This window comes from Sus scrofa, chromosome 18 (genome assembly GCF_054392235.1).
Source record: "Sus scrofa isolate SSC_HxYL_T2T_F1_AM1 chromosome 18, Sscrofa_HxYL_maternal_Yorkshire_Landrace_v2.0, whole genome shotgun sequence".
NCBI lineage: Eukaryota > Metazoa > Chordata > Mammalia > Artiodactyla > Suidae > Sus > Sus scrofa.
The window spans coordinates 34983254-36136686 of NC_139400.1; the positions used below are offsets into that span (position 1 = coordinate 34983254).

Below are 1153433 nucleotides of genomic sequence, written 5' to 3' on the forward strand. Positions count from 1 at the left end.
AATGACATTTATAGCTCGGGACTACAAAGGCCTATTATCGTAGCAGTGCACCTGGAATAATAAAACTGTGAGGGACTTTAAAAAGAGTATTTAACATGGCAGAGCTGAGGGAATTCACTGGGTACATGGCAAACAAATAACTGTTTTTTTTTTTTTTTTTTGCTGTTTTTAAAAAGGTTTCTTTTGTAAAAACAAAAAACCAAAAACACCATTTCCTAAAATAAGAAATTAAGAAAATTATTTTTAGACTGCTGAATTAGTCAATTCAAAGTGCCCTGGAGATTCAGAGATGACAGCAGAGGTGGTAGTGTCTGTGCTCTGGCACTCACTGTAAAACCTGGTTGTGCCACTTGAGCTACCCATTGGTCAGATTGATGTAGGACTACTCAGTGAGGGTCTGCCTTGGGACATGAGATAAAGGAGATGGGCCTTCAAGCTGAGTCAGGAAGGAAGAGGGGGGCTTATCTAGTTCATGCAAGATACTCCATGAGCCATGGCAACTCTGAGATTAAATAGTTACATTATTTGGGGGGCAGAGCCTGCCAGTTAAGATGGTTAGACAGTACAGAATGCTTGAAGCGATACTGTGGGAAAGGAAATAGGTTAACTTTGGGCTTGGGGACTTCATTTTGTGAAGTCCTGAGTCGTGAAGTATTTTCAGGAAGAGAAGTGATTTATGCTTCAGAAATTTAACTGGATTAGCCAAGCGAGAAACCAGGGACAGGGGACAAGTCCATCCAGTACACGACTCCCCAGGGTGGGCCATCCTCTGCCTGTTCTAGGAGAATGCTGGAGCCGCTGGCGGGGGATTGGCCAGACTGCTGCTGCTGTGGTCCAGGAGAGAGAATAAGCATCACCAGAACAATGGAAATAAAAAAAATCATCATGCAGAGAAGAGATAACAAAAGGGTGAATCCACACAAATTGACAGCAGATTGATTTGGGGGAGTGTGAGATGAGAAGTGAAAAAACAGCACTGTCTAGTTTGAACCTGGTCAATCGGCAATGGCATGAACCCACATAGAGGACTGGAGGGGATGGGGGTGTGGGAGGGTTATTCATTTGCTTTGGGCTGTGCTGGGTTGGACGTGCCCGCCAGGCGTGCAGATGGAGGTGTCTACAGGCGGCTGTAAATTTCAGTCTGGAGCTCAGGAGTGTTCACTGCGGAGCCTGAGGATTTTTATGCGTTGCTTTCCCATCTCAGGAAGGCTGACAGGAAATGGGCTGAGCACCAAATCTTAATCTGAGGGGAATCTTAAGCAGCAGGCTATGAGAGAGCTTCTTTTTGTCTCAACTGCTACTCCTGTGCGTGAGTCAAGGGAGGTAAAGAAAAGAGAAACGAGCACACCACTGAAACCTCTGTGGCAAATGGAGCTGCCTCCTTTTAAAATAATACTGCCAATGGCCATGTTGCTGCACCTGACTCCCCCCCATCAACCTGTGATTACAAGTGGATTTGTCTTTCCTACTAACTGAGTTCTTATTTCCTCACATCCAAGCACTTCCTAGAAACACATGTAGGGAAGTCTTTGATATCCTCTTGAAAGTTTATTTTGCTTTCATTATAATATGTGATTACAACCATTCTGTGTCTCATGCATTCACGGGTGCCGACTAGGTGCCCAGCCAGAGGGTGCCAAGTGTTTGCCACATTTTTGTCTCTGTTCTTCACAACTTTTTGCAATCTATAAGCATCCCTAACCTCATTTTACACATGAAAAAAGGGGCTCGAAGAGACTGAGTTAATATATTTAACTAGTAATTGATGGCACTCTGTGTCCCTCTCTCCGTTTTTCGACCTGGTGTCTTCAGCAGCCTGTGAGGAAGCTCAGCTCATGCCTCACATAGAAAAGGCAGATCCTCCCACATGTGAATCCATAGGTCCAGGCCCAATTTGTCTCCAAAATCTGTTACTTCCTCCCTCAAAATGACTCTTTTGTCAATGTCATTTCACCACTCTTTCCCTAGAACGAGTCCAAATTATCCAAAGCTTTTTTTGAAGTCACAAATTGTTCTTCTCAGCTTTTTTCTTTTTAGGGCCACACCCATAGCATATGGAAGTTCCCAGGCTAGGGGGAGAATTGGAGCTGTAGCTGCCAGCCTACGCCACAGCCACATCAATGTCAGATCTGAGCTGCATCTGCAACATACACCACAGCCTGCAGCAACGTTGGATCCTTAACCCACTGAGTGAGGCCAGGGATCGAACCTGCGTCCTCATGGATACTAGTTGGGCTATTAACCGACTGAGCCACAACGGGAACTCTTTCTCTCCACCTCTTGTCTCCTCCCATTGTTCTATTTCTCACATAGAGCCAATTTAATTTCTTTAATCAATTTATTGAGGATATATATAAACCTATTTTAAGTACTGGTTTAAACCATAATCCAATACAGAAAATTTCATCATCTCAAAAAGCTCTATCATGCCCCTTTGCCATAAATCCTTCCAAACCCACTTCAAGCCCCAGACAACACTGATCTGCTATATGTTACTCAAGTTAACTCTTGTAAAACACAATTCTTATCATGTCCCTTCCTTACTGAAACACTTCCAGGGGTTCCCTGTTTTAACTCAGACAGATCTCGCCAATTCATTTGTGTATATGTCATTTATATAGCACATTAGGTACATGAAAGTCAGAGGTGACTGTCATTCTAGGCCTTGCCTGGCTAAATGAGGACCACAGGGAAGCCACAGCTCAGCATGCACGGTTGGCTGCGATATACAGTGGCTTAAAAAAAAGTAGAAGTGACTTTGTATTTCATAAAGCATACATGTGGGAGAAGTCCAAGGCTTGACTGCCTGAGGCTGTCAGGTACTCAGACTCCTCTCTTGACGCTCTGCTGTGCTGAGGTGTTCCCGTTATTCATCTGGTCCCAAATGGCACATTCTACTTCCACATTTCAGGCAGCAGCCTGGAGAAAGCAGAAAGTGGAAGGCGGGGAGGCATGCTTCTTCCTTTGGAGGACATACCCAGAAGCATGCATTGCTTTCATTCACATCGCACTGCTAGAAGGGTCTTGGGAAAGCTGGGACACAAGTTCAATCCCAGGCCAGCATAGTGGGTTAAGGATCTGGGGTTGCCGTAGCTGTGGCTTAGGTGGCAACTACGGCTTCGATCTGATCCCTGGTCTGGGAATTCCATATGCTGCGGAGCAGCCAAAGAAGGAAAAAAAGGGGGTAAATGGGTATTTGTTTCAACTAGCAATCTCTGCTGCATTCCTAAGTCCCTGCAGAATAAAATCTTCTACTTATTTTTCCAAACCGGTCCCTAAATTGTTCACACTTGTCCCTCTACACTACCAGATGGGCCAACCGTGTCCAGCCATTGCCTCTAACATCCCACATATCCTTTGCCCTCTAGTTTGCTCACATCATGGTGCTTCCCTGACATACCTTCCTCTCCATAAGTTCACCTTGCACTTGGCCTTGAGGTCCCAGCTCAGTGGCCACTTCCTATGTGAAGCTTTCCCAGGCCACTTCACCCCACAGCAATCCTTCCTCCTCTGAGCTCAGTATTATTTATTTGTTGTTAGCTTGGTTCTCGAATTTTCTAGTTTACAATATTTTCATGTACAGGATTAGTGTTTTCTCTTTGCATATCTGGTGTCTCTTGAGAGAAAATAGTTTTCTATTTTGTATTCTACTTACCATTTTGCATAGATAGTGTTTCTTACGTGTCAGTTATGTATCTATTCACTATGTATGTGAATTAATAGATGCATGAACTGTGATTCAGTTAAGTGAATCAAAAGCCATTGTCTAACACGAGTCCAAGCTGCTCTAAAGGAGGTCTTCTGTTCTTGAGTGAGATTGGACACTGGGTTATCAAAGGCTAAGTACTTATTTAGCTATAAATGGATGTAGAGTGGATCGGTTGGATGCATTTAGAGCTCAGCCAAGTCTTATAAATGTCTGAGTGAGCTATCAAATTGTACTTGTGGTCTAATAATAGTGTCTTAGATTTATAAAATGCTTTTATGCTTAACCCCCAATCCTTTAACTTTTAAATCTACATTTGTTTAACCTAGAGTGTACAGAGCAAAAGCTGAGTCTACATCCCTGAAGAAATCTCTGGAGAGTTGGAGATTGGAGCAGATCACTTACTAGCTTTGCAATTTCCCTACAAATTCCACAAAATAACTTTTTAAAAAATATGTGGTATCCAAAACTTTTTTTCTGAGTGTGTTTCATTCACGCTTCTCATAATCCCAATGAAGGCAGTCTTACAATAAAGGTAAGGTAACTGTGGATCAGTGATATTAAGGAGCAAGGATAGGGTCGTATAAAATAGTATATGTCATTGCTGAGATATTTAAAAGATTTGTTTAAATTCAGAATCCATGCTCTTAACTACTTTATAAGAGAGCAGCTGTGTTAACAGATTCCTTAAATTATTTTTGATTTCTTGGTCATGGCATATTGTTAATTTAATATATTGCTGAATTTTACTAACTTGCACTTCTTTGGAAATTTTGTGTATGTATTCAAAAATTATATTATTTGTTTCTTATGTGTGTGACATGACAGATTTATCTTTGATAGATATTAGTAAAGGATAAGCTAGTGTCCTTTAAATAAATTTATTTATTTAAAGTTTTACTTTAGTTTAAATGTTTGGAAGGTGTATATCCTCTTTATTTCTATAAGAAAAAAAATTCTTTAGTCTATCCCTATCAACATGAAGAATGCAAAATAGGACTTCCACCTCCAGCCATGATAGAATGGCAGGCACCAAATTTGCTCTCCTGCCTGAAATAAACAGCAGTAACACAATATTTGAAAGATAGTTTTTATTTTATTTATTGACTGATTTTTATAAATTTTGTTGGAGTAGAGTTGACTTCCAATATTAGTTTCAAATATATAGCAAGGTGAAACATGGTTTTTTTACAACCTTGAATGGCAGGTAATAAAGGAGAATGAATCTAAGAGCTGGTAACAAATCAGAAACAATGAACACGGCAGCACCAGGCTGTGACAACCTCAAGGGGTCTAACGTACATGTAACCTGGGTCATCAAAGGAAAGGGGCAACAGAAGAGCTTGAAGAAAAAATGTTGCAAATATTTCCAAGTTGACTTTAAAAGATACAAGAATATCATAGGGCCCCAGTGATAAAAACATGAAGAAAACTACACCAAGGGACAAAATAATCAATTTGCTCAAAACCAGTGATACACAGGAAATCCGCAGGTTAGCCATTGGGTTGAAAGAAAAAAATCATCAAACTAGAACTTTCTACCCAGAAAAAAAAAAAATCTTTTCAATGAAGATAAATGAAGGCTTTTTCAGATATACAAAAATGAAAAAAGTTATTGCTAGCAGACCAAACTACAAGAAATGCGAAAGGATAGTGGAGGGGCTACTACATGAGTAAATATATAAATGTTTTTTCTTATGATACAAGGCAAGAAAAAGAAAAAATACAAATACGGACTCTATTTGCAGACAATACGATGTAGAAAATCCAGTGGAATTGCTAAAAGCACTACCAGAACTACTAAACAATTTTAGTAAGAATGCAAAATATGAAGTCAATATGAAAAACTCATTTTTTATATCAGAGCAATTAACAACCAGAAATTGAAATTAAAAAGTACTATTTATAATTACATTAAAATGTTAAAAGTTAAGGATATTTCTTAGAGGAAAAAAAGATGTGAGAGACTTGTACATTGAAAATTATAAATATTCCTGAGAGAAATTAAGGAATATCCAAGGAAATGAAGATACATAGCATGTTCATGGTTCAGAAGACTTATTATTGTTACAATGATAATTTGTCTGAAATTGATCTTTTGATTCAATATAATCTCAATCAATATCCCAGCAGGTGTTTTTGTAGAAATTGACAAGCTAATTCTCAAATTCAGGTAACAAAGCAAAAGAATTAAAATTTTTTTTTTTTTTTTTTTGCCTTTTGTCTCTTTTGTTGTTGTTGTTGTTGTTATTGTTGCTATTTCTTGGGCCGCTCCCGCGGCATATGGAGGTTCCCAGGCTAGGGGTCGAATCGGAGCTGCAGCCACCGGCCTACGCCAGAGCCACAGCAACGCGGGATCCGAGCCGCGTCTGTAACCTACACCACAGCTCACGGCAACGCCGGATCGTTAACCCACTGAGCAAGGGCAGGGACCGAACCCGCAACCTCATGGTTCCTAGTCGGATTCGTTAACCACTGCGCCACGACGGGAACTCCAGAATTAAAATTTTTAATAAATTGAAACATAAGAACAAAGTTGGAAGATGAATACTACAGGATTTCAAAAATTATTATGATATGCTACCAAGACTGTGTGGTACTGATATCAAAACAGACAGAGGAATGAAACATAACGGAAAGCCCAGAAATAAACCCTACATATAAGAACAACTGCTTTCCTACAAAAGTGCAAAGACAGTTCAGCGGTAAAGCGCAGACTGTTCAGTGGCAAAAAACAATTTAGTGATAAAAGGCTAGTCCTTTCAACAAACAGTACTGGAAAAATTAGATATCCATACAGAAAAACAAACAAAACTTCCCTCAAACTTTGTTCCATAGCTCACACAATGAACAAAGTAATTTGAAATTGATCACAGACATAAATGCAGAATTTTTTTTCTTTCTAGGGCGGTACCCAGGGCATATGGAATTTCCCAGGCTAGGGGTTTTTGAATAAGAGCTACAGCTGCTGGCCTACACCACAGCCATAGCAACTTGAGATCTAAACCACATCTGTGACGTACACCACAGTTAATGGCAATGCCAGATCTTTAACCCTCTGAGTGAGGCCAAGGATCAAACCTGCATCATCGTGAATACTAGTCAGGTTCATAATCCACTGAGCCACAATGGGAACTCCCATAAATGTAGAATTAAAATAATACTTGTAGAAGAAGATACAAGAAAAATTTGTAACATCGAAATAGGCACTTTCAAGTTTATAAAATAATAAATTGATAAATTGGACTCTATCAAAATTTAAAAACTGTTCAGTGAAAGACATTAAGAGACTAGAAAGACAAAGCACTGAGAGAAAATATTTAGAAAGCATATACCTGAAAAAGATCTTGTGTCCTGAATATATGAAAAACTTGATAATATGAAAACAAACTGTAATTAAAAAATGGATAGGATAAAAAGTTCCCGTGTGGCACAGCAGTTTAAAGATTCAGCATTGCTGCAGCTGTGGCACAGGCCGCAACCCTGGTGCAGTTTCAATCCCCAGCCCAGGAACTTCCACATGCCGTGAGTTTAGCCAGAAAAAAAAGACAAAATATTTTAACAAACACTTCACAAAGAAAATGTGCCGATGAAAAATAAAACATGAGAAAATGTTGTTCATTATTCATTGAGGAAATAGATAAAAACCACAGCAAATCTATAACCTGCTGAAGACTAAAGTTAAGAAATTTGAATACCAAGTATTGACCAGGGTGGGAGCGTTAACTGGAACACTCATACACTGCTGATATGAATGAAAAATGGCCCAACCACTTTAGAAAACAGATTGACAGTGTCTTTTTTAATATAATTTTATAATGTTTTATTTTTTTCCATTATAGTCGGTTTACAGTGCTCTGTCAATTTTCTTCTGCACAGCAGGGTAACCGAGTCACACATACATGTATACATTCTTAGACTGACTAGTTTCTTAAATTATTAAGCTTACACCTAACACATGATTCAGCCATTCTGCTCTTGGGGATTCATTTACCCAAAAAAAAGGAAAGCATATTTCCATACAATGACTTGTACATGAGTGTTTCTGGCAGCTTTGTTAGCAATAGCCTCAGAGTGGAAACTACCCAAATGTACAAGGTGAATGGGAAAACAAATCACATGATGTCTGTGTAACGGACTATTACTCAATAATAAAAAAGAATGTCCTATTGATGCAACAAAGTAAATAAATCTCAAAGTAATCATACTTGGTGAATGAAACTGAATGAAAGAAGCCAAACAATAGATAAGTGTGTGTATTCCATGTGATTCAATTTATAGAAACTCTAGAAAATTCAAATCAATCTATAGTGACAAAAGTAGATTCTTGGTTGACTTTGGGAGGAAAGGAAGGGAGGGAATAAAAGCAGGCATGAGAAACTGTCATGGGGAAGCTAGGAAATTTAAGAGCTCTCTCAAGCCCTGACAGTGTTGAAACCCCATTTGCCACAGGCTGGGTCCCCAAGTGCCTTGTCTGGACTGTGGTTCACTTCCTACGTGGCTCCCACTTGAACTGGCTCTTCTCAATCCTGACCTGAGCGTGGCTCACATTTTCTTCATTGAGCATTTGAGCAATTTACAACCTCCCGTGTCTAGTCATTAACACTTTATTAGGACTTGCCATAGTTTTTCCTGCTTCACTATAAGATAATTTGGCCTGGAGAGAGCTGAACAAACCAAATGCTGAGCTTGTTCCTCAGCCTGATTGGTTAGGGCCTTGCAATGATTCAGCCACAAGCTAGGCAATCAGATGTAGCATCTCTTCAGTCTTTCAGGGACTTCACTCTGCTCCAACCCAGGCCATCTCTACTATGCTCTCAGAATATAGTCTTTCTTATTCTTAAAAGAAGGTTGAACTATATAAGCTCAAAAATTTCTTTGATTGATCTAGTAAGAAAGACAGAAAGCATTTGCTACTGTCTTAGAATTCATCGTTCCGATGCTTGTCAAAGAGCCCAGTCCTGTAGCTTGAATAGTTAAAGGGGAAAAATAGATGCATTTTCTAGAATTAAAAATTAAGCTTTGGGCTATTACCTTTTATATATTATGAAGTAAGTGTGTGAAGATTTAACTGCCCTGGCATTGTTAAGTTCTCCACACAGGCGCAGTTTAAAAATCTATTTCCCTCTGGAAAGCAGTGCTCTGGCAAAATTGGAGAAGAAAATTGCTGTGATGAAGGTATAATGTGCTATTGTTCTGCTTAAGGTTCAATATGAATCAATCTGACAATCAGATGTCTAATGATGGTTCCTAATTCCCTTCTATTCTCTCCTCATTTTCTTTGGGATTCATCTTTTTATTTTTCTTTTGCCAAGTGTGAGACCAATTCAATTCAATTTAGGAAGATCCATCAAACATCTGCTGTAAAGAATAAATTGAGCTGGACACCATGAAGATCAGAAAAAAAAAAAAAAAGAGTTGTAATCCCTGCCACAAGGAACTCACAGTTTAATTGAGAGATCAGGCAAATGGACACGGACTAGTTCACCAGTGCCTGGTACAGTTTCTGGCAACTGAAGGTCCTCATTAGTATGTGGATTGACTTAAAATATCGAAAAATAATGGAAGGCTAGATGCAAAGTGTGTGGTACAGATATTGGATTTCAGAAATAGCAGGATATCAAAGTAAGCTGAAGTGTTGGTGCATCATGGGAAAATTGCACCTCGTGGTGAAGCAAATTTTAATGAATAAAAAGTGAGAAGGATATTTCAGGTTAGGGTCATTATAAATAAATCAAAGAGATGGGCGTTAGCCTGGCGTGTGTCTACCGCAGAGAGAAGCCCATTATGACTAGACAGAGGGAGGTTGGGGGCAGATAATGGAGGGCCTTATAAGAACTTCGGACTTTATTCTGAGGACATAGAGAACCCCATGTGAGATTTTATCAGCAGAGCCTTATTTTTTGAAATCGACATTTGTATAACATGTAGGATAGACTGAAAGAAAAGTACTCTGAAGGCTGGGAGTCCTGAAGGTTGAAATACAGAAACTGGGTAAAGCCAACTTGAGGTATTATGTTTTCATTGTGTTGAGAAAAAAGAAACCAATCATGGAAAGTAGAAAACAATGAAATTCACAGATTGCGAAGAAGAAATAAAAGTTGACTTCCTGATTTACGAGTCAGAGATTCAGGAAAACGCTGTCCCAGGGACAGAAGAGGCAGCTAGGAGGTGGAACTGTTGCAAAGATTATGTTTTGGACTCAAGTTTGAGATTATTATGGCAGAGTCATCAAAATTTGATAGTGGCACTCATCTCTGATGTATTATTGGTGATTTTTGAAGGGAAGGGGTACTGCAACCACTTTCCTTTGATCCTTCCTGCTTTACAGTCCTTACTCCATGGATCAAAGAGCAGTGGTGGATACATTTCCTCTTATTGAATGTGTGATTTAATTCAGAAGCTGCATAGGTAAGCACAGGTGAGTTCACATACTCGCTTGATCCACTGTGAGAGGGACTCTGACTTTTGCATTCCTTTCTCTGTATTACAATATTTTCCTGGCTTCTCAACACCGTTTCATGTAGATCACTGACTCCTTTAAGTCCTTCCTCTTAAGTCCAGGATACACTGATGTATAGGGTCACCCCAGATTAGTGTTAGCTCTGAACCAACACCATAATATCTGAGAAGTCTGAGTATTCCTCAGACACACCAGCAAAGGCACCTTTGGGAAACTCAAGGAAGAAGATTTGCACAACTTTTTTTTTGTGTGGTAGTATGGCCAGGGGGATCCTTAAGGGAATCTGTTTCTCCTTTCATTGACGGGGCCAAGTTTACAAACTGGCTCAAATCTGGGAATTGAGTGACAAGTTGTGACTCTCCATGGTGCCAGTTAAAGTCAAGACTCTGTTTATAAGAATTAAAGATTACATTTTTGTCTTATGTTATTCACTGTATTTCTTCTAGGAACACCATAATCAATTAGCCACTACCAAAAACCTCTGTGTGTTAAGCTGGTTTGTTCACTGCTTTCATCCTGCTGCCCATGTTGATTCATCACCCCCAGCTGTCCCTTAAGGTTGTGAATCAAGACGCTTAACTCATCAGGGAGCATCTCTCATCATCATTGCTGGCCTGAAGCCCCCTGAGCTTTTTAGAAAGTCGGTCCTTCCCTTACCAGCATATTTCTCAATGTGTTGGTAAGTGTAGTATTTTCTGAACACTTGCTTGGACTAGAGTTGTTGAGTTGATGAATGGGACACACATGATAAATTGACTCTGTATTTCTGTCTCCCTAAGCCTTTAAATGTGTTCATCTACAATAAACCAAAGATATTCTGGCATCTCAACCTCATTTAATTTCCTTATATATTATATATAATATATAATATATGTGTGTGTGCATGTGTGTGTATATATATGTATATACATAAAACAACTATTAAAACTTACATGGGCAGGGTGATACACAAATCTCGGGGTAAGGTTTGTGCATGAAGGGAAAGAGGAAACTGGAATCTGAAAAGCTTCACCTGTAATTTTAATGTTTCACTTCTGAACAATAATAATTATATCTGAAACAGTTAATACTTCATTCTTCATAATAATAAAAATATCTGAAACAAATAAAGCAAAACCTTAACATTTGTTGGATCTTAGCGTGAGAACACAAGTATTTTTCAGTATTTTCAAAATATTTCATATTAAAAATATTCCAGAATCCCAAACAATCAGGATGAAGCCAAGAGTTGCAAGTAAACATGTTTGTAGCACAGATCACATTTCAGGCGTTCACAACAGTGATTCTTAAAATAAAGACCCTTAAAAATAATTGATTAAAAAAAAATAACTCCCAAGAAGACAATGATAGAAAGAGACGAAATTCATGTTCTAATTTAACATTTTTTAATGAAAAGATGCTAATTCTGCATGTTTCTTTGATTAGCTAGAGAGCTCAATCTTGCCATTATGATGGTTTCATTCATTCATTCCTAGTGATCAGCAGCGTCCTTTGGGGATGCCCTTTGCCTTTATATTAAAGGTTAGGAGAGGAGGAAGCTAATAAAAGAGAAACATTTAAGTCTGATGGCCACAGTTATCTCAATGACCAACCATGAGCACATATATTTTGTTTTTACACATTTCGTCTCTAAGGGGTTTCTCAGAGAGTGGGTTTCATGTTAAGAGGCCTTTAATATGATCATCTGCTTACCCTGACGGCTGTGATTACTGTGAATCTTTTCAAGGATTTTAACAAAGAGAAATGAGAGGACAAACTGAAAACACCAGCTAATCTGACTCAGAACTGACAGCTATTCCCTGAGATTTTCTGCATCTTTAATTTGATAAAATAGCTCACTCCAAGAACTATCAAAGAGGAGGAAGAACAAGCTTCTAAAAATCACTTATAAAAGTAAAATAGAAGAATAGCTGAATCAGGTGTATGAAGCTACAGGGAGACCCTTCAGCAGAAATGTGTGCTTTGGGGTAAAATGTGCTGAGCTCATACAATATATGAACAATTTGAAAGAGGAACACTCAGGGTCACCTGAATAAATGTATTCTAGACTCAAACAAACCACTGACCTCTCTCCAGCTATTTCTATCAACACGCCACTAGCGGAAGACACAGGACGGCTTATGTGATGATCTTAAAACTGTGTCATTTAAAAGGGCTTGGAGCTCCTGTCGTGGCTCAGCGGTTAACAAACCTGACTAGTATCCATGAGGATGTGGGTTTGATCCCTGGCCTTGCTCAGTGGGCTAAGGATCTGTTGCCGTGAGCTGTTGTTAGGCTGCAGATGAGGCTCAGATCTGGCGTGGCTGTGGCTCTGGCATAGGCCGGCAGCTACAGCTCTGATTAGACCCCTAGCCTGGGAACCTACATTTGGCATGGGTGTGGCCCTAAAAAAATAAAATAAAAGGGCTTTTCATTATTTGATTTGATTTAACCCTCTCTTCTCACTGTGAAATAGACAGAACTTCACTTCAGAGATGCAGACATTGAGGGGCAAAGGCTGGATATATTTCCTGGATCTCATAGCCAGGTGGTGGGAGAGCCTGGGCTTCTGGGCTTTTCCTTTCCAGCTCACCGAGGCTTCATTCTCCTTCTTGGCCTTGACCTTCTGATTTTAGGGAGGTTGGGAAACGTTTAAGCAATTCCTTTGGTCAATACTTTGTGAAATGCATAGTATGTTGACACTACGGGGTTGTGTTTCATCAGAAATACTAGAGCAGGAAGGTATACTTTGACTAAAACAGGTAAACGGTGAAGATGGTAACCATACATGGATCCATGCCACAAGATCTCATTTCTGTGTGGACCAAAGACAATATGAATTCTGGCCTCTAAATATGCTTAAGAGATTTTATTATTATTATTTTTTTTCCTCTTAGGAGTCAAGCAGTAAAGACAGTAGAGGGAAGATAAGTACATAGTTAGAGAGCATTTCCTGTCTTCAGATGCTGAGGAATTTGTTATCTATTGCTTCCCAGCCTACGACCCCAAACCTTAATGGCTTAAAGCAACGAAGTTTTATTATCTCATAGTTTCTGAGAGTTGCTGGGCTGGGTGGTTCTAGGTCAGTGTCTCTGACAAACCCTAACTGCTCCCCTGGATGAGGTAGCATTTGATCTGGAAGTTCAAATGAGACCAAAGGCTCCACTCCCTACTGGGTTCACTGAAATGGCTGGCAAATCGGGCCCAGGGGGCTTTCAGGTCTTCTCCATAGCGGTCACCTGACAATATAGCATCCAGCTTTATGCCGGATGTAGAACAAGTGATCCGAGAGAGCAGGAGAAAGAGCAAGAACGATCAGCCCAAATGAAAGCTGCATCTTTTTATAATCTAACCTCGAAGTCCTAGCCCAACACTATGGCCAGATCCAATGAATGAGAAGTGATTCGTTACATGCAGCTCACACACAAGGGGAGGGAATTCAGCTCTACTTCTTGGAGGAAGACGTACCAAGGAATTCTTGGACATATCTTTAAAACCACTACAATGCCTTGCCCAAATTCTAAGCTTTCACAGAAGAAAGGATTTGCATCTCAAAAAAAGATACAAATGAACTTAGCTGCAGAAAAGAAACAGACTCACAGACTTTGAAAAACCTAGAGTTACCAGAGGGAATAGGCAGGGGAAGGGAGGGATGGACTGAGGGTTTGGGACTGGCATATGCACCCTGAGGTATATGGAATGATTGGCCAACGGGGACCTGCTGTATGGCAGAGACCTCTACTCAATATTCCATGATAATCTATGTGGGAACAGTGTCTGAAAGAGGAAAAAAAAAAAGACAGTATGTAAAATAGATGCATTATTTTTCAGCTGGTTCATATACTAGTAAAACTGATAAAAAATGTTAAGAACTCTCTTGCTATTTCTCTTTACTGAGATTTTCTTCCACTTCCTTTGCTACCCGTTCTTCTCTTTTTTGCCTTAAAATGTTGCAGGGTCCCCAGCTGCTCAGAGCTGCTTCTTTACATGCAAACTCACTTCACGTCCTGTGGCACCGTGCTTTGTACCCCATCCCTATTCTTGCAATTCCTGTTTCTATCTTTGGCCCTGACCTCTCCTGGCAATTCTAGTTTTATAGCTCCAGCTGCTTCTTGACATTTCTACAAGGATCCCAAGAGTTAAAAACATACCCTGGCTAACAGAACTTGATTCCAGAGTTCTCTCTGGGCCTCTCTTTTGGTAAATCCACCCAGTTGTTTAAGCTCTTCCCTATCTCACATCTAATCACTCAGCAAGACCTGTCTGCACTTTCTTTGGTGTCTTTCCCAGATCTAACAAACTCACCTCTGCTGTGTGCACGCTAGTCTGAGCTAGCTCCCTTCTCACCTGCACTTGCCTCCCAAGAGGTTTCCTTGCTTCTTCTCTGGTCTTTGGAAGAATTCTCAATAGTTAGCCACCATGGTATTTTGAAAATAAAATCAGTTCTTGTCATGCCTGCCTTTAAAACGCTTAGATTTTCCCATCCACTTAAAATAATGAACCCAAACCCTGTGCTCTGACTTAGCCTTTTTGACATTTTCTCGTCCCTGCCCACTAGCCAGCTATACCACTCTTCACCGTACACAGTACTTAGGTGTGTTAGTGTACACCGGGTGGGCATCTGTATCTGTGTGTGTGTTTGTGTGTATATGTGTGTTTGGGTGGATGCTATGTGTGTAGAATGCATGTGTATCTCGATATGTTAGGGTGTGTCTTGGAATATGTCTGAGTATATGTTGTGTGTGTGCCTTTGTGTGCATGTGGTATGTCTCATGTATACAGGGCCATCTTGATTGGTAGGCAGATTGGACAGGATAGACAATTCCCTGGAAAAAACTCTGGGTCACAGACATCTTTTCTCTCAATATTAATATTTCGCTAGAGATCCGTTAAGTTTGAGTGGTTTCTTTTCAATTGCAAATATCCTGGGAGTTACATCCATCATCTGTATCTCCGAGTGAGTTATGATAATTAGATGGTGTTCCTCCCAGCCCTTGCTGACAACAACCACGGATGAGACCCAGTGTGCAGGGGCATCAGGAAAGGAGACCCAGGGATCCTTAGGGGGTAGGTGGGTGGCTTGCTGACTCAGATGACACCTCCTGAATTATCTCCTTGGATCACAGGGATTCCTTCTCAACAGGGCAGAATGAGAGCGCTCAGAGAATATAGAAAGAAAAGACATATAATGAAAAAGTCAGTTGTTCCCAGATTTTGCTGAATGCCATCTATGCCTGGCATGGTTTTGTGCTTCAGAGACTCCTGGGTACTCTTTAAAGCCATTCCTCCTTTTATTCAGAACAGTGGAAAGGCAAGCTTGTTCCCAGGAGACACAGTAATTCCTTGGATGCACACGAAGAGGACAGCAAGGAAGCATTTTCGGTCACTGTTCCACCTCTGTCACAAACGGCCACCCAGGGAACTTTTCAGAGAGGTGCCCTCGGTGCCCCCGGCGCCCCAGAGGGAGCAGCCCTCCTCCCATCCAGGGCCTCATCCGTCTGCCACACTCTGATTCCTTTCTTCACTTTGTATATTTCTCCTCCCTTTCCTGCAATGCTAACATTTATTTTTCTATCTCCTAGATCTCTCTTACCAAGATTGGAATGTGGTTACGTTATATCCCATTAAGCTGAGAACATTAAAAACCCACCGCCTTTCGCCCCCATAGTCTTCTTAGAAATCTCCTCCTCTCTGAGCCGGGTGTTGGAGACAGCAGCTCCAGAATGTTTTCTACAGCTTGTCTCCCATGCAGTCTGCGTTTCGCTCTCACCACATCACATCAGGTACTTTTGTTCACTTGAATGATGCCCGCTCTGGTGCCGGATCTCCCAAATTCCTGCAGTTTGTACCTTCCTCAACATTTCAGGAGCAGTTGATGAATTGACCCTTCCCTTCCTGAAATCCCTCCGCACTTGCCAGGCTTCCTCTGGCCGCTCTGGCTTCTCTTTCTCAGACTCCTTTGTACCTCCCCTTGGGTCACAATCCAGGGGTCCTTCTTATTCTACCTTTTGTTCCCTCCTCTTGCATTTAAATACTTCGCCTCGATGCTAATTCCCAAATGAACAACTCTTCAATCCTTTTTTATGCTGTGTAGTCCTATATCTAACTGTTTACTTAAAGACCAAAGAAAGGGAGTTCCCGTTGTGGCGCAGTGGAAACGAATCTGACTAATATCCATGAGCATGTGGGTTCGATCCCTGGCCTTGCTCAGTGGGTGGGGGATCCAGCGTTGCCGTGAGCTGTGGTGTAGGTCACAGATGGGGCTCGGATCCTGTGTGACTGTGGCTGTGGCTTCGACAGGCAGGCAGCTGTAGCTCTGATTCAACCCCAAGCCTGGGAACTTCTATATGCTGTGAGTGCGGCCCACAAAAAACAAAAGACAAAACAAACCAAACCAAAGAGAGAGAGAGATCCTGGGGTTGTTAGGTGTTCAGGCTTCAGAGTCAGAAAACTGGGGTTCGATCCCAAGTTTGCAATTTATTTGCAGTGTGACTCTGGATAAGTTATGTGACATTTCTCTGCCTCTGCTTCTTTATCTATAAATTAGAGAAACTAATAGTTATACTTTACAGGGCTTGTCTGACAATAAATACAAGAATGCATTTAAAGCACTTAAAAACTGTGCCTGGTATATAGTAAGCATTTAATAAATATTTACCAATTCTTCTTACTGCTATTATCTGTCCCCTCTCCTTAGATGATTCATGACATGTTCAAAGCAAAACACCTAATTGTGTCAGCAAATGACACTTTGTTCCTCCAGCTACTGAAATCAGAAATTGACAGCTTTCCTAGGATTTTCTTATGCTGATAGTGATCATTACCACGTCTCCTTGACTTTAACTCTGAAATGTTCCTTACGTCATCCTGTTCTCTGAGACACCACTCTAAATCAGCTAGACCTCATCTCTCACTTGAGTTACTGACATGGGTTCCTAATTGGTCTTCTTGCTTCCTTTCCTGCCCTCTTTTCTAACAGATTCTTCAGTACATAGCAACTAGAGTGATCTTTAAAAAAAAAAAAAAAAAAAAAAGTGGATCCTGTCACTCCTTTGCTCAAAAGTCCCCCCACTGGACTGAGGACAAAGTCCAAAATCCTTAAGAGGAAGGACCTATAAATTTGCACCTAACTTTTGCCACATCGGCGTTCCAACTTGTGTTCACCCCTCCTGTCACTCCCTGTGGCTCATCCACACAGCCCTTCTGACAGGTTCTCAAATGTTTTGAGAGCTTTTCTATCTTGTGGATGTCCATGTTGCTTCTTGAGACTGCCTGGAATATTTTTCATCCCTGTTTGGATAATAATATTTTTCACCCCTTTTGGGAGAATTCCCACTTCTGACTTTGAGCCCAGAATATGTCATTTCCTCAAAGAGAAATTTCTAGACTTGAATCTCAACAAGGACCCCTCTGTCCTCTCTTTGTAGTACCCTGTGATTTCCCATTATGGCATTACCACAATTTGCAATTATATGTTATCTGTGTTCTTATTTGCTTAATGATAGTCTTCTCAACTAGATGCCAACACTGTAAGGATGGGCATCATATTTGTCTTGTCCACGGTTTTATATCAAAGGCCTAGCAGGGCAGTGCTTAATCAATGTTTGTTGAATTAATAAAGTGAATGAATGAACTGTAGCTGAAGCCAAGACTTCTTTCAGTGACGAAAACACAGTCACACAGATAGAAGCAAGTCACAGGATATTCCTAAACTTATTGTCTTTAAGTGGTGAAATCCAGAATTTCCCTTATATGCAGATTTGGTACTATTTAATTTTGTTACTACAAAGACTCTGTTAGAGGGGGAGGTACAGGAGCTTTGCAGCAGACCTGGGTTTAAATCCATCTTAATCACTAACTGATATCATGGTGGCCCAGGGCGAGTTTTTAAACTTCCCTTTACCTCTGTTCCCTTGCTTGGAAAATGGTTTTTCTAACTCCAGCTCCAAAGTGGTTGCAGGGACTTGAATGGCTCATGCTGGTTGCTCCTGAAATGAATATTAGCTGTCATTTTCATGGAAAGACCTTTCTTTTGGCACTTGACAATGAAAAGGGAAAGAAATAGGAACCAAGAATGACAAACTGTTGATTTATTTAAAATATCCTGAAAAAAAAAACTGGCTCTCAAATCATGCACAGCCCTGAAATCATTTCTAATAGAAGGGGAAATTAAAACCCATCGATTTTATTAAAGTCAAATAGATGGGTTCTTTACACTCCCAGGGCAAATGCATGTGCGCTTCCCAGGCTTGGGATATTCTGTGCATGGCTGCCTCTTCCTTCTGCAAGTCTCACATGCTTTTTCCTGGATGCCTTTTTTCAACACCATATTAAGCATCCCTCCTCCAACCTCTCCCCCTCCACCGTTTTATTGCTGATATGAATTCTCTATACTTCTTTCCTAAAGTGTCTGTCACTATCTTCGGTTGCTTAATAATATTTCTACCTGTGTTGGGTCCAAGCCAACAAGAGACTATAAATACTGCAGGGTAGCAGTACATGCCACCCCAAAATGTGACTGCAAGAGCTTAGGACTTGCCACTCCAAAATATGCTGTTTTGGTGTATTGCCTAGTTGGAGCTGTAGGCACTTGAAAAACAGCAAAGACAGGGAGAGATGCTCTCTGAACTCCACTTATCTGCCGAGAGGGAGAGCCTGCAGAAGCGGATCAGTTGTCATCCGTTCCCTGCCTGGGGAATTTCATCAACCATGGAGGATTGATTCTTGTCACAGGAAAGGAGACGAGACGTCAACACCCCACCCAGACACGCTTTGTCCAGAAAGATCATACGTACCACCCATTCTTCTAAGGGCCCAGTTATCTTTCCTAAATGTCATTTACTCTCCACAAAGAGGCCTACCTCCCACTCCCCTTTCCCTATTAAGATGGTACTGAATCCTGAATTCTAGGCCACCTGAGGCTTACTCAGTTTCTCTGAGCATCTCCCATATATACATGAGATGTTTATATATCAATAAATTGCTTATTCTTTGCTGCTTTTTCTCCTGTTAGTCTGTGTTCTGATACAAGACATCTTTGCCAAGGACTCAGAATCGTAGAGAGAAAATGACTTTTCCTTTCCTGCAATGCCTACAAGAGCAGAATCTTGTTGTTGTTTTATCCCAGAATCTAATACACTGCATGGACCATACAAAGTATCTCATAAAAAAAATGAATGAATAGAATGGCTACCTCTCCAGCCTGAGTGTCTTATGCCTCTTTGCAGAACTAACATCGCTGAATCATTCCCAAGAAAACTCTCTTCCTCGTTAAAAAAATCTCTTGAAATGTACCTGATTTGAAGCTGCAGGCATTAAACTATCCCACAAAGGAGCTTAAAACAACTTTCTTGAGTTGCTTCTCACACTTTTAATATTTCATAAAATATTAAATATCTTAAAAAATTTTATATTAGAATTTACCTGCTGTATATTCCTACTTTGGAAAGAACAGATATAAGAATTTTTATCTTTCTGTAGGACAATTTGGAGTTTTACTACTTCGCTGAAGCAAATTTTTATAATTTAGCATCATGTTCCATAGGTTTTGAAAAATGCTAAAACATGTAATATTAATTTGCTTACATTTCTTTTTAATCATAATTGCACCTTAATTTTTCATGTAAAGAAAGTTTTGGACACAACATTAATACTTCCAATGAATAAAACATCTAGCTTTTGGGAAGTAGGAAAGAAAAGATTGAGGTGGAAGGTAAAGAGATATTATTAATAGGTCAGTGTTATTTTGGAGCATAAAACACATAAATGATGAAACCCAAAGAAGTTTTATGACGAGCAGTTATATCCCAAGTACCATTTTAAAAGGTACATTAAATTTTCTACAGTTCCATATAAATCAAATGTCTGTGTTTACACCTTTATTGAATCTTTCTGTTTTATTAGGAGAAAATAAAAACTATCAACTACCTACAGAAAAGTTTGGAATTCTTTGTGAGGCTGGAAAAACTCCAAGAATATTTTTCATTGTATCTTATTAATTTGGGATCCTGAATTACGCAGTCTCTTTGCCTTTCTGAGTCTTTCCGTGCCGTATTTTGCATGTGCTATCAAATGCCAAGAGGCACTTCATTATCATCCTCCAAATTTTGGCCTGCAAGAATTTGAGGGAGATACAAAATATAATGAAGGGTGGGAATTGTGGTTTTGACCTTAATTCCAAAATGATGCTGATCTGTTATTATAAGCCTCTAGGATGTGGACTGTGGGCCAATTAGATGCTGCACATATAACTACAGCCTTGATCAACAACCTTGAGAATTTTGGCAGGCCTTGTTCAGAAAGGGGGGGGGGGCGAAGGAGAGATGATGGATGTTCTCATACAGAGTTCTCTCTGTTACTGGAAAATGAACTCCATGTGTTTGCCCTGCTGATACGGAGTTGTCAGAAAATCTTTGTCAACTAGGACAGCAATCTATTTCCCAGTGAGGGTTCCATTTTAATGTTAATTCACCAATCGTCTATCAGGAATAGCTATTAATAGCACATTTTTTTCAGGATAAGAAACAAATTTAGATCAAAGAAAATGGGAAGAAAAATGGTTTATCTTTGACAATGACATTGTGACCGTTAGAGTAGGGATGTAATTAGGCTTCCTTCTGTTCCCCCATTTCTTTTAGTTTCTGTTTTACAATAAGGGAAGAAATAGCATCAATATTTCTACAAAATAGAACTCTATGATTTAAGTTAAAACTTTATATGATCTGAATTAAGAAAATTCAGCCCCATGCTTTTTCAGTGTTTTCTCACCTAGAATGTGGTCAATACAATTACCTAAAGATTGACACCTGTAAGGTGCTTAGCACAGTGATGGCTTACAGCTAGGTTTAAATAAAAGTTATCAGTCATTATTACTGTAGTTATCTTTTCGTGGTTGTTACAATCATCATTATTTAATGCTCATTATGAATCTATAGAAGAAAGAAGCTGTATATTGAAAAGAATGCTTTACGGTTTTCCCTCTGTGGCTTGTACATGGAGTTCTTACCAGGTTGACTGGGAATAAAAATAAAGCACATGAAGTCCATTTTAAGTCCTACGTCAGATTGTAACATATGCGACATATTTCCTTTTGAAATTTTAGTTTTTTCATTTTTATTTAGTTTTATTTTTTATGTTTATATGACTTTTATTTTTTCCATTATAGTTGATGTACGGTGTTCTATAAATTTCTGCTGTACAGCAAAGTGACTCAGTCATACACACACATATATATGTATATATACATATATTCTTTTTCTCACATTATCCTCCATCACGTTCCATCACAAGTAACTAGACATAGTTCCCTGCACTATACAGCAGGATCTCATTGCTTATCAACTCCAAATGCAATAGTTTGCATCTATTAACCCCCAAATCCCAATCCATCCCACTCTTTCCACCCCTTGGCAACCACAAATCTGTTCTCCAAGTCCATGCATTTCTTTTCTGTGGAATGGTTCATTTGTGCCCTATAATTAGATTCCAGATATAAGTGATATCATACGGTATTTGTCTTTCTCTTTCTGACTTACTTCACATCAGATGAGAGTCTCTCGTTCCATCCATGTTGCTGCAAATGGCATTATTTTGTTCTTTTTTATGGCGGAGTAGTATTCCATTGTGTATATATACCACATCTTCTTAATCCATTCATCTGTTGATGGACATTTGTTCTTCTATGTCTTGTTATTGTTTCCATGTCTTGGCTATTGTGAATAGTGGTGCAATGAACATACGGGTGCATGTTGTTTTTCAGTGAAAGTTTTGTCCAGATATATGCCCAAGAATCCAGTGCCTCTGTCTGGTTAGGAAATCTAACAGATTTATCTATCCAATGCCAAGGTCCATGCTTTGGCTCTTTCAACTCTCCCATCTGTCAGTGTCAGTTCCTTTAGTTTCCCTTTTAGGGTTACATTCTCTGTTATATGCAGAGCTTGGGAGATCCCTGAGTAATTTGTCAATGCTTGAATATTAAAAAATGATAATAGGTTAAGATAAATACCTTTTGGTGTTACAATGTATAGCTCTAACAAAGGAATTAACTTGATCACACCAAAAATTGTTGGATTTTCAATTAGAATCAGAACCCAGGGATGTTTCTCCATCACCATGTAGCCTTTGTCATGCATCCACCCTTATCTTCTAGGGTTCCTCCAAATCTCTCCCCATATCTTTGGTGCCCACACTTTAATACCTCTCTTCAGCCAGCCTCATGCATTGGAACTAACACAGATGACCCAGGCCCACCTTTTTGGTGAGCGCCACTAACTATAAACTGCCCTTTCTAGACTTACTGCACCATCGTGCCTGTCCCACACACATCTCAGTGGGATTAGTCAGATGGGCTCATTTGAGGTATGGTGTTGGGATTCACAGAAGCACTGTTTTAATAGATTTCCTCACATCCTTTGAAACTATGGTAGGAAGAGCAGAGTGGATACTAGGAAAAGGCTGCTCATATCATAAATATGAAGTTCTGTATCCCTTTCTGTTGCTTTGTCTTATCTTGCTTTCTATTCTCTAGAAATACACATGTATTCTTTTTTATGTTCCCTTTCCCCCTGCAGAAAGAGGGCCATGACCTACAGAAAGTGGATTTTAATGATGTGATGGGAAGATTTTAGAAAATACCTCAAAGAACACCATCTTGATGTAAACTCTGTTGAAGAGATATCTTCAGGAGATTAAGTAGAAAAATGACTATCAATATGGCAGAAAAAAGAATATTTGTGGTGTAGGATTCTGAATAGCAAGTGAAGCAGAACTCCAAGCTGTTTTTCACTATATGACTCCTTGAGGAGGATTTGGTCTGGATTCCTAATCTCCATTTCTCCAGCACCTATCACAATGTCTCGTCCATCCTATGCACTCAATAATTTGTGTTATAGATAGAATGAATGGTAGTTACCTAGTGGATTTCCATAGGAAAACCAGAAGAAAAAATGATTAGGGAAAGAGGGAGAGTAATTTAATAAAGCAGTGATGAGTGCTTGAAGAGAAAGGAGGGGAAAGATATGGCAGTGAGTACAGGGCACAAGAGTAGACAGAACAATATGGATCTAATATTATTTGTACTAAAAGCTTTCTGCGATAAATACATCTTACAAGCAAATGTGGTATTCAAAAATCACAATTCCATATAAATACAAAACCTTACTTTTTTGAGGATGTTTTACCACCCAAAACATAGCCAGCTCAGGTGGATAGTTTAAACTTTTTTTTTTTTTCCGCAAAATTATGGTGTGCCTGCATGACTGTGTTGACAATTCTGATGAAGTTTACAAAGTGCCTGCTGATAACCCTTCTTGTACTTATGAGTTAATAAAACAAATGCTTTAATAACACCCTGGGGAAGAGGAGTTGCCTTTCTTATGAAACTCTGAGGAGCCATCTATCAAGAACTGTTTTTATTCTTTTGAGCAATGTTGCTGGCAGACATTGCTATAACTCCCTGGAGGCTATTTCCAGGCCTACTCTGAAAGTTGAAGGAATATGGAGGTGTGTTGAACCTTTTTAGTGCAAGACTGGTGACTCAATAAAGCAAGGATGTAAAGGAAAATAATTTAAGAAATGGAGACTGTCCACGAAGAGGATCACTAGTTATCACTAGATAAAATCACTCTCTGTCCTAAATAATTTACTATTTTCCTTCTTCTAATGATCTAACCTTTTCTCACTTTTGGTCCTCTACTGAAGAGAAACCATTCAGTATTCATATACTTTTTAATAAAAATCTGCATATATGTGTATAAATATTAATACACACATACACATATATAGACATGCATATATAGCTAGACAAATAAGTCATCTGTTTCCAGAGATAGAAAAGAGATTTTGACAAAGAATCTAATTGAGTTTTGACCAAAGTTATCACCTCAGAGTTTCTCTTTGCTTAACTCAAGCAGTGGTGAATAAGAAGCATGTAAGACATGGAAACAACCTAAATGTCCATTGACAGAGGAATGGATTAAGAAGATGTGGTACATATATAAAATGGAATACTACTCAGCCATAAATAATGAAAAAAATAATGCCATTTGTAGCAACATGGATGCAACTAGAGATCATCATACTAAGTGAAATAAGAAAAATAAAGACAAATATTATGTGAAGTCACATATGTATTATCTAAAATATGGCACAAATGAATCTATCTACAAAACAGAAATAGACTCACAGAAACAGAGAACAGATTTTGCTTGCCAAGAAGGAGCAGGGGTAGAGAGGGATGAACTGGGAGCTTGGGGTTAGTAAAGGCAAACTATTACATTTAGACTGGATAGAGAGCAAGGTCCTACTGCATAGCATAGGTAACTATATCCAACATCCTGTTACAGGCCATGATGAAAAAAGAATATAAAAAAGAATATATATATATACATACACACAAAACTGAGTCACTTTGCTGTACAGTGGAAATTGGCACAACATTGTAAATCAACTATACTTTAATAAAAAAATTTTTTAAAAAGAAGCATATAAAGTTTAGACATCAGCCTTACTTCATTCTTGTTCACACTGTGCAACAGGCAAGTGGCAGTTAGGGTACAGGTTAATAAACTCTGGGTCACACACTGAAGAAAGCATTCTACTTGAAAATATCATACATAAAAAAACAACTGATTTTAACTATACTACCTTAAAAAAAAAAAAGACAGTAAAAGGGAGTTCCCTTGTGGCATAGTGGGTTAAGAATTTGGTGTGGTCACTGTTGTGGCACGGGTTTGATCCCTGGCCAGGGATTTTCCAAATGCCGTGGGCGTAACTGCCAAGACTACCATGGTCATTTCGAAAAATGATCATTTAAAGCAGTAGCACTCTTTTATCTTTAAATGATATTAACTTTTCCATTGAAGTCTCTGCCTAAATTCCCATTGGTGGCAGAAAATTATTATCTTCATCATTTAGACTAGATTTAAGTGTCACTCACGGTCAATGAATTCTTTGAGTTTTCCCAGGTTACAGAGTTATCCCAAATATGTAGGAAGAGTGTGGCACACCTTAGATTCTGGAAAGGAAGGAAATCTAAGAAAAAAGAGCAACATGTTGTCCTGTTCAAGCATGCACATGTTTTATTTAAGTATTCTCCAAACGTCTATTTTTTTTTCCAGCATAATGCAGATATTATGCTATCCTTTGAAATAAGATATATGAATTTCAAACAAAATTGTCAAAAACAATGACCTTGGTTACTCCATATGGTACACAGAAATAATTACATTTCACTTACAATACAGATGCACTTAACACAGTCATCAATAGTCATTCACCACCAACACGGTATAGTTTTAAATCACTGAAAACACCAAAAAGGTTTTTTTTTTTCTTTTCCAAAAGTCTAAAGAAATGAATGGTTTTGGATAAATGATAAGTTGAAAAGGAGGCAGAATTGTCAACTGAATAATCTAACTGCGTTTTTAAAATGTAATATTAAGAACATGAAAATAGAACTTTTCATTGGGATTCAAAAGACATAAGTATTCCTGATTGTGGTTTTTTTTTTTTTTAGCTTACTTTTAAAAATGTTTTTCAACAAGTGCCATCAAAGAAGTTTCACTATATATTTGCTCTAGAAGCATAAAGTGACATGAGGCAGGTGTTAATATAATTGTTAATATTTGCACTTCAGGAAGATTAGTAACTTTTAAAAACACATACTAGGAATAAAGCCAGTTCTTCCCGATAGATAATAGATTTTATTTTTTATTCAGCAAGTGTTTATAAATCTACTGTATGCACAGCATTGTTCTAGAAGCTATTCTAGAAATGGGAAGCAAGAATTTCTGGCTTTACTTGAAAATGGTTGGATTAATTCCTTTTTATGATAAATTATGATAAGCATTTTAAAATCTCTATAGTAGAGGGATAATTATTAACTCTTTTCATGTACTGAAGCTAAATTTTATTCCTTACAGTGGTGGTCTGGAATGAACAAAGCTTTTCATTTGACATAAAACTTTTTTACACTATCACGTGCAGACATGTCTGCTGATATATTTTAAAGGCGAAAAGATATCAAGACTTTTCACTTAAATGTACATAGAGATCAATTTTGCATCATCAAATGCCTGTCCTCCTGATTTAGAGGAGAAAACTGCTCCTTGTAATATACAGGAACTTTTCTAAGACAAATTTGTGCTGCCTTCGCCAACAGTGTAGAAAGCGTGCTTTCATCAAATATTGCTACAGAAAGCACTTCAGTCTATATCTGAATTTCAATTCTCATTAGTTATCCTCAAAATGTATTCGAGATCTAAAGCAAAATAAATATCAAGTGAGATTCTGGGATCACTGATCCTGTGATATTAGTCCCAGTCCATTCTTTTCATGAAACACACAGTGATATATCCAGTATCTGGGCTTTTCCATAAGAGCAAAAATGTTAGAGATAATTCATAGATGTCAACTCCTTTTTTTCTAATTTTGGACAAGGGGATTGATGATGATAATCTACTTATAAGGTAATTTGTTGGGGAATACAAAAGTAGGAAAGTCATTTGAACTACAAAACCTTAGTTCAGTTGATGATGATAAACCCAATAGGAAGGTGCTATAGAAATACAAGAACAAATAATGCACTGTCACAGGAATACAGTGGACCAAAGAAGGTTACAGAAAAACATTTATGGCACAGGGGTTTTGGATTAAAAAGTTATCTAAAACCTGGCCACACCAGAAGTTTTTCTGTGGCTCTTACTGTATCTATGAAGATCTGGAGAAACAGCAACAACAAAAAATCCTGATTCCTGATACAACAGGTGTACAATGAATTATTGCAGTTGTAACAGTATCTAGGTGCAAGGTAAAACAATAATTAATACTGAACTATCCGAACACTTTAGAATTACTAGTGAGCAACCCCGTGAGAAATACTGCAGTTCTAAAAGGAGTTTATTTGCACAGCCCACCATGGAACATGAACAATCAGCTTGTTGTAAGTGCACAGAAATTCCCTCTTTCTACAATTATAGTTTATCATGCCTATTCTGAAGACAACATAAGGAAACTGAGATCACGGCTCCAAAGAATTCTAGCATGCACTATGATGGTTTCCTTCAGTTAATACAAATGTGTCATATGAATTTTTTGTTTTTTGTGTTTTTTTGTTTTTTTTTTTAAGTATGTAATAATCTTCACCCTAGCCAATGTTTATGGTTTTAACAGGAAAAATTTTTATCAAAATGTTTTCCGTATTTTTTTTGTTTGTTTTGCATTCAACTGGAACCTTCTGTTCAAAGATTCATTTTATTTTTTGTATTAAAAAAGAGTTCTGATCATAAGAAGCATCAATAGGCGGCATTTCATTGTGCTCATTCACAAAGTCAAAGGACCACAGATTATTTCTCTGTATAATAGGTCCAACTCTGTCTAGAAATGCCATTTGGTGGTTTTGTTTCCATCCTCAAGTCTGGAAGTTTTGTTTCTGTCTCACTACCAACCTTCTTTCTCTGTCGTTTTTGTCTGCAACACGTTTCTGGTTTCTTCTTTCTTCCACGTTGGGATTCTTTCCACAGCCAGGGTTCAAATTCTTAGACCTGATTCCCACTGTCTTACAAAGCTGACACTCTGACAATATTGCCTCCTGAGTACTCCGGAGATTCTGGCCTGTCATCGCCTTCAGGGGTGGTTACTGGAGGTGTTGGGATGCTTATTATTGCTGTAGTCACATAAGGTTGTTCACAGTTTAGTTTAACGCACTCTTCCATTTTGGCATTTAAACTGGATCGGCTGATGAGGGAAAAAATAGATTTAAGAAAGTTGTTTACTTGGAAATTTTTCCCCTACCCCTGAGGAATACATGTCTTCATGTTTATAAGTAACATTTTAAATGTCTAAGAACAGTCAACAAGATTTAAAAAAACTGAAACGCCAAACCTCAATGGATAGTAATGCGAATATTAGTTAGCCCATTAACATTACATGAATGTCTAAGCCAGCTCGATTTGGTTCAATCGGTGTTTCTCAAAGTGTTTTCTACAAAAATTCAAGAGGTGAGCTTTGCAACGTGCAGATGCAGCAACGTAAAATACTTTTCCTTAAGACAGGACCTCTGAGAGGTTTGGGATCCCATCGCAAAAGGGGCTACCCTGCAGATACACTGCACTCTGTTGACCACAGAAGCATTCTACTGTCTTATCTCTGTGGGATACATGATGCCCTTAAGGCATTCCCCTTAGCCGCAGCCGAAAGTTAAGAACTCAAAAAGGTGAGTCGTTATGATTACTTAAAAGATGCCCCAAGAGCTATTCTTGCACAAATTATATAATCTGTGCAGGGAGATGGAACAGGGAAAGGAATAAGGAGGGAAGGTAAAGGCGTTTTAACTATTTTTTCCAAAGAAAACTTAATAAAATGTTTATGTTCTAAGATTTTCTTTAGAACATCTCTCCTCCTCTACGTTGTTTTGTCATACATGTGGAACAACACAGAGGTAGGGTATCTCAGAGACAGAAATCTTTCGTGGCTCTGACATTTAATATTCGGGTTCCAGAGACATCGGTTTATGCACATCAACAGGGCCTGAATTCAGAATCTCATCGGGTTTTCCGCAAAGATTGCTAGATGCCAACAAAGAAAACATACCGAATTAATGGACTGTTAGTCCAAAAAGGTAATGTATTCAATTTGAAGAACAAAGGAAAATTACTTAGGTAGAAACTGATCTTTCTCATGATTTGTCTAGTTGAAATGTACTACTTGTTATTACACATACATGATTTTGGTAAAAACAAGAAGCACGTAAAGAGAAGCAAAGGGAAAATATGAATAGAAAAATTTCACCTAAATTGTCTACAAACTCACAAGAAGTAAACAATTTCAGCATTTTGCTTATGTTTTTTGGTACTGGACTGATTTTTTTTTTTTTGCTTTGTAGGACCATACCCATGGCATATGGAAGTTCCCAGGCTAGGGGTTCAGTCGGAGCTATAGCTGCTGGATCTACACCACAGCCACAGCAATGCCAGATCCGAGCCACATCTGCGACCCACACACGCTCACAGCAACGCTGGATCCCAGACCCACTGAGAGAGGCCAGGGATCGAACCCGCATCCTCATGAATACTAGTCAGATTTGTTTCTGCTGCGCCACAATGGGAACTCTGGTATTGGATTGATTTTTATGCTTGTCGGGGCCAAAAATACTTTTATGACCATAACCGTATATTGATTCAAAAGATTCATGTGGGTATAGTTTTATTTTTCATTGTTCCATGACTATTTTGATATATTTTGGGGGTGCCATGGAGTACTTTTCAATCATCTCAATGCCAGTGTAATCTGTCTCTCTTGGTGGTGTGAAAAGGGGACTCCTGAGTATAGAGGTATCTACTTAAGGCAAGAGAGTTGTGAGGTTGAAGAGGTAGAAATGCATTCACGTGTGCCTGGTCTTCTTAGTGCCTTTCTATTCTTTTAGGACGGACACAGCTATGACCTTTGACTCTTAAGCAACCTTACGGTAGATCCACTTGCCTAATTGTTTCAGATCAGTTTTGTCTCATTCTAAACCCAAGGACCTAGGCTTGGGAGGCTGCGGAGGCAGCGGGTGGGAGTGTGCTGGGAGAAGCAGCACGGGGATGTGTAAGCACACAGATTAATCTCAGGTACCTGTTAGACAGCGGGGTTCTCTCCACACATCTAATCTGAATCGTGCTGAGTTCCTGCACGCTGCCTCGGTGGCTTCCTGATACATTGGCATTTGGAATGCGGAAAGTTTTTTTGTGTCGTCTTGAACAGCAAGTGCTGGTGACTCCTTGTTGTGAAGAGAGAGAGGGGCTGTGACTTGAAGGACGATTAACTGTGGCGACTTCCATGCAGCTTTCTTCAAAGACTTGTTCATCCACAAACTCGTGATTCTGTTCCGTGGTTGGGAGAAATGTGAAGAAAGCACAGAAACACACTAACTCTTAAAAAACTTCTTTATTGTTTTTTACTAACGTGTAATTGACTTACAATATGATCACATTTTTATCTTTAAAGAAAAGCTTGAATAGTTTTCTTTTTAGACCTCAAATATGCCCACATACATTTAGACTATCTAATGGGTAAGAAAAATATCATTTTCATAGTAATTAGAATATCACAGCTACTTCTGGTTGGGGTTTGTGTGAAAATAATCTCTCTCTAGTTAGACCTTGAGATTGATACACATAGGCTGACTTAATATCCGTTTATAGACTAACTTTATCTTGAAATATCATTTATTAATTTAAACATAAAATCTGGAAGTTATAAATGAAATATTAAAAACCCTAGAAAATGAATACGGATAATACCCGTGGGGTATGGGTAAATTCACATGTACTTTATTTTTTAAACAAACTGACAGATTGAAGTTATGAAAAGAGATTATTTTAATAGAATGTTCCAAGTGAGATTGTCTGTTATGTATTAGCAAATATTTTCACATGGGATTGAAAATATTTTTTAATTAGAAAATGAGATACCTAAGACACTTTCCATTCCTTTATATGCTCCTCTAAATTTCCCAGTGCGTAGAAAAATATGGCTTATTAAATAAGAACAATATATTTATCAAAATGTATCACTTTATATTTGATCCAGAAGGAACCAGCACTGAAATTTTGAGGGCTCCCTTCTTATGTCTGTGACATATCACTGGCTGGACCTATGATCTCTGCCTGGGTTCTTCTAACCCAGAAGCCAAGAGTGATGGACATCATTTCATTTAAAATATTACATAAAGAATTGCATAGGCAAGACTTTCACCTCAAAAATCTGAGGGAGAACAAGTTTGGTCTAAACTACTAAGAATGTCTGTAATTACTATTTTTTTCTTTGTGTGGGTGGGAACGGTCTTATCATGGAAGGCTCTGCACATGCCAAATTTCACTTAACCGTCTCTCATCCTAAAATTTTAGTAAAACAATTGAAGAAATTTACTGGCTGATAGGAAATAGATTGTTTTAGTTACTCTTTTTGCCATTTCTTTGCTGAGGCAAGCATTTTGAAGTAAAGGAAATTTAACATTCCACTTAAACTCCAGAGGAAATGTGATCAGTTAAGACAGAGTTTCACGTTAAATATTCAATTTTATCGAAAAATATAGCTCACAAAGGATTCACAATCTGTTTTCTTCTCTTACAATGCACATGTCACAAACATAATCAAGTTATAATACATGACTTCTAATTTATCTCATCAGTGATTGGAAGGGGAGAGTCATTCTGTGGCTGGTTACCATGTATCTTTGTAGGTGGCTCAATTTAAATTACATCAATTGGTGTAAATAAGTTTTGATTAAAAAAAAAACCCTAAAAGGTAAAACTGTTAAAAAAATGAAAATAATAAGAAAGAAAATTAGGGATAAATACATTTGATTATTGTTAGCATTAAATTTTCAAAGAGTTATCCTAACAAGGTATATAGATCTTTATTTAAAAATACAAATATAATTTTAGTAACTACCCTGTTAAGCCTTCAAAAATTTTTCCATTTATTATGAGTTAAAGATCAAAATTCTTCTCATGCCTCCAAACACCTAAGGTTTTCTGGCCACTGCCTTCCTTGCGCCTCCACGGTGCCAGGGCACACGCTCCTGGCCACCCTAAGGTTCTTTTCCCTCCTCTCAGGCCAAGTTCCAGTTTTCCTCAAGTGCTTCTATCAACTTTTAGCCACTTCATTTCTTTGCCTAACTCATCACTGTCCTGTGGGCCTCAACTCGAGCACCTCCAGGATGCCTTGCCTCATCCTGTGCCCTCTAGCTCTGCCCTCTTTGCCCCCCCACCATTGTGGCCCCACCGCTGCTTCCCCTGCTCACAGTCCTTCTCCAGTACCATCCGTGTTGTCCCAAACCTGGAGGCACAAAAGAAGCAGAAGCCACCCCTGACTTCACGGTGTGTCTTGGATCTGGCTCCCTGTCTGGCATGTAACAGGCAAGGAATAGCTCTTTGCAGAGTGACTATATAGGTAAATGACTAAATGGATGACAGTACGTTGGAACTGAGAATACAAATGTGTGTCTCTAGTGAGTGAAAAGGCAGACCTGATTCAAACACGGTGAAAGTTTTATTCTGCTCTGTGGTTATAGGCTATGATCCCTTTGGACATGCTAGCAGGGAACAGACACCTTTGTTAAAAAGGGAGGTCCAACTGGAGCTTATAAGTGGAGAGATGCAGCCTCAATCCTCAGCCCCAAGGGGCTATGCCAATACTTAAATGGGTCATTTTTCTTATGAAAACAGTATTTATTTTCTATCTCTGTTCATTATACCTGTGTATATTAGGTGACTCTCTTTCTTTTGTTATTGCTGTTGCTTTTCTCTTTATCCAGATGTCAGGAACACTTAAATGTCTTTTTTTTTTTTCCTGTTTAATCAGCATTTCAAGAATCAGGAGAACAAGATATTTTATAGGACTTACAGTCAGCTATTGGAAGACAATTTGCCATCAGCATTAAATGGATATTTTAGACGAGAGTTAAGCTCACCACTGAGGATAAAAACATTTTAAATAAGCCTCTAAGATACTTTCTAAGTTGAAATATCACTATAGTCTTTCAAAATAATTTCAATAATTGAGGACTTTTTTGTGTGTGTGGGAGGGTTAGTATGTTTTCCAATAATGCAAAGAGTAAAATACCACTTGGAAGCATTAAGTAGTCACAAAAAACCCCCGAGGGGATTACTGTCTGAGTTCCAGAGGCAGGCAGTCCTGCCTTTTCCTTACCGTGGTTTTTTCCAGGCAGTGAAGCAGGTGGTGGTGCTGGGTTTCAAAGCTGGAGCCGGATTTGCTAACAAAGGCCTGCTCATCCTCAGAGGACTGTCAACATGGAGAAGACAGAAGGGCTTTCTATTTTATTTGCAAACAATGAGAACCTCAGCCGCATATTTCCACAGAGAGATCTGGCCTACTTCCTGAGATTAAATGGCAGCGTTTTATTTATTAATTTATTTAACGAAAAAGGATCAAATGGAGAGTAGCTTTTGTGTGTGATAATCGGCATTTACATTTTTCGTCACATTAGCGGGCTGGCCTTTTAGACGTGCCTCCCTGAATTGGAAATGTAATTCTCTTTTACTCATTCATCTACCAACTACCTTTGAAAGACTGGGACCTGTTATTTGGGGATAATAATATCTAATCTAGGACTTGGATAATCCTGAAACCACCAGCATACTCACCGACACAAAAGCCATTATGTAAGGAAAGATTAGAATCCTGAATATTAAAGGGAAGTTTCGAGGTAAAAGAAAAGTTTCTCAAATCACATTTCATACTCAGTGAACTTTATAACACTGAATGGTATTCCCTCTCCAGCAAGGAGTAAAACAAGATATCACGTCACTGCCTCAGGTCCCCCCACCCCATTCATCACCCAAATGAACTTTAAGGAACAGACATCATTTTGGAATTAAAAAAAAAAAACAAACAAACTAGGAATTTGAGTCCCTGAGAATTTTTGACCTTTCCCCATGTTTACAGGAGATAGTGCAAAAATATTGCCTGATCAATCAGGATTCACCGGCAATATTTCATAGACCAGTTTCTAGTCTGAAATAGCCAGTAAGGTGGTACAGGGCTAGATTATTAAAGATCTCAGTTGGGTTGTTTCATAGCCCTTTTCGCAATTACTCACAATAAAATCACATGGTTAAGTAGATCTAAGTCAACAGTGCACCAATAAACAACATTAAAGGAAGTAAAATGCTTGACTGTACCTGTAGCTGGTTACTGAGTAGGCCGTTCCGTTTGCTCTGCATGTAAGCGTTTGCACTTCCGCTTTTGGCTGCCCGGATTCTGGCCAGTCTGGCTTTCTATAGGAGAAAAAAAAGAAAGGTCCTGTTTAGATCTATGACTGGTTTTCTTAAACAGGGAGTGCACTCTTAAATAATCAGCACACGGATTTTAAAAAGCATGCCCGCTTTTCACATGTAACCATTGAAAAGTAAACTTTCACCATTTGAGTGTTTTATTTTAGTTAACATTTACCAGTGAATCAATCAACCACTTTGGCACTGTGTTATACATTTAAGAATTAAGTCTTTACAGTAAGATCGAGTTGTTTCAGTGTTGTTTCTGTCAATTGTGTCAAGGGAAAAATAGCAGTATTGCTTATATTTTCACTGATCCCAATCTGAGTAACTTACTGAAATGAACATCAGCAAACCAGCTGCCAACTTCTTTCCACTGAAACTAGTATCTTTTTAAAATTTAGTAATTAAGTTCCAGGAACTTATTGCCTTTCTTCTCTCTGTCTATTCCTCTCACCCCCTCCTCTCCCCTCCCCTCTCTCTTTCTTGCCTCCCTGTGTCTCTCCTTCTTTCCTTCCTCCCTTCCTTCGTTCAGGCCTTCCTTAAAATACATACACACACAAACATACACAACATATTCAGTTGTATCTGCATCATCAAATATCAAATTTTGTTTTTGCAATTATTTAGTTAAATGGGCCAGTGTAGACCCTGTACTGAACAAAATGGTATCTCTTAAAAAATAAAAATCTCTTAAAATGTTTCCATTTTGTCTACTGGCGCAGGTTCACAGGACAGCATGCTCATTTGATTTCTATTTCTCTCTTGAACTTGTTGAAATGAAGCACATAGCAAGCCACTCTAAAAGATTTGTACTACTAGTTTTCATTTTTAAAGCGTTTAGGCAAAGAGAATGCTCTTTAATTCATTTGGGGGATCCCTTCAACTGTTCATAGTTACAGTGAGGTCCCCCAGGTGATATGACTGAGTGAACTGACTTTATCTGGACTTTGGAGATTCTGCTCTACGTTAAAACTGCCGTTGCATATCTGCCCCAGACAGTTATGGTAAAAGTCTGCTTTTCATTTCCTAGAAAGCACTGTCCGGTAACCATTCTATTCGTGGGAAACACATCTAGCAATGCCTTGCATAAGAACGTACTTGTTAAAATACCCTACAATGCCTCCTTCTTTTCCCTTTGTAAACAAATCAGAGGAAGACTATCTTTAGTTTCTAGCCCTGGCATCTTCTTTTTAATAAAACACTTATAATTACCTAGACTTTTTAAAATGGAAAACTATCATATACGTACCATAAAAAATTTTGATACTGCAAAAGTACAAGAAAAACAAGGATGTCTCTGGATGTACCTACTCCATCCTTCAGAGTCAATTTCTAAAGAACCTCACCAGAATATTCTAGGCATATAAAAGCAAGTTTATATATAGTCATAGGTAATATATACACATTTTTACTCAGTTGGGAGAATGTGCTGCACACTTTTTCTGCACTTAGCTGTTTTCATTTAATACAGGTGGGACTCCCCTCGTATCTATAGATATAGAACCATCTCATTTATTTATGGTTGTGTAATGTGCCACTGTAGGAATGAAGCATCATTTATTTAGCAAGCCAACCAAAAGTAATTTTTAAGGCATTTTTTTTTTTTTTTTTTTTGCTATGACAAGCAATGCTGGCTGCTTTGAACATCATGATGAGCTGATCTTCAAGAAGAATTTCTAGAAGCAGAATTATTCCTGGATCAAAGGGTGTTGTGTATGTGCTTTGCTTAAAAAAGTTTTACCAAACTTCCCTCCAAAGTTGTACCAAAGTGCCCCCTCCCCAGCATTTGAAAGTAGCACTGAGACATTTGAAGCTTTCAAAATGGAATTAAGATATCATCTGGCTTTGATCCCAACCCTTCTCTCTTCCTCCATGAATTTCTTCTTCCTGTGTGCTGATTCCAGGTTAAAATAATACTCTGTACAAAGATCATATTTATCAGTGATGGAGGAAATAGAGAAATTTCACTCTTTGTTGGTGGGAGAGTGTTTAGATCACTCGAAATACTGAGACAATACTAGAGAATGAAGTTGAAAGGTGGAAAATGTTTAACTTCAAGAGCTGTGCATTGCAGCCAGAATTTCAGCACAGACTCAATAAAACAATGGGAAGTGACAAGCACATTTGAGAATGACTTAGAATTGACGTAATAATTCAGAAATAAGTAATATAAATATACATTTGGTTTCCAGAAAGGGGTTATTGTTTGAGACTTCAGTGCTAAAGTCTCACTGGTCTCCTGGAACATTCAATGCCTTTTTTTGGTTCCCTTCCTCTCGTCACCTTCCTCTCTCCCTCCCTCTTCCTCCCCCTTCCTCTCTTTCTTTTTTTGCAACCACTGCATGTAATTACAGTGCCTATATCATAGTTACTAGTCTCACCTATGTCATTCTCCAAGCATTTAGCCTCAGTATTAGGAAATATTTCTTTCATAAATGAGACATGCACATTAACCAAAAATACTGTCCAATAAAGAAAATGACATATTTTCCATAATGGAGAACCTACATATTACAGCAACCCCTACCAGAAAGGCAGTTCTAAGTTTAGGGAAAAAAGAAGCTGTTGTTTTAGAGACAGAATAGCTATTTTGCTCAGTCACGTACTGGGTTAGAAAAAGAACCTCCCATCTCAGTTTAATCCATGACTTTTCTTTCATTTTACTACAATATTACATGAGTTAATTGGTTTGTATGGTCTTGTGGAGCCCTGTGCCAAATGTCTGTTGAATGCCAGCCTTCAACTAGAATACCAGAAATAGTAGATGAATAAATGGAAATAAGTAAAAGGCATTAAAATATGAGTCATGGTACCTGCTCTCAAGATATATTAAAATTTGGCTAAGAAGATAACATTCATAAAAAGATACAAGTCAAAATAAAGTCAAACAGAATTGCCAAACAGAGAACAGATATAGCAAGTAACTAAGATTTGGGAGGAAGGGAGACATGACTATGACTTGGTCTGTCAAAAGAAGGTTCCACTGAAGTTGCAAGACTTGGGACAGTAAGATTTAGAAATCTGAAAGAGAGTAAGAAGAGAGACTAAACGTCTCTTCAAATTCAGCCCTTACATTCTGGGGTGTGTGTGTGTGTGTGTGTGTGTGTGTGTGTGTGTGTGAAGACATTTTTCTTAAGAGACTGAACACTTGCTCTTTTCATTGAAAAGATCAAGTGCAAATATGCATGACTGTCTTTTTTTTTTTTTTTCTTTTACTTAAAATCTCCAAAAAGCACCTCAGTGTGTCTATTTTTTATTCTGTATAATTTTTTTGCTTGAGCTTGTGCTGGCAGTGGGACTAAATAGCAAAATTCAGGCTTAAGAAATATTTTGTAATATTATTATTCAACTAATATTATCTCTAAATGAACATCTTGCTTGACTGAATTAGCTGGTTATTTTTGCCTAACTTTGATACCTGTCAAATCACCCAGTTCCAGATAAATCTAAACTACCTTAGCCTAATGAGTGTTTACTGTTCGTTTTTTTTTTTAATTTTACTGGGAAGGAAAATAGAAAATATCCCTTGGTAACTTATTTAGTTCCATATCCACTGTTCTTTCTTAGAAGACAATGTTTAGTTTCTTGGTCGTAGACTATTTACTGGACATATCACATTAGATGATTATATTTGGCTTTATTATGTCAATTTTTCTAGTAGTCATGATATATCAAATTCATTGCATTATGGCAGAAACAGAATACAGGAGATACTTTAAAGATACATAAAAACATTCATAAGACATGCTTTTTAATTTAGTGTACTTTTAAAATATATTTACTTATTTTTGCATTCTAAATTTATTTAGACAAAAAAGCTTTTTTTTTTTTTTTTTTTTTTTTTTTTTTGCTTTTTAGGACCACACCCATGGCATATGGAAGTTCCCAGGCCAGGGGTAGAATTGGAGCCTCAGCTGCTGGCCCTCACCACAGTCATGCCAGATCCTAGCTGCATCTGCAACCTATACCGCAGCTCACTGCAACAGTGGATCCCCCACCCGCTGAGCAAGGCCTGGGATCGAACCCGCATCCTCATGGATACTAGCCCGATTTGTTTCTGCTGCACCACAACAGGAATTCCTAACAAAAAACTTTCAAAACATTCTAAGATTTTCTTCATTGATTAGATTGTTGCAGAGGACAAAACTGAGAAAAATACAGATATTTTGAAGACCGGTTCATTTTAAATCATACTTGTACTTCCTACGTTTTTGTGCAGGTAGTTCTTTTTTGGCATTGAGAGAATGAATGATAGGTAGCTCATATTAAAGAAGACATTTCAAGACCGGAGATGGATGGAGGCTGGACAGCTAAATTATTTGTAGGATTTCTGTTATTTTAAACACACATATGTGTGCCCAGTAGAGGGACTGCAGTGTGTGGGCACAGCCACAGCTGTGGTGCCCGGATCCCTCATGGAGGCCAAACGTGGCCAAAGTTCCTTCAATCTCTGCTCTCGCAAGGGTGTGGTGCACAAGGCTACAACTGCCCGGAGGGTGCCTTTTTTCTACCCCTCCTTGTTAGCTAGATTATCCGGTTTTTTATATTTATCACTCTCCTCTACAGCAATTAGTTAAAGGCCAGATACTTGTCTAAAGGTGGGGGATTCTGTAAAGCAGGAAACTACAAGGCTGACAGAGTGACTCTTTCCTAAAGGCAGCAGATCTCTGACAATGGCTGTAAACAAGTTCTCTGGATAATTAGTATGCTGTGTGACCATATGGATGAACCTGAACTTTCCAAAGAGTTATTTTATGAGATTTTATACTTTTCTGCTTTAGTAAAGAGATGATCAAAGCATGTTAAAATCCTGTTCCAGAATTACCCAGAAAGCCATGTATGAACCACAACAAAATCTCTCATGATATTTTATAGCTATGCCATATAACTGTGACTGTGCCTTCACTTTAGTCATTGGCCATGAGTGGGGCTTTTGGATATTTCAAAACCCCAATCTCTTCTTATAGGATATAATATGGTATCCATGAAGAAGCTGGGAAATCTGGTGGCATAGCCTGGAGGAAACTATAAAAGATTTCAGTAATTATTTCTGAGCAACAAGGGTCCTGACTCTCAAGGAGATTATTTAGACGAAGAATGGGGAGGGGAAGCATGCTCACATTAGGTCAGTTTTTTTGAGAGGTAGTGCATCCCAGTGTTTAAGTTATGAACCCAGTAGGCAGATTCCTTGGATTGAGTGACCTGAGATTTTTTTCAAATTTTGGGTAGTTTAGAATTCTCATCTATGAAACAGGAATAATAATAGTAATGAACTCCTAGACTTGTGGAGAAGACTCTATGAATACTTTTTTTAAAAAAATCAAACCAATACCTGGCACACAGTAAAGCCACCAGTCAAGGTTAGGTATTGTTAATATTATGATCTGCTTATATAGATATACATGCATTTACATACAGTCTTAATCTTATTGTGAGGTACATACTGCTTTTTCCATTTCGCAGAGGAGTATACAACCTGTTTACTCTGAGAGGAGTTAGTTAATTGATGTGAAGTTCAGAGAAGCAGTCAACTTGGGGGCCAAAAATAAAACTCCGCTACTAATGATCAGATGTCTCCCACTTCCTGTGTCAACTGTGTAGGATATCCGAGACATATTTTGGTGTCCTTTAATAGCCCCGATCTACTGGAACCAGCTTGGTCCCTGATGGACAAAGACTAGATGAATCAGACCTAGAAATCTGATTCTGATAAATTTGCCAAGATTCCATTTATGATTTTACCACTCTCAGTAGTGCTCCTCACCAAATATTCCTTTTCTTTTTTTGTTGTTGCATGAGAAGATTGTCTTTCCCTGCCCATTTTAAGGTTACACATGACTGTGTCACTTGCTTTGGTTAACACAGTAGAAATGGAAGTGATTTGGCCCACTTCCAGGAGGAGGTTTTAGGAATCAGCATGTGATTCATCGCGTTCTTTTAGCCCTGCTTGAATCATTGCCGAAGTACACTGTCAAGATGGAGTTTCCATTACGACACCACCGGTAAGGATCTGGAGCCTGATGAAGAAATACTCCGTGTTGTTTTAAGCCACGATGATATTAAGATTCTTTTTTACTGCAGTATAATTTTAGCTTGTGCTGACTAAGGCAACTATCGACCAAATGTGGAATACCGAATAGCTAGTTGGAGATTTTTAAACGTCATGGTAAAAGTGGGCGAAGCTAAATCAGGGTTGTACACAACTGAATACACACCTTTTGTGCTCTCCGTTTGTCTGCTCGTTGATTCTGGTGGTAGATCCGACTGAAGTTGGATACAATCACTGGGACAGGTAAAGCAATGACCAAGACCCCGCTCAGCGAACAGATGGAACCAAAAATCTTCCCTGCTATGGTTTTTGGTACCATGTCACCATACCTTGGATTAGAGAAAAAGATATATTGTTTTAAGTCACAGAAAGTTAATTCCATCTCCTACGAATAGTTTTTAGCTTTAAGTCAAATGAGTTTTTGGACCAATCTATCGCTACTTTGTGGCTAAAATATGCATGGCTTAAGACTTTAATAAACCAGATATTATGAATATCTGAATACAAAAATTACCTTTCAACCTTGCAGAAACTGATTCCAACATTTAGACATTGCTTTGATTAGAAAATATTTTAAGCCAGATGATGAAACGAGAGCAGTTCAATTTGTCCTTTAGATCACATGACATTGTTCTTTACATTTATTTAAATTCAATATTTCCGAGCTGAATTTTATAGTCCAGATAGCACCTTTTTCACTTAATTTTTTTTTTTAAACATTGGACTGGTTATGAGATTTAAATAGAAAAAATGGTACACCATATTCCATTCATCAGATACAATATCTAAAAAACGAACTTTCCAAGGTCCCATTAACCTTCACTTGTGAAATCCAGTGGCCGTTTCCCCAAGATTATCTTACTCAGTCTCATATATGTATTCGATTAATTTTTTCTCTCCTTAAATTCCTTTCTGTTGGCTTTGATGGTAGCAAATTCCCTTAGTGACCTTATTATACTCCATTGGCTGCTTTTTCTCCATCTTCTTTTCTGAATCCTTTTCCCTTATCTGATTTCTACATCTTGGAGTAATCTGGGTCTCAGGCTCTTATCTTCTCCATAGAAGCCCTCTTCCTATGTTATACTATCCAAGCCCATAACTTAAAACTATCTCTATGCTGCCGATACACTATTTCTATGAAGAGCCACCCCACCCTCCGTCCACATGTCTCACTTCTCAGATGGTCTCTGACCAAACCATACTCCATCTGGATCTCTTTCCTCAATCCCCATGTTACCACAACCATCCAAGTCATCATCATCACTTAGCAGAGCCATGACTAGCACATCTTACTTGAAGTGTCTTTTCTTCTTTTCTTTTTGGGCTGCACCCATGGCATATGGAAGTTCCCAGGCTAGGGGTCGAATTGGAGGGAGCTGTAGCTGCCAGCCTACACCACAGCCATGGCAATGCCAGATCTGAGCCACGTCTTTGACCTCCACCATAGCTCATGGCAAAGCTGGATCCTTAACCCACTAGGGGAGGCCAGGGATTGAACCCTTGTCCTCATGGATACTAATCAGATCTTGTTACTGCTGAGCCATGATGGGAACTCCTGAAGTCTCGTCTCTACATTTCCCACTTTACCGTTCACACCAACATAGCAGCCAGAGTTATAGTTTTAAAAATGGAGACTGGACAGTTGTTACTTTGTTTAAACCTTCTAATAAACCTGAAATTAAAATAAATCCAAACTCCTCAGTTCTGTCTCCAAAGGCTTACATCGTTTAGTTTCTGGCTGTATTTTGCATCGTCTTCCACCAAGCTCCCTGTCCTCTGGCCACTCTGGCCAGCTGGCTTCCTGCTACATGTGCAGCCCGCAGATCATCATTCTTCAGGTTGAGACGTGAATGTCTCCATTCCAGAAAGTTATCTCGTGGCCAACGGACCCACAGTGATACTACTCCTTGTGTGCCCTGTCTTTTGCTATAACATCTTCCCATGCCATTACTTCAAGCACTTCTTGATACACGATACTCTCTGCTTTGGTAACGAGTTTATCCCCTGGTTCCCCGCATGCCCCACGGACATGAGAATATAATCTTGATGAAGCTGGAGCTGCTCTATTTTGTATCTCACTAGCACAAAGCAGGTTCTTAATACCTATTGGTTAAATGAATATATTTCCTCTGTACTGATACACAGCTCTTCTAAGACTTCATTCCCTGGGAAGGGGACAAGGAAGAGATATAAGTGATCTATAACAGTATATCAGTTTCAGGTGTATAACATATTGATTTGATAAATACATTTTTATTGAGATATACGTGGCATATGCTATTTATTTCAAGAAGGAGATCCTCTAATTTCTTCTTTTGGCCATGCCCACAGTGTGTGGGAGTTCCTGGGCCAGGGACTGAACCTGTGCCACAGCAGTAACCAGAGCCACAGCAGGGACGATGGATCCTTAATTCACCGGATCACCAGCAAATGGCATGAAGGAGATCTTCTGATGGTGGTACTGCAGAAGCCACCCAGCTGCATCTGTGGAGCTCTCACTTCTCCCTGTTCACATCAGTGCACTGAGTTGAGGCCTTAGAAACAGGGGTCAGAGGAACTCAGATATTGGATCCTAGACTCAGGGAGTTGAGGGGTATGGGGATACACCGTATCTTGAAGGGTGACTCAGGAAGCCATCATTCCACTTAAGATTTTTGTGGGAAAACACCAGTGTGTCAATACAGAGTTGGAAGTTGCAGAAAACTTGGCCCAGGAAAGGCCAAGAGTGACAGCAGGCTATAGGGACTAGTACTGCATTTGGTGACCCCATTCCAGGCTCTGGTCCTCTCTGCTTTGAAGGCCCAGGGACTCATTCTTGTCAGTGTTTGTGCATGATCAGCAGTTGTGCTAATTCACTGTAACTGAAATTTCCACACGGTTTTGCCATCAGAATGACAGGATTAATTTATAGTTAGGAAAACAACCCCCAAAATGGGATACTGCATCTGTATGAAACAGGGTCTCTTTCCATAAATAGTCCATCGGGGAAGCTAAATCATATTCTGAAGATTATGTTAGTGAGGGAATAGTCAAAAGAATTACAAGGTGAGCACAAAAGACCAGAGGACTTTCTTACCATAAAGATATGTCAATGGAATTGAAGATCAATTTATTTATTTATTTATTTTTTGTGTGTCTTTTTTTTTGCCTTTTCTAGAGCCGCTCCCACGCCATATGGAGGTTCCCAGGCTAGGGGTCGAATTGGAGCTGTAGCCGCCAGCCTATGCCACGGCCACAGCAACGTGGGATCCGAGCCGTGTCTGTGACCTACACCACAGCTCACAGCAATGCCAGATCCTTAACTCGCTGAGCAAGGCCAGGGGTCGAACCTGCAACCTCATGGTTCCTAGTCGGATTCATTAACCACTGCGCCACGCCGGGAACTCCAATTTTTTAAACAATGCTGTGTGCACATGAGTCAATTTCCGAAGTTCCCATTGAGTGCCCGGGCAAATCTTATAAACATCTTTCCCTTTTGACTGACTCTGTGGTAGGCTCTGGAGAAGTCTGTAACACACATATCCTCCTGTACATCATGCATATATAAAAGCAGCTCTTCAAAAAAGTGATTTGATTTTACTGTTTAACAGTTAGGGTCTAGAAACTGTTTCTCAAATGAAACATCATAGAGTTTTTTTTCTGAATCTCTCAAAGAGGTTTTTTTGTTTTGTTTTGTTTTTGTTGTTGTTTTGTTTTTTTTTTTTGGCTGTGACCGCAGCCTGCAGAAATTTTCAGGCCAGGGATGGAACCTGTGCCATAGCAGCGACCTGAGCTATAGAAGTGACAAAGCTGGATCCTTCACCTACTGAGCTACCAGGCAACTCCCTCAGAGAGATTTTTTTTTAAACCTACTATTTATGAAACAGCTACTTTTTGCATTCTGGGCTCATGATGTCACAGAGGATGCAGGGCCGGCATACTTAAATAATAACTAGGGAAAATGAAGCGCTAAACTGTGTGATCTGGACCCAAACTCCGTAAGACTTTAAAGAGACTGAAGATCGGTAAACTCGGGTAGCAGGTTGTGGTGGTGGTAGGGAGGAGGGCAATCACGTCCTCAGAAAAGCCACACCTAAAGGAAGACAGAGAAGAGATTTGGAGGGATTCCGTCAAAGGGATTGTGGGCCGATTGATGAAGCAGGTTTCTCTGAGAAAGCAACTTTTGATGAGGTGCCTGGGACTCAACTAGAAAGATAATCTTTGCAAATCCTTTGTGAATATAAACAGAGATTGTAATTTGAGTAAATAAAGTAGACAGTGAACTTGTTCCTCAGAGGGGGGAAAATGGGTAAAATGAAATATCTTGTTCATGTTGTAACAAAAACGGAGCAAGTTAGGATACGAATTAGCTTGCTGAAAGGCAGCAAATTCCCAGCTTAGAAGGATCCAGAAGAGAAAAGAGATGACAGATACAAAAGGGGTGGTTTAAGGTCATAAAGCTATGCTAATCTGCATCGACTGCAGTTCTATCTATCATTTATTTTGTCACATTTGTTTTAGAATCCACATTTCCTTCACAATCAAGAAGGCGGAAGCAAACACTTGAGGCGTCTGGCCAGGACTGCAAAGATTCCGGTGGGATGAGGCAGAGGGAACCGAATGCTCATTGGTAGCAATGTCTTCTCTTATCTTTTTACTCTTGTGTGTAAAGACAGATCTTTCCAACACTGTAGAAAACTAGGAGGGTTCCCATGGCAGAGGGAGATGGTGAGAGTACAAGGGAGCAGAACCGGCAGGGTGCTGAGATTGTCCAGGTTGCCCTGGGATTGCTCCAGCAAGGACAGCCCAAGGCTTGGCTGATTCCAGAGGAGCACCTGCTGCCTCCTTCCACACACCTCTTGGTACTGAATATACTACCCCATCGGTCCGCTCTTCTCCCTCTTTCCCCTTCTCCTTTTAAAGATTAAATGGCTGTTATTTGTAAGGTTTAAAGCAGAGTTCACTAGTTTGACAATGCTGGAGGATCACGACAAAGGTACGGCGTGATCTGCATCTCTTCTTCCATTGTCCATTTGGTCTCTCTTCGCACTTGGGAATGACCTTGAGAATCGAAATGGGGACTTTTTATCTGCAAACTTGTAATGGGGCACAGAATTTGCCAGGAATGGGCAAACCCAGACGCTTTCCTTTGTTTAACAAAGGATTTTTAAACTAGTATTCAAACTCCAACTGGTAGTGAGAAGCAAAATAACATCACAGACATCAGGAATCATGTCTCTCTGAAATTCAGTGGAAGAAAGGCTTAGCACAGGAAGCTGCATAATGAGAAGCGACACTTATTGTGGCTAAATGATCATTTCTAGTCTGTGTATTGCCTACAATACTGCCATCTTTTAATGATTATTCTTATCCTAGCCAACTTGTTTACTGGTTGGTATTTTACTTTTTTATTTCCCATGTAAAAACACGCACTACTTTTCCTGACTTCTTATTCTTAAATTTATGCTCAGTCCAGCAGTATTTCATATTCTATTCTTTCTGCTTTTCTTCAGAATTTAATATTATGTCTCAAGTCTTCTAAAATCCATTTTCAAAAAGGGCTACACTAAAATATTATGCGGATGTGGTTTTCTTACCTCAGAGACATTTTTTTCTCTATATTTAAATAAAATTGATTCAAAGACTCTAAGGGGCCACTAAGGTCAAATAAAATAAATATTGAATTGTTAAAAGGCAGAAGAAAACTCTACAGAGGATAACATAATATAAAAGAATAACTACCAGGAAGTTTTACATAATAGAAGTGAGCAGAATTAAACTTTGTTAATTAAAGGGAAGCTGTCCCTATACTTCCACGTTCCTCAGCTGCTTCTAACTTTCCCTTCATCCTCCTACATTCGCTATAGATTCCCTCCAGTTTCTTGCTGCTCCTTTTTCACCCCGAACATCTGCCAGACCTTGTGTTTATGGCTCCCTTTCTTCTTTACAGCAGTTAAAAAGGTACAATATGAAGGTGTCATTCACATAAAAACATTAACTCTAAATTTGCACTTACTACCCAAAACTACTTGGTTAAAATTGCATATTTTGCCATATGTTAAAGATCATATTGAGTGGAGGACCAATTCCTTGGAAAAGTTTCCATAGTTGGTTCTTCAAGATTTTAAACTCAAATATTCTCCACAAGCTGCATGCTGAGAATTGAATTCCAGTGTGCACTCAGTGCCAAAAAAAAAAAAAAAAAAAAGAAAAAGAAATAGTAAATCTGGTTAATTCAGACAATTATTAGAACGTAATATCATCTATTGTCTATCTATCTATCCTTTATCTATCCATCTTCCCAATTTGTCAAGTAATATTGAAATGGTTGAAAGTGTGCATAATTTTTAAACAGAATGCACTGTAAACTAAATTTTACTAATATCTACTCAAATTTTCCACTTTTGGCACTTCTCCAGAAATTATATGGCTAAACACATTTAGATCTCAAATGGAGAACAATTTCCTTGAATTTTTCACCCAGCTCGAACACAATACCGCTAGCTTCTAGTTCTATTCATGTAGTTTCTATTTTTTCTTCTCTTTTCATTTGAAGAGTATACATGTAAGTTCATTGGATAAAGGAGAAATGTTATATAAGGCAAACCTCCCCAGCGAAGGCATGACTTTCCATCTGTGAAACTCTTTCCCATGGATACCAAGAAAGAAAACAAAAACCCAGGAATTTTATGCATAATTATGAAAGTAGAAAAGATCTTCATATAACAAGAAGGAAATGTTGATTTGAAGATAAAGCTCGATGCTTACTGTAACTCAATCGCTTTCCCTTTTTCTTTTTTTACAATGCGAACGTCTTAAATTACTAGGTGTAAGGGACAGAGTGAATGGATCCCGTTCAGCTGCACCAAAGGCCAGCACACTCTGCACGTTGTATAGGAAAGGTGCTAGTTCTTCAATAAATACTGTATTTCAATTACTCCGTTAGTGTAAAAAAAAAAAAAATCAATCAATTTCATGTGGGACACAAATCAGTATTTGAAAAGCAGCTATCTGCTATGATTATAATGTATTTGAAGCCCCCCCAACCTTCACATACAATTCATAAACTGAAACCCTAACTTCCCCTGTGATAATGTTAGGAGGTGGGGACTTTGGGAGGTGATTAAGTCATATGGGTGGAACCCTCATGAATGGGATTAGTGCTCGTATAAAAAGAGACCCCCACAAGGCTCTCTAGCCCCTTCCAACGTGTGAGGATACAGAAATAAGGGCAGTCTGTGAAATAGGAAATGGGCCCTTACCAGCTACCGCACCGAATCTGTTGGCACCATAACCTTGGACTTCTCAGACTCCAGAACTCTGAGAAATACATTTTTGTTGCTTATAAACTCCCTAATCTGTGCTATTTCGTTATAGCAGCCCAAATGGACTCAGGCAGTGTCCTCAAATAATGAGACGAAAGTAAGTATAATAACATCCTGGTGAAAGCATTGATTGTGTGTGAGTGTGTTGTGTGTTTTAATTATGGACCTATGTGTTTGAGTTTTTTCTTCTAGACCTGACTGTTAAAGTCAGAGAAGGCTGAGAAATAATTTCTTCTGACCTGAAATCTGGATCACTTCTCAACTAATAATTCTACCCCTTAGGGTCTCAGGAACTATGTTATTCATGAATTTTTCTACCATCAACTTAATATTCTAGGAGGATCACCATTTGATGGATAATTTTTTTTTATAGTAGCTGCAATGTTTGCAAATAGCAAACAGCTTTTTTTTTAAGTGTTGCTATATAACACCTGCTTGCGATACGGAACTTGTTTGCCAGAGGGGCCCTGGTATTACTTTGACAATAGACAGATTTCTCTTTGACATGTTAAAATCAATGTTTGCCTAAAACGCTGCCTTGATTTTGTTTCCACCTCTTGTGCCTGTAGGATCAATCATTATATTATCCTAGCTGTGCTGAAAGCCTGACATTTTTTTTTTTGCATTAGCTAATATATAATTTAAAGCAGTCTGTCCTCTCTTGTTTAAAGCTAAGCCAAATTTTGAGCTAATATTTTAAAGTGTATTTTTCTTTTGTACTTTTTCCCACTGTTCACAACATTAATAACATTAGTGTCTACGAAATGAAAGGCGCAGCTAGAGGAACCACCAACCCCTTAATTTGAGATTCCTAGCCAGGAGACGACGGATTAATAAGGAATTCATACATAAAATTCATGTGGGTCAGGGAACTCCATGATAACTTCTGCCTTCACGGGAACTTTCTTAAAAGTTTTCAGAACCTTAATTAAATTATCAAAAGTGGAATGGTCCAAATACTGTTTAAAATTTATAGTTGAAATATTTAAGAGCATATCCACTGTCAGTATAAACAGTTCGAACACACAGGGCGCAAAGGAAATGATGCAAAAGCTATCAGCATTTTACAATTGCAGAAACACTGAATGACCACTAGGGGGCATAAAAACCTAAATGAAAGTTTGGGAACAAACCAGAATCTTTTTTGGTTTTCACAAGCTGAGAGAGGGAGAGAGAGCAGTATTTCCAGTAAATTGACTGTACTTCTTCCTTATCTTTGCCCACACAATTCAATATTTAGGATATATTATGTGCATCTTATTCCCCTGGAAAGAGTTGAACCGGACAAAAACCTCACCAATTTCATAGATGATCTATTTTTTAAGGTGTTTCCAAAAAGAGGGAACTGAATTCTGACAGCATTTTCTACTTCTTGGAGAAAGATAAGTAAACTTCTGCAATGTGAGATGTCACCGAAGCATTATTTTAAATAAGAAACCCTTTAACCAAGACCCTCATTGTGAAAATTAGGCGAAATGAAAGGATTGGGTTTGTGGGACAGAGAAGGGGAAAGCTGAGGACAGGACTGAGATGCTTCTAGCATATTTACTCCCATTTATACACCAAGCTCTCCACACGAGATTTCAGTGGTGCTTACTAACTGTTTCTCTAGCTTGTGCCTTTTTCAAAAAAATTCTTTTCTGTCTTCTATTTTTTTCTCTTGTTTTTAGCCTATGAAATAACCAAATGAGACTTTAAAGGCTACAAAGAAAACATATGGATATGATCTAATATCCTAATGAAACTTTTTTTAATGTACATTAATATCATTAGTAAAAGTCTTTCTAATCTTCTTTAAAGAACATTTTGTTTTTTTCAAAGTATTTTGTCAGAGCTGACATTCGTACGCTTACTTTATTCTTCATTGCAAACAAAGTTATGAAAATATATGTACAATAGATTATAGTGAAGCACACACACACACACACACACACACACACACACACACACCCCTGGAGCTGGCTTTCCCAGCTGTGGAATCATCGGAAATACTTTCCCCTGCTTTCGGATCCTAGTCTTTGTTGCTTGGAGCTATCCTTTCACCCTCACATGTGTTAGAGTCTGGTCATGTTATTCTCTTGCATGAAAGCCTTCTTTGTCTCTCCATCACCTGCAGGAAAAAGCTCCAGCTTCTTAGCATGATATACACAGCTCTTCATGCCTCAGCCATCCCATCCTCCAGCGCTCAATGACTCCTCCCTGCAACACACACACCTTATGTTCTGATGAGAGCAAATACCTTTCTATTACTGAAATGAATCTTTTCCATTCCTCTTTCCATTCCTCTATGCCTTTATATACACTGTTCCAGAATACGCCCCTTTGCATAAATCCTCTGGGTGAATGTCTAATTTACAGTGATGAAACTCAGGCATCGGTTCTTATCTGAAGCACTTGTTGACAATTTTCTCTCTGTCCGGTTAGAGTACTGCCCTCCCTCTTCAGTGCCTCCAATGCTGCTTGCAACCAACAGAGCACAATTGGGAATATATTGGAGCAGTTTTTTGCAGGTCTTTTTTTTTTCTCACTGAACTAGGAGGTCCAGGAGGCCAAGGGTCGCGTCATCAGTATAAACCCAAGACCAGCACAGATCTTGCCCAAGTGCTGAGCAAACAGCTAAAACTCAATAAGTGTTTATGGCTTAAATAAATCCTCCAGGGAGAGGTCTGATGGTAAACAATAAATATAGGAGGGAGTGAAGGAGAATACACTTCTATCACTCTTTTTCTCTTAACCCGATTTCCTTTTCTTCTTCAGGCCCAGCAGCATCTCATCTCCTCAATTTGTCTAAATTCCTCTTCAGATGCTTAGATGATATGCCCAGAATAACCTAGTTCTACACTGTCAATTAACCTTACTTTTTATACCCAGAGACATTATTTTTAACCTTCATGATTTTAAATGAACAGAGAAGTCAAGAGGCCTGACAATTTTCAGTTCCTACCTATTTTCCATTGTCACATGCTTAACCAACTTGTATCTGGCCAGACTTAAAAAATACAAATTCCCTCAAATTTGACAGATTTTGCAATCCTCAAGTGCCCAACGATTTGAACAAATATGACTCATGCGTCTCTGAATCTTATATATCGTCCTTGGAAATGGCTGAGTCTTTCTCATCTCTCTCTAGCTTTTTCACGGGTGCTGCTAATCTTAGATAGTGAGCATTAGCAATTCTCTAAAACTTTCATTGTTTGATACTCATTTGTCTTAATGAGGTCCTTTCTGGTTAAGCCCTGGGAATGTCTTGGAGAAGGTATGCTTGTCTTCCACCAGAAGAGTTAATTCATGAAACAAGTCAAGGTCCCAGCAGATACCTGGTCATTTTGGCTTTGACCTGATGGTACAAGCTTCCATATTTCACGTTTTTTGGTTTTGCATCCCAAGGGTTTTTTTCATCTTCAACGCTATCAGAGCTGCCCTCACACTGGGCGCTTTCTTCAGTTCCCTACTGATGGGGCTTCCATTTCTTCCTGTCCTTTGAAAGGTAACCCTGTTGGAGGAAGCTCTCCCCTGTGCATGGTTCCAAGTTACTGCTGCTCCTCTGCAGGCCATCACCCAAGGAGTCAAGTCCCAAGGCCATTTCCAAGTCCCAATGCCATTTCCACAGTTCAGCTCATACGTCTGTTGTCCTACAACCAACCAGTATCTTATTTGCTGACACCACCAAAATTATTCATTGTTCACAGTCCACTCAAAGACTCCGAAGAGCCTTTGCCGTGGGAAGAAGGGGAAGCTCATCCCCAGGAAGATACCTGCAGTGCCAGTCTTGGGGGAGAAATTCAGTTGGGCAAAATAAAAGCATGAAGTGGAGATGTTCATTGTGAATGTTTTCCTCTTTCTTCACCTGAATTTACACAGTTTAAAACCTGCTGGCTGTTCAGGGATCCAAAAGTAGGCTTCTAATGGCAAAGGCAGAGGGACAGAGGAACTAGAGACAAGGTGGTTGGGAGCAGCGGGATGGGGAGCAGAGAAATGGGAACAGCAGGTGAAGGGTCAGGAAGATGGGCAAAGACAGAGAGTAGAAAGGAATGGAGAGTTGTGAGAGTGGACTACTATTACCTACTTCTTAAATTTTACAGAAAAGAATATACACAATTCTAATTGTACTGGAGATAAGACTGGCTGGCTTCTCTCTGGGCAGGGAATTAGGCTCTGCTTTGGAAGTAGCAGTGTCTGAATGAAATGGTGGTGCTGCAAACATAAGCTGTGTCACTTCTGCGGATCTAGATGCTGGGAAGTCCAAGGTCAAGGTGCTGACACATTTAGTGTCTGGTGAGAACTCATCCTAGGTCATGGATGGTTGTCATTTTGCCATGTCCTCACATGGCGGCATAGGCAGTGAGCTCTTTGGGGCACTAATTCCATTCATGGGGGCTCCACCCTCACGACCTAATCACCTCCCGAAGATCCTACCTCTAAATGCCATCATATTGAGTGTTAGGATTTAACATGTGGATTTTTTGGGGGTTTGCACATTCTTTCTATAGCATGATCTAACAGCAATCCCATGAATGCCTGACACCCCTCCCTCAGCTGACCATCCTGGGCAGAGGCTGGGCCTCTCATGTCTTGCAGTGAAGGAAGGAATCCAGTCTGGAGCTCACCAACACAGAGCGGTTTCTCACAAGTCTTCCAGCCAGGTCGAATGCCCGCCTTGTAACTTCCTTAACTGTGCATCACTCTGCCCAGTCACTGAGGAGCACAGTCACTTCTTCCCTGCTAAAAATTCCAAAATTCTTTGCGTGTAAATAATTTAGTGTGATTATGTCTCATGTAAATGGTCACAGCTGTTTAAATACAAAAGGAAGTGAGATTGGAGAAGCTGTGCTTTAACCTCCCAAAGACAGCTGGGCACTTCTGCTAAAATTCTGGTTTTCAATTTAACCTAGAAAGTTTCTATATCCTTAAACAAACTTTGCTTTTGATGAGAATCCAAAGGCCTATATTTACATTAGAGATGTTTTTGGAGAACAATTCTATTCTGTTCAATGTGAGACAAAGTTATATCCTAAAATTGAATGAAGATACTATATACATTCCATGTTGAGATTCTTTGTAAAGAATCTCAAGGTTTTCCAGGTTAAGGCATTGATTAAATGAGTTTTTCCTCTTACCTATATAAGTTAAGGCATATACTGAATAAACATAAATGAGGAAGGTCTTAAATACATGTCCCTATCTTTATAGTTCTAAATGGTCAGATTTCTATATGAAAATGCTCCTGTGTTTGCACTCTGGTAGGATCTGGCTTCAAAAAATTAAAATGAAACAAAAAGCTGCACCTGTTGAAACATACAACAACTAAAAAGAAACTTCTATAAAACATTAGTTTCCTGACATTTCATTTTAAGGAAACAGAAGAAACAAATTACGTAACAATAAGTTGAAGCTAGAAATTTAAAATTAAAAAAATTCCAGAATATATCTCACATTCCAAGCACTTTAAATGCATACTTTTAAACATCTCTTTGTATGTTCCTACCTACTTAATTTTCCTGGAAATCAGATAGATTATAGGCACAATATCTTACTTTAAAAATAGTACTGTTTGTATTCAAGGTCTAGCTAGGCAGGGAAATAGAAACCACCTCAAGTATTTACAACCTAATGGACTACATGAAGGGAGTTCTTTTCACAGGTGAGGCTTTGTTGAGACAGGAAGCTAACCCAGAAGGTGGCAGCAGCTGGAGGCAGCCCACCATGAGGTCACAGGGGCCAGGGAGGGGAAAACTTGATAGTTCAAGGGCAGAGTACCTGATGGAGGCTGATTCTCACCAGGACTCTAAGAAGGTAGTTGAGCTACTGAGGAGGGTTAGAGGATGCAAAGAAGGAAACCAGGCTCCTCCCCCTGGCCCCTTCCAATCTCCCATTGGCCAAACTGTCAGAAAATCAGATCACAGACCAGCCTGGGAAATGCAGCCCACTGGGGTCTAGCTAGTAAAAGGCAGAATCCAATTGGAACCCAGAACTCTTCCCTGCCCCCCGCCCCATCAGGTCTCTTCCCACCTCACCACAGCTCACTGCTAAGGTCCCTTCTGATTCCAAGATGTTATAACCCAGACGCAGAGCTGTTATTTGGTTAATTGACTCCAGCACTCTCCTAAAAGCAGAAAATTACATTTTAGCAGACTTAGAATCCTGGTAGCGAAGCTGATAGGACTTCTCTGGATAGCAGTGCCATGTATCATGCCAACCTATTTCTGAAAACATCACAAGCACATCAGGCTTCCTACCTTAAGGACTAAGGGGCAACTGGAACTTCCAGGGCAAGCTGGAGGCATTTCAGTGTCTGTTAAAGATGTGTGTTTCAATCCACTATAAATTGAGAATAAGCAAAAGGACCAAAATATCTGTTTTGAAGGGGTGAGGGAAAAAATGCCAAACACAAAGCAATCTTATAAACATGTCCAATTAGATCTGATGATTGTAAAATGTTCTACTTGTACGAAATTGAGCACAATGTGTAATAAAAGCTGGTCCCTTGGGGCTTCCAAGCCTCGTGGTGAGTAAGTGCTGACAAGAGGCTCTTAATTAGAATAAATCATTTCAGAGCTGTATCCTTCGCCAGATCATTGAGAATGCCATTAGGAATAAATTAAAGCATATTTTAAGGACAGGTAAATATATGTAAAATCAAGTTGCCTTCAAAAATGGATAGAGTTCCACAATTAGTTTTGTTGCTCACAAACCTGTTCATTGCAGAAGTATCTGCTTCAGTTGTTATTTATTTATTTATTATTATAGTAATGAAAGTCTACAGCTAAACATATCAGAGCTTGGTTGTTATAAATTTAAGCAAAGAAAGATATTCTTATGTTTAAAGGAGAATATAAGATTGTAGATGAGGGTTTGGGCCATAAAATGGTAATATACTATGTGTACTTTAAATTAAAAATAAGAAAGAACATAATGTTTCCATTATAGATGCATTAACATGGATAGCTAGAATAATCTTTTAAAATTTGCTTGACAACTTGCTGTTTCTAGCACTAATGAGGGTTTATGATAACTGTTTACTTACAGTTGTAGAGTAAAGCCTTTACGACACAGCGCCTTAACCTCTGAGAGGAGTCACCATGTGATCAATGGTGCTTGATTTTTCATGATGAGAAAATGAGGCTGAAACTTGCAACAGCAGAAGTAACATTCCTTGAAATATTTTCTGAAACATTTGCTGGTAGTTTTATACATACCAATAAAATTGCTTAGATAAAAGCACTTAAAGTAGTGAACTTCCACATATAAAAAAGAAAAATGAGTTAAAGTAAATGATAAAAGCTAAAAGCAAATATGCCTCTCAAATATATTTTCTTCCTTTCTTTTCTCCCTCCTTTCCTTTCTTACTCAAAAATTTATCCAGTTCCTATAATGAGTGACGTACTTTGATACTGGTAATAAACTCAATACTTGGTTTTTCCACCCTCCCCAAAGATCTCACAGTTAAGGAAGGAAGTTAGAGCAATAAAGAAATAGTTGAACTCTCATTATCTCAGATTTCTAAATATTTATGTACTTGCCTCCTACCTCCAAGATGCCTAAGGTTATTGTCTGCATTGTGCTCTGTCTGATCTAACTGCTCCTGGAAACATTGCTAATTATCTTGTTTACACCTCTCCTATTCACGCCAAGAAGGGATGCCCATTGGTTGACTCTCTTCAATCCTAAATGAATCTCCTTTCCTCATTTGCAATTGCTTCTGAACTACTTTTTAAAGATGTAAATCATAGCATTAGGTTGCCTATGTTGTTCCTAATATGCTAATTTAGAGCACTCTTTTGTAAAGGGTATGATGGTGATACTTTAGGCTTTGCAGGACATATGGCTTCTGTCATGACTACTCAACTTTGTTGTTTAGTGCAAAAATAGTCCTAGATAATCCATAAATGAATGAGGGTGACTATAATCCAATAAAAATGTCAGTGTTCTTCTGTGAACGCTGAGGTTTTTATTTCATATTTTTTATTTCATACAATTTTATGTGTCAAGAAATATTCTTTTGATTTGTTCCTACCCACTCAGATGTGTAAACACACTTCTAAAATTGCAAGTGGTACAGAAATGGGAGATGGACTGTAGTTGTGGGTCATAGATGATCAAGCTCTGACTTTGCAGAGCCATTCTTTGTGTAATCAACTCACTTCGGAAAGGTTAAGTGTTGTTTTCCTGTAGGAGGGTTAGAAGCCATGCAACGAAACATTAGCTAAATACTGTTAAACGCATTTCTTCAAACATTTTGTAATTTCTTGACTTTAGGAAACACACCTTCTGGAGGGAAGAGAGTAGAGGAACCTTTGTATACCAGGTCATCTGCCTTGTTCCTATCACAGCCCTCTCTGCCACCACTGGACGCCTGGTGTCTGTCTATGCATGTATAGCAGATGAAAGGGAAAGATGAGTTGATTGTCCTGGTTGCTGTCTATGCATTAGGTAATATTGGTACAGGGGTTGGGAAGAGGATGTATTATGTTCCAAATACTGTGGGTCTGGGAAGGCAGAGACGAAAAGCAGTAGTCCTTGCCCTTACTGACTTCTAGTAGGAAGAGAGGCTACATAGGAAAATAGTTAAGCCAATTCCGCTGTAATAGAAAAAAATTGTGGGATTCCTTGGGGAGTTGCATGTACTTGGGAAATATTTCCACAAGTATTGGAAAGGAGGCAGATTGGAATTAAATCTTAGAACAATAAAAAAGAGTGAGCCAAATGATAAAGAGAAAGACTGTATTGTTAAGACAGCCGGGGATGGTCTTATAAGTAAGTGGAGTAAGTTTCTGCCTCTGATGACACTGAGCTACCTTCCTGCCAATTTCATAGCTCTCATGCTCTGTGAATTACTTAAATGCCACAATTAGAGCCCAAGAGTCCTTCTCTTTGCTGAAGTGCAACTATTCTTGAGAGTGGTAACAAATTAAGGCTTTGAACTCATTTGTGTCTTTTTGGGATTAAATATATATATATATTTAATAATTATATATAGTTTAATTATTATATGTATAATTTGATATATAAATATACACTTAACATTATTATATACATAAATCTACATTTTTTATTGGAGCCAGACTTTAATAGGAAAGGCTGGGGAGAAGTCATGTTCAAAGAAGGGAATCAGGCCCAGCAATGAAGCCTGCAGCACTGAAATCCAAACTTGAACTGTTTAAAAGTTTTACCCAGGGCTGGTTGTGCCTAGAAAAAGCTTTTTTCCTGAACTGACTTTTAAAAGGGCATTTGTTTGTCTAGCAAGAGTGAATGGAGCAGCCATTATGCCTTAGAGACCCTGTATTGATCTTTGCAGACAAACCACTAAATAGGACTTGACTGCTACACAACGGAGGATTAATTCTCCCTTCCGCATAAGCCTATACTAGCATGTCAATATGCATTTATGAAACCTGCTCAGTGCAAAGAAGAGAGCAGAGAGTCCAATAAACAAATTAATGTAGGGAGGTCAAAAAGGAAACGTGGCCAATGTGTTTCATTTTTCTTAAATGAAACTTGATGACGTGAAATCAGAAAAAAAAAAAGTGTTTTAATATAACTTCCCAACTTTATTCATGGTTTTTAATTTACTGTTTATACATAGTTTGATGCTAATTATTTTGTGTTTTAGAAGGAGTAAGATGTGGAAACATTTTTTTTCTTAACTTAGTGAGGTTTCCTTGTTGAAACAACCCCAAAGGTTACACAGGTTTGAAATAAGAATGAAACTAGGTAATTACGAGCTCCCCCTAGCCGAGTAATATAATTTCAAGTGGAATTTTGTTTCAGCTTATTAGGGGAGTGGGAAAGTAAGAATATTCTCTTAGCTAATTATTTACCTAAATGAAGTCAAACAAATTTCATATATAAAATAAAATGAAGTCTTTTTATTTTTTAAAACCAAACTGATTAGGTAAAATATAAGTTTAACTCTCTCATTATTAATTAATGACAAAAACAGAAAATTAATTAATGGCAAAAGTACAAGTAGTTTTTAGGAAAGACAGCAAGTAGAGAACATACAAAGAAAGTTACATGTTGGCTTTCATGACAAGTCAGAGAGTATTTTGATACCTATCAAGAGTTGTCACTACACACATGCTGGAACATGGTGGCATTCATGAAAGAAGATGTGGGGCCAGGGTGGTCTGTGTTAATTTTAAGTTTTATGGTCTTTTTCATAATGTATGTGATGTGCTGTTTTAACCTCTTCTCAACTTTCCTACCCAGAAACAAAAGTAATGTTGCAATAATTGCAATTCCAGGGTCCTGACATAGTAAGTGACTTTGAGGATAGTTTTATTGAGTTTGTCTTAGTTGTTCTCATGCCTCTGTATACATAACATCCAATCTTCATATGGTCATGTCTTCTTCTGAGAAGAGGAGTAGCTCACTCTCATGGAGTAAAGGATTCAGATAAAAAGAGCAGGCAGCAGTTAAAGGTTATTCACTGGAAGCAAAGAAGGTAAGTGGAGTAATATTTCCTATTCTTTCACGAATTGGGTATGTAAAGTTCAGGAGTTTTGGGGGGGGGGGCAAAACCACCCATGAATATTGTCTTCCCTTATCTAATTACACAACTTCTATTTTTTTTCCCTCGAAAGTAACTTTATCAACTTTGAAACCAAACCAAACTAAACCAAAACAGAAACCAAAAACCAAAACAGAACTAACCCCAGGACAACAGAGACACTCTCACTTTGAACACTCTGCTAAATCCCTGCCATATGCAAGCGGAGACATATCATCCACAGTAACTGCTTCTACCAGCCAAGATCCTCTCTAGTCAGCCAAGTTTGCTCAGCAATGGCAGTGGCTCTATTTCTAAGGCTCCAGGAGGTGAACGCCAAGGAAAGCCAAAGAGATGAATATGAGTTCTACTTAGTATATTTGGTCTGCATCATCTTCAAGCTCTGAGATCTTGGCTCACAAATCACTGATTTCTGGTATCCCAATAAGTCTTTAATTATGTCAAGAGTTATGAAATATTTCCAAAAAGTTTTTTTGTGATTTAATTTATATTTAATTCGCTTGAAGAGTGTATTGATGGCATTCTGCTCTCATTAAAAATGGGTGTATGTTATAAAATCAAAACAAGAAGAGAAAGATGTCTCAATTCTCAAAGGTTAGAAATGGCCATTGTGATGAGATTTTTCATTTTCATCTTCTATTTCGCTATGCAACATACCCCCCTTCCCAGAGGAAGGTAAATTCCATAAATATCAAATGTGAGCAAACTAGATAACAGAAGTAAAAGACAAAACGCATCTGAATATTGCTAAATTCTTATGATTACGAATTAATATACAATTCAGGAAATAGGAGTTCAAAGAACAGAAATAATAACTATACCAGTAAGTTACACCAGTGTGATTAGTTGTTTCCATGGATAGCTATTTGCATTTGCAAGCACAATGTAGGTTCATCCTGGATTGTAATACGAACAAATCTATGAATTATAGCTGAACACCTTTTATATGTTAATTGCATTGTGTTTATAACCAACACATGCTTTTGCTTACATAATCAGATAAAAACAGTAATTTATTTTCTTTGTCAGAACTTCTTTATCACATAAAGCTTTATCTGATTAACTCTAGATGGTAAATTAAAATTCTCAATGATTAGTACCATCTTCAGTGGAGGCAGGTAGGAAGCTTATTTATGGAAACTGAATGACTGTAGCACTCAGAATTGTATATAAAATGCTTGATATTTTTAAATTAGTTTTCTGTTATCATTAGAGGCTAATAATGATCAATATGCTCAAGAAAGTACTGTACAAGATCTACTACTATCCAAATATGAGCAAAAACCTTTTTCACTCTCTAGCTTTCCTGGAATCAGCTATTGCACAGAGGAGAATGCTTGCTATCAAGCCAATATTGTTACTTTTTTTCATATTTACAAGGTCTGAATGAGCTTCTGATATTCCAGAAAAACTAAACCAAACCAAAACAAGAATAATGTCTCACTGCACTCCAGACCCTCTGAAGCCCTTCCCCTCACATATTAGCTGTGCAGTTCATATAACTAATGACATTACAGCAAAACCTCCCATTGACAACGAGGTCTGTGAGCCCCAGTTGGCACTTCTGTTTGTTTCAGGAAAAATTAGATGCAATGAAATTTTAGATTAGTAAGAGATGACAGGATCATTTAAATGAGGGTTTTATGTGGAGATGCTTGTCATAATTCATGTCCATCTCTGACGGTACATTTGCCCAGATTTGTAACCTGCCCAGATTTTGCTAAAGAGAGTCTACTGTTATTGATTATCAAACACTCGCATATCATGTCCCTTATGACTGCTTCCTAGTTGATGGCATTTTATTTGAAGCAACAAGACTGTGGGATATTTCACTTTAATCTTGACAAATCGGGGGGTCAGTTAAGTTCAGCCCTGTCTCCTACCAGACTTGTGGACACGGAGTAAATAGTCAAACCTCTCTGAGACGATCTGCTTATCTGTAAAATGTGGGGATGAGCATATTCACGCTTTGTATTTCCCAGCTGGGGAGGGAGGTTATTACTCTAAACCATCTCGTCCAGGCAGACTCTGCTGTTGGAGATCAGCTAGTAAAATCATATTTTTATAAATCATATTTATAAAGTTCAGAAGCCCATCACTGGCTAGATATTATTATTACTCCTGTTTTTCAGATAAAAGAAAGAAAGCTTCAAGAGGCTAAGTGCCTGCGAGGACAATCACAGGAGACATGAAAAGAGTTAGGTGAGCCTGACCTCACATTCCTCCAGGGGCTCAGGTGTGCTCTTTGGCCCTTTTCACAAAAGATGCCTTGCATGTTTATCAGCGGCAGAGCTGAAACCTGAACCCAGGCATTCTGGACCTTGCAGGTGAAATACCTGTCTTTCAAGAAGCAAATGGGGGTGGATCCTGAATCTGTTTATGAAATTTAGGGTCAGCCATCATTTCGCGGACCTGTAGCTGGTTTTTGAACTTCCAATTTAAGATCACCCTTCCTTTCGTTTTTTTCTATTTTAAAATAAAAAAAATTATTATCTTAGATGGAAATGTCTTTGCACTTTTCGTTATGGACTTCTGTTTGCTCTCCTTATCTAATATCCTTTTCATTTATAGTCTTCTTTTTTAGTGATTTTTATTTTTATTTTCCATTATAGCTGGTTTACAGTGTTCTGTCAATTTTCTACTGTACACAAGGTGACCCAATCACCCATATATATATACATTGTTTTTGTCACATTAGCATGCTCCATCATAAGTGACTAAATATAATTCCCAGTGCTATATAGCAGGATCTCATTGCTTATCCATTCCAAAGGCAACAGTTTGTATCTACTAACCCCAAACTCCTAGTCCATCCCACTCCCTCCCCTTCCCCCTTGGCAACCACAAGTCTGTTCTCAAAGTCCATGATTTTCTTTTCTGTGGAAAGGTTCATGTGTGCCTTATATTAGATTCCAGATATAAGTGATATCATATGGTATTTGTCTTTCTCTTTCTGACTTACTTCACTCAGCATGAGAGTCTCTAGTTCCATCCACGTTGCTGCAAATGGCATTGTTCTGTTCTTTTTTTATATTCTTCTTAGACTATAAAGCTAAGTTAAAAAAATGCAGTTCAGAAATCTAAAATTCAAAGGAAAGCCACAAAACCAACGTTTTAAAAAAATTCAGTTGGCTCCATAGATACAAGTACAAATTAGATACATCGTAGCAAAAGAGAGAGAGCTTTCCATCTCAGTCCTTTTAAGGTCCATGTGGACAAAATGTAGAGCAAGAAGCCTTGGCTAAGCCTGATCACATCAACTTTTAATCATTTAAATTGGGAGGAAGCACCTGAGACATCAACTATTCACTCTAGAGCAGAAACACTTAGTCTTCTTAATTTTCCTTAACCTTATTTGGAGTCTTTATTACACAATAAGCTCTTTTACTGTCCACTTTGGCTTGTATATTTTTATTTTTTCATTTCTTGTGTTGCCTGATTATACCCTGAGACTAAATAAAAGTAATCATGCTCTTAGCTTTAAATACAGAACTTGGTGAACCTTCATATTAAAATAAATCAAAATAAAAAATGAACTCGCTTTTTTTTTTTTTTTTTTGTCTTTTGTCTCTCTTTTTTTAGGGCTGCACCCATGGCATATGGAGGTTCCGAGGCTAGAGGTCTAACAACAGCTGTTGCTGCTGGCCTACTCCAGAGCCACAGCAACACCAGATCTGAGCTGTGTCTGCGACCTACACCACAGCTCACAGCAATGCCAGATCCTTAACCCACTGAGCGAAGCCAGGGATCGAACCCACAACCTCATGGTTTCTAGTTGGATTTGTTTCCACTGCACCACGAAGGGAACTCTGAACTTGCTCTTAAAAATCTGTTATGAACTGTGTTTGCCCAGAAACCAAAGCCTTGAGGAATAGAACCATTATATTCTCTGAACTAAATCTGAACAGAACTTGAATCAAGCACAAAAACCATTTAAAATCTTTTTAATTATTCCTAAGAAGTTATGGCAAATCCTCAATGACAAGAAAGGCTATTTCCTTCTGTGATTCAATTTAGGGAGCCCTATTGGGTCCCTTTGCTGGCATGACCCTTCCTATGGCCTCTCTGGTTCTAGCTGTTTTCATAAGAAAACATAATTTCTTTCAAAATGAAGACTTTGATATTTCTTAAATTAAATTTGGAAAAGAACATCTTCATAGCTAACGGACATTGAGTGGTTTTCAGAACCTTTGTAAATTCACATCATTCAAATATAATGTTAAAGTCATTGCTTTACATATACTGACCTTCAGTTTTCCTAAATAAGTAGTAAACGTTATACAGCATATGGAATATAAACTTAGCTAAATGTACTATATTGATGAGATCAATACTTTTGAATCTTTAACCAAGTACTGGAATCAGTATCTTTGAGGAAAGGATATGCCATCTCTTAGACAACTGATAACGACTTTGTCATTTTTAGGTAAGTATTTGTATGTTCTATATGATACAGTAAAATGTGTATGAATGTAATATATTATCTACATTTTATATTTTGGTGTCGTGCATGTGGATGAAGGAAAAAGTTTAGTATAAAATTTTAGTATAAAATTTTCATTATAGTATAGTTTACAGAAATATACAGTGTACATCCTCAGAGAAATAGTGGCCGAAAAGCAGAAAATACATGAGAAACAGTGTAGACACACTAAAAACACGCCTAAGAACACAGCTAGCTGACCAATGTGCATTAAGAAATCAGAACAAAGAGGGGAATGTGTACAATAGCTCTATTCTGCGAAAGCATGTAGATATTAGCATTACTGTATCTCTGGCTTTAGTGAGCATATTGACAATGAATTGGGTTAGACCGCATGTTCTGGCAGCCCTGGGTGCAAATCCTACTGCTGCCACGTAGCCTCTGTATGAATTACCTAATGTTTACAAGACAAAGAGAGCTGAAAACCTCAGTTTGTTAAATTTCCTTTCTTTCTTTTTTTTTTTTTTTTTTTTTTTTTGGTCTTTTTAAGCCTGCACCCATGGCATATAGAGGTTCCCAGGCTAGGGGTTGAATCGGAGGTGCAGCTGCTGGCCTACACCACAGCCACAGCCAGGCCAGATCTGAGCCACATCTGTGAACTACGCTACAGCTTGTGGCAACACCAGATCCTGAACCCCCTGAGCAAGGCCAGGGATGGAACCTGTGTCCTCATGGATCTGAGTCAGATTCGTTTTTGCTGTGCCACGATGGGAACGCCTGTTAATTTTCTTGAGACAGTCTAAGTACCAATCTTAGAATGGCTTCTTAAGCCAAGACAGTCCCAAATTATGATGGTAAATAAGCAAAAAACTTGTTTTTGGTGTGGTTTCTACTGCATCTGCCTTCAGACCTAGGATTCATGTCGGGAGAAACTGGGGGAAAATGCAAAATCAACCCAGGCCCCAAGGACTGTGATGATAGTTGACCTTGTTTATGATTGTCTCTCTTTTCAAAGGGGCTGAAGAGTACAATGTCCTCCTGGCTAAAATATTTGCAATTGCAGGATTGTATAATTTAACTTTTATTCAATTTTAATAATGAGATAGAGGAGAAAATATTGCTGCACTAAATTACCTGCTCCCTGCTCAGATTTGAATATTTAATAGCTCCGTCAATGGCAAAGCAATTATAAATGTCTGCAAATAAAAATAATTCCTTATTCCTGGGGTGCAAACATATGCATCTGCCTTCCTTATGGGTTACAATACAAGTTTGAAAAGAGACGTGGGGACTATTTGTCATTCTTCCTTGTCCTCACAGTGTCCTGAAAGTAGGGATCTTTGTCTTATTATAATATGATTCATTATTGTGAATGTGGAGTGTGATTAAAGGGCCAGCAGGTACAAAGCAACAACACACAGTAGATACAGAGAATATGCAGGGCCGACCTCACAGGTGTGTGACCTTGTATTTGCACACAGCCATGTGCTCACAAAGGCCCCTTGCTTCGTTTCATGTTCTGCTGCTGCCACCTCGAAATTCTTAACAATTCTATCTTCGTGGCTGTGTTTTGTACGTGTATTACTGTGGGATGATGGAGCCTGTGCCAGAGCAGGGGAGAGGCACACAGCATGGGCGTCAGCTGTTCCTTGCTGCTCTATTTGCATAGAGCCCTGGTCCCATGAGCACAGAATCCTGGTGCATCCACAACATGTGGGAGTTCAACCAACTCAAAGCAAGTACGCGATGAGTGTTACATCCACGCCGGAGGAAGTGGGGGTGCTGACAGCCAGGAAAAGTCACGCTTTCCTCCTGAACCAGAATGTGCTTCAAACACAGAAGAAATGGCATTCTAAGAAGTGTGAACAAGCAAAGAACCTCCACCACATCTCCTTTTACTCCTGTTTCTTTCCTCCATTCGCCAGCCACTGATGCTGAAAATGATGACCTAGATAGAAAGGGGAAAGACAGGAAAGCCCGAAACAACCCAAAGCTTTTCCCTTCAGCCCTTCCTTGATCATTAAACTGAAGGTAGACAGTGTTGGTATAATGTGAACACAGTCACGAAGTGACATGAAAACAATTCAGTGAGTTTCCTGCAGCACGTCCACGGTTCTTATACAATCAAAATACACGTATATTTGAGTTATAAAATACAAATAGTGTCAGTGGGTGTTTCTGCATATAAGAGTGAATAGTCATATTTATATTTAACGCTGGTATTGCACAATATAAAGAGGAACAATAAAAATCATGGTAATAATTTTAAGTTGTAAGTTTTCTTTATTTAGAACCACATTAAGTAGCAAATAAAAATAATGACAAATGAAGGGAAACTGGAAGATGGGGAAAAGCTTTATATTTTAACACATCTAAGGGACCTTTTCTCCCTAGTTTTTGAATAGAAGCTTGCATTTTTATTCTGCATGTGGTTCTGTGAATTACGTAGCCTCAGTGGCATGAACACAGTACCACAGTAGTTAATTTCAAAGGCTATGAAGCTACCAACTGCTTAATTTAAATCATGTTCTGCCACTTAGCCATGGCCTTACTTTTCTAAGCCTCGGTTTTCTCATCATTTAATTATTTAATCGATCTTATTTATTGAGCTTACTGGGTATACTGCAAAGCACACAAGTGACTCTCTTTAGCCTCGTGGAACACACATGGTAGAGAGGAAGACAGAAATTAAACCAATGCAAAAAAATAAATGCATCATTACACATTATGATAAGGGCTAGGAAGAAAAATGAGGATATTCTGAAAAAGAAAACTGGAGAGGGTGTTGAGATCTAATTTATTTTGAGTGGTGAAATATTTAAGTTGAGACACAGAAGATGAGTAGGAGATAATTGGGAAAAGAGTTGGGCAAGGAAAGAAATGAAAATATCTACCTCATAAGGCATCTAAGAAGATTGTCTGATATACATAAAAAACATTTGTACAGTCCTGGCAATAGTAAATAGTGAACACACGAGAGATTTATCATTATTAGAAGGCTGATACCAGTCAGTCTATAAGGTGAGTTTTAGCTTTATTCTCATTACCCATTCATATTAGGCAATGTGTAGGTAAATATTTTTCTAGAAAGTTCATTCTCAATATACTCACTCATTTAATGATATTTAGCTGACCTTTAAGTATGGAATAGAATTCCATTCTATTAATTCTCTCTTCTCGGCAAAGCTCTTTCTTATACACACATATCGGTTTCTAATGGATTTACCTGGGAGGCCGGTGGTTCATGGTCTGAATCTATACGTTGTCCGACTCAGTTTTGTTTCATTGTGCTGTGACAGCACACCTCCCTTCGGGCACAAGAGCGCTTCAATTAAAGAAAACTAGTGAAGATCTCTCCTTCCTGTCTTTAGTTTTCATTTCCTTGTCATTGATTTTAGCAACAGTTATGAAAATGAAAAAAAAAAAAGTATCTTTCTTCTCTTTGAGTTGTCACTTTTGTCTCTCCCTTTCTGCCAATCATGGAATTAGTGTCTCCCGTATGCCTCTTTTATCTGAAAAGAGGCTCTGTGTCGTCTTCCCTGATGGAATCCCAGGTCTGAGGTCAAGTTAGCTAGCTTCTTGCCAAAGCAAAAAACATCTGGGAAATATCAGCAAATGGAGAACTATCCCTGGGCAAAATACTGTCATGGGTGAAGGGGGGTCTTTGCTGTCATTTTGCCCCTCGTCCCCAGCTCTCATACAGCCTTCTCTCCTTGATCCCTCAGAGCCCTCGAGCTGATGGAATAGTCTCCTTCTATTTCAGCATGTCTTGTTCCTCTGCAGCATCCTGAGCTCTTGACAATTTGCTTTTCACCCCAACCAGAGGCAGATACCAAAGCATGAACTTCAGGGCTCTGAAGGGGGCTTACCAGTGTGTTCACAGGGTTGAGTATATTTTTGTTTCATTTTCCAGAGTAAGATATTGAACCCACCACAGCCTAGTGTTGCTGTCTCTCTCTACTTCAACTTTCCAGCCTTCATCTTTCCCCTGTGGTCAGAGAGTGTTGGAGCATTTCGGGACCTGGCTAAAGAATTAAGTTGCATATATATTTAGTTTGAACTTGGTGGCTACATTTATGTGATTCATAGCCACTTCCATGAATAGTTACTATTGCTATAGCTGTTCTGGGGTTGCAGTTGTTCCAGGAATATACCTACCACCCTCTGTGCCAGCCTCTCTGTATGTGACCTGAAGGTGCAAGGCTAGAATCAGAATCAATATAGAAATATGTTCTACATCACCTGGCAACAGAAATAGGTGGGCTTCTTCCAGACTAGCCAATTGGAAAATTGGCTAGAATTGGAAAATTCTTCCAATCATCACATGTGCAAACTGGTAAGCACAAAATTCTGTTTCCATTAATGCCAAGTCAGAAGACAAGTTCTCTCTTGTCAAGGATAGACTTGATAACGCAGGGTACACTGCCTCATACATTTTTAATGAGAATTTTAAAGTAGAATTGCACTTAGTTACACTTCTAGAAAGACAGAGTTCTGGTCTTTTTAGGAAATAAATCTGTAATAGTACTATAAATTATAAATATGTCTGTTTGATGCACCTCAACTATCAATTACATCAAACCAAATGTTGATCAACTATGCTAAATAAAAGACTGAATTCTGTTTGTATTCTCTCTGTTGAAAATACTACAAATAATATTATTATGCAAAGAAGTGGGTGACAAGTATGCAACCCCAAAATGTAAAGGAAAAATTACAGATATGTGTTAAACAATTAATCATAGAAATATTTTCTGGATTTTGTGATCTATGTTACTATTCAATTTTCTTAAAATGTATAACTTGCTATACTTCCATAATTCTAAATAAATACTTCTCTATGAAATTTTGCATTCATTTTGCATGTTTGTCTTAAAAGGGTCTTCAAAATTATATAATCTTTAGGCACCCCAAAGGCTATATCACTTCTTGACTTGGTCTCTACATGTCATTGGAAAATTAACATTACGGTGCTAACAAGCATTTTACGTTAGGCTTAGTACTAGTTTTGCAGTAGGGTACTAGCTTCCGCTATATACCCCTTCCAAAGGGTCTTTTTTTACCATCCAACTCTGTAAAATAAACAGCAAGCTGCATGACTGCAGCCTCTGTTTCTACATTTTAGTCCACAGTTGTAAGTGGAATAGAAGATAGTCAGTAGGGAAGCTTTTACGGGGATAAGAGAGACAGAAAGGGGTTCCAGGGACCTGTGGGTACCAGGGCTGGAATGAGTAAAGAGAGGAGAGAGAAACTGAGCAGAAGGGTACACATCATGTGAGCAGAGAGAGAGAGAAGGGGAGAGAGCAAGACCTTTATTCCTTCTCTGTCCCCCATTCCAAGATACTCCATCTTGAAATCCATAGATCTCTCCGTAGCATTTAACACCACTGCTTCCCATCTCTCATTTATCTGAGTGGCTCTCTGCTCCTGGCAGAGAAAAAACTCAGAAAAAATCATCCCTCTCAATGAATTTGCATTTTATTGGAGGACTCTGGAAAATAAGAGCTATGATTAATTGAACACCACCATTATTGAGCACCTCCACCATCCCTCGTCTTCACAGCATCCCCAGCAGGTAGCTTTCATCGACATTTTAAAAGTGAGAAAATGGCTTCAGAGAAGATGAGTAACTTGCTAAAGATCATGTAACTGGAAAGCAAAGCTGGACGGGAACTCAGCTTTGTCTGACTTCAAACTGCCTTCTACCTGCTATACGACTGTGCCTACCAATGTCTAAAGCCAAAGGAATTAATTTCTGCTGATGGAATTTTATATGTGATTTTGAACACGTGACTGTTGGTTGATAGAAGCCAGAGAGATCATCTAAGTCAATCCCTTATTTTTATTTTAAAGTCATTGACATCTTACAGATGATACAGCTCAAAGTTCCAGAATAAGTGCTGGAGCAGAGCCAAGAACTGGGATCTCTTGGTTTCCTTCCATTAAATTTTACCCATTCTGTATGAGAATCCCAGACATAGTTTAATACTGTTTCTGCTTGAATAAAAATGATTCATCTGATAAATTCACATCTAATAATCTACATTTTGTTTCCAAAAGAATACATTAATAGGCGATATTAAAGAATTTTAAATATGAATTCCTTTAAAAAATGGTTTAACTTTATCCCATATGTTCATTCATTTTAAAAGATTTACTTTTTGTCATTTCTCTGCTTTTTGTCAAAAGCAGAAAAATGACAATAATACTTGCTATCCACAACACTTGCTGTGTTTTCCATATATTATTTCCAATCCATGCATAAAGTGGTATGATATCTATATAGGGACAAAGAAATTCACATAAATTAACTTACACGGAGCCACCCAAATGATAAAGGGTAAAATAGGATTTAACCTAGACCTTGGTTGACTACAAAAAGTAAATATTTTATAAATTTTGTCAAAGTTAATATGAATAAAATTCAAAACATAGGCATTTAGACATAGCTTATGTTATGCTCTTATTATTTCGTGTGTCTTACCATCTGTAGAATGATTATACCTTGCCACTGAAATCAAATATCTGGTCAATAGCTTTTAAATATTCCTTGAACAGAACCTGGTACGTAAATATTCAAGACTGTGCATTTTCTCATTGAATGCGAATAGCCTTGGAAGAAAAGATATGGTATAAGAAAAACAGCACACCTGACTAGGGCTTTAGGATTTAAGAATCATTTCTGTATTTTAAACTGAAGTTCACAGATTTGCAAGATTTACTTCAGCCCCTAGGGGGAAAATGTCTTGGGGATTCGACCATCCTGAATCATGCATCCTCCAAAAATAAACCAGAATTTATTATGAAATTTGGATATTTTAGAAGTGTCTTTTTCTAAAAATTGCTACTTGGCTATGTGATGGTTGATTACACTGATATTGATTTTTGTTCTTCTTGAATAAACAGATAGAGGTTATGAAAGGTAATATTCTTTACCTAGACTTTTTCAATCAGGATTCTATTAGAAGGAACGTACACAGGACTGGAGAGCATTTGGCTGATAGCCATTACGATGTTCAATGAAATGAATATAAATTTAGCACGGCGCCTGGCATATAGTAAAAGCTCAATAAGCATTAGCTATTGCTATTTTTATTATTGGCTGTAGAAAGACAACAGGGAAACCATCAGAGGTGTGGATGACTCCCTAAAATGAACACAGCACTTTGTCCAAGGTTTCACGAGACATCCAACGGTGCTAGGCTGGTAGTGACATAAAGTGGCTTTGTGTAGCTGCAAGACAGGATTTGTGGGATTTGGTTTCCTCCTGGCTTCTTGCCAGCCATGTCAGAACCCTTGTTGATTACCGTGGAAGTTTGATCTGACCTGCTGATGCGACACTGCTGACACTACAGTGTGGCCAGTGCCACCTGCATGGATCAGCACTTTTCCGGCTGCAAGTCCCACACGCCTCTAATAAGGACCCACTTTCTCACTCTAGGAAGGCACTTCCTTTTCTCCTTCTTGAACTTAGGGCCCCAATTTCTGTTCTAGTGCTGTGTGGCAGCTGTTCTTCTGAACATTACAGGAGATGAGCAGGCACGTGTCATTCTCCACTTGTAGTGATAGGAAAAAAGAAATTGGCAGCCAAACTCTCTGTGAACATAGCCACATTGCTCTCAATAATTTTAACTGTAAGGGGTGAAAAAAAATCAGTTCAATAGCCAGGTAATTATTCTCCACTGGGGTTCACAACCTTTGAAAGGCGGCTTGCCAAGGTCCCGAATGTCACCATCTGGAGGGTGACGGCTCAGTGCTGACTCCTATCATGAAGTAGTAAGAATGGAAGAACACTGACCTTGGGTAATTCCTGAAGGAAGTTGCTGATGAGGGGTAGAGGCAGCTATCATTTTGTTGTTAATTTAATAGGCAGTTGGTGGCAGTGATGGTTGTACTCAGCTCATGTTCTAGTGAAAATTGGCATGTGTGAAAATCTGACTCATGTTCAGATGCTTTTTCTCTTTGACAGCAGCCATTCAAGAGTTTCTCAATAATGCCAGTTTAGCTCCCCCATTCACTGGACCAACTAGAACATCTAGATTCCACATTTCACACTTGAGCCTAAGAGTTCTAGTCTTTTCATGGTTATATTAGAATTGTGCAAAGAGAGCTCAGACAAAGGATGATCACAAAGTGAAATGATAGAACTTTGCAGGCAACTGATTTAGGAAAATGAGCTCTCCTTTAGAACATAACCAATCCGCCATCCTGATTTCCATTTTAAATTCACCTAGTGCCTGCCTTACTTCTTGTCTCATTTCCTCCTGGGCAGGGAGGGACTTTAGGAAGCTTTTAATCATTGTGAATGGAATCATGTAGTAGAAATAGCTATAAAGCCAATGGAGCTAATATTTCCTTAGTAACAGAAACAGAACTGTATTTTTTATTGAAGTATAGTTGATTTACAATGTTGTGGTAGCTTCTAGTGTACAGAAAAGTGATTCATATATATATGTATATATGTATATATATAATTTTTCCTTTTCTTTCCATTATGGTTTATTACAGGATATTGAATATAGCTCCTTGTGCTATACGATAGGACCTTGTTGTTCATCTATTTTATACATAGTAGTTTGCAGTTTGGATCTGCTAATCCCAAACTCCCAATTTATCTCTCCCCCCCCCTTTTCCCTTTGATAACCATAAGTTTGTTTTCTGTGTCTCTGGGTCTGTTTCTGTTTTGTAAATAAGTGCTTTCGTATCATACTTTAGATTCCACATTTAAGTGATCCATATGATGTTTATCTTCCTCTTTCTGACTTATTTCACTTAGTATGATAATCTCAGGTTCATCCATTTTGCTGCGAATGGCATTATTTCATTCTTTTTTATGGCTGAGTAATAGTCCTGTGTGTGTGTGTGTGTGTGTGTGTGTGTGTGTGTGTGTATAACTTCTTCATCCAGTCCTCTGTTGATGGACATTTAGGTTGCTTCCATGTCTTGCCTATTGCAAATAAGGCTGCTGTGAATATCAGGATGCACGTATCTTTTAAAATTACAGTTCTGTCTGGATATATGCCCCAGAGTGGGATTGCAGGATCATATGGTAGTTCTATTTTTAGTTGTTTAAGGAACCTCAATGCTGTTTTTCATAATGGTTGCACCAACTTACATTCCCACCAACAATGTAGGCATGAGGAACCCTCATTTTTTTTTTTTTTTTTGCCATGTATTATAGCCATTCAACTCCGTCATTAATTCAGCGAGATATGTCCATGTGACTAAGTTCTAGGCAGTGAAATAAATGCAGATATGTTGGAAAGCATTTTTTTGGGGGGAATTTTCCTTTAAAATGCAAGGGAATATCTTTATTTTTTCTCTTCCTACCTTCTACTGCCTGGAACATAAATGTAGAAGATGAAACTCTAGCAATTTCTCTGGCCAGGAGGACAAGTGCACATCCTAAGGATGGGAGAGCAGTGATCTCGAAGGAGACTGGGTCTCTCAAGACTGCAGAGTCTCTGTACCAGTCTTTATGTCTTACCTTTATCCTCAGGGTCAAAGGTACTTCTATCTTGTTTTAGTTACACAGTCAAGATAAATTTTAACAAAGATCATAATGGACATGACAGAAGTTTTGTTTTTTAACTTTACCTTTATTAGCTATATACTTCCCCTTCCTGACTCTGCAGGACCCTGTGGGCTTTTTTACCTTCACTAAATCTTTAATGAGCAAATGAATTTGAACTAATCTAGGATAGTTTTGTGTTGCATCCACAGAATGGAAAACACTGATTTCAAAATTTTTTGCTTTACTAAGGACCTTGCCACCCTGATTAAAACTGTTGCCAACTTTTGAAAAACAAATTTTTGTATTTTTTAAGTGCTCAAAAATTTGCATGTTGACAGGGGCCATCATGTGTTAATTATGATGTATGTCGTCATTGTAAGGTCATCTCTAAAGGGAATATTGACTTTAAAGAGGAAAAAAAAATGAAGAGAAATAGCTTATTTATCATGCCATAATTTCATATGATGGTCATAAATAAAAATGTGGCTTTGTAAATTGAAAGGGCTCTCCCTCTGGGATAATGTCCCACACAGCTTCCATAAGGCATGGTGCTACCTGGAGGGAAAGAATTAGTATGCATACAAATAACTTTGTAATAGTTCTTAAAATTTTTCTTTTTGAGAAAAATGTTCTTTTCTGAAGTATAATTAATCTTACATGAATTAGCCATACAAAGCTTCTCTCTTTCTACTGGCTCATTATTTGCTTTTTTTTTTTTTGGCTTTTCAGGGCCACCCCTGTGCCATATGGAGATTCCCAGGCTAGGGGCTGAATTGGAGCCATAGATGCCGGCCTACCCCACAGCCACAGCAACATGGGATCTGAGCCGTGTCTGCGACCTATACCACAGCTCACGGCAACACTGGGTCCTTCACCCACTGAGTGAGGCCAGGGATCAAACCACATCTTTATGGATACTACTTGGATTCAATACGACTGAGCCACGATGGGATCTCCCAAGGCTCATTATTTGCATTAAATACACATGATCAAAATAAAACAAACAAAAAAACCCCACCTCTTCTCAACACTCAATGTCCATCTACGTTACTGTCCTTTCCTTCAGAGATAAACTTCAAGACAGGTAAGTGTAAGCTCACTAGCCTCACTTTGATGAGACTTTTCTAATGTAATTTTTCTTGACCACCTCTCTTTTGAACCTCACCTCGGAGCTCTGCTAACTCTCAGCTCCCATGACGGTTCTTGTCCGGGATCTCCCAATTTAGTAGCCACCCCTCACGCTCAGTCACTTTTGTCTTTTCTCCCTCCATGCTTGAAACATTGTTTTTCTTAGGATTCTATCTTGAGATTCTTTCTTTCTCACTTCACATACCATCTATTTTCTGATGACTCATAATTGTACATTCTATTTCCTGAAGTTTAGAGTTGTATTTCTGTAATCCTTAAAAAAAATCCACAAATCTAAGCCTCAACTCCTCCACCTAAACGTCAAGCTGTTGCCTCCACTTTCTCTTCCAACAGTTTTTGCTCTTGTGTGATGACAGCCTCGATTTCCTCGTCTATCCCTCTTTGCCTTGGACAACTCATTCATCCCTTAAGATTAATTTTAAGTTTCATCTCTGCCTTGAAAGAAAGAGTCCTGAGTTCAAGGGGGATTTTCCCTCTCTTGTGCTCCTGTTCTTTACCCCCATAACGCCAAGGTCTTACTTGTGTTTAATATTTTCACCCTGTGTTGTCATTATTAAATTGCGTATAAATCTTCCTCATGCCGCTGTTAACTCCTTTTGAACTGGGCTTTGGGTTGTTTGTCTCTGTGTCTTTGGAATCTGCTACAGTGATTCATACAAATTAACTCAAGGAATCCTTTTGAATAAATAAATGAATGTTTCCTTAACCTTTGCAAACAGAGCCCTAGTTTGGATACATTATCCATGGATTTCATCCCATTTTTCATTTGTTAAACTTTAATCATCTCCTACCTCAACTGATCTTTTTTTTCCTAAGTAAATTCCTATTAATTTTAGAGATTTTTGTTACATTAAAGAAATATCTAGGTGTATAGGAAAGAACTGCAGAAGAATCATAGTAGTATTTTCTTGTTTCACTATCTTTTGGACCTAAAACACTATTTTCCTGGTAGTGAGGGAGAAATACATGTTGCCAAATTCCTTATGGTTAGAAACCCAGCTTACTTATTGGGTCTGATGTTAAGATTTATTCCCATAGGTTCCCATTAAATATTTGTTGAATGATTTTATGCACAAATGACTTCATTATTTCAAGCTGAGATAATATGTGGACTAAGTTATAACTCACAGTAGTTATGAATAGCTGGCATTTACTGAGGCCATAATATGTGCCAGGCACTGTTTCTTATTGTTTTGTATGTATTATCTCATTTAATCCTAACAACCTCATAAGGCAGATGATGATGACGATGATAATGGTGATGATTATCATGAAACGACCTGGGAAACTGAGCCACAGAGGGGTTTAGGAACTTGTCTAAAATGTTACCACCAGTAGCCAGAAGACTGGAAAGTTAAGTCCAGCAGGCAGACTGCAGCGTGCACACTCTTAGGTAAACTGCAGTAGTTACCCTGTGATAAACAAAGGGGCAAATGTAGATACTTGCCTTTCAGGGCCGCACCCATGGCATATGAAGGTTCCCAGGCTAGGAGTCCAGCTGGAGCTGCAGATGCCAGCCTACACCACAGCCACAGCAGATCCAAGCCGTGTCTGTAACCTACACCACAGCTCACAGTGAGGCCAGATCCTTAACGCACTGAGTGGGGCCGGGGATCAAACAAGCATCCTCATGGATACTAGTTAGGTTCCTTTCTGCTGAACCACAGCGAGAACTCCCAAATATATCTTTAAATTTCTGTAAACAACTCTGCTTCCCTAAAATATGAGAGCTATAGGTAATCTAAATAATTATTCGTTGCCATTTTTTCAAGGTAAAAATGTAGTGACATTTAAAAATCCACAACCACAATTGGGTGAACTATAAATAAAAGCTCTTTATTATTTTCTAAAAATGTCCAGTAATTTTATTTGAGAGTAGTTGATATATGATGTTAAAAATATTTCTTCAGTGGTAGGCCCTGCTGGCTATATTTTACTGTGTAGCGGCGGCTACTTCCACTTTAACTATATTTCATGGCTTTGTTGATTGTTACTCTTACCATTATCCTGTCATTAGCCTCTCAGCTTCTACTTGTCATTCTCTTGCAGTCAGACCACGTGGCTAGATCTATCGCTTCCTTACTCTTTTGCATTTTACATGCTCTCACGTTTTTATGAAACCTCTCTAAAGGACAATCTGTATATCACTGCATGCATGACTTACATATTAGAGTCCATAGGAAAAATTTATACTCTGCAAAAGCTGTTAAAACCTGTTTAGCATATCAGACCAGGGGCTCTTTATTATGAGGTATCTTCGTGCTTTTAAAAAAAAATACCCTGGAGCTCTCCTTAGCTTCCAAAACAAATAATTGTAATAAAAATTCCTCTCACACAAAGATAAATCTAAAGGGGAATTATTTTATTCATTTCGACAGAAAAAATTATTAACTTTTTAGAGGTTGGCATTTGAAAAATCAACACTGGAAAGATGCTCAGTTAAGTAATGCAAAAATGATCAGATGCCGAATAAAACGTTTTCCTCTGATTACTTTACCTCATGGTAATCTCACGTGACAGAAGAACATGCATAAACCATATCTGTAATTAGAATGCAAACTCACTCATTTTTCAGAACTTAGGGAAGATTGATCCCCTCAATACTCTTTATGTGAGAATGATAACACTTTCACTGATTCAGCAGTTCAAGGCTCTATAAAAACAGAATATCCTCAAGATTTAAAAGAGAGATAATATCACTATTTGCAAAAGTACATAAATGTATATTTCAAATATTTAAGTAGTTATATTTGCTTGATAATCTGTAAGCATTTTACTTACTCATCAGGTAAGACAATTTAAGGTTTAGGTTCAGTTCACACAGTTTTGTAACATAGCCAACTTTAATATGGAAAAATGACTCAAGAGGTCACAATATACTTTCATTAAAATATTACATGTTGGGTGGGGCCTTTGCAGACCACTCCTAATTAGCAATGGGAGTGGCTAACTTAACTTGGTCCTGGTACTCTTAACAAAATGGTAATTTATCCTTCAGTTCTGCCAAGTTTTTTTTTTCTGTTGAGGAAAAAAAAATATATAGTGAAACGATATCCTTTTACACATTCAGCACTAACAGAGAGTGTCTGAAACCCAGTGGGAAAAGAGCATCACACTGGGTTGTCTAGGAAAAATAAAACCAGATTTTTCTAAAAGTAAATTACAGTTTGAGTTAGGTAGTTTTATGCAATAGAAAAGTTGATTGGGAAAATGACATTTCTGGCTGGTTGCTTTGTTTGATGCCCCCAGAAGTGGTTCCTATTGAGACTATTAAGTCAAAGGATTGATATGATACGGAACTCCAATCAGAGGTTCTCCTTGTATGAGGAGTGTTGACTCTGATTTATTTCGGCACTTCCTTTTGCACCTCTTTTTGAAATCAACTCATGGCAGTGTGGTCAATTAACGTCCATCTATAAACTGCTCAGTGAACTTCTACTTTGAGATACTTCCTATGTATTCTGATTAGTCTTATATGATTACTAAAATAAATATATAAAGGCTATAAGTCTTAAACTTTACTAAAATAAATATATAAAGGGCTATAAATGCAGAGGGAGAAAGCAGAGGACTCTGTGAATAAACAGAAGAAAACGAACTCTCCATTTGCGCTGCTAGTATCCTGGTCATCAACATCATCATCTTCGATAAATGAATTTAATAGCTTCACACACGCACTTGCCAATTTCTGCTCTTTCTTCATTATAGTTTCACTAGAAGGCATGCACATTTGAGAATGATTAAAACCATGCTAATTCAGACAGTTTCATCAGTAAGTAGTATAAGGGAAATGGGATATTCACATGCAAAAGAATGAAATGAGACCTCTATCTTACTTACATCACCCTTAGAAATCAACACAAAGTGAATTAAGGACTTAAATGAAGAATGAAACCATAAAACTCTTAGAAGAAAACACAGGGGGAAGAAACCTCCTTGACACAGGTCTTGACAATAACTTTTTAGATATGATGCCTAAAGCACAATCAACAAAATAGAAATATATGAGTGGGGCTACATCAAATTAAAAAGATTCTTCATAGGAAAAGAAAAAAAATGAACAAAATGAAACAACAAAATGAAAAGCAACCTATGGAATGGAATAAAAATATGTTTAAACCAACCCTCTGATAAGGAATTAATATCCAAAATATAAGGAACTCATATAACTCAACAGCAAAACAACAACAAATAACTCAATTAAAAATAGGCGAAGGACCTGAATAGATATTTTTTCCAAAGAAGATATTTTTCCAATAGGTACATGAAGTAGCACTCGACATTGCTAGTCATTAGGGAAATACAAATCAAAACCAGAATATATCACTTCATACATGTTAGAATGGCTCTCATCAAAGGGACAAGAGATAACAGATGTTGGCCAGGATGTGAGAAAAGGGAATTCTTGGGCACTGTTGGTGGGAATGTAAATTCTTATGGCCACTGTAGAAAAGAGTATGGAGGTTCCTCCAAAAATTAAAAAAATAGAACTAACACATGATCAAGCAATTCCATTTCTGGGTGTATATCCAAAGGAAACAAAGTCACTCTGTCAGAGAGCTATCTGTATCTTCATATTCACTGCAGCATTCTTTACAATGTCCAGGACACAATGATAACCCAAGTGTCCATGTAGCCACTGATAGATGAATGGATAAAGAAAATGTATACACATACATGTATACACATAATAAAATATACATATGCATACGTGTATATAAATATACATATATATAGAAAATGAAAACGAAACATTATTCAATTATAAAAAAGAAGGCAATCCCACAACTTGTGACAACATGTATGGACTTTGAGGGCATTATGCTAAGTCAGACAGAGAAAGACAAAATATTGTACAATCTCACTTATATGTGGAATCTCACAAAACAAAACTCTTAGAAATAGAGATCAGATGGGTGACTTCCAGAGGCAGGGTTTGAGGGGTGGAGGATTTGAATGAAGGTGGTCAAAACGTAAAAACTTCTAATTATAATTAAACAAGTTCTGGGGATATAATCTACAGCATGATGATTATATTTAACAATATTGTATTGTCTATTTGAAAGTTACTAAGAGCATACATCTTAAAATTTCTCATCACAAGGAAAAGAAATTTGTAACTATATGGGATGATGGTTAGTAACTAAATTTACTGTGGTAATCATTCACAATATATACACATATCTAATCATCATATTTATACCTTATGTATACAAGGTTACTTGTCAATTACAACTCAATAAAATTGGAAAAAAGAAATACTGTGTTTGTTACAAATCATAATTTTAAATGTAAGTACTCAAGGGTACTGTATTTCACCCTTTTCTAGTTATTTCCATCTATGAATAAATATGTCCTTCCTTCACCATCTTGTTGGTTATCACTGACATCGTCCACATATGAATTTTTGAGAGATTTTGCTTTCTAAGCAAAAAATTTTTAATTAATCTCACTGGGAAAAATATGCTAATTTATTTTATTTTACTGATTTATTTTTAATAGCCACAGCTATGGTATATGGAAGTTCCTGAGCCACAGACTGAATCCCAGCCACAGCTGCAGCAACACCAGATCTTTTCACCCATTGCACAGGGCTGGGGTCAAACCCATGCCTCTGCGGCAACCTGAGCTGCTGCAGTTGGATTCTTAGCCCACTGCATCACAGGGGGAACTCCAAGATCATGCTAATTTAAATCTAGCCTATTCCTCTCCCTGAAAAGCAGCAGATCCTGTGGGTTCCTACACTTGCCCTCTCTCACAAACTATGTCTGACATTAAGTGGGAGATCTCATTGTTTTGTCAACAGAGAAAATATAAAGTATTAAGCTTATTTCTGTTGTCAAAATTCTTGTAATTATAATTAGAGTGAAACACACTTTTTCTGTATCTGGGGTTTTTTTTCCAACTAAATTTGAATTTTTACTTTTTATTTTTTTTGTGTATTTAAAAATTTTTATTTCCCCAATACAATTTTTTTCTATTGTACAACATGGTGACCAAGTTACACATACATGTATACATTCTTTTTTCTCACATTATCATGCTCCATCATAAGTGACTAGACAGTTCCCAGTGCTATACAGAAGGATCTCATTGCTAATCCATTCCAAGGGCAATAGGTTTTTGTTTCTTAATGAAAATGAACCAATAAAGCTGAAAACTTCTGGGGTAGATGTGGTATGAGCCGATCTTTTCTTCTGTTTTCATTGCAATAAAACAAAATTATGTTTTACCATGTTTTTAGCGTCATGCTATTCAATAAAAGATTAAGTAAGAAATCCCCATGGAATTTGAAAATTTTGAAGGGAGGCAGGAATCTAGAAATCAATCCAGTTTATAAAGTGCTAAAATGTGATGGGAAGACCAAAAAGTCTATAGAAATACAGTGGAGAGAGATGAGATGTAAACAAGACCTTGAAAGTTAAGGAAGGTTTAAGAAGGATGGCAGGGACACTAAAAGCCTTCCAGCCTAGAGGAAACTCTTGGGCAAAGATAAACACAATAGAAAATGGGCTGATTGTTAAGAATGCAAAGGCAAGTGATTTGGGAAGCATTAGTAATCTAAGTTCATATATGAAATCTGCATTTTACCGAGATTTTCTTACTTGGAACATTAAGTCATGTGACTTCTAAGCTTTCCCCATGCTAAGCTGCAATTTCACAGTCCTCTCCTAACCAGTCCAGGGCAAGGGCAAACATCTCTGAGAACTCTAGGCATCATGATGGGTGGTACTATCAATAAGAAATAGGATTGCAGTGGTCCTAACTCATGGTATGTTTAGTCTTGTTCATAATTGGAGGCTGTGCAACATTACTATGGAAAAACTATCAATAGTTCTACAGGAACAGAAGGCAGCTGAGTATGGACTTGACATTGCGGCCTGCTTCACAAAGGAAGAGAGAGTTATCCTCCGGCTTGAGTGTGTGTCTCGCCATTTCCAATAGAAGGAAGGATTTAGATGTCATATTGATTTACAGATTGTGTCTGACTTAATCCCGGGCACCAGACTGTACCATTCACATGAAGGCAAAATACTTTGTTAAGGCTTCCTATGAGGACCGTACCTCGGTAAAGGTGTCTAACAGAAAGGGCTATTCTCCAAAATATCAAGCTGGGGTGGGCCTGCCCGCCAAGATGGAGATAGGAAAGAGAGACCAAGTTTTAAAGTTTGGGGAAATGTAGACCATCCTTGTACCAAGTTGGAGGCACCGGCACGGATGAACTTGGGAAAGGAGGCATCAACATGGGTTGCCAAGATTTGATTCTGAGTCTCATTCAGTAAGTGAAGAGAGAAGATCATTCTTGTCCATTTTCAAATATTTTGATATTTCATCTCCTTTCTGGTCTTTCTCTGTCATATCGGTACTCCTGTTGTCCCAGGAGAGTAAAAGGGAAAGAGACTTAGGACAGTTTTTGAGCTGCCACTTGCCAGTTGTGTGACCTTAATGTCTCTGAGCCTCAGGTTTTCTCTTCTGTAAAATAGGAACAATAATACTTTACTACTCCTGGGCATCTATCCAATCTATGCAAAGAAAACCAGGACTCGAAAATATACATGTACCCCAGTGTTCACTGCAGCACTATATACAATAGCCAAGACATGGAAGCAATCTAAAGGTCCTTCGACAGAGGAGTGGATCAAGAAGATGTGGTACGTATACACAATGGGATATTACTCAGCCATAAAAAGGAATGAAATAATGGCATTTGCAGCAACATGGATGGACCTAGAAATTATCATACTAAGTGAAGTTAGACAGACACAAATGTCATATGCTATCACTTATACGTGGAATCTAAAAAACGATACAATGAACTCTTTGCAGAACAGACACTGACTCATGGACTTTGAAAAACTTATGGTTATCAAAGGAGACAGGTTTGTGGAGGAGGGATGGGCTAGGGGTTTGGGATGGAAATGTAAAACTAGGTTTCGATGATGCGTGTACCATTACACATATAATAAAATTCATTGAGTTAGAAAAATAATACTTTTTTGTGAAGATTACATTTTGAGGCGGCTTATATAAAAACAGCTGATACAGAGATAGACATGCACTAGTCCCACATTTTACTTCCCTATTTTATTTCTTCCTCTTTTATTTCTCCTTCTCCCTCTCCCTCTTTTCCTTGCCTCCTTCCTCTCATTCTTTTTTTTTTTTCTTTTTTTTTTTTTTACTATGTATTGCACAATACTTTAAAACCACTTCCCATTTGCTAAGTACTATGTCACTGAGGACAAGTTGGTACCTCAAAGTGGAAAAACAAGCTCTGTCCTCACCAGCTGATTACCTAACAAATAAAAGAGATAAACATTAATCAAAGTGGGACACAGCAAGTGTAAACAATTATAACTATTCAGTATAAAGCAGGAGTAGATGGTGTTATGAAAATGAATAATAGGATTATGATTATCTTTTCCTTTGCCCTCTTCTAGAAGTATAAACAGAAAGACGACGCTAGAATACAACTCACAGAGCTGATAGGAAATGTAACTGTTTATCTGTTGGTGAATTGATCTTGAAAACACATCAATGTTGGTACTTCTGCATTTTGAAGTTCGGGAATCAGTCAGTAACTTGAATAAGAGACATCACAACCAAACCTATTTCTGTTTCATGTTTGTATTTTATGCTTCTTTGGCTCATTTTTTGGGACAGTACTTGTTTTAGTAGGCTTTTATAGGTTTACTCTTCCTTTGATTAAATGATAGAAATTCCTTTGTTCCTTTGGGGGAAAAAATGTACTTTGGAGTTCAAAACAGCGGGTTGCCCAGAAACTCCATGTTCAATCACATTACAACCACTGGATAGAAAATAAAGCTTCTTCCCTCATAGGAGTTTCATCGTAATGAATAGAGCTGAGGCAGCTTCACAGTATGGGATGCCCTGTAGGGGCTGAAGCCTCCCCCAAGCCCTGTGGCTTGGACAGAATAGAGAATTCAAAGTCCCAATCTACATGAAAACTCCTGCCACGAAGTGACAAAAGTCAGCAGTCCCGAGCAGCAAGACACTCTCTTATTGGATAATAATTCTCTTCTTGTTCATCCTAGAAGGTATGGGTTCCTTGCAGGAGGTCTTGGAGTCTGGGGTAAAAATTAACTTTATATTAAAGGGCCGTGTCTGGGAAATCTCTTTTCTTCACCTGTCCTGCCTGCCAAGGCTGGGGAATTGGGGTCCTGCCAGTCACATAAACATAAAATCTAGGGTGCCATTTACTCTCCTTATAATCAGTGACTATTTTATGGATAAAACTGAGAGAGAAAAATAAAGGATAGCGTCCAAAGGTCTTTAATGAAAAAAATCTGGAATTAAGTGATTCACAGAGCACCACAGTTAAAGACCATCATTTCAGAAGTCACTCCTGGAACAGATTATTGAACTATGCACTTTGTTGCACTAGGAGTTGGCTTTACTGTAACATACCACACACACACACACACACACACACTCTCTCTCTCTCATTATCTTTCCTCCAACTACCCATTATCAAACAAAAGAGAAGCTCCTCTCTTTATTTTTTAAAGTTTTATGGAAGTTTATTGATTTGCAATGTTGTGATAAAACTCTGCTATACAACAAAGTATTCAGTTATACATATACACACATCCACCCTCTTTCAGATTCTTTTCCCATTAGATAATCACAGAATATTGGGTAGGGTTCTCTGTGCTGTACAGCAGGTCCCTGTTGGCCAATCATTCCTTAAACCTCAGTGTGCATACGTCAATCCCAAACCCTCGTGACTCTGCTTCCTTCTCTGGCTGCCTCTTCTTTTCTCTCCTTCCCTTTACAACAACATTCCTTGGGCTTTCCTGGTGCATCTCCTTTCATTATTGGACTTCCTTCCCCACCACCTCACCAAAATTGCTCCTTCGAATGTCCTCTAAGTGGCTAAATCCGAAGGTTAACTCAAGTGTTGATCTTATTTGGTCTAATCAGTGTCTGACACAGATGAAACCGCTCCTCCTTGAAACACTTTCTTCACTTGGCTTTAGGACCCCGTGTTCTGCTGATTTTTCTCTTAACTGAACCCTGCTCCTCAGCTCCCATGTAACAAGGACCCCTTTGCCGGGGAGTCACCCAGCTCTCAGCACCAGCACCACCTCCCTTTCACACTCATACTCACTCTCTTGGTGATCATATCATGACCTGCTTTCTAACATTTATTCCCAGATGACGCCCAAACTAGATCTTGTCCTTGGATTCCAGATTTACATACCAACCACCTATGTGTCCTGTCCATCTGATGTCCAGTAAGCATCTCAACATTCACGTGTCCCAAACTCCGCTCCTAGCCCTCCCTTCTGGTTCTGTTGCTCCCTGTTTCTTGCAGTTTAAAGGTAGCATCATTCCTCAAGTTGCTCAGGCCAAAAACATCAGAGCCTCTCTTATATTCACGGTCCAATTGGCTAAAAAAAACCCGTGTCAGCTCAACGTCTGAAAAATACTTGCTGCCCATTCTCTTCTCTGCATTTTCGAGGCCAATACTCTGATTCAAGTCACCGTCTTCTCTCTCCTGGATTATTGCCATAGCCTCCCTACTGGTCTCCCTGCTTGTACCTTGTCCCTCACAGTCAAGTTTAGTGTATTAACCAGAGAGATCCTGATAAAGCAGATGTTAGAAATGTCTTATAGTTTTTATTGCTCTGCCTAAAACCCTGCATTGTCTTCTAACCTCACAGTGGGTGAAACCAAAGCCACTGGGTCTACAAAGCATACATGATCTGATGCCCAGATAACACCCTGGACTCCGTGCTAGTCTTCATAAACCCCAGATGTGCCCTTGACTCTGTGCTTTTGCACTTGCCTGGAATTCTTTCTCTAGGTATCCAAGGCCAGTAGGTCTTTACTTAAATGTCATCAAGACCTTGCTGGGAGTGATGTGGAAATTTCTTTCCTTCATAAGAAATATTACATGAAACAGTAATACAACTATCTTTGCGTGAATGCATGTTGTGTTTTTACTTTCAAAAGAATAAAGCCAATTTAAAAGTCATTCTAAAGAAGGTATTTTTCTGCGGGTCTCACACTTGTATAATATACTAGCTCTTCATGGATGAGTCCCAGGGTACATGCTTGTCTACTGAATGTTACTGAAAAGAGATAATATTTTCATTTTTGATAAAAAAAATTGTTGAAAAAAATGAAATATTTTCTAATGCCAGGATTATGTAGAAAAATTTGCACTGTGATTTCCAAGCTGCCAAGGAGAAGATCAGGAAGTATTTGTTGATTTGAATAGCACTTCTACACACATTTATTTACTTCCCTCTAAGGAGAAAAAAAACAGGCTGCAAAATGAAGTCAACTCACACAAATTCCATGCTACAAAGAAGCACGTTATTGCAATTTGTAATCTTCAAATACATTACCCAAGCAGTCTTAGAGAAAAGAATAGTGCTGATTTATGACCAAGTTGTTATATAAATCATAATTACTAAACCAGAATATTGATCTAAAAATAAAATGAGAGGCAACCTGCATCATAAATTTTATGATTTGGGATTTATTTTATATATATTTTGAGTAAATATTAGGTCAAAATTACACAGGTGGTGATTTTTAGACTCACAGTCTTTATAAATACAAATACAGGAAACTGTGAAATTAGATCATTGAGCTAGAACTATTTTAGTTCCAAGACAAAATTAAACACTATTTCAAGGTAAGTATCTAAGGTGTAAACATTTAAAAAAAAGGAGAATTAAATTTTTTTGCAGTATTATTTACTATAATTCAAAATTGGTGACAAGCAAAAATGAAAATAACACCAATGTTTCATGGCATTCCATGTAGTGCTTACTGAATTTTTCAAATTTTGTGTCCCAATTTGCATTTTTCTCATATAGGAAGTGAAAGTACAACATGAATATCTGAGTTAGGTCCATTATTTTGCATTGTTGGAGCTACTGGTCCCATAACATCTCATAAAACAAGACTCTGTAATAGAAAGAAACTTCGTGTGGATTATAACCATGATCGGGTTCTCTGCAGCATTTGGAAGAATGGTAAAGCAGAGGGGGTGCCAGGTGGAAGAGAAGATTACTATGTGGAGTCTTCTTCTGGATACATCCCTGAGTTCTCCCATCTGCAACCCCATCTCCCTTTCTTTTTTTTTTTTCATATTCAGGATCTGGCTATTGGCATATGGGTAAGACTTCCCTTCCTCACACTCTGTCTTATACAAGATCTTTTTTGAGAGTACGCACATCAGGAACTACAGACAAAAGTATTTTCAGAATGGTGCAGGTAGTTCTATTTTTAAATTCATAACCAGGCTTGAGAATTATTCTTATTTTTTTTTCTATTTAAAGATTATGTTATGGAATGAAGATGACGTCTCAAAATGAAGCAAAGACTGAGGTTGACAGACATAGTTTTAAGAAGTTCAAAGATGAGGACAAGGAATTCTCATGGCTCTGGGTAGGATCTCCAGGGCCTGAGAAACCCTCCATCAAGAAGAGGAAGGTTGGGCAAATTACAACCCATGAGCAAGTTTGGTTTACATCATATTCTTGTAAAGCCTGCAAGCTAAGAACATGGTTCTTAAAATTTTAAATGGCTGAAAAAATCAAAAGAATATTTCATGACACAAGCAAGTGGTATGAAATTCAAATTTCAAGGTCCATAAAGTTCTGCTGGAACTTACACTCGGTTTGTTTGTTTTTTCCGGGATTGCTTTCATGCTACAAAGCAGTGCTGCGTTGTTTCGACAGAGCGTGTATGGTCTGCAAAGCTGGAAATATTTATTCCCTGGTGCTTTATAGGAAAAGTTTTGTGAACTCCTGGTCTAATTTAAGCAACTCTTCTCTAAACTGACCCATGGGTCACCTGCAATTTCTTAACGTTCGATTATAAACTCAAGGGTAAATATATCTGGTACCTTTAGTGTTTGCAGCCCAAAGTTTTGACAAAGCTACATTCAGCCTTATACTTGTCTGACCCTGAGATTTGGGAATTCTTTTTCCAGACTTTAGTAGGAATTCAGCTTCACCATCCAGACGAAAGGCTGCAAGCTTTCCATACCTGAAACATTCATTTGTCTACCCTTTTTCACTATTAAAATTACAGTTAAATAACTGAACCTTTATTTCTTTTGAAAGAAGTAAACTCTTTTAAAAGGTGAAGTATCTTAAAAGGTAAACTTCAATGCCTCTTTCACTCACTGGAAGGATGATGTATTTCTGTGCCTTCCTCCTATGAGAACACATTGATTAGCATATTCCTTGGGGCAATTTACATTTAATCTTATTTAGAATCCACATATACTTCCGTGGGGCTCCGGAAATGCAAACATGCTTGATGTAAAGATCTCCAGGCTATATCCCTCGGGAACTAATGTCTTGAACTTTGCTAGAGAGAAAGTTTTTTTAACTGCTTTCTGCTTGACTTACAGGAGTGTGTGCGGGGAGAAGGGGAACGTTAATCTTTTCAGTCTCTTGAATGTGTTCTCTGAGATCCAGGATTCTTGCCTCTTCTCCCTATAAAGGACTCTGAGGAAGGCAGAAACAGATTCTAACAGGACAACATCTGACCACCAGGGAAGAGAGTAAGAAAGGTTCTCTTTCCATCTGAAGGGCATCACTTTTGACTTTGTCTTAGTAGGAGAGAAATTTGAAAAAACAAAAAAACAAACCAAACAAACAAAAAAACCTGGCTTGCTGGACTCCTCCTTAGAAACTGCTTTTTCAAAGAGCTTTCGTCTTTACATAGAGCAAAACGTATTTTATCAGGATTCAAACAAAGCCGTGGAGTAGAAACGTAACTGCGTTGGTGACAGCAGATACAGAGTTGACACTGCAATGCTGAACGAGACCAGATGTTGCCGTGACAAATAGAGGAGGAGTTAGAGGAGTTGGCTACTCTTGAATTTGAATGCTTCTGCGTTCAGCTGTGTGATCAGGCATTTATCTCAGAGTTCTAAACTCTGCCACTGCCACTGTGGCATCCGACACTACCATATCAACTTCTCACTGTTCCACGCATTTTGGCTAGACGCCTAACCTGATGTGAAGGAAGTGTCTATGAGAACTTGGACAGACTCCTGCTTCAGGGCCTGTATTGAACCATAAGAGGTCTCATGATGCTGAAGAACCCTCAGAGCTTACACGTTCTGAATGCCTAGTTAACTGCCCAATTTCTAACAAGCAAATCAGTAACAAGAGATGTTCCCCATGAAGAATGGAGCGGGTCACTTTTCTCCCAGTCTTGGTTGAGACATCCACAGGCACTCCACCTTTCTCAGCGTTCATCTATGTTGCAACCTCTCGGTCTTACTGTAAATTGCTTCGAAGCCTACCAGAAAGTCAACCAGAGATACTTAAGGTCTACCCAGAATACAGAGTAGACCTGTCAACTTCCTGTGTGGCTGAAAGTTGGCTTGACCTGTGAAACTTCTAACTTTAATGGGATTAAAAGGAAAACTACTAACCAGTCTGCTACAGAGCTCATCTAAGAGGGAAACTTACATACCCTATGAGGATATTCTAGGAGTGCTTCTTATAACTTTTTCTATTAATCTATAACTCCTTAAAAATAACTTGTACTTACATGCAATTGCATAAGCCAAGAGGCCCGAGGCACTGAAATGCATTGTGCTAACTTGAATTTCATGAGAGTGTTTTAGTAAAGATGAACCTGCTATATGGAAGGCCCCAGGTGTAAGGCTACCCACACCGGCGTGCACACAGAGTTCAATCCTTTGTACAAAATTGGGCCTTGTCTTGACGGAGGCTTTCTAGTTAGTCAGCAATATCCCTTTTGCTTTTAGGGGATGATGAAGTACTCCATTTTCTTATTACAACTATTTTACTACATAAAAAGTCTATTTAGAGATGACCCCTACTATCTCAATGACCCAAATCAGAAGCCAGCCAAACATTTAAAAAGTACAAGGTATTTTAAAACAAGCTGCAGTGGAATCACCTGTGTTTACTTCACCATTTCCCACCCTTACTCCATTCTGCATTTAAAGTCTCCATCATCAAGCCTGCTGAATCTCTTAAGTTCTATTTCCACTTCTAATTTCTTTTTCTTCCTAAAGAGAAATCAAAGGGATTTAACTTTTGATTATTCAGTCATCATCCTCCATTATACTAAAGTTTCTGTACTAGAACTTGCTTCTGTCATAACTATGCTACTCTGATCTGGTCATTGATTACACTGCTCTCCTCCAATTTTCTTGCTCATTAGTCATCTTTTTTTTCCCTCTGAACATAGCATGCCTTAACTGTGTTATAGAGGTTCAAATTGTACATGTATGAAATGCCAGTTATAACATTATTTAAATAGTTTAAATAATTACTCTTTCTGTTATATCTTAGAAAACAGAACTTTTCACATTTATTCTGAGTGCTTGCTTCTTGCACTGACTATAAAAATGCTACCAGCATCTTTCCAAGTAGTTCTCTTGAGGTTTTCTCTTTTCCCAGAGGATAAAGCACTTCTAAGTTCCCCCGACATCTTTCACTGCGATGCCCTACAGAGCTTCTAGGACACATCATTATTTGTGTGTCCTCTTGCTGACTTGGTTAAGAAATGCCAACTAGTATGTCCATAGTAGACTAAAGTTTCTCCTTTGTCTCCATTTGCAGTGTTATCCTCAGAGAAAGTAAATCAACAGCTAGAGGGCTTCTTCATTTATTCATCAAATATGCCCTGAATGACAGGCACTATGCTTAGTGTTTGATATAAAACTTGGCCCAGGTTGCTGGGGGGAGGAAGTAATTTCCTCAGGTAGCTTCTCTACTTTCCAGATAGACTCAAAGTCAGAACTTCATTATATTAAATCAGAATTTAATTATATTTTTCAGGTGAAAAATTGGACTCGTATTCATTTTTGGTGGCAGATATAGGTGTTTTCTTTGCAGCTATGCCTCTTTCTTCTTCTTTCCAGAAGTCCAATTTTGCTCGGGGATGGGCCAACATTTTCTCTGAAAAAGTGGTATCCAACCAGTGTTTCATGAGATAAACCAATAGGTAGTCTAAGTCAGCCATGGTGATACTATTTGTCTCCACCAATAATTGGCTTAGAGATGGGCGATGGAGGCAGTTTTGGCCAACAAGATAGTAGGGGAGCTTGCTGGGAGTCCCCCCAAAATGATAAAATTGATCCTTCTTTATTCACTTGGAAGTTGTTTTATGAAGACATAGGTCTTAGAGCTGCTATAGTTATCTTAAAACCCTAAGTAGGGAAAATATCAACACACCAAAAGAAGACAGAGCAGGAAAATGGAACAAACATTTTTAAGTTACTAAATCAAACATGGAAGCGCCTAACCCCAGAGTTCCTGTTGAGAGAGTGACAATAAATACGTCTTAAAGTACTTTTAGCTGGTTACATAAAAATCTTATCTTGATATAGCTATAACCATGTTTCCCATTATCATAATCCTCAGTCACTGCTTCATTCTGAAGTCTCCCAGCTTTAGCTATATAATGTAGTTATAAAAGAAAGACTGCTGTGACTTCCAATAATCATTAAAGTGGCTAATCAATATCAGTTTGTATATCATTAGTGGAGAGCTGGGGTCATTTTAGGTTGGTTCCATGAAGTCTTTGTGCTTTTTGCGTATACTGGTGTTTTATAGAAGGAACAGCACATCATAGGAATCTTAAGCCATTTTACATTTTATTTCAATGCACAGTCCTAGATTTTAATTTACTCTGTATTCTATTAATTAGGAAAAGTGACCATTACTGAAAATGTATCTGAAAGATTGACGATTTTTAATTTTTAAATGTCCTGATATATAATTTATTGTGTGCAGCAATAGATGTATTATGGAATATTATGGTTCTCATATTTGCTAACATTATCTTTTATTCCTCCACATGTCTTGAGGGAAATAGTTGATGTAATGAAAACAACCTACACTTAGAGAAAACATTCAGAAATCTTGTGAAATTATGATTAAATCCCTTAACTTGGAAAAAGGAAAACAAGGGAAGATTACTATTGCATTGATGAAATGAATTGCTTCAAGTTATGATAACTTATGTTCTAGCAGAGTTTGAGATTATGTTTTTGAAAATGAGACAATAAACTACAATTAAAGCTAATTTACATTCATTATATTATGTAGGATTTTATCATTAAAAAAAACCAGTATCTTTTCCATTGCACTATTATCTACTTAAAATTTAACTATGCCTTTTTGGGAGTTTCATTTAATTATCTCTAACTTAGCTGCTTAGTTAGCCTAATTATGTTATTATGAGATAAATAAAACCCTTTCACATGGACATTCAATAAAGGATATTTCCATATATGGTATTAAAAGAATCCACAGTCTCTGATATAAAACCAGCATCCACCTACTCTCCCCCCTTTTTTTTTTCTTAGCAATTCTGCTGACAAATAGGCTTCTTGATAGTCAACAATAAAAATGCAAATAGTGATAACCAAAAGATAGAGAGAAATTATGTAGCCCCAAACTCATTTATGTGCATAGGATAGTTGGATAAAAATTGAGTAGACAGAAGTTTAGTAACTTTCGAGCAAAACCATAATGCTTACTCCTTCATTTTATACAAGTGGATACAGAAATTATTTGTTACTTATACACTTAATATATTCCTAAAAAAATGTCACCAGATGTCGGCACAGGTGAAGAATTGTACTTGCAGCATGAATGCATTTAGTTAGAGCACGATCAGCCTGCTTCTTTCTGTCATCTTCCCCATTTCTCTATCAAAACGCTTCTCCGTGACGATACAAGAATCTAAAGCATTACAACTGGAAGGGATTTTATAATCCATGTATGCCACCTCTATCCGCTCCACACCTCCATTCAAAGAGGAGGAAACTGGAACACAGACATCCTAGGCCCCTCCAGTATTTAGTAGCAGCAGAAGTCTCAGAACTTCTAATTTCAGGCCAGTGCTCTGAAATGAACAGTCTCGGGCAGTGAACTGGTTAGGAGCCCTGCAAGCCATCCAAGTGCCACTTTGAAATAACTCTCCTTTGGAAGACTGCTTGTTTATATAGCCTGAGATGCACTAGCCATAAACACGTTGCTCCAGATGTGAAACTAATCTCTGTCCTTGAATGGGAACCACGGAGTTTCACCTAAAAGCACTAACCAGCATGGTACACCGTGACTGAGAGTCCAGCAGCTATGCCAACACTTAGTACCATGTTGGCATATCGATCAGGGGCCTCGAGAATGAAGGGGACTTGTTATTTTTTATTTATTTTTTAGTTTTTTCTTTTTATGGCCATACCTGTGGAATAAGGAAGTTCCCAGGCTGGGGGCAGAATCAGAGCTACAGCTTCTGGTCTCTACCACAAACACAGCAATGCCAGATCCAAGCTGCATCTATGACCTACACCACAGCTCACGGCAATGCTGGATCCTTAACCCAGGGATTAAGGATGAGGAATCTTTAATCTTTAAGGGATTAAGGTCAGGGATGAACCCACACCCTCACTGATATTATGTTGGGTTCTTAACCTGCTGAACCACAAGGAGAATTCCAGGACCTGTTCCCTTCCATGTAGTCTTTCAGAGATGAGCAACTATTATCTGGATGACTTGTCAATGCTTTAAACTTATTTTATCCAAAATTAATCTTATCATTGTTCCCTACAACCTTATTTCTTCCCTTCTTTATTCAAGGGAGTGTTTATTGAATGCTTCTTTGTGGAGTAGGCAATGCTCTCATATGAAGGGATTTTCATAGCAGTGGATAAAACAAATTCCATTCTCCCAAGGAGCTTGTGTGGTATTGATTAGACTGAAAAAAATCAATATTTAATATAATGAAAGGCAGCAAAAAGAACTTTGCAAATTGAGTGGTTAGAGAGATTGTGGGTTGGGGGAAAATACGGTCTGCTGGCCAGAGAAGTACTCTGTAACATGATATTTGGTCAAAGATCTCATCTATGGGGCACTTAGCATGAGTTATTTTGCCTCGTAATTTGTTTTATTCCTTCATCGTGGATTTGTTCTGTGCCCGCTGTTGTAAGGCATGCTGGGCCTGGCATTATACCTGGATGAAACAGTCACAAGTTGTGGCCTCATGGGGTTCACAGTCTAGGATCAGAGATATTAACACGTTATATGTAGTAAAACTAAAACAAGGCAGATACTGATGAATGTGGGAAAGAAATATTAGTAATGTGCCAAAGAGTTCAGAAGATGAAAAAAAAAAGAAGAGAAAATGCTCATTTCTATTAATCTTGTCTTCCCAAACACAGGAAGGAAGTGGGGACAATACATTTTTCTTCTTTGTATTTCAACTTCTTCGCACATGCCTCCTCTGTTCATGCCTTGTTTGTACTATGGAAGTTTGCTCTCGCTGATGACTGTTCACTGAATATTGTTATTTTTATTCTATCAGTTAGTGACTGCTGTCCGTGTAACTGTCCTGGAGGTGACAACAATTCACACGTGAAGGAATCATGTCGAAAACTGAATACATTTCTTTCTTTCTTTTTTTTTTTTTTTTTGTCTTTTTGCTATTTCTAGGGCCACTCCCGCACGGCATATGGAGTTCCCAGGCTAGGGGTCCAATCGGAGCTGTAGCCGCCGGCCTACACCAGAGCCACAGCAACGCGGGATCCGAGCCACATCTGCAACCTACACCACAGCTCACGGCAACGCCGGATTGTTAACCCACTGAGCAACGGCAGGGACCGAACCCGCAACCTCATGGTTCCTAGTCGGATTCGTTAACCACTGCGCCACGACGGGAACTCCATACCTTTCTTTTTTAATCCTCTTACATGTATCTACTTACCCCACTTTAAGGCATCTCAGACTTCTCCCTCTATCTTAATCTATGAGTAGCCACATAATGAAGAGAGGACTCTGGGTCTTCCCATCCATCTATGTACTTATTAGGGGCACATGAGCAATGTATATTTAAGTGAGCAAATGAATAAATGATAGGATCCCTTCTGGGCATTGAACTTGGCATTATTTAAGTCACTTATGAAATGGACTTTTTCATGATTAAAGGGAGCAGAGACATGGAAAAAATTTAAGATTAAAAAAAAGCTTTCAAAGAGAATGTACCACTTGGTCTCCACAGTTATTCTTAGTGGAACAAAAGAACTTCTGCTTCTAGTGCTTGGTTAGGCAGTAATTTCTTTAAGCAGGTGAGAAAAAAACATAAATTAATTATGTGCATAAAATACGTCATCTATGGATTTAAATACACACAGGGTTGTCTTCTTTTGTGATCCCTTTCAAATCCCAAGTGTCTCATTTTAAAAGGAATCATTCCAGTTTCCTCTTTCAGTCAAAAGATGAAACCATTTTAATTTTCTGAGGGAAGAAGCCCCCAAAGCCACATAGAAGTTTTTAATCCTGCCCTAATATAAGCTGAATTCTCTAAAATGCCTGCCTCTGAGGTAAACAAAATCCATTAAAAAGCAGTTATTAAGCCCTGTGAACAAAAAACAATATTAGAAGCCTGAAAATGATAGCTTTGAGGCAATGAAACTCATTGGAAGTAGAGTACAGAAGTAGGAACAGAAAAGGAGAGAACTCCTTCAGTACAAAAAAAAAAAAGATTATGATGAAAAATATAACTAATTAGCATTTTCATTGTTTCTTTCAATAAAAATCTCAAGAAACTTTATGGGAAAAGTTGGGTGATAAAATGAAGCCTGAGGATAGGCTACCAGATGGAATAATATATATAGGTTGGAAATTCATACAAGTATGGAAACTTCACTGTTTATGTAAGCAGCGTAACTGCCTAGTCATGTTGTTTGTGTATATTCTCTACCAGATTTTACACTTTTGAAGGGCTTAAGGTTTAGCAGCAATACAACTTTTTTTAATAAAGCACTGTTGCCTTACAAGTGTAACTCTAATGTCAAGTACAACTGGATCGAGTCTCAAAAGATTTTATGTTGTGAACTAACACACATGCACACACACATACCCCAAATGGGATTTTTATGTTCATAATATGCTCTTATTGAGAGGGAATATATAAACATATTAACAACTATAAATATGAAAATTTTAATAAATGCATTCACATGCACATATATAATACATATACATGATCTAAGAGTTCTAGGGAATAAAAACTGTAAAACTAAATGCTGTACCATCAAATACAACAGGGAATTGGAAATGAACAATATTTATTTAAGCTGCTGGTATAAATGGTAAGTAATGTTCTTGCTAAGGTCAGATAATGCTAACCATCTTAGAGTTAATATTCAAGAATCACAATGAAGTTTAAATGTAACCCATGCAAATACGGGGCATATGTTCTGTTCAGATAAGGCTTATTTTCAGTAAATGGAGTGAAGGATCAGCCTTGGTCTCAATTCATTAAGGCCATCTATTACCCTGACAATTCAACAAAATGGTTCACAAATTAATGATGATGTTTCCAATAAAATATATAGATGAAACACTGATTAAACTATATGAACTACTGATGAGTTTCATGAACTCTAAAATAATATTTGCTATACATATTTTTACTGACCTAGAAATGCTCTTAAATCTCCTTTTAAAACATAAGATTACATTTGTCAAAGTCTTTGAACTATCTGAGCATTTTGAAAATGAAAACGGAAGTACTAATATCACACATAACAACTGGAGAGGATGTCCCAAAGACAGACAGGCCTCATCTAATTTTCGCTCTTGACTGTCTCTGGAAGTAGGGGTTCCTATTTCCTATCTGCTGGATATTCAAATTTCTGTAATTTAAAGTGACGTTTAGATCAGCATTGGATATTTTATACATACTTGATTCTCATCACCAATTATAGATGGTTATGAAAACTGAATTCAATAGCAGACCCATCTCTGACCTTAACTATTTCAGGAAATCTAGCTGGATAGAGGGTCTTTGGGACTCACAAGTGATCTATTTCGTTATCCTTTCTTGGATTTTATCAGTTCTTGTCTTATTGGCTTATTCTTCCCCGGAACTGATTTTTTCCAAGGTGACTGGCTACTCATAGCTCTTCTGATGTCAGTCAGGTAAACGTTGTATATTTCCATTTACCTACAGACATCCTCTTGGTAGCAGTGTCTCTATTGCTACTAAAAATCAAGCCTTAATTTTTTTTTAACCAGGCCCAGTCAGTAGCAGTGATTTCTGCCTTTACTCAGTTCCAAAGACTGTTATATAGTCATCCTCTGCTCCTAAATCCTGGCAGCCTGATCACTATCAGAGTCTTCAAGACAAGAATAGAAGTTTTCAACTTACTGTGACCCTGCATTGCTTGATTTTTCCATAGTGATGACCCCCTGGATTAACAGCATGCTTATTTAATCAGGACCCAACTTAATTAGTTATGACTTTATAATTTCAGGTTTCTGTCCTTCAATAACAGAGCAAATTAGATTATGACAAATAAAGGTACCATTCTTAGTTCTTATGTAGATTGTGGTCACCCAGACTCCTCTTTTTTGCTTTCTATTCTGCATCATCAAACAGTTGGATGTGTAAACAATTTAGTCACTGTATTTTGAAATAGCCAGAGACACAAGGGAAGGAAATGTTGGAAGTAAACTAGAAAATAAGCCTGGTTGCCATGGCAAATATATGCATGGTGTTTCCCGAGAGAAATGTAAATAATTGATCAGGAATTTTGCTCACCTCTTAACTCATTTTTATGTCTTGAAGTATCTTTATCTTCAAATGAATCAGATTATAATATTCAAGATATTATTAAAGAAATATGAGGGGGAGGGAGTGGGGTGGTTGGGGAGCTTGGGGTTAATAGATACAACTATTGCCTTTGGAATGGATTAGTAATGAGATCCTGCTGTGTGGCACTGGGGACTCTGTCTAGTCACTTATGATGGAGCATGATAATGTGCAAAAATAGAATGTGCACATGTATGTGTAACTGGGTCACCATGCTGTACAGTAGAAAAAAATTGTATTGGGGAAATAACTATTAAAAAAAGAAATATGTGGCCAATGTAGAATTCATATAATCTAAAATGAATGAATCTAGTGTTAAGCCAAAGACAGAAAATGCTACAGGTAACTCTACAACTGAGAAAAGACTAACAATCCATACGATTTAAAGACATCTAGAAACTAAGTCAATGTGTTTAAGTTCAATGATTTAGAGCTGAGCATAGAGGGACTCTATGATGTCCAAACTGCAATTAAACAAACTGAAATACATCCAAACTATGTTTTCAGTTAATGATAAGATTTTTACTTAATTGCAAAAAAGAAAGGGAAGATTTTAAAGATAAGCTCCACCAAAAAAAAAAAAAAAAATCAAAGAAAATTGTTCCAACAATACGACAACCATTTATTGAGCACTTCTAAATGCTAGGTTATTTTTGGTGATGAGAATGGAAAAATAAGTTAAGTGGATGCTACACTCAGATAACTTACAAACTAGTCAAGGGGACGGCAGCTATATACAGCTCATTATAATACTATGATAAATGAGATCACTGAGGAATAAGCAAAGTGTTATGAGAGTGCAATGACCTTTGAGGTCGTTCTCATTCCTGACGTCAGCAGTTCCAGCTGCATGCAGATAGGTCTGAGATGGAAATAGGTATATGACATATGGGAAGTCTCTCTAAGATTCATCCTTATATGTATTCCAGAGACTCAAACATATGCTGCACATAAGCTTGCATTCACCACAGCAAAATAGTAACTATTCAATAAAGAATTGTAAGATTAAAAACCCTAGGAGTTAGCAAGCTTCAGTAGTGTGAACCAAGTGGAAATTTTGTATTGATTCTAATTAACTAGATAGGTGAAAAATTGTGGTTTGATAAAAGATTTGTAGGAAAAGAAGAAAGTCATATTTCAAAAAAAAAAAGCTGTGGGTTAGAAAAGATTTCATTTTTTAAAAGTTTTAATCAAGGCTTGGATAAGATCAAGTTAGTAAGCGGTCACAAAAATTCTGTAAAAGTTAAGGAATTGCTTTTTAAAGTGGCATATATTGAAGGTGTATCTATTTTGAAATCAATTTTATTATAAACACACTCTTGACTATTTTACTTTTTTAAGAAAAGAAGAGACCCCCCCATCTAAATACCCTTGATAGAATATAAGTAAACTGTAGTAAAATTAAATTGGGCCTTATGGGCACATGTGGTTGACCATGTAGCTAGAAGTTTATGGAATTGTAGAACTAGGAAGATATACCAATAAATTACCTTTGGGATGTGGCTGCATTTTTTTTTAATAGAAGAAGGGAAAATTTAATAACTGGGGGGAATTGGTTGTTTATCTGAAAATATTTGTCTAAAAATTTCTCTGACATGTAGACTGTAACTAGGTCTACTAATGGCTTTCCCTCAGGAAATTCTAGATAAAATTTAACATGAATAAACCTGAACATATCTTCATTCCTTAATTTATTATTCTATCAATTTACCTTGATTGAACTCACATAAGACACTAAGATAAAAATTCAAGGTTTTTCAGACTTTAAATCTAGTGCCTTAGATTCATAGGCAAAGTTTATGATGGAATGACTATAAATAAAATGCTTTTGGCTGCCACTAGAGGGGCACCTAGATCAGGCTGGCCTGGGGCAGGTCATTTACATGTGTTATCTCTGTTGCCTTTGAAGGAAAAAAGTTAGGCAGGTAAAGAAGGGAAGGCTGTATAAAGGCAGGAGGAATGAGTAAGAAACATTCAAAAACTCATGCAATTCAGAAAGCCTGGAATATAGACTGGGAAATGCTGATAACTTTGGAGGTTGTTCCTAGGACAGGGAGGGCATTTACTGCCATAATGAGGACTTGGGTTTTATTTTGTAGGCTATGAGGAACCACTGAAGGATTTATAGCAAGGGATGGACATAATAAGATTTGCATTTTGGTAAGCTCATTCTGGCTGCAGAGCAAAGAATTGATTAGAGCAAGGCAACACAAGACAGGAGACCCATAAGGGAGGCTGATGAAGCATTCAAGTGTGAAATAATGATATGGAAGGAGGATGAATTTGAGACCTTAACACAAATAGGAATGGTAGCTGAAGAAACTCAATGTATCAGTGTCAACTCCTAGATGTCTGGCTGGGTAACCAGTTAGATGGAGATGCCTATCATCAGTATGGGAATAGAAGAGAAGAAGCAGATTTTGTGGGAAATACAGTGAATTTAATTTTGAACATGTTAGTTTGGGGGGAAGTTAGAAAACATCCACTTTGGGACAACTATAATTATATATATATATAATTTCAGAACAGATTAGTCACTTGCCGATGGTGCTGAAATACAGAATATTTGAAAAAAAATACAATCAAATAAAATTTCATCCTTACTTCTCATCTAACGCAGAATAAATTTTGCATAGATTAAAATGTTAAATATAAAACACACATAGAAGTTGAAAGTATACGAATGGAAAGAGATATACCATGAAAACACTAGCTTTTTTTTTTTTTTTAAAGCAGACATGGCTATATTAATATCAGACAAAATGGACTTGAGAGCTAAGCAAATTACTAGAGACAAAGAGGGACACTGCATAGTGATGAAAAGTATCAATCCATCAGGAAAACATAATGATTAGCATACTGAGTAAAGCACGTCAGACAGAGAAAGACAAATATCATATGATATCACTCACATCTGGAATCTAATAAAAAATTTACAGAAGAACTTATTTATAATCAGAAACAAACTCAAAGATTCCCAAACCAATCTTATGGCTACCATAGGTAAAACTGTTGGGGATAGGGAGGAATTGGCAGTGTGGGTACATATACACACCACTGTATAAAATAGATGATTAACAAGAACCTACTGCACAGCACAGGAAAATCCACTCAGTAATTTGTAATAACCTCTACGGGAATATATGTGGACATATGTATAACTGATGCACCTTGTTGTAAGTCAACTATGCTCAAATACAATACAATACAATACAATACAATACAATACAATACAATACAATACAATACAATACAAAAGAATGCTATATATTAACGGCTCTGGAGCTGAAGAAAGGCTCTTGTATTAGTTGGACTATGCTAGACTGGTTACTATGGAAAAAAGGATGATTCATGGGACTTTCGGTGCAGGATAAGATCTGAAGGGTTTCTCTCAGCTTCTTATGAGTACCGCCAACTTCACAATTAATGGAAGCCACCAGTGAGAAGACTGCCTCTGGCAGCTGCTAGTTCTATACTCTACAACTAGAAAGTCTCAGAATTTGGGAAATCATTAAAGTCTTTCTTGTCCTTTACAAGTTAGAGAGGAATTCTAGACAGGCTTCCAGTGGGTTGTCTATTCATATCTCCTCACCTGCAGAAAAAACCTAGTAACAGAGGTACGTAGTCAAATAGCTCCAGTTTTCCTATTGTCAGAGCACCAGTTTAGCAAACGGTGACAATATTTCACCACATCCGTTATTTTCTCTTTTAGTTCTAGTTTATCTAAATTCCATTGGTGGTAATATTTTAGCAGGCTAGAGAAACACACAAGATTACTTTAGAAGCCAAATAAACGTAAGCTGGATATTCCTCTTTGTATGATAATCTGAGTGACCTTGGAGAAGGACAAGGATGAAATTCAAGAGATTTATTTGTAGCCTACAAAGAATTCTCCTCTTGGAAAATTCAGTACTATTCCTCTCACCTCAGTTTTACACAGGGGAGATAATGATGCTAGACTATCATTACTTTTTTCCTTTAGGAAATAAAGCAAGCTGAGTAACTCTGTTTATTAAATCCTATTTAGTTGGTTCTGCTTAGATCCATTTTGAATGTCTTACTATTTTACAATTATTACGGCTTCCCTAAAAGGAAAGAACTTTACCAGTCTATTTATATGCTGAACATCAAAGAATGGACTGTTAAAAGTTCTTTGAGAAGAGCTGTTTAGAAACAGGATCATCTATAAAACACTTTTAAAAGGAACTGATCAAATTTTGCAACTGGTCCTAAATAACAAAGAAAAATGCCAATGTAGTGAAAGATTAAAATGAAATGATTTGGTAGCTCTATCATCATAAATATCAACGAGCACTGTAATTTTAATGTCGCTGAAATTGGCACTAGGGCATTATTGATTTTCTGTATCATCTAATGGTTTCCTGCAAATATCTTTTATAAAAGTGCATTATACGTCTTCTTTATAATCTTTTCTCGAGTCATATACCATCAAATCCTGCAGAGTACTATTCATTCAGCAGCAAGTTAAAGTCATTGAACATATTTCTATTAAAATTTTATTAGACTTGAACTAATATCCTGAAACTGATACAATGTAATTTTACTATTCAACCAGCCACCTTGATTGTTTTATGTTAAGAAACATTTTAAAAATCAGAAACACTTTCTAAAAGGACTAATAGAATTCATTAGAATTTTATTTTGGGGCATTTTTAAAGCAGAGATAATTATTTTAAAGGCCCATTGAAATAATGACTTTCTTTTCTCAGACAATCTCTTCTCTTTTTTTTCCCCGAGTTCTTTTCACTTGAGCTCAGATACTCTCAGATCATGACCTATCTGAAATGTGTGTTAATTTTTGCTCAATTCCCAGCTGCTTTACATCTTGACATTGAAGAATTACTGCACCACATAGTGTTAGAAAGATAGAAGATAGAAGATAATTACTGAACTTTACGTTATCATTGATGTGTGAAATTTTTCAAGGAAGAAACCCATTCCTTTTGGTAATACAGGCACACTGGTTAAATGCACAACTTTGTCCCATGAAACATTTATTCTTAACACATTTTTTTTCCCCTAGTAAGCCATTATTTAAGTGCCTTAGTGAATTTTGATTTTATTTGGAGGATATGAGACATACATATTTTAATGTGTATACCCTTCCTCTGGTCACGAGGGTATAATAATAAACTTTTTAGTTACTGAGATATTTAAAGGCACTTTGTTTCTGCTTCTATTTGGCATTGTCAGTGTACAATATGTTTACTGTGGTTTAACATGTCATCTTTGGTATTCCTATGTCATCATCTCACACCTGAGAAGAGGATTTGTAATTTTTGAGAGGGAAAGAAGCTGAGGGCGAAGTGAAGTGATGTGTCGTGCCCAGCTGTCTCTTTGTTCCCTTCTTATTTTGTTCCCCTTTTTCTGAAGTTCAATAAAGAGATAAGTTTGAATGTGTTCATGTCTGCTAAGTAGAGACAGAAAATGAATAACTAGGAGGTTAGATATATTTGAGGGACTGTTGTATTTTAGATAAAATAGGAATCGTGGGGTATTTCTCATGCTCTCCAATTTTTTTCTTAAGACCACTCTTAGAAACTATGTATGGGGGCCACAAGCCCATTCATCTCACCCCGTGTGGTGTTTCTTAGATTCTTATTATACATAAACATTCATATGACCCAGAATGTTGACTATGTTACTTGTGAAACTTACATGCACAAAGTTTAGAATTCATATTTTTTTCTATTCTGTAAGTAATTAATTGGAAATGCACCTATGATAGAAAACATGTTAACTCACACCTCGATCCATCAATGGCTGCATGGATTCTGAGACCACGTTAAGGCTATATGCAAAATTCTTTACATGTATGTACATCTGTTTTCTGGGGAGATCGGCAGGTTTTAGCAGAACCTCAAATGTCCCTCAAAGTTAGGAATCTCTGTTAATGGACAACTTTGCTCGAACTAGCAACCATATAGGTTTTCCACATAAGATTAGAAACGAAACATCAACATAATGCTCTTTGCTATAGTAAGAGCCTTGTTCTACTAGGGAAAAAGAGGCGAAGCTTAAAATTAGCCAGCCATTTTAAGCCCAAATAGTAAGTAGATAGCTGATTGGGATTCAGCTTGTGATGTATTTTCTCCTTATGAAGTCTTCTTCAGGACTGACACAGCCTTCTTTTTCTATTTCTTTCTGTTTCCTCCTCTCTATATACTCCTACTCTTTCCTCAATTTTTCTTTTTCACTCCCTCTGAGTAGTTAAAAAGAACACATTAGATATCTAGTGAGGAAATTGGACCCTAAAATTTCTTTACCATTATTTTCCTAAGTATTAGTGCTTTTTTGTCCCCTTGAATGACCCCGAGAATTTGGTACAATTGGTAAATAAAGAGAGACAAGTCGAAGCATTATGTTTTGATGGCGTTCGTTCTTAGATGGAATGGAGGGACCTAGTGGTTAAGAGTTAGGCTAACTGCTGACTTCGTCTAGCAACTCTGGGTTGGATCCAGGTGGTAGGCACTGGAGATGCTCCTACGAGGGCTTACATACAGCTCGTATTGGACAACAAACAGGAAAATTGGGGCATTCTCACTTGCACATGTGCTAATTTATCCTTGAGTAAATAGGGAGGTAAAACTTCAATATGAAGTTCCCAAGGGTGACCTAAGGTGTTATTTACATTTTGAGGCCCTGTTTTATGAGAACTGCATTCTAGTAAGTACTGCATTGTACATTCCTCAAGTAAATTAACTCAGTATTATTAGACATTAGTTGGGTACCTAGCACATAGTAGGTATTCAAAATTGACCAACTACAGTTCTCAATCCTGGGTGGTAGGGATGCACTTTTTCTTCTTGCTGAGCGTGGTATGTTTTTAAAAAATCATTTCTGTTTTTTAATGCTGTGGATCACGTTTTTTAAATGTTCCCTCCCAACCTCCCCCTAAATGGCATATTTATATGTATGAATAACAATTTACCAGATTGATTCAATACTTAAAATATTTTGTGATGTAATGCTAGACTGGCATTATGCAGTCACAAGTGAATAACTGTCAAGCCTGCTGGACCTCTAAAAAATAAAATTATTTCATACTTCTGAGAGACCTGTACCCCATAATAGTTTTCTTAATAATTCTGTCCTCCCCTCCAGTATTATTTTCTGGTTGATTTGAAATTTTATTTGTCTAATCAAGAACTTAATACTTAGCATATTCGGTTACTTGCAAAAATATGGACCACGTTTGAAATACTATCTGTAATTACTAATAGAGCAATTGCAGCTTTATACTTGATTTGGTATTCAGGCTTATGGATGATTTTCCCATTTGGTATCTGAATAATTGTGCTTGTAAAATAAGACACAACTACAGAAAGATCCAATCTAGTTTGATCATTGTAGAAGTATTTGAAGAAAAAAAGATGGGCTGTGTGAGTCAATTATCGTAAAGAGAATGGAAAGTAAATGACTCCAGTGATTTCTTTTAGATTCATAAAGGCAGCACAGAAAAACCTCCCAATTCCCTTTCTTCCTCCTTAACTAATTTTATGTTGGCTTTATTGCCAGCAAGTCCACGGACAAACACAACACCTTTCCTCTGTACCCTGAAGGAATAAAAGCTGTTGACAATATTTGGAAGAAAATAAGGGACTTGAATCTGTTTTTGTGCTATATAGGCACGGAACTCAGTAAACTGGTTAACGAGGAATTAACTCAATTTAAGATAATGAAAAGTGCATTGACATATCAAGCAAAGTTGTATGTGTAAAACGAATTGAGCATGGGTATTGCCTAGGAGAGAGGTAGATGCATCACGTTCAACCTAAACATCTGGTGTGTTTTTAAAACATAAAATGACAAAAGACAAATCATTATCTTCTCACTAACAAACCAGTAATGACTCAGTAGATTATTTTATTATGGTGATACACAAAGTTATTCCCCTCTGCTCCACCATCCCCTCAACATATCCACTTGTTTGCTCAATAATCTGAGTGGCAAAAGGCAATTAAGTTTATGAACTGGAGTGCCACTGACATCCACACAAAACAACTTTTCTGGAAACATGAGCATTTGGGGTCCCCAGGCTTTAAATTTTGGCTAATTAAAATAGGGCTTCAAGGATCTTGTCAACCAAAAAGCAGTAATCCAGAACAAATGCTAATTAAATATGATATTCAGTGTCTCTGAAGATGGATGACCTTATTTTTTTTTTTAGGGAATGAGGCATGAGACTTTAAAAAGCTAAATTGATAAATCTTTCACTACTATTGGTTTGAAAGTTACTACAGAGTTTAACCACCTTCAAATATCTCTCCTACAGAGATCTCTGGCTTTGACTGATCACTGAATCACTAAAATGACAGCCACAGTGTTTGAAAAGTCCTGGATGAAGTGGAATCAAGTCTTTAGGGCTAGAACCAGGGGATCATGAGCCCTATTTTCTCATCAATGTAACTATCCTTAGCACACAGTGAAAACCTACAGTGACAACTTCTAAGTGTTAATGCTAAATGTGCATTTTCTATGGCTTATATCTTCATCTTTCTGTTCTACTTTCTTTTTCCCTCCTTCCTTCAGTAAGTTATTAAAGAAATCCTACCATGAGTATAGCAATGTATTAAATTCAAAATACAAAGATGCAAATTTGGATCAGTCTGGTGAAGAATTAAGGCGTTCATACGATGACTTCATACAAAGATTTAATGGGTTGATTTACAAACAATTTTGATCAAGGCAGGAGAATAAATAGGTTGGTATGCTGAGAAAGTAGAAGTGATTGTTTTTAAAGCAAAACTATTTATAAGACTGAAGAACCAACCAACCAAAAACGAACAAAAAAACCAAAAAAAGTTTGACTATATTTTAGACAAATCTAAATTGTTTAAAATTATGTATCTGAAAATCAAAATGTGTATGTGTGTACATGCATGCATATGTGCAAGTGTGCACATATATGCTTGCATAAAAGTGTCTATATTGGAAAGGTGGTTCGTATTGAAAGGAAGGCTGTTACACTAGGTCATCAAAGTTATAGAGACATTAACTCACTTTCATTCTCCTACACAAATACTCTGGAACCATAATTGGATCAGTGAACACAAATGCCGTAATGTGCTCTGAAAGTTTAAATTGTGGTGGATAATGGTGAGGAAATTAATTGCTGACTCTTGAAAGACAGAGTGGAGGCTGTCTTGGAAGTTTAAGAGATGTTGCAAAGCAAGTGTTTTCATGATAATCTCTTTCATAGCTGCATTAACTTGGGAATTTTATCCATGAGGTAGCATTAAGTTAGAAACATATGTCACAGTACAGATAAGTAGGCATGTACTTTAATCATATGTATGTATGTAAACACATTCTTGTGAACATTGAGAAAAGTGAGAACATAAGTATAGATAGATTAATATTGGTTAATTCAGAAAGATGGGATTGGAGAATGGCGAGGATAAATGATCCAAATTTTTCTTTATATGTTGCATTTTTATTGTTATATCTAGCTGTTTTGCTCTTAAGTTTAAAAATTTAGTAAATTTCAGAAAAAAAGTTTAAAAACATTTTGCTTTTGTTCTTAAAGTTTTTAGATTAGCAAAATCATAAAATTGGAGGACTGTAATAGGGTTGTCATCTTTTTAATTGTCCACTTTCATAAAACTTAAAAAAACACTTAAAGATGAAGCAAGTAAGGAAGGCATAAAATCACTTTATGAAAAATCAAAAAATATTTTGTTCTTTTTATTGTTTATTAGTGAAACTTGATCATAACTGATCTCATTGTAACCTCTCCTTTCTGTTAATATGGTGAACTGATATGGAGTGAAAATGGTTTCCAGTAGTTTTCAAAAAAGTTATAAGTGATTATTTCTATAAGTACTTCAGAAGTGCTTCAAGAAATTAAAAGAGGAAGAAATTAAAGCACTTCCAACTCATCATGTCCCAGCACATTTTACAAAGCATCCTTGCAACTCACATAATATATCAGGTATTAGTCTAGAGGGACTTGCTTTTTCATAGGCTCGGGTCAGGCTTGGATGATATGGGGAGCTTCAAAGCACTCCTGATTATCCATAAAATAGTTCTGGTTATATACTTAGTTAGTCATCCTTGTAAAAGAAGTCAGGGCATCTGCAAAAATTTCTTTCCAGCCTGAAAGCATTCCAGTGAATCAGTCAATGTGTTGGCAGTCATTTAGTAAGCTAAAAGTCTTTGGAGTCCATTGAAAAAAATAAATAGGTGTCAGAGATAAGGATCCGGTCTAGATCTTTCTTGTACCCTTATCTCCAGGTCTTAAATTTCTTTTTGTAATTTAAGTTCTTGTGGGGATAATATGGTGCACAGGTAAATTTTACTACACTGCTACTGTGATCAAGACAGTGTGGTACTGGTATAAAACAGTCATACAGAGCAATGGAACAGAAGAGAGAACTCAGAAATAAACCCAGACACCTATGGTCAACTAATTTTTGACAAAGGAGTCAAGAATATAAAAATGGAAAAAGACAGTCTCTTCAGCAAGTAGTGCTGGGAAAACTGGACAGCTGCATATAAATAAATGAAACTAGAACACATCGTCACACCATGCACAAAAACATAAGACAAGACACCATAAAACTCCTAGAAGAAAATGTAGGAAATACATTCTCTGATGTCAACCTTACAAATGTTTTCCTAGGTCAATCTCCCAAAGCAATAGAAATAAAAATAAACCAATGGGACCTAATCAAACTTAAAATCTTTTGCATAGCAATGGAAACCATTAAAAAAAACAATGACAAATTATTGAGTGGGAGAAAATAGTGCAAATGATGCAACCAACAGGGCTTAATCTCTAAAATATACAAACAACTTATACAACTCAACAGCAAAAAAACAAACAACCCAACTGAAAAATGAGCAAAAGACCAGAACAGACATTTTTCCAAAGAAGACATACAGATGGCCAACAGGCACATGAAAAAATGCTCAACGTCACTAATTATTAAAGAAATGCAAATAAAAACCACAATGAGGTACCACTTTATACCAGCCAAAATGGCCATCATTAATAAGTCTACAAATAACAAATGATAGAGAGAGTATGGAGAAAAGGGAACCCACCTACACTGTTGATGGGAATGTAAACTGGTACAACCACTATGGAAAACAGTATGGAGGTTCTTCAGAAAACTAAATACAGAACTACCATATGACCCAGCAATCCCACTCCTGGGCATATATTCAGACAAAACTTTCATTCAAAAAGATACATGCGCCCCTATGTTCATTGCAGCAGTATTCACAACAGCCAATACATGGAAACAACCTAAATATGTCCATTTACAAATGAATGGATTAAGAAGATGTGGTATATATACATAGTGGAATATTACTCAGCCATAAAAAAGAACAAAATAATGCCATTTGCAGCAACATGAATGGAACTAGAGATTCTCATACTAAGTAGAGTAAGTCAGAAGGGCAAATACCATAGGATATCACTTATATCTAGAATCTAATATATGGAACAAATGAACCAATCTCTGAAAAAATAAAAACAAACTCATGGACATGGAGAACAGACTTGTGGTTGCCAAGGGGGAGGGGGATGGAGTGGGATGGATTGGTAGTTTGGGGTTAGTAGGTGAAAACTACTGCATTTGGATTGGATAAGCAATGATATCCTGTGTGTAGCAGAGGGAACTATGTCCAGTCACTTGTGATGGAACATGATGGAGGACAATGTGAGAAAAAGATGTATGTATACGTATAACTGGGTCATGTTGCTATACAGCAGATATCGACAGACTATTGTAAATCAACTATAATAAAATTTTTAAAAAATTAAAAAATTGTAAACAATTTAAAAGATTATAATGCTTATTCAATTAACTTTTACCAAAAATAAATGTTTGCAGCATCTATCAATTTTCTCTGTGGAAAGCACTGTAGTCACACAAGAGAACATTCTATAGGAACTGTCCAAACAATGGGTGAAAGCTTATTAAAAGTTCAGGCAGAGTAGGTCATCATCAAGAAATCCTTCACCATATTATTTCATTTACTCAGGCATCACCAGGGTGATGGTTTGAAGAGTCATCCACCAAAGTCTTGTGTGACACGGTCTCGTGGACCTGCTACTCTCCTTCTTCTACCATGTGTCGCTTAGCCATGAGTATTATTACTAATAGCATCATAGAATACTTTGTGTTCAAATGAAATAATAAACTGTCTCTTGGCAGCCAACTTTTAGACAAATAGAGATATAACTGGGTAGCTTTTTGTCTGTGGTTCTAGGAGCAAAGCAGATCACACATTTTGTAGGTTAGGAAAGTCAATCCTCTCCGCATGCCAATCCCCCAAAGTCATCATATGGCTTCAGATATTTTGAGCCCACTTGCTTTATAAACTGTATTAAAGAGAAAAAGCATCATCTAAATGCCATTTAAGAAAGTTTCCCTTAGAAAATAGGATTGAGAGAAAGTAATCCGTATCACTCCTCTTACCCCTCTCGGTTTCTAGAAAAAAGGCCTATCGGATAGTTCATTTTTAAATGGTGTAGAAATGTACTTTTTACAAATACACCTTTCAGTCAAATCTGAAAGTAATGTATTCTTGATTGAAATTACAAAGTTATTACAACATAGCCTTCTTAAAAGTCTTTAATGGCTAACCATTGATACTTTTGTATGCAAGCAAGCCTCTGTTCGCATTATAATGGTCTGAGTTTGCTGGTGTATAATGGTTTTTCAAAGCCATTCTAGCAGCCCTATCCTAACCAATAATACATAATATCATGTTTTGAGTTTTCATAGCAAATTAAGGCTAAACAAACTTAACATAAAGTTATTTCTATTAAAATCCAACCAACTGGAAAGAAATAGGAGGTCAAGATACATAGGGAAAAGAAATGATCCGTTCTTAATTGAAGATTTCTTTTCACATCTACTTTTTTTTTTAATTTAGAGAAAAGGCATTCCTCTTGATTAGGAAGCTTTCTTTACATGATCAGTCGTTGTTTCTCTTTTGAAGATTAAAAAAGAATGAATGTATGCATTTTAATCAAAAGACTGAATTATAATGTTCACTGCTTTTAACTGGAAGAAAGATTTTGGGACTGATGAGAGTAAAAACTTGCTTTCCTTTTGGACACTGGTTACCAACTTAAAAAAATAGTAGAATCTGAATGACAATTAAAATTATACCATGTCCATAACAAGAAGATGTGTGCCTTGTAACACACTGTACCAGTCACAACCATTCATAATATCTCACCCGCAAGGAACCTGCAGACTCTCTATGGGGTGATAATCTTTTCTACTCATCTCTGAAGCAACTAGAAAATCCAAAAGGAATTTTTTTTTGTGCTATTTTTGCCTTTTAGAAATTACTTTTCTGTTTAAATATAAATGACTCATTGGATTGACGTACAAGGACAGTTGCAAATTTACTTACTATTTTCTCCACATGCTGTGCAATCAACACTACAACATCTTAATCAAAGAAGAGTTTCACAATCATAATTTAAGTGTATGAGGCAACCATGCATGTGCCAGGCATTTTCCACCCTTGTATACACAGAATTTAAATATGTCACATAATTCCACATGTAAATACCTCTTTGCAGGGGGTGCCTTGATTGCCATGTTTGTTGGATTAAGGTCTCTGATCAGGGAGTCCATGTGGTTGTGTCAACTACAGCTGTACTTATAACTCAGAGGTGAGTTAGAAAAGAATTGGAAAGAGGGAGCTCTCCCTTCAGCTGCATTGGAGGATACTAGGAAGCTCAGATCCCCGTATCCTAGAGGTACAGACATACCTTCTACGTACCTTGGCACGGATGGAGATACGACAGGGCCAGAGAGAAACTCGGAAGTGTCTCAACTTTGAGTAATCTTTCTTTGCTCTCTTTTTCCCCATTGCTGCCATATTTGCTTCTCCTCCCTTCCCACCCTTTACCTTTAGGCACCCAGCGGTTTGGTGTTTTATAAATCCCCGATCTCATTGGAAATTACTGCTATTGATTGAATGTTTATATCACCCCTCCCCACCATTCATGTGTTGAAACTTGATTTCCAATGTGATGGTATCTGGAAGTGGGACAGTGGAGAGGTGATTTGGTCATGTTGATGGTACCCTCATGAATGGGCCTCGTAAAAGAGGCCCAAGAGAGCTCCTTTGCCCTTTCTACCATGTGAGGACACAGGGAAAAGATGGTCATCTATGTCCAGGAAGGAGCTCTCACCAGACATATCTTGCGGCCTCAATCTCGTACTTCTCAGCCTCCAGAACCATGAGAGAGGAATTTCCGTTGTTTAGAAGCCACCTAGTTTATTGCACTTTTATTATAGCAGCCCAAATGGACTAAGTCATTACTCATTCCATTAGTATATGTACTGAGGGTTATTTCATACAAAGTCAGGAAGGTTTCCTGTGTATATTTTACCTCTCCTACTGGTGTTTACATTTGAAGGAAGGATTCAGTTTTGTTCATCTTTGTATTTTTTCAACACATTCCTGCTACTACTGAGCCATCCCACAGTACCTATCACGTACTGTACTGGACAACTGTTGAATGAATGTTGGAATGTTGTACATAAGGAGCACACCTTCAATTAAATATTTTATGATGTGTCACATAACATTTTAATATAAAGCAGTAAGAGGATTATAGTAATGGTTAAGAGAGTGAATCCTGGAGCAAAGGAAACATCTTGGCATGGTGGAGCTAGGACCCTGTCAAATTATCCCTGGTTGTCTGAAGATAAAGGATCAGGACCTTTTTCTTTTAAGGTTTGAATGTCAGAGTATATGATGGCACTGCTGATATATATAATGACTTAATTTTCACATAATGTCAGGGAAAACAGCCCTCAAAGTAGACCCCACAAAACTGGTCAAATGAAGGGAGAATAACACACAAAAAACAACTGATTGTGGTTATTTAAAATAATGCTAATTTCAATCACATATGTAATGAACTGCTTATCATTTATGCAATGTCACTGAGTAGACATTATGTGTATCATACATATTTGTCAAATTATTCTGATTGGTTAAAACAATGAAATCACTCATATGATTTCATGTTTTAGGGATCATTCTGCATCGCGGTCTATATCTAAACCACAAGAAAGTACAAACACACAAACTATTCAAGATATTGGGGATATAGTAGGAACAAAGCAGACTCAATTCCTTGCTTGTTTGAGGCTTACAACTATCACTACTCACATAACTTCCTATTGAAAGCCTCTTGTCTAAAATATCATATGAACTTGATTCAAGGTACTGATCAATTTCTAGCGGAAAATGGATTAGGATTAGGTTAATCAGCATCCAGGCCAATTAGCTTCTCTTGGTTCCATAACATGCTTAAACATGAATATTATCAAGATCCTTCAGAATGTGTTTTACTGGTTGAGTAAAACAAGGTTATATAAGCCTATATAGATCTATCAAATATTGAGAATCAGCCACAAGGCAAAGCACATGGCTAATGAATATAAATTAAGAATAAACTATTATTCCACATAGTATTGGAAGTCCCAGCCACAGCAATCAGACAAACATAAGAAATAAAAGGCACCCAAATAGGAAGAGAAGAGGGAAAACTGTCACTGTGTGCTGATGACATGACACTATACATAGAAAACCCTAAGGACTCAACCCCAGAACTACTTGAACTGATCAACAGATTCAGCAAAGTAGCAGGATATAAGATGAACATTCAGAAATCAGTCGCATTTCTGTATACTAACAATGAACTATTAGAAAAGGAATACAAAAATACAATACCTTTTAAAACTACACCTCACAAAATCAAATACCTGGGAATACACCTGACCAAGGAGGTAAAGGACTTATATGCCGAGAACTATAAAACATTAATCAAGGAAATTAATGAAGATGTAAAGAAATAGAAAGATATTCCATGCTCCTGAGTTGGAAAATTAATATTGTAAAAATGGCCATACTACCCAAAGCAATCTACAGATACAATGCAATTCCTATCAAATTACTCATGATATTTTTCACAGAACTAGGAAAAACAATCCAAAAATTCATATGGAATCACAAAAGACCCAGAATTGCCAAAGCAATCCTGAGGAACAAAAACCAAGCAGAAGGCATAACTCTCCCAGACTTCAGGCAATATTACAAAGCCACAGTCATCAAGACAGTGTGGTACTGGTACCAAAACAGACAGACAGACCAATGGAACAGAATGGAGAACCCAGAAATAAACCCAGACACCTATGGTCAATTACTCTTTGACAAGGGAGGCAAGAACATAAAATGGGAAAAAGAAAGTCTTTTCAGTAAGTATTGCTGGGAAACCTGGACAGCTGCATGCAAATCGATGAAACTAGAACATACCCTCACACCATGCACCAAAATAAACTCAAAATGGCTGAAAGACTTAAATATAAGACAAGACACCATCAAACTCCTGGAAGAGAACATAGGCAAAACATTCTCTGACATCAACCTTACAAATGTTTTCTCAGGTCCGTCTCACAAAGCCACAGAAATAAGAGCAAAAATAAACCAATGGGACCTAATCAAACTGACAAGCTTTTGCACTGCAAAGGAAACCAAAAAGAAACCAAAAAGACAACTTACAGAATGGGAGAAAATAATTTCAAATGATGCAACTGACAAGGGCCTAATCTCTAAAATATGCAAATAACTTATACAACTCAACAGCAAAAAAGCCAACGACCCAATGGAAAAATGGGCAAAAGACCTGAATAGACATTTCTCCAAGGAAGATATACAGATGGCCAACAAGCACTTGAAACAATGCTCAATATCTCTGACTATTAGAGAAAAGCAAATCAAAACTACCACAAGATACCACCTCACACCAAGTAGAATGCCCATCATTAATAAGTCCACAAATAACAAATGCTGGAGGGGGTGTGGAGAAAAGGGAACCCACCTGCACTCTTGGTGGGAATATAAGCTGGTACAACCACCATGGAGAACAATATGGAGATACCTTAGAAAACCATACATAGAACTACCATATGACCCAATACCACTCTTGGGCATATATCTGGACAAAACTCTACTTAAAAAAGACACATGTACCTGCATGTTCATTGCAAGACTATTCACAATAGCCAAGACATGGAATCAACCCAAATGTCCATTGACAGATGATTGGATTAGGAAGATGTGGTATATATACACAAGAGAATACTACTCAGCCATAAAAAAGAATGATATAATGCCATTTGCAGCAACAGGGATGGAACTAGAGACTCTCATCCTGAGCGAAGTAAGTCAGAAAAAGAAAGACAAATACCATATGATATCACTTTTATCTGGAATCTAATATATGGCACAAAGGAACCTTTCCATAGCAAAGAAAATCATGGACTTGGAGAATAGACTTGTGGTTGCCAAGGGGAAGGGGACGGAGTGGGAGGGACTGGGAGCTTGGGGTAAATAGATGCAAAATGTTGCCTTCGGGATGGATTAGCAATGGGATCCTGCTGTGTAGCACTGGGAACTCTGTCTAATCACTTATGATGGAACACGTAATGTGAAAAAAAAGAATGTCTACATGTATGTGTAACTGGGTCACCATGTTGTACAGTAGGAAAAAAAATATATATAAATAAATGAGAAAAAAAAGAATAAAAGAGTCCTATCTGCTAAGAGCCAACTATAGGCTAAAATGAGGGCAGTAACATGATATAAGAGAAAAATGTATACGTATTGTATATCAATATTTGTTTTCACATCTGCTATGGGCAAAAATAATGTTTCTAATAACATATGATTACATTGTTTTAATGTTTTTTGACAGCATCTACTCAATTTTCCAAAATGGCCTTTGCATATTAGAGATGAATAAGCTTCCTAGAATTAGCACAAAGAATGCATGGAACTGGGAGTTTCCTTGTGGAGCAGTAGGTTAAGGATCCAGCATTGTCACGTCAGTGGCCCTGGCTCTGGTCGCTGCTGTGGTATGGGTTTGATCCCTGGCCCAGGAACTTTCACATGCCATGGGCTTGGCCAAAAATAATTATAATAACAAAGAATGCATGGAACTGAATTCCACTTCTATATATATCTGGACCAGTAAAAATATCTCCTCTTGCCACATGGCTATCGCTGGTTATTTCTCCAACAAGACGAACTTCCAGAAAATAGAATGTTGTTTGCCCCGCTGTGTAAGCTCGTTTAAAGAGGTATTATTTCCTCCTGCCTTTTCGGCAAAAAGTTTTCTTGGGATGTGAGTTTGCTGCATTTGCATGTGCGGCCCAGAGGCCTCATACAGTCTCAGCTGGATAGGTCCCTTGGAAAGGGAAATGGCTATCATATCACATTTTATGATGAGGCTGCCAGATTGCTGTTCCCCTGTATACACCTCCTAGTTGTTTCTGCACGAGAGGCTCCCAAGGGTGAATGGGAGAGATAAGTGAGGTGCTGAAGGGAATAATAATTTTGCACAAGGTGAATGGATAAAGGAAAAGTGAAAAACATTCCTGCCTAGCCACAGGATAAGTCATATTAATTAGCCTGCATATGACACAACTCCACAAGTGGAAATGAAATTTATGAAAAGAGAGCCATAAAATGGATACACCTCATAGATAAATATCACTTGAATGCTACACTTCACGGCTTTTCCACATTCTATAAAATTACTTCATTATTCATGACCTTATTAAAATACATTATAGATATACTTGGATGTGAATTCTAAATACTCAATCTCAGCATCTCTGTGTATTTAAAAATATAATGAAAGGTCCATTTCCTTCCCTTTCAGATTTAGGTATTTGCTTTACAGTGACAAATTATGGAAGGAAATGGTTTTCGATGGTTCATTTGGTTAAATACCTAGGAGTTAAATCCAGCCCATGGTAATGTAAAGAGGCAGCGATGTGCCTGATCTAAAAAGCATCGACACATTGTGGCCTCTAGAATATAACCTTAAGTATTTTCTGCATTCTCGCCTTCTGAATTTTGTTTGGATTGGAATATTAATAAATTTATATTTATAAATATACCCCAAGTGATGGCCAGGAAAGTCTGATCAGCCATGAAGAGATACACGCTGGTATAGAACACCATTTACTACTACAGACATGATATAGATCATCTGTAAGTGGATAAAGAAGAGTTAATGGAATATTACAAGTTCCCTCTTTGTTAAAATATTTCTGCAAAATTATGAACTAAAATAATTTCAAACAGCTAAAATACCAGAAGTTTGTGGTCTGAAGTGTGCAATCAAGACATAGACTTTCTTCTTTAGTATTGCTCTCTAAAATTAGATTGCTTAGATTAGATAGATAGATATATAGATAGATAATGGCAATTACAATCGTAGGCAAATATTAATGCTTGTGTTATAGGCTTTTTGTAACTAGGGTATAGCTAATTATTCACAATAAAGATAAAATCTTTCCTCCCCTTTTTCATTCTTCCCACCCTCCATAATTTTTTTAATATTGTGGTTAAAAAATAGCATAACATTTATTATCTTAATCATTTTTAAGTGCACAGTTCAGTAACACTTTTTTAATAAGTATCCATGAGAAAGCTAGTAGATTATGAACAATTCGAATCTAGAATTAAACTTTGTGTACCTTTTCTAGAAAAACTTGGACACAAGAGTTTATTGAAAAGTTCAATGCTCCTTTAAGAAATTTTTTTTGCTGTTAATATAGTCTCCTTAGAAATTGTATATAAATAATTATATCAACAGACTAGAGTCATATTTCTTTAAGATGTGCCTATTCAGCATTGTTTCTCTTGTATGATGAAAGGAGTAATCACTACAGTATAATAATTATCTTTTTTTCCTAAGGAGTCATTAGGAATGCAACCCTGAATAAGTAATGGTATGTAAATTACTGCTGGCGTCCCAAGGATCCAGTAGCTCACACATTCTTCCTTTCAAAAGTTTTTTTCCTTTGATTATTATGCCTCATTTATGCTATCAAATATAGGATTCATCCCTTTTTTATAGCTGATGCTGTTGTTTTGGAGTAGAGTAATTGAAGTTTATTGACTTCCTGGGGGAAAAAAGTAATTTAAAGAATTTTTAAAATATTCTCCCTTTAGAAAAAATTCAAACTTTCTTCTACATAAATATAAAATGGATTAACATGTATAACTCTTGTGAGTTTACAGACAAACTTTCCACCACGGTAATTTTTAAAAATATGGTTGGGGAGACCTTCTGTGTTTTAAGTGTGTCTTTTTGCTAACTCATTTAATGCTTTTTGAATAGGTAATACATATACATAACAGCATGTTTAAAAATAAGAAAAGTGTATGTGATGACAAGTGAATATTTTGATTTTATTTCCTTCCCTGTAACTATTTTTTGTTTATCCTTTTGTGAAAGTTATTAATACATAAGTATAAATGAATGTGGGTTTATCCATATTGATTTTTAAAGGCCATATCTATATTTATACCCATATAGGTATATATTTCTGCACTGATGATTTTATACTACATGTGCAGTTGTGCACTTTGCCATTTTGCTTGACATTTTATCAGTGCCTATTATGCTAATTCTTTTTAATCATTGCATAGTATTCCATTGCATAACTGTCTGTACATTGACAAAGTGTCTAAAATTTATCTAATAATTTGATAACCCAGTCTGCTACTGCACTGAACATTTATGTGGTTCAAATATTCTGCTATTACAACCACTACAATAAGTATCCTTATACATATATTACTTCACTTATACATAAATTACTTTTTATGGCTGTACCTGCAGCATATGGAATTTCCCAGGCTAAAGGTCGAATGGGAGCTGCAGCTGCCGGCCTACGCCACAGCCACAGCAACACAGGATCTGAGCTGCATCTGTGACCTACACCACAGCTCATGGCAATGCCGAATCCTTAACGCACTGAATGAGGCCAGGGATTCAACCTGCATCTCATGGATACTAGTTGAGTTCTTAACCCTCTGAGCCACGATGGGAACTCCTGCACAATACATTTTTAGAATTAGTACTGATGAAACAAATATTCTGTGAATTATAAATTATGATTGATATTTCCAAATCACTTTCCTTATAAATTGTACCATTTAACATGCCAGCCTGCAATGGATACAAGTGTCTATTACTCCTCACATTCATAGAGTATTTTTATGTTGAAAATACTGTATTTCCACTCAATACCTGTTTAATTAAATATGAATGACACTTTGCATTGTGTTAAAATACTTTTTTCTTATTGAAAATATCACATAACCTTCATTCTTGGAGTCATTCTAGGATTTGAAGAAAGAATCAAGTAAAACTTGCTACTAAAACTGGCTGAAGAACCATGTGAGGGATTTCAATCACCCCTGCCTTTCTGTAATAAAACAACACAACTTCATAGAAAAGGACATTAAAATAATTGCTAATAATGAACATTTTTGAACACTAACCATATAAGAAACACTGTACTGAGAAGTTAGACTTGGACATGGTCTGAATACATTTAAACCACAGTTTATAAAGTTGGGTAGACAGAATAATACAAAACATATCTTTTAAAAGTCTATGGCTTTTGCCTTTCCCCAGCAAAGTTAATGATTTCTTCTTCCCATAGATAATTCCCACAGTGCTCTATTTCTACTGTGCCCCTTCTCACTGTGTGTTGTGTATCTATTGACCCCTCAGGTACCTTTCTGGACTGAAAGACCTTCAGGTCAGGAATTCAAGTTTTTGTGTATCTTCAATACAAAGCACAAAACTTGCTACACAGTAGGTGTGTTAACTACTCTTTGTTTTATGAATAAATGGATGCTGGGCAACATATCTTTTTATCCTTACAATAAATCTATGATACTATAAATAACATTATTGTTTTAGATGAGCTAATAGGCATCTATAAGAGATAGTTCATTCTAGGTCACATGACTAGGCAGTTGCAAAGGCAGAATTCACATTTTAAAACTTTTATATACTGATTTCAAGCTTTGGATGAGGCAAGATACTGCCTGCTAGGGAACAAATGAACTAATGAGGGCACCTCTCAGGCCTGATTTAGAACACTGAGTGGTCCTTTTACCCTAGTCCTGCAGAGTCACTGAGAATCCATCTCAAATCTTTACTTTAGTGAGATTTGGGTATTCTGCTGTCCCTGGAAGTTCTTCTCCATAAAGAATGACTGTAGAGAGGGTGAATTTCTCCAGTCATATCTGTTCTTGCTGTCACCAAAAATACATCCTCTACATTCTAAGGGTTCCTGACTAATCACTAGGAGAAAGAAGATGGGGTAAACATTATAACAAGATGAGGAAATGACAAAGGTTCTGAAAAACTGAAAAGTTGTTTTTCTTTTGTGGTATGATACTTAATCTCTTCCTCCCTCCAAACTCAAGCCATAGCTAGTTTCCTCTCTTTAGCAGAAAGACCTGAAGTTAGGGTTGAGATGGACAATGGTTTTGAAGTTGAGCCTTCCAAACATCAACCTTAGGAGATAGCTCATGGAACCACATGGAGATAGTCCTTCTCCATTTACCCCAAACATAATTCAATTAAGATCATTTTCATAAATGTCTTCTTAGTTCTCAAGGTCCAGTCTCTTGGACTCCATAAGGAAATCTGGGCTTTTGATTAGTTATCTCTACTACCACAGTCTCTAAATTATGGGTTAACTATGGGTTTCTCCAATGTTTTTCTTTGTTTTTATAATCACTGAGAAATAGGGAGAACTGAAGTCAAGAGGCAGGAGGGCATCTAGAGCAGCAACACGCTGTCTTTCTACTTTTTTAGTTCTTCTTTTTCTTACTCTGATCCATGTCCAATTAGACTGCATTATCTGTGACAGAAGGGCTTTTGAATAATTTTGGGGGTAGAGATGGCAATTTATCTTACATTAAAATTGATAGATTTCCTGGTATTCCTTTGTGACTCAGCAGATTAAGGATCTGGCATTGTCATGGCTACAGCTCTGGTCGCTGCTGTGGTTCAGGTTTGATCCCTGGCCCAGGAACTTCCACATGCCACAAACATAATCAGAAAGAAAAAAAAATATATTTCCAATTGCTTTGAGAAGCAGGATTGAAACATATTATTCACCAAAAAATAGGCAGACTCATCAGGAATGTACAAGGTGTTCATGGGTCCAAATGTTTTCCTTTCGGGAAGACTCAAAAAAAGATACTAATTTTAAGGTGGAGGAAAAAGTACCTGTAATAATTGTTTTTCTTAAAATGATTTAGGACCTCAAATTTAAAATTCAGAAAAAGGAAACAGGAAACAGGATACCTATGAGAAGCAGAATGATGTAGATTTATCAGTCATGAATTCAACATGGAACTTTTAAAACACCCACAACGAGCTCAGAAGTTTGGTAGAGATACATCAATAAACAAATCATACAATATTTCTTGCCTTCTTGGAGTTTATTTTCTCCTGGATGGAAGAGGCTCTAAGCTAGGAATTAGGTGAACTGAATTCTAATCATAACTTCAGAACAAACTCACTATATTAATTTAGGCAAACCACTTCACCTCTGTCTAACTTCTTTTTCAAATTGAGATTTTTCTTACTTATACTGCGTTGTTATGAAAGTACTGAATGTGAAATAACTATACAAAGCTTATCAAGCTATGCCAAAGAAATCAAATATTTATTTTATATTATTCATTATAGGTCTGTAGGTCATAGCTCTATGAGATTTCTGGATCGACTATTGATTCTGAATTCTTAACCACACTGGTAAACTGTGTTAACACAATTAGATCAAAATGTCTAGATGAGTAACCATTAAAATAATTAAGAAGCCAGATCTACTATGAAATATACATTGTCCCCCATAAGACAATGACGTGGCTAGCAGAACTAGATCAGAATATCACAGAAGAAATCTTGAATAATTTCTGTAGACTAAGGAAGTTTTAAAAGTATTTATGACCTCCCAAAACTCTGATAGTTTTAATTTCTCCTTTAAAAGTTCACACTCAATACATGAAACCTTAGTCAAATGGAATCCCGGTGATAATATTTTTCTTTATTTGATTCTCATGAATTCATAAATATGAAACAATTCAATCTACGTCCAATGCTAATTAATTTACTTTATTTCTCAATGAAATATCTTTGCCCTTTGGAGAAAATATAGTTTATTAGGGTTCTCTCTCTCTCTCTACTACCCCCATCCTCTCTGCCCCTCTCTGTCACTTTCCGACTTAAAGTAAGCATTCTCGAAATATCCTGTTGTTCATCCATTGAAAATTATTGACTTAGAAGATTTTTTTTCTTCTTTGTAATGAATTTCAATTTTCGATTATCTCTATTTACAAAAAATGTCATAGGATTAAAAAGAATCTTATCAGTGCTAATGTGTGAGTAATGATGCATTTCTTAGATAATAACACAGCTCTATATAAAAAAGAATCACAAGACTACATGTCTTAATTGTAACTGAAGAAAGAAGTTTTATTTTGAGTTCTACTCAATTATTCTGCCACTAATTAGTTATATGTCCTTGGGAGAATCCCTTAGCAATTGTAGGCTCACTTTCCTCAACATTTAAATGAGGGATTAAGATGAGTCTATCTTTAAGATCTTTTCTTCCAGTGTCAATAAGTCTATGAAAATCCTTGTTTTTATAAGAGGTGCATTTCAACTTGCTAAGCAAAAGCTTCATTAATGTGATTAGATAGTATGTTAATTTTTAAATTACATTAATATCATCTCAACAAAAATGACTTTTAAGAAATTCAAGCACAGTTGTCAGTGACTCTGTAGTATTTCTCAGAAATTTAAGTTATAAGAAACACAGTAGTCATTTATGAGGAAATGCTATTCCAGTTGGAATACATAGGGAAGTTTTGTCTTAGGGTTGCTGCAGGGGTCTGTATACATAGTGCAGGTAAAAGTCTAACTCTTTATGGCTTTTAGGGCTTCTAATAACCATGGGTTCTTGTTTTTAAAAGCTTAAGGAAAATGTCAAATTTGAAGTTTAAAATCAACCAAAAGCCTTTTGCATATATTGGAGGCACAGAGTTAATACAGTGTTCCTTGTTCCCACAATAACGGGGCTTTTTCATGTTCGCCCAGTCTGCTTTCCTCTCTGCATGTGCCTGTCACCACTGTGTGTGCCTCCTGCTCCTTTCCAGATTCTTTCTCTTCCTTTCTCCATCTTGCAGTGACTATGCCCTTGCCTTCTCCTTTGTCTGTCTCCTCACTCTCCTCGATTTTTATTTCCTTCCAATAAAATATATTCCTTAAATTCTCTCTTTTCTTTTCCTTCTACTTGTGACTCTGCATTTAGTTGTTACTTCCATTTCCAGGGTATTCCATAGTTAGGCCCCATGTCTCTTCATTATCTTTTTACTCCTTTTTTTTTTTTTTTTTGGATCTGCATTATACATACTCATCCATCCCAACCTGTGATTATTAGTACATTTACTTATTCATTATCTTAATTGTAAATATTGATTGGGACTTTCCTATGGGCCATCACATTTTCTGTCTCTCTCCATGGGGAAGAAATATTAGATAAAAAGACTGGTAATTTAGGACAGAAGAAAAAGATATTTTAATCGCATCTCTTGTTAAAAGTATGAAATCTTTCATCTACTTATTCAATAAATAATAAAATATAACTGCCATTGCCAATATGACTGTACTTAGACATGCATGCATAAGCAAGGTAAGATTCTTGTATGTATCTTTCTCTATACATACACAAAAAACATATCCATATCAATGAGCATACCTAAGTCTATATATATCACATACATGTGAATAAAATCTATATATTCTGTTCCTTATTCCACTAAATTTATTAGTAGTTGTGAATAGATTCCCATGTTAGGTGAACACAAAAGTATAAATAGCAGAAAGTATACACATATACACACATATAGACAGAACTGAGTATTAAAATTAATGGAAACTTACAACAAAGTTAACCTGACAAATACTGGATGAAGTCTATTCACAGTATTGTACTAAACAACAATTAGGCATGAATGATGGATAGGTCATTCATGTAAATAAAAATAATTAGTCTTTTTTCCCAAAACCAAATCTTTCAACAAACTCTTGCCTTTTTGACTAGAAAGAAAAGGAGCTTTATTTTCAATATGAGAGCAAACTAATTAGATTGCTTTCCTAAGAAATTATTAAGGTGTTTGTAAAGGGGATGGAAAGATGAGGGGGACCTTGGAGTGTATGACACACAGAAGACAGTTTACCAGGAGTGAAATAAAAACAATGGCATGTGGCCCGTGGGTTGCTGTGGAATAGTAGTAGAACAGGGACTGTCCATGGTGACAGAGCCTCCTCTGTTCCTAAAAGTCATGGCAGTTGTGATTCAATTCTTTGAAGGTACTATCCTCACGCCTCTAGCCAGCCATAGAGAGCTGGGTTCAATGCATTCAAGGCAGTCAGGTAGCCTGGGGCTGATACAGTGAAAGCAAACTCTGTGCCCTGGAGCTTGATATGATGTTTAACTGAAGGCAAATTAAGATCACAAGCCTTTGAGTTCAGATATACTCAATCAATGGGGAGCACCACTATACGAGGGTAGGGCTGAAAATAGAAAAGCAAATAAATCATAGGGGAAGTCAAGTTCATGACCTGGTAGTATAGAGATTATTACTTCACAATGCTTCAGATAAAAGAAATACTCTCAACCTAATATCGCTTTCAGTGAACACTTTACCATTTTGGCTGTTTCTTAAAACTGTGTATGTGAGAAATGAATCTGAAAGTTTAATAAAAAATGGTCCTTTGAGTTTTCTTTCCATAGGCTCAAACACACTTGAGCTTATAAAATCAAAAGGGAAAGTTCAAAAACAAAAGTGAGGCTTGTATTTTGGTTTTCAGAAAAATGTACTTTTCTTACTGTTGTCTATAGCAATGTGGTTTGCACTAATTTGGTCTTGAATATTGTTGCTGAGATGAAAACAAAATGGTTTAATTATTTTCCTCACTGGTACAATATATGTACACTACCTTGTATTTTGCTTAAATATCTTCGTCATTTAGATACTTAGCTCTAGTTTCTTCCTTCCTTCCCCCCCATAAAATGGAAGCTATGCAGCTATTCATATAATCTTGGAGTGGGAAAGGTCTTTTGCTGCATGCTGGTATGGGCAGAAATCAGATAAAAAGGTGAAAAATCTGACATCATACAAAACAAATATAAATATGAGAGTTGAGACAAAATAAACAAAATTGAAAGGCAGATATCTAATTTTAAATGTTACAACCCACAAAATCACTAATAGAGAAATAATTAATTTTAAAGATGTCTTTGGTTATGACTGCATCCAACAATGAAACAAGGCTGGGCTATTGGGAAAAGGGAAGCAGGAGCCATTATCGTGGAAAGACAGGAACTAGACAGGAGTCAGACCTTGGAGATCCAGGATGCCAAGGCCATAGCATGGTCGTCCTTGGATGAATGATTGTCGGGTCTCTTTTCATTGCTTATTAAGAAAAAAGAGAGTCATTTACTGGTCTGTGTTAAATTTGTCACATGTGATTGCAGGAAGAAAATCTTGGGTCAGACTGTCACAGGGAAATGTCTAGACTGCAAAATAATCCTGGCAGGTCCCAGTTTCATTTCCTACTGCTGCAGAAGTGATTTCATGGAACAGATCTGCACCAAAGATAACAAAGCTGCATCCTGACCATGGATGCTTACATGGTATATCTATGTGCTCACCTCACTAAATGCAAGGGCTTCCAATTCTTCCTAAAAGAGAAGGAAAACAGACCTTGCGAGGTGTCCCTTAAGTTTATGGTTTTGTACAAATGAATGTAGGATACCCAGCCATTGGACACAAACACCCTTTTAGCCTGACATGTATCACGTGGCCAGCTGATCTGCAACTGCAGCCCAGGGCTACAGTTCTGCTCGATTTCTTCATTTAGTTCTGAGGACTGGCACTACTTCTGAACTTGGATCTATTTTACTAAACCAATTTCCTGAGTCATTTAACCAATATAACAAATGCCCTCTTAAATGCAGATCATTGCATTTAAGGCACAAAGAGAGTTCAAGGAAGATATAGGACACAAAGTTTAGAGGCAGAACAACTTCACAGGGAAAACAAACAAACTAGCAACACATAAAGTAGAATAACTGAATCCATTCAACAAATATTCATTGTTTATCCTGGTCCAGACACTGTGAACTGTCAATGCAAATGTGGCCAAAACAGGTTCTGATTCTAGCCTATACGTTTAGGATCCAATCCCAGCCAGCATACACAGCCACTGCAAGGGTTTAGAAGAACTATCAACAAAAGTTATTACTGGTCTAGGATGTACAGGGTGAGGGGCACATATCAGATACACAAATAATTTCTGTAGGTCTCACTCTTAAGTAAAAGCCTTCTTAATGGCTTCTAACAGTAATGAGCATTTATTAGTAAACAGAACCTAAAGCCATTATGAAATTATGAAATGAATTTTTGTGATGTACACACCCTTATCTTTGTGGGAAAGACAAACATTTTGTGCCCACAAGGAATATTTAATCTAGCTGAGATGAAACTGGATGCTGTCATCCTGGCCAGAAATAAAATCTTTGCTAATGATTTCTTTGCTTTGGTATACTTTATGTTAACATTATTTATTATTACAGAAATTAAATATGGTCACTTCCTGGCACTTTGTTCTTTTTTAGGAGTTTGGAAATTGATTTTTAAATCACTTATCCCAGCAGTTTCCTTGGTAAAGCTAACAGGTCTATCATATATAGCATCTACCTTTCTAGAATCATCAAATTTTATTTGGTAATAGAACCTGGCTGGAATCTCTGGGCCTTAGAAATGGAACTAATAAGCTTTAGTATGTGACTAATATATTTTCCAGTAGAGCTGAAAACAGGAATGTTCCTGAAATGAATGGTTTTTGCATATATAACAGTCATATGATAGTCTTATCATATTATCTTTCTCTATGTATAATATTCTGAAATTCCTGTCCTAGCCTTTAAGTATTATTCTAACCTCTCAACCATGGTAGGTTGTGTCTCTATAGGGATTTCACTCAGTTTTTCAAAAACTAGGATATAAGTTAGCTAACATTTACATATATCTCACTTTTAAAACATATGTACTTTCACAAAGTTCATTTTGAGATGGTTTTTAGTGAGATAACATGAGGAAATAAGCCTAGATTACTTATGTTTTTCCTAATAAAAATGTCCCCAAAGTAGCTAATAAAATCAGTAACATAGATCAGTGGGTTAAGAATCCGACTAGTATCCATGAAAGAAGTGGGTTCAATCCTTGGCCTTGTTCAGTGGGTTAAGGATCTGGCATTGTCATGTGCTGTGGTGTAGGTTGTAGATGTGGCTTGGATCCCACATTGCTGTGGCTGTGGTGTTGGCTGGCAGCTGCAGCTCCCATTCGACCCCCATTCTGGGAACTTCCATGTGCTGTGGGCATGGCCCTAAAAAAAATAAAAAAATAAAAGACAAAATAATAATAATAATAACATAGAAAACGAATAATATTTTACTACTGTTATATGATGAAGTACTTATCTTTAAATATGCCTTGAATTTATATCATTAAAAATGAAAATGCCATGTAAACATTCTCCATTTTTGAGAATAAGTTATAATTATTTTTCTGTTTCACTCATGGGTAAAGTATTTAAAATTTTTCCATAAGGCATTCTTGTACAATTATTTCATAGTGTACTGTGGGTATATATAGAATAGGAGGTATATTTAAAAGCAGGTTTTGAAATAAAGGTTATTGTGATCCTTATTTGCCAGTCTTCCAAGCAGACTAAGTCTTTAAAAGGACTTTGGCTTCTAAGGTGTTGAAATGATTTCCCCAAACCCTGAAATTGTGAGGCATCTATTTTCCTAAAACACCTAGTAGACACTTACAATGAAACACTACAAAGAATAAATGTCTATTACTTTGATCAAATCATACGCAGTTGCAGCAATAGAGCTTGCTTTTATAATTGAATATTACATATATCTAAGTTAATAGTTTTGAGAACTATATGGAAGTTTCAATACTGTATGATAAATTTAACTTTACAAATCAGAATATTTCTCATTCTAAGTTAACATTTGGAAATCAAAGCCTAACGTATGAAGCCTGCTTTTACTTTTTTTTTTTTTTTCGGTCTTTTTAGGGCCACACTCACAGCACATGGAGGTTCCCAGGTCCAATCGGAGCTGTAGCTGCCGGTCTATACCACAGTCACAGCAACGCCAGATCTGAGCCATGTCTGCAACCTACACCACAGCTTATGGTAACACCGGATCCTTAACCCACCGAGCATGGCCAGGGATCGAACCCACAACCTCATGGTTTCTAGTTGGAGTCGTTTCCTCTGCGCCATGATGGGAACTCCTACTTTTACATTTTATTCTTATTAGGTTAATGTCACTCATGAGATTACAACTGCATTTCCATGGCTAATATTCTTAATTTCCTACTTAGGCACAAAAAATATTTGTATATGAATTACAGAATGGCTTTACAAAATGGTGCCATATTCAGTAAATATTCCAGTATATACTGCTTTTAATGTGCCATTCTTTTAATTAGCAAACTTTTTTTCACAGTTACTATTTGCAAAAGCTTGATAGAGTTGCATCTGAAGTATTTTTATGACAGATATTATGGAAAACATGCTCTGAAAGCCGGAGTCTGCCATACAGTGGAAATGATCATTATAGAGTTGAAAAGTGTATTTTATATATTATGGAAAATATATATATTATATATATTATGGAAAAAATGAAATTTTGGTATCACAAAACATGATTCAAGTCTTAGTATTTTATTTTCTAGATGTGTAATCTTGGCAAATTACTTGACCTCTCTGAGATTCTATTTTTCAATCTATAATGACCACTTCAGAGAGAGATAGTTAGATTTAAATAGATAATGTATGTGAAAATGATTTGTAAATTCTGAGTAGTATAGAAATGTTAATTATTATAATGAAACATGGTTCTCAACTGAAAGAGATGGAATAGAACCTTCCTACACTGTTGGTGGGAATGTAAGTTGGTCCGGCCACTGTGGAAAACAGTAGGAAGATCCCTCAAAAAATTAAAAATAGAATTACCATATGATCCAATAATCTCACTCCTGGACATATAGTCTGGACAAAACTATAATTCAAAAAGATACACGCACTCCTATTTCATACCAGCACTATTCACAATAGCCAAGGCATGGAAACAACCTAAACGTCCATCAAGAGATAAATGGATAAAGAAGATGTGGTCTATATATACAGTGGAATACTACTCAACCTTTAAAAAGAACAAAATAATGCCATTTGCAGTAACATGGATGGAACTAGAGATTCTCATATTAAAGTGAAGTAAGAAAGAGAAAGACAAATACTATATGATATCACATATATGGCATTTAAAAATGTCAGAAATGAACCTTTCTGTGAAACAGAAACAGACTCACAGACATAGAGAACAGAATTGTGGTTGCCAAGGAGAAGGGAGGGTAGGGGAGGAATGGACTAGGAGTTTCGGTATTAGCCAATGCACACTATTATATATAGAAAAGATAAAAAACAAGACCCTACTGTATAGCACAGGGAACTCTACTCAATATTCATAATGGAAAAGAATATAAAAAAGAGTGTCAAAAATATGTTAAAAAAAGATGGAATATGTAACAGAAGAGAAAAAAAGCCTGATAAGATCCACTGAAACATTCTGATTTCTTCATAAAGTGTTTAATGGAAGCCACGTAGTATTTTTATACGATAAAAAATTTATATAAGAAGACATTTTACAAAATATAAACATTCAATATATAAAATATTGCACATAGATTTATATTATATATTATATGTATGCTAAGATTTTTATCCACTAAAAAATTGCATTTTTAATCTATATGAATGTGCAGATCTAGATCTAGATTGCTCTTTGTGGGCAAGATCAGTATAGTTGATCCTGGGATATTTTTGTGATACAAACAGGGAAAGGATAAAGAAAAAACCTGGCAATCACGATAGTCAGTTTTCAGAAAGATATAGAGAAAATGAAGTCCTTTAGAAAAAAAGCTCTCAATATCAAACATCCAAGAATATTTTCACTAAATTCTGATTTAATATTTTGTTATATGAACTTAAACTAAGGCATCAACATCCCAGCAGCCATAAGGACAAGGAAGTCCTAGGAGGTCTATCTTGTGGGTGAATGACAATAGCTGATTTTTCAGGTTACATGTTAGTAGATGAATGCTTTTCTTTTTTTCTCCCCAATATCTTTTATCTTTATGCTCCATAACACAGAACACTAATTACTCTTTCTAGGAAATTTTTATAGACTTTTAAGTATCAAGTGGAAAAAAAATGCTCAGAAAAGTTTTAATAAGATTCTCCCATTAAAAGGAATATCCAATTCAGTGATGTAATAATGACATTAATAATGACATTTCATTTCATGCCGTTGCATGGATATTAAGCAGGACACTTTGAAGTTTTATCCATTGCATCTGGGGGGCATTTCTCCTGAGACGCTCACTCAGAAGTTCAATAAGTCAGTAGGATTCAGGTACCCAGGGGAAAAGAGAGGCAGATACTTGGGGAAAACGTCCATTATCAGCGTGATTTACACAAAGTCATAGATCAGTTGGGTGTCTAAAAGCATGCCAGTGGGGGAAAAGCTTGGCTGGAAATCTTCTTGCCTGCTTGTCTCCAGGAAATCTGGAGGGCACAGGGCATTTTGGAATAGCCATTCCTGAAAGACTATCTCATTTCATTTCCCCCATGTGTTCTCCTTGGGTTCAACATTACAGGATTAGCTGGGGGCTGCCAAATGACAGACCCTGAATGAGCTGATGCCAGATCTACACAGAGTCTAGGTAATTGGATCTGCTAGGTTAACTAAGCAGTTGGCCTAGACGAAGCCCCGAGGACTTCAATCAGATTCCATTTTCATTCTCTGGATAATTAGATATCCTACATAGGTTGCAGAGGTAGCATTTCTCAGCTGTCTCTCTTTCCCTTGCCTTCACTCTATAATCCTCCTATGAGAAATGTATCCCACAGAGCAACACATGCAAATCATATCACCAGCCTGGTCCTCAGCTAGATCTTGCCAGGGACTGGGCAGCCTCTTGCAGAGCAGGAATTCAAGTGAAGGATTTACACTGCGAGCTATTAGTAAGAACCAAGTTCACAAAACAACAGACATAAAACTTTTCCTCTTGTGAGACATGTTTTTTTTGTGAATTTGCACTATAACTTTAGCCTGTTCTCTATGGAAATATACATTTATACAAATATAAATCATTTAAATATAAGGAACTGTATATACTGTTGATAAGATTTACAATGACTCTTATGTTTATGATGGATTTTTATGCAACACAACCATTTAATGAAAGGGTTCAAAGATCCTATTGACATTTACTTTTCTTCCTACCATGTATTTATTAAGCCTGAATATAACATTCACATTAACATCAAACACACGTAAAATATGAAATTGCTGGAGAGGAATGATGACATATTTTAGTACTTTGATGGTGGTGCCAACATTTCATTTAGGATATTTATATATGTCATCTAAAAAGGACAATAAATTGCAGTGAAGGCTCAATATATTACAAGACTTTTCATCAACACACTCCACAGGGTAGGCTAAAACCACAGAGGGAAGGAAGAAATACTGCTGAATAATCAATCTTTGAGAGCATTCAATGTTATTAAAAAAGCTACATTTAAAATATCCGTAAGTCTGAAAAATGAATGTGGCGGAAGTGGCATGATGCAATGTGTGGGTATGAAAATCATACAGAACATTTACCTTTCTTTCTTCTTGCAGTATTAAGATTATTAGGTAAACCAAAATATATCAAAAATACAATGGGATATTAATGCTGCTAAGCCTTTGATACAAACTCTACCCCTGGAGGTAGAAAACATCTCTTGTGTGAGGCATTTATGATCTTCCAGTGCCCACACTTGCTAAGTGGCACAGAATAACTGCCAACATGTCTTAAATACATAACAAAACAAGCAGACACACTTTTCAGTTTTAAGGATGGGAGAGTTGGATTAGATAAATTCCTATATCTGCTACTGAAGATTGGAGTGAGGTATGCTTATATTTCCCCATTCCTGAGTTGGAACTGCCTTTATGTGTATACTATTCCAGCATGATGGATAAGTATTCACATGAATTCTTAAAAAAAGTACCATGCCCATGCAGTTGTAAATGGTCAATACTATAGGAAGAATGGGGGAAACATAGTTTTTTTTTTTTTTTTCCAGGAAGTTGAGTTGCACTGCTTCCCACTAGAGCTGAGAGAAGCATATTAAAAATGTTTTTGAATGATAATTTTTTATTAGAGTATTGTGTCAATTTCTGCTGTACAGCAAAATGGCCCAGTCATACACTATGTATATATATATTTTTCTCATACTGTCTTCCATCAGATTCTATGCCAAGAGATTGGATATAATTCCCTGTGCTATCCAGTAGGACCTCATTGCTTATCAATTCTATTTTTTTTGTTTTTGTCTTTTTAGGGCCACAATTGCAGCATAAGGGGGTTCCCAGACTAGGGATCTAATCGGAGCTGTAGCTGCCAGCCTATGCCAGAGCCACAGCAACACCAGATCTGAGCAGCGACTGCGACCTACACCACAGCTCATGGCAACGCCGGATCCTTAACCCACTGAGCAAGGCCAGGGATCGAACCCGCAACCTCATGGTTCCTAGTTGGATTCGTTTCCACCGCGCCATGATGGGAACTCCCTGCTTATCCATTCTAAATGTAATAGTTTGCATCTACCGACTCCAAACTCCCAGTCCATCCCCCTTCCTCACCCCTCCCCCTTGGCAACCACAAGTCTGTTCTCTATGTCCGTGAATCTGTTTCTGTTTTGTAGAGAGGTTCATTTGTACCATATTTTAGGTTCCACAAATGTGGTATCACATTTTTTTTGTCTTTTTTTTTCTGACTTTTTGAAAGTAGCATATATTAAAGCAAAGGAACAGAGGCCCATAGTTATGCCTCTTCTTCCTTTGGAAAGAATTGTTTTATCACTATAAAAGACCAGCGTAACTGTTTTTTAAGCTTTGTTCTCTGGTACTTATTTATTTATTTATTTTGTCTTTTGTCTTTGCAGGGCCGCACCCGAGGGCACATGAAGGTTCCCAGGCTAGGCTGAATCAGAGCCGTAGCCTCCAGCCTATGCCACAGCCACAGCAACGCCAGATCTGAGCCACATCTTTGACCTACACCACAGCTCATGGCAATGCTGGGTCCTGAATCCACTGAGCAAGGCCAGGGATCGAACCTGCATCCCCATGGATGCTAGTCAGATTCTTTTCCACTGATCCACGAGGGGAACTCTTTTGTTCTCTGGTACTTAAAATGTATCATATTGAAAGGTGAAGTTCCCTAAGATTCCACCATAAAAACAGACCTACTGATTCTGTGATCTTCCAGAGTTTTTCTTTTTCACTTGCATTTGCTCTGTGAATAAAGTTAGAAAAATTGATAGAATTTGCTGTCTTCTACCATCAAGAAGGAGATCTCTTCTGCAAATCAATGCCATCAAAGCTGTTGTGGTATCTCTTCTCCAGGCCTTACTCAGTAATACCAAGGTGTGTGTGGATGCTAGCATTTGAAGTTCTTTCAAGTATAAATGAGGCACCAGAGGAAAACTATTTTAATTCATTCTGGGAAAATGAGCTTAAAAACACTTTCAGCAGAACATCTCTACAGAGGAATCTGGCAAAGTGATGACCTATATATTTTTTATTTTTACTTTTATAAATCAAACTCTTTCTCTCCCCCCCCCCTACACACACACACACACACACACACACACACATACATGAATATTACATGCCCTTTCTCAAGGGGGGGGGGCTGGCTGTAAATAATCTGTACCTTTATGGCACTTTTAATGGTCCCTTTCATTTCTATACAAGCCTAAAGCATGTCTGAAGCACCTGCTGGGAGCAAGTACTCTTTTGATTTCCAGAGAGAACTTTCCATTTTGAAGTGGAAGGAGGTATGTAAGCCTCCTCTGTGTGAAAGCACTGTTTACAAATGGGACCCGTACTCTCAAAATCCTGGGGAAGAAATGATTCGCCATCACACTGAGAAATATACATTTCTATCCCTCTCCTAAGGGGTAAGATCATATTCTGTCCAAAGGGTCCTTTAAGGATTTACACGAAATTTAACACTGGCGAGAATAAACTCGAACATTTGTAAAGTCAATATTTAGGTGTTAGTTATGTAGAAAATCCCCATCTCTCCCCAAATGTCAGGGAAAATTCTCCTTTTTGCAAAGTAGTTTTCTACTACACCTCTTATGTATGGAACTGGCATATCTCTAGAGGTTTACTTAGGAGTAATCTTAAACTTCCCTCCCTGACCATGTCTGCCCCTCAGCTGGTTTGTGGTTCAGTGTGTCCTACAGATCTCAAATCTCTGGAAACTCAGATAGAGAGCTAGTCACAGACAGACCGCATTGGAGCTGTTTTACAGCTCTTCATTACTTTGTTTTGGGCTTAAACAGTAAAATGAGAAAGATTAAAAACAGCTCCAGATGTTGTAGGAAAGATCCTCTTGAACAATACACATCTAAGAAATCCCGAGGGAAGACCCTCATCCTAAATTCACCTGTCAAACTTTCTGCTCTGACCTTAACTTCACTGTAGCCAATTTATTTCTCCTCTACTTCACAAGCCAATATGATTTAATATCTCAATTTTACTGTTTCCTGTATCAGTTGTGTTTGTATTTTTGAAGAATGGTTATCTTCCAGTGTCTGTTCCTTTATACTTTATTTGAGTTTGAGGCAGGCATTCCAATGGGTCTTCATTTTCAAATTCTCGGCCAAAGCCACCCAGGAGCTCATCTCTTCCAACCAGGTCCCGAAACTCTGTGATGCCTATCATCCCTTCTGGATTATTGGTAGGGATAAAGACCCTTCAAGCATTTCAATTATCTTAAGATATTTAGAGAACATATTTTCCCAACTCTGACTTAGTAGAAAGTCATCACAGATGGACTTTCACCTAAACTGTGATTACATCAAGTGAATATACTTATCCACATAAAAAGAGGCATTGAAAGGGCCAGATAAATTGTGACTTTAGGTTAATGCTTATATTAGAAATGGATAGAAATGAAATCTTTGTGTTTGATGCCCAATGAAAGAACTGCACTATATTTGTTTTTTACTCCTTAAGTCGATGATCACCTAGAAATAGTTTAGAAACTAAAACTTTAAAGAAAAAATGTGAACAATAATTTTGAACAGAAAAACATATGAACAGTAATTTTCAAAGAGAGAGACACAGGTGAGGGAGATTAAGAGGTTAAAAACTTTCAGTTACAAAGTAAATGAGTCACAAGTACAAAACGTACAGTGTGGGGAACACAGTCAGTAATTATGTAATATCTCGGGTGACAGATGACAACAATACTGCTCATGGTGACTACTGTGAAATGTATAGAGATATTAAATCACTATGTTGTGTACCAAGAACTCCCACAGTATCATAGGTCAATTATACTTCAAAAACAACCAAACTCACTCACAGGCAGGGGTCGTGGGGAGGGGAATTAGATGAAAGTAGTTGAAAAGTACAAACTTCTAAGCTATAAGATAAGCCAGTACCAGGGATGTAACGTACAATGTCGTAAAGATAATTAACACCACTATATGTTATAAATGAAAGTTCTTCAGAGAAAAAATCCTAAGATTCTCATCAAGAGGGAAAATAATTTATTTCACATTGTATCCATATGAGATGATGGATGTTTACTAAACCTCTTGTGGTAATCACATGATGTTGTATGGAAGCAAAATCATGATGCTATACACTTTAGCTAATACTGTGCTGTATGCCAATTATATCTCAATAAAATGAAAAGGAAAAAATATCCATTCCAAATTCTTTATCTGTTTTGAGCCTGGTTACAACTCCCTGTTACTTTGGTAGAACAGATAATATTATCATCCACATATTTTAGGCTCAAAGAGGTTTTGGATTTACCCAACAAGAAGCAGAGGAGAAACTTGATTTTCAGACTTAATGCTGGATGTCTTTTCATTATCTTTACCAAGTTCTTATTTAATTGGACCCTTCTTTTGAAGTCTATGGAAAGGGAAAAAGGAAGCTGCACTTCAGGTTATGGAAACTCAATTTAAGAATTCCTGTATCCCATCAAAATTTAGCAAATATTTTCATTTTGGCACTTATTACATGTTCTGAGATGTAACTTAAACCTATGAATCAATCTAGATACTCGGTATGGACTGTATATTATTCAAGGGAAGATACCACTTCTTACTCATCTTTGTCTTCTCTCTCTGGTTTACATAATGGAGCCACAAAGATGGAATTTATAAGTGCCAGTTGTTGTGTTCATATTCTTCAATCCTTAACAGTACAGTATTGGTTGTCAATTTGCTGGAGGGCGGATAGGTGTTGTGTAAAAGAGTTGAAGACCCATATTTATTGCTCTGTAGATTATAGAGGACTAAGCTGCCAATTTAGATATCTTGCAAAATGCTTATTCCTCAAAAACTTTTAACCTAAATGATGTTCTTAGAAGTCTCCTTCACAGACAGCTCTTTAATACAGTCTTTCATGTCATCAAGACATTTTGCAAAAATGCGTCTAGTTACATTATTATCCAGGCAAAGCTTCAACTATGCAGGAACTCAATCTCTTCCTAGCAAGAAAAGTGCAGCCTCATTTGGTAAGAAGAAGGATATTGGCAAACACAGCAAAAAATCTAGTTAATCACCAATTTTAACCACTATCTAGTTGACATGTGCCTGCTGTGCTAATTGCTTCATTACTTAATTATGCAAAAAATAAGAGCATTCACAGCAAACATAGCCCATGAAGCATTATTAAAATACAAAGAAACATGCTCTAGACTCTTTAGTGCAAGCATAAATATTTTATAATGAGGAAGAGTGCTTATTATATAATAGTAATGAAGATTTTGCAGCTCGCTTGAGTTCTTTCACTAAACCTCCAAAATGCTATTATATGCTTTGACTTCTGCTGTCTGTGGTTATAATCTTGGATCCTATCCTGACTCCCACCCCACAAAATAAAATTGGGGGGGATATTTTTATATGTCCCTCCTCTAACAGATACTTTCTGATCACTGCATATTTTTTAGATAAAAGAATAAATAAATATGAAAACTAAAAACAGAACTACCATTTGATCCAGCAATCCCACTCCTAGGCATCTACCCAGAGAAAACCATGACTTGAAAAGACACATGTACTCCAATGTTCAATGCAGCACTATATGCAATAGCCAAGACATGGAAATAACCTAAATGTCCATCGACAGATAAATGGATAAATAAGATGTGGTACATATACACAATGGAATATTACTCAGCCATTAAAAGGAAAGAAATAACGGCATTTGCAGCAACATGGATGGACCTAAAAATTACCATGCTAAGTGAAGTTGGTTAGACAATCAGACCCCAACATCAAATGCTATCACTTACATGTGGAATCTAAAAAAAGGACACAATGAACTTTTTTGTAGAACAGATACTGACTCACAGACTTATGGTTTCCAAAGGTGACAGGTTGGGGGTTGAGAGATACACTGAGGGTTTGGGATGGAAATGCTGTAAAATTTGGTTGTGATATTGTTGTACGCCTATAAATGTAATAACATTCATTAAGTACTTAAAAAAAAGAACACAATGGAAAGATAAAATGAGAAAAAGAATGTGTGTATATATGTATGACTGGGTCACTTTGCCGAACAGCAGAAATAGACATAACACTGTAGATCAACTATACTTTAATTTTAAAACAATTTTTTAATAAATATATAAAATAAAAAATAAAACAAATTTTAAAAAAAGAATAAATAAATATGCAAGTGAATAAATCAGCTACTATATAAACCCATCAATCAAGAGAATTGCCATGGAATGTGAAGTGAAGCCCAGGAACCACTTTACTCAGACAGAAGATAGTAGCTTCTGAAATCAAAGACCACAGCTGTGTTTTAGAGCCTAACAATAAATGCTTTTGGTCCAAGGATTGATTTTTAAATAAACATAACTATCCCTAGGCAAACAAATGAATATTATCATTTGAAGTCTTCCTGTTCTATTGCTTTAAATGTTTTTGAAACTCTTGAGGAATTGTTCCTGGAGAGTTTTAAGACTCATCCAAGAAATAAGGTTTTGTTATTTTTCTATTTTTTTCCCCTCAAGCTCAAAACCAATATTTCATCTTTGTAATTATATTACCATTTGTAGCTCTTAAATTTGAATGGTTTTAAAAATTCAAAGATACACTTGAAGGTTAAAATACCTTAAAATTGTTGAAGAAATTACAAAGAAAGTTTTTATCCCCCTGAATATAATTTTTTAAAAAGAGTCTCAAGTATCATAAAAAGTGGAAACATCCATAGGATAAAGATACGTGCTCCAGGGCATCTACTCTGAAGTAGGTAACAGCCATCTGATTATGTGATCTCCGTTGTATTGTCAATATTTCGCAGTTTAGCAAACAAGCTCACCCTTTCCCTAACATCTATCAATATTTGTGTAGTACTTATCATGTTCTCAGCATTTTTCTGACTCTCAGGATAATGAGAATAAGGTACTATCCCTGCCTGCAAACATTATATGAAACACTAATATCTTGACAAGTCAGTGTAGCACCCACAGCCAATGCTTAGTCCTTGTAAAGGGCCTCAGGATGAAATATGTTGATTCCTATCCTTGTTAACTGAAGGTTTAGTATGATTATTTTATTTATTTATTTATTTTTTTGTCAGCAAAGTTATCTGATTAAATTTTTTAGAATTATTTTCATTTTTTCCCATTACAGTTGGTTTATAGTGTTCAGTCAATTTTCTACTGTACAGCAAAGTGACCCAGCCACATAGTGGGATAATTATTTTATTCATCCATTTGTCTCTTATATCAGTTAGTTTTTGAATATCAATATACTTATGGATGACCTGCTTTAGACTCTAGGGCGACATATGTGAACAAGGTGTAATCAAGCAGGACCCTAGGGACCTTCCTGGGGCAGGCCCTTCCCGTATCCTCTGCTTTAGTTCCTCTCTTGAAGTTTAACACATATCTTGTTGGAGGCTTACAGGAACAAGGTGACTTGACCTCTGTGGACAGCTATAAGAAAAAGGATTTCTGTCCCAAGAAGTTTGCAACAAGCAACAAAGCCCCTCCCTCACCTTGCCTTTAAAAATGCTTTGTAATTTTGGTTTGGGGAGTTTGGAATATTTTGAGGACATGGGCCACCAGTTTCCTTGCATGGTCATGCAATAAACATTTCTCTGCTCCAAACTTTGACATTTTCGTTTGACCCGTGTGTTGGGTCACGGAATTGCACCAACAAAAGCAGGCACATTTACAAACTAAGAAACATAAATATCATGACGATTTTCATAAAGGAAATAAAAGGTATCAGATTTCCACCAGCAGGAGGATGTAACCTGGTTCGAGAGCTGGGAAAGTCCTTGCTAAGGAAATGATGTCAACAAGCAGATTTTTGAGGATCAATAGGTATCATTCCAGCAAAGAAGAGGTAGGAGTATTCAGGAAAAGGAAGCAGCATGATGTGCCTGAGATGTGAAGAAGAGGTGTTTCTGCAGCAATTCCAAAGTCACTGACATCGAGACCTGGAGGTAGGAGAATAGTCTGAGGTGGGGAGGGACTGGAGGCAGGGAGAGTCATGGGAAACTCATCATGACTGGACTTTACCCTAAGGCCAGTGGGAAACTACTACAGGCTTTTAGGTAGGATGGTAACATGGTCACTTTTGTAATTTTAAAATTTCACTTTGGCTGCAAAGTGAAGAATAGAAAGAAGGTGAGTCAGAAAAAGCCAGAGAGGGCTCTTAGGAGTTACTGTAAGTGTCAGATGAGAAATGATGGTAGGGGTGGTGTAACAGGGAAGAACTAATTGGACTCCATATCAGATTTGTTCTGCTGCCTGTGCTTCTCATGCTGGCTCTGCACCTTTTGTAAATGAATGTTGCCTATAGCCTGAAATATACAGGACAGCCCATTTTCAGGGCTCTGACCTTTAGGAGTCCATTCATTTACAGATATAAAGTTGCAGAACAGAGAATAACACTTGTCTTGTGGAGGTTTACAGGAACATCAAGACATGACCTAGTGAACAGCTGCAAGAACAAAGGATTCCGACACAGACAAGTTTGCAACTAACCACACCCCTCCCTCACCTTGCCTTTAAAAGAGCTTTGCTGAAACCCTTAGAAGAACCTGGGGTTTTTGAGCATTAGCCAGCTGTCTCCTTAAATTCCTGTGCCAGGGGACATGGCTAATGGAGTCATTCAGTGTTGGTCTTATTAAATATGAAATGTGTTTGAGACCTTTGAGTAGAGAAGACAAGGAAGCAGTCTCTGGAATTGACAAGTAATACCATCTAATCCTTGGATAGAATTTTAGTGTGCTCACAGCATGTTTTCTCACTTAAACCTAGAAACAAAATTTTGATGTAATAAGGCATTATAATAAGCATTATTATTCAATTAATACTTGTTGCATGTTGAATACTCCCATTTTATAAATAATATAACCTAGGCTCAAAGGTTGGATTACAAGCCTAGAATCTGTAGCTTCAAATTTTATAGTCTATTATAACAATACTATATTGTCCAAATTAAAAAGATTCTACAAATATCAAGGATCATGGTGATATTAGATGCTATTTAGAAGGTTGATCTTATCTTTATAACTATATATTTTCATGCATTTATAATAATTTGTTTTCCTTATACTCAAATAACTTCAAAATACTTGCCCAATGATGAAATTCAAAGATGAAATTTGCTATCTTACCCAATTTAAAACTCGAATGTATTCTTTAAATAACCTAAGGTTGACTTAAGGTCAGACATATATTTATTTGACAGTAATGCAAAAAACTGACATTTTGTAAGAAGAGACTACTTAGCTTTCTCATTTATACACCATATGATGAAAGCAGGGGAATAAAATGGTTGAGAACATGGGCTACAGAATTAAATCCTCTGGGTTTCAATCTTAGGCCCATAGTCTTCAAGCAATTTTCATAAAGCACTTAAACTTTCTTAACTTTCATTTCCTTATCTATAAAATGAGGAATAATTCACTCATGAATTTGGGGAGGGGGAATTAAATGAGATAATTCTGATAAACCTGTGCTTACTTAAGTTTGGATTTCATTACTATCTGGATAGGCTAGCATTGTAGGAAACAGCATGTCTTTTTTTCTTTCAAGTGTTTATTGCTCTCTCTTGACCATCCATTGAATGCCAGCATTAGAGCTGGTTTCTCTAATAATAAATACACTGTAGATTCAGTCTGTGCTTCAATATGCTTGAAAACTGATTTTCTCTGTATTGATAAGTACCTTCCCCAAGTGGACTAATACCTTTGAACCTACCTGCCAAGCATGCCAGAAAATAAGAAACTTTATAACTAGTAGCATTGTTCTCCTTTCAAAAGCTCTAGTGAAAGGACAACCAGTTATAAGAGCAAATTGGTGATTAATTTCAAATGAAAGACTGAAATCCTTCACCCTATCTCCTCTCAATTCTCTTTTCTCTGAAAATGAAAAAGACATATACAAAATGGAATACTACTCAGCCATAAAAAAGAACAAAATAACGCCATTTGCAGCAACATGGATGGAACTAGAGACTCTCACACTGAGTGAAGTAAGTCAGAACAGCAAAAGTTAACAGCAAAAAAGCCAACAACCCAATTGAAAATGGGCAAAAAACCTGAACAGACATTTCTCCAAGGAATGGCCAACAAGCACATGAAAAAATGCTCAAGATCACTGATTATTAGAGAAATGCAAATCAAAAATACCACAAAATACCACCTCACACCAGTCAGTTTGACCATCATTAATAAGTCCACAAATAACAAATGCTGGAGGGGGTGTGTAAAAAAGGGAACCCACCTGCACTGTGGGTGGGAATGTAAGCTGCTATAACCACTATGGAGATCAGTATGGAGATATCTTAGAAATCTATATGTAGAATTACCATATGACCCAGCAATCCCACTCTTGGGCATATATCCGGACAAAATTTCCCTTAAAAAAGACACATGCAACCTGCATGTTCATTGCAGAACTATTCACAATAGCCAAGACATGGAAACAACCCAAATGTCCATCAACAGATGATTGGATTAGGGAGATGTGGTATATATACACAATAGAATACTACTCAGCCATCAAAAAGAATAAAATAATGCCATTTTCAGCAACATGGGTGGAACTAGAGACTCTCATCCTGAGTAAAGTAATTCAGAAAAATAAAGACAAATACCATATGATATCACTTATATCCGGAATCTAATATGAGACACAAATGCACCTTACCACAGCAAAGAAAATCATGGACTTGGGGAACAGACTGTGGTTGCCAATGAGGAGGGGGAGGGAGTGGGGTGGTTGGGGAGCTTGGGGTTAATAAATACAAACAATTGCCTTTGGAATGGATTAGCAATGGGATCCTGCTGTGTAGCACTGGGAACTCTGTCTAGCCACTTATGATGGAGCATGATAATATGCAAAAAAACAATATGTACATGTATGTGTAATTGGGTCACCATGCTGTACAGTAGAAAAAAATTGTATTGGGGAAATAACTATTAAAATAATAATAATAATAATAAAGTCTCTCTTTATATTAATTGAGATTCACCTCAATTCAGTTAAAGAAAGTGAGTTCTGCCTGGTCAGTCATGGGAGAATCTTGGTGTCTCTTTGCAAATAGACTCTAGACAGACAAGCAGATAGATGCTGGCCTGTCTAACAGGGAGTCCTAACTTCAAAGGCCTCTGCTAAAGGTAGAAAAACAGAATATTAACCCCAGTTCCTCACTGTGTGGTTTGTGGCAAGCTACCTAAATTTCAGCATCCATTTCCTCATCTGTGAGATGGCAACTAATATCTCATGATGTTGTAAGGATTTAGTGGTCTAATTTATGTAGCGGGTATATAGTATAGAAGGTAATAAATAAATCACAATTATTATTATTTAGAAAAATCAAATGAATTAAATAAATAAAATAAATTTTCCCAGGTGTGGGAAATTTTGGTCAAGTTAATTTTTTTTTATCATTTTGTAATAAAAAAGAAAGGCCTTCATATGTCAGTAGTAAACCATGTGTGTATTCAGAATGTTCCTTTCACTCTTCAAAGAATTCCAGATAGAGCCAGTTTTCTGGTTCTGTATGTGATGGACTTCATCTATCTAAAGAAAGTAGTAAATGGAAGTTACAAGTTGTCTCTGGCTTTGAAATTCCATTTCTTTTAACTGCTTTCGATTTCTTAGATGTAAGGTATATACAAACGTAAGACAGAATTATTTGTTTTCTGGACGTATGCCCCTGTTTCCTACTGTTCAGCATGTGTGTATATACATTGCTGAAATTACATTCTAATGATAGCAAATTGCAGAATTATGATATATTCTGTACCATTTTTTAGAAATAGAAAATTGAGAGACTTTAATAGCAGATGCTGCATTGTGAGTATAATTTACTGGGACTGCTCTTCTCTAATCATATAGAAACTATGTTATGTCCCAGAGAGGTTATAAAAATATATAAAAATCCATTTATCCTCAAGAAAACTTAGGTCTTAGAGTAATGACAAGAACCTGAAATTGAGTTGAGAGCCATGGCATCATGAATTGAAACAATGACCTAACGACTTGTTTTTTTAAGTCTACAATATACTGAATACATGAATATAATGAGGACAATACTTACCATATGGGATACCTATCATTTTAATCATTCTCTATTATTCCTTTGTAAGGATTTTTCAAAAGAGAACGTATGCATTTTCATAATGAAGAGTTCATAATCTCCATTTCTAGGTTAAATTGAAAATAATGAACTATTTGTGTTTGATGCTTGTATTAGGAACTGATAAAATTAATTATGCATACATAAAGTTACTTTTCCAGATTTTCTACTTATAGATATAAAACATCACTAGGCATAGTGATATGTTGTCCAAGCAATAGTCATTCTTTTCCAATTTTGTCCAGAATTCTAACTCTACAAAGTAGTTAAACATGCTCTTTTAGATAGCATTCATCAGAGTTCCCATCATAGTACAGAGGAAATGAATCCAACTAGGAACCATGAGGTTACGGGTTCAACCCCTGGCCTCGCTCAGTGGCTTAAGGATCCATTGCTGTGAGCTGTGGTGTAGGTTGCAGACCCAGCTCAGATCCAGCATTGCTGTGGCTATGGTGTAGGCTGGAAGCTGTAGCTCTGATTTGACCCCTAGCCTGGGAACCTCCATATGCTGTGGGTGCTGCCCTAAAAAGAAAAAAAAAAAAGCATTCATACAGTAAGACTATGCAATTTTATTTCCTGCCAGAGGAAAACTCTAATGTTGATTTCTCTGTGTATCCTCCTAAAAAGTGAAAAATATTCATATAAGCACTTGCATTTTTAATGTGGCCTTTCACATTTATATTATTTTAAGCATTTGCAAAGCAATGAGTTTCAATAACTTTAGATACTAGTTTTGATTTTCAAAATCACTGGGCCTCAGATGGAAATGTTGAAACTATCTGAATGCCAGGCTAATTTGAATAGTGTATTCATGTTTTTAGTTCTAGACAAATACATCAGCATCTCAGAAAAAAGAGTTGGATAAATAATGATACAGCTGATAAAGAGGGTAAAAATATATTAATTAAATCTATAAAAGCAGTATTTTATGATACCTTACGTTTGATTTAACATCATTTGAATGAAAAAAAGGATCAAAAAATTACCTTGAAAAAATTTTTAGACATTTCTCAAGATAATAAGTCTTCATTTCCTTTTCTAACAACAGCTTTGGAAGCAGTTGTTGGAAATACATCTAATCTCTTTTAAACTGCAGATCCTTAAGGCTGATGTGTTCACTAAACCAAAGATTTTCTAATTTACAGATTTAGCTAGCAGATGTATTTAGCACTATTCTCATAACATTAGTAAGCACGTACACCTAATTTCAATTCCTTCCTTAAAATATTGTTCTAGTCTGCCTCTGGCAAGAATCATTTTCATACTAACACAAGAACAAGTGAAAATGCAACATTTTAACTTAAACATTTTAGAACTTATGTCATTCATCCTAGAAAACCATATTGTGAAAAGCACATATGACTCAGTAGCCTTTAAGAGATATCACAATTCTCATTCTCCTAGTAGTTTGGGAATTCCTTAATGATATGAGCAAGAAGATGTAATTTTGTTAGTATAATATGGATACTTTTATTTACTATGTTTTCCTAATAGTTCCTTTATAAAATATTTAAAATAAGCTGTTATGAAAAGAAAGGATCTGAACTTTGGGTATAACAGTTTCTCTACCTGCATACTGACTGAATACATGAATAAAGTGAGGACAATACTTATCATATAAGATATCTATCATTTTAAGCATTATCTGTTATTCCTTTGTAAGGGTTTTTCAAAAAAGAATGCGTACATTTTTATGATGAAGAGTTTATAACCCCCATTTCTAGGTTAAGTTAAAATAATGAACTATTCATATTTGATACTTGCATTAGATACTTCATTCATAGCTGAAGGAATGGATTTGTTGAATCGTAACTAGATTCTTTCTTTCTTTCTTTCTCTTTTTAGGGCCACACCCACAGCATATGGAAGTCCCTAGGCTAGGGGTCGAATCAGAGCTATAGCCGTAGGCCTACACCACAGTCACAGCAGTGCAGGACCTGAGCCTCATCTGTGATCTACACCACAGCTCATGGCATTACTGGATCCTTTACCCACTGAGTGAGACCAGGGATCGAACCTGCGTCCTCATGGATACTAGTCAGATTCATTTCCGCTGAGCCACGATGGGAATTTCATGGATATTTGTATAATTAGAACAATGGAAATAAAATTTTGGATCGTTTGGAGAAAAAGAAAACTTTTAACCCATTAAATGCAATGGCAGGAAGTTCCTGTAGTGGCTCAGTGGTTAACGAATCCGACTAGAAGACATGAGGTTGCGGGTTCGATCCCTGGCCTTGCTCAGCGGGCTAGGGATCCAGTGTTGCCGTGAGCTGTGGTGAAGGTTGCAGACGTGGCTCGGATCCCGTGTTGCTGTGGCTCTGGCAAAGGCCATCGGCTACAGCTTCAATTAGACCCCTGGCCTGGGAACCTCCATATGCCACGGGAGTGGCCCAAGAAATGGCAAAAAGACCAAAAAAAAAAAAAAAATGCAATGGCAATTCTGATTCTTCAAATCACTGTCTATGCATCCAGATTCTGTATCATGTTTCCTTTTATAAAAATTACACTCGTGTGAGTATACTAGAGTGACTTGATCATTTCCAACATGTTAATGAATCTGTACTGGCAAAGAGTAACTGTCTCAGTGTATGGGGGTCAGAAATGTTTGGGTCTGCCACATCATTGTGAAAGCGACTTGCTAATGGCCTATCTACACACGGTTCATTGCTGAGCATAGCAAAACAACTGGTTTACCATCCTTTGAGAATGTCCCCCTTAATGAGAGAAATGCCAAGATCATATGCTCATCCTTACCTCCCTTAAATGTCGGTGCTGGTAATTCTTTCCTTTGATGCACTCCCTCCTGTGTTAATTATGGTATCTACACTGATGACTCCCACATTTATAACTTCAGCCCCAACTTCTCCCCTCAATTCCAGACTCATATCCAATAGCCTAATTAACATTTCCATTTAGACGCTCAATTGACATCTCAAGCTTCATATGTTAAAAAACCAAACTTAATTTCCAGCCATCTGTTCCAACACAGCTCCATTATTCAGTTGTTCAGACCAAAAATTTTAGAGTCATCCCTTACTCCTTCTCTCTCATACCACAGTCCACCCAACAGAATCTTGTCTAGTCTAACCATGTCAACCACTCTCTCAGTGTCAGCCAAACAGTTCTCATCCATTCTATTGTAATAGTCTTCCAGCTAACCTGCAGCTTCCACCTTGACCCCTAAGAGTATCTGGGCTCCACACCTAAGGAGATCCCATTGCTCAGAAAATAGCATGGGTTTTGGGTTTGCACTTTGGTTTTACACCTTTAGCTTCTGTACATTCTCTACTCATGAGAGGTTAAAGATCTCTGGACCAGTGGGTACATTTTTTGTATCAAACTTACAGGCCTAACAAACTTTTTTCTTTAATTTCTCAAATTACTAATTATTATAGATTAAAGTTTTAACTTTGGATTCTTTAAGCCTTCCCAGCAAAGGTGATGGAAACAGCAATTATTAGGTGTTTCTGCAAGTAAAAGAATCCACCTATTTATAATAAATTAATATATGGCTATAATACTATACATGATCTATTATAAATGCACCTGCACAGTGGGTATATACCATTCCATAGGCATTAAAATCTTTGATTAAATTATTTAGGCCATAACCATAAACTTGCCACTTTAAGCTGTAGTATAGATCAAAACATACCACTTTAATTAACACAAGAGGCGAGCTTTCTGAGGAGCTTACTCATGTGACTGCTAGAAGGACACAGAGAAGTGAATCAAATTAAAGGATGAATCTTTTAGAACTAAAATAAACCATAGTGGGTAACACAGGAACTTTACCTTTCAAACACTCATTTATCTGAAAAACTGATATAAATCAACATTTTGAATCATATTGTAACCTTTCCAATCAAATACCTCTTTGTTAAAATAAATATGCATGTCTCCTTTATCCATTTTTGAAATAACTGTATTGAAAGAAGGATGTTCTATGTTCATTTGCTTTGCTCTCCAACTAGGGGAAAAGACCCAGAAAGGCAGGCACTGTCTTTCTTCTCTGTGCTCCCATGACAAGCACAGGGCTGGATACATTGCAGATTTTTAATAAGAGTTTGTGGAAACAGTGGATTCAATTTCCAGTTCCATTTAGGTTCCTGCTGTACTAAGTGCTTACTCGAAGTTATATTGGAATATAATAGCTTTGTGGTGTATGATGAAAATAGTATTGTGCACAAATGGGAGTTGATGCCAACCAGCTCCAGACGCAATATTAGACACAGTCAAAGAGACCAAGACTTTGGGTAGTGCATGTCACGGCAACTTGGGGATCATGAGCAAATAAGCATGAGGTTTTCTTTTTTTTATTTCTCTTTTATTTATTTATTTTTTAATTATTTCCCCAATAAAATTTTTTTTTTCTACTGTATAGCATGGTGACCCAGTTAAGAGATTCTTAGAGAGATATATTTCTTTGGTGTACTACACTTTTCAAAGCATAGTTACTGTGAGCTTCATTTGGAGTTCCAAACATTATGGGTTGCATAGGACAGAAGCTGTAATCTCTTTTTTAAAAATAGCAAGAAAATCAAGAGTTTCCCGTCAGCCTAGCTGTTAAAGATCCTGCATTGTCACTGCTATGGCATGGGTTCAATCCCTGAGCCAGGAGCTTCTATATGCCATGGGCATGGCAAAAAAACAACAACCAAAAAAACCAACAAAAACAAAACAAAACAAAACAAAAAACTTACAAGTGGAAAGGCAATGATTTGCCCAAGGTTACACAGTGAATCAGCTTTCAAATCTTAATTACAATTGCATCTTAATGTGCAAGGGAGGCTACTGTAACATTTATTTTTAAATAAATTCCCATATTCCAGAGGAGATTGGTGCTGCTAATTATGAACTGATTCAGAGATATGCCAGCTTTTGATACTATTCTTGGAATCAAAAAGTGTTGACTGACAATGGCACTTAGACTGTAAGTGCCACCACCTTCTGGCACCCATCCATGTACCGTATGCAAAACTCATCAACTTGAGGGATCCCCTTGGTTAGTACTACCTGTTATGACTACTCTTTTAACCTACAATTTCATTAGAAATAAACACTAATATACAGAATGATAACTGGCATTTACTTTTATGAATCCTTGTATCATCGTGAAAGGATTAGATGATACTCGAAAAAAGAAGCTATGTCTTTTCTTTTATGGATTCTCCACCATAATACTTAATGGCAATGTGAGATTTTAAAAGATTTATTATATATCTAGAGCATAAACAATCTTTTTGGAATTTGTTTTAGTATGTATAAACAAAAATAGATCAGGCAAATTTACAAACTATCTATAAAGCAATGAAACAGAAAATGCAAGAAAAGTAAATGATTAAATATTAATGTATACTACACATTCTTTTTTTTTTTTGTCTTTTTGTCTTTTTAGGGCCACACCCGCAGCATATGGAGGTTCCCAGGCTAGGGGTCTAATTGGAGCTACAGCTGCCAGCCTACGCCAGAGCCACAGCAGTGGCAGATCTGAGCCACATCTGCGACCTACACCACAGCTCATGGCAATGCTGGACCGTTAACCCACTGAGCGAGGCCAGGGATCGAACCCTCATCCTCATGGATCCTAGTTGGATTCATTTCCACTGCCCCATGATGGGAACTCCAGACCACACATTCTTAACAGTGATATTAAATTTAAAACAGAAGCTATAAAAGGTAATTGTTACAACAATTGAAAATTCTCAATTTAGGTAAAAAATACCACAAAATTTAAAGTGTACCTTTATCCTTCCATATGTCCTTTACCTACATATTTAAAATTGCATCTTTTCAAAGAAATTTTATAAAGGTAATTTAAAAACTTCTCTTTCTCCATTTGCAGTTAGGACAAAATATTGATGATTTATCATAATTAGTGATGGTAAAAATGTGAAACTGAAGTCATCAATGAATCCAAAATTTTCAAGTTTCTCATGTTCTTGTTTTTATCTATCACATTCATGATTCTCTCAACTTTCTCATAAGAAAGTTATTATCATGAACTTTTCAGATTTCACAGTTTAAAAAGCTTAGATATGCTTCTAAATATGCCTTAATTCCAATAATCTTCGAATTTCCTCATGATGTCTACTGAGTTTTCCACAAGTAAAATAAATTTTTCTTCTCATATGTAGTACAGATTAATGGATCCTTACTTTAAGACTTCTCAGTTTGAATTAAATGAATGATTTTATCTCAGATAAAAAAGGGGGCAAGGCAAGAAATCAATTGAAACGTCGATTTGGAACACTGAAACATAAATATGAAACCTATAATAAAGTTCTAAAACATATTCTTATTTTACATTTCAGTTAAGTTAAAATTATGTGATAGTAAATATATTTTTGGAAATCTTATAGAAAAATCCAGAGATGTGAACATTGGAATGGAGACTGCATGCAATGTCTTTAATGAGATCATTACATTTTTCTGTTAATGGCAGCTGCTTTGCTTTGCTATTTTACTATGTTTTTAATTTTTTTTGCTGCCAATTACTTACTCTGCTTCATTGGTTCTAAGTGATGCAATGCACTAAATCACTTGATCTTAGACATCACTTATGAGGCTACTTTTCCATTAATTTTATGGCGGCTATATTCTAGAGTTAGATGTTAAGACCAAACAATATGGGCTAAGTTTCATTCTATTTCCCCCCAGGAAATAAATCCCATACTAGGGAAAATTGAAATTAAATGCTTTTAGATATACATTCGTTGCATCATTTTAAAATTGTTATTATGATAGTTGATTTAGAATGTTTCATCAAGTTCTGTTGTACAACAAAAAATGATGCACCTTAAAAGAAAAGGAGACCCAGTGATACAAAAAAAGGACATTATTCTCATGACCCTCTCTTATCAGCTATATTCTTATGTACAAGAAAATCATCAGCACCCACACCAGCTATAAATTACCTAAAAGCAAAATAATGGTCAGGGATTTAAAATATGATACATCTCGAATATCCAAAAAATTATTTAGTGAGAACAAGATCTAGTTTTCTTTAATAAACAAACTTAATTTTCCTTTAAAAAGAATAGGTATACATTAATGAGTGATTTTTCTCAGCTGCTAACTTTATAAATCTGATCAAAATATGTGTTGATTCTTTTACAGTATAATAAAACTGTTTTCCACAATATCACTACTATCATTAAATATATTATTATACAGTGCCATGTTTTCTTTTTACACTTTAATTTTTTATGGAAGATGTCTGATTGGCTTACTCCCCTCCCATAGGTTCTTCATAATTCTTCATGTTTTATAATAATATTATTATATGTGAGAGAATAATACTTGTATGTACCAAATACGAATCTCCCAATAGAATGCAGTCAGTTATTTTTGTCATTTACCTTTCTGGTGGTGAAATTGCTGAAAATCTCGAAAGTCTAGAGATGCTCAAATTCAAGAAAGCTGCCCCCTAATTAATGATTTCTATTGGTAGAAGCATCCATGAATCAAATTTATCTTGACACCAAACTATACTGATACTTCTGGCTAATTTTGTTCAAGCTTAGTTAAAATGTGACTTAACATACAAAGGGAATGATATGTAAATATGTCTTTAATTTGATGTCAAAGTTACATCCTGGAAGCTCAACTGAACACACAGTTAGAAGCTAAAGTTAAGAGCTTGTTGAACTGCCCATCTTCCATTGTCTCTTCATCAACCATTTTACACACCACCACCAAGAATAACTTTCCTAAAAGCATAATGATCAATTTACAATCTGCTCCAGAACTCTGTATTTGTTCATTGCTTATTAGTCAAACATTTGCTTCAACTAACATGTTCCAACTTATTTTCAACCTAAACTAAATCTTATGCTTTGGGTACACTGATTATATTAATCTCCAAATACTCCTTGTGCTTCACCCCCTCCACAATTTGGCTCATATTCTTCCATGAGCCTAGATTGCTCACCCTCCATCCTGACTATTCATATTTTTGTATTCAGGGCCTGGGTAAATACTCATAAAGCTTTCTGCAATTCCTTCCTCTGAACATCCTAAAAGTGACTGTTTCTGTACGTACTTTGACAATTTAAGTCATGTGTTTCATGTTATCTTTTAAACCCAAGGAATATTATTGAATATCTTCCCTATGCAAGGCAGTGATTTAAATGCTGTAGGGCCTTGGTACTAAGAGTGTGCTCAGAAAAACCAGAAGCATTGTTGAAAATGCAGAATCTCAGAATCCGAGATTCTGCTATGCCAGGATTGAGTCTTCCTGGTAACGAGATCCCTCGGTAATTAAAATTGGAAGAGCACCATTATGAAGGATGCAAACATGAGCAAATCACACTTGCTCTCATAGAGTTCCCCACTAATTGCAGAGCCTTAAATAGTCAAGGCAGAGTGAAAGCAAAGGTCATGAAAGAAACATAACAAAGTTTCCAGGGTGGGGGAGTGTTGAAGGAAGAGAAAGATCACAACCAAATGTAACTATTTATGCCATGAAGTACCATTAACAACAAAAAGCACTTATTTGCTGATTCTAGTGCATATTCTTGGTCCAATCATAGGCCAAGTCCCACAATGATCATGCTATATCGTTATTAGTATCCTCATTTCATACATGGAAGAAAAGGGGGTTCAAAGAGATTATGTGCTAGCCAGCTATCATCCAGGCCAGGATTTAAATCCATGTCTATTTTCTCTGTTCTTTCTTTTGGACTTTCCCCTTCCTAAACTTGCCATTGATCTCATTACTCATGTATTACCTTTTCTGTTGAGTATGTGTTATTTTTCTCCAACTTGATCTTGAAGACTTTGAAGTCTTCACCATTATGCTTCTTTGATTTTGCTATAGAACTGATTGAAGGAATCAAGTAAATATTTCATTGCTCTCTGAAAATTCATAATTCTCTAGAGGATAACTTTTGCAATTTTGACAAAAGAAGGTATATACTGCGTCAGTTTAGCCAAAAATGTTTAGCTGTAAAGGAATGGGGTCTAAAGTGTGTGTGTTTGTGTGTGTGTGTGTGTGTAAAAAGAGTTATTTTAAAATCTTAGAGAATTAAAAAGTGACATGAGCTTGAGTATTCTAGGATTATGTTATAATCTCCTGATTATGGTAGGAAGTTGGGACATGTTTTATTAATAAATTTATTAGTTTACTTATTAACAGAAATGATGAGACTGAATACATAATACTTTTTCAAGAATTTCTTACTATTAGTTAAATTACCTAATGACCCTTGGTCCCATAGACAACATGTCAGACTTCCTCTCTTAAAAATAATCCTACAAACGTGAATGTATTAGTTTTCATGATCTCTAAACTTTAAAGTTGATGTCTTAATAATTAAAATATTTTTCTACAGAGGCTTAACATATGCTGAGTTCTTTTAAAACAAACTCAGACACATAAGTTCTAGGCTGCTTAAAATCCAATATAACATGGCAAGACGCCATTTACTTAAGTAGAGGGTTATTTATTTTGGAATAAATGGAATTTTTCTTTTTTCTTATAATCTAGTACAGCATATAGAGTTCACTGTAAGAGTTTCCTTTATAACTTGGTCAGGTCATAATGAATTGAAGAAAGAAAGAAGTCTTTGAGAAAGAAGGCTAGTTTCATTCTACAAAAAAAAAGAGGCAACCCTTCATTTATTATACAGCTGAATGCCATTCTTCACAGAAGGATCAGAGGCAGCAGGACTCATTCAGAAGAGATGAACAAAAAAGGAAAGAACTCCATTCATAGCACTCCTAGATTTTCTGACTTCAGCAGTCAATGGCAGTTGTAAATGGAGATAGTAAAAGTTATCCCTTTAATCTTATTTTCTTCTTGCATTAAGTTATGCCACAGGAGTTCCCAAGTAACTCAACAGGTTAAGTTGCCGTGAGGATGTGGGCTTGATCCTCACTCAGTGGGTTAAGGATCCAATGTTGCTGCAAGCTGTGGCATAGGTTGTAGATGCGGCTCAGATCTGGCATTGCTGTAGGTGTAGCGTAGGCCTGAAACTGCAGCTCTGATTCAACCCTTAGCACAGGAACTTCCATATGCCACAGGTACAGATGTAAAAGAAAAAAAAAGCTATGAAACATTTTATGTTTTATTCTTTTCATTCTGTCTCAGGATGTGCTTTTCTACTACCAACTCTCTGTCTGTTTTGAATTATTTGTACTTGGTAACAACAACAACAAAAAAGAGCAACTTTATTACTTTTTAGAAGAAAACCCTAACAGTTACTATCACCATTGTTTTATGAAAGAAATTATATTTTTAATAAAGAGTAGACCTTAAAATTAAAAAATACTTTAATTAAAAGCTCGCTTTACTGTCTGTATTGTTTAATTTTGCTCACAAAATAACTAAAATATTTATCATAGACTTCAGAGTGTATTTGTGAGTCTCTGGGTTAAGCAACAGAGGCAGGAGCACTGTCCCCAGAATCACTGCAAAAATTGGCACCTCTTCCTTCATTGTGTTTAAAAGAAGCACAGATGAAATGTTTTTGAGTGACTTGGCAGAATGACAGAGGCCGAAGGTGACCAAACACCATAGGGATATATTGCAAATCTCTTTTTCAGTTTTACCCAAGATGAGTCTAGGTTTACCCAGGACCTAGGCCTTTGCAAAGAGGGTTTTTACTTGCCCACTGTCATTCAACTTATTTGGATCAAGAACTTAGGACTTAGCAAGTCAGTTTCTTCTCCTTCAGTGGAGAGAAGTAGTCTATTTCTTAAAATCATGAGTCTTTACAAATTCCCAGCCAAAAACTGGATACAAATTTACTTAGCTTTCCCAAGAAATGTAAAGTTTTATGCAATAGAATGTTTTGGGGGAAATACTTGGTAGGGATTTTTTTCTTCTGTGTATAAACCATAAATAATTTTTCATGTTTGCTTTTCTTAGATTTAATTTTGTTACTTTAATCAAAATACGTGAACAAGACATTACCTGAGCTCTGGCTCCTAGGAACTGTGCTAGAGATATAGCAGTGAGCAAGATAAGCATGCTCCATGTCCTCAATGTCTATTCTGATCTCTAGATTATATTCTTTCATGGATAAGACCTTATAGATTGGAAATAAATGAAAAATGACTAAATGCCTATTAACAGTAAGAGTTTTTTTTTTGAAGTTATAATTCTGCCAAGTTTTCACATGAGAGAATAAATTACAGCATTTAAATGAAAATTCAAGGTACCATTTTAAAAATATTACTTAAGTATTATTTTCTTTTCATAATTAATAGACCCATTTCTGTACTTAAAATTATTCTCAAGAATCTCATCATTTGAGGTAATATAAACATTTTTTCATGTAATTAGATAGAAATGATCATTTTTAAGACATCAGAAGATTATTTATACTGCTTAAATCTTAGCTTTATAAATAAAGCCACAGCTTAACCATATTTATTTACAAAACAAATCCCTTTCAGCTTCCTCTTTCCTACATACTCTCTTGAATAGCGCAGATATGAATCTTGCCTTTGTATTTCTGTTTCACAAATTCATAATTCTATGTTCAGTTTTCAAAAGATTACAACAAGCCAAGAATAGTTCTGACAATGAGAAAAATAAAATTAAGGCTTCCTGACTGTTGGACTAATGCTCTTTAAGGAACCATATCATGTGACTATATTCTGGTTGTTTAGTTTCTGTTGCCATTGTTACAAATTCTATTTTGTACCTGTAAATTATATTTTGTACGTTTACATGCACAAAATACTATTTATTACACCACTGGCTGGTTTTCTGATTTCTTAAATTCATGCATGAACAGGTAGCTGTTTTGTTTCAACCATTCACATAGTATATATGAAGTCACACATTTTGAACATTTATGTTTTGAAGCTGATTGAAGATGCTTACCCTCAAGACACGTCCATACCTTGGTCCATAGGCCAGGAGATGTGAGAGTAAAAAGTTTAGTCATGTTTTCATTTCCTAATGTGATAACTATTTCATTCTTCAAACAAACATCTAAGATAGGAGAAAGCGAATAAAAAATGACTTTCTACTTCTGGGATTCCTTTGGCAAATCTTCCTAAAATCGCTAATGTGAGAACAGAGGACATCAGAAATACTTGGTTTATGTGTTTTTTTTTTTTAAACTGATGTCTCTTAGCCTGAGATACAGCAAAATCTTGCTGACTAGAGTTCATTTACACTAAATTAAACTGTAACTGAAAAAGCCTATCCTAGTTCAGTGTAAATCAATCACTAATGTGATAATTAGAGAAAATATATACTAGAAGAAAGACAATAAACGCTTGCGTTTTTTTCTGAAATAATTTTATGTCTTTACTTGTAAAACAACCGAAGTCTTAAAAATACTAAGTGTTAATTATGTTAATTATAAATTATAAATAATACATGTTTATAATTAGGGATCATAAAGTTAATGTAGCTATAATTCAGTTTAGACTCAGTGAAAAACTACACTTTTTGATGAGATAATTTTTTAGGAAGAAGACAATTGGATTAATGTTCATTCAGGCAGAGTTTAAATTATGTCTACATCATCTAAAAACTTTTTAGACTTTTGTGGACACAATATTATATATTTAAGCCTAAGGTTTAAATATAAAATATTTTAAATGTAGAAATGGAATTATGTCTAATAGAAGAATCACTTGCCTCATGGTTGAATCATAGATTGATTCTGGTTCTAAGTTGGAAAGTAGGTACATTGGCTTAAAGCAATTTTGTTACAAAACTCTAGAATATATATTCATTACGATTTCACTCTAAGGCAAAATGTGTGGCATACAGTTGGTATTCTGGATGTTATCCAGAAGAATATGTTGCTAGAAGCTACTTGCTATACACATTTCGTGTACAACATGCTCCCAGGTCAGAGCCTCAGGGTAGTATGACAGTGAAAACTCTGGAGCGTAAGTGAGCCACATGGCACATCTGGGATTCAGATGCATACACCTTATTTTTCAAACATGACATTTATGTGGCTGGTGGGGTTAATATATGATGATTAATGTGATCACCGGGGTTAGTTAATTCATTTTTTAATGATTAACCCTATGGTTAGCTGCATATGCATGTTGTGCTCAGATGTTTGTGAAGTAAGAGACAAGGTGGAACTAAAAACAGAAAGTGCTCAGGAGTTCCCATCACGGCTCAGTGGAAATAAATTTGACTAGTATCCATGAAGACACAGGTTTGATCCCTGGCCTCGCTCAGTGGGTTAACGGTCCAGCATTGCCATGAGCTGTGGTGTAGGTCGCAGATGTAGCTCAGATCTGAACATTGCTGTGGCTATGGTGTGAGCCAGCGGCTACAGCTCCTGTTTGACTCCTTGCTTGGGAACCTCCATATGCCACCAGTATGGCCCTAAAAAGATGAAAAACAAACAAACCAAAGCAAAGCAAAAAAACAAACAAACAAAAAAACCAGAAAGAGCTAAGTCTCAAGGACAGAGGGTGGAACAAAGAACAGGAAGGTCTAAGAAGATGATTAGGCATTAGAGTCTGAAGGATGCAAGTTATAGCATAACCTACCCTACACACACACACACACACACACACACACACACACACACACACACATCCCTGAATCGAGGTTTCATGAAAACTTTACCTTTGTTTATGTCATTTAAATGAGAAGCAAGCTATTTCCTGTTTTATTTTTTACTCTATTCTCTTTCATTAAAACTATTCCTGGCCCCTACAAAATAAGTAGATTTCACTTCAGTTGAAAAAAAGTGACTAATTTTAATGAATGGTTCTTAATAATACATGGAGAGATTTGAAAGTCTTAATAAAATCATGACATAATTTGAGGAGATGGTCCATAGCCATCAGATACTGAAATAGATTCATGACATCCTCTCAAGATAAAAGCTAAAATATAGACAGCTATTTACAGTTAGAACAGTACACAGTGCACATGTATTATACTAACAACTTTATATGTGTTATCTCATTTCATCCTTACAATAGGCTTTATAGATTGGTAAAAATAATATTCCAAATTTTTAGTTGCAGGAATAAGTGCAACTAAATTGCAAAACTTTTAGTTGCAAATTAGTGCAATGAGAGACAATAATTTTTCCTTAGATTACTTAGTAAATGGCAAACAGGTTTTAATACAGGCAGTCTGACGCAGACTGCCTGTATTAAATTTTTTGCAAGTCTGTGAAATCAAGTAAACTTAACTTCCAATCCCTCCCTCCTTCCCTTTCCTTCCATCCAAAGGATTTATTTGCCACCTGCTCTATGCCACACACTGAAAACATAAGTGCAACTAAGACTGCCCTGATACCATAGATAGTCCAGTGAAGGATAAAGAGAAGTCAAGGCTGAGGGACATTTCAAAACCACAATAAAAGTCAGAAAAGCAGAAATACACACAAATTGACCATGAAACTAAGGCAACTCTCCCTTTAGACAATAAGTCTCTTGAAAGTTTCACGACCAACCAGGAAGCAATGCTAGACCTGGCAGGTTCAAAGTCTGCATCTGGAATGCACCACACTTAGCACATGCAGAAATTCTTGGTAGTAGACTGGTGGGTACAATGCACATTGAGCCACCTTGGAGAGTCCTTGGTTAGGACTAAGGTGCACTTGAGTGCTCACATATTAACTCCACAGTTACTGTTTTCAGTAATGAGATTAAATGCTCATAGTTGCAACCTGTTGAGAAATCTGCACCAGCCACTGGTAGTGTCTTGGTCTGCAATAAAGGGCTGAGATGGTATAGAGTGGCACTTCTTTTCCATAAAACTCATTGTATCAAAGGTCAAATTCTCCAGGTCTGGGTGTAACTCATGAAATTCACAATGTGCCTGTCAACTTCTCTGACAACATGTATAACAAAGATTCAGAACTACAGCAAAACAGAGAACTCCACAAAGAGTCATTCAAGGCTAAATTGCTCTTTACAGTGGTTAGGAGAACGCCACTTGATAGCTAAGGGCTTACTTTCCTTTTTTTCCATTTCATATAAATTTAAATAGAAACATCTTTGTAATAGAATTGGCTAACACTGGTTATAGTTATTAGGAATATGTGCCATGAAGGTGAAGAATCTCACAGTAATCGATTCTAATTAGTGTTATTCATTGAAATGTTTGGTGTGATTTTAAAGTATTAGGGTTTTAAGAAAATGTCAAACTATTATGCAGAAACCAAGAGTCAATATGGGACACTGCAACTACTTTCAATTATTCTGTTAGTCTTCTTTTGTAATTGTCTTCTCAGCCAGTTATGAGCCATATGGGAAAATGCGTCTATCTGATTTATACAGGCTTTTTATAACCTTTGTCTAATTTTGATCCTCAATTTATACACCATACTTTGCTTAGGGAAAATTTGGTTGTTTCTGAAAATTAATTAATCTTTAGAGAAGAAAACATCATTTAAAAATATTCTCTCTAAAATCTCCGAAGGCAATTTCAAGGGAAGTTTCCAGAAATAGTGTCAATAAAACTAGCACTTCTTGAGAAAATATGCAGTCTCCTAATGGGATTGCTTTGAAGGGAAAGTATGTGTTTGGATATGTAAGTTCTGATAATGTTGATAAAATTTTTGCTATGATAACATGACATTTTCAAACACTTAACAATATGCAAAGGAGAGGAAAAAACCTTCATCTCCACTGTGATGTATTCCTAATGTTGCCGTAATGTTCATTTTAGCATAGTCGATATGACTTAAAAAATGATGTCTAAACTTTCTGAGGGGTCCCAGGTGAATGTTTCTGTCATACAAACAGAGGAAGAGAGGAAACTGAGTGCAGGGATGGATGAGGCTCTAGAAACTCTGAAACTGGGAGAGTATCTCCCAGCCCCTTGGTCATCACATGAGTGATGGTGCTTCTCTCCTTCTGAGGATGTATCTAGACACCTCAAGCTTAATATGGTGAAAACATAATCTTAAGCATGTCCATTCTTTTTCTTCCTAATAAATGTACCCAGTTTTTGAAGTCAGATATCTGAGATTACTCCCTTTTTCTAAACATACAACTCTGAATCATCATCATTTTATCTATAAGATACAACCTCAAATCCAAGAACTTCTTTTCATGTCTGTTTTTATGAGCCTACTTCAGCTCACTGCAACATTTACTACCTCGCCTCTTTCTCTTTTTCCATCTCCTTTCCACAAACCAGTATTTAAAGAGCAGCAAAGGGTCTCTTAAAAGTAAATCTTAACTCTAAGGATGAGGTTCTATTGCAATTTGTCCTTTCTATTGCATTTTATTTCACTTGGAATGAAATCTCAAGTCTTTGTCATCTCCTGGATGACTCTACAGAATGACTTCCCTCCCCTTCTTGTTTTTCTCTCCAGAATCATTTGAGCTCCAACTGCACTGATCCTTTATGAGTAGTTTGAACAAGCAAAGCTTTCTCTCCCTCTTCTGAGGTATTCTTCTGCTTGGTTTTATTGAGATTCCCATTCATCCCATTAGCTGACACACCAACTTCTTGGAAAGCTCATTCTTCATCATCGTATTTAAAGTTTTTTCTCCTAGATTACTTTCTGTTCTGTTAATTTGTTCATTTTCTTCCAGCATTAATTGGATTTTATTTTTTGTCTATTAGTGGATACTAGAAAGTAAACTCCATAAAGACAAAAGTCACAGTAGTCTATTTCTTCATCATAGAACCCAAACACAGAATCTGTCACCTAATTGATATAAAAACATTTGTTGAATGAGTACCACTGTTTCTTGTCTCTATTACTGTAAAGGGTAAATGCCTCCCTACCCAGTGATTTTGCTATTTCCCCAACCTCTACTTGTTACCATTCATCCTCACAAAACTGACTAGAGGGTATTATCATTTTCTTTTCTCCAAACTATCTATGTTTCACTTAAGCATAGAATAGAGTCAGAGGTATTCCAATGAGAGTGAATTCAAGACCCACAAAATTATCCAGGATTATTTCTATTCTATTACACCTCGTGTTCCAGCCATACTGATCTACTGAACTAACTTGCTGTCCAGTATAATAATATCCCAGATATTTCTTGCCATTAGCCCCCAAAATGTGTTTACTTCAACTCACTGAAAAACTCAACCTGTGTGATGGATACATAACCAAATTCCAAGAAATAAGAATTCCCTGCACTTTTAAAGGCAATATAATCACAGTCATTTCAAATGTCATCCTTGAATATCAAGTGGCTTCAAGGCAAAGGATTTAGTCTTGAGAGAAGGAAATGTGTCCTTTAGAAAAGGACCCATGTAGACTGATGCACTTTCAGATTATGCCACGAAATGACGATACTAGGGAACCCAAGCTCTGGAGAAGTAATTATTTGCTGCATTTTACTCTCTCCTATTTTCTAGCACAATAGCAAGGCAGTTAAAAAGGTGATTTATATAGAATTAAATTCTAGTAAACACAGAATTTATAGGATAAATTCTAAAGGAACAACAATAAACAATGTGGAGAGGAGCTTGGCTACTAGGAAGAAACAGTAGCACTTTAGCATCTTGTCACTCTGAGCTGGAGTTGCTCCTTAACCAATAAGGACGCACCCAGGAAAGTTACAAGTGTCAACCCCTAGGTAGACAACGGGCATATTGCCTTGAAAGGAAGAGTGTTTCTTGTTAGCTATTTCTCATTTAAGACAATATCTCCTTGGATCTCTTTACTCCAATTATTTTCCTGGTCTAGGCTAGCAAAACATTCCTGTATAAGAATATCTTATAATTAGACCATTGGCCTTCAGAAATGGAGCCACTCTCAGTGGGGTTTGCAAACTGCCAACCTAAATTCTGTTTATAAATGATCCTGGAGTCAGATTTCAGTGAAGGACTATCAATGGCAAGGCCAGTTTCTGTCATGATGATTTGGCTAAGTCATCCTTCTGTTTGCCGATTTCTGAAGCAAAAGCATAGAATAACAAACATGTCCACGAAACATTATGCAGTAGTTGGGAGAAGAGAAATCAGAATCACAGCTACAAATCCTCAAATGGTTATCATTGTAGCTATCTAGTTGTGTGAATTTGATTTTAAAAGTGGCATTCAAATTTTTAGGACTTTGTTTCTTCATCTGTATGTGAAATCTTGTTTAGAGGATCTTACATGTCTCTTCTAATTCTGAATTCTATATAGCCATGACAAATGCGTTTAAATTGTTCATGTACATTGTTTGAAAAGGAAAGGTCAAGGTGAAACATGATAAGTTTAGCACTTATTAAACTTTCCCATTACATTTTCTCCTAGGCAGAAAATGGTAAATTTCTCCCTCTGGAAGTTTCTTGTTTTACTTTAAAAATTATGCAAACGTTGTATTTTCTCCATAAGGCATTCTAGTTCATTTTAGTACAAAGTGCTGAATATAATTACTTAACATTAGAAAAAAAATCGATACAGAAAACATTTTTACAATGCTTATCCTGTGACGCTGACTACCTCCTGGCACACATTAGGTTAGCAAATGAAGTTTTAATCCAACATTCATCACATTTTAATTGAGTTCAGCTAAAGAACATATAAATATAAGTGGGGAGGAATGCGTGTGTGTGGGGAGAGGGCATTGTGAGGTAATATCTGGAAGATTTTGGGCAAAGGAATTGAATGAAGCAGCAGAATCTACAACTGCAAATAAAATTAGTGAGGTAGAATTTTAGTTCTAGAGACTTTTCATCTATAGATGAAAGGGCCCTGAGGTTCAAATCAAGCAAATCTCAAAATGATTCTCGTTGAAGCACTTGTGCCAACTCACTGAGCTTTGAGTACAATATTTTAAAATTATTCCAACAAAAGTTAAAATACTTTATCAGAGATTTGTTTACCTAAAAAACATTTTATACACAAATAATTTTTAGATTCCAGCAACAACAGGAGTATATATTTCAGTTTAAATGTATTGGGATATGAAATGCAGAATTCAACTTTGGTTAGTATCTTTGTTGGGAAGTAGGAGATGCCTTTTAGAAATTTTAACCACCAAGAAAATAAGAGAGAGGACTGTGATTCTACTACTGAAAATGACAAAAGATCCCATAATGATCAAAATGAAGTACCTGCCTGATCAGCCAGAATATCCCCTCTACACCAGGGATGAATTATATCATGGTATAATACAAGGAGCCACTCAAAAAATTGGGATTCGTTCATTCTGGAGGGGAAGGAATAAAACAAATGCCAAATCCTAACTGTCTTTAATAGTATGAATGGTTGTAATTTTCTTTTTGAGGTTTTAGTTTTCTAGCTAGCTAGTGGTAGGGGGTAGACCAGTTGACCATTTGAGTATCCACAGTGTGCTGCTTTTCTGAATCACTGTGTAATAGCTGGTTGATGTCCCTGCAACCCAAATCATGGCCTCAGAAAAGGATCTGAAGATTAAGGTAAACATCCAGTTTCCTACTATATAAAGTGCTGAATTCCTCTCAAATTCCATGGCTATTTTTTGCTTTTCTTATATTCATATGCACACTGTGTTATAATGAGCAGTTTGTTTGAAATTTATAAAATGATTTGTGAAACAAAGTCTGGGAATAACATGCAACTCTTTCCTAATTTATCAGTAGAAATTCAATTATTTTAACATCTTTCTTCAAGTGCCTAAAGAAGTAACTGACTGAGACAGGTGATTATAGTTTCATAAACTTACGTTCATGAGTTTACCAGCTTTTTTTTCTTTTTCTTTTTTTGTCTTTACTAGGGCCGCATCCATGGCATATGGAGGCTCCCAGGGTAGGGGTCCAATCAGAGCTGTTGTCGCTGGCCTATATGCTAGAGCCACAGCAATGCCAGATCCGAGCAGCGTCTGTGACCTACACCACCACGGCAACGCCAGATCCTTAACCCGCTGAGCGAGGCCAGGGATCGAACCTGCAACCTCATGGTCCCTAGTTGGGTTTGTTAACCACTGAGCCACAACAGGAACTCCCTGTCAGGTTTCTTAATAGACTAAAAAATCATTAAGGCTAGTAACCAAAAATCAATACATACACAAGAAGAAGGGCTCCATTCGCTTAGGAACTACATACACCTCCATGATTGAAATAACGTGTTTCTTAGGACTTATATATTTTGCCAATGAATTATAAATGATCTTAATATGGCTTTGGTAATTAGCCTGAGTATTCAGGCCAACATTATAAAAGGGGAAAAAAACCTAATTATTTGAGGAATAATGTGAAAAAGTCTGTAAAACAAATATGCATGTCTCACACGAAATGCAGGAAGACAGATACTTCTGTTTTCTCTTTCACATATTCCTTCATAATTTATTCTGCACCTTTGCAGCACATCTTATGTGTTATTTCCTTCACTGCTGAATGACTCTTAATTACCTTATTTAATAGGAAACACTATTGTACACAAAATGAGTGTTGTGAGGAGACAGGTCTCTGGAACCGAAGGGTAACATTAGCTCTTTATTTCATGAACTATAAGCTTAAGTGTTTGGGCAGAGGGGATTTGTGGTATGTTCTTCTGATATAGTTGCTTATTCAGATTCAGCTTGAGTTGTTTATCAATGCTTTAAATACTAATTCAGGGACAAATTAGCAACGGAGCAATAGCTCTCTACCTGCTCATTAGTAGTCAGCAATTCACCAAAGACACATCTTGGGTAGAGAGAGCTGCTGGCTAAATGTTCTATATAGTGTCGACTGGGAAAACTGGAAGAACCAAGTGGCTGCATTCATTTTGGATGAGGCACATTTCAGTGTTTGGAGAACCTGGACAGGCTGTGAGTGAACAGTCTCTTTGGTAAGAAAAAAATTCAACAGAGCTGTTACTGCAGATCCCCGCCAATGTGGTCTAAACACTATGGGCCAAAGATTTCTTCCTAAGAAACTTCCTTTTCTCTTCTCACCTCTGTGAGTGGTTTTCTCAAGGAAAACCACTGTGATGATTCTAGGGTTTTGTAACCTTTGATGATATTTTAAATATCATTAAAAGGAAGTCTTAAAAGGTCATCTTATCGAGAGACTCATCTTGGAAAAAAGTCCCTTCTTCACTTTATTGTGGAGAAAGGAAATTAAATCTTTTTATATTCTCTCTCAGGTTTTAATCTCTGCCTCTTTATTCATCTGTTCCTTTCTAATCTGAACAATTCAATCAGGGTTTTCTGGGCACAGGCCAGAGTTTTAAGAGCAATTCTCTCCACTGCCCTTTCACCCCAACTCTAATCAAATAAATATCCCAAACCCACTCACATCCTTTCAGCAAAAAATATATTCAGGAGTTCCCGTCGTGGCGCAGTGGTTAATGAATCCGACTAGGAACCATGAGGTTGCGGGTTCGGTCCCTGCCCTTGCTCAGTGGGTAAACGATCCGGCGTTGCCGTGAGCTGTGGTGTAGGTTGCAGACGCGGCTCGGATCCTGCGTTGCTGTGGCTCTGGCGTAGGCCGGTGGCTGCAGCTCTGATTCAACCCCTAACCTGGGAACTTCCATATGCCGCGGGAGCGGCCCAAGAAATAGCAACAACAACAACAAAAGACAAAAAAAAAAAAAAAAAAAAAAATATATATTCAGTGCTACCCTGCATGCCCTGAAAACACAGGGCACCAAATCACAAACCCTCCATGGCTGGGCTGGGGGAGGTCTATGAACTGCTGCAAATGACCTTGAAAGGTCATGCTTGACTATCTCAGCTTTCTTTAAGATTCTGTTTCCTAACATGAAGTTTTGAATATGTAACAAAACTGCAGCTTCACATTTTAGAAAAGCACGGAAAGGTACAATGATGAATTATATATGCAATAATTCAACACTCTATGAAAACTGGAATTTATGAAGTCACACAGCATAGAGGACCCCAGAGACTTGTCTTCAGCACAGTTTTGTCTCCCACCCACTGCCATTTAACGGCAGGGCTCCATGCTTCCAGAGCGCTGGCTGGTACCCAGTAAGCAATTATCCTCCCTTAATGACCAAAGTAAAACTTAGATGGTGTGTGATTTCTTTGGGCTGGCAACATGGGCATTTTCAGAACTGATGTGAGATATGGCTTTTGATAGATGGGGGTTGGAGTTGTTCTAAGAACAATAGCTAAGTGGGTGAAGAGAACACAAGGGCAGGCTGGTTCCGAATCCTAGAAATAGACATTTATCTACATAACCGAGCAATAAAAACAAGGTGAGCAGATGAACACCATGCTGTTATGTTCCGCTTCAGTGTGAAGACATGCATTTTTTTTAAAAAAAGAGCAAAATGCCTTTTCCTCAAAAGTGATATAACCGTGGAATGACTATACAAAGCTCTGAGAGTAATTAGTTTCCTCATGAATAGTGATAGCATAGTAAGTAGTATATCTATCCTGTGTTTATTTCAGGGCAGGTGATTGATTTGTTTCCTCTCAGGTCTTGCCTCTCAAGCACAGTCTGCAGCCAGGAGTGCAGGCATCTCTGGAAACCTTGTAGGAAATTCAGAATATCAGGTCCCACTCCACAAGGGAATCAGACTCTGCATTTTATCGATATCCCCAGTGATTCATGTGCATGTCCGAGTGGGACAAACACCTGTCCATAAAATTCTTCATTTCACTTCCATGTGGGGATAGAGGTGGTTAAATCCAGCTGCCCTGCATGAACCATTTGGTTCTAGCCCTGTGAGCTCTTCAGTTATTGAGGATGGATCTGGCTTCTTTTTCTTCAAATATTTCAACAATGGTTCTGCCATCCTTGGGGAGATCAAGCAGTAGAGCTGGTTCACCTAAGAGATGCTGCTGCAGAGGCCTGCCTCAGACTTTCACTATCCTTCCTGCAGCTTCAAGGTAAAGGCAATACAGTCACACACCTTCGGTGGTTTAGCCACTTATGCCATTGAGTCTATGGAGTTTTGTAAAAAGTAAATATGGTAATACATCTGAAAACAGGGAGCACACAAATAGGTATCTGTTATTTGTGGGATAATGACTATACTATTTCCAAATCATTGCACAGCAGGACTGTATATTTAAACAGCCTTTCTACAATCAGGATGTTGACTTTACAAGTCCAAGGTGGATGATTCTCATTCTGTTCTTCATTTATAGCAAAAGAGTACATGGGAGAAAGGTGGCGTTATGGCTATGTGAGATGTACCATCATATAGGGTCCTATGCTTAGAATAGCCCTACACATGGTTTAAAGCTCAGCTATCACTGTCTTGAAATTTAAAAATAATTTCTGTAAAAGAGGCCCTGCATTTTCACTTTGAAAATTATGTAGCTGGACCTCTGTGGAAGAAATCTAGTGGTAAGCAGATTTCTTAAACTGGAACCACTAATCCTGGCCTCAGGTTATCCCATTGCAAACACAGCAGATGGGAGCAGTCTTCAGAAATGGTGTGTACTACAAAATATGCAGGGTCATCAAGGTTCAAAACTTCACAAAGCTCAAACACAAAAGTGTTTGTGGCACAGCAATTCTAGAAAAACAGTAGGTGACCTCAAGATATCCAAATTATATGCATTGGCCTTCCCCAGTGTTGGTTTGACCCCATCGGTGGCTCTGTTTCTGGCAAAGTCTCAGTAAATCTGACTGCCAGGAAATATTTAGTAAGTTCCCAAGGCTATTCCAAAATAGTGTGAACAGTTATGTCAGGGTCGACAGAATGCTGTGCAACCCTCATTCTTATCAAAGAAAGTGAGAAATGTAAGCTAACCATTTCAGTCAATTGGATATGCTCTAAGATATCATAGGGGAAATAGGAGCCTTTTTATTACATGATTTTAGTCTCCCTCAACTTAATATGCTGTGGACATTATCAAAGTCCTCAAGACAGGGATTCAGTAGCTGTTTGAATTATTGCATTCTTAACTGTAGAAGAAAAATATCCAGAATGTTATGAACAGCTTTGCACTACCAGAATAGTGTTTTGAGATGATTAACCTGCTGGAAACCAAGGTCACATCTGAGCCCAAGTAGGGAAGCATCCCACAAAGAGCCAGAGTTCCTTTGTATAGCAGACAACTAGCTTGTGTAGATGTGACTCCTTAGAGGGCATGCCATCTAACTGGTCAGTTACTTGTGTTGTGTAGTTGTTTTGTTTTGTTTTTAAGAAGGCAGTTTAATCATGAAAGCCAACCAGACCTCTGGAAGTCTGATAGAGTGACAGTATCAGCCACTAGTTCAAACTGTGAAAGGATTTTTCAGCTTCAGGTGTTTTGAAGAGTTGGTGGCCGTATTTAATGTTAACTGTTAAGATTATTAGTCTTCTTGATGCTGTGGCTGAGTGAATAAAGGGCTGGAAACTGTGTAACTCTGGAGGGCTGGGAGTAAAGAATAGAAAATTGCAGGAAGCCCAAATAGCCGAAGTGAAATGACAGAAGAAACCAGAGAAAGAGGACTTCGAAGCTTATATTGAAGCTCAGCTTTGAACTGCTGCAAACAAAAGATGAGAGGCAAATTAATCTATTGTGCTGGATCAGAGACACTGAATTAGGATGGAAAAGCTGGAAGTACTACAACCAAGGACCCTGTGAATAGAAAATGTAGCAATAACATTAAAAATTTTTCTAGGAGTTCCCGTCGTGGCACAGTGGTTAACAAATCCGACTAGGAACCATGAGGTTGTGGGTTCGATCCCTGGCCTTGCTCAGTGGGTTAAGGATTTGGCGTTGCCGTGAGCTGTAGTGTAGGTTGCAGACGCGGCTCGGACCCCGCGTTGCTGTGGCTCTGGCGTAGGCCAGTGGCTACAGCTTCGATTGGACCCCTAGCCTGGGAACCTTCATATGCCTCAGGATCGGCCCTAGAAAAGACAAAAAGCCAAAAAAAAAAAAAAAGATTTTCTATATACTTGCACATGGAAGAAATGCCTGGATAGTTTTATCTCTGCATGGTATCCTGTTGCCTGGGACTTTCAGTTGTGCTTATATGTGTAATGAAAGATTATAGGTCCTTAAGAACCTCTGAAAAGCACATAATATCTAAAACAATTAGATTGTAAAATAATCAGGAGGTTGGTGCCTCCATGTCTTCTTCATCCTACACACTATGCTATTTTAGATTTTGTGTATAATTTTCCATCTTTTTATACTACTATATCTTATCTTGATGATGAATTATATTTGATCACAGTGTATCCTCTAATTAAATTTCTCAAATATTATAGACAGATGAATATTAAGTTTTCTGCAGTGTGGATCTAACCAAGTAATCTTCAACAGCTCTATGCCTCTTACAGATAAAAGAAGAACCCGCATTCCTTAAATGTGGGTATAAAATGCAGTGCTTCCTCTAGGCTTAATTTTTCTTCAACCTTATTTATCACTGCTTCCTTTCAGATGCTCTAAGCAACAGTCAAACAGACCTACTTCCTTTTCCTGGTTAGGACTAGTGTTTTCGTAATGTCCATGCCATTGTTTCTACTGCTTCCTTTGTCTCAAATCTTCCTTCATTTTGCACATTTCACCCCTATGCATGCTTTGTCCAAAATAAACTGCACAGCCTCTGTGGAACCTCTCCTACTTATTCTCTAAGGTGAGAACAAGAGTCCTTCACCCTATTTTGAAATCCCACTATCTGTATCCCTTTTCAAGAATTTATCATGTTTGATATATATTTTAGTTGCACACGTCTTATTTATCATGTTGAGAATAATCTTGTATACACTAAAAAGCCCATCACAGTGCCTTAAGCATAGAATTCACTGAAAAAACATCTCAGAGAATGGATATAATGAATGAATATTTACCTGGGATAAAGGAATACACAGAGATAAATAGTAATGTGGTTTATGAGAGAGTGGATAGAACCAGAAAATAAAATTGATAGTCTGTAGGTTTTTTACCCGACGGATATTCTGAATGGAATATTCAGGAATATTTGATATTATCCTTAAGATGGAAGAAAAATTAGAATAAAAAAATTTAACTGCTAAGATTAATTAACTGGAAGAAAAAATAAACTGGATGAAAAAATTTTTCTGAAAAAGATTGCATTAATAGAGTGATGGCAGTGGGACAGCAGGGTAAAACCTCTGAAAATCTCACCTTCATAAAAACAATGACACCACTGACAAACGATGTCAAAATACACTTTTGCAGAAGTCTGGAAATTATCCAAAGGCTTGCAACCATCTGGAGAGCATGTATTCAGGGGAAAATAAATGGTTGACTCTCCATAAGAAAAGTGACCTTTCCTTGTTTTTAACTCATCTTTTCTGATTCTGTTCTCCCCAGCTTCATAAAGGCTTTAAAACCAACAGTAATCACAGTGAAAGCTAGCAGCCTGACAGGAATGCAGGGTTAGTTTAACATTTGAGAATTAATCATGCAATAAGCAATGTTAATAAATGAGGGAGCAAAATGAATGATTATCTCAATAGGTGTGGGAAAACATCTGGCAAAATCTACTACTCCTTCATGATAAAAACTCTCCCCAAACTAGGAATAGAAAGGAAGTTGCTCAACCTTATCAAGGGAATCTATGAAAAACCTACAGCTAATATCATCCTTAATGGTGAAATACTGAGCACGCCCCACTAAGATCATGAAAAAGACATTTTACTGAAATTTCTAGTTACGGCAATTAGACAAGAAAAAGAAATAAAACACATCCACACTGGAAAGGAAGAAGTAAATCTATCTCTATTTGCATATAACAGGATCCTGCATACAGAAAACCTTAAACACACATCCACACACACCCCCACAGACCCACAATTAGAGCCAGTAAACAAGGTCTGATGACTGAAGGAAAAAAGATTAATCTGTAAAAGTCAATTTTGCTTTTATACACTAGTAATAAATAATCCAAAAAACAAAATTAGGAAAACAATTCCATTTACGATAGCTTCGAAAAAAATAAAATATTTAGGAATGGATTTAACAATAAAAGCATGACTTGTATCATAAAAACTCCAAATCATCATAGAAAGAAATTAAACACCTAAGTGTATAGAAAGGCATTTTGTGTTTGGATTGCTAAAATGGCAAAATTCTCCAAATTATTCCACAGATTCAACATAATCTCTATCAGCATCCCGGGTGGCTGCTTTGCAAAAATTGACAAGCTGTCCTAAAATTCATATGGTAATTCAAGAAACCTAAGATAGTCAAAACAATCTTGAAAATAAAGCCCAAGTTGTAGGACTAACACTTTCCCATTTCAAAGCTCACCACAAATCTACAATAATCAGGACAGTAAGGCAGTGGAATAAAGATAGATCTGTGTAGATCAATGGAACAGAAGTAAGAGTTTGGAAATACACTCTTACATTTATAATCAATTGATTTTCCACAAGAATGTCATGGAAATTCAACTAGAAAAGAATGGTCTTTTCAGTGAGTAGTGGGACAGCTGGATATCCATCCACATGCAGGTGAAGAATGAACTTGGACCCCTCTGTACCTTATATACACAATTTAACTTCATGTGGATCAAATATCTAAATATAAGAGTTACAATGGCACAACTTAGACAGGAAAATGCAGGTGTAAATCTTCATGATCTTAGATTAGGCAATAGTTTCTTAGATATAACACCAAAAGCACAGACAATGGAAAGAATAAGATAAATTGGATTCATCAAAATGAAAAGTTTTGTGCTTCAAAAGGCCCTAACAAGGACCTGAAAAGACAGCCCATGGAATGGGAGGTTAAAATGATTTGATAAGAGAGAAAAATTTGATAAGGGAAAAAATATATCTGTTAAATCTGTATTTAGAATATATAAACAACACAATGCAGTAAAGACTAAAAACTCCATTAAAAATGGGCAAAGGATCTGAATAATCATTTCTCCAAAGAAGATACACAAATGGCTAGTAAACATGAGAAAAGATGCTCAACATCATTAACCACAGGGAAAATGAAAATCGATACCACTTCACACCTAGTATGATGGCTCTAATATAAAAGACAAATAAAAAGTGTTGATGTGGATTTGTGGAATTGGAACCCTTACACTTGCTAGCAGAAAGATAAAATGTTGCAGCCAGTTTGAAAAACAATTTGGCAGTCCCTCAAAGAGTCTGACATTGAGTTACTATATGACACATCAATTCCACTCAATTATATACCCAAGAGAACTGAAAAGATATGTGCACGTAAAATCTTGTATATGAATGCTAATTAATACCAGAATTAATCATAAAAGCCCCCGAGTGGAAACAAGCCAAATGTCTATCAGTTGATGAATGGATAAACGAAATGTGGTATACCCACATAATGGAATATTATTCGGCCATAAAACTGAGTGATGTATGAATATATGCTACAGCATGGATAAACCTTGAAAATTTTATGCTAGGTGCAAGATGCTGGAAACATAAGGCCACATATGGTATGACTCCATTTATAGGAAATGTCCAGAATAGGCAAATCTACAGAGACAAAGTAATTAGTGTTTGCCAGGGGCTTGAGGGAGGGGAGAGTGGGGAATGACTGCTAATGGTATAGGGTTTCTTTTGGGGATAATAAAGACGTTGTGGAATTAGATAATGGTTGTGCAGCTGTTCCAGCCATTGCCAAATGTTGCATGGGGGTCAAACTGGCCTGTGAAGAACTGCTGATACAGACCTATATGTATTGATGTGAAAAGATCTCAAGGAAGAATTATTAAATGATTCTAAATAGAAATGTAGAACAAAAAGTTGCATTAATGTCATTCCAAAAACTGCTAGGAGCAAATTTCAAATGGATATAGTAGGAATAATTTGACAGATAAATTATGTGAATAATAAGTAATATTCTACCCAAGTCAAAGGTATGCTAGAATGATTAAGAGGTCACATTTATGAATGTTTTTCTTTTTACAGTTATTAGGTGAAAGATGGTGACCATAAGAGAGATAATTTTCCCGTTACATTCTGTACTTAACACAGTACTGAAAAGTATTCAGTCTGTTTTCCACAATGAGTAAAGCACAATTATATAAATAAAAATAAATCAAACTTTTGCATACTGGAGGCAAGAGAATGAAAGGAGCACCTGCTTCTGCTTTAACTGCCAGAAAGAACATTGCATATAAATTGGATTCTCTAAGAGACATCACCTTCATTTAAAAATATCAAGGTAAAAAGACAAAAAATGTAAAGCATCCTTATCAAGGCTTACCTAATAAGAATAACAGTAATCACTAACAGAATAATACTTACAGAATTATGGTAATCATTTACATTTTAGCATTCATTAAATGTGTCAGGCCTTGCACTGCCTGTTTAAATTGCATTTAATTATAGGATCTTATTAGGTATGGCTCAAGAGATCACTCCCACTTTACAGCTATGGAAACTAAGGTTTAATAAGAAGCAGGACAAACAGGCAACATGTGATAAGATTCTGGCCTGTTTAATTACAATTACAAAGCCCATCTATTATACCAATTTCCCACTAAAACTAAACAAAAATTCTTAAATCTTAAGAATCAGTGCAGGGAAAAAGGTATGATTTATATTGTATTTCCTATCACGTAGAGCTGAATTTTCAATGCCGTCTTTGACAGCAGCGATAAAAATCACTATTAATGAACATTTTGCAAATGGTTTCATATGACAGGGACCAGAGAAACTTTCAAGACTTTCAAGACTTTCAAGTGCCTAAAGCCAAATACAATGGAAAGAATACAGATGATTTAAGTTTGGATACTGCTCTTGATACTTTATATCTGTATAATCTTAGAAAGGTATATTACCTTTTTGATCTATTGTCTGAAAATAGGACTAATGACGCCTCTCATACTGTGGGGTTTTTTATGCTTTAATTTTATAAATGAAGAGATGAACATTTAAAGAATTTAAGTAAATTCAAGTAGGTCACATGTCAATGAACGGGAAAATGTTGGTCTTTTAGTTTCCAATGTAGATACCACTTTCTCCGTGATACCAGGATTTTCCAGGGACTACATAATTTTTTTCCAGGAAAGATTTTGCTCTATTTAAATATTTCTTTGTAGGTTAATAATAAGTGAACCCTTCACACAATCTGTGTTGAGTTCCTTCTCATCTTTCTCTCAGGAGTAGAAAGAAACATTTCAATAGATTTCTAAGAGCAATATTTACTCTCACAAACTATTTCAGAATCTGTGTCTTTATTTCTATCTTCTCTAGTTTATTTTAAGACTTCCTCTAAAATGTTTCCATAGAAACAACTGGAGAATAAAATGATGAGCTATGTAACATTTTAAGTAGACATCTTTCTGAATTTTGGACACTTGTTCCTCAAAAGATTTGAGACAGTTGTTTTTTTGGAGCCAGGATACATTTCTAAAGGGGACTGTGTCTCCACATATCTCCTGAGTGTTTTAGGTTGCAAACTCATTACTCTACGATTTTAATGAAACATTCCATAGACTAGAAAATATTCAAGTTCTGTTATCATAGCTTAACTAGGATGCCCTCATTCTATATTATCTGCTTTAATCCCTCTCTGCTCAGCATTTGCACAACTTCCTAATGCTGAGGTTGAGTCATGGGATCTGGGAACCGCAGAGCTCTGTCCAGGCATATTGGACATATGATGGCAGGAAGCACACTCAGTTGGTGTGCAATGACCAAGAAGAAAACAAACAAGGAAAATGTCTGTGGAAGCTTGGTGGTGTACTTGTAGGAAAAAGAGGTAACAGACAGATGAATTTCAACACCAGGAATTCTGACACATTTAAATGATCATTGAGGTCCAATAACACATTTAACACCTATGAATCCTCTAAAATGAGAAAATCTGATCAACGTGGAGGATGTTGAAATTTCCCCTTATTGCTGTTTACATGGCTTTATTATTTACATCTGTACCACAAAAGGCTTGAAGTGGAGGCCATAATTCTGTCAGTAGGAATGGAACTCTGCAGCTTTTGTTCAGTGCATAGGGAACAGCAATAACTAACGCTGTCTGCTGCTGAGTGTCCTAAATTATATGCTCTTATCTTTGCTGGACAGTTTTATATTGGAAAATTTTTCCTTATCTACCTCTTCAAGGTGATCGAATTGCAAAAAATCATTGAATGGACTTTTACATTGGCCTCACATGTGAGCAGCTGGACCTATAAATTAGTTAAGCAAGAAGAGTTTATGTATTCTTGGGGATACTAGGGTTCACTGTTGGTGAGAAGTTTTAATGCTTTTAGTAGTGATCTATTATGGGGACTTTTAAAGGGAAGATGCAGAAAGCATTGATCAGGTGGTTCTGAAGTACTAAAAACCGGTTGTAACGTACAACTCTTAAATCATATGTCACTAGCTTAATACACTCTATAATATAAAATTTAATATATGCTTAGATTTCCTTTGCTGCCATCTGCATTTCCTGCAGAGAAGTGGATCCTAAGGAAGAAGGCTAAATGTCCAATCGCTGTCTACAGTTTAGCTCTTGTTAACAGCCAGTTTCTGCAACAACTGTCTTACATTGCAGAGTCAGCTGAGTCTACTAGGACCTTTGCTTATGCTGGTCATTCATTCGTTCATTCGTTCTTTTGTTCGTTCTTTCTCTTTCTTTCCAATATCTCTAAACAGATTTGTTTTCAAAATTTTTTTAAAAATTAAGTATAGTTGATTTACAACATTCCTTCAATTCCTGCTGTATAGCAAAGTGACCTAGTCATACATATATATATGTATACATATATATATATATATACATTCTTTTTCTTTATTCTACTATCTTCCATCATGTTCTAACCCAAGAGACTGGACATGGTTCCCTGTGCCTTACAGTAGGACCCCCTTGCTTACCCATTCCAAACGTAATCATTTGCATCTACCACATGCAAACAGACTTCTCTAGGAAGAACTGGTCACTGGATCCTCCGTGTCCGCTCCATATTTTTTTAGGGTTCTACTAGTGTGGCATTAGGTATATAAGTGCGTGCTATGCAACGTGTATTGTTTTAACACAATGGTCATAAATATAAATAAATATATGCAGTCCCTACTCTGAAAGGGACTATCATTGTAACTATAATTTATGCATCTGATTCAGTCAGTAGAATAGCATATAAATTCATTCCAAGATGGTAGACACTGTGTTTCATTTATCTTTGCATTCATAGCAACTAGCATAGGAATTTGCATAGGGAAAAAACTACTTAAGTACTTATTGATTGACTATATAGTACTAAAAACATGTATCTGATTTATCAAGTAAAAGGGTTACTCAGTTAAAAATATACAAAAGCAAAAACTTAAAAATAAAATTGGACAGAGATTAGAGAATTATTCATAATGGAATATTTACATTTTTCAGCAAAAAGGATACACAATTCATTGATTTATTCAGTTGTTAAAATAATGAACATTCATTGAAATAATGCATAAACTACATTAAGATATTTTCCCATCTCTGAATACTATGCTAAATTCTGAAAATCACATGTGAAATTATATAGAATTAGGAAAAATGGAAATTTACAATCAACTTTCCCAAATTTCTAATAAGTGATGGCAAATGATGTCTTAATAGAAGCAATGATGCTCATCTGGTAATTAGACACATCGTTGTTAGTCCTCTCTATTTTGAAAAATCAATTTACAATTTACTTTCACAGTCTGCTGGTTTTCTTTTGAATGAACACTTAGTAGATTATATGAAATTAAAAGCTAATGAAGTTTGAGATCCATTTGGAAATGCTGGCATTCTTAAATATCTGTACTCTGTCCACAGAAAGGTTTCAGAGGAAATTATTCCAATGAGATACATTTGAATATTTTACACATCCAATAAAACTATGAGTTAATGGAATTACATTTAATTTTAGTTATTCTAAATTTTGAACTTGAAAGAGTAGAACTAAATGATTAAAATTAATATTTGGTGATTTCTTTAGGATTTACTGAGACTAAGAAGGCTTTTCAGTATCTGTTTGCTTAGTAGAGTGGAGTGTCACTAGATGTTTGAAGTCTGATTTAACCCTATAAATATGCAGTGTGTAAACTTCTGGAAAGATTCCTTTCTCTGACATGAAGCTTTCATCCTGTGATTATCCAATATGAACTTTTACAAAGTTCTACTAGAGTATCAATAGATTAAAGAAAAAAATTAAACCCAGATGATAATCTCAATAGATGCAGGAAAGAAAGCTGAAAATATTCACATCATCACGTGATAAAAACTCTCAGCATGTAGGGATAGAAGATAATTTTCTCAACCTAGGAAAGGGCATCTACGGAAAATCTAGATGCAACACCATATTTAATTGTGAAAGAAAACAGTAAAAATGTCTGCTCCTGTCATTCCATTTCATCATTTTGCAGGAGGCCAGTGAATCAAGCAAGAAAAAAAGGCATACAGATCAGAAATAAAGAAAAAAAAACTTCTATTCACAGAGTTATGATTATCTACATAGACAATGTCAATGAATTTTCATAAAACTTACTAGAAATAATAACTGCATTTAGCAAGGTGGCAAGATGCAAAGTCAATATGCAAAAATTAATTTCATTTCTACATACGAGCAACTGAAAATTGAAAAGAGTACCATTTAAAATAGCACCAAAAACATGGAATACATAAGAGCAAATTTAGGAAATTGTGCACTATTTGTATGCTTATAACTGCAAAGCACTGATGAAAGAAATCAAAGTGGAGAAACATACTGAGGGAGACTCAGTATTGTTAAAATGTCAGTTCTCCCCAGGAGTTGTCTAGAGATTCAGTGTAATCCTGGTAAACATTTCTGCAGAAGATTTTTGTAGAAATAAATACGAGTATTTCAAAATTTATGTACATATGCAAAAAATCCAGAATAGTCAAAATAATTTTGAAGAAGAAAAGCAACTTTAGAGGACTCATTGTCTGATTTCAAGACCTACCATGAAATTACAGAAATCAAGACTGTGTGGTACTCACAAAAGGACAGACAAGTATAACAATGGTAACCAAATGGTGAGTTTAGAAACAGACCCACACATACATGGTCAATTTATATTCCGTGAAGGTGAAAAGGCAATTTAATGAAAAAATGACAATCTTTTGAATAAATGGTGCTGGAACAATTGGATACCCACATTTCAAAACAATTAGCCTTAATCTATACCTCACACCACATACAAAATGTAACTCAAATGGATCAGAGAAGTAAATGTAAAATGTAAAACAAAAAAATTGTGAAACAAAACATAAAAAAATCTTCATAAGCTTGAGTAAGGGAAAGATTTCAATAACATGACATTAAGAGCATGATCGTTAATGGGATTAAAAACTTACCTAAATTGGTATTCATAAAAGCTAAAAACTCCCACTTTTAAAGCTTAAGAGCCGTTTAAGAAAATGAAAGGTAAGCAAGAGCCTTGGAGAAAATATTTGTAGGAAAATAATACTCAAAGAATTCCATCCGGGATATACAGACAATTCTCAACTCTCCCTAATTAGCAAACAAACAACCCAATTGTAAAAAATGAGCTAAAGTTCCAAACAACTATTTGACTAAAATGAACATAAATTTGAAGATGAAAACAACCTCCATATTCCCTGTGAAAGAAACCTGACAATTCCAGGCACTGACAAGAGAGTGAATCACCTGAAACTCTTCTCCATGGCTTGTTAACATGCAAAATGCAGAACCCGTTTGGAAAAAGTTGTTAGTTTCTTAAACATACGGCTATCAAATGGCTCAGCAATCCCACCTAAAAAACTACATAGAGCATGTTTCTTCCCTGCATAAAATAATACGTTAACAGTGAGAATATGGAGCTATCACATCAGCCATTAACCTCATTGAGCACTGAGATAATTATTCCATAGTAAAAGGAACTACCTCTTAGAGTCTGAGCTAACAAATATTCCCACCAATGGTCCTACGTTTTCACACAAGATTCAATCATATTAAACTTTAAGTCACAAAGGAAAGATCAATTTTTTTCTCCAGTGGAACAACTTAATTTAGATAGCTATGAAGAAAAAAGAAATAATAAATAAAACCTTTTAGTTCAGAACTGGAAGTACTGCCGGTTTGGGGTGGAAGCACTCTCTCTGGAGGAAAATTTACATGTTGTTCACAGGAGGCGAAAAGCTTTTGAGGAGGCAGTTTTTAGTATCTGGAAACAGATCTCCCACACTAAGGCCAGATGGTCCTCTTGACTGAAAGAAGAGTCCCCTAGAGACAGAGGCTGATGTTTTCCTACCTAAATCACAGCTTCTGCAACTTAATACACGCTGTCTTCTAAGAAGAACATGGCAATTCATGGAACTGACTAGACTCTGACTCTCACGAAATTTAAAAGTATTTATACTTCCCCAAGAACCACCAGTATGGAAATTTAAAATAAAAAGAACAGTCGAGTGCCGAGAACCTTTCCCAGGATCTTTAGGATGGGAATGATTTAGGTTGTCTCACTTTCCCAAAAGATGGTCTTCTATGTAATGAGACTTGCAGAGCCCCTTAAGGTCCAGGAAGTTCTGCACACCCCAAGGGTGTAAGACCCTCTGAGCAATACACTTCATTTGGTGATACAGAGTTTCATTAAAGGCAGCTAAACAACATGTGTGTCCTTCCGCAGCATCTTTAACAGCAGACTTGCCTGCTCGATCTGTCTTTGAGGTCATTTTTAATTCCCGAGTTTTAAATGATTAGAAATCTTCTTGCATCTATGAAACTTTTTATTTAAATTCAAAATGTAGCATTAAACCTAGAGAAAGACAAATACTGTATGATATTATTAACATGTGGAATCTGAAAAATTAAATACAACAAACTAGTGAATAAGACAAAAAAGATACACACTAACGGGGACATAGAGAACAAACCAGTGGTTACCAGTGGGGAGAGAGAGGCGGGAGGGGCAACCTGGGGTAGGGGGTAAAAAAGGGTTATCTTGCAATTATATAAAATGTGTATGAAACTTTTGAAAATTGTAAAGCACTATAGAATTTAAAGAATATTTTACTCAATTAAAAAAAAAAAGTTTTAGGAGTTCCCGCTGTGGTGCCAAAGGGGTCTGCAGCATCTCTGGAGTGTCTCATGTGGAACTGGAACTCAGGTTTGATACCTGCCCTGGCACAGTGGGTTCAGGGTCCAGCTCAGAGAGGGATCTGACTCTGGCCTGGGAATTCCATATGCCACAGACAGCCAAAATAGAAAAACATTAAAAAATAAAGTTTTAAAGAAGGTAAACCCATTTTTCTCCCCACAAATCTCTCTTGATCCTTTATTTCTATTTTTGTTGAGGATATATCATTCTTCTCTTCATTTGGGCCACAGCCCTCGATCTTCGACTCCTCCCTCTCTCTTATCAACACCTCTCATGGCCTCCTGTCCATATCCAGTCTGGCATCAAGTGCTCTTACTTCTCTCTCTCAAGTGTCTCTCGTGGAATTCCATTCCAGTCCCACTGCTGCCATTCTAGCTCAGATGCTCATCCTCTTTCACACGGATTACTGCAGTAACCTAACTGAGCTCCAGTCTCTTCTTTACTTTCTAAACTGGGAGAAATGCAGTAGTTACGTGCAAGAGCACCCGAAATAGATGACCTGAGTTTGAACTGCAGTCTCAGATGAATTATTTTGTGTTTCTAAGTCTCAGTTTTCTGGGTTTCTGTGAGGTTGACATATATAGTCTTTGGTACAGTGCCTGGCAAATAGAATTTCTAGGCACATGTTAATTATGATTATGTACCGCCATCTAAGGTCTTAACAAAATGTAGTATAATCACATGAGCATCGTTTTATGCCTCCACTTGAAGAACATGGACTTCTTCAGGACAGACACTGGATCTTACTGGTTTTTGATTATGTAGCAACTACATAGGAACTAACACATGGGAAACACAATATGTTGCAATAAATATTTACGAGGTAGCATTATATGGATTTTATTTATCTGCTATATGCCAATGCACTTTTCAGTTTGATCCAGATTCCTAATAATATTCACCTGGAAAGAACATACGCTTAAGTCAAACACATTGAGTTCAAAATCTGGCTTTGACACATATGATTGGTGGGCCTTAATGGAGATTCAGCCTCTTTCTCTGCTTTCTTTCTTTTTTTTTTAATTGACGTATAGTTGATTTACAAGGTTGTGCTGCAGTTCCTTTCTTTACCTGGAAAATTGGCATGACAACCATGCACATGGTTCCTTGACATATTTTTGGAACCAATGTTATCTCTGCCTTATTGTTTTCTAAGCATGTATTGGCTGGTATCATACTTTTCATACATGAATAGCACTTTGGCAAGAGTTTGGCTAATATTTAATTCATTAAAAAGCCCCAAAGTTAACCTAATTATGAAGGAGTTCTTTAGGGAGAACTGGATACATCCTGCCTTATATTGTTCAGAAATACAGTGAATCTGAGTAAATAAAAGACAGAGTTGCAATTATCAAAAAGAGACTATCTGGAAAAAAATTCATTTAATGTTAAATGAAGAGGGTGAGAATCTTTACCTTCTGGCTTCATAAAGATAGATTCTCAAAAAACGCAAATACAAGGTCTATGTTGACAAGCGTCCTTCATTCATTCACTCAGAGGTTACTCTTTGTCCCTTAGTCTCTCTACTTTTCTCTCCCTCCCTCCCTCCGTTCTTTCCCCTCCTTCCTTTTCCCCTCCCTTCCTTCCTTCTTTTCTAATTCCTGAATTCCTTCCTTCCAGATCATATTACTTGAGTTCCTTCTATGCAGCTGGGTGTTGTAGCAACAAAGCCCTACCTTTTGAGCAACTTACACTGTAGTTTGAAGGGAAACTCATCTGATCATTTTAAAGATGGGATCAAAAAATATAAATGGGATTGTTTTGATTTGGTGACCTTTAAGCCTCAATGTATTGTTTGAGATATTATCAATGACAGAACAATTTCTTTTTCTTTTCTTTCTTTCTTTTCTTTTTTTTGGGGGAGGGCACATGCAGAGCATATGGAAATTCCCAGGCTAGGTGCTGAATTGGAGCTACAGCTGCCAGCCTCTGCCACAGTCACAGCAATGCAGGATCTGAGACCCATCCGCGACCTACACCACAGCTCATGGCAATGCTGGATCCTTAACCCACTGAGCAGGGCCAGGGTCGAACCCCCAGCCTCATGGATACCACTCTGGGCCACAACAGGAACTCCAGAACAATTTCTTTAAGAGGGATTTTTAAAGTACTGATTTTTATTACGGGTTTGGTGGGAACTGAAGCGAGATTATTCTGCCTGGGATGCAGGAGTCTTGGGCAACATCTCTCCCTAGAGGTACACTGTCGACTTCTGAAACAACAAACTCAGGTTTGTTATCAAATGTTTGAGGATTTCTTTGCTCTCTCTGTATGTTTGGGGCTATGAAGTAGGTGTCACAGCACAGGAAGAAAAGGATTGTGGTGTAAATTCTGATTTCCAAAAACCAATCTGGGTATTAGGGTTGTGCTATCTGCCTGGGGTTAATTGAACAACTATTTTTTTTTTTTTTTGCACTCTTACCAAATGTCTTTATTGTGGGGAACTTGTTCCAAACACAGATGTCATGAGATCTACTTTGAGAGTGGTCAGATCCTCAAGTCTATTTTTAAAAGGTTTTATAAGACAATCTTCCCAAGGGGCTTAAAAGAGGTTTGGAGCCGCTGGGAGAATATTCTTAGGTATTAGAGTCCCAAAACCTCTGCCCTTTGAATTATCTGATTATGAGAAATGGAAGATCCCCATGAGTCACAGAGAAGCGTGACAGGCTGGCCATTTGGCGGAGGCTGGTACCAGTGTGGGCAACTGGACAGAGGCAGCAGGTGCAATAGTGGTCAGTGGAACATTCAAATAGAAGGACTGATGCTCTGGTGATAGGAGACAAAACATTCCCTTGTCCATCCTCATAGAATAATTAGGTGGATGGACAAGACAGCAGGCAAAAGTTTTGATTTCCTTCTAATGAAGTGGAGGTGGGATCGCAGAACTACCATTTGGTTTCAGTGGTGTCACATTTGTACTTTGGATGTAGGTAATGGTCTTATTACATCTTTTGCTTATTTATGTCTGATATGTATACACACACACACACACACATATATTATACATACAGCATCATATATATCACATACATATCATATATAATCACATCATCCTTCCATTTTATGATTCCATAAATCTATTGCTCTAGAACATCAGTAATAGGATCTTTGGTAGGAGAATCCTCTTGCTACCAAAACTATTTGTATGAATTTTTCTTACCTGGCTATTGGTAAGGGTACTGGTGGCTAGGAAGTGGTTTTTCTATCCCTTGACCTGGTCTTAACAACTGTGGGAAGTGACAGGGAGTTTATACTTGAAAGGTTTCTGTGGAGTTCCCGTCGTGGCGCAGTGGTTAACGAATCCGACTAGGAACCATGAGGTTGCGGGTTCGGTCCCTGCCCTTGCTCAGTGGGTTAACGATCCGGCACTGCCGTGAGCTGTGGTGTAGGTTGCAGACACGGCTCGGATCCCGCATTGCTGTGGCTCTGGCGGAGGCTGGTGGCTACAGCTCCGATTCGACCCCTAGCCTGGGAACGTCCATATGCCGCGGGAGCGGCCCAAGAAATAGCAACAACAACAATAACAACAAAAAAGACAAAAAAAAAAAAAAAAAAAAAAAAAAAGAAAGGTTTCTGTGACATTCTCCTCCAATATGTAAAAGGACAATGCCTATGAACCTCACCTGGTAAAGAAATTTACTTAGCTCCTTGCTTGTGCATTTTGAAGTTAATTCTGTTTGGAGAATCAATCAGGAGGCTATTCTACTCCAAATCAAGTATTCTTTACAAACAATGAGGATATAAATTAGTATGTGATTGGATCAGCTGTCACATATTACGTCTTACTTGGGTTCCAATGCCTGCTCTGGGAAGGAATATTTGATAGGTAGGAGCTTTTCTTTCATTTCATCTTAGTGTCTAGCTAAACTAAGCAAAGTCTGCACAGAACCTTTTTGAAAGAATTTTTGTAGTCCATTTCTTTCTGGTATTTGAGATAGCCATTTCCTATGAACATTTTAACAAAAAACATTTGCTTGTAATATTTAATATTTCTCAATGGATAATGACAACAGGTAAATATTTTCCCAGAAAATATTAGTATCAAGAGTGTTGATACTAATATTGCAATCCCACTAGACATTTCTATCTCCTTTCTACACTCATAAATATCTTCATAAGATATACTTATAACAAATGAATTTAGTGAAGAAATTCTGAGTAGCATTACAAGTACTCTAATGACTGTGCACCTTAATTTTCTTCAGATCAAAATGAACTTACTTTTGTTAGGGCTAGACACACTAATATTTTCTCATATTTATAGTTTGTACAATTATTTTGAACTATATTAAAGCTGCAATAAAGAGATCGTGAATAAAGGCGCATGCATACTGAAGATGTTAATTTGTAATTTTACAAGAAACTTTGCCCACTTTCTCTAAAATTGTGTACATAAGTAAAATGACAATGAAGCCTTCCACTCCACTTCCTTCTTTATGGAAGAAGGAAACCATGGCTCTGTTGTTGCAAGACTGTGTTTTGTTACACTTGTGTGTACAGCTGGACAGTGTGCTTGGTGACTGAACACACCTGTCAACACAGCCACAGTAGTAGCTGCCTCTTGAAAGGCCCTCAGTTGCATCCACTGCTGTTAAACTAAAATTGGATGACTAGGATACTTTGGCCAGCAATTTTTAAACGAAAACTTTTTTTCATTAAATTTTACTCAGTGCCTAGAATCTCATTAATTACTGTTTATAAAATCTCGTTAGCCACCAGTTGCTAGGATATGAAACCGTTCACCCTCAGTGTATGTATTTCAGCTTAATGAAATGGGTTTGCATTTTGCAATGCCTGTTAACTTTAAGGACAAGGCAAAGGAATTACATGTTAATAACAATGGCTAAGATTTATCAAACTTCACCACAAAGGAAAACACTATGCAGAGGTTCTTCCAGGCATATGTCTCATTTACTCTTCTCAACAAGCTGTGAGAGGACTGAGGGGTAGGCAGGCTCCGAGACGTCCCAGGATCGTGGGACTAATAGATGGTCAAAGCAGACTACCTAAAAGACTGACTAAACTTAGAGAGCTCTTTACCACAGGTTGAAAAATACAAGGTTGAGTGTGGTCGGGACTCTTTATTAAGCAAGAAAGTTGGGTAAATTTACTTCGTTAAATTATGGTTTGTGTCAATGTTTTGTAATTCTATGGTATGTTCACAATACTTTCTGCTGTATTATTTTATTCATCAAAAGAGTACACTTTAATATTGCTACATATTTTCAACTCCAAATCCCCAACTATCTCATGAGCATTTACTAAATTTGTAGAGAAATGTCTCATTAGTAATCATAAGTCTATGGGTAGAAATCTGAGGCATAACTTTACTAGAAGTCATTGAACATAGACAGTGGTATATACTGGGAAAAGGGCTACTCATTTTTGACTTTTTCAAAGAAATTGTATGAGAAATCCAGGTGAAGCAGGATCATGCTAGGAAAACAATCCATCCATAATTAATTTAACATGGAGAACCCGTATACAAATGGCAGTGGAGCTTTTCTAACATTTCAAGAAAAACGTATTTACTTTTCTTATGAGAAAGACAAAGACAACTTTTCGGAACATTTTCTGACACTGAGACATAAGTAATATTTCTCTCAGCAAGTCGCCATAATAAGATTATCATGAAGGTTATTGTGAAGATAATCCTAAAAAATGATCTACATAATAAATGCCATTGAAACTAGATGACAATGACATAACACCAAATTTAATTCAGTAAAAAATTCTGCGAAAGACCAAACCACTACAGTCTACATATATAATTTTATGGGGGCCTGAACTGATCCTATGGTAAAATCAGAGTATTTAGAAAGTCTCACCAAAAAAATGTGGCTTTGGAGCCCCCTATACTTTTAAGAATCAGATTAAAGCTGTGTTGGAACCTCTTTCTCCAAAAATATAGACACAAAATTACAGTTTCAATATATTTAATATATTTAATGAAAAAAAAGCTTCTATTTAAAAATGATAGGTCTAGTGGAATTCTGTATTTCCAGAAGCTTAATCCTTATATTCAGAATCCCTCCAATAAATGGACGAAGAATTTTTCAATCTCTCCTTAATCTTTGCCAACATTAGGCTTTTGATAAGGATACACAGCAAGGACTCAAAGACTGACATCTCTGACAAGAATCTGGGTTTTTTGTTTTTCTTTTTTTTTTTTTGGTAAATAATCAAAGAGAGAAACAATCTACTGTGAAGAGAAGGAAGTTAAGAGACTCTGGAAATTAAGGAACACAACTAAACTTCAGAGGCCTCTCTGTGCCTGGAAGTATATAAAATGGCAACAATAACAATGGTAGCAGTCATGATAAAACCGTACATTGAGCCTGCAGATGTTCTCACTCAACTGTCCACTCAACTCGATGACGTTAGCACGATCGTTATCCCCATTCTACCTAAGAATAAACTGAGGCACAGTGAGATCAAGTGACTTGCCCAAGTTCTCACTCCAGACAGGACACCTGACTTAAAAGAATTCACTTAAAAAGTTTTCAGTTCTCCGCTGGAAAAATGAAATTGTGGTGTTTATTTCTCCTAGAGAATAAATTATTGTAAAATAAACTGAACTCATAAAAGGCAAACTTTTTGCATTAAAATGGATATTAAAATAAAAAGTAACAGTCATAAACTTCATTTTACTGTCTGCTGCCTTGTCCTAGCATTTGAAGATTTTAGGCTCAGTGAGGTGGCAAGCACGTCCACAGTCACTGTCCCTTTGAAATGCTTTCATCGTAGTAAATGGTTGTCAAATGTTCCTGGTTCTATGGCTAAAAACCTACAGTCTCACCTCTCAAAACAGTCTATTAAATTCTTCAATATACTTATGTATTTATATTACATATTAAATATATATTATGGTAAGAGTTGTAACAATTAAGTTTTAAAGTCTAAATTTCTATTTATTTTGTATTATACATACTCATCTATACCTCAGATCTTTATTTCATACTATAAATTTATCATATTGTAGTACACAGTCTAGTGTGCACTTAAAACCTATTATCCATTATTTAAGTTAAATTCTCATTTTAGAAAGAAAGAAGATTCTCAAGCTATTGCATGGCTAAGTTCAGCTTTGTACAAATAAACATTGCCTACACATGTGACTAGCTCTTAATTTTAGGTTAAATAATTGTCGTCTTTGTGTCCTCAGAAGGATGTTTCTGGACTGGCTTGTGAGGTGTTTTTGATAAATGTGTTACTGCCTTGCTTTATGACAACACACATTTTGTTTTACTTTATGACATTTTAATTTGGATTTTTCAAACATAGCGCAAGACATAATACTCTGAAACCCCACAACAATGCTATGTGAAGCATTAGTGAAAAAAATACTGCCAGATAGGCGATGGATAATTAGGTCCCAACCCCAAAGAAATTGGGTAAGGATAATTTATAAATATACGATGGTATGAGATTAATTCAGTCCTCTTCCTGTTTCTAGTTTGCCATGCCATCCTCCACACCCTTTTAAACTTTGCATTGTAATTAGTGAGTGAATGTAGTTTTCTTCATAAGCTTGTGTTTCTGAAACCCACAGATACCAAGCAGAGCGGGGAGCGACTGCAGCTGTGAAACAGACCAAGTTTCATCCTCGCCAATAAATAGTAGGTGGACGGTGTCTGCACTGCTTTCTATAGTCAACTTCCCATCAGATTCAATTTTAAGATGATGGGCCCAAACCAAGTGGTGTCTGAGGTTCGGATCCTAGATTCCAGTCTGAGGGACTCATTCAGGAAAAACATGCTCAGCGTTGTTTCCGCAAGGGTCCTGGGTACCAATTCTGAGACATCCTAGAATGAAACCAGACCTTGAAGCCCTTTGCTCCTAGTGTAGAATCCAGTCTCCTGCCTATTGGGCTTCATCTGAACCACTTCGCTTTTAACATACTGGATAGAGATAAGGATTCCTGTCTGTGTATGTGTTAATTTTTACACATAATTTTTACATAGTTAGCCCCCTCTATTATCCCTATGTACAATAAAAATCAATGATTACTGTATATGTCCTTGCCCTTCAAAGGGGCACAGTATCATTTGCATCATTTTAATTCTGGAATTTAGCATTACAGAATGTGAGTTACAATGAGATAGGGATTTTGCATTACTTTATACACACCTGTTAGAATATAATGAAATAATAAGACAAGCACTTAAAATCAGAAATGCCACTAATTCCTCACTTTACTTCACTAAAAGTCTCATTAAATTTCATGTGAGCTTTTATTACTGAAGAACCACAGAATCATATCCTACAAATGACAACCGTAAACATTCAGCTAAGGAGATGAGGGCATGTGTTAAAATAAAAACAGAGAGTTTTGTTATTTACTGGGCAAAGAGGATATCTTTTCTTTGAATGACATTCTAGTACTCAGAAATGAACATGAATACAAACATATTTTTAAACTATATGTAAAACACTTTGCCTCCCAAACATAGGTTGAAGACTTTAGAGGCTCTTTGAGTCTGCTGCAAAATCTATAGGTGTTGTCTTTAAATTAGCATTTGTAAATACTACTAAATTATTTTCTCTATTATTGAAACAATAAAATTTAAAGTGAGAAGAATAAATGCAACAGCACAGAGTAGGAGCTGTAATAGGGACCACACAAATTATTACAAAAACAGTGTCATACTTCATGAAAATGGGGTATTGTGAAGATAGGAGCTTTTATAAAACTGAAAGCAGTTATTTTTCATCGTTATATGGAGGGAACAGAGTGATTGATGTTATAAAAGAAATGTTGAAGAGGTTACCTCATCTGTGATTCACTTGATTTTTTTTTTTTCTTGCCCCAAAGATAGATATATCTGTTAGGAGATCTATTCACCTGGGGAAAAAAATCCTGTAAGTCATTATGATATGCATTTCCCTGTCACTTATGACCACATGAATAAACCATTCTTACTGATTGTAAAACAGATCAAGAAGAATAGTATATAGCTGCCTTGAGGCTGAAATTTTGAAAAATTATGACATCTTTCAAAAAATAGTATTCATGCTGTCTATTTGGCTAGGTTAGGGATGGAATTTGGGAAAGAGTTTTCTCTTTCCCTCTTCCCTTTTGAATTTGTGACTCAGTACATGTCTCAGCTAGATTTGATGCATATTAAAAAAAATTGTGGCCTGAATTAGAGGTCTCGGAGGCTTAAAAAAATACTAAACGCATCACTAGCGTCTTAGAAAATATTTGACCACAACTGCAAAACAAGCTATCTGAATTTCGTTTGTCTTTAGAGAAAATGTTTACAGCATCCAGGCATCAAGTGTGTTTGACTTATAGAGCCAAAATAGTAGGTGTATTAAAAATGTATATATTCAGAAAGTGTCCCCTTCTCTCCTTGGGGGAAAAAAAAACTAACTTAAAAGCTATGTTTGGATTTCATGTAGAAATTTGAAATTAATTTAATAATGCGGCATGATATTGGATCTATTCCAAAATCAAAGAAGTCATCAATATTTAGTTATTCTGGGGGCTTTTTTAGAAAGTTGCACTCAATCCTTTAATGAAAACAAAGTGTTATTTCATCGAGATAAAGATCTTGAAGGGACTTGAAAAGTAAGGGGAGTCTTAGTCTAAATGAAACCATTCAAGCAGGGCTATGAATGTGCCTTTGGCAGAGATTTATAACATCTACTTAAAATGCTACCCTGGTAGGAAGTGAGAAGAAGACGAAGAAAAAAATCCTCTGAAAGTCAAGAAACCATTGAGACAGCAGTGAAAGTCTTAACAATAAAACACTGCAAATCACTGATATCTTCTGCTATTTGACAGTCTACAAAATGCACAAATGTATAGACTTTAAACAGTGGAGAAAAGGAAAAACTGCTTAAAAGTGACAGAACATTCTTTATTTGTACCTGATAATCTCTGATACAGATTCGATTTATAGTAATTCTGATAATAACACCATATCTTACAAGTTTAATTATAAATAAAGATTTTGGTAAATGTTAAGTGTAACCAAAAATCTCTTTTGTCCTTTGACAATAAGAGACCAAAAAACCCAATAATGACAAGAATTTCAGTGTTTAATAGAGAAAATGGGAATGTAAAAGTCTTCAGGAAAAAATAAATAAGAGCCAACATCACTAGTTTAACTTTGGAATATATAGGTGTGATTTTCATAGGAAGAAGGTATAGTATTATTTTGTAATTGCCTGGCTTTTATGGGGCACACGTGTATGTTTATAGCCACTGCAAGTTTTATACTGTATGCTATTTAACATATTTAAGAATATGATCATGTAATACTTTTATTGGGATAAAAAGCTTGTATAGAATCAAGGAGAGTAGCCTGTGGTAATTTTCTTGAGAAAAGATTTTAAGAATGAGCTCAGAACATACAGACTGAGCTGGACTGAACCATATGGCTGTTTAAAGATCAATCTTTAAAAGCTGCCAATTCAACCCGGTGAAACCTGGGAACTTTCTCATTAATGTGGACTAAATGGATGTGCAGTGATAGCTCAGAGACCTCAGGAAGGATCATCTAATTTACTAGAGATGAACAGGTAAGGGATTAAGATTCATTACCATTGCTACCAAATATGACTTTTGGTAAAGGTCCCTGGTTCAAGCAGCTAAGCACTGATCTGTATCACTGACCACGTTTAGAGTCCCCTGGCTCAGCTTCTTGATTCCCTGCCCTGCTTCCTGGAGTTCCTTCTTTACCTGCTTCTATGTATGGCACTTGCCTTCTACTCATTTCCTACCCTCCTTTCTCTCCTTCTTGCCTAGTGTGTGATCTCTTACCTCCTTTTTTTTTTTTTTTAACTTTTATTGAAGGAGTTGATTTACAAGGTTGTGATAATTTCTGCTGTACAACAAAGTGACTCAATCCTACATATACACATATCCATTCTCTTTCAGATTCTTTTCCCACATAAATTATCACAGACAACCAGGTGGAGTTCTCTGTGCTGTACAGCAGGTCCCCTTTGGCCAATCATGCCATATGCTTCAGTGTGCATATGCCAATCCCAAAACCATAAGTTTTTCAAAGTCCGTGAGTCTGCTTCTGTTCTGCCAATAAGTTCATTTGCATCTTTTTTTTTTAATTCCACATACAGGCGATATCATATGATGTTTGTCTTTCACTGTCTTATCTCCTTGAATATGTTACAAACTAAGTCTCTACCAGTCTACTTGAATTTCACATTCTGGCTTCCTCTACCATGTCTTGGGACAACATGCTTCTCTGCATTTTCCCTCTATTCCGTCTGCCTAATCCGTGCCTACCTAGTGAGCACATGCACAAACTTCTACTTTCCCATATAATTTAGGAATTTCTTTTTTTTTTTTTGTCTTTTTTTTTATGTCTGTACCCACAGCATATGGAGGTTCCCAGGCTAAGGGTCAAATCAGAGCTGCAGCTGCCAGCCTACACCACAGCCACAGCAACATGGGATCTGAGGAGCATCTGCAACCTACACCACAGCTCACGGCAACGCCAGATTCTTAATCCACTGAACAAGACCAGGGATCAGACCCGCTTCTTCATGGATACTAGTCAGATTCCTTAACCACGGAGCCATGGCAGGAACTCCTATTTTAGGAATTTCAAAATGGACATCGAAGCTTGTCAACTATGGTAACGCTCCTTACTTTCCCTGCTGCCCCTCTTTCTCTGCCTAAGTTCTTCCCTCCATGTTTCCTTGTGAGTCATCCAAAGGCTAGACGTGTCTTTGCCAAAGTGAATGTTTATTACTCTAATATTACCCGGTATGTTTTCTTCATTAGGTCCCCACCCATCATGTGCACAAAAAGGAAGCATTAGTTATGTTACTGTCCTACCTGGTCATTCCCAAGAAGGAGAGGGGCATTATGTATGTATCAGGAACTCTGAGGTACATACGCAGGTTGAAAAAAGCCCTACCCAACCCAAATGTGCTCCTATCCTGCCATCATGAAAAGGGTGTATCAGCCAGGTGAGAAAGTCACTGCTCTAATTCATACAAACATACTGAAGAAAGTTTGGCTACTTATGGTTCCCGCCTTTTTCAGCCACTGAATTTGTTTTCAAGGCTGATCAGGAGAATGAATAAGATATTTTTAAACAAGCCCAATACAACTGCACATTTTCAGTTTTTATTGTTTTAGTTAATATTTCATCTTTCACCCAAAGGGTGCCTATGTGGGTAACAGAGATGTGGAAGCAAGTGGATTACTGTCTTGAAGATAACCAGTAAGGATTAGGATTGTTGAGAGTCACATTATGTTTTTATGAGAGTTTGGGGGAGGTGGGGTGACTCTTTCCAACAGGAGGATGTTCTGTAGGGACGTAATTCCTAACCGGGGCCTTTTATATTGCTCCCAATAGACTTGTTTCAAATACTAACACATTCAATTTTTTTCACTGATAGTTTAGAATGGCATTGAACATAAAATCCATCTTTGCTGAGTGAATGCATTTCTTCTGTTACGAGAGTCCGTTTGGAAAATTACAACATGAGTCACCTAAGAAATAACAGCAGGGATATCAGCAAGGAAACTTTAAAATGTGCTGTAAGAGCCACCTGAATGTAAAACTGAAAAATGATCAGTAAAAGCCATGACCAAACACAATCAATAAATGACCCACAGTCTAGGGACAGTTGTGGGAAACGGATCTGCATGGAATGCTAAACTGTTGATACACAAGGGCAGCATATGTGCTATGAGGTAATTCAAAATGTAACTTATGCTCCCAAAGGGGATACAAAGCTTATTCATGTTAGGAAAGCATGCGCTCCATATGTCTCTGTCAATTGTGCATTCCACATATTTACCTCAGTTTCATGAGAATTTCCCAAGGGAATAAAAATTGTTATGATTAACACCCTTTGAAATTCCACTGGCTTTATCAGCCACTTTCCTTTCTTTCGGAGATGACAACAGTGACTCCCTTGACCTCCCTGATATCCTGTAGTTGACCCCTTCCCAGCTGAATTCTTCAGACATTAGCCTGAATGGTCGATTACATTGTTGTGTGGTTCTTCTTTTACTTTTTTAAAGCTTAATGTCTTCTTATACATTCTTATCTTCACATATTTTTACTTGAATTTCTTTCATTACACACACACACATGCACACGCACTCCCCCCCAACACACAACGGTGGTTATGCCTGAATGTTAGTCTCCTGGAACTCATATGGTGAAGTCCTAATCCCCAGTATCTCAGAATGTGACTCTTTGGAGGTGGGAATCTTAAAGTGGCAATTGTATTAAAATGAAGTCATTTTAGTGGGCCCTAATCCGATATGACTGTTGTCCTTATAAGAAGGGGAAGTTTGGACACAGCAAGGTACAGAAGGAAGACCAAGTGAAAGCACAGGGAGATGACTGTCATCTACAAGCCAAGGAGAGAGACTTCAGAAGACATCAGCACTGCCAACCCCTTGATCTTGAACTTCTAGACTCCAAAATGGAAAAAATAAATTTCTGGTGTGTAAGCCGCTCAGTCTGTGGTATTTTATTATGGCAGCACTAGCAAAATAACACAAAACATAATAAATACATATTTACACATGTACCTACATATTTGTGTGTAGATATATGTACATATTTGCTCCAATTGAGTTCAAAGTTCAATTTCAAAAGCTGAAAACCATTATATCATAATATAAGATGCATTAGAACAAACATATTTTCAAATACAAATTTGGGAAATAAATAAAAATTGTCATCAAGAAGAATTAGAGATAATGATGATGAGTGTGGAGTGGTCCCGCATGGTGGGAGGAGCATATTGATGAGCAGAGAGGTTTAAAGTAAGGGAGGAAAGGATACAGGATATTCCTTCACCATGATCCTAAGAGTGACTGAGGTCTTATCATGTATCATCATGGTTCCAAGTACCTATTCAATATTACAAGGAGTAAGACACTCTGCTGGTTCTACAGGTTATACTGCAAATGCATGCTTTCTGCCCTCCAGGAGCTTGCGGGAAAGAAGGCATGTGCACACAAAACATGCAGCCACACACAAAAAGAGAGAGCAATGAAAACCAGACAGGACGAGAGACAAGAAGCCAGAATTAAACGCTAAGAAAACTCTAGAAATCCATTTTCAAAGTTCTGTGGGTTATGTAAGAGTCCAAAGTGAGCCTGGAAAGGAAGGAAAGCAAATGAATGACATAAAAAATAAAACTCCTGTTGGGTTAGAATTGGGGCCAAGGAAAAGACCAAAATTGACCAAAAGATGAAGAGACGCTTTCAGGGGAAATGTATTTATCTCTTTACTTGTATTTTTTCTCATTCTTTAAAGATTTGCTGGGACATTGACTTAATCTTTGGAAGTTCAGAAGTGGATAAGATCTCTGAGGATGAAGAGGTAAAGAGAAAAATGAGGACAAAGGCAAATACCTTGAGGATAAAAAGCACTTGACAGGAAGGGTGGAGAGAGAAATACTAGCAAAAGAGGAGGAGGAGTCAGAGGGCTTGGAAGAGACCCAAGGCCTTGCGATGTGACAGAACCTAATGCATGGGAGAGGCCAATAATAGAAAAGGCAGCAGAAAAGGTGAAGGAAAACACAGACTCATTGAATGAGTTGATGATCAAGTGTGTCCTTAAAACAGTATCAGCACAGGATGAGGACAAAAAGCCTAACTGCAGAATGTTTGAATGCAGAAGGTAAATATGATGGCAAAATGAAACCTTAACTGAAAAGTTTAGATTTGCTGGAAATAATTTTTAAAAATGGTAGAGGAGCTGGTAGGAGAAGAGTCACACGCTTTTTTTAAACCATGATAGAGAGGTGTTTGGCTCTTTGAGGGGCAGCAAGAAGGGAAAGGTAACATTGCTGCAGTATTGGGGCTGGGAGAGGCCGTGGGCCAGGTTCCGATAAATTTAATGAGATGGGGGGGGGAGGCAATTACACTGCTTTTTCTAGATGAAGAGTGATATATATTTTCCTTAAATAGTAAGGGTATTGAGGGCTTTCTTTTCTTTTTCTTTTACCTTTTGATAAATTGTTAAGATCTACCAGTTTGGGATTCCAGGCAAATAGCTTGCTGCTTGTTCATCATGCCTCCTCTGGATTTGAGCAGAATAATAAAGCTCCAAGCCACATTTTTCTTCTGTGAGGAAAAAAGTAGGTGGAGGATTGCTTCTCTCTACACAGTGAAGAACTGAACTGTTGCTATTTCTGCCCCTTGTTATTGTATTTTACTCCTTGTTTTATACTCTAATTAGATATCCATCAGAATTTATATTTCATTCCGCATGGAGCAATGAGAATGTTCTGTCCCAGGCTCTTCAATTCCATCCATACACTTTTTTTACAGTCCCCACAGGGTGCAAGGCTGTCTGTGATATAAATTTCACCATATTCAGAAACTATTTTCATTAGGGTTTCTATAGGAAAGTGAGAAACAATCTATTAACTTGCTTTTAGAAAGAGAACTTCAACGGACTATAAAAACTACAATCTGTTGACAACTGTTACACTTAGCAAATTTGTTCAGAACAGCATGGATAGGCTTAGACAACTGCCAAGTACTCCTCATTATTATTCCTTCTAATAAGGCATTACATTAGGAATCATTTGTCTTGAGTCCTCAAAAGTTTTAGTTTCAAATTCCAGCTTAGCAGACTTAACAGTAGGTGTTTTGCTGTATGTCATCACAAATGATTTTGGAAATAGTGCCTTAAGTGACTTATTGGAGTGGACATAAAATGGAGAAATTATTTAGTCCAGTCTTCTACTGACTTAGGATTCCATGCTCAGCCATCCTAACATGAAGTTCATTTGGCCTTTCTTTGAATGCTGTGAGAGATGGGGAGCTCACTCCCTTTACAGGAAGATCACTGTCAGATTATAAACAAGCCCATACAGTAAAGTTATGGAAATTATTTTAAGATTCTGGCTGCAAATTACGAAGCAGAGAGCATAAGATATTAAAGTAGTTTGTCAAACATAACAAATGGCTTCTTGGAGTTCCCGTCGTGGCGCAGTGGTTAACGAATCCGACTAGGAACCATGAGCTTGCGGGTTCGGTCCCTGCCCTTGCTCAGTGGGTTGACGATCCAGCGTTGCAGTGAGCTGTGGTGTAGGTTGCAGATGTGGCTTGGATCCCGAGTTGCCGTGGCTCTGGTGTAGGCCGGTGGCTACAGCTCCAATTCGACCCCTAGCCTGGGAACCTCCATATGCCGCGGGAGCGGCCCAAAGAAATAGCAAAAAGACAAAAAAAAAGGCTTCTTACAATGTAAAAAAACCGTGTCTTTCTTATTAATAGAACATAAGTTCTAAGAAAAGGCTGAATTGTGAATGTGTTCAAGCATCAAAAGAAAACACTAGACGTTTGGAACAGGGGCAGGTGTTTGTAAACAGTAAAAGACTGTCTGAATAATTATCACTTAGAGGATTCAGTGTCCTAGTTCTTATTAGTGAGTTCTTCTGGTTCTCAATTTTTAGGTCTGCCTTGCTGACTGTTTCTCTTGGGAAGAGGAGGGGGGAACCAGGGGAAGAGGAAGGGAGACAACTGGGAAGAGGAGACGGACAGTTCACCTGTTTTCTGTACCATCTCTCCTTCTCCTATTCTTTTTCTCCAGCTTTGCCTGCCGTACTGAGGAAAGTTATGGTTTACAGATGCAGAAACCCTGATGGAAATAGTAGGACTGATTAATATCTATGAGAGATGGAATGGAGACAGTGGGATTTTCATGTGAAGTGTTATCTGTAGGCATGGGTGTAACCAAGGGAATAAGAGAGGTTTCTAAGACTCAGTCTTCAACCACATGCTTCTCAGTATCAAAGACTGAGCCAGCACATTCAGCCTTAGGCCACTAATAGCATTTCCAGACTTGCTGGCATATCCTGCATCTAGGCCCCCTCCAGCATTCTCTCAATGCTTAACTTTTCTTCCATTCTAGCATTCTTAGCACAGAAGGAAATTGGTCAATTTTATACTACACACTTTCTATAGTTTACTTCTGGTTTATTATGTCTAAAATAAATGCTTTTTATTTAACTTGAAGCAAAATTAGATATATATCGACTCTGTACGTCTTTGGGAAAACATCTTTATTAAAGGGCTCCTTTCGGAATGGATCTCTAGGGATAGTTTTTATTTTATAAGAACAAATGTAGATTTTATAAACTTTATTTCTCGAATGGTATATCTTACCTTGCTGAGGATAGAAAACAATTACAAAGCAATTATTGGCTAACTGTAGGCTCATGGGGCAACTGTAAGTGCAAAGATTTAACATGCTAGATTAGCATCTTTTTATGGTGATATAAAATGAGTTTGAATTTTAAGTTGGAGTTTCATTGCTTCACAGGAGAATATTTTGTGAATGAATAAAAACTTACCTGAAAGGATTTTTTTCTTGAAAATACTGTTTTTTTAAGAGGTCAGAAAGGCTTTTGTCTTTCTTTTTTTAGTTACTTAATGAATTTTATTACATTTATAGGTGTAAAAAATAAAAACATTTTAAAAGACAATAAGAGGTCAGAAAGGCATAGTTAATTAAGTGTTGCTCAGCATGGGCTGACATAGAAGGCAAATAGATCTTCATTCTCATCCCTGCAGCCAAGAGAAAGTCACTTTTCAAGCCCCTATGGGGTTCTCCCAGAACAGACTCCCCCACCCCCACCATGTCCTCCATCTGCCTTTTGTCTGTAGAAAAGCTTTAATCAACTTTAGTCAGAGAAATGAGAAGATTCACACAGGAAAACAATCAAGCAAGACAACATAACAAGAGTTGAGCCATTAAACAAAGACAAGGATCTTGAGTTCCTCCTCAAGGGCTATAGGTAATATGCTGAGCCATATCCTTGAGCTGTTTTGTAGATACTGACACCCTCATCAGATAGAAGAAGTTAATGTGTGCTGCCCACAAGCCTATAGACCCCTAGACTGGTTGGAACCAGAAGGTTGATGATGTTGACTCCCAGTTATCTCACTGCCAACCTGTCAGAAGTAGATCCACAAGCTGATCACACACTAAGCAGCCCCTTCCTCTACCTGGTCTTTAAACACCTTTCCCTGGAAGTTTTTGGTGGAATTCAGATCTTTTGAACACTAGCTTCCTGGACTTCTTGCTTGGTGCCCTACAATAAACACTGCACTTTCCTTCACCACAACCCCATCAGTCAATTGAGTTTACTGCGTGGGCAAGCAGATCCAAGTTCAGTTTCACTATCGACACATTCAGAAGTTATGAACAAAAAGTAAAAGGAAAGAATCAAAATGACCTTCCAGCTATGCTATTATTGTTCTTCCCAATTTCCCATAATTATCATTTAGTTTTTCTTAAAATATGAAAGTGATCATTTAAAATTATGGAGGTACCTTAGAAAACTATACATAGAACTACCATAAGACCCAGCAATCCCACTCTTGGGCATATATCCAGACAAAACTTTCCTTAAAAAAGATACATGCACCCGCAGGTTCATTGCAGCACTATTCACAATAGCCAAGACATGGAAACAACCCAATCAACAGATGATTGGATTAGGGAGATGTGGTATATATATACAATAGAATACTACTCAGTCATAAAAAAGGACAAAATAGTGCCATTTGCAGCAACATGGATGGAACTAGAGACTCTCATCCTGAGTGAAGTAAGTCAGAAAGAGAAAGACAAATACCAGGTGATATCACTTATATCTGGAATCTAATATACAGCACAAATGAACCTTTCCACAGAAAAGAAAATCATGGACTTGCAGAATAGACTTGTGGTTGCCCAGGGTGAGGGGGAGGGAGTGGGATGGATTGGGAGCTTGGGGTTAACAGATGCAGACTATTGCCTTTGGAATGTATTAGCAATGAGGTCCTGCTGTGTAGCACTGGGAACCCTGTCTACTCATTTATGATGGAGCATGATAATATGCAAAAAAAACAATATGTACATGTATGTGTAACTGGGTCACCATGCTGTACAGTAGGGGAAAAAAATGTGTTGGGGGAATAACGATTCACCACAATTAAAAAAATAAAATAAATAAAATCTCCCATGGCAAAATAAAAAAATTCTTATTGCATTTTAATATATTCTTCATAAGGATACTGAGACCAATATCCTCTTTATTTTTTTAATAGTAAGATATTGTGGAAAAAGCACATCAGTTCTTATCAGGCTATAATCACCTGTGGAGTCGTCTCACTTTCCACTACTTGCTTAAGGATGGACTAGTCTATCTCATGGGAGAATGAAGAAAACAGGTTTAGAGGTAAATCTTTCATTCACTTTATTTAATTGAACAGAAAAGATACCTCATTTTTATGACAGTGTGTTATCTGGGGCTCTTTCACAAGTTGCTAGGGGAAATTTACATTTGCAAACAAATTTTTTTTGACATCCAGTTTGGCAATATGAATAAAGAATTCCAAAAATATTCATACTCTTTGAACTGGCAATCCCATAGAATCTAGCCCAAGGAAATAATTAGAGGTAATCAAAGGCACCAAGTTTTCCTCATAACATTATTAATGAATACAAAAACATGGGAAGCAACCTAAATGTTTAACAGTAGGATAAGAGCTAATTCTCTTCTAAGACATAACACTGTTCAGTGATTAAAATATTGCACTTTAAAATTGTGTGATATTTGAAAATATTTTGTCCTAACTTTTTCTGTTTGCCAGGATAAATAAGCATAATGTGTTCACAACCAGCCATGATATAAGCTGGGAGACAATGGGGAAACTTTGTATACATCATGACCCTCTTTGAATAATAGAGCAATGCATATATGCATATACAAAGGAAAAGAAATTCACTAAAATGTGACAACAATGAAGTGTACAAGCTGAGACTTGCTAAGAATTATAGGCATGATTTTGCAAACTTATTTATTCTAGAGAGGAGAAAGCTGAAGTAAGAGATGGGAAAAGTCTCTTCCAAGGGCATGGGAGTTAGGAGTATGCTTGTCTGTCTTGTGATGACAGAGTCACCAGCTTGCTTCTGGTCCAAACACAGCTTGAGATTCTGGGCTGAATAAGAGCATATTCTCCTAAGTGTAGGTTCCTGAAACTCTGAGCACCATATGGCCAGGTGCAGAGATGTTAAGTCTTCAGACTCATTTTGTAAGGAGACTCTTTATAAGGAGTTATTTATTTATTTAATATTATCTCTTTGTAAGAGTGAAGAATCCATCCTGTAGTAAGGATCAGCTCTATTTATAAGGGAGGACATTTTGGATACTCAAAGAAAAACAACTCCAGAAAACTATCACATAGTCCCTCCAAAGATCAAACTATCACTGTTTTGTTGAACATGCAAAAATTGATTTGAATAGAACGAGCAAGAATGAGAAAGAGTGAGTATGATTAGAGAAACAATCTGGAGCAGTGATCTTTCTTTCTCTCTCTCTTTCTCCTCCTTTCTTTCTTTCTAGGGCCGCACCTGCAGCACATGGAGGTTCCCAGGCTAGGGGTCCAATTGAAGCTGTAGCTGCCAGCCTACACCACAGCCGTAGCAGAGCAGGATCCGAGCCGTATCTGTGACCTACACCACAGCTAATGGCAATGCTGGATTCCTAACCCACTGAGCAAGGCCAGGGATTGAATCCACATCCTCATGAATACTAGTCAGGTCGTTTCCCCTGAGCCACGTTGGGAACTCCTAGAGCAGTGATTTCTAACTCTGGTACCACATTAGAATCACCTAGAAGCTATAAAAATCCCAATGACCAGGCTGCACCCCAGCCCAATAAAAACAGTCTTTGAGAGTAGGACTCAGGCATTGCTTTTTTTTTTTTTTTTTTTTTTTGGTTTGTTTTTTGGTTTTTGTTTTTTTAAGGCTAACACTTGCAGCATATCGAAGTGGTGGGCTAGGGATTGAATCAGAGCTGTAGCTGCTGACTTACGACTACACGGGATCCTTAACCCACTGAACGAGGCCAGGAATGGAACCCACATCCTCATGAACACCATGCCAAGGTTCTTAACCTGCTGAGCCACGACAGGAACTCCTGGTGATTTCAAGTGCAGCCAGGTTTGAAAACCACCAGTGTAAAATTTTTGATCACTTATTTTAGTTCTTTGATACTTTGTCCTTTGCTGCAATAGCCTTTTACTCAATGTCCAAGTTATCTCTTTTAAATATTTGGGTCATTTATCAGATATTGTAACCAAAGGCCTTATCAAGGACAGGAAGTGCCATTTGGGTTTTCATTCGTTCCTTTTCACGTGCTCAAGTACTTTTAATCACCTTTCATTTTATTTTCACATGTGATATGTGGAACTCGACTGTTGTCAAGTATTTCTGTTCATTTGCATGGTCACAATACACTTGACGATGACTGAGTTCAAGCTGCCTTGGTCAATGTACACCTAACATCGATTCCTTTTGGAGGCAATTAAAAGGTAATCCTTTATTTAAAACTGAATACCTTTAACTACATTATAAACAACTGCCCACGGTGTTATTTTTTTAACATTCGAGATTAAATTCTGTGATGGAAAAATATAAATATTATTCTCTATATAATAAAGAACACGAAAAAGTCACGGACCTTAAACTTAATATTTCCTAAGATTTACTTAAATTAGTTTTATTTTTTTCCTCATTCTAAGAGGATCTTTAACTTGGCCTCTCTTTAAATGCCTAATACTAGCATAAGGACCACATCACAGAGATTGAAGCAGAAAGGCAACATACATGTATTTTTAATGCCCATATTTAAGTTATTTAAAATGATAATGGTATACAGAAAGGTGAAGATAGGATTTATCACAGGATTCTAAATTTTCTTGATTTAATTTCAGAATAACTTCTCAATTCTAATTTATCAAAGTGGACTATTACAGAGCTGCTATCTTGCTCAGTGTCTGGTATCTCGCTTGACTACATATTAAGGTTTGGGCTTTGTGACCATATCTGGTATGCAAATGGCCCTTTCCTTTTCTGACAGAGATATTTATTTACCCTTGAAGGCTCCTTGCTTTTACATTATTCACAAATTGATAGCACCGAAAAGCCTTTTTAAATGAATGAAACCTCTCTCCAAATGTCAACTGAAGATATGTTTTCCAAAGCCTCTCCCATCATTTGTTATGAAAAATGTCTTTAGGTGCCCTGGACTACTAGAAGCAGCCTTCCTTGGGTGAGTATAGAATGGTAATTGTCAAATAAACTTAAAGGGGAAAAAGAGAGATGGCAGAACCATTGTTTCAGGAAAAATCTTCACTTCAGTTTGCAGTGCTTAAGGAAACGTCAGATGAGCCAAGCTTGGAGATTTTGTTTCTTCTTGTGTTTCTGGTAGACTTTCAACATTTCAGTCAAAACTTGAGGCTAGCTTCCAATGAACATTCTACAATTTCTTCTGAAGTTTGTTTGATAACGTGTAATATAAAAAAATGAAAAAAAAGCGAAGCATTTTATTAATATGTGACATAGTTATTTTGCTTGAATGTATAAATTTGCCTGTTGTGGGAGAATAAAGTAATACAGTTTTGTTGCTTTCTCCGAGGTTTTAAAGATAGAATTTAAAGAATTATAACTGAGAAGAAAACAGAATTTTTCAGGTAGAATACTTTATGTTGAGGGACTCATAATCTAGAAGGAATTCTTTCAGTCTAACTAACAAATCATTTGTCATCAAAATCAAGAAGGATTTAATGTTAAACATGTAAATACTTTATCAATAAAAAGGATAATAGTATTTTTAATAAGGAAAAAGATCTTGGTTTTGTTTTCGTTTTTGTGTGTGTGCAAATGTGTTTGCCTATGTGTGTATACAAATATTAATGTGCCTCCTTAGTTCTCATTCCAAACCATTTTATTAGACTGGTTGTATAGATGATGTTCACACTTTTCCTAAACTGTAACCGTCATCACAGTGTGTGGCATCAAGTTAGGCAATATAATGTCTGATGTAAACATAAGCATTTGTACAAATAATAAACCACATACAAACTCAATAAAGAGGCTCCTGGACCTACACGGGTTTGATTTGTGATTTTCCAAATTGCAATGGTGCAAAAATGATGCCAATTCAGCAGAAACTGTACTTTGCATTTTGAATTTTGATCATTGCCCAGGCTAGCCATCTGGGGTAAGATCTTCTCTCTTGTGATGCTGGACAGCGGCAGCGCCCAGCAGCTGCAAGTCAGCCATGCAATCACAAGGGCAAACAACCACCACACTCAGAAACATTCTATTTTTCACTTTCAGTACAATAGTCAAGAAGTTGCATGACATTTTCAATGCTTTATTATAAAATAGGCTTTGTGTTAGATGAGGTTGCCCAACTGCGGGCTAATGCAAATGCTCTGAGCCTATTTAAGGTAGGCTAGGCTAAGCTATGATTTTAAGTCATTTAGGTGTATTATATGCATTTTTAACTCCATTTGTTTAAGTCGAGGGCCTGTGTGTAGAAAACATATCCACACTGTCTTTGTAAATAGTGATAGTGTACAATGAATTGCTTTTGAAATTCATTTTCCAATCCAATACTACAGTCTATGCACCTAGATATTTAATGCTCTCCTATTAACATAAAAAAATATTTTTGGAACAGATGGTCTTTGCACATTGTTTAAGTAATCAATGAACTGTATTTTCATTTACTTGAAGCAGACATCGTTCTCACGGGGAAAATCAAGTAAGAGCTCCATCTTCAGCTTCTGCCTAAGCCTAGATGGTAAGAATTGGGGACGTCATTCTTTTCACTTACTCAACCAGCACAAAGATGAAGGTAAAGCAGACAAACACCACCAATAAGGAGCTGGTCAGGAGGACAGCACTGGAAAAATCCTGGTTAGGAAGCTGAGCATTTCTGTTCACTATCATTCCCCTTTCTGCCGCTATTCCCTAGTTTTATCATTCTAATTAGGTTTCTGAGGGTAGAGAGTAAGAGTGAAAAAGACATCATAGAAAAGAAAGAGGTAAAATATTCTAGGTGAAAAACATACCCAACAAGCTTATACAATATACATACAACATACGATGGTGTTTGGAGTACAAATGCCTTTGAAGAAGACTGGGCAATTGGATCATACTGTTGGCAAATTCTACTTTACTTTTAATAGTATAATTGGTTTTATTTAGCCAGATGTTTAGGTGATGCATATTGTGGAAGATGGTTCATTGAGAAAGAGTTATGTAGCTTTTAAAGAGAAAACAGATGTTGAACAGGCAAAAGAACCCTAAGGAGTTCTTGCCATGATGCTTTGTGTAAAATAAAGACCTAAACTTGAATTGTTTCCATCCATTTCCCTAGGATAGAGTGAAAGAGGCTTGGAAAGCTAGCCTGTCTTCAATCTAGGACTGATTCCAAAAAGCCAGGTTGCCTTATCTGTTGCCTTTCTCTTTCTGTCTTTCCTTTCTGCCCTCCCTCCTCCACTCTAAATTTTTTCCCTCCTTCCCACAAACGCATATTGGATCACTCTTCTATGCCTTGCACAGAGCTTAAAGAACTGTGCCCACGTTGAGCCAAGAGTCCATATTATTTATCCGATTTCAGTATCAATTCACTTATTAAATCTAATAATGTTTATTTTCTAAATCCTTTGTCTCTATTTTATTCATATTTCGGCTTCTCCCTTCAGTACAAACTGTGGAGATAGGTAGACTTATTCATTACAAATAAGGGCTAAATATACAAAATGCTGAGCTGAGCAAAGATATTTGGGGACACACAGTCCAACTACCACAAATATCTGAATATGAGTGACAATGGAGAAGAACTTATAAGCTCTGCTTTGACGAAGCTATTAGGTGAGGTGAGGTGTGAGTGGCAGAGGAATGGAAGTAGGTGTGGTCACAGAAATGGTAAGGAGGACAGGAGCGATAAGATAAAAGTCCTTAGAACTGGCCAAGTTAAAACAGTATTTCGTATCACCGTGGCACTTTTATTTTTCAAACCTCTTTAACATTACTACCACAAGACATATTTAAGGAAATACCAACTGTTTATATCACTTTGGATATTAGCCAGGAAAGGAAAACTTACATTTAGTGTTCAGACCAGCACGGATGTTATATTTGTGAAAAATACTGCCTGGTGATTGGAATTTTAAGATATTGGAAGAGGAAGAAAACAACGTGAGGAAACTATAATAGAGCCAAGACTATAATGAATATAGGAATGGTCAAATCCTTAACTAATGGAGAAGTATCTTTGGTGAGAAAAGTAGTATCTTATTTATTCACGGATATAGAAGAGAATATTACAAGATTTCGTTATAAACTCATCGTTTGAGAGAGCGCGAGTGAAAAATGTGGAGATCACACGAAGATGAACAGAAATATAGAAAAACTGAAGAAAAGGGGGAGACTCAAATATCACTGGAATTCAGTCACCAATTTCCGAAAATCTAATTTCCTTGTACAACGCAGATTTTCTGAAATTCTGTTCTAACAAACACAAATTATTTACACAAAGGTTAAGAGGTGGGAGGAACATCAATTAAAACAGGTATTTACACAAACAGGGAGACTGGCACTTCTCTAAACATCCTTAATTTATTACCTAATGGAGACAGTGCTCAGGGTGTTTCAGTCACCTTTTTTCAATCATCATTAGCATTTGTCAAATAAAAATCAATCCCCCAACTGAAAGGTCCCTTGTCTCCATTACAGCTCAATCAACCTGTCAGTCTTGTGGGCCAGAGCAGGCTGCTCTCCAATTGCCCATCAACCTTCACTGTCCTCTATCTTAGAATCTCAATTTATAAACAAGAGTTTACAAAATTACCTTAGAGAGATATCATACTGTATTTCACCAGAAAAATCATTTAAGCTAAAAAAAAGCCTTTTTTTTCCTATTCTCCCTACTGGATTGTCTTTAAGTAATGCCTGCTAGGTATATAATTGGCAAACATAGGAAAATTTTCTGTTATGACAGCACTTTGTGTTTATTGATGCAAAGTCAGTTTTGTTTTTAAAATAGTGATTGTGTTCCTTTTTGGTGATGCAGGAGCATTCTTCGTGGGTGTGGGGAGGGGTGGCAGAAGGTGGTAAATAAGAATGTCGAAGGTTTCTTTACTCCAGCCCGAGTTCTTAATTTTGATTTGTACTAATAATAACATCCCCCAAAGTGAAATAGATGATTTGGGATGTTAGGTTTTATTCATAAATAAGGGGATGCACTCAGGAAATAATTAGATAAATAATTTTCTGAGGCAACAATTAGAAATGATAGTGTTAGGCATACAGTGCTGGAGGGTATTTTGCTTCTCTCATCATTACTGCAGGAACTGACTAATCCAGGAATGAAGTCCGGAATTAGAGCATCCGCTTATTTGCAAAGATTCTTAAGTAACACTATGGTTAAGGAAGACGCTAACTTCTTTCACTCACTCAGCCAAAGTTATTGTGTATTTATCCAGGAAGTGTCAGGGGCAACAAAATTAAAAAAGAAAAAGACCCTGCCATACCCTGACTTTATGGAGGAGATGAAGAATAAACTCCAAAATGCCGCAAAATTCATAATAACCCTCATCCCCTTTACCGTAGCAAACACTCACGTAGCACTTACTAAATTAAGTCATTTTATCCTCCTAACAACCCAAAGAGGGAGGTCCTCTTACCACCTCCATTTTATTGGTGATGGGATTGAAGACACAGAGAGTTTGGTGATTCCTGAAGATAACAAATCAAAGAATGTTAGAGACCAGAGAGCCTGGCCCAGGATTCATACACTTTGGATCCACCTCTCAACACCAATTGTTCTGATCCTGACTATTCATTGTACTTCCAAGCAATGTTTCTCTGATTGGGACATGCATCACATTTCTTAGATAACGCTCTTGAAAGTCCTGGGGTTTAGTTTTAATAAAATCTTTGTCCTAAAGTAAGATACAAATGTGCTTTGAAAGGAATCACGTTCTCTTAATTTCTCATTCATTTACGGTCATTTGAATTATTTGCAGTTCAGCAATAGTTTTTTCTTGATCAGTTTATCCTAAAAATGAGAATGCACATTTTGCTAAGGGTAAAAAGGAATCTGGCTAGTCTCTTTAGAAACTCAGTAGTTCTAGAGTCAAATGATTTTGAAGTCATCACAAAATACTTACAGAGCTTTAAGCCTGAGATTTTTAGTTGAATATGGAGCAGTTTTCATGTAACCCCACTGAATTTTCTGCAGTCTTAATCTTCAGGGTTAAAAAAGGGTTTATTTGCTGCTTGCATCAAAGTCATTAAACTTAGTTCCTCCACTTATGTTGAGCAGGCTTATGTAAATGTTCCTGGATATTTTTGCAATGCTTTAAATTGGAAACTGATTTGTATCAACCATTTTTTATGTAGGTCTATTACCAAAAACATACATAGGGAAGTGCTAAATTAATCCTTTATGGGTGCATTGGTGAAACTCAAGAGCAGTATGTTCATCATCGATGCATCCTATTTGTAACTGGAAAGATGAAAGAAATTAGTGCTTACCTGGTTTGATGCTATAGATTGCAATCTTATCTACAAATATCTAACTTTCCTCCACAAGCATTGGTTTTCTTTACCTGCATGATGGCAAGCATGATGTTGGCGTGCAAGATTTAAAATCTGCAACCAGCTTGGCCGGCAGAAATATAAATCTTAATGAAAATGTTATACTGCATAATTATCATGTCAGGAAGCCATTATAAGCAATGCTTTACACTGGGAGGAGAGAAGCATTTACTCATTTTAGATATTTGTATTTCTCTGAAAATATCTGCTTATAACGACAAGGGATTGCCAAGAGTTCATGGGAGTTTGGGGCTTCACCTTGGGACCTGAAATTCTGAACGTGCTCTACTATATTGCTCTCTGAAATAGAAAACGGTAGCTTAAGCTTTGTGGGTATACCTGAAAGAAAATCAACTTCCGAGTTCAAAATTGTGACAAATCTATTTTCTTCTCTGATCCCTGGCTATTTTTCAGATGACAGATACATGGATCTCAAAACGATGAATATACCTGAGGCAGTCATTTGTATCAAGTGGAGGGAATGATATAGCAAATACAAACTGGATACTATTTCTATTGAAATTTTGGATTAGTAAGGAATTACATTAACTGCCTACAAATATATACGGCTGTTCACAGATCAGGTAGCAGAGTATAGTTATATTTATTACAGAATTCTTCTTTATAAAGAAGAACCTTTATATTCTACTCAAAAGCACAGCAATCATCACGACTGCTGAAGAGATAATAAAAGGGTTGGTTCTAATGGTCTTTGAACATAGACAAGCACGACAGGAGCAAGAACATAGGGATTATTTTATAGCTTCTTTCTCCTTTAGAGAAATGTCTGATAATAGATGCTCTGATGAAAAATGATTTCCTATTTCTAAAAATGCAAAACAGGCTTACATACCAAGAAAATGTTTAGTGTTTTTCAATGCACTCATTAGTAAAGCATATTCATAAACTTCAAAATGAGCCAGCATCTTAGTCCATTGGTAGGGGTTTAGGAATGAATGTATTTAAATTTATTTGTATAAAGTTCTCTGTGAAAGTCATGTGTGAAAAAGATGAATAACTTAAACATTAGGAAGAAACAACGTCTTAATAACAATAGAAAGAAAAAATATATGGAAATGAGATTTGGAAACCATAATTTTGTGTTTATATATATGTGTGCGTGTATGTACACATGTGAGTGTATTCTGTTCTGTTGTGTTGATTTGTTAAACTTCCTTGAGCCTCAGCGAGTCTTATAAGATAGTAACAGATATTCTTGCTAAAGAGGTGACACAAATATAAGATGTATTAATATCTGGACTATATCACATCAAGTAATTTAGAACAATGAGGAAAACTATGTCTCTTTTCTTAATTATTTCCCTTTCCCTTAATCCATGCAATGCTCTATTGTTCCAGAGTAGAAGAATACAAATGCCAAAGTGACACCCTCAACATACATATGTCAGTAAGAGAAAAAAAAATTACAAGCCCCAGAGACAGAGAATGCTTTTTTAGGAGAAGTTCCTAGGGGTTCTTTCTATCCATGACAACCATCAGCTATCCCCTGTGGACAGGTGTTTTGGTCTGAGAGCCCTCCATATTAAGTCCCTTTGGTTTCCTTTAATGATTAAGATGGCACATATAGTCAGGAATTAGAGAATAATTCTGTAATCCTTGGGGAGATCACTGGAAAATTGACCGATCATTCTCACCTAGACAGGACTCCTGAAAATTAAAAGCATTTGTCAACAACGCAGACTTTGATTTCCTAGGTAGAGCAGAAGCAGAGTCTCGAAAATTCCTTCTCAGGTATTCTGCAAGGATAAACAGTCACATTTTTATCATTCAAAGAAGGAACACTGTACAATGAGAATCCCGAGGATCTTTTTTCCTGACTTAACAGACATGCATTTCATTTTTAGAAATCATGGAATCTCAGGAAGCCTCATTCTTATTCAGAAAATGATCTATGACTGCAGAAAGGTTCTTACAGAGAATTCACTAAACCAATTGTGTTAGAACGTACTCGTATCCGAATTAAGCTTTTCACAGAAAAACTATGAACACAAATATATTATGAACTAATCATTTTATCCATTGGGTGGATCTTCAGTATGGCCTTGCTACCATTCTCTTTACTGGAGACGCAATCAGAGGGGCTGTTTCAGTACAAGAATGCCCATTTTTACTGTCCTATCTCCTCTCTTTTCTATGATGGATGGACTAGAAGTAACACATAAGATGTCTAAAGCAGGGATGCTTTTCAAAATATCTTACATTTCCTCCTTAAATTTAGGTTAGCAATCACTGCCAGATGTAAAAATGTTTTTCTTGTAAATTAAAATGAAACGTTCATAGCCTTCAATCCAGAAAGCATTTTAAAGAGTATTTAGTACATTCTCCTTGCCCAGATATAAACACTGAGGCCTACAGCCAAGAGGTGCCTCGTCCAAGGTCACAGAAATAGTAGTGCAGCAGATCTCGTGTCCAGTTTAGGTCTTTCTACTCTGTGTTCTAATATATGCCACTAGTAGGACGATAATCATAAGAAAGTGATTTTTGTCTTTGTCTAATCCGTGGGTACCTATTCATAATATGTTGAATCCTACTTAAAATGTAAGAGAAATATTTTATTTATATTATTAGAACTTAAATTGAGCCTGATGAATACGAGGTTTGAAAATGAAAACCTCACCCCCCATTGCAACCATCTACAAATGTCACTCTACACGAACAGGCATGTTCAGCAATATATTAAGTATGATTAAAAAGACTTTTGTGAGAAAATAAGAATGATGATGGGTACATTTTGTAGAGAGGATTCTAAAGGATGAACTGATTAAAACCTGTATCAGAATCATTTGAGGTTCTCATTAAAATGCAAATTCCTCAGCCCTGAACTAGAGTACTGAATCAGAATTTCTAGCAGTAGGAACATTAATTATATATTTTATTATAAATCTTACATAATAATTAGGCACAGGAAAATTGAGAATCAGATGTTGAAGGCCTTACACAACTACCTACTTATTATTGGAGACAGTCTTGACATTTCCCATGCTTTATAACAAATATATTTTCCCTTGATATTAGCATATATTTTCCTAGAATGTATGAAAAGTCTCCTGAGTTGAAAGTTCCAAACCGCAAGTATGGAGAAAACCCTAAAGAGTTAAATTAACTCGGATGTGTTTGAGATTAAGTCTAATTCTATTACTCTCTCTCTCTCTCTCTCTCTCAGGGACTGTATGTTAGAAGTACTTGTATTTATATCCTTGTTGAGTAACATCTTTATTAATCAAACAGCTCTAATTTATTGATGCAAACTTTTAGCAACCAGACATTAATCCATGGGCTACTATTGTGGTTCTCTCCAGGGAATCCTTTGACTGATGGGCTGTCAAAATGTGGATAGGAGAGCCCAGAACTGCAATATGCAGTTCTGCACAAGAAGAATAGAGCTTGCTGTCTCAAGTTGATCATAAAAGCAGCTGTATCCATGGCATCAATTTCACAAGTAATCATTAACAAGAACAAAAATTACATCAATATCGCACACAGTATATATTTGCCTTATTACTATTAATGAGTTCAGGCTTAATTATTTCTTTTGATCTTTTCAGGAATCCTGTACTTTTATGGAGGAGCAAACACAGGCTTGCAGAGAGAAAGTTATTTGTCCAATTATTTTTGTATATTATGTATAGAAAGGAAGGGCTGTTTTCATTCACTCGTTCTCTTTTTTCTGTTAGAACACATCTAAAAGTAAAGAAGACACACTCCTTAGGTAGCTACAAGTAGAAATGTAATTATATAAACAGGTGATTTTAATGTAGTTTTAGAAATATTCCAGGGGGGTAAGTACAGACTGAAATGAGGAGCCTATAAGAGATAACAAACTCAGCTTTGGGACATTATGGGGTAGATTCCTGAAGGGGAAGACACTTGTGCGGACAAATTAATGAGTAGGAGTTAGCTGGGTAAAGAAGTGGGAAAGATGCAGTTAGGGTAGTCCAGACAGAGGGAAAAGTTCCTAACTTCCAGCAAAACCTTGAAGTTAGGAGCGTGCCTGGACTATGTGAAACAATGCAGGTAGTTAAGTTTGGTGTGAATGTAGAGGTGAAAGAAAACAGGAATCAGATCATGAAGGATTGTAGATGATGTTGAGGAATTGGGACTTCAATCTTCTGGTGATGCCAAGACACTAAAGACACTACATTTACATTTTAGAATGATCTCTACCCTGGTGGAGAATGGATTGGGAAAAGAGCAGAACTGAAGGCAGCATAACCCGTTTGAAGGCTTACAGAATGATCATCCCAGTCTAGGTAGGGACAGTGGAGCACGAGATGATAGATTGGTGTAGCCTATAGAAAGGGAAGAGAATTGAAAGGCTTTAGTGATTGATGTGGGTGATGGGGAAATAAAGAGTACAGAAGGGCATGTCACATGCTGGGCAATTAAGCGAACAGTGTTGCACCCTGCTATAGGAAAGTCAAGAGAAAAGGCTTTTATGGTAAGAGAAAAGTCCTTCACTACCACAATATTTTTCTTCAAAATTATTCTTGAACTTTTTAAGTGCATAATCTTCCTAATAGTGGAAATGGAAGAACATTTAACTACATTTCTAAGGGTGATGTGGCTGTAACATGTCACAGCATTTTTCAAACAGCTCTTGACTGAGCTCATGGAGCTAGACAGGCACTCCTATTTTTTTTTTTTTCTTTATCACAGCATATGTATCCTTACAGAATTTTCAACTTTTAAGAGGTGATATTTTCATGTAAAGGAGAATTCTTTGATTACTAGGGAAAATAATTATATAGAACTTTCCTCTAATATATATGCCAGGGCTCTATTTTAAAGAAATATTAGAACCTCTCACTGTGATAAAAAATACATGGCTTGATTAAGGTCTAAGGTAAACTGAGAATACACACATTTCATATCTCCTGACATTTCAAATTCAGATTTGTTCATTTTGTGGAGAGGCTGAAATTTCCCCCTCAACATTAGTATGGCTTCCACATACCTTTTCACAAAGATACTTCATCTCATTGAATTTACTAATAGCACACAGTACCTCTCACTAACTATCTTGTAGTAATTCAACGTATTTACTTTTGTTCACCAAATCATTTCCATTATGCCCATATTTGCTCATCTTTAGGGTCAAGTTCAGTGCTTGTGGTTATGTACATTTGCTAACATATATCTGTTTTATTTTATGGCATTAATCTTAGAGTTTGTAATTCATAGTTTTAATGTCTCAAATGATGCCAAAGAATTGTCCTTTAAGAGACTATTTTACTTCTGAATGTAAGAGCCTGTCTTTTATAAGTGAGAGAACAACTTGACTAAGTCTTTTTATATCAAAATCAAGATGTTATTATCCAGGGAAACAATACATTTTTGCTTCCCTCAACCCCAACTATTTTTCCACAAATTCTTGGTTCACCCTACCACACAACGGCTCTTTATTCTTTCACTCCTTACCTCCTTGTTATCAATTTCAGGGGCTATATTTTTATCCTTCAATTCCTTGACTTGCCTTTGAAGCTGACACAGTGGAACATGTTCTAATCTTTGAATTTTTAATACAATATGCTCATGTTTTATTCTTTTTCTTCCTGACTTTCCCATCTCAATCAATTTTGCTGGTTTATTTTCTCCTCTATTTCCTCACTTGTGGGTATCTGTACCTCAGAGAATCTCACGTATCACTCAGTATACCCTCTCGGAGCAAACTTGGCCACACCCATATTATCAACTTCTACCTTTGTGCTGATAACTCCCAACAAGATACCAGCAGCCCTGACCACCATGTAAAGATGCTTGACTCCATAACAATTTCCTGAATCTTTCCCCCCCCAAAAACCCCCCAAAAACCAAAACCAAAATCCAAAACCATCTTTCCCCCTTCCTTATAAAACTAGCTATGCTCCTTCATACCCAACTTAGAAATACTTCCATTTGCTTAGGTGGTCAAGTCATCAAAACCATTCTATAAAAGCTTGGTGATTATGAATGTGGACTCCATAGCTGAACTTCCTGGGTTCTCATCCCAGCTCTGCAACTTTGGGAAAATTCATTATCTCTGAGTCTCAGTTTCCTCATCTGTAAAATACAGATGAGATTGGGTAGGTCTTATATGTTGATCTGAGAAATAATTTTCATAAATCCTTAGAACTATGCCTGACACAGTAGATATAGGTTATTATTAACCTACACCTTCTCTTGTGTGCCTTAATTCCAGTCCATCTTCCAGTTTTATTAACCGCGTTTCCTACTGTCTCCTTTTGTTCATCTTTACTTCTACCTCTGTCCTTAAGAACAAAGACATAGTGGCTTTTACCTCTTTATTTGTGGTGCCTGATGCATAGTAGCTTTCCAGTCATTATTAAGGAATAGCTAAATCGATGCATACATATTGCAAAAACTGGCCCTGAAAAGGGATCTCCAAAACCCTTTTTGGCAATCACTGCAATGTTTGTATATCCTCTTAAGGTAATCACTTTGAAAGATGCATCACTGGTACACCAACACATTGGTGTATTTGTTAATCAGTCTTACTCTTTGTAAAGGTACTCTGATATGATATTACTAATGACTCACTTACAGGCTTATCGACATTTAGCATCATAATTGAACATGCTGCTTCCTACTATCTTTGTAACATTGGGCAGGTCATATACAGCTTCTCTGATCCATTTTCCTATCCACTAAAATTAGTAAGTTGGACAAGAATTATCCCAATGATTCTTTAGCATTTATTTAACATTTATGACTTCAATAGATTTGAGCAATTAGTCAACATTTCAAATATTAGATACTGTGGGAAACACATCATGTAGAAAATTTCAGGGAGGGGAATAGTAAATGAATGATCTTGGTTTCTCAGCCTGCTGCTTAGTTCAATGAGACAGGCTAGTAGACAGAATTTTCTAAGAGACAGCTTTTTAAATTTAATTCTGCAAGATTTCCCCTATCTTAGCATTCATTTGTATCTATTTCAAACCCCAAACCGTTCTCTCCAAAAAATGCAAAAGATTTTAGCTTAAGCCGGTTACCACATTAAAGTTTTGACCTTGAGCCCAGGAAGCACTCTATAGAAACTGAATCCCTATCATTTAAGAAGATATTGGCTTTTAAAAATGATTAGTTCCAATATTTTATTGTCACTTTTCCCAGAGGTTATGTGACTGGAGGTTTTTTAAATGGCAAATATTTTAAATCAAATCTGATTCATCATTCCACTTCAAGTAGCAAGTCTTTTAAATATAGCCTTTTAAAACTACTGAATACCTAAAATTTCTTCTGCTGATTAATCTATGGCAAGCTTTTGTGTAAAAAAAAAAAAAATGGACTGCAAAAATGATTTCTGGGCCCTGGGAAAAAGGCTCTCCTGTGGAAATCAGGAGTGTTTATATGAATGTTGAATTATTTATAAGTCAGTCATATTAATGCTAAATTTTAACTGAGAACGACCCAACAATTTGGCCCACATGCATTCTTTGCTTAAAATTATTATTTTATGAAAGACAGTCATGTTATCATTTCAGCAGAGGAATAGGCAAGTCATTCCAACTCTATCGTGGTCCATAGAAAGTAATTTTGAGTGCAACATTAAATTGTTTATTTTATGTAGTGTTGTCCTTTATCTGAGAACTTTTTCTTTCTTTCTTTCTCTCTCTCTCTCTCTCTCTTTTTCTCTCTCTCTCCCCCTCTCCCTCCCTCCCTCCCTCTCTCTCTCTCTCTCTCTCTGTCTTTTAGGGCTGCACCTGTGGCATATGGAGGTTCCCAGGCTAGAGGTTGAATCGGAGGAGCTGTAGCCGCCAGCCTATGCCACAGCCACAGCAACGTGGGATCCCGGCTGCATCTGCAACCTACACCACAGCTCATGGCAATGTCGGATCCTTACCCCACTGAGCGAGGCCAGGGATCGAACCCACATCCTCATGGATGCTAGTCAGGATCGTTAACTGCTGAGCCACAAAGGGAACTCCTATGTGAGAACTTTCTATCCCAAAGGACTGTGGCTATTTCACAATACCTCCTTAGGTGATCAGTTACTATTTATTAAGGTGTTGATGAATCTTCTGATGGATAGCATTAGAAAATTAATTCATGAACTCAAATTTGGATGTGGGAGATAAGCATATCAAGTTTCAAAGACCACAGTTAACTAAAGCTGAATGCTCACTGTATCTGACTTGAGTCCACCACGTGCCTGGAAACACAGGTATCTCACAGTTATAATGATGCAGGTGCCTCATACACCTGAGAGAAAAGTTATATTCTTTATGCTTCTTTTTTGAAATGTATACTTCACAATTGAACAGCTTAGAGTCTTAACTGCATCCCGAACACAATCACCCGTGAGCTACAGATTAGGAACGCTGAGTGCAATTGCCAGTGGGTTAAAGATTATTGGCACATGATGTTTTTCAGGAACTTTCCTGGTTTGTTTTAGTCTCTGATCAATACGCCCTTTTCGCAAGTACTGTTATTCTAGGCAATAACCCAAAAGACCCCCATCGTGAACATCTGACTCCAGCTTTGATGACTAAGATTCCCCCAAAGAAAGAAGAATGCATGTTTTCCCCAATCCTGACTCCTATTTGAAAACCTATTTCTCTCTTTTTTACTATAAAACTCCTCACAATGGTTTCAGGGGTGGGGGCACAGTCTTTAAGGCCATTAGCTTGCTGTGACCCTCCTTTGCCTGGCAAAGCAATAAAACTATTTTTTTTCCTCCTTTACCCTAAACTCTGTCTCTGCATTTCAATTTGGCCCCGGCAGACGGAGGCCGAATTCCAGCAACAATAACTGTCCAACCGAGTCTCGATTTCAAACATATGGTCCCACTTTCTCATGAATATAATATATTTTGTCCCTATCAGGCCATTTACCTCATTTGCCTATTTTTTTTTTTTTTCATTTAGAAAATAAGGGTGGTGGCTGATAACTAGCCCTGAGTTCCTGGTCTTCTTTCTGCCTGTAGGATCTTGCGGGGATTTTCCCATCTGCCTAAGCCTTTGGGTTCTCATCTGCAGAATGGGAAGATTACTCTTCAGGAGTAGTGCTGACTCCTTGAAATTGTCAGTTCAAAAGTGTGCAACATGCCTGGAAAATGGAAAGTACTCTGCCAACCCTAACAATTAACAGTAGTAGTACCAGTACTAGTACTTGTAGGGTTATCATCATAAAGTAGAATTCAAATTTTGGATTTTTTTTTTGTCTTTTCAGGGCTGCATCCACAACATATGGAGGTTCCCAGGTGAGGAGTCGAATCAGAGTTGTAGCTGCCAGCTTACATCACAGCCACAGCAATGTCCAGGTCCAAGCTGTGACCTATACCACAGCTCATGGCAATGCCAGATCCTTAACCCACTGGGTGAGGCCAAGGATTGAGCATGTGTCCTCACGGATACTAGTCATATTCGTTTCCACTGAACCAAGACAGGAACTCCCCAAATGTTTGTAATACAATGTTTACATAAGTTAGCATAATGACTAGCACTTCATCATGGAACAAAGTTATACACTGAAGGCCAGTCATAACCTCATAAAAGGTGACTCAACTTCTGAGGGATGTAGTTACATTTTCAATGTTTTTAACCAGTATTTAGGTTTACATGTCCATCAAAAGAAGAAAGTATTTACTATGTGAACTCAGACTATATCACTTATCAATTATTTATCTATTCAGATAATTTATAAACCAAAGGGTCTTGTCATGAGGTTCTGGACTTCCTCCCTTCTTTGAAATGATTGTGCCCTGTTGGATATAATGATTTCCTAAGTATTTGCTTGTGCTTCTCACCAGACTAAGTTGTGTCTACACAGACAAAGGGAGTAGCTATTTTGAAGGAACAGACAATTGTTAAAAAAAAAAAAAAAAAGGAATTTAAGGCCCAAATTATCCTGCATATAAAAGACAAGTTCATCAGCTCATCACTTGAAAAGCTCACGAAACAGCCGACTCAATCTGCTTCACCATAGGACATAGACCATTATTTTCAATGAAAGAATCACTCAAGTGAAGACATTGTACGAAACAGAGTGGCTAATTAGTTGTTCACATATATCCTACAGATCCCATTTAGTCCTTCCTAGAATATCTAGTTATGTATAGATAGATAAAATTAATTTAATTCTGAGCCGAAAATAACGTGTTAATGTCCCCCCCTCCCCCCGTAATGAGGGTGAAGAGTTAGGATGAGGATGTGTCTGTGTGTAGGAGGAAAGGTTTTCAGAGCTGCGAATGTCGCCGAGCATGCTATAATTTAAGGGTGTGATAGTTGTCCTTCACCCACTGTCTTATCCTAGTACCTATGATTGCAACGCCTCTTCTCTCCTTTTGTGACTCATCAGGGCCATTTATATTCTCATCCTTGCACAGTTTTTCAGTTAATTTTATTATTTAATCTTGGAAAAAAATCTTACCTTATAATAATCAGATCATAATTTCTTGGAGGTGTACCCTTTAGTTGGGTTCCTAACGATACGAAAACAATGAAACATGCTGTGAACTTCTATATGATAATTTCCTAAAGGCCTCTGAATAGCTTGTAGAGCTATGGAAAAATATTAATAGCAGGAGCATCAGGGGGAAAACATTAGTAAAAATTTAGGAGGCCTATATTGTTAATTTTCTCAGCCAGGTCGTAGGAAGCTAGCCAATTAGGGCAACTACAGATGTTCAAATCTTATATTTCTTCTGGAGTTTGGTACTTTAAAAAACCACAGAACAAGAATTATTCTTTCTTAATTGCTCATTACTTCTTTGTTAGCTCTACAACTGCCACATAAACTAGGATTAGGCTGGGTGTTGACATGAAATTTAACGCGAAGGATTTTTACTGAGCACTTATTAAGTATTAATATTCTGTTAGGTGGAATTCAGGAACCAGAGAGAGCCAAGTACTGAACCTCTCATGGAGCTTAGCTATAGGTGGAGAGACATGCAGATTAAAAATATGGAGGTAGTTTAGTAGGATAGCTGTGCGTATGTTATTAGTACAGTAAATAGGTTATTAGTAAGAAAAACAAGAAAAGTGTCTGTGTTGAGAGGTTTAGGAGTACTCTTTGGAGCGGATGACTCTGTATTGGAAGGAGGCAATGAAGGGACATTTCAAGCAAGACCAACAGCATGATTAAAGGTACAGAAGAGATTCTGAGGTATTACTTATACAAATCATTTCACACTCTCATCTCATATATGGTTTTAAAGATACCTATATACATTTTAAAAATGATACAAAAGAGATTGGAAAGAATTTCTCATTGGTAGGAACAAGCCATCTGCTATTTTACATAGGAAAAATGCAACCCTAGCAGCCAGCCTGCAAGATTCAGAAATAAAATCCTGGGTTGCAAATGTTCAAGAGTTGAGACCTTTTACAGATTAACGCACTTGTTGATTTAACAATATGTGAATCAACACATGTAAAATACTAGTGAACAACACTGCAAGATGTCTGGCTAGGATGAAGATAATAGAGAGATAGGCTTCTGCCAAGGTAACTCGGTTTTATGCAATGCTAATATGTTACAAATTCCTTAGAGTGATTTATATTTCATGACTATTATACAGGTAGATCTGTTTTATTAATATTGTAAGTCCAGGTCGTTTTCCAGCACATATTTTTTTTTTTCAGGTAATAGTGTTTCTCGGTGCCTGTGTGCAATAAATTCTCTCTCTTCCAAATCTGTGCTTTAGTAGCAAGTCCCCAATCTGCATCCCAATAAAGTAAAATGTCATCGTGAATAAAGCACGATGGCCACATCTCTGACACGATCCTAAAAGAACCTGCCAGAAAAAGACTTTGAACTAGTGATAAAATAGAAGCAAATTCCTTGCTAGTGATCAACTGTCCTGAGGGGAGAGCCTTCAAGGTGGCCGTGGTGTCCATCTAGCTAGACCCCTCTGCTCTCCCAGCACACATCTCTCGTGCTCCTTGAGGAGAGCCTGCCCGGATGGCTCCTGTTCTCTTCTTCCTCATGATACACACACAACAATGGGTCATTTTAATCTAGTTGAACCTGGAGGCTCTCTGTGTGTGCAGCCACAACGATGCTTGATATAAAGATTATTCATTGTAAAAAAAAAAGTCTGTGGCTCACCAGAAGAATTTATTTCATTTTGGTGTTCTTTATACCCTTCATTTTTGAGCCATGGAGGGATAGGAGAACAACAAATAATGTTGGAAGATTTTTTTTGGGGGGGGTCACTATTTTTTCACTTAGTATCAATCTCTTTGAAGTCATTTATGAGATGATGGCATAGAAGAGTTTGTATACGTAATCGGCACTGTCTTGTATCTCACAAGGGTCCATTCCGGTTTGCCTTTAATTCAAGAATTGCTGAAGTGCCAGTGATTTCCAGTGCTGTTCTTTTCAGTTTTAAACTCCCGCTTGCTTGAACATTAAAAATTAGAATTCCTGAATATTAACAATAGAGTATGTTTAGTGCATTTTAAGCCATTTTCTTTGTCCATAAGGAAAAATATCTCCAAATTTGTTTATGGGTATATTCATTTAACAACTATGTACTGTACAAATTTTCTGGCAGATAGGCTCATATTCAGGAATATTGAGCAACTCAATTGGAAACTTAATCTGACTTAAATGGTCCCTGAAACAAGTGTCATTATCTTCCCATTTGATTTACACTGTACCTATTTAAATATGCCTTTAAATTACATTCCTTTTGAACCACCCAAAGCCTCCTTTACACTGTGATTTTAATCTCTACAGTTATAAGAAGCTAAATCCTGAGCAAACAGTTGGATTTTGTAGAAAGTTCACTGCCTTGAATTTGTAAGAAGTTGATCTGACAGATTTGATTTCCATGGAGTATGACTTTGCCAATCATTGTTACTTTATACTAAGAAATTATAAATCAGGCAAAAGTAATATGTCTATGTTTCCTCCCTCAAATTGAAAACAATTGGTCAATCTTATTACCATCACCCCAAACCATAATCCTCCCCCAGTTCACAGTTTGTTAAAATCAATATAGGTGGAGGGGATGGCATCACTAACCACTAGGGGGCAGCAGACACCGGGACTATGTGGTGTCATTGTCCCCTTGAGGGAATCAGAAGATAAAGGGCCTGCAGATCTCTGGGTGTGTGTACAGAATATTGTTCCTTGGCACACAGTTACATCTAAATTCAGATTCTAGTGAAAGAAGCACACCATACATCTAAATGCACGATCAATCAGGACTTCGTGGATTCTTACCATTTCATTCTTAGATCCACTGCTGCCTTTGAGTATGTAAATGAATGGATGGAAGGACATTAGGAGAAATCAAGAAAAATCAGGCAACTATGAAGGCAAGAGTGTGAAACTTGTCATGTAAGAAGCAGCAGCTAGCTAGCTAGGTTTCATTTCTGTGTCTAAAGATCCTTGAGAATTTCTTTCTGGAACGGAGGAGTTCTAGATGTGTAGTCCCAAGATCAAAAACATTAGCCTCTTCCGGGAATGTCAGAAATGTAAATTTAAAATTTTTGGCATCACCCCAAAACAACTAAACCAGAAACTCTGGGGGTAGAGGTCAGCAATCTGTGTTTTAATAAGCCTTCCAGGTTGTTCTGATATCAGTTAAAGTTTGAGAACCAGGGCTCTGACTGACAGTGGAGATGATGTGAAAACGACCAGGAGAAGCCTGAGCAGAACCCTATGGGGCCTTCCTGGGACAGACAGATCCCCCATGGTCTCTGCCTGCCTCTCGTTTGTGGAAAAACTGTAGTCTCCCTGGTCTCCCACAAATCACAAAAGCCTGGCTCAAGAATTAATGATTGAAAGGATGTGAACATGTAGCCATAAGAGTAGCAGTTGGGCTAGGAGAACAATTTACCGGTAACAGTAAATCAGCCACATGGCAGTCACAGAATCTTTAGTTCCTCCCTGAAGTACACAGACAATGGTATCTTATGCCAGTTTCTGAGGTGTCTTACAGTTGTTAAAAACCTCACGAAATGGAAGAAGTTAACTACATGATGGCCATGAGCACATGTCTCTAAGACTGGCTGGAAATGGAGAATTGATCATGTTAACCCTTGTGATACTGCCCTGTTAACTCACCATTAGCTAATCATAAAATTGTGCACAAGTTGATCATACACTCTGTGACTCCCCTCCCTTACTTTGTCCTTAGAAACTTTTTCCTGAAGCCTACTGGAAAGTTTGGATTTTTTTGACTTTTAGCTGCCCTGAATTCCTGGTCTGGTGCCTACAATAAACACTGAACTTTCCTTCATCACAGCCCAGAGTCACCAGATTGGCTTTACTGGCAGCAGGTGAATGGACCCAAGTTTGGTTTGATAACAGTAGCAGGAAGGACATACTATATTTACTCTAAAAAGATCTAATTGAGTTATTTCTCTAAACTATTATGCGAGTTACTGCCTGTTGGGTCCTAAGCTACTCTACTCTTTGGTATGTACTTATGGTGAACACTGAGTTTTGAATCCTTTCCAGCTCAGCAGGAAAGTAGGCTAATCCTGTTGGGAGTAATAACAAAACACTGATAATTCCCAGGCAAAGCACATTAAATGTAAAAGCCCATGAGGGTGTGAGCTGCTTATCAAGGCCAATAAGTCAGAGGATGAGATGACCCAGAAGACCTCCAGCCTTTGCCTAAGTCATCTGCACATTATATTTTTATGGAGGGAGAGAAGGAAAATTAGCAATGTCCAGGATGGGAGCTTGCACTCACAGCATTCTCTGAGCCATATAGCATGGGTGTAGAAACTGCTAGAATCTCCTTTTCTTCTGTATTTAATTCCAGCCCATCTCTTTAAAATCTCACTTCAGCCAATAAATACTATGAGAATCATCTTCCTTTACAGAGTGATCTAATCTCTGTGCTCGCAGGATGGTCTAAAATCATCCCCAACAGATGCAGGCCGCTTCTCTATTTAGAGATGGATGGAGATGATAATTTATCAGCCTCATCAGCAGCTGTAGTAGCAGAAACAGCATCCTGAGTACCCAGGGTACAGAGTATATTGTAGTAAGTACGGGAGCCACAAAGTCAAGGGACCTACAATGTAATTGTAGAAACAAAGTAGAGCTTTAAAAAAAAATTACGGACAAAAGGGTAAGCTGTTCAGAAGGGCGGCCAATGGGCAGGAATAGTAGTATGAGTTGTAAAAATGTGGACTTACAAAATCTCTCACAATTAATTACTCCTTTATATCCAATAAATAGACACACTGCCCATTCTCTTAATCCAATAGAAGGTAACGTCTGTGAATTCTTTCAGTGCAATAAAACTGAAATTTTAATACACTTGAATCTCCCTATAATTCACATATCTGGGATTATGAGGAAACATTCCATTGTAGGATTTGCATATACTTATATAGAACTTTTATTTCCCTAGAGGGTAGAGAGCGATTGCAGTCTAATTTCTTAGAGTCTATTTCTCATTTGGTTTCCTGTATTCTGTGTTTTGACTGTTTGCAGGGCTGTTGTGAGCCCAGATGAAGGTCAAAGAGAAATGCATTGCAACCAGCACTAACATGCTGTCTCCTGGTTATCTGGTGGCTTCCTGAAAGTTCTATAACTCCAAAGCCTACTTGAGGGTGAGGATTTTGTTCCACTCATCTTCATTTCTTCAGTACCTGAGCACAGCAAGGGCCTGGCACATAACAAACATCCAATGAATATTAATGAAGGAACGACCAGATACACAGATTACAGGCTACTGCCATCAAACACTGCTATCCTTCATAGCATAGAAAGAGTTGACAGGAGGAAAAAAGTAAGAGTGCCTTAAATAATCTATACCACTACTGCTTTAACTAATGGGAAATCATGTGGCTTTTACAACAGTAGTCTGTGGTTTGTTTGTTTTTTTTTTTTTTAAGTGTGAAAGCTAACTTACTATGAAGAAAATGTGGTGGTGTGTCTTCCTGTGCACTGAGCAAAAAATGATGAGTTCTATCCCATAAAAAGCCACAACTCCAAGGTTCAATATTATCACCAGATAGAAATGCAATTAATATTTTTCCACACACATTGCATGATTCAATTTTATATCTCTAATACCTCATACAGGGTCTGGCACAATTGATCAATGAATGAGTAACTATATATGAACAAATAAAGGAAATGTAGGAGAAATGTAGCCATATGCTGAGTTTTTCACTAAGAGGGATCCCCAGGGATCTGCTTTTGATAGATAGGAATGGTTCATAATTGTGTAGGATTTACTTTAGAAGAATTTTTTAAAATATGCTTACTGATCGTGGAAATCATTCTTTCTTAAACTGTTCAAATATTTCCAAGTAACTATTCTGTCTCCTTTCTTTTCCAGAGTCTCTCTCTTGAACATAGCATAATGAAGAACGTTATATGAGTCCTGCCAGTTTATTAATGATTCTGAATGAATAGAAAAGAAACTTACGAGCTTTTCTTGTACTTGAATATCGACTGGCATGTCCCAGTCTGGGGTTCTGTACAATAAATCATTGCAAATTCTCTTTATTCTTTACTCTCCTTTCCTTGTGGGCTTCTAACACAACACCATTCTTTCCTTAGAGCTGGTCCACTGCTGATCACAACACCTCCATTTAATATCTTACAATGAGGTAGTTCCATTTGAGAAGTGCTATTTCGAGCTTGGTTTTTGTTTTTGTTTTTGTTTTTTTGACAATTCCATTCATGTGCTTATTTGACAGGGAAAGTCCATAGGAAAGGGACTTATTATTTTGCCTCCTTCCACAGAATGTGCTTTCTCTCAAACTGATAGGAAGATTCCACAAGCATAAAGGCAAATTGTTCTTACTCTAGAGGCAGAGTCTTATGAAGGCATGTGTTATCCTGAAAGGGCTCCCTGGAGACCCTGGAGAGCATTGTGAATACAAATAGTGCGCGCTTCCTGTGGGGGACTACAAAGTGCTTGCTTGCAAAACCATTTCCCGTTTCTTAACATGCAATGGAATCAAGCACAGTCAAATACCACTGGGCAAATCCGCAGATCCATCAGCCCACTATGAGACCTGACCAAATGATTATTATTTATTCTCTTTAGTTTGGCCATATCTTATGGGTCTCCCTGCTTCAAGCAAAATAGGAAATGAAGTCATGGGATGATTCTAACCATTTTATTCTGATCACCAGGCTAAGAGATAATCATTTCTGACCAATTTTGGACATGTCAGTGAATCTTTTTTCCACGTGTAGAATGGGAATAATAATTCTATTCCTTGCATGCCTCACTAAAACATTTTGATAATATATTTTGCTTTTTATGGGTATTTAAACTTTAAAAAAGGAAAAAAAATTAACTCCAGTGTTAATATTATCCTCCCAAAAGGCAACAGAACAGGCAGAACGAGTAAGAGCTGGTTACGGAGGGTGAGAAGACGGGTGCCGTGCAATCCTAAAATCCCTCTGCAGAGGCAGCTTCTAACTCCAGCTCTGCATGAGACTGGCTGTGCACTCAGGGGAGATTGCTAAATTATCCATGCTTCAATCTACTCTTCCAACTCTCCTTTATTATCTTTATGCCTTTTATTATAATCGCTTTTTTGATATGGCTCTCTATTTTATTTGCCAATACCATAGGGGAAAAAAAAAACCTAACAGGACAACAAAGGATGTCACACTTATGAGAGCTGAGTTTAAGAAAAGAATTCATTGAAAGAAAGCTTCTCCCTAAAAAGCATCCTTGAGAAGATAATATTTTCACTCCTTCATGGAGCACTTGTTCAGGCAACTCCCATTAATGATAATGGGAGCTAATCGGTGAGAGAATAAACACCTTCTAACACATTACATTTAAAACTCAGCATGAACCAAAAAAACAGCTATTTTACTCAGTTAGCAGGATGGATGCTTTTAGAGTAAAGGGAAAGCCTGCTGTTGAGTTCACAATTCCTCCAGGTATAAAGGAAAGAAATTATTTTAAATGTTATTTGTATCTGTAACCCACTACAGTGCTCCAGCTATAATTTGCAGCAACACATCAGTTAAGTAATAACGGATCACTATAGCTCTGTTAATCAACACACACAGACACCAAGTGTGCAAAGTCGCCAGCCTCAGCGGGTGTGTGCTATGATGTTTAGAGAACATGATTCTTCTCCATCTCTCTGCTTTCTCTTCCTCCTCTCCCCATGTAACGTTTCTACATATTCCCCCTGTGTCCTCCACAGCAAATGGCTAATTTCTATAAATTGTGACTGATCTCTAGGACAGAGAGAGAGGGGGTTTCATTAAACCGGATAATCAGGATAGAGGTTCCCTTTAAAATGGTGTGCTTTCTAATTGCCAGCATGGCTTGATTATAATCTAGTGTGAATGGTGCCTTCTCTTCAGAATCTCCACGTCTACAGCTGATGGGCCACTTCTGCTCTCACTTCGAAAGGGTCAGCCCTTGTTTCTGTGGCTTTTGGCATCTAAATGGATGTAGGGTCAGTTTTCCCTGAGACACCAACCCTGTTAAAATGCAATCCCTGCAACAGAATGCTTCCTTGGAATTCAAAGTCTAGTAAAAAGACGACATCTAACTGCCATGATCAAACAGAAACGGTCATTGAAGTGAAATGTCGCCACAGTGCGGATGAGCTGAATGTCCCTCTGTGGTCATTCTTCCAAGGCGTGTCCCTTGCTTTGCCTCCTGTCCAGGACTCAGCACCTCTCTTGCCAGCCTTCCTAGTCCCGCCCCCTTTACAGTCTTCATCAGCAACGTGTAGCTGTGGAACTTGCCACTGGTAACACTCCCCTCCTCCTTTCTCACTGAAATATAACTTCTGTATCAGTTCCCCCTCAGCAGGCTCTGGTAGAATGACTGAATCTGACAGCATACTTCCCAAGAGAAAGCTACAACAGCCCTGTTCCTTCATTTCTTTTTAATTCATTCATCCAACAAATATTTAATGAACATGTACTGCTAAGGTACTGACGTGGGAACTTCCCTTCCACTAAGAGCTTTATGGAGGCAAGACCTCCCTTGTTTGATCTCAGAAAAATCAGTCTCCTTGGGAAATATGTGCTGGGTGGGAGGAGAAAGGCAGGCTGGAAAATGGAAGCCATTCTGGAGGAGCCCAGCTTTCAGATTCTCCTAACTCACCCCAACCCAGAAACTGACGACAGCATTTTTGTTAAAACTGGAATTGATTTACAATGTTATGCCCATTTCTGCTGTACAGCAAAGTGGCCCAGCCATTGATACCATCATCTGAAACTGAGGAAGAATCCTGCTCCTCTCCCTAGTAGTAGCACTTTAATTAGTTCATCTAGTCAGAAATAAGTTTCTACTTCCTCCTTCCATTCCTTCCCCTCCACCTGACACTGACTTGGGTCAGTTTCATTCCAACACAAAATTTCACACTATGGAAAAAACCCACAAGTAAAGCAGATTCCACAAAAGTGAGTGCTTGGTTCTCTTGAATGAGTCTCCAGTCTCCTCTGATGGTTCCCGAACTAGGTCTTGACGATCCAAGTAAACGCATGCTCTGTTGGAAATCCCACCAGCCACTTCTTTCAGCCAATTCTCGGGCGCACCCAGTGGCTGGTTAGAGAAACATTTTTTCTTTATAGAACTGAGGAAGCTGGAGGATGTTTTAAAAGTCATAAAGGTGGAACAGCTGCTTCAATATAGAAATGTGAAACTGAGTCCCCAAGAGTGTAGGCTTCTTGGTCACTGTCACACAACTTGTTTGTGACAGAGGCTGAGGCCAGAGCTCTGTCTGAAATACTGCTGCTTCCCTCCATGCTTGAAAAAGAATGTAGGCTTTTCTGTATCTAAATATCTGTAGGACACACAAAGGTGAACAAAGCTGACTGCCTCGTGTTCTTAATATATCACTCAAGTCTCAAGTCAGTACTCACGTAACATCAATCACGTGATGACATTCTATACCACTGACAATACGAAGAACATTCAGGAAGCACCTGTTAGTCTTTTTCTGCGCTTAAAATTAAGCATAGAAAGGCAGTGTAATTCTTTGCTGCCTAGAGTTATTTTAAGTAAAGTACTTTTTTTTAAGATGAGTGAATAATTTATCCACATCCTCAGGCTGACCTTGAAATCCATATCGCCCCTGGATGCTCTGGACCCTTTAATAGCAACAACAAAAAGAAAAAGCAGAGGCCACTGAGAGTTCTAATAGCTTCTATGGGACTGCACCAAGCATATCCCTGAGTCTCTGTGCGTCATTTTGCCAGAGCAATAGAGAAAGGGAAGGTTCTTTTGCTGTAAAAACTGAAAAGAAAATGGAGGCTTAGGGACACCATGACCCACAAAACCCCCACTTTCCTAGAAAGTGAAATCAGAGGCAGAACATCATCCAATACTGTTAAAGTAGAATGGACAATGATTTCAGTCACTGAGCTCTTACTGAAGTTCATGAAGAAAGTCCAAGGGATTTTGGCCAACTCCAAGGCTGGCTAAAATGGACCCTTTCACAATTTGCCTCTCTCTCTTTGGCTTTTTAAGTGTCATTTTAATTTAACAGAATGAAGACTTAAATATAAATAACTATTGAGCACTCGGATGGATTTCTTTTAACTCTATGTATACTGTATATTTAATTTCCTGTTTTTTACTTTTTTTTTTCTTTTTATTTTTTTTACGGCCACACCTGTGGCATGCAGAAGTTCAGGGAAAGGGATTGAATCTGAGCTGCAGCTGCGACCTATGCCACAGCTGTGGCCATGCTGGATCCTTTAACCCAGAACGCTGGGCCAGGTGGGAACCCAGGCTTCCACAGCGACCTGAGCTGCTGCAGTCAGATTCTTCACCCACTGCACCACAGCAGGAACTCCTTAATTTTCAATTAATTGTTTTGACTCTAGTGCCAGAGCTTATAGTTGTAATTACTGAAGAACACTGGTTATAAGATGACTGTTATTTCTAGTTTTGATAACAGATCTAGATTTCATAGAAAGAATGAGAGGATGAAAATGGAAAAATATGAGTATTATTTTAAATTGACAGTGTTTAAAGACATGAGATTTATATTGAAGATTACATTGTAGATAACATGAAATACATAGTATACTAGATACGAATGTAGAATGGATAATTTCTCTTATTGCGCTAAATGTAACTTCAGTCTGTTTTGTGTGTTGCGTTGCTATCCATGTGGACAATTATCTTCTGAGTACTCAAGGAACTATTTATCAACCCAACCGTCCAACTCACAATTTGGAAACTGTCAGTGTGAATTTGGGTGGGGAGATGTTTTCCAGGAGTCAGAGAATTTAAAAGACCTGAACTTACAGTCATAAGGACCTGGTGGCTTCTACTTTTGCATCTATGACTCAGTAGACATGTGATTTGGGGAAATTAACTCAAATGTTTTATTCTTGGAACTCCAATTTCAAAAACAGAAGTATGTAAATCTTCCTTCTAATCCATAGGGTTATTAAGAGAACTAAGTGACATAATGGCTATAAATCACTTTGAAAATGGCAGAAAGATGATTTCTCTCTCACACAGTCTCTGAAATTCAAAAGACTAGTATTACCACTGAAATCCCCATTTCATCTATCTCCTCCTTCCCAACCCATTTACACTGTTGCATTAACAAGGTTAGAACTGTTACTGAGACCCACTAATTAACTGGATTTTCAAAATAGAGATCATTACTTTCTGAAATATTGGGTCCCACTGGGAGGCAGAGACAGAGGCCAGAAAAATGCCATTTGATATTTATCTTGCCAAAATTTGGGGAAGAAAATTAAATATTTATATCTATTGTTAATAAGTTATTGTACATTTTAGTTTTGCATGTTTTATTTAAATTTCTTGAGCAATCCCTCCTTGTAGATTATGATTTTTCCCCTTCTTTAAGCATATTTCTTGGTACATGGTCAGCTCAGAGAGTCAAGAAGCTAATAACCCTGGATTCTAAAAACAATGACTTTTGAGTTCTAACGGCTTACTACTCAAGGAAGATTTATTTCAAATTCAATTTTTTTTTTTTTGGTAACAATAGTTGCTGAATGAGAGGTTAGAACATGTTCTTCATTTATTTTCTGAATGTCATTTTTTTTCTATAACTCTGGGTATTTTTTTAAACTGCTCAACACCCATAACTCCTACTTTGTTTTCAGAGTCATGCTTACTAAACCCCACATTTCATTTGCTAGGATATCAATTCTACGTTGGCTCACCTGTTATCTGCAAACTAGAGGCACAAAGAGACTCTATATAGATTATACCTAAAATTTAAATCAGACTAATGAGAAAAAATTAAAATAAAAAAAGCGACTTCTCTTTATAAAGCTAACTTATCACAGGAATTGTTCTGATTCTTTCCTTTTAATTTTGTCATGGTAAATAGTTTATGTTAAAGAGTAAAGCCTTACAAAACCAGGAAAGGAAGTTTTAGCCTTATAAATTACATAATGAAAATCTTTCTCCAGATATTTAATCCCCATTTTGTTATTTATATAAAGCCTATAAGACATGGCTTTAATACTCAAATGTTCAAATAATTCTGTATCAGTAGAGGCTCTCCAATCCTTTCTCTGAGATCTGGCTTAACTTCAGTGAGGGCAAAGATATCTGCCTTGGTGTTCAATTCTACTATCTCATTCTCAGTGTCTGACTCCTGCAGGGGTAGCCACATAGAAAGGAAGAGATTGATGGGTGGGAAGCAGAAGTAATTTCTGCACATATTGACAGCATAAGTCAAGTTACTTTTGCAAGACATGTTTCCTTTCAGAGACATGTCTAGTCTTAGAATCTAAATATTTAGTTTACACCCATGGCACTGTCTGACTGGAAAGGAAAGAGGGAAGAAGTTTATAGAAATATGAAAAGATCTCTAAAACAGTTTTCAGGACCATGAAGGAGCTCCTCATATTGAATATTCTCAGAGGCTTTCTATAAGTAGGAGTTATCTCTATTTTTGATATTCAGATTTGTTCTTATTACCTTAGGTAACTTAGGGAATTCTCAGCAGACTTACGCATAGCAGCTCTTATCATCTTTTATCACTTGACTTCCCAAGAAAATCAGGTGATTTTGAACTCCAACTTTTTCAGTCACTAAGGAATTAAGAAATGAGCAAAAGTCATTGAGAATGAGTTTGTGGGAACACATGTAATTATTATCAAGGACAGAAATGCAGGAGAGCAAAATTTGATCCTGGCATTATTAAATTGATGTTACAGATGGAGCCATGATTCATAGATATATATATATATTTTTAAAGATCAACCAATTGCAAAGCCAAGGTCAAGAGACCACTGATAATTTTAGGTTGATTTTAATCCTTTATAAAATACTTCCAGTATCTTGTGGTGGCATAGGGATTATTAATTTATAAATGGTTACTGACTGAAAATATTTCTTTATAGAAAATTTAGATAAAACAAAAAAATCCATTGTTGGGAAAAATATTGAAGAATATATCTAAATTAAATGACATCCTTGCTCACAATTGTATGTAAGATAAGGTTGTGTCTTATCTTAAATGTCTTACACATCTTATGGAATCCAAGCACGAACCGTTCCTTAGAATTTCTGCGAATCTTCCCAACTGGAGTTTTTTAGTGTTCCTGTTTCCTACGGCTCCTAACCTATTATAATTTGCCTCCTCCCAGAATATTATCCCTTTAAGAAATTTATTTTTTATAATATGCTCCTGTCATAATCAAAACATTTTTTTGGAGGTAGCCAGTTCAGGGAGAAATAAACATTTCCATATGCATGCTAATGTTTTTACCTATCAAAATCCACAATTCAAACTGGTCACGGAAGTAGGCAGTATCACTAATATTTGCTTTCGCAGGAGTCATGAGATCATCACTTCCCTGTCCATTGCCTGTCAGTTTTCAGATTAGTTGCTTAGAGTGATGATCTATCCCAACCACGCATGCTACCAAAAATCTCATACAAGGTGACACTTTTTTTTAGGAGATAATTGTCTAAAATGCAGATTCTTAATCAGAAATGAAGGAGTTGGTTATGTTCAGTGATATTTATCATTCAGAAGGTGGACTGGCTGAGAAAAAAATTCCTCGGCTTCTTTTCAAATTAGACACTTAAGTAAGCTGTGCAACTTTGGTTTAAAAAGAAAGATAAAATAAAAGGGACTGATAGAATTTTGAGAGTCAATAGGAGCTTCATATAAAGGACACATCCCATATGGACACACAACTATCTTTGGTTTTTAAATGTTCATACATCTGGATATAACTTCCACCACAATAGACAGTGTTATGTGGTGGAAAAACATAACTTTGAAAAATCTAACCACTTCTTTTTTCAAACTCATGTAAAATACTTAGCAGTATTGTAACTACTTAACCAACTGAATGAGCTACTTCCCTTATAAGCAACTCAATTTTCTCATATGAGACAAAGAACCCTAGAATATAAGGGTTCACACACCTTCCTTCCCCTATCTCCGAAAGCAGATAGTTGCTAGCCTTTTGTTGAATTGAAAAAGGATAGTAAGAGGGCAACTGAGAGGATAAAGCAAGACTTGCTATACTAAAGAGGAATAAAGGAATCCTGGAGGGCAGGAGACTGGACTGAGGAGGATACAGGAGAGGGGAGTGGAAAGAGGAGAGCCCAGGTTAGAGAGCCTGATGTTGGAAGAACAAAGAGATTGGAAATTTTGGAGATAGCATTGCTTAGATTTTTCAAGAAGAATTTCTGTTAACATATGCAATGAAGATCATTTACACTCTGCAAGAAAACATCAACGAACATCTATGATACTTTTCAATACCTTTAAAGACCAGTATTAGGGCAGTGTATGTGTGTGTGTATGAGCTCCTGTATGTTATCTTTTTCTTTGGTCAGGGGCAAATAGGTTCAAATGGCCGGGTTAACCAGAATAATTCTCGCCTTGCAGGACCTGCTACAACAACTAGAATTATTTATTACTTTGTCTGACACATAGCAAGGGAGCAATAAATTGAAGCCATTTGTGGCATCTTAATGCAAGGAGTTGTTAAAACAGACAACACTGCAACATTAGCCATGTTTCCTAACCCATGTGCTCAGGCTTCCAGATTGTATCAGATGCTATCAGTAGATTCCTGGAAAAGGTAAAGATCTCTCTAATGTTATTTAGGAGTAAGTGTATCCCACTGGCTCCCAGAGGGATCAGACACGGACAGGCCACATTTCATTAAAAAAAAAAAATCTGGAAATATTTTGAAGTGAACTGAAAAGAACACTAAGGGTTGGTTAGGGCATTTGACCTAGAACAAGGTTAGCTTTAGGTCCTAATCACTTAATGCTGTTGCTGTGCTAGAAGTTGAGACACTTTGGGGGGTAATGTTATTATTTTTCTCACAGTTATGGAGAATCAATACATTAGAAATCCTGTGCTATTTAGAGAGGAATAAAATGAGTCAATTTCTTTTAAAACTACTTCACTCTTATAATACAACATGCTAATTAGCCAAGTGAATAGTGTCAAGTGTTGTGACTATTTCTCCTAAAGCCAGTTATAAAACTGATTTTAAAGCACTTAAAATGTGTTGACACTTGAAAATGAAATAAAATTACCCAATGTACAATAAATGCTTATTACAATGAATTTGAGTCTAATCCAATATATTGATATTATTGTTTGATGGCTGAGACTGTCTTTGATTTATTTATTGCCTTTCAAATTGGAGGACTGAATCCTGAGAATCTAAAATTTTAAGTTCTATTTCTGGCTCCATTAATTTATAAAGTTGTCATAAGCAAATAGTTGACCCATGTTCCTGATATCAAAACATTTCTAATATTTAATAAAATAGGTCACAGAAACAACTCATTAAACCAATAAATGGTTGTAAAATGGGACATGTATTTAAGTCAAATATTCAGAATATTATAATGACCTAGTCCTTCACTATAAAGAAAAATGCTAAATAGAAGGCCCAACATGACATTGGTTATAAAATACTTTAAAATGAATTGTCCCATGCCTGTGAATTTATTATCTAATACACACATGTACATACAATTTTGATGATTAATGACATAACATGGCCTGTTTGTCTTTCCTCCTGACCAGAAGAATTATCACACACACCATGTTTATGCAAACCACTGAGGCCAAGAGCCTCCTCCTGCTCTCAGATCATCTGGTGTTTCCAGGCTTGTGGCCAGAGGCAGCTGGAAAGTAAGCTGACTAGGGCCTGTCTTGGTGGCTGCCAACTCTAAGGCCTTATATGCTTAGAATATGCAAGCCTTATGCATGAGCTCAGAAAACCCTCCTGCAGGCTGAGGATTCTGAACTGTGGACTTGTAAGCTCTCCAGTCTTTAGTTCATGAGGTCATGTGGCAGCTCGTTTTTGTGTGAGCAGAAGGTACATTCCACACTCTTGTCAAAATGGGAAAGTTCTCCATCTCCTCCATCATCTGAATAAATGTACTCAAACAGGATACCTTATACAGCTTTCCCAGTGGCGGTTCTAATGATCAGCCAGGTTCGGGAACAATAGATCTATTCTATAGCAGAGATACTCAAAGGAGCTAGGGTTCTCCCCTTCCCCCACATTTAAGTTGAGATAAGGACAGAAACTGAGAGTACAGGCTGAGAAATTTAATGGCAATTTGATGAGTACTTTCATAATTTCTGGATCTAATAATAGCATTTTCTGTCTTTATTTTCCTATTACTATTTTTCACTACATTTGAAAAAAGTAGCAGAGGGAGTGAAATCGAGCACAGGATGGGGTGAAGAGAGGATAATGAACAAATTTACTCTAAGTTATACCATCCTGAATTTTGTGTGTGTGTGTGTCTTTTTAGGGCCACACCTGCGGCATACAGAAAATGCCAGGCTAGTGGTCCAATTGGAGCTGCAGCTGCCAGCCTACACCGCAGCCATAGAAACGTGAGATCCAAGCTGCATCTGCAACCTACACCACAGCTAATGGCATCTCCAGATCCTTAACCCAGTGAGCAAAGCTAGGGATGAACCTGAGTCCTCATGGATACTAGTTGGGTTCATTACCATTACCGCTGAGTCATGATGGGAACTTCTCATCCTGGATTGTTTTAATTAAAAGAATAAAATAATTTCAAATTAATTCAAAACTATCAAGTCAGTAAATTTACTATTTTTAACCTTAGAAAATATTATTTAGCTATACAGACAGACATTGACCATTTAAATAATTTATCAATGAAAGCCGTTATCATTTCTTTTTTTTTTTTTTTTTGTCCTTTTGTCTTTTTTGGGCCGCACCTGTGGCATATGGAAGTTCCCAGGATAGGGGTCTAATCAGAGCTATAGCTGCTGGCCTACGCCAGAGCCACAGCAATGCCAGAACCAAGCTGCATCTGCAACCTACACCACATCTCATGGCAACGCTGGATCCTTAACCCACTAAGCAAGGCCAGGGATCGAACCCACAACCTCGTGGTTCCTAGTCAGATTCATTTCCCCTGCAACACGACAGGAACTCCTCTTATCATTTCTTTTTTTAGCGAAGTAGATTCAATCCCATTCCAGGAAATCAGTCAAGCCAATTATTTTGATGAATTTGATTATTATTTTGATTGACCTATAAACTGTAGTAGATGAAAGTTGCCTTGTAGACACAAAAATCCTCCTAGGAGGCAGCTTTATTGTGTTTATTGTGTACAACTTCTCTTGTCATTGCCTGCTTAAGAAATGTATGAAATTTGAGCACTACTCCATATATGAATATTTATCTAAGCTTTTGGCATCATCCAAATGTCTGAGGCTCTAATTAGGAAAAATTGTAATATCATGCCTAAATTTTGACATATTTTAAAAACACAGTCAAAACTAATATATCAACAAGGTATGACAAAAAATGTTGATATATATGGGTCTTCTCAAGCCAGCTGGAGAATATTTAAAAAACTATATTAAGACATAAAACTTAAAGCCTATATAAAAATACATCATAAATATGAAGATCTATCAATACCTCTATACTCATATTAAAATTGCACAATTTACAAAGATAGCCTTAAAGAGATTTTGACAATTTTGCATCATAAGGTAAACTTAAATAGCATTTTACTTGTTATATAACACCTGCTACTGCTGAAACATTGTACAAGTATAAACTCTTTTATCTGATGCTTCAGGTCTTTGGTTTTCTAACTCCCATTCCATCAGGCTCACCATGGTGGAAGCTTGCGCTTCTTGTTGAAGGCACTTTCTTGAAGAGAGAAGCAAGCTCTCTCCTCTCCTTATTTTCATCCCTGGGACACTATACATCACTGAGTTGTGATATGAAGACTCCAGGGTTAACAGGGATGCCTCGCTGTGCAATAGTCAGTTCGGGTTAAGGCTTAATAGCCAAAACGTGCTTCCATGTCCCTGTCAGTGGGTTCCATCTTGGGTGAGGCTTGAGTTGTAGCCTCAGGAATTACATGGGCATGCCAGTCAGCGCCTCTGAGAGCCTCGTTTTCTGATCTTTCCATGGTCCTCCTGCCTGTGCTCACTGTTTCTTGGCAGGATTGCAGTGACTACCTTGCTTTTTTATCAACTGCATCACAGAAACGGATACTTCTTGTAAGGAATCAGCAAACTGATCATAAGCCCCAAAGGGCTCTTCAGAGGTGACTGGTTTCATGCCTTTAGAGGCTTTTGGCAACCAAACCCAGCTAGTTGCTATAGATGTCCCTAAACTCCCAAGGCAAATATGCAAATTAACTGCTTAGGAGAAAGAGTAAAGTTAAAGATATATGTATATGCATTCTATAACAGCTATCGAATGTTAACTTATTTGACTTTTTGGTAATTATCTCCCCTTTGCTCTTGCCTATAAGATATGCATGGATTTACCTATGGCTTTATCTACCTGTAATTGTAAGAAACCTATGGATTTACCTACCTATGATTGATGCATATTACTTATAGTTATATGTTGCTTATATGTAATATTTACATTACTTATAATTAATATATATAATCATTGTCTGTTTCAGTGGATGGCTAATCTAACTAGTGGCCATATTACCTAGGGATTTCTAGCCACAACAATAAATGAAAGACAAAAAATAGCGGACTGTATTTTCTCCTCCATTATCTTTCAGCTCTTCCCCCAACACATGTGTGCACACAACCCAGCAGCAATTCAGCATTATGGAACATGCTGAAGGATTTGGGGATCATGGATTATCTCGAGCTGGATCCTTCAGCCTGCTCTGGATATATACTGTTATTATCCGCAAACAACACAGTAGCATTTTAGATTGCTCCATTTGTCAAAAACATTAGTATCGACATATTTTGTCAAAAATTGTGAAAACTATAATTTTAAATAACTTTATTAAAATCCAGGAGTTCCCACAGTGGCTCAGTGGGTTAAGGACCTGATATAGTCTTTGTAAGGATGTGGCTTTGATCCCTGGCCTTGCTCAGGGGGTTAAGGATCTGGTGTTGCTGTGGCTGTGGCATAGGATTGCAGCTGCAGCACTGATTTGACCCCCAGTCTGGGAACTTCCATATGCCATAGGAGTGGCCATAAAAAGAAAAAAAAAAATCCAAAACGTTGGGTAAATGTTGTGAATACTACTTTGTGACAAGTGTGTTAGAACAGCAGAAGTCAGGTTTCCAGTACATGTTTTGCAATGAACTGTGTACCCGTAGGCAAATGAATGACCCTTCTTAGCCTCAGTTTTTTGTTATTGTTGTTTGGGTTTTTTTTTTTTTTTGCTTTTTAGAATAAAAGTTTGGTAGCAAGTGAACTCTATGTTACCTTCCAGCTTCAAAATAAACTCTACTAGAAATAAATGACATATCCTCATCTAAATGTTACACAAAACATTTATTAAGTAGGAGTTTTTAAGATAGCCTAACCAATAATTATTTGTTTTCAAAGAAACCAAATACTGTAATGGAACAACAGAGAGGAAAATACTATTAAGCCATTTAAAACTCAAAGTATACAAATCAGCAGAATAAACCTGCATTGCTGAACTTTGTATGCTAGATGAGGCAAGCACACAGAATGTGTATATATCGTTATTTGTGAAAAGGAATAATGACGGGAGTAAGTCATGCTTTAGCTACTGCAGAATGGAGACATTCAAAGGATATAGAATAGCCCATAATTCTCCAAAAGATTCCTATAATAGTAAGATTTTACTGGGATTCATCCACTTTCCCTCTTATTTATTGAGACATGTATTTCAGCTGTATTTGTAGCAGTTACAACTCTTTCAAACCAAAGACTATATATAAAACACAATCTTGCTGTAGTGATAGGATGACTTTCTAGAATACATTCTTCCTTAACCAGCACACTTTTCCTTTAAAGAATATTACATAGCAAAGACTGAAAATTATTTTTTATCACTCTACCTGATGTGGAATATTTCCCATAAACATTAAGTGTTATTTTATATTGGACTGTACAAATTTAAAATGACCCTTTTTATTTTAGAATAGATTTAGATTCACAGAAAAGTTGCAAAAATAGACAGAGTCCCAAGAGACCCATCCCCCACTTTCAAATATTACTAACATCTTACATTACTACAGTACATTGTCATGATTAAGAAACCACGCTGGCAACTGCTATTAGCTAAGGTCCACACCTTGCTCAGATTTAATTAGTTTTTCCCGAATGTCTATTTTCTGTTCTGGGATCCCATCCAGGATACCACCTTACATTTAGTCATTACATATCCTTAGGCTCCTCTAGACAGGGGCAGGTTCTCGGATTTTCCTTGTTCAGATGACCTTGACAGTTCTGAGGAATACGAATTGGTATTTTGCAGAATGTCCCTCAATCTAGGTTTGTCTGTTGTTCTTCCTGAGGTTAGAGTGATGTTAGGGTTTGGGGGAGGAAGACCACAGAAGTAAAATGCCCTTCTCATCTCATCATATCACGATACATGCTATCAACGAGACTTCCATTGATGATGCTAACCTTGATGACATGTCTGAGATAGTGCTTCTCATGTTTCTCCAACATATAATTAGACCCTTCTCTGTAGATACTCCACTGTTAACGAAACAAGCCACCAAACACAGCCTACAATCGAGGGGGAGGAGTTACACTTCCCTCCTTGAGTAGGGAGTATCTACATAAATTATTCGGACAGCTTTTGGATAGGAGATTTATATATGACATTTTAATATGCATTTTCTAGACTACCATGGAATGGCATCAAATAAAATAGAGACCTTTTTTTCAAAATCTTTGAGCTACGAATGACATAGTGCATCAGGGAGATGGAGAATTTTTCTTGGCTTTACCATTTCATTTTTATGACCAGGATTTTTCAATCCTTTGTTGAACTAGTCACTTTCAAAAAGGAGACCATTAATTATTCTGCATCAGTTGTGTTTTAACTAGAGTTATGTTATGTAACTGACATTCAAGCTATTAACTCCCCATATTTATGGTGGCTAAAGGATTGAAAAGAAAGCTCTGTGGAGGAGTTCACACTGTGGCTCAGTGGTAATGAACCTGACTAGTATCCATGAGGACATGGGTTTGATCCCTGACCTCGCTGAGTGGGTTAAGGATCCAGCGTTGCTGTGAGCTGTGGTGTGGGTCGCAGATGCAGTTCGTATCCCACATTGCTGTGGCTGCGGCATAAGCTGGAAGCTGCAGCTCTGATTTTATCCCTAGCCTGGGAACTTCCATATGCTGCAGGCTTAAGAAGAAAAAAGAAAGAAAGATCTATGAAAACATTCATATAGTCAAGATGGAAAGGACAATGGACAGATCTGGACAAGAAGAAGTAAGGATGAGATGTTGATAGATCCAATTAATATGACTGATCCTAGTTTCTTATGAAACCAACATATTTCACATTTATCTGAGGTTGAACAAATACAAGTCTTTGTTTAGTAGAAGTTATTTTCAAACATGAGTAATGGATTATGTTAGCTCATATACATATCATCATATAGAACAATACAAATTTTGTTAAGGACTTTTGTAGGTAGAACTCTGAGCTAGAAGCACATATCTACTACTTAGACAACATAATTACTTAACAAAAAAAACTATGCCAGAAATATTTTGTAAAGTGTCAGATGGACAGTATAGGTAATGCTCTGAGAATCTATGGAGAGAATAATCTCCAAAGGTTATAATGGTCTCAAAGCGCTCATGGAGGAAAGAAAATGTGAACTGGACTTTGAAGGCATTACATGTTTGGTTAAAGGTAAAAACCTGCACAATGACTGAAGATCAGAAGACAGACCTCTTTGGTTGGAGCAGATTTCACATAATAGATCAGAAAAACGTTTGGAGAGTTGGTAATTGGAGGAGTTGGAAGTCCTTGAATTCAAGATGAAATACTTTGCAAATGGGCAGAGACTAAAGGTTTAAAGGTGGGCCATAATTATTTTAAATAATGAATTGATATTAACCTTTGCTGACAATAAAATGATATTTACCAACAAAAGTATAAAATACAGAGACGTAAAAAAGCAGAGTCAAAATAACTTATCAATTACTGCAAACAAGTACTTTATATCTTCCCAGGGGAATATGTGTGTGTGTTTGTGTTGTGATTTCATAGGCATTATTCTCAAGATATTATTATAATATGACTATAATAGATTATCATGTATCTTAATTTTACATTGCCTGTGAGTATCCTTTCTCATGACTATCCATAATTATTTTAGTGTTATATTGTCTTATATATGACATATAAAATATATTCACATACATACATATTTAAATAAGCATTTTATTCCATCAGTTACTTTTTTTTTTTTTAGACATTGTGGTACTGGTACCAAAACAGACAGACAGACCAATGGAACAGAACAGAGAACCCACAAATAAACCCAGACACCTATGGTCAATTAATCTTTGACAAAGGAGGCAAGAATATAAAATGTGAAAAAGACAGTCTTTTCAGCAAGAATTGCTGGCAAACCTTGACAGCTGCATGCAAATCAATGAAACTAGAACATACCCTCACACCATACACAAAATAAACTCAAAATGGCTTAAAGACTTATATATAAGACAAGACACCATCAAACTCCTGGAAGAGAACATAGGCAAAACATTTTCTGATATCAACCTTATGAATATTTTCTCAGGTCAGTTTCCCAAAGCCACAGAAATAAGAGCAAATATAAACAAATGGGACCTAAACAAACTGACATGCTTTTGCACAGCAAAGGAAATCAAAAAGAAAATGAAAAGATAGCTTACAGAATGGGAGAAAATAGTTCCAAATGATGCAACTGACAAGGGCTTAATCTCTAAAATACACAAACAATTTATACAACTCAACAGCAAAAAAGCCAACAACCCAATTGGGGAAAAGACCAACTGGGGAAAAATGTGCAAAGGACCTGAGTAGACATCAATTGCTTTTATAGTTGATAAATTTCATCTTACCTTTTTGTCATGTTTTCACTATTATTTTAAGCTTCTTGTATGCATTATCCTCCCACTAAATTTCAGTAATCTTGCTTTTTTTTTGGTAGTAATTTGAAAGGAATACATGATCTTTTTATTTCAGTTAGTGGGCACTATCATTTTCTGTTGTGAGTATTTAATACTGATTTTCTCAAACTGATATGTCACAACTAACTATGTGACATAATGGTTTTATTAATTAAAAGAATATACGATTTTAGAACCAGGATATTAGAACAATTCTAATGTTACATCAATTATATTAGGATATTTAAAACAATGATTTCGCTTAGGTTTAAGTGACTTAAAGATTTATTATCTGTACTTTATAACTTGCTTAGATGTGAGCCTATTTGATTTATTTCTCTATAGCCATGACACATGATCACAGGTATTGATACTTGATTTTTTTGTTGTCTTTTGTCTTTTTAGGGCCCCACCTGACGCACATGGAAGTTCTCAAGCTAGGGGTTGAATTGGAGCTGTAGCTGCCAGCCTGCACCACAGCCATAGCAATGTGGGATCCTCAACCCACTGAGCGAGGCCTTGGATCAAACCTGTGTCCTCATGGACACCAACTGGGTTCATTAACCACTGAGCCATGATGGGAACTCCTGATATTTGACATTTTCAAAGAATATTATCATACCTTATATTTTTTAATTTAAAAGAAACAATGATGCATGGAAATCAGAGAAAACTTTAGAATATAATTGATAAATCACTGCATAGGTGAGCGGAATGACCATTCTCCTTGCCTTTTCTCAGGTTTTTAAAAAACATGACTTAATCCCCACATCCCATACATCACGAGTTCTGTTCCATATGCCCACTGGACAGCCATGTGGAACTCAGAAGAGAATTTGAAGCTTGAGGTCTTAAAGTATGTGCAATATTTAAAGCCACAAGACCGGATAAGATCACCTGGAGAGAAAATGCGGATTAGAGAGAGATGAGCCCCAAGGTCAGAGAGCTGCAGAACGCCAGCATTTCTTAGAAAGGGAAAAAAGAACCAAGAAATGAGATTAAAAGTGCAATTCGTCAAATAGGATGAAAACCAGGGACATGTGGCATAGAAGCTGAATCTAGAAGGTCTTTTGCAAGGGACGGTAATGAACTGTGTCAAGAGGAACTAGCAAATAAAATGGAGCCTGAACTGCCCAGAGCTAAGCATGGCTGATGTTCACAGGAAACCTAGAACAGAGAACTTTCCGGGAGGAAAGTGAACTTGACATCTGATCTGTAAAAATATTGAGACAGAAAGTGTTAGATACAGCAGAAATTGACAGGACATTGTAAATCAACTAGAATAAAAATTTTTTTTTAAATAAAGTAATACAAACAAAACTTTTGAATAGTTTTTTCTATAAAGAGTGGCAGCGGGAGAGGGATATTTGATCAAGTGATTTTTTTTTTCCCCCTGTGGTGGAAATATTACAGAAAGTCTGTGTGCTGATGAGAATAATCAATTAAGGTGCAGAATTCTGCAAATGGAATTATTTCCAAAAGCACAAACTTTGGGTGCATGAGAAAGGGGTGGGATGCAGTTTAAGTTGCTGTATTTCAGTAGCACCAGGACAGCTCTTCCATTGAAACAGGAACAAGCAGAGTATATGGTAGTTTGGTAGGTAGGTTGGTAGTTTTGTGGTGGAAGAATTAGAAAGTTACCACCTGACGGATTTTCTTTAAAGGATATAAAAATCAAGGTAATCAGCTGAAAAAGTTAGGATGGCGGGTGAGACACCTGAGGTTTGAGGTGAGAAGAGAAGAAATCAAACAGTGATTTCAGAGGGTGGGAGCATGGATGAACTATTGAAATGCAGCAGGATTTCTGGGCAGTGCTGAGTCATAAAACTGTGACCTCATATTTAACTTCAGTCAGTACAACCGTTGGTTTTCTTCAACCGTGTTCAACTGCTCAGCTGTGGGCTGGCAGTAGGAGGAGAGATGGATTTTTAACTAAGGCTCAGGTTTGACAGGTGAGTTTGATAAGGGAACAAACAGGCAAGGAACATGAGGGAGTATGCAAGGGAGTAACAATTATAATAGTGAGTCATGGAATCTAACCTACGTATAAGGGCAGTGAGTAAGGTTAAGTGGGGGTGAGGGACAGCAAAAAATGAGTAGGGCCAATGAATGGCTGGTATCTGCAGGGTTGGAGAATAGTTGAAATTGGGCTAATAGAAGAAGTGAGGTGGAGAGGTGATAAGTCATGGTCAGATAGTGAAATATTCGAAATTGCGATTTTAAGAGACGTTGCCTATAATGACTGGTCTAAGGAGACTCTGGGAATGAGTGCAGAAAGGGGGACAGAAGACTAGCTCATTAGAAGAGATGACCAAGGTTCTGGGTGTTAGATGGAAGACCTCCACCAAGAGTGATGACAGGAGGTGTTTTCAATGAGTGATGTCTTCAGAAGTGAAGACAACATTACTTAGCTACTACAAAGAAGGGGGGGGGTGGATGTAATCAACAGAAACCCCAAACTTTGATTAGTCTGTTTCAGAAGAAGGAGTGGAGGGTTTTTGTGTTGTTGTTGTTGTTGTTTGTTTGCTTTGTTTTTAATAGAGGCTGAGATGACAGAGGGTGTATGACATGGTTGACTCAATCCTGATTGTTTCTTAGGGGAACCTGGGTTGCCTCCCTTTCGAGGCCAGTCTCTGGCATTTTAGAGCAACAACTGGCCATACTGGCAGCACAAGGTGTACACTCCTCAAATATTTCCATGAACTGTGTTCAGTCCAAGGAGATAGGATGCTCCTTTAAACTAAGTTCCCACTTGAGTTAAACAATGGAAAGAAAATAACTGCCTTTATTACAAAGGGCTATGAAATAATCCTGATCTAGGGTGTCGCTTCTCATATTTGGGGGTCAGCAGTCTATTTATTTAGGAAAGGCACTTTTGCTGCTAGCTTGATTTGCTCTTTGGGATTTTACTGACATAGTTGAAATTTAGCCAATGTAATAGAGCATTTCCAATTCAACTGGAAGAAAAGCAGCTGGAGGGCTGCCATGAAAAGCTTTCTAGAAGAGAAGAACAAGGTAAAGGTGAAATGGCTCGGCATCTTTTACATTCCAACAATTCAGATACTCAGTCTCATTGCTGAATAAGCCACTAGGAGAACATCTTTCTCACTTTAGCTCAAATGTAGATGCTGTCTAACCTCAAATTTTAATACCATTGACACTTGTGGGAAACTCAGAAGGGCAGGTCATGCAGGATACAGAAAACATGCCCCAGACTTAGTTTCAAAAAGGGCCAATGTGCTCCCAAACATTCACTGCACACATTGGCTGGACCCCAACTTCACTGAAGTCCTTTGATTGTGAAAGCTACCAACAACCAAGGAGGAAAAATATTAAACAGAGAATTTGTCCAAATATTGTTTTCAAGAGACATCCAATTCATAATCTACCTTTCTTGCATTGAATTCTGTATTACTTGCTAGCAGGAAAAAAAAAAACCTAGGAAGTAATTAGTTACCGAGGTTTATAAACATGTTTGTCAATTTGAAGGTCCCCTAAATCTTATAGCTTTATTCTCTCACGTGGCATGGAGGTCAATGTTAAGAAACAATGAAGATGGGAACGGCAGTCAAATTGGAACAGGGGGTTATCATATGTATTACTGCCAAGGAGTTGACTCCAGTATGGAGTGAGGAAATTCTGTAATACTGTAGCCATGGTTGCATAGAACAGTGCTATCATTTCAGGGAAGTTTGCATCATCTTTCTGTTTCGTTTGCTTGTTGTGAGTTATCTGAATAAGGTGCGCCAATTTCTGCCCCATGGTCTGGAAGGTGCCAGCTAGTCTGAGTATATTAAGATGGAGAGAGTCCAAAAAAAAATTTGAAGATATTGACTCTTACCACAATTTTGTTTATTTTTAAATGACACATACTAGCTTACATGCCTATGAATTAATGTTTTGTCCTAATTGTACATGTGGATTGATTCAAGGACCCCAAACTAGAATAACTCATTGTGAAATGACCTTCTAAAATGTCATCAATTTGTTTTTTATAATGAATAGCTTTTAAAACCTCTTCTACATATGTAACAAGTTCTCCTTTCCAATCTAACCTCTAAATCATTCTCTGCAGCTAGGAAAAACTGAAAATTTAATTTTATATTGCAATTGAGAGTCTAAATTCTATGACTGCTGTCATTTATAAAGAAGCTTTCCTGATCCAATTTAAAGAGCTGTGTTTGTATAAACTACTGTGAAAACCATTCTTCCTTCCCTGAGGGTCTGAGAGTATTGGAACAATGTTTGTCTTTGTAGCAGAAAAGTAATAAAATCACAGAGCAAAAGTAAGTATATCTGAATTGTTGTAATATGCTATTGTGTAGCACAATAATAAAAGTCATGGCTACATTTAAAGATGTATTTATTTTATCGCTTTCCACAGTTGGGTCACAGCAACTCTCTGTGATCAAACAGATGGATAAATATCACTGTTCTATAAACCTGCCTGCTCCTTAGCACCCATTATTCACTCTTTTTCATAGATATGCCATATATCCATCCATTATTCATTTAGTAAATATGTCCTTATATTTCCTGTGAGTGTGACTCAGTGTAAAGATGTATTAGCCATTGTTCTGAGCTTTAATTAACCAAGGGTCCCTGTGGAAGAAAGACATACACATACTCTAATAAGACAATGCAGGATGCGATTAATGCTGCAGTAGAAGTTTCAGCAAACTCTAGGAACATAAAAACAAGAAGTCCATTTGGCCAGGGGGAAGATCAAAAAAATGTTCTAGGGGCAGGTGGCTCCCTGAACTGGGCCCTGAAAGATGCATAAAGCTTTAAATATATATTTTTTAAATAATCTGCATTGATTATAAAGCTAATACAAGACACTGGTTTAAGATGGCTTATTGCCTATCTTTCTCTGAAGTGGCAGAAGAAATGTAAGAATAGGTCTACAAAAGGACCTTTACGGTTTATCTCTACTGGTCTAGCCAATTTCTTCCTAAGTCCTGTTAAGGTGGGGAGGATGTGCCTTCAACACATCCTGCGAAGGGATGACTGTGAAGGGTTTCTAGCAGATATCACTCAGCTGGGAACACACTGATTACAAAGTCCATCAGAGCTAGGAAACGTGCAGCTCAACACGGAAGAAAGACATGACTTCCAACATTATTGAGTCCCCTTGAAGAAACCTCAATAACCACAGTCCTTCTTGGAGGAAGGAGATGGGGGCAGTTGTCAGAGAAAAGGGAAAAAGACCATGGGCTTTTTACTGAATTCTTAATTAGCATATGTTGGAATACTGAAGTAAGCTCATACCAAGACAACCTCACTGCATCCTCCCAAAAAAGTCTGATTATTAAAAACTGTCGACTTAGAAGACAATATATAAATATACTAAGAAATTATAGGGAAATTATGTATAATCTTGGGATCAATAAATACCCAAATCATTCGCCTAAGTGGTTAAAGAAATTGCAGTATATTTACTCTAGGCAATAAAATGGAGCTATTATAAGAATGTGGTATATATATTATTAAGTAGGGAAAACATCAGAATACCATGCATATAATCTCAGTTATGAAGAATACATACACACACACACATATATATAGTAGCATACAATATACATATATTCTCTCTATATAAGTTTGACGTATTTCTAGAAGAACATTAAACAGACCGTGAATAGCAATTACCTGAGAGGAAATAGCAGAAACAAAAATAAAGGTGAGGGGAAGAAGAAGCAGTGAAGAAGACATGCCTATACTTGCTTTTTTTTTTTTTTTTTTTTTTTTTTATGTCTTTTGCCGTTTCTTGAGCCGCTCCCGCTGCACATGGAGGTTCCCAGGCTAGAGGTCGAATCGGAGCTGTTGCCGCCGGCCTAAGCCAGAGCCACAGCAACGTCAGATCCGAGCCACATCTGCGACCTACACCACAGCTCAGGGCAACGCCGGATCCCCAACCCCCTGAGCAAGGCCAGGGATGGAACCTGCAACCTCATGCTTCCTAGTCGGATTCGTTAACCACTGCGCCATGAAGGGAACTCCTATTATTTGCATTTTTGTTTTGTTTAAAATATGCTTGAATTTATTTACTCATTTTGTAATGGCAATCAAAAATACATAGGTATTTTAGGAAAATTTAAAAAAAACACACAAATGTATAAAAAGGCAAGAGAAACCATCTACACTCCCACAATCATGAATGAGGAGCAGGATCTGAATAGGTAAAAATGGATGAAAACCATTTCTGGTCAAGGAAACTGAGTTTTTAGGGAAAACAAAATATTTGTGAGTTCCATCTCACTGACACGTGTTTCCGACCAACAATGTGTTAAATTCACAGATCACGTGCTGTGACGCTTTCTCAGGCCCAGCTGCACGGCTAATGCCTACCGAGCAACGTCTTTGAGCTATGGTGTCCCTAACATCAGGAGTCTTGAGGTTTTTGGCAGTCTTCAGTTTTTGGGATGCCCTTGAGCTGAGTCCAACTAACATGCAAGAAGAAGTTATAAAAATATGACCCTTGAAATGTTTTATTGATTTCCAGGAATGAGGTCCCTAATGACCACTATACTTTGCTTGCAACATGTTTTATAGATGTTTTTATTAAAGTTGATTTAATTTCCCCCAGTTCACGTGTTCTTGCTAATTGAATCATTTTCCTCAGTTCCCAGAAGGCCATAAAATAGAGAATTTATTGCATACTGTGTAACAATATATATTAGGGTAAATATATTGATGTGACTCCTCAGCCAGCACATTGTGCAGAGCTGATAAAGTGCCATCGTAATTACTCAAAGAATCTGATGTACTTCATTACATTATCACAAGCTCTATTGGTTACGAAAGTTAAATTGATCTGTTGTTGTTATTATTGAATTAAAGTCAAATATTTTATGTGTTCTTAGGTATAGGAAAGAGGCATTACCTTCTCAAAATTGATTCTGGAGGGCTCTTTGGGGTGCAGCGTATTGTCTTTCTAGCAATGAATAAAATGTCAATAGAAATTGAAAGACTGAAAAAAAAAATCAAATCCCTATTTTGAGAAAAAGAAGCAGGGCCAGTATGAATGTTGTGGCACTTAAAAACCAAGAAGTAGAATAATTATAAATTTAAACATTTTTCTATAATAAATAAATATCAAAACGATGTCTAAGGATTCAATTAAATCTTTCCCCTCTACAATAGTTTCATTTCTACGTCATTTATTTATTTATTTGGTTTGTTGGACACATGCTTTTTTTTATTACTCAATGAATTTATTACATTCATAATTGCACAATGATCATCACAATCCAATTTTATGGGATTTCCATCCCACAACCCCAGCACATCCCCCCACCCCCCAAACTGTCTCCTTGGAGACCATAAGTTTTTCAAAGTCTGTGAGTCAGTATCTGTTCTGCAAAGAAGTTCAGTCTGTCCTTTTTTCGGATTCCACATGATATTTTTAAAAATTGCAAAGAAAAAAAGATTAACAAAATATGAGGCTGCTTTTATCAAAATTTTCAGACTAATTAAATCTGTTTTCTTTGGGGAGTATACAGGGGTGCTGAGCATTGTATTTGGAGTCCTTTGTTAGGAATAACCAGAACAAAAGAAAATGGAAACTTCTCTCAAAAGTTTATTGCAAGGTAATGTTATATATCCTTACATTTTTACCTTTAAGTATAATCTTCTTTTTGTAGGTGAGGAGACAACCTTAGGATAGTTTAATGAAATTACTTCTCCTCAAGGCGACATACGTTTCATAGTCGAGATTCATCTGAAACCTTTTCATTTAAGATCGATTTCTTCTTCTATATCCCACTGTGTCTCTAAAATGTGCAGTCCATATTGATTAGTTGAATTCTGAATTGAATCAGAATCAGGAAATAATGACAGGTGAATTGTACTTTAAAAATTCATAAGAGACTGTATATAGATCACATTCATATGTTAGCATGGTAAGAAGTATGACCTAATGAGAACATGTTGGGTCAAGGAAAAGGTAGTGACTTCTGTTCGCCTATGAATAAGGCTTTATAGACCTCAGGAAATCCTAGGATCATCACGGGAGATGGTCATTTGTTAAGGGAGAAGAAAAGAGGAAGCAAACATGCCTGTCTAGACGATGAGTATTAGAATAACACAGTAAACACAATTAGGTTATAATGAGCTTATTAACATGGGAAAATTGAAAGTAAAACACCAGACAGGATTGTGTGCATAGAAACAAATATAAGAGGTCTCAGTTTGGCTTTGTTGAGGTAGTGTGGGCCAACAGGACATTTTTGATAGGCTTTCTTTTTTCACTCATTAATTTGGAAAATGATGACTGAATGGATAAATGGCTCTACACAAGGTGTTTGCTTGCCTTAGTAAAGATTGTGTAACGTTGGAAAATACATAAAGGGTATAGACAGATTTGTGAGTCAATTCAAATCTTGCAAAAGCGTGAATTCTCCAAGTGTGTGGCCCTTCGGGGGAAGACAGAGATTTCCTGCCAGATATTTAATTGTGCCCTCAGAATTGTAAGCAGGGATTTTGAATTTACTTCACTTACACCAGCTTCTATTATGCTGATTTAAGGCTATACAGTCATGGCATTCTGAATAAAAGTTAGTGCTCTGAAATAATACGAAAACATTCCCAGAAAGTGAGTAAGGTATGAACTTAAAAACTAATTACAATTCTGGAGATTCAAAGGGGGTAGGTCTTGTGCCCTGGTACATTTTATGACTCAGGCTTAGAATCTAAAAATCTCAATTTCCATTTTTAGCTGTAAACTTTAAAACTTATGCCCTAAATCACAGTTTATAGATATGATTTTAAAGGTTTTCTTCAAGTGATAACTTAAATTTGTACAGAACAGCAAATAAACATTTAGGGAAAGATTTAAGAGGTATCAATGACTCTGGGAATTTATCCTATCTAAAACTAACAGTAATACCAATGGTAACATGAGATAAATGCTGTTTAGCCTAAAACATAGTTCAAGATAAATTACAACTATACCTCATTAATTTAGAATGAATAAAGAAGGAAATTGGGAATAAATGAAGCTTGTGAAACATTTAAAAACAAATACAAATTCCAAGTCACACTAGAATGTGAGGTCCTCAAAGGCCAGTATTGTATACAATGGCTTTGCAATCCTAATGCTGAATACACTCCTATTTGAGAAAGTTAATCTTATTAATTATCTCAGGATAATTTGGTGTCCTAAACCAGTTAACTCAAGCAATTTTGTGTCAAGAAAGCATCTCTTGTATGTTAAGTTGCATAAAATATGCATCAGGATATTGACTATTCCCAATACTATCAGGATAATTAAGAGCTACACTAAAATTGTCAAAATAAATGAGTCAAGTACATCCTGAGATGAACTATCCATGACTTTTATTATATTTGTTCACATACTTAGTAATTTGCAAAAATTTAGCCATTGTCTCCCTGTCACTGGTATGAATTCACAAAGCCTGACTGTAATAGCAGTTAGGATGGTAATTATGGAAAATGAAGTTATGCTTCTAAACAAATGAAGGTTATGTACATATTTAGCACAGTCTGAAGACTAGGTGTCAGAGAAAAAAGCATTTTAGGATATATTTTAAAAGCTAGCATGGAACTGAAGCAAAAACTTTTAAAAGCAATGTAACTGTTGCATGCTTTGTTTCACTACCAGGTTCTACTCCTATTTCTTAGCACCTGCTGCTTTATTATTCTCAGCACATTTTTTAAGTTCCCTTGGACTTCGGCCTTTTAGGGCATTAGTGATGCTCTAATTTTTGTAATTTAAAAAATATTGATTTTCAAAAATTTTCTGATGAAACCTCTGCTTTTCATTTCTCACTTCTCTTTATGCAACAAGTTTTTCTGTCTTACCCAAAACAGCAGTATTTCCACTTTTCACTGAGATATTTTTAAGTGTTAAATTGGTATACCCTGGCTCATTATTTTATGTAAAAATCACGTCAGCTTAAAAAAACTATGTGAATCATAGACTTGCTTGTCCATTTAAAGATACAAGCACATATACACAGACTACTACGTACTCAGATAAAATCATTTGTATTTTAAATATTTTATATACCCAACAAAATAAGACTAGTTTGTTCTGAAGTGTCTGGAAATCAGCTTCATTATTCACAGCACATATAACGTTTTGTCTCCCCGGAGTTTTGCAGAAAACTGTTCAATAGCAGAAAACCAAGCCCAGTTACAACAGAACAGTAAGGTTAGAGGACATAATTTCTAGCAACTGAAACGCGCACCTAACATGGTGAATGGAAACAACACAATCACAATACATTGTACCACATCTGAAATATTTGGGGCTTAATTTAGGACAGATAGTGATTTTCTCAGCTGTTTAACTGCTTACCTTTTAATAATTTATTAAACATTATTGATGAGTCTGGGTGTAAAGGTCACCCACTGGTCACTTTAGAGAGAGAAAATTTGAGGCCAGTTTTGATGCCATGCAATTTTATGTCCTATTTTTATATTTAGACCAGAATGTAATATTTGGGACCAGTTTGGATTTTAACTAATTTTCAAAGATAACTCTTACTCTGAACACCATAATTAATGATGTACACAGTCCTAGAGAGCTAATGCTCCTTCTGAGAGTTTTTTTTTTTTTTTTTTTTTTTTTTTTTTTTTTTTTAAGGATTATTGAGAACTGCCATTTTAGCCGAGTCTTCTGGAGAGGTTTGGGCATGTGAGAGTCATCACACAAAGAACTGGGTTAAGTACAGTGACCATACTTTCCAGTTTTCCCAGGACAATAGTGGTGTATGATTCTTATCACCCACAAAAAAAGAAATTAGCAGCAATGCCTCCTTTCACTGAAAAAGGTGAACTAAATGCTATGTCCACTCTGCTTATAAACTATAATAAAGGTCTGGTTTTCATCTTATATGCAGGTGTTCGGAAAATTCTGTTTTCTCTAACCAATCAGGGATGAATAAACCAGAGCCTTGTACTTTTAGAACTTTAGTGGAAGTGGAAGAGATAGGTACACATAGCTGTAAAATGAGATGGAAGTGGTTTGCTTCAGGGAGAACTCTGGCAGTTCCAGGCTAGCCATTCCTTTTCCCTACAAGAATCAGGAAACACTCTATGCAAGATCTGGCATTGAGATGACCCTGAATAGAGCTAGGAATTTGGACCTATATTGTCTTTGTATCTAGTGGTTCAGGTAGTTCAAATTTACATACAGGGGTAACTTACTAATCTGGTTAACAATTATAAGAGCTATATATAACTATAATAAGAATTTAAAAACCAGTATCATATTAGAATTTAAAAACCAGTATCATATTAGAATTTAAAAACCAGTATTATATTAGAAAGCATTGGTATCTTTAAAGATGTAAATGTTGAGATGAAGATGCAAGGAGGCTTTAAAGCTACAGTTTACACAATGGTATTCCTGATTAGATAGTCAGACTGGTGAAACCCAGGCATACTCAAATCACTTCCTGTGTCAGGACTTAGAAAAGTGCAGCTGTGCAGGCAGGAGAAATAAATTAGCATAAATGATTAGGTTTACGATCCTACCAACCTAGCTGATGAAGAGGGGAGAAATAGAGGGTAGTAAACCTTCTGAACTGTGTATCTGTTGCAAGATTTACAAGTGTTCTTGGCAATCAGGGTTGTTCGCCACCCTTTGATCTGTTCCTGACCATAAATTATTTTTCATGGTCCAGCCTAATATAATAATTTGTGAAAATGTTCCAGGTCTAGTGGACGGTTTGCAGCTAGGACTCTAAGCCTTGCTGGTTTCTGGTAGGGGCTGTTTGGCTTCCCTCAGCTTTGCATGTGGCTTTGTGTTTTAAATCTATTTGTGTGCACAGCCAGCACTTAAAAGGCATTTCCTGGTACTCCAGAAGCCCATGGATTGGAGGCTCTTTTATCCTCCTCATCTGTATGGTTCACCAACATAGGCTCTGGGTTTTTTCCATCTCTGGTTGCTTCAATTTAGGCACAATCAAGTAAAAAAAAAATACTATGAGTTCAGAATAAAAATAAAAAGGCAAGTGTGTCTAAGTAATGAGGGAAGAAACATTGCTGAAAATAGAATACAAGGAATTCTTTCATTATTTAGTATTTCTATAAAATGAGCACTTTACAGAGATTTGCTTTATTATTCATGAGACCAGCACTAAATTTACCAGATTTTGGAGACACAGAACCTGAGACTTACCACTAGGTGATCTATCCAATGTTACAAAGCAGCACTATCAAAGTGGCATTTAGAACATAAAGAACCTGAATATTCATGACTTTTATTTAACCTCTCTGGTCCATCAGGGATGATTCTTAGTACTGTTATTCTAACACGCTGAACAATCATTTTTCCCAGGGTTTGTAGCAATGTTTGAACCACTTACATGGCAATCGTAACAGAGCACATTAGAGTGACTCATTTCTAAAAGCAGGAGAGGATGCGAAGAAGTCTTGTTTACCCTTCTGCTTCTTTCCAAAGACCACTTTACATATATTATCCCATTGATCTTTCAATTTCTCTATCCTAGAGTGAGTAACTAAGGTAATTCCCTTAGCTAAAGCCTGACAAGATTAAGTGATTCACTCATGGTCACGCCATAAGTCCTGGGTGGAGGAGCCAATCTTTGCGCATTCTGTTCTAAATCTGCACTCTGCGTCCAAATGGCTAGATTAACTTGGATTTTTGAATAGTGCTTACGCAAGACCTTTTCTGAAAATTTCAAATGAAAGCTAACATAGAGGGTTACAGCAGAAAATAATTTCACTTCCTAACAACAGGCTGGGGAACAGAAGGGCAAATGGAGCTTAGAAGAGAGTGATTAGGAAGAGTGACAGGAACACTGTTTAGTGGAAACAGAGAACAAAAGCTGAAAAAAAAATCAAAGTGGAGACTAGAAAGGGTGAGTTGTAACTTTGTATGTGAAGTGCAATTCCATATCATTATGATTTTACTTTTTCATAGAATAATAGAGATGGATGGCACCCTGAGAGATCCTTGGGTGCAATACTTGCCTTTAGGCAACTAATTAGCTGATGATATGGGACAGGGGGATGTCAAGAGTCATATAAGAAAATAGACCTTTCTTCCAGTTTATCTAATAGATTATTCTGCTGTTTCACTACTACCTTTCAAGTACACTTTAGAATATCTGTGTGCACACATGTGTACATGATATGTGTATATATATATGTGTATACACACACACACACACACACACACACACAAACTGCACACCCACACACACAGATAGATAGGTAGATAGACAGGTAGATAGATGGACAGATAGATAAATAGATAGATACTGTATTTATAAAGCACTTTTAATGTCCCAACAACTTTCACATACCATTAATTTGAGTCTTGTGACAGTCCTATGAGATACGTGAGACATACATGTTAGATAAAGGGAAACAAATGTCCCAAAACATTAATTAAATACATTTAAAAATTAAATTTTTTATATTCCTTTGCTGAATGTGACACCATATCTAAATATTTTCGCTACTGAATCAAACACAATGGGTTAAAATTTTTTAAAGTCCAAGGAGGATAAAACTATTCTATAAATTTAAGATTATCTAATTATACTTATAAAATATATCTGCTCCAAATAAAAGATGCTTGTTCAATAGATTTAGCAATTATTCCTGCATTTTTAAATTCATAATTAAAGTGAAAATTATGGGCAATATTCGGAACATAACCCCAGAAACGATTTTTTTTAAATTGACTACCTTATATTATACTCTAAGAGCAAAGCTCTTAAGTTTCAGGCTTTCTTGAAACTAAAAATTGTACATTCGGGGGTGAAGTTATTTAAATTAGAATGTATTTATTTTCCTTTTACCACATTTACAGTATTCTTATGCTAAGCTGCTAGGAGGAGAGGTTTTGCTTTCGTGGCATCAATAATTTTCACAAAGCTTAATTGGTAGAAAATGACTCTCATATAAAGACCCTGCTTCTATAATGTTGTCTACAGACTACATTTCCCAGTCAGTCTACCTGGCATCCAAGTGTGACCCTGTGACTGGCTGCTGCCAGTGGAATACGTATAGATTATTTACTAAGTGTGCATACCTTCTCCATTCTGTTTTATCTTCAGCCACCTAAAAGCAGAAAAAGATCAAAGATGGATGGAAACTGGGTTCCTGAATCACTACATGGAGGAAAGACACCCAGCTTGACATGCGAAGGCCAAGTAAACGTCTGTTATGTTCATCCATTAAAAATGTGAAGATTTTTGTTAGAGCATCCACAATTATCTTAAATAATATCTATATCCAAATACACACTCTTTCTTCTGCTTTAAAAAAAAAAAAACTGTTCTGGATTCTTCATTTTTTTTTTCTTTCCTTCATTTACTACCGTCTTATCACCAACAAAAATTAAATATATCATTGGTTTAGCTGATCATTTGTCTAATATAATAAAATAATCTTAGCTTCATGTCTGTCACATAATCCAGTAGCTATCACATTATCACACTTCTTCATTCAGAATTTATGTTTTTGCTATTCTTTTTTCGGAAGCTTTCTCAAGCACATATGCTGTTGTTGCTTTTTTATTGCATTTTTTTTTTTATTTCACTGATTCATGCTTATTTCCTCTAACTTTCTCAAGGTCAAGAACTCTCTTCATCTCTCTATCCCATTTAGGAAATGTTTGTTCAATGAATACTTCTCTTTTTATACATATAGATACATAGAAATTTTTCTCACCTTGTGTAGAAGCCAGGGAATATTGGCATACCACATTAAAAGGCACATTGTAAATGGTTGTGCATGGTTTGAGAAAGGCCAGGTGACCACATCCAGTAAGAAATTATAAAGTATCTTTGTTCAGTAAATTTTTCACAGTTCGGCATTATGGCTAAACCCACCAAATCCCCCAAATTAATTCTGTCACAATGTTGAAACAGCCCTACCTCTTAGGGCCATATCACATACATAAAATGTTATATAAAATCAGAATACTAACTTGTTTAACATGAGCAAAACTGACAACTGAGCCAGCATATTCATGTTTTATTCCCATCACATTTCTTCCTGTAAACCTAATCACTTCAAAAGCAAACTTGGAATCCGAGGACTTATCGGAAAAGGAACACAAAAACTTAACAACTTGTTGATTCAAACGTTTCAGGGATTAGACTAAGCTAGTCTGATGGAGCCATTTATGCAATAATGCTAACTGTGCCAATGAAACAAATACTTGAAGTATTTCAGCACTCATTTGCTATATTATACTAGAAATTTGATTTTTACTTAAAGGTGCTTTTGATTTAAATATATGAGCTAATTTATAGTATCACTTTCTATCACTCACTTACCCATTATTTCATTCAAAAACATTTACTGACTGAGCACCTATTATATGTGACTGTTCTAAGCACCAGATAACAAAGACAAACCTAATCTTCCTAGTGATCTCATTATGTTAATGGAGACAGGTGGTCAAATAATCACAAAAATGAAAGTATAATTACAAACTAATTTAAAGAAGGCTCCAAAGGAATGAGCGTTAGATAAGTGCATATACAACAGAGATCCTGGGCGTTGGAGCTGATAACTGGGTAAAACAGATTGGGAAGTGGTGGAGGGGGAATAGTCTGAGCAAAGACTTGCCATGTTTGGATACTCTCTGAAGGACGATGAAGCTGAAGAGGAGAGAGTGAGAATGTGGGGGCCTCGAAAGACAGCTAGAAAGTCTGGCGGGGGCAGGCCTTGCTCAGTCTTGTTAGCTAAGCAAAGAATTTTATCCTTTAACCTCAGAGCCAAGGAGAACTATTACAAAGTGTAAGCAGGGAGACATGAGCAGATCTCCTTCTGAAATCCATCACCCTGACTACACTGAGGTGGGAGAAATGGGTTGAAGGAAGACAGAGTGACTGTTGCTATAGCTTGGACCAGGACTGGTAAGACTGGTAAAGATGAGCTGGAGAGAATGGGTCTCATTGATTTCTATGAGCAAAATGTCAAGGGTCGGTTTTCTCTCCCTCATTTTCAAGTTTTTTTTTTTAATCATTGAGTTATACATGTATTTTTATTTTTTTAATTAAAATATAGCTGACTTACAATGTACTTCTATTTCTTTTGTACAGCAAAGTGACCCTTCATACACAGTTCCCCGTGCTGTACAGTAGGATCCCACTGCCCATCCGTTTTTTTTTTTTTTTTCTATTTTCTTGTTGGTCAGTTCTTATTTTTTCTTTTTTTTTAATAATGATTTTTATTTTTTTCCATTATAGCTGGTTTACAGAGTGTCCATCCATTTTTAATGTAACAGTCTACATCCAACCCCAGACTCCCTGTCCATCCCACTCCCTCTCCCCAGCAACCACAAGTCTGCTCTCCAAACTTTTTTTTTATATTTTACTCTAAGCATAATGTAAGCCCATTTCTGCCCAAGCTTAGACTCTACTGAGCTACGGAATTATGTGAGAAGAAAGATGTCAGTCAGACTTACAGAGTTTAAGAAATAGGTATGAAATCAATTTTTAATGTATTTAAATAAAATCATAAAATTATAACCATAAATTGTTTGAAAATACAAAAGAGCTTTTACTATAATTCCCTTATTCAAAAAGCTATTAATATTTGTATGAATTCTCTTCATTTTCAAATACTAAAAGTTTTAAGTAACTGTAATAATGTTTAAGTAATATTCTCACTTAAGTCATAATCTTAGGATTTTCTATATACTCATAGGTCTCTTTTATTTAGATACATAATTTTTTATTGACTTTGTATCCAGAATTTGGGTTAGCTATTTGCCTACAGCCTAGTTCAATATTTTTGTTATCACAGCGATATTTTAGTGAATATAATACTTATACTTATGCATAACTTTTTCATATTTGGAAGTATTTCATTAAAATAGGTTTTTAGAATTAGGATTACTGAAATGACAATATTTGTTAAATACCATATCCACTGCTAACTCATATTATGCATAAATGGCAGACAGAACCATTAAAACAAGGAATTTCCACCCATGTTGTAATCACTTTTATTCTTAAATGGTTATTATTACTTACTCATTATAAAGAACTATTGTTGATATATTCATTGTGAAAGTGTACTTTCAAAATTAATAGGAACAATCATTACTTCGGAAAAAATATTTTCACCAGGAAAATGTTGTGATTTTAAATAATTATGATAATTTGTAATTTATATTCATGGCTTACCTGATAAAATCATTATATGTCTTAACATTAACTTTGATTGCATAAATATTACATTAACTTCAATCACGTAAGAATTTTAGAAACTATTTTAAATAAATATCAAGGAAATGAATCAGGCTTGAGTGTAAAAACTCCTGATATATAAGAATAGATTTTAAAAATTAAAAAATTTGAAAAGTTTTATTTTGCCTGCTGATCCTGTTAAAGAAATAACTTTCATATGAAGGAGAACTAGGGAAACATATATATATATATATATATATATATATATATATATATATATATATATATATACTAGTTTTCTATTGCTTCTTCAACAAATTACCATGAAATTAGTGGCTTAAAACAATGTAAATATATTATCTCAGTTCTCTTTGGCCAGAAGCCCAGGTGGAATTAGCTAGTTTCTCTGCTCTTGATCTCATGAAACTGAAATCAAGATGTTCGTTGGCCTAGGCTCTTATGTGCAATTATGAGGTATAGTTCTGGAGAAGAACCTGTTTCCAAGTTCATCCAGATTACAAGCAGAATTCAGTTCCCTGATGTATGGTTAAGGTCCCTCTTTCCTTAATGGCTGTCAGCTAAGAACTGTGCTCAGCTCCTTAAGGCCACCTGTATTCCCTGCCATGTGGGCCTCTTCTTTTCAGACTAGCAACAGCCTGACCGGTCCATCTCATGCTTCCTGTCTCTCAGACTCTCTCTTCTGTGACATTCCTTCTTCTTCCAACCAGAGAAAGCACTCTGCTTTTACAAGCTCATGTGATTAGATTGGGCCGACCTGGATAATTCAGGTTAATATCTTTAATTTTAATGATATCTGCAAATTCTCCTTTGCCATATAACATATCATATCCAAAAGTTTCAAAAATTGGAGCATGGCCATCTTTGGAAGCCATGTCTATCCTATGATAGAATGCTATCATATTTTGAAACCAATCATTCCCGTTCTTCAATGTTGATTTATTTTGTTCAGATTCCACATTTCTTATCTATAATGAAATTCAGATTCATTATTTTTCCACTTCATATCCACATGTTTGTAGAGTAAATAAATATAATCTATACACACAACTTCATTCTTGAAATTTGTTCTAGTGGATGGTTTAGTGCATTGATGAGTTTTAGGGAAAATCTACTGAATTCAAAAGATGTTAAGAACTGTGATAATTTTCCAGATGACACAAAGGGAAAAATTATAAGATATTGTTGACTTAACACCTTAGTCTTTAAATGAAGCCTAAGCTATTGGCTTCATTTTCCCCCCTTTAGCTTACTTTATTTTTAAGCAGTGAACATTTACCTCAACTGAATTTTTTAAAAATGTTTTTATAATGAAATTTATTATGACTAAACACTATGTAGCCAGTCAATTTTCTTTTGCTAGGAAAGAATCCTTGGATGGAAAGGGTAGTATAGATTTGCCTTAGAAAAATGTTACAGCAGAATAATAAATTTTGATCGTGCGATAACGCACACAAAGGGTCTAGTATAATGCTGCATCAGGTCAATTTCCTGTCCAGTTTTTAATCCCCAGAGCTGATGCTCTTCTTTTGTAGAGACAGGGTCACCGATTCCCATTTAACAAGCTCTTTCTTTAAGCATAGATGATTGCATGTTCTTGAGCTATGCAGACAGAGCCCAGAGAACATGCAACCAATAAACGGCTGAAAAGAGTATGCCCGAGGAGAAGTGTGTAAGAGATGCAGGGAGCGAGACACCTGCTTGAATCTTCTTGGAAGACCTGTAACTCATACTCGTGTAAATTTTTAAAAAATTAGCTATTTGACCAGCACATTAAGATTTCAGGTAAGGAGAGGTATATACTAAAAATTGATTATGAAATACAAGAGGATGTATATTTAAATGCAATCCTGAAATGAATATATTATGTTATTTATGTGTGAATACGTAATGATGACAGATAAAAAATAGTTAAACTTGGAGTTCCTGTCGTGGCGCAGTGGTTAACGAATCCGACTAGGAACCATGAGGTTGCGGGTTCGGTCCCTGCCCTTGCTCAGTGGGTTAATGATCCGGCGTTGCCATGAGCTGTGGTGTAGGTTGCAGACGCGGCTCGGATCCCCCGTTGCTGTGGCTCTGGCGTAGGTTGGTGGCTACAGCTCCAACTCGACCCCTAGCCTGGGAACCTCCATATGCTGCGGGAGCGGCCCAAGAAATAGCAACAACAATAACAACAAAAAAAAAAGACAAAAAAAAAATAGTTAAACTTGACAATCACAGTGTATTCATAATAACCACTCCTTATTGAAATTGTGTGCTAAACACTTGGGCCCCTAATTTTTTAAAATCTGCATAACAAATTTAAGAGATGGATGTTGATCCCCTTATTTTGTGCACTGAGATGTTCAGAAAAGTCAAATAATTTTTCTGAGGTCATAAGTGAAGGAGACTGTATTTTCAGCCAAATCCTATGCTATTTTACTGTTACCCTGCACTGCTTCTTTTAGAAATTGGATACTAAATAATGATCCTGCTGACACTTCACAGCTTCCTGATATTAATTATAACTTGATCTTCAGCTATGGATAGTATTTGTGAACAACAGTTACAGAAACAGTTATAGAATATGATATTCTGACTCAACAACTATACCGAGAATAACATTTGCCTTATTTTTTAAAGGATATTGCATATATCATTAACAAGGACTAACTCTCATCAGATTTAGCTATGATTGTGCCTCTTGCAATACAGATCAATTCACGAAAAATCATTATCTATAAAATTGTATGCAAATCCAATTTTGATAAATGGAATTGCTTTTAAGATATGCAATGAGGTTACATTAATAAAAGGAATTATGTAGTCAATAATATGTAAAATGAATAATCAATTCCTAGTTTGTCATTGTTTTGTAGATTAGAACCCGACATACTATACATAAAATTATTTCACTGGAACCAATGGTTTCCTTTGGAGCGAATAAAATTTTGACAAGTTATAACACTGATTTCATACCTCAGGATAACTTCAGAACCTCTAGAGTTTTATGCAGAATTTTATGCAACACTTCTTTAGCTGTTGTAGAAAGACTTCATTTTAAAACCTTTCCATCCATTAAAAAATCTTCCTGAAGTTCTGAAGTGTAATATGTAACGGCCCACATGTTTGAGACTATGTTTATGTATTTTGTATAAGTGAATATTTATTTGTGGGTCAACAGCAGAGTTTCCATTTTCTGTCAAGTTAAATACAGGCTATTTATATTAATAGAGTTCAGCTGATTTCACCCTCATGCACTCATTTTTTAGTACTTGGAGAGTCAGGCAGTATATTCATAGACTTCGGCCAGTAAATCATTTCTGGATGTTAGTAGCATACAGCTCTCCATCTTGAACCTCAGTTTCTTCCCCAACTTTTTTATGCTCTATCCTACACAGCCTCTTCCTTCAGTTGGCTCAGCTTTGGGACACCCTAAGTGTCTCTTTCTTGGATTCTGCTCTTTCTCTTAGTACAAAGAGGAGAAAGGGGCAAAGCCAGACTGAGAAACAATACATCTTTTGAAACATTGAAGCGGTATCTGAATCATTATATAGACTACTAAAAGATTAATTTAAAAAAAGAACACTCTCTTGTCTGCAGTTGTTTGGCTACATGTATTATCATAAGAATACTCAATAAAATCCTAGAAAAATTATTTGAAGTGTCAAGGAAAAGAAAAGCTGATCTTCTATGATCTTCTTTTATTAAGAAACATTCAGCACTTCTAATTGAAAAGGAAAGGCCTTTGATTTGGGGGAATTCACATAATCAACAATTTTACTTGAAACTTGGAAGATCAAAATATGAATCACATCCAGATACTATTCTCAAGGATCTTAGAAATCGATAGGAGATAAGATAACTCAGAACACTGTATTAGAAGGAAGAAAATGCTGAGTATTTGAAAGAGGTATAATTAAAATGCTAAGGTGCTGGTTACTAAGTTATTAACTCTCAGTGTCGAATCTGACCTTCTCTGCTGTTTTGAGATGCTGAGTTGGCTTCTCTCTTCCCAGCTGGTTCCTATTTCTTTTTTTGGCGGCACCCTCAGCATGTGGAAGGAAGTTCCCCAGCCAGGGATCAAACCCACGCCACAGCAGTGACCTGAGCCGCTGCAGTGACAATGCAGGATCCTTAACCCGCCAGGCCACTTGGGAACTCCCCAGCTGGTTCCTTGTTAGTTTTCTCCAATCAAAAGAGTGGATGGCTGAAGGAGGGAGAAGAAAAATGCTAGCTCACTGTTTCGCTTCCTGCTCTGATCAATATCACCGCAGCAGGGGCCTCTCCACCATAACAACCTCACATTGTTCCATATTCCATTTCCCTCTCAATCTGTGAAGCCAGTTGGGAAGTCTCATTCTCAGGATTCCAAGTCCTAATTCTCTGGGGGGACCTCCTCTGAGCCACCAGCAGTGGCCAAACATGTCCCCTCCTGAAGATGTGGGTCCCCTCCCATGGGGACTTTCTAAAATTCTAGATCCTCCTAATGCCAATCTCTAGGGCTAGGTTCTCCCACCCCTAATGGTGATTCCTCCTTCCTGCAGTTACCGTCTCTTCATAACCTCCACGTTCCCCTCAAAGACTTAATTAAACTCTCTCTGGGAAAATAACTGGTGTGGATTGTGTTTCTGACTGGATCCCAACTGATACAGCAATAAAAGCTCAGAGAAAGAAACAAACACTTCCAGATGCAGTGATCAGGGGAAGCTTCACAAAACACATGCATTTCTGCTGGGCCGTGGGTGTGAACTTTGACATGAGTTGCCATTGATGGTCAGGAAAATAGAGGAGGAAGCAGGAGCCCATGTAGGGAAGATGAGGAGGTCATTTTGGTGGGAGGAAGGGCAAGTGAACACAAGAGTGAGAGCAATTCAGAAGCACCCATCCCTTTTGCTGTGCAAAAAACACAAGGTACTGGTTGGAGGCCTTTTGATTTTATAAAATAATGTAAAAAGAGAACAACAGGTTTGAAAAAGTGGAATGAAAGAAAAGTACATTTTAAATAGGAGTGAACTCCCTGACTTCAATAACTCCCACGGCATATGACTTCACTATCTAATTTGTTGCAATAAAAATAAACTGTAAATAAGCTAAAGTTTTTTATGGCTTTAAACCAAATGATTGGCTACTGGGATATGCCATTTAAAACTACTTTATAAATATTTCTATTAGCTAGGACTATAAATTATAATTGACTCAATGTAATGCTTGATTTAATCCATAAGAAAGAAGTATCAGTCCCCAGGGCATAGTGTGACATGTATTAGTGGGGTGCTTATAACTTGGACATTTGCAATTTATATACTGTCTTTGAGCAAACTGAACCATGACTTCTGCTTCACAACTGATTTCATGTTCTTTTGACAGTTTTTTCATATTTTTGACAGTTACAAAGTATTCCTTGCCCTCCAGGTTTTTGGTGTGGACAGGTAAGAATGTGAGCAGGTCATCAGTCATGAGCAAAACCATCAATCATACCAGGTTTTGAATGTGAAAATGACAGTTAGCTTATATTGTTTATATTTGCAACTTCTTTTCAAAGAAACTATAGCTCCCTAAGTGTGACTATGCTACAGATAAAAAATAAATCCTTTCATCAGTTGCTTGGTTTTTGCGATCTATGTTCCATTGACCTCAAAGGAAGCAACATGTGGGCATCCAAGGGCAGGGTTTAGGCCAATATTATTAATGAATTCACATTAGTGAGTTTAAATTGTTAGTCGCAACACATTAAAAGTTAGTTTTGGTGTTTTGCTAGAGTAATGGTATGGTTTAATTCGAACTGTCTTCAAAATAGTTCCTGGAGTATGAAGTAATTTTAATTTGCAGGACCTTTAATGTTCACATTAAATGAACATTTTTAAATGTGATTTTTATCTTAAGGATGCATTTTCTACAGTTACATATGCAAATAGATCAACAATGAGTAGTGATTAGGGAAAAAATAACACTTGAATGAAACAAATATTTAAAATAGAACAAGGTTCCATTTCTATTTTTATACTCATTTACTTACCTAATATTAATCAACCAAAGCAACTGGTTAATTCTATGAACTTAATGAAACTGAAGGGTCACTTCAGTGAAATAAATTAGTCCAATAACTTGTTTTTAAAAATGGAGTACTTGAATCTATAAAGATGTTAAATTATTTAATCTCACATAGATACAATCTAAATCTGAATCATAAGTGGCAAAGAGAATTTAAAAGTTAAAGGAATTAAGATAATAAAAACAAATATGTGCAATGTGTGTGGGGAAAATAGTGATGCACTGTCACCACTATTGATTGCCTGTAGTGGTTGGCTGCAAGGTCTTCTAGAGTTAAAACCTTCCAAATGTGCATTTTTCATCACATACTTCAAAAGAATGTGTGTGTACAATCATTTGAATTTTGTGAGCTGCACAGGTTAATAGATTAAGATATAAAAACTGGGTTTCACTGGAAAATTGCTCCATTCATCTACTTTAAAGAAACCTCAGAGATATCTCAAGACCGTTAATTCTTAACGGTTTAGAGAGTTTCTGTTCTTCCTGCCTTTATAAAAAGGAGAAAGAAAACCCTCACTAATTTGTTATAATTGATCCTAACATGCATGTATCATCTACAAATAACCTCATCAACATTCAGAAAGGATTACCTAAATGAACCTGTCTACATATTGCTCCATATAATGAGCCCCCACAAGACTAATGACTTATTAGTGCCATGGGCAATGAATGATTAATTGGTTGATTCTAAAGTGAATTGCTAAGAGTATAATTGCTACCTTTCCCTAATTTCTGAAGGTTAGAAGAAGTTAATGTGATGCTAATGTAGCCCCATAGAGTCAATATTTCTTTTCTATTAACAAATTTTTATAAATTTTAAAAATTGAACCTAATATAACTAAATTTTTAATATTTGTAGTTAATTAATTTTTAATATCTAATATTTGTAACAAAATTAACAACCACATACAATCACAAATCTTTCTACCGTTCTATTAATCTTTATTTTTAACCTATATTTTTCATTAATATTACCAATTTTCAATGTAGATGAAAATTTTGCATTTGCAGTGTTTTTGAAATGCATTAAGTCTTTGTTCTTTTGAAGGTTGGCGAGTTTTCTGCTTTGAAAAGTGAACTGTACTATGGGATTGTTGATCTTCCTAAACACAATCAACACTCAATTATTCAATGTCAATGAAGGGAGCATTGGTATGAATAAATAATACTAGTTGGTAACTCACACATCTGGGTTAGGGCAAAGGCAATTTATCTCAGGTTGCTCCAATCATCTGAATGGAAAGGAAGCATAACTAAAGAAATTCCATTGTGCCACGTTTGGAAAGTGGTGGGGAGGTGAGGTTGTTATCATATCATACAAGTGGGCTGGTCTGGGATCCTCTGTTAGGGGCATAAATACTCTTAATGATGAACAGCTGTATATTAGCCTGACATTTCTATAAAACTCTAATTTAATGTCTTTTAGGTATTATGTCCTCACTGAAATCTGCAAGATAGATGTTACCATCTCCATATTACAGTTGAGGACATGATCTCAAAAAAGTAAAAAAACAAAACAAACAAACAAAAAAAACCACACACACAGCCCCACTGATAAAATGACACTATCAAAACTTAAAGTCATATGTCTCCGCTGTGCAGAAATTGAGATAGTAACAATTTACTGTATTCAAATAATGTAGAAACCATTCCTGGAATGTATAAATTGCCAAGGAAGAATAGAAATATTACTGGTAAGTGTATCCAACTACATACTGCATAAGGTATACAACACTTTTTAGACTCATTTATTCCTTTATTCACTCAACAAATATCTACTGAACCTCTGTAATGGACCAAGTGCTGAAGATAGCCAGTAAACGAATCTAATGTCTTCCCTCAAGAAGATTACATACCTGTGGGGCGGGCAGGACAAACAAAAATGAAATAAAATACTAAGTGTATAATGATGCTGGATGATGACAAGTCTTTTGGGGAAAAGCAAAGCATGGTAACAAAGATTTGCATACGAGGACCGGGGAAAGTCTCTTAGGAAAAATTTTTTAAGAGATGTGAAAAAGTGAGAATGAGCCACGGAGTTCTCCGGGTGAAGAAATGCTGCAGAGAGAGGACTATAATGCCCTGAGTTGGAGCATTCTTGACACGTCAAGAAATAATGAGATGATTGGTAAGGAGTACACAAGGGAGAAGAAGCTCTGAGAAGCATGTGTGCATGCAGAGTCTGTGTTTGTGTGTGTGTGAGAGAGAGATGGGGGCAGGTGATAAATTAAATTGCTCTGTAAGGTGAAGCCTTACAGAGCAATTTAGGATATAAGTTTTTTGTTTTTGTTTTGTTTTGTTTCTGAAAATGAGAAGTCTTTCGAAGGTACAGGTAGAGCAGCGATTTAGGTTTGCAAAGACTTGCTGGCTGCTGCGTGGAGCATTGTTAGAGAGGGGCTTAAGAGGTGGCAGGGAAACTGGTTAGGGTGGCTAAATGTTATCTGTGAATGGTATGCCCAACATCTTAAAAGGTTCTAGAAAATTAATATATTTAAAGCTAAAGTTGTCAACTAATTTTGGAATGTGTGAAAGAATTTAGTGCTCATTGGGTAGAGAATTTTCAAATTTCATGGAGAAGGTATGATGTTAAATAGTTCCCTACCCAACCAGTCCTTGGGAAACTGGCATCTTGCTAAATTGCATACATTTATCAATGCATGAATTGAGCTAAAGAGCTTTAAGGACTTTTAGTTAAAGTTGGACTCAGATTTATGCTTTAAGTTCCCCAAACAATGCTTTCTTTGATAGTGTCATGCACTGACAAGATTCCAGAAGGCGGTGTAAGATCAAACTTAGGATCCAGGCTCCCTGAGTTGAAAACTGGTTTCAATACTTAACAGTTGGTGATTGTGGGCAAGTGAATTAAAATTTTCTGGCCTCCCTTTAAAATCAAGAATAATTTTGCAACTGGAAATTGTTTTACATTGCATCGAAATTACATAAAAATGACATTGCAGCCACTTATTAATATATTGGGTGAACTTGTCATTCTACACACAAATACAAAAACAATATCCCAAAAATTAAAATGCCATTTGATCTTTAACAAGCCATAGGATCCCTCTAGTGTGTTGCTAAAAGAGGTAAACGTTTGATGCTTGTGAATCCTGTAACTGAAGTGAGAACTCCAACATTAAATAAGAGATTCTTTTGGAATGCCTACCTCTAGACAACATAATATTTTAACGTATTTTTAAATTACTTTTCATTTTAGAACTGTCTTACATTTATAGAAAAACTGCAGAGTATAGAGGGTTCCCTTATATACCCCACACTCAATTTCCCCTATTATTAACATCTTACATTAGTGTAGCACATTTGTTATAATTAATAAAGTGTTATTAACTAAAGGCCGTGTTTTATTCAGGCTTCCTTAGTTTTTACCTAATATCCTTTTTCTGTCCCAGGATCCCATTTAGGATACCACATTACATTCAATAGTCATTTTTCCTTAGATTCGTCTTGACTGTGACAGTGACCATAATATTTTTACATATTTTCACCATAATAAGTCTAGTTAACATCTATCACCTTGCCTTTCTTTTAGATCATTAGTGAAAGACCGTTAGAAAAAGACTGCTGGAGCAATCATTTTGGAAGATGTAATTTATTTCCAAACGTGATTTAATTTCTTTCCATGTTACTGTGAATGGTGGTGTGTTGCAGCCAGAGGGCAGAATGAATGGAAGAGTTACACCTCCTCCTACCTTCCTTGACATCATCTTTCCAGCAACCTAACCCTTGAGTATGAAATTTTCAAAATCTATCAGATCATTTTTGATAATATAAAAAAAAGAGTTCTTGTTTAGAGTTTTAGATAATGTTATATACTCATTTCTGACTGGAAATCTCGGATCCCCAGAGAACAGAAATATAGAATTGATTTTTTAAAATCAGTTTTCTAGTAGAATGTAAAACTGTGTATATCAGCAAAGGATGTAATGGTCGTAATATATAGTGACCTTTGTAATTATAAGAAACAAGTTTGATTTGTTTAAAAACTATTGAGTTCCCGTCATGGCTCAGTGGAAATGAATCAGACTAGTATCCATGAGGACGCAGGTTTGATCCCTGGCCTTGCTCAGTGGGTTAAGGATCTGGCATTGCAGTGAGCTGTGGTGTAGGTTGCCTATGTGGCTTGGATCCCACATTTCTGTGACTGAGTGTAGGCCAGAGGCTACAGCTCTAATTTGACCCCTAGCCTGGGAACCTCCATATGTCATGGGTGCAACGCTAAAAAGACAAGGAAAAGAAAAAAAGCTATTAAGAAAAATATTTTTTAAAAATTATCAATTCTGTTGATGATTTTGATTTTTTAATAAAAAACATTAAAATCTCATAGATGCACACTGGTTTGCATTGTGGCTCATAAGGAAACAAAGCTGAATTTCATTAAAATAATCAAAGTATCAATACAGACTCATAATACCACTTAATGATTCTTAAGAGAACAAGCTTATTAAATTAAAGGCAATGTAGCTTCAAAATAAACTTTCAAAGATTTGACATTTACCCCAGTGAACTTATATATTATGAAAATCAACTTAAACATGTTATATAATAATGTCATCTCATGTCAAAAATCCTTTTATAAGTTAAGTATAATTAGTTTGGAATGCAAGTTAAAAAAATCTAAAAAAAAAAAAAAAAAAAGCCCCATTGTCTTATGTAAGGTAAGAATATATTTCTTTATTCGCCCTCAAACTGTGATAAAAAAGATGCAGACACGTTCTATCTTGATATTCCACAAGCTCCTCTTCTCAATGTCCACCTTATATTTCAAGGTAACTGTTGCAGTATTAGTCATCAGATATGCATTTCAACCAACACAGAGGAGAAGAGAGAATGGACCGGTGGGAAATTTCTTTCTTTTCTTTTCTTTTTTTTTTTTTTTTGTCTTTTTAGCTATTTCTTGGGCCGCTCCTGTGGCATATGGAGGTTCCCAGGCTAGGGGTCGAATCAGAGCTGTAGCCACCGGCCTACACCAAAGCCACAGCAACTCGGGATCCGAGCCCTGTCTGCGACCTACACCACAGCTCACGGCAATGCCGGATCGTTAACCCACTGAGCAAGGGCAGGGACCGAACCCGCAACCTCATGGTTCCTAGTCGGATTCGTTAACCACTGCGCCATGACGGGAACTCCGGAAATTTCTTATATATTGCAAACTTGGGACTTCTGCCAACAACCCATTAGCAGAACTATTTTCTCTTTGTCCCACCTAACTTCACGAAGGCTGAAAGATGTGGACTTTATTCCATGTGGTTGTGCTCCCAACTAAAAGTCAGGGTAGTATTAGTAACGAAGAAGGAGAGGACAGATGTTGAGGGTACCTAGAAGTCTTTGCCACATATGTGGATACAGAAAAATCAACTGACAACCCCATTCAATACAAATTTGGTTAATAAGTAGAAATCCAATTCATAAAAGAATTTGTTATAGATCCGTCTAAATCTTTTCCTCCTTTCCAAGTCCCTGCTCTAGAAGAACAAGAATAAGAAAAATTATTTTCATAAAATGTTTAATGCATTTTATGAAAAGGTGAGGAATAAGGCCTATGATCATACAGAGTCTTATTAAATCAGGTCAAATAATTATTTTGAATAAATGTTTACCTGAACCAATTAAATCAACTGCCTAATTTACTATAAAACAATGTATATGTAACATGTTAACATGTAATGTACATATAAATGCATAGATAGGTACTCTGACATTTATCAGAAGTTCCATCCTTAGTTCTCGTTTGTGGGCTTTCATAGAAAATGAATAACTAAAATGGTGATTATTATGATTGCTATAATAATTAAAGACTTACGCAAATAATGTAGATAGTAATTAGAAAATTAAAAGGGACTTAACTGGTAATTCTATTGTGGAAAATGCTTCTACAGATAGTATAGCTACAACTAAGAAATCTCTCATCTGCACATTATTATCTTTGGATATTTATATTTGTTATCCTAAATCTAGAGTCTATATTTAAGGTGTAGTTTCAAATAAATGAAATAGGGAATTGTTAAATTTCTTTACTAAAACCATTTTGTTGTTACAAAAATTTTCCAGACTACTGAATTAATCAGCATATTTTGGTTTTAATGTGTTTCAAGGGCTAAACAGAAATGCATCTTTTGTATATTTGAATGGCTATATGAAATACAATATCAAAACACCTTTTCCATTTTCTTTCACTGAGTTTCTGTACTCTCTATATCTTTACTGCATGCTCTTTCAAGTTCTTTTTGGCAAGAGATAGAGTAGAAATGCAGAAATCCGTGAAAGTATCTAATCTGTATGCAATCTTTGGCCATAGAACAAAGACAAGCTAATTGGTCCATAAGTGGAATCTATGGATCTTGGCATCATTTAGTGTGATGCTCTAATCCATCAATTAACCAGCCACTGCCCTTGTCTATATGCTGCTCGAGGGCAGGAATCATATTTATTTTTTGTACTGGCACATTTCTTGGCACATGAATTGAGCTCAATATTTACTGAATAAAACTATAATTCCACACTCTTCACTTTAAAATATATATGCTTTCTTTTTGTATTTCTTCTTACCTCCAAATATTGTGGGGGAAAAAAATTTTAAGAAACAGAATTTTGAAAGAGAACCCAAGATCACCACTTTTCCTCTTCATGGATTCAAATGCACAATTAGTTTAATTTATTGGAAGCAAATATAGTGGAGAAAAGACTTTTAAAATTCTTTTCTTAAATTCAAAGAATAAAACCTTTGAAAGGAAATAATTTATTTACCTTTCCTGATAAGAAAACAGATTTTAATGTCAAACGTGCTTTTTTGGTTAAAAGGTCAAAAAATGAATTGGACGTTAAGAAGGCAAACAGCACCCAGACACTGAATGGTGGATCAAATTAGACATGAGTAAGCAGGTCAGTCCTTATGACCTGACACCATCAGTACGTTTTTCTCATTTATCTATTATATCGACTCTGAGTCCAGAATTCTTGCCACTGTGCTAGCTATTCATATATGATGTAAACATCTCCCTGGGTTTAGAAAGGCCTGGTGGGGAAACTGTCAAAGCTGCAGAGTATGTAAGGTGACACAGGTCCAGGGACAAGAGAGATTTTATTGAAACTTAAGATTTCTGATTACCATGATAAAATTTCATTTTAGACCAAATATGTTTTTTTGTTATTTTACTGCAAACACACTGTTTCTCTATATTTTCCCATGTTTTACTGTAAAAGAATAATGTTTTGGCAAACACTAAAATAAAAACAACTGATTGAGATTTTCAGAGTCGTATCTGCAGCTCAATGCTTTATTTCAGCAAACCCAAGTTCTGTCTCTGTGTCTTGCTTTGTTTCTTTTGCTCTCTGCCCTGAGATTTGTTTTTGAAGATTCCTAAGATAGATGTCAAGAGGAAGAAGGAGAGGGAAGACACATCTTTTATTTCAAAAGAGTGCATAGTGTTTTTATCTTCAGTCAGCTTGTGCTAGTCTCTGTCTGATATATTCTTACTGAGTTTCAAAAATAAAATAATAAAAATAAAATAGCATCTAATGATGTTATTCAATGGTAGCCAGCAGAGCAGTTGTATACTTTGGAAGAATACATTTTTGAAATTAATACTGCCTGAGCTTTTTACCATTTTTTAAATTGGGTAAAATGTTATCTTTAAGTGAAAAAGAATATTAACCAGAATTTGAGCCCTCTATTTTAAAAAGGTAAAATGATCTGTATTTTGTAATGAGACACTTTTCTTAGTGTCTTATCCAATATCCAGATGCTAACAATATTTACCCACCTACTCACCTGTGAAACAAAACTCTATCAATATTCATCAAAATTCTACCAGCAGAAGCAGCGATTATCAAAGTCTTACCACAGGTACAAGGAGGACATCTGTGTATTGCAATGATATTTAGAAATTAGGCCTTTGGCTGAACTCAAACCTTCGTAATACTTTGCAGAGCTTTCCATAATTTATAGAACCACCCCCTAATCCTTAATTCAAACATGTATACCAATATTTTTCTAATTTTAATGACAATTGTACCACATGGTCTTTAGTATGGCAGCTTGCCTAGAAACTGTTTCAGTAAATTACACACCAAGATGATCTACTCTTTGGATTGTCTCCAGAACAAAGACTATGATGTATAATTAAAACCAACTAACAATTAACTGCCATCAAATATAACACGAGGGACAAGCATTGTAAATGTAGTTATTTACAATAAGAAGCAACAGAAAGGCTTTTTTCAATGAATGATAAAAATAGATCCATATATTTGAGGTTATATTTTTAGATTTATGTAAAATAATGATGAAACAATAGAAAGCTAACACTTTCCATATTTCAATGTGTTGAAATGATTTTGTTAGCATAATAAGGAACTGCCTAAGAACTCAAAAATTATTCTATTTATTGCATGTTTTGAACTAAAGAATTATTTTAAGAGACATAGTAATATTACTTTGGCATCGTTATTAGTTACATAAGTGTGAGGGTGTTGAATGAGCCAAAATTATGTTTTTGTACACTATAATATATTTGTGCATACCAAAAAAGAGGTACTTAATTACTGCGATGTAGCTTTTATATTTAACACCCACTTAAGAAGCAGATCTTGAAGATCTGAACGAACAAGTTTCTTTCATTATTTATTCTTATATAACCTAAGGGAAAGACATAGGGAAGCAGCTATCTAATTATGACTGTTTTAGAAAGACAGAAGAAAGGAGCTAAAGATTTTTCAAGGCTTTTTATGCACGGAGGCAGAGGCGGATTTGCTGCAAAGCTAATGAAGCTTCAGGGCCCTTCTCTTGCAAGGGTCCTTTCCAAGGTCCTGAACTTTACACTCATTATTTTGTATTTTATTTCTACTGCTTAGCATCATGTCCTCTTCGCCCCAAACTGAATCAGGCTTCAGGCTTCATACAAAGCGGACCCACCTGTGTGTAAGTAAGAACATCTGGACATCTTTTCAGCTTTAAATAGCTGGGGCTTTAGGATTGAGAATGGACCAAATGCAGAAGAATACTGAAGAATGAGGAGCTGAACTTCAGAAGCAAATGAAGGGGAGCAAAGGACAACATGCAGAAAGGGGAAGAGAAGAGGCGGGGAGAAGGTGGAGGAATGGAAGAGAGTATGTGGGAGGACGGTAGAAGAAAGTGCAGACAGTTTGAAAACTTATGGGGAAAATCATTTGTGTCGTGAGGACCGGAGACCACACACAAGTCTCACGGGCTTTTTTGGCCACAGCTTTTGACTTTCTCATTTTAGAAATGAATTTGTAATCTCAAGTTTTAAAACATACTGTGCAATATTGGTATACATCACTGCTACTTTTATCTTGGATATGCCACTATTTATTTATAAATCAAATAGGAATTGAAGAAAAATCACGTGATATGCATTCAACATAGAAACCTCCCCTTCCTCCTCTCTCTTTTCCTCCATGAACTTGATCCATTTTAGGATGCTTGCAAAGGAACTGCTAAGTGGCTGCAGATCAGTCGATTACATTTGCTTTAACAAGATGTTAACATGGATTTCATCCTGGACCCTATGGCAATAGGTAGCAGACAAGTAAGAGGTGACACCTTGCGAGAAATTCAAAATGGATAAATAAAAACTGGAAAAAACAATTGTGCCTTACCTACATCAAGCATGTAACATAGTTAGGAAAGTAGATATGAAGTGGGAGGTTTACAGAGCAAATTTCCTAGAGAGCAATACTCTGAGAGCTTCTTTCCACCAAGGAGGAAGAGAGAATGCACGTCAGGAGAAACAATGTCTAATGTGACCACTTGGAAAACCTTTATACATTTCCCTAAAGTTGGGAGATACAAAGAACCAGAATCAACGTCCAGCCAGGAGATAAGACAGGAACTGAAGAAGAATGGCTGTTGTGTTGGAATTAGCTTGGCTCCCTACGGTTGGTTCTATAGGTATTTGATAGGACCACCTCAGCCAACCAAAGTCAGAAATGGACTAGTGAATTCCTAGTTGCTGCCGAAGCAGGAAGCAAACAGCAAGTAGAGAAGCTGTCATCCACACTCAGGGAACTTCAGATGACAGACCCCAGGTTAAGGGGCCTATGAAAGAGTCTAAATATCTACCAGGCTCAAGGAAGGTGACGCCATCTACCAATCAAGATCTCTACCTCTCCTCTTTGCTCCATTCTTCTGCAACTCTGGTGAGGTCGGAAAATTTAACTCACAAGATGGTGGAAGAGGAACGAACGCTTGGGAGAGGAGAAGGAGATAGGAAAGGCAGCATCTTAAATTCACCAAGCAAGTAGCCAGCCTCAGTCAGGCCTCAGCTTTGGGAGATAAGAAAATTAGCCTTAAATAAGGGTAAATTTTGATTATCATATGGAACGGATTCTTACATGGGACTGAGTTTGCTTTAAACAAGGTACAGTTATGGTCTCTTACATTTCAACCATTGGCTAGAGAGAGACCTCTCCTGACTAAGTTTTAAAAGGACAGCAGCTACAAAAATAAAGGTAATTTTTGAATATACCAATTTATCTGGCTTATTCAAAGCACTGCTTACAGGAGTTCCCGTTGTGGCACAGCAGAAATGAATCTGACTAGGAACCATGAGGTTTCAGGTTCGATCCCTGGCCCGCTCAGTGGGTTAAGGATCTGGTGTTGCTGTGAGCTGTGGTGTAGGCTGCAAACACGGCTTGGATCCTGCATTGCTGTGGCTTTGGCATAGGCTGGTGGCTACAGCTCTGATTCGACCCCTAGCCTGGGCACCCCCATGTGTGGGTGCGGCACTAATAAAAAACAAAACAAAACAAAAAGAACCACTGCTTACAGACATTTTATCGTTTTTACAGATCGTGACTATCCTTTAATTGATTTAATGAAATATTTTAGCAGTATATGTTTTGAAAAACTAACTTTGTCAAGACATTTTCCTTCTAGTTACTTGAAGTGAATAATAAAGAGAAATTAAATTTTAAAAGTAAGATTTTTACAAATCTGAAACACTCAGGAAAATACCGAAAGCCACAAAAGGAAATGCATAATCTCATGTACAAGAGTTGGAATTCCCAAAACAAAGCAGACTTGTCAGCAGAGGCCAGTTTCTTGTTTGTGTGTCTGTGTCTGCCTGCATATTCCCAGTCTGGAAATGTATAACAGAACAGGTTGAGTTTAGAAGCTAAATAATTCAAGTAGATTTTGATTTGAAATAAGTTCTTCACCTATACAAATAATTCTGTTTTTTTCAAAATCACAGTATTTTTAATAAAGTTGATGCTATGAAAGGGCAGAGGTCCTTTATTTACATGCCACTGGTTTCTTCAGAACTGGCAAATACTCAGTTTTTAGACTGGGCATGGAAGAAATATGATAATTAAGTGCATTGCTCAAGAACTTGAATCACAGCTCATTCCTTTTCCGTATGCAGTTATTCTCTCCTATAATGCACAAAACCTTAAGGGACCTGTCATATAAATATTTCTAAAGATTAGTCAATACCTGCAGCATTGCCATCCATCATTGCTGAACAAGTTCTGTTTTACACAATAATCACATAAATCGAGTTACAAGAGATTATAATTCTTTAAGACACACCTCTTGGTCCTTGGCAAGGTCATTACTGTGCTGTGAGTTTGTTCCCCAAGATGACATACGTCAAAGTACAAAGACTGGTGAAACTAAGAAACAAAGAACATGGACTAACAGATTCTGGAGTAACTTATCTTACTCAGAAAATATACTGAAAACATGGCTTTAGGTTTTAAGCTAGCATTTGATGCTTTCTTGCAAAGCCTAGCAAATTTAGCATTGCATTTTTTTCACACAAAAAAAAACAAATTCTAGCCAGACGTCAAATGCAAATTGAACCATTACGTGTGGTAAAACAAAGTGAATCAAAAGTCACGTTGTTTATTCACATGCTTTGGCACTATAGGGAGAATATTCTCAGTAATAATACTTACACTCACATTCATCATAACTCATAGATGCATATGATTTTAAAAAAAAATTTAGCCATGAAATGAGGGAAACATTCACATAACCTAAGGATGAAATTCTGCTTTCCTTTGGGAAGTTGCATAATCTAGAGTTTTGGTTTTATTTTGCTATCGTTGTCTGTTCAATTCTTTGCTTCATTCAATTTTTTAAGGGGGTTGGATTGAATTATCCCAGGATATTTTAAGTCTTTCTAAACCTCTGATCCAAAATAATACTTCTTTGGAAGAATATCAAAGATGTACAAGCACCTGAGGAGAACTTCCAACACTGGGAAGTATGACATTCCTCATGAATTTTGCAATAATGTTCCCAGAGTAAGGGCTTAGCAAGTTAGATACCCTAGAAAACACACTGTACTTTATTGCTTGGTAAAAGAAGAAAATAGTAAGAACTCTTAATATAGTTCCTGAAAAGCAAAGTGCTCATGGGACAAGAACACTGACTTATGCTTAAGATAACTGTTGGAGATGATGTGCTAAACAGAGCTGTACCTAGCATGGCCCTTCCTTGCTAGGGTTTGGTGAACTACAGGATACTCAGTCATTTCTCATTTCCAGCTTTTGTTGTTGGTTTAAATAAAACTTTCTTGTCTTTTTTTTTGCCTTTTCTAGGGCCACTCCCACGGCATATGGAGGTTCCCAGGCTAGGGGTCAAATTGGAGCTGTAGCCACCGGCCTACACCAGAGCCACAGCAACATGGGATCTGAGCTGTGTCTGCGACCTACACCACAACTCATGGCAACGCCGGATCCTTAACCCACTGGGCAAGGCCAGGGATTGAACCTGCAACCTCATGGTTCTTAGTCGGATTCGTTAGCCACTGCGCCACGATGAGAACTCCTAAATAAAACCTTCTTAACGCACACCAAAAACTGCCAAAAATGCAGGTTAGAGACCTTCTCTAATTTCTGAGAACAGTATCTAATTTAGTAAAACAATGATAAGGAAACACTCAGAGCAAATCAACTCTTTGAAACTGAACAACTCCACGTACAAAACATAGTGTAATGAAAATGCCAGTACAGTCCAGTGTTTATTTAAGTACTGATATCTTTTGAATCCATGATGATTGCATTCTTTGAAATTCACTATGTGCTGGGTACCTGGTGCTACATGGGGCCAAGTGGTGGTACTGGAATTGATCAAATATGGATTTGGTGCTCAAAAAATGAGTCATGTAATACAAGAGATAAGATGAGGTCAGGATTCTATACCAAAAAGTATGTGCTATACGATAAATCAGACAAGTACATGTGGAAAGCAGGTGGGGGCAACATAAAATATTTTCATGACAGCATGTAAACTGGATTCTGAAAATAGGATATGCTCTAACTGAGGGGGCACAGGCAGAAGGGCCTGGAACAAAGTGAAGGACATTCTAGATAAAGAAAAAAATGTGATTAAAAACTCTAATCTACTTATAAGGACTTCTGTGATGAAAATTATTACTTGAAAATGGCCTGGAGTTCCCATCGTGGTGCAGGGGAAACGAATTCAACTAGGAACCATGACGTTGCAAGTTCAACCCCTGGCCTTGCTCAGTGGGTTAAGGATCTGGTGTTGCCGTGAGCTGGGGTATAGGTCACAGATACAACTCGGATCCTGCGTTGCTGCGGCTGTGGTGTAGGCCAGCAGCTGTAGCTCTGATTGAACCCCCAGCCCAGGAACCTCCACATGCCGCAGGTGCAGCCCTAAAAAGCAAAAAGAAAAAAAAAGAAGAAAAAAAAGAAAACGGCTTTACAGTCTTGAAAAATAAGGCTGCACTTTTTAAAATGTACTTTGTACAGATCCCCCAATATAGTACACAAAAATCAGAAATGAAATGTCTTTTGCTAGTGAGGATAAAAATGAGGAAATATGGTTTTCTCTTTCCTTTTGGATCTTTACATATAAAACAAAATTAATAGGATAATATATTTATTATTTGTTTTTTAATTGAGTTATAATTCACTTAGGATAAAGCACATGAATATAATTTGAACGTTCATAATTTCCATAAGTTTGTTGGAGCAGGCTTTGTTAAAATTTCCCTTATCAGAGAATCCACCTAAATACAGCTTAGTGTATAATGAGGTTTTCCTCTCTTTGCTTCAATTGAATATTTAGCAGTATAGAAACCTGACAGGTTAGGCAATTAGAATGTAATTTATGATACATGCTTCATGCGGGTGAACTGCTTCCTGCCCATAATTTTGAATGCGAGTCAAAATCACAGATTTCTTAGGCTAGTCCCAAAGAAACATTTTCCTCTGAAGCCAAAATATAATATATTAATAGTTTTACCATATCTTCAAGTGACCATGCAGGGAAAGAGTATCTTCTGCAGTACAGTTGTCCTCTTTAAAAACAATTAAAAAGTGCAAAAACTTTATACACTGGTTAACCTAAGCCTTATGGGCAAAATTTATTTCCTCTGGATAGGCACTAACAGGGTTGGTTGGGTTTCCAGAGTGCCTTTTAATATACTGTCCTCATCTGGCTTATTAAATGCTCTTTTAATAGCCCCTGGTCTTATCACATGCCTGTCTCAAAGTGGTAACTGATACTTAAAAATGTTGATAAATGGATATTTCTTTGAAGCGATTATTAAATAAGAATCTTTATGGCAAACTGCAAAAATTATGAAGATCTCATTGCTTCCTCTGCTCTTGTTCTGTTCATTATTTCTCTAAAAATCTTTAATGGGTACTCTTTTGTGGCAGAGGCTGCTAGGTGTCCTCTGATAGCCATACTCCTCTTTTCCTACCAAGGCCAAATCCCTGAGTATTACCTGAGTGCATATAATTATTTGAAGTAAAACTACCCTCCTAGGCTCCTGTGTGTTAAGTTTGACTAGGTAATGAGTTCAGGTCAATAAAATACAGTTGGAACTGTCCTGTGCTTCTGGGCTTCTGAGACCCTTCCTTAAACACAGCAGTGTTACAACCTTTGCCACCCTTCCCATGGTCAGTGGACATTGAGTGTAATGGATGGAGCTACACTTGCCATCTTGGAACAGGATGATGGTTACACCTGGCCTGGCTGGAAGGTGCCTGGGTCCCTGAGGACTCTTTGAAGAAGTCACATTTACCTCCTAACACAAGGGAAGTATAAATTGCAATCTTTTAAAATCCTCTTAACACAATCCTAACTTAAACATGTGAATATAATCTTGTGAAACACAACTTTTTTCTAAAGACTTACCTCTTTCAAAATTTCTCTTAGACCGAGCAGTATCCTGCTCTTATGAATAATTTCATTTTCCAATTTTGGCCAAATTGACCTCCAAAGGGACCCTAAGGACAAGACGATCTCTTAAAATATACATCATAGGAAAGGAACCATTGAAACTTGCTGGCAGTGAATAAATATGCTAATAAAGAGATCTTGATAGAACAGAGGCTCTCCTGTGCTTATTATTTTTTTATCTCTAAATGTTAGCAGTATCCTTTAATTTCACTTCACATTTCAGTCTAGTTAACAAAGAGAATAATTCATCAGTATTTTTACATGCTACACATAACACTTAACAGAGAAAGGATATTATTATAGTCTCAGATAATGACAGTTCTTGTAAATTATTTTTATCTGCAAAAGAACCTGGTCAAATTCAAATGCCATCATCATCATCATTAAGTCAGATTAATAGCTTTTCATTGGGTTGAGTAATAAATTTTCTTCAGCTCAACCAGTGATTATACAAGGTAGTACAGGGTGTGTGTACAAATTACCTGTAATTCCAACTAATAGGGAAGTTAGCATCTTATAGAGAAGGTAAAACAAACATATTTAAAACATAAACCAGAGTACAAAATCTGCTATAAAGTACAACAGAGATTTGGAGAAAAGAAGGGCTGGAGCCAGTGGACAGGGATTAGGAAAAGCTTCAAGGAGCAGGTGGCAATAACAGGTTGTGCAACCACAGGTCAGTTTAGAATACATGGCCTTTCTCATCGGACACTATGGCCTTCCCCGACTCAGAACAAGTGACACTGCCAAGTCAGTCTGAGATTAGAGATCCAAGTCCTCCAACATTTATCTATTAATGAAACTTAGAGCGATGTGCTTTACAGAACAGCTTTTGCCCAAGGAGGTCTCTAAGCCAGAGAAGATCCCCTTTCCTCTCTTGATTAAACAGCCCCTTCGAAAGGCAACTGGCCTGCCTTCTTGATTTCCATACCTTTGCAAATGACTCCTCTTACTTGTAATTTGTTCTGAAGCTACCTGTCTCTATTGACCTTTTCTTTATTTGATTTTGCCCGTCTCTTGTGTTAAATCATCTCCTTCCAGCGATTCTTTGACTATGTCACATGCCTGCCACCTGTTAAACAACAGGGTGAATGAATATTTTGCTTCCTCAAGGCCTGGGAAGGTTTTATTCTTCTTGCTGCTTTAAATACAGCTGCTGAGTTGAGACTTTGCTTTTGCCTCATCTCAGGCAGATCCCACTCCTAAGGTGGGTGGAGCAGGACATGGGCAGAGTGTTTCGGACTGTCACCGTCACCTTTCTTTCTGGTAACCCACATCTCAATTTCAACTTTAGCAACAAGTGAAGTAGGTTCTAGGAGTGACTTTTTGTCTACGAAATTCAGAAAAAAAAAAAAAGAATCTCCACCAAAAATCTACCCAAGACAGATCTAAAATTGTGACTTTTACATTTTCTTTCCCTTCCTGGGGACAGGGAAAAGTTAATGGCATTAAAATGCATTAGGTTCATCAGCCATTATGCTAATGAACAATTTGCATAGTTCTGGGTCAGTAACATTACAGCCCCAACCTTCCTGATTGAAAGGGACACAGTGACCCGGACAAGTTGGTTTGACAGGCTTGTTTCTTATCTCACAATGATAAAGTAGGTCTCTATCAAAGAGGAAATCATATTGAATTGGTTAAAAAACAGTTGTCACTCAATCCTGCAGTAAAATTTCCAAGAGTCGGTTGGTGATATTTTTGTTTTTGAAATAGAATGCTTGATGTCATTCATTTTCCAAACAACACTGTAAAAACAACCAATGTTTTCTACTGCTTGTAGAATAGGTTTGGATGTTAGCTTTTATAAAGCGTAAACATGAAGGGTCTCCAGGTTAGTATACTAGGGAGAAAAATAAATAAAACTAACATGCTTTAAAGATTTGATTATATTTCCAAAACATCTACTTATTTCAGCAGCTTTATTATTACTAATGCACATGATTTCAGGGGAGTAGAGAGAAGCTGAATTTAAATAACTACTTGTGGCAACACAGCACCAATTATACACTCCATGGCTATTTACGTCCTCTGGTGATCAACTAGCAGTGGGAAGTAAAATTGACAACACACTGGTACAATCACAATTATGGGTCAAACTTCAACAAGCTGTTTAAATGGTTCCATTAGGTCCTACTTGAAATACTGATTTACATATATTTTGACTACTTTGAGACATGTTATCCACTTTAACATGCAGTGATATAATCATTTCCTATACGGACGCATTCGTCTAGAGCTCTGAAAAATAAAATAGCATGCCATGTGCACAAATTTCTGCAGAATTTAAATTGCATTAGAATACATCCCCAACCATATTTTAGAAGATTAAAATACCACTTGGCTTCCACAGCAGGGCTATTTAGTAGGGAATCTGGGTATTTTTAGAATTGTTTAAAGGGCTTTTCTTCTGAGCATTAATGCATTTTTAAGGTAAAGAAAAACTGTCCATAAGCCATGAGATGTTTTCCAATACAGACCCATGCACTATCTAATTTTTATTTTTATGTTAGACCTAAATATAGCTTTCCAGGTGATTTCTCTCCTCTGCAATACTTTCTAAATATTTCTCTTTTAGAGACATGTTTTCATGGGATGTAAATATCTTATTTAAACTATTTCCTTTTAAACATGATGTCATACTATATAGGAAAAAAAAAAAGCATACGTAGTGCAGAGTAAAGAAGGGGCTTAATGATAATGTACACCTACCTGAGAACTCCTCAATTAGCTTAATGTCTAGACATTATCTCTCCTTGGTGCTGCCTGACTGCTTCTTCTGGATGCCCTCTTCCATCTTCCCCACCAAAAGAAACAGCTATGCTAAGCTTTATCTTATGATTTCACTTCTTTAAAATTTAGCTTTTTCTCCCCATACATGTTTCCCTAAACAGTATATTGCTCCATGAGCTGATTTTGAAATTTTCTAAAAATGACACTGTTCCATACACAATCAACCAATATCTTTTACTTATTTATGTTTTTACTATTTTATGATCCATCTATTTTGAATGTAATTATTTGCAGGTCAGTAATATTTACTGTTGACTTAAAACACCATTGTATAAATACATGGTGATTTATTTATTGAGTGGATATTTGAGATGTTTCTTGTTCAACACTACTCCGACTGTACTCTTATGAGCACTCTGGATCATTTTTCCTGATACAAATATTCAGGAGTTTCCAAAGTAATGGTATCAATTTCTACTCTCATGAGTAATAGATGAGTTTGTATTGTTTCGTGTCTTCATCAACTTTTGGCCTTATAAAAATTCTTAATTTTCGCAAATAATAGTGGATGTCAAATGCTATTCTGTTGTGGTTTTCATTTGTGTTCTCTTATTTTTGATAGCACCGAGAATATTTTTATAGCTTTATGGTATTTCTGTGCTTTCTTTTTCCATGAAAAAGAAGGGTCTGCTTATGGCTTTTGTAAATTTTTCTATTTGCTTTTTTCTTTTGTATTTGCATAAATTCTTTATGAAATCATATAGTGTTTCTTCAGATGTCTATCTTCATCCTATTAAACTTTCAATTCCTTGAAAGGAAAGACTGCACTTCCTTTATTGCTTTATCTCCAATGATCATCACTGTGGTTCAACTATATATTTCTTTCTTTTGCAGATAGCATGTTTCTTTTGCTAAAATTTCTTCTTAAATCATTAAGAAAAGAAGGGAAAAGATTAATCATTGTTTTATAGGATGCTTATGGGATGATGGGATGGGAAGATGTGGGAATGAAACAGAAGTGTGTGTGTGTATATATATATATATACACATGTATACATGTATATATTACACATTCATAATCTGTATGTGAATATGCATATATACATGTGTATAGAACAATATTTTAGTAGAAAGATGCTACCAAATTATGGTGTGATACACACTAATTTGTCTATAAAGTGAATTCAAGATATCCACCTACCTTATGACTTTCTTTTTAAATCACACATTGTGTTATGATTTTGTAGCTATAAAGGAGTATATAATAAGATGTGTGCTTGTGTGTCTTTTTAGTAGATTCTCATTCCAGAAGAATAAGTAGAGATGGGAACTGAAGTGTTCCAATATCTAGAGAAATTAATTACATTCTTATTTGATTGAAGACCATGAAATAGTTTGATTGAGAAAATACTGATGTTTGGAATGGACTTAATGTAAGACACAGAGAAGACATTTTTCCATTCGAAAACCTGAAATTCTAACTGCTACTTTGCATAGCACTATTCATGGAAAGTTTGATTAGACATGACTTAAATGGCCAAAGATGTAAATTAAAATACCTACTGTTAGGTGAAATCTCTCAGTATTATATTTTATTAAAACATAACAAAACTATAATTGCTAGATTATAATTCTTTACATCAATTACATAATAGCATTCATTAAATAAATAGGTAGTAGCACTTTCAAACACTTCCTAATTGCTTCTATATGAAAGGAGAATTAAAACTAAATTTAAAATGAAGAGATAGCAGAATTTTTTTAACGATTTAATGTGTTTATAATACTTAAAATAAAACCATGATATTTTGCTGAGATTTGATATTATTTCTATGGCTTTAACACTTAAAGATATGATTATTTCCTGTGAATCTGCAAGAACTTTCTCTGTTAAATATTAGGAATATAAACTATTATTGCCATATGCCTTAGGTGAGCCTTTTTGCTGTAATTCCATGAAACATAAAAAAGAGGTTACCTTTATAAATTATGGGCTACCACCAGAGTATCTCTTCAAAGGAAAGAAAAATTTCTCTATATTACTAGAAAACCTTTCTTTATGATACTAGTATGTCTGTAATTATATGTCTACAGTGTTGCTATAGGAATGACACATTAGTGCCCTGCCAATAGCTGGCACCCACTTGCTACTTGTCTCATAATTAATTGATACATTTACACTTCAGGGAATATAGTTTAAGAATATTTAGACTATATTAATGACCAATAAGAACGTTTTCTTGGTCCTCCATAGTATCATCAACCCAATGAAATCAACACTTAGAATGTGACATGTGCCCCATATTTCTTAAACACGATTCAGCAGCTTATTGATGAACACATGTGAAAGCCTCTGCTTTCTTATTTTTGAGGATTTGGAGGTATTTTATTAATCCTATATTCGAAGCATGGGTGGCAAGTTTTCTCTCCTATGTGCTGTCAATGTGAAAGCATAATAAAAGTTCTTTGGTCATTTGGTCTTTAGTATTCACTAAGCATTCACTAAGTCCCTTGTTTTGGTTTGTAGATAGGGCCGACGTACTTTGTCCAATCATTCTCTGAAACCCCATATAACTCCAGCAATGAGATGACAGATTTACTTGCTTTAGCAAATTTTATGCCAGATGGTGATGACTAACACTGAATATGGAGAGAAATATTATTTCCTGAGCTATCCATATTTGTTTTTGTAAATAATTCTTTCATGCAATCACTCCAAATCCCTTTGTGGCTATTTAGCACTTTTGCAATCTCCTAGGGAGTGCTTTAGGTACAGACTAGAGCCACACAGGTATGGCATAAAAATCACTCAGTATCTAGACTTGATGTGATGTGATGCTGCTGCTTAGCTTGTGGTCTGCATTTTGAACATCATCGCTGTTTATGTGGATGCACTCTTTTGGAATTTTAATGAAATATATGGGTTCCTATTCTCAATAGAGTTCTAAAATGCATATAATAAATACATGGGATTACAGCAAAACCCAGTAACACTGAAGGTCAGCGATACATTCATTAAAAACTAAAATCACGATATGTTTTGTTAGTAACAAATCATATAAAATATCTAGGATTGGGTTCTAATAACTACCTGGATGACAAAGTAGTGATGAGTTTAACTCTATATGAAAGCAACAACCACGATGCAATGTGCTGTGATGATACAGCAGTAGAGTGATACTACTGTGTTTGCTGCTCATATTCACAGTTGAGGAAAATGCTAAATATAAATGAGATTTGGGGGTAAATGAAATTGTAATTTTTTCTCTACCCAAGCTTATGGACGCTAGGCTGCTGCTGAAAGCTCTGATTCTTGAGAGTCATATGCTCCAAGCCAGACTCTCCTCTGCCCAGGGGAGCTGGGGATACAGAGCTTGCTGGTAGCCCTCCTAGGGGTTCGGGCTTCCAGGTGGCCCTGATAAAGCCTAGGTTTTACATGTAGTTTCTTTTTTCTTTCTTTCTTTCTTTCTTTCTTTCTTTCTTTTTTTTTTTTTTTGTCTTTTTGCCTTTTCTAGGGCAGCTCCCACGGCATATGGAGGTTCCCAGGCTAGGGGTCGAATTGCAGCTGTAGCCGCCAGCCTACGCCAGAGCCACAGCAACGCGGGATCCGAGCCACATCTGTGACCTACACCACAGCTCACGGCAATGCTGAATCCTTAATCCACTGAGCAAGGCCAGGGATTGAACCCACAACCTCATGGTTCCTAGTCAGATTCGTTAACCGCTGCACCACAACGGGAACTCCTACATGTAGTTTCTTAAGGGTGATTCTTTGTTCACAGAACAACATGATGACTTGCCAAGTTCCCCGTTTTGTTTTGCTTTTTTGCTCATCTGGTTAGCCCACCTATAAGGGTGGGTACTAGAGTTGCCATCTAAAATGCTTTCAGATATCTTCTGTATTTCTAGCAAAATTATCATAGAGCATAGACAATGGAAATTTAAGCAATCTTTACTAATTTCTTAAATTTTTAGGATCCACAATGTTTACTACCTTAAATCTCAGATACTCATATGTCCTCTGGGATGGGACAAGAAGCCAAGTGCTTTATGTAAAATACTACCACTTCTCAGATTAACACTGATTCTGATAAGGGTGTGACTGAGTGAATAACAGCAACTGAAATGAAAGCATTTTCATCTCTATTGAAATCACTGTTAATGCAACATGGAAAAATAGCTTTATAGAATATGCCTCTGTCAGCAAGTTGGACAATCCATCGGGGAGGGGTAGGAGATCTCTGAAATGGACGTGGAATTTCTGTGAAAGTTACTTATTTAGAGCATGTTATGATGAGTTTTATTTCAACTGGAGGTTTTGGCTTGATTTGTATGACTGCATCAACTGTATAAATGCCTGTTTTTCAAAAGAAAAACAAAAATTTGACTAAGCAAATAATAGAACTGTTATCTCTTTTAAAGTTATTAATCTTTAATTTGTATATTGTATAAGTATAATATGTAAATAACATTAACATATGTAATTTATACCCGTATCTGACTCATTCATGTATCAATGAAAGAGAACTTATAACAATAATAAAATGATCTACAGATATATAGGTCATTTTTACTAGTTCCTCTTTAGACTAAATATTTTAGATATGATGTATTAATCATACAAATATAAACTACTCTAGATGGGAATATAGGATTATTTGGCTTGTGTTTAATACACAAAAAAATATATATGCAGAAAAGACTGAAGTTATTTCTACCAGAGTGGTAATTTTAATTAGGATACTCGTTAATATTTAGCAGTAATTGTTGATTTATCCTAATGATAAAACATTCTGTACTTTCAAATGGTTGGGGAAAATTGTACAGATTATTTACAGTAACATTGAGTATGTGCTTGTTTAGTTTTTAAAAAGTCTGGAAAATATACTTTGGCTTTAATTAGTATGCTAGATATCTAAGATATGTCACAAGTGAGTCTGTTGTCTTTCCTATAAATATTACTTCTATTTAAAGGATAATAATGTTTTCTAAATTTATTTGTTTTCCTTTACAAATACGGAATAATGACTGAAAAGACATTATTATTATATTATTACTATAAACGGGAACACAAAATTAATAAATAAATGTGAACTAAGTTCAATAAAAAGAATGAGGGTAATGTTTTTTTCCAAATAGATTTTATTTTATTTTACCTTAACAAATCTTATTTTAATGTTTAAATAATATCTTTCACAAACAATATCTTTAGCATTGATAAATAAATGAGTACAATATTTATAAACATTTTAAACAACAAAGAATACTATTAATCCTTCTATGAAAATAAAGCCACTGGTATGACTTTCCTGGCCCCCTTTTTTAGTTGCACATATTTTGTATGGGTGCCTGCATAAGGGACAACTAATTTTGAATCTGTTTTTGTACTTAATATGGAATATCTTCAGATCCTTCCCATATGACTTGAAACATGTCTTAATTAAGGGGATGTCTAGGCAGTTGAGGTGAGAGTGGTTTCACCACCTTGCCCTTCCAAGAATATCAAGCAGGGAGACAGTGATGCTGCCCAAACACAGACTTTCCACATAACCCCACAGACTAGGAAGGCTTGGGAGACAACGTGTGACCCATGCAATCAGACCTAGTCTTTAAGTTCTGCAAAATTTAGTGACACTGGGAGATAATTGAAGACTTTCTATTTTCTCTTCAGCTTTTTCTTATTCTACCTCATGTCTTCCAGTTCTGTCATTCTTCTTGATATTCCATATTTTAAACAGTTGTTCATTTTCTACTATCTTGACTTTGGGGCTTAGTTGTACATAGAAGAGTGAGTTAGCTCAGTCTCTGATAGTGAGATTCAAATTGTTATTTACTCTAATATTAAGGGTATCTTTCTTTTATTATCCTCCTTTACTTAAGGAACATACCTTACTTCTAGTAAGAGCTGTAGACCTATTTGGCAAGAAGGCCAAACCTGTTGAAATACAATTTATAGACCATGGCTGCCAGGCGTCGGTGGGAGCTGGGCTGATCATTAGAGTACTCCTGGACCGTGCTTTTCAGGTTGGCTTCCAGTAGCTTAGCGTTATTGATTTTACAATTTATGGCTTTCCCAGCCATTTGCAGCCCTGATCTTTCATATAGTTCCAATTTGCTTATGTCAGTCAAGAGCACTGAAATTGTTCTGTGGTAGCATGTTGCCTTTGCAGCTGTGATTTTTTTAATAGTTCAATTCATTTAAATTAGGATTGAAAGTTAACATTGATTTTGCTTTTTAACGTCTAGCATTCCTCAAGTTCTAGTCCCATATACTTCAGTCTTATTATATATATGTTTAAAAGGACAGCATTGGTAGGTGGCAGTATTTTACAAATTCTCTTTGCACTGTCTCAATTACTGTACTGTAACTCATATAACTTGGTGAGTTATCCAAACCAGGTGAGTTATCCAAACCAGAAAGAAGACTAGAAGTGAGCCAGAGACAGGAAGCAGCCTGGCATTTCTCACCTTTCAAGCATGGTAATTTTCACTCATTCTCTTTGTTTTCATTTTGATGCTCGACCTGCATCTGCAGTCCACGAATCTACATAATGACTTTCTGATTCAACCTTTGTGGAAAGGACACCACTGGCCCTTGTCTAGTACCCCTGTCGGCTGCCGAACTCCTCCCTAACTTAACTTGCAATCAATCTGCCTTACATCACCCTTCCACTTTCAGAAGCATTCGATAGTGGCAATTCCTGAGTGTTTCCAGAATTCTGCAGCATTCACCTTACATCCTCTTGGCTTCTTCCTGCAGGCTTAGGTTTCATGTTTTCTGGTCTTCTGACTCAACCCCCACTCCTCTACTCACTTTTGGGCTTCCAAAATTCCTACAATATTTCTCATTCATCATTTTTATTCCAATTCTCCTTGACTTCCCTAGTTTTATGCCTTTTTATTTTATATTATTATAACCTTGGAAGACCTTCTGGATGGGGGATAGCTAAACATACATCTTCCTTTATACCAAACATATCTAGTGTTAATTTCCAAAAAAATTTCCCCCAGAAATACATCTCAAAGTTTGTGTTTATAGCATGAAAATATATTAGTTTCCATTATCATACAGCTTGTAATTAAAGTCAGCTTGTCACAAATTATTATATTATACATCAAAAATGCATCACCTCATGGATGAATGAATTCGAATAGTTCAGATTTGTTCATTTATGCATTTAAAATATTTACTCAACACATTATATATATTTTAGATGCTGATAATACAGCAGTGAACAACACCAAGGTTCCTTTGCTCATTTAGCTTATTTTCTGGAGAAGGGAGATGGAAAACACAAAAACAAAGAAACACAGCGTGTGGCCCTTAACAACATCTAGGAAGAAGAATAAAAATTTGTGAAGGATCTGCAAATTACTCTTTTAGAAAGAATGGAAAGGACAGCATCTTTGATGAGTGGCAATTGTTATCAGTTTTCCCTTTTCTATTCTCTATTTGGTTAAAAAAAATTCTCTAGTGTTTGCCACACATAGAGTACCTGTCTTTTGTCCATAGGCAATCCAGTCGAGGCAAGTCCTCTGTGAAACACTTCAAGGTCACTCTTCTTTCTGAGCAAATCAGGGACTACTGTTCTCTTCTTTGCTTTGTTAAAAGCTATGGTCACATGTCAATGTCCAGGTCCTGGGCAGGCACTGTATTTCATTCCTACACTTTGATACTTCATGTTGTCATGGAGTCAATTCCTTCGTGGCATTACTTGAAGGGACAGTGGAGATTTCCTTACTCTTGGATAATTAACCCTGGGCGTTTTTAAAATTTGAGATTTAGATGAGAGTCTTATAAAGTGAAGAAAAAACATCCAGAATACTACCTCAGTAACTTCACCATGAATATACTACTAACCACACCAATTACTGTAATAAAATGTTAACAGGTACAAGTATTACATTAAATGAAAGATTATTTCCTAGTTTATTTAAAACTAAAAATATAAACATCACACATCTTCAAAATGTTGATTAAAATGTCTCTAAAACATTTTTAATTTGTTTTAATTTTTCTTTACATATATTTATATTATATGTGTATATAAAGTATACATACATGTGTAGACACATACACATGTATACAAATACGTATATATACGTATACATACATACACAAAATGCAGATAAGGTTGTATTTTAGAAATAGGGTACATGTGTAATTTATTTTATTATGAAGAACAAAACCCCAAAGGTGTAAAACTCTCAAACTGATAACTTTTTCTTTTAACACTAAAACCTTGACAAGTTTATAAAATAAAATGGTAGGTTCCATCTTTTAATTGAAGGTTCTCCAAGAGCTTTATATTATATTGATGTTATATAAAAATAAATTATAAAAAATAGAAACCACTTAGAGTAGAAAAAGTATTAAAAGGTATAGTAAGCAAGTTCAACTGAGAATGTTGAAAAGGACTATTCTAATTTGGGGGAAAAAAATTAGTCGGAATGTATTTCAACAGCAGTGAATTCCATATTAGAAATCTGTTGCTTCTGGGAGGTATATATTTCTCCTCCTATGCAATAAACTAGATTCCATAGCTGCATAAAATAAAATAGGTGTAAAGCCTTTATAGAATCATAGAAAACAACTCCACAATTGGTGGTCTCAAGAAGACAAGTGACACCTGTCCATCTCCTGGAAATCTTAGCACGCTATAAGCCCTTTTCAAATCTAGAAGCAGAAAGGAAGGATTAGTTGATAATTAACTCAAAAAGAAACAGATACATAACAGTCACATGAGTGTTCTGTATCCACACCTGCCTTATCCTCACCTCCCCTATCTAATGAATTACCTTGCTCCTCATAAATTTCTACTTTGTCTTTTTTTTATCTTCACGTTTAAACATTTTGACTATTTTTTCAGCTATCACATAATCAAATTTCTCCATGCTAAACGAAATTCTCAAAAGCAAAATAAAACAATAATAACAAAATTATCTTCTCTGGATTCTTCCTCCCACTCAGATACCTGCTCATACCATTCTTCCCACTCTTGTCAAACTTCTAGAAATAATATTCTGTATTTGGTATGTCTGATTCTTCAACTGATATACACTTAACTAACACGATCAGCCTTTCAGATTACTAGCTGGCTGAAATTGGCTTTCTTCAAGATTACCAGTACTTTTCTAATTTTCAACATCTGAATCCCACTCTATTGAATGTATCATAACATTTTCTATAACTATTATTTTCTTCCCTGTTTCTCTCCTTGGTAACTTTTACACTTCACGTTGTTAACTTTCTCACTTTCATGAATCCTCTAAGTTACCACTGCTACCTCCTTCATTTCCCTTTCTTTAAATACAGATATTTTCAAGACTCCTTTACCAGTCTTCTTTTTTTTAGATTTCTACTACTCCTTTCAGATAATCTCAGATATTTCTACTGAGAACTATCACTTCCATGCAAATAACTCTCAGATATATATGTCTGAAATTGAAGGATCCAGATTCATGTTCCAGTTGCCTGTTGAGTATTTCCTCCTGCTTGTCATTCTGGCATCTCGAACACAATCTGTACAAATTCTAAATCATCCTATTTCTTTTTTTTGTTTCTATCTTACACATTCCCCTTGTTGAAAGAGACATTTTTTCAAGACCTCGTGAAAACACGTCACTCCTCTTAAAGTCTTTGATCAAGTCAGTAAAAAGGGCTAATTAAAGTTCTTTATAAAAAAGTCAATTCTTAAATAAAATATTATTTCCAAAAGCCCTGCCATACAGTTGTTAAGAACCAGACCTTTCAAGTCAGACAGCTCTGGGTTTATCTCTCAGCTATACCTTTTAGCAACATTGTGAACCTTCTCAAACCATTTAACCCTGCTAAGGCTTGGTTTTCTCACATGTTAAATGAAAATAATAATACAACATAATTTAGACAATTATAAGTCCTAAGTAACCTTGTTATAATCATAAGCAATTTATCGTTGTTCTCAGAACACAAATACATGCCACTAATGAGTATTATTATTATTACCAATAAATACAATTATCTGAGTATAGGGAATGTTCCCAAGTATAGGCAGTTTGGGCTGGAGACATCTTATCTATCCTTAGATCAGGAGTAAAATAATAATTTATAGATTGAACTCAAGAAATAGGATGAGCAGCAATAAAATAACAGTAAGAAGGTACACTTTCTCTTTTTAAAAATATTTCCTCAAAGTTACCTAACTTGGTTTCTCAAAATAGAGCTGCAAGGGAGTCTGTGAAATATCTCTTTTAGTTGGTGACCAGGACCCCTTACCTTATTCACTAAATATCTCTTTTAGTGAATAAGGTAAGGGGAAAGAAGAATGGATTTTCAGGTAAGCAACTAAGCTTCACTGCCCCAAAGACCATGGTAGTTTCAAGTTTAGCAAGATTAATCAATCAGATTTGATTATATCAGCTGTAGAGCTTAATTAATGCAATTAAGTTATCCAGTGATTACTTCTAGGAAAAGAGCATTTATAGATAAGTTTATAGATTGAACTCAAGAAATATGATGAGAATCTTATTTGAAGGTGCCTTAGATTCACATTTAAAACAGATTTGAGTAGTATATGGACCTCAAGTTTCCATGCTGTGTGAAATGAGAAATGAATGAGAATGTGAAAAAAAAGATCAATTGGGCCTTTAAAAGGAAGAAGAAAGACTTTGGCTTATGGATTTCTAAGAGTTTCCTAGACATAATTTTTTAGGTATCTGAAAAATGTCACAAGTTTATTTTAATTACCAAAAAGAACTCAAGACATATTTCCCCATATATTTCTAAAGTTAGAAATGTTAAAGTTAGCACAGAGTTTGGAGAATTAAATTGATTTCAAATATGACAAATGCCTGCATATTATCAATTAATGATTTTTAATGGTCAAAAAGTTATCTTTAAAATCTTTATGAAAAAAATTACCATAGAAATGTAGAGATAAAAATAAAACAAATCCCCACAGAAAAGAAAATCATGGATATGGAGAACAGACTTATGGTTGCCAAGGGGGAGGGAGAGGGAGTGGGATGGACTGGGAATTTGGGGTTAATAGATGCAAAGTATTGCCTTTGGAATGGATAAGCAATGAGATCCTGCTATAGAGCACTGAGAACTATATCTAGTCACTTATGGTGGAGCATGATAATATGAGAAAAAAGAATGTATATGTGTTTGTGTGAGTGGGTCACCTTGCTGTACAGCAGAAAATTGACAGAACACTGTAAACCAGCTATAATGGAAAAAAAAAAATTTTTTAATTGGAAATCCCTGGAAAACACTAGAATATATTTTTAAAATGTTTCTTGAAGTTCCACTTCCATAAAAAGTTACTACTATTGAACTTACAATACTTACTCAAAAACTTACTAAATTAAAAAGTATTTCAAAATCAAGCTAAAGAACGTACCATTTCATTTCCATGGGTTGATAAAGCCAGATTTAGATGTTTAGTAATATGCTTTTTATTTTTCTTTTTGAGGGCTGCATGTGGGCCATATGGAAGTTCCCAGGCGAGGGGTCAAATCAGAGCTGTAGCTGCTGGCCTACACCACAGCCTCAGCAACATGGGATCCGAACCACATCTGTGACCTACGTCACAGCTCAGAGCAACTCCAGATCCTTAACCCACTGAGAGAGGCCAAGTATCAAACCTCCATTCTCATGGATACTAACTGGGTTTGTAAACTGCTGAGTGACAATGAGAACTCTGATCTTATACCTCTTTTTAAAATACTAGGTTAATTTTATGCTATACGAATGCTGAAATTTTATAAATAGTATAATTTTCATCTTAACCTACTGTTGTACAGTAGATGATCAATATTCTACCAGAATACATACAATGGTGAAATGTAAAGGATAACAGTGATCTACTACCTCTGTAATTAAAACTGAAGTATTACTGTAGCTCTATATCCCATATTTGAAACGAAAACAAACAAATCTCTAATATATATTTAGAGTTTTTCCGATAAACAAACACATTGTACCTATGCATTAAAAGGATGTATTTTAAGCTTCTCAGGAAAAAAATTTATGAGGTTTTGCTTTTCCTTTGTTTCTTGCTGATGAAAGTGTATGCACGAAGCCTCACAACACATTTGCAACACTCCAACCTTGAATTTTAAGTTGATATTGCCTGTAGTCAAGTGTGAGTCATGAATTTCAATACATTTGTTTCAATTGTTCCCTACAGCAAAGATGCAGAAAATACTTATTTCCCTGGTTAGTATCAAATTCAAATGAATTTTATCATTTGAATCAAGAAGATGACTCTAAGGTACTCTCCTTCCTATAAAAATGCATAATGAGGGAGAAAAATATTAATGGTTTAATACATTATTAAATTAGGGAGGCTCAAGTTTCCTTCTATTTTACTTGGATATAATTACAAAATCCTGGTATGGTTATTTTTCTGGGTTGTCTAAAACAGAGATAAAAGAGCCTGTCTCTGGAGACTGATAGAAAACACTATTGCCAGAGGCCAGTACAAGAAATTGTGATAGAGTCAGAAATATGCATTGTTAGTAGGTCTTTTTTCCCAACTCAGGTTTTTCTTAGAGCTATAATTATACTATTCAAAAAATTATACAAATCTTTACCTAGATCATTAGATTTAAATATTTTTAAATTTCTTTTCCATATTACATCAGGAAAAGAAATCTTTTCATGATTCATTTTCTAAGTCGAAGATAAATTAATTTCTTTTTAAAAATTTTTTATTGTAGTTGACTTACAATGTTCTGCCAATTTTTGGTGTACAGCAAAGTGACCCAATTGCACATATACATACATTCTTTTTCTCATATTAGAGGATAAATTAATTTCCACTCTTTCCATGGGCATTTGGCATAAAGAAAAAATGAAGATGGGAGCAAAACTTGGTTCCAGTAACATCCCTACAGTAAAGTGAAAATATTACTTCATTGATAAGTTTTTTTCCTTACTTGAAAATCAGCGGAACTTATTGCTGATATTAATGGGATAGCTAGTATGACTAAGTGATAATTTACGGGTGATGAAAGGTAAATTTCAATGTATGACATAGTGAAAACTTATGTGTGATAAAACACAATTTAAAAATGTCAAGTACAATATGATAGCACAGTATCTTTTATGTTTGTAGTATGCTTTTAACTATTGCAAATGTTTTAGGACATATTTCTCATTTTGGATACATCTGGGGCAATCCTAAGAGCATAAGGATTATAAATGTAATTGACTTTATGAGGTTTATTTCCTGTTTATTTTTGCTACAAAGTTTGATGAATTAATGTCTAATGCATAATAAATAAATGAATAAAATAGTAATTACTATTCTATTCTTAGCATTTATATAAAAGGGTATTTTGAAGGGAAAAGCTAGTGACAAGCGATAAATAAAGAGGCCAGTGACCAGAAATTTGAAAAAGAAAGCAACTCTTACTACTAGTTTGACTCCAATTCATGTGTCCTCTACTAATTATAGATACTCATGCTGACCTCACAAGTATGAAGTCTGAAGGAGGAATCCAACAAATGTTGCCGAAATATTCACTTGGCCCTATATTATTTTAATTTACCCAACTCTAGATAAATGCCATCCCAATTTGTCTAGTCTGCTCCTCTACAGTACCTGTCTCAGACCATAGAAGACCAAAAAGATTTCTGTGCAATTCTCTTTCTCTCTTCTCTTAAAATTAAATGCTAACATTCAGGATGCTTCACTAAGCTACTTACTACATAGTAAGAGAGTTAGCATATAGTAAACTAGACAGCTTTTAGTAAGGTAGTAATCTAGAGTGAGGTCCTTATAAACAAATTTAAGTAATCATGTGGCTACCCTCTCACGTATCTGTATCTTTACATTCATAGGCTGATGTTAGGCCAAAGGGAGAAATATGCTGGTGTGATGGAATAAACTAACTACTTTTCAAAAAATGTCCTGTGGTGATGGCTACCTAATCACCACTTTGGTCATGAGATGAGGCAAGTCCTGCTGGATGGCATCTGTAAAGGTTAAAGCCTGCACAATGGAGTCCGTTGTGATGCTCAAATACAGCAACTATTCTTATGATTTATAGTTCTTTCTTTTCCTTTCACTGATTGAAATGTTCCTATTTCTATTTTATTAGGTTGTGGTGGCCTCTAACATTAGTCAACACGAATCTCTTTGGAAAAGGGGAAGGGTATGATGGATATTTTGAAAGGACGAGTAAGGATACAACTAGTAAGGTTACATATAAAAGCACTATTTCCCACCTGCCCCCCTCATCCTTCCCACAAAGACACACACACACTCACCATATACCAGAATAACAACAATTTAATAAGAAGGGCAGGTCAAGTCTAAAAAAAAGTAATAGTTGACCTAGAAGTTTCATAGTATGAATAGAATGGGATGGGCTGGTTAGCTCCACATTGTCTAGTTTACCTATTTGATTCAATAAGTGTTTAATTGCTATAAATTTGCAAATATCTTTCCAGGTTAAATACTGTTATAGACTAGTGAAGAAAACTGACAAGAATGTCCACTTCCAGGAGCTTACACTCTAGTGACAGCTAACTATTTCTTGCTCTGTGCCAGGCACTGTTTGAGTTGGTCTATGTGTTTTAAATCTCACAACCTCCTCATCAGATAAACTGTTAACACTGATGAGAAAACTGAGGAACTAGAATTAATTTCTCCCACACCGTGTTCTGGCAACTACTTACATAGCTGAAGACATAGAAAGACATAGAAATGAAGGTTAACATGCATGAAACAACTGTTTTCTGAAAACTCATGCATTCTTTTCTCATGGCATTAAGAAACACGTCTTAGTTTGGTTATGACCATGCTGTTATTTGATACGGAATCCAGTCATTTAAACTCTGTGAATCTCCATTTCAACTTCCTAAACAGCTCTCAACAACCTTCCGTGCCAACAGGACTGACGTGAGGATCTCACAGAGAAAACGTAATTAAAACTCTTTGATATTTTTAAAGTATTCAAATTTTCAGCTATAAAGAATTGTAAAGAACGGGACAAGACATTCAGCCTCGTCTTAGGAAGCAGTATGTGGGATCATTATAAAGATCCTCCTTAAGGGAGGATAAAATGAAATGATAGATCAGCACCCGGTGCATAGCCGTCCCTGGAAAATGCTGGTTTATCTTTTCTGCTGATATACACTGGAATATATGCCTATGTATTTGTGTACAACTTTAAGAATCAAATCAAAGAAAATAAAGAAAAATGTAATTACCTCTTGCTTCTTAAGGGCATAGTGTTTAGAAACTCTTAATCCCCGCTTTTTTTTTCTTTAACTTTCTGAACATAAGACTTTTCTGAGTAAAAAACGTCTGGGAGGAATTAGCATTTTTACGGAAATAATTTTCATAGAATGAAATGTGTCTAAAATCAAGTCCTTTATGGTCAAAAGTGAAGGCCCTGAGGTGAGGAGATGATGGAAGTCCTACTTGGCAATGACTAGAATGAGATATGTAGAGAAGTAAATGATCTTGAACCCCCCACCACTTCTTTCCTGGAGAAACTGTATATATATATGTATATATATACACATATACACACACACATCCATTCTTTTTCAGATTCTTTTCCCGTATAGATTATCACAGACTATTGGGTAGAGTTCCCTGTGCTGTACAACAGGACCCCGTTGGCCAGTCATTCCATACAACACAGTGTGCACATGCCAGTCTCAAACTCCCAGTGCATTCCTCCTCTCCCATTCTTCCCTTTGGTAACCATAAGTTTGTTTTCAAAGTCTGTAAGTCTGTTTCTGTTCTGCAAACAAGTTCACTTGTGTCTGATTTTTAGATTTCACATATAAGTGATAGCATATGATGTTTGCTTTTCACTATCTTACCTTCACTTAGTAAGGTAATTTCTAGGTCTATCCATGTTGCTACAAATGGCATTACTGCATTCTTTTTTAACCGCTGAGTAATAGTCCACTGAATATATATACTACATCTTCCTTTCCCTTCTCATGATACAGTCACAAAGCCTCCTCCTTACCCCAATATATCCAGTGACTAGAGAAGAGAAGCAGGGCTAGGGGGGAATTGCTGAAAGACTGAGCATTGTTTTCCATAAAAGCTGAATAGTCATCCACATTGTTAAAATTACTGAATTTAAAAAACCCTTTTGATTGGATTAATTTTTTTTCCTTGCTAACCAGTGCATAGGGTAAGCATAAAGTAGGCTAGGTTAATTACAGATATAAAAAGAAATTATGTTACCTCTGACTATGAGTTGGTGTTGAGTGACATTTGCTATCCTGATACAAAAATAACTCAGGGTGGAGGAAGAGGAGCTATTAGGCGTGGTGATCAGAGGAGGCCCTTTCAAGGAGACGGCACTGGGACAGTACATTGAATGGTTAGAAGGACTTAGCTGAATCATCATGGCAGAAAGTTTTTCAGTCAAAGTGCAGAGCCCTTGAGTCAGGAAACCTGACCTGGATGCCTTCCAAAAATGATGCTTTTTGTTGTGTCACCAGATGCATTTTTCCTTGTGAGAGTGGCCATGCAAGGTTCAATCCTCTACATTAATCATAACCCACTGTTGCTTTGATTCATCTTCCATCCATCACCAGGCACAATCACAAGCTCTACACCCAGCTCTCATGTGTACCTCAGAGCCCTTTTTTTTCTTTTTTTCTTTTCTACCCAAACCTCAGCATTGCCTCCATGCAAGCCTGGGCCTGCATGCTTGCCCGGTGCAGGCTTAAGGGTTGCTGTGACCAGAAAGCTCCACATTCTGAGTCAGGCTCCAGCCACCTTTGCAATTAGGGCACCCCTAACCACCATTGCCTATGTTTTCACAAATAAATTTCTTTTGGGTTTTGTTTCTTGGTTTTATTAACTATTCATGATTCTTTGTCAACTCTTAATCACTCCTTGTAATTTTAACCTCATGGTGGTTCTCAGGTCCAAGGCTAGAGCTGGTCTTGAATGTCTTTCCTAATGTCACGATTTGTCTTCACAAACTCACCATTACTGCCAGTTTTGGATTTCTCATTGTTCACAGCATTCTGAATCCTTATGATTCCTAAGTTTCAAGAGTCTAGTTTACAGAGTCTTCTTATGGCTGCTCTAAAGCTTGAACTTTTCACAATACTCCAAGCTTCCTCCATTAAAGTTAACAAAAGAAACAACCTACCAACCAACCAGCAAACAAATAAAAAACAAACTGTGTGTGTGTGTGTTTCTACGTGTCTGTGAGTTTGTGTGTGTATGTATTTCAAGCCTCACAACAATCTGATGAGAAAAATACATAATTATTGCTGTTTTATAAGAACTTGAGGCTTGATAAATTAAACTGCCTATCACAGGCTGATGACAGAGATTTACAACTAGCACAATGTTATTCCATAGCTGATGCGCTTTCCACTGTGACAACAAACATTTACTCCAGGTACTCTCTGTTCTGGCATTTTTCCTGGCCTGCTGTTCACTCATTCCTGAGATCATACTATCCTGGCATATTCCTTTTAGCAAGACCTCCATCTACTTGTCACTTGGCAGCAATAAAACCTCAGATAAATGACATCACTTTCCTGAATCTTGATTCCCTTATTTCTAAAATGAGGATAATAATTACCGTAATATAGGGAGGATTAACTGAGGTAATATTCAACACACAATAAATGTTTATTCTTCTAGTCTGTTGTTTTGTTACTGGCCACATGTTCTTTGTAGTCGAATGCCCTATGACTGGGCTATACCGCCTGCCACATGTTTTCTAAAAACTTTACCATTCATAATCTTCCCATCCAGCTGAAAGTAATTTATTTCCCATATTTTGCTTTACTGAACATTACTGTATCATTACAACTCTTTCCAACACTTTACATTACTCAATATTAAAAAGTATGCAAGGAATGTTTGATGTACATGCTGCTATTCTGTACCTGAGAGTAGAATTCAGCATCCTATCTGATAGGCTTAATTTTCAGAATAATGTTACTTTGCCATCATTAGTCTCATGACATTAGTCTCTGAGGACAGTGATTATAAGGTGATAGTGAATTAAAGTCTCAGAGAGATTAAATACTGGACTATGAGTGAAATGGATAGACGGTGACCATAAGGAGCTCAAATTTCTAAACACTCATTATTAGAGTGCTGCTCAAGTCAAAAAAGGTATGCCTTGGAGTATCAAATGCATGGGGTCAATATTTCTTGCTTGTATTTTCTATTTAGGGATAACTTGGAGATATTTTTAAAAGAACATTCTCCTTCAATTAAACATTTGGAGGAATGCATAATTCCAGTTAAGACAACCATAAGTTGCTACTATTTGTACATCTGCCACAATGATTTATCTTTGAATATTTATAAGATCTAAAAAATAATACCTTTGAGTTGATAATAGGTAGGCAAAAAAGATAATTTTCCATTGGATTCTCAAGAAGTACTCCTAATAAAGAAATAAATCCTTCTTATCATATTAAAACACAGTGGCTCATTCAAAAATTTCTTTGTTTATATGATATATATAATACATATAATTATATGTATATTAAATTTTAATATGTAAAATTAATATTTTATATATAAATATATCACATAAATAAGGAAAGGGAATATACATATTTATGCACACACATTTTTCTTTTTTCTTTCTTTTTTTTTTTTTTTAGGGCCGCACTTGTGGCAAATGGAGGTTCCCAGGCTAGCGGTCTAATCGGAGCTGTTGCCGCCGGCCTACGCCAGAGCCACAGCAATGCCAGATCTTTAACCCACTGAGCGAGGCCAGGGATTAAACCCACAACCTCATGGTTCCTAGTTGGATTCATTTCTGCTGCACCACGATGGGAACTCCTCTTTTTTCTTAAGTTAATGGAATGCATATGGGAAGTTATTAAGCTCTGTGATTAACTCAAACATTGGCTTAACTGTGAACTGTTACCAAGAACATCAAATTCAATTCATACAGGAAGACTGGATGCATTTCGACTATATTATGTATTACATATATAATGTCATACAATAGCACATGTATGATATCATAACAAATGTATTGAGTTACCATAACATCCTTCCTCCCTCTCTATTCTCCCTTGTCTACTATGGTAGTTCCCATTCCATGCCTTTTCCAATTATTAATTCTTATAGAATCATAAGCTCCTAAACTCACTAAGCTTTGGAGAGTAAGTTAAAGGGGAGTTAGCTCCATCTCATTTCTATTTGCCATTTCCTTTGAAAGCAAAAACAACCATCGCCACCACCACCAAAATCACATACTCTAATTCAAAAGTTGATGGAAATCCGATGAGGAACGATGGGAGGAAACATCTATGAAAGAAAGAACAGACTTTCCATGGCTAAATTTTAAAAAATGTCATGGTTAGATCTAGGACGTAAGACCTCTTAATCTGCATTTTAAAAAAAGTTGACATGAGCTCATCTGGAAAAGACACAAACAGGCAGAGCACATGCAATGCACTTATGTTAAAATGCTTGACAGCTGAGTGGAAAATGAAATGGGAGCTTTTGGGGATAAAAGGCCCAGACTTCTGGGTATTCCTAGTTGGCGCAAATTTAACAATGCACAATCCATTTCACAAAGGAAATAGATTTTATATCTTTGAGTAGATAGAGTGGGTGGTGGTAGTGGTGAAATGGTGCTATGCAAAGTTTGAGCTTTATTATTTTGTAATAGCATGAGTGTTTCTTAGGAAGAGAGTTACTATGTATACCAGTTATCACACACAAGTATAGAAGGAACATTAATCTTGTTATTATTAAAAGGGAAACAATTTCAGATATCATGTCACTCTAGGAATCTATGCTCAATTCTCAGTAACAAAGTGAAATGAATATTTACTACACCCTTTTCCCTCAGAGATAAATGACTAGCCATGATCTCAGATCTCAGAGTAATGCTTGTCCAATATTCTTAATCTGCATAATGAACCAAAATGCCAAGTGTGATATTTTTATACTACTAATAGGATCTAAAAGTTCAGTGCTCTCACGTTTTCTTACTTTATGAACCAGAAGATAGATTTTCAGTCCCCAATGTGAGGAATATCGAAGCTAGTGCCATGCAGTTATTTTGGTAGTTTTCAATTTCGCCAACTCATATCAGTTTTATAATTGTTTCAATCAAAAAAACACTCACAATTGGTCTAAAAGAGAAGATGGGAGACATTTGTGCTGATCTATATTTCACCCCAGTTCATGGCCACAGTCCAGGGCTGCTAATTTGGTTTCTGACTCTTTCATATTCCACTGAACCTTTCTGGGGAAATATCCTATGCATCTGGCAGTTAAATACAGACAGAAACGGAAATGGGACTTGAACTCCCAATCCTCTACCACTGAAATAGAGCACTGACTAATGATGATTTCCCTAACAATATTAGTGTGGTTAGACTCTCCCATATCCTTCTGTTGAAGTTCTCTGGCACTGGAGAGCTAAGAATGGATACACAGCACACATTTAATGCTAAAAGCTATGCATCCACTAAGGACATTTAAAATTCCAAAATGAAATTATATGTAGCACTTCACTGTGAACAGAATTTAAATATGCCACTCATGGATGAAAACATGAATTCCATTTTACTTTCAAATACACATCTTTATAAGATTATATTCAGCTAATAACTAAACCTATTCCATTACAGAGGTATGACAAAGATGAAGTGCCGAGCTTCACAAATGAGAGGATCCAATTCATCTATGTTTTGTGAATTACTCATGTCTGGCATTGGAGGAATTTATAACAATAAAATGCATAAGGGATCAAAAGTTAGTAAGTTTTCAATTGAATTTTCTAATACAGGGGGTGAAGGTGAGAGGGGAACTTTGAGGTAAGAGGCACTTTGTGTGTGTATGTGTCTCCATACACTATATACATAAAGATCTTTTCCGAATCTGCCATTATCATCCAGGGGCCGTGTTTCCTAAGTAGGTTCTAACATGGAAACAAGTGGAATTTCATGGTCAGCCATATCACTTGGGGATCAATGAAGAGTAAGCCTGAAGCCGGGCCCGATATTCTGTGCAATCTCATTATGACAGGTTTCTAGGAAATCAATCTGTCTGCTATTTATTGCACATTTCTCAGATCACATTGAAATTCAGCCCTAAAGTTCTTCAACTCTCATCCCACAGAAAACAGCAACAGTGGAACCAATTCAATGTTAAAAAATACATAAATATGTAAATAAAATAGGAGCATATAGATCAGCTTGCCTTTACGTGGCCTTTTACATATCCATAAAGGAGTACAATTGCCTAAAAACATCCTATAGAAACTTGTTTCTAAGTAGAAGTCACTTGATTTTTTTTTTCTTACAGAAAGAAGTGTTACAAGTATAAATTAAGGAGTTTTCATGCAAATAATCAGTAGAAAGAACCATTACTACAGTACTGCCTGGGTGATGCTGCAGACTGTATAACAGATGAGGTAATGACATTAAGAAGGACACTCCTTAATAGCCTTCAGACAAAGCCAGTCTCATTTCCCTGTCTGCTTTAGAGAAAATCATATTATAGCAGGGAGACTCCATGTGTTATTTACTTTAAAGCTGCAAATAAATTACTAATTGTCTTTCTCTTACTCATCTATCTGTGAAATGAGAATGTAAAAGAGAATTAAGTAAAGTACCTGGTTAATATTTGCAAAAGACTTAAAAAGACAAAACAAAGAAAAAAGTCCTAATAGATGAATGTTGCTTTCTGCACTTACATGGAATTAAAATTTTTCACATCCCAGTTACTAAAGCAGCTGCATGCATTCTCCCAGAGACCAATTAGTTTACAACACACTTTTTCTTTAACAGAGGCCGGGAGCGTCTAGATCTTCCTTGACGAATGCAAGTGTGTATATACATGTATAATTGTCATTTATCAACACTAATGTTAACAGTGAACTTCGTAAGTGGCCATTAAAAATTCTCAGTAAGGCCTGATTTTTCATTGCAAAAATACTACAGAAGTACCTTTATGGATTTATGTTCCAGATGGTAGTACCATCTGGGAGCTAACTTTCATTGTCTAATGGTTTTTTGCTACATTTACATGTATTAGACATCAACACCCACTTCTGGTTACAATCATTTTCTTTCCTGAGTCAGAGCTTAGTAGAATATGTTGTGTGTAGCTTATTGTGAAACTGATCTCAGGTAACAAAGAGAAGTAAACAGATTGGAAATTTCATATTGCTAATAATAGAAGGCATAGCAATAAAGCGACCTCCATTGACCATTTGAGATGTGAGATCAGTAGCATTTGCGCCCTAACACATTTGCATGAAATGTGTATCCCAAGCAGGTTGGGTCTGCCACTCTGTTCCCTTGTGATGTAGACTTGCCAGATGGTTCCGATGAAACTTTATTTTCTTGAGAGGCTGCATTTAAAGAACACCTGATGGCCTCCAAATGTACCAGAAATTAAACTGCTAGATTTTCTAGTAGATTGATAAAAATGAGAATGAAATGGAGTGAATGTTAACTACCACCGTGCATTAACCTGTCCTTGGGGACCCTGGTCCTATTCTAGTTCAGTCTTGAGAACCAAGCAACAGATGGATAGGCTGGTCTCTTTTATTCTACTTATCATGACCAAGGTTTGTCTTACTTTTAGTCAAAATGCCTTCCAATGTAATTCTTCCTCCTCCATCTCATGTATCTAACCTGCATAATTCTTATCACCTCGTCATAGTCTTCCTTTCACCATACAGTAGTAGCCCTTCCAAATACGTCCACATCCTAATCTCTGGCAACTCTAATATATTACCTTACACAGTAAAAGGGAATTTTGGAGATGTGATAGGGTTAGAGATCTTGAGATGGGAAGATTATCCTGGATTATTCATATGGGCTCAATGTGATCAAAAAGATCCTTCTAAAATAGAGGCCAAAAAGTCAAAGTCATAAGAAGGAGATGGAATGATGGAAGCAGAGGCTGAAACGATGTGCTTTATTTTTTTTATTTTTTATTTTTATTTTTTTGTCTTTTTGCTATTTCTTGGGCCGCTCCCGTGGCACATGGAGGTTCCCAGGCTAGGGGTCGAATCGGAGGTGTAGCCACAGGCCTACGCCAGAGCCACAGCAATGCGGGATCTGAAGCCGTGCGTCCGCAACCTACACCACAGTTCATGGCAACGCCGGATCGTTAACCCACTAAGCAAGGCCAGGGACCGAACCCGCAACCTCCTGGTTCCTAGTCGGATTCGTTAACCACTGCGCCACGACAGGAACTCCTGAAACGATGTGCTTTAAAGACAGACAAGAGCTCATAAGCCAAGGGATCAAGACAGACTGTGGAAGCTGGGAAAGACAAGGGAAGAGACTCTGCCCTGGAGCCTTCAGACGAACACGGCACTGACCGACACCATGATCTCAGCTCTGTAATGCTCATTGCAGATTTTCGGCTGCAAAACATGTTAAGAAAGTAAATTTGTTGTTTTAAGCACTAAGTTTGGAACAATTTGTTACAGCAGTAATAAGAAAGAACTGCACTTAACCTTTCCTGTTTGTGGGCTCAAGAACTGTCTCCATGGAAGCTTGAATCATTTTACGACAGGAATAATCTGTAGAGAGGGACGGTCTGCTACTGAGGAAGAGTGACGGAATGCAGCCAGAGCAAAGATCTCGACCAGGTGAGAAAGGTAGGAATCCAGGACGCAAGTGGGAGGATTGTCTTCAGCTGGGAACAGAGACAACTGGCTTCCTTTTTAACATATCTAATGATAAGAATATCACAAGCTATGATATCACTGGCTGGCAGCCTCTCTGAGTTTTCCTCCTAATCCTATGAACAGTATTACTCTCCATTTTTTTCCTGAGTCTATTTTCCTCTGTCTTTGAAAGTTCTTATTCCCAGTGATCCCATCAGCAGACTGCTTCTCTTTCCCCCTTGCACCTCTCACTATTCAATCGTATCCTCTTCTAATTGCAGTTATGCTTATTGATTGTTTAATTAAAATGAACGCCTTCTAGAGCCATGGTTCTCAACCGGGGATAAATTTGCCCTCAGAAGGCATTTGGCAATGCTTGGAGATAGTCTGGTTGTCACAGCTTGCAGTGGATATGCTGCTGGCATCAAGTGGGTAGAGCTCAGGGATGGCTGCTAAATTTCTGAAAATGCACAGAACAACTCCTCATAGCAAAGTTATGCATCCCCAAATGTCTACTGGCTGTTAAGAAACCCTGTTCGAGAAGATACATCATTCTTTAACTAATACTATAACACTCATTACCCTCTAAACCAAGCTCCTTGAAAGAATAGCCTCTACTCATATTTTCCCCCCTATTTACTTTCCATTATTCCTTTACTATAGCACATTGATTTCAACTCCTATACCCTCATGCACTCCTTTGGGAAGATGCTTTTAAACCCCTAACTTTAAATACTATCAATACATAGGTGATGCTCACATCTTTATATTTAGCCACTTCTAACTCCAAACCTCAGACAAAAGCAGGCCTGACTGCTGGGCATTATTACTTCTTCAGTTCACACATCTCCAAATGAACATTACACAAACTGATCTCGCCAGCTGAATACTGAAACTCCCCTTTCTTCTTACACATACCACTTCCTATCCCTCTTGGATATTCCGTTTTTCTCTTCGTGGTCCCACTCATTTTCCCCATCCACTTACCTGGAAGATGTGCCTATTCTTCAAAATTCAGTTCCAGTTTCTTCATAGAAACCTTTCTGGACACCTCCAGCTACTGAGAACTGAGTCAGATGCCCTTCCTCTGCTCATTCTTTATGTGCTAGAGTATCCTCCTCTTGATACATCAGTTACACAGTTTGCCACATGGTATTAGCACCTCGCTACACAGGAGTTAAAGTCTATGCAATTGCGTAACACTTCCCCATACAATATGGGTATTGACTTTCCATATAACCACACTTAGCTTTTCCAGTTTCTTTCACAGTGTGATCTAAACTTTAGTGCTCCATTGTCTCTGTCCTTTCTCTCCCAAATCCTGGGGTTCAATCTTAGCTCTGTAACTAAGGCTTCTCTAACTCAGTGTGCAGAATTCTAGAATGGCCCCACAACCTTTGCTCCCTGGTGTCACTCCAGGGATTATGTTACCTTACATGGCAAAAGGGATTTTTCCCTTATAACTAAGATGGCTAATTAATTAATTTTAAAATAAAGAAATTATCCAGTTAAGTTTAATCTAAGTATTAAATTGAATCCTTAAAAAGCAATGAGTTTTCTCTGGCTGGTAGCAGAAGCGAAAAGTCAGAGACCTATGAAGCAGGAAGGCTTCAAATGCCATTGCTGGGTTTGAAGATGAAGGGGACCCCATGAAGAAGAAGGCAGGCGGCCTCCAGGAGCAGACAGTAGCTACCAGATCCACAGCCAGTAAGGAAACCAGGAGCTCAGACCTAGAGCTGAAAAGAACTGGGTTCAACCAACAAGCTGAGGGGCTTGGAAGTAGGTTCCTCCCCAGAACCTCTGGGTAAGACCCAAACTTAGCTGACATCTTATTTCAGCCTTGTGAGACCTAGAGGAGAAAATCCAGGCAAACCCAATGGAACGTCAAACCTAGAGAATTGTGAGATAATAAATAGTTGTGGTTTGTGGTGATTTTCTAGGCAGCAATAAAAATATTTAAAAAACCCAAAAAGCTAACATGCTAAGCAAGCCCCAGCTCTCTGTTATTTCAGTGAATCAATCACTCCATCACTCCTCGTTCTACACTACAGTACAGTTACCCCTAGCTGTCAATTAGACCACACTGCTACATCAAATTGGGTTGTCAGAGTTCCTGCCATGGCTCAGCGGGAATGAATCTGACTAGTATCCATGAGGATGCAGGTTTAATCCCTGGCTTCGCTCAGTGGGTTAAGGATCCGGCATTGCCGTGAGCTGTGGTCTATGTCACAGACATGGTTCAGATGTGGTGTTGCTGTGGCTGTGGTGTAGGCCAGCAGCAACAGCTCTGATTCGACTCCTAGCCTGGGAACCTCCACATGCCATGGGTATGACCCTAAAAAGAGAAAACAAAACCAAAAAGAAATTGGGTTGTCAGGACTCCTGGCTCTGGCAGGTCCATTCTTATAAGCTAGTTGGGTAGTTTGATTTGCATCTGCTTCCTCAAGCACTAGCTTTTAAGTCTCCTAAAGGTAGGCATTGCAGTTTATCTAAGGAATAAACAAATGAAATAAAAAATTTCATGTGACAAATAATTAGCCATACTATTGGTTTGGCTATGTGGAAAGGAATTTATAACCTTATCTAGGCAAATAAAACTATACAACTAGATTGCAAGAATGGACCCAGCCAGAGCTGGGACGCCTGACAACCCAATCTGATATAGCAGAGTAGTCTAATTGACAGTTAGGGGAAAACCAGGCAGTTCTGTGATATACTTTGGGGCAACTCAGGACATGTTCTTCTTGAAAAATCAGGCTCAAGTGCAAGAGAAAGGAATGAGAAACCTTTGCATTATCCCATGTATTCAGTCAGGATATTCTACTACAGTATCCATGCCTCAATTCTTACCCTTCAAGAAGAAACTGGCATTATCTCCTCTGTGCAAAGATTTAACTTGTGTGGTAAAAAGTCCAACCCATGAACAGCAGTCCTTTTCTTAGAGTAATATAATCAGCAATGTCACCTTCAATTTTGATAAAGCAAGATATAAATGGTAAAGAGAGGTTGCAATCAAAGATGCCTCCTTTGTTTCTTTCTGCAAATCAAATACTGTGGCTCCTGGTAAATTCAACCTATAATTTACTACCCAGGAGTAAAAAGAGAAGACTGACAGCCGAATGATTTTGTTTAAACTACACGGACTAGCCACTTTAAGGAATGTGTCTCTCATTTTAGACTAGGTCATATCAAAATAGGAGAGAACCAGATAGAATGACCCAAAAGTGGAGAGGAATTCTGTTTAACACAATGTATTACCTTTTAAACATTGCAATATAAAATAATCTGAAGAATAAAAATAAACACTTAAGGCTCATTTACACACCTCTGTATCTGACCTTACAGATTACAAATGTGAAAAATTAATCCCAAAACCAGTTTAAAAGAGAGCACTTAAGAATATTATCAGTTGCATTTACTTTGATATATTTAAGAAAGATTTAATTAATACATTCCTCCAGTTTACATCATTATAATTGAAAAGGAAAGACATAATTCCTCTGTCTTGAAGGACACAGTATATTGCCAAAGTTTAAAATCAAGTCATGATTCAATTATCTCAGCCTGTATGGGAAAGATTACATTAAAAAAGTGGCTACAGGAACAAACGAGTAAGTTATATGCTACTTTCACTCATCTCCACAAAGCTTCGCAGGAGAACAAATAAGCTTATGTTGTGCTAAGCTTATGTTGTACTAAGCTTGAGATTTTGTGATTTGTAACTAGTAGCAGTATGACCTATATTAGTTTGACATACAGATGGTAAGAAAGTAAGCAGGGGTGAATAGATAAATAGAAAACAGGATTAAAGCAGAGCAACAACTTGTGCACTTATTTATTTTTATTTTCAATATTTGTAACTCCACTGAAAATATCAAAATGAATTACAATGGTATGATTTTGTGTTATGGTTCTTATTATAAACTTCATTTTTTCCTTTCTTGTACCTTTCTACTAGTTATGTTTTTATCTTCCTTTCATGGAAAAGAGCTGTACATTATAAGATAAAAGAGGAATTACTATTACTTAATACAAAATAAAATAACAAGGTAGATTTAAAAAAAAATATTTTCTATCTTTTTCATTTTAACTAGATAGACAATTTTTTAAACAAACAAGACAAAGGGCTTAGGGCAGAAGGTGTATACTCTTCTACTTCCTATAGTGATATATTTTCAAAAGCATTTTGAGGCTTTATATAATCATAAATATTAATCAATTACAACTGCATTGTTACAAATAGTATTATTTTTCCCTGGCAAGAACTGATTATAGCTTGAGTTTTCACTGTATGTGCTCTTTAAAATGCTCTGGTAACTGCAAATCCTCAAGAAGGCAAGCCGAATGAGTCTCAGAATCTACACTTTATACAAGAGTTGAGTGGTGGGAGTTCCCATTGTGGCAAGTGGAAACCAATCCAACTGGTAACCATGAGATTGCATGTTCGATCCCTGCCCTCACTCATCGGTTTAAGGATCCACATTACTGAGAGCTGTGGTATAGGTCTCAGACATGGCTTGGATCCTGCCTTGCTGTGGCTCTGACATGGGCCAGCAGCTGTAGCTCCAACTGGATTCAATCCCTAGCCTGGGAATTTCCATATGCCAATGGTGCAGCCCTAAAAAGCAAAAAAATAATAAAGTAAAAAAAAAGAGTTGAGTGGTGAGTTTTCATGTTGAACCATCCGCTTTTAAAAGGTTAATGAGTATATTTGCATTAATTTTATCAGGTTTCTTAACCTTGTTTATAGGATTTCACTTCAGATAACAAATTTTAAGTATCTGCTAAAGACCTGAACTCTGTAAGTCATTGCATACAAAAGAAAAAAAAAAATCTACCTTTTTTACTTGGCACTTTTTTGTATAATACATTTTTAAAAATTTAATTTTATTGTTTAAGGGCTCCAACCATGGCATATGAAAGTTCCCAGGCTATGGGTCAAGTCAGAGCACCAAAGCAACACCAGATCCGAGCTGCATCTGCAGCCTACACCACAGCTCACCAGCAATGCAGGATCCTTAACCCACTGAGTGGGGCTAGGGATTGAACCTGCATCCTCACGGAAGCTAGTTGGGTTCGTTACTGCTGAGCTATAATGGCAACTCCTGCATAATACATTTTGAAGTGTGCTAAGGAAACACCATTAATTAAATGATTTGTAGAGAGTTCAATCACTACTAAAATTTTGTTGGTGCCTTCTTACATATCCCAGGCCACTCTAAGAACTTTAAGTTATTATTTTATATCTGACATTTTTAATATACTAAGTATCTTAATTTCAATTTAGGTTGATGAAAATAATTATCTTTTTTGGTTATTTTTAAAGAGGAATGCAAGATAGTTTCCAACTTTCTCATGCACATTTTAAAATTTCTTGAATTTACTAAGCATACCCACTGATTTGTTAGATCTGCAATGGAAAACCACAAGTACAGGAGTGGGAAGATTGTGATTTTATAAAGGTGACAAAAGCAGAAATAAATGAGGGCAGAAATCTGTTGTTGTTTTTAAAAAAAAAACAAAAATAGAATTCTATATTGCCAGAAAAACACAATTTCCATTAATCTACATATATATTTATAGTCTTCTTTGAAAATGCATCCTGCACCTCTTAGAAAACTCTGACAGTTAGTAGAAGTCCCTGTCAATTATATAACTTCAAATAGCAACTCAAATATTTAGCAACCTCCCCAAATATCTAAAACCATACATACGGTAAAAAGAATAACATGAATGAAAAGGAAACTAAGAGACAGAGCCAAGTAGGTTTTAACAGGGGGTACTGATGAAAAAAATCTGTGCCTCTTAAAAATGAAACTGGAGTGGCGGGGGAGGGGGGGCAGAGAAGATGGAGGGGGAGGCAAGATGGCAAAATGTCTTAAATTCCCAGCTACTTGAAGTTAATAAAGATGATGGAAAAAAATGCCTTTTTTTTTTTTTTTTTCCACCTGAGAAAAAAAAGTCATTATAATTTACTCTAGGAGCCCAAGTGACAAAGCACCTGCTTTTGTGGCTATTTTCCACAGAGAGGACAGAAGTGAGTGACCTCAGAGGCAGCTGACAACCCACCAAGGCTAATTAGCTGCTAGCTTGTCAATGGTACAGATCATTGTAGAAGCTGTAGGAGTTCTTTAAACAGGAATGCCTGGGGCAGAAGGTGCTGATGACACCATAACCTCAACCAAGGAGGCTCCAGGCATCGCATTGTCTCTGGTGTATTTTGGCATCCAGGAACAAGGAGGGTGCAGGGTGACAAGAGAACAAAAGTCAGGCATTAGGTTTAACAATCCAGCATGGAGTAGGACTTTTTTCCAAGCAATGTATCAAAGCAGCAGAAAAAAAAAAATCCATTAACTATCTGGGAAGGTATTAATTTCCTCCAGTAGTCTATGAGAAAAAGAATTACTTGTCATGGTTGAATTTGTAAATAAGAGTGTCAAGCCTCTTAAAAGTTTTTGTATTCTTTATGCTTTTTGTTTAGATTGAAAGTAAAGTGGTCAGGGGCAGGCTGCACCGTCAAATTAGGGTGATTGCCTCTAGTTTCTCCTTAACCTGTAAAATACAATCAGCATCAGTAAATAAATGCCCCTGATACTTCCACTGGGGCTGTTTTTAGCTTTTTCTTGTTCTTCTCTTTCTTTTTTTCTTTTTCTTTTTTTTGTAACTCATCTTCCTTCATGTGTTCAAAATGGATAATTGCTTCTGAGGTTTATATTCTAGATTCTAATTACAAATGTTAAAATAAAAAGCTAAAGGTCTTGGCGATGAAACAAATTCTCTTAAGTGTTTCAGTAATTTAAGGATGCCTTACAGGGCTGAGAATATAACTGGAATGATGAAAGAGGAGAGAGGCTGCATGAAGAGATATTTGCAATGGGATGCAGGAAAGTGGCAAAGGAAGCCGGTGTGAGCTTGGATGTAAGCTCCATCACTAGAGAGCTGATTGTGGGCACAATGCCTATTTTTGTCCAACTTCAGTTTTCTAAACTGCAGTTTGGGGATAATAATTTAGAGCTCTAATATTGCTGTTAGAATTAAATTACATTACAACTTTGAAAGCTCCTAAAGGGTGCCTAGTCTATAGTCCTCATTTAATAAAATCCTCTAAGGAGAGCTCAACTAAGTCTATACAGACATAATAATGTTATGTTTAGTTATGGAGGAAGTTGGTGGCCTAGAACACACTTAGGAAAAGAATCTCTCTCTTCCAAAGTGTGAAGAAGGGAAGCCTTCTCTCCTAACTGGAAGCAGTTATGTTTCTGCCTAGATTAAATTCTAGGATGATTATCATTATCAGAGAGAAACAAAAGGAAGGAGACATTGAAAGAAAAACAAGTAGGAGGATATGGTCTCAGTTTATTAATTGCTCTACGTCCTTGTTCTTTTATCTCTGATACTTGGAGGACAAGAAAAGAGGATATTTATTTGGGAGACAAGGACAGTTCCTAGACTGAGTTCACAGGGGTTAGGATAGAAATAGGATGTTCAATAAAAGATTCTAAAATTAAATGACTAGGAAAATAAACTCTAAGGCACAAGGAGAAAATGTTATGGCAGGAGAGGAACTCTGTATGTGTTATTACCCTTCAACTAGGGTCTTTATTCAATCGTCTACTTGACAAATAATTTTAAGTGTTTACAGTATACTAAAAACTTAATGGGTTTTAGGCACTGCAGACGGCATGCTACCCAGGCAGACAGAAATCCTTGCTCTCATGGAGCTTACCTTTAACTGGAGGAGGAATAAAAGATGAACACAAAATAAATAAATGATGTAAAACACTAGACAGTGATAACTGCTATGGAAAAATGTAAAGCAAGGAAGTGATATGAGGAGTGCCATGTTGGGGGTGGTAATAGCCATGAAATCTTAAATAGTGTTCAGAGAATGGCTCACTAACAAGGTTTAAGGGAGTAAGGACCAAAAGAAGTAAAGGGACATGCTATGCAGATAATTTAGGAATCAGCATTCTAGGAAGTAGGAATAAACAAGAACAAAGTGAAATCAAGCACCCTAGGCAGCAACACACCTCCCATGCAGGGAGAACAGCCAGGAGGCAAAAGTGGTTAGAACACAGGAATGAGGAGGGCAGTGGCCAGAGCAGCAGTAGTGGCGATGACAGACCAAGTCTTACAGGACTTTGCAGGCCACACTGAGCACTGGGGATTTTCTTCTGGAGAGACTGAGGGCCACTGGAATGTTCAGAGGGACATGCCGTGACTTCCATTTTAATTGTTCACTTTGATTTGCAAAGACTGTAGTTAGGAAATAATAATAATACTTTTAGGTTAGGAAATAATAATAATACTTTTCTGGGCACAAGCTAAAGGAAGATCAACAGGATTTGCTGGGGAATCAGACACCAGTATAAGAGAAAGAGCAGAGTCAAGGATGAAAATCCAAGGATTTTCTGTGTAGAAAGAGTGCTCCATTCATTTTCTTGACTTAAAGTTAATAACTGGACAATTCTCAAACATTCCAGTATGTGTTTTCATCTTTTCAGTCTGGGGTTTTGGTCCCATAGCTCCCATCATGTAAGATTCAATTTTTTCATTTGCCCATCACCCTAATTAGACCCTCTTCCTCTTAAAAACGAGCAACATGAATTATTCATTTTCTCAGGGCCGGGACAGGACCTGACACATGCCATTTGGGTATGGTAGACATAGAATAATAAACGATTTTATTCATTTTGGCCTTCTAGCATCTGAATCCATTTCCAGGTTGTGGGAACTTTCTCACCTAATGAGTCTTGGTTGATAATTAAAGACTGTCCGACGTGAAGAAGGTAAGCATATTAAATATTTGCTTCTCCAGGTCCCTTGTGTCCTGGGACCAGACTTGTGATTTGAGGTCCTCCTTGCAGAGACAGCCACAGAGAACAGAGCCTGGAGAGTTAGTACACATGATGCAGGGGACAGTCAGCATGCCCCTTCCTTAACTGCCTTTTCCTTATCAGACTAGTTCTGAGGAATGGTTTTGGGTGTAATTCTTGGCCCTACATTTGGTTCTCTAAACTTCTTAGTGTCCCAGTATTTTTTCATAATATATTTCTCCTTAAATTGCCAAACTTGATTTTGTTACTTAGAGAATCCTAACCAATGTAGTGCTCAATAAATATGAATATCACAGTTTAGAAATTTATATGCACTATGCTGAAATGAAATAGAAGATAGTGGCTTGCAATCCCTACTTCTGTCTTCCTACTCATCACTTGCAAACTATGGAGGAACATACTGAAGGGAAAGAACGCAGGTCAGGTGAGATTCAACAGGAAGTATGTGAGAAGTAATGGAAATAGTTTCTGGTTTGGGGGCCACTGACAATTTGAGAACCTGATAAAGAGTATGGATTCTTTCCATACAAAACTGCACATAAGCACTTCAATGAGAGCAAATGCTTTGGCATCTTCTCTCTTTGATAAAATGTTATACAGTTTTCAATAACACATTCTTCAAGGTGAAGTACAAGATTAAATCTGTATTTATGATGCTGCTTTATACACATTATTAACATGAAAATTTCAAATTTGTAACTAATATCAGTTTCATAGTAATGAAACTGCATTTACTTATTGTGATATTCCCAGAGAGAAAGTAAGCCAGGAATATAGAAATAAATAGTTGAATTTCTCTGGATACTGTATCGATATAAAGATATTAATATTGGGAAAACCAAATATAAGGGTAAATCGATTAAAGTTTGAAGTGCCAATCAATGCTAAAAATTAATACCAACTAAAGAATAGATTTTGAGTGTCATACAGATTATTAAAGATCATCCAAGCCAATGCCATTTATTTTATAGTAATGGGTTTCAGAGAAATCAGAAATCACCCAATGTCACTCATCTAGTCATTATTTACAGAGGAATAGCCTTTCTAGGCCAGTAATTTTAAAACAAAAAGCATCATATTACTATTTGCTCAAATGAAATTTTATAGCCAAATCTAGGCATATGAATTGGATAAAAACATAGACTGTCAATCTTCTCTTTAAGGAGCATGGTTTGAAGGCTCTACACTCTATAACCCCTGTCTTTTGGGATTAATATACAATAGCTGATAAAAGTAATTGCCTTAGAGATTATCACGCTAAGTGAAGTAAGTCAGACAGTGAAAGACAAATATATGCTATCACTTATATGTGGAGTCTATAATGTGATACAAATGAATTTATATACAAATAAGAAACAAACTCACAGACAGAGAAAACAAATTTAGTGTTACCAAAGGGAAAGACAGGGAGGGATAAATTAGGAGTTTGGAATTAGCAGATGCAAACGTCTACATATACTACTATATATAAAGCAGATAAACAACAAGATCCTACTATATAGCACAGGGAACTATACGCAACATCTCGTGGTAACCTACAATGAAAAAGAATATAAAAAAGAGTAGGCATATATATGTATAACTGAATTACTTCGCTGTATACCAGAAATGAACAAAACATTGTAAATCAACTCTTCTTCTATTAAAAAATAATAATTCCCTATATGTGGGCAGGCCACATATCAATAACATCTATTGTTTTTTATTATTATTTTATTTGTGTAAGAAACATCTACATAAGCTACAAAACTTTTATTGATGTCTTACTTCTGCACAGAAATATATAACAAAAGTGCCTGTCGTGCAAATTCCCTATTCTGTCCACAGAATGTATCTTCTAAATGTATCTTTTTTTCCTGAGAGCTGATGCTCCCTAAGATTTGTTGATTTATTGATCTTCCGGTAAGCCAAGCAGTCAACCCTTTTCCTCCTACATTCCAACCAACTGCAAGTAGACACAGAGAACCACACAACAATCTGATACAGCATTGTTCTTGCTATTGTCACATGCAACAATAGAAAACTCATGCCTCCTACCTCAAACCAAATGGACCATTTCAATGGAAAAGTTTTGTCTGAGCTACAGGCAGATAGGAAGCAAAGGGGAGGGGATATACTTTGCTTGGAAGAGGCAAGAAAGAGAAGGAAAGAGGCTGTGAGAAAAGAAGGAAGAGTGCAAATAAGAGTGAGAATTGCAGAGGACTGCTGTCTACTTTCAGTTAAAGGAAATCCCCCCCCCACCCGATTCCTGGGGCATGGTGCAATGAATGTTAGCTTCCTCAGTCTCCAGATAAATCCCTTCATCTCCTCTTCAGGGTATCCCTCCTCTCCAAAGCAGGGAGAGGAATCAGAAACATTCACTTTATTATCCTCTCTCCTGGGCAATGGGTCAGAAGTCTCGATCTCCTTATGAAAATATGAGATGAAAGAAATGTGCTCTATCCCAAACATGACCCCAGCCTATGACCGCAGATGCTTTTATATTTACCCTGAGCCAAACTGTATTTCCTCCATCTCTTCTAGTACCTTGAAATCAGATCATACATTTGAAACAGCAAACTTTTACTGAATCCCTATGATGTACTTCACTGGAGAATGGGTAGTCCTTCACTTGAGTCAAACACATAATTAAGTAATACACGCAATGGAATCTTCAGAGGACACTCATGTCTCACTGTGGGGATTCTTACCTATTTGGATTTGTTTTTTCAAAATTTCATATTATAGAGAGTGACTGCAGTGACAGAGTTAAGCCTCTGAGTTTTGCTCAATGGTTTGTATTCAGGCTGAAACTGGCACTTTGTCATTACAGATTCAGATTTGAAACAGGCTCAGCAAGCTGTAGTGTTATGTACTCTGACGTCACCGGCAATGCAGGTAAATTATAGATTGAATGGTGGGCTTAATTAAGGACTTTTTTCTTTTCTTTCTTTTTTTTTTTTTTTCCTTTCTTCAGTTGAAATTGTCCCTAAGGGATGGTTTTCTTATTTTAACAATTGAAAAATTATGCATTTGCTTTTATTAATGCTAATAAATCTAAGTCTTCACATCCTAGCTTATCACAGTGAAATTTAACTCTTAGCTTTAAATGAAGATCCATTTTTCAAGTATGAAAAATGTTTAGCTGTTAACGAACCAATGTTTTATAAAAACGAGCAAAAAAACTAAAGCAAACTGGGACTACATTATCTTAGAGAGAATCTAAAATCTTAATTAGTGATTAATTCTTATTTTCAATCTGATCAGGGAAAGGCCAGTAGAGCAGTGTGACAGGTATGGTGTTGTTTGAAAACCAAATTTTTTACCTGTGAAGGAAGGACTTATAGTTCTTCATGTATGATTATTTGTTTGGGTGAGAGGGGGCTGGTGAAGTCCATGTGGCAGACATAACAGACGTAACAGATGCTAACATACTAATACAAGTTTATTTATTTGTTTGTTTTTATTTTTTGTCTTTTGAGGGCCGCACCCACGGCATATGGAGGTTCCCAGGCTAGAGGTCTAATCAGATGTAGCTGCTGGCCTACACCACAGCTCACGGCAACACTGGATCCTCAACCCACTGAGCAAGGCCAGGGATCAAACCCTCAACCTCATGGTTCCTAGTCGGATTCGTTTCTGCTGCGCCACAAGGGGAACTCCATAATACAAGTTTAATTTCAGTTCAGTTTAAATAGAAAGAAGGGGATGAAACTGAGCTACACTTTAACTTTCCTACCAGTGATTATTATATGATATGAAAAAGACAAATAATTCAAATGAATCCATATTTTAAAAATCAAGGCTTTGTCAAATTTGCCAATGTAATTTAGAACATTTGTTAAAACTAGTAATTCATGATTCTAGGTGGTGATTTAATCAAATAACTAGTTAAACTGAAACCGGAAAAAATAAAATTATTGTTATTTACTTCATGTCTGGCCAAGAATGAAAAGAATTGGTATATATAGGGCAAAAAGTCTTACAAATACAATCTTAAAAACCTGAACGAACTTAAGATGCTCATAAATATTCAGAAAAGGAATACTAATCTTGCTAATTAAAAGAAGTAAATATATATTTTATGACAAGATCTAAAAGTGGAAGGAATCACAGAGAAGTATACTTTAATCTTTTAGGAGGTTTTGAACGGCAGGTAACTATATCCAACAAAAAGTAGCTTAAGTAAGAAAAAATATATACATATATATTAGTCTCACAGTACAAGACATTTGTAAGACAACACAAGCCTAAATACATACAGCTGCTGAGTGATTCTGTCATTCTCTTGACCTTCTTTTCAGTTGCAAGATGGCTACAGAAGCTCTAAGCACTGCATCCTCACACATCAATATCTAAAATTAGGGAAAAAACTGGGCCTCTTTTAACACATCTTTTTATTTTTATTTTTTGCCAGTGTAGAAAATTAAAGACCCAGAAGGCATTTCTTCTAATCCTGTTGGCCAGAACTAGGTTATATAATCCATTCTTGCCTTCCGGGAGACCAAGAAAGTGACTACCACACAGAAGGGCTCTCAGAAAAAAGGAGATGGCACTTATGGGGTCTGCCAGCAGTTTGGTATGGTAGTGACAACGGGGGCTGTGGGGGCCAACCTTCTTAGCTTTGAATCCTGGCTTGTTCATTTCTCACCTATGTGATCTTGAATAATTACTTAACCTCTTGGAGTTTCAGTTTCCTCATCTATATAAATAGGGATAAAATAGTGTCTACCTCAATTAAAGATAGGTATTACCTAAAAAATTGCTTCCACTTTATATGGTAAAACACTGCATTATTTAACTGCACTAAAACTTTAAATTTCTTTATGTCCTGATATTACATATGCTCTAGTCAAAGAGACAAATTCAACATGAAACCAAATAAATGAGGAGCTAAATCTGACTGCACTGAATCTGGCTGTGAGGGAGTTGAGGTAGATTAGGGTAGACTAGAAACAGTGTACAGAAATCAGGAGGTGATGGAACTCAAACTGTTCCTTTGCTGGGAAAGACAAAAGTCAAGGGCATGCTTAAGGATGGCTGGGTGTATTGGCTAAATGCAGAAGTGCAGAAATAAAATGGAATATCCGTTCTGAAAAAGATCTGATTAAATTAATATTTACTGAGTACCTACTATGTGTTGAGGCCAGAGTTAGGTATTAAAAAGGGAAAATTCAATAAGAAAAGGTCCCTATACTCAAGCAATTAGATAGAATGCCTGTGTTAGATTAAGGGGGGGTAAATAAAAAATTGTGTGTATATCAATGAGTCCCTTTCTTGCTTAATCATTGATATTTAGAAATTAAGAGCCCTGTAAAATAATTCTATAACATACATGATACATTGATATCCTTTTTGGTAATACACAATGAAAGAGAAGAATCATAGCAAATATATTTTGAGTGACCTTAATAACAAAGCAAATATAAGATTTTGTTTATCTTAAATGTCTTCCAATTTATAATAGTATCTATAAATCTATCATATTTAATTAATCAATTATATTTATGATAAGATAATTATTAATAATCAATCATATTTATGATAATAATATTGATAATTAATTTTTATTGGACATCACCATGAGCCAAGCACTCTTACAAGTGCTGAAAATGTATTAATTCATTTTAATCTTACAATCTCATGAGATAGGAATTCTTGCACTTTCAATTAATCAATTAAAAAACTGAGGCTCAGCAGTGCTATATAACTCAATTAAGATGACAGAGCTGGTAACTAGTGGAGCCAGTCTGTAAATGATCTATTTCCAGAGACTGTCCTTTTAACCATTATTCTGTATTTGATTTATAAAATTTAAAATGAACACAGAATCCAAGTTTTCATTCTTTTCCAATATATATTCCATCCTTAAATTTTAGATTAAGACAAATAACATAATATTATTGCTCTTCAATAATGGATTTTCTTATTTGTTTCCTAAAATTTGTTTTTAAAATTTTAACTTTCTACTAATATGTTCTCTAAGTATGACTGTAATTTGTGTACAAATTCTGATTTTCAAATGCGAGTATATATTAAAGAATACTGCAGTTTTTTTGCTTTTTATTTGGTATTATCTTGGATAACAGAATCAATTTTACTGTAAATATAATGTGTGAAGAAAGATGTTCAACATCAATGCTCTAGTCTTTCAGCCTGACATTTCTTCATGAAGTGGGAAGAAAATTAAATTGCCTCAAATTAGAGAAGAAAATCACACACCACAAAATGTAACATATCCGATGACAGTTGAGGTCATACTTTCACTGAAGGAGGTGTGAATTTTACCATATGAGTTTCATTGATGGTAATGAGGATTGTGCAATTGCCCTTCTTAATGTGCTCTGAATCGTTACCCTTAACATCCTCAAAATATCAAATTTTTACTGGCATTTTATGTTGGTTTTATAGTATGACATTGTTATTATGGGTTTGTTAGAACAGCTGAAGTTATCTTCATTTAGTTGCTTTAGTTTTAATTTTTTAAGCTGTTCTCACCCAACCACCCCCACCCCTATCAATAAACTGATATTCCAGATCTGGATTTTTTTTTAACTTCTCTGGATTTTAAAGTAAGCTCTTAACACTGGAAACATTAGTCATTTTTTTGGTATCCATATTTTACCAGTAAACATTTTTCGAGACCTCCATGTACTATAGTAGGGCCCTTAGAAAATAAGAAAAAATCAGATGCCTGGACTTTAAGGAGTAACTGTCTGATAGAGAAGATAAGATATGAAAATGGCAAGTTTATCACACCAGTCGGAATGGCCATCGCCAAAAAGTCTACAAACAATAAATGCTGGAGAGTATGTGGAGAAAAGGGAACTTTCCCACACTATTGGTGGGAATGTCAATTTGTACAACTATTTTGGGGAACAGTATGGAGTTGCCTTAAAAATCTGAAAATAGAACTACCATATGATCCAGCAGTTCCACTCCTGGGCATATATCCAGAGAAAACCATAATTTGGAGAGATATGTGCACCCCCTCCAATATTCACGGCAATGTATTTACGATAGCCAAGAAATGGAAGCAATTAAATGTCCATCCACAGAGGAATGGATAAAGAAGATGTGGGGTGTGTGTGTGTGTGTATAATATGTGTGTATATATACATATTATATGTGTACATTATATGTGTGTATGTGTATTTATTATATATAATGGAATATTAGCCACAAAAAAGCATGAAATAATGCCATTTGCAGCAACATGGTTGGACCTAGAGATTATCATACTATGTGAGGTGAAACAGACAAGTATCATACTATTGCACTTATATGTGGAATCTAAAAAAAAAAGGTACAAATGAACCCATTTATAAAACAGAAGCAGACTTACATACTTCAAAAACAAACGTATGGTTACCAAAAGGTGGGGGGAAGGATAAATTAGGAGTCTGAGATTAACATATACACACTACTATTTATAAAACAGTTGATCAACAAGAACCTACTCCATGCACAGGGAACTCTACTCAATATTCTATAATAACCTATTTGGGAAAAATCTGAAAAAGAATGGGTATATGTGTATGTATTGTATAACTGAATCACTCTGCTGTACACCTGAAACTAACACAACATTGTAAATCAATTCTATTTCTATAAAAAAAATTAAATTAAAAAATTTTTAAAAGAAAATGGCAGAAGTTCCCACTGTGGTACAGTGGGTTAAGATTCTGGTGTTGTCTCTGCAATGGCTCAGATCACTGCTGAGGCATGATTTGACCCCTGGCCAGTACAATGGATTAAGGATCCAGTGCTGCTGCAGCTGTGGCTTGGACTTGATCTCTGGCCTGGGAACTTCAATATGCTATGGGTGCAGCCAAAAAAGAAAGAAAGAAAGAAGGAAAGAAAAAGAAAAGAAACTGTCAAGTTTAGGCAATGAGGTCAATATATTGCCTTTATGAAAATTAGAAAAATATGCTTCATACCTAGGATAGAAACTGCTGAATGTTAAAGGTCTAACAAAATTAGAAAGCTTACACTTAACCTCCAACTTGCCCTCTGGTGGGAAGAAGACGGAAGAGATAGGGATGGTAGGGAGGGGGAGCCTTTGGGTCTTTGTGATATGAGTAAGTTTCAATACCATTCACTGTGAGCCAAGAAGGACAAAGTTAAGTGTAAATTATGCATATAAAGCAAGTGCAAGACTGCCTGGCATGTGTAAGCACGCAATGAATATGGATTGCCTTGGAAATTCAGGGAGGCGAAATCTCTTTGAACTAGGGATTGAGGTAATTTCATTGAAGCATCATGAGTTAGGGTACAAAGACAAGGAGGGACATTTTAAGCCAAGGAGCATCATGAATAATGAAGATAGGAAGGCAAGAGAAGTTCAAGAACAGATCTGGAAGGGGAGAGAAGCACTCCTACTGAGGGTGTAGAAATGGGTGGGGCGTTTCCCTCTGTCTCTGTAACTGACGGGGTGCTGTTGGTATTAAGTGCGCTGAAGCCAGAGAGGCTGAAGAGTCTGTCACCAGTGCCACACAATAAATGTCCCTGCAAGAATGCCAAAAGCGCTCCAGTTGAGAAAAACGGAAAGAGACAGCGTATGTAAAGAAGCAGTAAGAAACGGAAACTGGAAATTGGGCTCCCATATCACACAGGACATCAGATGCCACACAAATGAGTGCGTCTTAATTGGTTGACAGCGGGGAGTCTGAAAGTTTCATAACTAAGGAATGATAGGATGGGTCTTTAAAAGTGTTGAGAATAAGGAATATTATGATTCAACAAGATGAGTTTGGAATTCATTGGCCAGGTGACTGAGTTGGAGGACAACTGGCAATGCAGAGGTGAGTCAGGAGCAGTTTATAGGCAGTGATAAGGAATAAGGGTAAAGGATGGCCATGTCCCTTTCTCCATGGAAAGAGGCTGAGACCCTAAGAACTTCCCTCTGTAGGACAACTCTTTCCCCCTCCCCCCACCTTTGGAAATTGTTAACCAGTAAAACATTCAAGTTTTTCTGATGGCTTAGGGCCTGAAAAGAGGAAAAAAATCCTATCTAATCTTTCAAAGCCAGAACTTTTTCCACCCTACTCTTTAGTCTGTCACAATAATATTGCCTTGAGGGAGATAGCGGGAAAGCAAGCGTCAGAAATGCAATTTCAGCAGCACACCTCACCCTGATTAGCTGTTAAAAGCAAGCACAGGAGCTGGTGCTGTGAGGCTACACACCTGAGGTTGTCTGTCAAACCTGACACAGCTCCAGTTCTTCATGACTAAGAGCTACTAGCCCAGAAATACTTGGAAGTGATAGACTGAGTCATGTGTGCATGCAAGCATGCACACATCTGCACACACACTCTTGTAGACTCTTTCTCTCCCAGAACAAAACACAGGTGGCCAGTTAATAATCCTGAAAACATGTATGGACCTTAATTTTCTTCTTTTAATTTAATTTATCTTTAATGAAAAATTCAAATACCTTAAGACTGTTTCTTCCTGAGTTTGCTTTAAAGCAAAAGCTGGAGATGATGGACACACATGGCCAACCGCACTGGCCAGCTCTACACAGAGGACACTGATAGCTCTGTACGGTATGCATTTGGAACCAGTTACAGAGCCAATTTGTGTTCTTAAAAATGTTCTGTGACATCTTAGATGAGTGCCTACAAAAATTTAATGGGGGTTATGTTAAATACACCCAGCAATTAATTCCTTTCCCACTATGTAAATCACGATGTTCAATAGGTTAATTACATGTTGCTTCAAAAAGGATTTGCTATTTTCTTTTTTTCACTCTGCTGACTTTTAGGATCCCACTTATTTTTTGTATTGCATTTTGTATTTTATAAAATTCTGTATAGCTCTACTTATTTTTCTTCTCAATTAAAGAAACGTTTCATTCTTTAACTCAATAAAAGAAGGAGCTGAGTTTGCAACTCTTGGTTCTACATCAAGAGATACAAACTCAGATCCACAAATTTAAGATAACAGGTTGCAGAGGGGACTATAGCAGACGTGACGGAGTACCTTGACTAAAGTTCTCTGCATGCAATGTTATTAACCATTACCCTGACGGAGGCGCGTAAGGTCTGTGCTGGCTGCATCAGACCCACAGACTGCAAGCTTCAGATCCCAGATCATAATGCTTCCTTCCTTCAATTATTTCATTGTTAATGGGGGTTCCACAGAGTACAGTCCAGGGGAGATTCTCTTTGTTAGTAATAAGCAGTGTCCCCACTGTGGAATCTGGAAAAGGGCTGTGGTGATACAGTCTCTGTTTCAGTTGGAAGAAAGTATATTCCAATGTCTGTGATACACTTTACCAAGAACTGGCCCTTTTCCTCAGTTCTGAATGGGCTTCCCTGACTGTCAGTTAACTGAAGGGAGAAGATAAGACATGGAAACTGGGAAGAATTTTCTTGGCTATCATCTGGCTGCCAACTTGCTGGTAGTTTACACAAACCTACAACAATAGTCAAGGTGCCAGAAAGAAATTTACAGCCATGGGCACAGTGGAGTCACTATAAATCTTGAGAACATACATTATTTTCTGATAAGCTTATTCCTTGAAGCACAATGATATTTTCCTTAGTTCCATAATGAGCCATTTCTCAAACTTACTCTGCAGTGGTTGTTGTCTCACTAGGTGCAGGAAAATCTTCTACATAATAGTCACATGTTGTTTAAAAGAGAATTTTCTATACCCCAATATTTTCTATACCCCCAAATTTTCTATTTTCTCTGGGTCGCCTGTTAGATACCCATTTATTTTCACAAGTCATTTGTTATTTTATAGATGAATATAGAGCTGATATTCATTCTTTATATAAAGAAAAGGTAAATACAGCCCATCCTGCCATTTTTTTCATAGAATTAAAATCAGGAGCTGTTTTCTGAAGAATAAAATGAACAGAATTATGGCCTTTGTTCTGCAACAAATGAAAGAAATATATATTAAGGTCCTACTGTGTGCCACATATTCACATACATCCCATATAATCACAAATTAAATTTCATACCAACTTAATTTTTCTATTAACATTTAGGGATATTTTATTAAAATAGGTGAACAAACTGTAACAGAGAAGTTACATAATTTGGACCATTTCACACAACTACAAAGACTCAGGATACAAATGCAGGTCCCCTTGGTACTACAGAACATGATTTAGTTTCAAGATATCTGTAAAATTATCCTTTCCTTCATTAACTAGTTTTGTCTCTCCAAAGCCAGGCGATTGGTTTGATTTACTTTGTCTTCCGTGAAATTGCTAGTTGTAGTGTAATGTGACATGCTCTTGTTTTGTTTTATTTCCATGTAACCCATCAGTGTGGGTACAGGAAGCTGAATGAACCGCACAAAGGTTCTGACCACCTCTCACTCAACGGAAGGATAAGTAAGGACACAGAAAAAGCATACCCTCAAAATGTGAGCATTTTTGGTTCTTGCTTTATGGAAAAACTGCTTTGAGTGAAGGAGATTTTTTTTGCAAGGATAGAAAAATTCAAGGTAGCTTCAAAGAAGAGAAATCCTGGAAAGATCTAACCCAGGAATATATAAAAGCTCACCAGGGTCACAGAAACCCAGAAATTCAGAAAATATTTCTACAGTCCTTTCAGGAGGGGGCATATGTGAGGACAATTCAGTGGGTCAGAGGTCAGGTAGGGAGCTGGTTACATAAGGAGTTCTGGAAGTGCCTGTCCGGGAGGAAGATGAGTGAAAATACATGAGAGGTAGAAGATCTAAGGACACACTTTGGGTTAACTACTCTCCTTTTAAAGCAATTTATTAGTGATTCATTACCTGCCTTCTTCCTTCAATGTCTATGCGGCAAAGTTAATTCAGAAACTTACAAGTAATGAAATAAAAGCTTGATTTCTATCTGGATGAATAAAATGAGATAAATTCTTGCATTTTTGAAAACTGTTTATCATCCCTCATCTGAAATCACTAGCCATCTGCTTTAGTTTTGTAAACAGCCTCAGCTAAAAGTCAAAGATTTAATTTTATTTTATCCCTGTTACTCTTCCTTCCTTAGAACATGTGTATAAAATATAATAATATTTGTTTTCAACAATTCTTTAAGGAGGGCTAACAATGATCACGGAGCTAGTTTAAGAATTTCTTTTTCTATACTGGGTTCTGATGAATATAGTTCTATACTGAAAGTAAACACGATTCGAGGAATCTGAGAATTCAATTTCAATTCGATATGGTTTATTTGATGATATATCAAACGGAATTCCTTACTATCTAACATTCAGGACATCTACAGGAGATTGAAAATAATGTTTCATAAGGATGAAGGCATCCCTATAAAAGCCTCTGTGCCTTCTGAATCTTCAATGATTGAATTGCATTTAAAATAGTTTGAATTATGAATGTTAACTTGTGCCATTCTAACTTCTAGTTGGAGATAAATAAAAGCTCCCCAACATGCACATACACACTCCCTTTTTGGCAAAGTAGCATGCAAGAGAGAACCTGGAAGAGCCTCTGTAGGAACTAAATACATGCAAATCTCATTACCAAGTTTGTATTTCCCCTAAAATTCTATAGTATAGAAATATCTGATAAACCAAGGAGGATGGTACATTCTTATGGTATGATTTCAGGAGAGCGAAAACACAGGTACATATATAAACCATATAAACCAAGAGGATAAGTTCTGAAGAAGTCTTGTTGGTACTTTTTTACCCAGGTCTACCAGCCTGACCAACACAGAACAAGGATGAAATTAATATTTAGTATTTATTTAGTAATGATGAATAAATGACTGAACTGATGCTAAAGAATGGAAATTCAAGTATTTCTCAGAGGTTTATATTAATGCATCTACTTTTATAGAGCCAAGATGCATCTGAGCTTGGAACTCAATTATTCCTCCTAAAACTATTATTTGATTTTTTTTTTTTTTTTTTTTAGGGCCACACATGTAGTACATGGAAGTTCCCAGGCTAGGGGTCAAATCAGAGAGCTACAGCTGCTCGCCTATGCCACAGTCACAGCCATGCAGGATCCAAGTGACATCTCAACCTACACCACAGCTCATGGCAATGCCAAATACTTAACCCACTGATGAGGCCAGGGATTGAACCTGAATCCTCATGGATACTAGTCAGGTTCGTTACCGATAAACTACAATGGGGAACTCCCTAAAACTATTATTTTGATTAAATGTTTCAAAACAAAACACTAGGTGAAGATCCTTTGACTCAAAACCAATTTTAAATCCTATTGTAATTCATAGGATCTAGATCTTGAAAAAAATCTATTTCAGTTATTTCCTTAAACATGGCACCTACAGCATGTACTTGAAGCACAGTATATACCTAATTTCCCCTAAAAGGCAATTCAAAGTGCAATCTCTTTCAATATATAATGTCTGCTTTCTTAATTAAATGAAGGTTTTATTTTTTCAGGCCAATATTTCATATACAGAGCAAAGCAGCATCAGGTATGGCTACTCCATTATTGACCTTCTGGAACTAAGACCCAGCCACTCTGAACAAAATTGAAGTTTCTAAAACAAGGTTCTGACAAAATAAGGTTAATAAATATCTGTGAATTGAGGAATACATGAATATTATGGGGGGAAAAGCTGTTTAAACCAATATTAATGTGGTTTATAATTTCAATAACTGTCTATAAATGAATTGAAGATTAACAAAAACAAGCTATGAGTCAGAGTGAATACACACAATAAAATCTTATTTTTAATGCTGGGACACAGAAATCTAGGCAGACAGAGGGATGTCCTGACAGACCTCGTCTCACAATATATGTAAATGTAGGACTTTATGATTACAAATTATTTTATATTTAATGGAACGGCAGTAACTTTTATAATGTATGTTCCATGGTTTTATTACTATTTTGATCACTAAGTGGCCAAGATGAAAACAATCTGGTCTTAGTGCCTATCACATTCTTACCTAAAGGTCTAAGGCTATAAAAACATCTATCTTTCTTCCTTTTTCTTCCCTTCCTTCCTTCCTTCCTCTTTCCTTTATTCTTGCCTTTCTAGCATAAATATTCTACACATGATTATTGTCTTTATCGTTAACTAACACTATTAAATTGACCTATATGAAAATGATTCCATTTAAAGCTGAAAAAAGTGAACACATTGCTACCAAATGGATACACCAAGAATCTTACCAAGTATAAGATGTTCACTATGGCCAACTCCTGATAACATCTAGATTGAATTTTTCTCACTTAATGCTATTACCTATGTTGTGAGATTCTGGGTACTAAATTAAACACTTAATACCTCTAATAAATACTAAATAAAGCACTTGCTGCCACACACCCCAAATTGTTCCTGGAGAAAATGAAGCTGCCTATGAACACTTTTGATTGGAGGTGGGCTGGTCCTCTAAAGTCACTTCAGTTTCATAATAACTTGCCGAGCATGAAAGCTGCTCTTCTGGTTTCCAAAGCATATACTTTACCTTCTATGAGCAACAAAGGCCAAGTCTTTCAGACTTTCATTATGTAGCACAGTTGAGAATCTCTGCTCTTCAAATTGTAATTCATTAAGTCAGACCAGTGATTTCTAGGGAGTATTACCTAAGAGACATGTGTTCCCAGATGCATTCTAAAATTTAGTACTGGATAAGCTGGCTCACATTTGTTTAGCTATTCAGATTTTTAAAAATTTTTATCATAGTTAATTTACAATGTTCTGCCAATTTCTGTTGCACAGCAAAATGACCCAGTCATATATCCATACACATTCTTTTTTTTTTCACATTATCCTCCATCATGTTCCATCATAAGTGATCAGATATAGTTCCCTGTGCTATACCAGAATCTCACCACTTATCCATTCCAAATGCAATAGTTTGCATCTACTAACCCCAAGCTCCCAGTCCATCCCACTCCCTCCCCCACCCCCTTGGCAACCACAAGTCTGTTCTTTATGTCCATGAGTTTGTTTCCTTTCTGTAGATAGGCTCATTTGTGCCATATTTTAGATTACACATATAAGTTATATCTTATGGTATTCATCTTTCTTTTTCTGACTTAGTATGAGAATAATCTCTAGTTCCATCCATGTTGCTGCAAATGGCATTATTTTGCTCTTTTTTATGGCTGAGTAATATTCCATTGTGTATATATACCACATCTTCTTAATCCATTCATCTGTCATTGGACATTTAGGTTGTTTCCATGTCTTGGCTATCGTGAATAGCACTGCAATGAATATAGGGATGCACGTACATTTTTCAATGAAAACTTTGTCTGGATATATGCATAAGAGTGGGATTCCTGGTTCATATGGTAGTTCTATATTTAGTTTTCTGAGGTACTCCATGCTTTTTTTTTTTTTTTTTTCTTTTTAGGGCTGCACTTGTGGCATATGGATTTTCCCAGGCTAGGGGTCAAATTGGAGCCACAGCTGCCAGCCTATGCCACAGCTATAGCAACTTGAGATCCAAGCCATGTTTATGATCTATGCCACAGCTCATGGCAGCACTGGATCCACAACCCACTGAGCAGGGCCAGGGATAGAACATGCACCCTCTTGGATACTAGCTGGGTTCATAACACACTGAGCCACAACAGGAATTCCTAGTCATTCAGATTTTGACAACACAGAGCTACATTCTAATTTGATGGCTTCAGTTTCCTTCCAGTGGTTACTGTAGAAAAAATGGTTTCAAATCTAGAAACATATTTTCTGTATTTTATTCAGTATCTGATATGGCAATAGGTGAAATAAGTATATCACTATATTGTTCAGTAGCATTTCTGTAAATACATGTTATATATTTACTTTTATCTGATTACTTAAAAATTATCTCTAGGCAGTTAGAATATTATATTATTAATGTGACTTTTGTTCTCAGTATTTGTTTGTTTGTTTGTTTTTTGCTGCATCAGCAACATGTGGCCTGGGCCAGGCATCGAACCCATGCAATATCAGAGACCCAAGCCAGATCTTTAACCAGCTGTGCCACAAGAGAACTCTGGTATTTGTTTTTTTTTTTTTTTTTTTTAAATTTTATACCTTTTCCCCTAACTTAGATAGTTAGACTATTCCATTCTCATTGTATCAATTAGTAACAACATTTTAGAAATAAAAGGAAATAATACTTAGCTACTAGATTTTGAGTTTCAAAATTCAAAAGATTTCAAAGAATGCAGAGTGAGTTAAAAAAAAAAAAAAGTTATTCTCCCTATGTCAGCCCCTTCTGCAGGGTGAGATTCCATAGGCTAGGAGGAAAAAGAGACAGAGGTTAAAAAAAAAAAAAAAAAAGGAATCAAAATGTCTGTGACATCACTGAGAAAGAGTGCTTTCTTTACTGAACAAACACAGGGTTGGGAGAATAATGACAAAAACCTCACACGAACTGGGGCTCTCTAAAAGCAAGATTTGGCTAGGTGTGGGCTAAGAGCAGCTCACAGAGTTTTCCAAAGTCTACAGCAGGACAAGAGAAGCAAAATTTCTCCAGTGAAAAATGCACAGAGAGCCAGCAGCCTTAACGTGTCCTTGGAATGAAGACAAGGAGGCTGCAGTGGCAACCTGCAAGGACCAGTGACCACAGACCAGACTGGAAGAAGGACGTCTCAGTGGGTGCCAGCAAGGATAGCTGACGACACTGAGGGCCAGATGGCCCCCCACCTGGCAATTTGTAGACACTGTCCTGGAGGAGAGTCGGCTAAGGCTGATTGAGATTGAGTTTCAGTCATTTGATGGAACGGGAGCCTGGAATACAAATTAAGATCAGCTAGAGAAAAATACAGAAAATTGTTTTTTTCCATACTTGAACCCTGAGCTTATACGCTGATATTTCTCTCTGCTATGAATCTATGACTGACACAGAGGCAATTCTTATTAACCAAATATTGCACTCTAATTATTGCATTTACATACTATGATGAATTATTTTATTTACTTACTATCTATTGCCTAACAAAACTATGTATCATTATTTTATTTATAGATTACCCTTCATTCCTTAATCATATTAAAACCTATCATGATAATTTTTGTCTATTTTTCCCTGGGTTTCCTCTCTACTTTTTCTTTTTTTATACTCCCCTTAAGCTTGTCAACAGTGATGACAGCTAATTTTTACTGGAAATAATGTAATCTTTTTATATATAACAAGCAATAGTTTATTAGTCTCTGAAGGATAATAAGTATTATGGTCTTCCTTTCTCTTCCTGTTTGTCTCTTTATTTTGGTTTTCAGCACTGTGAGGCTCAAGTCTGAAGTCCTATTGTCATTTATCATGGTCAACACTTCATCCTTCATACTTCACTCTTAGACCAATTTCCTAACATTTTCTTCTGATTAGACCAGGTATCACATAGCTGCAGATCGAAACTCTAGATCTTAATTTTCCTTAATATAATGCACAGTGCCTTAATGGTGCAGCAAACTCTGCTAGGACAAACCCTTCCATTGCTCCAGTACTCAAACATACTCCACTGAGAAAAGGAAAAATGGGAAAGGGAAGACGTGATGGGCTCTGTGGAGACCAGCTATACATTTATACAATGGTTATATACTCCAGAAGGAACTGCAGTTCAGTTTAGTGATTCAGATCCCTTTTGAATTCTGTTGTGTTTGTGAAGGTTATTAGTATTATTAATGTCCAGTCTAAGTTTCATTTGGTTCTAAATTGTAGGAATGCACAATTAATTTTTAATAAGGGTCTTCATTTGTTATAACCATCATTACACTGTGGTTTAAGTTATTTCCTGTAAAAATGAGATGATTTCCTTACTGTGTTTCCAGTTACTTTCAAAGTTTAAGAAATACTGGCTTTCTAAAACATAATGTGAACTAGAAGGAATGGGACGGTAGCTAGCCTAAAATGTATTTTTTTTATATTCTATGTGTGAATTTTAATATTTGCAAGATAAATTATTCATGTTTTCCCCACAGATTAGATGTGAATAGTTTTCTATCATGCAAAGATATCACATTCCTTTTTTAAAAAATAAAATCTGCCAGCCCTGTGAGTCTTAAATAGAAGACAATGTGTCCTCCGACATCTACTAATGGACAATGATCACAGACCTGTGCAGGTGGGAAATGCTATTTCAGGGTAATAGCTCACACCTGGAAAGGTCTATTTTTTCTCTGAGATCTTTTTACACAGCAGTGAAAATAAACTAATTAGGTCAAAGCATCATATTGGGACCCATGGGCTTTGACTGTCTCTAGTTGTGTCCCCACAAGAGGCTACTGTCCACAGGCAAACAAGCAATAAAGTCAACCACCAAAGGAGTTCTTGATTCAACCTTTTCTCCTTTTATTGCAGCTGCCCTTGTGTTTTATTGCATATGAATTCCTGCATTGTTCACAGAGGAGAAAATTGGTGTAGGGGGACGAATAAGATGCAGGAAAGAGAAACAAGGAAGAAATGCTCTCTTCTAGAACCATAGCTTCTGCTCAGACCCCAGTACTACAGGGCCCTGCTTGTGAGAGAGGGTGTTCACAACCAGGGATCAGATGCATGATTCTTCAGGGGCCCCAGGCCTCTATGGAAACTCTACACTGGCAGCGCTGAAAAAGATGGGAGTTCCAGGCAAGGACACACCTGCTTTTATTCCTTTGATAATTTTACCCACTGTACAAAAGGGGGAAAAGAGTGAAAAGTAAAACTAATGAGAACTTGACATCTATTCTCTGGTAGATCCCTCCTGTGGTTTAATCAACCTCTCCCATGAAGCTTGGCCTCAAAATCACCCTTAAGATACACATGGGGGTTCTGCGGGGTAAGGCATCCAACAGTATTGGACCCACCGTTACTTGCTTCACCAGTGCTGCTTCTAAATGCAATGAAACGAGTTTCGCTTTGGCTCATTGGAACCCCTTAACAAAATATTTTCTAGCAATTACTTCCCTTACATATCTTTTGGACACTTAAATTTTCCATTCATTTAACAAATGGTTACTGATTACCTATAACACATCTGCATTATGAAATCATAAGGAGAGGAAAAGATTTAAAACACCGTAGGCCCTCAACAGTGAACAAATTAGTATGACACATACCTAACTGGTATTTAGTGCAAGCTTAAAAATGTATTTCTTTCACACATATTAAGTTAATAAACATTTTTTAAATTAGAAAAATAATCATAATCTCATCCCTTACCCTACCAGTTCACGGTTCTTTTCAAATTTTGTCTACTGACATAAACTGTCCTCTTATACTTTAATCCTGTTGCTTTAAGTATTACTGCATGTTTGCTCATGTTCTCAATACTGAACTAATTTGATGATTATAAAATGTTATTATATCTTCTACTGTTGAGTATTAGGTTGAATATTTTTCCTAGTCATCATTTCCTTCAACGCTCATTTGTTGAGCATTTACTACATCCCAGGCCACAGTGCTGGTTATCAGGGACATGATGTGGTTTTTACGCTCCAGAGTAGAACAGTCTAAGTGGAAGACCAACTTATTTATAAATGAAGGATTAAATGCAGTGAGATGTGTACCCAGAGATCTGCTAATAGATTGAACCATATCACAGTGAGTTTCCTGAGAGCCAAAATGACCAAGTCATAGCTGTTTGATATAGGTGAATACAATGTGTGTAGAGCCCCTAACGACAGGAGACAGACAGGGCTTCAGAGAAGAGGTAATATTTGAACAAAACTCTGAAGATTTGGATTTTACACAGCACACAGACAGGGAGAGTGGTGCTATTCCAGCTTTCACCTATTTTAATTCAATTGGAGGTCATGGCACTCGCGCATTGTTAACAATGGTTTATCACTATAGCCATGCTCAACAAGGTGTCACCACCCCTGGTAGGGGGATGGAAACATCTCTGAGAAATGGGAGAGGAGCACCTACAGTTAAAAAGCCTCCAGAAAATACTGATTGTTAACCCCCTCTGACCTTCCCCAATCCCCGTTCTGCATGTCTGAAAAGTCACAGCTGGAGGTGAAAGACTGGCATGTTTGAAGCCTGGAGGGACAGTTGGGGAGCAGTAAGAGATGGAAGTGGAAATAGGAGGGATCCAGATTGTGAAAGGCCATGGAAATCACATTAGGGGATTTGGCCTTGCAATTGTTGGGGAACCATGAAGGGTTTTGAAGTAGCTCAGTGAGATGATTAAATTGCAACTTAGACTAAGAGGCCTGGAAATGATGCAGTGGACAGACAAACAAGGAAGGGACTGCAGATAAGATGAATAATTCTCCAAGGAGGAGACGATGATGTTCAAACTAAGGCAACTGCAGAGGAGTTTTCCTTTTGTTAAAATCATCACTATAAAATTAATCATCAGGAATAGTGTTACATGGTAAAATGTGATGGCTATTTCCATTTCTCTTAAAAGATATTTTCAAGTGGTTTTCTAAGAACGGCCAGTGTATACACATATACATAGATATGTATGATAGGTACACACACATTTTTTTTTTTTTTGCCTTTTCTAGGGCCGCTCATGTGGCACATGGAGGTTCCCAGACTAGGGGTCTAATCAGAGCTATAGCCACCGGCATACACCAGAACCACAGCAACACGGGATCTGAGCCACATCTGTGACCTACACCACAGCTCATGGCAACGCTGGACCCTTAACCCACTGAGCAATGCCAGGGATCGAACACGCAACCTTATGGTTCCTAGTCGGATTCGTTAAACCACTGTGCCACGATGGGAACTTCCATAACAGTTGTGAGTAGTATTCCATTTAAACACATGACTACAAAACTGAGCATTACCCTTGCCATGCTAGACAAATAAATGTACATTGATATGATTTTTTTTTAAGCTATTAAGAGAGATACAGTGTTTATGTCAAGAGGGGCAATAGCTCCAATGTACATATATAATTGTAGACACATCTGAAAAAATACAGCATGCAATTCTGGGCAATCTTTATAGAAGCATTAATATACCAAGACATGTCTTGAGGGGAGCTATCAGGATGGATGAAGTAATAAAAAATCTTGTAGCCTGGGAATTGCTTGAAAGAATTGGTGATATTTACATTGGGGAACAAAATACTAAAGAATAAGTAATGATTGTCTTTAAATATTTGAAGGTCTGTCACAGTGAAAATATTAATGTTTTGATTGATTCAGAAAATATCTTCTAGGATTCATCTAGGATGAATGAGCATACATTTAGTCGAGTTAAATGCAGATTCAACCTGAGGCCATGTGTTTTAGGAATTAGACGTGATCAACAGGGATTTATGCTGTTGAATGAAGCAATAACCCTTCTATCCACTGCATACCAATCTAAGTTCTCAGGAAGAGACGGGGATGGAGGACTGTGTGTGTGTGTGTGTGTGTGTGTGTGTGTGTGTGAGTGTGAGTTTGTGTGTGTGTGTGTGTGTGAGAGAGAGAGAGAGGGAGAGATGGTTAAAGTGTTATAAACTTAGGGGTACAGGGACCAAAAAATGATGAGGCTGAGTAACCCAGAAGCTTCCCTTTCCTCCAGGACTCTGGGCAGGGCTGGGAGGTGATCCATCCCCTGAATGCTGGAAAAGGCAGAAGCCGCAGGGTCTTGCACTCCTTCTTCACCCACTGACTCTGCTTTCAACAAATTCACCATATCCAACCTCCTTGATGCCACAGGAAGTACTTTTCTGTCAATTAACCCAATTCTCTGTGGTCACTAACACTCACCACTCCCTCCTTAAAACTAGTCTTCCTGGCCCTTCAAAAAGGAGGTGTTTGTCCACACTTTTCCCATTGAACTATCAGCTCAGTGAAAAGCATGTGCCATGCTTGTTTTGTTTGTTTCTGTGTTCCTAGATCTCAGCATAGCATCTAGCAAAAAGTAGGTCTTCCTTGTCATTCTTTTCCAGCTCATTCTTCTCTGTCTGGCCTTTATTTATTTATTTATTTATTTTTATTTTTTTTTCATCTTTTTTTTTCTAATTTTTTTTTATTACTCAAATGAATTTATCACATCTGTAGTTGTGTAATGACCATAACAATCTAATTTCACAGGATTTCCATCCCACAGCCCAGGCACGTCCCCCCACCCCCCCAAACTGTCTCCTCCAGAGACTGTAAGTTTTTCAATGTCTGTGAGTCAGCATCTGTGTCTGGCCTTTAAATACAGGTATTTCTCAGGCATTTTTAAGAAATCAGATCCTGCTGTAAAACACAGGATCCTGCTACATAGCACAGGGAACTATATCTAGTCACTTGTGATGGAACATGATGGAAGATAATATGAGAAAAAGAATGTGTGTGTGTGTGTGTGTGTGTGTGTGTGTGTGTGTGTATGACTGGATCACTTTGTCGGTCAGTAGAAATTGATGGAACACTGTAAATCAACTATAATAGAAAAAATAAAAAGCATAAAATAATTATAAAATATAAAAAATCAGTTGCTGATTTCTTTTTCCTTGTTCTTTCACTTTGATGAATCATCTTCAGGATAACCACAAGTCCTAAACCCTCATAGCTAACATCTGTGTTGATATTTTAAAGCTGCAGATGTTAAACTTTTTGTCTCAGTAATCCTTTGGACACTTAGAAAGTTATGAGGAACCCAAAGAGCTTTCGATTATGTGTGTTGTATTTATTGATATTTACCGTGTTAGATATTAATAGAGAAATTTATCAATCCATTAAAAATAATAGTGAAAATTATTCTGTGTATTTTAAAGCATATTTTTATGATACATATCTTTGAAAGTAAAAGTTTAGTGGAAGAGTGGCATCTTTGTACATTTTGCAAATGTGTGGCTTAACATAGGCAGCTGGGTATCTGCATTCAGTCTCTTATGATATGCTGTTTTGGCTGAAGTATGTGAAGAGACTCTAGCTTCACCAAAATATATACTTGGAAAAGGGAGTTTCAATAGCCTTGTCAGGTAATTATGGATTTTGTTTAATACCACTCCAAAACTTGGCAAGTGGTAGATGCTTAAAAGTTGATTTCAATATGGAATCTCAAAACAGACTGTAATGGATCAAATTATGTCCCCCCCAAATCTATGTGTTGAAGCCCTAACCTCCAATGTAACCATTTTTGGAGGTGGGGCTTTCCAAGAAATGATAGGATTAAATGAGGTTATAAACATGAAGACCTAATCTAAAATGATAGGAATCCTAAATAATCTTATTTGCAGAAGAGAAACGTACAGACTTTGAAAACAAACTTATGGCTACCAAAAGGGCAGGTGGCGGGGAAGAGAGACTGGAGGTTTGGGATTGGCATATGCACACCGTGGTCTATGGGTCCAATTGGCCAACAGAGACCTGCTGTATAGCACAGGGAACTCTACCCAATAGTCTGTGATAGTTTATGTGGGAAAAGAACCTGAAAAACAATGGATAGTGTATACGTGTATAACTGAATCACTCTGGTACAGCAGAAATTATCAAAACATTGTTAATCAAATGTACGTCAATAAAACTTTAAAAAATGAAAAAATAAAATGACTGGTATCTTTAGAAGAAAGGGAGAGACACCAGGGATGCAAGCACACAGAGAAAAGGCTGTGAGAGGGCACAGCACGGCCAAGGAAAGAGGCCTCAGGAGAAAGCAAATCCGCTGGTACCTTGATCTTGAACACACAGCCTTCAGAAGGGTGAGAAAATTAATTTCTGTTGTTTAAGCCACACTACCTGTGCTATTTTGTTGTGGCAGCCCCAGCAAACTAATAAACAAATGGATGAAATTTTAGGACTCGGTAACATTAAAATCCATTGGTTCAGCTTCTGTTTGAATGGATTCATTATCTGTGCATAATTTTGTAAAATCATGCATAGGGCATTTGGAAAATATTATTTCATTGAGACACACAGATTTTTCTAAATGTTGACATGTTTCATTATACCAAATAAAAAAGTCATATTTTTAAAACTACTTCAATCTCATCACAAATGTCTTTATTAGATGTTACACTTATAGTGACAGACACCAGTTTTCCAACTTTATGGTTTTTACCAGAAAATTTGAATTTTATTATCAACAACAAAAACTGTCAGCAGTTTTCCTTGATGTAAAGAGCCCATTTTATTTAATTTTGATATGTTAGCCAGATAACCAAATCTGAACAATCAGAGTCTGTCTGTCAGTTGTTCTTTCAGATGAAAACAGTGCTACAAGAAAAAAATTCACTAGTTCAACTCATATATAATCAAACTGATATAATCAAACACTTTTTTTTTTTCTTTTTTCCCTTTCTGGAGACAATCTATATGAAGTGCAAGTTCTTTTTATATACCTCCCATTTGGCTCCAAAATTATTAAAAAGATGAATACCCAGGGGTCGACATTTATTACAATTAGTAATTTACTGGCTTTTAAAGGTTTCTTTTGCAAGTGAGGAATATAATGACTACAAGTGACTATTGCAAAACTATAGAGAATTTACCCATCACTGCTTTTGCACCATTAATAAAAAGACCAACACGGTGGGGGGAAAAGACTATTACATCTTAATAATGTTATAAAACTAGATTTGACCCAGGGAATCCCCAGAAATGTCCTGGCGAACCCGAGAGGTCCATGAACCTCACCTTGAGTCTGACTGTTCCCCAGAAATCTAACATTCAAAAGATCCAAGACTGACCTAATTTTCTTCCCTCTAGGACTGAGCTTCTCCTGACTTCTCCTCTCATTGGTGGGTACCACCACATACATATTTCCTTAAGACCGCAGTCTAGAATCATCTGAATTCCCTGTGTAGGGATGCAGACTCAGAAGGAATCTCATGTAAACTATTTTGGAGGCAAAATAGGACTTTTAAGAAATATTACAGCGGCTTATGTGTTCTCAGAGTCTTGAATTAAAGGCAAAAAACTAAGCTATAAATTAATTTTGATTTTTTCTTTTGATTGAAAATCCATCACTGCTGCTCTTACTTAATTTAGAAAACATCTCGCAATCAAATTATTATTATTATTTATTATTAGTCTTTTTAGGGCCACACCCACGGCATATGGAGGTGCCCAGGCTAGGGGTCTAATCGGAGCTATAACTGCCAGCCTTCACCAGAGCCACAGCAATGCCAGATCTACACCACAGCTCATGGCAACGCTGGATCCTTAACCCACTGAGCGAGGCCAGGGATCGAACCCGCAACCTCCTGGTTCTTAGTCGGATTCATTTCTGCTGCGCCACGACAGGAACTCCTCAATCAACTTATTTCAATCTGTGTCTAAACATTATGTAGTGCACTAATCTTGCCTCCCTCCAGTTAATTCCTCCTCCTAGAGCCAGAGGTCAGTGATTCACTCACAAGTCTTTAGTAGTTCTCCGTTTCCCTCAATATGAAATCTCAAATGCTTTCTCATAGTTTAATACTTTCTAATTTGACCCTCCTTAACTTTTTCCTCTTTTGTCATCTACCACATCTATATCAGACTTCATGATAAAGTCAAAGCCATCTTGAGTTTCTTAATCACGGTATTCTTTCTCTCCAGATTCGCAGCCATCACATATGTTATCCTCTCTAAGTAGAACATTCTTTCCTTTCTCCTGATATTCATTTCCTACTTTCACCCCCTTTATGCTATGGTTTCAACACATTGTTCAATTCTGCCTCCATCTCATCAGTGCCTCTTTCATCAAATATCATTTATCACAGGATATTGGAACTTAACTGTTCCATCGTATGTAGCCCCTGTTTGATATTAAGCAATATGAGAGCAAGCACAGTTAGTGTCATCACATAATCAACTAAGGCAGTTACCTGTTGACTTAGTTTTATAGATTTTTAATTGCAGAGCAGAAGTTTAAAGAATGGGTTGATATATATCACATAAAATATCAAACTGAATATGATAAATATGCTTCATTTTAATTCCCTGTGTTCAAGCATTTATAATATTCAAACCAAGAAGTGCAGCTTTAAGAATTTAATATGAATTGCTTTATATTTATACCTTTTCCATTCCCAATATTTTTAAATAAGAAGTAAGCTAACTTAATTACCCTAAAGTTTGTCAGATTTATCTTATAATGCAGCTCATTGTTATACAAATGGAAATGGGCAATTTTATGATCACGCAGAAGGCTATTATTGCTACAAAAATGTATAATCTTGAAAGACATTCGGACATGTCAAAGACTAGAAAGAGGGAGAAATAGAGGCACCTCTTTCAAGTATTAGGTAACTTATCTCTATTGAGAAAAGAGTCACAGCAGCAATGCAATAAAAATTACTCTAGTAGCAAACAAAACAAGAATCTCAAGTTTTTAAATGGAAAAAAAATATTATATTTTTATTTCATATTCTTAGATTTTATATTTGCTTCACATGTAAAAAGCACACATTTGTTGCCAGCTTGCAATAATCCATTTATCAATTCAGTATACTTAAGGCCACTAGAGTAGTGGTGGAATATTGAAACGCCAGGCTCGCTCCTTCCCACCCGCGGATGTTCATGGTCTGAAGATCTTTCCCACGTGGGGAACAAATGTGGTCAGTCCAAGGCTCGGGCTAAAATTCACCATGACGTCTGGTCCACTGAATGACTGAATGTGCAGTGCAGTCCACAGGGACAGAGTGACAAGCCCCTGCTTCCAAAAGGGTACCTCTGAGCAGGGGGTGTGGGAAAGGGCTGGGAGAAAGAGCTACGCCTTAGGAATGTGGGGTCCTAAGGTAATTTAAATTTGTGTGAAATATTGGCAGATGCCGATTTATGATCAAAACAGTAAAATGACACTAACTCAGGGGAAGTAAACATGAAATGAACTGTGACAAAGGCACTGGGAAACACTGGGGGATTTGCTCGGAGACCGCTCTCGACATCAAAGCTACCTTGAGAGAAGATGGCTAGCTTACTATGCCAATCTGGCATTTTTCTGTATTCACCCCACACACTTGACAATGAAGACATTCCCCACAGAGACATTTCCACTTATCAAAAGTAGTATTATAAATGCAAGGGAGACCTGCAAATAAAGAGTACATTGCCCCTTACGAACTTCTCCAAAGAGAGTAGTGTGTCCTAAGACTGCAGGAAATCTGACTACAGCATTTAAACTTAGCTTTGTTATTTAACTTTTGAGAGTCAAATCCAAGATTAAATTGATCATCGGCATCTTGAAAACATAAAAATGTAAATCACTTTTCAATGTTATATAAGTCTCTTATAACAGGGAGAAACCCTAAATTCTCTCTTCCATTTAATTTCTATTAAATGAATATCCATAAAAAAAGTTATGAATATGACATTTGGATAAGATTTTACCTTTTTGAGAGGTTAACATATGAAAAATATATTTCAATGAAAGAAAATAGTATAAGAGACAGAGTTTAAATTTTATTTTATTTCTTCCCTTCACTTAGGGAGGCATTATAATTGCATACAAACCTAACCATGTGCTCTTCTCATTTTAGATCTGGGAGATATTTTCCTATACATTTTAAAAGATATGATCAATTATTGATATGCTTAAGATCATTTATAGCTAAACAGAGAAGTTAAGTATTATTTACAGGTCACTCTCTTACTTCCAAGATGAAATTGGCAATATAAAAATGATTAAAAGGCAACAGGAATGGGGAAAGAATGTAAGGGAGACAGAGAGGGATGTAAGAGAAATGGGCTGAAATTTAGGAGGGAATTTTTTAAAAAATATACAAAAGAGCAGTGTAGCAGATGAAATGATTGAGAAGGTTGATTTGTCTGCTCCCCACAAGCCAGGTGGAAATATGATCCAGCATGACAATAGAGCCAGGATTAACGTGCTTCCAGCACATCTCTGAAAAGAATAATGTGCCTTCAGTGAATGGAGTAATCTAGAATCATAAGATGGGATTTTGCAGCACGCTCCCAGCAAGGTGCTGTTATGCTAAATAACAAAGGGAGAATTTGAATAAAGCTGAGTTACAGAGAAAACCCCGTGCCAGAGGATGGAACATTTCTACAATATCAAAGGAGCGAGAACATATACCAGTGGGAGGTGCAAATTAAATAGGTGGTATTGGCACTGGGGTCACCATGAAGACAGAATTCACGTATTTATTTCAACTATTTCATCACTGTATGTCATATTCCTTTGCGTGTTAACTCTCCCTCCAATAGCTGATGATTGAATAAATGTTGAAAATCATTGTCTTGTGCAAACATTACATATCTGTGGCCTGGGCAGTACGCGTGCGTGTGTGTGGTATCCTACGTATTCATTCCAATATCCCTTTGCAAAGTGGCAAAATGTTCTACATGATGGGAGTGGGTAGGGCAAAAATGCATTTCTAGTAACCTAGATGGAGGGGGTGAGCAAAGAAATGACTATTTATTACTGTGTTTTTTATCCCATTATATGCTCAGTTTGCACTTGCTATATAAATACAAACATAACAAAAAGAGCATAAGGAAGAGGAAAAAGAACATGCAAATATGCAATACAAAGAAAACTAATTATATACATCTTTGAAAAAGAATAGGGAGAGAGAAACAATTCTGAAGTTTTACTAGAAAAATGGAATCAATTTGTTCTCCTGTTTAGTAAACTCTGCCTTGAAATTTTTTTTCCAAGCCAAATATATGATAGCAGCAGATGTTAATTGTGAAAATAAACTAGCAAAATGCATGTCACACTAAAGCACAAATATAGTTAGTTCCGTCTTAAGGCTATGGAGAAAAAAAAAAATGTCCTTCACTAATTTGCCTTTAGATTAAGGGATGGATTAAACTTGACTTCACATCTATTGTCAAGTAAGCTGGCAACTTATTTGTAACTTCACTTACTTTTATACCTCCTGTTATTTTCTTCAGTAACTAGGTTCAGATTTCTCACACAGGGCTGATTCCTGTACTCTGCCTATAAAGTGGAAGATGAGGTCAAATTCATTTGTGTGGATGTGCTGTTTATTAAACAGGGATCTATTTCCAGAGGCCCTGCCAAAAAAAAAAGCTGTGTAGCTCCAGATCAAATACATCTTTCTTCCTCTGGAATCTGTTCTTGGTTCCCAGAGCTAGGCTCATGATCATTACTAGAAGTGATCTGTGACCCAAATATCCCACCACTTTAATTCCTTGTGATTGATTTGCATGGTAATGCTGATATCACCACTTTAATTAGTAGCTGCAAACTGTATCTAACAAACCACTAGATAACATATTCACTCTTTTCGTACGGGTCTTATGCTGAACCAAAGTCTGCTATATACTTTAGCTCATGCAGGGCTCCATTCAGTTCTGTCAAGTAGTAAATATCACCTGCAATTTGGAGATGACAACCTTAAAGACATTATTAATACACACAGGGTCCCAAACCCAAAGGTGACTGTGCTGGGACTTGAATTCCCAAAGTTCAGATCCCAAAGATTCTCTTTGTAGCTACTAATCTCCACCAACCTGAGACTTAAGTTGCTGATGAAATAATATTAACTTTGTCATCAATATGAACATAAGTCATAAGTCTGTCAGTGGCACAGCTATAGCCAGGACTTAAAGGAAATACAGAGTAACTGACCATTTGCTCAAAAGCCTAGAGGATAACCTACCTTTTAAATATTTTTATCAAATGGGAAGAATTAAGAGAGGTGCTTTATAGTTAAACCTAATGAGCAAGTTTATCTTAAAAGGCTCGGGTGATTACATACAAAATTATTATTATTATTATTATTATTATTGTCTTTTTCATGGCATATGGAGGTTTCCAGGCTAGGGGGTTAAATCGGAGCTGTTGCTGCCGGCCAACACCACAGCCACAGCAACACCAGGCCTGAGCCATGTCTGTGACCTACACCACAGCTCAAGGCAATGCTGGATCCTTAACCCACTGAGCAAGGCCAGGGATCGAACCCACATCCTCATGGTTCCTTGTCGGATTCGTTAACTGCTACACCACAATGGGAACTCCATACAAAATTATTACATCTTATTTTGTACAAGTTGAGTCAAAATGCTCTGATAGAAAATAAAGCGTAAAATCACTAACAGAAGCAGTTTCATTTTGATAAAAAGCCAAATTTTAAAATGCCAGCAGTGTGTACCAGAACAGGAAGGGTTAGTAAATAAGGCAATAAAATGTATCATTGCGTTATAAGAGCCAGTAATGCAGCATGAGTGTAATGGGTTCTTCCAGAGAAAGAAATATTTCCTGTCGGTCACAGAAGGTAAAGGAAGACAAGTTAGTCCAGTTTCAACTGTATCCCATCTTAAATGGTGTAGATTCTTGTGCCAGACCATAAGGAGACTCTGTAAGCAGCTTTATGGGAGGAAAAACAAAGAAACAAACAAAGCCAAGCATCAATTTAGATGCGATCCATAAGACTGACACGTTGTAGGATGCTCTTATTTTGGGGCTAATCTGAAGATTTAGCCTGACAATTTACTTCTGACACTGCCAAAGAACTGCCTCTCTCAGATTCTAGCTTTAAATCCAACATAAAAAGAAGGCCTTTAAAAAAAATCCAACAATTTATTTAAATACACTTACATACAATAAATAATAAGTAATGGAGAATGTGGAGTCATTTCCACAAGGAAACCCTTTTAAATAGTATTAAGCCGAAGAATAAATCATCTTGACGAGCAACCCTTCCAAATGAATGACCCCAAATTAGAAAGAAGGGCACCTGCTGCTTTTAGAGGAGGCAAGGAGACTAAGGGGGAGGGATTTCGTAAAACAGGAAGGTGTGTAAATGAATGCCCTCTGATCTAGAGGAGGTAGCAGGGGGCAGAGAAAAAGTCTAGGCAGGGGTTGGTCACCAAGGTCTGCACTTAGGGTCAAAAGAAGAAAGTGGTAGAGACTGGCCGATGAGTTTGGGAGAGTCCTATTGCTGATGCTTCTTTCTTCTCAAGGCGTTACCCACAATGATTTCAAGACTTCTGACAGAAGTCCTGTATTCAGCAGGGCACTGAAGCTACGTGGAAGCAGTTCAGAAACGACTGAGGGAATATTCAGCGGAGAACGAGGGCTGAGATAGACTGCCTTTCCGTGTGCTTCCTTGCAAACATGGAACGCCCTGAGCCGATTCCAAATGGCAGTGAGGTAAACTGACACTGATATTCTCACTTGACTCATGGACGAGAAAAAATGCTCTCCATCTCACAGGGTCCAAGGCTACTGACCAGGGAACCCAGAGCAGGAATTAGATGGCAAGTTCTTAGCTTCAGGTTTTACAGCATCTGTGAAAAAGGAGGTGGAGTCCAGGGAACCAGATGAGAAGGATGAGAACATCATGGTTATTCCCAGCAGATGGTTTAAGGGGTGGGGCTTCCTAACAGGGAGATCATGAGAACTAAAGAGGGAGAGAAAGGCCTTGGCAGAAACCAAGGCCAGATACACACGGAAGAGAGCACCCCGTATCACATGAGCCACCATACCACGTGAGGGTCAGACGAGCACAGACCCAGACACTAGCCCAAGGGTAACAGATCATTTTCTAATCTCGTAAGGATAACTGCACTGAAGGTGGGAGAAAAGGGGGGGAAAACAGCACTGAGTGGGATCTGAACGGATTGCATATCTTCTGGAGACTGTTCCGAAATGTTTTGAAGAACAACAAAAAGGTTTTAAATAAGGAAAGCTCGAGAAGCTTGTATTTATTTTCTACCAGCCAGAATGGTAAGGCTCATGAGGATATTTAGATCACTTATAGAACATAAATAGGGTACAGATTTTGGCATATCTGCATCAGAGTGTGCAAAATTTCAACCATGGTACATATGTCAGGCCCAGATGAGAGGATCCGCCCCTTCACTCTTTTTCCACATTTAGCATTTCATGAACTTAGTACTTTTCCTAAAAATTGTGCAAGGAGGATGTACTGAACAGCCTTCTGCCATCCTGCCACCCTGCTGGATCTCTACACCAAATCTCCCAGCAACCATGCTTCTGACACATGATTCTCTCTCCCCACCCCCCCATCATGCATGACTCCTTAAAAAGTGCTTGTGAGTCCACTGTTCCCACCACTTTCTAACGAGGAGCAGTTGTTTTGGGCTGGCTGGTACCAGGATGGTGGATGGAGGGATTCTACCTTGCTATCTAGGCTATAAGAAGCAGAATGGCCTAGTGATTCAAGGCATAGTACCTCAATAAACAGAAATGATATCTGAAATAAACCTGAAATGATGATGGGTATTCCTAGGGTTGTAACTAAAAACAGGAATGCTGTATAAACTGAGATAAGGAGTATGCGATTTTGAGTGGCTCATGCCCAATTCTCATTAAATAGCGTTTCTAAATGGGGAGCTCTCAACCTGGCTGAAAATGAACAATCACTCATGGATCTTTGGGGCAAGATTCCCAGGGGCATCACAGTCTGACCCAATGATATGGTAAAATGTTCAAAACACTTTCACACTGTTTTCCTTACAGATTAGTGTTGTGATGAACACATCCAGCACTCCAGTCTCCAAAATAGAAATCTGAGTTTCAGTGCAGGTGTCACGTGTGCAAGTCACGTGCCTGGAAAGGCTGCTGTGTCCAGGCCACAGACAGGGGCTTTGTCCTCTGCTTCTACCTCAAAGCAAATTGTCTAACCTTTCTGAGACAAAGTTTCATCATCTCTAGAAGAGAGGTAGTTATTTACATTTACAGTTACCATGACAATATTAACAGTACTCAAGTCCCATATAAAGGACATTGACATTATTGTTGTTGATGGTTGAGCACCACCCCTGGGTGAGCCATACCTGTCACCAGCTAAAACCACAGATACTTGAATTGCATACGCCATGATTAAGAAATCTACCAATGTCAAGTATAATCTCATAACTGAAATGTATTTTGGTGATAGCTCATGATTTTTTCTTTTTTGCTTTTCTTTTTTGCTTTTTAGGGCCACACGCACGGCATATGGAAGTTCCCAAGCTAGGGGTCCAGTCGGAGCTGCAGCCACCGGCCTACGCCACAGCTGCAGCAACACAGGATCCAAGCTGCATCTGCGACCTACACCACAGCTCACGGCAATGCCAGATCCTTAACCCACTGAGTGAGGCTAGGGATCAAACCCACAACTTCATGGTTTCTAGTCAGATTTGTTTCCACTGTGCCACAATAGGAACTGGGGGGATATCTCATTCTTATTTTTAGGCGTTTTTATTGATACACTGTATTTTTGATAGGATCAAATACCTATCAAGTTATAATTGTTATTGCAAAAAGTATAATGTACTGCTATATATTGATATAACAATATCAATCAGAACTCCAATTTGTTCTTTTATAAATTTCTATCTCACATAGCTCATGATTTCAAGTATTTTAAATTATATAGTAAATGCTTGATTCCTATGTTAATAGTTTTAAGAAGCATATATTTGCCAGCAATCATTTGAAGATGCTGTTCTCTTTCCTTGGTCTTTATAGTATTATTTTTTTAATTTGAATTTGGTTCATTTTTTTTTCCTTCTTACCTATCCTCAGAAAATGAAAATGCATCCCATCTCCTCAGTCATCAAGAAGACAAGATGACAAGATTATGGATTTTGTTTCACTGTCTACTGGCAGGCTGATCATATGCCTTTTTTAGACACTTCTCTCTCTCCACTCCAGATGGATATGCACCTCTTCTACTGAAGTTGTCCTTGACTTTGAGCTTGCAGTTGTAGGTATGACCATCTCCCAACTAGTTCTCTGAAGATGATCTCATTAAGTACCCGGGAAATTACTCTTTAAAGGTGTACCATAGCAAAACTCACCCTTGCCCTTTCCTCTCCTATCAACCCTATTTTCATTAATTCTGCAAATAATTATTGACCACTTTCAACCAATCAGGCAATCTTACACTGTCTCTTCTATTGACCCACTGACTGAAGGAGGTGGTGGATTCCTATTTATAAGTTTTTTCTCTCTTTTTTCCTGTAATTTTTCATCGTTAAATAGACGTAAAAATAAAATGGGTATAATGTGTACTTACAAAAATATCTTTCTTAGGGTGAAATATTAATCATTACTAATTATAGAGAAATTATTCTATGCTAGGCACTAACTAAAGGCTTTGCATGGATTAATTGCATACAGTTCTCATAACAACACTAATGTATCTCTCTTTTGTCACAAATTATAAAAAAGAAACAGATATTTAGACAGATTAGAAAATTTCTTAAGGTCAAACTGCAAGACTCTGGAAAAGCCAGAACTCAAATTCAGAGAACTATACTTTTACCATTTTGCAAAACCAATGACCTTCAGTTCCTGACTCTCTCCCTAGGGTCTGGATGGTAGGGATCAGGAAGGGAAAAAAACATCTCTCTACAATTTGTCTTTCAGGCAGTGAGGGTCACTGGGAGTTTATTTAGGTCAACCATGTTTATTTTTTCTAACCTAGTTCCAAAAACCTGATGATTAGTGGAATTCATTCGTAGACGCTGACTACTGGTATTGGTCAAGGCCATCAGATATGATGGTATTTTCAGTTTCAAGTTTTCTATGTCATTACAGGACTACACACACACACACCTATGTGTACATATGCCCGTATGTACATATGTGTATATATATGAATGTGTGTATATATATGTATGTATACATACACATACACATACAAACACTTATATACATGCATACACACACACACACACACACACACACACATACAGTTGACCCATAACCAATGAAGGGGTTAGGGGAGCTGTGTCTCACACAAAGGAAAAACTATATACTGTGGTTCCTCTGTAACTGAAGTTCAGCCCCTGTGGATTTAACCAACAGCAGATGTGTAGTACTGCAGTATTTACTATTTTAAAAAATCCACATAAAGATGGACCCATGCAATTCCAACCCATGCTGTTCAAGGGTCAACTATATATAGAAAATCTCCCATCACTGCCATTTCCTGCACTGTCAGTCGAGGTGCTCCAATAGCCAAGAACATATTTTGGATTAGTTCCAAGAGAGGCTTCCTATTGGATCCTACTGTTTAGTCAACTGCATTAACAGGAGATTGCTTTGTATATACAAATGCCTGTGACATGTTGCCGGGACAAATGAGAATCGTCTGTATTCTAAATATATTTAGACTTAACAGAAGTCATTTATAAATAAAGAGTCTCCTTTTCTTTGACCAGCCAGTTTCATTTTGCTTCCTAAAAAATGCAGAAACTATGAGAAATTCATTAGCAGCCCCTTCAGCAATGCTCAGCAGATGGGAATTTGAAGCTTTAAGATGCAGGAGGAAAAAGTTGCCCCTCCCTAGTAGTAGACCTTTTATTTCAGGATAGACAGTGATCCAGGTTTAAAAATGACTTGTGGGTGATATATATAGGAAGTACAATATGTTCTGATTTGACAACAGGAACAGCACTTTTTTAGAAGAAAATATAATGCAGGGAGTCACTCATACGCAATTATATATTTTTTAAAAGGCGGAGGGATTCGGTGGTAGAGTGATAAATTATTTCACCAACGGAGGATTTGAGGAAGGGCTATCTGACTTATTCAGCAGAGAACAAGTATCAATTTAGCTATGCAAGTGATTTAACTCATGATTTTTTTTTTTCACTGAACAACCTTCCTGCCTGAATAAATTAATGACTTATTCTAGCAATGGTTAGGATACTAAAGCAATGGATTTTTTTGGTGGAACAATTAAGTTCAAAAAAGAGTCCAACTCTAGGGGATAGGAGTGGGAGGCTAGATAGCATGCTGAGAATTGAGTTTCAGTTACTCTAAGTTGTTTCTTCAACCTGAATGCTGCTGAGAGCTCAATTAATTGAGAGTGGTGAGTTGGGGTCAAGCATCTTGCCAGTGGCTCTCAAGCCTAGCTGGCTGCTAAAAGCATCATGTGGTGAGCTAATCAAAGATTAACCATGTCAGGGCCCCATCTGAGGTCAATTTCACTAGAAGCTCTGTGTGTCAGGCATCTGAGGAATGGGTATGTCTAAAAGCTACCCTCTTCCTTTACAGCGTGCTAGGGTTGAGATCAGTTGCTGCCTTACATGCATATTTAAGTCCAGTTCAAGGTAGTCCTTGGTTGCTGAACATAGTCTGTTCTTGAGCTGAATCTTTTAATCACAAGATAAATTCTCCTTAACTCTTCTTGCTTATCAGGTTGGGAAAATAATAAAAGGTGCTTATAAATCTTACCAAACACTATATTTTGTGAAATCATGGTAATTAACGTATGAGCCCCTTTCTTCACTACCACAATGAGAACATAACCTTCTGAAAGGCATCCTTGTTTATATCTAGATAAATGCTTGCTGAGATCTTGGCATTAAGATGATAAAGTTGAGCTCCTATGCTCTCTTAATAGGATTTAGAAAGAAAAAGAGAGATTAATATCACAACCGAGGTAGAAGTAGAAGTGACCTTTCGTATTAAATGAAGGACAATCTAAAAAAAGTTGTTCTATCTTAAAACAAGTGAAGTGCTTCATAATCCAACTGAAATCTTTTCTTGGATCAGCTTTTACCAAGTGGCTATTTAGTGGTTTCTTTTAAGTGAATATTTTATTATATTTCTAAAATTTATAAAAGGCCATTAAAAGAAGTCTAGAATGCCTAGTGTTAAATCTACACAGCGTGGCCTGGATACCTGGCACAAAGAAATTAAGTTTATATCCACCATAAGCCCGATCTTTTTCTTTCTTTGAACTTGGATTCTGTGTTGTGCTCTTCCCACTGACACTGTAAATTAAAGGATAAAATGGTGACTTTCCACTCTGCTTCCCGTAATGATGTATTCTTAGCTGAGCTTAGGTGAGAAATTTGAATGTTTCAGAAAACCAGATTGCTTTTTTTTCTGCCTCAGGGACCAAACTGGCACAACACAGGATCGTATATCATTCCAAAAAATTTATACTTGCTTACAGTATTAGATTTTGTTTTAGCCTTTTATTTCTTCTCAACAGATTTTTCACAGCCACAATACTGGAGGCTGTTTCTGAAAACTGCTAATTTTTAAAAATAGACCAGTCAACCAAATTAGCAGGATGACTGAGGGAGAACTTTATTAGGGAGTGAACAGCCGTAAGGTCTCAATAAATCTTTTCAGTCATCTGAAAAAATGAAAGGCTTGGAGGAGTGAGGGGGATGGGGCATGATTAGCTCAGATTTATTCTAACAACCAAAAAAGCACATTTATGATTTTGTGCAAGTCCCTTTGAAATTTCATTTCCATAGACTAAACTTTTTCTTGCCAAGGGGAGCACAATCATTCCTGTGATAACTCGGATTGAGGAACTAGATGTCCTATTAGGAGGGTATTTATTTTAAAATGCTTATCATGCCTGCCCAACCATCCCCTCAATAGAAAGCTTTCTTAATACCTGCATTATATATAGTCCATTATATTATAATTTTTAAAAAGGATTTCCCTGATAATCTGAGTCCCTTGAGTGCCAGGTTTATGCCTTTCCTTTGTGCCTGGCATATAGTAAGTACTAGGAAAACATTTATTCAATTGAAATAAGGGCTGTATGATTCTTTGAAAGTATAATTTCGCTTATTTTCTTAAAATGTGGATGACTTCTCTGATAGATTCCGAGATTTCCCGGAGCCAGACTGGGTCCAGTATAGACACTCAGTGAATGTTTGCTGAATGGATCTAATTGTTTCTCATGGAATTGCGTCATTATTTCAATACATTCTTAGAGTTGTTAAACCAGATTTTATGGAAAACATGTACAAGAAATTGTGAAAGTCAACTGCAGGAAACTAATAGTATCTGGAGTGCTAAAGGAAATTTCTATGAAGAACTGATATTTAAGCTAAGACCATAAAAACAAACAGGCGAGGAGTGTGTGTGGGGGGGGGGGGGCATGGGGGCAGGGAGAGGTTACTTTTAAAATAGAGTCAAGAGTGTGTGCAAAGGTTCTAAGGTTGTTAGGAGGTGGACACATTAAATACACTGATAAAAAAGCCAGTGTTGGAGTTCCCTTCGTGGCTCAGTGGTTAACGAATCCGACTAGGATCCGTGAGGTTGCGGGTTCCATCCCTGGCCTCGCTCAGTGGGTTGCCGTGAGCTGTGGTGTAGGTTGCAGATGGACCTCGAGTTGCTGTGGCTCTGGCGTAGGCCAGTGGCTACAGCTCCGATTAGACCCCTAGCCTGGGGACCTCCATATGCCAGGGGTGCGGCCCTGAAAAGACAAAAAAAGACAAAAAAAAAAACCCCAAAATACAAAAAACAGTGTTGCTGGAGCACAAAGTCGAGTAGAATAGTTTTAAAGAAAGAAAGGTTAATAATAATTAAAACTATTTCTGGCTGTTGTATAAAAAAGAGAGAACCCTAATAGAAGATGTGGGCAAGCCAGACAGGATACTATTGAAGCAGTCCAGGCATGAGAAGATGTACTCAGGTGTGTGATGAGAAATGGAATGACTCGAACATTTTTAGGGGCTAAAGCAACAAGGCTTGCTAAAGAACTGAATAAAAGATAAAAGAAAGATGTTCAGAATAATTCTCAAGCTTCTGGTTTTGCAAACAGGAAGATGGCTGTCCCTTCTGTTAAGGAACAGAACGCAGGAGGAAGGCAGGCGTGCAATATTGTATAACTTTGAACACACTGAATTTGATGTCCTTCTGAACATCTAACTGGTAATATCTAGAGGTCAGGAGAAAACTGGACTGGAAATATATTCAGTCATTGGCATGAATAAACCGTTTTGAGCTGAGGCCATTCATTGGGTTAATTGACCTAGGATGAAATATAGAATGGAAAGGGAAGGACAGGCCTTAGACTGAGCCTACAAAATTCCAGGAATTGACAGAAAAGTAGAGGAAACAAAGCAAGCAAAGGTCATTGACAAGGTGGATACAAAGAGGTAGGAGGAAAACAAACAGAATTATGTTGGTATTGAATAAACAAAGAGCACTGCAAGAAGGAAGGTGTTATCAGCTAAGCAGAAGACCCCAAAACTTTGGATGTAAAAATATGCTGAGAGGAGTTCCCATCATGGTTCAGCAGAAACGCATCTGACTAGTATCCATGAGGACGCAAGTTCATCCCTGGCCTCGCTCAGTGGCTTAAGGATCTGGCATTGCTGTGAGCTGTGGTGTGGGTCGCAGATGTGGCTTGGATCTAGTATTGCTGTGGCTGTGGCATAGGCCAGCAGCTGCAGCTCCGATTCAACCCCTAGCCTGGAAAACTTCATATGCTGCAGGTGCAGCCATTAAAAAAAAAAAAAAAAAAAAAAAAAGACAAAGAAAAAAAGAGTGAACAGTGTAAATGCAGGTAGAGTATGATAGTAAGGTTTTGAGAAAGTTGCCATCAAGAAGTTTTTTTTTTTGTTTTTTTTGTTTTTTTCTTGTTTAGACCAAGTTATGTACAGGGAAGGAACAGAGTAATAGGGATGTTGGAATTTTCAGATGGTGGGAGCAGGAAAATGTCTTAGGATTACATGGCAATAACAATCCAGATAATCAATACTGACTAATTCTAATGGCACTAATTTAAACTGCATGGTTACTTATCCAACTGAGCCCAGCTGCACAGAAACAGGCCAGATAGAACAAATAGCTGGCTTAACTGGAGGTTGGTGATCAGAAGGTCAAAGATGGGGAAGGGAATTTGGGGTATTGACATGAACATAGTGACATGATGATCCATGCAATTCAAGCTGGTTAAGAGGAAAAATGAAAATAGGAAGAAAGAGTGAGAGCAGCTAATGAAAAAAGAGAGACCTCTTATTAAGAAGGTGCCAGATGTCCTGATGGGGTGGAAAAATGATCATATGGGGGGACTGCAACAGTTAAGCTGATAAATGAAGAGAGGACAATTACAGTAACAGCAAGGAACCTAAGGTGACTGAAGTGGAAAATCATCATATGGTGGAAATACGTCAATAATTAAAGGTAGACTCCCAAAGTAAGATGCTTAAGTTAGTGGAGGTGATTTTTTTTTAAGTTTATTGAAGTATAGTTGATTTGCAAGGTTGTGGTCATTTCTCCTGTACAACAAAGTGATTCAGTCATACATACCCATACATCCATTCTCTTTCAGATTCTTTTCCCACATAGATTATCACAGAATATTTGGGTAGAGTTCTTTGTGCTATTCAGTAGGTCTCCACTGGTCAATCATTCCATGTACCTCAGTATGCATATGGTTTTGAGAGATAGGGAGCATGGCTCTGAGGCTGACTGCCTGAATTACAGCAAAAAGTTGACGGGAGATGAGGAGGTTAAAAGGAGGCACTAGACTCTAGCAACTAGGATATCATGAGGGTCATTTATATCAACATGCACCAACCATCAATGCAGAAATAGGGCTGCAGAAGAAAACTGAAATAAGGGCACTCAATAAATATTAATTAAATGAGCCATAGTGGCAAATGGGAATAATGGTAACAGGATAATTGGTAATTATTCTGTGACTCTTGGAAACTTTCTGGAATAATCCCAAATGGCTTTTGATCTAGGTGAAATGAGAATAATCTGTTTAAACCACTTTAAAGTACAATATCTTAAGTTTCTACCTTTGGAACCCTATTTTCTATATAAACTATTAGAATGAGGCTTTGTTATTACTATTTTTAAGGCATGGCACAATTAGATTATTCTCAATATGAAATAAAAAATATCAAGAATCATAAAGAATGAAGAAGTTTTTCCAACTGAGGACTCCAATTTCATTCTGTATTGTCTATTTTTCTCTAACAGGAGAGAATTACAACTGCATCATCAGAGGAAAAATTGAACTTCATGAGGAAAAATTGAACTTCAGTCCAATAGATTAACTTACTGTACATGTTCTGAAAAAAAGGAAATTGCCTTAGGAAATATCTGAAACATAATAAATCAGTTTAAGGAATAAAACAGTACTATATATTATAGTGCCAAAAAAAGCATCCTGGAAGCATTGATTTATCTAAATCTTCTACAGGAAAAAAAAAAAAAAAACAAAAAAAAAAAACCCTAGCTAGCCAATGTTAATCACCTAGAAGCATTTATTCAAAATATTCAGATAGGAAATGTCAACTGACAGGAAATAACATGAATTTCTCTCTTCCTATCTACATGAAGAATTTTTTCTTGCTGTTTTACTGTAGACCGTAGTACAGTGCTTCTTCAGATTTCAAGGATAACTTACACAAAAAGGATCAAATTGCTACTAAAATATGATTTCAATATGTTGTACTGAATAGCTTGAGATTATTCTTTCTCTAGATATATAAATGTATATGCATGTGCGTGTACATACATATTGGGAAAGTGAACAATTATTGATATTATTTATGAAACACGTGTCAAAAATTAACCATATGTTTTTCTCTAATAATATGCAAATGTATACGGATCTGGGCAAATTAACCCAGAAGAAATCATGGTTTATTTAGCAACTGATAACTTTTCTAAAGTTATTTATTTTCTAGTTGAAAAAAATTATCTATATAGCATATTCATGTTTGGTGCTGTAGATAGCTTAATCATAGTCGTCAACAGTTCTTGAAATTTTTATTTTACTCACCTAGTACTTTACCATTTCATTGGATTGTTCAGCAGATTTCCATTAACTAACCACTATGAACATGACCAACATTGACACTGTGAATGTTGAATCTTCCTTTAAATATCCTACTTCTTTCAAAAAATTCTTCTTAGTTATAGTTTTGAGAGGATGGTGCTAGTAGTTACAATTCCTACTCTACCCATATCATATCAAACTTCTACTGCAGGAAATGTGCAAGCTTTTTCATTGGTTAGGATTTCAACAGAACTAACCAAAAGCAGGGAATTTTTACTTAACATGTGAATGCAGAACCCAAAACATGTGGAATTTCCTGAGGAAATTAATAGCTCAGAAAGCACTGAGCTCATGCCAATTCTGAATTTATCTTTTATATGTTTGTTTGATTTAAATGTATCACTTCTTAACACTATCAGTGAGGAAAGAGTGAATAAAAACATGAAAAAAGATTTCTACTTCAGAAGGACATTAGTTTATTAGATGCTAAGTCATATATGTTATTTTTAAATTTAACCTCTGAAAAGTATATAACGAAGGCTTTTGGATCATTGATAAAATGTTCTTCTAACAACTCATTAAAACTATTCTATGAATACCTAAAAACAAATAAATAAAAAAAACCAAATGTGTATCTTTAGTTATAAAGTTTATCCATTATGGGATTAAGTTACTATAAATCAATCCCTTTTTTGCTTGTCTCCTGATTGACCAATCCCAATGAGATATTCTTCTTAAGATTCTTTTAGACCAGGCAGAACATAAATAAAAAATAAAATGTTGCATGATATTGTTGGAAGTATAATACATTAATCCAGTTTTATCTGCTGACCATCTGGCTACTAGATCATACTCAGGGAGGGATAATTATGCATATCTTTTATGCAATTAGTTACATGAATTGCAAAAGCCCTACCTAGGTAACCTGAGAGGAAAACAGTACAATTAAAAGAGATAGCATTCACAAGGCCCAAATACTACTACATCATTTGTTACTTAAAATTTCCAAAATATTCTTCTTCTGCAAAATAAGTAACACAACCTGCACATTACAAGATACTTGAGCATTCACTAAGAAAATATAGAAATGAAAAAAAAAATACTAGATGTTATCTTCTTGCTAGTAAATTTTCTTTTTGTCTTTTTGTCTTTTGTTGTTGTTGTTGTTGTTGTTGCTATTTCTTGGGCCGCTCCCGCGGCATATGGAGGTTCCCAGGCTAGGGGTCTAATCGGAGCTGCAGCCACCGGCCTACGCCAGAGCCACAGCAACGCGGGATCCGAGCTGTGTCTGCAACCTACACCACAGCTCATGGCAACGCCGGATCATTAACCCACTGAGCAAGGGCAGGGACCGAACCCGCAACCTCACGGTTCCTAGTCGGATTCGTTAACCACTGCGCCACGACGGGAACTCCGCTAGTAAATTTTCAAATACTTCCTCGATGTCTTGGTGCTCTTTCTTCCTCTTCCTACAAGGTCTTTTCTTTCTGTGTACACATCCCCTCAGCTCTTTTTAAAGACATACAGTCACACCCAAAGAGTGGATCTGACTAGGCTAACTTGATAGACAACTGTAGTTAGAACAGAAATATTTCTTCTTTTTTAACTTCTTCTAGTATTAAATTTGACCTGTAAAAAAGTATTAAGGTTACTAATATTTACATCTGAGGCAAAATTCTTGAAAATAGTGATAGCAAGAAAATAATTACTCAACGTGTAACCAGGTATCAGGAAAAGCAAGAGCAAAGAGATGTGTGATTTTCCCCATAGGTACTGTCTCAACAATCTTCAAGGATAATGGACAAGTGAAACTTTAAATTAAAAATGCCATTTATAGTGGCATCTAAAAGCATGTAATACATAAAAATAAACATAAAAATATACTCAAGATATTTACAATGAAAACTATGGAACATTGTTGAGAGAAAGTAAAAAACACTTAAGTAAGTTTGGGGGTATACTATGTTCATGGACTAGAAGACTAACTATTGTTAAGATGCCAATATTTGCCAAACTGATCTACATAATCAACAAAATACCAATCAAAATTTCAAATGGGATTTTTGTATAAAGTAACAAAGTTAATCTAAATTTACATGGAATTACAAAGGGCCTATCATAGCCAAAAGAATTCTAATGAACATAATTGGAGGAATTACACTATTTCATTTAAAAACTCAGTATAAAACAATAAAAAAAATTAAAAATAAAGAAAAAATAAAAACTCAGTATAATGCTATACTATAAGGATATAGAATAAATGTAAAATTACAATAAAGACAGGCATTTTTGTTAGGGCAGTCCATAATGGAATAGAATACAGAATCTAAAAAATGACTCTTACATGTGTGGCCAGATGATTTTCAACAAAAAGCAAAGGTAATTCAATAAGAAAGAGTAGTATTCTTAACAAAAAGCACTCTCAACAACTAGACAGCCATATTCAAATAAATAAATAACCTTGAGTTTTTATCTCATACAATATAAATGTAACTAGAAATGGATTATAAAATTAACATAAGGGTCATCAAAGCATAAAACTCCTAGAAAAATATATCAGATCAATGTAACTTTGTGTTAGACAAATATTTCTTTAAAAAAAAATAAAAAAATCTTAGAGAAAAAAATGATAAACTGACTTGAATAAAATTTTAAAAATTTGCCCTTAGAAAGACTAAGAAGATCAAAAGGAAAATCACAGATTGGGAGAAAATATTTGCAGAACAGACATTTGTTAAAAACAAACAAAAAACAACTTGTAGCCAGTATATAGAAAGAACAACTACAATTAAATAACTAGAAGACAAATAACCCAATCAAATTAATGAGCAAAATCTAAATACCATTTCAACAAAACTAACTACACATACAGATAAAAACACATAAAAAGATACTTAAAATTAAGAGCCCTTAGGGAAAAAGTTAAAATCACAATGAAACACTGTTGCACATCCATTAGAAAGGCTCAAATTACAAAGGTTGGCAATGCCAAGTTTGGGTAAAGGTAAGGATGTTACAACAACTAGAACTCTCATATGTTATTGGCAGAAATGCAAAATGGGGCCAAAAAATTGGGAAAGCAGTTTAGCAGCTTCTTGTATAGTCAAACACACAATCAATCCAGCAATCCTAAACTTACATATTTTCTGAAGAGAAGTGAAAACATATAGTTACAAAAAGTGTGTTTACAAATGTTCATAGCAGCATAATATGCTATTAAGGACAGCGAAAAGACTACTAGCCAGTGAATGGATAAACAAATTGTGGTATATCCTTAAAATGAAAACAAACTACTGACACAACAACAACATGGATGAACCTTAGAAACATTATTCTAAGTTGAAGGCGACAGGCATAGGTGAATATATAGTATATGATTTCATTTATATGTAATTCCAGAAAATTTTATAAAAATTCTATAATGATAGAAAGCTAGTCATGGTCACCTGGCTTTGGATTTGGTAGGAAGAGCTCAAGAGAATTTTGGGAGGTGATAGAAAGCTCTCTATCAGGACTGGAATAGTGGGTAAAGGAGTATACATTTGTCAAATTTCAACAGCGTTTACAATTAAAATTAATTAATTTTATTATATGCAAATTAAACCTCAATAAAGCTGATTTTTTTTTTTCAAATTGACAGGGCAGGATCTCAAGCAGGAGAATTAATTCTAAAGAGTTCTGTAATCTTAATACCAGAACTCCATGTCAGTAGTTGCCCTAAAAATAGCACAACTGAAAATAGGTGGAAAATACATTTATCAGACACCTACTCAAACTAGCAGTGTAGTGTTTAAGTTATCATAACTTTTAAAAATTATATATTTTGATTCATATAATTATGCTTTTAGCCTTTTTATGTCATGGCACTGATAAGAAATAATATTTTTCAGTCTGTTTAATCTGTTGGTAACAGGCATGTGGCCTGCAGACACCTCAGTCCTAGCATGGATTAGCTCAAAGGCTTGGGAGTTCCTACCTCAGCACATCTGTACCTGTTAACCACCATACCCTGGGAGGTCAGTAATACATCACGGATTGTTTTAGGTGCTTTATCTGTCTAATTCAATCATCTTAAATACCCCATAAGGTAGTTATTATTTCATAAGAAATTTCCAATGAGGAAACAGAGACTCATGGAGGTTAAATAATTTGTCTAGAGTTTCTTACCAAGAATAGGGCCATCCTATAAATCCACCTCAGACCTATTTAACTCCATCCCACTCCACAATGTCATACTGTCACCCAGCAGCTCACTGTCTTTTCAATTAATATTGACTATGTTATTGCCTTGGTCTTGATTAAAAGACAACACATAAAAAAGGAGTATGTGCATTTGCTCTTAGCACGGCATCTCAGTCTTTCTTCCTCTTAGGAAACATGAGTCAAGTAGTTCTGTCATACCATTGTCTCTTGTTTCTAATGCATTTTTGCTCCTGTTTTTGAGCTCAGGTCATGTGATTTAAAGAATCCATATATGGTACATCAAGGGCAGTTTGGTAGACAATAGTTTTCAAATATGTACTATGGAATTATTTAATAAACCCATATAATAATGTCAAGAAGGGAAAAAATATCAATCTCTGTTTCCACTCCTAAGTGAAGAAGAGCACCAAAGTCTGTATTTGTGCATGGGAGGGGGGGCAGGTGTGCGTGGAGAGAGCATTGGTCACAACTGACTCATGAAAGAAGAGGAAGTCCTATTTTGAGTTGAACAAGTATTGACCAATTTCAAATATTGTGTTTTGATAATGCTAGTCTTAATCTCTTTCTGTTGTATGTTCTTCATTTTCCCCAGATGATGTCCTTTGATGATCTTTCTATCTTACCACATAGTCTGTATAAGTTCTCATCATCTCTCAAGTCCTCATATGCTGTGTCCCAGCATTTAGTGACTTGTAAACTTTTATCTCTAGATCTGATCGTTCATGGGAGAGAGATGTTTGTCTGAGTATCTCTCAGATAGATTCCTCTATATGTACTACTGGGACCTCAAACCCAACACTCACCACAGATTCATCTCATTGTCTTCCTGCACTATTCCTAAACTTCACCCCATTCTGCTCTTCTTTTGTTCTCTGAATTGACTAGTGAGGTTGCTTTTCATTCACTCTCCAGGGTTACAAGCTCAACGTTCATTCTCAGATCCATCCTGTCCTTCATATCCCTTCAATCATCAAGAGTTTAGGATTATATTCCTTAAATATTTTTGACTTAGACCTTCTCTGTCCATTTCTGCTGCCACTGTCTTGATTTAGGCTCCCATTTCTTAAATGAATGATTATAGGAACATCTTTGTCTAGTTATCAGGATGACCTTTCATTTCCAGTCATATAAATCTGGATATGACAATATTCCTATAACTGTTCCTTGACTCCTCATCACCTGCAAGATCAAGTTACAACTCTTCAGCAGACCTCTTCAACTTTTACTTCTTACCTTTTCATATAATACCCTTCAGTAATATAAAATTACTTTAAATATCTAGAATATATTAAGGTGCTTCACATGCTTGTGCCGCTACAGGGTCATCTTTGTTTCTGCTTTAGCCTTGACACTTCTTCTTTACCTTTCACTTCATGAACTTCTATCCCACATCCCAAAAGAAGTGTGGATGTCACTGCTCTGCTATGCTTTGATATTATATGCTAATTATGTAATTTCTATTCATAGTAAGCACTCTTCTATATAACAAGTACTGTTTAGATGCTTTGTGTGCATTATCATTTAATCCTCATAGTAACTATATGAAATTGGTATTACCTTCTCCATCTTATAGATGAAAAATGGAGCTGCAGGAAAGGCAGGTACTATATCCAAAGACACAAACTGGTTAGAAGCGAGACACTACAGTATGGCTGTCTTTCCCTCTTCAAAGTCTTATTATTGCATTCATTAAGTGATGGTACACTACTTTCTTAGTTTAGGACTACACCTGGAGCTCTTTGAAGATAATGTCTACGTGTAATTTATCTCTACATTCTTACTCCCTAATGTAGTGTTGGCATACAGTAGTGTTGAATAAACTTTGAATTAATCAAACATTTTTTTGTCTTCCTATTCAACAACAATCAACACCAGTGTTTCCTAAATTTTGTTCCATGTATATACATTCTGTGGGATGCCTCACAAGAAAGGGATCTTACAAACATGTCTGGGGATTCATTTAGCCTATATCCTGCTCTTGTAGTCTCACAGTGCACATTAATATATTAAGAGCTCTATGAAAACCTGTTATATGGGAACTTGTTTACTGTTTTTTCTAATTGAGAATTTCCCAAATATACAGAACTTTTAAATTTCACCCCATTTTTACTCCATCCCCTGGAGTAGCAATTGCATCTTGTAGAATTTTTTGAAGTTTTGATGACTGTGATTTAGAGAAATATTTACTTAAAGGATAAATCAAAATCATTTAGCCAAAATTTAAAAAAAAAGAAAATGGAGTTCCCTTTGTGGCTCAGTGGTTAACAGATCCGACTAGGAACCATGAGGTTGCAGGTTCAATCCCTGGCCTCACTCAGTGGGTTAAGGATCCGGCATTGCTGTGAGCTGTGATGTAGGTCGCAGACGTGGCTCGGATCTGGCATTTCTGTGGCTCTGGCTGTGGCTGTGGCACACGGTGGTGGCAATAGCTCTGATTAGACCCCTAGCCTGGGAACCCCCATATGCCGTGGGTGTGGGCCTAGAAAAGAAAAAAAAAATCATTTAGCCGGACATTCAAAAGACAATTATAATTCCCTGACTATAAGCTAATTGTTTCTAGTCATTCTACCTCATACAGATACTCTTCACACACCCATACTCTTATCTTAAAAAATAATTTTTACTTCTCATCTCTCTGCCTGAGCTCTGGGCATTCCCTTAGCCTAGAATGCCTCTTTGGCCCTGACCCATCCTTTATTACTCAGCTCAATTCCTACCTTTGGATTAATGTGTGGCTCACCTCTTCAGTGAAGTGGTCTTTTCCTATGAACTCCTTTAGCAATTACTGCCTAAGCCATTACTTTTGTTATTAATCATGTACTACTTCATCACATATTTCTGTGTTAGCTAGAAAGTTATTTACATTTTTAGCATGCATACATTTTGCTTTTCAAAAAAATATCTTTAAACTCTTTGACCTATATTCTCTCTCTGTTCATCCAGGGCAGTACATACAGCAGGCACACGATAAATGGCTAATCTTTTGTTGCTGCTTCTACACCAGCAGAAGGGATTTGCTAAAATCATAAGCTTTTATATTAATGCAGTGAAAAAGAATTTCAAATGATGGGGAATTTACATATTTCTTGTTGTACAAACTAGGTTGACTTTGAGATTCCTTGAAGAAATAATGCATATCTTAAAGATAAGGCTTTGAATTGTATTTGAAATAATTATCCTTTGAGAGGGAAAAATAACTGTATTCAAGAAGTAAAAACAAATTTCATCCATTACAGTTAACTATTGATGCATCATAAGTATTTCATCAGATATTTTATAACTCCCCGGTTCCACCGGAGAACAAATAAATTACATTAAAATACTTTGTCTGTGATTAGAATTGAATTGTAAAGTAGCACCTTTCTGCCTCCTCCACAAGACAAATACACCTACCAGAAAGCACATAGCTGAAAAAGGAAAGCTACCAACAAATGAATTTTCCTTCATTTTTATCATTAACCAATACCTACCATACCACAACAGGAACCAATAAACACTCAATGCAATTTATAGTCTCACTAACATATGGTATTTCCTCGGGAGCTTTCCGGATGTCTAAAGCACTACCTTGAAAAATACTGAATACTCCTACCTCCATTCTACATTTAATATCTGTCATGATTATGCCTTTAGAAAGACAAATTAGTCATATGATGACAGGTACTTCAGTAACTACCTGACAAATCAGATTTCTTAAAAATCTGTTGTTCCCTTAATTTTGATTTTGAGGTGACATTTATTGTTATGCATTTGGCAGATATAACCTTATAATGGTGTGCATGTAAATGATATATTTTAGTGCCTTTTTGCTCATTTTTACCTGAAGCATATACGTAAATATACATGGAAATATGTTTTTCCTTTAATCTCACATAAGAACTATTTTTTACTTCGGGCACGTCATCAGAAGAAGATATATTTTCCATTGCTCTTCCTTGTTTCTAAGGCTTAGTTGAATCCATATCAATCCACACCGCTCAGTAACACCTGGACCTGCCCGACTCTCAGTCACCCTTGAGGAAATATCAGAAGCCATTCGGGACTCCCCTGGGATTGGATTGGCCACACGACGTATTGGCAGTGACGGGCTTTGTCAAGCTGGCGTGAAGGAGCACATGGTAAATGTTAACTTTCAAACTGAAAATAACCAATGATGTACTGGACTTCCTTTAACACAATCTTTGTGGCATGCTTTGGCCTTTAAAATACGAAAGCTCTACTGAATATTTTTATCTCTGGTCCTTTGGAAAAATGTGGATCCTTTGCTTTCTCAAGAAAATTTATGAAATTTAGATGGAGGCATTTAAATCACAAATCCTGCAGCGTCTCTCCAACATCTTGTGAACCGCAAATAAACAGCATGCAAACTTTGTTAAATCCATGCTCCAAAGGATGTTTTTATACAGTCAAGTATGAATTTGGGGTGAATGAATCCATGTGCATATTACAATATTATCTCTCTCTTTACGTATATGGAATGACGTCCCTGATTTTAACTATAGTGCCTATCACTACACGTGGCATTTGTTATTTCATCCACTGATGTCTGTGAAAGAAGAGAGAGAATAGAGGAAAGAAGGAAGGAAAGGAGAGAGGGGGATACAAGAGGAAGCACTCACAAAGAGCCCTGAAAAAGACCAAGGCTAATAAACAAAGAATCCTACAACTCTGCCCATATCACACAGGTCAAAAATGATTCTGAGAGAGGTTAAGAGAAACACCGGTTATTGCTGGCAGAGCTGGGTCTAGAACCCTAGCCTAAATCACAGGTTCTTGCCCCTATGGGATCTTGCCTCCCCAGATATTAAGGACTGACCAGGAGCAAGCACTTCTTCCCACCCAGCGTATTAGCACGCTTTTCTCCCCCCCACGAAGTCTATGGATTTTTCTCTTTTCCTTGCTTTACACTATTTCCTCATCTTTAAACATGTTTAGAAAATTCAACAAGCTATAAACAGTATTTTTTAATAAGAGATGTGACATAAAGAGATGTCACAAATGTAAAGATATTCAGTGTTTCCTGTATTCTACTAGCAACACAAAGGTTAGAAAAAAGACATGTACTAATAAGACCCATGGCACTAATGAGAGGGTCTGGTGGCATATAGTATCTTAAAATCCTCCCCAGGGTTCATTACTATGCCATGTTGATCATGTCATTTTTAGTAAATTCAGGAGTGACTCATTCCCGGCTGACAGGTAAGTGCAGATACTGTTACGTTACCTCTAAAGCTCTGTCAGTGAACTTGTCAGAAAATAAAACACAGCTTCCTTATTAGGAAACATAAAGGTCCAAACTTTCAGTTTTTTGTCTTAATATATTGAAATTTCCTGTATGCTCTCTGCTGAAATACTCGTTTTCAAGCATGGTCTGAATAAACAGGCTTTACAGAAAAAAAATCGTCTTTGTAGCTTCACACAAAGGTTGTACTACCCTTTTTTATCTTGGAAATAAATTTTTATTTTCACATTAGTTTCAACAATCCTTAGAAATTCTTTTCAAATATCTCGATATTTTTATTTATTCATTTCTATGTAGAAGAAAAATTAAATTTCTGTTTCCCTAAACAGAAAACAGTCATTTTTTTGCACCTGGGCAAAACGGCCTCTAAAATGTCTCTTTGATAAATGAAATTGGAAATACGAGTATTGATACATAATTATACTAATGTGGTTTTTCCCAAAGATGATATATCTTACTTTGATTGCTTTCATACAGTTAAAATTCTGCATGCATTTAGAATTGTTTTCAATCATAGAAAAAAAATGGAGAACTATATTTTGTCTTGGTGCCCAGAAAATTTGGGTAAATTTCTGAACCAGTCTGTAGCTATCAATCACCTCTGAGGCATCTTTTCACCTGGCTGTGAGAAGGGTCCCTCATAAACCTACAGTCATAAATATATAGTTCAATTTGGTTTAATCTCTGTAAAGTAGATCTTATGAACTCCTGGGAGCTTTGGCTCAGCCATCTTGCCATGTGTCTGAGAAAAAGCCAGTCTGCAGAAAAAAAAAAAAAAAAAAAAAAGAGAGAGGATCAGGAATGTGGAGGAGACAGAGACCCAAGAAGGATGGTCTTCCATTCCCTAAGGTCCTGACCATTTTTCAATTCTTGAATGAAAACCTGAGGACATTCTGCATGTTTTGATTTTCTAAGACAGTTTATATTTAATCAGTTATTCCTATTTGTTTTTTTGTTTTGTTTTGTTTTGCTTTGCTTTGTATTGCTTTTCTACTTAAGCTCTCTCAAACCTGGTTTCTGCTATTTGTAAATAGAGTCATATTTGATACGCAGGCCTCCACTGTTGTTGGTAGTGGTGGTGTATATGTGAAAATGAGATGAGGACAGGTCAGTTGTTTTTAATAAATCGGACTTCCAGAAATGAGGCTCTGGTAGAATGGGACAAACTACAGATGAAAAGGGGGTAAAAAATATGGGTATCCATCAGGCTGGGTCCATCAGGGAAGACACCTCCAGAAGCCAGTGGGTAAAATCTAGCAGGGCAGAATATTTAATCAGGCAAGTTTTACAGATAGATGGTTCATGGGAAATGAAGATGGAGGAAGAATACTGCACAATCTCGTGACTGCTCGTGGAGGCTGAGATCTGGGCAAAATATAGTATTTACATTTGGGGCTGTCCCATTTGTGACAAAAACTTACGTACCTTGAAAGGTGCTGTTAAGATGGAGTCCAGGTACAAAAACTGTGTTAGAAAACTGAATCCAGTTGCACAAAAAAGGTTAGGTGCTCCAGTACTGCAACCCAACCAGTGGTGATTTTGCCCCTTTGGGGATATCTGGCAACATTTGGAAACCTTGTTGGCTGTTACAGAGTAGGGGTTTGTTAGTGACATCTTCTTAATTAGTGGCAGGGGCCATAGACACTTATAAACATCCTGCACTTCACAGGACAACCCCCCCCCCCACAATAAAGAACTGTATGGCTTAAAGATTTAAACATAAGACAAGACACCATAAAACTCCTAGAAAAGAACATAGGCAAAACATTCTCTGACATCAACCACACAAATGTTTTTTTAGGTCAGTTGCCCAAAGCAAGAGAAATAAAAACAAAAATAAACCAATGGGACCTAATCAAAGTTACAAGCTTTTGCACAGCAAAAGAAACTATAAAAAAAAAAAAAAGACAGCCTATGGAATGGGAGAAAATAGTTGCTTACAATGCAACCGACAAGGGCTTAATCTCCAAAATATATAAACAACACATATAGCTCAACAGCAAAAAAACAAACAGTCCAATTGAAGAACGGACAGAAGACCTGAATAGACGTTTCTCCAAAGATATACGGATGGCCAACAGGCATATGAAAACATGCTCAACTTCAGAGTAATTATTAGAGAAATGCAAATCAAAACTACAATGAGGTACCACCTCACACTGGTCAGAATGCCCATCATTTGTAAGTCTATAAGTAACAAATAATGGTGAGGGTGTGGAGAAAAGGGAACCCTCCTACACTGTTGGTGGGAATGTAAATTAGTACAACTGCTATGGAAAATAGTATGGAAGTACCTCAGAAAACTAAATACAGAAGTACCATATGATCTAGCAATCCCACTCCTGGGCATATATCCAGACAAAACTTTCATTCAAAAAGATACATGCATCCCACATCCCTATGTTCATTGGAGCACTATTCACAACAGCCAAGACATGGAAACAAGCTAAATATGTCCATCGACAGAGGAATGGTTTAAGAAACATGGTACATACACAATGAAATATTATTCAGCCATAAAAAGGAACAAAATAATGCCATTTGCAGCAACATGGATGGAACTAGAGATTATTCTCATACTAAGTCAGAAAAAGAAAGATGAATACCATAAGATATAACTTATATGTGTAACCTAAAATATGGCACAAATGAGCCTATCTACAGAAAGGAAACAAACTCATGGACATAAAGAACAGACTTGTGGTTGCCAAGGGGGAGGGTTAGGGAGTGGGATGGGCTGGGAGTTTGGGGTTAGTAGATGCAAACTATTGCATTTGGAATGGATAAACAATGGGGTCTTGTCCTGTATCACAAGGAACTATATCCAATTATTTGTGATGGAACATGATAGAAAATATTATGAGAAAAAGAATGCATATATATGTGTAAATGGGTCACTTTGCTATACAGCAGAAATTGACAGAAGATTGTAAATCAACTATAATAAAAAAAAATTAAGAATTGTCTGACCCAGATGTTAGCAGTGCTGAAGCTGAGAAACCCTATTTATTAACCAATAAATAAACTCAAAGTAGAGTTACTTCATGGTGAATCTCCAAACTCCAAGTCAGAGTCTTCATGGTTCTCATCTGTAGAGTTAAATTAGTTTCAGATATTGAACAGGGGTTGTGGTAAGAAGAACTTATCCTAAATTGAGTCAAGGTCCATTTCCCAACTGGCACATTTAGTCACTGTAGTTATTTTTATGTATCAGTCTTCTCAACATATGGCTAGTCTGCATATGTAGCATCCAAACTAACTGTATCTCAATAGCCTCAGAGGCTTGTCAGTGGTTCTTGAAGACTTAAAGAAATTTCATCATGACACACTAAGCCAAAACTCAGAACTGGCACCATGGTCTATTTACTTGTATGCCATAGCAGACATACTAAGCTAGAAGAACCATACTATATTATAACAAGAATATTATAGAAAGAGAAAAAATTTATAAGACTTCTAACTTGATGTCTAATAAAGTGAAGAGTCAATATAAATGGAAAAAAGGAAAACATTTGCATAACTTTACTTTAAAAAAGAAGTATAGGAAAATATTGATGTGTTCATTGGAAGTGTTCTCTATGCTGTCTCTGCGTTAGGCTTCAGAAAGGATAGCTATTTATAAGTTCAAAGATTCTGAATGATGCAGAATTTCAGAGAAGCACCCTTCCACACAATCCCCCAAATATGGGAAGTCAGTAATTTTGCATAACTGACTCTCCATGAAACATCATAATATTGCTCCTATTTTTGACTCCAATACTCACTTTTTAAGTTTTCTACTGATGCTGTAACAAAATTGCCAAACCCCAGAAGCTGAAAACAGCACAAATTTATCATCCTACACTTCTGGAGGTCAGAAATCTGAAATGGATCTCATTTGGCTACATTCCTTCTTGGAGTGCTAGGAAAGAAACCATTTTCTTTTCGTTTTCAGGGACTTGAAGTTTCCTCTAAGTCCTTGGCCCATGACCTCCTCCTAGCATCAAAACCAGCAATGATTGGAGCCTTTCTCAGGATGACATCTTTCCAGTTCTGACCCTTCTGCCTCTCTCCTCCCTCTGTAAGGACCCTTGGTCCAACAGGAGAATACAGACAACCTACTTGTCTTAAGATCAACCCTTTGCCACGTGACATAACATAACCATAGATTTGGGGCGTTAGGATGTACGCATCTTTGGGGGGGACCATTACTATTGCTATCACATTCACTAAAATAGCATTTTACAAATAAGTAGATACGGCTTATTAAGCTGTATTAGTCACGAAATCAAGCTTCAGCATCTGAAAGGGAGTAATTACATCAGACATTGAAACAAAGATAGTAAGCAAAACCTTGAGGCTTTAAAAGAATTTCATGAATCTTGTTGAAGACTCATTTCTTAATACAGCCTGACTCCTGGAATGTTCACAAAACAAATGAAATTATAATTTACATTGAAGGTGTCTCAGGATAACATGACATTACCAGATAATTATTAATTTTATTATTGCCATAAAATTAAGTAGGGGATTTCTAATTTTATGAACCTTTTGATATGTCACAAAAACCCTGCCCACACTCCAGCTCTTCACCCCTAAGAATGTAATTCTCTATCAAAAACTACAGAACTTAAAAATACTTCTTCCTACACTGGAAACAAAATCAAAGCAAGTGCAATAGAGAGGAGGGTTGCAATGTTGTAGGTGAGCCTTCACACTGGTGATGAGGAACTCGGAGATGACGTCGGAAAGGATACTGACAAACTCAGGGTCATTGATATAACAGTAATAAATAATTTTTCTACGGAATGAGATTACCCCTTCGAAGAAGTACGCTTTAGCCTTTCATTCACTCATTAATTTAGCAGTAATTTAGTGGAAAGGGAGCAGGAAATCACCTAACTGCCTCACACATTTTTAGGAGAAAAAATTAAAATAACACAAAAGTAGATCAAGAAGGCATTTTCTCCAGGAAACCAGGAGATTTCCATCATATCCATTCTACATTGACAATTTCCTTTTAAATTATCACAAAACCTGATACACACAATGATGCCTCCAAACAGAAAAAAAAAAAAAAATACTCGATTTATTCTTTTCAGGACATCAACAAAATAAAGTGCATTTTAAAATGCTTACGTCTGAAAATAACACAATGATAATGAGGAATAAAATGAACACTTTAGCACTTAAAAGGACTTCCCTTTATCTACAATATCTAATTATTCTAGAAAATAAATATACAAAAACAAGAAAATGAATCTTCTCTAAGGTAAAAAAAAAAGTTCATGAATTTAAATAACCATTTAAAGGTACAGACTAGGGGATACTACGTGGTATAAATAATTGTCAGCTGAGTTGTATGAAAAATAAGTGTGAGATGTGTTACTTAAAATAAATGCCTTATATCTTACCTCTTCTTTTACCTATCTACTATCTATCTATCTATCTATCTATCTATCTATCTATCTATCTATCCATCCTTGGTCTGACCAAATGCAATTTGGGGTCCTAGAATGCTGAGAACATGCCCCATACAATGCCCAGCAGTAACTTGACCTTAGGCAATCTTGTTTGTGCTTCTGCAGTAATAAATATCAACATTATCAAATATAATAAAATGATTAAATGACAAAGTGCTCAAATACAAATTTTTTAACTGAAAATCCACTGTAATCTAAATTAGGTATATTCTATATTTCAAGTAATGCCTCCAAATTTTATTTATCACGCTGATCTAATTAAACACCCTTGGCCAAGAGTAGTGAGTGCTGGTTCCATAACTCAACTGTAATATCATGAGAAGGTTTCACTAAGCATTTTATTCAGATTACTACCTCATCCACTGCAAGTTCAATTGTCTAATAGTTTAAAATATGTAGATATAAGTAAATGATACAGAAGATAATCTGTAATAATATTTTAAAAATTGCAGGTATCTTTTAAGTCCCTAGGAACATAAAAAAAAAGTGTTGGAATTGATTTATCTGTTTCCCCTCTTAATCAATAAACTGAAGCATCTTTGGATGGTAATGAAAATTTTTACTCTTAGGTACAGTTGTATGTGACTAATAACCTTAAAATAGCAACTAGCTTGCAATAACCAAAGAAAGGAACTACTGTGGCATTGATCCACGTGGTATAACTGATCTAACAGTGCCTTCTCCAATATCTCTCGCATTAAAATAAAATTGTCTGCATACCATATTCCAATTAAAAAAAAAAACATTTACTGAAAAAACAATTTTCAATGCATGGAACATCAGCATTCATGGTTCTCAAAAAGCTGGACTGCAGCAGGTGACTGGGCTCAGGACACTGTGCTTGCTGTCCCATCTGTTTTGTGGGATAGAGACGCACACAATATAGTTCCTTTCATCTGAAGATTTTAAAAGCTTGGATGCTGCCTATTATTTACAGTTGCTGAATACACGGGAGCACTGAGCCAATGGGAGGCTATAACCAATCTATAAATGAATTACAAGGTTGTGGAATTTTGTTAAAACAAGTCAGAATGTAAAATGTCTTAGGCATCCTGCTCAATTCTGAGCCCTTCCAAGCAATTTTCTCTACAACTTTTTTCTTACCTTTTTAGATTAATAATGACCTTGCTCACTTGTTCAAACAGAATCATTGACTCCTGATGTTTTTAGAAATGTAGGCCCACTAACACCTTACCTATGTGGGTACATGTGCAAAAGTGGGTGGGAGAGAGTGTATAACATTATGACATGCAATTGGAAAGTGCTTTAGGATATAAATTGTGCTGTAGGAATAAAGGGGAGAAAAATAATTCTTTAGGCCGAAAATTAATGGAAACAGCATAGAGGAAATTACGCTTATGGTTAGAGGGTTAGAATATGTAAAAAAAAAAAAAAAGCAGGTCTATGACAAAGTAATTTTGGACAGGAGGCTACAAAGAGACAGATTAGGAGAGGAGATAGAAACGTGGGGTTAAAGACGGGGGTGGTGGGTATGGCTCCTTATAAATATAATTAAATTTTTTTCGTTAATGAAATACCTATGAAATATCTCTGTTGGAGTTCCCGTCATGGCTCAGTGATTAACGAATCCGACTAGGAACCATGAGGTTGCAGGTTCGATCCCTGGCCTTGCTCAGTGGGTTAAGGATCTGGCGTTGCCGTGAGCTGTGGTGTAGGTCGCAGACGCAGCTTGGATCTTGAGTTGCTGTGGCTCTGGTGTCGGCTGGTGGCTACAGCTCTGATTCGATCCCTAGCCTGGGAACCTCCATATGCTGAGGCAGCAGCCAAAGAAATGACAAACAGACAAAAAAAAAAAAAAAAAAAAAAGATGTATCTCTATCTTTTCAAAGACACGGCTCCCACACCAGCAATCACCTGAACCACTTAAAGAATGTTCATAAATCACTTCCCATTGTGTTTTCTGTGGAGATACTGGTTTATTAGATCTGGCTTAGAGCCAAAAATTTGACTAATACTTCTCAAAGATTCTAGTGAATCTGAAAATATAAATTCTTTAAAAGATCTAACCTTCCACCATGCCCAGTACCTAAGAAGTATATCCAGCTCTGGGAGTAGCAGACATTGTGCTAGCTCCCAGCCACTAACAACAGGAAAGTCACTTAACATAGGAACTGAGGAAGGATGGGCCTGTCCAGGTATCGGAAGTCACACTCATACTATTTTCTGGTGTCCGAATGCTTGCACGGTCTGTATCTTGAGATGCTCTTCTGTTATCTGGCCTCGATTTTGCTCCCTGCTTATTTCTTGGTTCGAATCATTGGCTATTGACCCCAGTGCAGCCCAACTGGCAAAACTAGACTTGATCCAGATCCTTAGGCTGTCCTGCCAACTGCTCACATTGTCAAACTTGTCTTTACCTTTACCTTCTGTTTATACTAACCTGAAACATCTAACGGACACAGAAGCAAGGGAAGTTTGAGCAAAGGCTTTCACCAGTGTGCCCAAGATCCCCTCGGGCCTTTTATTACACTGTGTTCAGTCCTTGCTCACTTTGACTCTCTCAATTCAGAATCCGTGAACAAAGGCCCAGGGATTTTGCTCAAGTTTATCTGAGCAAGAAGAGTTCTTAATCACATGAATGATATCTTATTAACGTTTTTAAAGATTGATCTTTGCTCTTGAGTCAGAAACACTGGTTGCCCTGTTGAGACGCATGTTCTCGGGCTGTGTCACCTATAGAAGTAGAATCCATGTGTGCAGGAGTTAGCACTTGGCGTTTTAAAAACTAAGTTCCCAAGCAAAGGTTTCTGAAAGTAAAGTTTAAAAACATTGGAAAACACAGAAGTCATTTAATGAATTAAATAATTACTTACTTCATTTATTGATTCTGTAAACAATACTTTATTGCCTTCCCTGGGCCAGGTATGGAATAAGCTCTGGGAATGTAAAGACAGTTTGTAAAGAATGTAATGTGTTCCAGTGGGGAAGAGAGGCAAGTCAATAGATGGTTGAAATAGAGTGTGATAGGTGCTATGACAAATAAACACAGGGCTCTTGTGAGCCCATGAGAGGCTTAGATGATTCTGAAGAGTTGTTTGACAGCTGTGCACTGTGATAACATGAGTTTGTCTTAATGAAGTCTCAGTTGTTTGCTATTTTCTTTATACACTAAAAAAAATCATAAAACATTTCTTTAAAAATTTTCCAATGAGCCCAGAGTGTTATTCCCTATTACATAGCCCTTTTGTATATAGAGATTTTAAAATGGCATAATTGTCGATATGGAAAATTTTTGTGTTCAGATGTAACTTTAAAAAATCAAAACAGAAGAGTCAAGTTAAGACAAGCAAAATGCCTTATCCTCCATTTTTGCTGCTACTCAGTGAGGTGCTGTATACTGTTCTGAGATAATATAATGGAGTTGTTAGTGTTGCATAGACACAGCCTTATGGAAATTTTAATTTACATAATTAGGCTGGGATAAATTGCCTACTGGAAAATATATATGAAAATTATTATGTGACGAATGACCTTGTAAAAACCAAATTTTTGAACTACCTCTACATTATTTGTTGCTAGGTTTCTCCAGGTGTTTGAGGTATGTGAAGTTTTAGCAAATATGGGATATTTTAATACAACACTTCTAACACTATATACAGATTTAAGATTTTTATATAATATCACATAAGTGACAGGACATTTAATATTTATTTTTTAAAGAGTAAAACCCAAGTTTTCTCAAGTGCAAGAAGGCCATGATCGAACTTATTTCTCTAATGTAATGTAAACACCATGAATATATAATAGATTCTGCCCACAGAATCCACTGTGCTATCAAGGACAAGCTGCCACTGAACCAAATACAAGATGAAAGTATTGAATATGGTGTTATACATAAAATATTTAAATTTTGTACCTCTGCTATGAAGGATGTTTGATAGCCAACACTAAAGGGAATTCAAGATGAATAAAGCCCTAATATCCAGTAAAACTGGATGAGACAGAAGACATATACATTATAATCTCAGTAAAAGTAAGGTAGATGTCAAGAGGAAGTACAAGCAAAGAGCTTAGAAAAGGGCAAGACTAACTTCATTCTATTTTATTTTATTTTTGCTTTTTACCTTCATTTATTCATTTTCTAACATTCTTACTTCTTTATGTAGATCTGAGTTTCTGACCTATATAATTTCTGTCCCAAAGAAATTCTTTTATATTTCTTGCAAGGATTACATCAATTTTTCTGTAGAGTTTTTCTACTTTCAAAGTCATTGATCTTATTATTTTATGCAGGAAGGAGGTTTTTTTTTAATAGTTGATTTACAATGTTCTGTCAATTTCTGCTCTACAGCAAAGTGACGCAGGGACAAAACTGACTTTAGATGGGAGTGAAAAAAGCTTCATGGAGGGGAGAGAACTGAGGTGAGCCTTAGCATTGTCATTTATTAAGTGTAATGATAAGGACAACGGCGCTCATTGTTGCTGTCACCTACTGAATGCCTTCTCTTGACCAGCCATTCAACTAAGTGCTGGGCTAATAGGGTCCTATGACTATCCCCATAGTTGAGCTAGATGTTACCCTCCCCATTTGCCAAGTGAAAAACTGCAGTTATGAGAGATTAAGCAATTGTTCCCAGGTCACTCGGCATTACTGAAGTGCCAAGCCAGGTCTCTCTGACTTAAATCTACGTGTTTTTCTGCCACACTGCCCTGCACCCCTGCCCTCATCACTGGACCTAAGTACAAAGAAAATCTGTGAAAACAAAAGGGTATTCAGAGAGACCAACCGTCTTCGGCTATTTGGTGTTATAATCTGCTAAAAGGATCTGATAAAAAAGCATGGAGTCTCTTCCCAGAGAAGTACCTATTTAATACATTGACTTAATTTTTAAAAGTTTGCCCATGAATCTGAGATAAGAATCTGATGAAGACTATGGATATTCATCTCTCCAAGTCACTGTCCATAAATTCAGTGCATTTACTGGCCCTCTCATGTTCCTGGGATCCCTTTATCTCAGGATCCCAGCAGAGGATGGTACAGGAGAACACAGGTAGTACAACGGTAAAGGAGCTTATTCTATAACAAGGTTTCTTTGCACAACCTTTCCTTCTTCCCTCCTCTTCAACCAACACATTCAGTGGGTACCATAATTAGCTTCTCACCACTGCCCCTGCCACTAAGACATGGCCTCCATCATGTAGCCTGTTTAAACAGTTTCCTCATTATTTTCTTGCCAACAGTTTCTCCTCCACTCTGGTCTATTCTCTAGTCCACATTGTCTTAGAGTATTTTTACTATATGAACAGTTTGTCACTTTCTTATTTAAAAACCTCTTGTTAGCAAAAATAGAAAAAGTAGAAATCAACAAATGGAACTACAGCAAACTCAAAAGCTTCCATACAGCAAAAGAAACATTCAACAAAATGAAATTACTGCCTATAGAGTGGGAAAAAATTCTGCAAATCATACTTTGAATAAGGTGTTAATATCCACAAATATATAAAGAATTAACATATCTTAATAACAAATACCCCAATCTGGTCATAAAATGTACAAATCTATTAGATATTTTTCCAGAGAGGACATGAAAATGGCCAACAGGCCCCTGAAAAGATGCTCAACATCAGTGGTCATCAGGCAAATGCAAACCAAAACTATATGAGATATTACTGCATACTTGTTAGGATGGCTATTATCAAAAAGACAAGAAACAGCAAATGATGGCGAGGATGGGTGAAAAGAAAACCCTTATACACTATTGGTAGGAATGTAAATTAGACCAACCACTACGGAAAACAATATGGAGGTTCCTCAAAAAATTAAAAACAGATACACCATATGATCCAGCAATTTCATTTCTAGGTATATATCCAAAGGGAATGAAAACAGGATTTCAGCAAGATATAGGCACACCCATATTTATTGCAGCATTATTCACAATAGCCAAGATATGGAAACAACCCAAATATCCACGAATGGATAAATGGATTAAAACTGTGGTATAATATACACACACTGAATATTATTCACCATGGGAAAGGAAGATATCCTATCATTTATGACAATGCGGATGGACCTTGAGTATACTGTACTAAAAAGAAAGATAAGTCAGACAGAGAAAGACAAGAAGTATATGATATAACTTATATATAAAATCTAAAAAAGTCAAGCCTTTAAGAAAGAGAGTGAAATGGTGGTTACCAGGGGATGGCAGATGGGAGAGTAAGATTGATGGTGTTTAATAAGAGTACAGATTTGTAACTAGTAGGAAAGAATAAGCCATGAAGATCTAATGCACAGTATAACAAATATAGTTAATAACACCGTACTATAATAATGTAATATGATACATATTGCTTCAATAGCAATCATACTACAATATATAAATGTATCAAAGTAAAAAAAAAAACCATTTTGTTTGCTTTTTACACTAATTATGCAACTTCTTAGCAAGAGATGGGTCACTTAGGATTCTACAATGTGGGTCCAAATCACATTTCTCTTTCATTTTAAAACCAAACACATAACTATTCATTATCTGTACTATATGCATTTGTTTGTGTTTATTTTTCTTATGTTTTCCTTTACTTTTTGATAAACTCCTACTCATATACAAGAACTAGCTCAAATAGCTTCTCTATGATGCCTCCCTCAACTTCTCCACTCACTCACTCACTTACTCAGAGAACACTTTGTTCAGGCATCTCTTGCACTCATGTTTTACAAAAATGAATCTGTTTGCATAAGTAAATGACTCTACAGATGTTCAAGGCTAAATTCACAGTCCATTGATCTTTTTATCCCACTCATCCAGTACAGTGCCTGGAATACCGCATATGTTTAGTAAATAATATTTTACAAAAGCAAATGGATGCTGAGTGAATGAATACTCATTGAACAGATTTTTTTTTTTTCTTTTTAGTGCCACACCAGAGGCATATGGAAGTTCCCAGGCTAGGAATCTAGTTGCAGGTACAGCTGCTGGCCTACACCATAGCCACAGCAACTCAGGATTTGAGTTGCATCTGTGACCCACACCACAGCTCACAGCAATCCTGGATCCTTAACCCACTGAGTGAGGCCAGGGATTGAACCCGTGTCCTCATGGATACTAGTTGGGTTCTTTACCACTGAGCCACATGGAAACTCCCTAGAAGTTCTGTATTATTTCTATGATAGTTCTCAATGTACATTTTTTCTTAGTTTGCTTTTTCAAAGTTTATTAGTGTTACTTTCAATTATCACTTCTACTAGGACACTGTCATTATTTCATTGTTAAAGGAAATTATACACCAACTCACATTTATCCCAGTACTGCTATGCATTCAGAAAATGGCCAACTTTACAACAAGCTGGTTAAGATACAATTACTTAAAATATATTTGGCAAGGAAAGATACACATATATATATTTCAAAACAGTTCAAGCTCTTGGAAGCAATGATTCAGTTTTTAGGAAGTTGTTCACCATAAATAATTGTATTTAATTATTTAACCCTAATCTTGTTTAGTACAGCAATATTTTTAAATTGGTAAAAGCTTAAGATATCTGAAATTCTTAACAAGCATGATAATACAGTAGAATATTTAATCATATGGGGAAATGTTAATTATATATTAAGCAAACCCTGAGTTACAAAACAGTAGAGATACTAGGATTGAAAGACACTTGACTAAAATATACATTGTGGAGCCTAGGAAGATACTTCAAAGAAATCAACACTAGAAAACAAATTTTAGGAGCCCCCATCATGGAGCAGCAGAAATGAATCCAACTAGGAAGCATGAGGTTGTGGGTTTAATCCCTGACCTCACAGCTACAGCTCTGATACGACCCCTAGCCTGGGAACCTCCATATGCCATGGGTGCAGCTCTAAAAAGACCAATTAAAAAAGAAAAGAAATTTTAAAAAGAAAAGGAAAGGAAAGAAATCTTATAAAGTCAAAGTTTATCAAACAATTAGAATGGTGTTAGACATCACTCACATGTTTGATAATAAAATCAATCTGCTATCACTTAAAGTAGATGTTATGTTGCAAGAATCTATAGATGTATAAGATTCACCACACGATTTCTAAATAAAACACGCTTAGAAATCAGGTCATGCTTCACATTTACTCTGATCTCAAATGAATAATTTAGCAAAAGAAAAAAAGCGAAGGGTAAAAGAATGATTTTATTCCTTCTGATGCATCCTATTTTAAGGTCAAATATTCCTAATGCCTTATAAACGGAGGCGCTGTGGACAAACATTTAGGAATCATTACAAAAAGTATTAAGCACTGGGGAATATGTGAAAGTGGTCACCATGCTTGCCAAAATATGTTTCTTTATATGTTGCACAGCAAATCACCTATTTCAATGTGAGAGATTTAAAACCGGTTATTATTTTTCCAAGCATTAGCTGTAGAATTGGGGGTGTGTGTGTGTAAAACTTTAATGAAAACATGCCATACTTATTTTATGTGTCATAAAATAAGTACAGATGTATGATAAATGATGATTTTTACGAGAACCTCAAGAACTTTAAATTATTAATAAAAATGCAATCATACCATTTTATTCTTTCAGGCATTCTTTTCATTAATTCATTCAATAACCTACAGATGAGTCTAATAGGTGTCAATAAATACTGCGCTAAATTTGTTAATAATCAAGATACTTTACTGCCCTCATGAATCCCAAATTCTAGCTACTAAACAGCACCTAGGAAAATAACCACATGTATTTACAAGGTATAATGGAAATTTATGGAGGTAGGAGGGGAAAGCTTGGAGACTTGAGATGAACTGGTTTTTAAAGCGTGAATTAAGCTGAACTGTTGGAGGAGGAAATCAATGTTCCAAAAGAAGCAGCAAGAGCAGAGGCACTGGAGGCGCTAAAGAGGTGTTGGATGAGAAGGGTAAAGGGTCCTTTGTGTCTGGTTTTGTGTTGACCCTAATAACTAAAGGAGATAACTCTGGAAAACAAAAATGGGCAAAAGTGAACAAAATACACACTAATTAATTTGCATTTTCATCCTTTATAATAAAGCGCTAGACACTGCTTTTTTAGTTTGTGTGTTTAGCACAAAATGTTTTAATTTTTTGTTTGCTTACCTGATAGATAGGTAGGTAGGAAGGTAGGTGGGTAGGCTGGTTGCCTGGCTTATTGGCTGCTTGGTTGGTGATTTTAGTAGAGAGGTAAAAAATGAGAAATTTTGGAAGGATGACCAACAGCAATAAATATGAACTGACCACAACTACCATGATAATCACTATGAAAATCAATTAAATACTTAGTTAATAATGTTTATTTTTCTTTGTTTAGAATATACTGAGGACTTTGGGTGTCATATTAGTTGCCATGATTATTTGAACAGGCTATTACGATATTCTGTATATGAAGTCTTTCTCTGCCAATAAATTTTTCTTTATAAACAAAACTTTTCAAACTCAGTTTATAATAACGCAGCTGCATCTAATATTGAAATTGATTATTATTTTATCCTTAATGACATTTTTTCAACTTCAAAGCAGTTTTCAAATTATTGAATCTACATGTCTTTTTTCTATTTCTCAATAGAAAGAGGTGTTGGATGAGATTTATTTTTCTATAAATCACCTTGGTTTGTTCATACCAACCAACCAACAAACCAAAAAACCCAATAGCTATAAACCACTTTATATTTATTTGAAACCCTTACAAATATAAATTATCAGGACATAATCATCATCCATCTAACAGAAATGCTAAATCTACAACATGAATATGTTCATTCCACTGATTTTCATTAGACTTTTGGCCTCGGTCGCCAACTAAATAGACTATCTAAAGTTATAATTTAGTTGTTAGCCCATTTTAAAGAAAATGAAGAGCACTGTTCAACCTAGCAAATGTAGAAACTGCTTATGGTACCACCATTGAGAGCTTTAAAGCACATGACTTGGCAGGACCATGATACAAGAGAAGGAAACACATCCCATAGAATTTTTAACTTTGTATTCTACATTGTGTTGCAATCAAAATTCCTTATATATAACAGTGGAATAAGGGAAAGAAATACCATCTACTGACTGGATGAGTACCAACTACTGACTGGATAAATTATATGTCATCGTAACATATGATGGCTGTTCAAAATACACAGTTGTACATGCCAGGGCCTGTAGTAATATTCTTGGATATGTTTTAAATTTTATCAAAGTGATATTTTCTCCTTTGGTAAATGAGTTTAATGAGAAGACTACAAATTGAACTTGAATTTTTCTAATTTTAGCTGTTAAAATGGGCACTTTTATACTGGCTGGTACATAATCTCTTACAACAAAATGAAGAGTTAAGGTAACATTCTATTATTTATTCTATGGAGAATGAAATATGTACATAGATATAGGGCCTTCATTCCTAGGAAGATGTAAACTAAGAACAAAAATCAAAGAAGGGAGTTCCCATTGCAGTGTAGTGACTAGTATCCATGAGGATGTGGGTTTTATCCCTGGCCTTGCTCCGTGGGTGGGGATCCAGCATTGTCATGAGCTGTGGTATAGGCTGCAGATGCAGCTCGGATCTGAACATTGCTGTGGCTGTGGTGTAAGCCGCCAGCTACAGCTCTGATTTGACCCCTAGCTTGGGAACTTCCACACGCCACAGGTGTGCCCCTAAAAAGCCAAAAAAAAAGAAAAAATCAAAGAAGCAATGCAGGAATAACTCAGAAAGATGAACTTAAAGCAAATTAAAATAATAACATATGGACAGCTTGGCTTTCCAGAGCTAAAGGAGCCTGCTAAATACTGATAAAACAAGAACACTAAATTCATGTAGCAAGACAGGACATTTCAGTAAAATAACAATAACAAAAATCCACTGGTGTCTGTTTGTTTTATCATCTGGTCGTGGTACTCTGTGGTATGTTGGAGATGAACCTGAAGGGTTCCTGCTTTTGCCATTGAATCTCCCTATGACTAATACCTCAGGTTTGTTAAACATACAGAAATTATTTAGAGTGTTATATTAGGACCCGCATACACACACATACACACCAAAGCTAAATTAAACTCAGGAACACTAAACACTTATCTTCTAATTAACTGAGTTGGCTGGAAGTCACACTCCTTCCTGATGTTAATAAGAATTCACACATAATAATCAATCCAGCTAGTTAAAAACACAAACTCACTGAAAAATATAAATTCAGTGTAGCTGACTACTGTTCTTTTGAAAAAGAAATCATGTAATGAAGTCTTATAGTTAAGGTTAAAATCTAACTATTATACCCAGTCCAAAAGAATAAATCATTTGGTACTGTTCCAGGCTAAGTCAGCAGGGTGTCCTGGACATTTAACATAGAATACACTTCTTGACCCTGAGGATATAAATCAGGAAACTATTAGCCGGGGCACACCGGTTGATTCTGTGAAGCTCTATACAGAACCTCATGTAATGTCCTCAACAATTAGGAGGAAAACCAATTGATCTTATAATAAATGTGACCAACACAGAATATACATTTAGGTCAAAGAGTGAATATTGGGTTTGACATTGACCAACTTAGCTATCTACATAGATCAAACTAAACAAGTAATTACCAGCATTTGGCCCGATCAGACTGTGGACTTGTACCTATTAATCTGTCTATATTTGGAAGTTCAGCTATTAAATATGGGTAATCTACTTACCTCAATGTATAGCTTAACTTCTGGGATTTTCTCTGTAAGTGAACATAAAAGGCGGCCCCATAAAAAATAGGCAGTTTACTTACAGGGAGAGAATAAAATTCTGTGTGACTGTTAGGGAGAAAAAAAATGGAATTTCTATGCTATTTGAAAAAATACACATTCAATACTCCAAACCAGTGTTAATGTTCCTACTTTTTTTTTCCTTTTTTTTCTTTTTTAGGGCAGCACCTGAGGCATATGGAGATTCCCAGGCTAGGGGTCGAATTGGAGCTACAGCTGCTGGCCTACACCACAGCGACGGCAATGCCAGATCTAAGCCGCGTCTGCGACCTATACCACAGCTCATGGCAACACCAGATCCTTAACCCACTAAGAGAGGCCAGGGATCAAACCAGCATCCTTATGGATCCTAGTCAGATTCCTTTCCGCTGCACCATGACGGGAACTCCTAAAGTCCCTCCTTTAAAAATTAAATAAGAAGTCAAAGAACTGGAGGCATTTCAAGAGTAAACATTTTGAGTTATAGTGACTTCGAAATTAAATATTAGAATAGTTACTGAAAACTGTCTCAAATATGTTTACCATGTACGATGTAAAATTATAACTAAAGAAGGTGGAATAGTCTTTTAGAGTTTACCATATATTGAAGATTTTTTTAAAAGAAGGGGGAAAAAAAAAAGCCAAATTCTTACAGAAATAATGTCACTTCCACTGACAGGTGAAACTAGAAATCTTTGGCAATAAACTCCTGCATAGCTAAACATCCAGTATATAAAGGTTTGAGGAGTTGTAAGTAAGAGAGTTTCAAGAATAGGGAATCTAAACTCAGCATCATTAATTTGAATGGCATACAACAGCATGGTTCTGACAATCAAGTAGCCAAAGAAGAATCTACCTGCTTCCAACAGAGTTAAAAGAAACTCCTTTTCTTCTCATTCAGCCAAAGGCAGGTAAAAGCCACATTAATCTTAAGACATATATGAACATTTCATTTGATTTAGATGGTTTAAGTGGTGACTTGACAGTAGGAAGCTCTAACAGATAGGCACTCAAGTCCCTTCCATTCCTGATTATGTTTCCTAATATAAATTCATTATAGCATAAACTTGAACAATTGCATATGCCTGAAATATATTACCTGCCTCTGTTAATTTATCACATTTCTCTCCCTTTTGAAGTCATATGTTTCTTAAAAGTAGTTTGAAAAGTTGCTCTCCTTTCAAAAATTTCACCGTTTGTAGTTTATGGGGATTAGAGAATTTTCTCTCTTTGGATTACTAGACACAACAGAATCACAAGAAATGTCTAAGAATAAATGTCAAACTTCAGAAGTAGAAAGGCTTGGGCCTTATTTGTCATGTTGTTTGATGGCTTTCTCTGGAGATGTTCCAGTGAGGTGCTGTGAGAAAATCATCACATGAAAAATGCTGAAAGTAACCTAAGCACCAAAACAAAGTAATTGGCTTGAAATGTCTAAATCTTAAATCTTCACAAGTTTCCCTAATCAAATATCATAAAATACATAATATTTAAACAAACTATAGACTATCAAGGATATATTGACATGTGATAAAAAGGAATGAAACTATATAAAACTTTGCAAACATCATGTAAAACTTTTGAACAGTACACATGTGCATTTCACTTGCTTAAAGAGATGTGAGAAGTCAATGCACTTCTAGATACTAAGAAGTTTCTCCTTCTGAAGGTATCTAAGATTAAGAGTTAAATATAAAGAATTTTAAATGATTTTCCAATGCTTATTAATTAACAGGAACGAATATTCACAGTATCTTTCTGAGCCTGGTACTTCCTATGCTAGACAATTAACATACTGGTATCTGATTTATTTCTCCCAAGTCTCTCAGTTATGTACTATTAACCCCATTTTTTACGTATTTATTCTAAGGTTAAAAAAATTCAATATTTTTCAAGGTCATATACTAAATTCCATTAGATAGGAAATGAACTCAAAAGTCCATGAATCCAAAAGGTCTGGGTATTCTGGACAGTTAAGAAGACAACAGAGGAGAAGTTGAGGTTATCAAAATTTATCCTATTAACTTTCATTTTTCATACTGAGTATTGAACATCTCCATTACAGTGTCTGGAGGGAAAAAAAGTGAAAGCAACATAGTATGATAATAATTATGAATTTTATATGACAATATTTTTCAAACATATGTTCTTACCACTGGACTTTATATAAGACAGGGAAGTCTGATAAATAGTTTAGGATTAATAAAATATCCTAAACTCTATAATATTTGTATTTGTCAACTTTAGTATCCTACACACAGTTCGATGAGAACAATCAGCTCTGTGCCTATGAACTGACTGTAACACAAACATGACAAGAGTAAGAACGGTATTTATGACAGTTCTGGCAGAGTAATTCTAGAATCAGCCCAGTAGGGAAATCATTTTGAAAGTCACTAACATTGGCTTTGTTGTGACAACTATCTTTTTACATAAAAGAGCCTGGAGAACAAATTAGAAAATATAAGGCAAAAATACTCATTTTATTCACATAATGAATCTGGAAACTATTAATACATCTCACTTTAAAGAGATATTCTCTTTTAAAACATTGTAAACATTTTAAAAACTAAGTTTTTCATATTTTATATTTTGGATATTTGATATTTGGACGAATAGAGAAGAAAGGGCAACACCTTCCACTTCTAATCCATACAAATATTAAATGTGGATTATCCAGGGGATGATGAATGAGATCTAGGTTTCATACGTATCTATTATTAAACAAGTAAAAAGTTATGAACCAAGACATATTTATTGATAAACAAAATGAAAAAAAACTAAAAATCATAACCATTATCCTTTGCTTATATTATCTTAAATTATCTTTTGATTACTACATTATTTAATATTGTATCTTAAACATAAAAATACTATTCGGTCAAAATGTCTCTTACTAAATTCTCATTTGCATCAGCAGATATATTTCACTGATTATGGAGAACCCTACACAACTAAATTTAAGAGCTGGCTTTTATTCAATTATGTAAAAATACTTTTCATAATTCATTTCTATTAAATTAATAGAATTAATTATAAATTATAAATTAATTATAATTTATAATTAATTTTGTCAGAGGTTAATTTCTACATCACCATTGAGTTTTCTACTTGACCAATAATTTGAAACAGATACCAAATGCTTTAAAATTCCATTTTTCCAAGAAATAATTTAAAAACACCTAAAAAAACCCCCACTCAATAAAAAAGTAAATATGTCAAAGTTTAAAAATATATACACATTTACAATAATCTAGCTTTATGGAAAACATGCAACAGCCAGTTAGCACAAATATATCAGAATTTCATCCTAAGGGTCTCATATACTTTCTTTGAGTGTATAAATGTATGTTGATTACTGTTATTTATCTACAATAATGACAAAAAGACAGTGAAAAATTATCATTAGTGATAGCAATAGTAAATTTGTAAAAATACTAATTATTATCTCCAGCATCATATTAGATAGACACTAACTCAGAAGAGGTTATTTTTGCACCATGAAGTCAAAACACATAGAAGTTTCACTGCTTACTGAAAAAATAAATTTCCAACTGATAAAGAATAAAAGTTAACAAAGTATTCATTTAGTCTAAACTTCTGGTGATCAAGGTTTCCCTGTCTTTGTCATTTGCAAAAGGACGTTTTGAAAAATTATTTTCCTAATCAGTCTATGAAATACAATTTGAATTTCATGCTGCTTTCTTAATAACCTCCATAATGAGAAGGCCTAGGGGAGAAGGGGTATAGCTACAAGGAATACCATGTGCTTAGAAATTTAATGCAAAAGTCCCCATTTGGCTAATGCAATGACATACAAACAAAAATATAGCCACTCAAATGTTAAAATGTTTAAAAATAAATGTATACTCTTCATTAAATTGTCCATTAGAAAAGAAAAAAAATTATACTTTTTACCATTTTTGGTAATTTTTCCAAGTCACTATCTTTACTTTCTTTAAGAGGCAAAATAAAGTCAACTAAACTTTAACTAATACCATTTTTTTTCTTTTTTTCTTTTTTTTTTTTTTAATGGCCACACTCGCAGCATATGAAAGTTCTTGGGCCAGGAACTGAGTCCAAGTCACAGCTGCAACTTATGCCACAGCTGCTGCAACACTGGATCCTTTAACCCACTCTGCCAGGCCGAGGATCAAACCCGCACCTCTGCAGCTACCCAAGCCACTGCAGTTGGATTCTTAACCCAGTGTACCACGGCTGGAACTCCAGTATCAAAATTTTTTGACTATGACTTTAAATATCTCATAAATAACATGGCATTTTAAATAAATGTCATATATATAATGTTCAATGTGTCATTCAGTTATTTACATGGAAAATATTTATTGAGAGTCTGTTATGTGGTAGACATTGTTTTAGCCACTGGGAATTTAGCAATAATCAAAACAGAATAAAAGTCTCTAGTTTTCAAGGAGCTTACATTCTAGAGGGGGAAGGGAGATGACAAGCAATTCAACAGATAAATACATAGTATGTTAGTCAGTGACAATTACCAAGAAGAAAAATTAAGTGAGTCGTGATGGGCATGTGATTTAGTTCAGTTAGAATGGCCTCACTGGAAAAATTACATTGAATAAAGAACTGAAGCTGGTAAGGACAAAAATAGCCTTTAATTATTATCATACTTTGATTGTAGATACTTATGAAAATATTGAGTAGGATATAATTCCTCCATATTTTCTCCTCCATTTCCTTGTCAGAAATTTCTGGAAAATAGCTTTAAAATGAGCAATACTAAGACAATGTTATGAATGTTAAGACACACTTCTTTCTGAGGAGGTAAGAATGATCATATGTTTCATTCAACAGTGTAATTTCTGGAAATGTTCAGATTTGTCAGTAGAATATAAATGTAAATGGTTTATATTTCTTGGGTTAAAAAAAAACTAAGGAAGACAGGATTCCATAAAGATTTCTGAATTTCTAAATATAAAAGAAAGGGAAACCTTAATTCTAACTCTTTTGCCTTTTTTTAAGAAAGAAGTATTGCTAACTGATTACCAAGAAATATTTGAAACCATATTCACTCTGAACTTGGGCCCTTTGGGAGAAGGATCAAGATGGCGGAGGAGTAAGAAGTCATGCTCACCTTCTCCCACGCACACTCAAAAGAACCCATCTACATGTAGAACGATTCACACAGAACATCTACTGAATGCTGGAAAAACTTAAACCTCCAAAAAGGGCAAGAAACCCTCCACATAACTGGGTAGAAATGAATTTGGGCCCTTTGCACGGAAAATGAATTTGGGCCCTTTGCACGGAACTGTTCAGGATTCCTTCCTGAAGTTCCAGTCAGCCCTGAAATACTTGGAGAAGTCCTGGGTAACCCTATGCTCCAAAGAGCCACTAAGGGAGGAAAGGTAGGAAGGCAGCAGCCAGAGGAGAAAGGTGTTGGCAAGAGAAACTATTAACCTGTGATACATCAATTACATGGGATCATATAAAAGATCTCATAAATAACCTCAGAAATAAATAAATATGATTCAATTCTTGAGAAATACATCCATGTCTTGAACTAGTCTAGTGTCATGTTCCAAACTGTAATCTGAGTGCAAAGACTCTTGATGGAAATAATGTATAAACGATTCTGACTTTGTCTGTCCTACCATCCAACCTATATTTTAATGGCTTTGTCATTCTGACAGACTCCTGAGGCTGGGCAAAAAAGGAGAGGCATGCACAGAATTCTTAGGACCTATACAAAGAAGTGTCAACCAAAAATAATGTGTGCTGCATCTTGGAATACAAAGAAGGCTAGAGGGAATCAGTATCATCAGGTGGTCACTGCACTCAATTCCAGTTAAGCCCAAAAATAACTGTGCTGGAATGAAAATACCTCAATGCAGAATGACTAGAAACCAGTGCAGAAGCCAACTGAGCTATAATTGTAAAGAAAAGGAGAAACATATGAAAATACTGGTATAGGATTGATAAAACTGTGCATATCAAGAACATTTTTCTTTCCTCAAAACCTTTAATGTTGTCTTTGGCTAGGCATGGCTCACAGTTCAGCTATTTCTAGAACAGTAATGAGTCTACAAATGAAAACATCATATCCCTTGGAACTGTATATTTTTTTGCTGCCTGAGTTATTGGCTTCAATGGCTGTTTTTTACAGACTAAGAATTTGGAGGAATTGAGTAGTCTTTTTTCTATGCCAAATTAGAAGTTAAATTTGCCCCTTTTCAGTATTCATCTATTTGCTAATTCTCCTTAAGTTGCAGATAGGTAAATATGATTAGTGATAACTTGGATGTTTTGAAAGTTGAAAAATTCATCCATTCAACTAATATTTATTAAGCACCTATTTTTTTTTGACTATGCATAGCTCTTGGCATGGGATATTCAGAGATACATAGGGAATTTACGCATTAAAAAAATTCATCCTTACAAAGTGGTAGGATCTATGCTTTAAGTGAAGTTATGTACTAATGTCTTTGTTTACACAAAAAAAGAATAAACACTCTAGGAAGTTATGAAAGACTGCTAGTTTTCACTAAATATTCATTCTTTCTTTCTTGCATAAGAATAGGGTTTTGGATAGGAATAAGGCCTTTTTGCTTAAGACCACACTACCAGCCTTCTTTGCAGCTAAGTATGGCCATGTGATTAATTTCTGACCACTCGATACAAGTGGCAGTGATATGAACCTGCTCTGAATGTTGCTCTCAAAATGGCTGGGAATATTATTTTTCAGCAAAGATTCACTTAGCCTGTTACCTACATTGTGTCTAATATCTTCCAAAGCAGGAATATTGAAGTTCTAAAAAGATTTTGTATGTCTGTGTAAAATATTTAGATTTAGCCATCCAGTGGATCTTTTCAAGTGGTATGTAGCATTCTGCATAGCTGAACCAGTTCACAACCATGTGAAGGCACCTTCTAGGACACGGCCCCTCCAGCCTCCAATGGAGATGCCCCGGCTGCTGCAAGATACAGTAGACCAAACAGATCTGCTGAATCCCATCCAAATAGCAGATCCATGAGCAAAAAGAATGATCATTGTTCTGAGCTACAAAGTTTTGCAGGTTGCTTGTTATATAGCAGTAGATAACTGATACATATCCAACTTCCAAAAAAAGAATCCCACAAAAATTCATTGTAAAACTATAGAACATATTATTGAGGCATAGAATGATCAGACGCACACTGAAAGAATGTGTCATGGAAGGAGTGAAAGGGAGTAATTTGTGCTGGTGGGTCTAGTAACTAACACTGTATCATTTATGTATGTATGTATGTATTCTTTTTCGGCTGCCAGTTGGCATATGGAATTCCTGGGCTAGGGATCAGATCTAGGGCACAGTTGTGACCTACATAGCACCTGTGGTAAAGCCGGATCCTTAACTCACTTGCCAGGCCCAAGACTGAACCTGCATTCAGTGCTCCTAAGGCACAGCCGATCCCATTGTGCCATGGTAGGAACTCCTGTACCACCATTTAAGTATTAGCTTTGTTGACAGTCTTTTGCTTCCTGTTTATATATATTTATAAAAGTTATCAATGGATATATAACTGAGAAGACAGAATGTGATACAGATGGTCCCCGACTTATGACGGTTTAACTTAAGAGTTTTCAACTCTATGATGGTGTGAAAGCAATTAGGTAGAAACCATACTTCCAATTTTGAATTTTGATCTTTTCCCAGGCTAGCAATATGTGGTATGATACTTTCTCGGGATGATAGGCAGCAGTGAGCCACAGCTCCCAGTCAGCCAGGCAATCATAAGGCTAAACAACCAATACACTTATAACCATTCTGTACCCATGCAACCATTCTGTTTTTCACTTTCAGTACATAGTCAATAAATTACATATAAGTAGTCAGCACTTCATGATGAAATAGGCTTTGTGTTAGAAGACTTTGCCTGACTGCAGGCTAATGTTAAGTGTTCTGAGCACATTTAAGGCAGGCTAGGTTAACCTATGATGTTAATATGCTAGGTGTATTAAATGTATTTTAGGAGTTCCTGTCGAGGCTCATGAGGACACAGGTTCAATTCCTGGCCTTGCTCAGTAGGTATGTGGCCCTAAAAAGACAAAAAAAAAAAAATGCATTTTCAACTTACAATAGGTTTATTGGGAAGTAATCCCATCATAAGTCGAGGAATATTTGTAAGCCAGCATATGATTACAATGATTTGGAGTAAAATATGAAGGGTGATATACACTCTGTCATCTTAATAATTTTTTTTTTTGGTTTTTTGTCTTTTCAGGGCTGTACCCATGGCATATGGAGGTTCCCAGGCTGGGGGTCGAATGGGAGCTGTATCCGCTGGCCTAAGCCAGAGCCACAGCAACTTGGGAGATCCGAGCCATGCCCATGACCTACACCACAGCTCACAGCAACACCAGATCCTTAACCCACTGAGTGAGGCCAGGGATTGAACCTGAGTCCTCATGGATGCTAGTCGGGTTCATTAACTGCTGAGCCATGATGGGAACCCCTCATCTTAATAATTAAATGTCAGGTAATACTGCTAGAGAATGTCCCTTTAATTAAAATTCACATTACTATTTTTTCTTCTGAGTTGAGATATATAGGAAAATATGGTAAACCCATCTGTGTGTGTGTATGTATGTGCACATATATTTATTTACATGTATATACTTATACAACATCAAATTCAGGGTCAAATGTTGTCTAGTCTATTTTTATATATTCAACGATATTTTGCTAAGGTCAAGTCATGTCACTCATTTTGCCACCATATGTCAACAGGTGGGTGATTTCTGAATAAATTTTAGAGCACATTAGTGCTTAATTTGATGAGTGCACTAGTAGCTTTTCATACAGTTACCAGCCTCTAGTAATTTTCATAATAACCACTTGCTAACCAAAAAGAAGAAAACATTAATCTTCATATTTTTCACGTGTTTTTTTTTTTTTAATTTTATTTATTTATTGGCCGCCTCATGGCACATGGAGTTTCCAGGAAAGGGATCAGATCTGAGCCGCCTACGCTGCAGCTGTAGGCTACAACAACGCTGGGTCCTTAACCCACTGTGCCAGGCCAGGGATTGAACCTGTGACCCAGCACTCCAGGGGCCACCAATCCCACTGCGCCACAGTGGAACTCTTCACATATGTTTATTAAGTAAACTGTCCAAAAAAATAAAGAATTATAGTGTGCTAAAAAGATAATAAGACAAGAAACTATAAATTCAAGTATAAAAGCAGCCTGGATTCTACTGGGTAATACAGAGTTTAATAAGACCAAAAGAAAATCTGGCCAGAGAAAACAAAGGAGAAAGGAAGAGAAAGAGAAGTAAAAGCCTAAATAATGCATTAAGAGCCCACGGGAAAATGATTTTATTGAAAGAACTGTGATAGGATATCATTCAAAACTAATTCTAGAGTAATTCTTCAACACCTAAACCTTTGAACTCATTTAAAATATTTTCTTGAAGAAAAACAATTAAGTCACACATATACCTTAGAATCATGCAGGTTACAGGTCAGAGTTGCAAACTTAGATGTGACTAGTGGTCAGAAAAGTGTCATTTAAGATGAGAGCCATGGTGAGACTGGCAAACACATCCACTGAGTGACTCAGCGCTAAATTTCAAACTCTGAATATGAGGAAAGAAGAAAGATGATGGGCAACATATACTGTTTATTAAAACCAAAAATATTCTTTAAGAACACTGAAAAAGGTTCTACAACATTAACTAAAGAATAATCTTTGGAATTTCTCCACAGGATTTTTTCAGTAAGTGCCCCAAAGTCTTCCAATACTACAATATAATTCAATTTGACTATTACTTACCGAAAGCTACTTGTTAGTTATATGAAAGGATGAATAATAACTAGACTTATCATGGTGACCACTTTGAAATGTATGAAAATATCAAATCACTCTGTTGTGTACCAGAGAGTAACGTGGTGTTGTAGGTCAATTATACTTCAAAAACAAACACACAATCTCAAAGAAGAGAGAGATCAGATTTGCGGGCACAAGAGGAGAGTGTGGGGAGGAGACTGGGAGGGGAGTTGGTGGTGGGTAGCAGGTAGTTGAAAGGCACAAACATCCAGTTTTAAGATGAATAAGTACTTGGGATGTAATACATAACATGATGAATATATTAACACTGTGGTGTAGAGTAAATCCTAAAAAGTTCTCATCATAAGGGAGTATTTCTTTCATTTTATATCTATATGAGATCATGAATGTTCACTAAAGTTATTGTAATTATAATTTTATGATGTCTATAAGTCAACTCATTACACTATACATCAAAGTTATACAATGCTGTACATCAGTTATATCTCAATAAAAGTGAAAGAAGCAAAAAAGGACAAGAAAAATATGCTCATGGGAAGATACTTACATTTATCTTTGTGTGTTAATGTTGATCATTAACTCAGAGCCAGCAAAAGGTAAGAAGTTAATGGGGATAACATAGCAGATATTTCTGTTCCAAAATGAAATTTTAGTAACATATGCAATAGAACTTTTAAAAATATCACCAAGCTACTACGTGTTTATATTTGAATTCTAATAGTGGTAAGTAATAGTATTTCATTTGGGATATAAAATGTATTATCAGCATTCTAAGATGAATGCTTTCCTATGCTTACACTCTCCCAGTAGCTTAACAAAATTTACCGTGCTCTTGTTTCCAGCATGGAAAGTTCTGCTATATAAAATTTTCATTTATGCTCTTAAATGACCTAATCAATATTTAACCAATAAAGAGCTCAGTTGCCTATTCAATTTTTATGCAACGAGAAGCTTATGTGGGGAGAATAAGAGAAAACTGGATATTTTTAGATTATGAAACATTTCTCTATTTTCTTGAACTAAAAAAATGTTAAAAAATAAACTTTCGCCTAGTTGGATGTATGCTTCATAATCAGCTACATATTTTTTAAGCTCCTTAAGGAAAAATGAAAATGTGTTCAGCATGACAAAGGTGACTGGATTCTAGACCAACTGCAAAGTAAATAAATCACATAAAATCACTGACTATACTCTTATCTTTATAAATGCAAAAATTAACTTTTGAGTTTCAAAATTGTTTAGGTAGTTTTCCATTAAATCTAATGAGAAAGTACTAGCTCTCTCCTTTCTCTTTCTTAAAATTTAATGGCATAGTCCTATTTAAATATAAATTGTTCTTTCATATCTAAAAATGCTTTCTAACAAATAAAATTTCAATCTAATTAAACCTTACCATTGCACATTTTAGAAACTATTTACTCATAATTTCAACATACTTTGTTTCTTCATAATTTTTATCTCTATTTTTGGCTAATATTTGAAAGGATCTTATTGCTGAGGAAAGCTGAATTTTCCTCAGTTATATCTGAAATGATAAATAATATTTCTATGAATTATTCTATCCTCATTAATTTACTATTAATTTTTTAATCTAGCACTAAAAAAGGCTTTCTTTCATTCCTTCCATTATATCAGATTAAGAAGATAACAGACTTTGGCAGAATGTAGCCACAAATAAATCTGTCATGTCTTATTTTCATTGTGTATCTTATTATTAACAATAAAACTTGAAATCACTTCCCTCTAGCAAAAACCAATTACAGTATATAATTACCTTCATGAAATAAGAATTGTATTAGGTGTAATATTTTGTTACCTGATTTCTTTAGCAATAAAGTCTGAGAATTTTTTTTTTTAATCTTCAAACTTCCTGTGAGCAACGCTGTTAAATCTTTGGTGTTCTTGAAAACTCCCGAAGAAATCATTTTGTGAATTTAAAATAATCTATTTAATAAACCCACTCTTGTTGGTAAGTTGTTAATATTCTCAAGGTACATCTAAAACAATTTTTAATACTAAATAAATATGCATATTTAAATTCTGCAAACCTGGTTATATATTGTAGGACAGATTACTGTCCTCGTTTGGGTTTCGGGTAAGGACTTATATCTATTTTTCTTTGTCGCTGTTTTCTGTGTATTGTGTCCGTGATTTAACCCTAAAGTGGTCAATGCCTATAGAAAACTAGATATCTTCCTTATAAAAATATTTAATATTAGGTCATGAGAATGTCTGTAGCTCTAAAATTTACTCATGGCGACTCTACAGGAGAACTGAAATTTATTAAATATTTTCCATCTAAGGACAACTTGGGTTTGCAAACCTATTAATTGAGTCTTTCAATTCATGTGTATTGTCTTAGCTTCTACTTTTGTCATTTCCCAAAGTCATACTATTTAGGAATTTGTGCTGCATTAGAAGCCAACACAGATCTTCCATTGTCAGGCCCCAATTCATCACCCCCACAGTCCCCCCACCTAGAGATCCTACTCACTTTAGAGCAAATACAGTACTTTATAAACAACTGGAGGAAAGACACAGATGAATGGACAAAGACAATGCCATCCTACAACACATAGTCACATAAGTGCGGTCCTTATTGGTCCTGTTCTAGTGCTATTAAAAGGATGTTGGTAAAGTCATTCTGTAAGGTTTTATAATATTCCCATGTAAAATATTTGTGGCTATCACTATCCTTTGCTTTGTGCAGTAGGCATTTCTAAAAGGGATCTACAAAAGGGATCTACCACTAGCATGATGCTTGCCTGCTTGCCATACTTTTCTCATAAATTCATATTTTCACATACAAGATAAATGTATTTATTATAATTATCATTTGTCAATTTCCTTCAGAAAAAAAGATATATGTCAAAACAGTATAGGTTATGTTGTGATAACAAACAGACCCCAAAGCTTAGTATCATAAGTCATAATTCGTCAATGAGAAATTTATATTTCATTGATTCAAAGTGTCTATAGTACCCTAGGGCTACTGTATATGCTATACACCTAGTGATCCAAGCCAACTTGACTTTGTGCCTCCGCCATCTGGAAAGGAGACTTTCAGTTTGCAGCAGCAGGGCAGAGAGAATCTGGCTAAGAGGGGAGGGTAGCAGTATTTCCCTGCCCCTGCCCAGATGTCACACATATTTCCCCCAATTACATTTTATTAGGCAGAACATTATGTAGTCTGACTAACTCGAGACATTTGGAAAATCCACTTTCATGTGTACTCAACAAGGAGGAATAACAAAAAATCTTTAGAAAGATTTCCAGACCACAGACAGAAATGGACTGTGCGTGTGGGGATTTTGATTAAGCATGACTTCAAAAAAGGCCAATTTGAAATTTTCTCTGGCAGCCACCCAAAGATACTTGTGTAGATCTTATTTTATTGAAATAAACTATTTAACAAATCATTTTTCAAAGCAGTACAGTCAACTGGAAAGGAAGTTAGGGTCATGAAATTTAAGCTGAAATTGATCAGTTGTGACATAAAGCCTAACACCTTATCTAATTTTTCTGTGCCACCATTCCATCAAACAAATAATTGCAATAATAATAACAATAATAATAATTCAATAATTATTTATATTTCCTTAACATATGTTATTACATATGGATGAGGGACTTTTTCCATGGCTGCATGCCAATAACCAAAATATTAGCAATGGTATTTTTTAAACTCAGCTATCTTACTAGATTGGAAATTCCACAGTTCATAGAATATACACTGTCTCGTTTTCCTGAACTATGCTATGTGTCAGAAGCGTCTTTCTTATTCCATTCTTAAGAAAGAGTTAACCTTGAAGAAAAAGCATATTAAACATTTCTTAAATCAAAAATTTGCATGGGTAGAAATCTGCCTGCTTTTAAATAACGATTAACATTTCCTGGCCACTTATTTCAGTTTTATTGTATTTTCAGTAACAAATGAGTTCTCCTCTTAAACATGCACATAAATTTCCCACATAGATTACAGGAGAAGACATGAGCCATTTGCTACTGAGAAATAGAATATTACAACTAAGATTTTATCACCCTCTTGGTGCCTAGAATAGTTTCAGTATATGATGTTCATACTGTTTAAAAAGTAAGAATCAAACCAAAAAGCAAATTATTCAAAGAAACTTTCTATATTTCTTGCCACACTTCTGAGATGTTGGCACTTTCGAGCTGTTACTCAACAATGAGCTCTTAAAGTTATCGCTAAAGCAGAAAGTACCCCTAAGATTTATATGGCTAGGTAATCCAGTAAAAAAATCCCATTTCTTGTGAATCTGCTTTGCATGCAGTTTTGTTCTATTAACAATACCTAGTGTTTCAAACATCTTTTAGAGCTAAGACAAGACTTTTATACAATCATTGTTCTGCATCATACTGTATTCAGTTAAGCTACTGTATTCACTTAAAATCCTATGAATTGTGTCCCTAGAGAAAAAAATAGGGTTGCTAAAGAAATTCCTAGTTTAGATGCATAATTTTTTGAGATACCTCAATTAGGTAGCTTATTACCAATCCCCACAAAATATTACATGGGAAAAAAACCTCCAATTCAGTTGGTGTGAGTTTAATCAAAAGAGATCTACAAATTTTGTGAGGCTGGTCTAAAGTTCATATTACAAATATCTTTTTTTTTTTTTTTTTTTTTTTTGTTGTTGTTGTTGTTGTTATTGTTGCTATCTCTTGGTTCTTGGGCCGCTCCCACGGCATATGGAGGTTCCCAGGCTAGGGGTTGAATCGGAGCTGTAGCCACCGGCCTACGCCAGAGCCACAGCAACGCGGGATCCGAGCCGCGTCTGCAACCTACACCACAGCTCACGGCAACGCCGGATCGTGAACCCACTGAGCAAGGGCAGGGATCGAACCCGCAACCTCATGGTTCCTAGTCGGATTCGTTAACCACTGCGCCACGACAGGAACTCCTACAAATATCTTTGTCAAAATTTGTACTTATTTAAAGAAAGCAACATAATACATCGTTTTTTTTTTTTTAAAAATGGATTTCTGTACTTTTAACAGATCACCTTTTTATTCCTCAAAATGTTAATCATGGCATGTAGTAATCATAAGGCACATTTTTAACTATTGCATATAAAAATAATTTTAAAGCTTTATTGCAAAATTCAAATTATATAGATATATAGGATATGTATACATATGTGTATATAATTTTAACCACAGATATATGGTGTGTGTATATATTTTTTTTTCTTTTTTTTGAATAAAGAGGAAGGCGATGTTAAACTTACACTTTTGTTTTCCTTAAATGTTAGGTTTAGGTGTTTCCTCTGTTCATTCATTTACTAATTATCTAACATGTCCTACGCATCATTTTCTTTCCTTTAAAAGTATACAGTCTATTTGGGAAAGGGTAAGAAAAATAAAAGAGAGCAATGAACAAATTATTTAACAGTTTTATTTGGGACCGCATTTCATCTGTCATGTGAGCACAGGAAAGCCACTGAAGCTGCCTGACTGCCTCATAGAAGGCATTACTGAGGATGCCAGACCTTAGGAGATAAATTGAAAGGATAAATATAGACATTTTCCAGGTGGATAGATTAAGAGTATGCTAGGCAGGACGGCATGTACAAAGCCATGGAACTTTCACAGAACACTGAAGTTCCTAGAATATTTGCCCTTTAAAAGAATAGTGCAAAATAATAATATTGGCTCCTATTTTTACAAAGATAAAAGATAAGACAGAGTTTAAGAATCTAAATGACATGCCTGAATATAAACTTATGTTTGACTCCTTAAAAAACTGCCTTGAGGAGTTCCTGTCGTGGCGCAGTGGTTAACGAATCCGACTAGGAACCATGAGGTTGAGGGTTCGGTCCCTGCCCTTGCTCAGTGGGTTGACAATCCGGCGTTGCCATGAGCTGTGGTGTGGGTTGCAGACACGGCTCGGATCCTGCGTTGCTGGGCTCTGGCATAGGCTGGCAGCTACAGCTCCGATTCGACCCCTAGCCTGGGAACCTCCATATGCCGGGAGAGCGGCCCAATAAATGGCAAAAAGACAAAAAAAAAAAATTAAAAACCGCCTTAAAAAAAATATATATATATATATAAATATATAAATATATAAATATATAAATATATAAATATATATATATATATATACACACACGAATGAAAGCTCCTGGTTCAGGGATCCAACTTGCACCACAGCAGCAACCTGACCTGCTGCAGTGACAATACCAGATCCTTAACTGGCTGCACCACGAGGGAACTCTTACCCTATACATTTTTTTTTTTTATTAAGGTCAAGGAGTGGGGAACTACATGTAAAATCAGCATCTTTAAAAATTCTGTCATGTCTAGGAAAATTACTAACACGCTACTCACTGATTTTGGAAATTAAACAGGATATATTATAGAAAACTAGTCAAGGCGTGAGAAAATCAAATTTTAATAATCCTGGAGTTCTCTTGAGGCACATCTGGTTAAGGATCCGAGTGTTGTCACTGCAGTGGCTCGGGCTGCTGCTGCAGTCTAGGTTCCATCCCTGGCCAGGGAACTTTCACATGCTGCGGACACTGCCAAAAAAAGGTTTTTTTTGAAACCTTGAGCCCACCACACGTCTAGATGTTTGCCTTTTCTGGATGTATTTTCCAGGTATCGAATTAAGGTATAAACCATAATATTCTGTGACAAATGCATCATTTACATATCATAATTTCCTTTTGAAAGTAAATCAATATCCCATATTTCTCTAAAATTTCTAAAAATTCTCAGAGGGAATTAAGTCAATATGATTACTTTCAGGCTTAGGAGGACAAATTTATCTTCTTACAGAAGTCAAATGGCCTAAAATCACAAAGCTAACATAGGGCTGAGCCAGAATTTGAACCCTGTTTTTCAGATTTCAATTTCATCACTTCCTTCAATACCACATCTAACGACAACAACAACAACAACAACAACAACAAAAACCTACTTCTAATTCGAAAACAGCCTGACTTCAACATGAACCAAAACGTTAAGAGACACTGTCTGAATAGGAGATCCACAAAAAGTCATCTCCTCTGTGAGGGAAAAATCCTGAGCTGTAAATTCTGCCAATACTACCAGCCGAACAAAAATAAAAAATTTCGTGAGTCGTCTAAATGCTTTAAAAGAAACAATAAACGTAGAAATTTGAAAAGAAATCAAGATGGATGCATTTTTTTATCTGGTCATTTTAGGGGCTTGTTGAGATAAAACTAATAGAGCCAAAATTTTTTCGTGATTCTTGGAAGGTGGAATTAGCTAATAAATTGAAATAAATGGTGTCAACAGGTGGTGGCTAAAAGTCTGTATTTTAAAGTGGATGAGTTCAGGTCGAGGGCTTCTAATATAATTCATATATATATTTATAAAATGTAGTATCATTTCCATTTATAGTCATGTTATAAATTATTTCATATTTATATTTAAATATCTGTATTTTATTTAAAAAAATAAAAGAAAGTCTTGAAAAAATAATGATAGGGAGATAACAATTACCATTACATGAACATATGTGAGATTTTCAATAACTTTCTCTCTGAATAAGGCAAAGAAAATCTAAAATTATTTCTTCAAAAGGTGCTAAACAATTTTTGTAAGAATTGTCTATTTGTAACTGGGTTCTTGATTCACAATGTAAGTGTGACCTCCTTCCACTCAACTTCTTGTGATAACTGAAATTCAGCTAAAATGCAATGGAATTTCAAGAAGCGGGAGCAGCATACGGGTTAAAAAGTCACTGGGAACTTTTGTTTGATACTTTTAAAAAAGTATCTTGTTTGAGAGACACAAAGAACATATCAAGTGTGAAGGTACTTCTACTTATATTAGAAATATATACCAAGGATTGGTTTGGTTGAGATTAAATGATTAAGAAAAAACCCACAACTATTTTAAGCCAAGTACTCAGATTTCAATAAGAAATATTTGCTATTATAATTAATTTTCCTTACAGGATTATATTTTTCCCTTAAAGCCCGACATACTTATTTTGATTAAACAAATATGAGTTTTTACTTTTTTGTAGGTCATGCCAGCTTTAACTGGGGGCAGAAAGGGATTATTTTAGAATATTAAGAAATAATTTCATGATCATCACAACACTCAAACAGACCTTAATTCCTTTATAAACTTGAGCTTCATTAGGAAAACTCTACCTTAACTGGCTTTTCAAATGCCAGAGAATGGTTCATTAGCTATAACTATAATATTATGATGACAATTCATGTAACAGAATGGAGAACTGTATCTTTTTATCTACATAAAAATAATGCAGTCTCTGACAAATTTAGAATTTCTGACAGTTCAGTCATCAAGCCTTGATACAAATTCATGCAGCATATTGAAAAGGCATATTTCCATTGTTATGGTACATTTAAACTGACAAGGAATAGAACTGAACAATGATTCTTCACTCTAAAAAGACTTTCTCTGGTATGTGATAAGCATTATGCTACAAAGCATTTACATACAGGAATCTGAATTTCTAAGTATATTCTGATTAGAAGTAGTATGGACAGAAGTCCTCAGATAATAATCCTTAACAAGGTGTTATTTTTAATAGTGCGTTGTGAAGAAAAGGATAGGTGTCCTTATGCGTTCAAAAGTGTACGCTCCACTGAAACAGTGTTTACACAAATTATAAATACACTTTGAGATTTTAATTCAGAAATTGTATACTGTTCATTAAAAAACCAACAAAATAAAAAATGAAAAACAAAACAAAACCATGCATTGTGCACCTAATTGGTTCCCAACCCTATGCCAATTCTTGGGCACATGGCAAGTGACTTCTCTTCTAAAGAAGCTCAGGTCCAATGTGAGAGGTAATTACAATACAGAGATAGAAGCTCCTTTTCCAGAAAGGGCCAAGGCACTGTAAACACTGAAAAGAGCTAGTACTTTTGACAGGGATGGAGCAGGAGAGTTATACAGGTAGTTGCAGAAGTCCCAAAAAGGGACCATAGATAGAGAGGGAAACCTAGGGGACTTTGGGAGATCACTGTAAGTTAATAACTGCTCAGAAAGAGGCAGGCTTGCCTGACTAGTGGAGGCACAAGATATGCCTCAGGTCATTGGGTGAGGGATGGGGGGAGGTCTGCATTCAAGTTCAGAGCAGGGGCAGGTGTTTAAAGACCACCCTTCTGCTGATTTGAATAAGCACCATGACAGTCCTAGTTTGACCTTATACAGTCAAATACTGTCTTACCAGATACCAAGGAGGAGCTGCTACTTGAAGAAGGAGGAAGAGGTGGTCTCCCCACCCCCACCTCTTCCCTTGGATTATAAAACGATAGCTCACCTAAGCCTTGGGACAGAGCCTCCATGTCTGCATCTCTCACAAGCACTTTATCTTAATAAATCTACTTCTTGCCTATAACTTTGTTCCTTGCTGATTTCCTTCTGCACTGAGGCACAAAGAACCTGAACCTCAGTAAGTCCAGACACTGGGTCAGTGATTCTAATTTAAAAACTGTGGGTTCAAGTCCCAGTCTGGGATCTGGCTAGGTTCAGGTCGTAAGTGCTATCAGTTTCATTTTGGCCTGAATGAGGATTGGTGAGGCTCACCAGAACAGATACAGTCAAAGGGTGGATTGGTTCCTGGAACCCCACACAGTGTTCCAGGAGCCCCATGGATACCACAATCCAGGGGTGCTCAAGTCCCTTGCATAAAACGGCACAGTACAGCCAGTCCTCCTTATCCATGGGTTTCACATCTGGGGATATGGAGGGTAGGCTCAACTATTAGATTTATATCTTAAAGCACTCAGAATATAGTAGAGCAAAAGCAGGGAGAGATGTTCATCGGGCAAGAGGAATACAATGTGTAAGGTATGGAAATAGCGAAGGGCTATGTGCTTTTGGGAAAACTGCTTTAGTAATTTAGAACATGCCCTGCAGGCTTTGAGGATAAAAGAAAGGAGAAAGGGGGCATATGAGAAAGGACTGAGGTTGCTATTAAACATTCTAAATTTATCTGAAAAGTAATGTGTGATCTTTAAAGAAATCTCTTAATTAAGATCAAAGTATATATTAAGAAGCTTAACTTGTTGGCAATTTGGAAGATGAAATTGACACAAGCCAAGGTAAAGAGAGACCTATATAGACCTATACAGTAATTACTTGCAATAATTCAACTTATTAAGAAATATCTTAAAATAGTAATAGAAAATATAATTAATTAAGCTAACCTTTAGCTCAAATCTCCCTTCTTTTTCATCCCCTACACTAAACTATATTATAGAAGGAAGTAAATCAACTAAGGAGAAGTATAAAATGCTTATTTTAAAATACAATCTCTTTGGTCACAAATATATACCTTTTAGTTCCCTTTAAAATTCTGTTTCAACATTTGCTACTTGAATATCAACCACAGGGTAACTACTGTAGTAAGAATATAAAGGTCAAACAATTATATGATAATCATGAAGATAATTGCCAAAAGTTACATTTAATTAAAATATAAGTAATACTATCACAAGCTAAAAAAAAACAAGTTTCTCCTTAGGACAGAGGAAATATGGTAAAAACTTGCTCAAAAAGGCAATGTTAGGCAACATTTTAAAATAGTTTCAATCTGAACTTTCAACAAAATTATGCTGATCGTGAAACCAATATTTCTAACCACAAATAAGCCAGTAGTAGGATCAAATATTTCAATTGTTTATACTTCTGGCAACATTTTAAAATAGTTTCAATCTGAACTTTCAACAAAATTACTTCTGGGTTTATTAACTGTCCGGGTCTATAAATTATAGAACATAATACTTATATTTAATTTCCATATGATTTCAAATATTTCTGTAAAATTCTTAATAAAGATAGAAAAACCTCAGAGTTGTTTAATTTGAATAACACTGCCTCAATTCCTCAATAGTGGAGAGGAAAACGTGTCGGCAAAACTCCCATGACATTTTTCTGAGCTGAAACTTCATACTGAATGGAAACAGAATTTGCCACCCCCAAATATGTCTCTTTGGCATAAGGATTATCTTGAGCCAATTATTTTTTAAGAAACAGAAGACTCAGGAGATCTGAACATCAAGTAGAAGTTACCCTTTTATAATAGCTATGCACATTTTTAAGGGAAATCTCCATGTGTAAGAATGTCTTCCTTTTGGTACCCAGAAGGGAAAGATGACTAAATCTTAAGAAACTCTTATCAATGGAGAAGGATTAGACTAAATCTACCTAACAATCATATACTTGCTTACTGTGCTATTGCTTGAAAACCTCCCATAACTTGCTCCCTACCCCTTAAGATCTTTTATCTTTAACAGGAGAAGGTATTTAAGGTGTTGGCTTGGGCCATTTTGAGAGGTTACTTGGCTTTGCTGAATATCTCCATGTATAGAGGAGACATACATGTTATAAAACTTCCACTGTTTTTTCTTCTGTTAATCTGTCTTTGATTACCCAGGGCCGGGTGAGGGGAGGGGGGGTCTCAGCCAAGAACCTGGAAGAATTGAGAGAAAATTATTTTATTCTTCCCTACGAAACCCACAGAAGTGAAGAAATATTTAAATAAAAAGCCAGCCAAACAAGTTTTGTTAACATACGGAGTTGTAAATTTTGTCTACTACTTAATCTATTTATAGATCTAAATGTTCAAATTACAAAGGACTAGATATTTAAAGCTTTACGTGTTTATATTTATGACCACTTCTTCCCTACATAGAACTAGCTATTGCTCAAACCCAAAACTATGGAAGGCTCCTCCTTAACAATAGCACAGATATGCCCGAAGAACAATTAAGTTCATTGTAACTTTGAAGAAGCGGAGTTCCTGTCGTGGCGCAGTGGTTAACAAATCCAACTAGGAACCATGAGGTTGCGGGTTCGGTCCCTGCCCTTGCTCAGTGGGTTAAGGATCTGGCGTTGCCATGAGCTGTGGTGTAGGTTGCAGACATGGCTCGGATCCCGCATTGCTGTGGCTCTGGCATAGGCCGGTGGCTACAGGTTCGATTCGACCCTAGTCTGGGAACTCCATATGCCGCGGGAGCGGCCCAAGAAATAGCAAAAAGACAAAAATAAATAAATAAATAAATAAATAAAAATGAAGAGGCAACTCAAATCAATTTTAAGGAGAGGGTAAAGAGCTTTTTAGATGTGCATATGAATCATTTTTTACAAAAGAGTTTCCTGCTTCCTAATTTGAGATGATGAATGCACACTAGTTATTCTGTGTCATTTAATACCAGTCAGAAATGAGAAGAGGGCCTAGGTGCAAGCTCTCCTGGCCACATAGCAAAAGGATCAGGTTACTGTCATTTTCTAACTTATAAGAGAAAAAGGAAGTAAACCAATGTTCTATTAAAAAATCCAGTACTAGTATCAGAGGAAGGCAAAAATAAGATGAAAAATTGCCAGGATAGAAATAATCTCTATAAAAATCAAGTAAATTATATCCTGAATTTTAATAATTAATTAGATATGGAAGGAAGAAACTAGAGCATTGGCAACCAATATGAAAATTCCAGTAGAACTCAGGCACAATTCACGAAAAGGTATCGTTTTTTTTTCAGAGACTATTCTAGTGAAGTTACAGAATCCCTGAGGGGAAATGAAGCTAAGGGCACCTAACTAAAGTAAAACTTTACAAAGGTGATTCAATTGACAGACTTCTAACTTGGGTCCAAAAAGTCCAAGTTCATAAAGACTAATAGTTGAAAGGCTGGTGGCAGCTATTCCATTTTGGAGACTGAGCAGAGAGCTTTGATCCTGGAGTATTTGACAGTGCCAAACTTAGCAGTCCTGTTCCCTAGAAAAATTGTCTATCAGGATTGAAGTGTATCAGAATAACAAAAAGATAAATTTCTATTCACAGTTTTAACTATTTGGGCAAAGATTCTAGATTGATAATTTCAAAAAAGGAAAGCAAAAGAGAATTGTTATAAAATTGGACCACAGTTCAATTAGACCGTTTACTCTTTGCAAATAATTGAAAATCTTTCCAAATTTTGTGATTTCTTTTCCTAGATCTACAAACTAAGAGGATGTTTTCAACTTAAAAACCAAAACAAAATACATATACACACATATATACACTGAAGTAAATTCACAAAAATAAAATAAATTCAGATTTTTAAGTATTAACATTTATCCATTACATAGTGATATAATGACAGTGATATTAAATTTTGAAAGTAACTGCTCATAAGAGAATTCCACATTTTTTTCCCTTTTCAGATCTATTTGACTTATAATAATTCTAGTTGTATAAGAAATGAGGGACTGGGAAAAGCATGAAGTTTAAAGAAAAATTAGATTGAGTCTCTTGAGCAGTGGAGAATCTTTAGCAAAGCAAGTACTTCAAGAACTAAACAGTATGGAGTTTCCTGGTGGCTCAGTAAGTTAAGGATCTATTGTTGTCACTACTATGTCTCAGGTCACTGCTGTGGAGCAGGTTTGATCCCTAGCCCAGAACTTCTGCATGCCATGGACATGGCCAAAATAAAATAAAGAAATAAATGGGGTGAATTATTATCATAAAAGTATCATAAAATTATCCTAAATCTCAAGAAAATTTCTACCACATAGCTTGGAACTTCTGTCTAACAACTAACCACATTAGCAACTCTGACAAGAAAACAAAGCAAAACAAACAAACAAGCAAAAAAACACATGTTCTCTGGCATAGAAAAAATTTTTTTTTTTTCTGCACCCTTGGCATATGGAAGTTCCCAGGTCAGAGAACTGAATCAGCACTGCCACAGAGACAATGCTGGATCCTAACCTGCTGGGCTATAAGAGGAACCCCAGAAAAGATGACACGCAAGAATAGCCACTTCCCCTTAGGCAGCCCACTCCAGTGGAAGGCCTTCTAGCACACAGTCCTGCTCTGTGGCGAAGAACCAAGTCCACAGATCCATTCATGATTTCACGGAGTGGCCATTTGCTTGCCCTCGAGTCAAAAAAAAAAGACTAAGTGGTTCTGCCCCTTTTTTAATTGGGTTGTTTGGGGTTTTTTTATGTTGAGTTGTGTGCGCAACATCACTAATCATTAGGGAACTGTGAATCAAAGCCACAATGATGCTCTGGTGTAGGCCAGCGGCTACAGCTCTGATTCGACCCCTAGCCTGGGAATGGCCCAAAGAAATAGAAAAAAAAGACAAAAAAAAAAAAAAATATCACCTCAAACCTGTGAGAATGGTGATCATCAAAAAGAACACAAATTGCAACTGTTGATGGATGAGGAAGTGGTGGTTATGTAAACTGTTGGTGGTTATGTAAACTGGTGCAGCCACTGTCCAGAACAGTATGGAGATATATCAAAACACCAAAAATACAACTACCATATGACCCAGCAATTCCACTCCTGGGTAAAGAGCCAAAAAGGAACCAAAAACACTAATTCAAAAAGATACGTGCATCCCACTGTTCGCATCAGCACTATTTACAATTGTCAAGGGATTAGCAACTCATTTATCAGTACATGAATGGATAAAGAACACATGGTACACATATCCAATGGACAACTACTCAGCCATAAAAAGCATGAAATTTTGCCATTTTCGGCAACATAGATGGACTTAGGTATTATGCTAAGTGAAATAAGCCAAATCACTTATATGTGGAATCTAAAAAATACAACAAACTCATGAATAAAAAAAAAAAAGAAGCAGACTCACAGCTACAGAGAACAGACTAGTGGTTACCAGTAGGGAGAAGGAAGGGGAGGAGGGGAAAGATGGAGGTAGGGGGTAAAAAAAGTTATTATGGGATATTTAAAATGTGTGCAAAACTTTTGAAAATTGTGAAGCATTATACAATTTAAAGAATCTTAAAAAAAAAAAAAAAGGCATTCCCAAAATGGCTCAGAGGTTGACGAACCCAACTAGTAACCATGAGGATGTGGGTTCGATTCCTGGCCTCACTCAGTGGGTTAGGGATCCAGCATTGCCATGAGCTGTGGTGTAGGTCACAGACAGGCTCTGATCCCAAGTTGCTGTGGCTGTGGCTAGGCCAGCAGCCATAGTTCTGCTTCAACCCCTAGCCTGGATACCTCCATGTGCCGCAGGGATGGCCCTAAAAAGACCAAAAAAAAAAAAAAAAAAAAGAATTTAAAGAATCTTTCATTCAATATTTTTTTTCAAGATTTCATGGAGTGAAGCACCAAGACCAAAAATTAAACTATTAATGGGAGTTCCCGTTGTGGCTCAATGGTTAACTAAACTGACTAGGATCCATGAGGATGCTGGCTTGATCCTTGGCCTTGATCAGTGGGTTAGGTATCTGGCCTTGCCTGTGAACTGTGGTGTGTAGGTCTTCATTGCTGTGGCTGTGGCGTAGGCAGGCAGATGTAGCTCTGATTGGACCCCTAGCCTGGGAACCTTCATATACTATAGGTGCAGCCCTAAAAAAAAATGCAAAAAAAAAAAAAAATTTAACTATTAGAATGACCGGGATATCACTTGCTTTCAGGACATCTTTGATCAAATAAAGTCACCAGGCTTCGAGTTCGCCAGTTCATTCATTTATTCATTTGTTCACTCATTCATTCCATGAATACTGACTTTTATTTTCTAGCTGCCAAGCATGCTGCCAGATAATACACCCAACTTGTTTTCAAGGAGCTGCTACCTCATGGGAGAAATGTGCAAACTGATATGATACTACATATGTCCTCTAACAAAGGATAAACGATATGATAGTAAAATAATAGTTATTTAAGTCCTACTAATTATCTTCCTTCATGAGATATATACAGCTGGCTAAAGTTCAGATATACCCCACCCCCACCCCCATCATTTGAGAGTATGTTTGTTTTATTTTCCTTCAGAAGAAACAGGTCTATGACTATGATTTGCTCTGAAATTATTGATTTTAATAGGTAATACATGTAATTTTGCATCTTTCTGAATTCAATTCTCATCCATTAGAAATTCCCTATTGACTCAATTTTCAGAATGTATCCAGAATCCAAATAGATCAAATGGTATTATTTAGTGCTCAAAATTTTGCAGTAGCTTCTCGATTTTTCTCAGAGCAAACATTAGGTCCCCACATAGCCAGTTATGGCCTCCAAGTTCTACCTGGGGCCACAGCCCTCTGGCCCCTGTCTAATCTCATCTCCGGCTACTGCCCTCTTGCTCATCTTACTCCCTGCAAACTGTCTTCAGCTCATCCTCAAACCATCCGGAAACGCTTTTGCTCTTGAGTCTTTACTCTAGCGCCTCCCTCTGCCTGGAATGTTCTTTCTCAAGGTATCCCCACTGCTCAGTTCCTCACTTCCTTCAAATCCTTTTCCAAATGCCACCTTCCTAATAAGGCACACAGATCATCCTCCTTAAAACTGCAACTCTCCTGCCAACCCTCACATGCACTTGGCACCTGAGACTCCCCTTACTCTTGTCTACATTTTCTTTTTCAGTTTTGCCACAACGCTTACCACCTCCTAACAAACCATGTCATTTGCTTATGATATATGCATAATAGTCATATATTTTATCTTCCATTAAAAAGATAAGCTTCATGAGGGCAAGCTTTGTTTTGTTTTGTTCACTGATTCCAAGCAATTTGAGCAGTGCCTGGCACAAGACAGGTGGTAAATAAATATTGTTAGCTGAGTGAACCAACAACAAAATGAGCATAATGTGAAAACCTCCTTTTTATAAACAAAACCTTTATTTAGCAGTTAACTCTGCCATCATGGAAAGTTAGCTTTTAAGAAACTGTGCCTATTAAAATAGTTGTAGTGTTAACAGGTAAATAAAGTCCAAATGATGAGGGAGAGAGACAGAATGAGGGATTTTGTATTTATGCAGATTCTACATTTAGATTGAGGAAGGTCAGTTATTTCAGGCTAATAAGAAAATCATGCTCTCAGAAGCCCTGAGACGATAGCACTATTTAGATCTGTACTTTAATATTTAATTTCATACATTTCCTGAAGGAAACTGATTAATAATTGCAACCAGTGAAGCATATACTTTAAAAGATTGACCCCCGCAAGCTGTTGTGTTTTGAAGATTAAAATAGTGCCTTTTTTCTTATAAAACAAGTCACTGCTGTGACATCTTTCTAACTTCACAGAGCTGAAAATAAACTGAAGCAAAATATGAGCTAACTAATTAGCCACATGCTTTGCAGGTTGTTTGTGGGTTTGGGGTGTTTTTGAGGCAATAACAAAGTGGATTGGTGGACATTAGGATAGCTGGAGTTGATCCTAATGAAATATGAATTTGAAGGTATTATGCTTTTCAAAATTTCTTTCCATTTTAACCCGTTTACCTCAACCCCCCGAATACTGTCAACTCTCAAACTCTAGCTCATGTACATTGATCAAAGAAGAGGGAAACAAAACAATTAAAACCAACACCAAGCATCAACTCTACTGTGGGGAAAGGAGGGGAACCAACATACTCAGGTAATTCCAGTTTCCTTTAGGAAATGAGCAGCTGCAGTTTATCCACAGAAAGCACAATCTTTTAAAGACAATGAATAACTGAAATCTGAGAAAGTAAAAGACACGTGAGGAGCACGTTAGGGGTGCAGTTTTTCCCCAATACCTTCTTTAATTTAGTTCTGTCCTTCCTCTTCCAGGAAAGCATCCTGTGTCTTCATTCTAGTCTTCATCCCCTCTTCAATTTTCAATGGAAACTAATAATTACTTCCAAGAGATCTGATTTACAGTCAAATTTGCTGTAAAAACTCCTTTGGATTGTTAACCAAACTAAAAATGGGAAAGGAGAATTCGTAAAAATGATTGCTTCTGAAAATTTAAGTGGAAGGTATAGAGAGCTTATACACTTTGGGTAAGACTTAATTTGTAAATTTTATTAGAAATAAAAATGCTATCAAAGATTCTTAAGTTACAATCAGATTTCCTCTAGCAGACAAAGTTAACTCTCAGAATAGCGAAGATATTTGGTCATTTCCATGTTTACTAAAAAGCACTTTAAGTAGATTTAAAAAATTTACACCAAGGATGCCTGAATTGTTGTTTTTTAATGTGGTAGTTTGGCTTCCACACAACAAATATTTAAATTGTCAAGAAATACGTTGAAGCCCAAGAAAATTATACTAAAAAAAAAAAAACTCTCTACCCTAGTCTCACCTAGCAATTAGCAGTTTAAACACGAATGAGAAAAATTATCTCTGGATCTGAAGAGTAATATGAAATTATTAAAGGTTAGGAAATTCCCAACCTTTACATTCTAGAAATTTCTTTCATTGGAGCTAGTGATAGGTAAAAGCTAAAGCTGAAATGCTCTGGACCAAATGAACCTTGACATAGTACTGTAATCTGAAACCAATCACGGCAGAAGATGAGCAGCCTGTTCAGACATTGAGATGTGACACTCCTGGTTATGGCTTGCCTGGCTGAATTAGTATCAAATAAAACAACTATCCCAGGCTTTTTTACACTCTGGCAACAAAAAGCCAAAAGAACCTAAACCTTTAAAGCAGATATTTGTCAGGACTGATGAAGCAGCCCTTCCCTGGTCACCTTGATAGGACAATGAAAGAGAAAGATTTAGCTCTTAACAGCAATGTCCTCGTTGCTACCTGGTCCTTTTGAAAATGATTATGAAATTAACTGGTCACTATTTTCTGACCCTACACGCTGAGTCTCTGGGCTTTCTTCTGAGACTCCATCCCATAGTTATTTAATAATCAGAATGACGCTTCTGAAATTTCACAAGGACATCTGCCTGCTCCTTGCGTTTTTAAAAATTATTTAACCCACAGAATAGAAGTTTTCATTGGAAGGAAGGTCTGTTTAAATCATCTGTGGGGCTTTTTAAAAATACATATATCCTAAAATCCCCCATAGAAGCACTTCCCCTGAAACACTTACTTTAGAACAATTATTAAAACTTCCAGATTCTAGATGAGATATTGCAGTGATACTGATATCATAAAGGAAAAGAAACAGCATTTCCAAAATTATCTCCTAGCTCTACCCCACAGAAGCAGCTATTCAGACCCCCTTTTGTCTTTTTTCAAAGGAAACAGAAGAGCAGCCATTATATTCCACCAGAACAGAACAGGAAAACCCCAGCGGCCTTGATCCTTTTGGCTCACCTCATGAATCTGCTTCTCTGAAAACCACAGGAAACAAGCTTGACAGAATGGCATCAGGAAGACCTGGGTTTGAATTCTGAATTCAGCTATTTATGTTTTGACCTTAAATATATCCCCTTACTTCCATGAATCCCAGGTAGCAAATGGATTTGCTTTGTCAATGTACTAATAAGCCTGTACAATATATTATAAATTATATGATATAATATACAATGTTTTAAACACATGCATTATAAACACGTGTATGTGCTTGGCACACAACATGCATTCGATACCTGTTAACCTAGACTCCCTTAGAAATTGAAATAATGCCTTGAAGTTATACACCACATTTTGAATTCTTAAAGTACTTTCCCACGCATTGCCCAATTCACTTGGAAGGAAGGAAGTAGGAAGGGAGGGAGAGATGGGGGAGGCTAACAACTAGTAGCCCGCTTAATTTAACAGATGAGGAAACTTTATAGAAAAGCTGGTAATCCACCCAAGGTCATAGAGAAATGACCATGATTCAAATTCTGGAAATAATTTGGCTCTGTCTATGCTTTTAGCAAATGAATAGATAAAAGTTTGGGGAACTTTAGATAAAACCAGTGCGCTGTTTTCTAGGACAGCTGTCTTCTAACAACACCCACTGTTTCCTCACGTGTTGGGTTCCAGCCAAGGAGCAGAGATGGGGCAGCATATAGGGGATGTTTCACCCTTAGAGCTTGGGAAAAAAAAGGTCTTTCCATGATTCTGGAGTAGTCAAGGGGTTCTCCCCAAATCCCAAACCCTGTTTACTTTCCATGCCCACACCCTAAAGAACTGAAAAAGTGATCACATATGTAATTGTGTTACAGAATCCAACATCATGAAACAGCATGAAGTCCTAAAATTAGGCCAAGGAGACCAGGGTGATCCTTTTAACACTTACTTAAAAACTTTAAAACAAAGGTAATTTCATTTGTTAAAATAATTTCTGCTTTACTGGTGCCTTCATCACACACCCAGTTGGCCAGCCGGACAATCCAGCACAGCACAGCCACACTTTTGTCTGCAGGGCCTTGGCTGCACAGTGCAGACTAGGGCTGAGTCCCTTCTCTTCTACCTTCTCTTTCTTTCATCACACTGTTCTTTTCTCATATTCTGCCTCTATTTCCATTAAGACTCCCCACCTTTCCAATCTCAGGGCCATATCAAGACGGATGAACATGCTGCCTCATCGAAAGAGAGGAAGTCAAAAGATAAAATCACGAAGGCATAAAGTTGTCTATGGTACATCGAAATATTGTGTCTGGTTGTAGTTATTACATTGTAACTCCTCAGGGGTGAAGTCTAACTTCAGGACACCAAATGACCTCTTGGTTTTGGAAGTTGGGCTTCAGTGCTGAAAATTCCATGGGAAAGGAATACAAAAGTCAGTTAGATGGAGATACACTTAACAGAGCATCATCCCCTGGCTTTCCTTCCTCAAAAATTACAGTGGACTCAGAACGAAAATCTCTTTGACTCCGAGCATACTACTCCTCAGACACATTACCCAGCTTGTGTTTAATCATCACAGCTCATCATCTGTCAAGATACAGCTTCCTTTTCCAGAGGACTATGTGATTCCCTGTGATGCTATTTGCTAAATGGAACCATCTCTACTTTAATTAACAGTTGTCTAAAATCACTTACAAGTAAAGGCAGTTGTCAACCTCTACCAGCTTTTTTAGATAGCACCTTCCTTCTCCATTTGAACATTTTAAAAGAATTCTGGAATAATAATTTTGAACATCTATTAAACATTCTTATTTTACTCCTATTTAAATTAGTGCAAAATTCTACACTTAATTTCTTTCAATTACATTTACAAGGTTTTTTTATCTTGGTCTTTTTTCCACCGGAGTAAAAAAAAATATATATATATATATATATATATAACATAAAATGTGCAGTTTAGCCATGTTTAAGTGTATAGTTCAATGGCCTTAAGAACATTCACAGTGTGCAACCACCATCACTACCACCACCAGAACTTTTTTCATCTTCCGGACTGACAGGATTTGTATGGTATTAACCATGGCTCCAAAGAGTCTCATAGTCTTGCTCTGTCTCAACTTCCCTCCTCTGCATAGTGGCCTTGCCATCTGATGCTCTCCCCACTTGGGCAATCTTTCTGCTCTCATTTCTTGTTACTTCCTGGTTTTAATTCTCTACTTCAGCCAAGACGCTTCTATGAGGCCACACTCCTACTGGCTGAGCTCTGTGCTAAGCCATTTATACAGCACCCCATATATTTCACCCAACAGTCCTAGGAGGCAGTTATTATCATCCACCCTTTGTTTGTAGATGAGGAAGCAGCATCAGAGCTGTAACATGCCCAAGTTCATAGTGATTTCAGAATCAGATGGGAATTTCATATAGAATCAAGTATGGCCAGATCTGACTCTTACATTCGTATCTGCTCCAGGTTTCTAGAATCTGAATGGATTTGAGGTGTATTATATGTACCATCATCTTCCATTAGGATTCTCAACTGGAGCCTGTAGCCAAAAAGGATTTGCTTGAAAATAGCTTAATTACATACCCTACATAAACTGCTAATGGAATTTACCAAACTGCTAAATTGAGCTTTTCAACTAATTACGCACATACTAGAAATGTGTGAATTTAGCTTTGACCATGGGTTCCTTCCCAGGGAGAGAGAGGGTAAATCTTCCCTGGCCAGCAGCAGCTTGGTCACCCTGTCATTTCTTATTCTTTAACATGATTGCTTGTGCTTTTCTGTTCCCGCTGGGTCTCAGCTGTAGCTTGAATCTGTATTTACTAAGGGCAAGGTAGTTTATTCCTAGGGTGTGGCTATTCTGGCCACAAATATGGCTGAGAGTATTTACCATTTCTTTAGCAGGCCTTCTTTTTAGCATTTTTATCTTTTGCAATGTATCTCTGGGTCACATTACCCTCTCTGTGGACTGCTTTAGCTCCTGCTGTGCCACCCTATACTCAGACTTGGGCGGGGAGGGCGGGGAAAGAGTCAGTCTTTGTTCAGAGCTTAAGATTCTGGCTTTGGTAGATATGGCTTCCCTCTGGAATGAAGTCAACTGAAGAAGAAGCAAGGCACCCAACGACATTTACATGGGCCCCCTCGCACAATAAGATGACTTACTGAGCACCAGCCATGTGCCAGGTGCTGTTTCTAATCTTGCACTTAGTATCCTCATTTTACACTTGAGGAAACTGAGGCTTAGGAAGGTTAAATTTTCTGAGTTCACACCTGTAGTTCTGGTACAGACACCTACCCCACAGACACCTCACCCATGCTGCTGATCCCTTTGCCACATACTGCCTCCCTCGGAAGGGCTGAACCACAGGGGGCCTGCTTGATAACACAGCTTTGTTAACACACCTGTAAAGTGGGAGACAACCTGCTGAAGCCACTAGGTGAAGTGCCCCAGGCACAGGGAGGTCAGAAATACAGGCGTGGGGAACACCAGGTTCAAGTCTGCTGCAGAACTTAGTTTTAAGGAATGTCATTTGAATACCCTAAACCACAGCCTGAATCAGAAACAAAGACACAAAATGGAATGTTAATGAAAAAAATTACTAGGCTTCCATTATGTAATCACACACAGCAAACTAAAAATATTTCTTTAAACACACAGGCTCTATTTACTGGAGTTAGAAATAGGAAAAAACACTCTAATTTGTACCAAATAGCAATCACTTTATACCGCAAACCACGTCTCAATTTTCTGACACTTTAGGGACTAAATCAATGTGGTATTACTGAATGTTAACACCAAAACCCCCAAATACCAAAACAAAACCAAAACAGATCAACAGATGTTCACTGAGCACCTACTCTGTGCAGCGCATGGCCCTGGGAGAAGGAACGAAGGCCACACCACTCCTTTTGAGGGCATATGTGGCTATTGCCAAGGGAGTGGGACAGACTGCAGGTCCTCTAGAAAGAAATGGGCTTTGGAGAAGGCTTACCTAGTTAGGTGAGAACAGAACCGGGCCTCCAAGGATGATGGGATTCAGCAGATAGGTGATGGCTGGGACTCCTAGGAGGGATGCTCCATGAGGGTCCCTCCGTCCGTCTCAACAGACAGTGTCTGAGGGCCAGTGTGCCTGGGTATTAAACCAATGAAGTTCTTCCCAGGCCATAACATGTGCCTTACCTAGCAAGTGTCTAAGGATTAGCCCCTCTGCCTACTGGCCTTTGCTCGATGTACCATCTAAAAGCTGTGAGGAGCCAGGATGGGATTCTGGACTCTCTGGTACCTCCTCTTTCACGCAGACACAATGTTGTAGAGAATCGGGCACAGTGCCCCTGCCTGGGTACATGAGTGTCTCCTTTGGGAGGTTCCTAGAATCTATAAGGATGGGCGTGTGTTATATGGACCGCGTTCCATGAGGATGGGGATGGGGCTCAGAACCCTGCAGAAGATGCTGTGGGGCTTAAAGTGGAAGCAGGTGGGGCCACTCTCAGTGACTCACCCTCTTTGCACAAAGTTGTCCTCCAGGAAAGTCAACCAAAACTGATCAAGGGGAGAAGTCCAGATGATAACTTAACAATAGGCCCACGATCGAATTCCCTTATGTCTGCTGCCTGCCTTCTTTTCAGCCCTGATTAAGCTGAAAGCAGCCTTTCACAGTTTACCACATCTGAGGCTTGGTAATAGTTGTTAGTTCAGTCCTTTCTGGCCCTGCCTGCTTGGGTTTCTGACTTGTCATTCACCTTGTGGCCACACCATGCTCTGTCTGCAGCCTGCAAAGTCCCCCAGGCCGGGCTGCCCGGGAGATGTTAACTAGCACAGGGATGATCACCACAACTATCTTGTTTACAAGCTGTTTTTAACACATACAAGATGCTTTACCTAAATGTTTTTCATACTTACAGAAATGTACATCAAGACTGTGTTTAGAGCTTCTATTTACAGCACATACATCCAGTTTGAAAAAACTCATTTATCTTTTCTTGCAAGTACCTTTTCCACTTCTTTTTCTGTAACCTTAACCAAGCACATCAGAAAGTATTAAGTGATGGCAAAATGGACCTGCCAGTATTTTTCTCATCTCTGCATTCATCTCCTACAGGCCCAGCACCTCGGCCCTTACCTCCGTCAGGAGAGGGCAGGGTTGTTTAGGGCACTGACTTAACCCATGCCTGCAATAAAGGCCAACACATACCTGCATCTTCTGCGAGCTCTGAGTAGAGATTTGAAAAGAGGAACAGGATCTGCAGCTGAAACACTGACCTTCGGCCTGTGTTGTACCTGGCCTTTCGGTCTTCTTAGTCCCTTGGGTCCCGACCCAATGCGAAAAGCTGCTGGATTGCTATGGTCTGATGTCTGGTCTTGACTATCTACCCGTCCCTGAACAACTGCCGCCACGGCTGAAAGCAACCCCTTGGCTCAGGATACATCTCAAAAGCAGGCTTTGTCGGTTACTCTTCAATTAGCACCTTCTTCCTTCCTTTATTCCTTCCTTCCTATCTCAAAGCAAAATACAAGATGATAAGTAACAACTGTGAATTTTACCTTAGCTTTATCATAACATCATCATCTTGTCATATATCTAAATGTCTCTTTTTATACCTATGTCTATAATAGCAACTGTGTATTCTTATATATTCTCTGCATAATTTGTAACTTTCCTATTTTGCTTCTTACGCTCTTCATTCTCCTCCTCTTAGCTTATCCCATTCTTAAGGTGTGTCTCCTAGTCTGTGGATGGTTTTGCTTTGAAAGTTGATCTACTCTCCATTTCACTGCTTTTCTCCAGAGAAACCTGGGTATCAAAAATGCTTCCATTTATTAGACCAGGCTGCCTTCTGGGAAACATTTAATACCTAGCTGTGGATGACACACTGGGCAATGGTGAGGTCCTCCTACGAGAACTTGGCAAAAAAAAGTACAGAGCTGATGTCAGGGCTGAATTTACAAACTAGACACACTGGGGGTGAGATCAGCAACTAAGAAAGTAAGATAAGCTCCACTGGTAGAAATATAGTACCTAAGATGAATATATTCAACAAACTTTTTTCTGAGTATCTACTTTGTGCCAGGAACTATTCTAGATGCTTGGGATGCATCAGTGAACAAACCAGATGAAGGTGCAGGAAGCCGTATCATGACAATGCAGAATTCTGAAGGTGATGCAGTTAGCCAAGTGGATATCTGGGAAAACGTGTTCCAGGCAAAGGGACAGTGAGTCCAAAGGCCCCTTGTGTGCTCCAGGAGGAAGAAAAGCAGTAAGAAAGCCAATGAGGCTGAGGCAGAGTGGGCAAAAGACATATCATAACGGCAGAGAAGTAAAGAGAAGACTGCTAGGATGGGAGAGGATCATGTAAGGTCCTGTTGACTATTATAAAGACTTTGGATGTTATTCCATTTCAAATGGGACGCTACTGCACATATCTGAGCAAAGAAGTAACATGATCAAATTCAGTTTTTGTGTGTGTTGTTTTTGCTTGTTTGTTTTTGGCTGCTCCTGTGGCGTGTGAAAGTTCCTGGGCCAGGGACCAAACCCACACCACAGCTGTAACCACAGCTACAGCAATGACAATGTCTGAGCCATAAGGGAACTTCCAAACTCAGGTTTGGACAAGATAACTCTGGCCACTGAAATGCAGCAAGGATTGAGCAGAGATTCTGGTTAAGTGGACAGTGCAATGATGAAGGTAAGTGATAACAATGGTTTGGACCAGTGTGGGAGCAGTGTGAAGTGGTTGCTTTGTCGATATATCTAGAACACAGAGTCACAGATAACATGTGACCTGTGAGAAAGAGCATGGAATCATGAATGATCCAAGATGCTTCACCTTGAAGTTGGAAGGATGTGGTTTCTATTACCTGAGATCGCTAAGGTATAGCTAGCGGAGATTTTGTGCAGATCAGAAGTTAAAATTTGGACATAGGTAGCTTGAGATACTTACTAGGCACTCAAGGATTTTTACCTTGTAAAAATTTAGACAACTCTCTTCTCCACTTTCATTCTTCCCCTTTCTTTCTCCTAGTTAATAAACTTTGGGAAAATATTCTGCTTGGACCTTTCCTGTTTCTGTTTACCACTGGTCCAACCTATGGTAGTGTTTAATAGAAAAGCAGAAAGTACATTATGTAATTTCTAAAGATAAAATATACTTCATTGTTGAAGTGATTCTGACGGGAACCCATTAACATACAGCCTATGTCAGAGAATTAAAGACTTTTAGGAAACTTATGCAGAATCTACAGCAACCTCTTATTTTATACTTGAGGAAGCTAAAGCCCAAGGAGGATAAATGACTTTCAAAAGGTCAGTCATCTAGTTATTATAGAGCTAGAGCTAGAACCCAGAGACCCTGCAAGCTATTAGAGCACACAGCCTCTCAGTTGATTTCCTGCTTTTGCCATTATTCACATGCTGCAGCATTCACATTCTATTTACATATTTTTATTTGGAAATATAATTAAATACCAGACCATTAGCATAGGGTCACCGCTTTCCTGGCCTTGAAAACAAAACTTTTTCTTTTCCTCTCCTTTCTAATTAAATGCCTTTCGAGACCTTCAGTTAACCTCAAGATGAATAGGACCATGCACTGTAAAACATCGAGCAGATAAATGATTTGCACCAATAAGATGGTCTGGGATTTAAACCAGAAAAAAAATGTAACTTTTAACTTTTAAAGACATTTAGATGAGTAGAGTTGGGCTATATAAAAACCATGACATTACAATAGTTCCAAAAAATTATTTATGGATACAGTACTGGACTATCATAATTTAGAAAAAAAATTTACAACAGTATTTTCTTCTACTATAGGTTTAGATTTAATTTCATACTGAGGAATTTGGAATCAAGTGAAAATAAAGACAGATTAAATACCACCTAGCTAAGTAATACTGTATAGCTTTAATTATAACCTTCTATGGTTACATAAAATGGGAGGTTATTGGTTTGGTTATCATTTATCTTTTTCATGAAGTCCTCACATAGCCATTATGTTTGCTGGATTCACAAAGAAGGTACTAGATTTTTCAGGAACTGTACATCCTTCTATTTAGTTCTGACAGTAGAGAAATAGACTAGACTACCTTAAGGTAATTAAATAGTGGGCTGCACAATAATCTTTAAAATAGAATAAGAACTTACTTGGGAACTTCCTTTCAATCGGGTTCTCTTATTACATTAATGAGCCAAAGAGGGATTAATGCGATTACTGCAAATCAGTATGTGCAATTTCTGAAGCTGTGTTTTCAGACACTTCTGCTTTCGCCTCTCTGCTTCTCAGTCTTCGATCACGGCTTCGTCCTTTTCACGCACACGCTTAACATGCAACTCACTCACCATGCGATAGTGTTGCTCATTCTTTTCTTCTGCCCTGAACACTTCAAATCCCAAGTCTCCGGCCCCAAATCAATGGCTTTTACAAATTGTCCTTTTAGGCACAGGAAGGTGATTTATTGAAAATTTAATGTAGGCAGATAATCTACAGAGAAATTAACTTACGTTTTATTTCTAAGCTATATTCATTAGGGGAAAAAAAGAGACAGGAAACTGTCTTATCTTCAAGAATGCAATAAGAAATTATTTCTAGGGACTGAGCTCTCCTTATACCGAGGAGTGAAAAAAAGATTTTTATTTTGTTTTCCAGAGATAGAAAGAAATATTTTTAGGAGAGAATCAGCTAAAGGCAACTCATTAAGCAGCCTTTAGTTTCAAGGTTTAAGACAGGCATTCATTGTACACTTAGGTTGCATAGTAACTTTCAACCTGGAGAAATAAAGGCTGCTGTGACAGTCTAAATAGAAGGACCACTTTGGGGATTGTGTAAGCACTGCCAAGTCTGCATAAAGTCACACAGATAAGCATGGATTCTCCTGCTGCAATGAATGACCAATATAGAAAGTCCTACCATATGCGTGTTTATAGGGAAAGGGTGGGTATTTGAGCTGAACTTAATTTTATTTAAACAAAGATAGATGATATTGTCTGCACAAGTGTTTTAAAGGGATCTTACCTGTTGCTTACAGACAATAGGCTTATAAATAATGCACAGTAAAAAGAGGAAAGCAAAATTGAACACATCATTTTAAGTCTTTGATGCAATGAAATGGATAAAAAGCTATTTCCATTTCTGAAAGCTGTTTTCTTGTCTCTAAACTATAAGTTTTGTTTAAATTGAAATACATACAATAATAGCATCTTAAAGGCAAGGACCAAATTACATTTCCTTTAATGATGAAAGGATATGGGAAAAAAAGAGTTAATGAGACAGAGAAAAGAAATTAAGCTTCACTCTGTCTCAAATCATCTAAATCAGATGTTTAATTAAAAATTTATTTAGAGCCACTCAGTCTACTTTCATAGTGAATGCCATATAGAGCCAAATAATTTGGCACAAAGGCATCATCTTTGTACAGAGGTTGGTTAGAGCCTGTTAAATTCATGTAGCTTTTAAATATGATAGTTTTTCAAAGCTTCCAGATCAGAGGTTAAATTATGATATAACGTGATAAGGGGGTGGCACATAAAATAAGAGGAAGGATAGGTGGAGATAGCTTTGATAAACCTTTTCACTATTAGAAGATCTGCCAAAATCTTTAGTCAGAACATTATTAGACCAAAACATTGCCTCATCTAACACTTTGAGATCAAGACAGGTACCCCTTTGCCCTTTCCCTGCAAAACCTATCAGAGATTTGATACATAATTAAGGCCAGTAAAAATGTATGTCGTATTGAGCTGACATAGGGAACACAAGCTGATGGTAGTAATCACTGCCATCTTCCCCAGTAGCCTAACTGGGATTCTACACGGAGAGTTACTCTGCCTCCAAAGGAAAAGGCCGTATTTATGTAATTTCCCCCCTTAGAGCATTTGGTTAAGAGCTCTGAGGATGCAGAACTTGTTCCCAAATTAAGCACTTTTCCTCTTCAAAGGAAACATTCTTAAAGTCTACCTTTCTTATTTGTACTAGTAATTATTTTTACGGAAAAAGGTAAGGGAACAATGAGAATTAAAATTTACCATTTACACAAAATAGATGTAACATATTGTTTTATTTTTGTTGTGGTGGTGGTTGTTTATCAGGGTCTTTTTTGTCTCTTGTCTTTTTAGGGCTGCACCCGTGGCATGTGGAGGTTCCCAGGCTAGGGTAGAATCAGAGCTGTAGCCAACGGCCTACACCACAGCCACAGCAACGTCAGATCCGAGTGGTGTCTGCAACCCACATGACAGCTCACGGCAACATTGGATCCTTAAACCAGTGAGCAGGGTTAGGGATCAAACCCACATCCTTATGTATACTAGTCGGGTTCGTTAACCATTAAGCCATGACAGGAACTCCTTTTTTTTAAAAATTGTATGGACACTCAACATTGTGATGATACATAAGATCTTAAAATATCATGCAGTCTCATAATATCTGAAATGCTTGGAGATGTCAAGCATTTTGTGGCTACACTGGTGGAGGTACAAGCCATGGTTTTTTTGTTCAAAAGATCATCAGAGAGGCAAATGTAAAACAATTTCCCTCCTTCTCACATATTGTCTGAATAACTTTACTTGTAATATACAGAAGGTGTGTTATTAGGAGAGGAGGGGCACATTTATTGGTAGAAAAGTCAAGAAATTATTTAAGCACAGGATGTAAAATCTTTCCCAATGCTTCCATTGATAAGGAAGGCTTCAAACAGACCTCAATCTGTTCCACTGTGGAAGCAGTGAAGTATCACAACCTGATTTATTGCAGTTTGTAAATTACCACTACTACGAATTCCTCATGAAGCACAGTGGGAAAGATAAAAGACTGAGGAACCAGGAATGAATGCCACTTGTGGTTAGGGAGGGTCTCTTTTTCTCTCTCTTTTTAAGTATCTGACCAAGGCCACAGACAATGTGTCTATTGTATGATCCAGCCAATGTTGATCCTTGCTTCTAACTGTGAGACAAAATTTACCTCCAGGGAATATCCAAAGATATGTGCAAAACAGCATACTCTCAAATACTTTGCTAAATAGAGTTTAGGAATTCACTGATTACCGACCTCAGGCAAGGCTCAGCCTCACAGAAGCTGACAATTAGACAGCCTTTACCAAACAATGAATCGAATGAAGAGGAGATGGGTCGAGCACTTGGGGCAAGATAAATTCATGAGAAATGCAAAAGGGGAGACTTCAATACAGGGTCTACACATTAAGGATACCGCTGATACTTAGCTAGTAGAAGTACAGGATTCAGGACAGGAGAAACGAGGTAATGCACGAAAGACAAGATGAAGCCTTACCTTTCAGTCATTATAGCACTAAAATGAAGAGTGTGAACTCACAGTTAACTGTCCTGTCTCAGTGGAAACAAATGTGACTAGCACCCTTGAGGACGCAGGTTCATCTCTGCCCTAGCTCAGTGGGTTAAAGATCTGGCATTGCCATGAGCTGTGGTTAGGTCACAGACACAGCTTGGATCTGGCATTGCTGTGGCTCTGGCAAAGGCCAGCAGCTACAGCTCTGATTTGACCCCTAGCCTGGGAACCTCCATATGCTGTGGGAGCAGATCTACAAAGACAAAAAAGGGGGGAAAAAAAGGGTGAACTCAATGCAACAATGGTAACTGTTTGGTTTACCTCATCTACCAACAACAGATCATTTTAGCTTTGGATCAATCCAATTTAGATTTATGCACTGATATTAAAAACAAAACACCCTAGGTCTCAGCTAGATTTGGCTATGGATGGAAGACTCTCTGAATGCCAACTGTGAGAGGCTCTTCCAAAGCCATCACCATCTGTACTTACGCATCTTCATAGCCTGTTAAATACCTACCTCACTAATTCCTATGGAAGGATGTTGCTTTTTCTTTTGGCCATGTCCATGGCATGTGGAAGTTCTGAGGCCAGGGATCAAACCTGCACCATAGCTGGACCCTTAACCTGCTGAGCCACTGGGGAACTCCAGAAGTATGTTGTTTTATAGCCAATTTCCACCGTAAGAAATATTCTTTCTCCTGTGTCAAATTTTCTTCAGATTATAATCATCCATTACGTTCTAGTTTTCAATCTCCTCTTCTCTAGCATATGCGTCAAAATCACCTCCATCCACACTATACCTAACTCCATTTTCTAAATACCCATAGTATTTTTTAAAAATTCATCCAAGACAATTATCAAATCATTGATACACACTGAATTATGTCCTCCCAAAATCCATCTGTTGAAGCCCAACTTCTCCCTCCCCAACAATGTGACGTTATTAAGAGATAGGGCCTATAGAAACATACTTAAATTAAATCAAAGGGTTGGGCCTCATAAGAGTAAGAGACATCTTGAGTACACACACCTAGGGGAAGCTCACGTGGAACACGGCAAGCCGGCAGGTGTCTGAAAGCTGACGGGAAGGGCCTCAGGGAAGCTACACTGTGCACACCCTGATCTTGAATGACAGCCTACAGATCCATAAGAGAGGAATGTCTGGTTAAGGCACCCAGTTCATGGTACTTTGTTATGGCAGCCCTGGAAAACTAATACATGACTTGCATTTACTGAATACTTTTCATATCTCCCTTATTTGACTGTGATGCTCTGCAAGGCAGGAAATAAAATTATATATTTAAAAAAAAATCTCTCCTACTGCTTGGGATATTTGATTTGTTGTAATGGTGTTAGATGATGAAATGTTTGTAAACATGAATGAGGGAAAAGTACCCTTTAAGGAAGATTTAAACTACTCCTCAGACTGGAGAGGGAAAATCACAGAAGAATCCCAGTATAACACGGGAAGAGCACACTGTAATGGACATGATTTTGACTGTGGCGTCATAAAACCCTGTCTTTGAATCCGGGCTCCTCCAATTAATAACTATGTAGGTTGGTCTTCAGTTTAATCATTTAAAAATTAGATAACAATAACACTTAACTTCCAGTATTATTAGAATTAAAAGAAATTGTTAAGCACTGACTCTAATTTCTGGAGACATTTGCTTAATAGATGTTGGCTATTTTGACAATTTTACACAGTATAATAAGAAAAAGAATAAGTTAGGGAAAGAATAAACCTGACAAAAGGGGGTCAATGTATGAAGAGGTCTGATAGGTGCTGGTAAAGTACAGAGAACAAAAAATAAAAGACTTACTTGGAGGCAAATCAGTACTGAAAAACGCAGCTTGGTCTGCTTCCCTAACTTTTTCAAGATATCTATCCACAGGGGCATGTAGTTTCTCCCAGCAATGCTAACTAGCCTGGAAATAGCATCAAAGAGAATGACTGGATTCACAAGGGACTTGAGATCAGTTTGAAGAGTGTGGCCAAACTAAAAGAAGATACGGCGCGAAGGAAAGTATTGTGACATATTAGATTCTCAGTCCATGCTGGATAAGAAAATAAGGCAAGCCAAAAAGAGCTGATAGCCAGGGAGGACATGGAAATGGAAATCAAGGAGTTTTTTCCCTGCTCCCATTTCAGGAATTTCTTGGCTTTACCAATACTATGGCTTTTCAAAATTCCACACTTGGTTACACCCAAACACTGAGCCAAACTGAAGTCTTATATTCTTTTCAGCTATGTTTTCAGTTAAGTCATGGCAACAGGATTTCAATTTTATGATCATCTCATATCTTGCCTATTATCATGATTCACCACTGTAGGACCTGTGGTCATTCAAAATACTCATCTCTGATTTAGAATTCCCATTACAATGTCTTCAGATTTTATGTTTATAAAGAAAGAGCCTACTACTTGCTATTATCCTTAAAGTAGCTACACTCTCAGCAGTGTAATTATAGTTTATATGATGTTAATGGCATACCTCCGGGAGCACACATTATTTCATGATTTTGTAAGAAATGCTATAATGAAATAATCACCGGGGATGGCATTCCGTCTGCTTAGAGAGTATATAACATCTCAGTGGTTTTCCATTAGCGCATTACTGATGTGGAGCTGGCATAAAGAATTCGGTGCCTTCCCTCGGTTCAAGGTTAACACGCAGGAATCACGGAATTCATACTCCCATTGAGATTGGTTTGTCCTTTCTCATAACTTTTCCTCATCTAAATGAATTATCTGATATCCTAGAAGCTCCTACTTCTAAAATATAACACTTTAAATGCTCCTTACTATAAGAACTTCGGAAAAACAAAAACACAATGTTCTGTAAGTATCTGAGCACAAATTAATTATGCAAATTTGCTCAAGTGAAGGAGATCATTTATTATAAGAAAAGTTCAGGGAGGCTTTGGAAATACTATCAAATAAAATTTCTTCAGAAATTATAAATAATGATAAAAACTGATAAAGATGTTGTTTCTGCTGCATGAATTTCCTACTAAAAGATACATGTATGTCAGTGAGCTTTAATAAAAAAGCAAACAAGGCAGAGAGGGTCACTTCCTGCTTATTTGGATAGGTAAAGTTTTATAAGAATGAATAAGTTTACCAGGATATTGACTTGATTTCTTCATTCCTTCCAAAAATATGTCAATATTATTCATTAGAACATATATTTGGATATTTACAAAAACTAAAGAATATTACAGTTTATCTAAGGTACATCTCATATATAAAATGTCTGTTATTAGTTCTCTCTAGAGTATTACTAATTAAAGTTACTAAAGCAAAATAAATAAAAAGTCCCTTAGAGCATATTCCCCATATCAAATAAGCATTTCCTTCTCTACATCAAAAAAGCTTTTTCTTGTCTTTTTTCTTTTTTTTTTCTTTTTTTTTTTTTTTAGGGCTGCACCCCCAGCATATGGAAGTTCCCAGGCTAGGGGTTGAATTGGAGCTACCAGCCTACACCACAGCCACAGCAATGCCTGATATGAGCCACATCTGCAACGTACACCACAGCTCATGGCAATGCCGGATCCTTAATACGCTGAGCTAGGCCAGGGATCAAACTGGCATCCTCATGGTCACTATCGGGTTCATTATCACTGAGCCACAACGGGAACTCCCAAATAAGCATTTTCTTAACCACATGATTCTTTATATGTATGCTTGTGTGTGTGCACATTTATGCAATGGATATCACATGCAAAGAACCACAAGATTACATAAAATAAACCTCAGTGGTGAGCGTCTAAGTTTTAATATTCCCTTAAAATTGAAGGTGAAGATAGTTTCTAAAAGAGTAGTTGCAAGGAATCTCAAACTCCATCAATGAACTTTTTTTATTCTCTTACATTAAAATCTATCCTTCTGTCTTGCACTTTGAAAGGATCTTTTGCCCATGCATAATTTTGTTAACATCCTGCACTGGACACTTGTAAAATATGAGTTCCCCTCGTTTTTCAAATCTTGCCACATTTCATTATATAACAAATTAAAAAAAAAAAACACATTTTCATCATTGGTACCAACATTATCAGAAAAGTCTCTAAGTATTAGGAAGCCGGAAAACTTATTGTAATGGTTATGACAGGCTCACCTTACCCATTTTTTGAGAAAATGTCTGTCAAATACCATATCTGATAACCATGAGAGGCATGTCAATTGTTCTTTCAAAAAAAAATTGTATTGTATGAAAAAAGTGTCTACTTCATCTTGCCACTTGAACAAATGCACAGATGTTTCTTCTTGAGGCAACCAGATTTTTTTGTTGGAAATAGAAGACGCTGTAATATTTGCCATTTCATCACACAGACTATTTAAATAGTAAAAATCTCAAAAGGCTGAAAATTAATAAAATTAGTAAGTTTTACCACTTCTATATCCTTAAGTGAAAACTGGCTTTTCATTTTTAAACAGTGAAAAGGTGGTGATGAAGAATGTGAAGATTTGATGTTCTTGCCTTCATTTGTGTGGAGGCACGTCTTATGATTACTTTTGCAGCATTAGTGCAAATATCAACACAGTGACAAAGACAAAGTCTTAGAACATTATTTAGAAGGTTTGACCTATGGATTCCCTAAGAATATCTCAGAGATCCTCAGGGGACTGCGAAGCACAATTCGAGCACCCTGCATAAGTTCAAAACCCTTTCTTTAAACCCATATGTTCAAAGGTCTACCATATGTCATAAGCATGGCTGTTTCAAGAATCGTAATTGATTATTGGTCATATTTCTTCCTTTTCCCCTAAGCTGCTCCTCTTTTACTTCCTAGCTCTGATACCATAATTACATAAGTCACTCAAGCCAGAAACCTAGGAGTCACTCTTGATTTGTTTTCCTCTTAAACCTGTTATTCTAATTAGTCACTAATGTCTATGGCCATACCACCCGGAACACACCTCATCTCCTCTAATTAGTCACTAAGTCTAATCTCATACATTCATTCATTTCTGTCCAACACTATAAAAATTGAGTCTGTTCAAGCCTTCAAACATCTCAAAAAACTTCCCTTTAACTAGTTTCCCTCCCCTAAGCTCTTTCTCCTCCTATTCATTCTTCTATTCTCCTACTAAAGCTGGTTTTTGAAAAAGCAAATTTTGATGATGAATTTTGAGAACCAGAGGCTCTGTGTCACATATACTGGCCTCAAATCCTTTCTTTGCCACTGCTCAGCTGAGCGACCTTGGCAAATTAGGCAGGCTCTCTGCGTTATGTTTTCACCTTTGTAAAAGAAAAAATTAGTAAAAATATTTATCATACATGGTTGCAAAGATAGAATGAGATACTCCACACAGAGTGTTAACCTAGATGAGTTGAGAGAGAAATTACATAGCCTGACATCTATCAAGTTGTTAATAAATATTATGGATTAGTATTTTGTTAATTCCCTCCTTAAAATTCTCCCAGTTTTATTATGAACATTATCTGACATGTTTTTCTCACTGCTAGACTATGATCTCCTTGAAGTTAGAAACTTAATTTATCTTCACTTTATCCGAGGGCAAAGCACAACATTTGAAACACAGTTGATGCTTAATAATTATCAGTTAATGACTGCAAAGTTTTCTCTAAATTATCTAGAAATGTAGACTTTAAATTTTCTGTCATATGTCTCAATTCTTAAAGAGTCTACCTCATTATCATATGAAAATGTATTGTAAATATATAAACACATATAAGCTAAATTATATACTAGGATTAACCTGCTGACATATTGTACCCAATTGGCAAAATTCTAAGCCATTTTAAAAACATATTTCTTCTAAAGATTCACAAAAGCAAAAAGTCTTATCATGTTCATTTGTTGGCTTGAGAATGGATAGGGTGTGTTTATAAAATTGCATGTCATTTTTAGTGAATATCCATGTAAACTATTGGACAGAAGAAATGTCTATTGCTTTCTTTACATTCTCAAAAGAGATCTGTGACCCAGTAAATAACCACTATTATAGAAGATGGCAGAGAATATGGTACCAGGAGTTGGCTGTGTCCATGGCAGACAGGTGGAGATATATTTATCAGCATGCAACTTTTTGGAAACAATCAACTCATGCAATGAAGACAACAGCCTACCAGTTCTGCATTTATCTAAACTTTGAAAATGAAAATCACATGAAATCCACAGCCCTGATCCCAACTGCCTGAAATGCTGAACAAGAGCCAATAAATAAAATCATTAAATTACAGTGTCAATTTTGCTACATGCTTCTTCAGAGTGTACCTTACGTTTGTTGCCAACACTGCAGGGGGCTTAGAGAGAGTCTGTGATGACCATAATCTTGGATTGCGTGAGTGTGTGTTTGTGTGTGTGTGTGTGTTTGCATTCTCCCAGATTTTTTTAGGTGATCCAATTTAAACTAATGAGTAAATTTTTAAAACATACATATAATATATATAACATATGATATGTACTATAAACATACATCATAAAACAACATGTAACATAAAATGTAAACTATAAGATGCAATATAAAATTTATATGATATGTAATATATAATACATAAAAATATTTTCTAAATATTATGGCTTTTCTACCATAATAGAATAATTTGCATATTTAATATAAATAAATAACAAGACTTGAATAAAAATATCATTTGTTTGAAGCCATTACTCTCTGTCAATAATTAAAAGCCATTTGTATTTTAATAACTACATTTAAATATCTTTGTAAAAACATTTAATAGGGACATACCAGGTTAAGGTAGGTATTTCTTTGTATTCATTTTTCTGTGGTTGAAGTTTATAAGTGATTTAATGACTAAATACATATACATTGCTTAAATCACTATTTGTCAAAATAGAAGTATGAATGAAACTGCAATTTAGGAGTTGGCAATTGATTTTACTTATAGTATATGTTAAAAAGTGTTCAGTTACAGGCTATCATGTAAATAGAAATCTCTAAGTTGAAATTTTCTAAGGCGCTAAGGTAGAAATAACATGGACATGTTATAAGCGCAAACATTCTGAAATCAAACACAGTGATTAAAAATTCACAAGGTTTTATCTAAAATATTTAATAAAATAGTCATCATGCTGAAATAATCATTATCAGCTTTTCTACCTTTATTATCTGTTCATGCCTGCTCCATAAAACAGAAAATTTAGAGCAAAATCTTTCCATTAGTGCACTGTTAATGCTGTAAATTTAAAAACAAATCAGAGAATATGAAAGTTAAGATCCTCTTAGTAACATTAACTTGTCCAGCACAGATTATATATAATTCCAGAATTGCTGATAGGGGTTCTAAATGTACACTTTATTATAAGGCATAAGAAATGTGAGAAAATTAATTCTGTTACAAAGACTCTAACTTTTTACTTTCTTGAATTATGAAGGTTGGAATCTACAATCCTAACACTGTATTAGCATGAGATTCTGCAATGTAATAAATGAACTGGTTGAGAAAATGAACTATGCTCACTCAGTCAAAATGATGCCTGTTTTCCTGAATGAAACACTTAGAGTACCTGCATTTAAAGGCAACAGATGAGGACTTTAATAATTCAGTAGTTTTATAAATGCTAATAAAGTTAACTCATAAAATGATAATGATAAAGTTATAAAATATTATTAACTGCAAAATATGTAAAATCTCACTCATGTGATGTTATATCAAGTTATCAAAATTCTTGTTCATTAAATAATGGAGACAGATTCATATACAATATAGTGTCTACACATCAAATATATAATTAATTCAATTACTGTCTATTGCATTTGTAAAGAAACTTTAAAAAGCACTAGATTGAAGGATTAATAAATAACATCAAGATTCCACTGTTCTTCTGCCATCTGTAATGGAATACAGACTAAAAGGAGTAAAAGATAGCAAAACAACAACATAAATGATAAATAAAATTTAAAATTAAATTCCCAAGGAGGCAAGAGTCTTTGTAGGTTTGTTTAATGATACAAAAAGTATATGGAACGTGTCTGGGCTATAACAGATGCTCAAAAACATTTGTTGAATAAATTAACTTTCAAGGTATCGTCAATAACATAGGCGTTCAAAAGCTCCTCTTAAGTCAGGCTCCTTAAGAAAGTTTTAGCAGCAGGGCAAATCTGAGTAATCAGCGTAGTAACCCACACTCCAGAGAAAAAAAGAAAAACAAAATCAAAATCCAGTATTTCTGCAATGAAAATCTATTTAAGGATTACCTGAGACCCGTGGCTGCACTTTAAGCCATTTTACTCATATTTTACCTCACTGAGCTAAACATCAAAGACCCCTGAATTTTTTTCATTTTTTTATTTTATTATTTTTTTTTTCTTTTTAGGGCTACATCTGCAGAACATGGAGGTTCCCAGGCTAGGGGTCAAAAGAAGCTGCAGCTGCCAGCCTACGCCACAGCCACAGTCACATGGGATCCGAGCTGCATCTATGATCTACACCACAGCTCACGGCAAAGCCGGATCCTTAACCCACTGAGCAAGGCCAGGTAAGGAGCCTACATCTTCATGGATAATAGTTGGGTTCGTTACTACTGAGCCACGACAGGAACTCTGTGCTGTATTCATTTTATAAAGACATTACCAAAAATAAAAATAAAAATAAAAGAAAGACATTACAATGTCCACATTCCCTGGGAAAACATGGTGTGTGTGTGTGTGTGTGTGTGTGTGTGTGTGTTGTCTGTTAGCTCAGACAGACATATGGTGACAGTGGTGGTAACGGTCATGGTCTCATATTTCTCATACTACTTGAGTTGTCCCTCTAATTAATCACACGAGAGGCATCAGGAAAGCATGGTGAGTCTTCTTTAGGTGGATAGAGAAGAATGAAATTAAATCTCTTAAGAGGATTGAGAAAGAGGAAATGGACATTAGTATTAGTTGCCCATAAATGGGAGATGTGGTGAGATCTTAGCAGAGTGGAATGACATCCATCCTAGAGGGGACTGATTAAAATTATGCTTTGGAACTTATAGCATAAATATGTATCTCAACATGTTTATTCACATATTCAACAAATACTGATTATTTGGTATATTATTTTGGGCTCTCTAGGCAGGCTATTCATGTTCAAATGCTGCTCTACTGCCAGTGTTATGCTAATGAGTAAGGGCATGGCACCTGCCTTCTAAAGACATTAAACTATGGGAATTAAGTAGCAACAGTTAAATAAATACATACAAACTTAGAAATATACACTCTTATATTTCTTAAAAGTAGAGATATGATTAATTCCTCAGCATATCTTTGATAATGGCTAAAGCAGCATTCCTTCGATGCAGCAAGATAGGACCCTTTAACTTTGGCATCTCATATTCTTTGCTAGAATGAATGTCAGAACTAGAAGAATGCATTTACTCATAATGAGGTTGTAAGGTATGTTTTCATCAGGTTTTATGGAGGAGAGAGCAGGCTGGCTGTTCTGATCTCTGTTCATATCAGGGGAACTATTTCTCAGCTATCTTGCATGTACAAAAATGGTTAGTGCTAAACTCCTGACTCAGATAAGAAGACCTGACCTTTATCCAGCAAGGTGTATATTATCTTTATCAAGGCGCAATCATGCACCTTTTTGGATTCTATATTGATAGCCTTTTCAATTTCTAATATCACTTGAACAACAAAAATAATCATGAGAGCTTTTAGTAACACCAGCAGCAATGGCTTCAATCTTTTAAAATAAATTTTATTGGAGGATAGTTGACTTAGAAAGTTGTGTTAGTTTCAGGTATATAGCAAAGAAAATCAGTTATACACATAGATATATCCATTCCTTTTCAGATTCTTCTCCCATATAGATTATTACACAGTATTGAGTAGGTTACCCTGTGCTATACAGTAGGTTCTTGTTATCTTTTTGTATAGAGTAGTGTGTACATGTCAATCCCAACCCCCAATTTATCTCTCCCGCCCCACATTTCTCCTTTGGTAACCATAAATTTGGTTTCAAAATTTTTGAGTCTATTTCTGTTTTGTAAGTTCTTTTGTATCATTTTTTATTAGATTCCACATATTAGTGATCTCATATGATATCTGTCTTTGTCTGACTTACTTCCTTTAGTATGATAATTTCTAGATTCATCCATGTTGCTGCAAAATGCATTATTTCATTCTTTTTTTATAGCTGTGTAATATTCTACAGTATATATGCACCTATCTCAACATGATAAAGGCCATATATGACAAAACCCACTGCTAATAACATTCTTCAATGGTGAAAAGCTAAGAACTTTCCTGCTAAGATCAGGAACAAGACAAGGATGTCCAATCTCACCACTTTTATGCAATATGATTCAGAAGTCCTAGCCACAGCATTCAGAGAAGAAAAAAGAAATAAAAGGAATCCAAATTGGAAAATAAGAAGTAAAACTATCATTCTTTGCAGATAACATGATACTATACATAGAAAACCCTAAAGATACTACCAGAAAACTACTGGAGTGCATCAATGAATTTGGTAAAGTTGGAGGGTACCAAATTAATACACAGAAATATCTTGCATACCTATACACCAACAATGAAAGATCAGAAAGAGAAATTAAGGAAATCCCATTTGTCATCACATCAAAGAGAATAAAATGCCTAGGAATAAACCTACCTAAAGAGGCAAAAGACCTGTACTCTGAAACCAAAGACCTCTTAAAGTTCCATCCAGAAAGACCCTTCCCCTACTCCCCATGCCCAAGAGAAGCCAGCATCTCCAGAAGCCATGCTTCTGTTAGCCTTCTTAGAGAGATGGCTTAGTCTGTTCAGGCTGGTATAATAAAATGCCACAGATTAGACGGCTTAGGACAACAAAAATTTATTTCTTACAGTTCTGAACTCTGAACACTCGTCTGGTGGGAGCCTGCTTTCTGGTTCCCAGATGGCACCTTCTAAAAGTACCCTCACATTGTGGAAGGGGTGATCTAACTCCTTGGGGTATCTTTTTAAAAGGGCACTAATATCAATCATGAGGGCTCTGGCAGCATGACCTAATCATCTCCCAAATGCACCACGTCCTAATACTACCCCCTGAGGAGTTAGTGTTTCAACACAGGAATGTTTAGGGGACATAAACATTCAGCCCATAACAGGAAGAAAACTGTGGCCAGACCCATCCTTAACAATCACTTTATTCTGTTAAATGGTGGTTTGTGGGACACCTAAATCTTCACCATATTTGAAATCAAAGAGGCAGCATTAAAGTGCTTGATTATTTCCTATTTATCTTCATCTAGAAAATGTACCTTTTAGTATCAAATGTGAGAGGTTCCTTCTTGTGGCTTCTCAGCTCCTTAGAGCAGCTGCCCCTGAGTTTTACAAATCCACATTAAGTGAAGGGCCCAGATGCAGAAGTTAAAAAAGCTGGGTAAGAATGAGGCCTCTTTGTTTTCATAACTGTATATACACAGCCCCAAGCCTGTTAACTCACAGCCCAATTGTGAGTTTAATAGCTATTTATTGGAAGACAAAAACAAGGATTTGGAAAATCACCAAAGCAACAGATGATATAGATGCAAGTTGATACTTTTGAACTTAAGCCCTCTTAGAAACAACTTACTCCAAACAGTGTTAAGATCTGGATTTAACTAGTAGGATAAATGTTGCTCATACGATAGCTTCGATCAGATACAGTTATGGGACAATGAAGGCCACACACATATTTTGCCCAGTTTTATTGTCTCACGTTCCCTCACAGGACTAAGCCTTTAGAGGGAAAGAACTACGGAGGAAATAACCACATACCTTCCTCTTTTCCAGAGCAGAGCACAAAATAGCACTTAGTGTGTACTAAGTAAATGACAGTGCTTATTAATAATACCAGTCAGTGAAATATCTAAAAGGAGCTTCTTTCACATTTTCATCAAGACAGTGTGCCAGACTACATAATAGAGAGACCAACGCAGTAGTAAGGCAGGAGCAGTGTAAAGAAATTTAGAGAGAGGCGTTCCCACCGTGGCACAGCAGAAACGAATCTGACTAGGAACCATGAGGTTGTGGGTTCAATCCCTGGCCTGCATCAGTGGGTTAAGGATCCAGTGTTGCCATGAGCTGTGGCGTAGGCCGGCAGCTGTACCTCTGATTGGACCTCTAGCCTGGGAACCTCCATATGCCACAGGTGCAGCCCTAAAAAGAAAAAGAAAAAAAGCAGAAGAGAAATTTAGAGAGAGAGACAGAAACAGAGAGGGAGAGGAATTGAGAGAGAAGAGATAAAGAGAAATAAAAGCAGAAAACTTTGAAGAAACTACTTAATAAATACGTACTTTTCTCATATTTGGAAAAGTTAGAATTTTACAGTTTAAATTGCCTTTATTTTAGTTAAATATGGCATGGGGACAACATAATCTCCTCTGGGTTTATGGACTTAAAGGCCATAATCTCATCCTTATCAAGATGAGCATTTATAACTAATATGCTAAAGAAGAAGTAAGTAATAACTCCTGCTCTCATTATCCTTTCAGGACAAGGACTCTTTTTCCCTAGTCCATGAACCTCAACTACTAGACTTCCTTTGGGCTTATTCAAAGAACATTTTGAGTGACACAATCTACAGAATGAAAAGGCGACCTAGAGAATGGGGGAAATACCTGCAAATCATATATCTAGTAAGAAGCTGATAATATCTAGAATATATAGAGAACTAAACCTCAACAATCAAAAAATCCCCCAAATAACTCAATTAAAAATGGGCAAAGAAGTCGAATAGCTATTTCTTTTCATAGAGTATTACAAGTGGCCAAGAAGCATATGAAAAGGTGCTCGACATCTCTGATTATTAGGAAAATGCAAATCAAACCCACAATAAAGTATCACTTACCCATCAGGATGACTGCTATCAGAAAAACACAAAATAATCAGTATTAGGGAGAATGTGAAGAAGTACTAACTCTTCGGCACTGTTAGTGGAAATGTAAAATGGTACAGCTGCTATGGAAAACAGCATAGTGATTCTTTAAAAGATTAAAAATAGAATTACCATATATTCAGCAATTCCACTCCTGGATATGTATCTAAACTGAAAGTAAAGTCTGTAAGAGATATTTGTAAACCATGCTCATTGCGGCACTACTCACAGTAGTTAAAAGTTGAAAATGTCAATCGAGGGATGGTTGGTTAAATAAAATGTGGTATATGCATACAACAGAATAGTATTCAGCCTATAAACGGAAGGAAATTCTGACAACAGGGCTGAATCTTAAGGACCTTATGCTAAGTGAAATAAGTCAATCAAAAAATTTATCATATGATTCCACTTATATCCTGAGACCTAGAGTAATCAAACTCATACAAACAGGAAGTAGAATGGTGGTTACCAGGGAATGAGGGAAGAGAAAAGGAGTTGCTGTTTAGTGGATATAGAGTTTGTTTGGCAAGATGATAAGGTTCTGCGGATTGGCTGCACAACAATTTAAATATATTTATGAATACCGAAAAAAGGACACACTGAACTTCTTTGCAGAACAATTTAAATATATTTACGAATACCAAAAAAAGGACATAGGCTTTGAAAAACCTCTGGGGGGGGGGATGCACTGGGGGTATGGGATGGAAATACTATAAAACTGGATTGTGACGATCATTGTACAACTACAAATGTAATAAATTCATTGAGTAATAAAAAAAAAGAATGTGGGGTCTGGATCGATATAATTTGAATATTTAATAAAAAATATGATATTTCTTTGGAAAAAAGAATACTGAATATTACACTTAAAAATAATTACTATGGTAAATTTAAAGCAATTTGCAGTTTTCCATATTAAAAATAACCCACGCTTTAGCTATATACACATATACATATATATATAGATAGATAGATAGATATCTCAATATTACTACTTATGTGGTGAAAAAGCATAGCACTAGATGAAAAATAATGACCACCTATGTTCAGATAGGGTCAAAGGGACCAATCAAACACTCACTCCTCAAATTTTAATACTTTTTAATCCACTCATTCTCCTAAACTTTAGGCATCTGACTATACTGTTTTGCTTCTTCACAGGTTCTCTCACAAATATTTGCATAAAATTATTCATTTTTAAGACAAAGTTCTGCTCATTTCTCTTTTAATCTTTGATCTAGTCACACTTTAAGATAGATTCAACATTTCTTCCCCCATGAGGTCTTCTCTCTCTGATGGTGCTGACCACTCTTTCCTTTGGGCTCGCATGTCTCACAAGCAACTCATTTATTGAGTTTTCTTCCCAATTACCTTTTTACTAACTGTGAGCTCCTTAAGGGTAAGGATGCTGCCCGTTCATCTGTGTGTCTCAAGAACTCCCCAGAGAGCCAGGCAAGAAATAAAAGTTTATTTATTTATGGGATGATGCTGAAGCTATTTCTTGTAAGACTGTCTTTAAATAATTGCAAAATCCTCTTACAGATCAGAACTATGGGAGATAAAAGCTCACGTGCTCCTTCTTTTTTACTGAGAAATATATTATTTTACCAAAAAATAAAATATATAGTTTTTTCTTGTTTGATTTGAATGCCAAGCAGTCAAATGCCAAAAGTTTGTCCTAAAGAAAAGTTTCCTCTTAGCATTAGTAATCTAGCGTGAGTTATCTGTTATTATTACACAAATACCCCATCCTGTCTTATCCTTGCATCACACTATTGTAACATTATCTTGTTATAAACGATCATGTTCATTTTGGAAGGAAGTGAGATATGATTAAAATATGTAAAATATCCAGTATGAGGCTAAATATGAAGATGCTGCTTTAAAGCTGTTTTCTTTAGTTTCTTTTCTTTGTTCCATGAATAATGTCTCCTACATTTTCACAGAATCCTAAGCAGCTGTGCTCTCATTACTGCAATATCCGTTCTTAGATGCTTTATCCTGTCTGGTTCAGTTTTGAGTAGGCGGTATAGTCTGTTCTCCATAATTTGTTTTCTAATGTATATCCACTTGTGTGTCATATTAGTTATTCTATTTTTCCTTAAACTGCAGCTAAATGAAGCTATTTTTCAAAGTAATAAGACAATCTAGTCAAGACCTTCTCTATGTAAGATATGCACATGTTAGTTGGTATAATTAAGATGATAGAAAAATATGATTTCCCTCATAACAATCTTAAACTGCAGAATTTAGAAGATCTATCTCTAGATTTAGATTTAGGATAAACTGCTATTCTTTAGAAAAGTCACTTGACTCCTTAGGACTAGACTACCTCAGAAGTTCTTTCCAAGGCTAAAATTATGAATTTATCAGTAATGTCTAAAATGATAGTTGAGGTGTTAAACCCTTGCCTGGAAATAAGCATAAATACTCAGCAGTTTATGCATTGTTTTTAGAAAAAAGAGAAGCCACACTAAATATCACATTAAAATAGTTCTCCATTCAATTAATATAAAAATAAAAAAATAAACTGCACAACTCAGAACAACACTTGCATTTGCTATAAATATAATGAAATATATTGTCAACATTATATTACTGATGATTTCAAATAACATAGCTGCAAATATAGCTACTCAATAATCACACAAATTCTCATCTTAGTATCTGATATAGGCATTAGCCTGGTCCAGCTCATCTATCCTTTCTATAGATGAGGATTTCTCAAGCCTTAGTAATTAAATCCAATTTCCCCTTCAGACTAATTTCACTGTTTGAAATATACAAGTTCATTCCTACTCTCCGTTTTAAATCTTGAAAAACATACTGGACCTTTTCTTGACAAGCCAAACTTGCTGTGTTTTGCTAGGATGACCTGGATCTAACAAGGACTATAAATTTTGAGGTGAAGGCAAAAGTCATAAGTACTTCCATGAATAAAGGAATGGAATTAAGCTCTTCCCTCTGCCCCAGTGTACACTTTTCAAAGGTATCCTTGTTTTTCTTGGGTTGTGTTTTACTTTCCTCATTGATCATAAAGGACTGGGAATATTATGAATGCTTTTTAAAATTCTGTATATAAGCAAAAGCAACCACAATTATTTAATAACATTTAATAAAAAATGCATATTGTTTTTAAAGTTATCATTCATTATATGAATTCCATTCATAAAACCTTTTAATATTTAGTTATTTTATATATGTACATACTAGTCGATGATGATGCTAATTATACAGCCATATAATTTTAAAAAATAAAACAAAAAATTAAGATTTGCCTTAGTATTCACAATAAAACAGAATAATGGCCAGATTTTCTTCTGATTGGTGTTCTCTCTAGATGCTATTTATAAGAAGTAATATAAAACTGGAATTTGAAAAAAAGAAAATCTCTGAGTCCATGAACACATTCTCAAGTCACTGAAATAACACACAGTTGGTGTATGAATGAGTTCATGAATCATTTATCAGTGGCGATAGAAATAGAAATTATTTCCCTCAGAAGTCTATCTTTGTTACAGCACCCTGTAAATATGTTCAATATTTGAATCTCTACTTTGAGGGAGGGAACTAACATTAATTGAATGCTTATTCTGTGCCAGGTGCTTCACATAAATCATGGTACTTACCCCTCACAACAACTCTGTGAGCCAGTTATTTTTACCCTCATCGCAGAGATAAAACACCTTAACGAAGAACTCCGCTCACAAATGGTAGAGCCGTGATTGGAACCCACACCTGCCTTATTCTTTCATAGTTTTTCTCTCGAGCACCGAATTCTCTCATCTACGTACTTTCTCATGACACTGTGTTTGAAGTACTTACTTCTCTACTCTAAATATCAACACATAAATCAAATAGTTATAATTATTTAGTGAGTTTCAACACTATGCTAGATAAAGTTTTGGAAATCACGTAAGAGATTCTCTTTTATGAAAGGTGGTTACTTCCATTACAATGATCATTTCTGTACCATTTGTCTTCCCTCCTCTCTGCACATCCTGGCTTTTAATCTCCTGTCATCTGGTTATATTGCTCATTCCCTTCACTGCTGCAGTCATTTAATGAGCTTGCATTTAACTCTTCCATGTTCCCCAACTACTCTGGCTCCTGCCTATCACCCTTTCCAGCCTGAGTCTTGATTTAATTATCAACAACTTTAATATACACGTACAGCCCTTCCTGAAATGTGGCCTCTTGATTGCTTCACCTTCTTTCCTCTAAACATTTTGTCCTCCCTATTATCTTAGCCAATTAACTCCCTGGCTGTTTCTAGATCTATGCATTACAAGTAATGCCCATACTTTCACCATCTCTGTTTCATGCATTCGGTTCTCTGACCATCATCTCCTCCCTTTCCAGCTCATTTACTCGAGTATCTCAACTCTTCACAGTCATTTGATCCCACAGGGATCTTCAGTCAATTGAACGATACACATCTCAACGTCCCTCAACTCCCTTCACTAGGCAAAATGACACTCCTGCTGGAATTTAACTCGGCCTCCTCAACACTTACACTTGAGCAGTTAAATATGCATGCAGAAACACACAACTCTGAAGGATCTCACTTTAAATTCAATTTGAAAAAGTGTTGGAGGACCCCAAAGGCTGCCCGCAATCACACTGTGTTTCACTGGTACATGTACTTTCCACTCCCCTAACGGATTTTTCATACCTTCTCCTTGTACTTAAATTTCAACACCTCTATACTAATACACTCTCCCAACTGATGGCTTTGCTTCTTTCCCCACTGAGAAAACTGAAGCAACTAGAAAGAATCTTCAGAAATTCTCACAGCCATATAACCACCCACAACTGAACCGATACACTTTGCTCTCTTTTAAGTTTCTGGGGATAAATATGTACTCGTCTCTAAAACCTTCCCTTGTGCACTAAATACAATTTCCATCACCTCTCCAAGAACTGCACCATGGAATTGATTCACTTTTCTCTGCATTATTAATTTTTCTTATATAGTAGAGCAAGTCACCGCCAGCAAAAATGTTATTTTTTTTCCCAATCGAAAAGAATCCTCCTTTCAACTCCATTTCACCTACAGCTATAACTCTGATTATCTTCTCCCTTTTGCAGCAAAATATCTTGAGCTTTTTGACTAAACTCAGTAATAACAATTCCGTTTCTCCTATTCTTCCTCGGTCCTCTCTAGTTGGATTTCCCCTGATCATTACACCAAAACTATTCTTGTCACAATCATCAATTACCTTTAAAGTGCTAAATACAGTGGTTACTTGTCAGTTCTTATCATCCTTATCATCATCAATTACATTGTCTTTGCCATATTTTCTTCAATTTGCTTCCATGATACCACACCCTCCATTGTTCTCTTCTAATAATTTTATTTTGACATCTCAATCTTCTGTGTTAGTTTCTCTTCCTCTTCCAGATCTTAATGTTGGAGTTCCCCCATCTCAGTCCCTTATTCTCTCCTCTTCTCTGTCTGCATCCACCACACTGCGACCTCAGTCAACATGTAACTTTTAATAACAACATGTTCAAGTCACCCAAATTCATACTTCTTGCCCAGACACGTCTTCTGAACTTCAAACTCAGGTATGCAATCGCCTACCTGACACATCCACTGAGTTGTTAAACTAGAGACAAAGTGGCATGTCTAAACTGAACTACTCATTGCTTTGTCCCTGCAAACCTACTCAACTCAGTCTTTTATTTCTCATTTAAATGGATGGCTCATACTTTGAGCTGCAGAAACAAAATCTTGGCTTCATTCTAGTGTTCTGCCCTCTCACATCCACATCCAAGTTTTTGGAAATCCTGTTAGAATGTCTTAAAATACATCCAGAACTCAATCGCTCCTCAAAATTTTCATTGCTGCCACCTTGATATCAAGCCATCATTATTACCTCAATGATTACTGTAATCGTCTCTTAAATGGTTTTCCTGCTTCCATCTATGTAAAACAATTTCAACACAATAGCCTAGTGACCCTTGTAGAATCTAAATCAGATCAAATCTTTCCTCTGTTCCTAACTCTGTACTAGTTCCTCTTCTTAGGGTGAAACTCAAGTCACTACAAGGACCAACGGCACTACCATGACTATAAGGTCAAGTTGCACTTCCTTTCTGATCTAATTATTCCCTCACTCATTTATCTCTAGCCACTGACTCCTTACTACTCAATGAACACACCAGACGTACCTAGCAGGATTTTAAGGTCTGCATTAGCATAACTCTTCCTGGATGTTATCCTCCAGATATCTGCTTGCCTATTCCCCGGAACTACTTCAAGTCTTTGCTCAGGTAACACCTTCTCAGTGACGCCAGCTTTGACCCTTTAAGTGAAGAATGCAACCCAACCTACTTGCCTTTGCCTCTCCTTTATGTTTTCAATAGAATCTATTACTTTCTGTCATCTAAATATTTTGTGTCTCTGTGTGTCTGTACATTCCCCTAAGGTAACCCTAGTCCCTAGAATAGTACAGACATATAGGATGTGCTCAAAAAATACATAAATAATGTTATCAAATAACGAAGTATAAGCTTGGTCAGACTACACACTACACACACACACACACACACACACACACACACACAGAGTTCTAAAGAGAACTGGGAATTTATCCCTGATAATTGAAACAATATACACCTAAAGGATAATTAATAATTCTGTGCATAGAATAAAAAACTCTTGAAATTGTGAAGAGCCTTAAAGGTGATTAATCCAATCATGTATGTGATGTTTATGTTTCTTCTATATGTTTTCCAGTAGTAATGTTCTAGTCTAGTCCTGAATAATGCAGTAACAGGGGATTTTTGGCATAGTATGCAATGAGAAAATTGAAAGTCAAGGTAAGTTAATGTTGCCCAATATTTTACAGCAATTAAAGAAACTAGAAATGATAGATTCCTAAACCAAGTCTCTTGCCTACTAGATAGTGCTCTCATCCCACTCAACTCTGTATAGAAAACCTTTAGTGCATTTAATTATTTGTTTACTGGAGTTCCTATCATGGCTCAGTGGCAATGAACTTGACTAGGATCCATGAGGATGCGGGTTTGATACCTGGCCTAGTTGGTGGATGAAGGGTCTGGCATTGCCATAAGCTGTTGTGTAGGTTACAGAGGGGGCTTGGATCTGGAGTTGCTGTGGCTGTGGTGTAGGCCAGCAGCTTTAGCTCTGATTCAACCCCCAGCCTGGGAACTTCCATATGTCTCAGGTTAGGCCCTAAAACACAAAAATAAATATAAATAAAGAAATGAAATTTACTAAATATACCAAATGACCTCTTTAAAACTGACAGTTAAAAATATTTATATAACTAGAATCAATTCTAAAGCATCATCAAGACTCTACATATAAGACAACCCTCAAAAAAAGTTGGAAAACACTCGTTCATTTTAAAATTGAAACCTTTGGTAACTTTTCTCATTACAAGGCAATGAGCTTGATAAAGTAGTACCATTAAGTGATCCTAAGCGTGGGGAAAGAGAATTCACAAAATATCTGAGGTAGAAAATTCCACTGGCAACTTCAAAACACCATTATACTATGCTCTAAGGAATCCCTGTTCACATTAGAAAGATGAAGACAAGAATGAAAGCAAGCACAGATATAATGTAGCTAAAAAACGCTCTTTAAGGTTCCCCTCCCAAAATAATTCAAAGGCTGAGTATATCATTTAGAAAAGTCACTGTACTTTCGACTTCTAAAAGAAGTACTTAAAAAAAGAAAGAAAGAAAACCCAAACCCACACACTATGTCTAAATTGTGAAGTTTTTCAAATTTTAATTATGTTTTGGACTTCTCACTGTAGAGTGGTATGATACAAATGAATAAAAAAGTAATAAAATTATGAGACAATTAAATAGTTACAATTAGGATGCCTAAAAACACATAGCCATCATGAATAACAAACTCAATGTGCTCAGTGGTATCATTAAACTGTTCAAATTTCTAAAGATATTCCTATCAGAGTTCTTCTGTAAAGATGATATATTTAATGGACGTTTAATGGATAAAAGGACAATTTTTATTACCGTGAGACTCCGAAATGTAAAACAGCTTGACATTTTTGATGCACCATGTCACAGCACATCATGTTCAAATAGACTTTATTCTGTGCAGCTCAATAAAAACTTTAAAAACTTTGAAAGAACACAGTGTCTTAGAATCATTTCTCAGAAGGAGCCAAGTTATTGACACCTTGTTAGAAAACAGGAAAACTTAGTTTTCAAAACAAAAAACACACCTGATTAAATTTTTTGTAAATCGAGTCTCTCCAGTATTTTTCCTACTCGTGCTCTTGTTCTGTCATTATAGACATATTTTATATACATGCATTTGCTTACATATCTTTTATACACATATAAATACTAGTTTCTTGCATCTAGAAAGTTAAAGCTGTGGAAACTGACTTTAGAATGGGAAGGGAATTTACTGGGAATCTATGTCAACCTCCTGCTTCTACTGAGGGAGAAAGAGAAGTGAAGAAAAGTTAAAAACCAGTTCATCAGCAGAAGCCAGGTCTCCCGACTCTCACTGCAGTCTAGTACTCTACCCTTCTTACCATATACATGAAGCTGAGAGAACCACATTAAACAGAATCTTTGATAGATTCTTATGTTTCATGTCATATACATACTAGGTTTGAAGATCTTTGCTTAAATAAATTAAAAAATGACTTCAACTTCCACTGCAAAAATTCTTACCTCCATGGAGATTCATTCACAGTATCATTCATGGTTTAAATTACCTACCTGCAAAAGTTAAATAAAAGAACTGCAGTTTATTTGCCAAGTGAAGAAAAACAGTATTATATGCTTGTTCGTATTTCAAAGCTAAATATTATTTTAATATTACATCCTGCAGTGTGGTAAGTATGTATATTTGTGAGGATACCTATTCTTTTTCTTTCTTTTCCTTCTTATATAAGTTCTACAAAGGAAACAACTGAAAAAGCAGACCAAAATAGTGCTAACAAAATTATGTGTGGTACATAGTCAACTGTGATTGTTCAAGTGGGAACACAGAGTTTGAGACTGTAAGCAAATCCTTGCTGGAGAGAAAATAAGTTCTTAGGTTAGTGTTTGTTTTATTTTATTTTATTTTTCTATTTTAATGTTCATGAGAATTGTCTAGCAACTCTTTGAAAAAATATAGGTCTGGGCTGTCTTGTCAATTCCACTCCCATCTTCACTTACTTGGAGATCTTAACAAGAAACCAACTTGTACTGGATGAATGCACTGGGCGAATCTATTCATTTAAAAGAAATGTTTTTCTCATCCTGTCTGCCCTCTACCACTACATGAATTGTTTCAGAAAAGTGCTTAATTCAAGAACTGGAATAACTCGAACTGCCTCTACATATAGAGAATTTTATTGGCTTGGTCAAAACTCACAATGATTTGTGTAATTACTTATCCTTTTTTTGGGGGGGGCTGTACCCACATCATATGGAGGTTCCCAGGGTAGGGGTCCAAACCAAGCTTCAGCTGCCAGCTTACGCCACAGCGACAGCTAAGTGGGATCTGAGCCGTGTCTACAACCGACGCCACAGATCACAGCAATGCCAGATATTTAACCCACTGAGGAGGCCAGGGATTGAACCCACAACCTCATGGTTACTGGTCGGATTCATTTCTGCTGCGCCACAACGGGAACTCCTACTTATCCATTTTTAACATGAATATTATTGCCACTAATATACCCCTATGCTAGTAAAGTGTAGGAAATAGTTATATAAAATTTTACCATGCATGGAACCTGATTTCAAAGAACAATGTCTTCCTAGGGAAGTAAGTTACATATGCAAGGACAAGACAGAATGTATCAAAGAACCTGGAAAGAACTCAAACTAAAAAGTAAAATGTAAAAAAGAAAAAAAAAATCTTTGATGGCAGTATGGACAATCTAGAGTGAAGTCTCAAGGTTAGGAGACTGGAGTGGGACAGTAGGATGATTATCAACAGAATCATAAACTCACGGATTTGGAAAAATATACAGCCATTATCCAATACTGTTTCCCGCTCTGTCCTGAAATAAGTAATATAATATTCTTGATAAGACTTTTTTTTGGCTTCTGATTGAATATTTCTTGAGATAAATGAATGCGATCAGAATTTTTTTAAATATAGTAACTATGTTTTAACCCATCTTTAACAATAGAGTCAGCAAAAAATAATTATAATATCTGGCTTTGAGTTTGTGCAGTAGAGAAAATTTTCACTTCTTAGCAATACTGGTTGTGATACTGCTTCTTTATGCTTCCCTAAGTTTGATTAAGTATTTGAGTTAAATAGGAAAACCCATGATTAAAATGAATGTAGCAATTAAACTGTGCTTCCCGTGAAGTAACTTTGGGGGAGTTTCACTCTTGAATGGCAATCCCCATGCTGCTAAGGAAGGGAAGGAGAAAGTAAATTAAAGAAGAAAAAGAAAAGAAAAAAAAAAGCAAGCACCCTGACTAGCTAACAGGGCCATTTATGTCTCCTATCTATATTCCTTCTTGAAACCCAGTCCCACTCTCCCAGTCTTCACCTCCTCAGTGGGAGCGGTGTGACTTGACAGGGACTTAGCACAGTCAAGCTGTCATCCTCAAGTAGCCATCTCCAGATCTAGTGCTTGTCACATCCATCATGGAAAATAGGTTCCTGAACCATGACAGAACCCTACCCGGGGAAAAGAATTGGGAAGAAGGGGAAAACTAGATTTTCTTTACTTACTAGAGCACAGATTAAAAAGGAAGAAATAACGGCATTTGCAGCAACATGGACCGACCCAGAAATTATCATACTAAGTGAAGTTACACAATGGGAGACAAACATCATATGATATCACTTATATGTGGAATCTTAAAAAGATGATACAAATGAACTTATCTGCAGACCAGAAACAGACTCATGGACTTTGAAAAAATTATGGTTACCAAAGGGGACAGGTAGGGGGAAGGAAGGAGTGGATAAGGAGCTTAGAATGGATATGTTCTAAAATTAGGTTGTGATGATGTTTATACAACAATAAATATAATAACAAAATTTTTATTTTGATGCTTCGATATTCTGCCCTTAGACTAATCTGTCACAGTATTTTACTCCTATTGATGTTAGTGTGATAGGGATTCAAGACCTCCTATTTCCTCTTCTAAATCTAGATTTTCCTCTGCTCCTCTTAAAGACTGTCCATTGCAACAGAAAAGCAAAATAAAAGTAGCTTAAAATGTTAAACAGATATATTATCTCAAGAACCTAGCTTCTGTTCATCCTTATACTATAGTGGGAAAATTCTGGTTATAACTAATTTACATAAAATAAAAATGATTATATGACATTTTAAAATTAAAAATTTTAAACTTACTAACAAGTTGTTAAGATCTAAGGTACCAAGAGATGTTTGGCAAAGTATTCTGGAAGATGGTTCTCAAAAAATTGTCTATAAATACATGAAATAAAGAAGAATTCTGGCAACAATAATTTATTTTTATTAATGCTAATAGCTATTCTACTGAATCCAGTACCAAAGTGTTGTTATGGCTGGAACTGGCAGGTTAAAGTATCTGTATTGATCAAAATACAATAATAATTATAATATAATTAGTTGTTTCAGAGAGTCAAAATTTATGCAATGAGTGGATTGCTTTCTGGGAAAAAATATGTATTTAAATTCTTTCCATGACTTTTAAATTGTGTTTTTCTTACCCTGCAAACTATGCCATTATGGCAAAAGTCCTAAAATGCTTCATTAGAAGCTGTGTTCATTGACTTGAATAAAGTTTGGGTTGCTTTTCAACAAATAAGGTTGAATTCTAAGAATCTGTCCACATTTTATCATCTTTTTCTTCTGGTGATTGACAACAACCATCTGCAGGGTGGCTGATCTGAGTGTAAAAAGAAACTCAGCTTTCATAAGACCCAGCCAGGGAGTGAAAACACATTTGAACATAATTACATCAATTAATCTGTAGCTATAATAATCTCTGATTACTATAAACTCTTTATAATTTGAAAACAAACAATATTTCAATTAACTCTTGCAAGAAATCTGTGAAGAATTCCAGGAATGAATTATTAACCCTCTTTGATAGATAATTTAATCCCCCTGAACCTCAATTTTCTGAAACACACAGGAATAGCATGATAAGTGACGGAAGCACAGTAAGACCCAGGAATCTGTTCTCCAGCCTCATGATCTTTCACTTGTCAGACAATACTGTATGGAATGCTTGTTATGAAGATGAAGTCTAGAAGATACCCAAACCACCAAAGATTGCTCACATCAAATGTAGATGGGTGTGTTGATTTAAAAAACTTAAAATGGGTATGTGAAGTGAAATGATTCTGAATCTGCTAAGTAAGTTGTCTTTATTATCTTGGCAAATTTCCTGTTTGCTTCATTTCAAAAGACCTGTCTAGTTCTCTTTTCACTTATTAGGAAATGACTGTATGTGAGCCTTTATATAAAATTGTCAACTATTTAGGCTCTATAAGCCAAAAGAGGTGAGTGATCAATATCGATTTATTTGTAAAATGAAAAGAGGAAAGGAAGAAATTTTAAGCAAACAAAGAACACTGAGCTTTTATAATTTGTTTCTCTTGTACAGCTCTCCATGTGGTCGTCTAGAGCAGCTTTCTGTCCCAAGTTTTATGAAAGACTCCTTTAAAAGAAGCTCCAAACTGGGATGCCAGGCTATTAAACATTCAGTGAAGCATTTAAGAAAAAGTACTGGATATAAAGGCTTCAATAGCCATTCATTTATACTGGAAACACTATTTGATTAAATGAAAAGCTAACTGCATTTGGGTTTCTTACATTTAATAAAGACCCTTCCATGAAATGTCAGCCACATCTACCTACTTTTCCTTACGCGGCATAATTAGTCCCCTCAAACTTGTTTCCTAAGTGTATCATTGATTTTTAAGCATGAATAAAATATATGTGGCAATGCTGAAAAATCAGTTTGGATATGCTGCAATAGGAGCTGATCATCGGCTTAATGTTAAGAACATTTTCGAGATGATTCCACAAGTGAATATTTGCCTGTCTTTGTTATCTTAAAGAAAAATATTTTATGACTTTTTTAATTTGGTGGAAGAGAAAGAGCTGCTTCTGATATTAACTTGCTCACGACTTTACATTTTACCAATATCACTGCAGTAGCTACTAGGGATAATCAATGCTATCAATTTAAACTGGCTAGGACTGCAGGTGGAGGGAGTGCTGGTATTTTAAAGGTTAAAAGCAGCAGAAGGATCAGGTAGTAGGAAGACAAAGAAGAAAGCCTTTTCAACATCCCCATCCCCAAAGAGGAGCAGATAATAGGGTGGAGATTTTAAAAGTAGAGCAGAGAATGGGACACAAACAAAATTTTTAAAGGAGAACCAAAAAGCAAAAGAGGGGGCTATGAATAGAGAGAATAGGATAAAATCAAGGTATTCTAAAATCTTAGAATATGGTACTTAATTGTCCAGCCAAAGGATCGGGGTGATTTTTGAGTCCCATGAATTCTTTCACTTCCTTCTGAAGAACCACGAGATAATTTACTATGGCGGCATTTTTCTTTTAATATGAAAAAATCTTATACATTTATATGTTGTTCTAGATAAACTACCAGCATAGTTACTATTTTATAATCATTATTCATTTATTCAATGACTTACAATGCTAAAGAAGCTAAGACAAAGTAAAAACACTTTTCTGCTCTTTCTACTAATATAATAAATATCAGCAAAATCTACCTTTCTAATCCCTCTCTTGAATACACACATTTCTCTCCTTCTCTCTTTTTTCATATTTCATAATGAAATAGCACTCTTGAGATCCCAGACCAAGGACAATATAATTTTGAAAACTATCGAGATGAAAGTACACAACCATTAAAAACAGAATAATTTTTTTAAAAGATAAGGGGGAAAAAAAGGAAAAGCAAAGGGTCTTTACCTGATCCTTTTTCATAGCCAATCTGAATCATAAAAGTGACTACATTACAATTAAAACATACTAATTTACTTGACTATTACTATCTATCTCTAATCCTAAAGGCAGGAAATTCAATAGTACACATGATTAAAATTTAAATCTGGAAAAATATTATTTCCTTAAATGTTTCATGCTGTACAGCTGTTAATGCTAATAGTGTAAAAAGCTAAAACACAGGAAAATGAATACTGTTTAGAAATCTTGAAAACTGATTATAAAAGAACAAAAAAGCCACATAATGTAATTTTCATTGAAAGGTTATTTTCAACTTAATATTCTGGTTTTCTTTATCTTCAGATCAGTTTGGAACCTGTTTCATTCCTCATTTTAATTTCAGTTAAATATGTATATGGATTTTACATAGTTAACGACATTGATGCTTTATAATCTATTTTTAAAATCCTCTTTGAGGTTCTGAAAGCATCATGCTTTATTTAGAAACAGTAGCAGAAAAGTAACGAAATGGCCAAATATCTACATATATTAATGTCTCTGCACCTGCATGATTATTCTACCATTTTTCACATTCTAAAATGGAATTCATCCATCATTTTTGATATGAGTATATGACCACAGTTTCTTGAGCCTTTTTCTTATTTCAGCAGCTTTTGTGTTTATGTTTGATGAAAAAGTCTATATTGAGAATAGTAATGTTAGTAAATGCATACTGGTATTTTTTAATATGCCAGGCACTCTTTTGCATATTTAAAATAGATTTATTTTATCTTTCAAATTCCATCTAGAGTAGGTATTTTTGTGATTCTCATTTTTTTTATTTTTTATTTTTTTGTCTTTTTGCTATTTCTTTGGGCCGCTCCCACGGCATATGGAGGTTCCCAGGCTAGGGGTTGAATCGGAGCTGTAGCCACCGGCCTACACCAGAGCCACAGCAATTCAGGATCCGAGCCGCGTCTGCAACCTACACCACAGATCATGGCAATGCCGGATCGTTAACCCACTGAGCAAGGGCAGGGATCGAACCCGCAACCTCATGGTTCCTAGTCGGATTCGCCAACCACTGCGCCACGACGGGAACTCCGTGATTCTCATTTTAAAGACCAAGAAAGTAACACATAAAAAGTTTAAGCAACTTGCCCACAGTTTACCTATCTACTCAATGGAGAGCTGGAGTTTCAACTGAGGCCATATCATTCTAGAGACTGGATCAATATACTCTCCCTATAGATCTCGTTTTAGAAAAACAAAGGAAACTACAAATGAAAAACACTTCTCATGGTGTATATTAACAGAGCATTCTAATAATCATTGAGGATGAAAAACTTTATAATATATGCATTTTTAAAGTCATGAATAATTAAACAACCTGAATCCTGGACAAATGTGCAGCACAATCAGCAAGCATTTTCCATATTTTTCTAAATTCTAAAATTCACTGGACTCTTTAAAAAAACTCTTAATTGGGTGGATAGTAACCAAAAGAACTTCCTTCACTCCATACACAGAATCAGTTATTTGGCACCCAGAGTGGCCAGTTTAAGGATAATTTGAAAGATTTTTATCAAATCACTGTAAAATCTGGAGCTCAAAATGGTGTAGTCATTGTCAAAATGGACTTGAGAAAGCAGGGGGGAGGTTAGTTCAGAAAAGCCAAAAGGACAATTAAAATACATGTCTTCATTCTCCTGGACAAAAAATCCATTTTCTATGGGAAAAGCAAGAATTCTTTCCTTTAAAATTCATTAAATTTTGAAATTTTCATGAAAACAGCATCAGAATGAACTCTTGGGAGATTTAACTTAATTTTGAAATGGCAAGGAAAATTCATATTAGGATTCTGAATCAGAAAAGAATGCGTGGGTATAAATACATACTAAGCTAGTTATATTTTCATTATCTTGTAGCTTCATCTTACCACATGATATTATTTTATTTCCATGACAGTAGATTGCAGTAGCTGCCCATTAGCTAGATTAAGGGGATTCATAACTGAATTAAGACAGGGCAAATAAGTAACCAATTGAACAATTCGTGGTGAAGTATTTTTTATGGTATTTCCCAGATGATTTTAGTAAGATAAAAACATGATGTGTTCAAAAGTACTGAAAGCTGAATTTCACAGATATAACATATATACCTGCTGAAAGATCATCTATTAACTCACATAATTTACATGTAAAGAACACATAAGTAAAACAAATTTGAATGTATGTTTAAGCTCACTACTAGGAGGGAAATTAAGACTGTAGTATGCCTACACATCCTCTACATAAGCCCAGAAAATTATTTTCCCATTTTGAAGTTAAGAACCCAAGTCTCAAAATAACAGATAAGCAATCTATAGATTAAAATTTGAACCACATTTCTTAATATTTTCTTGCTTCTCTTTAGTGTTGATATAAATAAATTTTATGTACTAATTCATTCACTCATTCATTCATTATCTAAGATAAAATGTCTCCTCTTGATGCTATAATTGAACAGATCTATCTATTCATAGCACAGTCTTCAAGTAAGCTTACTTAGGCAACAAATAATCTTAGATTCCCAACCTTGATATTTATTAGTTGTATGGTTGTTGGCACTCTTTCTCTCTATAAGCACTAGCTTCCTCACTTGTAAAATGAGACTAATAAGAGTATCTACTCAGTAGGGTGGTTCTGGAAATTAAAGGAGATAATATACAGAGCCTGGAACAAAGTTAATATTCAAAAACATTACCAAATACTGAGTAAAAATTAATAATGATTTGACTATCGAAGCACTTAGGAGGTCTCTTTATAACAACATCTCATAAGAGTTGTGTAGTATTCTACAGAACTAATAAACAATGAAAACTCTATCAATAAAGACAGAGCTAGAGGGAGTTCCCATCAGGGCTCAGCGGAAACAAATCTGACTAGCATCCATGACGATGCAGGTTCGATCCCTGGCCTTGCTCAGTGAGTTAAAGATCCAGCATTGCCATGAGCTGTGGTGTAGGTCACAGAGGCGGCTCAGATATGGCATTGCCATGGCTGTGGCATAGGCCAGCAGCTACAGCTCCAATTAGACCCCTAGCCTGGGAACATCCATTGCCATGGGTGCAGCCCTAAAAAGCAAAATAAAAAGGAAGAAAAAAAGAGTTTGTGGAGTACTCTTCTGGTGCAGCAAGTTAAAAATGCAGTTTTGTCACTGCAGTTGCTTGGGTCACTGCTGTGGCATAGGTTCAATCCCTGGTGCAGGAACTTCCACATGCCATGGGTGGGACCAACAAATAATAATAATAATAATAATAATTCGAGTTTGCATATTTTCTGTTCCTTTGTGATGAAACAGCTGAATAAATGAAAGGAAGACTATAAACATATCAAACAGTGTATTATGTGCCTCATATTAAAATTGATTATTTCCTATAACCTTAATTCATAAATTCATTTAGTTGTGTAATTGGAATTGATTCTAGCAAAGAAAGTTTTATCTATAGTCTTGGAATAGTAAATCCTCCTATTTACAGTTTTAGGAGAGTAATTCTTGATACAGGAAGAGAGGGAGATGGAATTCTAAAGTTAACTAGACTATATAAGAAACATTTTAGATAAATGTGGAGATAGAAACATTTACAAACACATCCTGAATTTAGAGATCTTTTAAGTTTCCTCCTGAGTGTGTGAAAACTCATGTTGGGACATCTACATCTTAAAGGTTTGATGTAGTTTCTGTGTAATACCACCTTCAATCTCTAAAGACCTTTTATGCTAACAGGTCACCATGGGTAACAATATTCAAACTCACACCCTTAGTTCTAGAATAGAAACTGCCAGAAATGTCATAGACTCCATTTTCTTTGTCTTTTCTCCTTTCAAGGCTAAATTTAAGTAACTTAGGCTAAGCCTTGTCAATTGCATATTTGATGACCACCTGAAAGAGAAATTTATTTTCAACAAAATAACATTTTCAAATCTGAAAAAAGGCATTTTTTTTTTCCTCACAGCATTTAGCACAACTGTCATGAAATATTCACTTATGTAACTATTTGATTTTTTTTTCATCCGACCTCACTCCCTCAGCTGGACATTAAGGCAGCCAGTTAGGCCTGTGTGGGTTACCAATATAGACCTGTCATGCAGTTCGGTACCAGGTATTCATTCACTCATCAAAGTTACTGAATGCCTGTTGCTGTCCAGGCACAGTTAGGGGTGCAGGGTATAAGGCAGCAATCAAGGCACACAACGTCACTGCTCCCCTGCAGTTTATGTTCTTGTGGGCAGCACAGGGGATAAACACATAGTCCCTGGGTACATACTTGTAGAATATGTGAGAGAACAAAATGAAAATTTATTTTGATTTATTATTTTATATTCTTATGCTGGTAGAATCTGATTATAATTGTCTGTAAAACAGTCTTGAAGAGTTCTTCTAATTCTCCATTTTGAAATCGAAATAAAGACGTTTTTCCTACACTAGAAGACCACCAATTATTCTTGATTTTACTTCCATATCTATAAATATACATGGATGTTTAGGCACATTTGTGATTGTTTTTGTGACTGAACAAGTCACTTAAAAAATAGATTAATGGGGAATATTCTATGTAATCACTCTCCTTTTGAACCCTTTGGTTTATGTTAGAACATCCCACCCTTTTTTTTTTTTGAACAGATGTCCATCATCAAAGTATAAAACATGCATCATTTTTCTATTCCGTTCTGTCATAAAGTAATTAAATATTTATTAACGAACTATACTAAAAAGGCTACAATCAATTTATCAGAGCGTTCCTCTCAGGCAGTTCAAAAGAAAAGTAGGTAACATCTGTGAGCAGATGTGATCTGTATCAGTCTTTTCCAATCAAGTAAGTGCATATTTAACATATGAATAAACAGTCATATATTTACTCAATATAAATATTTAAGTTTATACACAAATAATATTTTAATAATATATTAACTTAGAATGTGGAGTTCCCATTGTTCCCATTGCTCAGTGGTTAACGAACCCAACTAGAATCCATGAGGTTGTGGTCTGATCCCTGGCCTCACTCAGTGGGTTAAGGATCTGGCATTGCCATGAGCTGTGGTGTAGGTGGCAGACCCGGCTCAGATCCCATCTTGCTGTGGTGGTGCAGGCCTGCAGCTGTAGCTCTGATTCAACCCCCAGCCTGGGAACCTCCATATGCCATGGGTGAAGCCTTAAAAAGCAAAAAAAAAAAAGAGAGAGAGAAGAAAAGAAAATGTGTCGAGAGAGTCTCTCCTTTACAATTTTTTATGTGGGCCCAGTCACATGGTATTTATCAAACTCATGTCTTCAGAGAAATCAATTTGTGCAATTAAGAAAAACTTTGAAAACCAGGGTTCCTAATTTCACTGGTAATTGAACTATTATTCTCCTGTTTTTCCTTTGATGTCAGCTTTCTTTTCTTGCTGTGAGCACTGGGCCCCTTTATGACCAAAGGTCGACCCCACATCGCAGCACATGTCAACCCTCTACATCTATATTAATCTCCAGTGATCTCACACCCAGCTGACACTGTTATTCTCCTACAGCCAATTCTATTTTTAAATAGTAACAGTTTCCCTTCCAGGTTTTCTTTTGAACCTAAATTAAAGCCACTGTGCTAATGACTTGACTTTGTTTCAGAATTGTTTTATAATTTATTATAAATCAGACAATTATATTTATACTATATATTACTTTTAGTAATATCTAGGATTTAGTTTAAAACTTTCAGTTTAATGGCACAGGATTTAAAGCTAAGTGTTCTTTGATCCAACACCTAAGAGTCATTTATTCAACAAATTATCTGTTATCAAAAGACAAAGCCATTATATATCTTGCCAATGATACCTCTGAGTGTTACTCGAGTCATAGAAAGTATCACCAACTCACTAGCTCACAAAGAGAGGAGTGCCATCTTTCATTCTTACAATGATCGAACACCCAGCGAACAGGATGTGGAAATTTTCTAAATATGAGATGATGTCAGTGGCAAAACTAAAAAAAAAAAATAAGACTAAAATAACAATCTCAAGACAAATAAGTAAAATTATAATAACTAGAAATAATTTTGTTCATTTTATGAGCTGTTCCCTTTAAAATACTCTGACCTTTAATGTATGACACCCTGTCCACGCTGTGTAGCAGAAAGAGCCGTGGACAAGGGAAGGAAGCTGGGTTTTCTCCTAATCCTGTCACTGATTGGAAAAGCTATCTCGTGTAAGGTGTTTAATGTTCCCAAGTCTTAGTTTCCTCAACTGCAAAGTAAGGAATCGAGAACAATTCAGTGTTGAATTTTCTTAAAAGTCTAAAACTTATAAGCCTATAAAGGTACCTTATATTTGACTTTAACAAGTGTTAAGAACTAGACCAATTTACATACCCCACTGATTCCAATTACGCTTTTTTAAAAGAATTTTTCACCACAATAATGATTCATTTCATCTAAAATTAAGATCTTTCCTTAGTAATGAAAACTAATTAATGGTAAAATGGAGATTTTAGATTATTTCTCACTCAGGTCTACAATAAAAACTGGAGCTGGTTCCCAAAGTAGCAAAGATTCTTTCCCAAGCCATCATATTGGAAAATTTAAGAATGACCAAGTAAGTAAAATAGGAACAATTAATTTGAGCCACCAAACTTAGCCACTACTGCCTCCTCCCATTCCTAGTTCCTTTTCCAGTAAATGGTAACTTCACAGATATTCAAGATGTTTTATGATAGCTTCTCTTTAGGACCTTTTAGAAATGTCATTTAAGAGATTAGCTTCCAAAACCTTCCTAGTGTGGGATTAAACTATTCCATCAGCCTGCTTCTTTTCTTCCGTTTTAATGTCTAAATTGCCTTTTTCCACTTTTTAATCTCTTACTCCACGTTCATATCCCTCTTTCAACTCAGAGATACTCTGAAAATGTTTCTTGTACACATTTGTCAAACTCAATTTATCATTTACATTTCTGAAAATATAAAATCTCACAAAAAGCATATTTGGCACTCCCAAAATTAAATATTAACCCTACGACTCTGTTACTTGACAAATACTTGGCTTTTGTTTTGTTTTAGTTTTAGTCATTGCTAATTTTTAGATCTATAGCCAGTGTGCACTTTATTAACTCCACTATGTTTTCAATTTTTAAAACATACATTTCAGTGACTGCATCTACTTTAACTCTTTTTACACAAACTTTTCCCTGTTACTAGTAATTATCTTTTAACAGTACTCATACTAATGGGAAAAAAAAGGGTTGTTAGAATCAAGGATAGATTAGAGGAGAAAAATGATTCTCATCTTCCCATTCCTTTTCAGCAGATGTCCTAGTCTCAATATTCTATAATCATTTTTCATCATCAATACAGATAGGCAATAAATTGTCCAAATTTAATATACTTTCTATAAAATTTCTGCATCTTTACCAGATACCCTGAATTCCTCCCGACGAACCACACTTATGCAATAGGCATTTTTCAGAAATCACATATAAGCATGTACACACATGACACAAAAATAAAATAGTTTAAAACTCCACCTTGCAGTAAAATCACCATGTATTAATATGTTCAGCATCTCTCCACTTTAGTCATTCCCTCTAACATGCAAAGAGGCACCTTTTAACATTTAATGTATATCCGTATCGTTCTCCTGATTTAAATGGTAGGCATCTCTCAAGGCCAAACAACCAAAAATCCAAAAGAACCTTACGTTTCTTAGTAAGACACAGCAGATTCTTCACTATCTGACCTAGGCTACCTTTCCCACCCAACAGGACATTCTTCTGTGTGTACAGTTCTCTGGCCAAAGACAACCTTCTACTGCCTGTAATATACTTATTTAATGCTTAGGAATCTTTCAACTTAGTCTTTCTGCTTGTAATATCCTGACCCACTTTTTCTGGGTATTTGGGGGGCAATTTTCTACTCATTTTTTTCTCATTACTGCCAATGTCACCTCTTTTGAGCTTCTGTCGTGCACTTCAGGCATATTTTATGTATCTTAACATCTGCAGAATGTTATACTCTGAGCACTCAATAAATGCTTCTTGTGCGAATGATTGACTGTGACAGGGACTGGTGAGCACAGAAAGATATCCAAAATTTGGTTTCCTCTTTCAAAGACATAATAAAGTATGGAAGAGAGAGTGAGTTAGATATAACTAGATTGTGTGTGTGAAGAAAGGGACTAAAAGAAAAGTCAAAGAAAGGAGGAAAAAGGCATGGATATGCAAACTCTCTGTGAGGCACAATGCAAGTACTTTCACATATGTAACCTCCATCTCTCCCCGAAGTATTTTTTTAAAGTGTAAACACGTCCTAGTGGTTTTATAACAGAATAAAATCAGATAATAATCAAATACAAAATATGGAGAACAAAACTTTCAATAAACAAAACTTGTTAATAATACAAAAATAAAGGCTTGAGATAAATGTGTAAATTCATTACTTTTTAACAAATAGATGGTCCAAAGACATATACAGAAAAACCACAGATAGAAATAAAACTCCATAATAGTCATCTGAATGTCTGTCCTAATAATCACGTAAGTACAAATTAAATAAAAAAACTACCTTTCCCAATGAAGTCACACAGCACTGTGATTGTTAGTTTACCTGTTAGTAGTCCCTGCTAAATTCCAATATCAGAAGACCAGACCATGGTCTTTTGATGATGCATCCACATACCTAACTAGCAAAATCTATGAATATTTCTTGAATGAACTAATGAATGCATGAATACACGAATGAAAATGATGATACTTAACACTGGAAGGTATTATGGAGTGAACACTCTCAAACCCTGCACTTTGGACATAAATTCTAAGGATGGCAACACAGGCTCACTGAACAATCCTTGACTCCTTCAGAAAGTATTATGTTCTAGGTACCAAAGCATCTCCACAACCTCTCTAGTCTTACTATATCCAAACCAAACCTGAACTTCTCCTCTTCAAGGAAACTGCTGCTCTCACATCCTTTGTCTTGTTCTACCCCATCAGGTCAGAGGCAGATCAACCGCTCATTTTCTTCCATTTCAGCCATTACAATAAACTCTTAATTGGCTTTCCTGCTTTCAATTTCAATCGACTTCAATCAATTTTCCAAAGTGCAACCACACTGTTAGTTGTTGACTTGAAATTCCTTGGTGAGCCCCTATCTTTGACAGGACGAAGCAGAAGTCCTTTGGTACAGAGGAGAGTCATCGCCCTAATTTGCAGCCTACAAGTCTTCACCCTGGTTTTGCTATAAACTTCACATATACCCTGAACCACACAGACAGACCAAATTCTCACACTTATCTGCTAGTCTTTGGCTGTTCTTTCCAATCTTGAATACCTGGCAGGGTCACGTGCCTTCTACCGGCCAGACTACAGTGGCATTTCCTTTGTGAATCTTTCCTTAATCCCCCTCTGCAGATATGCCCACCCTTTCCTCTGCAATGTTCCTGTATCTCTATTTAATCCATTACAGCACTTACCTTACTATGTTAATGTGTTTGTCAGGTACTTAATTTCTGTGTATCTCCAGTGACTGGCACATATGTTCTAAAATGACTCAATGTTTGTTATTACGCAGGTAGTACCAACTGACAAAGCTCTAGGGGGGAAAGAATCACTCAGGTAGGCTGGGTGACTTGATGAGTTTTAATTTCAGTACGTTTCCTATTAAAATTTAAAAAAATGATTTTCTTCTTTTTGTACTTGCAGAGCCTAAAGTAATATATGTACTTTAATGTTTAATACTATAATATGTGACTTATAAAAAAACATTTATTCGTTAATTCAGATGACCAAAATAGATTTCTCATATATGTCTGGTCTTCTGGTTCCCAGCTCACAGTTCCCAAAACCCTTGGAATCTTCTAGGTGTTGAGAATGATAAAGGTGCCTTTTGTTTGTATGTTAATGATGTGACTTTTGGAAAGTGCCCTAGGATGGGAGCTGGTTGCCAGTAGATCCAACCATGTGATCAGAGGGTTGTTAGAACGTTCAGCCTCACCCTCTAACTTCCAGGATTGAGTTCAATCACTAATGGCCAATGATTTAATCAACCATACCTCTGTAATGAAGCCTCTATAAAACCCTGGAAGGAATAGGTTTGGAGGGCTTCCAGGTTGGTGAACACTTGGAGATGTAAGGAGATGCATCTGCAGATGGCATGCGAACTCCTTGCCCTTTCCCCATACCTTGCCCTAGGCATCTCTTCCATCTGGCGGTTTCCTAAATTATATCCTTTTATAAGAAAAAGTGATCTAGTAAGTAAAATGTTTCCCTAAATTCTCTACGTTTTGCAAGCCACTCCAGCAAATTAATCAAACCTAAAGAGGGGGTCATGGGAACATCTGATTTAAATACGGTAACAAACTAAGCTTGTGACCGGCATCAAAAGAAGCAGGAAGAGGGGGGCCAGTCCTGTAGGACTTTTCCCTCAACCTGTGGAATCTGATTGTAGCACGCCCAGCTGGTGTCTGCAGCATTGCTTGATATATGAGTGTGGAAGGAACAGCCCCACGCCCCCCATACACTCATTGTAACCCATGTCAGAACCTTTTGGATGCTGACCAACTAAAATCTGAATGTTAGGAAAATACTTCATGTCTTAAAATATAACATGACGCTATTTGGAATAAACAGAAACATCGAGTATAATACTGATTATATGACTTCTACATTAAATGGAGGGAAAAAATGTTTATATAGGAACACCTCATGGAATAAAGAATATAATTATATTAAACCTGTCTAGTTTCTCGAAATATTTAAAATATTGACTTAACACAATTGTCTAGAAGATTTTTTTTTAATTTTTTCAAAGTGATTTTGACATGATTTTGCTGTTTCAATGAGAAGACATGAAAAAGAGAAGACATGAAAAACATAACGCATTTAGGTGGATTAACTGTAGTGTTATTTATTGAAAGGATGTAGAGAAAGAATTTATAAATTGAAAGAATTTAGAGAAATAATTTCCTTCTAGCGTCCATTCTCCTTCAATTTCAAAACCAATATTTTGAAAAGCTTTTCTACCTTACAAAGAAATTTAAATGCTCGAACCCCATGTGTGATGTAAATAACAAAGCCAATTGTAAAATATGAAGTTTATGGAATAGAGGAGTGAATGTAAAGTCTGTGTCCTATTTTTGGCTTAGTTTTTGCTTAAGAAAAGTAAAAGTGTAATTTGGTACAGTGTATTCCCATTCTACAAGTTTTCCTTAAAAAATAAATATAGCTCTATAGCTAGTCCCTTGTTACTCTGGAGGAATGCCAGGTATTATATTTAGATCCCTATAAGAAACAAGAAAAAGACCCAACTGCAAACCGAGGGTTCATTCAGGAAGAAAGGTTTAGAATCATCTCTATTAACTAGGTTAATGGAAGGGAACCATAGTTCAGAAAACATAAAAGTAAATGCTCCAATGCTCCCATGTAGTAATGCTATAGGGAGGGAGAAGGGTAAAAAATAACAGGTGAAAGGACATTATCTAACAGATAATGAGAGCATAAAATTGTCTCTAAATTATAGGTGAATAATTTAAAATTCAAATAAACTTTATAAAATTTGAAGTCTACCATATAGTGACATCAGGTTGGTTTGTTTAATTTTCAGACTGCTCTGAGGTATATGTATAATGATCTGTTTATAAACATTTAAAGCATTTTTTCAATGAGCAATATTCGTTTTTGAAAGTCATCTTTTGAATCTGCCATGCTAGTCCTGACTGTGAATTTTCTTTGTTTGGATTGATAAAAAAGTGTTTCCTTGTTCTTCATGATGTGAGGCCTGGAAGACAATCTTGAAGCCCTAAAAATGTTACATGTACCATTGAAGGAAGAGCTTTCTCATCAGCTTTTATTTGGTTCTCAATCTCTGGATTTAGACCACTAGGGAGTTATTTCAAGGTATTTTTAAGTCAAATGAGCAGTAAGCATTGCCGTTAGAGTAAACAGATATGCTACATAAACATGTGAGAGTTGTGTTAATGTTACGATTAAATTTAAAGTATTATGAAAGTGTTAATTAATTCAGTGTGTGTTTTAGTCATTAGGAAAGACCTTAACAGAGAATTCCTCTTTCATAGGGAACCAGGGATAGTGACTGATATTATTTCTGAAAAAGATGAAGAGTATGATCTAGATATAATAATAAAAACGAATTTTATATTGACTCATTCCTTGACTTTCTTTGGTATCGCTATGTAATTTGTACAGTTACACTTTACTATCTTTAGTGAACGCAACACCTACTCTGAGTTCTTAGGTTCACATGCTTTGTTTTCTCTGGTGCATTCTAATTCTAGTCCTTACCCTAATTTTAGATGTGAGAATTTAAGTCACTCACATTTTCCAAGTCTCAGCAATAAAGTAGGAAAATTGGACCAAGATTTTCCCTAAAGTTCTTCCCAAATCTAACATTCCTTAACCCTCTCACATCTCTCATCACAGCCCTTGCACCTTAGAGTACACAGTGCTTAATGAATGCTTGTTTAATTAATATGGCATAGCTTTTACTACTTTATCCATCTAGCCTGACTGCAGGAAGACTGTACTTCTTACTCGCAAAACCAATGGTTGGAACATCTCAGAATTCTCTCCAACTGATTGATTTGAAAGCACCTGGCTTTACACTCTTCCCGTAAAACTGCAGGTTTGTACAGCTTTATAGACAATAATGAGAACACTTTAATTACACATGCACAGTAGCAATAATCTCCAAAGGCTATTTAATTTCTAAGCCAGGTACTGTAATCTCAGCCAAATCATAAATTCGCACAAATCAAATTGGATGAAGGAGTTCCCGTCATGGCTCAGTGGTTAATGAACCTGATTAGTACCCATGAGGACATGGCTTCGATCCCTGGCCTTGCTCAGTGGGTTAAGGATCCAGCGTTGTCGTGAGCTGTGGTATAGCTCACAGACGTGGCTTGGATCCCATGTTGCTGTGGCTGTGCCACAGGCCAGCAGCTATACCTCCTATTTGACCTCTGGCCTGGGAACCTCCATATGCTGCAAGTGTGGCCCGAAAATAAGATATAAGACCCCCCCCCATTAGAATGAAGTTGAAGGATGAAAAACAGTCTCACTGCTGTACTCTAAATCTGTCTTTAAATCTTTGATGACTTGTAACTTGCAAGTCATATTAGGACCAAATATTGTAAATGGGTATTTTTAATTAGATCAAGATGTTCTCAGCAAAAAGATACATAACTCACACTGTGGACAGCTGAATGCAGAAAGCATCTGCAATCCTTTTTTTGGAGAATGTAATTACAAGTAAGGACACAAACTTGCCATGGGTTAGGTAGGTATGGCACATATATTGTGGTTGAAATATCTTTAAGGTTAGTGAAATATTAATATAAAATAGTCTAACTTACAATTGATGCTTTTTAGAGGATCAGATGCCATGTTTTGATGGCTTTTTCTCAGAACATTAAGCATTCACCATAAAACAGACTGATATAAAAGTATTCCTAACAGTTTCTTACAGAAGTTTGATACATAATATTCTGCTCAATAAAGCACTGAATATATAAATGATTTACAAAAATTATTTGCAATTAGTATGTCAAAAATCTGATTTTTTTAAAATGTCAGACATAAAACATAATAATTCAGTACAATAAAGAGCTATACCATTCTTTGCCAAATAAAAAGCTTTACCCATAGCCATTTTTTTTTTTTTTTGGCCAAGAACAATTACCATGAGATTAACTCTCTTAACAAATGTTTAAGTGTGTAACACATATTATTAAGTATAGAAACTATATTGTAAAGCAGATCTCTAGAACTTGTTAATCTTACAAAACTGAAATTTTACCATTTTAAAGTTTAGTTAGTCTTTCTTCATAAGAACCAGAATAAGGAGCCTATTATTTGAAAATATCCTATTAAATGTAAACCTAAAATTTACATTAATGAGTTTGGCTCAAGTAAACGAATTGGAAGAAAAAAATCTTTATACCAAATTTCACATGTAGAAACAGGAACTTCATATGAGTACGATGTTGAAAGCTTTAAAAAGTCTAGGAGAAATAAATTATTTCAAAAATGAGTTTTGATTTAAATGTAAGCTCAAGGTAGTTATGAAAAACATTAGGGGAAATTGGAAAAACCTTTTTAAAATAATTGAGCTTACAGAAGCAGTGATAAGAATGTAAATCTGAAAATTGCCTTTGCATCACATAGCTAGCTAAATAATCCTAAAAGCGGAATCATTTTTCTTTCTCTCAAAGCAAAATTGGAATTTTAATAGGTGCAAAGAAAAGTGGTATGGAAGCCAGGAGCACCTGGATTTCCATATCTTAAGAGACATATTAAAGCAGACAAAAAAGAATATGGTTTTATCTTTTAAATTTCTAAAACTGGAGATACCTTTAGTTTTCTTTTATAATGCACTATGACTTTATCAACTGTGGATATATTTAAAGTTTTTGGAATAAACAAATAATATTTCCAACTTTTCCCCCTCAGAGCTACATAAACCAATGATTGATATCTTGATGCATTTATTTCTTTATACTTTTCTTCTTCGTGTTTCAAGGTGTACCTACTCCTTCCAGATGTCTGGTATTTTGATGTATCTATAAAAACTGCTTTGGCAATGTTATCTAATGGTTCAATCATCTTCAATTCTTGCAAGTTTGCAATGGATATATTTCTTAGCCTCATGCCAAACAAGTGATAGGAAATCCAGGTTCACACTCTAATAACTGTGACAACAATGAAAAACGTGACACAAAATATGAGGCTATGTGATGTCTGCTAGGTTTCCTTGGATTTACAAAAGCTTATATAAGAACATTTAAGCTTAGGTGAAAAGTGCTTGAGAAAAATAGTCTCAGAGAGTAGTTGATTAGAAAAATTATGCTTATGTCGCCAAGCACACATATCATGCATAATGAAGTGAAAGACTGAGAGTCTTAGAGAATTCCAGTAGGGCCCAGAATTCTGAATAGTCTAGGAAAAACTATGTTGCTATTATCTCTTCCAAACTAGTCCAGGAGACAATTTTAGCAGCTTCTATGCTATGTACTTAGATTGCCCCACTTACTATGATGAACCTGCCCAGAATTGGGTGAGACTGCATACATTCTCTTCTGATGGTTTTCCAGGAAGTCTTATTGCTGCTGAAATCTGTTCACATCCTAATGTACTTTCTTACTCTTTGATTATCAGGTAGTCTGATGACTTCTCTAGTTGGCTTTCTTCATCTATTATTGATTCGGCAGTCCTAAATCTTACTAATTTTTCAGGTCTTGTTGAATCATCTAATTTCCAGTATGTTAAGCAAAGGTTCAGAAATCCATACCAAATATAATAAAAATCCCAACATCTGCTAATCTATCATCCCTCCAAAACTCTGCATGAGCAGATAAAGGCTAGCAAACACGACTGCTAAATTCTCCCTAAGGGGAAAAACTGCTATATGAAATTTTTAATCATGACTAATTCAAATAATTCATTTTCTCCAACTATGAGAGATCAAAGCTCATGTATGTTATGAACACTATGAACAATATTCATTAATTTGTAGAAATGTTTATAGAAATGAATTGCTAGTCTTCAGCTTAGACAGTTCTCTCCAAATACTAAAGGAACAAGGTCTTGAGCTCTGACATACTTTTCGCAATCCCATTGAAACTACTTCTGCTAACATCAAAAGTCAAAAATAGATCAAAATTGTTGCCATTATAAAGAACTACAATGATGTAACATGAAGAGAAAATAACTTAACTGTATTTTTTTTTAAAAACTAGAGTTATCCTGATAAGCCCTCTTTCTCCTAGTTGTTTGATTTGTACTTTTAGAGAAAGCAGTTTTATCTAAGAATGTGTATCAGCATTACCTACCTCCATATTCATTTGTTTGCATATGAAATCCCAAGTGACAATATCAAATTACAGCTCTAAGAATCTTTTTTTTCCCAATTACTTGGGGAGACAGAATCATGAAATTCTTTGATCGTATGGATCCCTGCAAAAAGAGTGACTTTGTAGCTTTTCACCAATATTTGCTGTTTCTCAGTCAGCTAGGAATTAGAATAGGCAACTGTTGGTTACAAATGGCACTATGGTGAAAAACTCAAAGAAGGGAAGACGTAAGAATTTTCAGAGTCTGAAAAATTTTTTAAATTAGGTTTGATTGATGAATTCATTTGTTTTCCATTTGAGTACTACATCACATAAATCAGAATTATGAACTTATTGCTATACCTCCCAAACTATGGACTGTCATAACCCACACGCTACTCTTGATAATAAAACCTGACAACATTATTTTGGAAGAAAATTTAGGTACTATTCATTTGTTCTTTTAATCACTTTTGAAATATATTTATTAAGCCATCATTGATAAGATCATTTAGTTTTGTAAACTCACCACAGAGATTTTAATTTAAATTTGTCTATTCACCTAAAATATCTAACAAAATAATAAATATCTAATTTCAATGAGAATAATATAATTTTAAATTTACTTAATAATTTACCTAACAGGGTAATTTGTGTGAAAATGTAAGAGGAGAAGGAAATTATAAATATCATGCTAAATACTGACATTTAAAATATCATCAATGTTATATGCTAACTGGATCTTCATATCTAGAAATACTCCTTTGAGAGGTAAACAAATTATGTATAAACATTTATTTAACAAATATACAAAGTCCACTGGTTCAAAATAAACTAAATGGCTAAGAGATGCCAAAGACCCATAGTTTATTGCACAAATTTTCCTTTGATTTAAACCTAGTGCACTTTAAAATGTGTACCGTTACTGGATCTTAGTAATCTGTTTACTCCCAAATTGAAGCTCGTCAATATTTCTAAAAATACTAAGAAGAAAGAAAGAAAGAAAGAGTTCAAGGAAAAGACCAGAAAAGACTACAAGGCACTGGATGCCTCACTGCTTGACTTTCCCTAAATTTGCAATAGTGGTTGAGGGCCATGATAGCTCCAACGAGGTGATCTAGGAGACATTATCAGAGTCAGAGGCACTCCCTCATTCTGAGGGCTTCAGGGACTATTGCTGAATAGTGTGTGCCAGAAGAATGGCACCAGAATGCATCACAATATTTCAGACACAATAAATATGCTATTTTCTATGTCTAGCTAAGTGATTGATACCGAGTTTCACTGCAGGAGGAGACTAATGTTAGGTACCATTCTGTTTCTGAGTCTTCCACTTTACTGTGGAATATTCAAGTATCACAGCATTCCCTTGTTTCATTTTGCTGTGTCACCCTAAAATACTCTGTAAAGGCTTAAACTCTTAAAAGAGCTTGAGAATATCCTATGCTATGTATAACCGGGATTTTTCAGATTAAAGGATGATCATTATTAACTCAAACACAGTTTCCTGTGAATGCACCAGTTTCCACAGAAAATTCTCAGCCTGCTCAATTCTGTTTTTGTGAGTGGGAGCCAAGCATGTATGTATGGTGGTGGGGGGCAGAGAAGGAAGCAGCAGAAGCCCTAATGAGATGCCCAGCAAAGTTCAATTCTTTCAAGCTTGCATGGATCTGAAATAAATCTTACGAACAGATGCTTTTTGCCCCCTTTACAAAGCAATTAGACAAAGTTTTGAACAATTACTAAATTGATCATTTACTTCAATATATTTTTCAATAATTTTACTTTTCATAGTCTCCATACATCTTGTGTGTACATGTGTGTATGAGAAAGTATGTGTTTTCCCTTAAAATGGTGATTATCAGTGATGATCATGTAGGGATATAAGAGCTCTGAGACTTAAGCTTCCAGCGTAGCTAATGGGCAGATGCAATTTTAACACTCGACTTTTTATAATAACATTTCACTTTTTCATATTTAGTGTAGATTGCTTGTGTTCTACATAGAGATTATTATGGATTTTAAGCCACATAACATATATCTTGGTGATTGGCTATAACCATGCACTGGTTTACACTGTAATGTATAGAGGCAACAAATTTGTAATTATTCTGGCATTCTTTATGTTGTTTATAGATCCATTGCTTATCCCAGTCCTGACACATATTAGCTGAATGAATGGCCAGTCAAGCCTCTAAAGTCTGTTTCCCCATGCATTAAATGGGATTTATAATTTCTTCTTTATGGTACTGTAGGCTAATCAGAGTAAAATATATGAAATGCCAAAGAATTACTAAGTATTAATTTGATTATGCATTTATTCCCTCATACTGTCTATAAATTACCTATCTTACTAATTAGCCTTTTAAACTAAGACTTAGAGAAAAGGAAAAGGTCCATATGGTCTTTGCTTGTATTTGACCTTAAACGATCAAGTAACAAAAACAAAAAAATTCATTTGGAAAGTAAACAAATATATCTCCCGTATTACCTATAATCTTTTACAAAAGCAATTTCAAAAAATAGGAAGTAAGTTCACTCAATCTAACTAATGCTCTTTCCACCTCTATTCATTCATTTTTTTCTACCCTGCTATAGGGATCTTTTTGAAGTAAGTCAAAGATCAGGCTATGCTTTTTTTGAATTTATACAAAAGAAATGAGAGTGTCCTTTCCAAGGCTTAAAATAGAGGTTTAAATTCCCAGGAATACTTATTATTCAACTTCCTAGACAGGGATGCGTAAACTGTTGGCTTATATCTTACAGTATAATATCAAGGATTCTAAAAATATTGCATATTTCCAAAGAAGGACACTGTTCTTTAAATTTATAAAAAATTCCCTATAGACATCTTGAGCAGAATTTTCTAAAGAACAACAAAACTTAGGCAGGCTACCAGCAGGTACAGACCTAGAAGCAATTTGAAAACCAACAGGAATTCAACAAAGACTCAGCTGCTACCACTTCAAGAAGTCTTCCTATCTTTGCTATCTATCTATGTCTTATAATTACTACTGAAAGGAAAAACAGAAGACAGAAACGTGGCTGGAGTTCAATTAACTATAGCTGCTATGCTTTCTAAATTTAATATTATTACAATGTATTTTTTCATATTATTTTCCATTATGGTTTATCATAGGATATTGATAGTTCCCTGTGCTATACAGTAGGACTTTGTTGTTTAGCCATCCTGTATGCAATAGTTTGCATCTCCTAACACAAAAATCCCACTTTATCACAAGCCTCCTCCCTCTCCCTTGCAACCACAAGTCTGTTCTCTATGTCTGAGTCCACTTCAGTTTCAGACAGGTTCATTTGTGCCATGTTTTAGATTCCAGTAGAATATAAGTGATATTATATAGTATTTGTCTTTCTTATTCTGACATTACTTAGTATGATCATCTCTTGGTCCATCCATGTGGCTTCAAATTGCAGAACTTCATTCTTTTCATGGTGAAATAATATTCCATTGTATATATGGACCACATCTTTTATTATTATTATTATTATTATTATTATCATTACTTTAATAATTTCCCCAGTATAATTTTTTTTCTACTGTACAGCATGGTGACCTAGTTACACACACATGTACACATTCTATTTTCACACACTATCATGCCCCATCATAAGTGACCAGACATAGTCCCCAGTGCTACACTGCAGGATCTCATTGCTAATTCCTTCCAAAGGCAATAGTTTGTATCTATTAACCCCAAGCTCCCCAACCACCCCACTCCCTCCCTCCCCTTGGCAACCACAAGTCTATTCTCCAAGTCCATGATTTTCTTTTCTGTGGAAAGGTTCATTTGTGCCATATATTAGATTCCAGATATAAGTGGTGTCATATGGTATTCGTCCTTCTCTTTCTGACTTACTTCACTCAGGATGAGAGTCTCTAGTTCCATCCATGTTGCTGCAAATGGCATTATTTCATTCTTTTTGATGGCTGAGTAATATTCCATTTTGTATATATCCAATATCTTCCTAATCCAATCCTCTGTCAATGGATATTTGGGTTGTTTCCATGTCTTCTCTATTGTGAATAGTCCTGCAATGAACATGTCGGTACATGTGTCTTTTTTAAGTAGAGTTTTGTCCAGATATATACCCAAGAGTGGGATTGCTGGGTCATATGGAAGTTCTATGTATAGATTTCTAAGGTATCTCCATAGTGGTTGTACCAGCTTACATTCCCACCAACAGTGCAGGAGGGTTCCCTTTTCTCCACACCACCTCCAGCATTTGTTATTTGTGAACTTATTAATGATGGCCATTCTGCCTGGTGTGAGGTGGTATCTCATGGTAGATTTGCATTTCTCTAATAATCAGGGATGCTGAGCATTTTTTCATGTGCTTATTGGCCATCTGTACATCTTCCTTGGAAAAATGTCTATTCAGGTCTTTTGCCCATTTTTCCATTGGGTTGTTGGCTTTTTTGCTGTTGGGTTGTATAAGTTATTTGCATATTTTAGAGATTAGGCCCTTGTCAGTTGCTTCATTTGAAATTATTTTCTCCCATTCTGTAAGTTGTCTTTTTGGTTTCTTTTTGGTTTCCTTTGCTGTACAAAAGCTTCTCAGTTTGATTAGGTCCCATTGGTTTATTTTTGCTCTTATTTCTGTGGCTTTGTGAGACTGACCTGAGAAATATTCATAAGGTTGATGTCAGAGAATGTTTTGCCTATGTTCTCTTCCAGGAGTTTGATGGTGTCTTATCCTATATTTAAGTCTTTAAGCCATTTTGAATTTATTTTCATGCATGGTGTGAGGGTGTGTTCTAGTTTCATTGATTTACATGCAGCTGTCCAGGTTTGCCAGCAATGCTTACTGGAAAGACTGTCTTTTTCCCACTTTATGTTCTTGCCTCCTTTGTCAAAGATTAATTCACCATAGGTGTCTGGGTTTATTTCTGGGTTCTTTATTCTGTTCCATTGGTCTGTCTCTCAGTTTTGGTACCAGTACCACACTGTCTTGATGACTGCGGCTCTGTAATATTGCCTGAAGTCTGGGAGAGTGATGCCTCCTGCTTGGTTTTTGTTCCTCAGGATTGCTTTAGCTTTGTGGTTCCATATAAATTTTCGGATTGTTTGTTCTAGTTCTGTGAAAAATGTCATGGGTAATTTGATAGGGATTGCATTGAAACTGTAGATTGCTTTGGGCAGTATAGCCATTTTTATAATATTAATTTTTCCAACCCAGGAGCATGGAATACCTTTCCATTTCTTTACATCTTCTTTAATTTCCTTGATTAATGTTTTATAGTTCTCAGCATATAAGTCCTTTACCTCCTTGGTCAGATGTATTCCCAGGTATTTGATTTTGTGAGGTGTAGTTTTAAAAGGTATTGTATTTTTGTATTCCTTTTCTAATAGTTCATTGTTAGTATCCAGAAATGCGACTGATTTCTGAATGTTCATCTTATATCCTGCTACTTTGATGAATTTTGATCAGTTCAATTAGTTTTTGGGTTGAGTCCTTAGGGTTTTCTATGTATAGTGTCATGTCATCAGCACACAGTGACAGTTTTCCCTCTTCTCTTCCTATTTGGGTGCCTCTTATTTCTTTTGTTTGTCTGATTGCTGTGGTTAAGACTTCCAGTACTATGTTGAATAACAGTGGTGAGAGTGGACATCCTTGTCTTGTTCCAGATTTTAGTGGAAAGGCTTTCAGCTTTTCTCCATTAAGTATGAGAATTGCTGTGGGTTTGTCATAAATGGCTTTGATTATGTTAAGGTATGTTCCCTCTATACCCACTTTGGTAAGAGTTTTGATCATGAATGGATGTTAGATTTTGTCAAATGCTTTTCCTGCATCTATTGAAATGATCATGTGGTTTTTGACTTTTCTTTTGTTAATGTGGTCTATGACGTACAACATATTTTTAAAAATTTTAGATATATTTCTTTTCACAAGGAAACATTTAAGAACAAATTGCTTTTAGTCCCCAAAATTCCTTCCCTTAATAATGAAACAAGCTATTCACTAATTTTCATGCATAAATGTATACACTTATACAATAGAAGTATAGTATCTGTTAGAATAAGATGAACAATTATCTTTATTGATTCATTTATGATAATCTCCCAATCAACAGTAACAGAGGCTAAGTTCTATTCCACAAGCATCTATATGCAAGTATACTTCAATGCAACATTTTGCTGAACCAGACAATACAGTTCAGTGAAATTTTCATGTGATCACAAAGAAAAATGGAAATGTGTACATAAGCATATAATTCTTGGCTTCCTGGGTGCAGAGGTGGTTAATAAAGTTTCAAATGAGTCAACAAATTACCGTTAAGTAAATTCACTTTTTCGAATGTATACAATGGAAGAGCCCCTAACATTTCTTTAACTGCCCTGTGCCATGTTAGATCTTTCTAGATCAGGAAATGCTGTGAGAGTTAGAAACCCAAGATCTATGAAAATGTTGGGAAGGATCCCATCAGACAAAAAAAAAAAAAAAAAAGAGAGAGAGAGCGCCCTTTGGATCTTCTTAAAACAGTTGATGGAGACCCATATACCTATCCATTTACCATTCATGTATATTCATTTATTCAACATTATTTTGTGGTTATTATGCTTACTACTATCAATTTCAATTCATTTGAGTTGATTTTCTGTTAATCCAATGGTGATAAATGCTTCTTTTTGCTCATCTATTCAAGACTTAGCCAGATCTATCATTTAATGATTTAGGCAATGAATGACACTTGAGAAAGTAGTTAAGCATTTACATAATCCCTTGAGGTCCTATGTAAGCATGTTTGTTGTCATAGCCATGAATGTTAATTTTTAATATCCACAACTGAATCAAAGACCCCTTCTAAATATCTTCTACACAAACACATTCTAACTGCAGGCACTCAGAAATTGCTTTAAATTTATGTATCAGTTTACTCATCTAAAAAATGTGAGTAAAAGAAGTCCCTGTAGCTTAAGAGTTCTAAGAATATAAAATAATCCATTCAAGACAGTTACAGCAAGACTGTAGGTGTTTACCTAGTATCAGTCATTGCTGTTACCGAAAGGAGACAGTTTAGAAACCTTGGGTTCATTCCTAAGCCTTCCTCAAATTAAAAAGTCCCATTCTATCCCATTTGTCCTTATAATTAATTAAAATACCTACTATCATTATAATGGGACATTCTGACATATTTAAAATATTTACATTGTTTTCTCTGATTTTTTTCCTTATTACATAGACCACTTGAATAATTATCTACAAAACACATAAAAGATATTTAAAATATGCATTGTTATCTCAACTTCTTAAAATTTCTACTAAGAATCATGGACTTGTTAGCAAATTTTCCCAAAGAGCACAGTTCTGCTAAATGAGAGGATGTGGCATGCCTCTATGCTGTTTACCAGGAATCTAAATAAACAAGAGAAAAAAAGAAAAAAAAAACTGTACATGCTATGAAAATAAGAATACAATGAGTCTAAGGTACCCACTAACCAAGCAAAATATAAATTGCAATATATACTTTAACTTTCTATAACATACATTAGCTTTTCTTCAATCACATCATCATTTAAACACAATTATATTTACTAGTAATTCTACCGAGGGAAATAAAGGCACATAAAGAATCAATATTCTGATTGTGTCATTCTGCGTAATTTAAGCCAGATATCAATGTGAGCTTTTTCCAAATAATAGTTGGCAGGTCTCAATTATCTATGTATAAAATTTTTTTTCTTTTAAAGAAAAATATAATGGAGGATAAACCAGGTTAAATTGTTCTTCATTGTCCTTAGAAACTATAAATAATACATGGTGTGCTCCCAGCTGAAAGAGAATTATAAATTTCAAAATTTTAGGTTAATGCAAATGACTTAGTGTCTGATACATCATTTATTCTTTATTTACACATTTTAAAGCTCTTTTTAATCTTAAAATTAACATTGTGTGTTGTTAATGTTATTCTCTTTCTCGTTTTCTCTCCTTTTCTTTGAAAGGTTCCATGTGCTCTGCAAATGGGGAAAAAAAAAAACTATCCACCAGTTCCTCTTGGGAAAGTAAGGAAAGCAGTCATAGAAGAAGAAAACACTGAAATACAATTTGAAGAAATTATAGAAATCTTTCAAGTGAACAAGAATTTAAAGACTGAAAAGCAGAAGAAACAGCATGTATAAAGACAAAAACATATGAAAGAATCTTGTTTGCAGTAAAGAATTACCTGTGGCTGGTATGCAGACCATGAAGAGCTTTTCTTGAAGGCCAAAATAAAAAGGTTGGATTTCTGTATACACAAAATTGTTATTAAACAGTTTTAAATTAGAAAGTGGCAAGAGGTGGGATTAGAGGGACTAAGAGGGGCTAGGTTACTCTGAAAGTAGGAGACCAATGAGTAACACCACCTCAAAAGGCTGATCTGGGGATTACATGAATCATTAAACTTCCAACCCAAGGTTTCATGCAGTGCATCCAAGCAACTACTTCTTCTTGATCCCAGAAAAAAAGTAAGATAATTATTCTCCTTGGAAATTCATCCAGAAAACTTTTATAAAAAGAGATGCTTGGTGCAACAGAATAGAAGTGAGGCTCCATATAAAGAAAAGCATTTATAGAAGGTTGAAATAGTATTTTAAATGTTAACTGGATAGATCCCTAGAGAAAAAAAGAAAGTAACATGCATAAGAGTAAGAGATTTTCTCTAGGAGTTCCCATTGTGGCTCAGCTGTAATGAACCCGACTAGCAACCATGAAGTTTCAGGCTCGATCCCTGGCCTCGATAGGTGGGTTAAGGATCTGGTGTTGCTATGAACTTTGGTGTAAGGCAAAGACATTGCTTGCTCAGATGCCGTGTTGCTGCGGCTGTGGCATAGGCCAGCACCTGCAACTCCAAATCGACCCCAAGACTGGGAACTTCCATATGCCTCGGGTGCTGCATTAAAAAGACAAAAACAAAAACAAAGAGAGAGAGAGAGAGAGATTCTCTAGTAGATAGTTCAAATATAATATTAAGTACTGGTTTGTCTGCTTATTTATTATCTGCTTGTTTGTCTCAAGCTCTATTCTAAGTACTTCACAACTATCCCTAAGAAAGACCTTTCACACTCACCCCCACCCAAGCCCTTCCTCTTCCCCACATTGGTTTGTTTTCTGCTGGTGTTCCTTCTAGAAAACACTTAGGTCTCAGCTTACCTGATCTACTGAGTCATTTACCACTGTCCCTACATTTCCCATCCCATAACACTTGTAATAAACATTCATTTGTTGTCACTTCCTCTCCCAGTCTTTGCTTTCAGTTGAATGAGGTCTCAGAAAGAAGTAGAGATAAATCTTCTACTAGAAACCTTTCTTGGTTGTATTCCGGTAAGAAAACTGAGTCTCAGAGAAGTTAAGTAACATGTCATTTATGCAGCTGATATCGGTCAAAGACAAAATTAATTTCAGATGCACTACCTACCTCCAAGGCCATTTTTCTCCTATCCCATACTTCTTTGAACAAAATGAATACGACTTCTTGATAAGGAAACCGAAATGATCATATATCTAAGATCATGTTTCAGTAATCAGTAACAACTGAAAACGATGCTTGAATCAACAAATTATGCGGACCAATATTAATTTGAGATAATTTTCATAATAAAAAATGCAATGCCTAGGACCCTGGAAACCGGAATTCTATAATTTTACCTTTACTTGACTTTTTGGTCCCTTACTGTTAAAAAAATAATTGTAAAATCCTACTAAGCCCTCAGAAGACAAACCAAAAGAGCGCTCATGCTGGTAGCCGTGAGAATGGTAATGTATCATCTCGGCATGGCACTGCTTGGAACTATTTCAGTAAACAGGATAAAGCTATGTTAGACCAGAAGAGCTGGTGCCCTCCTATCACCTTTATAGGAGCCATACAGTGATTATGAGAAGCACAGACATAAAACCACCTTTATAATCATAAAAGGTTTTATACCATTTGAAGCTGGACTGTGGATAAGGCTAAGAGATAACTTTTTTTTTTCCCCCCTCTTTAGTAAAGCCCTTCAGCACGTGGTATTCCAGGAAAAAGTACAAGAAGAAGTTCTGGGTTTAAGATAGTGGCATTTCAGCAGCTGCAATGTTAAATTGGTAATTGCCCACATAAACAACTCAAATATATCTGTTTACTTTACATGTACTCATGAAAAAAAGGCTTGCATCATAAAATTCCAAAACCCACAAGTTTTAGCTCTTCTGTCACATCTCAGTGCCTTTAATATCCTTCTGCCATATTATTTACGACTTCACAAAGAAAGTAGTTATTTCCTATTATCTGTTCAATAAATAAGTAGAGAAATGCAGGCTGCAGAGATACAATTTGTTAATGAAATAGCCCAGAGAATCTTCACGGTGCCTGGTCTCAGAAGCTTGCGCAGCATCTATTAAAGCTTGCTGCAGTTCTACAGAGCAACTCCAATTTTTACACATTGATATGCTGCACTCAGATGGCTGAGGCATGCTTCCTGAGTAGATTATGCAGCACGAGTAACGCATGCTGTGATACAACAGATACCGGACACACAGGCATGTTTAAACACCTCTCTCCACTTGTTCCACCCTCTTCTGTTACTGGCAAGACTGTCTCACTTCAGAAGGGAGGTGGCTGCAGAATTTCCAGTTCTTGGAATTATTTTCAAGAAAAAGAGAAAAATATCATGCTTGTAGTTTTTAACCCAAATACAAAGATGCTATGAATATACTATGTTTAGGAGATAATAGTATTTCAGTACAAGTGACAGGAAACCTATAAGAGAAACAGAGTAAGCACGCACCTCACTGTCTGCATATTTCTATGCTTTGAAACCCCCTTGGAAAAGAGTAACGACAAAAATACTCACAAGCTATGTTCTAACATCACTTATCTTTTCCCGACAATTTCCATTGTTGAAAGAAATAAATACAGGGAAAAGGCTAGTTATAATAATGTACACCCCCCTTATTTGATATGAAAATTTTATTTCCCCTGTAAAAGTGAAGTTCCCCCCAAGGATATAGGCTTCTTTATCTGATCACATGAGATTTTGAAAAAAAAAAATGTCTAGTGGAGGAAAGAAACATATGAGAGAAGACATGAAAACTTACTTCTAATCTTAAAAACATCATGGATTTAAAAGTGAATCCATGAAAATGAATCTTAATTTTAATCAAACCATAGTGTTAGGTCTGAGTATTTTTCACTATTTAAAATGCAGTTTGATTTCCTCTAAAAAAATATTTTATTTTTTGCCAGGGTTGGGGTGGGATATTGGCTCAGATTAATAATGTGTATGAAAGACTACACTGTGAAAATCTGGAGGATATTTGGTACATGCATGTTTCAATAATTTTGATGTTGTGTATCATTTATGAACAAATAATATTCCCTTGGATTTGTCTGAAATATTCAATGTTATTAACATATAGTTAGGTAACTTTCAAGACCCTACCATTTTTTTAGTCAATTATATAAGAAATGAATATTTACCACCTTTATTTGATTTTAATAGTAGTAAACATACATTTAGGCAATTGTGAAAACATGTATTTTTTACAGTGGATACAATAATAACCATTAACATAAATATTGTTTTGACTAAGACTTTCATCAGGGTGGTAATTAATATTTCTGTATAGTTTCTGTTATAGAAATGGTTAATAATATCTTACCTAACTCATTTATAAAGTCAACTAGATAGCCTAACAATTTAATACAGAACAGCTTATATATTACACCATTTTATTTTATGTTCTTCAAAGAGTCCCCATTTTAAATACAAATAATTGATATTTAAACATGATTAAGATCCATTCATTCATTTCAAAGTATTTTTGAAATTATTGTTTTACAAAATTCTCTTCTGTAAACTCTATCTCAGATATTTAGAAATATCAGAAGCCATAGGTCTTAGTTGTAGGATTATTATTAGTTTTAGGATTATATATTATTATTACTTTAGAACTATTTATCAGTTTTAAGACTTTTTTTTTGTCTGCACCTATGGCATATGGAAGTTCCTTTTCCAGGGACAATTTTCCAGCCACACCTGTGACCTACACCACAACTCCAACAACGCAGGAAACTTAACCCACGAAGCTGGGCCAGGGGTCAAGCTCAAGCTGTGGCAGAGACAAGAGCAGATCCTTAACCCATCACACCACAGCAGGAACTCCAGTTTTAGGATTATGTGTTATTATGTATCCCTAATCTTAAGAGTTGCTACTCATATGTGATTTGCGATTTACTATTTTATCCATCTTTGAAATTTTCACTTTCTAGTCATTTTTATTAAGCTGAAGATTGTGATAATACAATATCTTGGAAGGTAAAGCATTAAGCTACCCATCTAAAAAGTGCTATAAATATTCTCTATTTCTCTACTTTATCCTACTCCTAGATGTATCTCTTCTGTCCCATCTTGAGCTATCCCTGATGCTTTTTCATGCCTTGCCATATTTTTTTAAGTAATTATAAACATCAAAAATTGGGGTTGAAGGAAAGGGAAAATATGCAGAAGTTTTAGAAGTCAATATTTGAAAAAGTTCTATACACATGATTCCCTCCCCCACATACACACACAGAAACCTGGAGGTTTATAGATGTTTTGAGGAATCTGATAATTATATAGTTGATGAAGAACATGGCCTCAGTAAGTTAAAAATATTTTTTATAAAAAGCTTTGTTTTTTACAATGGTGATAAGAAACAGAAGCAACGGACTTGTGCTAAATATTTCATTTATGTAGAGAGCGCCAAGTAATACTTCAACTGGTTTTGTTTCACTGTCTTCAAAACTTTGCTATGTAAATTTTACTTATTTAATATAACATTTAATTCATCAAATATTATTGAATATTTTCTATAAAAGGGTATAATAAAGAGTGCAAAACAATGACTAAATGACTGTTCAAAAATATTAATTTTTTTTTTAGGGCTGTACCCGAGGCATATGGAGGTTCCCAGGCTAGAGGTCCAACTGGAGCTGTAGCTGCCGGCCTTAGCAATGCCAGATCCAAACCACGTCTGCGACCTACACCATAGTTCACAGCAACACTAGATCCTTAACCCACTGAGGGAGGCCAAGGATCAAACCTGTGTCCTCATGGATGCTAGTCAGATTCGTCTCCACTGAGCTACTACGGGAACTCCATAAAATATTAATTTTTAATAAGACATCATTAATTGGGTTTGGAAAAGAATATAGTTGACTACTAATAAATACAGTGAAGTGTGGTCATAAAAATATCTGTATATTTTGTAAGACAGTGTCTAAATAGTGTTTTATGGAGGGGATATTGAAAATTGATTATAAGGTGACACAGGGTTTCCAACACTAAGGAAAGGGCCACAAAATTCTTGGTGGAGGAACAGGTCTGGGTCTACTATACACTAGTCATTTTACATATATCAACAATCTTCAAACTTCTCAACCCTAAAAATATTTTTGCCCACATATTAATATTAGTACCATTCTTAAAGATGTTACAAACCTTGCCAAAGGTGAAAACCAGGTTAAGTTTGAATAGTCTTACATACTGGACTGCATTCAAATTCAGAATTTAAGCCTCTGCTCACAAAATCAAAGTTAAGTTATCGGTAACAAGGTTTATTACTAAGAGCTTACAATGACTTTAATTCTACAAGATGCCTCCAGGAAAACATGGGCTAAACGTGGTACTGACAAGTTTGGCTTCAATTAGGGGAAGAGAATTTAAATTTAAAGATAGAAATCTAGGGAGGAAATATTTTGGAGGGTTGAAGGTAGAGTGATGAACCCATTGATGTTGCAAAGCTACGGAGGATTTCGAGCAGGAAAATGCAAGTGGAATTGTTTGAGAACAATGAGCTCTTGGTTGAGCATAAAGGATACTGAAGTGGGAAGCACAAAGTCAGGGAAGGCTTTATCATTGCTTCATTAAGATTTAAGAGAAAAAAAATCTCTTATTGTCTCTGGGTTGAAGATGTCACCTGCTTTATTTCCTTTATTACAGGTTGTCTACTTTTTTACTTATCTGGCCATCTCCTCATGATTCCTTCAGGGTAAGATAAAATGTCACAGCAACATAGTAAGGGCCAAAAGAAGAAAAAAAAAGTTAGAAAGAGTATAAATTTATGTCTGGCTTAACTTGGACACATTTTCAACTGAACAGTTTGAACCTACAGCCTCATAATTTTCATGCTCTTGAAAAAGACACTTGTAAAATTATTTTCTTGCTACTTTTCAAAGCTCTGGTTCAGAAAATTACTACCCTTTTGATGTGAAGGCTGATGTAACTAATTATAGCTAGGAAGACACAATTCCTCCCTTAATAATAAAGAAATAGCAATTTTTCACCTAGAATATAGCACAGCGTCTGGATCTGAAGCATGAAAGATTAAATCAGTAAGCTTTGAAATTCTATTATATTCAGAGAGACAATGTCTCCAAGGACAATAATATTGACAATAGAAGGAGGTTTCTTCAAGAGCATTTCAACCTATTAACAGACTGGTGCAGTGAAAAGAATGTCGGGCTGAAGGCGAGGAGACAGACACTCCTTGCCAGGCTCTTTTAATTATCGGCTGAGTATTTAGGTCAAATTAGTCAACTTCTCTGGTTTAATAATGATGAACTGCCTAGATCTGATCACCAATTCACAGAAGGAGGAGGATAGGAGGGACAGAAAGGGAAGAATGGAGGGAGAAAGAGGGAGATGGATGGAGAGAGAGAGAGAAGAAGAGATGGCAGTAAAGCAAAGGGAGGCTCAAAAGGAGACGTGGAAGGAAGAAGGGAGTGAGAGAGGCCATTTTACATATTAGTGGTTCTTAACTTTAACAGGCGTCAATAAGCTGGAGAGTTTTGCTTTATTTTGTTTTTTTGTCTTTTTGCCTTTTCTAGGGTCGCTTCAGCGGCATATGGAGGTTTCCAGGCCGGGAATCGAATTGGAGCTGCAGCCGCCAGCCTACACCACAGTCACAGCAACGCGGGATCTGAGCCGTGTCTGCAACCTACACCATAGTCCACGGCAACACCTGATCCTTAACCCACTGAGCGAGGCCAGGGATCAAAACCACAACCTCATGGTTCCTAGTAGGATTCATTAACCACTGTGCCACAATGGGAACTCCACCCCCCCACTCCCAGTTTTTAAGGCAGACTTTCTGGGGTGGAGCGTTTGCATTTGCCAGTGGAGCTGATCTGGGGAACCATAATTTGAAAACACTGCTCTAGGTCTCCATCTACATGGAATCTTAAAAAAAGTGTTATTTGATTTGTTCTTTACTAAGAAAATTTGTCTCAATAACCATCTTCCTAAAAGTCATTATTCTTTGTATTTGCTATATTATTTTGTTTTAAGATACTGAATTTCTCCTACCTATGCACAGGATAGAATGCATATTATTACTTATATTTGTGCTATGATTCAATGGATTTATTTCATATTTCACTACTTATCAGAGGTGCAAAAAAGCCCAAGAAAGCAGTGCATATTTATGCTGATGAGGTAGTGACAGATAAAATGGGCATTCTCATTCATTGCTAGTGCAAGTATAGTTTGGCCCAGGTGTTGCAGAATATCTTTTGGTGCTATGTGAAAAAAAAAGCCTTATTAACTCAACAGCTAAAGGTACCACTGCAACCACAATTAATAACAATAATTGAACACTCACTCTGTGCCAGGCATTTGACTAAGTGCTTTATTTTACATGTGTTACAATATTTAATCCTCCCAATAGCCCTAAGAGAAAAAAAGAATCCCACTGTGCTTTTTCTTGGTCAGATCAATTTTTCAGTTATTCACTTACACAGACATTATTTTAAAGGGACATTGACAGACAGAAGAAGGATGTGTGTGTGTGTGTGTGTGTGTGTGTGTGTGTGTGTGTGTGTATTCATAATGAGAGCAGAAGGGTGCATATTCTACTTCACCCATCTCAAGACACTTAGGAGGACAGAGACTGAACTTACTTTCTCCTGCTCCAGATGAATATTCATGAAAACTGTTCTAAATCTTGGAATGTCCAAAGAGAGGCTGAAGTCATAAAAGACATTTCCTTAATTCTGCCAAAATCAAAACTTTGTCCTTGGAAGAGTATTGAGAAGCAATAAGCAAACTTGTCTTCAGTATCCTCTGGGAATTGGTTCCAGGCCCCCAGTGGATACCAAAATCTGAGGATCCTTAAGCCCCTTATATAAAATGGCATTGTGCATTCGGATGCAGAACCCATGGATATGAAAGCCGGACTGTAATGAATTTTCTATGTTTTCAAGGACAAGTATTTAATGATCTGATCTTTAGCCTCCTAAAACCTCTTATTTCAGAAGAAGTAAATAGTAGCTCTGTTTGGAAATGCAGTTCTCTACTTCTATGGGAAAAGATTACCAATTTAGTTGATTCATAATCCACAGAGGTAAGACTAGCTGTTTTCTTCACAATTATAGATGTTTGATCATAGATCTATGAGAATAAACCTCATTATCTACCTTTCCAGAAAACGATACCTCCTTTCATGAAGTAATTGCCTCATCTCGCCCTGCTATAATCTACAGAAATTTTATTGCCAAAAGACAGCTCTCAAGTCATTTTGACTTGTAATGTTCCATCTCTCATCTTTTCTTTATAACACATGTTTGCCAAACAATGTAAAATATATTAGCAACAGCACTCTGAATTGGACAACATGTAGCACAAGTATCGAAGTGTACTGTAAAGGATGGGGATGAAACTGAAATTCTAATATCTAGTTTTTACTTCTACTCTAGCTCTGCCTCTAAACAGCTGTGCAACCTTAGAAAGACCATCTCACCTTTATGCATCTTATTTTGCTCATATGTAAAATGAGAGCATTAGACAAGGTAACCTCCAAAAATCTGCTCAAGCTTTCCAAATATATGCTTAATTCTGATAAACTGGCTGTGATCCTGGGATGGTTTCTGATTAAAACACACTCCATATTTCTCAGTTCAGAAATATGCTTTTAAATTCAGTCTGTGCATGAGTTCTAAAGAAGACATTACACTCTCTGGTAGAACAAAATTAATATGCTGTTTTTTACATCACTCTTTTAGATTAAAGATTTCACATACATAAAACATGGTAAGACTTTTTAGTAGCAGTTTTCGTGTTCCATTATTATTTTTTAAAGTGCATAGACTATTCAATAATTCATTCCATTACAGTAATAATGCAGCCAGATAAGTTATTAGAGAATTAGTTTGAACTTTTAGGGAGTCTTCACTAGTGATACTGGTTATTGCAGGTGAATTGACTAGATAAATAGTTCCCTGTATTCTGTATATCATAAATGTAAATATATAAGATAAAACCTCATAGCAACATGTCAAAATATTAGCTCTTGTGTAGCTTTGGTGTTCTAATTCCTAACCAGTAAATTAAAGCTATATTTAGAGATGAAACAAGTAATGCAGGAATACTGAAATTACACAATATGATTCTAGCAAACACGCATCTTAGTAAGAAATAGTCATCTAGTTACTTGTTTCAGTTTGCCCTGTTCTGTTATTCAAGTTAGCATTATGGGGGTGATGCGTAATATGACAGCAGCACAATCATGTCATTTTTGTTGATTAATTAAAATACATTCAGTTTAGACTCTCTATTTAAATCTGAGTTATACAAATACTTCCTTATATACACAACTCAAGCAAAATTTCTAAGTTGAAAAACTCACACAGCCTTGGGATAATTCAATTTCAGAGTTGCCATATTTTATTCCTCTGAAGAAACTGAGCTACCATGAAATTGGACCCAAAATAGTGGCAGTAAGTAATTTTTATAGTACTTTTTTTTTTTTTTGTCTTTTATTTTAGGGCCGCACCCGTGGCATATGGAGGTTCCCAGGCTAGGGATCTAATCTGAGCTATAGCCGCCAGCCTACGCCAGAGCCGCAGCAACAGATCCAAGCCACATCTGCAACCTACACCACAGCTCACGGCAATGCTGGAGCCTTAATCCATCGAGCGAGACCAGGGATTGAACCCCTGTCCTCTTGGATGCTAGTCAGTTTTGCTAACCACTAAACCATGATGGGAACTTCTATAGTACTTTTTATAAAGAAAGTAAGGGATGCCAGGATTTAAGAAATTAGTAAAAATCATTCTAATATTTCATTAAGCTCATAAACAACAGAAGGAAAAAAAAACAAAACAAAAAAAACCTTTAGAGCCTGTTTAAGCTTTTGGATGGCGATGTACCCCCAAATAAAGAGATCTTTGGAAAATGTGGAAGGAAAAATTAAATATTCACCTGATGACTAATTCTGCATCACTGCTTTACTGAGCAGATAATGATGCAGTGGTTGCAGGATTTTTATGTTTATTGTTCAGAAGCAGGTATGGTCTAGACCACATAAAATAGAACAGTTACAATAACACTAATTGCTCCAGAAGCTTGTTGTAAGGACGAAATGAGTTAATGAATATAAAGCACAACATCACTGGCTCGGTAGTTAATATTACAGAAGCTTTAGCTATTGTTTGTTATGTTGATTGTTATGTACAATTCTTCATGTCCAATGGATGGAGGTATTTTTCAGATTCTTAACTGATTATCCAAGTGGACTTTATAACTTTTGTTGGCCCTTTCCTCCCTTAAAAAAATTAAAAACGAGGAGTTCCCGTAGTGGGTCAGTGGTTAGCAAAAATGACTAGCATCCATGAGGACACGGGTTCGATCCCTGGCCTCGCTCAGTAGGTCAAGGGTTTGGCATTGCCATGAACTGTGATGTAGGTCGCAGACGAGGCTTGGATCTGGCGTTGCTGTGGCTGTGGTGTAGGCCAGCAGCTACAGCTCCAATTCGACCCCTAGCCTGGGAACCTCCATATGCCGAGGGTGCAGCCCTAAAAGACAAAAAGACCAAAAAAAATTAAAAATGACATTTTACAACTGTTGGTATAAATATGAATATATAAATATTAAATATTTAAATTTTAACCTAAAAGTTCCATTTTTCCTTCTTATGTTAAAAGTAAGTAAATCATTCTCATGAACCCCCTAAAAGTAATGTGGGCCATAGGAACCTCGTCTACTGTGCTTAATATGAGGTTGGTCTGTAGATATCAGAGTCTTAGTGTACTTGGAGTATATGGGAGAGAGAATAGTTTTTAGCAGTTAAGTTCCTAGATGATAATGAAGACTTTCACTGAAATACAGTTTGTGTTGTTAAATTTTTGAGAGTATTTTACAATAGCTAAGTCACTATAAAAATAACTTTAAAAGAAAATATAATTTTAACATATGTTCACCACTCAGTGTTTTTTTTCCTGAGTAATTTCCATGTTCATTACATATTTTAAAGATAAACAATATGCTTCAGATAATTTCAAAATGAAAACACTTACCAGTATTCTTAAATAGCAATCCAAATGCCCTTAGTTTATTCTCTAAATCTTTCTGCCAAGTCAGCATCAGAATGCAAATCCCATACTCAAGGATATTATATGAATTTATGATTCCTTGTTGTGGAAACACCATTTGGTTCTTTTATTTACTGGTTGCGAGGAGTTCATCATCAGTTTTAAGTTTTATCACTGCCTCTTATTTCTGGATGCAATATAACGGAATTATAAATTTATAAATATCCTACAAACACGAATTAGTCCATTCTAAGTTAATTCAACTTAGCAAAGTGAATTTTTTCCAACTGTTTTAAGAGAAGTTGTCTGTTATCAAGTACATTTTTATTAGGGTTCATTGTTCCCCTTAATGGGACCAATCCCTCTTACAGTGCCTCTTTCTTAAAGCCAACTTTGCTACAGCAGAGAGCCACTTCTATATGTTCATTTGCAGAGCTTTGTATATATCATGACTAGTTCTAGTATGTACCAAAATAATAGCCTATTTCTAAAATAAGGCAGGAAAGTCATGCTAGTTCAACATTAACCTTCAAAAGGAAATCTTATTATTGGAAGTTAAATGTTCCATCTCTTTTCTCAAAAGCCCTTGATCAGCTACCTCACAGGGAAGGGGGGGTCATATTCAGGCCTGTAAACAAAAACTGACTGTGGAAACTATCAGGAAGTTCTTGAAAGGCACCGAATGGAAGGACCTCGCCCGTTTCTTTTTCTTCTTCTTCCTCTCTGGAATGCAGATGTGCTATAGCCATCTTGAACATAAAGTAGAAGCCATGTGTTAAATTTGGTAAAGAACTAGATTAAAAGAAGGCCGTGTCTCTGAAGAAGAAATAGTCAGAATAGCGCTGGAATACTGACTTCATTTATTTGAGAAATACAAAATCTCTCTCTTCTTTAAGCCATTTTTATTTCAGGTTTTTTGTTACTCATGGCTAAATCGAAGTCTCAATCTAATCTAAGAAGGTGATATTTAAAAATGAGTGAATAATAATAAAATAACAAGATAGGGAAAACCTCAGCTACCCAGGAGAATTTTCACATGCAAATTTCTCTGTCTCTCCTTCTCTCTCCCTCTCTCACATGCATACACACAACACAAACATAGAAAGATGAAAGTGTAATAGCTAGGACAGTCTTACTCCTTACTAAGCTCTTAACTCATTGATTGTGACTCATTTATTTAGTTATGTTTATGAATGACATTTGCCTGATGGTTTCTTTTACTGACAGTACGAAGAATTACTAAGAAAACAAGATGAAACAGAACCAAATAGTAATAACAGGTAAGGCTAAACGATACATACTACCTCAACCAGCAAATCTATCTTAACCCTTTTACATGGATCAAGAGCTAACAGCCATACTGGACATAGCTTAAGAGCTACCCTTTCTAATAGCAGTAGTCAATTACTATTAACGTGCATGAGAAGAATAAAAATGGGTCTCAATCCTCTGTGTGGTTTCTCCAAGATTAGGCTCTTAGAGAAACATTTCCTACTTTGCTCTAACTTGTTTTAAATGCATTAAAGCAGAAATTAAAAGACAAGCTTAAATTAACATCCTCCCCTCAGAAAACTTTTTTGGGCTGGTTCTCAACACTTATTTTTAGAGTTTATTAGCAGGAGTACCAAAAATGTATGGCGAGATAAGGAGGTATTCTCAATCATTCATCATCTGAATCACTCTGAATATTCAATTTAAAATCACGAACTCATCAATCACTAAATAGCTAGACTGAAAAGCATAAGTGGCCAGAAAATTTTAGTCAGTGGACTGATACAGCTTATATTTCTGGTTGTTCTCAATGAGACAATTTTCTGTTTTCAACAACATAGCATAGTGGCGTGATCAGGGTATTCTAGTTAAATGAGTTTCCCTTTTTGGTGATTGTTCCAATTTTACAAAAAAAAAAAATTACCTAGGGAGAGGGTAGTCCTTGGAGAAGCATGTGACACAATCTACAGACACCTTTTTATGATGTGCTTGTCTGTCTAAATTAATATCTCAATGATACATCTTTAGAAATACAAAATGTTACTAGTCACACAGTTAAAATGCAGTAACTAGAACTGCTCTATAAAAGAGACTCCTAACCACATACAACTTTTTAAATTTTAAATAGCTGATATTAAAGAATATTAAAAATTCACTTCCTTGGTCATCCTAGCCACATTGCATGTACTTGGTAGCCACATGGGCCTCGTGGCTACTGTTTTAAACAAAAGATACAGAATATCATCATCACAGAAAGTACTACTGGACCACGCTGAACTGAAATTTCACATATCAACCCACACTTTGAAAGAGTATTAACTTAAGAACATTTACTCAATAGAACAAACCTAGAAAACACACACACACACACGCACACGCACACGCACACACACACACACACACACACACACAGCATCCAAAATATTTCAGCTATAGGCCAGGAGGCTTGAAACTCCATGAGAAATGATCACTATCCATAAACTAGCCACAAATAGAAATGTTTTAAAAAACTTAGTTTCTGAAGAGATACAGAAAAGGCATTTTAAAAATAATCTGATTTAAAAGAGGCATCATGGAAATATAAATGTCAAGTAAGAGCTTTCTACTCATAAAAAGAACAGTGGGATCGTGTCTCCTTATCATATCAAAATTATAATTCTTAAAAACCAAGAGTCAAACCAAAAATTCTTAGAAAATAATTGCTAACTGGATGAAAGGCTTAGTGTTTGGGAATTCTAATTGTTCTTTCTTGGCTCCTTGAATTGATGTCTCTTTTTCACGTCTGGCTCTGGTTTCCTCTACCCTAGCCAACAGATCCAAAGACTACTTCAAATGTTTGAGTCTTCATTTCCCTAAGTATTAGGAAACGGCTTCTCTCAGTAACTATGCAGAGTACAGTAATGCATTCAAAGTATCCTTCCAAATGTATGCAATGAGTACCGCCCAGATAATTAGGATGACCATGAAGAATTCACTCTTAGACCACTTCACTATGCACTAAAAGAGGTTTTCTCAAATAAACAATTAATATTCCCATATGATCGCTGTATAGGCATACACTGAGTTCTGTGTTTGTAAAAATGAAGGATAATACAAAACGAAGTATTAGGACAAAGTGTTTCTCAGGAGAATTCGCTCAGAAATTCACGTGTAAGACATTAAATTGAAATAGAGATTTTCTCTCCATGGTCCGGGGAATTACTTAATGAGATCCAGCACTTTGACTCTTTTTGAAATTTTGTGAGGCAAAAGTCACAATTAGTAAGTATAGCCTCTAACCCTTCAGTCAGAAGAACATGTTTGGTAAAACCCAGCTTTCCACAACTGGAAGAAATATCAACTCCAAATGCAACACTTACACTTCTTAAATACTGTACATGAATGCAATCCCGACCTGCCAAAAGGAGACTGAATGACTATATATAAATACTCCAGCACTAGAAAGAGTTATGCCAACCTTTTCAGTGTGTGAAAAACAGAATTAAATCTTTAGGACTATATGTTAGGAAAAAGTCAGGTTGTTTTAGGTTACACCTGAATGTTCAGTGTTTCCAATTGGGAAGACAAAAATTAGAGGACCCATGTAAAACCACTGTCATAGTTACTAGAACATGGTGAATACTGAACACCTAATATCTAATATTTATTTTACTGTTAAAATGCCCTACTTATGCCTTTGGTTTTCTTATTCCCTGAATCTGGGATGATCTTCCCATTCTCTACCCTCATTTCTTTCCATAGCCCATACTTAACCCTAAATTTTTCATTCAAGACTATCAGCAAGCCTTCTATGAAACTCCCAGCTAGATTAGATGTCCACCTCCAGGGCTCCTATAATTCCTTGGCGTAACTTTTAACACTGTACTCTTTACACTGTAATAGACAATTATCTTCTTTGGGGAGGGGGTGGTGTGTGTGTGTCTGTGTGTGTCTGTGTGTGTGTGTGTGTGTGTGTGTGTCTGTGTGTGTGTGTGTAGAGGGAGAGAGGGAGAGATTACACTGTGACATATGCCTTCAAGGCAGAAACTATGCCTCATTAATCTTTGTATCCTTAACACTTAGTAAGAGCATGCCCAGAGTAGGCACTCAAATATTTGCTGAATAAATGAAAGGATAGGATCTTGATATTTTTTAATAACTACTGAAACAGAACATTTTAATATTCTTACAGCCAAAGCTGAACTAAACTAATGTTTTATTGAGTTTGCTTCCTTGGCATCAATATGAATTCTTAGTGCTACATATTGAAAATCATTATCTCCAAGTAAGATAATTTCCCTTTATAAATAGTATACTGCATATTTTAATCAAAACCAACACAAAAATCAGCAAAAAATGTATTCAGTGCTCAGAGTATTAGATCAAATTAAGTTAGATACAGGTCCTGACCCCTAAGAGTTTTTAACACAGGGAAGAGCGAGTACAAGATAAATAAACATAGACACCTTTCAAACATATTTTTTATGTGTGTGTGTGTGTGTGTGCATCTATGTACACAGCTACAATATATATAATAGAAATGTAGAGAAGTTAAATATACAGTATCAGGACAAAGCATTTACCTAACAATCATATTTTCCTTGCAAATCTTCACTACATTAGTGATTTTTAAAAACTGTTTCATTGTAGGACTGGCTTTTAATCAAATCCTAATTAATTTTTTAAATTTTATTTTTATTTATTTATTTATTTTCTTTTTGCTATTTCTTTGGGCTGCTCCCGCGGCATATGGAGGTTCCCAGGCTAGGGGTTGAATCGGAGCTGTAGCCCCCGGCCTACGCCAGAGCCACAGCAACACAGGATCCGAGCCGCGTCTGCAACCTACACCACAGCTCTCGGCAACGCCAGATCGTCAACCCACTGAGCAAGGGCAGGGACCGAACCCGCAACCTCATGGTTCCCAGTCGGATTCGTTAACCACTGCGCCACGACAGGAACTTCCAAATCCTAGTTAATGTTAAGCAAAATTTGAAACCATTCTAAGATGCTTTTTATAGCATAAATGTATGTTGTCTCTAAATTTTAACTTAATGAAGATGTCTTTATATATTTTGTAATCATACCTTTTTATTTTATATGACACTAATAATCTAGTGATCTTACAAATGAGAGATAATGTAATAAGTTACTTTCAGAAAGATAAAAAAGTTAAGATTATTGAAAAAATTGTTTGTCCACTTTTTTTTTCTTTTATTCTTTTTATGGCCATACATGCAGCGTATGGAAGTTCGTGGGCTAGGAGTTGAATCGAAGTTGCAGTGGCAGGCCTACACCACAGCCACTGCAATACTGGATCTGAGACCTATGCTGGCCGCAACACCAGATCCTTAACCCACTGAGCGAGCCCAGGGATCAAACCCCCATCCTCAGGGACACTATGTCAGGTTCTTAACCTGCTGAGCCACAGTGGGAACTCCTGTTTGCCCACTCAGTCAATGTAAATTCTTATCATTTTGACAGTGTATGTTCATTACTGCTGACATGACATACTAATAAGCAAGTCAGATGAGAGCCTACAACTAGCTTCTTGTAGCCAACATAAGTCTATTTCTAAAGTAATGACATAATCTTCTTCTCTGCTTTACTGAATGCATATTTTATTCAGTCATGCATTATTTCAAAGATGCTTAGATGACAACTTCAAACAGAAGATGTTAGAAAACATCCTAGTGGTTTTTTCCTTCTCTAATAAGATAAAGTAAACAAGGCTCTACAACCTACCCACCTTTTCACTAAACAGTTTGAGAAAGGCTGGGACGAAGATCGTGTTTCATCTTGAGAGTCTCCAATTAGGAAAACTGCAAGTCACAAACCAACACAGGCCTAGAACACTCTGAGTCTTTGTAAATAAACTTCAAGGGCAGGAAATTTAGTTTTGTCAGTGCTGGTCCTGACATAGGGTGATCCAACCTTTCTACTGCACTCCTACCTCTAGAAAAACATTTATATTCCCAGCTATTTGACAAATATAAGTAATGTCTAGACCTGCGGTTTCTGTGGATAATGTATGTTTTGGAGACGGCACCACGTTTTTCTAAATCACATTTTGTTTACCTGTGAAATAAGAGTAATGCCTATGATGGAGAATGACGTGGAGTAAGAAGAAGTGTATGTGAAACAGACCTGAGCATAGTGCCTGACCCTGGGTAATTCCTCATTACATGCAAGCTTCTGTCATGATAATGATGATGACAAACTCTCCTTTTTCTCCTTTGGAATGAATCTGATCACATAAGGAGGAACTGGAGAAAGCTGCCTGTGTCTGACCCTTTGCCTCTCTCCATTCCAGGTGTCTTAATAGGCTCATTATTGATGATCCTCCCAGGAAGTGAAGGGAAAAATCATCAGAAACTTGAATGTACCTCAGCCTCTGGTCAAACAGAACCAGAAGAGCCCTTGGGTGTTGGAACAATTCAATTAGGATTTTTAATGTACTCGCTCCTTTTCTTCTGCCTCCTCTACTGGATTCGAAATGTCTATTTGCACTGGATAGATGCTTTGGGGTACAATGATATGGATAAATACTTCCACTGATGAGAAGGACTCCTTTGTAACTTTCCCGGAAGAACACTGTCTACTGTGTGTTCTGTTTCATTTTTTATAACACAATTAAACAGACTCATGGAGAAGTTTGAGCCATGTAGCTAGGTAACATTCAAACAGTGCATTTTTATTAGCTCACAAAATGAAATTTAGCAAGAATTAAAAAAAAAATCTGGTAGAATTTATCCTTAAGTAGTAAATAGTATAAAGAAAGAAAAGAGAGGTTTTATAACATTTCAAGTAAAAGACCTATAATTTTACCACAAGATGGATACGAGTCACTGCATTTAGGGTCTATTCAAAGACACACAATATTAGTGTCACTGTAGGTCATGATCTCCATGTACTTTCCTCCAGTCAGATCAACTCCAGAGGATCTGAGATCAAGACAAACAGGGGGTCCAGAAATCACATTACATGACGAAGTTTGAATGACTTAAGGAAGTTCACCCCAGCAGAGAAAAGCCTAAGGGGGCACATGATATCTCTTTTTCAAGTAGGGCCCTGGAAAGGATGTGAAAAAGAAAACATACACTGTTCACTACCTAAAACCTAATTTGGATGAATGGGTGATGGAGGAAGGTGTTCCATGTCAGCTCAACTTAAAAAAAAAAAATGATAAAAATGTGAGTTGTGCTGCAAAGAAATGGGCTGCCTTAAACTTCCAATTGCACAGAAGATTCAACAAAGGTCACAGAAGGCCAAATAAATATAGAGAATAAATTAGAAAGAGAGGCCTTCAATTAGTAGAAATTTGTGCCAAATAACCTACAAGGAAATTTTTGGTGTCAAGAGTCTATGGTTCTAAGAATATAAAGAAATACTATTTGAAAAATCTCACTTAAATAGGATCTATATCTAAGATTGTGTTACTGAATTACAAAAGTATCCTGGAATATGATGGCTTAACAAATAACATGAAATCAAGAGGGGTTTGGATACCACTGCCAATGAGTAAAAGCTAACTAGGACAACAGAAGAAGCACTAGGAAAATCGAAAAGTCATATTTTAATTAATTGCTTTCTCTCATAGAAATGTGTCTTTCAAAATATAACTAGAACATTTACAGTCAAGACATTTAATATATTCCAGTGTACTTATCTCTGAAACAACGTATTTATTTTAGAGAGCAAATATGATAATATTCTTAATGGTAAGACTGCACTATTTATCAATTTACGTTTTGCATCATTTAAAACAACCACGGGAGTTCCCGTCGTGGCTCAGTGGTTAAAGAACCTGACTAGGAAACATGAAGTTGCAGGTTCGGTCCCTGGCCTTGCTCAGTGGGTTAAGGATCTGGCGTTGCCATGAGCTATGGTGTAGGTCCCAGACGCGGCTCAGATCCAGCATTGCTGTGGCTCTGGCGTAGGCTGTAAGCAACAGCTCCAATTAGACCCCTAGCCTGGGAACCTCCATATGCCGCAGGAGCAGCCCTAGAAAAGGCAAAGACACAATAAATAAATAAATAAATAAATAAATAAAACGACCATGGATATAGGCAATCTTAAACCATTTGGAAAAAAGCACATATCAATTACGTTTCACCAACAAAAACTTAAGACAGAAACAACAGCTACAGAAATCAACTCAAAGGTTCACTTCCATGCATTCTAGCCATTCTTCCCTACTTACTAGGACAAGCCTCAAAGGAGGAGGGGAGACTCTGACAGAAGAATAACTATGGCCAAACATCCTTGCAATTTCATATGCTCCAGACTCTAACTCAACTACAAGGATTGATGGTTGACTTTTGTTCCTTCCAACCCAGGCAAACAATCGCTCATTTCAGAGCATTAGAAAGTTCCCCACACATTTTATATCATGCAAACACAAATATATCTTTAAACTGCATCCAGGCTCTGTAGAGTCAGCCAGCGAGAAGAGCCAGGATTTAAAATTCCAGTTCTGCCCAGAAATTATTCTCTCACATGTATATCTTTTCTCCGTAGTGCCAGGCATATTGCCTGGCACATTGCAATAGTCAATAAATTGCGTTAAATGAGAGCTTGATTCTGTGTTTATTTGCTAGGTTTTGTATACGACCGTACACGTGCTTTTCTGTTTTCTGGGCTGTGCATGTGTTTTTCTGTTTTTCATAGTTATTTCTGTCAAACAATAATGTTCCAGCATGTCCAACTGTATCCAACATCTGACATACACCAATTTCAGAGGTTACTGACAAATATCAATGCTGAGGTGATGGCAAGATAGCTACAGAGAACAATATTACAGACAGGTAAACTTATATGTCATGTGTCACAGATTATATGGGGTGTTTGTGTTAAGACCATAAAACAAGATTCAAAGGTCATCTAATTCAATCTCTATTCCAACCTCCTGCTAGAATGATTTCCTGAATTTCATAAATGAGTTGAATTTCTATGCATTCAGATCAATATTTTTAATTTATTCTTTCAATTATTTCAAGAATGTTTACTGATCCCTTATGAGGGTCAAAACACATAAGAAAAGTAAGAATACAAATATGAGTCCAAATATAACTTATAAGTAAAGGGGTTATTATTTGTGCTGCAGTAATTACTTTCAAATTCATTTATGGCAGAATTTATGAAGATTCAAAATGTGACAAGTGATTCCAGATTTTTGTTGAGTCAACATTCAACAGATAGTTGAGTGCCAAAGGAATCTATGCACCATGCCCAGAATACACTCTGCATTTTTCTGCCACTGAGACTACTTATGCCAGGTAAGGAAACACTCCTCTATGCCGCACTATGGCTGACATCACTAATTGGCCATGGCACCCATTACTGGTGACCCTGGACATGCCTGAGAACTCTTCTCATCAGTCATACAGGAAACATTCAAATTCTAATGGAGTTAGCATTCAAGGAAAAAAATATATATATATATAATACTTCCACAGCTCTTAATATGTGGGATAGTGAGTAATGTGCTAGCTAGAGAATACTCTATGCCTAATGGTTTTGCATTAGATTTGGAAATATTCTCTATATGGCCATTTCTTATGCTGATTGTCTGTAAAAGCCAAGACCATAATATTTCCTGATGGCATAAATCTGGAAATTGTTGTCACAAACGCAGAAGAATGGCCCAGGGTAGATATGTATAGCTATCAGCTAACAGCATCGAGATGAGAAATAGTAGAGAAAGTAGGGGTTTTCTTTAGAAGGTTAAGGAAAATTAATACAGATTTGGAAAATTAGTTTTACAGAGGAATATATCAGCATATTCAAAAGTGTCAACACTGTATATGTTTATTTCATGTGTAATTTTTTTAATGTATGTTGAGCTAAAGACTGCGTTTGTGAGAATTTTATTTCTGGATGCAGATGTATGTTTGTCAGAGAATGTATAGCCGAGAGAGAAGTAGCTAGAAAGTATTGCGAGTGATCTAAGCACCTAAAGTGGGTTGGACATTTAACTACAGTAAAAAGGAAAAAAAAATCTTTATTCAGGATCTATGATCTGCAAGCAATGTTCTAGGCATTGTTATAAAACCCGTAGGGGAGATTTCCACTAACGCCTGAGGTTCTTTAACGAGAGCATTTTTGTCAGCAGGCGTACTGAAGCACCTTACACACAAGGCTACAGGTAGAGCATTTTAGATCTATGGATTTTTTTTTAATTGGTTCCTAGGGATACTGCAAATAAACAGAAATACAGTGTGAGCTTAGAAACAAATTATTAAAAATAAATTGCATGGGCAGCTCTTTAATAAAACAGATTCTTCTAAATCAACTAAAATAAAGGTGACCAAAAATTATAGACACAATTAAAATACATTCTGGATTAAAAGTTTAAATTCCATTTTGCTTTTTAATATTTCAGATTTCAATAGCAGGTCAGAACTTTGACGTGTGGTATGTGTGTGATATTTGTCTGATGTTTATGCCTGGCCTATGGGGCAGGAAAAGGACAACTGCTGCCCTTGCCAGTTCACTGATCCTTTTTGCAGAAAAATAAAAAGACTTGTTTATTTCATGGCTCGAGGCTCAAATCTTTGGTAGAAGCATGAGGTTCTTTTCCTGGGATACCTGATCAGGAACATGAATTTTTATGGACTATTCTCTGATTTTCTCCTGGAAGAACTTCATATCTAAATTCAGACTTGCTTCTTGAACATGTTCTATTGTTTTTGGTTCCATCTTCCTATTTCAACCAAAAAAAATTTTGCTTAATTTTTTAATACTAGTTCTAGCTGTCAGAACTAAAACACACTTTTAAAGGAGAGGCCTTACTTTTGTTTCATCTTTTCCATTTCATTGAATAATTAGCTTATTTTCACTTATCATTCTTGCCAATGGGAATGAAAATGTGGCAAAGCAAGGAGGACAGACCATGCATGACAAAAAAAAAAAAAAAATAGCATTGCTATGTCTATGAAGGTGGTGCCTGCCACAGAGTATGGGCCCAATAGACTCTTCCCTGTCTCATTGTAAGAGTCAGATTATCTCCTTACACGTTCATTCATTCATTCATTTATTCATTCTTTCTTTTCCCAGGTCCCTTCTCTCCCTTTCTCTTCCCATACATATTTTGTTCAGGAAAAGAGACATTACAGAAAGTTTATAAGACTGTCCTTCCTATTTATCTGACTTGGAATAAACCTGCATCTTCTAACTAATCTCACTTCAAACCAAGATTTCGAAATGTCATGGCAGGTCTCTTGATCTTGACACTAAGGGACATTTAAATTTCCATGGGATTACATGTATCAGGACTTCTATGATTGAGTCATAACTTTGACCAAAAGTTTCTTCCTTTTACCAAAGTTAATAACCAGACATCCTATAGCCGAGCTAATTGGACAGCACCCTCCAAAGACGGGAAGTGAATTTCAATTCCTGGCCATCTGAATCTTCAATCAGCCTTTCACAAGACCATTCTCTTTGCATCTAGACCTCATGGGAAAAGGTTTACTACATACATATTTCCCTAAATTTACCAGGAAAGAGTACGAAGTCATTTTGGACAGGCTAGCAGCCATGAAAACCCAATTAGAAAACTCAACTTCAAATCAGCCATTCTGGGGATTTTTACATAAAACTTCCTTTATGCTCAATTATAATCTAAGAATGCACTAGTAATTTGTTTTCTATCTTTAGGTCCTCCACAGTTGAAATCCCTAACATGTGATTAAAAATTATCCTCTTTGGAAAGTAAATCCTTTCAAATCAATTTTCTGCTTATATAGAAGAGAAAGAAAAAAAAAGAGGAAAAGGAGAAAAAGTACTCAAAGAAAATTCTAGTCTCATGAGATTTACCTTGCCTTTATACTTGGCACTGTCATGCCTTCTCATAAACGCTTTCCTTCCTCAGAGACTCTGACCTAAGACTCCCATGTTCCTTATCTTCATTATAGCTATTGGTCAGTTAGCTGTGCCCTCACTAAGCAAAGCTCAATCCCCTCTTACCTGATAATTTAGGAATCAGTGACTTTACAAACTCACAATCCCAGACTCCTGAAAGGAAAGAGTTGTATCTTCTTTATTCCCATTGCTCTGCAGAACCCTAGTTCTGCATTATGCACAAAACCTTGTTCCTTGGCACAAGATAGGACGGGGCTTTTGCAAAAAAGAATCCATTTATCACCTCTAGGGAAGATTAATGAATTCCTATCTATCTTTCTAATATATATTCATTATGTAATATTGAAAACTAGTACTTCTGCTCCTTTGTTTTAAATAGTGGTTTTACTTCCTTTCAAAATACCAGCTCAAGGTCAATACTATTCCAGATGAGACTATTAGAGATATCCTCAGCATATATTCTTCCAGATCACCAGTTCTTAAAATTTTATTTGAGAAGTGAAAATGCAGTTGTCATGGTTCCCACCTCCAGGCGTTATTTAAATTATCAGGTGAACGCTAAGGGTCTACATTTTTAGTAAGTGTCCCAGGTGGTCCTAATTCTGTTGGTCTTTCATCCACACTAGATAATATCACTCCGAATTTTGTAAACTCTACAAATGAATCTTGCAATTATCTAGAAGTTATATATTGTATCAAACAATTTAAATTTCCTATGAAAATACCTTTATGTTCTTATGATATTATTAGATACTTTCCATTATAAAAATGTATATACTATAGGGTCAAATAAAAATACTTCTAAATATTTTGTGAAACTGCTGGTGCAGATTCTGATCATTATGTTGATAAATAACCTGCTTATAAAGACCCACATGATAAATTCCTCTTAGACTCTATTCTTCTAAAAAAAAAAAAAGCAAAAAACAAAACAAAAAAACCCTATAAAGTGAGATACTTTCCTTTCTTGGCTACATAAAACTGTGAAATATGCAACACTTCCCTTCCTTTCTTTGGCTGCCAGGAAATCCAGAGCTGAATTTATGCTTAGTAAAGCTTTACTTAACAGAGTTTTCTGTTCTCCATCATATCCCCTTCATCTTTAATACTTGGCACTTCTTTATTTAATCTTTTTGGTCCGTTTGACACTAAATTGTTTCAAATTCTCTTTAAAAATTGGCAAAGTAAAAAAGAATAAAGGTATGATTGATTAAGTTTATAATTTCAAAACAAGTTTGCCAGAGAGAGATGATTTTTACAATTTGGTAACTAAAATTTATTACCTATTAAATTTTCAACAACAAAACATTTTATAGGTGACTCAAAATTCAAGTTTCTAAATAGAAAATGCCTCTCGATTTAATGTGTGTCTTCAATCAATAGCTCCTCATCTTCAACAATTATTTCCTGCCTAATTATTTATTGGGTGACCCATTAGAGATTTTTTTCCTTTTTCTCATCAGGAGTTTCTCTTTCTTTGCTTCTTCCTTCCTTCCTTTCTTCCTCTCTCTCCCCCTCCTCCCCCTCTTCTTCTCGCTCTCTCTTTAAAACCGTATATACTTAATATATACAATCTGATGAGTTGGGGGGATAAGTATATACCCATGAAACTGTCACCACCAAGGCCACAGACATACTCATACCCTCCCAGAGCTTCCTCCTGCTCCTTTACTACTTTCTCTTATGCAATAAAATATGTAATACATATAATAATATACTTAATAGCATATATTTATAATAATAATATAGTAGCAATTCCTTGTATGGCACCCATATAGAAGGTAACATTTTAAGAATTTAACATATCTATACTGAATTTTTATAAAAGTCCTATGAGGTAGCTATTACTAACCTATTTTTATAGATGGGGAATCTCAGATAGATTTTAAGTAACTTGATCAATGTCACTGCAAATCCAAGCTGGCTCTGACTTAACGGTCTATATATTACAGATTTTTTGTTGTTGTTAATTATCAAAGAGTTATGGTAAGAGAAGGTATCTAATTCTAAATAACATTTAGTATTATTTTTACATAGAAAAATGTGAAAATAAAGACAAGAGAGCCCTCTTCAAAGAGAAATTCTATAGGTTAATGGAAAAAAATGTAATACAAAAGGTAAACAATGAAATATAAAATCATTCTTCCTATATCCCACATGTCCAGATTTTTGGTCGATTTTCAATTTTGTGTCCTCCCAGAAAAATAAAAGAAGTATGTGCATATCAACATACGCACATGTGTATGATACATACATATCCATACATTTTGCATTGATGAACATATTTGTGTTTCTTAAATATATATAAGTATTATGCATTCACACATACCTTGGTAATATTTAACATAACAAATATCAATCCAGAAACAGGGCACCAAATGATGTGGGAAATAACAAGGAGACAGAATAAAAGGAATGAGTGGTCTGTAAAGTGATTTCTTAATTTATTCAAAATTTGGCTTAATATATTTCATAACATAGTGCCAAAATTTACTACTTGACTAAAAAAAAATACTTCTCTTTAATTTTTTGAAATAAAAGAATCTTACTTTTCATTTAGTGATTATTATAGATATCTGGATGCTTTACACAAAAATAATAAAGTTCTTTGAGAAATCAATAGGCACTTTACTTATTACTACCCTTGGACCATGCCAATCCTGAATAAAGTACCCTATTTCCATAAAGAAAAGTTTATAGTCATTTTCTAAATTACATTTTTATGAGAATATTTACAGCGATGTCTTCTGACATTTTGTATCAAATTCATGTAATTTTAAAGTTTAAAGCACCAATGCTCTATTTTTAAAAAAGAGATGAACATGAATACACTGTAAATTCATTATGCTTTTCAAAACAAGTGTTTTTTACTGCAAACATGAAAAAAATTACAAGGTTATCTATGAAGGATTGTAAATAATGTTCATTTTGATTTCCATAATTAAGAATTTCCTGAAATGGAAGTAATTTCCTGTTGACATTTATTCTTCTATCCGATTTCACAATGATGTATCCCCTTCTGAATGCCTAAGAGATGCCCTGAAATTAGCACATTTTTTTCTAACTACAGCAATGTTCTGATAAATTGGACAATATGAATGGAAAGGATGTGAATTCTTTCTTGATGGTATATGTTTGCAAAAGGCTATATGCAACATTTTTTAAATACTATGAAATATCAGAAAAATCAATTGAATATCAACTTAAATACTCATTTTTAATTTCACAAAGATGAGTAAAGCAAAGCCTAGTTAGACATGTTCAAGTTTTATGTTTTTCATATTATTGGCTTGGATATGGGTTGGCCTTGAGTTCAAACACATAGTTGAAGTTAATAAAGTACTTCACATTATAAAAATATAAATGCAATGTTTATCAGAGTAAACCTTTTCAGGCTAAGAAGTAAAAAGAATCCAACCATAAGTCAAGTAGTTTAATAAAATGCCAGTTACAATTGCTACAACTATATTGACTTCTAATCTCCAAAAACATCAAGTTATAAGCAATATCAATGGGAAAAAAAGCAATATATCTTGACTTAGCTCTCTAAGTGGTTAATATCTTAATATCTTCAGTTTAACCTACCTCTAACCATATCCACGTCTGCTCATCACTGAGTCCCGCTGCCTCATCGAAGTCATTTTTTGGGAAATTTTATTTACTTGCTTATCTATTTACTTATTTATTTATCCTTAGCTAGTGAAAGTGTCAATCAATGCAGCAACTTTGGAAAAATTTGCCTTTATTGGCAAATTGTAAAAAAAAAAGTTGTACAATCATTCCCATGATCTACCAATCTATATACACAGTTATATACAACAGAGAAACATTTTTACATGTCAACAATTTGCATATCAGAACTCTTCTGAAAAACCTAGAACCAAACCGAATATCATCAACAGAGTGGTTGAATAAACTGTGGTATATTCACACAATGGAATAAAAATTTATATAGAAATGAATTGTAGTGCATGGCAACTATATGGATGAACCTTGGTTATATAACATTACACATGAGAGCCAAAAAGAGTGCATGTAGTATGATATCCTTTTATAAAGTTAACAAATCTTCCAACTAAAAATACAGCTTTTAGAATGATAAATACAGGATACAGGATGATGGCTATCTATAGCACAATGAGACAGAATGGAGAGGAAGTACTTATGATTAGTGGTAGATAAACATCAAAAACATAGCATTATTTTGGTAGTAGGTTCACCTGTGCATATTATACCATTAAAAGTTATTAAATAAATAAAATAAGGAGGATCATGAATGGATGAATGATAGAAGTGAAAAAGGATAACAATTAGTTAAATTCTATGTACCTGGAGTAAAATAAAAGCAATATATTTTGACTTAGCTCTCTAAGTGGTTAGCATCAAAGACTTAAGTCTTTAATTCTATTGAAATGTAACGTCCTTCATGGAAACAACCCAAATGTCCATCGACAGATGATTAGACTAAGAAGATGTGGTATATATACACAATGGAATACTACTCAGCCATTAGAAAGAACAAAATAATGACATTTGCAGCAACATGGATGGAACTAGAGACTGTCATCCTGAGTGAAGTGAGTCAGAAAGAGAAAGACAAATACCATATGATAGCACATATCTGGAATCTAATATACAGCACAAATGAACCTTTCCACAGAAAAGAAAATCATGGACTTGGAGAATAGAGTTGTGGTTGCTTAGGGGGTGGGGGAGGGAGTGAGATGGACTGGGAGCTTGGGGTTAATGGATGCAAACTATTGCTTTTGGAATGGATTAGCAATGAGATCCTGCTCTGTAGCACTGAGAAATATGTCTAGACACTTATGATGGAGCATGATAATGGGAGAAAAAAGAGAATGTATACATGTATGTGTAACTGGGTCACCATGCTGTATAGTAGAAAAAAAAATTGTATTGGGGAAATAACAATTAAAAAAAAAAAAGAAATAGAAGGTTCTTTCTTATAGTTTATCAATTTAGCTTCATTTGAAGACTTCCTGTAAAGTGTTATAGGTATGTGCTTACTACTTAATTTTCCAGAATATTAACTTTCAGAAAATGTGAGGGAATTAGAGGGGTTGTTTTCCCCTTAATAATTCCAGTTATTAAAACAAAATTTGTATATGTTTTTCAGAGTAGAAATGTACTAATCAAACAAGCTTGATAGTATCACTTCAAAATATATTCCATGTTATAATGTTCAATTGAAAAATATTTTAAAATATTATTACATGTGAGCCTTACTGTGTGTTTTCATGCAATGAATAAAACATAACATATTTTCAGATGAAAATATAAATGTATCTTATATTCTGAATTTTCAATTTCTGCTCTTTAGACCAAAACAAGTCAAACAATTTGATATTAGCTTCACAGACTGCTTTCAAAATCACTGACATTAAAAACAACAAAAACAGAGCTTTAGATAACTGTCTAAAATTCCGAATTGAAACTTCAATAATGAATTTTCTTCAGTTTCAGCAAGATTTAACAATTAGTAGATTACCAGGGGAAGAACGATAAAATGAGACAGAATACATGAATTTGATTATCTGAGTTACTAGTTCATAATCCCTTCACTCATTTTTACACATATAACTTATAATCTATGTGGGACTATGAAATATAATCTATATATATATGCATATACATGAATATACATATATACACATACATATATATAATATGAAGTCATTACTAGAGGTTTAATTATATTATAAGGAAACTCCATAATCATCTACAGGCCTTTTTAGCATGCATATATACTATTTGGTTTTGTTTGTAATATTTTATTTAATGATAAGAACAGATACACAGTAGAGAGAGAAATATGGATTTAAAAAAAGACTTTCAATCCATTGTGTTCTAAAAAGCATGAGACCTCAATGGATCCCAGAAATCTAGCTTCTATTCTTCCACTAGCTAGCTCTGTAATTTTTATTTTTCCTAGTTTCCTCAAGTATAAAGAAATTTCTACAAGATGATGTCCAAAGAGCACTGCACATCAACATTCCACGATTTTAATACCTTTATACCAAAGCAGAAAATCAGACATTAGGGAAAGTCCAGAAGTACATTCTTTTCTGACCCAACAAAGTGCCTAAGGTCTATTTCTGGGTTCATCTAATTTAAGAAGAATATAAGCACATATGGTTATCTTTCATTCCAAAAACATCACATTTAATAAGAACTGGAAACATTTTCATAAGTCCCAAAGAGTTATCCAAAATAATATACATAGGGATTTTTCTCCAAAACACATTAAAATTGCTATAGGGTTGGAAAGCTTAACTTCTGTAGCACAATGAAAGGAAACCAGTTCTTCATTCAAAATATATAAAAGATAGCAAATATGAGAGTGTGATTGGCATTATTAACTTCATCAATGCAAAGGATAGGATATTCTAGGACTTCCTTTGTAACAGCCCCCATGAACCCTAGTTTGCTCCATCAGGAATCAAGCCTCTGGGTAGAACTTCTGGGTAGGATGCAGAATCATCTGGAGGGCAAATATTTTAATGAAAACAGCATGTCCAAGTGAGATGTCACACTGGTTCCTTTAGGTATAGGGAGTATTTTCACAAGTGGCTCATCTGGGAAAGTTACGTACATAAAAGATATGTGTGTGTGTGTGTGTGTGTGTGTGTGTGTGTGTGTGTGTATCTTACATGTGTATATATATGTATCTTATATGTATATAACTTTTATATATGTATATAACTTTTATGCTGTTAATTCAATTCTGTCCTCCCAAACCCAAATTCTGTCCAATTATCCATTCATGATTATGTTTTACTCTCTAGAACAGCGAACCTTAATAAAGCATTGCGCCTCTGTTGGTTTTCATTATACATTTGCTACACACAGGGCCCTATTTAATTTGGGTTTAAAAATACATATCCTCTGGTAATTTTCACAGATTTCAAAACACGTAAACCATTTTTACTTTCAAACTCACAAAAATAACAAAACACCTGAAAAAGATATATATGTACCTACTGCAAAATAGAAAAAAAAAAGAAACGAAAATTCTTTAATTAGAATCCAAAACATATGTGAGATTCTTAAACACTAACATTAGAATTGACAACTCTGCAAATCTATATTCAAAATAAAGAACTCTCTTCAGTCATTTCCCAACTAGCTCTATTTCTATAGAGAACCAATTTTGTCTTTTCAGCTAAAATGTGGACTCAATTTTTTCATTTGAACAAGATTTATTTTCGTCAGGTAGCAAAAATTTAAGCATGCACTCATAAAATACCCCATTTTTCTGGAAAATATCATGAATAATTGGATATAAATTTTAAGTTAAGATACGTATAATGGATCCAGCAAAGAAAAGAATTTATATATGGTAAAGAAACTAATGTTAAAAATGGGGATTTAAAATGTTTTAAAGGTGTCAAGGCTTGTGTTCATTTTAATATAGAAACCACACCCTATGCCTGCCTATCATGTTCACAACCGTCTCGTGTCTCTGAAGGATGTCTCAAATGAAACCAAAGTTCTCTACTATGATCTACAATGTCCTACCTCATCTCATCGCAACTACCTTTCAGAGAGTATCTGCTGCTAAGCCCCTCCTTGGCTTTGTGTCAGTTACACCGGCCTTTGGGAGAATATAGCAAGCCTCCTCCCACCTGTAGTCTTTGTACTACTTTTCTCTCAACTTCTAAATTCTTCATCCAGATGTTCACAGGCATCCCTTTGGTCTTTCAGCTGGCTGTCAGCTCAAATACTCCCCTGGGAAAGGCTTTGTCTGTCCCCTATTCAAACTACCACATTTCTTACTCTAAATTATTTTGTTCATAGCACCCGCCACTACCTGGAATTATAATATATATTTTCATTCACATTCCCCCTTTCCTACAAGATACACAGTTCTTAAGGTCTGGAAGGTGGCAGTCATGCTATGGCTGTGGTCAGTGAAAGGTAGTAAGTGAACAGCAAAAGTCTATTAAATTAAATTAAACTCTATATGAGTCACATTTTGATTTCCTGAGAGCATAAGTTACTGGTAAGGTTTGGGTTCCCAAAAGCACTCTCACTAGTATTCTTAAAAGTAAAGAAAGTGAGGAAGATGGAACAATCAGGCCCATGTAAGAGTAAACAAGACAAGACTGTTTACTTTTAGAACAAAACCTTCCCATTCTATTTAACATTATTTCAACTGTCATCACACTCTTTTATGTTGTTTTTTTCTCATTATTAACTTCTGATAACTTACTTCCCATCCTCCCCACACTTTTTATGATTCAGACCTTCTTTACATAATAGACTTGTCAAAATCTCCAATGCAAAATAGATCGCACCACGCCAGGATATGTACCTACATGTATATTTATGTTTCATATACCTGCCTTTAAACCGCTTAGAATGAGAACGTCTTCCTGGACAGAGAATACATCATCCATATGTCATTTAGAGACAATAGTTGTGTTTTTAAACAATTTCATTTTATGCATAACACTTATCTAGTACCTTAGTGTCATCCAGGTATCCAGGTATTTTTTTTACCCATGGGCCCCTTAGGCTACTCATACTTAGATAGGGGACTGAGTTTTAAAGAGAAGGCAATAAATTTCAATGCAGATTCACTTCCACTATACAGTATCTCCATAAGCTTCCTGGAGGCCCCTGCAGTTAGCCAGTCTTCACCAGAAAGCAAACTGATTAAGGAAACAGCCATCAACAGCCATTAATTCTAACCTTTGCAGAGAAGAATGAGTTACAGCCCATCCTAGCGGAAAAAAATAAAATAAAACATTCAAAGACCAAATGTTCAAATAATAAATTTCAAGGTTTTTTTTTTTTAACACTGAACATCAGATTTGTTGAACATAACATCAACATAAGATTAGATTAGTCGATTCTTGCTAATGTTGAGATGGCACTGGTCCATGGCTAAGGACCTCTCCATGGGTTGCACATATCATCTCACACCTTGATTGAATAGCAGCACATTAAAGAGGTAATGAGTCCCCAAAAGGTAAAGACCCAAACCTCAAAAGCCTTTCAGTCTAGTTAGGCAGGCAAGAAGTAAAACCATAAATCATATAAAAAATAGTACTTATTACTAATGTCATGTGTAATTCCAACTATAGATGATGCAGGCTCGGGAGGCTGAGAAGGCTTCATGGAGAAGGTCAGTATAAAGGTTGGCTCTCAAGGGAGAAAACTAAAGGGCAAAAAATTCCAAATGGAATCTACTAATGCAAGGAGAATGGCAAATGTACACAGAAATGTACAGATGGCAGAGATGGCGTTTCACTGCTGGGTGTCTTTTCAATACCAGGTCATTCCTCACACGGTCAAATCTAGCTGCTGAAGTTAGTGAAAGAACAATGTCCATTTCTATATAGATAGATGGATAGATAGATACAGATTCATGCTCAGAAAACAATATAAGACATATGGAGAGTCAGGGGCAGGGGGAGAGTGAAATCACTCTTACAGCTGTGAAGGAAGAATAATACCTCTTTTATCTTTCAGTAAAAGAGAAGTTAAACCGTACAGGTTTTTTTTGTTTGTTTTGTTTTGTTTTGTTTTTTGTCTTTTTGCCATTTCTTGGGCCGCCCCTGCGGCATATGGAGGTTCCCAGGCTAGGGGTCGAATCGGAGCTGTAGCTGCTGGCCTACACCACAGCCACAGCAACTCGGGATCCAAGCCGCGTCTGCAACCTACACCACAGATCATGGCAACGCCGGATCCTTAACCCACTGAGCAAGGCCAGGGATCGAACCTGCAACCTCGTGGTTCCTAGTCAGATTCGTTAACCACTGAGCCACGACTGGAACTCCTAAACAGTACAGTTTTAACAATCCACAGGCCAACTCTTTTTTAGGTAATTCAGGCAAAATAATTTTTTGTTTTGTTTTGTTTTTAGGGACACACCCATGGCATGTGGAGGTTCCAAGGCTAGGGGTTGAATAGGCTGCCAGCCTACACCACAGCTCAGAGAAACGCCAGATCCTTAATTCACTGAGCGAGGCCAGGGATCAAACCCACAACCTCATGGTTACTAGTCAGATTCATTTCCATTGTGCCACCGTAGGAACTCCAGGCAAAATAATAGACTTACTTTGTTCCCCATCTGGCCAGATAGTTTGCCCCCAAGTGGCCTAAAAGTTCATCAGATGAGAACACATGGTAGTGTTCTATCAGCTGAGCACCTCATGATAGACCCTCCTACTGTGTGAATAAATGCAGAGCTAGCAGTGATACTGACGAATGTGGAAAGAGTGAGTCACAGCGAGCAGAACTAGAAGAGAAATGCATTATAATAATGGAATAAAGAACAAATCTATGCCCTTTCTCATCGCTATAGCATCAACAGTAATCCCCAGATAATTATTATGGTGCATTCCTAGATAATGTTTAAGGTCTTTAGGAAAAAAAAAAAAATGAGTTTAAAAAAAAAGATATTTCAGAAAGTACTGATACTTAATAATGTAACTATGAGCAAGTCACGAAAAATCTTGTATGTGTAAAATGATAGATTTTAAATAGATAACAGCTAAGTTTCCTGCCACCAAGAATTCAGAAATTAAGTAATAAGAAATCTGAACATCATCAATTTGTTTTCAAAGATGAGTATAATTGGAGGAAAGTTTACACAAATACAAAATACATGACATCAGAATTAAATGAAGTAAGTAAGTAAGTAACTATACAAATAAAATATGTATAAGACCAAGTTAACCTGTAGTATAAAGGGAAATCCTAAAAAGAAAAAAAAATCACAAGAGATCCAGTGAAAACTAGATAGTGGCCCATTTTCTAGGGTGCTATGCCAAGAGAACACATATCATCTCTTCCTGATATATCTCTCTCTGGCAACCAAGCAAATGCTTGTAGAAAAAAGTAGAAATCTTGGTAAATACACAATTTCATATATACTTTATATTATGTCATTCTAAAAAAGAGGAATTTTCCAGGAGTTCCCTTAGTGGCTCAGCGGTTAATGAACCCAACCAGGATCCATGAGGATGTAGGTTCTATCCCTGGCCTCGCTCAGTAGGTTAAGGATCTGGTGTTGCCCTGAAGTGTGGTGTAGGTAGGTCACAGGAGCAGCTCAGATCCCATGTTGCTATGGCTGTGGTATAGGCCGGCAGCTGCAACTTCCATTTGACACCCAGCCTGGGAACTTCCATATGCCACAAGTGTGGCCCTAAAATAGCAAAAAATAAATAAAAATAAAAAGAGTCATTTTTCTGATACATTGTTGGGAGATTACAATGAAAAACCTTTTTTGCTTTTGTGTCTCTTAAAGTAGCAATTTACCAAAATATTAAAAGTAAAATATAATTTTGAGAGTCACATAAGTAGACAACTACACTATATTTTCTAGAAGCACAGATATAATTCTACCATATTTATTTCTTATGAATGCACACTGTAAATGAAATGAAATCTTCAATTTCCTATATCTGTCCAGAAATCAGATGATGATCTGTGATGTATGAAGTTAAAATCATAAAATTTCATTCTAAACATGAAACTTTACAGAAATGCCATGTAGTATCTTTCTTTCCCATTTGGAAAACTTTGATGAAAACAACTTCATTTTAAAATTGAAGTGGTCTGGACTGCAGAAATAACATTTCTCAACTTCTTAAGTTTTATGTCATGAGTAAATTCAATCGCTGTTTTTGGTTTTGGTTTTTTGTCTTTTTTTTTTTTTTTTTTTTTTTTTTTTGTCTTTTCTTCCTAGGGCACGTGGCATAAGAAGGTTCCCAGGCTGGGGGTCCAATCAGCGCAATCAGCGCTATAGCTGCCTGCCGGCCTATGCCACAACCCACAGTTATGCGGATTCGAGCTGCGTCTGCAACCTACACAGCTCAAGGCAACGCCAGATCCTTAACCCACTGAGCGAGGCCAGGGATCGAACTCATGGACACTGGTAAGGTTCGTTAACCATTGATCCATGACGGGAACTCCCCAATTGCTGTTTCTAAAAAGAGTCTAATCATAACCAAGAATGCAGGTATTGCCTAAAATAATAGCCCCTTGAATATTTAATGCATCTCCTGGTACCACTTCTAATTCACAAGTCATGAACCTAAGGTACAATGGTAAACTGTAGCTGGATCTTGTTAAATATATGTTTGCAAAATCATTTTTGATTACTGATGATTTCTGAAAATTTCAGAAACTTGACAACATTTACATACTACCACCTGAATAAAAAATAACAAAGTGATATCATCGCCTAGAGGTCATAATGACAAGAGTTCCAGGTTCTTACTCCCCCAAAGCAGTTTAGGGCAGTAACTAGAATTTACATTATGCAAAGGAGGGAGGCAGTATTCAGGGCCCCATGCAGGTCAAGAAATATGCTCAGAAGGAAAGGATGAAATGGAAGAACAGATACGTACAGCCATTCAATTTAAACACTGTTTTAAAAAATCTTTCTGACATTCTCTCATTGATTTTTAAAATTATGCTTTTGAGTTTCCTACTTGAATTAATAGTAAAGGGGTAGGCTTAAAAACATATTTTAAAGCATTCATTTTACTGGTAAATTAAATAATTACTTATATAATAAGCATAATTAAAAGAGAATAATGATATATTTGCTATCTCAGGAGAGCGCAAAAATGACTAGATGAATACACATGTAATAGTAAGACAGACCCACTCATTTCTTCAGACCAAAAAAACAACTGAATATTGTCTATAATGACCTGAGAGGCTGCAGATAATTCTGCCAGTCCCGAATTAATAAATTCTTGGCTCTTTCTTCTCATGTAGATAATCTCTGTGTGAACTGGAACTTTTGATAACTACTGTCTAGGATTCCATTCTCACTCCTATTATCATAAATTGATGAACATTAGCTCCATTAAAAATAATAGCCATGTAAAAAGAGCTCATAGAGTGTAATTGGAAATTCCTGGTCATCAATCAGACACAGATTGATTTTAGCTTCAACTACTGCCTAAAAAGTTTGTATCTTATACTTCATCATATTAGGCTACAGTGTAAAAAAAATAAACTCAAGCCATTGCTTTTGTTGAATATATTCTATTCTTAAATAAAGCTGTTGAGTCACAATGTAACCAAAGTTAAGCTACCACAAAGGCAGGAATTGGAAAAAAAAAAAAATCTCTCTCCTAGAAAAGTATAAAACACTATAAATATATTTTGATGAGAAACAGAAGACATTTTCTGAAGAAACTTTATTACATTATAAAGCATATGCTTTGTTAAATGCTCATATATATTCTCCAATAAATGGATTGTATCTCGATTCCAACATTCCTAAATCTAAAAATAGTATGACTGCTATATTTCATCAGGATCATTAATTAGCTCAATTTCCTGAAAATTAAAATTTTCAACCTCAGTGGAACTTAAGTATTAAAAGTAACTCCCATTTTGCTTCCAAGTTCTGAGAAAGTGTATATATTTAATTCTTCTTACATACCAACATATAGAAAATGTAGGCTAAAACAATTTCATAGATTTTACTCAGGTATTATGATTCAGTTTCTTAAATCATTTCAAAAAAAGATAGATGCTTCTAAGGATTTTACTTATATTATAAAAACTGTCTTTAATGGCTAACATTTCCTCATTTTTTTCCTGAAAACAAAAATAAACTTCAAAATAAAATGAAAATTTGCAAGTCCTTTCAGAAAACAAGGTTTAAAATAATACTAACTTCTCATGTCTAGAACTTCCTAGCCAGATAAAATTAGCATCGCATCAACATTTATTTTAATAATGTCTATATTCAATCATATAGAGAGTATAGTATTACAATGACTTACTGATACTTCACGAAAAACTCTGCCACAGACACTACATTTTTAAAAAACAGATCTCCTTTCAATTATCTTCCTTTATTTCCTCTTAACACAGGTTCTCTTTTAATTCATGTGTACTTCTAATTTGAAGTCTTGATAATGATTTGCACTATCCAATTGTCCTTAATACAGATTTCAAATGACATAAAGACAACAAAGACCAAATATATACACACAAACCTCTTGGTTAGATCCAAGTACCTAAATTGCTAAGGTATTTTGCATATTCTTCAAAATGTGTCACAAAATTACCAACAAGATAAAAGGGAAATATAAGCAGCAGGACATAGAATTTTCACTAATTAATTTTTGAAAAGCCACCAGTAGGTCTTCAAAAATACATGAGATGAGATCAAACTCATAAGTCATTATGTATTACTTTACCATAATTTCTTAATTAACTTAGCCAAAACTTCTTCACATATAAAATATTCCATTATTGGCCATATGACAACATGAGAAATTCTGTTCAACACAATATGTCTAATAAAATTAAGTTGACTTTAACCATACTGTCATTTAAAGAAGGCAATTAAATTAGCCAGAAACACAAAATTTAAGAAGCAGCCTTGGGTATAACTTTTTTTCTTACAGCCATTACCAAATCCTCATTGAACTGATTAACTATGCAAGAAAAGCAGCACAAAGCTGAAAAGGACCCTAACATCACTACCTGGCTTATCCAAGAACTCCTAACAGTAAAAGGCTCTTACCATTTTATTTTATTAGATTCTCTAATATATAAATGCTGCTACTTTGCTGCACTTTTGATTAACATTATTAATAATTTCATCTTTCTTCAATCATCTAGAAATCTTCATTCTAGCTTAAATTTTATTTTGAAAAAACCACATTAATACAGAATGTGTCCCTTGGTTGCAGAACACCATTCCCACCGAATAAAATAATGAAGAAAAGAATTCTAGAAGGAAATAGGCTCCCAAATTCTATAATGCAAACAGCACTTAGTGAACATCAAGAGATGCTGCTATGCCTTCTATGTGTATTTAGTGGGCATGAGTCCATTGCCTGATGGGATCTGTAGTTTCTTTAAAAAAAAAAAAAAAAAAAGCAGTGTATGGATAGCAGTCATGTGCTTCCTTATTTGAAACTATGAACCTAGAATCTTAAATATGTTGCAAATATCATTCCACTGCATTTTGTAGAGTTGATCAATTTCAGCCCTGATATTCTAAAACACTGCATAATTATCAGCCATAATTAAAATGCATATGTATATGAATATGTGCATATATATTACAAAATCCTTTGGTAATATCTATAATCTACGTTTTAAAATGCTGTAAAATGAGAATTATGGTTCTCAGATGGAAAAGGACTGCCAAAAGTATTCATATGAAAATAATACTTCAAATATACATGTAAACTTTTCATTGCAATACACTAAAGCACTTTCTAGGCATTTCAATATGTAGTGTGTATTTTCATACCTTTACCTGGACAGAAATTTTGCGTTTTTCATTCATTATATCTTTATGTATTTGTACATCTAATATCGAGGATCATTCCCTATATTCAGGAATTCTAAAATTTCTTTGCGTATTTATCACTTTCAAGCATCAGTACTCAACATTTGCCAGCAACTTCCTAAATACCTCAATCACTATATCATACTCATTTCACCCATCAAAAGAGTTCTTCAAAACCATCTCGATAATACCTTCTTAAACCCACTTAAGAAAGAGAAGAATTATTTCCTCTGAATAATTACATAACCTTAATGGGTCCACAACCACTTCATACGTAATCAACCTCCACCCCGTTTCCCTTGGTGGCACCTACCCTAGTGTTGTCATGGTGACGATGGTGTACCAGAAGGCAGCAGGGATGCTGGTGAACTTGCTGGCCGAAGACCCCTTCTCTGCGTAGAACATAACTGTAGCGAAGATGATGATAGCCATGGTGAGAGAGAAGAGCAAGAAGCCCAATTCCGAGGCACAGCTCTTCAGCGTGTACCCCAGGATGCGCAGGCCTTGAGAGTGGCGGGAAAACTTAAAGATCCGGAAGACCCGGAAGACTCGGAGTGTGACAAAGGCGCCACTGACATCCTCATTGTCCGTCATCACCAGCCCGATGTAATAAGGCAGGATGGCCACCACGTCGATGATACTCATGACGCTACGCACAAAACGGTAACGACTGGGTGCTGCCGCCAGGCGAAGCAAGTACTCAACCGTGAAGATCATGACGCAGGCTGTATCCAGGCAGAAGAAGGCCACCGCATACCGTTCCCCACAGGGCAGTTCTTTAATGTGACCGGGACTAGACCCACACGGCACTGTTTCTACCACATTAGCGATGACGGACACAGCAATGAAGAACCCTGTGACATAGTAGAACACCAGGGCCATCGTGCTGGTGTGGGGGTTCTCAAACGCCCGCCAGACCCTCTGCCGAGCCGTCATAGTGGGCAGCGTGCTCTCTCCGGTGTTGTCGGTGTCAGCATCATCTTGAAGACGCTCCGCGTTCTCTCGCCTCCGATCCTTGTACTCCTCATAACAGCAGTCGCCAATAATTTCTGGGATGAGGCCAAAGAAGGCCAATTCTTCATCATAAGCTGAGATGCATTCATGGCGAGGATAGTGGAGCTTCCCAGTGCGGTAGAAATTCAGGATGTGGCGGAAGATGTCTGGGTCACGGTCAAAAAAATACTGCTGAGTCTCTGGATGGTAGAAAAAGTCCCTCTCAGAACTGCCCAGCAGAGTGTCTGGGTAACGTTCCAGAGTGTCCTGCCATGTCTGGAAACGGGTGCCACTCACATTCAGCACAATTAGGGCATCCTGAGTCCTTTTCCTCTCCTGCCTTGGGGGAGCTGGCATGGGCCCCGAGGCCACAGGCATCCACCCAATGGCCGCTGCCCTTGCAAAGGGCAGCCACGCTGCTACCCCCGCCGCCATGGTTCCTTCAAGTGGAGGCCAGAAGGGCACGCAAGCCTCTACAGTGGGTCACTCAAAGTAGCCACAATCACCCACTTCCTCCCCTCAAACAAATTACTAGTGAGAAATGTGGTCCAGAGAGATCACCCCTATTCCAAGATAGGGCTCCCTGGTGAAGTCACAGTTTGCAGAAGGGCAAGCTTCCCTCAAAGACAGGTATTTGGAGTAACAGGGGAAAAAATACAATGTCCTCAGAATCACCCCGACGGAACCTTATCAAAGCTTTTCCAGCAGTTGGACCAGGCCACCCCTGGCACAAATAAGTACAAATAAGATGACTTTAGATACCGCAATTTCTTCAAACAGGTGTCTTTGATTTCTCCCCTGACAGTCTGGATAATGTGGGGTCAGTATGTGTCGTGTAACAGAGAAGAGACGAAGGACAGTCAGTGGTATTCTTTTGACGAATTAGAGAGCCCTTCCACCTTCCCTTTTAGCTGTTTCAAACCTTCCCTTTCCAAGTGGCCCTTCCCGCCAAAGGAGTCTCAAAGAGGCGACCTGTTGTTGTAGCTTCCGAGATGCGGTCACAGCCGCTGCCCCATGTCTCTTTGGGAGCCGGTCGCCGTCTCTACTCCTCGGGCCGTATTTGCAGAGGTGCTGATGCTGTGCTGTGGGCACGGCTGGGGGGCGTTAATAAATCCTCCTTCCCTCCATCTACAAGCACCCCCTGTGTCAGCCAAAAACGTTCGCCCAACCTCCCCTTGACTCTCTTTTCAAGTTCAGCTCAGGTATAGTGTGGCAGTTACAGAGCCCGGGAGCTGGCAGCCGCCGCGGCAACGGCGGCAGCAGCCTCTGCTTCCGCGTAGAACGCGCCTCGCCCGCGGTACATACCTGGCAAAGTGCGCGCCGGGGCTGAGTTGCATAGAGACTTTCTCCTCGCCGTGCACCCGGAAAGGGAAAAGCCCAGAAAGCAGCTCGCGAGCAGCCGAATCCGATGCGCCGGGGGAGCATAAATAAAGCTCAAGCGAGCTCTTCTTCCCCTTCCCCCATCCTTCCGTGCCTCCCTCCTCCTTTTCACCTTCCAAAAGCCAGGCGCAGGCTAGCAGAGCAGCAGCAACAAGTTCAAAAGGTGCGGGGGAGGCGAGAACGGAGGGGACTAGCTCCTGCCAACTTACTGCGCCGCGGCTGTCGCCCGGGCCCGAGCGGCGCGGTGCGGGGTTGCGGGGCTGCGGGGCTGCGGGGCGGCCGGGCGGGCGGCGGCGCGGCGGGGCCGGAGCCGGGGCGGGCGCGGGCAGTCACCCGAGCGCGGAGGCAAGAGGCGCTCGGCAGCGCGGGGGCGCGGGAGGGCTGCTAGCTGCTTCCCCGCCAGTGGGTGGTCCTGCATCTCCCCGGGCTCCCCGCACCGCTCTGCTCGTGCGATCAACAAATAAGGAGAAAATAAATAAATAACCGCGCGCACGCCCCGCCACGCGGGTTATGAAAGGCGTCTCCTGCCTTTCCCTCAGCTTGACCTTTCTCCGCCCCCGCCCCCTCGGGCTCCTCTCGCTCCACCCCAGCCACCCACCAGCCCCGGCGCAAAATGTCACCGAGGGAGAGCATCCAGGTGGATCTGCCGGGAGGAGAAGGAGCTTCGTTGAACAAAGGGAAGCTTGACGCGCTCGGCTGCGGTGGTTTGGTGGAGGAGAGAAGGAAGGGGACCGGTGCCTTGCTTCTGCCTCCCTGGGTCCCGGTTCAAGGCGAGCGTGGGAAAAAAAAAAAAAAAAATAGGAAGGAAAAAAAAAAAAAAAAAAAAGCGAGAGAGGCTGGGAAGGAGGGTGAGCGGAGCGGAACGCGCAGGAATTGGTTGTCTTCTGGGGTCTACCGGGTAGCAAGACCTGCAAAGCCCCACGGCGGAATTTTTAAGTGCTTTTTCCTCTTTCTTTTTATTTGTTCAGACCAGATGTTAACGTTGCAGAAGTTAATATGTCCTCGGTCCAACTTGCGGAAAAGTCAGACAGTCTCCTTGGTCTAGGTTTTTCCACAACTCCTTTTCCCGTCCTTTGCAAATGACAGGAAGGATTTAGAACCCTTTTCTAAATGTCAGCGTCAAGGGCCGTGTGTCTCCGTAAGTGTGTGTCCCCTTCATTCTCCCTGCATATGTCTGCGCACATCTACAATGGTTAAAGTAGTTAAAGGTGTCCCTGTGAGGGGTAAGTGATGCGAGTGACTAGGAAATTGTCGCGGCCAACCGTTTTGTTTTTCGTGTATCCGGCCAACCGTTTTGTTTTTCGTGTACCCCGCCCCCCAATCATTAGGAATCTTCCTTAAAACCAAACGTGTAACATTTATAACCACTAGATGGCGAAAACGGCGAAAAGTTAAATCGACATCTCAGGTTTGGACGCTTTGGAAAGGTGAAGGATCAAAACTGACCCACCAGAGCATCAGATCACATAAATATCCTCAAATCCACTCCCCACTCCTTTTTAGTATTTACAGGAGGTATATTAGTCAGGCCTAAGCCTGCATTTTGATGGATATGAAATGAGACGTGGAGAGTTTCTGTTGAAATGCCTTTTAAAATTAAATCTAGATCACTGAGTGGTGGTAGTAGCAGTACTGGTAATGATGACGGTAATAGTAATAATATAAATAAGTGTTTGAAAACAGTAGCGCTTCATATATGTTGATGAAGGAGAGAAGCCTAATTTCTATCTGAAAATTACCTTTTCAAGGCTTGGTTTTACTCTTCTTGGTTTGTAAAGTGGCTGTGTATAGTCGTAAATTGAATTGACTTTCAGGCCCTAAATATCTTAGGCATAATGTGTCCACCTTAAAAATTTGAAATAGAATACCTCAAAGAAAAGATGCGAACTAAAAAACGGCATATATAGAAAATCACCAGAGAAGGAGAAAAACAAACCTTATAATGCAGAAGATTTTCTGCGGAGATGGAAAGATATTTTTTGTTTGTTTACTTGTTTACTGATGAAGAGGCTTAGGGAATCCCAAGTTAGTAGTTAATGGAGTCAGAACTAAAGCTCCACGTAAGTTTGAGAACAGAGAACTGAAGACACCCACTGTTTATCTGTTTGTGTTAGTTGAGCTGAAAGATGCTTGTTAACGAATCTATATGGCCCGAATACCTGAAAACAACAGCAACAACATGTTAATTGGAAAATAAAAAAAAAAGGGAATAACTTAGCTATTAATATAAGAAAATTAACTCCTTCCTAACCCAGACATGACAGATATATTGGGGGAATGGAAAGCCATGAAAAATCAACTGATGCCGAAGTGGCATGCCATCCTGTAGACATGAGGCAAGTGACCTAAATAGAACCTTTAAAACGTCTCTGTAGGAAACTGAACACTTATAAATAAAATATTTAACCCTACAAAACCCCTAAGAAAGCAAGAATATAGAGCCCACAGTTTTTTAAAAGGTTTTATGGTCTGTTCTCCCCAACTCTCCACTAGCTTCTTGAAACAGTAGAAAGATGTGGGCTTAGAGGTTAGATTCAAATCCTAGCCCAATAACTTACTCTTTGGTTTTGTTTTATTTGGCAAATTACTTAACTTCTCTGTTTGAAAATTATAAACGATAAGACAACATTTTGGGCCTATTGTCAGGGTTAAGCAGAATAATACTTCTGAATACCAATGTAGAGCTTGGCACACATGGACAATAACTTAGTTCCTGTTAATTTTAATGCATAGTGGGAATGCAATTCATTTTAGCCAGCTATTTTGGAAATCCCCTAGGATATTTCTATACATTTACTCTTGCCTCTGAGTTCAAAAATCCCCCTTTCATGATTTGTTGGTACCCGATATTTTTATATTCATTCATGTGTAGAAATGCTATATGAAATGTATGTATACAAAATACAGTAGAACACTGTATATTCTTCCCGTGTCCAGAAATTCCTTTTTTTTCTCCTTGTATTATCGTTTTACACACTCTGCTTGGCTACTAGAAAATAAACACACCAAAATTAAAATTGAATTTATCACTTCTCTTCTCTAGTCTTATATTCCTGTTTTCTCTCCTGGGGGTGAATAAAGCTCAAGGAAGAAACTTGACTGTCACCATAGTTCATGTCCTGTTTTTCAGTACTTGCCCCCAATAAACACAAACATCCAAGGACCTTTATATATTCCATGCTCATTACCATTCTATCCTTACACTACACTTACTGACTTTTAAAAACTATTTTGAGATAATTATAGATTCACATGCAAATGTGAGGAATAATAGGGATCCCTTGTACCTATTACACAGTTTCCCTAAAAGGTGACCTCTTGCCTATGTAGTACAATTTCACAACCAGGAAATCAACATTTATAGAATCCATAGAACTTAAGAGTTCACCAGTTTTATATACACTAGTTTTTGTGTGTTTATACTCAGTCCTGTCTAAATGTATCATACGTGTGGATTTATGTGACCACTGTCACAGTCAACATAGATTTCCATCACAAGGGCCCCCTTTTATAACCACAGCTATCTCCTTCACTTTCTCTTTTCTATCTCTTGTCAACCAGTAATCTGTTCTCCTCTAAAATGTGTCAATTCAAGAATGTTAATGAAGGAAATCATGCAATATGTAACCTTTTGAGGTTGTCTTTTTCACTCAGTTGAGTTGTGTTGCAATCCATCCAAGTCCTTGCTTCTGTCAATAGCTCAATCCTTTCATTGCCAACTGGTATAGCACTTGGATTAAACATTCACCCACAGGAGGACACTTGCGTTCATTCTTGTATGGGGCTATTATGAATAAAGCTACCATGAACATTCATATGTTCATAAATTTTCATTTCTTTGAGTTACATGCCCAAGGGTGCAATTGCTGGGTTGTATGGAAAGTATATACTTAGTTTTCTGAGACGCTGCTATAATCTTTCACAGGGAAGCTATACCATTGTACATACTACCAATAAGGTTTCTCAGCATCCTAACCAATTTGGCATTTTCTCTGTTTTTTTTTTAGCCATTCGATAGTGTGTAATGACATCTTATTGTGATTTTAATTTGCATTTCCCTAATGGCTGATTTTGTTGAACTATTTTTATGCACGTATTTGCCATCTGTATATTCTTCAGCAAAATGTATGTTCCTGTTTTTTGCTCATTTTTAAATTGGATTGCTTGTTTTTGCTTTGTTTAGTTTTTTTGTGGGTTTTTTTTTTTTTTTTTTTGACTGCTAAGTTCTGAAAGCTTTCTATATATTCTAAATAATTGTCGTTTGTCAGATATATTGTTTCCAAATATTTTCTCCTGGTCCATAGTTTGTCTTCTTATCCTCCTCGCAGGAAGTTTTGCAAAGCAAAAGTTTTTTGATCTAACTCTGTTAAGGTCCAATATATCAAATTTTCCTTTTTGTAAAGCAGACCAAAAAACTCCAAAACTCATTATGGAAAATTGTGAACATACATAAAAACAGAATAGTATATTGAATTTTTCCTTTTCTTATGTTTTTATGGATCATGCTGTTTTTCCTTTTTACGGATCATGCTGTTGGTGTCAAAAGTAACAATTCTATCTTGTCCTATGTTCCAAAGAAGTTCTCTATTTTTTTCTAAATGTTTTGTAGTTTTACATTTTAAATTTAAGTTCATGTCCTATTTTGAGTTAATTTTTGTATAAAATATAAAGTTTAGGATAAGATTCTTTTTTTCCCCCCATGGCTAGCTAATTGCTTCAACACCATTTCTTGAAAAGCATCTCCTCCCTGTATCAAATTGCTTTTGCAGCGTGTTCAAAAATCAATTGGGTGTATTTTTATGGTTTATTTTTAGGTTTTCTATTTTCTTCCACTGATATGTGTTATCCCCTCACTAATACCACTCTTTTCTGACTACTATGATTGCATTTTTTTTTTAGTTTTTCACGGCCTCATGGCATAAAGAAATTTCTGGGCCAGGGATTGAATCCAGGCCTCAGCTACAACCTACACCACAGCCTTGACAAAACCAGATCCTTTGACCCACCGTGCTGGGCTGGGGATCAAACCCATGCCTCCATAGCGACCTGAGCCACTACAGCTCTTAACATCAAGTAAAGTTATTCCTTCTACCTAATTTATACTTTTTCAAAATTGATTTAGCTATTCTAGGTCCTTGCCTTTCTATATAAATTTTAAAATTTAATTGTTAAGTTTATAAAAAAATCTTTCTGGGATTTTAATAGGCATTGAATTACAACTATAAATCAGTTTGGGAAAATGGACATGATGATTTACTGTGTTGAATCTTTCAATACAGGAGCTCAGTTTGTCTCGCTATTTATTTAGGTCTTTCTTTCTCTTTTTTTTTATTTCCTTCATCAGCATTTCAGATCCTGTACATGTTTTATTGTCTTTATAACTAAATATTTCATTTTCTTTGAGGCAATTATAAATAGTATTGTATGTTTTCAAAAATGTTGGTTTCTATATGTTCATTGTTAGTGTATAGAAATGCAGTTGGTTGTGTATTGATTTTGTAACTGCAATTTTGTTGCACTTCCATATTAATTATTGGGTTTTTTTACGTGGACAATTAATGTTACCTGAAGACAAAGTCAATATTTTTTCTTCCTTTGCAGTGTGCATGTCTTTTATTTAGAGGATTTTTTAAAAATGCACTTCTAATCATGTCACTACTGCTTTCCATTGTATTCCACCTTTTTAAGAAATGGGTCCTTAGCAGAGAATCTAGAACACTTCAGGTTCTCAGCTTACTCTACCTGTTAAGCCCCATCGCAGGCTGTCTAATACTGGCTTAGTCACAGTCTTGCTCAGCTATTTTTAGTTTTCAGAATTAGGTGTATTTTATCTGGAATCTGGATCTCAATTCATGCTTCTCTTTCCCATGTCTCAAGTAATCAGCTCAGGAATCACGTCCTCCAGGAACTATTTCCTAAACCCTTCAAAGTGATGTCCATCTCAAATGCTCCACCGGAGACTAGAATAGCTTAGACAAGATTTGTGTCTTTCCTTCTTTTTCCTAGCCACTAGACTCTAACCTCTTTAAAGAAAGGCAATGGTCTTTTATCTCTGTATCTTCTGTTGTCTTGGCACTCAGTAGAAATACGGTGAATGCTGAATGAATGAATGAGCAAATAATTGTTAACATGTACCCTTTTCCATTATAGATTATCATAATAATTTTCCAAAAGATTCATAGAGAATCAAGCTGATCTAATACCAATATGTACTATAGAAAAGAAATTACTTTAACAATGAGACTAATGCTCTACATTTGTATAGCTATGAAAAACTGCCTTCTCAATGTACTTACTATAGTTGATTCTTAAAAAGACCTTGTGAGGTGGATGTTATTCTTATGTTTATTTTAACCAAAAGGAAACTTCTTTGAGAAATTAAGTGATTTTATAAGATTATGTTGTACATCTAAGTCACAGAAGCTGACTCATTCCCAGGCCCTCTGACTCTAAATCACAGATCCTTTTAGGTCTATAAACACACCAATATCTGCAGCAGTTAATTCTCTTTGCCAATTTGTTGTTTTTCAGTACTGAGGATGAATTTGCACAGGTCCCTTCTCTCTCACTCATCCCCCATGGCACATCTCTGTGAGGTCTCTGGTCAGGGCAGGAAATCAGTCAGTGACCATGTAGAGGGGGGAGCACTGCAGCTGTTCATCCCATATTGTAACCAGTTATGTCAACTTTCCAGAGTGATAAGCAACTTTTAAAATCTAGAGTATCTAGAGAGACAGATAGATATTCGGTATATCATGCTACATTCTTAGACCCTCTTCTGAGACAGCTCTGAGTGTAGATTAGATTATTTTGTTTAATTCTTATGTTTTTATTGAGATATAATTGACATATAACATTGTATTAGTTTTAAGTGAACAACTTATGAATACATTGTGAAATGATCTACAAAATAAATTTATAAGTTTTGTTAACATCCATCACCACACATAGTTATACTTTTTTCTGGTGCTGAGATCTGTTTGCAACTATACCGTATTTATATTTTTGCAACTTTTAAATATGCAGTGCAATGTTGTTAACTATAGTCATCATGCTGCACATCATAACTTCAGGACTTATCTTATAACTGGATGTATGTACCATTTGAATACATCCACTCATTTCCTAATAACCCTCTGTTAGGTTACTTTGACATAGTATCATGTCTTATGGAAAAGGAAAAAGTCCTGAGTTAAGAAATTCAACCAACAGGTAAAATAAGCAAAACCTTTAGCCAGTAATTGAAATGTTGTGAATTAAATCTTAAGGTCTAGCAGCTTCAAATTTTATATATTGAATTTTTTAAAAAACAACACATTTGTTTTAGTGTTAAGTATTAAGAAAATAATCAACATTTTTATTCTGAAATATTTGATTACAAATTGCAAATTCACAAATACTATGATTCTGTGGAAAAATACATGGTTTATTTTTATCAGCTTTCTAGGTTCCATATTATTTTGTGTTTAGCAACTGTACTTTATCCAGTGGTAATTCTGGTTTGGATTCTTTATTTATTGGAAGATGTACAGATGTACAGATGTCTTTTTTTTTTTTTTTTTTTTTTTTTTTTGGCTTTTGTTCCCCTAAGAAATAAAAGCTGACATACTAGTAAGATAAAGGGGGCATGAGAAAGTCACAGCATAGGTAAGGTTAGTTAAATGTCTAAAACACACCTGTGATTTCAAATACCTCACAGTGTCCCCAAAATACCAAAATATGGTCATCAAGGAAAGGGCAATGACCCCATGTCTTTTTTTGGACCACTATTTAAAAGATAAGTTGACAACCTGAGCTTAACTTCTTTTTCCCTTTATTAGTACTGTCAAAGTGTCCTTTTCAAATTCCTCTTCAAAGGATCATCCCCTTTTTAGGTTTTAGACTTTGAACATCTCCTATTAAAAGCAACCCATTTTCAGGAGCTTTATTCCTCATATACAGAAAATCTTAAATATATTTTTTATCACAAAAAAAGACTAGACTTTCGAAGTTCCCACTATGCTGCCCTGAAACCCTGTCACATTCTATGTGACTGGAACTCTGTGAAAGCTAACAAATTTTGTAAATAGCTGTACAAAATCTAACCCTCATGAGATTAGATTCTGTCTCATGGGGTGCCTGTTATGATGAAGGAATGTTTTATACTTCTGTTGTTAAAATATTCATGAGCTCATGAGTGGTGATGCATATGTTGCCCCTATGATTTAAGAAAGCAGGGGGCAAAATAGAGGGAAAAATTAGTTTTTAACACATTGTTATTATTGATCAGTTACAATGGGCAAGGCATCAAGTTGGACATTGGTATGACCCAAGCTCTTCAAGGTCAGCCTGCCCTCAGGAAGCTTGACATCTAGGATGAAAAAAAAGGGTGGAAATGTCTTTCAATTCGAAGGTAACCTTGCTTCTGAGTTTTACTTCAGAGTATTTTCCCCACACGTTTTATTCTGAGAAACTGTTTATTTGTTAAAAATGGGAAAAGAGGGAACGTATAAATTTGCTTCTTGAACTCATTATCATAGTTATAACTTTGGGATTAATTGCTATGGAATAATTCCAGTGCCATAAATTGAGAATTGTGACTACAAATGAGAAAGAAGCAGCAAGAGTTCTGAAGAAACAGAAGTTCTATTTATCTGAAACTGGAGAAAAGTAAATTCTTGCATATGTTATTAACACTGACAAAAAAGATAAATTACTTCTCCATAGTTTATAGTCATTGAAAATTTGAAAGAAGTCTTGTAAGGTTTTTATCATTTAAGAAGCCACATTCTGTGAGAAAATTAGCAATTAATTTGTTTACTTTCTTTAAAACTACTTGATATGCTCTAGCAAGCCACTTTGCTACACAAAGTATATTTGCTTCATTATTTCTACACACAATTATGTAGTTGACAAATAAATCACTCAAAATAGTAGAGCATAATAAAAGCAGAGCAATATAATACTTTTAAATATTTGGTTAATAGATGATTGCTATATTGCCCTACTTTTAGAAATTGATAGTATGTAAATCTTGTTTGTTTACAACTTCGCCTGCATTTGGTTTTAATTTAAATAAAGAAAATTATTTAATAGAGGGTTATTAAATAGCTTTTTACATTGCAGCTGTTCCAGTCCCTCAGGTAACTACTTACTGAGACAGCTTATTAAAGTTTGTTCTACTTATTTATATTTAAATTCTTTTTCTTTTCCTTGTGTAAAGCCTTTTTTGGGGCAAAACTCCTACTGACGTTATTTTTTTATTTTTATTTTTTTTAAAGGATTGGTTAATCTTTTTTCTTTTTTTCTTTTTTCTTTATTTTTTTAATTACTCAATGAATGAATGAGTGAATTTATTTATTTGTCTTTTTGCCATTTCTAGGGCCGCTCCCGTGGTATATGGAGGTTCCCAGGCTAGGGGTTGAATCGGAGCTGTAGCCACCAGCCTATGCCAGAGCCACAGCAACGTGGGATCCGAGCTGCGTCTGTGACCTGCACCACAGCTCACAGCAACGCCAGATCCTTAACCCACTGAGCAAGGCCAGGGATCGAACCTGCAATCTCATGGTTCCTAGTCAGATTGGTTAACCACTGAGCCACGACGGGAACTCCTCAATGAATTTATTGCATTTATAGTTGTACAATGATCATCACAATCCAGAGTTCTGGGATATAGATTGGGGGAGGACTGCAAGCTTGGAATGCTTTTTAAGTAATTGCCTTTGCAGTTTTGATATACAGTTGTCTAATTTTCTTTTTTCTTTTTCTTTTTTTTCAGGCCACACCCGCAGCATATGGAGGTTCCCAGGCTAGGGGTCAAATTGGAGCTACAGCTGCCAGCCTACACCACAGCCACAGCAATGCCAGGGATTGAACCTTCAACCTCATGGTCCCTAGTTGGATTCATTGTCACTGTGCCACAACGGGAACTCCGAGGGGTCTATTTTCAGTACCGTTTTTAGGAAACATGAATTGTACTAAAGAGGAAAATTTGGGAAGCTCAGCTTTTCTACCCTAACAGAAGATTTTGTAGTAAGAAGGAAGCATAAAGAATTACATAAATATTTAAAACATATTTTACAATATATAAATTTAAAACATAAAATATGACAAATGAAGCTGAATAATGCATGATGTGAGGTGAAGGTAGGGGAAGCAGGTATTGCTTGCCTGGAAAAGAAATCGCCAAGTTAGAGGAGAAAGCAGTTCAGAGATATTCCATCTTTTCTTGACTGTGCCTATCTCTATAATTGATTTAAAGAGAAAATACCAAATATGTTTATTTCATTATAGCTGCATGCAGGAGAAAGATAAAAAGAGAAGAAATTGATAGGAAAAAAACAGCTACTCTAAATAAAATGTACAATAAAATAGCAAATGAAGGATGGACATAAGGCAAATTATGAGAAAAAAAGTAGTAATATGATTATTTGAATGCCGGGCATAGTAAACTAAGGAGGAAAAGATATGTGACACTGATTTTGTGCCCAGTAAATGGGAAAATAAAAATAAGAAATAGGAAAATAGGAGGAAATTTTATTTAGGAAAAGAAGAAGCTAACCTCCACACTGGCATGTTAAGACAAATGTTTCAGTAGGCTTTCTGTGCACAAGATAATATGGCTTTAATGGAAGACCAGAGATGATGGTTCCAGTACTAAATTTTTAGATATTAGTATCCTGTTCTAGATCTCTAATTTCACTTCTCATTCTCTCAGAGGCAGTGAATTTAACCTTAAAAGGGGGAAAATAAAAAACTAAGAATGTGTTAGATGTTAAGAGTCATAATACATTTCACTGGGGCTCATATTCTAGTTCCTAAATAACTTCTCCCTCCCTGATAGAGAAATATATTTTCATCAAAATATATTTGGTTAAGGGACATTAAAAATATTTAAAATTCTCTCATACTCAAATAGTAGTACCATTAAGAATAGCAATAAATATGTAACCTATTGTTATAAATAATTTAAATATATACCTGTAAATCTTTCTGTCTTTTTCTCTCTGTCTCTTTCTCTCTCCATTTTACCAGATATGACTTCATTCTGATACTCCTGCCCAGCTTTCTGATCTTCCTTACCATGGTTGGAGTGCCTTTCTGTGACAATGAGAGTCCTATATCTCATTATCTCTCGTGGCCCAGCAGGATCCAGCACTGTCACTGCTGTAGCTCTGGCTATAGCTGTGGTGCGGGTTCAGTCCATGGCCCGGGAATTTCCAAAATGCCATGGGTACGGCCCAAAAATATATAATTAAATAAGGAAATCAATAAATGATTAAAAAAATAAAATTGGCCTTTGATTGGCATCTGGAAACTTGGTCCCCAGTCCGAAGTTAAAAGATTCACCCTGTCTAGACTGTGTAAAAATACGATTTATGCTGAACGCTATTCTTTCTCTGGGTGTCTGAAGTGTTCCTACATGCTGGGCAGAGGGTGCCTGGGTGACCAACCTCCAGCTAGGTCTCTCGTGGGCTTCTACGAGCAGAAACATCACACGGTGTTGCTGTACTTTGTTACAGGATGAAGAGGATACTTTGTATGGCAACTCAGGGAATAGAAGGACATAAGAAAGCCACCGCAGGATTCCCCCAGACACTATGCATTTTTCCCGTATGATCCAGCCGTGCAGTCTTAACACCGGTGCTGTATCAAATGTTTGTGGTGAGTACACCTATCTGCTGACTCCTGTTAAGTCTTTCTAGTCAATCTCTGATGGTGGGCGTGGGCTTGGAGATACCCAACACACCACTGTCCTGAATTGTAAGTTCCCTGAGTCAAATTTAGTCAAGTGAAGGAGGTGTTCAGAGCATTTCTGGAAGATTAGCAGGAAAAAAAAAAAATGAGGATTTACAACTCATTTTTTTTCCTAAGCAGTAAGTTTAACGGAAGCTGTGTCAGAAAATACCAAGCAGAAAGTAGGTCTCAGAAGCCCCTCTATTTAGTATCACTTCTTAATACTTTATGAAGTATTCAGGATAAAGAGTAAATAAAATTGAAAGATTCAGTTGCTTTTGGCTGATACTTGTGACAGTAAAAGAATAAGGGGTTTTTATCCTTTTTCACATTTTTTGAGTAAAATTATTTATGTTATTATTAATAAATTATTAGTCTGGAAAATTGTTAGCCAATTAACTATTTAGCATTCTACACTTTCTTTTTCTTTCCCTTCTTTTCTTTTTTTTGGATACTCCTGTTGCATGTGGAAGTTCCCTTCCTGGGCCCAGCATTGAACCTATGCCACAGCAGTGACCTGAGCCACTGCACTGACAACGCCAGAATCTTAACCTGCTGTGCAAACGGGGAACTCCCAGTAGTCTACATTTTCTAAAAGAGAAAAATATTGAAGTTATCTTCAACTTAATAGTTCCTTGCAGTAAACTGGTACATTTTTATCCTATTCATAAATTCTGATAAATATTAGAAGAGGCAATAAATTCACCATTCTTTACTAGTGATATTAGCATTTTGTCTTATGTGTTTTGGGGTATCTGTCAGTTTAAGAATCACCTTAATATGTTTCCAAATATAATACATCTACAAAATGAAATTTGTCACATATATTGTATGCAATATAAAGTACCGTGCCAACAACTTAAAATATAGTGTCTGTATGGATAAGGCTCTTAAACATTTGCTTTGAAAAACAGGGCTGTTTATCATCATTATTTGCTAGACCACCTGGGGAAAAATATTAAGAGCAGTAGGTTAGAACTAAGTCCAAATGTGGTAGGCTTTTGATGTTGTTATTTTATTTTTTTAATTCCATAAACTTCCCAAAGTAGATAATTGCAAAGAGAAACATTATGAACTTTGCAATTTAACATTAACCATCTCTCTAGTTTTTAAAACACAAATCTTGTCATTTGACATATTTTAAGGAATTTGCCATATCTAGATAATTATTTGAATAACATAAAAAAGAAATATATTTCAATAAGATTTTACGTTAATTCATGAATATTTCCTTTTGTTCAACAAAGTATTTCCATAAGTAGGATGATGCTTCTGATATTTTAATGTTTCAGTTAAAAATATTTAAATTGCAGAATTTTCTCTGAATGTACTGAGCCCAATTATTATACTACAAGAAATCAATGAATACTTTTGCTATTTTTTAGGACATATTTGAATATCTTTGTGAGAGGTTTTTAAGGTTCATCATAGATAAATTTACATTATAGAAATATAAAATGGCTTATAATATCATATTCAATGAATTTTTACTCAATAATTTTTCTCACACTGAGTTTTATGTGCCTTTGCCTATTTAGTTAATGTTTGTGCTTGTCAATCATCCTTGGAATGAGTTCTGCATCACAATGCAGAGTAAATAATAAAACATTTTTCATAGTTACAGAATTTTTCCCTAAAGCCTGGTGTTGCTTAGAGAAGATATGCTTTGCATTAAGTCAATAAAGTGAAAAACACATGGCTGAAAACCTGAATCTTTGCTGAATCTGAGACTTTGGCTGGTTAATATCTGCAGGGACCTTTTCATCTAGGAGAAAACATTAAGAAAGACACACCTTGCAACCTATATTACAAATCAAGAATTCAGAAGAATAGTTGCTCTGGGAAGATAATGGCACATTGAAATCAAAATTACAGGTATTACCTGATATTTGAAAGAGCACACGAAAATACATTTTAAAGACATTTAAATAAATTCCTATATCTCAGGTACTAGTAAAATATTAAATGAACAAATGTAGATAACAAAATCAAAAATTGGTATACCAACTTAGCAGTACTGTTGAGGGTAAGCCTAAGTAATATATATTTGAAACAAAACGTGACTTGAATGTAAAGGATATGTGCTGTATTTTGAGATTCTTATAGCCCTTAATATACAAAAAAAAAGTTTTTTTTTTGCTGATTCTTAAGTATCCTAACATTTTCATGAATTTGGGGGAACATTCTGACACATTTCACTTTGCAAATATTTTTGCTTGCATATATTTTTCAAAAGCCTTTATTATCCTTGATTTATATGGATCTCATCAGAAATTTATTATTCTTTTATGTACTGAATACTCTGAGCCAAGTCCTGCTCTAAGTACCAAGAATACAGAAGCCAACCGAACAGAGTAAACACTGATGTTCTGGAGGTTACATTCGCATTAAAAGGAGATGCTCTATAATGAAAGATGTACCTCTTATAAATGCTTTACTTACTTTTTTCCATGATACTCTTGCTTTTTAACAAGCCTGCATGGCCTCAAACAATCACAGTCATTTTATTTTGTTCATGAATCAGTAGTGTGGTTAGGGATTGGCGAGGAAGGCTTGTCTCTAAGCCATGTGACATAAACTCATGTAGCTGACAGTTGGTGCTAGTTATTGGTTGGGGGCTCAGACATGCAGACCTCCCCAGTGTGGCCAGGTCTTCCTCACAGCATGATGGCTGGATTCCCAGGGCAAGCATCCAGAACAAGATCTAGACAGAAGCTTTATTGCTTTCATGTCTCAACTTGGCTGTCACATCGTGCTCCTCTACTTTATTATTGCCTCAATAGGCTCTTCCAAGGTCAAGGAAAGAGGACATAGATTCCAACCTTTGATGCAAGAGGGGTAAGATACTAGAAGATTGTCTGGGCCTAAAAATGTTGTTATAGCCACTTTTAAAAAGTACAAAATATCACAACTGTAATGTATGGGAAAACATTACCACATTTTTGAGGTATAAAGTATTGCAGTGTCTATGAAATAATGGATGGCCACATGTTGAGGACTTGAATAATTTTTTTTAATTGAAATATAGCTGATTTGCAATGTTTCTGGTATACAGAAAAGTGATATATAAGAACATATATAAGTATATATGTACTATGTCACTTATATATAAGTGATGTATATATTCTTACAAAAGTGAACTTATATATTCTGTTTCATATTCTTTGCTATTACCATTTATTACAAGACACTGAATAGTGTTCCCTGTGCTATACAACAGGACTTTATTGTTTATCTGCTTTATATACAGTAATTTGTATCTGCTAATCCCAAACTCCTAATTTATCCCTCCCCCCACCTTTCTCCTTTGGTAACCATAAGGCTGTTTTCTATGAAAGACTTGAATTAAAAAAAAAAAAATCAAAATAAGGTCTCCTATCAAAAGAGCTTTTATAATGAAGGTACAGTTAGAGTAACTTGTCAGGATTAATTACTCAAATCTTGTTAAATAAACTATGATACAATTAAGTATAAACTTCATTCTAGTGTTCTATTTTAGTCATTGAAATAACATTGTCTAAATGTAGTCAAACTTGATATAAGCAATAGTTTGCTATGGTAGTAATGATAACTTGAATAAATCAATGTAAAAGTTAGATATTATGAAAAAACTCATACAATCAAAATTAAAATAAATATGAAAGATTATACATGAACATATTTGAGAACAAGAGTTAACTCTCACATTTAGGGATGGAATTCAAAGTATGCTTATCTTTTGTATATAAATATGAATAAAGATAAATATACCCATAAAAACCATAGACTAGGGATTTCTGTGTTATAACACAGGTATCATGTGGCAGTTTTTATCACTTGAAGATAAAATGATGAGGTTAGGATTGAGTTTGAGTCACTTTTTTTTTTCCAACATATTTTTATCCAGTGTTTATGATCAAAGAAATCTGTGTCACAGTTTGTCAAACAAAACAGGAGCCCTACCCTCAAGGATTCCATAAGATAGTAAAGGTTACAAAGAAAATAAAAGCTAGAACAGAAGGTATAAGCCATTCATACACAGGAGCGAAGAAGAAGGAGAAATGAATTTTGATGTAGGTGGGGAAATAAAGAGAAGCATAATGATATATATTAGAGTGTGAGTGATCCTAACAAGAGGAGTCATTTTTAGATATGAGGTAGAAAGCTTGGATGAGGAAAAAAACAGCATTTCTTCCTGAAGTAACAATGTGGCCCTTGGGTGTATGAGAAAGGTTAATTGAATATGGTAAAATTTGAGTTGAAATACGTCTAGTGTCTCTGTGTTGAGTCAATGAAAAGTTTACTAGCTAGTTTTGTGAGGAAAGGTGAAGTGCTTATAACAAGGTGCAAAGTAATTCTCAAATCCATGCAGGCACTCCTTTCCATCCCTATTCTTTCTAGGAACAGTTTTCTTCCATGTGGCCCAAGGCTATAGTCTCCTAACCGGCCTCCCTGACACAAGTTCTTTTTCCACCCAAAGTCTACAGTGCACAGTGCTATATTGGAAATTAAAAATTAAAAAGCAGAACAAAACATGTACTGCACAACTCTGCTAAACTTTGAAGAGCTCGTCATTATCCGGCACATAAAGTCACAGTGCCCTCTGCAGTGGTTGCATTTCATTTCCTGCAATCTGCACACATTCCTTGTCTCCCCATAACCAGCAAATGACGCTAACACACACACATGCTGCCAGGATACTTGCCATTTCCAGATTTTCTTTGTATTTCTTTGTTGTTGTGTCTGTTGTGTCTCTGATTTAAATGCCATTCTTCTCTATCTGGCAACTTCTAACTTATGTATCTCTGACTATTTAAAAGTTTTCTTTAAAGCCATAAACTGCCTGCTTCCTCCTCTTTACTTCCATAGACTCTTATACATGCATAATAGTATTTACTCTGTTTTAAATTCTGCACAGATGGAATGGTATTCACCGTATATTTGCATCTCACTTGACACACCCATAGTAGGTCTTCTACCCTTAAATACAGTGTTTTTTTACTGCTCCATTCCACGTTACTCCTTGAGAAAAGAAAAACATGAGAATCATTTATCAAGTGGTTAAACATAATTTAAAGCAAGCTAAGTTACAAAAAGGTAATAAAACACCATCTTAAAAGAACTTTGACTTTAGCCATCAATTTAAAGTCATGTTTATAGGCATAGATATTAATGAAAGATTTCAGAATTGACTAAGGGACTTTATAGTGCCTTAGAAGGCACTATAAAATAGTTTACCAATATAAATTTAAAGCATTGCTTGCATATGGATTTATGCTATATAATTAGTTATATTATTTCAAATTGGAATTAGGGCTGGCAAATAATTTTCCAAATTCATTAGACTGTTACATACTTCTCCTTCCTCCACACTTTTGGCAGCATTATTTTTATTCGTGAGTAGAATATCATTAATGGGTTGATACTTACAGTCAGAAAGTATATATTTTATGAGAGGAAAGAAAATTTGACTTCACGTAACAAGCTGCAAAGTATTTAGACTCTACATAGATCTAGTCTTTCATCAATTTCAGTTTATAAAACATGCTCATTTTTATGTCTAGGCAAAGTCTTATAATCTTTAGAGGGATTCCATTAAGCTGTTGAGCCTGTTCATATGTATAGTCAATAGGGATATCTCCAGCTACATGCAATTTTATATTTATTTGAATAAAATAAAAATTCTACAATTTACAAAATGGCAATGTGGGAGTTTGAAAAATTGAACGGATATTATACTAAGTCATAAATGTAGATTTTTAAAATATGCAGCAAGAAAGTAATGATTAGAAACTAATTTATCAAAGGTTTTTTTAATTGGACATATAGACAAAAATGAATATAAGCCACTCAGTCCAACAGCCTCTCTTTACTATGTGTATCACTCAGTTGAATTCCACAATAAATTGTCTCGGTAGTATGTTCGGTAATATGTTAAAGAGCGGAATCAGCCAGCATCACATACCACATAATTCTCATTTTTAGGGAGTGTGAAACTGGATATGTTCTACTTTAATCCCTACATCACTTTCTGATGGAGTATGAGAAAAACTTATCTGAGTTTTGCCTTTTACAATAAAGTGGAAACACTTCTAATAAGGGCAAATATAATTATTAGAAAAAATACTATGGATTTTCCATCAAAAATACTTGATGGAAATAAAGTAAAAGTTATTAATGTTTTATACAGGAAGTTGATTAATAACTACACAACTTGTCTAGTCTAGACTATATCGGCCTAATTACTAATTCATGATTATGCCTATGGACCTAGCAGAGGAGGTAATTTCTGGGAAGAGAAAGGAGGGTCAAACATTTGAAGATAATTCTAATTTAAATTTATATTTTTGATAGAATTTCTTTATAAATTTCACCAGATACCTTTGAAATATATTTCAGGTTATATAGAATATAACCATGGGTTATTTCTAGAGTTCTCAGCATTTCAGTTTTTAAAATATTCAATCAGAATAATTCTCATTTGAAATACAGTGGAGTACACGAAGAGCTTAAACAGAATATATCTTCTAAATACAAACTTTAATATCAGCAAATTTATTTCCAGAGGAAATACGACATCAGAAATGCTGCTGCATGTGAAGATATGGATTTTTTTAATTAAAAAAAATTTTTTTTACTTTATTGTCACACCTGCAGCATGTGGAAATTTCCAGGGGCTCAAACCTACACCTCTGTGGAGCCCCAAGCCCCTGAAGTCAGATTCTTTACCCATTGCACCACAGTGGAAACTCCCAGGACATGAATTTTTTTTTTCTTCCAAAAATCTGAGACTTCCATTAGGAAGCATCTTGGAATCTTAGTAAAGAGAAGGACGGCTTGAAGAACGGGGCTAAAGGACTAGCTTAGCTGCAGGGCTGGTCTAGGCAAAGTTCACACCATGGGATATGAAAGGCTGTGATAAATTTGGAGATGATCAGTTGACTTCATTTAATATCATATGCAAAAAACACACCCCGAAATCTTCTTAAAATAAAGTAAATTCAGTTTGACTGAGATACAATACAATTTCCCCACAAGTACGTAGTTTAATAAGTAACCACAATCAAACTATGGAAACTGCCAGCACCCAAAAATATTTCCCATGGATCCTCTCAGTCAATTCAAAGCCCCTATAAATACATAATCATCCACAGAATATCACTGATCTGGTTTTTCTCATTATAAATTAAATTTCTCATTTCTAAAGTTTCCTGTAAAAGCATTCATTGGACATATCTTTGATGTTTGAATAAAGCTCTAGGAAGATTTTTTTTTTCATGAGTGTTGGGGGACATAGATCTTCATTTCTCTTGCATGAATGTCAGGAGAGGAATTGCTAGGTTTTATGACATGTATTATTTAGCAAAATGCCAAAACTGTTTTACAAAGTGGTTCAGGTCTAGATTCTCCACAACCTCACCAACAGTTGGTATGGTAAATCTTTTCAATTTTAGCCATTTTAATGAGTATGTACTTATATCTAATTGTGGATTTCATTTGCATTTCCCTAATGACAGATTATGTAGAGTATTTTCACATACATTTTGTCCACTTTTCTAACATTTTTTGCAAGGCAACTGTTTAAATCCCTTGCCTATTTTAATTGGGTTACTTACTCATTTTTGAGTTATAACATTAAAAAAGTTCATTATGTAAATTAAAAGTTTGATACATGTATTGTACATTTCTTATTCTATGACTTGCCTTTTCATTTTCTTTACAGATTCTTTTGAAAAGTTTGTAATTTTATTGTTCAGTCTATCAGTTACTTTTCATGTTAATGCTTTTTTGTCCTAAGAAAATTTTGCCTATTCCAAAGTTTTGTGGTTTTTCTCCTACATTTTGTTCTTTTATTTTAGTTTTAGATTTTATATTTGGATATGTGGCTCATTTTGAGCCAATTCGTGTGTGTAGCATGTGTGTGACCATGAGGTAATGGTCAAAGTTTATTATTTTCTATATGACTATGTAGTTTGTTCCAGGAACATTTATTGAAGATGTGTTTTTCCTAATCAAAGCACCTTGGTACCTTTTGAAAATTAATTGGTCATATATGTGTGTCTATCTCTGGATTCTGTGTTCTGTTCTATTCATCTGTAGCTGATCTGCATCCTTAACAGCAGCACTGTACTTCTTTGACTACAGTAGCAGCTTTATTATAGGTAGTGTATAGGTCTCAAATGCAAGTAGTTATAGTCCTCCTACTAGGTTCATAACTTCAAAATTGTTTTGCTTACACCAGATCTGTTGTATATCCATATAAATTTCAGAATCCTTTTGCTAATTTCTACATGAAGAGACTGTGGAATTGTTTTTTGGAATGCAATGAATCTATGGATCAATTGAGAATAATTGTCAATTTAAAATAAATGAATATAATGTAGCTCTCCAGTGATTTAGATCTCCTTTAATTTCTCTCAGTGTTTTGTAATTTGTAGGGAATTTTGTGAATTCACACCTAATTATTTTGTATTTTCAAATGCTATTGTAAAATGTTTTATTTATTTATTTTGTTTCCACCTCTATGGCATGCAGAAGTTCCTCAGCCAAGGAGTGAACCTGTACCATAGCAGCAACCACTGCAGTGACAATGCTGGATCCTCAATCCACTGAGCCACATGGGAACTCCTAAATTTATTTATTTTCAGTTGTTCCTTGCAAGTATATAGAAACACAGTCTAATTTGTTTTGACCTTGTGTCATGAAACCTTGCTAAGCTAAGTAGCCTAGTAGCTTTTTTGTAGCTTGCTTCCTTGCTTATTTAACTGATCAATTGACTGACTGACTGATTTAGATTTTCAATGTACATGTTGCTCTGGTCTCCTTATAAAGATGACTTGAATTCTTTTCCAACTTGTAAAATTTTTATTTTTCTTACCTTTCTTAGTTCCAGTCTCTAACATAATGTTCAATTGACGTGGTGAAAATGGGCATTCTTGCCTTGCTGATGAATGGAGAAAAAACATTCAGTCTTTACCCTTATATATCATGTTAAGTGCCATGTTTTTCCTGGATTACCATTGCTAGGTTGAAGTAATTCCTTTTTATTAATAGGCTGGATATTTTTTTTTTACCATGAATGAATATTCAATTTGTGAAAGTAATTTTCTGTGTCTTTTGAAATAATATGGTTCTTCTCCCTTGTACTGATAATATGATAAAATACACTATTTAATTTTGGAATGTTAAACTGACATGCCATACCAAAATACACTTGTTCATGGTTTATTTTCCCTTTTACATAATGCTGGATTAGATTTTCTAATGTTTAGTAAAGATTTATGCATCCAGGATGAGAAAAGATACTGATCTTTAGTTTTCTTTTCTTATACTAACTATGTCTGGTTTTGTTATCAGGATAATGCTGGCCTCATAAAATGAGTTTTTTTTTTTTTTCTTTTTGGTCATGCCCGAGTCATGCAGAAGTTCCCAGACCAGGGCTCAAACCTTCATCACAGCTATAAACTGAGCCACAGCAGTGACAATGCTGAATCCCTAACCCGCGGCACCACCAGTGAACTCCAAAATGAGATTTCTTTTCCTCTGTTTTCTATAACAGCTGTAAAAAATTTTAACTTCTGCCTTAAAAGTTGATAAAATTCACCAAGGAAACCATCTTGGTATGGAGTTTTCTCTATGAGAAGATATTTAATTAAAAATTCACTTTTTAGATAGATACAGTGCTGTTACTTCTCTCATATTGAGTGAACTTTGTGTAGCAGTATATGTCTTTCAAAGAAATTATGAATATTATAAAAGTTAATTAAATATTTGTTGGGTATAGATGTGTTTATATTTATTTTATTCAATGTCAGTAGGATCTGTAGTGACCTTTTCTCTTTCCTTCATTATATTGAAATGTGTCTTATCTCTTTTTATCTTGATAATTCTACCTACAGGCTTGTAAATTCTGTGGATTTTTCCAGGAAATAACTTTTCATTGTCTTTTTCTATTTCTTGTTCATTTGCATTTTTGTTGGTTTTGCTTTTTACTACTTCCTTCCTTATGGTTATTTTGGGTTGTAATTTGATTTTTAAAAAATCTTATTAAGGTGGATGGCATCAGGTCTCCCAGGACCTGATACATAATATTATTTAAATTTCTCTACCTCTTTTGTCTATCTCTTTATTATAAAGCTCTAGCGACTATAGACTATATTACTTCATATGATTTTTTTATGCCTCAAAATAGTCATTGACCATCAACTGCATGGTAGACAGAGTTCTATGCAAGGAGGATATAGCAGTGAATAAAGTCAAGTCTCTGGGTTCCCGGAACTTAGAGTTTACTGTGATAAGGCAATAAATAAATAAATAAATATAAAAATACAAAAGGTAGTGATCAATGCTATAAAGGAGGTGAAGCAAGAGGGAGTAGGGAGAGATAGAGAGTGATAGAGACAGAGACAGAAAAAGAGGCAGAGAAGGAGGGAGATTTTTTTGCTAGGAAAGTCAGAGAGGACTTCTCTAACATGTGCCAGTTTAACAGAGAAATAAGAGAAAAGTAAAAGAATGGGTCATGTGGACATTTGGGAAAAAATTCCAGGCCAATTTAAGATAAAATGCTAAGGTCAGGAGACAAGAGGCTGCAGTGGCTTTTTTTGAGCAACAGGAGGGAGGCTAGTGTGCTCGGAATAGACTGAAATAGGAAGAAAATGGTAGGGCTTGAGGACAGAGTAAAAGAGGCTCAGGTCAGCAGAGTGTTGTAACTAATTCAGAAACTTAGATTTTTACCCAGATATGTTGGGGGACCACTGAACAAGGGAAGAGTTACATGATGAACTTAATATGCTAGATGCTAGGTTCAATTAATTTTGGCTGTGCCTGCAACAAAGATTCCCCAGCCAGGGATCGAACCCAAACCACAGCAATGATTCCAGCCACAACAGTGACAACACCAGATCCATAACCCACTGAGCTACTGGAGAACTCTGCTAAGCTCAATTTTATATCTTTTTCTCCCTCTTTAAGTTGTCGTTAATAGCACAAGACCCTGGCAACCTTAAAGCACTAGGTTGATATGTTTGGAGAACACCTTCATCAGCTCCCTCCCTCTCCATTCTATTTCTCCTCCCTGTCTTTCTCTCCATCTCTCCCTCTCTCTCTTTCTCTCTGAATTATAAATTCACCTTTGTGGAACTTTCACTTGTGCAGATTTGCAGGTTTCAATTCTCTGGTTTAAGGCTCTGCTGTAACTGTCTTGAAATTCTTAATTTTATCTTTGAACTGGTGCCTTTTAAGTGAAATCTGATGCAGCGTGGGTGCATATGCATGGAAAGAGGAGGTAAGCAAAAGAAAGATTTTTATACTTTAGGAACTTCCTATGTTTTTGAACAAGGGTCCCCATGTTTGCATTTTTGTGCCAGGGCCCACAAATTGCGTAGCTGGTTCTATTCGTGACTCTTATTTCCCAGCTTTTCCTCACATACAGGGATGAATGATCAGATGAAGGTCCTTTATTGGATACTCCAAGGGACAAAAAGAAATCAGGGCCCCATTCAAGGATTTTTTGTGGGGGGAGGGAGTAGACACCACATGCCTACATCAGACATCTAAGTAGAGTGAATTCATGTGTGCTATGGAGCAGGCGCAAACAAGATTTTACTTCAGGGTTTTCTATATCTACAAATGGGTTCAGCTGTTTACATTGCAACTTACCAGTTCTTTTTACAGGGCATGTTCTGAGTGTCATTTTTTATTGTGTTTTTGTAAATTAATTCAGAAATTGAAATCGAGTACCTACTGTGCACTTGGCACATGTCTAGGCAATAGTAATGTTCTAGTAGGGACAGAGATAATAGATAAATTATATGTAGTAGGTTAAACAGTGATTAATGCCAAGGCAAAAAAATAGTGAAAGGACATAATATTTGCTGTCAAAAAATATTCATGTACATTATCACTCAGTCACAGGTGAATGTTATCTTAATTAGTAAGAGTTTATTCTCTACTGAGCAGTTACTCTGTGCTAAGGCCACTTCTAAACACTTTGAGAACATTCACGCATTTCAGCCTCGCAACAACTTGATAAGGTAGATATTACTAGAATCCTCATAAATAGTTGAGGAAACAAATAAACAGAATAAGAAAATTTTCCAAGATTATACAGCCAGAAAGTGCAAAACCGGATCATAAAACCAGGCAGTCTGGCACCAGAGCCTGTACTCTAAGTCTTATTCTACACTAAACCTTAAGAGCTAGAAATACAATTCTATGGGAGTTCAGAAGAGAGACAAGTTGGCTTCTGTGCTGACTTTAGAAACAAAGGTCAAACCTTGCCAGACACAATTATGAAGGAGTAGAGGCAAGGGAAATTGTCCATTTGTCATTTTACTGACATATGTAACTTAGGAGCTGAAAAGAAACGTAGTCGTTATCTAGTGCAAGTCACTCTTTAAGAACATGGGACACAAATGATAATTGATTCTAAAAAGGTCACTCCACTAATTAGAGAGAAGTCTGGGAATAGAACCTAGGTTTCTTGATTTCTGGCTCAGAGCTCTTTCTACAAAACCTCCTACTTTGCATACATACTGTACAGATTGTTCTATTATGTGCCATTTGCATGAGTCTCGGTCATTTTCAACAGGGAGATTCATCATTCAGAAGGAGAGAACTACAACATACAGGGCATAGTTTCAAGATCAAAGAGAAATTATACCTATCAAGAAACCAAGGGCAATAGCCTATAGTATATATATATATTTTTTTAATTAGCATGTATGGTGCATCCATTTAAATTAATAAAATGTAATAAATTTTCAAAAACATTTTAATCAGTACAGGTATGAGCTGTGATATCCCAGGTGACAGAAATACAAAGATGAATTGTGAAAAGATAATTAATACACAGCTGTGTAAACATGTCATCCTGTCTCTTTGATGTCTTTGCTTGGAATGCCCTCCCCCATAATAACCCATATTCATTTCAAGCCCTCCCTCCATTGGAAAGCCTTCCTTAACAGCAGGACCTTGTTGGATGGAGTTTAAAATTATCCTCTTTCTATCCCCATCTGACTTGTCTCTACCTCTATTTTGGACACCATATAACATCCTGTTGTGTAAGAGCTTGTCATTCTTGCTAGACTTGGAACATTGGGAGGTCATATTCCAGTTTTATTATTTAAATTATTTATTATTAAATTATTTATTATTTATCCCTTATCCAAGCACAACCAAACCCCAGGACAGTAATTGACACATAGTAGGTACTGAATAAATTAATCAATGTTGCATCAATATTAATATGCTTTTACCTTAATAGATACCAGGGAAAGGGTTTTCCAAAGTCCATATGAATTAAATTGATGATGTAATAATAATAAAACACTATTTGTTCACTTAGTTCTTGATTCTTCTCCTCCTTTCAGATATCAATAAATTGTGATACTTACATAGATTAAATTAATAGGAGCAGGTTTTACCTTAATTTGAGGTTGAAACATTTCCAACATTCACTTTGGGTTATTGTAGGTGCAAAATCTATCATTTAGACAGTATAGCACAAATTTATTAAATGGCCTCATGTTTACTGAGAGGGGATTTTAGTGACATGAAGATGAACCAGAACAGTGATATCGAGAAAGCAGAGGAAGTGAAAATCTTGAGAGACTATTAAAAGAACCATATGGTAGGACTGATTGGCATGTTAGATGAAGCAAAATGAAGAAGGAAACAAGCAAAGGTCTACCGCCCAACCTCAGTCATCCAAAGAATGATACTTTCTTAAAGGAAAATTTATGGATAGGGAAAGAGACATATCTTGGAAGGGAAAAGGAGCTAATGTATGTGCATGCTTATTCTGAAATAGCATATTCAGTAGCTTATTTTGAATATGGCAACGTCACATAAGCCATGTGAATGTAAAGTTGTATGACCAGTGAGAGGGATATAAATGTGATTACATCATCCATACTTAGGTGAAAATCAAACACAAAGAACTGGCAAGTTTTGAAAATAACTGCAATGAGGCCAAAATACCGAGATCCTGGAATGCAAAGGTCAGAGTAGAAGTGTATTTTTGAGGAGGGAAAGATGAAAAGGTACTAGCAAAAAGACCTGGGTGAAGTTTATCTTTACTAAACTTCAGGGCAATAATTCTCATTATCAAGAAATATTAAGAAATATTGAGTTGCCCATATTATGAATGAAGTAAGGAAAAGAAGCAGGATGAGCTTGAGAGAATTTTAACCCCATTTTTTTTAAAAAAGGTCTGTGCCTGTTAAATTAGTAACAAAATAAAATATGGAAGGTAGTTGCTGAGTGGACTGTAACATTGTCTTAGCATTTTTGCTAACTATGAATATATTTAGTTCTTAAACAACAAGAAAAAAATAGCAGACATTCAGCTAAAGTTGGCAAACCAATCTCACATATTCTTTTGCTTTCTCCAGAAAACCCACTAAACCAATAAAAGGACATATTTGCTAGGACACAGAGTCACAAAGTCGGGAGAAAAGGAAAAGAAACTTGAGCAACACAGTTTTCAATGCTGAAATGCAGAAAGGCAAGTGGTAAATTACTCAGCATGCTGTCAAGAGTGAGAATTAATTCAGCAATGGGGAATACCAAAAAGTAATCCAATTTATATCATACAATCCCCCAAACTCTCAAGGATTCTCATGACCCAGTGGTATTTCTGAACATGAGAGGAGTTTGAAAGAAGGAGGATTCCTTTAAGTCTGTTTCACAAGCAGTCAGAAATCTTAGCCATAGTCAGAGATCCACAGATCTCCTCTCTCTTCATCAGAGCTGGCATGAATTCCCAGACCCCAAGAAGAGCAGGTACAACAGCAGACCTTTGCACTGGAGCACATGAGGATAAGTGGGGGTTGGTTTACCAAGGAATACCTGAAATTGGACAATCAAGAAGTCAAAAGAATGCTAATACAACAAAGAACAAGAAAAATTGTAAAAGAGGGCTAATTGAGGAGGGTAAGGCGGGAAGTATTATTTTTCACGGTAAACTTTACATAACTATTAACATGAATAATTTTGACAGCAATTAAAACTAACCCCTAAAAATATAGACTTTTCTTGGAGTTGACCTGTGGTGCCGTGGATTAAGGACCTGGCATTGTCATAGCTGTGGTTCAGGTTGTTGCTGTGGCAGGGGTTTGATCCCTGGCTGGGAAACTTCCACATTCTGTGGGCATGGCCGAAAAAAAAAAAAAAAAAAGAAGAAAAAAATGTAGACTTTCCCTCGCTGGTTAAACAAATGTAACATACAATTTTTTTTTTTTTCTGACTTTGTTCTTGGAAATCTAAGAGGCTGGCTTCTAGAAAACTAAATTCCACTCTGGATATCATATGACATTGTATTAGATGAAGAAATCATAAAAAACCAGTCTGAACTCTCTAAAAATACATATATATTAACTAAAGATCTACCTAAATATAAACTGTTATTATTGTCATTATCCATTATATATTTTCATGTTCACTGATTGTGAGGGATGTTTTCCTTCTGTCCCTCCAGATAAACATTTCATGCTCTCCCTTTGCTCTCTGCCCTGAAGAACTGAACTTTATAGATTGTATCTATGAGCTTCCTTGCCTTCTGGACCAGACTGGATTTTGAAAATGGGCAAGCAAAGCAGAAAGTCAGATGGAAGTTGGAGAGTGAGATCAGGAGATTAAATCTAACTTTGCCCCTGCCAGGATGCCTTCGCTTGGCTGTACCTCTCAGTTGAAGGTTTCTCTTCCTCCCAAGGCTATTGATTCTGTAAGCTGCTTTCCTCTCAGATTCTAGCAACAAGTCTTTATCCTCCCTTGATCTCCAAGCTCACTACTGACTCCAGGTAACTACACTATCCTCAGCTTGTTTTTTTTTATAAATAACCCCTCTATAAATAGTCCTTGAGGTATATCCTTGTTTGAGTGTGCTAATGGATTTCTGTTGGGAATCTAATAATTTAAAATATGATTAAGTGTATTAGACATTAAACAACCACTTCCTTGCCTTCTGATTTTATGGCTTGTTTTATTATGGGTAGTAATTTCAAAGCTATTTTGAACTTTAGTGTGGCTATTTAGGTAACAGTATTTATTAATATGACAAGATTTGTTAATTATATAAATGAGCAAAGAAAATGCAATAATTTACTTCATGTAAGTGGTGAGGTAAGAGTAGAGGATTGGGTTCTTTGATGTAGCTACTACAATGTATCATCACATGAAAAGAGGAGGCATATAATTATCATGCATTATGTCCAGTGTAGTATGTGTGTATGTATGCGTGTGTTTAAGTATTTATGCCAATTGCTTAAAATTTGCAGGGAAAAGCTTTGTTTTCAATGTAACTCACTTGGGTAGAACACAGACAGAAAGCTGTAGACTAAAGTGGCTTTCTAATTAATACATTGCCTGATTTAAGTCCTTCTTTCTTTCTTATATATGTATCAAATTGGAGCTTTAATTCTTGTTAATTGAGAAAGAGCATGACAAACATCCATTTCTCTTTCTTTGGTAAGAATTAGGAGATTGAAGGAGGCAGTATCAGGCCTGGCAAGCAATTTCTGCTTACATTTGACCTAGTGTACTAACTTGTGTGTTCTTTCTAAATCCTAATGGACCCTGCTTTTTCTTCAAGGAAATTTTTTCCCCTGGAGAACAACTTTGCTAGCATTCATTTAGAAGAAATGCTATTTACTTCAATTCACTTAGAGATTATTGAAATATGCTCAACAGAGAAACACCATTTCCAAAAATGTGTTTAAAATGCTGGAAATCAGGTACACAAGCGATCTTGGGTAGGGCTTTATATCATTTAGCTTTTTTTTTTTTTGCATTCTTTCTTCCTTTTTAAAATTTTTGTTTTAATATAGTCCTTATTTTCAAATTATGCAATTGAAAAATTATTTGAAAAATATGGAAAAGTATAAGAAGGAACTAATATATTCACCAAATTTTATCAATCATTGTTCATACCCAGTGTTTGTGAGACCATATTATACAAATTATGTTTATTCTTTTTTATATTGCTATATAGTGATAACTATGCCATTATGTACTTTGAGAAACAATAAAACACATGTATTTATTTTTAATAATGGAAGATAGGAAATTTATTTGTGAATTATAGGCAAATAAATGATTACTAATCAGGACTTTCAACCTAAAAATACATAATTTGGAAGGACAGGTAATGGATTATGGATGGGAGAGTGATGGTGTTTGCGTATTATATCTAAAGAGATCAAGACCAATCCGAAATATATGGTCAAGAGCTCACTGGATCAGACATTAAACACCCTGTGTTCTAGGCTAGGTTCTACCACTAACTACGTACAATCTGGGTAAATCAATCAGTAGAAAAATAAAATTTTAAGTGGCTGCATGCTTATCCATCAGGTATATATACCATATTTTATATAACAAATTCCCTATTGATGGATATTTAGATTAACTCCAGTTTGTCAGTATTGAAACAAATATGAACATTGTTGTATATAAATGAGGCCCTGAGGCACAATCATGATCACGTATTCCTGCGAGACTCTCATTCTGCTGATACCAAGCAAGGGATTGCTGCCTGAAGCTCCTAGAAGCCAGTGTTATGGCACCCACTTTTGAGAAAAGAGCTTTAACGTGAAGTTAATAGGCAAGGAAATAGGAGGCAGAGCCCAAATCTGTCTCCTCTTCCAGGGTCGGGGTAACATTTATGGGGTTATGGAAATTTCAAACTTGACAGAAGCTGATTAGCTAGTCTCAAATCAGCCCATGTGTAGTACTCAAGCTACTCAGGTTGCTGAAAACTGGATTTTTCCTTACTGAGGAATTTCTCTTTTTATAAAGGGCTCAGGTGGCAACATTCTATTCCTTGAGTTTCATATTCTGAAGATTCTAGGTTCCGGGGTCATCTTGGAGACACGGTTCCCGTCTTGCACATGCGCAGTGGTGTCTCTGTAAACTTACTCGAGGTTTGATTAGTCAACAGCCTGTTTCAGGGAAGCAAAACCAGTTTCAGGTGCTCGATGTTTTGCACGCTGTTTCACTGCTATTTTTCTGCCTCTTTATTAAGTCCTTTGATTTTGGTGTAAATATGGAAAGGCAGTGATGCATAGTGGAAAGACAAATGGTAAGTCCAAGACTTCATGGTTGAAATCCTCACTCTTCTTTCTAGGTGTTTCATCACGGAGGATTTACTTACTCTTTAACATGAAAAGTAAACATTTGATAAGACTATGTATAGGCTTTTTTGTTTTTTACTTCCACGCATGGCTGCTAAATGTATATATTACACCTCTTGAGCACATAGTAGGTCAAGAGCTGCTAGGAGGTGTGATATCAGATAAAACCAGAGGATTCAAAAGTTATGTGCATACTACTGCACCCCTTTGGTATAAAGTGGTTCCTTTGTCCAAGTTCAATGCAATGCCATGCTGGGTCTGTCAGTGGATTAAATAATTTTAAAATAGTGGTGCAGAAAAAGTAAACATTCTTTCTGTTCAAAATTAACTTTTGGGTTTTTCAGAGTAGGAGTTGAATGTAATCAATGTGTTACTGAAACCATGAGTTAAATCTAAACCCATTTCACCTGCCTTAACTCATGAAGGACCTTTTAAGAATTGCATGTCCTCCAAATGGCAGGTAGCCTAAACAACATGATGTTTGCCTGAGTTGTTTTCCAGGTTCTAGGAACGTGGAATCACCTGAATCTACCTAATTCCTGCTGAGCTGGTTAAGACTGGATAGGATCATGAGTCCTCCAACTGGGCATGCGCCTGAGTGGCCGTTTGGTGGACCTTTTGAAAGTGCAGAGCCAGTAGCTGTGTTAACGCCTGCGCAAAAAGATAATCACCGCACCTTTTGCCAATCACCTTTCTCCCTGCTTCCCGTGCTCTCCACACACCAACCACGCTGCTCCTTTATTGGGCGTCCCATAAATACTCCTAGTCCCCTCCCCTTGCCTTCAGGGAGGTGGTTTTGAGGCTTGTTCTGTCTCCTTGCTTGGCTGCCTTGTAAGTAAACCCTCACGTTGCTGCAAACCTCGATGTTTTGGTATCTCAGCTTGCTGTGTTCCACCAAGAGGAACCTGGTTTGGTAACACCAAGGGGTACGTTTGTTTCCTTCAGGTGGGGTGCTGTAGCAGGACACAAGTGTTGGCTTTAGCACTGACAAGTTGTATGTTTAGCACTAAATCAGCTTTGTGGAGTCGGAGTTTATGCAGTTGGTCCTCTCATGGCCTCCATCCTTACTACCATGAGTCTTGGGTGAATCTTTTGTGCCTGCGTCCGGGCAGACGATAAAAGAGGCTGACTGATCAAATCAGAATTACTGTTCAAGTAATTCTGTCGTCTTGGTTTAGTACCCATTCTATAGTGGATACTTTTCAGTGGAGGGTAACAAGAAACACAAGGAAACTCACCCTTTGTGCCTAGTTTAATAATGCCATTAACATGCCTCTTCCCTGTACCTCCTTATCTCTGATCTTCGGGGTTTTTACTTTCTAGCCTGCACCAAATCAGTCTTTGTCACTGCATGTGTTTTAGGTATTTGTACCTTGGGCCCTTTTTCTTATTTTGTCTCTTTTGCCATTTCTTAGGCCGCTTCCGCGGCATATGGAGTTTCCCAGGCTAGGGGTCTAATCGAGCTGTAGCCACGGGCCTACGCCACAGCCCAGCTGCAGCAACGCGGGATCTGAGCAACCTACACCACCGCTCACGGCAATGCCGGATCCTTAACCCACTGAGCATGGGCAGGGATGGAACCCGCAACTTCATGGTTCCTAGTCGGATTCGTTAACCACTGCGCCACGACGGGAACTCTGGGCCCTTTTTCATAGTGATAACTAAACATGCCACTTGAAGTTCTGCTCAATGAGAGAATTCCCCTTACTGCTGTCTTCAGTTGGGCCCAGAGTACAGCAGCAAATCTTCTCAGCCTGTATCCACGTACTGAGCTAATCCAACCCTGAACCAATCTTGGCTGTTTCCTCCTCTGTCATCTGGGGACATGATACTGCACCCTACCTCTATGTGGCCACAGAGGAAAAATAGAGACTTGAGGGTGACAGTGGTAAATACTGTGAGGATCTATGCTACATGCTTCTGATGTGGTGTTGCAGGGTTCTCTTTTAAGTACTTTTTGTGAGTGAGATCTGAGTCTGGAGGGAAATAAGCTTAGGTTGGTAAACTTGACAAAGGGTCATGACTTTGAGATAGTGGGCTTCACTCCTGATAAATCTCTCCCTCTTCTCCCCTTTCTCCCTCTCTCTTTCACTCTCCCTGTGTCCCCTTGTCTCTCTCTCACCCTCCTCCATTTGTTGTGTAAATTGAACAATGACCTCACTGGGTGACCAACTTTCCTAATCCTAGAGATGTTATTCTATTAAGCACATCCATTCCTCTTTGCAATCAGGCTTTCTTGGCTTTTTCTCCAACCTGGTTTCTCATTAAGAGAACTATCGCCCTACTTGTTTCTGGTTAAATGTTTCCATCTGGCCTCTGTTATGGGGGTGGTGCAATCCTCATTACCATCAGTGGGCTTGATTCTCTTAACAGTACTACTCTTCCCTGCAACAGAGGACAACAACGATTGACATTTACAGTCATACTATGTTCCTCTCATTAGTGCATTCTGTACTATTTTAGTACCTAGGTACCCTTCACCCCAAGTAGTAAAACAGTTTGCAACTGGATTTTCTAGTCTTACAGGGTATATTCACTCTAATATTCCTCCTTCTGAGCCCTGGATCCTTTCAGCATCTACCACAGGCATTTCTGTTTAGCTTGGTGTTGATTTCATTCTCCACTTCAAGAGCAGCATGTTAATAGTTTCCTGAGACCCCTGCTAAAGCATTATATCCTGTGTTGTAGGAGAATGTCCAGATTCTCCCCATTGTTGTGACTTGGCTTTGTTAATTGGTGGTGGGCCATGAGGGGAAGTGTGAAAGGGTACACATAATGTTTTGAAAGCCAGAGGCTTCCACTATAGCTTTTAACAAGAAGGTAGCTCTACCTTCTGATGCTAAGGGGTGGTCCCCTTTGGTAGGTCCAGAGAAGTTCAGTGCTCTCTGGAGTCTCAAGGATTGAATGCACTAAAACATGTTTGCTCAAGCCAGGTCTTAATATTCTATTTTCCCCCTCCACACTTGGCATAGCAAATATGGGGTATGTAGATGGGGCTAATACTTAACCTTCCCTAAACTTTGCTACTTAGTGAACCAATTAATTAGATTTTTTTTCCTTTCTTCCCTGGAACTCTACTACTCTTTATAATTAAGTCATGGGTTTCTTCCTTATCGTTACTGCCCTCTGGCTCTAGGAGATGAGAGTCTTTTTATGCTACTAAGAAGGACTTCTGCCTTGCACACTTTTTATTCAGTGATTAACCACCCGATTTTTAATATCTTCCTCCAGTACATAAATGGGACCTAAATTTAAGATACAATAAGGAACAAATTAAACCTGCTGGTATATATCTTAAAATACTATTGCAAAATTTATCAGTTGGCAACAGTCAGCAACCAATGGGGTTTTATTTTTTGCACCTGGGTGTCGGGTGGTCCAGCTCCAAAACTCTTTGAGAGCCTGCTTCCTTTGACCACTCCTGGTACCATCAGTTTTGTGATGGTTTGCTTGGGAAACAGATTATAAAATCTGAGGCAGAGAGTTTTAGGCTGCAAACTTACAATGGACTACCCTCAGGGTCAACATCTGTGGAAGAGAAAAGGAAATGAGATTAAACAGAAGAACTGAACTGTGATGGAGACCCATAGGTCTCATTCTATCCTTTGGGAGCTCTAGTGATGGAACAAATTTAGAATTGCTCCAACACGAGGCAAGGGCACCAGCTGTTCTCTATCCCAACATCAACAGTCATTGCCTGCATGCTGACCTTCAGGAGGGAGATGGACCTCAAATAAGCATATTCTTCTTAGCTGAGAACAATTTTCTGAGATGGAATCAGGTAACAGCCATCGGTCGCCAACATTCCAATCAGCTGGGGGAAGTTTTGCCCTATTTTAGAAGGGGAATCTAGGTGGCACACATCACCACCCCAGAAAATGTTTTAAGGGAGATTGACAAGGATCTGTTTTAAATACCTTGTCAAAATAGTCCCAGCACATATTGCCAGTATTAGTATAGGATGTCAACAACATGTGAATTACCATTCTATATAAGTTTATGTGTGTAGATACTTGCAGCATAAATTGCACAAGTCTCAAATGTTTATATTTTTCAAAGCCTGGAGATAATGTAGGTAATTATGATAAATTGTACTATTAAATCATTAGTATTTTCTAAAATTCGGATTATGGTTCTTATTTAAAAAGCTGATGTTGAAAATGGGAAAAAAGAAACTTAAAGACATGTTACATTATTTGTAGTTTTCAGTACAAGAAAAAGGCAGAAATAATTCATGGTAGCCAAAGGGTTTGAAGAGAATAGAATTTTACAAATACTTGGGAGAAAAGGGAGCACAGGATGTAAGGAAGGAACATTAATAAATAAAGACTGGTAAGTTAATGATTCTGAGGGTTCTGAGCCATTGAGCTCATTTTAAAAAATTCATACTGGGAAGAAATAAAGGAATGGAGAGCTTTGGATTATTTATCAATAATCCAGCAGATCTTGGAAGACTTATTTAATAAGAAAATATGGTGAATTTCTCCATTATAGAAGAAATGAATGTTAAATAAAAACATTAATAACAGCTCTTAGGTCTCTCTCTGCTTTGAATAATTGGTAAAGTTATAGCCTCTACCTCTCATCTCATCATTATTTGGCTCTGGATTTTGATCCTTAAGCTATTTCAACAGTGATTTCCATTCTTCTGAGTCGTAGAATACACAGTTCTCCTCAGACAAGTGACTTCTTTTGCCTGGCAGGCAGCCCAGTAGCTGACTCTTCCACTACAAAAAATGTCGGAGATACTCTGACCTGTGTTTGCCCAGCCTGGCATTGTCTTCAGGCAGATGTAACACTAACCTCTCTAGACCCATGACATGATATATATGTAAACAAAATCTTGATCGAGTAATTTTCTTTCCAGTCATCATATCTGTTTGCAAGGGTTCTCAATAACTTAAAAAGTAAATAACGTCTCTGTAAGAGTTCAGTCTATTTTACACTCTGGATATGAAATTAAAACAAAACTTTGCCCAAGAAAAAGGTGAAGTAGTCCTACTGTCTTCAGCTAGTAATCTCATGTTCACAGGCTAAGTTTTCTTTCAATTCTCTCTCACTTCCCTGGTAAGGTTTTAACCTACATATCACCGCTACCAATGTTGAATCTCAGATGTTTCACTGTAAGATCCTTTTTACAGTTTTAGCCTACTATAAAATGTGACAAAAAATTTAATTCATGACCATTCGTATTGCTAACTCTCATCTGCTCAAGAAGTGCCCAGTAGTTTGCCTTTGCCAGACTGATACCTGGGCTACCTTTTATACATCACAATAAAGAGTAACAAGCAATATCATGAAGCTTAAAAGGCTGATAGGATTTACTCTGGAAAGAACAGAGTATGTCTCAGGACCTGCGGAGTAGCTGCAGGACAAGTGAATGCGTTAAGGTCCAGCTTGTGTCCCCCAATTCATATACTGAAGTTCTAACCCTAGTACTTCACCATGTGACCGTAGTTGGAGATTGAGCTTTTAAGAAGGTAATGAGAAGTTCCTGTTGTGGCTCAGCAGGTTAAGAACCCGACTAGTATCCATAAGGACGTGCGTTTGTTCCCTGGCCTTTCTCAGTGGGCTAAGGATCCAGCATTGCCATGCTATGGTGTAGGTTACAGATGCCACTTGGATCCCTCATTGCTGTGGTGTAGGCTGGCAGCGACAGCTCTAATTTGACCCCTAAGCTGGGAGCTTCCATATGCAGTTGCAGCCCTAAAAAGAAAAAAAATTGAGCTAAAATAAGATAATTAGGGTGGTCCCTAATCTAACGTGACTAGTGCCCCTATAAGAGATTAGGGCAAACCTCTCAGAAAAGACTATGTGAAAACATGTATAAGACAGCTAAGAGCCGGGAGGAGATGCTTCAGAAGAAACCAACCCTGCCAACATGTTATCAGACTTCCAGCCTCCAGACTTGTGAGAAGATATATTTTAAATCATCTAGCTTTTAGTACTTAATTATGGTAACCCTTGCAAACTAATACAAAAGGAAAAACTCAAAATGGCCAAATAAAAGACTTCTTGGAGGTAGTTTAGGGTTTTCCAGAAGAAATGACAGACTTTTAAGAGAAACTGCTTCTGCTTTAGTTTAGAGTTTAAGAATAAAGGAGTTCCCGTCGTGGTGCAGTGGTTAATGAATCCGACTAGGAACCATGAGGTTGCGGGTTCGATCCCTGCCCTTGCTCAGTGGGTTAACGATCCGGCGTTGCCATGACCTGTGGTATAGGTTGCAGACGCGGCTCGGATCCCGCGTTGCTGTGGCTCTGGCGTAGGCCGGTGGCTACAGCTCCGATTCAACCCCTAGCCTGGGAACCTCCATGTGCCGCGGGAGCGGCCCAAGAAATAGCAACAACAACAAAAGACAAAAAAAAAAAAAAAAAAAAAAAAAAAAAAAGATTGTAAAGCATTTTGGCATTCATCAAGTATGTAACCCTATTCGTCATCTTGGCTTTTTTTTTTGAAGAGGCTGCTGTAAAGAATTTAATTTTTTGTATACCAAATGCATGGTCTCTGAATTGGTAGATTAGAAAAGCGACTAAGTGCATGATTTTACATGTACATATTAACAGTCATTAGCTATTGAGCATCTACTATATACCATAAAGTTTTAATTATCTTGAGTCATGATAAAGGAATGTTTCTAGGCCAAGAGGTGTGAAGCAACTTGTTTGTGTAATCCAGAAATTCCAGAGCTGGAATTTAACTTGGAATTTGTCCGTTAACCTTTCTAGGTTATACTGTGCAGTTTAAGTGTGTTTGGGGAGCAGTTGGTGGTTGTGTTGCCTTACCAAGATCCCCTTTACTGGTCTGAGGTCACCCATCTCCCAAGTTCTGTGAGTGTTGGCAGTTAACAGTTGCAGTTAAACGCTTCTCCCTAGAATTCTCCGTAGAAGGTGGGAGGCACCTTGCGTTAGAGTAGGATGACTCTGTGCACATCCTTGTGTTGGAACTCCCTGTGAGATCAGACTGAGGCTGGATTTTGTCTGCATGTGTGAATATGTTTTGAGCTCCTTCCCCTTTCCCATCTTTCTCACTCCTTTAAGATGTTTCATTTGAGAATAATATCTCAAATCACTGGTTCAAAAATTCCCACCCAGGGACTAAACTTCTAGAGAATCTGCTCTAAGACAAGGTTGTATGAACTAGCTAAATGGTAATATGACTCAGGCTTATTAAAGGCAAATATAATGATACAAAAAAATATAATGATACAAAAAAAACTAGCAGCTTTTTCATATGTAGTTAAGTATGTATCCTATCACAGAGAAATGATAGTTGAAAACACATAATCTAGAAAATTTGGTTATTGAGCTCTACGATGTTCTGAAGATTAAAAGCATTAACTTTTAGCATAGAGTATGCAGTGTTTGCCAAAGTACATTGGATAGTACATAAATTTTACAAGGTTTTATTTTTCAGGACTATTTTTGGTTGCAAATGATAGACTTAATTCAAATTAGTTTAATCCAAAAGAGAAAATTCATTGTCCTTTGTGGTGTTCAAGGGTCAAGTTTACTTTAGACAGTTGAACCTCAGGGTTTTAGTTACTTGCTCTCTGCATCCTTTGACTTTGACATATTCTATACACATATAAAGATGATTCGTAAAGGTAACTTTCCAAATGCCTAAGAAAGACTCTACATGGTCTTGCCTAGGTCATTTGCTGGCTTTGAGGTAATCGCTGTGTCCCATGGTGTGTGGTGCTCTCATTGAATAGCCTGGGTAGTTCTGTGTCAATACAGCACAACTCTGGCCACATGGAGAAAAAAGTTCATAGTGAAGCCATGAAACTGCATGTGAAAGTATGCCAGGCAGACAAAAATACTTTTTTAAGCTACTATTGACGCTATTAGTAGAACAAAAAAAAAGATCCAGTATGTTTGGAAAATGCTGAATTAATCAAATTGAAAAGCATTATTTGATGTAGAACTAGTCAGTTCCTTAAAATGCTAATGAAACCTTTGAGTTTCCAAGATATGTTATACATTATTTTCCTAAATTTATATGAACTGGGAATCTTTTTAATGAAGTATTTTATGGAATCCAGATGTACTCGGCTGCAAAAAGATGCCACTGCGCATTCCGTTATTTAACTTTGGAAAATTGGTTACATTCTTTGGGCCTCACTTTCTTCAGCTGACAAAGTGGAAAAGCTAAGTGTACTTACCATGTTTATTATGGGGATTTGAGAAAGTGTATTACAAATGCTTGACCCTGTAAATGTAGTTTGTATTAGAAAAGCTAGTATCGATTTGGAGACTCTTGAACGCTTCCCAAAGTGTTAAATTGTTTTCTTTTTTCTTTTTAGGGCCACACCCACGACATTGAGATGTTCCCAGGCTATGGGTCAAATTGAAGGTGTAGCTGCTGGCCTATGTCACAGCTACAGCAACGCCAGATCTGAGCCATGTCTGCAACCTACACCACAGCACAGCAACACTGGATCCTTAACCCACTGAGCGAGACCTGGGATGGAACTTGCATCCTCATGGATGCTAGTCAGATTCCTTTCCGTTGAGCCACTACGGGAATTCCAAATTGTTGTCTTAAAATGATGTTAAACTATTTTTAATAGGTTGAGAAGTGAATAGGGTGTTTATGAGGATTGGAAGTTGGGTACTGGTTGAATTGGATTTGGGGTGACAATAAAGGGTGGAGACAGAGATATGGAGGACAGGTGAGACGTTATCAACTGAGAACTGATAGGTACCTGAACCAAGGGAATATGAGGCAGTAACGTAAAACTATTAAGAACAAACCATAAAAATGATTAGAAGACTTTCAGAATGTCCCAGTTCAGCAGTTTACCATGTAAAATGTATTTTTCAAATAGTCTGCTTCAGTGAAAAATGATGGGTGCTAAAAGATGTGCAAAGTGTCCTCTTTTCCCCATGTTAATAAAATAATGTACTGGGAAATACAATATAATTTCAGAAGTTTAATCATCATCAGTAAAACCTTCCTTTATATACAACTACTCACTTTGTATGGTCCACATTTCTGCTAATAATGTGATGTAAAAATGAGATTTCATATGGTGATCATTTCAGTATAGTCTTATTTTAGATAATGTACTCAGATAAAATGCCGTATGCAGTAATGATCATATTTGAGACGATATTGTAAAATTAAGTAGATTGTCTGTTTTCAAATACTTTAGCAGAGTAATAACCTTACAAAAACTAAAAAGTCCTCAAATACAGAAATGCATTTCTAGGATTAGTGGTAGAAGTTGAGAAAAGAGAAATTGAATTTAGTATCTGAAAAAGTTGTCATTTAATTGTGGTTTATTTAATAGACTTTACGGAGAGAAAGTCTATTAAATCTAATTATTTAGATCATAATTATTATAAAAATACACTGGAAACAAATTAAGAAAATTCTTAAATTTGTTGATGGATTTTTGACTTTCTGTAAAAGGTAACAGTATTTTTCTTATGCTCATTAATAAGGGAGGATAAAAAGAAAAAAACAAACCCTGAATCATAGAACACAACTGCTTCCACAAATATTTTTTTTTAATTACTACTCTCTTGGATAAAATATTGTTTGGTTGCAAAAGGGAAAAACCAAAGCTTGAACTAATTTAAACATAAAAGAGAATGTGGATGAATCAAAGGAAACATTGAAAAAACTTCAGAATGGGAAGAAACCTGGGCAGTTTTGTAGTTTGTGAAGGAATACTACTAATGTGACTTCTGCTTCAGCTTGCTGTATCTACTTGGTTTTTATATGTGGAATTGTGAAATTGACCCAAGTTGAGTTATATGTTAACCTTAATTTAGTCGGAGGTGGCCAGGATTTAGGGTTCTGAAATGGAAGGATCTATTGCTTTTCTCATAAGAGAACTAATGTGCAGACCCCCCCCCCCCCGACCCTGGTAGGTGCCTAGGACACTTGCTAAATCTAATAAATTAACTACAACTTGATCTTGAGGCTCACACAGAAGAGATGTACACAAATTTATTAGTCTTAAAGTACCCTCATCTTAATAATTCTTGTGTTTCTCTAGGTAAACTTAGAGCTTCCATCTTGGTGTAGCCAGCAGTGCCTAAGTCTCACAACCTGAAGGTGTCAAGTTCTAGGTAAGCTTGATAGATGAACTTTTTACCTTATCACTTTGGGTAGTCTTGATTGGGAAAATGAAATATGAAATAATGTTTTCTCCTGAAAACTGGCATTATTGGAACTGTGTTGTTTTGAAAATGTAATCTTAACATCAAATCCCAATTTAAACAAACAAAATAAATGGTGTCGCTTTGATTGAAGTCAGGTAAGATATATTGGCATTCCCACTTGCTTGGATTCCCTCTGCTTTCTCCTTATGAAGACCCTCGAAGTTCCTTTCTAGAGACCTGCATTACTGCAGAATACAGTCTGAAAATCACTGGTATAGTGTTTAAAAAATGCATAGGATTTTGAATCATAAGTATTCTATTAAATGCCGACTTGGGCATATACTAACTTCAAGACAGGCTAAATCACTTAAATTCTCTAAATCTTCATTTCTTCAGCTGAGAACAGTAGATAATACCTATGCCCTCTAACTTAAAAGGTTCATGTATTGAAAGAGAGAAATCACCTATCTGCAATGCTATATGCTGTTAACCATTATTGTAATTGGCATCTATTTCCCCACATTCTGAGAGGATCCAAACTGCTTTAAGAACCTCTTTGGTCTGAACAATTTGAACAGTTCCCTCTTTAAAATGATTACATTGGCCTCTAAGAATATATGAGTGACAATCTATATTCTAACAAGCCATCAGCTGTATCTTGATGTCCTATAACTTACTCTAAACCTGCTAGTAGTTATTTATCTTCTGTGGCTCTAGAAGAGTGAGAAGAGTAAGAAAGAGAAGAGAGAAAGGCAGCTAAATCACTGATTTGACCCCCATCCCTGGAGCCTGTGCAATCCAAGAGTGAATAGCAAATGCTCCCTCTAAGACACCTCTGAGGATTGTTCATGGAGATACAGAAGGGTATGCAGGGGAGATGGAGACAAAAGCACCTTCTTGATAATATTCACTCAAGAATGATGGTAAACCATGAAATGAATGACAGACAAAAACTGTGTAAGTTGAGGCATACATTTTCACTCTATTTTGGGTGCTGGTACTCTGACAATGTATTTTAAGCTCAGCGTTCACTTTTTTCCCCCTCTCATTCAATTGTGTGAAAGCCACTCTTCTCAAGACTGACGCTTTTCTGTAGTAATATTGTCTGTTTAGATTTGAAGCCACTAGGGCCCTGGCACATACAGCTGGAATACTCTATTTTTAAAGATATATTGTGTCTGTTAATACAAAGGTCATGATGCAGATTTTTGCACTTAGAATCAGCATGAGAATGTGGGACTGTTCTTGCAGATCTTGGCTCCATCAGCAAATAAATTAAAATAAACTGGCGGCTTGAAATAGAAATAATCCTCCTTCCAAGTGTTTCATTTAGAGAATGACATCCTGTTTTCTTCAGAATATCATGGGTAATTCTGCATATGAATGAATTTTGGAACAGAAAAGGCCCAGCAAGTGAAATACACAAAATAACTTAGAATTTCAGGCTTCAGTAATAAAAATAAGTGATGATGCTTTTCTGATCAAAGTGTGAAGGGAAAAAGGAAACCAGAAACTTAGTTTTAGAATTTTATAACAACTTGTGATAGCATTGTAAGCTGAATTTTTCCTTTAAGGGGATATGTCTTTAGTACAATTTACCATTTATCTTATAAAGAAAATTTTAACAGTTTTGCTGTACCTACCAGCGTTGGATCAACTTTCTCATTATAGTCATAAGTGGAAAGGTATATTTCAAAAATGACTGGACCCAAGCATCATTCACTGGGAAATACTTTAATTATGCTCTCAACTGAACCCAGAAAGGCTTTAACTAAAGTCCAAAATAACTATGGTCAAAAGTTGCAGAAATTCTTAGCCGTCAATAAAACCTTATTACTATATGAAAAATGTATAGTGACAGAATATATTAAATTTAAAAATACATTTCAATTTATTATCTTAAATACGTGTCTTTCATTATGTCACTGCTAAATCTGACCTAGCAGTTGCAGCAATCTTGGCCCAGGTCTCCCTGGTGCCTTTACCTTGGATTTTACAAGTATTCTCCATTTGAAAGGAATTGGGAGCTTAACTGAATCCCTGTCTTGAGTAAAGAAAAGATCAGTAGGGTTCTTTTATATCTTATCACTGCCTAGAATGAAAGGATTTTTTTCAGACTTAACATCTTTTCAGGAAGTGGTTTGAAAGCTTCCACTGGAAATGTCATGACAAGTTTTCTATCAAGATAATGGTAAAAAAAATAATTATTTGGAACGAGAAATTTGGGTCAAAGATTTGTTAGATCCTTATTAGATTTTTCCCTTTTCTTGAGCACAAATGGTTTTCTAGTCCTTTTGATTACAGATGGGGTCACAAGACTGGTTGCCACCAATGAAATGTGAGCAGAAGAGAGGTGTCACTTATGGTAAAGGCAGTTAAGAGTTGCTCCACAATCTCTTTCATGGTCTGTTGACTAGATGTGAATTTGAAGCCATGGATTAAAAATGGGCAAGTGTCAGTTGTACTGGCTCTCTGAGATTCTCCACATATTAAAACCTTTTCATCACACTCTGAGGACTATCTCATACTTTTGGCATGGGCAAACAGTTAACACTTATATTGTCAATCCTCCAGTATATGAGGGTTGTTTATTATACAGCTAACATGACTTATCATGATGAGAGTACATACTCAAATAGAAAGATGTACTAGTAATTGTGATTACAGAAGGCAGTTGTGATACAAAAAGCTGTAGAACGTGCATGAACCAGTAAAGACTGGGAACTGAGTATAACTGTCCCAGTCACAACTGTCTCAGGTGAAAAACTTGATAAGTAATGGTAATATCAATTGGAACAGATTGTTCTGGGGTCCAGCAGTTAATCAGCATTGGTTGACACAGTGAGCAAATACTAAAAGCTTAAATATTTTGACCAAAGTGCTTCCTTGGCCAAATGTCTCAAGAAAGGAAAATTGATAAGACACAAAGTCCACGTCTCCTAGGAGATGAATTTTCTAAGTGATACTATTATCTTAAAATACTAATGAGGCATGAATATAATCTTAATGGTGCCGGCAGCATATGTCAACATATCATGATGTTAGGGCAATGGATTTTATAATCCTGGTAAAACAAAGTTGGGTATAGATGACATATTTTGAGATTCAGACTAGGTTTCAAAAAACACAACTGATAATGGTTGAACAAAAATCTAACAAATTAATAATTTTAACACATTTTTTTAAATCGAGCACTCATCAGAATTTGCTTTCCATGTTTGGGTGCCCACATTTTATATTTTAGTAAGTTTCACTATTAAAGTAGATGTCAGCATGATGGCAAATGTCTCCAAGGAAAAAATAATCCCATATTTTGACCAAAAATCAGCAGATGGGTAACTCAGAACCATGGCTAGATTGATTTGATATTCTTTTACCTTGACTTCTAGTAAAAATATTGCAAGCCCTTAGCAAGTATCTAATTATCTAATTTATGTTATTAGAACTATAAAAGTTACTAAAATCTAGAAACAAAATTATGAATGAAATATTTGATATAATGAAGTATATTTGATGGTTATATATAAATAATATTTTAAGTATTTTTGTCTTGTTTTTACAGTATGTTTTACTTGCTATTTAGGATGTTTGAAATATTAAAAGGCACCCCGAATAAAAATTTTGTATTCAATTTAAATTGTCTAGGGGTTTTTAACCAAAAAAATCTGTAGGTAATGCTTAAATTCTTAAGAATTTAGTTTTGAATGTTTCATTCATTTGGTCTGAACTCCAGGAAGATCTGTCAATATGACTGGATTGGCCTTCTTGCACCTCTGCCTTCTGAAAATTACTGAGTTAAGATGTAGAATGTTATTGGTTCTTGCTGTATCAAGCCGGTTATACTCAGGGATCAGAAGTGTTCCTTTGCTAAACCTCTAGTTGGTGGGTTTTAGCTGTATGGAATTGGCACATTCTCCAAGAAGGGTTATTAGATGAGGGATGAGAGGGGCCCCATTCCTAAATTAAAGTGGTCCCCATGCTCTTCAATTCGTCTCTTGCAAAGGAATGTTCTTCCTGAAGCAGAGAGCCTCGAATCTGCACCGGAGATGTTTCACGAATTCCTGATGTGGTTGCTGTTTGTCTGAATGTTATACTACTTTGTGTACTTTGAATTTAAGTGAATTGAGTACATTCTGTGTCCTGTGAATCTTCTTTGAAATTCCCAACCAGGGACAAGTTGAAATTCAGTCAGGGGTTGTGTAATACCAAGGCTTATATTAATGTATTTAATACTATTTTTAAAAATATGAGTTTATTTTTTTAAGGAAAGCAAATCCATTTAACTGTATGCTGTCAGTTAAAAATAATCCCAAGGCCTCTGTTCTTAAGGAAGTTTGCAGTGAGACAAAAAGATAATTTTCACTAACTCGTAGCCCACGACTGACTGTGGAAGCTGTAATCTATGATATTTGAACCTAATCATTAAGCTCTGTCTTCTCCCTTTCTCTTTCTCCTCCCCCCAATATGTGTGTGTGTGTGTGTGTGTATTTCTAGGTCACCAGAAATAGAAAAATTAGCTGGGCAACTTATCATAGGCAAATTGTATTAGATATTGATCTGTACTTTATTTATGTAGATTACTGGTAATCTAATGTGAATTGACTACATTTTACTCTACAAAAAAGTGATAGGTCTATAGAATGGGGAAGTCTACCTCAATATTAGTTTACACATAGTCCTCTAAATTACTTTTAAAATTTAAATTCCTCTTGCTTCAACAACAGGATTTGAGTTAACTTAAACTCTTTTAATTGCAATAATAAAATGTAAAGTGTTTGAAGAAGGGGAGAGATTATTATATAAAAATTACAATCTGGAAGTTCCCATTGTGGCACAGCAGAAACGAATCCGACTAGGAGACACGAGGTTGTGAGTTCAATGCCTGGCCTTGCTCAGTGGGTTAGGGATCCCACCTTGACGTGAGCTGTGGTGTGGGTTGCAGCCATGGCTCGGATCTGGAGTTGCTGTGGTGTATTCTAGCAGCTGCGGCTCTGATTAGACCCCTACCCTGGGAATCTCTATATGTCGTGGGTATGGCCCTAAAAAAGCAAAAAAAAAAAAGGGGGGGGGGTTTCAATTGATATTTTTTTTTCCCCATTTATCAAACTGAAAGAACAAGACATAATCTTGTCTTTTTAGGCCTGCACCCATGCCATATGGAAGTTCCCAGGCTCAGGGTCAAATCTGAGCTGTAGCTGCTGGGCTATGCCAGAGCCACAGCAATGCTGGATCTGAGCTGTGTCTGCCACCTACACTGCAGCTTATAGAAACACTGGATCCTTAACCCACTGAGTGAGGCCAGGGATCAAACCTGCATTCTCATGGATGCTAGTGTCAGATTCGTTTCCACTGAACCAATGATGGGAACTCCTTCCTTGTTGGTTTTTTTTTTTTTTAAGGACATAGTCTTGTTGCTGGTTAAAAGGTAGTATATACCCTTTCATTAGGAGAAGAAAAATAATTTTCTATTTATAGAAGTATCATGTCCATATTTATAAAAGGACATGCCTATGCAGTCCTTATTACCCATTTCTTATACTCAAATAGGAATTGAAATACAATCCAGAAAGATGTCAGGGTGTTTAAAATAATATTGTGTAGGTATAAGAATTAAAACAAGAATAAAATTTAGAAGAAGGTAGAACTATATACACTTTTCCCTTTGTTCTTTTTTTTGTCTTTTTAGGGCCACATCCACAGCATATGGAGGTTCCCAGGCTAGGGGTCTAATCAGAGCTGTAGCTGCCGGCCTACACCTCAGCCACAGCAATGCCAGATCTGAGCTGTGTCTGCAACTTACACTGCAGCTCACGGCAACACTGGATCCTCAACCCACTGAGTGAGGCCAGGGATCAAACCTGCAACCTCATGGTTCCTAATCGGACATGTCTGCTGAGCCACAATGGGAATTCCCCCCTTATTTGTCTTAAATAGTTATTTTATTTGGATTTTGGCAAGAGCTGCTTATACCAGATTCAAAACTAGTTGGTTAATATTCTGAATTACTTTTGTACATTATTTGATTTTCCCCTTTATGATAACACTGTAAAATAAAATAGCTATCAGCTCCTTTTCTAAAAAGTGAGGAAATTGAGGTATACAGTTTTTAAGTAACTTGTTGGAAGAGGCAATGCTGGAGTTTTGTCTCAGGAAGTTTGGCTCTAGGAGAGTTGCCTCAGATTTCTGTGCTCTCATGAATCATGAAGATCTGGGTAAAGACATGTTCTAGTTACTGCCTGGCGGGTGATGCCTGTGCTTTAGCAGAGGCATAATTGAAGTCGTAAAATCATGAGCCTGCATTTGCTTCTAGGAATCGTTATCCCCTCTAACCTAACAAAGTTTCAAGGAGGCCTGTAGACTAGGCCAAAGCTGTCCTAAGAAATAGCTTTATATTTATTCAGATAACTGGTTAAAAACTTTAATCTCCATGTTATAGATGGAACAATTTAGTATTTAAAATTCTAAAGCTAGGTATTAGATGTTAGCTACCTTAACTGAAATAGAAACCAATTATGCCTAAAAACTTAGGGCCTGTCATGAAATGCAAATTGTAAAAAGTTCCATCCTTATACCTAGGTTATTAAATAATTGACCTAAGTAACCTATCTGAATGAAATTATTTTGCACAGTCCTTTCCTAGATTTCAGCCAAAATTATGTGGCGTTTTGGTACAGGTGCTAATGTTAGGCTATTTTTCTGTTATTCATCTTCTTGTCAAGCAGTTACTTTAAGCAATTATTAAACTATGAAATCAGTGGGCTGCAAAAAATAAATGGTTTTAGTTTTCTTTGATCACAGCCTTTTATCATGCTGGCGAAGTTCCTTATTTTTCTTCCTATGTGACGCCTTTGGAATGTATTATAGATTTTAAATCTTACAATTTTCATAAACTTGTCTGTTTAAAAGCTCCAACTCATACCCAGTTTAAATCTTTGTCGTTCCTCTTTTCCCATCTGCATCGACTTCTGCTCACATGACCTGGAATGCAAGGAAGTCCACTTCCTGACATACTAGATGCCTCCCCCCTTTCCAGCGGGTTGGGGTGGAGAAGAGGAAAGAAAGATGACTTCACTAACAATCTAACAGGACACATTGTGGGGCAACGTTCCACATGCTGAGCAGCATGCATAATTGTTATGGGAGGACCACGGGGAACCTCCAGCTGCACAGCGCACTATCTTTACACCTTGTCTGTGATCAGATTTCTTCACTCCCCCAGGCCACCCCTCCCATTGCCACAATACCCTACACTTGACCTACAGGAATCCCAGCTATATACCTCTTATCAATGGGGGTACTGCAGCCTGCTCTGTGGATTCCTCTGTTTGTTTTCTCCAGCTGTCTTCAGCTATTGCTCAAATGAACACAGGAGGCACAGAACAATGCATATTAAGTGCCAGTCTCCTCCTCTCTTTTGTGCCCCCAGCCCCACCTTGTATGAGTGGTCGTTTCTTTTGGATTCCCTTTGTTTACCTTGAAGAGATGCCTTTGCTTAAGTTTATAGACGGAAAAAGCAATAGACATCCTCCCCCATAAAATCTTATCATCATGCAAATATATGTGAAAGAAGATAAAATGAAGAAAATAGTAGTTTGAATTCAGCCATGAATAGTAGTTTGGAATAGCAGTTTGAAATTGGTATAATAGTTTAAATTCAGCCATGTTCTTATAAATTTTATAGGACAAGTTTGCCCACTACCCCTGCATTTACTATCAACAATTAATATTCGATATATTTTTGTTCTTTTGTCCTCACAGTGTGGAAATGCAACACATTTTTGTATATTGATTTTTTTTTAATCCTGAAACTTTACTGAATTAGTTCTGACAGTTTTAAGGTGGACTATTTAGGGTTCCCTACATATAAGATCATATCATCTGAAAACAGATGTCCAATTTGGATGTCCTTTAATTCTTTTTCATTCCTAATTGCTCAGGCTAGAACTTGTAATACTATTTTGTGTATGTATTGTGGCAGAGTGGAACCCTTATCTTATTCCTGATCCTAGAGGAAAAGCTTTTAGTCTTTCAACATTGAGAAGGATGATAGCTGTGGTCTTGTCATATATGGTCTTCATTATGTTGTGATATATCCATTTATACATAATTGGTTGAATTTTTATGAACGGATGTGGTATTTTGTCAAATTTCTCTGCATCTATTGAATCATTATATCATTTTTATCCTTCATTTTGTTAATGTTATCACATTAATTTGTTTGAAAATTTTATATAAATTATTCTTTCTTGAGATATGGTTGATTTAGAATATATTTCTGGCTTACAATATAGTGATTCAAAATTTTTATGGAGTATACTCCATTTAAAGTGATGATAAAATATTGGCTATATTCTTTTGCTGAATACATTTTGGTAGCTTATTTACTTTAGAAATAGTAGTTTGTACCTCTTAATTCTCTACCCCAATCTTGCATGTCTCCCTTTCCTGCTCCTCGTTGGTAACCGCTGTTTGTTCACTGTATCTGTTTGTTTTATTATATTCATTTATTATATATTTTTATATTTCTCATATAAGTGATGATACATCAGTTTATTTCACTAGCATAATACCCTCCAGTTTCATCCATATTGTTGCAAATGTCAAAATTTCATTCTTTTTATAGCCGAGTAGTATTCCTCTCTCACTCACTTTCTCCCTCTCCCTCATCCATTCATCTGTTGATGGACACTTAGGCTGCTTCCATATATTTGCTATTGTGAAAAATGTTGCTGCAAACATTAGGGATATATGTATCTTTTCGAAGTAGTGTTTTTGTTTTCTTTGGATATGTATACAGGAGTGGAGTTGCTGGATCAGACATTAGTTATACATTTTAGCTTTGTGAGGAACTTCCATAATGTTTTCTACAGTGGCTGCATCAATTTACATTCCCACCAGTAGTGTACTAGGGTTCCCTTTCTCTGCATCCTTGCCAACATTTAAAATTTGTGGTCTTTTTGTTGATAGACATTCTGACAGGTGTGAGGTGATGACTCATAGTTTTGATTTGAATTTCTCTAATAATTAGTGATGTTGAGCATCTTTTCGTGTGCTTTTTGGCCATCTGTCATCTTTGGAGAAATGTCTATTTAAATCTTACCACTTTTTAATTGTTTTTTGATATTGAGTTGTATGAATTGTTTATACATATTTTTATACTAATCCTTTATTGGTCATATAATTTGCAAATAATTTCTCCAGGTAGGTTGCCTTTTTTTCTTTTTTAATGCAGCAGTGTTTTTATTTTTTAAATTTTTTAACATAAAGTTGATTTACAATGTTGTGTCAATTTCTGCTGTTGAGAAGTGATCCAATCATAAATATATGTACATTGTCTTCTATTGTCCCCAAGAGATGGATATAGTTCCCTGTGCTATACAGTAGGACCTCATTGCTCATACATTCTACATGTAATAGTTTGCATCCACTAACAACATACTCCCAGTCTATCCCACTCCTTCCCCTCTCTCCCTTGGCAACCATAAGTCTGTTATCCACGTCTGCAAATCTGTTTCTGTTTTATAGATAGGTTCATTTGCGCCATATGGTAGATTCCACATCTAAGTGATATCATATGGTATTTGTCTTTCTGATTCACTTAGCATGAGAATCTCTAGTTCCATTTATGTTGCTGCAAATGGCATTACTTTGTTATTGTTTTATGGCTCAGTAGTATTCCATTGTACATGTACCACATCTTCTTAATCCATTCACCTGTCGATGGACATTGAGGTTGTTTCCATGTCTTGGCTATCGTGAATAGTGCAGTGGTGAACATATGGGTGTATGTTTCTTTTTGAATTATAGTTTTGTCTGGATATATGCCCAGGAGCAGGATTGCTAGATCATATGGTAGTTCTGTATTTAGTCTTCTGAGGTATTTCCATACTGTTTTCCGTAGTGGTTGTACCAGTTTACACTCCCATCAACACTGTAGGAGGGTTTCCTTTTCTCCACACCCTTGCCAGCATTAATGATGGCCAGTCTGACTGGTGTGAGGTACCTTATCATAGTTTTCATTGCATTTCTCTAATTTTGATGATCATCTTTTCATGTGCCTGCCATATGTCGTCTTTGGAGAAATATCTATTTAGGTCTTTTGCCCATTTTTCATTTGGGTTTTTTGTTATTTGTATATTTTGGAGATTAAGACATTATCAGTTGTATAATTTGCAAAGATTTTCTCCCATTCTGTGGGTTGTCTTTTCACTTTTTAATGGTGTCCTTTGCTATGCCAAAGCTTTTGAGTGTAATTAGGTCCCATGGGTTTATTTTTGTTTTTATTGTCATTATTCTAGGAGGTGGATCAAACAAGATATTGCTGCAATTTATGTCAAAGAGCATATTGCCTATATCTTCCTCAAGAAGTTTTACAGTATATGGCCTTAGATTTAGCTCATTAATCCATTTTGAGTTTATTTTTGTCTAGTGTGTTAGTGAACATTCTAATTTCATTCTTTTCCATGTAGCTGTCTGGTTTTCCCAGCACTATTTACTGTAGAGACTCTCCTTCCTCCCCTGTATGTTTTGCCTCCTTTGTCATAGATTAGTGGACCACAAGTGCTTGGTTTTATTTCTGGGCTTTCTATCCTGTTCCACTGATCTATATTTCTGCTTTTGTGCCAACACTATACTGTTTTGATTACTGTAGTTTTGTAATATTATTTGAGGTCAGGAAGCTGATTCCTCCAGTGCTATTTTTTTAGTATTGCTTTGGCTATATGGGGTCTTCTGTGTTTCCATACAATTTTTAAAATATTCTAGTTCTGTGAGGAATGTCCTTGGTAATTTGATAGGAATTGCATTAAATCTGTAGATTTGCTTTGGGTGGCGTAGTCATTTTGGAAATACTCATTCTTCCAATCCAAGAGCATGGTATATCTTTTCATCTGTTTTTTTCTTCTTGATGGTTTCCTTTGTGCAAAAGCTTACAAGTTTAATTAGGTCCCATTTTGTTGTTGCTATTGTTTCCTTTGCCTCAGAAGATGGATCCAAAAAATACTGCTATGACTATGTCAAAGAGTGTTCTGCCTATGTTTTATTCTAAAGGTCTTATAATTTCCAGGTTTACACTTATGTCTTTAATCTATTTTGAATTTACTTTTGTATATAGTGTGAGAAAATATTCTAATTCATTATTTTACATGTAGCGGTCCAGTTTTCCCAGCAACACTTGTTGAAGAGACTGTCCTTCCTCATGGTTTAGTCTTGCCTCATTTGTCACAGATTAATTGGTCGTAAGTGCATGGGTTTATTTCTCGAGTTTCTACAGTATTACATTCATCTGTGTGCCCCTTTTTTTGTGCCAGCACCATACTGCTTTGATTATTGTGGCTTTCTAGAATAGTTTGAAGTCAGGGAGCATGACGCCTCCAGCTCTGTTTTTCTTAAGATTGTTTTTGCTTTTTTGGGTCTCTGTATTTCCATACAAATTTTAAAATTACTTGTTCCAGTTCTGTGAAAAATGCTATTAGTATTTTGATAGGGATTTCATTGAATTTGTAGATAGCTTTGGGCAGTATAGTCATTTTAATAGCATTCTTCCAAGGCATGAATATGGTATATCTTTTCATCTGTTGTCATCTTCAATTTCTTTCATCAGTGTCTTATAGTTTTCTGAGTACAGGTCTTTTACTTCCTTAGATTTATTCCTAAATATTTTTCTTGTTGAGATTGCAAATAGGGTTGTTTCTCTAACTTTCCTTTCTGATAGTTCATTGTTAATGCATAGAAATGAAATATATTTATGTATATTAATTTTTATCTTTTGAATTTACCAAATTCATTGATGAGCTCTAGTAGTATACTGGTAGCATCTTTAGGATTTTATATATATAGTATCATGTCATAAAATATCATATAGTATTATCTGCAAAATAAAAGTTTTACTTCTTTGTTTCCAATTTGGATTCTTTTTTTTTTTTTTTTTTTGCTTTGATTGCTATGACTAGGACCTCCAATACTATGTTGGATAAAAGTGGTCAGAGTGGGCTTCCTTGTCTTGATCTGAGAGGAAAAACTTTTAGCTTTTCACTGTTGAGTATGATGATAGCTGTGGGCTTATCATATATGGCCTTTATTATGTTGAAGTATCTTCCCTCTATACCAACTTTTGGAGAATTTTTAAAATTTTATCATGAATGTTGAATTTTTTCAAAAGCCTTTTCTGCGTATATTGAGATAATCATGATTTTTATTCAGTTTGTTAATGTATACATCACATTTGTAGATGGTGAATCATCCTTGCTTCAGTGGGATAAATAAAACTTGGTTGTGGTGTATGATCCTTTTAATGTATTGTGGATTTGGGTTGCTAATATTTTCCTGAGGATTTTTTTTATGTCTATGTTCATCAGTAATATTGGTCGGTAATTTTCTTTTTTGTGATTACTTTGTCTAGTTTTGGTATCAGGGTGATGCTGGCCTCATAGAATGAATTTGGAAGGTTTTATTCCTATAATTTTTTGGAATAGTTTGAGAAGGATAGATTGCATAGGGTTGTTGCCCTTCACTAATTCACCTGTGAAGCCATCTTGTCCTGGACTTTTGTTGGGAATTTTTAAATTACTGACTCAATTTCATTACTGGCAATTGGTTTATTCATATTTTCTATTTCTCCCTGGTTCAGTCTTAGGAGATTACACATTCCTAGGCATTATCTGTTTCGTCAAGGTTGTCCATTTATTGGTGTATGGTTATTCATAGTAATCTCTTATGATCCTTTGCATTTCCATGATGTCCAATTTAACTTTTTTTTTTTTTGGTCTTTGTCTTTTTCTAGGGCCGCTACCTCGGCATATGGAGGTTCCCAGGCTAGGGGTCAAATCAGAGCTGCAGCCACTGGCCTACGCCACAGCAACTTGGGATCCGACCCACCTCTGCAACCTACACCACAGCTCATGGCAATGCCAGATCCTTAATCCACTAAGCAAGGCCAGGGACCGAACCTGCAACCTCATGGTTCCTAGTTGGATTCGTTAACCACTGCGCCACAATGGGAATTCCTAACTTCTTTTTCATTTCTGATTTTCATTTGAGCCTTTTTTTTTTTTTTTTCTCCCCATGATGAGTCTGGCTAAAAGTTTATCATTTAAAAAAGTCTTTTCAAAGAAACAGGTTTTAGTTTCATTTATCATTTCTATAGTTTTTTTTTAAAGTCCCTATTTTATTTATTTCTGCTCTGATCTTTATGATTTGTTTCCTTCTAATTTTGGGTTTTGTTTGTTCTTACGTTGTTTTTTTAGGTATAAAATTAGGTTGTTTTATCTGAGATTTTCTTGATTCCTGAGGTAGATTTTTATCATGCAAAACTTCCTCTTAGGAGTTCCCATTGTGGCTAAGTGGTTAAGGAATCTGACTAGGAACCATGAGGCTGTGGGTTCAATCCTGGCCTTGCTCAGTGGGTTAAGGATCCGGTGTTGCTGTGAGCTGTGGTGTAGCTTGCAGATGTGGGTCGGATCCCAAGTTGCTGTGGCTCTGGCATAGGCCAGTGGCTACAGCTCCAATTCGACCCCTAACCTGGGAACTTCCATATGCCATGGGAGCGGCCCAAGAAATGGCAAAAAGACCAAAAAAAAAAAAAAAAAAACTTAGAACAACTTTTGCTGCCTCCCATAGATTTTAGATTGTTGTGTTTTCCTTTTGTTTCTAGATTTTTTTTTTAATTTTCTCTTGATTCAGTAATCCATTGGTTGTTTAGTAGCATACTGTTTAGTCTCTGTGTGTTCATGTTTTTTTTTTTTTTTTGCAGTTTTTCCTTTGGAATCTCTAGTCTCATATATTATGGTCAGAAAAGATGCTTAATATGACTTCAGTTTTCTTAAATTTACCAGTATTGTTTTGTAGCCTAGCATGTAATCAATCCTAGAGAATGATACATGTGCACCTAAATGTGTTCTGCTTTTAGATAAAATGTTTTATATTTATGTATATCCTTTAAGTCCAGTTCATCCAATGTATCATTTAAGGCTGCTAATATTTATTGATTTTCTGTCTGAATGATCTATCCATTGATGTAAGTGGGGTTTTAAACTCTCCTATTATTACATTATTGTTAATATCTCCCTTTATGGCTATGAAATGTTGCTTTATGTATTTACGTATTCCTATTTTCTGTATATATATATTGACTGTTCTTTGCCCTCTTGGATTGATTGCTTGATCATTATGTAATGTCGATCTTTGTCTTTTGTTTACAGCTGATGTGTGGAAGTCTACTTTGTCTTATATACATATTGCTACCCTGGCTTTTGATTTCCACTTGCATGAAATACCTTTTTCACCCCCCTCACTCTCAGTCTGTGTCTTTCTTTAGATCTGAAGTGAGACTCTTATAGGCAGCATATATATGCATTGTCAACTTAAAAAAATATGCACAACCTAAAAGTTGAGTTTTATTTGTGGCAAAATAAGGACTTCAGCTGGGAGGCAGCATTTCAGATAGTGAAAAACCACTCCAAAGAGTTAGGGGGGAATGTCAGTATATGTGTGATTTTGGTGAAGGGGAGGTATGTAAAATCCAAGCATACATTTTGCAGAAGGTTGCTGCTAGTGATGAGGAGCAGACGTCATCATAAAGGATTTTAGTGCTTCTCTAGATATGAAGAGATATAAGAATTGGGCTCATAAAGCCTTCTCCTGAAAATAACTATCTGAAGGTCAGTTTTTGCAGAGCACAGAGTACCTCACTCCTCATCTCCACCATGAGCTCCTTTCAGGGGGTGTTGAATGTCAGTAGCTGTGGTGGCTTATGATTCAACCCTTGTAGAGGCAGATGAAAAATGTCAAACTTTAGTTCACAGTGCTCCCCTAAAGTCCCACAAATTCCACCATGGTTTGGGATACATTTCATGACCATTTGTCCTGTGGTGCTAGGAATGCTTATTCCTAGGTCTGGCAAAGATTTTGTTAATAGGCCACTTAGTGTGCTATTACTGGATTAGGCCTTATTAATAGTAGCGAAATATCTCCAGACCACCTGTCTTACTAGTCTGTTTTGGTCCAGGAAAATATTCCCTCTGTTGCATCTTCCCATATTTAGAGCTTTACTGTTAAAATCAGTGATCTGGTAAAGAACTATATATTCAATCAACTGCTTTAGGTAACCTAGTCATTATTATTTTTGTTGAAGACCAAAACATTTGGTAATATAAGAAACAATACTCTTGTAAAACAGGCAAAATACAAACAATATAGCTAATAACATTAATAGAGTTATAAGTAAACATTTAAGCAAAGAGCTTCCTATACCAAACCAATTTTTGAAGAAGATGTCAAGATTAGGTCACTTAAGGCAGCATAGGAACTTCAGAATTCAGTAGGCTAATAGACTGATTACTGTCATTTAAAGCCTGTTGAGTGGATTTTGTTAAGGCTTAAATATGGCTGATAATACTCATCAATCCTATTGAAGGAACAAAAATAGCTGCTAAATGGTCATACCAGTGGAACACAAATCTCTTAAGCCATCGGCCTTAGTCCATTTACATTTAAAGTCATTGATCCATATACATTTATTGCCATTTTGTTGATTATTTTGGGGTTGTTTTTATAGTTCTTTTCCCTGTTATTTGATGACTGTCTTAAATAGTGGGTTCCTTTCACTTTTGTATGCATATATTTTATAGATTTTTGGTTTGCGTTTCCCATGAGGTTTAGATACAGCAATCTCACTAAGTATGATTATTTTAAGTAGCTGATCTCTTCAAATGTATTTTAATAACCTTGCATTTTTACTCCCCCTCCGATTTACTGGTTTTAACATCATATTTTACATCTTTTTGTTGTGTTTATCCTTTCACTACTTATTGTGGATACAGATGATTTCCTACATTTGTCTTTTAAATTTCCAACTAGCTTTGTCTGTAGCTAATTTACTACCATTATTGTATATTTGCCCTTACCAATGAGATTTTTTTTCCTTTCCTAATTTTCATGTTTCCAGTGCTGGCCTTTTCTTTTTCATGTAGAGAAGTCACCTTATCCTTTCTTATGAAACTGATTTGGTGGTACTGACTCTGATAGCTTCTGCCTATCAGTAAACGTTTGATTTTTCCATCAAATCTGAAGAAAAGCCTTGCTGGGTAGAGTATTCTTGGTTGTAGGGTTTTCCCTTTCATCACTTTAAATATATGATGTCACTCTCTTCTGTACTGCAGAGGTTCTGATGAAAAGTCAGTTGCTTGCCTTTATGGGAGTTCCCTTGTATGTAACTTGTTGCTTTTTGCTTGCTTTTAATAGTCTTTATTTTTATTTTTTGCCGTTTTAATTACAGTGTGTCTTTCTTGTGTGGTCCTCTTTGGGTTGATCCTGTTTGGCACTGTCTGCCCTTCCTGAACCTGGGTGTTTACTTACTTTACCAGGTTAGGGAAGTTTTCAGCTATTTATGTCTTCAAATATGTCCCCTGCCCCTTTCTCTTACTTCTCCTTCTGGGGCTCTTATAATGTGAATTATAGTATGCTTGGTATTGTCCCACAGGTCTCTGAAACTGTTTTCATGTCTTTTTATTCTTTGTTCAGCTTCTTTGATTTCCACCACTGTCTTCCAGCATTCCTCTGTATCATTTTAATCCACTATTCCTTCTAATGTACTTTTCATTTTAGTTATTGTTTTCTTCTTCTCTGTTTGGATTTTTTAATAATTTCTACCTCTTTGATCACCTTTGTGATCCTTACTTTAAACCCTTTATTATAGATTGCCTAGCCCCACTTCACTTAATTTTTCTTTTAGGATTTTATCCTATTACTTTATTGGAACATCTGTCTAATAAACTTCTGTCATCTCATTTCTCTTAATTTGCAACTTCTGTTTCTGTGTGTGGTGTATGTTGATTGCATTTCCTGACTTTGGAGAAATAGCCTTTTATAGGAGAAGCCCTATGTCCCAGAAGCATGCTCTCTTCTGGCCAGCAGAGCTGTATGCTCTAGTGGTGCCCCTTATGTGAGCTTCTTGGGTCTTTTGTGGTCTGAGTACTGCAGGTTGTCTGGTAGGGATGGCTAACCTCCCTCCAATTGGTATCTGGGCTCTGCCTGGTGTGGAGACTGCCAGCCAGTGTTTGTTAGGGCTGGGTCATGAGACATGCAACTGCAGAATCTGGGGTTGTGGGGGAGGTTCTTCAGGTTAGTGCTGGCTCACTGGAAGGGAGAGCTGCATTCTGAGATGGGGGCAGTAGTGTTCCCAAATCTAGTGTTGGCCTGATTTTCCTGGGTCTGTTTCTTGACATGGCTGGCTATAAATTCTGAGGTGTTCTGAAGCTCATGCTGGCACTCTGATGAGTGAGAACTGAGTCCTAGGGTGGCTGGCTAAGGAATTGAAGCTATTTGAGAGCTGGTGTTGACCTAATAGTGGGGAAGCTAGAGACCTGGGGGTCTTGGGACTGGTGTTGGCCTGGCCCAAGGTCTCTGCCTACAGGCTCGCGGGGCTCCTGAAGTTGGTGTCAGAATGCTCGTTGGTGGCCTAGATCCAGGGGACAAGGTGTCCCAGAACTGGATTTGGCCTGCTGGCAGGCAGGGCTGGAGCCTGGGGAATCCTGGAGCTGGTGCTGACCTGCTGGTGTGTTGGCTGGGTCCTGATAATCCAAGCTGTGGGGCTGCTGTGATTCTTGGGCTGGTGTGTATCCTATGGTGTATAGGGTTGGTTTCCAGGAGATTCCCAAGCCTAGGGCCACCCACTGGTAGGTAAAACCAAGTGCTGTGGTTCTGGGGGTGGTATTCTGCCTGATGATGAGTAGTGCTAGGGCCCATGATGTCCTGCTGCTGGTGTCTGCCCACTAGTGGGTGGCACTGAGTAACAGGTCTCTGGCTGCAGGGCCCTGGGGGTCCTGGGTCTAGTGCCTGTGTGCTAGTGTGTGGGGCTGGGAGCTGGGCCCTCTGGTGCATAGAACTATGTCTAGGGGGTTGCTATGAGCTCGGGGGTCTTATAGCAAGCCTTCCTACCAGTGAGTGGAGCTGTGCCCTACCCAGCTAGTTGTCTGGCTTTAGGCCAACCAGTAACAACCCAACAGGCTGGTTGGTGGGGGTAAGGATGTGTCCCAAGGTTAAAAATCTGGAGCGAGGCCTCCAAAATGTCACTTTCCACTACTGGTGTCCACGTGGTAGGATGAGCTCCCCAAAAAGGCAGCCTACCTTTGTCTTTGTCCCCAAGGTGAGTTTCAGTTGACCCTTGCCTCTCCAGGAGACTCTGTCGTATCAGCAGGTGGGTCTGACCCAGCCTCCCTCTAAATTACTGCTTTTATCTTGGTTCCTGCAGTGTGTGAGAATTTTGTGTGAACTCTTTAAGAATGGAATCTCTATTTCCCATATCCTTCCACATCTTGCCTAAGTAAGCTGGCCTTCAAAGCTAAATATTTTGGGGGCTCATTTTCCTCGTGCAGGACACTCAGGCTTGGGAGCCTATTGTGGTGCTCAGTCTCCTCACTCCTTAGGAAGGACCTCTGAAGTTCTAATTACTCTCCCATTTGTGGGTCACTCACCCAAGGGTATGGGCCTTGACTGTTCTGTGACTCTGCTTCTTATACCTGTCTCCTTTTGGTTTCTTTATATCTTTAGTTTTTAGAGATACTATCTGGTAGACTATATTTCTCATAAATAACTGCTTTGAAATTAGTTTTAATTTTGGTATACCCATGAGATGAGGTGAATTCAAGTTCATCTTACTGTGTCATCCTGTATGAGGTCAGTCGATTTACAAATGTTGAACCATAGTTGCATTTGAGAAATAAATCTCACTTGATCAAGGTGTGTGATCCTTTTAATATGCTGTAGAATTCAGTTTGCTAATATTTTTTTGAGGATTTTTGCATCTAAGTTCATCAGGGATATTGGCCTGTAATTTTCTTTTCTTTTAGTGTCCTTATCTGGGTTTGGTATTAGGGTAATGCTGGCCTAAGTGTGTTTGGATGTATTCCCTACCTTTCAATTTTTGGAAGAGTTTGAAAAGAATTTACAATAGTTATTCTTTAAATATTTGATAGAATTCACTAGTGAGGCCATCTGGTCCTAGATTTCTCTTTGTTGGGCTATGTTTGATTACTAATCCAATCTCCTTACTCATAAAGGGTCTTTTCAGATTTTCTATTTCTTTATGATTCAGTTGGGATAGACTGTATGCCTCTAGGTATTCTGAAAAACAATCTATAATTATTTTGAAATTTTCTGATTTCCCTTCTTTGATGTCCTTGTGTTTATTGTTACCTTATTTTTCATTTCCTATCCATTCTGGAAAAATCCACACATTTGTACTTCATGACAGCTGCTGATTCAAGAAAAATGTTTTTGTTATTTACTATCTCCAATGTGGATTTCAGATATAGTGCATATAAAATAGAACATTTTGTGTGGATGTGTGTGAATACATGCATGTGAATGTTTTAAAAGAAATTTCTATCTTATACTCCATAAAACATTACATACAACTATTCCAATATTAGCCCAGACTAAAGATTATCAACCAATTCTATGTTAATATAGTACTTGAATCTTGAGGTCAGCATCAGTTAATAGGAATAGGAATCATATCTCCATTCGACAGCTAGTTGACTATGATAGTTTTGCTTCTATGGTATTTAATTTTCCCCCTAGAGTATCTGTGAAGATTCATCAAAATCAAAACACTGAAAATTAAAAAGATTAAATTCCAAACAATTGCCAAATTTTCAACAAAATTGCCATCTTATGCAATTGACAGGGGAATCGCAACCTGGAGCTAATGTAGACTGAAGTCAATTCTAAAAATCTTGATTGCTAGGCATACATCATATAAAGCTGGGATCTGCCTAGCCTTATGTTATCGTAATGTTATATAGTAGCTGTACATGCAAACCCTAGACAATTTATTCTCTCTGGTACTTGTTAAGATACATCATGCAAAGACATCAGGGCCTAAGATGGTCCTGTTGCTTATAGAGAGATGCCTGGAAAAATCCCTCTATCAGAAGTGTCTCAAATGTGGTGGGGGTACACAAAAAGTCAGAACATAAGTGAAATATGGAGATGATAAATGGTTAGCCTCTTTGCTGAGGCTGTTGATAATTAGGATGATAAAACCATGTAGGCAGCATTGAGGACATTATGTTATGGCAAGAGGGCAAGTATCCAGCACAATTAAAATATGTGTCTTAATTGCTTGGTCAAATGAAGCAAAGTGATAACTCAGCCCTGAATCGCACAATTTTACAATTACAAATTAGGATTTCATTTACCAGGAACCGTCTTTTCTTTACTCTTGAAACAACATCAAAACACTGAACATAAAAGTAAATCAGTAACCTGATGTGTGAGTCATCTGGTTAACTGACGGACATTCCTGACCATTTAATCAAGAGCTATGAATCTTGGATCAATAAATTGTGATGAAATCTTAACATTGTTCACAGTTTTCTTATTGTAGTATAACATTTGTATCTAAATATTTTTAACCCTCAATCTAAGTCATGAAATCTGCAGAATATCTCTGAGAATCTAAAGCATTGCTTTTTGAAAAGTCAGCCTAAAATGTCTATATTTTAGAGAAATAGTTATTCCTCTTGATAACCCTTCAAACAAATAATTATATAGATTCTAGGGGTACTGTACCTGTATACTTAAGACTCAAATTTGGGTCATATTTAAATAAAAATTGATTTCATACAGGTATGTTATCGCTTAGGGTCACAGAATTACAATTAGATACTTTAGGAGGAACCCTTTAGGAAAATGATTTTAGATTTTTAAACTCAGAGATACTTCCATCAATGGAAAGCTTTGCTCCCTAAATTTCTTTTACTAAATATATTGTATTAGCTATCTATATTGTATTTCAGTTGTTTGACTCAGTTGTATTTCATTTATACGAATTATGTTGTATTTGTATTAGCATAGATAAACTGTATACAAATGTATTATTTAACTATAAAATTAATATAGAATTAATATCCTAGTTAATGTCTATTTTATGAAATCAAGTTTATTCTTGCTAAATTATGCATAGGTATTGAACATTAATATCTTTTTATTTTCAATCTACCTACTGAAATTTTGTGGTTCTTAATAAATGGCCTATAAATATTTTAAGAATCAGGAGGTACTGTTAGTTTCCTTAGGGACGGGGGCAAGGATTCCAGATACTTAGGCTGAACAAATTTCCTTACTTCACACGACTATCTTAATCCTATTTCTATGGTTAGTGAGGAAGCCTTTCTCAAAAATATGCTTGAAGTAGAATGGTGGTTATACTGGGGGCATATGTGCTTATTTTCTGCGTTCTTAATTTAACAGTCCTACCTAGCTAGTTATACTGACTTAACATTCAAGGGAAAAAATATCGATGATTAAAACAAGGGAAATGTTGAAGTTTCCACTTTTTAACAAAATTGAAAGTGCTTTTTCATTGTGAAGCTACTGTCTAATATTTAAATATTCAATTACACTGATCTCATGACAATCCTGAATTATGAATTAAATAATTTTTAAATCCTCTTGTGATATTGCTACATTCATGTAATAATAATTAGGATTGTAGAAGGACAAATAAAGTTTGGGAAGGTGCTAAGTGTCTCCATTACAATGCTTGCACAGATCATCCAAAGGCATGAATAGACTAGTGTTGAGAGGATAGCACATCTCAACTTTGAAATATTTTGCACCAAATTTATACAAAATATTTACTCTGTGCATCTTGGGAGGAAAAGCCCAATCTTCATTATCCCTAAACTTTCCTTTCAGTTTCTTTGCTTTATAATACATGTATTTGAGAACTAAAAATGCTCATAACTGCAAAGAGAATATCAAAGGCAGAAGTATATCAGTCTATGGAAGGCGTCCATGAGAGTTGTATTTTGTGATGAGAATTCTAGATAGTATCTTTTTCTTCACTGCTATTAGCATAAAACCTTTTTTCCCAAGAGGAGAAAAAAATTTATTGTAGGAATGTTGGGTATTATATATTTCACGATGTTTTCGGTAGTTTTCCAATTCTACTTTAAATTATTTAAATTTAGGTTGAAGATTCTTTTGCAGTCACCACTAATGCAATATTTTAGTTATATAAGATACATAAAAATAACTGAAGTATAATAAATTTTAGATCATCGAGTGACATAAGTAATATAGAAGGCATGCATCATTTTGAACTGCATACTGTAAAGAGGCAGGTTGGTTGCATCATTTTTTTCTAAAGTATATGAAGACCAGAATATTTTGTCGAATAGTAAATCTAGAAGGAATGGTTTTATAGATTGTAAAATTGGGGTTCAACAGTGTCAAGACAGAAAGGTCATAGATCAAATCAATGGATCAGAAAGGGCAGGAACTTGGAAATTTCTTACCCTCACTCTTACTCAGTGAGAATGTGTTGAAAATGAGGTTAAAATCTGACCAGTTGTTTGGTGAATTAAGACTGTTTAGATGGTCAATATATAAGATTTTGGATATGTACTTTTATGTATTTTTTAATTTTGAATTTTATATATTCATATTTAGTTCTCTTTTACAATTAACCGTTTTCCTCAATTGTTTAAAATAGTTTTAGTCTCATAGGTATCTTTGAGTTGGATTCATGGAAAAGGAAATAAGTGATAAGCAGAGGCAGTTACCAAGAAGCAGGAAAACAGGCCAATAAACAGATTTGATTCATATTTAATTTAGCCAGACTTATTGGTATTTTATGTTTTAATGATAAAAGGTTAGTTTTATTCTAAGGAATCACATTTTTCCTTTAATTTTTAAATTGAAGTATAATTGGTTTACAATGTTGATTTCTGCTGTACAGCAAAATGACCCAGTCATATATATATATGTGTGTGTATGTGTGTATACATATATATATTTCTATTTAAGTTAGAAAATGCAGAATCCTTTGGCTACTAAAGCGACACTTTTGCTGTCTACATGTGTTTGGTTTATAAATTTTATTTTTTAGTATACTTATAAAATATTAAAGGTTAAGTTAGCAAAAATAGAAGTAATTGAAACCCAAGGTCTGCTTGCAAAGATATTTCTAAATCTGAATGGTTTATTTTACCCTTTTACCTTGAAGTTTCTGGATGCCCTCTAAAAAAAGATCAGCTTACTATTGCTTGCTCTTCAGTGAAGTCCACACTGATATAGCAAGTAAACATTTGAACTAGGAATTGGAGTGGAATAGCAATACTGGGTCCTAGAAGTCAGTGGAATAATGACTTCAAATCCCTGAAGGTATTTCATTTTTAAACCATGGACAAGAAATTGGAGTAAAATCAACAATAAAATGTACTAAGCAATTTCAACTTCACACAGCATTTTAGAGGTATGCTAACAATCTGAAGGGGGAAAATTATTTGCATTAAAAAATTGTACCCAAAGTACTGACAGTAGGGGAAAAAAAAGATTCCATTTAATATGAGCTGTCATCTATAATATATTAAGAGAAGGATGTTCTCCTTCTCTGCAGAGTTTTTAAAGAGATACACAGCATGATGAGAAATGACTGTAGAGGCATGAAAAACAGCCTAAAACCCTAGCCTATTCAGTATGTTACGACATTATAAGTGAGCAGGCTGATTTGGGGGGAGGAGTAAGATCTGAGGCCCTACCCTAGGTGAGACATTGGATAGAAAGTTTGATAATGTCAAAACCTGGGGCAGAAAGAATGATTTGTTTCTGAAGAATTCTAGTCTGTGCTTTTGGGAACTTCTGGGTATTGTAAACCTCTATTTTTACCTTCACTGCATGGAGGCTGGTGAGTATAACATTTTTCAATGTTAGCAGATTTACAGTGCTTTTTCTGCCACCTATCTGTATCACTGCAAGGACAGGGTTTATGCTGGAAGGCACTATGGTCCATGCCTTTGGGCATACTTATCAGCTGAATCAAGACTGTAGTGCTAGTCTGCAGACTACTGCCTTTGGAATGGATTAGCAATGAGATCCTGCTGTGTAGCACTGGGAACCATGTCTAGTCACTTATGATGGAGCATGATAATGTGAGAAAAAAGAATGTATACATACATGTGTAACTGGGTCACCATGCTGTACAGTAGAACAGAATAAAAGGTAAAACAAAACAAAACAAAAAAACTGTCATGCTCAATAGCTGAATGTTGCTTACAGCCTCTGAGGAGAGAGACCATACAGTAAGGAGAGAGAGAGAGCTATAGTTGGCCAAGTTCCCTCAAGCAACAGGATGCAACGTAACATTTTTTAAGTATGCAGGGAATCAGAAAACAGTATGTCTGCTGGAACCCCTCTTTTAGAAGAGACTGGAAAATATGTTAAGGAAAATACATAAAGGAGATGGCATTCATGAAACAAGATATTCCCCAGGGTGAACCGTGGAAGGGATTCCTAATATTGACCAAAAGAAGTTAGAGTAGGAAGACAGTTAAGGAAGGGGGTTATCCAAGGGGTAAAAAAGGAATCTGAGGTACTTGGGCATTTGGAATAATTATGCTTTTACAGATATATTAGAGCATATAAAAATTAGTTACAGAAGTCGATAAACAAAATTTTATGACTGGAAACTTAATCCTAGTACATTATATAGTCAATAGTACTGAAACCATCCAAAATTTCAATTTTGATGGTTTGAATAGGGTAAGTTTGGGGTTTAAAATCTAGGGTAGAACAGAGGACCCAAAAGTTCCCACTGTAATACAGTGAGTGAAGAATCTGCAGCAGCTTGGGTTGCTGTGAAGGTTCAGGTTCAATCCATGGCCCAGTGCAGTGGGTTAAAGGATATGGCATTGCCACTTCTGTGGCTTGTATTCAATCTCTGGCCTGGAAACTTCATATGTCGCGAGTTTGGCCATAAGAGGGGAAAAAAAAAAAGTGACTCGTAACAGAATATCAATATTCTATGAAATTTATAAATATGGGAATAATTATATAAGCATATTACTTTGAAATATGGAGATTAATGGCAGAAGGAATGAGAGCATTGCTAATTGCTGACTATTGGGAAGTGAGACTAAGGGATGGAGAAGTATGGAGAAGATCATTATTTTTGACATGTTGGGAATACTAGTCAGTTTTTTAAATATGTGCTTTATTTTTAAAAATTATTTTGCTGATGGCATGTGAAAATTCCGGGGCCGGAGATCAAACCCAAGTCACAGCAGTGACAACACTGAATCCTTAAGCACTGGGCCACCAAGGAACTCCAAAAATTTTTAATTGTGAAATATCTATATTTAAGTATGCATTTATTTCATGTCATTAACATCCTATTTAATGCTAACAACATAGTTATGAGTTAATAAAGTTTGATAGGGCATAGCTTCTTATTCAGAGTTTTCATATAAGAGTTTGAGTCTCAAAGAAGTTAAATTGCCTAGGGTTACATTTTCTTTTTTTAAAATTTTTATTAGATTTACATTGTTCTGTCAATTTCTGCTGTACAGCAAAGTAAACCATTTATACATCTATTAAACATTCTCTTTCTGGTTATCTTTCATCATGTTCCATCACAAGTGATTGGACATAGTTCCCTGTGCTATACAGCAGTACCTCATTGTCTATCCGTTTTAAATTAAGTTTGCTTCTATTAACCCCAAACTCCCAGTCCATTCCACTCCCTCCACCTCCTCTTCACACTTGGTGAACACAAGTCTGCTCTCCATGTCTGTGAGTCTGTTTCTGTTCTGTAGATAGGTTCATTTGTGACACATACTGCGTTCCACATATAAGTGATATAGTATTTGTCTTTCTCTTTCTGACTCACATCACATTACTTAGTATGAGAATCTCTAGTTCCATCCATGTTGCTGCAGATGGCATTATCTTGTTCTTTATAATGGCTGAGTAATATTCCGTTGGGTATATATATGACATCTTCTTAATTCCTCATCTGTCGATGTATATTTAGGTTGTTTTCGTGTCTTGGGTATTATGAATAGTGCTGCAATGAACATAGGGATACATGTATCTTTTTTGAAAGAAAGATGCGTTTGGTTATTTGCCCAGGAGTGGGATTGCTGGATCAATGGCAGTTTCTCATTTAGTTTTCTGAGGGACCTCCATATTGTTTTCCAAAAGTAGTTATACCAATTTACATTCCAAACAAACAGTGCAGGAGGGTTCCCTTTTTTCTACACCCTCTCCAGCATTTTTTTTTTTTTTTGCAGCCTTATTAATGATAGCTATTCTGACCAGTGTGAGATGGTACCTAATTGTAGTTTTGATTTGCATTTCTCTAATAATTAGTGTTTTGATTTGCATTTCTCTAATAATTAGTGATGTTGAACATTTTTTCATGTGTCTGTTAGCCATCTGTATGTCTTCTTTGTAGAAATGTCTATTTAGGGCTTCTGCTAACTTTTCAATTTTTTTTCTTTTTGGTCTAGAGTTATATGAGTAGTTTGTATATTTTGGAGATTAAGCCCTTGTCAGTTGCATCGTAAGCAACTATTTTCTCCCATTCTGTAGGTTGTCTTCTTTTTATGGTTTCCTTTGCAGTGCAAAAGCTTGTAAGTTTGATGAGTTTCTATTGGTTTATTTTTGTTTTTATTTCTCTTGTCTTGGGTGACTGACCTATGAAAACATTTGTACAGTTGATGTCAGAGAATACTTTGCCTATGTTCGCTTCTAGGAATTTTATGGTGTCTGGTTTTATGTTTAAGTCTTTAAGCCCTGTTAAGTGTTTTTGTGCATGGTGTAAGGGTGTCTAGTTTCATTGATTTACATGCAGCTGTCCAGTTTTGACTACACCACTTGCTGAAGAAACTGTATTTTCCATTTTATATTCTTGCCTCCTTTATTGAAGATTAATTGATCATAGGTGTCTGGGTTTATTTCTGGGGTCTCTATTCTGTTCCATTGGTGTATATTTCTGTTTTTGTACTATGCGCTCTTGATTACTGTAGCTTTGTAGTTTTGTCTTAAAGTCTGGGAAAGTTATGCCTCCTGCTATTTTTTTAAATTTTTTGTTAGGAACGTTTTGGCAATTCTGGGTCTTTTGTGGTTCCATATAAATTTTTGTGTTCTAGTTCTGTGAAAAATGCCATGGATAATTTGATAGGGATTGTATTAAATCTGTAAATTGTTTTGGGTAGTATGGCCATTTTAATGATGTTCTTCCAATCCAGGAGCATGGGATATCTTTCCATTTCTTTGAATTCTACTTAATTTCCTTTATTAATATTTTATAGTTCTAAGCATATAATTCTTTCACCTCCTTGGCCAGGTTTATTCCTAGGCATTTAATTTTTGGGGGTGTAATTTTAAAAAGTATTGTATTTTTATATTACTCTTCTAATATTTCATTATTAGTATACAGAAAAGCAACTGATTTCTGAATGTTAATCTTATAACCAGCTACTTTGCTGAATTTGTTGATCAGTTTGAGGAGTGTTTGTGTGGAGTCCTTAGGGTTTTCTGTATCATGTTGTCTGCGTACAGTGATAATTTTACCTCTTCTCTTCCAGTTTTGGATACATTTTATTTCTTTTGTTTGTCTGATTACTGTGGCTAGGACTTCCAATACTATGTTGAATGAAAGTGGTGAGAGTGGGCATCCTTGTCTTTTTCCAGATTTTAGCAGGAAGGCTTTCAGTGCTTCTCCATGGAGCATTACACGGGCTGTGTGTTTGTCATAAATGACTTTTTATTTTGTTAAGATATAGTCCCTCTATACCCACATTGGTAAGAGTTTTTAACATAAATGGATGTTGGATTTTGTCATATTTTTTTGCATCAATCAAGATGATCTGATCATGTGGGTTTTGACTTTTGTTAATGTGGTTTATGTTGTCGATTGGTTTGCATATGGTGAAACATCCTTGTGAATTGTGTATGATCCTTTTTATGCGTTGTTGGGATTTTGCTGGCTAAAACTTTGAGAATTTTTGCATCCATATTCATCAAAGATATTAGCCTATCATTTTCTTTTTTGGTAGTATCTGTCTGGTTTTGGTATTATGGTGATGGTGGCTTCATAGTATGTCTTTGGGAGTGTTTCTTCTTCAGTCTTTTGGAGAAGTTTAAGAAGGATGGCTATAAGTTCTTTGTATGTTTGGTAGAATCTGCCTGTGAAGCCATCTGGTCCTGGTCTTTTGTTTGTAGGGGGTATTTTTATTGCTTATTCCATTTAATTTCTAGTGGTGGGTCTGTTTAAATGATCTATTTCTTCTTGATTCAGTTTTGATGCGCTGTATGTCTTTAAAAAGTTGTCCATTTCTTTTAGGTTATCAAATTTATTGGCATATAATTGTAGTGTTATCTTATGGTGTTTCATATTTATGTGGTATCCATCGAGAGTTCTCTTTTTTCATTTCTTATTTTATTTAGGTTTGCTCTCTCTTCTTCGTGAGTGTGGCCAGCGGTTTGTCAATTTTGTTTACCCTTTCAAATAACCAGCTCTTGGTTTTATTGATTTTTTTTGCTTTTTTAGGGCCGCACCCATGACATATGGAGGTTCCCAGGCTAGGGGTCCAGGTGGAGCTATAGCTGCTGGCCTACGCCACAGCAACAGCAATGCCAGATCCAAGCCACGTCTGCGACCTGCACCACAGCTCACGGCAATGCCAGATCCTTAACCCTCTGAGCAAGGCCAGGGATTGAACCCACAACCTCATTGTTCCTGGTCGGATTCGTTTCTGCTGCATCATGACAGGAACTCCTGTTTTTTAAATCTATTTTATTGATTTCCTCTCTGATTTTTATGATTTCCTTCCTCCTGCTGACTTTAGGCTTTGTTTGTTCCTCTTTTCTAATTGTTTTAGGTGGTAGGTTAGGTTATAAATTTGAGATTTTTCTTTTTTGAGGGAAGCCTGTATCACTATGAACTTACCTCTACTGCTTTTGCATCATTCCATAGATTTTGAATGGTTGTGTTTTCATTTTCATTAGTCTCAAGGTATTTTTAATTTCCTTTTGGATTTCCTCATTGACTCTTTGTTGTTTTTTTTTTTTTTTTAAGTAGCATGTTGTTTAGTCTCCATGTAATCATTTTTTCTCATTTCTTTTCCCATGGTTGATTTCTAGTTTTATGCCATGCGATCAGAGAAGATACTTGAAATAATTTTTAAACCCTTAAATTTTGAGGTATATTTTGTGCCCCAGTATATGGTCAGTCCTTGAGAATGTTCCATGTGTACTTGAAAAGGATATGTATTGTGATTTTTTGGGGGAAATAATGTCCTGGAAATATCAGTTAAGTGCACCTGTTCCATTGTGTCATTTAGACGCTGTTGCTTTGCTGATTTTCTGTCTAGAGGATCTGTCCATTGATGTGAGCGTGGTGCTAAAATCTCCTACTATTATCGTATTCCCATCAATTTCTCCTTTTATGTCTGTTAGGATTTGTCGTATGGTATTTGGGTGCTCATGTATTGGGGCATATATGTTGACAAATGTAATATCCTCTTCTTTAATCCATTTATCATTAAATAGTATCCTTTGTCTTTCTTTATGGCCTTTGTTTTTAAGTCTGTTTTGTTTGATATGGGTATTGTAACTCCTGCTTTCCTATTTTCCATTCATATGAAATATATTTTTCCATCACCTCACTTTCAATTTATGTGTGTCCTTTGCCTTAAGGTGAGTCCCTTGTGGGCAAAATATTGTAGGCTTTTTCTTATCCAGTCTGCCACTCTATGTCTTTTGATTGGAGCATTCAGCCCATTGACATTTAAAGTAATTACTGATAAATAATGTATTTATTGCCATTTTAAAACTTGTTTTCCAATTGATTCTATGTTTCTTCTTTGTTCCTCCTATTTTTTTTTTGGTTGGATGATTTCCTTTTATTCTTGTGTCCTCTTCTTTTTAGTTCTTATGAGCATATTTTTGGTTTGATTTGCTCGTTGCCCTGTTTTTCAAGTAATTTAACCCCTATCTGCCCTGAGAGTCATATAGGTTCAAACACATTCTAAAAAATAGAATCTAGATTTTCTTGCTTCCCTTCCCCACATTTTGATTTTTGATGTCTTTTTTTTTTTAAACATCTTATTTCTCCTTTTGCTGTTCCTTGTCATTGTCACTGCTTTTACAATAGGATTTTTTTTTTCCTTTTAAATCTTTATACTGGATTATTTTAAGTGATTATTTTCCAGCTGCAATCTCCTCCAATATATTTCTTCTTAGCTCTTTTTTATTTAGAGAAACACTTTCAGTTTTCTTTTTGAATGGGTTTAGTACTGCTGTGCTTTTAAAATTTTTGTTTGTTGGAGAAATTCTTCATTTTTCCTTCTATTTTAAATGACATTATTGCTGGGTAGAATATTCTAGGCTGAAATTTTTTCCCTTTTAGAACTTTGAATATATCTTGCCACTCTCTTCTGGCCTTTAGTGTTTCTGTAGAGAAATCAGCTGATAGCCTTATGGGAGTTCCCTTTTAATTAACTCTGTTTTTCTTTTTATGCCTTAAGAATCCTTTTGTTAACTTTTGACCTTTTTATTATAATATGTCTTGGTGTGAGCCTGTTTCCTTTAGATTTGTAAAGTTTTCAACCATAATTTCTCTAAATATATTTCCAATCCCCTTTTCTTTTTCTTCTCCTCCTGGAATACCTATTATGCACAGATTGGCCCACTTTATATTATCCCATAGATCTCTCATATTGCTTTTGTTTGTTTTCCATTTGGTTTTCTGTCCACTGTCCTGATTGGGTGATTTCCATTATTCTTTCTTCCAAGTCACTGATGTGTTCCTTGCATGATTCATTCTGCTCTTTAGTGCCTTTAACTCGGCTTGCATCTCTGCAAATGAATTTTCTAATTTTTCTTGGCTCCTCCTTATTTTCTAGTTCCTTTCTAAAGTAATCTGATTTACTGCTCTTATCCACTCTTAATTCCTTCATATTTACTCTTAATTCCTTCAGAATTTTCACTATCCCCTCTTTGAACTTGGTGTCTGTTTGGCTTCAGAGGTCTGTTTCACTGTTTGCTCCTTCAGGTTAATTTTGTTCTTATAACTGGGAATGGTTCCCAAGCATCTTCATTTTGCTTATATTTTTCTTATTCTGTGAGCTTAGGGAAGACAACTTCTGTAGTCTTGGAGGGCTATTTATATGCAAGAGAGCCCCTGGGTAGTTTGTGAGGGCTTATTGTGTGTGTATGGGGGGGTGATGAGGGGGGCTGCTTTTGGTTTCGATGCTTTCTGTCTCTTTCCTCAGTATGTGTAGGCTCTTAACCCCTTGATATGGGATGTGACAGTGTAAGGCCTGTGCTTGCTTCCAGGAAGATGGAGGCAATGGACAGGGCTAGTAGCCAGTATCTGCTTGCTAGACCCTTGACAGTGGTGAGGACTCACAGGGAGGTGGTGCAGGCTGTTCCTGGTTGCAGGCCCTGGGAAGTGGCAGTGACCCTCAGGGGTGTGCAGGCAATTCCCAGAACCTTTGGCAGCAGCAACAACAGGGCATGTGCTTTCCCAGGGGAGCGACTGCAACTGGTGGCACTCGGTTGTAGTGCCTTCCTCCATGGTGAGCCAAGAGGTACCTGGGGCCAAAGGTAGTGCCTTCATGGACCCCTAGTGGTGGCAGGCAATGCCCACCTTTGGCGTCTGAGATGCCTAAGGCAGTTTTCCCCCATTGCCCTAGCAAGAGGTACCCTGCCATCCAAGGGACTGCCACCCATAGCCCATGCAAGAGGTGCTCTGTTGCCTAAGAGCACATGCATGCTCAAGAGGGATGTTCCTATGGTGGTCCTGTCCCTCCTCCTCTTGCCCTCCCCAACAATGGCACCTTGCTTCTCCTGGAGACCCAAGTCTCCTCCTGTGCTCCCTCGGCTGTGGCATACTACTCCTTAGCTCCTCAGGCTGTCTCCACATAGCCTACCCTAGTCCTCTCTCGGGAACTGACCTCCAAAGCCTGAGTCTCAGTGCCCAGCGCCAGCCTGAGTGCCTCAGGCTGTGGTGTCTGAGGGTGGTGGTACCAATGGTCTGTGTGGCTCTCTTTCTGCTTTGCCCTACTTAGTCCAACTTCTGGGCTTTTCTCTGAGGCTTTGAGGTTCTCCCTCTGGGGCTGTGGCCTCCCAGGGTGTGGGTTCTTTTCCTCTTTCACAGTTCCCTCTCAGGAGGGCATGTCCTGTCCTGATTCCCTTTTTCTTCTCTTCTCTCTTTGTTTTTTCCTTTTCTACCCAGTTATATGGAATGTTTCTTGCCCTCTTTGGGGGTTTAAGGTCTTCTGCCAGTGTTCAGTAGCTATTCTGTGCCAATCCTACATGTAGATTTTTTTTTTTTAATGTTTGTGGGAGAAGGTGAGCACCATGTCTTACTCTTCCATGATCTTGATCCTGCTGCCAGGTTACATTTTCATAAGTGGTACAAGATGTAGAAGCTGAGTTGTCCTCTGGGTTATTTTTATTTGTTTTTATTTTGCATTTTAGGGCTGCACCTGAAGCGTATGGAATTTCCCAGGCTAGGGGTCAAATCAGAGCTGTAGCTGCTGGTCTGCGCCACATCAGTGCTGGATCCAAGCCATATCTGTGACCTATACCACAGCTTATGGCAACATGACATCCTTAACCCACTGATTGAGGCCAGGGATCAAATCTGAATTCTCATGGATACCAGTCTGGTTGACAACCCGCTGAGCCACAAAGGGAATTCCGAGTATTCTATTTAAATACATTGCTATGCGGATTTCAGTTGCTATTTTAATATGCTCTCTACACAAGAATATCACTGATTGCAATGTCTGTATACATTGCTTTATTTCAATTATGGAATACCTGTATAATATGTCAAAGCAGATGAAACATTTTACCCACTTTGTATTTTCTTATTTAAATTGTCAAAAACACTGAGACTTTTGAGATAATCTAATCAAGTTCAATAAAATATAAGTAGAGTGTTTATTAATGTTCAACTGCAGACAACTTATTTTTTCTACAGCTTGGTGTTAAAAAAGAAGATTGTGTTTTTTAGCACTTTGGAAAACAAAAGGAAATAATCTGGAGTTCCTGTCGTGGCGCAGTGGTTAACGAATCCGACTAGGAACCATGAGGTTGCGGGTTCGGTCCCTGCCCTTGCTCAGTGGGTTAACGATCCGGCGTTGCCGTGAGCTGTGATGTAGGTTGCAGACACGGCTCGGATCCTGCGTTGCTGTGCCTCTGGCGTAGGCTGGTGGCTACAGCTCCGATTCAACCCCTAGCCTGGGAACCTCCATATGCCGCGGGAGCGGCCCAAGAAATAGCAGCAACAACAACAACAACAACAAAAGACAAAAAAAGACAAAAGACAAAAAAAAAAAAAAAAAAAAAAAAAAAAAAAAAAAAAAAATAATCTGTCTCTGAAGATCAGTACTGTGTACAAGGACAGATCTATCTTGTCCTGCATTGTTAGCATCAAGGATGCTCTGAACACCCACAAAACGTGATGTCAGCCACACTCAGTGACTCCTAACACTCTGCTCCTAGGGTTAAGAGCAGCTATGGAAACAAGAGGGCTAATGAGAAGAAAATTTAAATCATCTGTCCAGTTATGACATAGGATCTTTTTGTTCAAGATTGATTAAAAGTGATAAATTGTGGGGGGGTGAAGAGCTGACGGCTACTGCATAAGTTCAATCTATGAATGGAAGAGAGGATTCTTTTTTTACAGAAGGCTAAAACTAAGAAAAAGCGTAGGAGTAGATTTAGCCGATCTCTTCTCCCTGTTTTAAAGATGGTGAGTTGCCTGCTGAGAAGAGTTTTACTGACTATAGAAAACACATGCTGTGAAAGACACAGTGTTTAAAGAGATAATGTAAACATAAATGTAAAAGGCAAGAAAACAAACAAAAACCCAGCATACAGATATATCTAAAGCTGTGGTTGTGGAAATAACTACCGAACTAAGGGCAATGGAGACCTCTTGTATCTTGGTCCTGTCTAGAGCTCTTTTCCTTTATTCTTGAAATCAACTTCTCTTCTAGAAGCCAGTTCACATCTTCCCAGGTAGCTCCTTGGATGAGAGAAGCTTCATAATTGCAAAGAATGATATTTTTTTGTTTGTTTTTGCATTTGTTTAAAGTTTAAATATTATGGAGAAATGTATCAACTTGGATTGAATAGCTTTAATTTTCCATCTTTTGTTGTTACTAAGATTTTGAAGATGCCAAAGGCATGACTCCTGTGTGCATTTATTGCCAGTAATATTTCTCTTTTACTGAGATGGGGCAATCTGAAAGTTAATTTTTCTTAAACCGTATATTCCATTCTTACTTTGTCTGCCACTTTGGCTAGTATTCTTTCAAGTGGCAGTAGCTGTGAGTAAAAATGATGGAGTTTAGTTATTTAGCCATTTCATCATCTTTATGTTTTTCATATTATGTAAAAGGAAAAGTCAGTGACATAAGTCCCATATTTGCTTAGAATGTTTTGCCAAAAATTTTATTAAGACTTTGAACTAGTCAGCTTTTCCGTACATATACTCGGAGAGTTTCAGTGATAAATTCTGCCAACCTTTCATTAAATCATTTCTCCAATAAATGTTTGAGCACTGAGAATGTGTTGGGTTGAATGCTTGGGTTTGGCTATACAGGAGGAATCTGGTAGTCAAATGAGGCAATAGACAACAAAAAACAATAAGTACTATGATTGGTAATCAATAATTTTAATTATGATTTTGAGGAAATAACTAGATCATAAAGCCTCTAAGTTATTAACAGAACTTTTATTTCTAGCAGCACTGTGATAGGCAAGTCATACCTTCTCTGTTAACTGGGCTTTGTATTAATTTCCTAAAGCTGCCTATAAAATACCACAAACTTGGTGGCTTAAGATAACAAATTTATTCTCTTACATTCTAGAAGTCTGCAATCAAGGTACTAGCCAGGCCATGCTTCCTTTGAAATTCCAGGAAAGAATTCTTCCTTGTTGCTTCCTAGTTTCTGGGGGTTGTTGGGAATCTCTGGCATGCCTTGGATTATAGCTGCATCAATTTCTGCCTCTGTTTTCACATGGCCTTCTTCCCTCTGTGCTATGTGTATGTATCTCTGTGCCTTCGCATGACCTTATAATAAGGATATAAAGCTTTGCATTTAGGGCTGACTCTGACCCATATAACCTCATTTTAGCTATATTTTCAAAGGCTCTATTTCCAAATAAGGTCACATCCTGAGATTCTGGGTAGATGTGGATTTTTATGGGACACTATTCAATCTAGTAAAACATTATTTTTAGCTTGAAGTACTAAATTCAATGTTTTATTTGAAAATTGTCATTTATTAGAAAAGAAAAACCTTTGGAATCAGATATGGGTACAAATTCCTTCCTTCTCTTTGATCTTGGGCCAGTTAGTGATCCACTGTCCTTTGTAATATCTGGATAACAACTATCTTAGGTGATGTCAGGTACACTGACTGATTCATTTAAAACAAAACAATGGGGAATATAAGCCATCTCCTTCCTATGGCAAGGAGATGATAAAGAGTATCATATTTCCTAAACGATGAGAGACTGTAACATCTACTTAGGGACAAAGAAGTGATTCTTGTGTCAAGTTGGGGAAGATATGCAACATTATAAAGCTATTTGGAATGAGTTCATATGTTAAGAAAGTGTAAATAATGTATTTTCTATAAGGAAAATAATCCTAAAGGAAATCTGCCTTTAGAATGGGAGAACAATTGCCATGCAAAAACTCCTGTTCTCCTGGGCACTAGCCTAAGATTTGAAATTGTCAAGATTCTGTTAAAACCTCCTGATGCTGAGATTTTTTACCTCATCCTCCAGAAGTGACTCAAGCATCAATAATGCAGTTAATATTCATTTTTTATTTGTCTGGAATAAAGACATGGTGTGATCTGTAAAGGGATTTTTAAAGAAACTGCAGGTAATTACTAATGGATGACTCATGATTACTTCTAAGTCTCCTTGGAGTAAAATCCTACTGTACTAAAGCATTCAACCCATCACATTCTCAGTGCCTCTGACTTGGGACAATTGTTTTTCCAGTCAAGTGGACAATTGTTACTCCACCTACTCTCTTACCTTGATTTAAAAAAAAATTTTAATAGCGCATCCTGACTGAATGCCCCTATCAATCTAGTCAGCCCTCCTCGTACTGCACTGATGAAGATCATCTAGGTTTCCCTCTCTTATCAGTTTAACCAGACCCAGGGTAGATTTCTGACACCATGCAGTCGAATTTGACATCTTGGATTCAGGCCATGTTCTTATCTTTCCATTCTTGGCAATGCCAGATCAGGACTCAGCAAAGACTCTGGTCCTTTCATTATATCTTTAGAAATTCCAATAGTGAGTTATCGAATTGATTTATACTTTTGTTTATTTCTCTATGTGACTATTTAAAATAATGGCTTATTTGACTTAGTCGACAAACTTTCTACGATGTTTACTTTTAAAAATTCTTTCAGACTTGACTTTATTCATAAGTTCTATTTAAAAAAAAAAAAAAAACCAGATAGGATACACATACATTCCTTGCCATCTGAGGCAATATACAGGGGGTATAGAGAGGCAGTATGAATGTAGATTTGCCACTTTCTAAGATCATTTACCGGGGGTGAGGGTGGGCTGTTGCACCTGAAAAATTTTAAAAGGTTTAATGTATTAAACTTTGATATTTTTGCAAATGTTTGTAGACATGGAAGATAAACTAGCACTTAGAATATTCTATTATCAAAATAATATAATCAAAAATTATGGATATGAGAAGTTACATTTTTGTAAGAAATCCAAAAGTTGTAGCTTATTTATTCATAATCTTAATGTTTTTTATTTAAGGGGGAGAACCTCATTTTTATATTCTGCTATTTGTGTTTTTCAGACTTGTGTTTTTCATATTTGTAAGCAGATTAAATACAACCCTTTACAAAAAAATCATGCTTCAGTAATGTTCTAAGTACAACAACAATTCCATCTGGTGCTTTCAGTAATAAAACCCTTGAAGACCATCAAAATATAATTGCCTTTGTATGGTATGCCAAAAGTAGTTTGGTTATGTTGCTATTCTAAAATATGCATAATGATTGTAAAACATTATCTCTGCTATAGATATCAGAAATGCATTCTATTAAGGATTGCTTAAACGTGAACTGCAAAGGTGAGAAGAGGTGGATACATTTAAAAAAATGAAAAATCTCATTTTGTTTTAAATCATATCTTGTTGCCCATGTGTTAGTTTATCAATTACTTTTTCTACCCATACATGAAAGATGAACAATTGAAAAACAGCATCTACTACCTCTTAGTGTGAGTTTTATTTTTGGACTACCATTGTTTTTGGTGAGAATGTTTAATAAAAAAGGTGAGGTTTATGTTCCTATCATACCTTAATAAATCATATTGTATAAAAATAATGAAAATACAGTATCTTTATTCAGATTATATTACTTGAATATAGTGTATCTGGATTACATTAATTACTTCACTGAGATGTCAAATAGTAATGTCTATCATTTTAACTACTTGGTGAAAGAAAATTTCATGAAGAATGCTTCTGCATTTTTTCATACTTCTGATAAGATAGTAACCTGAATGTTATTTCTGTCATTTACTGGGAAGTTCATACAAAAAATTTTATAGAAGCATAGTATTGAATACTGGGAGGAGCTTAGTAGAAATATTTTAACTGGTCTATTTCATTAGACAATACTATGTAATCTTTTATACTGTTAATTTTCCTTTGGAAGCCAGGAACTGAAAAGCCACATGGATGGAGTGATTAATGGCAAGAATTAATTCATCTTGTCTCTAGTACAATTATTGTAATTGTTTCTCTAAAATTAAAATTATTTTAATTATCCAAACAATATGTGTACAAAACATCCTTTCAATTTTTAAGAAAAAGTTGTAGATAAATGTAAAGATTTTCCTTAAAGTTTACATTAATCCCAGATGGCACCCAAAGCTGTCTCTTCAGGACTGTGCCAGAACTTACCTTTTGGTGCATTTGTACTATACGTTTTTAGATTCTGAAACATGAAATCAAATATTTTAAATTCCAATGAATGCTTCTAAATTGCCTTCAGAGTGACTGCAGTAGTTTATAGAGCAACATCCATCCATTAATCAATTTATTAAAATATATAATTAAAAAGTATTTTCTTGAGTGCTGTACCAGCTATAGTATCATTTTGCTTTCCCATATCTTTATATACCCTTTTTGTGCCATGTTCTTTGCCCCAAGAGGATCATCTATTTAACCATGTGAATGAGTTTCCCTACCCTTTGGTTTCCAACTAAGCTCAAACTTAGACATGACAGAAAAGCAGGAAGGAGGAAAGTTCAATTGAGCCTCCCTTTCTGTTTGGTTTCTTTGGGCTGAGTGTTTCCCTTAAAAGGACTGCATACCTCCTCTCTTCTTCCAGATTCTAGTAATCGCTATTCCCTCAATCCATTGAATATCAGTGTTATACGAGTATTAGTGCTGCTAGAACTTAGAACCTAAATGTAGACCTAAAATATCCCTTATGATCCCTGCTACCTCATCATATCTATTGAGTTTGTCCTTCATTAAACATTCCTTGAATTATCTCATATTGTATGTGTCACCCATTTCCTGCTGGGAGACTGTTCTGAGAGCATTTTATTGCTAAATTCTGCTTTAACTGCTGGAAATACAGTAGGGGGACAAATCCAACACAATAAAGAGGGATTGCTCCCATAAAGTCCAGACCTAGATGGCTTCCCTGGTGAATTCTAACACATGGGGGAAAAAACTGTAACTGCAATGTATACATCTAAGGATAACCTGACCCCCTTGCTGTACAGTGGGAAAAGAAAAAAAAATAAAAAAAAATAAAGAAGAATAGCAGAATATATGAATAGATCTTTAACAAGTAAAGAGCTAGCTTTATAAAAGATGGTTTAAAACAATCATTTGTTTGGCTTATAATTCTGTGAGTAAACAATTTGTGCTGGGCTCTGATGGGTAGGTTTTTGTTTTTTTGTTTTTTGATCTTTGCTGAACTCATGCTTGCATTTGTAGTCAGCTGCTGAGTGGGTGAAGTTGGGCTGGTCTAGGAGGGCCTAAAGTGAGAAGGATCATTTCTTCTTGTGGTCTCTTAATTTCCAGCAGGTGTGCTTGAGCTCATTTTCATGGAAACTAGCCAAAATTACATAAGAGAAGAACCATGCAAGGTTCCCTGGTGCATGAGCTTAGAAATGGCACATCATAATTACCCTACATTTTATTGGCCAATGGAAGTCATAGTACAAGCCCCTCTCAATGGGAAAGGTTCTAAAGTCATATTGCAAAGGATAATTTAAGACTGAAGGCTATTTATGAAGTCTACTACAGTTATCCAAATTCAATTTACACTTAACTGTAAGTCAACACAGCTAATTTTACCTGTTCAAATGGTCCTAAATTTATGAAGTTTTAAGTTTGTTTAAATATATTCTGCATATGGGTTGGTTTGTCAGACATAGGAGTTGGGAATGTTTTCTCTAAATCTATGGCTTAATCATTTCTTAATGATTTATTTTTAAAGTATAGTTGATTTACAGTGTTGAGCCAATTTCTGCTGTACAGCAAAGGGATCCAATCATAGATATATATATTCCCTTTTTTATATTATCTTCCAAAATGGTCCATTGATGATGGACACAGCCAGTATAGAGACTGGCTATAGTTCCCTGTGCTATACAGTAGGACTTCATTGCTTATCCATTCTAAATATAATAGTTTGCATCTACCAACCCCAAACTCCCAGTCCATTCCACTCCCTCCCCCCACCCCCTTGGCAACCACAAGTCTGTTCTCTGTCTGTGAGTCTGTTTATATAGAATCTATTATATGGCATAATCATTGGTTTATTTTGATAAACAATTTATTAATTTTGATGAGGTCATATTTATGAGTTCTTATATGCTCATAGTTTTTTGTGCTTTAAGAATTCTTTGCATACCTCAGGCCTGCAGATAATCTTTGTTTTCTTCTAAAACATTATTTTAAAACATTATCTTTTACATTTAGGGCTGAGCTCAGCCTCAGATGTCACAGAAAGAACAGAAGGAGAGAGGAAAGTTGAGTATGTAAAGAACTCAATAGCAAAAACCAAAAAATCTGAAAAAATGGACAGCAGAACTGAAGAGACATTTCTCCAAAGACACTCAGATGACCTATATAGGCATATGAAATAATGTTCAGCATCACTAATCATCACAGAATTGCAAGTCAAAAACCACAGTGACATATCACCTCACATTTATTTGAACGGCTATTAACAAATCAAGAGGTAATATTGCTGACAAGGATATGAAAATAATTGAAACCTGGTACACTGTTGGTAGGAATGTAAATTGGTGTACCTATTATGGAGAACAATTTGGAGATCTCTCAAGAAATTACAAATAGAACTACCACATGATCCAGCAATCCCACATCTTCCTATGGATGTGAAGAAAGAAAGCACTCTCTCAAAGAGAGATCTATACCCCCATGTTCATTGCAGTATCATTCATAATAGCCAAGACATGGAAATAGCCTAAGTTGACTACTGATGGATGAATGCATAAAGAGAATGTGTGTACATGTGATACACACACGTATACAGAGTATGTTATCGAACTATAAAACAAAGGAAATCTTGTCATCTGTGACAACATGTATGGACCTTGAGGTTATTGTAAGTTAAATCAGAGAAAGAAAAATATTGTATCATCTCTTTTATATGTGGAATCTAAAAATCCAAACTCATAGAAACAGTAGAACTGTAGTTGCCAAGAGCTGGGGGATGGGGAAAATGGGGAGACGATGGTTATAGGATATAACTTGCAGTTATAAGATGAATAATGTCTAAGAGTCTAATGTATAACATGATGACTTTAGTTAACAGTAATATATACTTGAAAGTTTCCCACCACAAAAAAGTGATAATTATATAAAGTGATAGAAATCTTGAGATTTGAGTTTTTGCTTTTGGGGGGCTTAAATTTATAATATTCCTTTGAGGAAAACTGGTTTCTGATTCTAGAACCCTTGACGTTGTTTGGAAGTAATGAATTAAAAGTGCTTCTCTTTGCCAGGAAAGTGACTTAGATGCATCATCACATATCTTCAAAGAAGGTATTAAGATCTCATAAAATAGAAAAGGAATTTTTTTTCTGTTGCAAAGAGATGCTCTGATTCCTCTGTCTCTTTACAAGCCTTTTTCATATATGAATCTGCTCAAAGCTGTGAATATAGCTGATATTATAATTGAGTTGAAATGTAGATTAAATGCAGTGGCTACAATTAATTCTTACACAAACTTGGAGAAACCCCTCGCCTCCTGGTTAGATTTTGAGCCAAGATTTTTTACTTCAAATTTATAAATCATTGTCTGTAAAAGATTCAGTATGGTTAGAAACAACCAGCAAATCATTACATTCTTGTCTTGTTATTCATTACATATTTTTCTATTATAGTGGTTTAGTATTCTTCAGTCTTGATTTCAATGAGGCCTTCCCTTTATTCCAAATGACCAAAATTTATTAACTACAATGACAAGGTCAGATTCACATTGGCTAAAAAAAAATGAGAGCTGTATTATTATTTTCTTATTACATTTTACTATGAGACCAGTAGGAATATATGTTGGTTTTGAGCAAAAAAGGAAAACAAAATGATTTAATTTTTAATAGGTTCTTTGTCTATGTTCTACTTATAGTAGATTATAGGAACAGAGGTAAAAGCAGAGAGGCCAGTAAGAAATCCACTGGAATGATACGGTGACAGGCAATAGTGGTTTGTACAAACTGCAGTAGAGATGGTTATCTTTTAAATGTAGAGCAAACAGGATTTGATGAGTAATTGCAGATGAGATAGAGAGAGGAGCCAATGAAAAAGATAATGTTGCCAGTTACTAATATGGGGAAGACTGGATGAGCAATATCATGAGAAAAGGGGAATGGGGTGCTATTGGGAGTCCACTTTTGACATGTTAATTTTGAGATGTCTATTAGATATTCAAATTTAGATGTCAAGGAAATGGTTGAATATCTGAGTCTAGAATTCAGACAGGTTTTGGCTGGATGCAAACTTTGTAAAATTGACACTATATTAGCGTTAATTTATTATGTGTGTTGAGGAAATTACATATGATTCCCAAAGAAGTCAATGTAGACAGAGAAGTTTTTCAAGGACATAATCTAGGAACACTATAAACTTTATGGCTGCTACAGTGAGAAAGAGTCATTAAAATGTTAAGAAGTTATAGGCCATGAGGTCAAAGAAAAATCAGCAGATACCACTCTGATAGCTTATGTAAAGAAAGTTTTGCCAGAAGTATGTAATCCAAGGGTCAAATGCTAGAGATAGGGCAAATAAAATGCAGGCTGAGAGATGGCCTTTGGGTAGGATAACAACAGAGTTCACTAGTGATGTTAGCAAAAGCAGTTCCTGTGGGGTAGTAGGAGGAAAGGACTGATAATGTCAGGTTCGGGAGAGAAAACAGACATTTTCAGAGTTTTTCTCTAGTGGGCATGTTTAATCTACTTATGCAACTTCTTCTCTAGTTTTTCTCTAGTGGGTTGAAATCATTTCTTCTTAAAATCTTCTGTTTTCTAATAATGCATTATTCTTTATGATAACCAGTCTATATTTATATTTAATAATTGTTGTTATTAACTCCCCACTCGGAAAGATGAGGTTATTATAACTATAACTTTCCCTCCAATTTCTCCCTCCCTACAACTTTTTTAAAGAATTATTTGTACCTAGTTGGAGTTTTTAGCACTTATATTTGTGGTCTGTATCTTAAGTTCTCCATGTTTCAAAATCTTTGTTCTATATTTATGTGAAGAAATACCACCACTCCTTCTAAATGGCTTCTCCATTTCTGAATTGTATATTTGAATTGTGTATTTTGACTTTCTCTTAACTAAATTTCAATAAGCAATTTTTCCAAAAGGGCTCATAATGCTGTCTTCTTTGAGTTTCATCATATTTGAGAATATATTCCTTTTGTTCTTATATTTGAATGAATTAGGGTGAACATAATTTTCTTGGTAACAATATTTCCTCATAACTCTCAAAACTTTGCTGTACTATATCTGGTTTTGTGACTGAGTCTGAGTCTAGCCTGATTTTGCCTTTATGAGTGACTTTTTCTCTACCTAAAGTATACTTTTAAAATATTTGACCTTTTTAACATCTAGTATATAATTCAATGTTGATTTTTATCTTTTAATTCATTTTGGCATAATTGGCATGTTTAATCTACTTATGCGACTTTTCATTTCAGGGAAATTTTGCTGTGTCATTTCTCTGAATTCATTTTTAAGATTTCCATTGATGTATTCTCCATTTTAGGATATTTCTGTTGGATCATCAGTCTCTTTGTACCTATTATCTTAGTCTTATCATTTTAATCTCTTTGTCATTTTCCTCAGTGTTTGAAGTGAGAATATAGATTTCATCAATAACTATTCTCCTTTGCTGTTTCTGATTCTATTTTATTAGATAAGCTACTGTGTCATTGGTAACATGTTTCCTTTGCTCTCTTTGTAACATGTCTCAGAGGGTTTATATCATAGATTTTTTTTCCCATTAAATATGCTTGGTTTCTTATTGTTTTCTTCACCCAGTTTTTCATTTTTCCTTTACTAAAAAAAAAAAAAAAAAAAAAAAAACTCAGGTAAGTTACTTGTTTTAGAAAGTTAGTATGTTGAGTGTTGAATGACATTAGAACTTAAAGCCTCCTTTTTTCATAGTCCACTTTATGTTCTTTTCAGAGCTAACAATTATAAGCTATGGACAATAAATTAAAATAAGTATATCTGAACTGGAATATTTCTATATATATTCTAACAAATTGAAGATTAATATGCTTAGTCTCCTTCCAGTGCCTTTGCAGTGCTAGGCTAACTTCAACGGTACATGGATTGAAAGTGTATGTGGGGAGGAGGAACAAAGGCAGGGCAATAGAGACAGACTAACCATGAAACTAGAGAAGCTCAGATTTTAGAGCTCCTGGCTTGGCTGGACTTCTGTAGGAAAAAGTTTTTTCTAGCAACAAGAGTTTGAGCAATGTTTTCCTGATCAGTTTGGTTTTTTTGTCCATTTTTCATGTAAAAGATATGTGCTCCTTCCACATGATGGAAGGGCAACTGCTACAGCCATAAAAGGAGAAACCAACAGTAATACAGTAATATTGGGGGACTTTTACACCCACTTACATCTATGGACAGATCATCCAAACAGAAAATCAATAAACATAGGCCTTAAGTGATATATTAGATCAGATATACTTGATATTTATAGAACATAAAAAAGCAGTAGAATACAGATTCTTAAGTGCACACCTAACATTCTCCAGGATAGATAACAACTAGGGCCAAAAGTAACATCAGTAAACTTTAAAAAATTGAAATCATATTAAGCATTTTTTCTAACTACCATACCATGAGTCTAGAAATCAACAACAAGAAAAAAAACATGGAGGCTAAACAATATGTTACTAAACAACCAATGTGAAGAAATCAAAGAGGAAATCAAATACCTAAAGACAAATGACAACAAAGATATGAGGATCCAAAACTTATGGGATGTAGCAAAAGCAGTTCTGAAAGGGAAGTTTATAGCAATACAATCTCACTTCAGGAAATAAGATAAATCCCAAATAAACAACCTAACTTTACACCTACAGCAACTAGAGAAAGAAGAACAAACAAAATCCAAAGTTAGCAGAAGGAAAGAAATCATGAAGATCAAAGCAGAAGTAAATGAGATAAAGATTAAGAAAACAATAGAAAAGATCAGTGAAAGTTAAAGCTGGTTCTTTGTAAAGATAAAATTGATCAACCTTTAGCCATACTCATAAAGAAAAGGAAAGGAGTCAAATCAATAAAATTAGAAATGAAAAAGAATTACAACTAATAGCACAAATAAAAAAGGATCGTAAGAGACTACTCATGAAAATATATGCCTGTAAAATGGACAACCTAGAAGAAATTGACAAATTCTTAGAAAGACATACCCTTCTAAGACTGAACCAGGAAGAAACAAAACATTTGAATAGGCCTGTTAGAAATACTGAAATTGAAAAAGTGAGTTTAAAAAACCTCCAAAAAAACAGAAGCCCAGGACTTGATGGCTACATAGGCGAATTCTATCAAACATTTAGAGAAGCATTGAAACCTATCCTTCTGAAACTCTTCCAAAAAAATTGCAGAGGAAGCAATATTCTCAAGCACATTCTATGAGGCCACCATCACCCTGATAGCAAAACCAAAGATTCCACCAAAAACCAAAAAAAGTGCACACCTTTATCACTGATGACCATAGATGCAAGAATCCTCAAATGTTAACAAATGAAGTCCAACAGTACATTAAAAGGATTATATGCCATGATCAAGTGGGATTTATCCCAAGGATGCAAGGATTTTTCAATATACACAAATCAATGTTATACACCATGTCAGAAAACTGAAGAATAAAAACAATACGGTCAGTTCAATAGATGCTGAAAAAACAAATTCAACACCCATTTATTATAAAAACTCTCCAGAAAGTGGACATAGAGGGAACCTACCTCAACAAAATAAAGGCCATATATCAGGCAAACCCATAGTTAATATTCTCAGTGGTGAAAAGCTAAAAGCGTTTCCACTAAGATCAGGAGCAAGACGAAGATGTCCACTCTCACCCCTTTTCTTCAACATAGTTTTGGAAGTCCTGGCTACAAAGGAAAAGCAATACAAAATTGGAAAAGAAGTAGAATTGTCACTATTTGCAGATGGCACAATACTATACATAGGAAACCCTAAAGATGCTACCAGAAGACTACTAAAGCTTATCAATGAATTTGGTAAAGTTTCAAGATACAAAATTAATACACAGAAATCTGCATTCCTATACACTAACAAGGAAAGATCAGAAAGAGAAATTAAGGAAACAATCCCATTTGCCACCAAGTCAAAAAGAATAAAATGTCCAGGAATAAACCTACCTAAGGAAGCAAAAGACCTGTACTCTGAAAACTAAGATGCTGTTGAAAAAAGTTGAAGATGTTGAAAGAAATGGAAAGACAAACCATGTCCTTGGATCATTGAAATGACTAAAAAACCTAAGGCAATCTACAGATTCAGTACAATCCCTAGCAAATTACTGAAGGCTTTTTTCATATAACTAGAACAAAAAAATTTTTAAATTTTCATGGAAATACAAAGACCTTGAAAAGCCAAAGCAATCTTGAGAAAAAAAAATGGAGATGGAGGAATCAGGCTCCCTGACTTTAAATTACACTGCAAAGCTACAGCTAATAAGACAGTATGGTACAGATCAATGGAACAGGATAGGAAGCCCAGAAATAAACACACAGACCTATGGTCAACTAAACTAGGTGAAATATACAATGGTGAAAAGACAATCTCTTCAATAAGTGGTGCTGGGAAAGCTGGACAGCTACATGTAAAAGAATGAAATTGGAACACACTCTAACAACATACACAAAAGTAAATACAAAGTGAATTAAAGATGTACATGTAAGACAACACTATAAAATTCTTAGAGGGAAACATAGAACAACCTTTGACATAAGTTGCAGCAATATCTTTTTGGATCTACCACATGGAGTAATGAGAACAAAAATAAGCAAATGGGACCTAATTAAACTTAAAAGCTTTTGCACATAAAAGGAACCCATTAACAAAACAAAAAGACAACCCACAGAATGGGAAAAAAATTTTTTTGCAAAGTGACTGACAAGGGATACATCTCATGGAGCTTTATATATATATATATATATGTGTGTGTGTGTGTATATATATATATATATATGTGTGTGTGTGTGTGTATATATATAGTGTGTGTGTATATATATATTTATACATGCACACACACACATATATATATATATACTCAATTAAAAATGGTCAGAAGATCTAAGCAGACCTTTCTCCAAAGAAAATGGACAAATAGCCAAAAAGCACATGAAAAGTTGCTCAACATCACTAATTATTTAGAGACATGCAAATCAAAAACTACAATGAGGTAAGGCCTCACACCAGTCAGACTGGCCATCATCAAAAAGTCTACAAACAATAATTGTTGGAGAGCGTGTGGAGATAAGGTAACCCTCCTATACTGTTGGTGAGAATGTAAGCTGGTGCAACCACTCTGGAAAACAGTATGGAGATTCCTTCAAAACTATAGAACTACCATATAATGCAGTGACCCCACTCCTGGGCTTCTATCTGGAGAAAGCCGTAATTCAAAAATACTTAAACTTACATTTTCAAAGTGTATGTAGAATTAATTGGCATCTGTATTCTTAGAAAAACAATGACTAATCACCCTTTGATTCTCTTAGCTATCTTGTGTCAAATTTGGTTAGTTGTCACTTCTTACCATTAGTCTTTACTTAGCCTGCTGATTTGGTCAGTTTACTTTCAGATTTATTAATCTGTCCCATTTACTTGTATTTATACATCAAATTAGCTTTTCTAATTTCATTGCTCATTTTCTTCCTAAAATCCAACTCTCAGAGTTCCCATTGTGGCTCACCAGGTTAAGGGACTCAACATTGTATCTGTGAGGATGCTCCATGGGTTAAGGATCTGGTGTGCCTGCAAAGTGTGATGTAGGTCATAGATGCGACTCACAATCCAGTGTTGCCATAGTGGCTGTGGCATAGGCCTCAGTTGCAGCTCTGATTCAACAACAACAAAAAAATACACAAAAAAACAAAAACAAAACCTATTTCTGTCTTGCATCAAAGAATTATATACTCTAGAAATTCTTTCATTAAGAATTTATAGGTGATATACTCTTTAGAATTTTTCATGCTTGAATTATTTTAAACTTCATATATGCTTTAGGTATAGACTTATTTCTTCTTAAAAATACTCAAATATTCATTAAATATTTTCATAAATATTTTGCATTTGTAAAATATTTTAGATTTTATTTTGATGAAGTCTGATGCCAAATTTATTCCAGTTTATTTTTAATATTCTTTTGTCTGAAAGGGTCCAGATTTTTTTTTTTGATATTAACAAATCTACACATTTTTGTATGTTTGTATCTATTTTTCTGCCCAGCACTTCCTGGTCTTTTCCATCTGCGCACATTTCCCCCAGTTTTGGAGTATTAGCCTCTTACTTCTTTACAGAGAACATTTCTTATTTTCTCTTTTCTCTTTCACTCTTTTTAGAGGGATTTATAATATCTGCTTCCATTTCTTAATCTCCTTTGTCTTCTTTATCCCCCCACACTTTTACTTTGTGCTGCATTCTAGATAGATTCTATGGCTAGATATTTTAGGAAAGTAATATGCTATTTAGTGCTTTAAAAAAGTTAATCCAGCACAACTACCATTTTAAGATTGCACTCACCATTTAAAATTTCAACTGTCTTTATATTTTCTTTCATAAGCTATCCTAACTTACTGATTATATTGTCATACTTCCTTTAAAATTGCATTCATTTTAGTATCCCACCGGTCACTTATTTCAACTTTAAAGTTATGAACACTTATTTACTAAAAATCAAAACTTAGGCTCCTGAAAAGGCAAAGTGAATGCATTTCTTCCTCTACTCTAGATATAATATGAAAACAAAATAATGAAAACCAGTGCAAGAAAGTTTGAATGTAGAGTCAGAATAAGAGGTATAAATTGAAACTTTGGGATTACAATATGGGGTTATAATATGTAGGGATTGGTTTAATTCTTTTGTCATGTTAACCTTTTATGATGTTTTATGCAATTGTAATTACTTTGGATTCTTTCTGTGGTACCAAATGGAACAAAACTTGTATCTGCTCATCCAACATGCAGCAAACCTACTGACACCAGGTTGTGGTGAAGCAACGTACAATATTTACTGCAGGGTGTCAAGCAAGGAGAATGTGCAGCTAGTGCTCAAAAGAACTGAACTCCCCCGCAGTATTCAGGTGAGGGTTTTTAAAAACAATGTTATGGGGAGAGGGTTGTCGGCATGATCAGCAATTTTCTGATTGGTTGGTGGTAAGGTAGTGAGTGGTGTTTATAACCTTCTGACTCCAACCAGTCTTGGATCTATGTATTTGAGATCAGCAGTTTCCACCTGGTCTGGGTTTGGTTTCTGTAAAAACAACTTAATGTGTATGAGACATTGTTATCTGTTCTGCTAAAGGAGAGCCAAGGTCCTAGGACTCCATCTTGTAATGTGACTTTTAGGTTCCTTGCTCAACTACTACTGCTTTGTTTCTATTTATGGCCTTTCTTAAATGATTAACTGCTTAAGCCTGTTCATCATCTGAACTCAGGGAGGCTTAGGATATAAAGCTTTCTCAACAAGCAGGAGGTGGGGAACACAGAAGAATTGTGCTGGGGGGCTCCACAGGATCCTGCTTGGTTTCAGTCCCCCCTTTTCTTTGATACTCCTCAGTCCTAAGGGGAACAGGGGCGAAACAAGAAAGAGAATAGGATTTTGGGTAGAGGTCAATCAAAAGCTGGGCAAGGGAACTCAGTTTTGAGAGGATTTCATTCAATCCCCACTCCTGTTTTAACTTTTCCCAAATCTTTGAGGGAAGGAGGTGATGACTACTCTCAGTACGTCCTGCTGAAAGAGGTTCCCAGTCCTGCCTCAATTTGGGAATGGACACAGAAATACTCTCGAGTTCCAGGTCTTGGATCTGAATCTTGCTTAATACTTTAGACCCTTTGTCTACTGTTTTGGTGCAACAGACTTGATTAGAAATAGGAAGAGGAGTGATAACCTGAACTTTTACAATCTTTGGGACAATCTCATCCCCTGAGGAATTCAGAAGAATAAACCTGTCAACCACTTATGGGGAGACTTGTTGTAACTAGGTAGTCAGTTACCTAATTTGATCTAAGAAGGTGTTAACTTCTGATGTAGTATTAACATGTATACAACAGGAGCTATTGGCCACTAAAGACATGTCTACTTTTTCTGCTAAAATCTAATCCAAAGCAGTTTTATTGTCTAGTACTATTCTGGCTAAAGAATCTAGTGCCTTCTGTTGGCAGGCTAAGGCTTGGGCTGTCTCTTTGGCTGCTATAGGTCCTAAAGTAAGAGATTTCATAATTATAAGGGAGATCTTCAGACCATAAGGCTGCAGTTGGAAGGTGCTAGCAGATACTGTCTTGAGAATGGCTGGTGGTGTCCTTGAGTGTGATACAGAAATTCAAGTTCTCTGTAAATGCCAGAACCATAGTTACTCTATTTTGATTTTTAAATGGATTCTTTTCCTTAATGGTAAAGCAGATGTGCAATGCATATTTGATAGCCACAAAATAGGCTATTTTCGTTTAAGTCATATATAAGCCAAAATGACTTCCCCATACCTCAATATGTGAAAATTTCTTCCATCATTTCCCCTTTTTGTTTTCAAATCTTTTGATAGAAAGCATTGATAATCAAAATATTTGTCCACTAGTGCTAGGGTGGCTGCTGCCTGTGCTGTTCTTTGGTGCTAGGTCTGTTTGTGTGTGTGCATACACATACATATTTACTTTGTTTTCTACACTGGGGAAAACTAATCAGATACAGTAGACAAACTTAGAGGTATGCTAATGGGAAACATTATAGGCTATACATTTTATCATTTATACCCAATTGTCACACAAACTTGCACATGTGCTTTTTAGCGGTAGACCTACCACAAGTAGTGATACATGTCATGAGTAGTTCTACTCTGTGATAACTTCTCTTGGGAGTTTTCTTTCCATTCTGAACACTGAGGACAGTAGTATAGTTAGAAGTAACACAGTAACTTTCACTATTGCTAGGCAGACAAACATTATTTGGTAAAGAGTTCAAATGAATTAGTAGGATGGGTTGGACAGACCTGGTCTGGATTCTTGGATCAGCTGCCTACCGCTGCTGTCAACTTCTTTCATCCTAGTTTGGGTGTCATTTGAGGTCAGTAGTTCTTTCTATAGACCAGTCCATTACGAGGCCCTTCTTAAGTGGGGAATATAAATTCAGGGAGCAATTCCCTCTTTCACTGTGCATGAGGTAGTTAAGAGTACCTAGAAAGTGTCCTTTTATCTAGGTTAGAGACAATTCTTTAAATGATACCTTTTCTAGTATGCATAATCTCCTGGTTGCAAGTCATGGAGATTTAATCTTCATCCAAAAGTAGATTCCTATGATGAACTTTAGAAACAAACACTCTAATCAATTAAACTTTATCATAATGTAACATAGCAACAAGGCACCATCTAGGAAATATCTTAGGCAGTAGAATATAGACCTCAATTAACAAAACTAGAATTTAATATCCACTGAAACATAATCTTTTTGTCTCTAAAATTACCCTCATTTCTACCAAGTAGCTAAATTTAGATTTATTTGCAAAATAATTCTGGTTAATTGATCACATAGGCTATGCTGACACTTTTCATAAGAAATCTCAGACTAAATTTTTAAAAAGCCTCTCAGGGCCAGGAAAGCCATAGCAAGGTCTTGTCACAGATTCTGCTCATCTTTAGATTTGAGGGAATTACTCTCTTCTTAAGGGCCCCCAAATGTCTTGAGAATCTTGCTCCTGCTGGGAGATGACCTTCCTTATTTCCATGATAATGGTGCTGGGACCTTGAGTCCTCAATTTCTAGAGAGATCAGATAAAGATAAACATTTGTTTCAGTCCTGCTTATAATCTGCCAAGTTTTCTGTGGGTCATAATTAGCTTGAGGAGAAAGATTTTCTTACATCTGGAAAACACAGATTAGGGGCCAGTAATATTTCAGACAAAAACCATACAAATTATAATCACATTCACTAGTTCACTCAGGCTTATATAACTAGTCCATTTGTTAAGTTTTATGAAACCATTGTGTTTTCCAGAAGGATTCTTTAATTGCTTATCCAGTTCAGTAATAGGATCTGAAAGTTACCAGAAATTTATACCTATCACAAGTCCTTTGTAGAGTTCCCACAGTGGCTCAGTGGGTTAATGATCCAGCTTGTCCCTATGGAGGTGCCGGTTTGCTCCCTGGCCCAGTGGGTTACAGATCTGGTGTATTGCAGGTGTGGCATAGATCAGAACTCTGGCTTGAAGAGAGTCTCTGGCCCAGGAACTTTCATAATCTTTGGGTGTGGCTGAAAAAAAAGTCCTTTATATGATTTTTCTTGAAGATTAAGCAGTTTTGCAAAAATATCACAGTAAAATAACTATCTATAAATGACAATGGACTCTAAAGGCATGGTTAAAGATCTGATTACAATGCAATTGATAAAGAAACTTTGTTACTGCTATGATACACCACATTTTTAGATAACAGCTAGAATTATGACTACTAACATTTTACCAGGTTATGCTGGATTTTTAGGAATTCCATGTAATTTACAGAACATATATTAATGATATTTACAAATGTAATATAACCTAAGAAGGTTTATCACCATTCATTTGGCAATACTTTCCCATGTAATTTAATATACCAAGTAATTCTAATTTAATTTCTCTTTCTGAGATGTTTCAGGGCCCTTTGGAAAACTCAATTAGCTAGATGTCAAAAGAAGTTGAATTATAATTTATCTTTGGGAAGTTTGTCAAAACACCCAAAAGTTTCAAAACACTTGGGCAAAAAAGGATTATAAATCACTAGGAAATAATACTTACTTAACCAAAGTAACAATAGAAAATGTCAAAGACAAGTATAGAATGTTGCAATTGATCACTTAAAAGGCAAAGAAACTGGTAATCTGTTACCAAAAGCAGCAGCGTCCCCAGAAAATTTTGTCTTCGAAGAAAAATCTTCCTTGCTCAACTGCCTCTTCTTTGTTCCCATTCCTGACCCTTCCTAAACAATTAACCGCTTGAGCATGGTCTTTGGAATTCAGGGAGGCCTAAAAGAGAACTTTTTACACAAACAAGAGGCATAAGACATGGGGTGGGGGGGGTTGTGCCAGGACACCCTGCAGGGCCCTACCCAATTTTATCTCTAAAACATATTAATGACTTTCCCCATGTTTGCTGTGTCTTAATTGTACTTCTTTATATTGAGATTTTCTGTTAGATGTTCTTCTGGTCCATTTGCATAGTTCCTTTGCTCAGAGGGTACTACAAATTGTCAATGCTTTTACTCTGCCCATCCTTTATGAGGAGGAGGAGGAGGGTGGGCAGGGATGTGCAGAGGCAAGATCTGCAGGTAACTTCCAGGTGGGGTCTTCCTATTCTTTTTGGAAACTGACAGTCACTGGAGACACTTTTTTGGTGAATTAATTGTAAGTGCATCTTATGCAGAGGGAAATGAGTCCACTGGAAACTTCACGATGTAGAAGGGAATGAAAAATATGAAATATATACACGAAAAATAGGTAAACTTAAGTATGTTTATAAAAGCAAAAATTAACAATGTTTTAAAGCAAATAAAACTATGATTAAAACACAAAGTTTATGAATGAGGTAAATGGAGTGGAATGTTGTGTATGAGTGTCAAAACAATATGAGATGATGAGATGTAGTAAAAGTATTTAAGGTAGACAATTGGCAGGAAAGGTTGTAATAATACTCTACATTTCTAGCTAACCACTAAAATAATGATACATAACTATAAATAACGTGCATAGAGGAGATAAAATAATAAAATATGATTACTCAAAGGGAAGCTAGAAAAGAAGAAATGAAATATGGAACAATTAGAAAATAAATAGTAAGCTGGTGATTTAAATTTACTTACATTAGTGACTGAATTAGATGACATAAACCTAAATGGCGAAAACTGTCAGGATGAAAACATCAAAGAGCCATTTTCTCCTTATAAAAGTCATGCTTTAGGTAGAGAGTGACTTTAAAAATTATACTGTGAAAATATTCCAATACTAAAAATAATAAATCTGATGTAAGTATAAAACATTTTGATATAGGGAATATTATTAGAGATAAGGAAAGACATTTTACATGGATAAAATAGTTCTTCGAAACTGGAGATAATCCTAATTCGCTTCAAAATGCAAGATGCCAAAATTTAAAGTTATAACAAGAAAATTACTATTGGATATTGGAAAGGCTGACACCAAAGTGTAAAGGATATACAATGTGTGAACAACACAATTAAAAACAACCTGTCTTATTTGACATTTATAGAGTCCTACACTGTAGGAGCAAAATGTACATGATTTGTAGTAAAGATGGGACACTCTGCACAATGAATTTACATGCTAGACTTTTAAGAGGTATGAACAAATTTCAAAGTATTGAAATAATATAGAGGATATTTTCTGATCGAAGTGGAATTAACGAGAAAGCAACAACAGAATGAGCAACTCCTCAAATATTTGGAAAACAAGCGTAAACTTCAAGACAACCCATGGGTCAAAAAACCTGGAATGACAATTTTAAAATACTCTGAACTGAAAAACAAACCCATGGCTTATTAAAACTTGTATGTTGTAGCTGAAGCTGAGCATACAGAGACAGGTTTAAATGCATATATTGGAAAAGAAAGGATGAAACATCTCAAGGAGCTTCAAGTTTTGAATAGTTATGAAATGTCCCATGTTCGAAGTATCAGTCAAGTTGGAGGATGGTAATTATCTGAGCAAGGGTCATAATTTTATTTATATGTTTCTGTTGTCATGGTCTTAAGTTATACATCTACTTATTGCTATAAATTTTTAAAGATTTAAAATGCACAAACATCAAATCAGATTGGTATCAAAATCTAGTTTTCTTTCTGGGGAAATTAGTTTTTGATAAGCTGCAAAGATAAACATTTCTGCCACTTTTTTCAAAATCCAGATCTGTGACCCAAGCATAGAGAGATGGGGTCTGCACTTGGATATTTCTTAGGCTGTGCTTGCGGCCTAAGAAAAATCTGTTTTATTCCCATCTTGACTTGACGTGGCCTTCCATTCAAACTTGCTTCTAAAACACAGACCCAGCCATGCTTATTTTATGAATCCTAGATTCCATGGGTATGATCTGTTGCTATAACTTAGCTGAAACGGGAAAATAACATAGAAACAGTCCTTCTTAACACCTCAACCCTTAATAGCGGAGGACAGAGTATCCATAGCTGTGAGATTCTTGTCATTCCACCCATCAGATAAATCACTCCTCCTGAGAAGAAATAGTTACAAGGGTAACGGGAGAGGCAAAAATAGTTTTCCCAATAATCCCTAAAGGATTTTTCGGGGAAAAATGAAGTTCCCATTGTAATAACGCAAAAGTCTCTGAGAAGAAAATTATCCACAGCCTAACCCTTCAAGCTGTCTACCTGGGTGATACGTACTTTTAGAAACCTTTTAACTTGCTTTCACTTAACTATATTTAAATTCTATTTTTGGTCTATAGTATTATTTATTATAAAATTTGTTGAGGATGCTATTCAGTGTTATATTGTCTTCTCTCAAAGAAGGACCATGGGGAAAAATTCACTCTGCCCTTAGTTCCAGAAATAGTTCTGTTTCTCCTAAGCAGCCTCAAATCCTGTTTGTCCAAAATGAAACTCACTTACTCTTCTTCAAAACATATTCCTCCTCCTGTTTCTGAATCTTGGAGAATGGTGCTATCAACCAAAGACATGGTGCTATTCTTTCTTGATTCCTCCTCTTTCTTCATGTTCCCTATGCAGGTAATCACTAGATTTTGTAAATTCCACCCATTTTATCTCTATTACCACCACAACTACCTTAGTGCCTGGATTACTCCAGTATCATTCCACGTGTACCGTTGCTTCCTAATCTTGTACTACACCTGGCCATATTTCAACCAATTTATCATACTAGTTAGGCAGTGGACTGAAGTTGAATATTTGTTTCACAGATTGGACTGTAAGCACTGTGAAGGGTAGGTGCTGTGTCATAGACACTATAATTAACAATTATTTTCCTTATGTTCAACTTTTGTGAACTCATCCTAATTTTTATACTAATTCCTACAATGCGTAGTAAGACTTCCTATATTGAGTGACACCTCCATGGATGTATCACCTTTTGGATTTTAGTTAACTTATTTATTCAAGTTTCCTTGTATGTATTTTAAGTCCAAATCACCTTTGGAATTAGGCAGGATATGAATAAATTAAATACATAGACATTAATTCCACAGAGAGACCTGGGCCAGCAGACAACCAGCAATGTCCTTGAGGACAGCCAGTTTCCTGTAAATCATATTTGGAGAACTATTAATCTTGTTTAGTTCATGTCTGTGAGGTTCTATGTCTTTTTATACCTGTAGTCTCAGTGATAACATCCTTCAAGCCAACTCAGCTCTTAACTGTAAGGTATTAATAGGTCTACCCATAGAATGCTATTTCATGCTTCACATGCTCAATGGTTTTGACCTTTTAAACATTATTAATAAATGTCAGAACTCTTTGACCTCATCATCTTTAAAGAGACACTTCTAAAAGCATTGCTGAGAGACATAATACTAAAAGAATAATTTTGAAAAACTGCTGCAGATAAGCTTAGAAGAGGGTGAAAAAATTTTAAATCGCAGTTTTTCAATTCTGTTACCCAGAATCTTTGGTTATTTCCAGAGCTACTACAAGAGGCAAATGAGCAGGTAATTGGCTCAAAGGATATTCATCCCTTCCTTGGGTTCCTGCTTTTGCCATAGCATTCCATTCTATGGAGATTTGTAGTGGAGAGCTTAAACAATGTTTTTAAAAAGGACTACGTGATTACCTAACGATGGAATTGTTAGAAGCATTTTCATATAAGCCAAAGTATTCCCCAATTCCTTTTCCTTAGAAATCTTCCCTATAAATATCCAACTTGATTTGTTTTCACCTCTTACCTAAGCCCTCAAAGTATAATGATGCTTTAGTTAATCATAAATGGGCCTCAGTTTTGATCTAGAGTTTAGTAGGATTAATAGCGCCATTCAAAAATGTATTATTCACCTACCTGCAGCAGAGCCAGAATCTTGAAATATAATTCTTTAAAAAAGTTATAGATTCTTACATCACTAGTTTTATACATGCTGAATAGATAGAATTGCATCAGATTAAAACAAAATTATGGGGGGAAAGTACTAAGTACACAAGAATTTGAAAAAGCATGAAAATGAAAATGTTTAGCATTTAATAGTAATTCAACTTGTGTTGCACATCAATCTAGAACCGAAGGGAGTAGAAATTGCATTCTAAGTACCTCTGAGTCAGTTAATCAGGAAAACTTCAAGAAGCAAATATCTCAGGATAAATTGCACTACAGAACAGTTGTTACCAAGCATCTGGCAAAATACCTAAAAAGGATTATTCTCATTAAAAAGATTTTAAAAATCTACATTTTATAACCATTTAAATGAACTTAATCTGCATGAGCACTACTACTCCATTATCTGTTTAAGATAAAATTCAAGAACCAGCGTTTCCTAGATGAACCAGAACATTTCCAGAATGATGAAAAGTATTCCAGCCTACTGAGTATAAAATTAGATTGCAGGGTGACTGTGGCTGGCTCAGATTCTGAGGTCATGATGCCTCTTCCTTATGCTAAGCAGATGAAATGTCAGAATAAAATCATAGCCTGGCTTTAGTTATGAATCTTAAATTAGGTGAGAGAAAAAACCTTTTGAAGTGTCATGTACTATGATTTAAGTTTTATCTCCTTATTCTTATCCAGGTACCGAAAATCTAATTACATACCATGAGGACAACTTGCTAGCTAAGCTGACTTTAAATGAGCTTGTACTTACCCTGTGGGATCAGGTGAAGCATCTTCTCAGTGCAGTTAGTTTACAGTCACGAGCATGCTACTGGGATTCACATTTTATTTTCATTGTTAAAACTGTAATTGGCAGGCAGCAAACCATACAAAGCCCACTATATCATCTTTTCCCCCCAGTGGCAAAGTGCATTTAATTTGAATGGGGAGGGAAGAGTCAAACATTGAGGAGTGATTTCAGATTTGTCAGGTATTTGAGAATATTAAAAATTTGAACTGAGGTGTTCCCATTGTGACTCAGAGGGTTAGGAACCTGACTAGTATCCATGAGGATAGGGGTTTGATCACTGGCCTCACTCAGTGGGTTAAGGATCTGGTGTTGCCATGAACTGTGGTGTGGGTCACAGACATGGCTTGGATCTAGTGTGGCTGTGGTGCAGGCCAGCAGCTGCAGCTCTGATTCAACCACTAGCCTGGGAACTTCCATATGCCGCAGGTGTGGCCCCCCCCCAAAAAAAACAAAAAACCCCCTGAAATGGGAGAAGGAAAAAGGGAGAAATGACTGTGTTATCCTGCTTTTTTAATTTTTTTTTTTTTTTGGATATTTGACTGTATTGTATCCTAACTCCCTAATCTGAGGAATACTGACTAGGAAATGGATCACCACATTAGCATCAACACACTCTGCTTATGATTTAGGCATCTGTACAGGGCACACAGGTCTCTAAATGTTTTAGTCAAGGTTACTACCATTATGTCCTTAACATATTTGAATATAAGAAGGTATTATTATGGATTACTATGATGGATTCTCTACTGTGGCTAAGATTTTCTTATAGATTGTGGCCTAGCGACATCATCTGTTGCTCAGGCTTCTGAAACTTAGAATATTAATACTTTAGTAGCACTGAACTTGGACTTAAAATTTCCCCTCATCCATGTGAAAGTTTTGGGATAGAAAGCATTCTCTGCAAGTCTAAAACCTTCAGAGATCAAAGGAACAGCACCCTTCAGGTTTATCTCTTCCATTAAGCATTTTTACCTGGAAGAACATAAAAATACAGACTTTTCACATACATAGCTTTCTAGTGCCCCTCATTTCTTTCTACCTATTACTTTAATCTGATAAGAAAATACGCATGTACATGGATTGCTTATAACAGTAAAATTCACATCAAAATTATGAGCCTCAATTTTGAGATAATGTTTCATCAAACACTCCATGGTTCTATTTAAACGTTTACTTCTGCATTATGTACAGACAAAGGTGTTCAAAAATTTTTAATAGAATATTAAGTATGGTCCCCAGCTCCACTTTACATATCAAAACTTCCAACCCCCAATTATACCATCCTAAGTAATTTTAAACAGTTTCTACTATAGAATATTTAATGTGTTTTGGGGTAGTCTCTTCCTGCCAAAAACTTGATGGTTAAAACGTCTGTGTATGATCTTTTGAAGGGATTTCTAGACTTTTAATATCTTGATTGCAATCATGTTTGAGATCCATTTATGATAAGCAAAAGTTTGATTACAGTATTTTGTGGGGCCAGATTCTTGAAGGAAAATGAAGACTATTCAAGATCATAGTGATTGCTTTAGGCTGTATGTTAGACATTTAAAAGTGATAGAAAATAGAGAATAATCCAAAAGTAGCTTTCATTTTTGAGAATATTAATTTCTATAATCTGGCTGTACAAAAGAATCAACAAGGAGTAGTTTTCAATAATTCTGGTATCTGGATCAAAAAATTGCTGAAAGATAATCTCTAGAAATGTTTAAGATTTTTTTTCCCCTGGATGGTACTTAATATAGCCATTCAGATTTTTTTTTAAATGACACCAATTAATAATTTCATGCTTAAAAGCACTTAATTACACTTTGCATCTCATTTCTTACATGTAATGAGCTTGGACATCATCACACTATCCTTACGTTAAAAAAAAAACTGGAAAAACTGAAAACTGAAAATGAATGATTTCTCAGACACATTAGAGAACTGAGGCCACATAGCCCCAGATCTATAGAAACAAGTGTATCCAGAGAGCTTGAACAGCTGCGAACTACTTACCGGGAATAGCTGGTACTGGAGCCCTAAAGTGGTAGGAACACTTACCGGGTAATCTTGATGGATTGGTGAACGTTGACTAGTGTGGACATGAGAAGGTTCTCAGGATCACAGTCTTGAAAGGCAGGTACCTCCGGGAATCCCACCAATTTCTCACGGTGAGGATCCAAGAAAGATATTTTATGACTCTGGAAAGGAAAAGGGAGGGGTAATTAGCATGTGATATGTTCAGAGCCTTCCCACCATAATAAATATGTACTCTCCAGGGGAAAGGACTTTTTAGGAGAACATAGTTCTGAGCCTAATCTCAGCCCCATAGAGCCTCCTGTTTTAACTAAGAGGGAAGAAAACAGAGCCAACAGTGTTCTGGAACCCTGTAGCTAGAAAAGAAATAGGTGGCAGAGGAAGAAAAAAATACCACTGGAGAAACACTTGTGAAGGTCATAGCTTTGAAAAACAGGTCACTACAAAAATAGATTTAGTTGAAAGATTAGAGAAATGATTAAGATAGTATTTGGAGTAATAACGGCTAAATTTCCGAAACTAATGATAGACATTAAACTACATAACCAAGAAGCTCAGACAATACCCAACAGAATAATATGAAAACCAATATGAACAATAACACTTCCCCAAAACGCTATAGCTAATATTTAATTCTCAAACCGTAGAGATAAATCTTAAGCCAAAGGAAAAAACAATCTTACCCATTGATGAATAAAGATTACACTTCTCATCAGAAGCCATAAGAGAATAGAATGGAGTAAACATTTATGGATTGAAAAATGCCCCCATCTATTGAAACAGTCCTTCAGAAGTGAAAGAGAAAGATTTTTCTCACACCCACAAAAACTGAAAGAATTTATTTCTACCCAGACTTGTCTTGCAAACCTTAAGATGCTCTCAACATAGAAAAGAATATGCCAGAAATTTTTATCAATATAAAGAGAAAGAAGGAGTAAGTGAAGGTACAATATTTTTTATGAGTTGATCTTAAAGGTACCTGCTTGCTTTAATTCTAGTAACAGTATTTAGGGTTGATGTATGTAATAGAAAAACAATGAGAGGAAAAACTCAAAATTTTCTGTTTTAAGTATATGTACCACATATAAATCAATATGATATTTGAAGGTAGACTTAGAATAGTTAAAAATGTGTATTGAAAACTCTAGAGCAACTCTAAGCAGTGTAATTGATGTACTAGGATACAATCTTAGGCTCAACTAAAATCAAAAAGGAAAGGGGGGGAATGAAACAAGAAATCCAACAAGTAGAAAACAGTTACGAATATGGTGTGTGTATATATATATATATATATATCTACAACTATAGCATTAAGGACTAAGTCAATTAAAAGCATTGACTAGAAAAAAATGCCACCAAGTTCCAACTGTGTTGTGTAAAAATAACTCTCTTTAAGTACGAAAAAATAGAACAGCAAAGGGATGGAGAAAACATTATGCTAATAGTAATCAAAATAACTCAATTATCTATATTAATGTCAGACAAAGCCCACTCATGAAGAAGAAAGATTAACAGGGTTAAAGAGGTACATTAAATAATTATAAAGGATTCAGTCCTCTAAGAAATAAAAACCCCAAATGTCTATGCATAGGAAAAAACTGATAGATTTTTAAAAGAAAACAGGCAAATACACTTATTTTAGTTGGAGTCTTCAGCATCTTTCATTCAGGAATTGACAGCTCAAACAAAAGCAATAGAATATAGCGATATAAATGTTTTAAGTGACATTTATAGAATGCTCAATCCAACAACAGGAAAATATACAATATTCACATTAGTCTCAAGTTCATAAGTATTAAGATTCACTACCTTGAGATCCATAAAACATACTTGAACAAATTTAAAAATAGAAATTCTCTAAATTATGTTCTCAGGACAAAATGGAAATTAACTAGAAAACGGATAACTGAAAAATCTCTAATTGGGAATTAACATGAGTTCAAGCAAGTATAATAGAAATTAAAATATTTTAAAGTATGAATGTAAAAATACAATGTGTAAAAATCTGGGATACAGCAAGAACAGTGGATATAAAGAATTTTATAGCATGAAATACATTGGAAAAGAAGGTTGATCTAAATAATATAAGCTTTTCACCATAGAAAATTAGAGAAATATTTAAGCCAAAAGCAAGTAGAAGAAAAGAAACAAAAATTAGAGTAGAAATAAAATTTAACGAACCCTAAAACTAGATCTTTGAAAATTTTAATAAAATTGATAAAGTTTTTCATCTAGAAAATTAATTTTTGAATAGGTTTATAGGAAAGTTTTGAAAATGGTATGATATCCATATGTCTTACAACATCTTACATTAGTAACATTTATCACAATGCAGACCCATTATTCATATTTAGTATTTTCTTTGTTTTAGCAAGATTTTTTTTTTTTTTTTAAATAATGGCCACATTCACAGTGTATGGAAGTTCCAGGTCCAGGGATTGAATTTTAAGCTGCAGCTGCACATGGTGCCACAGCTGTAGAAATCCCCGATCCTTTAACCCATTGCACTGGGCCAGGTGTTGAACCCACACTGCTATAGTGACCTCAGCTGCTGCAGTCAGGTTCTTAACCTACTGCACCACAGTGGGAACTCCAGCAAGTTCGTTTTCTCATTCCAGGATTCAAACCAGAATACTGCATGTGTTTAACAAAAGCATTTAGGAATTATATAATAGGTCTACTTCTCAAATTCAATGTCAACCTCAATTTTGAGTAACTTACACTTTCTTAATTTCCTAGGAATGTATACTTATGATCTTTATTTAGAGATCTTTCTCAGTTTGAGCCTCATCTAGTAGATTTAGATATTTTAAGCACCCATATGTTTATTTTATTAAAAATTGCATTTGATTTTGAAATTCAAATTTTTAAAAATAAGGCACTTATAATTGAACTTAATTTGATCCAGAGTTTATTAATAGGAATTACGCACTAGGCTCCTTGTTTTAGAAATAACGAGATTAAAAACACACCAAATAAAATGCCTTTCTAGGATAGTAGAGCCAGTTACCATTAGAGCTCAGATTGTAATACAGATCTCTGGACTTTAAGTTCTGTGCTTTTTCCTTTTCCCATCACTGCTAATTTTCCATTTTCATCTCTGGTCTTGTTCCTCCGGCCTTAGGTATAAATTGGGATGATCCCATCAGTTTTATACCCACATAATTGGGAATAAATTAGAATAACATTTGAATAATCTATAAATTTATATTTTTCTGAAACAATTTACAGTTACAGTATAATTTTTGAATTTTTTTCAAACATCTCAAGTGTTTCAAAAAATATGTATTTCATTTTTATAGTATCTTTTATAGTAAATCATTGCAGTACAGACTTGATATTTTTTATCTTTGAAATATTATAAGCTATTTTAACCAAGAGATGGCCCATACATAGAACCTGTACTGACCTAATAGACAGTAATGGCTCATTTGTAAGTTTTATAACCTAAGGGTTTAATATTTCACCAGAAAGACTCTCATAGGCTTTAGCATGAGAAAAATCTATGGAGGAATCAGATGACTTTTTATAGATTACTCAGTAAATAACACTCATTTAAAACATATATACTCCACTATCAGACAATTATGTAAATATTAAAGATATTTTTTCAACCAACTACTTGAATTTCTACCACATTAATAGTTATATGTCACAGTTCTAGCTTATAGGAGTTGATATACGTTTCATAAATGACTGTTGAGTATATCTGCTTAAAAGAAAGGATACTGAGACAATTTAAATTCCATTACCTCAATGTCTTTTTTTTTTTTTTTTTGTCCTTTTAGGGACACACCCATGGCATATGGAGGTTCCCAGGCTACGGGTCAAATTGGAGCTATAGCTGCCAGCCTATGCCAAAGCCACAGCAACGTGGGACCTGAGCTGGATCTGTGACATGCCACGGCTCACCGCAACTCCGGATACTTAACCCACTGAGTGGGGCCAAGGATTAAGCCTGTGTCCCCATGGATACTAGTCAGATTAATTTCTCCTGAGTCATGAGTTATTTTAAATTATACTCATTATTGGAGTTCCCTTCATGGCGCAGTGGAAATGAATCTGATTAGGAACCATGAGGTTGCGGGTTTGATCCCTGGCCTTGCTCAGTGCGTTATCTGGCATTGTCGTGAGCTCTGGCATAGGTTGCAGACAGGACTTGGATCTGGTGTCACTGTGGTGTAGGCAGCTGTAGCTCTAATTGGACCCCTAGTCTGGGAACCTCCATGTGCCACAGGTGTGGCCCTAAAAAGACATAAATTATACTCATTATAACAAACGATTCGTACAAAACATGCAATGGATGATTTCAAATATTGGTTCTGTTATAACTAGCATATAATTACCAAGTATGTATTTAATGTTCAAGAAATTATTTTTCTGGTTGCTTATTGTCCCCTGCAGTTTATCAATACATTTTCCCAAACTTTTATTTTACATATTTAGCACACTGGCTATTTATTTAAAATTGATTTTTTCAAGTATTTTTACTTTAGAATAATTTTTTAGAGAATTACTCTTATTAGATTAATATCAAGCAATTCTTATGTAAATAAATGGCCCTGCCTGACAAACTCTTTGAAATATTTGACTAACCACAGTATACTGACCTCCTTATCATTGGATGTTGGACAATCCAATAGAACTAACAGGATCCTCCATACACCAAATAGTGGAGTATGCCTTCTGTGAAAAACAAGTTGTATCTTATTTGAAACAATAGATATATTAGCGCATGGTCTGAGATGATTCTAAAGATAAGCAAAGTAGATGCTGTTTACTGAGGAATTACATAGACAAGGAACTTTGAAGGAAGCACTCTTCTCAGTGAGGCAGAAAGGCAAGTGTGGCGAAAGAAACTATAGAGGAGCAACCATACATTGTGGCTCTTGGTTGGCTTGAGGGAAGCAAAGAATAAAGGATCTCACTTCTACCAAAAATTCCTGCTGTCTGAAAATGACTCAGAAAGCATGACCCCAAAACAGCAAAGTACAACCTTATTCTCAAGTTGATGTGGAATATTTGCCATGATAGACCACATTCTGCATCATAAAACATAGCTCAGTGAATATAAGAGTGGAAATCATACGAAGCATATTCTCCGAATACACTTGATTTAACCTAGAAATCAATAACAGCAAGCTAGCTGGAAGATCCCTAAATATTTGTACATTATACAACATAATTTTAATATAATGACTCAAATTCTCAAGAGAATATTATTTGGAACTTAATGGAAATGTAAATACAACTGTAAACATTGGTGGGATGCCACAAAAGCAGAGCTTAGAAATTTATATCATTGAATGCATATATGAGAAAAGAGATTCAAAATCATTAATAGGCTTCCATATTAGGAAATCAGAGCAATAAGAAATTTTACGTTGAAAGCCAGCATAAGGAAAGACATAATAAACAATGTAGAACACATGAAATTGGAAAAAATAAAAACAAATAATAATAAAACCAAAACCAAAAGCTAGTTCTTTGAAAAGAGAGTAAAACTGAAAAACTCTAACCAAGTAAACAGAGACATAAACTACTAACATTAAAAATGAGAGAGGATCATCACTTCCAGTCCCATGAACCTTAAAAGGATAATAGCATAATACAGACAGCTCCATGACTGCAAATGTAATGACTTAGATGAAATAGAACAATTAAAAGCACAAACTCCCAAAACTCATACAAGGAGAAATCAGAGATGACTAGAGCTATATCTACTAAATAATTTCATGCAACAATTAACACCTAAGCAAATAAATTCATTACCAAAAAACTACAGATCTTTATCTTTCTTTACCGTAGATGCAGAAAGTCTCAAAATACTTGCAAATAAAATCCAACAATGCAATGATGTGTTAGTCTCTTCAGCTCAGAATTAGTCTAGGTATAGAAGGCAGATTTAACATTCAGAAGTAATGTAATCTACTACATCAGTGTAAAGATGAAATAATCACATAATACCAACTGGTAAAATATTTTTACACATAAATCTATAATTATTTCAACTACAAAAACAACGTAAAATGAGACAAAAGTGCTATCCTGTGATACAAATTATGTAAACATATAGAAAAACATGCCATGTTCTTTTTTTTTTTTTTGTCTTTTTTGTTGTTGTTGTTGTTGTTGCTATTTCTTGGGCCGCTCCCGCGGCATATAGAGGTTCCCAGGCTAGGGGTTGAATTGGAGCTGTAGCCACCGGCCTACGCCAGAGCCACAGCAACGCGGGATCCGAGCCGCGTCTGCAACCTACACCACAGCTCACGGCAACGCCGGATCGTTAACCCACTGAGCAAGGGCAGGGACCGAACCCGCAACCTCATGGTTCTTAGTCGGATTCGTTAACCACTGCGCCACGATGGGAACTCCTGCCATGTTCTTGATAGGATTATTAAACATACTAAAGAGTTTAATTTCCCCTAAGTTTACATGTAAGTTTTTATGGTCTTAATAAGATACCAAAAACATTTTTTTGGGATTTAGAAACTTAAAAATGCATAAAAAAGGCCAGTCAATAAACTTCAAAAAACAAAAATTATTTGGGCTTACTAAAATTTGAAATAAAGTAAAATTCCATCATTTTCTACCTCCTTATACATTTCAAATTTCCAAATGAATCAAATTTAAACACAAGAAATCAAAGTTCTAAAAATATTGGATAATTTTATAATTTGGAGTAAATACCTGACAATATCTAGATATTATAAAAGTGATCATTTCAAATACATTTAAAATATCTGATGAAGAAATGCATGAAAATGGGAATATATTTGAACTCATATGAAAAAGGCTACATTATCTAATTGTTAAATACACTTGAAATGTCAACATCATATATCCATTAATACAACTGAAAAACATGATATGGACAGATAAATTCAAAGTCAATATAAACTGCTTTCAAATATATGCATATTTGATCTTATAAAGAAAACATTACAATCATGCCATTTTTCATAGTTTCATTAGACACAATCGCATTTTAATGACATACTCTTAGAGAAAAGTGAGCTAATCACTGTTGTACTTGGTGTTTTGAAGTTCAACTATAAGTTAGAAATATTTATCAAAATTAAGATTCCACATGCCCTCTGACGTAGCAATTGTGTTATTTGAATTGTGTAATTATAAGGCTGACAGTAACTATGATACACAGGTACTATACATGGGTTTGCATATGTATGCCTATACATGTAGCTGTTAGCAAGAATACAAGCACTGCATATGTACTTATATAAAATTTTTAAGATATGTTGCTAATTAAATCAGTGTTCAGAATGCTGTATGTGGTGGGCTACATTCTGATGTCTAAAATGCATATGCATATACATGTATTCTTATGTATACCTAAAATATCTTTGAGATTATTTTGAAAGCATGAGCAAAGACTGACAACAGTGGTTGCCTATGGAAGGATAATGAGAAGCCAGAGGGAAGGGTTAAGGTAGAGGTTTGTTTTTCCGTATTGCATGTATTACTGTTACCAAAGGAAAACTAGATTAAAATGTAAATAAAACATTACAAAGAATTATACATGTTAATTGTTGTCTTTAGTATCTATCCCATTTACCTCCAAAAAAGTATTGATGCTTTATTTTCTCTCTTCATAAATGCAAAATATATCTGAAAGGATATTTCTCTGTTTTGTATTCAAGAAGTATATCTTTGAAGTACCTTTATCCTGATTGTTCTTTTTCTATTTCCATTTTAGCAGATTTAAATTTCACATTATTATGTAGCTCTGAGTTTGGATGGTTTATTTTTCTTTTTCCTATTCTCTATATACATGTAGAAAATACAGCTGGAATAATTTCCAAAACTGGCATTGTGATTTCCTGGACTCATTTACCTTTTGAACTTGCTTTCTTGAGAACATTTCTATTTATTATCATTAGTAAAAATCAATTTCTTAAAGCTCATTCCTTTAACAAAGTAATTTCCTTTCCCCCACCCCGATATATTTAGGAAATCCTCCCTCAAATTTGCCTCTCTCTCCACCTTGAATAAAATGCTGTGGGTGTCTTTAATAAAGCCCGTGTTAAATACACAGCTTCTATCCTATAGCTAATGTTTTATCCTTTTCAGATTTGAGGGAAATATATCAGTAGCCATTTCTAAACAGCTTCTTTGTTATTTATTATTCATCTAAAAAGTCAGGATTGTATGAAGATGCTGGCTCCGTAGTAAGGAAACAATCTCTTTGTTCTATTTGAAGGCTTTCTTTTTTTTTATGTCTCCTTGATATCTGGAGGAAGATTTAGTTATGTAAACATAACCCCTAATTCACAGTTTTTAAAAGCACAACAGAAGTATTTTCAAAGAGATGATTCATCTTGCATTTCTTTTTTTCTTTTTTTTTTTTTGGCTGGGGGGAGTATCATCTCCATTGTCTTTCATTCTCATCATTTCTTAAGCAGCCCTTCATATTTTGCATTTTCTGCATACTTACCATAAAGTAACTGGTTTCTTGAACTTTCTTATTGACTTCATTGAAATACTAGGATGGCGTGTCTTTGATGAATAGTTTTTCTTTCTTATTATTAATTATAGTTCCCAACTAATATGCAATGTTAGTTTCCTAAGATAGAAAGTGACTTTTTAAAGTAGGGTTCTGCCTTAGCAAGAACAAAAATATGTGGCATTGACTCAGCTGTTGGATGGCAGGAAGTGAGGATACTAATATTGGAGATTTAAAAAATGGCAATCCACGTTTGTAACTGCAAAAGATTTACTAAATCATTGCTTGCAATAATTAAAAACCCATGCATATGTTGGGTCAGCCATTCTGGAGGAGTCTAGAAAGCAGAACTTAAGAATCTATATAAAACCTTAACAGAGTGTGTTGGTTTCTATGAGCTATATTTAAAAAAATGTTGTAAAGAATAAGTTAACACATGAACAAACTGGCCAGTTTACAATCAGAGATGAAGGGGTAAAAGAGTTTTCAAGGTTAAAAAGCCACTGGCTTTAGCTCCAAACAATGGGATATGGGAACCAAAATTTTGCTAAAATACCTTAGTTGTACAATGTGTAAGAAAGAACAGGGGTGGGAGAGGGAGGGAGGAGCAGAGACCCTACTTTGATGACCAAGTTGAAGTGGGACACAGGGGAGCAAAGTGGCAGAAAAAAAAATAAGGCAAATTTGAGACCTATGTTTAAAAACGAACCTAGGGTGTGGTTAGTGGTGAATGCAATGCCTAGTAAATTTGTGAAGGAAATTTATTAGTAAGGAAACCAGAAGGCTGAACTACAAATACCTTTGACTTTTAGAATCATTAAACTCCTAGTCTTACATGAGCAGTAAGCTTTGAAGGCAGTACAATCCTGAGGATGGCATGCTCCAAAATATTCACTTCAGATATGACCAAGGGGAGTCATGGATAAGGGGGAGTTTCCCAAAGTACAGAGCCAGAGGTCACGGCAAACAGTGGGCAAGAGACTTGCTTCTGGGGAAAAACCCAGGACCGAAAAGTGTCAGTACTCATTTTTATGTTTGCAGCCCAATAAGTGGGCTTTAGTTAAGAACATGACCTTTAATTATAAACAAATAAACTTTTGATCCACTTACATTTTAGAAGTCATTTCAAAAATAAATCACATCTACACATTATTATTGCAGTTGCTTTATCATTTGCACTCCAAGAGCTTGTGTTATCTGTTACAAAGTATATCCTTTCCTTTCTTTCACAATATATTGATACATAACCCCTCCTCCCCCCGAAACACATCTATATACACTTCTTTAAGAATACAGCTGTGTATATACATGTTGAGAATTGTAACCTGTATGTGTATAAATATATACTGGTCTCCTTTATATAATATAGCATCGGAATATTTTGTCTGCTCTTTATAGGCTGTGCCAAGTATGAAGATAAAACTTTCTTACTAATAAATGAAACGTCTGGAAACAATGTTGATCATATAGGGTTGAAATGAGGATTTCCCAGTGAAATGGAAATGCACAAACCTTTACATGATTTTTATTATACACTACATACTCTGATGTGTGTTAAGTGATTGTACTCATAACTAAATGAGACATTATTATCCACCTTTAAATGAGAGATTAAAATGAATTTCTTTCACTTAGTGCAATTGATAATGAATAGATTGAGAGAGATGTAAATCTAATATGCTAAGTGATGAGTTACTGAATTGACCTAATATGAAGATGACACAGGAACAAAACCATCTTCAGGAAAATCAGGTTACTCAAAAGGGATACAGAAGTTATTTAGGGAGCATTTTACAAGATTTTCATCTCCTTATTACCAATTTTTTATAGCCTGAAATTTAGATTAAAATACTGCATATTAGCTATTAATATGTTCATTTTTGACACATCTTTGCCTTTTTAAGCATCATGAAAAGTGTGATTTAGTATACAGCATTTTATTTTGTTTGGAAAGATACTGAGGCACATGGCTGATTGCAGTAGGTTTTAAAACCTTATAATTACTAACCTAGAATCAGAAATCAGGCAAATTATTGAATCTTTTATAGACAATAACTGATTCTGTGATTCATTGAACTATTTTAAACACTTACGCCTGCTAAAATATTATCACTAGGTAAATTATTGATGTGTGCCTTTAATGAGAATATTGTGGTATATGCATTTCAAATACCAGCTAATAATTTAGCAGATATTATTTTTTAAGAACTGGATCAACTGCTAATCAAACCTACAACTATTTTTTCCTTACAGGAATCTAAAGTGCTATCCCAGACACATATCTCTATTAGGTGAAATAGTACTTAAAAAAAAAAAAAAAAAATTAACTTTTCTGTATCAAGGCTCTAAAATATAGGGCAGCAATATAAAGACAATATTATAAAAAGATAAGAATTTAAATGGATTACAAATACAATCATTCCATAAATTTAAAAATTTTTTTTAAAAAAATTTTTGTTTACAAAATATTTTAACAAAATTAATACATTTCTGGCAGTAACACAAATTTAAATTTTCTGATTATATCTGCCATACCATATCTATAAAATAAAATTTAGGTAAGTTTTGAGTTGAAGGTGAACCTCTGTGTTTTTCCTAGATCTCTGTGTACTGCTATGGCCCAAGACTGCATGAGGCAGTACTCTGATTCTTTACAAAGTGGAGCAGTAAATCTCTTTTCTTATACACAATGTATAATACCTGTATTCCTCACGGTCAAAAATGACCATGAGGTTATTCAAAGACTTCCAGTGTAACCAAGAATGATAAAGGTAAAATTTTTGCCAAAGAACAAAAAGCCAAACTATTTTCTCATATATAGGTTACCTTTTAAATTGTTTCAAGTAAATTACTAGTTGCATAGACTTTCCTAAAGTTACCTAATATTCTCGTATATATAATAAGTTTAGGGAAAAAAAAAACTGTCTCTCAACTTGCTTGTGTATTATTTTCTATTTTTGATGACTTTGTCTAAAAAAACAAGTTTCTGATTTTTTGAGAAAATAACTAGAAATATTGAGTATGTAAATTTATCCATAACATCATTAAAAAAATTTTAAACATACAATTGGAACACCCAAGAATACCTAATGCATACTGATGATCCCTTGTGATTATATTTTAACAAAAATTTGATTCCATCACGAAACAAGAACTATGATGGATGCAAATAAAGCAGAATTCATCTTATTTTCAAATACTTATTTGTGTTAAAAAGTATTGCCCATAAAAACTATTTGCAATTATTTTTGTATGAGTTAATGTCAAGAAATAATACACTTTCTAAGAAAAAAGTGGTCAAAATAAAGTAAAATTGGTGACTAAGAGCACTGCTCACCTCCCAGCTCTACAAGTATTGAGGAGTAACCTCCTGCAGTCGCTGACCATGGAGGAATTCGGGATCAAGAAACAGGATGAGGCACTCCATGCTTTGGAAAAAACAGACCCCATATATAGTTCATCTCAGGAAGAATGTTAATGAACCCAGATACTCACATCTTCCCATACATAGAAAAGCACTAAAATCATTGAGATACCTGTTCTTTGTGACTAGCAGGAAATGTAGGCTTGACTGCATGTATTTCCTCAGCCAGAAATCACATATAAACAGTCCTCCCTTGCCTTTTCAGAGCAACTTCCTTAGAGCCCCTCAGAAGCTGTCTTCTGGGCTACAGTCCTCAGTAAGACCTGAATAAAAATTCAACTCACAACTTCTATGTTGTTCATTTTATGGTCCACAAAGCTAAAAATAAAAAAGAATTAAACTAGGGAGGGCATCTTCGTATAGCTCATCAGGTTTTGCTGAGATGGTGCTGATTAATAAGCTTGAAACCCAGCGGGTCAGAGCAGCTAACAATTCATTGCTCACTGATCTATGCATTTTTGACTGCTTCTTTACTGAGCTATATGGACTGGTTTCCTGAGATTACTTCTGCTGGATTCTGCTGGGATTGGCCACAGGGTGGGTACTAGGATTACGTCTGTTCCACAGGCCGCCTCAATGTGGGACACAACCTGAAGAAGCACCTGTCATCTGGGACATTATGGAATTTTCGTGAAAGAGGGAAGAATGCAAGAGGGGTAAATAAAAGCATGTGATATCTCTTGGGGTTTCTGCTCAGAACTAGCACACATCACTTCAGCCCAAGGGACTTGTGTACGCTCATTCAGGAACTCATTAGGAACATTTCTACCCCAAGTTATTTCAGGACTCAGTTTTATCAAATTCAATTCCACTGTTACACATGGTTGAAAAATTTCTGTCTATACTAACAGCCTAATGGCTGACCACTGTGTGTCTGTAATTTTGATGCCACAGACTTTAGGTTTTGTTATGGCAGCATTCCATATCCAGTATCAATTCTGTATTAGCGTGCTTTTGTTATAATTATGCGTAACATTTAGCTGACAACATTGACATTTGCAATGCCTTGCATTTCTGTCTTGCTTTAGTGTTTAGCAATTTGTTGTGATTCTTCAGAGTTCGGCTGGGCTTAATCTTTGCTAGACTTGGATGTCGGATGCAAGTTGGGTGAAATAGTGTTTCCCATGTCTCCTTGCTTTGTAATGAAGGAGTACATCTGATATGAGACATAGCCTCATGGTAGAAGACAGAAAAAAATAGAGTGGTGAATGGAAATACATCTCTCTGAAAACCCGAGTCTGTTCTGTCCACCCTGTACCAGCCAAATTACCTGGCCAAGGCAAAAGTCAGTGGGAAAATTTTGTTTTTTCTGTATTAAACCATGGCATGAGCGAGGACAAATAATGATTAAATAATGCATCCACCTACCTGGTAAACTAGTATTTATCTAGTATTTATCTTTCATTTGTATATACTTTTCATTAACCTACTTTATTTCAGAAAATAGTACTATCCAAATGATAAAAAAACTTATTTATAAAACCGAGAAACAAATGCACAGATTTTGAAATTAAACTTATGGTTACCAGAGGGGGGAGAGATAAACTATGAGGATGGGATTAACATATTGAACACTACAGGGAAATCTCAATATTCTGTATTAACCTATATGGAAAAAATGGATACATGTATATGCATAAATGACTCACTCTGCTGTACACCTGAAACTAATACAATACTGTAAATCAACTATACTCCAATAAAAATTTTTTAAAAGTATTATCCAAAGGTATTTCACTAAGGTAGATGAAACTACTACTAAGTTGACTCATTTGGGCTCTTTGTTTTGTAAAATTAATGCCATAGTTTTGTACACAAACCAACAACTTTCTATAGTTTTCAATCTCCACGTAATAGCACAATGCAAAGAATCTTGATATTTCTGAAATTAAAGGCAAAGACAATTATTATTACATAATAATTAGACTGATAAATATTTAAAATTTGACAAAATCCAGATCGGGTAAATGCTTCTAACAATATTGTTTGCTTGGCTACTCCAACTTTATATTATGCTGTGTTGAAAGATGAAATTACTAGATATTTTTGGGTCTCTAAGGAGTAGTAAGAGAAGAGGGTTTGGGACTTTTATTTCTTATGTTGTTAATGTACATATAAGCTCACTGAAAAATGAAGCTGTCTTTGCCTCCACACTCAGTGCCATTAATTTTGTCACCAGGGAAGAATGTGTGCAATAATTGGAATTTCTATATTTCAGCTTTTGCAAAAAATCTAGCAATGTTATGAATCAGAATGATTCTGTAATGATTCTAAAATATATGTTCAAGCAGTTATATATGTTTACATGAGATGTTTTGCTTCTAAGCTTCTTGGAAGTGACCAGTTACTAATTGCATTTCATCAATATTACATTAAAATATGTCATAAAATAGATTTGTATATTAGAAATTAAAATCCTTGTTCATAAAAGTTGGTCAACATTTACTGAGCAAACCCAGTGGTGATGAATACAATACGTATTGTCTTTTAAACCTACACCAGTCTCAAGAATTCTACAATTCTATGAAATGGTTTTATATCTACCAGTGACTAAGCCCTAACCATTTGCTTAGGACATAGTGAGTGGTATCTTCCTTCCTTTCTTGGAACATGCTTGGACCAATGTCCCACTTCATTACAGTGTAGTGTTTCTATATGACTAAGTGATTGTCAGTGGAATGTGAGCAGAAGTGGTTTTCCTCATCTGTATTTAATCCTCAAGACGATGGGCTTATCCTTTCTACTGACGGAATAGCTAGAACCCACAGTGATTCAGCTTTGAGACAATGACCATGCTTTGTGAGATGTGGCTACGTGATGGAAGATATCTGAGTCTCTGAATATTCAGAAGAGAATTGTCTTGTAAACACTGGCTATTAATTTAAAACTAGTACATAAAAGTGAAATGAACTTGTTTGTTTTTTCAAACACTGCATTTTGGGGCTTACATTAACATGAGTATGGTCATTTGATTTAGAAACAAGGTGTAGTCATTTCAATAGCACATACATAAAGAGATAAGATAGAACATCTCACCAAATGTAGACTCCCTCTCTTTTTCACTTTTCATGACATAGGTTAGTGTTTTTGATAACAGAAAAGACAGAGCTTAATTTACATTATTTTACAAAATCACACACACACCAAACATCAAAAAAATACCACTGCTGTGTATATGCAAAAACATATATCAACTTTGATATTCCTCATTTAAGTTAAAATGAGTTATTCCATGTTACTTTCCTAAAGTTAATCTTTTCAAGAAGAGATACTTCAAAAATCAAACATAGTTGAAAACTCACTGAAAACAAATAATATTCAAGATGACATTTGTGTTGCAACCAAGATGTCCATCCACAGAGGAATGGATAAAGAAGATGGTCCATATACACAATTGAATATTATTTGATCATAAAAAAGAATGATCCACTTGCAACAACATGGATGGACCTAGAGAGTATCATACTGAGTGAAGTAAGTAAAACAGAGAAAGAGAAATATATCACTTATATATGAAATCGAATAAAAATGATACAAAGGAGCTTATAAAACAAAACTCAGAGATTTCAAAACCAATCTTGTGGTTACCATAGGTGAAACTGTTGGGGGAGGGGAGAATTGGGAGGGCAGGAATAATATAGACACACTACTGTGTAAAGTAGATGATTAACAAGAACCTACTATATAGCACAGGAAAATCTCAATAGTTTGCAATAAACTATATGGGAAAAAAATGGATATATGTATATAACTGATTCACTTTGTTGTACATCTGAAAATAATACAATATTATAAATCAACTATACTCCAATAAAACTTAAAAAAAAAGATATTTCAATATTTATGCACAAAGTCTGAGAGTCCTTGTTGATAATGTACCAGATTAAAGATTTCATTGTTTTAACTATTTGTAATTATTTAAGCTTCAGGAAGGATAATTATTAAATATGAAATATACTCTATCTTTTGCCTAAATTGGGTCCTTCTCTACAATTTAAATCCAGAAGGAAGCTAAAGACTAGTAGGTTGGCAGGCACTGACATGAAGCCTAAAGATGAATAATCATTTCTGTACAAAACATATTTGAAATCTTTTAGTACTTTTTAAGTAATTGATCAAATTATTTTAATGTATAATTTTGATGACTCCCACGTTTGTTCTTTTCCTAATTCATACATAAACAAAATAAAGTTTATTCTTATGCACTTGGTCATTAACTCGATGTAATAATAAACATTTCCCCAGAGGAAATACCATTGATGACCCACAGTTTGGGTTCTCTCTCGTGCAGTCTGAGAAGCACAGGTGAAGAAATGAGAGTAGGACAGAGAAAAGCTAATAAAGAATATGTTAATTTGGCAGTTGCTCCTAAGGACAACTAAAGCTCAATCCTTCCTGGGTGTGAAGAGCATCTAAAAAACACTGGAACAAACCCCAGGACTGTTTTGCCTGACTTTGTTCCACAATGTTTTTTGGATGTTCTTCACACCCAGGAAGGATTGAGCTTTAGTTGTCCTTAGGAGCAGGGAAGGTAAACTAGTATTTATCTACTAACTCTCATCCCACATTGCTAGAGCTTTACTCTCAAGGGTGGTAAGTCCAGCGCACTAAAGAATTGCATCTGATGATGGGGAGTAAGTGTCCCTGATGCTGGAGAAAGCCTTCAGGCAGAAAAGGAGGTAGATGCATGCAGGATGTTGGAAACTCTAGCTACAGGTGAGCTTGGATGGCCCAGGGCAATGTGCTGCTTCATCCGCAGCATCTGCCACACTCTATTATACTCTGTTTATCTATTCATTTAATATTTATGGAACACCTTTTATTGGGAAGGATCTGTTCTAAATGTTTGGAAAACAGCAGTCAATAAAAATCCTCTTGTGGAAAAGGAATCAGAAATCAGGCAACTTATTTCCACTGGGAAATAAAGATGTTAAAATTTAAAAACTTGGTTATATACTTAAAGATATATAGACATAAAATAATGAGGATTTAGATAAATTGTCTACATCCCCCTCCCCCACTTGCCCAAGCACCTGGGAATGACAACCAGCAGGTTTTTGTTCATTTTAAGTAAGAAGTTTGCCCAATTCTTGTTGCCTGAAAACAATGAAAACAGACTGCTCTTGAATTAAATAGTTGAATTTTTACGTCAAGGATAATGTAGAAGGATTAGTGGATTATATGAGATGTTTTATTAAATGATAAATTATTTTCTGAATTTGAGATAAATGATGAGTTAAAAATTTGCTTTGATTCTTTTTTTTTTTGTCTTTTTGCTATTTCTTGGGCCGTTCCCGCGGTATATGGAGGTTCCCAGGCTAGGGGTCCAATCGGAGCTGTAGCCACCGGCCTACGCCAGAGCCACAGCAATGCGGGATCCGAGCCTTGTCTGCAACCTACACCACAGCTCACGGCAACACCAGATCCTTAACCCACTGAGCAAGGGTAGGGACCGAACCCACAACCTCATGGTTCCTAGTTGGATTCGTTAACCACTGCACCAGGACGGGAACTCTCGCTTTGATTCTTGATTTAACCTATAAAAATTCTTAGCCTCTTTTAGAATTAAAGAATATTTTAAATATTTCATGCCATCAACTTTGAATCAAATTCAATGTATCTGTTCTTTCAGGAAACCTCAAACCGTGTACACAGCATACGTATAATTTTTTTTTTTTTTTTTAACAGAAGCTCTATTTTATTTTGTCTTTTGTCTTTGTCTTTTTAGGGCCACATCCCCAGCATATGGAGGTTCCCAGGCTAGGGGTAGAATTGGAGCTGTAGCTGCTGGCCTATGCCACAGCAATGTGGTATCCGAGCCGTGTCTGTGACCTATACCACAGCTCACAGCAACACTGGATCCTTAACCCACTGAGCAAAGCCAGGAATTGAACCCTTGTCTCATGGAAACTAGTCAGGTTGTTAACACCTGAGCCATAACAGGAACTCCTGGAGCAGAGCACGTGCATAATTCTTAAATCTCCAGTACCTATCATAACACCAGACTTGCAATATGCAGTACTTTATCTCTACAAAGTATAAGTACATGCACTTAAATATCTTGAAATTATATTAGCATTTATTTTTCATAATTGTTATCAAGCCATTTCTGTATACATTTTTCTCTCATTCATTTATTTACTTAGTCTTTTTAGGGCCACACTTGCAGCATATGGAGGTTCCCAGGCTAGGGGTCAAAACAGAGCTATAGCTGCTGGCCTACACCAGTTACAACAATATGGGATCTGAGCTGAGTCTGCAGCATGCACCACAGCTCATGGCAATGCTGGATCCTTAACCCACTGAGCAAAGCCAGGCATCAAACCTGCATCCTCTTGGATACTAGTCAGATTCATTTCTGCTGAGCCACGGTGGGAACTCCTCTCTCACATGTATTTAAATTTTGATAGCTGCAGAGTGCAGAGAGGAGAAATAAAGGAATTTTAATTATCCTAAAAATTGAGAATGTTCTGCAATAGAAACTGTTTAAGGAAAGCTTTGAATACAGTGATATTTTTTTTGAAATTGGTGATTGGTAGGGGTAAGTATGCCCAAAACAAATGGTTTCTAAAATGTCCTATACAAGGTGTATTTCTGGTGTACAAATATCAAGGGATTTTGAGAAAATTAATTTATGAGAAGTATGTATAATTAAAAAAATTTCTGTCTTTTGATTTTTCTTCTCTGAATCAAAAAACAAATATTGAAAAATCAGAACCTTCTAAATAAATAGTAGGGAACCTTTCCTCCAGGGATAGCTTCAATAGAATAACAATGCTATGTAAATATAGTCTCTCTTGTTTCTTTTTTGAAATACATGATAAAGACTGCCTTAGATAAATATTTCAAAATACTGATAAGGTGCATAATGCTATAGCACTAATAAAGCCTCAGGCATTCCAAGGTTGTTATTACATATGACATACACACATGTATATACATACAATCACCCACATCAAGTAGGAGCTCTAGTTAAATTTTATCGTAGTTAATAATGTTTGCATAAAGCCATTACAATTTGAGGGTTATTCTAAAGAGGGTGGTTTAAAATACTTATACATATTATAATTGATTCCAGAAACTGACGAAACAAGCACAAAATCATGGTCAAGTAAACATAATTACTTTCCAGGAATTATCCTATTAGACATATGATTTCACAGTAACACCTGTCAAGCTACATTTTTAGATTTGCATAAGATTTTGATGTTTATGTTCCTAAAATTTATCTTTACATAGTCACATTGTGATACATTATAAAAGAGAAATAGTATATAATTAAAGATGATGTATTTCTTCTGCTTTTTGGCTGTGCCCACAGCATGTAGACAGTCCCAAGGGAGGGATCAAAGCTTCACCACACCACAGTGACTTGAGCCACAGCAGTGATAATGCTGGATCCTTAACCTGCTGAGCCACCAGGGAACTCTTTTTTTTTTTTTTCTTTTTGAGATGAAATATTTTTTAATCTACGCTCACAAGGTGTTCTTTATGTTCAATTGAAGATGCCTTTGGACCCCCAATACAGATTTGTGTAGATTTGATTTTAGTGACCAGAGGTTCTAAGAATAGCCTTTCTAAGGAATCTTCACTCTAGATTCCTAAAATAGAGGCCTGGAAGCAAGTCACAGTTTTGCTACACAAATGGGTAATGTTATGCTACAGGGCAATGGTGGCTTTGTTTTTTCATAAGCATTGTGATGAATGTGGGAAATGGTGCATTATGAAAAGAAAAGACTAATTCTAATGTGTGATATTCATTAGATATATGTTACTACTTACCTTCCTTTCTTAAACATATCCTCAGCCAAGTTGGTAATTGTTTATAACAGAAGTGAAAAGGGTCTTATGGACCTTTTATCTCTTGGGATCAGATACCTAATTATTTTAATATGTTTTCACCTCTTAGATATCTACAAAGATGGTAAAAATGGTACATTTAATGTAACAATAAAGCCAATAACTCTGGTCCATTCATTATATCACAACCTGGTCAAATGTTTAGATTGGAAAAACATTTAGATACGGGAAACAGTATGGAGGTTCCTCAGAAAACTAAAAAAAGAACTACCTTATAATCCACCAATCCTAGATATCTGCATAAATATATCAGATAGATATCTGCATAAAACCATAATTCAAAAACAATGAAGCACAATGTTTGTTGCAGCGCTATTTACAATAGCCAAGGCATAGAAGCAATCTAGAGGTCCATCAATAGAGGAGTGGATAAAAAAGAAGTATATATACACAATGGAATATTATTCAGCCATAAAAAATCACGAATAATGCCATTTACAGCAATATGGATGGACCTAGATATTATCACACTGAGTGAAGTTAGACAAAGACATATATGATATTGCTTGTATGTGGAATGTAATAAAAATACAAAAGAACTTATTTATAAACAGAAATAAACCCACAAGTTTCAAAACCAATCTTATGGTTACCACAGATGAATCTGTTGGGGGGAGGGAGGAATTGGGTGGAAATAACACATACATACTACTGTATAAAACAGATGATTAATAAGAACTTACTGCATAGCGCAGAAAAATCAATAGTTTGTGATAACCTATATGGGAAAAAAGAATGGATACACTTATATGTATAACTGTTCCACTTTGCTGTATGCCTGAATCTAATACAACATTGTAAGTCAACTATACTCCAATTTTTTTAAAAAAATAATTTCAAAATATTGATTTTTCAGAATGATGAAATATCACCCTTGAAGGTCAAAAAACAAAATGAAATGCTTTGGAACCTAGGCTAGCTGCCTCAAATTTACTCTGTAAAATACATGATGCTTGGGAGCTGTGGGGGACAGGATACTTATGTCTGAGTGTGTATGTGCATGCGCACATAATAGGAAATATATAGTGACTATAGTAAAATGTAAATTCCTGTCTGCCACCTGCAGCATTGCATTAATAAGCACTATTGAGCTCAATGCACACATGAAACTAACTTGAAGGACATTAAATATTCTGTATATTATTATTAAGCCCTGAAAATATGTAGTGTCCTAAGATGGGTAAAAGACCACAGATTTTTTAATCCCCCTTTCATTGAGAGGTATAGTCTTATTCCGCCTGCATCTGAGGGGATGCTTTGGTGAAGAGAGGTGACACTGCTTAAGCTCTAAAACATGTAGCAAGTACCATCTCAGCCTCTTGGAACTCTGAGTCACCATGGATGATGTCCAACTACTTGGCTGGGGAGACCATTTGGAGAGGCCCTAAAAGTACATTACAGAGGGGTCAAGATGAGCTCAGCTTTCAGCCTTTCCTTCCCTCCCATGGTGCCAGACATATGAGTGAAACCATCTCAGACCATCCAGATCAGGCTAGGTTCCAGCGAAATACTATAAACGAGGAGCTGATGTCACATGGAACAGAAGAATCACCCCTGTGCCTCTGCCCATATTTATGCCTCACAAAACAGTGAGACATATTAAAGTGGTGGTTATTTAAAGCCTTGTGTGTTCAGTGGTCTGTTGCTTATCAGCAGATCAAAAGATCATGCTCTATGGGCACAAGAAAAAAAAAACCTGCTTAATCTTCTGACTATGTACATGGCTACTGTATATTTTCCAGGTAGTTAATAACATTTCATATCTATATGCTGTCACTATGACTTGGACTGGGTATGACTTGAAGAAAGAGGAGAGAGCACTGAATGGTTGTTCCCATCCAAAACCCTGATATATTTCCTTTTCCCTTCCTTTGTTTGTCATTTTGAAAGAGGAGCAGGGCTAAGACAGGAGTGCATGATATAAATAAGAAGTCTGTCTTAAAGGAAAGGGCCGAATACTGCCAAGTACCAGCAGCTCTGCACTGAAGGAGAGATACTTCTTGGTCTAGGGTCAAAGCTGTGATAGAGTGAATGCATGGCTGCTTATAACTCTCCAAAGGAGTTACTGGAGAAGCCGTGGGCCATGCAGGCAGCTCTCCATAAGTCTGAGCTCATATTTTTTGTTTTAGCAGCTCTGTGTTGTGACACAGTTTCAAATCGTGCTTCAATTTTCCTTTGAAGCATTTTTCTTTTCTTTTTTTCCCCCCAGTCTCATTCTTTTAAAGGCCTTCCCTCAGCTTTTAAAAAGATGAAAGCATGCATGAAAGTCAATTATTTTCAAAAGAGTAAGATAGAAAAACAATAATTGGAACTGAGAAGTTGGGTGAGAAGTATCTTTATGACTTACTTAAAACAGGTCAAAACATTCGAGGCTTTCTTGACTTCAGCTGCTCAAAATGAGTTTAATAACATGTAGTCTCCTAGTCTGCATACATATAGAATTCTGTTATGTGGTTGCATTGCACTGGGAAAACATCATCAAAATAAGACACTGCCTGTGGACATTCACATCATTCTCTGTCTGATTATGCTGGTTAATTACACATAACTATAAAGGACTTTTTCCCTGAAAAGTGTGACTAAACATGGCAGTATTTCAAAAATATCTTCTTTTTTGACCAAATAATTTGAAAATAAAGGGAAAGACTAGTTGGCTTATTTGATAATCATAAAAATGGAAATGTAATGATTAAGAAAAATGGAACCATAAAATTCAGAATTTAAGGTGTCACCAGACATTGCTTTGCCCAATTTTCATAAAACATTTTAAGTACCTGAAATGTTACAAAAAGATACCCAAAATTTCAGCCTCACAAGGAAAAGCCAGTAGTCAATCTATTGCCAAACTCTTACATGATTGTCTGCTACCTGTTGGTTTGATGAAATAGATAGCAAAAACAAAGAAAAATTGACTACAACTTGAAGTATCCAAGAAAACTCAGTGGGAGATACAAAGTTATAACACTAAAAACTCTTCTAAACCATAGCAGGGATAAGACCCTAAAGCAAAAAAAAAAAAAAAAATGATGGCAGATTTCCATCCAATCACAAAGAAAGCAAATCTTCCCAGAATAGAAAAGGGGAAATATCTATTCCTTTATCCACTCAAAACATGCATGAATACTCCTTACAGGAGTAGCATTCTTGTCCCCACCTCCTCAATAAGAATGTGACTACATTAGATAAACTAGTTGTCACTTATTTCTATTTCAGGGCTGAGTGTGATACCCAACCTGTTACACTCTATGATGTGCAGTCCATCTTAGGGAAGAATAGAGATGGAAAAAGCTGGAGTGTGTTGGTGTGTGAGGGGTTACACAAGCTGATGTACTGTTTCTGAAAAGGAAAGAATTGCATTCTTCTTCAAATATTCCAGTAATAAATTCCTGTCATTGAAAAAAAGAAAGTCCTTTAACTTCAGTAGAATCATGTTAGATAAATGAGCCTTAAACCATAGACAGTTGGGTACACATATTTTACAATCCAGATTATTTTCTGACTCCAAGAATTAGGACGGCAGAAATAATTTACCCATTCTGTTTATGTCAAAACCTAAGCCAAGCTGGAGCTCTCTCCATTTAAGACTGGGAAACAAAGAGCATATGAATTTTTTACTAAAATTAATTAGTCAACATAAAAACATAAAGAGCAATGAAGATAAATATGAAAAATATAATTGTGTACTGTAAAAATTCAAGAATATGCTGACCATAAAGAATAGATAAAGGAGAAGATAACAATAAATTCAAACGAAAGTTTTGATTAAAAAATGAAGCACACAGAGAGAGAGAAATAGAAAGGGAGGAAGAGGACTTTCACTCACTGGGATATGAAAATATCAAAAGGAAAACTAAAAAGTTCCTAAAACTTGATCTATTTTGAATGAGAACTATATAAATTAGAATCAGAAATCTAGGTAAAAACTGTAGGACTGTCTCTTATAATCTAGAGAACACAGACAAATAGTTTGAATGAGAGAACATTAGTATATTAAATATGGGGCACTAATGATGTGACAACAATAAATAACAGATATAAAAAATTGAAATTAAACAAAATGGAACATGTATACTCAAAAATGAAAGAAAAGCTGATCTAAGGTAATATAAATATGGACATAAGAGTAAGAAAAATAGCAAAAGTAATCACTGAGGAAGCATAAACTATAATAAGCATATTCAATAATAATCTGGTTATAAAATCTATGATTTTTATCAATGAAAGTATTGATACAATAAAATGTATATATGTTACAGTATTTCTACACTTGATCTTAGCCAAAAGGCCGAGAAGCGATTGTTACAGTATTTCTGATAAAAATTCCAATGGTGATTTAAATTTGACAGACTGGAGAAGGTAAATGAATGAGACTATCCCAGAACATATTTAACAAGAAAAATAATGCCAGAGTACATTTTATACCAGATATAAACATGTAGTGTAACACTAAAGTAAGATCTGATTTGAATGAATTAAATTATAAAGGTATAGTTTAATAACAGAATTCATGCATCAATTAATATCAGCTGGTATTATTCTTAGAATTTTACACAAATGAACTCATTTGACAAATATAATAATTCCTTCATATATGTCCTGGTATTAGTTTTCTACTGATGCCATGACAAATTACCTCAAATTTAGCGCCTTAAAACAACAAAAATATATTATTCACTATTTCTGTAGGTCAGATGTCCAACAAGATTTTTTCCAGCCTAAAATCAAGGAGTCTCAGGGTGGTGGTCCTTACTGCTGGTTCTAGGGAAGAAACCATCTCCAAATTCATTCAGGGTATTGGCTAAATTAACTTCCTTGTGGTTGTAGGACTGAGGTCTCCATTTCCTTTCTGGCTCTCACTCAGGTATCATTTGCAGCTTCTAGAGGCTGCCCACATTCCGTAACTTGGGTGTGGCCCCCTTTCCCAACTTCAAAGCCAGCAACCATGGGATAAATCCTTGTTATACACAGACTCTCCGACCTTCCCTTCTACTGCACGTCTCTGCTTCTTTAGCCAAATATCTTTGACTACCTCTCTCCTCCCACTCCTCTTTTCTGCTTTTAAGGGCTCATGTAATTACATTGACCCTACACGGATAATTCAGGATAATCTCTCTGCCTTAATGTCAACTGATAAGTAACCTTAATTCATCTGCAAAGCTCCGTCACCACAGTATCTAGGTTAGCACTTAATGGAATAACTGGAAGGTGAGGATCTTAGGGGTACACCTTTAGAATGTTCCCTGCCATAGTACTATCCTTACCTCAACTTTACAAGTGCGTAAACTAGGTACTAAGTGGTCAAAAGCCCACCAAGGATACAGAGGCAAAAGAAGAGCAGCTAGATCCTGAACCTGAGTGTGCAGGCTCCAGAGCCTATGATATCCATCATTATATCATTAAGAATTGTGTCAAGAAACCAGTCTTAGCATAACACCAAATATTATAGATAACTGTAATGACATCACACACGAGAAAAAAAATACTAGAGCCCTATGGCACAGCATTCACCAACATTAGTTCCAGAGGCATTAAATATTTATATATAAAAGATAACATTTAAAAATTACTTGAAGCATTGGGGAATTTCCATTTCATCTTGAAATAAAAAATGAATAGCAAAAAGAAAAAAGAAAAAAACATTGCTAACTTTGAAGATTTTATAAGTATTATGTTTCCAAACCCATGAAAATGGCAGAAAGTTCCTTTATAAAATTTAATCCCTAGGTAAAAGTGCTTAATAAAATAAAAATATAAAGGTTTTTTTTTTTTTTTCAGTATAGTGCTCTGCTACACCTTAGAGCAGATTTTAATTTTAAAGATGAGCTATTAGTAGCCTTTTCTTTAAAGTCAGGCAGAAGAAAAGAAGACTTTCCATCACTGCATATACTGAACATCATAAAGGAGGTCCTGGTGAGAACAGAAAGTAAAAAATCAAAAGGAGTTCCCATTGTGGCACAGTGGAAATGAATCCAACTAGTATCCATGAGAATGCGGGTTCAATCCCTGGCCTCACTCGGCTGGTTAAGGATCTGGCATTGCTGTGAGCTGTGGTGTAGGTCACAGATGCAGCTCAGATCCTGAGTTGATGTGATTGTGGCATAGGCTGGCAGCTATAGCTCCGATTCAACCCCTAGCCTGGGAACTCCCATATGCCACAGGTGTGACCCTAAAACACACACACACACACACACACACACACACACACACACAGAAAAAAGATTCATCCTCAAAAAGGAAAGTTGTCATAATTTGCTAGCAAGATAATTGCTTATCTACAAAACCTGAGACTTTATAAGAAATAATAATGAAACTGAGCAGGGCGCTGTGGCACTCCTGGGCACAAAAGCCTTTCTGTTTCCCCCATTTTTTTGTTCTTAGGAAATGGGCCTCAGCCTCCAAGACCTTTCCTGAGTTTGAAGGGACAGGTTCAGACAGTTACTGAGCAGGGAAGGGAAGGGATGCAAAGACAAGGGAGGAAGAGTCAAGGAACAATAATGCAGCCTTGTGTCAGGATCGTGGTTCCCTCTCAAGGGGTATCCATAATGATGCAGGCATCTTATACACCTAAGAGAAAAGTCATATTCTTTATGCTTCTTTTAGAAATGAATACTTTAAAACTGAACAGCTTAGAGTCCCTCCTTGTCCTTCTCCCTGACTTAACTGCACCCTAAACACAATCACCCATAAGCTAAAGATTAGGCATCCTGAGCACAATTGCCTGTGGGTTAAATATTATTAGCATGTGGTGCTTTTCAGGAATTTTCCTAGTTTGTTCTAGTCTCTGATGAATACACTTTTTTCACAAGTTCTGTTATTCTGGGCAATAACCCGGAAGACCACCATCATGATCATGCCAAGATTTCCTGACCCCAGCTTTGATGACTAAGATTCCCCCAAAGAAAGAAGAATGCATGTTTGTCCTAATCCTGATTCCTATCTGAAAAACTGCTTTTCCCCTTTTTGCTATAAAACTCTTTGCAATTATTTCCAATGGGGGGCACAGTCTTTGGGGCATTAGCTTGCTATCACCCTCCTTTGCCAGGCAAAGCAATAAAGCTATTTTTTTTTCTCCTCTACCCAAAACTCTGTTACTGCATTTCAATTCAGCACCAGCAGACAGAGGCTGAATTCTGGCAACAACAATAGTAAAAAGAGTTCTGTATGTTTTCTGGAATAATTCAAAAGTCAATTTACATAAATTATGTTTCTAAACACCAGCATAAACAATTAAAGTTATAAGCAAAAAAGGGGATTTTCTTGTTGTCTCTAAAATTTGGCTAAGGCACAAAGAAAGGAAAAGCAATAGGCACCCTACTGATCAAGGCTGCCTTGATGTTCCCTCAGCTCAACTAAATTTTAGACAAGCTTCTTCCTGACTCAAGGCCCTGACCTTCCTTTACTTAGAGCATTTACTTTAGAAAAAAGTGTACTTGTAAATTCTTTCTCTGCCACATTGACATGTAAATCTTTTTAAAAGCCTCTTGCCAGTTTTACTACCTAAAATGTCTTTCTCAAGGACCTGGGAGCCATTCTTTGAAATGTAATCATCCAGGAAGACAGAACTACTATCTCCTAGTCTCTGTGGGAGGATAGACTTCAGTGGGAGCCTTGCTCCGAGTTATAAAACTGCTTCCTCTCTTCCTATGAAGAAAAGAGAAAGTTTCCTTTTCCCTGGGGTAAAGCCAATTAGCAAACACAGGTGGCCTAAGACTCTCTAACTCCAGCTCTTAAAAATTCTCCAGCCCTTTATTTCAGCAGCAATAAGCTCAGACTGAGCTCTGGCCTCTCTCCCCTATTGCAGTAGTCTTGAATAAATCTTTCTTGACTGTTTAACTTTGTCCAATGAAATCTTTGCTTTGACACTACACTTACTCTGGGAAAGGAAGGCAAACTCAGAAGTTGCAGAGAGGTTTGGAAAATAATGAGAAAAGAAGGAACAGTGAAAGAATATTCTACTCCTAGTCACCAAGGCATAAGTCAACTCTGAGTTAGGGAAAGGGAAAAATCTATGGGCCGAAAGTGAGATTTAAAATTGGAAGGAGTTCCTACTGTGGCAAAGTGGAAATGAATCTGACTAGTATCCATGCAGACATGGGTTTGATCCCTGGTCTTGCTCAGTGGGTTGGGGATCTGGTGTTGCCATGAGCCATGGAGTAGGTCAAAGACTCGGCTCGGATCCCACATTGCTGTGGCTGTGGCATAGGTCAGCAGCTGTAGCTATGATTTGACCCCTAGTCTGGGAACCTCCTTATGCCAAGGGTGCAGCCCTAAAAAGAAAAACAAAAATAAATTGGACTCTCTGAAACAATCATTTTAACACTGAAGTCAGAATTGATTATAATTACTGAGATAAAATTTGGTAATTCACAACTAAACCCTGAGCAATCTCCAACCAAATGGACCGGAAACCTTACAAAAGATACCCTACTCCAGAAGAAAAAGAGGAGGCCACATCAAGAGGTAGGAGGGGCTATTTCACGATATAAACAACCACATACCTCCCAGCTGGGAAGCTCCACAGACTGAAAACTAACTGGTTCACAGAGACTCACTTGCAGGAGTGAGAGTTCTGAGCTCCACAGACTGAAAACTAACTGGTTCACAGAGACTCACTTGCAGGAATGAGAGTTCTGAGCTCCACAGACTGAAAACTAACTGGTTCACAGAGACTCACTTGCAGGAGTGAGAGTTCCGAGCCCCACATCAAACCTTCACTTGGGGGGATCTGGCACTGGGAGAAAGAGCCCCTGGAGCATCTGGCATTGAAGGCCAGTGGGGCTTGTGTGTAGGAGCTTCACAGGACTGGGGGAAATGAAGACCCCATTCTTAAAAGATGCACACGGACTTTCACGTGCACTGGGTCCCAGGGCAGAGTGAGGTCTCCACAGGAATCTGGGTCAAACCTGACTGCAGTTCTTGGAGGACATCCTGGGAAAACAGGGGTGAATGTGGCTTGTTGTGAGGGAAGGACATTGAAGGCAAAGCTCTTGGGAATACTCAGCAGCTGCCTTTCTCTGGAGGTGGCCATTTTGGGAAAATCTGGCCCTACCCATCAGTCAGCACTGAGAAGCCCCAGGGCAAACAACAATCCAGGTGGGATCACAGCCCCACCCCTCAGTAAACAGGCTACCTAAAGACCCCTCAGGCACACAGCTGCCTCTAATCCCATCCAGAGACTAAGCCCCACCCACCAGAGGGATTAGAATCGGCTCCACCTACCAGGGGGCAGGCATCAGCCCCTCCCATCAGGAAGCCTACAGCAAGCCCCCATACTGACTTCAGCCACAAGGGGGGCAGACACCAGAAGTAAGAGAGGCTACAACTCTATTATCTGTAAAAAGGTCACCACACCAAAAACCTATAAAAATGAGAAGACAGAGAACTATAACTCAGATGAGGGAGAAAGGAAAAACCCCAGAAAATCAGCTTAGCGATGAGGAGATTCTCAGCCTCCAGGAAAAAGACTTTTTAGGTTGTTGATGCTGAAGATGGTGCAAGACATTGGAAATAAACTGGAGGCAGAGATGGATAACTTACAGGAAACACTGACCAAAGAGATACAAGATATAAAACTGAAACAAGAAGAGATGCAAAATACAATAACTCAAATAAAAAACTCATTAGAAGCAGCTAACAGCAGAATACAGGAGGCAGAAGAAGGAAGAAGTGAGGTGGAGGACAGATTAGTGGAAATTATGGATGCAGAACAGAAAAGAGAAAAAAGATGGAAAACAAATGAAGAGAGTCCCAGAGAACTCTGGGACAACGTTAAATGCAGTAACATCTGTATTATAGGGGTGCCAGAAGGAGAAGAGAGAGAGAAGGAAAAATATTAAAAGAGATAATAGCCGAAAACTTCCCTCACATGGGAAAGAAACCACTCACTCAAATCCAGGAAGCACAATGAGAGTACCATGTAAAATAAACCCAAGGAGGAATATACCAAGACATATTAATCAAACTGACCAAAATTAAAGACAAAGAGAAAATCCTGAAAGCAGCTAGGGAAAAGAAACAAGTAACATACAAGGGAACCCCAATAAGGTTATCGGCAGTTTTTTCAGCAGAAACCCTGCAGGCCAGAAGGGAGTGGCATGACATACTTAACACTTAACGTGATGAAAGGAAAAATCATCCAGCCAAGATTACTTTACCCAGCAAGGCTCTCATTCAGATTTGAAGGAGAAATCAAAACCTTCACAGATAAGCAAATGTTGAGAGAATTCAGCAACACTAACCAGCCTTACAACAAATACTAAAGGAACTTCTCCAGGCAGGAAAGAAAAGACAGCAACAGGAAACAAAAATGCCACAAATGACAAGGCTCACCAGTAAAGGTATACATACAGTAAAGATATGAAATCATCCATGCACAATCATACCACCAAAATCAGAGATCATGAGAAGAGGTGGGTACAAATGCAGGACACTGGAGATGAACTTGCAGTTAAGAGAACAACAACTTAAAACAATCTCATATACATACAGACTCTTATATCAAAACTTCAGAATGACTGCAAACCAAAAATCTACAATTGATACACAAACAAGGAATCTCTGGAGGAGAAATATATCTCATGGTAAATAAGTGCACAATCCACCCTGAAGGGGGTCATTTGACATCATTCTTGGAATGCTGAAGTCTTCTTACGTCTGATTCTGATTTCCTGTCCGTCAAAGAATTTACGATAATTATAATTAAATAATGCCACTGTATGTTTAAATAATACAGTTCTACAGTTGTATTATTAATAACCATTTCTCTCCATGGTACAATGTAAGGTCTATGATGTCTTGTTTATCACATCACCTAGAATGGTGTAATGCCTATATTGAAGAATGAATAAGATGTAACAAATTGTGAGGACATATTTATAAAGTTACACTGTTTTTTAACCAATTTATGCATTTTATATTTTATTTATTTTCAGAGGGTGTATTATTTTTGTTATTCTTACCAGTTAAGTTATTCTTTTTATTATGCTATATAAAATATTTAATGGTATATAAGGCTTTCTTCTTTCTAAATTTTAGTTGCATAATATAACAATTTTAATATAATGCTAATTTTTAAAGAAAAATTGAAATGTAATAGATAATACTAAACAGTAAGGATGAAAGCCATACAAAATGGGATAAAGTATAGAATAAATTTCCTATTTGTCTCAGCATGTTTTCCATTCCACTTCTCCAGAGGGAGTCACTTAATCTGTTTCTTAGGATCCATGATATAATAATCTGTGTGAATGTAATTGTGTTTAAATATATGTATTTTATTCTGTAAAAATAATAAAAATAAAATAAAATAAATTTGGTAATTTATCACTGAAAATGTTCTGAAGATGATCGATTCTGTCTCAGGAGCTAATCAGTGGGTCAGAGAGGAGGGAAGATGAAAGAGTTTATTTTAGGGTAGTTGTTGTACAAAAATATAGACACTTCCAGATGTATTCTTCCAGTTTAATACTTTGAGTAGATATATAAATGTTTTTAAAAGTGTAACACTTATAGAATTACCATAGAGTTATTTTAGGTACTTGTCTAACAAAATATGTGTAGTATTTCACTGAAAAAAAAAAAAAAAACCCACCACAATGCATGAAAAGGTATAATTTTTTATTACAAGACAATACTACTATTGTAGTATTAATTACTCCCAAATACTTTTTAAAAATTTATGACTATACTTGAAGCATATAGAAGTTCCCAGGCCCAGGGACTGAATCCGAGCCACAGCTGCAACCCAGACCACAGCTGTGGCAACACTGGGTCCTTTAACCCACTGTGCAGTGCTAGGGATCGAACCCACATCTCCACAGTGACCCAAACCACTGCAGTCTCATTCTTAACTCAGTGTAACACTGTGGGAACTGCTCCCCAAATGCTTTTTTTTTTTTTTTTTTTTTTTTTTGCTTTTCAGGGCTGCACCTGAGGGATATGTAAGTTCCCCGGCTAGGGACTAAATCAAAGCTGTAGCTGTTGGCCTACACCACAGCCACAGTAATGGCTTGACCCACTGAGTAAGGCCAAGGATTGAATCCATGTCCTCGTGGATACTAGTTGGGTTCACTACCACTGAGCCACAACAGGAACTCCCCAAATACATTTTTAATGTTTTAAATTCAAATTAGACTACTAGCGTTTCTCCTGCCTTTTATAATTTTGAATTTAACAACATGATCCAGGGAGATTAAAGGATTAAATGTAAAAAACAACATTTATAGAATAAAATACAGTTGATGCCTGAACAACAAACACAGGGGGCAAGGGGAGCTGAATCCTTTGCCACTGTAAATTCATGTATAATTTTATAGTTGGCCCTCTGTATCTGTGGTTCTATACCCACGGATACAACCAACTGTAGATGCTGTAGTACTGCAATACATCTTTATGAGGAAAAAACTACATATAAGTAGACCTGCACTATTCAAACCTGTGTTGTTCAAGGGTAAACTGTATAGGAATATATTTTAATCACATCTAGTAAGGGAAGATTTTTTAATGAAAGATGTGAAAAGTACAAAGCCTGTAGGAAAAGATTAGTAAAACTGGACTACTAGTCAAAAATTAGAAAGTTCACTCACGAAAAAAACATGAACAGGGTAAGAAATGAGAATCAGACACTGAGAACGCAATTTCCAAAGGCTCACATTACCATCCCTATTCACCTACGGTATTTTCACCTGACTGCATGGCTCCAAGATGAACTGTTCTTGCTCCTACCTAAAACCAGACTCCATGCATGACACACTAAATTCCATACCCTCCCCTGGACTCAGGAACTTTGCTCTAGTAATTCTTCCCTATTTAATTTACACATTCAGATGTTTGCTTTCTCTTAGATAGTTCTCATTAGCTTACAAGTAGATGTCATTTCTCCCATTTTAAGTGTGAAATAAAATACGAAGTTTCTCTTGAACTCACTTTCCCTGCCTGCTATTTAAGCATTGTTTTGCTACCATCTTGTTGCAACGATCCTTGAATGAGTCTTCTCCATTCTCTCCTCTACTCAGTGCTCACTTCAAATCCAGTCCCATGAGGCTTCTGCCCTGGAGACACTGTGTTCCTGGCCTCCACATTGTAAAATCATCAGCACCCCTGACTTAGCATTTGCTCTTCTCATTCATTCAAGGTCTTCCACTTTTTTTCCCCCCGATTTTCCTCATACCTCATACCCCTTTTACAGCTTCCTTTGCTGTCTCTTCTCTTTCCTCTCAGTGATACCTGGTCCAGAGTTCAATACATATTCCTCTTCTGTTTTCCTTTTGGGATAGCATTCCTTCCCAGAACTTTAAGTACTATTTCTGTTTTAGCAGTTCTAAGATTTTTCTCCAGCTCAGATTTTTCTTCAGAAATCCAGACTCAAATATTTATTCACCAACATCATACCAAAATGAATGTCTAATCAACTATCCTTTTAGTAATGCCTTTAAAATATTTAAAATGTTTCTCATACCTTCATTGCTTCTCTCTAAAACTTAACATCGTCTCTCCCCTGATTGCTGTAATATTTCCTAACTTGTCTTTCTGCTTTTGCTTTGCCTCCCTTCTAGGCTCTTCTTAAGACAAGATCCATAGTCACATCATGCTTTAAAAAGTGATGTGATTCCTCTCTTTGAAATCCTGCAATAGCTCCCCATTTTATCTCAAGTTAATGCTAATGATCTGACCTATGCTGCAAGGCCTGATGCTCTCAATTTCCCACTTCAGATATAATTTTTTAATTAATTTATTTTTAAGGCTACACCCCTGGCATATGGAAGTTCCTGGGCTAGGGGTCGGATCAGAGCTGCAGCTGCTGGCCTATACCACAGCCACAGTAATGTGAAATCTGACCCATGTCTGCTGCCTACACCCTGTCTGCTGGCAATGCTGGATCCTTAACCCACTGAGTGAGGCCAGGGATGGGACCCGCATCTTCATGAACACTGTATCAGGTTCTTAACTCTATGAGCCCGAACAGGAACTCCCAGATATCATCTTTTAAAGCTACCTGCTTCATTTCTTTCCTCTCAAGTGGCCACTTTCCTTTCCCTCTAACACTCTGGGCATGTTTCCTGCCTAAGAAACCTTGATCCAAATAGGAAGACATAAGACAAATAATTAATGTTATCACACAAAGAGCATGGTCTGTTTTACATAAAATTCATTAAAAACCAAATGAAAACTATCAAGAGCAGCACTAAAAATGGGCAGGGAATTCGGACACTTAGATGAGAAAAAATGTGAAATGAGTCATGAGCATGTATGTACAAGGAAACTGCTGATGGCAGAGTATCATAATCTTGAGGGCTATTATACATTTTGTATCAGCAACGTTAAATGATTACTAATGCTCTTTTAAACAATAATTCCTCATTGATTGACATATGTTAAGGAAATAAAAGCTATGATTGTGAAGTTTTACATGTATGTATTTTATCACACTATTATTTATTTTTATTATACATTGGAGAGATAAATATTGATTTTTGTTGTTGTTGTTGTCTTTTTGCCTTTTCTAGGGCCACTCTCGCGGCATACAGAGGTTCCCAGGCTAGGGGTCGAATTGGAGCTGTAGCTGTCAGCCTACACCAGAGCCACAGCAACGCGGGATCCAAGCCACGTCTGCGACCTACACCACAGCTCACGACCATGCCAGATCCTTAACCCACTGAGCAAGGCCAGGGATCGAACCCACAACCTCATGGTTCCTAGTTGGATTCGAGGAAACTCCAAATATTGATTTTTTAAATAAATACTGATACAAAGTATATTTAGTAGGCACTCAAAGTAGGGTTTTGAGAAATAATGATTGAGAATATGAAATGGATATGTAGCATGCACGTGTTTATGTATTTATGTGTGTGTGTGTGTGTGTGTGCGCACCACAGTAAAGAAATATGCTGAAAATGCCAGTGATTTTTTTTTTCCAAGTAGTGGCATTAGAGTTTAAAATGTATTCTTTATTCTTTGCTGTATTTTACATTTCCCGTAAGATAGATATTAGTGGATTTTAGAATTTTATAACCAACATTTTACAAATTACTCTGTGTTTCATGTTTTATTATGTCAGAAACAGATGGTATGGCTGGTTCTGGACTTGAGTTAAAACTGAAAGGAAGAAACTGAAACTAGAGAGGGTAAACAAAAAGCATCCTCGTCCAAGTCAGTCGACTTGGTTATTCTTAATCTTGTGGAGACTTTATATAAAAAGGTTTTAGAACAATATAATACTTTATTAATATTTATACCATAGTACTGCTGCAAAGGATTTATATCCATTATCTAAGTTGATTTTCACAAAACTTTGAGGTCAACTTTCACATTATTACGTGTCTTACCCAAAGTCATGCACACATTTATTCATTTACAAATAGATTTTGAGTCCCTGGTATGAGCCCAATATGTTTTATTTACCAGAATGTGGGAATGAACAAGACAATCTATTCTGTGCATCGAGCAACTTCAACATTGATGGAAGATCCTGGTGTCTAGCCCATCTACTTTTGACTCCAGACTCATATACTTTCACTACACGAAAGTGAGCATTTTTTGGTGACTTTAATTTGAAGTTTTGTATTTTTTTCTTCTCACAGGTTTCTATTTGTCCTCTTACAGAGTAATTGATCTAAATACCCGCTTTGCAAACAAAACCCAGACTTTGTATACTTTGTAAGTAATTCAATTAAAATCTAAATTATTTAGATGGAATATTTCTCTTCTACATATCAGTTTGCTGATGGCCACCTGCTTACATTGTATCTAGAAAACTGCCAAACAAATATATCCTTTCCACTTGGTAATAAGAAATAATTTCCAGGCCATCACCTTCCACATTATGCTTCATCTTGGCATTAATTTTAATGAAATAATAATGTACTTGGCACTAGAATATCATCTACCTTCCAAGGATCTCCAAGTATGCAACAAACATTAATTAAGTCGCACAATAGCTCTGTAAGGGAAAACATCATTATCGCAATCCTGGAATTGAATAGATAGTTGAACAGGACTAATAATGATGGGGAACCCATTTTGAACTAATCAGAAGGGAGTAGGCTGCCAAGTTGAATACTTTCAGTTCATTACCTTATGCAAAGAAGTAGAAAGAGGTTTGGAGATGAGCTGGGATTGCTCAGAAGAAAAGAAACCCCAAATCATGAGAATCGGATAAAATACCTCACCTCTTACCCCAGGTTAATACATGAATGTGCTGTAATAATAAATTGAAAGATATGTTTGGTTAACATACTCCTTAACCTGAAAGAACTATATTTAGAATCACAAAAAAATTCTGCTCTAATCTAGTCCATAAAAGAAAGATGTTTGTAACTGAGGTGGTTAGATGAAAGTTAGATATACACACATCAATTAGTAACAAACATTATTGCTCCTAAAGTGACTCAAAACTCAGTCTTCTGAAATGAATTATGGGAGAGTTGCTAATGAAATACAACATATTTTAAAATCTAACATAAAGAACACAGTTAACATTGTCATCAAGAGATGTCATAACCTATAAATTAAAAATACAAAACAGAGTTTCTTTTTTCATTCTGGAAATTTGCTTATTAGATGAGACTTTTAATTGCTGGATAAGGAGATCACTTTCATCACTCTCCACTTGGCATGGTGACATTTGGTCCTTCAGTACCCCAAAGTCAATTAGGGTTTTTATCCCAAATAGAAAGGGCCAAACAAACCCACTTCAATATATTATCTGTACCCAATAAAAATACTTAAAGATGCCTCATTCTGTTCGTCATGCAGCTTTGATGTATTTAACTTTAATAATTGCTGGATTTTGTGCACTTCCACTAAAAAAGATTTCACACAGTTTCACACAGTAGTACCTTTCAAATGTAAAGCTGTGAAGAAACATCAGAGGTAAGGGGCTAATGTTTGCTCAGGTAATATATTACATTTGCATTTTTTTATAGCTGTTATTATTTGTAGAGGTACATTGTGTTTGTATGAAAGATGATTTTAGAATGACTTCTATCCTTTTAAGCATAAGTATGAAAAATGGTTAGCGAAGATGAGATTAATCATTAAACTCTGGAATATGCAGAGAATGTTCTAATGCATTTCTGCATTTGGATCATATCATCCATGAAAAATAGTTTCTAAGTTATTTTGGTTGCCTTATCAAAAAAACACTTGCCAGCTGCATGCTCTGTTAATATACAAGTTCTTGAGAACATGCAGGTTTGCTTAGTTATAATGTAAATGCAATAAAGTTAAGATCATTCTATTTAATACTGATTAAATAGTTTACAGGGAATTCTAAATGCTTATTCTGAGTTAATCTACTCTAAAATAAGAACTGTTCATTTTTTAAGTTTGCACTTAAAGATAGAAAGATAAATTGATTTTTGCTTAAAAGTGAAATTACTTATATCACAGAACTGCCCTTTTTGAAATCTTTTACCTGAAATTTTATCTTGCCCATATTCATTCTTCTTTCGTCACTACAGCTACAAAACTTACACATATAGATTTAGTATTTTAAGAGACTTTTACTTAGGACTCAAGAGTGTAAGTTTTGTGGAATAATTACTGGTAAAGAAGAATGTATTTTTCTTGTTTAAAATAAGACTACTGATACTTAGGATTTAAGCAACAAGTTCTTATTAGGCATGTGGTAAATGCTTCCTATATCACAGAATAGGATATAGACACCGTGCTATATTCAAATTAGTATGTGTATGCATTTGGGGAATAGGCACAAAATAAAAAATTGAGTCCATGAGACATTTCAGTCACAAAGCAGTTTAGGAAGCATGGATGGTTACACTCCTCTGCAGCCAATGGATTTGAAGCTGTGAAAATTACACTTTGGTTTTCAATATTTTATAAGAAAAAGATCAGGTCTGGACTTTAAGACACACATGATAGTGTCTGTGTTGTAAAGTGGCAGATATATTTGGGGAAAATATAATATCGATATTTTATCTTAGTAATTATGTTTCCCAGTTTTATTTATACACTATTAAGCCATCTCTCTCTCTCTTTCTGTTCCTATTCCTAGGTTCCCAAGAAGGAATGCTTTCCAGATTTACAGTGTAAAATCCCTCCCTCCCTCTTGGTCATAGATGACCACATATTTCTTCCATAAGCAGGACTGTATAAATTGATCAGAATGATTGCATGCTGTGGAATAATTCTTACCGGTTATCTACACTAAAAAATACAGTCAGAATGGTGTTCAAAACAGTGTGAGCTAAAAAAGCCTAGGCTACTGATGCTAAGATTAAGGCATATTGCAATTGACTTTTAGGTTATAATTACAGTAGCCAAATTCTCTGCAGTACCTATGAATCTTACAGGAAAACTCTAGAGCATTCAAAATAATATTAAATGCTTCCACAGGAGAGTGTGCATAAAATTGTAAACTAAGAGGTAATATTGTGGCAATCAGGGCAAATTATGTAGCTGGCTTTGTATTATATTATATTAGAGCAGGCCTACACTGCTGTGATTGGCCCACAGTTGGCTCATTCTAGTTGCAACATAATTATCTTTTAATCACTACACATGTCATCTCACACATAACATTTTCTGGTCAGTACTAAAAGTGGCTTTTCTTGTGTGCTGCTTAATTTTTTCCCTTTCATTTTTAAAAGATTCTTTGAAAAATATTATATGTTGTAAGTAGTATCTACAGGTTGGATTCAAGCTGAAGGATCAGCATTTAGTAAGAAAAATTTAAATTGCACAAAGCAAAATGCTGCTTGGTCAAACAGTTTTCTTAATTTGAGATAGGAAATCTATTATTAGGTATAATTAATATTTTTCAACATTATTCTATTTGGGAGGAAGACCAGAGTCTTGATAAAATTATCTTGGGCCTAAATTTTAGTTTCTATAGGGTAGCTTTAAAAAAAAATACAATCATGGTATTGGTTTAAGCTTTGCAATATATACAACCATTACTCAAGTGTAATCATACAAAATAATATTGAATTAAGAAATCAGTAGAGTTATTTCACCAGATGATTTCCTGCACAATTTCAGAAATCATGTTCTGTTGGTGCTTCCCAAAATAAACAGTAACATTTATACTCAATGCCTCTGAAAATTAGCAAGAAACAAAAAAAAAAAAGGAAAAATTGTTGGAAAAGGAACAAAATGTATACATAATATAACCTAGTAGGAAGTAGAACTGAGGTTTGAACCCTCATGATCTAGCTCTAGACTCTACTTAACTACTATAATATGTCATCTTTCTATAACTTTGGAAAATTCTGCTTTCTTAACACCTTATCCTTACAGTTCTGTGAACACTTCTGAACATGAGAATATACTGACCATAGATGGAATATTTGTTTTAAATTACTTTTTTTGGTTATAGTGATGGAACTGCAATTTCCTTTCACATGCTTATAACCCTTTATGATAAAAACACTTACTAGCAAGATACCCTATTGGTGTCCTTAGTCTTGACCTATCATGTGTTTGGTCAACTGAAACACAGGAAGCAGTTTTAGAACGAAGCAAGAGATCATCAATTCTGAGCCCTCACAGTTTTCTGTAATTAGTACAGGGACTCTAAAGTTAAAATAATTGCTTCAGATATGTAAATGGTCTATGTTAATGACTGACTGATGTATGCTATATATTGGACAATATATAATAACCCCCCCCTCCCATTTACTGTCACCTACTGTTTCCAAGGGCTGTGTTCTGCCCTGGGCAGTACAATGTGGGTACTCTTTGTCCTTAAGGAGTTTACTGTTTAATAGGCGAAGGCAAGCATTTAGCAGATCAACAAAATCGCAGTGTTTGTCTAAAAGGTAAAATACAGATTGCTAAGTGAGCAACTCCAACTTGGGAGAGCTAATTCAGTTTAGGATGTTCAAAGAACAAGACTCCTGGGATCTGAAGAAATCAGCTATAAGCTAAAAAGATTTGAGGGCATGGTAAAGGTAGAAAAAGGAAGAGAATGTTCCAAACATGTGCTATAATACTTCCAAGAATTGCAAAAGATGACAATAAGGAAGGAAGATTCTTCAAAGTGTTTGAGGATTCTTGAAAGATAATCCAGGAATAGATGGTTAAGTGCTTGAAATCTAACTGTGCTCAGTCAGAAATCTTTGTCCTTAGAAACCCCTCTGCAAAGGATAGAGAAATTTGGGAAACAGGTTGAAGAAGGCCATGGCTGTAAGGTGACAGAAGTTCTCTTGCCTGTTTTACTTTGTCTTGGGCTCCTAACTCCCCACAATTCCTTAGTTGCTACTGTTTGGCAGCAGACTTTCTCATAAGAGGGAAAGCTGTTCAAGCCACTTACAGTACAAGTGATTGGGTAATGGGCTACTCCTTTCTGGTGCCACAGCCTGCAGCTTCCCAACTCATTTCTGGTCTTCATGTCTTTCACTGGCATGATGTAGCAATGCTGATTGTATGAAAGCAAATAGAATTGGTACACCAGGGTCAGAAAAATTTAGCTTTCAAATTTTTCTTCTTACTCATTCCAAGTACAGAATCATTCTGTGTGTTTGTGAGTGCATACGTGTCTCTGTGTGTGTGTGTGTGTGTGTGTGTGTCTTTGTGCACACTGCATAGCTAAAAGGCTGCTCTCTGATTAAGTCATGTTGTATAGTTTTCCAAAAGGAAGTTACAGATCATGTTTACGAGAATATAAGTAGTCTCTTCAAATATTTAGGATCCTTGGACATAAAGGAATCAAACTTGAATCCAGAAATTAGTTATGCATATTTGCTTACATAGCTATCAAATTCTATTTTTTATTCCCCCAATACATTATTTTTTTTTCTACTGTACAGCATGGTGATCCAGTCACACATACATGTATACATTCTATTTTCTCACATTATCATACTGCATAAGTGACTAGACATAGTTCCCAGTGCTACACAGCAGGATCTCATTGCTAATCCATTCCAAAGGCAATAGTTTGCATCAGTTAACCCCAAGCTCCCAATCCATCCCACTCCCTCCCCCTTGGCAACCATAAGTCTCTTCTCCAAGTCTATGAGTTTCTTCTCTGTGGAAAGGTTCATTTGTGCTATATATTTGATTCTAGATATAAGTGGTGTCATATGGTATTTGTCTTTCTCTTTCTGACTTACTTCACTCAGTATGAGAGTTTCTAGTCCCATCCATGTTGCTGCAAATGGCATTATTTTGTTCTCTCTTCATGGCTGAGTAGTATACCATTGTGTATATATACCACATCTTCCTAATCCAATCATCTGTCGATGGATATTTGGGTTGTTTCCATGTCTTGTCTATTGTGAATAGTGCTGCAATGAACATGCTGGTGCGTATTTTTAAAGTAGAGTTTTGTCCAGATATAGGCCCAAGAGTGGGATTGCTAGGTCATATGGTAGTTCTATGTATAGATTTCTAAGGCACCTCCATACTGTTCTCCATAGTGGTTGTACCAGCTTACATTCCCACCAATAGTGCAGGAGTGTTTCCTTTTCTCCACACCCCTCCAGCATTTGTTATTTGTGAATTTAAAATGATGGCCATTCTGACTGGTGTGAGGTGGTATCTCATGGTAGTTTTCATTTGTGTTTCTCTAATAATAAGGGATGTTAGCATTTTTTTCATGCGCTTGTTGGCCGTCTGTACATCTTCCTTGGAGAATGGTCTATTCATGTCTTTTGCCCATTTTTCCATTGGGTGCTTTTTTGCTGTTGAGTTGTATAAGTTGTTTGTATATTTTAGAGGTTAAGCCCTTATCAGTTGCATCATTTGAAAGTATTTTCTCCCATTCCGTAAGGTGTCTTTTTGTTTTCTTTTTGGTTTCTTTTGCTGTGCAAAAGCTTGTCAGTCTGATTAGGTCCCACTGGTTTATTTTTGCTTTTATTTCTGTTGATTTGGGAGACTGACCTGAGAAAACATTTGTAGCATTTATGTCGGAGAATGTTTTGCCTATGTTCTCTTCCAGGAGATTGATGGTGTCTTGTCTTATATGTAAGTCTTTAAGCCATTTTGAGTTTACTCTTGTTTTTTAGCTGGGCACACTGCAAAGACTACCATCCTGATCTTTATTGTAGCTAGATGTGGCTACAAAACTAAGTTACAAAGTAACGTGAAGGGAATTACATGTGCTTGCCTCTAGGACAGAATTTTAAGATTTTCTAGGTAGACCCTTCCATATTCAAAATCCTCTCCCCTTTTCATTGTTGTTTTGTGAGAATAAAGAAGCCACGTGTTGAAGATGGAAGAGTCCCTCTTAGTCTAGGACTCTAAATGAATGCTTGGAGCAAGAACAGCCCTCCTACCACCACCACTACTATTGCCACACTTAAACATATGTCTTTTCTCACTGACCTGGAAAACCAGCCCCAGACTATTAAAGAGAAAGATAATGGTTTCTGCTTAAGCCTTTAAAAATTTTATGTATTTGTTACTGTAACTTATCCTACCCTGATGCATAATCTCTAAATTCACTTTCTGTGTTTATGAAATTTATTGTATTACAGGTAAACAAAACTTTGTAGCCTTCAGTGATTTTCTTGCCTCTTGATCAATTAAACTCCTTTGATAAGATCAAAAGTACTTTTCTATATTTCTTAAAATAATGACTCAAAATGATAAAACCCTAATTTGGACCTGAAATTTTCTCTATTTCAACACATACTATATAAGTATGCTGAATTTTAGTCTGTTCTTCCAAAGCACAGTTATCAGAGTTTTTCATATAAAATTTTAAACATTTAAAAAATGTAAAACCTATTAATAAGCCATAGTTATGTATATTATTAAAATACCTTTGCACCCAATTGGAAAATTATTAATACTGGTCATGACTCTAAAGTTACTAAAATTTCCCAAGATGTTTTGGAAGAGCTCTGACTTAGGAAGCTGTATGTATTATAACACAAACATTCAAGGTCAAGGTCTCTGGCAGTTTTCAGTCTAGAGCTAGGGATGTGAAAAGTCCTGTGGGTTTCTGTTATATATGCCAGGACAAATTTCTTCCCATTTCATTATCTTACTTTTTGTATAGATAAGCAAAGCAAAACAAAAAACTTTCTTTGGTTAGCCATGATCAAAATACTAAAATACCTAGAGGGGTCGTCTAACAAAGAGGAATTTTATTAAGCCTCACTTTTCCTGCAAAAAGAGTTTATGCAATAGTATGTTTAACATGTAATTTAAAAATAGGAAATAGGCCTTCAAATAAATCAAATTCCCTTGCTTCTCTCTTAAGTCAGATGTTTCTTGTGTTTCTAGCGTGACTTGTTATGATTTATCTAAGCCAATTTTAATGCCATCCAATTTCTTCTCCTATCCTGAACTGAAGCTAAGAGCAGAAGTGTCTTATATAGACACTGAGACTATAGATTCTGAGACTCTGGAATCTTTTTTTTTTTAGCTCATGAAAGGAATCTCATAAAAGCAGAGAAAGTAGCACAGATTCTTAATCTGTGTATGGAATCAATCACCCACCCATCATCAGTTCTTCATCAATAATTCTGAATAAAGGACTGTTTTAATTTGAAACTGCCACCTGAATACCAACACATATAGATCCATTCATACATCCATATGTAGACGAACAACCAAAAATGCTCAGATGCTAAGAGTAAACCAATAATAACAAATAATTTAAATCAAATAATGTTACTTTTTTTTTCTTTTAATATTTGCCTCCCTTTTTTATGTTAAGGACTGGGGAACAACATAGTATAATGATTATTTGCTTCAGGAAGAGAATAAGAATGTGAGAAGATACTATTTCCATACTGGGGGTTGCTCACAGACATTAAGACTATGTGAATTGTGATTCTTAGAAGCAAAATAGGAATGCTGCTTCTAGGTGGCAGACTGGATACTTGCACTTATTACTTCCTTCTACCTACCTTCAATTCAATCTCTTTGGCTTAGCAGAAAAGGAAATTTATTTTAAATATAGAATATCAATAAAATGAGAAATAGTAGAGGTAACCCAAACTAGAAGATAGAAAAGAGATGAAATCATATTTGGAAAAGAAAAAGAAATGACAAGCCACAATAAGCACAAAATAGGACCCTTGCATAGGTTAGAATGCACTTTGCCATGCAAGCTATGAGAAGCTCTAAATTTAGGAACAACTAAAAGTCAATTGTATTGACTTATTATGGGTACTTAATTGAAGGAGCGCTTGAGAAATAGATCAACTATTCATGTCTGCAGGAATAGATGTTTTGTGGATTGTGATGTTTAGCCGTAGTTAAATGGCTGAACTCAAAAAGTGATGGGGTTATTTGAGTCAGAGAGAGAGACAGAGCAGCAAAGTTTAAATCTGTACATTCACCATAAATATAGAGGGGTAAGGGTGACAAGGAGAAAAGTCAGCTACACTGCTGAAACATGTTATAATGGTTATATTCCAAGTAAAGCCCTTTTTTGTTTGGTCATTCTAAGGGTCACCATCTGGATCCTTATTTCCACAACACCAAGGAAAACTGGCCTGCCATCCAAAGCCATACATCTTAATGTAACTTGACAGTATTGTTAAAAGTAAATATGAACTTTGAACATTCGTACTCCTTGGTATCAATGCTGAAGAAATTTTGTACTTGTGCACAGATATATATGCACGTGAACATTGATTTAAATTTTATAATGGAGGAAATGTAAAAAGCACAAATGTTTATCAATAGGACACCAATCAACATACCTGTATCCATACAAACTAAAAGCATCCAGTCATTTAAAATTATGTTGCATGGAGATGGAAATAAGACAGTTAAAATATACATTTTGATCGAAGGTTGGTTACATGTGTGTGCACATTTTTCAAAAGCCATCAAACTGTTCTGTACACATTTTATTGCATGTGATTATATGCCTCTAACACTGAAAACTAACAGAGAAGCCATCATGGGTTTTGTTAAGATATATTAGGTCACAGAAGTAGGAAATCTGAGGCCAATTTTGTAAATTACAATGTATTTTGTAAATTACAACATATTTTGTAATATTCAGACCTTACCAGAAAAGGGGTGTGTGTGTGCTTATGATGGTAAAGAGGAGTAAACTAAATATATATATGAGAGAGGTGGGCAAAGAGGCTTTAGAGGCTTTTTCTATCCCAACAAACCAGAGGAGATGACTAATCGGCTCTAAGTACCTAAAAATGATTAATGAATTACTGGTTCTCAAACTTGGCTGCTCATTAGAATCTCCTGTGAGCTTTGAAAGAATTACTGATGCCAGAGTCCCATTCCCAGAAACATGGTTTAGTTGGTTTGGGATATTACCTGGGCATCAAGAGTGTTACAGTTCTCCCAAGTGATATTAATATACACAAATTTTAGGAACAAGTATTTAATCATTCTCAGGTGGAGTACTACCAATAATAAATATCCTTTCTTCAGCTGAAGCCAATAGAATGAAATCATTTACCCAAAGTTAAATAAAAATGGCTTTAGAAGCATTTGAAGTATTTCAGATGACTGAGTAGATGCTGCTGACATTGGTAATTTAATACACAATCTGTTAAAGGTGAGCATGGGGAACCATCTTTTCATGCTACTTTGCTAAATGATATGAGCTTTGCTAAAGAAGGTACATGTCTTAAGATGAATAAAAATCACCACTTCCTCTCAATCAATGGATTTGTCTCACTCTGTCTTAGTCTCTTTTTTATTGTCTGCTCTGGCACAAGATACTGAGAAGGGCATTAACTGAAACATGGAATGTGGGTTTTTAGTCTCTGCTTCCAGATGCACCATTCTGGATCACATAGCATGACTGAACTATGCAAATGGAAGAGAAGAATGCCTGCTGACTATCTCTGAAACATTCCTCTGGTAACTTCATACTCATGCTAACATCCAAATATGAGGAATCTCTGATCATCCATTTGCAGAGTTCTGGCTGTTGGCTGGGTCTTTGGAGAAGCATTGTCAAGAAACAGTCTTCCATCCCTGGGGACCAGTTAAAAATGAGAGGATATGCAGATGAGCATGTTTGATGACCAACTGTTAATCTTTTCTAGAAGGGATGGGGGCTGATTCCAATTACTGAGCCAGAATGAGGCCTATTCTTGCCTGTTCTCTAGCCAGTATCTTGGTGTGCCCAATCATGGTGATTTATATCCATGATGGAAAAACTAAACTCACAGGGGAAAGATAATCTTATCCAGTGAAAGCCAAATGTAGATAAGCTGATTATCATGGAAGGATTGAAGCTAGAGAAACTGGATACAGAACTCTAAACATTTCTTATTATCAGCAAATGTGCATAGCAGCTGCTGGTAATCACCAATCACAATAAGCAGATAAACAGAAAAGGGGAAAATATTGTGGATGCACCCAAATTCCAAATCTTGGCACCTAACTGAATTTAGCACAGAGCATCAGCATGAATTCAAATATGTGTGAATCACAGTAATCATGAGAAGTGCTAAATCACACATTTCATGATTTATCCAAGCTTCCAAAAACACTATATTCTGTGTGCCATAAGTTCTACTAAGCTTTTTAGGGTCAAACTTCTAGAGTCACCACACACACACACACACACACACACACACACACACACACACACACTTCCAACAATGGACTTTGTTACAACATTAAATAGCAATTATCGCATTAAAGGAAATGAACATTTGGATGTGTGAAGCAAACATACTGCCAAAAACTTTCATCAACATCGATTTGACAAAATAACAATTCAAAGGACTATATATGCATGTTTATGTAGGTATAAACATACATGTTTATCCATCCATTCACACATAAACACACACACACACATCTAATAAGGAAATATCCAATAGGCCCAATTTCATGGGGTTTATTATGCAATTAGGACAGATTAAAATGCTGGGGAAATTAAGCACAATAAAGGTCAACCTGAGAAACCCCTGTGGTATAGGAACTGTTCTGTTTTAACTGTGGTAGTAATACATGAAGCTATACTTGTGCTAAAATTATATAGAAGACACACACACACACACACACACACACACACACACAGTCCAGTAACGTTAAGACCAGTGGGTTATAATCATGTCAATATCTTGGTTATAATATTATGCTTTGCAAAATATTACCATGGGGTTGCGAGGGGATTGGATAAAGGGAATACAGGTCTCTCTGCATTCCTTACCACAGTGTGTGGATCTACAGTATTCTCAAACTAAAAGGTTTACTTAAAATAAAACTAAAATATCATGTGATAAGTGCTAAGATAAAAGGAGGCACAAGTTGTCATGGGGGGCACACAGTAGGGCCACATAATCTAGATTGGTATGTTAAATAGATTAAGTGGAACAAAATTAAGCAATTAGCAAGTAGGTTAAAGGCCAGGCATAAAGATTAGTTTATGCAAACAATGTAGTTTAGTCTATACCATATTATTTCTGAATATTGTTAGGTAATTAAAAATATTCTCCAGGTGAAAGAAAAAAGATTATATCAGAGAGAGAGTTAGTGTCCAATTCTTTAATGACTATGTGATAACACTAATGTTTCTGGATCCAAACCTTAAAAGATATGTGAATCCCTTTAAATCTTGTATCTGAGACATTAAAATGATCTAATGGCAGTGCAGTGACTGTCATGGATGAGGCTAAAACAGAGGCATTGAGCAACATAAACAGGTACAAAATCCAGGTGAAATTCAAGACAGAGAGTTTGTCACACGTTGGGAACTGGACAAATATAGTTGACCATAAAAGGAAGCAGAGGTAGTACAGCTGCTTACCCCTGACTATCTATTGGATATAGATGGTGTGATAGAGAAAGTTATCAAGCTGATGCCTAGATTTCTTCCTGAGATGATTCAGGAAGGGATCATTCCAGGGTTACATGGTATGAGTTTTAAGTCTTTTATTATATCATTTGTTTAAACATAAACACAAACAAGTGCTAGCATGTAACTCCTTTTCTTTTCCTTTCTTTAATGAAATATTTTAATTCTCCTTGTGTTAGAAAAATCAAATGGACATCAAAGATTCCTGGGGGACAAGATAAGCAATTTTTTGTTTGTTTGTTTATTGTGTCTCAAACAACAGTATGTCCTCCCCAAATAGTAAGATTGTACTAGATTTTTAAAAATTTCACTTTGGAAAAAGGAGCATTCTACACTTTTTGCTTCAAATATTCAAATAATATGTTCCTCTTGGAAATCAAATGTATAATAGTCACCTGGACTGTATAAGCAGTGACCCTCAGTAATTTGCAATGCTTTGAAGGCTGCCAAATAGGTGGCAAAAATACTAGTTTTAACTTCAAGATAACAGATTGTATTTCTTTTCTGATATCCCTGCAGTGGCGAAAATGGAAGTTATTGACTCTGGGAACCCAGCCTACAGTGCTGTTAATCATGGTATTGCTATTAATTGATTTCCTTAGGAGTGAGCCAGACTCAGCAGGACACTCCTTATTAGACCTCTCTCCCACTTGTTGTGGCAATTTTGATACTGCACGTTGAGTCTTTAGAGTGAAATGTTTGGTTTTCAGAACAGAGATACCTTTGTATGGAATGAATAAGGACCACTCAGTTTAAACTACACAGTAATATGTTGACTCTTTGAGAGACACTTGAATTGTTCTTATTTCCTCTGTCTACATTATCATAAGCAAATAATGTGAAATTATGCATTCAAATACTCAGCTAGGTCATGTTGTTTGTATATACAAAAACCTTGAGACCTTTATTATTTTGAAATAACACTTAGGGGCCCTGATACGTTGTTTAATATACCTAGAAAAGTCATTCTATTTTGTCAAAAAAGGACTCCAAATTTCTAGAAACTAGAGGCTAAAAGCTACATTCTCATTTTTTTCAATATCCATAACTGGCAATGGAAAGCATAAGATTGTGTTATTAAGTAACACTAAAATTCAGAAAAAAATTATTATGCTATATTCGAAAGTAATAGAATGTTATGCTGACATGAAGATACTTATGGGTGTATTTAAGCAATGAAAGTGGGTCTATCTTAACTAGGCTAAATTGGAGTACTGTTACTTAATATATTAGAAAGTTTGATTGATTCATAGTTTTGCCCTTTTTCTTAATAGACTATTACAGCAGTAGACAAAGGAAGAAATAAAGTGCCCAGCTAATCGATCTGTATCATATTGGAAAGGTCAAAATAGACTTGTAGATTACTATGGTCAGAAATATATAAACCATTAACATTTCCATACCATAGTCTCATCACAGAAATTGTAATGGAGACTGAGACACAAAATTCACCCATTCTTATGGCTAAAATATATTAAGTTGGAAGTGGAATGGCATAAATCTAACTTCAGGAGAGGTGCTGACTGGAAGAAAATACTAGGGATTCCTTCCTTCCTTTCTTAAGATCTTGACTTCTCACTCAAGCCAAGCCATCCTATATGTACTCAGACATTTTTTCCCCACAAGAAACATGCAAATTAAACATACCTCCTATTACCTATGTAATTGTGTTACAAAAATGTGAAAATTAGTTTCTATTAAAATTTTTAATACAAATTTTGTATTATGTGGGATTAAAAAAATTACAGTGTATGCATGAGTTGTACACACACACCAAACTATAAACTGCATTAATCATTTATTATGCCTAATGAGACAAAATTAGCATAAAAACAGAGCATAGATTTTTAGATATACGAATTCTTAGCTTTGAAGACAATGTGTTTCTTTTCTGCCTCCTGGCAGTTCAGCTTAAATTGAAATTTGTATAGTAAATAACTTATCATAATTCCTGCTTCTGAAGAAACTCAGTAATGATACTTGCATGCTGGAGGCTTCATTGTGTTTAAAACATTTTAAAATACTCTTACTTTGCAAAAAAATAAATCGGATGTTAAGCTCAGTGCAATTGCTGAAGATACAATATTTATGAAAATAAAACTTCCAATAAAATTTTTTTTTGGGGGGAAGGGATTATGTTATTAACTTGGCATTGAAAAACAAATGTAAATCAACAAATATTTGAACGCCTGTTAAGTAAACCTCGGTTTATTATAAAATACACAGATAGTTAAAGAGAATGCTCTCAAGTAGTTTATAATCCAGCATAGACATAATAAAAACCTGAGTACCATAAATACTACAAAACACATTAAAATATGCAGTGGGTTAATTTAGTGGGAAAAAAGGGGAAAGTATCAGAAAATGCTTCAATGAGGAAATGAATACAGCTTCACAAAAAGAAACATCAAGGGAGAAAACTTGAGGCGAATGCCCAAATGAAGAAATAAAAAAGAAAGTATGTAAAAAAAAAAAAAAAAATGAGAGAGAGAGCAGTAGTGTATGAAGAGCAATCCAAGTACAGTAGAAAATAGTTTAAGCACTTAAATAGGTAGTGGGATATAAAGGCTGAAAAGTAAGATTGGGTTTATACTGTCGATAGGTTGAATGTCAAGCTCAATATACCAGATTTTACTTGATAGGAAATGAAGAAACAAACTTTTTGAGTAAGTATATGTATGAATCAGAAAGTTCAATTTCGCCATTGTAAACAGAATGACTTGTGTGAACCACTTTTCCAACTCATTTATTTTTGAAAGGCTTTTATGTAGATTAAAGAGTACTGCCTCTCAAATCTGAGTTAATCACTTTATACACACACCTCACATAGCACCACAAATGCGTACATTTACAGAAGCTGGTATAGTGTTTGACACCTAAAAGGGAATTAAAATATGCTTTATTAATGAATAAAAGAATAAAACGTATAGAGATGACTAAACTAGCTTAAGACTGTAATTCTCAGATCAAGCAGAAATTAAGGTATGATCTACGAGAGGGCAGTGGTAATGAAAATAATGAGTTTGAGGGAGGGAAAAAAAAGGAAATCAATGTTGAATCCAAGGTTTTGATCTGGAGGACTCAAAGGAGAACAAGTCATCAGCCTATAAGTATAAAAGAAAAGAGTGTAAAAGTACTGGGGGCAGTGATATTTGGGAATGTTAATTTAACTGCAAATGAAAGTTAGGTAGAATAAGATCATAATCATAGGACTGTATTTCTAGAGAGAGGTAATTTCTAGAGGTGAGGTTTTGGGAATAACCAACAACCTAGAAATGATTAAAACTATGAACGTATCACTCAGAGCATAGAAACTATAAACAGAAGTTCGATGATATTACTATTTAGAAAGCCTACATTTAACTGAAAGAGGGTAGGCAAAGTTAATGGAGAAGTGAGACTGAAGAACAAACATATTTGGACTGATGATAAAAATGATTCAGATGATGGTGCTGACAATGAAAATGGAAATAATAAATTGGCATTTAGCTTTTTGGGTGTGCTAACCATTTTGACAGTTATTTTCAATGATTTGCAGATTTAATCCCCAGAACATATGTATATGATGCCTGTATTATTATATTTTCCTTTTTTTTTTTTTTTGGTTTAAATATGGGGGAAGTGAGGCCCAGAAAGTTTAAAGCAAGGGACAACCTCAGCACTTAAAACAGGTGTATTTTTGAACTTAAGGACCTTGATTTTAACCTTAGGAATATTTCCCTTAATAAGAAGGAAATCCAAAAAAGGAGAAAAATTCAAGACGATACACCCCGAGAATCCATTTTCAGTGGAAGCAGAATAAATCTGCAAACCTGTCCTACAGTATTTAAATACATGAGGCAGAAGAATAAATGATAAAACTGAGCAAAGAGGAGGTCCTACCTAACTGCCCTCGAATTGGAGTCAGGGTGGAGAAATGGGCAGGCCAATGGAAAACCCAGTGTAGCCTTTGGAAAGTTTTAGGATCTGACGCTTGTTACTGTGCGAGTGTGGGCAGTATTTCAAAAAATGAGTTCTTGGTGGAAATTTGATAAAAAAAGATGGGGGCAGTCTATCTTTTCCCCCAGGCTTATTCCCAATGTAGATGGCAATGCTGGGGTGTATTTTTTGCACTAGGTTAGTTTTGCCTAGGCAGATGCAGGAAAAAAAAAAAAAAGCAACTAGATTTATTGCACCCAGGCAGGACACCTGACTGCCTTACAGTAAGTTCAATGCACATAGGGCTTCCAATCAATTTTTAGTACCTCATTTGTAAATATAAATGAGCTGCCAACATTTAAGAATCAACGATTTAGACAAAGCAAGCAAATAGAAAAAAAAAAAAAAAGGAACTGGTGACAATGATGAAAGAAAAAATATATATATTAGTAATGTCTTTAGAGACATTGGAGAAGTATTAAATGATACTTAAAAATCATTTAGAGAAAAAGAAAAGAGGCCTTGGAAATTTTAAATACAATTGCTATAAAAACAGTAAAATAATTGCAAGAAAAGTCAGCTCTTATCTCTTAGGGAAAATAAAGACAAAATGATGTTCAGCAGGATGCAACAGGTTAGAAAATTAACAGAGAAACTGAAGTAATCCAAAATCTGGCCACCAGAACTTCAGCAAAAAGAGAAAAGTGAACTAAAGGAAAAGAACTTTTGAAAGCAATCATTAAAAACAACAACAACAAAACAAAACAAAAAAACTCAGTAGGTGCATGCATTTTCAGAGCGATAGGGTCCAAAAATTGCTGGGCACAGGGAATGAAGAAGAGACCCTTATTAAAACTCTTAACCATGAAGTTTTAGAACTCAGAAAATAAGCGGAAGTTTCTAAAAGGGGTGTTAAGACCTCAAATTAAAATTATTCATTGCCTTGAAATTTGGTAAAATCTGGATGGCCTCAAGGGTCTGCTCCCTACCCCACTCTGCTCCTGCAGATGAAATTCCCTAGCCAAACACCCTCCTTTTCAAAGAGATCAGGCTGAGTTCCTGCCTAGCCCTGGGGTTCGGTTCCCAGTTATCCCAGGGAATCATTGAAACAAGCCAGTAAAATCCTCCCACAGAGATACAGAGATAAAGGGAGGCCCAACCTCCCAGTGTAACAAAGTCTACATCCTGTGGCCCCTGGTTGCTGACCCGAGGGCACCTCCCTGATGAATTCTCCTCTCCTGGACTGTAAGTGCACCCGAATGATGAAACCCTATTAACCTCCTCTCTTAGTGTCAGGGGTCATATGATCGGATATCCCTGTAGCCCCAGAATGTGAGACCTACCCTCACTAACAGGGTGACTAGGAGACAATTAAAACACCGAAATTACAAAGGTAAGTCCAATACAAAGGATGGTGAATCAGAACAACAGGTTCTCAAATGCAGCAGCAGAAATAAAAAGAATTTTGAACTATGTTCTCAAAACCCTGAGGAAAATTTTTCCTTTTTTTCTGTTTAAATATGGAAAGCACAGAAACGATATGACAACCTAAAATTCTTCATCCCTTCAGATTATCTAAAACATATCAGAATAAAAATATTTTTAGCCTTTCAAAGTAACTTTGACTCTCCTGTACCTTTTTCAGGAAGTTATCTGAGGGCGATTTCTCTCAAAATGAGGAAATAAACCAAGACTGAAGAGCTGTGATCTGGGGAACAGGAGATCTATCCCAGAGGTTTAAAAAAAAAAAAAAAAATTCCCGAGTTCCCATCATGGCTCAGTGGTTAACGAATCCGACTAGGAACCATGAAGTTGCAAGGTCCATCCCTGGCCTTGCTCAGTGGGTTAAGGATCCGGCATTGCCATGAGCTGTGGTGTAGGTTACAGACGCTGTTCAGATCTGGTGTTGTTGTGGCATAGGCAGCAGCTGTAGCTCTGATTAGACCCTTGCCTGGGAACCTAAAATGCAAAAAAAAAAAAAAAACCTTGGAAAAAGCAAATATTCCTGTGATGGTTATCACAGGAGGCCTAGAGTGCACAAAGGCCATATTTAGTAGGAGGTCAGATGTTTCCACTAAGCAGGTGTTAGAAAAATAAAATATGCTTGAAAATGAGATATAAGCTGTGAACATATGAAAAAAATTTAATGAGGCATTTTACAGAGTTTTTCTGGGGTGACATTCATAAACCAAATCAAAAGGGGGACAATTTTTAACTCCAGTTTAAAAAAAAATGTAGAGGAAGGAAATGTAATCAGAGTTCATTTCTTGGCTCAGCATTGAATAATATTTAAAAAGACATCATGGAAACATTAAATATTTTAAAGCAAAATTGAAGTATAATTATATTGAGAGGAAATAGAACATATAATTGAGTCAAAATTATACAATCTTACAATAAATTGTCAGGTGAGGTTTAAATTGATTAATATAATAGTATATTCATATTTTTTTAGACCTATGGAGACAAGTACCAAATAAAATAGTTAAATATTAGATGTGTTTGCCTTTGAGATGTAAGACAGGTCTTAAAAGTGTTAAGGAATACTTTTTTAAAAATAATCACTTAAGAGAGAATTTTCTAAACCAGTTTTTTCAAATACGTTTGTTGGAAATAAATATTAATTTGAAAAAGCAATCTGGCTTATGTTTCTGATTGTTAAAAATGTGTTCCAGAGTCATACCCACTAACAAGTCACTTAAGGTTTTCTAATATTTTCCTGTTGGAAACATAAGTGTAATTGCTTTTGATATGACAATTTTTGCTATATTAATTCTGATTTTTGTGTGTGCGTGCTTCATTTTAGTGCAGTTCATTCCCCTCCAGCTCACATGGTAAATTAATTGGAATCTTCTTAAGTATCATTTTGATGCTCTCATTAAGATTACCCTTTTGAGATCAAATTATGTTAAAAATAAAATGGTTTCTGAGTTCTAATTTATCTCTAGTTTATGGCAATTGGGAGCCTAATTTATCTAATGATGATCATCCTGAACTGTGAGGCCATGGGTGGTGATGGGTGCCTAATCATTTTTTAGAATACTGTAATTCTAAAGATTCTGGTTATAACTTGAGATGTAAAAAACAAGTTGATGATTAAAAATCGATAGCAAAGTTAAAAAGCTGCTCTTATAAAAAGCCTTTTAAATGTCTGATAATTCACTTGGAATGTAAGTGATACAGTGATGTAATGAATGACCATTATTAGAATTGAGTTTGTATTTCTACATTTGGACCCGAGGCCCTCATTTGCATCCGGTCTAATATACAAATTCTTTCTCTTTGGGCTATCCAAAGATAATCCTATATTAAACATTCTATATTTATTAAAAGATAAATCCTATATTTTACATACCCAAAAAATCATCTTTACATTTGTAAGAACATGTATATGGCTGTTTCGTTCTAAAGTTATGGTCACATGAAGATATGTAAAAAGATGCACTTAGTATTGTCCTTAAATCTAATATAAATCTTCAGGTGGGCACTGCGGTTAAAGGAATGAGGGGTCTATATATAGCAGCACTCTAGAGGTAACTGTTGGTGAGACAGTAAGTCATGGGAAACTTCAGAGTTCTGCACCTGAGAGTATAATAAAACGAGGAAAAGATGAGCAGTTAAACATGTATATACCAAGGGGTATAAAATAGGAGTGGCACACTTGAGGCCACTCCAGGGTAAAGAATATTTCAAAAATATATTCCTAAACTAACATTTCATTTTTATATACATTTATTTTTTTTTACAAGTGAATCTTTTAATTTAGATAAATCTAAAACATTTTCTAGATTAGAGAAACTAAGTTTAGCAGCGAACACTTTGATTTGAGCTATAGAACAATGTTCATTGATTTTGAAATTAAAATTTGCTAAGCTAAATGGATTGAGTTTGTCTTTAACACTGATAGAACAGGCTACAGATGAAAATTTTAGATCCTAGAAGACCCTCCAATCAGATAATTTGATGAAGTGAGTGAATACCTTAATTAATATTTTATATATTTGTTTCAGACTCATTTCACTCATGAAATAAGATGAACATTTAAAAACCAATTTTGAATAGTATAGCAGCTGGCAGACCAAATTGGCTTACAGAAAAATCTGAAAAATGTCACATGGATGCATCAATAACCCATACAAATCAAGACATAGATTGAATTATTGAATTTTATCTGATAAAATTGAATTACTGTTTTGGTTAAATATTATTAAGACAAATATAATAATATCTATATCAAGTATTGAGAGAATATAAACACACATTGAACAATTTCCAATTTTTAAAAAACAGCCAATTAAAAGCAAATACACTGATAAGAAAGGGACAGAAAATAGTGCTCGCACTTCAGATTTCAAGTTATTTCAAGAGCCATAGGACCTAATGAACTAATCTCAGGGGTTTTTGCAAACTGTAGGGCAATTCTTATCACTTCAAATAAGATATGTAAGCAGATAAATTTAGTTTTATAATATTTAGGTGTACTTTTCTTTAAACTTATTCATAAGCCACACGAATCCTCAATTCTCCTTGTTTAGTTTCATCTACAGTTAAGGTTTACTAAATTCTAACAAGCTATGGTACAAAATAATTGGCACTCTGCTGTAACAGATGAAAATAATATGTACAGAGAGGTAACGTAAAGTTGACAGCTGAAACCTGAAGTTAACGTAGGAATCACCATAAAACCTAGCCACTCTAAATCAAGGAAATTGATAGAAGTGATACTGCCTCTGTGTTATTACATATATACCTCTGCAATCTGTGAGCTAATTTAATAAGGGTATTTGTCATATTCTTGTCTCCCAGCATCACAGTGCCCAAGTATAATGAGGAGTAGAAGAAAGTCTTCCTAAGGAAAAAAAAATCAAACAAAATGTCTTTTTGTACAATGCATACAATGCTATATTTAACCAGATAAAAGAAAGTGAAGAGAGGTCACTGTCGGGATAACTTACACATCTTGTCATGGAAATGGATAGTAATGGATATATCATTCATGCTGCCTCAAATGGTCCTCTGCTTTTCCTTTGGGGGAGGGGGAGGGTGAAGCTTTAAAAAGTTAATTTTGACCTGCACATGTTTATAACTATGACTAACAGATGATTTGTCTTTTCCTTGAAAGAACTGAGCTCAGTATTTCTAAAATTGTAGGAAAAAACTCTCTTCTCTGCTAGTGCTCATGCCTGTACTGGCTGTTATCTCACTGCAGGAAGATGCCAGTGTAGCTGCCTGAAGGGCTGAGTAGAGTACCTTGATTTGTCCTACTGATACATTAAGCACTATCACTCAGAAAACAGGGAGTGGGAAATTGACAGGAAACACCGCAATAGTATATTGACACGTACTCATACTAAATGTTTTCCAGTGAAATTAGATATTAATTTTCTATAGATGGGAAATTGCCTACAAGATAAAAAATGTCTTGAATTATCCATCTTGATAACATGGAGCTTATTCTTAGTTTAAATTGATGTGGCCTGGAGCATTTCCACAAAGTGAATATAAACAGAAAGGGTAGAAAGTAACAGCATGATACATTTCACAGAGCTGCCTTCTTCATTTCAGACAAAGAGAATTTGCAGAGAGAGATTTCACAGAGTTGCCTTCTTCATTTCAGACAAAGAGAATTTGATGGAAAGTCTGTCCACAGGCAGGCAAGATTTTGAGCCCAATGATATCCTCATGCTGATGAGATTGGCTTGTTTTATAATCTACTGCTACCAAACTAACTTTGACACTCTCAGAGAACAATAGGGAGATGCTGAAAAAAAAAAGAGGAGGGGAAAATTGTATTATTAATGTAGGTGGGAGAGGAAAAAATGCCATTTATTGTAAAGAAAATCTTTCCAGACCCATGTTCCTAAAATGTGTAAAAACATGATTTATTTTGCTAAAGGCATAGAACAGAATCTCACTGTGCATCCACTAAAAATTCCAAGTTAAATTACTTTGTATTGTGTGTTACTAATTTAATAAGCACTTCAGGAGTAGACATCTATCTTGATAATGGAGTGCATTGAATGAGTCGATCTAAAGATCTTTCCTTTTCTAAGTGATTCATGCTATCTTTGGGTTGGTAAACTAAACCTGGAAGATTTTTCTTGTTGCTCAAAAACATATCTGTTCATATCCAAAGGGAACTTAAATAATGGTAACTGAAATTTCTAATTTCTCAAGTGAGGTAATCAGAGCCACGTGGATTACGCTCATGCCCAATGACACAGAATAAATCATGGCTATGGACCCTCTTACTCTTACCTGTCACTTTATAGCACATGCTGTCCACTCTCATATGAAGCAATAAAAGTCAACTCGATGTAATGGTAATGGGACCTTGTAATGTTGGAAATAAATATTTTAAATATTGGAGGAAATCTCATATTTAAGTTTACCTGAGTATCTGATGCCGGAAACCTTTAAGTTTTCCCAAAGCACAGAGAAGTCAGTTATTTATCAAACACGATATTCCTATTCTCATCTTAGTGATTTTGCTCACATGAAATGTTAGGGTGAAGAAGATAAAAAGGCCACCATTTCAAAACAGTACAGTAGGGAATTGTGGTGATAAATAGCTTTTCAAAGACATGATGACAGATGCCATTAAAAGCCACAAGCTGTTAAAGCTAGAGTCTCATATGTGCTTTGTTCTTGATTTCTAAATTTATCTCAGGTTGTTTTCAGAACTTAAAACACAGTCATGGGAGGTTGGTGATTAGAGAAACTATTCGAAGTTTCACAATCAGAACAGCTGGTCCAGAGCTGACAGAAGATGATGCTGAGTCTTACGAAGCAAATGCAGAGCAGTAATTGGGGGATGTTTTGGCACGTGATAAGAGAAGCCATCAGGGACTTATTGCAGGTGTCAAACTGTATTTAGGTTATATAATTTTTCCAGACCCAATGTTTCAATTGGATGTCTTACCTCTAAGTGAAAAGATTGTATGATTATTTGAGAAATATGGAAATGAATCCAGTTTTGATTTCAAAACAAGCATAAACTAATCCACGGAATTGAAAGGACAGGTCCGGGGTTCTAAGAGCATCAGATCATCATCATCTCTCACCTAAGCTACCACCATCTCTCCTTAACTGACCTCCCTGAATAAATCTTCCTCCCTTAGACTATTCTTTCTTGAGAATACAGAGTTACCATTTTTTTGGACTCAGGTCATCTCATTATTCTACCCCCCAAATCCCCCAAGGTCTTTTACCACATTAAGAATAAAATCCAAACCCTTTCCCCTTGCCTGAATAGTTCCATCATCTTGGCTCTTGACTACTTCTCTATCAGCCCTGTTTCTCTCCCATGCTTACAACACTGTGGACACCTTGCTATTTATCAAACATGCCAATTATCAATCCATTTCAAGATCATTCCCCTTGATATTTCCTCTATTTAGAATATTCTTCCCCTAGGTATTTGCATAACTGGCTCTCAGACTTAATTCAACTTTATGTTCAAATGTCATCTTCTTGCCGCTTTATCCAAAACAGAATTTCCAGTGCCTTTATATCCTTATCCTCCTTCATTCTTCTTCATGTTATATATCATTACTTGTATTTTGTTATACATCTATTTGTTTCATTTACTCATTATCTGCACTGGGAATTTGAATGGAAACTCCATTAAGTCAGTGCCTAGCACACAATAGCATCCAATATGTAAAAATACATAAAGACAGCTTTATAATAATATTATAATTATAATTGTTTTCTCTTGGACTATTGCTTGACCATCTCACCATACCGTTTTTAATTATATTAATTTCCCCATGTTTGCTGTAGATAATAATGCATTTTAAAGTTGGATCTGAAACATCATCACAATAAGCAAAATATATGCTAAACTAGTCTTCCTTTCCCCTGCAACTTTCCCCTAACTTCTGTCCTAAACCTACCATACCAGACTTGTTCCTTAATTTGAATAAAATCTTTAACTTTGTCTGGTAGAGCAGGACAACTCTCAACTAGATCATCTCTGATTAGATCAGAATGGGGTTTCATTATTTTGGCTTATGCCCTTCTCAGATACATTACAAAAAGCAGGGAATTATATTATTAGGGCATCATGCTTAACTTATTTAAAGTGGTAGCATCTATTAATACTTACAATTAAAATACTCCTTAATCTCTTAAGCCAATTCGTACAATCCTATCTCAAATTTATTGCATAATCTAAGGCAACTTCCTACTCAAATAGAAACTTTTGAAATCTCTGTGGCACTTTTCCTTTAAAAAGGAAGCATACTGCAACTACTCTGACAGACACAGTGATTCCTATAGCTGCAGGGGAGGAGGTTAGCCTGAGGCACATGGAATAGACAATTGCCTCTGCGAAGTGTGTGCTGTAAGATCTTGGTTGGATGTCGTATTTTTGTTTTCACATTGTGTTTCTTGAAGGTTTTCTCTTGAGTAAGGAGAAAGCCATGCTTAAATTGCCTGACTCGGTTGTGAATCTATTTTATTAAGATGCTGACATATTTCTTGGGAAGGCTTACTGAGAAAGACAAATACAATGCAAAACCTTGAACTCTACCTCTGGTTCAATATTATCAGTGTCCTCACTACCTTATCTTTTTGCTGAGGGATTGGTATGCGCTTTCAAAGATGAAACGTTATGTAGGTCGGTTGGTGCTGAGGCTTAGTGTTGATGGCAAATAACATTTCCCATTTTCACGAGATGTAAGCCAGGTTAATTTTGGATGTCCCTCCAAATACATGTTCAGCCTTCTCTATTCAGCTTTATGCCCTGGGAGATTGACCTCTACGGATTTCACCAATGGGATCCTCTGTGCTCCAGTTAAGACTAAAGAATAAAAAGCACTGGCAGAAGCACCAAGAGAAGGAGGGTGATAAGGCAAATCACCGTTCTCTTCTGGGCTCTTCTTTGGCTGGCTATGTCCCATGACAGCTCTCTCTGTCTGGGTTATTCTACAAATTTCTCTGCCCATCACTTAAGCCTCAGTATGTTTCTGGTGTACTGTTCCTAGCACTAGGATACTCTGCTGCTACCTGTGTTTTCCTGCCTTTGTCTGTGTTTATTAAACTCTCATGCAGTTATGCACTTTGAGGGTCATGATGGAAACCTGACTGATATTTCATCCAAGGTTACAGAAATCCTGAGAAGTAAAGACAAGTCCTCTGCCTGCTAAAGAGCTTTAAAGACCATTTCCAATTATAACTTTCCCCTAGGATCACACACTTGACTCTGAAGCAGGAATGTTTTCACACATGTATAACAAATATAAACTAGGTTTAAGGAAGCACAATGAGGAACAAACAAAGAGATTAGAATACTATTTGGGGAGATAAGTGCTTTGACAAATCTTAGCCAGTTTAATTTTTAATCATCGTTTGATATTCTATTACCTTGCTAATTCCAAGCAACTTTGGAAAAGTGACCTTGATATTAGTAACTTTAAGGTCAGCCCTTCTTCCTTCTCTTCTTTTGGATACTAAGTTCAAGACAAATGTTTGTATGAATTGTCTGAAAATCCTATTAATTCAGAATACTTAGGATGCATGGATTGTTCTGGAAATGATAAAATCTGCTGCTTTAAAATATTTTTTTTTCACTGATTCAAACATTCTACATCTTACTCAGCTATAACACATTTATTTTTCAATAGTATCTTCTTGTTTAGAAAAAATATTTTCAGTTGTTTTAGGTAGATTTTAATTTTAAACTCGATCTTAATTTCTAGAATTATTTCATTTTAGTCAGAGACTATAAATGATGTATCATATTTTGGGGAATTCTATGAGGTTATAATTATTAATCAAAATAGGATCAATTTTGGCTTAATTTCCATGGAGGCAGAACATGTATCCTTATACTTTATGAAATGTAAAATACTTGAAAGAGGCTTACTAAACACCTCCCCTCTTCCCTGAATTTTGAGAACTAAGATAGACAAGAGATGGAGAAAAAGTACTGATTTTTATTAACAATAGGGACTGGATTAGAAGTCTTAAATTATTATGAACCAAAAGATTTACATCCTAATTCTTTCCCTGAAGTATACACTATAGATCAACACAGTGGAATTTGATTTGCAGAACAGATAAACTCATCTGTCTTCTATAGGCTTAAGAAAAAAAAAGAAAGTATCTATATTGGCATTGCTAATAAAAAACATAATGCATTTTGTTTAGCTTCTCAAAGGGGTAATATTTCTTCAAAGTTCAAATCTAAGACTAAAAGTAAAAGAGAAAATTTTTTGTGTGCACGTCTTTTTTTTTTTTTGACTGTTCTAGAGCCGCTCCTGTGACATATGGAGCTTCCCAGGCTAGGGGTCTAATCAGAGCTGTAGCCACCGGCCTACACCAGAGCCACAGCAACGCAGGATCCAAGCCACATCTGTGACCTACACCACAGCTCACGGCAACGCCAGATCCTTAACCTACTGAGCAAGGCCAGGGATCAAACCCCCAAGCTCATGGTTCCTAGTTGGATTTGTTAACCACTGAGCCACAATGGGAACTCCCAGATAAAAATCTTAAATTAGGTAGATCAAACTTTTTTTTGTGTGTTATGTTTGTCTAGCTATCTATCATTAACTTGTATATCTATTCTCTTTATTCACTTTTAAAAATAATATATGAAATCATAATAAAATCTTATCATTAAAACTAAAAAAAAAACCAGATAAGTTAATATCTCACCATGTCAAATATACATTCATTCTTAAGAAGTAACCATGGTAAATTTAATGTCTACACTTCAGACTTTTTTATGTGTATTGATGTGTTCATGTTCACATGCACTTAGAGAAACATGTAGTTTGGCTTTGTATTAGTTTCACATAAATTTCCTTGCAATCTGCTCCTTAAACTGAACTTTTTTTTTTTTTTTTTTTGGCTGCACCCACAGCATGTGGAAGTTCCCAGGATAGAGGTCAAACCCATGCCACAATTGTGACCTGCCACAGCTGCCACAACACTGGATCCTTAACCTGTGGTGCCGCAGGAGAACTTCCAAAGTTAACATTTTGATTGAGAGATTTAATGGTTTATTGCAGAGCCAGGCACAATTTCCTTTAGGTTGGTTTTCCACAATACAGGGTCCCAGGCAGAGGAGGAACAATTTGAATGGGTCTAACACTGACTCTTTTCCATTCTGTCCAAATAGCATAGTTATGGAAGTAAAAATTACAGCTATACATTACATTTCTTCCCAGAAGCATGAACTTTTTGATCAATATGATGCTATCAGCCTTGACAGTCTTCACACTGGTATTTGCTTTCCTCAGCCCTGCTGTTAAGGGCTGTGATAGCTATTTCTATGTAATTATTTCCTTTTTTTAAAGCTTATTCTTTTTAAAGATTTTAAAAAATCTTTCTTTAGTACTTAGTTTAATTAGCCTCTTTCACCAGTTACATTTCTAGTATTTTCTTCTATATTTACAGTTTTCACTCTTCCTCAGGGTAGTCCTTTGAGGTTTCGGCAAATAAAAACATGAAGCAAGAATCAGGAAATTTTAAATTTCCATTGCTTGCTTTCCCATTGTGTATTGTTTTCCATTTTGTTCTCACTGCTTTATTTGGCCTCCTCTGTACAGGACTGAGAGAAATAGCTAGTCCTTTTCCCCATCAGAAATGAAAAGCGTATTATTATACGTGATAGGGAGAAACCATGTACATAAAGTTCTCACAGAAGTAAACAATAGCAACACTTTTTCAATAACCTTAAGGTATTATGCGAAAATATGTGCATGCAGGACAAAAATTTTAAAAGGCTATTAAACTGATCAGTGATAAAATTTAAAATCTTCTGATTTCTCACTCTCTCCTTCCATGTTCACATGAGTAGCCACTTTTTACATTTTCTTACCTAATTCCAGAAATATTTTAATCTGCCTTCTTGGCACAGTTGGCAGCATGTCCGTCTCATAATTCCAGAAATATTTTGAACATAAAAAATTATATGTAAGCATATATGTGTACCTATACATATATCTTTCCACAAATACTTTACACACACACACAAATACACCCCCATATATCCATTATAGACATTAACATACACAAACATACTTATATACACATAAAAATCTGTAACTTTTTCATTTTATCATATGTTAGATTTTTCCCCCATGTCTATATACCTAAATCTACCTTATTTTTTCCAATTAATAACTAATATCTTTTGCATGGGATTATCATAATTCAGCAAGTCTATTGATTGACTTGGATTTCAGTTTTGCTATTAAACACAATGCAACAACAAGTATATGTGTAAAACTTCTAAAGACCTTGGATCAGTATAAACTTCTGGCATACTTAGTAGTAATTCACTCCTTATAAATTTATTAAGACCTCTACATATATCTTTAATTCTTAGCTTATATTTATATATCATATTTCTCATTGCCTTTTAAGAGATGTCTCTTCTGTTTGATTGCTTTCAATTTATAAAAGAGAAGGTATTAAACTTTTCATTAATACTTGCATTTACCCCTGTATGGACACCACTGTACTTCTATTTATTGCCAATACAACAAGAGGAGATTTTGACAAGCATGTGAAGAAAAGGGAACCCTCATGCACTACTGCTGGGGATGTAAAATGGTACAGCAACTGAGGAAAATAATATGAAGATTTCTGAAAAAACTAAAAATAAAACTACCATATGACCCAGGAATTCCATTTCTGGGGATATAGCCAAACAAACAAACAAACAATAACACTAATTCAAAAAGATACATGCAGCCTAATGTTCAGAGAAGCATTATTTACAAATGCCAAGACGTAGAAATAAACTAAGTGTCCATCAACAAATGAAAAGATAAAGATTTGGTGTATATATATGTGTGTGTGTGTGTGTGTGTGTGTGTGTACATGTATATGTGTATATATATATATAATGGAGTACTACTCAACCATAAAAAAGTGAAAATTCTCAGTTGAAGAGACATGGACAGACTTACAGGGCAGTATGCTAAATGAAATAAGTCAGAGAAACACAAATACTATATATATGTAGAATCTAAAAAATATAACAAACTAGTGAATATAACAAAAGAGCACAAGACTCATTGACTCACAGAACAAACTAGAGGCTATCTGTGGGGAGAGGGAAAGAGGAAGGAGCAATATACGGGCAAAGGACTAAGAGGTACAAATATTGTGTATAAAATAAGCTACAAAGACATACTCTAGAACTAAAAAAATATAAATAAACTAGCAGCATATCAATGTATTCTCAGGTTGAAAGAATAATTAAAGGCAGCATGCATAGTGAAAAGTGAAAGCTCTGCTTGAATTCTCCAATATCTCACCAACCCATAGCAATCAGGGAAAATTTGATATGAATATCCAAAATGTTTTTGTGCTTTTATGTGTGTATAGACACAAACAATTGTTTTTAGCATACATGGAATGAAATATACTTTCTTACACTCAATTTTGCAAGTCACTATTTTGCATTTGTTAAAATCTTTTCCCCAGAATTCTATTTTATTTTTGTCTTTTTAGGGCCACACCTGTGGCATATGGAGGTGCCCAGGCTAGGGGTCAAATCGGAGCTGTAGCTGCTGGCCTACACTATAGCCACAGTAATGCAGGATTCTTAATCCACTGAGCAGGGCCAGTGATCAAACCTGCATCTCATGTATACCGGTCGGATACATTTCTGCTGAGTCACAACAGGAACTCCCATAATTTTCTTTTATATGAATGAATTACAGATCATTTAACTATTCCCTAATAAGTGGACATTTATAATATTAGTAATATATGACCACTATGACGGTGTTTCAGTAAACATACATATATAGGCAAAACATTTAGACTATTTCTGTAGAAATCAACATTTTAGATAAAATTATGTTACTGTAATAGCAATAGTACTATATATTAACATTCTTACATTTTAAATAATCTGGACTTCATTTTAATTTTTATTAAAATTTGGTGATTTTGTTGAATATCTTGTTTTTTTGACAAAATATAGTTTTATTTTTTAAAAATCTATTGCTTCATCTTTAATTTGTCTAATATTCTACCAATTTTATATGCATATTTTAGGACATTTTTATTATATTTATGTTAAGAATTAATATTTACAGTATATTATATAAATTATATCAATAATACTAAATTCTATTTATATTAATATTTGCCTTCTGTATTTATTGAGAATATTTTCCCTAAATGATGTTGCTGACTCCATCTGTGATATTTTTAATATAGAATATCTCCATTTGTAGGCAAATCTGCTGGCCTTTTTTTTGATAGCTTCTGCTTTTCTCTTGCCATCTTTCCTAATCAAAATTAAGTTAAATGGCAGCAGCTCAGGGTGGTATAATACAACTCAGATATTTTTTACAAAGCAACTCTAAATTAGTGAAGGTGATTATAATTATTATAACATTAGTATTATATCAAAGGCGTGTCATACAACCAGGAAGAATATGTAGACTGAAGGCAGGCTGTCACTGCTGATCATACACTGAATTTGATGATACATTTATGCAAATTCATAACAGCTCTGCTTTACCATTTTAGAATGATGATACGCATATGCTTTTTACATAAATCTTGCTGCGTTCCTTCTTATTTAAATTGATTCATCCTTAGATGTGCTAATGTTTGCTAGAACTACAATCAAACTATATGAAGAAAATGTTGTACTTTTCCCAGAGATACTCATCTTAAAAATACTGAAAAATAATGTTCAGATCAAATTTAATCATGCTCTTGGTTAATTTTTTTCATATATTGTGCTAGCACTAAGTCTATCCACTAGAAGGAAAACAAAAATGAATCCGGTAATTTTAAATAAGTACAAGGTATTAAGTCCATTTGGGCTGATACAACAAAAATATCAGAAACTGAGTGGGTGGCTTATAAACACCAGAAATTTATTTCTCACAGTTACAGTGGCTGAAAAGTCCTAGATTAAGGCACCAGCAGATTCAGTGTCTAGTGAGAACCCACTTCCTGGTTCATAGTCATTGTTCTCTTGCTGTGTGTTTATGTGGCAGAATAGATGGTGGTCTCTGTTATAAAGGGCACTAATCTCATTCACAAGGACTCCACCCTCATAACCCAATCAGCTACCCAAAGTCTCACCTCTAAATACTATCACACTGAAGATTAGGATTCAACATATAATTTTTTTAGGGGGACATAAATATCCAATCCATAGCAAGTGCTAGAAAAAATATGTATCCTGGAGTTCCCGCTGTGGCTCAGTGGTAACAACCTTGACTAGTATCCATAAGGATGTGAGTTTGATCCCTGGCTTCACTCAGTGGGTTAAGCGCCTGGCACTGCCATGAGCTGCAGTGTAGACTACAGGCATGGCTTGGATTTGGTGTTGCTGTGGCTGTGGTGTAGGCTGGCAGCTACAGCTTTGATTAAGTCCCTAGGCTGGGAACTTCCATATGCCACCCAGGTTGAGCCCTTAAAAAAAAAAAAAAAAGACAAAAAAAATGTATCCCATCTTTAGTGTGTTGCTAATATTTACTTGATGATTATAGGAAAATATGAACTACCTCCTTTCATAATTTGCAAATGGAGAAATAGACTCAAATCCAGATTATATTATTCAAGGTCAGATATTTTGTTTTGGTTCCCATAGTGCAGTTAAATAAGCCAAGTTATAGGCCCCTTCAACAATTATTAAAATAATTTGAACATTGATTCTGTGAAAGCAAATATTGCACTGGACTAAGTTAATCAGGCAACAAATACATCAGTCAGGGCTACTGCAATAGAAGAGTGACTAGAATGAAAGCTTAAACTCAATTCCAATGGACTATAGCGTGGTAGAGTTTCTCAGGGCTGGAGTGAGCTGGTAGAAATTTATTGGAAGATGCCATAGGCCACAGGTCATCTGTGTTTGCTAATTGACCTAGCCAAAGGAAAAATAAACTTGTCATATTTTTGTGACAGAAAGTAGTCTCAGAACTTGGAGCAAGGCACTTGCAGAAGTTAGATTCCTACTCTTCTACAGAAACTGAAAGATAAGAGTCCAGGCATAACTTAGATATTGCAGGTTCAGCTCCAAACCACCTCAATAAGGTGAATATTGTAATAAAGCAAGTTTTAAAAGATTTTTTTTCATCTCACAATGCACTTAAAAGTTATGTTTACACTGTACTGTAGTCTAATAAGTGTGCAAAAGCATTATGTCTAAAAATACAATCTTTATTGCTAAAAATGCTAACCATCATCTTAGCCTTCAGTGAGCTCTCATCTTTTTGCTAGTGGAGGGTCTTGTTTTGATATTGATGCTCCTGACTGAGCAGAGTGGTAGTTGCTGAAGGTTGGGGTGCTTATGACAATTTCTTAAGATGATAATGAAGTCTGTCACACTGATTGATTCTTCCTTTCACAAACACTTTCTCTGTAGCATGTGATGCTACTGGATAGCATTTTACAGCAGAATTTCTTTCTAAATTGAAGTCAATCCTCTCAAAATCTGCCACTGCTTTTAACATTCTTAATACTCTGTTGTCATTACACTATTTTCATGGTATCTTCACAAAGAGTAGATTTCATATGAAGAAGACATGATTTTTGTTTATCCATAAGAAGGAACTCCTCATCCATTAAGGCTTTATCATGAGATTACAGCAATTCAGGCACATCTTCATGCTCTACTTCTAATTCTTGCTCTTTTGCTATTTCCACCACATCTGTGGTTACTTCCTTACTTCCTCCACTGAAGTCTGCAACCCCTCAAAGTCATCTATGTGGGTTAGAATCAATTTCTTCCAAAGTCCTATTAATATTGCTATTTTGACCACTTCCCACAAATCACAAATTCCTTAAATAGCATCTAGAATGGTGACTCCTTTTCAGAAGGTTTTCAATTGACTTTGTCCATTATCCGTCAAAGGTATCAGTACTTATGACACCAAAAGTCTGAGAAATACATTTCTTTAATACTAAGACTTAAAAGTTAAAATTACTACTTGGTCCCTGCAGAATGGATTTTGTGTTAGCAGGCATAAACCAACACTAATCTTGTACATCACTATCAGAGCTCTTGGGTGACTAGGTGCCCTGCCAAGGCGCAGTATTTTTGAAAGAAATCTATTTATCTAAGCAGTAGGTCTCAACAATGGGCTTAAAATATTCAGTAAACCATGCTATTAACAGATGAACTGTTATCAGGCCTTTGTTTTTCCATTTAGAAAGCACAGGCAGAGTAGATTTAACATAATCTGTAAGGGGCCAATAATTTTTAGCATAGTCAATAAGCAATGGCTTCAACTTAAAGTCACCAGTTGCTTTAGCCCCTAACAGGACAGTCAGCTGTCCTTTGAAGTTTGAAGCCAGGCATTGACTTTTCCTCTCTAGCTAAAAAGTCCTAGATGGCATCTTCTTCCAACAGAAGGCTGGTCTACATTGAAAAACTTGTTTATTGTAGCCACCTTCATTCATTATCTTAGCTAGATCTTCTGGATTAACTTGCTGCAGCTTCTACATCAGCATTTGCCACTTCACTTTCACTATTATGTTTTGGAGATGGCTTTTCCCTTAAATCTCATGACTGAACCCCTGCTAGCTTCAAACATTTCTTCTGCAGCTTCCACACCTTTCTCAACCTTCATAGAATTGAAAAGACCTAGGGCTTTGCTCTTTATTATGCTTGGGCTTAAGGAAGGTTGTGGCTCGTCTGATCTATCTAGACCACTAAAAATTTTTCTACATCATAGCAATAAAGCCGTTTCCCTTTCTTATTCTCATGTTCATTGGAGTAGCAAGTTTAATTTCCTTCAAAAAGGTTTCCTTTGCCTTTACAACTTGACTGACTGGCCTAAGAGGACTATTTTTCAGCTTGTCTGTGCTTTTGGTATGTCTTCCTTACTAAGCTGAATCATTTCTAGGTTGATTGAAGGTCAGAGACTTGGGACTCTTTCACTTGAACACTTAGAGACAATTGTAAGGTTACTAACTGGCCCACTTTCAATATTTCTGTGGCTCAGAGAGTAGGGAGGCCCAAGAAGACAGTGGAGGAGTCAGAGCATGCACAACTTTTATCGATGACATTTGCCATCTTATATGGGCATGGTTTGTGACACTGCCAAAAAATTACAATAGTAATGTCAAAGATTACCGTAACTAATATAGTTCACAGATCACCGTAACTAATATAGCAGAAATGAAAAAGTTTGAAAAATTTTAAGCAGTTACCAAAATGTAACACAGAGAAGTGAAGCGAGCAAATGCTATTGGGAAAATGGTCCTGATAGGCTTTCTGAATATAGGGTTGCCTCAAACCTTCAATTTGAGGGGGAAAAAAAGGCATTCTCTGTGAAGTATAATGAAGTGAAGGGCAATAAAACTAGGGAGGTATGCCTATACTATCAACTTTGATGATTCTATTTCAAAATAAATTTTTCTGGATTCCTTGAGAATAACATTCCTAGGTTGTAAAAGTTGTAAGAGGCTTTTAAAAGTTTTACATCTCAAAAGGGCAAAGGAAGAATTTACAATTACAAGGTTTTTAAAGTAAGTGCTCTAAGTAAAGGAAGGTCAGAGGCTTATAGTTAGGAAGAGGCCTTGTCTCAAGTTTAGTGAAGCTGAGGATTGGGGGGAAATCAAGGCCATCTTGATCAATACAAACTGGACATCTCAAACTAAAAGCAGGTCTTCCAAATGATGCCACCTATAGCCTCAACCTGAGACTCAAATCCCTCTGAGTGATGCGTAAGCATCAACTATCTGGAGATAGACATAATGGATTTCAATAATTGGAAGAGTGTAGTTTTTTTTTTTTTTTTTGGATGGAGTAAATTAATTTTGTTACAATTCACATTAGAGTGTGAAACTAAACAGTAAAAAAAAAACATACTTTATTCTTCTAAATTAAATAATTATCCTTCTAAAGATAATTTGTCCTAAATTATTTTCATCCTTTACTAAATGGTAAAAATAAAATCCCCCATTAAGCATTTGGTTTCTAAAATTATAAGTTTTGTTATCTGTATTTATTAAATAAAAGTGGGGAGACAGGATTAAGATGGCAGAATAGAAGCACTAGAGCTCAACTTCTTTCCTAAAAACAACAAAAGCCACAACTAAAGACTGAGCAATCTCCACCTGAATGGACCAGAAACCATAAAAAAGATACCCTACTCCAGAAGAAAAAGAGCAGGCCACATCAAGAGGTAGGAGGGGCTATTTCACGATATAAACAACCACATACCTCCCAACAGGGAAGCTCCACAGACTGAAAACTAACTGGTTCACAGAGACTCACTTGCAGGAGTGAGAGTTCTGAGCCCCACATCAAACCTTCACCTGTGGGGATCTGGCACTGGGAGAAAGAGCCCCTGGAGCATCTGGCATTGAAGGCCAGTGGGGCTTGTGTGTAGGAGATTCACAGGACTGGGGGAAATGGAGACCCCATTCTTAAAAGATGCACACGGACTTTCATGTGCACTGGGTCCCAGGGCAGAGCGAGGTCTCCATAGAAATCTGGGTCAAACCTGACTGCAGTTCTTGGAGGACATCCTGGGAAAACAGGGGTGAATGTGGCTTGTTGTGAGGGAAGGACATTGAAGGCAAAGCTCTTGGGAATACTCAGCAGCTGCCTTTCTCTGGAGGTGGCCATTTTGGGAAAATCTGGCCCTACCCATCAGTCAGCACTGAGAAGCCCCAGGGCAAACAACAATCCAGGTGGGATCACAGCCCAGCCCCTCAGTAAACAGGCTACCTAAAGACCCCTCAGGCACACAGCTGCCTCTAATCCCATCCAGAGACGAAGCCCTACCCCCTAGAGGGATAGGAATCAGCTCCACCTACCAGTGGGCAGGCATCAGCCCCTCCCATCAGGAAGCCTATAGCAAGCCCCAATACCGACTTCAGCCACAAGGGGGGCAGACATCAGAAGTAAGAGAGGCTACAACTCTATTATCTGTAAAAAGGTCACCACTCCAAAAACCTATAAAAATGAGAAGACAGAGAACTATAACTCAGATGAGGGAGAAAGGAAAAACCCCAGAAAATCAGCTAAGTGATGAGGAGATTCTCAGCCTCCAGGAAAAAGACTTTAGATTGTTGATGCTGAAGATGATGCAAGACATTGGAAATAAACTGGAGGCAGAGATGGATAACTTACAGGAAACACTGACCAAAGAGATACAAGATATAAAACTGAAACAAGAAGAGATGCAAAATACAATAACTCAAATAAAAAACTCATTAGAAGCAGCTAACAGCAGAATACAGGAGGCAGAAGAAGGAAGAAGTGAGGTGGAGGACAGATTAGTGGAAATTACAGATGCAGAACAGAAAAGAGAAAAAAGATGGAAAACAAATGAAGAGAGTCTAAGAGAACTCTGGGACAACATTAAATGCACCAACATCTGTATTATAGGGGTGCCAGAAGGAGAAGAGAGAGAGAAGGAAAAATATTAAAAGAGATAATAGCCGAAAACTTCCCTCACATGGGAAAGAAACCACTCACTCAAATCCAGGAAGCACAATGAGAGTACCATGTAAAATAAACCCAAGGAGGAATATACCAAGACATTAATCAAACTGACCAAAATTAAAGACAAAGAGAAAATCCTGAAAGCAGCTAGGGAAAAGAAACAAGTAACATACAAGGGAACCCCAATAAGGTTATTGGCAGTTTTTTCAGCAGAAACTCTGCAGGCCAGAAGGGAGTGGCATGACATACTTAACACTTAACATGATGAAAGGAAAAACCCTCCAGCCAAGATTATTTTACCCAGTAAGGCTCTCATTCAGATTTGAAGGAGAAATCAAAACCTTCACAGATAAGCAAATGTTGAGAGAATTCAGCAACACTAACCAGCCTTACAACAAATACTAAAGGAACTTCTCCAGGCAGGAAAGAAAAGACAGCAACAGGAAACAAAAATGCCACAAATGACAAAGCTCACCGGTAAAGGTATATATACAGTAAAGATATGAAATCATCCATGCACAATCATACCACCAAAATCAGAGATCATGAGAAGAGGTGGGTACAAATGCAGGACACTGGAGATGAACTTGCAGTTAAGAGAATAACAACTTAAAACAATCTCATATACATAAAGACTCTTATATCAAAACTTCAGAATGACTGCAAACCAAAAATCTACAATTGATACACAAACAAGGAATCTCTGGAGGAGAAATATATCTCATGGTAAATAAGTGCACAATCCACCCTGAAGGGGGTCATTTGACATCATTCTTGGAATGCTGAAGTCTTCTTACGTCTGATTCTGATTTCCTGTCCGTCAAAGAATTTACGATAATTATAATTAAATAATGCCACTGTATGATTAAATAATACAGTTCTACAGTTGTATTATTAATAACCATTTCTCTCCATGGTACAATGTAAGGTCTATGATGTCTTGTTTATCACATTACCTAGAATGGTGTAATGCCTATATTGAAGAATGAATAAGATGTAACAAATTGTGAGGACATATTTATAAAGTTACACTGTTTTTTAACCAATTTATGCATTTTATATTTTATTTATTTTCAGAGGGTGTATTATTTTTGTTATTCTTACCAGTTAAGTTATTCTTTTTATTATGCTATATAAAATATTTAATGGTATATAAGGCTTTCTTCTTTCTAAATTTTAGTTGCATAATATAACAATTTTAATATAATGCTAATTTTTAAAGAAAAATTGAAATGTAATAGATAATACTAAACAGTAAGGATGAAAGCCATACAAAATGGGATAAAGTATAGAATAAATTTCCTATTTGTCTCAGCATGTTTTCCATTCCACTTCTCCAGAGGGAGTCACTTAATCTGTTTCTTAGGATCCATGATATAATAATCTGTGTGAATGTAATTGTGTTTAAATATATGTATTTTATTCTGTAACAATAAAATAAAATTTCAACATAAATAAAACCAGGTGGCTGTGGTATTGTTCTTTTAATAATCTAACCTATTTTTCTGAAAATTATTTTTCAACCAGGTAAAATTCTTTCATTTTAATTTTAGCTATTTCATAGCTACAGATATTAAAATCTAAGTATACTTTTAACTAGATTGTAGATAATCTGTGTTGAAATAACTTTTTCACTGATTGTGGATGATTTAATAAATAATTGTAGAAATATATACTCAATAATAATTTTGGCATCTCTGGCAAATGTTTAGAAGATGTCATATCAAAAATAATGTATTAGAAATGACACTCCCCTAGCGCATTTCTTAATAAATACATTAATAAATGCATTCTACAACATTCAATGCAGTAATTACTATAATGATTGTGCCTTTAAGTGTGTCTTCACTTGTAAATCTTTGGGCCATTAGCTTTAACAATGCTAACACATTTTCATCTATAACACATTTTCATCTATAAAACACCTCCACATTTTTTGTAAGCTATTATAAAAATTAAATGCCTTCCGTTGAAAAAATATATTATACATTAAACAGGAAAGAAAGAATAATTGGATAACTCATATCTTGTAACATAATAAAGATAAGAGAGTTAAGGGGGCAAAATACAATAATATTTGATAAGGAAGCCAAGAATACCCAATGGAGAAAAAAGGCAGTATCTTTAACTTTAAAAATGGGATATTTACATGCAGAAGAATGAAAACAGAATAAGAATGAAAACAGAAAAATAAAATACACAAAAAAAACCATTTTACACCATTCACAAAAAAGATTAAAATGGATTAAAGATTAAACATAGGAGTTCCCGTTGTGGCGCAGTGGTTAACGAATCTGACTAGGAACCATGAGGTTGCGGGTTTGATCCCTGCCCTTGCTCAGTGGGTTAATGATCTAGCGTTGCCGTGAACCTCCACATGCCGCGGGAGCGGCCCAAGAAATGGCAAAAAGACAAAAAAAAAAAAAAAAGATTAAACATAAGTCTGCAACTATAACGATCCTAGGGGAAAAAAAACAGAGAAAGTTCCTTACCATGGATCTTAGCAATGGAATTTTTGATGTGACATCCAAGACATGAAAAACATATAAAAAATAAAGAATTGGGGCTATCAAACTAAGCTTCTGCACAGCAAAAGAAATAGCTGCAAAATGAAAAAGGCAGCCTGTGGAGTGGGAGAAAATATTTGCAAACCACACATCTGATAAGAGGTTAATAATTAATAATAAAATAGGAATTCATACAACTCAATAGCAAAAATTATAGTAATAATAACCTAAATTAATAATGAGCAAATGAACTGAAGAGACAATTTTCCAAAGAGGGTATTTAAATGGCCAGCAGGTACATGAGGAGGTGCTCAACATGCTTATTTATTGAACGAATGAAAATCAAAATGGATGGATTAGGAGCTTGGGGTTAATAGATGCAAACTATTGCTTTTGGAATGGATTAGCAATGAGATCTTGCTGTGTAGCACTGGGAACTATGTCTAGTCACTTATGATGGAACATGATGGAGGATAACGTGAGAAAAAGAATGTATATATATATATATATGTGTGTGTGTGTGACTGGGTCACTATGCTGTATAGTACCAAAAAAATTGTATTGAGGAAATAACAATAAAAAAATTAAAAAAAAACTGAAATAACATAGAAGAGGAAGAATGTTTATATCTCATAGAATAAGGATAAGTATTGTTCCATTCAAATTTTTTCATTTGTATTAAAAACATGTATGGATGTGTGAAAAAAAACAAAACACAAAAAACAAAAAACCACAATGAGCTATCACCTTACATCTCCTGTTAAAAAGCCTGGCATCAAAAAGACAAATGATAACAAATTGTGAGGATGTGGATTTTGGTTATATACAAGTTCTGAGACTGCTCTCTAATACACAAAATATGACTCATCACCTAGCACTTTTCTTACAGATCCTAACAAAAAGTCAAAGATGTGGAGGACAGCATATCACAAAACAGGTTTAAATTAAAGGATACATTTTAAAAAAACCTTTAATGGCTTAAAAAAAAGTTTACTAGGCGAAGAAATTAATGTAAAATTTAAAATACTGGCAAATTTTAGGAAATGTCTTTGTTCCTCGACTTTTAAAAGAAGTATATAGATCAAATTCTTGAATAAAATTCTTTTTTTTTTTTATCTTTTTAGGGCCACACTAGCAGCATATGGAGGTTCCCAGGCTGGGGTCTAATCAGAACTGTAGCCGCTGTCCTACATCACAGCCACCGCAATGCCAGATCTGAGCTGTATCTGAGACCTACACCACAGCTCAGGGCAATGCTGGATCTTCAACCTACTGAGCAAGGCCAGGGATCAAACTCGCAAACTCTTGGTTTCTAAGGCTTCGTTAACCACTGAGCCACGACAGGAACTCCTTAAATAAAATTCTTAATCTTCAATATGAATAATATTAATAGGTAATAAAGAAAACATTAACAGAGGTAACACTAGACTGACCATCTAGAATGCATTATATATTAAATATCTGAAAGTATGCACAGATAAAACTACCTTACACCTAAGGTCAAAGTGTTGAGATGATAGTATGAGAGAACAGAGTACATAGTACTGCTTTAGAGACTTTGGCCAAAACCTGAGCCTGAAAAGATGATGTTCAGAATTGAACTGCATCACATTATCATTTTCTTTCCATGTTAAAACAAATGAACATTATAAAGAAGACCCTGTAAAATGTTTGCTATGCCAATTAACATATAGTTCTAGAAACTGGAAAAACTGGCAAGAGTGTTGGCAGTTAAGATTATTGAAGCCTACAGACCCAGAGGGACATAGGATAAGAAAACAGAGGATAGAAAAATTCTTGATATTAGCCTCAAATATAAAGAATTAAAGTCCGAGACTGTGTCCTTATGTTACATTTATTAAGGTTGGTGAGCTCCAGAAAGGCTGCCTGTCTGAAAGGAGTGGAACAATTTAAGATCCACTGTATTTTTTTTCCCTGAATATTTATTCCCTTCACTTAATGAGAAGCAAACACATCTTCCCATTGGTATTTTCAGTGCCTCCCTGAGGATGGCAGATATATTTCTTCCCCAATATCAGGCTCAACCATGTGCCTTGTTTGGGCTAATAAATTATGAATGAATGCAACAGTGTGCCAATTCCAGTTTTATGTAGCATTGCATGAGTCTGCTAATTTTACTTGAAGTGTGAATTACATATACAATGAATAGGAAAAACAATCTGTAGTGAAGGGTAATAACCATCCAATTACATGACAGGTATTATGGTCTAAGCTATTTATTCCTTCTTTTACTCAATAATCATTTATTGAGCATCTTCTGTGCCAGACTCCATGGTAGGCATTGAGGACACAGTGCAAGAGTTTTAAATATCATTGCAGAAACCAAAGCAGAGCTTAGCTTTTCTAACAAGGATTGTACACTGCCTCTCTTGAGCTTTCTCCTTTACCTGTCATGCTCTCAGGCTTACTAAGCAGTAAGAAAGCAAGAAAAACAATATAGAAATGGTGAGGTCATCGTGAGGATAGGTCAAAGGGAAGAGAAAAGATGTGGACAAAGTTGCCCAAGCATGGAAAAAGTAAAAAGAAACAGAATAGTAGCAATGAAAACTAATTCATATAAGTAAAAGCAAGGGACTATATTATGCACCATGTAGACTAGCTTTATGGTGCTGAAATAGAAGAAAAAATTTCTGACAAATGGTTTAAACACTTAAAATAGTGTAATACCACTTTAATTAAAAACAATACCTCTAAGATAATGTAAAAGGAAAAAAATGGGATAAATGTAGTTTTGCAAACAAAAAATCAGATCAAGGACAAAAATAACATTTTGGAAACTAAAAATTAATTCAAAATATCAAAAAAAAAAAAACCCAGAATGTACAAGGTACTAATAGCATAATCTATAGACTATGGCCATTTATATTACAGAGAAACATTATAGAACTTCAGTTTTGAGGAAATAACTATTTTGGTCACCAAATGGGGAAAAAGCTTATACAAAGAGGAACCAGTCTGTAAAGCCTCAAACATCTCTAATACCACAAATGCTTAAAAACAAAGCTGAAAACTCTGAATGATAGGAAGAATAACCTAAGAAAATTGTATTCAATTTACATGTTTTCCAAGTTTAGGATATAAACTAATAGGTGGTGTCAACTATGGAAGAACTCAGGGATGACAACAGACATGAGCTTTCTTGATGTATCTACTTCAAGACCAAAATCCAATCAATTAGGAAATGGTTCTAGTAAAGAAATCGAAAGGAAAAAAGCTTGGAATACGAATCCATTTAAAATAAAACCCATATAAATGTTTACCTAGCAGACAGAAAATGTTATGATATGATGTTATAATAATAATAATATTACTAACAAGGATATAAAAGTGAGAAAGAAAAGAATTTAGAAGATGTTTAAGAGTTCTAATGACAATAAAGTGATGAATTATAAAATAAAAAGTTAAAATTTCTTAAGGACTTTAGTCTTAGTATATGCCATAATTACTTTACCCATGAATAGTCTCTTTGAAAATAACATGTTTTATAGTGAATACTTTTATATTAAAACAGCCATAATCCCTATTTTTACTTTATTTTCTGATATTAAAGATTAATGGGTTTCTTTAAGTGTGGTATAGGGATCTTGAGTACCTACTGATGTATAAAAATGGCTGAATTTTAGACATGAAGAGAAAAATTTCCACTACAGTATTTAAAGTAATTTATGTTCATTCTAGGTCTTCAAAGAATTGCAGCAGAACTCTCAACTCTTTATGTGTTTCCTAGAGTGACTTTCTTCTCAAGAATGTAGTATATACAGGGGGATCAAAAGTAACTTAGTGGAGAAACCAGACATACACCAGACCTCAGCAAGGTGATTGAGGTCAACATTAACAGTTATAATCAATACCAAAAAACATATAATGAACAATTAAGTGCATTCTTTCTCTCATTCAAGAGATCTATCTACTGAATATTCTGTATCTCTGAGTCTTGATGTTGAAAATGTAAATGGTGAAAATATTGAAAAAATTTTTCCGAAGTATCATCAAACTTTCTTTTCTGAGGCATACAGATTTCTCAAGATTTTCTCTACAACATAGTGTATTTAACACAAAAACACACATGGGGTTTCTTGGGGCTCAGAAAATCCTGGGTTGCATGTATCTACTTTAACACATTCTCTTCAAATGTCTTTTCTTCTAAGACAATCCAGCTGCTTAACCTGTAAATCTACTTTATGATTCTTTGCAACTTTAAGCCTGCATGTTATCGGATACTTTTCAAAATATGTTGGCATTATTTTCATCTAATTATTAGTCCTTGGTATTAGAAGTATCAGGCCGTTTCCAAGTTGGAATATTTCTAAGAGTACATAACTGATACGTTACTAACTTTGCTACTTTTGCAAGTTAATGAAAGGATGATGGTATAGTATCAATTGATTAACAAGGTTATGTTTGTGTAAAAGGTTGTCTCACCTTAGGCATTTTTCAGTCTGTAAAATCACACATCCTGCTTGGGCTAAGTCAGTTGTTTTCACTTACAGAGAAAATATAGCTCAAGCTCCATAAGTCTTGAACTGAGGTATGGTGCATAAAATTATGAACAACCTCCAATATATTATCTTCCGCCACTCCACTAAAATACTTATAAGTACATAGAAAATATGAAAACCCACGATTCTAAAAATCAGAATAATGTCAGATTCTTGTCATATGGTCCCCTATCCAAGGCCCAGGAATTTTATTGTGAAGAACTTACTGAGCTTCCCTTTATTATAAAGCATGTTTTTTTGTTTTGTTTTGTTTTGTTTTGTTTTTACACTTCTCTCTCTTTCTCATTATACAGAAGCTGCTTGGGAAATGGCAGAAGATGCCTTACATTTTTCCTATTGGGTATCCAATGAGTCAAAAAAAAAAAGTCTTTCTGACATGAAAACTGAGCAAACCAAGCCTGTTTTGATTGTTCGCTAATGCTTTTTCTTGCACACAAAGTATTGACCTTTTGGTTACCTACCATTTTTCACATGCATTCAAAGGCAGTGATTCTCAGGTCAGAAAAATAATTATGGAGGATAAACGAAGTGTGTGTATGCTGGGGATTGCTAGCAATGGCATTTGAAATTTTCAACTCTACAGTCCCCACAAATAAAGCACTAGAAAGAGTCATAGGAAAAAATCTTTCTCATGTCATAAGTACAGATAATACAATAGGAGGGTCACAAGAGTTTGCTGCCTCATTAGAGGAGAGATGAACAAGATAAGAATCTGAGGGAAATTGTGGATTGTGCTTGAAGCTCTAGATGATAAAGTGTCCTACATATGTAAACCAAAAAGGGAAATGTACAATGGGCAGAATTATTTGTAATTGCTAATAGTTATTAACTATTATTAGAATAACAATAGTAACAGCAACCATTAAAATTACCATATATTCTTCAGCATGGACTGTGCTCATACTATATTATGTAATTCCCAAAATAATTGAGAAGTAGATACTATTACTAACCTCATTTTACAGATCAGGAAAAAGAGATAATGTAAATTTACCAGGGTCACACAACAGGGAAATAGTATTTGAGGTGTTAACATGGTATATGGGTCTCAGGTTTATTGCAAAGCTTTACCTGCAGGGCAATCTTGGATTACTGATAGACTTTGTGATTTTGAAAAAAAACAAATACTGTATAAAAGTTAAATAATTTTTACTAGGAATTATATTTGTGTAACGTTTGGCTATGAACTGTATTTCAACTTGAATCTTGCAGAAATTTGTTTCATACTCTTATGCCTTTTTAAATATATTTTTTTAAATGCTCTAAGAAAATTGTCTAGATCTTTACAATCCTAGGTCTTAATTTATTTCATCTTTAAATAGGGAACCATTAATGAGCCTTCTCTCCCTTGAGAGTTATCTAACCTGACGCCTAAGAATTCCATAACCTTTTTGGATGTGTTTCTAATGGATTTGTAATCACAAGTAATTCAATTAAATGAGTTCATTTTTATTTTTAATGAAGTTGTTACTGTAATGATTATTTTCTGGGCACTGTACTTCAAGCATCTAACAAACTTCTATTACCTAAATAATTCTTTGTGAAAATTAAAACAATGTCTGTTTCAATAATCTTTCCCTTATCACAAAGATGTCAATAAATGACCCCTTGGGGTAGATTTGCATCATCCAGACACTGCTACAATATTTTACATGGTTTGATTATGTTAAGTAAAAATAAAAGTTTTAAAAGGGATGTGGAAGATCACATGGTTGCTACTGTCTTTTTCAATATTAAAAAATTGTCTATATGTATAACTCTAGCCATAGAAAGGAGAGCTGAAAAGCAGTGGTGATGTTAAAGAACATTCAGATTTCTTATATAAATGTTATGGAAGACTGAAAGGAAAAGAAAAACAGGGATTGAATAAAATAAAATTAACCGTAGAAAGGAGGTAAGGCAAAAACGGAAGATAAGAAATTTAAAGAATCAGAATATTTCAAATTTGAAAATATGTAGTTAACAATTGAACTTACATGCTTTCTCTGAGAGGGGGTGATTTCTACTAAAGGAGAAGAAATTAAGCAAATCTGTGAGAGTTTGGGACTTTTAGGATATGTAGAATATTTTCTGCCTATATACATATCTACAAAATAGATTGATCATGGGGAATACTGATATACTCAGCCATATAGGCTAATGCACAGAGCAACTCAGTATGAAGAGAATCCAGGAGATACCATAAGAAATAAGAGAAGCAAGTTAAAGAACTGAATAATGTGGTTATCCTAGACCTGAAGAACTTCTTATGGTAGTTGTAAGCATTTCCAGGAGATATAAGATGAATTGGTGATTCAGGTGACTGAAACAAGGTCAATTTCCTCCATTTGTTGAACCAGTTAGACAAGAGCTAGCGATTAATGGACTGGCTTTTGCAGACAAGGAAAACTGAGAAATGGTGTTGACAATGAGACTAGGAATGGGGAAGTGATTTAACTCAGTTTCCTCAGCTTATTTTTCAGGGGACAAGGACAAAAGAGTTGTCTTTCAAGAAAGGACACTGATATCTGAAAAAAAGAAGTTCCCCATCCCTTTAATTCCTTCAGAAGAAATAAATTTTTTTTAGCATTTTTTGAACAAGGAAAAACAGTTCAATAAGCTGTACATTATTAGGGAAACTTATTCAGTATTTTGAGTGTGTTTGATGATGTAAAATTGTATCATGGTAAAAGATGGAATATTACCTTCTCTGAATATTTTCCTAACTAGGAATGCCAAAATACTCCACTGTAATATTCTCAATACTCTAGCCAACTTTAAATGTGAAGACAACTTCTGTAAAAAGGGAAATATTTATGATTAAATATTGAAATAAAGCCCTATTGCATTTTGAAAACAAGAAGGGAAATCTTTATGGAGTATAAGAGAAAAGATCTTTAAACAAAAATACTCAAAAACAAAGAGGCAAAAAAAACCCAAAATACAGATAACCTTTAAGAATTTGATTACCTACAAGGGAGTAAGACCCTGTTGATCATTAGGAAAATAAATATATTTTTGTTTATCTAAAAGTGCATGATCTCTCAGAGAATGAATATGTTTCAAAAGGAAAACTAAAAAGCACCATGGAAGAAAGTAGTGACCTCCAAGGAGAATGGGTAAACAAGTAAATAATACAGCATATTGCTAATCCATCTAACTATATTTTAAAAACAGTAATTACAGTAATAAAATTTTATGTGTTTAAAATTAAAAATTTAGGTATTGGTAATAATAGAAATTAGCAAAGAAAAAGTCAAAAAGAAAATAAAAGCAAGTTTTAATTTACTGAAAATATGCACATATATGTATTTGTTAAAATTAAAAAAAAAACCCTAAAAGTCTATGTAGATGTATATATCATCCAAACCAACAGAGAAAGAAAAATGTAAGTCAAAGAAATCTAGTTACTGTGAGAGAAGTTGAGGATGGTTAATGAAGGAAGCACAAAGAATAACATTAAATACAGACCAGAATGATACCATTCGAGTGACTTCAAATAAATCAGCAATTTTAATGAGTATGAAAGGAGACTGAAAAATAACGGTTATCACTGGATGCCCTTGTAAAGGCTTTTATTTTGAATTTTGTATTCTTCAGGCCCTTTGAAAAATATTACCACCTCTATAACATCATCATTATATTAGGAAAAAGAATTTATATTTTATAGTAATAAATTATGTTACATTTCATCAAAGGAATATGAGGATGTAATTACACAGAATAAGATAAATCTACATGCTTTGACAAAAAAAGTTCCAATATATCAATATGTGAAAAAATTCCAGTTGTGAAAAAATGTATATATGAACCAATCATTTGTGATAGAACATGATGGAAGATAATGTGAGAAGAGTGTGTATATATGTATGATTGGGACACTACTGTACAGCAGAAATGGACAGAACATTGTAATCAACTATAATAAAAAATTAAAAAATAAAACTCAGAAAAAAATATCGATTAAATGCAACATACACACATTTGGGTATAGGGTTGAATTGGGAAAGGGAAATGAAAATCTATTTTCAGGTTGGACTCAAATAATCAGGAATTGCTCAAATAATTATATTCTTAACTAATAAGCTTTAATAACTAATAAGAATTCTAGAAGTCAGAGGTTTCTCAGAAATATTTGAATCATAATATAACGATATGTGTCATTTTAGTGGATAAAAAGCTCTTTTCTTTTGGTACAGGGATAAGGTCATGGAGCCTCCATTAACTTACATCGATTTGATCATTTTTAATGACATCAATTACTGACCACCGAGGAATGAAATTCTACCTTTCATTTCAGATTTCTAAAGAGATGAAGACAGTAGGTCGGATCTTACTCTTCTGCACTGACTCCCTGTGCAGTAGTAGCTATAATCAGGATCTCTACACATGAATTAGGAGAATAGCTTTGATCCTTTGATAGGGCCATCATATGTGTTTAAATTCCATTAATTTATGAATTAAATGCAAGTTGACAATTTTTACTTTAAAAGAGAAATGTTTTAGACATTACAAGTTTAAACTGTATTAATCATTGGAATGTTAAAAAGTTGTCCCACCTATGATTCAAGGCCAAATATAGCTGCATAGCACAGAGTTTAAACTCAGGAGCCAGAGAGTTCCTGAAATTACATCTCTCCTAGTTCTAATATTTATCAGCTGTTGCAAGTTTGTAAAAACAACTTAATAACCTATCTATGTGTGCTTAAGTTTCCTCACCTGTAGACAGGAATAAAAATAGCAACTTATAGGGATATTTTGAAAATAAAATTAGGCAGTATTTGTAAAGCACTAAGAAAAGATTGGCAGATAGTAAACACTACATAAAGTATTTGTTCAATCAATAACATATAAATTAATAGGAAAAGTAAGATAAAATCTGGCAGTATAATACATTATATAAGATATGGTCAAATTTTTTCTCTAGTCCATTTCCAGTAAAAAATTCCAAATTTTTTAGAATTTTCTGAAAGTAGATATTGAATGGAAACATCTCCTTACACAGACATATACATTTATTTCCATGTATTTTTGTAAAATTAGTCATCTTCCCATCTCATGTTAGAAAAATAATATGATAAACCCATGCTATGACAGTTTCTGTCAAATAAGAACGGAAATATAGCATATTCTAAATATCAAACACACATACTTGATGAACCAAAGCATCACGTTAACTGGTCAAGATTTGGCTTTAAGATATGGTTCCAAACCTAGATAGTCACAAAGATTATCTGAAGAGCTTTTGAAGATAGATATTCAGATCCCACCACAGGATGGATAAATGTGCTGTGTCTAGAATCCCTAGATCTCTAGGAGTGGGACCCTAGAATGCCTCTTCTTTTTTTTAAAAAAAAAGCAAAACAAAACAAAATATTAATAAAAGAAAACCCTCTTCAGATATTATAATTATAAACACATGTAAGAACCTCTGGCTAAAGGTTCTATAAGGATTCTCAAATATTTTCTTCTATTGTTGTTTTACATAGGCGTGTGAAGCCCTGTGTGAATTAACCACCAAATAGTAGCGTCAAAAACATTTAAATTACTCTTTCCTTGCCTCATCTATGCTGCCCATTCCATCCTTAATAACCCAAGCACTACCAAGTTCAAATCACTGCATACATTACTCTCAGCTTCTCATGTGCTCATGTGGTAGGAACATTATGAGTCATACAGAAACAACGGACTCATGAAGATAAAGGAAACAGATTTCTGCTGCATTCACAAACTAAAAGTACAGTTGCAACCAAAACAGTATCTTGCTTTCAAAAATCAGTATCAGATGATTAGGTCATTATCCGGTGATTCATTGTATTTGAACATGGCAACTAAGTTATAGAAGATTGAATTTTTTTTTAAAGGTTGGGTAAGGGTATGCCATTTTAGTTCAGGATGAGCCAGCTGACAAAGCTCAAATGTACTTGAGGACTATGTAGTGAAAAGAGTAAAGGAATGCATGTACACTTTTGCATGATTTGGCAAATCATGATTTCATAGTGCTATGTTATTTACTTTCTAGATAAAAAAGATACCACTACACCATTCATAAAAATAAGGTATATGACTATTAAGAGGTGATTGTTTAAGAAACATTAGGTACAATATCTCAGTAGGCAGATCACATAAATCCTCTTGCTTGTTGCACTGATGTGATACAGGTTGCTGGTAATGGGATTCAAGTGAATTATAAGCAGATGGTTTATTGGGAGGAGTTTGCACTGAAGTGTTGACAAACATTTCAAAAAGACTGCAAGGGGTTCCATTTCATAGTCAAATCAGCTATAAGTGTCTATCTTCCATTAACTGGTAATAAAGAGATGCATTTTAACAGGGTCTAATTAGTTTTAGATCATCATGTCTTTCATCTCTTTTCGATACAAGTTCTGGAAGTTTCCTGGAAAGGTTCAAACAGTTCTTTCATTCCTTTGGTCTTTATTCACAGAATGATATTTAACAGTACCTCTACTGCTACTGGTTTCTATGGGAATGACATGTTTTCACTAAAAGGAGTAAATGCACATAAGGACTTAGAGACTTAGGCATTTTCATCTGCTGATCTAAGATATTTGTCAAGCAAAAATGAATTACTGTTTTAACTTACATGGTATTTTACCAGTACTTCTTTCTATGACTCAGTATTTTTTTTTTCTATTAGGGATCACAAAATTTTATTTTTGTTCAGGGTTTTTTTTTTTTTTATTTCTTTGCTTCCCATTTTCCTTTTCTTTTTAGAAACAAGTCTATTTTAGGTCAACATGTGGCTCTCCTTAAGTTGCCTTTTCCAAAATCACCAATTCGATAAGAAAATCAAAGTGATTCAAACTAGCTATTTTATCATATATATCACAAAATAGTGATGTGATTAGATTGTTCACACTTTACATTGACTATATATATGTACATATATATATGGCATGACAAAGGCAGAATTCATACGGGTCTTTTTTTTTTTTTTTTTTTTTTTTGTCTTTTTGTCTTTTTGTTGTTGTTGTTGTTGCTATTTCTTGGGCCGCTCCCGCGGCATGTGGAGGTTCCCAGGCTAGGGGTCCAATCGGAGCTGTAGCCACCAGCCTACGCCAGAGCCACAGCAACGCAGGATCCGAGCCGCGTCTGCAACCTACACCACAGCTCACAGCAACGCCGGATCGTTAACCCACTGAGCAAGGGCAGGGACCGAACCCGCAACCTCATGGTTCCTAGTCGGATTCGTTAACCACTGCGCCACGACGGGAACTCCCATATGGGTCTTTTATTTATCATAGTCCAGTTCACTTGTTTTGATATAGCTCTTCTCACTGGGCAGCAGGGAAAAGCACTATTCTAATCTTAAAGCATGCACCCTGCTGGGCTGATCAATCTTGCTCCTATAAATAAAAGTCTGGTGGTCTTAATTGAGCAGATGAGAATTTGGTGTCAATAGGCTCTCAAAAAATCACTCATAAAATTTTATTTTTATTAACAAACATTCAACTTCCTAAAGGCTTAAATAGTAAAATTTTAGAAGACAATTAAGAGCCACTTAGGATTGTCACATGTGTTTTTATAGCAAGACAATGTATCTGTTCCACCAGAGTTGGGCTGTGGACATACTTATTCCCTACAAAATCAGGAAAGTGATTATTTTATGCATGGATCAGAAAACCTGACATAATTTAACTTTTGCAATAAGTAAATAAGCCATACAGATAGACCCCAGGCATATTCTGCTTTAAAATATGTTATCTGAGAACCAGATAGAAATTAAAGTTCAGTAAAACTCTATTTTCCACATGGCATTTGGAGAAAATACTTTTCAAAATGTTTTTATTCTGAATTGAGTAGCTTCAGTAGATGAAACAGTCAATCACATATCCAATTTTAATAATCTAAAAGGATTATATAATTATTGATTTTGGTTGTGATCATACATGTCATTAATGTCATAATAACTCTAACTAAATTTTCTCCTACCTGCATTGAAAATGATGCAATAGACCCCGCCAAACCGTTCATTCATTACTTATTCATTTTCGGGTCTTTGATGATTTGCCAGAAGCAGATTAGTCAGTGTGTGATAACTGTATAATTGCATTCAATGGTATCACTGCTCATGCTTTTTAAAATTCATGTGATTATAAAGTCTCTCTGGCAAGTACCTTCTATAGTATACATGTACAAAGAGAAACTACACTGCAGAACACTGTAAATTATACCAGCTGAGCTTTAAATGCTACACAAATGTAGCCTCTGAGTAGGTTGAACTCCCACCTGCTGTGGGAGCACAATACTAGATATAAAAACTGTTCTGGAATTCTGAAGTTGAGCAAACATGGACAGAATATAGAACACCAGCTAAAAAAGAACTGAAGGAAGCACATCTCTCCTTCTTCCAAAAAGTTTAAACCCAATGATTCAGTGGCATCTGTGACAATTAATACATAAATATTTTAGGTAATAACTAAGTAGAATAAAAATTCAATTACATTTATATAACTAAACGCATTTTCCTTGTTGTAAATATGGCTACTTTCTTGAAAACTTGTCGGCATATCAATTTAAATCTAATAACACTGCTTGACATTTACTGTAATTTAAAATGTCCTACAGAAATAATTTTAGCCCACAAAATAAATGAAAGCCATATTTCAAAGCAAAACACACATATGCAAAAGAGTAAATAAACATGGGTAGAAGCTAAATGTGAAAAGTGAGTAGCAGATAAAGAGACTATAGTCTCTTTACCTTGACCTAAATCCTTAGAAATACCTGAAAGATATAAGAAAAAAAGTATATTTTTACAAAAAGACACATGGATTTGAATGAAAAGGGAAACCACAATTCCAAATAAGCAGGAATTCACTAATGAATTAGCAAAAGATAATGGTGTGGTTTGCAAGGGTTACCACTGACACAAGTTTTGGATCACTGTGTGGAGTGTTGGAGTAGAATCCAGCAGGCAAATCAACATTGAGTTAATGATGGTGAGCAGGTTGGCAGGATCAGTGAGTTTGATACTTAGGGGAAGAGTGGAAGTGCTGGCTGAGTGGCAGAGGAAAGCCAGGAGCCTGGGGAAGACCCCTAAACCGCAGACTAGTTATTGCTGCATGCAACCTAGCAATAGGGGCTAAAGAGCAAACTCAAAAAAAAACTACAGAGAAAAATAGTGAGCCCAAGAATTTGTTGAAATTACAGTGTGCTTTCTATGGCTGTTGTTCTTTTCAAATCAGCACCCATACCCTCTAGATCTTGTGATAAGCATATCTTCTCTTTCGAAAACCCATCTCTCCTTCACACTCAGTTCCTGGGGCTCCTCGTCAGGTTTGGAGCAGCTATTGCTGCTGCCCTCTTGAGATCACAAGGAGAAATATTTTCTGGGAAGACAACACACTCAGAAAAACTTAGCTGAGATAAGTGACATTGAGAATCAGATTCTGGGAATTTTAATCAAGTCACTTTTGTAGTCAGTATTACTCTTAATTTTGTACTCATGCGAACTCAAAAATTCCTTTATAGATTGAAGCATTTTGAGTGAATTACTTGCCACTTGGCAACAGACCAATTCTAACACACAGTGATGACAAGGAAGAAAAGTTCCAGGGACATAGAGCATTGGAATGGAGGTACAGAATTTCCAACTTTTTTTTTCTAATAGGAACTCCTGGAATAACATACTTTTAAAAATTGAAGAGACTAGAGAAGATCAAAATTGGCAAAATGTAAAAATAAAAATATATATCACGGTTAGTTAAGCACTTAGTAGCATGAATAAATGAAAACACAATATCTACATGTATCATGATAATATTTCTAACTGGCAAGGGTTTAAAAATTCCTTGCTTCCAAACTTGGGAATTTGTATTCTCTGTCTGACTCCATTTTTGAAACCGATCATTTTTTCTGAGGAGTCTCTTGTGGGGCTTCTAGGCCCAACAGTGCCATATCTGTCCTAGTTCTCTTCAAATTCTTTCAAGTTCTTTTGTTTCGTGTCCTTGATTTCTATGCTGTTTGAGAATCTTCTATCCATCTGCATTTCCCTTTCTCATACATTTGTGAAATTAGGATTCAAGCTCCCAATAGACACACATTCAATTCTCATTTGTCTCCTTCTTTCAGTTTCAATAACTCACTGCCTTGAGTAACGCTCACATCCCATGCAAACTTCTTAGACCGGACAACTGGAGCTCTACTGTGGTCAGTGCACTCTTTCAACATGGATAATTTTGTTTTCTAAGATAATTCAACTTGTTTTCTGACTTAAGCATTTTGAGCTATTGGAACATATAACAACTGGCTTCTAAATATCAGAATAATGAAAGGTTATTACAGTTTTCTAGTTTACTAGCAATGTGTACATTAAATGTGCTTATGAGCATTTTAAGAAATTCTGAAGTTATATTCTGCAAGAAAACTAGGAATTCTGCCAAATATTCCATGATTTGGCTGATATTCAAGAAGAGTTTTATGGGGAACAATTTTACTGCCCCACTCTGCATAACATTGATTTGACTTTGAACCCAGCTAAAGTCCGTTACTCCATAACTCAAGTTAATGGGTATATAAATAGCAAATTCCCTTACCACAGCAGTATGTCTCTCAATATTTTTTATTTATTAAATTTACTGAATGCTCAAATTAATCAATGTCTAGGAACACTTCAAAGAATAATAAAGGATGATACTGAAATGTGTACATCACTGCAAACCATGTATGAAATAGAGTATCAGGGGAGCTTTCCATGAAATACAGACCACAGAATTTATTTTATCTGTATAGCATATTTTTAATTCTCTAAAATAATTAAAATTTGTTCAAAAAGTTTGATAATTTAAAAATGCAATGGTGATAGATAATTGCTTAGCTTGTAAGTGCCTGAAGGCCTTAGATTTAGTATCCAATCATATGTATATATATTCAATCATAATTTTGATTTGTTTTATGATGCAACGAACTATATGGAAGCTATGCATTTTACAAAGAAAAGATTTAATCCTAGATAGCTGAGCAATGCCAATAATAATTGATAGATTTAAAATGGCTTATCTCCCTCTAACATCCATGTGTGAATGTTGAGCCTCTAATCAAAGCAACGATTTTGAGAATGAACTAAATTACCTGAGGCAATCATAGCTGATATTCCAAGAGATTAGCAGACAGTCCACTATGGTCCACTTAATCAAGCTCTAGATAATGTGCCTCATGTCCAAATGCTCTATAAGAAATCAATTTGCATTTCCTTCTATTTGCATACTACATTATATTTTAGCAAACAGAAGAAAAGTCAGAGGAGGAAGACGAGGAAAACAGGAGACGAATCTTCACAACCAAACACACCCATGTAATCATCACTTGCATCAATAAAAATACAAGCAGACTATTCTTATCATTCAAGAAGAACCTTCTTGAGTGCCTCTTTCCCCCGGAGGCACACCTACCACTTACAAAGGTAAATACTTAAAAAAAAAAAAAATCTACTGCTCTTGTATGTCTGTTGGCTTAGATTAGTTTTACCTGGTTTTGCCCTTCATAATAGAATCACAAGATATTGCCTCATGCCCAGCATGTTTCAGTCAACATTATGTTTATGAAATTCAACTCTCCTTATATACATAGTGAACCTTTCATTCTATTTGCTATATGTCATTCTGTTTTATGGATTCACCTGAACTAAATTTTCCATTCTACTGTCGATAGCGTTTTTGATTCTTATAGGTAGTGCTGCTCTGAAGATTTTGATATCTTAGCAGATTATTCTACTTTTATTTTGGCACTTTGAATATAAACACACAGTGGAATTTCTATGCCACAAATTGCACATATGTTCAACTCTACCAGCTAATGAGGAAGAGTTAAATGGTGTTTATATTCCCACCAGCAGTGTTATTGGTTTGTTCTCTGTCATCAACAACATTTGGATTTTACTATTTTAAAATTAAGCTATCTTGGTGGGTAATATAGTTGTATCACCATTTGCTTTCTTTGATAACTGTATGAAGTGGAGCATCACTTCATGCTATTTGACCACTTGAATATCCTTTTCTATGAAAAGCTTTTAAAAAAGATCATATCATTTGTTGATATTTCTCTTGAGTTTGTTGATTTATTGATTTGTGGAAACCATATATTTTTAATATACAGATACTATTGTTAAATTATTAAAATATCTTCTCTCATACTATTGCTTATATTTCACACTCAAAGATATTGTTTAATGAATGAAGTTCTTAATATTAACTTACTTCAATATATTTTTCTTTTTTATTTAGCATTATTTATATTTTAATAAATCCATTATTATCTTAGGTCATGGAAGCATATTGACTTTTTTATAAATGTTTTCTCATTTATAATTTAATATTTAAATACTAAATCGAACTTGAACTTATTTTTTTAACAATATGTGAATGGTGTAGGAGCCAAGATTCATTTTTAACCCATTGGCATATGCAACTGACATAGCCTCTTGTAGCTTGAAAATACTAAAAAAAAAAAAAATCTACTGCTCTTGTATGTCTCCTTTGCCAAGCATCAGATTATTATTAATTATTATAACAGTAAGAGGGGTATCCTAACTCTCAAATCTATTGAACCCTTGTGAAAATATCTTTACAGCTTTAGGTTTGGTATCTGGTAAATGTAATTCTCCAAACTTTGGTCTTTTCCTTCAAATTACCTTGGTTAATCTTGGCCCTTAACATTTCCACATGAATTTTTACAAATAGCATTTGCCAATTTTATACCCCTCCCGGCCAAAAAACCTGCTGAGATTTTCAGAATGTGTTAAGTGTATTGACTTTGAGGTAAATATATGTCCACATTATTATTTAATCCATGAGCCTGGTATATCCACTCATCAAATTTTTAACTTCACTCATCAAATTTTTTCAGTTCTCAGTAAGATCTTTATATATTTCCTTAAACTTATTCTGTAGATATTTGATACTGCATTTTTGTTTCTTTGTTTGATGACACTGTTTATGGTGTTTTTCCTGTGTGTTTTTGCTGATACATAGAAATGCAATTGCTGTTTCAAAACAATACCAATTTTGAGTGCAGTGACTCTGCTAAATTCAGTACTTTTTCCTAGTAATTTATATTTGATGGCAATGACCATATAGAAGGATGCTGAATGTAATCATTTGAGAAATGCAAAATTTTACCAAAATGGTATGCCACTATAAATACATTAGAAAGCTGAAATTAAACAACAAAATTGACCATACCAAGAATTGGTAAGGCTTTGGAGCAATTGGTATTCTCATAAACTTCTGTTGAGAATTACAGTTCATTGAGAAAACAGTGGAAGTTTCCTAGAAAGTGAGACATACACTTACGCTATTATTACATATCCATATAACTTCCATGTATTTACACAACAATTATGTGAGCATATGTAGAAGTAAAATATATAGCAATGATTACACAAGCACAATGGCAATGCATTTGCACTGTATTTGTGTACATTTACACTCATCTGAACATTGAGTACGTCTGTCTTCTGTCACTGTGCATAATGCATTTGTGATGTAATCTACATTGAAACTGAATGTGGACTTTGCATTTATTGCTAAGTGCTATTTTATTGTGTCAGTGTAATACTGTCCATCCACTGCTCAAAGGACATTTTGGTTGTTTCCATTTGGGGGAGTTTATATATAAAGACACTATTAACATTTGTACAGATTTTTGGTAAACATATGTTTTCAATTCCCTTACATAAATAGCTAATTGTGGGACTACTTGGTCAAATGATAGGTGTATGCTTAAATTGAAAAGGAACTACCAAAATATTTTCCAAAGGGGTTGCCTCAGTTTGTGTTCCCACCAACAGTATATGATTACAATTATTGCACATTTCCACCATAACTGGTGTTTGCAAAAATTTTCTTCCTTCTGTCCTTCCTTCTGCACCCATACCATATGGAAATTACTGGGCCAAGGATCAACTTTAAGCCACAGCTGCAATCTATGTCACAGCTGCAGCAATGCCAGATCCTTTAACCTATCTACACTAGGCCAGGGATTGAATCTGTGTGCCACTGCAAAAACAACACTGGATCCTTAACTCACTGCACCACAGTGGGAACTCCTGGATTTTTAATTTTGTTTTGTTATTGTTAGCTATCTCTCTGAAAAGCTATCTAGTGATATTTTTTGATTAAATCTGCATTTCCTTAAGCATTAATGAGGGTATCTTTTAATGCATTTCTTTGCTATCTTAATAGCTGTTTAGTAAATTGATGCTCAAATGCTTTTACTTACATTTTAAAAGTATACTTTTTAAATTGACCTTGAAAATTATGTATTCTGAATGCAAATATTTTACCAAATACGTGTTTTGGAATATTTTCTTCTAATCTGTGTCCAGTTTTTTCATTATCTTAATGGTAACCTTGAAGGGTAGATTTTTTTTTTCTTTCATTTTTGGCCACCCCACAGAATATGGAGTTCCCAGGCCAGGGACCAGATGTGAGCTGCAGTCACAACCTAAGCACACTGCGACAACACCAGGTCCTTAATTCACTGTGCTGGGCCAGGGATTGAACATGTGTCCCAGTGCTCCCCAGACACTGCCAATCCTGTTGTGCCACAGCAGGAGCCCCTGAAGGGTAGATATTTTTAAAAATTTAAGTCCATTTAATATTTCTAAAACATGTAGCAATTCCTTTTTTATATTCTTGATCATAACCTGTTACTTCTCTCCATATCCCTCACTTAATTGAGAAATTTTTATTTTTCTTGAAGCTGCCAAGAAACACCTTTGATTTTATCTATTTCCTTAATTATTCTATTGTTTTTGATTTTTGCTCATTATTTCTTTACTCTTGATTTACTTTGTTCATTTCCAATTTGTTCAAAAAAAAAAAAAACCTTAAAGTATTAATGAGACTTTCTTTTCCTGAGTATTTAGCCCTAAAACTTCCCTCTAATTTTTTTATCTGCAGCCCACAGAATTTGATACATCCTATTTTCATTTTTTTTTTTCAGTTCATTATGCACTATATGTCCCCTCTGATTTCTTCTATAAACCATTGGCAATTTATAAGGATGTGAGTTAGTCCAAATATTTGGGAGATATTTTTTCTTTCTCTTCTAGTTTAATCATGGGCAGGGAACACACAAAATAATTTGAAAACTTCTACAATTACTGATAATTTAAAAAATTATACAGAATATAACCTATTTTGGCAAGTGTTCTGTGTGCACTTGAAAAGAATGGATATTCTGCTTTTGTTGAGTGACAAATATCTGCTAGTTGATTTAGTTCATATTTTTGTTCAAATTTTCTGTCCTAAAATTTTTCTATGTTTGTTTTTATTGAGTGGAGGGTGAGAAAGCCCCATAATAATTTGGGTTTATCTGTTGTTCCTTTTGTTCTTATCTTTTTATGTAGTTTGAAATTTTTATTAGATGAATAAACATTTAGAATTGTATGTTCTTTTGATGTATCGACTCCTATGTTGCTATAAAAATCTGCTTAATTCCTGATTTCACTCCTTAGTTTAGAATATACCTTGTGTGATAATATAGCCAGATCAGTTTTATTTCCATTAGTATAAGCATTGTTGCGAGACATGTTTTTATAATATTTTCTTAGCCTTTTTGCTGAAAACTCCATCTTGTCCTTCCTTACTTTGTCCCATCTTCCTGCTTGAGAAACAGTCACGGTGACGGTAAATGACTTAAGCTTAAGAACGAAGACCTAAAGGCATGGGTTATTCGTGGGGTCAGCTGAATGAGGACATAATACATTGGTCTAGGTGCACAGGACCTGTGCAGATTGGCACACCATTTGCACAAGCATGATATGTCCACTAAAGAATAAGAGAAAGAGGAACCTCATGGCCAAGTGGTTTATGAGTGGTCGTTAGCAGAATATGCATTAGCAAAGAGAACCAAGATGCAAACCTAGGCACAAAGGGTTGCTGCAAACAGGCATGCCATTTGCAGAAGCACAGTGAGGATTCTCTGAAATGCTATGCATAGATAGCTAACTCAAATGCTAATGATTCTTAAGTGCCTAAAGTTTAGAGTAAACCATCTAAAATTTAGAGTTTAACCATCTACCAGCTAAGTGACTTTTAAAATAACAAAAGAACTTATAAAATAATTTAAAAAACCCCCTATATCCTGCACCTACACCCCCCTTTTCCTTTGAGCACAATAAAAGCAGTGTGGTTTCTTGAGGCAGGGCTCTTGGCCCCTGAGACCTTGAGTCCCCCGGTTCCCACCTTTACTTAAGATAAATGTCTCTGTGTCTTGTTCTATGTTAACTTTTTTTTCCCTTAAGTTCCACAGCACCTGTTCTTCAGCCCCATCCTGCTGAGCTGGTCTCGGCAAAGCATGGTATATCTTTTTCCATTCTTAAACTAGTTGGCTCCTCAGATGGTTGTGCCTTTTTTTATAGCAGTTGTTTTAAATATTTTAATCCAAACTGAGAGTCTCTGCCTTTTAATTTGGATGTTTAAACCAACTGCAAGCTCTGATTATTAATATATTTGGATTTAAATCCAACATGTTAGGAACTGTTTTCTGTTTTTTCCACCTATTTTATCTTCTTCATTTTTTTTTATTATTTGTATCATTCTGTTTTAATTATGTCACTGCATTTTTTATTCTTATATTTTTGTTTTGATTTTTTGGTTATTTTAGGGCTCACAGTATGTATTAGTTTTATATTCAATGCTCAAATAACATTATTTCATTTCACATACAGTAAGTATACCACAGTATACTTCCGTTTTTTCCTAACCTGGTGTTCATGATGTCATCATATTTTACTTCAGCAGATGCCATACACTCCATAATACTTGCTAAAAATAAAATTTGCTATAAACTTTGAAATTTTTAGAATAATTTTTAAATAAGAAAATAATATTTTATATTCACCATACACCATGTTCAGTAATCATCATATTTTGTGTAGATTTAGCTTTCCATCTAGTATCGTTTTCATTTTACCTAAAGGACTTCATGTTTCTTAAAGTCCTGGCCCTCACCTAATGACTATTTTCATTTGTTGCCACAGTGGTTTCCCTAATCACTGAACTATTTCCACAACTCAGCAAACTTCCTTTGCTGTGGCCAAAGCCTTCTCCCCAGGTGATCTGCTGGATATAATCTGCAGATAACTTCATTAGCTTTCCTTCTCACAGGAACTATTGTCTTTACTATCTATTTTCCAGTGTCTGACCATTCTTTTCATATATTTTCCCCTGCTTTTTTGTTATTTAGGAAGACAGAGGAGTTCCCATCGTGGCGCAGTGGTTAACGAATCCGACTAGGAACCATGAGGTTGCGGGTTCCATCCCTGCCCTTGCTCAGTGTGTTAATGATCCAGCATTGCCATGAGCTGTGGTGTAGGTTGCAGACATGGCTCGGATCCTGCGTTGCTGTGGCTCTGGCGTAGACCGGCGGCTACAGCTCCGATTGGATCCCTAGCCTGGGAACCTCCATATGCTGCGGGAGCAGCCCAAGAAATGGCAAAAAGACAAAAAAAAAAAAAAAAAGAAGAAGACAGAGTAAATCTGTTACTCCACGATGACCAGAAGTTTATGTTCTCAGGACATTGACAAGTTTTGGAGATGAGTAAAATTTAACAATTATCAAAAATAAAAAAAAAAAAAAAATTAATCAATGAAATGGGGGGAAAACATTATTTTCTCTGTATAAATATCATAGAATAACTGTCTAAAAGATGACTAACAAAATAATGTATAGTATGTCACAGAATCAATATAAATATTTGAATTTTATTAAGTTTGTGTTATGTGTCAGGTACTTTAAATTTATAGTATATTATGATTTGTGCTAAGTATACTTTACCATGTATAACTTTTAAAAATAATTTTTTTTAACCTATATTTTTTATCCTAATTGTCTAGGTTTAAGCTCCTACAAAACTTGGATTTGCCACTGCCACTGTCTGGAACATAGAAACAAACACTGAAAGAAAATTTTATATGTGTAGTCATTCTTATTAAAAGGTTTTTTTGTGTTGGTATCTTAATTAAAATTAACTGAATCTCCTCTCTTCCTACTCTATTTAAAATCTCAGGAAAATTTCAAGGTATCTTTTTTGTTTCTAAGTCTTTTTCTGTGACCTTGAACAAGTTTCGGGTGCTCTTTCAACATGAACATGTTCCTTCTCTGTTCTTAAATATTCTCATTTGAAATAATGAAAGACAGATCTTTTTTATTAGAGTCAACAAAAAATGAGTCTGGCATAGGATTGTGAAAAAGAAAATTATTACTAAATTTATGAAATTATATATAAGGACTTTCTCAATCATTTTTTTGCAATTCCCTCAAGATTCCTACAGAAATATCCTATTGATCTACTAATATTATTTGTAAACAACAAAAATAATTCTCTTAAGCATAAAACCAATTCTACCTTTTTCTGTATCTAGGCTCCATTTACACATAGAAAGACTCTCCGTAAGAATTAAGTGTATCTCATGCCTGATTTCAATGACTCCTGCTGATTTTTATAAACATTGAAGCTTATATTCCTGTGCATCAGAGTCACCAGATATTTCTCTTGTTTTATTCAAAAGCTCCAGTACTATTATGGCTGAAATTCCATGTTGTTTGCTTCAGGTTGTTGGGCTTTGTAAATGAACAACCACTAGCTTTCTGAGATCTCATAAATAATTCCCTTTGCTCTACTGCTATTCTTTCAACCCCCTTAGCCATTCTGTGTTCCTTCAACACATCGGAAAATATATCTCAGTGAGTCTGTAAATATACTCCTCTCCATCACTTAAATTATCACACTTGGGTAGTTTATATTCTCCACTTCACTCCTCCTCTATTTTTTTTTTTTTTTTTAATTCCCAGCCAGTAATCTGAAAGATCTGTGTGGCCTGAAATGGTTTCAGCTCCAGATAAATTACTCTATGGTCCTGGCACCATGAAATACAGAATCTGGTGTGGTAAAAACTTCGGAAAGGGTGGCCAAACTATACTTGGACACTGAGATTGGGTGATACCAGGGACTATTTCTTAAAGTTATCAATATTTTGATAATTTGAAATACTTACATCTGAATGGCTATTTACATAATTTGAATGCTATTCTTCAAAAATAATAGTTCTTCCTTTGGAGAACTCTATTGTTTCTGCAAAACTACTCTAAGAATAGTCACAAATGAGGAGTGATTATAACAAAAAATAAGAAATACCTAAAGTATTCTTATTCAACATAAAAATACAGGTAACAATCCTATTATTTACTATCATTATCTTTTACTAATTTTTCCAGAAGGATGAAAAATTAAATGATGACAGTTAAAAAGAGGATATCTATTGGAGAGAAAAAGTATAAAAATTCTATAAATATAAATGACTAACAGCATATTTCCTTATGCTAGCAATAATAAATGAGAAAAAATTGGGGAATCAATTTATTTAAAAGGAACAAAAATGATGGGGCTTATACATTTTAAAATATTACTGAGACATATAAAAATATTTTAGAAAGTTAGAGATGCAAATCAGATATCTTATTTACAAATATTAATTTATAGGCTTATCATTCCCCAAACATCTTAATATGATTTTTAAGGTAAAATTAGATAATGCCATTCTAAGAAACATTCATAAAAATATTCAATTTTAATAAATTTCAAAAATGTTAATAAATCATTATGATAATATAGGACATGATTACTCGATACACAAATACTTAAAACTGTAGTTATTGAGTCTGAATATGTTAGAATCAAGAAATGTAATGATGGAACCAACTTGTGTGTGAGTATGAATAAGATTATACCACAGGAACTGCCATTCCCTTAATCAGCCTAAGCTTAAGCTAATAATTTCTTTCTTTCTCTTATGTACTTACTACATTTCTATACCCTATCATTTCTATACCCCAAATAAATCTTAAATTTTTCAATTCCTTTCCACCTGTACTGTCACTACTCCCATAAAAGAAACCATCACATAAAACAAATTATTACAATAGCCTTGCAAAACCCTTAAATAAAGAAAGATAATGATGAGAGTTTTGGTAAATCAAAGGAAGTAAAGAACACAGAAGAAGCTTTAAGAGACAGTTACTATCATCACATTGAAAATCTGTCTTAGAGTAGATATTAGAGTTTCAGATTATGGTAGATTAAAAAACCAAAACTACATATTTTTGCAACTCTTCTTATCAGTATTAGACAGAGGGCTATCAACATTAAGCACTATAAGGCAGAAAAACAGGAAGACAGACATCAAAGGTAGCACTGATGATAAGCAAGTTGAGAAAGAAAGAAATGCCCACTCTTAGCCATTTTCTGGTCTCCATATTTTAGCTTTATAACCTGGCATTTAGCTCTTCTTTCTGGAAATGGACCTCTTGTGATTGCAACCATTAAAAATAGTGATGCATTAAATACAGACATTAAGGACAAACTCATAATAAGTAATTAAAACAGAATAATAAACTAAACTTACAAAAAGAAACTTAAATCTTCTAGTGGATAATCTTAGAAATATTTTTGTTTCTGAAAAAATTCCTGCTGAAAAATAAACAAAGGTCCACATAAGAAAGTAGCAAAAGAGGATGGAGATGCAATATGTTTCCTTTGTTTCACTTTTCACCATCTTTCTCATAGTTTTGGAATTAACTCCTATAATAAAACATTATACCTTAATTTTTTACTCAATATGTTTCCCAGAGGATCAAAGCTAAGAAGGTAAACTTCCTGAAAATATAAAGATAAAACAAGAAAACAATTATTCTTGTGTTTTACAATCCAGGATTACTTAATTCAACCTGGAAACTGCTAAGATCAGAGGAGACCAATACTAGGAACCAAAATAATATTAAAAGACAAGTTTAGGAATAATAATAAGATGATAACATGAAAGAAATTTGGGTTTTCCTGGATTTATTTAATAAAACTCCTTTCATAAACTCTCTGCCTATACTATAGAAGAGATACAGTCTGTGCCCCCAAGTAACTCATTTGGCCATTATTTTGAATTTCCCAAGTCAGTGGTTAAAATGGGGGTAGAAGCTAAGAAGGAGCAATCAGTCCGAGTGGAAACCAGAACATGAATCCTAACAGGATAACCAGAGCAGAAGCCTGTGGACCAGAGAGAAATTTCTAGGCAGAAAATTATAAGTGGGCAAGATCTCCAACATTGCTTAATTAGAATGGATTTCAGTCAAAATAAACTAAGAAGCTATTTAAAAAAAACGTAAGTTATATTTGACAAAAGATTAGCAAAATTATATTTTTGAAGGCTGGTCTACAAAATATCTGCATTAGCAAAACCCTCAGGCTATTTTCCACCTGCCCACTCCAACCATGCTTAGAAGACATTGACCACTAAGCACTACACTTGGTAGAATGGAAGTTCATCTGTATGTTTATCTCAGACATTTTCAAAATGAATAAGAATAAATAAGGGGTACAGATAATTGAAAAACACAAAATAACAACAGCAACAAACATAAAATAGTTCATTGCCATTTTGGGGAGTTCCTTCATTTCTATATTTTAGGATATATGTGCTATGCACACATACGTCACAGGAATTACTAATAAAGTGATGTGATGGTTATTATCCTCTCTTCTTAAATTTAAAAAAAATTAACCCTATATTTTTCTCCTTTTAGATATTTATTACATTTGTGGCTGAATAAATATACAATTTAACTTTAAGTTATCAGATGTTTATGACTTATAGCTGAGCTTAACATCACCTAAAAATCCCGGATTTGGAGCTGGATGTTATGACTAGATGAGATTATAATGTCCTTTTGGATATGATATATACACATATATACACAAACAGATATATGTGAATGTATTTAGGCAGAAAGTATGAACTCTGAGTAGTTTGTTTTTGTTTTTATTTAAAGTGTCCTTTGTTTTTACTGGTTGCATGTGAATAAAGATGGAGGCTATTTTAGAATGTGAGTACAAAGCTAGCTGAACAGAAATATAAAAAGATCAAGAAGACCTATATCAAGTTTAAGCAAAGAACTAAGCTCTAATTGAATCAGTATTACCTAGACTTTTTTTTTTTTTTTGGTCTTTTTACGGCTACACCTGTGGCATATGGAGGTTCCCAGGCTAGGGGTTGAATCGGAGCTGTAGCCACTGGCCCATGCCACAGCCATAGCAACACCAGGTCAGAGCTGCATCTGCGACCTATACCACAGCTCATGCCAACATGGGATCCTTAACATACTAAGCGAGGCCAGGGATTGAGAACCTGTGTCCTCATGGATACTAGTCAGATTTGTTTTCGCTGAGCCATGGTGGGACTCCCACCTTTAAATTTCTTAGGTAAGCAAGTTAATAAATTCTGTTAGTGATCTAGCTGGTGTGAACTATATGTTCTGCAACTAGTTACTAGAGAGATACAATTAGTAAAAAATAAAATAGCATGAAAAATGATTTGATATAGACGTTAATTTTCTTTGTTGGTAACCTTTAAAGTCACTGAGACTTCTAAAGAGGAATATATTACAGCAGTCTAGAAATACCCTCATTTATCTATGGTCTCACCCATCACATCAGCAATAAACAACAATAAATATAGATTATATACTTTATATATGATATATAATTAAGATACTAATTCTCAATGGCATCACAAATGTCACAAAGGATGTTTCGCACTTATTTATAAAGACTAAATTTTCTCCAAGGGCAAATTATATTTTTTCTTTAATTTTCACAGAAGACATGATAATTACATCTTACTTGAATATTCAAAATATTCAAATGATTAACTTTTACACTAGAACAGAAGGCTCTGTTGAATAAATGCTGTTGAAGGCCAAAAAACAAAAGTATAAAAATCAATCATCTCAGCTAGTCTACTCCAGCCAGCTGATGGACACAGCTGAAACTGTAATGTTTACCTTCAACCTCACTGGACTTCAATTTGTTTTTTATAGTATCTGGAATTTCACTATCTTCATGTTTACAATAAACAACTGGCAATACATGGTACAATTTGGGAATTACTCTAGGTCCATGAGTGAGAAATACTATACTTTTTGGCAGTCTTCTAGCCTCTGGGACTTTAGCTAAATAAGAAAAGGTTTGAGAGAATATAGAATTCTAGGATGAGAAAGCCTAGGAATTTAAATGACTTGCTTGTTTCAGATGCCTTCTCTAGAAAAGCTAGAAGAATGCAAATTTGATTTTTGCTTTTTGTGCACTTCCACTGCTTTTGCTTTCCCACACATGCACACAGACAAACTGTTTTATAAGAATCTATCACTTTAATGGCTACCAGTTTCACTAAAACTCATCTCCTCATGATGTATTATGAGGACCTCAATTTTATGTGATTAGCCTTAGCACACTGTTTATAAGCCAAAGGCAAGCTTTCTGTTGTCAAGTGGAAAAGCTGGCAGGGCAGTGAGTGGTAAGTATGGAGGAAGTAAGGGTCCTACTGTGGCAACTAGTTCAGAAACTCCTCAGGCAAGAGGTCAAGAATTATCAATTACCATGTCCTATTTGAGGACATTTGTTCTGAAGCATAAGAAATACACACAGACTTAATGAGTAGACAAATATCTATATGTGATTTGGTTGTAGCTGTCCTTTAACGTTAGAGGAAAAAAAAAAAAAAAAAGACACATAGATTGCCAAAGAGTATATTTGGTTTTTTTCTTCCTAAGATTTACTCATTCACTATCTAATGGATTTTATATTTCTGGTAAAATTGTCTATGTTCAGACAGTTAAATAAAATAATCTACAAAGATGTGCTACATTTGTGTAATATACATTCAGGGTAATACTGATTAGAAATATTAAAAACTGAACTGCTTTGTCCTAAAAAAGTTTTATCATGATCTGAGAATTTAAAAAATATAGAGGAATTTCTTTTTATACTAATTCAATAAATATATTTGTGATTCCCTACATATAATTAAATGGAATGGGATTTGTACAAACATGAGTCCTGGGCTCTGAATGTCTTGAATGGCAGATTAATTTTTTCTTCATATTTATTTTCTGAAAGGACAGATTTTTTTAAATTAATATAAAGTAACTATTTCCAAATGTAGTTTTCATATGTAAATAAAAGGATGTTCAATATAATGTAAACTGTATACATATGCAAACATATATAAACATATACTTACAAATGCATAACAAGTAAACTAAAGAATGAGTCAGCCACTTGCTTGAAACTCTTTAGTCAAGTGTATCTATTTAACGGGGGCAATGAAACTTTGCTTGCATAAAGCAGGAAGTCTCTTCCTCAAGTCTCTTGTTTATCAAGCATGGGTATATTATAATGCATTTATTTTTCTTCTATGACTTTAAAAAAATATAACCCATGGTACAAATGTTAGAATACTCAGTTTAGCATTATGGAAGTTCAACATTCAAATAGGATCTGATTGCTTTATATTTATATGAATCACATTTATAATTAATTTGAGCTGAGGGAGAATTGGAAATAATAGCATACAAGATTTAGGAAGAGCTGCCTTCTGACTTAGTAGCTGCTTAGCCATGGGAAATCACTTAATTTATCTGAACCTCCATTTCCTTACTTGTAAATCTTAAATTAAAAATGTCTTCCATACCTCTTTTTAGAGTTTTATGTGAAATTTACATGAAACCGTGAGAGTGAATATACCATTTACCCTTTTTATCTATGGATTTCACACCCAACCAACCACGAATCAAAATATTTAGAAAAAAATTTAAGAAAATTCCAAAAAGCTAAATTTGAGTCTTCAACATGCCAGTGACTACTTACCTGGCATTACATTATATTGGGTACTATAAGTAATCTAAAAATGATTTAAAGTATTCAGGAAAGATGTGGGTAGGTTATATGGAAATCCTACTCCAATTTACTAAGGGACTTGAGCATCTAGAGATTTTGGTATTCTCAGGGGTCCTGGAACCAATCCCCCGTGCTGGTTCTAGGACCAAGGGATGATTGACTGTACTTTAAAAACTGAAAAATATTACATAAATGTGAGGTGCTAACAGGGCAAAATGCTACACTTGGCAATAAGGACTAGGCATTAGCAAGTCCTCAGAACATTTTTGCTCATAATTAGATTGTACTTTACATACCAAAATACATTATGAATTCAAGTTGAGAGTATTATTCTTCTTTCCTTTTTTTTTTTTTTTTTCTTTGTTTTTGTTTTGCATCCCATCTTCTACCCTTAGATAAAGGAATGGCTCTTTCCTTCCCAAGCCAAATCATGAGGAGTCCATAAAAATTGTTCATGGCTTTTGAGGATGCCCACAAAATTTCAGGCATCTCACTATGGGAGCTGCCATGGGAGTAAAGTGTGGTAAGATTTCTGCGAAGACTCTAACATATCTTCCTGGGAGGCTGGGTAATAAAGAGGGTGGAGAGAGGGTCCAAGGATGGAGTCACTAGTCCTCCCTTTGGAATGGCAAATGGTTATGACCCTAACACAGGCAGTGTGGATGCACAGGAAGGAGCTGAGCTTGAGCTCTCTTGGCATTGCTCCATCCCAGACAGCTGGCCCCTGTAGCCAGATGCTGTGGTATATACTGTGGACAACGACATCTGCAGGTTGTGCATAACAAGCTGTCACAACCAGGGGGATCTTCCATATCAGAACACTCTTCAAGGGGGTAAGTTCCTACAGACAAACGCAACACCTGTGTTCCATGAGGTGGCAATATTGGGAACGCCTACCAGAAAAAAAGAAAAGAAGAATCAGCCTCCTTAACCTTCCCTCACCTCATTTTTTCTTTGGCAAATGAAGAACAAAACAAGGTGGAGGTTGTGCGAAATAGAGTGAAAAATAAGGATGGAAAGAAGAAAAGAATCCTTCTTGTTGCTAGTATATTGGCCACAAATCAAGTCTATGATAAAGTGAGGGACAAACACTGAGCTGGGTATACGATTGAAGTGATAGCTCAGACCACAGGAAACTCATTTTAATTACAAAGTGAGTCTTAATTACCAGAGGGATAGTGTTCTTATTAATGAACATGAATAGACAGCTGTAGACTAAGTCCAAAGTACCAACAAGAGACAGGAAAAGGATATTCAAGGAAGCTTGTTTGAAGGGGTAAAAAATAAAGATGTTTATTTTATAAAGTCCAAATTATTCATACTGGTTATCCTTGTGTATTAAGTTTCCTATTTGAACCTTTTAAATTTTGCTTTGCCTTTCCATTATAGGAAATTTTCTCAATTTTGCCTTTAACATTACTGACTCTGTTTTCTAAAATACAAAACCTGGAGTTCCTGTCGCGGCTCAGTGGTTAACAAATCCGACTAGGAACCATGAGGTTGCAGGTTCCATCCCTGGCCTTGCTCAGCAGGTTAAGGATCTGGTGTTGCCGTGAGCTGTGGTGTAGGTTGCAGACGTGGCTCGGGCATAGGCCAGTGGCTACAGCTCCAATTTGACCCCTAGCCTGGGAACCTCCATATGCCATGGGAGCAGCCCCAGAAAAAGGCAAAAAGACAAAAAAAAAAAAAAAAAAAAAGCAAAACCTGCCACTTAACTTTTTAAAAGCATTAGATAGTTTTGAACCAAAAATTTATCAGCTTATCTATCTTCCTTTTTATTTCTGATCACCTTAGTTTAAAAAAATCATTAATCTCATTTATTGTTTTATAATCTTAATTTTAATTTGCTTCTGAGGATTTTAAGACCAATCTAGGTTTTAGGTATACGACAATCCATTTAAAAATTCTTTTTTGCTATAATGCCTCAAGTTTCCTATTATTTTGATTTTATAGAAACTCATTATAAGAACAATGCTGATAGCCAATTTTAGCTCAACTAGATACCGTATAAACAGAAAACTATAAACCCAAACAAAATACACATGCATGTATGAGTCATCTTTGCTGGGGCAGGTAAAAGTAAAAATATGTCACATAAATTTGTCACATACATTGGTTTACAGAATTGTAATGCTAACATATTCTAAGCCACTGTCCAGGTTAATAAAAAAAATTAAAAAAATGAAGGGAAGGAAAGGAAATTCAAATTATTTAGATTAAGAGAAATGTGCAAAAATATGTTTTAAACGATTAAATCTTCAAAAATTCAACTAAGTTTGCATGGTTATTATATTTGCTGTTAAGTCATAAATGCAATAATGTATATCAGTGAAAAACTAATTTTATCAGATGCCTGATCATAACTAGTCTTTATGAAAATATAATGATGAATTTTCACTGGCAATTTTTCTAGATTCGTGAGTGAATGAATTTGTATTTTGTGTAATATAATCTATTCTATACAAATAATACTTGTTAACTTATTTTACCTTGCATATATTTTTATTTTATTTTATTTTTGTCTTTTTGCCTTTTCTAGGGCCGCACTCACAGCATATGGAAGTTCCCAGGCTAGGGGTCGAATCTGAGCTGTAGCCGCTGGCCTATGCCAGAGCCACAGCAACGCAGGATCCAAGCCAAGTCTGCAACCTACACCACAGCTCACGGCAACGCGGAATCCTCAACCCACTGAGCAAGGGCAGGGATCGAACCCGCAACCTCATGGTTCCTAGTCGGATTCATTAACCACTGAGCCACGATGGGAACTCCTATTTTTATTTTACGTGATACTAACTTCACTTCCTTTTCTATGTGCAAATCACACCCATGGATAACAGAAAGTTGGTCAAAATTGCCGATTTGTAACTTAACATTCATTTTATATTGGCTTGTACAAATGGACATGTCTTCACATGTGTGGATGATACTGAAGCAAGAAAAGGTTAAATGACCTGTTCACTGAGGGAAAAACGTTGTCATCAATGATGCCAACAACAGAAGTTCCAATTTCCAGTCCTATGATCTCAACACTGAATCATCAATAGATATCAATAGAATTGGAGTTCCCATCGTGGCTCAGTGGTTAATGAATCCGACTAGGAACCATGAGGTTGTGGGTTCGGTCCCTGCCCTTGCTCAGTGGGTTGAGGATTCCGCGTTGCCATGAGCTGTGGTGTAGTTTGCAGACGTGGCTCGGATCCCGCATTGCTGTGGCTCTGTTGTAGGCCGGTGGCTACAGCTCCAATTCAACCCCTAGCCTGGGAACCTCCATATGCCGTGGGAGCAGCCCAAGAAATAGCAAAAAGACAAAAAAAAAAAAAAAAAAAAAAAAAAAAATCTATCAATAGAATTAATAGTCTTTTTTCTTGTAAATAACAGAACATACAAAAACTCTTCCTTCCTTATGGAAAACCATTATAAAGCCCAGAATTTGTCATTAATGATGTTAAATACATACCATATTAATTACCCATGCCAAGCAATTTATTTGATAACATATTTGTGATCTGACACAACATGATATACTTCCCAGCTCAATAGTACTAAACATAATATGCTGCAAAAGCAAAAATGCTAAAAAATAAATAGTATCAAAAAGATTTATGGCCAAAGAGAAATGCAGTATTTGAAAGATGCTATTTTACATAAAGTTGGGATGGTGGGAAAGAAAAAGAAAGATACCGAAGTTAACACCCAAAAATAACAACAGAGAAAATTTAGGCAACACTCTTTAAACCAAGCCAGGAACAAACACAGCAAATTGGTCAATAGTTACATCTCATAAGCATCTTCCCCGGCCTTCCCAAAAGTTTTCTTCACCCATGCATTCCTGTTATATTTCATGGTAATGCTTGGAGAAAAAACTGTTAAGAGATGGGATCACTAACATATTAAGTAATGGAAATAACTATTACTAAGTTATTCTAAATATGTCTCTGAACTAAATGAAAGAATAGGAATAGTTTAACAAATTAAATAAACATTAAGAAATAAAGCTTTCTTTACAAAACAATTTATTAAATACTACAGATGTAAACTTTAGAGAAAATGATATTTCCATCCACAGGTCTTAGAAAAAAATCATGTAGTATCCAAATTTTAAAATTAATTATGGCTATATTATTTCTCTTTTACTATGTTACTAGACAAGCTTGAATTTATATAAAGTACAGTGATTTGCAAAGCTGAAAATTACTCAAGCATATTGATACATTTTGCTTTAAAACAAAATGTAACAGTTAAAAAATATATATACATGAAAATCAAAGTCCTTTGTCTCTATCCCCACTTTTAATTTATGCTTCCTAGAATCTATAGAAGGGATTTGAATATTCAATTAATAAAATCATAAATCAAAGATTTTAGGGACGTATAGAGGAAATTTTAGGAAAATGTTTGGTTTTTCAATTAATTTAGTCTCCATTTGTATCCACCATCATATTCTCTTCAGCACTGGAAAGAAATGTGATGAGGAAATGGTTGTTAATTGGTCTATTTCAAGGACACACCTGTGGTTCTTAAAGATTATGTTGATATTGACCATCTGAATGCAGTACTTGCAGGTTTGACAGAGAGGAAAATATAAGCAAGAGCTCTGGTTAGAATCTGAATGCTGTTTAGTTTAACTCCCAAACACATGGCTTTCTAAAAGCTGAATAAATTACAGCACAAAAGGTACTATATGAAAGTTGAATGACTAATAAATAAATGCCAAATTCACTACTGTTTCTTTTCCCTTATGGAATTTATCCTGAATTCTTGCTTAATAACTGCCCAGACAGGAAAAGTTCCACATTCTCCTTTCATTCCCAGAATTCTGTTCGTTCATGATTAATTGCCTACTTCACATGTGTTGACCTGCCCAGGATAGTTTGAAGTGGTTGTCACCTCCATATGCCATAGTGCAGAGAGGACACTCTAGATTTGAGCCCTGAAAACTTGAAACTGGGCTAGAACACTGCAGAAGTTAAAGCAGTTAGCCAGTTTCACTAAGTCTGATCTAATTTCTTAAATTTGAAAAATTCTTATGCTTTTGAAATTTATATTCACAATGGTTAACATTAATTTTAGAAAAAAATTTAATAAAAAAGTATTTCAACAAAGGTCCCATATATCAGAGAATTTCAACGAATGGTTTTCCACTCTCAAAGTTTAACTCATTCAGGTTTCAAATGTTTATTACACATGGTATTACATGACTGGATGAACAAATCTATGTTTCACTGTGGATATTTTCTTCATAATTACATAAGCTGAAATTATTTTATTTTAGATTGATTAGTTCTAATTATTTAGAAAGAATGAACTATTTTTCTATAGTGATTTACTCATAAATAATTATTATTAATCATTTCATGTCTTTGTAAGTACATCTGAAGGGACAATTTCAGGTCATGTTTATATCTATTCCAAAGAAGGATAAATTTTTCTTCTTCTCACTATTGGGTTGATGGAAAAAAACAAAACAAAACACCCAAAACAAGCAAACAAACAGCAAAAAGTTTTAAGGATAGATTTCAGCAAAACTTTTCCATCCTTCTGAAAAAATAAAACACATTTAATGACTTAAAATCTCTTAAAGTATTTTAACAAAGAGGCCATTAGAAAGAGGTGGCTATAATGTCTTGATAGCCTATGCAAGCAAAACAAAACCTAAATCAGAATTAATGTACTCAAAAATAAAACTTAAGGACAATCACAACCAACTAACTAAGCTTTACTAAATGAGCCAATTGCTTAAGCTATAGTCAATCAATTTCTTTGCTTTGCTTCCTGATCTTCTCTATCTAAACTGCTCTCCCAGATTCTCTGGAGCTACCCTAACCATCTTTGGTTTGACACTGTGAGATTCCAATGGATGTATGCACAAACTCAAACATTTTAATATACATCTGATTACCTTTTAACAGAGAATATTTGAGTTTCTGCTTATCATTTAATTAAATACATGTGATTTTTTGGCATCTTCTTGGCTTTATGTTCAGAATGACTTCTACAAAATACTTATTTCAAAAATATATATGTATCTTTTAAAGAACTTACATGTTCTTAATATCTATGTATTAAATATACAGATTTTTATTCCCAAAAGACTTGCATTGAAGATACTTATTTTACAATTTTCATGTTTTCTAGAAATATTTAACTCCATCTGTAATATTTTACATTAACGTAATTAATATAGGCAGTTTTTGAGGTATAATGTACCTTTATATTACACAAACCATAATATAATACAGCATCTTTTTATATGTATATAATATCAGGTGTATGCTCAAAAATTAAAAACAGAACTAATATATGATCTAGCAATTTCACTCCTGGATATTTATCCAAAAAACCCAAAAAACCAAAAACAATCACTAGTAAAGATACATATGTATGTCAGTTTCCATAGATGTGTTATTTACAGTTGGCAAGATATGCAAGCAACCTAAGTGCCCATTGATAGATGAATGAGTAAAGACACCAGAATATTACTCAGTCATATAAAATAATGAAATATTACTATTTTCTACAACATGGATGAACCCACTTTACTTGTGCTAAGTGGAATAAATCTAAGACAAATACTATATGATTTCACTTCTTTATGGAATCTAAAAAATAAAACAAACATAACAAAATAGAAACTGAGCTATAGACACAAACAGGTTGCTACCAGAGGCGAGAGAGCTGGGAGGAGGAAAGAAATCTATGAGGAAGATTAAAGAGATACAAATTTCCACTTGCGAAACAAATGAATCAGGAGTATGAAATGTATAGTACAGAGAATACAGTCAATAACTATGTAATATCTTGTGCTTAATGGATGCACCTGGAACATATAGAAGTTTCTGGGCTAGGGGTCGAACCTGAGCTAGAGCTGCAGCTGCCAGCCTATGCCACAGCCAGAGCAATGCCAGATCTGAGCTGCATCTGTGATCTATTGTGCAGCTTGTGGCAATGGATTCTTAACCCACTGAGTGAAGCCAGGCATTGAATCCACAGCTTCATGGAGATTAATGCAGGGTCCTTAACCCATTAAGCCACAATGGGAACTCTGCAATATCTTTGAATGGTGACATATCATAACTAGACTTATCCTGGTGATCATTTTGAAATGTGTAGAACTATCAAATCACTATGTTGTATAATAGGAACTAACATAGTGTCATAGGTCAATTATACTTCAAATGAAAAACAGAGTTAACGAAAAAGATCAAATTTGTGGTTACCAGAGGCAGGGGGTGGGGACGGGGTAACGAGATGAAGGCAGCCAAAAATGCACAAACTTGCAGTTATAAGATAAATAAGTACAGAGGATATAATCGTAAAACATGGTAAATATAATTAACACTGCTGTATGTTATACATGAAAGTTGGTTAAGAGTAAATCCTAAGAGTTCTGATCACAAGGAAAACATTTTTCTTCTCTTTAATTTTGTATCTCTGAGATGATGAATGTTCACTCTACTTACTGAGAGAATCATTTCATGATGTATTTAAGTCAAATTATTATGCTGTACACCTTAAGCTTATACAATGCTGTATGACAATTATATCTCAAAAAAACTGGAAAAAAAGAAATAATTATATGTTTTTATCAAGTGGCATTTTGCTAAGATTCTCATTCATTTTGTCATTTCTAATCATGCCTGAATTATCTGTAAAAATTGCTTTTCTTTCACATTATGGATTATATTCAGATGTTATTTTGAACTAAAATATTAACAATCATGAGCATTAGTGGAGAGGCTGTATCATTCATATGCAAACAGATTATTTTGGTCTTGCCATATCCACGGTGGTACTTATTCAAAACCAGTAGGATACCCCCTCTTATTAAAATTGATTACTTTGAAATTAAGCATTTGAAGAGACAAGAAAAGTAAGGGCAATAATATTCCTGATTATGTTTCAGGGTCAGGGGTTCAACGCTGAAGGAAAATACTGAGGTTTCTCGGTAAGTTAGTTTCATAGTGGAAAGTAAAAGCACTTGAATTTTTTGGACGGGATGCAGAGATATACAAAACGTTTGGCAAAGACATAAGCAGAGCTTATTACAAGGTTGAGTTCATTGATAGTGCTCACATTAATTTCTGCTGCAGAAAATGAAAGAGTGTCTTGAGAGCAAGGGCAAAGTTGCCTCATAGGGAGTTTTCCTTTTATTGTGTGAAAGCTGCTTCAATACGCAAAGCTTAAGGGCATTTTACCCTGGCATCATTTTGAAAATGCTTCCTTCTGCTTCAGTTACCGGAGGAAGCCTAATCCGATCTTAAAAGTGTTTACAGAAGTTGTTCTTATGCTCTCAATTCGGAAATGCTCTTGGTGCATTTTCTAAAGCCACAGAAATTCTCCTTCCTTGAGCTAAAATTTGACAATAGTTTGATTATGTTTATTTAATATTTTATGGAGCAAAGAACCTCTACAAAATAAATGGTGAATGAACATAACATCATTTGAATTAACATGTTTGAGTTTATAAACTCAAATGGAGGCTGTGATTTTGGCAGTAATTTCTCAAAAAGTTTTGAAGTGGTTTTCAAAATCATGTTGAGTATCTTTTTACTACCTTCAACAGAGGTAAAGATTTAACTCTGCTTTTTGTAAACAGTTGAGCTTAATTTAGAGTCAAACTAGTAAATAAGAGAACAATTAAATTAAACTAAAATAATCATATTTCAGTGATAAAATGAAAGACTGTAAGCTAAAACCTGTCTATTAGTTTTATCTCTATATGCTGTGGCTAGACAGAGTGAAGAAAATTTAAATAATCCTGGATCATAAAACACTTCAACTGTGTCAGACTAAGAATATATCCCCCTGCAACTTGACAGCTCAAATCACAATGCAAATGAAACCGGACACTGTCCAGACCACAAAAGGAAATCAAAATGTAGCCACTGTCCCCTGTTTGTTTGCCAAGTAATGTGTAAAACTTATATAAAGTATACTCAATAAGTGGTTGTTATACTGAAACATATTGGACTGAGACAAAACAGAAGGTTCTCTTCTCCAGAGAATATTAGTCTTTGATTTAACTTCTTGAATTATTTCCTATTAAAAAATGTATAAGCAAATAACTATTTTTTTTTGTCTCTGAAATACTGCACTAGAATCCCTAACCTACCTGAGTACTACAGAGATAGTTCATAATTGATAAGATAAAGGTTATTTCCACTCCCTAGGTTTCTCTTGGGGTCTCTCTATTTATCTCTTAGAGAACAATTTTTGTTTTCAGAAAACGTCCTTATGACTCGTAGAGGTTCTGTGAAGAATACCACAAGATGGCAGTATTTCAGAAATTAATCCACAGAGAGAGCAATCATTTCTACATAGTACCTAAAAGAATGTAATATATTTAGCTGTATTTTCAGTGACTGAAAATATTTAAAGTCATCACTAAAGTGATTAAAAACTAATGTTACTAGGGTGTCTGTTGAGGAATAAACAAGTTGTTTCCCTTAAGTAATATAACTGTCAGTTTGATTGTTCCAAAACATTAGTAAGCTTCATCAACATATAAATGAGTTGATGCTAAAGGATGGTCGGTAGTTTCACAAATCTTGTAATTGCTACATGTTGGTCTATAACTAGACCCAGATTTGAAAAATTGTTTAAAAAAACTCATTCTAATAAAACATCAATTGTATTTTATTTCTGCATGATCGTTTAATAACCAGTTTTGGAACAAGATGTGGAAATTTGCAATTACATATTAACTATATCATGTAAACTTTTCAAAACTGTTCAGAATTGGGGGTCAGCAAGTTGCTCATTATAACTAATCTCATAAAACTCTAAATTGTTGCTTGTAAAAGAAAATATGATTTTAATGAAAATATCTGTCTAGAAAACAACATAGAGTATTTTCACTTCTTTATAGAAAATTATTTTTCAACTGTTATCCTGCTTGTACAGGGCAGGGGATGGCTACCCTGGCTATCATCTTGCCAGGAATCACATATAATTTTTGTCATTTCCTCCATATTTTATATATATTATATATATACACACTAAGTGGACCTAATTCTCCTAGTCAAAGGTGAAATAATTCCAGGAATATATGGACGATCTATATTGAAGAAAGTAAATTTATCCTTTTTATATTTTCCTAGTTATTTAATAGAAATCTGGCAGTATTTACATCAATTTTTCATTAATTTATCTTGAAGCTATTTTTTTCTTTATATTAATAGCTCATTCTACTTCTTTATTCTTTGCTATGGGGATAGAAGGTAGGTACAAATTCCACATAATATCATTTTTTTTCCAGGGCCTCACCTGTGGTATATGGAAGTTCCTAGGCTAGGGTTCGAATTGTAGCAGCAACTTCAGAGCTTTGCCACAGCCACATCAATACAGGTTCTATCTAAGGCACATTTTCAAATTATATCACAGTTCAAGGCAACTCCAGATCCTTAACCCACTGAGGGAGGCCAGGGGTAGAACTCATATCCTCATGGATACTAGTTGGATTTGTTTCCACTGAGCCACAAGGAAAACTCTTAATATTATTTCCGTTAATCCAATTCTTTTTATTTTATTTTTTTTTTTGCTTTTTAGGTCCGCACATGCGGCATATAGAGGTTCCCAGGTTAGGGGTCAAATCAGAGCTATAGCTGCCAGCCTATGCCACAGCCACAGCAATGCGGGATCTGAGCTTCTTCTGTGACCTACGCCGCAGCTCAGGGCAATGCCAGACCCTTAATCCACTGAAAGAGGCGCCAGGGATAGTACCCATATCCTTATGACTCCTAGTTGGATTTGTTAATGGCTGAGCCATGGAAGGAACTCCCTGTTAGTCCAATTTTGAACTACTTTAGCTATGAAATAAATCCCTGGTTCTGACTCAGTGATTAGAAACCTACAATTTCATCCAATGACAACTTCCAAATTGTTAATTAATCCTTTTGAAGTAGGTAATGAATAATTCTTAGATATTCATGTGGCGTATCCCTACTCCTGGGAAGACATCTACTATACTTAACATTGTTTTCTCTTGGACTTTAGTAAGAGCCCTTGTTGTATTTTCAGTAATCATCGTATTGTTTTTATCCTGAATGTACATACAAACTGCTTTGTATCAGGGCATATTATCATTATTTGATAAAAAAGCAAATAATGACGTAAAACAAAGAACATTCTTCACCATCTAGTTCTACAGGGGTCAAGTAACAACTGTGGTTGTTGACCAGTAGTGCACCTGAGAGGAATTCAGGATGAAAAATAATATGAGGCACTCTGTGTTTTAGAAAAACAGGCCCCTTAGACAGATAGATATGAATCTCAGGAAGAATTTTAACGAACCCAGATTCTCACATCTTCCTATACATAGCAAAAGCACTAAAATCATTAACTGAGATAACTATTCCTTGGGACTAGCAGCAAACTATTACTGAGATGCCTGCCCAAATCTATATATTTCTATCTATCCATCCATCCATCCATCCATCTATCCATCCATCCTGGCTTCTCTTCTATCTCCACAGAACAATTCTCTTGGAGTTACCAAGAGGCTGTTTCCCAGGCTATAGTCCTCAGTAAAATACTGAATAAGCTTAAATTCATAGCTCTTACATTGTGCTCAGTAGTATAAACTCAGTAGACAATGACACTGCTTTCCTATGGGCCTATTTGTATACTTGGGGTGACACAATGAAAACCAGGTCTTCTATTTTACTGACACAAAGTCATAGGCAACAGAGGAAAGTGGGTTGCTCTATTTACAAGAGAAAGACGTAGCTACCTCCCACTGACCCCTTCTGAAAAGAGAGAGAAAATCCTTTGCTCCTTGGATGGAGTGGTTAGAACCCAGGGTTGCCACTTTTATCTTCAAGAATATAAATATATCTCCCCAAAGGCAATATAAATATATCTCCCCAAAGGCAAAATAAATCTGGGCCTGTCCAGTCATTAAGACCTAAAGATGTATTCTAAGTTTTGTCTTCATTTCCCCTTGAAATGGAAACACAAACTTCTTAGTGTTAAATAAATTTCCCAAATTCTCTATGTATACAATTGTAAATTAACTTCCCAAGCTTTGATCATATTTTGTGCCAATTTTATTTACATTTGTAATATATATTAGCCTCTAATTTGTTGCCAGGCAATTATTATATTTTATTTCTTAATTATCTACTGCTTATTCCCCCCACTCTTCGTCATGATATCAATAGAATATTTTGCTATCAATCCTGAATTTGCCACCCCAAAATATGCATCTTTGGCATAGGAACTATTTTAGGCTGATTAGGTAAAACAGCAGACAAAGGAAAAGCTCTGAAAACTAGTAAAAGTTACCCTTTTGTAAGAGAAATTTACATTTATAAGGGACCACTCCATTGGTAAGTGTGTCTCCCTCCCTGTACTAGAAAGAGAAGAATGACTCAATCTCTAGAAACTCTTATCGATAGAGAAGGGTTTGACTTAAATACACACAACCTTACCCTCTGTTTACTATGCTTTTCCTGATAGCTCTCTATAACTTGCCCCTCTACCTCCTGACATCTTCTTTTGTCCTTATCCGGAAATGCTACTTAAGAGTGGGGGCTTGGGCCATTTCAGGGAGTTACTCAGTTTTCCTGGGTCTCTCACATGTAAAGAGGAGGTTACATGTTATGAAACTTCTGTTTGTTTTTTCTCCTTTTAATCAGGTTTTTATCACAGGGGTCTCAGTCAAGAACCTGGAAGTTTCAAGAAAACCTCACTTTCTTTTTTTTTTTATAAATTTTTTATTTTCCCACTGTACAGACAGCAAGGGGATCAGGTTATCCTTACATGTATACATTACAATTACAGTTTTTTCCCCCACCCTTTCTTCTGTTGCAACATGAGTATCTAGACAAAGTTCTCAATGCTATTCAGCAGGATCTCCTTGTAAATCTATTCTAAGTTATGTCTGATAAGCCCAAGCTCCCGATCCCTCCCACTCCCTCCCCCTCCCATCAGGCAGCCACAAGTCTCTTCTCCAAGTCCATGATTTTCTTTTCTGAGGAGATGTTCATTTGTGCTGGATATTAGATTCCAGTTATAAGTGATATCATATGAAGAAAACCTCACTTTCTATCTCCTACACTTTCTTTTTAATTCTTAATTAAATTCTCTCTCCATAGATTGTTTTCAACTGCTAGATTCTTTATACAGCCTTATGTTAATCTAGTAATTGTGTATAAGGCAACTTTGCAAAACAAAGTAGGCGTGATTTTTTTTTATGCTACTAGTATTGCAAAATCTACACTGCACAAAAATACTATTGACATGCATTTTAGGGGCTGTTTGAAAGCCTGTCTAATTATTATCCCTTGTGTAGTGAGCCCGCTATTTCAGTGACATGTTCTATTTATTCCTAAAAGCAACAGAAAACTCTTTCTCCCCATTTGAACCATATGTTTCCAATACTTTTGTTTTGTTTATAGATAAAAACTTAGAGGAAAAAAAAGGAAAAAGTTATAGTAAAAGAAAATGGTCCAAAAAACCACTATCTAGTTTCCATAGGCATTTGTTTGCCAAATGGAGAGTTATACAGACATAATGCTTGTTCAATCAAAGTTTTTCTAAAAGATATATTATTTTATGAGATCTTTCAATATTCCTCATATTATATTGATGAGTATTTACAGTCTGGCTATAAGATTGTATATATTTTAATCTTATGTGCTGTTAAATTTTATTTATTCCCAGTTTTCCTGAGTTTTTCCCCCCAAATACTATCCATCCCTGTTATTCATTAATAAATTGCTATTTTTACAAATTCATATTTTTTAATGGCCATCCTGAAAACTGTCTCCATTAATCACTTTCCTATTGTTTGGTTATTGTTCTTCAGGAAACCTTCTTTTTAGCTCTTCTTTTCATTCTCAATGGTTACCTTGCCCTACAATTGTTGTTACATGTGAGTCTATACATATCTGTCAATCATACTGATTTTCTTTATCATTTTGGAACTTAATTGAAATGGTTATGGTTGTTTAGAGGCAATTCCACTGACCTGACCAAACATAACTCTAGGTCATTTATTTCCTAATATGAAAGTTTAAATGACTTATAATCCTAAAGGCTAGAGTATATTATTTTTTTCTCCTATATCCTTGTCTTGTTTTTTAATCCAAGCATCAGTTTCAATATAAGACTCTTGACTTTTCTAGCAGTACTTCCATAGCTTTTTCTAACATTTTGGTTTCTACCAGTATTTAGGTATTACTGGCATAAAATGTTTTCAGTTAAGGGTGTTTTCTTATTTTCATTCTTCCTTTGGCCACTGAATTATCATTTTTTATTATATATGAACATTGTTTCATGCTATCTATAAGTAAATAACATTTTGTCTTTAGGGTTATTCCTATTAATTATGGGTTTCAAGATACTTTTCCTCTACATTTCTTCATAAATAAAGGCTGAACACGTGCACACACACGTGTATGTCTGCATAGATAATGTTTTCTTTTTATATTTAATTTTTCAAGCATAAGACTTACACTGAGCATTTTCTTAGTCATTTTCAAAGCCATCTATCAATCCCTCAATTTTTTTTAGGGCAGCTCTAATCTAATGCTACATAATTTAGTTTTGGTTTGTTAGTAATATAGACCCCAATACAATCTTTTAAATTCATTCTGTTCTGTCTACATATAGAAGTCACTCCTCTATACCCTTCTGGTTGTGATGAATATATATATCCATCTAATTCTATCAATATGGTTACTAATCCAATAGCTGCTATTATGGATTTTGATGGCTTTATTAGGCTTAGGCCATCCATGTTTCCAATCTTTGAACACCCACCTCCGTAAAGACTTGGTGATATTTTTATGCGTGACAATCGTTTTTGAATTTTTTTGGGGGGGCCCGCCCCTGTGGCATAAGAAAGTTCTTAGGCTAGGGGTCAAATAGGAGCAGTAGCTGCTGGCCTATATAGCAATGCGGGATCCAAGCCACATCTGCGACCTATGCCACAGCTCACGGGAATGCAGGAGCCTCAACCCACTGAGAGAGGCCAGGGATGGAACCTGTGGATACTAGTTGGGTTCATTACTGCTCAGCCGTGATTGGAACTCCCATTTTTTGATTTTTAATTGTATCTGTCATCTCTAGCTCTACATCTTGATCCACTAGAAATCAGTGTCTTCTTCCTTTAAATAAGTAGGGCCAGTGGAGCTTTTGATGTTCCCGACTCACAGCAGAATCCTTTCCTTTTATTTTGTAGTTCTGCCCTAAGCTATGAGATAAGTTTTATGCCTTTTATACAGTCATAGAAACTTTTGTTTATGTTTATTTTATTATTTATGTTATTCCTTCAATTTAAAATATTTTATGTTTACATTATTCCTTCTATTTAAAATCTTTAAATCATTGCTCTAGCTGTCAGAGACCCTTCATCACTAGTGTTTCTACCAGGCAGACAGTCTGCAGAACTAAGACCAGGTGGGTCATCTCCTGGCAATTAAGCTTTTACATTTTACCATATTTTTTGCCCTACCTATCTGTCTCTCATCGTCACATGATGGCTCTAGGCTTAAGTTTAAGACACAAAAAGGCAGACAATATCAGAGATGCCCCTGATGACAAGCACACCCAGTTAGTCTAAGATTTATGTATATTTTCTTCAAGTAGCTGAGGCAGTGAACTCAGGAAGAGGAAGGGTATAGGGATACACTATATCATCAGGAATGGTCAGCCTCTCATCACCTTTGAATTATAGCAACCTTTGAGTCACAACTGCACTAGCAAGATTTCATTTTATTTTTTTCTTGAAAAGGACCATGCAACTGCTTCACAGTTAACATGTCACCACCCACAGAATATCTGATTCTCCACTAGAGACAAAGGGGGTTAATGTTTGGTGCTCAAAGCTCAGTGGGAGTACTAGTAGGCAGACCATATACTATAACTTTTAGCCAAGGCCTGGGGGGATCACAGGAGCCAGTGGGTCATAGCATAGATCCTTGTTACTGTTTTCCTGTGCTTTCTTTCCCATGCAAACATCTTATTTACATTACATGCTTTTCAGGTAAAAACATGTTTTCCACTTTTTAACTTTTCTCAAAAACAACATGTTCAAAAACAAGTTTTAAATAAACATGTTTATCACATGTCTTAAGAAAGGTTTTCGCTTTGCAAAGTAAGATGAAAGCATGAACAAGTTCATATTTTATGGGACAGGAGATGAACCAACTTTTACTCATTTTCCTACAAATTATTCAAATTACCTACATGCATGTGGCAGCTATATCAAAGATTTAATGCTTTAAATTAGTGGAATATGTTTCAGATTTTTTGACTCCTAGAGAAGAAAGGCAGTTGTTTTTTAAAAAGTCAAAGGTATATATAGAAATATTCATCAACCTAATAGAGGACATGAGCTCTGTTCTTTACTCAAATATCAGCAATTCTCCAAAAAAAAAACAAACAAACAAACAAAAACAAAACAAAACAAAAACCAAGTTGGATGATAATTATAATTACCTCATAGTTCAAGATTTTGGAACACAAAATGTACCCTAAAAATACTCATACTGTTGCTTATTTTAACTCCCATTTATTTTACGATTATCTTACGTCATTTACCTCATTTCATATAATTGAGATTGGTTTGTATTGTATTATGTTAGTTTAGATTATGTTAGCTTCTTTTAAATAGCCCATATTAAAAACTCAGGTAATATTATGTATTTATTTTCCATGGTAACTGTCAGAGAGGGAAATTTCCTCTGGAGAGGTATTCTTGATTTCTTGTGGCTGGACTAATAATGAAATTGACACAAGACAGTTTAACAGGAGATAAAGAAAGAAACACATTTTAATTCACGTGTATGGAGGTACCATTGAAATGGGACTTGAGAAGTGGCCAAAGTAGGCAGCTTTTATACCTTTAAGACAAAGAAACAATGTATTTATTAGGAATCAACAGGAAAATGAAATTTAGGTTTTGGGTGCCCAATTAGTGAAAAATCTAAATAGAGTTTGGGCCTAGGGTAAATTAAAGTTAACAGGTTTGTTTAAATAGATTTCTAGGCATGAATTCCACATCTTTCGTGATGAGGGTATGTTTCTTTCTCAAGATGTGGGAGGGATACATTTCACCTGAGAGATTTATTTCCTGCTTTCAGGGAGACAGATCAAAATGTCCCTTTTGCCTTGGCCATTTCCTTAGTAACTTTACCTCAAAATAATAAATGTGCCATTGGAATACATTTGGGGACAATCTAACATAGGCCCCGATAGGACTGTTGGAGGAAGTTTAGATTTAGTCTAACTTCAAAGACAAAGATGAATTAATTTATTTTCAGCATTATTGTTTAAATGTCGGCCCTTTCTCTATTTTCTAATCCATGTTATATTTAAACCTATAGATAATTTCACCCATTAGAACAATTTAACTTAGAGACCGAAGAAATTTAAGATTTAGCCTAAATTCAAATCCCATTTTATTCACTTATGAAATGCAAGTGACATATCCTTTAATGCCTTTGTTTTTCATCTTAAAAATAGAAGTCATAATAGAGGTAGTTTGTTTACATATTTACTTTGTTCTGAGGAACAAATGGAGAAGTAGGCGATAAAATACAAGCTTTAATGTTGTTTTCTGTCATTTTCACATGTAAAACAAAGAATCAGGGAATTTAAAGTGACTTTCCCAAGTATATCCAAGTCAGCAGTAATACAAGAATCACATTTTCTGTGTTGATGAATTTAGACACAATGGCCATCTGATTATATTGATAAAGACAATACAGGCTTTTATTGATATATTTTGGGCATGAGATAAATAACTTCCACTTCTCCATTTGTTAAGGCATCTGGGAAAAGCACATTCTCTTACCCATTTTTGTCTACACAGTTTGTTAACATGACTATAGAACTTCTGATCACAGAGAATAAAATAGTGGAGCCAGTATTTGAATATAGAAAAATACTGACTTTCAATACTAAATTGTTTCTAATATATCACTAGGTTCTGTGTCATATAACACAGGACATTTTGGCAATATAACCCATAGAGTTTCTGCTTTTAAATGGCTGCCTATTTAGGAAAAAGAGATAAGATACAAATAAATGTGCAATGCATGTTATAAATGACTTCTAAAGACAATATGAAAGCTCACAAAGCAGCAAGGGATTAGTTGACAAGTGAATTGTATAGACAATGCATACTGTAGGAATTTAAATGAGGGGAAAACCCATCTGTCTTGTTTCTTCAGAACTCAGCTAAGAGTTAAAATGGTGAGTTTGATAGGCTCACCCCAGTTCCCTATTCAGCTTTAATTTCTCATACCACCTATTAATTTCTCCTATTCTCCCTTTGACAGTTTTTCCTATGCTTCTCAAAGAAAGTTAAATAAATTGTTTTGGGTCTCAACTTTGATTATGTGCTATGCAGTGGATCCAGTATATATATTTTTGTACATATGCTACATCAATGTCCATCTCCTTTCCTTTCAAAAACATTCACTGACAATGCATATTAATTGGCTGAACTGTGTGCACTATCTTGTATATTCAGAATTGCACTTATTGTCTTCATCACATCTAGGATTTTGCTTAAATGCTTATCAGACTAATACACTAATAAAAATCTCTCAAAGAGAAATTAAGAAAACAACCCTATACACAACTGCATCAAAAAAAAATACCTAGGAAAAATTAACCAAGGAGGCAAAACCAATACACTGAAATCTATAAGGCACTGATAAAAGAAATTAAAGGAAACAAAAATAAATGGAAAGATGTTCCATGCTCATTAATTGGAAGAATATTGTTAAAATGTCCATATCACCCAGCAATCAGTGCAATCCCTATCAAAATTTCAATGGCATTTTTCACAAAAATAGTATGAACAACCTTACATTTATAGAGAACCATAAAAAATTCCTAATAGCCAAAGCAATCTTGAGAAACAAAGCTGGAGGCAGCACACTCTCTGATTTCAAGCTATATTAGAAAGCTACAGTAAACAAAACAGGAGAAACCTAGATCAATGAAACTGAATAAAGAATCCCCAAATAAACCCAAGCATATATAGTCAATAATTTACAACAAAGTAGCCACGAACATGCAATGGGGGAAAAGACAGTCTCTTCACTAAATGGTATTGGAAAAACTGGACAGTCACATGAATGTGAAGGAAACTGGATTACTATTTTACAACATATGCAAAAATCACCTCAAAATGGATTAAAAACTTGAACATAAAATCTGAAATCTTGAAACTCCTAGAAGGAAAGATAGACAGTAAGTTCTTGGACATTTGTCCTGGTGATGATTTTTTTTTTTTTTTATCTGACTCCAAAAGCAAAGTCAACAGAAGCAAAAATAAATAAGTGGGACTACAACATCAAACTAAAAAGCTGTGTAAAAAGGGAAACCAAAAAAAAGAAAGAAAGAAAGAAAGAAAGAAAAGGCAACCTACAGAATGGGAGAAAATATCTGCAAATGGTATATCTGATAAAAGATTAACATCCAAAACATAAAGAATTCATACAACTCAAGAACAAAAGAGTAGACAATCCAATTTAAAAATGGGTAAAGGACTTAGAAAATTTCCCATGGGGAAGACATAGACAAGGCCAAGCACATGAAAAGATGCTCAGCCTCACTAATCTTTAGAAAATACAAATCAAAACCACAATGAGATAACATCTCACACCTGTTACAAAGGCTATTATAAAAAAAAGTCAAGTAACTCATGTCACAACAGAAGAAAGGGTGGGGGAAAAAACTGTAACTGCAATGTATACATCTAAGGATGACCTGACCCCCTTGCTGTACAGTGGGAAAATAAAAAAAAAAAAAAAAAAAAAAAAGTCAAGTAATAACAAGTGTTGGTGAAGAGGTAGAAAAAAGGGAATTCTTGTGCACTGTTGTTAGGAAATAAATTGATGTAGCTATTGTGGAAAACAGTTCGGAGGCTCCTCAAAGAATTAAATGTAGATCTACCATATGATCCAGCAAATCCACTTCTGATTATTTATCCAAAGAAAATGTAGACAGTAATTCAAAAGGATATATGTATCTCATGTTTGTTAACAGCATTAATTACAATAGCCAAGATATGGAAAACACCAAAGGGTCCATCGACTGATGAATGAATAAATAAACTGGCTATTTCTATACATAGACATGTATATAACTATAGATTATCTGTATATATATCTATATACAATGGAATATTACTGAGCCATAAAAAAGAAGGAAACTTTGTGATTCATGGCAATGTAGATGGACTTTAAGGGCATTATGCTAAATGAAATGTCAGACAAAGAAATAAATGTCATATGATCTCACATGTAAAATCTAAAAGTACCCCTCAAAACAAAAACCAAGTTTATAGATAAGAGAATAGAAAGGTGGTTGCCAGAGGTGGTGGTGGGGGAGGTGGAGGTAAGATAAATGGTGACAAGGCACAAACTTCCAGTTATAAAATAAATAAGTCATGGGGATGTACTATACAGCGGGGCAACCATAATTAATAATATTGCCTTGTATATTTGAAAAGTGGTAAGATAATAAATGTTAAATCTACATCACGAGAAAAAATTTTTAACTGTGTATTGTTAAGGATGTTACCTGGAGCTATTATGATTACTTAACATACAAATATTGAATCATGATGTTCTACATATGAAGCTAATATTATCTTATGTCAATGATACCTCAATTTTTGAAAATAAAAAAAGGCTTATCGGACTAGACATTTAAAGTATACTTTTAAAAAGATACATAAAATGTATGTCTTCTATCTGGACATAATCTTTTGGGAGAAAGTACATGAATATGTCGACCTAAATGTAAAAAAAATTCTATTATTAAAGAAAACTTGAGGATATCTATGAGGATAGACTAATATATACTGTGATATTTCCAAATCTGAATTGTGTACTTATTCATTTGTATGTTTAACATGGATCAGTGGAGGGCTCCACTCCCCACAGTCTTTCAGATAAGGAGACTGATTGAACAACCATTATCTCATAAACTGCTGATAACTATGCTGGAGGGAAGAAAAAGAGCTCAGGAAGGTCTATATAAGAATGTGTTGCTCCACTTTGGAAGTTACACAAGATAATTCAATTCACAAAGGATTGATCAAAATATATCCCATGGACCAACCACTAGGGTGCTAGAAAAAGAAATAGGGAGGACACAATATATTTGATGACCAATGCCTCAACTTTGCCCAAGTCACACCTTTCTTAAGGCTGATCACATCTAGAAACAGCTAGACACAGCTAGAAAGGTCTGGAATTTCAGATCATCACACAGCAACTCTGCCAGGCAATACTTGCTCCAGATCTTTCACTAAAATTGGTCAAATTTGAGAAATTTGCATCACAGTGTGGCTTCATCCTCTGATTGATTCTGCTTCCTCCCTCTTCCTTTCAGGGACATTATTGCTAATTAATATCCTGTACCCTAAACTCCATCTCAACTGCTGCTTCTGGTGGACTTGTCATATTGGAACTAACACATGGCTCATCATGGTTGCAGACCCTGAACTGCAATTCTCTGCAGATCCCAAGTAAACCAATCTCTGCTGGAGAAATATCTGGCAGTCTATTTGTTTCAATTCAACATTTTTTCATCTTCATTCTCTTTCGTTTAGCTTCTGAGAATATGCAAATATGGCTGACATTGTATATCATGGAAATTAGAACAAACCTCAATCTAGGAATCAGGAAGGGAAAGACTGGCATTATGGGATTCTGGACACGGCACAGCCAGAAGCATCCCTGCGAGGCTTAGACCTATACTCATGCAAGAGTAAAAATTGTCTTAGCTACTATAAATTTTAGGTTAAACCTATTTCTTACTGAGATAGTTTACTTTTTAAGGGTTTTGCTTGGAGGTATTACTGATTCATGAAAAAAAAAAATGTCCAACTAAAAAATGAATATATTCACATAGAATAGAGCGTAATGATTTCAGGTTGATTTTTGGTTCAGTTTGTATGAGCTCTGTTCCTGAATCCAGAATCTACTAGCTTTCTGACCTTAGACAAGTTACTATGATCTTCAAAGTTCCATTTTTCTTTATTTGTAAACTGGTGCTAACAATAGCATCTGCCCCACACTTTGGTGGATACAATAATGCAGTAATATATCCCAAATACTGAGCAGCAGACACAGCACATGTTAAAAGCTTATAATGTTATTGATTCTCATTGTATATATATATATATATATATATATATATATATATATAAAATGAACTATGCTCAAAAAAATGATGGCTCACTTTGGTACAGACAAAGGATACAAAGAAGTAAATATATATTGAAAAGTATAGCCATAAGCTATTTAGTATCAGCAACCCTAAATTATGTGTGAACAAATGATTTATAAGCCTAAGCTGAGACTCTATACCGGTCACAATTTAAAAAAAAAAATCTTTTCTATCTATGACAGATGTATTTTTTGCCTTTTTTTTTTTTAAATGGCCACACCCGCAGCATATGGAAATTCCCAGGCTAGGGGTCCAATCAGAGCTGCAGCTATGGGTCGTCACCACAGGTCATGGCAAAGCTGGATTCCTGAACCACTGAGCAAGGCCAGGAATCGAACCTGCATCCTCATGGATACTTCATGGCTTCTGCTGTGCCACAATAGGAACTCCCAGACAGCTATTTAAAAAAACAAACAAACAAACAAAAAAACCCCTATATTCTCAGAGGTAATGTATCTTCTTTAGTACTCACGGAAACAGGGCCCTGGCTATGGACAAGAAAAAAATGAGTTGACTGCAGAGGGAACACAAAAGCCTTTAATGATTTCCCAATACATTTTCTCACTTATTTTAATATCCATGAATATATGCAGTCAGGATTCAGTTCTTTCTGTATGTGTGACGAAACTTGAAGTCACCAATGGCTTTCTCTGAATGCTCAGCTTCTTGTCTGTTATACTGGAGGCTAAATCCCCAGATTTTTCACATTATATATTGGTGAAAATATAGGTTTATTTTTAGTATTTTTCAATTTTTCTTTAGGTACAGAGCTCCCTCTTTGCCCTCTATCACATATGATATATGTGCCCTAACCTATACTTCTCATTTAAACTTTGTGTTTTTTTAAATTTAATATACTTTCATTAGACATAATCTTAGTAAAATTATTCTTTTAAGATTCTAGATACTACAGGCTAAATTTTCTCTTTGGATATACAATCAGGGGTGATTTCAGAGCATTCCCTTTTATTGGATGAGTCTATTTGATAAGCAGTGCTATGGGAGGAATGATTCTGTAAACATTATACTGTAGGAGTTTGGTTAAATTCACTCCAAATTTCTAAGTGTCAAATTTCTAATAGTAAAATAAGAGATGGGTCTTCTATAGAAGAGATTCATTGCCATTATTGATTGCATAATCTGCCAAATATCTCTATTCTTTCCTAAATAACTAGGGTGATAAACTATAGCATGTTAGCTAATAAACTATCAATTAGCATTGCCATAATAAACCTTTAATAGTTAAAAAGTTTAATGTTAGAATCCTGAATCTATCAATTTGAGTGAAGAAATTTAGGTATTTTTATATGCTGAACTAGTATCAGTGTATGTGGAGAGGTAGAGAGAATAATTATAATTTTGACTCCAGTATTAACATATGTTGTATGGTTGAGGGTTGTTCAAGTTTGATTCAAGTAGATTCATGAAAATATGCTCACAGAACCATGTAGATTCAACATTATCCGGAGTTTTGCCACATTATCACAAATACATGCAATTCATACCCCCAAATAATATGGGTTTATTTAGAGACATATGATATACTTCTAGGTCAATCAGTTCCTCTTGATACTGAATCATCATAGAGGAACCTTGTGATATATGCAAAAATATTCTATAGGCATTCACATTTTAAAGGTGATTCATACACATAAAATCTGTAACTCTATAAAAATGTTTCCTTTAATTTAGAAATTTCTAAAACCTATGATTACTATAACACCAAAACAGCTCAGCTCAGAATAAGTTCATTCTTTCATTATCTCTTGCAATGACCTTCTATCCAGTTTGAAAATAAATATTTGCATATCCTTGAACATTTCAGCTATTTTCCTGTTTTTTACCAAAGCTCCAATTTCCTAATTGTCTGTTAAATTGGATCTTTAATTTTTTAGACTTTTTATATTCATGTAGATTCATCAATTAGGCCTCTAAATTCTTAAATTCCAAAAATACTCTCAGAAAGAATTTCAATAAATCTCTTCAGCACTGTGAAATGAAAGCTAAGTGACTGCATTAACATGAAATCAGGTTCAACTCAGTACTGGTATTGCTATAAAATGCATTTCTTTATGCATAGGAGGATAATGATATTCATAATTGTCAGTTACCTTCAGTTTTTCAAATCACATAATTAATTTGATTTGCATAATTTATAGGAAAAAATACATAAGATATAAGGTAATGTAAGGTTGGACAAACTAAACTTATTACTTTGATAAACTATTGAAACTTTTTAAAACTTTTACTGCTAATGTCATAGATTTAATCTAGAAAATGTTTTTTTTTTTTTGGTTTTTCTTATTTATACCAAGTTTATATATTCCTCACTGGGATGCCACTAGGACTTACTAAGTCATGCATATTAACAAGTAAACTGGAGATCACTGGTTGGAGGATACAATCACTAGTTTCTTGGTGTAGGATTTGAGGTTAGCTTAGTAGAAAGGCCTTCAAGTTTCCTATTCTAGAACTTTTATGTATTAAAATAGTTTATATAATGAGCTTGCTAACTTCCAAACAAATTCTGTGGATATTTTTTTTTGCATTCATGTTGATCATACGAAAAGTAGAGAAATGTCATTATCTTTTCAAGTTTTTAAATCTATTAATAATAAATATTTATTTAGGTGGGTTTTTTATTTTAGTAAACATTTTAAAATTTCCAATGTTTAGAATTTCAGAAAATTCTCAGAATTAATATGACTTCCTTAAGTTTATTTCTAAGGTTTTTATGATACTATTAAAAATGGAATTGATTTAAAATTTTATTTCAAGTTGTCCCTAACGTTTATATAAACATACAATGTATATGGTTATATTGGTCTTGAACCAAGCAACCACACTTATCAGTTCTAATGATTATCTATACATATAAATACACATATGCATATATAAAATTACCTAGTACTTCTAGGGAAATAATTACATTATCAGCATATCAGGACAGTTTTACCTGTACCTTCATAATTAATAGTTCTTTATAAATTTTATTTTCAATTACTTCTCTGGCTAGAATTAAAGTAACATATTAAATGGCAGTGAGAGCTGACATCCTTTGAGTTATTCTCTATCTTATTGGAAATAGTTTCACTCTTTCAATAGAAGTATTGAATAAAATGTTGAATAAAAGTGTTCATCCTTGTCTTGAACCCAATTTATGGAGGAAAACAGTCAATATTTCATCATTGGTTATGATATTTTAAGAGCTTTTTGGTAATTATTAAATGGATGAAATTCCTTTTGTGTAGATAGTTGAGAGATATTATGCTTATTGCTTTTTCAAATGTTGTTATTGATTTATTAAAATCAATGATTTTGTTATCTATCCTGTAAATGTAATGAACTATTTTCAAATGTAAAAACAAAAAACAAAATGTGAAAGAAGCCAGCAGATTCCTGGAATAATCCCCTGGATTATATCATTACTTTTTATTGCTGAGTTTAATTTGCTAATATTGGTTAAATACTTGGCATTTGTATCATAAGTGAAATTGGCTTTATATTTTATTATGTTGTAAAAAATATAAAGAAATGTTGACAATGTAACTTATTTTCATGCATCCAGTGTGTTAGTGTTGTCAGTTACTTATTTCTACATACATTATGAATCATAGATGCAGGTCAGTTTAGGAGAAATTAGTTAAGAAAGCCATTTATATTACTCACATATTTACCATTTCCAGTGCATTGTCCTCTTACATTATCAGCATATCAGGACAGTTGACTCAGGTGACTCCCCTGAGATCCCAGGTTCCTTATGCTACCATTTTCCTTCAGTATGAAGTATTATCTTTAGGATTTAATACACCAAAGATATATATTGCTCTTTAAATTTTTATAGCATTTGGTTATTTGAAAATCTATTTTACTCTCATTTCTTTGAAGATTCATTCGGGCTGTTTAGAGGTATCTGGATTGAAATAATTTTTATTCCTTTTAGCAAATTAAGCATGTCATCTCATTGTCTTCCAGCTCCCTTTTTTTGTTAAGTCACCCATTACTTATATTGTCTTCCCCAGACTCCTCACCACCCATCAATAATATTTTTTTCTGCAAATGCTTAAGACATTTTCTTTATACATGTTTTTGGCTATAATATATCCCAATCACCTTTCTTCTTTGGGTTTCACAGACTTCTAAAAAACTATAGGTTGAAATTTCTTTTTTTCCTATTCTGATCCCATTAAGCATATTTTGGATCATGGGATAATATCCCACAGGTCGCTGATCATCTTTTTATCTCTTGCTTTCTTCTCTTCAGTTTGGATAATTTAAAATGATATGTCTCCATTTACCACTGTTATTTTCTTCTGATGGCCTCAACCTGCTCCAATCTTTATTATAAACCATCCATTCAATTTTATATTTAAGATTATATTTGAATTTCTATTTATAAAATTTCTATTTACTTGCTTTGCTTCCCTATCTGTTCACCTATTATTTTCATCTTTTCTTAAGGCAGTAAATGTATTTATAAAAGTTGCTTTAAAAATCCCTTTCTGTCATATACAGTATCTACTCTTTCTGTGTATGTGTATATCTGCATATATATACACACACACATACATATGTATATTTGTTCAGAGGTAAAATTTGTTTGCTTTTTCACTTATCTAGTAAGATTTAATTGTACGCCAAACATTATATATGATACATGCTAGGGAATATATTTTGTGTTGTCTTCATTTAAATGATACTGAATTTTGTTCAGGTACGTAGGTAAATTCATAATCGGTTTTCTGATTGTTGTCAGGCTTCTATTTCTTCTGTAGTAATGCAGGTCTATTTTAGTCCCCCCACCCACCTACCACTCCTTAGTCCTAAGATATCTTCTATACTCTAGACTTTGGCCCTTCATCTTTTATCATGGCACATCTGGGTTTCAACTCTCTGCTCAAGGTGAACAGCTTTCTCATTTTAGTATGCCTTCTCACAAACTCCTCCTCAACAGCCCTGAACCATAATCTCTACCTTCTCTACCCTGTGAGACAATCATACTGTTTGGGCTACCTGCAGCATCTTTTGGTTACCTCACCCTACACTCAGTTTTTATTTCCTGAGGGCTTGGAACAGAGACTTGGTGAATGTGGGGTTCATCTCACATTCTATCTTCTCTCAAAGTTCAGACTGGTTTCTGAGTGAGATCACAGTGGCAAAGAAGTAAGATGGGGTGCTTACCTTCTCCCACAAACACATCAAAAAAAAAAAAAAAAAAAACAAACCTACATGTAGAATGATTCACAAAGAACATCTACACCAAATGCTGGCAGAAAACCTTAAACCTCCAAAAGGGCAAGAAACTCTCCACATAACCGGAAAGAAGGAAAAAAAAGGAGAGAGAGGAGAGGAAAAAGAAGAATCAGGAAATGAATTAGAACTCCTGAGAGGAAGCTGTGAAAGAGGAAAGGAATCTGTACCCTGGGAGGCTGTCTAACTGACAGGGAGATCACCATGGATGGAGAGGAAACCTCAAAGTCCCGGAGAAAAGCATAGCAGCCATATGCCGCAGGAGCGGCCCAAAGAAATAGCAAAAAGACAAAAAAAAAAAAAAAAAAAAGAAAGGAACTAGAAAATATAAGGATGAGTAAAGAAAAATTAGAAAATTCATTTGTAGAGAGGCAAGCTGAATTAAAGGCATTAAAGAGTAGAATGAACAATGCAGAGAAATGAAGATGGGATGTGGAAGATAGAATAACTGAAATCACCAGTCAGGAGATCAGATAGAAAATCAAATGAGGAAACATGAAAGCAATATAAGAGATCTATGGGATAATATAAAGCAGACTGATCTATGCATAATAGGGATTCCAGAAGGAGAAGAAAAAGAAAAGGGAATTGAAAATATATTTTAAGAACTTATGGCTGAAAACCTGGCAAATCTAAAGGAAACAGACATCAAGGTACAGGAAGCACAGAGGGCCCAAACAAGTTGAATCCAAACAGACCCACACCAAGACATATTATAATAAAAATGGCAAAAGTTAAAGATAAGGAGAGGATTCTAAAGGCTGCAAAAAGAAAAACAAAGACTTAATTATAAGGGAACCCCCACCCCATAATTTTTAGAAATGCCACAGCCCAGAAAAGAGTGGCAAAATATATTCAAAATTCTAAAAAGGAAAATTTTTCAGCCTAGAATATTCTACCCATCACAAATATCATTTAAAATAGAAGGATAAATAAAGAATTTCTCCTATAAACAAAAATTAAAGAATACAGCAATATTAAACCCATTCTAAAAGAAACACTGAGAGGTCTCCTATAAATAGGAAAGAAATAAGAAGATACAGGATGTAGGAAATCACAATTGGAAAGCCACCCTTAAATAAGCCAGCATACAGATCTAAAGGGGAGGGGGAATCTATTGTAAAAGCAAGTACAAACACAAGGACAGCAAAAGGATAAACATGAAGATTTTAAATGAGGACATCAAAATCATAAATTGTGGGGAAGGAAGTAAGAAAATCTAGACTCTTTTTGTTTGTTTTTACAATGTGTTTGAACCTATTTGACTATCAGGCTAAAGCAAGCAGATATATGAAAAGGTTAACATACCTGAAAAGCAGGGCCAAACAAATCAAAACCAAACAATACATTCACCAAAAACTAAAAAGAAAAATTAACAAGCATAAAATAAAAGGAAATCATCCAAACAAAAATGAAAGAAATAAAGGAGAAACATAGAATCAACTGGAAAACAATGTTTAAAATGGCAACATATATGTATTTATCAATAATTACCTTAAATGTCAATGGACTTAATGCTCCAATTGAAAGACAGAGTGGCAGACTAGAGAGAAAAAAAAAAACAGCCTATGATAGGCTGCCTACAGGAGATGTACTTTAAGGCAAGGGACACATATAAATTGAAAGTGAGGGGATGGAAAAAATTATTTCATGTGAATAGATATGACAGGAAAGCAGGAGATGCAATACTCATATCAGACAAAATAGACTTTAAAACAAAGGCCATAAAGAAAAATGAATAAGGACACTATTTAATGATAAAAGATCAAATCAAGAAGTGGATATTACACTTGTCAATATATATGTCCCCTACATAGGAGCACCCAAATACATACAACCAATACTAAAAGACATAAAAGGAGAAATTGATGGGAATACAATACTTGTATGAGATTATAACACCCAACTCACATCAATAGACAGATCCTCTAGACAGAAAGTCAACAAGGCAACGAAGATCCTAAATGACACAATAGAGCAGTTAGACTTACTTGGTATTTTTAGGACATTACATCAAAACCAAAACCAAAGTAAAAAGAATACACATTCTTTTCAAAAGCACCTGGAGCATTTTTAAGGATTGACCACGTACTGAGGCACAAAACTAACCTCAAAAATTTTAAGAGAATAGAAGAAATTATTTCAAGCATCTTTTCTGACCACAATGGTAAAACTAGAAATCAACCACAGGAAAATAAGTGAGAAAAAAAATTGACCGTAAAGAAACTAAAGAACATGCTACTAAAAAACCAATAGGTCAATGAAGAAATTGAAAGGGAAATAAAAAAGTACTTCAAAACAAATGATAATGAAAACACAACAATTCACAATCTATGGCATGCCACAAAAGCAGTGCTTAGATGGAAGTTCATAGTGATAGAGGCCTTCCTCAAAAAAGAAGAAAAATATCAGATCAACAACTTAACCTACTACCTAAAAGAATTAGAAAAGGAAGAACAAACAAAACCTGAAGTCAACAGAAGGAAGGGAATCATAAAGAACAGAGAGAAAGCAATAAAATAGAGATTTAAAAAACAATAGAAAAAAAAAATCAATAAAATCAAGAGCTGGTTCTTTGAAAAGGTAAACAAAATTGACAAACCTCTGGTCAGACTTACCAAAGAGAGGAGAGAAAGAACTCTAACGGAACAAGAAATGAAAAAGGAACAATCTCAACTGACACTGCAGAAAAAAAAAAAAAAATAACACATAAAAGAATACTATGAACAATTAGATGCCAACAAATTTGACAAGCTATAAGAAATGGACAACTTTCTACAGACATATAGCTGCCAAAACTGAATCAAGAAGACATAGATCATTTGAACAGACCAATCACTAGCAATGAAATCGAACATGTAATAAAAATACTTCCTACAAACAAAAGTCCAGAACTAGATGGCTTCACAGGCGAATTCTACCAAACATACAGGAAGAACTTATACCCATCCTTCTTAAACTTTTCTAAAAGGTTGAAGAAGGAACCTTTCCAAAGATATTCTATGATGCCACTATCACCCTAATACCAAAACCAAAGATATTACCAAGAAAGAAAATTATAGGCCAATATCTTTGATGAATATAGACACAAAAATTCTTAACAAAATTTTAGCCAAATGAATCCAACAACAAGAAGATCACACATCATGACCAAGCAGTTTCATCCTAAGTTCAAAAGGATGGTTCAACACATGCAAATCAATCGATGTCATATACCACATTAACAAAAGAAAAGTCAAAAACCACATGATCATCTCAATAGATGCAAAAAAATCATTTGACAAAATTCAACATCCCTTCATGATAAAATTCTTACCAAAGTGGGTATAGAGGGAACATATCTAAACATAATAAAAGCCATTTATGACAAACCCACAGCCACTATAATGCTCAACAGAGAAAAGCTGAAAGGCTTCCCATTAAAATCTGGAACAAGAAAAGGATGCCCACTCTCATCACTTTTATTCGACATCGTATTGGAAGTCCTAGCCACAGCAATCAGACATACAGAAGAAATAAAAGGTATCCAAATTGGAAGGGAAGAGGTAAAGCTTTCACTCTATGCAGATATTATATATGAAAACCTTTCTATAATACTATATATTAGAAGACCCTAAGCATGCCACACAAAAAGTACTCGAGCTGATCAACAAATTCAGCAAAGTAACAGCAAATGTTCACAAAATGTTCACAAAATTAATTCAGAAATTGGTTGAATTTATATATACTAACAATGAAATATTAGAAAAGGAATATAAAAATACAAAACCCTTTAAAATCACACCCCCCCAAAATAACACTTAGGAGTAAACCTGACCAAGGAGGTAAAATTCTTAATATGCTGAGAACTATAAAATATTAATCAAGGAAAGTAAATTGGATTCAAAGAAATTGAAAAATATTCCATGTTCCAGGAGTAGAAGAATTAATGTTGTTAAAATGTCCATATTACCCAAAGCAATCTACAAATTTAATGCAATCCCTATCAAATTACCCATCATGTTTTTCACAGAACTAGAACAAATGATTCCAAAATTTATATGGAACCATAAAAGACCCAGAATACCAAAGCAATCCTGAGGAATAATAAGGCAAGCAAGAGGACTCATGCTTCCAGACTTCAGGCAGTATTACAAAGCTACAGTAACCAAGATGGAATGATACTGGTACAAAAACAGACATATGGACCAATGGAACAAAATAGAGGACCCAGAAGTAAACCCAGATACCTATGGTCAACTAATGTTCAACAGAGGAGGCAAGAATATAAAAGAGGGGGAAAAACAGTCTCTCAAGCAAGTGGTTCTGGGAAAACTGGACAGCCGCATGTAAGTTGGTAAAACTAGAACACACCCTCAAACAATGGACAAAAATAAACTCAAAATGGCTTAAAGACTTATATGTGCTAAGACACCATCAAACTCCTAGAAGAGAACATAGGCAAAACATTCTGATATCAACCACACAAATGTTTTTAGGTCAAAATCCCAAGGCAATATAAATTTAAATGAAAATAAGCCAGGGGGCCTAATCACACTTACAAGCTTTTGCAGAGCAAAGGAAACCATCAAACAAACAAACAAGCAAAACAAAACAAAACAAAGGAAATAAAGAAAGCTGTGGAATAGGAGAAAATAGTTGCTAATGATGCAACCACAAACAGAACAGAAATAGATTCACAGACATGGAGAATAGACTTGTGGTTGCCAAAGTAATGGGATGGACTGGGAGTTTGGATTTACTAGTTGCAAACTATTACATTTAGAATGGAAAGAAAATTTCCTACTGTATAGCACAGGGAATTATATCCAGTCTCCTGGGATAGACATGATGAAAAATAATAATTAAAAAAAGAATGCATATATGTATGACAAAGTCACATTGCTGTACAGCAGAAATTGGCACATTGTAAACAAACTACACTCTAATAAAGAATGGAAAAATAAATTATAAAAAAGAAAGAGTCTAGAGTATAGGTCTTTTGTTTCTTTAGGTAGGTTTACTCGTAGGTATTTTATTCTTTTGGATGTGATGGTAAACGGAATTGCTTCCCTAATTTCCTTTTCTACTTTTTCATTGTTAGTATATAGAAACACTGTCGATTTCTGTGTATTGATTTGGTATCCTGCGACTTTGCCGAATTCGTGGATGAGCTCTAACAGTTTTCTGGTAGAGTCTTTAGGATTCTCTAGGTATAGTAGCATGTCATCTGCAAATAGCAATAGTTTTACTTCTTCCTTTCCAATTTGGATTCCTTTTATTTCTTTTACTTCTCTGATTGCTGTGGCTAGGACTTCCAGAACTATGTTGAAGAGCAGTGGTGAGAGCAGACATCCTTGTCTTGTTCCTGATCTCAGCGGGAATTCTTTCAGCTTTTCACCATTGAGAATGATGTTCACTGTGGGTTTGTCCTATACTCTGAAAACTACAAGCCACTGATGAAAGAAATCAAAGATGACACAAATAGATGGAAAGATATACCATGCTCATGGATTGGAAAAGTTAATATTATCAAAATGACTATACTACCTAAGGCAATCTACAGATTCAAGGCAATCCCTATCAAATTACCAAGGACATTTTTCACAGAACTTGAACAAAATATTTTAAAGTTTGTTTGGAAGCACAAAAGACCCAGAATAGCCAAAGACATCCTGAAAAAGAAAAATGAAGCTGGAGGAATCAGGCTCTCGGACTTCAGACTATACTACAAAGCAACAGTTGTCAAATCTGCATGGTACTGGCACAAAGACAGACATATAGATCAGTCGAACAGGATAGAAAGCCCAGAATTAAACCCATGCACTTACAGCCAACTAATCTATGACAAAGGAGGCAAGAATATACAATGGAGAAAGGACAGCTTGTTCAATAACTGGTGCTGGGAAATCTGGACAGCCACATGGAAAAGAATGAAATTAGAACAATCCCTAACACCATACACAAAAATAAACTCCAAATGGATTAAAGACCTAGATATAAGACCAGACACTATCAAACTCTTAGAGGAAAACATAGGCCAAACACACTCTGACATAAATGACAGCAACATCTTCTCAGATCCACCTATCAGAGTATTGACAATAAAAAGAAAAATAAACAAATGGGATCTAATCAAACTTCAAAGTTTCTGCACAGCAAAGCAAACCCTAAATAACACAAAAAGACAACCCACAGAATGGGAGAAAATCTTTGCAAGTGAATCGACTGACAAGGGGTTCATCTCCAAAATTTATAAACAACTTCTGCAGCTCCATACCAAAAAAACAAACAAGCCTATCAAAAAATTGCAGAAGATCTAAACAGACAATTCTCCAAAGAAGCCATACAGATGGCCAAGAAACACATGAAAAGATGTTCAACATCACTCATTATTAGAGAAATGTAAATCAAAACCACTCTGAGATACCACCTTACACCAGCCAGAATGGCCATCATCCAAAAGTGTACAAACAATAAGTGCTGGAGAGAGTGTGGAGAAAAAGGAACCCTAGTACACTGTGGGTGGGATTGTAAATTGGTGCAACCACTGTGGAAAACAGTATGGAGAGTCCTCAGAAAACTAAAAATAGAACTACCATTTGATCCAGCAATCCCATTCCTGGGCATCTATCCAGAGAAAACCACGACTCACAAAGACACATGTATTCTGATGTTCATTGCAGCACTATTTACAATAGCCAACACATGGAAACAACCTAAATGTCCATCAACAGAGGAGTGGATCCAGAAGATGTGGTACATATACACAATGGAATATTACTCAGCCATGAAAAAGAACGAAATACCAGCATTTTTAGCAACATGGATGGACCTAGAAACTATCATGCTAAGTGAAGTCAGCCATACAATGAGACACCAACATCAAATGCTTTCGCTGACATGTGGAATCTGAAAAAAGGACAGACTGAACTTCTTTGCAGAACAGATGCTGACTCACAGACTTTGAAAAACTTATGGTCTCCAGAGGAGACAGTTTGGGGGTGGGGGATGTGCTTGGGCTGTGGGATGGAAATCCTGTGAAATCAGATTGTTATGATCATTATGTAACTACAGATGTGATAAATTCATTTGAATAATAAAAAAAATGGGAAAAAAAAAGGGTCTAGATAAGTTGACTTGCTTCTATTCCCCAAACAGGTGGAAAAAAGACTGAAAATATCTATGCAACCAAGGCCAATTAGGACTGTTTGGTTAAGCAAAGTGACTCTGAACTTAGGCAAAGATCAAAATATTACTGTGGCCGTTCTCCCCACCCCCCACCAAGCCTACAGTTTTTAGACTATAGAGAGGTATATTTAAAATGAAATAGAGAAATTGGTATGAGTGAACAAGTTAGTTAAGTATGAGAACAATGTTATCATAATGTGAAACCATAAAAGCAAATAGATCAGAAGGCTACTAAGCATTTACATTTATTGTATTATATTTACTATTTACATATTTATAATATTACTAAACAAACTGCTTTTCAAGAAGAAAAAGTTTGCAACTGTTTGAACCTTGAAAAACCAATCCTGAGTGCCCAAGGCTCATGTTTGAACAAGAAATAAGGGTGGCATAAAAGCTAATAAGATACCAAAACAACCTACTGAAAGGGAGAAAATATTTGTAAATGATGTGACCAATAAAGGGTAATATCCAAAATACATAAACAGCTCATAAAACTCTGTATCAAAATAAAAAATAAAAAAGAAGAGAAGACTTGAATAATTTTTTTTCCAATGAAGATATATAGATGGCCAATAGACACATGAAAAAATGCTCAGCATTGCCAATCAGAGAAAGGCAAATCAGAACCACAATGAGATATCACCTCATACCTGTCAAAATGGTTATCTTCAAAAAGTATACAAATAACAATGTTGGCAAGGATGTGGAGAAAACGGAAACCTAGCACACTGTTTATAGGAAATGTCAATTTGTATAGCCAATATGGTAAATGATATGGAGGTTTGGAGGTATCTCAAAAAACTAAAAATAGAACTACTATATGATCCAGGAATTCTACTTCTAGATGTATCTGAAGAAAATGGAAACACTAATTTGAAAAGAAATACCCACTCCAATGTCCACAGCAGCATTATTCAAAATAGCCAGGATATGAAAGCAACCTAAATGCCCACTGACAGATGAATGGCTAAAGAAGCTATGGTACATTTATACAATGGAATACTACTAATCCATGGAAAAAAAATCAAATAATGCCATTTGCAGTAACATGGATGGACCTAGAGATTATCATACTAAGTAAAGAAAGTCCAAGACAAATATTGATGATATCATGTATATGTGGAATCTTAAGAAAATGATACAAATGTAGCTATTTACAAAAAAGAAATAGACTCAACAGACATAGAAAACAAATTCATGCTAACTGAAGGGGGTAGTGGGAATGGGGAGGTAAATTAGTATTTGGGGGAATTAACATATATACTCTACTATATATAAAATAGATAACCCACAAGGACCTACTGTATAGCACAGGGAACTATACATAGTATCTTATAATAACCTATAATGGAAAAGAATATGAATACATATATATTTATATACTCATATATATTTAACTATGTTACTTTGCTATACAGTGAAACTAATACAACATTGTAAATTAACTACACTTCAATTAAAAACAGTTTTTAAAAAGGAATGCAATTTTGTCATTTGCAACAATGTGGGTGGACTGAGAGAGTATTATGCTTAGTTAAGTCAAAAATATTTGTTTTTACTCATATGTGTAAAATAAAAAATAAAAGAAATGAATGTATATAGGAAAACAGACTCACAAATACAGAGTAAGACAGTAGTTCCCAGGAGAGAGAGGGAAGGGAAAGGGAAGAGATAGAAATTTACGTCTCTTCATCTCATACCCCCAAGTATAAAACAAACCACAAAGATAACTTAAATTGCACACACCAACATAGCATACAGCACAGGGAAATGTAGCCATTACTTTATAATAACTTTAAATGAGGTACAATCTATAAAAGTATTTAATTACTCTGTTGTACACCTGAAACCAAGATAATATTGTAAATCAACACCTCAATTAACAAAACTTTTAAAAGTTCCTAGGATACCAAGCAAGGAATTTAAAGAAATTCTAACATTCCAACATGTGATGATTAAGCTGAAAGCAAAATACAACATTTTTCTTACATATTTATCCTCATGACAATCTTACTATTTGGAATATAGAACTACAAGCTCATAATTTTCTTTAACATTTTTGCTATCTTTTTATACTTTAAAGTCAAAACCAAAGTCTTCTACTGTCTATAAGGGCCAATATCTTCTACCTTTATCTACCTCTTACTCATGTTCTAACTTCTTGGTTTCTCACTGTTGTTCAAACATTCCAGACATATTTCTGAGTTAGATTCTTGGCACTGGCCATTGTCTCTTCTTGGAACTCTTTCTCCCTGGATGTTATATGATCTATAGGGAATCTATGAGCAAAGGACAGATTTCCTTTTGTATAAGAATTTGAACTTCAGTTAAATGTCCAACTATTTAACATAATAAGGGTGACATTATATAAACACAATTACTAGGCAATATTGCTTTTCATAAAAATGATCTCTGGTAAATTTTATCATGAATGGAAGGAAGCATATATGAAATCAGATAACTTAGGGCATTGTGACTTGAGATTCTCTAATGAAATGACTTTCAGTGATTTGCAAATGATCATATCCTTTGTAATAAGACCCCTAGAAACACTGCATTTTGAAGTATTAAAAAAGGTTTTGGCTTTTAGGTAATGTGACTATTTCAAGTCAAGCAGCTCCTGCCCCTTGATCTCTTCACCATGTTCCATAGGACGACTTCAAGGATATTCACTGAAGGTGAAGACCACGCTGTGGTAGCTAATCTTATCCAATTAAAAAAACGTAAAAAAAAAAAAAAAAAAAAAAGAGGAGTTCCTATTGTATCTCAGTGGTAATGAGCTCAAACAGTATCCACAGGATGTGGGTTTGATCTCTGGCCTCACTCAGTGGGTTAAGGGTCCAGCGTTGCTGTGAGCTGTGGTGTAGGTTGCAGACTCTGTTTGGATCTGGTGTTGCTGTGGCTATGGCGTAGGTTGGCAGCTGCAGCTCCGATTAGACCCCCTAGCCTGGGAACTTCCATATGCCATGGGTGTAGCCCAAAAAAGCAAAAAATAAAAAATTTAAAAATGGACAAGAGAATTAAACAGACTCTTTCTGAATAGATGGGAATAGGTACATGAAAAGATGCTCACCCTCATTAATCAGTAGGAAAGCAGAAATCAAAATAAGATATCATCTAACACGTTAGAATAGTTATTATCAAAAAAGACAAGAAACAGCAAGTGTTGGCAAAGATGTGGAAAAAATGAAATCTTTGAATTGTTGGTAGAAATGTAAATTGGTTTAGCCACTATGGAAACAGTATGGAGGTTCATGAAAAAATTAAAAATAGAATTAGGAGTTTGCATTGTGGCGCAGCAGAAATGAATCCAGCTGGTAACCATGAGCTTGTGCGTTTGATCCCTGGCCTCGCTCAGGGGGTTAAGGATCCAGCACTGCCATGAGCTCTGGTAGAGGTTTTAGACATGGTCTGGATGTCACTTTGCTGTGGCTGTAGCTCTGATTTGACCCCTAGCCTGGGAACCTCCATATGTGGCCCTAAAAAGCAAAACAAAAAACAAAACCCCAAAATAGAATTATGATCTATCAACTCCATTTCTAGATATTTATCCATAAGAAATAAAAAAACTAACTAGAAATGTTATCTGACCCTCTATGTTCACTGCAGCATTATTTACAATAGCCAGGGACATGAAAGCAACCTAAATGTCCATAGATGGATGAATGGATAAATAAATCCTGGAGTCAACACATAACACACACTGGAATCTTAGCCATAAAAAAGGAAATCCTGCCATTTTCAAGAACATAGCTAAACCTGGAGGATATTATGCTCAATGAAATAAGCTAGATACAAAAAGACAAATGCTACATGATCTCATTTGTATGTGGAATCTAAAAAAGGCAAACACATAGAACCAGAGTAAATAACAACAGTTACCAGGGGCTGGAGGGTGGGAGACATGGCAGATGTTGGTCAAAGGGTACAAAATTTCAGATATAAGATTAACAAATTCTGTGGATCTAAGGTACAGCATGGTTACCATATTTAAGAATGATGTATGGGGTACTTGAATTATGTCAAGGGTAAAACTTTAGAATTCTTACAAAAAATAAATAAAATTGGTAAGGAGGCAATAGATATGTTAAGTCATCTTGTTGTAGGAATCATTTCACCTAATACACATGGATTAAAGCATCAAAATGCAGGAGTTCCCCTCGTGGCTCAGCGGTAATGAACCCAACTAGTAGCCATGAGTACATGGGTTGATCCTGGCCTCGCTCAGGGGGTTAAGGATCTGGCTTTGCCATGAGCTGTAGTGTACATGGCATTGCTGTGGCTGTGGCCTATGCGGGCAACTACAGTTCCGATTAGACCCCTAGCCTGGGAACTTCCATATGCCATGGTGTGGCCCTAAAAAGACAAAACGAACACCTTAAAATGTACACTTTAAATATATACAATTTTTATTCATCAGTTCAATAAAGCCAGGAGGAAATGAGTTGAATGTTGAAAAGAAAAGAAAGCAGCATTTCATATCAACTATTTTTAAAAGATTAGATTATGGTAAATACATTAGATTTCCCATATGTGTTATAGCCCTAGAATGCATTCTGGAACTTCTTATCTTCTGGATAAAATACTGCTTGGGAACATAAGAGAACATACAAAAAGACATGTTTTAAACTACAGCTGACCAGGCATTTTACATAAATTCCTAAATCAGGTGTGGCTTTGGTGAACTATTTTTTTGGTCACAAGATATAAAAATAACTTCTACATTCAAATACTTTTCCCATGAGTAACTGCTTTGAAAACTCCCATGAGTAATTGCTTTGAAAACTCAAGAAAAGTCATCTGGCTTTGAAAACTCAAGAAAAGTCATCTGCAGAATGTGTCTGTGCATCTGCCTATGTGTTATATATGTGTATTACACAATCTTCAGGGCATACTTTTTATGGGTAAAAAGCTACTTGCGACAGCAGGTAAGAGAATACTGTTATACTGCTTTAGAGAACCTTTCTTTCAGAGAGAAAAATGGTTTTTCTTTTTTTTCCTTCATATCAAGGTTGTTAATTCCCAAGTGAACTGAAGTGAAGAGTTTGGGCATCAAGCCAGCAACCTTGTCTGATCTTCTCATTCTTCCAAGGTAGAAGGGGAGTGGGTAGTGTTTTATTAAATAGTTAGGAAAACTGAAACAGAAACCATAACCTGGTTTCTTGTTTCTCAAAGGTCATACAACTCGTCAGCAGTGACAAACATTATGTCTATAGTTTACTGAGTCTTTTTAGAAATCAGAAGCAGTTAGCATGTATCTTAAAATGTGATAACATGGTTTAAATCCTTAAATACTAACTTCATTTTTCTTTAATAAAATTTTGAAACAGGCTCAGACAGATTCTATAATTTACTTGACCTCATATGAATTATAAGTGGCAAAGCTGAGGTTTTACCTTTATGCCCTCCAAACTTTCTAATTTCACCCTCCCAAATAACTATATATTCTTATTCAGAGTTAAACTCTGCTGGGAATGCCGTGGTGGTGGGGGGCGGGGGGCTCCACAGAATTTTACTAATGGGAGGTACCATATTAGTGGATCTGCTAATAATATTTTTAAAGAAAACACAATCATATCACTTTCAACTTACCCAGTAACACAATAATAAAATGTTTCTGCCTATGTAGAGTCTTGGTACTGTGGTTTCCAAATACTTTAAAGTATACACATCCGGGGGAATTTTTTCTTTTTAGCTGTAGTAAACATGACCAACATTATTCTATCTGCAATTTTTATTTTAAAGTAATGAAAAATGTATATATTATACCAACCTTCAAATCACAGAGTTCCAACTATTGAAATAATGAATGGACTCCTATTTTTCTCATCTGTTCCCTACACCACTTCCCCCCTTTCCCAACCTGTAGCATATGTAGTTTCCAGGCTAGAGGTCAGATCCAAGCCACCGCTATAACCTATGCCACAGTGGCAACACTGGATGCTTTAATCCCATGCAAGGAAATATTTGCTAGAGTAAAGGGAGAGTATAGCAGAAATAAAAGAACCACTGCATTTGGATTCAGGAATCTCGACTATGAACACTCCAACCCAGGAGACTCAATGCAAATTACTTCTCTGCTCAACTGTAAAAGGGAAATAATCATTCTTGACCAATTTGCCCTCAGAGTTAATGTGAAGTCAAATATATTAACATGTATCAACACTTTTAAATGACAGAGCTGCACAAAATCAGATATTCTTCTGTTCTTTGTTACCTTTAGCTGGCTCTCATAGTCAACGGAAACACTCGAGGCAATTTGTGAAACTCCTGTTTTCTAATCCCAGCATCATTTCATCAAATAACTGATAGTTGACCAGGTTCACAACTCGTCTTCATACATACTAACCCATACATTACTGCCAACATGAATTCATGTTAATAGGATTCAAACAAAAGAAGCAAAGAAAATTCTTGCAATACACCATGGGTTTTGCTGGGTAGAGATGACTCTTGTCAGAACCCAAAAGTCCTGAAATTAGCTTGCATTTAAAGTTGATTGAGATACCTTTTTTATTGCTAAGAAGGATCTTTTTCTCAGCCTTTTAAGTTTGATTTTCTGTAATTGTGGAAGAACTATGCACTCAACAATTGGTTCACAGTACCCAGTAATAGAATGGTGCACATTTTCCTACAAAAAAAATATCCAAAATACTCTTAGCATGATTGAGACTTTTGTCTCTATAATTTATGTAGATGAGCAATGCAAGAATTGTAATAAAGTACTATGTACTAACACTGTTGGAGGGCTGTATGCTAGCAAGTCACATGCTTTTCATAATTCGGGATGTTTCTTCAGTGATCTTAACAAGGCACTCCAGCAGGTACCACCAATTAGCTGCCATTTAATCCAACTTACTCTCTCCGAATTAAGGTTTGGGATAGTCTTACAAAGCAGGTAATGGGAGCAGATTTTTCAGTTCCTAAGAGAAATCATGCCCTTATCAGGATTCTTAAAAATCTTTACTATTTTACTGTGATTCCCTACGTCCTGTGGCAAAAAAATGATAATTACAAGTATATTAATAACTACTATCACTACTTACTTTGAAATATTTACATCAATAGTATCATCACTGCTGAAAACAGTAACACTTTTTTTTTTTTTTTGACTCGGAAAATAACTGAAAAAAGATCAAGAATTCTGCTTTGAGCCAGGAAGGAAAAACTGTTATATGTACTATAAACAGCTATAATACTGTTCAAACTTATGTAATTAGTTTTAAAAAGTGGACAATAGGTCGTATGAGACTGTGAATGTCTGAAAGAAGAGACACTAATGAGGTGGGCCCACCCACAGGTGCATGGCTTAAGACAATGTTCCCATGCGGCACAGAGAAATAAAACCCAAGCAGAGCACTGATGTCCACTAAGCTGAAGGTGCAGAAACCAGAATCTGGTCTGGCATCATAGTCAACATTTATCTTTACATCTTCTTAATATCTCCATATTCTTTCTGAGGAACCTTAGGAATCACACTGTATTTCAGACCTGCATTAATAGGACCTAACGAAGCCCTGACCAAATTCACAAGGGAGTTGAGCCCAGCAAAGGGAGAGGAGCTTGGGAAACAAGCCCAAACTGATCACCCACTATTTCAAATGCCGGCTATTCTAAGAATCAAGATTATTGAAATAACAAAATTCAGAATGCCCAATGTTTCATCCAAAAGTTAACAGATTTAAACGAAACTATAATTCATAGTTGGAAAAAAAACAAAACAAAAAACGGCAACAGAGACTGAATCCAGGACAAACCAGATGATGATGAATATAGCAGATAAAGATTTTACAGTTTAAGGATTATGTAAAGGTGAAAATAGACAAAATAGATTCTTAATGAGTGAAACAATGCAGAATATTTTCAGAGTAACATAAATTATAAAAAAAAAAAGGAATCAATAGGACCTTTTAGGTTGGAAAGGTACAGTTATCAGAAATTTAAAGTTATTGAGTTGGCTTCCCATAGATTGGAAATGGTAAAAGACAAAGAACCAGGAGGCATATCAATTAGTTAACAGTGCCTTTGTAAACAATGGGACATATTAAGTTTTCTGTCCTGCACATAATTGGAGTGTCAGAATGTCTGGGAACAAAGTTAGAAAATCAGGTTAAGATATAATGACATATAACCTCCAAAACTTTATATATCTCAATTTATAAATAGAATCATATTTAGTGATATCAGAGTCATATGGGTGGACACCAAATGTAAAGAAAAACCAAATTAAAGCAGTCAGAGATAAAAGAAACATGATCTACCAGGAAACAGGGGTAACAATGACAGCTGACTTCCCTAGGAAAGCAACAGAATAAAATCTTTAAAATAGCTAAGTGAAAAAAACAAAAACTATAATTCCAATATTATATATCAATATTAAGCCATTTAAAAAAAGTAAGACTGTAAACAAAAATCCAAACATAGAAATATTCCTTGCAAGCACAGAAAATACACTATAATGAAACCTACAAGGTGCCTTTCAGGTTGAAGGCAAATGACATCAAAAAGAAAAATCTCATCTGTGAAAAAGAATGAACACAAGAAATGATAAATATAAGGCTGATAACAGAGGAATACACTATCATTTTCTTGAAAGAAAGTTAACAATTTGAACCAAAAGTGATAGTTCAGTAAAATGGTATTAAAACGTGTGGAAGCTAAAAATACATAACAGTCACACAAAGGATGTGGGACATGTAAATAGAATTACTACAGAGTTTAAGGGTCATTACATTTGTGAAGTAGCAAGTTGGAAGCAGGGAATGGAAATAGGAAGAGCTGAGTGAAAATTGAGAAGCATGAAATGTCAGAGTGGAATGTGAAGTTTGAAGACTTGATCAAAAACGGACTCTGAGAAGATGAGGGTGCACATTGTTAGGTCTAGAGCAACTAAAAATAAAAAGGGGAACCAAGGAGACTGTAGAGGAAACCAAATAGAACCCTAGAATTCTCAGTAACCCAAAGGAAGACAGGAAATGGAAGAACAGGGGAAACACCATAGAATGGAATTAAAAAGCAACTAGCAAGATGGTAAAGATAATTCTCTATATCAAAGCAAGAATTTACCATACATAGACTTAACATCCTATTTTATGGTCTGTGAACTAGATTAAAAAAAATGTAACTAGATGCTTTTAATATGAATTTTAAATAAAAACACAGACATGTTGAAAATAACTGATGGAAAATAAAACATCTAGCAAAGGGCAAGCATAGAAGAACTGGCCTGACTATTTTAATATCAGATATACAAGGCTTCAAAGTAAAATGTATTATAACACTTAAGAGGAATATTATATAACGATAGGAGCAATTTACTAGGAAGATGAAGTATCTGTTCATATATCAAAATTCATAAAGCATAAATTGACAGAAATAAAAGACAAACATAGAAAGACAAGTTTACAATACTGAAGATTTAACAGTCATTTCTTAGTTTACAATACTGAAGATTTAACAGTCATTTCTTAGTAACTAATTGGTTAATAAACAGAAAGGTAACTATATAAACAATCTAAAAATCCAGTATTAATCCCTTGAACTAACTTTACGGATTATTATATTCAGTACCGGTTGAATATGTGTTATTTTTAGGTACACTTGATTGTTTACCTAGATTGAATATTTTCAGGGGTATAAAATGAATCTCAACAGATTTCTAAAGGATTTCTCATAAGAACACAGTCAGAATTAAAAACCAAAAACCATTAACAATAAGTCATGTAAAAAAAACTCCCTAAACATGTGGGAATCCCTATACATGTAGGAAATAACACTCATCTAAATAAACATGCATCAAGGATGAATCAGAATAGAAATACTTAATGATTTTAAATAAGTTATTTCAAAAGAAAAAAAATTGTGTTGAAACAATTACAGTAAAGCAGTGACTAGAGGAAAACAAAATTAAACATCAATATTACAAAAGACAAAAGACTTAAAATTACTGGTTTTAATGTCCAACCAACTAAGCTAGAAGATAAAATCTAACCCTAAAGAAAACTATAGAAAAAATAACTGAGAACAATATTCAAAATAAAATGGACAACCAATAGGGAAAGGTAAAGCTTGAAATCATTATCTGAACAGACTATTAAAATTGATAAAACCCCAGAAATACTACTCAAAAGAAGAAACTCTATTAGCATTCTTGGGCTGCCATAACAAAATTCCATAGACCGTGTAGCTTAAACAACAGACATTTATTTTGCACAGTTCTGGGAGGCTGGAAATCCATGCTGGCACCATCCTGGATTTGCAGCCTCCAGAAGACAGTGCCAACATGGTCAGCTTGCAGATGGCTGCCTTCTCACCCTGTCCTCACACAGATGAGAGGGTTAAGCTCTAGTGTTTCTTCCTCTTCTTGTAAAAGCACTAATTGCACCACCCTCATGACCTCCTCTACACCTAACTACCTCCCAAAGGCCCCATCCAAATACCCTCAGATTGGGAATTACTTGTGATTTGGGGGGATGCATTCAGTCCAAAACAAAAACCAGATACAAATCATCAGTATTCAAAATTAACAAAGAGTTATCACTGCAATTCATATAGACATTTAAAGAACAGGGGGATATTATGAGACTTTACGTCAGTAAATTCAACAGATGAAATGAGATACTCCCTTAAAAAGCAAAACTTTTTGAAACTCACAAAATGAATTTTTAAATCTGCATGGTATATATGTATAAAAATTTTTTATTAAGGAGTCTCCCATTAAGACAACTCCAAGGCTGGAGTGGTTCAGTAGTCAAGCCCAGTAACAATTAAAATGAGAATGCCAATCCTATATATATTTTTTAAAATAGAAAAAGGAAACATATCCTACTTCCCACTTTATTTTTATAATGCTAGCATAACTGTGATATTAAAAGCTGACATCTTATCACAAGAAAAATAATTCTCTGAAGCTTACATACAAAAAACTTTAACAAAATTTTAAAATCAGAATCTAAATATATAAAAAATATATCTTGATCAAGTGAGTTTATCTTAGGATGTAAAATTTGTTTATCACGAAGTTATCAATACAGTTTTCCACATTAATAGTAAGAACAAAATTATGATAGATTCAGTAAATACACTGAATTTGTACTGAATTTGAATTTGTAAATACACTTGACAAAATTCAACACATTCATTCAAGCATAAAAAGTCTCAGAAAATTCCATTTTGCAAAGTATGGCAGTCAGACTAATGGTGATCCCCAACAGTCCCTGTGCCCAGGTATTATTAAATCCCCTTATTTGGAGTACAGGTAGCACCTATAACTTGTTGATAATCAAAAGTATATGGCAATGGTGATGGAGTGTCATTCCGCTGATTATATTGCATTTTATATTCCTTTATTTTGCCAGCCAAATGGCTAGAAACTCTTATTGCTAGTTTAAGGGATCATATTAGCAAAGTAAACACATGCAACAAAATGCATGTGGCCTCTAGGAAAGGCCAGCAAGAAGCTGTGGCCCTAGGTGTTGGAACCACACAAAAAATGAATTCTGCCAACAAACTGAGCAATCTTGGAAATGGATTCTTTCCCACACAAACCTCCAAATGAGAACACAATCCAACTGAAACCTTGACAGACTCCCAAGCAGAGAGAGGACTCCACTGAGTGGGGCATGGACATCTGCCTCTCAGAAAAATGAAATAGTATGTACTATTTTAAACCACTATGCTGGTGGTAATTTGTTAGACAGCAATGAGAAGTTAATGCAAATTTTGATACCAGAAAGTGGGGTTGCTACTCTTAACAAATACCTAAATTGTGGAAGTAGCTTTGAATCATGCATAGGATGGAGGCTGGTGGATGTTGAAGAGCATGATAGAGAAGATATAAATTGCCTTGAACAGACTGAGTAGAAATTTGAGCTTGGAGAACAGGCTTGAGTTCAGAAGGAAACTATTACTGGAAAGTGGGGAGATGACCAAATCTTGTTATGTAGTTTAAAAAAAAAAATCCTGATTGATTCTGTAATGTAAAGCAACCTTGTATTCCTAGTATCAACCTTAGAGAGTCATGACATATTAAACATGGTATATAGCTTTTTTATGGTAACTACTTTGCGTAGGGCTTTTGCATCAGTACCTTATGAGGAAAACTGACTCAATATCTTTTAATATCTTGGATACATTTTGTTTTCCAATTGGGCCTTCAAAGAGAATGGAATGGTAATTGTTCCTATCCTCAATTTGGAGAATTTTGTGGTAGAAATACAATTACCTGTTTCTTGAAAGATCATTTTTTTGAAGGCAGTGATCATACTTTTCTCATCTTTAATTCTTCCAGCTTTTAGCCTAAGACTTAAAATAACTATATAGTCAATAAATAGTTATTAAACTGACTTGATATAAAACTTTGAGTTGTTCGAGAAATTTCTTGGTGGGGAAATGTCCTGAACTTCTTTTAATTGATAAACAGTACATGATATTGAGAATACAAATAAATGTCTCACCTATATTTAATTTTAGAAAATAACTGTGATAATATAATTAGAAATAATCAATAGGCATTATAAAAATAGTTTGAAATTTCAAGTAAAATATATACAAGGCATAGAGTTTTCATAAAATGTGGCATGCACAAAAAGTTTTGCAAAATGAGATTTGGCTTAAGTGGACAGAAGCAAACCATTTTTAGTTAACTACAGATTAATGATACATTAACTTGGCATAACAAAACATGTGCCTAATCCTCAATTGTATTTAAGAGTTGTGATTTTAAGTTCTCTGCATCTCTGACAGTCTTTACCAGAAAATGGCACAATTATTTAAGGACTGAACTGGATTGTGTATTTTAAGCACCTGTGAACTTTAAAGCAATATACAAATATAGAGTGTTATTAGAGTGATTAGGTGTAAACTGAAACATGATAGGTGAAAAGACTGAGAATATCACATGAGATTCTAAAAATCATTGAAAATACATTTTTTCATATAAGGAAGGAGCTAGCTAAATAATTACTGAAACTAAATTTTCAAATGCACTGACTGCTTAAAGGGGAGTCAAGCTAAATGAATATTTTAAACCTATGGAAAATATTTTCTAATGGTTTTTCCATATGCAATTATCTACTAGTTGATTGGAGACAATGTATGACTTAACTAGGTAATGGTTAGTATAATCAATTAGCATCCACTAGAGGATTTGGAAGGATTTCAATAATGAAACTGGAGAGGTATTTATTTAAATGGGCAGCCTAAAATTTATTATGTGGTAGACAGGTGGTCTCCAAAGATGTCTCTTATAACCTATGAATGCTTTATGGCAAGGCAAAAAGTGAATTTACAGACCTTAAAATAGGGAGAGTAGCCTAGATTATCAGGTGGATCCCATAATGCCTGATCCTTAAAAACAGAACCGTCTCCAGCTGGAAGCAGAAGAGTCGAAAGGGAAATCAGAATGCTCCAGCCCTCAGAAGGATTTGATGAATGACTGCTGCTCTGAGAGGCAGGGTTCTAGGTTCAGTGACCAAAAACAAGCCTCTAGGGACTCAATGCCGTAACTGAGCTATTTGCTAGCAAGAGAATAAGGATCTCAGGCCTAAGGCCTCAAAGAACGGAGCTTTATTAACATTCTGAATGAGCTTGAAACAAATTCTCAGAGCTTCCCAATAATGGCCTACCCAGCCAACATTAGCCCTGTGAACTCCTGAGCTGAGTAACCAACCAGTTTATCCAATCTCAGAGCTGTGAGATAGGAATCTTAAGTTATGTTAAATTGCTAAGGTTGTAGAAATTAGGGAAGCAATAGAAGACGAATACAATCCGTGATCAAAGATATGAACTGAAGCAACTACAAGGACAGTAGAATGAGTGATTAAAAATGTGTCTCTGAGTTTTATTAATTGACCAACAGACTCAGGAATAAAACATCTACAGCATTCACTTTTATCATAGAAAAGATATGTCGTGCCTGTAAGTACTAGCAATATTTTAAAAAGTATGTTACAATGATTATTTTTTAAAGAGGCAAGGAGTTTATGAGGCTTTTAGAAAGCCTTTAAAAGGTCTTAAGTGACTATTATCGGCAATAATTTAAATTGCTGTATTGTTTCCTTTTTATCATAATTACTGATAAATTTATCATAATAAATTATCCTAAATATTAAACCCTTCACATATATTTAAACCATGTTAACAAAGAGAGCAAAAAGACAATTACACAGACCTCACCTACAAGGATACCATGATATTCGATATATATGGGTGCAGAGAAATAAACATCCCAAACCATAAAATGAGTTCCAGCCTAGTGTATGGATTATCAGAGATAGTAATAGGGGCCAAGTGGTGATAAACAGATAAATACCACTTCTGTGAGAGAATTCTATTCTTAATGGAAAAACACTAAGAAAAACTCTGAATCTTAGTGAATGAAAAGTTAGTTTCTGGGAATCGAAGGCTAGAAGCGAAGTCTGAGGAAGATAATGGTTATAGGGAAGAGAAAGAATTCTTTGAGGAGGTGGTGAAGAGAAAAAGAAAGCAAGAAGAAGATTAAAGTTCCATAGAAACAAAAGAGTACCTATAAATTAGAAAACACAATATTCTCTCCAAAAAATATACCCTCTATTAAAGAAATTGCACTTTTACCAAAAGAAAACCACAATATTCACTGAAGAAACCTGAGAAGCCACCCAAATTCTTCAATACTGCCTACAGAGAAATACCTATTACTGATGCTATTTCAGCAACTTATTAGAAATTTGCCCTCTGTAGCCAAGAGACCATTAAAGGAGCAAAATAGAAGACTTTTACAAAATAATACTCTACTCCATTCAAACACCACAGAAAAAAACCATTATCCTCATCCCTACCCAGAAGCAAGCAGGACTCTGTCTTAGGGTTCTCCAGAGAAATGCAACCAACAAGATTATATATACACAGAGAGAGGCAAAGATTTATTTTACGGAGTTTGCTCACATGATGGTGAAGGCTGGGTGAATCCAACATCTGATGGAGTAGGCCCACAAGCTGGAGACTCTGGGAAGAGTTGCAGCCCAAAGGAAGGCTGTCAGGAGAATCCCCACTTGCCTGGGTGAGGTCAGCTTTTATTCTACGAGGCCTCTCCTGATTGGCTGAGGCCCTCTCACACTATGGAGGGAGAGCTACTGAAAGTCTACCTATTTAAATGTTAACTTCAAAAAACAACTAAACAGAACAAAACACTTTAACAGGAACATTCAGAATGTTTACATATCTAGGTTTCATGGCCCATCTACATTGATGCATGACCAGCAAGGATGCCTAGGCTTCCCTTCTCAACAGGCTATAATGAGGTGCACCAGTCACCTCTTTGAGGTGGTTTCCAAGATGCTAAGCAAGGACTTTCAGCCCATCAGGTGGTGGGAAGATGCATATCTTACTAGAGAATGACATACATTCAGAGAATTACCAAAGCAGATGGCAACATCTAGTTGAATTTTAACCACGTGTCAGGGAAGACCAAGGAGAGAGTGCACTTCTACCCCCACCTGTCTGTAATGGAGCATCCCTCTCCTCCTAACTGGGGCCTAGGCCAGAGGCAGCCAATGGAGAGGTGGAGAGCTAAGACTTTCCCCACTTCCTTACAGTAACAAGTCAACCTCCTTTCTGGTGGTATCAGTGGATTCCTGATGGGAGCTGGAATGCCCACTTCTAGTCAGGGGTAATGGGGAGTTCTTCCCTCACTAGTGTCAATGGAGGCCCAGTGGAGAAACTGGAGTTTTACTGCACTCAGCAGAAATAAGACCACATTCCTTCCTTTTTCTCAGCATGTGGTGTCAAAGCAAATCAGCTAAAATACTTAAGCAGGATCAAGTGTAATTCCTAAAACATCCGTATTTCACTTGAAAATAAGTCATCCTACCAAGAACCAAGATAATATCAAATAACAAAGAGATTATTCAGATACCAAACTTAGCTTATATTGATAAATATGTATATTAAAGCAAGAATGAGACTCAGCTCCATACAAATCATACAGAGGCTCCATACTTATGGGGAAACTATAACAAAACACCCACCTGCCATCAAGGAAAGTCATGTCAAGGTGCTAAAGAAAGCTGTTCAATAACAAGTCCCTGAACACCATGTCAATCTAATTAGTTCCCTCATCACAAATTTTTCATATAACAAACTTGACTTTTTCCAAATTTTTCAGATACTAATTCACCAAATTGATCAAAACTGTATTTTTCTTAACATCTTAAGAGACTTTTCAAAGTGTTCAAGTGTATTTCTGGGAAATATCATTTTTATGCATTCAGAATTTTAAGTGCCAAGCATGCCACGATCTGTTTCTAAAAATAGTTTGGGGTTTATGTCTTCCAACACATTTTTAATCCATTTTACGGCCTTTCCTGCTTTCTTAATGGCTTGAATTTGCATTATTGGCTAGGAAAAAGGAAGGAGAAGTTATCAATAATAACTTGGAAGAATTTTGATAGCAATGTGCAAAACGAATCTTGATATTCGCAACTGAGAACAATACGTGTTTCACACTGCATGACTTCTAGAACTTGGGCACACTTTACACCTTCCCAAGATCCCTTAATCAAGTTGGGGTTTAGGTGCCTTTATCTGGTGAAAACATCTTCACCTGTGGATAGGCCACATCTGTTCTGCACTTCCTGGTTCCTTTTTCCCAATTCTTATGTTTTCACTTCTCTCCAGAAGGTGATTTATTCCCTTGGGTAGTCAGGCACTTGCTCTTTTATCACTTTATAGTATTACTCGCTCTACTCTTTTTTAATTTAAAATACTGTAGTTTCTGTTTTATTAAGTTTTAGCATTGAGCCTCTGGAACCGAATTTTAGATTTCAGAAACACTTTTAAAAAATTTCTCTCAATAGAGAAAAACAACTCAAAGCTTCAAAAAATTCTCTTAAGTTTTATTGATTTCTTTTAAGATGTTGCGGTTACAACTTCAAGTACATATGCCCTGTGAATACAGAAAGTTATCAATTCTTTCTAAATAATGAACAAAGGGATAAAAGTACAAAGAATTTTTGGAAAACATAGTCTCAGTATGTTAAAACCACTTCTCTAGAAAATTATTTAACCAAACATACACCGTACCATGACACATGTAAAAACTGAATGTTAGTTTTCTCATGTCTCTCTTTTTTCTATAAGGCAAAAAAAAATCAGCACCGATGAAACCTTTGTGGTAGCATAGAACCCTTTCCACCTGCCCTCTATTCAGTAAGCCAGTAAGGACACCATTACAAACAAATCACAGTGTAAAGCAAACCAGAGGACATAAAATCACACAATGCAGTTTTTGTCCTCCATGAGTTCATAAACTAATGCAAGAGACAGACATATGTCTAAATGCCAGACATATTGTAAGTGCTTTGATAGAAGTACAAACGCAATGCTATGTTAGATATTAATTCCAAATGATGGGATTTGGAAAGAATTCTGAGAACTGAGTAAAATTTAATTAGGTTCTAGGAGAAACACAGAATGCTATATTCCCAAACTCCAGAGAACATTAAGGATATAAATTGGTTAAGGTTAAATTTAGGGGAAAAAATGTTGAAGAGAATGGGAACAAGTTTTGAGAAATGCACTGGATGACAAAGTAAGATCATTAAAATTCAGGCACAAGTAGCTAAACAATATAATATGTAGCTGGATTTCAATTGGAATTGATGACCTACACATAAAATAGGCATTTTCAGAGTTCCTATCGTGCAGTGGAAACAAATCTGATTACTATCCATGAGGATGCAGGTTCAATCCCTGGCCTTGCTCAGTGGGTCAGGATCTGGCATTGCCGAGAGCTGTGGTGTAGGCTGGCAGCAGTAGCTCTGATTCAGTGCCTTATCTGGGAACTTCCATATGCCGCAAGTGTGGCCCTAAAACACCGAAGGAAAAAAAAAAGAAGTCATTTTCTACATGTAATACAATGTTACAAACTTTAACAAAGATTGGTTAAACCAGACTAACGCAGCTATTCATGATATTTGCCACAGACGTCCTATTCGAGTTAAAAAATATAGAGTGGCCTGATGCATTTTAGCAACACAGCCCTTTTATCGTATTTATTTCTTCTCCTCCTCCTCTTCTCCCTCTTTCCTATCTCCCTCCTTCCCTCCCTCTCTTCCCCTCCATCTCTCTCCCTCTCAATCCAAAATTATCAGTTACTGAGTCTTGGAAACAATAATACTACCACCTCAAAGCTACCATCCAGATATATTAACTTTAACATTTTGTTCTCTAAATGCCTGATTTTTTGATGCATTATTTATGCATTAAAGATACATGTGAAGGGCCCTGTACACCCTTCTCTACTCCCTTATAAAATATCAATTTTTCCAAATTTGAATTTTATTATTCCAAAAATATTTTCATATCATGCTATATGTATATCTCCATAAAATATACATATTTTATTGTGGAGTTGTCGTCACTCTGAAACTTGCCTCACTGACATTTGATTCTGGATCAGTTTATCCATATCAATACATGTAAGTAGCTCAAGTTCATTCATATTCATTGCTCTTTATCATTTCACTGTAAAAAGCATATACATTTGTCTATACTCCTACTGACAGAAATGTAGGCTGTTTTCCAAGTGACTACCCTTACAAACAATAGTGTGATAAATATTCTTGAAATGTTTTCTTGTTCATGTGATACTCCTAAAGGTGGAATTTTAGGGTAATACGTGCTTTTTAAATTATTTTTTATTTTTTTGTATTTTTAGGGCCACTCCCGCAGCATGTGGAAGTTCCCAGTCTAGGGGTCGAATTGGAGCTGTAGCCGCTGGCCTATGCAACAGCCACAGCAACTCTTGGTAACGCAGGATCCAGGGAATGAATCCACATTCTCATGGATACTAGTCCAGTTCATTACTACTGAGACACTATGGGAACTCTGATTTTTAAAATTACTCTTGAGATCACTCTCAAAAATGCCTCTACAAAATTACACTTCTTCCACTACTATGTGAAGTTTCCATAATTTGACACCTAAACCTCATATGCTTATTGCTTACATTCAACTTTTCACAAATATTTTTTATTTAAAATTTATATTGGATATCAGATTCTAAAAGACTGTGAGCATCACTTGTAGATTTTGACTTTTTGTTTTTCTTCGGAATTGATGATTCGTAGTCTTCCCTAATTTTTCAATTGGGTCATATATTTTTCTTATTTATGTGTATGAGATATTCTTATATTGGCTCCACTTTTTGTTAATAATGCACTGCAAATTAACTTCCATATGTATGTTGCTTGGTTTGTATATTGTTTATGGTGGTATTTTTCATACAGCTAATGGAGCTAAATTTTTTTTCTATGTGGTCTGTATATTATGTGTCCTGTTTTTTAATGATTTTAAAATTTATGTCATGAAGACACTACAAGATTTTCTTCAAAAATGTTAAAGTTTCACTTTTTAAATTTAGAATTAGATGCCAACCAAAAATATTTTCTATTTATAGTGTTAAATCAGAATTTATTCATTTCTTCTGCAAAACCAACTGACTCAGGGAAATTTATTGGAAAGGCTCCCCTGATCCCTGTCATATAAATTTTCTCATGAGAAGTCTTTTTGACCCTTTATTTTAATTTATTAAAAGTACTTGTTGATCAATGAACCATAACACAATGACTTAATTATTACAGCTTTATATTAACTCTTGCTTTGAGGAATATCATATGCTATTCCTTTTTTTTTTTTTTCCTCAAAATCATCATTCGTTTTTCTAAATAGCTTTGGCAATTGTTAACTTATGCATCATATAGATAAACCTGTCAATTTTTAGGAAAAAACTGGTTTGAAAAACTCTATTACAAAATATGAATTTAGGTTCCTTTGAGATAATGATAATTAATATGATAATAAAAGTGGTATCTTTCAAAGAAACTCCTTACAAAATATTATTTTATACTCCCACCATTAATGTTTGAGAGTTATAATGGACCTACACCTTGTTAAAATTTTGTTTATCAGGCTTTTTAATATTTTAGGGGTATTTTTAATTCTGAGAGAACATATAGTGATATCTTCGGATGGTTTTATTTTGAATTTCTCTACTAAGACTATATACAACTTCCTCTGCTTATTGGGCATTTTCATACTTCCATTTGTGAAACATCTGTTCAAGATTTTTGCTCATGTGGGGACTGTTTGTTAGTTATCCATTTATATAATTGTTTATATATTCATAATATAATTTATTTGCCACATCCACATATTTTCATTTATTATAAATGTACAAATTATAAATATTACCAATATTCATAAAATATTTTCTCCTAGTCTGTGGATTCCCATTCCTTATTTACTTTCCACATTTTGATGAATAAAACATGTTTTATGGATATATTCACTGAAAATAGATAATTTTCAATTAATTGTATTTGACCTTTTATTCTTCTTTTAGTATTTAAAAAATTTGACTGCATTTTATGTTGGCTCCTATTAATTCTAGTGAAAAGTCTGTCATCATCATCATTATTGTTACCTGCCATGTAGTTTTTTTTTTTTTTTTCCTCTAGGTGTGTTTAACCTTAATTTTGGTTTTCAGCTATTTGAGTATGATATCCCTGGATATCTTTGGCTTTGTATTTATTCTACTTTAGATATTTAGAGCTTCCCAGATATCTTGGTTGATGTTATACATCAAAGTTTTAAAATACAGGTCACTAATTTCCAATGATTTCTCTACCCCAGCATCTTTCTCCTCTCCCCTTGGAAGTATGTGACATTTTTGTTAAATTGATTTTCTCCTCTGTTGTCTTCAATATGTTCTTAAACCACTCAGTTAATTTTTGATTTTTTAATTGCTATCTCTTTCTTACTTAGAATTTCTATTCCTCTCCTGAAACCTTCAAATCTTCATCTATTATTCCCTCTATTAAGTTATTTTACATATTTATAATGGGTGCATTAAAATCTTCTCTGCTAATCCTAATAAGTTCATAAGTAAATTTCATCTATAAGTCTATTTCTATTGTCAATGTTTTTAATTGTTTAAGTGTTCCTTTTCAGGCTTCTTTGCTCATTTTATATGTTTCCATAATTTTAATCCATATATTAGTTACAAAATAATAAAGACATAATTATTGTAATTTTGTTTTGTTGACTTTCTCAGAATTGGAAGCCCTTTTCTCTTTACTGTGATTGAAGTTAAGAGCCAATTTTTCAGATTCTTCCTAGAGTTGTGTTAAAAAAAGTGATGGCCCAGAACTATAATTAGATTGAGTTCACCTGTGATTAGACCAACTTTCAACATTCTATGCCCTCAACAGCTTCTTGACCTCGTACGTATTCAAACTGGGAGATCTGCACTGCAATATTCAGATATTTTTAGTGCCTAAAGGATAAAACTCCAGTAAGATCCTAGAATTCAAGAGCAGAAAAAAAAATGTACAGGATCCTGTGATTTCTCTTTGCTTTCTTCTCCCTTGTATGGGTGGATTGTTCAGACCTCATTGCTTATTTTTATACATGATGCTCTTCCATATTCTGCCAGCTCCTGCTACTATTAATATCCTCATGGTTTCTCCTTTTCTTTGAACATTGTTACTAACTTGGCCAGGCTGCTCCTTTGTGTCATGTATACATATAGCCAGGCAAACCTATTCAGGAATGGAAACTGCCATGAGATATAAACTATTTCTTTCTGGAATTTACTTAGTCAATGCTTTATTGTATCCACTACTCTTTATTAGGTTATAAAACATTTTGACTAATAATTTCTTTTGGGATATTTTTGTAGTTACCATAGATGCAAAGGTTTTCTGGATTTTTCTATATCCTAACTATACTATGAGGTCCCTAATATCTATTTTTTACAACAATTTACCAAGGATGATAATGAGGATGCTAGCTATAAAATTAATGACTTACTGGATTCACATCCTAATCGAGTGTATGTAGCTGCCTTCTGGCTTCACTGGCCTATTGCTTGCTGTAAGCATTTGACTCAAGACATTATTTTTAGGAAAGGCAAATCTGAATATCCTAGACTGATTTCTTCTTTCTTAGTTGCTTAACAAGGACACATGTCTCAGCATCGTCATATCAAAACAAACTGATAAGAAATCATTTCTCTGGAAGACCCACTATCTAACAAGGTCATTATTTTAACATGGAATATTTATCTCCCTTCCCTAGAAGTTTGCTGAGAATTAAAGATGTAGGATTGCTTTTCCATGGAGCATAATTCACACTACATACTATCTAGCTATACCAGACACAGCACATAGCTCTGTGCAATAAGTGAATTCTGCCTTTAACTTGCACACTATGCAACACCTATACTTCTAAGTTTTATCCAATGAGCTTTCTTTCTTTCATATCAAAATATGTACATGACACCAGTATTGTGTGTGCCCAGCCTCTTTGCTAAGCACTCTTCTGTGACCTTAATATTGGGCTAAGGGCCCACCCCAATACTGAACTTCAAGCAGTAACATTAACTAGTCAATCATCCTGTATGAATCATTTTAAGCCCTCAACACCCATCAGGATTCAAAATCCTGATTATCATACTTTGCTCCCAAGGTTTGACCCAGAGTGCCCTTGGGTACAGTCCTACTTCACGACTTTGTTTTTTTCCTTTCTGCACTTCCATCTACATGCTTAATGGCTTTTTTTTTAGGGCTGTGCCCGTGGCATATGGAAGTTCCCAGGTTATGGGTCCCAGGCTTGGAGCTGCAGCTGCCAGCCTACACCACAGCCATAGCAACACAGGATCCGAACTGCATCTGCAACCTAACATCATAGCTCACAGCAACATAGGATCCTTAACCCAGGGAGCAGGGCCAGATATCAAACATGCACCCTCATGGATATTAGTCAGGTTCATCACCGCTGAGTCACAATGGGAAATTCTTAATTGGCTACTAAATACAATGGCATATATAGAGCATGAAATGTAGATATAGTCCATCTTAGATATGAATTATGATACCACCATTAACTGTGCAATATGGGATAAATTACATAACTATTCTTAGACTTGGTTCCTTAAGCCAGAATAATCAGAGTAATAATAATATCATTAATACTTACCAAGATGTCATAGTAATTAAATAAAACATGTATAAGTTCTGAGAATACCTAACCACATTCCAATTACTATGAATAATATTTTTATATTGTGCATTATCCTCTGTCATTAAGTATCTAGAGCAGAGGGGTATTATTGCCATTGGATCATTATTGCCTGTTCTTCAAATGTGATTTGATTATATTTATGTTGGTCTATTTCTGATTTCTCTAATATATTCTATAGTCTCCTACCCAAGTCTTCTGTCTATACTTTCGTTACCACTATGCTGCCTTGGTTACTGTTGACATACAATATGTCTAAAAATTGGGTAGTGTGGGTGTTTCATCTATCTTCTTCATCTTCAGTATTGTGTGAGCTACTCTAGAATTTTTGTCTTTCCATATCAACATTAGAATCACTTTGTGGATACCTACAAAACAGCTTTTGGGATTATGACCGAGAGCACTAAATTTACAGATCAAATTGGGAAGAGTTGACATCTTAACAATATTGATTCTCTGAATCCAGGAACATAGAACATCTCTCCACTTATTGATATCTTCATTGATTATTTTTATCAGTTTTTGTAGTTTTTCACATAGTGGTCCTTTGGAATTTTTGTTAAATATTACCGTGTATTTCATTTTCACTGTTATTGTAAATGGTATTATTTTATTAGTTTCAAGTCCCAAGGGTTTATTGCTAGTATATTAGAAAATGATTAAATTTGTACATTAACCTTCTATCCTCTAATGTTGCCGTAATTGCTCATTAGTTGCTTATTGATTCTTTTGGATTTTATACATAGACAAATGTCACTTATAAATAAAATAAGTTTTATTTCTTTTTCTATCTGTATACCTTTTAATTAATTTATTTTATACTTTCAGATTTTCTAATAGTAATGTCATCTGTGAACAAGGAAGTTTATTCCTTCATTCCTTATTTGTATATTTTTAACTTCCTTTTCTTGTTTTAACGGATTGTTTAGTTCTTCCAGTATGATGTTTTAAAGGAGTTTGGAGAGGGTACATCCCGCCTTGTACCTGATCTTAGTGGGAAAGATTTGAGTCTCTCACTATTAAGTATGATGCTAGCTATAGGATTTTTGTAGATAGTTTTTATCTAATGAGAAAATTTCTATTCCCAGTTTACTGAGAGTTTTAAAAATCATGAATGGGTGTTGGATTTTTGTCAAATGCCTTCTCTGTATGTGCTGATGTGATTGATGGATTATACTAACTGAATTTTTAAGACTGTGCCAACCTTGCATCCTTGGGATAAATCCCACTTGCTTATGGTGTACAATTCTTTTTATACAGTGTCAGATTCAATTTCTCAATATTTTGTTGAGAATTCTTGTCTCTATATTATGAGAGATATAGGTTTATAGTTTTCCTCTTTGGTAATGTTTTTGTCAGATTTTTGTATCTGGCCACATAGAATGAGTTAGGAAGTATTTTTCTGTTCTATTTTCTGAAAGCGATTTTAAAGAACTGCTATAATTCTTTTTAAAATGTTTCAGCTATTATTATTTTAAATACTCATAGCTCTATTCTCTCATTCTTCTCCTGCTGGTGCTCCAATGACATCTAACACTTTTAGAAATTATCTTTTGAAATATGTTGGATATTCTGTTTTGTTTCACTTATTTATTTTTCTTTGCATGTCTATTTGTTAAATTTCTATCGGCAGTATCTCTAAGCTTTGTTTTCTTTGGTCTTGTTGAGCCTGTTAGTGAGTTTATCAAATGCTTTCCTTCTTTGTTAACAATGTATTATATTTCCATCATTTATTTCAGATTATTTTCCTAAATTCCTATGTCTCTGCTTATATTGCCCATCTGCTTTTTGCATGTTGTCTACTTTTTCCATCATAGCCCTTAACATATTGATCATTGTTTCAAATTCCCACTCTGATAATTCCAGCACAGATGTCATATCTAAGCTCTGTGTTGATGGTTGTTTGGCTTCACAAACTTTGTCTTTTCCTGTCTTTTGGTGTGCCTTGTAATATTTTGTTGAAAGCCAAACATGTTTTTCAAGTGATAATGATTAAGGTAAATGAGCCATTAGTGTGTAGACTTATGTTAATGTATCAAGGATTTGGACACTGTTTAATATATGCAGTAGCTATATATATTCCAGAAACTACATTCTTCCAATGTTCCTGTCTCATCAATTCTTTTGGTTTGGGGCTTCCCTAAGCACTCCTTCTGTGCAGCTGTGTCTCACATCTCTTTCCTCTATAATCTACTATTTACCCTGGAGCTCTATTGGTGAAGAGGTAAGGTGTCTGAGAGGGAAGCATTAGTTTTCCAATTAAGTCTCAGTCTTTTACTGAATATTGCCTCTGGTCTATGACCATTACATGTTTTCTTTTTATGTAGCTTTCCCCTCTCTCAGGCAGAACAGGAAGGATAGTGTGAGCAACAGTGACAAGAATGTGCTTGTTGGGAAGCACATGAAAAAATGCTCAACATCCCTGTTTATTAGAGAAATGCAAATCAAAACAACCAGGAGATACCACCTCACATCAGTAAGAATGGCCATCATTAATAAGTCCACAAATAACAGGGGCTGGAGGGGTTATGAAGAAAAGGGAACCCTCCTGCACTGTTGGTGGGAATGTAAGCTGGTACAGCCACTATAGAGAACAGTATGGAGGTAGCTTAGAAGTCTATACATAGAACTACCATATGATCCAGCAATCCCACTCTTGGGCATATGTTTGGACAAAACTTTCCTTGAAAAAGACACATGCAACTGCATGTTCATTGCAGCAATATTCACAATAGACAAGACATAGAAACAACCCAAATATCCATTGACGATTGGATTAGGAAGATGTGGTATATATACACAATGGAATACTACTCAGCCATAAAAAGAACAAAATAATGTCATTTGCAGCAACGTGGGTGGAACTAGAGACTCTCATACTGAGTGAAATAAGTCAGAAAGAGAATGACAAATACTATATGATATCACTCATATCTGGTATCTAATATACAGCGCAAATGAACCTTTCCACAGAAAACAAAATCACGGACTTGGAAAATAGATTTGTGGTTGCACGGGGGGAGGGGAAGGGAGTGTGAGGGATTGGGAGCTTGGGGTCAACGGATGCGAACTATTGCTCATGGAATGGATTTACAATGAGATCCTGCTGTATAGCACTGAGAACTATTTCTAGATACTTACAATGTAGCATGACAATGGGAGAAAAAAATTATGTATATATGTATGTGTAACTGGGTCCCCATGCTGTACAGTGGGAAAAAAAAAGGGTGTTGGGGCAAATAACAATAAAAAATAAATTAAAAAAAAAAAAAAAAAGAGTGACAAGAATGCCCTTCCTCTACTGCTCTGGGGGCAAGGATCTGATAATGATTCTCCTGGGAAATAAGCCTTTGTCTTAGAGAACATTCTAGGTATTTCACAATAGTTACTCCCCCGTGTTAGGCCCTCAGGTCATATCTTTCTTGAATTTTTACCCTAAGAACACTTTAGGATTCCTGGTTTTCTGGTGGTAAAGCCCAGGAAAGTGTCAGTGTACTTTCTCACTCAGATGCTAGCCATGCAGCACCCCCCTCCCTGAAATTCTTCAAAATCACCATTTAAGTGTACCTACCAGTTTATGGTTCCAGTTTCAGAAGCTTTGGCTCCAGGTAAAAAAGTCTCAGCTGTGACTTTCTGGATTTGCCTGTGGAAACTTCTCTGGCTCAAGAAGAGTCATTGATTTTTAGTTTGTCCAGCTTTTTCTTGTTGTATGTAGGGGAGTAACAATTCCCAAGGTCTTTATATGTCAGAGCTGAAAACAGAAACCCTAAATAGATTTTAAAAATTTTTAATAAAGTTTTAAGGGAAAATAATATAAAAGAAGAAATCTTTATAAACTACTTTTGTCTAATTTCCAAGTTAGATCTGCTTAATTTTAAGTCCCTGAATCTTTAACATTATGTTTAGTTGTATTTTTCATGTTGATCTAATAAAACCAAAAAAGCCGAAACAAAATTAGATTCAAATGACTTTGTAACTGAAATTCTGTAATTAATAATTTATGTTCTCCTTTGTGTGAATAGCCAAAGAACTAAATTCTGGATTAATCTTGCTGCCAGTTATATTTCAAAGAACATTTGGGGGAAATATGGCTAACAGTTAAAATTTTTTAAAACACATTTTTCTTTCTTTTCTCATTTGTAAGATTCTTTTTCACTAGTTTATTTATTCGGTATGTTCACATTTATAATCAGATGTGAGTAGTGTTTCTATTTGGCCTATTCTTTGTATGAGCCTAAATCAAAATAATAAAAGGCAACCAGTAACTCAGATTTTCTAAATTCTCTTTTGAATGCTAGAAGAATAATAACCTCCAGGAACACCATGCTATATTTTTTAAGGCAAAGTATTAGGCCAACAGCAGACTTTGTCCTCATTTTCTGCCTCCCCCACACTGCTATGTTTTTTTAGTCTGTGATCCCTATCATTAAAGGGTTGGAACTGATACAGAGTCAGTTCCACCCACCACACAGATGCAGGAACCAATGGGGGAAAATGAAGCTGAAAATAATACCTGTGATTAAAAAGGAAATAGAGTTGTCTTAAAGACAAAACATCAAGGCATTGTGAAGGCAGAGTATGATACAAGCAAGCTATGTTAGAACACCAAAATGATTTAATTGGCTACATATCACAACTCAAAACTGTCTCCTTTTTGATTTGCAAAAGAAAAAAAAAAGATGAATAATAAGCATTCATTTAAAACCAAATTTATTGCTTATATATTCTTATTTGAAAAATGCTTTTTGGTTTATCAAAGTCCATATTTTAATATTAAATGAGGGAAGCAGTGCTGGATTTTGAATATTTTCCAAAGGAAGGAGTCTTGGGTAATTCACATGCATTATTTTCCTGCTTTCTTTGTATAAAAATAGATATTAATTGGGATTCTGCAAAGCTTTAGGGATTGGGGCTGAAAAATGCTTTGACTGCTTTAGGAGTGTGTTTTCATGATGTATTTTTTGTTATGACATTTAGATTAGCCTTTTGACTACACTTAAGAGTTTGTGTTGTTAAACCTTAATATCAACCTACAGAAAATATTTCACTAGAACAATTTCAAAAGCTATTTCTTTTACTCAAGAATAAACATCTCTGCATGAAAATTCCTAGTAACACTATTTTCCTCTCCCATGTGTTGTTGTTTTCAGAAACAAATTAATAAAAAAAAAATCTGCCCCATGAGGCACACGTTTTGCCTGTCCCTACGGTACCATTTTTGGAATCTTCACACTGGTTTCTCCAGAGCATTGCACATTTTTTCAGTATTTCTATGAAGGTTAAACATCACAGGGGCTTCAGGACAACGAAAGCATTGGTTCCATTATAAAGAAGCAAAGCATTTTCCCAAAGTAGCTATTGAAATGCTTGACAATGAGATAGATTTTCATGGAAAAGATTAATGAAGTTCAAAAAGTAGTGATTCAGTTCTTCTTGCTATAACGTTGTAAAGCTTTTTCTTCTTCCAAAGACAAAAGTACTCAATTCTCCCTTGTCATCTTTCCCCTTTTAGGCTTCAATAGCCACTTCATTAAGTGAAACAATGCTGTAACCATCCATCATCTGCCAGGCCTTAATTCCCAATACAGCCTGGTACTTAGCATTCCCAGCATGCAGGTCACAGTTTCCATCTGGATTTGCATTTTAATCTATGAATTCATAATATCCATACATTTTCTAAGAACATTAAAAACTCTGGAGTGAAAAGGAACAAATACATGTTTCTCTTTTCAATTTGGTTTCTGACACAGTGCATAATTCTTTTCATATTTATTTTTTTGGAAACAGATCTTCATCTTTTTTGTCAACTGCTGTATTGCCATCTCCAACAATATTTTCTGATACACAGTTGGTTGCCAATGTTCATGTCGAATGGGTTGGAATAAAAACCTCATACTTGGAAAACACAGATATACACTATCAGTTATTTGCACAATTCCATAATTTTAGCTAGTTTGGCTCTATATACACAACATGTAAAATATATCTAAATGAATAAAAAATGAAATGACTTAAAATAATTACACCAAGCAACTTAAACCACAAACAAGTTCATGAAATGGAGATAATTATGCTCAAGCTACAAACTACTATTTTAGTGGTTTCTACCTCTGCTTTCTGCTCTCCTTATTCTAAGAGGGTAATTCTGTTATTCCAGGTTTAAAATATGCAATTATGGGAGTTCCCATCGTGGCGCAGTGGTTAAGGAATCCAACTAGGAACCATGAGGTTGTGGGTTCGATCCCTGCCCTTGCTCAGTGGGTTAAGGATCCGGGGTTGCCGTGAGCTGTGGTGTAGGTTGCGGACGCGGCTCGGATCCTGCGTTGCTGTGGCTCTGGCATAGGCCGGTGGCTACAGCTCTGATTAGACCCCTAGCCTGGGAACCTCCATATGCCGCGGGAGCGGCCCAAGAAATGGCAAAAAAAAAAAAAAAGCAATTATTCTCAAACATAGTGTTTCACCTTTATGATTATACTTAATGGTCAGTTATTTCCCTAGGACATTTGAAATTACGAAAAAAAGATTTGACTTGAGCTATGAATCCTGAACTTCCTTTCCTTTGCCTTCATTCTACATATATGTAAATACAACTAGCTAAATATTTGAATCTATAACTATTTACTTACATAACCAAATAATTAAATGATGCTTCTAAGTGTTTGTGGGCCAGAAGAGCTTTTCCCTGAGTGTTCACTGTCTCTAGTACGAACACTGGAATGCAATACTGCTTTATGTGCTTGATGTATTTGATTTTTTCACATATAAGTCCACACATGGTTCTATAAGAACATGGCTTATAATAAAAGGCTAATGAAGAAAAAAATCTTGTGTAAATTAAATGCATATATATGTATTTCTGTATGTGTGTATGGGGTCAGTCTTTACTACGGAAAATCCATTCTTCAGTTTCAACCAGATTCTGATTTACCTCTTGGTCTTTTCTCTCTTAGACTGCATACTCACAGTTACCTTAACTCTTCTGTGTTTCTCCACATCTGTTTTGATGGAGACTTTTACTAACAGCCATACCATGAAACTGATCATGAAAAAGAATATAAATATGCATTCAGATATTAGAGCTTCATTTGGTCCACTGGAAAAAGTAGCTCATGACTAAATTCAATCCCTTGTAGGTGGAGAGATACTATTTATGAAACAGAAGGAGAAAAGATACTACATCTGTTTCCTAGCACTGCTGTAACAAAGTACTATTGACTGTCCCTTAAACAGAAATCCCAACAGTTCTGGACACTAGAAATCCAAAATCAAGGTGTTGACAGAGTTGATTCCTTTTGAGGGCTTTGAGGGCAGGATTTGTTCCAGGCTTCTGTTCTTTGCTTGCTGATGGTCATCTTTTCCTTGTCTCTTGATATTATCTTCCTTCTATGCATTGCTCTGTGTCTAAATTTTCCCTCCTTATAAGGACAAAAGTTTGATTGGATTAGGGTCCACTCTAATAATCTCATTTTAACTTGATCACATCTGTGAAATCTCCAAATAAGTCACATACTGGGAATTAAGATGTCAACAAATTAATTTTTAAATGAAAGAAAGAAAAAAATAAATTAAAAATTAGCATTTAAGCTACAACATAGTCTACTGAATATTTTCTGCTGCTGCTCATGTCATTGCTGCATGTAAGCTGTCATATCCCTAAACCTAGTCCTGTCTGAACCTTCTTTATATGTCATGCCAGTGGCATAACACAACTCCATGACAAAAGGCAGGAAAAACAGAAGAATCTCACATCTCAGCCTCTGGATATTCTATCCTCTTTCATGCAAGGACCAGGAAATGGTTTGCTCTTTTCTTAAAGAATTAGAATTTAACTCTTTGGTATTAATTCATTTATTTGTGATGTGCATATCCTAAGATCTGGCATCGGCAGGACATTTGCTTATTGTAGGCATATCCTTCTCTCATAAAACAGGAAAATTTAAAATGTGAAGAACATAATATCAAAAAGCATATAACCTGTTTCTCAGAGAGTATCTTTGTCCCAGGCTTTTGATATTCCTTGTCTGGATGAGACTATGTGACTTCCAATAATTTCTTACTGGAGTAAATACCATTTTTTCCTAATCCTACATTTATATTGCAAGCCAGAATCTAGCTATTATCTACAAAAATGTGTGCATGTGTTGGTAGGAGAATACATCAAAAGTTTAATAAGTTTTATTTGGCCCTCACTGTTGACAGGTGTCATGCCCTAGGGTTACAGACAACAGTCCCTGGAACCTCTAACAATGGGTCCCTTGGAGCTTGGATGGTCACAAAATTGTGAGTCTCTTCAAATGCATTTTGCCTGCCACTTCAAGACGCTTGAACTGAGCACTTCTAGAATCTCACTGAATTTACGATGACATTTGCATTGTTTAGATCATACACACTAACAGAGGCCTGCTTGCTCCCATATTTCTTGGGTTTATTGCAAACAATGGGATGAGCCATATACCTCTTCAGAATTCTGGGGTTAGAATGTAGCCTTTGAACCATCCAATCAACACATGAACACTTTTGCTATAGATATAAGCAATTGAGACTATTACTCCAGATTCAAGTTCTTTTAAGGAGGGAAAATAACTCAAGAAAAAGTATCCTGCCCTACCCAAACTTGCAAACCACCTCTTCCTACCAGCAATTACTCCTCATAGCCATTCTTAACAAGGTATCTTACTAATGTTTCTGAAATGCAAATGTGATTCTATTACTTCTCTGCTTAAATTCCTTTGAGTTTCCTCATAGCCTTTGATAAAAGCACTTTGATAAAGTGCCAGTTTTTTGGCATTTAATGTCTTTCAAGAAATGCTCCTTTAAGAAATGCTCTTTTAACATCTTTTAAGAAATGCTCATTTCTTAAAAGCATTGTCTGTCCATGCATTCTACAATATATCCATCTTGAATAACTAGAAAGACTGTAAATGACTGGCTTTCTTTTCCCTTCCCATGTCTTTCTATATGCTGATTTCTCTGCTTTGACTGAACTGTCATCACATTTTGAAAATCTCTTTACATCCAGTTTAAACTGGTAAAATTCAACAATTCAAACAGATATAACATGCTATGCACTCATGAACTTGGCTAAAAAAATAAAAGGCTGTATATATTTTCCATAATTGACTTTAAGAAAGTTATTACATAGTCATATGAGTTCCCATTGTGACTCAGTGTTAATGAATCTGATTAGCATCCTTGAGGAGGCAGGTTCAAACCCTGGTCTCGCTCAGTGGGTTAAGGATCCCGTGTTGCCCGGACCTGTGGTGTAGTTCACAGACTCAGCTCAGATCTGGTGTTGCTGTGACTGAGGTGTAGGCCAGCAGCTACAGCTCCAATTTGACCCCTAGCCTGGGAACTTCTATATGCCATGAGTGTGGTCCTAAAAAGAAAAAAAAAAGAAAAAAAATTAACCAAATTTGAATTATTTTTTTAAAAACTTCCCTTTAAAAGTTTTAATGAAGTATAGTCTACTTAGAAGATTGCATTAATTTCAGGTGTACAGCATTGAATTAATTTCTGCTACAACTATAACAAATTTACTAAAAGTATAAGTTAATTCCTAAGTTATTAGATGTTCTACATATTCTTACTAATGTTTGTTGAACTTTTTCAATAGTCTCCAATAACTCTGTACTGAACACATTCTTTAAATTATTATTAACTGAATCTAGTTATGAGAAATCAGTGTGTATTCTATTAAGACCAAGCTAAACCTCATTTATGTAATCCTAAAATGAAAAGAAAAATATATTCCCAAAATATAAAGTTACAGATGAAATGCCTGAGCTTCCCAGTACATCATTCTACATAAAAAGACAGTAAGTAAAAGCCTTTTTTCCATTAAGGTACGACCAACAGGACCTCTACTTAACCTCATTTGGTTAATAATTATTTATCTTCCCTAAATAGTTAATGTCATAGATTTTATTGATTCAAATAGTTTCTCTCTCCCTTTTACTTCATTTTAAACACAGAAGATAGGAGTTCCCGTCGTGGCGCAGTGGTTAACAAATCCGACTAGGAACCATGAGGTTGTGGGTTCGATCCCTGCCCTTGCTCAGTGGGTTAAGGATCTGGCGTTGCTGTGAGCTGTCGTGTAGGTTGCAGACGTGGCTCGGATCCCGCGTTGCTGTGGCTCTGGCGTAGGCCGGTGGCTACAGCTCTGATTCGACGCTTAGCCTGGGAACCTCCATATGCCCGGGAGCTGCCCAAGAAATAGCAAAAAAAAGACAAAATAAGTAAATAAGTAAATAAATAAATAAACACAGAAGATAAATACCAATTTTTGCAAAGTCCAATGATATATTAAGGCACGGGAAAAAGCAGCATTTGACTCATATCAGTAACACAGAGCTCGATGTGCTGCTGAATATATACAAAGCTTCTGGGCACCATATGTGGTTGGGACTGAAGACTTTTTAGTGTTATTACATTCCTCATGACAGGATGTAGAGTACTAATGTACTGAAATTGTTGTAGGAAACAAACTCAAGGGGGACAGACTGTCAGGAATGAAAGTTGCTACTACTGATAAAACAGTGACTCTTGCACTGTCCTGAGAAAGCTCATTTTCAAAATGCTTCTATTTAGCACATCTCCTGATTCTGATCAAGATTTTGCTTAGATTATTTTACATAGTTTCAGGATATTTGACAAGTTCATTTAAAACGGTCGTTTCTGTTACTTTCGTAATTCACTTGAAATCTAAATTCACAAACACAGATGTAAAAAATAATAGTCTAAAATCAAAACACAAAATATAAAGTGCTGGTGGGATTCATAGTTGAATGAGGTAAATGTAAATGTGTTTCTAATTTCACCAAATGTTCTAAGTGTTTCAGCAAATATGGTCATTTTATCCTAATTTTCCATAGAAGATTCTCATTCATGTTATTTTGTATGTTAAGTGTGTGTCAATGACATTCATTCTAAATCTGAATCTGTGTAAAGAGAATGTCTGCTATTGTTTCCATTTGTTATGGTTAATTTACTAGAAAATAGCCAGCCCCTTAGGGTGTGTCATGAATTATACCTACTTGCTATTGTCCAATGTTTGAAGGAATGCACCAGGCAAAAATAATTTAGAAACTGACAAACAATGCCCAGATACTCTCTATATAATAATGTCAACTTTTCTCAATTTTACCTTTCTCTGTGCTATAAATTTTAGCTTTTTTCCTAGTAGTGAAAGCTATATACCTTTTCTTTAAACATATAGCACTTGTAAACATAATATTTGCACTGGTTTCTAATAATGCAAATATTAATTAAGGATGATTCATTTTGTTTTCTATCTTCTATTTTCACATTATGAGGGGAGGAATAGAAAATAAATCTCTTTCATCATCACTGGATGTTTAATGGTCAAAAAGCATGGAGTGGCACAGACACTTTGATTTTAGGGTCAATATTCCACAGTGTGACACTGCCAGGAAGGCAAGGCCATTTTGTAATGAGGCCAACAGGATCTGAGAGGCCCTGTGTTCCATGATAGCAACTATGAGCTCTGGGGAGCCTTCAAGGCAACAAGTGTCTCAAGGTGAATTCAAAATGAAAGTGTTACCTGTAAAAAATAAAAGCAAAACCAAGGCACACAAGGAAACTTCAGGAAGCATTGGATATGTCTTTTATCTTGATCATGGTAATCCTATCATAAGTGTTTGCATATATCCAAACTCTTCAAATTGTACTGATATAGACAGTTCTTTGTATATCAGTTATACTGCAACAAAGCTGTTTAAAAAAGAGAGATAGTTAAGATAGGAAGTAGCAGTAAGACACATGAATTTGGAGGCAAAGCTGTAAAGTAAATTCAACTTTTTGCTTTCTTGGTTCATCTGAATTCAGTGAGTCAGTTATTTTGGGAGAAATGTTTTTGGCCAGAATTGTTCTGATTGGACAGACAGGGAACATTGCCTGGAGTGTGAGAAACAGAGAGATTCTGGAATGTGTTTGGAATGTGCATATGAAAAGCTGATAGCAAGAGAGAGCATGCTATTAATTACCATACCCATTTCCTAGGGCTGTTGAAATAAAATACCATATATTGGGTGGATGAAAACAACAGAAAAATTCTCTCACAGTTCTGAAGGCTAGAAGTTCTAAGTCAAAGAGTTTGGCAGGACCCTGCTCCCTTCAAATCCTTCGGGGTAGAATCTTTCCTTCTTCTCCTGGCTTCTGGGAGCTGCTGGCCAACCTTGGCTTCCCTTGCTTGCAGCTACATCAGTCCAATTTATGCTTCTCCCTTCATGGGAGCATCTTTCCCCCATGAGTATCTGAGTGTGTACAAATTTCCCTCTCCTAATAATGTTCTTGACATTGGATTTATGGGCTATCCGAACCTAGTATGACCTCATTTTAACTTGGTTACATCTGTGAAGACCGTATTTCCTGGGGTTAGGATGTTAACATATCATTTTGAGAAATATAATTCAATCCACAGTAGTCACTGTGTAATGATTAAATCATAAATGTTAACATGAACTAAGGAGAAATAGTTTGAAAGCAGAAGTATAAAAATGAAAACAAGAAAAAAATGCCCCAAGATAAGCATTTATAAATATGAGAAAAAATGTTTTTAAAAATATAGAATATTTGCATAATAATGATGGCTACATTAACCTAATGTAAAGATAGATTATAGTATAAACTTTTGTTCACATATACTTATTTTTTAAGATTTTAATTTTTTCCAATATAATTGATTTCCATTACATATGACTAGATATAGTTCCCTGTGCTATACAGCAGGATCTCATTGCTTATCCACTCCAAATGCAATAGTTTGAATCTATTAACCCCAAACTTCTACTCCATTCCACTCCCTCCCCTCCCCTCCCCCTTGGCAACCACAAGTCTGTTCCCCAAGCCCATGAGTGTCTTTTCTGTGGAAAGGTTCATTTGTGCTGTATATTAGATTCTAGATATAAGTAATACCATATGGTATTTGTCTTTCTCTTTCTAACTTAGTAATGACAGTCTCTAGTTCCATCTATGTTGCTGCAAATGGCATTATTATTTTTTTAATGGCTGAGTAGTATTCCACTGTGTATATATACCACATCTTCTTAACCCACTCATCTGTCAATGGACATTTAGGTTGTTTCTATGTCTTGGCTATTATGAATGGTGCTGCAATGTAAGGCAAGACACCATAAAATGCCTAGAAGAGAACATGGCAAAACATTCTCTGACACCAACTGTACACATGTTTTCTTAGGTCAGTCTCCCAAGGCAACAGAAATAAAAGCAAAAATAAACCAATGGGGCCTAATCAAACTGACAAGCTTTTGCGCAGCAAAGGAAACCATTAAAAACAAGCAAAAAGACAACCTATGAAATGAGAGAAAATAGTCTCAAATGATGCAACTGACAAGGGCTTAATTTCTAAAATATACAAACAAATTATACAACTCAACAGGAAAAAAAAAACAACTCAGTTGAAAAATGTACAGAAGACCTGATTAGACATTTCTCCAAAGAAGACATACATATGAAAAAAATGCTCAGCATCACTAGGGAAATGCATAACGACATCACTAGAGAAATGCATATCAAAACTATAATGAGGTACCACCTCACACCAGTCAGAATGGCCATCATTAATAAAGTCAACAAATAACAAATGCTGGAGAGGATGTGGAGAAAAGGGAACATTCCTACACTGTTGGTGGAAATGTAAATTGGTACAACCATATGGAAAACAGTATGGAGATACCACAGAAAAATAAATATAGAACAACACATGACCCAGCAATCCCACTCTTGGGCATATATCCAAACAAAACTTTCATTAAAAAAGGTATACATATATTTATGAACAGATTCCTAAAAGTAGAATTCCTATACAAAGCTATAGGATATTACATATATTTTCATCCATTTAAAATAAAAATTTTGGAGTTCCTATTGTGGCTCAGTGGGTTAAAAACCTGACTAGTATCCATGGGGATGGAGGTGTGATCTCTGGCCTCCCTCGGTGGGTTAAGGATCTGGCATTGTCATGAGCTGTGGTGTAGGGTGCAGATGTGGCTTGGGTCCTGTATTGCTGTGGCTGTGGTATTGGGATCCCTAGCTCCTGGGAACTTCCATATGCCATGGGTATGACGCTAGAAAGAAAATAAATAAATAAATAAATAAATAAATAATAAATATTTCCCCTTATGAGAAAAAAAATTATTTTTACTCTCCAGTCCCAACACAATTTTTTTTCCTTGTATAGGAGGTTGAAAAAAACATATTCTAAATGAATTTTAACTGACCACAGAATACATGTTTGGGAGCACTTATCAAAGGAAGTATTGTCTTCCTGAGATTACCCACTTTTCATTTTCTTTGACTAGTCCATTGGCAGAGTTAAATAAAAGAAAGACAAACAGTGTACAGTATTTCAAGTTTCCCCTTTCCAAGATTGCATGGAGTGTATGAGATATGTACACCTCAGTACTCAGTTATTTTGCAACCACTACTTTGTTACTATGAACACACAGCTCGTAGTTCAAGTTCTTAATTGTCATTTGTTTAAAAACAAGTGGACCTCAAATATTTCTGGATTTTAATAATTTCTTACAGCTTACAGAAGAGGCAAAATAGAAAAGCACTCACTGATTAAAAACGAAAAACAAAACCCAAGTTGAGACTTACATTTCTTAATTACAAAATAGGAAAAATTAAGATTTGTTGTAAAAATTAAAAAAGAGTGTAGAAGACTTAGCCCCTCCTGGCATGTGGCACATTCAACATGTGTTGGATATGAATTCACAAAACAAAGGTGGATTATGCAGTTGCCTAGATGATTGAATCCAAAACAGAAAATTAAAAGGTTGCATCCATCAAGGTATCTGCCAATGTCAGCTGAAACTTATTTTGCTGCTAAACTATTTAGTGAATAGAGGAGAACTAGAACACTACATTTCCTTTAGCAAACATTTTTTTTTTTAGTCCTTAGATCTGGGTGAGTAATTTATGAGAGATGAAAAAGATCAATATCACAAATTCATAAACCTGTTTTAAATTTTTTCAATCATCCTTACATTGTCCGATGCTAAAGACAAATTAATAATGCTATTTTTATGAAAATGTATATATAATACAATTTTGTATAGCAAAAAGTATATTTTGCAAAAAAAGAAACAAAAAAAGCAATAAACCAGGAAAAATCTGATTGTCAACAAATAGGTTAAGCAGGAGTAGGTAATGGACAGTAAAGGGGATGGAATTCCTTTGAGTATAACTTTTTATATAATTTTACTTTTTAAATTATAGGAACATTTTCCATATTTAAAAAGGAAAATTAAATGCACAGAATGGAAAAAAATGCCTAAAAATTAAATAGAAATGCAAAACAATAAATATAACCTTATATAAAATTGATAACTACATAAAAGAAGAAAAAAATTAATTCAAGTATCTTTGAACATGGAACTTGTGAGATTCTCAGTAGATATATTCTAAATCTTGAAGTTAATTACTAGCCTTGCTGTTGTTTGTAGAACTGGAGAGACAATAATAAAACTATTTTAAATCAAATCTATTTGAATGAGCAAGTAGGTTAATATATTGTTTTTTTTTGGGAAATAGAGTTCTCACTACCAAAAAAAGATATATTTTTCTGAGGTAGTGTATTGAAGACATAGTACCATTTGTGTGGAACCTCCCTCTGCCAAAAGTGTTTAACCTGAATATAGTAATAATGATTATAATGAAGAAACATAATAATGAAGAAATGATCCTATATACCTATTTAGATTCATGCTGCAAAACAACAAGCCTTGATTCTTCAAATATTTCAATGCCATGAAATACCAAAGAAATGAGAGACCTGTGTGGAATAAAGGGGACTGAAGAATCATGACAAATCCTTTTTTTTATTCTGGGGTAATTTCTAGAATTTGAATTTTGTTATATAATAAGTACTAACAATGATACAGTTACATTTCCAGAGTTGATAATTATATTGTGGTTATGAAGGAGACTGTCTTTTTTGGGGGGGTGGGACAGATATATTCTAAATATTTAGAGGTGATGTGTCATGTACCTACAAGTAGCTCTCATGAGTTTCAGGGCTAAGAGTACGTGTGTCTGTGTGTGTGGAGTGAGTGAGCGTGTGCAGAAGGAGAGGAAGAAAAGATGGGAAGAAGGTGAAAGGAAGAAGGTGAGGGAGAGGGGGAGATGTTTAATTGGTGAATGGAGGAGAAGGCTATATATTTTATTTATAAAATAATAATTGAGATGAAATTATCCTTCAGAATCTGTTTTACTCTAGCTTCATCAGTTCTAGCAGAATCTTTCTACCAGATGGAGTTTGGATAATTACTACTAGACAAGTTTACACAAAGAAACCTGAAATGTATTTTGAACATTCCAATGAAAACGTGAAAGAAAAAATAGAAAAAAATGAAGGCCTCCCTTCTTTTAGAAGCAGAATTTAACTGTAAACAAAATGATTCCTATGAATTATCTGTCACAGAATAAGTGAACTGTTGAAACATCATCTGAGAAGTGGTTTGAGAGAAGTTAAATATCTTAATTTCTCCAGAAAATGACATGAAATCTTGTTTTTAATAGGAAAAGGGAAAACATAAGAATCTGGAATGGTGCATTTCTAAAATTATAACTATTTTTATCTCTAATTGTCACAAAAGAGAGACTAAAGTACATGAGGAGAAAACCCCATTCTTTTAGTGAGACAGAGTTAGATGATTAAATGATTGCTTTTCCTTTCTCTTGTGTCTATGAATCTTTAATTTATTTTCCATGCATTTCATAATCATTCACTATTCAAGTAAGAACCAAAGGAAACATAAAAGCAGTATCTTATACAGTGCAATTTACATTTAAAACATCAACCTTAACATCTATAGGAGTGAAAATGTTGAGAAAGATTGAAGGCAGGTGGAAATGGCAAAAAAAGGAAATTGATTTGAGTTAGTCCTAAAAGAAGTGTTTGTGCCCAGTTGCAACTAAAATTGTTTTTATAATTTGTGGATGAACTATAGCAGATCTCATATTACACACGTTGTCCACTTAATCTATGATGCATAGACTTGTGTTACTAGCCTTTTAAAGAGACAACAGCAACATCTGGTGAAAGACCTTTCTCTTGGATAGAATGACCCACAAAATTAGAAAGGTCTTTGTAGCATTTTAGGAATGTGAATTACATGTTATTTCAAGTCAGTGCCATTAAATGAGGTGTTCTCTTGTGGCACAGTGGGTTAAGAACCTGGCATTGTCACTGCAGTGACTTGGGTCACTGCTGTGATGTGGGTTCAGTTCCTGGCCTGGGACTTCCACATGTTGCAGGTGTGGCCAAAAAAAAAAAAGTCATTACATAAAAAGAGTAATCCAACTCAAATGACTATGCTTCTTATATTCCACCATAAACTCTTTATACAAGTAAACAGAATACACATCACATAAAAATGTGTATGCAACTCTGTTGATTTAACTTTTTCTATGAACTTGAAAGTAAATAACAACACCTAACAGTAAACTGCCTTTATTTGCATCTCCAAATTCCTACAACAGATCCTACAACCCCATTTACCTATAACAAGTTAATGGATGCTCACCATACTGAATGTTCAGAGTTAATAGGGTGAATATACTTCCAGGTTTTCCTGGGATTGTTACAGTTTGTATCTACTTCCTAGTGTCCCATCCAGTTAATACCCCTTTTGCTTTCATAATTGTTCAATTAGAATTATTTCTATAACTTTATTAATATGCCCATGGACTCAATGCTCTCATTAGTTCATATATATATTTATAATATTATTTTTTATTTTTATTTTATTTTTTTTGTCTTTTTGCCTTTTCTAGGACTGCTCCCGCGGCATATGGAGGTTTCCAGGCTAGGGGTCTAATCGGAGCTGTAGCCACTGGCCTAAGCCACAGCCACAGCAACGCAGGATCCAAGCCACATCTGTGACCTACACCACAGCTCATGGCAATGCTGGCTCCTTAACCCACTGAGCAAGGCCAGGGATTGAACCTGCAACCCCATGGTTCCTAGTCAGATTCATTAACCACTGCACCATGACAGGAACTCCTAGGATATAATTTTTTACACCATTCTGTCTATGCTAGTTATACCTATGATTAGTTATGTATTTTAAAGAACATACAAACTGATAAATATGAATAAAGGAAAAAGAGGTCTTATATTAATGAAAACTGGGTTGAATAATTTGTAAAACTTTATAATAATAATTTGCTCTTCTTGCTACTTAAGCATGGATAAAATGTGAAATATACTTTTAATTCTGAAAATGGATATCTATGCCTATCTTAGATGGAGACAACTATATTTTTATATTTTATGTTTAAAAATATTTAAGGTATGAGTATTTGTAAGGCACTACTGGGACATAATTTTTAAATTAAATGACTAATTTCTAGTCACTACAGAGAGAACTACTCTGTTCAAAACTGCAAGTAGCATATTTTAAAAAATTATTAAATATATTTCTGCTTTAAGTTAATACAAATAACAAGGAGTAGCCTGGTTCCTTTTCACTATTTCAAATATTATTCTTTGATAACAATGTACTTTTTCTCCTTTTACCGCTTCTTTTGTCAAAAATAAATTTTAACACCTTGCTTCCTTGTAATTCTATACGTTTTTGAAAATCCCTGGGCCTGTAGCATGCTTTCTTTTGCTAAGGTTTTATTGGAGAGTCTTTTGATGGCATTTTTATTCTGCTTGAATGTGCTCAGCTCTCCCTAGCTATCCAGTCTCAATTTCTCAGCACAGAAGAAAAATTGGCTTGTAGTTTCATACATCTTTGCTTATAGAGGAAGAGAAAAATATCACCAGCCACACTGTATTTGCACCTCCTGTCATTTTTCAATAAGTGTTGTACTTCTAAAGAAGAAAAAATTCTGCCCCTCCCTCCTTACCAAATCAGAATGACTTTAATTTATTGATGGAATGCTGCTTGTAACTGACATATTTCTGACTCTAGTTATTTTTAATAAATCTACAATGCAAAATGATTTTCCCCTATAAATTATAAGACATCTTAGAGACAATATTATTGTTCCTAACAAAGCAAATTAGTGATTTTTCCTTAGTTAGTTATGCCATGCTGTGTGAAATGATTAAAAATAATAATGAGTTATCCATATTGTGCTGTGAATCAGTAGGAATGTACTCAGCTGCAAGTAAAAGAAAACCTAACTCTCATGATTTAACTAACTTGGATTTTATTTTCCTTACTCACAGGAAGTCTGAAGGAGGCAGTTGCTGATGTTGGATCAGCTGTTCAATGATGCCGTTAGAGACCGATGCTTTTCATGGTTTTTGGTTCCATCTGACGACTGTCTGTGACTGCCCCATCACAAGACATTTTTCTGGTTCCGATCATGAAATCCCATCTTAAGGCTGTAAAAGTGGACAGTCAAAACGATAACCTCAATTGCTTCTTTACCTTTTGTTGGGAAAGAAAACATTTCCTAGAACTTATTACTGAAGTTATTTCTTTATATCCTCTTGCTCAATTACGTCATATGGCTACCCTTAGGTGTAGAACAAAGCTGAGAAACTGTATATTTAACTTTTAGGTTCCTCATAGAAAAAAATTAAGGAAAGAAGGAATTTGGATTAATGTGGGTGATCCAATTTGCAGAGTGCACCACAAAAACTGCAGAAGGACTTGACACAACCACAACACAGGACGGAGAAAAAATAATTTGTCCCAATAATGTGAACAAAGTCTTACCTCAACAAGATACTTCAAAATGCAGTGCAGATCTGCTGTCACTGAACCAGGAAGAATTCACAGTGTCTCCATGAAATTATGTTGTGTTACTGTTTAGTATTTTTAACTACCAATGCAACAGAATCACAATATATTAGGCACTAAGTACATTTTTGATAAATAAAAAAATAAATGTCACCATAAAATTGTTAAGTACTATAGATGTTGTTAAACTGACATGCCTAAGCTGATATGCCTAATTAAGACATGATTTTTGATTCATCAATTAAAAAGATTTGAAGTAGCTAATATGTAAAAATTATTTTGATAGATGCTGTGAGATAGGAATGTAAATATATAAACATAGTTTCAGTCCTAAAGGCATGTATTTTTCAACTGAATTAAAAATAAAGGGATTTCACAAATGTACTCTAATTAATAAGAATTCATTTTTTTTTAAAAAGAGACTTAAAAAAATAAGATTTATTCAAGACAGAAATAAAAATGAAGACATAAGTTGAAAGGACATACCACTCATGATTTAGGGGGTCGGTACAAACTTTGTGGAAAGGTGACCCCCAGATTGTTTCAGAGCACTTAATGGAAGTGTGTAACCCTCCCTCTGCGATAGGGAAAAACTGGCAACTCTCTCTTTATTCTTGCTAGTAGATACTGTGGTTGTGATTTTATATTGCTGTAAATTCCAAAGATATAAAGAGAAGCAAAGGGAATCGGGATTTATTGCATGAGATTGTCGAGATCAAGAATGTGTATGTTCACTTAAATGAATTGCCTCTATCAAAAGAGCTTGCATTACTATCAGTTTTAACAATGAAAATAAACATGATGCATGGCCATAAAGGTTAAAAGCCATATGTAGTAATAATGGGTTGCTAATTAGAACATGGAGGGTGAGAGTTGAGATATAGCACTTGGTAGAGGATTATCAAAACTAAAGGAGCCCATCTTCCCCAGCTTCAGCAGGAGCTCTCAACAGACTAAGTCAGAATCAGCAATTGAACTATATTTATGTGAACTAAATCTACAGCTCTGTAAAGGTGGATGTAAGAGGAAACAAATGACTATTTAAAGGAATGATATTTCAGGTTCCTTAAGATGAAAATAGGTCCTTGTTTTCAAACTGTTTCATGAAAACCATTGTGTATAATTACAGTGATGCACACACATGAAATTTGTATAAATCAGTTTATTTTGCCATTGATTTACAACTTTCAGCCCTGAAGTTAATGATTCTTATTGTGCTTTCTAAAGTGCTTTATCTTTATTGCATTTTTTTAAAACATATTTCCCAACATTCTATCTTCTCCTTTTGTGCATTCATCAAATATTTATTCAACATCTATTTTGAGTCAGGCACAGTTCTAAGCACTGACTTCATGTTTCTTTGCCATTATGTCCATTTTACTTATAGTCAATGAATATTTGAATGATATTATAATAGCACATACCTCGGGTATTAAAAGTCATAAGTGATAGCTGTTGAAATAGAAAGGATACCAAGAGGATTTAGCAGTTAATAAAACAGCAGGAAAATGGGAGAGAAGTAATGAAATGGAGAAACTAAAAATCCTTCCCAATGTGAACAGTATATTATGAAACAATAATTTATCTTTATCTTTCCGTACTCCCTTTTTCCTTCTACTTATACTTCATGGATTTTTCTGTCCCATGTGGCATATATTACAGAGGGAAAAAATACTAAGTATACTATTTCCTTTTCAAAACATCCAGTGCATCATTCAACTGTATGTGAGATTCTCAGCTAGTGGATCTAAAACTTGTATAGTTTTTATTCATATACAAGAAAATGTGGAGTCAGAAAGAAGCAAAATTGATTTAGAAGAACAGCCATTTGATCTAAATGAAAAGTAATGCTTCACAGAGCGATATATAATTGAACCTTCTGCAACTGCATGTATTAAATTTTCTTCTTAAAATGACTGTAAGCTTATAAAATAAATGGTGATGCTTTTTAGGAAGATTTGTGACATCTGGTGTTCATAAAAAAGTGATATCTGTGCCTACGTAGAATAGTAAATAGCAATAAGGGCACGTTACATGTCCATCCTCAAATTCCTTGAGTATTGAATTTGGCATTTAAATTTACATTAAACATGACTTTCCTGTTTTTGAAGTAAGTGCTACAAAAAGATATTCTTGCAAAATTAAAGTTTTTTATAACTAACCACATAAATAAACAGTAGACTTACTCTACACAAAAGTACAAAAATCATTGTAGCAAGAACATCCCAATAAATCAATTTATTTCCTACAATTATTTCTTATATACCTAACCTATACTTTACCATGTTTCCTGTTGACAATGTCGGTGGGCTTCATGGAAGCTTTAGTTGGCCAGCCATGACATTGACATGGTATAGTGGTTGGTACTCTAAGCGACAGGAAAGGAGATACCAAATAGTTCTCCAACCAGCTAACACTGGAAACAGCTGTTTCCAGCCACTTGAATCCAAGATAATTCATTTTCTAGAAAGTACTCTGCATGTTGAACTTGAAAAGCAATTATCAGTAATCCTGAGCTTGAAAGAATCAGAAAAAAGAGGTAGCTATTTGCTGGCCATCTTTCAGATCTGAACACATGTTAAAGTATGAATTCTTTTACTACACATAGCTTCACTAGGTATTAGAACAGACCATTTCATTGGAGAGAAATTAAGTTCAATTCAGAATTAATAGTGAGAATAAAATCTTAATAAATGCTAAGTTGAGATAATGATTCTCAACTCCTATTTAAGTCTACATATATGTTACCATAAATATGCCTGGTTAAAGACCGTTAAATCTTCCCCCAAAACTCACCTTTATTACTTTTATTTTGTATGGGTTGCCTCTCAGCTAAAATAGATTTAATATTTTTCTTAAAGGAGTTGAGTTGAAAAACATATATATCTTCAAAAAGCAAAGAATAAAATTAAATTAGGAGGTTAGAAGAAATAGTATTGAAATATCTTCATTGGGTGGCGATAATAGCAGTTATGCTTCAAAACTGCATTGAGGATTACTGTTGGTATTGGTGCCTTAAGGGTGTGGCTTGAAGTATAAGCAGAGGAGCAGGCAGACTGCACAGGCTGCTGAGGACAATCTACTTTCAGCTTCTCTAATGTGAGGACTGTGGTTTCTTTACCTGTGTAATGGTGCCTGTCAGTTTATGCCCTCAATAAATATTTCTTGAAATGAATCGAACTGAATTTTAAGGAATATGTGATTTCAATCATGTCTGACTGCAGTGGTCAGAGGCCAGGCAGGAAAATAGAAATCACACTGAGAATTCAAAGGAGGGGATTTTATATAAGAAATTAGGTACTAAGGTATTGGAGAGATGAAAGGGCAAATGAGATCCCAAGGTGAACCTAGAGAGATAGTAACTCCAGAAGGCAGCAAGCTATTCGAGGGTTTGGGAGCAACAGGGCAGAGGTGGGGTTTAGAAGAACCTAGAGCTTAGAGGAAGGATCCCACAAAGTTTGGTAATGTTGGTTCTTAATTCTCATGAATATGGTGGCTATTAAATGATATACTCACAAACTAAATGTATTTAAATACTTCCCAGTGCTAGGTCTGAGTATGAGTATGTGTTTATTGCTTTGCGACTATATCATGATTACTATCACCATCGTGATGCCTCATTCTATATAGCATTTTTTAATCTTTCTGGAATGAATCTGGAAAGTAAACATACATTGTAAAATGATATGCAGATACTGCTTACTACCACTGTATGATAAAGCACCATTACAAGAATTTAGAATGATGGCTTATATCTTATTAGAAATTTTTAAATCAGATGCTACTTTTACCTTTAATTATTAGATTTTTGACATTTTAAAATTTCTAATATGGAGAAGGTTTGAAAATGGTCCCCCAGAACATACAGTGCAAGATTTTACATCTGGTGAATGTAAATATGCTTCTATCCCTTCCATCCTTTATAGCATGTTCACTGGTGCATGCTGTGTTGATGCTTTTACAAGGATAATCAATCTTAGGTTTTTCAGTGTGTCTATCTCCCACGTTATGGACTTCTGCAGCAGTAAACTCACACTTTATATCGATATAAAATTCACTTACACTGTAAACAAGGGGCTGTTGAGAAGAAAATCATCCTAACAGGTATATGTCTTCTCAGCACAGATGGTGTTTTCATTTCATTGAATCAACTCTTGTCAGCACTACAACAGTTGCATTTTTAGCTGTGGTATAAGACAAACTTGCTCATTTCATTAGGGTTAATATCACTTTTCACTATTCTTTAATTAAATGATAAAAACATACTGTTAGAGACTAACGGCTATAAAGCCAAACCTAGAATTTATTAATGTTAACACAGCGATATAGTTCCATGGATAGGCAGCATATATACTGAAACCACTTATATATTGTCAACCAACAATGAACATAAACTAAAAAAACATGGTTTTCACATAAATTCAGTAATTATAAGTGCACTGTGAAATGCTTTCCCTTTGTGTTCATCCCCTTTTCATATATTTTTAAGCTACTAACCCAGGAAGCTCAGATTTTGCTATTTTTTTCATAGAAAGCCTTAAATAGTAGGATTTTATCTATTTGAGCAAATAGCCACTAAAATTTAAAAGTTTTTCAAAAGTAACAGTAACTAACCCAGTTATTTCTTATATATTTTCCAAATAATTGTTTAATAAGTATCTCAAATATATTAATTATTTTCATTCTCAAAATAAACCTGTGAAGTAGAGTTGGAATCAAGGGCCATATCCATATTCCTACCACAGTTCACTCACTGGTTCACTGGAAGGAATCACATGTCTCAGATTAAATTATACTTGTAGCTGTGATTTTTTATAGCAATGACTACAGTGCAGGAAAGGTAGTACAAACACACATAGAGATTGAGATTAGACAGGTCAAAAGAGAGCTTTCCCTATCTTCCTTTGTGGGAACTTCATGGACACATCTGTCTCTCTGGCTGCCATCTGCATCAAAATGAGTGAGATATCCTTGCACAGGGAAGTCCACTTGAATCTTGGAGTCCAAGATAGTCATGATGCAAACTCCCAAACCAGTGAGTAGGTACAGATAATGAATCTTCATGTTTCATTCTAATCATGCTAACAACCTGATTCATCTTGACCCACTGCTGCTCTGGGCATGAAACAATACACACCAGTGCCAAGCAATCATAACAACTTTCTAATAGTTTAATTTTCAGCATTTGATCAAGGGCCATCATGATGGTAACAGATTATCAGGAACTGAATTGAACAGACCTGTTGTGTTAATTATTTCTTCTCAAGAACACAGAGTGGTTGAGTAACCACTTACCTAACTTAACCCTTGAAACTTACCTAACTCCCCCTTGAAACTTCCATCATGTTTATATGAAAAATCCAACTAAGTCAATTAGTCAAATTGATTTTACCTTCTACTTTTTTTTTTTTTTTTGTCTTTTTGCCATTTCTTGGGCCACTCCCACGGCATATGGAGGTTCCCAGGATAGGGGTCTAATTGGAGCTGCAGCTGCCAGCCTATGCCAGAGCCACAGCAACGCGGGATCCGAGCCGCATCTACAACCTACACCACAGCTCACGGCAACGCCGGATCATTAACCCACTGAGCAAGGCTAGGGATCAAACCCGCAACCTCATGGTTCCTAGTCGGATTCGTTAACCACTGCACCACGATGGGAACTCCCGATTTTACCTTCTAAATACTTCATGTATCTGTTCATCTTTGATCATTTACAGAAACAACTTACTCCTATAGACCATCATCTTCCGAAGTCTTCAATGAGATATCAAAGTATGTATTATTACTTACACATCCGTGTGTATGTGATCTGCCTATTATTCCATCCTCCTTTCTACTTCAATGTTCTAAGCATGCTGACCCACGAATGTGTCCTTGAATCTCTCACCTAATCCATTCTCATCATTTGAGTCTGAATTCCTTTTGGTCTAGAATACTCTGCCATGTTTTTCCTACATAACTATTGTTAAAGAACATTCCTTAATTTCAACACATTTGACTCTGAACAGAGTTCTCATATCACCCTGCATGCATACTGGCACCTTGATCTTTGACATCTGGCCTCCAGAACTGTGAAAGAGTAAATTTATGTAGTTTAATTCATAACTGTAGTATTTTTGTTATGATAGCCTTAGCAAACTGATACAACCACCATATCCCAGACTTATGAGAATTACCCACTGCCTATTCTGTCTTTTCACTAAAATGGAAAGCCAAATTAATGAGGTTTATTAACTTTATTCAAGGCCAATAATCTGTTTGTCTCAACTGATCTATAGCACATATAACTAGAATTAAAAATAGGCGGTTTGGCATAAAATTTGTATTCTCCGATACAACAGTCAATAAAATTAAGAAAAATTAAAAGACAGTAAGATGACTTGATGTATAGTTTTGCATTTTTGCAGATAATCTGGATATTAAAAAATTAAGAGATTTAAGAAAAAATACATTGTTTCATAGTATCTTTATTATCTCACTTTATGATGTTGCCAAAAATAACTGATTTATCTAAAGCCATTTTCAACTTGCTATATTTTTGACTGTATAAATAAACTGTTGCCATGATACCTTTTCAGTATCATGGGAAAATATAAAAGTTAAGTTTCAACAGTTTATACATTGACCAATTATAGTAAGTGCCATCATAAAACTTATTTAATCATTTCATTATCAATCCAACTCTTATTACTAAGCAGAGAAATTTCATTTAATGAGTTTTGCAGTGCCATAATTTTGAGATACTCACAATTCCATTGTAATTAATAATTTATGTGATTTAAAAGAAAAATAAAACACCATTTTCTAAGTAGAGGAAAAATTCTATAAAGAGGAATAAATAATTGGACTTTCACAAGGCACCAAAGTATCCCTGAGGACTGCAAATATCTGACTTCTACTTGATTTCTTCAAGTGCCATTCTCCTTAAGAATCTTCAACAAAGTCTGCTGCAAACACTGCTGTTTCAGGGTCATTCAGTTCATATTTCTAAATAAGAAACAGTTCCAACAAGTCAAATCTTACAACATGTTAAAGACAGAAATGAGAAAAAAAAACAAAAAAATTGAGGAAAAATATGTGAAATTTAATTTATGGCCTGAGACAGTACACTCTAGATGACTAAAAGGGGAAGTCATTACCAAAGCTAGGCAAGAATCAAATATTGGCATTTACTATATCCTTTTGACATGTAAGTCATTGCTCATTGTATTAGTTTGTGGAGGCCACTTTAACAAAGTACACCAGACCAGAAGCTTAAACAAAAGAAATGTTTTCATTCTGACAGCCAAAAATCTGAGATCAACATAGGACTGACCTACTAATATTTCCTCCTGAGAGGCATGAGGACAATATCTATCCCAGGCTTCTTCCCTTGGCTGTAGATGGTTGTCTTCTCCTTATGTCTCTCCACATTGTCTTCCCTATATTCATTTCTCTCTGTCCAGACTTCCCCTTTTTAGAAGGACACTGGTCTTAATGGACTAGTGCCTACTTTAATGATGTCATTAACTTGATTTCCTCTACAAAGGCCCTTTGTCTAAATAAGGTCACAACCTGAGCTATTTGGGTTAGACTTCACTGTACAAATTCAGGAGAGAAGGGGACGCAATTTAACCCATGACACTGACTCATTAAAATTTTGATGTGACATCCTTAGAAAATGGATCCCCTCTGAACTTCTTTATTCTCAGCCATCTTCTAAAAGACCTTTCTTTCCATAAGCTATAATAACTGTATTATTGAGTTGCTTACACACTATTTAAATCTGGGTACCAAGTTTATCTACACTGTTTTCAACTGTGCATTTATCATTCATAGAGGCATTCATGATTGATTGAATACCCGTTATGTTCTGGATATTGTTCTGGGCCTGGGAAAGCATTGATGAATAACACTGAACTCTATTCTTAAGAAGTCCAGGTCTAATGGATGAGAGGGATAAGCAGACCAATGATGAAGATATTTAGCCTGAGTGCTAAGTAGAAAGTCCAGGCTCTTGGAGTGGATAAACAACTCTTGCTTGAGGCTTTTATGAAAGGTTTTACTTAAACAGGATCTAAAAAGAGAATGGAGATTGCACTTGGCAAAAAAGACTGGATGTCAGAGGGAAGCACATGTGGAATTTGGGGGATCATAAGGGTTTGAATTGGGGGAACATAGCTGAGAAACAGGAGAATTTGAAGTTTGAATTTAGAGAGGACAGTATCTAAGAATGATTGCCCAATATGATGAGGGAACAGGGAATTTGACCTGGGAGGAAGATAAGATACACAAGAGAAAATCCGAGCCATAAGGCTGGAGAGGAAGTGAGTTGCCAGACCTTCACGTCCCTTGTGAGTTCTTTGGCTCCAAATCTTAGCTTCACTCAATTGCAAAAGATATGATGTTTCACGTTATACTTTCTTTTAGGTCTTTTAGAATTCGATAGGGTGGAAAAATACATGAAACAAGAGATGGGTAAAATATTAATTTTTATCAACGTTTCTCATTTTATTTTGGGTTTATTTTCAACTTTAATTAATGTACTAATTGCAACTGGCAGTGTTCTTACTCTTTTATTCTTAAAAAGTATTTCATCAAATCTAAATATTTTATATTTACGCAGCTTTAAAACCATATTTTAAAACTAAATTAGAATTTATATCCGATATGTTTTATTCTAATATTACTGATCTGGAATATACTTAACATTGGGGTTTCTTCTAGATTTCCAAATATCTAATTCTATTACATATTTTGATGGAAACATGTGCCAAATCTGTTTGAGTTAGAGTGTTCAGTTGTAACCACCTATCGTAGTCTTGAAAAACATTTCCTTAAAAGCCTATATTAAGTAATCTGTAGCCATTCAACAAATATTTACTGTACAAATTGTATGTAGCAACGTTACCAGATAATGAGGATATAAACACTATTAAGACAAGGGTGCTGCCTTCTAGGAGGATGTTATAATCTGCTAGGGAAGAAAGGTATATAAATATACTATGACAAAACAATAAATTGAGTCCATAAAGGACTCAATCATATTATTTTATGATTTATTTTCTATTTTTTTATTTCTACCTTGTAGCCTTCCTTCTTGGATGTTCTCTATATTCATATTATTGCTTATCTTTTGCTTTTCCAGTAATATAGCTATGGTAAATGTTGCAGTATATTTAAAACCCAGAAGGGAAAATCTTTATTTATTTATTTATTATGGCCACACCTGTGGCATGCCTGGAAGTTCCAGGGCCAGGGATTGAATCCAAGCTGCACCTGCAACCTACACTTCGGCTGCATCAATGCTGGACCCTTTTAACACACTGCACCCAGCGGGGGATGGAAGACACACTTTTGCAGCCACGCAAAACTCTGCAGTCATTTCTTAAACCACTGCACCACAATGGGAACTCTGAGTACATCGTCTTTCCATGATGAATATGTGGTAAAAACATACTGGAAAAGTTCAATTATAGCCAATAATTTTTTAAAGCTAAAACATAGAATGTATTTTAGAGACATCAAGGAGAAACTATCTTCTATTAGCATAGATGCACTTTTTTTTTTTTTTTTTTTTTTTTTTTGGTCTTTTTGCCATCTCTTGGGCCGCTCCTGCAGCAGAGGTTCCCAGACTAGGGGTCGAATTGGAGCTGTAGCCGCTGGCCTACACCAGGGCCACAGCAACGCGGGATCCAGGCTGCATTTGCGACCTACACCATAGCTCATGGCAACGCCGGATCCTTAATCCACTGAGCAAGGCCAGGGATCAAACCCACGACCTCATGGTTCCTAGTCGGATTCGTTAACCACTGAGCCAAGATGGGAACTCCTACATGCATGTCTTTATGTGATACCCATATTCTTGGTTACCATCTCTAATGATGACAAAACATGAAGTGTCATTGGAATGTCAAAGCTCTAATAGTCAAACATCACAGTGATAGAGATGGCTGTTGTAGCCCTGGTCCTCATGACATGACTCCTTTCCTTTCACTCACCATCCTTGGCAAAACATTAGCTCTTCTTACAACTTCCAAAAAAATAAAAATAAAATCATACCCAAACTATCCACTTTTGGGGTAATTTTTTCAAAATCTATAGGTCCACATGGAGAAACAGCATTGAACATGATGCAAATTTGAAACTCTCATTAAATATCTTTCTTACTGTCCTCACTTCCAAGTTCTTCCAGCCACAGAATTTGTTCTCTCCAATACTCCTCCTCCTTCTCTTCCTCTCCTTCTTTTTTGCTAGTTTTCATCAAGAATATTAAGAAACAAAACAAAACAGAAAGGGTACATTAACGTAAGAATGCAAACAGTAGAAAAGGTGCCATCTTACTGATGACTTTGTAATAGCCAATGAAAAAGTAATTCACTTTTTTTCTAAGATCCCTGGAGAAGCAATCCATCATGAACACATTGTACATTACTTCTAAATTGGCCAAATACAAATAACCATATATATATGAACATATAATACATTAAACATACATAAACAGGAGCTTAGTGTACATTTGCCTTACTCATTTTAATAGTTTCTTGGTATTTTATTATTCAGTTGTAACAGTATTTTTCAAATTAGTTCCCATTTGATGGGTAGTTCAGTCAATCAAAACTTCTGCATGAAACTTGAGTGCCAGATTCTTGACTGGATTAAATTCATGAAATACTCACAATTCACCTTTCCAATAAAGCCTATCTCCTTCTAAACTTAATTACAATATTTACTATGTAATTTATTTTGCATTAAAAAAAGCTTCTTTAATTTTTATGGAGAGGAACTGGGAAGAAATATAATTTCCCAAATCAAAATGATTATAAGCTAGAAACTTTAAATATATTCCTTTTTACTTGTACCAGGTCAACTCACATTTACCTCCTAGCAGTCTAGAGTTTACCTGTACAGATATTTTTTTTTGATTTTTGTTTTATTTTATTTATTGAGGTACAGTAGACTTACAATATTATATTAGTTTAAGGTACACAACATAGTGATTCAATATTTTTATATGTTACACACCATACAAAGTTATCATAAAATACATGAAGAAAGAGATACTTTTAAAATTCCTTGACTCTTCTCCTAATATCACTTCAAACAGATTTCAGCTCTTTCTTCCCATCAGTCATTCATGACTTGATTTGAATTCATAATCCATGAACTGGATTTAAATTTGTATAAAATAAAATATACATCTCTTGTAGACCTTCACTTTTCACACAACATATATGTACATATATATTAAGTGTTATGAATCCTATCAAATATTTTCATATTTGCTTCAAATTCTAACAAACAGTAATAAATTCTTTGATACTGTATTTACCTCTACATCAACCAATGCCAGGCAAGACCTTTGCTGTACGGTCCCATGTGGCTCCCAAATTAAGAAGGTATTGGCCAGCTAAAGTATAATGAAAAGAAAATCTTTTAGATTTATTGATAAACTTAAAAACATATCAAACAAAACAGACTTATAAAATTGTGTTTTTTAACTGTCAGAATCAAATGATTAATAATATATAAATATTTTAAGGTGTTTGAATATGGCCAGGCCCCATGTCTTTGGCATATTTTTTCCTCCATTAGAGTACCATTCTCCATCACTAATCTTTTCAAGGTCAGTTTTTTCCTGTCCCCTCCCCCATTCTATACATACCCCTACATAGCACTTAGTCTATTATATTTTAATTACTGATGTTCATATCTGTCCTCCGCATTATACCACTGAGGATATCATCATGTACATTTATATAATCTCATTGACATTTAATAAATGCTTATCCATGAAATTTAGTAGAAAATAAAGTTGCAATTTATTCTTTGTAAACTAAGGCAGTTAAAGAACACTCGATAGAAACAATAAGACAACACATTTTGATTTAATATAAGACAACACTTCTAACAATTATAGATAATAGAGTAAATCACTTTGGAGAATGAGCTCCAAATTACCATAGATATTCCATGTATGAATAAATATGAGTAAGTAGTAGTAGTAGCTGTTTAAAAGATATATTTAACTTCAAAAAAACCATTGGGGCAAAATGGCACCTGAAATGAAGATCTCAGGATTCCTTCTGTTAGGCCTCAGTCATCCAACTGAAAGAATACAGAGATAGGACTGTATGCAGGGGTGGTAGGTCATTCGATGCCCTTGCAACACAGGACAAATCTCTTGGCACCAGAATGAACATGCTGAGTCCTCACAGGGACAGATGGATTTGATGACAGCAATACTGCATAAAAGCTTTTATTAATAGCCTTTATTTTTAGCCTAGCATATGCTATTCTTGTATAAATGTTTAATCGTTTTAGAAACTTACTAAGTATTTTATCTCTTATAATATTCTGTGGAAAAAGTTCCAGTTTAATTATACATTTCTCTATAAAAGATCACAATGGTATAGTGACCTCTGAGTGTCCCAGAAGAAATAGTGCTAGCTTATATGTCAGCCTGAGTTTTCCTAATCCTATTATAGAGATCATGGCTTATAATAGAAGATGAGACAGTAGAATGGAAATTAAATCCGTAAATTTATCAATGGAATGAACATAAAATTAGATTTCATGTACCAATATACATATAAAAATGTACTTTCAACATGAAGTGCACTTCCTTTCAGCAATTCTAATAAATTGGTTGTCATCTAAACTTCAGAATATTATTCATAATCATGAAATTGATGACAATATGACATTGTATCCATCCAAAACTGTTTACACTACTTCATGGCGGCCCATGATGTAAAAACTTCAGATCAGGGAGAACATAGTAATTATGAAAAGTAAATTAAAATGAGGTTTAAAAAATGAGAGATAACCAATTATTTCAGACTTTGTATTATACCTAAGCTTTTATTTATCCTCTTTGGAGTGGCTATATGACTGTTTTCCTAAGTAAGCTAAATTGCAGAATAACCCAGATATTATTTTTGAATACATCAAAAGAGAATATTATCCAGTGAGTTAGTTTCTAATTCTAGTTCTTCTGCTAATTAACTCTATAATTTTTATAAGGCCCTTTTGCTCTTTTACATAATTTGAGAGTCAAAAATAGATGACTCTAGTGTTTTCCATCTTTAAAAAATCTGTAAATACATGAGTCTAAATATAATTGCCTCTATTAATATTCAGATTAATGATGCTGTTTATAAACTTCAAATTCATGTAAAGATTTCATTGTATAAATTAAAGATAACCCCTAAATGTATTTAAATAATTTTTTTTAAGAATCACTTATATGCATAAAATGTACATTGTAATCCTTGGTGAATATTTACAAAGATTGAAAGAATGTCCCCTACATAGAAATTCTCCATATAAAGCAATAGAACATTACCACTGCCAGACTCCTCCCTTGTGTCAAATTATAGTCATTTATCCCCATAATAATAGGTTGAAAAATAAATTTCCCTTAAATAGATTTTAAAATGTAGGAGAAAGCACATGAAAAAATTTTCTTCTATTAAAATACTAAATATTAGGACATAAGGGTGGCCAAAAAACACATGAAAAGATGTTCAACATCACTCATTATTAGAGAAATGTAAATCAAAACCACTATGAGGTACCACCTTACACCAGCCAGAATGGCCATCATCCAAAAGTGTACAAACAATAAGTGCTGGAGAGAGTGTGGAGAAAAAGGAACCCTAGTACACTGTGGGTGGGATTGTAAATTGGTGCAACCACTGTGGAAAACAGTATGGAGAGTCCTCAGAAAACTAAAAATAGAACTACCATTTGATCCAGCAATCCCATTCCTGGGCATCTATCCAGAGAAAACCACGACTCGCAAAGACACATGTATTCTGATGTTGATTGCAGCACTATTTACAATAGCCAAAACATGGAAACAACCTAAATGTCCATCAACAGAGGAGTGGATCAAGAAGATGTGATATACACAATGGAATATTACTCAGCCACTAAAAAGAATGAAATACTGGCATTTTTAGCAACATGGATGGGCTTAGAAACAATCATGCTAAGTGAAGTCAGCCATACAATGAGACACCAACATCAAATGCTTTCACTGACATGTGGAATCTGAAAAAAGGACAGACTGAACTTCTTTGCAGAACAGATGCTGACTCACAGACTTTGAAAAACTTATGGTCTCCAGAGGAGACAGTTTGGGGGTGGGGGATGTGCTTGGGCTGTGGGATGGAAATCCTGTGAAATCAGATTGTTATGATCATTATGTTAACTACAGATGTGATAAATTCATTTGAGTAGTAAAAAAATAAAAAATAAAATACTAAATAGTAGGATAAATTAATAATCACAAATAAGAAGGTATAATTTCATCAAGTTAGATTTTGTGCACGGTTTGTATTAATTTGTCATGAAATCAGTTCAGTTGCTGCTATCAGCAAATCTTTATATTAACAATATCTATGTTAAGAATGACAATGTGAATAAATTAAATAAATAAACAAAAAGGTAGAAAGAGGAAAAAATAATATTTGACATATAATAAAAATCTAAAAACAAAAATAAAACTTTTGCAGTCATGAAGACCTGCCCATCGGTGTCTGCTCCCCATGACCTCAGTAAGGTAAAACAATTGTGCATTAAGTTAAAAATTGGAAAATGCCTTAGTGGATGGGGCTGTCATCACAAAATACCACAGACTTGGTGGCTTATAAAACCCAGAAATTTATTTTACATAGTCCTGGAGGCTGGAAGTCTGAGATCAGGGGGTCAACATGGTCCCACGAGTGTCCTCTTTCAGGCATCGGACTTCTCAAGGGTTATCCTCATCTGGGGGAAGAATCAAGGGAACTCTCCATAGTCTCTCCTTTTTAAAACAAAACAAAATTCACGTTTTCTTTAGGTTGAAAGAAATTATACAAAATTGATTTTCTTCACCAAAAGTAACAGCATAATTTTCTGTATGATTCTTAGATAAGCCACAAAAGACTTATTTTTGTAGGTGGTTTTGCCTGTAAATCAAGAGGCGGCAGTAGTTATGGCAAAAGCCAGAAGAAAACAGACAATTAGGTTGTCAGAACTGATGGCCTCTGATCACGACCATGACACAGGAGTGTTCAACAGGTACCTGCCAAAACCTTATGAAGATGAGGACTCAAGAAAGGAACGTAAACAGCAACAAGCAGATGCGGAACAACTGCTGCAGGCTCTTCCATTCAAACTCTGGAACCTGTTCCTTTAAGTTCATTTGATAAAGACAAAATCTACACTATAACCCTTGTCATGCTCACATGTTTCTCTTATTGTATGGTAATTCCCTTAACTGTCCCTGAGGGATGTTTTAACAATGTACTTTAAACTTCAAAGGTCAGTCATAAGCTTCATCGTAATGTTTTATAAAAATGTATTCCTTCCTCCCACACCGCCTCAAAATTTATTTCTTCCAAAAAAACTGATAATTCAATACTCAACAACTGGATCCACAGCGATAAATATTAAATCATACAGTCTCTTTTATAAGAGCACTCATCCCACTATTGAAGACTCTACCCTCAGGACCTAATCGGCTCCCAAAGGCCTCACCTCCTAATGCCATCACATTGGGAAAGCCTGTAACTAGAAATATGTCTTATAGAACATGAAAATTTTCCAGGCTAAGGCTATCGCCACCTTAAGAATTTTATCAAATTGTATGTGTATATTGTTTTATGTGCATTTTTATGTACATGTGCATATCAAACTGAATGTGTATGTATGCAGAAGGGGAAGAAATGCGTAACTGTGTTTAAGAAGAGCGGTGTGTAAAGGCACATTTAATATGTCCTCCATATATTTACAATGCTATGAGTCAATCTAAATCAAGCAAAACTTTCTCTCATCATTAAGTTTTCCATGTAGCCTGCCTATGAGGGGAGAATGTACAGGACTAGTCAAGTGGTCTGCTTGACTTTATTTGACTATAAATTAATACATCTTCTTTCTGGATTTATGCATTTCTTTAATGAAGTTTTTAAGCTTCGTCATCATAAAATTCAGGGTATTAATAAAAATAAATTTTTAACAGTCAAGGATGACTAATGTCAAAGTTAAATGTCTCATTCTAGGACACTTCAAGCTTACTTCTAACTTTCTAAAATTCCGTCTGAAATACCTTAAATTGACATTCAAATCTCTGACTCTATAAACTGGAGAGGAAAAGATGAAGAAGATGAAGACTTTAAAAGCAGAAAAACCATTAGAGGAGGCTATTTAAAAATAAAAACATGTATCTAACAATATAACCATTATTTTTTTGGTATAAATGATTTTTAAATTAAAACAAAGGTTAAGTACGTAAAAGTATTTAAAAAAAATCAAGAAATTGGTGTCTAGTCTAGAAAATACATATAAGAGGTAAGCTTAATCTAAGGTCAAAATATGGGTACAATAAATTAGTGAGAGTAAAAATAATTTAATTGGACATTAGCAAAGAAAGAAGAAATCTAATTAAAAAACTGGAAAAGTGTTGCTGTATCACATTGAGGTTATCAAAATTTCTTTAGCATTTGTAATCATTAATGCTTTGAGGTAACTGATAATTCAAGGTAATGACTAGTAATAAAAAATCTACTGAGTCTTTGAAATATCTAACACCTGGGAAGTGGAATAGAGGGGAAAGAGGTCTATTTTTACCTTAAATCTGTAACTTCTTTATAATGGAGGTCTTTAGCTTTTATTTTTCCCCTTAAGCCTCCCTTTTATCAAAGTTATGAGAATTTTTTTGGCTACAGAACTCATATATAGTTTATTTTTTTGTTTTATTGAAGTATAATTAATTTATAAGGCTGTGATAATTTCTGCTGTACAACCAAATGACCCAGTCATACATGTATACATATCCATTCTCTCTGATTCTTTTCCCACATAGATTATCACAGAATACTGGTTAGAGTTCTCTGTGCTATACAGCAGGTACCCTTTGGACAAGCCAATACCAAACCTCTTGTCCACCCTCCTCCCTCTCACCTGTTACCTTTGGTAACCATAAGTTTTTTACAGTCTGTTTCTGTTCTACAAATAAGTTTATCCTGTTTAGACCCCATATATATTAGGGATATATTATGATGTTTATCTTTCCCTAACTTCACTTAGTATGATAGCTCCTAGGTCCATCCGTGTTGCATCCATCATGCAAATGGCATTGTTTCATTGCTTTTTATGGCTAATATTCCCTTGTATATATGTAACACATCTTCTTCTTCTCTCTCTTTTTTTTTTTTTTTTTTTTTTGCCTTTTTAGGGCCACCCACAGCACATGGAGACTCCCAGGCTAGGGGCTGAATCGCAGCTGCAGCTGCCAGCCTACACCACAGCTACAGCAACACCAGATCTGAGCCACATCTTCGACCTACACCACAGCTCACGGCAATGCCGGATCCTTAACGCATTGAGTGAGGCCAGGATCGAACCTACGTCCTCAGGGATACTAGTCAGATTTGTTTCCACTGAGCCACGACAGCAACTACTGCACCACATCTTCTTTATCCGTTTAGGTTGCTTCCATGTCTTGGCTATTGTAAATAGGGCTGCAGTGAACACTGGGGTGCATTAACTTGTTCCTCTTCCTGCCATCCTACTTGTTCCTACATCCCTTAAACAACATTTTCTAATTGTTTTAGAGTTTGAGATCGTGGATGTTTCATTAGTGTCTTATTTTATTAGCAAATCAGAAATTTCTCATTATCATTATTGTCATGGTATACATTTTGAGTTAAGTTATTCTAAGAAAGTTTCAGTTAAGTAGTCACATACACAGAATCAGAATAGAATGGTGGTGGCCAGGCACTGTGGGTCCTGGGCAGGGGGAAGTGTTGGTCGAAGGGTACAGAGTTTCAGTTACACAAGATGAACAATATATGCTACTGTACAGCATAGTACCTGTGGTACAAGATTGCACTGTATCTTTAAAATTTGCTAAGAGGTTGGATCTTACACCTAATTCTTCTTTACCACATATGCAAAAAAAATAACAAAGGGAGCAGGAGGAAAGTTTTGGAGGTGATGGATATGCTTATGTCTTTGATGGTGATGATGGTTTCACAGGTTGATACAAACTCATGGAGTTGTATATATTAAGTATGTACAACTTTTTAACATATCAGTTTTACATCAATAAAATGGTTTAACAAAATAATGTACTTAACTCACTCTCTGGATTGTAAGTCTAATTTCAACTTTTGCATTATATTCTTGCACCTAATCATGCTCTGTGGGTGGAAATCCTAGATCTGGACACTCCTACATGTTATTGTGAGGGAATCTGCTATATTTTGCATATACATTTTACATGATTCATGTGAAGAGACTACTATTATCCATCAAGATTCACAAATGTATTATATAATTCCTGAGGCTCATTTTTGATCCTAGAAGGATTAGACTTTAAATAAACATACATTTTCCCAAGTAGGGAAAAAATCAGATTTCCAACTGGAGAAACATAAGTCAGGTGACTGCTACTACATGCTAAGTATTATGCTAGGGACAGAAGGGGAACTACCATAATAAGAACTGAGTAAAAATTTTAAAAAATTGACAGGAGTTCCCGTCGTAGCTCAGTGGTTAACGAATCCGAGTAGGAACCATGAGGTTGCAGGTTCAATCCTTGGCCTTGCTCAGTGGGTTAAGGATCCGGCGTTGCCGTGAGCTGTGGTGTAGATCGCAGACGTGGCTACGATCCTGCATTGCTGTGGCTGTGGCGTAGGCTGGGGCTACAGTTCTGATTAGACCCCTGGCCTGGGAATTTCCGTATTCCGCAGGTGCAGCCCTAAAAAAGACAAAAAAATCAAACAAAAAAATTGACAGCCAGCACTTAATATTGCACTTAAGGGAGTTAAAATCTAACACACTCATGCACAAATACACACACAAATGTACTATATATTTTACACAAATAATTATATGATAATCCACAAGAATCATAAAACTAAACATATGATCAAAAATAACATGAAACAAATTATCATTTAAAATATTTACATTTAATGCAGTAACTAGGGTAAAGAAAGCCCTAATAAAATGATCATTATCTTATACAATTACATTATTCCAATGCATGAGTTTTCTTATATACCTTCTTGTTCTACTTAGCTCTTGGAGGTAAGTATAAAATCTTAAATATTTTCATTAATTTGTTTCATATATCTATGGGAAATACACATATGAAATTAGAATTTTAAGAAATTCCTAGCTTAACACAGCAAATGTGGATCAGATATCATTATTAATATTAACGAATTTATACGATAGAGTAAGATTGATATTTTTCTTCTTTTGTATCAATGGTATATTAACCATTAACTTCTGTACAGAATTAAATGAAGTGCACGAATTTCTGTATAATTCCCTTTTTTTTTCTTTTGTCTTTTTAGGGCTCACCCATGGCATATGGATGTTCCCAGGCTAGGGGTCGAATCAGAGCCACAACAATGTGAGATCCGAGTCACATCTGCAAGCTACACCACAGCTCATGGCAATGCCATATCCTTAACCCACTGAGCGAGGCCAGGGATCCAACCCATGTCCTCATGGATGCTAGTTGGGTTAGTTAACCACTGAACCATGGCGGGAACTCCATTCTCTATAGTTCCAAATGATATACATAATGACAACCAGAACATTTCAGTATACATTAAGGTTCATATATACATAAAGAAATCATGGAGTTCTCATCGTGGCTCGGTGGAAACAAATCTGACTAGCATCCATGAGGATGCAGGTTCAATTCCTGGCCTCACTCAGCAGGTTAAGGATCTGGTGTTGCCCTGAGCTGTAGTGTAGGTTGCAAACACGGCTCAGATCTGGTGTTGCTCTGGCTGTTGTGTAGGCCAGCAGCTGTAGCTCTGATTCAACCCCTAGCCCGGGAACCTCCCTATACCATGGGTATGGCCCTAAAAAAGACAAGAAAAATAGAAAGAAAGAAATCATGCATACGCATACATATTAATTTTGTTTGTTTTTGTTTCACTTTTTTTTTTTTTTCTTTTTATGGCCACACCTGCTGCATATGTAAGTTCCTGGGCTAGGAGTCAAATCAGAGCTGCAGCTGAGGCCTACACCACAGCTACGGCAACACTGGATTTGAGGTACATCTGCAGGCTACCCCACGGTCTGTCGCAACATCTGATCCTTAACACACTGAATGAGGCCAGGTATCAAACCTGCATCCTCTCAGAGACAATGTCAGGTCCTTAACCCACTGAGCCACTGAGTCACAATGCGAACACCTATGTGAATTTTAATGAGCTACCATAGTTAAGGGGAAAACAAATACATTTGCCCATTCAGATGCAAACACTAAAAAAGGAGGATAACAGACAGCATTTAGCTAATGGAGAGCAGAATGATATAAAGGAGAAAATAAAACGAGGAAAAGTAATAGCAAGTCTTCAATATTTTAAGAGAAAAGGAATAATATTCTTTTGTAATTAGGAATAATATTTCCATACACTGGAGGAATTCAATTCTTAGAAAAAGGCTGTCAATTCAAAGCTTTAGGAGGGAGAGTAATCACAGGGCTATGACCACAGTTCTATATACTTTCCATTGTATCATCATTTCTTTATAATTCTGTATGATTCTTTGCTGTAAGGATTTTTTATGTACAGAAATGTATCACTGACATAAAGTTTTGCAGAGAGACTACAGAACAATGGAGACAACACCAGGAGATGGCACTAACGTTGATTCTGAGGGCAGAAGACAGGAGTTGAAATCTCGTATGGGATACTCGCTAACTGCGTGAGATTCCTGAATCACCTAACCTTTCAGAGTGCTAGTTTTGCCATGTAAAAATGGGAATAATAATAATCCAGACTCAAACACAGATAGTGATTATTACAATAAAGTGAAATGTTTGTATGTAAAGAGTGTATTAATATAAAACACCATAAATAGTTTTTGTTAGCAATTTAAAAATGTTTCCCCAATTACATATGTATACACACACACACACACACACAAACATACACACCTCTAAAAAAGCAACACCTTTATTTGAAATTTCGCAAAACAATTAATTTTAATTTTGCTGTGCGTATCAGGGTTAGAGACAATCCCTGATGATTAATTTTCACTTACACCAGGCATACCCTATCCTCAGGAGCACAAAGCCCTACCGAGGGGAAAGCTTCCTGGTTTCCTCATGTTTACTTCCTTTCATCTTTTAGGTCTTTTTTCAAATGTCAACTTCTCTGTGAGGCCACTACAGACCCCTTTATCTAAAGTCATAAAAAAATTTATACCATCTAACATCTTCCCCTTTTACCATTGCATATCTTCATCTAACACATTGTTTATTTCACTCAGTTTTATGTGTTATTTTTTCATCCTTTCCTCTTCCTAATTATCGGGTCTAGTTTAGCAAGGATTTTCATTGGATCTTTTCTTATATATTTTATATTTATTTATTTATTTTGCTTTTTAGGGCCACACCTGTGGCATATGGAAGTTCCCAAGCTAGGGGTCAAATCAGAGCTGCATGTGCTGGCTTACATCACTGGCACAGCAATGTGAGATCTGAGCACACAGCAATGCTGGGATCCTTAATCCACTGAGCAAGGCCAGGGACCGAACCTGCATCCTCATGGATTCTACTTGGGTTCGTTTCCGCTGAACCAAAATGGGAACTCCCTTTTCTTAATTTTTTATCAGCACTTATAACATGTTATATAGGATAGGTATACAGTAAAATAAATATGCATTGAATGGATAAAAAATAAAATGTTCTCAAACTGAGCTATGAAGAAGAAAACTGGTAATTTAGAAGACTAATTACCCTAATTTAATTCAAATAGAAAATTATTGACAACTTTGATAATAAAGTGTATCAGGTTCTTAAACAAATTTATAGAGAGTACAGGGAAGACAGAGACTCAGAGATGTATAAAGAGCGAGCCCATCTTCACTTCTGAATCAGAGAGATTAACAGGGATTAGATTTACTCTCCTTCCTTAAACACCATTAAAACAAATAAAATAAATGAAACAATGGTTTGCAAGGCAATGGACACAAGGCAATGAAAGAAACTGTTCCCTGAGGGATGGAAATAAATGATGGAAGTCCGATATTTGCCTTGTGAGATTTTCTGTTCTGCAGAAAAAAATAACTTTAAACCATCTTTAACAGAGAGTAGCAATTTTTAAGATATTACATGAGAAAATTGTTTGGCTGTAGTGATTAAGAGATAGATAACAATACATTTTTATCTGTAAATATACATTAACCTGAGCAATACTGATTTAATAAATATGTATTCTTCAATAAAGACAATGTATGCACAAATTTTTTTTGGCCATTCACACAATAGCTGTCACTGGAGCCACAGCAGTGAAAATGCCAGATTCTTTACCTGCTGAACCACGGGGGAGCTCCCCAAATTTTTTATCTTTAAGTTTTTTGAAGGTAATATTCTTCACAGTTTTTAAAAAATTTTTAGTTCTTAAAAACTTAACATTGTGGCATTATTTCTAAAATTGCTTAATTCAGCTGTTTCAATATTTCTCACTTCCTTTGGTTTTTTTTTTTTTTTTGTCTTTTGTCTTTTTGTTGTTGTTGTTGTTGTTGTTGTTGTTGCTACTTCTTGGGCCGCTCCCGCGGCATATGGAGGTTCCCAGACTAGGGGTTGAATCGGAGCTGTAGCCACCGGCCTACGCCAGAGCCACAGCAACGCGGGATCCGAGCCGCGTCTGAGACTTACATCACAGCTCACGGCAACGCCGGATCGTTAACCCACTGAGCAAGGGCAGGGACCGAACCCGCGACCTCATGGTTCCTAGTCGGATTCGTTAACCACTGCGCCACGACGGGAACTCCTCCTTTGGTTTTATTATCAGAATTTTAATTACTGGGTCAAAGTGAATGACAAGAATGATGTAGTGTTCTCTGGCTCTGAAGTCTGACTGATCTGGATTTGAATCCCTATTCTGTCAATAGCTGTACGAACCTTGACTTTTCTAACCTTCAGTTTGTTAATCTATAGTACATGCAAATTAACACAGCCTATGTAATAGGGTTGTTCAGAGTATATGAAATAACACAAGTAAACATTTATCAGTGTAAGAATGCAATGCATGTTACTATCACTACTGCAATCTCTTCTTAGATGGGTTGATGCGTCAATAGCAGCGATAAGATTATGACTTTTGTATTAATGATTTTTAAGGTATTCATTTGAGAACTGTATTTAGGAGATTTTAGTAACTTCCAGCATATGCCTATAAGCCATATTCCCAGAATGCTGCTATTCAATTTTAAGGACTTCAACTTTCATATATTTTCAATTTTATTAAAGATGGAGTCTTCATCACTTCTTTGTGTTTCTGGAGGTCACCATTATCCAACTTTCTTTTCTCTAGTTAAACCTGCACTCATCACTTGTAAACAAGTGTAGGAAATACGCTGAATATTTGAAGCCATAGCACTGAATCTTTTTCTGTTAATAGTTGAGGAAGACCGAACTTAATTCTACCAAGGAATGGTGGAAAACTCTCCTTAGTCCAGTAGATAAAAGAAATATAAGCCTTGTTAAACCCTTTACCAAGTCACATACTGTCCTTGGAGTAATCAGGGTAATTGATTCCTGTAAAACAGTTGTGAGTTATTTGTCCCTTCATACATTTGTATGACAGATTTATTTTCTTAATGCTCTCAGTTGAAAAACAATTAGGTTGCATATATAAATAATAAAACAACACCTTTTAATAATGCCAAGGAGGTAACACATACCAAACAATGGCAGAGGTTCATCATGAAGCTTTTTGAGTGATGGGAGTAATATGTTACTAATGATACTTGGGGCACAGGGGAAAGAAATTAGCTAGGCTTAGCCAAAGCAGCTGATTAATAGACATGAATAATGCCTTTGATACCCATGAGGTCTAATGGATATCATTATATAAATGATTGACTTGTTATCAGCCACAAGCATTAATGTTCTCCAAATTGTGCTAAAGGTCAAAAAGCACCATTTAGTTTGATTCATTTTATTAACCAGAAGGTTTTGTGTTTTATAAAGGTCTCCCTAGCTGATATTATTCTTGTGATATTTGATACAAATGTAGCATTTGAAATTTAGGAATGCCTCAAACATGTTCCTCCAGAGTTTGTGGCCTCACTGAGTATTTATTTCTTCCACATGAAGCAGGTCTATTTTCTCATTTTGAAATATCTAAGAATTATGAGATTATACCAAAAAAGTATACATCATCAAATACTAAGCAAAAGGTTCTAATAATAAAAAAAGACTTATAATTTGAGAACAGATTTCCTTTCCTTTCAGAGTTTGAGAATTATTTCAATGCAGATTAAATGCTATGTTTGAGAGTTTTAATTAACTTCAGTTTTTAATTATAAAATATTTAATTCAAACCTAAATAAATTTATGGAACTAAAACATCTATGTCCATCTATAGAATTATCCATCTATAATTATTAATTCTATAGATACAAATCTACAGAATTAAAGAGTGCTATTAAGGTTAAAAAAAAGAACATTTGCAATTGTGTTATGGGAAAATATTTTGACACACAAAAGATCCACTTTATCAGTGAGTTCCCTCATTATTCACAATGGTAGACTCCCAGAAGAACAACACGTATAATGAATAATCAATTGTTATGGTAAGGAGTAGTTCTACTTTGAAAAGATCATCTGAAAATTTAGAAAGAAGACTAGAGACAATTAGTTATAATGGGTTGGTTCTGGGAGAAGAAAATATACATGTATGTGAAATACACACACACATATAAGGACGTTGTTACCTTCTACTTCCCCCTCCTCCTCCTCCTTTTTCTTTCATTCCATTTTGCTTTCTTCTTCATTTGCTACCTTCTCCCTTCCACTCTTCCTTCATCTTCATCTTTGCTTCTCTAACTTAATGAGTTGCTCACTACAGCTTTCAAAGAAACAGTCTTTGACAAAACCCATCTTTCTAGTGTGTGTGTGTGTGTGTGTGTGTGTGTGTGTGTGTGTGTGTGTGGTGCATTCTCACATCTCAATAATTTGAAAACCTAAAGTATATAAATTAAAGTGGAATTATGAATATATTGAATGTGTATTTGTTTCTGTGTTCCCTGCCCTGGGAACTTCTGCATGCCACATGTGCAGCAAAACAAACAAACAAACAAACAAAAAATTAGAAATAAAATAAAAAAATAAAGGGGGTGGGATCTATCATTTATTGAATAATTACTATGTGTGTCAGACACTAAGGTAGGCACAAAATTAACTTTAATTATTGAAAACTTCACAGTTGCATGATTAGTATCATTATCCTCATTGCTAACCAAATTAATGAGATTAGCTACATTAAAACAAGAACTTCTGTTTATCAATCACCTCAAACAAATTGAAAAGATAAACCTTAAATATGGACAAGATACTCGCAGAAAATATTAAGACAGTGACTCATGGGTTACTGTTCTGCATATGCAAAAGGAAGAATAATAGTTAATTTTTGATTTACTTATTTGTCTCATAAAACTATGCATCAAATGAAAAGCAAGGGCACAATCAATCTAAAATCCAGGATGCGGCTGCCTTTAAGAGGGAGGGAGGAGACAACAGGAGAGGGGGGAAAGAGCACAGTAGAGCTGAATTATCAGTAATGTTTTCAATTTTTGGTTTTGGTGATGGATTCCTTGATTGTTTAATTAAGAAAATAAATGATGGTGTGGGTGAAAGAATGACAAATAAATATACACAAATAAGTAAAAATTTATAGCAATAAAGAGTCACCCCCTCGGGAAAACAAGAACATAACTTTAAGTGTCTCGCCAAATGTTACTCAAGTGACAAATGGTAGAACCAGCACTAAAAACACACTTTGCTTTGCTTTATATCAGTGGTCTCTCTTTACCAAGAAACTACTTCAAAATGACAGTGAATTCATTTCATAATTTTTTTTTTGTCTCTGTTATCCTCCTTTTTTAGTGTTTGCATCTGAATGGGCAAATGTATTTGTTTTCCCCTTAACTATGTCTTTTTTTGCGATTTCTTGGGCCGCTCCCGCGGCATATGGAGGTTCCCAGGCTAGGGGTCGAATTGGAGCTGCAGCCACTGGCCTACGCCAGAGCCACAGCAACACGGGATCCAAGCCACGTCTGCGACCTACACCACAGCTCACGGCAACACCGGATCGTTAATCCACTGAGCAAGGGTAGGGATCGAACCCGCAACCTCCTGGTTCCTAGTCGGATTCGTTTACCACTGAGCCACGACGACAACTCCCCTCATTTCATAATTTCAGTAATATTTACTAGGGTTAATTTTAGGTAAGAGGACAAAATGGAGATTGTTTGACCAGAGGAATTTTCGTTTGCTTGTTTCCTTGAACTGCAGCATTCTTTATAATTCTCACTTCTGTCTTCTATAAGACTTTATTAATCATTCTGTATGCCACATGTGCAGCCAAAAAAAATTAAAAATTAAATATGAAAGGGGATGGGGATCTATCACTTATTGAATAATTACTATGTGTCAGACACACTAAGGTGTTTGAGACACACGGTAATTATCATTAATCATTTTCTCCTTCATCTTTATTCAGACTTCCTTAGATTGATTCATTTCTCTCTCATTTTCCTTTCTAGCTTATTTGCCTTTTTCTTTTGTTCATTTTTTTTTTTTTACTATTCTTTTATTTCATCTTAATTTTTTTCTGACTTTGGCTTTCTCACTCTCTTTTTTTCTCTTGGCCACCCCTACAGCATATGGAAGTTCTCAGTTCAGGGACTGAATATGAGCCAGAATTGCAACCTATGCCACAACTGCAGCAACTGTGCTGGATCCACTGCACTGGGCCAGGGATCAAACCCATGCAACCTCAAAGACAACACTGGATCCTTAACCTGCTGTGCCACAGTGGGGACTCCTGGCCCTCCTTTTTATATTTCACCATTACCTATCATTTTCATTTTATAGTTTTTTTTGTAGACACAGAATTAGGTGAACATCAATAAAAACGTAGCTTTCAGCAATACCTGAAGACTTCTTCTATGTTTGCCAGTAGATATCTACACAAAATAAATGTGAGGTATAGGATTCTAGTTTCAGAGACTATCAGAGTTATTTTTTGTCTATTACTCCTTTCTGGCCCTTTTTACTAAACTCAGTCAGTATCAAGATATTTTATTTAATTGTTCTCCCTCAACGGTTTTTAGATTGTGCGATACTGCTCTTAGTATTCCAGAGAGATAGTAGCCAGCAAGTTTATCTGCTTAAGATGGAGGGTGATAATTTTGTTATTTCAGATGATCTGAAACCAAAGGCCTAAGTTAATTTATTTAACTTCCATAAATAATAATTTTAAATAGGTGTATATAATAATAAGTTGTTTACATTCCCTGATGTCAGGAAGATCAGAGCCTAGCCACAGAAACAGAAAAATAATAGAAAAATATAACTGTGAGTTGAAAACAGTTTAAAATAAATGTTTAAGCACACATGGCATAATGTTTTACTTAAAGGACTGTATGGTGTAGGAAAAGCAGAATAATAAAAAGAGAATGATTTAAATGCCTATAAACGAAAGTAGTAATATAGATGATCCAGTCAACTTATATGATAAATTATCATCTCTCAATGTAAAAACATAAAATAATAATTTTTGATTTAATTATTTACTAATTTAGCTATGCCTGTGGCACATGGAAGTTCCAGGGCTAGGGAAGGAAATCGTGCCACAGCAGTGACAATGCTGGATCCTTAACCCTCTGGGCCACCAGGGAACTCCTGAATATTTTTTAAGCAATTAAGTTACAGACATACTTCAAAGAAGTTATACAAATGGCCAATAAGCACAAAAAAGGATGTTCGACATCATTAGTCACTAGGGAAATGCAAATCAAAATCACAATGAAATACCACTTCACAATGACGAGGATGGCTAGAATTTCAAAAAACATTTTATTTTTTTTTGCCTCTGTTGCAGTTTGACTTCCACTACTGCTCATGCTTAGAAAATCTCGTAATAAAACCCTCATGTCACACTTTGTCCTTCTAAGTAAGGGCATCACCTCCACTTGGACACTACATTTCTTCTTGTCATTATTCAGGCCATCATTCCACTCTTACCCTTCACTCTTTTCCCTATATCATTGTCCACCAAGGCTGCTATTGCAAAATACCTCAGACTGGGTGGGTGGCTTTTAGAGAGCAGAAATTTGTTCACAGTTCTGGAGAATCCAAGTCTGAGATCAAGGCACTAACGTGGTCATGTTCCGGTTGAAGATCCTTTCCGCTTCCTGGTGCAACGCCTGCTAATTCTTCACCATGTCCTCAAACGGTAGAGGGCAGGTAGACTCTCTCTGGAGCCTCTTTTATAAGAACACTAATTCTGTTTATGAAGCCTCCACCCTCATGACCTTAGTATCTCCCAAAGCCCCACCTCCTTATATCATCCTCTTTAGGAGCTAGGATTTCAACTTATGAATTGGGTGGCGGGGGGGATATTCAGACCATGAACGTCATCAAAATTTCCTTCACTGCTAAGTCATATTTAATGGCATATAAACATCTTGTAATTTCCTCTCTCTTAAAACCAAACAAAAGCCTTCTCTTGACACCACTTCCTCTCTAACCACATTTCCTCTGTTTCCTCTATTAGAAACAACTTTCATGAAAGTGTCATCTACTCTTTTAAAAAAATTTTTGTAACCATAAATATCTTACTTAAAAATATAGCAAAGCTTTTATTGTTTGGAGGAACAACATTATTTTCATCTAATCTTGCTTTCTCTAATTCCCTTCTTTATGGTTTCTTAGAAATTCATTCTGTTGGGCATTTATTAGCAGTACTCATAAGTACTAGCTCCTTTCAAAGCTGTCAATCAACTCCAGAATTCTAATCTCAATCAAGAGCAAACTATTAGGAGTTCCCGTCGTGGCATAGTGGTTAACGAATCCGACTAGGAACCATGAGGTTGCGGGTTCAATCCCTGGCCTCGCTCAGCGGGTTAAGGTTCCGGCGTTGCCGAGAGCTGTGGTGTAGGTTGCAGACGTGGCTCAGATCCCATGTTGCTGCAGCTCTGGTGTAGGCCGGCGGCTACAGCTCCGATTCCACCCCTAGCCTGGGAACCTCCATGTGCCACGGGAGCAGCCCAAGAAATCACAAAAAAAGACAAAGAAAAAGAGTCAACTATTAAAACTCAGGCATCACTGGCACAATCTCTCTTCCCTTCGGAAGATCTTTCTTCTCTTTGTTTAATACACTGTTTGGTTTGTTTGTTTGTTTTGGTATTACCACCTAACTGTTCCTTTATTAATTTTTCCATTTCTCCTTGTTGGAGTGAATAGAGTTGTACTCTTCCACCCTCTTTTCAATATATAACTAATTCCTTCAGTGACCTCTTGTTTTCAAATACCATTTTTTTAAAGTTGCTAATGATTCCAAAATTTATGAACAACTTTAATTTATCCTATGAAAACCAAATGTTTGAAAGTAACTGATAATTCAATATCTCACTTTTTTTCTCAGACAGACCCTACCATGATCCCCAATAATACCACCTCTAGATGCTCAAACCATTGTGCAATCCCTTACTCTTATGTGTGGGAAGGATTGATGACTTGCTTCTAACTAGAAGAATGTGGCAAACGTGATGAGATATTTTCCTTAATTAGGCCATGCTACACAGGAAAGCTGGTGGAATAGCACTTTCATGATTATATTACGTGATATAAGACTGTTTTGACGATCTGGAGGGAGACAAAGATTCTCCTTTGCTGGCTTTGAAAAAGTAAGTTACTATATGTGAGATGAACTATAAGGAGAGCCATACATCTGAGAACTGCAGGGCCCCGTAGCTGAGCATCTTAATCCTAGAACCACAAAAAAATGAATTCTTACCACTGAAGGAGCTTGGAAGCAGATTCTTTCCCAGTCAAACTTCCAGATAAGAAAATAGCCTGGTCAACACCTTGATTACAACCTTATAAGATTCTAAGCAGAGAATCCAGCTAAGCTGTGAGCAGATTTCTGGCCTATAGAAAATATAAGATAATATAGATATTTTGCTTTTACCTGCCATGTGTAGTAACTTAATATAGCCACAAAAAAAATGAATATGCTTACCTTAGGCCTTGCACCATAACTACTGTAACATTAAACTGATCTTTCACTGAAACCCTCCCCTTAGTTTCCCCTTTTGGGGTTAAGGGGAATGCTTGCTGTTCTGTTACTCAGGGAAAATCAAAATATAAATGTATATAAATATATAAACATCGTGAAAGACAAAGATTTAGAGGAATGTAGGGTAATAAAAAGTCATAAAAACTAAATGCAAATTGAGATTGTGGATTGAATCTTGGATCAGAAACAAGCTAATACAGGCATGACTCAGCAATATTGCAGGTTTGTTTCCATAAAGCAAACATCACAATAAAGTGATTACATGAATTTTTTCATTTTCAGTTCACATAAAAAGTCATCTTTATATTATACTGTAGTCTAGTAAGTATGCAATATTATGTGTAAAAAATATATCCTTTAATTAAAAAGGCTTTATTACTGAAAAATGCTAACTATCATCTTAGCCCTCAGTAAGTTGTAATCTTTTCGCTGGTGGTAGCTTTTGCCTTGATGCTGATCAGAGTGGTGGTTGCAGAAGGTTTGTGTGGCTGTGGCAATTTCTTAAAATAAGAAAAAAATTGTCTGCTGTACTGACTGTCTGTGTCTTTCATGAGCAATTTTTCTGTAGCATGAAATGCTGTTTGATAGCATTTTACCCACAGTAGAACTTCTTTCAAAATTGGAGTCAATCTTCTTAAACCTTGTACTCCTTTATTAACTATGTTTACATAATATTCTAAATCCTTTATTGTCATTTAAACAATCTTCACAACATCTTCACAAGGAGCAGATTCCATCTGGAGAAATTACTTTCCTTGTTCATCCATAAGAAACAATTTCTCATCTATTGCAACACTGGATTGTAGCAACTCAGTCACATTTTCAAGCTTCGCTTCAAATTCTAGTTCTTGTATTATTTCCACCACATCTGCAATTGCTTCTTCTACTATAGTCTTAACCCCATCTAAGTCATCCATGAGGACTGGAATCAACTTTTTCCAATCTCTTGTTAATGTTGCTATTTTGACATCTTTCCATGATCCATGAATGCTCTTAATGAAACCTAGAATGGTGAATCCTCTCCAGATGGGTTTCAACTGACTTTTCTCTTCCTCTGTCTCATGTACCTATATAGATCCTTGACTTGCAATGTTGTTACATTCTGATAAACCTACCATAAATTGAAAATACTGTGAGTTGAATGCATTTAATAACGTGCAGATCATCAGAACCTAACCTAGCCTAGATTAAATGTGCTCAGAACACTTATATTACCTTACAGTGGGGCAAAAATATCTAAAACAAAGTCTATTTAATAATAAAGTGTTGAATATCTCATGTAACTTGCTTCTGCTTCCACATCAGCACTTGTGCTTCAGGCAAACGACAACAAAAACTAGAATGGCTGTATGGGTACAGGTTGGTCATAAATATATGGTTGTTTACCCATGGAATCACATGGCTGACTGAGAGCTATGGCTCTCTGCCACTGCCCAGCATCACAAGAGAGTATCTTACTGCATAGCACTAGCCTCAGAAAAGATCAAAATTCAAAATTTGAAGTAAATTTTCTCTGAATGAATATTGCTTTCACACCATGGTAAAGTTTAAAATTATGTCTAGACATATTAAATCAGGGACCATAAGTATATAGATTTTATTTATCCATTCTGCTAATCCTTACCTCTTGATTGGTGTGTTTAACCCATTTACATTTAATGTAATTCCTAATAAAGTAGAAGCTGTCTTTGCCATTTGTATTTTCACTTTTTTTCTATATATTTTGAAACTCTGTTGCACTAATATTTTTCTCTTTTGTGTTAAAAAGATGTTTTGTAAGGGACAATTTACCTGTTTTTTTTTTTTTTTTTTTTTTTTTCTGTATATTTTTGAAGTATACTCTCACTGGTTTCATTGTGATTTCAATTAGCAACTTACCTTAAAACAATCTAGTTAGGATGAATACTAATTTTATTTCAGTAGTATAAAAAATTTCCTCCAATGGACCACCAACACTTTTATAATCATTGCACTTGGTGGGGTATTAGTTTCCTTGGACTGCTATAAAAGTGACCACAAACTAGATGAGAAGAGAAAATTATACTATCACAGTTATGAAGGCTAAAAGTTCAAATCAAGGTGTCAGCAGGGCCACATTCCCTCTGAAGGCTCCAAAGAAGAGTCCTCTCTTGACTCTCATGGCATCACCTGCCTTTCAAAAATCCTTCATATTCCTTGGCCTGTAGTGCATTATTCTAATTTCTGCCTCCATCTGCATATGGACATGCACAGCTGTATGGGAAGGATTCTATCATCTGTACAGCAGGTCTCCTGGTTCAACAGCAAGCTGCCTAGCACTCTCGTTCTCAGCAGTCTTTGGGCACCCAGTGTACATTGGATCCTGTCAGCACTCCAAGACAGGCAAGACAGAAACCAGTCCCTCAAGCAGTCCTCAGAAAAGCTAGATTGTTGGAAGCATGTTACTTAGGGAGAAACCAGGAGTTGGGGGGTTTCTTCCACCCATTCCACACTGAGATGGAGGTAGGGACTGAGGTAAGTGAGTACATGCTAAGCCAAACCTTCACCTTTGTTCTCAGCAGTTATTCTGACACCCTTTTCTGTCAGTGACTTAATTCAGGCAAGACAGAAACCAGTCCCTCATGTAGCTTCCCCAAATGTCTTCACATTGAACTTACATTCTAGTCTTCCCTTCTCTCTCCAAGAAGCTGGGAACTGGGAGTTTTTTTCCAGTGGATCATGCAGCCCTTAGCCAAAGGGAAGAGCTATGGAAAATAAATACCACAAAATTTCCTATCAACTTCAGTATGGCTCGTTTTGTGCTCACCCAGAGTGTAGAAGCCTCTTAACTGTTATATGGATTTCTCACAAAGGGAATTGTTTTGTTTATTGTTGTTGAATCATGTCTCTGTTGGGGGTGGGGTTGGGGGTGAGGAGGGCCTGAGGTTTCGCTTTCTGCCATGGTGCTGATATTCCAGAAAAGAATCTTATAAATTCCAGATTGTTTACATATAACAGAGATTCAATTCTTATAAGATACTTTATTTTTTCCTCTGTGACATTCATTTACCTGAGACTTGAAATTTAGAGATGTAACAGCTGACCCTCAAAGCTCTGAAGCAGATCATGTAAGCACCTTTTTTTTTTTTTTTTTTTTAAGTTTCTTTGAGCTTCAGAGACATGGAGACTGAGGCTTAATTAAGTTTCCATATGTTCCGAGGCTAGATGAAGTTTTCTTTGGTTAAATAAAAAATGAAAGAAAAATTCATCCATGGCCTGATTTCCCTGTGGTCTCACTGTTCATGTTCAAAAGTTTCAAAGGGTAATTTTAAGATGGGATAAAAGTAGAAAAAGAAATGTGAAAAGCAGGGGAATCTTTCAAAATTACAAAAGTACAGTGAAGATTTTCAACTGTTTGAAGGCAGCAGATACTTCTGAATATCTGAAGAATGCCAGAGGAATAGAACCAAGTTGCCTGTTCTCCACATCTTTTGAATATGGTTTCCCACGGTTGATATTTATTTTTGTCTAATAAGTTTTCTGACTAGTTTATTGTACCTTAGCCTTCACATAGGAACTAATTATGAATTCAACATTACTAGTTTGAACATCGTCCTGTAATTGATGAGTGTGATAGGTTGAGAATGGGTTTGTATTCATTGAAAAGCTAGACCACATCTGAATTTCATATTCAGGTTTGACATTTTTGTGCTGGAGCCATTTTTAATGGTTAATTGCTAACTACTGGAAATAAAGACCCTTAGAATTTTATGTTATCACATAAGAATTGGTGTTGAAGTTAGTGGATTTTTCAGTTGGAGCAATATACTACAGGTTATAAATTGGCTGTTTTTGAGGTATTTATGGACCACTTCCTGCTTGATTATTAAGAAATTATTTTTCAATTAAAGATCCTTAAAGGAACTGAGGCGGATGTAGGAGAAAATAGAGCAAAATGAAAACTATTATAAATTCAAAGCCCACTTGGGTATAAAAATCAGAGAATACATATCAAAAAATGCCCTTGTGTTGGAAGAATATTGTCAAAATGACTATACCACCAAAGGTAATTTACAGATTCAATGAAATACTTATCAAATTACCAATAACATTCTTCACAGAACTATAGCAAAATATTTTCAAATTTGTATGGAAACACAAAAGACCCTAAATAGTCAGAGCATACTTGAAAACTAGAACTGGGGGAATCAGGCTGCCTGACTTTAAACTACACTACAAAACTATATTCATCAATACAGTAGGGTACTGGCACATGCACAGAAATATAAATCAGTGGAACAGGATAGAAAGCCCAGAAAAAAACCCACACATCTATGGTCAACTAATATATGACAAAGGAGGCAATAATATACAATGGAAGAAAGACAGTATCTTCAATAAATAGTGCTAGGAAAACTGGATGGCTACATGTAAAAGAATGAAGTTAGAACATTTTCTAACACTGTAAACAAAAATAAACTTAAAATGGATTAAAGACAAACATAGGGCCAGATACCATAAGACTCCTAAAAGATAACACTGGCAGAACACTCTTTGACATAAATTGCAGAAATATCTTTTTTGATCCTCCTCCTTGACTAATGAGGATAAAAACAAAAACAAACAAATGGAACCTAATTAAATTTAAAAGCTTTTGCACAGCAAAGGATACTATAAAAAAAATGAAAATATAACACACAGAAAGGGGAAAAAAAAATCTTTGCAAACAAAGCAACTGACGAGCGATTAATCTCCAAAATACACGAACATCTCACACAGATTTATATCAAGAAAACATACAACACAATCAGAAAATGGGCAAAAGGTCTAAATATACCTTCTTTTTCCAAAGAAGACAGACAGATGGCTAAAAAAACACGAGAATATATTCAACATCACTAAGTATTAGAGAAATGCAAATCAAAGCTACAATGACGTATCACCTCTCACCAGTCAGAATGGCAGTTGTTAAAATGTGTACAAACAATAAATTCTGATGAGCATGTGGAGAAACAGGTATTCCCCTATACTGTTAGTAGGAATTTAAATTGGTGCAGCCACTATGGAAGACAGTATAGATGTTCCTTAAAAATGTAGAAATTCCATATGATCCAGCAATCCCACTACTGGTCATTTAGGGAAAACCATAATTTGAAACGATAAATGCACCCCTAATGTTCACTGAAGCACTATTCTCAGTAGCCAAGACATGGAAACAACCTAAATGTACATTTTAGAGTAACGGATAAAGAAGATGTGGTACATTATACAATGGAGTACTACTCAGCCATAAAATAGAAAAAAATAACGTCATTTGCAGCAACATGAATGTATTTAGAGATTATCACACCAAGTGAAGTAAGTCAGACAGAGAAAGACAAATATATGATATCACTTATATGTGGAATTTAATAAAAATGATACAAAAAACCTTATTTATAAAACAGAAACAAACTCACAGATTTCAAAATCAAATTATGGTTACCATAGGGAAAACCATAGGGGAGAGAGATAAATTAGGAGGATGGGAATAACATGTACACACTACAGTATAAAATAGATAATTAACAAGAACTTACTTTATAGATCAGGGAAATTTATTCAATAGATTGTCATAACCTGTCTAGGAAAAAAGAATGGATATAGGTATGTGTGTAACTGATTCACTTTGCTGTATAGCTGAAACTAACGCAACTGTTCTTTGTTTTGTTTTCGTTTGGTTTGCTTTTGTTTTTGTTTGCTTTTTAGGGCCATATCTGTGTCATATGGAAGTTCCCAAGCTAGGGGTCAAATTGGAGCTGTAGCTGCTGGCCTTTGCCACAGCTCACAGCAATGCCAGAGCCTTAACCCACTAAGCAGGACCAGAGATCAAACCTGCATCCTCATGGATACTTGCCGGATTCATTACTTAATACTATGCCACAGTGGGAACTCGTAATGTAACATTTTAAGTCAGCTATATGCCAATAAAATTAAAAAACGCATCCTAGGATCTCCCATAACTCTCTTTCCTTTTAAACAGATTGTACAAATAATCATTTAGTACTTATAATCATTTAGTAATTAAAAACAACAAGCTTGTGATTTTGGAAATAATGACTGGATTTTATTTTAATAAATTAATGAGGCACTCCCAAGCGCATGTAATAATTTGTTCATCATTTAAACTATAGTGAGACGTTTCTATAACCTTTGAAACATATGGATATTTATATTGACCTGTGCCATTTAGTTAGCATTTAGTTTTTCACCCAAGAACTCATTAACATACTGTTATCTGCATCCAATACTATGACTTTTCTTTCTGGGAGAATGGGAAAAAAAAATCTTACTAATGTTTAAATAGTCTATAAAAATGTGTTATACCTCAATAAGGTAAATTAAGTGGGTAAGAAGTTAAATCAATAGCCTTTGCTATGTTTTTTTTTTCTTCCTCCTTCTTCAAACAACCTTATACCAAATTAAATGAAATACTCTGAGATTTTGCATTGTTCTATTTTCCCTATTTAGCAAAACCTTAAAAACCTTACAAGAAAACTTACATGAAATTCTAAATATGAATGAAAACTGTGCAACATGGCCTAGATTGTGGTCCATTTTCATGTTCTTAAGGCTGAGTAATAGACATTTGACAAAGATTGATTCTACTCACCTGCTCCAGACCAGTCTTGGTCTAAGCATGGCCTGAGATTGTTTCCTCATATCAAGAACTGGATAGTTACAAAATTGCCCACTGCTTCCTTCTGTTCTCAAATCGAACAGAGAGGATAATTTAATCATCCTTGCCATGTGTCCTCCATTCATGAGCTATCACCTTCAATACATTTCAAGTTACAAGGTAAATCTCTGGAAAAACATGTGGAACCCACACATAATTTAAGCATTAACATATTGCCTAAACCATGGTTTGGGTTTCTGTGATCTCTCTATAACATTAAGAATAAGTTGTAAAAATCCATGCATTTCATTCGTGATATATTCCAAGTGCAGTACTTTAAATGGTTGCCCTTCCAGGCTCATTGTTTTATAGCTTATGTGACAGAAGCTATTTTTCCCATGAGTCTATATGGACTCAAAAATTATATTCCTGAATGGCAGATGGTTTGAAGTATGAAGTGTACTTTAAAATAAGCATAGGCAATGTAATAGTACACACTCATTAGTTAAAGTTGCATTCTAGGATTACTCAGATTTCTTAATTATAAATTTATATCTGAGAGGCATTTAGTTAGCATTCTAATTAGAAAAATCCCACTGTATATGTGGCTGCTGAAAGTGCTTCATTTATCTCTCTATCTGATCAACAGCAGTGGCTTTTTGACTGGAATAATGGATGTTAGAAATGTTTTTGTTGTTGTTTTGTGTATACATTTTAAATAAGTAGAGTCAAAGACGTGAATTTTCTACACGTCATTGAAACAATCTTTACCTTTGCAAGGACAGAATAAAAAAACTTTAGAAATTGTGAAGTTTATAATCTTAGGCTAACACACTAGACTTGTTTCTTAAAGTTCTTGGATTATCTTGAATTGGAGGATTCTGAATATGATCGATGAAACTAATAAGGTTAACTCAAAGTGCCTTCAGAATATGGACTTGTTCACATCAAATAAATTATTAGTAAAAAATGTGGTCTTAACAACAGGTGGCTAGAACTTCATCCAGATTACAGAAAAAATTAAATATTATTTTATGCCTGCTTGATAATCAATGTTTAGATATAGGTTAAAATTCAATCTGACTAGACATACATTTATTTTAACTTGGTAGCTAGACTTTTGGGTAGTGGCTGACTCATCCTCACCAAGAGATTACTCACATTTACCAAAAAAATTATTTACTTCTTGTATATTACAAAATAAAAATCAATGCAGGTACTCTGCAACAACATGAACATGTTGTAAGCAATGCTCAAAATATGAGATTACGAATTTGGAAGTCATGCATTTTTATTATATGTATTTGTTCAAGAAGACTTTTAGTCACATTTCTTAAACCCTAAAGTCTTCTAATAGCTACTCTATAATCAATGGTATTTTCTCCCTCATAGGAAACAAAGAATTAAGTATTAAAATACTCTAGCACTGTTTAGTCATGGAGTGATAAATGTCTCTCCTGAAAGGATAAAATTTTATATTATTTCAACAAATACAATATGTAAGGTTTGTAATAATCTACTCCAAGTTTGTGCCACCTTGCTGTCCAATATTACTAATTGAAAATGATCCATTTATTGTATCCACCTCAAATAATGAAATAACTTTGTGACTAATATGAGCAGATCTAAACATAGGCAATATTTTTCATCAAAAAAAGGTAACAAAGGGGATTAAAACACCTTGCTTCCCAATCTTAGGTGTAACTCTGAAATTTCCCCCATGTATCTGAAAAGAAAGGGTATTTTAAGAAGGTAATTCAGGTAATATTTGAATGTTAATTTTTTATAAATAGAAGATTAAAGCTTTTCAAAGTAACTAGTCAACTTTTCTTGGTATTTTAAAATTTCTACATCATTGTATACTTTAAAGAACTAAAAGTAAGCCTATTTTAAGGCGGTCACCCTTGATTTTAGTTATCAATGCCTAAGAGACTATCTTAGCTATGTATTTTTACCTTATGCTGCAATTACTGAGACAGTATAAAACAGACTACATATCAGTTTAGTCCACTTCATATTTTTTAACTTTTCAAAAGAAAATGTTCTGTTGTGTTATACATCTTGAGGGAATATGGGACTCAGAGTAGAATAGTTTGAGTTTGTTGGATGTACAGGTGAAATCCTAAAAATATAAAAGCTGTATTTATACATTATAAAGCAACAATGATATACTTATACATGTAAGCATTAAACATAGAAATGTAATATAATCCAAGTGGCCATAATTTTTACTACTTAGAAGCAAATTGTGGAAAGAAATTCACTTTGTCACTAGACTCAAGTCATTCCATATCATTTGCAGTATTTCTTTTACTCAGAAGGAATACAGTTTGTCAGGACAAGGTCAAGTTCTTGGGCTACTTCTACTCTGTGCAATTAAAATCCTAGAGTGATTTTAAATCCAATCACTTAACAGAAACAATTCCAGTTTCCATTTGTTGACTCAACAGATTAATAAAATGTATAAATCCTTAGACTGACTATTTCTGTAAAAGAGAGAATGAGAGAGAACAAATTATCAGAGCCAGGAAAGGAAGAGGTAAAGTTACAGATGATAGAAGGATATTATTAGGGTGATACAATGATACTATGATGACAATATATTTGACAACTTGGAATAAATGAAAAAAATGATTTGAAAAAAATAACATCAAAATTGACACAAGAAGAAATATATCTGAATATTTCTGTATCTGTTTAGAAATTAAGTTTGACATAGTTAACCTTCCCATATGAAAATGAACCAGTTGGTTTTACCAGAAGTAAAAATACCAATCTTATACAAACTTATGTATTTTTGAGGAATTATATGGTGAGAAAACAATTTTAAACACTTTTATGAGGCCAGCGTATCCCAATATCAAGACCTATAAAGGACATTACAAGAAAAAAAATATAATACAAAGCAATATTACTCATAAGCATGAATATAACATTTTTTAAAACTTTTTTTTGCACAGAAACAAAGAGAAAAATAATGAACAAGTTAATTTTTTTCAGAAAGCTGGGAAAAGCACTAAAGTATACCCCAGGAGAATGGATAAACATTTTGGTACACTCATTCATTGCAATATTACTCTGCACTGATAAAGAATAAACTCCTTTTGTACAACTTCATTGAATCACAAAATATAATGCTGAGCAAAAGAATTCCATATATTAGAAATAATATCCTCTATGGTTTTATTTATATGGGGTTCATAAACAAGCAAAATTAATATTTGGTGATAAAAGATAAGTATTGGGGTTGTCTACAGGGTACAGAAAAAGATTTCATGGGGGAAGAAAGAATGTCTCTATTCATAAAAATATTTATAGCTTGATAGAGGTACTGGTTATATGGTGTACATGTTTGCAAAAAATAGTAATATGAATATTTTAGATATGTGCATTTCAAACATATACATTTTATATCAATTAAAGTTTAAAATAAAAAAAAACACAAGACTTTAGGTTTGATTTAGGTCTGTGAAAACACGCCCTCCACATATTTGGTGTCTGAAAAGTTTTACTAATTCTGATATTTCACACAACATAATGATTTTTAAGGATAGCCAAGTATTTATTGTATTAATTTGCCAGTGCTGCTATAACAAAATACCATAGACAGGATGGCATAAAAATAAATATTATTTTCTTACAGTGTGGAATTTGGAAGTCCAAAATCAAGGTGTTGGCAGGTTTGATTTCTACTGGGGCCTCTATCATTATCTTGCAGATGTCCATCTTCTTCATGTATCCTCACAGGTCCTTTTCTCTTTGCATACACCCTTGGTTTTTTTCCCTCTTCCCATAAGGGAACCAATCATATTGGATTAGGGCTTTACCTTTATGATCTCATATAAATTTAATTACTTCTTTAAAACCCCCAACTCCACGTATAGTCACATTGAGTGTTATTGCTTCTACCTATGAATTCTAGGGGAGACAATTCTGTCTATAACACTTATCTCCTCAGCTTAGACCTGGAATATCAACACTGCAGTAATCTAAGATTTATGGATGCATTTGTCATAGATTGCCCTAGGGTGGTGGAATTCCTTTGGAGACTAGTCATTAATTCCCCACTGTAAACATGACTAGGAAAATTCAAAAGGAGTTCACGGGGAGATGTCTTTAGGAAGGGCACTGCTCTGCTTAGATGATTCATCTCTCAAAATTAAAGAGAAAAAACTGATAAGAGTAAGTATTCCAAGGCACTTATTTTATCCCATATCTATCTCTGAAGGCATTATTTCTTCTTCTCTTGGTACTGCTGTATGCAAATAATAAACTGAACTTGAATTCATATTGTCAAGAAGGTACTCATTGTAAGAAAAATGCTAAAACTCATGGAGAATTTTTGTACTTTAATTAAGAATTCTGAACTTTATTATGAACGTAGCATTTGATATAGAGTAGATTATCATCTTTTGGGGAGTAGTTAATCTTGACCACAAATGGTCCATGGAGTTTTCATAAAGGAATAGTGGTTAGTTTTATGTGAGCATTTCCACAAAGGAAAAACATGGACTTAAGGCTAAATTTCAATGTTTAAGAGATCCAAATCCTGGGAGGCATTCAGGGCTAGGCTTAGCATTCCCTCTGTTTTCTTGTGGAGGGTTTTTCTCTATGAATTCTCTTGATGGTCTGTTCTTTTCTTCTTATGCATTTATTGGATATCAAAGGATTCACCTAGCTGATTGAGGACATTTCATGGTTGGGTATGCTAAATTTAAGTAATTGTCTAGCTTTCCTTCTCCATCTTGGCCTCGGGTTAGGCAATGATCTGAGTAAGAGTGGTTACTTCGCAGGTCCAAATTATCACTCAGGTGAGATATCTGTGGTAATATCTATGGAAGGGGGTTATCAGATCCATTTGGCTTTTACATTAAATTAAATTTTCCAGTGTCAGCATCACCAGAAATAACACTGAATAATTTATATCCATTTCCTTTTGGTTCTTATATTGGAATAAGAAAAGGAACTTTATGAGTCCTCTCAGACCACACAAAGGAGTAATGTAAACATTGAGTATCTATCTTCAACGAATGTACAGACTATAAGTGTTTACTTATCAGTGCAACACTGTTATGGCACCTGTTTCATCTTCTGCGATTTTCCAGTCAGCTGGGCTTTAAAATTTCTCTCCCCTATTACACCATAAACTTCTTGAGGGCAAGACTAAGTCTCTGTCTTATTTAATATCTTCCTACCACCCAGTACAATGCCATATATGTATTATTGAAAGGCAATGCATATTTGTTCAATTAGTTGAAATAAACTGAATTACTTTTAACTTCAATAATCACAGAAATGATCTATTTATTTTAGGCATTTGTTTAAACACACTGTATTTCAAATTAAACACTTTAATAAAAGTATCCTTTTTAGCCATGAAATATTTTTTCTTTGGAAATGTTATTTAAATTTCTTTTTTTAAGGTAGTAACAAGCCAATATAATTTTTTTTTATTGAAAGGCTCATATTATGATGGGTAAAGAAAAAGGAAACACCTGTTCTATTTTGGTAGTATCAATTGGTATATATAGATGGAACTGAGGAGAGACAGGGTTTTTTGGTGGTTGTTGTTATCTCTGTAAGTTGAGAGGCTCATAATAATTGGACTATAACATTTTCCCCAGATGTTTATGGTAAGAATTAAATAGAAAATATCTGAGGTTGCAAAGCATAGTCCCAAATTTTTCTATAAAGTTTTTTTTTCCTATTCTATATCAGCTAACGTCTTCCAGGGCTCAGAAGCTCAGGCTAATGTTATGTTTAGCTTGTTTTTATACAAATGATTGATGTATGAACAAAGAAGCAGACACTCTCTCCTCCCACCCCCACTTCCCTCTATATAGTATCTATTTAGTTTACCAATACATTTTATTAATATTAATCAACTAGTTACAATAGATGGCATTCTTAACTGCATGTCAAACCTTTCAGGTAGATGCCTAGTGCATAGATCCTGCATTTAACAGATAAAACAATCCAGTTTCTGTTCCATGCATTTTGTATTCCTCTCTATAACCACAGTTTGTGAGTTTACACTTCAAAAAAACAACAAGCAGACTAAAAAGTGTAACTGTGCCTTTTCAGCTTACTTCCTATGTGAGATGAATACTAATATTTCACTTCCTTCAAACAGTGTGAAAAATTGGCCATTGAAAATCCTGTGTATGTTGGCAGTGCACTCGTTGGGTCCAATGCTTCATTCATCCTTACCTTGCTTTAAATTGAATTTCAACTCACAGAGAGGACCGAAAAAATGGGAAAAGAAAAAAAAAAAAAAAAGAATTGGTAAAGGCAGTAAAAAGTGTAGAGAACATAAATATAAATCTTCCTTTTCCTATTTTGCTACAAAGTATCAGAAAATCAGCTTACATTTTTTCTTTCAGTTAAGCATTTGTGGAAAAGTTCAAAAATAATTTTGTGCATTTCTTTACTTCTTAGCAACCTAGACTGTCTTCTTGATTAAAAAAAAATATGTGTATGTAAGAACTGATTTCATTTCTTAGAACTCTGTTGTGGGCAGTTTTGAAAATACAGAGTCAATGCCTGGAAGGAGTTTTATTTTCTTGAAAGGTATACATAAAAATTTTGATATTCTGTGATTATAGGACCACTTGACTCCACACTTTTGACCTCTCCCCACTTTGGAAAACACTGCCTTCGCCTATCTCCCAGACTACTACACTCTCTGGGTTTTCTTTATGCTTCATTGGCTTCTGCTTCTGAAAGAAACTTGCATGCTTACGTCTGTGGCATATACAATAGATAGCAGCATTCCTCGGGGACACACGTATTCTCACTCGCAATACTTTCTAAGCATCTCACCGACTTCACTTACCGTCTTGATTTATTATAAATGTCTTATGACTTGCAAATTTATTTCTACCAACTAGACCTGCCTCTCATATCTCTGACTGCTACGGGCCATCTCTTCTTGAATTTATCATGTCAACTTAATTCAAATCAGCTTATCAACTTGCTTTTCCAGTATGCCTTCTCAATGGAAGTATGAAGAGCCCATGCTGGAGTCCAGGCCACCATCACTTATTTTACCATTTATTCTTCCTCTTCCTTCATAGTCAATCAATAAAGATACTACGGATACTATTTTCTAATTTCCTATTTCTGTTTTTTGATTCTCTGTACTTTTCATAGTTCCTACTCTAGTAAGCATTATTGATAATTTTATAAGGTCAAGTATCATTACATTGAATGAAAATGGACTAAATAAAATAAGATCAGGTTAGCTTAGGAGCACTTTTTCCTCAATAATTTGAAAGATTTAATGTTACATTATGTTTATAAATTGGAGAAAGTAATTGACATTTGACTATACTTATTAGTTTAGTAACTTCTTTTTCAATTATTTTATAATTTCCATTGTAAATTATTTTTGTTCCTTCATTCTATAAATGTATATTGTTTATTGTGTATGTAATAGGGGATTTATTACCTAGGTCTAGTTTAATTTCTTTCTGGTCAAAGAAAAATCCCTGAGTGATTGCAAACTTTTGATATTGTTTGAGACCTTCATTATTATATACATCAGCATTTCGTGTTCTTGACTTTACTAAACAAAAGAAAACAAATAGGAGGATGATAGAAAGACAACTATTATCAGGAGATAAAATACATGTAGACTGACTAATCCATATAAAAGACTAAGATTTGAGAGTGGGAAACAAAAATAAATATACACACAATACAAGGAACACTCAAAATATAAACACAGAAAAAATGAATACAAATGAATGAAAAAAGATTTATAATGCAAACGCAGAACAAAGGGATAACTTTTTTGCTATACAAATATAAACACATAAATTTTGTGTCAAGAAACATTAATAGAGAAAAATAAGGACATCTCAGAATAAGATAGCTAATTCAGCAGAGAGATATCACAGTTTTAAATCTATATACTCATAAGAGATAGCTTTAAATGATATTAATCATAACTTGGCAGAATTAAAAAGAAAAATAAAAGAATCTACAATGATAGTATGAGATATTAATGCACCTCTCTCAACAGAAACAAAAGTATTATTTCAGTTTATAAAAGATCTAACACACTGATAAATTTTGCCTAATTAACAAATATAGAAAATTGAATTCAATAGTGGCATAATTCAAATTATTTTCAATAGATGTACAACATGCATTCTTGAATGTTGTAGTCAATGAAAACCATTTATTTTACAAATTCTGCAGTAGAGTAGAACTTTGGAATACTTTAAATTAATTTACCCCTTTCAATTTTGCAAGATTTTCATGTAGTTTAGTACTATGTATATTTTAAATTCCTCTATATATTGCAAACAATTTTTATACAGTATAGTAAGTACATATTCATTGCCTTTTTTCTTTATTCATGGGTTAATGAAATATTATTTTTACTATAATTATATATCCCCACTCAAAAATCTTACATCTTTTTTTGAGGTATAACTCACATACAGCATTGTGTCAGTTTCAGGTGTACATCATTATGATTTGATATTTGTATATATTTTACTTTATATATGTATTGTATCTATATATTGTAAAATGGCCTCTTTAAGTCTAGTTAATATTTGTCACCATAATAGTTACAAATATTTTTTTCTTGAGATAAGAATTTATAAGATCTAATCTCTTAGCAACTTTCAAATACCCAAGACAATACTATTGGGAGTTCCCATTGCAGTGCAGCAGAAATGAATCTGACTAGGAACCAAGACAATAGTATTTACTACGGTCCGCATGCTATACATTATCACAGCTATAAGGATGCGATATGAGAAAACAAAAGACATCATACATCATACATAAGTGACATGAAAATACAATTGAACACACCTTGCTAAAACAAAAGTGTTCTACTAAATAATTTTCCCTGTTATCATGGGATAGAGCATGTGATGATTTTATCTCATTTGTATTGATCAAAGCTCAACTGGAAATTGAGAGATATTAAATCAGAGAAGTAGTCAGTTAGCGAATGGTTGCTATATTGGAGATTTTGTTTTGCTTTGATTTTTATGTTTGCTGTTGAAAAGATCATGTCATCAATGGCATAAGAGTATATGTATTAAAGTGAGAATATGACAACATAAACAGCCCAAGGGCTATATAAATGCATATCCAATCATAATAAGCTGGGCACAACAATTTACAAAACTTTATTTAGTGGGCTAAAACTTAACTTGGATAAGTTAAAGTCTATTAATATTGATGTATTGAATGGCCATAGATAAGGAAACATTACTCTTCTGTATTGATTGTCTTGATATGTGTTTCTTACTCAAAATTAACTGCATGAACTAATGGTATAGTAATCTAGTCACAGATGGTTTCTAGCAGTTTTCTTGATATGACTGAAATGCAACTTTAGGTGAAAAGCTTACTCTAAAGTGGATGTGGAAAAATAAAGATGTTTCTACTTGTATTTATTTATTTCTCTAGGTTTAGAATACATCATTTTTAACACTGATCTCATGAATACCACCTTATGTTATGCCATTTGACCCCATATCTTAGTTTTTGACAAAAAACCATCAGATACGTCCTTATTTAAAATTTATGTATCCCTTGGAGTTACATCATGGCTCAACAGTTAACAAACCTGACCAGCATCCATGAGGATGCAGGTACAATCCCTGGCCTTGCTCAGTGGGTTAAGGATCTGGTATTGCTATGAGCTGTGGTGTAGGTTGCAGACATTGCTCAGATCCTGTGTTGCTATGGCTGTGGCCTAGTCTGGCAGCTGTAGCTCCAATTCGACCCCTGCTGTGGGAACTTCCATATGCTGCTGGTGTAGTTCTAAAAAAAAAAAAAAAAAAAAAAAACAAATAAAATTTATCCCTAAAAGGCATTTTTATAAGTATAACTTATTACATAAATATTACAGATTTTTAGTAAATAATACCAGCATACCGTTCTCATCCTTTTAGATCTCTTCTCTATCTTGACCTCCTTTAAAATTATTGAGTTGAAAGAACACAAAGAGAACTTTAAATGAAATCTAGTTATTAAAAATATGGAGAAAAGGAATAAAAAGGTGCATCTGAAGAAAAAATGATTGAGAAAGAGGCATGAAAAAGTGAGGGGGACAGAGATAGAACAAAAGAGGAAAACACAGCTTTGGGTGGTCTTCCAGCAAGCAGAACAATTTTTGAATAGTCAACACCTCTATATGGATAGTCAGAGGATAAAAAAATGATGTAATTATACAAATGGTAATTCTAAAACTGCATTAATATAGAAATAATATCTGCATGAAAAATGAAATTAATGAAGTTTAATTAAGGAAATTCCTTTCTGGTAGTTAGGTTTGTATTTTTCAGGATTTTCTAATACCTTTCTAAAAGTACTGTATTTGGTACCCTGTGAATTTTGTTTTGACATACAGGTAACTATGGCATCACTGCCAGTTATACAGTAAGGAATGATTTAAGTATTCTTTGATATATAAAATCATGCATCATTTTGAATACATGTTTAATATACTTAATAAAAATTAACTTTTATTTAATAGACACCATTAGGGTAGATGTGTTGATAAACTTGATTGGTTTTATTATCAAACAAATATATGTGTATTTTATTATAATAAAGTGGTATATTTTGTATTCAAGTCAGACATACTTAATGAAAAGTGGCCAGTTTGGAAGAAATTATGAATATGCTTTTTCAGTGTTTTAATTTTTACAAGTGTTTAATATGTGTAAAGACAGAATCACCTCAAACAGAGAAAATGTTCAGTCTCTAATTATATAAAATTGTCATGTATTGTTCTCTTCTAAATGTGGCATATCTGAAAATTGTATTTTGCAAATTATTATCCTAATTATAGTTATTTCAGTAGGATTTTATTTGTTGATGGTATACTTTAACATCCACCAAGGATTTTTTTTTTTTTTTTTTTTTTTTTGTCTTTTTGCCATTTCTTGGGCCGCCCCCACGGCATATGGAGGTTCCCAGGCTAGTGGTCAAATCGGAGCTGTAGCCTCTGGCCTACGCCAGAGCCACAGCAACGCGGGATCCGAGCCGCGTCTGAGACTTACATCACAGCTCACGGCAACGCCGGATCCTTAACCCACTGAGTGAGGCCAGGGATCGAACCCACAACCTCGTGGTTCCTAGTCGGATTCGTTAACCACTGCGCCACGACAGGAACTCCGTCAAGGATTTTTTTTAGTCAACATTAATTGTCTTCAAAAAAACCAGTTTTAGACAGGGTTATCATTTTAATTATAAAATTAAAATACATTTTTGGAGAGTATCTCAACTACCAAAGAAAAAATATAGTGGGACTACTGTAAAAAGAGGAAAACCAATATTCAAAAAACAAACCTGTCAGCCAGAATCAGATTAAAGCAAGCACATAGGAAGACATGGTACAAGACCAATACCTTTGAAGAGGTAAAAGTCACTTTTGCTGACTGGAAAGAACTTGCACTTATATGACATGAGAATTGATGTAAGTATTTAATGTCATTCCATCAGTTAAACTGTCTTTAACACATTATATTGTACCTTTATGTATATAAATAAAAATTTTGTAAACTAACTTATATGAATAAGCACATATTCCCCAAAAAACTGCTTTGAAAATAGAAGAGATTTGCTAGCAAAAGGTGATATTAGAAGACAGGAATGTTTTAAAAAACCTGTCTTCCAAACACATAGCTCTGAAAGATTGAAAAAAAAGAACAAGAAGAAGCAAAATGAAAGGAAGAAAAAAAGGCAGAAAAAAAAAATGGAAACTTTAGTGTCTTACAATATAAAAGTAACCTTAGGTTTAAACAGACCAAAAAGTTATCACTAAAGTGCTTATATTGTGCTAAACTGACAGAAAAGGGTGCTATTAAACCAGGAATCTTATAAAACATACCAGTGTCACAAAATTAATAAAGGGAAAAGAAAGTCCATAGGAATTATTTTAGAAAACAAAACAAAAAATACAATCTCACACCTCAAATCCTCCCCTTATCCAAGAGAAACAACTGTGTAGGAGAATGAAATCATTCATGTAAGGAATTGGAAAGTCACTTCAAATTATATTTTAAAAACCTGAAAAGTAGAGTGAACAAAAATAAGGAGAAAATAAGAGTTGACTGAATTCTAAGAAGTGATAGAAGAAGAGAAAATTACCTCACTTATGAAGAATAAATTACATGACATTCAAGAGAGAAGTAACTCAAATGAAAACTTTAATAAAAGAATTGAAGACACACAAGAAAACATCTGGATAATCAAATGTCTTTTTAGGGCCACATTCCTGGCATATGAAAGTTCCCTAGAGGTGGAATCAGAACTTCAGCTGCCGGCCTACACCACAGCCACAGCAACATGGGAACTGAACTGTATCTGCCACCTACACCACAGCTCACAGCAGAGTCGGATCCTTAACGCACTGAGCAAGGCCAGGGATCAAACCCGTGTCCTCATGGATACTAGTCAGGTTCGTTATTGCTGAGCCACAAATGGGAACTCCACATTTTTTAAAGTACTTGAAATATGAATGTTGTGGGTCAGGTATCAGAGAGATAATATGAAGGCCATTAAACCTTTCCAGAATTCCTGAAACCATGCTATGCTTACTTGGAGTAAAGCTGACCTGTGCATATTTAATAGCCTAAAGAATTGTTATACATATCAACTGCCTCTCTCCCAATCTACACTTTCAAAGTCATATTATCTTTCCTGTAACTGCCTTTGCTCTAATTTAATTCAAAAACTTTATTTTCCCGTATTGTTTGTAGCTATTTATTTAAACTAAGTAATATCCACTTACCCTTTTTTAATGAAAACGAACATGACAGATGTCATAGAAGCTTCCACATTAGAAATGAAATAGATTTCATTCTCTGAACTTCAATGCCAATTTTCTTCCTAATAAGCTCATGCATGTAAAATGCCCCAGTCACTTCATGCCTGGATAATTTTGTCAGATGCAGGGAGATTATCTCTAAAAACCACACTATAATAGTAGCATTTAAAGCAAGACTATTACTAAATTTTATAAAGAAGAAAAGCCAAAAGACAATTACCTTTTGTAGCATACTTATCTTTGCTTATTGAAATTAGATAGGAATAATAAATACATAAAGAGGGACTACATATACTTCGATTCTATATATTTTTCATTGTTATAAAAATACAATATAACATTCACAAATTTCTTAATAAATTTTTATATGGGCAACACGGTATTATCAGCTAAAGGCACAATGTTGTACAGTAGATATCTAGCATTCATCTTGTGTAACTGAAAGTTTATATTCTTGAGATTAATGGAAAAGGGGAATAGTTTCTGGGAGATGCCATTGCTCTGATAAGAGTGCATGTTTGCACACATAAAGAAAAAGAAGAATGGCTTTTTATGGTATAGTATACTAGCAAGAGCTTTGAGATGGGCTGAATCTTTTCTGAGTTTGAGTCTAAATGTTGCTGCTTACAAAATATATGCTTGATATTATTTTTAAAAAATCTTTAAAATAGGCATAACAATACAATTATTATGAGAAGAGAGAGTAAATAATCTAAATAATGTAGATGTAATTTTAAGTGTAGAACATTGAATATATGTAAATTAATGTACTTTCATCAGGATCATATCTGATGTTTTATTGACATGCAATATTCTTTAGGGTTTCCTATAAAATTACTGAAAAATGGCAATAAAGGAGTGTTTTTTTCTGGTGTTGTGTTAGAGATATTATTTGAGCAAGGAAAAAGAATAATGCCATTGGCTTAAGTGCTAATACCTATTTACATGAACATTCCTAGATTTAATATTAGATATACATATTTCCTAGTATAGCAGGAAACCTTATTTTCTAAGTTCTGTTACTAATTTGTCTCTCAGTGGAACTCAGTTTTCTTCTAATGTAAAATATCCTGACAAGATAATTATTTTATCTCAACTGGACAAGATAGTGACCCATGGAGTGTCAAGGAGAGCCAAAATAATGAGGGGAAATCAGGCTTCCAGGATCCCTGCCCATTCCTCTTCAGTCAATACAGTTCTACTCATCCTCTATAATTTCATGGACTATTTACCGTACAAATACAGTTCAAAAAATGAACATGTAAAAATAGTTGTGGCTGTAGTCTCCTGTGATTAAAAAATTCTATATAAAACTCTGGTATGGAAAATTGAAAATTCATATATGAGCTTCACACATACACACACACACACACACAAATGTAGTGAAGTATTAGTTTCAACTGAAAGAAAATAAACTGTGATTTATTCCACAGTATGTTGGATGCATACTCACACAGATAATTGCTATATTTTTGCACTGAGGATGATAGGGCAGAAGTAACCAGGAAAAGCCTGGGATATTTTATAGGTAAAGCACTCAAGAGGGGCAGACAGAAATGAAAATATGTCAGGAAAAGAGGAGTCAGAAAATTTTAAGACCAGTGTGGGGAAATCTGAGAGATTCACACACTATAGGTTTCAGTCACCACGATCTGGAGTCTAGGCAGACAGAGGTTCCCTTTCAGAACCCCTCTGGCATGGGGTTGGCAGCTGCTGTGATCTCTGAGATGTAGGTAAAAGCTCTGTTGCACAGGGAAAGCGGGAGAAATGAAATCTTTGCTGGTGAATCCACTCGCTACCTTACCTTGACAGCCTTGGCCTGGTTCTAATGAGGATACCATTAAAACAGCAGCTAACATCTAAGGTGGTTTCTTTCAGCAAAAATCGTTTGAAAGATGAAAGCATTTCACATGAAGCACAGAAGTAATTAAAAACAGGTGTGGTCAATCTAGAATGACATTGATCTTCACAACAGAGCATGATGGGAAAAACAGATAAATACTGAATCTTCAAATTTTTCATACTGTTTGGATTTAATATGAATGTATTTTATGGACTTAAAGGAGACAAATGATTTTTATAGTACTCCAGATGAGCATTTTATAAGTGCAAGAAAGGACAGAAATGTTCCTAGTAAAACTTTAGAATTTGTTTCTGTTCATTTTTCACCCCAGATTTAAGAACTTATGGCATGACACTCTCTAGATAAGGAACAAAATAATGAATAAAACACCCTACCTACTCTCAAACAACAGAGTTTAGGGATATACAAAGAGAGAATAAATGGAATATGATACAGTAAACTCCACAATAAAAAAAAAATTAACAAAATGCCATGTTAGCATAATTGGAAAATCCCTTTCTGAGTATTCTGACATCACTTACAATTTTTATTGGTCAGAGGCCTTAAACTTTAACTGTTCATATTCAAATATAGACAAGCTATCAGCTGGCCACTCCAAAGTAAAAAATCAACTGGGCATAAATAAATGCCTTGACAGTGATTCCTCTCAAGAGCATACTGGAAGTTACATTGGAAAAAAGCCAACTTGAGGTTTTAAAATAACAGCATGCAGTTTGGTAGGGGATGAATGGATTGTCCCATCTTCAAAGAAGCATTGTATAATTTGATATCAAATTATTTAAAAAATAAGCACAATGAGAATAGATTGATTTCAGTATAAACTAGAAATTACTCTAGTAATATAATAGATATTTCTTATTTCACTTTCTTTGCTCTTTGAGCAAGAGGTTAGATTTTCATTAATGATTGTTCTTTTTTTTAGAGATACTGAAAACCATCTTTATTAAAATTAGCATTTTATCAATAAAATAAATCTGCTTTTAATACTAAAAATCATGGAAACATTTCTAGAAAATTAAAGTTATAGGCTTTCAACTTTTTAAATACACAGGCCAGATATAATTATTTATTGGCAGTTGGAAGAACTTAATGGGTTATACCTTGCTAATTAGGAAAACTACTAAATCTCAGCATATAGACTTCTGTTCTCTAGTTCTTTTCTAGGACATAGCAATAAAGTTTGTGATGTATTTGGGGTGAAATCTAAGTCAGATGGCAGCAGGTCCCATCTATGCTGATTATGACTGCCTTCTTCCCTGATTAGGGTCATGGCAGTAAGGGAGCTCTTAATAGGAGATCAGCAATGCTCAAAATGAAACGAGGATTGAAAGTTTGCTGTAGTTAGACCTTTCTTTTTTTGTTATTAAAATTTGTATATTACCTTCTTACCTTCCCTTCTTTAGCAACAGACTAGTAGTACCACACACACACAGAATGTGACTGCATCAATGTTTTCTTATGTTAGTCCTCCAAGGTAAGAGAAATAAAAACAAAAATAAATGGGACTTAATAAATATAAGAATAAATAATGGAATACTACTCAGTCATAAAAAAGAATGAAATAATGCCATTCACAGCAACCTGGATGCAACTAGAGATTATCATACTAAGTGAATCACAAAGAGAAAGACAAATACCATATGATATCACTTATATGTGAAATCTAAAATATGACACAAATGAACCTATCTATGAAACAGAAACAGACTCACAGACAAGGAGGACAGACTTGTGGTTGCCAAAGGGGAGGGAGTTGGGCAAAGGATGGAGTTGGAGGTTGGGGTTATCAGATGTAAACTATTATACATGAAGGGGATAAAAAACAAAATCCTACTGTACAGCACAGAGGACTTATTCAATATCTTATGATAAAAAGAGTATATATAAAAACATATAACAATCACTTTGTTCTACAGCAGAGTTTACAATATTGTAAAGCAACTATACTTCAATAAAAATATCTCATAGTATAACTATATTTCATACTCAAAGTGAAGAAAAAAGAATGTTTAACCAAATTGATCAGTATTCTATATCTAGTTCACAAGGAGATGCAGAAAGTAAACCCAGATAAGCACTCTTTCTTCTATATCTCACTCCCTCCCGCCCCTTCCTGCTAAGTGGCTATTATTTGTGCTTGGCACTTAAAGAACTTTAGAAAGAATTAACTGTGAGTGTTTTGAGCATATATACTAACCAGAAAGGATCACCATTATATAATCTGCAACTTCTACTGTTAATTATCCCATTGGTTAAAGCATTCGAGACCATTGTTAGAAATAATACTGGAAATTTGGAATCAAAATTTAAACTCTTGCCATCTTAGCACAGGTGATTTGTCATTTTCTATAGAACTTTTAAAGAAATAGACAAAGAAATATATGTTTTGATGACATAAACAACCAGAATCAATGTACTTTTTAGAAGGATATTTTGAGAGAATGCCTTGATGACTCCCATAGAAGTTCAAACAGCAGTAGGGATACACTAGATTATTCAAGTGAAAGATGACAAGATGATAATGAATCTTAAATTGGAAATTCAGATGGCCAGTTCATCTGACACAGTGATAACCTTCATATCATAAAACAGTGCTAATAGTGAATCAAATAGGAGACAAATATGGATATATATATGGTCATGCACACATAAATGAAAGTTTCAAAATATCTAAAACGTTTAAAATTTACTAAAATATTATTAAAAACTTCAATAAATCTCATGTATAAAATAGCTCCACGCTGTTTTCCTTTATTCCGATCTCCTGTTTGGCCCAACAATTTCAAGTTTAAATACTCTGATTCCTTACTAATATCCCATAATCCTTGAGCGAAGTTCTAAAACAGCATTTATTATATTTTAGCAATTATTTACTTATACTATCTTTCTCATTAGATCTGTACATTCTAGAACAAAAAAAAAATCGCTCACTTGATGTTATATTTCTTACAACTCAGGTCTTGGTACATAGAAAAAAAGAATAAATGCTTTTCACGTTTGAATGAAAAGCATCTGTAAATAGTAATGATGGCATTAAATGAAATACAAAGATATTTTAAATTCATTTTAGGTTTCAGTGGGTAAGAACAATATTGGTAAATAGCATACATAAAGAACTCTATCACGCATTTGTTCAGTAATAAAATACTAAATTTCCTTTTTTATCTGTCTTAACATTAAAGCTTTTTACCTGACATTGACTAATGGTACAAGAGCTTGAGTCCTGATGAGAAAAATCTGTCCTGGATAGCTAATGGCAACTCTGTGTTTCCTCTAAATAGGCGATCTTATAGTGTATAAAACAATTCCCAATGAGAATAAATTTAATCCAATTCGAAAAAGCACTTATAAGGTCCTGAGGGGTGATTTAGTGCCATGTTATTTATTTGTTTTTAGAGAAATGTTAGTAATATCCAGAAGTAATAAAGTGGTATTGGGAGATATTTATAAAATTTCTGGATTAAGGACACAATATAGTCTCTGTGAGGTTGCAGGTTCGATCCGTGGCCTTGATCGATGGGTTAAGGATCCAGTGTTGCTCAAAGCTGTGGCATAGGTCACAGATGTGGCTCAGATCCAGTGTTGCTTTGGCTGTGGTATAGACCACCAGCTGCAGCTCTGATTCAACCCCTAGCCTGAGAACTTCCACATGTGACAAAATATAGCCCTAAAAACTATATATATATATTATATATATATATAATATATATGTAGTTTAATAAACAACTCATTTGCCATACTTTTCCATGTGTTAGAGCTACTTTTACCTCTGAGTATTAGAGCTATATTTTTTTCGTTAACCTACATAAGCCATCTAGCTTAAATATCTATACATACTTTATTACTGACTCTGTGTGATTATATGCAATAGAATACACATACAATTTAGTAGACTCTAACGCAAAGAATATTATAGTATATGATGAGAAATATATATATACCATATATAAAAGCACATATATAAATATATCTATATGCAAAATTATAAAAGAAAGTTGAAAGTGTGTCACAATGTGGTATGAAATTGTAAAGTTCTGTGATAGATAAAATGGCTGAATGATTGTTCCCTTTACACATGAAGATGTTTAATGAAATGGGATTACATTTGATTTGAGTCTAGTAGCATGGAAATAATTTGAACATGAAAAGGAACAGAAGTGAATCTATGAGAATCTAGATGGATAAGGTAGAAGAAATTACAGGGACAAATCCTCAAAGCAGGGATATATTTGGTGTGTATAAAAATTAGCTGGTAGTTAATTTGGAAAGAAAGAACAATATATAAAAATAGTGGGAAATAAGATTTAAATATAAAAAGGTTTAGTAAGAGAATCTAAATCAATTATCTTCTTGATAAAGTGAGATTTTGTAATCTCATGCATAATATAATCATAAAGCTGTGAAACAAACACACCTTAAGCAAAATAAGTGGAAGATATACTGGTCAAACTTGAGAAGCCAGCTTCCAAAAATATTTTTATCTCAAAGAATGGAAATTATACAGTTTTATATAGTTTATTATATAATTTTGTTATTTTGTATTGTAGAATCAGAGGAAAACAATTTAAAAATTTTTAAATGGGAATTTAAATATGACTAATTTTTTCCCAGAAGCCTTACATATCTTAAGGAATCTTTTCGTGACCTGCTGTAATCCTGAAATATTTGAGACCGGGATCTCATCCAATTTCTGGGTCAATTATGTACAAAGCACCTGCATTATGCTAAAGATATATGTGAATCCATAAGCACATTTGAATCATAGTTATTTCAGGACAAAGCTTATAATAAGGACAATATATTCCACTCAAGTCACAAGCAAAATATGGATATAAAGTCTAACCCTGTTGGCTATTTGAGCAAGGGTAATTCTATTTTTCCAGGAGGCATAATTTTACATTTACAAATCCAAACAATAATTGATTAATAGTATTCTAAATCTTTCATATCAATAGAAATGTATGAAAACAAATGTTTTAATGCCTTAATATAAGAATGTGCATATATTAATTTAAAATACATATATATTATCATTAATTGGAAATTAACACATAAAATTTATATCTAAATTTGACAATAATTGTGCAGGATCTATATTTAGAAAATGCAAACACTAATAATAGAAACTAAAGAATATTTAAGTAGATGGAAAAATGTTCTACGATCATGGATTAGAAGAATCAACATTGTTAAGTTGTCAAGTCTTTCTAATTTAATATATAGGTCCAGTGCCCTCCCAGACAAAATTCCAGAAATTCAAATTCTAAAAAAGCAATAGAATGGCAAAAACAATTTTTAAAATATAGAAACAAAACCATAAGACTCATTATGATTTAACTCCAACTTCGGTTACTAACACATTGTGGTAATTGTAGAAGGACCGACATATAGATTATAAACCTTCATTTATCAAGACCAAAGCAAATATCTGTATGACACTGGACTGGTAATGGAGCTAAGATACAATATCAAATCACAATCCATAAGAGAAGAAAATTATATTTTTCAATCTTTATCAAAATTTAAAAACATTTTTTTCTGGGAAAGACAGTCTTGAGAGAATGAAAAGAGGAGCTAAAACTCAAAGAAAATATTTGCAAATGATATATCTAATAAACTTGTATCCAGAATGTAAAAAAACTAAAAAAACAAACAGTTAAAACTTAATAACAAAACAAATGACCTGTTAAAAATGGGCGAAACATATGACAAATGACTTAACAAAAAAGATACACTGATGTAAAATAAGTATATAAAGAGATGGCCGTAGCACTGTTTGTCATTAAGGAAATAAAAATTGTGGGATCATTTACTGTCATAACTCCATAATATACATTTTTCTGTAATGTTATATGCCTTTGATTTCATATTTCTGATATTCCCAGTTCCCTTGTGTCTTCTGACTTCTAATTCCCAAAACTCTGTTCCTCCAAAAGTAGACTGATTCTCTAGCAACTTGTATCTTTTTTTTTTTCTTTTTTTTTTTTAGGGCCACATTTGTGGCATATGGGAGTTCCCAGGCTAGGGGCTGAATTGGAACTGTATCTGCTGATCTATACCATAGCCACAGCAACACTGGATCCAAGTCACATCTGTGACCCATACCTGCTGCAGCTTGTGGCAATGCCAAATCCTTAACCCAGTGAGCAAGGCCAGGAATCGAACTTGCATTCTAATGGATACTAGTCAGGTTCTTAACCTGCTGAGCCACTAGAGGATCACCAACTTGTCCTTTCTTTGTGAAAAAAGTATGATTATATTTTCCTAGCCTGTACTTCTATAAGGTTCTTATTTCTAGTATGTTCTTGCTTTGTAGCCATTTTTGCATTCTTAAATTTTAATTCATCTGTAACAACTTCCACCTCAAAATGTTACCTTTAGCATTTTAATTACATCACACAATTAAGTCATACAAGTTTTACTGAATAGAATTATTTAAAGTTGCATTTGAATACCTTGCAAGATTTAAGATATATGTATTTAAGTACTGAAAGATCTATTTTTAAATTCTATTTAGGTATCATAAAGCCTATACATATATTTTCCTTTTTTCTATCTCATTAATATATATTCATATAATTTACTTTAAAAATATTATTTAAATACAAGTTCATTTTCCCCTTATTATTATTTAATCAATATTTGTCCAGATATATGTCCAAGAGTAGGACTGCTAGGTCATATGCTAGTTCTATGTATAGATTTCTAAGATACCTCCATACTGTTCTTCATAGTGGCTGTACCAGTTTACATTCCCACCAACAGTGCAGGAGGGTCCCTTTTCTCCACACCCCCTCTAGCATTTGTTATTTGTGGACTTATTAATGATGGCTATTCTGACTGGTGTGAGGTGGTATCTCATGGTAGTTTTGATTTGCATTTCTCTAATAATCAGGGATGTTGAGCATTTTTTCATGTGCTTGTTGGCCATCTGTATATCTTCCTTGGAGAATGGTCTATTCACGTCTTTTGCCCATTTTTCCATTGGGTGGTTGTCTCTTTTGCTGTTGAGTTGTATAAGTTGCTTGCATATTCTAGAGATTAAGCCCTTGTCTGTTGCATCGTACCCGCATGTTCATTGCAGCACTATTCACAATAGCCAAGATATGGAAACAACCCAAATGTCCATTGACAGACGATTGGATTAGGAAGATGTGGTATATATACACAATGGAATACTATTCAACCATAAAAAAGAACCATATAATGCCATTTGCAGCAATGTGGATGGAACTAGAGGCTCTCATACTGAGTGCAATAAGTCAGAAAGAGAAGGACAAATAGCATGTGATATCACTTATATCTGGAATCTAATATACAGCACAAATGAATCTTTCCAGAGAAAAGAAAATCATAGACTTGGAGAATAGACTTGTGGCTGCCCGGGGGGAGAGGGAGGGAGTGGAGGGATTGGGAGTTTGGGGTTAACAGATGCAAACTATTGCTCTTGCAATAGATTTACAATGAGTTCCTGCTGTGTAGCATTGAGAACTATGTCTAGATACTTACAACACAAGAGTGGGAGGAAAAAGTATGTATACATGTATGTGTAACCTGGTCCCCATGCTACACAGTGGAAAAATAAATATATAAAAAAATTTGAGTACATAAAGAATTAAAAAAAATAAGCCTATCTAAGCCTCAAGAGATGAAATTTCCTAAGTTCCTTGTGAGTAAAATCAGAATAAATTCTGAATCTTGTCAGGACTTTATACAAATTCAGAATTTCCGGTATAAAGGCGACTAGTGACAAATTTCAGAAGTAATTCTTTCACATCAAACTAAATTAAGTCATACTGCTACCATACCAGAAAATGAAATTGTGCATTCTCCCTAATAACACGCTTTGAAACAATAAAAAAGCTTCCTGATTTATTATCTCAAATGAAAATATACATGATTATCTCAGTTTCTCATCCCCACATCAAATGCTCCCTTTTATTTCAATTTGAGTATCATGTTTTTTATTCTCTCAGACAACACTGTAACTATTACTTGTACCTATAAAAAATCATTCTAAAGCAGAAGGAAAATAACCAAATATGCAAGTGTAATATGCAGGAAAACAAAGATCTTTAAATATGCTAAGGTTTATTCAGAAAACCATGTGTGAAATACATCTGAATGCATGTAAATAATGATGTTTATGCTAAACTTGTGTTTGCTGGGGATAGGACGTAGTTGTATGGATACCATCTCAATAGAGATTTTTAGGGTCTCTCTCTCTCTTTTTCTCTCTGAATCTATACTTTTTTTTGTTTGTTTGTCTTTTTAGGGTTGAATCTGAGCCTTAGTCGCTAGCCTCCACCACAGCCACAGCAATGTGGAATCCGAGCTGCATCTGTGACCTACAGCACGGCTCATGGCAATACCAGATCCTCAACCCAAGGACGGGTTCAAGCCTGGGTTCTCATGGATGCTAGTCAGATTTGTTTCTGCTAATCCACGACAGGAACTCAAGTCTGTATTTTTTATTACAATTGATAGTTAATGTATTGACACTTTTTAATTAAAATTATGAACCTAAAATATGAACCCTAAAATGAAGAGAATACAATTTCTCTACTTCACACTTATGCACACATATTAGGCCTGAAAACTGCACATAGTTCTGTGAGTTTTAGGAAAGGTCTAAAGATTACCCTGCCACCTATCTTTGTGCCTGAATTCATCATATGTGCCACTACCAGAAAACCCACAAACCCCTAACCAACTCTAAGCCTAAAAGCAGAACTTGGTTATCATCTTTCTCTAAAAGACCATCAGAACTAATTTCATATGTATTTCCTCACTGTTTATCTCATTCACCACTGAAATTTCAGGCCTTTCAGGTCATTAATAGTCCCCTATAATCCATTTATACCCCAAAGTTATCCAGTTTTCTCCTCCATACTCCCAACACTCTTCTGCTCCAAGTGAAAACTCTTTATGGCCCAATAACACACTGTATGTACACTGAATTTCTTCTTCCAAGTTTGGATAAGCATTTTCCTATTTATTTTTTCCTTTTTCCCACATTTCAGGTAAAATGTCTAAAGGTTGGATTATCTGTTGGTTTTGCTCCTTACTCCTACTTCTCTGTCTTTTCTCCTCATCCTCAAACCCCATCCCTGTGTCATTTATCCACTGGTTCATTACTTGACTATTTTAGCCCATATCTCACCACCTTCCCCTTCATCAGACTGCTGGCCACATTCCTGGTGATGGTGCCATCCATCCCTCCATGGTCCTAGTTTAGAACTTATCATCACCAGTAACGGCATCGCTTCGTAAGTCTCGACATCCGTCTTTCCACTTTGAAAAAATCTTCATAAATGTTTTAAACAGTTGATCCACTAATCATCATGTAATGTCCCTTTTGTTCCCTCATAATTTTTCTTTTTTTGTGTGTGAGGTCTTCTTATCTGAATTAATACAACTATACCAGCTTTCCTTTAATTAGTGTTAGCATGGTATGTCTTTTTCCCATCCCATTACTTTTAACCTATCTGATTCTTTATATTTATACTTGGTTTTGTGACAGGCTTCAAGTCCCCTTCCAGGAGATTAACCCCCAAAGCCTCTGGACAGGTCTCATTATAATGCCCCTTCCCCCACCTTGACCAGCCTGGGCTGCTCACTCCCTGCTAGAGAAGGAATGTCTCCCATTCCTCATCAGGCCACCATATAACCTGTTTCCCATGCAAATAAGGCATCCAGCCCAGGACCAATCAGAAGATCAAACTGGGTCTCCTCTTAGGTCCCATTGTGGAGTATAAAGACTATTGCAGAGGGAGTCGGGCCCACTTTTTTTAACCTGCGTGCATATGAGTCCTCTCATCCTTTCTGAAAATGGAGTAAATTTGTAAAATGTCTGCCGTTCCAATGCTTTGATAAGGTGAGACAGGGACCAGATGGAGGAAACTGTGACAGTAACAGTTTCATGAAGATAACATATACTTGGGCCTTGTTTTTTTTTATCCACCCTGATTACCTCTATCATTTAACATTCACCCTATTTGTAATTGTGTTCTATTGGTTGCATTTTTGTTTATATTCATACCTTTAACATTTAAAGCAATTATAAATATGGTTGGAGTAATATTTGTGTAGAGCTGCTTTCTTATATTCTTTTTCTTTATCCTCTTTTTTTTTGGCTTTTCCTGGTTTTAACTATTTTATATGACACCATTTTTCTCTTAGCAATATTAATTTTTAAAAAAATTTTTAGAAATCTTTCTAAAAATAGTTGCCCTAGAATTTCCCATATATGTGTTTGACTAAACTCAGTGCACCATCAAGTGTCATAAAGGTACTTGATAACTGTTTCCTCAGTTCTTCACTCTCATCCCTTAAGATATGCTGTCATATTCATATCCTTTATTCATATGATATATTCACCCAATATATTGTTACTATTATTATTCTAAACAAGGGACTGCCTTTAGATCATTTAAGAATAAGAAACATGTCAGCTTTATTTTACTTCATTCACATTTTTTGGATGATCTTTCTTTATGTAGATCTGCCATTTCTCATGTTTTATATTTTTCTGTTAAATCTATTGGGTAAAAGGCTCTAAGATAAATAGGACTTGTTGACTAAAAAAAAGTTACAACCTGCAAATTGAGAGTTATGTTTTATTTGGTGGACAAAATGGAGGATTTAAGATCTGGGATTCAGCATCTCAGGTTGCTCTGAGGAACTGCTCCAAAGAGACAAGGTAGGGGAGCAAGGATTTTTAGGACTTTTTGCAGCAAAGCCTAGGTATTCAGAACATCAAAAGAGTGATGTTAATAAAAGACAACCAGATGTCCCAAGTTCAAGAATTTAGCCCTTTTCCATGTATGGGAAGGTGCAAGAGACTGGGCTCCTTTAATATCAACTATCTGGGCCAATATCTTGTGTTTTCTTAACCTAAGTTTCCTCAGGGTGCACTACAAGGGTGGGAGGCAACTGCAATGTCTGATGATTCAACATCAGGTATTATGTTTTCTATCCTGAGTTTCCTCAGGGCTCACGGTCAGGGTTGGCTGTAGTGGCTGTTAGCATACTCTGTTTCTGACAGGCAGGTGGCATTTTTAGTTCACTGCCTTTAGGGTGAGGTTTTGTGTAAACCTGGCTAGGAACTGGGATGTTTTAAATGTTTGCTGTAGCTGTAGGTGCCAGGGATTTCAAATTCCTTGAGCGTCCTTGTTTTTCCCTCCTCTGTTGTCTTTTGTTTGAGAACTTCTTAAATAAAGTTGAAGATTTTCACTTTTTCAGTGTTAATCCCCTCCTATAACTCTGGATCCATGCTGATAGGTTGCAAGAGGTGGGGGGAGGGAATCATTCTATAATCATCAGACTAAGAGTCAGTCTTTTATTGGATCACAGTGCTCCTGGCCATGAACTTCAAAAGTGTTTCTAAGTAACTGCCTCCTCTTGTTCAGTTTCTCTATTTCTCCAGTGTCATAGCATCTCCTTTGATATTCAATAATCTTATAACTGCTTTGTCATAATCTTACTCATGACGGTGTTTCCAATTTCACTAAGAAAATAGAAACAGTACTATAACAGCCTGATTTCTCCACCTCAGATTTATCAGTCTACCTACATCTCACCTACAAATTCATTAGAAGTATGGAGCCTTGGGTTATAGTGAGACCCCATTCTTCTTGCCTAAGAAATTGATTCTCCTGTAAGTAACTCCTCTACTCCATCAACCGGTGAACATTTCTGAAAAGGTACTAAGTGCTGTAATATTCCATGATGCAAAATTCAACCTCCCTTTGTACTCTGTTGTCATAGCTAAATTCCTAGCAAAATTTCCCACACTCACCACCTTTACTTTCTCATGCATTGATTTCTTGGCAGCCTCTAGAGTAGTTAATTTGTAAGTAATTTTAACCATTATGTTGTTTGGTCAATTTTCATGAGTGTGTACTTGATGCTAAGCACTATTCTAGGCGGGGGCGAGGGGGGAGGCAGAGAATAAGATAATATTTATGCCTTTGTGGAAATTACATCCTAAGAAAACAAAAGCATAAAAAGACAAAGGAAAGTAATTTATAAACTCAGGTATGATATCTGTTTTGAAGAAAAAGAAAACAAAGGAAGGGTATAAAATGTGAATGTAGAGAAGAACTGTCTAGGAGTTCCCTAGGGACCTAGTGGTTAAGGATTCGGTGTTGTCAATGCTGTGGCTCAGGTTCGATCTCAGGCCCAGGAATTCCTGCATGCCAGCCAAAAAAAAAAAAAAAAAAATACTAAATACTATCTGCAATTCCATTTCTACAAGAATCAAGCCATTAGCCACTGCAATTCCCACTAACAGTGGCCTGGGCAGAATTTAGGATAGAGGAAAACAAGAAGTAATCTGTGCTTAAAGATTATAAATCAATATAACCTCGTTGAATTTACTTAGATGGATATGAAATATATACTTTATTTCAGGGCAAAATTTAATCAAACCTTTGAGAAATGTGAGAATACAAATCCCAGTCATTTAATGAACATGATAAGTGATCTGGGTAAAACCATGAACTGAGTAGAATTTAATGTGAAACCATTTATTAGAAGAAAGTAGTACACAGATCAATAGTTGCTTTGGGACAGAAGCACATTCTGCTCAAAAGCATATAAATATTTAATGGTATTTTCAGTACAGAAAACTTTTGGTCACCTAGATTATATTTTATTTTATCTCTTTTTTTTTTCTGTAGATCTAAAGCATGCATTGTGAAATTGTCATTTACATTCATCTTGCGAATGACTGATAACTATTAGAAACACAAATATTCACTACATAATTTAAAGGATGCATGTTATATAGTCTGTAAACTAAATGAATGAGAAGAGCAAAATCAATTTATCAATACTAACATTTGTGCAAAAGACCTCTTAAATTAATACTGACATAACTTTTTAAGAGTAGCTGATGTTATCTTTTAGGATGCCTGACACTTTGCCTTGTAGTCTATAAGTATTGACAAGGAATTATGTAGGAAATAGACTCCGTATTATTTAACTTATCTTACCATCTAAAAAACCGTTATTATTAATTTGCAGAGACTATAGAATAAGGTGACAACGAATGATGATTTTAGCATATTTATGTATTTTAATTCCTTTAATTTAATTCTTTCTTGGGTGCATTAGTTTTCTATTGCTGCTGTAACAAATCACCACAAACTTGGTAGCTAAAAACAATACCAAAGTGTTAGAGGCTTCAAGTCCCCTTCCAAGAGATTAAACCTCAAAGCCTCTAGACATGTCTCATTATAATACTCTTCCCCGCTACCTTGACCAGCCTGGAATGTCTCCCATTCCTCACCAGGCCACCATATAACCTGTTCCCCATTCAAATAAGGAATCCTGCCCAAGACCAATTAGAAGATCAAATTGGGTCTCCTCTCAGGTCCCATCATGGGATATAAAGACTATTGCAGAATGAGTCAGGCCCTGTTTTTTAACCCGAGCGCACATGAGTTCTCTCACTCCCTCTCTGAAAATGTACGTTGGCTACAATAAATCTGTAAAACATCTGCCATTCCAATGCTTTGCTAAGGTGAGACAGGGACTGAGGAAACTGTGATGGTATCAGAGGTACTCAGTTATCAAAGGTACTCGGTTATGATCCATGGGTCAGAAATTGGACTACTGAGCTTGGTCTACCAGGGTTTTCTGCTCACTGTCTCAAAAGTCAGAAATTAATGTGTCACAGGCACCATCTCACCTGGAGCTAGGGTTTTCATCTAAGTTTATTCAGGTTGCTGGCGGAATTAAGTCTCTCTGTGGGCTGAGAGATTACCCTTTTGTCTTCAAGGCCAGGAGTAATTTCATTACATTGTTGAATCCCTCTCATGCTTAGAATCTCTGACTTCCTGTCTCTGACCTCTCGATCAAGATTTCAAAGATTCGCACAATTAGGTCAAGTCTGCCTGGATAATCTCATTTCCTTAAAGTCTATAATGACATATGAAGTATCCTTGTCATGGGAATAAAATCCATCAGATTCACAGTATCTTGAATTATTCAGACACGTATACCAGGGGCACTGATCTTGGGAGGCCAGTTTAGAATTCTGCTTCGTTTCTTTTTTTTTTTTTTGTTCCCAGGCTAGGGGTCTAATTAGAGCTGTAGCCGCCAGCCTATGCCAGAGCCACAGCAACGCCAGATCTGAGCCGTGTCTGCGAACTATCCCACAGCGCATGGCAACGCTGGATCCTTAACCCACTGAGTGAGGCCAGGTATCAAACCCGCAACCTCATGGTTCCTAGTGAGATTCGTTTCTGCTGCACCACGATGGGAACTCCAAATTCTGCTTCATTGTCGAGTGATGTAGTAACCTCTCTAAAGCACTTGATCTTTCTTCTACCATTTAAAAAATATCAATTACATTTAGGCTAAATGTTTGTTAAAAACCTTTACTTTATTAAGAACTGTATTAAGATCTATGAAGTGTCATAAATATATATGTATGTATATATATACCTAGTGGGTTATAAACACACATACATATGCATATATACATATTATATTTATGTATAAAATAACTCTGCCCTAAGTAAACTTTTAGAATTTGTGTGTTTTTATAAATGAATGGAAAAGAGGTAGGATGGGAGGCAGTTATAAGATGAATATGCCCTGTAATACAAGTATGTCGCAAATATAATTTCCTTTTCATAAAATATGTTCACATAATTCATTTTGCACATCAACACTTGTGATCACACATGATATTCTCTCCATATTGTTTAATAATTCAGTGTATGGTTAGAATATACATTTGCATCAAGGTAACTTCTCAAATTTCCAAAAAGTATACACCACCTTGTGGAGATGATGCACCATATTTTTTTTCTTGACATTCTAAAGTTAGGCAGCTTCAATTTCTATGTATATACCATTTGCTTTTATTATATTCTGATTAGAATGCTCTTCCTCTAATGATTTCCTTTGTGTAGTTAGTTCTTACCAATTTTATTTTGATCACAGGCACAGGAGTCATCTTCAGGATTATTTGGGTGCAATATTAAAGTGACCATAAATCATTTGAAGCTCCTCCCATTAAAAGGTAATTACTATTTCCCTTCCCTTGACTTTGGGACTTGCTTTGACCAACAGAATTCAAAGAATTGAATCCGGTGTGAATCTAAGCAAGGGCCCAAGAAGCATTACCTCTTCTGATCTCATTTTCTTCCTGCTCTGAGATTATCATGTAAAAATAGCTTGAGATGCATAGAGACAGAAGTCCACCTGAGAACCACCTAAGGCCATCTAGTATTTTCAGCTGCCACCTAACCAAATAATTAAAGCTTACTTCTAAATATGTAATTTTATTAAATAATTTGAACTAAATCACATTAAATTATATTTTTTTAACTTAATGGTAAAATCAACCTTGTACTTTTGTGTTATACTACCAGAACAATAGTATATATATACACACACACATATATATGTAACAGTTCATAAGTCACATTTATTGAATGTATAAAGAAGAATTTGTGTTCTTTGCTAGTAAGTCAAATTTCCGATAACCATATTTTAGCAAAAGAATATAGCAGGTTGTTTAGAATATGAAATATTGAGATAGCAGCCCTTGATATCCTGGCTGGGAGTGAATTTACTAGGAAGATTGAATCTTACATAATATACCATAATTTTAGGCGTGAAATCCCATCATCTTTGTCACATTTTATTAGTTAGACGTTAAGTCACAAGTCTCATTCTCACTAACAGGGAGAGGATTATTCAAGTTTGTAAATGTAAAAAAAAAAAATCAGTATTCAATTAAAGGTCAATAGGATCTCTTCACCAAAAGCTCAGCATGCAGAATAAATGGACATTACCTGTCTAACAGCTATTATAAAATCCATAGGGTATCCATAGTTTAAAACAAAAATTTTATCAGAATAGTCTTGATTTATCTGTTTCCCTTTTGTTAATCCTAAAACTCAGGCACACAGAGATATTAATCAGAAAGCACTTTAAAATATTCAAATGGAAAGAAAACTAGAAAAAAGAAGACAAACAAAGATATGTGACTTTAGCTGCTTTTCACTGATAATCAGCAGCACACATCTCTGAGAAAATAAGACTCATTCTGCCTAAGTCTGGAGTATAGAATTTGAAGAAAAAAAAGTACCTAAAGCAATATATTTGATAGAATCTGAAATCCATTGGTCATTCTGATAAAGTTTAAGAGAATATATGACTACATTTGTTGTTGCTACAATAATTTTTGTTCTTTTTTCAATATTAATTTTTAAAATCTCTGCTCCATGTAGATAGAGATAACTGAGAATCTGATAACTGTTTTCAAGGGGGGTTATCTTTTTTATTTTCTATTTTTTTTTACAGGATGGCTTCTTAGAACTTTACCATTTTAAAGTCTTGATACACCTTGTCTGAGAATTATTTGCATTTAGTGGGTTTTTTAGGCAGATATGTAAAACAATACTTAGTTTATTTCCAAGAAAAAGGAATCATTTTTACCCATTTGCTATTATTTTTATATTTAAAAAACATTGTTATTGTTGCTTTTTTTTAAAGTTTTATTGAGGTAGAGTTGATTTACAATGTCATAGTCATTTCTGCTGTACAGCAAAGTGATTCAATTATACATATACATGGATTCTTTTTTCAGATTCTTTTCCCATAGGTTATCATAGAATATTGAGTGGCGTTTCCTGTGCTATACAGCAGGTCCACCTTGACCGTGATTCCATATTGTGGTCGATCTCTTCATTTTAGCTATTCTCATAGGTGTATAGTGGTATCTTATGGTTTTTTAAAAAATTTTATTGGAGTATAGTTGACTTACAATGCTGTATTAGTTTCAAGCGCACAGCAAAGTGAATCAGTTATACATATACATATATCCATTCATTTTTCTGATATAGATTATTACAAAATATTTAGATTTCCTTGTGCTATACAGAAGGTCCTTGTTATTTATTTTACATGTAGTAATGCATATATGTTAATCCCAAACTCCTAATTATCCCTTCCCCCAATGCTTTGGTTTCAAAGTCTTTGAGTCTGTTTCTGTTTTGTGAATAAGTTCTTTTGTGTCATTTTTTATTAGTTTCAACATATGTGATCTCATATGATATTTGACATTGTCTGACTTCACTTAGTATGATAATCTCCATCCATTCATTCTTTTAAATGGCTGGATAATATTCGATTGTATATATGAACAAGGTCTTCTTTATCCATTTCTCTGTTTATAGACATTTAGGTCATTTCCATGTCTTGCCTATTTTAAATAGTGCTGCAGTGAACATTGGAGTGCATGTATTTTTTTGCATTATGGTTTTCACCAGATAGATGCCTAGGAATGGTATTGCTGGATCATATAGCAGTTCAATATTTAGTTTTTTAAGGACCTTCCATAGTGTTCTTCATAGTGGTTGCACCAGTTTACATTCTCAACAATAGTGTACGATGTTCTCTTTTCTTCCCCCTCCCATCCCCACAGCATTTATCATTTGTAGACTTTTTGATGATGGTCATTCTGACTTGTGTGAGGTGATTCCTCACTGTGATTTCATTTGCATTTTTCTAATAATTAGTGACGTTGAGCATTTTTTCATATGCTTTTTGGCCATCTATGTCTTCTTTGAAGAAATGTCTATTTAGATCATCTGACCATTTTTTGACTGGGTTGTTTTTTGATATTAAGCCTTATGAGATACTTATATATTTTGGAAATTAATCTCTTGCAGTTTGCTTCATTTGCAAAAATTTTCTCCCATTCTGTGGGTTGCATTTTTTATGGTTTCCTTTGCTACACAAAAGCTTTTAAGTTTAATTAGGTCCCATTTGTTTACCTTTGTTTTTATTGTCATTACTTTAGGAGGTGGATCAAACAAGATATTGCTGAGATTTATGTCAAAGAGTGTTCTGCCTATGTGTTCCTCTAGGAGTTTATATTATTTGGCCTAATGTTTAGGTCTTTAATCCATTTTGAGTTTATTTTTGTGTATGGTGTTGAAAATGTTCTAATTTTATTCTTTTACCTGTAGCTGTCCAGTTTTCCTAGCATGATTTATTGAAGAGACTGTCTTTCCTCCACTGTATATTCTTGCCTCTTTGTCATAGATTAGTTGACCATAGGTGTGTGGGTTTATTCCTGGCATTTTTATCTTGTTCCATTGATTTATAGTTCTGGTTTTTGTACCATACCATACTGTTTTGATTTCTGCTGCTTTGCAGTATAGTTTGAAGTCAGAGGTTGCAAGAGATTTCTGTGTATTAATTTTGTATCCTGCAACTTTATCAAATTCATTGATGAATTTTAATAGTTTCCTCTTAGGAGTTCCTATGTGTAGTATCATGTCATCTGCAAAAAAACAAAGTTTTACTTCTTTTCCAATTTGGATTCCTTTTATTTCTTTTTCTTGTCTGACTGCCATGGCTAGGAATTCCAAAGATATATTGAATAAAAGTGGTGTGAATGGACATCCTTGTCTTTACTGTTGCTTTCTTAATTAGCCTTTTAATTTATATTTTATAAGTTTCTCATTAAGTGAATTCTAAAAGGGAAAAATCTCTTCAGGCAATGTAATAAGGAACATAAAGGGAAATTATCTGCATTATCTATAATGGTACTACAAGGACCACTGAAGGTGCTGAATAAAGTTCTGTTAAAAATGATAATTCTTCTAATAGTTATATTTTCCAGTTTGGAAAACATTACACATTTATAGGTATTTTTACACCCTTCTTATTTCTTGTAGTAGCAAAAGAAGCCCACAATAGCATATCTGTTGTTTCCATGGAATAACTGATTCACTTTGATGATACAGAGCTTCTGAATTGAGAGACTGTGGGGAAAGGGGAATCAGCATTTCAAAGTTAAATGGAAAAAATAACAAAGCATAATTTTATGTATTATAAATTCCATACTTATTACAGAAATGTGGGATACCAATATTTTATTAAATTCAGTGATATAAATTTTTAAATTAAAAGAAATTATTATATAAACAATTAAATCATTGGTGACTCTCCATGAGACTTTTATTTTCAGACGACTGCATGTATAACCTCAAGAGATGCTGAGAAAATTCTTCTATGCATTCTACACTCTAGTCAAAATATTTTATAATGAGGAAATTAATGTATTTCATAAAAATGAATGTAAGAATGTAATATGTACAAGAAGGATATTAACAACTTCAAATCACATGTTAAGAATATAATTAGAGGTATGCTATTTTGAATAATATAATTTTCTTTATGTAAGCATTCTTATTCAGCACCTAAGAACTAATTTTGACTTCAATAAAATTGTATTTCTGAGACTGTGGTAATTTGACATAAAGTGGACATCTGGATGTGGTTTAGTATCTAAATTAGGGAAGTAAAAGAACAACACAAAAAAACACTTTAACAAAAGAAATGGAAAAAAAAAATTCCTAAAAAGAATCATGCAGATGGTGTTTCAAATCTACACATTAAGTTTTGCAGTTTTGTGGCTGCAGAGATTTAACACAATGTTTCAGCATAGCAATGTCTGAGAGAGCTGACTGATCATGTAATACCACTCCAATAGTCAAATTAGCTGAAAAGTACTAGACATGCATCCCAATTTACAGGAAAATTCACAAAGCTTCTCTTTTTTTACTAAGTAGGTCATATCAGTTCTCTCAGAAGTAAAGGTTGCAGGAAGAAAGCACATATGGTCAAAACCCTTAATTTCTTATTATATAAAGATGAGCTATGTTTTAGGAAAAATATGCTTACAACTTTTCTTCAAAATATATGAATTTATATATACATACACAGAGTACACATTTCTAAAGGGACTTTTTTAATGTTGAATCTCCACATTGCCTTTCTCTAAGGGAATGAGAATAAAGTTTCAACATCATCTTTAAGCCTAGACATATGGGTACCGTAGATACACTGTGACGTTTACCAAAACACCCATAAACAGAAATAGATGATACAATGTGGCAGGTAGGATATTTTGAGAGATGAGATTTAAATTATATAATGGAAAAAAGACTAACTGTAACAGATGGAAGAAAATAAAGAAAAATGATAGCATAGCCATGAAACCAGATATCATACATTGAACAAAGCCTTTTACAAAGGAGATAAACTCAAAACAGTGGTTCATTTGAACTGGAAGGCAATTCAAAAAACAATGCAGCACAACCAACTGGATAACCATCCTGGGTCCTCTGAAGATTTTGAGCAAACTAGTGGTAAAATTAATGTGTATTGTCTCTTCTCTGAATGTTTTCTGCCTCTTTTTCCATTATCAACTATCTCCTAATATCTCATACTTACATTCTTAAATATGTGAGAAGAAATTTTAGAAAATGCAATCTCATATTCATAGAGATTCCCATAGGTCAAGTTCCTGCCCTAGTTCATTTGCAAATCTCTTTGTTCATCATTGGTTATCCCCAGATATTAAAAGCATCTCCTACCATCAATTGTGACCATTTAGGAACTTCTAAACAGTGCAAGTGACACACTCACTCATGAGTTCCTTATTGTTGCACTTAAAGGGGGTGAATTCTGGAATTTCCCAAAGAACATAATCATCTGGATCTTATATAATCCTTGGGTCTTATAAAATAGTTTTATTCTAATGTATATTTGATTCCTTCCTTAAAAGTCTGCCAAGATAGTTCTGATATTTCTACCTCATACATTATGAGCAATAACTTTTTCCAACATTCCAAGTGTCATCCCAGCATCTCGTTAGGAAAAACTCCAGAGGCATTAGCAACTGAAACAGGAGTTACCCCTACATCAACTAACTCTTCATTATACACATATATATTCTATTCTACTTGATCCAGGACTTTTAAGGTCTCTCCACATCATGCTTTACATGATCCTGGTGGTATATCTTATCCAGGTCCTGCTATTTCTTTTATGAATGATTCATTTTCTTCCTTAGCAGAGCCTGCACTAATCCATATCCTCCAATGAACCATGCTGAGACCCTTTTGTTATTGGCTAGTGACTAAGATGGAAGAGGGAGAAAGTCTTGAGGAAGACAAATATTATCTTGTAAGGCATCTACAAAGAATTAATCAAGGAGGAGCTCAATGCCATCATTTGGCATTGCAGATGGGAATCAGGGGTTCAACATATATTTGTCTTTTGTCCTTTTAGGGCTGCACCTGTGGCATATGGAGGTTCCCAGGCTAGGGGTCTAATCGGAGCTGTAGCTGCCGGCCTATGCCACAGCCACAGCAAGAGCAACATCAGATCTGAGCCTCTTCTGTGACCTACACCACAGCTCACGGCAACACCAGATCCTTAACCCACCAAGCGAGACCAGGGATCGAACCCACAACGTCATGGTTCCTAGTCAGGTTCGTTTCCACTGCGCCATGATGGGAACTCCAGGGGTTCAATGTTTTCAAGCTTACCCATCCATATAAGGTTTGGGCCCTCACCCCAAATTCGGAGTCTAGTTACTTTCACGTAAGAGCCTCAGCTTTGGTTAGAAACTTGCTGAATCTGTGAACGCAGCCTTTTCTAAAATTCAGACACTCTTATTATCAAGTTGTTTGCCTGGTCTTCAGCAAAGTCTCTCCTTCAATTGTAGAAGATGAGGGTCTCTATACAACCTACCATAGGTTCTTCCTTACCCATCACATTAGTAATTTTCTGTTCTATGCCTCTAAATTTCTGTCTTCAATACATATAGTTTAAAAAAACCACAAAGATCTTTGGTCCTTGTAATTACTATTTCCACATATCTCTCAGATATTAGGGATATCACAAAATCAGTGCTTTTTAACTCTACTATGGCTCAGCCATTAATACAAAAGAAACTTGTGAGATATGACATTGTCCATAGATGAATGAACATCCTCATAGTCCCCATCCTTTGTTGCTAGAATGGTAGGTTCCTATACACATCATTTTCATTTTATCAGGGTGTATTGCTGAGACATTCCACCCTAATTAGAATTTCTGTCATTATTAAAGAGCATATGATTTGCCTACATAGAATTTCAAAAATCTGAAAACAGCAATAATTATGAAAAAATTTAATAAGTGGGCTATACTTGTGAGCAAAACATACACATCATTTCTATATGTCGGCCACAAATTTAAAAAAGTGATTTAGAAAAACTATTACTTTCCCTAACAACTAAAATTATAAGGTAAAAAATATTTAGCAAAATGCATGTATAAAACATTATTAAGAAAATTATAAATTATTCAAGAAAATAAAGTTGAGCAAATGAGATAATATTGCATTCATGGATGTGAAAGCTCAATGGAGACAAGTCATCACAGAATAATTTTAAAACTTGGAGTATTTCCTGTACAATTTCCCAAAGGAATATTAGTGGGATTAAGAATAATGACAATCCTTAATTTATATTAAGAACAATGATCCAAGGATAGACAAAAAATATTTGGAGAATAAATGAAGGGACTTTCTTCAGACTGTATCAAGATTAATTATAATGTGGTAGTAAACAAGATACATTCTATGACTTTACTCTTTCTCCATCCATTATTTTCCTGTGTGAAATTTATGTCTACCATTCTAATAGTCTCTTTGCAGTATCCTGAAGGTCTTTCATCCACTTTCTTTTTTATGTTAAAGTGACAAAAGCCTACAACCCCACTCTATCTTCATGGCTGTCCTGATATGCTGAATACTTTTGGAGAAAAATTTCCATTATATTTCCACACCTATTTAAGTAATGGTCATCAACCTTAATAAGACTCAAAGTTTGCTAATCCTGCTATTTTAAAAAATCACTTAGTGCTTTAAATATTTACAAATACCAGCAAAAACTTCACTATAGTTTTGAAATATTTAACCTGCTACCACCCCCTCAACTCTTTACCTTTCTTAAAGGATATGTCCCTTAGTGTTCTATCACAATATTCGTATTTTTCTTCTTTCAGGCTTATAACTATCTAGGTACATTTCTTCAAATTTCATGGCAATATATTCTCATTTTTGCTCTGTACACCCTCCTCTTTATATTCACAAGGGAACTTTTGCTTTAAAGTATTCCATCATGCTGCCATATCTTAAAGTTTTATCTATCAGATTATTCTGAATAGCATATATATATGCTTTCCCAGACTTAAAACTAACAAGACAAATACCAATAGAAACTTTTTTCAATCCTGCTCTTCCTTCAGACACTCCCTAATATTTGTCTTTTCTTTTAAAACCAAACTTCTTAAATAAAATTTCTATATTTACTATTCTGATATCCTCTGTACCAACTTCTCAGTGCACTAGAAATGATTTTATCTCAACAGTTCAGCATAGATTTAATTATCCAAGACTCAAATTATTTCCATGTCTTTAAATTCCCCTTCTTAGAACTAAGAGTAATACTTGTAAAATTGCCTCTCTATAAATATGAACCCCCATCCCATACTCCTATGTTTTCTCATGATAACCATTTAAATGCATTTAGTATGTCCTTCTTTATCCCTTTCTTATGTAATAAAACATGACCAACAGGGAGTTTCCACTGTGACACAATGGGTTAAGGATCTGGCATTGTTGCAGCTGCTGCACAGGTCACAGCGTCGCTTGGATTCGATCCCTAGCCCAGGAACTTTCATATGCCATGGGTACAGCCAAAACACAAAAACAAAAACAAAAAACAAACAAAAAAAACCCATGACCAACAGATAATACATAGTATTATGTGGTATTTTAATAACATGTGAGAAATTATTGTTAAATAATGGAAGGCTCAAAGCACATTCTAAGGCAATCTAGTCCAGAGGTTATAGAATAGGCCAAAATAAAATTTTTGAATCACATATTTTATAATATCAGTTAAAAACATATAGCACAAGGCAGGGTGAAAGCAATGACATAAGATGAAAGATCAAACCATGTGAATCTTGGGATACACAATATATACTGAATCTTCCTCTGCTACATCAATCTTCCCAATTCATGGTGGTTTACGGGACCAAATTTAAAGTTTGAGTAAGGAACTCAACAGGATGAAGATGTCAGCACAAGGATACTTACCCTGTCAAAGAGATACTAGGTAAAGTAGTCCTGATTATAGGGATAGCTCGCTAACTAGTCTACTGAACAAAGCCATCCGCTTATTTTCTATATTTGCTTCGCTTCTTATGTGTTTCATTGTTATGTTTTGCTCTAGTTTTGTTGAGCAGATTTGAATATTCTCATATAATACTAAAAATACAAATTGCATTTAATGAAAATTATATCAAAAACCCTGTATTATTTGGTAACTTTTTCTTTCTCTACATTATGTTTTAGAACCATCAAGGTTGACTGATCCATGCAGCTCTACATCATACTTTTATAGGGCTTACACTTTTAAATTTTGTATCCATTGTAGTTATCCAGTCTCAAACTATGACAGACTTTGAGATATTATCCTACTTGCACAACTGTACATTACTATAACACACACACACACACACACACACACACACACACACACACCACAGAATCAGTCAGTAGTACCTTGGGATCAGAGACAGCCTTCCAATTATTCACAAGAATACCTTGTGCCAGCTTCCACATCCCAAATCACCACAGGGTGATGGGATAAAAGCAGATGTAAGGTATATATCATAAGAGAGTAACTCCGAATATGAAACTGGGAGCTTATATAAAGTGGCTGGTACACCTGCCTCCCCAGAGATGGAAAGAAATAGATGTTTGCTCTGGAATATAAATAAATACTCTCTGGAAAGAGGGGAAGGTCTCTAGGTTTAAAACCCCTGGAATGTAAACAAATGGCTCCAGAGCAGACTGTCTATAAATCTCTCAGAAGGTCTCCATATTTAACTTCCAAGGCTCATTTTTCCTTCAGTCATCCTTCACATAGGTTGTCAGTAATCTTTGCTCAGTAAGCCCTGAATGTGAGGTAACTTGAAAATATTTATGGAACATTATTTCCTGACACTGCAACAAATATCTTCATAATTTTTCCTTGCCAGTTGACTTTTTTCCAGAATAAATTCCGTACGTATACGTATGTAAAATAAGGTTACTTTTAACAAAATAAAAATCTAGCCAGGCATTTATTTATTCCTTCAAAAAATCAATTACAAAGAAAATAAAAGAGAGTTGTAATTATTCTTGTGAAAAATGCCATGGCCCTAGAATCATGCATTCATCCAAGCTCTCATTCATGTGTCAAAATACGAAAAAGTCAGAAATATATAAAAATATATTTTGACCTCATACCATCTCCTCAGAATTACCTAGATGGAGTGATTTTAATGAGTACATACATTCTGTTTTTCTTGCTTATATTCTTTGTAAATTATTCTCCATTTTTGGAAGAGAGAGATAAAGCTGGTACCTGCTCCTTACACTTAATATGTGTAGTGTATGTGGATTGAAAATTCATACAGCATTATAAAAGTAATTCTATATTAGTAAAATTAAAAACACAGACATAGTGTTTTTGATAATAGAGTATATAGAAGGAGCACAATAATTTTGTTTTTTAACAACAAGATCATGGATTAAAGAAGAATGAGTAATAAATAGAAATATATATTGTTGAAAGAAAATCTGAGTTAACACCTATTTTAACTTTTAAAATAAACTATTATTTTTTTCATTATTTTTCCAGATTTATTGGGGAATAACTGACAAGAAAAAATTGTATATATTTAAGGCATACAAATTGATGTTTGCTATTTGATATATGATAGATATATTGTGAAATGATTGCCACAACCAAGCTAATGAACACATATCACTTCACACAATCATTTTATTAAAATGTGGTGAGATTATTTAAGAGCTATTTTCTTAGCAAATTTAAAGTATACAATATTATTAACTATAGTTGCTATGTGGTACATTAAATCCCCCAAACTCATTTATCTCATAACAGAAATTTCATACTCTTTGACTAACACATCCCCATTTTCCACACTCCATAGTCTCTGGTAATTACCATTTACACTGTGGTTCTGAATTTGACATTTTGAACTTCACATAAAAGTAAGATCATAAAGTATTTTTCTTTTTCTGACTGCTTTTTTTTACTTACCATCATAAACTTCAATTTCATCTATGTTATTGAAAACGGCACTATTTTCTTTTTTTGAATGACTGAATAATATGGACAGCAAATAATCAACAAAATGAAAAGCAACCTACAGAATAGGATAAAATATTTGCAAACCATATAACTTATAATGACCTATTATTCAAAATATGTTAACAACTCATATAATTCAACCCCCCCCAAAAAAAAATAACCCAGTTGAAAAATGGATGAAGGACCTGCGTAGACATTTTTACCAAGAAGACATACAAATGGCTAACAGGTGTATAAAAAAGTGCTCAACATCACTAATCATCAGGGAAATGCTAATTAAACTACAATGAGATATCACCTCATTGGGATGGCTATAATTTTTAAAAAAAATTTTTAGGGCCTCATTTGTGGCACATGCATGTTCCCAGGGGTCATATGGGAGCTACAGCAGCCAGCCTACACAACAGCACAGTAATGCAGGATCCAAGTGGCATCTATGACTTGCGCTGCAGCTTGGGAGAATGCCAGATCCTTAACCCACTGAGAAAGGCCAGGGATCAAACCCTCATCCTTGCGGATACTAGTTGGATTCTTAACCCGATGAGCCACAATGGGAACTCCAGGATGGCTATAATCTTAATAGACTTTTTATTCTTCAAACTACACATAGTTTGTTTAGATGTCTTTCCTTCATGAGAAATAGGATAATTTGTGTAGGAAGACACTTTTCTTCTAGAAGTTGCTGCTCTCAGACTTCCCGTGTGGCTCACAACAAATAAAAGTTGCTGCTATTTATTATATGATAAATACTAGGAACAAAAAAGGAAATTTACAATAGTCAAAAGTATCAAAAGCTAATTTTTATCTGATGTATGGAACGAGAAATCATATATTCATTATTGCTTTTATTTTTATTATAACTTTCTTCTTTTCTTTTCTTTTTCTTTCCCCAATACATTATTTTTTTTCCTACTGTACAGCATGGTGACCCAGTTACACATATATGTATACGTTCTTTTTTCTCACATTATCATGCTCCATCATAAGTGACTAGACATAGTTCCCAGTGCTACACAGCAGGATCTCATTGCTAATCCATTCCAAAGGCAATAGTCTGTATCTATCTACCCCAAGCTCTCAATCCACCCCACTCCCTCCCCCTCCCTCTTTTATGACTTTCTTTTTAATAGCACCTGTACAGATATCTGTGGGTAAGTGTAGCTTCCTTGTTAAAAGATTCGTATGAGCATCCTCTCCTATTGGTGAATAAAGAGAACACAAAGGGTAAAACCCAGCATTTTTATTATAAATTGCAAAGAATTATACAGAATTACAGGGTATACATTGATAATGAAAAGGTATGCTGAGTAACTCTTAAGGATAATTCATGGCAAAACAGAATGCAGATACACTAACTAAGGAAGTTTGTGTCCTTGAGGCCTATTATGAGAATTTTATCCCCCCAAAATTCATACACTAAACCTCTAATTTTCAGCATCTCATAATGTGTCCTTATTTGGAAATAGGGTCATTGCAAACATAATCAGTTAAATTGAGGTCAATTTAACTGATTATGTTAAAGTAGGGTATGCCCCTAATTCAAAGTGACTGGTGTACTTACACAAAGGAGAAATTTGCACATGGGCACATATGCAAGGAGAATGCCTCGTAAATCAGAAGGCAGGGATTGGGGCGATGCGCCTAGGAATACCAAAGATGGCCAGCAAATCATCACAAACTAGGAGAGGGTCATGGAAGCCCTTGGAAGGAACCAACACAGTCAATATCTTGATATTGAACTTCTAGCCCCCATTACTGTAAGACAACACATTTCTGTTATTTAAGCCACCCAACTTTCTGGTACTTTGTTATGGAAGCCCTATAGAGAACTAGTACATGGCCTTTGAATTCTTCTTTTCTCCTAACAATCAATGACATTCTTCTTCACTTCAAGGACACTTACTCATTCACCTTAGGAAAGAGGATATGAAAGAACCAAGAAAGTACAAAGAAGTCAATTGATCTCCTAACCAGATGTTTGGAATCTTAATATAGAAAAAAAATTTTGAAAGCAAGGATGAAATGATTTACAGAGACCTGGGGAGAGAAAAAAGATTAAGGTCATTTTTTTTTCAATTTCAAAACCTGGCTTTGATAAAGTAAAATCTGATACTTGAACAGAGAGAACTTACAGTTTCATGTGCATCCTCAGGGTGTGGGGAAAATCGCATGTTCTGAGATAGAATTTTTCTGGCTTAAAAGTAAGAGTCAGTCAGCTTGCAGGGTAACTGGAAATTAGGACAGTAATTTAATGGAGGTGGCCTTATTTGTGTGGCTATTTTAAAAGAGACTCCTATTTCTTCCTTAAGAAGCTCAAACTCTTCAAACAAAGGATTCAAATGGGGTAGACTAAAGAAAAGAAACCCTCTTGGGCAATCGGTCACTAAGTTGTTTAGGTAAATGCCTGAAGGCAGTCGCTCAGAATTCTGAATTCCCTGCGTGAGAAGAACAGACAAATGTCAGTCCTCTAGAGTGTAGTGGAGAAGTTACTGAGAAATAACAAGAGAATAAATATAAACCTTGGGTTTGAGAGAAAGAAAATTTGGATGGTAAGATATTACTAGGACTTAAAGTTATCATAATACAAACTAGAAGATATGAGTACTAAAAGTCGTCATTTCAGCAGATGCCTCAGTGGACAGACAGTAATATATGAGTATCTCACAAGGACGAGTCTGGTATCTAGGGAGAAAATAGAAATATAGATGAGAAAATAAAACTCCCTAGTATACAAAAAGACATTGAGAAAGCAATAAAACAAATAAATACAGAAGTTAATGGGTAAAAATGGAAGAGAATATATATAATTTAGAGTATATACATTTCTATTAAAAACCCAACTTATTAAACTGTTAAAATCATATCATATCAGCTATAATTAGAATGCCTGCTTAATATTTTATATACTTTTATGTGTTGACCTTATTTGATCTTTGACAGTTTTGTTATTTGATCCTAGTGAGCTAGAAAATTCACATGATTATCCTTATAGCTGAAAGTACTGAAGCTTTGAGAAATGAAGAATATTATTAAATACACACATATAATAAATCACATAAATGGAACTTGTTACTTCACTTTCCATGCAATGCCATAAAATAACTAGGATGCATTAGGTATTCTACTCTATGGCTCACAGTGAGGTCCAGTTTTATATTCCAAAAGAGAAAGCTGATCTACCTGCAAATATGATGGATTCTTTTCCTTTTCCAAATATCATTGCATCAAATTCAGTGCTAAGATTATGTGCTTTTGCCACCCTCTTTATAGAAAAGGAAAATTAGCTCTTTCAGTTAAATAAAAAAAAAAAATCTGTGGGGAATAGAATTTTACATATTCTTATTACATGTACATATTATTACATGTACATATTATTTATGTTATGTGGGTTCTTAACATTGATTTCTAAAGTTTATTCTTAATGCAGTTTTTATCTAGTGGCATCAGTCTCAGCACAGATGGTATCATTAGGTGAGACCTGTACATCAGTATCTTCAAAACTGGATGTTTACCAATATGCTAAACATTAGGTAAGGAGAAGGGGTAACATTCCCCTAATGTAATATAAAATAGAATCAATGTTGATATTTTATTCAACTTAGCAAATATGAAGAAATTTATCTGCGCAGGTTTACTATGTGTGATTTTACAGTGGATAAAACGATGAACAAATGATAACAATAATAATGATGATGGTGATGACAATGATAATAGCAGCTAAATTTCAAGAAAAAAATGTGTCAGCGTTATAAAGGCTACATATGACAAACCCACAGCTAATATCATACTCACCGGTGAAAATGGAAAGCACTTCCTCTAAGATCAGGAACAAGAGAAAAGTGTCCACTCTTGCCACTTTTTTTCTTTTTTTCCTTGGCATATGGAGGTTCCCAGGCTAGGGGTCCAATTGGAGCTACGGCTGCTGGCCTAAGCCACAGCCACAGCAATGCCAGATTTGAGCTATGTCTGTGTCCTACACCATAGTTCATGGCAACACCGGGTCCTTAACCCACTGAGCAAGGCCAAGGATCAAACCCACAACCTTATGGTTCCTAGTCAAATTCATTTGCCTTGCACCACAGCAGGAACTCCTGCTCTTGCCAACTATCACTGCTTGAAGATGGCATGATACTATATACATAAAATACTAAAGATGCTACCAGAAAACTATGAGAGGTTAGCAATGAATTCAGTGAAGTTTCAGCACACAAAATTAACACAGAAATATGTTGCATTTCTACACACTAACAAAGAAAGATTGGAAAGAAAAATTAAGGAAACAATCCTATTTACCATTGCATTGAAAATAATAAAATACGTAGGAATAAACCTATCTAAAGAGGCAAAGACTTGTACTCTGAAAACTATAAGATGTGGAGTGAGGTTTGGGTGCAGCCCTTCCCTCTAGGAACTTGTTCTAAATGGCCTGGTGTGTGGGTTCTGCATGGGTCACCCATGTGCCAGTGAGATTAGACTCAGCACAGAGGACAAGAAAAAAAAAAGGGAGAGGAAGAACAATTTATTGGTAACTAACTAATTCAGAGCAAACACAAAATCCTGCAAAAGACCATCCCAAATTTATAACACATGGACAGGAGTACAAGCACACACAGGAAATTGAACATAATTAATTCTACTCTATGGCTCACAGTGAGGTCCACTTTTACATTCCAAAAGAGAAAACTGAACTACCTGCAAATATGATGGATTCATAATTAACAGAGACAAAATGGTGGAGGAGAAGGACTTGAACTCACCTACTCTCTCAAAAACACCAAAGTTACAACTAACTGCTGAATAAATATCAAAACAACAAAAAAAGGCTGAAAGGTACCAAAAAATATCCTATTTTTGAAGAAGATGGAAATATCATCCTGAGAGCAACATTTAAATTCTCAGGAATTGACTTAGAGTATTGCAGATGAATTCATTTTTAATCAAGCTTACATTAAATGTTGCTTTAAAAAAAAAAAAAAAAAACACTAAATCATTATTTACACTGCAGAGGATTCAAACCGCATGGGATAACTTATGAGATGGTTGGGTAGTGAGCTATGACTCCTTTGTTGATCATGTTGGATGTTGTTATAAATACAGGTTTCTATTTAAAATGGAAAAAACAAAACAAAACAAAACAAACCCAGACATTTCTGCAAAGAAGACATGTAGACAGCCAAAAGGCACATGAAAAGATGTTCAACATCGCTAATTATTAGAACAATGCAAGTCAAAACTACAATGACATCACAATTACATTTTTTTCCCCACCCTTTGTTCTGTTGCAACATGAGTATCTAGACAAAGTTCTCAATGCTACTCAGCAGGATCTCCTTGTAAATCTATTCTAAGTTGTGTCTGATAAGCCCCTTGCTGTACAGTGGGAAAATAAAAAAAAAGAAAAAATATTAAAAAAAAAACTACAATGAGGTATTACCTCACACTGGTCAGAATAGCCATCATCAAAAAATTTACAAATAACAAGTGCTGGAGATGGTGCAGAGAAAGGGGAACCCTCCTACACTGTTAGCGGGAATGTAAACTGGTAGGGCCAATATGAAAAACAGTATGGAAGTTCCTTCAAAAACTATAAATAGAGTTGCCATATGATGCAGCAACTCTGAATCACTTTGCTATACAGTTAAAACTAACACAACATTGTAAATCAACTATGTATCAATAAAATTTTGTTTAAAAAACAACTCAGTTTACAAACTAGTATTGATAGTTTGTTAAAGAATAAACAGTGATTTCGATGAATGTTGTAAATATAAATAAGCAATTTAGAATTGGAAATATATAGTGCAAATTCAGACCACTGAAATCCAAAAATGAAGTTGGTAGTTAAAAAAAATGTGTTATATATGTGCTGAAACGTCACATGCATTGTAAAGTTTGAATTTCACAATACTCCTATGAGATTTTTATCTTCATTCACTATCATATATATAAGTCTTGATGCAGTTAAGTAACATGTTCAAGTGCCATATTGTCTGGTCATTCTTAGAGCCAGGATAGCCTACCTGAACTTAAATCCCAAGCTTTTAACTGGTAAAAATCAACAGTTGTATAACTAGTATCATAAATAACTATTTGAAGTTATGCCTTTTATTTTATTCCCAACTATCCAAACATGACTCTCAAGCAATGTACTATCACAAAATTGTGACTTGGTCTTTTGCCAAAAATGATAGCTGAACCCTGCTCTCCCCCCAAGAATATAAGCAATATTTCTCAGGCCTATGATTTCCACAAATTTCTTCTGATTGCCTAACATATGAACCCTTGAGTTCATTTTTTTTTTTTTTTTTTTTTTTTTTTGTCTTTTTGCCATTCTTCGGCCGCTCCTGAGGCATATGGAGGTTCCCAGGCTAGGGGTTGAATTGGAGCTGTAGCTGTCAGCCTACACCAGAGCCACAGCACTGCGGGATCCGAGCCACATCTGTAACCTACACCACTGCTCACAGCAACACCAGATCCTTAACCCACTGAGCAAGGCCAGGGATAGAACCCGCAACCTCATGGTTCCTAGTCGGATCCGTTAACCACTGAGCCACAAAGGGAACTGCCGAGTTCATTTTTATTTTTGCTTTATATCTCAGTTTATGAAAATAATTCTGAGCTGTATCTTATAATACAAAATGCTGCAAAAGCTAAGTACTCTATTAAACTAAGGAACTCTTAGAGACACTTCCATTATCAGAGTTTTTAAAAGAATAGAAAACAATGCCGAATATTTCATCTTTAACCAACTCTAGATTATAAACTTCCTGTGTATCACCCTTATTCGTGGGAAGTACCTTACAAACCAAAGAATTACACACTGGTCCCTGGAGGATTACGAAAATACCATTAAAAATTGGACAATACTTAGAAGAAAACAAACTCTAGACCTGAAAAGGGCAAATCAAGGGCCTGTCAGCACAAATGACTCAAAACTTCTCAAACCCTTGCATAGTGAGTGAGCAAGGTGGTCTCTGGAGAATCTAAATCCTCAGTTATTTTTACCTTAAAACCACCACACAGAATTCTCCAAATATTCTGATAGGAAGGCATCCCAGCAGATAGACTATAGTTAGTAGGTTCTTCTGTGACTGGAACAAATAGAGTGGGAGTGTGTGGATTCTGTGTGTTTCTAGCCACTGATCCATAACTTTAAATTATTACATTTTAATGTTCAAAGACATTCATCTGAGTATTTTCTGTTATGTAGGGCTATCTTCAGTAATACGATTTATATTTATTTTCTGTAAAAAGAATAGTCATTCCCAAGTTCCTCTTAAGAACATTTTTCATTTGAGTGATCTATATTTTAAGAGCAAGGATTTAAATGTTTTTGCTTTTAGAAACATCATTTTTCTTTTTTGCTTCTTTATTCCCTGGAGAACAGTTTATACCATTAGGATTAAGTGAGAAAGGTGGCTACTAAATGCACACTTTCTGGGATGAAAAAGTGTATATGAATTGATTGAGAAGGTAAATACATTTCATGCTAATTTCAGAAAGTTTTGTGAGACTAGTTAGGTGTTAGCCTACTTCTTGTGGCCATCTGTGGACCACTGTGATGTGTTGTGAACAGTAAATTTCATTCATATTGACACTGATATAACTTCAGAAAGCATCTTCCATTCCATGGCTGGCACTGCAATTAATTTCAAAGTGTGAGTGTCTGTTTTCTAAAATACATCACCTTGGAGTTCCCATCATGGCTCAGTGGTTAACAAATCTGACTAGGAACCATGAGGTTTTGAGTTCAATCCCTGGCCTCGCTCGTGGGTTAAGGATCCAGCGATGCCATGAGCTGTGGTATAGGTCACAGACTCAGCTCGGATCTGGTGTTGCTGTGGCTCTGGTGTAGGCCAGAGGCTACAGTTCCGATTAGACCCCTACCATGGGAAGCTCCATATGCCACAGATGTGGCCCTAGAAAAGATAAATAAATAAATAAAATATATCATCTCAAACACATCACAACTGAAATGGCATCTTTTTAATATATTGTAATAGCATCTAATTTTTTAACTTATCAAGAATGGTCATTAACTCTAAACCTAATAAAAGTAAAAGACAAACTCCAGCAGAACGATTTTACTTTAGCCCCTAGTAGAAAATTGTAATTGATGTAAACTATATATATTTATATTACAAGATATTATGAATAGCCTGTGAAAATCATAATTATCTTTAGCATGATTTTATACCTGCCTATATCCCCTAATTCTTTAAAAATTGTCTCCTTCCAAATCAGAACATATTGTACATTTTGTTTTTAACAATACGTGTTCAATGAAGTTTACATTTCCACAAAGACTATATTTTCATGGTTATAGACACTACTATAATTAAGCTCCCAGTAAATGTATAATGACTTAGAAGATAGCTTTAGAAGATTCCTTTTTAAAAAAATTTTTTTTTTTTTGTCGTCTTTTTGCCATTTTCTTGGGCCGCTCTCGCAGCATGTGGAGGTTCCCAGGCTAGGGGTTGAATTGGAGCTGTAGCCACCAGCCTACGCCAGAGCCACAGCAACGCTGGATCCCAGCCGCGTCTGCAACCTACAGCACAGCTCACCACAACGCCGGATCCTTAACCCACTGAGCAAGGGCAGGGATCAAACCCGCAACCTCATGGTTCCTAGTCGGGTTCGTTAACCACTGTGCCACGACGGGAACTCCTCCTTTTTTTTCTTTTTAGGGGTGCACCTGCGGCATCTGGAAGTTCCAGGGACCCAGGTTGAATCAGAACTACAGCTGCCTTCCTACACCACAGCCACAGCAACACAGGATCTGAGCTGCATCTGTGACCTAAGCCACAAGATGAGGTAACACCAGATCCCTAACTCACTGATCCAGGCCTGGGATCTAACCCACATCCTCATGGTTCTTAACCTGCTGAGTCACAATGGCAACTCTCAGCTTTAGAAGATTTTGAAGAGAATTTCAATATTTGAGTGATTTTGAAGGAAATTTGAGTCATAGGAGTACTGAAAAGAGTCAGATAAATGCTTTTAGAAAATAGTATTTTTATAAGACTAAGTAATTCTTACTATTGTTTCTTATAGGAGTACTGAAAAGAGTCAGATAAATGCTTTTAGAAAATAGTATTTTTATAAAACTAAATAATTCTTACTATTGTTTCTTGAAAACTTACCTTTTAAAAAAGAGTTTGCTATAATGTCAGTTTTTCCTGCAGCAGAAACTCTTAGGTAATACATGTGATTTAAAGCAAAACAAAACAAAAAAACCAAAGCAAACCATTGTATAAATGCTAGTCTTTTTTTCGGTATTATTTTGGAAGAACATTTCTGGGGACTTTGTATTTGTAAAACCATAGCAACATTTACTTTATATATTATTGTTCTAAGGAAAATTGACAATGAATACCTATCATTGATCCCAGTGGGAAGTGAGCGATCATTCATAGTGACCAGCATGTTGTCAGAGTCTGATAGGCAGCAGAAGGATGCCCAGAGAGAAGGGCATGGGCAGAGATTCTGGCAAATGAATTGGCTTCCCCTGCAACAATGAGCACATGTTGTATAACAGTAATTACATTTATCCTTGTTCTTTGTACAACCTGATGTGATATGTATTTGTGTTCAGTAGCTATCAATTTAGCCAATTGGTTCTACTAACCTTTCCAAAAAGTCTCCCAACACCAACTTTTTGCTTTCTACTTTGTTTTTAATTTTTGTGACAATATTCTTGTTGTTTAATGATCTGCTTTCAGTAGAGTTGAGAAAGAAATGACATAAAATAATCAGCTATTTTTGAAAATAATAAATGTATATTTCTACTTGATCTAATATATTTCAATGTGAAATATGGGCACTGGAGATAGACTCAAATAGCAATTGCAAACATACAGAACTTTTAGGCAAAAATAAACTGTTAATAAAATTCCTACAAGAATTTTTTTTCTTCTAAAATTAATTAGTAGTTACCATACATAAATTCAAAATTATAGAATAGTATTTTTCTTACATTCAGAATCATAGACTTGAGATTGCATTTCATTAATTGCTTATTAGGTGCAACCATCACAATCACATCATTTAAACTTTATGAGCAATAACAATTTGGCACTGCTTATTGTAAAATATCTAAATATTGTTAATTGTTTTCTGGTTGGAGATATACTCCTTTATCTAAAATCATGCCATTTGGTCTTATCATCTTGATACTAGAAAGTATATATTTAGTAGTCACATTTATAATTTAATATAAATAAGATAAACTATTCTCCAGGAACTAAAAAGAAAAAAAAAATGGTGTTTCTAAAAGGGAAGACATACAAGTCCTTACTTTTAAGTTAAGGGTCAATAAAACTAAGAGCTGTTTCTTTGAAAATATAACCAACATTGATAAACTTTTTGCCAGATTCATCAAAAAAAAAGGAATTGAATAAATGAAATCAGAAATAAGAGGAGAAATTAGGAGTTCCCGTCGTGGCGCAGTGGTTAACAAACCCGACTAGGAACCATGAGGTTGCGGGTTCGATCCCTGCCCTTGCTCAGTGGGTTAACGATCCGGCGTTGCCGTGAGCTGTGGTGTAGGTTGCAGACGCGGCTCAGATCCCGCATTGCTGTGGCTCTGGCGTAGGCCGGTGGCTACAGCTCCGATTCAACCCCTAGCCTGGGAACCTCCATATGCCAGGAGCGGCCCAAGAAATAGCAACAATAACAACAACAACAAAAAAGAGAAAAGACAAAAAAAAAAAAAAAAAAAAAAAAAAAAAGGAAATAAGAGGAGAAATTATAGTCAACTACAGAAATATAAATAATCATAAGAGATTGATATGCACATTATATGTCAAGAAATTGGATAAGGTAGAAGAAATGGACAAATTCCTAGAAATGTACAATTTTCTAAGACTGAATCAAGAAGAAAGAGAAAATGTGAGCAGACGAATCACTAGTAATGAAATTGAACCAGTAAACAAAAAATCCTAATAAACAGAAGTCCAGGACTAGATCGCTTCAAAGTGAATTCTACCAAACATTTAAAGAAGAGTTGAGGAGTTCATGCCATGGCACAGTGTGTAAAGAATCTGACTTCAGTGGCTCACGTTGGTGCAGAGGTGTGGGTTCAAAGGATCTGCCATTGCCAGTTGTGGCTAAGATTCAACTCCTGGCCTGGAAACTTCCATATGCTGTGGGTGTGGCCACTGAGGGGGAAAAAAAACAAAGTTGATGCTTATATTTCTGAAACTATTCCCAAAATTTGAAAATAGGGAAATGCTTCCAAATTCATTCTACTAAGCAAGCATTGCCCTAATGCCAAACAGACAGAGATACCACACACACAATATAACTGATAAACATAGACACTAAAATCCTCAACAAAATATTACCAAATCAAATTCAATAACTCATTAAAAGGATGATACCCAAGATTAAGTAGGATTATTCCAGAATGCAGATCATTCAATACTCACAAATCAATCTATGTGATAAACAATATTAACAAAATAAAGGATAAAAATCATATGACCTTCTAAATAGATGCACAAAAGGCATTTAAAAAAATTCAACATCTATTTATGATAAAAACTCTCCACAAATTAGGTATAGAGGGACAAACCTCAACATAATAAAGGCCACATATAACCAACCCACAGCTAACATAACACTCAACAGTGTAAAGTTGAAATCTTTCCTCTAAGGTTAGGAAGAAGACAAGGATGCACACTATCACCTGTTTTATTCAACATAGTATTGGAAACATATATCAATATCAATCAGATAATAAAAAGAAATAGAATAAAATTTGGAAAGTAAGAATTAAATCTGTGACTATTTACAGATGACATGACATTCAATGCACTACTAAAATATATATTAGAATTAATTAAGTAAAGTTGCAGGATACAAAATTAATATATAGAAATCTGGCATGTCTGTATACTAGCAGCCACTGTCAGAAAGAAAATAAGAAAAAAAATCATATGTATAATTTCTTCAAAAAGATAAAAATGCCTCACAATAAATATAACCAAGGGGGTGAAAGATCTGTGCTCTGAAAACTAGAAGACATGGATGAGAAAACTTGAGATGACACAAATAAATTGAAAGATATACCATGTTCATGGATTGAAAAAATGATATTGTTAAAATGTCTATACTACCCAAGACAATCTTCAGATTCAATGCAATCCCTAGAAAAGTACCAATGGCTTTTTTTTTTTTTTTTTTTTTTTTTTTTTTTTACAAAACTGGAAGAAACCATCCTAAAATTTATATCAAACCACAAAAGACCCCCAATAGACAAAGTAATCTTATGAATAAATAACAAAGCTGGAGATATCACACTCCCTGGTTTCAAACTACATGACAGAGCTAAAGTAATCAAAACTCTATGTACTGGCACAAAAACAGACATAAAGATCAATGGAACAGAGTAGAGAGCCTGGAAACACAAAATTAATCTAAAACAAAGTAGCCAAGAATATACAATGGGAAAGGAAGTCTCTTCAATAAATAGTGCTGGGAAAACTGGATCAAAAAGAATTACCATACCATACAGCAATTCTACTTGTGGGTATTTATCAAAACTACAAGAAAAAACAAAAACAATATTAACACAAAAATTATTTCAAAAACACTAAAGGAAACACTATATCCATTGTGGTATTATTTATAATGGCCAAGATATGGAAACAACTTAGGAGTCCATCAATGGATGAGTGGATAAAGTATATAGAATATATTAATATATATGAAAATATTACTCAGCCATAAAAAAGAATGAAATCTTGCCATTTATGGTTACATTTGTGGCCTAGAAGGTATTGTGCTAATTAAGTCAGAGAAAGAAAGTATGATTTCATTTATACATGAAATCTAAAAGGCAAAACAAAACAACAGAACTCATAGATACAGGGTAAACTCTTGGTCACCAGAGAAGAAGAGGGTGAGACATAATTATTGGTAATTGCAGATTTTGTTTTTAGTTTATTGCTAATTATCAGACAAAATTTCAGAATAACTTAGAAAAGTCCATCAAATTTCCAGCTGATCTAATCCCACTCCACTCCAGCAGAACATGATATGCTAAATTTTTACCTAAGATAGTTATTTGACATAGTCAGTGAGAAGTACAATGGATTCATTCTCTTTAATGTGTCTTATTTTGTTATGTATTATAAATTACTTTACCTATTTACTCCTGTTTAGAAATTATTTTTTTCTTGTAGGATTTTCCTAAATTGAATTTTAAGGACAAAAATCTGTACCAGTCCTCTTTTCCTTTAACCAAATTTGAAATGCCAAACTGTATTTAATATTCTCTATTCCCTTTGAAGATAACTGGCAGACATTACTATCTCTATTTTTTATTTTTAAATTTTATTTTATTTTTTGTCTTTTGTCTTTTTTAGGGCCACTCCCATGGCACATGGAAGTTCCCAGGCTAGGGGTCTAATCGGAGCTGTAGCTGCCGGCCCATGCCACAGCCACAGCAATGCCAAATCCAAGCTGCCTCTGCAACCCACACTACAGCTCACAGCAATGCCGGATCCCCAACCCACTGAGAGAGGCCAGGGATCAAACCTGCAACCTCATGGTTCCTAGGTGGATTCGTTTCTGCTGCACCATGACAGGAACTCCTACTATCTCTACTTTTATACAACTATCAAAGAGTACACTAAGAAGCTCTGGGGAATCTAGTAAGCCATCCCTAATGATGTCAAGAGGTCTAAATATCACGCTAACAGTGAATCACTCTCCAATTAATAAAATTATTTCTAAAATCGCCATCAGCATTATTTCAATAAACATAATCTTATTTCATTAATGATGTAGTCTTTTAGATTTCTTCATAAGCAGTATAAAATGTGATTTTAAAATGTTTTTATATATAAACTGAGAAAATATTACTAACAATAAATATAGCTGATGCTAAATAATCTCTTAGAACATTTAAAAAATTATTTATAAGGTAAGCTTTTTTTTCTCAGCCTAGGCAAAAAGGCAAGTTTAATATTAAGTTGTAGTTATTTTGAAGTACTTTTCTACATCTTTTTCACTTTTGATGAATAACCATATTTAAGTTCATTTATCATAGTTATACCAGACTGACATTTTATATATATATATATTTGAAAGCTTTAATTCAGACATATGTACTTAATACATTAAGTTATTAGCTATATAAATTTTCTTTAATAGAATATTTTCTCATATAGAGCTAGAAGATTAGTTTGCAATTACCTGAAATTATTAGCTCTTCACAAGTCAGATTTTTACTGATTACTGCTAAACAAAAGTTTGATACTATGAGCACAGACTAGGCATAATAGATTCATTTTTGAAAACAGAGTTACATTTCTATTGAATGCTAGAAAACAAAGAATAAACAAATATCAGAAAGAAATAGAATTAGAACAAATATTCTCTCTTTGTTTTTGAGAATAAGTTTAATCTTACACCTTGCCAGCATCTAGGCCTCCAAAGTATAATACAAAAGCCCACCAAGTGAATGAAGGATCCTAAGATATGCTACCCTTGAAAAAGACCAGAAGAATGTATCTCAAAAGAGCAGAGACCTGATGTATAAACGTAAATTACTGCTTCAGTTGTCACAAGCAGTGGCATGAAATCCCACAGATGTTTCCTTTTAGTAAGGCTAAGAATTACTCACTATTAATCTACTAAGAGACTTATTAGTATTACAGAATTCGACAATCATTTCCTAAAAAAATAGCACATAGTTAAATTTAACTAAAGATTTTATTCAGCATTCTGCCAAGACCAGCTGTCACACAATGCCTGGCAATGCTGCAAAGCTTTTATTTGCATGCACATTCACAGATACTAGGAATTCCTCCACATTTTATGATAGATGTTGCATTTTTAGTGCAACATCTGTGTTGTCCTCAGTGTGTTATGACTTTTAATCCTTGAGTTAATATAGACATGTTATTCTGTTTTGGGTTTATTGATAATTTTGATTTCATACAAATGTTGGATTTTAAAATTTTTTAATATATTGTGGCAAAAGTGATTTGATTTTCCAAAGGAAAATGTGTATTTAATTTTAACTATGATCTGCTTAAATTTATTAAAATGCACTTCAGTGATAAATTTTAAAATGCTGGTACAATTTTCAATTGTAATTGTTATAATTAAAGATCAACTGAAACTCTTTCAATAATAGTAGGAATTGACACAGAATATAAAGTAACACTCTATAATTACATAAAATTACAAACCAAGTACTAGGAAAATAATCCTTTTAAAATTCTCAGATCTAATAACTCTTATTTAACTATTCAACTGCTATGAACCTCCAGAATATCTCTGAAAGAGCACTGAGTTACATTTCCAGCTGTGTAGATGTTAGTAGGTTTATTTGCTTTTTGGGGGAAGGGGATATTTATATACTCAAAGGAAGTTGCAAAGATAATACAGAGAGGAGTCTTGTACCTGTCACCCAGTTTCCCCCAATGGGTACATGTTACTAATTACAATATACAAACAAGAAATTTGACATTGATAGAATGTATGTTTAAAATTCTATGTCATGGTCACATACACAGATTTGTATAACCAACATCATAATGTAGATATGAGACTGTTACATGGCACAAAAATCTCTCTCAGGATATCCTTTCATAATCAAACATATGCCTAGCTGACTATTCCTAATAGCTGGCAAGCCACAATGTATTTTTCATCTCTATAATTTTGTTATTTCCAGAAGGTTATACAAATTAAATCATACACTGGTAACTTTTGAGACAGGTTTTTACCCTCAACATAATAGCTTTAAGAGCCATTCAAGTTGTTTTATGTATCCATAGATAATTACTTGTTATTTATTAGAAGTATTCCATGGTATGGTTGTATGGCAGTTGTTTTTAACTTTTTACCTATTGAGAGACATTTTGGTGTTTTTACTTTTTTGGCTATTGCAAATAAAACTGCTATGAATAATTATATACAAGTATTTGTGGGGACATAGGTTTTCATTTCTCTGGGAACAAACAAACAGAACCTAGAAGACCAGTTACTATGTATGTTTAACTTTTTAAGAAATTGCCAGAATGTTTTCCAGAGTAGCTGTATCATTTCACTTGCATCTACCAGCAATGCATGAGATGTAGTTTATCTGCATCCTTGATGCCACTTATCCTGTCTCAGTTAAAATTTTAGCTGTTCTAATATATGTGTAGTGATATATCATCATTGCCTTAATTTGCTTTGCTTTTATGGTTAATGATGTTGGAAGGCTTATCATGTGCTTATTAGCCAACTGCATATACTTTTCTGTGAAATATCTTTTCACATCTTTGGTCCATTTTGTGTTTGGATTTGTTTGATTTTTGTACTGTTGAGTTTTGAGAGTTCTTTACATATTCTAGATATGTTTCCTGTTGTTACATAATGTGGTTTCAAATAGTTTCTCCCACTTAATATCTTGCTTTTTAATCCTCTTAACAGGGTCTTTCACATAGTAAAATTTTGATTAGATGAAGTCCTACTTATCAATTATTTTATTTATTGTGCTTTTGGAGTCATGTTTAAGAACTCTTCACCAAGCCTAAGATCCTCAAGATTTTCTAATGTTTTAACTTTTAAAGTTTTATTGCTTTGCATCTTATATTTAAATCTGTGACCCACTCGAGTTAATTTGTGAATAAAATATGGTAAAGCAAGGTTTTACTTCATTTCATTTTACTTATTTAGCCTATGGATATAATTGTTCCAACACCATTTGTTGAAAATTCTACTCTTACACCAAAGTGCTTTTGCACATTTGTCAAAAATACCAGGTGGCCATACTTCTGCAGGTTCATTTCTGGGTTTTCTATGCTATTAGAATCTACTATAATTTATTGATCTATGTGTCTATATATCCACAAAAACCACACAATCTTGATTATTATACCTATTTAAGTCTAGAAATTGGATAGTGATTTATCCCACCTTACTCTTTCCAAATTATTTCAGCAGTTAGTTCCTTTACATTTACATATATCCATTTAGAATAATCTTGCTTATATTTACAAAGTATCTAACTGATATTTTGATAAGAATTGTGTTAATTATGAATATGAGAAGAATTGATATCTTTATTGAGTCTTCCAATCCATAAATAAGGTTCATCTCTTATAATTTAGACCTATGATTTCTTTAATTAATGTTTTGTAGTTCTCAGCAGATACATTCTCTATGTTTTTAAAAAGATTTACACCAAATTATTTCATGTTTTGAGTAACTGTGAATGGCATTGTATTATTGATTTTGATGTTTATTTACAGTACATAGAAATACCACTGAGCTTTGTATGTTAATCCTGTATCCTGTGACCTTGCTGAATTCACTATTTTTAAGATTTTTAAAATAATTCCTTAGGATTTTCTACATAGATAACCTGACATCAACAAAACAAACAACAACAAAAGATGGCCTTATTTCTTCCTTTCCAAACTTTATAATTTTTGTTCCCTTTTCCTTTCTGTTTCCCTAGCTAGAAGCACCAATACCATGTCATTTATGTCACCAATGAGAGTGGTGAAAGTGAACATCACTGCCTTGTTTCTTATTTTAGGAGGAAAGCATTAAGTCTTTGTGAAATATAATGTCAGGTTTTTGTAGATGTATTTTATCAACTTAAGGAAATTCTCTATTCTTTTTTTCAGAAATTTATTCTCTATCTAGAATGGATGTTGAATTTTGCCAACAGATTCTTCTGCCTTAAGAAACATGATTATGTGATTTTTCTCTTTTTCAGCCTCTTGTTTTTTTGGACTAGACTGATTGCTTTTCAAATATATAGCTAGCCTTGCATCCCAAGAATAAACCCCATTTGGTCATGGTGTATAATTAATTTTATGTATTGCTGAATTCTATTTGCTAATATTTTTGTAGAATTTTGTATCTACATTCATTAAAGATATTAGCCTATAGATCATGAGGGTTTTGGAGGAGTGTATGTGTGTGTGTTTTAGACCGACTTTGTATGGTTTTAAAGTCAGGATAATTCTGGATTTACAGAATTAGGAAGCAAGCAGATTTATCTTTTCTATTTTCTGGAGAAAGTAGTATAGACTTGGTTGTTAACTCATTTTCAAATATTTGGTAGAGGGAGTTCTCTTTGTGGCTCAGCACTTAACAAACCCAAATAGGATCCATGATGATGTGGGTTCAATCCCTGGCCTTGCTCAGGGGGTTAGCACCGTGAGCTGTGATGTAGGCAGCGGATGTGGCTTAGATCCTGCATTGCTGTGGCTGTGGTGTAGGCCAGCAGCTGTAGCTTGGACTTGACCCCTAGCCTGGGAATTTCCATATGCTGTGGGTGAAGCCCTAAAAAGCAAAGTAAATAAAATAAAATAAAATAAAATAAAATAAAATAAAATAAAATAAAATAAAATAAAATATTTGGTAGAATTGTCCAGTAAATCACCAGGGTCAGGAGATTTCTTTTTGAGGCATTTTTAAAATGATGATTTCAATGTCTTAATTGAAAATTATAGCGCTATAACATTATCTATTTTATATTGGATGATTTTGTGTCAGTTTGTACTTTTCAAGGAATTTGCCTGTTTTATAAAAATCACCCAATTTTGATATCTAGATTTAGTATTATTTCCTTATTATCATTTTTGGTGTCTGCATTGTCTAAAGTGATATAACCTGTTTTATTCCTCACGTTAGTAATTTGTATCTTCTCTTTCTCACTTCTTTGTTTTGGTCAGTCTTCCTAAACATTTACCATTTTTTATTGATCTTTTCAAAGATTTTTGTCTTTTAAAAAAAGTCGTTATTTGTTGGTGTTTTCATAGACTGTACTGCAATGTCATTGCAGTGAGACTGAGTGAATGCCTCTAATGCCATCAACAATTATTATACAGTGTAAGGCATCCTAGTCACATGTATTATGCTACATTCTATTTCATAATAATGATGGTCTATATTTTCCCTAATTATTCTGCCACATTTTAAGTCAGAGTATAAAAAAAAATTACGTCAATAAATGGGACTTTTTTCATACAGCAGAAAACATGATTTTTCAAAACAATTTATACATAACCCTCTTGATATATTTAATCCAGTTTTTGGTTTATAAAATTATCAGGTACTTTCAGGTTGTTACTATTTTACAGATCTCAAGTATTTCTGAGGAACAATGATTCTACCAGTGTCTACCTAGTGTCCTTTTAAACATATGTTAGGGGTATATTTTTGTGTAAAATAGTATTTTTAGAATTACTATTAATAATCATAGTAATTACAATTATTTAAAATTCAGTTATACAAAACTGCAATTGAAGACTGGAGTTAACTGAAAAAAATCATATTTTTAAATTAACTTTTTTTATTTTTTGTGACAATAAAATATGGATCTTGGGAAAAAATGTGAATTAATTTATACATATTTATTTTCTGTATAATTTGTGTTTAAAATAACTTACCCATTTAATTCCTTTTTTTTTTTTTTTAGCAAACAAATTAAATACAGGCTGACAATTTTGTGTGCTGTTTTGTTCTTATGTGAATTCAAACCATTGAGTCATAAACTCCTGAAAAACTGTGCCTATAATAAAATGCTGCCAGCAAGATCTGCTATAATTAAGCTTTAAATAGTAACAATGATAAACTAAAATAATAGGTTTCATGTGCCTCTTGAGTTTAACCCTACCCTTAACTTTCAGTACCAGATGATAAAACTTGTATTAGTCTCAATGAGTTGGATTAATAAGAAATCATGCTATAAAACATTTAGAATTTTTGTCTATGTGTAACAAGCTTTAAGTTTCATAATCAATAATTATACACAACTGGTAAGTCATAATCTTACTGGACAATAATAGTCATAATGTTTTCTGAAAAAAATATCAAAACACATTTTTGTTTTCTCTCTGGAGCAGACATTTTCATTGTCAAGTTTTTACAACAATTTAAAACACCAGAACATTTTAAGTTTTAAACTATAAAGTGGAAAAGAAAGGTAAAGCAACTCAAAATAATTACTTAGTTAATTCAATCAAAGGATTTCTCATTTGGATTTAAGATTTTTTTTTTTCCATTTTAGTTGAATGTAAGACATTTTTCAGAACAGTTTGCAATGCAATAGATTTCTGGATAAATGATCAGTTCTCTGCTTAGTTGTGTTTGGAAAAAGAACCTTGGGGATCATAAGTCTACTTACTAAAATCTAGGACCAGCTGTTCCTTACCAAGGATTCTTGCTCCCCACAGGCTCAACTCAACCAGAGACTGGATTTGTAGGGAGTTTTCCCAAAGGCAGTGAGAGAGATGTTCTGGTATTACAAGTTCTCCAACTATATTTATTCTATGACAACTTCCCAGCATTGGAATTAAAAACAACAAAATGCAAGAATAGACAATTTCAAAAAGATAAAGATTTGTAACACAAACTGAATTATTAGCAAGGCTGCTGGATAAAATTACCTGTGTATAAGAATCAATTTTTACTTCTATAACAATGCATTGGGAATTTAAATAAAATTGCCATTGATAATAACATCAAAAAGCACTAAATTGTTAGGGCCAAATCTGGCTAAATATCCTCAAGTTCTTTGTGCTAAAAACAAAAGATTTTTGAAGATCTCAATACATACAGAGTCACACTGGATCACATATGAATATACACAATCATTTTAAGGTACAGCTGTCCACAAATATTCTATCAATGAATGCAATTCCATCCAGTATGGTCCCTTCAAACCTATTTTTGCCTACATGCTTCTCTACCATATACCTGCATTTTAGCCACACTGACTTTCCTTTAGTCCCACAAAATTGCTGTGATCCTGATGTTCTTGGTCTTTTTCATCTTTGCATTCCATGTTCTTGCCTGTTCACACCTCATCCTTCAAGTCTCTACTAAAATGTCATTTCCTCATTGAAGTCCTCACTATCCTTTCACACTAGGTCATGTACTCTCACACAGCTTCTCATGAAACCTTGCGATACTTGCTTCATAGAGCCTCTGTTGCTATTTTGCATCTAAATTAGTATTCCCATCTTCTTCCAGACTGTAGGTTTCATTATATTGACATCTTTTCTGTTGTTGTTATTTCATTCTTCTCTTATAGTACCTTGTCTAATTCAGTATAGGAACTCAAAAATCATTAGGTGAAGTAAGGAAATGAGTAGATTAAGTTACCTTCTGTATACACACACACACAAAATCTGACATAAAATTTGATTTATATCTGTACCAACATAAGTTAAGGTGTCTTGGAAGAAACCCTGTTTTCTGTAGTTGCAATGTTATGTTCTATATCCTTTGTCATAACCTATTTACAAAGTAGATAAATGTAAATTTGAAAATAACATTAAATATTAATACATGGTTTTCAAATATGTATTACTATGCAAAATAAAATGCTTCATATAAAATCTGTCAATATTTGGAGGAATTTGTGTGCTTACACTGTCCTCACTAAGGATACTTAAATGTGAAACCATCAGAGTTTAGACTTGGAGATGGAGTACCCATTCTCACTGATGCATTTTTATGTGATAAGAATAAGCCTTCTTTGTGGGTCTGAAAAACTTTAGAATCCCTTAAAATTTAATCTTAACTATCTTTTTTTTTTTTTTTCTGATTCAAGAGGCTTGCAAGACCAAAATTCTATTGGGTCAGTTTCCATAGAAACAACTTCCAAGAGTCGTTTTTCTCCTTTCTAATATACCTGTTTTCACTATCTTATTTTCTCTTCTTGTCCTACTATTTGTCTTTTTATTCCCAGTTTTCTATACTGTTATTTCTTCCTTTTATTACACCTTTTATCATTACTTTTTTCTTTATTTCCTTCATGTGTACACTTTTGTCTCAATAAACTTTTCAATATTAAGTTCATGCGAATGAGATTTAAACCATTTAACAAGCTTTAGAAGAAAGAATTTGTTTCATTTGATTTACATAATCATTCAGTTTTGGTGATGCTGGTTATAGGGTTCTAGACAAAATGTTTTAAATTGTCTAAAAAAACAAGTAATATTATATAAAATTATCTTAATAATATTTCAGCGATTAACTTTTAAATTTCACTTCATTCTTTAAAACATTCATTGAATGTCTTTTAAAGTCCTTTGATCTTGGCTCTGTTTTCTTTGTTGACCAACCCACACAGGTTTTTGAAAGCTCTTTGTAGAAAAATAGACCCTAGAGACAAAATAAGTTTGATTCACAGTTGATACAGTTGGGAAACATTTTGTGATACCTGGAATAAAATGATAAAAATTTTTTGTATTCTCAAATTCATTATATTAGAACTTGTGACTCAATGTCTCTTTTCTTCTTTCGGCATGTGGACGTTCCCAAGCCAGGAACTGAACCCGTGACACAGCAGGGACCCAAGCGACTGCAGTGAAAATACCAGATTCTTAACCTGCTGTGTCAAAAATGAACTCCCTCAATGTATTTATTTAATTCCAGAATGCTCTGGGGTTCTTAGCACAAAAAATGAGCAATCATTTTAAATTGTGCATACTTGTTGCATATCCTGAATAACTCAAGTGGTATTATCAGTTGTTTTTCCTGTTTAGACAAGCATTGATTTTATTTTTATTCCTTGACTGGTAGAATCTTACAAATATTTGTTTGCAAAACAATAAAAAAAGATATATTAAGATCTTATTTTGTGTTATGTTCTATTCTACATTCTTTACATATGTCATTTCTATTATCATAGCAAACAAAATGGATGTGCTCTAATATTCCCTCACATCAAAGCTGATTAAATGGAGACATAGAATGTTTCGGTAATTCCAAAAATCACACAATTTGAATGTGGCAAATCTAGAAATCATAACAAGCAATCAATCTATTAACATTGTATTCTCTTAAGCTACACTATAATGCCTCTCCTTTCCAAAACTGTTAGTTTACCTTTGATATAAAACATCTATTGTGAATAAATGAAATTTTTTTCTAATTAGTTATTTTAGCACTTCTAAGGTAAAAGTGTTGACTCTACATTTAAATATTCCTTTGAACATTAAAGATAAACCAATCCTTTCTTGACTGGAGTTGAAAAGTTCCTCCTATGATGTTTCATCAAACATGAGTTTTTTTCCTCCCAGTTTTATTGAGATATAACTGGCATGAAGCACTGTATGTTTAAGGTATACAGGATAATGATATGACCTACACATACCATGTTTATCAACCATCCATCTTCTTAAATACAGAATTAAAGAAATAGAAAGAAAATCACCTTGTCATGAGAAGTCATAGGGTTTAATCTCTTAACATACAACAGTGTTAATTTTACTTATCATGTTGTACATTACAACACTAGTAAGATTTATCTTATAACTGAAAGCTCTGCACCTTTTGGCTGCCTTCATCCAATTTTCCCTCCCCCTACACTTTGACTCTGGTAACCACAAATCTGATCTCTTTTTCTATGAGTTTCATTTTTTTTTTGAAGTATAATTGACCTACAAATCTATAATATTTCCTGTTTTACAACATAGTGAATCAATGTTTCTATACATTTCAAAGTGATCACTACAATTAAGTCGAGACATATGTTGCCATTCACAGATTTACATAATTATTAACTATATTCCCACGCTGTACATTTCATAACCAGTACTCATTTATTTTGCAACAGGAAATTTATATCTTTTAATCTTCCTCATCTATTTTTTTCTCCCTCAACCCCCCTTCCCCGCCCCAGCAACCTTCTGTATGTTCTCTATAACTCTGTTTCTGTTTTGTGTTAATTGGTTTTGTTTTTTACATTCCATATATAGTTGAAAAAGCAATTGTCCTTTTCTGACTTATTTCACTTAGCATAATATCCTCTAGGTTCATCCATGTTGTCACAAATGGAAGGGTTTTTTCAGTAATCCATTGTGTTTCTGTATACACACAAACCTTCTTTATCTGTTTATCTACTGATAATCACTTACATTGCTTCCACATTTTGGCTATTATAAATAATATTACAATGAACAAAGGGGGTATAGTTACCTTTTCTAATTAGTATTCCAGTTTTGTTTGTATAAATACTGAGGAGTGGAAAGGCTGGATCTTATACTAGCTCTATTTTTATTATTACTATTATTTTAATAGTTATTTCCACAGTATGATTTTTTTTTCTACTGTACAGCATGGTGACCCAGTTACACGTACATGTACACATTCTATTTTCGTGCATTATCATGCTCCATCATAAGTGACTAGACATAGTTCCCAGTGCTACACAGCAGGATCTCATTGCTAATCCATTCCAAAGGCAATAGTTTGTATCTATTAACCCCAAGCTCTCCAACCACCCCTTCCCACTCCCTCCCTCTTGGCAACCACAAGTTTATTCTCCAAGTCCATGATTTTCTTTTCTGTGGAAAGGTTCATGTGTGCCTTATATTAGATTCCAGATATAAGTGATATCAAATGGTATTTGTCCTTCTCTTTCTGACTTATTTCACTCAGTATGAGAGTCTCTAGTTCCAACTATGTTGCTGAAAATGGCATTATTTTGTTCTTTTTATGGCTGAGTAGTATTCCACTGTGTATATATACCACATCTTCCTAATCCAATGATCTGTCAGTGGACATTTAGGTTGTTGCTATGTCTTGGCTATTGTGAATAGAACTGCAATGAACATGTGGGTGCATGTGTCTTTTGAAAGTAGAGTTTTGGGAGCTCCCATTGTAGCTCAGTGGTTAATGAATCCAACTAGGCACCATGAGGTTGTGGGTTCAATCTCTGGCCTTTCTCTGTGGATTAAGAATCTGGCGTTGCCGTGAGCTGTGGTGTAGGTCGCAGATGCGGCTTGGATCCCAAGTTGCTGTGGCTCTGGTGTAGGCCAGAGGCTACAGCTCCAATTCGACCCCTAGCCTGGGAATCTCCATATGCTGTGGGAGTGGCCCAAGAAAAGGCAAAAAGACAAAAAAAAAAAGTAGAGTTTTGTCCGAATATATGCCCAAGAGTGGGATTGCTGGGTATATGGTAGTTCTATGTATAGATTTCTAAAGTATCTCCATATTGTTCTCCATACTGGTTGTACCAGCTTATAGTCCCACCAATGTGCAGGAGGGTCCCTTTTCTCCACACCCACACCAGCATTTGTTATTTGTGAACTTATTAATGATGGCCATTCTGCCTGGTGTGAGATGGTAACTCGTGGTAGTTTTGATTTGCCTTTCTCTAATAATCAGGGATATTGAGCATTGTTTCAAGTGCTTGTTGGCCATCTGTATATCTTCCTTGGAAAAATGTCTATTCAGGTCTTTTGCCCTTTTTTCAACTGGGTTGTTGGCTTTTTTGCTGTTGAGTTGTACAAATTGCTTGTATATTCTAGAGATTAAGCTCTTGTCAGTTGCATCATTTGAAACTATTATCTCCCATTCTATAAGTTGTCTTTTTGTTTTCTTTTTGGTTTCCATTGCTGTGCAAAAGCTTGTCAGTTTGATTAGGTCCCATTGGTTTATTTTTGCTTTTATTTCTGTTGCTTTGGGAGACTGACCTGAGAAAACATTTGTAACGTTGATGTCAGAGAATGTTTTGCCTATGTTCTCTTCCAGGAGATTGATGGTGTCTTGTCTTATATTTAAGTCTTTAAGCAACTTCTATTTTTAAATTTCTGGGAATCTACATAGTACTTTCCGTAGCAGCTATGTCAATTTACATTCCTACCAACACGTAAACCTGAGATTTTTTAAGAATTTTAGAAAGTAGATGATATCTTCACTTAAAATTTCGCCTGGTTTAGAAGAATATGAATTTTCTGTATCTGATCATGGTCTCTCATAACATCTCTTTTTTCCTTATTGTCCATTAACTCATCATTATTTTCTTACCAGAGTTCACTTAATGAGTCAGTTAATCCTCATTTACTCCCAATATTTTCCATTCCCTTTAATAATTCCTTCTGACTTCTATTTATTTTTACTGCTTCAGTTCAATATTAACTTCGACTGCCCTATGGGTTGACATTCTATAAATCAAACTTAATTTCACAAAAGTATGAAAAATGCAAACCAAAAAAAAAAAAATAAAGCAGAACAAAATATAGCTCAAAGAGAAGAGCATTCTCTCATAATGATTCCAGAATAGAACAAATTAAGGGGGACGCCCCATAAGGCAGTTTCTTATCTTTCAACTTAGTAAGACATGTTTTTAATTCTTCTGTCATAGTTACTAGATTCTAATAGTAGGAGTTTTGGCTTACTGTAGGGTTAATATTCATAACAAAATCAGAATTACCATCGTAATCCTCAGGTCATTTATAGATTATTTACACTAAAGTTAGGTGATAATAAAAAAAAACAATATATTAGCACTAGAAATAAAAAAATAAAGCCACTCATTTACTGAGCATCATTTTCTATAATATGACATACATTATTCTATCTCGGAAGAGTTCAGCAGAGAACAAGCAAGGACCCTTCTCTTATGGAGATTTAATTACAATATTTGTGATAGATAATAGAAAAAAATATTTTAACACATCAGGTGCCAAAAAGAAGTAAATGAAACTGAAGTGGCACCTACCCTTGATATTGACGTTGAATCAATATTACTTTAATTGAATAATATTGGTGCTTGCTATTAAAATTTTAGTCTGTACTATGAGTGGAAATTTTCTTAATATATTTCCCTGTGGGCCTTATAAAGATCAAGTTAAAAGTGTCATTTAGACATATCTAATGAGATTTCCCTAAAACAAGGTAAATTGATTGAATATATTCAGGAGTTTTGCACTGCATTCTAAGTTCACAAAAGAGAAGTTTTAAAAATATAGTGTCTAAAACTACTGAATGGGAGAAAACATTAACAAATGATATGACTGATAAGAGGTTAATATCCAACATATATAAATAGGTCATACAACTCAATACCAAAAAAAACCCAATCTGGTTAAAAAATAAGCTGAAGAACTGACCATTTTTCCAAAGAGAAAATGCAGATGGCCAACAGGCGCATGAAAAGATGCTCAACACTTCTAATCATCAAGTCAATGAAAATCAAAACCACAATGAACTATCACCTCAAACATGTAAGAATGGTTATCATCAAAAAGACCACAAATAACAAATGTTAGTGGGGATGTGGAGAAAAGGGAACCCTTGTACACTGTTGATGGGAATGCAAATTGGTACAGCCAATGTGGAAAACAATAATGTCTTTCAAAAAAACTAAGAATAGAATTGCCATATGATCTGGCAATTCTTCTCCTGGATAGATTACCCCCCCCCAAATGAAAATATTAATTTGAAAAGATATATGCACCTCAATGTTTACAGTAGCATTATTTTACAAATGCCAAGGTATGGAAGAAATCTAAATGTCCAACAATGATAGAACAGCTAAAGAAGAAGCTTTATAGATCTGTCGTTCAATCTTCCAAAGTAGCTTTACCTTTTTGCATTCTTACCAGCAATGAATGAGAGTTTCTATTAACCCTTGAAGAATGTGGTATTGCTGGTTTTGTTTTTTCAGCCATTTTATTTGCATGTAGTGGTATATAAATGTTGTTTTAATATGAATTGTCTGGTCACAAATATTATTGAGTGTCTTTTCATATGGTTATTTGCCATATGCATATATTATCTGGTGTGATACATGTTTAGAACTTTTTCCCACTTTTAGTTTGGTTTTTGCTCTTATTCCAGATTTTCAAGCACTTTGTATATCTTATATGCATGTGTTTTATCAGATAATGTGAGATATGTAATTTTCTAACTTCTGAATTTTATAGCAATAAATTGTGAGAGAATGAATGATAGAGAAAAGAGAGTATAAATAATTAAAATACACATCATGGATACTCAAATAAAATGGGCTTTTAAATTAAAATGTGTACTTATATATTATACTTACATATATTTTATTTTATATTTATATTTTATTTATTACTTCTTGAGAACTACAAGTAAAGAATGAAATTAGAACATTCTGTAACACCATACACAAAAATAAATTCAAAATAGATTAAAGACTTAAATGTAGGACAGGTTACTATAAAACTCCTAGAGAAAATCATAGGCAGAACACTCTCTAACATAAATCACAGCAATATCTTTTTGGTTCCATCTTCTAGAGTAGTGAAAATAAAACTAAAATAAACAAACGGTACCTAGTCAAAATTAAAAGCTTTTGCACAGCAAAAGAAACCTTAAACAGAAGGAAAAAATGACACAGAATGGGAGAAAATATTTGCAAATGCTGTGGCCAAAAAGGGATTAATATCTAAAATATACAAAGAGTTCATACAGCTCAATATCAACAAAAACAAACAACCCAATCAAAAAATGAGCATAAGATCCAAATAGACATTTCTCTAAAGATATACCAAAGAAGATGGCCAAAAGGCACATTAAAAGATATTCATTTGCTCTTCATTGTATTAAAGTGGTCAGAGTGTTCATGTGAAAACACAATGGATCAGGATCTTGCATTGCTGAAACCAGGGCATTCAAATGAAGCTTAAAGTTTGTTAAGAACTTTATTTTTCACTTTTTTAAACTGCAATGTTATATTTCTACATATTATTCATCAGGTATATAATTGAACCACTGTGTTATGTGTATTTCTGAAGAAATTTATATATTTCAAGACTATTAAAATAATTGTAATCACTGAAAAAAAAAGATGTTCAACATTGCTAATGATTAGAAACATGCAAATCAAAACTACAATGACGTATCACCTCACATCAGTCACAACTGCCATCATCAAAAAGTCTACTAATAATAAATTCTAGAGAGGGTATGGAGGAAAAAGAACCTTCCTATACTGTTGACAGGAATATAAATTGGTACACCCACTACAAAAACAGTATGGAGGTTCCTTAAAAAAATAAAAATAGAGCTAACGATATGATCTGGCAATCCCATTCCTGGGCATATATCCAGAGAAAACCATAATTCAAAAAGATACATGTACCCAAATGTTCATTGTAGCATTATTTACAATAGCCAAGACATGGAAATAAAAAGTGTCCACCAAGAGATAAATAGGTAAAGAAGATATGTTATATATACACAAAGGAATATTACTTAGCCATAAAAATGATGAAATAATGCCATTTCATGGAGGGACCCAGAGATTAAGTAAGCCTGACATAAAGACAAATATCATGTGAGACCACTTACATGTGGAATCTAAAAAAATTATAAAAATGAAATTATATTCATAACAGATATAGAACTAGAGATATAGAAAACAAGCTTATGGTTACAAAAGGGAAAGGAGAGAGATATAATTTAGGAGTTTGGGATTATCATATAGACACTATCATATATAAAACAGATAACTAATAAGATGTACTGTATATTTCAGGGTAGTATACTCAATATTTGGTAATAACTTACAAGGGAAAAGAATCTGATAAAATATATGCATATAACTGAATCAAATTGATGTACACCTGAAACTAACATAACATTGTTACTCAAATATACCTCAATTAAAAATAAATACATAAAAACATATACATTCAAATTAATATAAAATACATACATAAATAAAAACATATACTTTCAAATTAATATAAAAATAGATATACTTAAAGAGCAGAATGAATAATGCAGAGGAATGAATTAGTGACTAGGAAGATAGAATAATGGAAATTACCCAATCAGGACAGCAGACAGAAAACCAAATGAAAAAATATGAAAGCAATATAAGAGACATATAAGATAATATAAAGCAAGCCAATCTACACATAACAGGGATTCAGATGGAAAAGAAGAAAAGGAAATTAAAAATACATTTGAAGAAATTATGGCTGAAAACTTTCCAAATCTAAAGGAAGCAGATATCAAGACACAGGAAGCATAAAGGGCCCCAAACAGGTTGAACTCAAACATACCCACACCAAGACATATTATAATAAAAATGGCAAAAGATAAAGAGAAGATTCTAAAGGCAGCAAGAGAAACACAAAGCATTAATTATAACGGAACACCCATAAGTCTATCAGCTGATTTCTCTACAGAAACACTACAGACTAGACGAGAGTGGAATGATATATTCAGAGTTCTGAAACAGAAAAATCTGCAGCCTAGAATACTCTACCCAGCAATACTTTGACCCCTAGCCTGTATATATACGCTGTGAATGTCACCCTAAAAAGTAAAACAAAAACAAAAAAGAAAAACAAAACAAGAGCCTACAATATGCTGCCTACAAGAGACTCATCTTAGGGCAAAGGACACATATAAATTGAAAGTGAGGGGATGGGAAAAGATACTTCATGCAAATGGATAAAACAGGAAAGCAGGAGTTACAATGTTCATATCAGACAAAACAGACTGAAAAAGAAGGTCATAAAGAAAGACAAAGAAGGACACTAATGATAAAAGGATCAATTAAAGGAGAGGATATTACGCTTGTCAATATATATTCCCCTAATATAGGAGCACTCAGATACATACAACAAATACTAACAGGCAAAAAAGGAGAAATTAGTGGGAATCCATTAATAGTAGGAGACTTTAACACCTCACTCACATCAATGGACACAGATCCTCTAGACATAAAATCAATAAGGTAACAGAGATCCTAAATGACACAGTAGAAAAGTTAGACTTAATTGACATTTTCAGGACATTACATCCAAAAAAAGCAGAATATACACTTTTCAAGTGCACATGGAGCATTCTTAAGGATTGACAACAAATCGGGGCACAAAACTAACCTCAACAAATTTAAGAGTATAGAAATTATCTCAAGCATCTTCTCTGACAACAATGGCATGAAACTAGAAATCAACCACAGGAAAAGCAATGAGAAAAAAATGACTACATGGAGAGTAAACAACATGCTACTGAAAAATCAATGTGTCAATGAGGAAATCAAAAGGGAAATTAAAAAATACCTTGAGACAAATGATAATGAAAACACAGCATTCAGATCTTTGGGATGCCACAAAAGCAGTGCTTAGAGAGAAATTCATAGTGATACAGGGCTTCCTCAACAAAGAAGAAAAACTTCAAATCAGCAACTTAACCTACCACCTAAAAGAATTAGAAAAAGAAGAGAAAACAAAACCTAAAGTCAGCAGAAGGAAGAAGAACATAAAGATCAGAGAGGAAATCAATAAAATAGAGATTAAAAAAATAGAAAAAAATCAATAAAACCAAGAGCTGGTTCTTTGAAAGCATAAACAAACTGACTAACCCCTGGCCAGATTCACCAAGAAGAGAAGAAAAAGAATTCAAATAAATGAAATAAAAAGTGAAAAAAGATTAAATCTTAATGGATACTGCAGAAATACAAAAATAAAAACAAAACAAAACAAAAAACCCACAAAAGAATACTATGAACAATTATATGCCAACAAATTTGACAACCTAGAAGAAATGAATAACTTCCTAGAGACATATAGCCTGTCAAAACTGAATCAAGAAAAAATAGTTCAACTGAACGGTCTGATCACTAGAAATGAAATTGAATATGTCATAAAAATACTCCCTACAAACAAAAGTCCAGGACCAGATGGCTTCACAGGCAAATTCTACCAAACACACAGAACTTATATCCATCCTTCTTAAACTTTTCTGAAAGGTTGAAGAAGAAGGAATAATCCTAAAGACATTCTATGAAGACATCATTACTATAATATGAAAACTAGACAAAGATAATACCAAAAAAAATAAGTATGGGCTAATACTTTGATGAATATAGACACAAAAATTCTCAAAAAAAATTTAGTCAACTGAATTCAACAATATATAGAAAAGATCATACACCAGGACCAAATGGGATTCATCCCAAGTTCACAAGGATGGTTCAACACACACAAATCAATCAATGCCATACACCCCATTTACAAAAAAAAAAGTCAAAAACCACATGATCATCCCAAGAGATGCAAAAACGCATTTGACAAAATCCAACATCCATTCATGATAAAAACTCTTACCAAAGTTGGAATAGAGGGAATATACCTTAACATAATCAAACCCATTTATGACAAAACAACAGCCAATACAATACTCAAAGCCATCCCATTAGAACCTGGAAGAAGACAAGAATGCCCACTCTCACCACTTTTATTCAACATAGTATTAGAAGATCTAGCCACAGAAATCAAACAAAAGGAAAAGAGGTATCCAAGTTGGAAAAGAAGAGGTAAAATTGTAACTCTATGGAGATGACATGATACTAAATAGAGAAAACCCTAAGGACTCCACACAAAAACTATTTGAACTGATCAATGAATTCAGCAAAGTAGCAGGACATAAGATTAATATTCAGAAATTGGTTGCATTTCTATATACTAACAATAAAATATTAGAAAATGAATACAAAGGAGTTCCCTTAGTGGCCCAGCAGTTAACAAACCTGACTAGAATTCATGAAGATGTGGGTTTAACCCCTGGCCTCACTCAGTGGGTTAAGGTTGTTATAGGTTGCAGATTTGGCTTGCATCCTGCGTTGCTGTGGCTGTGGCCTAGGCTGGCAGCTACAGCTCCAATTCGATCCCTAGCCTGGGAACTTCCATATGCCACAGGTGTGTCCCTAAAAAAAAGCAAAAAAAAAAAAAAAGGAATATAAAAATACAGTACTTTTTAAAATTAAATACCTAGGAATAAACCTGACCAGGGACAGGTGAAACTCATATGCCAAGAACTATAAAACATTAATCAAGGACATTAAAGAGGATTTAAAGAAATGGAAAGATATTCCATGATCCTGGATTGGAAGAATTAATGTCATTAAAATGGTCATACTACTCAAAGCAATCTACAAATTTAATTCAATCCATATCAAATTCTCATGACATTTTTCACAGAACTAGATAAAATTATCCAAAATTTTATATGGAATCATAAAAGACCCAGAATTGTCAAAGCAATCCTGAGGCGGTAGGGGGAGGAACAAAAAACCAAGCAGGAGGCATAACTCTCCAGACATCAGATAATACTACAAAGCTGCAGTACATAAGACAGTGTGGTACTGGTACCAAAACAGACATACAGACCAATGGAACAGATTAGAGAACCCAGAAATAAACCCAGACACTTATGATCAGTTAATCTTTGACAAAGGAGGCAAAATATAATGGGGGAAAAAACACTCTCTGTAGCAAGTGGTGCTGGGAAAAAATGGACTGTTGCATGGTAAATAAATGAAACTAGAATACACCTCACACCATGCACAAAAATAAACTCAAAATAGCTTAAATACTTAAATGTAAGGTAAGATACCATCAAACTCCTAGAAGAGAACATAGGCAAAACACTGACACCAACCATACAAATTTTTTTTTTTAGGTTCTTCTCCCAAAGCAATAGAAATAAAAACAGAAGTAAACGAATGGTACCTAATCAAATTTCGCTTTTGCACAGCAAAGGAAACCATAAAAAAAAAAAAAAAGACAATCTATGGAATGGGAGAAAATAGTTGCAAATGATGCAACTGACAAAGTCTTAATCTCCAAAACATACAAACAACCCATACAACTCAACAGCAAAAGAAGAAAATAACCCAATTGAAAAATGGTAAAAGACCTGAATGGAAATTTCTCCAAAGGACATAGAGATGACCAACAGGTACATGAAAAAATACTCAACATCACTGATAATTAGAGAAATGCAAATCAATACTACAATGAGGTACCACTTCACATGAATCAGAATGGCCATCATTAGCATGTCTACAGATAATAAATACTGGAGAGTGTATGGAGAAAAGGAATCCCCCACACACTGTAGATGGGAATGTAAATTGGTACAACCACTAAGGAAAACAGTATGGAGGTATCTCAGATAACTAAAGATAGAACTAACATGATTCAGCAATCCCACCTCTGGGCATATATCTTGACAAAACTTTCACTGAAATAGATACATGTATCCCTAAATTCATTGCAGCACTATTCACAATAGCAAAGATAAGGAAACTACCTAAGTGTCCATCAGCATATGAATGGATTAAGAAGATGTTGTATATATACACAATGGATTAGTACTCAGCCATAGAAAAGAACAGAATAATGCCATTTGTAGCAACATGGATGGGACTAGAGACTCTCATACTAAGTGAAGTCAGTCAGAAAGAGAAAGACAAATACCGTATGATACCACTTATATCTGGAATCTAACATATGGCACCTATAAATGAACCTAGATAAATGAACCTATCTACAAAAAAGAAACAAACTCATGGACATGGAGAACAGTCTTGTGGTTGCCAAGAAGGAGGTGAAGGGAGAGGGATGGACTGGGAGTTTGGGGTTAGTAGACGAAAACCATTGCATCTGGAGTGGATAGGCAATGACATCCTGCTGTAAAACATAGGGAACTACATCTAATCGCTTGTGATGGAACATGGTGGTGGATGAAGTGAGAAAAAGAATGGACATGTATGTAAAACTGTGTCACTTTGCTGTACAGCAGAAATTGATAGAAAATTGTAAATCAACTATAATAAAAGTATAAAAGAAACACATAAATATATCATTGCATTAACATAACAAATAAAATATACTAACATAAATCAATAAAGAACAATGCAAACAAGAATGTACACATTAGTCACAATGGAAATGTGTGCCCATAGTTTGGTCACAGGGGAGCAGTAAGACATGCCTGAGGGTGAGGACAGGTTTTGAGGAGTTCACATGTGTGGCCCTGCATTGTGCATGGTATGGCTTCTTCTAGCTCCTTTAGCTTCACATTCTTCATTGCTTGATTTCCTTCACTCCGCTTACTTTAATTTCTTGAACTTGCATTTGAAACACACTGGCTTTCAAGTGCCATGCCCCTTACACTGCCTGGCTCTTTCCCTTGATATTCTCTAAGTATAAAAATCTTTCCACATCTTTGCCTACAACTCCTACTTTTTCTTCAGATTTCAACAGAAATGTCACTTTTGTGAAGCCTTGCTAACTCTGCAAACGAGGCCAGGAATCCTCTTAGAGACATTCACTGAAATGTTAATATTAATATCTCTCCCCTGAGACTGTAAGTTACATTAGAGTAAGGATTATTTAATTAACTGCCATTTTATTCCTCTCCCACAATGCATTGATACAGTGTAGGGACTTAAAATATTTGCTGAGTTAGGGAAAGAAAGAGAAGTTCAATACCATCCATATTATTTGAAAGTACACACACACACACACACACACACACACACAGAATTGGTATTTGGAAGGCTGCTGGCATTTGCTTATTTCGTCATTCATTTGTATGTTCCAGATCCTGTGTTAGGAGATAATTTCCATCATTCCACTGACCTGGGGAAACTCACAGTGATAAGCTCTCATTTTGGACACTTTTAAGGCTTTACACACTCACTGTTTAGAAAAACAAGGGTCACTTTAACTTTGAATACATATGCACACATGCAGGTTGATTTTTTTCCTCCTTCATATTATTACTAGATTCTACTTTCACTCTGTCTGAAATCTGTAAGAAGGAGAAAGAATTTTCCCAGAAGGAGACTGAGAAAAAATTGCTTGTGTAACGGTGGAGTTATGTGAGAAATGTACCTTACTCTATTTATTTTTTCTTCTGGGGCATGGTGCTTAGCCTAGCTGTGATGTGGGGCTATTAGGGAAGAAAATTAAGTGAAAATTTTCAAATGCTAGGTCAAGACACTAAGAGCATTTATTTAGAAAGTACTGAAAGGTTTTCCCGCCCCTAGCCTTAAGGAACTTCTGTGGGGTTGAGGCTAAGACTGGAGTACAGTTGTGGAGAATGAGGACTTGATGATCTGTGCTCTTTGAAAGAATCAGTTATTAGCATCCTAAGCCTTGGGGATAATTAAAAGTTAAACCCCAAAGGAAGATTTGGTTGCTTGTAATTTGTGGAAAAGAGGCTCAGTTATAACTTGAAGGCACAGGAAAGAGGATGAAGGAAACCATGCCAGCCATGTGTTGCATGTATTATTCTCCAGCTAGCTCCACACTCTATTAGAGAGTGTCTATATTAGGGTTCCTTGTTCAGGGCCACAGTTCAAAAACCACGTGGAACAACTACATGTGGAGAAAGTGTTTAGTTGATGTGTTATTTCCTCAAATAAAACAAACATGTAGGTTTCTTGAATTCTTGGTTTTAAATCTCTTCTATAATCTCTATTTTTATATCTATTGCAGTCTTGAATGAGTAGAATGAATAAGAATACTCACTGATCAAATACATTTAGAATAAAAAGTTTACACAAAGACATACATGGGGCACAAACAAATTGAGAATTGACTACAAAAAAAAATGGCCTTAGTATGGAAAGAATTACAGGGCAAATGATGACATTATCCAATAGAATCTGAGTTCCCAAAGGAACAACAATAAGTCCACTCATGGTTCGTGTCAATGCCTGGTATGAATAAAGTAGACTAAAATAGACTAACTATAGCACACTGGAACCTAGGTTTCTGATTTGACCTAGTATCAGCCTACTGTGCATAGACCTAAGCTGGTATTTAGATATAACCTCTTAATAAAATCAGCCCTATAGTGGAGTTCCCATTGTGGCTCAGTGGTAACAAACCTGACTAGTACCCAGGAGGATGCAGGTTTGACCCCTGGCCTCATGCAGTGGGTTAAGGATTCAGTGTTGCCATGAGATGTGGTATAGTTTGCAGAAGTGGCTCAGATCTGGCATTGCTGCGGCTGTGGCATAGGCCAGCAGCTACAGCTCTGATTCCACCCCTAGCCTGGGAACTTCCAAATGCCTTGATGCAGCCCTAAAAAGACAAAAAGAAAAAAGAAAAAAAAATCAGTCCCATAACTACATAAACCATTTCCTAGCCTATATGCTTAATCTATTTTGCTTTAAAATTCTTTCCTGGATGGCATTTTATGCTCATGTGAAATTGGGGACTCAGTATAAATGATATGCGTATATAACATGAGAACACAGGCAGGTATATCAAATCTATCTGTGTTCAGATGTGTACTAGAGATAGCAAATGATATTATAGAACATTTATTTTTACAATTCTTTATCTGGGTCATAAACTTCTTAAAATTTCTTCCCCAGCATAAGCTTTCTATGATTTTATTCAACTCTGAGATAATTTTCTTTTAGGATTAAAGGAAAATCTATTTAGCTCTTTTAAAGCTAAGTGAATATGAAAAGTATATACATTTTCACCATTACAAGAAAGGAAATGTATCGTAATCACTTTCTCAGTAAATCTCACAAAGACTTCTTAAAAAGTTCAAATAGAAATGATACTAGATACCTTAAAACCATCTTGTGTGGATATAAGAAAGAACATTTTCCCTACATTTCTATACAAAAATATCCCATTGTCAGGAAAACTCCTGAGACTTATGATAAATCAACGAGTGACTTATTCAAATAGGCACTTTGCATTATGATTCCCACAAATACATATACAGATGCCTTTAGCCATTACATTAGAGGGAACTATTAATATCAGCAGGTGCTATAAGAACATGTGAAAAAATGGAAACAGATGGCAGATTCTTATTAAAATTTAAAGCTGGAAAGGACATTAATAATCATGAGTTTTAGTTGTTCTCAAAATTGACCATGAGGTAAAGTACCTGGAGGTCACAGGTTTCCTTAAAGAACATCACGAATTACTGATGTAGTCCATCAATGTGATAATCATGGATATAATCTTTGCAAGTCAGATTACTTTGTATTTAATGATACAAAATAGAAGAACTAAATGCTAATGTTTTAAAGACAAAACGGGGAGAAAAACAAAATTGAGCATATTTTATTTATTAGCTTAATTTCTCTGTAAAGAAAAACAAAAACAATATGGATCACAGAATACCCCAGTTAAACTCAAGGAATAAAACTCATTAAAATCACAGTTTTAAGATCACTACTAATAACCAAGTCTTTGATTTTCTACATGAGGAAAGTGAAACCCAATGGGAATGAGAGCATTATAGGATCATATTCCAAGTTTCATGTCTACTATAAGGTACAATTCTTAGGAAATTAAAAAATGCAGAGATATGTTTTCATCATGAGTCTGATTCTTACAAAACCGAGAGATTACAACATATGTGAAATTGAACTACTAGACACTTTACCAAGGAACCCATGTTTTATACTAAAGTTGAGGGATGAAAAGCACAAATTCTCAGAATGGGTTTAATTAGGTAAGTGTCATTAGCTCTACTTTTTTTTTTTTTTTGTACCACTTGATTATTGAACCCATAAGTAATATCTTTTAGAGACACAGTACCACAAAACTGGTATTAGTATAAGAGGTAGTCACATCCTGAAGAAATGTGTTACATACATGCAGAATGTCATCTTTAAGCTAGCATCTAATTTGCACCTCTAAGAGGCCAACTGATCACTATTAACTGGCAACTTCTAGATGTTATATGGCAGGGCTAGTGGATCCATAGTGTCTGCCATCTCTGTACCATGTTGAAATATTGACTAGGGAAGTTCAGGGACTTGTTGGACATTTTACTACATGAGATTTATTCTAGAGTCAAAGGATCAATGTGGTGTTCTACTGATTATGTGTGTTCAAAATATGTATTTGAAAATGTAGAAGTGATATCTGGGTGGATGTGTAGGGCCTAATGAGCTTAATTTTATAACAGCTTCTCCTACCCTCAGCCCTGGCCTTCGGAGGAGAGACACAATTGAGCCCTCAATCATAATCTCCTCTGGTCACCTATTTATTTTAAAATTTTCATTTGTATTTTTTTCTCTTGATGGTTTATGCTTTATTTATGACTTTATAGATATGTCAGTGGGGTTTCATGGTTGTCTTTCGAATCTAAATATAGCTTTTGCAACTCGCCCTTTATGTTTTCCCTTTCTTATTCTCCTCTTAACATCAACTATTAAAACAACTTCTAAAAGTGGATATTATTATGATTATTCTCCTTAGAAGAGTTGGGGAAAATAAAATGCTTGGGGTGATATTTCTTGCCTTGAGATGCAGAAATAGAACAACACAATAAATAGCTCACAGGCTAAGCAATATTAGTGTTCATTCTAAGTATTACACAGAAAAGTTGGTCTTATTACTCTTCATGAAATTGAATCCAACAACCTAAATTAGCAAGATGTTATCTTTTATTTGTTCGTTTACTTTTTGCCTGTGCCTGAGGTTTGTGGAAATTCCCAGGCCATGGATTGAACCTGTGCTACAGCAGCAACCCCAGCTGCTGCAGTGACAATGTTGGATTCTTAACCCACTACATATTTATCATTACCATACTCTATATTTTTAATCAGCTTTATTGAAATATAAAGCAATAAAATCTACCGATTTTAAGTGTTCAATCTGGTTGCACTGCTTGTATATAATAATAGAAATACCTATACAAACGTGATATAGAACATTTCCATCGACTCTCTGTGCTCCTTTGCAGTCAAAGCCCAGCTGTCATCCCTCACCCCTTAAAAGCACTTCTTTGTTTTCAGGTTCTATATTGTTGATTTTTCCAGAATTTGATATAAATGGAATCATGAATATGTAGTGATAATATATGGCTTCTTTCAGATGGGCATTCAGATTGTTTACAGGTTTTTCTGTTATGAAAATTTATCAATCATCATTTTAAAATATGGCCACATTTGTACACATACATTTACTTTCTAGGACACACATTCAGTACTGGCATTGAAGGATAAGTAAATTGTTTTAATTTTAATAGGTCTTGCCAAAAAATGATCATACTAATTTATATATTCCTATTGGGCTGTCTAAGAATCAAACTTTGTAGAAAGAGTGTATCTGGAATGGCCTCAGAGAACTGTATTTTTTACCCCCTCAGGCATACTTGGTATTATCTTAGTCTGGGTTCTCCAGAAGGCAGAGGCTGGGGCAGAGGTCAGCAGGGGACATTTTATTTGGTAGGGGCAAACCCTAGCAAATTATAATAAAGGTGTCTGGGGAGGGGTATGCGTGCAGGTAGGAACAGAAACAGAAAAGAATTCTGGGTTCTCTTTACCACTAGCTTCAAAGGAGAAGAGCAAGGCATTCAACTGATGTGATCATTACTCACTTGGAAAATTCACAAAAAAAGAACTACCCCTTGGAGCAGTGCCCAGTGGTGAGAGATAACCACACATTTATTTGCGTGGTTCTCTTTTACCTCAAATTTCCTCATTTGCTGAAGTTCGCAGCACCTTTTAACCACGGTTTGCATTATCTTGCCCTGTGATGGGCACTCCTGAAGCAACACCTCAGTGTCCACAGTGGGGCATTTCCTCTCAGTCCGATAGCTATAGGGTGAGTGGAAGCCATAATATCAAGTAAAGACTCAAAGAAGTTTGCTTAGTTTGGTATTCCAGCTAGGGTGGCTTTAAGGTGAAAGTGAATCCTTCCATGAATTCTTAATAACCACTGCTTATTAGAGAGAAAGACTGAGGTGATGGAAAGAAACTGAAAGGGTGTCCAATACATTATCAAATAGGTAAAGAACTGTAACTTGCTGTTGGTAAAACTGATTAATAGGAAGGTTAAACATATGTTCATAATTATACTTCTGTATACATTTGTTTTTCAAACTTTGCTTATTATGCACTTAGTCTCATAGATGTTACACATATTTAGGAAAACATACCAATAATTTATTTATTTACTGTTCTAATTGTATTAAAAATTCTTTCCTGCAATAACTTCATAAATAATTCTGCACTATTTTCTCCTAACATATTTATTGTTTAATTTTATTGTTTGGATTCTTGTTATGAGAATATAAAGAAGTGGAGATCCCTTTTTACATTTTTTTAAAGTGAAAAAATCAGGTGACTCCAACATCAGGTATTGTATTTGAGAAAGAATAGTACTCATGTGCTGAAATTCTATTACTGAATCACTTTTTTTACTGAACTGATATATTTTCCCATATCTGCACCAATATTATGTTATTTCAGAGACTACAGTTATTAAACTTGTCTTGATATTTGATAGGACAATTATTTTTTATTATTTTTTTTTTAAATGTTTGGTATAATGCTTATTTACCTTTCTACATGGATTAGAGTTTGCCAAGTTTCTTAAAAATTTTTGTTGGAATTTTCAGATTAATTTTAAGAAAAGGTAAGACTCTTTGAAATGCGATTTTTTATTTGGAATCCCAGTATATTAAAAAGATAAAGGATGAGACATGCTAACTGAAGAGCTAGAATACATAAATGATTCAGGGGAAAACTTGTAAGAAATAGTTCACAACCCACTTTTAAAATTTCTTTCCAATGTTCAACTAGTAGCAAATAAGTCCTAGAGATCTAATGCACAGTATAATGAATATATCAATATTGTATTATCATCATTAAAATTGCTAAGAGGCTGGATCTTTATTCCAACTCCCCCAAAAGAAAATTATGTGACATGATATAAACTATTGCTACAATGGTACAGTGACCTGTTTATATAATAAACAGGTAGTATAACAAATTTACAAAATATTATAGTTCAAGCATATTTCGACAAAATTGTAAAAAAATATTAAAAATTCCTTCAGGAAAGAAATGGCACAATGTATATTTTTTAATGAGTCTTGACGTCAGAACTTGCTGGGCTGAGATTTTCAAAGAATGAAAGCAATGGAAAATTCAGCACAGATGGAAGAGATGAGTCACTCACTAGGGACTTCAACTGACCTTTGGCACTAGAGCTTTGGTCATTTACTGAGTGGATGTCAAGGTCCCTCTTCCAGTAATATCCTAAGCACCTTCTGTCTGTGTTTAGTCTGAGGACTTACCCATATTTTATAAATATGACAATTTTTGTTTTTATACAAAATGTGATTCAATAAGCAATATTTTAGGGGACATTGTTTTTGAACTATGATTAAATGTACTACAACTATGTGTGTTTAAAAGGACATCTTAAATGTATTCAAAAATTTAAACTGAATGGAATCCAAAACTCCACAATGAACTTCACTGGATTCTCACTGACAAGTTGGCAGTTTAGAGCCTAACTCTAAGGACACAGAAAGGTAAAAATATATCACAGATATTCTAGAATACTTGGTTAGAATTTTTTTTATAAATAGATAAAACTTTCTTAACTTTGATATTACAGGCTAAAACAAAGATTTTTTTTAAAAAAGGCAAAAAACCAAGTTTTGAAAATAGACTATTGAATGCCTGCCTCATTTTAATTTTTCATTTGGGTCCCATACCTAAAATTTCTGTCTTAGTCCTGAATTTGATTGTTCATGAACATTTCTCTTCAGAATGATTGGGTTTGAGGTTGATGGTAAATTTTAATTAATGGCAAAAAAAATGGATTTGGTGAACATGTTTTGGCATTATTATTTGGAAGTATTCTTTTAAATTATTTTTAAGGGGTAATGTGTAATATTCTAAGTAGGAATTTACAAGCATACATTATTTGTTACTTACAAGTTCTTACTCTGCAGCTATTACTCAGTTGGCTAGACATGGTAAACACACTATAGGTATTTCAGTTGTATAAAGCAGTACTTTCCAATCTAATAAAACATAAGGACACATACTGGGCAGCCTTAATAGATCATGCAAGATAATAATTTTCCTTTTAGCAACTGTACATTGGAAAAATGCATTATAAAATGCATAATTACAACAAAGTACATATTATCAGTCATAGCATCTATATACTTTGAAAACTCACATATGCATAGGAAAAGTTATTCAAACCATCTACAGAAGATGACTGATGAATGGTTTGATTTACAGTTTGATTGCAATAGGCTCAAGGTTTCCTAGGCATCAAAAGCCCACAGGTTGGAAACTACTGACATAAGGGATTTTTTTTTTCCCTCTTGCTCTCAGGCTTTCATTGTCACCAAACTCTTCTTTTTTCTATTTTACCTATCAATAAATCTGGTTCTGGCTTTAGCATATCTAGAATCAAGGACATGATTTTTCTCAAAACAGGTTCAAAAAAATTTATGGAGCCACTGAACCGAAACACAAAATCTGAGCAGTCCACCCACAAAATCACACCTGGTGAAGAAGTTAACAAAGGTCAACTGACAACCTAAAGAAGGCACAGGAATTAAAGCATCATACATGTTTACCACTAATGCGTGAAAACAAAATCATCTATGAAAAAGCTTTTCAACTTAGATGAATATGTGCTAGCCATAGATGAATTCAGAACTTAGCAGCTGGATAATTTTAATTTGAGTGGTTGATACCTTAGGGAAAACAGAATAAAACATGTTAAAAGTTGTAATCAGCTGGAGTTTTCCTGTGTTTGTAGTTTTCTTCTGAAAGTTAATTGTCTAATTTCAACCTGCTGATTGAACTAAGCTATATAAGACATATACATCACTCTATATTGTGAACATTCCAGTAATTCAAAAAGGTCTTTGCATGTATATGATGTGCTTCATTCAAATACTATTAATTTAGTGGGGGAAATCAGTCACAGATATAAATGACCATAACAAAGGGATTTCACAAAGTGTGTACATATAAATTGTTATATTCAAAGGAGAAATTATCACAAATTTTAGCAATTTTAAATAATTTTTAAAAATATACTTCTAAACAAATACAAAATTAGATGCTATTTAAACCTGACTAAATTATTGAAAAATGACTATGTGCCCAATACTGTGATGGAACAATCATAATTAAGAAACATATTGTCCAAAATAAGATATTAGTATCACTGAGTCAGATACTTAATGTCTTGTTTGTTAACAGACATAATAAAAGAAGAAACAAGTCAAAAACACAAAATAAAATGAAATTTAAAGAATAGAGCAAGAGGGTTCCTTTCACGGTGCAGTGGAAACAAATCCGACTAGAATTTATGAGGATGTAGGTTCAATCCCTGGCCTCGCTCAGTGGGTCAGGATCCTGCATTGCCATGAGCTGTGGTGTAGGCTACAGACTCAGCTCGGATCCCACAGTTGCTGTGGCTATTACACATGCCGGCAGTTGTAGCTTTGTTTGGACCCCTGGCCTGGGAACCTCCATATGCCACTGGTGCAGCCCTAAGGAGCCAAAAAAAAAAAAAAAGTAGAGCAAAATGATGCCATCTATGGCTGGGATAGGTAGATGTCTTTCCATGGCATATGAATCAGTATCTTAAAGGATGTGTGGGAGATCACCAAGCAGAAGATGGAAATAAGAAAAACATTATCTGAATTTAGGTAAAGGGAAGAGCATAAACAAACGAACCAAGGTCATTATAATATGACCTTCCGGATTTGGAAGAGTAAGTAGAGATAAGTTTGTGTTCATTCTAAAATCATCTTTAACAGTTAAAGTTCAATTAAGGAAGCAGAAACATTGTGAGTATTATAGTAATAGACCTAACTCAATTGTGGGAAAAAGTTGGGAAAGTAAGAATTAAGAAGGAGAATTTGAAGATTTATTATAAAGGCACTGACTAGCCCTCCAGAAACACTGGTGCGTGTGGACACGGAGTTAGCAGGCAAATCTTGGAAGATGGCCATATCCATCTGCCAGAATAGGGTTATAAAATGAAAGTGGTAAGGAGACCTACAGAAAGCTATCACATCTGGATAGCTACTGGCTGCTGTTGTTCAGCAGGACTGGCAATCAGAAGGAAGAGCTGGTCACAGAATGGGGTAGAGTAAGGATAAAATAAGGACAGCATTTCTTTGTTTGCATGCCAATACATCTAGGCATGATGACCTTCAGAGAAGTTGGCCTATTTCTTCACTTGCTGAATGTTGCTTCTGCCTTTGCAAATATTTCTCAAAATTAATTTTTGGCCAAGTCTAACAGAGAAACATATAGTGAAGGGGTATTATGGAAAATATAGTTCACCTTGGACAAGTGACAGATTACAAACCACCACATTGTTCTCAAGACTCTTGACTTTACACAATATGCAGTGAAAAGTCATCAGAGATATTGAAAAAGGGAAGTGACAAGATGATAGATTTTGTTTTTAGCAAAGGAATTCTAGTCAGGAAATTAGAATTGATTGTAAGAGAGATAAACTGGAAGTAGGGAAAACTTCGCAAAGATTTTTCAGACAGCCAGACCAGGAGTGGTTCAATTATGAACTAAGGCAATGGCATTAGCATGGGGAAAAGATCCATCTGAGACTTGCAAGAGGCTAAACTGACTGGAAAAATGTTGATTGGTTGTTGGAGATAAAGGGGAGAGAGAGCAGGTGAACTCAGCACAGTAATTAGCTTGGGTATTTGCGTGTATAGTGAGAAATGTCAAAGAAAGGTTGCACAAAGAGGTTAAACAGGCAAAGACAGCTTTGAAATTAGAAAGATTGAAATCAATTCTAAAGTAACAAAAGGTGAGAGAATTTCGAAGAGCTACAGCGAGCTACTGAAAAATCAGTGCAAGACAATGGAGGAGGGAGCTGGTTTATGGGATTAGGTCATCTGTGTTTGCTAACTGACCCTTGGAAATAGGGGCACTATCTTCCTTCCTTTCTTTTTTTCTTTTTTGCTCTTTAGGGCCACACCTCCAGCATATGGAAGTTCCCAGGCCAGGGTCAAATCAGGCCTATGGCTGCCAGCCTACACCACAGCCACAGAAACGTGGGCTCCAAGCCGAGGCAGCAACTTAACACCACAGCTCATGGCAATGCTCGAGTTTAGCTAGGCCAGGGATTGAAACTGCTGCTCCACAATGGGAACTCCATTCTTGATGGTTACAAAAGAGAAGATATCTTAGAGAAGATATACACTTTAGTGGGCAGAGAAAGAATTTCCAATTGCAATTGTTCTAACATAAATATCCAAGAAAAGAGAGGTGAGGTCCCTATAGTCAGGAGGAAACCTACGTTTCATCAAGCTGAGGGGGATGCTGAGCCTACCTTGGTCAGAAATTGAATGTCTATTTTGCAAAGATGATGATGTTGGAGTCACATTTTGTTTGAATTTCCTAAAGAGTTTGAGCTTGAAACTTAAAAACAAGTGACTATGGATAAACTATTAGTGATGTCTCCCTCCCTCAAAAAAAAAAAAAAAAAGATATTTCCATAGGCAATCCTTAGCACCTGTAAATGTGACCTTATTTGGAAGCGGGGTCTTTGCAATAACTAAGTTAAGAATATCTAGAAGATGAAGAAAAATATGGATATAGTTTAGGAGAGCCAACTGAAATAAAATATCTGCACACCCTACATAATACACACACACACACACACACACACCAGTTTGTTTTAATTACAAACATTAAGTAGTTTTGTGTGACTAGAGCTTAAAATATTTCTGAATGCTTAGAGGGAGAAGGAGGTAGGAGATTAATCTAGAAGATGATAAGAGTAGATTATAATTTTAACTCTCTTTATAGGCTTGGAGAAGCTACCCCTGGCTGGTAGTATATTTATTTTATGATCAGTTTCTTTCATTTTTCTATATTTGAATTGATAGTTTTATATGTATTATTGATTAATTATGTTTTAGTCATATTTTCTGCATTAAATTTTATTATAACTATTATTTAGTGCATGCTAAGTATGACTATTATTTGGTAATTTTAATAGGATAATATTATTTGGGATAAAATTAAACAGAAAAACTTAATTAATGTATTTGTGGTGGTATTATATTTGAATAACAAAGATTTGAAGCTGGAAAAATAAATTGGATTTTCATCCAGCACTATTTCATTTTACAAGTGGGTAAACAAGTTTTCTCTAAGTTTTTTGACTACTTCACACTGGCACTAGTAAAAAAAAAAGTAAGCCTATTCTTTCTTGTATTCTTTTCCCTTTTTAATCAATTGTATCATTATCCACATAATTATTTAAGTTACAAATCTGGAGGATAACTTTCATTATTCCCTTTCCTATATTAGCAATCCATTTAACACTATAAATAACCAAATCCCATTCAAGTACGAAATAAATGTTTATGTAACAAATAGCTCCTCTCCATTCCATTATGTTCACCTGCATTCAAAACTTATAATAATGCCATAATATCCTAACTAGCCTTTGTACTTGTAGACTCACTGCACCATCCCACTGGTATGCTTTCACCAGGATGATCATTTACAATGAAAATCTATAGTTATGAAGTACCCATACATGTGCTAGTCAGCCTTACTATCAGCATCAGTTCTGGGTTATACATAGGTTCATCAGTATAACTTTTCCTTCTGCCTTTGTATCTTAGCATAAACAGACAATTCTACCTGGGAACATACATTCCCTTCTAAATCTTTCCATAACTATCTGGACATCTCCTCATCTACATCTGATGGTTTTAAGTCACAAAAACATAACTGATGATAGCTTACCAATAAAGTCCTTTAACATAGCAAGAAGACTAGAGGAGGATATTTACAGGTTTGGTGGCTGAATCATTATATGGCATTAGGGGTTCAAAATGTTTAAATATATTACCTAACCATCTTTAACATGTTAATCTTTATTCTCACACTTTAGCTTCAAACTCACAAATTAGCTGCATTAAATCCAGGCATCATATCCTCTCACTAATCTTCCTAGTAGAAGAAAGGAATGAGGCAAAAAGTTATTTTTTTATTTCCACAAGAGGCTTGATTTCTTTAGCCAGGAAGAATCAGAAATCTCTGGTATGAGGAGGACACTTGGAGATAAAATCTGGAAACAAAATGGGAATGTCATCACTAGCTGAGACAAATGATATTCGTCCTTGGTGCAGGACGCACTGATACACTGAATCAAAGGAGGATCTATAAACATGGAATAAGGGAAAATATGAAGACTGCTGGACACATATGAGATTTGATGACTGGGTTTCTGGAAGCATGTTAGAGGGAAAAAATAATATGAATTATAACTAAATAATATCCTGGAATTTGCCAATAATTGATACACAAGATCAAAACTATATACATAGATATACATAACTGGTTCTGAACTGAAGCTGGATAAACACACACACCGAAGCACATCACAGTAAAACTGCTGAAAATCTAAGAAAAAAGAATAGTAGACTCAGAATAAAAAAAATATATTATCTTAGAAGTTACAACTCCAAAAGTACTGAAAGCTGACTTAGAAAGATGGAAGCCACAGAAAAATGTCAAGATACCTTAAAATGTTGAAAGGGAATTACTATCTTCAATTACACACCTTCAAAACTATCCTTTAAACTTAAGATAAATACAACTTTCTATGTAATTAGTATAATTCATCATGATGTTTTTTCCTAAGTAAAATATCTATGAGAAAGAAAGTTCTTCACACCAAGGAAAACTACTGCAGACAGAAAGATGGGAATTAAAAGGGGAAGGGCAAAATTATGGATATGAAAGATATTGACTTAAAATGCAATAATAATAATGGTCTATTCTAGGGCTTAAATTATAAGTAGAACTAAAATACATGGCCAGAAGAGCATAAATGGAATAAGGGTGGTAGAAAGGAATAAAGATCCTGGAGTCAACCGGAAAATGGAAAACATAATAATTCTTATTTGGTGGCTAGAGTAGCAAGGGTAAATGAATGTATTCATATTTTGGATAACAACTTAATAGAAAAAATCATTAACAAGACAACAGAGGAGGACTATTGAAATAATAAAAAAATATATGATTAAATCCAAAGAAGATAAAAATGAGAGAATAAAAAAACAATAAAACAAAATAATTACATGATCAATCTAGACATTAATTACTAATTATAATTCAGAAATTACATTGAAAATATATCAATAAAAGGCTTCAATTTAAAAGGTAACTCTCAGAGTCTTCACATATATATCATTTACTGAATTTTATTTTCTTTACATATCTTAGGCTTGAGCTTCCTTCTTATATTCTTATGAGTGAATTGTAGCTCCTCAAAATGTGTATTTTGATGTCCTAGTTCCCATTACCTCGGAATGTGACTGTATTTGGAGATGGGGCCTTGAAAGCAGAAGTTAAGGTTAAATGAGAGCACACTTGTGGGCCTCAATCCAATCTGACTGGTGTCCTGATAAGAAGAGGAAATTTGGACATACAATGAGGAACCAGCAATCCTTAGCAGGCACAGAAGAAAGATTATCTTCAAGCCAAGGTGAGAGGCCTCAGAAGAAATCAAACCTTGCTTGTTACCTTGGCTGGAAGTCCAATAACGAGGTAACAATGAGGTTTGATTTCTCCTGAGGCCACTCCCTTGGCTTGCAGATGGCTACTTTCACAGCATCTCTAGATCGTCTTTCCTCTGTGCATGCACAATCCTGGACAGTAAATAAATATTTTAGAATAATCTGTTATTTACCTAATTCTTGCATATTGATTTATGTACATCAGATTCTTTACCTGATTCTTGAATATTGCTTTATCAGTGTTGCATGCATAATAATGGCTCGTGATTTAATGTTACCAGGACCTCAGTATTAACATTAGGATTTGAAAATCTGAATTCAGTAAAACAGAGTTAACATTGCTCTAATACAGAAGGCTAATCAGGGTTTGAGAAGATAATTGTAACATTTTTGTTACTTGGAGACATTTTATTGTTACTTAGAGATATCAGTTAATGTTGATTTCTGATTGTTAACAAATTACTGTAAAGCACAGTATACAGTCCTGTATTTTCATTAATAACTGCTCGATGTCAGTACAGTCCTTTATAGACTTCAGCGATCTTGAAAGTACTTCTTATGCTGTTCTCATAATAGTGATGTGAAAAACATGAAACAAGGTAACCGTCCACTTTGAGATTTAAAAAATACAAAGAAGAGAGTTTTGGGGTTCTGGTAAATGTCAAAGAACTAACTGGTGACATAATTGTCCCGAGAATACTGATCATCTGATTCCCAAAGTATTCCTTCCTTATGTTGGGGAGAGGGGAATTTCCTCCCTGGGCCGCTCTTGAGTTCCTTTGGCTGGAATAATAATAACGTTCACACAAGCAGATTATCCAGAGAAAAAGAAGCAAATTTCAATTTGTGCACATGGAGGTCTCACAGAAATGGGACCCAAGCAGTCACCAAAGCTGGTAGCTTTTATATATTTTAGAGAAAGAAATAAAAACTTGTGAGGAACTGACAGAACAGAGAAACTAGCGAGGATTCTCAACAGAGCCTGGGCTTAGGATAGTAAAATTTAAAAGTAACAAGGTTTGTTTCTAGAGGCTTCTGAGCTGCAAATTCCCTATCTCTGGGAGTAAGGGCGCGACCCACAGATGCAGAGTGTACTTTTCACGTGGGAGATTTATTTCCTGCTTTCAGGGAGACAGAATGGTCAAAGTGTCCCTCTTGCATCGGTGGTTTCTGAAGTAACTTTAATTCAAAACAATCAATATGCCATTAAGTCACATTTTGGGACATCTTGCCCTGAGCCCTAACACTCATTTTTCTCTAATCAACTTCTCATTCTGGAAAATAGGAACTAAAGTTGAATTAATTTGAAGTGAAAGTCAAATGCTCCAGGTGATATTCTCATTACAATATTTTGCTTGGCCAGTAAGTTACGCTGGGAAGCTGAAGGACTCAGACGCTTTCTCTCTTAGGATGCAATTCCTAAATTCAAAGAGTGAATTTTCTGACTCAACCTGTTGGAGTTTCAGTTAAGTTACTGACATTTGTATCTGATGATGTCTCTATGTAGCAAGTGTGGATTTTTTTGATATAATAAAATTTAATGAATACAAAATCTGAATGCAGCTAAAAGATGATGTAATTACCTGACAAAATATAAAATACAAATTATTCATATTAGAGCATAAGAAGGTTTTTAAGATATAGGAGAAATGAAGTTACTTTTGAAATATCATTAATATATATGTAGTAAAATCACACCTCATACCTCCATGACAATTATGTAGTATAAAGGAACAAAACATTAGGATCAATTTTGATGATTAAAAAAAGAAAAAAGGAGATCTCCTGCTAAAAATGAAAATGGCATATTCTCTGCTTCTACGTATATAATTCATGGCTTAACTGTTCCTTCCTGCCCAATTCCTACACCCACCCTTTCTTTTAGAGCCAATGCATTGTTCCTGAACACTACAGAGCAGAGAAAAGAAGACCAAACAAGAGGGTGAAGAAAAAAGCAGAATACCACTTTTTTTTAATTTTTATTTTTTATGGCTGCACCTGCGGCATATGAAAGTTCCCAGGTTGAACTGGAGCTGCAGCTGCTGGTCTACGCTTCAGCGTGTGGCAACACCAGATCCCAACCCACTGAGGGATTGACCCCGCATCCTTGCGGACACTGTGTCAGGACCTTCACCTGCTGAGCCACAATGAGAACTCCTTTATGCCTGAATGGTCTACTTCTTTCAGTGACAACTCTGAGGCTCCACATTTAGGCACCACATAGAGAAATGAGTCCACTGTTAATGGGAAATTTTTTAGTTATTATTACTTTTTAAACCATTTAAAACCATATATCTACTTACATATTTCTCACAGAAATAAGTGCAAGGCTTTCAATCATTTCTATTGTTCTAGAGTTATAAAAGAGCTAAATAATTTTGCAAGAAGGTTATAGTGATTCTGTCAATATTTTTCCTGTGTAGATTAATAGACCATATTTGTTAAAATTCTAAAAGAAACACTTTGGGGTGAAGGAAAACGATATAAAAAGTAATTTAAATTTTACAGAAATTTAAGAAATTGTACCTCGACTACCATCGTTATTTATATCTTGTTTAAAGATACGATGCTAACATTTTGATTTGTTTTCACATTTGTTAGGTGTTTATATCTTGTCTTAAATGGAAAATTCAGAAACTGAGGAGTATTATAATTCCTGTTTATCTAACAAAGTCTTCAGTATACTTGTCTGAAGGAAAACATATGGAATATTGGCAAGAGTTTAAAAGGTTTTTAATAAAGCATTTATAGAGGCGCATATCCCAGAAATGAGATTTGCCTATAAATTTAGGTTTTGAATGTTTAACTAAAGGCTGCTATGTAAAGGTGGGTTTACAAAATCTTTAACTCATTGTCCCATCTTAAATATGAAGGAGAACAGCATAAGAAGAGTTTCTGATGCCAGAGCAGCCTAAACTCTTATACGATGTTACTTGCTTGGAGGTGTATTAATACCATGTTGGTCCTATATCCACTTCTACCCTGGGAAAAACAGCTTTTACTGACTTCCTCCAACAACGGAAACAGCAGCAGTGTCCAACCTCAAATCCACATCTCTAGGTCTACCGATTTCCATTTCAACTCATTATTCTCTAATGTCCCTCAATAAGTTGACATTATTTTGTTCTCAGTGTAACATTTCAGAAAACGTTAAAATATTGTCCATTTATGTTTTCTTTTTTTTGGTCCTTTTGTCCCTTTCTAGGGCTGCACCTGCAGCACACGGAGGCTCCCAGGCTAGGGGCTGAATTGGAGCTGCAGCCACCGACCTATGCCACTGCCGCAGCAACTTGGGATCCGAGCCCGTCCTTGACCCACACCACAGCCCACGGCAACACCAGATCCCCAACCCACCGAACAAACCCACGTCCCCATGGTTCCCAGTCGGACCCTCCAACCACTGAGCCACAAGACGGGAGCCCCCTCCATTTATGTTTTATAGTTATTATTTCATTTGGTTTCATAATTTTAATCCATCTGGTGTTTCAGTATCCTTGATCTCAGTTCACTGAAAGACACAGAAAATAGAAGTCACACAGCTAGAAGGTAGGAGAGCAGAAGCATTCTCGGGACAATGCCAGATCCCTTTGCTTTCTTTCCATAGATCATATGTTGGGGTGTCTACATGGCTATAAGGAAGCCAGAGGGAAAGAGGCATACAACTACTGGAAACGATTTATCTTTTCACTCTATTTGAATGGGTCCTAGCACAGGAAGGGGTTTTTAATCACCAATTCTGAGTGAATAGTGAAGGTAGTATTTGTGCTAAAGCCGAGGGAAAATATAATGGGAGCATGGGGGGCTCATTTTCTCATTCAGCTGGGTTTAGATTTTCAACTGCAATGCCCCTCTTCCTCACGCTCTCACTTTGGAATTATTATATATTGATATTTAAGGCAAGGATGCAGAGAAGGCTCCCATCTAGTTAATATCTTCAATGACTGCTTAGTTCACTGATCCATAGGGGAGGTGGAGGACAACATTTGGTCTGACTGAAAGGACAAAGCCCACAGAATGATATCTGAAAATCACATGACACTCAAATAGTTCTGCATCTTTCAAAAATGGCCTTTTTTAAGAGCGTCAGAAAAGATAGGAACTAACACTTTTTCCAATGTTCACTAGATGTAAACATTTTCAATTTGCTACCTTTTTTCACAGAATTTCCTTTCAGAGAACACCACCACTGCCCCAGCAGTAGAACATGCCTTGTTATTTTAAACATTATTTTGGGCTTTTCAAAAAAATTTGTTTTATGTGTAACTTCTGTATGAGTAACAGGAAGATTACCAGGGCAGAGTTACTTCTAGTCCTCTGTTCTAAAAACAGTTCTACAATTTAAAATGTAATTATCTAGGCAACATAAAATTCTTACACTTATGATTAATTTGTTTTTCACAGCAAACCTGAGGGGAGGGGAGCAAATCTAATATCTGTGTAGATATATTAGAAGACAGGATTTATTAATTTCGCCAGGAGAAGATATCAGGTCTAATGTCTCCAAGTGCATTGTTTTTTTGTTTTTTGGGGGTTTTTTTTGGTGTTTTGCTTTATGATTTTTTTTTTTTTTCCCCACTGTACAGCAAGGGGGTCAGGTTATCCTTACATGTATACATTACAATTACAGTTTTTCCCCCACCCTTTCTTCTGTTGCAACATGAGTATCTACACATAGTTCTCAATGCTATTCAGCAGGATCTCCTTGTAAATCTATTCTAAATTGTGTCTGATAAGCCCAAGCTCCCGATCCCTCCCACTCCCTCCCCCTCCCATCAGGCACCCAAGTGCATTGTTTTTGATGACAACTTTCACTATCACCAGGGCCCCGCACCTGTGGCATATGGAAGTTTCCAGGCTAGGGGTCTAAGCAGAGCTGCAGCTGCTAGCCTAGACCACAGCCATAGCAACGCAGGCTCCCTCAGTTAAAAGTGAAGCCAGATCCTTAACCCACTGAGAAAGGCCAGGGATCAAACCCGCATCCACATGAAGACGACTTGGGTTCAAAAGTGCTGATTGGGTTCAAAACGTGCTGAGTCATGACAGGAACTCTCCCTTTTCTCCTAATTCTCTCTGGCTAGTGCTCCTGCTCTCACTACTGGAACTTGAGAGTTGGCATTCATTAAGAACCCAGTAAAGCCTTTTGACCAAAGCAGAACTACTGGAATTTTTGTGACTCTAATAAGTAAGAAACTTAAAGTAATTATAGTCTCACTGCACAAGAAATCTGATCATTTCTTAACTTCATTATTATAAAGTAAAACAAAACAAACTGAGCCAAAGCCATACTTTTCCTCTCTGAATTGATGTTAATGCATTTCTCTCGTTAAAATTTGAAAAAGTATTCCATGTCATGGGTATCAAAATAGGAACCTCCCTTAAATAAGAGTAAAGAGAACAAAAGCAAAAGCATAAAAAAGTCATATTTCTGATCGTTTAGGTTGATGTGATGTCCTTTATCTCAGAGCACTAATCTTTTATTGGTGGTATGTAAACTGCTGAAAAAACTCATCCTAACAAAATTAAATATTTTATGAATATATCCAATTCTCTCAAGTTTTACATTTAAAAAAAAATTATATAAGCCTTTAGGGCAAAGGTTACTTTCCAGATTTCTAGAGATAAGCTCAGTTATATAAGAATTTGAAAGAAAGGTAGTCATCATTTTAAAATGAATGAAATAAAACAGAAATATAACACATAAGATAAACAGCAGAGGATGTGTTTAATCTTCATCTACTTGTGATTAAATGCTGAACCAAGGTTCATCAGGTTATAAAGTCAGCTTCCTTATAGTAAAGAAATGCATTTTACAGAAGATTTTACAGAGCAGCATTTGAATAAAAGAAGTATAAATCTTCCATGGAAATTACTTTCTCCCTGGGTAAAACTTTTTTTGCCCATAATTTCCTTTTAATCTACGCTAAATAAAGGTATTTTTATCTTCTCAGGTAGGAGACCTACACTTTTATTTCTACACCCCCCCCCCAATGTGTGGGGGTGAGGGGTGTGGAGTGTCTGGGTATGTGTTTTAACATCACAATGCCTTCAGTTTGAATTTTCATTAGTTTCATCATCTCCTCTTCTGATTAACTACTCAGCACTCTAAATATATACTCTGCTTAATGCTAGTTAGCTTGTGAAATAAGCTGTTTTGCAAATAGCTAAAGCAACATTATTTCAGCATTATTGTTGTGTAGAGGCAAACCATTATTCCCAGTTATTATAATTTAAAAATTCCTATTCTTCACAAGGCATTACCCATCCACAACTATTGTTTACAACTCAGTCTCATGGAATTTGGCAGTTTTCTTTCTAAAGTGGCTGGCCAAAGCAAGATTGGATTATCATCATATGTAATGTATTTCAAATGTATTCTTCTCCAACAAAGGCATCTAAACCTCCTTTATTGCTGAAAATAAAATACAATGTCATTCAGTTTTCAAAGACATAATGGTAATTTGTAAATAAGAAACAGCTGTGTTTTTGCTAATTTATTCTAAAATATTTGCTAAATATCTAATTTATTAGACTGACTAGCCTATACACAAGGAATTAATGCCAACATTTTTTTGATTTTAGCTATGCCATGGAGCTTTCCCAGCATTTCTCCCAGCATGTTTGATAGTGAATGCTTGAGTATCACATATAGTTTAAGCTAGATTAGGTTCTTGGTGATCATTGTTACACACTTGTTCTACAGATAAAATATATCATCTCTTCATGCCTTCTCCTCATATCTATATTGATTGTCCCAAAAACGAATGCTTCATACCTCTTAATACAGACTAAATTAGAATTACAAGTGCCTATTCCTACAAACACAGTACCATCATAATCATAACATAATATTCAAAGTACACTGGATTCAAGCTGATGAACAAGGACCTTGATTTTTTTTTTTTTTTCTATTAAGAGCAAGTTTGAAAATACCAGCTTTATAAGTTTGGATGAGATACTCTCTGAAAACACTCAATGAGGGAGTCCCCATCATGGCTCAGTGGAAATGAACCTGACTAGCATCTATGAGGACACGGGTTCCATCCCCGCCCAACCTTGCTCAGTGGGTTAAGGATCCAGCATTGCTGTGAGCTATGGTGTAGGTCACAGATGCTGCTCAGATCCCACATTGCTGTAGCTGTGGCATAGGCTGGAAGCTACAGCTCTGATTCGACCTCTAGCCTGGGAACCTCCATATGCTGGGGGTGCAGCTCTAAAAAGACAAAAATAAATAAATAAATAAAATAAAAAATAAACATTCAATGAGCTGGTCTCTAGACTACCACAGGAAACATCTCTAGAACTTTCATTATCACATATATACTTCTTGTGAATGATCCCTATATCCTGGAGATACCATCATAAGATCTGTGATGAAGAAAACAGTATAATTAACATATATAATTATAGAAATATTTAACTATTTTGCAAATAGATACAAATCATCATTTTAATGAGCAACTTTTACTCAAGTGTTGATGGAAAATCCTCTCAGTTATAAAATGGAATTTTTCTTAACCTACATGATAAGAGCTAAGAATCAGATTAGGATTTTCAGTGCAATGTATGGTTGACCTACAGCGTTGCTACTGAACAGTTTTCTGTAACAGAAAAAAAATTTCCAGCAAATTTATTGGATTTACTGAATCGTTAGACTTTCCTGTAACTGAAAAGAAAGCTTTTATAACACTTCATTAAAATTGGCAATAAAACAGCAAAATATACGTCATCGAATGCCCTGTACCTGGGTGGCTAATGGGGATGAAGAAGGAAGCCTCGCAAGCCTGTCTATTACTGTTTCATACACCCTTTTTTCTTCTATGGCGCTTGATTTCATGCATATATAGTACAGTCATAGATCATGTAAGCCATTTCACTTATATGCAAGTTTCGGCCAGTTCATATTTTTTTTTAATATTTTTTTTTTATTTTCCCACTGTACAGCAAGGGGGTCAGGTTATCCTTACATGTATACATTACAATTACAGTTTTTCCCCCACCCTTTCTTCTGTTGCAACATGAGTATCTACACATAGTTCTCAATGCTATTCAGCAGGATCTCCTTGTAAATCTATTCTAAGTTGTGTCTGATAAGCCCAAGCTCCCGATCCCTCCCACTCCCTCCCCCTCCCATCAGGCAGCCACAAGTCTCTTCTCCAAGTCCATATTTTTAAATCACATTTCGAATTATAACACCCCGGATTATGCTGGGTGATTCAGTCAACATACGAAATCTCAAGGCTTCAAGTCCTCTTTAACATCTCACTAGCAAAGAGTAGCCCATCAACATTGACAGATAAAAGTATCTTTGAGTAGCAAAATACACACACATACAGACAAACACACACACATATACATCTCCAATATTATTTGTTATTCTTTACATATGACCAGGTTTTTGCATATCTTGAAAACAATACAAATATCAAAGTCACTCAAATGAAGAGTATACCCTCATATGGCTAATGTCAACCTCTGAATTTCTTCATCATGGCATTCTGCCCGCCCCCCCCCCAAAAAAAATTATGTCGAATAAGCAGAAGATAAAATGCACAGTTCTTAAGTGATCTATCGTGTGGGGTTTGAAAATTGAATGTACCGCTCTACTCTCTTACTATGTAATGAATTATGACCCCCCTATACCCTTCAAAATCTTAGTTTCAAGTTCTAATCCCCAGTGTAAATGTATATGGAGACAGGGCCTTTAAAAAGGTAGTTAAGGTTATAGAAGTTCCTGTTGTGGCTGAGCAGGTTAAGAACCTACATAGTGTCCCTGAGGATGCAGTTGAGATCCCTGGCTTCACTCAGTGGGTTAAGGATCCAGGGTTGCTGCAAGCTGAAGTATAGGTGACAGATGTGGCTCGGATGGATCTGGTGTTGCTGTGGACGTGGTGTAGGCCTGCAGCCCAGGTAATAAAACAACGCACACTGAATGGCCTAAACAGCAGACATACAACACCTCAGAGATCATCTTACATATCTAGGATATCACCCTCTTGCCTCTTTGGAGTAAATTTTCCTCTTCCCACATTTTCCCTCCCTCACCTCATACTGTGATTTCTAAGGCCATAGCTAATTTGGGCTGTGTATAAATTCCATATGAATGAAATTCTATGGGTTTGGATTTTTTTTCTTAATGTTTAAGATTCACTAATTTTGTTATAAATGCCTCCAGAAATGTAAATTTCCATTTAATATGTTTGATAGCTAATTTTTAGACCAGTAAGAAAAGGAGGCAGAAGTAGGTATCTACTGAACATGAAAATTCTATATGAATTTTTAGCATTCTAAAGGCATTGCCATTATTCATTTCACTTCCTTTTGCCTTTGATGTCATCAGTCACAGAGGAACTTGACACACTTTGAAAAAAGATGAGAATATCGAGGGATAGAAGAGTGTTTCAGATAAGATATCAGACTTAGGGAGATACAGTCTTAAATTTAGTTTAGAAATTGACCATTGTTTATAAGGGAAATAAGCAATAGAATTTAAAATTAGATTGCAGGCAGAAATAAATTACAATGGTTAAATGTTACATTATTAACTATGATCTGCTAATGAAATAATTCACGCTATATAAAACTTTGAAAAGAAAACAGCTCTATATTAAAACTGCAAAATACACATTTAATTAAAATAATAACAAGGAAATAAAATAGAACTTGTGTGTAAGTTCTGCATTTGCTGTATATAAAATATAGTCCAACAGCATATAAATCATCAATATAAGAATACATTAAATTGCAATGATGATATGAAGAAAATAATTCAATTCTACCTAGAGCCACAGGGATCACTCTCATTATATATATTTTCTTAAAAATTCTTAACATATAACAATTTGGATGACTCCTCAAAATATTTTTTTTGAACTTACATATTGACAAGGTTTATTTGCACATATAAGTAGATAAAGAAATAGAAAATATATAAAGGTAGAGAGAAAGATGAATAGAGAGTAATGTTAAAGACCTAAGGACTTCAATAAAACATATAACCATAATTATAATATTAATCTTGATTAAAATCTAATAAGTGTTTAGATGAAAAGTGAAAACATTGAAGAAATAGAAATAAATTATTACATAATTTAGTCATAAAATAAAGTAATATTAGCTTTCAGGGCATCTAAAATACTCTTTTGAATTGGTTTTAACATTTTTCATATACATTTGCAATTATTTATTTTCATCAAAGCATTATTAAATCCACACTAATATAAAGTGTGGATTTATTTTAATTTTTCTAAAATAAAGCATTAGGAATAAATTTTTAAAGAAAAAGATCTACAATAAAGGTGTTTTTTTTTAACATAATTGTCTCACATTAACATTTTCCCATATGTTTATATCTTTGTTCTTCAGTATAATCCAGAAAATCTGCATCTGGAAGGTGATAATTCCCAGATCCACATTTCAAAGCAAGGCAAATTAAGGTGCTAATTGCAGAAATCTAATTTCAGTTATCACCATGTATTTAGAAATTCAAACATTACACAAAGTAAATATCTCTAGATTTCATTTAGGAATAAAAACATTCTATAATTCTTTTTCTGTTTGTTTTCGATCTATTTGTCCTGAGATCCCCTGGGGAAAGAGCATTAGGCAGAGTATATTTGTGCTTTTAACTAGGTGCACATTAATGAAGTATAAGAGGAACAAAGTATGGTAGGAGAGAGCCCTACATGAATTCGTTATTGATCTGACCATTTCTAAGTTTATCTGACAGCTTGACTTGGAAGTATTCTGTTTCAAGAAGCCACATATACCTCTTATTAAGACAATCCTGCAAAGAGAAGAGGGAGGAAAAATTTATTCTCATGCCTCTTTCTCCCACTGTTCAAAGCTCTTCCTCATGAGGATAAATCCTCTTAACTTGTATATTGTGCAAGTGTGGATGAGTACTGAAACTTAGTTCTGTGAGCATCAGGGGCATTAGGTGACAGGTGATCAGGTTGCACATGTGTTAGGTTGGGTACAGCACACACAAAGAGGCAAAGGTGCAAAGGTGGCCCAGAGTATCTGAGATGGTACAAAAGAGAGCTCTGATAAATTTTATATAATACACACACACACACACACACACATTTTAAATTTGATTGTTTCTTCATAGTGTAATAGGTGTCTTCCATAGAAACACTCTTGATTGCAAGGAGTTTGGATAAAATTACAGTTTTCATGACAAAATACAATAGCACACAAATTTTAAAACACATTAATTTCAAATATTAGAGACTTCCAATTCCTGCCTCTCTATAAAGTGTTTGGAAGTTCTCGCTCTCATTCTCATAACAAAATTAGTTAAACACACTAAAAATTGGTATCTCTTCTTAGATCCATTAGAGAATCGAAGTCACCTAGCAAAACTGGAGAGAAAAGGCAGTACAAAGAATCACTGCTTGCTGGGTAATAGAAAACCAGTAGCAGAAACCCACTCTTGTATCCAGTTCTGACAGCAACACTTAAACTGGAACTGACAAATTGTTGGATACTCAGCATAGATGGCAAACTCTCAGTTTAAGAGTTAAAAACTTCACCAGGTACACTTAGACTCAGAGGAAGCCCTGCATTTTAATGAATTTTATCTCTAGGAGCCTCAGTATGATGAACACTGGAGAAAAATCCTTTGTGCTTGCCACAGAGAGGGGAATAGTAACCATTTGAAATAAATGGAATAAATAAATGGAACTTTCTGTTCTTCAACTTCCCTCAAGGGAAACTACTTTACCACAACCTAACTAATGCGGGGGGAAAGAAATACCTCAGTTTAGTCCCCTCTAGTTTTGCTATATCACCTACAGTGGAGATGGATGCCGAGAAGTACTTATGAAGATCACAGCCTAGGCACAAAACACCACTAAAAACTGGGACCAAATTATAGAAATATAGAACACATTTCTTTCATCGCCTCTCACCAAAACACCAACAGGGCTCCTGTATAATAACAAAGGATTACAGTTGAAAGACTATAAGGCTAAGATTATATTTAAGAAAAAATTATGAAAACCAAAGACAACAGGAGAAACAAACAAAAAGCCAGCAGAAGAAATTGAAGCCTCAGAGAGCTATAGCTACAGAACACAGTAAGAACAGTGTATTTCCTAGGAAGATTCCCATAAACTCTCACATTAAAGCCCTATTTACCTTAATTTTTACTACCTATTACATTATGTCTGGCCTGCAACAAAAATTACAAGACATGCTAAAAGGATAAAAAATCTGAAGATAGAGTAAGCAACTGAACCAGACTCAGTATGACATGAATTTTAGAATGACTACGCCTGTAATTTAAAATAACAATGTATAATATACTAAGGGTAAAGGATCTAATTAAAAATGTATCTAATTAAAAATGTAAGGGTAAAGGATCTAATTAAAAATGTATAATATACTAAGGGTAAAGGATCTAATTAAAAGTATATCAACATATAAGAACATATGAGTAATATAAACAAGCAGATTGAAACTCAAGGGAATCAAAAGGAAGGACTAAAGAAAAAAAAGGTAAGATAAACGAACATCTTTGATAGGCTCATAAATGGAATAATAATGTCTGAGGAAAGAATCAATGGGCTTGAAGATATGTCAATAGAAATTTACCAAATTGAGATATAAAAAGAAAAGAAAGAATGAAAAAAATAATAAAAGAGAACATCCAAGAAGTGAAGGACATTTACAAAAGTTGTAACATATGAATAATCTGAAAACAAAGGAAGACAGAAAAGTATGAATAAATATTTCAAAAATGATTGCTGAGATTTTTTCTACAATTAATGATAGAAGCAAAACCACAAATCCAAGAAGCACTGAGAATTAAAGGAGAACAATTTCAAAAAGTTTTACATGTAGAAATGTCATATTCAATTTTCAGAAAGTCAAAAAGCAAATCATGAAAAAAATCAGGGAGTAAAAGAGCAAAGCAAAACAAAACAACAAAAAAGTAACTAAACAAGAAAGAAGCAAGAATAAGAATTTCATCATATTTGTTGTCAGAAAACTTGCAAGCAAGAAGAGATTAAAATGAAATAAAGTGTTGAATGAAAAATCCATCAACCTAGGATTTTGCATCCAGTGAAATAATCCTTCAAAATAAAGGAGATTTAAAAAATGTTATGGAAAAAATTGTTATCCCAAAATTCATACATGGAAGCCCTAATCTCCAAAGTGACAGTAATTGTCTTTGGAATGCAATTAGATTTAGATAAAGTCACATTGGTAGGGCCCTCGTAATGGGATTAGTGCCTTTATCAGAAAATATAACAGAATGTTTGCTTCCTCTTTCTCTCTCTCCACCCACATGCACCTAGGAAAGGCAGTGTAAGGTAGGAGCAAGAAGAAAGACATCTGCAACTCAAGAAGAAAGCCTTCGCCAGATGCCAAGCCTGCGGGTACCTTGATCTTAGGCTTCTTGCCCTCAAAACTGTGAGAAATGATTACTGTTGTTTAAGCCACCCAGTTTATGATATTTTGTTATGCAGCTTGAGCAAACTAATACAAACTTCCTATAGCAAGCAAAAGCAGAGGGCTTGTTTTCAGTAGATCTGCATTGAAAGAAATATTTTAAAAGGTTTCCAAAGAAAAGAAAAATGATATACATCAGAAACTAATCTACATAAACAATGGAAGAGCAATAGAGAGGGAATAAGGATAAATTTAAATTTTTTATTTCCCTATTCTTAGTTGATTGAATATATAACTGTTTAAAATACTAAGAGCAGAAATATATTCTAGTATAGCTTATGAAATATAAGCTTATTGGACTATAGCTTATTCTTAGGGAATGTAATTTAGTCTGATTATAGCTTATGGAATAATAGCAATATTATAAAAAACGAGAGGCAGGAATTGGGGACAATTTGTTATAAGGTACTTGTACTATCTATCAATCACACAGTGTTATTTGACATTGGACATAGTTATAAATACACACAGTAAGTTGTAAGAAACCACTAAGATATTTTAAAAGTAAAATTGATATGCTAAGAAAAAAAAGAAAATTGAAACACATAAAATGCTTTATTTAAACATATAATGAGGAATATGAGAATGTACAAAAAAGTTAAACAAGTACAAAACCATTGCAAATATGGTAATTTCAATACAATATTAATAATTACTTTAGAAACAAAGAAAGAGATAAAATCCATAATCTAAGTTTCTACCTTAGGATATTTCAGAAATAAGAGAAATATAAACTTAAATAGGCAAAAAGAAATAAATAATAAAAATTAGAGCATATATTGAAAATATCAAAATAATAAAGAAAATCAACAAAATTAAAAGAAAGAGCAATGATTTTGATTAAAACTAGCCATGTTAACCAAGAAAAAAGAGAAAAACAAATAATTTTTATCAGAAAGGTACTAAGGCCATTGTGATTGATTCTGTGTACTAAAATGGTACTAAATTAGTATTTTGAACAATTCTATGCTCACATTTTGATAATTTACATGAAATGACATAGTCTGCCAAAACTCAAGTGAGCAGAAACAGATAATCTGAGTAGATCCAGATATAAGAAAATGGATCAATAATTAATAACATTCAAAAGGAGAAAGTAACCTTGCTCAGAAGGTTTCAGTGGCTAAATATACATAACATTTAATAAATAAATTATATCAATTTTTTATAGAAGCAGAAATAATACTTCCTAAATCAGTCTATTAAGCTATCATTATGGTAATATGAATGCAAGATAAAGACACTGGAAGAAAGGAAAACTACAGACCAATATCTTTCATAAACATAATCTTTAAAAAATATTAGCAAATTAAAATGCATTTGAACATAAAAATAATGATATACCAAGGCCAAACTGGAATTATCCCACTTTGGAGTTTGACATTCAGAAGTCTAGTTCAATATTAAAATATCAACTAAATACTTGAAGTCCTCGCTAGAGTAATTAGGCAAGAAAAATAAATAATAGGCATCCAAATTGGAAGGCAAGACAAATTGTCTCTGATCAGAGATGACATGTTCTTATCTGTAGAAAACACTAAAGACTCCACAACGAAAAAAAAAAAAACAAAAAACAAACTATTAGAACTAATAATCAAATTCAGCAAAGCTGGAGTATACAAAAATCAATATTAAAAAAAAATCAGTTACATTTCTATGCACCAATAACAAAATATCTGAAAAGAAAATCAAGAAAACAATCCTAATTACAATTATATAAAAAGCAAAATAAAATACTTGGGAATAATCTTAACCAAGGAGGTGAAAGACTTAAAATTATAAAACACTGATGAAAGAGGTTAAAGATGCAGTAATCCACCTACTCAATGCACCCTAAATCAATATTCCAATGACATTTTTAAACAAAAATATAAAAACAATCCTAAAATTTATGTAAAGCCACAAAATACCACAAATACCCAAAGGAATTCTGCATGAGAAGAACAAAGCTGGAGGCATATTTCCTGATTTCAAATATGTTACAAAATCAAAGCAATATGGTATGGCATAAAAACAGACACATAGACCAGTGGAACATAATAGAGTACAGAAATAAATCAACACCTAATATCAAATGATCCTTGACAAAGAGGCCAAGATTACACAATGGAACAAAAAAAATAGTCTCTTCAATAAATGATGTCTGGAAAACAGCATATTTGCATACAAAAGAATGAAACTGAGAGTTCCCTGTCCCTGTGCAATGGATTAAAAATCTGACAGCAGGAGCTCTGGTTGCTGTGGAGGTATGGGTTAAATTCTCAGCCTGGTGCAACAGTGGGTTAAAGGATCCTAGCTGTGGCTAGGATTTGGTCACTAGCCCAGGAACTTCCATGTGCTACAGGAGCAGTCACTAAAAAAAAAAAAAAAAAAAAAAAAAAAGAATGAAACTGTATTCTTATATCATACACAAAGATCAGCTCAAAATGGATTAAAGACTTAAATGTAAGATTGAAAACCATAAGACTCCCAGACAGAAACATAAGGGAAGAACTTCTTGATACTGATCTTAGCAATGATTTCTTGGGTATGACACCAGAAGGATAGGAAACAAAAGCAAAAACAGGTATGTGGTTTACATCAAACCAAAAAGTTCCTGCACAGGACAGAAAGCAACCAACAAAATGAAAAAGTAACTTGTGGAATTGGGAGAAAATATTTGTAAATTCATATATCTGATGAAGTGTTAATACCAAAATCAATAAGATAATCCTTCAAATCAATAGAAACAAACAACTAACCCAGAAATAATCTGATCACAAAATAGGGAAAAGACAAAAATAGAAATAAAACTGATTTTCTCCAAAGAAGACATACAGATGTCCAACAATTATAAGAAAATATGCTCAACGTCACTAATACTCAAAGAAATGCAAATCAAAACCACAATGAGATGTCTTATCACACATGGCTACTATCAAAAATAAAAACAAAAGGTAAGTGTTGTAGATAAAATAGAATCCTATACACTGTTGGTGGGAATGTAAGCAACTAGTAGGAAAAACAGTATGGAGGTTCACCAAAAAACTATGTGATCCAGTGAATCCACACTTGGGTATATATTCAAAAGAATTGAGACAGGATCTCAAAGAGATATCTGCATTTCCATACACAGTGCAAAATTTTCACAATAACCAAAAACATGGAAGTAATCTAAATATCTATTGGCAGATGAGTGGATAAAGAAAATGTGCTAAATACATATAGTAAAATATCGCTTAGTGTTCAAATAAGTAAATCCTGCCATTTGCAACAATATGGATCAATCTGGTGAATCTTATGCTAAAATAAGCTGGACACAGGACAAACGCTATCATCATATATTACTTACATGATGAATCTGGAATAGACGAATTCACAGAAGCAGAGAGTACTACGGGGATTGCCATGAGTTGGGACAAAGGAAATGTGGAAGTATTTATCACAGAGTACAAAGTTTCAATTAAGCAAGATAAGTAAGTCCTAGAGACCTAATGTACAGCATAGTGCCTGTAGTTAACAATACTGTATTATACGGTTAAACATTCACTAAGAGGGTCAATCTTATGTTGTATTCTTGTCACTCTCTTACACACAAAATGATGAATAAAAGAGGAAACTTGTAAAGGTGATTCTTATGTTTATGGAACAGATTGTGGTGATGCCTTCATAGATGTATATCTACCCACAAATTCATCAAGTTGTATACATCCAGTATCTACAGATTTAGCTATAGCTATCATACCTTAATAAAGTGTTTTTTAGAAGAGAAGAAAATCAATACATCCTTATATCAACAGATTAAAGTAGAATAATCGTGATTATTTTAGTGGAAGCAGAAGAGAAATTTAACAAAATCCAATAATCATTCACAATAAAAATTCAGAAATCTAGGGATAGTGGGAAATTTTCTCAACTTAATTAAAGATATTTACCAGAGTTCCCGTCATGGCTCAGTGGTTAACGAATCCGACTGGGAACCATGAGGTTGCAGGTTCAATCCCTTGCCTTGCTCAGTGGGTGAAGGATCTGGCGTTGCCATGATTTGTGGTGTAGGTCGCAAATGCAGCTTGGATCCTGCGTTGCTGTCTGTGGCATAGGCCAGAGGCTACAGCTCCGATTAGACCCCTAGCCTGGGAACCTCCATATGCCATGGGAGTGGCCCTAGAAAAGTCAAAAAGACAAAAAAAAAAAAAAAAAAAAAAGATATTTACCAAAAATCTTACACACAACCATACTTGATAGTGAGAACCTAGTTGATTTCCTCCTAAGACTAGAAATAGGCAAGCATTTTCACATCCACTTCCTTATTGAACATTAAATTGAACTCCTTGCTAGTGAAATAAGGAAAGAAAGGAATACAGATTGGTAAGGAAAAAAATAAAATTGCCTGTGTTCAAAGATTACATGACTGTCTATATGGGTTATAGAATAATATTCCAAAATTTAAAATAAAACTGTCCATTTTAATATCAGTAAATGACCAAGTAAATTAAAATGATGAAGAGACAAATCTCTCATGCAGAAGATAACCAATAAATTTTGAAGAGATTCTATCCTACAAGAAAAGAAGGGTAATATCTCCTTGAATTTGGGATATGCCTTTTAACTTTTTCCCACAGAAAAAGGGAAGGAAAAAATGTGTATAAAGAAACCTGGCAAAAACTACTTAAGGCGCAATATCAGGTAAACATCAATCATCTTAAATCATGTAGAGAGTATAATCTTGTATGATATGACGAAAATAGCAGTTTACCAGTGTGATTTTTTTCCTCCCAAATCCTTTAACTCTAACCAGGAGAAAAAGCTCAGACCATATTAATTGAATTTCATTAATTTCATTAAAATCTCTTATTCCTTTATAAAGAAGCATAAAGAAATATATAAAATATATAACTAAGAAGAATACATCATGGTTAATGACTAGCTGAATACAGTATTTTCAGATATTCAATTTAACTATCTTTACTTAAATTCTGTAGCAGAATTCAAAAATGAAGCTAATTCAGTGTGTGATATTCACTCCAATTCATTTATAAATAGAAAACATTAAATTGATTGAAATCAAGTAAAATAATTTTGACAGGTCTTGATAAAGTTTTTGTCAGCTTTCATTTCAATGCATTTAAACTTAGAATATAAAAAAGAAACTAAATCTAAGTGAAGTTTTATAGTCATAACTCGTATGAATATCAATGTGCAGAAAAGAATTCCATCTAACTCATGCCCAAATTGACCCATTTTAGAGCACACAGTGTGCAGTATTAAATGGAGTGGAAGATCCCTTGAAAATCAGGGATTACATGGTGAGTGAACTATTTAAAATATTTTCATGACTGTTTTGTGTTTCTATAATGTTCTATTTAAGCATATTTGGTTGTCACAAATGAAAAAATTATATTTGTGATAGAAATTTTAAATTCCTTTAGATTAATGGGGAAAAGAAAGAGGAAAACTTGGTTAATGAGATCATCACATTGTTTAAGGAAACTATCAGCAATGAGAAGAGTACCTGCTCACTGGAAGCCTTTCACCAAAAATATTTGAGTAATGAAGAAATTTAATCACGTATAATCACTCTTCTTTTCTCCCCTTATTTTTGAAAAAAATATATATTGTTTGTTACATGGAATTTTAAAAGATACGTTTTTGAGAAGCAAAAAATTATGAAATATTTCTTTTTAACAGAGGCTAAGTGAACAAAACTCATATTCCAAAATTTGAGAAAGAGGGATAAATTACGAATTTCAAAATTGAAATAGGGACCATCTCTACAGGTCCCGCAGACACTAACAGAATAATAAGATAATATTATAAATAATTTCACGCCAATAAATTCAACAGTTAAAATAATGTTATGATTTGAGTTATGTCCCACCGAAATCCATCTTAAAGTCCTAACCCCTAGTACCTGAGAATGTGACCTTTGTTGAAAGTAGGGTCATTGTAGATATAATTAGGTAAGATGAAGATACATCAAAATGGGGTAGACCCTTAATCAAATATAACCAGGGTCACATGATGAGAAAGAGTCACGTACAGAGGGAAAATGATACAAAGACATAGAGGAAAGTTCTAGCACAAGTTATGCCTATTAATAAGACAAAGAGAACCCTGGAACAGATCTTTCCCCAAGTGTGTACATGAACACAAAAACTCATGCAATTTTTATCTATTAGTATAGGCATAATATTACGTCTTGCACTGTTTTTCAGTCAGCAAATTCCTTCTTTTGCAATCCATGTGATGTTCATGTATTTTTCCCACCCAAGGAAAAAACAGGCAATATATATCTAAGCAGTGTTTGACAAATTCATTACTTGTTAATATAGCCTATAATAAATCCTTAGCTTTAATAAAAAGTCATTTGCACAGCCTGAGCCTTTAAGACTTGATCCAAGCAAGATTTAAGTAACATATAATACTATATGTAATTCACATAATTACATATAATAAATTATTTTTCCTAGCTATAATTTTAAATAAATTACAATAAAAATCCTATTTTTAAATTTATATTAATTTAAAGTGAAAAAAAGTAAAGAGTAAACACTGTGAAAGTGACACATGTGCATATATGCCCTTTCCATTGTATTAAATGCTTTAAAGGAAATTTGAAATAATATTTGACTATGCTACATTTTTGGAATGAGTTAAAATTTAAATTCCTTTTACTATTCAACTCCAACTTCATATTAGGACATTTTACTTTTCAACGAAAATAGGCATAATCCATCTTAATCACCAGAATTTTTCCTATTTGTCTGTATTCAAAGGCAAAAAATGCTATACTATATTTTGTTTAAACTTAGAAGCAGCTGTTCTAACATATGTTTCATCATTTAGATAATGCCCTGTACATTTTTATCAGAGAGAAGAAGCACAATGATGTCATTATCAGCCAGTAATATTTTGCCTATCAAATACATGTAGGCAAAAAAAAGCATATACATATTATTTAATCATCTGTTCACAAGGTTTAATGTAGGCATTGCAGGAGGTGATATTAAAATTCCTTTATAGCTCTGAGGCCTTATATTTCCACTGACATATCATACTCAATTTATACTGTGATTTTTCTTCTCACATATTTCTTATACAAATCTGCCTTTAAGCATTTACCTTTCCTTTAAACCTGTACAGATACCCTGCTTATTTTGCTTTTAATCCACCTTAAACTTGATGTATTTGAATAAACTATCCTTTCTCATTACTGTTAATTCAGGGAACTGAGTTGTTCCCTAAAATTCTCTGATGATTTGGCACTTAGAGCGTATTCATACCAGTGTCATAGGTACATAAAAAAGTCTACATGGATGTCCTATTGGACACTATTGCCTTTTAGTTACTATCTTCAATGATCACTGTTCACACACCATTTTAGCCACCTACATCTGTGGCCACATTGTGAAACTTGAAATTATCTGAAAATGTTTTCATTCTATCCTTCATAGATTTTTATTGGAAATACTGTGTATTTTTCAGGGTATAGTGTTTCTATTCCTGTCAGAGCAACTAACTCTGGGCACACTGTTTTGAACACTGAAACTAATCTATGTCATATTTTCAGATTTATTATCAATTTTAGCCTGAAAATAATGTTTGTTTTTTTAATCAGAAAAGCAACTCAAAAATAGACTAACAGACAAAGTAGTTCATGGAAATTCCAAACTCCCTACAATCCATAGCATCTTCTAGTTAGAATGAACTCCTCAAAAATTAATTTGAGGAGTTCCCTTTGTGGCTCAGCAGAAGCGAACCCAACTGGGATCCATGAGGATGCGGGTTCGATCCCTGATCTCACTAGTGCATTAAGGATCCAGTGTTGCCGTGAGCTGTGGTATGTGTCACAGACGTGGCTCAGATCCTGAGTTGTTGTGGCTGCAGCTCTGACTTGACCTCTAGCCTGGGAACTTCCATATACTGAGGGTGCAGTCCTAAAAAAAATTATTTGAGATGATTTCAGACCCAACCGTATTCATTTCTTCTTGCCCTGCACCTAAGTAAGGCAGTCTGGTCATTGAACGTGTTGTCACCAAAAAGGGATTATCTTAGTCACTTCCTGAGTAAAAAGTAGGAAAAAGCTTTGGATATTATATCACCTTGTTTTGAAAATTCAGAATTCCATCTGGCATTTCCTGACCATGATGTTTCTTTATTTCACTTAATGGCGACCTCAGGATCTTGGCTTTTATAACCAGTGGGTGGTAGCTTAGCCAAAGCAAGTTTAGGGCATTCAAACTTAATTCTGGTTTAGCTACCTAGATTATTTTGTTGGAGTGACATGAGCACTTGGTTAAGAATCCTGCTCAACAGGTTCCATTCCATTGGTTCATATGGTCCAACGTGGGATACCCAATGTGAGTTTGTAAATTCCGTAAAAATGCCATGATCATTTTTTTCAATTAACTCAAAGTTTTTGTCCAAAAGAACAAAAAATATGGATGAAAGTGATGAGGAGTGAGACAAAGGTAAAGTGCTAAGTACTGCAATGGGACACATTGATTTTGCACAGTGGAGAGAGAATCCATTCACCTAGGAAGGGAATATCATAGGTTCCTGAAAAATAAGAGGAACTATTCTACCCTTCCTGCTTGAGAGTCAAGGTAGAGTATTTGATTTTTTTCACCAGTTTTGGTCTGGGAGAGTAGGAGTCATGTTTGAGGTTAATTTCAAAATGAGATTCGTTTCATTTTACCCTTGGAGTCCTGCTAATAAATAGCCTGAATTAAATATTGCATAAGACAGTTAAAATGATTGTGTCCTAAAAAAAAAAATGATTGTGTCCTATATTGTTTCAGTCTGATTAATTAGAGTGGGCAATAAAAGAGCATACTCATAGGACAATTTTCCCCAGGAACAAAGACATTCTAGAAAGGAGGGATGGGTATTGTTGGAAACGATTCTCCATGGATCTCTTAGCGTTTTGCATTTCTTGTAAACAGCCACACTGTCAACTTTTGTTCTGGACTTTTTTTTTTAATGATATAGTAAAAATACTTAAAAGATAAGAGGTTTTGCCTCATCACAGAGCTGAATATATGTTTATTTACTCTTCAGTATAAGAAAGATAATGTCTCCTTCTGGAGCAAAGGTTAGGTTCAGGCATAGGCATAAGCAGAAACTTTCTGGGCCATTCTGCATCACCCCCGTGGTACTTGATGGACAAGGGAAACTGTCATGAACATGAAGGTTATGCTGCCTGCTGTGCAATGAGTAATAAAGTTCTCTGACTCTGACCAACGATTTGTGTGTCTTTTTCTAGCATTCATGAAAAAATAGCAGGCTAACTTGTTAGCTTGAAAGTAAGGTAAAATTTCAGATTGTCCATAATTCTGGGCATTAACTTCATGTACTAAACCTCAACATTTATGGGGAAAATTCACAATCCCTTGATATCAGAACATTTTATAGCAGTGACTTACAAATACTTGTGGTGAAACATATGCAGAAGCAAGTAAATATATTTTATCCCAGAAGGGCGATATTACAACTGAAATTTGATTCCTTTTCCCTATATCTTGAAATTTATTTTAAACCATATTTTCATATGAGAAAAACTAATGTTAACTCTTTTCCTCTACATAATAAATTTGCACTTATTTTGTATAAAAATGACACATTACGCATTACATTGTTTTCCCAGTTGAACTACTCAACTTGCTCTCTAAGCCTCCCACTCCATTCAGTCTTCACATAATATTAATGAAATTGAATGCTCCCTGGAATAAGGATTTTTATACCTAGTGCACACAACCATCAATCCTCGATGACTGGCTGGTCTGGCTAAGATTCCAAATGATTGTTACACATTGGTGTAACATTCATGATCTCAATTTCAAATTTCCTGATTCTCAAGAGTGATGCTAAGATCCAATAATTTCATTCTAAGCAATGAATGCCTTGCATTGTGTTTTCTCTTCACCTGACTGCTAATTTTTCAAAACTCTCACTAAAAATGGTGGTATGCTACTATGAATTTCCCAGCAAGTCATGAAATAATGACACCACTTTCTTTATTAACCAATTTGGAAATTTTGAATGGCTGACCATCTTTAGATGACTTTTCCCCTCTTTTTATTTGGACTTTTTGGTTTCAATGGGTCCCAAGTAGGAATTTAATTTTAATTGACATTAGAATATTCTTCTAGAATAAAATTTTAGGAATATGGAAATTGGAATTTTATAAATACATGAATTACACATTTGTTTAATTGACACAATTCTTGTAACACTATTCAATATCATCAGCCATATAGAATAGGCAAAGGGGCAGAATAGGTAACTTTTTCAGTTATAAATGGGATTGGAGAAAATGTGAGGGCATTTAGAAGAGTTGATTATTCTCCTGCTATTTACTACACAGAGTAAATACATAGGTAATCACAGAATTATATTATGAATTTTGATTCAAATACTGTTGATCTCTTAAGACAGTTGACATATTTAAGTTCAATCAAGGTAATAAATTAAGCAAACTTGGTGGATAATTGATCAAACTTTATGAAACAATAGAAATCCTATTTATGGGAAAATGTATTTGATGGCTTACAATGTCATATTTTAAAATACAACAATGAAGAAAATATCATTATTTTATTCATGATCAATCTGAAAATAATTCCCAAAATTATTTAGAAGTTTATTGTTCTAAGTGAAGTTATCCTATTATAATGTTTATTTTTGAAGCAGAATGAAATGTGGAATATATTCTCTATGAATTATGGTATTAAGAAAAATATACAGTTAATATATTCTGGAGTATCCATACATTCAAAAATTCATTTTAAGAGTAATAAAATTGAATTAAAATGGTTAATGAATTATTTTAAGTATCTCCATTCAATGCAACATTTATTGACAATATACTATTACTAAAATGTAGTTCTAGAGAGTTTGGAATTGGTGCCTATAAATGTAAAATAAATATCTTCCCTTGAAGATACTATAGATTAGTAATGGATAAATTCTCATGGGACACAGTAATATATAATAATCGACATTTGAGAGAGTGAAAAAAAGATATATGGATGTCAAAGGACAGAATCAAGGAGTGACTGATGAAGGATGTGGCATTTAAGATACACCACACTCTACACCAGAATTTTGAAACTTAGAAATTTAGAGAGTGTGTTCTTCTAGGAGAAAATATTAACAGCCATCAATATTTAGTCCACTTGGCATACAATTATTAATTGTTAAGAATATAAGAATGAAGAAAAAAATAAGCTCTCTCAATGAAAACTGACCTCCAAGGAATTACTTCTGGGAAAGTATAGCAGATTTTTTTTTTTTTTTTTTTTTTTGTAAATTCCTGAGGCAAATGAAGGCAACAGGCACAATATGGAGATCAGAAGCAAGCATAAGGTAAAGTGACAGGAACTAGGCACCAGCTTGAAGGTGATGTACTGGAAAATAATTTTAGTCTGTTGGTGTTTTGTGCTACTCAGGAGATTCCTTCAAACCAACTGTCTCTGCTCAGGGGATGTTGCCTTGTAAATGAGAATACAGGGCACAGATTACTCCGTTTTCCTTTCATTTTAAACAAGTACTTAATGTTTTAAAGGCTGCCTATAAAAAGATGGGTTGGCATTTCCACGTGTAATTTTAGTCAAATAAAACTGTGAGTGTTTAGTAAAAAGCCTATCATAGTCAGTAAATTAATAATGCATATTTTCTTTATCCACCTGAGTGACTTTGTGGGCAGTAACAGATTTGCCTTGGACCTGAAATGCTGCCACCACAGGGCCATCTGGCTAATCAGATGTCAGATTTCTTTTTTGTCAGACAATTTTATGGTAGAAAGGAAGTGAGTATTGCTAGCAAAACTTTGGAGATAAGATCACCAAAACCTTATCAAAGTTCTTGTATAGAACTGCTATTGCATCTGCATTTTTTTTCTATAGATTTTAGATTTCCTTTTCATTTAGAAGAAGTGAAGGTGAATAAATGACTTGAAAAAAGTACATATATATTATATAATTATATAGAATATAATAAACTTTAAAATGTAAATTTGATACTTAAAATACATGGTGTAGGAAAATATTAAAATTACTTCTGGATATGAATATAAGCTCTGACACTTAAAATTAATGACATTGCAAAGGATTTCCCTCTCCTTTTTTAAAAGAAAGCTTTTGCATGCATAAATCACATCAACCTTACCCAAAGTTGTATAAGATAACATATTTGAAGCTCCTAGCATAGCATGCAGCATTCTTCAGTGACTTCCTTGCCAGTTAGCTGGATAGTACAGAAGCCATATCTCAGCCTGCAGATTCAATGGAGTTAGGAACCATACCTTCATTCTCATTTACTAGCTCTTGGCTGCAAAGTACACATAGCAGGGGCTCCATAAATATTTGCACAAGAATAAATGAATAATGTAATAACCCAAATTCAATTTTAAATTTAGAAAGTGTTTATATTAATGTCCCTGACTGAAATTTTGAAATCTACTTGGTAAAACTGATTGAGGATTTTCTATTCTGATGTTCTAAAAACATGGAATCAAATGGAAAGTATATTTGCATCACTTACATCTAGTTTCTGGGTGAAGAGAACACATAAGAAATTCTTTGTGAGATATTTGTAAAATGAATAATGCAATCATTCAATTTCAGTTCTAAATTTGGAAAGCTTATGTTTTAATTCCTACAAATTCAATTTTACTCCCTCTTGTTAAACTGACTTTGGATACTCAGATTTGATATGCCAAATACTTGGTTATTGAGTATGGCAGCCTTCCAGGTATTTTTCTCCTCATCATGTTTTCAGTTTTTGCCAATGTCATATAATAATTTTGCATCAAATCTTTGTTATACGTATCATTGTTTTCCCAGTATAGTCAAGAATTGGCTCTGGAAAAATAACAGAATGTTTAAACATGGTATATAATAGAAAAATGCTGAACTTTTATAAATCCTTACAATCATATATTTTGCAGTATATATGCAAAATGGTATGTATCAACATGTATTTTGAGACCTTGTTAAAACAAAATGAATATAATTTTTAATGATAAAGACTAAGAAAACCCACTCTGTTGTATTCACTGATAGATTCATTCCCTTATGCATAGTTTTGGAAACTGTCCTCTTTTATCCATCTCCACTCTTTCTGCCTTAGCTAAGGCATCTCTTGTCTAGATTACACCAGCAGCCTAATGATTGAATGGATCATCTCCTCCAGTGTTGTCTGCCAATAATGCATTATCCATACTCTTGCCAAAGGAATCTTTTGGAGGCATACGTTAAATACTGACACTCCAACTTGTAACCTTCAAAAATAGCCTTCAAGGAAAAAAGCATAAATTTTCAGTTCGTAATGCAAAGTCATTCCTAATCTGGCTTCTATTTAACTCTCCGACCTCATAATAGTCTTCTTGTATACACAACCCCCTTGGTATGCCCTGCTGGTATTAAATATATCACAGGGCCTTGGGTGGTCAAGTTTGCCCATCTCTCTCCAATTTGGCACACATTTCCTTCTGTTTAGAACACATTGTCTTTCCCCTACCTTTCACTCTATAGCCTACAATCATTTACTTTCCAAAATGCAGCAGAAACATCATCACTAAGGTTTCACAGAGACCCCAAGACTATCTTACTTGCTTCTATCTTTTTTCTTTTTTTTGATTTTTTGTCTTTTTAGTGCCGTACCTGCAGCATATGGAGGTTCCCAGGCTAGAGGTCCAATCGGAGCTGTAGCTACCAGCCTACACCACAGCTCACAGCAACGCTGGGTCCTTAACCCACTGGGTGGGGCCATGGATGCCAGTGGGGTTGACTAACTGCTGAGCCACGATGGGAACTCCTACTTGCTTCTTTTTTATTTCCTCATAGTGCTTTCTACATATGTGGTGGCTGAGCACTTTAAAATAACTATTGAGACTGGGGAACAGAACTTATAATTTTATGTAAATTTATGAATTTAAATTTAGGTAGACACATCTGCATAGTGATTGCACTATTAGACATCACAGAATTAGAAGAAAGGTACACTTTCCTGCTTTGGCTACTAACGCATATACTAGTTTGAATAAGTAATTTAACATCACCCAAATACTATTCAAAAATGAAGTGCAATTTCAGTATTAATAGTCTTCACAAAGTTTAGAGGCATCTCAAATCAAATGATACATGTGTAAATATTATTTACTGCAATGTACTATATAAATGCTAGTTATGGTACTGAAAAGACTACAAAACTGACCTTTAAAAAATATACTGTTTTGCCATCTATCCCTCAATCTATACATATTTATAATTTCTCTTTATTGACTGTTTTAAGTAATGAAAAAATTGGTGAAGAGCCTATAGATTTAATAATGGCAAATTAGTATTTCTCTGCATAAAGACATTGTACTGTGCTGCCAGTACGTAATTCAATATTTCATACATTGTTGGAGATATACTCAATATGAAGGCAATATATAAATAGGAAATTCAATTTCTCTCATTAACATTATCTTCCCCTCACTGAATAGCTCCATGTTTTTTATGCTCTATTGAGTTTGCAGTAAAACTAAATTTGAAAAATATGTAAATAAAATAGAATTTTCAGGTGGCTTATTTTCATTATTTACATCATTTCACATTTAACTCTTTTATATAGCCACATGAGGAAAATCATAATGATATTAAATTTAAATCTGTTCTTTAGTTTTCTTCGGCATAAAATGTTCTATTAAAAATAATCTGCTGTGTTTGATAACTGTTGGGCACAATATAATTCTTAAATATTTTTTTTTTTGTCTAAGATGGCAACCATGCCATATGGAGGTTCCCAGGCTAGGGGTCAAATTGGAGCTGTAACTGCTGGCCTACACCACAGTCACAGCAATGCCGGATCCAAGCCACATCTGTGACCTACACCACAGCTCACAGCAACACTGGATCATTAACCCACTGAGTGAGGCCAGGGATTGAACATGCATCCTCATGGATGCTAGTCAGATTCATTTCCGCTGAGCCACGACAGGAACTCCAATTCTTAAATAATTTTTTAAAAGATTTTTTAACATATTAAATTTGGCAACTTGGGACTATTATTCTCAAGTGATAAAAAATATGTATAATGAATTAAGCCCTATAAAAGTACAGGTTTTCTACCTGACAAAACACTTTCCAGTTCACAAAGCCAGGAGGGGTATAAAAGAGTTTTTGTTTTTTGTTTGGTTTTTTGAGGAGGGAGGGTTTAATGGGTGATGAGGAGTGGAAGTAGTTTGTGTTTTTTGTCAAGAGTACCAGAGAGACAGAGAGGTAAGAGGTCTTTAAACCTAGAGCAAAAGAAATATCTTAAAGAGTATTAGAATACTTTTCAGTCTGGCGGAACATGATTCTGTACGTAATTAGAGTGAGATTGGACAATGACAGTCAGAGAACAATATCAAGAAGCAATAAGCTAAAGCATAACAAGAGCTTATGACCTCTGGGAGTTGGTGGGGTCTCAATTAGCCAGAGTGAAGACACACTGTTGAAAACTGGGATACAGCAAAAGTAGTCCTAGAGTAATAATTATTCTTGGTGTTCTCTACAAGTTTAGAAGAAAGTGAAGAGTTCAAAGTGATGCACATAGTAAATTAAGTGCCCGCAAATATTTTTAAAAGACTGTATGTGTACATACACAGAGATGCACATACCAAAACATTCAATATAAAGTTTCAAAAAATAGTAGATATTCAAGGAAGGAGAAATTACAACACAGAAGTATGAGAAAAAATCAACCAATAGAAACAGAACAAGAAAACAAGAGGTATAGAAATTTAAGGTCAAAAACTTTAAAATGCATTATGTTCAAAACAGATATGAGTTCAATAATTTAAAGAAAAACATGAACATAAGGAGTACAGAAACATAAGATATTTAAATTAAAAATATGGAATTTCCAAATCTCCAAAAGCAACAGTTAAAATTTTATAAAAAGTTCCTGAATAGGCTTAGCACAAAATTGGACAACATAGGAAAATAATCTTTGAACTGAAAAAAGGTCAATGGTAACTTTCTTAAATAAAACAAAACAAAACTGAGGTGAGAATAAGTCAATTGTAGGAAAAAATAAAATAGTTTGAAATATCTTAATATAATTTTTTAAGTAGAAGAGGAGGATAAGAACATATTTAAATAAATAATATTCAAAAAATTTCCAGACTTATTGAAGATAATCAACACATGGATCAAATAAGTTCAATGAACTATAAGCAATATCAACACAAAGAAATACACACCAAGACATATTCAATTAAAACTATGAAAAACCATGAAGAAAAGTAAGATCTTAAAGGAAGTCAGAAAATACATAGGATACATTACATATAGGGGAAAAAAAAAACAAAAAAAAAGAATAACCAATAGAACTTATCAAATGGCAATGGAATGACAATCTGAAGTGCTTAAAGACAAAAACTTGTCAACATAAAATGAAACATAGTCAATACGCTCTTACATCACTATATGGTGCTGATGTTATGAGAATACAGTAAAATGTGGAGATACTCAAGTGAGAAATCTATTGGAATAATACCTATTAATATATTTATTTAAATTGGCTTAAATTCCAAAACTTTTCACTATTTTAGCAAAAGAGACAACAGTATTAAACACAATGTAATAGTATTGTTACATTTATAGACATCAGAATTTGAATGATTTCACTTGCAATGTATTTAATCAAATTTTGCAATTATTTATAAAGTTTTGTTCATTTTTATTGATATTTGTGATATATTTTATAATATACTGGACCTAATGGATGGATGAACTGAGAATGATGTCTATTACATTCATGACCTTTCATTCTCGTAATGGTATAATTGATAAACACAAGTTCTCTATTGTTTTTGTCTATTTATATTCTTGGACTAATAACATATCATTTTATTAATTATAACTTTGGAGTGGGTTTAATTTGACAGTCATCCAACTTTATTTTTCTTTACTATTGCTTTAACTATACCTAGCTTTTTATAATTTCATATCAATTTAAAAATACCATCTCAATTTTCATAAAAAAATGACCTAATAGATTGAAATTGCACTGAATTTACATGTTAATTTGTTGAGACTGGTATATTTGAATCAATCTATCAATGGCTGTTTTACGTCCTGTTCTCTCTATGATTTTCAAAGGCTGAACTGCCACTGCATTCTTGAAATAAATGAAAGTTGTGACACATTGTGATTTTTACATATCCTTGATTTTGTGTTGCTATTTTTTTAAGAATTTGCATTACTGATTATGAAATGAAATTTTGTTTTCTCCCAAAACAATCTTTATCCAATTTCAGTTACATTTATATATTACCCTCATAAAAACAGAAAAAAAATATCTTTTTCTCCTCTGGAAGATGTAAAAGGTTAACATTATTTATTTGCCAAATTTTTGGAAGAATTTAATATTGATGCTACCTGGTACTGGAGTTTTCTTTGAAGGAAGGGAATTTTTAAAAGATATACGTAGGTATATATTGGATATTAAACTATTCAAATATGGGCCAATCTGATTTTCCTCTTTTATCATTCCATCAGTTTTGTTAAGCTGCATTTTCCAAAGATTGGTGTATTTCATTCAAAGTGTCAAATTAATTTGCTGAATTTGTTCTCTTATTATCCTTTTAGACTTTAGGATTTATAATAGAGATGCCATTCTATCTCTAATACTTGTTAATATTTATATTCATTCTATTTTTAAACAAATTAAATCAGAATTACTAGCATTTTTTTACAGAGAAGGTGTGGAGAAAAGAAAAGCCTATTATACTATTGGTGGGAATTTAAATTGTTGCAGCCATTATGGAAAACAGCGTGAAAGTTCCTCAATAAACTAAAAACAGAGTTTCTATTTGATCCAGCAATCCCACTCTTGGGCAGATATCCAGACAAAGCTATAATTCAAAAAGATATATGCATCCCAATGTTCAAAGCAGCACTATTTATAATAACCAAGACATAGAAACTACCAAAATGTCCATCATCAGATGAATGGATAAAAAAGATGTGGCATGGGAGTTCCCGTCGTGGCTCAGTGGTTAACGAATCCGACTAGGAACCATGAGGTTGCAGGTTCGATCCCCAGCCTCGCTCATTGGGTTAAGGATACGGTGGTGCCATGAGCTGTGGTGTAGGTCGCAGATGCGGCTCGGATCCTGCATTGCTGTGGCTCTGGTGTAGGCCGGCAGCTATAACTACGATTAGACCCCTAGCCTGGGAACCTCCATATGCTGTGGGAACAGCCCGAAAAAAAAATGAGGTATGTATGTATATTCATAAAACAATGGAGTGCTACTCAGCCATAAAAAATAATAATGCCACTTGCAGCAACATTGATGGACCTAGAGATTATTTTCCTAAGCAAAGTAAGTTAGAAAGGGAAAGACAAAGACAAATATCATATGATATCATTTATATGTGGAATCTAAAATACAACACAAATGAACTTATCTATGAAACAGACACAGACTCACAGATATAGAGAACAGACTTATGGTTGCCAAGGGGGAAGAGATGGGAGGGAGAAGGATTGGGAATCTAGGTTTAGCAGATGCAAATTATTATTCATAGAATGAATAGACAACAAGATCTTATTGTATAGCACAGGGAACTATATTCAATATCCTGTGAGAAACCATAATGAAAAAGAATACAAAAAATAAGATGTGTATAACTGAATCACTTTGCTGTGCAGTAGAAATTACTAATAGTTTAATCAGTTTAAAATTCCAAAGAAATAACTTTTGCTTTGTTGATTTTCTGTACATGTTTGTTTCAGTTTCACTTACTTCTGCAAATCTCTAAAACCATTATATTTTCTTCTAATTTTTAATGAGTTTTTTCCTTCCTGAAATTTATGCTTTATCACAGATATTCATTTCTTATTTTATTTTTCTAAATAATTGTTTTATGGCCATGAATTTCTTTCCGTTCATAGCTTTTGCTACGTTTCATAAGTGTTAATACTTCTTTATGCAATGGTAATTCACTGAAATACTTTTAAAATATTTCCTTAGTTGAGTTATGCATATATCATTTAATATCAAGAGAGTTAAGATTTCTGTTTATATTTTTGTTATTGATTTCTAATTTAATGCCATGTGATTAGAGGACATGAGATTGATGAGTTAAATCTTTTAAATTTGTTTAGACACTTTTACATCCCAACCATACAGGGTTGGTTTGGGTAAATGTTCTCTCTGCTCTTAAAAAGAATTTGAAGTCTGTTATTATTGGGTTTTGTGTCCTTTGTTTACATATTGTGTAAATATATCAGTGTTCAGATCTTCTTTATCCTTGGTGATTTTTTTTCCTGCTTGTTCTACTAGCTATTGGAAAGGTCTGTTAGATTTCTGCTATGATTGCAGATTTGTCTATATTTAATTTTTATGTTGATTACTTAAACTTAATTTTGATATCATATTTGTTTTATATGCAGTATAAACAATGATAATAGATTATATGCATAATATATTATATACATAATAGTCTACTAGTAGTGTCATCTTACTACTTTAAGTGAAGTATAGAAACGACTTGCATTTAATTACTTTTATCTTTCCCCCATTTTAAATGAAACTGACTTAGATATTACCGCTATATGCAATGAAAACTCCATCATAGGTGTTATATTTGCTTCAACTGGTACATATGATTTCAGAAATCCAGGGAAAAGAAGTCTACTATACTTACTGATTTTTTACTCATTAAAAAGCCTCTAAGCCTTCTGTTATCATTTCCTTTCTGTTTAGAAAAATTTCTATAACCAGTCTTTATGGTAGAACTGTCAATATTTTTTTTTCTTCTTACTTTCCTGCATCTGTAAATGTATTTATTTTCCTTTCATTCATGAAGAATCTCTTACAAACTCACTGTTAACGGTGCTTTTTCAGACATTGATGCTATGCCACTTCCTCTGGCCTCCATGGTTTCAGATTGAAAATCTGCTGTCATTCAGTGTGATGGCTCTCTAAAAGTAATTTGCTTTCTCTCAATACTTTTTCCTTGCATTTTGTTTTCAGAAGTTTAATTATGATGTTTTGGTGTTGATTTATTTGGTTATCCTACATAAAGTTCACTTGGCTTTTTGAACTTGTATACATCTCTTTCCAAGTACTAGAAGTTTCTAATTATTTCTTTGAATATTTTCTCAGTCCTTTTTAAAAGTCTGTCTCCTCTATGTTTTTTAGATTGAGTAAATTCTCTTGATCTGCCTTCAAGTTCATTGATTTTACCATCTTTCCTTTCCATTCTACTATTAAACATTTACTACAATATTGAAAAATATGTTATTTCATTTTTCAGTTCTATAATTTCCATTTGATTCCGTTCCATGATTTTTTTCTTTGCTATGATTTTTTTTTCATATTTTAAGCAAATATGTAATTGTGATTAATTCCAATATCTGAATTATCTTGGTGGTGTCATATTTTACTATATTTTCTCATTAAAGTGTGATTTGTCTTGTTCTTGGCAAAAGTTGTGTTTTTCTATTGTATCCTGAATGTTTGTACATGATGACTCTTTTTTACAAGAAAACCATTTTTGTTGTACAGTATGATAGCTGGGTAGGTGTATATGCTCAGCTTCTCACTGAGAAGCCCTTCTGATTCACATTGATTCACACACTTGACCTCACACACTTTACCTTCTGATTCACACACTTGACCTCATTGCAGATAGGCAAAGTGGGACTTAAGACACATCAATCCTGCCAACGCCTTCCCCGAAAAAGTAGGGCACCAACTTGCAGTGCCTCTTTACCTTTTCGTGCAGGTGTAAGCTCAATACACAGTGGCCACTGCTAAAACCAGGAAAAGTCAGGGAGAATGGTAGAGTGCCAAATAACTCCACTTCCAATCACTTATTTAGCTTTATTGATGCTCAATATGTGTAGACCCAGCTTCTACAGGATGCTGCTGACACCAGAAGAAAGGGTAAAAGTTAGTGGAGATTAGCCCTATCTCCACCTGCCTCATCAAGCATTGCAATTGCTGAGTAGAGGTGGTGGCTCAGCTTGCCGATGGATTATTGATTATCTGTGATTGATGACAACATGAAATAAAGAGGTAGGTAACTGAGATACCTGATTTTACTTTAATTTATGACACTTTCTTGATTTAATGTTAATATTTGTTAATATTTTATGTTTAACAGTATAATTGAATGTTTTGACAAGTTAAAACTATAGGTATGTTACTTTGTTTTTACAACAGCAATTTCATTTAAAAAAGATCCTATATTACAGAAATAAGGAGAACAAAAACAGGGGAATGATTTTAAATGTTAACAAAACTCAGAAACTCCAGCACTTTAAACAGAATTCAGAAATTAATTTATTTTTTCAAACTCTCAGGAGCCATATGTCAAAACTCAGTTAAGATCCAAAAGAAAGATAATCTGAAGTGCTTTCAATGTCTGCCACAAATTGATCATTTTGAGCTCAGAGAGTTTTCAAGATTGACTTAAAGAAAATGAATAACTATGCTTAGTTACTGATGAGCCATGGGGAAAAAAAAGCAAAATTACTTATTTGAAAGATTTGAAATTTCTGCAACATCCCTTTAAAAGTAATGTCTGCATTGATGTTTAAAGCATCAATGTTATTATTTTTCTCAATAAAATCATTGTTTGTAACAAATGTAACACAACAGCCAAACATATTATTGATTTCCTATTTAAAGGAAATAATACTTTTTCTAAAACCTTTATTTCATGCATGAGTAAAAGGCAAAATATAAAGCCAAACAACAGATAGCATTTAAAATATTCTATCAATCTGAATAATCTTAACATTGCACATGTTAAGCTAGTATTCATTAAGTTTAGCTAGTATTCATTAAGTTCTTTCTATTCTATAGAAAATACAATAAAAGTGAAGATGGATTCATTAGAAGCAAGACTTCTAATAAACAGAAGACAATGTAGCCTTATTAGTAATGTTCCTTTCCCAGAGCAATTTCTGCAAAGTACTAGATGTCAACATACATAAAACCCTTATACTTTTCTGAAAAAAGTTATGCTGGTAAGTCTCACCTTCAGCTCTAAATTTAATTCAGGTGAAACTTGTTCTATCTGAATTGCAGTGTGTCATCCAATTAGATCAAACTTAAATATGTCAAACCCAGCATTATTTTTAAAAGGACATACCAATACTATGTTTTATTATTTACATTACAAAAAGTAGAGACAATAATTATTTGACTTTTTCTTTAATTCAACAAAATACATAATTGCAAGTGATGCTACAGTTTTAGTGGCAGCTACAGCAATGATTTCAAACAAAAAATAAGCTAATTTATATTTTGTTCAATGCATAAAACATACAAACGTTTTGAAGGAGTGGATGTTTGTATCCTGCAATCTTTTTCACTTTTTTATTTCTCCTATTTGAATATTCCAACTTAAAACACAGAGTTTCTTTTTCCCATGATTTTGTTTCTCTGACGTTACTTAGACGTTATACTCAGCCTCCTTGCTGTTTACAGTCTCAATGACATTGACAGTGGTAGACACATAAACAGATAAGCAGATAGGTAAGTAGATAGATAGATGATTGATTGATTCCATATACTAACTATGAGCTTGTATAAATTGCTTCTTAGTAATATCCCTAGGCACCTTAAAATTGAAGAAAAAAATAGGTATTATTGTGACATCTGTATGAAAAGTTATAAAGGGATTATCCAATTATGACTCATCTATATATTAGTGCATCTTATTTCTTTAGCCATGAATGAGAATGTAAAGATATTTTGAGACAAATGATACAATTTTTTTAATGTGAAAAGTATTATTTTTCACACTTTCATTAAATTCATAGGCATAACCTAAATTATTAGAAAAAAGTCATTAGAGCATAATTAATAATCTTGTGCTTTTTAAAAAATATAAGCTTTTATTTCAACTTATATCAAAATAAGAGTAAATGAAGAGTCAAACATAATTTTTATCTTGATCTTAGTTTTAGACCTTATTGCTGCCAGGGTAAACAAAATTACCTTCTTATTGAAAGTACTAAGTAAAAGAGTAGATTAAGCAAGTCAGCCTATCATGGAAATGACCATAAATCCCATAGGCTTCTTCTCTTTTCCTTTTAGCTAAAAACTTAAATTCAGAGAAATATTAAACATTCTAAGCACCAGCTATAAAAGTGTTTTGTAAGAACTTCTTCTTTTGTTAATTTTCTTCATTAGCATTTGCACATGTTCTACAAAAGACAACTTCAAAAGTCATTTATGGATACTTTTAATTTCAGTGAGGTTTCAGTGCAAATACTGCCTAACATATCTCTTATCTCTGACTCCAAAATACTTCTCTAATGTAATATAGCAAATGGAGCCATCCTGGAGGTATCTAATGGAGACTTTATTGTTGAAACAAAGAAGATTCTGTGGGTGGGCTTATGTGAAACCCTAGATGTCACTGTGTGGTTTTTCTCATGTAGTCAAAACTGTGTAGTCACCACAACCTCATGGCTATATCGTTTGGAGAAAATCTGTAAAGAAAACAAAGCAACTTTATTTCATGAAGGACTCTGTGAAATATAAATGTTACATTTTTGGTACCCAAGTAACAGTACGAGACAGGTAGAGAAGGTGAGTTCTTTAACTTCTATCCACTTCTCTGTGGAAGAGAATATGGATTGGCAGCTGGACATATAAAGGATGAAAATAACTTTAATCAGAATCCTTCATTGTTGTAATGGGGATAACAGTAGTGACAGCAAAACCATTTCAAGTAGCTTCTGAGAAGTCAAAGAAAAAAAATGGAGAAGAAGGAAACAAGAGAATAATTTGTGTGACATACTCTTGAGAGACCAAAAAATATTTTGAAGTGAAGAAACTGAAGGTATTGATATTGTACCTTATACAGATAAGGAAACATCACAGTGAAATTTGCCTGGCTATATTTAATACCATCCCACTTACACTTATACATGGAAAAACAAAGTGTCACATTAGTAATCAAAATTATACTCATTAATGATGTTTCATCAAAGCACTTCCCTCCTTAGTCACATTTGATTTGGATAAGATATTAAACATCCTCGCAATAATGGAAATCACCCCATTTTTGCCACCTAACATTCTGAGCATGAATACATGTTGAGTCTTTACTCTCTCTTCACATCTATAAAGTAACTATGATCACACTGACCTTAAATTATGCTATTAATATGATGAGCAAAGTATATAAAAATTATAGGAATATTGCCTCTAGGTATATTGGATAAAAGTTGTTTTGTGAATCTACTAATTTAATTCCTATATACTACATATATAAAATACTCTTCAGAATTTGATATAAATTTACACAATTCACTCATTTGTTCATTAATCCATTAATATGTTAACTGACAACTATACATCATCAAAAACCACTATTTAAACTAAGAAAGCAATGCTACTTGTGGAAGATTCTATTTTAAAATAGATTAAAGTAAATACATAATAACATTTCATTAATAAATCCCAACAAATACCATTATGATCTCCAGAAACATCATCCTCCAGGTACTAAAACAGTTAATAGAAATGATACTTTCCACATTGTTTGAGATCCAGACTTAGAAAGAAGGTCTTACAGTGAATACTGTTGAGACAAATATAAAAGATGGATTGCTATTATTGTTAGGAAAATATAACTTAGAATTTTACAGTAATCAGATGAAGTACAAAGTGGATCAGAGTCTGGAAATATTTTTAAGTCTGTTCTGGATGTTCTAGCTGTGTTTTTATTCATTCAAATATTTATAAATTATCAAGATTAAGATTCAATCAGGAGTTCCCGACATGGTGCCATGGAAACAAATCCAACTAGGAACCATGAGATTGCGAGTTCCATCCCTGGCCTCGCTCAGTGGGTTGGGGATCTGGCCTTACTGCGAGCTGTGGTGTAGGTCGCAGACGCGGTTCGGATCTGGCATTGCTGTGGCTGTGGCGCAGGCTGGCAGCTGTAGCTCCGATTGGACCCCTAGCCTGGGAACCTCCACATGCCGCAGGTGCAGCCCTGGAAAAAAAAAAAAAAAAAAGATTCAATCATAAGGAAAAAACACAACAAAGTATAGAAAGTAGTCAAGTATAAATAAAATGTGGTAAGCAAACTTTTTGGTAAAATAATAAAATAGAAATCATAACAAAAATACCTTTCCAAATATCTCAAGGATGAAATGTAAAAGGAACCATAGTATTAAAATTTTTAAGTCAGAATCTGTTTGAGAATGTTTTCCTGTTGTATTTTATATCTGAGAATGTTTTCCTGTTGTATTTTATATCTGAAAACCAACTACTATTCATATTAAGAGGTAGGCAAGGGCAGAAGAAAACTATACTCAATCCTTTGCAGCATCTCTGAAAGAACTGCAATAGCCATTAACCACCTAAAAGAAGAAAATAAACTGCATTCACAGAGACAGCAACCTCAATTACAGAGAGGAAAATTGTCAGTAAAGGCCTATATTGAGAAAATTTCATTGTTTAAACAGCCAGCTCTGACTCTGAGAGAGCAGTAATAGTCTTCCAGTAAAGCCGTAGGACTGAGGAGCAATTACACCCCAACCATTAGGCCAAATAGACCTTTTAGCAGCACTCTCCAGCCTCTAAAGACCCTGAACTCCGCTATGTCAAAAACAGTTCAGAGAATTAGGAGCACTAAAGAAGGAAGAGCCCCCTTTCTTTCCCAAAAATAATTTCAGAAAGGCAGAAGGGCATAGAATTTAAGCAGGCAGATCTGGTTGGTAAGACTTTCAGAAATACAACCTAAATTGTATCTCACAAACCCCATAAACTGAGATGAAATTAGAGCTTATGCTAATTAATACTTTAAAAAATACAGAATACAGAATAGTAGTAATTATTTACTGAGTTTCTGGCACTGTCCTAGGTGCATTATGGCCACCACTTCATTTAAATTACATGCTAACTTAAAAAGGAAGTCTTGAACTTCAGTTCTTACCAGTGAGGAAACTGATGCCTAAAACACTTCATATCTTGAATTATTCATAGGTAAATTTGGCTCTGACAATCATGAATACTTCACAAACACAAACCTTCACCGTATGAAAGATTCAGAGTTGGATATTCAAATGGAATTGAAATAAATGACAAATTGCAACAAGCCTCTTAAGTAGGAGAGACCTGAGAGCTTACGATGGACCTAGATTCAATTTAATATTTCTCCTCACTGTTTGGACACTTTGCAAAACATGATATCATTCATTCTCCCTAATTATTTAATTGAAATATAGAAACACTAGGCCAAGGACTAGCATTCAATTTCAGATTTTAATTAAAGATACAAAAGTTCATCTGACTACTCCAGACTGTACAAGTTTCAAAAAGAGCATAACATTTCTAAGGACAGGAGTAATATCTTTTCGATTTGTAACCTTTATAATCCCTATTTGAATATCATGGAAATAGAAGACTCCTTTTCAGTTGATTATTTTAAATTATATTTCTACAATATTTAGAGTCTTGAAGAGTTAGGTTGAATTCCAATAAGAAGAAGACTGAATATTTTGGTGGCTCAGAGCACTGTCTTCCATATCTGACTTCCCTTGTTAGAATTCTAGATTTAGCCATAGATCTGTCTCGACAATTTATATAAACTCTCACAATCTTTGTTTTGACACATGTAAAATGGAGATGACAACCAAATCTATAGATAGCGTGTTTGCTAAATTATACAAAGAAGTTACATAACATGCTGATTAGCACATAGTAACGACTTAACAATGGTTTATTATGTCCTCCTCAGTCATCAAGAGTATCACAAAATTTTTCAACTTGATATGCCTACATATTCCCTACTGCTGCTGTAACAAATTACCACAAACAGTGGCTTAATACAATAAACATTTATTATCTTACAGCTTTGGAGGTCGGAAGCATGAAGGTTTCATTTAGCTAAAATCAAGTTTTTGACAGAGCTATATTCCCTCATAGACTTCAGAGATGATCTGTTCTCTTCCTTCTTCAAGCTTCTGGAGGCCTCAACATTCTTTGGCTCACAGTCCCTTCCTCTGTCTTCAAAGTCAAAAGCATAGCATCTTCAACTTTTCCTCAGACTAACCCTCCTGATTCCCTTATTCACTTACAAGGACCCCTATGATTATATTAGGCTCATTTTGATAACCCAAGGTAATCTTTCCATTTCAAGATTCCTAATTAGACCTGCAAAGGCCTTTTGCCACATGTTACAAGGTTTGGGGATTTGCAAGTGGATATCTTTGGGTGTAAGGAAGGGATTATTATGTCTACCGCAGCACCTATGATGGATTCAATATTGGTTTTATTCTTTCTAATAAATTCAGTATCATATATACACACTGGTAGTGATGAGGGATTATTAGAATTAGATCCCTGCTCTGGTAACTACTTTAAATAGTTGCCAGAATCTACCCAGGATACTTTAAGTGTAAAATATTTGGTACAAAATACAAACATTTTTGTAGTTTCCCTAAAGTAATACAACTGCTAAAGGTAGGCAGAGATTGATTAAGTGCACAAGCATAAGCTCTTAATGACATCTCATTGATACCCAGTTAATTGTTCCTGTATCCTGGGGCTGTCTCTGTGAGCGCTACTCCATTATTCAATAGGGGAAGGTACTTGGTGAATGCTATCAAAATCAATTACTGTTTGTCCATTTTGGGGGGCCAATGAGGCAGAGAATTAACCTCCAACTAATTTCCAAAGTCATTTACAAGCTGATGGTTAAATCATTTACTGCCACAGGCACCAGACCTGTGGAGCATTTGCAAAAATGCAAGTTGTAATAAATATATCAGCTGTGTCACGACATCATTTAAAACATATTTGCTTATTTATGCTAAGCTCTCAAAATCTCCTAAAGTCTAGGACTTATACATTTTAATTTTATTATTGAATATGTCTCTAAAGCCAACAGGAGATCGCTATGCTCTTTAAAGCATATTAAAATCCTTGGGTCATTTGGTTAAATCATTCCAAAATTTACATTAATGCTAAAGTTAAATGTTAATGTCAAAATCTGAGTTAGGACCAATATCACATTAATTATTTTTATAATAAACATGGAACACTGATGAATCTTGGCTTCTATAGATGATAAATTATATTAAAGAAAGCAATTACACAACATACAAATAAGTATCATAATGCCTTAATAGACTTCATGATCCAGTTACCTTTTAGATTCTAAGATATTGAAGCAGATAATATAAATATATTAAATGAAGTTCTACTCTGATAAATAAATCATTTTAAGAATTTTATAATTCATTTGGAAATTTTAAATATTAAAAGAAAAAAAAAAACCCTAGTGCTTTCCCTTTTGACTGGTAATGATAAGACTTTATTTTTTATTTTATTTTTGATTAGGTTGCACCTAAAACATATGAAGTTCCTAGGCTAGAGGCAGAATTGGAGCTACAGCTGCAGGCCTACACCACAGCCACAGCAATGCTGGATCCAAGCCGCATCTGTGGCCTATGCCACAGTTTGTGGCAATGCTGGATCCTTAGCCCACTGAGCAAAGCCAGGTATCGAACCCACATCCTCACCAACACTAAGTTAGGTGCTGAGCCACAACAAGAACTCCCCAGACAAGACTTTAAATACTACATTTCCAAAATACTGACGATACTTTGAGTGTTTTTCTACATAAAATTACTAGACACAATGTTTCCTAATAATATCAGGTAAATTTTTATTTAACGAATTTAGAGATTTAGTTACCTGTTATCTGAAGGGTTTTGCCATGTAGAAAGAAATTTTAAGATAGTTACTACCTCAGGTAAATATATTTTGGAGGGATGGTTAGTGAAATTAGAAATTATAAATATTGACAGAGATGATAGACTTATTTGACTATTACTGGGAAGTCTATATTTCTTCAAATATATATCCCAATGCTTGAAATACTGTTAAAATAAATGACCTATTACTGAATAAAGTTTGGGACTGAACTCTGGGTGTCTATGAGAGACCTGCACTTGTAACCCTGAAAACTCTTAGTAATGGGGGTGATGCAACCTGTCTTGGGACAGAGAAGTCAGAGGATGGAGTAATAAGATGTTAAGGAGGTCACATTTTTCCTAAAAAGGGAGCGAGTGATCAGACAAATACTGTATGTTTAAAAAGAGTTGTGCCAAAAATGGTCTTTCATTATTTTGTCTCATCTGGATCAATGGATGAGAATTTTAGGAAAATAATATTCACCAGTACAAAAACTAACATTTCACTAAAACTGAATGTAACAGGTTTAATAATCATGATAAAACAAACATACTGATAAGAATTCACTAATGCCTTAACTTTTATACCCTCAAGATACTTATGAAGAGCTTGGAGTTTTCAAAGGGCTACTGTTGGCTTATGATTCCCTGCCACACACACACACACACACACACACACACACACACATGCATCCCATCAATACAGCTATTATGCTCCAAGTAAACAGTTCCTCAAAAAGTGCAAATCATTTTCAAGGTCAATTCTACATTAGTAATTTAATAGATTTGAAGAGGAAATTTATCTTGTGGTATTTAAAATATGTATTCCAACCAAGCGGAAGTTGTGCTGTCATTAACTGATGTAGCTAACAAAGATTATAAGCACTTAAAATCACAGGAAAATTATTCTAAACATTAAAAATACACGTAAATTAAGCAACTGCCTAGCATATTTAAATACTTTCTACATGATGATAATATCATCACTGAATCTGATCCTGTAATGTGAAACAGATGGCAAAAATAAATTGCTTATACCAACACATATCATGTGCAAAAGGTTAATTGAATTGCCCCATTATCAATTCAGAAAACAAATATGCAATACCAGACTCAAAACATTAGACATGAGTTGAGGTTCTTTTTTCTTTACAGTCAATTCAACTAGTGTGGTTACATTAATTGTAATGAGTTTAGCTCTAATAGAAACGAATATTTAAAAGATTAATTTATTTTAAAAATCAAATGTTCTTTGACCTTTCAAAAGAGCATGTTATGCTCATGACATTGCAAATGACCTACAGATATACTTTCAATCACTTAATGTGATTGAAGAGAAACCCTTGGCCAGTAATAGTGGCAATTTGTTGATCTGTTCCATGAGAAACAGCCAACAAAAAACTTCCCAGCTCGGGAGTCTCTCTCAGGCACAATTTATCCTGGAAAGCATACTGAAGCTGTTAAAAATTGTGTGAAGAGGACAGTGATAATGTTGACTGGCTCTACTCTCCCAAAAATATGAAAGCAAATTAGTGGAGAAAGCCAACCCCCCAATCACAAATTTCAACTCTATAGTTAATGTGCATCTCACTTACTACATTCTCAAAAATTATGAAATTATGAAATATTTCTCCTTTAATAATTTTCTCCTATTATTCTTTTATGTTTACTTTTTATAATTTTAATTAGTTCTACAAATGGGATTACCATATAAAATTATCACCTTTATGTGTAAGATTTGAAATAAGAGTATTATTTTAGTGTGTGTGTATGTATATACATGAACATGTGTGGGTCTTTAAGCTTGAAAACCATCTGTCTTCAAGTTGCTTATTAAAAGATTCCTAATCATATTTATATCTCCAATGTCTATTATAGTGATACCTAATAGTTGGTTTAAATTATTTTCAACTAAATACTCTAATATTTAAGTTTTTAAGGTGCACCAATTTCTAGAATACTCAGCAGTAATAGAGGAAATAATACGTTACCATGTTAGTGAAACTGACTTCAAAATTTGTCTTCCAAGCCCCATAGTCATATTTTAGAATTACTACCAGATATTATGTAAATGCTCCAGTGAATCTCAAACTTTAACTAAAACATGCTAGTTTTTTTTTCTTTTTTCACACATGCTGTATTCATCAGTGTTCTAACGTTAAATCTCCAGTCATTGAACTCCCCTTTGATTATTACGCCTTGACTATGAGTTTCCCAACTACTGCCTGTATCTGCCTAGAAAAATAAATCTGTTCAGTCCACTCCATTGCCTAAAGATTCTGATTTGGTTTCTACAATTTTTCCAATCTTAATTGGAACCACATTTTCTCTTCATCATGTACCTCTACTTCCAGCCACCATAATTTTACATAACATATTTTGCTGTCTTCTATCCCTAAGCCTTTTCTCAAAGTACTCTGCTAAGTGGAAAATTATCTTCACTCTACTTCTATACCTTCCATTTATACTCATTCCACTCTTTTAATCTCCATTTAAAATGTCACTGTCAGCTAGCCATTCATACATTCATCTATTTATCTCTAAGAAGTTACTACTCAGGAGGTTATTAGATCACAAGAATTCTATACTTGGTTTACAAAGGTAAAAAGTCATGTTTATGCTCTGCAAAATCTTAGTTTAATAAGAGGATATACATGAAAATATAAAACTGAAACATAATACCTTTTTATCATGTTAATAAATACTGTTTTAAAAGATTGAAGGTATACTGAATCTAATCAGTAGGACTAGCAAAATACAGAGCATGCCTCAAGAATCTATAATTATAAGTATCCATTTTATCCCATATTATATTTATATATACATGCAATTACAGGAAAAAATACTTGGCAAAGTTGAAAAAATACACTTTATAGAAAGCCGACACAGATATTTTCATCTGAAATATATCTTTCTTTCCCTCATATTACATGGCAACTTGTTGTACTATAAAATTACCTTGGCCTCTCTTTCTCTCTTAACAGCAAACTCCTAGAAGAAATAGCCATGATTTTATGTTGTCATCATTTTATGCCAACTTTTGTTAGGGTTACCCAACCACACTTCTCTCTTCTCTGTCCCTGTTTCATTTTGATTTCTCAGGGGCAATTACTACATTAAGGTGAATAATGCTTCCTTTGGCACTATTATGTTTTGTCTTTACTGTAAATATTTTTCTTTTTTTCCTCTTTTTCACTGATTCATTAATTTTTTTCTATACAATATTTAATATTTTTTATTTTACAGATATCCATCTTGTTTGATTTCTCTTTCTCCCTATTCGATCACTTTCTCATGAACTTTTATATATTCTTATGGCTGATGATTGGAAAACTAAAAGCACTTTCTGATATATACATTTAAATATGCAAATGTATTTGTATGTCTCCATTTTGATGTCTAACAAAAATCTTAGCATTTACAGGGTTGAAGAATACTTTTCCCCTCAAATGTATCCTCAATGTTCCATTCTGTTCTCTCATCAAATAGAAACATTACCCACCCAGTTTTTCATGCACAAATATAATACTGTTTCTGGTTTCCCTCTCTTTTTCTATTCTTTCCTTGCTCTTTGTGTTCAATTCATGAAAATTTCATGCCACCTCTGTGATTCCAATATTAATTTTTTAAATATACCTTCTTTGGAACCACCTCACAATGGTCAGAATGGCCATCATTAAAGTGTCTACAGATGGCAAATTCTGGAGAGGGTGTGCAGAAAAGGGAACCCTCCTCCCGTTGGTGGGAATATAAATTGTTGCAGACATTTTGGAAACAGTTTGGAGGTTTCTCAAAAAACTAATAATAGAATTGCCAGGAGTTCCCATGCTGGTGCAGTGGTTAACGAATCCGACTAGGAACCATGAGGTTGCGGGTTCGATCCCTGGCCTCGCTCAGTGGGTTAAGGATCCAGCATTGCCGTGAGCTGTGGTGTAGGTTGCAGACGTAGCTCGGATCCCACATTGCTGTGGTTCTGGTGTAGGCTGGTGGCTATAGCTCCAATTAGACCCCTAGCCTCGAACCTCCATATGCCACAGAAACAGCCCTAGAAAGGCAAAAAAAAAAAAAAAAAAAAAAGAGAGAATGACATATGATCTAGCAATCCCACTTCAGGAAATATAACCAGACAAAACTATAATTCAAAAAAATATGGACTTCTGCATTTATAGCAGCACTATTTATAGTAGCCAAGAAATGGAAACAACCTAAGTGCCCATTGAAAGATGAATGGATAAAGAAAATTTGATACACACACACACACAGAATATTTCTCTGCCATAAAAAAGAATGAAATAAATAGGGCCATGAGCACCAAACTGATACACAGAGATTATCACACTAAATGAAGTAAGTCAGAAAGAGAAAGACAAATACCTTATGATATCACTTATTTGTGGAAATATAAAATATGGCACAGATGAACTTACCTAAGAACAGAAATAGACACATAGACATAGAGAACAGACTTGTGGTTGCCAAGGTCGAAAGATGGTGGGGGTAGGATGGATTGGGAGTTTGGGATGAGCAGGTGTAAACTATTATATATAGAATGGATAAACAACAAGGTCTACTGTATAGCAAAGGGAACTATATTCCATATTCTGTAATATTAGAAAAGAATATGAAAAGGAATATAATGAATAATGAGTTATTTTTCTATACAGAAGAAATTAACACATTGTAAACCAACAATACGTCAATAAAATAAATTGAAAAAACTATATCCTCTATACCCTCTGCTCTATTTATAGCTCTACCATTTTACTTTTGTTACCATTATTTCTTGTGCATATAAATCAATTGCATTTTAACTAATCTTCTTGCTTCTTCCTCTTTATTGCTTCTCTCCAACTGATTCTCTGAATAACAACAAAATTACTAACAATATAAATTGGAATATGCCTAATCCTTTTTTTTTTTTTAGGGCCACACCCACAGTGCATGGAAGTTCCCAGGCTAGGGGTCCAGTTGGATTTGTAGCTGCTGGCCTACACCACAGCCACAGCCAAGATCCAAGTGTGTCTGTGACCTACACCACAGCTCATGGCAATTCCTTAACCCACTGAGCAAGGGCAGGGATCATACCTGTGTCCTCATGGATCCTAGTTGGGGTCATTACCACTGAGCCACATGGGAACTCCCCTAACCCTTTTTAATGCAAATTCCTTCAATGACTTCTCAATGCAACCAAAACAAAACAAAACAAAACAAAAAAAAACCTAACTCACTTTCATGGCCTACAAAGTATTAAATAATTTGTCCCCATCCAAATAGTTTCCCTCTCTTTTGTGCCAGTGCATTACTGAACAATAAGATTTTAATAACTAATTTACTCTGTATTTTCTTTTCAAGAATGTATGCATAGCAGACAGCCTTGGATGGTAAAGACAGAGATATCTCCCTCCCTTAGAACAGATCTGCATGGTATTCCAGAGTAGGTAAGATTTCTCCCCAGAGTGTGGGTATAGACAAGTTTGCCAACAATCCTTACATAATTTTGAACTTTCTAATATCAACATTCCTTTCCCACTCAGTGTACAGGGAACATTTGACCCTCAGGACATTGGTCTGTTATACTGAGACTTAAGGAACTGACACTTATTCTGACACCTGCAAATGCTGCTGTTAAAAAATTTGTCTTTTTTGTCTCTGACCCAGGAATCTCATGTCTTCTGTTGGTACCAATACAAGTCTGGCAGATTAATCTAATAGCTTGCAAGTAGACTAAACTCTCAGGTACTTTCATACCTCCTGACTTGACAATTACATTTTCATCACATATGTAACTGTCAATTTCACAAATAGCCATCTTTTTCATAAGTCAATATCTCTGTATACGGTTTTTCTTCTAGCTAGATTTTTTTTTCCTCTCTATGTATTATGTTTAAGTCTATTTTTTGTGTCAGTTTAAAATAACAAGTCAGATAGCTCATCTCTAACAATTTTACCTAAATTATGCCATTCTTTTATTCCCTCTATTTCAAGCCATGTTCACATAGTATAATTTGCATTTCTTTTTCTGTTTTTGCTCTTTCTACAGAAGCAACTAGCATGAGAAGCAAACGAAGTCAGGAAGCTACTTTGGTGTCTTCAATACCAAATCCCCTAACACAGTCTTTGACATTCACCAAGCAACCCAATCCTTGGAAGGATGATGTAAATTATTTGAAATGCTCAATAGACATTTATTAATTTTATGTCAATCCCAATTGAAATAAAATATACCATAATCATGAAGTTAATTTTTAAAAATCTAGGGAAGAAAAAATTTTAAATATATTATCTGCTTGGATTTTATCTAACATGTAATAGAGCATATTTCTAAATTGATCGTGATGGTTAAATGTGTTTCCTTCAGCTAGATATTGGATGACTCTTTTTCTGTTAGTTTTACAGGGATTTTACAAAGGAAAAATTACAACGTTAAGAGTCAAGTTTATTTGTGTCAGCATAATTTAATATCTCATTTGTCATTGATTTTTACAATAAAATATTTAAAAATTTAGATTAGCTTAGTATAGAAGACTGTTTATGCAGCTATTTTACTAGTGGTTTGAAAAGTATGTATGAATATGTGATAATTACTTAATAAACAGATACTAACATATTGGTTTTGTTGAATCAAACTTAAAATCTTAGTAATAAAATAACTAATTGACAGGTGATATATGCACTTTAAAAATAAATATTAATATGGTAACTGAAGATCTTATTTTCACTTTATATTTTCTGATACAAGAATGTTAAACTAATGTCATTATTAACTCTGTTCAAGAAAATGCAGGAAATCAGAAGAAAATCCTCAGTTGAATATTTATTCACCTATCTTCAGAGTGAAAATAGCTAGCTTTGTCTGTCAAATGTGGGCTTGGATCTTTGATAGAATCAAAAGTGGAAAGAAACTTTGTCCTCATGTTGTTTGCTTTGTAAATTAATCATTCTCTACCATGGAATAATTTAATTTTTCTCAGTTAAGTAAACCTTAGAAAAGCATTTTGGTATTAATCTAGGGAAAATTTTATTTTATATTTTCTTCTATTTCTTATTGATGTTAAAATAGTCACCTTAATTATTAACACAAATTAGTTTATTAATTATCTAGCATTTAAGACCTCAGTTGCTTTGGGTAACAACTTATTTATTTTTATTTTTTTGTTTAATAGTTCTTCCTCTCAGCAATATAAACTTTTATATCCAAGTTAATATTTAAATAATTATATTATTTATAATAAAAATATAAGGAATTTTATATCATTGCAAGTACAGATACATAATTCATAACTGACAGTTTTTTTGTTTTTTTGTTTTTGCTTTTTAGGGCTTTTAGCATATGGAAGTTCCCAGGCTAGGAGTTGAATGCTGCGGCTGTTGGCCTTCACTTCAGGATCTGAGCCACATCTGTGACCTATGCTGTTGCTAACGGCAATGCCAGATCCTTAACCCACTGAGTGAGGCCAGGGGTTGAACCCACATGCTCATGGATCTAGTCAGGTTCATAACCTGCTAAGACAAAATGAAAACTCCATAATGGACTCTTGATAATTAAAGATTCTTTATCCTAATAGGTAATAACTCCTGTGTCATGGTAACAGAAAGTCCTTAGAAAGTTTAGAAGAGTTTCTGATTTCCTAGAATATTAAAAATCATCTTAAAAGTATTTTTTTAGTAGTCTTTTTTAAGAATAAACTATTTATACCAAAATGTAATTAGCTTTCTAATTTTTCTTCCATTTTTAGGTAAAAATGTAATAATACTTTATTTCATTTAAAAGTTTCTACTTTATGTCATACCGCTCTAGGAAAGAGTCAAAAACATCATTTACCAAAATTCTCTTGAGGTAAGTGTGCAGTGGATAAATATCTTTATGTCAGATATGTGATGTTTTAATATCATGCTCTTCTGTTTTAATATTGCATTTAATTCTACTCAGAGGACATAGAAAAGTCATATGTTAATAAAATTGGGAGTTCCCATCGTGGCTCAGTGGTAACAAATCTGACTAGTATCCACGAGGACACAGGTTTGATCTCTGGCCTCACTCAGTGGGTTAAGAATCTGGCATTACTGTGAGCTGTAGTGCAGGTTGCAAATGTGGCTCAGATCCCACATTGCTGTGGCTGTGTCTGGTGGCACAGGCCAGCAGCTACAGCTCCAATCAACCCCTGGCCTGGGAACTTCCATATGCCATGGGTGTGGCCCTAAAAAGCCAAAAAAGAATAATTAAGTTAACCTGATATTTTATCAGGCCAACTTATCAGTATGTTAACAAAATAATTTAGTTTTACTGCATGGGGCATATATTCCAACTATTAGGCATAGTTAATATTTATATAGGGCTATGTATCAGTCACTATAAACACATTTTCATTTATATTTAACAAAAACCCTGTATATTGGTTCTCCAATGATCTCTAGTGAACACAGCTGCAAACTAAGATTTACAAAGGATTTACATAAAATATCCATGGCCACATGTATGTGGGCTAGATTTTCACAAGTGACCTCATTATTTAAATACTGTCAAATAGAAAAGGAAAGGATTAGCAATGTCTAGGCTTCACAAGTAAGTGTACTTAATGAATCTTGGAGGTAAATATCTACCCTTGCTGTTTTAGGGATGTAGAAACATTCTAAACTAAGTTAAAGAAATGTAAATCCCCAAAATGAACTATTAGCAGCTCATCATGTCATTACCCCAGAATCCGTTTTCCCGGTTCCTGCACAGCTATTAAACACCTTCATGCCCTCAGCTAAATTACAGTTGTCAGACTAGCCTATTTGCAGGACTTTTTTTAAAAAAAGTCTCAATTTAAAGGCTGATTGTTTCTTTATTTCTATTTAGGTCTAAGCAAGGATGTAACTCTCTGTTTTGATCACTGGACTCTTACATCATTCCCTGTATCAGAGACTGCCTTTATAAGGTGCTTCAGGAACAGGTTTTCATCATGTGCCTCAGTATGTAAAACCAAGCTTTAACTTTGGTGAACTTTCTGGGGTGTAATGAGTAATCTATTTTATTAAGCAATTGGGCTCTCCCTAGGATGATAACACTACCTAGATTTATGATTTCCTTTACCCTGGGGTAGAGACTTGCCTTATCCTGTTGACTATATTTTGTCATATTACTCTGTTGCTACATTTCCATCCCCGAAAAGTCCTAGATGATAAGTAAATGCCAGTTCCTTTCTAAATCTGCCTTATCATTCTGACAATTCTATGTTACATTCTCTACCCAATAAAACTGCGAAAACTGAGCCTCAGTTACTAAACATAGGTCCTTATGTGTTAAAAGATGTTTTGTGGATCATGAGATATCATCAGGTATTAGACATATCCACTCACCATAAACAAATGAAAAACTGGACAAGATTAGTACTTGTTAAATAAGTAACTATAGTTAAGGAAGTACATTAAGATTGTCCTTGGAACAACTGGGGATCAGTATTGCATTACTGTGCTAGAGACAGAAAACACAGATCAGGACAGAAAACTGTAAACTGCTGTGGTAAGAAAAGCCCACAGTTATTATCAATGGCTAGCGAGTTAGAGAACACTAAAATCATGATGAGGGAGCTTTGGGATAGTGTTTGGATTTATGCTAATGAAAAATAACAGGACAAATCTAGAGAATCTAGTGGCCTATAGCAAACTGCCTAGGGTCCATCCATCCATACCTACATGGAGAAAGAAGGCTTCCCGCACCCTGAACAAATTTTATCCTTAACTCAGGTATGCCCAGCTCATATACTTGAGGTCGTAGACACTTAAAAACACAACTGGATTTAAAAAGAGATAAGGGAGGATAATGAGGAGGAAGTGGAAGAGGAAGAGAGGAGGAATGGCAGCAGCAGTGGATGAATTGGGCTAATAAGATTCCTTGCCACACAAAAGTATTTTTACAGAAACGAAACAAGAGGCTTAATACCTGAATGGTATAGATTGTGGGTCCTCAGCAGAACTGGTAGACTATTAAAAGCTATGATAAGAGTTACTAGATCACATTCAGCAAACATAACTAAAAAGTAACTAATCTAAACAATGAGAAAATCAACCATTTCCTATGAATTAGAAGTTTTGGGGGTACATACATGTGTGAATGTATAAAATATATGTTCATAAGCATACTTACATATTGGTATATTTCTTTAGGATCAAACTCCAACAGTGAACATTTTACTTTCATTAATACTGTTCAGTTTTGAAGCTATTGATAATGATGGCAATATTAATGATATAATGCATGTGAAATATCTTTAAAAAGAAAGAAGACATCTTATATTAGATAAAGTTCAGTAGACCTGACTTTTCATTATTACCAACAATCACACATTCAAAGGGCCAAATTGCATGTCATTTTTTCTTTTTACCCTCCTACACATTTTAGTACTTGAATTACTAGAATACGAATCATGCATCTACTCACAAGTATTCTGCATTATTAAATTTTACAATAACTGCATCTAAAATTCACCTGACAAAAGTATGTGAAAGTCCTTAAGGCAGTATTCTATGCATTAGAAAAGGAGAAGCATTTCAAACTAAGTGAATATTCTCTTGACAATCACAGTGTGAAGCTGTATTGCTTACTAGAAATACTGTATCTTATTTTTGAGGTCTCACTGGAACTTTTAGGCAGCAAGAGATTAGAAGATAGTGTAGCTTTGAGCTATGTCTGATTACTGAAACTCTAAAAAGGGGAAGTAATAGCATTGAACAATTATTAGAATCTTATTTAGAGTATATTGTTTGAAATCAAGCTGAGTATTTGAAAATGAAATATATTCAAAATCTTTAATTTCTTCAAATCAAAATAAAGAATAAGCTTTTTTTTTTTTTTTTTCCCCAGCTGCAGCTGGGGCATATGGAAATTCCCAGGCCAGGGATCAAATCTGAGCTGCAGCTGCAACCTATGCCATAGCTACAGCAACACTGAGTCCTTAACCCACTGTGCCACAGCAAAAACACCAAATAATGTTTTTTCAAAGCAAATATATTGGCATTATTAGTGTTAGCTTATCCTAAAGTCATTTCAAAAGGCCAAAAACATCCCTGAATGAGTTCTTAACTCTGTTTAAATTAATATATATATTATATATGTATTACATATATCATTAATATTTATGCCTCTAACTTTCATTTCATCAAAATAGCACTATGAACATGAGCTAATATATTTAATTTTCTTAGTTGAAAATTTAAAAATTTACTCATTTTCTGGTGAGAACACTCTTGGTATTGTTAAAAACATCACTTTAACACACCTTTTTATAAGACGATAAAACCTTACAGAGTCCATGTAAATGTGGACCAAATCACCAAAAGTATTTCCATATTACCATGTCTAATTATGGGAACTAACTGTGTTGAAAATAATTAACTATTAACTCACACAGTCCCTTTCCTCAGGACACATGCTTCTGTCCAGCAAAATGGGAGAGATACTATAGTCTATTTGGATAATCCAAATCCTCAATAGACATTTTTGGGTTTCTTATTCCACATAGACTCCTGCTAAGCAATTGTAATTTTCTCTTTTTATTGAAGCTAACAAAGAAATATCAACCATTTTGTCTACCTAGCTCCCAAATAAGAATGTGCATTGAGCTGATTAATTCTCAATGTAACATTCTCTGAATATTTAAAGGAAGTAGTGAGGCTTACCTTCAGCTCCACAAATGGATTCCCACTATTTCAATCAAGCAATCCAAGCAGTTGCTTTTGGCAGCAAGCCAGCAGCTATTGGCCATTCCTGCTGGTAGTTGTTGTTCCTAACTTAGCTTGGAATTGCTGTTAACACTAGCACTGATTCTTGTTGGAAGACATCCAGAGCATCATTGTCTCTTAGAGCTAAACCTATAAATTCCATTATCCCTTCCTAAAAAGTCCATGATTTAGTCATGCTAGAGATTACAGAGCACCTATCTCTACAATTCACTGTAAAGAGAACACTCACTCAAGAGTCTCTAGTTCCATGGCAGCTCTTTCAAGAAATCATGTTTTTTCCATCTGTTTAAAATCCCCAAGTGTTGCATTAGAAAAGTAATCCCTTCATTCTCTCTCTGCATTTCTGTGAGTATCTTATAACAGTCCTCACACATACCCTTTTCTTCCCTTATTTTATAGGTGAGAAAGTCATTGCTCAGCTTTTTATATTCATAGACTAGAACATAGCCTACATGTTTCTGTCTCCATTCTTTTCTTGCTAGGTCACATTGCCTCTCATATTATATGAGATTAGCATGACTACTGTATAGGGCTATAAATATCAGTTGCTCTTTATCAAAAATGTTTTACCAAATAAACAAAAATGGAAGAGCAGAAATAACAATCAGTATTGAAGAAATACAAAATATACAAGAAAAGATTATGAACAGTTATATGCCAACAAAATGGATAACCTAGAAGAAATGGACAAGTTTCTAGAAACATACAGCTTGCCAAAACTTAATCAAGAAGAAACAGATAATTTGAACAGATCAATCATTAGAAGTGAAATAACATCTGTAATAAAAAACAAAGCAGAATGAAACAAAAACACCTCCCTGCAAATAAAAGTCCATGACCAGATGGCTTCACTGGGAAATTATACCTAACATACAAAGAGAAATATATATCCATCCTTCTCAAACTCTTCCAAAAGACTGAAGAGGAGAAGATACACCTAAAGTTATTCTATGAATCTACCATAATCCTGATACACAAACTAAAGAGAAAACCAAAAAAGACAATTACAGGCCTATATTTTTCTTGAACATTGATGCAAAAATTCTCAACAAAATATTAGCAAACTGAATCCAATAATACATAAAAAGGGTCCTGTAGACAGATACATATTATATCATTTATATGTAGAATCTAACACATAGTACAAATGAACTTACTAACAAAACAGAAAGAGATGCCTAGAAATAGGAAACAAGTTTACAGTTACCAAAGTGGAAGCAGCGGGAGAGGGATAAATTGAGAGTATGAGATTAAAGGATACACACTAATATATATAAAATAGGTAAACAAGGATGTACTATATTACACAGGGAACTATATTTAATATCTTATAATAAACTATAATGGAAAATAATAGGAAAAATATATATGTATATGTAACCAAATCACTTGGCAACATACCTTAAACACAATATTGTAAATCAACTATGCATTAATAATTTTTTAAAAAAAATTAATAATGTTCTAAAAATATGTTCCCTTGTTTGTCTTTAACATAAAGGATGCAATAGCAGGCACTGTTTTATATTAACTCAGCATCCATTCCTTCCTGATATTCTGGAAGCATCTTATTTTTATCATTTGGAGAAGCAAGTGCCAAACACAGTCTGACAAAGTAACAATAATATAGGTTATGTGTACAGCAAATTTTCATTGAAAATCATCTAATTAAAGAATAAAATGTAGTCAACAAGAAAATGATAAATAAGAATAAAAAAAGAAAAGAATAAGGAGAGGAGAAAAATTCTCTCTCGAGGTGCATTTTTAAGTGAATATCATTCTGGAGTTGCAGCAGCCATTTATAACCATGGGTGTTGACCTGAGGAATAAAGTTGTTATACCAATAATGGCAAAAACCTAGAAAGACCTTGGGCCTTAGATAGCACCCCTGACACCCTAAAATGATCAACCTTGGAACAGCTAACTTCTAGTATGATGTCAGAAAGCAGCCTGGATAGTAAGCTGTCTTAAATATATGTTCTCTTCCTTGCAATTAATGACTGTTTAACTGAACCTGATGCTTATGATTAGGAGTTTATAAATATATATATATACACGCAATAGCTCAGTGGAAGTAATTCTTCTGAATTGGTAAATTTTGGTCACATATTTTCTAGCAAGATGTTCTAAGCAATCAGTAGTAACTGTAGCACTGAGTCTTTAGCTGCTGAATGAAGGATCATATACGCTTGAGAATTTTATACGATTGAATTTTAGCAACCATATTGTAATGACTATTTCTTAAACTATACTTTGAGTTTAAAATCTTAAAAAATGTGAAAGTTTACAATTAATATAAAACAACCTTCTAAACAGTAAATAAATTTTTTAAACTTATTTTTATTACTTTCATTTATCTACTGCTAATAGCTAAATTTAAATTCTTTTTGTTAAGGTTAAATTCAATTACCTATTCTTTTTTGGCCACAATATTACACATACGGTAACTACCAATAAAATCTCCATAAAAATGTATCTCCTCAATGAGAATGTATGACTCCTTATGATGATTTTAGTATCAGAAGAAAGGAGAGAGGAAGTGAAAAATAGAGAAAGAAGAAAGGAAAAATAAATGTAGGATAGAAAAGGAGGAAGAGTAGAGGAAATGAAAGTTCAGTGACTTGGAATATATTCTTGTTTTATATTTTTTTAATATTTTCTGTAAAGTCAAGGTAGGGCTAGCCATAGAATAGCTTACTAATGAACACATTCGCATTAACTTTAGATGTGCAAAAAGTATACAAGGGCCCATTTTGATAAGTAAAATTTGGAGCAAGATTTTGTCTAGATGTAAATAAAGTCTTATCGTTGAAGATGATTTTAAGTTAGTGGGCAAAGAATGTCAAAGACAGATGTATTTGGATATGTGTGCACCGTGTGTGTGTGTGTGTGTAGGGATGGTGTCCACATATACTTAGCTCTCAAAAATAGCCTTTAGGGAAAAGGCATGACAAATTTTGAGCACTGTCTAGCAGGTATAATTCAGGACAAACATGGGTTAAAGGTTAAAGTATGATTCATTTGTATCCCTTTCACTTCTTTGGAAGAGGCTATTTTCAGTTAATTGATTTTCACAGCTCATTGAGTCATGTTCACCTGCTAAATGTCACTTTATTTTTTTCAGTGATTGTTTGCACTTGAATGGTCTGTATCACCATCACCTGAAGCTTAGTTTGTATCATAGTGTTAATTGTAATTTCTATTGGTGTAAGTATTCAATCTTACTATGCCTGCCTTTCTTTGAAACATTAACACATTTCTAATTTTGCTGGGTCAAGCCAGCTTTCCTGGTCATGATTACTTGGAACCAAATAGAGCACAGAAAATCCTCTAGAAGTACATGGTTGCTTGAAGTCTGAAATATACAAGGACTTTTAAAAGAAAATTAGCTAGAAAGTTTTAAGATGTTTTGCATCACCTGATATTATGCTTTATGTAAATGATTGCATCACTCTTGGTAAGCAGCAAGGGAAAATTTCTTCTCTTTGGAAGGTGTAACAGACTACCGTAAAAAAATAAATGAAAATGTAAAGAAAACAACAATGTATTGAATTGGATACTAGATATCACAATTTGAAATAGTATTGCCTTTTAAGAAGCAGCTGTTCAGCATTGAATATAAGATGCCAGAATGAAGTTAATAGTTTTGATAATTTTAAATGGTTTGATTGTCATAAAATGTCCTTGAAATTTGCTATGTGGCTTGTAAATGAATTATCTCATTTCTGAATGCTTGATTGAATATTAAGCTATATCACTGTAAATGACACAGATATATGGGAACACACCAAAAGCTAAACTAAAGAATCAAATTGGGAAAAATGTTATTTTCTTTACAGAAATAAAATAAATAGGCAGCATTGAAAGATGAAGGCAAATCAGCACAAAAAAATGGTTTGTGTATCTTCAGTAAATAGTTACTGCTAAAGGAATAAAGCAAAATATTTCCTCAAACGCTATTAGGTAGCAGCATTTCTCGTACCTATAATTACTTTCAAATTGTAAACTCTAAACAATAGAGAAATTGTGCATCAGTACTTAGGAATTGAAAAGTAACTGAGCCATAAATATACTTATCAAATACACAATATTTATAAATATATACATTTTAGATGGTGACAATGGTGATGATGTTGTCCATAATGTGGCTATGTGAAGAAAATTTTACTTCCTTGTTCCATGTGAGCACAGCAAATCCTCTCACAGCATATAATGTTGTGAGTCCTTGCTGACCATCTGCTCCTGACCCAGGTATAGTTAGCCAATCTCCTTTCATTTCCTAGTAAGACTCTGACAGATCGCCAATACAGCTTCACTCACAAAATGATTGCAATAACAGGTTAACATGGTCCTTTATTTGTCATAAAGCCCATGAAGGCTGGGACTACTTCTTATTCGTTCCCAGACCTTTCAACAATTACATAATATCCAATAAATTAGGCATCAGTACATAATTATTAGATACATATATGAATTAAAGATATCTACCCTGAAAATATCCATCTTCACTTGCAGGACCAAATGAACATGTCTTTGTCAATACATTTATCCCTATCTGTAGATTTGTCATGTTTTTAAAAATGTTGATAAAGACAAGCTGCATAAGTAGACTGATAACATACTCAGGTTCAAACTCTATTTCTTCTCCCTAACTTATTCCATTATTATCTGTCTGCAAACAAACCACTGATCACTTGAAACTAAGTGGGTATTTGAAGAAATGAGGTAGTGGTTTTTGGTTTTTGGTTTTTGGTTTTTTCCAGCTATCATCAGTATTGCATAGGCCATTCATCAAGTAAGCAAGTATCAGAAACTAACATTCAAATTCTTGTCCAATTTAAATATCATTTAGCATTTCTAGACATTAATACTGACAAAGTGATGATACCATGACCAAAAGAACAGGTCATCATGTTATAGACTTCAAGTCCCCTTCAAGGAGATTGAAACCAAAAGCCTCTAGCCAAGACAAGAATTACCAGACCTATATCATCACTCCTTCCCCAACTTTGAACAACCTGGCCTGCTCCTGCTCACTCCCTAGTAGGGAAGGACTTTGGCTTCCCCCCCCCCCCAATAGAACCTGTTCCCCATGCAAATAAGGTTTCCTGCCCAAGAGCAATCAGAAGATCACATATTGGCCATAGCGAGATCAAACAATATTTAGCCCTTAAACATGGTGTAGGGGCCTGGGACAGGAGAAATTAGTAGGCCTGGCGTGGGAGAAATCAGGTCCCCAATCAAGTCTGCAGCATGGGGATATAGAGGAAGACCCAATTGTGAAAGGGGCCAGTCCCTACTTCAGGGTGGACCACTCTCTCTGAGGGTGTGAATGAATAAATTTGCTGTACACTTTATTCTGGTGAACTTGATTCAAACTTGATTGTGATCTCCAGGGCAACCCATGGTGGCAGCGCTTTTAGTTCTGGGAGATGGACTGAGAATTGCCCCTTTAAAAGCACCCTAATGAGAGCTGTAACTTTATACCTAAGATGCTGTCACTTTAAGGGGAATAACCTCCTCCCTTCCAGAATGGAACACTCCTGCCTAGATCCTTCCTGCTTCCCTCCCTAATGCTGTGTGGATAGACTATTGGCTCTATCCCAGCGTTGTTGCAGCACTTCCCAGTGGGAATGGTCCCCCACCAGACAGCCCACTGCTCCAAATCCTTGCTGCACATCGTCAAGAACCAAGAGAAATAACACACAGAGCTGTAATAATCATATTTTGGAATATTTTCCGAATGTGATTTATCCACAGATACACCTAATGTTTACCTCCTAAGCTGCTGTAAACAAAGAGGTGACTATCTCATTAAGCTGTTTTGTGTATTCTACCCTCAGAAAAGTTATATCTTTTCCTTAGCATTTAGCATAGTACAAAGCTCATTTACTCTGCATTATCCAAGATCTTATAGCTATGTTCCAAAAGTATGGGTAAGGGATTTTCTAATATGTCTAAGAGAAATGGTCGATAATTCCTTTCCAAAAAAAAGGACAGATGAAAAAAGTTTACAAAAACAACCATTTCACCACTCTGGATATCAACCCAAGTCTTACAAATAATACGAGAGACATTTATTCTTAAAAATTGCTTAAGTACAAGTAAGAACAGTGGTAGTTTGTGACATTCTTTTGGGTCTATTCCTTTCAAGTCCCCTCCAACTTCAGCTCAGTCAGTCAGAGATTCTGTCAGGACAGGGCAGTCAAGCATCATTGCCATAGTTAACAAAAGACTCATGCAGTTTAGATTGGCAAATAATACCTACACCCAGAGACACTGCTGATGGAAGTGACGATCTCAATGGCAAATTATCAGGAGTCATCTACCAGCCTGAGGATGAAACAACTTTGTTGGAGCAAGCATATTCCTGGCTGAAGCTATGTGTGTCCACACTGAAGTTAAAATGCATATTTTGATCGCTAGGTAAGCCACTAAAAGGTAACTAAAAAACAGCATAAAACATCACAGAGAAATTTTAAAAGTACACTAAATATAATTGTGTAACACTAATGAAGGCAGCAAAGAAGAAACAAAGAAACAAAAAAGAGAAAACATAAAAAACAAAGAGCAAAATGGCAAATGCAAATCCAACCATATAAATAATCTTAAGTGTGGAAGTTCTAAGCATCCCATTCAAAAGGCAGAAATTATCAGATTGGATAAAAAAGGAAAATCCAACTTACACCATCTATAAAATATATCCAATAGGCTCAAAATACAAAGAAGCTGAAAGCAAAAATGTGGAAAAAGATATATTGGGGTACATATTAGAAAGCTAGAGCGGCTTTGTTATTATCAGTCAAAATAGACATATTCCTATATACAGAGAATATAGGTACCCTACAGGGGTACCTATATATACAGGGGTACCTATATATAGGGTACCTGTATATACAGAGAGACATAATACTTCTAGGGAAAAAGAGTGACATTTAATAATGATTAGTCAATTGATTAAGAAAATAATAATTGTAAGTATACATATCCAGAAGAATTTCAAACTACTTGAAACAGAAACTAAAGAAATTGGAAGGAGAAAGAAATAATTTGGCAATAATTATTAGAGATTTCAATACCCTTTGTTAGCAACTGACAAAATAGCTAGAACTACAATCAGCAAGAAGACTAGTAAAGTACTGATGTATATAGAATACAGTACTCAGCAACTGTAGGATATACATTTATTTTAAGCACTCACAGAACATATTCCAGAACAGATCTTAGACTAGGCTATAAAAGAGATCTCAATATATTTGAAGTAATTTAAATCATACCAAGTATGCTCTGACCACAAAAATTAAATAGGAATTTAAAAATAGGATAGAATATGGGTTATCTCTAAATATTTGGAAGTTAAACAAAATACTTCTGGGTAACCTGGCAAAAATGACATTATAAGGAATACTAGAATGAATTAAAAGAAAGGCAACATTGCAAATTTTTTGGGTACTCATAACTTTAAAATCGTTGTATCAGAAAAAGAGAAAAGTCTCAAAGTAATAATTAAGATTACAGATTAAGAAACCAGAACAAAAGCAAGACAACACTAAAGAAGAAAAAGGAAAGAAATAATGATTAAAACATAAAGCAATAAAATAGAAAGAAATATGGAAGATTTAATGATACCAAAAGTTCATCCTCTAAGATGATTATCAAAACTAACAAACCTTTAGCTAGATTGAATTGGAATAATGTATAAAACAGTTCAAATCACCAAAAGTAAAAATTAAAGAGAGGGTTTCCCTACCAGCATGTAGTGATTAAAATAATTATTTGGGAATACTGAAAGTTAAAGAAAATAAATTAGATAACTTTGATTGAGTAGAAAAACTCCTAGAAGGTAACAAATTATTAAAACAAATTTAAGAAGAAATAGAAAACATGAATACATTATATAACATAGAAACTGAATTAGTCATTAAAAATCTTCCCACAAAGAAAAAAAAAAATGATGCCTTAAGTGGTGAATTCTATTAATTATACCAAATGTTTGACAAAGAAATAACACCAAATAACCAAAGACCTTTTGAAAATAAAACAAGATGGAATATTTTCCAATTAGCTCATTTTATGAGGCCAATATTTATTACTCTTAAATCATACTCAGACAGATATACTGCAAGAATATAAAACTACTGTCTAATGTCCCTCATGAATATAGCTGCAAAAATCTTCAATAAAATATTGTAACAATTCATTTGGCAACATATAAAAGAGATTAGGCACCATGACCAACTTGAACGCAAAGTTTGTTTAATATCTGAAAATCATTTAATCATTTATTGATCATGTTAATAGAATAAAGAACAAAAATCACATCCTAACAGGTGCAGAAAAAGCATTTGACAACAACAACAATATACTTCCTACAAACTAGCAGTAGAAAGAACTTCCGTCACCTGATAAAGGGCATTTGTGAAAAAGCAACAACTATCATTAAACTTGATGCTGAAAATGCTGAGTGCTTTAAGACCAGGAAAAAGGAAGGAGGTTATTTCTCATTACTTTGATCCAATTAACATTCTACTTGAGGTTTTAGCCAGCGAAATTAAGTGAATGAAATAAATAGTACACAAATTGAAAGAGAAGTAAAATTCTATTTGCAAAAGATAGGATCTTGTATGTAAACAATCGTAAAGAATTAAAGATCATACAAGATAGATTTATAAAAATCAAGTGTATTTCTAAATGGTAGCAACATTTAATTCAGAAATAAAATTAAGAAAACAATTCCATTCGGAACATAAAGCAAATAAAATATTTAGAAATAAATTTAACAAGAGATGGGGAATTAAAGTAAAATAAAAATATTGCTGAAAGAAATTAATGAAAATCTGAATAAACATTCACAGGTTAAAAGACATGACACTGTCAAGATGATAACTCTTCTCCAAAGTGATCTAAAAATGCAATGCAATCCTTATAGAAATTGATAAACTTCTTAAAAGCATATGGAAATGCCAAGGACCTAAAATAGCAAAAACGATGTTGAAAAGGAACCAATTGAAGCACTTAACTACCTTATTTCATTACTATAAAGCAAGAATAATCAGACATTTTGATATTGGGGCAAGGATTGGCAAGTAAACGATAAAAAAGAATCAACAGTTGAGAAATAATCTTTTATTTTATAATAAACTAATTTTTGATAAATGTGCCAAAATAGTTTCATGGGGAAAAGTAGAGTTTTCTACCAATGGTACTAGGATAAATGTATGTTCACATGAATAAAAAAGAACTGAGACTCTTACTTTACATGATGCATAAAATTATGTATCTCATTTTCCAAGTTTTATAGTTTTATATTTGATCAGAGATATGGATCCAAAGTATATATTCAGAACTCTCACAACTTAGTAAGAAAACAACACAATTTTACAAATGAGTAAAATTATTAGAAATTTTGCTGAGGAAATATAGGAATGACTAACACACACACACACACACAAAGATGCTCAAAAATTAATGATTATGGAAATTCAAATTAAAACCTCCATGGAATATTATTTAACTCTTACATGCAGAGTCTATAATGCAATGACAGACAGTATTAAATACTGGTAAGCATGTGGGGAAACTGGAACTCACATACACTCCTGGTAGGAATGTAAAATGATGCTGTCATCTTAGAAAATCATTTGGCAGTTTCTTAAATAGTCAAACAGAAACTTATCATACAACCTACCAATTTCATTTCTAGGATCAAAAATAAAGTTAAATAAAGTACATATCCATGTATATAAAGACATACCTGCAAATATTCTTTGCAGCATTTTCCATAACAGCCAAAAACTGTCAGTAAAGTGGTAAATGAAAAATAAAATGTGATTTATCTATACAAGGGAATAATAACAGTGAAAAGGATAACTACTGATACATGCCACAAAATAGATGAATCAAAACGTGTTTCACAAAGTGAAAAAAAAAGCCAGACTGAAAAAGATTATATATTGTATAATTCCATTTATACCAAACATTCATTAAAGGCAAATTTAGAGCTAGAAACTGATCATTGGTTGTATAGAGTAGACTGTGGGAATGGGAATAACTAGAATGACTGGCAACTTTTTTTGAGGTGATGGAATGTTCTTAAACTGGATTATGGTGATAATTACATAAGCCTATACATTTACTAAGGCAAGACTGATTGTACACTTAGGTGAATTCATAATATGTAAACCACAGAACTTTTTGGAAAACAAAAGGTTCTGATGAAGTCTATAATAAGAGAGATGGGAGAGTGACAAAACTGTGGCATTCTTGCCACTCTTGAACCCAACACCAACATCAGATGTATAATTTTAAAACTTACGGCACTTTTTAGAACATGAGTGCTATAGTCTGAATGTCTATGTCCTCCTAAAGTTCATACCTTGAAACACTAACATATGAGATGGTATTAGAAGTCAGAGCCTTTGGGAGGTGATAAGTACCCTTATAAATGAGGTCCAGAAAATCTCCCCCTTCCCTTCTGCCATGTGCAGTTACAGCTAGAAGGTGCCTTCTATGAACCAGAAAGCAGGCCCTTATCAGACACTGAATCTGCTGGGGTCTTGATCTTGGAATTTCCAGCTTCTGGAACGGTGAGAAATATACTTAATGTTGTTTATAAGCCATCCTGCCTGTGGTTATTTGTTATAGCGGCCTGAATAGATTGAAGGAAAGGATTACAGATGAGCAAAAATCCTTCTTAGTCTGAATCTACATTGATTTGCTATTCTTGGTTTGGATAGAATTATCACTTCTTTTCAAAATCACAAAGCTGGTTATGTTCTTGACTCCAATTTCTTTTCTTATGCACATCAACAGCACAAAAATTCAATATTCAATATGTATTTTTATAGCTATTACTTCCTGTCTTTGTTATTCATAGCCTAGTTGCCAGGCACAAAGCACCACTAATATTTTACAGGAAAAACCATGTTGTCTTCTGGCCTCTAGTTATTTTTCCATTCAATGCATTCTCCACTCCATAGCTGGAGTGATCTTTGTAAAATGCTAATCTGCTTATATTTTTCACAAATAAAAATTCCTCATTGGCTTCCTACTTCAATCATCACATGTTCTAATTTTCTTTTACATGGCAGAAACGCTACATATGCCTATTTGCATCATGCTCCCCCTCCATCCCACATGCCAGCTAGCTGAAATCAGAATGTACCATAGTCCTTGCTTGCTCTAGATCTTTATATATGTTATTTGCTCTGCTAAAATATTTGGTTCCCTCTCTCATTCAATATTTTTTCCCCTATCCCAGCCAACTTTACCTGGGTAATTCCTAACCATCCCTTTAGACTTAGCGATTTAGCAGAGATATAATTTTGTCTGAAAATCCTTTCTGTCTCTCTTTTCATTTTTTTTTTTTTTTTTTTTTTGGCTTTACCCTCTAGGAATGCAGCATGTGGACTTTTCCAGGCCAGGGACTGAACTAACACCATAGCAGTGATCCAAGCTGCTGCAGTGACAACACAGGATCCTTAACCAGCTGCACCAGAAGAGAGCTCCTAAAAAGGCTTTCTTGACGTCCTGTACAACAAATCCCTTGTTGTGTATTCCCAATGCATTACTAACCTGTAGGGCAATCAGATCGCCAAAGCACTGTACAAAGCAAATGTTCAATAATTATTTAACAAATGAATAAATGAAAGGATTACTGAATGAAAAAAATGAATAAAACTTTGAATATAGTATTAATACTTCAGTTGAGCAAAGTTTAATGTTAGATCTTTGAAACTTGGCATATTGGTTAAAATATGTGCACATTTCCCAGCTCTGGCCAACTTTGTATGATTAAAACCATAAATTAAAGAAGCAACTTGCTGACACTTTGGCAGCATTCAATCAACTCCCCCCAGTGATTATCTAATTTTCTTTTCAAATAAATTTTCTCCTTCCACACTCCCTCAGGCAACAGACTGAGTAAACAGATGAACCTTGAACTGAATTCTGTAGGACATTTAGACTCTTTTAATATGGAAAACCAATTTCAAAGTTTAAAAATTAACATTCTTACTTCATTTGTATTTATATCTCTGCACCTGTGAAGGAAATAACCATGACAACCTAATTTTGTCATTGGTAGATTAAACATTTGTCTTAATGTTATCTATTAATAATTTACTTTGGTATTATAGATAAGCAGTAGTTGGCATTTGGGTATATTCTTCACCAGTCATAAATATGTTCTGAAGGAGAAGTCATCAAATGACTTTATGAGCCCAGGAAAAATTATTAGCTTAATATGTTCTAATTCTCATAACTAAGGTATTTAAGAGCTCCAGAGTAAATATATCAGGAAGGCAGTAGAGTGTGTGCTGATTAATGAACTCTTCTATGTGTGAAATGATAGATTTTATTATAATTATGTAGCAAATAAATCTTAGGTAGAAATATAAAAACTATATATGCCATATTAAAATCTGACAATTACAGATACAGGTATTAGTAGTGACTAAATAATAGATTGCACTAGAGCAGATATTCTCATTTAAAAATTATTTTATCTCTTATTGTTTATTTACATGATGAAAGCTATTGCCTCTGGGAAAAGAAGCAATGATGAAAAGGCACACTAGCAGTCTTAATGAGGCCAGGAAGAGAAACAGATTCAAATAATACTTCAACATATTCTATAATATTATGCATAATATATATGCATATATGTGTATATATACTCATGTGTTTTCTGTGAAAGCAAGGCAAAGCAATCCTTAAATATCGATTTAGGCCTGAGGCACATTCTGCTAGTTTTAATAGATGCTGAACAACAAACTGATGGGGAAGATAACTGCTGTGAGTTGAATTGTGCTACTGTGAGATTCCTGTATTGAAATTCTAACCCCTAGCACCTCAAAATAAGATCTTTTTAGAAATAGGGTCATTGCAGATGCAAGTTGCTAAGAGGAGATCACAATGGAGTAGGGTGAGTCCCTAACTCCATATAACTGGTGTCCTTATAAAAACAATGGCATATGAAGCAAAGAGACCCATACCTGAAGACGACAATGTGAAGGCACAGTAAGACTGCCATTATACAAGCCAGGAATGACGAAGATTGCCAGCAAACCATCAGGAGCTAGGAGAAAAGGATGGAACCGATTTTGCCTTAAAGCCCTCAGAAGGCACCAAAGCTGCCAACATATTGATCTCATACTTCTAGGCTTGAGAACTTTGAGACAATAAATTTCTGTTATTTAAGCCAAGTGGTTTTTGGTATACTGTTACAGGCAGCCTGAGTTAATCAGTAAAATGACAGAAAACCTATGCTGTTTTATATAACTGGCTAATGAAATCTGAGCTGAGTTCTAAGCACTTTAGTCAGAGGTATTGAGTCAAGGATAATTAGGGTATGATCAGCTTATCCTACCAGCATGCACTGGTGTAGGGTGCACAGCCATCTTCTGTATGTGACTATTAAATGGAATGGCATCTGTGCTTGCTCTGTCTCTTCATATTGTTTTAGGACCTCTGGTATGCCTTGTAATTTTTCTTGATAGCAGGACAAGGTGCCCTGGGTAAAAGAAAATGCTTAAATAGGCCTTTAGTAGTGTGGGGATGGAGGATCATACTATAGACCTATGATTAGGTCTGTCTCTTAGTAAGCCTATGTCTTTGGACGGTGAACATTACAAGTGTCTCTCAGTTTTTTTTCTTTTCCTTAGTTGGAAAAAAAGAAAGCTATAGATGAAAATATGTAAATTTCCCTTCTCCCACGTAGAAGGCTAGAGGGGGCTTGGGTTGGTTTTTTCCCTTTCCCCATGTCTGTTATGCTCTGCTAATAGCCTGGCAGGTTAGGCTTTGATTAATTTGGTTCTTTTCCCGAAGGAGACAGGCCTTGTTAAAAAACAGAGAGCTCTAGCGTATTTCAAAATGGTTCCTCCCCGACTCCTCCATTGCAAGGATCAGGAGACTTTTCTATTATGTTTACTGTAAGAACCTGGTAGTAAATCTCAAAAAAAAAAAAAAAAATTGTAGGAGCCTCTGTATGAATAGATCCCCAGGGAGCTTTTAACTTTCACTGTTGTTCACCCCAAGCCTCCAGATATTCATCAATTACAGTTCGGGTTTCCCCATGCCAATACCATTTCTGAGGAGCTTACACTTACCTCTGGTAAGCAGTATTCCCTGTATACTCTCTCCCAGTCTCTCTCCAGTTGTGGGGCAGTGGTTTGTCCTGTATGCTCCTTTCTCTTAACTACCCACCAAGAGTTAATTTATAGCCCCTTCCTGCTTCAAACCACCACAGATATCTCTATTATAATTTGTGGGCTTTTAGGGGAGCTCAACTTTCTCTTTAACCCATTCCTATCTCATTTTACTCTGAAGTATGGAGTAGTAACACTCTGAATTTTACAAGTGCCATGGTTAGCCTTTCGAATAGTCTCTTAAGTGACTTCTTTGTTTTATTTTTCCTAAAAGGCTGGAGAAATTTGGCAAAGCATTCAGCCACTCAACAACCCTCTCCTCTCTTGCTCTTCTATTACCTAAACTTTCCTTCTATGAGGCCTAAGAAGTACATGAGTCTGGGGTTGGTTCTCCATGCTTTTGTTTTAATGGTCTAGGAAATGAAGCCTAGCACTCTGCAAGGCAAGAGAGGCAAAGCTTCTTGGCTCTCTTGGGTTTGAATTTGATTTCTGCATGGTATGGTCTTCCTGGGAAGTTTTTGTCTTTCTACCAATGTGTTGAAATATAAGGGGCTCAAATTTAATTATATATATATATTTTTTTTTCAAAAAACCTGCTTTGTTTCTCAGGCCTAATGTAAACCTGAACCTCACAAAGAGATTGTCTCTGTGTGTTCCAGTGTCTGTCACCCCAAGTCTACCATCACATTTTAGTCAAAAAAGATAGTAGTCAAAAAAGTTCAAGTAGAAACTGTTTCCTTGACCTTGTCATACTGTCATGGTTATATATAAAATATATATATATATATAATTTAACATAATGTAAAATACAAAAATTATTATATAACACATGTTTATGTAGAATAAGTAGCCTATGAAGGATAGGATTTAAAGATTTAGAAATTTGTGCCTCAGGCTCTATTTTTTCACATTTCAGACATTCCACCTGTGAGTCATGTTATGATTATTTGCTCACATGTTTACCTTTTCCCTGACCTAAACTCCTAGATGTGAACCATATATTATCTACGTACTTTTCCCAGATACCTACACTTCTGACAGGTAGTTGATTCTTACTGATCAAAAATGCCAGAGACTAAGCGAACCGAATGAATAAATAAAGGGATATGATAGTAAACTGACCAATTCAATATCAGCATCCATAGCATTCTCTTTAGGTGCTGAGGAACCTTAGAAAGCTGCTACAAAGTCATTGTAATTGTGTACATGTGCTACATTTTAGAGATTACTGCTAAATAAAGATCAAGTTAGTGTTTGTATTTCCCCAGAAAAAATAAGGAATTGAATCTTAAAGGCAAGTTGTTGCCTTGAAGGTAGCAGATGGGTTTTAATCTGCAGAGAGGAGAGAAAAAGTACGAAATTTAATCTTATACCCAGTTTCCAAGCTAAATCGCCGTATCCTTTTAGACATATCCGTCACACTGTGCAAAGAGGGAAAAGGGAGAAGTAATTCCCTGCACTGCTTCCCTCTCCCTGGCAGTCTCTGTATCAATGACAGAGGCCTGCAGCTCTTCACTGCTGAGGGAAAATATTAACCTCATTCGCTCCAAACATAGCAAAGGCCTAGTAAATGTTCTCTGCTTGGTACCTCAGGCTACATTCAGAACAGCCCTGCAATGACAGTGTTTAGACTATAGGAAGTCAGAATGATGTAAGCCTTCATGAGGTGGCTGCAGAGCTGATTTTTAAAAAGATGGCCACTGCCTCTGAGATTGGAAGTACGTCATCTTGTCCTGAACGGTCTAATGCACTTTTTGAGCTGTGAAACGTTGTTGTCACATTTGCCATAGTGGATTGCATAGTACAAAAAAGGTTGACAATTATCTCTAGTCATTGCATTTTTATTCACATTTAGGTGTGTGAAATCATTCTAAGCGGTACTGACACTTTTATCCTGAAGTAACATAAAATCAGGTAATCCATTTTAAATACTAAAAGCACAATGATAACCTTACATATTTCATTATGTAAATATCATGCCAAAAGATGCTGATTAAGACGTTAAGTAATATAGTTTATGTAATTAAAAAATACATGTAAAATGCTTTAGAACTATTAAAAATTATTGGCATTAGTTTATAATCCTTAAAATCAGCTGGGGGGGAATTTTTCTGTACCGAATATAAAATGGCTAATGTTGGTCCATCAGACCCATCCTTCTCACTGAATATAAAATGGCCATTTTTCTGTACCAAATATAAAATGACTAACATTAGTCAATCAGACCCATCCTTCACATTCCAGGAAAACCAGGTACTGGAATGAAGGAACTAAGTCAGTTTTGCACAGGAAATGTCTCATTCTCATACCCTAACACCTCTGGCTTTAGTAGAGTGGCAAAGGTAACATTCTTCTCAATGTCCCTAAATAGCTCATCTCATCCTACACTGTTTCAACTGTTTCTGGTTTCTTTATTGTTGGCCTTTGGAAGATGGCAAGTATTGATGGATGCTGTTTCATTGTCACCTAGGTCGGAGTGAGATCTCTACATCCACAAACTCCTCTCACTCATTTTCCATCTTCTAACATCTTGAGCCAGACAAAACAGAAAGAGATGAAGCAGTCAACTTGGTGAGGGTTTGAGAGGTGGCATGAAAAAACTACTGTCTGAATGGTCACTACATACAAATAACAAACTTTGAATAAAATCCTTGGCAAATCCTAGCCATGGCATGAGGTTTGTAAAGTAATGAACTTAATATTCATTTCTTCTTCCTACACATACATTTCAAGGCAGTACTTCCTATATAATAATTCATTAATTAAAGATTGTGTTGAAATGCGCAAAAACAAAACAAAATTTTTTATCAAAGAAAATGTGAAAGTCTACTATGAAATTCCTATGAAGATCAAGCACTATACACTATTTATTGATTTTTCTCCACCAAACTTTAATGAATCAAAACAGATGCTATATCTGTTCTCTCTCCCTCTTTTTTTTCCTTTCTTTTTTTTCCTTTCTTTTTTTTTTTTTTTTTTTTTTTTTTAATCTTTTTAGGGCTGTACTTGTGGCATATGGAAGTTCCCAGGCTAGGAGTTAAATTGGAGCCATGGCTGCCTGCATACACCACAGCAACACTGAAACGCCAGATCCAAGCTGCATCCACTACTTAATGCCACAGCTTGCAGCAATGCTGGATCCTCAACCCACTAAGCAAGACCAGGGATACTATTTGGGTTCTTAAGCTGCTGAACCACAACAGGAAATCCCCCCTCTTTTTTTTTAAGGTATAAGTAATCAGGGGTTTCAGAAACCAATGCTTCTTGTGTTATTTTGTTGTGCAATATTGGATTATACATTCAAGCACAGCTTTAGAAAGAAATAAATTTAGAGGGGCAAGACATACTAGGAAGGGTGAATCTAATTTAGAATGGCTTTATTTGGCAGCTTTCCTGAAATGGGATTAATAAACTTTTTAAAAATTGGAAATGTAATGATTGATAGTTTTTTCCTTTTAATAAGTGACCATTTATATTTGTGTTTGCACAGTGTATTTTTATTTATCTCAGAGAAATGATGTATTTTTACATTAAAAATCACCTTCTACTAAGTGTCATAAACTGAATATATATATTTGACATATATAGATATATATATACTTGACATAAATAGAAATGAGGGCTCTAAGTGAGTTAATGGCAATTCTTTGACAACTCTAAAAACAGTCATTGCCAACTAAAAGAAAAGAGGCAATTAATTGAGGGCTACAATATTCACCTAGTGCAAGTCATAAGTTGAATGCAAATACATGGTTTCGATGTTAGGATATTCAACAAGTGAATTTTAGTTTTCCCACCATGACAGAATCATTAACACATGAAGGGTAATATTTACATCGGTGATCATTTTTAAATTGATTGGCCACCTCCATTCAGGTGGCCACGTGGAGATTTGCAATAATTGGGCTGGGATATACACTGGATGGGCTATTTTCCCTTTGATTTTGTTAGAAAATGTTATTTCCTAGCTAGCTCTTCTGCTCTTGAAAGATCTTAAGTTGGCTCATGTTATTCAACACTGATTCATTTAGCTATTGCTTGTTAAATATAATGGTGCTGAAATGACTTGTCCAGTTTGAGAAGATGAGTTTGTGGTCATAAAAATATAATCTTAGAGCCCAACAAATGCTTCCAAGTAGCTTCTGCCAGCCCCATTTTTGGTGCCAAATCATCAATAGTAGTTTAAATATTTGAAAAAAGATTCTTTTGACACAAGAAGAATTGTACTATTCACCCTAAATGTCTACTTTGTACATTTATTCAAAGATCTGCTCTTCTGCAATGGCATTTATCAATTAATACCTCCCACCTTTTTTTTTTTTTTTTTTTTTTTAGCCACTCAGATTTCCAGGTCATTTGTAGATGATATCTCATTAGTAACTGCCATATAAGATTAATATAGATGCAAATTTTGAAATTATTTCTGATATTTTTCCACTCCGGGTCTTCCACAAAATGTACAATAACTGAATCTCTACTTTATCATGCAATAATTATTAACATGCTATAAAGTTAATTTGTATAAGTGGAGTATATACTTGCTCAACCATAGATATTTTAAAATCAAACTTCAACTTCTGTATACATGTAAGGATAACCTGACCCCCTTGCTGTACAGTGGGAAAATAAAAAAAAAAAAAATCTTCAACTTCTTATCTTTTTAAATAAGAATTTGCTAAATCTTACTGCATACCACCTTTTAGAGGAAAATAGACACATTAATTTTAGGGGAAGAAATGTTTTTATTAGTACCTTCTGAACTAATTTTTCTTATTTGATTAAGTTTCATAAATAAAAAGAAAAGAAAAACATAGGCAGAAGTCAAATAGCTACAATGTCTGAAAGCCCAACTTTCATCACTTCCAAATTGTGTGTGTGTGTGTGGAAAGGTGGATACATGTTCCTGACTGAACTTGTTCATATAAGAGTTAGAGATATGGGGTTTTATGGAGATAATAAATATGGTAACTATCTTAGTAATCATGTCGAATATTTGGCTTGTGATGAAGGAGAAAATGTCCTGAGAAAAAGGTAGAAAGGATCGGCCATGATGACTAAGCAAAGTCCAGCCAACTGGCCCTCACCGCCCCTCCCTCACACATCTGCTTCTGTAAAGCTGCTTCTGCAACCCTGCCTGTTCTTACTTGGGTCTGCCCAGCCAAGCACGGACCCAGAAGAGTTAGCCCATAAAAGCCTGTGAAACCCTTCTTCAGGGCTAGACGCCAGAGAGCGATCTTCTCTGAGTTGGCCGATGTAAATAAACCTGAGTTCTCCAACTCAGTTGGTTTCTCACTGGGTAAAAGAGCTGATACACTGAAGCCACAGAGCTGCTGGAGCTGGTACACTACAGCCCCAGGGCTGTTGCTAGAGCTGATACATTGCAGCGGGGGGGGGGGGGGGGGGGGGGGGGGGGCTGCTGGGCAGTGAGAGTACTGTTTCAGGCTTATGTATGTGATTACAATAAGCATTTGAGAAATTTGAAGGGGCCTTGTGGTATATTAAGAATTATCTTTGGTCTTTGTCTCTGTTCCTAGCACTGAGCTCCTGAAATTCTAGGAATCTTGAGTGACAGGAGTATCTTTTGTTATTCAGAGTAAGCCCCTTCAGATTACAATGGACTTTATACTAATGAGAGGATTTAGGTGGAATTCCTAGATAGCCTCAGGATGGGGCTGGTCACCAGAAAGGCCAAGAGATGAGAGTTGGAACTTCCAGCCCCACCTATCAGCTTCCCCGGGAAAGGGAAAGGATGCGTGGAAATGGAGCTCTTTAAAAACCCTCCAATAATGGGACTTGAAGATCTTCTGGGTTGGCAAACACTGCAAGGTACTAGGGTGGGGTGGAAAGTTGTCAAACCCCCAGAGAAGGCATGGCAACTCTGCACTTGCACCTGTGCAGACACACACACACACACACACACACACACACACACACACGCACGCACACACTCACCCCCCACAACCTGTCTTGTCCTATATATTTCTGCCTCTTATCTGCTCCTGAGTTCTGGCTTTTATAATAAACTGGAAATTGTAAGTGAACTGTCTTCCTGAATTCTGTGAGTCTTTCTAGAAAATTACCAACCTGACAGGGGTGGGGAGAGTTTTGGGAAACACCTGACTTTGTAGCTAAGCCCGAGAAGGGTGGGTTGTCTGGGAACTCAGTACCTGGACAGGCATCTGCTTGAGGGCGCGCTTGTAGGACTGAGCCCTTAAACCTGTGGAGTCTGAGGCTAAGCCCAGGTAGTTAGTTGTTTGTTGGTGATGGGAAACACCCCGGAGAGCTATCAGCTATATTTGGAAAGTGGGGAAATGGAGCACATTTGGAGTTTAAGCGCTGTATTTTCAGCCGAATGAAACAAGTTATATGCCTGAGTTTCTTATTAACATTTGTTAACAATTATTTAATCACATCCCTCAGGTATAATATCATGTTGCATGATTTGTAAACACATATAAATATGCTTTATGAGGCTTGAATTTGGGGACTCTAGCGTACTATTTTGTAGGTTTCACCATTAACCTAATTCAATCAGCCTTGAAGAAATTATGTAACTCATTCTCTTCCAGGCTACAAAAAAAAAACTGAATGCCTTGATAAAATATACTTGAGTGTTCCTGATATAATTTTTTCTCACAAGATTACTGTACTACAAAAATATGTTTAATAAAGGAAATGCACTGAACTCCAAACTCATAAAATTTGCTATACTTAAACATTTTTAGTTTTTCTTAAGAATGTTTTTATTGGGACCCATGTATGCTCATATTTTGTCTACTACATAGCTCCTTAGCAAGATTTAGTGAGTGCCAAATGAACTAAAATTACGGAGAGTTTTGCAGTTGTTTTTATATAGGAAACATGATTTTCACAAATGAACCAAATCAATAACTTAGAAACCTCTGTAAATCATACTTTTATTATAAAATTTTAATTTTAATAACTTTAGTCCTATTTAAAAGCTTATCTAAATATTAATAATCTTATAAATTCTTAGATTTGTTTTATATTTAAATTTAATATGTATTCTTAAAGTCACTAGTTTTCATATTTAGAAAGGTGATTGAATTTTACTGTCCAGAAGTTAAATTATATACTTTATTGTCTAAAGTACAAATATATATTATAAACAAGCAATATATTTTGAATAAAGTTCTTAAAAGTTAAAAAGAGTGGAGAAAATAGACAATGGGTAGAAATATTGAGTATCTATTACAAGACATATTTATAAAATGTGAAGTGTGCTGGTGGGAAGCATAATGGGGGTTGAGGCTTGGTGGAGGTGTTCTTAGGTATGAGGTACCTTAGGCTAAAACCAGATACCTCACTGGGGAGGGGGTTCAATGGGAAGCCTGGCTGAGGAGAATGAAGAGAAGTGTGGTGACAGAGAACAGCTCAGGTGCTGTGTGACATTGCCACATCTGCAGAACTCTCCTCCTGCACACCACATTTGCATGTGCCTCATCTCCATTTGCAGTTGCGGTCATGGCTCATTCATTTTTATGAATGATACTCCCTTACTGCAAGACCCCCTACTCCAAGAAAAAAAAAAAAAAGTGTACAAAAATGCTTGTGACAATTTTCTTAATCCAAATTAGTTCTAATTAGCCTTGAAGTAAAATCACAATGGAAGAAGAAAAATACTGTTTATCTTTTTTTTTTTTTTTTTTTTTTTTGCCATACCCACAGCATGCAGAAGATCAAAGGCCAGAGCTTGAACCAATGCCAAAGCATTGACCTGAACCACAGCAGTGACAATACCAGATCCTTAACTCAATGAGCCACCAGAGAGCTCCCATGTTTTGTCTTTTGACCATTATGAAATTAGGTTAATTCTTTTACTTTTTGTTCAGTTTTTGTATTGGATGTAACAAACAGACCAAACATGAATTCAAGATTTATATTCTCATTCTATCTTCTGAAGTTACTCACAAATAACTTTATTTCACAAAGCCTAAGTATCCTAGTGTGAGTAACAGAGAGAGTAATATTTTCTTTATAGTGTGCTATGAAAATCAAATGTGATTTTTGCAGAACATTTGGTACATATATCTTTAAAATTTTTTCTATTTTCCATTTGTGCATTACTTCGTATGTTTTCAGGAATGATATCTAGCTTGAATACACCAATATAGTGGCATGTACAATATATTTGTGGCCAGCACCATTTGGTTATTTAGTATCCTGTGTTGGCAAGATTGTGCCTGTACAATTATTGTTATGAACTAATTGAAGAGCACTCTTCTGTATTTATTTGCCTGAGTCATAACAAGTAAAAGGTTATCCATGTATGACCTATATTTGGAGAATACAGGGGGAAGTGGGACAAGATGTAGAAAATGGAGGATGTGAAGTAACAAGGCTACATCTAGTCTTGTAGATATGGATGTATTAGATTTCTTTAGGCAGGGCAGGGTTATAATGAATCCTTTTTTTTACTAGAAGTATATATAAGTTCAAGTAATCATCTACCAAAAAATATGAAATTTATGTTGATGCAAGGCATATGAACAAGATTGTCTTCAAAGTCTTTTCTAAGACTAAAATTTTACAAAATCATATCTCAAACTTACCTGTTCGATAGGCATTAGATTTAAGAGTGAGATGACATTCTGGGTAATAAGAAAAAGAAATATGAACTAGACACTTGATAATATTAAAGACTTTAAGATCTATTTAAAATGATGAGTTGTATACACTCAATCATTACTAAATTATGAACATCATCCATAAGGCAGTATGAGGAATGAACACACAACTTCAATATTCATTTTGGGTACCGAGATATTACCAGTTTAAGAATATAGGGCTGGAGAGATAAAATTATTATTATATACAGACAACGTAATACTGCATATAGACAACCCTAAAGAATCCAAAACACACACACACACACACACACACACACACACACACACACTCCTACTAGAACTAATAAATGAATTCAGCAAGGTAGCAGGATATAGGATTAACATAGAGAAATCAGTTACATTTCCTCACACTAACAATGAAACATTAGAAAGAAAATGTAAACAAGAATCCCTTTTAAAATGACCTAGGAATAAACCTTACCAATGCCAATAAACTTGTGACAATTTTGGTAAGGTTTATATGCTGAAAGATATATACCTATATATATATATATATAGGTGAAAGATTTATATGCTGAGAACTATAAAACATTAATAAAAGAAATGTAAGATGATTCAACAAAATGAAAATATATCCCATGTTTCTGGAATAGAAAAATTAATATTGTTAAAATGGCCATACTACCCAAAACAATCTATAGATTTAATGTGATCCCTATCAAATTACCTGTAACATTTTTCACAGAATGGGAATAAATAATCATACAACTTATATGGAACCATAAAGGACCAAGAATTACCAAAGTAAGAACAAAGCTGGAGGCATAACCTTTCTAGACTCCAGAAATACCACAAAGCTATAGTAATCAAAACAGCATGGTATATGATAAAAACAGACATGGATCAATGGAATGGAATAGAGAGCCCAGAAATAAACCCACACAACTATGGTCAATTAAACTTTGACAAAGGAGGCAAGAATATAAAATGGGGAATAAACAAATGGGACCTAATAAAATTTTTAGGTTTTTGCACAGAAAAAGAAATCATAAGCAAAATGTAAAAACACCTACAGATTGGGGAAAAAATATTTGCTAATGATGCAAATGACAAGGGATTGAATTCCAAAATAAAATTTTTTTAAAAAGCATAGACAACTCCATAAACAAACAAATGAACCAACAAAGAAACAAAAACAATTGAAAAATGGGCAGAAGACCTCAATATACATTTCTCCAAAGAAGATATATGGATGGCTACAGGCACATGAAAAAATTTTCAACATCACAAATTATTAGAGAAATACAAATAAAAACTACAAGATACCACCTCACACTGGTCAGAATGACCATCACTAAAAGTCTACAGATAACAAATTCTGGGGAGGGTTTGGAGTAAAGGGAACCCTCCAACACTGTTGGTAGGAGTGCAAATTGGTGCAGCCACTAGGGAAAACAGAATACAGGTTCCTCAAAAAACTAAAAATAGAGTTGCCATATGATCCAGCAATCCTATTCCCGGGTATATATCCAGACAAAATTATAATTTGAAAAGATACATGCACCCTAATGTTCTTCACAACACCATTTAAAATAGCCAAGACATAGAAACAACCTAAATGTCCATCAACAGGTGAATGGATAAAGAAGATATGGAGTACATATGTACACACACAATGATATATTACTCAACCATAAAAAAGAATGAAATACTGCCATTTGCAGCAACATAGATGGATCTAGAGATCATCATACTAAGTGAAGTAAGTCAGAAGGAGAAAGACAAATGCCATATGATATCACTTATATGTGGAAATATGACACAAATTAACAAGTCTATGAAACAGAAACAGACTCACAGATATAGAGAACAACTTGTGGCTTTCAAAAAGAAGGGGGTGGACAGGAAGGCAGGATTGAGAGTTTGGGATTGGCAGATGCAAATTATTATATATAGGATGGATAAACAATAAGGTCCTACTGTATAGCATAGGAAACTGCATTCAATATCCTAGGATAAACCATAACGGTGAATACTATGAATAGTATTCAATATATATATTGAATTACTTTGAATACTTTGCTGAATTAATGAATTATTTTGCCCTACAACAAAAATTGACACAACATGATAAATCAACTATACTTCAGAAAAATTTTAAAAATTAAATCAAATTAAAATTACAAAAGAAATGTAGCCCTTGATGTATACCTGTGTATATATACCTCTTGACCATAATAAACAATACACACACACACACACATACACTGCTCTGGTAAATGAGGCAAAATGTATTGGTGGTGAAAGCTGAGACAATATTAGATAGTTTCAAAAATAGCTAATATTTCCTATTCTTAGAAAAATCTACAATCTGTTTGGATATGCAGATATAGTTCTCTATTAAAACTATTCTCCTTTTGCTTTTCTACTCAAAAACTATACATATGATTAAAGATAAAATAAATGATTAATGTCTGGATTAAATAGATATGATTTCCTCCATGCAAAAAATTCTTACAAAAAGAGTTTAATGTTTATTTTGCATTTTTAAATAATGTAAATTGTATTCCAAAGGTAATGGAAAATAAACTTTTTTTTTTTTTAAATACAAAATCATTTGGCTATTACTCACCTGGGTAAAAAAAAAAAATAAAGTGAGGATAAAGGAACAGAAAAGTGTAACTATGATAAAGTATTTTATCTAAATATTCTAAAGTATTTTAGAAAAAAAATTACTCTTTACAATATTTTGGAAAAAATATTATAGCACTAAAAATCCTCAGGTTATAAAGCAGATATAGGAGTTCCTGTTGTGGCTCAGCAGAAATGACCCTGACTAGCAACCATAAGAATGCAGTTTTGATCCCTGGCTTCGCTCAGTGGGTAAAGGATCCATCCTTGCTGTGAGCTGTGGTGTAGGTCATAGACACTGGCTCGGATCTCGCATTGCTGTGGCTGTGGCATAGGCTGGCAGCTGCAGCCCTGATTGAACCCCTACCCTGGGAACTTCCATATGCTGTGGGTGAGGCCCTAAAAAGACAAAAACCTTTAAAAAATAAAGCAGATACTTCACTGCATCAGTGATCTGTGATTATTTTTATTCCCTGGAAAATAAAGATAAAGGGTTATGTTCTTTAGTGAATTGTGTTTCTACTGTTTTTATGGAGTGGTGACTATTCCAAACATTTCACAAACTCCCATTTAAATTCATGCAGAACAGGAGATCAATTACACAGTATAGAATAACAAGAATAAATACATCCTATTGCCTACTCTGATAAAGGTAAATTTTCAGTTTATTTTTTTTAACTTGGGAGAACAATCTAAGTGGACATAATTGATTCCAGGGTCCTTTAACCTTGAGACATTTAACGGGGGAAGTAGTGATTTTTCATAAGAATATGCCATCTTGAGTTGTCCAATACAGCAACAAATGTTTGTACACACACACACACACACACTTCCATTATCATTGTCTATGTCTGTTTTTTCAGAGGCTTGATCAAAACATACAGAAAGAATCTCACATTGCATGCATGTTTTGATGCATGTTTACTTTTTGGATATTTGCCTAAAATTTTTCACATCCAAGTAAATTCACAATAAGTAGAAGGTATATCACAAGAGATTACATATTCAATTTTATTAAAAGGAGATATTAGGAACTAATTTATACCAATAAATTTGAACACTTAGTTGAAATGGACAAAAACCTTGACAACCAAAAATGATCAAAACAGATATGAGAAGATTTTAAATAATCTCATAGCTGATAATAAAATTGAATTTGAACAAAATAAAATCTTCCCTAAAATACAACTCTAGGACTGACTGTCGTTATAATGAATCTGATCAAATACTTAAGGAAAAAATCATAACAATCCTATGTCAACTCTTTCAGAAAATATCAGAGAAGGAAATAAAACCAGATTTAAATTCAGAAGCCAGCAGAACAATGCCTCCAAACTCCCCAAATTTACAAGAACAGCAAATTATTTATACACAAAAATAAAGTATTTGGTGAACAAAGAAACACATTTCTTAATAAAGTTATAGAAGTGAAATACGCCAATTTATAAAAAGGGAAATAACTCATGCCAAGGAGTTTCATTATAGGAAAGCAAGGTTGTGTAGCATGTGAAAAGCAATCAATGCCAGTAACCATATTAAACAAATAAAGAAGAAAAATCATATAATTTTCTCCATAGCTGCAGAAAATGCACTTCTCCAAATTGAACACGATTCACAATAAAACAACACTAATGTAAACTAGGATCAGAAGGAAATATTCCCAAACTGATTTAAAAAAAAAAATCTATGAGTCACTTGTGCCTTTTCTAATAGAATTTGATTTTAATACATAGATTGTTATTCTTTAGGGTTAACTTTTCCTTCTAGGTGAAAGTTTAAATCCAATGTAATTCATTTCTTGTGTTTTAGTTTAGACTTCAAGAAACTGACCAAAATTTCTTGCTGCTAATTATACTCAATATCAACATTAAAATGAGTACAGAAAGGGCTTTGTGTCCACATTTTCTGTGAGGCAATACTGCATATAATAGCTTTGGAAATATAGGGAATTAAAATCTATTAGCAATAAACACTGCCCCTTTGGACATCCTGCTCTGGGGAATGTCAAATCTTAAATAGCTACTTTACTGTTGCAAACACTAATTTCAAAACTCCTATAAATGTAAATTCAATGTTCAGTAAACCAAAATGTCTCCTTGGTACATTTTAAAACACATTTCTCATTATATTTATCTTTTCTAAAAGCCACTAGACTAAAGTGATTAAACACATCATCACCATTACTGCTAGGGTCATATGCTTGTGCTTCAGGGCACTGTAGGTTCATTATCAAGCAATCACCATCCCTATAAGATGGATTTATTTTTGACAGCATTCCATATGGGAATTGCGTAGTTCCCAGATTACTGTAAGACTCTCATTAAATTATGTGGTTTGCTAGTGGTTTATTAAATTAATATTTGTAGGTAATCTGAATGACGTTCAGTGAATCAGGAAAGTGTCAGAAAAAAGAGTACTATTTCCTAATAGTTTTGTTAGCCAAAAAACTCGGTAATTTGGTCAACATCACACACACTTGCTATAATAGCTAAAGGCAACAAATTTCAAATTAGCTCTTACTGCGGAGGTACCTAACATCTATAAATTAATTGCCCATATTTTTAAAGTCCTCAGCCTGATATCTTCACATTTTTAGCAGTTTGATTTTGTGCTAAGTTTGAGTTAAATGGAAACATAAGTCATCTTTAGACACATGAATCATTCAATTTTTCCTATTTGCCTTAAAGTTTTAATATCAAAACAATCTAATTGTGGGTTTATACTTTTTTTTAAACAGTCTGCTTTTGAGACACAAATTTTGAGAAACAAACTATATCACTTTACTTCTTTGGAACTCAATTTCAGTTATCATTATCATGATAAATAATTATACATTTATATATCAAACCTGGGCTGAGGAAAAGGAACAGTAAGTTCAGAGAAACTTATAGATTGAAAAATGAGACCACAATTACAGTTATTGGTTTGTGGACAGCTTCATTTCCCTCAGTAGTAGTTTTCATAAAGGAAATAACAGATCAGTTGTTCCAAAGATGGAGTGAAAACTTCATAAAACAGATATAAAGCTCAAGGAAGAGTTGAACAAAAGTGCTAGAAAGGAGCCTACAGCCTAAAAATAAAAGTGAAAGAATCACATTAAATGATAAGTGGAATGGATCTTGACTACTTCCTTATAGCTCTACTCTGTCTGCATTGCCTAAATTCCATCTGCATTGCTGCATTCGATCTTGATGAATTGCAGAGCTACAGAAAAATTCATAAAATAGAAACTTTCAGTGTTCCCTGGAGAAAATACTCACCATTGCTAGGTTTTTAGCTTATTCTTTTTATGTATAGCAAATGAACAGGGGAGAAAACCTTCAGCTTCATAACCCAGCATCAGAGAAGAAACGAACATTGCATAATGAAAACCTAGCTTTTCTTTGTTATTGTCTTGTTTTTGGCTTTGAACTAAGTCCTTTTAAAAGCGGCCAACTTGTCTTATTTGAATTACAAAAAGGTGAAAAAAATTTCTTGGTAATTGAATATTTATTTTCCTTTTAATTTCTGGTTCATACATAGCTTTGATTATTCTATCAAATTGCTTTATTTTAATATCTTAAAGTGAAAGCCTGGGTGCTTAGATTTCCTATTGACATAAAATAACCTCCAACAAAAATGACAAAATTGAAATTTTAACACTAGAAACGTCACAAGTGATAGATTAGATAAATAGATAGGTTGATAGATATCACAGAACCAAAGTTGAATTATGTTCACTGAGAGAATTACTATGTTTCAGGATATTTTCGTAAATATTGACTTAACTATGTGTTCTAGTTTAATGAAAGAACAAAAGGTGACTGAATTGGAATATTCTGAAATAGGTAATCAATAATGAAAAGAAACACAAATAGATGAAGAATTATTATTTTACATCAGTATCACTTATGTCTAAAACACTACGATTACCAAAATAAAAATGCCTGATCCTAATGTGAGTCACCTCTATCAGAATGACTGACATTTAATAAGGAAAATGGGCATAGCGAGAGTCAGCTTCCTCCAGAATGAAGCAACTGCCCTGTTTATGCCACTAGCTATTGATTAAGAAGTCAGGAAAAGAACTACATAGTTAAAATGGATTATTCTAGGCTGGCTATACCTTCAGGTGGCCAGACATAACAAGTAATTATTTTCAAACAAAGAATGAGAGGTGGAAAATTACTTTTTAAATATCCTTATATATTAATACTTATATGTAAATCTATATGTACAGGATGTATGAGAAAAACTATAAAACACTGATAAAATAGAACTAAATAAATGGAGAGAGTTCATGTTTATGAATCACATGACTCGTTATTGTTAAAATCCTAATTCTTCTCAACCTGATCTATAGATCCAATGCAATATGAATCAAACTCTCAGCAGGCTATTTTGTAGATATTGATAAACTGATTCTAAAATCTATATGGAGGAGTTCCTGTTGTGGCGCAGCAGAAACAAATCTGAATGGGAACCATGGGGTTGCGGGTTCAATCCCTGGCCTCGATTACTGGGTTGGGGATCTGGCATTGCGGTGAGCTGTATGGTGGGTCACAGACACAGCTCTTATCTGATGTTGCTGTGCCTGTGGCGTGGGTCAGCAACTGTGGCTCTGGTTCAAACCCTGGCCTGGGAGCCTCCATGTGCCATAGGTGTGGCCTTAAAAAGTAAAATAAAATAATAAAATAAAATAAATTTATTAAATAAATTTTATTTTATAAAATAAAATAAATTTATTAAATAAATTTTATTTTATAAAATAAAATTTATATGGAAAGAAAAAGAAATTAAAATCATCAACAATATCTGCACTATAGAGTTTCTAACTCCTGCCTGAAGCTCAACCCTTCCATCCTTTAAAGCCAGAGTGACGCCTCACTGGCCCTTCACAAAATCATAAAGATATCATAACTGAGGCTCGAAGGGCTAGGAAGGAAACTGTGGAAATAACTGGATTATGTTTTGAACTAATACATTTGAATTTGTTATACTACAATAAAGCCTTATATGCCATTCAAGTTTGTCTTACTATTATTCAAATTAATTGTCTTTTGAGGGGGTTTTTAAGTACTGTGGTCTTTCTTATTAAATTTATTTCTTAGTTTAGGCATTTTTGAAAGTAAAATTTTATTAAATCATTTTCTAGGTGGCTAATTACTAAATGTTAGGGCTGCTGTGGCAGTGGGATGCTGGAAGAATGTATCTTTCACATTCCTAGTATGAATTTTCCCCTAAACACCCTCAACCCATTGCCCCATCCTTACTTATTCTTTCACTGTACAGAGGGAATGAATTACCTGATCCCTCCATATTGGAAATAACTGGTTTGTGTAATTCAGCTTTCTCATCTTCCTACCTTTTGGGAGTTTGATACATATAGAAAAGATACATTGCAGTCAATCCCAAGTTTAAAAAAGATCCTCATGTGGAGAGCCTAGCCTTTGCCCACTGGGTACATAGGAAAGTTTATCTAATTTGAGGTTTCAACATCAGCATGCTTATTTTTGCTGTACATCTAAACTTCATCCTCTAATATCAGCACTTTTAATAAAACATTATTCTCCATTTGTGCTCTTTTGTCAGTCTCAATTGAGTCTAAACCAAGGGGAGAAAAGCTGCGATATTAATTGTGATTTCCCCAAGCTCTAGCTTTAGACTAGAGGAGAAAACATGGATTTATGTTTATTCATTTTTTGAATGAATTTTATTTTAGTTACTTGTTCCTTGGAAATTGGGCCCTGATATTGGATGACTTATATCATGTTTCATGGTAGCTTAAAGGCACCATAGACCGTGATCTATGGCTGACTTTGCTCAGCAGGCAGGTGGCCAATGCCTGTCCAGACCCAAGGAGGACTGTCTCCTGTCTGGTCTTCACACCGTCTTCCAGCTCTAGAGCCAGGGAGGAGAGGATAGCAAACTTATTGTGCTTCTCTCCATTCTAGTATGCCCAGAGACCAGGGACACTGTGGGAATTTCATTTCTGAGGACACAGTTTAAACAATGACTTCTTCCCTTCTGATACTCTAGGTCTTTAACTAACACTTACATTTTTATTCATACCAGAGGGGAGGGGGGGAAATTGTCGGTACTTGCTCACCCTATTAGAGTCCAGTAGGCTCTGAGGTCTCACTCACTCATTCCAACTCTAGCACACTAATCTGTTGGGGTCAAAGGCTGCTTTTCTTGGGAGATGTAGATGAGATGGAGTTAAAAATGAAGAAAAGATAGGAAATACTGAGCTGCTACCTTCACAGAATCCTTCCCCCTACTCCCTCTGTATTTTACTTACTTTAAAAACAAAACAAAAAAACTATTATTTTTACGAAATCTGATCATAAACATGGCCTATGATTGTTTTCAGTGACAGTGTGGGGTGCAAAGGAATGGCGGTAGTATTGAAACAATTTAAATAATTCTGAAGCTCCAAGTCAGACTGATGCCATTTTACTTTTCTTATCTCCATCAGGCAATTCTAAACAAACATTTAGGATTCTGTAGCTAGGATAGCTATTTGCCTAAATATTCCCATTTGGCCCTAAATAAGTCAAATAGTACCTGCTAATTGTTTTTAACACATTTGAAAATTTCTTAAGTGTCCTTGTTTGGAAGATAAATTAATAATCACCTTAAATACAGATAATGTTTCTTAACAATTAAAATGTAGAAAGAAATAATTATAGTGGTAGACACTGATATTCTTTGCAATTAACCTTTAGCTAAAACATTCTGAAGAGAGTAAACCAACCGTACAGCTGCAAAGTTGTATTTTGATCAAAACTTTAGTATATGGCATTATTTGGCCTAATCAGCATATGTACTATATTTTTGTATTTATTATTGGTAACATTTAAAATGTATATATGAACTTATTTATAAAACAGAAACAGACTCTAAATTTCCAAAGCACACTTATGGTTACCAAGAAACTCTGGGCAGATGGATTAAAAAAAGAGTTTGGAATTAACATATACACACTACCATATACAAAACAGATAACCAACAAGGCACAAGGAATTCTACTCAATATTCTGTAATAATCTACATGGAAAAAGAATCTGAAAAAGAATGGCTATATGTGTTGCATAACAATCGCTTTGCTGCACAGCTGAAGCTTACACAACACTGTAAGTCAACTATATTTGAATAAAATTTAAAAAATAAAAATAAAATGTGGTCACAATCCTTTTTATATACTTCATATTAACATTCCTTTTTATTTTTGCAAGCTTCACAAAATTCATTTTTTCACATATTTATCTTATAATAACTGTTTGATCCTTAGTTTGTCATTGCATGGTGGTCTGTGCATCTTTGTTCCTCTCACCACAAACTTAAGAAAAAGATTTTATCCTTATCCTCATTTTCCAGGTTCAAAAACTGTAAATAAGAAAGGTAAAGAGCTTTCCTAAAGACACACAGCTTAGTGGCTGACAGAACCTACATTTAAGCTGTGGTCCGTTTTATCCAAGGGTATGGGTTCTGAACCATCACCCCATAAATATATTCGCCACCCCTCTCTCACCTCAGAATTCCCCACAGGACCAGTCAGCAGCTCTTGCCCTACATTCACCACCTTGCAAAATTCCAACCTCTCTATCCATCTGTCTGCACCTAAACCCAGTGCTGCAGCGAGACTCTTTCCCTGATGAATCTGAACTGTTCTCTTTTTGGACTTGCCTAACTGATGCTTCCTATATGCCCAGCCTCTTGACTTACATACTTCCCCATTTGTGGGCACAACTGAAACGTGACTTCTCATCTCTGCACCTCTCTGCATCTCTTCAGTGTTATCGAATAGTTACAATGGATGTTTCTCCTGGTACAAAGCATACTGTCCCATTAGGCACAGCATTCCTCTCTTTCCCTAGTCTCATCAGGAATATTGTGTAAAATACTGTGTCAGGTTTTGGAAAGGTACATTAACAAAAGTTTGAACAGCCATAGGAAATAAAAAGTATTCTCTTCTGATTACCAATCCACCCATAATAAAACAGAATTTGTCATAGTTCCTGAGATTTTTACATTTCCACCATTCCAAGTCTGGAATGAATGTTATTTTTCAAGCCTTCATAAAGGCACTGTGGGCCAGGCTGCTCTCCCTCATTCTTTTTTGTTTTGTTTTGTTTTGTTTTAGGGCTATACCCACAGCATATAGAGGTTCCCAGGCTGCATCGGAGCTACAGCTGCCAGTCCACACCACAGCCACAGCAACGCCAGATCTGAACCATGTCTGAGACCTACACCACAGCTCACAGCAATGCCACATCCTTAACCCACTGAGTGAGGCCAGGGATCTAACCTGCATCCTCAAGGATACTAGTCATATTTGTTTCCCGCTGAGCCAGGATGGGAACTCCCCTCATTCCAATTACTGTGAAAAGGGTAATTGATTATTTAGTCATTGTCTGGAGCTACATGGGTTCATGTATAGGGAAAAGATGATCTCTAGGTAAGGCTAAGCAGACACCTCACTAGCTACTTGGTACTTAATTAGCACAGAGGAATTGTCAGCTTTGATTTCACTCATGTACATTTCCTTCCTAATTCTTAGGGAAGATCTCACTCTCTATATAGCTCAGAATGTCTACAGCATTAGGTAAGAGATATCATAAAGTTCTCTCCATTAGAATTAAGCTAATTCAATGAATTTTCTATTTCTATGTAACAAATTACTGTAAATTTAGCATCTTGAAATGAACCCCTTTGTCAGTATCTCAGTTTCTACAGGATGGAAGTCTAGCACAGCTTGGGATTCTCTGCTAAAGAACAAAAGAGGTTGAAATCAGGTGTCAGTTGGATCTATTGTTCTCATCTGGGGCTCTGGGTCCCATTTCACAATCACTAGTTATTAGCAGAATTCACTCCCCTCTTATATTTTCCATAAGGTCCTCAGACATCTCCATTTTCAGGTAAGCAACAGTGGGTCCTTTTCACAAGAATCTCTCTAATTTCACCTGCTAGTGGATCTCCCTGATTTCTTTTCATTTTTTGACTTTCTCTTCTTCCTTTAAGATAGACTCAAGATAACCTGGGATAATCTCCTGTTTTTATGTCAGTTTATCAGTACTATTTAGTAATACTGTAATTTGAGTATTACATATTCTAAGTTTCTTGTGTCACGTAACACAACAGAATCACAGGAGTGACCCTTGAGAGGGTAGGTAAGGGGAAAAACTTCTCTGTACCACACTAAAAATATGGACAAGGGTCCTCAATAGGAAAAAAAAAAGTGGAGAGGTTTTAAACTCATTTTATGAATTAAGCATATATCTGAAATCAAATTGATAAAAATAGCACAAGAAAGAGAATTGCCGCCTTGGAGCTAATAAAGTGGGGGTATTATCTCTAGACCATACTACACTATCCCTACAGACTCTCCGAAATTATTATCCACAGAAGCATAAAGCCTATATGAAATTCCCCTTTTCTCTCTCTCTTTCATGCTTAAGAGATATTTTAGAAGAAAATAAGGGGCAGGTTAAAGTTTATCAATGTCTTTATCCATTCATTTATTCAACAAATCTACCTTTTATTTTTAATTTAGATTTTTTAATGTGTTTCAAAGCATGACCAATAGGTTTTCAGAAGCTATACATGAAAATGGTCACTATTTTGATTTCCCATCTCTCAAGCCCTGAGGTTCCACCTTCCCCCCAAAACGCAAGCTATGTACCAGCTATCCGCCAAACTATCTAAAACATACACTCCTTTATGATTCCAGCAACCTTACCTTAACAATTTCCTAGAGATATCCTAAATATGTTTAAGTCTGCATCAGCTTCACCTCAAAATTTCAGTCTGCTCTTCTGTACAGATATTATAGCCAGAATTTTGTAGATTATGTTCATAAGGGATGTGAGAGAGTAAATGAACTCCTGTTGGCTTGATTTCTTTTTTTACATTTTCACTAGTATAAGCTGAAGACAGCAGACATATTAAACTGATACATCTATTAAAAGAAATATATACAAATATCATAAGTACAGAGATTAATAACGAGAAACTAAAAAGATATTCAAATTGGACTTCCTTAAAATTAAAAGCCTTGTGCTTCAAACAACATCATTAGGAAAGTGAAAAGACAACACTCAGAATGGGATAAAATATTTGCAAGTAACGAACTCAATAAGGGTCTTGTATGTCATTGTTTTCATATCTGTTGCTTCTGGCAATATGTGTTCCGAGGAGTAGAGGAGACATTACTTAGGCCTTAGCTCTATATTCCTATATATTCAATCAGGGAGATATGACTTAGGCAAAACACAGGTAATAAACCCCCAAACCCTGTTTCCTATATTGTTTCCTTGTGTCCTTATACCTCGTAATGATTCTGAAGAAGACAGATGAGCATCATCATTAGATTATTTCTGAGTTCTCTGAAAATTCCAATATTTTTAACAGCAAAACTCTCAACAATTACCTATCAGTTGTGGAATCATTAGTAATTTTTTTTTTTTACTTTTTTCTTCTATCTTTTGGAAGTTTTTCAAATCACTGTAAAAATACTATACACATATAATTTTTTTTACATAAACCAAGCTAGATATGTAGAAAAGCAATAAAAGTTAAGAAATGAAAAATTTTAATGAGCCTTGACCTTCTCCTAAAGCTTCAATAGAAAAGATATTCATAGAATATAAAAAATATATTTATAGAACATAATTTAAAGGCTATGTACTGTACAATTACACAGTCATATTTCTGGTTCATCTAATATGCATCTTTATATTTTTATCATATATATGAGAAACATGCATATATACCTATATATATGTGTATATGTGTGTGTGTATATACACACAGAGGTATACATAAGGCATATATATAAGGTATATATATGCTACATTAGCTAAATCCCCTACTAAGATACATTTTCATTTTATTAACTCAGCAATTGCTTATCTTCATTAAACCAGTAGCTATTTGAATTACCTTACTATATTTACTTCCTAATATTACACAATGTGTTCTCTAGTAATTCAAAAGTGATTTTATTTTCTTATAGCTAGACGAAGTTTTATTTCCAATGAGGAAAACTATATTTTCTAATTTCCAAAACACAGTTGCCATAATTACAGGAATGTTTTCCAAGGACTATGTTCAGAAATCATGTTGACCTTTGTGGTGAGTATTATACAGGGATTTTAAAATTCAAAGGTCAGAACCAAATTCAAAACAGCTTACACAAGATATGGGAAGGGAAGAATCTGACCTTAGAACTAGACTCAGAATGGTATGAATTGTATGCTAATTTTTGGCTCTGGTACACTGACTATTTTCCAGGTTATCTTCTCTATGAGGTGAACACTTGGCCACCATTAGTTCCAAACTCATATACCCTAAATTCTCACAGGGGAGAATTTTCTTTCCTATGTTCACATTTGAGAGACCGCGGCGGGGGGGTGGGGAGGGAGAGGGAGGAGGGGGAGGAAGAGAGGGAGAGAAGGGAGGGGAGGAAGTTGGGGGGGGAGAGAGAAAGAGGGAGAGAGGGAGAGAGAAGGTGAGGGAGGGAGAGAGAGAGAGACAGAGGAGAGAGTGGGAGCACACATTCCAGGGAAGGCCTTCTGCCTATCTTCCCTTTATTCTAACAGCATGACCGTGGGAGATGAATGGTGAATAAAGGAGGTGCTTCTTGTGGTGGATATGAACAGAGCTTGGGTAAAAGAATAAGATCTCTGGAAGAAGGGTGAAGGTGCTTAAAGAAAAAAATCACTTGAAGACCAGCCAGATATCATTGGATGTCTGCAAGAGTACACTACCCATTCTCTTTTCTCTTTGGTTTTTAACTTTTAAAAATATAATTATTTCTCTCTTCATAGTGTTATGAAGGGAATGAACAGATCTGGAAAAAAGGTCCAATTGGATTGGGGATTGAGAAGCCTTCATTGAAAAGAAAGGACTTCATGTGAGATACAATAGTGAGTATTTGAAGAAGAAAATAGGCCTAGGAAACTAAGGAAAATAGGAGGTAACTAAGCCTCATGGGAGCTATCTGAGTAACTGTGAAGATACTGATTGGACAATGTGATTGAGTTGGTAAAATGAATGAAAGAACGTAAAGAATTAAGGTAATTTCTATTAATTAGAGCCAGAGACCTGAGGGCTGTCATTGGAAGATGAGAAATCAGGTTTTGACCCCATGGGATCCACTTCACTCTTTTGATTATGTCCAAGGATTCTGCATATTCCGCAGAGAGGTTTTAAGGCATAATTAAAGTTTTAAAGGGTAAATAACACTTACCCATCACTGAGTATCATTAAGCAGTATTTATCATTTACTACGGGAGGGCCATCTAAGTATTTGGTTATTACAATGCAAGTCAAACTCATGTTGCTCTAAAAGGAACTTCTTCTTAAACTACAAAATGCCATTTTGAGAAAAATCTTGGAGTGTAGTAGCAGAGAGTACATTTTTGTAAACTAACGTCTTTACAGATGAGTATAAATCATTAGATGATATACATTTCAAAATGCAAGGATTGATAATGTTCTTGTATGTAAATAAAAGAGCCTGGGGTAAGAAAGCCATTTCTAGTTTTACTCTCACAGGTACTTTTGCTTTATTTTATTCTTCTACCAGCCCTAAGTTAAAATGGCATGGAACAAATGCTTGGCAGTTTGGAGTGCATTGTCTATTGCTCCTGAAGTACCATCTGGCACAGCAATCTCGACTGCAGAAAGTGCTTAATGACCATCCTGACTGACGGTTATAACGGATGCATCTCTGCTACTCTTGCAAGATCTATGAGTAATTCTAACCAGACGGATGACAGTCACAAATCTCAACAGAGTGTTCAGTTGTTTCCAACTCCCAAGACCTTTTAAGATTGTGAAATTTAGCAAAAGGAAGCAGACTGGTAAACAAAGTTAGAACATGTCCTCATACATAATGAAATATTCAATAAACGACAAAGGCACATTACTGAGAGCTGAATTCTTGTTCAGAGTAGCACTGCTATATGACTCTTTGCAGGAAGCTAAAGGGAACAATTCATTTGCTCATATTTCATGTACAGAAGCCAGCATTCCCTGAACTTCCTCAAATAATAACCTTTCTAACATAAATCCCTTGTGTGAACCAAGACATTAACAGGGCAAAAATGGAAAGGAAACAAAGGAAACTGACTAGAGATATCGGCATAGGCATAGTGTATGGTCAGATACTTGAAACCACAGAAATTATACTTCAATACTAATTGTTATTTAAACACTTCTAACTCAACATTTCCAATCCAGATGCCTCAGAGGGCTTGTAGAAACCTTAAATCTACAGTTTCAGCATAGACTCAGAAATCTCATAATGGAAATAAATACCTTATATTTTGCATATTTAATTGGCATAGATAAACAGACTTCAGAACTTAAGAAACAAAGGTCTAAGCTACCTAAATAAACATACCACCTTTATCTATCTATCTATCTCTCTATCTGTCTGTCTGTCTATCTATATAAGGTCACACTTGCAGCATATGGAAGTTTCCAGGCTAGGGGTTAAATCTGAGCTGTAGCTGCCAGCCTATACCACAGCCACAGCAATGCCAGGTCGGAGCCCTCCACCAAAGCTCACCGAAATGCTGGATCGCCTGAGCGAGGCCAGGGATCGAATCTGCATCCTCATGGATACTGGTTGGATTCGTTTCTGCTGTGCCACAGCGGGAACTCCCAAATCACCTTTATTTAATGAACTCTGCTCCGGGATGATAATTGCCAGTAATACAGGAAAGCACCTTTAGTATCTAATTGATATTTTCTAATCTTAGACAGTACGACAAAACTACATTTAAATATTTACTCTAAAAATACTGAATTAATACATTGAAACTAGTCAGGTTATAGGAAATAAGTAGTTTGTTCATATTTGAAGATAATATTACTGGTCTTCCACTCTTTTTTTCAAGGAGGGTCTTCTATAAACATGTGCTATATCATGTAAAGATTAAAAAATATGACTCTCATATTAAGGACAAGTTTAGGAAATTTTCAGTCTGAATATTTTCCAGTTGTTTGGACTAGATAGATATACTGAATTATCCATCTTCTCTGAATGCTTGTCATTGTGACCAATGCTGTAGCTTTGGACTGATCTAAATGGGGATACAGTCAGGGAAGAAAGAAAATCACCATTAGAGAGAGCGGTTTTTAGATGTGCAAGGTACGTCAGCACTCTATTTTGGCCTAATTAACTTTATGACATACTCTAAATAGAGAACACAACAGACCTCTCTAATACATGAAAGCCTGAAATTGGTTCAACTTGCAGAAGGCAACATTCTAAACCATAAAGATGTTCTTGGGACTATAATTTTGACTGGAAACATCTATCTCTAAAAATTTTGATTATTAATAGTCTTTGAACAGCCTAGAAATCCAATGAATGTTCAAATCACTTTCAGTCTGTTGGTGAGTCTGGACATGAGGCTAGCTCTGTATCTAATTCAACCACCCCTCCCCAACCTTGACCACAGGCATTATTTGGTCGATCCTAAAAGACAGACACCATGTCTTATTCATTAACTTTGTATTTTAGGCGCTGAGTAGAGTACCTAAATTGGAAGGATAGTATATCATGATTAAATTTAGTCTGAGGATAGACTATGTAATATGAGTTAGGCAGAACCTATTGTTAGAAATCCGCTCACGTTGGATTTTATAAATAGCATGCTTATCTCTTTTCTTATTCTTTGTAGAGGAATTCTAAGGGAAGTCATTTTATCGGTAGCTGATTTGAATGTACATTAGTTCGCATCATGTCAAAATATAATAATTACTAAAATACTAATTATAAGTATGTTCCATACTTATCAATTTTTTATTTTCTAAGATGACCCATTTAAGGGTGATTGTATATTTGCACTTTACTAATTTTTAGTTTTAGCTTTAAATTTTATTTCTACCTTCTCTAGATTTGCAACTCGTCTATATGTGTGTATGGAAAAGCGTTTGTGTGTTAGGATTCATACATATTTTCTATTTTCTGAATGCCCTCAAAATGTAATGGTTTGTCATAAAATGTATTATAATGCAATATGTTCAAACTTCATTTATCCCACAGTTCAGACAATGAATACAAGATTTTAAAATGAGAAAATACTTTCCTTTAATGTAAAAATATTATCAAAATATTATGTTATATATATATATCTCCAAAATGAACAAATATTCTTGTTTAAATAATATACTCTGAGTAATGTATATTTCTCAAATAATATATTCTGCGTTATATATGTGTGCATATGTATATACATACACACACATGTATGTGTATGTATGTATGTATATAGCGACTAATATCTGTTTTCCCTTTATTTTCTTCTATTACCTCTTTGATTCAAGTCATAATAATCTGGATTACAGCTATTACCTCTTAAGTCTCCAAATTAGTACATAAGAATTTCACATACCAGTACATTACAGTTCCTAAAGAAATCTTTCAATAACACAAAGTTGAACACAATTTTTTTTCAAAAAGTAAAAATATATTTGCTAAAGTATAAAAACAAAAACCACACACACACACACAAAACCTAATCCCCTTCATATTTCATACACTGCCTAAAGAATAAAGTGCACATTACTTAGTGAGACCTGAGTCTTTGTGATCCAAGCACGCTCTACCAATTTTGATTTTCTACTTTCTCCATTAGCCTCTCAATTGTGCCATATCCTAACTACATGAAACATACCCATTTTCCAAATGCACATTATTATAGAAATGATTATTGAGTACCTAAATTTAAAAAAGAAAAAGGTGTTTGATCCCTTGCCTCAATCACTTGGTTAAGGATCTGGTGTTGCCGCAAGCTGCAGCATAGGTCACAGTGCAGCTCGGATCCTCATTGCTGTGGTTGTGGCATAAGCCTGTAGCTGCAGCTTCTGTTTTCTACATGTTATTTCCGGTGCTTATAATGCTCTTCACTGCCAGTTACTACAGGGCCTCTCCTCGTTCTTCATGACCTGGTGGTTGGTCCATCTTTCTGCAAGGTCTCCCTCAGCTCCTTCCTTTTGCTCTCCATCATGTTTCCCTGCCTAACTGTGTTATGATTTTTTATTTACAAGTCTAGCTTGATGTGAGAATGAAGGACTTCATGAGAGAATGGAATGACTCTCTAGCTGCCAGTTGTAACTGTTATTTTAGTTTTATAGTTGGCTCTGTACTGAGGGAAGAGTCTTTTTTTTTAAAAAAATTATTCATTGAGGTCCCAGAAGAGAGTGTAATTATTCATGGGGTCCATCAAAAATGTACTTGTGGGAAGAATACTCACGGAATCCAAACTAAGAAAGGGACCTGAAAGTGAACTGAAGAATGAGATTCTGAACCTCTTGATAGTAAATTTAGAAATCAAAGATGTCTAGTTTGCTTAGGAGCTGGTGAAATGGTTAACTTCCAGTATGGAGAATGGGCAGGAGTTTTGGAAGTAAAAGACTTTAAACTCTTTAGGGACAGAGGAAAACCACACAGACAGTGATCAGGTTGGCAAAGCATCCTCATATTCTGAGGACATGTTATGTTATGAGAAACAGGCATTTTGTAACCTGGAATAAGTATTTGTTTTTATTCATAATATTTATTTTCAGTTTTTCTTTGTATACTGTAGACTGAAAAATATAGATTTTCTCAGTTATATCGAGAGGAATAAGAAGATGAGATTTTTGTTCATACTTGAGCCAGAGCTGTAACCTAGAATCTTCCAAAGGTGAGATAAAATTTATGGAGACAGAATTGGGCTCACTGATTAGTATCTTCCTACTCTTATATTCTATTTAAATCCATGGAGAGTTTGAATTTTATTTTTCTTGGTGATTTGGTAATATATTACACTCTCACTCTAGTTTCTTAACTATATAGTTCCACAAAGGTCTGTATTACATCTGGTGTGGCTTAGTCATTATATTTTTCTGGCCCTTTCTACATAGGTTCTCAATAATAATTTATTAATAATATAAATAAATGTATCAATGATTTAACATTTTGCATCTGTACATCTTATCAACTCTTAAAAATATTCATAAAACCTACTGAGGGAAGTGGGACTGTGCAAATTGATGCCATCATATAATAGAACTAGAAATGGCTGTTTTTTTCTTATGTTACTGATTTGTTTTTATTTTTCCTAGATGTTGCATGAGTCATCTTTCCTTTTAACTACTGCCAGACAAATTTCTTTTAAAGGCAAATTTCAGCTGCTTTGATTTATTGTGCATTTGGAAACCAAGGGGAAAATGCTCTAGAGGAGACAGATATAAGGATAAGAATTTGGCTATTAACAATTTAAGTGGGGTCCACCTAGTTGAAATTGCCAAGTAGGTGCCAGTTTAGTTAGCAAGGACCTACTTTAAATATAAAAGTTGGAGTTGAGCATTTCATATATGTTTCATTCAGGGAATTTTGTGTTATTAAAAAGAACAAATATTAGTAATGATAGTTGAAAGTAAACACTAGTTTGTGGTTTACATCTCCTCCTACATGACTCCATGAGTTGAGAAATCTGTTTTATCCTCTTAATGGTTTAAATCAATCACTTCTCTACTTTCTATGAAATATTGTCCATAAATTTCTAGGAAAAGAGGTTCTTATAAGTTAAGTTAGAATGTCAAACTAAAGAACTCTGACTCTAGTTCTATTATAACGATATATGCTCTAATATTATGTGTATGGGCAGTTTTTAATTTTTGTAGGTGATGGTTGATGCTTACATATATCAGACTGTTAGCTGAACTGACATATAGACTGACTTTGGTTGAATATATATGTGTCATTGCTGATTTTACTGCAACACATGCCAGTTTACTTACTGAAGCTGAAAAGAAATACATCAGAGAAGTCTAAAGTATAATTTGAATAGATTTGTCTCTCCTTGATGCAGTTTTTATATTTCAATGATTATATTTTCTAATTTTTCCTTTTATTTATAATTTCCAACGGTTATTACATTTTAGCTGATGCACTTTGAGATGTTATTTTCTAGCATCTGTCCTATGACTCCTGCACGCTCTGAGCCATGAGTAAGAATTCCTTGGTGGCAATAAAGTTACCTATTTAACCTAAAGTTAAAGCCTATTATTTGATTTATTCTCCCTTCCTGTACAGTTAATTTTATTTCCTTGCAGAAGAGTCCAGGTGGAAAAGCTGCATCTAGTCTTATTCCAGAACTGGGCAATAGCTGCAATTCTACCTCTATGCGTCTGTAAGGGGGAAAGGGGCATTTAAATTTATAACTGAGCACTTAACTCAGATTCAGTTGGATATCCACTTATTAGAGAGGAAACAAATAGATTTAGGCGATAAACTTTTTTGCTGCTTCATGTAAATGTAAAGGATGCTTAACAATTCAACACCAGCAGAGGGATATAAATTTTTACTTTTAAATTTCAGGTTTTTGCTTTTGAAATGACCTAGTTAAAGGCTGCACATTTCACACACTGGCTCATTTCTATATAGTTTCAGTAACCAGAAACTTGTTTCCAAAATACTGCAGTCAGCTCTTGGCCTCTGCAACCTGATCTAACTATTTGGCCAGAATTCCTTATCTTAGCTCTTTTGGTCTTTCTTTCATGCAAAGGGTAGAGTTTCACTATTTTGCAACAAGGGATTGCTTGTGAAAGGAATTGATGGACTTTGATCAACTTTGTTAAAAGAGCTTTTTGAGATGCATGACTAAAGACAGTAAAAGTCATTATTCAAGACAATACGAACTTTATTTCTTAAGTTCTTGATTCTCCAGAACAAATTTCTTGAAAGGTATTAATTTTTGTTAAAAATGACTTTGAAGGAATTATTAATAAATGTTTAATTCCATTCTTATTTTTCAGACTTTCTAAATGTTCGAATAAACACTTATTTGTTGGCTTCCTCCACCTGATTTTTATAGTCTTTTTATTTTGCCACTCCTAGGAAAATGGATGTATCTATTATTTTCTTAAAAATTGGAACTGGCACATAAACATGCCTATGTTAATGTAATGTATCAATGCCATGATAGCTTTGTTAGGGATTTACAAAATTATGCCACAATCAGTCATATTCATAACTTACTATCCTTACAGAAGATGCGAGAGAGAAAAGAAACCATAAAACCTATGGAAACGCAGTCAAACTCTGTGTAAAATGCTTTTTGAATGGTAAAACTCTAGCGGTGCACTTTCTTGAAATGCATTTGGTCTTAATAGCAAGGGCTCTAGGGATTCCTTGGTTGTCTGATTTAGAATGCTAACCTAAGCAGTGTGGAAATTAAAGGTTGAAATAGCTCAGTTATCCATGACATTTTACTGCAGTGTTACTGCTGTGGATATATAATAGATTATTAAAATATTTGTTTCCCCAGTGGGACTTTTATTCCTGGTGTTTTGATTGCCGTAAGAGCAGTAATCCTTTAACTCTCCCTTTGGGTATAATAAAATTCTTCCAAGTAAATGAGAATCAATCATAGATTTCATATAAGCTGGACAACCTTTAGCCACTGCACAGAGAGTCAGTAGTTGACATTGACATTTCTTGCTTCTCCTTGTCTATTAATTTTATTTTTCACCTATGTTTATGTAGTACATACCATTTTTGTTTTATTGGGATAGGGCTGCTCCTCTTATGTGATGGTTTGTATTCTACCCTGTGGGCAAAACTATACTCTGAGTATTGATTTAAAAAAAAAAGAGCTTTTACTGATTTATTACTGTTAAAATAAGCCAGCTTTCCTGTGCAGAAATGATTAACAGCAAAATGAAGCTTACCTGTACCGACTGGAATATCAGAGCAAATGTGTATGCATTTGTACACACACACACACACACACACACACACACACACACACACACTTTCTTCTGAAGCACTCTCCAAAAGTCTATTCAGTTTTATATATGAAAAAGTTTCATAAATCTGTGGAGGCTTTTTTTTTTCTCTGTATGTATATTGTCATGTTTTCTTCATTCCTGATAGTAATTTACTAATAACTGATACAGGTTCTCATTTTCAGTAGGGTGTGCAACATGGCTGCCCAAAGCCCTGTTCCAAGGGGTTGGACCCAAACATACAGTTCTCTTGAGCAGGCTAAAAATCTGATGTCTTTCAAATTGATCATGCTTAACTATTTGCTCTATACTAACTTCAAAGAGGTATGGAATAGGAGAAGACTGTATTCATGACCAGTGTTATGCCTATGAGGAGAGACAGACAGACAGACAGACAGACGCAGACACACAGACACAGATTGGTTATCACCTTCTTCCTTCCTTAATGATACACAAATTATGCAGAGATATAAGGGAAAGTAGAAATAGAGAAAAACACATATCTTAGGAAAAATAGACACACTAAGAGTTAAATATGTAAGAAATAAGAGGGAAAAGGGAAACAGACGTCAGCTATTTAGTCACATAGATAAACAGGGGTAAGTGCATGGACAGCTACATTAAATCCAATTTACACACATAACAACCACACACATACTAACTGTATCAACCCGTAAGGAGCATGGCCCACTCGTTCACCCCATCCATCCACTTATCCATTCAGATCCGTTATGCACTTATACTAAGAGCTTGATGCTATAATAAGTGCTTTTAATTGATTTTGAACAATTACTATTTTTATAAGTGAAATTATTTTTTCTTTTTCAAAGTGAAATTACTATTATGAACTGACTATAATAGGCTAAAAGATCTCTAGTTTCACCATGCATAGTTAAAATGTACTTTTCCTCCAAAGGAAACGGTCTATGAGGATTTTTATGAATTGTGTTTTTTTTTCTGCTAATAGGCTATACATTTTCCTCAAATCTAACTCCATAAGAAGTAACAATGGAATGAAGCAAAGTATATAGAATAAAAATCACACAAAAATTCCAGACTATTTTGTAGATCTGAGTTGAAAACTAGAGGAAGCCACAGGTTGTAGTGGTCAAGAAAATAGAACTGGACTTAGCCTGCTTGTACTAGAACCTAGGTCCTAATTATTTGACATAACTTTGGGAAATTAGTTAATGCTTCTGAGCCTCCACATGTTAATCTGTATAATGGGAAGGATCATAATAGCTGGATTCAAAAGATTGTGTGAAAATTGAATGGTAAGTACATGTAAGTACCTTAGCAAAAACCATGGCCGAGAATAAATCCATAGAACATGTTAGCTATCATTATTAGATATATATATATATATAAATATATATATAAATATATATGTATACATACACACACATATATGCATAAAATGTATTATATACATACATATATATATATATATTCTAGTCTATAACAAATACACATGGAAACCTCAAAATAATTTTTAGTTTAGGTAATATTTAGGTCACAGATATTCAATGTCAGCATTTTTTTTTTTTGTCTTTTTGTCTTTTCTAGGGCCGCTCCTGCGGCATATGGAGGTTCCCAGGCTAAGGATCTAATTGGAGCTGTAGCCACCGGCCTACGCCAGAGCCATAGCAACGTGGGATCCGATCAAGCTGTGTCTGTGACTTACACCACAGCTCACGGCAACACCGGATCCTTAACCCACGGAGCAAGGCCAGGGATTGAACCCGCAACCACATGGTTCCTAGTCGGATTCGTTAGCCCCTGAGCCACAACGGGAACTCCTCAATGTTGGCATTTTTAAAAATCAAGAAAAATGATAACTATGGTAGCAGTGACACAGCTTTTCTTTTTGGCTGTGCCCATTGCATGTGCAAGTTCTTAGGCCAGGAATCAAATCTGAACCACAGAATTGACAATACCTAATCCTTAACTGCTAGGCCACCAACATAGCTTTCTATGTAATAGTAAACAGTAATTAAATAGACTGAAGGGAACATTATTGGGAAATATTATTTTGTAATGATCCATTTCACTATAGGTAACTCACAATGGGGCTTTCTTTCTTTTTCACCTATGAAATTTATATTTTTATTATAAAATACCTTAAAAAGAGTAATTGAAGATGAATACTTAGTTACAAGGGTTGTTTTATCTTAAAACAACATTGTAATTAAACTGCCATATTGATTTGTCTGGAATTATTTCAATTAAGTAGGTTCTAATCATAAGTGGGTGATTAAGAATGATAGTAAGGGACTATGTTTCCAATAACTGAGATGAAATGTACCAATGAAATAATATACATTTTTTAAAGTTCAACTCAAATATTATTTTCGCCTTTAAGTTTTATCTAATTATTTCCTGTTAGGAATTTGCTATTTCTTCAATCATTTCCTTTTTCTTTTGTTTTTTTTTTTTTTTTTTTTTTGCCTTTTCTAGGGCTGCTCCCGAGGCATATGGAGATTAACCAGGCTAGGGGTTCTAATCAGAGCTGTAGCTTCCAGCCTATACCACAGTCACAGCAACACCAGATCCGAGCCGTGTCTGCGACCTACACCACAGCTCACGGCAACGCCGTATCCTTAACCCACCGAGCAAGGCCAGGGATCGAACCCACAACCTCATGGTTCCTAGTCAGATTCATTTACCACTGAGCCACAACAGGAACTCCTCTTCAGTCATTTTCATAACTCAACGTACATGCTTCTTTTATAGTACTTATACCTCTTTTTCAAATACCCTACTTCCTGATGTCAAAGATAAAAATTAATCATCTTTTAACAGGTTTTATAGCTCTAGCTTCTGAAATTTCTTCAAACTACTTTAAGAATTTGCTATTTCTTCTACTCTAGTTCTACAACACATGGTTTACCACTCTCTTCTAACCTGTACAGCTCTTTTTCATACACCGATCTTTCAGATCTCAAGGACAGAGATTAATTATGTTTTAAAGACCTTGTAGCTCAAGCTTTTAATTTTTGTATATAGTGTGGATCCTTTTAAATAAAGGATTTAGGAATATAAAACACAAAATAAAATAATGTTAAAATGGACTTCATATAGAAAATACCATTGTGGGTATGTGAAATACATGCTTCCAATACAAATATAAAACCTATAGAGAAATGGTTGTTAAAAACTCTTCCATGCCTCTGGAATCCCTCAGACATCAGGGGTTTATAGAGAAAGTGGTGAAAGTGTCCTAGAGATCTATCTGGAGAACAATTGTTCTCCAGAGGAACAACAGCAGAGGAAAGATGTTGGGGCAACATAATCTCTGACCTCAAAGTTTCAAGGGAAACGCTTGGAGAGTTATGAAATGGTTCCATCTACTGCGGAGAGAACATAATGGTGCCTGACTCAGGACTGAGAAGGCGAAACCACAACTCTAGGGTCTGATGCTATGAAAACCTAGAAGATAAAAGAAGGGCCAGGTTGATGAGATGCTGAAGGGCAGGGAGCTGAAAGAGCCATGCTGATTTGCTATTTGCCTGGTGTCCTAAAGCTTGTAAAGGCATGGTATGAGTGTGCTGTGGGCAATATATGACAATGCAAGGGAGATGAGTATAGCTGTCTTTTGTCCTCGATCCCCTTGAAGGAATGGGATCCTCAAGAGAAAGAAGAAAGTTTTGAAGATTATTGAGAAAAGTGTCACATAAGGCCTCTACCAGGATTGTTAGAGCAGAAAGGAACACAATAGAGAACTTTGAAAGAAATAGCTATAGTGCCATCAGCCAAGTCAGAATTGCCCTGTCTCTATGACCCTCTGGTTTACTTCCTGTAGGAAACTGGAACTATAATCAAACTAGAAAACCAGTTAGAATTGTGCCAGGTGAGAGTAGAAAGCAGAGCAATCAAATCTTCATTGTTACTTTAATCTTCAATCCTTCAAGCTGAAGGAGGGGAGAAGATTTAGCCCAGATTCAAGTTGCAGATTACAAATAATACACAGGACTGGACATTTTCATGTATTAGCAACTTTGAGATTGCTACTCCTACTGCAGTACTTGAGAATAAAAAGAGAAAGCAAAAGGCCAGAATTTTCTTCCAAGGATAAGGAAAAAACAACAACAAAACTTAAAAAAGATAAAACAAATAATATTGGGTTTTGCTTTGTCATGAGTCATACTGGTTCAACACAAGTTGCATGTAGAATAGGGCAAGAAACAGTGAGAGAAGCAGGCCAAAACCAGATTATCTTATGCATGTAATAAAAATGCATCCCAAACCCTGTTAGAGGTAGGCAAGTTTGCATGTCTACAAGGCCACCTTGCCTTTGGAAAATCTGACAATTTTTTCATAACCAAACTGATCTTTTGGTCTTCTCCCCCAAATTGTTTTCTTTACCCTAGTGAATGACACTATTTTGAAAAATGTGTGATAGTTAACTACTCCACTATTCCAATCTCAAATTCCAGTTAACTATCAATTCCTGTCATTACACTTTCTATTCACCTCCTGAATCATCTGCTTTCTCATATTTCCCAGGCTGAATTCCTTATTTTTTCCTTCTATCACCTTTTCCTAAGTGATCTCCCTGTTATCAAATTATACTTCTTCAAGCCCCATCCACTTACTATCCCAACGGAGTGAATATATCACATGCTATTATGTTCAAAACTTAATCATCTGACTTTAAACTCTGTTTAAGACCATACAGAGGGTTATTTTTTCTTTAAACATGGATAATAACTACAAGATTATGGATAACCACATGGATAAGAGCTATAAGTTCTTAAAGACTTGGCCCTTGTTTGCCCATCCACAGTCTTTTCCCAAGAAGCTCCTCACTTATCTTCTGTTCTCTGGCCATATTGTCTTTTATCTCTGGGTATTTGCTAGTGCTATTTTCTAAACCTGAAACATAGTATCCATGGCCTGTTTGTTAATTAAGATAACAGTATAATTCTTCATGACTCCACTTCTATGTTGTATCCCATGAAGCCCTTTCTTATGTCCTTATTGAAATAAACCCATCCATGTCCTCCCATACCACTTAGACTCACATATTTTAAAAAAACAAAACTTGTAAAAAGAAAAAAAATACCATTTTATTGCACTAATAAACCTGCTGCCTGTTCCCCCACTTAATACAGCATAAGCCCTAAGGCAGCATAGAGTATTCTAACACGAATTTCTCAGAGCATGTGTGATACTTTATGCATAACATAGAACTTGTTGAACATTTTGGGGTATTAAAATTAGTAAAGCCAAAAAAGAAGTGTTCCCCAAACAATGGCCATTAGTCATGATCTAGGGCCTGTTTTAGCACTAAAAATAAGAGTTTAAATTTACTGAATGACTACTAAATACTAGACTCTATGCTATATAAATAACTTATAGTTATCACTTTAAAACTCCAAAGAACCTAAGAGGTAAGTATTATTATTGTCCATAATTCACAAATGAGAAACATTCTTCTTTCAGGTTTAGTAATCTAAGAAGTATCATCTTGCCAGGATTAAAGCCCACACAATATGAGTCTATGTCACTTGCTTAACCCATACAGACAACTCAGATGGTTTTCCTTCCAAGTAGTAAATATATTTTGAATATTTTCCAACATCTGAAACCTTAGTGAAATGGCACTAGTTTCAAGCTGGTTTTGGTTCTGCAAAGATAAATACTTTGGATTTCTTATTGTATCCAACATCACTTTCCTTTTAATTCCTTGGATGGTTTTAATTGCAAATTTTCAGAAACTCTCAGATTGACTAGATGCTTCGGTACCTTCTTGTGAGATTCCAGCAAAACATGTTATGTAAATTACACAATATTTACCTATCTCCTAGGAAATCTAACCCAAGCCATGTGTCTATAATTACAGGTCATAAAACTCAGGAGCCTAGTAACTCATGTCATTTATTTATTATATGGGTCATTAATAGTTTCTGATAAAACTTGGGTTTTCCCACATAAAATCTCCAGATTCACTTCTAAATTCTGGTCTCTTTTTTTCACAAAGGCTAGTGTTGAAGAACAATTTCATCCCATGCTGTTACCATCCAGCTGGCAAGGTTTAGCAGCTATTCTAAATGGCAGGACTATGCTAGCACAGAAATTAGGAAGACTGAGCTTGCTGAGAAAACTGAGGTTTGCTGGTTCTCCAAATAACAGAGACCTAACATATAATTCCCGTTTTTGGTGTGTTCTAAGAGAAAGACCATCAAATCTAAGAGTGATTAAACAGTATTACCAATATCTACGATGTCAAAAAAATGGATCAGAAATTCAATGGATGGGTCGTAGTTAGCATGCACTTCTCTTGTTATAATCAAAGTAGTATTTCTAATAAATGTCCTCTTATTTTGATGATAATAAAGTATTTTATTTTAGGCAAACTTGTAACTACTAAGTGTAATTGTAGAAAATATTTTGAATAATTATATCTCAAACACAAAAATGGTAAGACCCCTTATTTCCATGGAGAAATGAGTCCAGAGGCTTTAGAGAGAATAAGATAAATGTTTATCAAAAATTATTTATAATTCTTAGAATGCAGAGACAGAACGAGTTACCAAGATTCTTGTGTTTTTAGGAACTAGATTATAGAGAAGTTTCTTATGTTGGGTTTCTTGGGAAATAGATTATGAGACAGAGACCTTCAGGCACTAAGTTTAAGAGTATTCTCACTCAGGAACATCACCAGTGAGGAGAAGACAGAAGTGGGACTGGGTAGATAAGACATTAAATTGTGATGAATTCACAAGAGGCTTCAGCTTATGTCATTAGAGCTATGGAGCTGGGAGACCCTTCAGAGTTGTCCAAATTGAGGCGAAGGAGAATGGTTACTGTTTTTAGAATTTAAAACCCTTGTTAGGGGCACGCCTGGGAGGTGGGGGTAAGATGAGCTTCCATGTGTCTGTTAGATTGCATGTTAGTGGGTGGCTGTCCCAGATGGAAGGTACTGAAACTTTGCTGTGACAATCAGCCCTAGCCTGTATTGCCTGGGTGCTCAGAGGTGCTGTCTTCCAGGAGCCTATGCCCTTGGATCCCTGAGGGTCATGGCTCACCCCAGCCAGGCCCCTCCAACTGAAGCCTCTCCCGTCTGCCTTTTTCTGTCTCATCCCCAGCCATCTGGCCAGGGACAGAACCCAATTTAATACTACTTATCATTCATTTCAAGAAACATCTGTTAACTCTGCAGCACCCAAGTAAAACTGGCTCCATAAAATCTATTTGTGTATTTAGCAGATGAACTTAATATTATTATTTTTAAAAATTACATACATAATTACTGCTGCCTTACTCTCTCATATATTAATTCTTTACACCAGTATCTTCTGGCACCTTTTTTGTAATTAAAAAAATTTATATAATCTATATAATATATACTTGTAGCTTATTTATTTATACATAGTAGTTTGTATCTCTTAATCCTCTAACCCAACCTTGCTCCTCTCTCTTTCCTGTCCCATTGGTATACACTAGTTTGCACTCTAGTGAGTCTTTCTGTTTTATTATATTCATTTGTTTTTATTCTTTTAGATTCCACATATAACTGATAACTTATGAACTTATGGTATTTATTCTTTGTCTGACTTACTTCACTAAACATAATACTCTCCAGGTCTCTTCATGTTGCTACAAATGGCAAATTTTCATTTTTTATGGCCAAGTATTATTCCACTGTGTGTGTGTGTTTGATGTCTTCTTTATCCTTTCATCTGTTGATGGACAGGTTGCTACCCTGTCTTGGCTTTTGTAAATAACACTACTATAAAATAAGTGCATCTATCTTATCTGATTAGCAATGTTGAACATCTTTTTATGCACCTATTGGCCATGTCTATCTTCTTTGGAAAAACGTCTGTTCAGGTCTTCTGCCCATTTTTTTTTTTTTTTTTTTTGGCTTTTTAGGGCCACATTTGTGGCATATGGAGGTTCTCAGGCTAGGGGTCAAATTGGAGCTACAGCTGCCAGCCTACACCATAGCCACAGCAATATAGGATCTGAGCCACATCTGCGACCTACACCACAGCTTAGGACAACACTGGATCCTCAACGCAATAAGCGAGGCCAAGAATCGAACCTGAAATCTCATAGTTCCTAGTCGGATTCGTTTCTGCTGTACCACAGAAGAAACTCCCTTCTGCCCATTTTTAATAAGGCGGTTTGGTTTTTTGGTGTTGAGTTGTATAAGCTGTTTATACATTTGGATATTAAACCCTTATCAGTCATACCATTTGCAAATATTTTTTCCCATTCAGTAGGTTGTCTTTTTGTTTTGTCAATGGTTTAATCTGCTCAACAAAAGCTTTTAAATTTAATTAGGTATCATTTGTTTATATTTGTTTTTGTTTCCTTTGCCTTGGGAGACAGAGCAAAAAAAAAAAATAGTGCTATGGTTTATGTCAAAGAGTATTCTGTTTTCTTTTAGGAGTTTTATGGTTTCTAGCCTTAAATTCAGGTATTTAATTCACTTTTTAGTTTATTTTTTAATATGGTACGAGATAACATTCTAATTTCATTCTTTTAAATGTAGCCGTCCAGCTTTCCCAGTACCACTTACTGAAGAGACCTTTTCCCCATTGTATATTCTTATTTCCTTTATTGTAGATTAATTGGCCATATGTGTGTGGGTGTATTTCTGAGCTCTCTATTCTTCCATTGATATGCACCTATTTTTGTGCTCGTCCCATACTGACTTTGATTGCTTTAACTCTGTAGCATAGTCTGCAGTCAAGGGATATACTTCCAGCTCTGTTCTTTCTCAAGACTGTTTCAGCTTTTTGGAGTCTATTATGTTTCCATACAAAATTTACAATTATTTGTTCTAGTTCTGTGTAAAAATGCCACTGGTAATTTCAGACACAATTACTGTTGGGTCTTATTCTCAGAAATTAGCAATTCTTCACACCAGTGTCTTACTGCACAACTGATAATATCTATAGGAATACATCTGACCTCACTGCAAGAAAGTGAAAAAAAAAATTTTCACTATGAAATTGCTTGAGTGGTGTTGAGACAGGAAGAAGTGCAAGTGCACACACAGTAAGACACGGCTATCAGAGAACAGGCTGTGAGTGAACAGAGTGCACATGGCCTCCATGCTTCTCCTGGTATAGACATCTCTAGGCACCTCCACCTCTGCCTCCTCCTCAAACTTGCCATCCTTCTTGGCTGTATTGTCCTGGTAGAGCTGATACTTGGACAGCAGGTTGTTCATGTTGTTCTCAGCCTCGGTGAACTTCATTCATCTATGCCTTTGCCCGTGTACCAGTGCAGGAAGGCCTTACAATGAAACATGGCTGTGAACTCCTCTAAGATGGGTCTGATAAGCCCTCAAAGATCAACTTGATTCCAATTGTAACACTAGGCAATTGAATTGTTTGACATGCTATATAAAGTGTGAGGAACTGAGTTAATTATGTTTTAAAGACATATATACTAACGTTAATGAACATGGTTTCAGAGTAATTTAGGTTAAGTCCATAAGTCTTTCTAGAAATAACTGACTGTTGGGTTAATTATCTGATTAGACCATCTCCAGTGCTTAATAATAAAACTATAGCATCAGCAGTGAGAACAGCAGCTTACATTTCTAGTCTCAACAGCTTTGATATATGAATTTAATTTATCTCATATCAAATTATCTAATGACTTGGTTCAAACAGCATGATTATTAAAAAAAAAAAAAAAAGAAGATTAAAGACGCAACTGAATTTTTATTTGTTAACCAGAAATAGACTGCCAGGTATTTCTCCTGCAAAGATGGGTGTCTTTGAAATCAGCAGAGAATCATAATTTGGAATCTGTAACCATTGCAAGCCACATTCAAGTTCCCCTACAGATAGCATTTTTACAGAGGTGGTAAAGGAAGGTGGGAGAGCTATGGTATTTTTCACTGGCTGAGAGCTTGCTAGGAAAAAGAGTCTTTCCAATTCTTGTTGGGCTCTGCTATCATCTCTGAGCAAGAGAGCTTCCCTTTTTGGTCTCCTGACTCTATTTAACTGAGGTTATGTTTATTAATTTTTATATATTATATATCATTCAGGGTATTATTTTTCCTTCAATGTAATTAAAACCAATACTGACCCTTAGAGTGAAAAACATGAGCAATTTTTAGAATCTCTAATTAGATGCCAATATTTAATTCATGTAATGCAATACTCCGTTTCATATAATTCATAACCCCTTCTGATTAATAAAATAAAGTTAAACAACTTTGCTGAGTGATGCTTCTACCATGCTGAAAGAATAGCAATGATTAGTTGTGAAATAGCCAGGACAGAAAGACACCTGGTCTTTATAATGAATATTGGCCTGAGAAACCTGATTTTATAATTTGTGAAGTCAGAGTATGATCAGCAAAGAAAGGGCCTATAATTTTAGATGACTGCCCCTCGAAAAACTGGGATTGTAAATACTCATCCATCCATCTAGGCAATTATGCACTCCTTAGGTTAATTGGAATATATGTATCACATAAAAATTCAATATTATTACACAAAGTGGATATTAAAGTGTTCTGTTTATAGAAAATTATTAAAGTTTAAAATCATTGCATATAAAAAATGACTTCCCCCATCCAATCAGAAGAGTATCTGAAAAATTAAAAATTTAGGGTGGTTGTTTTCATAGCGTAAAACATAGAAAAACTGGGCACTGCAGATGTTAAATGGGATCTGGGATTTGACATATTAGTAGACAGGTCACATCTCTATATTTTCCTTTGTTCCCCGACATAACACCTGAGGTGAGTTTGTTCCACAAGGATTGATTTTTCTTGACATTTTGGAAGAGACAGCATGTTCAAAGTATGCTAGAAATTTGATCTGATTTTGAGTAAGTTTTTAAAATTCCATGTTTCTTCACTAAATTAGAAAATAACTTGTCATAGTTTATATTAGTTTTATCCTTTTGTTCACAACTCTGTTTATCAAACCTTGAGCAGTAGAAGCAAGTCTTATTTTTACTCAGTATAAACCTGTTTCATTTTATCTACTGATGAAGCGCTATGAAGGAAAACTTTTTTTTTCCACGAAAACTGAATACAGTTTCAACAGATCTCAAATACCACTCTACCAGGGTCATGTCTGGGATTTTTTCTGTTAATAAGTTGGCAATAAGAGAGAGGCTGTTTGACCAGCTGCTCAGAGGAGGCATCATCTGGTGTTTGAATCTTATTAAAGTCTTCTAAGTTTAGCACAGGTCTTCAGGTTTCTCAAATTTAAAATATCAACACCATCCATTGATCTAAAGGCACTGAACTCATGCTTAATTTAACTAACTTATAATGAGAAAATCAATGTATTAATTCATAGTTTATATATTTAAAGAGGCAGTTATTTCTAATTTTTCCCAGTAGATACATTATGGAGGAATCTAAATTACAAGATCTGTGAGTAAAATTTTTAGCAAAAAAAAAAAAAAAAAAAAAAAAAAAAAAAAGATTATTTATGAGTGCATCATGAATTGTCTTCAAAACTAGGAATATTTCTGTTTAGATAACTGGCATCTCCCTACACTACTGGGATACTTTGTTAATACTAATTCACCAGCAGTCTGTGCCAGGATATTGAAAATTATTTCATCTATTTTAAAATATTTAACACTGCCATCTTTGGTGGAGTTCTGGAGCACCCTCATAGTCCTTTGAGAAAATACTAAGAAATCCTGAAACTATGACCCCCTCCATACACGTTTTCTACAGTTACCTAGAATCATTTTTCTTATGCTCATTCTTACTGAATTCAGCTTCATCAGGAGACATTGGTAGTAAATTAAATTTTGATAGTGTTTTGTATTTGTATCATTTTTAGTTCTGTTTATTAATTACTCCCAAATACCTCTATTCTACCAATATTTCACTGGTTTCATTAAGGCACTCCCAGAATATCTGTTACAAGTTTTATCTCATAGCAGAAGAACCAGAATCCTTTACTTCTTGTTTTCAATCTCTTTTTTAATTACCAAAATGATTTGCCATTATTTTAGCCACATGATACAATATGCCAACTAAATTCAACTTCAAAGGAATTCTTCCTCATCTCTAAGATTAGGCAGAGAAGAATAACAATCATAAAAACAAGAGGTTAATTGGAAGCCACAGAGATATTTATTTAGAAAACAAAAAGTTGATGCTTATAAAATATAAATAAAAGTTTATGAAGTAAAACAAAAATGGCCTGGATCTCATATCCAATTCTTCCAACACGTATATACTCAAAGAAATGGCATTACATCATTCTTGTGCATCATTACAAATTTTGTATACATACAAAACATATCTGTGACTATAGATTTTTAAAGTACATATGAGACAATCATTCTATATGTGAGTTAAATGACAAATCATGAGTAATTTGACATTTTCACAGTAATATGTATAAATCTATTTTATTTCTTAAATGGTTACTTAGTATGACATTATATAGGAGTAACAATCAGTTCCCTCTGAATTAGTTTCCTCGCAGATTGTTTTATATTTTTTAATTTTTAAACAATGCTGTGATAAGTTATATTTGGGCTAGTTATATATCTACCCCAAAGTTATATATCTATTGGACTTGTACAAATTTATCTTTGGGGTGCATTTTTACAAGATAAATTGATGAGATAAAGAATATGCATGTAACTTGAAAAGGCTGAATATTTAAGTTACAATCAAAATAACCTGTTCTTGTCAATTTGAACCACACTCCATATCAGAGGACTGCTATCTCATATATTATTTAACACTTATTATTTTTGAATTCAGGAAAAAGTGGCACAAAGTAGATTTTATTATATCATACTAGAAGATAAGCCATTAGTACACAGGGCCAGTATATCCTCCTGCCTCCCCCTTCCTCCTTTTTTTCTTCTTTCCTCTTTTCCTTTCTCTTCATTATATTGTTTTTTCAATCTTATGTATAGTCTAGCATATTACTTAATAAGCATCATTTATAATATTTGTTTTGGATTTTATAATTATAATCATAAAGCTATTTATTGAAAATGGTCATAGAGATTTATAGTCATAGAGATATGTTCATAAAATTCTTCTGTGAATTTATCATACAAAGTATAATATGAGCTAAATATAACAATAGGATTTGGAGAAGCAAGAATAATGCAGATATCAGATAGTTATTCAATCTTTGGGGGTAAGAATTCTAAATTGGTTTTCTTACCATACCACATAGTATACTACCTATATTTTCACATTTTCCCTAGAGATTCTCTGAAATAAGTAAAAAGGTATCTGTGCACAAAGGATTAGAATTGTCCATGCCTTCTTTATATGTTTATTTGAGATGTATGTCTATCTTAGAACATCTATGGATTAAGAACATATAGAGAGCACTATTTTGTTATTATGATGGCCATTTCATCCATGTGTAAGTTTTGATGAAAAAAATGTTATTAAAACTCATGACAAATTAAGTGGATGTTTAGAATTATTAAAGTTATATTCTGAAGTCTCAAGAAATATAATTAGGTCCTATTGTTTTAAATAGTCTCTGGTCAGATTAAGTAACAAATTTAACTGGGCAGTTTGGTGTCCTCATGAGGTTAATTTATTCAGTATTTTAATTTAAGGGTAAATGTTTATAAATACTATTTCAATGCCTAATCAGATGTGATTATTTACATGACAGATAAATAGATGCTTGCCCCTTGGCAGAAGCAACAGTAGGAAGTAAAATAAATACACATACTGGTACTTTAAAGTTTTTTTTTCCTCCAGAGTTGATATAGCATATAACAAGCATATAACACTTCTATATTGCTTAGTGGAGTATTAGAATTAATGCATTAGTGCTTTCTCTAACTGGGAATGTGAGCCAGCAATTGAGCCATGTACATAAGCAATCACTCTTGGTTTAAACTTGTGCTCACCTCAACAACTGACTAGTCATTAGTGATACTGCTAATCCCTTAACTGGAAAGGATGTCTGAATCCAATTCCTCTCAGTAAACAGAATTACATTACCAAGCCAATTCCAGGGAGCTTTACAAAAGGTTTAATGTTGCATGAACTTGCTCAGTTAAAGATACATTAAAATAAACTTTCCTTTTACTTCAAACAAAATCACTCATTTAGCATTATGTTTATTTTTTTAATGTTAGCAAATCTTGCAGAAAAGCAGGCCATCTGAAAATTCTGTAGAACTATTTATTTTGTTTTGGCTATCAGCGATAACAAACCTACAATACACAGAGAGCAAGATCTTGAGGAAAATGATTTTTAATATGAACATCTATTTCCTATATCAAGTAAGTACTTCAACTTTTTCTGCCTTTAATCAAAATTTATTTTTTATCAAAAGTGTGATGAATTTTTCATTATTGACATTGTGGTGATGCTTTCATAGTGTATACATGTTACAACTTTATCAAGTTGTACATTTTATTATTTATTTGTTTGTTTTTCTTTTTTATCTTTATGGCCACACTTGCAGGATGTGGAAGTTCCCAAGCCGCGGTCAAATCAGAGCTGCAGCTGAAGCCTACGCCACGGCCCTAGAAACACCAGATCTGACCACGTCTGGGACCTATACCATAGCTTATAGCAATGCCAGATCCTTAACCCCCTAAGCAAGGTTAGGGATTGAACCTGCATCCTCAAAGAGACAATGTTGGGTCCTTAACCTGCTGAGCCATATTTTAACTCCAAGTTGTACATTTTAAATAAGTTTATTTCATTAAGTGTTCTATACTAACATTTGTTTTGTTTTGGTTTTGGTTCATTTTTAAGTAGCAAAACCCAGTTTTCTCAAAAATTCCATAAAACTCTGGTGTTTAAATAGAGATATACATAAAATATATGGATTTAAGCAGGGAGCCTGTGCAAATTTTTCCTTTCCCTTTGCTTCCGCTCTCTGAGACAGTCCTAATTACGCCAGGGTCCTTCAGACCCAGTGTAGAATCCTGACACTTTATATTACTGTGTTCCTGAAGGACATAAAGCACAATCTTTTTTGTAGAAATATTTATAATATATGCTTAAAAATGAAAGTTTTGATACATAAAGGCCTAAACTTCAACTCTAGCCCAAAACTTATTTATAAAAACCTCCTTTTTACAGTGTCTAAGATGTAACTTACACAATTCTCAGCATTTTAAATGAATAACCAATAAATTCCACACAAATTCTGTAAAACATGACTTTTTTGTTCTACAGATGAGAAAGCAAAGGTTTTGTGAGGCTATGTGATTTCTGTTTGCCCAGCCATATGTGTGATAAATGATAAAGCCAAGACTCTACCCGTCTCCTCCAAATTCTCTTGTCCTATGATTTGCATACATATGATGATATTCTAACATTCTGAGACACCAAGATACTGACTCATAACGTGAGTCAAAAGAAACACTGAAAATATTTTTCATTAAATATCTGTAAAAATTAAAATGGAGAGAGACAGAATGTTTGTTCAAAGGTCATACTTGTTATGATGGAGCTATCTTGGATTCACTCACCTCAACCTACCCAGTCACTGTCAAGAAAAAATAAAATCTGTAAAGACCTTGCAGATAGATATAAAAAGTAATAAAAGTGTGTGAATTAGAAGCTCCTTAAGTTTGTTTATTTTTGTTTGTCTAGTCTTCAGTAGAATTAACTCCCTGAAATAGGAATATTAGACTGGAAAGTTTCTGTTTTCTGTTCTCAAATTCCTTTCTTATCTTTTAGATCATCATTGCTCCCTCCACTGCTCTGGCAAGTTTAATTTTGATTGGAGACAACTGCTTAGGTTGATGACACAGAGTAATGGATACAAACGTTTTTGAAGAAGTTAAGTTTAACCTATGATTCTTTACTTAATGATTAAGTGGGCTAACTAGCTAAAAATATTTTAGATTTTCAAGGATTCAGAAAGTTTATTAGCTTCCAGTATTTTTGAAAGAATAGAGTTTACATAATAGTTCTTGTTCAAAACTTAAGTTCACTGAATGTAGAAATGTGCATTATATAGACATTCTCTAATGTCCCTATTAGACTCACAGTTCAGTCTGTATTTTCTCTATCACATTAAACAGAGTTAAATAACACATAAAAATCCATGTACACACAAGGAATATACATTCTCACATGACAGTTTGCACCTAACAAATATAAGCCTCAATACTACATTGCAGTGTTTTAAGTTGTTTTTGCATACTGGATTTTAATACTGATTATTTCAGTGGGGCAAATGTATTTTTTGAGGTAGAAAAACTGAACTATTCAGAATATGTTCATATATATTTTACCCAAAGCTAAAGATCATTTTTTATTCTTTTTCCACCTTGACCAATTCAATATAGAAATGTAGCCTTTAAACAAAGATATGTAGCAATATAAATAACCAAGAGGAGTTTTTACAGAGTACATGCTGACATCTCAAAATATTGATTTCAAAAAGCAAATGGAACAACACAATTGATCTAGGAAGAACGAAAAGCCGGTGAGAGCCAGAGAATGGGCAAGATATTAGTTCTCACAAAGAGAAGGGCACATCTTCCAGAGAGAATCGAAGGAAGACAGAAAAGGTGAAAGTGTGGAGCTTTTAAAGTGAGACTAAATTTTGATCAAATAATCTTACTGTAAAAGTATAAGGTAAAGCCAAGAACAGAGAATAAATTTTAAGGAAAGTCCTAGAAGAGGGAAAAACACTAAGATGGGAGGAATTTAGTTCTAGTTTGTGTCTGAATAAAAAGGATTTGAGAAGTCACCCAATTTCACTAGATTAATTTTCTTACATGTTCATCAAGAAGCTGGTCCATTCTAATGATTCCCATGTTCTATCCATGGGGTTGGCTCTGAATCTAACCCTTCGAGATTATGTTAGGCAGAATCCACTGGATCGAGTAACTTGTCAATTCTAAATCACCAGTGCATTGCCCAGGATTAGTTTTATTAGAACATTATTAATCAAGGAATATCTTAGGTGCTCTGATAACAACAGACTATAAATGGTCAACTTAAAAAAAAAAAGACTGAAAGTGTACTGTGGCTCTCATCCTGGATGCATTATCCTAATGAATGGCACCCCTCCACCCCCCACACAGCACCAAGTTCACGAACCTCGCAATCATTCTAATCTATTTATTTTCTCTTTTTTATTACCACAAACACATGAAATAAGTGTCCAAGTCCTGATAATTCTACCCATTTACTTCTCAAATCTGCCCTGCCCCCAACTGCAAAAGCTAATGTGTGATTTTTCTTGCTTCTGGTCTCACAACTTCATTCTCTGCACTACTAAGAGAGTGAGATCTCCCTAGAAATCAAATTGGACCTCATAAACTAGCAGGAGACCTCCCAGCATTCCCCACTTTTTAGAGCCCTATTACCCAAGATAGTGATGACAAATTTCACGTGACTACTGACTCCTCTAAATGTGGCTAGTTCAAATTAAGATGATCTGTAAGTATAAAATATAACACACCACAAAAACTTGGTGGAAATAAAAAAGTAAAATAGTCCATTAATATTTTATATTTTAATTATTAATTGTTCTGCTAATATTTTGGATATATTGAGTTAAATAAACATTAAAATAATTTCACACGTTCCTTTTTATTTGTGTTGCTATTAGGAAATTTTAAATTACATATGTGGCTTGCACAGTATTTCTATTGGATAGTTCTTTTTGCACAAATGGAAACATAATTTGGGGAACCAAATGAATATTTCAAATGTGGTACTTTGGGTTAAAAAGCTGGAAAAATTGCTCTTAAAGGTAATACAATTTTCTTTCTTCCACAGTCTCTCAGCCTGCCATGTTTTTTTTTTTTTTTTTTTTTTTGCTATTTAATATTGCTCTCCTTTTGGCATGTGCAGGTGTCATGCAGCACACAGCTGGGCAAGGGCAAGCGCAGATTCCATGATTCAGCTCATGTGCTGCCCACCAGCTGCTGGCCTACCCCTCCTGACTGCACTAGTTGCAGTCAAAAAGTCTGAAAAACACTGAGGTATACTACATAGACCTCTTTATAATGCAGCCCCCAGCCCCCACTTGTACTTTTATCTTAAAATCCTTAAATTTCAGCCATAGTTTAGTTTCCTGAATAAATCACATCCCCTCAACATACACAGAAAAATTACATAGAAAAATTAATCTACATAGAAAAATTCTATGTGCTAAATATTTTCCTTATATGTTCTAGTCAACTGGCAAAATCTTAATCATTTTTAATACTTGGCTGAAAAACCATCTTCTGTGTGAGCCTTGCTAGACACTCCCCTTTCCACAATTCCTTCACTGTTTCCCTTCCACTGCTGTTTTGAACTAGACTACAGCATGTAAATCTTCAATAGTCAGACAGAGTTGACAGCAAGTTGAAAGTTGTTAGGCAAATGGCCTGTCTGACCTAATTCCATTACACAGACATTTACCAGTCAGTAGAAATCAAACTCAAGCAAACTATTCTGTGGGCTTAGGGACTCTTACCTTTGGGTGTTTTTAAAACTTTTCATGAAAGATTACCTAAGGCAAATGGACTATATTTCACAGGCTGGTTTTGGAAACCAAAACTCTTTGTACTAAGGGCCTTAACAACCAAGCGTAGGGATTGATGCCTGTGTATATAGACACATACAAGGCTGACAGATTTTTAGGCCAATTAATGCTGGGTGAAGGTGAGTATGTCTACAAAATATGTAAACCAGTTAGCATATATTGCATTTACTAATTTCCTCAGAAAGCCAATTTCTAATTTTCACTGGGTAACAAGTCATTAATATCATCGATGAGAATTTATTATTTTTTATGATTTTTATTTTTTCTATTAAGTTGGTTTTCAGTGTTCTGTCAATTTCTACTATACAGCCAAGTGACCCAGTCATACATATATATTCTTTTTCTCACATTATCCTCCTTCATGTTCCATCACAAGTGACTAGATAGAATTCCCTTTGCTATAGATATAGTTCCCTGTTCTATAGATACATTTCCCTGTGCTATGAGAATTTAATTGTAGTAAAGTTACTGGTGAGGATTAAAATAACAATAACTGAGGCTCATAGCAGCTGTATGTGGAAAGTGGTCTTTCTGCTAAAAATTAATATGGACTATGAATTCTTGATTAGGGCAATGAGTCTTAAGCAGTAAATTAAATTACTGTGCACATATCATAATCTCTGTGGCTACATTGTTTTTGAGTTAATTGAATACATCATAAAATCAGAAAGTAGGATTATAGTCATTGTGGCTTAAAGTTTAGAAGTCAACCGTGACATGCTTTAAAATTCATTTAGTTTATACGTACAGTAGTACCAAAAGGTATGAAAGTCAAAACATGGGAGCATTCTGGTAATTAGTAAATATACCAATAACCTCTCTCTATATATAATTTACAGATGACACAATTTTTTTTACTGAAAATTCTTCAGGTTATTAAAATCTATGATCTATCTCCAGGTAAATTAAATGTTCCTCTTCTACCATCCCCAAATATTATGTTTATTCCACTTACTGAAAAATGAAACAATACTAGAATATATTTCCTTCTCAGTTTAATTAATTTTTCAATAGCGTAAATGATACAAGTGAAAATTATTAGTGGAGCAGGGATTCCCTCAAAGAGCTTGAAAGTATTCCTTGTTCATGGACTAGCCACAGTTAGCAGGCTGACTCATAACAGTGAAAACCAAAGCAGACAGACAGCAGGGTACTTCTAAAGGACAAAGGAAGGGCTGATGACTTGCTTCTGAAATAAAGCCAGAGAGCGAAGGCTGCTGCTCTTTTGGAAATGGTCCAGTTAGGGCAAGGGGTGGGTGAATGCTTCTTGTGGACACAAGAGAGGAATCCATGTGGGTTTAGCCATCATATACCCTGTACAAAAGGGTCATGGTGGTGGTGAGGGGTGGGCAAGGAGAATTCAGCAAGAGAGCCATGAAATACAACCTTCAATGTCCAGGGGGTATGGTAAGAGCCCCAGGGGCCACCCAAAGTAGATATTCCTCTGCCTATGCTGTTGGAGAGGCCCCATAAGAACACAGGGATGGCTAGTGAGAGCTGATTTGTCCCACAAGCTGTAAAATGAGGCAGTTTTAAATATCTGCATGTTCTGAGAGCATTTAAAGTAGGCGGCCACACATTGTTGTATCTCCTGACTTTACCAAAGAGTACATTATCAAAACAACAAATCTATCCAGTGCCTGAAACAAATTATGAGACAAATCTGAAAGCAATTATTACAAATTTCAAGAAACTCCCCTACATTTTTAAAGACAGTTTATTGATACTGAAATGCTAAATTGTTAAAATAAAATACAAAATACCCTAGGGAAAAGCTTTACCATAATTTATTTTTATAATTTTTATTCTTCTTTAATAAAAATATCCTATTTTATTCATAAATATACATCAGTATTTGCACTGAATATCTGCTTTGAATAATTTCCAAGAAAGAGAGTTACTGTGTTCAGCCTTAGTAGTGTTTTCCATCTTTTTTTCCCAAGACTTTGCATAGGATCCAGAGGTTAAAAGAACTTTTCATAAATTTTATTCTGATTTGTAAAACAATTCACTTCGTTAATATTATATTTTAAATTTTTGGCACCATTAGAAATGTATGATTTCTAAATCATAAACAGAGTAAACATCTGTCCTTTCTTAGAAATTTTATATCATTTATTGTATCCAAGATTTAAAGTTTATTCATGAGTGATAATGAACTATTTCTTAACATTTTCTTCTGCATTACCATTTAAAAAATATGATCCTCCCATATATCTGATAACACAAAATAGTTATTCCCAAGTTATTCATAATATTTAGTTTTGAACAGATTATAAATTCCTAGAAACATTTAAAGTTGCATTTTAAAGCCTATGAAACGATTGAAAGTTTTATCTCATGGCTGTCTGACAGATAAACTTACGCATAACTCAATGAACACATTTTAAATTCTGAGTAAGGCTTTGGCCCATGAATCACTTTAATAAAGTAGCGTTAATATAGTAGGGTTAACCTTATTTTTTCTGGCTTACATCAACAATTCAACTTTACATACATAATTTTTTACTTTTCTTAGTCTAGTCAGTCGTAATTTTCTAGTATTTGCTTATTATTTTTAATGGCAAAAATGGAGGTGTTCTCCTCAGGTCTCCTATCAATAAAAACCTGCCCTGAGGTGTATCGCTACTAGAGATCCTTTGGTATATATAACAGCTTTGGGAACCATCACAGCACTCAAACTGAGTTATGTCCTCCCCAGATTCTTTCTAAATAATGACTATGAGAATTAAATACTATATCTGGGATATTCTCACCGAAACAGAAATCCTTTAATGGGTTTCCTTGCTCTGGGGTTCTCATAGAATGACTAAAACTTTCTCAGAATAGCACTGCAAACTACATCTCTTTCTATTCAGTTTTGTTTTCTTCCAACTCAGCATTCACTAGTACCATACCTGCATCATAGTTGCTTACTGGAAAATTATTAGTTCTTAATGTCTGAAAAACATTTTAGACATTTTAACCCCATGATTTAGTACTGATACAAACAACTAAAACTCTAACATTTACTTTTAGCTCCATTTGTTTCTCAAATTATTTCAAGGTGTTAAATCTCAATGTGAATGAAATTTCATGGGTATTATAATGTAAGCAGAAACTGTAATACTTGATCATGTGTCAATATGATGATTACAAATCATACTTACCTGTGCACTAAAGTAAACATCTACTAAATAGTCTTGATATATGTATAGGGATGTGTGTGTGAGTACGTGTGTGTGTGTGCGCGCACGCGCACACACATGCACATGAAGTATGGTCTTTGTATATAGATGAATATGCTTAATATAAAATTTTAATATCCACTTCATAAATATTAATCAAATTACAAGTGAGACTTATGAAAATATCTTTATCCTGGCTGTGCCATCTATGCAATCTTTGCTAGTCTTGATGAAAGCCATCTTATACAGATGGCCAATAAGCACATGAAAAGATGTTCAACATTTCTACTTATTAGAGGAATATAAATCAAAACAACAGTGAAGTATCATCTCATATCAGACAGAATGGCCATCATTAAAAATCTACATATAAGAAATGCTGGAGAGAATATAAAGAAAAGGGAACTCTCCTACACTGTTGGCGAGAATGTAAATTGGTGCAACCACTATGAGAACAGTATGGAGGTTAAAAACTTAAATAAAAACTAAAAATAGAGTTGCCATATGATCCAGAAATCCCACTCCTGCACATATATCTGGAGAAAACTCTAATTCGAAAGCATACATGCACCCCTATGTTCACAGTAGCACTAATTACAATAGTCAAGACATGGAAACAACCTAAATAAATGTCCATCAAAAGAAGAATGCATAAAAAAGATGTGGTATAAAAAAGAATGAAATAATGCCATTTGCCACAACAGGGATGGAAATGAGGCAAGTCAGAAAGAGAAAGACAGATAACATGTGATATTTTATATGTAGAATCTAAAATATGAGACAAATTTCAAAACAGAAAAAAATTCCCAGATAAAAAGGAAAAATTTCTGGTTACAAAAGGGGGAAATGGTTGGAGAGGGATAAATTAGGAATTTGGGACTAGCAGATACAAATTACTATATGTAAGAGATAAACAATGAGGTCTTACTACACAGCATAGGAAACTGTATTCAAGATCCCTTAATAAACCATATGGAAAACAATATTAAAATAACACAAATACTGCAAATTAATATAATATATATTGCATATAAATACACATTTATATATATAACATGTATAATATCACATATATATATGTATATATAACCGACTGACTTTGTTGTACACCAGAACTAACACAACGTTTTAAATCAATGATACTTCATTGAAAAAAAATAGTCATATTAACAAAAAATTGCTGCATGGTTCCACTGAAAAAGGGACATTTTGCATCAACATGGTATAACCTATATATTCATTACTACCATTTAAAATCAACAACTTTATTGTTAACTTTCTTATGATATTTTATTTAACACCATTTAAATTTGTAAGGACACAATCTGGGGGAGGAGGGTAAACACTGAGATAAATCCTCTAGTATTCCAGCTCTCAAGTAAGCATATATGTAATGTTAGCAATATTTGAGGATATTTTTACACTGAAAGTAACCATAGTGCAATAACACAAACTCTTGACTAGATTGACTGAATCACACATCCTCAAACCATAAACATACACTACAACCTAGCAGAAGATCAAAGTTAAAACTAATAAAACAAATACCATAGATAAAATCAAGGAAATCAAAATCTGCTTCTTTGAGAAGATCAGAAACATCAGACTGATTAAGGAAAAGAGAGAAGACACAAATTATAACATCAGGAGTTAAAAGGTTGACAGACTTCTACAGGTCCTACTGATATAGAAGAAGAATAAAGAAATATTGTGTCAGAAAACATGAAATACTTAGACATAAATTCAACAAAATATGTGTAATATCAGTACACAATAATGCATAAAACTCCAATAAGAAGAATCAAAGAAACTCTAAAAAAATCTAAAAAGTGGAACGATATATCTTTTTGTGGATTAAATTCTCAATAGGAATACCAATTTTTCCCAAACAACTCATCAATTTTACTCAATCACAATCAAAATACCAGAAGTATTTTTTTTGTATAATGCAAATGTATTTAAAACTTTGTATAGAAAGGCAGAGGAACTAAATTTGTTAACATAATTTTGAAACAGAAGAAAACACTTAGAAGATTCTCATTATTTAATTTCAAGGCTTGCCATAAGCTACCATAAACAAGACAATGAGATATTGACACAATAATCAATGGAAGAGAAATTAGAGTCCAGAAAGATACCCCTACATATATTGTTAATTGATTTTCAGAGAATTTGTGAAATAAACTGCATGTAGAAAGTATATGCTTTCCCAGAAATTGTGCTGGAACATCTCAAAAAACATATTTTAAAAAGTGAACTTTGGCAAATTCCTCACTTCACACACACACATGCACACACACCAAAAAAATGGATTATAAACCTAAGTGTGAACATAAAACTATACATCTTTTCTAAGAATATAGGGAAAAAACTGACCATTGCTTTCCTAGAAGGGACTTGAAAAGCAAAGTTCATAAATAAAAGGAAAAGCTGGACTCCATCAAAATTGAAAAATTTAGCTCTTTGAAAGAATCTGAAAATTAAATGATGAGACAGAAGAAAATATTTTCAAAACACACATTGATTATGGACTTATACAGAGGATACATAATGACTTTACCAAGTGCAATGTAAAGAGCTGAGCAGATACTTCATAAAAGAAGAGATATGGATTGTAACTAAGAAAATGAAAGATGCTGCTTCCCATGGCTGTAGTCCAAGTTCTAAGAAGTCTCTGGCCACTGGCAAACTACTCCACCTGCTTTCCCTGCACCAGGCTTATTCTGCCACATTGCTTTCTAAACTCCAGTTTAAGAATAATTTTTCTTTACGTTCCATTGAAACTTTCTCCTCTAGTATAAGAATAATTTTTCTTTACATTCCATTGAACCTTTCTCCAAAAAGAGGATACTGTTTGCATAAAAATGAGGTAACTCATCATAAGTTCTATGGAATTTTGCATTCCTAAATAGGAAGGGTAACAGTAAAGGCAAAAGATAATGTGTTTATTAGTGATGTTATGATTCCTTGGGCTTCTGCTAAAGAAGTCTTAAAAATTCAAATGAAATTAAAAAATCAGCATTTCCTTCGAGAAATACCCCTTTTTATTCAAAGAAAAATCAGTATCAATTAATTTTGGTTTAAACAAAGCTGATATTACCTGATATATGGTCTGAACGGCATTGTGATTCTGCCAGGACTGCAACAATAATTTAAGAGATAAGGATATGTGTATGTTAATGGTAAGAACTACAGACTCTTCTCCCTGATTCAAAGAGGGATAACAGGGATGACAATCACATAACAACACAGGAAATGAGTAACCATGTTAGAATCCTAGAGAACCACTACCTCTGAGGAAACAACATTTTAAAACAATAAAATTGAATACAGCAGTAAAACACTGCCTAAAAAAAAATAAACCCAGGTCAATGACAGTGTACTTCCAAAGAAAAACAGTGGAAAAAAAAAGCTTCATTATTATCAACTAACATGTTCAAGGAAAATAAAATGATAACTGTTATGAATTTACCACTCAATCACATGTATTTTATAACAGACCCTTCTTCCCTAAGAGCATACTGATTGTACATAAATAGCCATAGTTAAAATAGTAATTATCATTATTATAATGTAATGAATGATACCCTTTAAAAAGTATTATATTGAATACTAAATAACTAAATATCAGAAAATATAACAACTTAATTTTGTATGACATAACCTGTAAGATGAAATTTTATGTATTCAAAGCTTACAATATATAAATTTCTAAAATGTGGAATATAATTAATTGATTTTTAAAATAAACATTTTACTATTTATTTTTTGTCACCAAAGTATCCATTTGGAAATTTAAGAGAAATACTAAAGCATTCTAGAATTCAGATAGTTTTATTTTGTAAATCAAAACCATTATGAATAAAATTTTCAAAATCTAGGTCATATATTTTATGGGTACTCAGAGCATAATTTTATTTTTAAAATACAGTGAATAGAAATGAGATATTCTTCCTACTTATACCATTTCTATGTATATATCATAGAGTTTATTGCATTTGAACATATATTTTAAAGTTTATTTTGAAATTGTTTGCTTATACATGCTAAATTTTTGCATTATCTATTGTATTCTCCAGAAAAATTTACCTAGTGTCAGTTCACTAGTTCTTTCATTTTATTAACCATTAGCTCATTTTGAAAATTACTTACAGATATGAACATCTGATTCTATATTAGATCCCCTGTAAAGTAGGAAAAAATACAGGAATCTAGGAAAAAAGTATTAAATACCTTACTGTTTATAGAAGAAAGAAATGAAAAGGAAGCAAGCAAGCTTTTTAAGGAGTGACGGATGTCCAAATTCAAATATTTGAATAATTTATCATACCTAACCCATTCATCAAAAACAAGTTAGAATGCCAGGAATGCTCCAGTGTGTCTCCCAGCCTGCACCAGGGTGCTGTTCCAGCCCCTCCTGCTCTGATGCATCTCTCCACTAGGGCAGGGGCTACTGTTGTCATCAAGTACACATACGTAGAGTCTGGGAGGCTGGGATCTGACCCTGCCTCTGATCAGGGCTGAGGCAATAATATATAGTGCCTCATGTCCCTACCAACATTTGGAAGGAGAAAACTGGCCCTAGGGTGGAGAACAACATCTCTGGCAGGAACTAAACCAGATCAGTAGTGTGGCACTAACCTCTTTAGCCCTTACCCAGCCTCTAACCAAGGTGCAAATACCATGGCAAAAAGTGAAATAAGCACAAAAGTGGAACCCCCGAGCCCTCAGGCCTGGACCACACCCCAAACCAAGGTGGAGACTGACACCACACCTGGGAGAAATCCAGCTCCCGCCCCTTTAGTCCCAAATTGCACCCCCAATAGGGTGGTGAAAGTTACTGAGCATAGGAGAAGCCCCTCTTTGCAACTGATTCTAGCCTCTCAGACTCCAGCCCTATCTCCTACCAGGGAAATGACTGCCAGCACACCCCAAGGGAAGATGTGATCTGTGCTTACTTTGAATCCATCTCTCCCACCAAAGCCACTGGGCACACATAGACTATGTATGAACTTTTTCACAAAAGGTCACATTTTCAAGACAAGGATAAGAGAGTGTTTCTCTTAATTTCAAAGAGAGAGAAAGTTAAACAGAATAAGATAGAGAAAAATGTTTCAAACAAAGACAAGGAAAAAATCAGAAAAAAACTTATAATAAATTAGAGGTATATAATTTATTGGATAAAGAATCCAAATAGTAATAAGAATGCTCACTGAACTCAGGAAAAGACTGAACACAGTGAGAATTGTAAGAACTAGAAAATACAACAAAGAACCAGTCAGAGCTGAAATGAAAAACACACCAGAAAGAGTTGACAGCAGATTAGGTGATACAGAATGCATAAGCAATGTGGAATACAAATTAAGGAAAATCACTCAATCAAAACAGCAAAAAGAAAAATGATTTTTTTAAATGAGCATAATTTAAGGAACCTCCAGGACAACATCAAGCATACTAACATTTACATTATATGGGTCCCAGAAGGAGAAGGAAGAGAAAGGAGTAGGAAAGGTGTTTGAAATTATGGCTGAAAAATTCCCCATTAAAAAGGAAACAGATAACAAGTATAGGGAGCACAGAGAGTTCTAACCAAGATATGCACACCAAGACATAAGTAAAAGGGCAAAAGTCACAGAAAGAATTCTAAATGCAGGGGGAAAAAAAAAAGGTCCATACAAGGGAACCCAATAAGGCTATGAGCTGATTTTTCAGTAGAAATTTTGCAGGCCAGCAAGAAGTGGCATGATATATTTAAAGTGAAAAATATACAGCCTGGAATACTCTATCCAGTAGAGTTATCATTCAGAATTGAAAGAGATATAAAGGGTTTCTTAGATAAGCAAAAACTCAGGGTTCATCAAAAGGATATTCTTTAGGTGAAAAAGAAAAGGCTATGAAAGAAATAGGAAATTATAGGAAGGAAAATTTTTACTGGTAAAGGCAAATATATAATAAAGGCTATAGATTAACCATTTAAATAAGCTAGTATAAAGGTTAAAAAACAAAATTTGTCAAATCAATTATAACTACAATAAATAGTTAAGAGATAGGCTTGACATAAAATATAACATCAAAAACACAAAATATGAGGGAAAAGTAAAAAAAAAGTAGAGTTTTTAGAATATGTTTGAACTTAAATACCTATAATTTTAAACAAGTAGGTCTATTGATAGGTCAACATATATGAATTCCATGTAAACCACAAGTCAGAAACAAACAATAGATATACAAAAATTAGAGAGAAAGGCACACAAACATAAAACTAAAGAAAATTATCAAATCACAAGGGAAAAGACTAAGAGAAAAACAACAAATAACTATAAAAACAACCAGAAAACAAATAACAAGATGACAATAATTACACCTCTCATAATCATTTTAAATGTCAATGGACTAAAGGCTCTAATCAAGACATAGGATGGCTGATTTGATTAAAAAAGAAGACCCATCTATTTGCTGCCTACAAGAGAATAAGTTCAGCACTAAAGACATACAGACTAAAAGTGAAAGATGGAAAAAGATATTCCACACGAATGGAATCAAGAAAGCTGGAGTAGGAATACTCACATCAAATAAAGCAGGCTTTAAAACAAAATCTATAATAGAGGTGAAAGTTGAGCATTATATAATGATAAAGGATCAATATTAAAAGGGGATATAATGTTTATAAACATATATGTATGTATTTTAGGAGGACTTATATAAAGCAAATATTAACAGACATAAGGGAGAAATTGATAATATTACCTTCATAGTAGGGAAATTTTAATCCCACTTACATCAAAGGACACATTAGTCATCCTAATGACACATTAGACCAGTTAGACTTAATAGGTATCTACAGGACATTCCATCTAATATTAGAATACACATTGTTTTCAAGGGCACATGGAAAACTTTCCAGGATAGATCACATGCTTGGCCACAAGATAAGTCTCAAAAAATTTAACAGAGTGAAAATTACAGAAAGCATCTTTACCAATTATGATGGTGTAGAAATCAATTATTGGAAGAAAAATGGGAAAAAACTCCACATATACATGGAGACTACACAAAAAGACACTAAACATCAATGGATCAACAAAGAAATCTAAAAGTATCTTGAGACAAATGAAAATAAAAATCCAACTTTCCAAAATTTATGGAAGGCAGTAAAAGTAGTTCTAACACAGAGCATACTTCAGAAACAAGAAAAATCTAAAATACACAATGTAAACTACCTTCTAAAGAAATTAGAAAAAGAACAAACACAGCCCAAAGTCTGCAGAAGGAAGGAAATAATAAAGATTAGAGAAGTAAACAAAATAGAGACCAGAAAAATAATAAGAAAAATCAATTAAACCAAAGCCTGTTTTTTGCTTTTTTTTTTTTTTTTTGAAAAGATAAACAAAGTTGATATGATTTTAGCTGGGCTAATTTTAAAAATAAAAAGTAAGAGTGGGCCCAAATAAATAAAATAAGAAACAAAAGAGGAAAAATTTCAACTGCCATCACAGAAATACAATCATAAGAAAATACTATGAACATATACATGCAAACAAATTGGACAGACTAAAAATGGATAAATTCTTAGAATTCTTCAAGATTGAATCAGGATGAAATAAATAATCTGAACATATCAATTAATAGCACTTAAACTGAATCAGTAACCAAAATGCTACAAACATATTTCAAGGACTGGATGGCTTCACAGGGGAATTATAATTAAGCACATTAAAAAATAATAAATCCTATGCTTCTCAAACTATTACAAAAAATTGAAGAGGCAGGAACACTGCTATGTTCATTCTATGAGGCCACCCTTACCCTAATACCAAAACCAGACAGACATTGCAAAAAAAAGAAAAATTATAAGCCAATATCCCAGATGATAATAGATATAAAATAATAAAATATTAGCAAAATGAATTAAACAATATATCTTTTTTAGAGCCTAGTAATATTCCATTAGTTTGCTCTCTGTATCTATGAGTCTATTTCTGCTTTGTTATATTGATTCTTTTTTGTAATATTTCAGTTATAAGTGAAAATATACAATATATACAATATTTGTCTTTGTCTGATAAACTTTACTAAGCATAATACCCTTCAGGTTCATCCATGTTGTTGCAAAGGACAAAATTCATTTTTATGACTAATATTCCATTTATATGTATCATATAATAATATGGAATGGAATATTACTCAGCCATAGGATAAATATATATGTGTGTGTGTGTGCATGTGCACATGTATGAGATTGTATACCATGATCAAGTGGGATTTATCCCAGGGATGTACAAATGGTTATATACCTGCAAATAAATGAATGTTATAAACCAAATTAATTAAACAAGGATACAAATCACATAATCATCTCAATAGATGTAACAAGGGCATTTGACAAAATTCAATACCCATTCATGCTAACAATTCTCAACAAAGCTGGTAGAGAGGGAATATTATTAAAGGCCATCTATGACAAACCCACAGATAACATCTTATTCAATGCTGAAAAACTGAAAGCTCTTCCTTTAAAATCAAGAACAAGACAAGGTTGCCCACTTTTACCATTTCTATTTAAGACAATATTGGAAGTTCTAGTCACAGCAATGGACAAGAAAAAGAAATAAAAGGCATTCAAATTGGAAAGGTGGAAGTAAAACTAACACTATTTGTATATTACATGATACCATATATACAAAACCCTAAAGTCCCACCAAAAATATACTAGAATCAATGAAAAAGACTGATACACGTTTCATTCTAACTTGTTAGAGATCATTTTGCATTTTTAAAATTTTAATCTCAATACTAAAATCATATTATGATGTGCCTTGATGTATGTAGGTAGCTGTACATTCTGCCTGGTATTCACTGGGCTTTTTAATTTGATAACTTATCTTTCTTCAGAATAAGCAAATGTTATTCTACTAATTTCTGACATTTACCTCCTTTTTCTTTTTTTTTTTTTTGTCTTTTTTTTTTTTTTTGTCTTTTTGTTGTTGTTGTTGTTGTTGTTATTGCTGTTTCTTGGGCTGCTCCCCCGGCATATGGAGGTTCCCAGGCTAGGGGTTGAATTGAAGCTGTAGCCACCGGCCTACGCCAGAGCCACAGCAACGCGGGATCCGAGCCGCCTCTGCAACCTACACCACAGCTCACGGCAACGCCGGATCGTTAACCCACTGAGCAAGGGCAGGGACCGAACCCGCAACCTCATGGTTCCTAGTCGGATTCGTTAACCACTGCGCCACGACGGGAACTCCTTTTTCTTTTATGTTCTCTTGTGACTCTTATTTGATGAATAATGGGTTTTTTTATTATCCTCCATTTTTCCTACTTTTTCTCAATTTTTATATTTGTAATTTTGTACTGAGTTCAGGAAAGATCCTCTGGCTCAATCTTCTGGATCACTATTTTCTCTTCAGCATTTTCCATTCAGCTATTCAGTCCCTTTATTGTTTTTTATTCTTTTTTCTCCTTTCCTACACCTGGGCTTTGATTTCTAAGACATCTAATACTTTTCTTATGGATGGACATACCATTTAAAAAAAAAAAAAAATCTTTTAGAAATGCTGAATCAGCAACTTTCTTAAGAAAATAATATTATGTGGAAAGACAGACTGTGATGATTAAGAATTGAAAAATTGTTCCCATGAGTTTGTCTCAGAACATGAATTTTTTTCTTCCTTTTTATTTTGCTTTTTAGGGCCGCACCTGTGGCATATGGAAGTTCCCAGGCTAGGGGTCAAATTGGAGCTACAGCTGCTGGCCTACACCACAGACACAGCAACTTGGGATCAGAGCTGCATCTGCAACCTACACCACAGCTTATAGCAACACCAAATCCTTAACGCATTGAGCAAGGCCAGGGATCGAACGTGCATCCTCATGGACACTAGTCGGGTACATTAACCGCTGAGCCACAAAGGGAACTTTCAGAATGTGAAAAATTTTAATCACACCTTAGCCAATTAATTTTACTTATAACTTCCTTTTAGTATATGTAAGCTACAATGCATTTTTAAATTTATAATATATATTTATATAAAATAATTCATATGACTAATTTAAAAAAAATAAAAATTTAAAGTAAAAGAAATAATTGCGTCATTTAAAAAATCATGTCTTTGCTTTCAGTGGCATATAAAATAGTGGTGAATCATAGATTCAGTGAAATACCACCTTCAAAGTTAATGTCACAGGAAAGGACAGCCACTTACTTAAAACTAATGATGTAATATTATAAATTTTGCAATTAGCATATACTTAATTTATTAATAGTAATTGCTTGGTTTCTATGCAAAACTACTGTTGATGTGTCTGACCCGATATCCTTTTAGTGCTATGTTCAAGCTATGTCAAAATGGCAAATTTATTTCAAGTGTATTTCATAGAGTTAGCATTAAGCTTTATATAATCTGCTTACTTAAGTAAAATCATTAATCTTTTTATATTACTCAGAAGTCTCTTTTACTAGGCCATGGTCTTAAATAGGTGAATGAGTATACAAAATATTTATTTTATATGGGAGTGATACTTTGAGTGTGTGTGAGGGGAGTCTGAAATCTAGAAGTTCCATGTTTTGCATCTGATCCTGAATTCCATTTGAGCTTGGCCAGATGAAATAACTACTTCAATTAAATTTCAAGCAAACTCTGTTTACCCTGTAAACAGTAAAACATTTGATTCTAAAGAGTTTTATTTTTTTTCTATGTTGTTCAAACATTATCCTGGCCCAGTGTCCACAGAAAGTGAAATCATCACTAGGCTACTTCGGCTTCTTGGCAAAAGAATAAGAGGTCTACTGGAGTTATAAATACTGGGCAGGGGGAAGAGAAAATGAACACAGATAATTAGTCTTAGGTACAAACTAGAGTTGGTACTGTAAGTGGTAAAGCACCAGTTTTGACACAAGGAAGAATCTTAAAAATGTTTTCCCTTTTCAACTATTTTCAGATTGTTGTCTAGGAAATCCTGACTGGTTTCAATCTCCCTGTAAGAGTCTAAATCTGACACTAGGAATCAAATCATGGCAGAAACTTGGTCCTGCTTTACAGTCAATTTTAGGAGTCATTAAATATAGTGAAGTTCAAATGTGTCTAGAAGGTGAGAGTTAATTGTTCAAAAATGGAGTGTGATGGTTAATAATTAACCAAGCTGATAAGTTGGTATACTGTGTTGGATAAACATATTAACAGAGGAAGGTGTTAAATCTAAGAGGCAATCTCAGATGTCACTCACAAGTAGCTCTCTATGAATTAGGGTGTCTTTCTCAAAAGTCTAATTATCTTTGATGTTTCCTATTATAAGTAAATTTTTCTTAAATCATTGGTTATAGTAAGGACAATCATTGCTTTACCAGCATCCATACATAAGACAAAGTTTGGAATTTGTGTTTACTCTTATATGACTCCAGATATGCTAATGGCTTCCATTCTTTGCAAACTGTAGAATGTCTCTCTGCCTTATAACTGGATTTCTGGGAAACTTTCCTAGCTGATGACAGAGCCCTGTTTCTGTTCTTCATCAACTTTCTTTTAGGCAAACATCCTAGGACCCAGGTGTCCATCATTCCCATTAGCTACCCTTTCACTTCAGAAGCATATGCCTCCTTCTACTAGCATCCAACATCCTTCCCATACCTATTGTGTTCTCAATGCTAGCTTAGCATCAAACCAGATTTGACAAATAACATTGAACATGATCTCATCTTTTTGGCTTCTTCTCAGGGATGATATGTTCTGTCATTGTTTGAGCTACCACTTGAATATTTTTTTCACTCTGTATGCTTTTATTTCACAGAAAAGTTAATTTCAAATTGACATTAAACTAAGCTGAATACAAAATCTTAGTAAAGGAGGGCTGGTGGCCTCATTTATAAAAACATGGCCACTGCCCTTTGCCCTTAAAATTTTAGGACAGGAATTTCAAACAGTTTTATGTTAGATGTTTCAGTGCCAGAGCATTGGAAAAGACTCTGGCATCCTCTGTCAGATGTTCTTTAGTCACTATAGCAGTAAGTCTCTTCAGGAGTTAATTCTCTGGCAAGAAAAAAAAAAAAAAAAAATTACTTCCACAAATTCTCCACTCCCCTGGCTTTGGCCTAGGTTTTGCATTTTCTGTATCATCCCCATTAAGAGTTATTGTCACAATGTATGCAGTACTATTGACAAACTTGGATCCATACCTACAGCTGGAAAACGTTCAGTACCATCACCTTTATAGCCAGTTTCCTCCTCAACTCCCAAGGAACAACTGCTTCTGGGCTTTTATTATCAACTGTGAGACCTAGAAATTCTAGGCTGTAGCCTGCCATCAGCAGTCAGAACCGTTTCACCAGAATGATATACTCATAATAAAGAGTTCTCTGCAGCACTGGGATAACTGCCACACCATCAGCCAACTATCCTCCTTGATTATGCGTTTCAATGTTTCCCGAGTTCTAGTTTTACCGGTAGGATCCATATACATTGCTTCCTCATGCTTGACCCCTTTTCCTTCTGAAATAAACTCATTTGAAATAACAGACTATTATTTTGAAATAAAGTTGTTGGTTCTTCGTTTCTCGTTGTTAATATAATTAGTTTTTACAGTACTCAGGCAAGAAGTTCATGTCCAAGGTGTGGGGTGAAGAGAAAGATACTCCTTTGAGATGCAGTTGATAAAAGAAAGGACCAGTCTGAGGTAGCGCTCAGGAAATGCCAGTGCTACACAGCCCTGCTGAGCCATTTTAGACTTCTCCAGAAGTATAAGATAATTGGTATTATTTTAAGTCACTAAGTTTGTGGTAGTTGGTTAGAGCGGCAATGGGAAACTAATACAGATGGGAAAGGACATTCTAAGAAGAATCTCACAGACTCGAGACCTAACCTATTCAGAGAATGAAGGGAGGTTTGGAGTGTTTTGAATCCACAGTCTGGTAGAAGAAAGGCTGGGGAAGAGAGATCAATCAAGACAGGTAAGGTTACTGAAAGCCAGGCAAAGGTCTTTTACATTTTTAAAGCAGATTTCTGTTTTATAAAACAACCCTGGAAGTAATGAGCTGGAAACACTGGAGGTATAAGACCAAGAGGATTTTTCTATTCTATGTGATTTTACTATATTCTAGCCATATTAGCCCTTCACAAATGCTTAAATTAAATGAGTAGAAGAGGATAGGTTTAGTTATGTCTAATAATATTCTCTACCATGCTTTTTTCTTTGCTCATAATAATTCTTCATGTCCTTTTCTTTCATATAAGAATGAGCATGAGAAATCCTTATAATAAAAGTAGCAGTGTACAATTTCTCCTAGGGAGCTTACTATACGGTACCTGTCTCTGTTATTTAATTTAACTTGATCTGCTAAAAATCAGGCTTGTAAGGGCTCATATGTCATATTCATTAAAGTGTCATACACTTTAAAGAATTTCATTCCAAAGAGACATAATCCCTTCGATAAGAGAAGAAACATTTTTATGCTGTAAAATTAAGAAGTAGAAACTAACAAATGCACAAGGAACAAAATCAAATGCATTTTAAAACAGTATTACAGATCATTTTTGCCTATTCAACTCTTTAATAATGCATTTGGGAAAAAATGAAACTGGTTTTAGTTGAATGTAAATAGGTATTTATTTATTTAAAAAAGTTTTTTTGTCTTTTTGTCTTTTTAATGCTACACCCTTGGCACATGGAGGTTCCCAGGCTAGGCGTCCAGTTTGAGCTGTAGTTGCTGGCCTACACCACAGCCACAGCAATGTGGGGTCCAAGCTGTTTCTGCGACCTATGTCACAGCTCACAGCAACACCAGATCCTTAACCCATTGAGCGAGGCCAGGGATCGAACCTGCATCCTCATGGATACTAGTCAGGTTCATTAACCACTGAGCTACAACAGGAACTCACATTTTTACATATTTTAAAGAAAGAATTCAACAAACATAAAAAGTATGATATCACAAAGATGTCACCTTATAGTATATATTAAATAAAATTTAAACATTACAAATAATCTAATATCTAACATTATGGTGCAGAAACACTATTTAAAATATTATGCATACACTAAACGTAACAATTAAGAAGAACATATAGAACAATAAAAGTGGCTGGTGTAGGAAAAGATGAACATATCAAAATATGATGAGCACTATGATAACAAAACTGTGTTTATATGCAGATTCTCATATGCCAAAATGAAATGGAATCAGTGTGGCAGAATTTTTTTATTTTCTTTTACATTTTTACGGTGAAGGTTTTTTTTTGAAGTTATGAAATTGTATTTACAATTAAAGCAGTAAGTATGTTTACAGAAAATGGGAAATGCAGATTTATCTAAAAATTTTTGAAAAATGCAGAAAATTGAGACAAAATTTGCATCTTTAAATATACAACTATTTCTAAATGTGTTTTATTTAGATTTAGTTTTAAATATGAGAATAGCATTGAGAACTATGTCTAGATACTCATGTCGCAACAGAAGAAAGGGTGGGGGAAAAAACTGTAACTGCAATGTATACATCTAAGGATAACCTGACCCCCTTGCTGTACAGTGGGAAAATAAAAAAAAAAAAAAAAGAAAAAAAAGAAAAAATAAATAAATAAATATGGAAGTAGCTATATTTGAAACTATATACTGAAATGTTTTTATATAAAATAAATCACTACTCCTGCTTTTAGGCATAGCATTATTCTGGTCCTATAACCTGCTTCATGACATACAGACATTTTTCCTTCTTTCCGTTAATTTTTTGTATTTAACTCATACTCCTGAAGTCTATAAGAAATCCCTTGGAGAGGTTTAAGTATCCCCAGAATAGTCAACATGGTGGCTGGGTTCATAGAGAAATTTGTATGATCTAAAAAGGTTTAATCCTGACCTAGCAACTCTGGTTTTCTAAAAATTCACTCTTCATAATTTCTCTTCTTATATGGTATCTAGACTGCTAATTCCATTTTCTGTTCTAATTAAACTGGCTATAAAATTCACAAAATGCTAAAAATATTGTATGGATAAGAGGCACAATTGTCATATTCCTGGTTTTAATATTCATGACTAGTGTCTTTTTAATTTATTTTTATTTTTTATGGCCACACCTGCAGCCTATGGAAATTCCTGGGCCAGGGAGCCAATCCTAGCCACAGCTCAGCCTAAGCTGAAGCTGCAGCAATGCTGGATCCATTTAACCCACTGCACTGGGCCAGGGATCCAACCTGCACCTCAGCAGCAACCTGAACTACTGCTAGGGATACTGTCCACAGTGGGAACTCCCTAGTGTTTTACTTTCATTATGATGTGTGCAATTAAATTTTGATAAAGATCCTTTACTATATCTAGGCAATTTTCTTTTTTCTTTTTTTAGCCATGCCTATGGCATGTGTAATTTCTCAGGCCAGAGACTGAACCCACACCACAGCAGCAACCCAAGCCACTGCAGTGACCACACTGGCTCCTTAACACAATGAGCCAGAAGAAAACTCCTGGGCATTTTTCTTATAGTCCAAATTTTATTTGAAATGTTTTTGCAAATTTATCAAATATTTTTTAGGCACTTAACTATATGTTTATAAAATATGATTTTTATTACTTAGATATCTGGAATTTAAAAATGTGCATTTTTGTAATAAACCTTAGTTTATCTTGGTGAATTATTTAAATATTAACTGTTTTAAATTTGCTATTACTTTAATATTTTTGTATTTAAATTCATAACTAAAATTTCTATGTATACTTCAGGTACTATATTTGTCAAGCTGTGACATTACTCTAATAATGCCTAAATATTTTTTGGGTGAGCTATAAGGATTTCTAGAGCACTGACTATTTCTAGTCTATGATACTTAATTAAAACTCCCCTCAAATCACATGGGTCTCCTACATTATTTATTAATGGGTATTTTTAAAACCCTCTCTTGTAGAGAATATGGTTATTATTGTAAGCTTAGGTGTTCTACATCTTTTTTGCATCAAATTTAGTCATTTATTGAAAATTATCCACTTTCTCTAAATTTCCAAATGTTACTATGGTTCTTTTAGTACTTGTTCTGTTGTGATTATATAGTCTTTCTTCTCTCAGTCTTTGGTATAATTAATTTTTTCTTTACGCAATAGTTATTTGTCTATTTTACTTATCTATAGATAATAGTATTTTAGTTTAGCTTTAAGCCTTTTTTGTTTAAAGTTCCATTAATTTTATTCTTTAGCTTAACTCGTTGCATCCTCCTAATCTTATATTTCATATTATTGAGCTTACTTTGTCTTCACCTTTTTAATAATGTAAAATTAGATTCACTTATATTCCATGGATTATGTAAGAAACGTCATTCATTCTTTAATTTCCAGAGATTTGCTAGTTTCAAGTTTACTTTCTTCCTTGACCTAGGTCATTTGACTACTATAAATGAAGACTGCTCCTTCTCAGGGTCTGCATACTTACTTCCTTTTCTCCTGCAAGTCTTTTCTCAACTGTCATTTCCCAGTTAAGCTTTCCTTGACCACACTCCTCCTCCACCTTGTACTTTATAATCTTTTCTTCTACTTTTTCTGGTAAGACTTATCATCAGTCAAAATATTATATATTTTAATTATTTTTAATGGTCCATTCTTACTGACAGAAACTCCTTCAAGAGGGCAGACATATTGCCCAAGTTTTTTTTCTTGCTGTACCTCTTGACTGCAAAACACTTCCTTGCTCAAAGTAAACATATACATTTCTGAGTTGAGTGAATGAATTTTCAGATGGCAAAGGGTTTTGTTTATTTGCATGCTGTTGATCTTCTTACCTCCTGACTACTGCTAAATGGAATTCAATATCAGAATTACCAGTGCCAACTTGTGAGAATCTGCAGAAGAAATTATGTAGAACTAAGTTCTCAGGTCTTAGAGAAAAGTTTGCAGCATAGGACACTATTGTTTGTACTGCTTGGAGAAAATGTTGATGAAAGCAGATAAAAACTCTGATCTGGAAACAATTTTGACTCTATAATGGAGCCCATGATGGATATCAGCTTTATGTCCCCTGATTTGCCAGGTCAATAACTTAGGAGACAGTCTATTGTTGCCTACTTATTTCACACAATACTAGAATAAACAATTTCTTTCATTGACTCCACCAATAAAGAGGAAGGTTTGGAGTGCTGGGGTAAGGAACATCCATCTTCGCCTAACCTTGAGAGTAGAAGCCCCCCCCCTCAGTACTCTTTATAAGAGATGCCCCAACTTGTCAAAGGAATTGTAGCCAACTTCCTATTTTTCACTGTGTTGTCTTTCTTTTTCCCTCTGCCAATCAATCTACCTCACTAAATGAACACTCATATACTGACTTTTTGGTGTGTTATGCTATATTATATGCTTTGAAATGAAGTCCATACAAATTCACAGGCTGGTTAAGGGGCCAGAAAGATAGCTAGATGAACATGCAATTATTGTGCTGCTAAAACTAAGAAAATAAACATAAAATAAACTTGTTTGTAGAACTTAATACCAATTTCTTAATTTTAAAAACATACTTCTGTAATATAAGACAAGACTTGGAAAGGAAAATAGAGATAATATTCCATATAAATAATAAAACATGCAATAGAATAAAAGTAACTTATAAAATGTTACTAATTTTTAACTAATAAAATAAGACAAAAAAGTTTCTCAAAATTCAAATGTAATAAAAAGAAACAGATGGTACAGAAGAAGGTAGAGAGGGAGAGAATGGAAAAAGAAAGGAAGAGAGAAGAGAGAGAGAAGAGATGGGGGGAGAAGAGGGAGAGAGAGAATGAATTAGGATAAAATCGTAACAGTAAGAAACATGACCCCATTATTTGCAGTATATTTAACTGCTTTCTCAATCTTAGAATACACAAAAAAGTTTCAAAATTACCAACATGAATTCTACCAAAAAATCCAATTAACCATAGTTTTATATTTGCTTAAAGTGTTGTTTGTATTTAACCTGAGGGCACAGAGTCCAAATACAGTTCTGAAGATTTACTTGAACTTGTTCTTTCTCTCACTTCATGGTGAGGGCAGTTATATCATTTATGTAAATTCAGTTTGGTCCATCTGTTTCTGTTTGAATTCCACTTTATTGTACCTCTGCCAGAATTGCTCATTGCTTTTATTCCTCTGTCTCCCTCTGTCTCTCAACCCCCTCTGGCCATCTAAAATGTTAACATAATTCCAATACTAAGAACCATACAGTAATATATACACACAGAACTAACACACCATGACCTCCTTTGATTCCCTCTATTCTTTCACTATGTTCTTATCCACCTCCCTAGAGGTAACCAACCCTCTACAACTCTGGTTTACCACTCCCACTTTTCTTTTTACGGAAGAGACACAAATATTTTCTTATCCCCCCTTATTTTTTAATAAAACATGAATAATTTTATAGATTTTTTTATTTTTCAATTTAAAATATACCCCATATTTATGCTATATTAACTCAGGAGATACTATTTTCACAGTTGCATAATATATCATTGTGTCTGTTGCCTGCTGATCGACCGATTGATCTACCCATTTTATCTACCTATCTATCTGTCTCACTGATTTAGCTAATCTACTATGTTTGGGCATTGCTCTAATTTCCCACAGCTTATAAATTACAAACAATTCTGAAATGTAATGAGGGTATATTTTCTGGTTAAATTTGTGGAAGTGAGATTACTGGGTGAAAATATAATATGTAGATTCGTTGGGTATTACCAGTTTTTTTCCTTAGGCTTGTGCAAATTGGTATCAGTCAGCAATTAATGGGAGTATCTTTTTCTACACAGCCCCACTACAGAATGAGCTATAATCTCTCTCCTTCCCTCTCTCTCTCATATCATCCATTCATCCATGTAACCTAAATTTTGCCAGTCTTCTAAATGAAAAATGTATCTCAATATTTATTTACATTTCCCTTATTAGACTGAAATTAAATGACTTTTCACATATTTAAAGGCCTTTTGTATTTTTTTTTTAAGTTTCTGTTTATGTGTTGCCTATTTTAGAGTTTTTAAAGCAATTTTTGGTGCATACAAAACTTGAGAAAGATAAATTTTGCTCCATTGTAGTTCCTCTGCTCCTTTGTCAAAGATTAATTGGCTGTATTCATAGCAGTATATTTTTAGGCTCTTAAATTTTTCCTCCATCAATATTATACTCTATTGATTACTGTAGCTTTAGTGTAATTCTTAAGTTCAGGTAGTGCTATCCCCCATCTTTAATCTTGTACTTCAATGTTGCGTTGGCTAGTTAAGGTTTTCTACTTCTACATATAAACTTCAGAACCAGTTTGTTGATATGCACAAAATAATTGCTGAAATTGTGATTGTGGTTGGATTAAATCTATAGATCACGTTGGGAAGAACTGATATCTTGACAAACCTGAGAATTCCTATCAATGAACATGGACTATATCTCTATTTAGTTCTTTGATTTCTTTAATCAGGGATTTTTGGTTTCCTCATATATATCTTAAAATATTTTGTTAGATTTATTCCTAAGTATATCAATTGTATGTATACTAATGCAGATTGTTTTAAATTTCAATTACAGTGTATAGAAAAGTGATTGGCTTTTGTATGTCAACCTAGAGTACTGAAACTTTACTGTAATCTCCTAATAGTTCAAGGAATTTTTTGTCAATTCTTTCAGAATTTATGCAAAGAAAATCACATCACCTGCAAAAATAGTTTTATATCTTTCTTTCTAATCAGGATATATATTTTTTTCATTTTCTTTTCTTATTGCATTAGCTAGAAGTACCATATGATGTTGAAAAGTAGTGGTAAAGGGGACATATTTGCCTTTTCCCCTGTGTTAGTGGGAAACTTTCAAGTTTCTCATTATTAAATATGATATTAACTATAGGTTTTGTTGCAGTATTTTTTTTTTTTTGTCTTTTGTCTTTTTGTCTTTTGTTGTTGTTGTTGCTATTTCTTGGGCCGCTCCTGCGGCATATGGAGGTTCCCAGACTAGGGGTTGAATCGGAGCTGTAGCCACCGGCCTACGCCAGAGCCATAGCAACGCGGGATCCAAGCCGCGTCTGCAACCTACACCACAGCTCACGGCAACGCCGGATCGTTAACCCACTGAGCAAGGACAGGGACCGAACCCACAACCTCATGGTTTCTAGTCGGATTCGTTAACCACTGAGCCACGACGGGAACTCCTGTTGCAGTATTTTTTTAATCAAGTTGATGAAGTTCCTCTTATATTATTTGCTAAGAGTTTAGATCACGAGTGTTGTTGGATTTTGTCAAATGCTCCTTACGTGTTTAGTGATATGATAGTATGATTTTTTTTTCCTTTTAGCCCATTGATATTATGAATTAGTTTAACTGATATTCAAATATTCAACCAGTCTCATTTATATTATATCTAATATAAATCTCACCTAGTCATGTTGTATAATTGTTTTTGTACATTGTTGGATTCAATTTGCTAGTATTTTATTGAGGATTTTTGCATGTTTGTTCATAAGGGGTATTGGTCTATTTTTTTTTTTTCCTGAAATGTCTTTACCTGCTTTTGGTATTAGTATACGCTGGACTCATAGAGTGACTTAGGAAGTGTTTCCTTTATTTCTGTCTTATAAATAAGATTGTAGAGGATTAGTTGAATTTCTTCCTTGTATGTTTCATAGAAGTCATGAATCAACCCATCTGGAACTAACGTTTGCTCTTTTGGGTTTCTGAATTGTTAACGTTCCTAATTTGTTAAAAATTAATGGAGAGAGTAAAATAGATTTTTTGTTTTGTTTTGCTCTGTTTTTTGTTTGTTTGTTTTGCTTTTGAGGGCCGCACCTGTGGCATATGGAAGTTCCCAAGCTAAGGGGTGAATCCGAGCTGCAGCTGCCTGCCTATGCCATAGCCACAGCAACATGGGATCTGAACTGCATTTCTGACCTAACCCACAGCTGGTGGCAACACTGGATCCTTAATCCATTGAGCAAAGCCAGGGGTCATGGATGCTAGTAGATACCTCACGGATACAAGTCGGGTTCACAACTCACTGAGCCACAAAAGGAAATCCTGTAAAGTACCTTTTTCTCTTTTTACTTATTGGAAATAACACTCATGTTTATGCATTACACTAGTTCTAGGGTTAATATTACATAGATTGCAAGTGTTGTGTTAAGAAATTAAACATCAATTACTATTTTCTCAAGGTTTTTTTCTCCCCCTGGAATAAGTTATAAATTATGCAAAGGTATTTCCATCATTTGCGAAGACAAATAGATACTTTTCCCCTTAGATATATTAACATAATGTGAAGAAAAGAATTAACATGGCACACTAATTGCTAGTCTTCAAAAGGCTGGCTTATAAATTTGGTCATTGGCTGGTGTCCAGAACCTGGATTTTGGGGGGATTACCATCATGCTAATGGATAAGAGTGGCTCACTGTTCCTAAACTGTTTGTAAAAACAGTGCAGTTTGCATTGAATTCCCTTCTTTTCTTTTAGGTGTCTGGAATTTTGATACATTCTAGGCAGAGGGTGCCTGTGTGACCAGCCTTCATAAAAATCGTGGACTCTGAGTCTCTAATGAGCTTTCCTGCTAGATATTTTACATGTGTTGTCAAAAGTTGTTGAGAGAACAGGCACAGCATGTGTGACACTATTACGAAAGGACGCTTAGAAAGTTGCACTTGGTTTCATCTAATTTCTTCCTTTTTCTAATTTTACTTCTTTTCCTGTTACTATAATAAATTATAACCATGACTATGACTATGTGCTGAGTTGTGGGAGTGCTCCTAGAGGATCATCCAAATAGGGGTTGGTCTCAGAGGGCTCTGGTACATATATTGCATCAAGACTGTATTCCTAGAATAAATTCTACTTGATCGTGACATGCCAGTTTCTTAATGAGGTGTTGTATTCTGTTTGCTAATAACTGTATAACTTTTAAATCAATACTGGTAGGTGATATTTGTCTATAATTTTCATTTTTAACTATATTAGGTTGTGGTATAACTGCTATATTTACTTCACAAAAAGTATTAAAAGTTTTTCTTTTATTTTCTATGCACTGGAAAGGTTTGAAAAGCATTTGAACTATCTAACCTTTAGTACTTTGGTAGAATTTTCCATTGAAATCATCTGGGCTTGATGGTTTATTGTGAGAAAGTTTCTTGACAAATTTCTCTATTGTTATATGGAAATTAGCCTCGTTAGGCTTCTGATCTATACTAAGGTCAATATTTTGGCATATCCTGTTTACCTAGGAAACTATCATTTTTTAAATATACTGCAGAAAGATCTTAAGATTTTTTTCAAAAACATATTCAATCTTAATGACTACTTCCCCTTTATCCTTTCTTATTTTTATTATTTATGTTTTCTTGATTTCTTTTTTCAAGTTATCTAGTAATTGGTCTTTTTTGTGGATTTTTCCAAAAAGACATCATTTTCAGCTAGTAATTATATATTGGCTGTTTCCCAACAACTACTTTGGGGATTTTTGTTTTTATCTTCATTCTTTACTGTCTTCTTCACTCTTTTGTTTCACCTGTTTTTCTTTTTTCCATCATTTATTTGAGCTTGGAATTTCATTAATTTATATTTTTAATCTTTTAATGAAAAGGTTTAAGACTATAAAATTTCTCCTGGTCACTTCCTTAATTTTTTTTTTTTGTATATTTTGATAAGGAATACCTCCATCAGTATTAATTTTTAGAAAAATCATTAATTTTGGATTATGTTTTACCTTTCATCCAAGAGTTCAAAATGAAATAGAAAGGTTATAGAAGTAGTGGAGGTATAATTTACATATAATTATAATACATTATGAATATTAAGTAGCTTACTTATTTAAAATCTCTATAGTAACCATAAATAGCTGCAATAGTTGTACAGTATAAGAGCTGTAAATAGCTTTAACTTTTCACTAGAAAACTTCATAAAACAGAATATGAAACAGCTTGAAACTAATGGGAAAATAATGTGTTGGAAATAAGAAACAAGAGCTTCTTGACTTTCTTATTTCTACCAGATGGAGGCCAAAGAACTTCAATAGTTCAGAGGCTATGTTGAGACAAATTATAAAAGAAACATAAAATAGACATATTTGTATAGAGTACATTGCCCAGGGAAGCAACAAATTGGTCTTTCTAAAAATGATTCTGCAATGGAGACAACTAAAAGCTTGTTAGCGATTCCTACAGGTCTCAAGGGATTCAAACCAGAAACAGAACAAAACATCTTTCAGCATATTTTTACAGAGATTCAAAAGTTTTCACAAAACTCACTCTGTAAATCCTTAGGGAAGAACATACTTTGCTACTGTTTTCTGGTAAATTTTTATATTCTCAGAATAATCCTCAAAACCATTCTGAGTTGGCCCTAATGGCCTATGACTCTGGCAACAGTAGTGGGAGTCATGCCACTCAGACAGCTGGACCTAACTGGAGCCATGTTAGTGGACAAGAGTCTATCAGTTTTAACTACGGTAGGTGGGGTTCCCCAAAGTGACATTTGTTGTGAAGTTTGTTCTACATATTTTTAGTTCTCCTTTATAGCGAAATATTTCTTAGTATCCCTTGTCTTATTTTTCCTTTATACTTATCTATCTGCAACCATCTAGTATTTTAATGACTCCTATCTTTATATCCTGTCTCCTTCTCTATTCACTTCCCCTACATTCTCTCCCACATCGGGTACTTATACAGACCATTACAAAACTTTGCCTTATTGAGTCCATGTAGTTTCCCCTCAATAATTGGTTACTTAATATCATATGTCTTCCTGGTTAAGGCACCACCCTCTCTCACCTGAATTATTGTAACAGTCTCCTAACCAGCCTTTCTGATTTTTATCTTTCATTCCCTACAATCTGTTTGTAACATCGCAGCTAATGTGACAATAAATAAATTAACAAACAGTGTTTCTCATTTGTGGAAATGTCTCTAATATAATGGCTTTCAGAGTCTCTAAAAGATAGAGACAAATGACTTAAAATGGCTGCCAATGTTCAACATGTTCTGAGCCTTTCTGTCTTATAGCTCCTTGACTTTATCTCCTAACCGTCTCCTCTTTTGTAACATTTCACACTCCCTGGATAGAGTCTCAAATGTTACACTACATAAAATAATTATATTTCCCTGTAGAAAAAAAAATATATGTCCACTTACAACAATAATGCAAACATTTAATCAATTTTATTGGTTCTTTTCCTTTGAATAAATAACAGAAAATGAAAAATATAGTTTAGAAAAATATTTTATTGAGATTAGAAATCTCTGTTTACGGTTGTAGACAGTTACTTAAACATTATATTTAAGTTTCTATTCCTGAACTTACACTTTAAAATTATTACCTTGGAGTCAAAAGCTTCTTAATTATAGTAGTCTGGAAGGATAAAGCACAGGCAGATAAAATAAATTTTGTCAATAATTACATTCCATTTGAGCAAACTCTGTGCTGCAAGTGGCTTTTTGGCATAAATAATATATGTTAGTCCATATTTTCAGGCCTTTTTTGAAAACATATGCAAAAATTGCCAAAGCTTACAATCTCATGGAATTTTTAAATTTCTTCAGAAAACAATATTAAAGAAAAGGAAGAAAATCATTTTTAGGAAACTCTCATTGAGGTTATAGCATGATCTTGTTTAATTATTGTAATAAATGAAGCAGGTTAGTATTTTAACCTCATTACAAAAAGACTGAGTTTCAGAAAGGCAGCATGGTTCTTTCAATGATATACAGCAAATATGTGTCAGAACTGGATTTCAATTCATTTCTCTGTAACTGTAAATGTTCTATTTCCCACCATGTTACAACATGGTTTCTTAAACAATGGTGACTATCTTTGATGTAATGACAACAAATTTGTATTCATGGTATTAGAAGCTTTACATATCAGGAAAAATGTTTAATATCTGCTAATGCACTAGAGTTTGCTAAAATTGGAAGGCATTTAAATATAGAATTTTATGATGTATCATGTAGATATTTTAAGTGTAGCTTTTTTTTTTTTTCTTTATGGAAAGTTTTAGCAATTGCTGGGATAGTTTTAGAGAAAAATAATTTTTTAAGCCTAATTCCCATACCGTAAAACATTGTATTTGATGTACAGTTCTGTGAGTTTTGAAAAATGTACTCAGAAGTATAGGGGTCACCACAGTTAAGATATAGATTTCCACCTGTCCAGAATGTTACATATACTCTGCCTCTTTGTGTTTCAACCCCTATCCCCACTGCTAACTCCAAATAATCACTGATCTTTTTTTATGTTTTCTTTTCCTACAGTTTTTTTTTTTTTTTTCAGGAATGCCATATAATGGAATCCTGTTGGATGTAGCCTATTGAATCTGTTTTTTTTTTTTTTTCACTTAGCATAATGTATTAGAGATTCACCCATGTTACATGTTTCAGTAGTTTGTTCCGTGTGTGTGTGTGTGTGTGTGTGTGTGTGTGTGTGTGTATGTCTTTTCTAGGGCCACACCTGTGGTATATGGAGGTTTCTAGGCTAGGAATCTAATTGGAGTTGTAGCCGCCAGCCTATGCCACAGCCCAAGCAATGAGGGATCCAAGCTGGGTCTGCCACCTACACCACAGGTCACAGCAATGCTGGATCTTTAACCCACTAAGCGAGGCCAGGGATCAAACCCGCAACCTCATGGTTCCTAGCTGGATTCATGAACCACTGAGCCACGATGCGAACTCTAGTAGTTTGTTCCTTTTCGTGGCTAAATACAAATTTCTCTGCATGGATGTATCTCAGTTTGTTTATTTACCTATTGAAGAATTTTTCCAGGGTTTGATGACAGTGAGTCAAGCTACTCTGAAATTTGTGAAACAATTTTTGTTTGAATATGTTTCATTTCTTTTGGGTAAATATCTAAAAGTGAGATTGCTGGGTTTTAAAGTGAATGTTTCTCTTTAAAAATCTATCAAATGTTTCCAGAGTAACTATACTGTAAAGGTACATTTAATATTGTATTGAGGCTACATCTGTTAAATGATATAATGCCCTAATATTAATATTTCAGTCTACTGTGGAGAACTATGATCTAGAAAATTTCAACTGTTCAGTCTAAATATTTTCCATGTTAGTGATTTTGAATTCAGAGTATTCAAACTTATAACTTAATAATGGAGACAGTGATAATAACAAATTAGTACTAAGCTGGAATAATTTTTAAAATAAATGTGTTCTCAGTACTTCATTCATTTAAATGATTAATATGTACTTCAAAAATTTAAATTAAGGAGTTCCCGTAGTGGCTTAGTGGTTACCGAACCCACCTAGCATCCATGAGGATACAGGTTCAATCCCTGGCCTTACTCAGTGGGTTAAGGATCCCGTGTTGCCAAGAGCTGAGGTGTAGGTTGCAGACGCAACTCAGGTCCAGCGTTGCTGTGGCTCTGGTGTAGGCCAGAGGCTACAGCTCCAATTTGACCCCTAGCCTGGGAACCTTCATATGCCACAAGTGTGGCCCTAAAAAGACAAAAAGACCAAAAAAAAAAAATCTAACATTAAAATATCAGAAATGAAACCTAAGTCGTTCAAATAATTAGAATAATTATATTAAAACTGGAATTTAGAATTTTTAAGGAATAATTTTTAACTGGAAATCAAGTAAGTGCAGAGCTTACTGTGCAAAGCAAATTTAGTAACATTGATTTGACAGTCTTTCAAAACTGCCTTTTGTTTTCAGACACCCATTCTAAAAGTATCTTAACATTTACAGCTGATTTTCTTCTAGAAAACCTCAAAATATGGGACACTAATTAAGGGGCTGAAATGGAAATGCCCCCCCACTTCTTCAGGTAGGGTAACCATTCCCCACATGGATCTAAGTTTGGTATGTGTTTGTGTCTCTGATAAAGAATCTCATGAGGATCCCCCGAGTGTCAGTCCTTCGCTGCTTGACTGTCTTCTCTACATGTTGTTCTCAAGAAGCTATTGCTGAAGTAAAATAAAGCATGAATTTAACAGCCACCTCCAATGGCTTGCCTCCTCCACAACCTCCTCACAGCCTTTGTAAAAGCTGACCAACCACTTTGTCTTAATATAAATAAGCATTTAAGTTATTTATCGGAGTATTCCTTCTACTTTGATTCATGCTCTTTACTCACTTCCTAAAATTAATGCACTGTTCTGTTTTAGCTTAGATCATATTCTCTTTCCTCTATACTCCTATTTAAAATCTTATATTTCCCATTACTCTATCACTCTCTCCTTTTGAATGAGTCCATGTTTCTATCTCTACTGATGCTTCTGTGTTCACATTTCCCATGTCCTTCAGTTTTAAGGTATATCTATTGTTTGCTCATAGGCAGCAGAAAATTACAGCCCAAACTAAACACTTTATCTTATCTCAGAAACTTGTCAAAAATCACGAAGTTTCCCAGGCCTGAAACACTGATCCTTAACATTCCCTTCTTGGTTTTATCTACCCAACCATCATTATTTTCCCTCAGTGATGCTAATCACTTTTAGTTCTTTCCCTCTTCTTTTAAAAATCACATTCTAGTTCAAGCTCTCATGCCTATTTCCTTTATTATTCAGGGTTCTAACTGGCCTCATTTTTTCAGCCTATAGCCACTCTTATTCATTTTATAAAATCCTCTAAGGTAAATGCTCACTTTACTGAGTTATATTTTAGCAACCGAAGTGGTTTCATATTTATAACCAAGTGAGGAACAAATTCCATCATCTGTCACCATGATATTATGTCAGCTTTCTTTCCAGTCTTAACTTCTCTAGCTTTTGAAATCTCTGCGCTCAAGGGAAATTACACTGTTTAATGTGCTTTAAATATTTCTTGTTCCTCTGTGCCTTTCTTATGACTATTCTCTGATTCTACTATATTCTCATTATATGTATATATATTAAATGTTATTTACTCTTCAGTTTGGCACTATTTGTAAATCAAAATTTCTATTCTATATATGTACAGTAATTGAAGATTGACAAATAACTGGGTTATTAAACATACTAAAATAATATGTTTATAATAGGTTTATAATATTAAAATGTAGCTACAAGATTATTCATATCATTAAATAATAATTGTTTATAATTAATATTGCTTATAATATTAAACATTAAAATCATGTTCACAGTATGATTTTAATGTCTTATACATCCATACACTTGCATCCCTGGTTAAGTCATGCTGGTATTTTTTGTTTCCTTCTATTTATATTCCATATTTTTTAAGCTCTATAAAGTGGATATCATTTGTCATAAGAAATAAATACATGATTCCTATTGATAAGGAAAATAGGATATTCTAAAGTACAAAAAAATCCTTATCCATCTTAAAAGTCAATTTGATTACAATGAATCCTCCCCTAAGCCCTTCAACTTGATACTACATCTCTTCCTCTTTGAAATTCCCAAGATTCATCATTAAAGCATTATTAATGCTGACTCACAGATACATTTCTTTGGCAAGGTTACGAGTCATTAATGACTCCTTCCTGTATGCTCACCATAAATAACTGGTCACTCTCCCTTGCTGATTTTATTTTTAAAGATTTTCAAATCTTCTGATTTCAAACTCCATTGTTGATGTATACACATTTAATCTTTCTTTGTCTGGGTGACCATACTAATCTTCTAAATGGCTGTGTTTCCTCTGGTTTATTTTCTCTGCAAAAGCATCCTCTGTATAAAACATGATTTTGCATATATTTGTAACTATACACCACGCAGGTTGATTGATAAATAATGAATCAAAATGAATGGAAGAAAATAGAAAAAATCAATTGAGTTTGCTTATTCATTGGCCAGACAACTAAATATGAATTCATGAGTACTACACATAAGATTCTTCAAAACAAGCCATTACTCTAAATACCTTTATTCATCGGGCTGAAGTTTTATAAATAGATTTGGGTCAGCAACTTTGCTGGACCATACTGAACCTTATTGATCATGTATAACAGTGTTCTACAACATGTTTTTACATACTGGAGAATACATGAAGACTTTCCAAGAGATATAGACATGGTCAGCTTTAACAGAATAATGTCCACCTCTTCATCTTTTATTTGTACTATTTTTCTATTGTTCTGTTTGAGAATAAACCTGATGTCCTATAAGATGTCTGTTTTCAACATTTTTTTTTCATATTTCCCCTTCACTCACACAATCTAAATCACCTGGGTCATTTTTCATGGGTGTAGAAACCTACAACACTCAGAAACATTAACAGCCAAGTTAATAAATAGATAAAATAGAGCTATTTGCATAAATATGGATAAACTCCAAATCAATGTCAAGTGAAAAGAAGGTTGATGAGAATTTTTGAAGGATGTTACCACTTACAGATGAATTTAAAGTCAGTACCAGAAATAGTTACAGGCACATGCATATGTACTATACGATAAGACTATGTAAGAGATCATTTAAATATATGATCTCTGGAGTCAAAATGCCAGATTATTCTAATTCAGTAACATTGCTCTTACTGGCTATAAGAACCAGTATGTAAGATGAGATTACTGTAGTTGCTAGTTTAAAGAACTGAAATGATGATGTAATATATAACAATTTCTGGCACATAGTAAAATAATAAATATTGACTTGATTGTTATTTAAAAATGAAACTAAATGTTGAATTAGTGACTTTTAAATTGTGGTTATTTTTCAAGAGGAAAAAAGAATCAATGGTGATAAGGTTTCATTTGTATCTGTAATATTTCATTTCTTTAAAAAAAACCAGTAACATCTGAAGCAAATACCCTACTCCTGTATGACCTAATCTTAACTTAGCTAATTACAACTTCAACTGCTCTATTTCGAAATAAGTCTGCTTCCTCAAGTACTATGGGTTAGGACTTAAACACAGGAACTTTGGGGTGACCCAATTGAAGTCATAACAGAAACACACCTGTAAAGAAGTACAAAGACTTCAAATCCATCCAGATAATTTTAGTGGAGGTATAAGCTCCTTCCTATCTTCATTAAGGAGTTTGGAAACTTCTCAGATCAACTCCTCTGACTGAACTGAGTTCCCACAGGTTTTGCCCCATCACCTGGGGCCAAAAATGAAACCAGAGGGATGGAAAAGACAAGCTCCTCAGTGAGTGTTTCTTACGAGAAAAACCTGGAAAGGAGAAAGCTTACATTGTATTTCCCAGAAGGCTTCTTAGGGAGGGCAGTATGTTGTGCTTTAGGAAACAAAGAAAGAAGAGAAAAAGTTTAAATAACGGCAGTGTAAAATGAGCTTTGATTTAATTTTTTTCTCTTCCTGCATGAATTGTTTCTCCATCTTTTTTATCTTACCAACAAAACAAATCCAAAAACACACACACGAAAAAACCTGAGTCCTATGACTAATTTATAAACAGAATTAGTGAAACAGTAAAAAGACCTCTGCCTTTGTATTTTTATTAAATAAAACCATCACAACCTGCCACCAGGGTTGTAGGGCATGGTTGGGAGACAAGAAATTACATTAGCTGAACTTGAAGAGTGTTAATATAAATTATGAATAAATAATTCTTGTTGCTGCTTAGAATGATTTGGGCTAAGGATAAAAAAAATTACCATCAGGAACCAAGTCAGCTAATAGTGTACACATCTAAGACATCCAGGAGAACCGATCAGTCAGAATGATGCTGCTAGGGCTCTTTTCCTTGACTCAGCTCTCTGGTTAAAACAGGCATGCAAATGGAACACAGGCTCTCAATTTGGTCCGGAGAGCCTAGAGCCAGGGAGTGTTTAAGACAAGAGTACATAACATGCCTCCAGGGTAAAAGCATGGTCCATAATGGAGAGAGCTTTGGTCTTTAAGACGTTATTTCCTTAAATGTTCCAGAGATTATAATGGGGAGGGTAATGATTCATGTCCAGTCAGAGGACAGTACTGAATCCTATTTTGAAATTAACATTTCTTCAGAAAGTGCCCATTTTCTAAACCCAAGGTACAAAGAAAGACATCCTCCACCTAGAAAATGCATCTGGGTAGAAGTGAATTACATTTTCAGCTAAAGAAGAAGAGAAAGGAAGCTTAGAACTGAAAGTGGACTTGAATAAATGAAAGAGAAGGTGAGAACAGGAGACATGAGATGTGGGAACTACCAAGGAACTACCAAGATTAAGCAGGGGCATTTACAGGGGAAAAAAGGAAAAGAAAAGAAATCATGAGTTTACAGACCTCTATGTAAGCTGAGCTCCTGATGTTTCTAAGTTTGGGAAGTGAGGGTCTCTGGGGGAAGAGGGGATTTGGGTAGGTAGATTGGGAGGAACAATATATGCGTTCGTAAAACTTTCTATGTACTACGGATTTCCATTTGATCAAGAAGTGCAAGTAAAATGTCTTATTTGGAGCTAAATTCCTTTTCCTACCATGCTTTCTTAATGACAGAGCCCTCAAACTAAATACCATAGGTTTTTTGGTTCATATATTTTACATAATTTCAATTCAGTTTCTCCTACTAGATTATTTAGTTCTCAATGTTTTATACCACCTAGTACATATTGTTCCCTAACATCAATAAATTCTATATGTCAACAATTTTCAAAAAATTACAAGTCAGAAAAGGTTCGACTAAATGATGTCTACTTCTAAAAAACTTCTGCCCCTCAAATGGTTCTTAAGATATTGGGAGTATATGGTAATATATACTTCCAAAAATCCCAAAGTTGTTCTGGTAGGCTTTGTTAGGGGGGCAAGTGCCTCGCCTTCATTCCCTAGAGTATCACTATGGAAAGTAATTACCTTATTAGGAAACCATAACTTTTAAAAGTTAAATTACTTACCTCTTAAAACATTCTAATCCTCTATTGAAAGAAAAGAGAGTTTACATTGTATTTCCAAGAAAGTCTCTCAGGGAAGAAAGTATGATGTACATGACACATGCCAAAGAAGAAAGAAAATATGTAAAAGACAGTAGTGAGAGAATTTTGATTTATTTTTTTTCTGATGCTGCATGAATGGCTTCTATGTATTTTTTTTTTTTTGTCTTAAAGAAAACAGAGTCATCTTACCAATTTATAAACATCAGCAGCTGACACAGTGAAAAGAGGTCTGTATATGCATTTTTGGATATATTTTGGATGAAAGTAACCAAAAGGTACAAGATAAGTTAGTTATAAGATAAATAAATACTAAAGGTATAATGTACAACATGATTAATATAATTAACACAACTGTATTTTATATGTGAAAGTCATTAAGTGAGTAAATCCTAACCAACTTCTTTTGCATCTATATGACATGATGGATGTTCACTAAACCTTTGTGGTAATCACTTTATAATGTATGTAAGTCAAATCAGTATGCTGCACATCTTAACCTTATACAGTGCTGTATGTCACTTATATCTCCATAGAACCAGAAGAAAAAGAAAGAAAACAAAGAATCTAATTAGATAGATTTTTAAAAATTCTAATCCTCGACTGTCCAGTGAACTCCAAAGACGATATAAAATTATTTCATAAAAACTGTTTTATATTGATTATGTATTGTATGGTACCATTTTGGATATGTTGGCTTAAATTTTTAAAATAATTTCCTTTTTTGATACTTTTAAACTATGGCTGCTAGAAAATTTAAAACGTCATTGTCCATGTTATATTCTTATTTCTTTTGTAGCCTCATAAGACTCTTATGTGAATGACACCTCATCCACAGTCTATTTGTGAGACTGTAATTCAACTCACTTGAATAGAATCTAAGAAAAAAATCTTTCCACTTTACTTAATATTGATCAATATCACTGCCAAAATTAGTTTCTAGTTCCAAAGCTCTGTGAATATATAAACATAAGTTTCTTCATTTTTTTGCGGTTGGCTTTATATTTGTTTCCAAGATACATAAAGAAAAACTATAAGGAATTGTGGCTTCCCAAATATTGTAGTAAATAAAGTCGCTTATTGAGGCAGAACAAATAATGCATAATGTATTTTTTCAGGAATTATTATTTCAATGATTTATTGTGCCACTTAAAACCTCCTGAGTAAGCTAAATACAAATCATGTGAGAAATTGACAAGATGAAATTTTCCACTCAGAGGTTTGGATTTCAGTCTTAATGAGAACTGTATTTGGGCTTTGAAGCTGCAGAAACACCCTGAGAGATTTACTCATAGGGATAAAAATATCAATATCTTGAACAACATGAAAAATAATACAAAACAGCACAAAACCACAGGCATTTTTAGAATGATTATTATTTTTCCAAGACGGGCTTACTTAAGAAATATATAGCATTTTAAAGTTATATTTAAATAATTTTATGTGTTTTTAATAACAATTTCCCCATAAGTGTAAATCACATTGTGTTTGCAAATAACAATGTATACAAATTAATATAACTGAGGAATATCTGAAAAAGACAATTCCATTCAAATACTGGTAAATGGAAGAACTGATTTAAAGAAAATAAGATTAGTTTAATACACTCCTTCTTATCTTAACAATCTAAGTTGGTAACTAAAGTTTTTATAAGTATTGATATCTCACATAGACCTGGGAATAAATTTAAGAGCTAACTATAGACTGAAAGAAAATAATCAAGTTATTGTCATCTTATGCAGGCTTGTTGCATTCCCTGCTAAGATTAGATCAGATCGATCCCCAGTGTACTGTGTACTTTTTGGTGATTTGTTCATCAGATATAATTGCCTCTGGGATGACACAGCTACCATTTCTTTCAAAAGATTATTTCACTCTCTATTTGTTCTCATTCCTGCAAACTTTGCCATTCTAAAAATGAGCCAATGTCAGAGCTTAGAAAAAAATAAGGAAAACAGAAAAAGCAAAAACCCTTGCCATTCTATAATGCGAGCATTTCATTTTCCTCAATTACAACCGGTTGTTAACACTAATAACAAGTTGGATGAATAGGCGTTAATAAAAGACAGCCTTATTTATGATTAGTAACTTGAATATCTATGGGAAAGTAGGATGATCTTTTTTGTCACATAAATTTTAACACCCAGATGAATCATTCTTTCCTGAACATCAGGGACTCACAAATCCTCAACATTCTAATTTTAATTCATGCTGACTTCAACTCCTATAAATTATACTGGTATTAATAAAAATGGATGAAGTTCCTATAATCAAAGCATTGTGTCAGGAATTATTGAAAGTGTCACTATATTTTCCTTGCATTAAAATAGATGTAGTGTATAACCCCCAAAATTTCATTTGCTCTTTTACCTTGCAGTTTGCCATATATTCTTATTTATTGTATTCATTTGTACATTTTCCCCTTCTTTCATGCTAGGTCTTTGTTCTCTCAGGAAAAGAATACAGTTGGGATGGAGGCATTTACTGAGAGACAAGAAGAAAATACAAACCGACCCAAAAAACAATATCCCTGCCTACTCAGAGAATCCATATGACCCACAAAGAAAAAGAGACAGAAGATAGAAAAGAGTTCTGATTGCTGTGGAGCTACTCTGATTTGAAAATTGTGGCTTATCCAAAGAAACGTACTCCAAGTGAAAATAAATAAGATTTTATTCATAAATTTTCTCATCTGCTACAATCAGAAGGTCAAAGCTAAGAGTGCCTGAGAGACCAATAATCATGGTCTCCTAAACCCAGTGTATTTGCAAAAAGGTTAAGTGAATCTGCCTTCAAAAAATCTCTCTAAGAAATGGGAGTTCCCATGGTGGCACAGTGGTGAACGAACCCGACTAGGAACGATGAGGTTGTAGGTTCGATCCCTGGCCTTACTCAGTGGGTTAAGGATCCGCATTGCTGTGAGCTGTGGTGTAGGTTGCAGACGTGGCTCGGATCCTGCCTTGCATGGCTCTGGTGTAGGCCAGTGGCTACAAGCTCTGATTAGACCCCTAGCCTAGGAACCTCCACATGCTGTGGGAGCAGCCCTAGAAAAGGCAAAAAGACAAAAACAAAACAAAACAAAAAACTCTCTAAGAAATGATAGACATACATTCGCTACATGGAATGTAATTCTACTTAATTTTTACCATTATATATATTTATATTTACTTTATTGTATATAGCTTTATGGTATATACATTATACATCTTTTTTCATTGTTTTCTTTGACACTAGGTATTACTATTCTATATCTACTGGTGTGTTTACTATGACTACTTATTATCAACTTTATATTTAATTTCTGGGATGCCTATCCTCTCTTCTAGATCATTGGGAAAGATTCTAAGTAAGCATGATAACAGACTTTATGGTTATCCCCTAAGCACTTCTGACTATTAAGTTTATAGGAATTTAATTTAGTTAAAACCTGAATATCTTAAGCTAGTAATTAGTGTTTGATATTTGCAACCTAAATTTAGTTCACAACTGATAGTGATTTCTAATATTGGAATTATTTTTTATAAAGAGAATTAAAGTTATTTTTATCAACAAATAAACTCTCAACACAAACAAACAACAAAATATTTGGTTCTGTAATTTATTAAGAGACTTCTGTGGGTAATGGACTTAGACAAATTAAAGAACACCAAATTAATTTCCTGTTCCCATATAGGAACAGTAGTAGCAAGAAAAGAAGTAAAACAATGTGACAAGGAAATTGTACACTATTAGACTAAATGTGGACTACTTATAGTATTCAAAAAGTAAATTTTCACAAGAGTACCAAAGTTACTTCCAACAGGAAAAAGAATACGATGAATATATGGACTACTTATCAGCTATAAAATATTTTGATAGGCCTTGCATTTATTTTTTTTAATTTTTAAAAGTAGCTTTACTGTGAATATAAAGTATATGCTATATAATCCACCCATTTAAAATGTGCAATTCAATGTATTTTAGTATATTTACAGAATTATGCAAGCTTTACCACATTTTACATTTTCATCATCCCAAAAGGAAAAACCCTGTACTCATCAGCAGTCACTCCCCATTACTTTCCATCCTCCCAGCCTGAGCCAACAGGAATCTACTTTAACTCTGGCTATTCCTATTTTGAACCTTTCATATACATGGAATCATTCACTATGCAGTCTTTTTTCACTGTTTTCTTTGAGGCATAAAATTTTCAAAGTGCATCTGGTGCATTGCGTTTCTAACATCAGTAATTCATTCCTTTTTATGCTGAACACATTTCTGATGTCTGGATATAAACTATATCTATTCAGAAATTGATGGAGAGTTGGGTGGTTTTCACCTTTGGCTGTTAGGGATAATGTTGCTATGACCATTCATGTACGGGTTTTTAGAAGTTTTCATTTCTCTTAGTTTTCATCTTCTCTTACATAAGAAGTTGAATTGTTAGATCATATATGGCAACTCTGTGCATAACTTGGAAGAACTATCAGACTGCATCATTTTATAATCCCGCAATTAATAATCCTAAACATGGATGTATGAGGATCCTGGTTTCTCTACATCCTCAGTAACACTTTTAATTATCTGTTCTAAGTATAGGCATTTTAACAGATGTGAAATAATATCTCATTGTATTTTTTTGTTCAATTAAGACATTTTAGAGCAGTTTTAGATACATAAAAATTTGAAAGGAAAGTACAGGGAATTCTTATTTATCCCCTACCCACACACATGCAGTCTTCCCTATGGTCAATGTACAGAGTAGTTCATTTGTTACAACTGGTGAATCTACACTGACACATCACAATCACCCAACTTTCCTAGTTTACCTTACTGTTCACTCTTACTGTTCACTCACTGTATGTTGTACATTCTATGGCTTTGGACAAATATATGATGACACATATCCATTGCTATAGTATCATACAGAATATTTTCAAAGCCCTAAAATTTTTCAGTGCTATATATATATATATATATATCCCTCCCCAACCCTAATTCCTGGCAACCACTGATTTTTTTAATCTCTCCATAGTTTTTGCTTTTCTAGATTGTCATAGAGTTATAATCATATGTAGTCTTGTTAGACTGGATTCTTTCATTTGGTAATATATGTTTAAGTTTCTTTCATGTCTTTTCATAGTTTGATAGATCATTTCATTTTAGTGTAGAATAACATTCTATTGTCTGGATATACCACAGTTTGCCCAATCACCTACTGCAGGTGCTTTCAAGTTTGGCAACTGTGAATAAAGTTACCATAAACATTGTGTGCAGGATATTTTGGGGACATAATAAGCCCTCAACTTCTTTGAATAAATACCAAGGAATATAATTGCTGGATTATATGACAAGAATATGTTTAGTTTTGTAGGAAACTATATTTCACACTGTCTTCCAAAGTGACTGTGCTGTTTTGCGTTCCCTCTGCTAGTGAAAAAGAGTTCCTCTTTACCTCAGGCTTTTTAATACTCAAAACTCCTAGCAAAGGGGATGTCACTACCCCATTGGCTTAAAACACTGAGCTTCCCCAAATCACATGAACAGTTAAATGAAATTATCAGCTTGATTAAAAAAAATAGTTCTTGATTGAGTTGGTATTGTTTTGGGCTTTCTAGGAATATCAGAATTCCCTAATTTATCACTTCACACAAATGTAGTAGCTTTCCTCCAATTGTGAGAACCATTGTTGGCTAAATGGGGTAATTCTGTCTATGTCAGATGAGTTGACTGATGCTCTGGGAGAGAAATAAGAAAAACAGAGTAGAAAGAAGGCAGTGGGAAGAAAACACAACAACCCCCGCCCCAAACTAAAAAATGCTAAATTCTGGAGGAAGTGCCACTGTTGGATGTAAGAAGAAGAAGAAGAAAAGCAGTTTATTAAGGAAATAATAGGGGTACTTTAAAAATATGGGAGATTCTTTCAAGTAAATATTAGTTGAGCAAAGGACACAAACAGGAGTCTCTTATTGTTCCAAACACCAGGGGGTGAGAATATAGCAGATACTCAAAAGAAGTTTGCCACAAGTATCTGTGCTCCAAGGAAGGAGGTCTCAAAGCTGACAATGAATGGCAATGGACAAAATTTGACATATCTAAAAAATTGGTATTGGTCCAAAGTGCTGACATTATAACATTTTTTTTTTCCAAGTGTTACAGAGAACTTCAATGGGTAGTCTTGAAAGGGATGTTCAGGAAAGAGAAACCCATTATTAAAAAACTATCTCAGGGAGTTCACATTGTGGCTCAGTGGGTTACAAACACAACTAGTATCCATGAAGAGGCAGGTTCCATCCCTGGCCTCGCTCAGCGGGTTAGGATCCCATGTTGCCATGAGCTGTGGTGTAGGTCACAGACGCAGCTCTGACCCTGTACTGCTGTGGCTGTGGACTAGGCTGGCAGCTCTGATTCAACCCCTAGCCTGGGAACTTCCATATGTCCCAAGTGTGGCCTTAGAGAGAAAAAAACAAAAACAAAAACAAAAACAAAAAACACATAATAGCCAAAAAAAAAACCCTCAGGTTCTCATGGATTGAGTCTTCTAGGAAAACTTAACTTTTCTCATACTTTAGAGAAGGCTTAACAAAACAATATCATTTACATTCAGAATCAGGCTAGTCTGTACCCAATTATACCATAAAACTATATACAATCAATATGATAAAGGATTTGGTGTGAATAATTTTATATTGCCTTATAAAAAAGGGTATCAATAGCTTGTCTTCAATAACCTAACATCAGAGCTAAATATATAATCATGATCTAGTATTATATAAAGATATTCATACATTTCAATGATTTTAATTCAATTTGTCAGGTAGATGTGATAAGATACAGAGTTTTTCATCAAGGAGTTCTTAGTATTGCAAGGAAATATAACCAGATAACTAAACATCTTCAAAAAATGTGACTATTACTTCAAAAAAAGGCATACATGAGTTTTACTAGAAACACATTTAAAGTATGTAAGAGCAACCCAGGCTGCTGCTGTGACAATGCCAGAGCCATGACCTACTGCAAAGGGATTCAGACCACAACATATTAAGAAAGCTATTGAGACAGATTTCAGTTCAGAAGAAGGTGACCATGAGGATTAGGGATTGAAAACAAAACTAAATCAAGAAAGTTATAATACATATTTTTTTATGCGTAAAGAAGAGAATACCAAAGGGAAACATAGCCGAGTTTGCATATGTAACAAGCTATTATTTCAATATTAGAAGAAAATTATACTCTTCCAGAGGGCAAACATATGGCTAAATATGATTAGATAAGAGGAGACACAATATTTAAATAGTGAATATTTACTATTTAAATATTTATAGTTTCCCAATAAAATGAAAGGCTGCCTTTTCAAGTACTTACTTCTATTAAGTATATTAATGATCAGTGGAAGTTTTAAGCAGCATAGATAACCACATGAGTATGGTTATAGAAAGGATGCTTTCTAATTGGCTAATTAAACTAAATGATCTTCATTATCACTACCAATTCAAAGACATTGTTAAGTCAAACTGAGATTCTCTTTCAATTAAAAAAAAAAATGGTTCTGTCATTTAAACCTCTTGTTCTTTATTTCCTCAACCTGTAAAATGATGTCCATGAGTCCCTTAACCAATGGCAACTACATGATAAATTTATTGATGGAAATCTCCAAGATTTCATTCATAATACAGTGATTTAATAGACACATTGAATGCTTACATGCTAGGTACTGAAAACAATAAGAGAAACTCCCTTTCTCAGAACACACAGACTCAGTCATAATATTGTAAGCTCCATAGAGTGATTCATGGCAAAGCATGGTAATATATTCCAGGGAGTATTTTTTTAAATTATAGAGTTTCTGGTTTCCATAATTATTATCAAAAGGATGCTCCTAGAATTTCCTATGCCAGAACCAAGGACACTAGATAGTCTATCAAACCAGCATGAATGGTTTCCAATCTAAAAAATTTGAATAAACTCACAAATATTCATGAACATCAAAAACATGTTGAATTATCTAAACCTAAATCCATACATTTTAACTCAAATGGACTAATTTTAACTCAAATGGACTATATTATTGTGACTGCTATTTCAGTGTACTTTTAAATATATACTCATCTTTATCTACAGCTTTTTTTTTTTTTTTTTTTTTTGTCTTTTTGCCTTTTTCTAGGGCCGCTTCCCGTGGCATATGGAGGTTCCCAGGCTAGGGGTAGAATCAGAGCTGTAGCCTCCGGCCTACACCAGGGCCACAGCAACAGGGGATCTGAGCCGCATCTGCAACCTACACCACAGCTCATGGCAATGCCGGATCCTTAACCCACTGAGCGAGGCCAGGGATCGAACCTGCAACCTCATGGTTCCTAGTCGGATTCATTAACCACTGCGCCACGACAGAAACTCCTATCTATAGCATTTTAAATGGTTAACAGTAGAGTCACAATATTTTTTAAACTGTATTTCTCTATAACAGCAATATATATCTTAAAAATTTTAATTCATAACATAAAAGATAAAACATACTTAGGAGTAAATTTAACAAAAGATGTGTAAAACGTACACTGAGAAGTACAATATTGCTGAGAAAAAATTAAATGTATATAATTTATATTATATATGTAATTTATATTATAAATAAATATATATATAGGCTGGAAGACTTAATATATGCTAGCACATAGATTAATCCTCAAAAAATTATACTATGTGGATGAAACCTGACTCAGAAGACCGCATATTGTATGATTCTATTAATATGAAATCCAGAAAAGACAAATATATTCAGACATTAAGGATGGGAATGGGGACTGACTGCAAATGAACACACAACATCTTTCACTGATGATAATAATGTTCTCATACTGGGTTGCGGTACTGAACTATACACTTAACTCAAATGAGTGAATTTTATAGCATGTGAACAATACTTCAATAAAGCTGCCAAACCAAATACCCAGACACTCACTCACATGAACACAACATCTGTCAAGTTCATATTTTTTAAGTCTCGGTGTGAATGAAATTTTTTAAGCCCGACCACAAGTCCAGACACTGGAAAGGAAGCAATTGATAATTTTGACAGACTAAAATAACAACCAAAGCAAAAACAAATTCTTCTGAATGAAGAACATGCCACATATGAAGTCAAATGGATGTAAAAAATTGGGAAGCAGGTGAAGCACCTATGAGGTAATGAGATAATATTTTTAATTTAACAATATAATCAGTAAGAAATAGAGTAGCAAAAAATCAGTAGGAAAAATTAATCACAAAAGAGGTTTTTATAACAAAACATGCAAATGGTCAGTAAGAAACTTAAACAGTAATTTACTTCATCAATATAAATCAAAATCCTGGTCTTTTTTCCAGAAACCTAATTGTTAAATACAGTTTTTTGAGGCTTGTTAGTACTCAAGTTGGAAAGCCTGTGGTAAGTAGGCTTTTTTCAGATATCTTTAGCCAAATATTTTTGGAATTATTTTGAAGGGCAATTTGTCAATAGCTGTTAAAATTAAATTCACTCATTTCCCAACTGTTCTCCTCCTAGGAATTCACTCTACAGATATTTCTTAAGGAATCTCTTGCTTAATCTGTCAGCATAGCATTTATGGCTTTTACAAAAATTAAAATAACAAAAAAATGGGCTATCAACTTAAAAATTCTAAAATAAGTCTCACTATGCTCATAAGTGGATTACTCAGCTGTCATCAATGGAATGCATAAAGCATAATTCTATGTACAAATTATTAAAATTTTTATAATGAGGAAAAAGTGCAAAGGACAAAAGAATATTCTAAATGCTCACTTTTTTCCCTAGAAGCATTCTTAAGAAACTCTTAACAGTGATTTCATTCGGGGTCAATTGGAATAAGCAAAAGAAAAAAAATAGTTGTTCTTCCTTATTTAACATTTGGTTTGAGTCATTAACGTCAAAATACATTTTGCTCTAATTACTTAAATTAAAATAAAGAGTGTAAAACAGTATTTTAGAAATTAAATTGAGATGTTTGTGGAACTTTTGATATTTTAATACAATCCTTACTTAAAAATACTGAGACTTGCAGAAGTAAAGCCCATAAATGAAATTTTGAAAATAAGATGTTTTAGGAATAGATAAATGCCCGAGTACAATTTAAGGCTTTGAATTCTTTATTCCTTATTCATATTTTAAAATAAATCATCATCTTGTTAGCCAATAAATGTAAATGTATGCTTTTCAAAGCAATTGTAAACTGCACACTTACGTACATAAAGACATTTTAATGACTACTCATTTCTTTGGTTCTCAGTAAAAATGTAAATACTCTCTTTATCCTGAATGTATTTTGTGCGCTGGAAGGCAGTGTGGTCTAAACGAGAGAGCGCAGGACTTGACCACAAGACCAAGTGTCTTCTGGGTGTGTAGGCAAATTACTTAATATCTCTGAACCTTAGTTTTAGCAGCATTATAATAGTGATAATGATGACTTTACAAATGCTATCATAAGTACTGAAAAGTGATATAAAAATATTAGCCACTGAGTCCTGTAACAGAAAAAGGATAATAAAGTGGGGAAACCGGTCAAATTTAAATAAATTATGTAATTTAGTTAATGGTAATGTTGATTTCCTAGTTATGGCAAAGGTACTATAGATATGTAGGATATCAATCTGAGGAGGAAGTATATGAAGGGTAAAGTGGAAGAAAGCACATGTATACCAGAACAGAAAAAGGAGGTAATCCTTACCTAATACTCATATTTCCTCTCCCCTTGCTATTTAGCACACAACATTCCTGAGAAGAATGACTGTAATTGTTTATAAATAATTCCTGATGACAAAGGTCCTGGCTGCTGCCTTGAGGCTCAAGGGTTTTGCTGTATGAATAATGAAAGGAAGAAAAAAAAATGAGCCTCTCTGTGTCCAAAGTAATGCAATAATAGCAGTCCTGTGGACCTCCTGGGTTTGAAGTAAATTCCACAGTGAGCCAGATTGGCAGTCAAACTGACAATTGAGGTGCAAATAGCAAAGAGCAACCTCCCCTGTCCACCACCTGACAGTGCTGCAGGGCCAGTGCTGTTTACAATCAGCATTCTGGAGTCAATCCAGGAGGTGACTCTCTCCCAGAGAGAGTATCCAGGCCACGTCAACCTGCAGTGTTTCTCCTTCCATTTATTCATATTCTACTTCCTCTTTTGCTTCTAATCAGAGCTATTTGGTAAGATTCTTTGTTATTTAATAGTATAGAGAAAAGTCAGTGAATGAAGAATTTTAATAAACCATGATTCAGTTAAACTCAGAAAGATTTATATATATATATATATATAATATACACATGTACATATATATGTAATAAAAACATATTTACAAAACAAAGGAAAATTGACAGGCTTCAAAAATGCTTTTATTCCTGTGTAAAGGAAAATGTGTCTTATTCTAACACTCGCTTTATGATATCACAGACTTGTTTTTATCCCAAAGGTTAAAAAATACCCTCAATAATCATAAGATCATTTAAGCTTAAAATTCTAAATCATGCAGAAAATTAGGGTAACAGTACATAGTTAAGATTTCTTAGATGTTTATCACATGTCAGGCTTTGTTTTAAGGACTTAACATGTATTATCTCTTGTAATCGTCATAAGGGCATTACAAGGTGGGTACTATTATTTCCCTAGTTTATATAGGAAAAAAGGGAAATACTGATGATAACTTGTGAGAGATTACACAGCTGGGAAGGGATGGAGGAGGGATTGAGCTCAAGTAGCCTGACTCTTGAACTATTCTAACCATTGCTCTACACCAACCACTCCCTTTGACCTCAGTGAGAACTTGAGCATTCTCAAAAGAAACTTTGTAAAAAACAGCACACTTATGACTTTTGTTATTACAAAAATATGTATAACTTTGTGTCTTCTTGATCTTACAAGTAAATAAACATTGTCTTTAGCTTCTGTATGAGACCAATTATTTTACTGCAGAAAAATTCTAAATGAAAATAGGACTGTTAAGCATAAAGTTAAGAAATTTGCAGAGAAATATGTACACATATGTGATTATTAAAACACATCTATTGAACTTTTAAGAAAGAACTTAAAAGAAGAATATCTTTAAAATGTAAATTAACATATCATATGAAGTAACAAACATGTGGTTTTATGTAATGCTCTATAGTTCTGAAAAAAGGAATCAAAATTTCTACAATTACATTAGTTGGAAAGAAATATGAAGGAGCCTTCTAGAACTGCTACATAATTACCCATCTGGTAATTGCAGGTTTACTTTTTTACAATTGTTTTGGGACTTTCACCAGTAAAAAGAAATTGAAAAGATGGCCAAATCACTAAGTGAGTATGAGAAAAAAGAGTTTTTCCATTTGAATGAGTTTCTCCCATTGTTTTGCCCAACTATTGGTCCTTCTATCAATCTATTTATAGTCTAATAATATCATGCAATTTAAACCCAGATATACATACCAACACTGTGAGGCAATTTTATTGGTTATGGGAGAAGCAATAAGGCATGTACTATTTGGATGCTATGTAGGTGCAGTGTAAAGAACTCCAGCCACCATCTTCTGGACACAAAAGGCCAGAGCTATATTTTTTCTTCATTTGCAAAGCTGATCCTATAGTATATCCAATCGAACCTGTAGAGTTTTTTTTTTTTATAATTAAAAATCAGAATGCATGTAAAATTATTAGAGCTGCTTTAAACACCACACATTGCCATAAATAGAACAATTATTTTAATTGTTATTTTATAATTCTGTTCTGTATTTTTGTTCCAAAGGAATGACTGTGATAAAAATTCAAAGCCAAAGTAGAAAATTAAGGCTGAAAAGACTGCAGGGTAAACAGAGTTTTATAATAGAACTCATATCATAATAACTTTTTTATTCTGTCCAGTCTTCTAAGCTGAGAATAACTTGTCCCATCTAATATCCTGCATAATAGATAGAAGGTATACTAAGAGGGAGGCTGTCTGTATCCTGTACCTGGTTACATGTACTTAGCAGATCTCCAATAACCAAAATACATCTCGTTCTGATTCATTAATTTAGACACAGTAGGTGCTTTTTTCTAAAAAAAAAAAAAAAAAAAAGACAGGAAATGCATTAGGTATTAATTATAGCAGAAGCATCTCTGTCTTATAAGCTAAAACATGCTTAAAGCAGAAAGATAGGTGCAAAATAAAAATATGATCACAAACAGAAGCTATAGAATTGGAGATTTTGTTCAATTCCAGTTTTAGATTAATGATTAAGACAGTCTGTAGGTCTTAAAAGATTTTTAAGTAACTACTGAACCCTGAGAGAAAAAACATGAAACAATGATGATCATAAAACATTCTTAAGGACTCATTGGAGGAGTCCAGTGAATTTCCCTAGTTAGTACAAATCTGTGTGTCTCTCTGTTCATTTAATGAAGCTATCCCTATCTGAGCAGTGAGGTAGCTAACAAGAGTTCATCAGAATTCACATGACAAGGACCTGTTATTTACATCTGATTACAAAGGAATCAGTTAGACGTTATTCAACTTAATCTTTACAGAATAAAAATGGCAGCTGGCTCCTATATTTCTGAGAATGAACTAGCCAAAATGTCAATTAAAGAGAACATTTGTAAATTGGTTCCCCAAACATATACGCACAGAAGCCAATATAGACATAATCATTGTTAAAAAAATAGTTTTAACAATAAGTAGCCGAGAGAGCATTTGAAATTCTACAAATCCTTGGATATTAGGTAGTGTTCACCATTCTGATGTTAGTCTAGTAACTTGAAATTTTATAATTTACACATGTGCGCATGTACACACACACCCTAAATAATAATTTAGGTTAGATAAGTTCTTCAACCTTTCATGTCTAAAACTATTTCAGGAGTTCCTGTCATGCCTTGGCAGAAATGAATCTGACTAGCACCCATGAGGACACAGGTTCGATCTCTGGCCTTGCTCAGTGGGTTAAGGATCTGGTGTTTCTGGGAGCTGTGGTGTAGGTCACAGATGAGGCTCAGATCCTGCATCGCTGTGGCTGTGGTGTAGGCTGGCAGCCACAGCTCTAATTTGACCCCTAGCCTGGGAACCTCCATATGCCATGGATATGGCCCTAAAAAGGCAAAAATAAAAATAAAAAATAAATTTAAAAAATAAAAATATTTCACAGAAACTTACATTTTAGGTAAGGAAGGAATAATAAAATATTCTAACAGATAAATTACTGTTATCACTATTTTATAATTAGACAATTGAAATCTAGAGAGTAGAAGGAATGTTAGTGAAATCTCCAAAGATCCAACTAGGCTGAGGATTCCAGATTTTCTCTTTATTGAAGTTGTACTTTTTTCTCTATCAGACATAAATTTCTGGTGTTAATAGCAATGTTGTCTACATGACTTTGATTCCATAATTTAACCACAAAATGAGTGCTAGCTCATTCTTTTGTTTCTATAATCATTTTGATTAAGGACACTAAAAAACATCATTACTGAGTATCTTCATATCATTTTGTTTTGTTTTTTTTTTTTGCACTTTTCTTATAGATAACCCACTGTTTGATGAGTCAAAGAATGGAATCCTTAGAGATAAATCCAGATTGTTTTGAAGTATGCTTAAAATAAGCCATATGAATCACTTGCTTTTTGATAGGTAGAAATCCAAGATATAGTTTTAGATATTATATTCTTTTCAAACAGAGAATATCATGCTGATGAAAATTTTATGCTTTTGAAATAGCAACAATACAACTTAACTACCTTTAAGTCAGGAGGCTTAATGGTTGTAGGTACAAAGTTGTGAATTACCCCTCTCAAGAATCAAGGATATATTTAAGTATTTTGATGCCAAAATACTATATTTCCTGACATGTCAAATTAATCTACATCTGTCTCATATAGTCTTCTGTTACTTCTGTAAAAAGTTACTAATGCTGATAAAATATATTTTGGGCATGAGGAGCTCAAAAGATATTACAACCAATAAAGTGCATGTTCACAAAGATACAAAAAGGTTAATTACTCATATCATGAATCTTTCTGCAGACAGAGGGACAGGCTCCCAAGCAGGTCCAAAAATGACTAGTGAGACTAGGGAAGGGGGACTAGCTTGGCTTTCATTTTGTTTAGAGGTTCAGGTGAAAGGGAGCCAGGACGAGTGTGGGTTGAATGTCCCACCAGTACCAAAAAGGGGAGCACCTAGGCTTTGCCATCAGCATGGCCAGATGTGGAGCTGAGGGAAGGGTGAGTTGTCGAGTCTGAAACCCCTTAGCAGTCAAACATCAAAACTCAAGTTGAATGTTTTATTATACTTACTAACTAAACAATACCAGATCTATTGCCTCGGTCTATAAGGAATTTAAAAGATACTTCTTTTAATAAATAACTAAAATATTTCTATTTTTCCATGTTTTAGATATGCCCATTAAAGACAAGCCTGAAGATAAAAACAGAGTCCTGTTCTGAATGCAGGTATCTGGCAGCATAGGAATGTGCAGGCCAAGACAATTTTCTTTTAATAAGTTTTACATTTTATATTTGGGGATAAAAACAAATCTCTTGAGAGGGAAGCTTCTGAGACAAAGCAAAGAGGGCATCACTAAAACATACTTAATATACAAACACATACACATATGAATTTGCACATTTGGAAAGTAAATTCTTTTCAACTATTTGAAATACTTGTTTCTAGAGTATGTCATTAGAAAACACGTTTGAAAGCCAAAGAAATAACTGTTTGGTAATGTTGATTTAATTTACATATAAATAATTTGAATATTTACCTGGGTCTCTTGAATTTTTGAACTATAATAGGTGAAATTTCTTTTTCAATATTTGTCATGTCTTAAGTCAATAAGGCATTTAAAGGCTATACAGAGTTAAAAGAGTTGCCTGAGTGGGGGGATAACAAATAGGATTATCATTTTATTGATAAGTCTTACAAAAACTTTTTTAGTGTAATTCTAAGAAATTAAGACAGTAAATGGCTCACTATTCACTAGGGATGAATGTAACAAGTATTCTGCAAGTTAAGTAATTTTTAATAGAGTTTAATAAAAGAGAATATAGGAAAACAATGATTGATAGCTTATTAAAATAACTTTTGGCAATATTAACTTGTGAATTTTGTTCTATAACGCAAAAGAAATTTAAAGAATAGAATAGCATTGCAATAATTGAGTTCCCTCTAGGCAGATTTACTTACTTATAGATAAAAGGCTTATTATGGTCTATAACTATGAAAGTAAAAAAAAGAATAAGGCTGAATCCTATTTATTTCTAGCAAGAATATCATATTCAGCCATGATTTATAATATATTGAAAAAACTTCATTTATGAAATTAAGAGACATTTGGCATAAAATTTTATGTTTTTGTTGTTATATTTAATAGATATTTTAAAAGATTAGTCTTTGTAACCTGGCATCAATTATTAATTCTAAAAGCTTACTTTAAAAAGTAAAAATCATATTTTTAAAATCTACTTTTAAAAGTATACTTTCATAATCAGAGAAAAAACTGAATCAGATTTTGTGGATATCAGTGGCTAAATCACACACTGTCAGAGTCTGGCCCTCGGCCCACCCCAGGGTTTTCTGTACTTTCATGGACATGCCTCACGCAGTGACATCTTCTTGCCTCAAGACTTGCATCTCTCTGCCTTAGAGCTTCCTTTGACTCCAGCAGCTTATTTGACTCAAACTGGGGAAGGAAGGCATGGAAGTGCCCTGGAATTACTGTCTCCAGAAGAAACCTTCCAACAATGAGGGGAATGGATAAATAAGCCATATTTCTTCCGGTTCAGTGAGATCCTTATGGTGGATGAACTAGTTAGTCTCTCCAAACTATTTGAGTAGAATCTGAAAGTTACTGCTGCTACCCACAGCAGTAACCCTTCAAAGGAACACCCTGGATTGTTCCCTTTCCTCTCTTGCCTCACTCTCTCGGTCCCTCACCACCATACTTACCTAAAGATCTCCAAAATAAAATATTGCCACCACATTAATGTCTCAGGGCATATTGATACCATTATCCAATTTTAAAAACAAATATGGCAGTTTTATATTTATCATCAATTACAATATACCTGAATTAGAACCTCTTAAATGTCAACATTTAAATTGACATTATAGAAGTCAATTAAAACATAAAACAACATACATTTTCAAAGTTATTTTAAGAAGGTACATGAGTAAGATCACTGTCAAAAAGAAAAAAATATTTTGTCTATTTGCGTGCAAAGCTAAAATGGGATTAGAAACATACAAACAAAGCAGACACAGGGCAAAGACATACAAAAGCAGTTTATGTTATGGAGAAAAAAATGAATATCCTTGGGTTTGGGCTTTCCATTCTCTATTTCATTTTGGGGAAGTTGATCTTGTAGTGAAGGAAGGAAGAGAAAATGGATGAGAAGGAGATGAAGTAAATTCCAGCTGTTCACTCAGTTTCAGTCAGCACATAACCACCAGTAGGTTATGTAACTTCCTTAAATCTAATCAGAATTTTCAATATGAAAATTTCTAATCTTAGCATATTAGACTTTTATTTCAAGTAAATGCTTATGAAATGTCATTTACTAGTAAGAAGGAAAATCACATACAGGTAACATCTCATATTATGACCTGGCAAAATATGGCTAATTTCATAGGCTTAAGGTGAGGATTAGATGAGTTAATTTATTTAATGTGCTTGGCCCAGTGCCTGGAATAGGGTAAGTGCTAAAAGTATTATATAAACAAATAAACAGAAGATACTCTAGAGAGTATGTTTAAACTTTGTTTAACTTGTGGAGGTAAATTACCTTGTCTCCCACATGGCAGTGATATATCAGAGACCCAGTATCAGGATGAGTGAGCTTTAGTTACAAAGGTCATTTCTTGGGTTTCCATGACATTTTCAAAGTAAAGCATTAAGCTGCATCTAATTCTAAACATCAGAAAATCAGGTAGGGAAATAAATTTTTAAGCAGAAGTTTGTTCCCTATTGTATTTAGATACCACGTACTAATAAGCGGCTTTTTTTTTTTTTTTTTCTGTCTTTTTGCCGTTTCTAGGGCTGCTCCTGTGGCATATGGAGGTTCCCAGGCTAGGGGTCTAATCGGAGCTGTAGCTGCCAGCCTGCACAAGAGCCACAGCAACACAGGATCTGAGCTGCATCTGCAACCTACACCACAGCTCACAGCAACACCGGGTCCTTAACCCACTGAGCAAGGCCAGGGATCAAACCCACAACCTCGTGGTTCCTAGTCAGATTCGTTAAACACTGTGCCACAACGGGAACTCCAGTGGCTATTTATTTAATTCTCTTTTAACATGCAAAATAGAATTGAATAATTCTGATCAGTTCAAAACTCTTATCTTTTTCTGTCATAAGGCAGCATTTCCACTTCTGTTCCTAACAGATGTTTATACTATTGAGACATGTAATAGTACAAAGAACATATATTACCTTTCACCATAGAATATACTCAAAACCATTTATTATTTTAGAAATGGTATAGTGATATTTCTGTATCAAAATATGTGATATAATTTGGTATCAAAAATATCTATAGAGGAATTCCTACTGTGGCTTAATAGAAAAGAATCCCACTAAAATCCATGATGATGCAGGTTCAATCGCTGGCTTTGCTCAGTGGGTTAAGGATCAGGCATTGCCATGAGCTGTGGTGTAGGTTGCAGAGGCAATTTGGATCTGGCATTGTTGTGGCTATGGTGTAGGCTGGCAGCTGCAACTCCAATTCGATCCCTAACCTGGGAATTTCTACATGCCATGGGTGCGGCCCTAAAAAAAAATAGCAAAAAAAAAAAATTCATAGACAAAAAAATTAATGAATGATTCTTCCTGGTTTCAGTATCTAAAAATATAACTCTGTATATATATGTGCATGATTTTTATCCTTAGAACTGATTTTATAGCTGGGTGATATAAACCTTATCTATCAGTTTGAGGGTAAGCATTAATATTTATAAATGCCACAATTCTCTACTCATATTTATTCCTACAAAGAAATGAGTTTTAGAAATAAGGAATAGATTCCCTCCTGAACTAGAATGCTACATTTAAAAACCAATGTATTTAAAAGTCGCTATTGTAGACAGAATTAAAAGATGGCCTACAAGAGTCTTACAACTTGGCAAATATACCCTATATAATTTACATCTATAAAATGTGATGTATATAATATATGGATATGTAATATATTAACATGAGATATACAAATATATGGACGTAGACAGATTTTCATTCAGGATAATAGTTATTTAACATCAGATGGTCCAATCCACTTTAAGTATATATTTTCATATGATCAAAACAAACTGGATTATTCACTGCTAAGAAGACTGAGCCTTGACTGTATGAAGTGTCCTAAACAAAGTCATATATTACTAGAAGGTAGAGCTGAAATTTGAACCAGATCTGTATGCTTTAATGTCCACATAACTGACCAAACTTTGATGCCACAGACCTATACTCACCTCCAAAATAAAAAGCAAAATGGATTCAAGAAAAAAAGTATACTTGTTGCTATTGCTATTATTTTCTAGATTTCTATTTTTAAAATTATGTTATATAATGTTACATACAAATTTAATAAAAAAGAAACTTTTTGTTTTATAAAACTAACACTAAAAATGTCACAAGTTCAGATACATCTTTCAGATATTGGTTAATTATCTATAAACCATTCAGAGTAGAATAATGTCTGAATATTACAATTTAATAACAGTTCTTAGAAAATTAGTCTGATATTGTTTCAGGTAAAATGTAATTTAAATGCTTTTTCTCATTATGAGAAACAACAGGTCAATATTCTCTGCTGTAAACTCCCCAAATAGCATATTTCTGTAATTGCCTTCTAAGCTACTACTCTAATGAAAAGCAAATCCTATGATTGTTATGTCTCATTTTGTTTCAGACTACTACTTAAATTTCTTAGACTTCAATACTGTGTAAGCTAACCTATGATAAACTTATGAAATACCTATGAAAATGAAATACTCTCAAAATCCCAAATTTATCCTATCTCTGGCTCACTACTGAAGAATAAATGGGGGAGTTCCCATTGTGGCTCTGTGGTTACAATCCTGACTAGTATCCATGAGGATAGGGGTTCAATCCCTGGCCCTGCTCAGAAGGTTAAGGATCTGGCATGGCTGTGAACTGTGGTGTAGGTCACAGATGTAGCTTGGATCCTGAGTTGCTCTGTAGACTGGCAGCTGCAGCTCCGATTTGACCCTTTGCCTGGGAAACACCATATGCCCCAGGTGTTGCCCTAAGAAGCAAATAATAATAATAATAATAATAATAATAATAATAATTGGGATACTAGGGTTTTTTCATTTAATTTTACAATTTTATATTTTACATTATAACTTTGTCAACAATATCTCAATAAAACTGGAAACAAAACAAAACAGGAACTACATTATAAATTCGACTCCAGGAGTTCCCGTCGTGGTGCAGTGGTTAACGAATCCGACTAGGAACCATGAGGTTGCGGGTTCGGTCCCTGCCCTTGCTCAGTGGGTTAACGATCCAGCGTTGCCGTGAGCTGTGGTGTAGGTTGCAGACGCGGCTCGGATCCTGCATTGCTGTGGCTCTGGCATAGGCTGGTGGCTACAGCCGATTAGACCCCTAGCCTGGGAACCTCCATATGCCGCAGGAGTGGCCCAAAGAAATAGCAAAAAGACAAAATAAATAAATAAATAAATTCGACTCCACTAATTTCTACAATTACTCTTAAAAATTCAAATTATATAAATATCTTGACTGAGTAAGGAAAAATTAGCAAAATGATTGTGATTTTCTGTCTCTTCAATGAAATCAAGTCAATGTACATTGTGTTATCTGTTACTTATATCATCACTAACTTTTGAATTTTCATCCCATATACCCTTTTCTTTCTGTACAATGATCATCACAACCAAATTTATAGCATTTCCATCCCAAACCCCCAGTGCATGCCCCCACCCCCAACCTGTCTCATCTGGATATCCTAAGGTTTTTAAAGTCCATGAGTCAGTATCTGTTCTGCAAAGAAGTTCATCATGTCCTTTTTTTAGTTTCCACATGTAAATGATAGCATTTGATGTTGGTGTCTCACTGACTTCACTTAACATGATAATTTCTAGGTCCATCCATGTTGCTAGCAAATGCAGTTATTTCTTTCCTTTTAATGGCTGAGTAATATTCCATTGTGTGTATGTACTACATCTTCTTTATCCACTCCTCTGTTGATTGACATTTAGGTTGTTTCCATGTCTTGGCTATCATATAGAGTGCTGCAATGAACATTGGAGTACATGTGTCTTTGCCAGTCATGGTTTTCTCTGGATAGATACCCAGGAGGAGATTGCTGGATCAAATGGTAGTTCTATTTTTAGTTTTCTGAGGAATCTCCATACTGTTTTCCACAGTAGTTGCACCATTTTACATTCCCACCAACAGCGTAATAGAATTCCCTTTTCTCCACACCCTCTCCAGCACTTACTGTTTGTAGATTTTTTGATGATGGCCAGTCTGGATGGTATAAGGTGGTATCTCAGAGTGGTTCTGATTTGCATTTCTCTAATAATTAGTGATGTTGAACATCTTTTCATGTGTTTCTTGGCTATCTGTATGTCTTCTTTGGAGAATTGTCTGTTTGGACCTTTTGCCCATTTTTCGATGGGGTTTGTTTTTTTGGTATTGAGCTGCAGAAGATGTTTATAAATTTTGGAGATTAATCCCCTGTCAGTCAGTTCATTTGCAAATATTTTCTCCCATTCTGTGGGTTGTCTTTCTGCTTTGTTTAGGGTTTCCTTTGCTGTGCAGAAACTTTGAAGTTTGATTAGGTCCCATTTGTTTATTTTTGTTTTTATTGTCATTACTCTAGGAGGTGGATCTGAGAAGATATTGCTGTAGTTTATGTTAGTGAGTGTTTGGCCTGTGTTTTCCTCTAAGAGTTTTATAATATCCAGTCTTATATTTAGGTCTTTAATTCATTTTGAGTTTATTTTTGTGTATGGTGTTAGGAAGTGTTCTAATTTCATTCTTTTACATATGGCTGTCCAGTTTTTCCAGCATCACTTATTGAAGGCACTGTCTTTCCTCCATTGTATATTCTTGCCTCCTTTGTCATAGATTAGTTGACTGTGGGTGTGTGTGTGATTAATTCTGGGCTTTCTATCCTGTTTCACTTATCTATATTTCTGTCTTTGTGCCAGTATTATATGGTTTTGATGACTTCGGCTTTGTAGTATATGGTCTGAAGTCAGGGAACCTGATTCCTCTAGCTCCATTTTTCTTTCTCAGGATGGCTTTGGTTATTCTGGGTCTTTTGTGCTTCAGAACAAACTTTAAAATATTTTGTTTGAGTTCTGTGAAAAATGTCCTTGGTAATTTGATAGGGATTGCATTGAATCTATAGATTGCCTTGGCTAGTATAGTCATTTTGATAATATTGATTCTTCCAATCCAAGAGTATGGTATGTCTTTCCATCTGTTTGCATTATCTTTGATTTCTTTCATCAGTGTCTTATAGTTTTCAGAATACAGGTCTTTTGTCTCTTTAGGTAGGTTTATTTCTAAGTATTTTATTCTTTTTGATGTGATGGTAAGTGGGATCATTTCCCTAATTTCTCTTTCTGATCTTTCATTATTAGTATATAGAAATGCAATTGAATTCTGTGTATTAATTTTGTATCCTGTGACTTTGCCAAACTCATTGATGAGCTCTAACAATTTTCTGTTAGTGTCTTTATGATTTTCTAGGTATAGTATCCTGTCATCTGCAAATAGTGATAGTTTTACTTCTTCCTTTCCAATTTGGATTCCTTTTATTTCTTTTTCTTCTCTGATTGCCGTGGCTAGGACTTTCAAAAATATGTTGAATAGAAGTGGTGACAGCAGACATCCTTGTCTTGTTCTTGGCCTCAGTGAGAATTCTTTCAGCTTTTTACCATTGAGAATGATGTTAGCTCTGGGTTTGTCATATATGGTCTTTATTATGTTGAGGTAGGTTCCATCTATGCTCACTTTCTGAAGGGTTTTTATCAGAATTGGGTGTTAGATTTTGTCAAAGGCTTTGTCTGCATCTATTGAGAGGATCATAAGATTTTTATTCTTCAGTTTTTTATTGTGGTGTATCACACTGATTACAGATATTGAAGAATCCTTGCATCCCTGGGATAAATCCCACTTGATCATGATGTACAATCCTTTTGATATATTGTTGGATTCAGTTTGGTAGTATTTTGTTGAGGATTTTTGCATCTATGTTCATCAGTGAAATTTGCCTGTAATTTTCTTATTTCGTTGCATCCTTGTCTGGTTTTGGTATCAGGGTGATGGTGGCCTCATAGAATGAGTTTGGAAGTGTTCCTTCCTCTGCACTTTTTGGAATAGTTTCAGAAAGATAGACATTAGCTCGTCTCTAAATGTTTGATAGAAATCACCTGTGAAGCCATCTGGTCCTGGACATTTTGTTGTTGGAAGTTTTTTAATCAGTGTCAATTTCAGTTCTTGTGATTGATCTATTCATCTTTTCTATTTCATCTTGGTTTAGTCTTGGAATATTGTGTTTTTCTAAGAATTTGTCCATTTCTTCTATGTTTTCCATTTTATTGGCATATAGTTGCATTTAGTAGTCTCTTATGATGCTTTGTATTTCTGTGATGTCCATTGTAACTTCTCCTTTTTCATTTCTAATTTTATTGATTTGAGTCCTCTCTCTTTTTTTCTTGATAAGTCTGGTTAAAGTTTATCAATTTTGTTGATCTTTACAAAGAACTGGCTTTTAGTTTCATTGATCTTTTCTATGGTTTTCTTTCTTTTTATTTAGTGTATTTCTGCTCTAATCTTTATGATTTCTTCCCTTCTGCTAACTTTAAGTCTTGTCTGTTCTTCTCTCTCTAGCTGTTTTAGATGTAAAGTTAGCTTGTTTATTTGACCTTTTTCTTGTTTCCTAAGGTAGACTTGTATTGCTATAAACTTTCCTCTTAGAATGGCTTTTGCTGCATCCTATAGGTTTTGGAGTGTCATATCTTTGTTGTCATTTGCTTCTAGGTATTTTTTAATTTCCTCTTTGATTTCTTCAGTGATCCACTGGTGTTTAGTCTCCACGTGTTTGTGTTTTTGGCAGTTTTTTTTTTTTTTTCTGTTGTTGCTTTCCAATTGTATAGCATTGTGGTCAGAAAAGATGCTTGATATGATTTAAATTTTCTTAAAGTTACCAAGGCTTGATTTTAGCCCATGATGTGATCAATCTTAGGGAATGTTCCATGTGCACTTGAGAAGAATGTGTATTCTGTTGCTTTTGGATGGAATGTCCTATAAATATCTATTAAGTCCATCTAGTGTAATGCTTCATTTAGGGCCTGTGCTTCCTTATCGATTTTCTGTCTGGATGATCTGTCCATTGCTGGAACTGGGGTGTTAAAGTCCCCCACTATTATTGTGCTATTGTCAATTTCTCCTTTTAAGGTTGTTAGCAGTTTCCTTATATATTGAGGTGCTCCTATGTTGGGTGCATAGATGTTTACAATTGTTATATCTTCTTCTTGGATTGATCCTTTGATCATTCTGCAGTGTGCTTCCTTGTCTCTTAAAATAGTCTTCATTTTAAGGTCTACTTTGTCTGGTATAAGTATTGCTACTCCAGCTTTCTTTTGATTCCCATTTGCATGGAATATTTGCTTCCATCCACTCATTTTCAATTTATATGTGTCCCTATAAGTGAAGTAGGTCTCTTGAAGAAGGCATATATATGGGTCTTGTTTTTGTATCCATTCAACCAGTCTGTCTTTTGTTTGGGGCATTTAGACCATTAACATTTAAGGTAATTATTGATAGGTGTGTTCCTATTGCCATTTTATGAACTGTTTTGGATTTGATTTTGTAGCTCTTTTTTCTTCTCTTCTTCTCTTGTTCTATCCTCTTGTGGTTTGATGACTACCTTTAGTGTTGCAGTTGAGTTGATTTTTCTTATTTGTATGTGTATCAATTGTAGATTTTTGGTTTGCAGTTGTGCTGAAGTTTTGATGTAGGAGTCCATATATATATGAGATTGTTTTAAGTTGCTGGTCTCTTAATTGCAAGTGCATCTCTAGTGTCCTGCATTTGTACCCTCCTCTTCTCATGATTTCTGATTTTGGTAACATGATTGTGTGTAGGTGATTTCATATCTTTACTGAATATATGCCTTTACTGGTGAGCCTTGTCATTTTGGTATTTTTGTTTCTAGTTGCAATCTTTTTTCTGCCTAGAGAAGTTCCTTTAGTATTTGTTGTAAATCAGGTTTAAAGTTGCTGAATTCTCTTAGCTTTTGCTTATCTCTAAGGCTTTTGATTTCTCCTTCAAATCTGAATGAGAGCCTTGCTCAGTAAATTAATCTTGGTTGGAGGTTTTTTCCTTTCATTGTGTTAAGTGTATCTTGCCACTCCCTTCCAGCCTGCAGAATTTTTGCTGAAAAATCTGCTGATAACCTTATTGGGGTTCCCTTGTATGTTATTTGTTCCTTTCCCCTAGTTGCTTTCAATATTTTCTCTTTAATTTTGGTCAGTTTGATTAATATTTGTCTCAGGGTGCTCCTCCTTAGGTTTATTTTATATGGTACTCATTGTGCTTCCTGGATTTGAGTGAGTGGTTTCTTTCCAATGTTAGAGAAGTTTTCAGCTATTATCTCTTTGAATATTTTTTCTGTCCCTTTCTCTTCTTCTGGCATCCCTATAATACAGATGTTGGTGCATTTAAGGTTATCCCAGAGTTCTCTTAGAAAAAAGATTGAAAAGAAATGAAGAGAGTCTATTTTCTGTTCTGCATCAGTGATTTCCAAAAGTCTGTCCTCCTTCTTGCATATTTGTTATTCTGCCTTCTGTATTCTGCTACTGGTTGCTTCTAATGAGTTTTTTATTTCAGTTATTGTATTTTGCACCTCTGCTTGAGATTAAGTTTTAAATCTTGTATTTCTTTGCTCAATGTTTGCTATAAATTATCAATCTTGGCCTCCAGTTTATTTCCAATGTCTTGCATCATCTTCAGCATCACCAGTCTAAAGTCTTTTTCCTGGAGACTGATATCTTCTGATCACTTAGCTGTTTTTCCTGGAGTTTTTTCTCTCTCCCTTATCTGAGTTATGGTTCTATGCCTTTTCATTTTTATAAGTTTTTGGAGTACTTTCCTTTTTGCAGACAATGAGTTGTAGCCTCTCTTACTTGTGATGTCTTGCCCCCTTGTGGCTGAAGTTGGTATGGGGGCTTGCTGTAGCCTTCCTGATTGGAAAGACTGGTGCCTGCCCACTGGTAGGTGGGACTGATTCCTCTCCTTCTGGTGAGTGGGGCTTTGTCTCTGGGTGAGATTAAATGTAGCTATGTGCCTGGGGAGGGGTCTTTAGGCAGCCTGTTTACTGATGGGTGCGGTTGTGATCCCACCTGGATTATTGTCTGGCCTGGGGCTTCTCAGCACTGATGGGTGGGGCCAGGTTTTCCCAAAATGGCCACCTCTAGAGGAACATACGCTGATGAATATTCCTGTGAGCTTTGTCTCCAATGTCCTTCCCCCACAAGGAGCCACAGTCACCCCTGTTTTCCCAGGAGATCTTCAAGAACTGCAATCAGGTCTTACCCAGATTCCTGTGGAGCCTCTGCTTTGCCCTGGAACCCTGTGCACAGGAAATCCTGTGTGCACCTTTCAAGAATGGGTTCTCCATTTCCCCCAGTCCTGTGAAGCTCCTGTGCACAAGCCCCCCTGGCCTTCATTGCTGGATGCTCCAGAGGCTCTTTCTCCCAATGCCAGATCCTCAGGCATGGGGACCTGACATGAGGCTCAGAATTCTCACTCCTGTAGGTGAGTCTCTCTGACACAGTTACTTTGCAGTCTGTTGGCTTCTTACCTGGCAGGTATTGGGTTGCTTCTATGACATAATCACCCCTCCTACCTCTTGATGTGGCCTCCTCTTTGTCTTCTGAAGTAGGATATCTTTTTGAAGGTTTCTAGTCCATTTTGTTGAAGGTTGTTCAGCACTTGGTTGTAATTTGTTGTTTTTATAAAAGGAGGTGAGCTCCAGTCCTTCTATTTGACCATCTTAATCCTGCCTCAGGATGCTAAGTTTTTACTGAACTAAAACAAGAAGAAATCCTAAACCTCGTAACTACATAGAAAGAATCTATGGTTAGTGATACCTGATAGACAGTATTAACTATCTATTTAACTGTGGATGACATTGTTTTTCCTACCTTGGTCAAAAATGCCAACATTTACAACTGCATGAGGAAGAGACTATATATGGTGTGATGTGGAAGACATTAAGAGGTAATTACCTTTTCCCTTCTCAAAAAAAAAAAAAAAATCACATAAGTCAGATAGCTAATTAAATTTACATCATAAGGAATGTATTTTTTATTGTAAGGCATCAGTCTTCATGAAAAGTAAGTTAAAGGAGGAAAATAAACATACAAATAAGACTTTTTTAGGATTACAGATTAAATGTTTGTTTTATTATTGAAGCAAAATATTTTGCAATATTGACATTAGTTTAATAATCTCGAGAACATATAGCTAAATTTAATGCAATTGTCTGTAATTTTCTTTTTAAGAACCCTGTTACAGGTGAGAAATTGACAATCTGAAATAGAAAATCCAATCATTAGATTTTTATTCTACAAGCCATAGATTTTTATAATTACAGCTAAAATAAATACTTTTAAACTTAAGATAATGTATACACTACTTACATTAAATACTTGAAAGTTAAGGGTTAATTTATAAATATTGCATACTGAAGCATTTATAGAAACAATTGATGCCTTATTATGTTTAAAGGAAGGCATAGCAAACACAGAGTGTTTGCTTAAAGCACATCATATAAATTTACTTTTCTTAAAAATGTTCAAGGTTTGTTTATTTTAAACTGTAAAATGCAGTCCAATTATCTCTCCACACATTTGCAGAAGCTTTCTGGTTAAATTAGGGAATTCAATATGATTGTTAAGCTATTGATGGAAGTTAAGTGTGGTCCTGGCACAGTTGCACTGGACTCTTTCCTGGTGGCCTTCTTGGAAAGAGATACTTTTTGCCTCCCACCCGTTTGTTGTCCAATCAACTACCAGGCATCTGGTATAACAGATGGGCTTTGTGTATACCTGGAACAGTGACTCAAGTACAATCACTGCTTTCTCCACGTCTGTAAGGATTTACTTGTACTTCACTAGTTAAAGAGCATTTGTCCACCCTGGAAATATGTACTGAGTATCAAATATGTGGTTAGGGAGTTGAATACTGACAGGAATCCTGACCTGAAACTTAAGTTTCATCTAAGATAAATGCTTTGCTCAACTTTATGTTCAAGTCCTTTTTGATGTTTTTCCTTATCAGATCTACTTTGTGTCTGGTAATTTAGTCATTTTTATATAAGACTACTTTATTTTTCATGTGATTTTCTTCTTTCCTTTTGTTTTTAATATTTTTATGATTTATACCCTCTTTTATGTGCTTGTTCTGTTAACAGAATCCCAATCTCCATGCTTTATTGTACCTTCTAATCCTATTTTCTGCCCTGAGAATATTACTAGCTCTAGCTCTAGGGGCTTCTTAATCATTCTAAAACATCTGAATAACTTCTTTTCAATATGCATATCTTTAACTGCCCCAAGAGTTTCTTTTTTAGGTAGGACTACCATGTGCCTTAGGCATATGTATTCTATCTAATTCTATCTATAATGCTGACAATGATTAATTAATTATAACTCAAAAATGACAATATACCTTGACAATATACCTTTTTCCTTGAATTTTAAGAATCAAGCTTCTAGCGGTGGGAGAAGCAGTAAAAATTCCCATGATTTCCAAAGTAACTTTGCATAACATTTTTATGGAATGCAGGGGTAGAAGAGGGGTGCAAAATTCTAGTGCTCTCTCTCTATATATATATAAACTGTATGGTCAAGAAAAAAACCATGCTTGTAGGGAACAGTTTAGTATCCCTAGATACATTCTTTGGAACAGAGCAAGAATTATCTCTGTACTCTCTAGAAGTTTTGGGCTGAAAATATTTAGTAAGTTTCAATATAGTAAAATATTTAGTGAGCAGAAAAATTTTTAAAAAGGACTTATTTGTTTTGCTTTTATGAAATAAGTATAATAAGCACAAAGTAAACTATACCAGAGATCTTGGATATGCAACAATCAGTAGATATTTTAACTGAGAACATAACTTTACAGAGCCAAAATTAAAGAGTATTTCTCTCTTTTATAAATGTCAGCCCAAATCATATCCCTTTCTCGCCATCTCCACTTCTTTCCATAGCTTCCTTTTCTATATGCTTAAATTGGGGAGCACATGGAGTTGCTTTATAGAATTGTACACACTGTTACCCCTACTCCTGAGTTTAGAGTCCTATGACAATATAGCTAAGTAAATTTGAGGAGAAACTGTCATATTTTATTATTTTTTATTTGTCACAAAATTTAAGAGGATCAAAAAGAAATTATCTCCAGTTAATGAGGACACAAGAACACATGACTCTTTCCTGAATTGCCTAGAAGCTGTCACACAAATATGAAATCCAGGCAGGAAAAAGTAGATGAGCACCAGAATCATCTCTCTGTTCCTTTTAAAAATAACAATGATATGGATAAGCAATGAGATCCTGCTATATAGCACTGGGAAGTATATCTAGTAACTTATGATGGAGCATGATAATGTGAGAAAAATGAATGTAAGTGTGTATGTGTGACTGGGTCACTTTGCTGTACAGTAGAAAATTGACAAAACATTGTAAACCAGCTATAATGGAAAAAAATAAAAATCATTATAAAAATAATAATGTTTTATAGCAATATAATTTCACCTCAGAAAACAAGAAAAGTCCCAAATAAGCAACCTAACCTTACACCTAAAGCACTAAGAAATAAGAACAAATGAAATCCCAAGTTAGCAGAAAGAAAGAAATCAAAGATGAGAGCAGAAATAAATGAGATAGATAAAGAAAACAATAGAAAAGGCCAATGAAACTAAAAGCTGGTTCTTTGAAAAGGTAAAAAAAATTGATAAATCTTTAGGCAGACTTATCAAGAAAAAGGGGGGGGAGTTCTAAAATCAGCAAAATTATAAGTGAAAAAGGAGAAATTACAACTGACTCCACGGAAATACAAAGGATCATAAGAGACTACTACAAGAAACTATATGCCAATAAAATAGACAACATAGAAGAAATGGAAAAATTCTTAGAAATGTACAACCTTCAAGACTGAACCAGGTAGAAAGAGAAAATATGAATACGCAAGTCACAGGTACTAAAATTGATTTAGGATGCTATAACAATCCTAGAAGAAAATATAGGCGGAACACTCTTTGACATAAGTCAGAGCAATATATTGTTTGATCCACCTCCTAGAGTAATGAAAATAAAAATAGACAAATTGGATCTAATCGAACTTAACATTTTGCACAGCAAAGAAAACCCTTAACAAGAGAACTCATAGGTTGGGAAAAAAAATCTTAGCAAATGAAGTGATCAGTACAGGATTACACTCCAAAATATACAAACACTTTATACAGCTTTACATTAAAAAAATAATTTTTAAAAAATGATCAGAAAATCTATACCATCAAAATCCTAGAAGTGAACATAGGCAAAACACTCTCTGACATCAACATCATGAATATTTTCTCAGGTCAGTCTCCCAAAGCAACAGAAATAAAAGCAAAAATAAACCACTGGGACCTAATCAAACTGAAAAGCTTTTGCACAGCAAAGGAAACCAAAAAGAAAACAAAAAGACAACTTACAGAATGGGAGAAAATAGTTTCAAATGATGCAAAAGACAAGGGCTTAATCTCTAGAATATATAAGCAACTTATACAACTCAACAGCAAAAAAGCCAATCAACCAATGGAAAAATGGTAAAAGACCTGAATAGACTGTTTTCCAAGAAAGATATACATATGGCCAACAATCACATGAAAAAATGCTCAACATCGCTGATTATAAGAGAAATGCAAATCAAAACTACCATGAGATCACACCAGTCAGAATGGCCATCATTAATAAGTCCACGAATAATAAGTGCTGGAGGGGTTGTGGAAAAAAGGGAACCCTCCTGCACTACTGGTGGGAATGTAAACTGGTACAGCCACTATGGAGAACAGTATGGAGGTACCTTAGAAAACTACACATAGAACTCCCATATGACCCAGCCATCCCAATCTTGGGCATATATCCGGACAAAACTCTACTTAAAGAGACACATGCACCTGCATGTTCATTGCAGCACTATTCACAATAGCCAAGGCATGGAAACAACCCAAATGTCCATCAACAGATGATTGGATTAGGAAGATGTGGTATATATACACAATGGAATACTACTCAGCCATAAAAAAATCGAAATAATGCCATGTGCAGCAACATGGATGGAACTAGAGACTCTCATACTGAGTGAAATGAGTCAGAAAGATAAAGATAAATACCATATGATATCACTTATAACTGGAATCTAATATCCAGCACAAATGAACATCTCCTCAAAAAAGTAAATCATGGACTTGGAGAATAGATTTGCGGCTGCCCGTTGGGAGAGGGAGGGAATGGGAGGGATCAGGAGCTTAGGGTTATCAGATACAACTTGGAATGGATTTACATGGAGATCCTGCTGGGTAGCATTGAGAACTATGTCTAGATACTTATACTGCAACAGAACAAAGGGTGGGGAAAAAAATGTATACATGTAAGAGTAACTTGGTTCCCATGCTGTAAAGTGGGAAAAAAAATTAAAATTAAAATTAAAAAAAAAAGGTCAGAAAATCTAAACAGATTTTTCTCCAAAGAAGTCAGACAGATGGCCAAAAAGCATATGAAAAGATGCTCAACGTCACTAATTATTAGAGAAATGCAAATTAAAACTACAATGAGGTATTGTCTCATACCAGTCAGAATGGTCACCATCAAAAAGTCTATAAACAATAAATGCAGGAGAGGATGTGGAGAAAAGGGACACTTCTACACTGTTGTTGGGAATGTAAGCTGGTACAACCACTATGGAGAACATTGTGGAGCTTCCTTAAAAAAACTAAATATAGAACTACACTATAATCCAGCAATCCCACTCCTGGGCATCTATGCTGAGAAAACCCCAATTTGAAAAGATACATGCACACTAATGTTCACTGTAGTCCCATTTACAATAGCCAATAGATGCAAACTAAATGTCCATCAACAGAGGATTGGATAAAGAAGATGTGGTACATATATACAAGGGTATATTACTTAGCCATAAAAAGAACAAAATAATGCCATTTGTAGCAACATGGATAGACACAGAAATTATCATACTAAGTGAAATAATCAGACAGAGAAAAACAAACATCATATGATAACACTTGTATGTGGAATATAAGAGAAAATGGTATAAATAGAACTTAACAAAACAGAAACAGACTTATGTTTACTAAAGATGAAACATGAATGGAATAAACTAGGGGGTTGGGATTGATATATACACGCTACTGTATATAGAATAGATGGGTAATTGGGACCTACTGTATAGCACATGAAAAATTAACTCAGTATTGCATGGTAACCTATATGAGAAAAGAATCTGAAAAGGAATGGATATATGTGTATGTATAACTGATTTACTTTGCTGTATGCCTGAAATTAATACAACTTTGTAGGTCAACTATATTCCAATAAAATTTTTAAAAATAAATATTTATGAGAAAAGAAGAGAAAAGTAATAGCAATAAAGCTATTTTTAACTTTAGAAATGAAGTCAGATGTGGTAAATGAATATGGATCGACTTAGTACAGAATTAATTTCACTTTCAAAAACAAAGCAATATTACTCTATTCAACAATAAAATTGTTGATAATAGAAAAGAATGAAATATTTTATTTATTACACAAATAAAAATCCCAACTGGAAAGTTGTTATATGTGAGTGTTCTATATCTCTGAACATCATTGTTAATAAACATTGAATAAATACATCATGCTCTATAAAAAATAATAACTGTTAATAATACATACTGCTGAACATAATATTTACTACTGTTACTTCAGACTACAATTCACAGAGGGCTGAAATGTTTAATAGATATTTTCTTTTTTTCATACAATTCTGTTTTAAATGCAGTGACACAATATTCTAAAAATCATATTTCTTTACTGTGAATTTGAAGTGATAGTTGTCCATGTTTAGATTTTCAGGTATAATGGCAAAATGTCATTGCCAAAGTAAAGCAAAACTTGAAACATCCAAAACCACGTACACAAATGAATAGTGAGTTTGTCATCCCAAAATCAACAGTTCGATACATTTCAAGAAATTGATACATCTTGCAAGAGTTTATACTCTTCAAGTTATGATTACCAAAGTGAACCAAATTTTACTTATGAAAGGCCCAGGTTTGCTGCCTTTTATGCATCTCCATCAATGCCCCCAACTTCCCTTCCCCAATACACACACACACACACACACACACACACACAGAGGTCTCTAACAATCTGAACAACCACTAGCCTGTTATTTTGATCTAGCCACAGTCCAAACCCATGACTGCTCAGCACTTTCTCTTTCTCATCAGGGCATCCTCAAAAGGATGTGCTGTCCTTTAAGCTACTTTATCTTGCTGTTCTACCCGCATACCCGCATTGCTTTTCATGATTTGTGACTTTATTGTACATTACGTGTTCCTAATAACTTATTACTTATTCACTACTGAATTATGGTAAAGCATATTAGAGAATATTACCAACCCCATTATATTATGTAATGTCCTACATAACAATTCATAGAAGAAAGAGGTTTATAGACTGATGTCAAAGGCGTCTTTCATTTCATCCAAATATTTGTTTTGCTTTTTTCCTTGAGCAAGAGAACTGAGGTTCTCCCCATTTTCCTTGGGTTATGAGAAAAGTGTAGATCCTACTTTGTAGACCTATATTAGAATACTGTATGTTCATATCTATACGCTGCCTTTGTTCACAGTACTGTCTTATGCATATCTCCCCTGCACCAATTATATTCATTTGTATTTTTCAATTTTATTGCACATATTTAAATACTTTTGTGAATGTCCTCTCCTCTTTGGTGTATTAGGGAGAAGATGATGTATAAAGAAACAACCTAAGGATGCCTCTTGATGCTACTCAAAATTGTACTGGAATTTCTAGCCAGAACAATTAGAAAAGAGAAAGAAGTAAAAGGCATCAAAACTGAAAAAGGAAGAAATAAAACAATCTCTATTCACAGATGATATATCCCCATACATAGAAAATGCAATGAATACAAAAGAAGGTCACTAGAGGTAATAAGTAAATTCAGCAAAATAGCTGGGTACTTAGTCAACACACAAAAATCACTTTATGTTTCTATAAACATGTAATGAACAATCTGAAAAGAAAGTTAAGAAAACAATGTCATTAATACTATCCAAGGGAACAAAATACCTAGGAATAAATTTATCTGAGAGGGTGAATTAATTGTACATTAAAAACTGCAAAATATAGCTATAATAAATTAAAAATCTAAATAAATGAAAACTCACATTCATCTATTGAAAAATGTAATATTTTTAGAAAGGTAATACACCCCAAATACACTCAATCTCTATTAAAATTTCAACAATATTTTTGCATAAATGTAAAATCCAACCATCCAATTCATATGGAATTCACAGGGACACCACACAGCCAAAATGAATTTTAGAGCAAATTTGGAGGACTTACACATCTCAGTTGCAAATCTTAATAGGAAACTACAGTGATCAAAATAATGTGATGCTGGTCTGAGAATAGGTATGTAAGTAACAGAATTGAGAGTTCTGAAATAATACATCTAGGGTCAATTAACTTCCTAAGAGGGTGCCAAGACCATTCAATGGGGAAAGAATATTCTCCTCAAGGAATGATGCTGGGACAGCTGGATATCAGCATGCAAAAGAATGAATTTGGGACCTCTATCTCACATCATATATAAAAATTAAAGTGGATTAACAACATAAGTGTACCTAAAGCTATAAAATATTATATGAAATACTGGGGATCAGTTATCAGCACCATATTTTGGGCAATGGATTCTCAGTTATGAAACAAAAAAGTACAAGCAACAAATTAGATAAACTGGACTTAAAATTAAAAGCCTTTGTACATCAAAGGATATTATCAAGAAAATGTAAAGACATCCTACAAAACAGGAGAAAATATTTGTAAAACATAAGGGCCTAATATCCATAATACATGAACTATCTTTTTATCATTTAGTTTTAAAAGCTATCAGCTCAATCTACATCTGGGCAAAGTGACTTTAATATATTCTCCAAATGAGGAATACAGGTTGCCAACATTTGAAAGATGCTCAGTGTTTTAGATATCAGGAAAATGAAAATCAAAATAACAGTTAGATACTATTTCATGTCTACTAGGATGACTAAACAAAATTCTGAAAAAATATCCAGAACATTACAGGAGTTAGCAAGGAAATGGAGAAATTGGAAACTTAGTACAAAGTTGTTTGGAATGAAAAAATGGTTCAGCCATGAAGAAAGCAGCTTGGAGTCTTTTTCAATAAAGTTAAACATGGAATTATGTATTACTCAGCAATTCTGCTCTGAAATATCTATCCAAAAGAATTGAAAGCACATATTCGACCAAATTCAAGAGTACACAAGTTCACAGAAGCACTTACAATAACCAAAAGATGGAATCAACCCAATGTCCATCACCTGATGAGTTGATAAAAAAATTGTCATATATACCTGTGATGAAGTGTTATGCATCTATAAAAAATTTAAGTACTGCTATAACAATAGAAAGACAAGTACAGGAATAAGGTTAAATTATGGTGTACTCATGGTAAGACTTCATGAAGAATGTCAAATGAAAAAGCAAATTTAAAGTTCTATGAGAGATATTTTAGTGTTTCTTTCAGTAAAGAGCAATTCAAGCTAAGAGAACGATTAGAACAAGGCTGATGCTTGCCTGGTATGTTTTCCATGTAAGTCAGGGTGGCTTAAAAGGTATGTTTAAAAGGGAGAAAAGTAGGAGAGACTATCACAGTTAATGAGAAGCCAGAACAGGTTGATAACTAGGCCATCTAAAAGACATGAGAGATATATCTTCTGAGGTATCCCAGAAACACTTAGTTCAAAGTCAAAGCTTCACTTAGAATCAGATGTTGGGGAGATGTTTGTAAAAACTATCCACATAAGCAAATTGGCAAAGACAAAGGTAAAAACAGAAAGTTAAATAGTTGTGAACAAAACTTAGCTCATTTAGTACTGAGAAGAAATTTCTCTTAAGTAATTAAAGATCTGATAAAGAAAAAACGAAGCACAGTAAATTATTTTGATAAGACACAAAATCTTTACTCTCCAGGCCAATTACTTAAAAGGTGAAGGAAAACCCCTGATTATAATTTTTTAAGAGCACAATAAACAGCCTAAGAAAACTGTTCTTTTAACAGAGAAAAGGAAATTCTAATTTTGCACCAGTGTACTTTAGCTATTAAAACTAATTTTTTTTAAAAAAAACTTAAATCCATTCTAATCTTAGCTAGCTTGACCATAACAAAGATACTTTTTTCCAGAAATCTTCTACAGCTTTTTAATATCCATTCAGATTTTGTCATAATTTTTTCTTCTTTCTGGAACAACCAGTCTTTTTACTTTTCTTAACTGCTTTTAATACACAGTTGTCTCATTTTACCTTTATTATTTCTAACTAGTTTTAATTGCATATATTGATTAAAATTCTTCATTAGAAGAATTCCTTATTCATAGTGAAAACTGAAAAGTAAGCAATTATAGATTATCTGTCACACTAGCATTCTGTGGATTGGCAAATTTATAAATGCATTCATACTTTCTAGAAGTATATTCTTCCATCACTGTAAATTTTTCACTGTGGCACAACATATGTTTACTGATTTAACAGAATGTCTTTAGTTCCTCTATAATACTGCTTCAGTATTTTAACTCATTTGGAAATGATCTCAATATTCAATTAATATTCATCATTTAACTTATTTTACCTCTGTAACTTTACAGTTATCAAAAAGATTTGGAAACTTTTTAAACAGACATACCATAAAACATAAATAATTTATAAACTTTTATCTTATTTATATCTATTTGCCCGTTGTTAACAATTATGTTTGGATTGCTCATGAACATTTCATGAGACATTAAAATTTTAACCATCATCTTAACTTTCTTGTTGACAAATTCTGTAACAAAGATAACAAAAGATACCAGAGCCACTCCTAAAGATAGCCAAAAGAAAGACAGACAATTTCTCTAAGAGCTAGCAACAGTTGGTAGGACCCTGCACCAAATAAGGGTAACCTTATATTACCTGGCCAGGCTGACTGCCTACAAATATAAGAACTGACAACCTGTGTGCCCCAGGCAGGCAGAAAGCAAAGTCAAGTTCTTGGGATATAAAACAAGACAAACAAGAAAGCAATAGCTGTCCCTTGAAAAGACTGATAACCAATGGGAACCCCAAAACCAAATTCACAAAAGTCCAGATTAGAAAGGAAGGGATAGTGTGAAATTTTACATTATCCATTCAGATATCCCAGAGAGCTGACTCTGGTAAGAATTCTCACTCTTTGTTGGCTTCTGCTAGTTTTCCCAAGATCCCATCTTCAGGCTCCCAATCAAGTGGGGTTTAAAGTAGAGACGGTAGCCCCAGTATCTACCAGAATTTGGTAACATTTTCTATTATTTTTAATGTTCTCAGACATGAAATAAGCAAATATTCTGGACGGTGGCACACACAGTTCTCTGAAAGTTGAGGATCTTTGGCCAAGCCTTGGATCTCTTGGAGCCAAATTAATACCTAACCTGGATATGCCAATGAGTTGGGGACTTTGTGGTGTCCCTCACTGCACTGAAATTTTGAGGTTGGTGGGTGACCTAGTACAAATTCAATGCATTCCTTGACCAACTTCTTCTGGCATAGGAATCTTAGAATTAAGAGTTTTAACAGCTTTTAAATGTTGATCTGTGCTCACCAAGTTTATGGCTTTGTCTTCTGAGACTCCAGCTAATAAGAGCTCTGTTAATCCTTTCACTGGAAGATTTCTCTGTAGCGGTGGGTTGCCCATATGGCTTTTAATGTTTTGACTTGTGTCCACGTAGATTTTGATTTTGACAGTCAAGACAGTCTGAATATCTTGTCTTTACTTTTCCAAGTCCCCTAGATATTTATGCTATCGACTGACCTTGATGCTTTATAAGTTGCCTAATGGCCAGCATCTGTTGCACAGCACTGTTGTAGGCTCCCAATATAACTACCCCCGAGCCTTCCGAGGAACAAAGAACCTTTCTGAAAACTTCAACAAACTCTAGAAACATCCTAGGACAAAACTATATATGTTTTTAAAATGAAATTTGTTTGAATCAGAGTTGCACACAAAGGAGTGGAGCTCAGATCTGAGCATGACTTACCCACTGTCTTTGGTAATGATGAGAAGAACACTGAATACAAAGTGTTCAATAGACACCATGCCGTGGATTTCATTGTCCATGGATCTTTAGTTATCAGCTTTATATCCCACTCTCATTGTCAAAAACTGCTAGAAAATGATTAAAGAAAGCAATTTACAAATTTAATCAAATTATCCATGACATTTTTCACATAATTAGAATAAATAACCCTAAAATTCATATGGAATCATAAAAGACCCAGAATTGTCAAAGCAATTCTGAGGAAAAAGAACAAAGCAGGAGGCATACCCTCCCAAACTTTAGACAATACTACAAGGTTATACTTTTCAAAACAACTGGTATTGGCACAAAAACTGATATACGTATCAATGCAACAGAATAGACAGCCTAGAAATAAACCCACACACCTATGGTTGACAAAGGAGGCAAAATTATACAATGGGGAAAAGACAGTATCTTCAGCAAGAGGTGATGGGGAAGTTGGAGAGATTCATATAAATCCATGAAGTTAGAACACACCCTTACATCGTACACAAAAATAAACTCAAAATGGCTTAAATACTTAAACATAAGATATGATACTATAAAACTTCTAAAAGAGAACATAGGCAAAACATTCTCTGACATAAGTCAAAGCAATGCTTTCTTATGTCAGTCTCCGAAGGAAATAGAAATAAAAGCATAAATAAATGAGACCTAGTCAAATTTAAAAGCATTTGCACAGCAAGGGAAATCATGAACAAAACATAAGACAACTTACGGAATAGAAGAAAATATTTGCAATTGATGAAACCAACAAGGGCTTCATTTCCAAAATATATCAACAGTTCAGATAAAAAAAAAAAATCGACAAATGGGCAGAAGACCTAAATAGAAATTTCTCCAAAGAACACATACAGATGGCCAAAAGTCACATGAAAAGATGCTTAAAATCACCAAATATTAGAGAATTGCAAATCAAAACTGCAATGAGAATACCTCACACCGGTCAGAATGGCCATCATTAAAAAGGTCTACAAATAACAAATGCTAGAGAGGGCATTGGGAAAAGGGGACCCTCCTACACTGTTGATGGGAATGTAAGCTGGTGCAGCCATGATGGAAAACAATATGGAGTTCCTCAGAAAAAAGAAATAGAGAGTTGCCATAGGATTCCACAATCCCAGTCCTGGGCATGTATCTTGGAAAAAACTATAATTCAAAAACATATGTGCACCTTTATGTTCACAGCAGCACTTATTACACAGCAAAGATATAGAAACAACCTAAATGTCCATCAAGAGGATTAGATAAAAGTGATGTAGTACATATGTACTGTGGAATACTACTCATCCATAAAAAGAATGAAATAATGTCATTTGCAGCAACATGGATTGACCTAGAGATTATCATACTAAGTAACTCAAAAAGAGAAAGACAAATACCATATAATATCACTTATATGTGGAATCTAAAATATGACACAAACAAACTTACCTATGATAGAGAAACAGACTCAGAGAACAAACTTGTGGTTGCCAGGGGCATGGAGGTGGGGAGGATGAAATGGGAGTATGGGGTTTGCAGATGAAAACAATTATATATAGATTGGATAAACAACAAGGTCCTACCATGTAGCACAGGACCTATACTCAACATTATGTGATAAATCATAATGGAAAAGAGTATAAAAGTAATATATATATATATATATACACACACACATACAACTAAAATCACTTTGCTGTACAGCAGAAATTAACACATTGTAAATCAACTATACTTCAATTAAAAATACAAACAAGCAAATAAAAAAAAGTTTCTATTGGGAGTTCCCTGTCGTGGCTCAGTGGAAACAAATCTGACTAGGAACCATGAGGTTGCAAGTTTGATCCCTGGCCTCACTCAGTGGGTAAGGATCCGGCGTTGCTGTGAGCTGTGGTGTGAGTCGCAGGTGAGGCTCGGATCTGGCGTTTCGGTGGCTCTGACGTAGGTCAGCAGCTACAGCTCCAATTTGACCCCTAGCCTGGGAACTTCCATTTGCCATGAGTGTGGCCCTAAAAAGAAAAGAAAAAAAAGTCTCTATAAAGCAATTTAGGTAACAGGATGTCAATGCTTGTTTTTTGACAAGAGCCATTCTTACAGATATGAGATGATAGTTCATTGTGGTTTTGATTTTCATTTCCCTGATGATTAATGCTATTGACCATCTGTATATTTTCTTTGGAACAATGTATATTCAAAATCTTCTGTCCTTTTTTTTTTTTTAAGGGCCACATCCACAGCACATGGAAATTTCTAGGCTAGGAGTCAAATCTGAGCCGCCTCTGCAACTTACGCCACAGCTTGCAACAATGCCAGATCCTTAACCCACTAAGTGAGGTCAGGAATTGAACACACATCTTTGTGAGATACTAGTGGGTTCTTAACTCACTGAGCCACAACAGGAACTCCTCTGCCCGTTTTTAATGAAGTTGTCTGCATTTTTGATACTGAGACTGTAAGATCTAACTTACATGTTGAATCTAAAAAGAAAAAAAACAAATGAACAAACAAAACAGAAACAGAGTTATAGATACAGAGAACAAAGAGGTAGTTGTTGGGGGTGGGGGTGAGGAGGAAAAATTAGATGAGGGAGATTAAGAGATACAAAATTTAAGTTGCAATATAAACTAGTCACGGTGTTACCAAACCAGGTTTGTTTTGCCTGACCTGCAGAAAGCCAAAATGTTGAGATGCCAAGGTTCGTGGCAAAAAGGATTTCTTCATCACACAGGTAAGTGAGGAAACTGGAGAACATTCAGATACACTTCTCTTGAGGTAAGGGCCTTAGGTATTTGTGAGATAAAGCTTACAGCAGCAGGGCAATCTGAGGCATGGCAAGTGTGGGGAGTGTAAGGACCTTGGGGAAAGGTCATTGGAAAAAGGTGAGGTAATTGTCATTCAGAGCATAGGTATAACTGAGCTACATGCCTCTGCATGTTTTGCAAACCAAGTTGGAGGATGGGTCATCCAATCTAGTCTTAACCAGCTCAGCTGCATCCAGACACAGCTGACTCCAGGATCCTGGACTACATCTCTGCAAACATCTTATTGTTAAGGATACGTGCTGCTAGGGGGATACACAAGTCTTTTTCAGCAACAATTAAAATGACCTTGATTAGAGAAGGCAGGTGAAATGGATTTGACTAATGATTTTACAAGGTTTCAATGGCTATGAAATGAATAGTGTAGGGAATACAGTCAATAATATATTTTTGTAAAGTGACATATGATAAGTAGACTTATCATGGTGATTATGAAATATTGTATGTTGTGTAACAAGAACTAACAGAGTATTGTAGGCCAATTACACTTCAAAAATAAACAAACAGGTAAACTCATAGAAAAAGAAATTTGATTTGTGGTTATCAAAAATGATGGGTCAGGTGGAGGAAGAACTGGATGAAGGCAGTCAAAAGGTACAAACTTCCAGTTATAAGATAAATACACACTGGAAATGTACAATATAATAAATATAATCAACACTGCTGTATGTTATATATGAAAGTTAAAAGAATAAATTCTGAGTTCTCATCACAAGGAAAAATATTTTTTATATTTCTTTAATTTTGTATCCATATGAGATGATGGATGTTCACTAAACTTGAGATGATTACTTCATAGCGTAAGTCAAATCATTACGCTGTATACCTTAAACTTATACAGTGCTATATGTCAATTATATCTTAATAAAACTGGAAGAAAGAAAAGACTGTGGAAGATAAAAACTATGTAAATAGTAAATTTAATCTAATAGGAAAAACCAAAAGAAAGATATCTAAGTTTTTATTTGCTGCCATGGCACCCTGGCATGGAATGGATCCGTCTTGTGCCAAGAAAATTATTTCTACAAGACTGTGGCAGCTAAAAAAGGGCCTCCTAAAGACATCTACATCCTAATAACTGGAACCTGTGGTATTACCTTATAAGGTAAAGTCTTTGTAGCTGTGATTAAGATGTGATAAAATTGAACACACTGAGGTAGCCAGATAATCTTGGATTAGCTAGGTGAGCTCTAATTACTATCACATTTTTTTTTTTCCCACACCCGTGGCCTATGGAAGTTCCCAGCCAGAGACTGAATCAGAGGCACAGCTGTGACCCAAGCCACTGCAGATACAACAACGCTGAATCCATGTTAACCCACTGTGCCAAATCAAGAATTCCTATCACATTTTTTTTTTTTTTAAAGAGTAAGGCACAGGGAGCCTAGACAACAAACAGAGGAGGAGGTAATATAAAGATGGAACAGAGAGATTGAGGATGCTGACTTTGAAGACTGGAGTGGAGCCAAGGAATGCTGGGAACCACCTGAAATTGGATAAGTCAGGGAATGAATTTCCTCTTAAGCTTCTCAAAAGATGGGGTGGGGAGTGGGATGGGCTGGCAGTGTTGAGTTAATAGATTAAAATTACTATATTTAGAATGGATAAACAACAAAGTCCTACTGTATAGCACAGGGAACTATATCCAGTCTCCTGGGATATAAATGTATAAATGAGTCACTTTGCTGTATAGCAGAAATGGCACAATATTGTAAACCAACTATACTTTAATTAAAAAATGAAAATTTCTTTGGTTAAATAATCTGTTAATCGTATCTATGAGAAAATTGATGGAAAGTTATGTCTATATTTATAAATATGAAAAAATACAATTGGTTGTACTCCATAGCACAACATAGAAAATAGATTGCTTATTTAAAAAGGCACTAGTAATTTAATAACGTGATATTTAGGGAACTGCCTGTTGTATAGTAAACACTCAATAAAATGTTTTAAAAAAAAAAAAGAGCAGCCTTGATTTCATTTCAGTCCTATGACACTGATTTTTGACTGGTCTCAAAAACTGTGAGAAGTTTTTTATATGTCTTTTGTTTTTTTAGAGCCACACCCGTGGCATATGGAGGTTCTCAGTCTAGGGGTTGAATCAGAGCTGTAACTGCTGGCCTACACCACAGCCACTGCAATGTGGAATCCAAGACGTGTCTGCGACAGCTCACAACAACACCGGATCATTAACCCACTGAGCAAGGCCAAGGATTGAACCTACGTCCTCCTGGATGCTAGTCAGATTCATTTCTGTTGAGCCACGGCAGGAACTCCCCCATTTTTTTTTTTTTTTAATAGCCTCACTTGCAGCATATAGAAGTTCCCAGGCCAGGGGTTGAACTGGAGCTGCATCTGGAGCCTACACCACAGCCATAGGCAACACCAGATCCAAGTCACATCAGGGACCTGTGCTGCAGCTTGTGGTAATTCAGAACCCTTAACCCATTGAGCGAGGCCAGATCAAACCCATATCCTCATGGAGACTATGCCAGGTCTTAACCCTCTGAACCACAACGGAAACTCCAACTTTCTTGTTTCAATTCACCAAGTTTGGTGTAATATGCTGCAGCACCCATAAGGAACTAATACAAGCTCTTATCCAACCAAACCTGGATCTAATTAGATCTGACAATAAACATCCATTGTTCCTAAGAATATAATTAGAAATATGGGTTTATACCCATTATTAATTATAAGAAACCTCATCTTAAGTTTATATTGTACATTGAGATAAGTGCTCATATAATACTAATCAATTACAACCTGAAAACTATTTACATATAAGCATCTAGAAAATGAGAAAACTCTGGCTTTTTTTTGGTTCCAGGATTTTAGGATTCATCATATCAAATTTCGTATGTTAAAATCTTTCCTTATTTCCATTCCTCCTAATATTTTCAGCTTAATCATAAAGAAGAAAAGTGAAATTTCTCTTGAGAAGTCCTTGTCCTTTCTGCAAAGTAAAAAATGGCAGCAGTAACCACACACACACAAAATATGTAGACAAATCAAAAAAATTACTTTGTTAGCATATACAATTGGAACTTGAAAAAACAAGGTGCCATAAATTTGAAGATATAAGTTTTATTTTTTTTTTTTTTTTTTTTTTGGTCTTTTTGCCATTTCTTTGGGCCGCTCTCGCGGCATATGGAGGTTCCCAGGCTAGGGGTCGAATCGGAGCTGTAGCCTCTGGCCTACGCCAGAGCCACAGCAACGAGGGATCCGAGCCGCGTCTGCAACCTACACCACAGCTCACGGCAACGCCGGATCGTTAACCCACTGAGCAAGGGCAGGGACCGAACCCGCAACCTCATGGTTCCTAGTCGGATTCGTTAACCACTGCGCCACGACGGGAACTCCTTGTTTTTTTTTTTTTTTTTTTTTTTTTTTTTTAAGTTTTAGAATAAAATATGCAGTATGAGAAGTGTCCTATGCAGACTGTTGAAAGTGCAGATATTGCTAACAAGTCCTAACTTAGATTGTTACAGGATTTTATTGCCATAATGGAATACTAAAACTTTCTTAGGAAAATTTGCAAATGAGCAAAGTAAAACAAACACACACATCATAAAACAAATGTGTGTGTGTGTGTGTGTCTGTGTGTGTCTGTGTGTGTGTGTAAGTGGGACAGATTAAACAGACCTGTAGAGTATGTACATATATATATGCATGTGTAAACTGACAAATCAATATAAAACATCAAAAATGTAGCACAGAGAGAAGAAGCATGAAGAGATTGCAAGGCATGGAGGACTAAGTGAGATGGCATTACATATATCTAATTTATTATTTTAAGTAACTAGAAATAACTGGGTATAGAAAGTATTTGTAAGATTAGCACTTACATTTTTCTAGAAATAAAAGATAACCTGTTCTCATTCTTAAAAAACCAAGTTACTCCCAATTATTAGGGACAAAAAGAACTATACATCCACCTAATTATAATAAAATAAATGTAATAAAATTCAAACGAAAAAGTAAAAACTTCTAGAATTAAAAGATTGATTCCCCAATAAAGGATGTATTCTTATAATTTATTTTTAAAACACTTTATTAATTTAAAATTGACCTGTGAATATCTGTGCGTATTTCACTTAAACAACTTGATGAATTTGTAGAGAAGTATACATCCATGAAACTATCACACTCTATCCCATAAACTTATCCGTCACCTCCAGAAATGTTTTCCCACCGTCTTTATTATTATTATATTTTATATCTATTGATGTGCTTTTGTAAGTGAGGGTAAAAATAACACATTTTCAGACTAATATAAGTGGAGAGAATTTAGTGCAATTTTCAAAACAATTTTCTTTTTAGGTAGGTTTATATATCGAAATCAAGAAGTACAAGGAAACTGTCTTGAATAATAACATACAGATCTGGAAAAGCAACTCAATCAAGTAAAAATAAGTCAAGAGAAAAAGAAAACAATTAAAAACAAATTTTAAGAAATAAATCCAGGAGTTCCCATCGTGGCGCAGTGGTTAACGAATCCGACTAGGAACCATGAGGTTGCAGGTTCGGTCCCTGCCCTTGCTCAGTGGGTTAACAATCCGGCGTTGCCGTGAGCTGTGGTGTGGGTCGCAGACGCGGCTCAGATCCCGCGTTGCTAGGCTCTGAGGTAGGCTGGCAGCTACAGCTCCGATTGGACCCCTAGCCTGGGAACCTCCATATGCTGCAGGAGCGGTCCAAGAAATGGCTAAAAGACACACACACACACACACACACACACACACACACACACACACACACAGAAAAAAAGAAAAGAAAGAAATCCAGGAGTTACACACACACACACACACACACACACACACACACACAGAAAAAAAGAAAAGAAAAGAAAGAAATCCAGGAGTTGCCATTGAGGCATAGTATAGTATGCCATTGAGGCATAGCGGATTAAGAATCTGACTGCAATAGCTCAGGTCACTGTGGAGGCACTGGTTTGATCCCCAGTGGGCACAGCGAGTTAAAGGATCTAGCGTTGACAGCAGCTGTGGATTGGATTTAGTTCGTGGACTGGGAACTTCCATACACCACAGTGAGGTGGGGGAGGGGGCAGAGAGGAAGGAAGGAAGGAAAGAAGGACAGAAGGAAGGGAGGAAGAAAGGGAGGGAGGGAGGAAGGAAAGAAGCCAGGAATAATTTTTGTAGATAAGTGAAAATAAATGCCAAAAATTGCATGCATATTTTAAAAATCTGCCATATGCCAGGCATTTCTAAAACATAAAGTTCCGATAAATCACTGTAATAAATGGATAGGGATAAAAAGATGTTATTAGGTAAAAATCAGCCATATGGAGGTGAATACATCAATAGCAGACAAAATAGAGTTAAAGTGAAAAAAATTATACTAGAGGTAAAGGGTAACGATCACGCAAATTTGAGAAGCAATTAAACTGACTGGGAAAATAGATTTCTAAACATGTATGGATCTAAAAACAAAACATCAAGAATTAATAATACCGGAAGATGAAGCATATGTAATGCTTGAATAACAAAAGCATAAACTTGGATCAAGATGCCAAATGCATTATCCAGTTTCGGATGGGACGTCCATTAGATTTAATTCAGACAGACATAAAATATTTACGAATTTGACCAAATTCTTGGCAATAAAGTTAATTTCATAAAAGTAACTTATTAGATAATCTATCTCTGGTTACATTGCCAAAATGGTATTACTTAGGAACAAAAATAACAAAACTATGTTAGCCAAAATAAAATCCCTAATCTTTAGGTTAATAGAAAAGTTATAATGGTAATTATAATATTCTTAGGTCTAAAAATTTTTTTTTATCTTTTGGGGCCTTAAAAATAGTAATATAATGTAATTTTCCAATTACTATAAACAGAGATTGCATTCAAGCACTTTTTATGAAATTCCTTTGTACAATAATACAGCATTTAAAAAAAATGATGGGTAAACATATGACATCATATCTTTTAAAGCACTGTTTCTGACTAGTTTCCTTTATGGCTTTGAATTCATATATATATGTATGTACATGTTTGGGGGTGTGTGTGTGTGTGTGTATACACATTTTTAATAGCAGTCAAGAGTATCTGCTATTTTCTGGAGTTCCCACTGTGGCTCAGTGGTAATGAACCTGACCAGTATCCATGAAAACTCCTGTTTGCTCCCTGACCTCACTCAGTGGGTTAAGGATCTGACATTGCCTCCAGGTCGCAATGCGGCTCCAACCTTGAGTTGCTGTAGCTGTGGTATAGGATGGCAGCTGTGGTGTAGGATGGCAGCTGCAGTGCAGTGTAGCAGCTGTGTTGTAGAACAGCTTCGATGCTGTAGCTCTGAGTTGACCCTTCACCTGGGAACCTGCATATGCTGCAGGTGCTGCCCTAAAAAAACAAAACAAAAAGAGAAAAAAGTATCAGCTACTTTCAACCAAAATTTGTACTTCTTTTAAGTAAAGCTTTAGGTTTTGTACAATTGAAAAACTTGTTGTAAATGTCATAATGATTTGCAAATCAATGCGCAATACTTACGCTACCGTTTTCTTTCTTCATGGTTTGTTTCTGAGTAGATTTTAATTAGGCTTAGAATTTTCTTTCAGCACTTCTTCATTTGCTGTGTGACTTCAACATCATTTCCATTTCTTCCTATTTGCTAATATCACCTTCTCCCTCAGGAATTGGTCTACGTACAAGAGCATGACATCAAAGAACAAATTTGGTCTTGAAGTATCTCCACAGCTACTATTCGATATCATTTACCACTTCTGAACCCACTAGAACACTAATGTCGACTTCGATAAAAAATGAATAAACACAGTTGGACTGTTTCAAACATTGTTCATGGTTTTAAATCTTTTTTATATCAAAAACATATTATGTAATGCAGGATTTGAAAAACTAGTATCATGATTCCCAGTTTTTGGTTACAAGTAGGCTAGGTAAAATTACTGGAGGTTCTGGGACAACATTTTTTTTTAGGTTTTTAAACTGAACATATATTTTAATTTTATCAAATCACAGCCTTGTATTTTAAATTGTTTCTGCCATCACTATGTTTAGTCATAAAAATGTAAATTCTTATGAATTAATGTCAGCTATAACAGTATTTCATGGATTTTTAAAAGCAATCTCATTTCAAGTTTTAGAAATACAACCCAATGTGGTCATAACTTATTCGTCATTTAAAGAAAAGGTATTTTAGAAATATTTATTTGTGGTGTGGTAGTGATATAATTCTTAAGCTACAATTAGGACTGTTTAAGATTGTAAAATTAAGTAGAAGCTCATTTTAGTGAGCCACCGATTCATGTCATTATACACTGTGTGTGTGGGGGGGAAGTGGAAGGGCTGGGGGACATAATATGGATTATTATTTGTGGTTCTGAATTAAATTTATTTTTACCCAGTCTTTCATATCTGATACATTTTATAATCCATTTTGAAGAGTGTTCAAGGCCCAACTTTCATCAGAGGCAAGCACATGGTGAATAAAACAAATTGTCCTAGTAAAGAGAATCAGGATACATGGGCTGTTTCATTTTGGTTCCTGAATTATTAAATTGAATATCATTAAACACCTTATAATTATGGAATTCTTTCATAGTGCATGTTGTTAAATTTTCTATATGACAATTTACTTTGAAGTAGTTTATACAAATAGTCTGATTATGTGTGTGTATTATGTGTGTATTAATTGTTGTTATAAAAGTAGTGTTGAAAGATATTATGAGGCATATCAAACTTTTGAAGAGCTTATTTGAACATAAATTAATTGGAAGTGGGCAACAGAAAGCCAGTAGTGATTAGCAGTGCTTTGCCCACAGGAGGTAGAGCAATGATTTATGCAGAGAAAGTGTGGAAACCAAAGAGGACATTATTTGATTGACTGTGGATTAAAACTTTGTTAGCTGTTTGATATTGGTTGTCCTTAGGTTTCCGTTTCATAACCTTGAGATATTTATAGGTTTCAATTTTGGTATACTTAAGGGGGTCTCCATGGCATTGAGCCATCTCAGTCTAATAGCCTTCTTGTTTACCTAATTTAACAGTACTTAGTATTTGAAACATATTAATCAGGAATCCAAATTTTAGAGATGGCTAATGTCACATTATTAAATTTTTTAAAATATATATTTATATTTATATGAGTTAAATAACAATACAGAAATGTAGAAATAATGTATGGGTGATTTTTTTTTTGAATATTAATCTTCTTTCCTATGGCGGTCTCCACATAAAATTGTGCTACTTATGAAGTAAGCCAGTTTTAATTTTTCCTGTTCATATATAGGTGTTTTTTGTTTGGTTGGTTGGTGTTTTTTGTTTTTTACTTTTTGCCATTTTCAACTGGCTAGAAGCTTTAGCACAACATCAAATAAAGACAGAGAGTGGACCTCCCTGATCTCTTGAAAAATATTCATCTTTACAAGTATGATGCTAGCTCTAGGTTTTGCTGGTTTGATTGTTTTTCTAGATGTTTTTTATCCTGATTAAGAAGTTCCTTTTTCTTTCATAGCTTGTTAAGAACTTTGTCTTTGTCTTGAATAGATTTTGTCAAATGCTTCTTTTTCTTCTTTTGAGATGACCACATGACTTTCTCTTGAGAGAAATACTACTTAGCAGTGGTTAAAAATCTTTTTAACATATTTCTCTATTTGGTTTGCTAATATTTTATATAATTTTTGTATATATTTGTTTCTCCCTGAATATAATTATCAGGGAGATCTGTCCTTATTATTTTCATTTTTCTTGCAATGTCTTGGTTTGAGACTCATATCATGGTAATACTAACTTAGAATAATACAGAAAATATTCCCTCCTCTATTTGCTCTGAGTATTTTTTAAAAATTGAAACTTTTTTCATTAAATGTTTTAAATATTTCAAAAATGAGCTCACTTAGGCCTAAAATATTTTACAAAGATATTTTGAATTAGTAATTCAAACCCTGAGTAACCAAAGCAATTTTGAGAAAGAAAAATGGAGCTGAAAGAATCAGGCTTCATTATTTCAGACTATACAACAAAACTACAGTCATCAAAATAGTATGATACTAGCACAAAACAGACATACAGATAAGGGGAACAAGACAGAAAGCCTGGAAGTAAACCCACACACATATGGTCAACTAATCTATGACAAAGGTGGCAAGAATATATGATGGAGAAAAAGAAAGTCTCTTTATTAAGTGGTGCTGGGAAAACTGGACAGCTATATGTAAAAGAATAAAATCAGAATATTCTCTTAGACCACACACAAAAATAAACTCAAAATGAATTGAAGACCTAAATGTAAGACTGGATACTATAAAACTCTTAGAGGAAAACATATGCAGAACACTCTTTGACACAAAGAATGCCATTTCAAGGCAATGTCTTTTTGTATCCACTTCCTCGAGTAATGAAAATAAAAACAAAAATAAACAAATGGGACCTAATTAAACTTAAAAGCTTTTGCACAGCAAAGGTAACCATTAAAAAAAAGACAATTCACAGAATGGGAAAAAAATCTTTGCAAACAAAGTGATGGACAAGGGATTAATCTCCAAAATATACAAATATCTCATGCAGCTTTATAAAAAAAAACAAAAAACAAAAACCCAATCATAAGATCATCAGAAGATCTAAAAAGAAACTTATCAAATAAGACAGAGGGCCAAAAAGCATATGAAAAGATGCTCAACATCACTAATTATTGGAGAAATGCAAATCAAAACTACAATGAGGCATCACCTTCCACCAGTCAGAATGACCATCATCAAAAATTCTACAAACAATAAATGCTAGAGAGTATGAAGAAAAAGGAGCCCTCCTACAATGTTGATGAAAATATAAATTGGTGAAACCAATGGAGAACAGTATGGAGGTTCCTTGCAAAAACTAAGTATAGAGCTACCATATGACCCTGCAGTCCCACTCCTGGGCATATATCAGGAGAAAACCAGAGAAATGATTCACTCTGCTGTACACCTGAAACTAACACAAATTATGTCAACTATATACACCAATAGAAAATTTTTAAAAGAAATCAGTAATTCAATTTATTTTCTTGATATTTACATGGTAATAACTCTTTGTTTATATTCTCTATTATTTTTTTGTTTTCTATTACATTGATTTCCATTCTAATCTTAATATTTCTTTTCTGGCTTGTGTTGGGGTTTAGTTTGTTCTTTTTTTTACCAGTATCTCAAGATTACATCTGAGATTTTTTTATTTATTTCTCTGCTTTTACTATAAGCATTTAGACCTTGTTCTGAACTGAAGTATATGTACACAAAAAATGCATATGTTATTTTGAATTTATTTTTGTGCATGGCATGATGGTGTGTTCTAGTTTCATTGACTTGCATGCAGCTGTCCAGGTTTCTCAGCAATACTTGCTGAAAAGACTGTTTTTCCCATTTTAAGTTCTTGTGTCCTTTGTCAAAGATTAATTGACCATAGGTGTCAGGGTTTATTTCTGGCTTTTCTATTCTGTTTCATTGGTTTGTATGTCTGTTTTGGTATCAGTACCACACTGTCTTGATGACTGTGGCTTTGTAATATTTCCTTAAGTCTGGAAGAGTGATGTCTCCTGCTTGGTGTTTGTTCCTCAGAACTGCTTTGGCAATTCTGGGTCTTTTGTGGTTCCATATAAATTTTTGGATTGTTTATTCTCATTCTGTGAAAAATGTCATAGGTAAGTTGATAGGGATTTCATTGAATCTGTAGCTTGCTTTGGGTAGTATGGCCATTTTTACAATATTGATTTTTCCAATCCAGGAACGTGGAATATCTTTCCATTTCTTTACATCTTCTTTAATTTCCTTGATTAATGTTTTATACTTCTAGGCATATAAGTCCTTTACCTCCTTGGTCAGATGTATTCCCAGGTATTTGATTTTTTTGCGGGTGCAATTTTAAAAGGTATTGTATTTTTGTATTCCTTTTCTAATATTTCATTGTTAGTATACAGAAATGCGACTGATTTCTGAATACCATCTCACACCAGTCAGAATGGCCATCATGAATAAGTCCACAAATAACAAATGCTGGAGGGGGTGTGGAGAAAAGGGAACCCTCCTGCACTGTTGGTGGGAATGTAAGCTGGAACAACCACTATGGGGAACAGTATGGAGGTACTTAGAAATTATACATAGAACTACCATATGACCCAGCAATCCCACTCATGGGCATATATATGGACAAAACTTTCCTTGAAAAAGACACATGCACCCACATGTTCATTGCAGCACTATTCAGAATAGCCAAGACATGGAAACAACCCAAATGTCCACTATAGACGATTGGATTAGGAAGATATGGTGTATATACACAATGGAATACTACTCAGCCATAAAAAAATGAAATAATGCCATTTGCAGCAGCATGGATAGAACTAGAGACTCTTATAATAAGTGAAGTAAACCAGAAAGAGAAAGACAAATACCATATAATATCACTTATATCTGGAATCTAATATATGGAATAAATGAAACTTTCCAAAGAAAAGAAAATCATGGACTTGGAGAATAGACTTGTAGTTGCCAAGGGGGAGGGGGAGGGAGTGGGATGGACCGGGAGCTTGGGGTTAATAGATACAAACTGTTGCCTTTGGAATGGATAAGCAGTGAGATCCTGCTATATAGCACTGAGAACTATGTCTAGTCACTTATGATGGAGCATGATAATGGGAGAAAAAAGAATGTATACATGTATGTGTAACTGGGTCACCATGCTGTACAGTAGAAAAAAAATTGTATTGGGGAAATAACAATTTAAAAATTTTAAAAATTAAAAAATTAAAAAAACAAAAAAAAATAAACAAAAGGAAGCCAGAATATTAATGCGCAGCCCCTGCAATTTTAAATATTTTAGTAACTGACTAAAATTTAGAAAAACAACTTGCTGGAGAAAAAAAACACTTCTGTTGACTCAATGTGGTCCTTCAGGTTACCAGTTTGTAACTTTTGCTTTATGGCCTTGGAATCAGTGTTTCCTAAAACTAATAAAAAGCTTAATGAATTACTCAAAGAAAAAAATGCATATGTTGAAGACCTAATCCTCACTGTGACTGTATTTTGAGATAAGGCCTTTAAAGAGATATTTAAGGTTAAAAAAGAGTGTAAGAGTGGAGACCTTATTTACAAAAGGACCAGTGGCTCTTTCAGAAATAAAAAACACACCAGAGATATGACATTGACAGAAGAAATGCCCTGTTAGGACACAGCAAGAAGGCAGCTGTAGGTAAGTCAAAAAAAGAGGCCTCAGGAAAAACCAAACTTCCAACACTTGGCAGTTTTGGATCTCCACTCTCCTGAGCTATGAGAAAATAAACCTGTGGTATTTAAGCCACTCATCCTGTGGTATTTTGTATGGCAGCCCACAAAGACTAATACAGAGCTATACATTTTTTAAAATAAGCATCACTTTAGCTAAATCCGATAAATTGTAATATGTTGTGGGTTTTTTTTTTCATATAGCTCAAAACATTTTCTAAATTCCCTGTAATTTCCTCCTTAAACTATAAAATATTTTAAGTGTGCTTAAAACACTTTAAGTATTTAAATTTTCAATATTTAAACATGGATTTCCCTAATTTCTTTCTGTTACTGCTTTTCAACTTAAGTCCAGTTTGGCCAGAGAACATACTTTGTGTTACTACTATGATTTTATATTTATTGAAGCTTATTTTATGGCTTATCATGTCATTTACATTGGGGAATGTTCTTTATCAACTTTAGAAGATATGCTTTCTGCTATTGTTGGGTAGAGTGTTCTACAGAAGTTAGGTTAGTTAAGACTGGTTGATAGTGTTTTTGCCTTTCTTCTATATACTTACTGATTTGTGTGTGTGTGTGTGTTTTGTTTGTTTGTTTGTTTTTGTCTACTTGCTTGTACTCATTTTGAGGAGGGAATTATTCATGTATCTTAGTACTTTTGTTGAATTACCTATTACTCCAATCTATTCTACCAGGTTTTATTTCATATATTTTGGGTCTCTTTTGTTAGGTTTACATAGTTTTATATCTTCCTGATATAAACTGACCCCTTCACATCCTAAAATGTATTTTATCTCCAGAGATATTTTTGTCTTAAAGTTCACTTATTTTTTTCAGATCTCCTACTTCATAGTGTTCTTAGTGTTGGTGATAATTTACCATACATCCTCAAAACTGGAACTAATAGGAGTCTTAGATGAATTTATTTTTCTTTATTTTCATTTATTTCCTTTGAGAATGAATCTGTGTTGTGATGATATTTGTATTTAGACTTACGATCTAACTTTCAAGGAATTCTCACTTTCCATGTGTGCAGAATGTTCTGTTATTTCTTTCTAGTTCAGCATATTGCTAATCCACTTGCAGAGATTTATAAAATGCTAAATTAAAACAATTTTGTTTTCATTTTTTTCAAAATGGCAAGAGTTGCATCTACCTAAAAAGTACTGATACTACCATGCAGAATGCTCTCAATTTTTCTATCTAACTTTTCAATATTGTCTTTCTGATTTATGTCGAGGTGGACTGATAATTTTTTTTCTTTAAATCAGAAAACAAGTAGCTTTGAGATTATCCATGTCCCATTGAACCAAATCTAAAGTTTCTTTATTTTATATGTATGTACATAATTATTTATATATAAATACAATTATATATAATTAATGTATATATGATACATATACAATTAATTACTAGGTAGGGCACCCCTACTAGCTACTACACTTCAGAATTTTTCTATGTAACCACTTCATGAACACCTTCCAGATACTGCCAGCCATTCATTTGGATGATTATACACTTTAAATTTTTAATCACTTCTTCTTTTATTCCCCCTGACAGTGTGGGGAAAAAACACTTTAGCATGCATGTTCATTGGCAAACCATTTCTTCATGTATTCATATTTATTTCACTGAGGAATATTATTAAGTATGTTTATGTATCCATCATGGTGCTATGCTAAGAAGGCACATTGACAAGCAACGCTTCCTACTGCCTACATGGCTACAGTAAAAAAAAAAAAAAAAATGTGATATACAAACATCTAATTTCCAGGAACCTGCACTTCCCCTTAAATATACATACTCTATGTTATATAAGTTCTAATGCACATCCATTATAGCCTAAAATTCTTATCTATAATTGGTTATCAGTTTCAACTTTAAGCCAAACTCTAAATGGGAAAATTCTAAATTTTGATGCGGTCCAAGAAACTATTTGTGTGCAGACATAACAGCTATAAAAAATTAGCTTTTATTTCATGATAAATAAATCCATATGAGAAAATAACAAGGCCAATTACATTGGATAAGATCTATAAGAAGAACCTAATTTCAGTCTTTGTCCAACAATTTTTCAATGAAATCACTTAAATTCTCTGAGTGTTTGGTTTTTCTGTTGGTAAAACATCACGATATATATTATGCTCTTCCAGGAATAATTGTTTTGGGGACTAAGATGAAAAAACTAAAGTGCTAAGTGTGAAAACAGTATATTAATTTAGACTGGTACAAAGAGATCAATGATATACTAATTTTTCTTGTCATCTAGGTGATTTTAATAACATATACTATTTTTAAAAATTTAATATATTAATAAAATTTTAAAAAGTACTCCAATGCCATAAATTGAACCCAACTTTTGTTTTAAAAATGTGTCTTTTCTTTCTTTTAACAAATTATACTCATTTCATTATAGTCAGCTGGTATAAAGCGGACACATTTAAAAGAAAAAAGAAGCCTATGGGAAGCAGAAGAAAGATGTGGACACTGTCATTTCAGGGCAAAATACACAAAACCCCTGGATTTCTCCAAGTTTCAGCTATGGTCTTCTAATTTTGAGCTCTTCACTGTGATGACAGGGTCTATTCTTTCCAAAAGGCTCTGCCTTTGACTGCTGCCACTTCTGTCCATAGTCCTCGTTGCTCTGTCATTCTTCCTTTGCTAAATTTAAAACTGAATAATGAGGTCACCCACAATGTCTCCTTCTCCTAGGACTTTTGAAAGCTGAGACTTTTTTTAATGTTCATGCCATGTCTCAAATTCAGTTCTGATGATGACATTATGACACTTTGAATAAAAGTAACAATGACTTATCTGGAATTTTATATTAAATTTTAATAAGAAGTGTATCTCATTTGATCTTTGTTTTGAGAGAATTTTTGTTAAACAGAATAGGAAGTTTGATTTTTGTTTTTGGGTATACTTCTCTTGAACAGATCATTTAAATGGAGAAGAGATTTTTTTAAAAAAATATATACTGTATGTGGGGCTATATATTTCTTAAAGAGATGGACATAAGTGCATTATTTCTTGGGGTTTTATTTGAATTTCTGTCCTACTTTGGCAAAGTATTTCATCTTACATTAAAGAAAATCAGATTGTGTTTAAATTTATATGCACAAGAAGACAAAAGACCTTTTCAGGAGTGACACTGACTCACAGAGATATGGGCTTTTCCCTTTAGGTTATATGGGAAGCCAGGATTTACAAACATAATACCTGACACATTTAGCAGAGTGAACATGCAGCTATGTACATTCCAGGCCTGTACATTTAATGGATTCAACAATTGGTTCCATTTGATCAGTCATCCTAGGGAAATATTAATTGCGTTGCCTTTCAGAAAGGCAAGAGGCTTAGGTTAATGGATTTCAGCTTTCAGCTTTATCTCTGACTTCAAAGGATGTAGAAGCCCAACTATTGTCAAGGTTTAATGCTTATAAAATATTGTGAGAAGATGTATGAAACCCCTTTAATTTAAATAGGATACAAACAGAACTATGGCTTATCTCATTTCTAATTTTTTTTTTTTTTTTGGTCTCAACTTCTAACATGACACTCCACTCCAACTGCAGTACTCCAAAGAGCAATATCCAAGTCTTACAATAAAACATTCTGGGATGTAATCAAAGTTAAGAAAAGCATTCTTTGGTGTGTTCCTAAGTATCCAACAGCTATGCCCAACAAACCTGGACCCAAAAGAATTTATATGCTTGAGATTCCCTTAAGAGTATATTTTCATCTTCATGGGAATTGAATCTGCATTCATCTGTGGTGATTCTATCCCTATTTTAGATGATGAAAGCTAAAATAAAGCTCTTTTTACATTTGTGTTTGAACACATAGTTTTAATAAATTAAACTCAATACTCATTTTGTATTGATTAAATACCAGGTAGAATTATAGGTCATTATAGGTGGAAAGGATCTCAGAGTTTATTACAAGTCACGTATGATGAGGGTATATTTATATCTACAAACTGAGACATGTAGAAGTTTACTAACTTGACCAAGGATACAGATACAAAGGAAAAATGAGGTAATGTAATGTAAATTCCATTTTCCTTCTAACACACATCATTACTTTTTAAGCTCCAAGTGCTAATAATGTAATTATTGCATGTTTAGTGTGAACTAGGCATTTCACTATACAACATGATACTAAGTTAGAATTTTAATGTTTTATCGAACAAGAATTTGCTTTTCACCTTTAAGCAAGACATGGTAAAAGATAGGCAAATTGGTTAAGAAATCATCACCAAAATCAGTCCATATAAGAGAATACTAAAGAGCTCATAGGAGGCCTTTAATTGATTTATATGAAGAAAGAATGCCAAGCATTTTTCATTCCTGCACTCAGTTCTACTTCCAAGCCAAGTGAGATGGCATCAAGAGATCTCCTTGAGATACTGGGAGTGCTAATCTCCATGAGGAAGAGCCACAGATTACACCTGGGTCAATGCTTCATAAGCTTCAGAAGGTCTATTTTTGGCTTTGCCTCTGACAATGTAAGTTCCTAGGCCAGGGGCTGAAACAGACACCGCAGTAACTCAAACCACAGCTGGGGCAACACTGAGTCCTTAACTACTTGTCCACTAAGGAACTTCCAGAAACTCTTACATTGACTCCAAGCTGCTCTTTGAATGAGCACAAGAGAATTATTAATAAAAACTGGCACATGTTCTTGAAATTTGGGAGGATTAAAAATGGATACCTGACTCTCTCCTGGAAGGGATTTTTCTAATCCAGAAGGGATGCATTGTCAGTATCAGGGGTTTTGGAGGGAAATGAGTCCAAGAACAAGTATGGTTTGCTCTTCCAGATTTTCATATTTTAGGTGAATCATATGCACAATGAATAAGGTATCCAGGCTTAAGTTATCTGGAAAAAAATCCCACCTAACAGGGCTGGCTTATGAAGTAGGGAGCCTAAGGTTATAGAATATGGTCAAAAGCAGAGTGAGAGTTACCAGAGTTCAACTAAGGATATAATGTATACATCAAGAGATAGTTAAGAAAGGAGGGTCTACCTGATTGGGAGGCTAGACTTGGAGTGGGGACAGGGTTGCTGGAAGCACTCAGAAAAAATGTGGTTAAAAAAGGCAGCATATGGGTTAACATCACCAAGGTTACTGAAGACCAAATTATACTTTCCCTTGTCATGTAAGACACTGACATTTCCATCTGACATCCTTTTTTCCTTATCTGCCCCTTGACAGTGAAGATGTCAGAAGCAGTAGAATGTTTGGAGGATAAACTGGATTAAGGATATTAAAAGAAAAGATATAAACTTTCTTCTCTAATAAAGGATTTTAAAACCAAGAGTCAGTTTGAAATTTAGGCTAAAATAAAATGCTTTGAAATGGATACTTTGATTTAAATGACACTAAATTTTTAATACTAAAAATAAATCTGTTATAATATTTCAAAATCAATGAAAAAAAAGTGTCCAAGATCTCTGTGATACAGTCCAAGACTGTGAAAAGGAGATCTCACATAGGCTGAGTATACCAATGAAAGAAGTATGAAGCAAAATTAATGAAACATGTGCAAGAGGTCCAACCAAAAATTTACAAAATATACTAAAAACAACACTAAACATATTTGCAAAGATGAAGGATTATACTATATCATTTAATGGAAGATCCAGTGTTATAAAGATGTCAATTCTTCCAGAATTTAACACAGATTCAATGAAATCCTTTAGAAATTGTGCAGAGGTTTTTTTGACTTGTTTTTTGTCAATTTGCCTGGTTTTAAAATTTCAAACACCAATCTTAAAATGAATGTGCAAAGTCAAAGACTAAAAATAGCAAGATATTATAACAATGTGCTATTGGTAAAGGGTAGAAAGCAGACCAAAACGACATACAGCACTTGAGTGTAATGGAGATTAAGGTATTTTAAATAAAATTGTTTAGTTAAATTATTAATTTAAAAAATAATCTTGACCCTTACTTCATGGTCTGTAAATAAAAATCTATTCTAAATTGATTAAATGTTCTACAGCTACCAAAGTAAACCTAATGGTATAACTTGCCCACATTGTGGGGGAGGTATATATAAAGAGCAGGAAACCAAGGCATATATCCCATTGACCTTGGGGCAGAGAAATATTACTTAAACAGGGACACACACACACATGTATACTAACCTTAAATAAAAACAGTGATAAAATGATCTAAATAAAAACTAAGAAATTATTTTTATTAAAATGTATTATTAAAGAGTGAAAATGTAAGTAATATCAGCTCTTTGAAGAGCTCTTTGAATAATGGTCTAATACCACTATTTTAGATATAATACACTTAGAAGCTGAAAGTAAACTGACTTATTTTATTTTATTTTGGCCACACTTACAACATGTAGAAGTCTCTGAGCTACAGATCGAACCTGTGCCATAGCAGTGACAATGACAGATCCTTAACCCACTGAGCCACTTGGGAACTCCCTAGGTTAACTGATTTACCAACGTCAACCAGCTAACCATGGCTAACTTCGATCTAGAAACCTGCCTATTGTCTTTCAGTGGTCTATTGTTATCATTATAAAAGTGATGGAGTGGAGAAAGAATCAGACATGTATGTTCCAAAAATAGCTGGCTTGGTGAATAGGTTAGTCATAGCATCACTGATTAAAAAAATATGTGTTGAGGAAGAGGAGTCAACTTGGTATAAGAGATAATGAGTAGCTTTAAACATGAGCTAGAAGTGAGGATAAAAAAAATGAATATACAATATATTTAGATTTTTCAGAAGGGAATTTGTCATGGAATATAATTTTTAGAATAAATGTAAATATTGAATCTGTAAAGATTGATTATGAAGTGATGCAGTTACTATAGAGAAAAGAGAACAGATCTCATATGACAATTTTAGTACATAAAATGAGAGAGGTAAGTGAATAATAAATGGACGAAGTTAGAAAAATAATAGACATAAGAAAGCATAATGCCACAGACAGGAAAAATTCAGTATCAGTATCAGAAATGAGACGTGACATAATTTGGAAAAATATTGAGTAAACATTTAATAATCATTATGCCCATAAAACACTTAATTTGTCCAAGTTGCCTTCATAAAATTTTGTATGCACAAAGAAATTTCAGGTAAAGGGAACACTGGTAACAAAGGATTACATGATACTTTATCAAAGAAATAATACATAAATTTCTTTTCACATTTTCTATTTAATTATTTTTACTTCTTTAATATACTACCTAGACATTCTTTAGTAATTTCTATATGTTTATATAAACTCACTGGTATTTTAGTCTGTTCTATGAGAAATAAATTTGAAAAAGAAAGGTAAGAATCTCTGCATGGTTTTCTCGCCTAAAGAACAAACTTTATAAAGAAGATGTGGTACATTTACACAATGGAATATTACTTAGCCATTAAAAGGAAAGAAATAACTGCATTTGCAGCAACATGTATGGACCAAGAAATTATCATGCTAAGTGAAGTTAGTCAGACAGTGAGACACCAACATCAAATGCTATCACCTACATGTGGAATCTAAAAAAGGGACACAATGAAATTCTTTGCGGAACAGATACTGACTCACAAACTTTGAAAACCTTATGGTTTCCAAATGAAACAGTTTTGGGGGGGGTGGGAGGATGCCCTAGGGGTTTGGGATGGAAATGTTATAAAGTTTGGTTGTGATGATCATTGTACAACTATAAATATAATAAAATTCAAGTAACGTAAAAAACAACAGACTTAAGTAGAATTAAATTAAAATATGGGACAAAAATCATTAGTTGCATGTTATTATTAATAAATGTTCTATTTCCACCTAATTTATCTTGTGATAGAACAAGAAAAAAAAGAAATGGATCATTCTAACATGCTAAATTTGATATAGGAGTTTTCTCCCCTAGCTTATACAAAAGTTTACATAAATACAGTTTTTCTCAGCAAGTTTGTTGAGACAAAAATTCTAAGACCATTAAAGAACAATTAGCCAATGCTGTAGAGGAAGCATGACATTAAATTATTTTAACAAATCAACTGCATTTTGATAATTATCATAAATAATTTTTTGTTTCTTAAACCATAATTATTAGTTTAAGGTAGGGATAAAGCAATTTTTTAAAGCAACAAAATAAAGAGTAGAAAAAAAGAGGATGAAGTATATTATGTACAATTCACTGTATAGATATAATTACTCAAAGATATATTTAAAATGTGGATGTTTACACCACAAAAAATAAATAGTAATTATGATGATATGGAGGTATTAGCTAACATCATGTTGAAAATCACATTGAAATATATACATATATACACATACGCATATATAATATGTATCAACACACGAAATTTACACAATGTTCTATGTCAATTATTTCTCAATAAAGCTGGAAAAAGGTGGATATTTAGTAAAGACGAGTATTCTCAACTAATTTTTATGCCATGGTAGATTGCAATGATTTTTTTGTACAATTCCTCCTGATTCCTCTAGTGACAAGAATTTGAAACTCAACACAGCTACTTGACAAAGTTAAACTCTCCGGCGACATAATGTAATACATTTATTTGGCACAAGAACATTAAATTCATCATTTCAGTTTCACTGGTAGAGAGTCAACTTATCTATCTGATTAGAGAAAAATGCTAGAGAAAACCAGGGCCTGTATAAAAATGAAGTTAATGGTACAATCAGGCACACCACTACTGTTTGGATATTTTTTATATCAGTAGGTAGATTTTGTTTCTGTTTTTGTTTTTTTTTCTGATGTAAAATCCCTTTAGCTTTCGAAAGCCATGGAACGAGGTACCATGTTAGAAATTATGTAGTTACTTGTAGATTATTTTGCTCCAGATGTCTTCATAAGATCTTATTTTTTTAACCTAATTTATATTAGTGAATTTATCACTTACTTTTTGCTATGCAATCAAACTTAATTTTAAACAACATCATCTTTTTTATTCAGCCCGCAAGTTGACTTCTGGTATGAACTACATCAGCCAATGCGGGGCCCTCTCTTACGTCTACTGTCAAGTGGAAGATGGTGAGTGGTTATATGACATAGGAGGGTCTCATTATTTGGTAGTTACCTGATGCTTAGCAGGAATAGGGATCTAAGAAAAGCAAGAAAAGTCAAGCCCCAATGAAAAATGACAAACTCAAATTGTTTGCTATACAGTTGACACCTGAACAACTCAGTTTACAGGCAGCCCTTCATAGCCATGTTCTGCATCCACAGAGTCAACTAACCTCAGAATGCATAGTACTGTAGCATGTATGTTTTGGAAAATATCTGTGCATATGTGGACCCACCCAGTTCAAAGCCATGTTGTTTAAGGGTAAACTATAACATTGAACAAAATGAGGTTTGCTCCTTAGTGTTTATTGCTTATGAAAGAGACAGCTAGTTTAGTAAGTGCTCAAAAAAAAAAAAAAATCCACATTTACATTGGCCTACTACTTAGGTACCTCTAAATGGATGGTACAATGTAATTGTACTGCTTTCTTTCTCTAGAGATAACAGTGTATTTTACATAGGTGCAAAACCAAAACCAAAAGCCAGTGGAAAAAAAACAACATCTATATGTGGATTATATTTATTTTCCCTTCCCTAATTTACTATAGCATTTCAGATAGTGCAAAGAATTGCTATACCATTTCATTCTTGTCATTACATGTCAGGCAAAGTTGTCATTAGTCTATTTACTAGGAATAGAGAAATGGATAGAAGTTCTTTCTGAAAAGGGTGCTATCCAAACTCCCTTTATGGTTTTCTTCAAGTTATAGGCTCAAATAATTTCTTAAGTTCTTTTTTTTTTTTTTTTTTCTATTTACTAACTGTCATTTTCTGAAAGAAAACGTATGGCTGAGAAATCAAGTAAAATTTCCATAGCTGGAGAAAAAAAAATCACTTTGTTAAAAATTTAAAAAAGAAAATATTCCTCCTACCAGAGAAAATTTGTTTGCTTCATTAAGTAAAATTAAATGAAGGGGGAGTTCCCACTGTGACTCAGTGGGTTATGAACCCCACTAATATCCCTGAGGACATGGATTCCATCCCTGGCCTCACTTGGTGGGTAAAGGATCTGGCTTTGCTGTGAGCTGTGGTGTAGGTCACAGACATGGCTTGGATCTCGCATTGCTGTGGCTGTGGCCTCCTGCTGCAGCTCTGATTTGACCACTAGCCTGGGAACTTCCATATACCTCAGGTATGGCCTTAAATAAAGCAATGAAAAAAAAAATAGGAATTGAATTTTCTGTGCTTCTATAAGAATAAACAAGTAGGAGAAAATCTCAGACTGGATGTTGTTCTTGTTAAGCACAAACAAACCACATTATAACTCTAAAAGGGTAAATAAAACTTTCTATTACCCAAGCGAAATATATATAGAGACTTACTAAATTCTGTACAGTTCTAACGCCATGAACTTTAATCAATGTGCAAAACATGTTACAGTTTTACTCAGAAATTTAATTGGCTACTTATATTTATGCTACTTAAAAGAAACAGATTATCAAAATACATTGTCTATACCCTTTGCTGTTTTCTTTTCCAGCTTCACTGGAGTATAATTAACAAATAAAAGTCACATATATTTAAAACGAAAACGATATTTTGATATATGTATATACTCTAAAATGAACACCACAATCAAGCTAATTAACATACCTAAACCTCACACAATTACTATTTTTTTTCCTATTGTCTCCCTTTTTCTTTCTTTTGAGAACACTTAAGATTTATCCTCTTAGCAAATTTCAAGTACACAATCCATTATTGGTAAATATTGGCACCATGCTGTACTTTAGATCTCCAGAACTTATTCATCTATATAACTACAACTCTGTATCGTTTGTCCAATACCTTTCCTCTTCAACCTACCCTAACCTCTGGCAACTGTCACTCTACTTTCTGCCTCTATGAGTTTAACTAGATTCCACATGTAAGTGAAATTGTATAGTATTTCACTATGTTGGACTTATTTCATTCAGTACAATGTTCTCTAGTTTCATGTTGTTGCAAATGGAAGAACTGCCCTATATTTTAAGGCTATTATTCTCTCTGTGTGTATGTGTGTCTGACATTTTCTTTATTCGCTCATCCATCAATAGACATTTATGTTAGTTTCATATCTAGGCTATTATGAATAATACTACAATGAACATAGGAATGACATCTTTTTAAGATCCTAATTTCACTTCCTTGGGATGTATATCGAGAAATGGGATTGCTGGACTATACTGTATTTTTAATTTTGGGGGGGGGAAGCTTCATATGGTTTTCCACAACTACTAAACTGATCTACAATCCCACAAATACTTTACAAGGTTTTACTTTACGCCACATCTTGGTTAACATTTGTTACATTTTTCTTCTTGATAATAGCTATTCTAATAGTTGTGAAATAATATCTCATTGTGGTTTTGATTTTTATTCCCATTATGATTAGTAAAGTTGAGTATGTTTTCATATTTCTGTTGGCCACTTGTATATACCTCTTTTAAGAAATGTCTATTCCAGGTGTTTTCTTCTTTTTTTAATGAGGCTATTTGATTTTTGCTTTTGAATTGTATGAGTTCCTTATATATTTTGGCTATTAACCTCCTATAAGATAGGTGGTTTACAAATATTTTCTCCCATTGCCTTTTCACACTGTCAATTATTGGTTATGCAGATGATTTTGAGTTTGATATAATTACACTTGTCTATTTTTGCTTTTCTTGCCTGTGCTTTTGGTTTCATATCCAAAAAATCACTGCCAACGCCAGTGTTGAAAAGCTTTTTCCTTTGTCTTCTGGTCCTTTTATGTTCTCAGGTCTTGTGTTTAGGTTTTTAATCCATTTTGAGTTGATTGTTAAATATGGAGTGAGATTAGGATCCAATGTAATCCGCATGTGCATATCCAATTTTCCCAACACTATTCATTGATTCATTCCCCGTTGTGTGTCCTTGGCAGCCTGTCAAAGACCAGCTGATCTTAAATGTGTAGATTTATTTCTGGGCTCTACTTTGTTCCATTCATCTATATGTTTGTATTTGTATCACTACTTTATTGTTCTGATTACTTTAGATTTGTAGTATATTTTAAATCAGGAAGTGTGATGTCTTCCGCTTTCTTCTTGTTCAAGGTTGCTTTAATTCTTCAGGGTCTTTGGTGGTTCTGTGTAAATTTTATGATTGCCTTTTCTCTTTCTGGCAATTGAGATTTGATAGGGATTGCATTGAATTTGTAGGTTACTTTGGGTAGCATGGATATTTTAACAATATTATTCTTCTAATTCATGAACACAATATCTTCCATTTATCTGTCTTCTTTAATTTCCTCCATCAATGTTTTATAATTTCACTATACAAGTCTTTTACTTCCTTGTTTTTTTATTTCTAATATTTTATTCTTTTTAATGCTACTATAAATGTGATTTTTTTTTTCCTTTTGCTTATTAGGGCCTCACTCACGGCATATGGAAATTCCTAGGCTACAGGTCCAATCAGATCTACAGCTCACAGCCTACATGCCTCAGCTCATGGCAATACCAGATCCCCCACCCAATGAGCAAGGCCAGGGATTGAACCTGCATGGTCATGGATACTAGCCATATTTGTTTCCACTGTGGCACGATGGGAACTCCTAAATGAGATAGTTTTCTTAATCTCAATTTTGAATAGTTTGTTTTTCATGTACACAAATGCCAATGATTTTGTATATTGATTTTGTATCCTGCAACTTTACCGAGTTCATTGATTAGTTCTAACATTATTGTACTCGTTACAAAACGAGTAGTAAAAAATAAAATATAAAAATTAAGCAATGAAACACACAAACGCTCTTTCAAAATGAATCCTCAAACATACTACTTTTTTTCTTTTATTTATTTTTGCTCCTATATTTACTGAATCATCTTCTGAGTCAGAGAGGCAATCCTCAATGTCATGCAATAATATATGAAAGTCAAAAGTCTTAATAATGACTACAACTTCTACTACTATTACTATAATGCTACAACTATGTTTTTCTTTTGGACTGACCTTACATACTAGTTACTGCACAAGGCACTTTTTTCAAACATGAACAATTCATCCAATGATGCTGTGCACTGCTTATTATTACTCTTCTTCCATTTAAAGATGAAAAAGTGAGATTCACGTGAGACTACACAAACAAAGCAGGATCAGAATTTAAACTCAGAAATGTTTTCTGCTCTTAAAGTTTTTTTTGAGCTTGTAGGTTTTAGTTTATTCTTTATTTAACTTTTAAAATACCACTATTAACACACATACACAAACAAGCAGGGAAAATATTATAATTAGAGTCCTTCACTCATTCACTACTGCATATAAAAATGGCAGCTGTGTTATTTGCTGGCTCATATTAATTATGCTGATCTGCCTCTCAGAGGATGTTAAGGTACAGGACAGAAAAAAGTCATTTATAGTTTAAGGCAGTTTGTCCTTTTTCTTTTTTTTAATGTCCCTAGTAAGATTTGTGATCAGCAGAAATTCTCCCTGTTCTTGTCTATGCTGCTAATAACACATCGTCACAAAAGGTCACAACAGGAAAGTGCTATTTGGGTAAAGTCCTTTATAGTTAAACAAGCAAGGTAAATAACAATTAGAGCAAATGTTTCCTTAGGAAGAAGCTAATTCAAGGGATTTATCAGGCATTTAAGTCATGTGAAACCACACTCTATTTTAGCAACCATAGATAATCCTCCAGGCACTTCACCCCCAAAATATGCATGCTTATACATTCTAATAATCTGGAGTGTAAATGTAGAGAGTTACTTTTATACTTTCTCATACCCAGTAAATTTTCTGTATTAGCATATTAGTAGTAATAGATCATTTTGATATTTTAAGTTCACGAGCATGTAGAGTGTAAATTAATAACATTTGAGTTTTAAAATTACCAATATTTACCATTTTTTCATGTAGTATTATGCTTACTAGGATAGCCAGAATATTGATGAACAGAAGAGATGCATTATAGTCATTTAATTATGCCCAATCACAGAAGCATATCTTGCAATATTTCAAATTAATTTTGATGTCTGTTAAATTTTTGTCAATTTTTGTTATCACTTTATGGGAGCTCTGTTCTATTATTGCGAAAATATAATTATCATTAGATGTTGAATCTTATCAAGGATTTGTTCTGCCTCAAGTTATATGCACATTTAATTTTTCAACTTTTCCATGTACTGAACTGTTAACTATTGTTTACACAAAACAATTGTTTTGATCAGCTTAATCGAAATTTTTGTGATTTTCAATATTTTCTCTAATGTACAATAACTTATTTTGCCTTTTCTTGACACTTGCTTTTAAACTCTTTTTTGTTCTTCTACTTTCTTTGGATTTATTTTCATTGGGGATGTTAGTTAGCCTTATTCCAAAAAATCATTTCACAATTAGAAGCAGAATACTTCTGCAGCCTTGTATCTAAATTTTGAGGCAATTGATAAACTGCTGAACTTGGAATAAAGGATGACAAGTTTTAAGACTAAAATGTCCTAACAAGAATGATAATGAACAAAATGTTTCAATTGTGTAAAATCTTATTAGTCATGCCAGAAATGTGACTGTCACTGTATACATTTCCACACGGAAGGATATTGTCCTTCCCATACTTTATATATATGCATGCTATGGTGTCTATACTTCTACCATCATCATCATCATCCGAGGCAACTTCAAAAGCTATGCTAATTATAATGTAAAATAAAATTATTATGATTGGTATCTTACCAATTTTATCTTCTGATGTTCTTAATTTATATTCTAATTCCACTACTTAATTCCAATACCTCATTTAGAACCTTGGTCATAGTTGAAGGCCACTTCAAAATTATAATGTCCAACACCCTAATATTTGCCCTGAACCACATATGTCTCTTGCTCTTAACTATTTTAACACTTAATTTCAATAATACCCCTAATTTCTAAGCTCTTATCTATTTCTAGTATACCAACATTTTCTCAAGACTTTTTTATTATCTATCCAGAGCACGTTACATAGAACATTTTTGCAACTACTCAAAGTCATTGGCAACATTAACATTCCATTATCTTTTTCCCTCTCCTGTCCACAAAAGTGCTGATCATATGCTGAGTCTGTTCCAGCACTCATATCTGTTTACAGCTGCAGGAGAAAACTACAAATTTAAGACTAGTTTCTTAACAAAAAGAAATCAACATCCATATACACAGCTGGTCTCCAGATTCGTCCAGGAGATAGTGAACATGGTCCTGTTCAACTCCCTGTTCAGTTTTCCACAATAAATCTTTTAAACTTTGACCTCTACTCTTGAGTATTTTATCTGGCCTTTTTATCCTGTCTCTTGAGTAGTGAAATTTGCCAGTGAATTGGAGGAAATTAGTGATGAATTCCTTCTTCATCTCCCTCCCACACACAGAATATCACTACATATTCCACCTCTTTCCTACAATTTCAGAAAAATACATTTTTCTTTATGTTTAAGGCAAAGGGAGTAATACCTACCACTGTGCCCTTGCACCTGCCATCAATATTCTCATAAAATAATCAGTTTCCCATTACCTGTTTTTTATCTAATGCAGAGCTTTTTATTTCAAATTACTCTTTGCTGCATCCTTAAAACATAATCAGATATTACTCAATAAATTTCTAGCTATAAGAATTATATATAGGCAGAATAGTTAAAATATGATACAGCATAGTGACTGGAATACACAAATGATGATGTTCTTGCTTTGGGGCTTTAGGGGAAAGTAGGGAATTTGTAAAACAGTTTCATTTGATGAACTTTGGGTTACTGTAGTGGTGGCACTTTCTCATTTAAATCCCAGCTGATATTATCTGAAATTATTATACTGGAAATATTATAATTAAGTGAATTTTAAGGAATAGTTGACTAGTAGAAGTTGAGAAATATATGAACTAAAATAAAACTTAAGTAAAAATGGCTAGTTCTTAGAACTAAATTCTCCCATATCTTTTAAAATGTATTATATAAATATATTTTATTCTTAATTATTATTACTAACAAGTACATAATTAAAGGGTTATTTTGCCTCACATTTGATTTTTCTTGAAAATGCAACTTGTATATTATAGTTTTATTTTTTCCTCGAGTTCATAACCCTACCAGGTGGGAAGCAAAAGACTATAGGTTCCATGATGCATAAAGGCTTTCAATGTTTCTTTCAACTTCTACACAAAAAAGTACATAGTTACAAATCTATGTGTCAATAACAATAGAGTTACAAGTGAATTCTTAAATACTGGCATCTGAGCATCTGGCATTAGATTTTCATGTTTAACTGAAATCAGCAAGTCAGATAAGAGTAAAGTTACTAACTCACTGAAATAAATTCTCTGGCAGTATAACCCAGCTGTCAACAGCAGACAGGGTCACAAGATGGTTGGCTGAGCTGGAACATAAAAATTGAGAAATGAGCAGCTGAGTTGAAAATGAAAATGCTATGTTTTCTTAGAGGCAGAAAGCAAATATGACATGGTGATAGGGTTTGGAAGTGGGATCTGAGGAAGTACTGATTTTCACATTGTGCAACTATGCTTCCTCTCATTCGTGACATGAAGTTATTATTGAAAATGAATGTCTCTTCCAACAAAATAAGCCACAACTTTAAAGGCTCCTTGAAAAGCATCACTAGATGAGAATAGTGGCCAAGGAACAACAAGAAATATAGGTGTATTGCAAAGATAAAAGTTCTGGTAGATTGAATATATCCAAAAAGCCATGTGAAACTTCTATTGATCAATTGTTCCAACCACGATAAAAAGAAATGAAAAGGAAACACACACCAAAATACTACTGATGCAGTATTGTATGTCATATTTATACTTTATTATGTAAATAATATTTAATATTGTGTTTAGTCTAAATTTTGTTCTGATCTTTGAGATGTTATTTTTAATATATTTGTATTATGAACCATTATTGAAAATCTAAAATTTGTCTAAAATATTATTTATCCTTACGCATCAGAAAAACAACTGTTATTTAACTGAATTCAGCTGTTAAAAAGACTCAAAAGATTTTTGTGTTTGTCTTTAGTCCTAGAGTACCTTATATGTCATAAATTATATTGATAGACAATTATTTCTAGAAGTTTAAAGTAGTTTATTTCAAAATCAGTTAAAGGTCTACCTGGGATTAATTTTGAATAATATTCTTGTAACGTGAACATTCACAGGCAACTCAAATATTCACTATCATTCTCTATATTGGGGTATTTCATAAAATTGCTGTATACTAAATTATGATGAATTACTATTTAAAAATTAGATTAAACTCCCTATTCTTAACGAATGTATGTTGTGTTGAGTTACATTAGGTCCGCTACCTTATAACATATTTTCATTTATAATTCAGAAAAGTGGTTTTAGTACAGTTTTTTCTCCTAGTCTTTTAAATATTAGTGTTATCTTGAAGAACAGGCTACTCTACTAAACAGAAAGTCTAAGTAATATATACATAATAATCTAAAATGACAAGTTAGAACAATGAAAATAATCTGTTTCTAAACTTTATTTTATTATTATTATTATTATTTTTTTTTTTTTTTTTTGTCCTTTTAGAGACACACCCACAGCACATAGGGGTCTAATCAGAGGTGTAGCTGCTGGCCTAGAAACTCCTGTTTCTAAATTTTTTTTTTTTTCTGTCTTTTGTCTTTTTTTGTCTTTTTGTTGTTGTTGTTGTTGTTGCTATTTCTTGGGCCGCTCCCGAGGCATATGGAGGTTCCCAGGCTAGGGGTTGAATCGGAGCTGTAGCCACCGGCCTACGCCAGAGCCACAGCAACGCGGGATCCGAGCCGCGTCTGCAACCTACACCACAGCTCAGGGCAACGCCGGATCGTTAACCCACTGAGCAAGGGCAGGGATCGAACCCACAACCTCATGGTTCCTAGTCGGATTCGTTAACCACTGAGCCACGACGGGAACTCCCCTGTTTCTAAATTTTAAATGTTTTGGGAAAAACATAAATTTTTTTAAAAGAAGAAAACATTAGAGGAATTCCCATTGTAGCTCAGCAGAAATGAATTTAACTAGTCTCCATGAGGATGCAGGTTTGATCCCTGGACTCACTCAGTGGATTGAGGATCCAGCATTGCAGTGAGCTGTGGTGTAGGTCACAGACACAGCTCGATCCTGCTTTGCTGTGGCTGTGATGTAAGCCAGTGGCTGCAGCTCTGATTCAGCCCCTGGCCTGGGAACCTCCATATGCTGTGGGTGCAGCCATAAAAGGACAAAAAGAAATTAAAACATTAGAATATGGTTAAATCAAAATATGGTTAATTTATATATCAGTATGGATGTCTAAGAAAATTCACTATATTAAAAATATTACTTAAGTGGCACTCTCCATTGTGCTCAATGAAAAGCAAAATCTAGATTGTTGTGAAAATTAAATATATTTTATTTATTTTTCTCAAGTCTTTGGTAGGTATTTACATTTGCATAAATATAACCCAGATCGAGTAATGTATATCAATTTCAAAACATTTGCTATAAGTAGTTTTCATCTCTCTAAAGTTAAAACTATGGATGCTTTGCTTTTCCTTTATTCTTTCAGCTGTGACACATAATTTGTCTTCACCATGTATTCATATTTATAATAATGTCAATCAGAGGATTTGAGTTAAATGTGATTTTAAAACAGTCAGTAGCTGGGGAGATGACCTTTGGTTGACGACAGAAGATGCCTGGTCTGTAGGTTATTGGCTAGCTCATTTTGAAGCTCAGCAATCAATTGAAGTTTCCACTTTCCAGGGTTAAGTACTTAAGAGCACTCTTATTTGCATTTGAGTAAGACTACCAGTAATAGGGTAAATAGCCATGAAAAACAAGATTGGTCCCAGTTTCAAACTACAAAAAGTCTTTCACGTTATTATTTATCTGCAAAGACAGCAATTTCAGATACACATGTCCAACAATGTAGAGTCCAGCACAAGATTTTTAAAGCGTCATATCAGACTAAAATACAGGCCCTTAGTTAATTAAATGTTATGAGGAACTCAGAATAAATGTTGAGAAAGATCATTTATAGAGTTGCAATATATTATGCCTTATGCAATCTGTAATATATGTTTGTCTTGCATAATAGGATTCCTTGTTTAATTCAATTACTAGATTTTTCATAATAATTAATATTAATTATTTCACAGATTTAAGTATATCTTCCTCATTTGCTTTAATTGTGTGTATAATCAATGCATCAGCATACATAAAAGTTTGCAGGTTTTACGTATCGTGTGAAGTTTTGATACACAGAATTAACACCTAGAGAAAGATTATTTCATTTGAAAGATTGCCATTGAAATCAATCAATCAATAACAAATTACTTTGCAAGAATTATTTGTGCTTGGCTAATTGTTTAGTGAGTAGAATGATGGGTCTGGAATTTTATCTGGGGCTCTATTTCATTTTCTAAGACATTATTATAATTTGATGTGTTTCTATATTTATTACTTAATATAAATTTAACTGATTTTTAATTCATTTAAATACTATAATCCAACTTATGCATATTGAGCTCCCTCTATATACTCCCTAAAGGAAGCATTTAAAGATGCCTAAGGATAGGGACTCAGCTATCAAGGAGTTTAAATGGGAGAAAGAAATAAGGGTACATTATTATAAAAACATGTGTTCTGTGAAAGAGTAAGTTTGAAAAAGGTGGAGAAGTATCTGATCTCCATTTTCAAGAAAATGGAGAATCTAGAATTGGGTAATATCCTCCTGAGGTTTACCCAGAGCCCTGGACAATGGACAATAAAGAAATACAATTTAAACCTCTGGCATGATAGAAAAGAAAATATGAAAAAGTCATAGCAAATGTTCCAGGTAAGTAAATACAGTATAAAGAGATCCTGAATCAAAGAAAGAAACAGAGAACAGGGTAGAAAAGTCGAGTATTCTGAAAAGTATACGCAGATGAAATGAGATTCAAAGATAGTCTTTGAATAGAGTATAAAAGAAAATAAGGAGTTCCCGTCGTGGCTCAGTGGTTAACGAATCCGACTAGGAACCATGAGGTTGCGGGTTCGGTCCCTGCCCTTGCTCAGTGGGTTAATGATCCGGCGTTGCCCTGAGCTGTGGTGTAGGTTGCAGACGCGGCTCGGATCCTGCGTTGCTGTGGCTCTGGCATAGGCCGGTGGCTACAGCTCCGATTCAACCCCTAGCCTGGGAACCTCCATATGCCTCGGGAGCGGCCCAAGAAATAGCAACAACAACAACAACAAAAACAAAACAAAACAAAACAAACAAACAAAAAGAAAATAAGACCTTTAGCTGCAATTCCAATAATTTGAATTGAAATTATTTTCTAAAGATTTCACAGTAGTTTGCTACATAAGAATTTTTTTAAAATAGTAGCATGTCTAATAGTTGCAAAAGTTATTTAGCCTATAAAAATGTAATTCCTAGTAGATTTAATTAATACAATAAAATGTAATAAGTTGTTAGTAATACAAAATTAGTTTTATACTATTAGTAAGTATAAGTGTGTTATACATTAACATAACTTGTTTGCACATTTTGTTATGGCATTCAAAATAGTATTGTGTATGGTACATCAGGGTTTTTTTTCACAAAATATTTTCTCACTACACATTTTGTGAATGCTAATAATACTTGCTAGCCTTAAAGGCATATCTCAAAAAATATTTCTATTAAATGGGCCTCAACTTCTATTTTTTACTTTGTTCAATTCAGTTGAATCATATTTATGCATTTGATAACATTTGATACATATATTTTTGAATAACATTTAAATAAGATTTGCAAATAACTGGTTTAGTTTCCTCCCCAGAATTTAACCACATGCCTTAGACATGGTAGACCTATGCCATCATGCAAATGCATTGATGGTCTGGATATTTAAACACAAAGATAGTATCCTGTGGAACTCTGTCTAAGTCAATGATTTTTGAGGAGTGATGAGTATATATCTTGAAGAATAAAAGTAAAGTTTAACATCATCTTGGTATTGGGGGACAAATCCTACTGGATAGTTTCACTTTGCTTGAGAGCAAAGGGCATGTTTGAATAGCCAACATATCCTGGAAACTAGAGACAGGTTTTCTTAAAAACAAAGAACTCCAAAACGGTTTGAATAACTGAAGCCCTCTACTCCCTTCTCTGGATGGAGACATCTGCTTACTTTTAACAAGGTATATTTTGCCTCTCTCACTTGGAAGATTTACTTTAATAATCTTTCTTTCTCTCCCTCCCCCTTTTCCTTGCCTCTCTCCTTCCATCCTATCATCTCTGTTCCTTTTTTTCACAGGAAAGGCAGATATGCCAGCAATCTAGAAAAAAGCTGAGACTCTTAAATTTTGCAGTTCCTCTTTTGCAATGTAATTCCACCGCATAAACAAGAAATATCCAGACTATATTTCTGCTATTCTGTAGGAATTTGAGAAATAAAATGCTATTTTAGCAAGTGTTTTTCCTATGAGAAATAAAACACTACTATATATATAAGACAGATAACCAAAAAGGACCTACTGTGTAACACAGGGAACTATAACTCAGTATAGTATAATAACCTATAATGGAAGAGAGTGTTAAAAAAGAATATATATATATATATATGTATATATATATATGAATAACTAAACCATTTGCTGTACACCTGAAACTAATACATTATAAATCAACCACATTTCAAAAAAATTAAAATAGAAAATAAATAAAATAATAAAAGTCTGTTTCTCTGTATATATGTATATAAAATGGTGTCAAGCTAATTTGCTAGCTAGCATGCCACATAAACTCAGATTCTTCACAGTGTCAGAGTTTTCAATCTTTTGACAAGGATGAGGTATTATCAGTGACACACCCATTCAGAAGAAATACGCAATGCACCTGTGGATCCATTGACTCAGGAAGTCAACTGCTGACCAATCTGTGTAGTACATTAGACAATATGTAGTCCTTTACTTTGTTGCCTGCTAATGAAAATGACTTGGGAGAGTGGTTTCAAACAGTACAGTTGACACAAATGTCAAACAAGAGTTGCACTGTACAAAAAGTTAAACAGGCAAGGGAGAATATTCAAGACTATTGCAATATGGGATAGAAATTGGAACTTTACTGAAGCAAAAGGCAGGAAGATTTTAAGCTCTGGGGGAGCAAGTGGAAAAGTACTGGAGGCCATTAAGTTGGAAGTTGGCCAATGTGATTAGGCCTTTTGTGTTTGCCAGTTGGCATTTATTGCAATCCCATAGACACTGGGAGGTAAGGGCACTAAATTCCATGATAATTATATCTCAGAGATGGCTCCCAGATCTTTGAGAAAGAAATTCCTGGGTAGCAAACTGGTAAGATGCTGAGAGAAGATTTATTTACATTTCAAAAGGGCAGAGAGATTTTGGAATTTTAAATTTTCCAAAGAAAATGCTCTAAGGAAAGGGAGATCAGGTGGCTATAGTCAGGAAGAAACCTGACGACAGTTTAGTCAGGCTGAAGTAAATAAGGACATCCTGGTCACAAGCAGTACAAATGGTGCGTTTGTTTGTTTGTTTTCCTTCTCTCCTCAAATTAGGAGGCAAAAAAGATTCAAGAGTTTCAGGCAGATCTAAAGGTAAATATGTTCTGCTGACTGTCATGGAGAAACTTTTCTCATGTCCCTCAGATTTCCTATTCTTAACTCTATGCTGAATTTAGCTGCTTTAAGATTAGGGGCAGAATCAAGATTTCCTTATCCTCAAAAAGGACATAAGCTCCTACAAACCATTTCAATATGGGCGGGGGACTTCAAGGAAGGGAGAAACTCATACTTTTATAGCTCTGTTGGATGATATAAAAGGTCTCGTTGGGGGAAGAGATCCTAGACCTAGAAGTGACTGGAAGTACCAAGGAATGTAGACTTAAGTCACAGGAAATATGTACAAGGCTATAATAAAAGAATAAATAGTCCAGCCCAGATACTAGTTCAGCTGAGTAAGAAGACCCTAGAAATGTACAATGAAAAAAAAAAAAAAAAAAGGCTACAATGACTGTGGGATGACCATGCTCTTTGCTCAATTTCATGGTTTTACTGTTTCTACATCTGGATATATGTAAGAATTAATGTGTGTGTTGTATGCTGAACCTCCCATCTCATAAATGCCAGAGGGACTCACCATCCTGACTGAGGTGGAACAGCACATAGAGCAGCATGTAAATGAGACAAATTCATCTGTCATTTTTCCACAGTGATAGTCAGGATTTAGTGTGAATGCTTCTCACCCTGTTGAACACTTTGATAACTGAAGACAGACCAAAACTCTGAAAATAATCATCATTTTCCTAATAAAGCCTCTGGAAAGGGAGGCAGAAACCAAAGGGAAACAGTCTCTACCTGGAAGTACCTCTTTGGAATTTTAGACTTGGGGTTTTGGCATGGCTACTGGATATACCACTTTTGAAAAGAAACTGTTGTTTCCTACTGAGTTCCTAATGAAACTGAATGCCTGCTTCACAGAAGTTTTTTCAGCTTGATAGGCTACTTTTGGAGGCTGGCCAACTTGCATTGTATGAATGACACAATGAGATGAGCCTTAAGAATCTCCTTTGTCAAATAAGTGCATTATATTGAGGAATACAGTCAGCCAGGCCCCATCTGTATGCTGGCTTTAAATGAAAAAATTGACAGCTATTTCTAGGAGGAAAACATGATTTCCCACTGTGCTGTCAAATTAGAGCCACTGACTTTTTTGGTGTCCCAGATTTACAAAGGCTCCCCTCAATGCCTAAGCCTGGTTTATGGATGGTTCAGCTAAGCTAAAAACTGATGATATCTGTTGTGGCTGTTCATTGTGTATATCAATAGCTGTGCAAAAATGAAGTTGGACATGATTGCTGCACTCAGTGGGGAGAACTCAAAAATTTAGACTATTGAGGTTAAAGACTAAAGACATCTTATTTAAGACCAAAAATTGTGTTAGGAGTTATGGTTGCTGGTCAAATTACCTAGCTTGTTCATCTAGATGCCCATGGTAAGGGCCCACTCTCTACAATGGAATCAAACCTACGGTACCCAGATTGCCACAACTGCATATGAATTAATCACCATATTGGGCATGGCAGTACATGTCCACCATTATCAAGAACACATAGGAAAGCACTTGGTATTTCTGATGCAAAAAATATACCTAATGCCAATCTTACAACACCGACCAAAAAAGGACCTGTTTAATGTCTGGTGGGGAAATCCATATCACACAGAAGGTGGTCCCTGCTCACTCTGACAGATTGATTATATCAGTCTCTTACCCCCATGGTAAGGCAATCTGAGGTGCTTCGGAAGTGTTAGCTTTTGACTTCTTCAAAATACTGGTCAGTTAATTCTGGCCATACCATTGTCGCCTCTGAGAAAAATCTTTGTGGTATGTTCAATTTGAAGACCATTTGCATTTTGTGGAAAAAGCTTCTCAACAATGGGCCAATGGACTAATCATCCAACACTACCTTCCTTAACCTTTCCAGGGATATGCACCTAAGTAAGGCAGTTTTTTTTCCCCCCATCTTTTTAGGGCCTCACTTGCAGCATATGGAAGTTCCTAGGCCAGGGGTCGAATCAGAGCTGCAGCTGCTGGACTACACCAGTCACAGCAATGCTGGATCTGAGGCACATCTGTGACCTACACAACAGCTCATGGCAACACCAGATCCTTAACCCACTGAGAGAGGCCAAGGATTGAACCTGTATCCAGACTTGTTTTTAAATGCAGGTGTTCCCCACAAGGAATTCTCATTTAAGCTTCTTAATAATGATTAAGACAAAAATTTGAAGCATTAGAGGAGTTATTCATACCAGCGTTAACAATTTGAGGAGTCCTCTCCAGCCATTCCTGAGCATAGTTCTTTTAACTTCAACCACACCCAGTAGGTGGCACATACTCTGGATGGAGCCTTGGATAAAAGGGGTCCTCATGGATTCCAATTCATTCTAACCTGGCTAGGTTTTATATAGACTTTTTTTTCCTTGTTGCACCTGACTCTTCCAAATATATGTCTTGGTGAGGGTAAATTTTTTTTTTTTTTTTAGGACCGCACCTGCAGCATATGGAAGTTCCCGGCTAGGGGTCTAATCAGAGCTGTAGCCACCGGCCTACTCCAGAGCCACAGCCATGCCAGCTCTGAGCCGTACATCACAACTCATGGCAACGCCAGATCCTTAACCCACTGAGCAATACCAGGGATTGAACCCCGCAACCTCATGGTTCCTATTCAGATTCGTTAACCCCTGCTCCACGACGGAACTCCATAAGATGCCACACTGGAGGTACTGTCAAAATATACCCCTTATTGACATATGTCCCACACAGGGGTCCTGATCAGATAAACAATTGTTTCCAGAGACAACGTGTGTGCCCTCTGGATTATACTTATTGTTTAGAGACCAGGTATTATGTTGCCTTCCTCTCATAAACATAATGACTTACATCTTAGAAATGGTTGTAAGTGTGTTTAAGAAAACTCTACTGCCAACTTTTATATTACTCAGGTAACTACAGAGCTCTCTCCAAAATGAGATTTCCTTCAGTTACTCAGATGATTTTCCCAGACAACTAACTCATTTATTTAGGCATTCTATGAGGATGGTTTTAGCACTATGTCAGTTAGTCAATTAGAAAAGGTAGCATAGGAAGTTCTCATGTGGCACAGCAGATTAAGGATCTGGGATTACTGCAGCTGCATGTATGCCGCAACTGCAGTGTGGGTTCACTCCCTGGCTGGGTCACTTCCATATGCCATGGGTGTAGCAAAAAAAAAAAAAAAAAAGATAAAAGAAAAAGAAAAAATAAAAGGCAGAAAGGCAGAATTAAAGGTGTCTGCACCTTTACCTGAAGTGATCAATGATGCAATCTCAGTACCAGAAGGCATTCCAGCTAGCTCCAGCTCACTGGCAAGGGTTTCCACGGATGACAGATTTCCTATAAGCTTTCTTCTGGCAGGCTAAGGCAGAATCTGTGTAATACATGTGTTATACCTGGAATAATTCTTTAAAATAGGTGGTTGACTCAATGTAAAAATGTAAGGAAAAAGACACCTGACTTTAATGGTTTATGAGATTTCTTCAGATGGCTGAATCCATGACTCTAGGAATCAGGGCTGAGGTCATTACAGGAAGTTAGCCTCATTCTGATGCCCAGAGTACTGTTAACAGTAGTTTTGAGTGCTATAGAAACAAACAATGGATTTCACACTAAGTCAGAATTACAGTAATCAGAGAGGGTGATGGAGTGGTATTTGCATGGAAAAATTCACAAGGAACACTGAACCATGTAGAAATAAGGAGTGAATCTGTTGGGAGACACATGGCTGAAAATTTTCAAGTTTCTTCATGGTCCTGTTCTTTGAAGCAAAAGGACATATGTGGCAATTTCCGTTGTGGCTCAGCTGAGTGGGTAAAGGATCTGGCGTTGCTGTGAGCTGCGGCGTAGATCAAAGACATGGCTCGGATCTTGCATTGCTGTGGCTGTGGTGTAGGCCAGCAGCTACAGCTCCGGTTCAACCCCTAGCCTGGGAACTTCCATTTGCTGTGGGCACAGTCCTAAAAAGACAAAACAACAACAACAACAAAAAAACCCTGACATGCTTGAACAGCAAACATGCCTTAGAAGATCGAGATAGTGCTTCTGCAAGTATAGATACCTCTGAAATGATTTGTAGTCATAGGAATCTCTCCATCCCCCTTCTGGAGACTTGTGCTTTCAGGCCAAGGTAGTAAAGCAAGAGAAACACTTCCCCTCTCCCCCAGGAAAATGTGCTTAGTGAGTAATCTCTTTTACTCTCTAGTAGGGAGAATGAACATATGTGTTAGCAGCATATAAAATCTCAGATGCTCTTAAAATTTGGAATCACATGGTTAGGCAACATACTGTTTTTATTTGAGGTGCCCTGTGGGGACTGGGATCCAGAGAAGCAGTGCTAAGATACTCCTCTGGTTGCTATGTGTACTGAGAGTAAGAAATGGCTTGTGTCTCTGACCCAGGGAGAGGGGAAATGTTTCTCCTGTGGCAGCTTAAGTCATTAACTTTCAGGGAAGGTACATTCAGTCACTTCACAGTTTCGGAGCCAACTTTTGGAAATTTAGATTCAGTGTTATTTTGAGACTTTATCTAGAGCTAGTCATTATGTGAATGATTATGGGAAGGGACACTGAACAGCAGACTCTACAGTGCTGAATCATCCAAGGATATGAAAAAATCATAGAGAAATATTTATATAACTTCTCTTAAACCATTATTGAAAGTTGATGTGGATAAATAATTCATATGGATAAAGCAATTTAAGATAAAAGTAATTGTTATGAAGAAACAAAATGCTAGTTTAAGGGATGACTCACTGGAGGACCCTTAAAAGGATGGGCCTAGGAGAGTGAGTTATCACAGAGACAGAAAAAAGATAATTTCTAACATAAGAAAGTGGCTAATTATGCCACAGTTTCAGAGAATATAAGGTCAGATAACTGCTATACAATTTGAAAGGGGGAAGTTTGCTAGTGACTTTGGGAAATGCCTTTTGAATGATGGGAATAAAAACCTTAATACAGTAGGCGAAAGGAGTATGGGGCTAGAATGAAGAGATGCTACTTTTTAGCAAAGAAAACAATAGCACTGGAGAAGAATATGGGATCAAGGAAATATTATTTAATGATGAGAGATATTGATGCTTTTTTAATTCTGATAAGGGTGTTCAATGTAAAGGTTATGATGAAGAAAGTGAGGCTTAAGGAAAAGAATGAAATTGTATATATATGGCATGAGACGGTAATTACACAGTTCTTACAATGATGGTGAAAAATTCAGGTTGTTTTTGAATATTTAATAGACAAAAATCACATAAATATTATTGTAAAGAATTAATACTCTATACTATAATGAAACAGTGATGATGAGGGGAAACCAAAGTCCGTAGGAAGTCTACAATGTGTAATGCACTGTTGTGAAGTATCCTATGATGACTCCTCGGTCTAGAACTAAATATAGGCATACAACATGGATTTAGGTAGATATAAAGTTAGAGTGAAAGGCTCTCATCTTGAAGAAGACTGCTAATGAGCCTTGTTATTTTAAGAGATACTTTGCTTGTTAACAGCAGTGAGCTCTAGAGGACACTACTATTCTATTCCTAAAGACAAAAATTTTTATGATCCAGCAGTTTGATTAAACTCAAGAGTTATGGAGTTTCTAGGGCATTTTCTCACAAAAGTTCCTATAATCAATGGTAGAACATGAGGACGAATATAAAGAATCCCCACTGTGAGGCTCATTCCTATAATCATTCATCCTGTTACATTTACTTTATCAATGAGTACTAAGATTTATCAAAATATTTCTAATGAATATTAAAATTTAACTCAGCAACAAAAATCAAACAACGACATTTAAACATGAGCAAAACATTTAAATTGATACTTTTTCCAAAGAAAATATACACAAGGCCATTTTACACATGGAGAAATGCTCAGTATTAGTCATTAGGGAAATGCAAATTAAAACCATGATAATATAGTACTTTATACCCACAAAGATAGTTATGGTGGAAAATGAAATATAAAGCATTGTTGGCAAAGAGTCGTAGAAATTGGAATTCTCATACATTGCTGGTGGGAGTGTAAACTATTGCGACTGCTTTGGAAAATAGTTTATCAGTTTCTTAAGGAGGTACTTGGAGTCACCTTATGACACATCATTTCTACCCCTAATTATATACACAAGACAGCAGAAACCGTAATTTTCACAAAAACTTGTGCATGAATATTCAAAGCAGCAGTGTTCATAATCATCAGAAGGTGGAGATGATCCAAGTGCCCATCATTTGACAAATGGATAAATTAATGTGGCCTGCAGATATAACGGATTATTATTTAGCCACAAAAAAATGAAGTATTGATACATGCTATGGCGTGGATAAATCATGACAACATGATGTGAAAGAACATGACAACTTAAGTGAAAGAAGCCAGACACAAAAGGCAGCTTATTATCACGTTTATTTCATATAAAGAATAGGTAAATCCCTAGACACAGAATATAGATTAGGAATTGCTGAGGATTGGAGAAGAAGCTAAGAGTAAGATTTCCTCTTGGAGTAATGTAAATGTTTTGGATACAGTGGTGATTGATAACTGTAAAATATTGTGAGTATACAATGTCAAATGGTTAAAATGGTGAATCATCTTATGTAAATGTTATCTTGATAAAATTATAAAACTATTGAAGTGTACCATTTTAACACTTTCTCAAAAAAGTTTGGAAAAGATTTCTTTCTTTTTTTTTTTTTTCTTTTCTTTTTAGGGCCACACATGTGGCATATGGCAGTTCCCAGGCTAGGAGTCAAAGCAGAGCTGCAACTGCTGGCCTACACCAAAGTCACAGCAACACCAGATCCAAGTGCACCTGTGACCTATACCACACAGCTCATGGCAACACTGGATTCTTAACCCGCTGAGCAACACCAGGGATCAAACCCACACCCCCCTTGGATACTAATTGGGTTCATTTCCACTGAGCCACAATGGGAAATCCAGCAAAGTTTTATTTCTTAAGAATTAGAGTTTAAAAGAAAAATGATTAAATTTGGATTAATGAGTTGAAAATTTTCAGCATGGGCAATTTTTTGTTCATTGTTCCCCATTATTTCATCTAACTGTAACGTATTTATCTCTGGAAATTTGGTTTAATTAAAAAAATTCAATATATCTACCTGTGCCAATCACTGTACTTGACTTTGAAAATCAAGGATAAATGGCTAGTGCTTTCCCTTCTGAGTCACTTATAGCCAAGTGACAAAGGCAAAAAATACATGTGGGTGAGGAGAGTGCTATACAGAAGAAAAAGATAAAACAGTTCCTTTGACAGATACTCATGTGGATATTTTCATTCAGATGTGGAATATCTCTAAAGATGCAATTCTCATTCAAACTATGTTCACTTACTAGTGCTTGTTTAGGTTAATTCAAGGGCAGATAGTTCATGAATTACATATATTTCTGTCTTTTGGTAGGTAGGTAGATAGATTCCCAGATTGATAGAGAGGTAGATAGATTAGACAAATAGAGATAAGGGTAGAGATAGATAACACACAGAGTCAATAATTCTGGTTGTGTTTCTGTGAAGCTGATTCCCATCACATTTATAAATTTCCAAAAATGTATTCTCAGTTATGCTACCATTCTCACTTTTTATCAGATCTGCCAGGAAGTACAGAAATAAGTATATATAATTTGTTTTCTCTATAAGGAGAGATGGGAGTGTGTGACTGAGTTTGCAGAGAGGCTACCCACTGAGTATTTTTCCTAATGCTGACGTAATTCACAAAATGAATTCGAAAATAAAAATTAATACATTAATTAAAATTTTTAATTAAAAATAAATGTTATAACTATCAAAACATATTGA

At 35.4% G+C, this 1153433-nt stretch overlaps 1 protein-coding gene, 1 long non-coding RNA gene and 2 pseudogenes across 16 annotated transcripts; 1 reads left to right on the forward strand and 3 right to left on the reverse strand.

Annotated features, from left to right (window-relative positions):
- Positions 1-25202: 25202 nt before the first annotated feature.
- On the reverse strand, positions 25203-511082 carry KCND2 (potassium voltage-gated channel subfamily D member 2). Its single transcript, XM_021078791.2, has 6 exons — positions 508511-511082; positions 40144-40306; positions 33833-33928; positions 32841-32933; positions 29760-30007; positions 25203-27881 (listed from the first exon to the last, which is right to left on the reverse strand). Exons 1-6 carry the CDS (start codon positions 509623-509625, stop codon positions 27704-27706), a joined length of 1893 nt encoding a protein of 630 aa, XP_020934450.1. The 5' UTR covers positions 509626-511082; the 3' UTR covers positions 25203-27703.
- A 30097-nt stretch (positions 511083-541179) lies between these two features.
- LOC110257537 (uncharacterized) lies at positions 541180-700127 on the forward strand. 15 transcript variants are annotated; one of them, XR_014834422.1, is made up of 6 exons: positions 541180-541321; positions 550402-550474; positions 551225-551464; positions 587396-587444; positions 589419-589670; positions 590322-593909. It is a non-coding gene; the product is annotated as an uncharacterized LOC110257537 (long non-coding RNA). The 15 variants fall into 15 exon arrangements; XR_014834433.1 differs by lacking the exons at positions 551225-551464; positions 587396-587444 and adding exons at positions 585187-585362; positions 587169-587319; XR_014834421.1 differs by lacking the exons at positions 587396-587444; positions 589419-589670 and adding an exon at positions 587169-587319.
- LOC146394979 (U2 spliceosomal RNA) lies at positions 633960-634038 on the reverse strand (annotated as a pseudogene).
- Positions 700128-1049694: 349567 nt separating the features above from the next.
- On the reverse strand, positions 1049695-1054308 carry LOC110257525 (ADP-sugar pyrophosphatase pseudogene; annotated as a pseudogene).
- Between the last annotated feature and the right edge of the window lie 99125 nt (positions 1054309-1153433).

Bases quoted from the DNA above. Each gene is read 5' to 3' on its own strand.
- KCND2 (XM_021078791.2), bottom strand. From the start codon at position 509,625: ATGGCGGCGGGGGTAGCAGCGTGGCTGCCCTTTGCAAGGGCAGCGGCC. The intron at 40,307-508,510 runs GTAGGTGCCACC...CTCTAATCCAAG, and splicing joins GTCACCATGACAACACTAGG to GTATGGTGACATGGTACCAA. The intron at 32,934-33,832 runs GTACAGTCAAGC...CCATGTTGACAG, and splicing joins TACTCAGTAACCAGCTACAG to TCCTCTGAGGATGAGCAGGC.